Raw genomic sequence first — 1105141 nt, 5'->3', positions numbered from 1 at the left:
TTCCAGGCACCATTGGTGTTCAGCCTGTACCTCACACCACAACTCTTGAACCTGGTTAGCCTCCCTCTCCAGTGCTGGCTCCAGTTCATGCCATCCCTTGTTCTCAGCCTGCAGTCTGACTTGCAACTTTCAGATCTGCAGCTCTTTCTCTAGTGACTGTTCCAGCTCATGCCATTGTTGCCGCTCGGTCCGCAGCTCACCTGGAGCTTTCCACCTCAGGCCACCTCTTGCTCAGAGCTCTTGGTTTCCTCTCACAGGGCTGTAATACACACCCAGCCTATGGCCCCCAAAAGGACAGCCATGGGGAACCATATGCTGGAGAACAGCAACCACTCCTCTACCCCACCCTTCAAGGGTGTTCACGGCTCCATACCCATCTGCTCTGAACTCTGACCACTATACCAGATGTAATACCAGTGGCCGAGGCATTGGATTTGGGCAGACAGTAGAGAAACTGCAGAGTCAGAAAGTGTCAGGCCATACCCATTTATTGGAGGCTGACAAAAACTGGCGAGCAAATAAACAACAGAAGGGAAAGAGCTAATAAACAAAGGAACATCTGCTATTTGCAGTAAGGGCAAGGGAGCAAGAAAAACTGCACCTCATGGTGGCGTGGCAGGAGAGCAATCTGGAAGAATCGCTGCCCAGAGGAAGCACCCATAACCTTATTTAGGCTATGCACACATGCCTCTGCCACGTGCTCATGTGCTAATCAAGTAAAGTGCTTGCATCTGGTAAACCTGTGAGCTAACACAGCTGCTCCACATCTGGCCATTCTTTTGGATCCTAGAAAGACTAATTTAATTATCCTAGAAAGGTCAATTTAATTATGTTTATTCAGCATTTCACTTATTCAGTAAACATGTCAAATAACCATGTTGTACAAAAAAAAAAAAATTGGAGTGTAAGATGTCACCTAGACAGGCCTGTTGGCTCCCAAGGTTAACACTAATCTTAATGCAGTCACCTCAGTTGAGGAATTTTTAGGTTTACAAACTCCATTTTGTCAGATTGACCAATTTTCAAAAATTTATGCTAATTAAATGACCATGAAGTGGAGGACCTTTGTTTCTGACCATCACGGAAAAAGGCATCAGATTTACCTTCTTGCCATCAACAACTAGGAACCTAGACAAAATATATAAAACAACTGTTTTTACACACTGGGCAATAGGCAGTGCAGAACTGACATTGAGAGAAGAAAAACAAATGAGGTGAGTTCCACCCTGGCCCTGTCTTTCTGCCCAGAGGCAGACATCTGGATCATAAATTCAGAACATGGCAGAACACAGCAGTTTCACTGAATTAAGTTGACAGAGATTAGAGTTCACTCATTCCGAGGCAGTTGGAAGTTGCTACACAGAATAGCAAAATGGAGGAGAGTATACCAAAAAAGAGCCCCAACAATCTGCATAGGGCCCCAAGTTTTTGCTAAATACGAATGTGGCCATACATTGCCATGAACCAGCACAGCTAGTAATTCCAGGTCCTGAGTGGGAACGGCACAGAATTAAGAAAATAGGATTAAAGTAAAAGGATGGGCTTGGAAGGCATCTATCTGCAATGCTAATGGCAAGAACAGAGCGCACTCCACACCCACTTCTTGCTTTATATGTAGGGCAAAATGGGCCATTAGCAAATCAGAGAGATCTCTGATCACATTTCCAAGGCAACCCAAGAATTCTACCAAGTGCAGAAAAACCCCACCATACATAACGTCTTAACTTCATAAAACAAAGGATAAAAGAAACTTGCCTCCAGTCTTTCGGGGGACATGGAGGTAGGATGAGTAGAAACAATCCAGCACCATAGCTTAACAGCCTTTAGCAACTTCACAGAACAAGTGAGGTGGGGGGTTGGGCAGATTGTCAGCTTACTGCCAGTTCCCCACACCTCTGTCTCCCAAAAATATAAACTGCAAAGACCCTATTGGCGCCTGACCAGGTGGTGGCGCAGTGGATAGAGCGTCGGACTGGGATGCGGAGGACCCAGGTTTGAGACCCCGAGGTCACCAGCATGAGCACAGGCTCATCTGGTTTGAGCAGAAGCTCACCAGCTTGGACCCAAGGTCACTGGCTCCAGCAAGGAGTTACTCAGTCTGCTGAAGGCCCACGGTCAAGGCACATATGAGAAAGCAATCAATGAACTAAGGTGTTGCAACGTGCAACGAAAAACTAATGATTGATGCTTCTCATCTCTCTCCATTCCTGTCTGTCTGTCCCCATTTATCCTTCTCTCTGACTTACTGTCTCTGTAAAAAATAAATTAATTAATTAAAAAAAAAAAAAAAAAAAAGACCCTATTGGCTTTCGGTCCCCAACAATACATAATTAAATTGCTTTATACTCCTTACTCAGCTTCCACCATTGTTATCACCTTACATTACCATGGTACATTTGTCAAAGCTAACAAATTGACATTAGAATCTTATTAACATCTGAACTCCAGCCTTTATTTGGATTTCACCAGTTTCTCCATTGATGTCACATCTCCCTAGTCGTCTCTAAATTGTGACAGTTTCTTGGTCCTTGCTTGTTTTTCATGACCTTGACTATTTTGAGGAGTACTGGCCAGATATCCTATAGAATGTCTCCCAATCTGAATTTGATGTTTTTCTCATGATTAGACTAGTGTTATGGGTGCTTGAAAAGAATACTACACCTGATTAGTGGTGGTGCAGTGGATAAAGCATTGACCAGGATTGCTGAGGTCACTGGCTCTGAGTTTGGGCTCACCAGCAGGAGGTCACTGGCGTGAGTGGAGGTATCTTCCACATGATCCCAAAGCTCGCTAGCTTAAGCCCAAAGGTTGCTGACCTGAAAAGTCCAAGGTCACTGGCTTGAGCTAGTCAAGCCCTGGTCCATCCACCCTGGTCAAGACATGTATGAGAAGCTCAATGTACAACTAAAGTAAGCAATTACGAGTTGATTCTTCTCACCCTCTCTCACCCCCTCTCTCACTTCCTCTCTCTCTCAAAAAAAATATACTGCTCTTCTAATCACACATCATATCTAGGAGTACATGAAATCCGCATGACATCATTGGTAATATTAACTTTTTTTTTTAATTTTATTTTATTTTACAGAGACAGAGAGAGAGTCAGAGAGAGGGATAGACAGGGACAGACAGACAGGAACAGAGAGATGAGAAGCATCAATCATTAGTTTTTCATTCGTGTTGTGACACCTTAGTTGTTCATTGATTGCCCTCTCATACGTGCCTTGACTGCGGGCCTTCAGCAGACCGAGTAACTTCTCGCTCAAGCTGGAGACCTTGAGGTCTCGAACCTGGGTCTTCCACATCCCAGTCCGACGCTCCATCCACTGCGCCACTGCCTGGTCAGGCGGTAATATTAACTTTTAACACTAGGTTAATGTTGTGTCTACCAGGCTTCCTCACTATAAAGTTACATTTCCACATTCTATTCTTTGGATAACTCCTTTTGGGAGAACTTTCTGAAAATTTGGAGGTGGCATTTTTCTTTACAAAATCCTTCCCAGCTCAATACTCATTGACCATACAATTCTCTCCTGCTCACCTCCCTGAATCTCATTTTAGAAAAAAAGACTTCCAGAAAAAAACAAGTGGAAATCACCAGGCCCAGCAATCTGACATGACTGCCGAAGCTTGTGTATCATTAGACTGTTTAGAAACATGCTCTGAAGTTCTGAGTATGCCATTCTGCAAGATGCCCTGACAAGATATTTTTAGAGCACATAAATTAAAACATCGCTACAAAAAAAAAAAAAAAAAGTACAATCAAGCCAGACTCCATTAATGGAAAACTACAGTAAATATCAGACAGAAGTGAAGAAAAAAGTACCAAATATTTTTGAGAACTATTCTGAGAGGAGGGGAGACAAAGATGCTCCTGACCAGCATGCAGAGATGTGCCTGTGTCCTGCCAAGCGGGGAGGGAAAGGCCTCCGCTGTCACTGCGGGTGTGTCCTGACAGGCTCTCAGCCTTGCCACCGCACAGGAGTCAGCTTCCTTCCCACTGGTGAGGGCTGGGTGTAGGCTGCTGGCTGGGGACACAACTTAGTCTTACTGGACATAGTCAAAGACCTCACTGGCCTTTCGCCTAGTCCCTCATTTCTTGGGTTGGGTGTGAAATATGGATTGTTAGGCCTAAAATCTCCATGCCTTCTTCCTCCACCTTGCTTCTCTCCAGACTAGCCCTCTTTCTGGCATTTTTCTCAGGGTCTCTATTTGAAGGCTTCCACAAGCTCAGTTTTAAAGACCCATCTGAAAAGCTGCTGCTCAGAAGAAGGTGCATATCCTTAGGTTAAACTTCTTTAAAGATTTTATTTAATGATTTTACAGAAAGGAAAGAGAGAGGTGGCAGGAGGTGAGAAGTACCAACTCATAGTTGCTTCACTTTTGTTGTTCACTGCTTGCTCGTTGCTTGTTGTATGTGCCTTGAGGGGCAAGCCCAGGGTTTCAAATCTGCAACCTCAGCATTCCAGGTCCGTGCTTTATCACTGTAATACTACAAGCCAGGCAGGTTAAACCTCTTTAGATCACTGGCTCCTAACTTCCATGGGGCTATAGACCTCTGTGATTATCTGATGAGGGCTGTGGGCCCTCACATACAATTTGCTAGTTAGACTTTCAAAGGGTCTGTTGACTCCCTCAAGCCCAATAGTGAATCCCATGTTAAGAGACTCTGCATTAGTGATTCAGACCCTTGTGGCCTTGGAGAAGGAATGCCTTGGCTCTCAGTTAAGAACTGTCACAGGCCCTGCAGATCTAGCTCTCCAGCTATGACAGGAATTTGAATGCCTTTCCTTTTCTTAGATTCTTGATACAATGCTAATTGGGTAAGCGGGTAATCAAGAAGCTTCTTTGGGCAATGCGAAAATACCCTTGCACCTCTTATCAAAGAAAGGGATAGAGTACAGTAGAGTAGAATAGAGTTCTTTGGAGAGTAAAAGGCTTTGAGACACTGTTTTATTGTTTTTGTTTGTTTGTTTTTGTTGTTTTTAAAGAGCAGGGGTGGGTGATAAGAAGTAGTTGCTTCACTTTAGTTGTTCATTGGTTGCTTGTTGTATGAGCCTTGACTGGGCAAACGCAGGACGTCAAACCGGGTACTTCAGTGTTCCAAGTCAGCGCTCTATCCACTGTGCCACCACAGGCCAGGTTCTGAGACATTGCTTAACCTGGAGAGAGAGAAGGGTCTTCAAGTCTATTAGAGGAAGTAGATGCTAAGAATGGTTTTCCACGTCCACTGAATTCAGGGCATACAATAAAATTTTGTGAGCTCTATTGTTGTAAAGTACTGTTCTGCCAGGTTTACATAGAGACACCAAGTCCAAATGAATTTTTAAGGAGTTTTATTAAAGGAGGAGATTTATTAATATGCCAGTCACATATGATGACTAACATGGGGCACAGCTGACCCAAATTGTGCCATCCAGACTATAGCCCTGGGGCAGGTTATATACCTTTGATCACACACATGTTGGCGGAGGTGGGGGGGGGGGGAAGATGACACAATTCATTAGCAAGCCTATAACATTTGTCTATAGGATTTATAAAAAAAATTTCTACACATTAAAACTTACAAGGTAACACAATAGTGAAAAATGTTGTTCTACATATTAAAAGACATTTCCAAATTTTCTAGTGTTCATCTAGTATGGGGCTGCATACTGAGAAGGACATTTCACCCTTGGCTCCTGCATGGTCAGGTGCAGTAGCCGAGGATAAAACATTTGCTGTAGTGTAGACACTCTGTGCCGGAGGTCTGTAGGCCAAAACAACAGAACTCCGGCACAGAGCATCTAGTTCTGGGACTTCCGGTTAGGCTGTTAGGGGATCTTTGACCTCACTTGGCTAGTGGAGCAGTGAGCGAAATGCCCCGGGGGATGCATCTCTGGGGGCCCTGTGATCGCCATTACCAGCAACCACATAACCATAGCAACCATGATCCAATCTACTATTCTGGGGTGTTGTGGATTTCTAATTGACCATCATTACTGAGATAAGTGAGGGGGAGGCTGGGAGAGGCGAGGGCCTGTGCTATGGGTGTCGTTTCCTGCCATTAGAAATAGCGGCAGCCATCTTAATTTACATAAGATGCAACTTGCATAATTTCAAGACAGCATCTGGGCTCAGGTGTTTGTCCACTTGAGGTCAAAGCTTGAGAATCTGGAAAGGTGCCGCTTGGAGAATCAAGAGGAGTGCCACTACGAACAGGACACTTGGAGTGCCGGGAACCGATTACCAGACACTTTTAGCACCCTGAAAAATACAGCAATGGCTTTACTCACAATTTTTCCCTCTACGTACTTTTGTGAGACCTTACTCCCAGCGTTAAATAATATCAAAAGCAACAAAAAAAAACAGATTGACAGATGAAGTTAGTAGCGCTGACTTAGGCTTGAAGTGTACAAAATACCAACCTTCAACTGAAGATTTAGCCAATGCAATTCAGCAACAAAAAAGTCACTAATAGGCAGGTTAGTTAAAGAATTCCCCCTCCCCCTCACTTATCTTAGTTCACGACACCCCACACAAGTTAAATATTATTAAGACCAACAAGAAAAACCGACTGACAGATGAACAAAGAAATCACTAAGCAGGTTAGTTAAATAATTAGTTTTTGGCCTGACCAGGAAGTGGCGTGGTGGATAAAGCGTTGGACTGGGATGCGGAGGACCCAGGTTCGAGACCTCAAGGTCGCCAGCTTGAGCACGGGCTCATCCGGTTTGAGCAAAGCTCACCAGCTTGGACACAAGGTCACTGGCTTGAGCAAGGGGTTACTCAGTCTGCTGTAGCCCCATGGTCAAGGCACATATGAGAAAGCAATCAATGGACAACTAAGGTGTCTCAACAAAAAACTAATGATTGATGCTTCTCATCTCTCTCTGTTCCTGTCTGTCTGTCCCTATCTATCCCTCTCTCTGAATCTCACTCTGTCTCTGTAAAAAAAAATAAAAAAAAGAAAAGAAATTAAAAAGAATTAGTTTTTGGTTTAATTAAATACAGTTATATATTACAATTATACATTTTTGTTATCTAAACTATAAATATCGTGAAATTATGGTTTTTTTCTCGAAGTGACACACCACCTGAGTTATGCTCGGTTTTTTGGCAAATTTTGACACACCAAGCTCAAAAGATTGCCCATCTCTGCTCTAGAGGTATATACATTAACTATATGCCTTCAAAATGGGAGGGGGAGCCTACATGAGCCAGGGGATAAGGTTTGTGAATGGCCCATTAAAGAAAGAAAGAAAGGGAAAGGAAAGGCTTAGAGGGCTTCACTTAATCCCCTCCCAAACCGGGCTAAGTGTTTATTCTCTTCCTCACAGGTGCACCACTTGGGTGGTGATCCAAGTTTCCTTTCCACTTCCACTCAATACCTAGCACAAAATCTCTCTATTTATAACACAATGCTGTCGTCCATCCTGAGTTGGTGCAAATCACACACAAGTATAAAAATCATATTTACAAAATCTTTCTGTATGCTTAGCCCAAATTATACAATGCCCTTTAAGCTTCCTAGTAAAGGAGGTTTTCTACATAGTATGTCTCTGCAAGCCAGGAAAACTCCCTCACTCTCTACAAAAAGGAGAGAGCAAAAAACCTGACTCTTTCTCCTAAAATATTAATTCTTCAATTCTTTGGTACCTTACCATACTATCATGTGCACTGAGGAGTGCAGATGAGACAAAATGATTATGAAACCAGTTCCTACCAATTCAGGAACATGCCAACCTGCATAAAGCAGTGGGCGGACAATTGAACACTCCCACTACCCCCCTTCTACTTCTATCCCTACCTTCCCAAAGTATAGGGCACAAAGGGTTTTTTAAAAATTACATATTAGAAGAATGACTCTGTTGAATGAGTTGACTTGCCCCATACAGTAATTTTGTAATGACCAATTGGAATTTGAAGAATGTCTCCCAAAGGCAATGGGTTTTTGTTTTCTCTTAGTTCACAGTTGAGTGTGGAGCTATTTATTATTCCTGGCTACTGTTAGGTTTGATTGTCTCTTCAGGCTTCTCCCCGTGGTTGATAATAAAACCATTGTGGGAATGGGGCAGGCATCCAGAGTCTGGGACTTGCTAGAGGCTCTGAGAGAGAAAATGGGGGTGGGGGTGGCAAAGGAAGCAGGCAGGGACAGAAAAACTTTGAGGTTCTGACACCTATTCCCCCCTTCTGAATTGTACATATTATTTGGGGCAGGGGGAGAAATAGGTATCTATTTATCTATCCATTCATCCAATTCCTTGTTTCTTTTTTAACTGTTTCTTCTAGTCTTGGTTCATATCCATGTCCACTTACTTAATTGTGACTTATAATGCAATCCTCATTTGGGTTCTATTTTTAAAGTTAGTATTATATAACATTTTAAATGATATTTATTCATTATGAGTAGCTTTTAAAAATGATCAGTCTCCTTTTTATCTGACTATAAATGTAAAGCATATTATTTTTTTAAATTAAAACAATATGCAAAGAAAGTGAAAATCACACTTGATATTTTGAAGCATATCTTCTAAGACATTTTTCTATGCATATATAAATATATACTGTACTGTACATGTGTTAGGTACTGTTTTCCAAGTCATTAACTATAGAATAATAATGTAAATTTTAAATTAGTATTATATATAATAGTTTAATTTTTAATTAATATTATATAGAACAGCATTTTAATAACCAGCAGCATTTTAGTAGTAAAGTATTTTTAAAATTAATTTTAACTTTAATATTTAATAGAGCAGTCCTGGCCAGATGGCTCCATTGGTTAGAGCAGGGGTAGTCAACCTTTTTATACCTACCGCCCACTTTTGTATCTCTATTAGTAGTAAAATTTTCTAACCGCCCACCGGTTCCACAGTAATGGTGATTTATAAAGTAGGGAAGTAACTTTACTTTATAAAATTTATAAAGCAGAGTTACAGCAAATTAAAACATATAATAATAATTACTTACCAAGTACTTTATGTTGGATTTTCACTGTTTGGCAGAATAAATCTTTATAAAACAACATACTATAGTTAAATCTATCTTTTTATTTATACTTTGGTTGCTCCGCTACCGCCCACCATGAAAGCTGGAATGCCCACTAGTGGGCGGTAGGGACCAGGTTGACTACCGCTGGTTTAGAGCATCATCCCGAAGCACAGAGATTGCCAGTTTGATCCCTGGTCAGGGCACATATAGGAATAGGTTCACGTTCCTGTCTCTCTCTCTCTGTCTTTCTCTCTCTTGCTAAAATCAATAAATAAAAATTAAAATAAAATATTTAAGAGAGCAGTGTTTTTAAGTATGGGTAACACACCTTATTTACCCTATCTTATTGATAACAGAGTTAGAATCCTGAACAGTTTTTCAAGGATTATGACATAGAGATAGAAAACTATTACAATAGTCAATGTAAAGAGATGGAGGAGAACAACAAAAGAGGAAAAACAAGAACTCACTACCAGAAGATTCAAGAAATAAAGGGAAATTCAAACCTAGACTAGGAAGGATGATTATGTGATTGGGAGAAATAAAGAGATGGTGGAAACAACACACTGAAAAGTCACACAGAGAAAAAAAGGATGACAGCCTGACCTGTGGTGGCGCAGTGGATAAAGTGTTGACCTGGAAATGTGAGGTCGCTGGTTCGAAACCCTGGGCTTGCCTGGTCAAGGCACATATGGGAGTTGATGCTTCCAGCTCTTCCCCCCTTCTCTCTCTCTGTCTCTCTCTCTCCTCTCTAAAAATGAATAAATAAAATTTAAAAAATTAAAAAAAAATTTTTTTTAAAAAGAAAAAAGGATGACAGATATCTTTAAAGGAGATTCCTATGAGAAGAACCTGTAATTCTAGAAAGCAAAGTGAAAGCTTCCCTGAAAGTATTGGGAAGAAACAAATTACCAGGGGTAGATGGGATACCAATAGAATTATTTCAAGACACAAAGACTGAATTTGTCAAGAATAAGTCAACAATATGGAAAACAAAACAATGGACTACAGATTAGAAATGTTCAATATATCCCAATCTTCAAGAAACAAGATGCCAAGGATGGTAGCAACCACAGGACCATTGTTCTAATTTCTCATGCAAGTAAAGTGATACTCAAGGTGATGCAACCAAGGCTCCTACCTTATATAGAGCAGGAAATGCCAGAAGTTCGAGATAGATTCAAAAAAAGAAGAGGCACTTGAGATCAAATTGCAAACATACTCAGTGCAATAAATCAGAGAAAGACAAATACCAGATGACTTCACTTATATGTGGAATCTAAAGAACAAAATAAATGAACAAACAAATTGAAACAGACTCAAAAGACACACAGAGTGAATCAGTGGGTGTTAGAAGGGAGGAGTCGGGGGGACTAGGTGAAAACAGTGAAGGGACTAAAAAAGTACAAATTAGTAGTTACAGAGTATTCACAGGGATGTAAAGTACAGTATAGGGAATATAGTTCATAATATTGTGATAACTATGCATGATGCCAGGTGGGTACTAGAACTATCAGGAAAACACTTTGTAAGATAAATGACTGTCTGATCATTATGCTGTACACCTGAAACCAATACAAAATAATATTAAAACTAAACTAATTGAAAAATTAAAATTGCAAACATTCATTGGATACTGAAATGCTACAAAGAATTTCAGAAGAAGGTTAAGTTGGTCTGAAAGGGCATGGCTCAGCACTTGACTGTCCTGATGTGTAACCTGTATTGTGTATAAGAAGACACTGTCAGGACAGAATATGAAGTAACAGAATGGTTTCCTATAGACAAAGGTATCAAATAAGGGTGCATTATATCTCCCCATTTGTTTAATCTATATGCAGAACATCATGTGAAAAATTGGGCTACACTCAAGGAAGGAGTACAAATTGGTAGAAGACATATCAATGACTTAAGATATGTAGATGACATAATCTTACTGACAGAAAGTAGCCATGATTTGAAATGATTTCTGATAAAAGTGAAAGAAGAAACTGCCAAACGAGGACTGCATTTGAACATTAATAAGACAAAAATCATGACTACAGAAGAAATACACAAATATAGACAAAGGAGACACTGAAATTTTTATTTTTGTTTTTTTTTTTCTGAAGTGAGAAGCAGAGAGGCAGGGAGACAGACTCCCGCCTGTGCCCAACTAGGATCCATCCGGCATGCCCACTAGGGGGTGATACTCTGCCCATTTGGGGCATTGCTCTATTGTAATTGGAGCCATTCTAGCACCTGAGGCAGAGGTCATGAAGCCATCCTCAGTGCCCAGGCCAACTTTGCTCCCATGGAGCCTTGGCTGTGGGAGGGGAAGAGAGAGAGAGAGAGAAAGGAGAGGGAGAAGGGTGGAGAAGCAGATGGGTGCTTCTTCTGTGTGCCCTGGCTGGGAATCGAACCTGTGACTTCCACATGCTGGGCTGATGCTCTATCACTGAGCCAACCAGCCAAGGCAAGATATTAAAATTGTTAAAGATTTTGTTTACTTTGGTTCAGTCATCAATTCAAATAGAGACTGTAGCCAAGAAATCAGGAGAAGGCTGAGACTCAAGAAGGGCAGCAAAGGAAGAATTAGGAAAGATTACCAAGAGCAAAGATATGTCACTTGAGATCAAGGTTAAGATCATTCACACCCTCATGTTCCCAGTTACTATGTATGGATGTGAACGTTGGGCAGTGAAGAAGGCTGATAGAAAAAATATTATTTATTTAAAATATGATGTTGGAGGAGTGCTCTATGGATACTCTGGACTACCAGAAAGATGAACAAGTGGGTTCTAGAGCAAATGAAGCCTGAAACATCACTGGAGGCAAAAATGGCAAAACTAAAGCTGTTCGACTTCAGGCACATCATGAAAAAGCAGAGTTCTTTGGAAAAGACAATAATGCTGGGAAAAATAAAAGGCAGCAGGAAAAGAAGACCAAATAGAAGATGGATTGACTCCATAAAAGAAGCCGTAAGACGCCTGCCCAGGCGGTGGCGCAATGGATAGAATGTCGGACTGGGACGCGGAGGACCCCAAGGTTGCCAGCTTGAGCGCGAGCTCCTCGGGTTTGAGCAAGGCTCACCAGCTTGAGCCCAAAGTCGCTGACTCGAGCAAGGGGTCACTTGGTCTGCTGTAGCCCCCAGTCAAGGCACATATGAGAAAACAATCAATGTACAACTAAGGAACTACAACGAAGAATTGATGCTTCTCATCTCTCTCCCTTCCTGTCCGTCTGTCCCTATCCATTCCTCTCTCTGAATCTCTGTCTCTGCCACAAAAAAAAAAAAAAAAAAAAAAAAAAAAAAAAGCCATATGCCTAAGTCTTCAAGAGCTGAGCAGGACTGTTGAGGACAGGACACTGTGGACATCACTCATTCATAGGGGTCGCCAGGAGTCAGAGCCTACTCAATGGCACGCAACACATGTGTTGATAACCCTTCAATTGTTTCTAAGTTGTCACCATTGTAAAGCCCTAATACATACATCTTCTCTTTTTAGTACTAATTCATAGAAATGGTTAAAAAAATACACATTTAACATTTTCCATTACTGCATAGATTACTTACCAATTATCACTCATAATGAAGTGTATAAGAGAGACTTCCTTCCCTTCACTCTTGCCAATATAATTATCCTCCTTAATAGCTGCAAAATAATTCTGAATTAATGCTCAGAGAACAGCTTCCAGCCCTGGCCAGTTGGCTCAGTGGTAGAGCATCAGCCCAGCGTGTGGAAGTCCTGGGTTCGATTCCCAGCTAAGGCACACAGGAGAAGCGCCCATCTACTTCTTCACCCTTCCTTCTCTCCTTTCTCTCTATCTCTCTCTTCCCTTCCCACAGCCAAGGCTCCACTGGAGCAAAGTTGGCCTTGAGGCTAAGGATGGCTCCATGGCCTCTGCCTCATGCACTAAATGGCTCCAGCCACAACAGAGCAATGCCCCAGATGGGCAGAGCATGGCTTCCTAGTGGGCATGTTGGGTGGACCCTGGTCAGGCGCATGCGAGAGTCTGTCTCTCTGCCTTCCTGCTTCGCACTTCAGAAAAATCAAAAAAAAAAAAAAAAAAAAAAGAGAGAGAGAGAGAACAGCTTCCCAGTTAGGAGGCAAAACCACGTTGTCCTTTGAGTACATCAAGAGTCACAATGTCCCTATCATGTACAAGTACCTCTGTCAGATGGTGAGGAGGAGGTCTGGGGACAGAGTGGCAGGACCAAGCCCCAGGTCCTGTTCAGTTGGAGGATGGCGGTCCCACACGGTGCAGAAGAAGGCAGGGAAGAATAAGGGCTAAACTGGGTGGGATAAATGGGACCCTGGACCCAGACCACACGATGGCAAGGGGCTGGAGATGGAGTTCAGCCTTCCAGGGAAGGAAATGCCGGTTAAGTAAGTAAACCGAGGCTGCAACAGTCTTACTAACCTGCCGAGCGAACTGATGAAGGACGCGGACGCGAGGGGGCACCGTTGCCACGTTCTCAAGGGAGCACCCCTGAAGATCTATGGCCCAGAGGGGCTAGGAGAACTCCTACCCAGATCCCCAGAGGGCGGTGCCCGTGGGAAAATCCAGAGCTTTCAGAATCCGACTGAAACTCTGAAATCGCCACGCCCCACTTATTGGCTGCGGATATAAGGCAACTCCGCTTCTATGAAATGGGACCTCTACTGGTACCTTACCTCAGGTAAGGCTGTTTTGAGGGTTTATTGAGATAATACATGGTGGCTAGTATTTTTGTACACACCCCTAAAAACACCACCACAAACCAACTAACAACCAACACCCAACACAATTGGGTTTAACATCTCAGAGGCCACCGGGGATAGAAGAGAAGCTCTAGCTCAATAGTGATTGGCTGTATTCCATTTTCTCAGGACCTTCTAGTCCTTCATTTCAAATCCGGAAAGGACTGTTAAAATCCTGGTCCTCACTCTCAGAGAGCCCACAGTGTAACTGAGGTGGCATGAATGGTCATGCAGGAAAATTTCTTTGGAAGCCTTACCAGTTTTCAAAATCCACAGCACCTGACCCTCTTGGGAAAAGGGGTGCCGGCATCTCCTGGCCAGCTGTGCACTCTAAGTCCTGGGTCTTCCCAGTACACCTTGCTCACTTTTTTAGTCCAGTTCCCAGTTGAAGGAGAAGGCTGGTGGTCACCCTGAAGAATGAGGGATTGGAAGGGGAGGGGGCTGGGTTCTGTGTTAGTAGTTGCCATGGTTTTCACCTGAGTTCTAGACCCACCCTGCCCACTCCCTGAGACACCAGGGTCACAGAAGCAGTAGGTCAGAGCCTGAGGGGACGTGAGGAGTGCCACTCTGGAGCCCACCAGCATACCTGTTGTGATGGAGCCCTCAGATGGGCAAGGAGGGGAAGGAGACAAGCCTTTAGCAAAGGTGACATGGGGTTGGGGGGGAGAGGAAGGGAGGAAGGGAGGACCCACATGGGGCTGGTTTTAGAAAGCAGAGATTATGAAATTCAAGGAAGAGGACAGAAAATTGGTGAGGTACACGAGTTAGCAAGAAGCCAAAAGAACAAGAGAAAGTTAATTCATTCAAATAGATCCCTTTAAAGGACATGTACTACTTGCAAGATGGTGGGAAGTTTTCTGTAAAGGGGATTGGTTGTTGGTTATAAAGAAACAAAGTCTCTCCTGTGTGTACACATGCACATGCATTTGAGTGCGTGGTTGTGTGATATGTTTATAAAGTTGATCAGCCAGAGTCCCCTCTCTCAGGAGGAGCCTTTGTCTCGTACCCTGTCCATCCACCTCCCTCCCTTATCCTGATCTCTCTCTTCAGAATGGTCTGGGCCTGGATCTTCCTTGTTTGCCCTGAACACAGGCAGGAACTAATGCTCACTTTTTGAGAGGCTTTGAAAGGGTCAGGTGCAAACCCAGCCATGTCAACCTAATTCTGTGCTCTGACTTCAAGTATTATTTCACAGTCACTTTGTCTTTATTAATTAGATTTTTTTTATCCCACTTCTGTCAGCAAATTCCTTCTCATCATTACCATCCTCACACATTTTTCGGAGTGCCCATTAGAGTGGCATGATGCTAAGGGTCAGGGAGAGAAAGAAGTGGGCCTGGGGCTTAGGCACTCGGTAAACGAATCCCTGCCCATTCCTCCAAGGACTGATGACAGCCATTGGTGCCTTAGTAGTCTTGTATATAACCAGGGATAATGATATCTAAGCTCATAGGATTTGTGGGGGAATAAAATGAGTTAATGTTTATCACGTGCTTTGAAAAGTTAGCTAGTGTACTATGCTATAATTATTATTTTAAAAAATGGTTTGGACATTCTAGGTTTTCTAAGCAGGGATTCTCAGAGACAGGTTCTGGGCTCAGGCTCACTCGTCTCAGTGCTGGGTCAAGGAAAAGTTCACAGTGGAAACGGAGGAGGGCTTTGGTCGGCATTTGGATCAGTGGTTGTCCAGCATTGCCCCTCACGAGCTGTAGCCCAAACCCTCTGACCTCCAACCCTGCCTCCTCCCAGGTGATGGATACACTCTGCTCGGAGGGGAGCTCCAGCACCGTCCCTGCTAGAGGCTCACTTGTGTGCCAGGCCAAGGGCCTGGACCAGTGTACCTTCAGAATTGTGAGTAAAGAGCCATCCTGGGACCCTGTCCCCTGTTCCCCACCAGTCAGGAAACCTGAGTCAGAAATTGGCAGACCTCAGATCCAAAGCTCATTCCCCAGTTGTCATCCTCTCGAGAAAGAAGTGGGGTAAGACATTGACGGCAGCCACCCCACTGAACACATGTAACCCTTCCTGGGTCCTAAGGGGGACATCTGGACCAACCTGCTAGTTACTTGGGGCTGCCCATCTGCCGCTGCTTTTCTCCAGTGGCCCCTCACTTCACCTGTTGCCCCCTCAGTGTAAAGAATATCTAAGGCCATTAAAGAAGTTCCTGCGAAAGTTGTACCTGCCCAAGGACCTTCCCCAGAAGAAGAAACTCAAGTACATGAAGCAGAGCCTGGTGGTCCTCGGTGACCACATCAACACCTTCCTGCAGCATTACTGCCGAGCTTGGGAAATCAAGCACTGGAAAAAGTAGGGCAGCGTCCTTGCCCTTCCCACTACACCCACTCCTGGGGCACCCCCTCTACATTGAAGGCCACACCGCAGTCAAGACCCCCTCATCCTTCATCTTTATGAGAGAGTTGGGATCCTGGAGTGGGCATGGTGAGGACGGGGTGGGAAGAGCAGGGCTCTCTACGCACTCAGGGCAGCATTGGTTCCCCATGGTTGTACCCACAGTGGACAGAAAACTCCCAGGTCACTCCCCCGTCCCTGAGGAGAATGACTTCTGATTGAACAACGACTGTGTGGTATGGATGCTCATCACCAGGATGGGGTACACAAGGTCTGAAAAACCCCATATCTCCATGCCCCCAACTGAAAACCAAGGAGGCAGCACGTGGCCCGTTTCTCCCTGGGTGCATCCTGGCCGCCAGACAGATGCTGAAGGGCAGAGGCTGAGCTCTGCCTCCCTCAGCCTCAGGTTTCTCCCCTGCAGGATGCTGTGGCGATTCGTCTCCCTCTTCTCGGAGTTGGAGGCAAAACAGCTTCTCAGGCTCTACAAGTACATCAAGAACAACCAGCACACTAAGTTCCTGGTGAGGCTCTCAAGAAAACGCCTGCTGGGCCCGGCTGAGGGTGGGTTGGTGTGTTCTTGGACCGTGGGGGGAGGCCTGGAACTGAGGTGCCTTCTGCTAAAACCAGCACCCCTCTAGTCCTTCCCACAGCCCACTCCCTGAGGAAAACCCCACTGTCTCTAACTTTACCCCTGCAGTGGCTCAGAGTGGGACTGAAGAGGACAGATTCAGTCGGCTTCCAGTTCTTGATCCTATTCCCCCTCCGCACCCACACACTAATGGGAACATGAGCAAGACACATGCCTTCAGAGCCATGGGTAGGGATGGTTGAGGCCTGGCAGAAAGGCGCAGCAGCTTGGGAAACGCTCCAGGGACTATCCACAGAGCCAGGCCTGGCTTTGCCAAAACCAGTGACTTACACCCTCTGAAAAATTATTAAGAACCTCCCAAAAGCATTTGTTTATGTAGGTTTATCTATTGATATTTTCTCTATTAGAAATTAAAGCTATGCCTAACAGGTGGTGGTACAGTGGAGTGTCGACCTGGGACACTGAGGTCCCAGGTTTGACACCCCAACGTCGCTGGTTGAGTGCAAGCTCATCCGGCTTGAGCTCAGGCTCTCCAGTTTGAATGCAGGGTCACTAGCTTGAGGATGGGATCATTGACATGATTCCAAGGTCACTGACTTGAGAAAGGGGTCCCTGGCTCAATGGAGCCCTATGGTCAAAGCACGTATGAGAAGCAATCAATTAACAACCAAAGTGCCGAAAACACAAGTTGATGCTTCTCATTTCTCTCCCTTCCTGTCTCTCTCTCTCTTAAAAAAAAAAAATTAAAACTTAAAAAAATTTCAAAATGTATATCTACTAATCCATTTAAAAATAAAAGCAAGTGCCCTGACCAGATAGCTTGGTTGGCGAGAGCATTGTGAAGCATAGAGGTTGTCAGTTTGATTCCCAGTCAGAGCACATACAGGAACAGATCAATGTTCCTGTCATCTCTGTCTGTCTCTCTCCTTTCCTCCCTCTCTAAAATCAATAAAACATTAAATTTTTTTTAAAAAAGTAAGTAATCCATTACATAATTAACATAAATAATTCTTATGAGACATAACTATATTTTCCAAAACAAAACAATTTAGTGAGAAGAGTGACTGTTTTAAATTTTTACAAATCTCTTTAGTGTCAAGCTTACTAGAAGACAGCTGGATTCTCCTATCTGCTTCTGTAGTCAGTCTTCTATTACATATTGATTTGGTTGAAGTATATCAAGAAAATCCAGCCTTATATAGATATGTAGTTGCAAGAGAGAGTAGCTTATTAGCATTTTCAGATAAGTATGGATGCTTTTCTTGGATACCACACCAAAACTCAACAAGTGGCAGTTACTTAATTGCAGTGTGGAATCTGAAACCATATTAATAAACATTTTTAAAAATAGACTTTTTTTTAGCAGTTTTAGGTTTACACAAAAATTGGGTGGAGCCCTGACCGAATAGCTCAGTTGGTTTAGAGCAGGGGTCCACAAACTACGGCCCGTGGGCCGCATGTGGCCCCCTGAGGCCATTTATCCGGCCCCTGCCGCACACCCGGAAGGGGCACCTCTTTCACTGGTGGTCAGTGAGAGGAGCATAGTTCCCATTGAAATACTGGTCAGTTTGTTGATTTAAATTTACTTGTTCTCTATTTTAAATATTGTATTCATTCCCATTTTGTTTTTTTTACTTTAAAATAAGATATGTGTAGTGTGCATAGGGACTTGTTCATAGTTTTTTTATAGTCCGGCCCTCCAACGGTCTGAGGGACAGTGAACTGGCCCCCTGTGTAAAAAGTTAGGGGACCCCTGGTTTAGAGCATAGTCCTGATACACAAAGGTTGCTTGTTTGAATCCTGGTTAGGACACATACAGAAACATATACAGATTGATGTTTCTGTCTCTCTCTATCTAAAGTCAACGAATACATTTAAAATTTTTTTGAGTGAAAAGTACAGAGAGTTTCCATATACCACTTCGTCCTATCCCTACTTATTAGCATATTGTATTAAAGCAGTACATTTGTTCTTATTGATGAGCCAATATTGATACATCATTAACTTATAATGTCCATAGTTTACAGTAGGGTGTACTCTTTGTGTTGTACATTCTATAGTTTTCAACAAATGTATAATGACATGTATCCACCATTACAGTATCATATAGAATAGTTTCACTGTCTCCCCACCCCCCAGGACTCCACCTAGTCTCCCTCCCACCTCCCCCCCAAACCCCTGGCCACTGATCTTTTCACTTATATCTCCAGTTTCGCCTTTTCCAGAATGCCACATAGTTGGAATCACACAGTATGTAGTCTTTTCAGATTTGTATCAACAAACTTTTCACACTAGGTTTCATTAGAGTCCATCGGCTTCCCTCTTACACTTTTGAGTTGGACCCACTTTGCAGGGGGTCAGTGGAGTCAAAATATATTAAAGATCCCCAGGGGTTCACAGAGCATACTTTGAGAAGCTGGTCCAAAATAATAATCATAGATAATAGTTTCTACATGCCAGACACTTTATATTCTCTCCTATAATCTTCAAAAGTAACCTTAAGTGGTAATTAGGATTACTGCCCACAGTGTGGAAGTGAAGATGCTAAATGTAGGGAGGTAGAGTAACTTGACCCAGACCACATAGCCAGTGAGATTCAAAGAGCCAGGTTCAAACAATCTGGCACAGAGGGAAGCCCTGCTCTCAACATGCCCCGAGTCCCCACCCCCACCTCCAAACTCTCTACCTGAGCAGCTTTAACCGAGTCCTCCTGCTCTCCGGGTCAGCATTTCTTCCTCTGAACACAAATGGGTGGCTCAGTTCAGTGAGTCCTCCTCTAAATGCCAGAGGCTACCATTGTAGTGATTCCTGGATTTTCACCAGGCAATAACATTTCAAAAGATATTTTTAGGCTCTCAATTTTAATTTTGAAGAGGACTTTTAAAACATTGCTTCAGGCCCTGGCCAGTTGGCTCAGCGGTAGAGCGTCGGCCTGGCGTGTGGGGGACCCAGGTTCGATTCCCGGCCAGGGCACATAGGAGAAGTGCCCATTTGCTTCTCCACCCCCACCCCTCCTTCCTCTCTGTCTCTCTCTTCCCCTCCTGCAGCCAAGGCTCCATTGGAGCAAAGATGGCCCGGGCGCTGGGGATGGCTCCTTGGCCTCTGCCCCAGGCGCTAGAGTGGCTCTGGTTGCGGCAGAGCGACACCCCGGAGGGGCAGAGCATCGCCCCCTGGAGGGCAGAGCGTCGCCCCTGGTGGACGTGCCGGGTAGATCCCGGTCGGGCGCATGCGGGAGTCTGTCTGACTGTCTCTCCCCGTTTCCAGCTTCAGAAAGAAAAAAAAAACAAACAAAAAACAAAAAAAACATTGCTTCACTGCAAACACGAGGCACTCTTAATTAAAAAAAAAAAAGAAAAAGAAAACAGAGGACCTACCTTAAAGTAAAGAACCACCGAAGAAGCAGTTGGCAGCCTGGCCTCCATGTCTCCATGATCCTTTCTCCCATCTCTGTGACTTTCCGTCCTTTGGGGCCAGGCAAGGGCAAGGCTTTGGTGTAGCCAGACCACATCAGTTTCCCAGAAAGGGCAGGGCTGGCACGATGGCACTTGGCCGCTCTCTTCTCCACCGTCTTCTCAACAATGTGACCCCATTGCAGGCAGCATTCTGTCCCTTGGACGCTCCGGAGAGCTCCTTGCTGGGCAGCCAGGAAGACAGTCTGCCCAAGCTCTGCAGCGCCTGGGGACTGCACAGCAACATCAGTGGCATGAAGGAGAGGCTGTCCAAGATGCAGGCCGAAGGTGGGGTCCATGCCGGAGGAGGTAATGCCCACTAGGTGTGAGGGGAATGCCTGAAGGGGGTGGGGTTTGCAAGCAGACACTGTGTGGCCCAACCTGAGCCACCGGGCACATTCCTCTTCCTGCCTTTCCATCTTCTCTTTGACCCTGCATTTCTTTTTCTGTTTTCTTTCTCTTTCTCCACACTTTTTTCCCTCTTTTTCATCCCCTTCCTGACAGGTGTGCTTAGTATATATAGAAAGTTGGTGAGGCACCGGTAAGTATAAATCAGGAGGGAAATCACTCGTCACCCAGAGGTCGTGACCATCAATGTCTTGGTGTGTTTCTTTCAGTGTCGGAGGCCTCATGATACATACAGTTTTGAATTCTGCATTTTTCAGTTAACATTTAAGTGAAGGTGCTTTTCCATCTGACCAGAAGCAGAGCAGCGACCATTTCTAGTGCCCACAATGGGGGCTCTCAAGGAGTATCCTAGCAGCAGCAGGACCCACTCGAGGCGTTGGGTTGGGTATGGGCTAAGGGAGGGGTTCATTCCCATAGGGAGGAGAAGTCCAGCCAGTGGCCTGGGAAAGGCCTTCCCGGCAGCTTTGACCTTGGCACTGACTGCACTGCCTGACTCTCTGAATGAAGGCTGTGGGGGTGGGGACAGGGACTCTTCAATGAGAAGGGTCCCAGCCAAGGCTGGAGCCTATGAAGACCCCTCCTGTGCACTGAGGTTCAGAAAGAATTTGGAGCCACTTACCCCTCACCCTTCTGGAACTGGTTTCTGGGTCTACAGGCAGCTGTTCTTACTTAGCCACTGTCAGGAGAAAGTGAAGGCAAACAGTTTTGCCCAAGACCTCTGAGTAGGGACCTAAGTTGGATCCAGGTGTTTCCCTTGAAGGCAGACTGGCTGGGGCTAACGCAGACCAGCTGCCCTCGGGACCTTGTCCACTGGTCACACAGCAGGACTGAGTGGGAGAGTAGGAACGAGAGCAGGTCAGGTGCCATGGGCATGGGTGAGGCAGCTACGGAGACCCAGAATCCTGCCTGGGCTCTGTGTGGGCCCCCGGCCCAGTGCTAGTTTAAATTGGGAAAGTGAAATGTACAATGGAATGAAGACCACTCTGTCATTAAGATGATCTCTAGACCAAGCAGTCCCTGAGTCAGAGGAAGGTGAGCTCCAGGCTTTCAGGCCAGTCACTCCCAGTACCAGGTGTTTTATGGCTAGCTATTTAACTTAACCCCTGCAGCATCCCATGAGATGGGTATTATTACCTTCCTTTTACCAATGAGCAAGCTGAGGCCTTAGGGCAAAGGGTGCTTAGAGGAGGCAAGTTTAGGACAGGCCTCAACAAAAGAGATAAGGAGGAGAAGTGGGGAAGGGAAGGGGAGGAGGTGGGAGGAAAGGTGTGTGCAAAGGTGAGGGGCAATGAGCAGTCAGTCTGGGCTCCGAGGCGAATGGCAGAGCAGGTTGGACAAGTGCAGGATGGGGGGCAGTGATAGAGAAAGCTTTGTTTTTTTTTGTATTTTTTTGAAGTGAGAAGTGGGGAAGCAGAGAGACAGACTCCTGCATGCGCCCAACTGGGATCCACCCAGCATGTCCACCAGGGGGCGATGCTCGGCCCATCTGGTGTATTGCTCCACTGTAACCGGAGCCATTCTAGCACCTGCGGTGGAGGCCATGGAGCCGTCCTCAGCTCCCAGGCCAACTTTGCTCCAGTGGAGCCTTGGCTGCGGGAAGGAAAGAGAGAGATAGAGAGGAAGGAGAGGGGGAAGGGTGGAAAACCAGATGGGAGCTTCTCCTGTGTGTCCTGACTGGGGATTGAACCCAGGACTTCCAACCGGGACTTCCACACACTGGACTGATGCTCTACTACTGAGCCAACTGGCCAGGGCTGATAGGGAAAGCTTTGGATGGTAGGTTAAGAAGTTTGGCTTTCATGCAATTTTTTAAATTTTTAAATTTTTTTTATAGAGACAGAGAGAGAGTCAGAGAGAGGGATAGATAGGGACAGACAGACAGGAACAGAGAGAGATGAGAAGCATCAATCATCATTTTTTTGTTGCGACACCTTAGTTGTTCATTGATTGCTTTCTCATTGATTGCCTTGATCGTGGGCCTTCAGCAGACCAAGTAACCCCTTGCTTGAGCCAGCGACCTTGGGTACAGGCTCGTGAGCTTTTGCTCAAACAAGATGAGCTGTGCTCAAGCTGGCAACCTCGGAGTCTCAAACCTGGGTCTTCTGCATCCCAGTCCAATGCTCTATTCACTGTGCCACCGCCTGGTCAGGCTATGCAATTCTTAAAATAATGTTTTCCTACTACAAACATAAGCATATCATAGAAAATTAGATAATGCAGATTAGATATTAGATAATACAGTAAAAATAAAATATAAACACATTGTCATTGTCACTGCTAGCACTTTCCAAATGTTTTGTTATGTTTATAAAATATGTATTTTAACCAAAATGAAACCACAATGTGTATACTTTTGATTTGAACTTCCTTTTTGCAGTGAATTATACTTCCATGTCAATATTTTCATTTTATCAAATGTTGGATCAAATTCGCCCTATTCAAATTTTCCCCAGTAGTCAAAGATATCTTTTGCACTGTGTAATGCTGGTGGTCAAGGCCAGGAAGGTCCACATTGGATTCAGACAACAGTAGAGAAACTGCAGAACAAAAAAGCGTTGGGCCGTTCCTATTTAATAGAGTTTCACAACAGCAGACGAGCAAACAGGCAGGGGAAAACCTCTTCTCATGGCAGTGGGCAAACAAACAGCAAAATGGCCCCTTGCAGTGGTGGGCAGGCAATCCGCAATCTTTTATGCACCCTGAGGGCAAGCACCCATAGCAGGGGTCGGGAACCTTTTTTGCTGAGAGAGCCATGAACGCCACATATTTTAAAATGTAATTCCATGAGAGCCATACAACGACCTGTGTACGTTATGCATTATCCAATAAAAATTTGGTGTTGTCCCGGAGGACAGCTGTGATTGGCTCCAGCCACCCGCAACCATGAACATGAGTGGTAGGAAATGAATGGATTGTAATACATGAGAATGTTTTATATATATATATATTTTTATTATTATTATTATTATTTTTTTAATTTTTCTGAAGCTGGAAACGGGGAGGCAGTCAGACAGACTCCAGCATGTGCCCAACCGGGATCCACCTGGCATGCCCACCAGGGGGCGATGCTCTGCCCATCTGGGGCATTGCTCTGTTGCAACCAGAGCCATTCTAGCACCTGAGGCAGAGGCCATGGAGCCATTCTCAGTGCCTGGGCCAACTTTTTGCTCCAATGGAGCCTTGGCTGTGGGAGGGGAAGAGACAGACAGAGAGGAAGGAGAGGGGTAGGGGTGGAGAAGCAGATGGGCGCTTCTCCTGTGTGCCCTGGCCAGGAATCGAACCTGGGACTCCTGCATGCTAGGCTGACACTCTACCACTGAGCCAACCGGCCAGGGCCAGAATGTTTTATATTTTTAACGTGTTTTTTTTTTTTAATTAAAGATTTGTCTGCGAGCCAGATGCAGCCATCAAAAGAGCCACATCTGCCCATAGGCCCAGAACCTGACCCATAGCCTTATATAGACTATCCACACGTGGCTCCACCATGTGCTCATGCACTAATCATGCAAAGTACAAGTGAGCAAGCCTAACACAGCTGTTTTCCTAACACACTGGTTTCTAAAACTTTGTGCATTTAATCTGGTTGTGTGTCTCCAGTCTCTTTTACCCTAACAAAGACCCCATTTTACTCCTTGACCTGTTGAAGAGATTAGGCTATCGTCCAGCAGAATGTTCCACTTTCTGCTTTTTTATTTGTTGGGTTTTTTTTCTCTTGGCACCTTTTAAACTTGCTCCTCTGTCTATAAACAGAACTGTAAATCAAAATCTGGATAAATTCATATTAAATGATTCTTTTTTGGTGGGGAGACATTAGAGATAAGGTTATGTTTTTCAAGTGTGTGTTACATAAGAAAACACATACTGTGCTATCTGGTTGACCTACCAGGATCAGCTGAGTTCTATCTGTGCAATTAAAAGTACCAAATATGGCCTAACCTGTGGTGGCGCAGTGGGATAAAGCGTCAACCTGCAACACTGAGGTTGCCGGTTCGAAATCTTGGGCTTGCCTGGTCAAGGCACATATGGAAGTTGATGCTTCCTGCTCCTCCCCCTTCTCTCTCTCTCTCTCACTCTTCTCTCTCTGAAAATCAATAAATAAAATATATATATAAAAAAGAAGAGAATTTGCCCTTTTGAAAAAAAAAAGTAATTCATGTGGTTTTTCTTTAGCACTAGGTTTATAAGTCAGTTAGTTCTCAAGTAAAACAATGGCGATAATGTTGGCAAACAGTCCAGCAGCAAAATACTGGGAACTGGGCATGAAACCCAGAGAGAGGAGTAGGGAGGAATCAGAGTCTGAAGCCAGCTGGCAAGAAATGTGGGTCTGGTCTGGACTGTGGCCCTACCTTGCCTCAGGCTTTTGGCAAGTCATTTCCTTATTCTGTGGCTAGGGGAGATCCCTCATTTGTTGATTGGGGTGATACCATCACCCTACCCCACAGATTTCTGTGAGAAAATAATAATGGATATAGCTTGGAAGTAAGATTTTTGTTGTCCTTCTTTTAGGTCCTTACCACACAGGCTGAGATTCTCTTAGTATTTGTGATGTCAACAGGACTGTCTCTGACTTTCCCCTTTTCAGGTTCTTTAAGTAACCTTCCTCAAAACCCAAAAAAGAGAAAGAGGATTAAGGAAGCTCCTGAAACTCCAGAGACCTGCCCGTAGGAAGACTTGGCTAGAGCCAAAGGACAGTTTTCCCTGGGTCCCAGAGCGCGTGTCTGTCTTCAACACTTCTGCACCTGGGGAGATGGAGACCCATGAGGGGAAAAAAAGAAAATGATCTTTATCAAAGGGACACTTGGGTCTTAATTATGCATAAAATGGGGTGGGAAATAAACATCCTTAAGACAGCTCTACTTTACTGGGCTAACAATCATTATTCATTTAAAAATTTTATTTAGCCTGACCAGGCAGTGGTACAGTGGATAGAGCATCGGACTGGGACATGGAAGACCCAGATTTGGAACCCTGAGGTCACTGGCTTGAGTGTGGGCTCACCAGCTTAAGCACAGGATCATAGAAGTGACCCCATGGTTGTTGGCTTGAGCCCAAAGGTCGCTGGCTTGAATCCAAGGTTTCTGGCTTGAGTCCAAGGTTGCTGGCTTGAGCCCAAAGGTTGCTGGCTTGAGTCCAAGGTTGCTGGCTTGAGCCAAGGTAACTGGCCTGAGCAAGGGGTCACTCTCTCTGCTGTAGCCCCTCTACCCCCGTCAAGGCACATATGAGAAAGCAATCAATGAACAACTAAGGAGCTGCAGCAAAGAATGATACTTCTTATCTCTCTCCCTTCCTGTCTATCTGTCCCTATCTGTCCCTCTCTCTGACTCTCCCTGTCTCTGCCCCCAAAAAAGTTATTAAAGAATATTTTCCAGCCACCTTCTGAGTGGCAGGTGTCCCGCACATACACAGATGAACAAGAGGTGGCCATGTGTGTCAAGGACCATCACAACCTAGTGGGGAGACACATGTAAATTAGACATCACAATGGGGTGAGACAGGGGCCTGGGTAACAAAAGAGCTGATGTGGGTCCACCAGGGGAGAACACAGGGGAGGGGAGTGGGCCTGAAGTCAGGGAGAAGAAGTCTGGCAACCTGTCTATATCATCTGAACTTAATCTGGTGGGAAACTTGGGGGGTGAGGGAGGACAGTGGCAAGGGAGATATCAAGCAGTGAAATGGGCTGTTGTGACTTAGGTATTGGGGCGATGCTCTGGAGATTGTGAGCAAAATGCATGGAACTGAGAGAGGGCAGAGGCATATCAAAGGAAAAACATCAATAGTCTTCACTAGGTTGGTGATTCAAAGCTGCAGTCAAAAGTCGGCAGCCCAGTCAAAAGTCGGCAGCCTGTGCACTGAATTCAGACCACTGATGTGTTTTATTTGCCACTTATGGTGTTCTACCTCCTTAAAACATTTTTAAAAAGATTATTTGCCAATATTAACTCAGTACATGTCACATTCAAAACAACAGATTTCTGGCTTTTAAAAACTGGTCACACTAGCCTGACGTGTGGTGGCGCAGTGGATAAAGCATTAACCTGAAATGTTGATGTCGCCGGTTCAAAACCCTGGGCTTGCCCAGTCAAGGCACATATGGGAGTTCATGCTTTCTGCTCCTCCCCTTCTCTCTCTCTCTCTCTCTCTCTTTCTCTCTAAAAATGAATAAATAAAATCTAAAAAATAAAAAAACAACAAAAACTGGCCACACTTGTCCTGGTAGGGTAGATCAATTGGTAGAGAATTGCCCCAATATACCAAGGTTGCAGGTTTGATCCCTGGATAGGGCACATACAAGAATCAACCAATGGGCCTGACCTGTGATGTGGCAGTGGTTAAAGAGTAGACCTGGTATTCTGAGGTTGCTGGTTCGAAACCCTGGGTTTGCCTGGTCAAGGCTCATATGGGAGTTGATGCTTCCTGGTCCTCCCTCCTTCTTTCTTTCTATCTCTTCTCTCTAAAATGAATAAAATCTTTAAAAAGAAGGGAACCAATGGACTAAGCCAGTTAGCTCAGTCGATAAGAGCATCATCCCGAAACAACATAGTTGAGGTTCAATTCCCAGTCAGGGCACATACAGGAAGCAATCCAGGGATGCATGACTGGATGTAACAACAAATGAATAATTCTCTTCCCCCTCCATTCCTCTGTCTCTAAAAATAAAATTAAGCTCTGGCTTGATGGTTCAGTTAGAGCATCATCCAGGATTGTGGAGATTGCAGATTTGATTCTCCAGTCAGGGCACATACAGGAGCAGTTCAATGTTCCTGTCTCTCTCATCCTGCCTCTTTCTCAAGAAAACAACAACAACAACAATCAACCAACGAATGAATAAATAAGTAGAAAAACAAAGCAATCTTTCTCCTCCCTCCCTCTAAAATCAATCAATAAAAATAAATTGGCCACACTTAAACCTGCCTTCCCACATGGCTGGAGCTGAGAAGTAGTTACTTAGGTTTCACTGATATTCCTCCCCGTTCCCCACGTTTCCAGCCTCCCTGTTGCCTTACACACTGGCCTTCTCCACTCAGTCATCATCTGTTTGGCCCTTTTAGTCTTTACTGTGTGCTACCCTTGGGTATTCAAAGTCAAGGAATAGGTACATAAAGGGGAGAGGGGTGAATCTGAGTGATTATATAAGTAAGGTACAATTGACCATTTTCAGTGATGGATGTGGGAGAGGAGAAAAGGAGGGGTGGGGGAGGCATGATGATAGCACATTATTTCTAGCTAGAAATACCAGGTAGAGATGGTGGTCAAAACTCCAGGAGGAGAAACAAGCCCAGTCATTTTCCAAAGACAGAAGAACCAGGGCTCTGCCTGAGGCAGCAGCACACAGTGCCCCATGCAGCCTGGGAATGGATGGATAGGACCAGACAAACACCCTTTCTCCTGTGCTCAATGTTTTTCAAAGATTTAAATACTTTTTAAATAATTTTTACTTATTGATTTTAGAGAGAAGAAACATCGATTTCTTTTTCTACTCACGCATTCATTGGTTGATTCTCTTTTTTTTAAAAAAAGATTTTATTTATTCATTTTAGAGAGGGGAGAGAAGTAGAGAAGGGGGGAGGAGCAGAAAGCATCAACTCCCATATGTGCCTTGACCAGGCAAGCCCAGGGTTCTGAACCGGCAACCTCAGTGTTACAAGTCAATGCTTTGTCCATTGCACCACCACAGGTCAGGCAATTGGTTGATTCTTGTCTATGCCCCGATCAGCAATAGAGCCCACAAACTTGGCATATCAGGACAACACTACTTTTTTTTTTTTTTTTTGTATTTTTCTGAAGCTGGAAACGGGGAGGCAGTCAGACAGACTCCCGCATGCGCCTGACCGGGATCCACTTGGCACGCCCACCAGGGGGCGATGCTCTACCCACCCAGGGCATCGCTCTGTCACGACCAGAGCCATTCTAGCACCTGGGGCAGAGGCCAAGGAGCCATCCCCAGCGCCCGGGCCATCTTTTGCTCCAATGGAGTCTCGGCTGCGGGAGGGGAGGAGAGAGACAGAGAGGAAGGAGAGGGGGAGGGGTGGAGAAGCAGATGGGCGCCTCTCCTGTGTGCCCTGGCCGGGAATTGAACCCGGGACTTCCGCATGCCAGGCCAACACTCTATAACCAAGCCAACCGGCCAGGGCCCAGGACACTTCTAACCAACTGAGATACTAGGCCACAGCATCAAATATTTAAAATGTAAAATGAATAGCAATCAAGACTTGAAGAACAAGTATAGGGAAGCATAAATAGGGAAAGAAGGAGGCAGTCCAGATCTTTCTTTGTTTCTTATACCCATTGCCTCCCAGAAGAAGCAAGATGAGATTGCTGAGGCATAGGCATGGGAACTGCCTTGTTTGGGTGATCCCTGACAGTGAGATAAGGGCAAGCGGGCTGGAGGTGCCCCTGTTGATTGCGGGCTCTTCAATTTTGTCTACTCCTGAGAGATTTCACTCAGAGGGTCCCAGGGTGGTATCCCCTGTGTGTGAGGCAGCACTGCCACCTAGAGGAATTACAGGACTCTACTTAACTCTTCCAACCAAGGCAGGTGTGAGTAAGAGAGAAAGAGACCAGGAGGTGGAGCTGTCTCATATCAGCCTTGGGGACAATCAGGGGGCCTGAAGGCAAAACTGGCAACAGGTGAGGTGTGGTTCTGGTGCCCTTAACACCTCAAATTCAGTAGGATCACAGAATTCCAAAAGGGCAGCTCATTTAACATTGCTGTGCTCAAAATCCTTCAACAGCACAGGATTTTTAGGACAGTAAAAATACTCTGTATGGCCCTGGCCAGTTGCTCAGTGGTAGAGCATCGGCCTGGCGTGCAGGAGTCCCGGGTTCAATTCCCAGCCAGGGCATACAGGAGAAGCGCCCATCTGCTTCTCCACCTCTCCCCCTCTCCTTCCTTTCTGTCTCTGTCTTCCCCTCCCGCAACCAAGGCTCCATTGGAGCAAAGTTGGCCTGGGCGCTGAGGATGGCTCTGTGGCCTCTGCCTCAGGCGCTAGCATGGCTCTGGTTGCAACAGAGTGATGCCCCAGATGGGCAGAGCATCGCCCCCTGGTGGGCGTGCTGGGTGGATCCCGGTCGGGCGCATGCAGGAGTCTGACTGCCTCCCCATTTCCAACTTCATAAAAATACAAAAAAAAAATACTTTGTATGATACTAGAATGAAGGATGCATGTCACACATTTATCCAAACACATGCAATGTATAACATCAAGAATGAACCCAGGAAAAGACAAGATGGCGCTGGAGTAGGCGGACGTACCAACATCCACCTCCCCAAACCAAAGTGGATTACAAACTAATTTTAAGAACTATTATCTGGAAAAACCAACTTTGGACTAAACTAAGAGGACTCTTCAACCAAGGAACGCAGAAGAAGCCACACTGAAAGTGCTCCAGATATATGGAAAAGATTTATATAGGCAGATGGGGATCCTCAAACCCCTCAGTGAGATCTTCTGAGCATGGCTTTTAAGATACCAAGAGGCAGGAAAAGCCCAATAGAGATCAGGGGAACTACCAGCTTTTAGGACACGCCCTTAAAGGCTCCAATGCCCCAAAGGGGTCTCATAGGATGCCATCTGGGTCCTGCTTCAATAGTGGAAAGGAAGGTCATTGAGCTAAAGCCTGCCAGACTTACATGCCTCTGCTGTGAAGAAACAGGGACACTGGAAGGTAGGCTTCCCCCTTGCTCCTCTAAGGGAGGGTTCAGTCTCTTCCAGCCCTGCTCCAGCCACTTATGACCTAACCTTGCCCAGAATGCTGGGGTTTGCCACGGAAGGCTGAAGGTGCCCAGGGCCGTCGGCCCCATCTATGACACTGTGGACGAGCCTAGGGTATTTATTCCAAGAATCAGGTAAACTGATCTCATTTGCACAAGGGCCATTTAACTATGTCTTGCCTGAATAGTCAGGTTTTTTATTCTTCCCTTGAAGATCTCTGTTGTGGGTGTTGATAGTCCTATTTTCTGTTGCTTTGTTTAATATATAGTGTTTCCTTTATTCCTCCTACCTCAATGCCCCACTCATATTTCAGGCTGGGACCTACTCCTAATTTAGAGCTCTCTTTCCCCCTTTTGCCAACTTCTATTATGAATCTACCTTTGCCACCCAGCTTAGTGTATCCCAAAGTTCTCTTTACCAAGCCACAGTCTCAGTGCTCCAGGGAAAAGCAACCTGGTCTCATCTCTCCAGGCAGAAGAGAATAGAAGCTCCATATCCACACAAGCTGCGATGGCTTTTCAAGTCTACCTGAATCATTACCAGCTAGAAGCAGCGGTCATTGAGACTTGGATGTGAGCTGCAAAGTATAGAATTGTGACAACAATTCCAGGGCCATGCGGACTTTTCCTGGACTCCTGCTCCTTGTGACAGCTCCTAACAGACTGAACTGGGGTTGGGTTGCATTTTTCAGGGATTTGGCATGGTGTTGGGGCCAACTTGGACTTGGTGAACATGTTAAGGACACTACTCTTTTATGGATTCTTGCTGTATTGGCCAGGAGTTTGCTTAAAGGCTTTAATCACTGTAAAAAAAATAGAAGACTAGATAAAGAAGATGTGGCACATATACACCATGGTATACTATTCAGCCATAAGAAATGATGACATCGGATCACTTACAACAAAATGGTGGGATCTTGATAACATTATATGGAGTGAAATAAGTAAATCAGAAAAAAACAAGAACTGCAGGATTCCATACATTGGTGGGACATAAGGACGAGACTAAGAGACATGGACAAGAGTGTGGTGGTTACGGAGGGTGGGAGGAGGGAAGGAGGGAGAGGGGGGCGGGGTGTGGGAGGGGCACAGAGAAAACTGGATAGAAGGTGACGGAGGACAATCTGACTTTGGGTGATGAGTATGCAACAGAATTGAGTGGCAGGATAACCTGGACATGTTTTCTTTGAATATATGTAAATATATGTACCCTGATTTATTGATGTCACCCCATTAAAATAAAAATTTATTTATAACCCCCCCCAAAAACAAAACAAAAGAATTAACCCAATTATAAACTATGAACCCTGGGTTATAATGAAGTGTCAGGGTAGGTTCATCAGTAGTAACAAATATACCACTCTGGTGGGGGGGGGATATGCAGTGGTGGGAGTAAAATAATTGAACAACTGGTTCTCTGTCTAAGAGAGAGTTTTTAATATTTTAAGAGTTTTAAAATATTAATGAATAAATATTAATACCTGACAAAAAACAATAAAGATATTGTTATTTAAGATATTCTCATATTGCTTTTTTAAAAAGATTTTATTTATTCATTTTAGAGATTAGAGAGAGAAGGGAGGGAGGAGCAGGAAGTATCAGTTTGTTTTGATCAGGCAAGCCCAGGATTTCAAACCCACAACCTCTGCATTCCAGGTCAACACTTTATGCATTGCGCCACTACAGGTCAGGCACCATATTGTTTCTTGATTGGTGTCCTCACTTGCAAGTTTTTTTCACCTATGGACGGAATGAACATTGCTATGGGCACTTAGAATATGCTGTTGTACAGATGAACGTTAAAAAAGAGTAAGGAATGTAAATTTGTGATTTCTACATTGAGTGGCTGCCCAGGCACCCATCTTAGAAAGAACCGTGATTACAAATGCCATTTTAACAACCAGTTCTCTGAACTTAACAAAAAATTCAGGTATTAATTCTGCCAAACTGGTGCAAACTGACTGAATCCCACCACTGGGGATATGGATAGTGAGGAGTGTATGCATGCATGGGGATGGTGGTATACAGGAAATTCTTGTACTTTCTGCTCAATATTGCTGTGAACCTAAAACTGCTCTAAGAATCTGCTCTTGGTTGGGAGCTAGCCCATAGGAAGATAGTGGCCACAAAGAAGATGAATCGCTGGAGACAACCAACTCCAGGCTCCAACTTGTTAAAAACAGTAAAAGTATGTGCTCAGGTATAAGCAGACTCTGAAGATGATCAGACGTGGCAAGGTGAAACTGGTCATCCTCACTGAAAACTGTCTAGCCTCAATGGACTCTGAAATAGAATACTGTGGGATGTTGGCCAAGACTGGTGTACATCACTACAGTGGCAATAATATTGAATTGGGCACTGCGTGTGGAAAATACTGCAGAGTATGCACACTGGCTGTCATTGATCCAGGTGACTGATAGCATTAGAAGCATGCCAAAACAGACTAGTGAAAATTAAATCATGCAGAATTTTTTAAAAATAAAACTTGCCAGAGCTTGTTTAAAAAAATAAAAACTGGGCCTGACCAGGCGGTAGCGCAGTGGATAGAGCATCGGACTGGGATGCAGAGGACCCAGGTTCGAGACCCCGAGGTCGCCAACTTGAGCATGGGCTCATCTGATTTGAGCAAAATCCCACCAGCTTGAAACCAAGGTCGCTGGCTCCAGCAAGGGGTTACTCAGTCTGCTGAAGGCCCGTGGTCAAGTCACATATGAGAAAGCAATTAATGAACAGCTAAGGTGTTGCATCGCGCAATGAAAAACTAATGATTGATGCTTCTCATCTCTCTCCATTCCTGTCTGTCCCTGTCTATCCCTCTCTCTGACTCACTCTCTGTCTCTGTAAAAAAAATAAAATAAAATAAAAACTGGCACTGGCTGGTGGCTCACTGGATAGAGCACTGGCCTGGCGTATGGATATCCTAAGTTTGTTTCCTAGTCAGGGTACACTGGAACAGTGACCGTTTGCTTCTCTTCCCTTCCCTTCTCCTTTTCTACCTTTACCCCTCCTGCAGCCAGTGACTCAATTGATTCAGTGTGGTCCTGGGCACTGAGAATGACTCCATTGGAGCACATCAGCCTCCGGCATTAAAAATAGCTTGGTTCTCGAGCATCGTCCCCAGATGGAGTTGCTGGGTGGATCCTGGTAGGGTTGCATGCAGGAGTCTGTCTTACTATCTCCAGTCCTCTCACATGAATGAATGAATGAATGAATGAATGAATGAATGAATGAATGAATGAGTGAATGAAAAGTGTACTGAGAAAGTATTGAAAGAAACAAACTCCTTCAACAGGTCTTCACCTCAAGCAGATTAAATGCTAAAGTCTTTGCAAGGGCCTTTAAATCCCTCTACAATCTATTCCTACCATCCATTCTGTTACTCCTCTGCCCCCATTCTTGTCTTCTCACAAATGTCAAGCATACTCTTGCCTCAGGGCCTTTTCACTGGCTGTTCCTTCTGTCTGGAATGTTCTTTCTCAAGATATCCACTTGCCTAACTCCTTAATTGCTCTCAAATCTTTGTTCAAATATGCAGCCTAGCATATCCTCTTGTTTTAAATTTTATCCCCCCACACACACTCTAAATATTCTTTACTCTGTTTTTGTTTTCCTAAAGCACTTATGCCCCTCAAATATTAGACGATTTAGTTTATGATTATATTACTTGTTTATTGATAGTCTCCTTCCACTAAAATATAAGTTCCACAAATATAAAATACCGCAGAGTATGCACACTGGCTGTCATTGATCCAGGTGACTGATAGCATTAGAAGCAGAGCTTTTTGTCTGTTTTGTTCATTGCTCAATCCCAAGCAATTACAACAGTAGCCAGCATGTGGTAGGTACTGAATAAATATTTGTAGAATGAATGATTAATTGAATGAAAGAACAAATGAATAAGTGAATGACCAAACCAAAATAGAGCATTTAATCCAACCACCCCCTGGTTCAGAGGGGAAAAATGAAGCTCGAGGAGAAAGGTGACTTCTCCAAGGTTGTACAGGAAGCCAACACCAGAAGTGGTCAGATCTGATGACCCTCAGGCCAGCACACTTCCCACATACTAATGACACAAACATGTGGCCAAAACATTTTCCACAAAAGGTAAATAATCCCCAAGACTCATAGCATTACTTTTCCTAGGATCATTTGTATTTTATTAGTTATGATAGCTCTAGCCTGGCCTGTGGTAGCGCAGTGGATACAGTGTCGACCTGGAATGCTGAGGTTGCTGGTTCAAAACCCTGGGCTTGCCTGCCAAGGCACATATGGGAGTTGATACTTCCTGCTCCTCCCCTACTTCTCTCTCTCTCTCACTCTCTCTCTTCTCTAAAATGAATAAATAAAATCTTTTTAAAAAAATGGTGAGACCATATTTGATGAAAAAAAAAAAGAAGCCTGACCAATGGTGCCACAGTGGATAAAGCGTCAACCTGGAACGCTGAAGTCCCGGTTTGAAACTCTGGGCTTGCCTGGTCAAGGCACATATGGGAGTTAATGCTTCCTGCTCCTCCCCCTCCTCTTTCTCTCTCTCTCTCTCTCCTCTCTAAAAATGAATAAATAAAAATTTAAAAAACAATACAAAAAGAGACTTAAAAAAAAAGATAGCTCTACCCAGCTTGTCTGGTGTTGGCGTAGTAGATAGTGCCGACTGTCCCAGGTTCTAAACCCTGAGGTCTTCAGCTTGAGCGTGGGATCATGGATAAGATCGCATGGTCGCTGGCTTGAAGCCCAAAGCCACTGGCATGAGCAAGAGGTCACTAGCTCAGCTTGAGCCCCGTGGACAAAGCACATATGAGAAGCAATCAGTGAACAACTAAAGTGATGCAACTACAAGTTGATGCTTCTCATTTCTGTCTTCTTTTCCTCTCTCTCTTTGTTCTCTCTCTCTCTCTCTCTCTCTCTCTCTCTCTCTCACACACACACACACACACACACACACACACACACACACACACACACACAAAAGATCTCTTTACCCAAAATATGACTCTCTAAGTTGGACCTGGGAATGCCAGAAGCAGGTGGTTGGAGGAGGCTATTTGGAGGGAGAGCCTTGGTGGAAACTCCCAAACCGCACCTTGACCTATGCTGCCTCCTAGGCAGGCTCACCCTAGGGAAAATGCCTCTCTGGTGACCAAACCAGAGGGCTCTTAGAAGGGCCCTTCTCTGAGAGAATAATGGATACTTTCCCAAAGCTTTAACTAGAAGAGACTCTTGACCACAGGTGTAATAATTGATCTCTGCCTAACCCACGCCCATCCCAGCTGCAGGGGTCACCTGGAAGTCTCTTCTTCATAATAACACTGTCACAAGTGCATGTAACTCAGGAGAGGTGGCAGAATGCTTTTACAGATGTTCTCATCAGATCTTCACATCAGACTTGTGAGGGAGACTCTCTGCATTACAGAGAAGAAAATAAGGGTTTAGGGGCTGGAAAGTCTAGGTGAATTGAAAACTTGATTTTCAGGTCTTCTGACTCTATACTCGGTGTTTTGACTTTAGGATTTTTCCTTAGTACATGAAGACATTTTCTATTTTATGTAATTAAATTATTAGTACTCTCTTTTATGGCTACTCTATGACTTTGAAAGAGAATATTTAAAATTCTATCTTCTAGCACTGTTTCAGTTTGTACATTTAAATCTTCGGTCCATCTGAAATTAATTTTGGTTTAAGTTGTATAATAGAAATCCAATATATATTTTTTCAGATGACTAAGCAGTTGTCCTCACACAGATAGGGTGTATTTATAAGATACATGTAAGGAAAAATTAATCTTTTCTATACTGTTATAAAATATCGCCCTTATTATATATTAAATTTCTGATTTCTTTGAGTCTATTTCTAAACTTTCTGTTCTGGTCCATCAACCTATCTCATGTAGAGTTTGGTTTTTATGAAAAAGGAGAAAAAGATAATACAGTAACAAAGCAGGATATTATAAGAAAAGAGTAAACAGCTTCTAAATAAAAAAACCAAATAGAACTTTTAGAAATAAAAAATAGATGAGGTGGAGGAAAGGGATCTCATAGCCCCTCTTGGGACTTTCCCTAAAGTTTGTATGACTTCAGTTAAGATTTCTCCCCACCCTCTTTTAGTTATAACTAACTTCTCCTGGTGCAGGAGGGTAGCTTCCTAAAATCTCAAGTTGGCCCTGGGAATCTGCAGCCAGAAAGCCTGCACCAGTGGTGGGGTTCAAATAATTTAACAACTGGTTCTCTGCCCTAATGACTGTTTTAAGTATAAAAAAATGATGCCTGACCTGTGGTGGCGCAGTGGATAAAAAAGCATCGACCTGGAAATGCTGAGGTCGCCGGTTCGAAACCTGGGCTTGGTGGTCAAGGCACATATGGGAGTTGATGCTTCTAGCTCCTCCCCTCTTCTCTCTCTCTCTGTCTCTCCCTTTCCTCTCTAAAATAAGTAAAAAAAAAAAAAAAAAAAAAAAAAAGATACACTGAAAGGTAGTTCATTATTTCGTGCACTTAATACTTAAATAAGAATGCCTGACCAGGCAGTGGTGCAGTGGATAGTGTGTCAGATTGGGACACGGAGGACCCAGGTTTGAAACTGCGAGGTTGCTGGTTTGAGCACAAGGTCATCTGGTTTGAGCACAGCTCACCAGCTTAAACTCAAGGTCGCTAGCTAGAGCAAGGGGTCACTTGGTCTGCTGTAGCCCCCCCCCCAGTCAAGGCACATATGAGAAAGCAATCAATGAACAACTAAAGTGCCGCAACGAAGAATTGATGCTTCTCATCTCTCTCCCTTCCTGTCTGTCCCTGTCTCTCCCTCAGTCTCTGTCACACGCAAAAAATAAGAATAAAAGAGGTACACAAAACTAGATTATGTTATAAGAAAGAGTTTTAGCCTGACCAGGCGGTGGCACAGTGGATAGAGCGTCGAACTGGGATGCGGAGGACCCAGGTTCGAGACCCCGAGGTTGCCAGTTTGAGCGCGGGCTCATCTGTTTGAGCAAAAGCTCACCAGCTTGGACCCAAGGTCGCTGGCTTGAGCAAGGGGTTACTTGGTCTGCTGAAGGCCCGTGGTCAAGGCACATATGAGAAAGCAATCAATGAACAACTAAGGTGTCTCAATGCGCAACAAAAAACTGATGATTGATGCTTTTCATCTCTCTCTGTTTCTGCCTGTCTGTCCCTCTCTGTCTCTGTAGAAAAAAAAAGTTTTAAAACATTAATGAAAAATATTAAATGATACTTGACAAAAATCAATAACCTGTTATTTAAGATATTTCCAGTGACAGCTTGTTGCCCCTGGCTGTTTGGCAGTTTTTCTCTTTACATAATATATTTGTTTACTGAAGTAACAAACGCGAGAGAGTTAAAATGTAGTATTTCATTAAAGGTATAATGAGTTTTATGCCTGATTACAAGTGCCATTTTTACAACTGGTTCGCAAAACTCAGCAAAAAGTCAGGTATTGGTTCTGCCAAACTGGTGCAAACTGGCTGAATCCCACCACTGGCCTGCTGGTTTTTATGGCTTTGAGACTACCGGAGGCAATGACAATGCCATACTGATCAGCTTGTTCTCCAAAAGTTGTAGGTGCTTTCTTGCTAGTAAGTGGCCGATGTGGAATTCTAGTTCAGTTCCAGAGCCTGTACCCTACCATACAAGAGATACCTTTGGGATACAAGAAGCAATCCTTCAGGGAGAAGTTAGGAAATGGCTATGGGTGTCCATAGGGGCAGAGAGACCAGTGTGAATCCAGGGCAGCCTCAAGCTTGAGTGAGTCTGTCCACACTACCATTCTGTCCGGGGCTGTCCTGGTGAGCTGTGAGCTTCCCAGAAATGTTTGGCTTTGATAAGCTCCCTCCTCCAACTTCTTTCTTCTGAAACTTCTCTCTTTATTACCTGAAGTGACTTCTCTGTTGGCAGAGCCAAGCTTCAAAAAGGTCAAGATCTACTTAATGCTCCTTCTCCACAAACCTGACCTGAAATGGAGTAATTTACCTAAGACAAGTTATTGTTAAAAGGCAGGTCCTCTGGACTCTGAAGATTTCTCATTATGAAGTTCTACCTTCCTAGAACTTTTACCTTCTGATAAAATCTGCTTTTAGATAAATCCAAGTTTAAAAACTACAAATTAAAGACTTGATTTGCATGATCAAATATATACTAAGTAAACTTCATCCTAGTAAAAAAGAACCAAAAGTAGTTTTTAAATAACTTTTTTTAAACTAGTGTAGAGAAATTTGATTATTCTTACACAAACATATCAGATACAGAATGTTGTTGGCAATGGTCACAAGTAATAAGAAGAAAGAAAAATACTCAAACTATTCAAATAGCTCCAAAAGTGAAAAAACAAAGCCTGATTCTGTGCTGAGCTGGAATTTAAATGCAAATCAACTTTGACACGTTACATCAGTGTTCTAATTCAGAAATAAATCACAGTTGAAGTATATTTTCTGGAAGTGATCAGACTTTTTTCACATTTCATGTATCATGTCTGATTTAACTGCTTATGCAAGTTGAAAGCCTTTGTCCTGAAATTAAAAAAAAAAATCGTGGTAACACAACTGTACCACCTTATTTGGAAGTGTACAGTTCAGTAGTATATTCACATTGTTGTGCAACCCATCTCCAGAACTTTTTCACCTTGCAAAACTGAAAACTCTATGTCCATTAAACAACCACTCCCTACTTTCCATCCCACCTAACTTTGACAACCACTATTCTCCTTTGTTTTTTGGGGTTTGACTACTTTATAGATAGCTCACATAAGTGGAACCATAGTCTTTACTCTCTTCCTGCCTCCCTTTGCGACTGGCTTATTTTACTTAGCATAATGCCCCCAACGTTCATCCATGCTGTACCATATGTCAGATTTCCTTTCTTTTTAAGGCTGAATACTGTATTTCCCCATGTATATGACGCACCCTTTTGTGAAAAATCTGGGGTCTAAAAATTGGTTGCGTCTTACACAGTGGTTGTAGATATTTTTACTTGCATTTCCTGCTTCTTTGCATGGATGAAGAGTTGTATGAATTTTATGATGATTAAACGAGTTCAGTAACTTCATGTAATACTTTTTTTTTCAAATGTTGGGCCCCAAAGTTAAGGTGCATCTTATACATGGAAACTTCTTATGCATGGGGAAATAATTTGTTATGTACAGGGTGGGGCTAAAGTAGGTTTACAGTTGTTTGTATGGAAAATAATAGATTAATAAATAATAATACAAGAATAATTCATGTACCCAAAAGTGTAAACCTACTTCTGGCCACCCTGTAAATGCCACATTTCTTTTATCCATTCATCCATTGATGGACATTTGGGTTGCTTCCACCTTTTGGCTATTGTGATTAATGCCATGAACATGGGTGTATGAATATTAATTTGAAGCCTGCTTTTAATTCTTTTAGATATAGACCTGGACAAGGGATGGCTGGATCCACCTAGTAATACTATTTTTAATTTGTTGAGGAGCCACAGTACTGTTTTCCAAAGCAGTTGCTTTTATATTACCACCAATAATGCACTGATAACAGCTATCCTAATGAGTGTGCTTGTCTTAACTTTTCAAACTGTAGAAGTGTGTATAAAGTGGGTATGATTTGCTAATACTTAGAATATTATCTGTTAGAGTAAACTGTTAAACGCACAGATCAACCAAATTTATAAGCTGGAGTCTGACGGAGACAGAGAGTCAGAGAAAGGGACAGACAGGAAGGGAGAGAAATGAGAAGCATCATTCTTCATTGCAGCACCTTAGCTGTTCACTGATTGCTTTCTCATATGTGCCTTGACTGGGGTGGGGTGAGGGCTAAAGCAGAGCAAGTGACCCCTTGCTCAAGCCAATGACCATAGGGTCACATCTATGATCCCACACTCAAGCCGGGGACCCTCTCAAGCTGGTGAACCGTGCTCAAGCCGACGACCTTGGGATTTTGAACCTGGGTCCTCCACGTCCCAGTCCGACACTCTATCCACTGCACCACTGCCTGGTCAGGCAGCTAGAAATAGTCTTATTTCTATAAGTAATATGATTGAATGGCAAAGGCTTTAACAAAGCTTTAAATAAAACTTGTTAAGTACCAAGCAGAGGAAACTTAAGCCTTAAGGGAAACTTTCCATGTCTGCTGAGTGTACCAGATACTGTACATAGCAAATGGCATTTCATATGAGAACAGCATATTCAAAGTCACAGAGGTGTAAAAGGAAAAATATAAAAATTCAGGATCACTAAAGGTGTCAGGTGATGAAGCCAGTGCTGGCTGATCCAAGTGAAGGTGGGATTTTGTCTAAATGTTGATGTTCTTTCTCACTCTTTTTTTTTTAAAGGATTTTCTTTATTGATGAGAGAAGAGAAAGGCAGGGGGAGGAGCGGGAAGCATCAACTCCTAGTTGCTTGTCGTATGTGCCTTGACCAGGCAAGTCTGGCAGTTTTGAACCAGTGACCTCAGCATTCCAGGTCCATGCTTTATCCACAGTACCACCACAGGTCAGGCTGATTTTCTTTATAATTTTTTAAAACTCGGTTTTATTTACTGTAACTTTTTTTTTTTTTTTTGTATTTTTCTGAAGCTGGAAACGGGGAGAGACAGACAGACTCCCGCATGCGCCCGGGATCCACCCGGCACGCCCACTAGGGGGCGATGCTCTGCCCCTCCGGGCATCGCTCTGCCGAGACCAGAGCCACTCTAGCGCCTGGGGCAAAGGCCAAGGAGCCAACCCCAGTGTCCGGGCCATCTTTGCTCCAATGGAGCCTTGGCTGCGGGAGGGGAAGAGCAGAGCGAGACAGAGAGGAAGGGGGGGGGGGGTGGAGAAGCAAATGGGCGCTTCTCCTATGTGCCCTGGCTGGGAATTGAACCCAGGGGTAACTTTTAAGAGTGCTTAAGATTCACAATATTTCATGGTATTTTTGAAAGACAAATTTGACCCCACCATTCATATGAGGAAATGAAACAGAGGCTTATGGTTCATATCTCAAATTCCTACTGTTCAGAGGCAGAGCTGGAATTGTACCCCAAATCCAGGGGTTTCCCCACTAGGAAGGCCAGCAGAATTTCAGCAGGTCTTATCACCCATTTTCAGCCTTTTAAAGTTAAAAGATGAGGGAAAAGAATGTGTAAAGTGTAAAAAAATGACCTGCATTAATGTAGTGCTTTGTCTCTTCCAAAGCACCTTTTCAAGTGTGGTTACCACACGCTTCTGCCACATACGTTACTTTTGTTGGCACTTCTGTTCTAGTTCCAACAGTTTCTGTTGCAGTGTTCTCTACAGAATGCAATGTTTCAATAATCCCAAGTCCCAACCAAAAGTGACCAAACTAACTGAAAACAGATACTCTAAGAATGCAGGTACACTATATTTATTAGGTCAATAGTTCATTTTTAGCAACACAAGTACAGAATATATCACAATGCTGGTTACAAACATACTTAGTATGGTTTAATGGTTACAAATAATGGTGGTCACTACAAGTTCGTGATAAGAATGAATGAAAGGTTATTTGGACACAATGAAGAATTGTCTTAAAAAATCTACCAATAATCTTAGATATTTCTACTGTGGCACTATTAGTGGGGATTTTCATGTGAAAGCTTGTCAGGAATTTGCTTTCAATTATTTCATTTTTTATTTTGTAACTATTAAACTAAAATCCCCTGTTGCTTAATAAAGTATAAAAATAGTACTGACCTGGTAATATTTAATAAAATGTAGCATTCATTAACAGCATAAAAGTAGAACTAAATTGAAGTTTTAGTTACCGTGGCAACATATCTTCCCATTAAAGGAATGTACAGAAATGAGTAATGTTACACAAATGGTACCTGCAACAGTTATTTAGTGATCCAACACTTAACTTGTGCACCACAAACCAAGTTTTCTAGATAGCTATATATAGCATATATTTTTAATCTTAAATTTTACTTTTGAAAAAAAAATGTACACTTAAACTCACTAAGGCCACTCATGCTATCGATACCTAGGATTGCAATTAAAGAAGGGTATTATTTAATAAATCCTAAAGTACACTCCTTCAGATCACCAACAGGGTAAAACCAGTTTCTGCCTAAAACATTCCTGAGATTTGTGGACAACTACTAATGTTCAAACTGGAGAATAATCCAAATGTCAGATTAAAAAATATTTTTCCTAGCAAGATCTGAGTTTCTCCAAAGCCAAGAGATACAATGTTAATTTTTAATTTGATTAATTTTAGAGAGGAAGAGGGGAGGAGGAGAGGGAGAGAGAGAGAAGCATCACTTTGTTGTTCTATTTATTTATGCAGTCATTGGTTGATTCCTGTATGTGCCCTGACCAGGGATCAAACCTGCAACCTTGGAGTATCGGGATAATGCTCTAACCAACTGAGCGCCTGGCCAGGGCCTGTGTTGTTATAAAGCAAAAAGAAAACTCTTTAAAAAGTTTGCACTAATTTATAAATACATAATTTCCCAGTAGTAACGTTGCCATCTAGAAAAAGAACAGTTTGGAAGCATCAAGGCTACAAAGTTTGGAAAAATAAAAAATACAAACTGGCAGTTAACTATACCTGCTACTTAGCAAAGGATTCTTTCAAAAGTATGCCCAAAAGCTTCATTCATGTTTTAGGCACGTGTTGAGCATTCTGTTTGCATTATAAGGAGCACCACCCAAGTGGCAACTCTTATTATTTATAAGGTTGTAGCCTCTGTACTTAATTTTCACTGTATCATGAACTCTTCCAAAACAGCCTAGGAACAAAAGTCTTTGTCAAACTTTGTATTTAAAAAAATGAAAGCATACTAGAATTACTACACTGGGGTTACTATGAAGCAATAGTGAGTTCATTCTTAAGCAGAGACAGAGTTTTCATGGTAATAAGAGTCCTAATGCTTCGAGTCAAGTCAACTGTGGGAATCCATAAAAATCGCAATGGGCTCCATTAAACTGAATGCAGAAGTGACTGACACCCTGTGTGGCATGTGAGTGTCAGAGTTCCCTGATGCACCCAACCTGAGTAGCACCGAACTTTAAGAAAAAGACTGGATAAGAGAAAAGAAATGAAAGTCAAAGAGGATTAAGACCAAAGGCTCCTTATTTAATATTACTTTGCTAAACTTCCAGAAAAATCTTTAAGTTGGTCTAGGGCGGCTTCCTTACACACAACCTTACCATATGATAAAATTTTGTGTAAGCTATTGTGAAGTTAATTTTATTTTTTACTCCTTTGAGATTACATTTTAACCCCAGAAATCATGGTGACATTCACCTCTCTAACTTATCCTAAACATCCCTACTAAGAGAATGAATCCTACACTATAGATTAGTATTATTCTTCATTAGAACAAAAAATAATTGCATAAGTTACATCATTAACAGAATCTGGCAATCTCTTTTCACAATCTAGAGTATTTGTATTAAATCAAAGTGAACAAAATGACATTAAAGTAGTGTTAATAAGGGAAAACTACCAATAATGGTTTTTTTAAGATAAAGCTGGCTGCTACATAACATTATCACCCTGTGATCCTAGGCTCCTAATACCATGTTGCTTTATCACTGAGTGTGAGCTAAATTAAGCTCAAACTGAATGAGGCCTTAAGTCATTTGCTTGATTTTATCTTAGAAAAATGTTATATTGTGCACAAAACCAAAAAATATAGATTAAAAAAAAACTTCATATAGAAACATAAGTTTCAAAATATTTATTGAAAAACAATTCACCATGACATTCCTATACCACAAACATACCACAGGACTCTAAATAACCAACAAAAGTATACAAAGCCTATCCTGAAAATATCTTTGGAGGTATTAAACATACAGGCCCATGAGGATAGAGCTGAGTAACTTAAAAATGTTAGTCCTTGGTAATAGACCATTTGGTAATTAATAAAGAGGTGCCTCTTGGCATTAGATTGCAATTAACTGGAGAGGAGGGAGGTGCAGGTGTGCTAATGTACTCTTTTCAAAATTTAAAAGGAAAATAATTCAATTTAATGAATAAATTTATATTTTGAAATCACATAGTTGTAATCTTAGGATCTGGGTTTACATCATCTTTTTAGGTACCTCCCCAGCCAATCCCCTTCTGGGGACTTAAAAATAACTGGTTTATAACTAACAAGATTGCAAATAACAATTTTAAATAAGGTTATATTTGGAAAGTTAAAACAAATGTTTAAAATCAAATTCATCTGAAACCTCCAATGAATGTTTCTGTATTGAATGTGGCGAACAGTTTAGATTTTCCCCCCTCCCACCCCAACATGCATGTTAAAAGAAAACCAAAATTCAACACACAACCATTCACCCATAGACTACTCCAAGCAGTTAGCCAGGAATAAAATCTCTAAAAACCAAGTCATGAACCCCTGAAAATAGGGGGGGAAAACCCTGATTCTTAACTATAGAGGTACCCAATAGGCCACTATAATAAGAACTGAGGTAACAGCAAAGACCTTTTTGTTTCTTGGATTGCTACAAGTCATACTGCTCAAATTTGAATATTACCTCAACATTAAATAACCTGACTTAAAAAAAATGCAATGAGGACAAGTTAGTGAAATAGATATATTAAGGTTTTTTTTTTTCCCATTTGACTATTGAATTTCAAATAAAATGACCTAGTTGTACTATTTACCATACAGATGAAAGATTTCTAATACTTGCTTATTTGGGGGGGGGGATCATTTTTCTATTAATCCCCACAAACCATATAGTAACCTAAAATTCCCAGCCGGACAAGAGAAATTTCATGACTCTTGGCCAGCATACTGGTTAACTGCACTGATTATGATTATTAGGGTAACATTTAAAATGAGGGATGGCTGCAGCAGATGTTTATAGACTTGATTATGGCACTGCCGTTTGTGTACTTTGACTAAAGCTATGCCACTTAAATTGCCAAATTTCCCTCATTTGGTGTCTATTACATCAATATAATTTTTGCATCATCACTTTTCATTATACATCTAAAAGAAATCATTCTATGGATAAAAGTAAATGCAGGGGCTAAAATAATAATCTAAAGCCTCTGGTCCAAATAACCCTTTAACCCTTTCTACATCAGGCTGGTCCTTTTTCGGTCCTCCTGGTCCTGTCAGCAAATGCTATCAAAGCATCTTGCATTGTTGTAACAAAAGAAAAAAAGAAAAAAAAAAAAGAAAGGAAGAAAAACCAAGAGTTAAAACTGCTGGTTTATCAGCTTTTCTATTACTTAAGATCAACACTGGTCCAGTACCGGTGAATCTGACAGCCTTTCCCTTGGAATGGAGCTCTGGAGTGGTTGTGTCCACTTCTCTGGGTCAGGTGGCCAAACCTAACTCAGGATATCTCTCTTCTATTAGTATATCTGTTAATTTTTCTATACTGCATATAAAGATTTTCCCCATCAAATTTCTTTACAGCACATTATTAAATACCTCCACAAGGAAGAATTATATGTTAAAGTTGTTAAAATCATCCTTACATAATAAGAATGCAACTCTTAAACTCTTAAATAGTTTTATTTATTTGGGGGTTCTTTTTTTCTTTCTTTCAGGCTTTCTGCAAAATGAATTATTTTTAAAAAGAAAAAAAAAAAAAGATTTCCTGTTGTCTGTTCTACTAAGTTAAAAATATGGGCCAGACTACTTATACATGCGGTACATGCTGAATATAACTGAATATATGCTTACTCCTACAGACACTCTGCAAGATACAGATCACCCAAATAGGGCCAATGGACTGGACCAGTGTTTCAATGCAAATTCCAGCCCCAAAAAACAACATGGTTTTGATTTCACAGTATGAATTCCCTGGAATCTGGGAAAAGGTAAATTAGTTAACTGAGGTCATGACTCAGCAGCTCGGTCCCTCAACGTTCTGAGAAATCAGGAAGGACTGCACCACTTCTTCAGTGGACTGTGGGCTGGTGTTGACATCCTCAAGAGCATCGGTCACTGAATACTGTCGATCTCGCAACCGGTTCCAGTTAGACAGAACATTGTGATATTCAAACACTTTTTCATAATTTCCAATGGAATTGTAAAGTTTAATGAGACCTCGGTAATCATATTCTAGTCCACTGTAGCCTTCACCAAAAAGTTTCTTCCCTGAACAAAAAAAAAAGGGGGGGAGAAGGAGAAAGCTCAAATAATGAAATAACATGGTTTCTATAAGACAACACAAGTTCAGTTCTTTTAAAAGGGTGGCTTGGTTTTATTCCCTTGAAAGGAATAAATTCATTTTTTGCATCAGTACTCAGGAACCCAGTCCTACCCATAAGCCATCTCTAAGACTCTTAGAAAAGTTTGTTTAAAGCAGTTGGCTTCACCAGAATAAAATTTCCTAATTTAGCCGGCTGATATGATGAAATCTAAAAGTAAAGAAGAAAAGCAGCACCTCCAATAGAAAAACCGCACAAGGCTAATATTGTAGCATTCTTATGAGCGCAAAATATTAGAAACAAATGAAAATAAATAGGTAAAAGGGTCAATCAACAATAGTATATCCATTCAATGTTATATCATGCATCTGCTGCACACAAAGGAGGAACCCCTTAGCTCTCTATGAAATAACACTGAGTGAGTGAATTACAGGGTAGATGGTTAAGTTAAAAAAAAGAGGAGCAAAGTACAAAAGTACCTATAGTATGCTATCTTTGTATAAGAAAGGGAAAATAAAGTATGTATGTAAACATTTGTGAAAAAGATACACAGAAAGGGACAATGAGAAACTAATGAGACTGGTTACCCATAAAGGGTGAGAAGTGAGTAAAAAAATGATGGTAAACCACACATCGATGAACATGCCTTATATTTCACATACTCAAAAAAAATTAAGTTAGACTGAAGGTTGTGGGTTATTGTTACACTGATTAACATCGTCTCCCCCAACCACCATGTTTGACTGTGTTAAACGTGTGCTAAAAAATAAAATTAACAAAGTAAATAAAGATGGGGAAATGTTATATAAACATAAACAAATTAAGTTAACCTAATTATATTTCAAGTGAATTACTTCACTGACCAGGTGGGGTGGAGGAGAAAAGTAATAACCCAAGTAGATTTCAAAGTATTTTGGGTATACCCCTTCAGGCTAAAGACAGAGAAAGCTATAAACAAAGACTGGACACTAAGTAGGAGGTTTGTTTTTCATAGTACTATCGGTTAAAAATTCTAAAACTACTTGATGCGTATTTTAGGGTTGAGCAAGTCAAAATATTATGGATAATGGGGAATCCACATATACACAGATACATGATTTATGACAAAGGTAGCACAGCAGAGGGGTTAAAGGACAGTCGTCTGTTAAATTAATTCTGGGTCAACTATATATCCACATGAGAACAAAAAAAAAAAAAACAAAAAAAGGAAGAGACTTGATCCCCTACCTCACATCATAAACAAAAATCAATTTCAGGACTGTAAATCTAAATGTACGTGGAAAAATAAAGTTTCCAGAAGATAATCTTCTAAAGAATATCTTCATGACTTTGGAGTACAAAAAGTGCTCATCATAAGTGACCAATATATTTAATTACATTATAATCTAAAACTTGTTCTTAGAAAGACACCATTAAAAACAAGCAGTAAAGTGAGTTATCTGTAACACATACAACCAACACAGAGCTTGTTATATCCATATTATGTATATAAAAAACTTCTACAAATCAATAAGATAGATAATTCTATACAAAAATGGGGAAGTTTTAAGTCACAACATAAATAATGATTACAGTATCTTATTTTGTGATACAGAAGTCCAAACTGGCAACAGTCCAAATATTCTAAATATACATTAACAGCAGAATGGATAAAAATTGATATATTCATCTAATAATATATTAATAGACAAAAATAAATAAGCAATAGTGATCTAGAATAACATAGATGATTTTTATAATTCATGGACATGACCCCATGGTTGCTGGCTTGTCAAGGGGTCACTGACTCAGCTGGAGCCCCCCAGTCAAGGCAAATATGAGAAAGCAATCAATGAACAACTAAAGTGCCACAACTATGAGTTGATGCTTCTCATTTCTCCCCTTCCTTTCTATCCCTGTCTGCAACTCTCTCTCTTGCTTAAAAAAAAAAACCAACACAAAATGTTACTTGAGTCCCTTAATATTAAGTTAAAAAACAGGTAAACCTGAGCTATGATGTTAAATCCAGGAGAATAAAGAGAGTAATAATTACATAAATAGTTTTAAATAACTACTTTCACCTATACTTGACACCATTTCATACTTCTTTATACCAGTTTCATCATCAAATCATGTTTAGCAATATGTCCCAGATGATTTTGGGGTGGTTCCTAGAAATACTTCGCAGATCTAAACTCATTTACATCTTAGTAATAACACTTCCCTTATATGGTATGGAGGACATGTTGATCTCTAATCAATTGACCAAGAAAATTTTAAAATAACATACCAATTGCTATAGAGCGCAAATAAAGCTTCTCAGCGTTTTCATACTGATTCATGTCATAGTTATATAAAGAAGCCAGATGTCCCACTGAAAGGGCTACTTCATAATCTTCTTGACCAAGAAGTTGCTCTTTAATCTGAATTGCTTTGATGTGCATTTCTTCAGCTTCCTGAAAAAAATCATTAAGCCATACAAACCATTAGATTGCACTTATTTTACTTATTCATTTTAGATAGGAAAGAGAGAGAGTGGAGGGGGAGGAATAGGAAGCATCGACTCCCATATGTGCCTTGACCAGGTAAACTCAGGATTTCAAACTGGGGACCACAGCATTCCAGGTTGATGCTTTATCCACTGCACCACCACAGGCCAGGCCTTTTTTTTTAATTAAGTGAGAATTAGGGAGGCAGAGACAGACTCCAGCAGGTACCCCAACCTGAAATCCACCTGGCAAGCCCCTTACTGGGTGATGCTCTACCCACCTGGGGCCGCTGCTCCATTGCTCAGCAACTGAGCTATTTTAAGTCTGAGGTGAGGCCATGGAGCCATCCTCAGCGCCCAGGGCCAACTTGCTCAAACCGTTTGAGCCATGGTTGTGGGAAGGGAAGAGAGATAGGAAAGAGAAAGGGGGGGGGAGGAGAAAGGGGGTGAAGAGAAGTGGGAGAGAGAGAGTGGAGAGAGAGGGGTGACAGAGACAGGGGAGAAAGAGGGATGGGGAAGCAGCTGGTTGCTTCTCCTGTGTACCCTGACCAGGAATTGAACCAGGGACTTCCACACGCTGGGCCGATGCTCTACCACTGCGCCAACTGGCCAGGGCTGCACTTTTTCTTCTTGTGTCAATAATTGTTACCCAATGAGCAAGATTCTTCTAAATGCCAAACACATCTCATGGATGGCATAAGGTAATCAGATCAAAGAATATGCTATACTATTCCAAAAGTTACCAATGGGAAGCTATGTATATAGCCTGATGATAGTAATAGCCTTCTATGCCAAAAATGACAAGAGAAAACTTGTCCTGGTCATAAAAAGTTGTTAGAAGAAATTAACATTAAAAAATAAAAATTGGGTGGTGGGTATGCAACATAATTGAACGACAAGATAACCTGGACTTGTTATCTTTGAATATATGTATCCTGATTTATTGATGTCACCCCATTAAAAAAATAAAATTATAAAAAATAAATAAATAAATAAAAATTATTTATTTCAGTTAACACACTCTAAAATTTAACTGAACATCGTGAAGCTTCAAACTCCATACTATAGTATGTTAATTTAATCATAAGTACTCTTTAGTTTTTAGAGTTTTTACAATTTTTATTCTGACAACTTAGGTTGGATTAATTCAAAGACAAGTAGATGGAGCTTTAGGTAAAAATAAATGTCTTAGGCAGCTCTTCTCATCCTTTCCTCATTGCAACCCTAAAATAAACATTATTAAAAATTTATAACCCCAAATTCTAAAAGGGAACTTAAATCCAGTAAATTTTTACTGCTACAATTAAGCATACTTGCTAGGCCTGGCCAGATAGCTCAGTTGGTGAAAGCATCATCCGGAATGTGAAGGTTGTGGGTTTGCTCCCCAGTCAGGGCACATAAATGAACAGATCAATGTTTTTGTCTGTCTCTCTTTTTTTCTCTCTTACTCCCTCCCTCTCTCTCTAAAATCAATCATATAATAAGCCTAGCCAGGCAGTGGTGCAGTGGATAGTGCATCAGCCTGGGATGCTGAGGATCCAGGTTTGAAACCCCGACGGAGGTTGCTAGCTTGAGCATGGGATCATAGACATGACCCCAAGGTCACTGGCTTGAGCAAGGATTCACTGACTCAGCTGGAGCCCTCCAGTCAAGGGACACATGAAAAAGCAATCAATGAACAACTAAAGTGCCATGACTATGAGCTGATGCTTCTCATCTCCCTCCCTTCCTGTCTTGTCTGCCCCCCCCCACTAAAAAAAAAGGCCCTGGCTGGTTGGCTCAGTGGTAGAGCATCGGCCTGGCGTGCAGAGGTCCCGGGTTCAATTCCCGGCCAGGGCACACAGGAGAAGCGCCCATCTGCTTCTCCACCCCTCCCCCTCTCCTTCCTCTCTGTCTCTCTCTTCCCCTCCCGCAGCTGAGGCTCCATTGGAGCAAAGATGGCCTGGGCGCTGGGGATGGCTCCTTGGCCTCTGCCCCAGGCGCTAGAGTGGCTCTGGTTGTGACAGAGCGATGCCCCGGAGGGGCAGAGCATCGCCCCCTGGTGGGCGTGCCGGGTGGATTCCGGTCGGGCACATGCGGGAGTCTGTCTCTCCCCGTTTCAAGCTTCAGAAAAAATACAAAAAAAAAAAAAAAAACTTGTAATACAGCCATTTCTTGCATACCTACTATGTGCCAGGCATTCTACTATGTGCTGTATACTTAATCTACCTAAGAACTATATTTAAGTAACTACAACAAGTATATTATTAGCCCTCATGGTTTGATATGCTTTTTATTTTTCCATGGTCTGAATTTTTGAAATTTATTTTTATTTTGACTATATTCTTTTATCCTAGATATTTTCTTAATTTTTAGTGAAATAAGGAAGGACTAAAATGTACTCTTTATTATTTAAGATTACTGAAGATATAGTATTTAAAATTATACTTTATTACTTAAAATTATTTAGAGAAAGAAAACTATAATAAAACATGCTTCTACCTTAAATTTTCTCATAGACTGATAAAGTCTTCCAAGGTTTCCATAGTGTTTTGCAGTCTGTACATTAAATTCCCCAAAAGCTTTTTTAGCTAGCTGGAGTGAAGACAGGTGCAAATCATGAGCTTCTTGAAGCAGCCTCTGTTCAGTTTCTTTATTATGACAGTCAATTGCAATCTCTTCCAAAATAAGTGCTGAATAAGAAAGCAATGAAATTAGTTCACTTCCAAACCATCTATCATAGTTAATTTGAGCATATAATTTATAATTAAATTCTATAAATGTTTGTTGCATAATTTATATGTAAATATGGTTTAAAATTGGCAAAGAAATTTTAAACTTTACCGAAAATATACAGTTTTGGGGGTCATTTCTATTTTGCATAATATAATGAATTTCAAATTCAAGAAAAACGGTGCATGTCAAATTATTCTGCAGAATTTATGTTGTACTAGACAAACTTATATTTGCTGATGTGAATTTGTTTTATAAAGGAAATAAAAAGGAAAAGGCAAAAAAGTTTAAGTTATGAAACTGTCAAGAACCTAAGCACAATTAAAAAATTTGAAACTATACTTTTATAAAATATAACCTTTAACTAAATAAATACAATAAAAAGAACTGGTTTCCTCTTACTCACATGACCAACCAAATCAGACAAGAAGATAGTTCAATTTCAAGTCACATTAGAGGTTTCCAAATTTCACTTAAAGTCTTAAAAGTACAGTCTTTTATCAGGTAATTTTATTTGTAGGAAACTTGTCCATGTGTACAAAAGTAAGAAATTTAGTTCAGTACAGCATTTTTAAAGAACAAACGGTTAAAAATAGTAAAAAGGTCCAAAAACAGAAATGAGTTTAAAAATATGGGAGAAAAGGATATATACCTACATGTACTGGTATGAAAATATGTTCATAATACACTAAGTGAAAAAAGCAGATTCTAAAACTAAGAAAAAACTTATATCATTATTGAAAGAAAAAGTCTAAGAAAATCTCACCAAAATGTTGATTCTGGATTGGTGGGATTTTGAGTGACTTTGTTTTTTTTCTTTCCTATCTAACTTTTACTTTTTTGACACTGATCATGTATTACTTGTGTAATACAGAGGAAGGAAAAATAAAACCAGTTCCACAAGTAAGGTTAAATTTATCCAGCATTAGCCCTGGCCGATTGACTCAGTGGTAGAGCGTCGGCATGGCGTGCAGGAGTCCGGGGTTCAATTCCCGGCCAGGAGAAGCACCCATCTGCTTCTCCACCCCTCCCCCTCTCCTTCCTCTCTGTCTCTCTCTTCCCCTCCCGCAGTCAAGGCTCCATTGGAGCAAAGTTGGCCTGGGCACTGAGAATGGCTCTGTGGCCTCTGCCTCAGGTGCTAGAGAGGCTCTGGTTGCAACAGAGTGATGCCCCAGATGGGCAGAGCATTGCCCCCTGGTGGGCAAACTGGGTGGATCCCGGTCGGGCGCATGCTGGAGTCTGTCTGACTGCCTCCCTGTTTCCAACTTCAGAAAAATACAAAAAATAAAATAAAATTTATCCAGCATTCCTGAAGTTACCACATGAGTGACTCAATTATACTAGCAAAACAAATGCTTTAAATGAAAGAAACTTGATAGTGATTATAGGGAAAGTTAAAATAAAAAAAAAGTATTTGTTAAGAGCGTTGCAACATTAAAGATAATGTGGTATGTAGCTGAGTTTCAGAGTTCTGCACTATGAAACTGAAGGTATGTGAAAAACCCATCTTCAGTTTGTTATCCATGTTACTGTGCAATAATCATTTGTGTTACACATGAATGAATGCATGTAAATGGAAGGACAGAGGGAAGACAAAGACATTCTTTCTTATTAATAATGTTATATGAGAGAGGCAAAAAGCCTTTCATTACGAACCACTAGAAATTCTTATGTAAAGTTGCAGGCAAATACTTTAAATCAGTCAATCAGTTTACCTTAGTAATATAAAGGTACTGTATAGTCTAATTCTAAGGACTACCTCTGACGAAATAACAATTATATGTCACCAATTAAAAACTATCAGGGACCAGACATAGAAATCTATTAAAACTGGCAGCGGAAAAAAGAAAAAAAAAAATTGACAGCTAAAGCAATCTAAAAAAAATAGATAGATAGATAAATAGATAAATAGATAGATACTAGAGACTGAATTACAAAGGGTACCTTTCACCCTCTTTGAAGAAGCCAAAAGAAGATGATCTTCAGGTAGGATGTGGGTAATGATACCAATAGCTCTTTCTGCATGAAATCTGCAATACAGATAGATACATTCTGGCATTTCTTTCTCCCCTCCCCCTTCCCTCTCAGGCCGCCTTCTTCCCCTCCCTCCCTTCAACAATGGGTTATCAAAATAAAACCTTCAGTTTACCATTTAAACAGAAATGAGCAACACAGATAAATATATTCTGATATTTCTTTTCAGTTACATTTGGCTTAGGCATTTAAAAAACACTACTGATAGAATTTCTAATACAAGTTGTTTCTAAGAACAAGTTTTTCATTCAATTAAATTTTCATCTGCTTGTGAAATGAAATTTTAATATCCAATGGATTTCCATCTACCTCAGAAAAAACTGTGAAGTTGTCATTAAAGCCTACAAGGTTCAAAACCATCTTTTACTGGGCTACGACTCTAACGTCATCTCCTACCATTTTTTTTTCTTTTCTTTTCTTTTTTTTTTGTATTTTTCTGAAGTTGGAAACGGGGAGGCAGTCAGACAGACTCCCGCATGTGCCCGACCGGGATCCACCCGGCATGCCCATCAGGGGATGATGCTCTGCCCATCTGAGGCATTGCTCTGTTATATCCAGAGCCATTCTAGCACCTGAGGCAGAGGCCATAGAGCCATCCCCAGTGCCCGGGCCAACTTTGTTCCAATGGAGCCTTGGCTGCGGGAAGGGAAGAGAGAGACACAGAGGAAGGAGAGGAGGGGTAGAGAAGCAGATGGGCACTTCTCCTGTGTGCCCTGGCCGGGAATCGAACCCAGGACTCTTGCACGCCAGGGCAACGGCCTACCACTGAGCCAACCGGCCAGGGCCTCTCCTACCATTTTCAAAAACAACCCTCTCTTCTATCTTCAGTTACACAGGCCTAACAGTTTTCTGAATATGCAAATTATGCTCTTGGCAACCAAACTATCTGGCCAGGGCAGATAGCAAATACTTCAGGTTGTGTGGACCACACACTCTGTCCCAGCTACTCAAACTCTGTTATAACATGAAAGCAGCCAGACAATACATGAGTGGAGCAGCATTCTATGTTCCAAAATAACTTTACTTTGCCTGCATGCTATAGTTTGCCAACCCATTTTATATCTTTAGTCATTTAAGAATACTTTATTAAATCAACCAAACCCAGAAGTTTTAAATGACATTTTCAGGGAACTAATCTTGTTCATTATGTCTGCTAACTCTCACTCACAAGGAAATGTTTCTCTACTTATTTTTAGTTTTTTTAAATGGTGGGTTCATTTTAGGTTGAGCTAGATCTATGGGAGGTCTATATGATTTAGGTTGAGGGTTAATTATTTCTAAGAGTTTTATATTTTCTCCTGAAAGGTACCCCAGAAAATTGTATCAGAGTGCCTTTCAATCTTTTTCTCAGTTTGGGGTTTTCTGCATGCATGATTGCCAAACACAAGAGTGCTACATGTCTGGAGGTTTCCCTGTCATCTCTCTTGCCAATACACAATTTTCCTCCCTACTCTACTCTTCCCCTGAGGGGTAACCCGGATCCTGGCTTCCTGTGTGGGGTTCAATTTAACACACAGCTTTCTGTGGATTAAATGCTTTGTCTCTTAAACCCAGGATTGTTGGTTCAACTGACATTATAGAAACTTGTAAGCTTTCCTACCACCCCAGAGCAGTTACACATAGGTTGGATGTTGGTCATTATTGGCCTGTGAAGATTTCCTCTCTTTTGCAAGATAGTTGTATACATTTTATTTTATTTTATTTTTTTAATTATTATTTTTTTTTTTGTATTTTTCTGAAGCTGGAAACGGGGAGAGATAGGCAGACAGACTCCCGCATGCGCCCGACCGGGATCCACCTGGCACGCCCACCAGGGGCGAAGCTCTGCCCACCAGGGGGCGATGCTCTGCCCCTCCGGGGCGTCGCTCTGCCGAGACCAGAGCCACTCTAGCGCCTGGGGCAGAGGCCAAGGAGCCATCCCCAGCACCCGGGCCATCTTTGCTCCAATGGAGCCTTGGCTGCGGGAGGGGAAGAGAGAGGCAGAGAGGAAGGAGGGGTTGGGGGTGGAGAAGCAAATGGGCGCTTCTCCTATGTGCCCTGGCCGGGAATCGAACCCGGGTCCCCCACACGCCAGGCTGACGCTCTACCGCTGAGCCAACCGGCCAGGGCCAGTTGTATACATTTTAAAAGATACTTGTTGGGGCCCTGGCTGGTTGGCTCAGTGTAGAGAATCAGCCTGGCATGTGGAAGTCCCAGGTTCGATTCCCAGTCAGGGCACACAGGAGAAGTGCCCATCTGCTTCTCCACCTCTCACCTTTCTCTCTACCTCTCTCTTCCCATCCCACAGCCAAGGCTGCACTGGAGCAAAGCTGGCCTAGGTGATGAAGATGGCTCCATGGCCTCTGCCTCAGGTACCAGGATGGCTCCAGTGCAATGGAGCAATAATCCAGATGGGCAGAGCATTGCCCCCTGGTGGGCATGCTGGGTGGATCCTGGTCGGGTGCATGTGGGAGTCTGTCTGACTGCCTCCCCGCTTCTAACTTCGGGAAAAAAAAAAATAAAAAAATAAGATACTTGTTGGCCCTTGCCTGGTGGCTCAAAAGATAGCATGTCATCCCAGTCTGCTGAGGTCATGGGTTTGATCCCCGGTTGAGGGCATGTATAAGAAGCAATCAATGAGTGCACAACAAAATGGGACAACTATGTGGAACGAGTTGATGCTTCTCTTTCTCTCTCTCCCTTCCAACCCCCTCCCTTTCTCTCTCTCTCAAATCAATGAAAAAACTAAAAACAAAAACAAAACAAAACAAAAACTAAAAAGGATAATTGTTTTATGCAGTATTTCTGTGTCTTGAGCAAGAAATTTTTAGGTTAAGCCTGCCATTTAGCCAGAAGTTACTACTGTATTACTCAAAGAAAAATTATTATTAAAGTAAATATTCAAAAGATAAGTTACATTATGCCTGATCAGGCAGTGGCACAGTGAATAGAGCATCAGAATGGGTGATGAAGGACCCAGGTTTGAAACCCCGATGTTGCTGACTTGAGCGTAGGCTCATCTGGTTTGAGCAAGGCTCACCAGCTTGAGCCCAAAGTCACTGGCTTCAGCAAGGGGTCACCTGGTCTGATGTGGCCCCCTGGTCAAGGCACATATGAGAAAGCAATCAGTGACCAACAAAGGTGCCACAACAAAGAATTGATGCTTCTCATCTCTTTCCTTTCCTGTCTGTCCCTATTTGTCTATCTGTCTCTGTAACACACACACACAAAAAAGATGTTACATTCTATATGAAGATATACAAGACTCAATATTAAACCACATAAACTCCAAATGAATGGCTTATAGTTATTGTTTTAAAATATGTCAAGAACATTTTTAGCAACATGTTAAAGCTCCACCAAGACAAAATTAATCTATAATCTACATTAAAAATTATTGTATTAGGAAAAACAAAACAATAGCAACAGCATTTAATTCTTCAATAAAAACAAAACATGGAACTTACAGCGCATTGTCAAATTTCCCAGAGCTATACTGGTGAACATATGAAGAATAAGCCAAGTCTTCATGAGCTGTTGCTACATGGATATTTTTGCCACCAAACACTGACTGCCGAATGTCAAGGGCTGCCTGAAAGAGTCATCAAAATAACTGATAATACTATATGTCCTTAGAAACCACTATCCAGTTAATTAAGCATCCTAGTAATTTAAATATATATTCTATATACTCAATCCCTTCAGTTTTGAAGGAAAAGTCCTGCTGTATTTAAAACATGATAGAACATAAAAGATTCCTAAAGGTTGATTTTCTAAAGATGAGATGACTCAGAAGGCAATGCTTAAAAATAAAAACCATTCATATCTTGAGAATCCCATCAGTGTTTTTCTCTCTGTCCCTCTTCACAAGTAAACTATAAAATCAAGGATACCTTGTCCAGAACAATGGCATAACATATCCTTTACTTGAGAATGACTCAGATAAGGCCTATAGTAACTGCTACTGACCCTACTTGATATTACAAAGTTAGTTATAATACTTGTGCTAAATCAACAACACAGACAAGCCATCATCTGGACACATAAAAATGGAAGAGAACTCTTCAATATGAGCCCACAATCCAATAAGGCTTTTCCTGGATGATTCTCTTTAATTCCTTAAACATTAATTTTTAAGTTTTCTTGGTATTTTTAGTAAAATAATGGTGTGCTATATATGAGGAAGTGCTTAGAAAGTTATGTTTTTAGAGTACTTTATACATTGCAAACAAGTATAGGTCAGCAAATCAATTTACATTGAAAGAAAAAAATGTAAAATGTTTAACTATTAACATACCTGATAAATTGCAACAGACTGACAGATATTATCTACGTTGAGTAAGTAGAATCCATAATCTAGCAGTGTATCAGAATATTTTGGGTGCTTGGATCCAAAATGATCTCTATAAAAAGATACAAAATGATTAGGATATAAAGTAGAGACAGATAATTTGAAATTGTATTTTTAATAATCACCTACCGTGCCAAATACACCGCATGTTTAATTAACTGTTCTGCCTTCTTAAATTCACGTTTTACAACACAAGCCTAAAGATAAAGTGAAAAATTATTTAATAATTCTGTGTGTTAAAATAAGTATAGTTTATATAGTCTAACCATATGGATAAAAAAAAGCATCATCAAACATAAGAAGTATCCTATTAGTAATTTCTTCCATCTTGAAAATTATATTATAAACAGATCTATATATATCCTGGGAATTTACAAAGTTAAAATTTTGACAGCCACCTGGATGTGTGGTGATGCAGTTGAATAAAGTGTTAACCTGGAATGCTGAGGTTACCTGTTAAAACCCTGGGCTTGCCTGGTCAATGCATATACAAGAAGCAACTACTATGAGTTGATACTTCCTGCTCCCTCCGCCCACATTTTCCCTCTCTTCTATTTCTAAAATCAATTAATAAAAATCTTTAAAAAATTTTTTTGACAGCCATGCTCAATATAAAACTTATTGAACAAAGTTACCTTACAAAGTTGGTATACTCCCATCTTTTCATATTATTAAAACAAAATAGTGGGGGAAAGGCTCACCATGTTATTTTCTAAGGTACTTATTTATATTCTAGTTCCAGTGTGGCTTACAACTATTTTGTAATTTATATCTAACATTTATGAAATGCACAGAATTTTGGGTTTTCCTATTCTTAAACATTTTGAGGCCTTAGCTGGTTTGCTCAGTAGTAGAGCATAAGCTCAGCATGTGGATGTCCCGGGTTTGATTCTCGCTCAGGGCACACAGGAGAAGCAACTATCTGCTTCTCCATCCCTCCTCCATCTTTCCCTTCCTTCTTCCCCTTTCTCTCTCTCCCTTTCCTATATCAATGCCTTGAATGGTTTGACTGCATCAGCTCCGAGCCATAAGAATGACTTCTTAGAGCCTCTATCTCAGGCACTAAAAATAGCTTGGTTGTGAGCATGGCTCCAGATGGGCAGAGAGCATCAGCCACAGAGGGGGTTTGCTGGGTGGTTCCTGGTCGCGGCATACACAGGAGTCTATCTCCCTTCCTCTCACTTGGAAAAGAAAAAAAAAACTTTGGAGAATAGCCAGTGGTTTTTTGGGTTTTGTTTTTGCAAGAGATAAAGAGGGACAGATAGAGACAGACAAACTGGAAGGAGAGAGATGAGAAGCATCAATTCTTCATTGCAGTATGTTAGTTTTTCATTGATTGCTTTCTCATATGTGCCTAACCAGGGGGCTACAATAGAGTAATTGACCCCTTGTTCAAACAAGTGACCTTGGGCTTCAAGCCAGTGACCATGGGGTGATGTCTATGATCTCATGCTCAAGCCAGAGACCGCATGCTCAAGCTGGTGAGCCGGTGCTCAAGCCCGTGCTTTAGCTGGTGACCTTGGGGTTTCAAATTTGGGTACTCTGTGTCCCAGGCCAACGTTCTATCCACTGCACCACCGACTGTTCAAGCTAGCCAGTAGTTTTTAAACTCTAAATATTATTTGCACATAAAAATAGAAATCTTGCACATATATTCAGTTGACTTTATATTAAATGTATATCAATGTTTTAAGTTCATTAAAAACATTAATATCCTTCTAGTCTGATAACCTGAATACTTATGCCATTTATTTCCTCTTAAATTATCTAAGTAAATCTAACAGAAATCTTAGACTATCTTAAATCTACAGTTTTAGAATCTTTCATCTAATTGAAATTTCCTTAAGTAAAATCAACCAAAATGAAATACTCAAAGCTTAAAAATCTCTGGGGCCTGACCAGGCATGGTGCAGTGGACAGAATGTCGAACTGGGACACAGAGGACCCAGGTTCAAAACTCTGTGGTTGTCGGCTTGAGTGCAAGGCCCACCAGCTTGAGCATGGGGTCGCTGGCTTCAGTGTGGGATCATAAACATGACCCCATGGTCACTGGCTTAAACCCAAAGGTTGTTGGCTTGAAGCCCAAGGTTTCTGGCTTGAGCAAGGGGTCAGTTGCTCTGCTTAGCCCCCCACTCCCCGGTCAAGGCACATATGAGAATGTAATCAATGAACAACTAAGGAGCTGCAACAAATAACTGATGCTTCTCATCTCACTCCCTTCCTGTCTGTCCCTATCTGTCTCTCTGACTCTGTCTCTATCAAAAAAATAAAAATCAAATAAAAAAATTTCTGGGTATAAATAGTACATTTGAAATGTACATCAAATATTACTAACTGGCCTCAAAGAGTTAATGTATTTATTTACAGAATAAAAAGAAACTGAAGAAAAAATCAAATAAGTACTGCCCACCAGGAAAAATACTGAAAGCTGTCGTACTGAGAGAGAGCAATATTATGAGCAAAGTATTTTTATTTTTAAGACTTTATTTATTGTCTTACCAGACAGTGATGCAGTGGATAGAGCATGAGCCTGGAATACAGAGGAACCAGGTTCAAAACCCCGAGGTCACCAGCTTGAGCGAGGGCTCATCCAACTTGAGCACAGGGTCACTGGCTTGAGTGTAGAATCACAGATATGACCCCATGGTTGCTGGTTTGAGCCCAAGGTTGCTGGCTTGAGCAAGGGGTCACTGGCTCAGCTGGAGCCCCCCAGTCAAGGCACATATGAGAAAGCAATCGAACTATTCAGGTGCCGCAATGAAGAATTGATGCTTTTCATCTCTCTCTCTCTCCCTTCCTGTCTGTCTGTCTCTCTCTCTGTCCCTCTAGCTAAAAAAAACAAACTAAAAGAAAAAAACTTTACTTATTTTAGAGAGGAGAGAGAGAGAGAGAGAAGCGGAGGAGCAGGAAGCATGAACTCCCATATGTGCCTTGACCAGGCAAGCCCAGGGTTTTAAACTGGCAACCTCAGCATTCCAGGTTGACATTTTATCCACTGCACCATCACAGGTCAGGCATGAGCAAATGTTTTAATACAAGACTATCCTTTAGGAGAAAAGTGACTAAAGCCCATGTAACTATGGCATACAGAATTCAGGTTATTATAAAGGTTTAAAGAAAACAAGACCAAATTCAAGCTGAATAGTATCAAAATATTATTTCGATCTGTACTTTAGAGAGCTGAATTATGAAAATGAACATTTTCACAGGTTTTCTGGGTCTAGTAAAACTAAAGCTTATATGTGACAGTTTTATAAAACAATTTTTTTTTCTTTTAGTCAGAGAGAGAGACAGACAAGGACAGACAGGAAGGGGCAGAAATGACAAGCATCAACTCATAGTTGTGGCACCTTAATTGTTCATTGATTGCTTTCTCATATGTGCCTTGACCGAAGGGCTCCAGATGAGCCAATGACCCTTGCTCAAACCAGCCACCTTGGGGTCATGTCCATGATCCCAAGCTCAAACTGGTGACTCCGCCCTCAAGCTGGTGAGACCATACTCAACCTGGCAACTTTGGGGTTTCAAAACTGGGTCCTCAGCGTCCCAGGCCGATGCTCTATCCACTTTGCCACTGCCTGGTCAGGCTAGAAAGCAAATTTTAAAACTGACAACAGAAACTTAGAAAATAGACCTTGTTAGTCCTTGGACTGTACAATACTTAATTTGTAAAATAACAGATTAATTAAAATTTAAAGCTTGCTAAATCATACTTTCAACTTAACAATTTTAACATTATGCTCACCTTAGAAGCTTGTCTTAAAACATCCACCACCACTTTCACTGGTAAGCCTGGTGTGATTTCTTTCATTGCCTCAATGCACCATTTGTAAGCCTAAAATATATATATACATATACAGAAGAACAAAAACAATAATAAATCAAAATGACAATAATCAATGAAATAATTGTGACTTTTCCCTGTAAGCTTTCAAGTACTTAAATAAGAATACACATGAAATATTTACACTTAAAATTTTCTAAGGCTAAGTTTACTTGAAAGTATGTTTCATTTTTCTTTTGATATGAGACATATACTCAAGAAATCAAGAGGCATGTTCTCTTCTCTCTTGCTCAGAAGCTTTTGGATATACTGTTCCCTCTGCCTTGGAATACATTTTTCTTTCCTCCAACCTCTTAGCCCATCTATTTTGTCTCTCAGGTTTCGGTCCTGGGTAGGTTTCCTGTACTTTTCTTCCCACTACTTGTAATGCTTACTATTTTATAACTTAATTGGGTGTTTATTTATGTGCATTAACACATTTACTTAATACCACAGCCCTAAAAATATGTAGTAATACTGTGGAAAACTGAAATGTGAAGAGGTTAAGTGCCAGGCAGTGTGCTACCATCTAGGTATCTACTGGGGAACGAAACATAAAATGATACTCCTCTCAGCTGACCAGGTGGTGGCGCAGTGGATAGAGCGTCAGGCTGGGATGCAGAGGACCCAAGTTTGAAACCCCGAGGTCATCAGCTTGAGTGCGGACTCATCTGGCATGAGCAAGGCTCACCAGCTTGAGCCCAAGGCCTCTGGCTCGAGCAAGGGGTTACTCAGTCTGCTGTACCCCCTCGATCAAGGCACATACGAGGAAGCAATCAATGAACAACTAAGGAGCAGCAACAAAGAATTGATGCTTCTCATATCTCCCATTTCCTGTCTGTCCCTATCTGTCCCTCTCTCTGACACACATACACACACAAAGATCCTCCTCTCCTAGTGCTTAGTGGGAGGGGAAAAAAAGCATAATTATTTTGGATAGTAAGAATAGCCTCAAAAAAACAAAATATTATGAAAGGATCACAAGGAATGAAAGACAAATTAGAAAGTATTAGAAAAGAAACATTTGTTTTCCTCTGCAAGTTTCCTTCTCTTCTATTCCAAAGGTGTAGCTTTCAGAAGCAATTTTGAAACAAAAGTAAAATATATGTGATTTAGGCCAAAAAACCTATTTGTTTATAACATAGTGATTGAGCTGATTTTGTTCTAGAGTAATAAACTAAAATATTTAGAACTGTGGTAGACTGTAACACTGTTTTCAAATACATTTACTGCCCCTCACTGGGGACGGATATATTTCCCTTCCACATTAAAGAGGAAAATAATCATGTGATTTCCCTTGGCCAATTAAAATATGAGCAGAAGTGAAATGTATTTTTACTGGGAGACAGTTGTTAGAGCTAGTAGTACTTCCCCATAACGCTTTTTGGCTCTGCTAAAAGGCAGGTTCTAAGACAGAAAGAACCACCTCCAATGTTCTAGATATAAACTGCTTTACCACAAGGGGTTCTGAGCATAGTGTAGACATAATGTTAAGCAGAGCGACAGAGATGGTCAAAGACAGGCTGTCGAATGAGCATAAAATAAACTTTTATTATTTTAGGTCACCGCTACTTTAGGATTGATATTACCTCAGCACAGCCTAGCTTACCCTGACTGATATCAGAATATGGCAATAATTCAGCAAACTATCCTCAAGAGTTCTGTATTTTCTTTTTTTCACTTTTTTTCCTTAAGTGAGAAGTGTGGAGGCAGAAAGACTCCCGCATGTACCCATACCAGGATCCACACCTGGCAAGCCCCCTATGGAGCAATACTCTGCCCATCTAGGGCCACTGTTCTGTTGCTTGACAACCGAGCTTTAGCACCTGAGGTGAGGCCATGGAGCCATCATCAGTGCCTGGGGCCAATTTGCTCCAACCAAGCCATGGTTACAGGAAAGGAAGAGATAGAAAGATAGAGAGAAAAGAGAGGGGGAAGGATGGAGAAGCTGATGGTTGCTTCTCCTGTGTGCCTTGATGGGGAATCGATCCCAGGACATCCACACGCTGGGCTAACCAACCAGCCAGGGCTGAACTGTGTACTTTATATAGATATCACTTATGAGTTTATTTATAGTTAAAAAGAATAAACTATCAGAATTATCTAAAAACATTCCTCATGAATGTGCTGGGAGTTACAAACAACATGAATAAGGCACAGTGTGAACCCTCAATCCAAATGTAGAAAAAAAATGTCAGTTAAATAGTAACTTCCTAATAAAAAAAAAAAAGTAGAAACTGATAAATAAAAGGTACTTTGTGTCAGAAAGAGAAATTAAGGAAACAATCCCCGTCACCATTGCAACCAAAAAAATAAAGTACCTAGGAATAAATTTAACCCCGGAGATTAAAGACTTGTACTCGGAAAATTATAAAACATTGATAAAAGAGATCAGGGAAGATACAAACAAGTGGAGGCATATACTGTGCTCATGGTTAGGAAGAATAAACATCATTAAAATGTCTATATTACCTAAAGCAATTTATAAATTCGATGCAATACCGATTAAAATGCCAATGATTTACTTCAAAGATATAGAACACATATTCCAAAAATTTATATGGAACCAAAAGAGAACACGAATAGCCTCAGCAATCTTGAAAAGGAAGAATAAAGCGGGAGGTATCACACTTCCGGATATCAAGTTATATTATAAGGCCATTGTACTCAAAACACCCTGGTACTGGCATAAGAACAGGCAGAAAGATCAATGGAACGGAACTGAGAACCCAGAAATAAACCCACACTTTTATGGACAACTGATATTTGACAAAGGAGGTAAGAGCATACATTGGAGTAAAGACAGCCTCTTCAACAAATAGTGTTGGGAAAATTGGATAGCTACCTGCAAAAAAATGAAACTAGATCACCAACTTACACCATTCACAAAAAGAAACTCAAAATGGACAACAGACTTAAATGTAAGCCGTAAAACCATAAGCATCTTAGAAGAAAACATAGGCAGTAAGCTCTCTGACATCTCTCGCAGCAATATATTTGCTGATTTGTCTCCACAGGCAAGTGAAACAAAAGACAGGATAAACAATGGGACTTTATCAAACTAAAAAGCTTCTGCACAGCTAAAGACAATAAGAACAGAATAAAAAGACAAACTACACAATGGGAGAATATATTTGACAATGCGTCTGATAAGGGGTTAATAACCAAAATTTATAAAGAACTTGTAAAACTTAATACCAGGAAGACAAACAATCCAAATCCAAAAATGGACAAAAGAAATGAATAGACACTTCTCCAAAGAGGACACACAGGTGGCCAATAGGCATATGAAAAATGCTCAACATCACTAATGATTAGAGAAATGCAAATTAAAACCACAATGAGATATCACCTCACACCAGTCAGAATGGCGCTCATCAACAGAACAACACAGAATAAGTGCTGGCGAGGACCCAGAGAAAAGGGAACCCTCCTGCACTGCTGGTGGGAATGCAGACTGGTGCAGCCACTGTGGAAAACAGTATGGAGATTCCTCAAGAAATTAAAAATTGAACTGCCTTTTGACTCAGCTATACCACTGTTAGGAATATACCCCAAGAACACCATAGCACTGTTTGAAAAGGAGAAATGCACCCCCATGTTTATGGCAGCAAAGATCACAATAGCAAAGATCTGGAAACAGCCCAAGTGTCCGTCAGAGGATGAGTGGATTATAAAGCTTTGATATATATACTATGGAATACTACTCAGCCATAAGAAATGATGACATCGGATCTTTTACAACATGGATGGACCTTGATAACATTATACTGAGCGAAATAAGAAAATCAGAAAAAACTAAGAACTATATGATTCCATACATAGGTGGGACATAAAAATGAGACTCAGAGACATAGACAACAGTGTTGGGGTTACAGAGTGGGGGGAGGAGAGAAAGGGGGTTGGGGAGGGGAGGAGCACAAAGAAAATCAGTTAGAAGGTGACGAAAGACAATTTCATCAATGTCACCCCATTAAAATTAATCAAAAAAAAAAAAAGGTACTTTGTTCCACTGAATACACTAGTGGGTCTAGCTACGTTAATATGGGCCTGGAGCCTGAATGATGGTGGCACAGTGGATAAAGTGTCAACCTGGAATGCTGAGGTCACAGGTTCGAAACCCTGAGGTCACTGGTATGGGCTCATCAGCATGAGATCAATGGCTTGAGCTGGGGAACTGTCCACACTATCCCAAAGCTCACCAGCTTGAGCCCAAAGGTGTCTGGCATGAAAAGCCCAAGTTCACTGGCTTGAGTAAGGGCACATTGCTGCGCTGTGGTCAAGGGACATATGAGAAGCTCAACATACAACTAAAGTGAAACCAACTACGAGTTGATGCACTTCACCCTCTTTCTCTTTCTCAAAAATTAGATGGGCCTGGGCTGAATACGGGAGTAAAAGGCAAGATGTGAATCACTATATGTAATAGAAAGAAAGATGTAAAGTTCTAGAGCAGTGGTCCCCAACCTTTTCTAGGCCACGGACCGGTTTAATGTCAGAAAATATTTTAACGGACCGGCCTTTAGGGTGGGATGGATAAATGTATCACGTGACCAAGACAAGCGTCAAGAGTGAGTCTTAGACGAATGTAACAGAGGGAATCTGATCATTAAAAAAAAATAAAACAGCCTGACCAGGCGGTGGCGCAGTGGATAGAGCGTCGGACTGGGATGCGGAGGACCCAGGTTCGAGACCCCGAGGTACCCAGCTTGAGCGCGGGCTCATCTGGTTTGAGCAAAAGCTCACCAGCTTGGACCCAAGGTCGCTGGCTTGAGCAAGGGGTTACTCGGTCTGCTGAAGGCCTGCGGTCAAGGCACATATGAGAAAGCAATCAATGAACAACTGAAGTGTTGCAACAAGCAATGAAAAACTAATGATTGATGCTTCTCATCTCTCCATTTCTGCCTGTCTATCCCTCTCTCTCTGACTCACTCTCTGTCTTTGTAAAAAAAAATAATAATAAATAAATAAATAAAAAATCGTTCAGACTTAAATATAAATAATATGGAAATAATGTAAGTTATTTATTCTTTCTCTGTGGACCGGTACCGGTCCGCGGCCTGGGGGTTGGGGACTACTGTTCTAGAGGGCAGTATGTAAAACTAGAAACGATCAAAGAGGCACCAGACATAGCTGAGTTCCTATGTAGAGATACAAAAAGATGGTGGGGCACCTGAAGAGCTTTCTTTTCTTTCTTTCTTTCCTTTCCCTTTCCTTTTCCCATTCCCTTCCTCTTCCCCTCCCTCCCTCCTTTCCTTCCTTTCTTTTTGTGAGAGAGACAGAGAAAGAGAGAGAGACAGAAAGAGGGACAGATAGAATCAAACAGGAAGGGAGGAGATGAGAAGTATCAATTCTTCATTGCGGCACCTTCATTGTTCATTGATTGCTTTCTCATATGTGCGTTGAGTAGGAGGCTACTGCAGAGCGACTGACCCCTTGCTCAAGCCAGCAACTGTGGGGTCATAACTATGATCTTACACTGAAGCCAGCAACCCCACACTCAAGCCAGTGACCTCAGTTTCAAACCTAGATCCTCTGGATCCCAGGCTGATTATCTACGGCAGCAACACCTGGTCAGGCTTAAGAGCTTTAAAGATAGGCATTTCTGACCCTAGCTGGTTGGCTCAGTGATAGAGTGTCAGCCTGACATGTGGATATCCAGGGTTTGATTTCCAGTCAGGGCACACAGGAGAAGTGATCATCTGCTTCTCCACCCCTCCCGTCCCGCCTCTCTCCCTTTCTCCTCTTGCAACCATGACTCGATTGGTTCAAGCAAGTTGGTCCTGGGTGCTAAAGGATGGCTCCATGGCTTTATCTTGGGCACTAAAATAGCTCAATTGCTGAGCAACAGAGCAACGGCCCCAGATGGGCAGAGCATTGTCCAGTAGGGAGACTGCCAAGTGAAGTGCATGTGAGAGTCTGCCTCCCTGCCTCTCACTTAATAAAAATTAGTCTGACCAGGAGGTGGCATAGGGAATAGTGTTGGCCTGGGATGCTGTGTACCCAGGTTCTAAACCCCAAGGTTACCAGCTTTAATGTGGGCTCAACCAGCTTGAGTATGGGCTCACAGGCATGATCCCATGGTCACTGACTTGAACACAAAGGTCACTAGCTTGAAGCCCAAGGTAACTGACTTGACTGGAGCATCCCCCACCCACAGTCAAGGCACATATGAGAAAGCAGTCAATGAACAACAAAGGCACTGCAACTAAAAGCTGATGCTTCTCATCTGTCTGTACTGTCTGTCCCCCCCCACACTTAAAACAAACAAATAAATAAATATAAAAGATATGCATTTCTAATACTAAACTATACTTTTTTACCTCTCTCATTTCCAATAAATTAGGCTATTCACACAAAAGTCTTCTAGGAATGGAGTTATTTTTATTATTTTTTAAAATATTTTTTTAAAATTCATTTTTAGAGAGGAGAGAGAGAGGGACAAGAGAGAGAGAGAAAGGAGAGAGAGACAGAGAGAGAGAAGGGGGGAGGAGCTGGAAGCATCAACTCCCATATGTGCCTTGACCAGGCAAGCCCCCAGGGTTTCGAACTGGCAACCTCAGCATTTCCAGGTCGACATTTTATCCACTGTGCCACCACAGGTCAGGCTGGAGTTGTTTTTAATATATAAAAATTATAGAAAAGGCCCTTTCTGGTTGGCTCAGTGGTAAAGCATCGGTCAGTGTGTGAATGTCCTGGGTTCGATTCCCAGTCAGGGCACATAGGAGAAGTGACCACGTGTTTCTCTACCCCTCCCCCTTCTCTCTCTCTCTGGTTCTTTCACTCCTGCATCCACGGCTCAATTGGCTCGAGCGAGATGGCCTCAGGGAGTGAAGATGGCTCCATGGCCTCTGCCTCAGATGATAAAAAATGGCAGCGGGGCCCTGGCCGGTTGGCTCAGTGGTAGAGCGTCGGCCTGGCGTGCAGAAGTCCCAGGTTCGATTCCTGGCCAGGGCACACAGGAGAAGCGCACATCTGCTTCTCCACCCCTCCCCCTCTCCTTCCTCTCTGTCTCTCTCTTCCCCTCCTGCAGCCAAGGCTCCATTGGAGCAAAGATGGCCCGGGCACTGGGGATGGCTCCTTGGCCTCTGCCCCGGGCGTGGCTCTGGTCGCGGCAGAGCGACGCCCCGGAGGGGAGAGCATCGCCCCCTGGTGGGCGTGTCGGGTGGATCCCGGTCGGGTGCATGCGGGAGTCTGTCTGACTGTCTCTCCCCGTTTCTAGCTTCAGAAAAATACAAAAAAAAAAAAAAAAGGCAGCGGTTGCAACAAGGCAACACACAAAATGGGCAGAGCATCGCCTCCTGGTGGGCTTGCCAGGTGGATCCTGGTTGGGGTGCATGCAGGAATCTGTCTCTGCCTCCTCCCCTCTCACTAAAATTAAAAAAAAAAAAAATTATAGAAATGGATGCCTGACCAGTGCTGGCACGTGGATAAAGAGTCAATGTTGGATGCTAAGGACCCAGGTTGGAAACCTCTGGAGGTCACCAGCCTGAGTGTAGGATATCCAGGTTGAACATGGGGTCGCCGGCTTGAGCATGGGTACACAGACATGATCCCATGGAAGTTTGCTTGAAGCCCAAGGTCACTGGCTTCAGCAAGGGGTCACTGAAGCCCCCTGGTCAAGGCACGTATAAGAAGCAATCAATGAACAACTAAAGTGACGCAACTCTGAGTTGACGCTTCTCATCTCTCTCCCTTCCTATCTGTCTGTCTCTGTCCCTCTCTTGTGCGTGCAAAAAAAAAAAACTATAGAAAGGTTCCAAGTTCTATACCTGGGTCGATAAACTATGAAACACATACTACACACAAGCGGCAGCAAAATAATGCACCAACAAAAGTAATTCAGCAGACACAGGAGTCCAACATCAAAAATAATCAGAAGAACATACATAAACCACCTGAGAAATTGCATACATGCTAATAAGGATTAGATTTTTTTTTTAGATTTTTAGAAATGGGTTCAATTCCTTCTTATAAGAGATATTAAAAACAAGATGAGCACTGGAGTTGCATATCACTTTATAATTATGCTAAAATCTTCTAGTTTTGTTCCTATTTGTAACTATAAATATGTAATATATATTTTTATTAATGTAGCAAAAATCTAGAAATAATTTTAAAATATGAAAGCTAAATGACAGCTGACAGTATGAAATAATTACAATATTCTTTCATAAATAAAGCAACCAAGTTAATACACAGATCACATCTCAGCTACGTATTCATTACCACTAAAGCAATAATTTTGTAGTTCAAAGCCAGGAGTGAAGCTACCTTTCTCGTAAGGAGAAGGAAAAAGCAAAACAATGCAAGAAAGTATAAATAAAATCTAGCTTTCCAGTGAAATTAATCTTTCAAATTATGAGAGCTGACCCAGAGCTACACATCCTATAAATAGCATCTACTAAAGGTTTATTTAGCAGAGTATATCCATCAAAATAATTTAGGCAGAAATACATCTAGTCAAATTAAAAACAAAAACAAGGCCCTGGACAGTTGGCTCAGTGGTAGAGCATCGGCCCGGTGTGTGGAACTCTTGGTTTAGATTTCTGGTCAGGGCACACAGGACAGGCGCCCATCTGCTTCTCCACCCTTGCCCCTCTCCTTTCTCTCTGTCCCTCTCTTCCCTTCCCGCAGTCAAGGCTCCACTGGAGCAAAGTTAGCCTAGGCGCTGAGGATGGCTCTATGGCCTCCGCCTCAGGCGCTGGAATCTCTCAGGTCACAATGGAGCAACAGCCCAGATAGGCAGAGCATCGCCCCCTAGTGGGCATCCGGGTGGATTCCAGTCTTGCACATGTGGGAGTCTGTCTCTTTGCCTCCCTGCTTCTTACTTCAGAAAAATACAAAAACAATAAAATAAACAAACAAAAACAGGCTCTAAATCATGTATGTTTATGTTTAAAATCCATGTTTTGCCTGATTTAAAATATTCCATTATAAATGTGCACCGCTTTAAGTAAACCTAATGTGAAAATGAGATCTAGTAAGACAAATAGAAAAAGTATACCATTTATACTCTGTTTTATACTCACTGGTCAGAGTGAAATGCTCACCTCATCATAGTGACTTTTTGCAAACAGAAGTGCACACAGTTCTCCATAGAGTGCAGCTTTGTTTGCTTGCTGGCCATGTTTTGAGAGTTTATCCATGTAAGTCTGAGCTAACTTAAAAGTTTCTTCACCCAAATGATATTTACAGTTTCCATTTCGCACATGAAGCAACCTGCAAAATCACAAATAACATTCCTCCATTTTTAATATTTCCAGCATCATTGACCTATAACCTCTTACACATCATTATGTAGCACCCAAAGAAGATAAAGTAACTAGATACAAGAAATGAGGTGGCATTGGAAAACAGCTATCTGGTCCAAACTGGCATTAATTAATGCACATGAAGTATATCGTCTTCCCAAAAAGCTACAGAGGATTAATCTTATCGAACTTTGATTACTTATCTTCTCTAAATATTTTGTATACTTTGTGCACTCAGCACATACTACATCTAGCTACATCTAACACTTGACCCTTTGTGTTCCAAATCCAAAAGTAGTGCAGTCTCATTATAAAAATTTTAGAAGAAAATGATAATAAAAACATGAAATACTATTACTGCCTGAATAGGTGGTGGCGCAGTGGATAGAGTGTCGACCTGGGACACTGAGGACCCAGGTTTGAAACCCAGAGGTTGTTGGTTTGAATGCAGGCTGATATGGCTCGAGTGTGAGGTCACTGGCTGGAGCATGGGGTCACATGACCCCATGGCCGCTGGTTTGAGCATGGGGTCACTGGGTTGGCTGGAGCCCCCAGTCAAGGCACATATGAGAAAGCAATCAATAAACAACTAAAGTACTACAACTACAAGTTGATATTTCTCATCTCTCTCCTTCCCGTTTCTCTCACACACACAAAAAAAACTGGGGTAGAGAAAACTATATGAAAATAGCTAAAAATGTTAAGTGTGCAGAAAAAATAAGGACAATAAATGCAGAATTACTTCTAGATTTGTTTGCCTTTCCTTTAAGTACATCTTATAAAACATTTTTAAAGAAAATATTTATAAGTAAAAAAATCTTGTCACGCATAATTCTAAAAGTGTAGACAGGGCAGGGGTTAAAAAAATTAACTCCAAAGCCTGACCAGGTGGTGGTGCAGTGGATAGAGCATCGGACTGAGACGCAGAGGACCGAGGTTCAAAAACCTGAAATTGTCAGCTTGAGCATGGGGTCGCTGGCTTGAGGCCAAGGTCACTAGCTTGAACAAGTTGGGGTCACTCACTCTTCTGGAGTCCCCTGGTCAAGGCACATATGAGAAAGCAATCAGTGAACAACTAATGAAAAATTGATGCTTCTCATCTCTCTCCCTTCCTGTCTGTCTGTCCCTACCTGTCCTTCTCTGTTTCTCTCGCTAAAAAAAAAGAAAGATAATAACACCCAAGAAATACTACATTTCTTTTCTTAGCATCCAATGCTTTCCACAGTTTCTGGTATATACTAGGCATTCAATAAATATCTGTTGAAGGAATGAACAAACAAGTTCTCTGACAAAGCAAAAATATATATACACAGACTGGTTCCTAATATTCAACTCTAAGCTTATATCTGAAACCATGTGAACACAATGAATTAAAAAATCAAATTTAAAAACTCTAAGATAACGATAGCAAGTTAACTATATTTTGGGGATGAGAGAGGAGGAGGCCAGACACATGAAATTCTGAATAGTGTAAATACTACCTCAGAGGTTGATTAGAATGGTAACACACACTTTGAAGAATTAAAACCATAAAAGCCACTAAGTACCATTATAGCATGTAATTGTAAGATCTGTTTCAACTTACCTCACACAACATTCTACTGCACGAAACCAATGAAGCATCTCATCATGTAGAGTACACAACTGAAGGCAGGACAGAAAAACTTTCTCAGCATCACTGTACCAGCCAGCATCGGAAAGAAACCCACCTAAAGGACAAGACAGACCAGTAACTTTAGGTGTTAATAAACCACTTGAAAGCTAAAATGCAATGTTTATAATGAATATAGCTAACATGGAAAACCCCATAATATTAAAGTCCTATGTTTAGCTCAAAATAGATACAAATTGTGAAATTAAAAAAAAAAAAATCAAACTAAAGGAAATAGATCCAAGTTGAGACCTTAAATAAAGAGTCAAAAATATTAACCCTCTAAGAATACTCCAGTTAACTAGCCACTATATTCAATAATTCTAATATTTTTATCTTGTAGGATACACATAACTTTAATCTCTCCACACATAAACTCAAAGAAGATAAAGAAATCTGAATAGGCCCTGGCCAGTTGGCTCAGTGGCAGAGCGTTGGCCTGGCGTACTGGAGTCCCGAGTTTGATTCCTGGCCAGGGCACACAGGAGAAGCGCCCATCTGCTTCTCCACTCCTCCCACTCTCCTTCCTCTCTGTCTCTCTCTTCCCCTGCCGCAGCCAAGGCTCCATTGGAGCAGAGTTGGCCTGGGCGCTGAGGACGGCTCTGGTTGCAACAGAGCAACGCCCCAGATGGGCAGAGCATTGTCCCCTGGTGGGCATGCCAGGTGGATCGTGGTCGGGCGCATGCGGGAGTTTGTCTGACTGCCTCCCTGTTTCCAACTTCAGAAAAATACAAAAAAAAAAAAATCTGAATAAACTTAAATCTTCTTAGAATATAAGCAACACACCACTGAGGATACACAAATAAAAGGTGCCTGCTTATCTCACTTTTTTTAGCATGTAATTAAATTACTTTCCTCCAATAGCACTGGGCATAGTTTCCTTAGACTATTATGCATATTTTTAGAGGCAGTTTTTTTTTTGGGGGGGGGCAGAGAGACAGATTCCTGCATGCACCTCAACTGGGATCCACTTGGCAAGCCTATTAGGGGGTGATGCTCTGCACATCTAGGGCTGTTGCTCCGTTGCTCAGCAACTGGGCCATTTTTAGTACCTGAGGTGGAGGCTGGGGAGCCAACCTCAGTGCCTGAGGGCAACTAGCTTGAACCAATTGAGCCATGGCTATGGGAGGCGAAGAGAGATAAAGATGGAGATGGGGACAGAAAGAGAGAGAGAAAAGGGGAGGAGGAATGGTGGAGAAACAGATGGTTGCTTCTCCTGTGTGCCCTGACCAGAAATTGAACCCAGGACATCCACACTCCAGGCCAATGCTCTACCACTGAGCCAATGGGCCAGGACCATATTTACAGGCTCTTGACCCCACATAATAGTTTAATACATTTTTATTTATTGTTTTTAGAGAGAAAGGAAAAGGAAGAGAGATAAATAAGCATCAATCTATTGTTCTACTTGTCCATGCACCCACTGGTTGCCTGTCATATGTGTCCTGATCAGGGATCAAACCAGCAACTCTGGCTTATTGAACAACCCTCCAAACAACTGAGCTACCAGTCTAGGGCTAATTTAATACATTTAAAATAATGTCAACAGTTTTAACAGTTCCAATAAATTCTGAGTCAAGAAAATATCAGCTTGACTAGGTGGTGGTGCAATGGATAGAGCGTCAGGTTAGGACATGGAGGGCCCCAGGTTTGAAACCCCAAGGTTGCCAGCTGGAGCGCAGGCTCATCCGGCTTGAGCGAGATCTTACCAGCTTGAGTGTGGTGTCGCTGTCCTGAGCATGGGATCTTAGACATGACCCTGTGATCACTGCCTTGAGCCCAAGGTCACTGGCTTGTAGCCCAAGGTCGCTGGCTTGAGCAAGGGGTCACTTGCTCTACCGTAGCTCCCCAGAAAAGGCACATATGAGAAAGCATTCAGACCAACTAAGGAGATTAGGGAGCCAAAACGAAGGATTGATACTTTTCATCTCTCTCCCTTCCTGTCTATTCCTATCTGTCCTTCTGTGTGTGTGTGTGTGTATGTGTGTGTGTGTATCTATCTATCTATCTATCTATCTATCTATCTATCTATCTATCTTATAACCATGCTTTATGGTTAATTAAAGCTACATATAATTAGGCCCTGGCTGGCTGGCTCACCGGTAGAGAGTGATGGCCTTGTGTGTGTGGAAGTCCTGGGTTCAATTCCTGGCCAGGGCACATAGGAGAGGTGCCCATCTGCCTCTCCACCCTTCCCCCTCTCCTTTCTCTTTCTGTCTCTCTTCCCCTCCTGCAGCCAAGGCTCCATTGGAGCAAAGTTGGCCTGGGCTCTGAGGATGGCTCCATGGCCTCCACCTCAGGAGCTAGAACGGCTTTGGCTGCAACGGAGCAACACCCCAAATGGGCAAAGCATCGCCCCCTGGTGGGCATGCCGGGTGGATCCCGGTTGGGCACATGCAGGAGTCTGTCTGCATTCCTGCTTCTCACTTCAGAAAAATAAACAAATAAAGCTACATATAATTAGACATACTATTTTAATTGTAGAGAAGTATGCTTTAGAACATTTTAAGTCCCTCACCAAGTTACTGAATACTATGTTATTATACATATTCATACTAAGCTGCCTTCTCACTATCTTAAAATACTGTGTGTTGTACCAGTTATTAAGCTATTGTTTCTCAGCTTCAAATCAACCCTTTCAGACTCTGTTTATGACCCTGGTAATAGGACTCCAGATTTCTGCTTTGCCAGCTCACTCCTGTAGTCTCTACCAAAAGGAGGCACTAGAACGGGAGGGGAGGAGGAGATACTCCTTCCTGTCTGCTTCCAGTTTCTGTCAGCAATGGCCCTGCTGACAGCAAAGCCCCAGGGTAATGCTCTTTACTCTGGCAGTAGCAATTCATTACAGTAAGCCAATTCCAGTTGCAGTTTTCTAGGACTTGCAGAACTGGATTCACAGCACTCAGGTCAGAGACATGACGGCAGCCAGCCGGCCAGGTCTGCTCCTGAAGGACTACATTCTAGACCCAAAGGCCTCATTTTTCACTTCTCAGAGCTCTGAGGCACCTGTAGCCTAGCAGCATCTCAGCTTTGTGAGACACCTCATCAGGCTTTTAAATTTCAATAATTCTGACCTTGTCCCTTGGTCCCCTAAGCCCTACGTGTGGTAGTTGATTTTTGCAGTTGTGTCCATAATACCCAAGTGTTCCCTTTTTGTCTTTTTCAGTTCTTACACCTGTTTAAATATTCTTTTTATTTTTTTTATGTAATGAGAGGAGGGGAGATAGTGAGGCAGATTCCTGAATGTGCCTACGAGGATCCAACTAGCAAACCCAGTCTATGAAATCAACTGTTCTATTTTTAGCACTTGAAGTCTATGCTCTGACCAACCAGCTATCCTCAGCGCCTGGGGCCACACTTGAACCAGTCGAGCCACTGGCTGTGGGAGGGGAAGAAGAGGAGTGTGTATGTGTGGGGGGAAAAGCAGATGATCACTTCTCCTGTGCACCCTGACGAGGAAACAAACCCAGGATGACCATACGCTGGGCTGATACTCTACACACTGAACCACCGGCCAGGACTAGAAATTCTATACACTGTGTTAAATTCTATCTCTATACAACATGGATGGACCTTGAAAACATTAGCCTAAATGAAACAAACCAATCACAAAAATCGTATGTTTTATAAGTCCTTTTATATGAAATGTCTAGGACATGGAAATCCAGAGACAGAAAGTGAACCAATGTTGCCTAGGCCTAGAGGTGTCAGAAGGAAATGAAGAATGACTGCCAATGGCAACAGGTTTTTTTTTGGTTTTTTTTAGAGAGAGGGGGAGAGAAAAACATTGATTTGTTGCTCCACTTATTTATGTATTCACTGGTTGATTTTCTTGTGTGCCCTGACCAGGAGTGGAATCCACAGCCTCGGCACATTGGGATGACATTCCAACTGACCCAGATTCCCGGCCAGGGAAGCATGGGTTTCTTCTTGGGGTGATGACAATGTCCTACAACTTAGTGTGGTAATGTTTTCACAACTCTGTAAATATTAAAAACTTTTGGCCTGGCTGGTTGGCCCAGCATGTGGATGTGTTGGGTTCAATTCCCAGTCTAGGCACACAGGAAAAGAAACCGTCTGCTTCTCCACCCCCCACCCTCCAACCTCCTGCTGCCAAGCTTGATTGGTTTGAGCGCATTAGCCCTGGGTGCTGAGGATGGCACCGTGGAGCCTCTGCCTCAAATGCTAAAAATAACGCAGTTGTAAAAATGGCTCCAGGTGAATCCCAGCTGGAGTGCATGTGGGAGTCTGTCTCTATCTCCCCTCCTCTCACTTGGAAAAGAAGGAAAATACACATAAAAAATCTTTTGATAGCTCAGTTGGTTAAAACATTGTCTCAAAGAGCAGAGGTTGTGTCAGTTCAATCCCCAGTCAGGGCACATACAGAAAGAGATTAATGTTCCTGTCTCCCTCTCTCCCTTCCTTTCTCTAAAATCAATAAAACATTAAAGAAAAAAAAATCTTTGAATTGGATACCTTAAACAGGGAACTACATGATAGGTGAACTACATCTCAATAAAGCTATTGTATAAAAACTTCTATCACAGCATATTTCTGGTATAAAGCTTTTTCATTATTTTGGTAATTTTAATATTAAGATTGATAACAGAACTGAGTTTGCTAGGACTTGGTTCTTCTTCAAGATACTTTTTGTGTGTGTGACAGAGAGAGAGAGAGATAGAGAAAAGGACAGATAGGGACAGAGAAACAAGAAGGGAAAGAGATGAGAAGCATCTATTCTTCATTACGGCATCATAGTTGTTCTAGTTGTTCGTTGATTGCTTTCTCACATGTACCTTGACTGAGGGGGCTATAGCACAGCAAGTGACCCCTTGCTCAAGCCTTTGGGCTCAACCCAGCAACCATGCAGTCATGTCTAAGATCCCAAGCTCAAAACTAGCGATCCCATGCTCAAGCTGGTGAGCTCACGCTCAAGCCAGCAACCTCAGGGTTTCAAAAGTGGGTCCTCCAAGTTCCAGTCTAACACTCTATCCACTGTGCCACCAACTGGTCAGGCTCCAAGATATTTCTTCAACCTGGTTCACTTCAATGGTCAGAATGTTAAGTGTCTGTGGTGATAATAGGATCTTAATGAACATTAATCTGCCTGCCTTTCATATTCTTTGATACTAAATTTCTCCCAGATTTTTACATGACTATGACTAAAGGAATGTTAACCTTACATTCATCAAGATCACAAACACCTTACTGTTAGAGACATTCTTTGGTCATTATGTGTACTTGAGAGAGAGAGAGAGAGAAATCATGCACACATTAATTTAAGAAGCTAATAATAAAAGGTAGTCTGTGGTAATGGAACAGCCCTATATCCTGATATTAATGACAGTTATATGAATGCTTACACAGAATCAACTGCACAGATACATGCACACTATGCATGTGATGGAAAAACCAGTGAAAATTAAGTGAGGTCTATAGTCTAGTACACTAGTAACAACTTCCTGATTTTGATATTGGCTGTAAATCTATAATTATTTTTTTTAAAACTTCTTTAAGTAAAAAAGTTAACAGCTTTAATAAATTTCCTGAAACACTTATCTATGTAGATTTGCTAAAAATCATATAAAATGTTATAAATCACATTAAACAATATTTTTCTATATTTATATAGCATTCAAAACCTCAAAATCCTTTCCCTCTTATGTTGTTAGTACTCTCACAACACTCCCATGAAGATATTCAGAATTACTATCATTGTAGAGATAGAAAAACTGAGACCCAAAAGGAAGTAAGTCCCAATCATAGCATATAGTAAGCTGGTGACAGAGCATAGTGGCAGTTTGACATGGTAGAAAGGTAGACAGCTTCGAGTCATATAGACAGATGATTCTAAACTTAGCTCCACTACTAGCTATGTAACTTGAGCAAGTTACTAACCTTTTTGAGTCTGCTTCCTCATTTGTAAAATGCTATTCATACCAACACATCACTAGAATGTCATCAGGATTTAGGAAGATAGCACTTAAATGCCTAGTACAGCCTGGCCTGTGGTGGTGCAGTGGATAAAGCATTGACTTGAAATGCTGAGGTTGCTGGTTTGAAACTCTTGGCTTGCCTGGTCAAGGCACATACAACAAGCAAGAAGCAAGCAGTGAACAACTAAAGTGAAGCAACTATGAATTGATACTTCTCATTATCCCCCCCAGTAAAATCAACAATAAATCTTTTTAAAACATAAATGCCTAGTACAGTGCCCATACAAAGTTAATGTTCAATAAATCACACCTAGTTTTTCTGATGTTTTTCTCACAACCTCTTTGAGAATGTCCTGGAAGAACCTTTTATTGTTAGCATGTTTAATTATAAGTCATGTCACAGGACAAAATATTTCTATATTTTACCATTACTTACCTAAAACAAAGCCAACCTGAATGGCTTTTTCCTTAACGGCAGCATCTGATTCTGCTATATAAGAGCACCTTCTACTGAATGAGTAGGCCAAGACTGAAGCAACTTTCACACCATGATCCATCAAAGCCTGGAAACAATGATGAAGCAAATGTCTGAAAGAGAAGGAAAAGGTTATTTTATAAAAGTAGTGTATATTGTCCTTTTAAAAAGTGCTAGCTTCCACCTGACCTGTGATGGCACAGTGGATAAAGCATCAACCTGAAACGCTGAGGTTGCTAGTTCAAGGCCCTAGGTTTGCCTGGTTAAGGCACATATGGGAGTTGATGGTTCCTGCTCCTCCCCCCTTCATTCTCTCTCTACCCCCTGCCCCATCTCTCTTCTCTCTAAAATGAATAAAGTCTTAAAAAGTGCCAGCTTCCTTTTAAAAAATAACAGTATCATTATTTTCCAACATGGAGTAAGACAAAAAGTTCTTGCCTTATTAATTATGAGGCCGTAATTCATAATTTAGCTTAGTATCTTTACTCAGTAGATCACTCAGTGAGCCTGTATGTGTAAATGAATAGCAATAAAGGATAAACTAACTTTTAACATCAGTTTTAAAAACCAAATTGTCTTAAAATACAATAACTCAATTAGAAATTGGGCATGAAAAAATAAAATACTGCCATTTGTGAAAACATGGATGGATCTTCAGAATATTGTTCTAAATGAGATAAGTCAGACAGAAAAAAATCAAGAATTATGATTTCACTCATATGTGGGATTTAAAACTGAAAACAACAAATGAACAAACAAAACAGACAAAGCCCTGGTTGACTGGCTCCGTGGTAGAATGTTGGCCCCGCATGTGGAAGTCCCAGGTTCGATTTCTAGCCAGGGCACACAGGAAAAGCACCCATCTGCTTCTCCACCCTTCCCCCTCTCCTCTCTCTCTACCTCTCTCTCCCCATCCCACAGCCAAGGCTCCACTGAAGAAAGTTGGCTCAGGTGCACTGAGGATGGCTGCATGACCTCCACCTCAGGCACTAGAATGGCTCCAGTTGCAATGGAGCAATGGCACAGATTGGCAGAGCATCGCCCCCTAGTGGACATGCTGGGTGGATCCCGGTAGGATGCATGCAGGAGTCTGTCTCTCTGCCTCCCTGCTTCTCACTTCAGAAAAATACAAAAAAACAAAAACAAAGAAAAACCTCAGACACAGACAACAGTAGAGTGGAAAGAGTGATGGGGTCGCAAAGGATAAAGGGGTCAAATATATGGTGACAATAAAAAATTTGACTTTGGAAAAAAATCTGTCTTTGGGTGGTAAACACAATGCAATGAGCCTGACCAGGTGGAAAGAGAGTGTATAAAAAAGAGTCAGACTGGGACACGGAGGACCGAGGTTCTAAACCCCGAGGTCGCCGACTTGAGTGCAGGCTCCCCAGGCTGAGAGTGGGGTCACTAGTTTGAGCTCAAAGGTCACTGGCTTATTGTGCAAGGTCGCTGGCTAAAGCAAGGGGTCACTTGCTTTGCTAGAGCTCCTCGGTCGAGGCACATATGAGAAAGCAATCAAAACAACTAGTGCTATAATGAAGAATTGATGCTTCTCATCTCTCTCCCTTCCTGTCTGTCTGTCCTTATCTGTCTCTCTCACTAATAAAAACAAAACAAAAAAACATACACAATGCAATGATAGAGATGATGTATGATAGAATTATATACTTGAAACCTATATAATTTTATTAACCAGTGTCACCCCAATAAGTTTAATTTTAAAAAACCAGTAATGGATTTGAATAATTCTGCAAAACATACAAATGGCTAGTAAGCACAAGAAAAGATGTTCAACATCATTAGTCATTAGGGCAAAGCACATCAAAATCATAATGAGATACCACATCATATCTGCCAGGATGGCTATTTTTTTTAAAAAAGTAATGGCAAGGATACAGAAAAATGGGAACCCTCATCTGTTGGTGGTAAGAATGTAAAATGGTACAGCAGTTGTGGAAAACAGAGGTTACTAAAAAAGTTAAACAGTTTTATCATGTATTTATACCTCAGTTTTATAAGGGGGTCCGCAAGTTACAAGTTTACGTTTTAAGTTTACAACATTCACTCCCATAAAAACTTCAAAAAACTGAGACATGAGTGTTTCAGCTTATGATGTTAGCATCACACTTATGGAGTATGTGCTTCCTGCCCTGGCCGGTCAACTCTGTGAAGAGTGCTGGATATACATAAAAGTTGTCATTTTGCTTCCCAGTAGGGCACACACAGGAACAGCTCATTGTTCCTGACTCTTTCTATCTATATCTCTCTCTTTCTCTCACTAAAATCAAATCTGGTGTGAATGAATCAACATTAGACCTAACTGTTGTCAGATCCTCAAAAAACAAAGTTTTTTTTTGTTTTATTTTTGGACTACGTGGCCAAACTAGTTTGGTTAAAAGAAGTCATCAACCTTCCAGACTAGCCTGGCACAATTCTTTAAGAAGGTAAAGAGGCCTGCAACAGATCCTGTACCCTCTACATCAGCTACTTCTTGAGATGAAACACCTGTAGTACAGGTAGAATCCTATCCAGCGCTCCTGCATGTTCCTTGGACAATCCTGATTCACCTGACCCCATATCTCCAGCACCTTCTACAGGTTCTCCTGCCTCTTCAGCTTCCTCCTCCCAAGAGGTCACTCTCCCACCTTGCAATAATGTCCCTTCCAGTGTTCCAAGCCAACCACAGGAATAAAGGTAAGGAATATTTTTTATATTATACTAATTTTTGGTCATTTTTTCTGTTACTACCGCACAGTGTACAGTACGGTACATTTATGTCCTTTTCCTTTTCTTGTGGCTTAGTTGTGTTTTTATGTTCTAGATTATGATTTTACAACTGTGTTAGGATAGGTAAGTGACTTAGGGTAGGGCATGTTTAAACTTATACCAAAATTCAGGTTATGTCACTATCATAGGAACAGAATTGTGTTGTAACCCGAGGACCCGCTGTATAAGAGAACTGAAAACATGTCCCATGCCCAGTTGGCTTAGTGGTAGAGCGTCAGCCCAGTGTGTGTATTTCTCGGGTTCAATTCCATGTCAGGGCACACAGGAGAAGTGTCCATCTGCTTCTCCACCCCTCCCTCTCTCTCTCTCTACCTGCCACTCCTGCAGCCAATTGGAGCAAATTGGCCCAAGGCGCTGAGGATGGCCCCATGGCCTCTACCACAGGTGCTAAGAAGAGCTCGGTTGCTGAGCAATGGAGCAAAGCCCCAGATGGGCAGAGCATCACCTCCTAGTGGGCTTGCCAGGTGGATACCAGTCAGGTATACACAGGAGTCTGTCTCTCTGCCTCCCCTCCTCTCACTGAATTAAAACAAACAAACAAAACACATATGTCGACACAAAATCTTGTCCATGAACATTCCTAGTGGCACCATTCATAATTGCCAAAAGAGGAAAACAACCAAAATATTCATCAACAGATACTTAAATAAAACTGTACATCAATGGAAAATTATTCAGCTATAAAATGAACCTTGAAAATATTACAGGAAGTAAAGAAAGCCAGTCACAAAATACTACATATTGTATGGTTACATTTATATAAAATGTATAGATAGATAAATCCGGGGACAAAAAGTAGATTCATGAAAGGCCAGAGATTTGGGGTAAAAGGAAATAGGTAATGACTATAAATAGGTACAGAATTTCTTTTGGGGTAATGAAAATGTTATAGAATTAGACAGTGGTAATGACTATAAAACCGTCTGTGTATATTAAAAGTCAATAAATTGTATAATTTAAAATGGTGGGTTTTATGACATGTAAATTTTATCTCACTAAAAAAATCTTTTTAAACAGAATTATAAATAATGGAGTGACAGCTTTGCATAAAAGAAAAATGTTGGCCTTGGCCAGTTGGCTCAGTGGTACAGCGTCAGCCCGGCGTGTGGATGTACCAGGTTTGATTCCCAGCCAAGGCACACAAGAGAAGCGCACTCCTGCCTCTCCACCTATCCCACTCTCCTTTCTCTCTTTCTCTCCTCCCCTCCCACATCCAAGGCTCCATTGGAGCAAAGTTGGCATGGGCACTGAGAATGGCTCCATGGCTTCCACCTCAGGCACTAGAATGGCTCCAGTTGCAACAAAGCAACAGCCCAGATGGGCACAGCATCGCCCCCTAGTGGGCATGCTGGGTGGATCCTGGTCGGGTGCATGTGGCGGTCTGTCTTGCTGCCTTCCCACTTCTACTTCAGAAAAATACCAAAAAAAAAAAAAAAAAAAAAAAAAAGTCAAACTATATGCTTTTAGTTTCACAAATACATGGTAGAGAGGTGGAGCAAAAGTAGGTTTACAGTTATATGCAAAACAATTTATTCTTATTATTTATTAATTATTGTATTATTTTCCACACAAACAACTATAAACCTACTTTTCCTATACACTGTACATTAATTTTTTTTAAAATCTTACTTATTGTTTTTTGGAGAGAGAGAGAAAGTGGAGTGAGAAAGAGGGAGGAAAAGCAGGAAGCATCTACTCATAAGTAGTTGCTTCTTTTATGTGCTGTGACAGGGCAAGCCTAGGAATTTGAACCGGCGACCTCAGCAATCCAGGTCAATCACTGCGCCACCACACCTCAGGCTACCTTGTACATTCAGCACTTAACAAGGGATCTGGACTTGATGAAAGACAACCTGAAAGATGAAAGAGAGGTATTCCAACAAATCTTTACAATGGCCATGTTCAAAACTGCCTATGTGAAATATTCATAGTGAAATTCAAATCCCAGAAAGCTAACCTTTTCTTAGAGTGCTTATAAAAGTTTTTCTGGCCCTGGCCAACTGGCTCAGCAGTAGTGTTGGTCCAGCATGTGGAAGTCCCGGGTTTGATTCCCAGTCAGGGCACACAGGAGAAGTGACCATCTGCTTCTCCACCCTTCTTCCTCCCCTTCTCTTTCTCCTCTCTTCCATAGCCATGGCTCGAATGTTTTTTAATAATAAAATTAAAAGTTTTTCTATAGCCTTCTTTAGCCAAAATGAAATTTCAATCTATTATTCTTTATAGATTAATTTTAATTAAGTAACCAAGAAGTTTCATTATATGCTTAGTACACAGGCCACCTTTTATTATTATTATTATTATTATTATTATTATTATTATTAAGTGAGAGGCAGGGAGGCAGAGAGATAGATTCCCACATGTACCTCGATTGGGATCCACCCTGGTAAGTCCCCTACCAGGCAATGCTCTGCCCATCTGGAGCAGCTGCTCTGTTGCTCGGCAACTAAGCTATTTTAGTGCCTGAGGCAATGCTATGGAGCCATCCTCAGTGCCCCAGGGCAATTTGCACAAAGCAATTGAGCTATGGCTGTGGGGGGAGGGGGTAGAAGAGAAGGTAGAGGAATGAAGAAGCAGACTATAGCTTTCCCTGCGTGCTCTGACCAGGAATTGAACCCAGGACTTCCACACGTCCAGCTGAAGCTCTACCACTGAGGAAACCAGCAAGGGCCTCATAGGCCACATTTCAAAAGTTATCCCTAAAAAGTGTTATTTGCCAATTATTTACTTGTTTTAGTATACAATACCTCTCTAAAATACAAAATCCATGAGGAAGAGACATTATAGATCTTTTTCAATACTATAACCCCAGCATATATGACATACACTAGACATTCAACAAGTACTTACTTAATTTGTTTAACAAATGAAACAACTTAAAAAACAAAACAAAACAAACAGAAAAAACAAATGAAACAACTTCACAATATTCATATTAGACATTAGCAGTATTTTGTAAAACTATATTCTTATTTTCCTAGAAATGTTGGTTAGGGGGGATAAAAGGAATTTAAAGCAAATACAGGGTCCCTGGCTAGTTTGCTTAGTGGTTAAGCATCGAGCTGGCACATAAAAGTCCCAGGTTTGATTCCTGGTCAGGGTACATAGAAGAAACGACCAACTGCTCCCCCCCCCCCCCCCCCCCCCCCCGCTTCTCTACCTTCTTACCCTCCACACCCACAGTCATGGACAGACTGATTTGAGCATGTAGGCCCCCAGTGCGGAGAATGGCTCTGTGGAGCCTCTGCCTCAAGAGCTAAAAATAGCTCGTTTGCAAGCATGGCCCCAGATGGGTCACCAGGTGGATCCTAGTAAGGTGCATTTTTTGAGAGAGTCTGTCTATCCCACCTCCTCTCACTTAAAATTAAAAAAAAAAAATTAAATAGAGAACAACACTCAAGAGAATAGCAAGTACAGTACAATCAAAAGCCATGTTACTGACACCTACATGTGGCTCCTACTGCATGATAATAACAAAAATGGGAAAGATGAATTTATACACTTAAAAATGGTTACAATGGTAAAATTTAAGTTATGAATAGTTTACCACAGTTTCAAAAATAAACTTACCTTTTATCCAGAGCTCTCAATACTTTAGCAAAAACTTCCAATTCACAAAATTCACTGCCCAGTTGACATAAACGTCCCTGCTGGTAAAGCTGAAATAAAAAACCAAAAAAAGATAATTAAAAAAAACTGTAATTTAATTTCAATTGTATTTATGAACATAATTAGGTGAACTTAATATTTGATAAATTTAATGAATATGACTCAAAGTTGGTTTGATTACATAGTAATATCAGGAAACAATTAAATTTTCATAATTTATAAAAAAGCATTTTAATAGTTATATGATACTACAACTTAATATTTGTAAGCCATATGATTCCACATATATGTGGACTCTGAAGAACAAAATAAACAAATGAAACAGAAACAGACTTGTAGATACAGAAAACTGATGGTTGCCAGGAAAAAGGAATGGCGGTCTCAGTGAAAGAGGTGAAGAACTGAGAAATACACACTGGTAGTTAGAAAAGAGTCATAAGGATGTAAAATAGAACACAGAGAACAAAATGATATTGTGATAACTATTTATTGTGTCAGGTGGGTACATAAACTATGAGGGGGAGTATCATTTTATTTTGTTTTTGTTTTTTTAATTTTTATTTATTGACTTAATGGGGGTGAGGGAGAATAAGAACTAGTTGTTTTACTTCAGTTGTTTATTGCTTGCTTGTTGGATGTGCCTTGATTGGGTAAGCCCCAGATTCCCAACTGATGACCTCAGCTTCAGGTCAGTGCTCTATCCACTGTGTCAGGCATCACTTTGTAAATTTATGACTATCTATCCACTAAGTTATACATTTAAAACAAATATATTTAATGCCAACTGTAATTGAAAAATAAAATAGGCCATAACCAAGTAGCTCAGTTAGTAAGAACGCCACCCCAATATGCCAAGGTTGCAGGTTCGATCCCTGGTCAGGGCACATACAAGAATCAACCAATAAATGCATAAATAAGTGGAACAACAAATCAATATTTCTCACTTTCTCTCAAATCAATAAAATTTTTAAAAAGACATGAAAATAGACATATGATCTCTCCCTTTCTGTCTGTCCTGTTGGTTCCCCCTACCTCACTTAAAAAAAAAAAAAGAAAAGATGCTCATACATCACTAATCATCAGAGAAATGCAAATTAAGACTACAGTGTGGTTGCCTGACCAGGTGGTGGAGCAGTGGATAGAGAGTAGGACTGGGATGCGGAGGACCCAGGTTCAAAACGCCCAAGTTGCTGGCTTGAGCAAGGGGTCACTGGGTCTGCTGTAGCCCCCCGGTCAAGGCACATATGAGAAAGCAATCAATGAACAACCAAGGTACCGCAATGAAGAATTAATGCTTCTTATCTACCTCCCTTTCTCTCTGTCTCTTTCTCTGTCACTGTCACAAAAAGAACAGTAAATAAAACAAAACAAAAAACCCCACCAAGAGACATCTCAAATAAACAATCTAACTTTATACTGACAGGAACCTGAAAAAAAAACAACAGACAAAGCCCAAGTAGAAAGAAGGAAATAACGATCAAAGCAGAAACAAATTAAATAAGAGTCTAAAAACAATAGAAAAGCTCCAGAAAACCAAGAGCTGTTTTTTTGAAAAGATAAACAAGATTGGCAAACCTTTAACCAGACTCATCAAGAAAGAGAGCAAATAGGCCCTGGCCGGTTGGCTCAGTGGTAGAGCGTCGGCCTGCTGTGCAGGAGTCCTGGGTTCGATTCCCAGCCAGGGCACACAGGAGAGGTGCCCATCTGCTTCTCCACCCCTCCCCCTCTCCTTCCTCTCTGTCTCTCTCTTCCCCTCCCGCAGCCCGGGCGCTAGAATGGCTCTGGTTGCAACAGAGTGATGCCCCAGATAGGCAGAGCATCGCCCCCTGGTGGGCATGCCAGATGGATCCCAGTCAGGCGCCGCATGCGGGAGTCTGTCTGACTGCCTCCCTGTTTCCAACTTCAGAAAAATAAAAAAAAAAAAAAAACAAAAATAATAAAAGAGAGCAAATAAATAAAATTAGAAATGAAAGAGAAGTAACAACTGACACCAAAGAAATAAAAAGGATTTTAAGAAAATATTATGGCCTGACCAGGCAGTGGTGCATTGGATAGAGTGTTGGCCTGACACGTAGAAGACCCAAATTGGAAACCCTGAGGTTGCCGGCCTGATCGTGGGTTCATCCGGCTTAAGCACGGGCTCATCAGCTTGAGCTCAGGATCATAAACATGACCCCATGGTCACTGACTTAAGCAAGGGGTCACTGGCTCAGCTGGAACCCCCTGGTCAAGGCACATGTGAGAAAGCAATCAATGAACAACTAAGGTGCCACTTCTTATCTCTCTCTTTTCCCATCTGTCCCTATCTGTCCCTCTCTCTGACTCTGTCTCTCTTGGCTAAAAAAAAAAAAAAGAGAGAGAGAAAATATTATGAACAACAAATTAGGCAAGCTGGAAAAAAACAGATAACATTCCTGAAAATATAATCTTCCAAAACTGAATCAGGATGAATTAAAGAATCTGGATAGACTGATTACAACTAGTAAAACTGAATCATAAAACTCCTCACAAATAAAAGCCCTGGACCGGATGGTTTCACAGGTAAATTTTACTAAACAGTTGAAAAAGAACACCAATTGCCTGACCTGCAGTGGCGCAGTGGATAAAGTATCTACCTGGAATGCTGAGGTAGCTGGTTCAAAACCCAGGGCTTGCCTGGTCAAGGCACATATGGGAGTTGATGCTTCCTGCTCCTTCCTCCTTTCTCTTGCTCTCTCTTTCTCCTCTCTAAAATGAATAAAATCTTAAAACAACAACAAAAAAAATCTCACGAATCCTTCTCAAACTATTACAAAAAATTCAAGAGGGAAGATTCCTAGGTTCATTTTATGAGATCAGCATTATCCTAATATCCAAACCAGATAAAGACACTACAAAGAAAGAAAACTGTGAGAGGGACAATATCCGTGATGAACAAAGATGCTAAAATCCTCAACAAAATATTAACAAACCAGGTCCAGCAATACATTTTTTTTTTGATGGAGAAAGAGAGAAAGAGAGAGAGAGAGACAGACAGACAGTAAGGGAGAGAGATGAGAAGCATCAACTTATAGTTGTGGCACCTTAGTTGTTCCCTGATTGCTTTCTCATATGTGGCTTTGACCAAGGGGCTGCAGCCAAGCCAGTTGACCCCCTTTCTCAAGCCAGCAACCTTAGGCTCAAGCCAGCAAACTTGGGCCTCAAGCCAGAGACTATGGAGTCATGTCTATGATCCCATGCTCAAACCTGATGAGCCCACATTCAAGACTGCTATTTCGGGTTTTGAACCCAGGTCCTTAGCGTCCCAGGCTAACACTCTACCACTGTGCTACTTTCTGGTCAGGCCAGCAATACATTAAAAAATCGTACACCATCAAATGGAATTTAATCCCAGGATGAAGGCTGGTAAAATATCCACAAATCAATAAATGTGATAAGCCACATAAACAAAATAAAGAATAAAACCACATGACCTTATCAATAGATGCAGAAAAAGCTTTTAATAAAATTCAACATCCATTTATGATAAAAACTCTCAGCAAAGTGGAAATGCAGTATACTACAATGTAATAAGAGACCATAAATGACTAACCCACAGCCAACATCATACTCGATGGGCAAAAACTACTAGCATTTCCCTTAAGATCAGAAACAAGACAGGGGCCTGGACTGTGGTGGCACAGTGCATCCTTGACCTGGAATACTGAGGTTGCCAGTTTGAAATCCTGGGCTTGCTGGGTCAAGGCACATACGACAGAGAACCAATGAACAAACGAAGTGAAGCAACTGAGAGTTGAAACTTCTTGCTCCCCTCACCCACTCCTCTCTTTGTAAAATAAATAAATAAATAATAAAAAAAGACAGGGATGTCTGCTTTCACCATTCTTATTCAACATAGGAAGTCCTAGCCACAGCTATCAGACACAAAAAATAAATAAAGGCATTCAAATTAGAAAGGAAGAAGTAAAACTCATTTATTTGCAGAAAACATGATACTGTATACAGAGAACTCTAAAGATTCCACCAACTGACCTGTGGTGGCGCAGTGGATAAAGTGTCAGCCTGAACACTGAGGTCACAGGTTTGAAACCCCGGGCTTGCCTGGTCAAAGGCACATATGGGCGTTGATGCTTCCTGCTCCTCCCCACTTCTCTCTCTTTCTAAAAATGAATAAATGGGCCTGACCTGTGGTGGCGCAGTGGATAAAGCGTCGTCCTGGAAATGCTGAGGTCGCCGGTTCAAAACCCTGGGCTTGCCTGGTCAAGGCACATATGGGAGTTGATGCTTCCTGCTCCTCCCTTCTCTCTCTCTCTCTCTCTCTCTCATTCTCTCTCTCTCTCTCTCTCTCTCTCCTGTCTAAAATGAATAAATAAAGTCTTTAAAAAATAAATAAATAAATAAATGAAATCTAAAAACAAAATTATTAAAAATAGAACTGTCTTATAACCCAGTGATTCCACTACTGGGAATTTATCTGAAGAAACCTGGAACAGCCTGACCAGGCGGTGGTGCAGTGGACAGTGTGTCAAATTGGAATGTGGAGGACCCAGGTTTGAGACCCCAAGGTCGCCAGACTGAGTGCGGGATCATCTGGTTTGAGCAAGGCTCACTAGGTTGAACCCAACCGAGGTCGCTGGCTTGAGCAAGGGGTCACTTACTCTGCTGTAGCCCCCAGTCAAGGCACATATAAGAAATCAATCAATGAACAACTAAGGAACCGCAGTGAAGAATTGATGTTTCTCATCTCTCTCCCTTCCTGTCTGTCTATCCCTATCTGTCCTTCTAACTCTCTGTCTCTGCCACCAAAAAAAAAAAAAAAATCTCAGCTCTAAGTTATAAAAAAGAAAGAAAGAAAGAAAGAAAGAAAGAAAGAAAGAAAGAAAGAAAGAAAGAAAGAAAGAAAGAAAGAAACCTGGAACATAATTTGAAAGAATATATGCATCCCCATGTTCACTGCAGTATTATTTACAATAGCCAAGATTTGGAAGCAGCCCAAGTACCCATCAATAAATGATTGGATAAGAAAGCTGTAGTAAAGTACTACTCAGCTGTAAAAAAACAAAAAACAAACTTACCCTTTGCAAGTAGCATGGATGGATCTACAGCAGTGGTCCCCAACCCCCGGGCCGCGGACCGGTACAGGTCCGTGGGCCATTTGGTACCGGTCACAAGAGAAAGAATAAATAACTTACATTATTCCCGTTTTATTTATATTTAAGCCTGAACAATGTTTTTTTTTTAAAAAAATGACCAGATTCCCTCTGTTACATCCATCTAAGACTCACTCTTGACGCTTGTCTCGTAAGTTCGACAATTATATTTAAAAATACCACAGTTTTTACGCCGGCCGCATAATTTTATTTTGTGCATTTATCCGTCCCACCCTAAAGGCCGGTCCGTGAAAATATTTTCTGACATTAAACCGGTCCATGACCCAAAAAAGGTTGGGGACCACTGATCTAGAGAGCATTATGGTAAGTGAAATAAGTAGGAAAGACAAGGACCACATGATTGCAGTCATATGTGGAATCTAATGAACAAAATGAACAAGCAAATTAGAGATTCCTAGAAGGCAGGCTGACCACTCTGTGTGTGGTGTGTGTGTGTGTGTGTGGGGGGGGTACTGAAGGGATTGAACAAAAAACGAGAATAAAATCTCATGGACAGGGATAACAGTTTGGTGATTCCCAGGGGGAAGGTAGAGCTGGGGGGAGGTAGAGGAGAAAATAAAAGGGGATAAATGATGATGAAAGGAGACTTGACTTGGGTGGTAAACACACAATAGAGTGCATAGATGATGCATTGTAAAATTTGCACCTCAAACCTGAATAATTTTGTTAACCAGTATTACCCCAATAAACTCAATAAAACAGAAAAATAAATTAATAAAAATGTATCCTTTCCTTAATTGATTTTTGGAGAGGAGAGAGAATGTGTGTGGAAAAGAGAGGAGAGAGAAGCAGGAAGCATCAACTCATAGCAAGCCCAGGATTTCAAACTAGCAGTGTTCCAGGTCGACACTTTATCTACTGTACCACCACAGGTCCTTTACCTCTAAAATAAATAAAAGTAGCAATATTTTGTTTTAATAATACACATGTGCTATCTTCATTTTTTTTGCTTTTTTGTATTTTTTGAAGCGAGAAGCGGGGAGGCAGAGAGACAGTCCCACATGGGCCCAACCAGGATCCACCCAGCATGTCTACCAGGGGCGATGCTCTGCCCATCTGGGGCATTGCTCCGTTGCAACTGAAGCCATTCTAGCACCTGAGGCGAGGCCATAGAGCAGTAGTTCTCAAACTTTTTGAAGTCGGGGCACATTTAAAATCCTACAAATAATTGTAGGTGTACTATATACAAATTTCTGAGAAATGTTATAATAATTAAGTCAAATATTAAATAAAAATATATAAATTCCAAGTGTGCTTTTATGGTAATTAAACAAAATAAATACGACAATTAACTTTATTCTGATATTAAAAAACATTTTTGAGGAAAAAAAAATTTTATGTTACATTTTTTGTTATGCTTTTTAGAATTCGTAAAAAAGGGGTTAAAAAATAAAAATACAACAAAAGTTATCTAATATATATAGATACATTTTTAGTAAGATTTAGTAAATTTGGCAGGTCCCAGCATGAATGTGTTAACTTTTTTTATTATTGTTTATGAGAAACATAAACGTGATGTATCCTAGCGATTTCTTCAATTACTGGGCATATATCTGAAAGGCAAACTCTCATTTCCTTGTCAATACATTGAAGAATTCCTCTCTTTTTACTCTTGTGTTGAGTGCAGAAAACCCCCACCATACACATCTCTTAATTTTACACCACACAAAGAAGAAACTTGCCTCCAGTCTTTCCGGGGAACATGGGGGGTAGTGTAAACAATCCAGCACTTAACAGCCTTTTGCAACCTAATCAGGCAAGTGAGGTGGGGGGTTGGGCAGACTGTCAGCTTACAGCCGATTCCCCACATCTCTGTCCCCCAAAAATCTAAACTCTATAAACCCTGTTGGTTTTTTGGTCCCAATATGAACACATTTCTCTGGAATATCATAGGGCGCACCTAAAAATCTTCTAGGGTGCACCAGTGTGCCCTGGCGCACACTTTGAGAACCACTGCCATGGAGCCATCCTCAGTGCCTGGGCCAATTTTGCCCCAATGGCACCTTGGCTGCAAGAGAGGAAGAAAGAGAGAAAGAGAGAGAGAGAGAGAAATGTTAGGGGGAAGGGTGGAGAAGCAGATGGGTGCTTCTGCTGTGTGCCCTGACCAGGAATTGAACCGGACATCCACACTCAGGGCTGAAGCTCTACCACTGAGCCAACCGGCCAGGGCCGTGCTATCTTCATTTAAAAGATACATGTAGTCACCACAGATCAGGGTAAATAACCAGCTATAAAACATTCGTTTCCTTTCATTTCAGTAGAATTACATATACATTTTTAGAAACATTAGAAAATATAGAAAAGAATTTATATAAAAGAAAAACATTAGCCTGACCTGTGGTGGCACAGTGGATAAGGTGTTGACCTGGATGCTGAGGTAGCCGGTTTGAAACCTTGGGTTTGCCTGGTCAAAGAACATATATGGGAGTTGATGCTTCCAGCTTCTCCCCTACTTCTTTCACTCTCTCTTCCCATCTCCCCTCTCTAAAATGAATTAAAAATTTAAAAGAGGCCCCGGCTGGTTTGCTCAGTGGTAAAGCATAGAACCAGAATGTGAATGTCCCAGGTTCGATTCCCGGTCAGGGCACACAGGCAAAATGACCATCTGCTTCTCTACTCCTCTCCCTTCTCTCCCTCTCTCTCTGTCTCTTCCTCCCCTGCAGCCATGGCTCTACTGGTTTGAGCTAGTTTGCTGCCAGTGGTAAGGATGGCTCCTCTGCCTTGGATGCTAAGAAAAAAATGGCTCTGACTGCAGTGCAACAGCAGCAGATCGGCAAAACAACACCCCCTACTGGGTTTGTTGGTGGAACCCAGTAGGGGTGCATGCGAGTATCCGTCTCTGCCTCTTCCCCTCTCACTAAAATAAGAGAAAGAAAAAAAAAACATTCAATTTTATCATCAAGAGGAAATCTGTCAACGTAATGGCACGTTTCTTTTCAGTCCTCTTTTTCTTATTCATCTTGTAGAAGTTTTGATTTTTTTTTCATAAACCTTCATTATGTAAGTTAAAAGCTTCTTTTTCCTGGCTCTGGCTGGTTAGCTCATTGGTAGAGCATTGGCACAGCCTGTAGATGTCCCAAGTTTAATTCCCGGCCAGGGCACACAGGAGAAGCGCCCATCTGGTTCTCTACCCCTCCCCCTCTCCTTCCTCTCTGTCTCTCTCTTCCCCTCCCGCAGCCAAGACTCCATTGGAGCAAAGTTGGCCTGGGCGCTGAGGACAGCTCCATGGCTTCCATCTCAGGGGCTAGAATGGCTCCAGCTGCAATAGAGCAATGCCCCAGACAGGTAGAACATTGCCCTCTAGTGAGCTTGCCGGGTGGATCCCGGTCAGGTGCATGCAGGAATCTGTCTCTCCACCTCCCTGCTTCTCACTTCAGAAAAATACAAAAAAACAACAACCCCAAAACCTTTTTTCCCATTACACATCATCTTTAAGTTATTGAACATGGTTCCAAAATATATTTTTGAGATTCTGATTAAGTCTAGACTAAATATATAGATATAGAAAGTCTATAGAAAATCCTAAATCTTCCGATCTGGGAATAAAATATGTCCTTTCTACATTTATTAAATACTTTTGGAGTCTTCTTTTTAAATTTACTTCATAGCATGTTTTCTGTTGTTATTTTGAGTAAAACATATTCTTTCTTACACTTCATACAGAAAAGCTAAATTTTAATTACAAGTGTGTAATCATTCCCTTTTGTGTGTGTGTGTGTGTATGGTTTTTTTTTTGGTTTTTTTGGTGACAGGGACAGACAGAGGGACCGATAGGGACAGACAGACAGGAATATGAGAAGCATCAATTCTTTGTTGTGGCACCTTAGCACATTGATTGCTTTCTCATATGTGCCTTGACTGGGGGGGCTACAGCAGACCAAGTGATCCCTTGCTCGAGCCAGCGACCTTGGGCTCAAGCTGGTGAGCCTTACTCAAACCAGATGAGCCCGCGCTCAAGCTGGTGACCTTGGGGCTTTGAACCTGGGTCCTCCACGTCCCAGTCTGACGCTCTATCCACTGCACCACTGCCTGGTCAGGTCCCTCTTCCTATCTTATTGCCACAGTTTTTCAGTTGATTTTGCTGCATTTTTCTTTATTCTAACTGTATTGGTTAGCAACTTCACCAATGTTGAATAAGCAGGATATAGTTCCAGAACTAAGCCTGAAAGTCTTTAATTTAAAATATTTAATAATATTGATAATAGATGATACCTTATTACAGCCCTGATTTAAATCAGAATGCTTTAAGTGTTTAACAACTAAGTATTTTTATTTAGGTATGTGTATTTAAATTACCTTTTGATTAGGTGTATGTTTATAATGTCAATGTGTGTTCCTTTTTTGTGTGTGTGACAGAGAGACAGAGAGGAACAAATGGGGACAGGCAGGCAGGCAGGCAGGGAGAGAGATGAGAGGCGTCAATTCTTTGGGGGGGGGCTACAGCAGAGTGAGGGATCCCTTGCTTAATCCAGAAACCTTGGGCTCAAGCCAGCGACCGTGAGGTCATGTCTATAATCCCATGCTCAAGTCAGCGACACTTAAGACAGCTGGCTTAAGCTGGTGAGCCAGCACTCAAGCCGACAAACTCAGGGTTTTGAACCTGGATCTTCTTTGTCCCAGTACGACGCTCTAGCCACTGCACCACCACCTCGTCAGGTGTGTTCCCTTTTTAAGTTTAATGAAAGAGCCTGATGGTTGGTGACACAGAGGATAGAGTGTCAACCTGAAATGCTAAGGACCCAGGTTCAAAACCCCCAAATCACCAGCGCGTTGGGTTGAGTGCCAGGTTGCCAGTCTGAGTGCAGGATCCCTGGCTTGAACACAAGGTCATTGACATGATCCTAAGGTCCCTGGCTCGAGCCCAAAGGTCACTGGCTTGAAGCCCAAGGATGCTGGTTTGAACCCAAGGTTGCTGGCTTGAGCAAGGGGTCAGTGGCTCAGCTTGAGCCCCTCCCCCCATGTCCTCCAGCCAAGGCACATCTGAGAAGCAATCAATGAACTAAAGTGAAGCAACTATGAGTTGATATTTCTTACTCTCTCTCCTCCCTTTCCCTGTCTCTCTCTCAAAATCAATTTAAAAAATGAAGGAGGGAAAAAAAGGCTTGAGAGATGTTAGATTTTTATACTATGACGACAATTTTCCTCTATCCTATTAATATGGTAAATTATATGAACAGACTTACTGATTTGCATTTGCAATTATTTTACCTAGAATTTTTCCCTCATGATTTACAAATGAGGTTTTACTAAAGACTTCCTTTTTATCTTAGGTTTTGGTATCAACATAATGCTGATCATTTTTACCTTTTTTCTTTTGGAAAAAACTAGGTTGGTCTGGAACAAGTTGGGTTTTTTTAACTTTTTTAAAAAATTTATTGATTTTAGAGAGGAAGGAGGAGAAGAGAAAGAGCGTGGGAGTCAGGCAGGGAGGGAGAGAGAGAAACATCAATTTGTTGTTCCACTTATTTATGCATTCATTGGTTGATTCTTGTATACACCCTGACCAGGTACTCAACCCACAACATTGGTGCACTGGGACATCGGGATGATGCTCTAACCCAGGGGTCCCCAAACTATTTTTTTTTTTTTTTTTGCTTTTTTTTTTTCTTTTCATTTTTCTGAAGCTGGAAACAGGGAGAAACAGTCAGACTCCCGCATGCGCCCGACCGGGATCCACCCGGCACGCCCACCATGGGGTGACGCTCTGCCCACCAGGGGGCGATGCTCGCCCATCCTGGGCGTCGCCATGTTGCGAACCTCCTGGGCGTCGCCATGTTGCGACCAGAGCCACTCTAGCGCCTGAGGCAGAGGCCACAGAGCCATCCCCAGCGCCCGGGCCATCTTTGCTCCAATGGAGCCTTGGCTGCGGGAGGGGAAGAGAGAGACAGAGAGGAAAGCACGGCAGAGGGGTGGAGAAGCAAATGGGTGCTTCTCCTGTGTGCCCTGGCCAGGAATCGAACCCGGGTCCTCCGCACGCTAGGCTGACGCTCTACCGCTGAGCCAACCGGCCAGGGCTGGGGTCCCAAACTATTTACACAGAGGGCCAGTTCACTGTCCCTCAAACCGTTGGAGGGCTGGACTATGAACAAAGCCCTATGCACACTGCACATATCTTATTTTAAAGTAAAAAAACAAAACGGGAACAAATACAATATTTAAAATAAAGAACAAGTAAATTTAAATTAACAAACTGACCAGTATTTCAATGGGAACTATGGGACTGCTTTTGGCTAATGAGATGGTGGTGCCCCTTCCGGAAGTGCAGTGGGGGCCGGATAAATGGCCTCAGGGGGCCACATGCGGCCCGCGGCCGTAGTTTGAGGACCTCTGCTCTAACCCAGTGGTCACCAAACTCATTAGTCAAGACAGCCAAATACCAACAGTATAATGACTGAAATTTTTTTTGAGAGCCAAATTTTTTAAACTTAAACTATATAGGTAGGTACATTGTTATTAACTTAATTACAGTACTCCTAAACTGGCCTTTGCTAAAACCATCCTCAATCTGATTGAGCCGCATGTGGCTCTCGAGCCCCAGTTTGCTGACCACTGCAGTCTACACCACTGAGATACCATGCCAGGGCCTGATACTCCATTTTAGTTTGCCTTCCTATTGGAACACCTTTTTCTTTAATTTTTTTCTTAAGTGAGAAGTGGGAGGTCCCTAGAGAGGCAGAGACAGACTCCCACATGTGCCCCAACCGAGATCAAACTGGCAAGCCCACTAGGGGGCGATGCTCTGCCCATCTGGGCCACTGCTCTGTTACTCTGAATGGAGCCATTTCAGTGCCTGAGGTGAGGCCATGGAGCCATCCTCAGCACTCGGGGTCAAATTGCTCAAACCATTCGAGCCATGGCTGCGGGAGAGGACTATATAGGGAGAGAACGAAGAGGAGTGGAGAAGCAGATGGTCAATTCTCATGTGTGCCTTAACCGGAAATCAAACTCGGGACTTCCAAACACAGGGCCGATACTCTACCACTGAGCCAACTGGCCAGAGTGGAACATCTTTTGATGTTTACTGGCCATTCATATTTTTTCTCTTCTATGTGCTGGCTGTTCAGGTCTTCTGGAAATGAACTGGTCTTTTTTGTACTCGTTAGTAATAAGTCTTTCATTAGGAAATTCACCCTTACTGCTTTATGTTTTAACTTGCATACTTTTTTTTTAACGTGCTTATAATTTTTAATGAAGTATTTTCGTTTTTTCCTCCTAGGTTTTGGTTTCATGCTTAGAAAAGCCTTTCTCATGCCAAGATGGCATTCCAGTGTTGGCAAGACAATAAGAAAGCTTTACCTTTTATAATATTACTTATTTTTATGTTTGACATTTTTTTTTTTCATTTTTCTGAAGCTGGAAACAGGGAGAGACAGTCAGACAGACAGACTCCCGCATGCGCCCGACCGGGATCCACCCGGCACGCCCACCAGGGGTGACGCTCTGCCCACCAGGGGGCGATGCTCTGCCCATCCTGGGCATCGCCATATTGCGACCAGAGCCACTCTAGCGCCTGAGGCAGAGGCCAAGGAGCCATCCCCAGCACCCGGGCCATCTTTGCTCCAATGGAGCCTTGGCTGCGGGAGGGGAAGAGAGAGAGAGGAAAGCGCGGCGGAGGGGTGGAGAAGCAAATGGGCGCTTCTCCTGTGTGCCCTGGCCGGGAATCGAACCCGGGTCCTCCGCACGCTAGGCCGACGCTCTACCTCTAAGCCAACCGGCCAGGGCTTTATGTTTGACATTTTTGTCATTAAAATTTTTTTTTCAATTTATTGATTTTAGAGAGGAGAGAGAGAGACAGTAACAATGATCTGCTCCTGTATGTGCCCTGACCTGGGACCAAACCAGTAACTTTTGTGCTTGCGCCGACACTTGTCAACTGTGCTATCCGGCCAGAGCAGGTAAGTTTGACATTTAAAAATTTGTAAATTGACTTAAAAACAATTTATTAAAAAAATTTCAGGCCCTGGCCGGTAGGCTCAGCAGTAGTGTCAGCACGGCGTGTGAAGTCTCAGGTTCAATTCCCAGTCAGGGCACACAGAGAAGCGCTCATCTGCTTCTCCACTCTTCCCCCTCTCCTTCCTCTTTCTCTCTTCCCCTCTGGCAGCCAAAGCTCCATTGGAGCAAAGCTGGCCTCGGTGCTGAGGACGGCTCCATGGCCTCCACCTCAGGTGCAAGAATGGTCCCTGCCACAAAGCAGCAACACCCCAAATGGGCAGAGCATCGCCCCCTGGTGGGCATGCCAGGTGGATCCTGGTCAAGTGCATGTGGGAGTCTGTCTGCCTCCCCAATTCTAACTTTGGAAAAATACAAAAAAAAAATTTAATTTTTTTCAATCACTTTTCACTGTAAGATACTGACCCAATAATTTAGGGAATTCATTTTGGTATACAGTGTGAAGTAGAGGTCTAACTTTTCCTCCAAATACTCAGTCACCCAAGGTATTTTTGTATGTTTCCTCCATTTATTTAACATAGAGTATTGTCTCATAATTTTATCATAAACTAAACTCAGAAATATGCTTTGGTTTCTATCTTGACTGTTTTTGTTGTTGATTTTGTTTTAATATTTGTAAGAGTTTATTTGAGCCAATACTGATGACAATTACTGGGAATCAAGATCTCAAATACTCCTATGTTCTATAAATTTCTCCCTCTGCCTTTCTTATGCCAGTGCGACACTGTATGTAGCTTTCTAATATAATTGACTGTCTTATAAAGCACATCTCTGTAAATATTGTGCATCTTCAAAATTTCACATTTAATCAGTTTCCTAAACCCAATAAAATTCTGAGAATCTGATTCAAATTGTGATAAATTTGAGATGAATTGACATATTTATAACATTACCTACCTTCCAATCAAGATACATGATATGGCTGGCTATTTATGTTCTTTTATGCCCCTCCCTTGTAAAGTTTTCATTCTCAATTTATTAATCCTAAAAGCTCTTTTTATGAAAACATTATTAACTCATTGGCTGTCAAATATGTTGCAAGAATTTTTTTTCTATTTATCAGCCAATTAAAAAAATTATGAGATTAGTTGAGACAAATATATAGCTATACAACAAAAATATACATAGAAAAATAAAAAATTAACTCTAACACTAAATCAAACATGAATTTGTATTGTATGGTTTTCAGCCTAAGACTGGAATGGTTTAAATTAAAACCATTAAGTTCAAGACTGAATACAATAAATAGAATGAATTACTAAAACACTTCACTAAGTCAAAACTTAATTCCATAGCATATTTTCTAACTGAAACAGAACACAAGATATACCATCAGCAGTTAAAATAAAAAGGAAAGGTCACACAGGTTATTCTTTAGGGCAGGGGTCCCCAAACTGCGGCCCCCTGAGGCCATTTATCCGGCCCCCGCCGCACTTCCGGAAGGGGCACCTCTGTCATTGGTGGTCAGTGAGAGGAACATAGTCCCCATTGAAATACTGTTCAGTTTGTTGATTTAAATTTACTTGTTCTTTATTTTAAATATTGTATTTGTTCCCGTTTTGTTTTTTTACTTTAAAATAAGATATGTGCAGTGTGCATAGGGATTTGTTCATAGTTTTTTTTATAGTGCGGCCCTCCAATGGTCTGAGTGACAGTGAACTGGCTCCCTGTGTAAAAAGTTTGGGGACCCCTGCTTTAAGGAACCCAGCCCTTTATTCTATTTGCTTTCACTTGATATAAAATTTTACTATTACTTTTATTTACACCTCATAGAATATAACTTTTTATCAAGCCATTTATACCACCTGTCAATTTTTTAAAACATTTTTAGTGAACTTCTCTTCCCGTATACCTCAGCAGTCATTTCCAACTTCAGTTTAGCTTTCCTACATGAAAAACCAGCAGTCCTAGCCACGCCCCCATTTGTTTAGTGAAAGAGAGAGACAGAGACAGCCAGGAAGGGAGAGAAATGAGAAGTATCAATTTGTAGTTGTGGCACCTTAGTTGTTCACTGATTGCTTCCTCATACATGCCTTGATGGAGGAAGGGGGTTTCCAGGCGAACCAGTGACCCCTTGTTCAAGCCAGCAACCTTGTGCTTCAAGCCACTGATGATGTGGTCACGTTTATGATCCCACACTCAAACCAGCAGCCTCAAGGTTTTTACCTGGGTCCTCAGCATCCCAGGTCCACATTCTATCTACTGTGCCACTGCCTGGTCAGGCTCCTAGCCCTTACTATTAGCAGATATTCTTACCTTATCATGACAACCATTCTTTACAAACTTACTTATGTTGATATTTTATGTCCTTATGTCTTAATTGTTTTCAACTCATCTTAGAGAAAGAAGTATTCTTGACCCAACTCCAATTTATGACTGATACCTTAATTTATGCACCATGAAGAATGGAGCAAGACTCTTTAATTACTGCTCCTGCTTAGGAACTCTACTCCATAATTTATTTCCTCCCTTACTTATATATTTACTTAACCTCTTGGTTTCTGCCATTCAGCCAATACATACATTCTAACATTTTGCATTGTTAAAAAAAATATCCCTTTAGCCTGACCAGGCAGTGGCACAGTGGATAGAGTATTGGACTGGGACGCGGAGGACCCAGGTTTGAAACCTCAAGGTCGCCAGCTTGAGCTCAGGCTCATCTGGTTTGAGCAAGGCTCATTAGCTTGAGCCCAAGGTCGCTGGCTTGAGTAAGAGGTCACTCGGTCTGCTGTAGCCACCTCCCCCCATCAAGGCACATATGAAAAAGCAATCAATAAACAACTTAAGGAGCCACAACAAAGAACTGATGCTTCTCATCTCTCTCTCTTCCTGTCTGTCCCTATCTATTCCTTTGTCTGTCTCTGTCACAGACACAGACACAGACACACACACACACACACACACACAACATCCCTTCACATTTTATCCTTTGTATGTATCAATACCTCCCTTTTGGCCCATTTTAGAGAGCCATCAACGGCTTGTTTCTTCACCTCCCATCCATTCCACAATCCCACCTCCTAAAGCTTTATGTTGGTACCTTCACCTGAAGCTACTGCCAAAATGAACATAGTGACACTGGACTAAACTAATCAAGAGGGATGCGAGAATTTTTGATTCCCAAATACTATAATTTTGTCTATAACTATGCCTTTTGATGAAAGTTGGGATTGCTAGAGGGATCTAATTATAAGTCTCTTCTTGGCTTTACATTGAAGAAAATGCAACTATAAACAGCAAGTCCCTTAAAATTTTCACCAATTGGGCATGGGATGAATATATATATTAAAATGCTTAAAAAGTATCTTATATTTATGTGTTGATGCAGGGTTTAAAAGAAAAGTTTCTTTTTAAAGAAATTTATTTGCCTGACCAGTCGTGGTACAGTGGATGGAGTGCTGATGTGGGACGCTGTGGACCCAGGCTCAAAACCCTGAGATCTCCACTTAAACGCTGCCTTGACTGTCTTAGGTGCAGGCTCACCAGCTTGAGCACAGGATCATAGACATGATCCCATGCTCACAAGCTTGAGTAAGAAAGTTCTGCTGGAAGCCACCTCCATCAAGGAATGTAAAAAAAGCAATCAGCGAACAACTAAAGTGCCACAACTACGAGCAGATGCTTCTCTTTTTCTTTCTTTTTTTCCCCTTAAGTGAGAGCAGGGGGGAAAGTGAGCCAGACTCCCACATGCCCCCTAAGATCCACCTGGCAACCCCTACCCCAGGCCAGTGCTTGAATCAACCGAGCTATCCTCAGGGCCCAGGGCTAACACTCAGACCAACTGAGCCACAGGTTGTGAGAAAAGAAGAGAGAGAAAAGGGGGTGAGAAGCAGATAGATGATCGCTTCTTATGTATGCCCTGACCGGAAATGGAACCAGGGACATCTGCACACTGAGCCAACACTCTATCCACTGAGCCAACCGGCCGGGGCCCAGGTGATGCCTCTCATTCTCTCTCCCTCCCTGTCTCCCCCCCTAACAAAACACACAAATTATTTTGTTGATTTTAGACGAGGAGGGGAGAGGAAGAGGGAGAGGGGGAGAGGGGGAAAAGGAAGAGGGAGAGAATAGGAGGGAGAAAGAGGGCGAGGGAGGGAGTAGGGAGAAAAGGAGGGAGAAGGAAGAAAGGGAGGGAGAGGAAGAAAGGGAAGAAGAAGGAAGAAAGGGAGGGAGGAGGAGAAAGAGAAGAGAGGAGAAAGAAGGAGAGAGAGGAAAAAAGAGGGAGAGAGAGGGTGAGAAAGGGAGAGAGAGGAAGCAAGAGGGAGAGAGTGAAACATCAATTGGCAACCTTTGCATATCAGGGCTCAACCAAGCAAGCTATCCGGCCAGGGCAAGAAAAGTTCCTTCTTACATTTTCATTAGATTAAAAACTGAAGTCTAGGAACTGATTTTCAGTCTAACTAGTTCTATAAAAGCTAATAAAAAATTAGTTCTATAATGTCTTTCATAAAAATCTTACTTCAAGATGCAAAATCTTTCTAAGCAAGGTCCAAAGGAACTAAAATTAGGTACAAAACCCTCACTAAATTACTTAACTTTCTCACCTCATTATAAAGTCATATCCTACTTTATAATTTGTGAGGATAAACAAGATAGCCTGTAAAAACACAGTCCAGACAAATGTTAGATACACTGCTCACAAAAATTAAGGGATACTCTATCACTTCATATTCACTTTGAAATACCCCATAATTTTTGTGAGCAGTGTACCTTCCTTTACCTTAGCACAGTGCCATAATCCCAAGAGACATATAACTATTAAGGATAAAAGTATACCAAAGAAGCAATATTAAAACTTTGTGTGCCTGACTGGTAGTGGCACAATGGATAGAACGTCAGCCTGGGACACTGAGGTCCTGAAATACAGAAAAGAAAGGCTCTTAACATGAATAATTTTTGGCAAAACTTACTTTCTCTAAAATAAAGAGACTTTTAGCAGAACTTACTTTTTCTGAAAAGATTCCCTATTCCTGGCTATGAGTCTGGTCTCACAGACTGTGGCCTTGGGCTAGCTTTGCAAAGTCGCAGGTGTTCTCAGAATGTTTCACCCTGAATTAACCCTATAGATAAACATTGTAAGAAAGCTTGTTTCACTGCTTTGTTTTATTGCTATGTTTCCTCTCCTCCCCATTCCTCAGTCACTATGTAATTTTCCCTTTAAAAGCCAGCCCCCAACTGTATTCCCTGCCACACTGATTTGAAAGGCTTCAGCTTCCATGTGGTCCGCACACTGGCATTGAAACCCTAAGGTTGCCAGCTTGAGCATGAGATCATCAAAATGATCCCACAGTTGTGGGCTTGAGCACAAAGAGTGCTGGCTTAAGCCCAAAATCCCTGGCTTGAGCAAGGGGTCACTGGCTCAGCTGGAAACCCTCCCCCCCCAGTCAAGGTATGTCTGAGAAGCAACCTATGAACTAAAGTGACTCAACTACAAGTTAATGCTTCTCACCTCTCCCTTCCTGTCTCTCTCTCTAAAAAAAACACCTTTGTGAACTATGTGAAACAGAAAATGTGGCAAAAGCACCATCTGTTAATATATATATATATTAACAAATTTCAAATAAAACGCTTCAATTAGGAGGAGCAAGTTAATAGAAGACAACCAAGTATTTTCAGGGAATTCAACTACTAAATGTACTTTGAAATTTCCAACGATTTTTCTCTAAAAGTGTGAAAGACTGCTTAGCCCTGCCCTGCGGGTAGCGTAGTGGATAAAGCATCAACCTGGAACACTAATGTCACAGATTTGAAACAAAGGGCTTGCCCGGTCAAGGCACATACGGGAGTTGATGCTTCCTCCTCCTTCTCCCCTTCTCTTTCTCTCCCTACTCTCTAAAATGAATTAAAAAAAAATATGTAAAGCAGTTGAATTTAACAGGATGCGGCAAGTTGGCTGCTTTGTAAAAAATTATTCTGGGGTGGGGAAAGCAGGCAATCTTCCCAATAAAACAACTGCCATAAAACACTATACATATATAAGAACATACATCTGTTAAATATCAGTTTACACTGTTCCAGTCAACTTACAAAGCAAGAGGAATTATTTAAGATCTAAAAAATCAATCATATTCTACTTCTGGTCAAATTTTTTATTGGGTGGCTACTGGAGAATGAAGTTATCCATGCCAATTCAAGGCAAGAACTGAATAATAAATCCACTGTTCACATTCAAATGTAGGAGGAGAGGAAAAGGGAGACTCCAAGTTCATCAAGTTCCCCAACCTCTTTAAATACTGCAAAAATTGTCCACGACTAGAGACTCCTACCCTTGAAACTCCTTGGAGACTTTGTTGAGACTTTTGAGGGGGAGTGATTTGGGAATACTACAAGATTGCAACTTCCAAATACATGAACATAATTTATATTCTAAAGCATTTTTTTCTCTTAGGAAAGATTCCCCCTCTTTCAAATAGTTTATCAACACTCCCATATTAATAAAATCCCCAATTTAACTCCAAGTATAAACAAAAACCAAAGTTTTAAAGAACAGAATAAAGACCTCGACTGTTTCCAGTAATTCCTCAACTTCCTCTCGATTAGGATGAGAAGAGAGAAACCTAGGAAGAAGCATTAAAAAATACTTGGGAAGGAGGGTGGCGAGAGGAAAAAAGTAGGAAAAGGGTGGGTGGTGGGAGTAGAGCAAAAAGTTCAGCTGATGTTGACACTTAATCGGGAAAAGAGGAAAGAAAATATCCCGAAGACACAGGCTAGAAGGGAAGGACTGAATGGGACGGGGCGCAATAGAGGAAGTCCACGCAAAGGCCTACCCACGGGGGGCACAGCGTAGGAGGGAAGAGCAAACTGGGGAAAGACTCCTTTGGAAGAGAAACCAATTAAGGCCCAAGAGCTTGAAAGCGAATATGGAGACAGGGTGTTTCAAAACTGGCAACCCCGGGACCGCACCAGATGTCTCGGAGGCCATCCAGCTATGAGAAGGTGAGGAGTTAACCGCGAGGGTTCGCAGACGTGGAAGGGGGTGCGGCTCCATGGGTCGCGGCAGGAGAGCGGAGAGCAGGCCCACGGTCCGTACCTTGTAGTAAACATCGAACTGGATATTCTCGGGCAAGGAGCGGATATCTCGGCGGGAGCGGATATAGTTGTCCACGACAGCGGAGATGGCGGTGTTGTAGAGAGTCTCTGGGATCCACTCTAGCTCCACGGCCGCCATCTTCCTTCCCTCCTCCTCCGCCTCCTCCGCCTCCTCCTCCCGAAGGCCCCCGCCTCCCTCCGTAGCGAACTCCTCTGCGGCCCCGGACGATTCGGAGGAGCGGCGGCAGCCACGCGGGCACGCAGCAGAAGGGCACGGCCCCCCTGGCTCCTCCCGGAGCGAGCTGGGGGCAGGGTACGAAGCAGGGTCGGGTGAGGAGCAGGGGAGGGAGCAGGGGTCAACGGCCCAAGGCCTTACATCTCGGGATTGCGAGAAACCCAGGTTCCGTCCCAGCGCCTATCACTGCAGGGGCGGGACTGCGTGTGCGCCGTCATGACGTCAGCGCGCGCCGACGCGCTGGAGGGAAGGAATGCGGCAGGCGGAAAACTTGGAAACAGCGGTGATCCTTTCCACCGTGAGTGTGCTTGCCAAGGGGCCGCAGTTGTGTGGATGTGGGTCGAGTTCCTGCATTGGGACGAGTTATTCCCAGCATTTTTACCCGCACGTTCCCTTCAGCAGAACCTGCCTTAGGCACCTACCTTTTCGTGGCTCAGGTAAAAGTGTGTATTCTTTTCTCACAAAAATACACAATTATTAAATTCTGTATTCATGTCCATTTCTTTTATTTTTTATACAACCCGAGATTTTCCCACTTTACTTTCTTCAGCCTCCCTAATTTATCACCAATGAAATTCAAGTAACCCCTTAAAACTCATCCTTTGATTGTAATGAAAATAAGGTACAAAACTGCCAAAAAAAAGAAAGAAAGAAAAAGAATGCATGGCATTCTGTCTCCAAAATTAATGCAGAATGCTACCTACTAGGATGCTACTCCTATTCTTGATCTCTTCTGTTTTCATTAACATACATAACACACACCCAATTTGGTCCTAAGAAGCAATGGACAATATACCCGGTCATTTGCCAGTCCTTATCTTGAGGAAGCCCAGTTGGAACCTGCCCTGCACAGTCTGTCTACTTAACTGACACTCAGAAGTAGAGAATAAGCATAGAGGGTCTGAGTAGTTTGGCGTAAGTATTGCTAATGGCTTGCACAATGTATGGAATAGAAGTGTAAGAGTCATTCTTGGAAAGACAATGTAATCAATAATAACAATACAGTATGAGAAATACTGTGGTAGAGTTTGCTCAAGATATGGGAGTACTGAGGAGGAGATCATGAGTCAGTTTTGGATGTAATAATGCTATATAACAGTCCCAATAAAGGTCAGTTCTCAAAATATTTTTAGTTACAATGAAGTTCATAGGAACATAACACTTGAACAGATTTACTTGAACAATTATATAGGGTTCATTTCACCTTAACACACTACCTCCAATTTCTGGGAAATTTTCTAATGATTAGAAAGTAAAAATGACATGAAAATTGTGAGACAGAGTTGTGGTTATTTGTGACAGAGGAAAAGTTGGGACTTTTTCAATTAGACGGAAAAATAGAGCCTTGCCAGTGTTGGCACAGTGGAGTACTGACCCAGGACGCTGAGGTCGCCGGCTTGAGCTTGAGATCATGGATGTGATCCCATGGTTACTGGCTTGAGCAAGGGGTTTCTGGTTGGGCTGGAGCCCCCTGGTCATGGCACATAGGAGAAAGCAATCAATGAATAACTAAAGTGCTGCAACTACTAGTTGATGCTTCTCCTCTCTCCTCTCTCTCATTCAAAAACAGGAAAAAAAAAGAAAATAAGGACAAGGTAGACTATATACAAAGTGTTATAGTCATCTACTAATAACTCTTGAGTCATCTAGAGATACAATGGATCCAATCCCCCATCAACTCCCCACCAATCATTTTAGTTAGAACATGCAAATAACACACATTTTTAACTTAGAAGACAAAATATATGGCAAGGCCATTTACTGAGCTTAACAACATATTGAAGAGTTGAGTCCAGTTTTGGAATTTTTAAGCATGATATATCCATAAGATACACAGGGAGATCTGGGAAAGGTGTCAAAAGTGGAAAAATAAAAGAAAACTTGATAATTGATAGTTGAAGACAAGAGAGTATATATCACAAGAGATGAAGAATGTGTAATTTAATATGTAGAAAAGAAAAAGTTAAAGGATAACATGATCTGCCCTATAACATCTCTTAAATGATTTAATTGTATCATGTGAGGATGCCTTATCTTGCCTTCCTACTGCTCTTTAGGGAGAAAAAAAAGTTTTCTGCATTGCAAAATACTTCCTTTAAAAACATACACTTTAAAATATTGTTTCTTTTTTCAAATATTGTTTCCTTTTTTTAAATTGTGGTAAAATAGGCATAACAAAATTTACTATTTTAACCATTTTAAATATATTTTTAATGTATGCATTAGCTTTAAGTACATTAACAATGCTGTGCAGCCCTCAACACCATCCATTTCCAGAATTTTTCATCATCCCAAACAAAAACTCTGTACCCATTAAAAAATAATTCCCCATTTTCCCTTCTTCCCAGACCCTGGTAAGCTCTAATGAGTTTGCCTATTCCAAGTACTTCATATAAGTGGAATTATACAATATTTGTTCTTCTGTGCCTGGCTTATTTCATTTAGCATTTTTCTTCTTTCCTTCTTCCTCCTTGTAATAAAAGGTTTATTGAGCTATATGCTAGCCAGAAAAAGGACAGGGTCCTGCGGCATGCAGTCTAAACCACCAGTAGCAGGGCTAGAGGGAGAAGACAATGTGTCCCATTTAGCATATATTTTCAGGGTTCATCTGTGTTTTATCATGTATCAGAATTTCAGGCCTGACCTGTGGTGGCGCAGTGGATAAAGTGTTGACCTGGAACTCTGAAGTTACTGGTTTAAAACCCTAGGCTTGCCTGGTCAAGGCGCATACGGGAGTTGGTGCTTCCTGCTCCTCCTCCTCTCTCTCTCCTCTCTAAAATGAATAAAATATTTTTTTAAAAAAAAGAATTCTATTCCTTTTAAAGCCTGAATAATATTCTATTTTATATATATACCTCATTTGTTTATTCCTCTGTCCATGGCCATTTGGATTGTTTCCACCTTTTGGCAATTGTGAATAACGCTGCTATGGACATAGGTATACAAACAAACATCTCTTCGAGTCTCTGTTTTCAATTCTGTATATATTACTTAGAATTGTAGAATTCCTGGATCATAAGGGAATTCTGCATTTAACATTTTGAGGAACTGCAAAACTGTTTTTTACAGCACCTTTATAATTTTATATACCTACGAGGAATGCACAAGTGTTCCAATTTCACCACATCTTCACTAAAGCTTATTTTCCATTTTTTGATAATATCTATCCTAATGTTTCATAAAAGTTCACATTAGGCTGATGAAGTAGTCCAATAGGAAGAGAGATTATTCAATTATTTGAAAGGCATAACTGAAGACACTAAAGTCATTGTGGAAAAAGTGTTTAGACAATTCATATCAGGAGCCTTAAAAAAGTATAAATCCCAACTTAATTTTTAGATGTTTCCTCACATGTTCAAATCCACTTATGTACAAAGGTGTTTATGCATCTTATTTATGTGGCAAGATACCAGTTTTAAAATATGAACAGCAACCCTTCCCCCCATTGAGGCAGCAGATAGAATGGTTCTATGCCCATTTGTTTTAAGTGAGAGAACACAGAAGAGGGAAACAAGGAGCCTTTTCTTTGCTTTTTCATTTCAAAAGTCTAGGCCCTGAAGGGAAACAGAAAGGACTCTTCTGCACAGACGATACAGCAGATTTGATGAATAGAGCTTCCCCATCCCTTACACCAGTCTCCCTGGAAAGGAGAAAGGAAGAAGGGGGAAAGCCCAAAGTAGAAAGTATAAGAATGTGATTATAGAGGAAGTGCCTTATATCCTGTCCCCTCACTACCACTACCCGTCATCCCTACACCCCTGCATGGGTCCTAGAGTAGCAATGAAAAAAATGATTTGGAGGTATCTAAGTGCAGAATGTTTACTTTCATGAGTAGAGTCCAGAAAGACAGTAAGAATGGACAATGGGAACAACTACCTGATAGGCCAGTGACAACATCACAGGACCCCCCAACATGACATGAGAGTAAGAGAAAGATTACCTTTAATTACCTGGCAGTAACCAGCATCTTTGAAGGATTTTGAGCAGCCCAAGAGTTGCTCAGAAAAACAATTATTTGTGTGTCCAAGCCTTAGATAGCTTCCCAGAGAAGGCTACGGACAGCCTGTCACAGGGGCTGACAATTCCATTGTACCGGAGAGTGCCTTTGGGGGAGGAGAGAAATCTGTTTTCTCTTAAGAACATCTTGAGATCCAAAAGGAGAAAAACACAGCAATGATGGGCATAGACCAATTTTGGTCCTTGGATCACATGACTTGATTCAAGTCCCAGGGATAAAGAGTCTGATTGGCTAGGTTGAGCTGGGGAAGACAAGTCAATGTAATTGACTACTCGCCAAGATTACATTTAAAATATTTTTTTAAAGATTTTATTTATTTTTATTTTATTTTTTGTGACAGAAACAGAAAGAGGGACAGACAGGCAGGAAGAGAAAGAGATGAGAAGCATCAATTCTTCCTTGCAGCTCCTTAGTTCATTGATTGCTCTCTCATATGTGCCTTAACCGGGGGCTACAGCAGAGCAAGTGACCCCTTGCTCAAACCAGCTACTTTTGGCTTCAAGCCAGCCACCCCACACTCAAGCTGGTGAGCCTGTGCTCAAGCCGGTGACCTCAGGGTTTTGAACCTGGGTCCTCTGTATCTCAGTATAATGCTCTATCCACTGCGCCACTGCCTGGTCAGGCAAGATTTCATTTATTTATTTTAGAGACAGGAGAGAAAGAGAGAGAGAGAAAGAGAGAGGAGAGAAAGAGAGAGAGGGAGGAACAGGAAGCATCACCTTGCTTCTTGTATGTGCCTTGACCAGGCAAGCCCAGGGTCTTGAACCAGTGACCTCAGCATTCCAGGTTGATGATTTATCCACTGCTCCAGCCAAGATTACATTTGATAGAAAAAGGGTAGTTACCTAAGGAAAAAAAAATCAGGTGGTGTTACTAAAAAACAAGGTCAGGATGTATGGCAAGCAGAAATTACATGTCTCTTGAATTCACCAAGTGGGTCAAAAATACAATACTTATGGCCCTGGCCAGTGGCTCAATGGATAGAATGTCGGCCCAGCATATGGACATCCCAGGTTTGATTCCTGGTCAGGGCATAAGGGGGAAGCAACCATCTGCTTCTCTCCCACTTCTCTCCTTCTTCCTCTCCCAAAGCCAATGGCTCAGTTGATCTGAACGTGGCCCTGGGCTCTGAGGATAGCTCAGTTGGCCTGAGTATCAGCCTCAGGTACTAAAAATAGCTAGATACTTAAGCATCAGCCCCAGAGGGGGTTGCGGGGTAGATCCCGGTCAGATCCCAGTTGGGTCCTGCCTGGGACACATGTGGGAGACTGCTTCACTATCTCCCTTCCTCTCACCTAAAACAAACAAACAAACAAAACAATACTTTTTATTTTCCTTTTGAGTGAGAGGAGAGGAGTTACTGAGATTCCCATATGCGCCCTGACCGGGAACCTCCATCAGCACGATGCTTGAATCAACTGAGCTATCCTTAGCATGAAAGACTGATGCTCCAACCAATGGAGAGAAGGGGAGAGGGAGGAGAAGAGAAGCAGATGGTTGCTTCTTATTAAGGTGACCAATTGCCCTGCTTTATGGAGGACAGTTCTTCTTTTGTAAGTTCTGTCCTTCCTCGAAAAGTGTCCTCCTACATGCCCTCCTTTTTGATATTGGAAGACTAATCTGTAAATGTCCGAATTTAATAGATGCAGAGTCAATTCATTGCGTTTGATGTGACATATTTGTATTTGACTTGACGATTCATCAATGATCAGTACAGTGTGGCGAGAAACGATTATAAGAAGTATGCGCTCCACATGGGAGACCTTGAGAGAGCACGTGATATATCGAGCGTGCAAATGGCTTTGTGTACTTCTTACTGAAACACTACATGGTACATACAACATTGTAGACTCATGATTATTTCTTAGTGAATATTCAATCATAGACAGGTAAGCACAATTCACATTTTATTAATTGATTATCTATTTAATAATTTCCAAATACGTATAATTTTTTTTTTTTTTTTACTGGGACAGAGAGAGAATCAGAAAGAGGGATAGATAGGGACAGACAGACAGGAACAAAGAGAGATGAGAAACATCATCAGTTTTTTGTTGCGACACATTAGTTGTTCATTGATTGCTCTCTCATATGTGCCTTGACTGCGGGCCTTCAGCAGACTGAGTAACCCTGTGCTCCAGCCAGTGACCTTGGGTTCAAGTTGGTGAGCTTTTTGCTCAAGCCAGATGAGCCCGCGCTCAAGCTGGTGACCTCTGAGTCTCGAACCTGGGTCCAATTGCATCCCAGTTCGATGCTCTATCCACTGCGCCACTGCCTGGTCAGGCCCAAATACATATAATTGTATTTGCAAGTATTTCCCGAAATTCAAATTTTAAAGTAGAAATCTAACCTCAAACCATATCTATTAATAACACATTTTGATTAAATAGTTGCATAAAACAGACTTTTTAAATTAGAAAATGATAAACACACCTGAATTATCACTCCAAATTAGTGGTTTTGTTTGATATTTAATTTTGTTAATTTAGCTTCTGGAAAATTTGCCTACCGTGATGTAATGTTTTCAGTTCCTAATGCGCTTGCATCATTCGTGTAGCTCTATTTTATTTTTAATTTCATTTAAGGGATGGAAAAATCAAAAAAGAAAATGCCATTTCAACAATAAATTGAAAAAGGAATTTCCATTCCTTATATCAAAGAAAGATACCATTGTTTTCTGCAATATTTGCAGTGGAGAATTTTGTATTGCAGATGGGGTCAGAGCAGCGATAATGAAACACTTGACCACCAACAAACATAAACAATCATTAGATGCATCAGCTTCCACTTGTAAAGTAACAAGTTTTTTTAAAACTTCAAATTATTCTGAAGATGAAAAACAGTTGGCTGCAATGGAGGCAACATTTGCCTTTCATTCCATAATTCACAAAGTTTTCATAGTATGGATTGTACAACTAAATTATTGAAAAAGTTTTACAATACAAAATTTTCATGTGCCAGGAAAAATGCGAGGCTATTTTCAAATCAGAATTTAAAAATTACTGTGACAAAATACTTACAGGGGACTTGGAAACTGCAACTTTTGTAACACTTTTATCTGATGCATCAAATCATAATGAAATTAAATTGTATCCAATAATAGTAAAATATTTTAATGTTACCAAGGGCATTCAAGTAAAAATTTTAAATTTAGAATCCATTGAGGGAGAAACTTTTGAAATCTTGTCAAACCATCTATACAGAGTAATAAATTAAAACAATTTGGAATCCAAAGTTGTTGCACTAATGGCTGATAATACAAATACACATTTTGGTGGGCGAAGACCCAAAGGGGTGAATAATGTATATGTAAAATTACAAGAGTAATTCCAAAAGAAAATACTAGGAATAGGTTGTAATGCACATATTTTGTCAAATGCAAGCAACACAGCATTATGTGCCATGCCAATTGATGTAGAAGTAATAATAACTACAATTTATTTGCATTTTAGTTATTTTACCGTTTGTGTTGCTACTTTAAAACAATTTTGTGAAGAAGCAAATGTTGAATACAAAAAGCTTTTAGGATATTCAAAAGTTAGATGGCTTGCTCTAACACCTGCTATAGTGCATGTCCTACAATTATTTGAGCCTCTCCATTCATATATTTTAAGTTTAGACAAATGTCCTAAAATCCTGGAATCTTTTTCAATCTATATAAATAAAAATGTAAATGTTTGTTTGTTCAAAATCTTAAATCTCCAAAAGTTCTTCACCGATAGCTTTGAAATTTTGACAAAACGTTGCTTTCGAATACGCGCTCTCTTTTTATATACCTACTATTATGTAGAGATAGATGTCACATCTGTGACCGGTAAAAATATGCTCTTTTTAAAAACAGCGCCATCTGTTGGATGTAAAAGCAACACACACTATACTAAATATTTTACGATTCCATTTCAATGTTTTCAATTTATGATCTATTTACTTGCAGCCAGACTTGAGGATGCATGGTTGCAAGCACGGCAATCGCATTCTGCAGCTTCAGATCTGCTTCGTTCTCAACAGAATGAACACGACAGGCTGAGAGTGACTGAAAGATGTCAACGAGAAACAGCAGATCAGTGTCAAACACTACTCTATGCTCAGCAATCACACGATTACAGTCGCCTTCCATTCCGGTACAACCCAGCTGATGATTATAGTTTGAGCCGGCATGTTCTATCTGCACTATGACTGAAGTGTATCCTTATTGCAAGGCTCTGAAATTTAATGGAGAAACAAAAGGAATGTGTTGCGCCGACGCAAAAATTAAACTGCCTCAACTTGGAGAACTGCCAGAGCCATTAAAAACTTTGCTTGCCAGATATACTGCTGAATCAAAGCATTTCCTATCTAACATCAGGAAATAGAACTCATGCTTCCAATGATGTCATTCAGCGCAGAAATCGTAACAGCTCAATTCATGCCAACTTTCAAAGTAAAAGGACAAATTTATCATAAAGCCGGCTCCCTGCTTCTGTTCCCAGATGGTCAATATAAATTCCTACAGATGTATTTCATCAGTGATGGCAATGATGAACTGAATGCATGCTGCGGAATTTCTACTGGCATAAAAAGGTCCGTTTCCCAACTACAAGAGCTTCTTCACAAAAAAAACAATTTAGTGCATTTGTTCAAAACAGCAATTGACATGATGCCATCTGATACACATAAGATTGTTATTCATGCTGACAAAACAGCTGCTAGAGAACATGTGCGAAGATTCAATGCTCCAACTATAGACGAAGTGGCAATTGTTATAGTTGGAGATCAATTCCAACCTGGAGATATTGTTCTTCATCGGAAAAACAATCAATTGACAAAACTTGCAGAAACTCATCGATGCTATGATGCCCTGCAATATCCAATCATTTTTGGGATGGTGCCAATGGATATCACTTCAACGTTAAGATGATAAATCCAGTCGGTGACGAAGAAACAAATAGGAAATGCAGCGCAGTGAACTATTATTGATACCTATTAATGATTCCAGAGAATGGAGACAATCACATTTTGAAATGTTTCACCAATACATCGTAGATATGTATGCAAAAATTGAAACAGAACGTTTGATATTCATCGTTTGAATCAGACCAAGCTTCACTCTGAAGAATACGTTCATTTGCGAGATGCAGTTGTAAATGATGGTAATACAATGCAACTAAAGGAAGACTGACGATTTTGCCATCTTCATATACAGGCATCCACGTCATATGCATGAGTATGCTCAAGATGCAATAGTGTATGTTCGTCACTACGGGCGTTCAGACCTATTCATTACATTCACATGCAATCCAGCTTGGGATGATATATAACAGCTCTTACTTCCTGGCCAATCACCAGTGGATAGGCATGACATCACAGCACGTGTTTTCAGACCGAAGCTGAAATCGCTGATGGATTTCATGGTAAAACATGAAGTGTTTGGGTCTTTGCGCTGTAAAAAAGTAATGAGCAATGTCGTAGAAGCAACAATCTTGACAAGACCTTTCAAAGGTGAAGATGTCCTCATTTCTTGCATTCCTATGATTCCAACGGATATGCCATTTCAATTTAAGAGACTGCAATTCCCAATTTGATTGGTGTTGGCAATCACCATCAACAAAGCCCAGGGCCAATCTTTAGAGTTGTGCACTTTAGATCTACACACAGATGGCCTCTCACATGGACAATTATATGTTGTGTGTTCTAGACTCGACAAACCAGACAATCTCTATATCTGCACAGACAATGGAACAACAAAAAATATTGTATACCCACAAGTATTGTGAAATTAAACATATTAGAAACGTGCGCTTTCTCTTTTCCTTCTTTTCCATTTAACCAGACTGAGCCGCAGCAACGCGTGGCCGGGTGCCGGGGTCCAGCCCCGGGGGGGAGGATCCAGGGGTCCCACAGGAGGAGACGGCGTCGGCGAAGTTCGAGTGAGAGAGCCGAATTCTTTTCTTTCTCTTTATTCTCTGGTTAGCATTTACTGCCAGGCATCTCCACCAAATGCTGGTCTAGCTTTCTTTTTATGCACACACACTAAGTTACAATCACATGGTATTTTGTTTCACTATGGTTACATGTTTCCAGATAACAGTTAATTCATATCTATAAACTATAAATCAGGTGGTAAGCTATTCAAAGTACAGTTATACAATAGCAATAACAATATTGACACAAACTTCTAAAAGATTAGTACTAATTAATAACTCTACTTTACTGTTGTTGTGAGTCAAGGGCACAGAAAGAGATAGCAGACGAAATCATCAAGGACTAGCAGAGGACCACCGCTTGCTCAGGCAAATAGCCTTGAGTTCATGCAGTGTCCTAATTCTTTTCTCACAAGACTACAAAAGGCTTGCTATTAAGAAACTGACATAGTATAAAGAGTAATTTTTACTTAAAGATACATAGAGTGCACCTGCAAGATAGCTAGTAGCAACATAATATCAGAAGGCATTAGTTGCTATTGCTGCTATGAATCCCACCACATTCCTCTCCTTATTCTTGGAAAACACAAAAATCTCATGAGAATGTTTTACTGAGAAAAGCCCAGCAACTGTCTTCAGTGACAAAACAAGTCTTTTAACAAAACATTCTTTACTAGCCAGCTGCACTCCTATCCAAGGCCACGCAACAGGCCACTCCACTCCACTTTACCTAAGATTCTAATGTCTAGTTAAACTTTATTCATTTACTATATTCATATACTAGCTAAGTTCTAACTATATTCTTTCTAACATGATTAATAAGAAGAAATTCTCCTACAAACTTAACCCTTTACGAGGGATATCATGGCCAGCCTCTTATGTTTATGAGTTCAAGGGGCTTACAGGCTTTTCTGTGGAACTTACACCTTCTGTCTCATTTCCAAAGAAATTACTACAAATCTACAGGGAAAGCACGGTACTATTATCCCTGTGCTACAAATAATAGCACACACCCAGAAAAGGGGGGATATAAGGCCAGATTAATTCAAAAGATTAAAGGGGGGAGTATCGTTGTGCCTTTCCTTTGCGGTGACTTTGTCAACCTGCAGCTGTTGGTCTTACTGCGGTGACTCTATCTTCTTTTGCTGTGACTTTGTCAACCAGCAGTTGTGGATCTTCTCCTGCTGTGACCTAGTTAGCCAGCATTAGTGGATCGGCTCCCGACAGCTGGGTACAGCTAGTAATAAAATATCTGAGATATTAATGTATTTTGTACATAATCAAGCATCGTTTCACAAAATGATTCAAAAGATTGAGGGTGAACACATTTTAGCTACAAAAGTTAGTCTTATTTTGAATGACTTTATCCTTCAATATAAATCTCGTTTTGAAGGAAAATTTCTTCCTTTAATTATAAAAACAAAATTGTCAGACTTAGAGGAATCAAATGTGGGTATAACAGAAAAGTTTATCAATGAAATGCAGAATTTTTTTATTATTAATTTTAATGGGGTGACATTGATAAATCAGGGTACATATGTTCAGAGAAAACATCTCCAGGTTATTTTGACATTTGCTTATGCTGCATTCCATCACCCAAAGTCCAATTGTCTTCCGTCACCTTCTAACTGGTTTTCTTTATGCCCCTCCCCTCCTCCAACCCCCTCCCTCTCTTCCCTGACCCCCCCCCCTCACCATAACCACCACACTCTTATCCTTATCCATGTCTCTGAGTCTCATTTTTATGTCCCACCTATGTATGGAATCATATAGTTCTTAGTTTTTTCTTATTTACTTATTTCACTCCGTATAATGTTATCAAGGTCCACCCATGTTGTTGTAAATGATCTGATGTCATCATTTCTTATGGCTGAGTAGTATTCCATTGTATATATGTACCAAAGCTTTTTAATCTACTCGTCCACTGATGGACACTTGGGCTCTTTCCAGATCTTTGCTATTGTGAACAATGCTGCCATAAACATGGGGGTGCATTTCTCCTTTTGAAACAGTGCTATGAAGTTCTTGGAGTATATTCCTAAAAGTGGGATAGCTGGGTCAAAAGGCAGTTCGTTTTTTAATTTTTTGAAGAATCTCCATACTTTTTTCCACAGAGGCTGCACCAGTCTGCATTCCCACCAGCAGCGCAGGAGGGTTCCCTTTTCTCCACATCCTCACCAGCACTTATTCTGTGTTGTTTTGTTGATGAGCACCATTCTGACTGGTGTAAGGTGATATCTCATTGTGGTTTTAATTTGCATTTCTCTAATGATTAGTGATGTTGAGCATTTCTTCATATGCCTATTGGCCATCTTTGTGTCCTCTTTGGAGAAGTGTCTATTCATTTCTTTTGCCCATTTTTGGATTGGATTGTTTGTCTTCCTGGTGTTGAGTTTTACAAGTTCTTTATAAATTTTGGTTATTAACCCCTTATCAGACTTATTGTCAAATATGTTCTCCCATTGTGTAGTTTGTCTTTTTATTCTGTTCTTATTGCTTTAGCTGCGCAAGACTTTTTAGTTTGATATAGTCCCATTTGTTTAGCCTGTCTTTTATTTCACTTGCCTGTGGAGATAAATTGGCAAATATATTGCTGAGAGAGATGTCAGAGAGCTTACTGCCTATGTTTTCTTCTAAGATGCTTATGGTTTTATGGCTTACATTTAAGTGTTTTGTCCATTTTGAGTTTCTTTTTGTGGATGGTGTAAGCTGGTGATCTAGTTTCATTTTTTTGCAGGTAGCTGTCCAATTTTCCCAACACCATTTGTTGAAGAGGCTGTCTTTACTCCATTGTATGCTCTTACCTCCTTTGTCAAATATCAGTTGTCCGTAAAGGTGTGGGTTTATTTCTGGGTTCTCTGTTCTGCTCCATTGATCTATATGCCTGTTCTTATGCCAGTACCAGGCTGTTTTGAGTACAATGGCCTTGTAGTATAACTTGATATAAGTGTGATACCTCCCACTTTATTCTTCCTTTTCAAGATTGCTGAGGCTATTTGTGTTCTCTTTTGGTTCCATATAAATTTTTGGAATATATGTTCTATATCTTTGAAGTATGTCATTGGTATTTTAATTGGTATTGCATTGAATTTATAAATTGCTTTGGATAATATAGACATTTTAATGATGTTTATTCTTCCTAACCATGAGCATGGTATATGCTTCCACTTGTTTGTATCTTCCCTGATTTCTTTTATCAATGTTTTATAATTTTCCGAGTACAAGTCTTTAATCTCTGGTTAAATTTATTCCTAGGTACTGTATTTTTTGGGTTGCAATGGTGAAAGGAGTTGCTTCCTTAATTTCTCTTTCTGACAGTTCATTGTTAGTGTATAAAAATGCCTCTGATTTCTGAGTATTAATTTTATATCCTGCCACCTTGCTGAATTCATTTATCAGGACCAGTAGTTTTTTGACTGAAACTTTAGGGTTTTCTATATACAATATCATATCATCTGCAAATAATGATAGTTTTGCTTCTTATTTTACAATTTGGATGTCTTTTTTTTTTTTCTTGTCTGATTGCTGTGGTTAGGACTTCCAGAACTATGTTGAATAAGAGTGGTGAAAGGGGGCACCACTGCCTTGTTCCTGATCTTAAGGTGATTGCTTTTAATTTTTGCCCATTGAGTATGATGTTGGCTGTGGGTTTGTCATAGATGGCCTTTATCATGTTGAGGTATGTTCCCTGTGTTTCCACTTTGCTGAGAATTTTGATCATGAATGGGTGCTGGATTTTATCAAATGCTTTTCCTGCATCTATTGAAATTATCATGTGGTTTTTTTCCTTCTTTTTGTTTATGTGATGAATCACATTGATTGATTTGCGAATATTGTACCAGCCTTGCCTCCCAAGAATAAATCCCACTTGATCATGGTGTATGATTTTTTTCATATATTGCTGGATCCGGTTTGCTAATATTTTGTTCAGGACTTTAGCATCTAAATTCATCAGGGATATTGGCCTATAATTTCAGAATTTTTGTTTTGTTTTGTTTGTGACAGAGACAGAGAACAGAGAGAGGGACAGATAGGAACAGACAGACAGGAAGGGAGAGAGATGAGAAACATCAATTCTTTGTTGCGGCTCTTTAGTTGTTCACTGATTGCTTTCTCATATGCGCCTTGACTGTGGGGCTACAGCAGACCCAGTGATCCCTTACTCAAGCCAGCAACCTTGGGCTTAAGCTGGTGAGCCTTGCTCAAACCAGATGAGCCCGTGCTCAAGCTGGCGACCTCAGGGTCTTGAACCTGGGTCTTCCACATCCCAGTCCGACGCTCTATCCACTGTACCACCGCCTGGTCAGGCTAGAATTGATGCTTTAAAAGGAATACACATTGTATCCCCTGCCTGATAACTTGGTTGGTTAGAGTGTCTTGGAAAGCAGAGGTGTAGTGGTTGCCAGTTTGAGCCCCTGTCAGCCCTCCCCTCCCCTCCGCTCCCCTCCCTTCCCCTTCCCTCTCCTCCCCACTAAAAATGAATAAATAAAATCTTTAAAAAATATATTAAAGAAATTAGTTTTTGTTGTTGTTGTTTTTGTTTTTACAGAGACAGAGCGAGAATCAGAGTGAGGGATAGATAAGGACAGACAGGAATGCTCTCTCTCTCTCTCTCTCTTTCTCAAATCAATAAAATAAATATATTGCCTGACCAGGCAGTGGCGCAGTGGATAGAGCGTCGGACTGGGATGCAGAGGACCCGGGTTCAAGACCCCGAGGTCGCTAGCTTGAGTGCGGGCTCATCTGGTTTGAGGAAAAGCCCACCAGCTTGAACCCAAGGTCGCTGGCTCCAGCAAGGGGTTACTCGGTCTGCTGAAGTCCTGCGGTCAAGGTACATATGAAAAAGCAATCAATGAACAACTAAGGTGTTGCAATGCGCAATGAAAAACTAATGATTGATGCTTCTCATCTCTCTCCGTTCCTGTCTGTCTGTCCCTGTCTATCCCTCTCTCTGACTCACTCTCTGTCTCTGTAAATAAATAAATAAATAAATAAAAATTAAAAAAATAAAATAAATATATATTTTTAAATAAAAGGAATACACGTTGTAAAGGTCAATGGTCATTATCATATAACTCCGCAAAAAACATGAATTTGCATTTTCACCATCATGATGTGATTGCTGAATTTTTTTTTTTTTTTTCCGTTCATTTTTCTGAAGCTGGAAACAGGGAGAGACAGTCAGACAGACTCCCGCATACACCTGACCGGGATCCACCCGGCACGCCCACCATGGGGCGATGCTCTGCCCACCAGGGGGCGATGCTCTGCCCATCCTGGGCGTCGCCATGTTGCGACCAGAGCCACTCTAGTGCCTGGGGCAGAAGCCACAGAGCCATCCCCAGCGCCCGGGCCATCCTTGCTCCCATGGAGCCTCGGCTGCGGGAGGGGAAGAGAGAGACAGAGAGGAAAGCACGGCGGAGGTGTGGAGAAGCAAATGGGCGCTTCTCCTGTGTGCCCTGGCCGGGAATCGAACCCGGGTCCTCTGCACGCTAGGCGGACGCTCTACCGCTGAGCCAACTGGCCAGGGCGATTGCTGAATTTTTATAACCTGGAAATTCATTGGGTGTAATTGGTCTTTTACATTGCTGCCTCTCTAGTAGGTGAAACTTTTTCTCACTGCTGCATTCATTTGTATTTTTGAATTATTGGTGAAGTTGAAAATTTTTCATGTTATTAGCCATTTGTTTATTATGTTTTATGAGCTGCCCATTTACATTATTTCTTCCCCTCCCCCCGAGAATGACTGACCTCTTATAACATAAATTAAGAATACTAACTCTTTAGCAAGTGATGCAAGGTATTTTTCCTAATTGGTCATTTGGTCATGGTGATTTTTAGCTGTAGAGTAAGTAGTTTAAAGTTTTACATGTTTAGTTTTGTGGAATATTTTATGTTTTCTAGTATTTTGTCAGACTTGTAGTCCTGTAGGCAAGTTTTTCAGGGTTTTTTTTGTATCATTTTTCCCTGGAATACAGTGTACCCTTCAGATGTTTCAAACGAGGAGATCAAGGTAATGTTGGGCTAGTCCTGCCCACACATCCTGGGCCAGCCTCCCAGATACTGGTCTAAAGCAACTGAGACAAGCAGTCTAGCTCTGTAAGGTCTTTATGAATGCCTCTTTGATACTGCCCTCTGAGGCTTTTGAAGTGGGGCAAAGCAGAACATTCACTTTAAATATATATATTTTAATTTCCCATTGATTTGAGAGAGAGGAAGAGAGAGAGAGAGAGGGAGAGAGAGGAAGAAAGAGAAGCATTTAACTGGTTCCTCTTAGTTGTTGCTTTAAAAATAATTTATTTTAAAGATTTTATTTATTGGCCTGACCTGTGGTGGCGCAGTGGATAAAGCATCTACCTGGAACACTGAGGTCGCCAGTTGAAAACCCTGGGCTTGCTTGGCCAAGGCACATATGGGAGTTGATGCTTCCTGATCCTGCCCCCTTTCTCCCTCCCCTCCCCTCCCTTCCCCTTCCCTCCCCTCCCCTCCCCTCCCTTCCCCTCTCAAAATGAATAAATAAAATCTTAAAAAAATATATTAAAGAAATTCTTTTTTTTTCCTTTCTTTCTTTCTTTTTTTTTTTTTACAGAGACAGAATCAGAAGAGGGATAGATAGGGACAGACAGGAACGCAGAGAGATGTCAATCATCAGTTTTTATTGTGGCACTTAGTTGTTCATTGATTGCTTTCTCATATGTGCCTTGACCATGGGGCTACAGCAGACCAAGTAACCCCTTGCTCAAGCCAGTGACCTTGGGTCATAGCTGGTAAGCTTTACACAAACCAGATGAGCCCATGCTCAAGCTGGCAAGCTCAGGGTCTTGAACCTGGGTCCTCCACATCCCAGTCCAACACTCTATCTGCTGCGCCACTGCCTGGTCAAGCTCTATGTATTGATTTTAGAGAGAGGAGAGAGTGAGGAAGAAAGCAGGGAAGAGCAGGAAGCATCAGTTCCTAACTGCTTCTCTTATGTTTCCTGCCTGGGCAAGCTCAGGGTTTTGAACCAGTGACCTCCGTGCTCCAGGTTGACGCTTTATCCATTGCACCACCACAGGTCAGGTGGTTGTTCTGTTTAGTTGTGAACTCATTGGTTGCTTATCATATGTGTCTACTAGGAATTGAACCTGTAATTTGGTTCACCGGGATGACACTCTATCCACTGGCCAGGGCCAAAAGAGTCACTTTTTTTTTTAAGATTTTAGTTATATTGCCAGACCAAGCAGTGGTTCAGTGGATAGAGCATTGAACTGGGATGCAGAGGACCCAGATTCGAAACACTGAGGTTGCCAACTTGAGCGCAGGCTCATCTGTTTTGTGCAAGGCTCACCAGCTTGAGCCCAAAGTCACTGCCTTGAGCAAGGGATCACTCAGTCTGCTGTAGCCCACCAGTCAAGGCACATATGAGAAAGCAATCAATGAACAACTAAGGTGCCACAACAAATAATTGATGCTTCTCATCTCTTTCCCTACCTGTCTGTCCCTATCTGTCCCTCTCTCTCTCTCTCTGTCACACACACACACACACACAAAAACATTTTAGTTATTGATTTTAGAGAGAGGGAGAGAGGAAGTGAGATTGTAGTTACTTCACTTTAGTTATTTGTCTATTGCTTCTCGTATGTGCTTTGACAGGGTAAGCCCAGGTTTTCAAACCAGTGGCCTCAGAGTCCCAGGTCAAGGCTTTATCCACTGTACCACCACATGTCAGGCCCAAAACATTCTTTCTTTTTTTTTCAGTAAGAGACAGGGACAGAGAGAGAGAGACAGATAGGGACAGACAAGCAGGAAGGGAGAGAGATGAGAAGCATCAATTCTTTGTTGTGACTTCTTAGTTGTTCATTGATTGCTTTCTCATATGTGCCTTGACTGGGGGGCTACAGCAAACTGAGTGACTCCTTCCTCAAGCCAGTGGCCTTGGGCTTCAAGCCACCAACCTTTGGGCTCAAGCCAGTGACCCTGTGCTCAAGCTGGTGAGCCTGCACTCAAGCCAGATGAACCCATGCTCAAGCTGGCGACCTTGGGGTTTCAAAACTGGATCCGTTGAGTGCCAGGCTGATGCTCTATCCACTGTGCCACTGCCTGGCAGGTTCTGAAATTCACTTTTTATTATTATTTTAAATGAGAAGAGGGAAGATAGTGAGACAGATTCCCGCATGCGCCCTGACTGGGATACATCCAGCAATCCCCATATAGGGCTGATGCTCTGCCCCTGTGAGGGCGATGCTGGCAATCAAGCTATTTTTAGCGCTTGAGGCAGAAGCTCAACAGAGCCACCCCAGCACCAGGGGTTGTCATACTCGAGCCAATCGAGCCATGGCTGCCGAAGTGGAAGAGAGCGAGGAAAAAGGGGGAAGGGGAGGGGAGGAGAAGCAAATGGTTGCTTCTTCTGTGTGCTCTGATTGGGAATTGAACCTGGGATCCGCACACTGGGTTGACACTCTACCGCTGAGCCAACTGGCTAGAGCCTTATTATTTTTTAAAAATTTTTATTTATTCATTTTAGAGACAAAAGAAGGGAGATAGAGACAGAGAGACAGGAACATCGAGCTGCTCCTGTATGTGCCCTGAAAGGAGATCGAACTGGCTACCTCTGTGCTTCAGAATGATGCTCTAAGCAACAAAGCTATCCAGCCAAGGCAAAACATTCATTTTTTACCCAACAGCCACTTTGTATACTACATGAGAACTCACCCCTTATTTCCCGCTCATTTATATGTTCAAATCTAGTTTATTGGATAATACCACCTGAATAATACTATGCCAGCTATTTCTTTTCTTTTTTTATTTTTGTTTTCAAAGTTTATTAAAAATCAAGGAATAGAAAAACAACTTTACATAAAAATATGTCAGTTTTAGCTTCCACATTGTTGTCCATACACACAAAAAATCAAAACATTATATCTTTTTGTTAGACCTGTAGTGTGTGACCACAGTGATAGCCAGGCCAATTCATTCGGTTCACCATGGCGAGGGTGGAGCATGGCACCTGTGCCTGTGAATCGAGCCTTAAAATGGGCACCCACGGGGCACTTGCCGCTGTCCCCACAGTGGTGTCCTTAATGTCATGTTACAGTCAATATTGCTAATGCGTAGAGATTAGTACAGGCCTACATATCAGTTTTTATAAATATTTCTTTATCAATAGGTTCACAATTTAAACCATTGCCGGGGGCTATATGCCAGCTATTTTTTAAAATCATAACATTTAAAATTTAACAGGATGATCCCTTTCCCTTATATTTTAAAAGAAATTGGTATTTCCAAATTAAATCTTGCCTTGCCTCAGCCAAATGGTTAAAACATCATCCCAAAGCACAGAGGCTGCGGATTCCATCCCTGGTCAGGGCACATACAGGAACAGATGGATGTTTCTGTCTTTCCCTCTCCCCCGCACTCCTCTCTTGCTCAAATGAATAAAATAAACATTAAAAAAACAAAATTGAAGATAAATCTTGCCTTGCTTACTCCCAAAGAAGAATGAAAATCCCCAAATTCCCCCTTTCCCAGTTCTTATTCAGGTCTCCAGCTGGAAAGCTCTCATTCAGGTGCCAGCTTATGGTCAGGGTTCTTTGACCACTGCAGCATTATTCATCTTCCACTAGACCCCCTGGGGGTTTTCCAGCTTCTCCCAGAATGTTCCAGTCCAATTCTGTACTTTTGCTGATTTCTACAAGGGCACACAGAAAATGTTTCAACATAATCCCCGTCTACAAAACTTCATTTTCTAAGCAATAATGATTTTCTATACTTTATAGCAATCTAATTCCACAGGCACAATTTCCATTGTTGGGGCAAGTGAGGAGAGATATCAAAAAAGAACTTCTTTGCCCTGGCTAGAGCATCATCCCAAAATGCAAAGGTTGTGGGTTTGATCCCTGGTCAGGGCACATACAGGAAGATATCAGTGTTTCTGTTTCTGTCTCTCTCTACCTTCCTCTCTCTAAAATCAATAAATTAAAAAAAATTTTTTTAAAAGAAAATATTTCTCCCCTGACCAGGCGGTGGTGCAGTTGATAGAGCATCAGACTGGGATGCAGAGGACCCATGTTTGAAACCCCAAGGTCACTAGCTTGAGCGCGGGCTCATCTGGTTTGAGCAAGGCTCACCAGCTTGAGCCCAAGGTCACTGACTCGAGCAAGGGGTCACTCGGTCTGCTGTAGCCCCCCCCCAGTCAAGGCACATATGAGAAAGCAATCAATGAACAACTAAGGTGCTGCAACGAAGAATTGATGCTTCTCATCTCTCTCCCTTCCTGTCTGTCTGTATTTGTCCCTCTCTCTGTCTCTTTCACACACACACACACACACACACACACACACACACGAAAGCATTTCTTTGTTTTAGTTTTGCTATGAGTCCATATTAGGTATTTAGAGTTAAAACTCAACTAAGATGAGGTCCACAATAAGAAGTGTGACACTAAGTTTCCCAGTGTGAGAGAAAAATTTACCTTGCTCATAAACTTTCACTTTCCAGGCAATAGCATCTAAATTACTTTTATCTCTTTTCAAAAAAAGAAAGAGAGAGAGAGAGAGAGGAAGGGGGGAGGGAGGGAGGAATGAAAGGGAAAGGAAGGGAAGGGGAGGAGAGGGGAGGGGAGGAGAGGGGAGGGGAGGGGAGGAGAGGGGAGGGGAGGGAGGGAGGGAGGAAGGGAGGAAGAGAGGAAAGTGAAACTTGTAACGGTTATTCCTAAGACCCAGACAAAGGGTCCTTTTTTTTTCCTATCCATTATCCAACCTCTTTCATGGTGAGAAGTAGCAACTCATCTCCCACTACAGAAACCAAAAAGGCAAATCCTCCCTCTCTTTCCCCTTTTCAGCGGCCAAAACACAAATAAATACTCCTATTCAGAAATCTGAGTGAGTGATGGAAACATGAAGTGATGGTCACTTCATTTGCAGGAGGGATTCCAGTGGCATTGTCTTGTCAGGCAGGGATAGGAAACACTTTTTGATAAAAGACAAATGAGATTCCTGCTTCGTGAGCCAGAGTTGTCCTGGCCTCTGTTTGATTTTTGAGATTGATTCTCCAGTATTGTGTTGAATCTGTGAACCTAGCACAGGACTAGGCACAGTAAGTTATGCCTCCAAAGAAGAAGCCAAAAATAGTGAAAAAAAGATTGCTACATCTTCTTTCCGCTTTCCTTTAGTGTTCACCTCATGTATTTAAAACCTATGCATTTCCATTTCATCTTTAGCTCCTGTATTGCTGGCACCCCAATGTCAAAGAGAGTCTTAGGATATGGTGTCTACTCTCTTTTAGGGATATGATTCCACATATTTATTTTATTTTTTAAATTTATTTATTGTATTTTAGAGAGAGAAACATCAATCTGTTTCTGTATCTGCCCTGACCAGGGATCAAACCCACAACCTTGGTGTATTAGGATGATGCTCTAACCCAGTGGTCCCCAACCGCCAGGCCGTGGACCAGTACCGGTCCGTGGGCCATTTGGTACCGGTCTGCAGAGAAAGAATAAATAACATTATTTCTGTTTTATTTATATTTAAGTCTAAACGATGTTATGTTTTTTAAAAATGACCAGATTCCCTCTGTTACATCCGCCTAAGACTCACTCTTGATGCTTGTCTCATAAGTTCGACAATTATATTTAAAAATACCACAGTTTTTACGCCAGTTGCATAATTTTATTTTGTGCATTTATCCATCCCACCCTAAAGGTGAAAATATTTTCTGACATTAAACCGGTCTGTGGCCCAAAAAAGGTTGGGGACCACTGCTCTAACCAAACAAGCTATCTGGCCAGAGTGATTCCATATATATATTTATAAAAGGCTGGTCTCCAAGCAAAGGTCAGTGGCTTTATATTCCCCACTGTTTCACCTCCACTGCTTCTGCCGCCTTATGCTGCTTCATGTGCCCCAGCTGCTGTTACTGCTGCTGCTTGCAGCTCCACAGTTACTTAAAGTTGTATTTCCTGGTTCCTGGTAAGGCCCCCTCCTGTGTGCATTCCTGGACCAGCTGAAAGATTTCTCCTGGCACTGTTCATTGTTCAAGAAGCTAGCACAACTTTTTTTTTGTTTTTGTTTTTGTAGAAAGATAAAGGGAGAGAGAAAAAGAGAGAGAGAGAAGCATTTGTTTGTTGTTTCACTTAGTTGTATACTTTGGTCATTTCCTATATGTGCCCTGACCAGGGATCAAACCTGCAACCTTGGTCTTGGTGTTTCAGGATGATACTCTGTCCGAGCTAACCAGCCAGGGCCTTGGAAGCTAGCACAATTTTTAAAGGGAAACATGAATAAAAATCTTCAGGACCTTGCGGTAAAACAAAGAATTCTTAGGACACAAAAGGATTAACCATAAAAAGAATAAATGATAATTAAGACTTTATCAAAATTAAAAACTTCATGTCTTTGAAACACATGATCAAGAAAATGAAAAGGCAAGAAATAGACTTGGAGAAAATATTTACAATGCATATATCTGAAAAAGAAATGTATCTAGAGTATATAAAGACCTCTTACTATTCAGCAAGAAGACAACCCAATTTTTCAAATGGGCAAAAGATTTGAACAGAAATTTTATAAAAAAAGTTATGTAAGTGACCAATAAGCACATAAAAAGATGTTCAACATCACTAGTCCAGGAGATGCAAATCAAACCATAACGAGATACCAGTGGACATCCATTAGAATGATTAAATTTAAGATTGATAATGCCAAGTGTTTGCCAAGATATGGAGCATCTAGAATTCATATATGTTTTTGGTCGAATGCAAAATGGCACAGCCACTTTAGAAAACAGTTTGGCTGTTTCTTCTATAGTTAAATCTGCACTTACCATACAACCTAGCCATTAGCTGCCAACCCCCCACCCCCACCCCGTGAGAGAGGAGGGGGGGGAAGGGAGGGAAAGATGAGAAACATTTTGTTCACTGATTTCTTTCTCATATGTGCCTTGACCAGGGGGCTCCAACTGAGCCAGTGACGCCTTTCTCAGGCCAGTGTGACTTTAGGCTCAAGCCAGTGATCTTTGGGCTCAAGCCAGTGATTATGAGTTCATGTCTATGGTCTCATCATGCTCAAGCTTGTGACCACGCACCTAATCTGGCGAGGCCACACTCAAGCTAGAACCCGCGCTCAACCAGAGACCTCGGGATTTTGAACGTGGGTCCTCCATTTTCCCAGGCCAACGTCTTATCCACTGTGCCACCGCCTCATCAGACTGTTTTATGGATCTTGATACCTGTGGTTTCCCTCAGTTTCACATACATTCTAAGCCCAGCTTTGTTTACTTCCTAAGCATGCTGCTTATAGCATATATCTTGGTGTGTGGGATAGGCTTTATTATTTCAGATGTTAATCGGTATTTACCTACTCTCCAGATTATAAAAAAATATTTGTTTTCTTTTTTTTTTCCAGAAGAGATTTTTCCATAACCTAAAATTAGTTCTGGCCTGACCAGGCGGTGGCGCAGTGGATAGAGCGTTGGACTGGGATGCAGAGGACCCAGGTTCGAGACCCCAAGGTCACCAGCTTGAGCGCGGGCTCATCTGGTTTGAGCAAAAACTCACCAGCTTGGACCCAAGGTCGCTGGCTCGAGCAAGGGGTTACTCAGTCTGCTGAAGGCCCGTGGTCAAGGCACATATGAGAAAGCAATCAATGAACAACTAAGGTGTCGCAACGAAAAAATGATGATTGATGCTTCTCATCTTTCTTCGTTCCTGTCTGCCTGTCCCTGTCTATCCCTCTCTCTGACTCTCTCTCTGTCCCTGTAACAAAACAAAACAAAAATTCTGAATTTCCCATTGCTTTTGGAAAATAGGGGTGTAGGATGGGGACAGTACTGTGGAATGTCAGGAACAAAAGTGTGTAAGTTGAAAAGCTTGTTTTGTATTGTAAAACAAAAACTATTGCCTGACCTGTGGTGGCGCAATGGATCAAGCGTCGACCTGGAACCCTGAGGTTGCTGGTTCAAAACCCTGGGCTTGGCCCTGGCCGGTTGGCTCAGCGGTAGAGAGTTGGCCTGGCGTGCGAGGGACCTGGGTTCGATTCCCGGCCAGGGCACATAGGAGAAGCGCCCATTTGCTTCTCCACCGCCCCCTCCTACCTCTCTGTCTCTCTGTTCCCCTCCCGCAGCCAAGGCTCCATTGGAGCAAAGATGGCCTGGGCGCTGGGGATGGCTCCTTGGCCTCTGCCCCAGGCGCTAGAGTGGCTCTGGTCTCGCAGAGCGATGCCCCAGAGGGGCAGAGCATCGCCCCCTGGTGGGCAGAGCATCGCCCCTGGTGGGCGTGCCGTGTGGATCCCGATCGGGTGCATGCGGGAGTCTGTCTGACTGTCTCTCCTCGTTTCCAGCTTCAGAAAAAAAACCCAAAAAACCCAAAAAACAAAAAACAAAAAAAAACCCCTGGGCTTGCCAGGTCAAGGCACATATGGGAGTTGATGCTTCCTGCTTCCCCTTCTCTCTCTCTCTCTCTCAAAGATGAATAAATAAATAAAAATAATTAAAAAAAACTATTAAGAAAGTAGATTAAGCCTGACCAGGCAGTGGTGCCGGGTATAGAACATTGGCCTGAGACTCTGAGGACTCATGTTCAAAACCCAGAGGTCGCCAGCTTGAACGCAGGCTCTTCCAGCTTGAGCACGGGGTCTCTGGTTTGATCACGGGATCATAGACATGACCCATGGTCGCTGGCTTGAAGCCCAAGGTCCTGGCTTGAGCAAGGAGTCACTGGCTTGGCTGGAGCCTCCCCAACCCCTCTCATCAAGGTACCTATGAGAAGCAATCAATGAACAAATACAGTGCCACAGCTACAAGTTGATGCTTCTCCTCTTTCTAACACAAATATGGGGAAAAAATAGTAGTCTTTTTTATTTCCATTTTTACCATTTTTTAAAGCATATAATCCATTGTCACTAGTTATAACCACCATGTTGTGCAACCACCACCACTATTTATTTCCAAAATTTTTCATAATCCCTAACAGAAATCTGCGCTCATTAAGCAATAGTTCCCCATCCTCCCAACCCGTTAACCTCTATTCTACTTTTTGTTTCTACTCTAGGTACCTCATATAAGTGGAATCATACAATATTTTTTCCTTTCATGTCTGAAATTTCACTTACCATAAGTTTTCTTTTTTGAAATTTTTTTCTGGAGATAGATTGGAAAGGAGAGAGATGAGAAGCATCAACTTGTAATTGAATCACTTTAGTTGTTCATTGATTGCTTCTCTTTTTTTTTTTTTCTTTTTAAGTGAGAGGAGGGGAGACAGACAGATTCCCATATGCTTCCCAACCAAGATCCACCAGTAAGCCCCCTACTGGCAATGCTCTGCCCATCTAGGGCTGTTGCTTAGCAACCGAGCAATTTTTTTTAGCGCCTGAGGCTGAGGCTCCACTGAGCCATCCTCAGCACCTGGGTCCAACTTGCTTGAACCAATCAAGCCTTGGCTGTGGGAGGAGGAGAGAGAAAGAAAGGGGGAGGGGTAGGTGGAGGGGTAGAGAAGCAGGTGGTCGCTTCTCCTGTGTGCCCTGACTGGAATCGAACCTGGGACAGTCACATGCTGGGCCGATGTTCTACCACTGAACAAACTGGTCAAGGCTGATTGCTTCTCATATGTGTCTTGATGGGGGTGTGGGGGCTTAAGCTAAGCCAGTGACTTTCTTGCTCAAGCCAGCAACCTTGGGATCATATTAATGATCCCCCACTCAAGCCAGGGATCCAATACTCAAGCTGGTGAGCCCACACTCAAGTTGTTGACCTTGGGATTTTGAACCTAGGTCCTCAACATCCCAGGTCAATGCTCTATCCACTGTGCCACCACTGGTCAGGCACTTAGTATAGGTTTTCAAGGTTCATCTATGTTATGGCATGTATCAGAGCTTCATTTCTTTTTATAACTGAATAATGGTCCACTGTGTGTGTGCACACATAATCAATAAGCAAATGTGATACATTCATTCATTTGTGAATGAACAGTTGGGGTGCTTTTATGAATAATGCTGCTGTGTACAAATGTCTATTTGAGTCCCTGCTTTCAGTTTTTGGGGTGTATACACAGAAGTGGAAGTGCTGCATCAAATGGTAATTCTATGTTTAATATTTTTGAGGAATGACCATAACTCTTTTCCATAAATTCATTTTTAGGAAATGTTTATTTTTTTATTATAATTCCTTATGTGATTTAGAAAATAGTTCTTAAATGTGATCATGTCAAAAAACTTAGAATGGATAAAATAATCTTACCTTTTTCCATTTTTGCAAAAGAATTGGAATTTTGCTAGGGATTTCATTGAATCAGTAGATCCCTTTGAGTAGTATTGATATCTTACATGGGATATATTTCTTTTTATTTACATCTTTAATTTCACCCCACAGTGTTTTATGGTTTCAACATACAAGTCATGCACCTCCTTAGTTAAATTTGTAAGTATTTTATTCTTTTTGTTGCTCTTGTAAATAGAATTGTTTTCTTTTTTTCTCCTTGGGCTTGTGGTTTATTAAGAGTGTATATATGCCTGACCTGTGGTGGTGCAGTGAATAAAGTGTCGACCTGCAATGCTGAAGTCCCTGGTTTAAAACCCTGGGCTTGCCGGTCAAAGCACACATGGGAGTTGATGCTTCCTGCTCCTTCTTCCTTCTCTCCCTCCTCTCTCTCTAAAAATGAATAAATATTTTTTATCTTATTTTTATTAATTTTAATGCAGTGACATTGATAAATCAGGGTACATATGTTCCGAGAAAACATCTCCAGATTATTTTGACCTTTGATTATGCTGCATACCCCTCACCCAAAGTCAAATTGTCTTCTGTCACCTTCTATCTGGTTTTCTATGTGCCCCTACCCTCCCCCTACCCCCTCCCTCTCCTTCCTCATCCCCTCCCCACCCCTCCACCCCACTCCCTGTTACCATCACATTCTTGTCCATGTCTCTGAGTCTCATTTTTATGTCCCATCTATGCATGGGTTCATATAGTTCTTAGTTTTTTCTGATTTACTTATTTCACTCCGTATAATGTTATCAAGGTCCATCCATGTATTGTAAATGATCCGATGTCATCATTTCTTATGGCTGAGTAGTATTCCATAGTATATATGTACCAAAGCTTTTTAATCCACTCGTCCTCTGACGAACACTTGGGCTGTTTCCAGATCTTCGCTATTGTGAACAATGCTGCTATAAACATGGGGGTGCATTTCTCTTTCTGGAACCATTCTATGGTGTCCTTGGGGTATATTCCTAAAAGTGGGATGGCTGGGTCAAAAGGCAGTTCAATTTTCAATTTTTTGAGGAATCTCCATACTTTTTTCCACAGAGGCTGCACCAGTCTGCATTCCCACCAGCAGTGTAGGAGGGTTCCCTTTTCTCCACATCCTCGCCAGCCCTTATTCTGTGTTGTTTGTTGATGAGCACCATTCTGACTGGTGTGAGGTGATATCTCATTGTGGTTTTAATTTGCATTTCTCTAATGATTAGTGATGTTGAGCATTTTTTCATATGCCTATTGGCCATCTGTATGTCCTCTTTGGAGAAGTGTCTATTCATTTCTTTCGCCCATTTTTTTATTGGATTGTTTGTCTTTCTGGTGTTGAGATTTACAAGTTCTTTATAAATGTTGGTTACTAACCCCTTTCAGACGTATTGTCAAATATGTTCTCCCATTGTGTAGTTTGTCTTTTTATTCTTTTCTTATTGTCTTTGGCTGTGCAGAAGCTTTTTAGTTTGATATAGTCCCATTTGTTTATCCTGTCTTTTATTTCACTTGCCTGTGGAGATAAATCAGTCAATATATCGCTGCGAGAGATGTTGGAGAGCTTATTTACTGCCTATGTTTTCTTCTAAGATGCTTATGGTTTCACGCCTAACATTTAAGTGTTTTATCCATTTTGAGTTTATTTTTGTGAGTGGTGTAAGTTGGTGGTCTAGTTCCATTTTTTTGCAGGTTGCTGTCCAATTTTCCCAACACCATTTGTTGAAGAGGCTGTCTTTACTCCATTGTATTTCCTTACCTCCTTTGTCAAATATCAGTTGTCCATAGAACTGTGGGTTTATTTCTGGGTTCTCCGTTCTGTTCCATTGATCTATGTGCCTGTTCTTATGCCATTACCAGGCTGTTTTGAGTACAATGGCCTTGTAGTATAGCTTGATATCAGGAAGTGTGATACCTCCCCCTTTATTCTTCTTTTTTAAGATTGCTGAGGCTATTCGTGTTCTCTTTTGGTTCCTAAAAATGAATAAATATATATATTTTAAAAAGAGTGTATATATAGGCTCTGGCCGGTTGGCTCAGTGGTAGAGCGTCGGCCTGGTGTGCAGGAGTCCCGGGTTCCATTCCTGGTCAGGGCACACAGGAGAAGTGCCCATATGCTTCTCCACCCCTACCCCTCTCCTTCCTCTCTGTCTCTCTCTTCCCCTCCTGCAGCCAAGGTTCCATTAGAGCAAAGTTGGCCCGGGCGCTGAGGATGGCTCCATGGCCTCTGCCTCAGGCACTAGAATGGCTCTGGCTACAATAGAGCAACGCCCCAGATGGGTGGAGTATCGCCCCCTGGTGGGCATGCCGGGTGGATTCCGGTCGGGCGCATGCGGGAGTCTTTCTGCCTTCCTGCTTCTTGCTTCAAAAAACAAAAAAAAGTGTATATATACAAGCAATCTTTTTCCCCCTTCTTTTTACAGATTTTAAAAATTGATTTTAGAATTAAATTGAGAGAGAGAATAAATGGGGGAGAGGAGTGAGAAGCATCAACTCATAGTTTCTTCCTGTATGTGCCTTGCTTGACTGGGCAAGCCTGGGAGTTTGAACTGGCAACTTTAGCCTTGGAGGTCAACTCTATCCACTGCACCACCACCGGCTAGGCTATACAAGCAACCATTTTAATTGAGGTATATATAACATATTATATTAGTTTCAGGTGTGCAACATAATGAATCGATATTTGTATACATTGTGAAATGATCCCCACAATAAGTCCCCATACATAGTTACAAAAATGTTTTCTTCTTTTTTCTTATGAGGACTTTTAAGATTTACTCTTAGCAACTTTAAAATATGTAATACAGTATTATTATTTTTGTTTTTTAACATTTTTATTTTTTTAAATTAGTGAGGAGAGAGAGACAGAAAGGGGAGAGGAGCAGGAAGAATCAACTCCCATATGTACCTTGACCAGGCAAACCTGGGATTTCAAACTGGTGACCTCAATGTTCTAGGCCGACACTTTATCCACTGTGCCACCACAGGTCAAGCTCAATACAGTATTATTAACTATAGTCACCATGCTGTACATCACATTGCCAAGACTTAATTGGATTTTTTTAAATTTCCTTTTTATATTGTTCATAGCTAGTGTGTGGAAATACAACTGATTTTTGCATATTTATTTTGTATCCTACAATTTTTTTTTTTTTTTTTTTTTTTTTTTACCCAGAGACAGAGAGAGGGATAGACAGACAGGAACGGAGAGAGATGAGAAGCATCAATCATCAGTTTTTCGTTGCGACACCTTAGTTGTTCATCGACTGCTCTCCCATATGTGCCTTAACCTTTCTCATATGTAGCTCAGGGGGCTACAGCAGACTGAGTAACCCCTTGCTCGAGCCAGTGACCTTGGGTCCAAGCTGGTGAGCTTTGCTCAAACCAGATGAGCCCGCGCTCAAGCTGGCGACCTCGGGGTTTCGAACCTGGGTCCTTCTGCATCCCAGTCCAACGCTCTATCCACTGCGCCACCACCTGGTCAGGCTGTATCCTACAATTTTACTAAAATCATTTATTAGCTCTAACAGTTTATCCTGTGACTTGTTTAGGATGTTTTACATATAAGCTTGTACCATCTGCAAATAGAGAAAGCTTTACTTCTTTCTTTCTAATCTTGGTACCTTTTGTTTCTTTTTCTTGCCTAATTGCTCTCCCTAGTTTGGAAAGAATAGATACTAGAGCAGCTCAGGCACTTCGCAGAACTTCTGTTTAGGATGTTTTTGTAAGGTATCTTCATTCTAAACTGTTGCTACATGCCTCCATTCAAGACTGCACTTCTTAATCCTGGCCACATGGCTCAGTTGGCTAGAGCATTGTCCTGATGTGTGAATATTGCAGGTTCACTCAATCCCTGGACAGGGCACATACTAGAATCAACCAATGAATGCATAAATATGTGGAGCAACAAATTGATGGTTTTTTTCTCTCTCTTTTTTCTCTCTCTCAAATCAGTAAATTAAAAAACTTTTTAAAAGATTTGAATTATTTAAAAAAAATGATTGGAATTCTTGGGAAATAGAATTGTATGACCATGCCTATGCCCATGACCACTGGTGGCCCAGTGCCTGTGGGAGAGGTGTTAGGATTAGCATAGCATGTCATATACCTTTTTTCTGTGAGTCTGCTACCTGAAGAAAAGTAATGGCAGAGATGCCAAGCAGATAAAAGCAATTAAGTACTTCAGTATCCCACCCACCACCCACCCATATAGTCTGCATAAGGTTGATCTAGGTGTCTGTTTTCTTGATTTGCTAGAGATAAGTAAAAGTTTGATGCTGGTAGTTTTCTGTCCATTCAGGGTAGGTAAAGATTTCGATGAGGCTATAAGTAAAATCTGTTTGATTTTTAAAAAATTTATTGTTTTTAGAGAGAGGAGAGAGAACAGCATGGGGGAGGAGCAGGGAACCATCAGCTTGTAGTTGCTTCTGCATGTGCCTTGACCAGGCAAGCCCAGGACTTTGGATCTGCGACCTCAGCATTCAAGGTCAATGCTTTATCCACTGTGCCACCACAGGTCGGGCCCAAAGTCTCTGTTTTAGATCAAAGCATTAGACCTAATGTCCAAGAGAGAAGAGGGAGCTCAGATATTACTAACTAAACAAAACTTGCCTGCTATCCTCAGAAAAATCAGGACCACCAAGTTTCTCATGTACTAAGACCTGGAACCCAGATGACACCAGAGTTTTACTGTGAACTGACAACAGAAATCTCTCTTAGGTCCTAACAATATGTAATATCTTTTTTCTACTAACAAGTATCCCCGAAGGGCCTGGTTTCTTCAGAAAGGGAAAACATTCTCTGAAATTGGATGTCAACTTTGTAACTTGGGATCATTCCCCAACTAGGCAAGAGCTAAGCTAATCTTGCAACATAATTTTTTAAATTCTAATTTGAAAATGCCCCCTAGTGGACAGAGCTAGGATGGTTTCCATCATAACAGCTATTTATAAGAAAGTCACTGGGGATAACAGAGTGAGCTCAGGGTGGATGTAAACAAACTCTCCACTTGGGTCCATTCACCCTGTAAACGAGCCAAAATGACCATCAATCACTCCAAAATCATTTTTTCTGCTCCCCTCAAATTAATCATGATACAATTAATGATGAATATATTTGTTGTTCCAATTCATGTTATCATGCAAGTGAACTTGACTCGAAGGAACTGCCAACCCTCATGTTATCATGCTATACAAGTTGTTAGCTACAGTAATAGCAAGATACTTTGGGAAAATATTTGCAGTAACGGTTTAGATACAAGGCAATGTTGTGAAGTCAACAATTAACGGCCTGACCTGTGGTGGAGCAGTGGCTAAAGCATCGACCTGGAACACTAAGGTCGCCGGTTCAAAACACCAGGCTTGCCTGGTCAAGGCACATATGGGAGGTGATGCTTCCTGCTCCAACCCCCTTCTCTCTCTCTCTCTCTCTCTCTCTCGCTTTCTCTCCCCTCTCTAAAATGAATAAATAAATAAAAATCTAAAACAAAATTAATATGTTCACTCTCCAACAGCATAGAATACTCATATTCAACAGAAAAATCACTAAGCCAAAATTCCTATATATATAATGTGAGAATTTAGTAAGTGCCTTAATTGTTTCCAAAAAGTTTAAATCATGACTATTTCTCCCCACTCAGAACAGTAGCAACTGAAAGTTCTGAAAATATTTTAAGGTTTTTTGTTGTTGTTTTTTTTTACAGAGACAGAGTCAGAGAGAGGGATAGACAGGGACAGACAGACGGGAATGGAGAGAGATGAGAAGCATCAATCATCAGTTTTTTGTTGCGACACCTTAGTTGTTCATTGATTGCTTTCTCATACGTGCCCCGACCGCGAGCCTTCAGCAAACCGAGTAACCCCTTGCTCGAGCTAGCAACCTTGGGCTCAAGCTGGTGAGCTTTTGCTCTAACCAGATGAGCCCTTGCTCAAGCTGGCGACCTCGGAGTCTCAAACCTGGGTCCTCCGCATCCCAGTCCCACGCTCTATCCACTGCACCACTGCCTGTGGTCAGGTCTGAAAACATTTTAAACAAAGGTTACAGGCATTCCTTGACTGCAAATAAAACACTTATAGACATGGTCCTTGAAATCTTCTCTTGAGAAATGTCAGGATAAAACTGAAATCCAGTTTCTGGGTTTAGACAGAAGAATTACCTGAAACTTATGCAGGTACTTGAAACTTTATGTTGTCTGCAACGCTGCCTTTATTGAGTCACATGGCAGGCCCTTTGTAGCTCTTTCCTCCTTCTCTCTTATTGCTCTAGCCTAGATTTAGTGAAATTTCTCCCTCTCTGCCAACTAAGAATTTCATATTTGAATTTCAGCTAGAGGAAGTGACTCAATAAATACCCATTATAAGTTATGTCATCAATAATAGTTTTTGATAAAGTTTTAAAAATCTGAATAGAAAATTTAAAAATCAGGATAAGGGCCTATGGCAGACCCTCTGGACTCCTGCACTATAAACCCTTGGTTTATCTCTGTCTCTACTCTTTTTTAAAAATTTTTTGTTGATCTTAGCGACAGAGACAGACAGAAACATCAATCTGTTTCTGTATGTGCCCTGATGGGGTACTGAACTCGCAACCTTGGTGTATTGGAATGACACTCTAACCAACTGAGCACCTGGCCAGGATGGTCATTGTGTGTGTGTGTGTGTGTGACAGAGACAAGAGAGACAGAGGAAGACAGAGGGAGAGACAGCCAAGAAGGGAAAGATATGAGAAGTATCAATTCTTCATTGTGGCTCTTTAGTTCTTCATTGATTACTTTCTCATATGTGCCTTGACCAGGGGGCTACAGCAGACCGAGTGACCCCTTGCTCAAGCCAGCGACCTTGGGCTCAAGCTGGTGATCCTTGCTCAAACCAGATAAGCCTGCACTCAAGCCAGCGACCTCAGGGTTTCAAACCTGGGTCCTCTGCATGTAGTATGGCATCTGATGCTTTATTCACTGCGCCACCGCCTGGTCAGGCCAGTATGGCTGTTGTATTAATAATGTGCTAGGGCAGGGGTCTGGAACCTATGGCTCGTGAGCCAGATGTGGCTCTTTTGATGGCTGCATCTGGCTCACAGACAAATCTTTAATAAAAAAAATAATAACGTTAAAAATATAAAACATTCTCATGTATTACAATCCATTCATTTCCTGCCACTCATGTTCATGGTTGTGGGTGGCTAGAGCCAATTACAGCTGTCCTCTGGGACAACACCAAATTTTTATTGGATAATGCGTAACGTACACGGGTTGTTGTGAGGTCAGGAAGTAAACTTCCCTCCTTTTAATCAAGTAGTCAGCTAGCTAATTGCAGAAACCCTTTTGACGAAGAAGATGGCTAAAAAAAGAAAGATGAGGAGTATCATACTTTTCAGCAGGATTGGACAGAGGAATTCACCTTTGTGGAGAGAGCAGGTTCTGCAGTGTGTCTAATATGCAATGATAAAGTTGCATCAATGAAATGGTCAAATATAAAGCGGCACTTCGACACATGCCATACTACATTTGCATCGAAATATCCAGCAGGGGACAGCAGGAAGAAAGCATGTTAAGAGCTACTGTGCAGAGTGCAAACTAGTCAGCAGCAACTCTGTGTTTGGACCCAACAAGGTGACTGGAATTTGGCTAGCTTTGCTGGTGCTTTAGCAATTGTGAGAAATGGAAAGCCATTCACAGATGGGGAGTATGCCAAAACATTCATGCTTAATGTTGCCAATGAACTTTTTGACGACTTTTCGGATGAAGGCAAGACAATCAAACGAATAAAAGACATGCCTCTGTCAGCAAGAACTGTTCATGATCGTACCATCATGATGGCAAATCAAATTGAGGCAACACAAGTGAAGGACATAAATGCAGCACCATTCTTTTCTCTCACTTTGGATGAGTCAACAGACATAAGCCATTTATCCCAGTTCAGTGTGATTGCAAGGTATGCTGTCGGTGACACACTATGTGAGGAAAGTCTTGCTGTTTTGCCTATGAAAGAGACAACAAGAGGGGAGAATTTATTCAAGTCTTTCACTGAGTTCGCTAAAGAAAACAATCTACCGATGGATAAACTTATTTCGGTGTGTACTGATGGTGCTCCATGCATGGTGGGGAAAAACAGAGGATTCGTAGCGCTTCTTTGTGAACATGAAAAGAGACCCATCCTAAGTTTTCACTGCATCCTACATCAGGAGGCGCTTTGCGCTCAGATGTGTGGCGGGCAGCTTGGTGAGGTGATGTTGCTAGTCATTTGGGTGGTCAACTTTATTGTTGCCCGAGCTTTAAATGATCACCAGTTTAAAACACTGCTGGATAAAGTTGGGAATAATTATTCTGGTCTGCTTCTGCACAGCAATGTGCGTTGGTTGTCAAGAGGGAAGGTGCTCAGCCGTTTTGCGGCTTGTCTGAGTGAAATCTGGACTTTTCTTGAAATGAAAAACGTCAAGCATCCTGAGTTAGCTAACACTGAGTGGCTCCTGAAGTTCTACTATCTTGTGCACATGACTGAACATCTGAACCAGCTCAATGTGAAAATGCAAGGCGTTGAAAATACAGTCTTATCACTTCAACAAGCAGTGTTTGCATTTGAAAACAAGCTGGAACTCTTCATTGCAGACTTTGAAACAGGTCGTTTACTACACTTTGAAAAACTGGGAGAGTTTAAAGATGCATGCACAGCAAGTGACCCTGCTCAACATCTTGATCTCCAGCAGCTAGCAGGCTTCACATCTAATCTCCTGCAGTCATTCAAAGCACGCTTTGGAGAATTTCATGAGTGCACTCATCTTTTTAAGTTCATCACCCGTCCACACGAGTGTGCAGTGGACAGCGCCGACCTGAGTTACATCCCTGGTGTCTCCGTCAGAGATTCTGAGCTACAAGCTGCTGACCTGAAGGCCTCAGACATGTGGGTGAATAAGTTCAAGTCACTGAATGAAGATTTGGAAAGACTTGCCCGACAACAAGCAGAGTTGGCGCTTCCTGTCACATACCACACACTGCAGCGTGAGTGTTGCTGTATTGACAATGTTTGGCTCTATGTATGCATGTGAGCAGTCTTTCTCACATCTAAAGAATGTTAATGCCAACCTACGATCACATATAACAGATGGAAGTCTCAACGCCTGCATGAAGCTTAACCTCACTGTGTATTAACCAGACTACAAAGCCATCAGCAAAACCATGCAGCACCAGAAGTCACATTAATGGTAAGAAGTACTTTATTCATCATTGGTTAGCAACAGCATAACAATGTTATTAAAAAGAATTCAGAGACTTATTGTACTTTAAAAGTGTTGGTCTTACATAAAATGCACACATTTACTTGTATTTAGTGTTAAACATATTGTATGTTTCTCAGGGAATTATATTTTAAAATATGTGGTGTTCATGGCTCTCTCAGCCAAAAAGGTTCCTGACCCCTGTGCTTGGGGCCCACGCCAATTGGCTCAGTGGTAGAGCATTGGCCCGGCGTGTGGATGTCCCGGGTTCGATTCCTGCTCAGGGCACACAGGAGAAACAACCATCTGCTTCTCTACCCACCCCCTCCCCTTCGTCTCCTGCAGCAGTGGCTCTATTGGTTCAAGCAAGTTGGCTTCTGGTGCTGAGGATGGCTCAGTGGAGCCTCTGCCTCAGGTAGTAGAATAGCTCAATTGTATGGCACCAGATGGTCAGAGCATTGTCCTCTCGTGGGCTTGCCAGGGTAGATTCTGGTCAGGGCGCATGTGGGTGTCTGTCTCTCTGCCTACTCTCTTCTCACTAAAAAAATTAAATAATAACAAAATAATGTGCTGGGAATAGGGCATTTTTTACTCCTGTTGATATGAATTCTGAGTCAAATCCAACAGCCACAACTTTCTAAAAATAGAATTTTTCCAAGGAAGTATAAGTTTGGACAAAATATTGATTTTGCTCTGGGGATGTTGTTTTTAACTGAGCTCCACAAGAGGTCAGTCCTCTGCATTGACCATGAGACTGCTGTTTTTTTGTGGCTACCATGGAACTGAGCTGGGGAGAAGGGATGGATAGTAATAGCATCTCATCCACAGTTAAAATATCACAGAACCACTTTCATTTCTTTTTTTTTTTTCTGAACCAAAAACGGGGAGGCAGTCAGACAGACTCCCGCATGAGCCCGACCGGGTTTTGCACCCAGCATGCCCACCAGGGGGCGATGCTCTACCCCTCTGGGGCGTTGCTTTGTTGCGACCAGAGCCATTCTAGCGCCTGAGGCAGAGTCCACGGAGCCATCGTCAGCGCCTGGGCCAACTTTGCTCCAATGGAGCCTCGGCTGCGGGAGGGGGAGAGACAGGACGGAGAGGGGGAGGGGTGGAGAAGCAGATGGGTGCTTCTCCTGTGTACCCTGGCCGGGAATCAAACCCAAGACTCCTGCACGCAAGGCCGACGCTCTACCAGTGAGCCAACCGCAAGGGCCCAGACCCACTTTCTAAGCAAAGTTTGGTAGTTTCTCTTCTATAGATGATTCTTTTCTTTTTTTAAAAATATACTTTATTTATTGATATAGGGGAATGAGAAGGATCAACTCTCAGTTGCTTCACTTCAGTTGTTCTTTGATTGCTTCTTTTTTTTTTCTGAAGTTGGAAAGATGGAGGCAGTCAGACTCCTGCATGCGCCCAACCCAGATCTACCATGCAAGCCCACCAGAAGGCGATGCTTTGCCCATCTGGGGCATTGCTCTGTTGCTACCAGAGCCATTCTAACACTTGAAGTAGAAACCATGGAGCCGTCCCCCGCACCTGGGCCAACTTTGCTCCAACGGAGCCTTGACTGCAGGAGGGGAAGAGAGAGACAGAGAGGAAGGAGAGGGGGAGGGGTGGAGAAGCAGATGGGCGCTTCTCCTGTGTGCCCTGGCCGGGAATCGAACCCAGAACTTTTACACGCCATGCCAACGCTCGACCACTGAGCCAAACAGCCAGGGCCCAGACCCACTTTCTAACCAAAGTTCAGTAGTTTCTCTTCTATAGAAGATTCTTTTTATTTCTTTTAAAATATACTTTATTTATTGATTTTTGGAGGGATGAGAAGGATGAACTTTCAGTTGCTTTTTTTCAGTTGTTCATTGATTGCTTCTTTTTTTTTTTTTTAAAGTTGGAAATGGGGAGGCAGTCAGACAGACTCCCGCATGCACCCAACCGGGATCCACCTGGCTTGCTCACCAGGGGGCAATGCTCTGCCCATCTGGGACGTTGCTCTGTTCCAACCAGAGCCATTCTAGCACCTGAGCAGAGGCCATAAAACCATCCTCAGCGCCCGGGCCAACTTTGCTCCAATGGAGTGTCGGCTGCAGGACGGGAAGAGAGAGACAGAGAGGAAGAAGAGGGGGAGAGGTGAGTAGGAGGTGGGCGCTTCTCCTGTGTGCCCTGGCTGGAAATCGAATCCAAGACTCCAACACACCATGCCAATGCTCTACCATTCAGCCAACCGTCCAAGGCTTGGAACCACTTTCTAACCAAAGTTCAGTAGTTTCTCTTCTATAGAAGATTCTTTTATTTATTTATAGATTTTTGGAGAAAGATCAACTCTCAGTTGCTTCATTTCAGTTGTTCATTAATTGCTTCTTTTTCTTTTTTTTTTCCTGAAGTTGGAAACAGGGAGGCAGTCAGACAGACTCTCGCATGTGCCCAACCGGGATTCACCAGCATGCCCACCAAGAGACAATGCTCTGTCCATCTGGGGCGTTGCTCTTTTTCGACCAGAGCCATTCTAGTGCCTGAGGAAGAGACACGGAGCCATCCTCAGTGCCCGGGCCAACTTTGCTTTAATGGAGCCTCGGCTGCGGGAGAAGAAAATAAAGGCAGAGAGGAAGGAGAGGGGGAGGGGTAGAGAAGCAGAAGGGTGCTTCTCTTGTGTGCCCTAACAAGGAATCGAACCCAGGAAAACTGCATGCCAGGCCAAAACTCTGCCACTCAGGCAACGGGACAGGGCCCAGACACAGTTTCTAAGAAAAGTTTGATAGTTTCTCTTCTATACTAGACATTTTTTTGTTTAAATATACTTTATTTATTGACTTTTGGAGGGGATGAGAAGGATCAACTCTCAGTTGCTTCGTTCAATTGTTCATTGATTGCTTCTTTTTTTTTTCTTTCTGAAGTTGGAAACAGAAAGGCAGTCAGTCAGACTCCTGCATGCGCCTGACCAAGATCCACCTGGCATGCCCACCAGGAGGCGATGCTTTGCCCATCTGGAGCCTTTCTCTGTTGCAACTAGAGCCATTCTAGCACCTGAGGTGAAGGCCGTGGAGCCATCCTCAGCGCCCAGACCAACTTTATTGGAACCTTGGCTGCGGGAGGGGAAGATAGAGACAGAGAGAAAGGAGAGGGGGAGAGGTGGAGAAGCAGAGGGGCGCTTCTTTTTTGTGTCCTGGTCGGGAATTAAACCCGGGACTCCTGTATGCCTGGCCGGCGCTTTACCACTGATCCAAACGGCAAGGAACCAGACCCATTTTCTAAACAAAGTTCGGTAGTTTCTTTTCTATAGAAGATTTTTTTCTTTTAATATATTTTATTTATTATTTTTTGGAGGGAGATGAGAAGGATCAACTATCAGTTAATTCACTACAGTTCATTGGTTGCTTCTTTTTCATTTTATTATTTTTTTCCTGAAGTTGGAAACAGGGAGGCAGTCAGACAGACTCCCGCATGTGCCCGACCGGGATCCACCAGCATGCTAACCAGGGGGTGATGCTCTTTCCATATGGGGCGTTGCTCTGTTGCGACCAGAGCCACTCTAGCGCCTGAGGCAGAGGCCATAGAGCCATCTTCAGCGCCCGGGCCATCTTTGCTCCAATGGAGCCTTGGCTGCAGGAGTGGAAGAGAGAGACAGAGAGGAAGAAGAGGGGGAAGAGAGGAGAAGCAGATGGACGCTTCTCCTGTGTGCCCAGGCCAGGAATCAAACCTGTTACTCCTGCACACCAGGTCGACGCTGTGCCAATGAGCCAAACTGACAGGGCCCTGACCCACTGTCTAACCAAAGTTCGGTAGTTTCTCTTCTATAGAATATGCTTTTTTCTTTAATATACTTGATTTCTTGATTTTTTTTCTGAAGCTGGAAACGGGGAGAGACAGTCAGACAGACTCCCGCATGCGCCCAACCGGGATCCACCTGGCACGCCCACCAGGGGGCGATGCTTTGCCCCTCTGGGGCATCGCTCTGCCGCGACCAGAGCCACTCTAGTGCCTGGGGCAGAGGCCAAGGAGCCATCCCCAGCACCCGGGCCATCTTTGCTCCAATGGAGCCTTGGCTGAGGGAGGGGAAGAGAGAGACAGAGAGGAAGGAGGGGTAGGGGTGGAGAAGCAAATGGGCGCTTCTCCTATGTGCCCTGGCTGGGAATCGAACCCGGGTCCCCCGCACGCCAGGCCGATGCTCTACCGCCAAGCCAACCGGCCAGGGCTATTTATTGATTTTTTGTGGGGATTGAAGGATCAACTCTCAGTTGCTTCACTTCAGTTGTTCATTGATTGTTTCTCTTTTTTTTTCCTGAAGTTTGAAACAGGGAAGCAGTCAGACAATCTTCTGCATGAGACTGACACTGATCCACCCGGTATGCCCACTAAAGGGCGATATTCTGCCCATCTGAGGTGATGCTCTGTAGCAACCAGCGGCATATAGCACCTGAGGCAGAGGCCATGGAACCATCCTCAGTGCCCAGGTCAACTTTGCTTTAATGGAGCTTTGGCTGCGGGTGGGAAAGAGAGAGACAGAGAGGAAGGAGAGAGGGAGGGGTGGAGAAGTAGATGGGCACTTCTCTTGTGTGCACTGGCCTGGAGTCGAACTAGGGACACCTGTATGCCAGGAAGACGCTCTCCCACTGAGCCAACCGGCCAGGGCCCAGATCCACTTTCCAACAAAAGTCGGGTAGTTTCTCTTCTATAAAAGTTTCTTTAATTTTATTTAAATATACTTTATTTATAGATTTTTGGAGGGGGATGAGAGTGATTAACTCTCAGTTGCTTCACTTCAGTTGTTCATTGATTGCTTCTTTTTTTTTTTTCTGAAGTTGGAAACAGAAAGGCAGTCAGACAGACTCCCACATGCACTTGACTGGGATCCACCTGGCATACCGAACAGGGGGCGATGATCTGCCCTTCTGGGGCGTTGCTCTGTTGCGACCAGAGCCATTCTAGCACCTGAGGTAGAGTTCATGGAGCCATCCCCAGTGCTCGGGCCTACTTTGCTCCAATGGAGCCTTGTCTGTGAGAGGGGAAGAGAGAGACAGAGAGGAAGGAGACGGGGACGGGTGGAGAAACATTGGGCGCTTCTCCTTTGTGCCGTGCCGGGAATCAAACCCAGGACTTCTGTACAACAGGCTGACGCTCTACCAGTGTGAAAACTGGCTAGGGCCCAGACCCACGTTCTAACCAAAATTCGGTAGTTTCTCTCTATAGAAGATTCATGTTTGTTTTTTTTAATATACTTTATTTATTGATTTTTGGAGAAGAATGTGAAGGATCAACTCTAAGTTGCTTCACTTCAGTTGTTCATTGAGTGCTTTTTTTTTCCTCAAGTTTAAAACAGGGAGACAGTCAGACAAACTTTTGCATGCGCCCGACCGGGATCCACCCGGCATGCCCACCAGTGGGCGATGCTCTGCCCATGTAGTGCGTTGCTCTATCGCGATCTCAGCAATTCTAGCGCCTGAGGCAGAGGCCAGGGAGCCATCGTCAGCGCCTGGAGCAACTTTGTTACAATGGAGGCTCAGCTGAGGAGGGGAAGAGAGAGACAGAGAGGAAACAGAGGGGGAGCCGTGGAGAAGCAGATGGGCGCTTCTCCTGTGGTTCCTGGCCGGGAATCGATCCCGGGACTCTTGCACGCCAGGCCGACGCTCTGCCACTGAGCCAACCGGCAAGGGCGAAGACCCACTTTCTAACCAAAGTTCGATAGTTTCTCTTATATAGAAGATTTTTTTTAATATACTTTATTGATTTTTGGAGGAGGTTGAGAAGGATCAACTCTCAGTTGCTTCTCTTCGGTTGTTTATTGCTTGCTTTTTTTTTTTCTGAGGTTGGAAACAAGGAGGCAGTCAGACAGACTCCCTCATGCGCCTGAACGAGATCCACACGGCAAGCCCTGGAGGGGGCTATGCTCTGCCCATCTAAGGCATTGCTCTGTTGCGACCAGAGTCATTCTCGGGCCTGAGGCAGAGGCCATGGAGCCATCCTTAGCGCCTCAGCAAACTTTGCTCCAATGGAGCCTCTGCCTCAGGAGGGAAAGAGGGAGACAGAGAGGAAAGACAGTGGGAGTGGTGGAGAAGCAGATGAGCGCTTCTCCTATATGCCCTAGCCGGAAATCGAACCTGGGACTTCTGCACTCCAGGCCAACACTCTACCACTGAGACAACCGGCCAGGGCCAAGACCCACACTCTAACTAAAGGTCAGTAGTTTCTCTTCTATAGAAAATTTTTTTTGTTTTTAAATATACTTTATTATTTTTGGAGGAGGATGAGAAGGATCAATTATCTGTTGCTGCACTTCAGTTGTTCATTGATTTCTTCATTTTCTTTTTTTTTTTCTGTAGTTGGAAACAGCGAGCCGGTCAGACAGACACCCGCATGCACTTGACCGGGATCCACGTGGCATGTCCAACAGGGGGCGAAGCTCTGCCCATCTGGGACCTTTCTCTGTTGCGAGCACGAGCCATTCTAGTGCCTGAGGCAGAGGCCATGGAGACATCCTCAGCGCATGGCCAACTTTTTTCCAATAGAGCCTCGGCTGCGGGAAAGGAAGCAAGAGACAGAGTGGAAAAAGAGGGGGAGGTGTGAAGAATTAGATGGGTGTTTCTCCTGTGCGCACTGTCCAGGAATCGAACCGGAGACTCCTTTAGGCCAGGCCGAAGATCTGCCACTGAGCCAACTGGCCTGGGCTCAGACCCACTTTTTTTTTTTTAATTTTTTTTTTCCAGACCCACTTTCTTACCAAAGTTCGGTAGTTTCTCGTCTATAGAAAATTATTATTATTTTTTAATATGCTTTATTTATTGATTTTTAGAGGGGGACGAGAAAGCTCAACACTGAGTTGCTTCACTTTTTCATTGATTGCTTCTTTTTTTTTTTTTTTAAGTTTAAAACATGGAGGCATTCAGACAGACTCCCGCATGCACCAGACTAGGATCCACGCAGCATGCCCACCAGGGGTTGATGTTCTGCCCATCTGGGGCGTTGCTCTCTTGGGACCAGAGCCATTCTAGAGCCTCAGGCAGAGGCCATGGAGACATCCTCAGCGCCCCGGCCAACTTTTCTCAGACGGAGCCTCAGGTGCTGGAGGGGAAGAAAGAGACAGAGAAGAAGGAGAAGAGGAATGTTGAAAAAGCAGATGAGCATTTCTCCTGTGTGCCCTTTACAGGAATCGAACCAAGGACTCTTGCATGCCAGGCTGAAGCTCTGCCACTGAGACACTGGCCAGGGCACAGACCCACTTTCTAACCAATGTTCGGTAGTTTCTCGTTTATAGGAGATTCTTTTTTTTTTTTAATGTGCTTTATTTATTGATTTTTGGAGGGGAATGAGAAGAATCAACTCTTAGTTGCTTCACTTCAGTTGTTCATTGATTGCTTTTTTCCTGAAGTTGGGAACGGGGAGGCAGTCAGACATACTCTCCCATGCACTTGACCGGGATCCACCTGGCATGCCCACAAGGGGAGATGATCTGCGCATCTGGGTCATTGTTCTGTTGCGAACGGAGTCATTCTAGCACCTGAGGCAGAGGCCATGGAGCCATCCTCAACGCCCGTGCGAACTTTTCTTCAATGGAGCCATGGCTGCGGGAGGGAAAGAGCGAGCAGAGAGGAAAAAGAGGGGGAGGAGTGGAGAAGCAAATGGGAGCTTCTCCTGTTTGCCTTGGCCAGGAATCGAACGCAGGACTCCTGCATGCATTCCGACGCTCTGCCACTGAACCAACTGCCCAGGGCCCAGACCCACTTTCTAACCAAAATTCAGTAGTTTCTCGTTTATAGAAGATTCTTTTATTATATTTAATGTGCTTTATTTATTGATTTTAGGAGGGGGATGGGAAGGATCCACTCCCAGGTGCTTCACTACTTCAGTTTTTTCATTGCTTTTTTTTTTTAAAGTTGGAAACGGGGAGGCAGTCAGACATAATTCCCCATGCACTTAACCATGATTAATCTGGCATTCCCACAAGGAGGCAATGCTCTGCGCATCTGGCATGTTGCTCTGTTGTGACCAGAGCCATTCTAGTGCCTAAGGCAGAGGCAATGAAATCATTTTCAGTGCCTGGGCCAACTTTTCTTCAATGGAGCCTCAGCTGCGGGAGGGGAAGGGAAAGATAGAGAGGAAGGAGAGGGGAGGTGTGGAGAAGCAGATGGTTTCTTCTCCTGTGTCCCCTGGCCGGGAATCAAACCCGAGATTCCTGCACACCAGGACGACGCTCTTCCACTGAGCCAAGCAGCCAGGGCCCAGACCGACTTTCTAACCAATATTTGGTGTTAGATTCAGGGAGTACTGGGGCTGCCAAAGAGTATAACTATTGAAGGAACAGTAAGTGTTGATACGGCTCCTGTGAGACTGGGAACAAAGAAGGTCAGAGACCCTTACAGAAGTTTAGGTTTGAAATTCACCACTAAGCTAAAACCGGCCCCTGTTGCTATGCCGGCCCCTGTTGCTATGCCGGCCCCTGTTGCTATGCTGCGTGTGACCTCCCTAACCAATAGCTAAACTGCCACATCTGCTTCTGTACTATGCTTGCTCACTTAGGATATATAAGGACCTGGCTGTAAGCTCCAGGTGCGGCTCCAATTTGCAGCTCCCTGTGAGCACGGTGTCTCCGGACATCTTGAGAATTCGCCCATGCGCAGGTTAAACTGGCCAATAAAGTAACATCTTAACTCCTGACAGTCTCCAACATTTGTTCTCATACCCGGTGGATGCTACATTTGGGGGCTCATCTGGGATTCTCCCTTGGCGGAGTTTTGGGTCGGAGACCAGAAGGACAGCTCGAGCTGAGTAAGTATTCACGGAGGATCCTCATTTGGTTTGGCTTTTGGGCTCCGAAGCACACAATCCTGAGGTGGTAGGTGGGACGCTGCCGGTAACCCACCCAGGGCTTTCAGAAGCGGGACGCCGCTCTCTGAAATTTGGGTATTTATATTTGTTAACTTTGGAGTGACCGGTCACATTAGTAATCTGTTTTGTGCTGCGCTGTGCTGCGTTTTGTCTGAGCTCAAATGACTGAGTTGAGTGCGAGAGAGACAAGTGTGTTCCTTGTGTTAATAGTGTGTGTTGCCTGTATCCTACCCTTTCTCATTATTCCTGAGTCATCTAGGATGGGACAACAGGAGTCTGTGCCGGGATCCCTGCTTGAGTGCCTGTTGAAGAATTTTTCTGATTTCCAGAAGAGGGCTCAGGGATACGGAGGTCCGCAGCCGAGTCCAGGTTTCCTCCTGACCTTGAGCCAGCTGGAATGGCCTGCATTTAATGTAGGACAGCCCACAGAGGGCACTTCTGACCTTCCAACTTTATTTGCTGTCAGAGCCACGGTCTATAGGGCTCCCCACCCAGACCAATACCTGTATATGGATGTGTGGGTAGATACAGCCATTTTGCCTCCTCCTCCGGGAGGCGCCGCCGGCACCAGATGCTGGCCCATGGGCACTTCCTCGCCTCATCTATGTGCTTTTTTCCACTAGTGATTTATACAATTGGAAACATCAGAATCCCCCATTTTCCGAGAAACCTCAGGGACTAATATCTCCCCTTGAGACCATTCTTAGGACCCATCAGCCCACATGGGACGATTGTCAGCAGATTTTACAAACCCTCTTCACTTCTGAAGAGAGGGACAGAATAATGAGAGAAGCTGCTAAGGCGGTATTAGGAGAAGAAAAGGAAACTCAGGAGGGAAGAAGGGAAATAGAAGATGCTCTCCCATCTCAACCTCCTACCTGGGACCCTAATACCACTGGGGGAAAGGGATGCGCTCCTCCAGTATCGCCGGGCTCTGTTGAGGGGGCTCAAGGCAGCAGCTAGAAAGCCAAACAACTTTAGCAAGGTAAGTGAAGCCATCCAGGGAAGAGAGGAATCCCCAGCAGCCTTTCTAGAAAGATTCATAGAGGCTTACAGAGTATATACTCCTCTAGATCCTGAGGCAGAAGAGAACTGGAGACTAGTAAATATAGCCTTTGTGACTCATGCCGCTTCAGATATTAGGAAAAAGCTTCAGAAGATAGAGGGATTTAAAGGAGAGAATAGAAGCAAGCTACTAGAGATAGCCCAGAAGGTGTATGTCAATAGGGATGATCTGGAGGTTGGCAGGGCGAAGGAAGTTGCCAAAATTCTGATTGCTGCCACTGCCCAGAAACCTCCTCCCAAAGGGAAAGGGGGACAGCAAAAGGGCCAGGGCTCCATTCCCGCCAGCTCCCAGGAGCCCATGGTCACCTTAACAGTCGAAGGAAAACCAATAGACTTCCTAGTCGACATGGGAGCCACCTACTCAGTCCTAAAGAAACCACAGGGCCAGATGCAGAAGACAACTACTAAGATAATAGGGGCAACGGGCAAAGCAGAAGCCTACCCATGGGCCACCGCAAGAATTACTGACTTAGGTCGAGGCTCCATAACCCACTCTTTCCTAGTCATTCCAGACTGCCCTTACCCACTGCTTGGAAGGGACTTATTGCAGAAACTTCAGGCCACCATAACCTTCCGACGGGAGGAAAGCCCTATGGGGAACAAAGAGGCAGAGGTCAGCATGGAAGTAACTGTCCCACTGTCTGAAGAACACTTACTTGCCACCGTCCTAGAAGGTAAGGAGGCTGAGGAAGGGGTTCCAGATGCCCTGCGTGCCTGGGTACCTGAGGTTTGGGCGGAAACCAACCCCCCAGGTTTGGCTGCTCACCAACCGCCTGTCCTGGTGCAACTGCTTAGCACTGCTAGACTGGTTAGGATCAGGCAGTACCCGGTCCCAGCCCAAGCTAAACAGGGAATCACCTGGCACTTGCAACGCCTGCTGGAGGCAGGCATCCTTCGAAGGTGCCAATCAGCCTAGAACACCCCGCTGCTTCCTGTCCAGAAACCGGGGAGCCAAGACTATCGTCTGGTCCAGGACTTGCGGGAGGTGAATGCACAGGTAGAGACTATTCATCCAACGGTGCCCAATCCATATACCTTACTGAGCTCATTGCCCCCAACCCATACCTATTATTCTGTCCTGGATTTGAAGGATGCCTTCCTTTATATTCCCCTGGCACCTCAGAGCCAAGGGATCTTTGCCTTTGAATAGAATGACCCAGATAATAAACTGGTGGGGCAGTTCACTTGGACCAGACTACCACAAGGGTTTAAGAATTCCCCCACCATTTTTAATGAAACCCTCAGCAAAGATCTGCAGGCTTTCCGCTCCTCCCATCCATCAATCGTACTGCTCCAGTATGTGGATGACATCCTCATAGCTGCCAAGGACGAAGGAGAGTGTGAGGAAGCTACCTCGGATCTGCTACAAGATCTTGGGCGAATAGGGTATCGAGTCTCCGCCAAGAAGGCCCAGATTGTGATGCAAACTGTAAGTTATTTGGCTTATAACTTACAGGGAGGGCAAAGGACATTGTCCAGCCAGCGAATCCAGATGGTCTTGCAGATCCCCGAGCCTACTAACAAGAGACAGGTACGAGAATTCCTGGGTGCAGTAGGATACTGCCGACTGTAGATATTAGGCTTTGCAGAACTAGCTAAACCCCTGCACGAACTGACTAGGGGTAAGGAAGAGCAGTTCACATGGACAGATAAGAAGAAGCAAGCGTTCCAAGTGCTGAAAGAGGCCCTTGCGGCTGCCCCAGCTTTGGCCTTGCCAGATCTGGCCAAACCCTTTCAGCTATTTATAGCAGAAGAGGGAGGGATAGCCTTAGGGGTACTGAGCCAGGAACTTGGGCCATGGAAAAGGCATGTCCCCTATCTGTCCAAGAAACTTGATCCTGTAGCCTCGGGATAGCCAACATGTCTGAGGGCACTTGCTGCCACCTCCTTACTAGTCAAGGAGGCTAGTAAATTGACTTTAGGGCAGGACATCAAAGTCATTGGGGAACACTACGTAGAGCAAGTGCTGCGAGCTCCTCCTGACAGGTGGCTATCTAATGCGTGGCTAACGCAGTATCAGGCTCAGCTGCTGAACCCTCCATCTGTTCAGTTCCTCAAAACTGCTGCCCTGAACCCAGCAACTCCACTTTGGTCCACAGTTGCAAACAAATCCTTGACACAGTGACTGGCTCCCGCCTGGACTTAAGGGATCAAGCATACAGGAAGGCAGACCTGACCCTATTTACTGACGGGAGCAGTTTTATTAAGGATGGACAGCGACATTCAGGGGCAGCAGTGAACACGGAAAATAAGGTCCTGTGGCAGAAAGCACTGCCCACAGGAACATCTGCACAAAGGGCAGAGCTAATAGGACTAACCCGAGCCTTACAGATAGCAGAGGGAAAAGTTGCCAACATCTACACTGACAGCCGGTATGCATTCGCCACTGCCCATGTCCACGGAGCCATATACAAGGAGAGAGGCTTACTGACAGCAGGGGGGAAAGACATTAAAAATCGCAATGAAATTCTTGCCCTCCTAAATGCCATTTGGCTACCTACCAAAGTTGCCATCATCCACTGCAAAGGACACCAGAGAGGGGACTCACCTATAGTAAAGGGTAACAACCTAGCAGACTCAGCTGCAAGAGAGGCAGCCACTAGGCCACAAGAAAGCCTTCTGCCATTGCTGCCTAAGCCAATGCTACCTCTGGATCCTAGATATTCCCCAGAAGAAGAGCAGGAAGGGATGCAGTTGAAAGGGAAGAAAAATCAGCAGGGATAGATAGAGCTTCCAGACTCCCGGCTCTATTTACCCCAGGGAATAGTAAGAGAAATAGTAGGAGATATTCATACTAGTACCCATCTAGGACAAAACAAGCTAGAACAACTTATCAGGAAGTACTATGTAGGGCCCAACATCAGGGATATTGTCTACTCCATTGTCTCGAGGTGCAGCATCTGTGCCAGAGTAAATGTGCAGAATAAGAAGCTACCCCCCTTTGTAAGGTATCGGGGGAAAGCTCCAGGAGAACTGTAGGAAATAGATTTCACAGAGATGACCCCTAGGAAGTCAGGTTATAAGTATCTATTAGTATTATTAGACACCTTCTCAGGATGGATGGAAGCATTCCCCACACGAGGACAGGCTGCTTCCAGAGTCTGCAAAGTCTTATTAAGGGAAATCATACCTAGATATGGCATTCCCCTAGCCCTAGGATCAGACAATGGACCTGCATTCATATCCAGGATATCTCAAGAATTAGCCACTAAGTTAGGTATCATTTGGAAATTGCATTGCATTTATAGGCCCCAAAGTTCAGCACAGGTAGAAAGAATGAACAAGACTCTGAAGGAAACTATAATTAAGCTGAGAGGGGAGACTGGCGAAAACTAGGTTGAGCTCCTCCCTTTCGCCCTTTTTAGAACCAGATGTACCCCCTATCTCAATAAATAGACCCCTTATGAAATCTTATTTGGGCAACCTGTGCCCCTTGTACCTCGATTGACCAGAGGGGAACTAGTGATTTCTAATCATAATTTCCTCAAGTCCTTACAGGCCCTGCTCCAGAGTAGAAAGAAAGGTCATTGAACTGAAGCCTGCCAGGCTTCCCGGCCCCATCAAGGGACATGTCTGGGCTGGGGAAAGAGGGACATGAGAAAGTTTTACAGGTTACTCAGCAAAGTGTTCAAAGACTGTCCAAGAGGCACTTCTAGCAGTACACCACCCAAGGACTGACTCCCACGTAGACGGGTCCACACACCATGATCCTGAGCACCCCCATTACTGCCAAGGTAGAAGGCATACCCGCCTGGGTCCACCGCAGCCGGCTAAAGCTTGCAATCCCAGCTGAGACACCTTTGTGGACAGCGAAGACTGACCCCGCCAATCCTTGTAAGCTGACCCTGAGAAGGACAGCATGCCCTGCTTCAGCCACAAACCAGAAGTTAACTGGTCCACGCGCGGCTAATGCCTAGAGGAACTAACTAAGGACTCTTTTAATCAGGCTTTAGGAAAAGGGAAACTAGGATAAAAAGAAAGTCAACTTAATTGTCACTAAAGGTTAAAGATTTTTAAATCAAGAGTTTTGACTAGAAAGAAATTGTATGGTTTTGATAATAGAAAGTATGAAGTGTAGAGGTACTTTTGAAAAGAAAAGGGAAAAGCAAGTTGTTATGAAGGCCAGTTATTTCTGGATAAGAAAGTGCATAAAAGTTGAAGGTTTATGTAAGTTGCAGAAGGTTTGTGTAAGTTTCAGAAGGTTTGTGCAAGTTGTAAGAAGTTAGTGCAGAGAAGAAAAATACAAGGCAGGACATGTTCCTTGTGTATCAGCCCTGCAGATATTGCAGGAAAGTAGTTTATTATCTTAAAACAGTGTGTACTTGTGTACTTTTGCAAAGATATTGTACAAATGTGCTGAAAACATTGTAACCTTGTAGATTTTGCCTATAAATACCCCTCTCCCCCTGAGCTCATCGCTGATCATTGTAAGAGGTGTAGTAGGCTAATCACTAGCCAGTGTATAAGACCCATTAGCTTATAGCAACAGCTAAAATTCTCATGAGCCCCAGCCTTATACCATTCTCCCCACTGATGAAGAATCAAGGGTTTGATTTATGCCCAAAAGAGATGGGGGAATGGTAGATTCAGGAAGTACTGGGGCTGCCAAAGAGTGTAACTATTGAAGGAACAGTAAGTGTTGATATGGCTCCTGTGAGGCTGGGAACAAAGAAGATCAGAGACCCTTATCAAAAGTTTAGGTTTGAAATTCACCACTAAGCTAAAACCGGCCCCTGTTGCTATACTGCGTGTGACCTCCCTAGCCAATAGCTAAACTGCCACATCTGCTTCTGTGCTATGCTTTTTCACTTAGGATATATGAGGGCCTGGCTGTAAGCTCCAGGTGCGGCTCCCATTTGCAGCTCCCTGTGAGCACAGTGTCTCCGGACATCTCGGGAGTTCGCCCCTGTGCAGGTTAAACTGGCCAATAAAGTAACATCTTAACTCCTGAAAGTCTCCGACATTTGTTCTCGAACCTGGTGGATGCTACATTTGGTAGTTTCTCTTTTATAAAAGATTCTTTATTTTTTAATATACTTTATTTATTTGTTTTAGGAGGGGAATGAGAAGGATCAACTCTCAGTTGCTTCACTACTTCAGTTTTTTATTGATTGCTTCTTTTTTTCTTTTTGAAGTTGGAAACTGGGAGGCGGTCAGACAGACTCCCCCATATGCTTGACCGGGATCCACCTGGCTTGCCCACAAGAGGGCGATGCTTTGCGCATCTGGGGCATTGCACTCTTGTGACCAGAGCCACTCTAGCGCTTGAGGCAGAGGCCAAGGAGCCATCCTCAGCACCCGGGCCTTTTTTTTCAATGGGCCTCGGCTGTGGGAGGGGAAGAGAGAGACAGAGAGAAAAAAGAGAGGGAGAGGTGGAGAAGTAGATGGGCTAGATGGGCGCTTCTATTGTGTGCCCTGGCCTGGAATTGAACTTGGGACTCCTGTACGCCAGGAAGACGCTATGCCACTGAGCCAACCGGCCAGGGCACAGATCCACTTTTCAAACAAAGTCGGGTAGTTTCTCTTCTATAGAAGTTTCTTTTATTTAATTTTGTTTATAGATTTTTGGAGGGGGATGAGAATGATTAACTCTCAGTTGCTTCACTTCAGTTGTTCATTGATTGCTTCTTTTTTTTTTCTGAAGTTGGAAACGGAAAGGCAGTCAGACAGACTCCCGCATGCACTTGACCGGGATCCACCTGGCATACCGAACAGGGGGCGATGCTCTGCCCTTCTGGGGCGTTGCTCTGTTGCGACCAGAGCCATTCTAGCACCTGAGGTAGAGTTCATGGAGCCATCCCCAGTGCTCGGGCCTACTTTGCTCCAATGGAGCCTCCTCTGCGGGAGGGTAAGAGAGAGACAGAGAGGAAGGAGACGGGGATGGGTGGAGAAACACTGGGCACTTCTCCTATGTGTCCTGCCGTGAATCAAACCCAGGACTTCTGTATAAAAGGCTGACGCTCTACCAGTGTGCAAACCAGCTAGGGCCCAGACCCACTTTCTAACCAAAATTCGGTAGTTTCTCTTCTAGAAGATTTGTGGGGTTTTTTTGTTGTTGATATACTTTATTTATTGATTTTTGGAGAAGAATGTGAAGGATCAACTCTAAGTTGCTTCATTTCAGGTGTTCATTGATTGCTTTTTTTTTTTTCCTCAAGTTTAAAACAGGGAGACATTCAGACAAACTTTTGCATGTGCCCAACCGGGATCCACCCGGCATGCCCACCAGTGGGTGATGCTATGCCCATGTGGGGTGTTGCTCTATTGTGACCTCAGCAATTCTAGCGCCTGAAGCAGAGGCCATGGAGCCATCGTCAGCGCCTGGGGCAACTTTGTTACAATAGAGGCTCAGCTGCAGGAGGCGAAGAGATAGACAGAGAGGAAACAGAGGGGGAGTGGTGGAGAAGCAGATGGGCGCTTCTCCTGTGGTTTCTGGCCGGGAATCGATCTGAAACTCTTGCACGCCAGGCCGACGCTCTGCCACTGAGCCAACCGGGAAGGGAGAAGACCCACTTTCTAACCAAAGTTCAATAGTTTCTCTTATATAGAAGATTTTTTTAAATATACTTTATTGATTTTCGGAGGAGGTTGAGAAGGATCAACTCTCAGTTGCTTCTCCTCAGTTTTTATTGCTTGTTCTTCTTTTTTTTTTTTTTTTTCTGAGGTTGGAAACAAGGAGGCAGTCAGACAGACTCCCTCATGCACCTGAACGAGATCCACACGGCAAGCATTCCAGGCGGCGATGCTCTGCCCATCCAGGGCATTGCTCTATTGCAACCAGAGTCATTCTCGCGCCTGAGGCAGAGGCCATGGAGCCATCCTCAGCGCCTGAGCAAACTTTGCTCCAATGAAGCCTCTTCCTCACGAGAGTAAGAGGGAGACAGAGAGGAAAGAGAGTGGGAGCAGTGGAGAAGCAGATGGGCGCTTCTCCTATATGCCCTCGCTGGACATCGAACCTGGGACTTCTGCAAGCCAGGCCGACACTCTACCACTGAGCCAACCGGCCAGGGCCAAGACCCACACTCTAACTAAATGTCGGTAGTTTCTGTTCTACAGAAAACTTTTTTTTTTAAACATACCTTATTATTTTTGGAGGAGGAAGAGAAGGATCAATTATCTGTTGCCTCACTTCAGCTGTTCATTGATTTCTTCATTTTCTTTCTTTTTTTTTTCCTATAGTTGGAAACAGAAAGCCAGTCAGACAGACACCCGCATGCAACCAACCGGGATCCACGTGGCATGCCCAACAGGGGGCGATGCTTTGCCCATCTGAGGCCTTTCTCTGTTGCGACCACGAGCCATTCTAGTGCCTGAGGCAGAGGCCATGGAGACATCCTCAGCGCATGGCCAACTTTTTCCAACAGAGCCCCGGCTGCGGAAAAGGAAGCGAGAGACAGAGCGGAAAAAGAGGGGGAGGTGTGAAGAATAAGATGGGTGTTTCTCCTGTGCGCACTGTCCAGGAATCGAACCAGAGACTCCTTTAGGCCAGGCCGAAGCTCTGCTACTGAGCCAACTGGCCAGGGCTCATACCCAATTTTTTTTTTAATTTTTTTTATTCAGACCCATTTTCTTACTAAAGTTCGGTAGTTTCTTGTCTATAGAAAATTATTATTATTTTTAATATGCTTTATTTATTGATTTTTAGAGGGGGACAAGAAGGCTCAATCACTGAGGAGCCTCAGTGATTGAGGCTTCTTCTTTTTTTCTGTTCATTGATTGCTTCTTTTTTTTAAAGTTTAAAACACGGAGGCAGTCAGACAGACTCTCGCATGCGCCAGACTGGGATCCACGCGGCATGCCCACCAGGGGTTGATGTTCTGCCCATCTGGGGCGTTGCTCTCTTGGGACCAGAGCCATTCTAGAGACTCAGGCAGAGGCCATGGAAACATCCTCAGCACCCCGGCCAACTTTTCTCAGACGGAGCCTCAGGTGCTGGAGGGGAAGAAAGAGACAGAGAAGAAGAAGTGGAGGGTTGAAAAAGCAGATGAGGGTTTCTCCTGTGTGCCTTGTACAGGAATCTAACCAAGGACTCTTGCACGCCAGGCTGAAGCTCTACCACTGAGACAACTGGCCAGGGCACAGACCCACTTTCTAACCAATGTTCGGTAGTTTCTCGTTTATAGGAGATTCTTTATTTTTTTTTAATGTGCTTTATTTATTGATTTTTGGAGGGGAATGAGAAGAATCAACTCTTAGTTGCTTCACTTCGGTTGTTCATTGATTGCTTTTTTCCTGAAGTTGGAAACGGGGAGGCAGTCAGATATACTCTCCCATGCACTTGACCGGGATCCACCTGGCATGCCCACAAGGGGAGATGATCTGCGCATCTGGGTCTTTGCTCTGTTGTGAAAGGAGACATTCTAGCACCTGAGGCAGAGGCCATGGAGCCATCCTCAATGCCCGGGGCCAACTTTTCTTCAATGGAGCCACGGCTGCAAGAGGGAGAGTGCAGAGAGGAAAAAGAGGGGGAGGAGTGGAGAACCAAATGGGTGCTTCTCCTGTTTGCCTTGGCCGGGAATTGAACGCAGGATTCCTGCACGCATTCCGACACTCTGCCACTGAACCAATTGCCCAGGGTCCAGATTCACTTTCCAACCAAAGTTCGATAGTTTCTCGTTTATAGAAGATTCTTTTATTTTTTTTTAAATGTGCTTTATTTATTGATTTTAGGAGGGGGATGGAAAGGATCTACTCCCAGTTGCTTCACTACTTCAGTTTTTCATTGCTTTTTTTTTTTTTTAAGTTGGAAACTGGGAGGCGGTCAGACAGACTCCCCCACGTGCTTGACCGGGATCCACCAGGCTTTCCCACAAGAGGGTGATGCTTTGTGCATCTGGGGCATTGCACTCTTGTGACCAGAGCCATTCTAGCGCTTGAGGCAGAGGCCATGGAGCCATGCTCAGCGCCTGGGCCTTTTTTTCAATGGAGCCTTGGCTGTGGGAGGGGAAGAGAGAGACAGAGAAAAAGAAGAGAGGGAGGGGTGGAGAAGTAGATGGGCTAGATGGGCGCTTCTATTGTGTGCCCTGGCCTGGAATTGAACTTGGGACTCCTGTATGCCAGGAAGACGCTCTGCTACTGAACCAACCGGCCAGGGCTCAGATCTGCTTTCCAAACAAAGTCGGGTAGTTTCTTTTCTATAGAAGTTTCTTTTATTTAATTTTATTGAAATATACTTTATTTATAGATTTTTGGAGGGGGATAAGAATGATTAACTCTCAGTTGCTTCACTTCAGTTGTTCATTGATTGCTTCTTTTTTTCTTTCTGCATTTGGAAACGGAAAAGCAGTCAGACAGACTGTCGCAAGCACTTGACCGAGATCCACCTGGCATACCGAACAGAAGGCGATGCTCTGCCCTTCTGGGGCGTTGCTCTGTTGCGACCAGAGCCATTCTTGCGCCTGAGGCAGAGGCCATGGAGCCATCCTCAGCGCCTGAGCAAACTTTGCTCCAATGAAGCCTCTTCCTCACGAGAGTAAGAGGGAGACAGAGAGGAAAGAGAGTGGGAGCAGTGGAGAAGCAGATGGGCGCTTCTCCTATATGCCCTCGCTGGACATCAAACCTGGGACTTCTGCAAGCCAGGCCGACACTCTACCACTGAGCCAACCGGCCAGGGCCAAGACCTACACTCTAACTAAATGTTGGTAGTTTCTCTTCTATAGAAAACTTTTTTTGTTTTTAAATATACTTTATTATTTTTGGAGGAGGATTAGAAGGATCAATTATCTGCTGCTTCACTTCAGTTGTTCATTGATTTCTTCATTTTCTTTTTTGTTTTCTGTAGTTGGAAACAGGGAGACAGTCAAACAGACACCCGCATGTACCCGACTGGGATCCACATGGCATGCCCAACAGGGGGCGATGCTCTGCCCACCTGGGGCCTTTCTCTGTTGCGACCACGAGCCATTCTAGAGCCTAAGGAAGAGGCCATGGAGAAATTTTCAGCGCCCAGCCAACTTTTTTTTAACAGAGCCTCGGCGGCGGGAAAGGAAGTGAGAGACAGAGCGGAAAAAGAGGGGGAGGTTTGAGGACTAGATGGGTGTTTCTCCTGTGCGCACTGTCCAGGAATCGAACCGGAAACTCCTTTAGGCCAGGCCAAAGTTCTGCCACTGAGCCAACTGGCCAAGGTTCAGACCCAATTTTTTTTTAATTTTTTTTTCCAGATCCCCTTTCTTACCAAAGTTCGTAGATTCTCGTCTATAGAAAATTATTATTATTTTTAAATATGTTTTATTTATTCATTTTTAGAGGGGCAAGAGAAGGCTAAACACTGTGTTGCTTCACTTGTTCATAGATTGCTAATTTTTTTTTTTGAAGTTTAAATCAGGGAGGCAATCAGACAGACTCCCGCATGCCCCAGACTGGGATCCACGCCGCATGCCCACCAGAGGTGGATGTTCTGCCCATCTGGGGCGTTGCTCTGTTGGGACCAGAGCCATTCTAGAGCCTCAGGCAGAGGCTATGAGGACATCCTCAGTGCCCCGGCCAGCTTTTCCAGACGAAGCTTCAGCTGCTGCAGGGGTACAAAGAGACAGAGAAGAAGGAGAAGAGGAATGTTGAAAAAGCAGATGAGCATTTCTCCTTTGTGCACTTTACAGGAATCGAACCAAGGACTCTTGCACGCCAAGCTGAAGCTCTGCCACTGAGACAACTGGCCAGGGCACAGACCCACTTTCTAACCAATGTTCAGTAGTTTCTTTTTTATAGTAGATCCTTTTATTTTTTTAATGTGCTTTATTTATTTATTTTTGGAGGGGAATGAGAAGAATCAACTCTTAGTTGTTTCAGTTCCATTGTTCATTGATTGCTTTTTTCCTGAAGTTGAAACGGGGAAGCAGTCAGACATACTATCCCATGCACTTGAACGGGATCCACCTGGCGTGCCCACAAGGAAAGATGATCTGCGCATCTGGGTCGTTGCTCTTTTGCGAACGAACACATTCTAGCATCTGAGGCAGAGGCCATGGAGCCATCCTCAACGCCCGGGCCAACTTTTCTTCAATGGAGCCACGGCTGCGGGACAGAAAGAGAGAATAGAGAGGAAAAAGAGGGGGAGGAGTGGAGAAGCAAATGGGCGCTTCTCCTGTTTGCCTTGGCCAGAAATCGATCGCAGGACACCTGAACGCATTCCGAAGCTCTGCCACTGGACCAACTGTCCAATGCACAGACCCACTTTCTAACCTAAGTTCGGTAGTTTCTTGTTTATAGAAGATACTTTTATTTTTTTTAATGTGCTTTATTTATTGATTTTAGGAGGGGGATGGGAAGGATCCACTCCCAGTTGCTTTACTACTTCAGTTTTTCATTGCTTTTTTTTTTTTAAGTTGGAAACGGGGAGGCAGTCGGATATACTCCCCCATGCGCTTAACCCTGATTGATCTGGCATGCCCACAAGGAGGCAATGCTCTGCGCATCTGGCGCGTTGCTCAGAGCCATTCTAGTGCCAAAGGTAGAGGCAAGGAAACCATTTTCAGCGCCCAGGCCTACTTTTCTTCAATGGAGCCTCAGTTGCGGGAAGGGAAGGGAAAGACAGAGAGGAAGGAGAGGGGGAGGTGTGAAGAAGCAGATGGTTGTTTCTCCTGTGTCCCCTGGCCAGGAATCAAACCCGGGATTCCTGCACAACAGGCCGATGCACCTCCACTGAGCCAAACGGCCAGGGCCCAGAGAGACTTTCTAACCAATGTTTGGTAGTTTCTCTTTTATAAAAGATTCTTTTATTTTTTAAAATATACTTTATTTACTTGTTTTAGGAGGAGAATGAGAAGAATCAACTCCCAGTTGCTTCACTACTTCAGTTGTTCATTGATTGCTTCTTTTTTTTTTTCCTGAAGTTTGATACGGTAAGGCAGTCAGACAGACTCCCCCATGTGCTTGACCGGGATCCACCTGGCTTGCCCACAAGAGGGCGATGGTTTGCGCATCTGGGGCATTGCACTCTAGTGACCGGAGCCATTCTAGCGCTTGAGGCAGAGGCCTTGGGGCCATACTCAGCGCCTGGGCCTTTTTTTCAATGGAGCCTCGGCTTTGGGAAGGGAACAGAGAGACAGAGAGAAAAAAGAGAGGGAGGGGTGGAGAAGTAGATGGGCACTTCTCTTGTGTGCACTGGCCTGGAATCGAACTTGGGACTCCTGTACTCCAGTAAGACGCTCTCCCACTGAGCCAACCGGCCAGGGCCCAGATCCACTTTCCAACCAAAGTCGGGTAGTTTCTCTTCTATAGAAGTTTCTTTAATTTAATTTTATTACAATATACTTTATTTATAAATTTTTGGAGGGGGATGAGAATGATTAACTTTCAGTTGCTTCACTTCAGTTTTTCACTGATTGCTAATTTTTTTTTCCTGAAGTTGTATATGGTAAGGCAGTCTGACAGAGTCCCGCATGCACTTGACCGGGATCCACCTGGCATACCGAACAGAAGGCGATGCTCTGCCCTTCTGGGGCGTTGCTCTGTTGTGACCTGAGCCATTCTAGCACCTGAGGCAGAGGCCATGGAGCCATCCCCAGTGCTCGAACCTACTTTGCTCCAATGGAAGCTCCTCTGCGGGAGGGTAAGAGAGAGACAGAGAGGAAGGAGACGGGGACGGGTGGAGAAACACTGGGTGCTTCTTCTATGTGCCCTGCCGGGAATCAAATGCAGAACTTGTGTACGACAGTCTGACGTTCTACCAGTGTGCAAACCGGCTAGGGCCCAGACCCACTTTCTAACCAAAATTCGGTAGTTTCTCTTCTATATAAGATTCGTGTTAGTTTTTTTTAATATAATTTATTTATCGATTTTTGGAGAAGAATTTGAACGATCAACTCTAAGTTGCTTCACTTCAGTTGTTCATTGATTGCTTTTTTTTTTTCTCTAGTTAAAACAGGGAGACAGTTAGACAAACTTTCGCATACGCCCAACCGGGATCCACCCGGCATGCCTACCAGTGGGCGATGCTATGCCCATGTGGGGCTTTGCTCTATGGTGACCTCAGCAATTTAAGCGCCTGAGGCAGAGGCCATGGAGCCATCCTCAGTGCCTGTGGCAACTGTGTTACAATAAGGCTCAGCTACAGGAGGGGAAGTGAGAGACAGAGAGGAAACAGAGGGGAAGCGATGGAGAAGCAGATGAGCGCTTCTCCTGTGGTTCCTGGTCCAGAATCGATCCCAGGAATCTTGCATGGCATGCCCACGCTCTGCCACTGAGCCCACCGCCGAAGGCAAAGACCCACTTTCTAAACAAAGTTTGATAGTTTCTCTTATATAGAATATTTCTTTCAATATACTTTATTGATTTTTGAAGGAGGTTGCGAAGGATCAACTCTCATTTGCTTCTATTCAGTTGTATATAGCTTGCTTTTTTTTTTTTTTCTTTCTGAGGTTGGAAACAAGGAGGCAGTCAGACAGACTCCAGCATTCCCCAGAGTGGGATCCACGTCACATGCCCACCAGGGGTGGATGTTCTGCCCATCTGGGGCGTTGCTCTCTTGGGTCCAGAGTTGTTCTGGAGCCTCAGGCAGAGGCCATGGAAACAACCTCAGCGCCCCAGCCAACTTTTCTAAGACGGAGACTCAGCTGCTGGAGAGAAAGAAAGAGAAAGAGAAGAAGGAGAAGGGGAGGGTTGAAAAAGTAGACGAGTGTTTCTCCTGTGTGCCCTTTACAGGAATCGAACCAAGGACTCTTGCACGCCTGGCTGAAGCTCTGCCACTGAGACAACCGGCCAGGGCACAGACCCACTTTCTAACCGATGTTCGCCAGTTTCTCATTTATAGGAGATTCTTTCATTCTTTTAATGTGTTTTCTTTATTGATTTTTGGAGTGGAATGAGAAGAATCAACTCTCAGTTACTTCACTTCAGTTGTTCATCGATTGCTTTTTTTCTGAAGTTGGAAACAAGCAGGCAGTCAGACATACTCTCCCATGCACTTGACCAGGGTCTACCTGGTATGCCCACAAGGGAAGGTGATCTGCGCATCTGGGTCATTGCTCTGTTGCAAACGGAGACATTCCAGCGCCTGAGGCAGAGGCCATGGAGCCATCCTCAACACCCGGGCCAACTTTTCTTCAATAAAGCCACAGCTGCGGGAGGGAAAGAGAGAGCAGAGAGGAAGGAGAGGGGGAGGAGTGGAGAAGCAAATGGGCGCTTCTCCTGTTTGTCTTGGCTGGGAATCGAATGCAGTACTCCTGCACACATATTGACGCTCTGCCACTGAACCAACAGCCCAGGGCCCGCCCCGACCCACTTTCTAACCTAAGTTCGGTAGTTTCTTGTTTATAGAAGATTCTTTTATTTTTTTAAATGGGCTTTATTTATTGATTTTAGGATGGGAATGGGAAGGATCCACTCCCAGTTGCTTCACTACTTCAGTTTTTCATTGCTTTTTTTTTTTTAATTTGGAAAAGGGGAGGCAGTCGGATATACTCCCCCATGCGCTTAACCGTGATTGATCTGGCATGCCCACAATAAGGCAATGCTCTGCGCATCTGGCGCGTTGCTCTTTTGTGACCAGAGCCATTCTAGCGCCAAAGGTAGAGGCAATGAAACCATTTTAGGGCCCGGGCAACTTTTCTTCAAAGGAGCCTCAGTTGCGGGAAGGGAAGGGAAAGACAGAGAGGAAGGAGAGGGGGAGGTGTGGAGAAGCAGGTGGTTGTTTCTCCTGTGTCCCCTGGCCGGGAATCAAACCCAGGATTCCTGCACACCAGGACGTCGCTCCTCCACTGAGTAAACCGGCCAGGGCCCAGACAGATTTTTACCCAATGTTTGCTAGTTTCTCTTTTATAAAAGATTCTTTTTTTTTACATATACTTTATTTATTTGTTTTATTAGGGGAATCAGAAGGATCAACTCCCAGTTGCTTCACTACTTCAGTTTTTCATTGATTGCTTCTTTTTTTATTTCCTGAATTTTGATACTGTAAGGCAGTCAGACAGACTCCACCATGTGCTTGACCAAGATCCACCTGGCTTGCCCACAAGAGGGCGATGGTTTGCGCATCTGGGGCATTGCACTCTTGCGACCGGAGCCATTCTAGCACTTGAGGCAGAGGCCTTGGGGCCATGCTCAGCGCCTGGTCCTTTTTTTCAATGGAGCCTCGGCTTTGTGAAGGGAACAGAGAGACAGAGAGAAAAAAGAGAGGGAGGGGTGGGCAAGTAGAGGGGCACTTCTCTTGTGTGCACTGGACTGGAATCGAACTTGAAACTCCTGTACGCCAGTAAGACGCTCTGCTACTGAGCCAACCGACCAGGGCCCAGATCCACTTTCCAACCAAAGTCGGGTAGTTTCTCTTCTATAGAAGTTTCTTTTATTTAACTTTATTTAAATATACTTTATTTATAGATTTTTGGAGGGGGATGAGAATGATTAACTCTCAGTTGCTTCACTTCAGTTGTTCATTGATTACTTCTTTTTTTTTTCTGAAGTTGAAAACGGTAAGACAGTCAGACAGACTCCCGCATGCACTTGACCGGGATCCACCTGGCCTACCGAACAGGGGGCGATGCTCTGCCCTTCTCGGGCGTTTCTTTGTTGCGAATGGGGACATCCTAGCACCTGAGGCAGAGGCCATGGAGCCATCCCCAGTGTTCGAGACTACTTTGCTCAAATAGATCCTCCTCTACAGGAGGGGAAGAGAGAGACAGAGAGGAAGGAGACGGGGACGGGTGGAGAAACATTGGGCACTTCTCATATGTGGCCTGCAGGGAATCAAACCCAGGACTTCTGTACAACAGGCTGACGCTCTACCAGTGTGCAAACCGGCTAGGGCCCAGACCCACTTTCTAACCAAAATTCGGTAGTTTCTCTTCTATATAAGATTCGTGTTAGTTTTTTTTAATATAATTTATTTATCGATTTTTGGAGAAGAATTTGAATGATCAACTCTAAGTTGCTTCACTTCAGTTGTTCATTGATTGCTTTTTTTTTCTCAAGTTAAAACAGGGAGACAGTCAGACATACTTTCGCATACGCCCAACCGGGATCCACCCAGCATGCCCACCAGTGGGCGATGCTATGCTTATGTGGGGCTTTGCTCTATGGCGACCTGAGCAATTTTAGCTCCTGAGGCAGAGGCCATGGAGCCATCCTCAGCGCCTGTGGCAACTGTGTTACAATAAGGCTCAGCTACAGGAGGGGAAGTGAGAGACAGAGAGGAAACAGAGGGGAAGCGATGGAGAAGCAGATGAGCGCTTCTCCTGTGGTTCCTGGTCCAGAATCGATCCCGGGAATCTTGCATGGCAGGCCCACGCTCTGCCACTGAGCCCACCGCTGAAGTCAAAGACCTACTTCCTAACCAGAGTTTGATAGTTTCTCTTATATAGAATATTTCTTTCAATATACTTTATTGATTTTTGAAGGAGGTTGCAAAGGATCAACTCTCAGTTGCTTCTCTTCAGTTGTATATAGCTTACTTTTTTTTTTTTTCCTGAGGTTGGAAACAAGGAGGCAGTCAGACAGACTCCAGCATTCCCCAGAGTGGGATCCACGTCGCATGCCCACCAGGGGTGGATGTTCTGCCCATCTGGGGCGTTGCTCTCTTGGGTCCAGAGTTGTTCTGGAGCCTCAGGCAGAGGCCATGGAAACAACCTCAGCGCCCCAGCCAACTTTTCTAAGACGGAGACTCAGCTGCTGGAGAGAAAGAAAGAGAAAGAGAAGAAGGAGAAGGGGAGGGTTGAAAAAGCAGACGAGCGTTTCTCCTGTGTGCCCTTTACAAGAATCGAACCAAGGAATCTTGCACGCCAGGCTGAAGCTCTGCCACTGAGACAACCGGCCAGGGAACAGACCCACTTTCTAACCGATATTTGGTAGTTTCTCATTTATAGGAGATTCTTTTTTTTTTTTTATTGATTTTTGGAGGGGAATCAGAAGAATCAACTCTTAGTTACTTCACTTCAGTTGTTCATCGATTCCTTTTTTTCTGAAGTTGGAAACGGGCAGGCAGTCAGACATACTCTCCCATGCACTTGACCAGGGTCTACCTGGAATGCCCACAAGGGGAGATGATCTGCGCATCTGGGTCATTGCTCTGTTGTGAATGGAGACATTCTAGCGCCTGAGGCAGAGGCCATGGAGCCATCCTCAACGCCCGGGTCAACTTCTCTTCAATGGAGCCACGGCTGCAAGAGGGAAAGAGAGAGCAGAGAGGAAAAAGAGGGGGAGGAGTGGAGAAGCAAATGGGTGCTTCTCCTGTTTGTCTTGGACGGGAATCGAATGCAGTACTCCTGCACACAATCTGACGCTCTGCCAATGAACCAACAGCCCAGGGCCCAGACCCACTTTCTAACCTAAGTTCGGTAGTTTCTTGTTTATAGAAGATTCTTTTATTTTTTTTAATGTGCTTTATTTATTGATTTTAGGAGGGAAATGTGAAGGATCCACTCCCAGTTGCTTCACTACTTCAGTTATTCATTGCTTTTTTTTTTTTAATTTGGAAACGGGGAGGCAGTCGTATATACTCCCCCATGCGCTTAACCGTGATTGATCTGGCATGTCCACAATAAGGCAATGCTCTGCTCATCTGGCGCGTTGCTTTTTTTTGACCAGAGCCATTCTAGCGCCAAAGGTAGAGGCAATGAAACCATTTTCAGGGCCTGGGCCAACTTTATTTCAATGGAGCCCCAGTTGTGGGAAGGGAAGGGAAAGACAGAGAGCAAGGAGTGGGGGAGATGTGGAGAAGCAGATGGTTGTTTCTCCTGTGTCCCCTGGCCGGGAATTAAACCCGGGATTCCTGCACACCAGGCCGACGCTCCTCCACTGAGCCAACTGGCCAGGGCCCAGAAAGACATTCTAACCAATGTTTTGTAGTTTCTCTTTTATAAAAGATTTTTTTTTAATATATACTTTATCTACTTCTTTTAGGAGGGGAATGAGAAGGATCAACTTCCAGTTGCTTCACTACTTCAGTTTTTTATTGATTGTTTCTTTTTTTCTTTTTGAAGTTGGAAAGTGGGAGGCAGTCAGACAGACTCCCCCATGTGCTTGACTGGGATCCACCTGGCTTGCCTTCAAGAGGGCGATGCTTTGCGCATCCGGGGCATTGCACTCTTGCGACCAGAGCCATTCTAGCGCTTGAGGCAGAGGCCATGGAGCCATCCTCAGATCCTGGGCCTTTTTTTCAATGGAGCCTCGGCTGAGAAAGAGGAAGAGAGAGACAGAGAGAAAGGAGAGAGGGAGGGGTGGAGAAGTAGAGGGGCACTTCTCTTGTGTGCACTGGACTGGAATCGAACTTGGAACTCCTGTATGCCAGTAAGACGCTGTGCCACTGAGCCAACCGGCCAGGGCCCAGATCCACTTTCCAACCAAAGTCGGGTAGTTTCTCTTCTATAGACGTTTCTTTTATTTAATTTTATTTCAATATACTTTATTTATAAATTTTTGGAGGGGGATGAGAATGATTAACTTTCAGTTGCTTCACTTCAGTTATTTATTGATTACTTCTTTTTTTTTTTTTCTGAAGTTGAAAACGGTAAAACAGTCAAACAGACTCCTGCATGCACTTGACCAAGATCCACCTGGCCTACCGAACAGGGGACGATGCTCTGCCCTTCTCGGGCGTTTCTTTGTTGCGAATGGGAACATCCTAGCACCTGAGACAGAGGCTATGGAGCCATCCCCCGTGCTCGAGATTACTTTGCTCAAATGGAGCCTCCTCTACGAGAGGGGAAGAGAGAGACAGAGAGGAAGGAGACGGAGACGGGTGGAGACACATTGGGCACTTCTCCTATGTGGCCTGCCGGGAATCAAACCCAGGAATTCTGTACAACAGGCTGACGCTCTACAAGTGTGCAAACCGGCTAGGGCCCAGACCCACTTTCTAACCAAAATTCGGTAGTTTCTCATTTATAGAAGATTCTTTTATTTTTTTTCAATGTGTTTTATTTATTAATTTTAGGAGGGCGATGGGAAGGATCCACTCCCAGTTGCTTCACTACTTCAGTTTTTCATTGCTTTTTTTTTTAAATTTGGAAACGGGGAGGCAGTCGGATATACTCCCCCATGCGCTTAACCGTGATTGATCTGGCATGCGCACAAGGAGGCAATGCTCTGCGCATCTGGCGCGTTGCTGTGTTGTGACCAGAGCCATTCAAGCGCCAAAGGTACAGGCAATGAAACCATTTTCAGGGCCTGGGCCAACTTTTCTTCAATGGAGCCTCAGTTGCGGGAAGGGAAGCAAAGACAGAGAGGAAGGAGAGGGGGAGGTGTGGAGAAGCAGATGGTTGTTTCTCCTGTGTCCCCTGGCTGGGAATGAAACTCGGGATTCCTGCACACCAGGCTGACGCTCCTCCACTGAGCCAACCGGCCAGGGCCCAGACAGACTTTCTAACCAATGTTTGGTAGTTTCTCTTTTATAAAAGAATCTTTTTTTTTTCTTTAACTATACTTTATCTAATCCTTTTAGGAGGGGAATGAGAAAGATCAACTCCCAGTTGCTTCATTACTTCAGTTTTTTATTGATTGTTTCTTTTTTTCTTTTTCAAGTTGGAAAGTGGGAGGCGGCCAGACAGACTCCCCCATATGCTTGACTGGGACCCACCTGGCTTGCCTTCAAGAGGGCGATGCTTTGCGCATCCTGGGTATTGCACTCTTGCGACCAGAGCCATTCTAGCACTTGAGGCAGACACCATGTAGCCATCCTCAGTGCCTGGGCCTTTTTTTCAATGGAGCCTCGGCTGAGAAAGGAGAAGAGAGAGACAGAGAGAAAGGAGAGAGGGAGGCGTGGAGAAGTAGATGGGTCCTTCTTTTGTGTCCACTGGCCTGGAATCGACTTGGGACTCCTGTACACCAGGAAGACGCTCTACACTGAGCCAACCGGCCAGGGCTCAGATCCACCTTCCAACCAAAGACGGGTAGTTTCTCTTCTATAGAAGTTTCTTTTATTTAACTTTATTTAAATATACTTTATTTATAGATTTTTGGAGGGGGATGAAAATGATTAACTCTCAGTTCCTTCACTTCAGTTTTTCATTGATTACTTCTTTTTTTTTCTGAAGTTAAAAACGGTAAGACAGTCAGACAGACTCCCGCATGCACTTGACCGGGATACATCTGGCCTACCGAACAGGGTCGATGCTCTGCCCTTCTCGGGCGTTGCTCTGTTGCGAATGGGGACATCCTAGGACCTGAGGCAGAGGCCATGGAGCCATCCCCAGTGCTCGAGACTACTTTGCTCAAATGGAGCCTCCTCTACGGTAAGGGAAGAGAGAGACAGAGAAGAAGGAGACGGGGACGGGTGGAGAAACATTGGGCACTTCTCCTATGTGGCCTGCAGGGAATCAAACCCATGACTTCTATACAACAGGCTGACGCTCTACCAGTGTGCAATCCGACTAGGGCCCAGAACCACTTTCTAACCAAAATTCGGTAGTTTCTCGTTTATAAAAATTCTTTTTTTTTTTTTTTTTTTTTGCATTTTTCTGAAGCTGGAAACAGGGAGAGACAGTCAGACAGACTCCCGCATGTGCCCGACCGGGATCCACCCGGCACGCCCACCAGGGGGCGACGCTCTGCCCACCAGGGGGCGATGCTCTGCCCATCCTGGGCGTCGCCATGTTGCGACCCTCCTGGGCGTCGCCATGTTGCGACCAGAGCCACTCTAGCGCCTGGGGCAGAGGCCACAGAGCCATCCCCAGCGCCCGGGCCATCTTTGCTCCAATGGAGCCTTGGCTGCGGGAGGGGAAGAGAGAGACAGAGAGGAAGGCGCGGCGGAGGGGTGGAGAAGCAAATGGGCGCTTCTCCTATGTGCCCTGGCCGGGAATCGAACCCGGGTCCTCCGCACGCTAGGCCGACGCTCTACCGCTGAGCCAACCGGCCAGGGCTAAAAATTCTTTTATTTTTTTTCAATGTGCTTTATTTATTAATTTTAGGAGGGCGGTGGGAAGGATCCACTCCCATTGCTTCACTACTTCAGTTTTTCATTGCTTTTCTTTTTTTAAGTTGGAAACGGGGAGGCAATCTGACATAATCCCTCATGTGCTTAACTGTGATTAATCTGGCATGCCCACAAGGAGACAATGCTCTGCCCTTCTGGCGCGTTGCTGTGTTGTGACCAGAGCCATTCTAGCACCTAAGGCAGAGACAATGAAACCATTTTCAGCGCCCAGGCCAACATTTCTTCAATGGATCCTCAGCTGTGGGAGGGGAAAAGAAAGACAGACCGGAAAGGAAGGTGACGGGGAGATGTGGAGAAGCAGATGGTTTCTTCTCCTGTTTCCCCTGGACGAAATCAAACCCGGGATTTCTGCACATTTGGCCGACTCTCTTCCACTGAGCCAATGGGCCAGGGCCCGTCTGACTTTTTACGGAATGTATGGTAGTTTCTCTTTTATAAAAGATTCTTTTTTTAAAAAAATATACTGTATTTATTTGTTTTTTTTTGTTTTTTTTTTTAATTATAATTTTATTTTTTTAATGGGGCGACATCAATAAATCAGGTTACATATATTCAAAGATCAACAAGTCCAGGTTATCTTGTCTTTCAATTATGTTGCATACCCATCACTCAAAGTCAGATTGTCCTCTGTCACCTTCTATTTAGTTTTCTTTGTGCCCCTCCCCCTCCCCCTCTCCTTCTCCCTTTCCCCCCTCCCCCCCGTAACCACCACACTCTTATCAATGTCTCTTAATTTCACTTTTATGTCCCACCTACGTATGGAATAATACAGTTCCTGGTTTTTTCTGATTTACTTATTTCACTTCGTATAATGTTATCAAGATCCCACCATTTTGCTGTAAATGATCCGATGTCATCATTTCTTATGGCTGAGTAGTATTCCATAGTGTATATGTGCCACATCTTCTTTATCCAATCATCTATTGACGGGCTTTTTGGTTGTTTCCATGTCCTGGCCACTGTGAACAATGCTGCAATGAACATGGGGCTGCATGTGTCTCTACGTATCAATGTTTCTGAGTTTTTTGGGTATATACCCACCCAGTAGAGGGATTGCTGGGTCATAAGGTAGTTCTATTTTCAGTTTTTTGAGGAACCACCATACTTTCTTCCATAATGGTTGTACTACTTTACATTCCCACCAACAGTGTATGAGGGTTCCGTTTTCTCCACAGCCTCTCCAACTTTTGCTATTACATGTCTTGTTAATAATAGCTAATCTAACAGGTGTGAGGTGGTATCTCATTGCAGTTTTGATTTGCATTTCCCTAATAAATAAAGAAGATGAGCATCTTTTCCTATATCTGTTGGCCATTTGTACTTCCTCCTGGGAGAAGTGTCTGTTCATGTCCTCTTCCCATTTTTTTATTGGATTGTTTGTTTGTTTGTTGTTGAGTTTTATGAGTTCTTTGTATATTTTGGATATTAGGCCCTTATCTGAGCTGTTGTTTGAAAATATCATTTCCCATTTAGTTGGCTTTCTGTTTATTTTGTTATCAGTTTCTTTTGCTGAGCAAAAACTTCTTAGTCTGATGTAGTCCCATTCATTAATTTTTGCCTTCACTTCTCTTGCCATTGGAGTCAAATTCATAAAATGCTCTTTAAAACCCAGGTCCATGAGTTGAGTACCTATGTCTTCTTCTATGTACTTTATTGTTTCAGGTCTTATGTTTAGATCTTTGATCCATTTTGAGTTAATTTTAGTACAGGGGGACAAACTGTAGTCCAGTTTCATTCTTTTGCATGTGGCTTTCCAGTTTTCCCAGCACCATTTATTGAAGAGGCTTTCTTTTCTCCATTGTATGTTCTTGGCCCCTTTATCAAAAATTATTTGACTATATATATGTGGTTTTATTTCTGGACTTTCTATTCTGTTCCATTGGTCTGAGTGTCTATTTTTCTGCCAATACCATGCTGTTTTGATTGTTGTGGCCCTATAATAGAGTTTGAAGTCAGGTATTGTAATGCCCCCAGCTTCATTCTTTTTCTTTAGGATTGCTTTGGCTATTCGGGGTTTTTTATAGTTCCATATAAATCTGATGATTTTTTGCTCTATTTCTTTAAAAAATGTCATTGGAATTTTGATGGGAATTGCATTAAATTTGTATATTGCTTTGGGCAATATAGCCATCTTGATTATATTTATTCTTCCTAACCAAGAACAAGGAATATTCTTCCATCTCATTATATCTTTCTCAACTTCTCTTAACAATGGTTTATAGTTTTCATTATATAAGTCCTTTACATTCTTTGTTATGTTTATTCCTAAGTATTTTATTTTTTTTTTTGTTGCAATTGTGAAGGGGATTATTTTTTTGAGTTCATTCTCAATTGTTTCGTTGTTGGCATATAGAAAGGCTATTGACTTCTGTATGTTAATTTTGTATCCTGCGACCTTACTGTATTGGCTTATTGTTTCTAGTAGTCTTTTTGTGGATTCTTTGGGGTTTTCGATGTATAGGATCATATCATCTGCAAAAAGTGATACCTTTACTTCTTCTTTTCCGATATGGATGCCTTTTATTTCTTTGTCTTGTCTGATTGCTCTGGCTAGAACCTCTAGTACCACATTAAATAAGAGTGGAGACAGTGGACAACCCTGTCTTGTTCCTGATTTAAGGGGGAAAGCCTTCAGTTTTGTGCCATTTAATATGATGTTAGCTGATGGTTTATCATATATGGCCTTTATCATGTTGAGATATTTTCCTTCTATACCCATTTTGTTGAGAGTCTTTTTTTGTTTTTTGTTTGTTTGTTTGTTTTTGTTTTTTTTTTGCATTTTTCTGAAGCTGGAAACAGGGAGAGACAGTCAGACAGACTCCCGCATGTTCCCGACCGGGATCCACCCGGCACGCCCACCAGGGGGCGACGCTCTGCCCACCAGGGGGCGATGCTCTGCCCATCCTGGGCGTCGCCATGTTGCGACCCTCCTGGGTGTCGCCATGTTGCGACCAGAGCCACTCTAGCGCCTGGGGCAGAGGCCACAGAGCCATCCCCAGAGCCCGGGCCATCTTTGCTCCAATGGAGCCTTGGCTGCGGGAGGGGAAGAGAGAGACAGAGAGGAAGGCGCGGCGGAGGGGTGGAGAAGCAAATGGGCGCTTCTCCTATGTGCCCTGGCCGGGAATCGAACCCGGGTCCTCCGCACGCTAGGCCGACGCTCTACCGCTGAGCCAACCGGCCAGGGCTTGTTGAGAGTCTTAAACATAAAATTGTGTTGTATTTTATCGAAAGCCTTTTCTGCGTCTATTGATAAGATCATGTGGTTTTTGTTCTTTGTTTTGTTGATATGGTGTATTACGTTAACCGTTTTACGTATGTTGAACCATCCTTGAGATTCTGGGATGAATCCCACTTGATCATGATGTATTATTTTTTAATATGTTGTTGTATTCGATTTGCTAGTATTTTGTTTAGTATTTTAGCATCTGTATTCATTAGAGATATTGGTCTGTAGTTTTCTTTTTTTGTGCCATCCTTGCCTGGTTTTGGTATGAGGGTTATGTTGGCCTCATAAAATGTGTTTGGAAGTATTGCTTCTTCTTCAATTTTTTGGAAGACTTTCAGTAGAATAGGAACCAAGTCTTCTTTGAATGTTTGGTAAAATTCGCTGGTATAGCCGTCAGGTCCTGGACTTTTATTTTTGGGGAGGTTTTTAATGGTTTTTTCTATTTCTTCTCTACTAATAGGTCTGTTTAGGCTTTCTGCTTCTTCTTGACTCAGTCTAGGAAGGTTGTATTGTTCTAGGAATTTATCCATTTCTTCTAGATTGTTGAATTTAGTGGCATAAAGTTTTTCATAGTATTCTACAATAATTCTTTGTATATCTACGGTGTCCGTGGTGATTTCTCCTCTTTCATTTTGGATTTTGTTTATATGAATTCTTTCTCTTTTTTCCTTGGTAAGTCTTGCCAAGGGTTTGTCAATTTTATTGATCTTTTCAAAAAACCAGCTCTTTGTTCTATTAATTTTTTCTATAGTTTTACTGTTCTCTATTTCATTTATTTCTGCTCTGATTTTTATTATCTCCTTTCTTCGGCTAGTTTTGGGTTGTTTTTGTTCTTCTTTTTCTAGTTCCTTAAGGTGTGAAGTTAAGTGGTTCACTTGGGCTGTCTCTTGTTTGTTCATATATGCCTGAAGTGATATGAACTTCCTTCTTATCACTGCTTTTGCTGCATCCCATAGATTCTGATATGTCGTATTGTCATTTTCATTAGTCTGTATATATCTTTTGATCTCTGCACTTATTTCTTCTTTGACCCATTCATTTTTTAAAAGTATGTTGTTTAGTTTCCACATTTTTATGGGATTTTTTTCCTCCTTTTTGCAGTTGAATTCTAGTTTCAAGGCTTTATGATCAGAAAATATGCTTGGTACAACTTCGATTTTTCTGAATTTGCTGATGTTGTTTTTGTGGCCCAACATATGGTCAATTCTTGAGAATGATCCATGTACACTGGAGAAAAATGTATACTCAGTTACTTTGGGATGAAATGTCCTGTAGATGTCTATCATATCCAGGTGCTCTAGTGTTTTGTTTAAGGCCACTTTATCTTTGTTGATTCTCTGTTTGGATGACCGATCTAGAGCCGTCAGCGGTGTATTGAGGTCTCCAAGTATGATTGTATTTTTGTCAGTTTTTGTTTTAAGGTCAATAAGTAGCTGTCTTATATATTTTGGTGCTCCTTGGTTTGGTGCATATATATTAAGAATTGTTATGTCTTCTTGATTCAGTGTCCCCTTAGCCATTATGAAATGGCCATTTTTGTCTCTGAGTACTTTTGTTGTCTTGTAGTCAGCATTATCAGATATGAGTATTGCTACGCCTGCTTTTTTTTGGATGTTATTTGCTTGGAGTATTGTTTTCCAGCCTTTCACTTTGAGTTTGTTTTTATCCTTGTTACTTAGATGAGTTTCCTGTAGGCAGCATACAGTTGGATTTTCTTTTTTAATTTATTCTGCTACTCTGTGTCTTTTTATTGGTGAGTTTAATCCGTTTACATTTAGTGTAATTATTGACACTTGTGAGTTCCCTATTGCCATTTTATATCTTGCTTTCTGTTAGTTTTGTGTCTTGTTTGATCCTTCTTTTTCGTTTTTTTATCTTTTGTTTTTATTTGGTTGTATTCCATACATCTTTCCACTGTTGCTATCTTTTTTATCTCATGTGCTTCTGTGGTGGTTTTTTCAATGGTGGTTACCTTTAGGTAATGAAAAGGGTTCCTACCCTGTTCATTGTAGCGCACTATTTTGTGAGTACTTTTGCACTCCATTGTCCTTTGCTACTGTTAATCTCCATCCTCTCCCCCCTTTCTTTTTGTTATTGTCACAGTTTAAATTTGGTTTTATTGTGTTCTTCTTGGAGTTTTTACTTGTGGCTTTATTTTTTTTTGTTCTTTGTATCTGATTGGAGAACCCCCTTTAGTAATTCCTGGAGCGGGGGTTTTCTGATGATAAATTCCCTCATCTTTTCTGTATCTGTGAATGTTTTTATTTCTCCTTCATATTTGAAGGATAGCTTTGATGGGTATAGTATTCGTGGCTGAAAGTTCCTCTCTTTCAGGACTTTAAATATTGGGGTCCACTCTCTTCTAGCTTGTAGAGTTTCTGCTGAGAAATCTGATGATAATCTAATGGGCCTTCCTTTATATGTTGTATTCTTCTTTTCCCTGGCTGCCTTGAGAATTTTTTCTTTGCCATTGGTTTGTGCCAATTTCATTATGATGTGCCTTGGAGTAGGTTTGTTGGGGTTAAGAAAACTCGGAGTTCTGTTTGCTTCATGAATTTGAGGCTTTAGTTCTTTCCACAGGCTTGGGAAGTTCTCATCTATTATTTGTTTGAGTATGTTCTCCATTCCATTTTCTCTCTCTTCTCCCTCTGATATACCTATTATTCTTATGTTATTCTTTCTGATGGAGTCAGATAATTCTTGTAGGGCTATCTCATTTTTTTTAATTTTTGAGTCTCTTTCTTCCTCTCTCTGTTGTGCCTCAAGTTGCTTGTCTTCTATTTCACTAATCCTCTCTTCTATCTGGCCTGTTCTATTAGCCAAGCTTGTTACCTCGTTTTTCAGCTCGTGAATTGAGTTTTTCATCTCTGTTTGATTTGTTTTTATAGTTTCAATTTCCTTGGACATATATTCTTTGTGTTCATTGAGTTGTTTTCTGAGCTCCCTAAATTGCCTTTCTGTGTTTTCTTGTATATCTCTGAGTATTTTTAGGATTTCTATCTTGAATTCTCTGTCATTTAACTCCAAGGTTTCCAATATATTAAATTTTTTCTCCATAGATTTTTCCTCTTCTATCTGTGTTACCTCTCTTTCTTTTGTATCCATGATATTCGATTTTCTCTTCCTTAATGGCATCTGAGGGTGGTTTTGTTGATAGTATTAATGAGATTTAATAAAAAATAAAAAGTTAAAAAAATAAAAAATTGAAAAAAGTTGTTTTTTTAAAAGAAATTAATAATGAAATAAAGAAAAATAAAATAAAATTAAAATTAAAAAAGGAAATTATTCCCCCCCTCCTTTTTCTTCTGTCCTCTCCTCTCCCCTCTTTCTTGAGAAAATCTTGTAGTGAACTGTGAATTATATTGTATTTAATAGAACAAACAATGCCTGTAATGGAGGGCCTGAATTGGGGAAAAGTAATAAAGGGGCAAGAAAAAATAAATAAATAAAAAAAAGGGGTGGGGGTATGGACCCACAAAAAGCAAATAATGAAAAAATTTGGATCAAGAATAAAATGATTTGCGTTTAGTTGTTGGTTGACTAAGAGTTATGATGAGAGGAGTAAGAGGGAAACAGGAAAATGGGGGGGACAAATTAAAAAATTACTATTGTATTTAGTGGAACAAGAGCTTGATAAAATGGAGAGCCAGGGATGGGAGCACTGCTAGTGAGTTAAAAAGGTGAAGTAAAAACCCCCCAAAATGCCACAAACATAAGTTTGAGTCCCAGATAAAATAATTTGTTTGTTATTGAGGTTTGAATGAGAGGAGATGTAAAGGAAAAAGGAAGAAACTAATATAGAGGGAGAAAAGAAGAGAGAGAGAGAAAAAAAAGAGGGAACCACTAAAAGAAGAAAAAAGAAAAAAGAGGAGAGAGAGAGAGAGAGTTAAGGGTTTTCGAGTGCAACCCTCATAGAGAGAAAGGAAGAGGAAAGAAAAGATAATGGGAGATGTAACACTTATGGGTAGTGTAGTTCAAGGAGAGGAGAGAGTAAGACCGGTAGGGAGTTAAACGACCAAATTGGAGGAGGAAAAAAAAAAAGAAAAAAGAAAAAAAAAATCAAGGATGAAGATAAGAGACACAAATGAACAAATATAATAAAATGGGATAGGTTATAAAGTCTGCGGATTATTCTGATTTTGAGAGGTTATCTTCTTGCTTTTTCTTTTCTCTCCCTCTTCCTGGTCGGCGACTCTGTACCCCAGGTTCTGCCCCTTTGGCACGCTCAGGTAGAGGTTTGCAGTTGATAAGTCTCTATGGCGATGTCATGTATTGTGCTTCAGTCTCGTTGGCAGTCGAGGCTCATTAGCGTTTATAGGCTCCGACAGTGAGAGAGTCCGTGTTCCAGGAGCCTCTCTCCTAGTCTTTCCTTCCTCAACCAGCAGCCTGAGAATCCAGCTATGGGGTTGCTGCTGCCTCTGCCTGGATAGTAAGAGGCTCAAAGAGCTGGCAACTCCCCACTCTACTCCCACTCAGCACAGGGCTCTGGGTAAGGCTCAGTTAGTCAGAGCTGCTAGCATAATCAGCCGGGGCTTTCGCCTACTCAAAGACCTCTGGCTCTGTCAATCTGTCCGGTAACACGGGCGGGTCTGCGCGCAGACCAGAATGTTAGACCGGAAGTCTCACCCTCTGAGTGAAACCCCCCGCCTGCACTGAAAAGTTCCAATGTTGGAATTGGCTCTCGCTCGTCCCCGTGTGCCGCTCTTTCAAGGCGCTGGGGCAGCCCGTGACTCCGCCCTCAGCCCACACAAAGGCCCCCGACTCTGCCCCTCCGTGGGACAACACGGGCTCCCACTCTGGAGGTGCTGGGAGGAGTTTCCTTCCCACTCTCCATGCGCGCAGACCAGGATGTGAGGCCGGAGTCTCGCCCTCTGAGTGAAACCTCCCGCCCGCACTGAAAAGTTCCAGTGTTGGAATTAGCTCTCGCTTCCTCCCCGTGTGCGGCTCTCCCCGGGTGCTGGGGCAGCCCGGAGGCTTTCGGCTCACACAAAGGCCTCTGACTCTGCCTCTCTGTGGAGTAACACGGGCGCACCCTCCGGGGGTTTTGGAAGGAATCTCTCACCCACTATGTGCCTACCAGGGGATCAGGTAAAATGGCTGCCCCGCTTGTCTTTCTTTGTCTGGGTTTGGCGCAAGTGTTAGCTGTATTGCCCGGGTTGTCACAGGAACAGTTTTTCCTTGGCTTGGATCTCCGTGCCACAGCCTGGTTCAGCCGTTTGTGCCGCGGCCTGGATCTATTCACTCCCTTTGCCCGCCTTAGTTTCTATATTCTCAGTTTCCAGTGAAAATCGCCCTGTTTAGGTTAGTGAGGAAGGCGGAGCATTTCTTACTCCCTATTTTCTTAGGGGTTTTGTTATATATTTAGCCAATTTTTCGCTCGATCATATCTTTGGGTGTATTGCGAAACATCTGGAAGCTCCAAGGATAGGTTTTTCTGTTTCTGGTTGAAGATCTTGTTGAGGTATGGGGGAGATTTATCGGTATCGCTTCCTACTCCGCCATTACTCTGACGTCATCTCCTATTTATTTGTTTTACTACGGGAATGAGAAGAATCAACTCCCAGTTGCTTTACTACTTCAGTTGTTCATTGATTGCTTCTTTTATTTTTTCCTGAAGTTTGATACGGTAAGGCAGTCAGACAGACTCCACCATGTGCTTGACTGGGATCCACCTGGCTTGCCCACAAGAGGGCGATGGTTTGCGCATCTGGGGCATTGCTCTCTTGCGACTGGACCCATTCTAGCGCTTGAGGCAGAGGCCTTGGGGTCATGCTCAGTGCCTGGTCCTTTTTTCAATGGAGCCTCGGCTTTGTGAAGGGAAGAGAAAGACAGAGAGAAAAAAGAGAGGTAGGGGTGGACAAGTAGAGGGGCACTTCTCTTGTGTGCACTGGACTGGAATCGAACTTGGAACTCCTGTATGCCAGTAAGACGCTCTGCCACTGAGCCAACCGGCCAGGGCCCAGATCCACTTTCCAACCAATGTCGGGTAGTTTCTCTTTTATAGAAGTTTCTTTTATTTAATTTTATTTCAATATACGTTATTTATAAATTTTTGGAGGGGGATGAGAATGATTAACTTTCAGTTGCTTCACTTCAGTTGTTCATTGATTACTTCTTTTTTTTTTTCTGAAGTTGAAAACGGTAAAACAGTCAGACAGACTCCCGCATGCACTTGACCGGGATCCACCTGGCCTACCGAACAGGGGGCGATGCTCTGCCCATCTCGGGTGTTGCTGTGTTGTGAATGGGGACATCCTAGCACCTGAGGCAGAGGCCATGGAGCCATCCCCAGTGCTCGAGACTACTTTGCTCAAATGAAGCCTCCTCTGCGGGAGGGGAAGAGAAAGACAGAGAGAAAGGAGATAGGGACGGGTGGAGAAACATTGGGCACTTTTCCTATGTGGACTGCCGGGAATCAAACCCAGGACTTCTGTACAACAGGCTGACGTTCTACCAGTGTGCAAACCGTCCAGGGCCCAGACCCACTTTCTAACCAAAATTCAGTAGTTTCTCATTTATAGAAGATTCTTTTATTTTTTTTCAATGTGCTTTATTTATTAATTTTAGGAGAGCGATGGGAAGGATCCACTCCCAGTTGCTTCACTACTTCAGTTTTTCATTGCTTTTCTTTTTTTAAGTTGGAAACGGGGAGGCAATCAGACATAATCCCTCATGTGCTTAACTGTGATTAATCTGGCATGCCCACAAGGAGACAATGCTCTGCCCTTCTGGCGTGTTGCTGTGTTGTGACCAGAGCCATTCTAGCGCCTAAGGCAGAGGCAATGAAACCATTTTCAGCACCCGGGCCAACATTTCTTCAGTGGATCCTCAGCTGCGGGAGGGGAAAAAAAAGACAGACCAGAAAGGAAGGTGACGGGGAGATGTGGAGAAGCAGATGGTTTCTTCTCCTGTTTCCCCTAGACGGAATCAAACCCGGGATTTCTGCACATTAGGGTGACGCTATTCCACTGAGCCAACGGGCCAGGGCCTGACTAATTTTCTACCCAATGTTTGGTAGTTTCTCTTTTATAAAAGATTCTTTTTTAAAAAATATACTTTATTTATTTGTTTTAGTAGGGGAATGAGAAGGATCAACTTCCAGTTGCTTCACTACTTCAGTTGTTCATTGATTGCTTCTTTTTTTTTTTCCTGAAATTTGATACGGTAAAACAGTCAGTCAGACACCCCCATGTGCTTGACCGGGATCCACCTGGCTTGCCTACAAGAGGGCGATTGTTTGCGCATCTGGGGCATTGCACTCTTGCGACCAGAGCCATTCTAGCGCTTGAGGCAGAAGCCTTGGGGCCATGCTCAGCGCCTGGGCCTTTTTTTCCATGGAGCCTTGGCTTCGGGAAGGGAAGAGAGAGACAGAGAGAAAAAGAGAGGGAGGGGTGGAGAAGTAGATGGGCATTTCTCTTGTGTTCACTGGCCTGGAATCAAACTTTGGATTCCTGTACGCCAGTAAGATGCTCTGCCACTGAGCCAACCAGCCAGGACCTAGATCCACTTTCCAACCAAAGTCAGGTAGTTTCTCTTCTATAGAAGTTTTTTCATTTAATTTTATTTCAATATAGTTTATTTATAAATTTTTGGAGGGGGATGAGAATGATTAACTCTCAGTTGCTTCACTTCAGTTTTTCATTGATTGCTCCTTTTTTTTTCCTGAAGTTGTATACGGTAAGGCAGTCAGACAGACTCCCGCATGCACTTGACCGGGATCCACCTGGCATACCGAACAGAAGGCGATGCTCTGCCCTTCTGAAGCGTTGCTCTGTTGAGACCTGAGCCATTCTAGCACCTGAGGCAGAGGCCATGAAGCCATCCCCAGTGCTCGAACCTACTTTGCTCCAATGGAGGCTCCTCTGCGGGAGGGGAAGAGAGAGACAGAGAGGAAGAAGACGGGGACGGGTGGAGAAACACTGGGTGCTTCTTCTATGTGCCCTGCCAGAAATCAAACACGGGACTTGTGTACGACAGAGGGATGTTCTACCAGTGTGCAAACGGGCTAGGGCCCAGACCCACTTTCTAACCAAAATTCGGTAGTTTCTCTTATATAGAAGATTCGTGTTAGTTTTTTTTAATATACTTTATTTATCAATTTTTGAAGAAGAATTTGAAGGATCAACTCTAAGTTGCTTAACGTCAGTTGTTCATTGACTGCTTTTTTTTCTCTCAAGTTAAAACAGGGAGACAGTCAGACAAACTTTTGCATACTCCCAATAGGGATCCACCCGTCATGCCCACCAGTGGGCGATGCTATGCCCATGTGGGGCTTTGCTCTATGGTGACCTCAGCAATTTTAGCGCCTGAGGCAGAGGTTATGGAGCCATCCTCAGGGCCTGTGGCAACTGTTTTACAATAAGGTTCAGCTACAGGAGGGGAAGTGAGAGACAGAGAGGAAACAGAGGGGAAGCGATGGAGAAGCAGATGAGCGCTTCTCCTGTGGTTCCTGGTCCAGAATCGATCCCGGGAATCTTGCATGGCAGGCCCACGCTCTGCCACTGAGCTCACCGCCGAAGGCAAAGACCCACTTTCTAACCAAAGTTCGATAGTTTCTCTTATATAGAATATTTTTTTCAATATACTTATTGATTTTTGAAGGAGGTTACGAAGGATCAACTCTCAGTTGCTTCTCTTCAGTTGTATATAGCTTGCTTTTTTTTTTTTCTTCTGAGGTTGGAAACAAGGAGGCAGTCAGACAGACTTCCGCATGCCCCAGACTGAGATCCACGTCGCATGCCCACCAGGGGTGGATGTTCGGTTCATCTGGGGCGTTGCTCTCTTGGGTCCAGAGCCGTTCTGGAGCCTCAGGCAGAGGCCATGGAAACAACCTCAGCGCCCTGGCCAACATTTCTAAGACGGAGACTCAGCTGCTGGAGAGAAAGAAAGAGAAAGAGAAGAAGGAGAAGGGGAGGGTTGAAAAAGCAGACGAGCGTTTCTCCTGTGTGCCCTTTATAGGAATCGAACCAAGGACTGTTGCACGCCAGGCTGAAGCTCTGCACTTAGACAACCGGCCAGGGCACAGACCTACTTTCTAACAGATGTTTGGTAGTTTCTCATTTATAGAAGATTCTTTTATATTTTTAATGTGTTTTCTTTATTGATTTTTGGAGAGGAATGAGAAGAATCAACTCTTAGTTACTTCACTTCAGTTGTTCATCGATTCCTTTTTTTCTGAAGTTGAAAAAGGGCAGGCAGTCAGACATACTCTCCCATGCACTTGACCAGGATCCACCTGGAATGCCCACAAGGGCAGATGATCTGCGCATCTGGGTCATTGCTCTGTTGCAAACGGAGACATTCCAGCGCCTGCGGAGGAGGCCATGGAGCCATCCTCAACGCCTGGGCCAACTTTTCTTCAATGGAGCCACGGCTGCGGGAGGGAAAGAGAGAGCAGAGAGGAAAAAGAGGGTGAGGTGTGGAGAAGCAAATGGACGCTTCTCCTGTTTGCCTTGGCCAGAAATCGAATGCAGTACATCTGCATGCATTCTGACGCTCTGCCACTGATCCAACAGACCAGGGCCCAGACCCACTTTCTAACCTAAGTTCGGTAGTTTCTTGTTTATAGAAGATTCTTTTATTTTTTTAAATGGGCTTTATTTATTGATTTTAGGATGGGAATGGGAAGGATCCACTCCCAGTTGCTTCACTACTTCAGTTTTTCATTGCTTTTTTTTTTTAAGTTGCAAAAGGGGAGGCAGTCGGATATACTCCCTCATGCGCTTAACCCTGATTGATCTGGCATGCCCACAAGGAGGCAATGCTCTGCGCATCTGGCGCGTTGCTCTTTTGTGAGCAGAGCCATTCTAGGGCCAAAGGTAGAGGCAAGGAAACCATTTTCAGGGCCCAGGCCTACTTTTCTTCAATGGAGCCTCAGTTGCGGGAAGGGAAGGAAAGACAGAGAGGAAGGAGAGGGGGCGGTGTGGAGAAGCAGATGGTTGTTTCTCCTGTGTCCCCTGGCCGGGAATCAAACCCGGGATTCCTGCACACCAGGCCGACGCTTCTCCACTGAGCCAACCGGCCAGGGCCCAGACAGACTTTCTAACCAATGTTTGGTAGTTTCTCTTTTATAAAAGATTCTTTTTTTTTTTTTTTTAAATATACTTTATCTACTTCTTTTAGGAGAGGAATGAGAAGGATCAACTCCCAGTTGCTTCACTACTTCAGTTTTTTTCTTTTTTCTTTTCATTTTTCTGAAGCTGGAAATAGGTAGAGACAGTCAGACAGACTCCCGCACGCGCCCGACCGGGATCCACCCGGCACGCCCACCAGGGGCGAAGCTCTGCCCACCAGGGGGCGATGCTCTGCCCATCCTGGGCGTCGCCATATTGCGACCAGAGCCACTCTAGCGCCTGGGGCAGAGGCCACAGAGCCATCCCCAGCGCCCGGGCCATCTTTGCTCCTATGGAGCCTTGGCTGCGGGAGGGGACGAGAGAGACAGAGAGGAAAGCGTGGCGGAGGGGTGGAGAAGCAAATGGGCGCTTCTCCTGTGTGCCCTGGCCGGGAATCGAACCCGGGTCCTCCGCACGCTAGGCCGACGCTCTACCGCTGAGCCAACCGGCCAGGGCCTACTTCAGTTTTTTATTGATTGTTTCTTTTTTTCTTTTTCAAGTTGGAAAGTGGGAGGCGGTCAGACAGACTCCCCCATGTGCTTGACTGGGGACACCTGGCTTTAGGGCGATGCTTTGCGATCCGGGGTATTGCACTCTTGGAAACAGAGCCATTCTAGTGCTTGAGGCAGAGGCCATGGAGCCATCCTCAGTGCCTGGGCCTTTTTTTCAATGAAGTTTGGCTGAGAAAGGGGAAGAGAGAGACAGAGAGAAAGGAGAGAGGGAGGGGTGGAGAAGTAGATGGGTACTTCTCTTGTGTGCACTGGCCTGGAATCGACTGGGGACTCCTGCACGCCAGGAAGACGCTCTGCCACTGAGCCAACCGGCCAGGGTCCAGATCCACTTTCCAACCAAAGTCGGGTAGTGTCTCTTCTATAGAAGTTTCTTTTATTTAATTTTATTTAAATATACACTATTTATAGATTTTTGGAGGGGGTTGAGAATGATTAACTCTCAGTTGCTTCACTTCAGTTTTTCATTGATTGCTCCTTTTTTTTTCCTGAAGTTGTATACGGTAAGGCAGTCAGACAGACTCCCGCATGCACTTGACCGGGATCCACCTGGCATACCGAACAGAAGGCGATGCTCTGCCCTTCTGGGGCATTGCTCTGTTGAGACCTGAGCCATTCTAGCACCTGAGGCAGTGGCCATGAAGCCATCCCCAGTGCTCGAACCTACTTTGCTCCAACGGAGGCTTCTCTGGGGGAGGGGAAGAGAGAGACAGAGAGGACGAAGATGGGGACTGGTGGAGAAACACTGGGTGCTTCTTCTATGTGCCCTGTCAGAAATCAAACGCGGGACTTGTTTACGACAGGCTGACGTTCTACCAGTGTGCAAACCAGCTAGGGCCTAGACCCTGTTTCTAACCAAAATTCGGTAGTTTCTCTTGTATAGAAGATTCGTGTTAGTTTTTTTTAATATACTTTATTTATCGATTTTTGGAGAAGAATTTGAAGGATCAACTCTAAGTTGCTTCACTTCAGTTGTTCATTGATTGCTTTTTTTTCTCTCAAGTTAAAACAGGGAGACAGTCAGACAAACTTTCGCATACGCCCAACCGGGATCCACCCGGCATGCCCACCAGTGGGCGATGCTATGCCCATGTGGGGCTTTGCTCTATGGCGACCTCAGCAATTTTAGCGCCTGAGGCAGAGGCCATGGAGCCATCCTCAGCGCCTGTGGCAACTGTGTTACAATAAGGCTCAGCTACAGGAGGGGAAGTGAGAGACAGAGAGGAAACAGAGGGGAAGTGATGGAGAAGCAGATGAGCGCTTCTCCTGTGGTTCCTGGTCCAGAATCGATCCCGGGAATCTTGCATGGCAGGCCGACGCTCTGCCAGTGAGCCCACCGCCGAAGGCAAAGACCCACTTTCTAACCAAAGTTCGATAGTTTCTTTTATATAGAATATTTTTTTCAATATACTTTATTGATTTTCGGAGGAGGTTGCGAAGGATCAACTCTCAGTTGCTTCTCTTCAGTTGTATATAGCTTGCTTTTTTTTTCTTCTTCTGAGGTTGGAAACAAGGAGGCAGTCAGACAGACTTCCGCATGCCCCAGACTGAGATCCACGTCGCATGTCCACCAGGGGTGGATGTTCTGCCCATCTGGGGCGTTGATCTCTTGGGTCCAGAGCCGTTCTGGAGCCTCAGGCAGAGGCCATGGAAACAACCTCAGCGCCCCGGCCAACATTTCTAAGATGGAGACTCAGCTGCTGGAGAGAAAGAAAGAGAAAGAAAAGAAGGAGAAGGGGAGGGTTGAAAAAGCAGACGAGCGTTTCTCCTGTGTGCCCTTTACAGGAATCGAACTAAGGACCCTTGCACACCAGGCTGAAGCTCTGCCACTGAGACAACCGGCCAGGGCACAGACCCACTTTCTAACCGATGTTCGGTAGTTTCTCATTTATAGGAAATTCTTTTATTTTTTAATGTTTTCTTTATTGATTTTTGGAGGGGAATGAGAAGAATCAACTCTTATTTACTTCACTTCAGTTGTTCATCGATTGTTTTTTTTCTGAATTTGGAAACGGGCGGGCAGTCAGACATACTCTCCCATGCACTTGACCAGGATCCACCTGGAACGCCCACAAGGGGAGATGATCTGCGCATCTGGGTCATTGCTCTGTTGAGAACGGACACATTCTAGCGCCTGCGGAAGAGGCCATGGAGCCATTCTCAACGCCCGGCCCACTTTTCTTCAAAGGAGCCACGGCTGCGGGAGGGAAAGAGAGAGCAGAGAGGAAAAAGAGGGGGAGGAGTGGAGAAGCAAATGGGCGCTTCTCCTGTTTGCCTTGGCTGGGAATCAAATGCAGTAATCCTGCACGCATTCTGACGCTCTGCCACTGATCCAACAGCCCAGGGCCCAGACCCACTTTCTAACCTAAGTTCGGTAGTTTCTTGTTTATAGAAGATTCTTTTATTTTTTTTAATGTGCTTTATTTATTGATTTTAGGAGGGGGATGGGAAGGATCCACTCCCAGTTGCTTCACTACTTCAGTTTTTCATTGCTTTTTTTCTTTTTAAGTTGGAAACGGGGAGGCAGTCGGATACACTCTCCCATGCGCTTAACCGTGATTGATCTGGCATGCCCACAAGGAGGCAATGCTCTGCGCATCTGGCGCGTTGCTCTTTTGTGTCCAGAGACATTCTAGCCCCAAAGGTAGAGGCAATGAAACCATTCTCAGCGCCCAGGCCAACTTTTCTTCAATGGAGCCTCATTTGCGGGAAGGGAAGGGAAAGACAGAGAGGAAGGAGAGGGGGTGGTGTGGAGAAGCAGATGGTTTTTTCTCCTTTGTCCCCTGGCCGGTAATCAAACCCGGGATTCCTGAACACCAGGCTGACGCTCTTCCAGTGAGCCAACTGGCCAGGGCCCAGACAGACTTTCTAACCACTGTTTGGTAGTTTCTTTTTTATAAAAGATTTTTTTAAAAAAAATATACTTTATTTACTTGTTTTAGGAGGGGAATGAGAAGGACCAACTCCCAGTTGCTTCACTACTTCAGTTTTTTATTGATTGTTTCTTTTTTTCTTTTTGAAGTTGGAAAGTGGGTGGCAGTCAAACAGACTCCCCCATGTGCTTGACGGGGATCCACCTGGCTTGCCTTCAAGAAGGCGATGCTTTGCGCATCTGGGGTATTGCACTCTTGCGACCAGAGCCATTCTAGCGCTTGAGGTAGAGGCCATGGAGCCATTCTCAGCACCAGGGCAACTTTTCTTTAATGGAGCCTCGGCTGCGGGAGGGGAAGAGTGAGATAGAGAGGAAGGATCAGCGGAGGGGTAGAGAAGCAGATGGGCGATTCTCCTGTGTGCCCTGGCCGGGAATCTAAACCAAGACTCCACGCCTGGCTGACGCACTTCCACTGAGCCAACAGGCCATGGCCCAGACCCACTTTCTAACCAAAGTTCATTATTTACTCTTCTATAGAAGATTCTTTTTTTTATTTAATATACTTTATTTCTTGATTTTTAGGAGGGCAATGAGAAGGATCAACTCCCAGTTGCTTCACTTCGGTTGTTCATTGATTGCTTCTTCTTTTTTTTTTTTTTTTGAATTTGGAAACAGGAGCAGTCAGATATACTCCCCCATGTGCCGGGATCCACCTGGCATGCCCACCAGGGGGCTATGCTCTGCGCATCTGGTGCATTGTACTGTTGCGACCAGAGCCATTCTAGTGCCTAAGGCAGAAGCCATGGAACCATTTTCAGCGTCTGGACCATCTTTTCTTCAATGGAGCCTTGGCTGCGAGAGGGGAAGAGAGAGACAGAGAGGAAGGAGAGTGGGAGGTGTGGAAAAGCAGATGGTTGCTTCTTCTGTGTGCCCTGGCCAGGAATCGAACCTGGGATTCCTGCACGCCAGGTGGACGCTCTTCCACTGAGCCAATTGGCTAGGGTCTAGACCCACTTTCTAACGAAAGTTTGGTATTTTCTTTCTTATTAAAGATTTTTTAAAAATATACTTTATTTATCAGTTTTAGGAGGGGAATGAGAAGGATTAACTTCCAGTTGCAGTACTTCAATTATTCATTGATTCTTTTTATTTTTTCTGAAGTTGAAAACAGGGAGGCAGTCAGACATACTTCCCCATGCGCTTGCCTGGGATCCACCTGGTATGCTCACAAAAGTGCGATGCTCTGCGCATCTGGCCCATTGCTCTGTTGCGACCAGAGCCATTCTAGAGTCTGAATGGCTGTGGAGCCATCCTTAGCGCCCGGGCCAACTTTTCTTCAATGGAGCCTCCCCTGCGGGAGGAAAAGTGAGAGACAGAAAGGAAGGAGAGGGGGAGGGGTGGAGAAGCAGATGGGCGCTTCTCCTGTGTGCCCTGGCTAGGAATTGAACTCAGGACTCCTGCATGCCTGGCCGACGCTCTGCCACTTAGCCAAAGGGCCAGGGCCCAGACCCACTTTCTAACCAAAGTTCGGTAGTTTCTCTTCTATAGAAGATTCGTTGTTGTTGTTTTTTTAATATAATTTATTTATTGATTTTTGGAGGTGGATATTGATTTTGGAGGTGAATCAACTCTCAGTTGCTTCACTTCAGTTGCTCATTGATTACTTCTTTTTTTTTTCCTCTGAGGTTGGAAACCAGGAGGAAGTCAGACATACTCCCGTATTCGCCTGACCGAAATCCACACAGCATGTCCACCAGGGGGCGATGCTCTGCCCATTTGGGGCATTGCCCTGTTGCGACCAGAACCATTATAGTGCCTGAGGCAGAGGCCATGGAGCCATCCTCAGCACCCCGGCCAACTTTTCTCCAAAGGAGCCTCGGCTGCGGGAGGGGAAGAAAGAAACAGAAAGAAAGGAGAGGAGGAGGGGTGAAGAAGCAGATGGGCGTTTCTCCTGTGTGCCCTGACCAGGATTCGAACCAGGGACTTCTGCATGCCAGTCCAAAATTCTGCCACTGAGCCATCCGGCCAGGGCTTAGACCCACTTTGGAACCAAAGTTCGGTAGTTTCTCTTCTATAGAAGATTCTTTTTTTTTTTTAATGTGCTTTATTTATTGATTTTTGGAGCGGAAATAGAATGATTAACTCTCAATTGCTTCACTTCAGTTGTTCATTAATTGCTTCTTTTCCTTTTTCTTTTTCTTTTTTTCTGAAGTTTGAAACAGGGAGGCAAACACACTCCCGCATGCGCCGGACTGGGAATCACCTGGTATGCCCACCAGGGGGCGATGCTCTTGCACATCTGGGGCATTGCTCTGTTGCGAACAGACCATTCTAGCACCTGAGGCAGAGGCCATTAAGGCATTTTCAGCACCCTTACCAACTTTGCTCCAATGGACCCTCAGCTGCGGGAGGGAAAGTTAGAGAAAGAGAGGAAGGAGAGGGGGAGGGGTGGAGAAGCAGATGGGCTTCTTCTGTGTGCCCTGGCCAAGAATTGAACTGGGGACTTCTGCACGCCAGGCCAATGCTTTACCACTGGGCATACCGGCCAGGGCTTAGACCCACTTTCGAACCAAAGTTCGGTAGTTTCTCTTCTATAGAAAATTTTTTTTTTTTTCATTTTTCTGAAGCTGGAAACAGGGAGAGACAGTCAGACAGACTCCCGCATGCGCCCGACCGGGATCCACCCGGCACGCCCACCATGGGGCGACACTCTGCCCACCAGGGGGCGATGCTCTGCCCATCCTGGGCGTCGCCATGTTGCGACCAGAGCCACTCTAGCGCCTGAGGCAGAGGCCACAGAGCCATCCCCAGTGCCCGGGCCATCTTTGCTCCAATGGAGCCTTGGCTGGGGGAGGGGAAGAGAGAGACAGAGAGGAAAGCGCAGTGGAGGGGTGGAGAAGCAAATGGGCGCTTCTCCTGTGTGCCCTGGCCGGGAATCGAACCCGGGTCCTCCGCACGCTAGGCCGATACTCTACCACTGAGCCAACCGGCCAGGGTCTAGAAAATACTTTTTTAAAAATATATACTTTATTTATTGATTTTTGCAATAGCATGAAAAGGATGAACTCTCAGTTGCTTCACTTCAATTGTTCATTGATTGCTTTTTTTTTTCTAAAGTTTGAAACAGGGAGGCAGTCAAACACACTCCCACACGCGCCCGATTGGGGTCAACCTGGCATGCTCACCAGGTGGCGATGCTCTGCCCAACTGGGGCGTTGCTCTGTTGCAACCAGACCATTCTAGCACCTGAGGCAGAGTCCATTAAGCCATTCTCAGCACCCGGGCCAACTTTGCTCCAGTGGAGCCTCGGCTGCGGGAGGGAAAGAGAGAGACAGAGAGGAAGGAGAGGGGGAGGGGTGGAGAAGCAGATGGGCGCTTCTCCAGTGTGCCCTGGCTGGGAATTGAACCTGGGACTCTTGCACGTCCGGCCAATGCTCTACCACTGAACCAACCGGCCAGGGCCCAGACCCACTTTCTAACCAAAATTCGGTAGTTTCTCTTCTATAGAAGATTCTTTTTTTTTTAAAGGTACTTTATTTATTGATTTTTGGAGGGGGATGAGAAGGATCAACTCTCAGTTGCTTCACTTTAGTTGTTTATTGATTGCTTCATTTTTTTTTTCTAAATTTTGAAACAGGGAGGCAGTTAGACATACTTTCCCATGCGCCCAACCGGGATCCACCCAGTATGCCCACCAGGGGGCGATGCTCTGCTCATCTGGGGACTTGCTCTGTTGCAACCAGAGCCACTCTAGCACCTGAGGCAGAGCCCATAGAGCCATCCTTAGCGCCTGGGCCAACTTTGCTCCAGTGGAGCCTCGGCTGCAGGAGGGGAAGAGAGAGACAGAGAGGAAGGTGACAGGGAAGGGTGGAGAAGCATATGAGCGCTTCTCCTGTGTGCCCTAGCCTGGAATCGAACCCGGGACTCCTGCATGCCAGGCCGACGCTCTACCACTGAGCCGACCAGCCAGGGCTCAGATGCACTTTCTAACCAAAGTTTGGTAGTTTCTCTTCTATAGAAGATTCTTTTTTTTTTAATATAATTTATTGATTGATTTTTGAAGGGCGATGAGAAGGATCAACTCTCAGTAACTTCACTTCAGTTGTTCATTGATTGCTTTTTTTTTTTTTTTCCTGAAGTTGGAAACTGGGAGGCAGTCAGAGAGACTCCCACATGAACCCGACCGGGATCCACCTGGCATGCCCACCAGGGGGCGAAGCTCTGTCCATCTGGGGCGTTGCGCTGTTGTGACCAGAGCCATTCTAGCACCTGAGGCAGAGGCCATGGAGCCATCCTCAGCACCTGGGGCCAACTTTGCTCCAATGGAGCCTCGGCTGTGGGAGGGGAAGAGAGAGACAGAGAGGAAGGAGAGGGGGAGGAGTGGAGAAGCAGATGAGCGCTTCTCCTGTGTGCCCTGGCCAGGAATCGAACCCAGGACTCCTCCACGCCAGGCTGACACTCGACCACTGAGCCAACCGGCCAGGTCTTCTATAGAAGATTCTTAATTTGTTCTGTGGCTTTGGTTAATTTCCAGAGCTCTAAAATGGTTGATTTTAGCTGTTTGTCAATATTTTCATTGTTTTTGTGGAAATGCGAGTTTACTGCTTGCCTTAGTTTGCCATTCTGGAAGTTGATTTCTAAGCATGCTCATTCTGAAACATGGGTATTCCCACATACTCTACATCTCTGCAGCAGAGTATTTAAAGTTTGTTTTATTTTTACCAAACTCAAGGTCAGACTGTGAATCTTCATCACAGTGTGATTTAAACTTGTTCTGATGTGGAATTCCGCAGTTATCCTTAGAATGTGTGTATCTCTTAAATGAATGTTCCAGAGGTGACAAAGCATCCCGCAAGCTTACTATGCAGTAGAAGACTGTTTGCTGGTTGCAGCACTGTGGACAGAAAGGTGATTACTTGAATACTGTCTAAGTTCTCTATCCAAGTGCCTTGACTATCAAACCTGAATAGATTCTTCTAGTTCTGTTTTTTTATCCATCCTGATATTCATCATTACTACCTGTGGAAATGGAAAAAGCGTCATGAGCTATTTGGGGTGAGTTGCTAATCCTTCCTACCTAGCTCAGCATTTTTTATTTATTTTTTTTAGATAGAGAAACATCAATTTGTTGTTCCACTTATTTGTGCATTCATTGATTTATTCTTTTTTTAATTTAGAAATTAAACTTAATGAGGTGACATTGATCAATAAGAGTACATAGGTTTCAGGTAAATATCTCTGTAACATATGAACTGTTAATCGCTTTGTGTGCTCATCACCCAAAGTCAGATCATTTTCTGTCACCGTATATTTGTCCCCCTTTACTCTCCTCTTCCCCACCTTCTTCCTTCTGGTAACCACTTCATTTTTACCTATGTCCATTACTTTCAGGTTTATATCTCACCTATGTGTGAATTATATATTGTAGTTCTTAACTTTTTCAGATTTACTTATTTCACTTAGAATAATGTTCTCAAGGTCCATCCATGTTTTTATAAATGGCAATATGTCATCATTTCTTATGCATTTCTTGCATGCGCCCTAACTGGAGACGGAACCCGCCATCTTGGTGTATCAGGACGACACTCTTACCAACTGAGCTACCTGGCCAGGGCTTAGCTCTGGATCTTCCACTTGGTATTAGCGGAGCCAATCAATAATTTCTTTTCTTCAGACTTCTTAGTCATTCATATCTTTACTGCTGTGACTTTTTCATATTATCGTGTCCCAGATGGTAATCTGACAAAAGCTTTCTGTCATAAATGAGTTTTCTTAAACAGCAAAACTAGTATTTAATAGATATTGAGTAGGATACTGAAATATTTTATAAACATGGATTCTGCCTCAGGCAGTGGCGCAGTGGATAGAGCGTCGGACTGGGATGCGGAAGACCCAGGTTCGAGACCCCAAGGTCGCCAGCTTGAGCGTGGGCTCATCTGGTTTGAGCAAGAATTCACATGCTTGGACCCAAGGTCGCTGGCTCAAGCAAGGGGTTACTCGGTCTGCTGAAGGCCCATGGTCAAGGCACATATGAGAAAGCAATCAATGAACAACTAAGGTGTCGCAATGCGCAACAAAAGGCTGGTGATTGATGCTTCTCATCTCTCCGTTCCTGTCTGTCTGTCCCTGTCTATCCCTCACTCTGACTCTCTCTCTGTCTCTGTAAAAAAAAAAAAAAAAAGAAAAACAAAAACAAAAAAACATGGATTCTTCAGACTGTTATGCAGTTATCAAAATGCTTTTAATAGTTACTTAAGTTGATATTTTGAATAATTTTTTATAAAACAATTGCTGAACATTGGAATGTTTTAAAATTCTAGTGCCTGGCACATTGATTTAAATATAACAATTTTTTCAAAGAATAACTTTAAATTTATTTTTTATTTTTTATTTTTTATTTTTTTTATTTTTTTCATTTTTCTGAAGCTGGAAACGGAGAGACAGACAGACTCCCGCATGCGCCCGACCGGGATCCACCCGGCACGCCCACCAGGGGGCGATGCTCTGCCCATCCTGGGCGTCGCCATGTTGCGACCAGAGCCACTCTAGCGCCTGAGGCAGAGGCCACAGAGCCATCCCCAGCGCCCGGGCCATCTTTGCTCCAATGGAGCCTTGGCTGTGGGAGGGGAAGAGAGAGACAGAGAGGAAAGCGCGGCGGAGGGGTGGAGAAGCAAATGGGCGCTTCTCCTGTGTGCCCTGGCCGGGAATCAAACCCGGGTCCTCCGCACGCTAGGCTGACGCTCTACCGCTGAGCCAACCGGCCAGGGCCTAAATTTATTTTTAAATTACATTTGCCCCTGCCATTGGCCGGTTGGCTCAATGTTGAAGTGTTGGACTGGTGTGTGGATGTCTCAGGTTCAATTCCCAGTCAGGGTACACAGGAAAAGCGGCCATCTGCTTCTCCACTCCTCCCCACCCTCCCTTTTGTCCCCCTCTCCCACAGCCATACCTTGACTGGTTTGAGCACATATTGTCCTGGGTGCCGAGAATGGCTCTGTGAAGCCTTTACCTCTGGCACTAAAAATAGCTCAGTTGCAGCATCAACCCAAGATGGGCAGAGAATTGGCTCCAGATGGGTGTTGCCAGGTGTATCCCAATCAGAGCACATGTAGAAGTCTGTCTCTCTATCTCCTCTCCTCTCACTTGGAAAATAAATAAATAAATAAATAACCTTCAAGCCCTGCCTGGATAGCTCAATTGATTAGAGCAGGTGTCCCCAAACTACAGCCCGCAGGCCTCATGTAGCCCCCTGAGGCCATTTATCCGGCCCCTGCTGCACTCCGGAAGGGGTACCTCTTTCATTGGTGGTCAGTGAGAGGAGCATAGTTCCCATTGAAATACTGGTCAGTTTGTTGATTTAAATTTACTTGTTCTTTATTTTAAATATTGTATTTGTTCCCGTTTTGTTTTTTTTACTTTAAAATAAGATATGTGCAGTGTGCATAGGGATTTGTTCATAGTTTTTTTTTTTATAGTCTGGCCCTCCAATGGTCTGAGGGACAATGAACTGGCCCCCCTGTGTAAAAAGTTTGGGGAACCCTGGATTAGAGCATCGTCCCAAGTGCAGAGGTTGCTGGTTCTATCCCTGGTCAGAACACGTACAGGAGCAGATTGATGTTCCTGTCTCTCTCTTTCTCCCTCTCTCACTATCAATCAATAAATTTTTTTTAAAGTTTTAAATTATGGCCTGACCAGGCGGTGGCGCAGTGGATAGAATGTCAGACTGGGATGCGGAGGACCTAGGTTCGAGACCCCGAGGTCGCCGGCTTGAGCGCGGGCTCATCTGGTTTAAGCAAAGTTCACCAGCTTGGACCCAAGGTCGCTGGCTCAAGCAAGGGGTTACTCGGTCTGCTGAAGGCCCGCGGTCAAGGCACATGTGAGAAAGCAATCAATGAACAACTAAGGTGTCGCAACGAAAAACTGATGATTGATGCTTCTCATCTCTCTTTGTTCCTGTCTGTCGGTCCCTATCTATCCCTCTCTCTGTCTCTGTAAAAAAAAAAAAAAAAAAAAAAAGGTTTTAAATTATGTTTAATATTATCTTGTATTAGTTTCAGGTGTACAGCATAGTGGTTAGACAATCATATTCTTTACAAAGTGTTCCCCTTGATATTTCTTATACACATCTGGCACCCCCTACATAGTTATCGCAATATTATTGACTGTATTTTCTATGCTATACTTTATATCCCCATGGCTGTTTTGTATCTATCGATTTGTATTTCTTAATCCCTTTACCTATTTTATTCAGTCCCCCAACCCCCACCCCTTTAATGAGTTTTTGGTGAAGAAATATACACCTACTTCTCTATCTCCATGCAATTGACTTAAATAATCAAAGGAAAATGAATATATACATCAGTAATGAAATGATGGAAGGAAGACATAGATATATGCCACAGTCATAAAGGAATTTCTGCTATATAATGGTCACTTGGGACTCAATGTAAGGCTAAAACCCATAAATTACATATATATATATGTAATTTCTAAGAGAATAAGGCTGTATCATGAAAACTAAGTAGAGGAAATCCTGGCAAATCCCCACTAATACCTACTAATAAGAGAAATAAAATCTCCTTGAAAAACCTGTTTTTATTTGGAATGTAACCATTACTACTTAGAATCTCCTTTTTTTGAGAGAGAGTGAGAAGCATCAACTCATAGTTGCTTTCACTTCATTTGTACATTGAGCTCTTCATGTGTGCCTTGACTGGGCTCTGCCAGTGTCCCCTTGCTCAAGTCCACAATCTTGGGCTTTTCACTCCAGCAACCCTTGGGCTTAAGCTAGCAACCCCCACCCTGACAAGACCACACTCAGAGCTAGTGACCTTGGAGTTTCAAAAAGGCGACTTCAGAGTTCTGGGTCAGTGCTTTATCCACTGAGCCACCTCTGGTCAGGCTTAGATCTCTTTTGATGCTACAGGTCTATAGTACCTGAAAGCAGTTGCACAGAGTTTAGGAAAGAAAAGAGGCCATGTAAACAGAATAACCTGTGGAGGAGTCTGTCCCTGACCATACATTTCGTTAGAGCAGGTAGCTCACCTCAACATTAGGAAAACTTTCCTATTTTTAGGGGCAATTGACCCCATGAGGCAGCTACCCTCAACTCAGCTTATAAAACAGGGAGGAAGGTAGTCATTTACCAAAGGCGGCAGCCAGGCCAAACAGAAAATCAGATGCCCCAAACTGTTACCTGTAGCAGCAATATGAACAAACAATGGGAGAAGATCCACCAAGACAAATGATCCATGCCTCTGACTTCCTCTCAACCATGTACAGGATGCTAAAATGCGGAACTGATTATTTAAACCCACATAATGAACGACTCTAATAACAACCAAGTAAAAAGTGAGGGACCCAAGGAAAATAAATGCACAATATTTTTAGTCAGTTATTACATCTACCTAAATGTGGGGTTGGCAAGGTTTTCCTGAAAGAGCAAGAAGGAAAACATTTTAGGCTTTATGGGCCAAGAGACATAATCAAGGCCATTATGCAGGTGCTTACTTAACCATCATTAAAAATATAAAAACTATTCTTAGCCTGTGGGCTGTAAAATCAAAACAGGTGGCTGGCCAGATATGACCCATGTGTTGTAGTTGACTTATCCTTACTCACAGATGAGTGAGAAAAAACATTGTGTCTATGCCTTTTATGAAAAACGAGAAAATGGTAAACACAGCACACAAAAGAGATAGATATGTTAATTAAGGTACTTGTGGTAAAAATATTTGTTTGAAAAACATTTTAGGGAAGGTAGCAGTGAGAGGATGAGTCAGGAAAGAATAAAGTGTTACTGGAAATATTGGAGAAAAAGAAAAGAGTAGGAGATATAGAGGCTAAGTGATAAAATGCCCATATTTTGGGTAAAATCCAAGGACAGTGGGTGAGTTCAGCTGGCCTCTAGACAAAACTCTGGTGTCCTGGTCAGGTGATCACCTGAGATGGCTTCATTTAAATAAGTTCTCAGGGGATTCCTTATCATGATATCCAGGCCTGGGAGCTGGAGTGGTCATGTTTGGCTCTATTGTTCAGTAATTTCCAAGCCAATGTATACAGAGGGTGTTCAATATACAGGGTGGGGCAAAAGTATGTATATAGTTTCAAATACATGAAACACACTTGTATTATTATTTATTAATTGTTGTATTATTTTCCATAGGAACAATTGTAGACCTACTTTTGCCCTACCATGTATATTCATTATTTGTCCAATGAAAGAGAGTCTGGGTGTAACCAAAGAGAATAGATGAAGTTTCCAAAGGACTGAAAAGCCTAGAAGGTCTCAGCGACTTTTTCTTCCTTTTCCCTGTCAACAGTCATAGGACTAGGACGTAATGGGATGGGGTTGGGCGTCAACTGAGAGAACTCTCATGGCAGAGATAGTATCCTGCTCAAAGGCAAGGGTTGTGACCAGGTGACCACCTGAGATGGCTTCACTTAAGTCCTCAGGGGATTCCTAATCATGATATCCAGGCTGAGGAGCTGGAGTGGTTATGTTTGGCCTGATCTTGTTGGGATCTGAGCAAAAACAAAAAACTTGTGCCTGACCAGTGTTGGTGCAGTGGATAGAGCATTGACCTGGGACACTGAGGACCTTGGTTTGAAACCCCAAAGTTTCCAGCTTGAGCGTGGGGTCGTAGACATGACCCCATGGTTGCTGGCTTGAGTCCAAAGTCTCTAGCTTGAGCAAGGGGTCACTGGTTTGGCTGGAGCCCCCTGTTAAGGAATGTATGAGAAGCAATCAATGCACAACTAAAGTGATGCAACTATGAGTTGATGCTTCCTATCTCTCTCCCTTCCTGTCTGTCTCTCTCTCTAAAAAAATAAAATTAAAAAATTAAACAAACAAACAAAGAACTTGTTCCTGAAACCATATTCTAGATTCTAGGATTTTAAATTAATTAATATTAATAGCAAATGATAGTTACCTCATCTGATTCATTCATTTGACACATAACGTGAAGTGAATTGATATTACAGAGCCCTGAGTGTGGGATCAAGCTCCACCACTTACTTTTTGTGTGACCTTGAGCAAATTATTTTCTTCAAGTGCCAGTTTCCTCATCTACAAAATGGAGATAATAATAGAACCCATCTCATGGAGCTATTGTGGGATCAACTGAATTCATATGTATATAATTAAAATAATTCTTGGTACACAAAAAAATGGCTCAATAAATGTTAATTATTACAGTTATAACAGTATATGAGTATATGTATTTTTGCAATTTGCATGAGTGATCACCTAAAACTATGAATGAAAAGGTTGTGGCTTTAGAATCAATTTAATCCAGTACTCTCAGAAGTGAACCACTTACTATGACAGCACTGTGCTAAGTGCTTACTACATTATAAACTCATTTAATTCTCCTAACAGCTTTGCTGTTCTCATTTTGCAGGTGAGAAACTAAAGGTAACAGAAGTCACTTGCTCCAATTTTCACAGTGGTTTGCAGTGAGGCAGGATTAGAAATCAGAGCCTCTCATTCTACAATCCACTACCTTATAAATTCTGTGCCATTCTGCCTTTTAAAGCCAATTAAGTTCCTAAATTTTTACATCAGAAAACACAGTCAATAATATTCCAACTTGGAAATTTCCAAAGCAGGTGTTTCTAGTTAACATCCAAAGGAAAACTTAATCCTTCCACTGGACCACATAACTTCCTGGTAAACTGCTCTGGATGAGTTAATTGCAAAATGTTCCTTTACTGAATAACAAAACAAACTGATGTTTATTTATTTATGTATTTATTTATTGTGACAGAGACAGAGAGACAGAGAGAGGGACAGATAGCAAGGGGGAGAGATGAGAAGCATCAATTCTTCGTTGCAGCTCCTTAGTCTCCTTCACTGATCGCTTTCTCATATATTCCTTGACGGAGGGCTACAGCAGAGCGAGTGACCCCTTGCTCAAGCCAGCGACCTTTGGGCTCAAGCTAGCGACCATGGGATCATGTCTATGATCCCACACTCAAGCCAGCAACCCCACGCTCAAGCTGATGAGCCCGTGCTCAAGCTGGATGAGCCCGCGCAAGCCGGCAACGTCTGGGTTTCAAACCTGGGTCCTCCGCGTCCCAGTCTGACACTCTATCTACTGAGCCACTGCCTGGTCAGGCTTGATTTTTTTAAAATTGATTTTTGGAAAGAGAGAGGAAGGGAAAGAGAGAGAAAGAAACATTGATTTGTTGCTTCACTTATTTATGCAATCATTGGTTGCCTCCTGTATGTGCCCTGACCAGGGATGAAACCCGCAATCTTGGGGTATGGGATGATGCTCTAACCAGTTGAGCTCACAGGCCAGGGCCAAATTGACTTTTTATATGGTTTTATGAGGGTAATAAGCCTTCACCTAATATTTATAGTTCCTTATCCCATCATCTCTCCTCTTCTTCTCGGCTGATGATTTCATTCCTACTTCACAGAGAAGATACGGGCCAACGGGCAGTAAATTCTTCCTTATTCCTTTTTTCTTTTTTTTTAAATAACTTATTGATTTTTAGCAAGAGAGGAAGGGAGGGAGCCTGACCGGGCGGTGGCACAGTGAATAGAGCATCAGACTGGGATGCGGAAAACCCAGGTTCGAGACCCCGAGGTCTCCAGCTTGAGCGCGGGCTCATCTGGTTTGAGCAAAAAGCTCACCAGCTTGAGCCCAAGCTCGCTGGCTCGAGCAAGGGGTTACTCTGTCTGCTGAAGGCCCGCGGTCAAGGCACGTATGAGAAAGCAATCAATGAACAATTAAGATGTTGCAACGTGCAACGAAAAACTAATGATTGATGCTTCTCATCTCTCCGTTCCTGTCTGTCTGTCCCTGTCTATCCCTCTCTCTGACTCTCTCTCTGTTAAAAAAAAAAAAAAAAAAAAAAAAGCAAGCCTAACCAGGCTTTGGCTCAGTGGATAGAGCGTCAGACTGGGATGTGGTGGATTCAGGTTCGAGACCCCGAGGTCACCAGCTTGAGTGCGGGCTCATCTGGTTTGACCAAAGCTCACCAGCTTGGACCCAAGGTCGCCGGGTTGAGCAAGGGTTTACTCGGTCTGCTGAAAGCCCACGATCAAGGCACATATGAGAAAGCGATCAATGAACAACTAAGGTGTCACAATAAAAAACTGATTGATGCTTCTCATCTTTCCTTTCCTGTCTGTCCATTTCTCTCTCTGACTCTCTCTCTCTCTGTCTCTTAAAAAAAAAATAGAGGAAAGGAGGGAGAGAGAGACAGGAACATTTGTTCCTGTATATGCCCTGACCAGGGATCTAACCAGCAACCTCTTCTCTTCAGACAATGCCCTAACCAACAGAGCAATCCAGTCAGGGCAGATGTTTCTTCATTGTACCTGGCCCCAAACCTACAAACTTATCTACAACCCTGTCAATCTTTGCCTTTTCCTTATTTTCTCTGTGGTGAAGCTATCTGTCTTCTAAGGTGATTTTCTCTCTTTAAGCTCTAACTCAATGGTTCTCAGAGTGTCATAAGTGGACTAGCACCAGCAGCAGTGCCTGGGAGCCTGTTGGAAGTGCAAATTCTTGTGCACCATCCCAGAATCAGAAACTCTAGGACTGGGGCCCACCAACCTCTGTTTTAATAAGGCCACAGTTGGTTCTGATGCACACTTAAGTTTGAGAACCACTGCTCTAAATTCTGACTATTCGAAGTGGGGCCCCAGCTCTGGCATCACCTGGAAGCTCATTAGAAATGTAATCTAAGGCCCCACCCCAGACTTACTGAATCAGAATATGCATTTTCTAGAATTTCACAGGTGATGTCTACGCGTATTAGAGTTTGAAAAATACTGCTCTACATTGCATTCTCTTCTCAGGGATCATCTCATTTCCCTCTCTCTTTTGGATATTTCCTGTCAGCATTTAAAAAATGATCCAGTCTCTTCATTATTTAAAAACAAATTGCCTCTCCTGTGGTGGTGCAGCAGATAAAGCCTTGACCTGGAACGCAGGGGTCACTAGTTTAAAACCCCATGCTTGCCTAGTCAAGGCACATGCAAGAAACAGCTGCTGCAAGTTGATGCTTCCTGTTCCCCTTCTCTCTCTATTCTCTCAATGAATAAAATCTTAAAAAAAAAAAACTATAAAAACAAATTATTCCGCCCTGGCCGGTTGGCTCAGCGGTAGAGCGTCAGCCTAGCGTGCGGAGGACCCGGGTTCGATTCCCGGCCAGGGCACACAGGAGAAGCACCCATTTGCTTCTCCACCCCTCCGCCACGCTTTCCCTCTCTGTCTCTCTCTTCCCCTCCCGCAGCCAAGGCTCCATTGGAGCAAAGATGGCCCGGGCGCTGGGGATGGCTCTGTGGCCTCTGCCCCAGGCGCTAGAGTGGCTCTGGTCGCAACATGGCGACGCCCAGGATGGGCAGAGCATCGCCCCCTGGTGGGCAGAGCGTCGCCCCTGGTGGGCGTGCCGGGTGGATCCCGGTCGGGCGCATGCGGGAGTCTGTCTGACTGTCTCTCCCTGTCTCCAGCTTCAGGAAAAAAAAAAAAAAAAAAAAAAAAAAAAAAAAAAAAAAAAAACAAACAAAAAAAAAACAAATTATTCCCTTGACTTTTTAGCTTTCTCCTACCATTCTCTCTCCTCCTTTCTCTCCTTCCATTCACAGACAATCCTCTTGAATGACTTGCCTGTAGTATAATCAGGGTCTCATGTGGCCTATCCCACGCTACTGGAACTTCCTGGATAAAGGTAACAAGTAACCCCTTTATGAATAAATCCAGTGGTTGATTTTCAGTCATAAAATCATATGACCTCTCTACAGCATTTGACACTACTGACCATGTTTAGTTTCTTAAAATTTCCCTCCTTTGGCTTCCCCTCACTTTCTCTGTTTTTTTGTGTGTGTTTTTTTTTGTTTTGTTTTGGTTTTTTTTGTATTTTTCTGAAGCTGGAAACGGGGAGAGACAGTCAGACAGACTCCCGCATGCGCCCGACCGGGATCCACCCGGCACGCCCACCAGGGGCGACGCTCTGCCCACCAGGGGGCGATGCTCTGCCCCTCCAGGGCGTCGCTCTGCTGTGACCAGAGCCACTCTAGCACCTGGGGCAGAGGCCAAGGAGCCATCCCCAGCGCCCGGGCCATCTTTGCTCCAATGGAGCCTTGGCTGCGGGAGGGGAAGAGAGAGACAGAGAGGAAGGAGGAGGGGGAAAGGAGGAGGGAGTGGAGATTCTCCTGTGTGCCCTGGCTGGGAATCGAACCCGGGTCCCCCGCACGCCAGGCCGACGCTCTACTGCTGAGCCAACTGGCCAGGGCCTCCTCTGGTTTTTAAGCAGGACATTTTTTGCATCTTCTCTTACCTCCCTGACCACTCATTATCAGTCTTTCTCTGGTATTTACCCCTCCCATACCAAGCCAGGTGCTTCAGAGGAGTGGGGCTGCTTGTTCTAAAACAGTTTCCCAGTCTCCACACTCTTGACCTTTTAGGCTGGATAAGTCATTGTTGTGGGTGCTGTCTTGTCCATTTTAGAATATTTAGTAGCATCCCTGACCTCTACCTACCAGATGCCAGTAGCAACCCCCTCCCTGCATTGTAACAACCAAAAATGTCTCCAGGTATTGCCAAATGTCTCCTGGTGGTGGGGGTGGCAGGGATTGCCTATGGTTGAGAACCTCTGATCTGAAAGTAGTCCCATGTAACCTAGTTCTGATGAGTACTGAGAGAGATTTGCTAAAGATTTCTAGGAGAGTTCTTCATTTGTGAAAGAGCTATGGAAAGCTGTTCTCCTCCACCCTTACCACCCAGGGGAAATATGCAGTGTTTACTGCTATAGGCAGGAATACCATAACTTTGGATGAAGAAAGACATGGGTCTTAAGACATTACTGAATCGCTGAATCAACCAGTCCTAATGTTTGCCCTTCTTCTGGATCTAATCTTGAATAAATAATATACCTTCCAAACTTGCTTACTCATCTTGTTTCCTCCTGATGCCTCATTTTCTTCTACCTGTTTTTGTCTCTCAGCCTGTTCCCTTCAGATTGATATTTTATTTGCACTGTCTGTTTTGTTTTCTACTATAGTTTCTCAGCAGAAACTTTTACTCTCTTTCTCCATCTGTTGCATGAAGGCTAACATCTCACCACACCCAGTGGGTTGACTCCCAGCTCCCAGACCTCAACCTGAAACCTCAGAAATAATTCTCTCTGCATAGTTGAGGGGTACTGGACACAGACATGAGAAACCAGGTCTGGATGGGCTCCCCAACCCTCTGTCACAGCACCTGAGGCTCAGCAGTGCTCCCTGCTGATACTGGGTCGTGAGGCCGAACAATTCCAACCTGAAACCAATTTTCTTTGGAGTTTTGAGACCTCTATTCGCCCTGGCTAGCTAGCTCAGTGGATAGAGTGTCAGTGGGCATACAGATATTCCAGGTTGGATTCCTGCTCAGGGCACACAAGAGAAGCTAAGCTACCATCTGCTTCTCTTTCTCTCTCTCTCCCCTCTTTTCCTTCTTTTGCTCTCGCAGGCAGTGGCTTGATTGGTTTGAGCATCGGCACTGGGCTCTGAGGATAGCTCTGTTGGTCTGAATGTGTCAGACTCTGGTGCTAAACATAGCTCAGTTGATTGAGCCTCAGCCCCAAATGGGGGTTGCTGGGTAGATCCCAGTTGGAGCGTATGTGGGAGTCTGTCTCACGATCTCCCTCCCCTCACTTAAAAAAAAAAAAAAGACCTTGTACTGATCAGTTGACTAAGCGGTAGAGTGTTAACCCAATGTGTGGAAGTCCCAGGTTTGATTCCAATTAGGGCACACAGGAGAAGTGACCACCTGTTTCTCCACCCCTTCCCCATCTTTCTCTCTCTTTCTCTCTCTCCCTCCTCCTCCCACAGCCACAGCTCGATTCAAGCAAGTTGGCTCCGAGCGCTGAGGATGGCTCCATGGCCTCACATCAGGCGCTGAAATAGCTCAGTTGCTGAGCAATGGAGCAGTTGCTTCAGATGGGCAGAGCATCGCCCTGTAGGGTGCTTGCCAGTGGATCCTGGTTGGGGCGCATGTGGGAGTCAGTCACTCTGCCTCCCCGCCTCTCCCTTAATTAAAACAAACACACACAAAAAAACCCCTCCAATAATCCTGTCGAAAAATGAGAAATAGAAACAGAAGATCTAGAAATTATGGACCTTTGGAATTTAAAGGACATATAGATTTGAGGGGCTCATATAAACATTTTGGGGAATATGTGGTTTTAACTGTTTAATACTCTTCTCTATCTCCAGTGCCTGGAACAGTCCTAGTTTATGGTAAGTGCTCTGTAAATAGTTGCTGAGTGCATGTGTGCTGATGAGTAAGCAAAGGGTTGATCTACTGATAAAGGCATAGTTGAGGCCTTTTCTCACCTAGAAAGAAAAAGAGAGCCTTGGTTCCTGACCAGTCCTGATTTAAGGTCCCTATCAAACTTGCACTCTGGTTCTGTGAGATATCCCTATACAGTATTTGTATAACAAATCCTTTTCTTTTCTTTTTTCTTTTTTTCTATTTTTCTGAAAAAGCAAGTAGGAAGAAAGACAGACTCCCACATGCGCTCGACTGGGATCCACCTGGCAAGCCCACTAGGGAACAATGCTCTGCCTATCTGGGGCATTGCTCCTTTGTGACAGGAGTCATTCTAGTGCCTGAGGTGGAGGGCATGGAGCCATCCTCAGTGCCTGGGCCAACTTTGCTTCAATGGAGCTTTGGCTGAGGGAGGGGAAGAGAGAGATAGAAAGAAGAGGGAAAAGGGTGGAGAAGCAGATGGGTGCTTCTCCTGTGTGCCCTGGCCAGGAATTGAACCCAAGACTTCCACACATCAGGCCAATGCTCTACCGCTGAGCCAACCGGCCAGGGCCAATAAATCCTTTTTTATGCTGTTGGAGGGGTTTGGCATAGATTGTCATAGAATTTTTATTTATGGCTCATTTAGAAAAAGGTGTTTATTTCCCAATCTTCTATAAGTTAGGCATGGCCATGTGAGTAAGATCTGGCCAATAGTATATAAGCAGAACTGTTCTGGGGCAGTTCCACAAGATAGAGATACCTTTGACCATGCTTAGGATATTTTGCCTAGCTCAAGGACTAACATGGGAAGCCCTGGTTCTGGAAAAATGAAGATATCAATAGTGAAACATTTCTAGAACAGCAGAGATATTTTATTTTATTTTTTTATTGTTTTTATTCAGTGAGAGGAGGGGAGAAGAAATACAGACTACTGCATGCACCCTGACCGGTATCTACCCGCCAAGCCCACTAGGGGGCAATGCTCTTCCCATCTGGGGCATTGCTCCATTGCTCAGCAACCAAACTCTTCTTAGTGCCTGGGTGGAGATCATGAAGCCATCCTCAGCGCCCGGGGTCAACTCGCTCCAACTGAGCCATGACTGCAGGAGGTGACAAGGAGACAGAGAGAGAGAGAAGTGAGAGGGGGTGAAGTGGAGAAGCAGATGGGCACTTTTCCTGTGTGCCCTGACCAGGAATTGAACCTGGGACATCCACATGCTGGGCTGGCACTCTACCACTGAGTCAACCAGCCAGGGCCTAGAACACCAAGGATTTCATCACAGAATTTGTATAACAATTCCCTTTTATAGATCTGACATGGTCCTTCCTTGTAGTGGCACCTTTTATTTTTCTGACCCAATCCCCACTACACCAATTACTGCCAATCAATTTTCAATGCTATCTACCTCCATAAGTGGCTCATTCTCTTCTTTAAATATATATTTTAAAAATTTTATAAATGGAGCCTGACCAGACAGTGGCGCAGTGGATAGAGCGTTGGACTGGGATGTGGAAGGACCCAGGTTCGAGACTCCGAGGTTGCCAGTTTGAGCGTGGGCTCATCTGGCTTGAGCAAAAAAAAGCTCACCAGCCCTGGCCGGTTGGCTCAGCGGTAGAGCGTCGGCCTAGCGTGCGGAGGACCCGGGTTCGATTCCCGGCCAGGGCACATAGGAGAGGCGCCCATTTGCTTCTCCACCCCTCCGCCGCGCCTTCCTCTCTGTCTCTCTCTTCCCCTCCCGCAGCCAAGGCTCCATTGGAGCAAAAGATGGCCCGGGCGCTGGGGATGGCTCTGTGGCCTCTGCCCCAGGCGCTAGAGTGGCTCTGGTCGCAATATGGCGACACCCAGGAGGGTCGCAACATGGCGACGCCCAGGATGGGCAGAGCATCGCCCCCTGGTGGGCAGAGCGTCGCCCCCTGGTGGGCGTGCCGGGTGGATCCCGGTCGGGCGCATGCGGGAGTCTGTCTGACTGTCTCTCCCTGTTTCCAGCTTCAGAAAAGATGAAAAAAAAAAAAAAAAAAAAAAAGCTCACCAGCTTTGACCCAAGATCACTGGCTCGAGCAAGGGGTTACTTGGTTTACTGAAGGCTCGCGGTCAAGGCACATATGAGAAAGCAATCAATGAACAACTAAGGTGTCGCAACAAAAAACTGATGATTGATGCTTCTCATCTCTCTCCGTTCCTGTCTGTCTGTCCCTATCTATCCCTCTCTCTGACTCTCTCTCTGTCCCTGTAAAAAAAGAAAAAATTATAGATTGATGTGGAGAGAAAGGAAGGGAGAGAAAGAAACATTCATTTGGGGTCCCACTTATTTATGCATTCGTTGGTTGATTCTTGTATATGCCTTGGACCAGGGATTGAACTCACAACCTCAATATATCAGGTTGATACTTCAGCCAAGTACCCAGCCAGGGCTCATTTCCTATTAGTAATTGTCTTCAATTTAAACCCCAAATTTAGAAATGAGAGCAGGCAAACCCTTCCTTTATCTGTTTCAGTGGTTGGGAACCTTTTTGGCTGAGAGAGCCATGAATGCCACATATTTTAAAATGTAATTCCGTGAGAGCCATACAACAACCCGTGTACGTTAGGCATTATCCAGTAAAAATTTGGTGTTGTCCCAGAGGACAGCTGTGATTGGCTCCAGCTGCCCGCAACCATGAACATGAGCGGTAAGAAATGAATGGATTGTAATACATGAGAATGTTTTATATTTTTAACTTTATTATTGTTTTATTAAAGATTTGTCTGCGAGCCAGATGCAGCCATCAAAAGAGCCACATCTGGCTCGCAAGCCATAGGTTCCCGACCCCTGATCTATTGGATTACTAAAGCAATTCCCTCTACCCTTGAGTAGCCTAGCAAAGACCTGGCTCAGCAGAACTGAGCTGGCTGAGCAGGAAGGGCTACAACGTTTCTAGCAGATACCAGCACTGATGTTTGAACCTCAGACAACTGTCCCACAGAATGTCCCTCTTGTATTCATGGCTGCTCCTCAAACTATAAAACTCTGGTTGATTAGTATACCCCACTCCCTCCCATTTCCCTGTGATACATAGAGCATCTTGGGGGCAGGGGTTTCCCTGGAGCATTATTTGCAGAATGTCCAGATGTGCCTAACCCAAGCTTGCCTCTCCATGGGATAATGAGAGCTTAGGGGACTTTTTCCACAATAGGCTTTGTGTTCTGTCTGCATCCTCCAATGTCTCTTGTGTGTTTCTCACAACCCTATGCCTGGCAGATTCTTAGAGACAGAAAGGATATCTGAGTAGGAGATGGTGCCTACCTTCTCTTTCTCTCTGTATGCATGTGCTATACCCTTAAAGCCAGAAGACCACTGCAGTGGATTTATCACATAGGCAATTTGTTGGCCTTCTGTTTACAGTGATTCCCAAAAGGGGTTTTGAAAATTTCTTTCTAATTGGATCAAAAGAAAGACACCTACCTAATAAAAGATATGCAAAAATGAGAGTAGAGGATGCTTAAGATGGCACCCCTCCACACACACACAAAACAAGGATCTATATAGTACATAATATTCTGCAAAAATATGTCCTGGAGAGAATAAAGACATCCAGATGTTGTGCAAGCAATGTAAATTTATATTTTATAATTAAGTTCGTGTTTAATACCCCACTTCACCAAGTTAATGAAAGATTCATTTTAATAAATTGAATGTTCTTTCAAATAATTCCAATAGGCTGATCCCATTCAGGGTCTCCCATATGAGGAGCTTTACTGGAGTGATGAAAGTGGCAAATGGTCATAAGTCATCACTCATGTGGTCTGGCATGTGCTAAGATTGCCTTTCCTGCTGCTTTTCATGACACCCTGGGTTGTGTGGGAACCGTTAGGTTTTTTGGATGCATCTTCCTAAATCCCCAAAGCAACTAATTCTACTCTCCTGATGCCTCACCTCGCTGGGCAAAGTGGATATAAAACTTAGGTGATGACTATCTTCCCAGGAAAATGAGGCACACCCCTTGTTGTGTCTGATCCTCAACCTATCTGGTGGAATTCAATATACCCCCCCCCCCCCCCCCGCCACAGGCTTTGCTTGCAGAGAGGGTCAGACATACACCAGTATCTAAGCTCTTTAGTTTCTCATTTAGTTCTCATACAGCCTTTGGAATCATTTGCCTTATCTCTTTCTCTCTTTTAAAAAATATTTTATTTATTGATTTGGGAGAAGGGAGGAAAAGAGCATGAAGCATCAACTTGTAGTTTCTTCTCATATGTACCTTGACTGGGCAAGCCCAGGGTTTCGAACCAGCCACCTCAGCATTCCAGGTCAACGCTTTATTCCCTGCACCACCACAGGTTAGGCCATTTGCCTTATCTCTGAGAAATGTTTAAAAAATGTTTATTTATTGATTTTAGTGGGAGAGAAAGGGAGGAAGAGAGACAGACAGAAATATTGAACTACTCCTGTATGTGCACTGACTGGAAATCAAACCAGCAACCTCTATAATATATAATATATATGCTTTAGGATGATGCTCTAATCAACTGAGCTATCCAGCCAGGGCAAGAAAAATTTTTAAACACAAAAATATAGAGAAAAATGAATATCTATGCCCTCACTACCAAGGATTAAAGATTATTAACATTTTTGTCATAATTTAACCTATTTTAAATTAAATAAAATATCACAGATAAATTTGACATCCCATTACCTCTTATTTTAAATTTTTTTTATTTATTATTTTTTTTACAGAGACAGTGAGTCAGAGAGAGGGATAGACAGGGACAGACAGACAGGAACGGAGAGAGATGAGAAGCATCAATCATTAGTTTTTCATTGCGCATTGCAACACCTTAGTTGTTCATCGATTGCTCTCTCATACATGCCTTGACTGTGTAACCCCCTGCTCGAGCGTTGGACTGGGATGTGGAAGGACCCAGGTTCGAGACCCTGAGGTCGCCAGCTTGAGCGTGGGCTCATCTGGCCTGAGCAAAAGCTCACCAGCTTGGACCCAGGGTCGCTGGCTCCAGCAAGGGGTTACTCAGTCTGCTGAAGGCTCGTGGTCAAGGCACATATGAGAAAGCAATCAATGAACATCTAAGAAGTCGCAACGCGCAACGAAAAACTAATGATTGATGCTTCTCACCTGTCTTCATTCCTGTCTGTCTGTCCCTGTCTATCCCTCTGACTCTCTCTCTGTCTCTGTAAACAAACAAACAAACAAACAAAAAACCACACAAGACACAACATAGAGAAAAGATGGGTACAGAACACTCCCAGCCTCATCGTATTTATTGGTCTCTGCTTATCAAGAAGATTAGCAGAACCTGGGTTAAATTAGTCTACAGTGAATTCAGGTGCAGAGAAAGATAATCAATCAATGTCCCCAGGAGTGTAGGAAAATGGCTATAGGGATCAGCTGCTTCCTATAAACAATCATAGTGCTTGCGGAGCAGAGTTCTGCCCCCGCAGGACTTGGCGTTCTGAAGTCCACACCAAAGACTTGTCTCAAGGCAAGTTTTATCTCTCAGCCATTTTTCTACAGTTGAATTTCCCACATTTGGGGAAATCACAGAGGTTAGCACATCTGGAGTTCAATGGATAAACCTTGCCCTGGGAAAACCACCTTTGTGATCGTGGTATCTCCTCTGCCAGGTAAGTGTTGAATATCTGTACATCTCTTGGCATTCCTTCATGGTAGTATACTGGAGAAATTGCAGTGCCAGCTGCATTTATCTCCAGAATCTCCCTACAAACTTCCATTTAAATCTCATTAATCATTGTCCCATGGCCTATCAGTGGTAGTCAACCTGGTCCCTACCGCCCACTAGTGGGCGTTCCAGCTTTCATGATGGGCGGTAGTGGAGCAACCAAAGTATAAATTAAAAAATAGATTTAACTATAGTAAGTTGTCTTATAAAGATTTATTCTGCCAAAGTTAGCAAAAATCCGACATAAAGTACTTGGTAAATAATTATTATTATTATTTTTTATTTATTTATTTATTTATTTATTTATTTTTTGCATTTTTCTGAAGCTGGAAACAGGGAGAGACAGTCAGACAGACTCCCGCATGTGCCCGACCAGGATCCACCCGGCACGCCCACCAGGGGGCGACGCTCTGCCCACCAGGGGGCGATGCTCTGCCCATCCTGGGCGTCGCCATGTTGCGACCAGAGCCACTCTAGCGCCTGGGGCAGAGGCCACAGAGCCATCCCCAGCGCCCGGGCCATCTTTGCTCCAATGGAGCCTTGGCTGCGGGAGGGGAAGAGAGAGACAGAGAGGAAGGTGCGGCGGAGGGGTGGAGAAGCAAATGGGCGCTTCTCCTATGTGCCCTGGCCGGGAATCGAACCCGGGTCCTCCGCGCGCTAGGCCGACGCTCTACCGCTGAGCCAACCGGCCAGGGCATAATAATTATTATTACATGCTTTAACTTGCTGTAACTCTGCTTTATAAATTTTATAAAGTAAAGTTACTTCCCTACTTTATAAATCACCATTAATGTGGAACCAGTGGGTGGTTAGAAGATTTTACTACTAACAGAGATACAAAAGTGGGCGGTAGGTATAAAAAGGTTGACTACCCCTGAGATGGAATGGAATTTAAGAGAGTATTTAGTCTTTTTATTCTTCATCGAGAAGGTAAGAAAATGTAGAAAGAAATTGGAGATGGTTGATGGGTCAGTCAACTAATGTCTGATACACTATCCCTAAAACAACATTCCTTGTAAACACTATCCCAGCCCCATAAATGTACCACATTTTTTTTTATCTATTCCACTATTGGTAGATGTTTTAAATTTTTGCTATTGCAGACGACAATAAAATGAACATCCTTGCATATGTTTTCTTGTAAGTTTGTAAAATCTTTTTTTGTGTGTGTGTGGCAGAGACAGAGTCAGAGAGAGGGACAGATAGGGACAGACAGACAGGAAGGGAGAGAGATGAGAAACATCAATTCTTCATTGCAGCTCCTTAGTTGTTCATTGATTGATTTCTCATATATGCCTTGACGGGGGGGGGGGGGGGCTACAGCAGACCGAGTGACCCCATGCTCAAGCCAGCAACCTTGGGCTCAAGCTGGTGAGTCTTGCTCAAACCAGATGAGCCCGCGCTCAAGCTGGCGACCTCAGGGTCTCGAATATGGGTCTTCCATATCCCATTCCGACGCTCTATCTACTGCGCCACTGCCTGGTCAGGCTGTAAATTTTTTTTTTTTAATTTTTATTAGGTGAGAGGTGGGGAGGCAGGGTGACAGAGAGACTCCCGCATGTGCGCTGACCAGGATCCACCCAGCATGCCCACTAGAGGGCGATGCTCTTCCCATCTGGGACTGCTGCTCTGTTGCTCAACCCTGAGCTATTTCAGCACCTGAGGTCATGTAGCCATTTTCAGCACCCGGGGCCAAATTGCTTGAACCATTCAAGCCTTGGCTGCAGAGCGGAGGGGAGGGAGAGAGAGAGAAAGAGAGAATGGGGAGAGAGAGGGGTGGAGAAATAGATGGTCACTTCTCCTGTGTGCCCTGACTGGAAATCAAACCTGGGACTTCCAATTGTGGGGCTGACACTTTACTGCTGAGCCAAATGGCCAAGGCCAGTTTGTAAAATCTTTATCACATTCATTGCACAAAGAAACTGGTTCTAATGTATGTATGTTTTTGCATACTGAGGTTTTTAAAAACCTAAAAAGTTGAGTATTTACTCTTTTTTTTCCCTCTAATATCACTTTTCTGAGTTAACTCAAAATGAGTTCATGAGTTTTTGAGTGAAAGGTCATGAAGTAATAGGAATTTCTGGGAATGACAAGCCAGTGAACATAAAAATAATTTTCTGCCATAAATAAATCAATAAATAAAGTCTCAGTATATAAAAACTGAGTAAGCAAAACGAGGACATATTAAAGAGGAACACAAAGAAGCAGAAATCTCAGAACAGGCCACCTGGGAGGAAAGCAGCACTGAAACACAGAATAATGCAGAATAGTTCAGTGCCCAAACAAGACCAACATACTGGTTACAGGCCATTCCCAGTTCCCTTTTGATAGGAATAGATTTCTATTTTTGTCAATGATTTTTTTTTTTAAGATTCTTTTTTTTGTTAAGTGAGAGAAGGGAAGATAGTGAGGCAGACTCCTGCATGCACCCTACCAGGCAACCCATCTGCGGCGATGCTTGAATCAACCAAGCTATCCTCAGCACCTGAGGCTGATGCTTGGACCAACTGAGATGCGAGAGGGGAAAAGAGAGAGGAGGGGAGAGGTAGGGGGAGAGAAGCAGATGGTCACTTCTCATATGTGTCCTGGATGGGGATCGAACTTGGGACGTCCACATGCCAGGACAATGCTATATCCACTGAGAAACTCAGCCAGGGTCTTTAGATTCTTTTTTTTTTTTTTAATCATTTTATTTATTGATTTTGCAGAGAGAGAAGAGGGGTGGGGAACGAGAAGTATCAACTCATAGTTGTTTCACTTTAGTTGTTCATTGATTGCTTGTTGTATGTGCCTTGACTAGGCAAGCCCAGGGTTTTGAACCAGTGACAGTGTTCCAGGTTGATGCTTTATCCAATGTGCCACCACAGGCCAAGCTAAGATTCTTTTTTTCCATTAATTAAAAAAAAAATCAATTACAGTTGACATGCAATATTATACTACTTTTAGGTGTACAACGTAGTGATTAGATATTTATATAACTTACAAAGTGATCATCCCAATAAGTCTAGTATCTCCTGGACATCATACATAGTTTATATTCTTTATGTTGTAAGTGAAGAAAAATCCAAGGCAAACTGGTTTTATTAGAAAGGGAAACTTGCCTGACCTGTGGTGGTACAGTGAATAAAGTGTCAACCTGAAATGCTGAGGTTGCCAGTTCTAAACCCCTGGCTTGCCCAGTCAAGGCACATACGAGAAGAGAAGCAACTACTATGAGTTGATGCTTCCTGCTCCTCCCTCTGCCTTTCTCTCTTTATATCCTCTTTACTAAAATCAATAAATAAAATCTTTTAAAAAAGAAAAGGTAACTAAAAAGATTGTTGGTAGTTTCCAGGGATGATTACAACTTTATTCGAAGTTCAAATAATGTCACCTGGACCTTCCGCCCAGATCTTCCTCTTAGCGCTAGCTTCATCTTCAGGATGGTTTCCTTCCTGATAGCAGAATGGCTGCAACAGTCCCAACTTCACATTCATAGTCACCAAGTCCTGAGTTTCAAGTCTCTTCCAATAGATCTATTACTAGAGAGAAGTTTTTCTCTCCCAGAAGCCCCAGCAAATGTCTATTCATATGTCATTGACTTCCCATCAGGTAGTGTGTTCATTAATGAACTCATCACAAGGCCATAGAGATGGAATATGTTGACTGGCCTACCCAATCTGGGCTCTCTCCTAGAGCTGGGTTTGGGATCAATGCTACATAATGACATAGCTAGAGTCTGGGGGAGGGAGTGATTTCCCAGAAGAAAATCATCATATCATTTTACTAAAAGAAGGGTGAATGGATGCTGAACAGGAAAAAACAAACTGTCTACTGTAATATCAGAACACATTTCAGGTAAATTTACTGTATACAAAGTAGGCAGAGTAAGCTATATTGTTCTCATTACAAAGATAGTCATTGCCTGGGGTCAGAGCAAGCCAGAGTGAGCCAGAGCAGGGGGTAAAAGGAAAGGAAGAGCCAGGAAGGCTAATCCACCTTAAAGTCCTAGCTGCAGGAAGGAGAGGAGGGGAGGAATGGGGGTGGGGGTGGGGTGGAGGTGCGAGTGGCCTAAGTGCAGCGCACAGGGTTAAAAAAAAAGATAGTCGCCTGACCTGTGGTGGCGCAGTGGATAAAGCGTCGACCTGGAAATGCTCAGGTCGCCGGTTCAAAACCCTGGGCTTGTCTGGTCAAGGCATATATGGGAGTTGATGCTTCCTGCTCCTCCCCCGTCTCTCTCTTCTCTCTCTCTCTCTGTCTCCCTCTCTCTCTCCTCTCTAAAATGAATAAATAAAATTTAAAAAAAAATAGTCATTTCTTTTAAGTTCTAAGACTAACCTCATTTTTCATCAAAGTATTTCCAAGAATAATTACAGAACAGAAGCTCTTTCTACCAATCACTGCTTAAACGATTTGCCTAATTAGTGCTCTCTCCATTGCCTCTAAAAAAGACAATCTGATACTCAATGCACGCTGAACTTTCGGGGCTAGGCTTCAGTTCTTTGATATGTCCACACACACTACTGCTTTTACATGTTGAGTGAATGCTGATTCGCAAACCTGTTTGTTAAAGTTCTGTTAATGAACATTTAATTAAATGTTGCATAGCATAATAAACTATAAGTGGAGGAAAATAAATTCTCTCTTTGAAAATTGGTGGTGCAGAGGCTATAAAGCATTGACATGGAACGCTGATGACTCAGGAACGCTGATGACTCAGGTCTGAAGCCTGGGCATGCCTGGTCAAGGCACATGTGGGAGTTGATGCTTCCTGCCCCCCCCTGCTTCTTCCTCTCTCTCTTTCTCTCCTCTCTCTCTAAAAATGAATAAATAAATTCTAAAAAAAATTTTTTTTGAATTAAAATGAATACCTTAGACAGATTTAATAAAGACAACACTATGGGAGTTGATGTGTCCTGCTTTTCCCCCCTTCTCTCTCTCTCTCCTTTCTAAAATGAATAAAGTCTTTAAAAAAGTAAAAAATCCAGAAGGATTCTGCACTGAGAGCATTTTGCATATGTTTTTAAGTTCTTGTTCCACTTTATTTATTTTTTAGAGAGAGAGAGAGAGAGAGAGAGGGAGGGAGGGAGGAAGGGAGAGAGATGAGAAGCATCAACTTGTAGTTGCAGCACTTTAATTGTTCACTGATTGCTTTTTCTCTATTTTAAAGATATTTTTATTTATTAACTTTAGGGAGGTAGACAGAGAAAAAAAGGCGTATCCACCTGTTCCTATATGGACCCTGACCGGGAATCGAACTGGCAACCTCTGTGCTTCAGGACAATGCTCTAACCAGAGTTATCTGGCCAGGGCATTGATTGCTTTCTCATTTGTGTCTTGACTGGGAGGTCCCAGTTGAGCCAATGACCACTGGTCATGTCTCTGATTCCATGCTCAAGCCACCAACCCTGTGTTCAAGCTTGCTCAAGCCAGTGACCTTTGGGCTTAAGCCAGCGAGCATAGGGTCATGTCTATGATCCTATGCCCAAGACATTGACCACGCACTCAAGCTGGTTAGCCCACACTCAAGTCTGAGACCTCGGGGTTTCAAACCTGGGTCCTCAGGGTCCCAGGCCAACGCTCTATCTACTGCGCCACCACCTGGTCAGGCTCTTGTTTCACTTTAAAGAATTCAGAACTGAAAATAATAGGTGATGCACTGTTGATGTTGTTTATGGAAAAAGAAGGGATGCTAAACTCCAAACAGTGGACTCATTTTTCAAAGACAAGGTCTTGACCCTACATCAAAAGGTTGGCAAATTAATATGTTAATGTAAGTAAAAAGAAAATGTTTCATGTACAGATGTATATTTGTGGTAAAAAGTTTTAGCTAAGCAGAGAAATCAATGACAAGAGAATTGGGATTAATTTTGGTAATTAGGAAGTAAGTGGATTTTTTGTAAAGTAAAGAGGATGGAGCACAGATTGTAGGAAAGTAAGGTAAAGTATAAAACTGAGAAAATTTAATCAAGTGACAAGAGTGTCAGCCTGTGATGCTGAAGTCCCAGGTTCGAAACCCCTAGGTTGCCAGCTTGAGTGCGGGGTCTTCCAGTTTCAGCACAGGCTCACCAGCTAGAGTATGAGGTCGCCAACTGGAGCATGGGATCATCCCATGGTCACTTGCTTGAAGTCCAAGGTCGCTGATTTGAGCAAGGGGTCACTGGCTCAGCTTGAGGCCCCCTTGTGCCCCTGTCAAGGCATATATGTGAAGCAGTCAATGAACAACTAAAGTGACACAACTACGAGTTGATGCTCCTCATCTCTTGTTCTACCTGTCTCTCCTGCTTAAAATAAATAAATAAATAGCCTGATCAGGCAGTGGCACAGTGGATAGAGTGTTGGACTGGGACACAGAGGATCCAGGTTCAAAACTCTGAGGTCGCCGGCTTGAGCACAGACTCACCAGCTTGAACACAGGGTTGGTGGCTTGAGCGTGGAATCAGAGACATGACCACATGGCCGCTGGCTTGAGCCCAAAGGTTACTGGCTTAAAGCCCAAGGTTGCTGGCTTGAGCCCAAGCTCGCTGGCTTGAGCAAGGGGCCACTTGCTCTGCTGTAGCCCCCTGGTCAAAGCACATATGAGAAAGCAATCAATGAACAACTAAGGTGCCACAATGAAGAATTGATGCTACTCATCTCTCTCCCTTCCTGTCTGTCTGTCCCTATCTGTCCTCTCTCTGTCTCTCTCTGTCACACACACAAAAAAGTTACTCCTGTTAAGGGAAGCAGATAAACAGGATAGTATAAGGATTAAGATAGTTTTGTTGTTGCTGTTATTAAAATAGAAACCAGAATATGTTTGTACATAGATGGAAATGACTTAGTAGAAAAGGAGAAATTGATGAAATAAGAACAAGAAAGGATCTAGAACACAAGTGGAAGGATTGCTTTTAATAGTAAGTGGATGGCCCTTCACCAGGAAGAGAAGGATGAGGAAATGAGAATCCAGGGTGGGTGTTGGATGGAAAATGTGGGTAATATTTTGAAAAATAAAGTGGCTGAGAAGAGACAAGAATAGTGGAAGAGCCTGACCAGGTGGTGGCACAGTGGGTAGAGTGTCAGACTGGGATGCGGAAGGACCCAGGTTCGAGACCTCAAGGTCGCCAGCTTGAGCACGGGCTCATCTGGCTTGAGCAAAAAAAGCTCACCAGCTTCAACCCAAGGTCGCTGGCTCAAGCAAGGGGTTGCTTGGCCTGCTGAAGGCCCACGGTCAAGGCACATATGAGAAAGCAATCAATGAACAACTAAGGTGTCGCAACGAAAAACTGATGATTGATGCTTCTCATCTCTCTCTGTTCCTGTCTGTCTGTCCCTGTCTATCCCTCTTTCTGACTCTCTGTCCCTGTAAAAAAAAATAAAATAAAATAAGGGAAGAATAGTGGAAGAAATGAAGACAGTCATAAACAAATGAAAGGGCATTACCAGAGGTGGATTTAATGGCCAGCATACCAGGTGCGAGCCCTGGGCCCTGACTTCTGAAAGTCCCCACAAAACCCCAACTTTATACTTTTTTCTAATAACACTAAGTTTGGTTTCATATGTGCTATTTTAATATTAATAGTACATACTATTTTTTTTTGTATTTTCCTGAAGTGAGAAGCAGGGAGGCAAGACAGACAGACTTCCACGTGCACCCAACCAGGATCCACCCGGCATGCCCACCAGGGGGCAATGCTCTGTCCATCTGGGGCATTGCTCCATTGCAACCAGAGCCATCCTAGCGCCTGAGGTGGAGGCCATGGAGCCATCCTCAGTGCCCCGGCCAACTTTGCTCCAATGGAGCCTTGACTGCGGGAGGGGAAGAGAGAGATAGAGAGAAAGGAGAGGGGGGAGGGTGGAGAAGCAGATGGGCACTTCTCCTGTGTGCCCTGGCTGGAAATCCACCCCGTGACTTCCACATGCTGGGCTGATGCTACCACTGAGCAAACCAGCCAGGGCTCCTGTCTCTCTTTTTTTAAAGGGCCAAATATTTTCTTCTGCGCCAGGGGCCTCAACTGACCTTCATCTGCCTCAGGGCGTTACCAAGGGTCAGTAGGTGACAGCTTCTTGTTTAATGGCAGTTAACATTAACTTTAAAAGAGCTTGGATTTTTGAAGGAGGAAAAGGAATGATTTAGAGGCAACATGAGGAGCAGTTTAGAAGATAAGAATACCTATGAGAAGAAAAATGATCTCCTTTAACAAGTTACAAGGGAGGTAGTTCTGCTAGGTGATAAACCAGTTTTCAGTTGTAGCAGGAAGTTGATGGGAACATTTAGAGAAGAGGTGAGAATAAAAGGGAAATGGCTAACATGTTGAAATCTAAAGTTCAGAATGAAATCATTAGGATGGTTGGGATAATGAATCAGATTAATAGAAGTAGAGGGTGGCATGGAGATGTTAGTCAGGGTAATGATGGATGACCTGGAGCTACTGGTTGTGATTGAGTAAAAAGGATTATAATGATAAAATTATCTTCCTGTAACCTCTAGAGGGAAGGAAGGGTGGATAAGTTGCTTGAGATGAATAATATAGATCTACATGAACAGTTCTCTCTTGCAGGTCTTGTGGTATGGAGGCTAGTGGATAAAATTGTTAATATTTCATTTAGAATTTTTGCATTTATAGTTATAAAATATGGTCTAAAGATTTTCTTTTAGTGTTACAGTTAGGTTTATTTATTTATTTGTTATTTATTTATTTTTAGGTGAGAGGAGGGGTGATAGTGAGGCAGACTCCCGCATGTGCTGCACTGGGATCCACCTGGCATCCCGGTCTAGGGCAGATGCTGGAATACAGAGCTTGGACCAACCTCGCTACCTACCCTTGGCTCCTGGGACCATGCTGAACTGAGAGGGGAAAAAGAGAGGGGAGAGAAGCAGATGGTGGCTTCTCCTATGTGCACCGACCTGAAATTGAATCTGGGACATTTATATGCTCAGGCCCATGCTCTATCTACTGAGCCACCAGCCAGGGCCAGTTGTTAGGTTTTCATAACAAGATTATGATCACCTTTCAAAACAAGCTGGGACTTTTTCCCCAAATATCTTTACATTCTGGTACCATCTGATCTAGTGCATTTTGGTGTAGGAGATATCTTTGACTACATTTTTTTTTGTATTTTTCTGAATTTGGAAATGGGGAGGCAGTCAGACTCCCACATGCGCCCATCCAGGATCCACCCAGCACACCCACCAGGGGGCGATGCTCTACCCATCTGGGGCATCGCTCTGTTGCAACCAGAGCCATTCTAGCGCCTGATGCAGAGGCCACAGAGCCATCCTCAGTGCCCGGGCCAACATTGCTCCAATGGAGCCCTGGCTGCGGGAGGGGAAGAGAGAGACAGAAAGGAAGGAGAGGGGGAGGAGTAGAGAAGCAGATGGGTGCTTCTCCTGTGTGCCCTGGCTGGGAATCGAACCTGGGACTCTGCACGCCAGGCTGACGCTCTACCACTGAGCCAACTGGCCAGGGCTGACTATATTTTTTAAATTGAGCTATTCATATTTTCTACATTTTGAGCTAGTTTTCCTTATTTATATTTTTATTGACATAAGGATTTTTTGTTTCTTTTTTCTAATATTTTATTTATTGATTTTTTAGAAAGAGAGGAGAGAGAGAGAGAGAGAGAGAAAGAGAGAAGGGGGAGGAGCAGGAAGCATCAACTCCCATATGTGCCTTGACCAGGCAAGCCCAAGGTTTCGAACCGGTAACCTCAGTGTTCCAGGTCGACGCTTTATCCCACTGTGCCACCACAGGTCAGGCTATTGTTTCACTTTTAAAAAAGATTTTAAAATTGATTTCACAGAAAGGGGTGAGGGGGAACAAGAAGTAGTTGCTTCACTCTAGCTGTTCATTGGTTGCTTATCATATATGCCTGGACCTGCAAGTCCAGGGTTTCAACTGTGACCTCATCATTCCAGCTCCCTGCGCTATCCACTCTGCCACCACAAGCCAGGCTCTATTTGTATTTCTTGTGTCAGTTGTTTATACATTTTCCCCCCATTGCCATTTCTTTTGAAAATCTCAAGGCTGAACAGTCAAGGGCACATAGGAGAGTTGATGGTCAAGTGGCCAAAAACTGAGAAAGTGAACTTTTAAACTGATTCACTACAGGAACGCTTGCTGCTCAGAACATACTAGCCTGCCTGAGGTTTATTAAAATAACTCTGAAGTTTATTTTAATTCCGTGGAAATCCATGCAAGGGTTTTAGGGCTTAGATCGTAACCTACTGGGCAAAGAGGTTAGAGCACTGGAGCACCTGGCAGTTTTTAAAGTTATTTTAAAGTGGTAACTTGAAGTGATATTGCCAAAGGAGTAAACTGCTGTAGGCAGGGCTCGTTAGAAAAAGCACTATGTTTAATAAAAGCTGAAAAGATCTGTTAACAGTTAGTTAAAATAAACCCCTTTTAAGGCTCCAAGGTACCTAGCTATGTGAAACGAGAGTGTGCAGCTGATGGTGGAAATACCCCATTTCCTCCACAACACAACTGGATTGCCTCCGTTGCCTCCCAGTCGGATACACCCCCATCCAAATCCAGTTCAAGAGTGGTACATTTTTTTCTTTAAAATATTTTAATTTTTAGAGAGGAAAGAGAGAGATGGGTGAGGGGAAGAGCCTGAAGCATCAACTCTTAGTAGTAGTAGTTGCTTTTCGTGTGTGCCTTGACTGGGTAAACCCTGGGATTTGAACCAGCGATACTTTATCCACTGCGCCACCAAAGGTCAGGCTGGCAGATTGTTTTTCCCCGAGCCTGTTAACAAACGACCTTTCAAAGTGAGATTTCCCGCCATTTCACTTACAGCAATGGAAGGTCTCTTCAGATTGGGGGAGGCCCAAGCCTACATGACTTCCCCATAACGTGGGCAGCAGAATGCCGCAGCCAGCAGAATGCATTCGGACCCCGGACTGCGCACAAAGATGACAAACCAAGTTGTCTGAAAAGTGCTTGGCTTGCGCGGATAACTCAAAGGACGAAAACACCCAGCAAGGACAGAAGAAACCGGCTTGTGGGACATCAGCGCTGGAGCTGGGAGTGGGCAGAGCAGCGGTTGAAGGGAGGAGCAAAGGCTGGGGGCGGAGGGCGGGTTCGCTCCAACTGGGGTGCGGATTAGTCCGGCCCAGAGAGCCGAGTGACGACAGCCTGGGAGAACGTCTGATTTGTGTGATGGGCGCGGGGGCGGAGGAAGCGCATTGCGCAGGCGCAGCTGCCGGGCTCCTCTTGCCCTAGCGCTCCGGCCCAGCGCTCGCGGACAAGTCCGGACAGCGCGCCTACCTCCCAGGCTCGGGAACCGCCCCCTCCCCCCTTTCGGCGTAGTCGGAGATAAACAATAGTTGGCCCGCTGTCGCCGGACTGCGTCTCCCGCCGCCGGATTCGGCGGGCTGCGTGGGACCGGCGGGATCCCGGCCAGCCGGCCATGGCGGGCTTGTACTCGCTGGGAGTGAGCGTCTTCTCCGACCAGGGCGGGAGGAAGTACATGGAGGACGTTACTCAGATCGTGGTAGAGCCCGAGCTGACGGCTGAAGAAAAGCCCTCGCCTCGGCCGTCACTGTCTCAGCGCTCACCGCCAGCTCTTCCCGGCGGCCCGGTCTCGGGGAAAGGCCCAGCGGTGGCAGCGCGAGATGCTCGCGACCCTGCCCCGGACGCCGGGGCCTCGCCGGCTCCCGGCCGCTGCTGCTGCCGCCGTTCCTCGGTGGCGTTTTTTGCCGTGTGCGACGGGCACGGCGGGCGCGAGGCGGCACAGTTCGCCCGGGAGCATTTATGGAGTTTCATCAAGAAGCAGAAGGGATTCACCTCGTCCGAGCCGGCGAAGGTTTGCGCTGCCATCCGCAAGGGCTTCCTCGCCTGTCACCTCGCCATGTGGAAGAAACTGGGTAAGTTCCCCGGCTCGTTTGGCGCCCGCGTCTTTTTCAGGCAGTTGAGGGCTTTTCTAGCACCAGCACCGCCTGGGCCCCGAGCACCGAGAGCTCCGTCTAAGTGTGCGTTAATGGGAACGAAGACGTTGGTTTGATAGCACTTTCGGGGGTGGAGGTGTGGGGCAAACACAGTGCCCTTGGCAAAGAGGATTGCTGGCTCCCTGAAACCGTTCTTGGCCTTCTTGCCACCCTCCGAGGATCAGTGGGAAGCTTCCCCCACCTGCGCCGCTTCACTTTGCTGGTAGCCGGCGAAAACGTGTTTGAAACCTGGCGCCAGACTTTGGTCAAAAGGTGAACTGAAGACAGCTTGCTACCGGCGACGGGAGGGAAGCGGGAGATGGCAAAAATTAATGTTTCCGTAGAATGTCATCGTTTTTGCTCATGAACAACGGGTCCCTATCGGTTGCCTCCTATCATGGTTTCAGTTCTCTGAAATTCATCCCAGGTCGCTGGTAGTTGGAGTAAACGGTAGCCTAATTTAGGAAAGCTAAAATATAATCATCCAGCGGCTTTAAGTCTTGGAAGGAGTTCGGTTTTGGTAATCACAAAATTTGTTTTTAGGATCTTTGTGCTTGGACTGCTTATGAAAAACAAAAGCTCGAAATGCGTTGTTGCATCTTGAACTGGCCCCACGTTAAATTATACCAGGGCTTTTAAAAAGCCCAGTGCACGTTTTGGGGGTAGCTGGCCTTAGCAGTGTGCTGTCATAGTTCTCAACAATTCCTACTTAAAAATACTTGTAAGTCGTAACACCTTGTCAAAGTAGCAAGAGATAAGGGGAATTTACTGGTACCCTAGAAAGAGATAGCGCACTTAATGTTTAAAAATTCGTTGTAGTTTTATCTAAATTTTAATTGTTTATTAAGAAGCCAGCGTCTCGGTAACCAACATATTTGTATTATAGAGAAGTATAGTTTATTTTCCATTGCTGTGAATGAATGGCAGGAGTCTTTTTTAAAGAACAGATACTACTTCTGTCATTTAAAAAATTATCTTGTTTATGTTAGCATAATTTGCTTTATTTTTAGCAGAGGGACAGAGACAGAGAAGAGTGTAAAGATTGGTCGAATACAGAACATTTAAATTTTTAAAATTAGTTTTAGAGAGAGGAAAGAAGAGAGAAATAGTGATTTGTTCCATATTTATGTATTCATTGGTAGATTCTTGTATGTGCCCTGACCGGGCAGAACATTTTAAAAAAGGTTATTGTCAAGTACTTGTAGACTAGCTCCTTTCAAAGTCTGTTTTCTATTTATCTGGCTTTCTGCCAAGAATAATTTGATTGACTCATAGAACAACCAGTCTGCCTGTTGGAGGCGTTTCCCATCCAATCCCAGAGGCCCCTATTATGGATTTGTTTTGTTTTTGTGTAGGCAGAGCAGAGCTGAAAGCACTGCAGTATGTTCCAGAAATATGCCATTATGTTGTCTGCAGTGTAACTAGGAGTGGACAGCAAGAAAAGATAGAGGAAGATTAGACACAAAGAACTATTTTGAGTCCTGTTTATATAGCAGTACACTTGAAGCAGCCTGAATTTGTCATATGTTTGAACTGAAAGGATAAAGTCTAAACCCAGTTACTTGAGCATTTTTTAATAAAGCAGGGACCATGCTGTTAAATGTGAATGTGTATGTATTTTGATGTACATTCACCTTTTGAATCAAACTTTCACTCCTATGAGGCATGGGTTAGATGGGCAAATGTTAAAGTTTGCTTTGTTCCACAGCCAAACCTTGTACTCCATCCTTCAAACCTGAATGAAAAAAAAAAAAAAAAAAGGATATGCTAGGTATATGGAAGTTTTTACACAGGAGATGCAGGCTTAAAAAAAATTGTACTTCAGTCTCAAATGCGTGGATAGGTCTTCTATTTTCTATAGAATAAACAAACTACAGTTTATTATCTACCAGCCAAGACCTTCCCAGTCCAACTTCAGACTTCCTATTTAGTGTTATCTGTTATACACATTTCTATCACAATCTGTTCACCTTTTATCCTAGAGTACAGTGAAATACTATATTTTCTTGAATTCACTTTTTCTTCCCCAAAAAAGAAGAAACTGAAAAATATACTCCTCAGTCTCTAAGTATGTTTCTTTTCTTTTGTAAAGGGTTTTGTTTCTTTTGGAATTAAACATCCATCCTTTATACCTACTTCTGTAGTACTCATTGGTTTATAGCAAGAGTTCTCAAACTTTTGCTCTTGGACCCCTTTGTACCCTTAAGTGATTGAGGACCCCAAAGAGCTTTTATGTGGGCTACATCTATTGTATTTACTACGTGAGAAATTTAAACTGAGAAATTAAAAAAAGTTATTGCTCTTAAAAAAATAAACTTATGTTAATATATTTTTAAATGAAGAGTCACCTTTAAAAAATATTGAAATAACGCCTGACCAGGCGGTGGCACAGTGTATAGAGCATCGGACTGGGACGTGAAGGACCCAGGTTCAAAACCCCAAGGTCGCCAGCTTGAGAGCGGGCTCACTAGCTTGAGCAGGGGATTGCTGGCTTGAGCGTGGGATCGTAGACATGACCCTGTGGTCGCTGGCTTGAGCCCAAGGCCACTGGCTTGAAGTCCAAGGATGCTGGCTTGAGCAAGGGGTCACTCAACTCGATCTCTGTCACCCCCCTCAAATAATAAAATGGAATCTGAAACCTTATGAATGAACTTTTTGTCATTTTACATTAAAATTAAAATCCATTGGTTTCTTTTGCAAGATTCAAAATGAGTATTTTCCTTGTATGTGATTTTGTGACATGATGTATTAATAATTTGGAAAATATTAGGTCAATGAATTATGTAGATCTTCTAAATATACTTTTTTTTTAAGAGTACATTTATTAAAGCTGGAGACAGTGAAACAAGGAAGGGCCTAGAATAGAAGAAGCAACTGGGGGAACCTAGGCGGGCCTGCTTTAGTTCTCTAAAAATGTTATAGGACAGAAATGAGCCTAGCTGGCGCTGCTCTGGCTCACTGACAAGTCAGATAAAAGGGGGCATTGGAGACAGGTTTCGGGGGTTAGCCTGGGAGGAGCTGTGGCTGCCCATTGCTCCTGTGGTTGTAAATTTTGTGGGAACCCTTCAAGTTTAGGGGATATACCCTTGTGGGGAAGAAGGAGAAGAGAAATGTTCCGGCATGCTTCTGGGAGGGAGAGCATACCTCTTCATGCATTTTATTGTATTGAATACAATAGTAAAATGTCTTTTTTTTAATATCATGCTTTCATTAGAAAAGTATTTTTTCTTTTATTTTTCTTACATTGAAATTAAAAATTTTTTTTTGAGACAGAAGACTTTGTTCCACTTATTTAAGCATTCATTGGTTGATTTTTTTTTTTTTTTTTTTTTGACAGACAGAAGGACTGATAGGGAAAGACAGATGGGAAGGAGAGAAGAGAAGCATCAATTCTTCGTTATGGCAACTTAGTTGTTCACTGACTGCTTTCTCATATGTGCCTTGTCTGGGGGCTACAGCAGAGCGAGTGACCCCTTGCTCAAGCCAGCAACTGTGGGGTCATATCTATGATCCATCCCACGATCAAGTCAGCGACCCTAATTGAGCTAGCCAGCCAGGACTCTTTTATTTTTCTATTATAGACCCCCCCCCCTCCCCCTGCACTCAAACTGGTGAGCCCGTGCTCAAGTCAGTGACCTCGAGGTCTTGAACCTGGGTCCTCCACATCCCAGTTCAGTGCTCTATCCACGCTGCCATCACCTGGTCAGGCCATTCGTTGACTCTTGTATGTGACCTGAATGGGGATCAAACCTGCAACCTTGACATATGGAGACAGTGCTCTACATAATGGAGCTACCCAACCTGTGCTTCCTTTCTTTTTCTTTTTTCTTTTTTTTTTTTTTTTTTTTTGTATTTTTCTGAAGTGAAAAGCGGGAAGGCAGAAAGACAGGTTCCTGCATGCCCCTGACCTGGATACATCCAGCATGCCCACCAAGGGGTGATACTCTGCCCATTTGGGGCATTGCTCCATTGCAACCGGAGCCATTCTAGCGCCTGAGGCAGAGGCCATGGAGCCATCCTCAGCGCCTGGGCCAACTTTGCTCCAATGGAGCCTCGGCTGCGGGAGGGGAAGAGAGAGAGAGAGAGGAAGGAGAGGGGGAGGGGTGGAGATGCAGATGGACACTTCTGTGTACCCTAGCTGGGATTCGAACCCCTGACTTCTGCATGCTGGGCCGACGCTGTACCGCTGAGCTAGCCAGCCAGGGCTCCTTTATTTTTCAATTACAGTTGACATTCATTATTATTATTATTATTATTACAGATATTTATTGATTTTTAGAGAGGAGGAGGAATGGAGAGAGAAAGAAAGAGAGAAGCATCAACTCATAGTTGCTTCATTTAGTTCATTGATTGTTTCTTGTATGTGCCTTGACCAGGAAAGCCCAGGGTTTAAACCAGTGACCTCAGCGTTCCATGTTGACACTCTATCCACTGCACCACCACTGGTCAGGCTCAGTAGTTTACTACTTTCAGGTGTATAGCATAGTGGTTATATAATCATATACTTTACAAAGTGGTCCTACCCACCTGGTACCATACCTAGTTATACAATATTACTGACTATATTTACTATGCTATAGTTTACATCTCTGTGGCTTTTTTTTTTTTTTTTTTTTTTTTACAGAGACAGAGAATTAGAGAGGGATAGACAGGGACAGACAGGAACGGAGAGATGAGAAGAATCAATCAATAGTTTTTGTTGCGCATTGCGACACAGTTGTTCATTGATTGCTTTCTCATATGTGCCTTGACCGTGGGCCTTTGGCAGACCGAGTAACCCCTTGCTCCAGCCAGCGACCTTAGGTCCAAGCTGGTGAGCTTTGCTCAAACCAGATGAGCCCACACTCAAGCTGGCGACCTCGGGGTCTTGAACCTGGGTCCTCAGCATCCCAGTCTGACACTCTATCCACTGCGCCACCACCTGGTCAGGCCTCTGTGGTTATTTTGTAACTACCAATTTGTACTTTTGAATCCCTTCACCTTTTTTTTTTTTTTTTCATTTTTCTGAAGCTGGAAACAGGGAGAAACAGTCAGACAGACTCCCGCATGCGCCCGACCGGGATCCACCCGGCACGCCCACCAGGGGCGATGCTCTGCCCACCAGGGGGCGATGCTCTGCCCATCCTGGGCGTCGCTGTGTTGCGACCAGAGCCACTCTAGCGCCTGGGGCAGAGGCCACAGAGCCATCCCCAGCGCCTGGGCCATCTTTGCTCCAATGGAGCCTTGGCTGCGGGAGGGGAAGAGAGAGACAGAGAGGAAAGCGCGGTGGAGGGGTGGAGAAGCAAATGGGCGCTTCTCCTGTGTGCCCTGGCCGGGAATCGAACCCGGGTCCTCCGCACGCTAGGCCGACGCTCTACCGCTGAGCCAACCGGCCAGGGCCACCTTTTTTTTTTTTTAATAAAATTTTTTTTAAAAAATATTTTATTTCTTGACCTGTGGTGGTACAGTGGAAAAGCGTCGACCTGGAATGCTGAGGTCCCCGGTTCAAAACCCTGGGCTTGCCCAGTTAAGGCACATATGGGAGTTGAAGCTTCCTGCTCCTCCCTTCTCTCTCTCTCTCTCTCTCTCTCTCTCGCTCCCTCTCTCCTCTCTAAAATGAATAAATAAAATCTTAAAATATTTTTTAAATTTATTGATTTTATAGAATGAGGAGTGAGAATTATCAACTCATAGTTGCTTCACTTTGGTTATTCATTGCTTGCTTGTTGTATGTGCCTTGACCAGACAAGCTCAGGGTTTCAAACTGGTCACCTCAGGTTGATGTTCTATCCACAACACCAATACAGGCCAAGCTCCCTTAACCTTTTTCACTCAGTACCCCCAATCTCCTCACCTCTGGAAACCATCATTCTGTTCCTTGTTTATGGCTCTTTCAGTTTTGTTTATTTTGTTCTTTAGATTCCACATGTAAGTGAAATCATATGTGATGATATTTGTCTTTCTCTGATTCGTTTCACTGAGTAAAATGCTCTCTAGTTTCATCCATGCTGTAGCACAGGGGTCGGGAACCTTTTTGGCTGAGAAAGCCATGAACGCCACATATTTTAAAATGTAATTCCGTGAGAGCCATACAATGACCCGTGTACGTTACACATTATCCAATAAAAATTTGGTGTTGTTCTGGAGGACAGCTGTGATTGGCTCCAGCCACCCGCAACCATGAACATGAGCAGTATGAATGGATTGTAATACATGAGAATGTTTTATATTTTTAACGTTATTATTTTTTTTATTAAAGATTTGTCTGTGAGCCAGATGCAGCCATCAAAACAGCCACATCTGGCTTGCGAGCCATAGGTTCCCGACCCCTGCTGTAGCAAATAGTAAAAATTCACTTTTTTTATGTCTGAGTAGTATTCTGTTGTATATATGTACCACAGTGTTTTTTTGTTTGTTTGTGACACATAGAGGGACAGATAGTGACAGACAGATAGGAAGGGAGAGAGATGAGAAGCATCAGTTCTTTGTTGTGGCACCTTAGTTGTTCATTGATTGCTTTCTCATATGTGCCTTGACTGGGGGAGTAGAGCAGACCAAGTGACCCCTTGTTCAAGCCAGCGACCTTGGGCTCAAGCTGGTGACCATGGGGTCATGTCTGTAATCCCAGGCTCAAGCCAGTGACCCTGCGCTCAAGCTGGTGAGTCCACGCTCAAGCCAGAGACCCTGGGGTTTACGTACCTGGGTCCTCTGCGTCCCAGTCCAATGCTCTATCCACTGTGCCACCTCCTGGTCAGGCTACCACAGCTTTTTTATCCACTTGTCTATTGATTAGTATTTGGGTTGCTTCCCCTATCTTGGCTATTGTAAATAATGCTGCAGTGAACATGGAGTTACATATATTCTTTTGAATCAGGGTTTTGGGGTTTTTCAGATATATTCCCAGAAGTGAAATTGCTGGGACATAAGGCAGTTTCTTTTTTTTTTTTTTACATTTTTCCAAAGCTAGAAATGGGGAGGGGGACGACGACAGTCAGACTCCCGCATGCGCCCGACCGGGATCCACCCGGCATGCCCACCAGGGGGCGATGTTCTGCCCCTCTGGGGCATCGCTCTGTTGCATCCAGAGCCATTCTAGTGCCTGAGGCAGAGGCCACAGAGCCATCCCCAGCGCCCGGGCCATCTTTGCTTCAATGGAGCCTCGGCTGCGGGAGGGGAAGAGAGAGACAGAGAGGAAGGAGAGGGAGAGGAGTAGAGAAGCAGATGGGCGCCTCTCCTGTGTGCCCTGGCCGGGAATCAAACCCGGGACTCCTGCACGCCAGGCCGACGCTCTACCGCTGAGCCAACCGGCCAGGGCCTCATTTTTAATTTTTGAGGAGCCTCAGTACTCCTTTCCACTGAGGCTGCACCACTCTAAATTCCTACTAACAGTGGACAAGGGTTCCCTTTCTCCACATCCTCATCAGTACTTGTTGTTTATTGATTTATTTGTGGTAGCCATTCTGAAAGGTACGAGGTGGTATCTTATTGTGATTTTAATTTGCATTTCTCTGATGTTTAGTGATGTTGAACATCTTTTCATTTATTGGTCATCTGTATGTCCTTTTTGGAGCATGTCTCTTTGGGTACTCTGCCCTTTTTTTTTTTGTATTTTTTTTTGCATTTTTCTGAAGCTGGAAACAGGGAGAGACAGTCAGACAGACTCCCGCATGCGCCCGACCGGGATCCACCCAGCACGCCCACCAGGGGGCAACGCTCTGCCCACCGCGACCAGAGCCACCCCAGCGCCTGAGGCAGAGGCCAAGGAGCCATCCCCAGCGCCCGGGCCATCCTTGCTCCAATGGAGCCCTGGCTGCGGCAGGGGAAGAGAGAGACAGAGAGGAAGGAGGTGGGGGGTGGAGAAGCAAATGGGCGCTTCTCCTATGTGCCCTGGCCGGGAATCGAACCCGGGTGCCCCGCACGCCAGGCCAGCGCTCTACCGCTGAGCCAACCGGCCAGGGCCAACTCTGCCCATTTTTTAAGGGATTGTTTTCTTGGTAGTGTATAAGTATTTTTTTATTTTATTTTTTATAAATTTTGGATGTTTACCTTTTATCGGATGTATCATTGGTGAATGTGTTCTCCTGTTCAGTAGGTATCTTTATTTTGTTGATGGTTTCTTTTGCTGTGAAAAAACTTTTTAGTTTGATGTAGTCCCATTTGTTTATTTTTTCTTTTGTTTCTCTTGCTCAAGGGGATATATCAGAAAGAGATATTGCAGATTTTACTGCCTATGTTTTCTTTAGGAGTTTAATGGTTTTGAGTATTACATTAAAGTCAATATATTTGGAGTTTATTCTTGTATATCAGTGGTCACCAAACTCCAGGCCGCGGACCGGTACCAGTCTGTGGGCCATTTGGTCCGCAGAGAAAGAATAAATAACTTACGTTATTTCCATTTTATTTATATTTAAGTCTGAACGATGTTTTATTTTTTAAAAATGACCAGATTCCCTCTGTTACATCCGTCTAAGACTCACTCTTGACGCTTGTCTTGGTCACGTGATACATTTATCCGTCCCACCCTAAAAGCCTGTCCGTGAAAATATTTTCTGACATTAAACTGGTCCGTGGCCCAAAAAAAGGTTGGGGACCACTGTTGTATATGATATAAGAATGCGTCTATTTTCATGTTTTTGCATGTGTCTATTTAATTTTCCTGACACCATTTATTGAATAGATTGTATATATTTGCCTTCCTGGGCTCTCTATTCTGTTCTCATGATCTATGTGTGTATTTTTATGCTAGTATGCTGTTTTAGTTACTATAGTCATGTAGTATAGTTTGGTATCAGTAGCATGCTATCTCTTGACTTTGCTCTCCTTTCTCAAGATTGCTGTGGCTTTCTAAGGTCTTTTGTGGTTCCATATAAATTTTAGGATTATTTGTTCTATTTCTATGAAAAACCAATATTGGTATTTTGATAGGAATTTCATTGAATCTATAGATTAATTTGAATAGTATGGACTTTTTTTTTGATAGAGGGAGAAAGAGAGAGATAGGCATCAACTTAAGTTGTGTCACCTTAGTTGTTCACTGATTGCTTCTCATATGAGCCTTTACCAGGATCTCCAGCCAAGCCAGTGACCTTTCGGCTCAATCCAGCGATCATGGGAACTCAAGCTGGTGAACCTACACTCAAGCCAGATGAAGGTGCCAACCTCAGAGTTTCAAACCTGGGACTTCAGCATCCCAGGTTGAAACTCTTATCTACTGCCCCACCACTGGTCATGGTGGATTGTTTTCTTAGTTTCCTTTTCTGATGCAAGCAATTGTGACTATTTATTTTGTATTCTCTTACTTTACTGAGTTCATTTATCAGTTCTGATAGTTTTTTGATGGAATCTTTAGGGTTCTCTGTATAAAATATCATGTATTTGTAAATAATGCCAGTTTTACTTCTTCCTTTCCAGTTTGGTGCCTTTATTTCTTCTTTATGTCTAGCAGCTGTGGCTAGGACTTCCAGTTCTATGTTGAATAAGAGTGGTGAAAACAGACATCTTTGTTTTGTTTTCGATCTTAAGGGAAACACTTGTAGTTTTTGCTTATTGAATATGATGTTGGCTGTGGGTTTGTCATATATGACCTCTATTACAGTGAGGATTCCCACTTTGCTGATAGTCTTTCATAAATGGGTGCTGAATTTTATCAAGTGCTTTTTCTGCATCTATTGATATGATCATGTAGTTTTATCCTTTATTTTGCTTATGTGGCCTATCACCGTTTATTGATTGGTGGATATTTTACCACCTTGAATACTTGGTATAAATCTCACTTGATAATGGTGTGTGATCTTTATTATGTATTGCTGGATCTGGTTTGCTAATATTTTATTGAGGATTTTAGCATCTGTGTTCATCAGGGTTATTGGCCTATAATTTTCTTTCTTTATAGTATCTTTATCTGGTTTTAGAATTAGGATAATGCTGGTCTTGTATAATGAGCTTGGAAATCTTATCTCTTGAATTTTTTGGAATAGTTTGAGAAAGATGAGTGTTAGTTCTTCTTTGACTATTCTGTGAAATTCACCTGTGAAGTGCTCTGGCTGGTTTGCGGTGAGTAGAGTGTCATTCTGGAGTGCCAAGGTCACTGGCTCGAGAGCACCAGCTTGACACAAAGGTTGCTGGTTCAGGGCATGTATGAAAAGCAATCAATGGGTGCACAACTAAGTAGAACAATGAGTTGATGATGTTTCTCTCCATCTTTCACTTTATCTCTCTCTCAAAAAAATAAAATTCACCTGTGAAGCCATCTGGTCCTGAACATTTGTTTCTAGGAAGTTTCTTTTCTTTTTTAAATTTATTTTTATTTTTATTTTAGTAAGAGGAGGAGAGGCAGAGATAGACTCTCGCACGTGCCCTAACCGGGATCCACCTGGCAAGCCTACTAGAGGGCGATGCTCTGCCCGTCTGGGGCCCTTGCTCTGTTGCAACTGGAGCCATTTTTTAGTGCCTGAGACAGAGGCCATGGAAGCATTCTCAGCCTCCGGGGCCAAGTCACTCCAATCAAGCCATGGCTGCGGGAGGGGAGGAGAATAGAAAGAGAGAGACAGAGAGAGAAGTGAGAGGGAGAGGGGTGGAAAAGCAGATGGGTACTTCTGTGTGCTCTGACAGCGAATCGAACTCAGGACTTCCACACTATGCTGGGCTGACGCTCTACTACTGAGCCAACTGGCTAGGACCTCCTTTTTTAATTTTTATTTATTGATTTTAGAAAGAGAGGGAAACATTGATTTGTTGTGTGACTAATTTATGTATTCATTGGTTCTTTTTCTTTTTTATTAATTTATTGATTTTAGCTAGAGAGGAAGGGAGAGAGAGACAAGAACATCGCTCTGTTCCTGTATGTGCTCTGACTGCGATCAAACTGACAACCTCTGCGCTTTGGGAGGAAACTCTAACCAACTGAGTATCCAGTCAGGGATTTTTTTATGTGGTTTTTTTTTTTGTTTGCTTGTTTGTTTTTTTGAGTAGCAAGTAGATAGACAGACTCGTACTTGCGCCTAGACCAGGATCCACCCAGCAACCCCTGTCTTGGCCTGATGCTAGAACCCACCGAGCTATTATTAGCACCTGATCCTGAGGCGCTGGGACCAAACTTTCCTCAGCATCTGGGGCCACACTCAAACCAATTGAGCCACTGGCTATGAGAGGAAAAGAGGGAGAAGGTGGGAGTGAGAAGTAGATGGCTGCTGCTCTTCTGTGCCCTGACCAGGATTCAAACCTGGGCCATCCATATGCTGGGAAGATGCTCTATTCACTGAGCAAACTGGCTGGGGCCATTGGTTGGGTTTTGTATGTGCCCTGATCAGGGGTTGAACCTGTAACCTTAGCATATCAGGATGATGCTCTAACCAACTGACCTACCCTGCCAGGACTCTTGAGAGTTTTTTGATTACTGGTTTTTTGAATACTGTCTTTAATATGCTCCTAGTTTTGTCATTTTTTATTTTTAAGACTTTATTCATTTTAGAGAGGAGAGAGAGGGAAAGAAAGGAAGGAAGGAAGAAAAGAAAAGGGAAGAAAGGAAGAAAGTAGGGAGGGAGGGGAGGGGAGAGGGAGGGGAACAGAGGGAGGAGGGAGGGAGGGAGGGAGGGAGGAAGAAGGAAATCAACTCCCATATGTGCCTTGACCAGGCAAGCCCAGGGTTTTGAATCAACCTCAGCATTTCAGGTTCCAAGTCGACACTTTATCATTGCGCCACCACAGGTTAGGCAAGTTTTGTCATTTTTTAAAAACTAAAGATTCAAATGTAAAGTAGAAATCAAGGAAGAGTAATTAAGGAAGACAAATTTTAAAGATGTCAATTCCTTAATACATTAATATGGAGTGGGGCAAAAGTAGGTTTACAGTTGTGAGTTCATGAAACAGTGTTTATTCTTGTTTATTGTTACTAATTATTGTTTTATTTTCCACATGCACAACTGTAAACCTACTTTTGCCCCATCCTGTATACTGCAGTTTCAATCAGAACCTCAACAGGGTTTGTTTTAGTACTATAAATAGATTAGTAGGGTGAGTCCAGAAATAGATCTGAGGCAAAAAAGTAGTATATGATAAAAAATGACATTTTAAATGAATAGGGAAAGCAGTATTTTTAGATAATTGCAGCATATCTCTTTGCACATATTTGTGCTTTTGACCAAAAATGTGATTTATATAACATTAATCATGTCTTTGGATATCCTTTTATTTTTAGCTTTTTTTCCTTTCCATTTTGTTTTAGGTGCTTTTTGCAAACAGCTGAGGTACTTGCATAAAGTAGAAGTTTTTTTCTTTTTTTAATAATTTTATTTATTTATTTTAGAGAGAGAGGGAGAGGGAGAAAAACATCAATTTGTTTTTCTATTTTACTTACACATTCATTATTTAATTCTTGTATGTGCCCTGACCAAGAATTGAACTAGCAACCTTGGGGTAACTGGGATGACCTACCCTGTCAATCATTCCTTTTTTTTTTTTTTTTTTTTTTTGGTGACAGACACAGAGACAGAGGGACAGATGGGGACAGACAGAGAGGAAGGGAGAAGTGAGAAGCACCAGTTCTTCATTGCGGCACCTTAGTTGTTTTTTGATTGCTTTCTCATATGTGCCTTGACCTGGGGGCTCCAGCTGAGCTAGTGACTCCTTGTTCAAGCCAGTGACTAGGGGGTCATATCGATGATACCACGCTCAAGCCAGTGACCCCGCACTCAAGTTGGTGATCCCACGCTCAAGCCAAATAAGCCAGCGGTAACGGTGGCGATCTTGGGGCTTCCAACCTGGGTCTTCAGAGTCCCAGGTTGACACTCTATACACTGAGCCACTGCCTGGTGAGGCTAAATACTGTATACACTTTAATGAATAGTTATAAAATGAACAGCATCTGGTTAAGAAAGACATATAGCATTCATTGCTTGCATACCAGAAGCCCCTGAATTTCCTTTCTGATCTCATATATCTGTCTTACCCTAACGGGTAACCACTATTATGACTTTTGTGATGATAGTTCTGTAGTGATATACTTATTTTCTTAATAGTTTTACCATTTAGCTGTAAACACGATAGTTTGTTTTTGAAGAAAAAATAATGCTCTATGTATTTTATCTTATGCTTCACATGCAGTGTAGTCTATTGTCATGTTGAAGGACTTTTGGGTTGTTGCTCATTTTCAGCCCAGATGAACATTGGTGCTATGAACATTCCTGTATTGGAGTGTACGTGTACATTCCAATTTATGGTATGTCCCTAGGGGTAGTGAGTAGTCAAATAGTATACATATCTATATCTTTACTAGATAATGTCTAGATGTTTTCTGAAGTGGTTGTACAGGTTTATACCCCCCACCAGTAGCTGATGAGAGAACATGTTACTCCACATTCTTAGGTACATGTACTATAATTGTCAGACTTTATGCAATCTGATAATTATGAAGTGATATCTCATGGCTTTTAATTTGTATTTTTCTGTTGATTGAAGAAGCTGAATGCCTTTTTATATTTTTGGTATTTTCTCTTTTGTAAAAGACCTGTTCATTTTTTTTTAAAGTGAGAGTAGGGGTGATAGACTTCTGCTTGTGTCCTGACCAGGATCCACCTGGCAGCCCCTGTCTGGGGCTGATGCTTGAATCAGCTGAGCTCCCCTCAGTGCCTGAGGCTGACACTCAGACCAACTGAGCTATCCTCAGAGCCCGGGGCAGATGCTTGAACCTATTGAGCCACTGGCTGTGAGAAGGGAAGAGAGAGGGAGAGGAGAGAGAGATGAGAAGCATCAAATCATCATTGTGCCATAGTAGTTGTTCTTTGATTGCTTTCTCATATGTGCCTTGACCCGAGGGCTCCAGCTGAGCCAGTGACCTCTTGCTCAAGCCAGCAACCTTGGGCTCAGGCCAACAACCTTGGGCTTCAAGCCAGTGACTACAGGGTCATGTCTATGATCTTGAGCTCAAGCTGGTGAGCTGGTGCTCAACCCTGATGAGCCCACACTCAAGCTGATGACCTTCAGTGTCCCAGGTCAATGCTCTATCTTCTACACCTCCACCTGGTCAGGCAACAGTAACGTTTCTTGAGCACTTAAGTTTGTGTCTGGTACTATTGCAGGTGTTTTTATATATGTGTGTATATGTGTGAATATCTACTTTCATTAATATTGGTGGCTGTTTTGGGTTCATTTAGCAACTGTGAACGTTATTATTTCATATACAGCGTGGGGCAAAAGTATGTTTACATTTGTGAGTACACAAAACTGAGTTTATTCTTGTATTATTATACATTAATTATTATATTATCCCTGGCCGGTTGGCTCAGTGGTAGAGCGTCAGCCTGGCGTGCAGGAGTCCCGGGTTCGATTCCAGGCCAGGGCACACAGGAGAAGCGCCCATCTGCTTCTCCACCCCTCCCCCTCTCCTTCTTCTCTGTCTCTCTTCCCCTCTCGCAACCGAGGCTCCATTGGAGCAAGGAAGGCCGGGGCGCTTAGGATGGCTCTGGATGCAACAGAGCTATGCCCCAGATGGGCAGAGCATCGCCCCCTGGTGGGCATGCCAGGTGGATCCTGATGGGCACATGCGGGAGTCTGTCTGACTGCCTCCCTGTTTCCAGCTTCGGAAAAATGCAAAAAGAAAAAAAAAATTATATTACTTTCCATACAAACAACTATAAACCTACCTTTGCCCCACCCTCTATTATAAGCAGCCTTTTGCTGTGAGTGACAGGGTACTCTCTACACAGTGGGTTCTGTCTGTGAGATGGGATAGGGAGATATGCTTTATGGTTTAAGAGATGTCGTTTGAGCATATGTTATATTGAAAAAGAGAAGAACTAATTAGCCTGAACAGATTAACAAAGCCTCATGGTTTTGAAAGTTGTGTCCACCTTATCCAGCTTTTCAGTCCTGTATTCCTATATTTTTCTTCTTATTCCCTCTTCCCCATTCAGACCTTGATATCCTATTAACAGATTTATCACTTTACTTAAAAGAGAGATATTGTCTGACCTGTGGTGGCACAGTGGGTAAAGTGTCGACCTGGAATGCTGAGGTCACCAGTTTGAAACTCTGGGCCAAAATTAATTTATTAATATATAGTATTGATAAAAGGATTAATGTAAGTTCTTTACAAGCTTTCAAAATATTTTCTTAAATTTTTTCTAATTCTAATTCAAATTTTAATATGCCGATTCAGCATATGTTCCTGTTTATGTGTCAGAATAAGGCATAGGTTAATGATTATACCCGGAAGAGTAAAATATTTTATTTTTTATTACAGCAGAATGGCCAAAGACTATGACAGGTCTTCCCAGCACATCAGGAACAACGGCCAGTGTGGTCATTATACGGGGCATGAAGATGTACGTAGCTCACGTGGGTGACTCAGGTGTGGTTCTTGGAATTCAGGATGATCCGAAGGATGATTTTATCAGAGCTGTGGAAGTAACACAGGACCATAAGCCAGAACTTCCTAAAGAAAGAGAACGAATCGAAGGACTTGGTGGGAGGTAATCATTATGATTTTTTTGTCTTTCCTTTCTTGGTTCTGTTTAGTTCTTTGCTGCTTTACTAACCAGATTGATTTACTTCTCCATTTTAATGAAGTGGCTTTCTCAATATTACAAGTTTTTAGTTTGCCTGATAATGTGCCCATGTGCATTCATATTTTTCTCATTATTTTGAATTTACTTTTATTTCTGATAATGGCTCCAAAGGGAAATAATATTTTAATGGGTCTCAGTACAAACCCATACAAGGATTTATTGAAAACCTTTTACAACAATAATGATCAGGATGACCTTCACAGTATGAACAGAATAGCCCTTAGAGTCCCAGAACAGAACAGGTTTTATTTTTTTCTTTTCCTTTTTAGAATAGTACAGTTTGAATTTGGCTTTGGGAATAGAATTTCATTGAAATTAACCTTCAGCCCTTTTCTTTGATTTCTAAGTCATATGTGCTGCAAACCTTTCTTCTTCTTTTCTGTGCTTCAACTTACTGTCTCTGTGTGTAGATAATTTATAAACTATGAACTGAAATTGACCTCAGCATGATAGTTTTATGATACAAACTGAAATGTAAGAATATTGTAAAAGTCAGAGGGATAAATAACATGAGAATACTAAAAAAATTATTCCAAGACTTATTTGTAAAACTTGGGGGTATAATGCAAGGCAAATATTTTCTAAATAATCATTTTAACTAAAGCCTTATGATATTATTACTTGCCTCTCTTTTTTTTATTTTTGTATTTTCTGAAGTGAGAAGTGGGGAGGCAGAGAGACAGACTCCCACATGTTCAACCAGGATCCACCCCATAAGCCCACTAGAGGGCAATGCTCTGTCCATTTGGGGTGTTGCTCTGTTGCAGCCGGAGCCATTCTAGCGCCTGAAGTGGAGGCCATGGAGCCATCCTCAGTGCCCGGGCCAGCTTTGCTCCAGTGGAGCCTTAGCTTCAGGAAAGGAAGAGAGAGGTAGAGAAAAAGGAGAGGGGGAAAGGTGGAGAAGCAGATGGGCGCTTCTCCTCTGTGCCTTGGCTCGGAATCGAACCCAGGACTTCCACATGCCAGGCCGATGCTCTACCGCTGAGCGAACTGCCCAGGGCCACTTGCCTCTCTTTCTTGCTTTTAGTAAATCAAAATGGTCTTTTTCAGAGAAAAAATTAACTGGGGAAAAGAATTAACATTTGTAAACTATAAGGAGTTTAAAATATGAGTAAGAACCCCCTGCCCCATAGGTGGTAAAGGAAAGTAAACTTGAACAGCAGAAATGCAAGAGAGTAGTAAACGTGAAAAAATGTGTTTTTTTATTGTTTGTTTGTTTTTTTTAAAAATGTTTAACATTGTTGAAATGAAACTTTATTTTCTTCTGTTAGGTTAGCAAAAGTTAAAAACTAGAGAAGTTTCTTAATATTTTTGTTGAAATGGGTATCTTGTTGGTAGGATTTTAAATTGATACAACCTGTATAGAATATAATACCTACTACTAGCTTTAAATATTTATAGACTCAGTAATTTCAGGTGTCTAGGCGATTTTTTTGTTGTTGTTTTTCTTGTGACAGAGACAGAGGGACAGGTAGGGATAGACAGACAGAAAGGGAGAGAGATGAGAAGCATCAATTCTTCATTGTGGCACTTTAGTTGTTCATTGATTGCTTTCTCATATGTGTCTTGACTGTGGGGGTTCCAGCAGTGAGTGATCTCTTGCTCAAGCCAGCGACCTTGGGGTTCAAGCCAGCGACCTTTGGGCTCAAGCCAGCAACCATGGGGTCATGCTTATGATTCCATACTCAAACCAACAACCCCATTCTCAAGCTGGTGAGCCCGTGCTCAAGCCAGTGACCTCGGGGCTTTGAACCTGTGTCCTCTGCATCCCAGCCCCACCCTCTATCCACTATTTCACCACCCAGTCAGGCTTTTATACTTTATATTCATGTACCAGTACCATACTTTTTTTTAAAAAAAGGATTTTATTTATTTATTTCATTTTATTTATTTATTCAGTGAGAGAAGGGAGGCAGAGACAGACTCCCATATGTGCCCCCACTAGGATCCACCTGGCAAGCCTCTTAGGGGGCAATGTTCTGGCTACCTGGGGCATTGCTCAGCAACAGAGCTCTTCTTAGCACCTGAGGCAGAGGCCATGGAGCCATTCTCAGTGCCTAAGGCCACCTTGCTCCAATGAGCCCTGGCTTCCGGAGAGGGAGAGAAAGAGAAAGAGAGAAGCGAGAAGGGAGGAGTGAAGAAGCAGATAGTCGCTTCTCCTTTGTGCACTGACCAGGAATCCAGCCTGGGACATCCACATGCCGGGCCAGTGCTCTACCACTGAGCCAACTTGCCAAGTTCTATTTATTTATTTTAGAGAGGAGAGAGAGAAAGAGAAGGGGGAGGAGCAGGAAGCATCAACTTTCATATGTACTTTGACCAGGCAAGCCAAGGGTTTTGAACCAGTGACTTCAGTGTTCTAGCTCAATACTCTATCCACTGAGCCACCACAGGTCAGGCTAGTATTATACTTATTAAATTGAGACTTTATTATAGTTTTTAACACTGGTAGGCCTAATCCCTTCTCATTTATTTTCTTTTTCAAAATTTTAGTTTTAGTGAGAGGAGGGGGACAGAGACTCCCACATGTGCCCCAACCAGGATCCACCTGGCAAGCCCTATTTAGGGGGCTATGCTCTCTTCATTTGAGACCCTTGTTCCATTGCAACTGCAACTATTTTTTAGCGCCTGAGTGGAGGCCATGGAGCCATTCCCATCGCCTGCCCAAGGCCAGCTCACTCCAATCCAGCCATGGATGCAGGAGGGGAGGAGGAGAGAGTGTGTGAAGTGAGAGGGAGAGGGGTGGAGAAGCTGGTGGGCGCTTTTCCTGAGGCCTCTGACCAGGAATTGAACCTGGCCAACCTTCTACCACTGAGCCAGCTGGCCAGGGCCCTCATTTTTTCTTTTAAAATATATTTTGATTAACTTTTCTTTCTTTACTTTTCTGTATGAATTTTAAAATATTTTCTTTAATTTTTTTTTAGTTTATTTATATATTTTTGTCTTATCTCTTAAAATACCATCTGGATAGTTGGACAGATGCTCATTGCTATTTGGGAGCAGGTGTCTTTTTGCATAAATTGAGCTGTTTTATTATAAGTTATTTCTCCTTTCCCTATCCCACCCTAGGCAACTGGCCAGTGCTCTGTTTTTCCAGCCTTCTGTTGCTGCTCAGTCCTCTCTCTGCATATCAGGCTGTCCTTTTGTTTATGGCTTTTAATCACACAGGACATCAGTGAGGAATGCAATAAAAGCATTTCTTTAAGTATTATGTCTTATTTTTAGGGAGCGGATTTAGAAAAGACCACCAATAGGGCTTAAGGTCTTAGGAAGGCAGATTCTAACTCTTCTCCTGTAACTCTTATGTTTCATAGATTTTTCTGAATGGCAGATTTAGTCTTTATTTTCTTATTTGTTTCATGAGAATCAGCATGAAGAAAAATGACTGCCTCCTGTATTGTTACTCGTGTAATAACCTAGAACAGTGTTGCTTTCAGAACTGCGAGTTTAACTCAAAAGGGATAGTGAATGAGCAACTCTTTAATTTCAACATTAACAATGTTTTCTGATCTTTTTGTACTTGTTTCATTCCTCCCTGTGCTGTCTGGTATAGTACCCATTAGCCACATATGGCTGTTTATATTTATGTATAAATTAATTAAAATTAAATAGAATTAAAATTTCAATTTTGCCTGACCTGTGGTGACACAGTAGATAAAGCAATGACCTGGAATGCTGTGGTTGCCGTTTCAAAACCCTGGGCTTGCCTGGTCAAGGCACATATGACAGGCAACTACTATGAGCTGATACTATCTGCTCTTCCACCCTGCCCCCCTTCTCTCTCTCTCTCTCCACCTCCTCCTCCCTCTCTCCTTCTCTCCCTCCTCTCTCTCTAAAAATCAATTAATAAATATATATATATATTTTAGTAAGAGACACACACACACACACACACACACACACACACAGGAAGGAAGAGAGATGAGAAACATCAACTCATAGTTGTGGCACCTTAGTTGCTCATTGATTACTTTCTCACATGTGCCTTGAGGAGGGGTGGGGGCTCCAGCTGAGCCAGTGACCTTGGGCTCAAGCCAGCGACCTTGGCTTTCAAGCCAGAGACCATGGGGTCATGTCTATGATTCCACGCTCAAGCCAGCGACCTGGTGCTCAAGCTGGTGAGCCCACACTTGGGCCGGATGAGAACGCACTCAAGTCGGTTGATGTTATATCTACTGCACCAACTGTCTGGTCAGGCTAAAAATCAATAAGTAAAATATTTTTGAAAAATATTTTGTCGTTTGCCTGACCTATATTGGCACAGTGGAAAAAACATCTTCCTGGAATGTTGAGGTCATCAGTTTAAAACTCCAGACTTGCCTGGTCAAGGCACATTATGGGAGTTAATGCTTCCTGCTCCTCCCCCTTCTCTCTCTCTCTCTTTCTCTCTTTTTTTTTCTTTCCCTCCCCCCTACATCTCAAAAATGAATAAATTTTTAAAATCTTTTTAAAAAAATTTCTCATTTGTACTAGCTGCATTTGCAGTGCTCAGTAGTCATACATGGCTAGTGACAGCTGTATTTGGACAGTGAAGAGTAAACATTTCCATCGTCACAGGAACTTTCATGAGATGGATCTGCTCCAATCACTTGGCCTACCCTCATCAGATGAGCTTGTTTTCTACTTTAGGAAGAAGATTGAGGCTCTTCTTATTTTGTCATATTCATGGTTTTGCTTTTGCTCAGGAAAATATTGTTTTTCTCATTTATAAGGTTTATGCATTTATTTTAGCTTCTTTTAGGACTTTATTCCATTTGTTACCTCTTTTCTCTCTAGTATCTTTATTCCTTTGAAGTCAGAACAGAGATATAAAAGCCATAGATGGAAGGCCCTCCCTGCTTCTCACTTCAGAAAAATTAAACAAAGCCATATATGGAGGATAACCAGCTGGCTGCCCTAAGGTGTACAGCAGGCATTTCATAGTGACATTCATTTGGAGGTAGTCACCATTATTTGTCCTATCTTCAGTTTTCCATGTCGTAAAGTCAATTTAGTTTCAGTGTTACCAAGTTTAGGGGAGTAGAGTCACGCTACTCTAAGTTAACATAGTAGACTGATAAGAGACTCATGGCCAGGATGTCATAGGACTTGTCAGTCCGAAAAATAACTGACAAGAAGACCACATATTGTCAGCTGGCCTGCTATAGATGAAATAAATTTTCAGATTATAATCAAAGGGCTTCTGGGTGCACAAGGGACCTGAATGAGAAGATTTAATTAGATTATCTTGATGTCATCTGTCTTTGAGAGCCTTGGGAATGAATCATTCTGTCTTATAGCATGTATCTGTCAGATGGACCTAATATCAGGTAGACTAACATTGTTTCTTGGAAATTCTCTTTGCCACTTTACATCCCAACTTTTCTAACCTTCCAGAGGAACATTTTCTTTTATTGATTTAAAAAAAAAAATCAGGCAGGTTATGATTAAATTGATTTAAAGGTCAGTTTTCCTTTTTAATAATACCAGGCACAGGTTGAGAGAAAAATCTCTATTTCTTTGTTTTTCTGGTTTTTTTAAAATGTTTTTATGATTATAATTTTTTTGCTCTAGGACTTGACCATATTTTCATGTTCTAGGCAACCTAGAGTGTACTAATTTATCAGGGTGCCAGTTACAGATTTCTGTGGCTCCTTTGCCACATTTCTAGGATTTTTCTTATTCTGTAACTCCTAGATCTACATTTTTATAGCTCTTTCTCCAAAGCCTAACCTCACACTTCTAATTACAGAAATATATACATTTATAGATATTTTTATTAAGATATTTCCTATTTCTCAAATTAAAAATATTAAAAATGAAGTTCTGAGCACACTCATCTCTCAAAAATATATAACCTTTTCTTTTTAAATTTTTATTTATTTATTCATTCATTTTAGAGAGGAGAGAGAGAGAAGGGGGCAGGAGCAGGAAGCATCAACTCCCGTATGTGCCTTGAGCAGGCACGCCCAGGATTTCGAACCGGCTACCTCAACTTATCTTGTTCTTTTATTTTTAAAATGATATCTACTCATTTTTCTTCCCATTACTTTCATTCCATTCTGACTAGCCTACTTTAGTAATCTTCAAATTCTCTTCTTCTTTGTGTGTGTGTGTGTGTGTGTGTGTGTGTGTGTGTGTGTGACAGAGTCGGAGAGAGGGACAGAGAGACAGGAAGGGAGAGAGGTGAGAAGCATCAATTCTTTGTTGTAGCACCTTAGCTGTTCTTTGATTGCTTTCTCATATGTGCCTTGACCCTGGGGGTGGGGGGGCTACAGCAGATGAGTGACCCCTTGCTCAAACCAGATGAGCTCACACTCAGGCCGGCGACCCTCGGGGTTTCGAACCTGGGTCCTCCGTGTCCCAGTCCGACACTATCCACTGAGCCACCAACTGGTCAGGCTAAATTCTCTTCATCTTAATCTACCCTATTTTATCTTTCCTCTCTGAACAGGAACTTTGGCTTATTCATCTTTGTATCTGAAACAGATAAGTCATTTTTTGTGATAATATAATGTTTTTCTCTTTATTTTTAATTTGATTTAACATACAGAACTACCTTAATTGTTACGTTTTAGTAATTTAGAGTATTTATCTGGAGTATCTATGTTACCTCTATTTTTTAGTGTGATGAACAAGTCTGGGGTGAATCGTGTAGTTTGGAAACGGCCTCGGCTCACTCACAATGGACCTGTCAGACGGAGCACAGTTATTGACCAGATTCCTTTTCTAGCAGTAGCAAGAGCACTTGGTAAGTGTGGCTTATATTTGGTGAAATCACATAGGGTTTTTTACAATATGTGGTGGCAAAATAAAAGAGATTCTAAACCAGGGGTCTCAAACTCAACTCAGCATGTGGGCCGCAGAGCAAGATCACAGCTGTTCGGGCGGGCCGCACTAGGTCTACAAAAGGCAACTGTTACGCAACACTTTTCTCACTGCAGTTGAAAACAAAAAAAAATCAGTACAACAAGCACAATCGTACATGCAGTTTATTCAGTGTCACAAAATGACCAGAAACTGTAGTTCGCATCAAAACTGCTGTTAACTAAGCTAATATCTAGCTAGGATGCTAGAGAAATGAAAAATACAAGTAGGCCCCTAGGCTTACTTAATTTTATCCAAAATATTTTGAACTTGGCCCTGGCCGGTTGGCTCAGCGGTAGAGCGTCGGCCTAGCGTGTGGAGGACCCGGGTTCGATTCCCGGCCAGGGCACACTGGAGAAGCGCCCATTTGCTTCCCCACCCCTCCGCCGCGCTTTCCTCTCTGTCTCTCTTCCCCTCCCGCAGCCAAGGCTCCATTGGAGCAAGGATGGCCCGGGCGCTAGGGATGGCTCTGTGGCCTCTGCCTCGGGCGCTAGAGTGGCTCTGGTCGCAGCATGGCGACGCCCAGGATGGGCAGAGCATCACCCCCTGGTGGGCAGAGCGTCGCCCCATGGTGGGCTTGCCGGGTGGATCCCGGTCGGGCGCATGCGGGAGTCTGTCTGACTGTCTCTCCCTGCTTCTAGCTTCAGAAAAAAAATAAAATAAATAAATAAATAAATAAATAAACAAAATATTTTGAACTTCATGGAATAGTCTGCGGGTCGCACAAAATTGTTCGGCGGGCCGCGAGTTTGAGACCCCTGTTCTAAACTCTCATTTGGCACATAATGGGAGTAGAAATATGATATTATATTTTAAATACTTTAAAACCTAGTCCAGGGGAAGGTTAAAATACGGATTTTGATGCCAGTTGCTCTTTCATTATGAAGCATGTTCAATATTTTGCTAATTCCCATCTACAGTAAGAGATGTATATGTATGCCTAGGCTTGATGATATCTTTAAAACTATTTCTAAATGTTCTTCCCTAGCAACTCTTTATATTTCTTTTAAGGATCTTCAAAGGTATTTTTTTCTTTAGGTAGCCAAGTAAATTGTCTATGACAAAATAAAATAATTTCTGGTCTACCTGGCTTTGGAAGAAAGGCTAGAGGATTGTCGCTATAAAAGTCTTACCTTAGGTGTGGTAAATTTTATTCTAAAGAAACTTTATTCTTGGAGAACACTAGTTTTTTCCCTTTTTCTCCTTTTTTCTAACAGACACTTGAGTACTGACTGGTGCCAGGCATTGTGCTAGGCTCTGGAGAGATAATAAAGATGAACTGCCTGCCTTCATGGGGCAAGACTTTGTAGTTGGAAGGGCAGGCAATAAAGAAGTAAGCTTGTAAATGAAATAATTACAGATTAGAAAATACCATGAGAGAGAAACAGCGTCTTGTGATAAATAAATAATTCAAAAGGGGAAAACTATTTTAGATTGTGTAATGGAAATTCTCCTTTAGGAAGTGTTATTTTAGCTGAGATCTAATGGCTGAGAAGGAGCTGTTCCTTTATTATTATTTCTCACCAGATCATAGTTGATTTATTTATTTTTTTAAACTTTTTTTTTGTGACAGAGGTAGAGAGAGGAACAGATAGAGAGGAAGGTAGAGAGATGAGAAGCATCAATTCTTTGATGTGACACCTTAGTTTTTCGTTGATTGCTTTCTCATATGTGCCTTGACCGGGGTGCTACAGCAGACCAAGTGACCCCTTGCTCAAGCCAGCGACCTTGGATACAAGCTGGTGAGCCTTGCTCAAACCAGATGAGCCCGCACTCAAGCTGGCGACCCCAGGGTTTTGAACTTGGGTCCTCTGCGTCCCAGTCTGGCACTCTATCCACTGCACCACTGCCTGGTCAGGCCAGATCATAGTTTATTATAAGGAATATAACTGAGGAACGGCCTGATGAAAGAGATGCATAGGGCAAGGTATGGAAAAAGGAGGCTTTCATGCCCTCTTTCCAGGTGCTGCTCTTCTCAGATTTCTATGTGTTCACCAACTGGGTAGCTCTCTGAACCCCATAATTTTTCTGAAAAGAACCTATTTTTGTGGAGAGCCTATTGAAGACTATTCCAGGCATAAATTCAAATGAGGAAAGAGCTTGGCATGTTTTAGGAATTATCTAAAGGTTGTAGTTAATGAGGCAGATATGTGCCATGTGATAAATCTTAGCATTCTAAGTGTACTGAGAAGCAGTGAAAGATTTTAAGCTAAAGACTAACATCTGATTTACATTTTTGAGAGATTTTTTTTTTTGAGAGAGAGAGAGAGATGAGAAGCATCAACTCAGAGTTGCGGCACTTTTAGTTGTTCACTGATTGCTTCTCATGTGTGCCTTGACCAGGGGGCTCCAGCTAAGCCAGTAACCCCTTGCTCAAGCTAGTGACCTTTGGGCTCAAGCCAGTGACCATGGGATCACGTTCATGATCTCATACTCAAGCCGGCAATCCTGTGTTCAATCTGGTGAGCCCTCACTTAAGCTAGTGACCTCAGGGTTTTGCATCTGGGAGCTCAGCGTCCCAATTTGATGCTCTATCCACTGCGCCATCACCAGTCTCTTATTTCTCTTTGGTGATCAACTGTACATAGTACCAGTCTTCATGGAGCCTATAAGGGGGGTCAGGAAATTGATAGTAAAAATAAATGAGGCCCTGGCCGGTTGGCTCAGCAGTAGAGCGTCGGCCTGGCGTGCGGGGGACCCGGGTTCGATTCCCGGCCAGGGCACATAGGAGAAGCGCCCATTTGCTTCTCCACCCCCCCCCCCTTCCTCTCTGTCTCTCTCTTCCCCTCCCGCAGCCAAGGCTCCATTGGAGCAAAGATGGCCCGGGCGCTGGGGATGGCTCCTTGGCCTCTGCCCCAGGCGCTAGAGTGGCTCTGGTCGTGGCAGAGCGACGCCCCCTGGTGGGCAGAGCATCGCCCCTGGTGGGAGTGCCGGGTGGATCCCGGTCGGGCGCATGCGGGAGTCTGTCTGTCTCTCCCCATTTCCAGCTTCAGAAAAATAAAATAAAAATAAAATAAAATAAAATAAATGAGAAAAAGGTGTCATAAAGGAACCAAACAACATGAGGTACCAGTAGTTGGCAAGTGGGATAGTGAGGCTCAGGGGAAGGCTACTTTAGACAGGATGATCAGAGGACATTCCTTAAGAAGGTGATACTTGAGTAAGACCTGGAGAGAAGGGACAAGGAAGAAAACAGTCAAAGCAGAGCCATAGCATTTGCAAAGGCCGTTAAACAGTGCACATGGATTGGGGTAGGCGATGGGGAGCAGTTTAGGGCTTATCCAGTATCTTTTCCTACTCAATAATATCTGATTTCCGTTTGGGAAATTTTATCTCTCCTACTATGTGCAGTCTTAGTTTAGACATCCTTCTTCAGGGATTTTTGGTAAAATATATAAAATATCCACCATATCACACCAGTTATGTCACATTCTCTATCCTAGGATTTTGAATTATAAATTTAGTAAGGACAGAAATTAAAAAAACTGATTGGAATGATTTTACCCTCATGATAATGACATCCTTCAGCAGTGTTCACTACTATTCTGGGGTTTTTCTGCCTAATTGTTTGGAAATGCCCTGTTTCTGTTCCCAGTTCTCTAGCTTCTTGTTTATTGTGTGAGCAGCTACTTAATTTTTTTCTGAGTTGTTGTTTTGGGCTGTATTAACTTGAGTTGGAAATAGTTGCTCGCAAGCAAAGAATCCTAGTGTAGGAAGGAAAGAGTTGATGTCCACCCTCCCTTTTTGAAGTTTTTATTCATTTATTTTAGCAGGAGAGGAAGGGAGAGAGAGAAAGAGGACCATAGATCTGTTCCTGTATGTGCCCTGATCAGCGATGGAACCAGCAACCTCTGTGCTTTGGGATGATGCTCTAACCAGCTAAGCTATCCATCCAGGGCAAGGGTTGATGTTTTTTAAGGAATATGAGTGAAACCAGTGTGAGAGAGCAGAGGTAGACATATAAAGTGAAGATGGAGATGAGGACACTTACCTGATTAGGAAGGGCCATGCCAGCTAAGGAAAGGAGTTTGGTGAAGACATTGTGGCTTGTAGGCAGGAACTAAATCCTGCGAGGCTTTCTAGACCATGGTAAGGGATTTTATTTTAAATGCTTTTTGGGAAGGGATTGAAGAGTAGGAGAACTGTACCATAGAGGTTAAGAGACTTTGCAGCCCAAATTCCTAGGTTCCAATTCCAGTGCTGTTACCTACTGTATAAACTTGGGCAAATTACTTAGTATATTGTGGCAGTGTTTTTCTGCTATAAAGTGGGACTTACTAATGGAATTTACCTCTTATACTGTTGTGAGTATTGGAGGTCTTAATACATGTAAAATAGTGCCTGGCATATAGTAAGTGCTATTTAAATGTTAGCTATTTTTGTTTATTGATGTAGGAGAGTGCCATGGGTTGTTTTTTTGTTTGTTTGTTTTTGTTTTGTTTTACTGGATCATATGGTAGATTTAATTTTTTTGAAGAACTTCCACACTGTTTTTTATAGTGGCTGCACCAGTTTACATTCCCACCAACCTGATTCAGTTTGTTTTTAAAGGATTATTTTGGCTACAATAGTGGCTAAAATTGTAATAAAATTGGAGGCAAGGATACTATTTAATGGCCTAGGTCATTTAATGATCATATAAACATATGATACAATTGATCATCCAATTGTTAAGCAAGGAAAAAGAGGAGGAAGGTGATTATCAGCTGTTATTTTCATTTCAGATTGATGGTAAATTTGGAGTTGACTACTGCCATTTGTAACATAGTGACCTTTTAAAAAATATTTTTATTTATTCACTTTTATTTATTGATTTTAATGAGAGAGGGAGAGAGAAAAAGAGAGAGAGGGTTGGGGGAGAGGGAAACATTGAGTTGTTCCTCCTGTATGTGCCCTGACTGGCAACCACTGTGCTTTGGGATGATGCTCTAACCAACCGAGCTATCTGGCCAGGGCACATTAGTGAGTTCTGAAGGAGGGCATGGGAGGCAAGGACTTAATATTAAAGAATAGAGGGTTTTCTTTTTTTTAAATGAGGAACTTGACTCATTGGACTGAAGCAAGGTCTTACTCTAGGTTCAAAAGTTAGGTGATCCTTCAGTTTAAAAAAGTAGGTTCCAATGTTATATATGTGAAGTATGTGTGCCAAACATTTTAAGTAGGCCATGAAACTCTTAGAGCAGGGGTAGTCAACCTTTTTATACCTACCGCCCACTTTTGTATCTCTGTTAGTAGTAAAATTTTCTAACCGCCCACTGGTCCACAGTAATGGTGATTTATAAAGTAGGGAAGTAACTTTACTTTATAAAATGTATAAAGCAGAGTTACAGTAAGTTAAAGCATATAATAATAATTACTTACCAAGTACTTTATGTCAGATTTTCGCTAAGTTTGGCAGAATAAATCTTTATAAAACAATTTACTATAGTTAAATCTATCTTTTTATTTATACTTTGGTTGCTCTGCTACCGCCCACCATGAAGGCTGGAACACCCACTAGTGGGTGGTAGGGACAAGGTTGATTATCACTGTCTAGAGGAAGAGAAGGAACAGGTGAAGGATTGGCAGAAAGAGCAAGAAAACCAACTTGTTTTTCTGTTTCATACATTCCTACTGAGTTCAGGGATACCCCTCTAGAGTAATTCAGATAAGAATTAATTCAACCCCTGCTTAAATATCTTTAGTAATCTTTACTTAATGTTTCAAAGTACAGACACACTCTTGCATTATTGGGCAGCTCTAATTGTGAGTTATAATCTGCTTTTATGACATTGGCTCTAGTTTTGTGGGCTGAATCAAAAACTGGGCAGTATACTTATTTTGGCTTTTGCATAATGATACGTATTTACCTACTCAGTATTAGTTAGCATGTATCCCTGGTCTTTGTTCTAGGCTAATTTTAGACCCTTTATTATTCTTATCATATTCCTTTGGTTGTTGGCTTCAATAAATGTGGTTCCAGATTTGAGGGTTCTCTGCAAGATATGATTTGACCACTTTGAAGTACAACAAAAATATTTAGTTCCTGCTACTTAAGTATGGTACCCCTAATAATGGAGTACTGGAATCCTGGCTATCATTAGCTTTTAGTAATTACATAAAGTCTACCGGAAAGTTCTGTCCGTTTTTGGAATAAAACAAAATACAAATTTTTCTTACTGTCAAAAACTTTATTAAGTAATATAACTGCCATTATTAATGATTTCTTGCCAGCGTGAGGGCAATTTATATATCCCATTTTTGAAAAATGTTTTATCTTTTGATGCGAAAAATTGAACCAGTGCTTGTTTGATATCTTCTTCACTTTTGAATTTTTTGCCCTTCAAAAAATTTTGTAAGGACAAAAACAAGTGATAGTCGGAAGGTGCTAAGTCCGAGGAATATGGTGGATGCAACAGACATGCTTCTGTAGCATTTCTTCCTTGTTGAAATTCTTAAAAATTACATTGGCATAAATGAACTTTATCAGTAGCCATGGGTACACTATGGCTTCACACATAAGACTAACGTGAATCAACTTTGTTTTAGTTAATTTGCTACGTCAGTATGTATACATTAAGTGATAAAAATAGAGAGGCAGGCCCTGGCCGGTTGGCTCAGCGGTAGAGCGTCGGCCTGGCGTGCGGGGGACCCGGGTTCGATTCCTGGCCAGGGCACATAGGAGAAGCACCCATTTGCTTCTCCACCCCCAACCCCTCCTTCCTCTCTGTCTCTCTCTTCCCCTCCCGCAGCCAAGGCTCCATTGGAGCAAAGATGGCCCGGGCGCTAGGGATGGCTCCTTGGCCTCTGCCCCAGGTGCTAGAGTGGCTCTGGTCGCGGCAGAGCGACGCCCCGGAGGGGCAGAGCATCGCCCCCTGGTGGGCAGAGCGTCGCCCCTGGTGGGCGTGCCGGGTGGATCCCCAGGTCCCCGGGCGCATGCGGGAGTCTGTCTGACTGTCTCTTCCCATTTCCAGCTTCAGAAAAATACAAAAAAAAAAAAAGAGAGAGGCACACACATGCGCCAAATAAACATGTGCTTACATGTCGAAACTTGTGATAGAAACGAACAGAACTTTCTGGTAGACCTTATACAACATTTATTGACTTACTAAGCTCAAATCTGTATTTTTTTAAATGAACATGCTATCAGGTTAAGTTTCTCTGTTATATACCCTGTTGATATTTATTGGGTTGGTATGAGGAAAGAGAGATAAGAGACTGAATAATAGCAGCATTAGATGACTTTCTTGCAGAATGTATTATTCAGTGTAAGAGGTATTCATTACTAGATTTGTGTATATTTAGAGAGAGTGATCTTGATTGATATAATGCTCTAATTTTTTCCTTGGCTCATTTCAAAATTTGTTAATTACCTGGAGAAAAAAATAGAATGTTATAATCAAAATAACTTTTCTTCAACTTCCTGTTTTCACTTTGCATTCTTTTTGAGATTTATCCATGTTTGTAAATGCAGTTCAAATCAATTGCTCTACATTCAGTTTTAATATGAAACTGTATTTTCTTCTTCCATGCCTTGATTGGTGGACATTTAGATTATATCCCTGCATTTGCTGTTATGAAAAATGTTGCAATAAATATCTCCTTGTATACATGTATGAGATGTCTTTAAGGGATACATACAGCCTGACCAGGCAGTGGCGCAGTGGATAGAGTGTTGGGCTGGGACCTGGAGGACCCAGATTTGAGACCCCAAAGTCGCCAGCTTGAGTGCAGGCTCATCGGGTTTGCAAGGCTCACCAGCTTGAGCCCAAGGTTGCTGGCTCAAGCAAGGGGTCGCTCGGTCTGCTGTAGCCCCCCCCCCAGTCAAGGCACATATGAGAAAGCAATCAGTGAACAGTTAAGGAAATGCAACAAAGAATTGATGCTTCTCATCTCTCCCTTCTTGTCTGTCTGTCCCCATCCGTCCCTCTCTCTGACTCTCTCTGTCTCTGCCACACACACACACAAAAGATACAAACAATATGATAATATTTCTTCTGTAAACAGGGAAGGTTACTTGAGGTAGGAGGTAACTGGCCTAAAGGCTCTAGCCACACATGTCCCACCCTACTGACCCTAGGTCACATTCAACCCATCCAAGGTATACCAGTTGGAAAGCTCAGTAATTTATAGATATAGAAATCCTCAGCATTATTAGATATTGCTGTTTCTCCCCAAAGTGATAATGTTATGTTATTAAATTTTTTTTTTTCCTGAAGTTGGAAACAGGGAGGCAGTTAGACTCCCGCATGCGCCCGACTGGGATCCACCCGGCACTCCAACCAGGGGGTGATGTTTTGCCCATCTGGGGCGTCACTCTGTTGCAACCAGAGCCATTCTAGCGCCTGAGGCAGAGGCCACAGAGGCATCCTCAGCGCCCGGGGCCAACTTTGCTCCAGTGGAGCCTTGGTTGGGGGAGGGGAAGAGAGAGACAGAGGAAGGAGAGGGGGAGGGGTGGAGAAGTAGATGGGCGCTTCTCCTGTGTGCCCTGGTGGGGAATCGAACCCGGGACTCCTGCACACCAGGCCGATGCTCTACGACTGAGCCAACTGGCCAGGGCCAAACTCTGCAGTTTTAAACATTTATTATCTCACCTGATTTCTGTGGCTCAGGAACCCAGGTTTGCTTAGTGAGATGGTTTTGGCTTAGGGCCTCTCACATGGTTTTAATCAAGATATCAACTATGGCTGTGATCATCTGAAGTGGGGGATTGGACATTTATTTCTAGGCTAGGTAACTCACATGGTTCTTGGCAGGAGGCCTCTTGGTAGGGCTGTTTGATGATGTGTCTTTATGACAGGCAGCTGGCTTCCCCAGGGTGAGTGACTCAAGAGAGAATGTTATAGTGACACATCACTTCCTCCATATTTTATTTGTTAGCACTGTGTCACTAAATCCAGCCTGCCCTTAAGTGGAGGGAAATTAAAGTCTACTTCTTTTAAAAAAAGTGTCAAAGAATTGGTGCACATATTTTAAAACCACATACAGATTTACCACTTCTTCATGATTGTTCATTCATTCACCAAATGTTTATTAAATGCAGGGGTCCCCAAACTTTTTATACAGGGGGCCAGTTCACTGTCCCTCAGACCATTGGAGGGCCGGACTATAAAAAAAACTATGAACAAATCCCTATGCACACTGCACATATCTTATTTTAAAGTAAAAAAACAAAACGGGAACAAATATAACATTGAAAATAAAGAACAAGTAAATTTAAATCAACAAACTGACCAGTATTTCAATGGGAACTATGCTCCTCTCACTGACCACCAATGAAAGAGGTGCCCCTTCCGGAAGTGCGGTGGGGGCCAGATAAATGGCCTCAGGGGGCCGCATGTGGCCCGCGGGCCGTAGTTTGGGGACCCCTGATTAAATGCCTACTGTGTGCCAGGTACTGTTGTAAGTGCTGGGGAATTCTACAACGAACAGACAAGTAAAAAATTCCTTGACCTGTGGAATTTAGAATTTACTCTATTTCTAGTAGGAGGAAATAGATGATACACTAAAATAAATAAATAGAAAGTACATTGTGTTATATAGTGAAAAGTGCTACTGTGAAAAATAAAATGGAATGTTGTAAGAGTGATTGTGTACTTTTAAACTGGATGGTCAAAGGAGGTCTGAAAAGATGATATTTGGGTAGAGCTGAAGCATTGAGACCTGTGGGTGTCTTGGGCAAGAGAATTTCAGTGGAAGGAACAATAAATGCAAATGGCCTTATTACTTAGGTTTTCTTTTTTTTTTTTTTTTTCTTCATTTTTCTGAAGCTGGAAACAGGGAGAGACAGTCAGACAGACTCCCGCATGCGCCCGACCGGGATCCACCCGGCACGCCCACCAGGGGCGGTGCTCTGCCCCCCAGGGGGCGGTGCTCTGCCCATCCTGGGCGTCGCCATATTGCGACCAGAGCCACTCTAGCGCCTGAGGCAGAGGCCACAGAGCCATGCCCAGCGCCCGGGCCATCCTTGCTCCAATGGAGCCTTGGCTGCGGGAGGGGAAGAGAGAGACAGAGAGGAAAGCGCGGCGGAGGGGTGGAGAAGCAAATGTGCGCTTCTCCTGTGTGCCCTGGCCGGGAATCGAACCCGGGTCCTCCGCACGCTAGGCCGACGCTCTACCGCTGAGCCAACCAGCCAGGGCCTTAGGTTTTCAATTTTCATTTTTATTGAATTTATTGGAGTGACTTAGGTTTCTTCGCCAACTGAACAGCTTCAAAGGTGAGAGTTGCCATTAACGATATAGCAGAGACTAGAACCTCAATTGTAAGAGATTAAGTTTTGGACTAAGTTACCTTAGAGTTGCTTATAAAATGTTAAATAGGCCTGACCTGTGGTGGCGCAGTGGGTAAAGTGTCAACCTGGAAACACTGAGGTTGCCGGTTCAAAACTCTGGGCTTGCCTGGTCAAGGCACATATGGGAGTTGATGCTTTCTGCTCCTCCCCCCTTCTCTCTCTCTCTCTCTCTCTCTCTCTCTCTCTCTAATGAATAAATAAAAATCTTTAAAAAAAATGTTAAATAGTAATGCCCAGTTGGCTACTGGGAATGGAATTTGACATGTCTAGGCTAGGTATATCAGTTGGGATCCAGCAGCATAGAGATATGATGTTCAAAGGCTTGTAACTTAATGAGGTCATCAAGAGATTTGAGTGTAGATAGAAAAGGGGAAAGGTTCAGTGACTGAACCATGAGATACTATCACTATTTAGAGTTGGGGGTATGAAAGGAGGGAACAAGGCAAAAAAAGAGAAAAAGATGCAAGTAAAAAACAAGGAAATTCTGTAGAGATTATCCTGAAAGCTAAGTAAGAAAATATTTTGCCCTGGCTTGGTAGGACCAACAAATTGATGTTTCTTTTTCTCTCTCCCTTCCTCTTTCTCTCTCTAATATCAATAAATTAAAAAACAAAAGTTTCGGCCCTGGCCGGTTGGCTCAGTGGTAGAGCGTCGGCCTGGCGTGCAGGAGTCCCGGGTTCGATTCCCGGCCAGGGCACACAGGAGATGCGCCCATCTGCTTCTCCACCCCTCCCCCTCTCCTTCTCTGTTTCTCTCTTCCCCTCCCGCAGCCGAGGCTCCATTGGAGCAAAAGATGGCCAGGGCGCTGGGGATTGCTCTGTGGCCTCTGCCTTAGGCGCTAGGATGTCTCTGGATGCAACAGAGTGACGCCCCAGAGGGGCAGAGCGTTGCCCCCTGGTGGGCATGCCGGGTGGATCCTGGTCGGGCGCATGTGGGAGTCTGTCTGACTGCCTCCCCGTTTCCAGCTTCAGAAAAATGCAAAAAATAAATAAATAAATAAAAAAAATAAAAACGTTTTAAGAAGGTGTTGTTATGTATCAGTTTTACCACAATTTAAAAACATTTATTGCCTGACCTGTGGTGGTGCAGTGGATAAAGTTTCGACCTGGAAATGCTGAGGTCGCCGGTTCAAAACCCTGGGCTTTCCTGGTCAAGGCACATATGGGAGTTGATGCTTCCAGCTCCTCCCCCCTTCTCTCTCCTCGCTCTCCCTCTCTGTCTTTCTCCCTGTCTCTCCTCTCTAGAAAATGAATAAATAAAATTTAAAAATATTTATTGTATTTTTTATTTTTAGCAAGAGAGAGAGAACACATAGGGACAGACAGACAGGAAGGGAGAGAGATAAGAAGCATCAACTTGTGGTGCAGTTTAGTTGTTCATTGACTGCTTCTCAAACATGGTTTGACTGGATATGTCCAGGTGAGCCAGTGGCCCCTGGTAAACCCAATGACCTTTGGGCACAAGCCAGTGACCATGGGTTCATGTCTGTGATCCCAAGCTCAAGCCAGCGACCCCATTCTCAAGCTGATGAGCCTGTGCTCAAGCTAGCAACCTCAGGGTTTTGAACCTGGGTCCTCAGCATCCCAGGTCAATGCTCTATCTACTGCACTATCACCTGGTCGGGCCTTTTTTTTTTTTTAAGAAAGTATGTTAAATACTTTGATAGTTCAAGTAATGTGACCATTGGGTTTAGTAGCAATGTGAAAGTCATTGGACTTTGAAAAAAATATCTGTTGGTAGGATAATGAGACCCCAGTCATTATTGTTGTTGGTTCAAGAAAGAGCTTGAGGAGGAAAATTTGATATATAGCAAGTTTCAACTCTTCCTATATTGTATTACGTATATATGTATTTACAAAGGAAAGGGTAGAAATGAAGCTTTAGCTGGAACAGAAAGTATAGGGTCAGGAGAAGGTTTGCTATTTTATTTTAGTTTTGTATTTTTCTGAAGTTAGAAGTAGGGAGGAAGTCAGACTCTCCCGCATGTGCCCGACCGGGATCCACCCGGCATGCCCACCAGGGGGAGATGCTCTGTCCATCTGGGGTTTTGCTCTGTTGTTGCCTGAGCCATTCTAGTGCCTGAGGCAGAGGCCATGGAGTCGTCCTCAGCGCCTGGGCCAATTTTGCTCCACTGGAGCCTTGGCTGCAGGAGGGGAAGAGAGAGACAGAGAGGAAGGAGAGGGGGAAGGGTGGAGAAGCAGGTGGTCGCTTCTGTGTGCCCTGATGGAGAATCAACCCCGGAACTTCCACACACCAGGATGACGCTCTACTGCTGAGACAACCGGCCAGGGCCTCTGCTGTTATTTTAAAAAGGGAAGGAATAGCGAGAGGGACAAGTGGGTGGTGGGGTAGGTAGAGATGGGCAAAGGGGGAGAAATGAGGACGGAAAGAGACATTGCCTGGGGCAGTGGGTGCCTGGTTGCAGTGTGTAGATGATGGTATATTGAGTTATACATGTAAAACCTGTACCGCAGTAAATTCAACTTAAAAAAAGAGGGAAGAAAAGGGAAGGAATAATAATAATTGATAGGAAATGTACACTAGGACAGTGAGAACTCTATGTAGAAGGATTGCTGTAGTAATGTCCTATAACATTTTAACATACTTTGTAAACAAATTATGGAAATGAATTAATCTTGATATAAAATGATAGGTGGAGAGATGAAATTGTTATGAAAAAAATGGCTTTTTAGATTCCAAGATGGCTGCGGAGTAGGCGGACGCACAGACACCCAGCTCTCACCACCAAACTGGAATACAAATCAATTTAGGAAAAATCAGCATGAAAAACCAACTCTAAACTGCAAGAACAGCTCTCAAAAACCAAGGAGCAAAGAAGAAGCCACAATAATCCTGGTAGGGAGCGCCTGAATCTCCTCTGCTTACAGGAACAGGGGGGGAGGGTGAGGCTGAGAGCCCAGAGGGGATCTCACATAGAGAAAAGAGCAGAAACTACTGCTCACAGCCACTTACCTGGTGACCAGGGAGCGAGGTGTGTTGAAAAGACCAGCTTATCTCCCAAGTGGAAAGGACAGGGAGAGGGACAGACTGTGAGGGGCTAAGGAATGCAGGAAACGAATTAAAAAAGCTGACTCATCCGTGCTGGAGGCGGCCATAGCTGGGGGGTGGGGACTGAACCTTTCACAAAACAGAGCTGAAGTGCTTCCAGATCAGAAATCTCCAGACATCTATCCAGCTCCTATCAGCGCAACAAGACACAGCTGAAAACAAGAAGTGGAGAGGAGGGGCAGTAACTCAGGTCTCCATGGAGATCTGAGATACACCTCCCCCTACTGAAGCTGAGAAAACACCCTGCCCCCAGTGAGATTAGCTGGCTAAAGAGGCCTTCAGAGTCTCAGGTTACACCCATCGCATTCCTGGATACAGTTTCAAGGAAGCCCCCTGCTGAGATCAGTAAATAAGACTATCACCTGTTAAGAAAACAAACGAATCAAGACTTCAAAGCTGCCCATATCCGAAAGTGGATTACAGATAACAGCTGATACCAACCCAAGAAGACCTAGAAATAACACAACTGAAAACTGGAGGCAGACAACACCAAGCCTAAACTCAACCAACTCTACAAATAAAACACCCAAACACAATGAGAAGACAAAAATGTGCAATCCAAATGAAACCACAAGTGACACTTTCAGGAGATGAACTGAGTGATATGGAAATAATCAAACTTCCAGATGCAGAGTTCAAAATAATGATTGTAAGGATGCTTAGGGATCTTAGAACAACAATGGATGGTCACTATGAACACCTAAATAAAGAAATAGCAAGTATAAAAATGAATCAGCCCTGGCCGGTTGGCTCAGCAGTAGAGCGTCGGCCTAGCGTGCGGAGGACCCGGGTCCAATTCCCAGCCAGGGCACATAGGAGAAGCACCCATTTGCTTCTCCACCCCTCTGCCGCGCCTTCCTCTCTGTCTCTCTCTTCCCCTCCCGCAGCCAAGGCTCCATTGGAGCAAAGATGGCCCGGGCGCTGGGGATGGCTCTGTGGCCTCTGCCCCAGGCGCTAGAGTGGCTCTGGTCGCAACATGGCGATGCCCAGGATGGGCAGAGCATTGCCCCCTGGTGGGCAGAGCGTCACCCCTGGTGGGCGTGCCGGGTGGATCCCGGTCGGGCGCATGCGGGAGTCTGACTGTCTCTCCCTGTTTCCAGCTTCAGAAAAATGCAAAAAAAAAAAAAAAGAATCAGTCGGAGATGACAAATATAATATCTGAAATAAAGACCAAAATGGAAGGAATTAAAAACAGGATAGATAGAGCAGAGGATCGAATCAGCGAGTTAGAGGACAACTGGAATGAAGGCATGAAAGCAGAGAAGAAAAGAGAAAAGAGACTCAAAAAGTCAGAGGAAACTCTTAGAGAGCTCTGTGACAACATGAAGAGAAATAACATCTGCATCATAGGGGTTCCTGAAGAAGAAGAAAAGGAACAAGGAATAGAGATGTTGTTCAATCATATCATAGCTGAAAACTTCCCTAAATTAATGCAAGAGAAACTCTCACAAGTCCAAGAAGCACAGAGGACTCCATTAAAGAGAAACCCAAAGAAACCTACACCAAGACACATCATAATTAAAATACCAAAACTAAGTGATAAAGAGAAAATATTAAAAGCTGCAAGAGAAAAAAAGTTATCACCTACAAAGGAGCCCCCATAAGGATGACATCCGACTTCTCAACAGAAACACTTGAAGCCAGAAGGGAATGGCAAGAATGCAGAATAAGAACCTACAACCAAGACTACTTTATCAAGCAAGGCTATCGTTTAAAATCGAAGGAGAGGCCCTGGCCGGTTGGCTCAGCGGTAGAGCGTCGGCCTGGCGTGCGGGGGACCCGGGTTCGATTCCCGGCCAGGGCACATAGGAGAAGCGCCCATTTGCTTCTCCACCCCCCCCTTCCTCTCTGCCTCTCTCTTCCCCTCCCGCAGCCAAGGCTCCATTGGAGCAAAGATGGCCCGGGCCCTGGGGATGGCTCCTTGACCTCTGCCCCAGGCGCTAGAGTGGCTCTGGTCGCGGCAGAGCGACGCCCCGGAAGGGCAGAGCATCGTCCCCTGGTGGGCAGAGCGAACACATGGAAACTAAATAGCAGGGTGTTAAATAATGAATGGATTAAGAATGAAATCAAAGAAGAAATAAAAAAATTCCTAGAAACGAGTGACATTGAGCATACAACAACTCAAAATTTATGGGACACAGCGAAAGCAGTGCTGAGAGGGAAGTTCATAGCACTACAGGCACACTTTCAGAAGCTAGAAAAAGCTCAAATAAACAACTTAACCCTGCATCTAAAAGAATTAGAGAAAGAACAGCAAGTAAAGCCCAAATGTAGTAGAAGGAAGGAAATAATAAAGATCAGAGCAGAAATAAATGACATAGAGGCTAAAGAAACAATACAGAGGATCAATGAAACTAGGAGCTGGTTCTTTGAAAAGGTAAACAAGATTGATGAACCTTTAAGTAGACTCACCAAGAAAAAGAGAGAGAGAGGACTCAAATAAATAAAATTAGAAATGAGAGAGGAGAAATAACAATTGACACAACAGAAATACAAAATATTGTAAGAAAATACTATGAAGAACTGTATGCCAAAAAACTAGACAACCTAGATGAAATGGACAAATTCCTTGAAACATACAATCTTCCAAAAATCAATCTGGAAGAATCAGAAAACCTAAACAGACCGATTACAACAAATGAGATCGAAACAGTTATCAAAAAACTCCCAACAAAGAAAAGTCCGGGGCCCGATGGCTTCACAACGGAATTCTACCAAATATTCAAAGAAGAACTAACTCCTATCCTTCTCAAACTATTTCAAAAAATTCAAGAGTCAGAAAGACTTCCAAACTCCTTTTATGAGGCAAGCATAATTCTGATTCCAAAACCAGGCAAAGACAACACAAAGAAAGAAAATTATAGGTCAATATCTCTGATGAATATAGATGCTAAAATCCTCAACAAAATATTAACAAACCGGATCCAACAATATATGGAAAAAATCATACACCATGATCAAGTGGGATTTATTCTGGGGAGGCAAGGCTGGTACAATATTCGTAAGTCAATCAATGTGATTCATCACATAAACAAAAAGAAGGAGAAAAACCATATGATAATTTCAATAGATGCAGAAAAAGCATTTGATAAAATCCAGCACCCATTCATGATCAAAACTCTCAGCAAAGTGGGAATACAGGGAACATACCTCAACATGATAAAAGCCATCTATGAGAAACCCACAGCCAACATCATATTCAATGGGCAAAAATTAAAAGCAATACCCTTAAGATCAGGAACAAGGCAGGGGTGCCCCCTTTCACCATTCTTATTTAACATGGTCCTGGAAGTCCTAGCAACAGCAATCAGACAAGAAGAAGAAATAAAAGGCATTCAAGTTGGAAAAGAAGAGGTAAAACTATCATTATTTGCAGATGATATGATATTGTATGTAGAAAACCCTAAAGTCTCAGTCAAAAAGCTACTGGACCTGATCAATGAATTCAGCAAAGTGGCAGGATATAAAATCAATACTCAGAAATCAGAGGCATTTTTATACACCAACAATGAACAGTCAGAAAGAGAAATTAAGGAAACAATCCCCTTCACAATTACAACCAAAAAAATAAAGTACCTAGGAATAAACTTAACCAAGGAGACTAAAGGCTTGTACTTGGAAAATTACAAAGCATTGATAAAAGAAATCAAGGAAGATACAAACAAGTGGAAGCATATACCGTGCTCATGGTTAGGAAGAATAAACATCATTAAAATGTCTATATTACCCAAAGCAATCTATAAATTCAATGCAATACTGATTAAAATATCAATGACATACTTCAAAAATATAGACCACATATTCCAAAAATTTGTATGGAACCAAAAGAGAACATGAATAGCTTCAGCAATCTTAAAAAAGAAGAATAAAGTGGGAGGTATCACACTTCCTGATATCAAGTTATACTACAAGGCCATTGTACTCAAAACAGCCTGGTACTGGCATAAGAACAGGCATATAGATCAATGGAACAAAACAGAGAACCCAGAAATAAACCCACAGTTCTATGGACAACTGATATTTGACAAAGGAGGTAAGGAAATACAATGGAGTAAAGACCGCCTCTTTAACAAATGGTGTTGGGAAAATTGGACAGCTACCTGCAAAAAAATGAAACTAGATCACCAGCTTACACCACTCACAAAAATAAACTCAAAATGGATAAAAGACTTAAATGTAGGCCGTGAAACCATAAGCATCTTAGAAGAAAACATAGGCAGTAAGCTCTCGGACATGTCTCAGAGCAATATATTTGCTGATTTATCTCCACGGGGAAGTGAAATAAAAGACAGGATAAACAAATGGGACTATATCAAACTAAAAAGCTTTTTGTACAGCTAAAGACAATAAGAACAGAATAAAAATACAAACTACACAATGGGAGAACATATTTGACAATACGTCTGATAAGGGGTTAATAACCAAAATTTATAAAGAACTTGTAAAACTCAACACCAGGAAGACAACCCAATCAAAAATGGGCAAAAGAGATGAATAGACACTTCTCCAAAGAGGACATACAGATGGCCAATAGGCATATGAAAAAATGCTCAACATCACTAATCATTAGAGAAATGCAAATTAAAAACAATGAGATATCACCTCACACCAGGCAGAATGGCGCTTATCAACAAAACAACACAGAATAAGTGCTGGCGAGGATGTGGAGAAAAGGGAACCCTCCTGCACTGCTGGTGGGAATGCAGACTGGTGCAGCCTCTGTGAAAAACAGTATGGAGATTCCTCAAAAAACTGAAAATTGAACTGCCTTTTGACCCAGCTATCCCACTTTTAGGAATATATCCCAAGGACACCATAGAACGGCTCCAAAAGGAGAAATGCACCCCCATGTTTGTGGCAGCATTGTTCACAATAGCGAACATCTAGAAACAGCCCAAGTGTCCGTCAGAGGACGAGTGGATTAAAAAGCTTTGGTACATATATACTATGGAATACTATTCAGCCATAAGAAATGATGACATCAGATCATTTACAATAACATGGATGGACCTTGACAACATTATATGGAGTGAAATAAGTAAATCAGAAAAAAAACTAAGATGAATCCATACATAGAAGGGACATAAAAATGAGACTCAGAGACATGAACAAGAATGTGATGACAACAGGGGTGAGGGGTGGGGGGTAGGGGGATGGGGTGAAGAAGGAGAGAGGGGTGAGGGGAGAGGAGGGGCACAAAGAAAACCATAAAGAAGGTGACAGAAGACAATTTAACTTTGGGGGAGGGGTATATAGCACAATCAAATGTCAAAATAATCTAGAGATGTTTTCTCTCACCATATGTACCCTGATTTATCAATGTCACTGCATTAAATTTAATAAATAAATATAAAAAATGTATAAAAGACTTAAATGTAAGGCATGAAACCATACGTATCTTAGAAGAAAACATAGGCAGTAAGCTCTCCAACATCTCTCGCAGTGATATATTTGCTGATTAACCTCCACGGGCAAGGGAAATAAAATACAGGATAAACAAATGGGACTATATCAAACTAAAAAGCTTTTGCACAGCCAAAGACAGTAAGACCGAATAAAAAGACAAACTACACAACGGGAGAACATATTTGACAGTACGTCGGATAAGGGGTTAATAACCAAAATTTATAAAGAATTTGTAAATCTCAACACCAGAAAGACAATCCAATCAAAAAATGGGCAAAAGAAATGAATAGACACTTCTCCAAAGAGGATATACAGATGGCCAATAGGCATAAAAAAATGCTCAACATCACTAATCATTATAGAAATGCAAATTAAAAACACAATGAGATATCACCTCATACCTGTCAGAATGGCCTCATCAACAAAGCAACACAGAATAAGTGCTGGCGAGGATGTGGAGAAAAGGGAACCCTCCTACACTGCTGGTGGGAATGCAGACTGGTGCAGCCACTGTGGAAAACAGTATGAGACAGACAGACTCCCGCATGCGCCCAACCGGGATCCACCCGGCACACCCACCAGGGGCGATGCTCTGCCCCTCTGGGGCGTCGCTCTGCCACAACCAGAGTCACTCTAGCGCCTGGGGCAGCGGCCAAGGAGCCATCCCCAGCGCCCGGGCCATCTTTGCTCCAATGGAGCCTTGGTTGCGGGAGGGGAAGAGAGAGACAGAGAGGAAGGGGGGGTGGAGAAGCAAATGGGCGCTTCTCCTATGTGCCCTGGCCGGGAATTGAACCCGGGTCCCCCACATGCCAGGCCGACGCTCTACCGCTGAGCCAACCAGCCAGGGCCTCAAACTGCCTTTTGACCCAGCCATCCCCCTTTTAGGAATATATGCCACGACACCATAGAACAGTTCCAGAAGGAGAAATGCACCCCCATGTTTATGGCAGCATTGTTCACAATAGTGATGATCTGGAAACAGCCCAAGTGTCCGTCAGAGGACGAGTGGATTAAAAAGCTTTGGTACATATATACTATGGAATACTACTCAGCCATAAGAAATGATGACATCGGATCATTTACAATAACATGAATGGACCTTGATAACATTATACCATGGGTCTCAAACTTGCGGGCCCGTCCACCAATTTTGTGCGGCTGCAGACTGGCCCGCAGACTAATCCACGAAGTTTGATTAGTCTGTGGGCCGCACAAAATTGGTGGGCGGGCCGCGAGTTTGAGACCCCTGCATTATACGGAGTGAAATAAGTAAATCAGAAAAAACTAAGAACTATTTGAACCCATGCATAGATGGGACATAAAAATGAGACTCAGAGACATGGACAAGAATGTGATGGTAATAGGGAGTGGGTTGGAGGAGTGGGGAGGGGGCGAGGAGGGCGAGGGAGGGGGTGGGGCGAGTGTAGGGGCACAGGGAGAGAACTAGATAGAGGGTGATGGAGGATGATTTGACTTTGAGTGAGGGGTATGCAGCATGATCAAAGGTCAAGATAATCTGGAGATGTTTTCTCGGAACATGTGTGCCCTGATTTATCAATGTCACTGCATTAAAATTAATAAAAATAAGATAAAAAAATTTTTAAAAATGACTTGTTTAAAAAAATTTTACTTTATTACATTTTCTCAAAAATAATAATACCTTTATATTTTAACATTTAAGCTAAAAAATTCTTTGTCACATTTTTTCAATCCTTATTATGTCACTTGGGGGAAATATTTTTAAAAGAAATATGGTTCTGGTTTTCTCTTTTTAAGTTTAAACTTGTTGCATGATAATTCTTATAAATTAAATGATAAATGATAGTATTTAGTACCGTTATGATGGTTTATTTTTTTGTGTGAAAGAAAGACGTTTGCTTAAAAAATGTATCATTAGGGCCTGACCTGTGGTGGCGCAGTGGATAAAGCGTCGACCTGGAAATGCTGGGGTCGCCGGTTCAAAACCCTGGGCTTGCCTGGTCAAGGCACATATGGGAGCTGATGCTTTCAGCTCCTCCCCCCTGTCTCTCTCTCCTCTCTCTCTCCCCCTCCCTCTCTTCTCTCTAAAATGAATAAATAAAATAAAATAAAAAATGTATCATTAGGCACTGATGATGAACATAATTACTTGAATACTAATGTAGCAGAGGTGCCTCCTAGTGGCTGCTGGGTGGAATTGCATGTGAATCTTGCAAATCATTTATTCTTTGAACAGTTATTTATTGAGTGCAGTGTATGCCAAGCACATGGTCTTTGCCCTTGTGGAAGTTTACAGTTTAGAGAAGGGTAGAGGCATTCATCAAGTAATCACAAACTTACAACCGCAAATCTTAAGGACATGTACATATGTATATGTGCAAAAGAAAACTCAAAATAGGGGTATTTTACCTAGCTGGAAAGGCCAGAGGAGTGATGTTTGAGCTGAAGTCTGAAAAATTACTAGAATTTAAGGGAGGAAGAAAGTGTGGTTCAGGCAGAGGAATTGCATTTGTGAACAGCCCTGTGATAGAGGGAAGCATGGTGAACATAAAGGACTCTGATGAAGGCCAGTTGTAGCTGGAACAGAGATGTGGATGGGAACAAGAGATGGCAATAAGAGGCATGCATAAAATGAGAAAATACATTTTTACAGTCTGTGGATATATTTTTCTTTAAGTGTATCTTTTTTAAATTTTAAAATTAAATTTAATGGAGTGACACTGATCAATAAGATTACATAGGTTTAACAAAAAAGATTACATAGGTTTCAGGTAAATATCTCTATAGCATTTGAAGTGTCGATTGTGTAGTATGCCTGTCACCTAAAGTCAAATCATTTTCCATCACCGTATATTTGTCCCTCTTTGCTCCCCTCCCCCAGTAACTGCTTCATTTTTATCTTTGTCCATGAGTGTCAGTTTTATATTCCACCTAAGTGGGGTATAAATTTGTCCTTTAATCTGTGGATATCTTAAGAACAAGAATAAACTTCTACAGAGTTTAAGTGGAAAATATATAACTAGATTTGTGTTATTTACTTATTTTTTTTTTGTGACAGTGACAGAGACAGAGAGAGGGACAGACAGGAAGGGAGAGAGATGAGAAGCATCAATTCTTCATTGTAGCTCCTTAGTTGTTCATTGATTGTTTTCTCATGTGTGCCTTGACCGGGGGACTACAGCAGAGTGAATGACCCCTTGCTCAAGCCAGCGACCTTTGGGCTCAAGCCAGTGACCATAGGGTCACATCTATGATCCCACGCTCAAGTGGATGAACCGCATTCAAGCCAGATGAGCCTGTGCTCAAGCCAGTGACCTCAGGGTTTTGAACCTGGGTCCTTTGTGTCCCAGTCCGACACTTTATCTACTGCACCACTGCCTGGTCAGGCTGTTATTTTTAAAATTATAGCAAAATACATATAACAAAATTTACTGTCTTAACCATTTTGAGTACACAGTTCAGTGGTATTAAGTACCTTTACATCGTTGTGCAACTATTACCCCATCCATCTTAAATTTATGGGTTTTTTAAAAATTTTTATTTATTTATTCATTTTAGAGAGGAGAGAGAGTTAGAATGAGAGAGAGAGAGAGAGAGAAAGGGGAGAGGAGCAGGAAGCATCAACTCCCATATGTGCCTTGACCAGGCAAGCCCAGGTTTTTGAACCGGTGACCTCAGTGTTCCAGATCAATGCTTTATCCACTGCGCCACCACAGGTCAGGCTAAATTTATGTTTTAAAGAGATGGTTTTGGTTGCAGTTTTGAGAATGGATTAGATAAAGCAACAATTACTGGAAAGCTCTCCATGGGAAACTGCCCACAGTGGGGGCGGGGTGCTGAAATTCACTAGAGGTAGGGACCACTGAGTGTCCTTGCACTGGCTGGCTGCCATGTGTCACAGAAGCAATCAGGGAATGTAGTGAAATCAGAAGAAAGGCCTCTTTTCTAGTGTTTTTCCAGTGTACTAGCTGAGGACAAAAGGGAAATGGCCACAGGCCAAAAATGTCTGTGACAATGTCCAAGGCCCCTCCCTTCAGTATGTATAGAGTTGACATTCTCATCATGTTTTGGGTTAAAAACAGTTAGTTCAGTGTCCAATTCTGATCCTTTCTCATTTGATCTCAGGGAAAGCCATGTAGATTTCCTGAGCTGGTAAAGTAAGGGAACTGGCTATATCATATGTTCCTAAATCTGGCTATAGATATGAATCAATTCTAGGGACTTTTACTGGCAAAATTAAAGCGATTTAAACATTGAAGCAATAATAAGAACAAGTTATAACATATTGAGGAAATGAATCCATACTGATACTAAAATATTATAAAGAGGTAGAGGGAGGAACAGAAAGCTCTTTTTTAATAAATGTAGTTAGAGTGAGAGTGTTCTATTTTCTTTTCTATTTTTCTGAAGCTCACTTCAGAAAGTGGGGAGGCAGAGACAGACCCCCACATGCGCCTGACCAGAATCCACCTGCATGCCCACCAGGGGGCAATGCTCTGCCCATCTGGGTCGTTGCTCCGTTGTTGCCTGAGCCATTCTTGCACCTGAGATAGAGGCCATGGAGCCATCCTTAGTGCCCAGGCCAACTTTGCTCCAGTAGAGCCTTGGCTGCAGGAGGAGAAGAGAGAGACAGAGAGGAAGGACAGGGGGAAGGGTGGACATGCAGATGGGCATTTCTCCTGTGTGCCCTTACTGGATATCGAACCTGGGACTTCCAAACACTGGGTAGATGTTCTACTGCTGAGCCAACCGGCCAGGGCTAAGAGTGTTCAAATTTTATCATCAGTTTACATCCATTACAGTAATAGTTGATCCATGCAAGAATCATTAATGGCCTGACTAGGCAGTGGTGCAGTGGATAGAGCGTCAGACTGGGATGCAGAAAACCCAGGTTCAAGACCCCGAGGTTGCCAGCTTGAGTGCGGGCTCATCTGGTTTGAGCAAAAGCTCACCAGCTTGGACCCAAGGTCGCTGGCTCGAGCAAGGGGTTACTCAGTCTGCTGAAGGCCCCCAGTCAAGGCATATATGAGAAAGCAATCAATGAACAACTAAGGTGTTGCAGTGCACAACGAAAAACTAATGATTCATGCTTCTCATCTCTCTGTTCCTGTCTGTCTGTCCCTGTCTATCCCTCTCTCTGACTGTCTCTCTGTCTCTGTAAAAAAAAAAAAAAGAATCATTAATGGATCCTGGCTGGATACTTTGGTTGTTAGTGTGTCTTTCTGGTATACAAAGGTTGCTAGTTTGATTCCTAGTCAGGGCACATACAGAAATGGATTGATGTTTCTGTCTCTCACCCGTCCTCTCTCTCTAACATCAATCAATAAAACTTTTTTTAAAAAAGAATCATTAATGGCCTGACCAGGTGGTGGCGTAGTGGATAGAGCGTCGGACTGGGATGCAGAGGACCCAGGTTTGAGACTCCAAGGTCGCTAGCTTGAGCACGGGCTCATCTGGTTTGAGCAAAAACCCACCAGCTTGAACCCAAGGTCGCTGGCTCCAGCAAAGGGTTACTTGGTCTGCTGAAGGCCCACGGTCAAGGCACATATGAGAAAGCAATCAATGAACAACTAAGGTGTTGTAACGCGCAATGAAAAAATAATGATTGATGCTTCTCATCTCTCTCTGTTCCTGTCTGTCTGTCCCTGTCTATCCCTCTCTCTGACTCACTCTCTGTCTCTGTAAAAAATAAATAAATAAATAAAATTTTTAAAAAAACACACTTTCAAAAAAAAAAAAACCTAAAGAATACGACAGCTAAATGCAATTAATGTTCATTCAGTGGATTCTGGATATTAAAAAAAACATGATTGGGACAACGGGAAATTTGAATGGGGATTTTATATTACACAGTACTGGGTGAATATGAAATTTCCTCAGTGTGGTTATATGGAAGAACATCCTTATACTGAGGGGGATAAATGCTAAAATTTTAATATTTAAAGATGAAGCGTCTTGATGTCTGCAACCTAATCTCAAATAGTTCTGTGAATAATAAAACCACTCTGTCCACAAATAGTAACAGTACATAGAAAATCCCAAAGAATCTCTAAAATATCTGCTGAAATTAATAAGTGAATTCAGCAAGGTCATAAAAGCCAGATACAACATACACAGCTAATCTCTCTCTCTCTTTTTTTTCTTTTTTTGTATTTTTCTGAAGCTGGAAATGGGGAGGCAGTCAGACAGACTTCCGCATGCGTCCGACCGGGATCCACCCGGCATGCCCACCAGGGGGTGATACTCTGCCCATCTGGGGCGTTGCTCTGTTGCAACCAGGGCCATTCTAGCGCCTAAGGCAGAGGCCATGGAGCCATCCTCAGTGCCCGAGCCAACTTTGCTCCAGTGGAGCCTTGGCTGCAGGAGGGGAAGAGAGAGACAGAGAGGAAGGAGAGGGGGAGGAGTGGAGAAGCAGATGAGCACTTCTCCTGTGTGCCCTGGCCAGGAATCAAACCTGGGACTCCTACACGCCAGGCTGATGCTCTACCACTGAGCCAACCTGCCAGGGCTCACAGTCAATCATATTTTTTTGTACTCAAATTGAAATTGAAAATAAGCATTTATAACATGAATACTTAGGTAAAATGTAATATATATACTAAAACTATAAAACACTGATGAAAGAAAATATCTAAATAAATAGAGATACACCATGTTCTTGGATTGGGAGATATAATAGTCTTAAGGTGGCATTTCTCTCCAAATGGATCAATAAGTTTAATGCAATCCCAGTCAATATCCAGAGTTTCAGAAACTTAAGCGAGGTGAAATTCGCCCTTCTGCAAATTGAGATTTATTGAGAAAGAAATAGAGATGGGTAAGATACAAGAGACTAATGATTTAGAAGTTGTTAGTAAAAGAGTAATTGTAAGCTTGGGGATGGTTTTACCAAAGGAGTGTACATATATGCATGCATGCATAGATAGATAGATAGATAGATAGATAGATAGATAGATAGATATGCATAGACAGACAGATATACTGTATTTTCCCATGTATAAGACGCTCTCATATATAAGATGCACCTTAATTTTGGGCCCAAAATCCAAAGAAAATAAAGATGTATTACATAAAGTTATTGAACTCAAATTTTATTCATCATAAAATTCATACAACTTCTCATCACTGTCAAAACTTCCATCCATTAGCTGGTCCTCATATGTGTCTGATGATGAATCATTGGTTTTATATATATATTGCCTCATCCTCAGTTCCATCTATGGCATTTGAAATGCCACAACCACCGTATAAGACACACCCAGTGTTTAGTCCCCAAATTTTTCAGGGAAATGTGCGTCTTATATACGGGGGAATGCGGTAAGTGTCTCTAGAACAGGGGTAGTCAACCTTTTATACCTACTGCCCACTTTTGTAGCTCTGTTAGTAGTAAAATTTTCTAACCGCCCAATGGTTCTACAGTAATGGTGATTTATAAAGTAGGGAAGTAACTTTACTTTATAAAATTTATAAAGCAGAGGTACAGCAAGTTAAAGCATATAATAATAATTACTTACCAAGTACTTTATGTCAGATTTTTGCTAAGTTTGGCAGAATAAATCTTTATAAACAACTTACTATAGTTACTTAAATCTATCTTTTTATTTATACTTTGGTTGCTCCGCTACCGCCCACCATGAAAGCTGGAACGCCCACTAGGGGGTGGTAGGGATCAGGTTGACTACCACTGGTCTAGAAGATGCAGAAGAACAATAGTTGTTTTCTAAGTAGAGAACTAGGAAGGACAGGAATGGGAAGGGAGATTTTTCTATTGTATATCTTTTTGTGTCTTTTGGGTTTTGTGACATATAAATGTATGACCTATTCAAGTAAACAAATTTTAAAGTATTTTGAAATTTATAAAGACATTAATATTAACTTAAATATGAGAAATTGTGACCCATCATTTCATTAACCAGGAAGCTTAGTTTTGCTGATACAAAGAGGTAAATGCACCCTCGCTGGATAACTCGGTTAGAGCAGTGGTCCCCAACCTTTTTTGGGCCACGGACCGGTTTAATGTCAGAAAATATTTTCATGGGCCGGCCGTTAGGGTGGGATGGATAAATGTATCACGTAACCGAGACAAGCGTCAAGAGTGAGTCTTAGATGGATGTAACAGAGGGAGTCTGGTCATTTTTTAAAAATAAAACATTGTGCCTAACCAGGTGGTGGTGCAGTGGATAGAGCGTTGGACTGAGATGCGGAAGACCCAGGTTCGAGACCCCAAGGTCACCAGCTTGAGTGCAGGCCCATCGGGTTTGAGCAAAGGCTCACCAGCTTGGACCCAGGGTCGTTGGCTTGAGCAAGGGGTTACTGGGTCTGCTGAAGACCTGAAGTCAAGGCACATATGAGAAAGCAATCAATGAACAACTAAGATGTCGCAATACGCAACGAAAAACTAATGATTGATGCTTCTCATCTCTCTGTTCCGTCTATCCCTCTCTCTGACTCTCTGTTTCTGTAGATAAATAAGTAAATAAATAAATACAAAAAACCCACAAACATCGTTCAGACTTAAATATAAATAAAATGGAAATAATGTAAATTATTATATTTATTCTTTCTCTACGGACTTGTACCGAATGGCTCACAGACTAGTACCTGTCCGCGGCCCAGGGGTTGGGGACCACTCTGTTAGAGCATTGCCCAGAAATGCAGAGGTTGTGGGTTCGATTCCTGGCTAGGCACATACAGAAATAGATTGATGTTTCTCTTTCTCTCTTTTTTTTTAATATTTATGTATTTATTTTTATTTATTCATTTTAGAAAGGAGAGAGGGAGAGAGAGAGAGAAACAGAGAGAAGGGGGAGGAGCAGGAAGCATCAACTCCCATATGTGCCTTGACCAGGCAAGCCCAGGGTTTCGAACCCGCAACCTCAGCATTTCCAGGTCGACGCTTTATCCACTGCGCCACCACAGGTCAGGCTCTTTCTCTCTAAAATCAATGAATAAATTAAAAAAAAAAAAAAAGAGGTAAATGTGTTGTGTGAGCTGACCTGACCTGGGTTATAATTGGCTTCTGGTGTTCAGATGTATTTTTTTAGCTACGCTAAAGGATGAACTGCCCCTTTTAAGACAGTTGGGTTAGCAGTGAATTTTGCAGTAATTGATTTTAATTTTTCTTTCTTTGAACTCAAAACATGTTTGCATTGGCCAGAATTCTGATGGGAGGCAGTGGAGAAGTTTAAATAAGGAAGGGAAAGGGCAAAGAGCTTTCTCCTGTGTAGCAAAACGTCAGACCCGCCAAAAGGGGTCAAAAAGTATTTGCCCTTTTGTGCAAAAACCTTTTGCTTTTACGTCTCTCTCCAAAGTATTGCACAATCAACAAGAGGCAGAAATTTATGTATTCTCCTTTCTGTTTTCTTCTTCCCTAGTTTTGGGGAGCAAAAGAAAGATTTACATTTTAATTACTTTGTCTTATATATCAAAGAAGAGTAGATTTTTTTTTATAAATTATTTTTTTTTTCATCTTTTTGATGGCCTGAGTCAACTAAAAGCTCTTTTATTTTGAACTTTTTTACAAAAACAGAGTGAGTCAGAGAGAGGGATAGACAGGGACAGACAGGAACGGAGAGATGAGAAGCATCAATCATTAGTTTTTCCTTGCGCATTGCAACACCTTAGTTGTTCATTGACTGCTTTCTCATATGTGCCTTGACCGCAGGCCTTCAGCAGACCGAGTAACCCTTTGCTCAAGCCAGCAACCTTGGGTCCAAGCTGGTGAGCTTTTGCTTAAATCAGATGAGCCCACGCTCAAGCTGATGACCTCGAGGTCTCGAACCTGGGTCCTCTGCATCCCAGTCCGACGCTCTATCCACTGCGCCACTGCCTGGTCAGGCTTTTTTGAACATTTTAAGGTTTATATATAATAGGTCTAAAGGCCAGAAGTTTAGGCATTTTGTGTGTGCATGAACCTAATCAAGAAAGAGGATAACTAAATAAGAACCTTCTTTTTCTGGCTCAGTGAAAGGGTGCACTCTTATCTCAAAAGACTGGTCACATGGTAGGTTAAGAGTATAAATATGCCCATTTTTATCTCTTCCAAGTAATTGGCATTCATTCTGTAAGTTTTGGGGTTTTTTAAAGATTTTATTTATTGATTTTTAGAGAGAGGAGAGAGAGAAAGGTGGGGGGCAGGGAACAGGAAAAATCTACTCTAGTTGTTTATCATATATGTCTTGACTGGGCAAGCCCAAGGTTTTGAACTGGTGACCTCATCCTTCCAGGTCGAAGCTTTATCCACTGTGTCACCACAGGTCAGGCCTGTTTTGTAAGTTTTGATATGGGTACTTCTTGGTCTAGGAGTTAACCTTCTAGAAAGAAGGTTTACAGATAGTCACTAGGACTCTTGTATAATAGCACAAGTTCTCCCATCTTCACAATTACCTTGTTTAATCGTGGTCCTTTGCTCTTCCCTGTACAGTTTATAATCACCTTGCCAAATTCTACAAAAATCCTTCTTGGGTTCTGGTTTGAATTACATTGACTTTATGGGGTTATTTTTGGAAGAATTAACATCTTTAAATCTTCCTATCTGTGTGAATATAGTTTATATTTCTCCTTTTCCAAAAGAAATCTAATTATATAATCTTGTCCATAAAAAACTATCACACCTAGCCTGACTGGTGGTGGCACAGTGGATCAAGAATCGACCTGGAACGCTAAGGTCGCTGGTTCAAAACCCTGGGCGTGCCTGGTCAAGGCACATACGAGATTTTTTTTTTTTTTTTTTTTTTTTTTTTTTGTATTTTTTTGAAGTTGGAAACGGGGAGGCAGTCAGACAGACTCCCGCATGTGCCCAACCAGGATCCACCTGGCATGCCCAACAGGGGGCGATGCTCTGCCCATCTGGGGTGTCACTCTGCCACAACCAGAGCCATTCTAGCACCTGAGGTAGAGGCCATGGAGCCATCCTCAGCGCCCGGGCAAACTTTTGCTGCTTGGCTGCGGGAGGGGAAGAGAGAGACAGAGAGGAAGGAGTGGGGGAGGGGTGAAGAAGCAGATGGGCGCTTCTCCTGTGTGCCCTGGCCTGGAATCGAACCTGGGACTCCTGCATGCCAGGCCGAGGCTCTACCACTGAGCCAACCGGCCAGGGCCCACATATGAGAATTGATGCTTCTGGCTCCTCCCCCTCTTCTCTCTCTCTCTCTCTCTCATCTCTAAAATGAATAAATAATAATTTTAAAAAAACTATCACACCTTTTGTTAAATTTATTTCTAAGTACTTTACATTTGGTTCACTGTTGTAAATGGGATTGTTTAAAATTTTATATTTTCTAGCTATTGTGTAGAAGTACAATTTACTTTTATATATTAGGTTTGTATTTAACAACTTTGCTAAATGTATCTATGTTGATAATTTACCAAATTTCATTTTGGTTTCCCATGTAGAAATAAAATTATCTGCAAATAGTGATGGCTTTATTTTTTCCTTTTCAATTCATATGTCTGATTTACTTTTATTTTTTAATTTTTTAAGATTTGATTTATTGATTTTATAGAGAGTAGGAGGGATAGACAAGAAGTAGTTGCTTCACTCTAGCTGTTCATTGTCATATATATATATATATATATCTTGACCAGGTGAGCCCAGGGTTTCGAATTGGCAGCCTCAGTGTTCTGGGTTGATGCTTTATCTACTGTGCCACCACAGGCCAGGCTGATTTATTTCTATTATCTGACTGGGCCAGAAAGGACTTTCACTGTAATATTGGAAGAGAAGTGGTGGCAGAAGGCATTAAGAGATTACCTTAAAGTTCTAGTTTGCTAGGGAGCTTTTTCTTAATATCACAAATAGATTTTGAATGTTATTAAACACATTTCTGCATTTATTGAGATGAATATGTAGATTTTTTTCCTTTAATCGGTTGCTGTGATAATACTAGTTTGGAAATAAGACTTCTTGCTTCTTCTGCTCCCTGTCCTGCAGGTGATTTGTGGAGCTATGATTTCTTCAGTGGTGAATTTGTGGTATCACCAGAACCAGATACAAGTGTCCACACTCTTGATCCCCAGAAGCACAAGTATATTATCTTGGGGAGTGATGGGCTTTGGAATATGATTCCACCTCAAGTTGCCATCTCAATGTGCCAGGACCAAGAGGAGAAAAAATACTTGATGGTGAGAAGTGGCTAAGCGGAGTTGGGTAAAGTGGTGGCAATTTATGAGGTCACCTAGTGAGATTGTATGGTAGAAGAAAAGGATTCAATATTAGGGAGGATCAAATCAGCAAATAGTGAACTCAGGGAAAATTTAAGTAATGTAGTGGAAATGGCTGATACAGAGTTGTTTTTTTGTTTGTTTTTTCTTTTTTTCTTTTCTTCTTTTCCAAGTGAGAAGAGGGGAGATAGAGAGACAGACTCCCACATGCATCCCGATTGGGCTCCACCTGGCAAGCCCCATCTGGGGCTGATGCTCTGACCATTTTGGTCCATGCTCACAACCCAGCTATTATTAGCACCTGAGGTGGAGGCTCCATGGAGCCATCCTTAGTGCCTGGAGCCGATGTGCTTGAACCAATAGAGCCATGGCTACAGGAGGGGGAGAGAGAGAAAGAAAGAGAAAGGGATGGGGAAGGGTGGAGAAGCAGATGGTCACTTCTCTTGTGTGCCCTGACTGGGAATCCAACCCGGAACATCCACACGCTAGGCCAGTGCTCTACCACTGAGCCAACTGGCTTGTTTGTTTTTATCATAGAGCTTTGCTGGGAAGGGAAATAGAGGCACACTGAAAAAGTGAAAGATAAAGGTGTTCTCAGTGAGCTACTTTTTGGAGAATGATGAAACATGTACTGGGGAATGTGATAGTTTTATGAATTAGAAATAATTGCTGCCTTTCATCAAGTATGAGGTACATGTATTTTCATACGAGAAAGTGGAAAAAAGCAGTGTTGAAAAAAAATTACAAAGTGGTACTTATCCTGGGAATACAAGGATGGCTTAATATTAAAGTTATAAACAAAGTAGCTGAAGAGTTATTGTAGTTAGCCATCATTAATGTGTCAAAATACTGTGATATGCTAATATGCCCAAGATCAGACAACCTCGAGTAAAGATGATTCCTTTTTTTTTTCAAGGAAAAGATGAAAACAAAACCACCCCAGTTTTATTTATTTATTTATTTTGGTTTAATGAAGTTTTATTTTTCAGAGTTGGTGGGACCTGTTGTTCATGCATCTAAAAATATGGACCACTTCACGAATTTGTGTGTCATCCTTGTGCAGGGGCTATGCTAACCTTTAATATATGTGCTGCCAAAGTGAGCACCCGTTCTTCATTCATTTTGAATATATACACTTCAGGGATACAGAGAACAACCAAATGAAACATAATATATTATGTGTGTGTGTGTGTGTGTGTGTGTGTAATTTTTATATAATACTTGTACTATATAGTCCATTATGTAGTATATACATTATAGTATATTATAGTACATTGATATTTTTGTACTTAGAATATATTTTATTACATAGAATAGCATTAAAATTTTTTGCACTTGTAGTTCATGATATATTTCTTTTTCAGCCATTTCCACATTTTCATCATTCAGTTATTTCTAAAGGTACTTTTAAAGACATATATAGCCCTATTTTCTATAGCACAATATTATCATTTCTGTTCTCTGAAACTTAGCAATTATTGAATGTATGATGCTGAAAGTTTTCTTCCAACCTATATTTGCATAACTTGAGGTCATTTAAGGTTGTTGTTTTTTACCCCCTCTGTTGGTATGTATTTGATCTCTGTACCACAACTTATATTATGTTACTTTTTGCCTAATATGAATAACATTGACCCATTTTTTTTATACGTGTTTAAGAGTTATTCATGTTTCTTTATCTCTGAGTTTTGTTCAGATCCTTTAACAATTTTTAGTTTGGGTCATTGTCTTTGATTTTCAGAAGCTCTTATTTTAGGAGGAAATTAGCTCTTAGCAATGAGTTTTTTTCCCATGACTGATTATATCATTTGTGAATTATCTGTAGTAACTTGATGTTTACTTCCCTCTTTAGATGACTTCTATATAACTTTGCCTTAATAACTGTATGTAACTTTTCATTAATAACGACAGTAAGATTACAGTGAAGACATACTTCTTTTAATTTTTTTTTTTAATTTTTTACAGAGACAGAGAGTGAGTCAGAGAGAGGGATAGACAGGGACAGACAGACAGGAACGGAGAGAGATGAGAAGCATCAATCATTAGTTTTTCATTGCACGTTGAAACACCTTAGTTGTTTATTGATTGCTTTCTCATATGTGCCTTGACCGCGGGCCTTCAGCAGACCAAGTAACCCCTTGCTGGAGCCAGCGACCTTGGGTTCAAGCTGGTGAGTTTTTGCTCAAACCAGATGAGCTCGCGCTCAAGCTGGCGACCTCGGGGTCTCGAACCCGGGTCCTCCACATCCCAGTCCAACGCTCTATCCACTGCGCCACCGCCTGGCCAGGCTACATACTTCTTGATACCAAAAAGAAAAATACAATTGAAATTTAACCACAGGATAAGGCCTTATTTTATTATCTTAAAAAATTTAGAGTAGTACTGTTTTTTGTGACAGAGACAAAGAAAGGGACAGACAGGAAGGTAGAGAGATGAGAAGCATCAATTTTTTGTTGCGACACCTTAGTTGTTCATTGATTGCTTTCTCAAATGTGCCTTGATGGGGGGGCTACAGCAGACTGAGTGACCCCTTGAGCCTTGCTCAAACTAGGTGAGCCCGTGCTCAAGCTGGTGACCTCAGGGTTTCAAACCTGGGTCCTCTGCAGCCCAGTCTGATGCACTATCCACTGTGCTACTGCCTGGTTAGGCTAGAGTAGTACTGTTTTTTTGTTTGTTTGTTTTTTCTTTTTACAGAGAGTCAGAGAGAGGGATAGATAGGGACAGACAGACAGAAACGGAGAGAGATGAGAAGCATCATCAGTTTTTTGTTGCTATACCTTAGTTGTTCATTGATTGCTTTCTCATATGTGCCTTGACCGTGGGCCTTCAGCAGACCGAGTAACCCCTTGCTCGAGCCAGCAACCTTGGGTCCAAGCTGGTGAGCTTTGCTCAAACCAGATAAAGGTGCACTTAAAGCTGGCAACCTCAGGGTCTCGAACCTGGGTCCTCTGCATCCCAGTCTGACGCTCTATCCACTGCGCCACCACCTAGTCAGGCAAGAGTAGTACTGTTTTAACATAGTTTTGAGATGTGTGGGTAATGTTTCAAATTTTGCAAATTTAATTTATTTAGGCTATATTGAATACCTAATTTTTATTTTTTATTTTTGTAAGCTTTTAAAATTTGTTTTTATTTTTTTTCCAGTGACAAATTGAGAGTCAGTCAGAGAGAAGAATAGATAGGGACAGACAGACAGGAATGGAGAGAGATGAGAAGCATCAATCATCAGTTTTTCACTGTGGCACTTTAGTTGTTCATTTATTGATTTCTCATATGTGCCTTGACCGGGGGGCTACAGCAGACAAGTAACCTCTTGCTCAAGCCAGCGACCTTGGGTCCAAGCTGATGAGCTTTGCTCAAACCAGATGAGTCCATGCTCAAGCTGGCGACCTCGGGGTCTCGAACCTGGGTCCTCCGCAACGACGCTCTATCCACTGTGCCACGACCTGGTCAGGCTGAATACCTAATTTTTAATTTGATACAGATGTAATAGTGACTAAATTTGAGTTGTCTTCCTTCTTCTTCTTTTAAACACAGGGTGAGCACGGGCAGTCTTGTGCCAAAATGCTTGTGAATCGAGCGCTGGGACGCTGGAGGCAGCGTATGCTGCGAGCAGATAATACTAGTGCCATAGTAATCTGCATCTCTCCAGGAGTGGACAGACAGGGAAGTTTCACCAATGAAGATGAGTTCTATCTGAACCTGACTGATAGTCCTTCTTATAATAGTCAAGAGACTTGTCTGATGACCCCTTCCCGAAGTTCTACTCCACCAGTCAAGGTATGTAGTTTTATTTTTTATTCATTCATTCATTCACTCATTTATTCATTCATTCATTTATTTTAGAGACAGAGTGAGAGAGAAGAAGGGAGAGAGACAGGGAAGAGAGTGATGAGAAGCATGAACTTGCAGTTGCTTCACTTTAATTGTTCATTTATTGCTTCTTGACTTGGGGCTCAAGTTGAGCCAGTGACCTTTCGTGCCCAAGCCAGCGACCCTGTGCTTAAGCCCATGGGCCTGTGCTTCAGCCATGATCTCACAGTTTTAACTTAATAACCCAGCGTTCAGGGTTGATACTCTATCTACTGCATCACCATGGTCAGGCTAGTGCTATAATATTTGAGTTGTTTTCTTTTCTTCTTCTTTTTTTTTGAATTTTAGTGAGAGGAGGGGAGCCAGAGACAGACTCCCGCATGCTCCCTGACTGGGATCCACCTGGCAAACCCACTAGGGGGCGATGCTCTGGCCCTCTGGGGCCGTTTCTCTTTTGCAACCATAGCCATTTTTTAGCGCCTGAGACAGAGGCCATGGAGCCATCCTCAGCGCCAGGGGCCAACTCACTAATCGAGCCATGGCTGCTGCAGGAGGGTAGGACAAAGAGAGAGAGAGAGAGAGAGAAGCGAGAGGAGGAGGGGTGGGGAAGCAGACGGGTGCTTCTTCTGTGTGCCCTGACCAGGAATCGAACCTGGGACATCCACATGCCGGGCTGACATTGTACCACTGAGCAAACTGGCCAGGGCCTTAAGTTGTTTTCATAGACAAGAGTTTTTTTGGTTAGTGTTACCTGAAAATAGTTTTCAGATTTCTTGTTTCAGTTCAAGTGGTGACTCTTTGTCATGTAACTTATTGTTAGTGAGCCTTAATCTTACTAATCTGAATGCCAGCTGTGTGTGCATTGCCTAATAGAAAGGTGGTGCCTGGCCTGTGTTCGTGCAGTGGATAAAGCATTGACCTAGAATGCTGAGGTTGCCGGTTCGAAACCCTGGACTTGCCTGGTCAAAGCACATAGGACAAGCAACCAGTGAACAACTAAAGTTGAAGCAACTATGAGTTGATGCTTCTTGCTGCCCCCTCCCACCTCCTCTTTCTATAAAAATTAATAAAATCTTTGAAAAAAAGAAAGAAAGATGGAAAGGTGGTTAGTAAAAGGCAGAAACCATGAGCCCAGCCAAAAACATGAGGCTAGTGTGTTCCAAAAGGAAAATTTATTTTAAAGATACCTGGATGCAGGCAGGTGACACCAGCAAAGAGTGTCAGACCCAAGGAGGGGATGGGGCAGGGGTTATATGGATTCATCAAAGGATCTTGGGTAAAGGCAGCTACAAGATAACTTCTTCTGTTTGTGGTTGGGAGTGGTGCCAGTTCCTCAAAATTGTCTACCAGGGGTAGTCAACCTTTTTATACCAGCACCCCTTTTTGTATCTCTGTTAGTAGTAAAATTTTCTAACCGCCCACTGGTTCCACAGTAATGGTGATTTATAAAGTAGGGAAGTAACTTTACTTTATAAAATTTATAAAGCAGAGTTATAGCAAGTTAAAGCATATAATAATAATTACTTACCAAGTACTTTATGTCAGATTTTCGCTAAGTTTGGCAGAATAAATCTTTATAAAACAACTTACTATAGTTAGTTAAATCTATCTTTTCATTTATACTTTGGTGGCTCTGCTACCGCTCACCGTGAAAGCTGGAACATCCACTAGTGGGCGGTAGGGACCAGGTTGACTACCACTGCTCTACACACCTCATCCAATTGTCCCTTATCAGCATCCAGGTACAAGGGAGGTTTGAGCTGGATTACTGAATAAGCAAGTTCTTATTCCTCCTTCAGGCCTACATTGTTCTTAATAAAGATGGTGGCTGAGTAGCCATTTTATCTATCAGTTAGATGTGGCCACTGGAGAATATTAACACTAATATTTGGAACATATTGATCCCCTTCTAACACTATGTACATTTGTAATCATATCTTTTATTTGAAAACTCTTGAATAACAATGCAGATTAAAACCTTTTAAGGAGCTTTAAGGAGCTAATTATTTGCCTATTTCTGAATTTTGTGTTCCCTGTGTATTTGTATTTGAATAACAAACTTTTAGGCAGAATAAAGAAGGAGGCATTAGGGTAGATGTTGGTCACTTATTCTAATTCTCTCCCCAAGGGTTAGGCTGAATTCTAGGATATATTATTTTGTTTCCTCTCTTGCTTTTCAGTCACTGGAGGAGGACCCTTGGCCAAGAATGAACTCTAAGGACCATATACCTGCCCTTGTTCGTAATAATGCCTTCTCAGAGAATTACTTAGAAGTCCCAGCAGAGAGAGCTCGAGCGAATGTCCAGGCTACAGTCATACCCTCAAAAGATCCAGAGCCACTTGAAGAAAACTGCACTAAAGCCCTGACTTTAAGGATACATGATTCTTTAAATAATAGCCTGTCAATTGGCCTTGTGCCTACCAATTCAACAAACACCATCATGGACCAAAAGAATTTAAAGGTGTCAACTCCAGGTCAAATGAAAGCCCAAGATGTTGAAAGAACCCCTCCAGCAAACTTTAAAAGGACATTAGAAGAATCCAATTCCGGCCCTCTTATGAAGAAGCATAGACGACATGGTTTAAGCCGAAGTAGTAGTGCTCAGCCTGCAAGCCTCCCCACAACTTCGCAGCGAAAGAACTCTGTTAAACGTTCAATGCGACGCAGACTTAGGGGCCAGAAGAAAATTGGAAATCCTTTACTTCACCAACACAGAAAAACTGTTTGTGTTTGCTGAACTGTATTTGGAAAATGGTTTCTTTCCAAATTTAGTATATGAGGCTTTTTGAAGTTGGTGCCGAAGTTGAACTTTTTTTAAAGGGACAAAATAAAAATAGTATACAGCTTAAATTTTTGAAAATCAGCAGTTTAATCCTGGCCTTGTACTTGTTTGTATTATAAATGTGAATTTTGTAGACATTAGGGTATACATTGCTGTAAAGTGTGTGTAAATTTGTATCCTTCACACAGACTCTGTCTTACTCTGATACACAGTAAATATAACAACAGGGCTAAAGGTTTTTTTAAAAAATCAAAAGAATCTATTAGATTTTAGAAATAACATTTAAGCTTTTAGAAATGCTTATTAAGTCATTGTGATGAAAACTATACAACTTTTTAAAGTAAATTATTAAACAAACTGGAGAAGTGATGTATTTTCATAGTGACCGTGTTCCACTTAATGTTTCTTAGAAGAAATAGTGTCTTTCAAAAAATTATTTTTTATTTCTAAATTCATAAATCAGAACTAAATTTTTCATAGAAGCAAGAGTAGCTGGGTATTAATCTCCTTGTCCTAATTAAAATACTATGCAGTATCTCTTATTTCAGTAGCATTTTTAAAAAAATTAATCATCAGATATACTAACTAAATCTCTGGTATGGAAGGAGGTATGTTTTCCTTCTCAGTTATCCCATTCAGTGATATTATTTGGTCGGAAAGTGGTTACCCTCTTTTAGTGTTTGCATAAAATATGTAAAGTTTTTCTTGCTATTTCAATAATGATGGTGCTGCTAATTCTCAACATTTCTTAAATTATTTTATATATCATACAGTTTTCATTGATTACATGGATATGTTTGTTCATCTAATAAATCTGTGAACTGTTCGTGATGTTGGATTCCATTTGCTGTTGGTTTTAATGATATATATGAACTTTCTGTTGTGACATGATTGTGCTTTTAGAGTAACTTAAGATACATGTAATGTTCATTTTTGCACTTTTTAATTTTAATTCAGAATACATCAAATTGGCTAAATCATAAGAATATGGTTAAGTCAGTTATGGCTTGTAAGCATTTGATGAAATATGTAGCAATTAAAAATGAATAAAACTCTACTTTGGTAATATAGGAAAAAATTAAAAGGAACTAACACTAAAACATTAAGAGTATGTTATTTTGGTGTGGTGACTTTGTTCTGCAATGTGAAATTTTAAAAAATTGAATTAACTTAGAACAAGACCTATCATTGAAAGATTGAAGAGTTGATTATATACCTACTGCACAATTGGAAGCATACCAGTTTGTCATAAGAAGATTAATTGAGAACCCATGGTCTAGGTAAAATATTAATTGTGGCTAGTTTATTTATTTATTTTTTTATTAAAGATTTTATTTATTAATTATAGAGGGGGGGGAGGAGCAGGAAGCATCAACTCCCATATGTGCCTTGACCAGGCAAGCCCAGGGTTTTGAACCAGCAACCTCAGCGTTTCCAGGTTGACGCTTTATCCACTGCGCCACCACAGGTCAGGCCTGTGGCTAGTTTTTAAAAAGGAACTTTGTATAATAGTTTGTTTTTCAGATCGTTCCAAGCTAGAGACATAGCAACTAGAAGACACTTTTAGAGTCAATTTATTGTGAAGGGTTTTTTTCTATCTTTTATAACTGTGATACCATGTGAGCTGCACCAAATATAGACATTCAAGAAATCTGAATGAAAAAAAAAAGAAAAAAAAAATCTGAGTGTATATTAAAGAAAATCCATTTAGCTATTTTTCACTTTTTCTGCCACGGGTTTTAAAGAAAATAATCTAATCCTGAATTATATGAAATTAAAACTTTTATTTGACTAAAGTGATAGATTAAGTAATCTTTAATGCAAAAATGCCATAGCATTAATTTTTTAGTGCCATAGAGTCCAACTAGTTATCTAATATTGAAAACATTTTTGGTTTGACATACTTAACTGCAAATGCTAAAATTAGCTGTTTTCTGTATGTATTTCTAGGGCTATATTCAGACCTATTTTTAAGGAGCTGAAGATAAGTAATCACAAATGTTTTAATGTTTCTATTTTTATTAAATTTTATTTGTCTATGTAACAGATCAGTACGATAGAAAATTGATGATGTACAAAATGGTACTTAATGAAAACACCCACTTCATTTCCCAAGGCGGCCAACATTTCTTCCAATTTTGTTTCTCATTGATAATCTGCATAGACATGTGTTTAATCTTTTTCTTTACATGTTTTTATCTCTTAATCTCATCTCTTGAGTATTGTTTCCATATCAGTACATCACAGAGCCAAATACAGTGGTACCTTGAGATACGAATTTAATTCATTCTGTAACCAAGCTCTTAAGTTAACTCGTATATCAAACTGCCAATACTGGACCTGTGCGCCAACACGCCAACTAGCAGCAGCTTCTAGAATCACCACTCGTATCTTGGAATTTCACTTGGATCTTTTTTTATTTTATTTTTATTTTTTTTATATATTTTTTTATTTTTTTATTTTTTTTTAAATTCATTTTAGAAAGAACTGAGAGAGAGAAGGAGGGAGGAGCAGGAAGCATCAACTCCCATATGTGCCTTGACCAGGCAAGCCCAGGGTTTCGAACCGGCGACCTCAGCATTTCCAGGTCGATGCTTTATCCACTGCGCCACCACAGGTCAGGCTTGCTTGGATCTTGAACAAAAATACGGACCGAGTCGCAGCTCATATCTTAAAAAATTCATATGTTGGTCTGATCATATCTCAAGGTACCACTGTACATCCAAAATATTAAGGTAATTTGGGAATAAAACTTTGTAGATATATTCCTTTTTAATTTTATTTATTTGTATTTTTCCAAAGTTAGAAGCTGGGAGGCAGTCAGCCTCTCGCATGCGCCTGACCTGGATCCACCCGGCATGCCCACCAGGGGGTGATGCTCAGCCCATCTAGGGCATTGCTCATTAGCTGCTTGAGCCATTCTAGTGCCTGAGGTGGAGGCCATGGAGCCGTCCTCAGCACCCAGGCCAACTTTGCTCCAGTGGAGCTTTGGCTGCGGGAGGAGTGGGAGAAGGGTGGAGAAGCAGATGGGTGCTTCTTCTGTGTGCCCTGGCCAGGAATTGAACCTGGGACTTCCACACACCAGGCTGACGCTCTACTGCTGAGCCAACCAGCCAGGGCATATATATATATATAAAAGGTCTACCGGAAAGTTCTGTCCTGCAGGAGGGGAAGAGAGAGGAGAGGGGGAAGGGTGGAGAAGCAGATGGGTGCTTCTCCTGTGTGCCCTGGCTGGGAATCGAACCCCGGACTCCTGCACGCCAGGCCAACGCTCTACTGCTGAGCCAACCGGCCAGGGCTGTATATCCCATTTTTGAAAAATGTTTTTATCTTTTGATGCAAAAAATTGAACTAGTGCTTGTTTGATACCTTCTTCATTTTTGAATTTTTTTGCCCTTTAAAAAATTTTGTTAGGACAAAATCAAGTGATAGTCGGAGAGTGCTAAGTCCGAGGAATATGGTGGATGCAACAGACATGCTTCTGTAGCATTTCTTCCTTGCTGAAATTTGTAAAAATTACAATGGCATAAATGAACTTTATTAGTAGCCATGGGTACACTATCGCTTCACACACAAGACTAACATGAATCAACTTTGTTTTAGTTAATTTGCTACGTCAGTATGTATACATTAAGTGATAAAAGTAAAGAGGTGCCTGACCAGGTGGTGGCGCAGTGGGATAGAGTGTTGGACTGGGATGCAGAGGACCGGCGGGGTTCGAGACCCCGAGGTCGCCAGCTTGAGTGCGGGCTCATCTGGTTTGAGGAAAAACCCACCAGCTTGAACCCAAGGTCGCTGGCTCCAGCAAGGGGTTACTCGGTCTGCTGAAGGCCTGTGGTCAGGGCACATATGAGAAAGCAATCAATGAACAACTAAGGTGTTGCAACGTGCAATGAAAAACTAATGATTGATTCTTCTCATCTCTCTCCGTTCCTGTCTGTCTGTCCCTGTCTATCCCTCTCTCTGACCCATTCTCTGTCTCTGTAAAAAATAAATAAATAAATAAAAATTAAAAAAAAAAAAAGGCACACATGCACCAAATAAACGTGCTTACATGTCGAAACTTGTGATAGAAACGGACAGAACTTTCCGGCAGACCTTATATTTTAAGTCTATCAAATTTAAAATTTTTTTTAGATTTTATTTTACAGAGAGAGGAGGAGAGAAAGAAGTATCTACTCGTAGTTGGTTCATATTATTTGTTCATTGCTTGCTTGTTGCTTGTCGTATGTGCCTTGAAGGAGTGAATCCAGGGTTTGAACTGGCTACCTCAGCATTCCAGGTCTGCTCTATCCACTGTGCCACCACAGGCCAGGCTACAGAACCTCATTTTTTAGTAGTCTAGTATGGAGATATATATAGCTATATATCTATATCTATCTTTATATATATCTAAATATAGATATATATCTCTATATATATAACTTTGCATTACTTAACTATGTCCACTAAAAAGCAAACCTGACCTGTGGTGGTGCAGTGGATAGAGCTTTGACCTGGAAGCACTGAGGTTGCCGGTTCAAAACCCTGGGCTTGCCTGGTCAAGGCACATATGGGAGTTGATGCTTTCTGCTCCTTCCCCCTTTTCTCTCTCCCCCCTCTCTATAATGAATGTTGGGCAGATAAAATGTATTATGCTCACTTTGTTAAAGATGGAGGCCGTCGCCCAGTTGATATTCTTTTTCTTTTTTATTTTATTTATTCATTTTAGAGGAGAGAGAGAGACAAGGGGGAGGAGCTGGAAGCATCAACTCCCATATGTGCCTTGACCAGGCAAGCCCAGGGTTTCGAACCGGCGACCTCAGCATTTCCAGGCCAACGCTTTATCCACTGCGCCACCACAGGTTAGGCGATATTAATGTGTGTTGAGAATCCTTGTAGCCTGGGGCTTGGTTTTGGGATTAAGCCTTTCCCACCCTTTTTGATGTGGGGTGGTACAATCCAATCATGCCTCAGAGAAGTAACTTTGTATTAGAGACTTCCCTATTTTATATATTGGATTAGAGGTTGTGAAGCTACACTATAAAATGAGGGTAGAACGAGAGTTTAGGCTCTTGGTTCCTGAAATTATCATTAGAAGAGAGAGCAGAGGAGAGCAGAGAAAGGCCACGTGGAGGAGGCCAGGAGAAGCAGCCAAGATGGCGGAGTGCTGAGTGAGATGCCAGTTTGTGTAGAGTTTGTATCTGGGATAAGGAAGGAGATGGGGAACTGAGGAGAATAAGGCTGGTGAGCTAGAAACCTTTGATTCTAGGAAACTCGGATAGGTCAGTGGCTTTGTGAGCCCTGAATGTGAAGTGGCTTTTGGAGCCCAGTGTGTATGTTTTTGCTTGCCCGCCCGGTGCAAGCTAGAGTTGAAGACTATGGCCCACCAGTTTGTGGCTCCGTTGTTTCTTTACCGACTGTCCGAATCCAATGCGAACCTGCAAGGGCGGGGCTGCTTTGATAGTGGTGGCCCTGGCCGTGGCTCCTGGCTTTACAATGAATAAATAAAATCTTTAAAAGGCAAACACTTTTTTTATTCACACAACACTTATGACGTGAGATGTGTAGGTTTTTCTACATGAAACAATTCCCTTAATTTCTGCAGACTCCAACTGGATGCCCTACAATTCAGTTTAGTTCTGACACTACCTGGAGCTATTAGATCCTACAAATCAAGGACTCAGTCTCACAAGACTGCCCCCACTTCAGATACCAATTACAAGTTACATATATGTTTGATCAACTGGCAAATGATCAAACCTGTGAAAGGGGTTGTGGAAATCCTGATTCATACCTATAATTCTATGTGAAATCAGATTATTTTACCACTGCTTAAATCATATGATTATTATCCAAGTGTTTTTGGTGGTCAGGGTAAGGGAGTCAATGGTTTGCTTAAGGTTGGAAAAAAAAAAAAAGAATCCCAATCCTATTAAGATAAAATGACCTTTACTGTACTTGGTTTGCATACAGATCTCTGATCATTCCCTGGGGGCTGTAGGAGAGGCAATTTTTAGTGCTTTATATAATGGCATTGTAGCAACTGGATAAACACAGAACTCTGGCTGGAACGCACTCTTTTACGCTGTGTTATGGACCAACGCGAGTAATTATTGATTGGAACCTAAATTGATTATAAATTTAAAAAACCTTTACTAGCTGGCCAGCGACTGCTAGTTGAGAAACAGCTAACAGCCCCGAACCCAGGGAGAGAGCAGTATTTAAGGGGATAAACCACAAAATCATAGCTATTACAACAGGTATGCACAACATTCTTGATATTTCGGTAGAAAGCATTCTTTGTTCTAAAGCTGATTACAGTTCTTCCTATAATTGCTACAAGGCTTAAAGCATTGTAAAGCCAGAAGCCATGGCCAGGGCCACCACTATCAAAGCAGCCCCGCCCTTGCAGGTTCGCATTGGATTCGGACAGTCGGTAAAGAAACAATGGAGCCAAAAACTGATAGGCCATTTTCTTTAATTCTAGCTTGCACCCGGTGGGCAAGTAAAAATACACACTGGGCTCCAAAACCCACTCACATTCAGTGCTCACAAAGGTACTGACTTATCCGAGTTTCCTAGAATCAAAGGTTTCTAGCTCACCAGCCTTATCCTCCTCAGTTCCCCATCTCCTTCCTTATCCCAGATACAAACTTCACAAACTGGCATCTCACTCAGCACTCCGCCATCTTGGCTGCTTCTCCTGGCCACATGGCCTCTTACTGCTCTCTGCTCTGCTCCCTCTGCTCTCTCATGCTAATCATCCCAGGAACCAAGAGCCCAAGCTCTCGTTCTGCCCCCATTTTATAGTGTAGAAATCCAAACCTTTAATCCAATATACAGAATAGGGAAGTCTCTAATACAAAGTCACTTCTCTGAGGCATGATTGGATTGTACCACCCCACATTAAAAAGGGTGGGAAAAGCTTAATCCCAAAACCAAGCCCCAGGCTACAAGGATTCTGCCTGCCCAGAGACACACATTAATATCACCTGGGCAACAGCCTCCATGTGAGCAGCGCCACTTTAACAAAGTGAGCATAATACATTTTATCTGCCCAACAAGCATAAAACTACATCTTGCTTCTGTAGGCCAGATTTAAGTCAAGGTATCTAACTAGTTGGGATTGTAAAAATTTTCTACTCGGCCCTGGCCGGTTGGCTCAGTGGTAGAGCGTCAGCCTGGCGTATGGAAGTCCCGGGTTCAATTCCCGGCCAGCGCCCATCTGCTTCTCCACCCCTCCCCCTCTCCTTCCTCTCTGTCTCTCTCTTCCCCTCCTGCAGCGAGGCTCCACTGGAGCAAAGATGGCCCGGGCGCTGGGGATGGCTCCTTGGCCTCTGCCCCAGGCGCTAGAGTGGCTCTGGTCGTGGCAGAGCGATGCCCCGGAGGGGCAGAGCATCGCCCCCTGGTGGGCGTGCCGGGTGGATCCCGGTCGGGCGCATGCGGGAGTCTGTCTGACTGTCTCTCCTGGTTTCTAGCTTCAGAAAAATACCAAAAAAAAAAAAAAAAAAAAATTTCTACTCTAAGTTATTGCCATAGGCAAGCTCCGTTCAATGCTTAACTTCTTTGTACACACTACTGGGGACTTTCTATTCTAAGCTACCAGAAGCAAGTATAAAAATTCCTTTTTATGTCCAACTCTTTATACACAATACTGAGGTCCCATACACAACACTAGGCCCCTAACACACACTGAAAATGAGTTTCCTAGCTGGGATTGCTCATTATAAGACCAGATTATATTTTTATTTTTTATTTTACAGACACAGTCAGAGAGAGTGATGACAGACAGGAACGGAGAGAGATGAGAAGCATCAATCATTTGTCTCTTGTTGCAACACCTTAATTGTTCATTGACTGCTCCCTCATATATGCCTTGACCATGGGCCTTCAGCAGACCAAGCAACTCCCTGCTCGAGCCAATGACCTTGGGTCCAAGGTGGTGAGCTTTGTTCAAATCAGATGAGCCCATGCCCAAGCTGGCGACCTCAGGGTCTCGAACCTGGGTCCTCCACATCCCAGTCCAACGCTCCATCCACTGCGCCACTGCCTGGTCAGGCAATGATATTCTTTTTTATAAACTTGTTGAATAGTTTTCCCTGGTCCCATTATTTTGAATAATCACTCACAAGTTACTTCCACTCAAAAAATGGTTACCATAAATTTTATTTTCTATTTGAAGGCTCATAAAGGAGTCACATACCATCTCTGTAGAAGAAAAAAATGGAGGACTTAAAATTAGTTTGTTGGTTAATTAGTAATTAGTTAATTTGGATCAATTTCTAACTGGTTCTATTGCAGGAATCAAAGGAGGACAAAAACGCCCAACTTGATGAAGGAAGTAGGATTTATTTAGCCAGTGGAAACATGTGACCTCAAAAGAAGCAACAAAGCACGTGCTCCTTGAAGTTAGATTTCTTACATTATATATACGTTTACAGCTTTAGCTTTCATGTGACAAATGCCTGATTTCTATGACTTCTTTGTTTGCAGGCCTACTTGACTTTCCTGTTTTAAGAGGGGGAAGAGGAGAGGAGGCTGGAGAGTCTGTCCTTGATAATCCTATCACTCATTCTTCTTACTGTAGCTGCAAGTTCATTTCAAGGAACTTATAACAAGCAAGGTCCACACCTGTGGTTTGTTATTTTTCAAACTTTTCTGTCTGCCCTTGTTCCCTCAGTCAAGAACACTGAGGTCACAGGCTGGAGTGTAAGTCCCCCCTCTCCATTCTTCTGGTTTCTCCTCCTTCAGTTCTAAGAATTTTATATTTGTTTACTCCTATAGAAGGCCTATGTGGCTCATAATATTCCTTCTATAATTTACAGGATGAAATGAAGGCACAGTGTTGGGCAGATAAAATATATTATGCTCACTTTGTTAAAGATGGCGCTGCCCACGTGGAAGCCGTTGCCCAGGTGATATTGTGTGTTGGGGGCAGGCTGTGGGCAGGCAGGATCCTTGTAGCCTGGGGCTTGGTTTTAGGACTAAGCCTTTCCCACCTTTTTGATGTGGGGTGGTGCAAAATCATCATGCCTCAGATGAGTGACTTTGTATTAGAGATTTCCCTTGTTTGTATATTGGATTAAAAGTTCTGGTTTTGCCCTGGCTGGTTGGCTCAGTGGTAGAGCATCGGCCTGGCGTGCGGAAGTCCCGGGTTCGGTTCTGGCCAGGGCACACAGGAGAAGCGCTCATCTGCTTCTCCACCCCTCCCCCTCTCCTTCCTCTGTCTCTCTCTTCCCTTCCTGCAGCCAAGGCTCCATTGGAGCAGAGATAGCCCAGGCGCTGAAGATGGCTCTGTGGCCTCTGCCTCAGGTGCTAGAGTGGCTCTGGTCGCAACAGAGCAATGCCCCAACTGGGCACAGCATCGCCCCCTGGTGGGTGTGCCGGGTGGATCCCGGTCGGGCGCATGTGGGAGTCTGTCTGACTGCCTCCCCATTTCCAGCTTCAGAAAGAAAAAAAAAAAAAAGTTTTGGTTTCTGCACTATAAAATGGGGCAGAACGGGAGCTTGCTCTCTCGGTTCCTGAGATTAGCATTAGAGAGCAGAGCAGAGAAAGGCCACATAGAGGAGACCAGGAGAAGCAGCCAAGATGGTGGAGTGCTGAGTGAGAAGCCAGTTTGTGCAGAGAGAAGGAAGAAGATGGGGAATAGAGGTGAATAAGTCTGGTGAGCTAGAAACCTTTGATTCTAGGAAACTCGGATAAGTTAGTAGCTTTGTGAGCACTGAATAAAGGGGTTTTGGAGTCCAGTGTGTGTTTTTACTTGCCCGCCAGGTGCAAGCTAGGATTAAAGATGATGGCCCAGCAGTTTTTGGCTCCATTGTTTCTTTACTGTCTGAATCCAATGCGAACCTGCATGGGCCAGGCAGCTGTGATGGTGGCCGTGGATACTGGCTTTACACACAGGAATTCACCCCCACTAAAAAATGTAGAATTTCACCAGTGTTCATCCTATCTATAAAAGCCATCACTAAATTGCTCAAGTCCAAAACACAGGCATCTTCCTCAGAGACGAATTTAACAATGGGCACATGGGGCGCACACCCTGGGCCCCGACTTCTGAAGGGCCCCACAAAACCCCAACTTTACACTTTTTTCTAATGACATCAAATTTGGTTTCATAATGTGCAATTTTAATATTAATAGTACATAATATTTTTTATACTTAAATATATGGTTAATATGTATTTTTATTTTTGCTATCTTTTTAAAAAGGGGTCCAATATTTTCTTTAGTGCCCAGGGCCTCAACCGACCTTAATCCACCTCTGATCTTTCTTGATTCTCTATTTTCCTTTTCCACATCCAACGCATTAAGTTCCTTCAATTCTCTTTTACAAAATACTTTTAAGTTGACTTTTCACCTCTACTGCTTCACTTCTAAGTTCAGCTTCAGACTGCATCTTTCACTTGGTCTACTGAAATAACCTCCCTACTTGACCCACTGTTTCCACTCTTGCCCACCTGACTGTTGGTCAAGTAAGTTTGTAAATATGATACAGTATATATGTTTGCTCGCTTATAGTTTGCATTGGGTGTGGGGGACAGGCTGTAAGCAGGCGGGTCCTTATAACCAAAGGCTTAGTCTTAAAACTAAGCCTTTCTCACCCATTTAATACTAAGATCTTTTCAAAACTAAGCTTTGCCCCACGCTTGACTGTTGCATGATGTGGGGTGGTGCACTCTTTTTATTTATTTATTTATTTATTTATTTTTTACAGAGACCAAGAGTGAGTCAGAGAGAGGGATAGACAGGGACAGACAAACAGGAACGGAGAGAGATGAGAAGCATCAATCATTAGTTTTTCATTGTGTGTTGCAACACCTTAGTTGTTCATCGATTGCCTCGAATATGTGCCCTGACCGCGGGCCTTCAGCAGAGCGAGTAAGCCCTTGCCGGAGCCAGCGACCTTGGGTTCAAGCTGGTGGGCTTTTGCTCAAACCAGATGAGCCTGTGCTCAAGCTGGCGACCCTGGGGTCTCGAACCTGGGTCCTCTACATCCCAGTCTGACACTCCATCCACTGCGCCACTGCCTGGTCAGGCGGGTGGTGCACTCTTATGAGGAGTCCCATCATGCCTCAGATAAGTGACTTTGTATCAGAGACTTCCTTGTTTGTATATTGGATTAAAGGTTTTGATTTCTACACTATAAAATGGGGCAGAAGAGCCCATGCCGGAGGAGAGGAGAGCAGAGAAAGGCCACGTGGAGGGGAGGAGGAGCAGCCAAGATGGCAGAGTGGTGAAGGAGAAGCCAGTTTGTGCAGAGTTTGTGTGGAGAGAAGGAGATGGGGAACAGAGATGAATAAGGCTGGTGAGGTAGAAACCGCTGATTCTAGGAAACTCGGATTGAGTCAGTGGCTTTGGGAGCCCTGAATGGAAAGGGAAGTGTTTTCCCATGTGTATATTTCTTGTCAACCGGGTGCAAGCTAGGATTAAAGGTAATGGCCCACCAGTTCTTGGCTCTGTTGTTTAATCACCGTCTGTCTGAATCAAATGTGAACGTGCATCGGCCAGGTTGCTGTGATGGTGGCTGTGGCTACTGGCCATACACTGACGAAAGTTTATTTTCTGTTAAGTAAATAGAATGATCTTTTAGAAATGTAAATACGATGATGACACTTTTTAGCTGAACAGTATCAGCCTAAAATAAAGGTGAGGCCCTGGCCGGTTGGCTCAGGGGTAGAGCGTCGGCCTGGCGTGCAGGTGTCCCGGGTTCCATTCCCCGCCAGGGCACACAGGAGAAGCGCCCATCTGCTTCTCCACCCCTCCCCCTCTCCTTCCTCTCTGTCTCTCTCTTCCCCTCCCGCAGCCAAGGCTCCATTGGAGCAAAGTTGGCCCAGGCGCTGAAGATGGCTCTGTGGCCTCTGCCTCAGGCGCTAGAGTGGCTCTGGTTGCAACAGAGCACCGCCCCAGATGGGCAGAGCATCACCCCCTGGTGGGCGTGCCAGGTGGATCTTGGTTGGGCGCATGTGGAAGTCTGTCTGACTGCCTCCCCGTTTCCAACTTCAGAAAAATACAAACAAAAAAAAATTAAATAAGTAAATAAATAAATAAAATAAAGTTGAAACTCCTCATAATTCTATACAAGGCCATAGTCCACCTGGCTACTGCTTACCTCTCCTAATTAGATTTCTATAACTTTACACTTAGTTCACTTTGCTTAAACGATAGTGTTTTTCTCCTTCCTCAAAATTCATTCCCTTCTTAGAGTCTTTGTACTTACTGAGAGTTTCTTCAATGCTTCGATAAATATCATTATTATGTAGAAATGTAACTGAGAAAACAACACCCCGATATCTTCATCTTTTCCTTAGGAGAGGTAGAATCAGGTAAGGAGGGAATCAGGCGTGGTCCACAAACCAAGATCAGATTGACAAATTTATCCGCCGCGCCCCTCATTTATTTACATTGGCTCCAGGGCTACCCACCACCCTCAGCCAGTTTAGGCTCCCGGAAGGTAAACATATTTACAAGGGCGGGGCCGAAGGCGGGTTTGGAATGGGTGAGTGGACAGCTAAAAGTGATTGGCAGCTGCCATATCCACGTGCTTTGAGCTTTCAACCAGCTGTCGCGAGAATTCGATGTAAACAGACCAGTCCCCGGGTTTTAGGATTCCCAGCCTGTGATGCTCAGTTAAGGTGCACAGAGTCTGGGACATGATGATTTTTGACAAAGCCAAGTGGTGCTCTTTGCAATGGAATATAGACACGTTCGTAATTCCTCTTCACCTATCTGCATTTGCAACCGAACCTGACACCTCCGTTTTTCCTAAATTTACATACTATTTTGTTTTTCCTCAAGCCCCAGTGTATTGGCTAATTTAGGAGGCGGGTCCGCCCCTTTCCTATTTGCTGGTTGGCGAAACTGACCTCTAAAGGCGGTGCCCGGCTGTGGCAAGTTTGCTTCTGGGATTGGCTAGAAAGGTAGTTCCGCTGAGGCGTGGTAGGAAGTGGTAGCCGTCAATCACGAGGGGGGAGACTCCAAACAGTGAGCCTTGAGCTGGAGAACAGCGTTTACCGGCGGGGCGGCCGGTGAGAGGGCTGGTTGGGCTGTGGCTTTGGGGAGGCTTGGAGAGGCCGAGGGGCAAGCAGCGTGAGGGGAGAGGGCTTGACTGGCAGGAATTCGGCGTGGCAGAGCTGTCGAGATTGGAGGGGGAGGGGAGAAAGAAAGGGCAAGGGGCCAGAGGGCGGCCGGGGGCAGCGGTGGCTTGGTGTTGGAGGTTAAGTAGATAGCAATGTGCTAGTGCCTTTCAGGAGAGTGGGGCCTGAGAGACTGGTCAGGGTCCTCATCAGGAGACATGGCCTTCATAGGATAGTTCTTGGGAGGCTGTGTTTTGGAAATAAAGGGTGGTATAGGAATGAGAGGGCTGAGGGGCTGGAGGTAAGATATCCTTTGAGGAATGAGTGCCTCGGCTGGTTGGAGCAAAGGGTGTTTTGGTTGTGGCAGATGGGACTCATCAGTTTAAAAGTTGTCAGATAAGGTGGTAGAATGCTCCTTACTTAGAAATGAGGTTTGTAGGGGCTTTAGTGATTAGTTCCAGGCTGTGGGCTCTTCTGTGCCCTGTAAGAGATATTTAATTTTGCTGTCAAACCTCCTTTAAACCTTAACCTAGTACACTCCATACTCTTAAAACTTCCCCAATGATTCTGGTGCTTATTAGACATTCAGGGATCACAATTCAGTGATGTGTCAGGAAAGGGTAAGTTAGACTCTAGGGATTAGGTTCCAATAGCAGGGGGATCAATTTTAAAAATTGATTTTTAAAATCTGGCTAAATTATGACCATGTAGTCTATTTTTTTAAAGATGTAATTGATGTATAAAATTATATTAGTTTCAGGTATACAACATAATGATTTGTTATTTGTATATATTGTGAAGAGATCACCACAGTTAGTCTAGTTAACGTCCATCACACACAGGTACAATATGCTTTCTTACCTTACAGATTACCAACAGTTTTAGTTGAGGAGTATTACCCTACTGTTCCACTTGGTCTTGAAATATTGTACCATGTATATTTTCACTTTCTCAACATAAGATTTAAGTGAATTTTTAAATTTTGGCTTACACATTTGTTTTTATAAAGTGATCTTGTGCTAGACTTCCCGTCCACCATCTGGTTCTGTTACCTTCCTAATTTCTGTTAACAGTAGATCAAAGGGTCCAGGAAGAGTCTTTACTAGTTTTGTGGTTCTGAGATTTGGTTCAAATAAAAAAAAAAAAACTCAGTGATTAAATGTTTTTTGTTTGTTTGGTTTTTTATCTTCTACCCTCCTTTTCTGATGTGATAGGAATTGCTGGGAAAGTTTCTTACATTTTAGACACTTTTGACAAGGGATCTTTGGTGAGCAACCATAAACCTTTCTCCCTACTCCCAACAATAATGATCCATTCTTTCTATTTTTTTTTTGTTGTTGTTCTGGAAACAGGTTTTATGAATGACGATATGGCTACAGATTCCCCCAGAAGACCCAGTCGTTGTACTGGTGGAGTCGTGGTTCGCCCCCAGGCTGTCACGTAAGCAAATTTCAGATAACCCTAATAGCTGAAGAACAGATTACTCTCTATTGTAACTAACCTTCAGGGTTTCTTTCTGAACAGTGATTACTTTTGTAGAATCTTTTAATTTTGGCTTTACGGGATGATAAATGTCATTGCCTAGGCCAAATAAAAGGAATAATTGGAGGGTCAAATTGATGTGTTCAACATGTTTACAGAGTACATGAAAAGCACTCAGCTAAATCCTAGAGTAATGTTCTTTCATATTCCAGGTTTAACAATTACTGGATTATTAAATAATGTCTCAGGACCATTATTCAAAAAAAGAAAATGAAATGTAATAGAAAATATAGTTGCGGGTTAGTACTGTTTTGTGTCACACACAGTAAGATATTCATATGTATGCGTATGTTTACTAGAACGTGATATAAAACGTATCTCTTACTCTAAGGTCTCAGTAAAAAAATTTCAAAGTCAGTGTCATAAAGAGTACATTTCTTTATTTCAAGCCTCTTTCACAAAGCATATTTATACTTTCTAGGAGCTTATAATCTAATGTGGTTTAAGATATGTATGCTTGGCCCTGGCTGAGTAGTTCAGTTGGTTAGAGGGTTGTCCGGATACGCCAAGGCTGCGGGTTTGATCTCTGGTCAGGGCACATACAAGAAACAACCAGTGAATGCATGACTAAGTGGAAAAACAAATTGATGTTTCTCTCTCCCTAGTTCTCCCTTCTTCTTTCTCTAGCATCAGTTAATAAATTTAAAAGAATGCTTGAGGCCCTGGCCGGTTGGCTCAGTGGTAGAGCGTCGGCCTGGCGTGCAGAAGTACCGGGTTCGATTCCCGGCCAGAGCACACAGGAGAAGCGCCCATCTGCTTCTCCACCCCTCCCCCTCTCCTTCCTCTCTGTCTCTCTCTTCCCCTCCTGCAGCGAGGCTCCATTGGAGCAAAGATGGCCTGGGCGCTGGGATGGCTACTTGTCCTCTGCCCCAGGCGTTAGAGTGGCTCTGGTCGCAACAGAGCGACGCCCCGGAGGTGCAGAGCATTGCCCCCTGGTGGGCAGAGCGTCGCCCCCTGGTGGGCGTGCCGGGTGGATCCCGGTCGGGCGCATGCGGGAGTCTGTCTGACTGTCTCTCCCCGTTTCCAGCTTCAGAAAAATACAAAAAAAAAAAAAAAGAATGCTTGAAATCAGTATAATCAATAAAATGGGTGCTAGCAAAACACCATGAGAATTCAGAGGGGTACTTTTGTGGGAGTACTTGAGTATTTTAGATCTGAAAAGTTTTTATTAAAGCTGACATTTACAGTGTAGTTAAAAGTCTGAATAGTGTTTGGGCAGTTAGGATCAAGGGTACATTTTAGGCAAAGAGAATAGAGTGAGCAGATGTTGAAAAGGCAAGATATTTCATAAATGAAATAGAGGAAAGTTGACCTATTTGAAGTAGGTTGAGGGTAGACAATTAACACACTGTTGACTGGCAATTTTACACAGAAGTTATCTCATGTCACCCGCTATTTTTTCATAATTGAGTATGAAAGTGAAACAATCTAAATAAACTTCAGTATACTTTATTTATACATAATGAATTTAAATGAAACTTAGTACATATCTGCTACATATTATATTTTATACATATTATATATTTTAGTAATATTTTTGGTATGTTATACTGTATAGCAATCACCTACTTGTAATGGTACGCAACATGTTTTGCAAATATATCTGGTTTCTCTGTGCTTTCCTTTTGAAACACACATTTGACACGTTCTAGTTAGTTGAACACGATGAAGAAAGATTTTTACAATATCCTTGGTATGTATGTTCTGACGGTGGGCATTTAGAAGACAGTCCAAGTTTAGACAGCTCTACACTGTGATTGTTTTGTTTACTGTACCTTTGATTTTGCAGGACGCAGAGGATGCAGAGGACCCAGGTTTGAATTCCCAAGGTGGCCAGCTTGAACATGGGGTCGCTGGCTTGATTGTGGGATCATAGACGTGATCCTGTGGTTGCAGGCTTGAGCCCAAAGGTTGCTGGCTTGAACCCAAAAGATGCTGGCTTGAAGCCCAAGGTCACTGGCTTGAGCCCAAGGTTTCTGGCTTGAACAAGGGGTCACTGACTTTGCCCAAGCTCCCTGGTCAAGACACATATGAGAAAGCAATCAGTGGACAACTAAGGTGCTCTAATGAAGAATTGATGTTTCTCATCTCTCTCCCTTCCTGTTTGTCCCTATCTGTCTCTGTCTCTGGCAAAAAAAAAAAAAAAAAAAAAAAAAAAATCTATTGCCTTCTCAGCATAACAAAAGTATTTGTGTAATATTTTACCACGATATTTTCTTTATTTTGTGCTCCTTCATTTCCCAAGGCTATATGTCTTTGCCAACTGTGGACCATGGCCATAAGTTGAGTATATTATTAGTTCTGATTTAGGTGCCATTTCTTTTTTATTTTCCTTTTTATTAAGTGAGAGGCGGGGAGGCAGAGACAGACTCCTGTATGTGCCCTGACCAGTATCCACCCAGCAAGTCCCCTACCCAGTGATGCTCTACCCATCTGGGGCTGCTACTTGGTTGCTCTTCAGTGAGCTATTTCATATTTCAGTGCCTGAGTTGAGGCCATGGAACCATCCTCAGCACCCGGGGCCAACTTTGCTTGAACCATTTGAGCCATGGCTGTGGGAGGGGAAGAGAGAGAGAGAGAAGCAGATGATGACTTCTACTGTGTTCCCTGACTGGGAATGAAACCTGGGACTTCCCCACATCGGGCTGATGCTCCACCACTGTGCCAACCAGCCACGGTCTAGTTAGGTGCTATTCCACTCTTCATTTTTTAGGTGGGGAAGACCAAAGCAGAGAGAAGTTAAATAAATTGTTCTTGGTAATAGCCAAGAAAAGGAACCTGGATTAAACCCAGGCAGTTTGGCTATGCTGCCTCACTGTATTCAACATTGATTGCTTTTTCTTATGAAGTACACATATAAATACATACATATTTTTTTAGTGAGCAAGAGAGAGACAGGAAGGGAGAGAGATGAGGAGCATCAACTCATAGTTGTGGCACTTTAGTTGTTCATTGATTACTCATGAGTGTCTTGATCAGTGGGCTCCAGCCAAGTTCGTAACCCCATGCTCAAGCCAGCGACCTTTGACTCAAACCAGAGGCCATGGGGTCAAGTTGCTGACCTCACGCTCAAGCCTATGGCCCTGTGCTCAAGCTGGTGACCTTAGGGTTTTGAACCTGGGACTTCAGCATCCCAGGCTGATGCTCTATCCACTGCACTACCACCAGTCAGACAATTTTTGTGTCTTTAAAAAAAATTTTTTTTAATTTTATTTATTCATTTTAGAGAGGAGAGAGAAAGGGAGAGAGAGAGAGGAGATAGAGACAGAGAGAGAAGGTGGGGAGGAGCTGGAAGCATCAACTCCCATATGTGCCTTGACCATGCAAGCCCAGGGTTTCAAATCGGCGACCTCAGCTTTTCCAGGTCGAATCTTTATCCACTGCGCCACTACAGGTCAGGCATTTGTGTCTTTTTAAAAAAGAAAAAGTTCAACTCATTCAGTATTTTTTTTTTTTTTTGTATTTTTCTGAAGCTGGAAATGGGGAGAGACAGTCAGACAGACTCCCGCATGCACCCGACCGGGATCCACCCGGCACGCCCATCAGGGGGCGACGCTCTGCCAGCCACTCCAGCGCCTGGGGCAGAGGCCAAGGAGCCATCCCCAGTGCCGGGGCCATCTTTGCTCCAGTGGAGCCTTGGCTGCGGGAGGGGAAGAGAGAGACAGAGAGGAAGGAGAGGGGGAGGGGTGGAGAAGCATATGTGCGCTTCTCCTGTGTGCCCTGGCTGGGAATCGAACCCAGGACTTTTGCACGCCAGGCCAACGCTCTACCACTGAGCCAACCGGCCAGGGCCTCATTCAGTATTTTAACAATACTTGAGCATCTATTCCATGTCTCAGTACTTACTGGCTTATAGATTCTGGAGATACAAGATAAATATGAAAGATGAATTCCTTTCTGTAATTGAGTTTATATTTCAGTGGGGGAAGCAGTAAGTAAAGTAACTACAGACTCAAATCAGTGTAGTGTGTTGACAGAGAATAATGATGGGAATTATGATTTAAGGCTATCAGAGAAGGCTTCTCTGAGGAGGTAACACTTTATTTTTTTATTTTATTTTTTAAGTGAGAGAAAGAGAGAGAGGGACAAATTGGGACAGACAGGCAGGAAGGGAGAGATGAGAAGCATCAATGGGGTTTTGAACCTGGGTCCTGTGCATCCCAAGTCGATGCTGTATCCATTGTGCCACCACCTGGTCAGGCATTAGGAGGTAACACTTTATTTTTTTATTTTTTTATTTTTTCATTTTTCTGAAGCTGGAAACAGGGAGAGACAGTCAGACAGACTCCCGCATGCGCCCGACCGGGATCCACCCGGCATGCCCACCAGGGGCAATGCTCTGCCCACCAGGGGGCGATGCTCTGCCCACCCTGGGCGTTGCCATGTTGCAACCAGAGCCACTCTAGCGCCTGGGGCAGAGGCCAAGGAGCCATCCCCAGCGCCCGGGCCATCTTTGCTCCAATGGAGTCTCGGCTGCGGGAGGGGAAGAGAGAGACAGAGAGGAAAGCGCGGCGGAGGGGTGGAGAAGCAAATGGGCGCTTCTCCTGTGTGCCCTGGCCGGGAATCGAACCCGGGTCCTCCGCACGCTAGGCCGACGTTCTACCGCTGAGCCAACCGGCCAGGGCTAGGAGGTAACACTTCAGATGGAGATCTGAAAGAGAAGGCAGAGTATGGGAAGGGATTTAGGCTGAAAGCTGGGGTAAAGGTCTTGATTAAAAGAAGAGCTTGGTGTAATCTAGGAATGGAGGTTGCTTATGACCTAAGCAAAGTAAAGGGAGTGGCATAAAAATGAGATTGGAGAGGTAGGCCTAATCAAAAAAAATTTTTTTTTGGCATAATCAGTTTCATAGGTATGTAAGGTGTTTTTTTAAAAATAAGATTTAGGACAATTCATATTATTTTATTTTATTTTTTTTCTTTAGTGATAGGATGGGAGATAGGTAGACTACTGCATGCGCTTTGACCGGAATCCACCTGGAAACCTCCCTCTGGGGTGGATGTTCTGCCCAACTGGGGCCATGCTTCTAACCTAGCTATTTTCAGTGCCTGAGGCAGAAGCTCCAAGGAGCCATCCTGAGTGCCTGGGGCCAACTCACTTGAACCATTCGAGCCATGACTGTGGGAAAGGAAGAGAGAGATAGAGAGAAAAGAAGGAGGGGGAGGGGTAGAGATGTAGATGGTTGCTTCTCTTTTATGCTGTGACTGGGAATTGAATCAGGGACATCCACATGCCAGGCAGACGTTCTACCACTGAGCAAACCAGCCAGGGCCATGTTATTCTTAAATTTAATTTTTCACATCTCTGAAGTGATTTTGATTTAGTATTTTGAAGAATTGTTTTCCTCCACTTGCTGATATCCATATACTTCCAATTTAAAATATCTTAGTATTTTTGTACATTTTTATACTTTTCCCTTCTTTTGTATATGGCAAGAGTTACTTGTGGGAAAATACAAATTAATTTTTCTTTATACAGGTAAGAAACTAGGTTCATAGCCAATTTAAAGAGAAGGTCACTAAATACTGAGTCATCAGCAACAGTTGTTCTTGCTGTAACTAGGGCATTCTGCTCTGACTCAAGGTGAAGGTCCTGCCTTAGCCAAGTCTTTTGTCATCGCTCCTTAAGGTATGAGTTAGAGATCATCTATGTCAAATTAAGAGAGCATGACTTTTCAGAAGAGATAATGTTAAAAGTGTTAAGATCTCGCCTGACCTGTGGTGGCGCAGTGGATAAAGCGTCGACCTGGAACACTGAGGTTGCTGGTTCGAAACCCTGCACTTGCCTGGTCAAGGCACATATGGGAGTTGATGCTTCCTGCTCCTCCCCCCTTTCTCTCTCTCTCTCTCTCTCTCTCTCTCTCTCTCTCTCTCTCCCCTCTCTAAAATGAATAAATAAAAAAAGAAAAAAATGCCTATAACTTTGAAAAAAAAAAGTGTTAAGATCTCATTTGCATTTAGTAACATACAATGAAACTAGAAAGGTTAGCAGAATTATCAAGTGATATGAGTTGATCTTTTTCATCTTTTTTTTAAAAAAAAAATTTTTTTTTTAATTTATTCATTGTTATAAAGCAGTGGTAGTCAACCTGGTCCCTACCGCCCACTACTGGGCATTCCAGCTTTCATGGTAGGCGGTAGCGGAGCAACCAAAGTATAAATAAAAAGATAGATTTAACTATGTAAGTTGTTTTATAAAGATTTATTCTGCCAAACTTAGCGAAAAACCGACATAAAGTACTTGGTAAGTAATTATTATTATATGCTTTAACTTGCTGTAACTCTGCTTTATACATTTTATAAAGTAAAGTTACTTCCCTACTTTATAAGTCACCATTACTGTGGAATGAGTGGACGGTTAGAAAATTTTACTACTAACAGATACAAAAGTGGGCGGTAGGTATACAAAAGTTGACTACCCCTGTTATAGAGGATAAAGAGAATGAGAGAGAGAGAGAGAAAGAGAGAGAGAAAGGAGGGAGGAGCAGGAAGCATCAACTCCCATATGTGCCTTGACCAGACAAGTGCAGGGTTTTGAACCAGCGACCTCAGCATTCCAGGTTGATGATTTATCCACTGCGCCACTACAGGTCAGGCTTTGTCCCTTTTAAAAAAATATTTTGGGTGACTTTTTTTTGTGTGTGTGGCAGAGCCAGAGCCAGTGAGAGGGACAGATTGGGACAGACAGGAAGGGAGAGAGATGAGAAACATCAATTCTTTGTTGTGGTTCCTTAGTTGTTCATTGATTGATTTCTCATATGTGCCTTAACGGGAGGGGTGGCATTCAGCAGACCGAGTGATCCCTTGCTCAAGCCAGCAACCTTGGGCTCAAGCTGATGAGCCTTGCTCAAACCCGATGAGCCTGCGCTCAAGCTGGCAACCTCAGGGTCTTGAACCTGGGTCCTCCACATCCCTGTCTGACACTCTATCCACCGCGCCACCGCCTGGTCAGGCTTGGGTGACTTTCTTAGAGCTTATAGAAAAAGCTTTTCTATGTTTGTCCTAAGCTGTCATGATAAATTTTATCCCATTTCATACCTTTTCAGGGAGCAGTCATACATGGAAAGTGTTGTGACTTTTCTACAGGATGTTGTGCCACAGGTAAGTGTCTCATGGTTTCAGAAATAATAGGTTTTACTATTGACCAGGGAACCTTTGAACTATCCTAAACTTGATGCTTGTATCATTCACTGCAAAAAGATTGGCTGCTTTAGAATCTTCAACATTGGTAGCGTGGGACTATACTCCTTATTAGATGTGCCTTAGTTTTGTGGTTAACAGTGGCACAATTATTATTCTTAGGGCTTGCTCTCCCAAGAGGAATCAAGGTGAGATGTTAGTTTAGTTGAGAGATGGGACTTGGGACTGTTTGGTTGGGTTCTGTTTCCAAAATCTTTCTCTTGCCCTGGTTAAATGTTGCCTGTCTGAAGTGAGACAAGTAATATCTGCTTTCCAGTTCATTAACTAGATATTATGTTAGCTAAATACTATACTGAGCACATATTGAGCAGTATTTTTATGCTACGTAGAGTATGACTTGTTCCTTTTTTTTTTTTTTTTTTTTTTTTTATTTTTTTTTATGAAGCTGGAAACGGGGAGAGACAGTCAGACAGACTCCCGCATGCACCCGACCGGGATCCACCCGGCACGCCCACCAGGGGGCGATGCTCTGCCCCTCCGGGGGCGTTGCTCCGTTGCAACCAGAGCCACTCCAGTGCCTGGGGCAGAGGCCAAGGAGCCATCCCCAGCGCCCGGGCCATCTTTGCTCCAATGGAGCCTCGCTGTGGGAGGGGAAGAGAGAGACAGAGAGGAAGGAGAGGGGGAGAGGTGGAGAAGCAGATGGGCGCCTCACCTGTGTGCCCTGGCTGGGAATCGAACCCGGGACTTCCGCACGCCAGGCCAACGCTCTACCACTGAGCCAACCAGCCAGGGCATGACTTGTTTCTTTAACTTGTGAGAGAGTAAGCCCCTTACTGTTGCCTGTGTATACATGTGAGAAAGATTGAGAGCTGCACTCCTGAGATTATTTCTTGTGCACTGTTGCCCATACTTAACATAAGTATCACTTGGCACGCTTGTTAAAGACAGTAATTCCTAGGCCTCTCTCGCAGAGTTTGACTCAGTGGAATTGAGGTGGCATCTAGTAACTTGTGTCCGTAGTAAGAATCTCAGATGATTCTTGTGAAACTAACTTTGGGAAGCACTGTTGAGTGGGACTGCTGAAAGGGAAAGTTTCTGTTTTCTCCTTGTGGTGATGTCACTGGTCCCTTACTGATAGCATATCTGTAACTGTACTGTTCAAAAAGTAGATGCATAGCCCTGCTAGATAGCTCAGTTGGTTAGAGCGTTGTCCCAGTGTGCAGAGGTTACTGGTTCAATCCCTGGTCAGGGCACATACAGGAACAGATTGATGTTTCATGTGTAGATTCAGTGTCCCAGTTTGATGAGATTGTCCTGGAAAACTCTAGAATCCAGATTACAGTTGTATTAAACAGAGTATTCATCAAATAAGGGAAAGTACCAAGGAGTGTTGGTATTTCTTCATTATGTCCAGTCAGCTTTAATGCAAACAGGTTACAATGACAGGGTCTGCAGGTTGGCAGGACATGTGAGGAGCAAAACATACTTTTCTTTCTTGGACCTTGGTTAATAAGGGAAGTCAAATCTCTTGAAACAGCCAGAGATAATAGCAACATATCAGTTAGTGTTGCACAGGATAGTACAGACTGAATAATTGCAAAGGTAATGCATAGCAGAGAAAGAGTGGAAGAGTTAAGTTCCAGCAGTCATTGCAAGTAGCATTAATTGAAGTGAATGGAAAGGGTGGGTGTTTGAGGCTGAAGGCAACTAGTTAGCTGGGTAAGGCAGGCAACAGAGTTGCTGTGGCTGGGGAGCATCCCATATTCTGCAGATAATGCCAGGCTTCAGTCTTCTATAAACTGCTCCTTTCTCGTAAGCCCAGAGACCTGGCATGAGGCTAGTTCCTATGAAGGGGCATTTACAAATTCTTGTAGCTGGCCTGCCCGTAGATTGAATCTTTATCAAAGTCTTACAAAAGTACCTTTTGTGCTTGTGGAAATCCTGCATAGCAGGCAGCTGGAGGAGAAAGGCTGTGGTCAGCTTTGAGGGAGTAGTAGGAGACTTTGCTAGAGAAACAAGAATACTAGATTGAGTAATAGATTGAAAATACAGGGGATGCTAAACTGGATAGGGCAAAAATGCTGGAAGGTAAATTAGTTTTAATGAACATTATACATTAGAAAAGGATTAAGGCGATCGAATATTTGGATCAGGAATAACTGTGCAAGTAACGTTGTAGTCATGGATCAAAGAATTATAATATTCATTCAAGAAATTTATGTTATGCAAGTCATTATTCTAATTACCATAGAAAGAAGGAAATATTGAGGTAACAGATGTTTGCTTGAGCACCCACTTACAGACGGCACTGTGTCAAGTTGAAGGGATGCTTTGTGCTCATCCTGAAGGCTTCATGGTCTAGGGAAACAGGTGGCATACTATGTCTGCAAAGGGCCAGATAAGCTTTTGCAGTTCACGTAATCTCTGTAGCAGCTACTCAGCACTGTTTTCCTTGTGAAGCAAAGAGCAGGACTGTATTAAAATAAAACATTAACACAGGTTTTAGGCCAGATTTGGTGACTGATGGTCTCATTTTTAAAAAATGTAAATATTATGTTCCAATTTTCGTTTATATTCAATATGATTTTGTGTGGTCCTCAGGTGTATAGCATAGTCTGTTTTTCTACATCTAATCCAGAATTTCCCATTGGTACTTGTGGTCAGACCTATAGAAAATGATGTTGTTTTGGCCTGACTGGTGGTGGAACAGTGGATCAAGCATCAACCTAGAATGCTGAGGTTGCTGGTTCAAAACCCTAGGCTTGCCCGGTCAAGGCACATATGGGAGTTGATGCTTCCTGCTCCCCCCCTCTCTCTTATCTCTAAAATGAATAAATAAATAAATAAAATAAAAAAGAAAATGATGTTGTTTTGCTGAGGATATAATGTTCCAAGTCCTGCTCTATTATGGGAATCATCAAATTCATGGAGCCTGGAAATTATTCTTGGGGTCTTTAAATACCCCCCAAAAGGAGAAATTGGGTTAGACTGGTATCAGCTTCTTCAGCTGCACAAATAGAGTGAATTTCCATTGTATTCAACAGATGCCATTGATGGCTGATAGAAGCCCTAAGCTGTGCCCTTTGATCTAACAATTGTACTTATGAAAAGTTATTTAAAAAATACTTTAACAACCTGACCAGGCAGTAGCACAGTGGATAGATTGTCGGCCTGGGATGCAGAGGACCCAGGTTTGAAACCCTGAGGTGGTTGGTTTGAGCGCAGGCTCATCTGACTTGAGCGCAGGGTCACTGGCTTGAGGGTGGGATCATACACATGACCCTATTGTCGCTGGCTTGTACCCAAGGTCACAGCCCTGAGCAAGGGGTCACTTGCTCTGCTGTAGTCCCCTAGTCAAGGCACATATGAGAAAGCAATCAGTGAACAACTAAGGTGCCACAACAGAGATTTGATGCTTCTCATCTCTCTGTCCCTATCTGTTCCTCTCTCTGTCCCTCTCTTTCTGTCTCTGTCATAACTAATAATAATAATTTAACAAAAAAGTTAAAACTCAGATCTTTTCATTTCAGTGTTTTTGAAAAGTTTACATTTTCAGTGTAAAGAATTGTAGTCCGTCCAAATGTCAACAGCAGTCACAAATTATGTTATGTCATGCCTATAGAATAATTTCTTATTAAAAATTATACTTTTGATAGCACACAATGGAAGTTATTTTCTCTACAGTGAAAAAATGAATCAACACAACATATCTAAGGTGATCATAGCTGTGTGTTTGTTTTTTTTTTTTTTTTTGTATTTTTCTGAAGCTGGAAATGGGGAGAGACAGACAGACTCCTGCATGCGCCCGACTGGGATCCACCCGGCATGCCCACCAGGGGGTGACGCTCTTCCCACCAGGGGGCAATGCTCTGCCCTTCTGGGGCATTGCTCTGTTGCGACCAGAGCCACTCTTGCACCTGGGGCAGAGGCCAAGGAGCCATCCCCAGCGCCCAGGCCATCTTTGCTCCAATGGAGCCTTGGCTGTGGGAGGGGAAGAGAGAGACAGAGAGGAAGGAGAGGGGGAGGGGTGGAGAAGCAGATGGGCGCTTCTCCTGTGTGCCCTGGCCGGGAATCGAACCCGGGACTTCTGCACGCCAGGCCGACGCTCTACCACTGAGCCAACCGGCCAGGGCCTTGTGTGTTTTTTAAAAAAAATATTTATTGATTTTAGAGAGAGAAAGGGAGAGAGCAAGAGAGAGACAGGAACATTGATATTCTCCTGTATGTGCCCTGACCAGGGATTGAACCAGCTTCAGGACGGTGCTCTAACCAACCGAGCTATCTGACCAGAGCGTAGCTATTCCTTTTAAGATTCAACAAGAATGCCCTGGCCGGTTGGCTCAGTGGTAGAGCGTCGGCCTGGTGTGCAGGAGTCCCGGGTTTGATTCCCGGCCAGGTCACACAGGAGAGGCTCCCATCTGCTTCTGCACCCCTCCCCTTCTCCTCTCTGTCTCTCTCTTCCCCTCCCGCAGCCTAGGCTCCATTGGAGCAAAGTTGGCCCGGACGCTGAGGATGGCTCCATGGCCTCTGCCTCAAGCGCTAGAATGGCTCTGGTTGCAAAAGAGCAATGCCCCAGATAGGCAGAGCATCGCCCCCTGGTAGGCATGCCAGGTGGATCCCGGTCGGGCGCATGCGGGAGTCTGACTGCCTCCCTGTTTCCAGCTTCAGAAAAATACAAAAAAAAAATAAAGAAAGAAAAGAAAAAAAGGCCCTGGCCGGTTGGCTCAGTGGTAGAGCGTCGGCCTGGCGTGCAGAAGTCCCGGGTTCGATTCCCGGCCAGGGCACACAGGAGAGGTGCCCATCTGCTTCTCCACCCCCCCCTCTCCTTCCTCTCTGTCTCTCTCTTCCCCTCCCGCAGCCGAGGCTCCGTTGGAGCAAAGATGGCCCAGGCGCTGGGGATGGCTCCTTGGCCTCTGCCCCAGGCGCTAGAGTGGCTCTGGTCGCAACAGAGCGACGCCCCGGAGGGGCAGAGCATCGCCCCCTGGTGGGCGTGCTGGGTGGATTCCGGTCGGGCGCATGCGGGAGTCGGTCTGTCTCTCCCTGTTTCCAGCTTCAGAAAAATACAACAAACAAACAAACAAAAGGAAATAAAAAGAAAGATTCAACAAGAACTTTGTGTTTATGAATGTATAAGTGAGTTAGAAACCAGATAAGAAATAAAAGGAGAAATAAATCTTTTTCAGTAATGAAGTGAAAACTTTGACTCTAACTAAGAGATCTAGGGCAGTTGGAACTTAATTGAGGTAGGAAGGCTAACAATCAGTTTGGTAGTACATTGACCTCCATTAAGAAAACAAGTGAGCCTGACCAGGCGGTGGCGCAGTGGATAGAGCGTCGGACTGGAATCCAGAGGACCCAGGTTTGAGACCCCGAGGTCTCCAATTTGAGCTTGGGCTTATCTGGTTTGAGCAAAACCCCACCAGCTTGGACCCACGGTCGCTGGCTCCAGCAAGGGGTTACTCGGTCTGCTGAAGGCCCGCGGTCAAGGCACATATGAGAAAGCAATCAATGAACAACTAAGGTGTTGCAACACGCAACGAAAAACTAATGATTGATGCTTCTCATCTCTGTCCGTTCCTGTCTGTCCTTGTCTATCCCTCTCTCTGACTCCCTCTCTGTCTCTGTAAAAAATAAATAAAATTTAAAAATAAAAAAAAGAAGAAAACAAATGAAAGGCCCTGGCTGGGTGGCTCGGTTGATTGGAGCATTGGCCCGATGCCTGGAAGTTGCCAGTTCAGTCCTGTGTCAGGGCATGTACAGGAACAAATTGATGTTTCCATATGTCTGTCTGTCTGTCTCCCTTCCTCTCTCTAAAATCAATAGTAATAGATAGAAAAAGATAGCAAGTGAAAGCTGGGTGGGCACTGAGTGTCTGTGACTTCACTGAGAATAAAATATCTCAACATGGGCAAATGATTAAGTTGAGAGGCAAAATGACAATGTTGTAAACTTTCTTTGTGCAAATCTGCAGTAGGGCACAGAAGAAGCAGCACTCAGATGCTTCAGGCAGCTTCATGGCATTTTCTCAAAAATGCTTAGTAAGGAACAGCATGTCTGGGAAGGAGAGAGGAAACTTGAAGGCATAGCAGATGTATACAAGACTTACTGTGAAAGTCTCATTTCTCCCTGGGGAGGAAAGTAAAGTTCAGAAATCTTAGTACACTGAAAGGCTTCTTTCAACCTTGTTTCATTCTGTATATTGCTAAAAATCAAAGGACAATATTGTCAGATGTTGCAAAGGAATTAAAAGAATGTTGAATAATACTGCAGGTGATAAGCAGCCTTATAATAAGTCTGCCAAACTGAAGGAAATGTTGAAAAATGTTATTGCTTTACTAGATTTAAGAAGAGCCTGAGATAGGAAAAAAGAAATAGTCCTAAATGGTAATGTGTTATCTTAGATTGGATCCTGGAGCAGAGAAAGGACATTAGTGGAAAAACCGGTGAAGTCTAATAAAATCTGGGGCTTTATTAATAGTATGCTATCAATTAGTTTCATAGTTTAGACAAATGTGCCATTGTAAGGTAAGATTTGGTTACAATAGGTAGTTCAATTTAGGAGAATCTACCTGAGGTGTGTATGAGAACTTTCTGTATTGTGTTTAGCAGTCAAAACTTACTCCAAAATAAAAAGTTTATTTTTTAAAAAGGAGTCTTCAGGGATGAGATGAATATGACCTGTCCTAGGAAAAAGAGGAAGAAGATAAGAATGAAAAGATAAACTTGATAAGGATGAAATGACTGAAGATTAGTTATAGTGTATGTTTTTCTCACAAATAAGTGAACTACCTATATATCTCTCACTTAAAAAGAAAAGACAATTGAAATCATAAGGATTTTTTGTGTACAATAAGTCTATTAAAATAACTATCTTTTAATAGTACTTTTAATGGCCATTAACTTTATATGTTAAGTACAGGGGTATAAATTTCTTTTTTTTAATTTTAATTTTTTGTACTTTTCTGAAGTTGGAAACAGGGAGGCAGTCAGACAGACTCCCGCATGCACCCGACCAGGATCCACCCGGCATGCCCACCAGGGGCAGTACTCTGCCCACCTGGGGCTTCGCTCTGCTGCAACCAGAGCCATTCCAGTGCCTGAGGCAGAGGCCACAGAGCCATCCTCAGCGCCCGGGCCAACCCTGCTCCAATGGAGCCCTGGCTGTGGGAGGGGAAGAGAGAGACAGAGAGGAAGGAGAGGGGGAGGGGTGGAGAAGCAGATGGGCGCTTCTCTTGTGTGCCCTGGCCGGGAATTGAACCCGGGACTTCTGCACGCCAGGCGGACGCTCTACCACTGAGCCAACCAGCCAGGGCTAATAAATTGGCATGGAAATTTAAAGCAGGTCGTGTGTATCACAAATTATATATGGGATGGTAGTTTTTGTATGCTTTTGATATGACTTAGAATAGATGAAATAATAGTTCTCTGAACTGAGAAACTTTATAATTGAACATGTTGCAGCTCTTTTGTTGATATATAAATGCTTGTAAGTACATACAATCTATAATGTTTTAAAAATAAAAATACTTGCTCTATGGAGAGATGGGTACCCTTGGCATTTTCCTATGACTTAAGGGCAGTTTTGCAGGCTTGTAGGAATTAACTAATAGGTTGAATCTAGAACCACCATATCAGAGACTGAAAAAGTGTAATACTTTTTTTTCCACTACAAGCCCTTACCCATGCTGTACAACTGGAGGCAATTAGAAAGCAATACTCCTTTTTTTGTGTGACTACAAACAAGTGAATTTATTCTTTTGTTTTTGTGCTATATTTTTAAGCCTAGAAGAGAAAAGCAAATAAAGCCTTGAATTGCTTTATGATTTAGAAAAGTGAGGTAATATGCATATACTATTCTATCATTGTATTTGTAATTTCAGGAAATACATTAAAAATTTTAAAAACATTTATTCAAAGATTTTTATTGATTTTACCAAAGGGGTGGTGAGGGCACGAGAAGTGTCAACTCATAGTTGCTTCACTTTAGTTGTTCGTTGTTTACTTGTTGCTTGTTGTATGTGCCTTGATCGGGCAAGCCTAGGCTTTGAACTGACGACCTCGGTGTTCCAAGTCAACACTGTCTACTGTGCTACCAATGGCTAGGCTAAAAATTTTATTTTTCAATTACAGTTGACATTCAGTATAATTTATATTAGTTTCAGGTTTACAGCCTATTGGTTAGACAATTATATAATGTACAGAGTGATCCTCTGATAATTCTAGTTCCCCCTGGCACCATACATAGTTATTAAAATATTATTGAATATATTCCTATGCTGTAAGAAAGTAATACTTTTGAAAATTCTGGGTAGAGTATAATTGCCTAATTATAAATACCTGGGAACTAAATAGTTACCTGTAGTAGTTTTATTTACTTCTTTTTACTTTTTTTTTTTTTAATTTTATTTATTCATTTTAGAGAGGAGAGAGGGGGAGAGAGAGAGGAGAGAGAGAGAGACAGGGGGGAGGAGCTGGAAGCATCAACTCCCATATGTGCCTTGACCAGGCAAGCGCAGGGTTTCGAACCGGCGACCTCAGCATTTCCAGGTTGACGCTTTATCCACTGCGCCACCACAGGTCAGGCCTTATTTACTTCTTAAGCCTTCTTTTTTGTCGACCAATATAGGGGTTGATTTTGGTTTTTGAGTGCCTTTGACTATAGTGATGCTTCCTAATGGACTATGATCATTATATTTTAGGTTTCTACAATTCCTTAGTAGGTTACAAACACCTTTTGAACCAAGATTATAAGACTTTTGGATAACTTTCTTTGGGAATAAAAATATTACAAAATATGCAGGTTTCCAAGATGTAGGATTGGTATAATTGTAGAAGGAAAGGGTTGGCTTTATTTAAGTTACTCTTTGTTTTGAACATCAGTAATATCAGAGCTGTAAAATATTTTTATTCAAACGTTTCTGTTTACTATGCAGGCTTACAGTGGAACGCCTCTAACAGAAGAAAAGGAGAAAATAGTCTGGGTCAGATTTGAAAATGCAGATTTAAATGGTATGGTTTTAACTTTTTGGGACATGTGAATTAAATGTTTGTTTGAGGGTGACCTGATTCCAAACAAAGAACTCTTTCTTGAGTCAGATTAATTTCTTTTTCAGTAACTTTTTAGTTTTCAAAATAACTTTATTTTTAATTTAAAAAGTAGCATAACCATAGAGAAATTTCACTTGAACTAATAGCGTATTGTACAAGTCTGAAAATAATTGTACACGGAGTGCCTAGCCTTGAACTTTTAGTCCAAGTACGAGGGGCTGCTTCTTGTCTGTTTCCCAGGCTGCCTTGTCTGTCATCTTCTGGCTGACTTTGGGAACACTGGGTAGAAACTGAGTGGGAGGATGGGAGAGAGGGAGGAATATTGTTCCCTCTCCTCCTCACTGTCAGCAGCTGCATTTCTTCTGTGGTCCTAGGTTCCCCTGGGCAGCTCCATTGGCAGTCCAGTTTCTGCCAGGTGACCGCAGCACTCTGCACTCCTCCTAGGGGTAGTAATGACTTCCTGCTGTTTCTAATCCAGGTGGCCTCACAGTTCCTTTTTTTGGCTTCTCAGCTAACCAATTGTCTATATTAAATTCCCAATTATAGATACACTGAGTTTTAATTTTCTGGTTGGGCCTTGATTGGTATAATACTCTTGAGTCATTGTCTCCTTTAGAGTTTCAAGTGTAATGTCATACTTTCCTCTTAAAGGTAATGTCCGGGATGAAAGAGGGTCGTTTCTGCAAATTGGTTTCCATTGAATTTTGGATTCTTTATCATTTGATTCATTCAAGTATTGACAACTTGTTGGGCCCTTTTTATGGGGAATAAAACATTCATTTGTAGGGGTGATTATTGATGATATATAAACATTTCCTACTGTACTTTTTTTTGGAAGGCTTATTATATTTTTAACTTTATTTCTTTGACTCAAATTTCCTTGTTTAATAGCATATCCTTCCTTTTCCTTCTTTATTAATGACTCCCATACAGTGTTTGAATTGTACTCTGCTCTGGTGATTGCTCTCTGTTTCTTCCCATAGTCCTGGGAGCTCTGCTTTTCTGCTTGAAATTGTCAAGTGCTGCCACTTTGGCCCCTTGTCTCCAAGCTGTGGCCAGTTTGATATTGTTTATCAGGGTTGGAGGGGGAGGGTCCAGGGCTGGGTCCAAGTGTCTCCATTTCTAATCAATGTCCTAATTGTGGCTGTGTTAGGTAGAGATTACTGCATCGTGAACATGTTCTGTTTGTTATGCCTAAATTTGTTTCTCTTAAGGTACCATGCTGAAAAAGGAGACAAAGCAGTTTAGTATCCTCACTTTTTTTCGTTTTTTTAGGTTAGAGGAGGGGAGATAGTGAGGCAGACTCTGCATGCACCCTGACCGGGATCTACCCAGCAACCCTGTCTGGGGCTGATGCTGGAGTATCGAGCTATTTTTAGCATTTGAGGCTGGGAACAACCAAGCTATCCTCAGCACCCACGGCCATGCTGGAATCAACTGTGCCACTGGCTGCAGGAGGGGAAAAAGGAGAGAAGGGATCAGGGGAAGAAGCAGATGGTCGCTTCTCCTGTGTACCCTGACTGGGAATTGAACCTGGGATGTCCATATGCAGGGCCAACACTCTATCCACTGAGCCACTGGCCAGGACCTTTATCCTCATTTTTTTCTATCGGATTCCTAATGGTGTGCCTATAGTTTGAGTTCCAATACACAACAGGTTGCTACAGCAGAACAAGAAATGCCCACTCTCTAGTCTGTGAGGGGAAATTAATTCTTAGCATACTCTAGCCCAGGGGTCCCCAAACTACGGTCCGCGGGCTGCATGCGGCCCCCTGAGGCCATTTATCCGGCCCCCGCCGCACTTCCAGAAGGGGCACCTCTTTCATTGGTGGTCAGTGAGAGGAGCATAATTCCCATTGAAATACTGGTCAGTTTGTTGATTTAAATTTACTTGTTTATTTTAAATATTGTATTTGTTCCCGTTTTGTTTTTTTACTTTAAAATAAGATATGTGCAATGTGCACAGGGATTTGTTCATATATTTTTTATAGTCTGGCCCTCCAACAATCTGAGGGACAGTGAACTGGCTCCCTGTGTAAAAAGTTTGGGGACCCCTGCTCTAGCCTTTCTTTTTTAAAAAATGAGTTGGGTTTTTTTGTTTGTTTTGTTTTTATTAGATTTTAATTTTATTCATTTTAGAGAGGGGAGAGAGAAAAGAGAGAGAGGAACAGGAAGCATCAACTCCCATATGGGTCTTGACCAGGCAAGGATGGGGTTTCAAATTGGTGACCTCGGTGTTTTAGGTCAGTGGTCGGCGAACTCATTGGTCAACAGAGCCAAATATCAACAGTACAACGCTTGAAATTTTTTTTTGAGAGCCAAATTTTTTAAACTTAAACTATATAGGTTGATACATTCCTTATCAAGGTAGCGCCCGCACATCGTATTTTGTGGAAGAGCCACACTCAAGAGGCCAAAGAGCCACGTGTGGCTCGCGAGCCGCAGTTTATCAACTGCGCTACCATAGGTCAGGCGCCCTAGCCTTTCTTTTTTTTTATTTTTTAATTTTTTTTTAAGTATTTTTTTAATTTTATTTATTCATTTTTTTTTACAGAAGAGAGAGAGTAGGGAGAGAGAGAAACAGAGAGAGAGAAGGGGGAGGAGCTGGAAGCATCAACTCCCATATGTGCCTTGACCAGGCAAGCCCAGGGTTTTGAACCGGCGACCTCAGCATTTCCAGGTCGACGCTTTTATCCACTGCGCCACCACAGGTCAGGCGCCTTTCTTTTTTTTTTTTTTTTTTTTTTTTTTTTTTTTTTTTTTTTTTTTTTTTCATTTTTCTGAAGCTGGAAACAGGGAGAGACAGTCAGACAGACTCCCGCATGCGCCCGACCGGGATCCACCCGGCACGCCCACCAGGGGGCGACGCTCTGCCCACCAGGGGGCGATGCTCTGCCCATCCTGGGCGTCGCCATGTTGCGACCCTCCTGGGTGTCGCCATGTTGCGACCAGAGCCACTCTAGCGCCTGGGGCAGAGGCCACAGAGCCATCCCCAGCGCCCGGGCTATCTTTGCTCCAATGGAGCCTTGGCTGCGGGAGGGGAAGAGAGAGACAGAGAGGAAGGCGCGGCGGAGGGGTGGAGAAGCAAATGGGCGCTTCTCCTATGTGCCCTGGCCGGGAATCCAGGCGCCTTTCTTAATTAGGCCAATTTTAATATTAAGTTTACTACTATACTTAGGTATCAGTTTTTATAGTCAACGGAAATTTTTTAGTTGCAAGTGATTGGTTTAAGTGATTACAAACAGTTTTAAAATTTGTGGTGAAACGCACATAAAGTTGATCATTTTAACCTTTTTTTTCTTTTGTATTTTTCTGAAGTTAGAAGCAGAGAGGCAGTCAGACTCCCGCATGTGCCCGACTGGGATCCACCAGGCATGCTCACTTTGTGGAGCCTTGGCTGCAGGAGGGGAAGAGAGAGACAGAGAGGAAGGAGAGGGGGAGGGGTGGAGAAGCAGATGGGCGCTTCTCCTGTGTGCCCTGGCTGGGAATCGAACCCGGGACTCCTGCACGCCAGGCCGATGCTCTACCGCTGAGCCAACTGGCCAGGGCCAAGTTGTGTGAATTTTATGATGAATAAAACTTTAGCTCAATAACTTTACGTAATACTTTTTTTTTCAAATTTTGGGCCCCCAAATTAAGGTGCGTCTTGTACATGGGATTGTCTTATACATGGGGAAGTACGGTACTTTATAAATTTGACTACCCAAGGTACCTCATAAGTGGTATCATATGGTATTTGTCTCTATGTGAAGGGCTCATTTCACTTAGCATAATGTCCTCAGGCTCATTCATGTTGTAGACTGTGTAGGAATTTTTTCTTTTTAAGGCTGTATAATATTCCTTTGTATGTGTATACCACATTTTGTCTGTCTATTCATCCCTTGATGGTCATTTGGGCTCTCTCCATTTTTGGCTTTGTGAATAGTGCTGTTATTAACATGAGTATATAGCTATCTCTTTGAGTGCCTGCTTTCAATTCTTTTTGAGTATATATTTATAAATGGTGTTGTTGGACCATTTGGTAATTCTGTTTTAATTTTTTGAGGAAGTGCCACACTGTTTTCATAGAGGAATTATTTTTTTTAACCTACTCACATAGCTTGTGTCAATATAAGGAACATCCAAAACTGTAGAGAATTTTTATTAGTTTATTTGAGATAAACTGACGATACATGCCGGGGAGCAGGATCTCAAATGCTCCAGAGAATGAGTTTTACAGCTTCTTTAATGCTGTAATTGAAATTGAGGAAGAGATGACATGAAGGTGAGAACAAAGAAGGCAGGGATTGAATTATAGGGTAGTTAAAGTAATTATAGGGCCCTTGCTGGTTTGCTCAGTGGTAGAGCATCAGCCTGGCATGTGGATATTTCCGGTTTGATTTCCTGACAGGGCACACTGGAGAAGCGACCATCTCTTTCTCTACCCTTCCCCCTCCCTTCTCTCTTTCTCTTTCTTCTCTTCCTGCAGACAAGGCTTGATCGATTTGAGTGCATCGGCCCTGGGTGCTGAGGGTGGCTCAGTGGAGCCTCTGCCACAGATGCTAAAGTTGCGGGCATGGCTCCAGATGGGCAGAGTGTCAGCCCGGAATGGGGGTTGCCTGGTGGATCCATCAGGGCGCATGTGGTAGTCTGTCTCTCTATCTTCCCTCCTCTCACTTGGAAAAGAAGGAAAAAAAAAGTTATTATGTGTTCTCATGAGGGCAGTCCCTTTTTTAGAAGGATGGGTCTGAAAAGAGGCATTTCAAGTATAGATGCACAGAAACAATGGACTGGGCTTGCTTAAGGCAAAGATAAGCCTCTTACTAAAAAAGTTGGATGCCAGGGGTGTGACTATGACCTGCCTGTAAAGCCAGCAGCCAGGGCCGTCATCACAGCAGCCCGGCCCATGCAGGTTCGCATTGGATTCAGACAGTCAGTAAAGAAACAACGGAGCCACAAACTGGTGGGCCATAGTCTTTAATCCTAGCTTGCACCTGGCGGGCAAGTAAAAACATACACTGGGCTTCAAAACCCACTCACATTCAGTGCTCACAAAGCTACTGACTTATCCGAGTTTCCTAGAATCAAAGGTTTCTAGCTCACCAGCCTTATTCTCCTCAGTTCCCCATCTCCTTCCTTCTCCAGCGTCAAACTGCACAAACTGGCCTCTCACTCAGCACTCCGCCATCTTGGCTGCTTCTCCTGGCCACATGGCCTCTTTCTGCTTTCTGCTCTGCTCCCTCTGCTCTCTCATGCTAATCATCCCAGGAACCAAGAGCGCAAGCTCTCGTTCTGCCCCCATTTTATATTGTAGCTTCACAACCTCTAATCCAATATACAAAATAGGGAAGTCTCTAATACAAAGTCACTTCTCTGAGGCATGATTGGATTGTACCACCCCACATCAAAAAAGGGTGGGAAAGGCTTAATCCCAAAACCAAGCCCCAGGCTACAAGGATTCTCAACACACATTAATATCACCTGGGGCCCTGGCCGGTTGGCTCAGCGGTGTAGAGCGTCGGCCTAGCGTGCGGAGGACCCAGGTTCGATTCCTGGCCAGGGCACACAGGAGAAGCGCCCATTTGCTTCTTCACCCCTCTGCCGCGCTTTCCTCTCTGTCTCTCTCTTCCCCTCCCGCAGCCAGGGCTCCATTGGAGCAAAGATGGCCCGGGCGCTGGGGATGGCTCTGTGGCCTCTGCCTCAGGCGCTGGAGTGGCTCTGGTCGCAATATGGCGACGCCCAGGATGGGCAGAGCATCGCCCCCTGGTGGGCAGAGCGTCGCCCCCTGGTGGGCGTGCCGGGTGGATCCCGGTCGGGCGCATGCGGGCGTCTGTCTGACTGTCTCTCCCTGTTTCCAGCTTCAGAAAAATGCAAATAAATAAATAAATAAATAAATAAATAAATAAATATCACCTGGGTGACAGCCTCATGTGGGCAGCGGAGCCATCTTTAACAAAGTGAGCATAATACATTTTATCTGCCCAACACTGCCCATTTAGGAATTTATGATCAGATCAACAACCTGTTAGCTTACTTTCCATTGAGCCCCTTTTTTCATCCACAATAGGAGGGATAGTGGCTTGAAACTTCTAGTCTTCCATTAGTCACTTCTCCCTGAATGCTTTCTTCTCTTTTGGCTTTTAATGAGGTTGGAGCAGTGATTGCTCAAACTCTCTATTCATACCTTTATCTTCATACAGTATGGTCAAGGAGGAAAATGTATTAGGGAATCCAAAATGCTCAGTATGGATCACCTTCTGGTTGCTGGAATACTTGCAGTAGCCAAGGATGTTGTCAATGTAAGAAACATCCAAACCTGTAAAAATTTTTATGAGTTTATTTGAGCCAAACAGTTGACAATTACCAGGAAGAAAAATCTCAATGGATTGAGAAAATGCTTCGAAAAATGGCAGTTTCACCACTTATTTCATACATCAGTCAAAGGGGAAGATGTAAGGGGGCTACATGAAATCCACTGGTGACAGATTAGGGAGGTGGGAGAAAGCGTAGATGAGGAAAGCTCTGAAACTGGATAAAAAGTAAAAGGAATATAGATACATACTTATATATGCAGGCATAGGATAGTTACCAGTTAACAACTAAAATGATAATAACAATGAGGGACGGGGATTTGTGGTTTCTGATCTGGGGTTGGTTGTGCCTTGAGGGGGCTGGAGTAGATTACTCTTCCATTTTAAAGGTATGTTATCAAGTATGTTTTGTAGATGCAAAAAGATAACAGATAGGCTCAATTAAGGTAAGTGTGGACCTTTGCTAGAGAGAAATACCGCCCTAGGACATGACTACCCTCTCTGAACTGCTTATAGTTAGAAAGTTTTCATTTTAAACCATCCTGGGTGATTACTTTAGCTCTGAGTTTGTGAGGCCACCTTGCAGGCCTCCCCTGAGCTTGTCAGGTTCACAATGTGGCCCCTTTTTCCTCTACAAAATTGGTTCAGCTGGTTACATGCTTATCTCTGTGCTTGACTGGTGGGGAGTAAGAGCACTGCAGTTACCAGAAAAGTGGGAGGGAGGCAACGAGTGGGAAATGTGTGAGGTATACAGAGATAATAGCTACTTCACGGTGCTGTTTGCTCTGGTTTTGGGTCCCTGTTTCAGTTACCTCCTAGACATCTTCACTTAAATGTCCCACAAGTGCCTCACAGTCTTAGTCCTTTTCCCCACTACAATAGGCAGGACCAGTTAGGTCAAGATTGACCTTTGTCGCCTGACTGGTGGTGGTGCAGTGGATAGAGTGTTGATCTGGGACGCTGAAGTCCTAGGTTTGAAACCCCAAGATCACTGGCTTTGTTGTTAAGTACCTGTTGGGCAGATAAAGTATATTATGCTCACTTTGTTAAAGATGGCGCTGCCCACTAGGAGGCCGTTGCCCAGGTGATATTAATGTGTGTCTCTGTGGGCTGTGGGCAGGCAGGATCGTTGTAGCCTGGGGCTTGGTTTTGGGATTAAGCCTTTCCCACCCTTTTTGATGTGGAGTGGTACAATCCAATCATGCCTCAGAGAAGTGACTTTGTATTAGAGACTTCCCTATTTTGTATATTGGATTAAAGGTTTTGAATCTACACTATAAAGAGGGGGCAGAACCGGAGCTTGTGCTCTTGGTTCCTGAGATTATCATTAGAGGAGAGAGCAGAGAGGAGAGAAGAAAGAGGCCATGTGGCCAGGAGAAGCAGCCAAGATGGTGGAGTGTTGAGTGAGAAGCCAGTTTGTGCAGCGTTTGTGCAGGGAGAAGGAAGGAGATGGGGAACAGAGGTGAATGAGTCTGGTGAGCTAGAAACCTTTGATTCTAGGAAACTTAGATAAGTCAGTAGCTTTGTGAGCACTGAATGTGAGTGGGTTTTGGAGCCCAGTGTGTGTTTTTACTTGCCCGCCTGGTGCAAGCTAGGATTAAAGATGATGGCCCACCAGCTTTTGGCTCCATTGTTTCTTTACCGACTGTTCGAATCCAATGCAAACCTGCATGTGCAAGGTGACTGTGATGATGGCTGCTGCTACTGGCTTTACACCCCCTTTTTTTTGTCCACAGAACTGGCTTTGAAAAGTAACTCCAATATATATTTTTTAAATTTTTCTATTATTTTATTTTTTGAGGCAGAGACGGGGAAAGTCAGAGAGAGGGACAGATAGGGACAGACAGGAAGGGAGAGAGATGAGAAACATTAATTCTTTGTTGCGGTTTCTTAGTTGTTCATTGATTGATTTCTCATATGTGCCTTGACTGGGGGGCTACAGCAGACCGAGTGACCCCTTACTCGAGCCAGCAACTTTGGGCTCAAGCTGGTGAGCCTTGCTCAAACCAGATGAGCCCGCGTTCGAGCTGACAACCTTAGGGTCTCGAACCTGGGTCCTCCACATCCCAGTCCGACGCTCTATCCACTGCGCCACTGCCTGGTCAGGCAGTAACTCCAATATTTAATGACAAGTTAGACAAGGAGAAGCCATCAGAGGAAGTGGTGAAGGAGTGACTTAGAGAGATATAAGGAAAACCAGAAGTTTATGCCGGGGGAAACAAAGGGGAGTTATTTTAAGGAGAAAATGGTGAGCACTGGTTATAGCTGCTGAATAGTGTAAAGAAGACATGCTTGAAAAGCATGTGTGAGATTCAACAATGTTAAATAATTCAACTGAGTAAATTGCTTTATTAAGTGATTCAGGAATTGAGCAGCATCCCTACCAGCAACCACAAGGATATTCTAAGGGCTTGTACAAAATGGAAGGTTTTTATAAGAGAAAGGGTGGGTCAAAGGAATTATTCACAAAGAAAAGAAAGGACTATTTTTGGCCTGGGATATCTTTTTTTTTTTTTTCCAAAGTTGGAAATGGGGAGGCAGACAGACTCCCGCATGCACCCGACTAGGATCCTGCGGATGGCCTGGGCGCTGAGGATGGCTCTGTGGCCTCTGCCTCAGGCGCTAGAATGACTCTGGATGCAACAGAGCATCGGCCCAGATGGGCAGAGCATCGCCCCCTGGTGGACATGCCGGGTGGATCCCGGTTGGGTGCATGCAGGAGTCTGACTGCCTCCCCATTTCCAACTTAAGAAAAATACAAATAAATAAATAAATAAATAAATAAAATAAATAAAACAAAAAATCGTAAGTTAAAGCACTACTACCCCTCTCACTTTATTTTACTTCATCACTGTCCTGTCCTTCTAGAAGCTAAATTCCTTGATAGAGTTGTTTATAAATGTCATCTATTTTTCTTCTCCCATTCACCCAAAATACATTTCAGGATGGTTTCTGTTCCTAACACTCCTCCCAAGTAACTTTTTGCTATAGTCACAACCTCCTAGCTGCTGTTAAAAAAAAAAACAATCCCGCCTGACCAGGTGGTGGCGCAGTGGATAGAGCGTCGGACTGGGATGCGGAAGGACCCAGGTTCGAGATCCCGAGGTCACCAGCTTGAGTGCGGGCTCATATGGCTTGAGCAAAGAGCTCACCAGCTTGGACCCAAGGTCGCTGGCTCCAGCAGGGGGTTACTCAGTCTGCTGAAGGCCCACGGTCAAGGCACATATGAGAAAGCAATCAATGAACAACTAAGAAGTCACAACGCGCAACGAGAAACTGATGATTGATGCTTCTCATCTCTCTCCGTTCCTGTCTGTCTGTCCCTATCTATCTCTGCCTCTGTAAAAAAACAAAAACAAAACAAAACAAAAAACAATCCCAAAATGGCATCATCAGCACTAAAAGCCCTAGATACCAAATTAGATGTAATACCTGCTCTAACTGCACTTTCCACCTCTCCCAGAAACATATCAGTCTGGAATTTTATGGTGGAGCACCAGTAAAGACCCCCTCCATTCCTCAATCCACACAGGAGTCCCCGGGAACCCGGGATTCCTGCAAGCCAGGCCGATGCTATACCACTGAACCACCCAGGGCCTTAACTTACGATTTTTAAAAACCTTATTTGTTAGCCCTGGCCGGTTGGCTCAGTGGTAGAGTGTCGGCCTGGCGTGCAGGGGGTCCCGGGTTCGATTCCCGGCCAGGGCACGCAGGAGAGGTGCCCATCTGCTTCTCCACCCCTCCCCCTCTCCTTCCTCTTTGTCTCTCTCTTCCCCTCCCACAGCCGAGGCTCCATTGGAGCAGAGATGGCCCGGGCGCTGGGGATGGCTCCTTGGCCTCTGCCCCAGGCGCTGGAGTGGCTCTGGTTGTGACAGAGCGACCCCCCGGAGGGGCAGAGCTTCGCCCCTGGTGGTCGTGCCGGGTGGATCCCGGTCGGGCGCATGCGGGAGTCTGTCTGACTGTCTCTCCCCGTTTCCAGCTTCAGAAAAATACAAAAAAAAAACCAAAAAAAACCCCAAACCTTATTTGTTGTGCAAATATATCAAGGTAAATAACACAAAAGTATAGGTCAGTCAATAGAATTTTTATAAATCTAATGTCCTATATAACCAATACCTAGGATAAGACATGGAATGTTGCTAATTGGTTAGTGAGTTTGCATTTCATATAGATAGAATTATTCAATATATAGTCTTGTGCCTGTCTTATTTTGCTCATTATGTCTGTGAGATTCATCTATGTTATAGTGTATGGTAGTAGTTCCTTCCTCTTTTTTTTTTTTTTTTTGAATGAGTCAGAGAGAGGGATAGACAGGGACAGACAGACAGGAATGGAGAGAGACGAGAAGCATCAATCATCAGCCTTTCATTGCACGTTGCAACACCTTAGTTGTTCATTGATTGCTCTCTCATATGTGCCTTGACCGCCGGCCTCCGGCAGACTGAGCAACCCCTTGCTGGAGCCAGCGACCCTTGGTTTACGCTGGTGGGCTTTTTTTGCTCAAGCCAGATGAGCCCGCGCTCAAGCCGGCGACCTCGGGGTCTCGAACCTGGGTCCTCCACATCCCAGTCCGACGCTCTATCCACTGCGCCACCGCCTAGTCAGGCTCCTTTCTCTTTTTGTTCTGAATAGTATTCCATTGTATCAATATAGCACTGTGTTTGTCCATTCTTTTGGACATTTGGATTGATTGTCTCAGTGTATATGTGTGTGCTTATACTTCTAATGAGTATGTGTGTACCTGGAGTGGAACTGCTTGGTCAAAGGGGGTGGTATCTTCAGTTTGATATGTTGTCAAACTGTTTTTCAAAGTAGTTGTACTAATTTATATTTACCAGTGGTGATTAAGCAACCCATTTGCTTCACATTCTCCCAATACTTAGTTTTGTCATTGTGGTTTTTAATTAGCATTTCCTTGATTATAACAAATGAGGTTGAGCCACTGCTTATATTTATTGATCACTTGAATATCCTCTTTTTGGGGGGGGGCAGAGACAGAGAGTCAGAGAGAAGGACAGATAGGGACAGACAGACGGGCGGGAAGGGAGAGAGATGAGAAACATCAGTTCTTCATTGTAGCTCCTTAGTAGTTCATTGATTGCTTTCTCATATGTGCCTTGACTGGGGCGGCTACAGCAGACTGAGTGACCCCTTGCTTGAGTCATCGACCTTGGGCTCAAGCTGGTGAGCCTTACTCAAACCAGATGAGCCCGTGCTCAAGCTGGCGACCTTGGGGTCTCGAACCTGGATCCTCCACATTCCCAGTTCGATGCTCTATCCACTGTGCCACCGCCTGTTCAGGCTAAATATCCTTTTTCAGAAGTGCTTCTTCATGTCTCTTGCTGATTTTTCTAATGACTTATATTCCATAGTTTTGTTTGTTATTTGTACTGGATGAATCCTTGTGGGATTATGATTGCTGTGAGTCTCCCATGTGACTTGCCTTTTTACTCCTGTGGTAAGAGTGGCCATGATTAACAGTAGTACTTCATTTTAATGTAAAAAATAATGCAGTATAATTGGCCAAACTATTTTTTTTTTAAAAAAGATTTTATTTATTCATTTTAGAGACCAGAGAGAGAGAGAGAGAGAGAGAGAGGAGAGAGGGAGGAGCAAGAAGCATCAACTCCCATATGTGCCTTGACCAGGCAAGCCCAGGGTTTCGAACCGGCAACCTCAGTGTTCCAGGTTGATGCTTTATCCACTGCACCACCACAAGTCAGGCAGGAAAAGAGAAATTTTTAATCTGATCCATGGGGCTTTGTTGGTTTTGGCACCACACAGGGGAAGCTCTTGCCCCTCCATTCTCTGGATTTGAAGATGTCCATTGGAGCCTGCAGTGCCTGGACAGGGTTCAGAGCGGAACCTTTTGAAGAGTGTCAATAGTTGTAACAGTTCAGCTGAGCGATAGGGGTGGTTCTCCAAGCCAAGAGAGACTGCAGGGCAGCTCCCCTGCCCCAAGAATCCCGTTTCATGGTGCCAGGAAAGGTTAGAAAGGATGAGCAGGCTTGGCCAAACTATTTTGCTAAGAGTTTTTCTCTTTATGTCCTGTTAAGAAATCATTCCCTATGGTGTGATCATGAAAATATCTTTCAGAGTTTAATTTTATCTGTCATTTATATCTAAAATCTCTTGGTACTGATTTATTTGAAAAATCTGAAAGGATAGGAGACACTTCAGCAAGTTAAATGCTCCTTGAAAACACCCATTAATATGGAAGGAATGGGAGACCTTGACAAGGAATGATTGGAAAAGGGTCCTGAGAAGATGGTGGAGGTTGGGATCCAAAGCACAGGTGGAGGAATTCACTTGAGACAGAAGGGAAGACAACTATTTGTAATAGGATGGAAGGTGAAGAGGCTGCTACTGATGCCCATCGATCTTTGGCAACAGGAAGTTTCTAGTTTCCCTGTGCAGTCTGAGACAAGTGAGCTGAGTGAGCAGAGAGTGGGTGGACTGAGGGCTTAGATAAAGTTTAAGAAAGTCATCGAAGAAATTATAGAAACAATAAATTTGTTGTACAGTTTTGAGGGTTCAGTGGAGGTTTGTGGAGATAATTTATAGTGGAACCAATTCTGTCTGACTGTGATTTTTCTGTGTCAGTACTTTGCTACCATAGAACATGCTAGGATAGTGGGTTGGGTTCATCTAGGATTGGGGTTTTGATATCTGGGTGCCATGTAGAGATCCCACAAAGGAATAAGAGAATATAGATTATTAACAAATTACTGAGATGGTTGATCAAAGACTGTAAGAGAAGGAAAGAGTCTAAAGTGAAACTGAAGGGAGAAAGTAGGGGTGTCAGGGAACTGGAGGTTTTAATAAAATTATGAATGAGGCCCTGGCTGATTGGCTCAAGTGGTAGAGTGTCAGCCCAGCATGTGGAAGGCCTGGGTTCGATTCCCAGCCAGGGCACACAGTAAAAGCGCCCATCTGTTTCTCCACCCTTCCCCCTCTCCTTTCTCTCTATCTCTTTTTTCCCCTCCCACAGCCAAGGCTCCATTGGAGAAAAGTTGGCCCAGGCGCTGAGGATGGCTCCATAGCCTCCGCCTCAGGCGCTAGAATGGCTCTGGTTGCAACAGAGCAATGCCCCTGATGGGCAGAGCATTGCCTCCTGGTGAGCATGCCAGGTGGATCCCAGCACATGCAGGAGTCTGTCTCTCTGCCTCCCTGCTTCTCACTTCATAAAAAAAAAAAAAATCAGTGAATGAATCACAGTGGAAGTTAGTTGAGCAAACTTGGTGGAAGGAAGAGTTGTGATCTGAGAATAGAATTCTATAAGTAGTAATTTTCTGGGGTGCAATAGTTTTGTCAATAAGGATGTTTTATAATACTGTCTATCTACATAACTGGTACTTAATATTAACTGATATGAATTGGGAAAGTTGATTACATAGTGCATATAATTATTTGGTAGTGGACCATATGCCCAGTGTTTTCAGACATATCAATATTTCTTCCGTTGACGAATTCACAGATATTAGAAATTCTAGATGATTATACTTTATAGTTATAGTTACTTAATATTGGTAAACTATTTCATTTTCATTTGTTATTTACAGATGGTTTTGTTTCTGATATTAATATTCTCTAGTTCTCTAGTGAAAGTTTGATTTTTTAAAATCTTATTTGTGCTGATAAATGAAATGAAAAACTATTTTCTTTTAAATAATGTCTTCCAGATACTTCTTCACTTAACTTTTAGTTAAAAACAATTAAAACTGTTGTAGCACTAATGGCATTTACAAAGTGTGTTCTTTCTTGATTGACATTGTATCTTTTAAATTTCTCTGTTACTTAATTCTAATGCAGATACATCAAGAAATCTGGAATTTCATGAAATCCACAGCACTGGGAATGAGCCGCCTTTGTTGGTTATGATTGGCTACAGTGATGGAATGCAGGTCTGGAGCATCCCTGTAAGTATGAGGATGGCTGACTCTTCCCTGCATGCCAGCTGATATGAAATCTGGTGATTCTTTCAAAAGGTCTCATCCATGTATTTTCACAGTAGTTGCTTTAGATATTATTATGTGTGTAATACCATGCAAGGTACAAAGAATATGGGGCATGTGGGAAGTCAGAGATGCTGTAAATTATTTATAAATTGGGCTAGGAGCCTGCCCTGTGATGGCACAGTGGATAAAGCGTTGACCTGGAACACTGAGGTCGCCAGGTTTGAAACCCTGGGCTTGCCCAGTCAAGGCACATACAGGAAGCAGCTACTTTGAGTAGATGATTCCTGCTTCTCCCCCCTTTCTCCCTCTCCCTCTCTTTCTCTATCTCTCTCCCCTCTCTCCAAAAATCAATAAATAAAATCTAAAAAAGAAAAGAAAAAAAAATTGTGCCAGGAATTGTGGGAATCACTTTACATGCATTTGTGTGTGTGTGTGTGTGTGTGTGTGTGTGTGAGAGAGAGAGAGAGAGAGAGAGAGAGAGAGAGTCAGAGAGAGGGACAGATAGGAACAGACAGATAGGAAGGGAGAGAGATGAGAAACATCAATTCCTTAGTTGTTCATTGATTGCTTTCTCATATGTGCTTTGGCCAGGGAGCTCCTGCAGAGTGAGGGACCCCTTGCTCAAGCCAGTGACCATGGGGTCATGTCTATGACATCACGGTCAAGCCAGCAATCCCGTGCTCAATCTGGTGAGCCTGCACTCAAGCCGGATGAGCCCGTGCTCCAGCCACCGACCTCGGGGTTTCAAACCTGGGTTGTCAGTGTTCCAAGCCGACGCTCTATCCACTCTGCCACCGCCTGGTTAGGCAGTTTTCAGGTTTATTATAGCTATACTTTATGATAAAAAAGTGTATATATATGTTTACTATAAACATATATAATATATTACATAATACATACATATATTTATATATATATTTCTCCCCCTATGTTCTTTCCTAATATATGAGAGCATATTAGTCTATAACTTGCTGTTTTTTACTCATAGAGTCAATATTCTGAGTGCTACTTTATTGGATTTTATAGCTGCATATCATCTATTTGGATTTCCTTAATTTATATAACTTGTTCCCTATTATTGAAAACCATAAATATCTTTTTTAAATTGCCTAATATAGGCCTGACGAGGCAGTGGTGGAGTGATAGAGTGTTGACCTGGCATGCTGAGAACACAAGTTCAAAACCCTAAGGTCCTCGAGGTTGCCTTCTTGAGTGTGGGTTCATCCGGCTTGAGTGTGGGCTCATCCGGCTTGAGTGTGGTATCATAGACATGCCTTCATGGTTGCTGGCTTGAGTCCAACGTAGCTGGTTTGAGCAAGGGGTCACTGGCTTGGCTACTACCCCCTACCCTGATCAAGGCACATATGAGAAAGCAATCAATGAACAACTAAGGTGATGTAACTATGAGTTGATGCTTCTTATCTTTCTCCCTCTCTCGTTTCCTATAGGTATGGCATGGAATTAGTGTCCTCTTTCTTTAGCCTTTTGGGATGTGCAGCTGACATTTTTCAAGGCCCTGCAGTGTAGTGTGTAGTTTAAGTACTATGCTAAAGGCATGGACAAAGGACTTAAAATCTGGCAGTGGTTTTTAAAAACTTTTACTAAGAGAACTATTTCTATTTTGTGATCAGAGGAAAGGATTTTGTAAATATAACTTTTTTCTTATTAACAGAGACGACATTTTTTTAAAAATTGAGAGGCAGGGAGGCAAAGACAGACTCCCTCATGTGCCCAATCGGGATCCACTCAGCAAGCCCCCTACCAGCAGGGGTCTGCCAGTCTGGGCCGCTGCTCTGTTGCTTGGCAGCTGAGCTATTGTAGCACCTGAGGCAAGGCCATGGCGCCATCCTCAGTGCCACGGGCCAACTTTGCTTGAACCATTTGAGCCATGGCTGTGGGAAGGGAAGAGAGAGAGAGAGCGAGAGAGAGAAAGAGAGGAAGAGTGGAGAAGCAGATGGTCACTTCTCCTCTGTGCCCTGACCGGGAATTGAACCTTGCACTTCCACACGCCAGGCTGATGCTCCACCACTGAGCAAGCTGGGCAGGGCCGAGACTACCTTTTGACGCATTACTCTGTTTGTTGTCAGACTGAAAGGAGAAGGTTGGAGCCTGTGTGAATGAGGGGTGTTGACTGGATGGAGCACATTCCTTTGGTGGTGCTCAGGCTGCCCACTTGTTTCGGTTATAATTAGAGGCATCACTTCTAATAGTTCCAAAGGTTCCAAAGGCAACTTGTGTTTAGCTCTAACTTAAAGATCTTCTGAGTTATTTAAATATTACTTCTTCAAAGTAGTTCTTATGCCCAGATTGTATTTTGAGAGACTTGAATAATGTTTTCTTCATGGAATCTTCATTGACTAGTTGTTTACTGTTGTAGTAGTATAACACTGTGAGGACTATTTTGGTAATGAGGAAGCAGTGTGTGAAAACAGGCTCCTTTTGTTATATTGATTGAGCTTTTCCTATGTTCCAAGAGCTTTATATTATCTCATCTACTGTATACTGTGAGGTAGAAGTTAACTTGTTTTACAGGTAATAAGGGCACACAGCTTGTAAGACGTAGAAGTGGAATTCAAACTCAGTTCTGTCTGACTTCATACTCAGAGTCCATGACCTCCGAGCTATACTTTATTCCTTTCCAGATGTGATTGCAGAAGACACACTATGTAGGTAGTCTGGCAGTTTTAGTTTTTGTTATAAAAGGTTGCAGTGTACCTTCAAATATTCATCTTTATAGACTACTGTGACTGTTATCCATTACTCTAACTGAACCCTTATGAAACTTGTTTATCACCAGTTTTTCAGTAATCATTTAAGTGTTCCCATGTGCTAGAGAGGGGGGAGCTTATGTTGGTCAACCTAGGAATAATCCTGGCTCTTAGGGATCTTTGCAGATCATAAATCATATTTGCTATTTAAAAATTTTTATTGAATTTATTGGGGTGACATTGGTTAATTAAATTATATAGATTTCAGGTGTACAATTCTATAGTACATCATCTGTATTGTGTGTTCACCCCACCCAGTCAGGTCTCCTTCCGTCATCCCTCTTTACCTTCTATTATACCTCTCCCCTATCCCCCTTTCTCTCTGGTAATCACCATACTGTTGTCTCTGTCTATGAATTTTTGTATTTTCTTGCTTAATCCCTTCACCTTTTTCATTCTGCCCCCCACCCTCCTTTGACAGCTGTGAGTTCTTTTCTGCATCCGTGAGTCTATCTCTGTTTTGCATGTTAATTCATTTTGTTCATTAGCTGCCACCTACAGGTGAAATCATATGGTACTTGCCTTTCTCCTACTGGCTTATTTCACTTAGAATAATGCTCTTGAGACCCATCCATGTTGTCGCAAAGGGTAAAATCCTCTTTGTCACTGCCAAGTAGTATTTCATTAATGTATCACAGCTTTAAAATTTTTTTAAAGATTATTTTTAGTGAGAGAGAGAGAGAGAAAGGAACATCAATTTGTTGTTTAATTAATTATGTATTCATTGGTTGATTCTTCTTTGTATCCTGACCGGGGATTAAACCTGCAACCTTGGCATATGGGGATGTCACTCTAACCAACTGAAGCTACCAGGCCAGGGCCTTGTACCACAGTTTTTTTTATCCATATATATGTTGATGGGCACTCGAGCTGCTTCCAAATCTTGGCTATTGTAAATAACGCTGTAATGAATTTAGGGATACATGTATTCTGTCGAATTATTATTTTGGGTTTCTTTGGATAAACTCCCAAAAGTGGAATTGCTGGGTTATAAGGCAGTTGGTAATGTAAATATAAATACTTCTGTTTAAAATCTTTAATTTAAAAAACGTTATACATATACATGGACTAAAAAACCCCCAAATACTTTTATGGGATTAACATGAAAATAACAGCAGTTCTTTTTAACTCTTTCATTTCTATTAGTTATTGTTATCTTAGTATGTGTTTCAGTTATTTGAAAGTGTCATATACTTACATTTTATTTATTTTTTCCTAATCTTATACGGAGATTGTTTTGGTGCCATGAACTATGAGGACTTATAAGGTGTTCATTTATTCAATGCCTGGGATAAAAAAATGTGTTTAGAGATAGTCATTGCTCTAATAGAGCTAGTAGGACAGATGGATTTATTTATTATTATTATTACTTTTTTAGTGAGAGAGAGAGAAAGAAAGACAGATGGGGACAGACAGTCTTGAAAGTAGAGAGATGAGAAGCCTCAATTCTTCATTGCAGCATCTTAGTTGTTCATTGATTGCTTTCTTGTATTTGCTTTGATCCCTTGCTCAAGCCAGCGACCTTGGTCTTCAGGCCAGCCACCTTTGGGCTCAAGCCAGTGACCGTGGGGTCATGTCTGTAATCCCCCACTCAAGTCAGCGACTCCAGGTTCAAGCTGGAGAGCCTGCACTCAAGTCGGATGAGCCTGTGCTCAAGCTGGCGACCTCGGGGTTTCAAACCTGGGTCCTCAGCATCCCAGTTTGACACTGTATCCTCTGTGCCACTGCCTGGTCAGGCTAGATGGATATAAATAAAAATAAATTTCTATACAACTTAAATTGTAATGTGAAGAAAATAATAAAGTATTATAATAAGTAAGTATTACAGAAGGTATGGTAATTAAAATTTAGTCAAGGTAAGATGGGACAGCAAACAGTAAAGTTAGTGGTTCTGCGGTAGATACGGACTTTTGTCTAAAGTTCGACATTGATTTAGATTTCTTGTTTTCTTCTTAAACAATATTGAAATAAATATCTTTGTGATCATGTAATTTGTGGAGATTAATAAAAGTAGATCTACTAAGGCAAATTGCATTCTTGTAAAGCCATGCCATTTTTACTCATTTATGTACTAATTCATTCACGTGGCAAAGATTTATTGCCTTTTACAGTCCAGAGCCTGTTCAGGGTGCTGGGAAAACAACAATAAGCAAAAGAAAATACGGAATTTGCCATTTTAGGAAGGTGGGATGGAGGGCAGTGAAGGTGATAAACAAGCATATACCATGCCCGCTGGTGGTAGTGCTGTGGTGAGGGGTTGTGATGGTGCTGTATTGTACAAGGTGGTCTGGGAAAGCCTCTCTCTAGGACCCTTTGAGCAGAAGTATGGAGGAGAGTGATCCTTATGAGTTTTTTAAGGTAGGAACATTTGAAGCCAGTATGATTATGGGTTTTTTTTGTTTTTTTTTTTAGTGTGAGAGAGAGGTATTGACAGGGACAGACAGACAGGAAGGAAGAGAGATGAGAAGCATCAACTCATAGTTGTGGCACCTTAGTTGTTCATTGATTGCTTTCTTATATGTGCCTTGACTGGGGGATCTTCATCCAAGCTAGTGACCCCTTGCTCTAGCTTGTGACCTTGGACTTCAAGCCAGCAACCATGGGGTCATGTCTATGATCCCACGCTCAAGCTGGTGTCTTCAGAGTTTCGAACCTGGGTCCTTGGCACCCCAGACAGATATGCTCTATCCACTATGACACCTGGTCAAGTAGATTATGTTTTCTATATTCAAGAACAGCAAGGAGGCAATTTAGCTAGAGCTGGGTGGACAAGGTTAAGAATGCTATGAGATGATGTCTTAGAGGTGGTGGGCTATTGTAAGGTCTTCAAAAATTTTGAATATAGAGCAAAGTTGAAACAGTTGTATAGTGAAAACATGTATACCCACCACCTGGATTGTACTATTAAAAAATTATACTTGCTTTACCTCATATCCATCTATCCATTTTTAGTCAACGCATTTCAAAGTAAATTGCAAACATCACCATACTTTCCCTTAACTACTTTTGTGTGCGTATTAACTGGAGTTCAATATTTGTTTAGTTTTGTTAAGTAAAATTTACACCCAAATACACATCTTAATGTGTAAATGTTGTAAGCTTTCACACGTGCACACTTGTAAGTAACTCCCATCTTTGTCAAGATACAGAATATGATTATCCCTCAAGAATTTTCTCAGTGTGACCAGTTGGTGGAATAGTGGATAGAGCGTCAGACTGGGATGCAGAGGACCCAGGTTTGAAACCTCGAGGTCTCATCTGGTTTGAGCATAGCTCACCAGCTTGAACCTCGGGTTGCTGGCTTGAACAAGGGGTCAGTCAGTCTGCTGTAGACCTCCGCCCCCATCAAGGCGCATATGAAAAAGCAGTCAATGAACAACCTAGGAGCCACAAGGAAGAATTGATGCTTCTCATCTCTCTCCCTTTCTGTCTGTTCCTCTATCTGTCTCTGTCACACACAAAAAGAAAGAATTAAAAGAAATTTTACTCATGCCTATTTCCAAGTAATTTTTCTCTGCGCCATCCAGGGTAGTTTCCCTATTTAGAACTTCCTGGACTAGTACACAGTATGCACTCTTGTTGTGTAAAGCTTTTGTTACTCAGCATAATGTTTGTGTGTGAGATGCTCCCATGTTGTTTGTTTTCTTTTATTGCTGAATAGTTTCCCAAGGTATGAATATACCATAGTTTTTTCCTTCTCTTAATGATGGATCACTGGTTCTTTCATAGCTTTTGCCTATTACGAATAAAGCTTCTGTGAAGAATTTTTTTCAGTCTTGGTGTAAACATTTGTGTTCACTTCTCTTAGATAAATACCTACAAGTGGAACAGCTGCTTCTTGGCATAGCAGTGTGGTTAGTTTTATAACAAAACAGTGCAACCAACTTTTATTATTTATTTATTTACAGAGACAGAGAGGGATAGACAGGGACAGACAGGAACGGAGAGGTGAGAAGCATCAATCATTAGTTTTTCGTTGCATGTTGCAACACCTTCGTTGTTCATTGATTGCTTTCTCATATATGCCTTGTACGCGGGCCTTCAGCAGATTGAGTAACCCCTTGCTCGAGCCAGCGACCTTGGGCTCAAGCCAGTGAGCTTTTGCTCAAACCAGATGAGCCCGCGCTCAAGCTGGCAACCTGGGGGTCTCGAACCTGGGTCTTCCGCATCCCAGTCCGACACTCTATCCACTGCACCACCGCCTGGTCAGGCAGTACAACTAACTTTTATATTTCCCCTAACAATGTGTGAATTGTTCCATATCTTTGCCAACAGAACATTGCTCATCTTTTTCTTTTTTTTTTTTTTGTGACAGGGACAGAGAGAGGGACAGATAGGGACAGACAGGAAGGGAGAGAGATTAGAAGCATCAGTTCTTTGTAGTGGCACCTTAGCTGTTCATTGATGGCTTTCTCATATGTGCCTTGATCCGGGGGGCTGTAGCAGACCGAGTGACTTCTTTCTCAAACTAGATGAGCCTGTGCTCAAGCTGGCGACCTCGGGGTTTTGAACCTAGGTCCTCTGCGTCCTAGTCCAACACTCTGTCCACTGTGCCAGCATCTGGTCAGGCACTCATCTTTTTAATTTTAGCTATTCTGATGGGGGTGATATCTTGTGGGTTTAATTAGTATTACTCTGGTGAGTAATAGGGTTGAGCACTTTTTAATGTATCTGTTGGTCATTTGAATATCTTTTAGGAATTTTCCATATAATTCTTTTTACCATTAAAAATTTGAATTGTAGAAGCCACTTGGCGGACTTTGAATAGAGGGAGACAGCTATGGCTCTTGTAAAAATAGGAAAGTTATAAGGAACAGATTTGGGTGGAGAGAGAGTGAATTTGGTTTTAAATTGTGAACCATGCTCTGGCGCTGGTCAGTGAAATGTCTGTTTCTGCAACAGTGTAAGTACAGAATATGAGAATAAGCTTTAGAAAATAGTGATTTGCCAGTTGCACAATATCTAGACATGTGTTTATAGTTTACAGAATTGTCTGTTTGTTTCAGAGTGTAAATTAAATAGAAATAATAATTGGGCCTTCATAACATGGTTTGACAAGCACTATCAACAGGGGATCCCGTGGGAGAAGGAGTTTATGACAAGAAGTTTGTTTTAGACATTGTGCAGTCAGGTATTATTTAACAGAAGTAACATCTCTATGATTATTAACATTCATTTTAGTGGTTATACTCTCTCTTTTGACATGAGATGAGATTTAAAAATTTCAAGAAGTGCAGGATGAGGAGTTGATGTATTAATCTTTGAGCTAGAATGAACTCATTAAAAATCTTTGAGTAGCAGAGATACATTCCCAAATCCATATTTAATAAAGATTTATTTTTGTAGTGGAAGCAGGATGAATGAAGAATAAGGAGAAAAGAAAAGGTTATGAGGCCAGTTAGGAATCAGTTCCAGCATTGTCTAAATGTGAGATGTTGAGAGCCTGAATTCAGTTTGTTGTTTGGTAACTGATCAAACATTTAGAAGAGAAGGAGTCAAAGATGTTTCCGAAGACCTGGGACTGGTGCTCTCTGTTGTAAGGTAGCCTCGTTTAAAGAAAAGACAGACTTAAGTTAAAGATTAGATAAGGCAGTTGAATCACTGCCTTAATTTCTAAGTAAAAGTATAATTTGTTTCTAACAAAACAATTATATAAGGCAAAAATTGTAATATTATTATGTAAGTAAGGTGTTCTTATTTAAAATTTTCCATAGACGAGAAACCCAAGATAGTACTTCGTAGAAGTTGTGACATAGTTCTGTACTTATCTGCTATGTTTAAAAGGCTACTTAGTGGCCCTGGCCAGTTGGCTCAGTGGTAGAGCGTCGGCCTGGCGTGTAGAAGTCCTGGGTTCGATTCCCGGCCAGGGCACACAGGAGACGCGCCCATCTGCTTCTCCACCCCTCCCCCTCTCCTTCCTCTCTGTCTCTCTTCCCCTCCCGCAGCGAGGCTCCATTGGAGCAAAGATGGCCCGGGCGCTGGGGATGGCTCCTTGGCCTCTGCCTCAGGCGCTGGAGTGGCTCTGGTCGCGGCAGAGCGACACCCCGGAGGGGCAGAGCATCGCCCCCTGGTAGGCGTGCCGGGTGGATCCTGGTTGGGCGCATGCAGGAATCTGTCTGACTCTCCCCGTTTCCAGCTTCAGAAAAGTACAAAAAAAAAAGCTACTTAGTTTTTTCCCGGTACTTGGAAATGATTAGTGTATTAAAAACCTTTAAAATATATTTGTTACAGCACCTAGAAGATAACAGTTGCATTTTTTTAAATTTTCCTTTAAAAAATATATATTCATTTTAGAGAGGAGAGACAGAGAAGGGGGGAAGAGCAGGAAGCATTAACTCTTGTATGTGCCTTGACCAGGCAAGCCCAAGGTTTCAAACTGGTGACCTCAGCACTCCAGGTCAGCACTTTATCCACTGCACCACCACAGGTTAGGCCAACAGTTGCATTTTTTAAAACTATATCGTACGTTCAATAACTTAACATTTGTAATGTTTTCTTGCAACTTTGAATATATTTCAAAGATGTAACACTAGGTGTCGCTAACACATTGAACTAAGAGAAGTGCAGATGTTCCCTTGAAAGTAAATGCTTGCCTTAAAGCTTTTAGTGTAACCTTTACACTAAAAGCTTTAGAGAAAACATGCAAAGGCATATTTGAGGCAAATACCAATTAGTCTATTGTTTATTAAAGTTAGGTGCCAGTAGACCTTGCCATGTCAAGATTGCTAGCCAGGAAAACAATTTTTATGGATTCATTTGGGAGCAATATGAAGTCAGTGATTTGGATAACAGGCAAGTTGAAAGAGTTTGAATAGGAACCCCAGAGAATATGAACCCCAGAGTTTGTAGAGAATAGGGCCTTATTTAGTTTGGTCCCCTTTCTTATTACTGGAACTAGAAGAAATGAATGGTTCTTTCTTTTTTTCATTCTTTCTTTTTTTTAAATTTTTTTAAATTAAGTGATAGGCGGGGAGACAGAGACCACATGTGCCCAGACTGGGATCTACCTGGCAAGCATCCTGTTGGGTGATGCTCTACTCATCTGGGTCTGCTGCATCTTTGCTCAGCATTCAAGCTATTTTATAGTGCCTGAGATGAATCAATGGAGTCATTCTTAGTGCCTGGGCCAACTTGCTCAAACATTTTGAGCCATGGCTGCGGGAGGAGAGGAGTGGGGAGGAGTGTAGAAGCAGATGGTCGCTTCTCCTGTGTGCCCTGTCTGGGGATCAAACCTGGGACTTCCACATGCTGGGCCAATGCTGTACCGCTGAGCCAACTGGCCAGGACCTGGATGGTTCTTTATTCATCTGCTTTGGAAGAGCACTGGGTGTCATGAAGTGAATGAAAGCAGAAATGAAGAATAATATTGAAATAACTTCTGGAATTCACCCATATTAAGTGGAGGAAAGTATTTTTTTCTAAGGTTTTTTTTTTGTGTGTGTGTGTGACAGAGACAGAATCAGAGAGAGGGACAGATAGGGACAGACAGGAAGGGAGAGGGATGAGAAACATCAATTCTTTGTTGTGGCTCCTTAGTTGTTTATTGATTGATTTCTCCTATGTGCCTTGACGGGGGGGGGGGGGGGGCTACAGCAGACTGAGCGACCCCTTGCTTGAGCCAGCAACCTTGGGCTCACGCTGGTGAACCTTGCTCAATCCAGATGAGCCTGCGCTTAAGCTGGCGACCTCAGAGTCTTGAACCAGGGTCCTCCACATCCCAGTCCAACGCTCTATCCACTGTGCCACCGCCTGGTCAGCCTAAAGTATTTTTCTTAAGTTATGAGAGAAGTTTTGCATCTGAAATTTAGCCTTAATGTGTTTCAATAGTGACGTTAGGTGACTTTTGTTGATTTAATATAGGCAGTCTGCTAAAGCAGATTGAAAATTAGATGAGTTTGAAATTTATTATTGTAAATTGGAATCTTTCTTGTCTTGATGTTTTTCTACTCGAAAACAAATATTCTTTGGACACAGCTGACTTATGATTCTGTGGAAGGAAGTTGTTTTGCTTTTTTTTACATTTTATTCATTTTGGAGAGAGAGAGAGAGAAAGAAAGAAGAGAAGAGAGAGAGAACGGGGGAGGAGCAGGAAGCATCAGCTCCCATATGCGCCTTGACCAGGCAAGCCCAGGGTTTCAAACCAGCAACCTCAGCATTCCAGGGTGATACTTTATGCAGGTCAAGCAGCAATTATTTCTTTTGTTATGAAATTTATTGAACATATTGAGAACAGTAAAGTTTACAGATCTTAAGCATACAGATTGAGTTTGTATAAATGTTTATAACCTTCTATACATTACTGTAAGATATAGAACATTTCCAGCAACCCAGAAGAGACCCTCATGCCATTTTTTTGTCAATACTGTCCTCCTGTACCTCCAAGTAATCACTATTTTGACTTGTTGGCAGAGAGTAGTTTTTTCTGTTTTTGAACTTCATAGAGAAATACGGTTGTAGATAATACAGTCTGTACTCTTGTGCCTGGCTTCTTTCTCTTAATAGTATGACTGTGGATTATTTCATATTATTGTGTGTAGCCATCATTCATTCTTATTTTTGCTTTGTAGTATTTTTTTTATCATGACTACAACACATTTTAAAAAACCATTATACAACTAATAGGAAAATTTTATTGTTTCCAGTTTTTGAGTATTACGAGTCAAGTTGTGGTAAACATTCTTATATATCATATTTTTTGGTGGATGTAGACAACCATTTCTCTTGGAGATAGACCGAGGAGTGGATTAGCTGTGTTCCAGTATGCGAGGGGTCCCCAAACTTTTTACACAGGAAGCCAGTTCAATGTCCCTCAGACCGATGGAGGCCGCCACATACAGTGCTCCTCTCACTGACCACCAATGAAAGAGGTGCCCCTTCCGGAAGTGCAGGGGTGGGTGAGTGGGGCGGATAAATGGCCTCAGGGGGCCGCAGTTTAGGGATGCCTGCAGTATGGTGTATGTTTAACTTGCCAAACAGTTTTGCATAGTGGTTAAGTGGTATGCATGTCCACCAGCAATGTAAGCAAGTTTTATTTGCTCCACGTTCTCAGTCTTTTGGTGTTATTGGTCTTAAATTTTAATCATTTTGATGGGTATGTGTTTATATCTCATGGTGGGGTTTTTATATTGTAATATTTCCAAACTTCCTGGAAATTTTATTAGTACAAAAAACTCCTGTTACCCATTAGCCAGATTTATTAATTACGGAGATTTTGCCTCATTTGCTTTATCATTCTATCAGTTTTTTCATTTGTGCAGGTTTTTTTCTGAACTATTTAAAAGTTGGAGAAATCACAACCCCTTTTCCATAAATAATTCAGTATAATTTCCTAAGAAATGCATGTCATCTTATTACAACCATAACATTATCATCAAAATCGGGACATTTAAATTGGATATAATACTATTGTGTAACCCACAGTCCATTTTCTGTTTTCATCATTTGTCCTAATAAGCTTCTTTGTAGGTATTCCTATATTTTTACTTTCTTAATGTCTTAAAAACTTTTTTTTCATTGATTTCGCGACAGAGAGAGAAATGGAAAGAGAGCGAGAGAGAAAGAGAGAGAGAAGCATCAGTTCATTCCACTTAGTTCTACTTAGTTGTTCACTCATTGATTGCTTCTCAGCACCCTGGGATGACACTCTATCCACTGAGCCACCCAATTCAGGTTTTAAAAGCCCTGAGGAGTGAGGGGATGCCTGAGGAAGTTTTGAGGTTTGTGCTGCCTTGTCAAGTTTTATAATATTAATATAAACAATAGTATCTATACTTTGAAGAATCATAATATACTGTACCACACCTTATTTTAGGCACATTGCTTATTTATTGTTAGCAGTATTTCCATTTTACAGATGAAAAAATTAAAGCTTATTATTTTTTTTTTTTGCGAGAGAAAGAGAGGGAAACAGAAACAGAAGGGAACAGATAGGGACAGACAGACAGGAAGGGAGAGAGATGAGAAGCATCTGTTCTTTGTCGCAGCTCCCTAGTTGTTCATTGATTGCTTTCTCATATGTGCCTTGACAGGGGGCTCTAGCAGAGTGAGTGACGCCTTGCTTAAGTCATCGACCTTGGGCTTCAAGCCAGCGACCTTTGGGCTAAAGCCAGCAACCATGGGGTCATGTCTATGAGTCCTTGCTCAAGCCGGCAACCTCGGGGTTTCAAACCTGTGTCCTTAGCATCCCAGGTGAACGCTCTGTTTACTGTGCTACTACCTGGTCAAGCTAAAGCTTATTTTTAACTTAGTTCAATTTTGGATATCATTTTAAAAAAATAGAATTTATTTTTTAGAGCAGCTTTAGATTCATAGCATAATTGAGTAAAAAGTACAGAGAATTCCCATAAATCTCCTGCCTCCACAAACATATAGCCTCCCCACTGTCAGCATTCCACATCAAAGTGGTATGTTTGATATAATTGATGAACCTGCACTGACACATTATCACTCAAAGTCCATAGTTTACTTTAGGGTTCACTTTTGGTGTCGTACTTTCTGTACATTTTGACAAATGTGTAATGACATATATCCACCATTATAGTTTCATAAAGAATAGTCTCACTGCCCTGAATATCCTCTGTACTCTGACTAGTCACTGCTCTGAAAGTCATTTGTACCCCCTCCCCACACACCCTGGCAGCCACCGATCTTTTTACTGTTCTGTATAGTTCTGTCTTTCCAGCATGTCAAAAATGTACTTGAGATCACACAGTGTAGCCATTTCAGATTGACTGCTTTCACTAGTAACATGCATTTAAGTTTTTCCCATGTCTTTTCCTGGCTTGGTAGCTTATTTTTTTCAGTGCTGAATAATATTCCATTCTGTGATATATTACAGTTTATTTATGATAGATACCTTTTAAAATAATTTATAAAATACAGCCTGACCGGGCAGTGGCGCAGTGGGTAGAGCATCGGTCTGCTGTAGCCCCACGGTCAAGGCACATATGAGAAAGCAATCAGTGAACAACTAAGGTGTCACAACGAAAAACTGATGATTGATGCTTCTCATCTCTCTCCATTCCTGTCTGTCTGTCCTTGTCTATCCCTCTCTCTGACTCTCTCTCTCTGTCTCTGTAAAAAAAAAAAGTATAGCCTGATCTGTAGTGGCACAGTGGATAAAGCGTTGACCTGGAAATGCTGAGGTCACCGGTTCAAAACCCTGGGCTTGCCTAGTCAAGGCACATATGGGAGTTGATGCTTCCAGCTCCTCCCCTCTGTCTCTCTCTCTCCTCTCTCTCTCTCTCTCTCTCTCCCTCCCTCTCTAAAAAATGAATAAATAAAATTAAATTTAAAAAAAAGTATAAAATACCATAAAATATACCAATATAAAGACTATAGTTTGATAACACTGTGTGTGTATGTATGTTTATATAAGTATATATGCATAGGTATACATATATATAAATAAGTGAAATTTTTTCTCGCTCAGAAAGTTCCCCAGTCAGTAATCCTGGTAATTTTAGGTAAGGTAATCACTATTCTGACCATAGATTAGTTTTGCCTAAATTGAACTTTATATAAATAGAGATTCACAGTATATTTTTTTGTATGTCTTTTTTGTTCACTGTATATTTTAGATTTATCTATGTTGTTGCATGTTGCAGTAGTTTGTATTTTTTATTTTTGTTTTTATTACTATGTTTTATTTTAGTGATTGACTATATCACCAGCTATTCTTTTAATGAATATTGTGTTTCTGGCTTTTGGCTACAGTGAATGAAGCTTCCACAAACATAAGAATAGCTATATACATTGTAATTTTGAGTAAGTACCTAGGAGTAGAATTGCTGGGTTGTAGGTTAGGCATATATTAGAAATTACCTAGCCTGACCAGGTGGTGGCACAGTGGATAGAGCATTGAAATGAAATGCAGAGGACCCAGGTTCGAGACCCTGAGGTTGCCAGCTTGAGCGCGGGCTCATCTGGTTTGAGCAAAGCTCACCAGCTTGGACCCAAGGTCGCTGGCTCGAGCAAGGGGTTACTCGGTCTGCTGAAGGCCCGCGGTCAAGCCACATATGAGAAAGCAATCAATGAACAACTAAGGTGTCATAATGAAAAACTAATGATTGATGTTTCTCATCTCTCTCCGTTCCTGTCTGTCTGTCTCTATCTATCCCTCTCTTTGACTCTCTCTGTCCCTGTAAAAAAAAAAAAAAAAAAAAAAAAAAAGGAAATTGCCTGGAGTTTTCCAAAGATTGTAGCATTATATACTTCTGGCATTATATGCTTCTATCTGTCATATCACAGAGTGCTAGTTGCTCTATTTCCTGCTCCAAGTGGTGTTGTTAGTCATTTTTATTAACTTGTCAGTCTTTTTTTTTTTTTTTTTTGTATTTTTCTGAAATGAGAAGCAGGGAGGCAGAGAGACAGACTCCTGCATGCGCCCAACTGGGATCCACCCCGCTAGCCCACCAGGGGGTGATGCTCTGCCCATCTGGGCTGTTCCTTCATTGCAATCAGAGCCATTCTAGCACCTGAGGCAGAGGCCATGGAGTCATTCTCATTTTGACCGACTTTGCTCCAATGGAGCCTTGGCTGCAGGAGGGGAAGAGAGAGACAGAGAGGAAAGAGAGGGGGAGGGGTGGAGAAGCAGATGGACACTTCTCCTTTGTGCCCTGGTCGGGAATCAAACCTGGGACTCGCACACGCCAGGCCGACGCTCTACCGCTGAGCCAACTGGCCAGGGTCTTACAAGTTAGTATGTATATTATATCTATTTTACAGAAGAAAAACCTTAGGTTTTCATTTAATGTAATAAGTTTCTCTTTGGTTAGATGTCCATAGCAAAGCTGTCTTCAGTCAATGGGATCATATTAGAATGGGTTTACAATCCCAATAAAATATGACAGACTCGGTCTTTTAAAAGTGGAAAAAGGGTTTAAGCCAACATTGGCTTATCTGCAGCACTGTTGTCTTTCTTTCTCTTTTCAACCAGACACATTCGGCACAAAATAAAATAACGACTTAAAGGGAATCCAGTTTGTGTTTCTGAGTGATTATGAAGTGTTTATGACAGCTGCTAGGCTGACACTCTCTGTAATGGTGTTACATTGACTTCTGAACACCTTCCAGTCTGCCTCCAGGCATGTGTGTCTGTGTAGTCTGAGTGGTTTTACATTAACATCTACTCTGAGTAAGATCTTTTGACTACAGAAGTGTTACTTGCAAATGGAAGATACCATTAGGGCTGCTTCAAAGCTCGGAATGGTATTTGGATTGGTGGTGCTGAAGTAATGGCTGGTGTTTTGAAGTGTAATGTCTAAATCTGTGTTGCATAACTGGAGGACTGTGTGAGTTTAAACTGTTTTTCTTTGATCTTCCTTTCAAAAATCAGGCCAAAGGGGAAAGGTTAAAGTCGACTTAAAATATTCTTCTCTCTGTGCGCAAAAATTTGGGAGTATGAAACTGTGATTACAAGTTCCATTCATTATTTGCGTTCTGTGCTTTTCATATTGTTCTTGAAAGGCCCTTGTTGCCTCAGGTTTTGTATTTTGAATTTAGTGTCAAGACCAAAATAGAGACTTGCTTTATGTGGTTAGCAAATATCTGTTCTATAAGTTGTTAGTCCTGACAAATATGTGTTTTAAGTGGGTTTTGTGGGGTTTTTTTTTTTCCTCTTGATGGCACACAGAGTAAGTTATGGAGATACTGACACTCTAGCATTAACTGACTCATTTGTGGTTAGGTAGGCAAAACTAGAACAAAAAACTTGTCCCCTTCTTTCTCCTAAGTTTAGGAGCTTTTAGAAGAATTACTTTATACTGTTAGTAATACTTTCTTCAAACTGTGCTATCTTAGGATTTTGAAATTGTGGTAGCAGAGCTGTAATATGGAAAATAATCCCCTGGCCAGTGAGTCTTATTAGAGAAAAAAAAGGCCTGAGTTTAAAAACTGTTTTGAATACAGTGTATTAATAGGAGATTTTGATGCCTCTTTGGTCTGGTCATTTTTTGGAACTATTTTTCTTTGTTTACTTATGTCTAAAAAGAAAATGTATCACTGAATTGGCTCATAGGATATCCTATCAGCTCTTACTAGAGATTGCTTTGTAGTAGTACCCACTCATGTAGCTAGTTGAGGTCCTTCTGTTGCTTAATAACTAAATACCTTAGTATAAGATGATTTGTCCCACCCGTTCCCTTATTTCTTTTTATTTTTACTTTTTCTCCCTAATTAAAAAAATAATAATCTTGTGACTTTTTAAGTTAAAACAGAGTAATGAAAAAACCTTTTTAAGGAACTTCATCAATTCAGCTGTGTTGTCTATATGATTCATTAGTATTGTAAACAGCAAAGTGATAACTGTATATTTGAATATTCAAATTAGGCTAAGTGAGGTCCTTTTGTTGTTTTAGGAACTGACTTCCTTAGTATAAGACTTTATTATCTTTTCATTTTCCCCATTTTTATGTATTTTTACATTTTATCCCTTATTTTGGGGGGTGGGGGACCAGGGAATATTAAAATTTATGTACATGGTGGGCATAAATAGGTTTTTAAGGAAAATGATACAATAATAAGTAATTGTACAAGAATAAACTGTTTTGCATACTCACAACTATAAACCAATACTTTTGTCATCACCTGTATATAATTATTTGTTTGAACAGTTTTAGTTTTACATAAAAATTGAGAGGAAAGTACAGAGAATTTCCATGAACCCTATATCCTCCATTTTGCCCTATTAACATCTTATACTAGTGACGTACATTTGTAAAATTGAATCAGTACTGACACATTATTAACTAAAGTCCATAGTTGACATTTTTTTTCCTTAATGAAAAAATTTTATTTGGTGCTACTTTAAACTTTAAAACAAACGATCTCTTTAAGGAACGCCTTTTCAGTTGTTTTGTATGGATAGTACATGTGAAACAATTAGAAAAGATTGATAACTCTGCAATTTGTTTATTTAGATGGGCTGTTTTATATCAGTTAGTATGAAAACCTGTTGCAGGTGAAAATGTTACATGAACACATAAAGGTTGGAAGGAGTGGTGGGATATTTGTCAGAGGGGGAGAGACTGCCTTGATCTTGAGCAGGAGTGTGAAGATTAGTGTGATAGAAACTGCTGTGTAGGTGAGGTGCAGCTTAACATCTCCGTAGTAGAGTTCAAAAATAAGTTGTACGAAGGAATGTTTTATGATACTGTTTTATAACAAAGTTCCAGATATGAAATATTAACATGTCTTAAGAACAGTGGGGCAGTGGCATATTATATTACATACCATTAAGATTGAATAAACGAAGCCAATATAGACTCAGTCATTTATTTATTAGTTCATTCATTCAACACGCATCTTCTTTATTTAACTATCTTTTGAGTGCCAACTATGTGTTATGTATTTTAAATACACAGTTTAACACAATTGCTTTGTTAGAGAGATATGTCATCACCCTTATTTTAAAAGCCAAACTCAGATTTAGCAAATTTGTATAGTTAATAAACACAAGTCCAATTTATAAACTGTTAGAATCATTGATGTTGTTGCTATGTGATATTTGTAACTGATCATCTGGCATATTGTACATATTTGGTATTGTTGCCGCAGGCCATTATTTTTTGGGAAAAAATAATTAAAACTACCAGGGTCCCAACCTGTTGATTGCTTTTACTTGCTTAGATTTCCGAGATGGAACCAGAGCTATTACTTGTCCAGAGAACTCTGACATGAAAGATATTTTTGACTAAAAGTCAGGATGTGTTTGAGGTACACAAGAGGAATTCTTTTTCTATTCTCTTTCATTCTGGTGGCTTTGGTCTTGTAGTTCATATTTTTAGCATAGAAGTGATTCCTACATATGATGTAGCCATTTTGAAATATAGTAACTTTTAAAAACATTTTTGTTAAAGTATCAAGAAAAAGAACTACTAATCACCTGACCGGGCAGTAGTGTAGTGGATAGAGATTCAGCCTGGGGCACAGAGGACCCAGGTTCGAAACCCCAAGGTTGCCAGTTTGAGAGTGGGCTAACCAGCTTGAACACGGGTTTACTGCCTTGAGTCCAAAGATCTCTGACTTGAAGCCCAAGGTTACTGGCTTGAACAAGGAGTCACTGACTCTACTGGAGTGCCCTGCCCCTGTCAAGGTACATATGAGAAAGCAATCAATGAACAACTAAGGTGCCACAACAAAGAATTGATGCTTCTCATCTCTCTTCCTTCCTGTCTGTCCCAGTCTGTTCCTTTTTCTGTCTCTCGCTAAACAACAACAACAAACAACTACTAATCATGTTTTGTGTTTGCACTGCTAGAGTTACAGGGGAAGGAGTGATTTTTGTATGTTTCCTCTTTTTATCAGTGACTGAAATTGCTTTGTATGTTTGTATGAATTTACAAAAAAAATCAGTATTTTTTTTTTACTTCAAGGGATAGTATTTTGGTATAACCAAACTATTATACCATTTGGTATAACCAAACTATTTGGTATAACCAACTATTTGTACCTTTATTGGGTAGAAAGATTGCTCATGACTGGATTTGGAATTAAAATAGAAATTTGATTAGGTACAAAAAGCTCTACTTTTTTCCAGAGTTGCTGAAATGAGTTCTTGATTCTCATTCATATTCTGTATTATCATACTTACCTCTGGAAATCAAGAGTCCTTTAGGATAAATGTCTTACATCATTTTCCCAAATGGAGACTGTTTATATATTTAGTTTGAGTCAGCATTGCTTTTCCAGACTGATTTATAAATTTTGTTCACTGTGCATAATAAATTTAAATCCATATTTTTTCAGAATCAGGCAACTGTATTGGGCAAGAGACTTTTATAGTCATTCATGAAATAGTATAACTAAATTCCAGTAAGCATATAAAGTCAGCCTCCACAGTCATGAAGAAAATGCAAAGTAAAACCACAGTATGAATCCTGCTGGACACCCCCCAGAATGTTTGGCACTCACTGTTGGACAGGCATAGGGCAGGCAGAACTAACTCTTAACATTGCTGGTGGAAGTGTCAGCTGGTAAAATCTCTGTAGAAAGCTATTTTATTAAAATCTACAAAGTATTCACATATTTCTAATATAGAAGCAACACCTCTAGTATATACCCAAAAGAAATGTATTCACCAAATAACATGTGCAAGAATATAGTAGTATCCTTTATGTATGACCTTATTTAAAAAATGGCAAAATCATGACACAACTATAAAATGGACACATGTCATAAATTTTATTTAACTCATTAATTAATGAGGTATTTGGCAAGCTGTTACAGTTGGTTCAAAGGATAATCTGAAAAACAGAAATAGGCACATAGTTTTTATGACAATATATTGTTATAGTTGCTCTATTTTATTATTACTGTTATTCATCTCTTACTGTGCTTAATTTCTATATTAAACTTTATCATAGGTATGCATTACAGGAAAGAACGTAGTCTATATGCAGGGTTTAGTACTATTTATGGTTTTAGGCATCCACCAAAGTGTTGGAATGTATCCCCGCAGATAAGGGGGCACCATTATATACAATGTGATTTCATTTAAATAAACTTCAAGTAAAACTTACGTATCTTGGTAGTGGTTACAGTTATTCCTGAGATAGATTTGTGACTGGGAAGGGGTGTGGAGGGATCTTATGAATATCTGTAATGTTCTGTTTCTTGATGTCTGTGCTGGTAACAGAGGTGTATTAACTTTGAAAATTTATTAAGTTGTACATATACATATGATTGATGTATTATTTCTTGGTTGTCTTTCTCAATTAAGTTTGCTAAAAAGAATCAATTGCAGACCACAATTCTCCATTTGACCAGTGTCTAAAAGGGTAGTTGGGGGTGTAAATATATGCTCTTATATTCTATGTCATTGTAAAGCATCATTAATATTGTCCTAGGTATTTGATTTAATTTTCTATTTTGTAGTCAGATATATCTGAATAGTTATCAGGGTTTCAGAAAGAAGTTTGGTTCTGAGGGCTAGATGACCTTCATTTGCTTCTAGAATTTTCTGAAAGCACTTATACAGCTCTCCCACAACTTTTATAGCCTTTTCTCTGGATGTATTATTGTCTCGGCTGTTATAATTTCCTTTTGCCTTAGACTGAGTTGTGAGATTCTAAACTTGTATTTTCTCCCTGTCTTTTTTGGTTTGGTATGTAATTTGCATATTTTCACCATGCGAAAGCTATTTTCTATGGTTGGAAAAGAATTTTTTTCCTACAGTGTGAACAAATCATTCTTTGTTCTCCTTATTGTGCCTCCAAACTGGTACGTCCGGTTTATGCTCCAAACAACAAAAGTCTGTCATCAGAAATTAAAATGCTGGTAAGAACAAAGGCAGAGACCCATGAAGAGCTGAGCTATTGGAGAGGTTTCCTCCTCTCCTCAAGTAACTGTAGTTGCCAGGAAGGTGGGACATTGCTTGGTACTGCTTCCTTATAGTTCTGTCCTTGGATTTATTATTGTTGTTGAATTTACAGCTCCCGGTAATTCTATTCAAGATCTATGATATCCTCATCTCGGAGATTCTTTGCCATTTTCAATAAACTCTTCTTAAGAAACCTAAAAATCACTTTGAAAGCCTTTAATAAATGTAATCAGTTTTGACACTTATTTATTTGTGAGCAAAATTACCAGTGAACATACAGTATAAAATATTAGAGGCAATTGAAAACGGCAGCTAAAGCAAAGCCTATAAGGACATATCCATCCTCTCTGTGTCCTTTCTGCATACATTTTTGTAGCACTATCTCTGTTCTGAAATAGTAGTTCAATATAGAATTTACACATGTTAGAGATTTCTCGCCTCTGGGAAGCTTCACGTTTTTGACTCACTTAGGACACTTAAGAAATTATGATTGTAACAATCTTGATTTTAACATGTTCACAAATATTTATAAATGGTGACAGAAATGTTTCCTCCCCTCTTCCTTACCTTATGGTATAATTAAGCAAAGCTTCTTGGACCTTAACTTAGAGGTAGGTAGTTTAGATCAATCCTAATGTATTTTTTTTCCCTACCTCTTTTTATACATTTAAAGAAGGATTCAGAGTAGAAGCTGGCATTTAGGTTTGCTTAGAAAGCAATTACTGCCTGACCTGTGGTGGCGCAGTGTATAAAGCATCAGCCTGGAATGATGAGGCTGCCAGTTCGAACCCTGGGCCTGCCCGGTCAAGGCACATACAGGAAGCAACTACTATGAGTTGATGCTCCTACTTCTCCCCTCTCTCTTTCTCTTCTACTCTCTCTAAAAATCAAACAAAAAAGGCCCTGGACGGTTGGCTCAGTGGTAGAGCGTCGGCCTGGCGTGCAGAAGTCCCAGGTTCGATTCCCGGCCAGGGCACACAGGAGAAGCGCCCATTTGCTTCTCCACCCATCCCCCTTTCCTTCCTCTCTTTCTCTCTTTTCCCCTCCCGCAGCCAAGACTCCATTGGAGCAAAGATGGCCCAGGCGCTGGGGATGGCTCCTTGGCCTCTGCCCCAGGCGCTAGAGTGGCTCTGGTTGCAACAGAGCGACGCCCCGGAGGGGCAGAGCATTGCCCCCTGGTGGGCAGAGCGTAGCCCCTGGTGGGCGTGCCGGGGGGATCCCTGTCGGGCGCATGCGGGAGTCTGTCTGTCTCTCCCCGTTTCCAGCTTCAGAAAAATACAAAAAAAAAAAAATCAAACAAAAGATTACTCTGAAAAGCATTGTGTGTTCAGATTTAAAAATGTTTTTCTATATCAAAATAAGCTCTGTGTATTAATTCAGTGATAACAAACGTTTATTATATTGTGAGTATGCCAAGACAGGTTTGTTTTACTCTTTATTATTTAATGTAATTTAGTAGAGCAGCTTAGTAAAATTTTTTAATCTTTAGGGCTTTATTTGATAGAACCAAAAGTTAAATGATAGACCTGTGGCATATGGAAATAATAGTATAGGATACTATGATTTGTTATAGGTATAATTCTTATTTGTGATAGTGAGAAGTGTTTTTCATTACTCTAATTATAATTTCAATGCAAATTCTATTTTTTATTTCCTTGGTAATAGAAATAGTATGTGTATTGAAGAAGGAAATTATTCATTGCCCAACAGGCAATTTATTTTCAAAAAATAAATGACTTGGCACTTTGATGGAGAGAACCAATAATGCATCTATAGTATAATTGGATTGCATTAGTGATATAACTTTCAGTGAAAGTGTGCTTAAAATCAAAGAGATGGTGATTTTTAGATTTCAGAGAATGTGAATTTGCTTTGGGTGAGAGGTTGAGTAAAATAACTTTTGAAGGCTTTTCCTAAATTTTAAATTTTATTCTGTATAATAAAATATAGATTAAGGGCTGCAGCATATATTGGCCATGGTTTTCATTTACAAAATTAATGGTCGCAAAATAATTTGTAGAGAGGGAAATTCTTATAGTTTGCAATGCCAAGTTTATAGCCTCTGTGTGTTTAATTGGTGATAGGTGGTGCTATTGTTGCACAGTTAGTCCAAAGAGCCAAGCATTCCTCATATTTGCATCCCAGGTACTATTAGAGGGATTTGCCATTATGGTCAATAAAAATGTTGTAATAATTTTTATAAGGAAAATGAATATGATGGCTCTTTAGGTATTACCATAATTTAGCATTTATAAGAAACAAAGATATTTATAGGTTGCAGCACTTAAATTCTGATAGAGGAGAAGATGAAGATCTAAAAAAGTAGTTAATTTAAAAGGCAGCTCTACAGATTTATAGTTTAATATTGGAAGATTTATAAGCCTTTTATTTATAATGTATACACTTGATATTTTAAACTGCTTGTCTGGCAGGCCTATTTAAAAGAAAATACCATCAGCATGTTTCCTCTATTCAATGTCTATTATTATTATGTCTGTTATAAGTTCTTGGGTATTTAGAACTAGTTGTATAATGTTTGCCATTTTTTTTCTTTCTGATATTACATAGCCATCAAACTCTTGGCAGTTAGGAAAATGCACTGGGAACTATATTACTAAAAGTATCTGGAAAGCTTTCTTAATTCATTCAAAGTTAATCTGTTCAGTATTTAATTTAGCAGCAAACTTTCTCTTGAACCACTAACTTTGAAAAACAGTTATTTTTTTATACTTGACACATATTAGCATATTCCTTTTCCCTTTAGAATAATAGATTACTGCATTCTTTGTATCTAAGGAATAAATATGATATGACTCAATGAATGGACATTCATGCATTGTTATGTGTATAATAAAATGGTGCTGTTTAAAGATGCTTATGTATTCAAATTATTTTTTCATTTATTAAGAGGAAGAGGGCAGAGACAGAAAGGAGGAGAGAGAGAGAAAGAGAGAGACAGAGACAGAGACAGGAACATCAATCTGTTTCTGTATGTCCCCTGATTGAAGATTGAACTACGCTTCAGGATAATGCTCTAACCAACCAAGCTATCTAGCCAAGGCTATAGATTTTCTTTTTAATTAATAGACTATGGAAATTAAAAGTATCTTTGATGTCTTTTAGCACCTTCACCTTTTCTGCTTATAAATGCAAAGGAATAGGCTTAGGAGAGCTGGGGGACGTGGGGAGATGTTGGCCAAAGGGTACAAAGTTGTCATGCAGTATGAATAAATCCAGAGTTCTGATGTCCAGGCATAATAACTATAGCTAATAAAACTGTATTGAAAAAAACAAAAACAAAACTGTATTGAATACTAGAAAAATGCTAAGAATTCAGGTGTTCTCATCACACAATGCAGTTAACTCTGAGGAGATGACTATGGTAATCATTGTACTGTGTATATGTATATCAAATCATCCCATTTTAATGTTTTTTATTATTATTATTATTATTATTATTATTATTGAGACAGAGAGAGGGATAGATAGGGACAGATAGACAGGAACGGAGAGAGATGAGAAGCATCAATCATTAGTTTTTCGCTGCGACACCTTAGTTCATTGATTGCTTTCTCATATGTGCCTTGACCGTGGGCCTTCAGCAGACCGAGTAATCCCTTGCTTGAGCCAGCGACCTTGGGTCCAAGCCAGTGAGCTTTGCTCAAACCACATGAACCTGCGCTCAAGCTGGTGACGCTGGCGACCTCGGGGTCTCGAACCTGGGTCCTCTGCATCCCAGTCCGACACTCTGTCCACTGTGCCACCACCCAGTCAGGCAAATCATCCCATTTTATACCTTGAATATATGTAATTTTTATTAAAATATGTTTAAGAAAGAAAAAAGAATATAAAATAGGTCATAGAGGTTAGATGATTTACTCAAGGTGGTTAACATTTAGTTACTGCAAAGCTATGACTGGTACCTATGTCATTAACATTTCACTTCAGTGTTCTTTGCAACACATTTTGCTTTTTCTCATTTACAGCATATTTGTGAAAGTTAGTACAACATTTAAGATCTGCTTTTTAAAATAACCAAGAATATCTTTTTCTTACACGGACAGCTGAACACTAATTTTAAAAAAACTTAGTTTCTTTGCTTTAAAATGGAATAATGCAGTCATGTGGGCACTGAGCTGACTTATAGTAATTTATTAAAGATAAAAATTATAGTCTTCTAGAACAGACGATTTATTCTCCTATCCATATCAAGTGCATGCTCTTATAATTTTCTAACAATATTAATGATAGCCCTGGCCCAGATAGCTCGGTTGGTTAGAGCATCCTCCAAAGCACCAAGGTTGCCCATTCGGTCAGGGCACATACAGGAGCATAGTGATGTCCTGATGCTCCTCTCTCTCTCTTTCTCTCTGTCTCTCTTCCTCTCTTGCTAAATCAATAAGTTAAAAAAATATTAATGCTGCCTGACCAGGCGGTGGCTTAATGGATGGAGCATCAGACTGGGATGCAGAGGACCCGTGTTCGAAACCCCGAGGTTGCTGGCATGAGCGCAGGCTCATTCAGCTTGAGTATGGGCGCACCAACTTGAGTGCAGAGTCGCTGGCTTGAACCCAAAGGTTGCTGGCTTGAAGCGTAAGGTCGCTGGCTTGAGGCTAAGGTCTGTGGCTTGAGCAAGAGGTCATTCGCTCTGCTGTAGCCTTCCCCACCCCACCCCCCTTACCCGGCAAGGCACATATGAGAAAGCAATCAATGAACAACTAAGGTGCCGCAAAGAAGAATTGATGCTTTTCATTTCTCTCCCTTCCTGTCTGTCTGTTCCTATCTGTCCCTCTCTCTGTAACTCTGTCACACACACAAAAATATATATAATATATTATATATTTAATGTGTATGGTGTATATTATATTTCAGACAGTAAGTTATAACATTTAGGAGATCTTGTTTTCATATAATAATGTTCTGACCATTTGTTTTCATTTACTGAAACTTTTTCTGTCTTCTTATGCAGATCAGTGGGGAAGCACAGGAGCTCTTTTCTGTTCGACATGGCCCAATTCGAGCGGCTAGAATCTTGCCTGTTCCACAGTTTGGTGAGTCTAGCCCTTAAGAAGAAACAAATCATTCAGAAAGTTTCTCTTTTATTGGTCTTGGGCTAGAGACAGCAAGAATGATAACTAAAGTCTGTTTTCCTCCAAGTGTCTATAGCCCTTTTCCTCCCCCCCAAAATAAACCCTTAGTCCTGTCAGTTGAGATGGAAATAGGTAATCTTAACCAATTCAATATGGCCATTCACTTTCTGCTGTGTTTTTGATTTATCTTCATCCTCTTTGATCTTGATATAGCCTCTGACTTGGCTGGCTCTTTTCTGAAGCCGTCTTCTCTCTTGGTTTTCACGGCATCGCTCTTCCCAGGTGCCTTCCTTGCTGACTGTGCTGCTTTTGTTATGTTTCTGGTTTAGCTTTCTTCTCTGGGTATTCCCCAAGCCTCTGTTGTTCTTGAGTCTTTGCTCTTCTTAGTTATACTTACTTCCTTGGAGCGCTTGTTTTTTCATCATTGTCTTGATTATAGATGAGTCTGCTGTCTGCATTTCCAGCTATGTCCAAAGTACAATTTCTGTCTTTTGAGCTTGGATCTCTGCTTTACTAATGACTACTTCTTAATGTTGTATTTAAATATCATGTTTTATTTTTATTTTTTTAGAAATCAAGTACATTTTAAAATTAAATCTGCTAGATGGATGTCTAAATAATTCCTGACTCTTGAATGATCTGAGCTTTTTAAAGGCTGTATTTTCTCAGTAACTTGTCTATGTTCACACAGTGTTTTTGCATGTGCACTCTAAAATTCTTATTAATATTATTTGCATAACTAAAATCTTTTAAAATAGAGGATATTAAAATATTTTAATTCTGTTATATTTTTAATGTTTATCTAGAAGGGAAATTTTTCGTATAATACTACTTAAGCAATTAATTTTCTAAATTGGTAAGAATGATGTTTATTAAAATTACTATGTGCATTACACACTTAGCAGGTGTGTAAATAATGCTGCGATTGATGTAGTGATTAAATCTGCCTAATTGAAATGGGAAAGGTGGATGTAGTAAGACGACAATGTCCTGAAGTCACGTGGAGATTTTTCTCCTTGTTATTGAACTATATGGCACATGCAGATTTCAGCTCTGTCTCTTTCTCTCCTTTGCACTCTTACTCTTGTGCTCCATTTTCTGTTGCATTTTTGTTTTGGTGAAATCTTTTGACAAGAGTGTAGAACATTATTTTCTAGAATGTTATTTGGAATAGTCAGCTTTCTTTTTGGATGGTTAGAATCAAGAACTTGATTACTAAGGGGCTGTGCTATGTCTTTGTTTCTTTGTGTGTAATTGACAGGGACACATTTTCCCCCTTCATTTGTAAGTCTTTTGTTTATGTCATTTATTAATGTTCAACTTTTCTTAACTTTTACTTTGAGCAGATACTTCATGAGCAAATATAAAGCTATAGAAGTTAATATTGCCATTAGAATTTGAGCGTGTTTGTTTTACTTTGTCTAATTAAGAAAAGATTCCTCCATTTACTATAATATGCTTACTTTAAAAAAACATTAGATTTAAAATGTAATTTCACATAGCTAAATATTCTGTTATGACTTTCCAAAATTATACATGTCTCTTTTATTGTATTTGGTTAAATTTTTTAGATTTATTTTCCTCAAAATATAACTTTGGCAACTTAACACATGAGATTTATAATGGAAAAAAAGAAGCACCCCTCCCCTCTTTTACCCATTTTGATTTACGTGCTCAGTTTGATGGAATAATTTTTTAATAAGTTTCCTGAAAAGGGATGTGTGGTAGATCTTGTTTGTCTGAAGATGTCTTTATTCTTCCATATTCTTCTTCTTTTTTTGCAAGAGAGAGAGAAGTAGGAAGGGAAAGAAATGAGAAGCAACAGCTTGTAGTTGTGTCACTTTAGTTATTCATTGATTGCTTCTCATAAGTGCTCCAGCTGAGCCAGCGGCCCCTTGCTCAAGTTAGTGACCTTGGATTCAAGTAGTGACCTAACACTCAAGCTGATGAGTCTGCACTCAAGCTGGTGACCTTGGGGTTTTGAACCTGGGACCTCAGTATCCCAGGTTGATGCCCTATCCACTTTGCAACCACCTGTCAGGCTCTTCTCTGTTTCTTTTTCAATTAAAAATTTTTTTGACCCTGGTCAGTTGGCTCAATGGTAGAGCATCAGCATGGTGTGTGGATGTTCTGGGTTCAATTCCCAGTCAGGGCACACAGGAGAAGCACCCATCTGCTTCTCCACCCTTCCCCCTCTTGCTTTTCTCTCTCTCTTTTCCTCCCACAGCCATGGCTCTATTGGAGTGAGTTGGCCCAGGGCGCTGAGGATGGCTCTGTGGCCTCTGCTTCAGGCGCTAAGAGTATCTTGGTTGCTGAGCAACAGAGCAAGGCCCCAAATGGGCAGAGCACCCCTCCAAAGGGGGCTTGCTGGGTGGATCCCGGTCAGGGTGCTTGTGGGAGTCTGTCTCTGCCCCCCTCCTCTCAATAAAAAATTTTTTCCTCCCATTGATTTGAGAGAGAGAGGGAGAGGGGAAGAGAAAGAAAGAGAGAGAAAGAAAAAATTCATTGTTCCACTTAGTTGGTTAAAATACTCACTGCTTGCCCTTATATGCGCCCTGACCAGGGATTGAACCTATAGCCTTGGTGCACTGGGACGATGCTCTATTCCTTGAGCTAACTGCCCAGGGTCTTCCATATATGATTGATAATTGGGCTGGGCAACAAATACTTGTTTGTAAATAATGTTACTTCAGAATTTTGAAGGCATTGATCCAGTGTTATAGTTGAAGAGACTGAAGCCATTTTGATACCTTTTTCTTTTTGACAGAGACAGAGAGAGGGACAGACTGACAGGAAGGGATAGAGGTGAGAAGCATCAATTCTTCGTTGCAGTGCCTTAGTTGTTCATTGATTGCTTTCTCATATGTGCCTTGAAGAGGGTAGGCCTTCAAGCCAGCGACCTTGGGCTTCAAGCCAGCAACCATGAGGTCATGTCTGTGATCCTTCACTCAAGCCAGTGACCCTGCGCTCAAGCCGGCGACTTCTGGGTTTCGAACCTGGGTCCTCTGCATCCCAGTCTCTATCCACTGCGCTACTGCCTGGTCAGATGATATGTTTTTCTTTATATATGGCTTGTTTTTCTCTCTGGCATCCAGTAATGTTGGTCCCCCCCTGCAGTGTTCTGAAACTTAGCATTTTTGTCTCTTGATTCATATATTGCCCTGGGTCCCTTTAATGTGGAAATGTAAATACTATATATAATTTTGAGAAAATTTCTTAAATTGTGTTTTGATAATTTCTTTTCCCAAGTTTTGTTGTTGTTGTTCTCTCTTTCTGGTATGTATATTACTTGGCTATTAGAACCCCTAGAATGATTAATTAAAAAGTAATTTGTTCCCTGTTCTTTTGGGGAAATTGTCTCAATGTGGATTACTATTCTATTCTATTTTGATGTCACGTTTTTCTTTTTTCTTTTTTGGCTCCTCTTTTCACATCCAACAATTCTCTCCCTCTTTTCTTCTTTTTCCCTCTCCCTCTTTCCTTTTCTTTCTTTCTTTCTTTTTTTTTTGTATCCTTCCGAAGCTGGAAACAGGGAGAGACAGCCAGACAGACTCCCGCATGCACCCGACTGGATCCACCCGCATGCCCACCAGGGGCGACGCTCTGCCCACCAGGGGGCGATGTTCTACCCCTCTGGGGCGTCGCTCTGCCGCGACCAGAGCCACTCTAGCGCCTGGGGCAGAGGCCAAGGAGCCATCCCCAGCGCCCGGGCCATCCTTGCTCCAATGGAGTCTTGGCTGCGGGAGGGGAAGAGAGAGAAAGAGAGGAAGGGGGGAGGGGTGGAGAAGCAAATGGGCGCTTCTCCTGTGTGCCCTGGCGGGGAATCAAACCCGGGTCCCCCGCACGCCAGGCTGACGCTCTACCGCTGAGCCAACCGGCCAGGGCCCCTTTTCTTTTTTTCTTGGTGTAGTTTACATATAAATATTACCAAATAGAATCCAGTGATAGATAAAAGGAATTATATGTCAGGACCAAGTAACAGATATTCTGGAGACTATAACATTGGTTAACATTTGAAAATCAATCAATGTAATTAACCATATAAATAGAATGAAGAAGAAAACCTCTATGAAGTGGAGAAAACCATTGACAAAATTTAATAGACATTCATTATTAAAAAAATTTTTTTTCATCAAATTAGGGATAGAAGCAGTGTCAGTATGATGAAGATTATCTCTAAAAAAATCTAAAGCCAACATCATACTTAATAGTGATATATTAAATACTTTCCTGCTGAGTTTGGGATGGCTTCTATCACAACTTCTATTTACCAAAGAATGCAGGCTCCTGTTATTACAATAAGGCAAGAAATAGAAATAATAGGTGTAAGTAATACAAATAAAGATGTAAAGTTGTCTTTGTGTATAGAAAATATGAAGGAACATATAAACTATTTGAATTAATAAGTTAATTTAGCTGAGCTGCTGCAAAACAGGTTCCTTAGCTCTTTTGTGAACATTTCTTCACTGTGTCTTTTTCCATCATGATTTTCAGACATCCTTAACCGTTTTTCCCTTTCTACTCCTTCCTTGCCTGACAGCACTCCTTTGTGATGCTTGTGCTCAACTACTTTCATTTCCTCTAATGATCCTTCCTCTTTTTTTTTCAGGCCTTTTCATTTGCTGTTTTGTCTTCCCGAATACTCGTGTCCTTCTGACCCTTCTTGCTCCTTATCCAGTGTCAGTAGTATGTGCTCACATAAGACTTAGTATTTTGTTTCTTATTCTTTTTAAAACATTTTAGTTGCTCATTTGCCTTTTACTAGATTTGTAGACTGTTTTCATATCTTTAGTGCCTCACAGAGTATTGGTTAATACAAGGTGATAATGAATATTTATTGAATGTTGCAGTGTGATATAACCTTTTGAAAATTATGACCTAGAAGAAAAGCAAGTTATTGTCCTGTAAGGCGTTACTGTGGGAAGTTTGTACACTAAGTAAAAATGAAAAACTGGACTGACCAGGTGGTGGTGCACTGGATAGAGCATCGGCCTGGGTCACAGAAGACCTAGGTTTGAAATCCCGAGGTCGCCAGCTTGAGCACAGGCTCACCAGCTTGAGAACTGCAGGGTCACTGGTTTGAACATGGGATCATAGACATGACCCCATGGTTACTGGGTTGGACCTAAAAGTCACTAGCTTGAACCCAAGGTCACTGGCTTGAGCAGGGAGTCACTCTGTCTGTTGTAACCCCCCCCCCATCAAGGCACATATGAGAAAGCAACCAATGAACAACTAAGGTGCTGCAACAAAGAACTGATGCTTCTCATCTCTCTCCCTTTCTGTCTTTCTTTTCCTATCTGTCCCTCTCTCAATCTCTCGCTAAAAAATAAATTAAAAATAAAAGTGAAAAATGGAAGGATTTGTATGTTCTTGTATTCCACAGAAGGGCATTATTGTATTAAATGGGCATTTATTTATATCAACAAAGTTTGCACTTCTCTGCTTCTTCATGGTCACTTTCTTTTTTTTTTTTTTTTTCATTTTTTCTGAAGCTGGAAATGGGGAGAGACAGTCAGACAGACTCCCGCATGCGCCCGACCGGGATCCACCCGGCACGCCCACCAGGGGCGACGCTCTGCCCACCAGGGGGCGATAATCTGCCCATCCTGGGCGTCGCCATGTTGCGACCAGAGCCACTCTAGCGCCTGGGGCAGAGGCCACAGAGCCATCCCCAGCGCCCGGGCCATCTTTGCTCCAATGGAGCCTTGGCTGCGGGAGGGGAAGAGAGAGAGAGAGAGAGGAAAGCGCAGCGGAGGGGTGGAGAAGCAAATGGGCGCTTCTCCTGTGTGCCCTGGCCGGGAATCGAACCCGGGTCCTCTGCACGCTAGGCCGACGCTCTACCGCTGAGCCAACCGGCCAGGGCCATGGTCACTTTCTTAATGAGCCTAGACCTGCGTTAGATTTTTTTAGTACAGTGATCCAAAAAGCTATGCCTGGTCATCTGGTATTATTTTATTAGATTAAAAACTGCTATCTTTTGAATGTTTCTAGAACCTAATTTCAAGTAAATTCTTATTTACTACTCTCAGTAGCCATTGTAGTTTTCAGTATCCCAGTACCTCACCTGTGAAATATATCACTATGTATGTTGTAATATACAAGTTATAATTTTTTTTTTTACACGTTATAATTTTTATGTGGTTGTAGACTTTGCGCTAATAATGGTAATTTCCAAGGAGTGGGATCAGAGGAAACTTTCACTTTACCATGTTTTTAATTTTTTAAAAATAAAGACCATGTAATTTTAACTAAAGTAGCCAATATAAAAATTCAGGAAATACTGAAATGTTGAAAGGGAAATTCAGTTGATTTTCCGCTAGCAGAGATAAACCCAGGTTACCGTTATTTCTTCTTTTCTTCCTGCCCCCAGCTACTGAGCATTAGTAATAGCTTGGGGCAGCGATTTTCAGTTGGTGTGCTGCAAGGATTTTGAAAATGTGCAATATTTGATTATTTAGTCAGGGGTACTGACCTCTTTTCCCTTAGATTGTCAAGTAAAAAAAAGGACAAAAGTCAACACAACAATAGCCATGTGCTGTGAATGAGTCAAAATACCCAGTTTTGTTGTTGTTGTTGTTAGATTGGCAAAATATATATTTTTTTGGTGTGCCACAGAATTTTTGTTATTTGTGTAATATGAGATGAAAAAGGATGAAAATCTCTGGCTTAGGGTATATATTTCCAGATTTTTCCCCCTTTCTTTTTCTACCTAATTATGCACACATTTGTTGGTTCTTTTTTTCTTTGTTTCTTCTTTTCCTAGTGAGAGGAGGGGAGAGAGAAAGACTCCCACCTATACCCGAATGGGATCCACCCAGCAACCCCTGTCTGGGGCTGATGTTCTGCCCATCTGGGGCCATGCTTACAACTGAACTATTTTTTGCGCCTGAGGTATGGGCTCCATGGAGCCATCCTCAGTGCCTGAGGCCAATGCACTCACAATTAAGCTATGGCTGTGGGATGGGAAGAGAGAGAGAAGGGAGAGGGGGAAGGGTGGAGAAACAGATGAGCACTTCTTCTGTGTGCCCAGACTGGGAATTGAACCTGGGACACCCACACACCAGGCCGACACTCTACCACTGAGCCAGCCGGGAAGGACCCTTTTTTTTTTTTTTAAGTGAGAGCGGGGGAGATAGTGAGACAGATGAGACACTCTCTCATGTGCCCTGACCAGGGCTGATGCTTGAATTAATGCCCCTGGAGCAACGTTCAAACCACTTGAGCCACTGGTAGCAGGAGGGGAAGAAGGAAGTAAGGGGAGAGAAGCAGATGGTCGTTTTTCTTGTGTGCCCTGACCAGGAATTGGAACCAGGACATCCATACTCTGGGTTAACACTATCCATTGAACCAACTGGGCAGTGCCAGTAGATTCTTGTATGTGCCCTGAGCAAGGATGGATCCTGCAACTTTGGTGTGTCCAAATGATGCTCTAAGTGAGCTGTCCGGCCAGCTTAACTTTTCAGACTTGCTTGAAATTAACTTGAATGTCCAGGGCCTGATTAAATTCTTTACATATATTAACATGCATTGACTCATGGATGTGTATGTGCATCCCTATGTAGGTTTTTTATAACTGTTCATATTGTGAATATCTTTCTATTTCAGAACTTACACATTTCTTTCATCATGGCTAAAAGTTATGTAATATTTATATTACTTTTAACTTTTCCCCATAACATGTTATATTATTGGTATATGCTTCTATAGATATACATTAAAAGTATACAAAGGATTATTTTCTTAGGTTAACTTGTAGAAGGGGAATTGTTTCCTCAAAGAATACGTACATGTAAAATTTTGATACATGTTGTAAAATTGCTTCTCAGAGATTATATTAACATCTGTACATGAGAATTCCTTTTTTCCCAATTCTTTTCTTTACTGGCTGTTGTAAATCTTTTTAGTCTTTGCCTATCTAATGGAGGAAAATCCTCTTTATTTGTAAATTTTTGGTCTTTGAGTGCTAAGGAGAGTGGAAAAATCTTCATAGTTTGCCCATTTATTCCAGTTAATACCGTGTTTGTTTGTACTCTTTCCCTATTGATTTGAGTTTTTTACTAGATTATTAGTGAAAAATTATTACATATATGTGTCTCATGTACTTAATATGTAGTTTGCCATTTGTCTTGTTAATTGGTGAAATCTTACAGTTTATTATGTAATATCTTAGTTTATTTAAACATTTAAAAAATATTTACTTATTAATTTTTAAAGAGAGACAGGAGAGAGAGAAAGGAGGGGACAAGTTGCTTCTTATATGTGCCTTGACCAGGGAAGTCTGGGGTTTCAGGTTGAGGCTTTTTCCACTGCGCCACCACAGGTCAGGCTGTGATAGCTTAGTTTAATGCAAAGAAAATCTGCATATTTTATCATATTTTATTTTAAACAATGACTTTCCTTGGAAGTTGAATTAAAATTTTTTCTTTCTAGTACTTGTTTTTTTTACTATTATCTTTCTTTCTTTCTTTCTTTCTTTCTTTCTTTCTTTCTTTCTTTCTTTCTTTCTTTCTTTCTTTCTTTTTTTACAGAGACAGAGAGAGAGTCAGAGAGAGGGATAGACAGGGACCAGACAGACAGGAACGGAGAGAGATGGGAAGCATCAATTGTCAGTTTTTCATTGTGACACCTTAGTTCAATTTTTTTTTTTTCAGGGACAGAGAGAGAGTCAGAGAGAGAGATAGACAGGGACAGACAGACCAGAACGGAGAGAGATGAGAAGCTTCAATCATCAGTTTTTTGTTGCAACACCTTAGTTGTTCATTGATTGCTTTCTCATATGTGCCTTGACCGAGGGCCTTCAGCAGACTGAGTAAACCCCTTGCTTGAGCCAGTGACCTTGGGTCCAAGCTGGTGAGCTTTACTCAAACCAGACAAGCCCGCGCTCGAGCTGGTGACCTCGGGGTCCCGAACCTGGGTCCTCCACATCCCTGTCCGATGCTCTATCCACTGCACCACCACCTGATCAGGCTACTATTACATTTCTTGATTGTTCATTTCCAATCTCCTGTTTTCAGGGTTATTTTTTTTTTTTTGAAATTTAGCTTTGATTATGGTCCTCATATCATAATGTGTTTCTTTGGAATTACAGGAGCAGTGCATTCTATACAGTACCTTCATAATATGTGGAATATGAGTAGTGCCTCAGAGTGAATTTATTCAGTATTTTCTTTTATTTTTTAAATTTTATTTTATTGATTTTAGAGAAACAGGAAAGGAGAGAGAGAGAGAGAGAGAAACAGAGACAGAAACGTTGATTGGTTTCTGTATGTGCCCTGACCAGGGCTGGAACTGGCAACCAAAGCGTATTGGGATGACGTTCCAAGCAACCAGGCCATCCGGTTAGAGCCTACTCAATATTTTATAAAAGAGAAACTGGAAGTATATTTTTGTGTAAAGTATTTTTCAAAATCATTTGTTGGTGACCAAATGGGTAACACTGTTTTTGACTCTAATAGAGCTTATATCTATAACTCTATTAGTAATGATATTAGGCATGTGCTTATGGAGAAGGGTGATCATTTTAGCTTTGAACCTCAATTTGATTTTTGAGAAATGCTGATTCAACCATATTTGTTATCCTTAGGAGTCCAAAGTACTGAATACCTGAACTTTTTTCATATAAAAACATTTTAGAATAAATTCCTTTTTAAATTGAATTTATTGGAGTAACACTAGTTAACAGAATTATACGGGTTTCAGGTGCCCAGTTCTACAACACATCACTGTATACACTGCATTGTGTGTTTACCCACCCAAGCCTAGAGTAAATTCTTATAAGTGAGGGCCTTTATTCTGAGAATAGGTGGCTTCTTTGGAGATACAAGGTCTGTGAGCCATATTTCTGGTACTCATCCAAAATACTGGGTAGCCAGTTTGGCTTATTTCTTATAGATTATTTCATTGTGACTCACTACTCAATAGGTACTATTATTTTTCTGTTATGCAAGGAATTTGAAATTTCACATCTCAAAATACTAAAAGGTTTTTAATAAGATCCAATCCAGTTTTCCCTACTGGAGTAAAAATGCTAAGTAATTTCTGAAGCTTGTAATATTGTAAATAGCCCAGCCATGCAATCAGAAATACCAATTGTTACAGGTTTTTAATGCTATGAATGACTGAAGTTATTTTTGTACAAACATGAGCAGAACAAACTTATAGTTGTTAAACTTTTTATCATTTGCTTATTGTAAATTTTCAGATAGGTGTTGAGTTTTCATTATTTCTCTTTAGGTGCATCTAATTCATCCTTTTCAAACAACTTAAATGTGGTTTTTATCATGTTCAAGGAAGAGATGTTTGATTTATTCAGCTATTTGAACTCAGAAATTTTGATTAACTTGTCCAGAAGGTTTACCGTTATTTTTTTTCCTGTAAAATTTTAATGACTATGGTTAAACAAGTAAATCCTATAAATACACTTACGCACGCAGTCTGTTCAGCCTAAACACTAGCAACCTTCCAAAAGTAGGCCAACTGACATTTGCTTACAGTCATCACCAGTATTTTGCAAAGAGGGAACAGGCTTATTGACATTTTAAATGGCCAAACTATGAGATTTAGGCTTCTGTAATGTTTTCTGCTCTAATTACTCCTCAGTTTGCCTTGTGTATTTTTTTCATAACACATAATCTTTATCATTGGGGTCTTTGCAACTTGGGATAATTTAGGTTTTTACAAAATTTGGCTAAGCCTTATGACTTAGATAAATCATAAATGGGGAACATATGTTCTGTTGATCCTAAGTTTCTTTAATGTTTTTGGTCAGAGAAATAGTGTTTCTCGGGGAGAATGTTTTAGAAGTGCTGCCTTTTTTTTTAAGTTTTTTTTTTTTTTTTTTTTAGTTTTTGTGATGTCATGGTGTTAAATATGAGAAATTGATCAAAGAGCATTCTCAGTTTATACCTAGATATTTGAAGTTTGTAATTAGGGACTTTTCTTATGAGGGCTATAGTGAGAAGGAAGTATACTGAACAAAAATGAGAGGATGTAAATTTGTAAATCAAGTAAATAATAATGCTTGATATTTTTCACATGAATGCTAGGTTGATTATACATTATCACCACTTCATCATTATTCAGGTGAGTACCATTCCCCTATTTCACTGTTGTGGTGACTTAAAGCTCAAAGAGATTAGGTGACTGGCATAAAGACACATGGGTGACGAATGGTGGAGTTGGAATTTGAACTTTAATGCTTGCCTCTAAATCACTTAGTCCTGTATCTCTGTATTTGATTTTTCCAATATTATGGGGAAACACTTTTACCCAATCTAGGTGTTTTAGGCTATGTCTCTGCAGAAAATAAACAGTTGTTTATTCATTGAAATATATAAAAAGTAGCTATTTTTCTCCATCTTCTCTTCCATTTTGAGGGCCTAAAATACTTCCAGTTGCCCTAGTGTTTTCATTGTACTTGGAGCCCTTGGTTGTTTAGTCTTAAAAAGTGAAGAGCACTAAAAGTAGTCAATATTGGGGACCAGTATACTATAGGAAAGCCATTATCTTACATAACTACGTTTTAAATTTTAAGCTGTCAGGGAAAGGTATGTCACAGAGACAGCTTCAGTCTATTCAAGTTACATTCACCCTAAATTAAATCAGCCCTTTAAAAGAAATGTTGCTTCCCTTTTATAGGACACTGTATAAACTATTAAGAGTAGTACTTCAAAAGGGTTAGTGACTGATATCTCCAATCAGATAAAAACAAAGGTGTAACATGAAGCAACTAAATTACATGTGAGCTTAATGATTGTGACCCAAATAAACAGACTTGTAATGGAGATGCCGATTATTATCGGTACAGTTTAAATGCCTTTTGCCGCAGAACTGTAAAAAAAAAATGCGGGTGTCTTAGTGAATTGGACAAGCTGTGGTCTTGGAAATCTGTGTTCATTTATCCTAGCACATTTGTAAGTGTAAAAGGGAAAACTTCTTATTTTCTTCATTTTTATTTTTTATTAAATTTACTAGGGTGACATTGGTTAATAAAAATTATTCAGGTTTCATAAAACTAGTTATTTTCTAAATCATAGTTATTTTAAGTAAGTCTTTTAAAAACAGTTTTATCAAGAAGTAATTTTTTACACCATGAAACTCATTAATTTAAGTATATAATTTGATAGGTTTTGCCAGATGGGTATAGTTATGTAAATACTACTACAATCAAAATAGAAAGCCATTCTATCACTGTAACAAGTTACCCTGACCTTTGGTGGCACAGTGGATAAAGCGTCAACCTGGAACACTGAGGTTGCTAGTTCAAAACCCTGGGCTTGCCTGGTCAAGGTACATATGGGAGTTGATGCTTCCTGCTCCTCCTCCCCTCCCTTTTCTCTCTCTCTGTCTCTCCTCTCTAAAATGAATAAATAAATAAATATAAAAATAAATAAAAAAAACAAGTCTCCTTGCCTGCCTCAATGGCTATAACAAAAAGGTAACTGTTGGTGAGGATATGGACTAATTGGAATTATCATACATGAGTTATGAAAATATAATATAGAACAGCCAACTGGACAACAGCTTGGCAGTTCCTTAAAATGTTAACCATGAGCAGCTGTAGGTTCACAGCAAAATTAAGCAGAAGGTACAGAGATTTCCTTTATATACCCTTCTACCCTTAGACATGCAGCTCTTTCCCATTATCAGCATCCTCTCACAAGACAGTACATTCAGGCTTTTCAAAAGCAAACATTTTTAATTATCAGAAGTTTTTTTTTTTTTTTTGTATTTTTCTGAAACTGGAAATGGGGAGAGACAGTCAGACAGACTCCCGCATGCGCCTGATCGGGATCCACCCGGCACGCCCACCAGGGGCGACGCTCTGCCCACCGGGGGGCGATGCTCTGCCCCTCCGGGGCGTCGCTCTGCCGAGACCAGAGCCACTCTAGCGCCTGGGGCAGAGGCCAAGGAGCCATCCCCAGCGCCCGGGCCATCTTTGCTCCGATGGAGCCTCGGCTGCGGGAGGGGAAGAGAGAGACAGAGAGGAAGGGGGGGGGGGTGGAGAAGCAAATGGCGCTTCTTCTATATGCCCTGGCCAGGAATCGAACCCGGGTCCCCCGCACGCCAGGCCGACGCTCTACCGCTGAGCCAACCGGCCAGGGCCTAATTATCAGAAGTTTTTAATGTTAATTTTTTATTCATTTTTAATTTCCAAGTTGCAGCTCTTTTTCTTTTATAGTTTGTGGGTTTTTTGTTTTTGTTTTTAGAGAGAGAGGGAGAAAGAGACTAGGACAAACAGGGACAGACAGGAAGGGAGAGAGATGAGAAGCACCAACTCAGAGTTGTGACACTGTAGTTGTTCATTGATTGATTTCTCATATGTGCTTTGAGTGGAGGACTCCCGCTGAGCCAGTGATCCCAAGACCTTTGGGCTCAAGCCAGTGACTATGGGGTAATGTCTATGACCCCATAATCAAGTTGGTGACCTTGCCCTCAAGCTGGATGAGGCCATGCTCAAGCCAGCGACCTTGGGGTTTTGAACCTGGGCCCTCAGTGTCCCAGGTTGATGTTTTATCCTCTGAACCACCTCCTGGTCAGGCTGTTTTTCTTTTTTTATTAAACACATTTTTTCCCCTCTTTTTTCATTAAACATTTTTAAGATTTCTTTGTGATTTTTGTCATTGACCCATGGATTATTTTAAAGGGTTTTATTTTTAATTTTGAGAAATTTTTCTGATATCTTTTCTTTACCACTTTCTAATTTAATCCCATTGTCATCAGAAGACAATTTATATGAATCTAATTCTGTTAAGTGTTTTGAGAATTGTTTTACGGGCCAGAATATGGTCTATCTTGTTGCATTCTTCTGTATTCATATGGTTTATGAAATCCTTGGTAATAATATTTCTTGATCTGCAACCCACTTTTTCTGTTACGCAGGGTGAGGCAAAAGTAGGTTTCCAGTTGTTTATATGGAAAATAATATAGTAATTAATAAATAATAATATAAGAATAAACTTTTGTGTAATTAAAATGTAAACCTACTTTTGCCAAACTGTATATAAGTGATACAGACCCTCCTGCTTTCTTTCGATTAGTGTTGGCATGATATATCTTTTGTGATCTTTTTACTTTGAACCTTTAGTTTTCTTAATGTGTAAAATGCATTTCTTGCGAGCACCATATAATTGAGTCTTGTTTTTTTTAATATAATATTTCACTCTTTTACTTGTGTTTTTAGACCATTTACATTTAATATAAATATATGCATTGAGAATTGATTTAAGTAACTATTTTACCATTTTCTGTTTTTCCTATGTTTACATTGTTACCTTTCTCTAATTTTTCTGCCTTTTTGACTATTTTTATGATTCCACTTAATCTCCTTTATTGTGTCTGCTAACAATGTTTCTTTGTTTTGTGTTTAGTGGTTCTTTAGGTTTTACAGTATATATCTTTCATTACAACCTACCTTTAAGTGATATTATTTCAGAGATTGTATAAGACTTTTAAAACACTTTCAACAGTAGAAAATACAGCTTGATTTAAAAATGGCCAAAGGACTTGAATAGACAATTTTCCAAAGAAGATACTAAAATGGCCCATAAGTACATGAAAAGATGCTCAACATCATCATTAGAGAAATGCAGATCAAAACCGCGATGATATACCACTACATGGACTAGGATGGATATCATCAGAAGAATAGAAAATAATGTTGGTGAGGATATGGGAAAAATTCAAACCCATGTGATTTCCTGGTGGGAATATAAAATACTGTAGCTGCTGTGGATTTTCAAAAATAGTGGATTTATGAAAATTTTAGTCTTTTATTTTTAATTTTTAAAAGATTTTAAAATTTTTTTATTTATTCATTTTTAGAGAGGAGAGAGAAAATGAGGGGGGGAGAGAGAGAGAGAGAGAGAGAGAGAGAGAAAGAGAGAGAAAGAAAGAAGGGGAGAGGAGCAGGAAACATTAACTTCCATATGTGCCTTGACCAGGCAGGCCCAGGGTTTCCAACTGGCGACCTCAGTGTTTCCAGGTTGATGCGTTGAAAACGTTTTGTTATTTATTCAAACACTTTATACACATACATATTAAAAATAGGCTATATTTTTTAGAGCAATTTTAGGTTCACAAAAAAATTAAGTGAAAAATAAGAGTCCCCAAATATTTTCTGAAATGATAGTTGCTATTTCTCTACACATCCTTGCCAGCGTTCTTGCTGTTGTCAGTGTTCTAGATTTAGGCCATTCCACTAGCTAAGCAATTTTCAACCAGGGTGCAGCAACAATTTTTAAAACATGCAATACCTGACTCTTATGGGCACTGACCTTTTTCCCCTTAGATTATCCAAAAATAAATAAATAAATAAATAAAGTCAACAGCAAACACAAGAATAGTCACCCAGTGTGAAAGAATAAAAAATTATGTCTATTTATTTGTCAAGTTGGCAAAAAATTATAATTTTTGGTGTGCTGCAGAATTTTAGTACTTAGTTTATGCAAGCCATGAGATGAAAAAGATTGAAAATCGCTGTAATAGCTGTGTAATGGTATGCCACTGTTTGTTTTTTATGATATGGAATATCTTTTCATGTGCTTGTCATCTGTATATCTTCTTGTGAAGGTCTGTCAAGGTCTTCCCAGGTTCTTTTTGTTTATTTTCTTACTGTTAAGTTTTTGTTTGTTTGAGAGAGTGGGAGGGAAATGAGAAGCCATCAACTGGTAGTTGTGTCACTTTAGTTGTTCATTGATTGCTTCTCATTTGTGCCTTGCTCAAGCCAGCGACCTTGGGCTTCAAGCTAGCGACCTTTGGCTTCAAGCCAGTGACCCCTGAATCATGTTGATGATACCATGCTCAAGCTGGTGACCCTGCACTCAAGCAGGTGACCTGGGGGTTTTGATCTGGGACCTCAGCATCCCAGGTCGACATTTTATTCACTGTGCCATCATCAGTCAGGCTGTTAATGTTGAGTTTTATGTATTCTTTAGATACCAGTTCTTTATGATATCTCTATCTATCTATCTATCTATATGATATAATTTTTTCCCAATCTCGGCTTGTTTTATTCTCTTTCTCTCTTTTTTCCTTTTTATTGAATTTATTTGGGGTGACACTGGTTAATAAAATTATACTGGTTTTAGATGCACAGTTCTACAACACATCATCTGTACACTGTATTGTGTTCACCACCCCAGTTACCTTGTTCTCTTGACAGTGCCTATCACAGTACATATTCCATTATTTTTTTTCACTTTTTTACATATATTTTAGTCCATTTGCTGCTGCTTCACAGCTTATTAATGTTCTGTTCATTTTATTTATTTACTTATTTATTTTCTTTTTCCAAGGTGAGAGGAGGGGAGATAGAGAGACAGACTCCTGCATGTGCCCTGACTAGGATCCACCTGGCAATCCTCCATCTAGGGCCTATGCTCTGGCCATATGGAGCCATGCTTGCAACCAAACTATTTTTAGCACCTGAGGTGGAGACTCCAGGGAGCCATCCTCAGTGCTTGAACCCATTGAGCCTTGGCTGCAGGAGGGAAAGAGGGAGAGAGAGAGAGAGAGAGAGAGAGAGAAGGAAGAAGGGAAGGGGGGAGAAGCAGATGGTCTCTCCTGTGTGCCCTGACTAGGAATTGAACCCGGGACTTCCACATGCTGGGCCAACGCTCTACCACTGAGCGAACCAGCCAGGGCCATTAATGTCCTGTTCATTAAAAATATTTTTTTTATTGAATTTATTGGGTGGGTGACATTGTTTAATAAAATTATAAGTTTGTTCACTTTTTCAGTGTTTTTTCCTCTTTGTGCGTTTAGTAGTTTCTATTGCTGACTCTTTATGTTTCCTAATGTTCTCTTCCGCAGTATCTAATATATTGTTTACCTATCCACTGCATATTCCATTTTCATTTGTGTGTGTGCATGTGCATGTGTGTGTCTGGAGAGATCTCCAGTGTCTTTTTTTTTTCCCGGAAGTGAGAAGTAGAGGTCCGCAGACAAACTCCCGCATGTGCCCGACCAGAATCCACCCGGCATGCCCACCAGGGGGCGATGCTCTGCCCATCTCAGGCGTTGCTGCAACAGGAGCCATTCTTGCGCCTGAGGCAGAGGCTATGAAGCCATCCTCAGCTTCCGGGCCAACTTTGCTCCCATGGAGCCTTGGCTGCGGGAGGGGAAGAGAAAAACCGAGAGGAAGGAAAGGGAGAAGGTTGGAGAAGCAGATGGGCGCTTCTCCTGTATGCCCTGGCCGGGAATCGAACCCGAGATTTCCACATGCCGGGCCGATGCTCTACTGCTGAGCCAACCAGCCAAGGCTCTCCAGTGTCTTTTTTTAAACATGCTTGCACTCTCCTCTACCTTCTTGAGTAAATGGAGTCTGCTTTTCAAAGTAGTTTAAATGTCACTGTATTCGTTTGATTGATTTATCTTCTTACTATGGGTCAAATTACATTGATTACTTACATGTCTATAAATATTTGTTTGGATGCCACGCATTGTCAATTTAATGTTACTAATGGCTGGTGTTTGGTTTTCTTTAAACATTTAGGGGTTTTGTTCTGTGATACATTTAAATTACTTGAGTTTTTATTTGATATGCTTGGAACAGCCTTGAGTCTAAGGTAGAGGTTGCGAACATATTCTGAAAGGGCCGAGTAGAAAATATTTTAGACTTGTGGGCTATACTGCATCTGTCACAGCCATTCACCTCCATCATCATAGTGCAAAAGCAGCATTGACAATAATAGTATGTGGAGGCATTCACAGGGTTCATATCGTTTCCCTTGTCTCAAGGATCTCTCTGCTGTGCTGCCTGTTGTTCAGTGTCTGAAGACTGTCTTTTTATACAGTCTATCTGTTTTGTAAGTTTTCCAGCAGAAGGGTAAATCTAATCCCTGTTAATCCATTATGGCTGGATGCAGGAGTTCAAGATTTTGCTTTAATTGTAACGTTTGGTTAATTTTCTGTAAGGTTACTTAGAATAGCATCTGATACATAGTGAGAGTTATGTATGCATTTTTGTAAATAAAATAATTGGATTGAATTTTGCAGGGTAGTTTAAAATTTAATGTATCTTTGGAGAAGTTAAAAGGTGCACACATTATAGAGGAATTTTAAGAGGTATTGTAGCTTTAATTGTGCTGTCTTCTCTCTGGTGCTAGATGCAGTAGCAAAAGAAAATGATAAAAACACCAAGGGATTCCTTTATTTCTTTTGATCTCATGAATAGGTAAAGAAGGCTTAAACTTTCCTTCCCCTTTTACTATCATCAAGGGACTGCTATGATTCTTGCCTTACAGAGAATGGCATTATTTTTTCTTTGCCTTGTGAGTCTTTTAGTCTTAAAAACAAGAGGATTGGGCCTCAGTTGTTATCATTTGAGGTATCTTCTTGGCACCTACTTTTAAACTTAGTTTTCATTGATATTTTCCCACCTGTTGCTGTTACTGTGCCTTGCAAGTTTTATCTGTGTATGGGCTTACTTTGGAAATATTCTGAAATTTTCATGATATTCACTTGTGGTGGAATATGGAGAGAATTTCATTTGAGGCCAAGTGAATTTGCATAGCTTAGAATTAATACCAACAACCAGACTCATGAGCTAATAAAATGTCTTATTTTAAAATGTGAAAAATAAGCCTGACTGTGATGATGCAGTGGCTAAAGCGTCGACCTGGAACACTGAGGTCACTAGTTCAGAACCCCAGGCTTACCTGGTCAATGCACATATGGGAGTTGATGCTTCCTGCTCCCACTCCCTTCTCTCTCTCTCTCTTTCTTTCTCTCCCCCCCTCTTTCCCTCTCTCTCCTATCTAAAATGCATTAAACAAATATTTTAAAAATATGAAAAATAAAAATGCAGCTCTGGGTTTGTGTGTTTGCGAAGTAGTAGGAAGCACAAAGTTTAGAGAGTGGGTACGAGGTATTGGGTGGGTGACAGGCTCTACGATATCTGAGGCTGTGTTTGTAAATTAAAAGTATTGGTATTGTTTTGCTGGGCCAGTGGTGGCGCAGTGGATAGAGTGTCAACCTGGAATGCTAAGGTTGCTGGTTTAAAACCCTGGACTTGCCTGGTTAAGGCACATACAGCAAGCAACCAATGAACAACTAAAGTAAAGCAACTGTGGGTTGATACTTCTTGTGCTCCCTCCCTTACCCCATTGTAAAAGTAGTAAATAAGAATTTTTAAAAAAGTATTGGTAATGTTTTACCTCTCACCTTTGGTGATGGGTCCCTAAGTGTTTATTTTATTTTTAAAATATTATATATAAAGAGGTTCACGACATTGAAAAGAAATGAACCAAGGACTATTAATGGTCTCATTCTTTGTACTCAGTGCCCTGTGTGGAGAAGAAAAAGATGCAAACAAGAGAAACTGGACATGGTAGTTCTTTCTGGGTCAGAAGTGGAAATCAGAAATGCAAATTGAGGCCCTGGATGGTTGGCTTAGTGGTAGAGTGTTGGCCTGGTGTGTGGATGTTCTGGGTTAGATTCCTGGTCAAGCACACAGGAGAAGTGACCATCTGCTTCTCCACCCCTCCATTTCTTCTTTCTCTTTCACTCTCTTTTCCTCTCCCACAGCCGTGGCTTGTTTGAGTGCATTGGCCCTGGGCGCTGCGGCTGGCTCCATGGAACCTCCATGGAGCCTCCGCCTCAGGTGCTAAAAATAGCTCTGTTGCTAGCATGGTCTCAAATGGGGGTTGCCAGGTGGATCCCTGGTCATGGCTCATGTGGGAGTCTATGTCCCCTCCTCTCACTTGGAAAAATGGGAAAAAAATGAAGTGCGAATTGAGAAGTTCAGAGGGAACTTTTTCTGCATTCATTGCTGCAGTGTGCCTGTGAAAAAGCTTGTGGTAAAAAGAGACAAAAAAATTTAAAAAGCATGTTCTAAAGTTTCGCCTTGACTTCACCTACCCTGTTGGTGGAATTGTGGGTCCTGCCAATTCTGAGCAGTTTCTTCAGGAGATAATCAAAGTGGATGGAAGAGCTGGGAATCTCAGTGGAGAGGCTGTAACCTTGAAAGAAGGAAGAGCAAGATCACTGTGACTTCTGAAGTGCCTTTTTCCAAAAGGATATTTTACCCGCATAGTTTGGGTTTTAACAAAGCACACACACCTGTGTCACCACCACCACCACGATTTAGCTATTGAACTTTCTAGCACCCCAGGAAGTGTCCTCCTGCCTTTTTGTGGTTAGTCCCCTCAGCTCCTGCTCTGGGCAGTGACTGATCCTCTTCCTGTCACTATGAATGGGTTTTGCCTGTTGTAGACTTTCACATAAAAGGAATCATATAGAACAGACTGTTTTTTTTTCAGTTTCTTTCATTCAGAATATTGCTTTTGAGAACCATATTGTGTTTTTAGGTAAGCTTCCCCCTCCAAATATTTGAAGAATAATTGACTTGACTGGTTGCTCACAGTTGCTAATAGCAAGGAGAAGTACAAATTGCATTACTTCCAGCTTAACCAGGATATAGAAGAGGACTTGGAAGATGAGGAATAAAATTCATTTATTTGGCACATTTTATATGTTCCCCCAGCTTTTTTTCCAAGTGAGAGGAGGGGAGATAGAGAGACTCCTGCATGCGTCCATTGGGGGCCATGCTCGCAACTGAGCTATTTTTAGCTCCTCAGGTGGAGGCTCCATAGAACCATCCTTAGTGCTGGGACTGATATGCTTGAACCAATCAAGTCATGGCTACAGGAAGGTAAGAGAGAGAAAGAGAGAGATAGAGAAAGGGGAGCGGAAGAGGAGGAGAAGCAGATGGTTGTTTCTGTTGTGTGTCCTGACCAGAAATCAAATCCAGAACTTCCACATGTCAGGCTGGTGTTCTATCATGGAGCCAGCCTGCCTGGGCCTGTATGTGTTCTTTTTTAATTTTATTTATTTATTTATTTATTTATTTTTTATTTTTTTATTTTTTTACAGAGAGAGAGTCAGAAAGAGGGATAGATAGGGACAGACAGAAAGGAACGGAGAGATGAGAAGCATCAATCGTTAGTTTTCCGTTGCGCATTGTTACACCTTAGCTGTTCATCGATTGCTTTCTCATATGTGCCTTGACCGTGGGCCTTCAGCAGACCGAGTAACCCCTTGCTTGAGCCAGTGACCTTGGGTCTGAGCTGGTGAGCTATTGCTCAAACCAGATGAGCCCACGCTCAATCTGGCGACCTCGGGGTCTCGAACCCGGGTCCTCAGCATCCCAGTCCGACGCTCTATCCACTGCGCCACCACCTGGTCAGGCGGCCTGTATGTGTTCTTAAAACCCAAGAACCCCCCCCCCCAAAGGAAGTTTATAGTGAAGATATAAAAGGGAGCCATGTTTCTCTCTGTACAAGATTTTTTTATATAAAGATGTACTCCATAATTTGTTCATGTTTTAAATTTAACATTATTAAATCAGTTCTATATTTTATTATTTTATTTTTTTTGTAGGTGAGCAGAGGGGAGATAGTAAGGCAGACTCCTGCATGTGCTCCAACTGGAATCTACCTGGCAACCTCTGTCTGGGGTAGATGCTGGAGTATGAAGCTATTTTTAGCACCTGAGGTTGACATGCTTGGACCAACTGAGCTATCCTCAGTTCCCAGGGTCACGCTGGAACCAGTTGAGTCATTGGCTGCAAGAGGAGGAGAGGGAGAGAAGGGGGAGAGAGAGGGAGAGTGAAGCAGATGGTTGCTTCTCATGTATGCCCTGACCTTGGATCGAACCTGGGATGTCCATATGCTAGGCCAGTGGTTCTCAAAGTGTGCACCCTATGGTATTCCAGAGAAACATGTGCCTGCTAGGGACCGAAAAACCAACAGGGTTTTTGGAGTTTAGATTTTTGGGGGACAGAAGTGTGGGGAGTTGGCTGTAAGCTGACAGTCTGCCCAACCCTCCACCTCACTTGCCTGATTAGGTTGCAAAAGGCTGTTAAGCTGTGGTGCTGGATTGTTTACACTACCCCATGTTCCCCAGAAAGACTGGAGGCAAGTTTCTTCTATCCTTTGTTTGGTGTAAAGTTAAGATGATATGTATGGTGGGGGTTTTCTACACTTGGTAAAATTCTTGGGTTGCCTTGGAAACATGATCAAAGATCTCTTTGATTTGCTAATGGCCCACTTTGCCCTATAAATAAAGCAAGATGCGGTTTTGGGCGCATTTCCTTCTTGCCAGCAGCAATTACAGGGCTCTCCTGACCCCGTATTTTTTTAATTTCACGTATTTTCTCAATTCTACACCGTTCCTACTCGGGACCTGGAATTACTTAGCTGCGCTGGTTCATGGCATGTGCTCAGATATAAACATAAATATAGTTACTCTATTATATCATTTCATTATGGAAATATCGCTCTTTTTGTTAATACATCATTATTATATTTATTATTTACACATCATTATATTATTTTTAGATAAATATACCCAAATAAAATGGATAGATTTTTCAAAAAGAAGCGTGATATTGAAGAATTCAATTCTAGAAGTGAGAAAAAGTTAAGTGTAAATGAAATAGGACTTGAAGGCTGACAGGCAGAATTTAATTTATAGCATTTTCCATCACTTAACACTGAACAATACAATTGAATTAGAAACCCATTCATGGAAGCTTCAAGTGATTTTGGTTTAACATTAACAGAAGAAGAACTGGCAGCTTTATCCACTGATCATGGATTGATGATTAAACATAAGGAATTGTCTCTTGAAGCCTTTTGGATTTCTATAAAAGAAGAATATGTGGCAATATCTAAAAAAGCTTTGAACATTTTACTACAATTTTCAACATCCTATTTATGTGAATTAGGATTTTCTACCCTCAACACAATTAAGAGTAAAAAGAGAGGAATTCTTTAATGTATTGACAAGGAAATGAGAGTTTGCCTTTCAAATATATGCCCAAACATTGAAGAAATCACTAGGACACATCAGGCTCATGTTTCTCATAAACACAAGAATGAAAAAACTTAACACGTTTGTGCTAGGACCTGCAGAATTTAGTAAATCTTACTAAGAATGTATTTATATTTTTGTCGGTTTTTTAATTTTTAACCCCCCTTTTCTATGAATTCTAAAAAGCATAACTCAAAAAATGTAACATAAAAATGTTTTTAAATGTCAGAATAAATTTAATTTTGTCGTATTTATTTTGTTTAATTACCATTAAAGAACGCTTGGACTTTATATATATATATATACACACACACACATATATATATATATATTTTTTTTTTTTTTTTTTATAGAGACAGAGAGTCAGAGAGAGGGATTGATACGGACGGACAGATAGGAATGGAGAGAGATGAGAAGCATCAATCATTAGTTTTTCGTTGTGACACCTTAGTTCATTGATTGTTTTCTCATATGTGCCTTGACCGTGGGCCTTCAGCAGACCGAGTAACCCCTTGCTTGAGCCAGCGACCTTGGGTCCAAGCTGGTGAGCTTTGCTCAAACCAGATGAGTCCGTGCTCAATCTGGCGACCTCGGGGTCTTGAATCTGGGTCCTCCGCATCCCAGTCCGATGCTCTATCCATTGCCTGGTCAGGCCATTTTTTCTTTCATATTTGACTTAATTATATTTCTCAGAAATTTGTATATAGTGTGCCTACAGTTATTTGTAGGATTTTAAATGTGCCCCAACTTCAAAAAGTTTGAGAACCACTGTGCTAGGGGATGCCCTATCCACTGACACACCGGCCAGGGCCTCGGCTCTGCGTTTTAAAGACTGTGCGTGCGCATGTGTATGTATGTGTATGCGCATGCGTGTGTTAAACCATATATAGAGCTAATATCTGCTGTTGGTATTTTTATTCATATTGTTAAAAGGCCCTCAAGTATGGTCTCAAGTTAATCATTTAACTAATAGATCATAGTATTATAGTTTTTAAAAGGTAAATAATATCCTTATCTAACCTACCTTACAGAACTAGTGTGAGAACAAATGAGGTAAATTAATGTTTTCTTTGAAATTTTTGCTGATAAAGTGGCTAATATTGATGTCAAGAGGGAGCCCCATGGCCTCTGCTTTGCCACTGGCAGGAGGGAAGAAGTGGCTTCAAAATTCTTGATGTCTTTCTCATTACCATCTTCCTCTTTCTACTTCGCACTGTACTCAGTGTTGCTATCCCTATCTTGAGACCATGGGAACTGAGTTCCGTATGCCTTTTATCCTTGTTTATCTAAAACACTGTAAGAAGCCCAAAGGTCATCTCTCATCTTACACTGTCCTCCATATACCTTTTCAAATCTATCCCCTGCTCCCTCCACTACTCATCCAACTCCGGAAACCTTTTAACAGGCCTCTGGCAATTGCTGTCTGTCATCTGCAAAACCCCCTGTATTCTCAACCTCTTTTGGAATATTTCTTTTTCCTTATTCTTTTCTTAGTTAAGTCCTTTCAGTTTTTTATTAGATTTTTTTTAAATTTTTTTTTTTTTTTGTATTTTTCTGAAGCTGGAAACGGGGAGAGACAGTCAGACTCCCGCATGCGCCCGACCGGGATCACCCGGCACGCCCTCCGGGGCGACGCTCTGCCCACCATGGGACGATGCTCTGCCCTTCCGGGGGGCATCGCTCTGCCGGGACCAGAGCCACTCCAGCGCTTGGGGCAGAGGCCAAGGAGCCATCCCTAGCGCCCGGGCCATCTTCGCTCCAATGGAGCCTCGGCTGTGGGAGGGGAAGAGAGAGACAGAGAGGAAGGAGGGGGGGGTGGAGAAGCAAATGGGCGCCTCTCCTATGTGCCCTGGCCGGGAATCGAACCTAGGTCCCCCGCACGCCAGGCCGACGCTCCACCGCTGAGCCAACCAGCCAGGGCCTTTTATTAGATTTTTAATCTCATGGTCTTCTCTAGTGCCACTACTTTCACAATTCCTAGTAGATAATGATGTTGAATATCTTTCATGTACTTCTTTGGAGTCCCTATATATTTCTTTGGTCTGTGTCTATTTACATCTTTTACCAATTGCTTTTGAATTTAGAGTTCTTTACATATTCTTGACTGAATGCCTTTGTTGCATGTATGATTTCCAAATAATTATTTCTGTCCATGACTTATTTTTTTGTCTCAATTTAAGTAAAGTTCAGGTAGTTAAGCTGTTTTTCAAATGAGAGGATTATTTCATTAGGAGTATGTTGCCACAAAGTAGTAGAGATTCATATGCATAGTATTAACTTTGATACTGTTTCCTTCTCATTTCTCAGATGTTGTTGTACTTGGGGAAATTAGTGTTTACTCAGTAGCAAGAACATTGTGTTATTCAGCAAGATTTATTTTCCCGTAGTCTGTAAATCTTTAAAGGAACTGGCCAAATCCCCAAAGTTTACTAGTTTGATCCTTGGGTGGCATAAGAGGTTTTACATCTTTATAAGAAGATATAATTACCTATCTTGTAGAAAGAACAACCCTAGTATTTGGCAGGCAGTAGCATTCTTTTGGCTAGAATTGAGTGGTTTATGCATGTGTGTTGGGTGTATGCTGTAAGTCACATATGGTTGTGTGGGCAGATAAACTATGGAGTGTGTATATGTTAACACATATTTATTGTAAAACTTCCTTGGGTCCAAAGTAGTTTTCTTTCTTAGGCATATATTGAACATATATCTAAATATTTTTTATAGTATAACATTTTCATTAATATAGTATCAGTATTTTAAATTTGTCTTAATGCTGCCTTGATTCTACCCCATTATTCTATTATTCACAGGGTTTTTCTCAATCATGTAAGAATGGAATGATTCTCTTTTGTTATTATTATTTTCCCTTTCGGAGTGATTCTCTTTAAAAGGCACTGTTTTTGTCTATTTAAGATATAGGCTCTGACACGGTTACTGGAACATTAAAATATTTTGGGAAATATATTTATATATTTTAAACATTTGATCTTTGTCATTTCAGCATCTTAGTTAGCTTTGCATACACAGCGGTTTATTGTTGCTGAAAGGAGACCTTTTAGGCCCTGGCTGGTTGGCTCAGTAGTAGAGTGTCACTTGCTGTGTATAAGTCTCAAGTTTGATTCCTGGTCAGGGCACACAGGAGAGGTGACCATTTGCTTCTCCACCCTGCCCCCCCCTCATCCCTTCTTGCAGCCTTGACATGAATGAGCAAGTTGGCCCCGGGCACTTAGGATGGCTCCGTGGCCTCACCTCTGGTGCTAAAATAGCTCAGTTGTCAAGCAACAGAGCAGTGGCCCCAGGTGGGCAGAGCATAAGTCCCAGACAGGGATTGCTTGGTGGATCCTAGTCAGGGTGCATGTGGGAGTCTGTCTCTCTGCCTCCCTGCCTCTCACTTGATTAAAAAAAAAGTAGGCCTTTTAGTGCTAATGTTTGGATATTTATTTAGAAAATAGTTCTTCCTGAATTCTTTGGTCTAGAGCTTCCTAACTTGCAGCCACTGAGGGCATCAGGTGGTGACTGATGATCCGTGACTGTGATAGAAGTGTAGCAGCAGTGTGGTTGCTTCTGATTTCCAGGTTCAGATTCTTTATATCTTTCTTAGAGTTGTGGCTAATGTAATACTGCATTTTGGAGATACTCTTCTAAACTAATATCTCTGGATATTTTGTTAGACATACATGGAGATGGTTTAAATGTTGATCCTTCAAGCCTGACCAGGCAGGGTGCAGCAGATAGAGTGTCGGACTGGGATGCAGAGGACCCAGGTTCGAAACCCCGAGGTTGCAGGCTTGAGCACGTGCTCATCCTGCTTGAGCATAGGGTCGTTGGCTTGAGCATGGGATTATAGACATGAGCCCATAGTCATTCGCTTGAAGCCCAAAGTCGCTTGCTTGGGCAAGAGGTCACTGGCTCTGCTGTGGCCCCTTCGGACAAGGAACAACTAAGGAGCTGCAACTATGAGTTGATGCTTTCATTTCTCTCCTTGTTGGTCTGTTTGTCTCTCTCTAAAAAAAATTTTTTTTTTAAATATTAAACAGCCTATGAAGACAACAAGTAAAGGCCAAATGCACTGTTAGAAGAATCTTAACATTATATGTGAAATAACGATAATATTATTTAAAAATAATGTGCAGTAACTTAGACGCATACAATTGTAGAGCAACCAATAAAAACAATATACAAATGCATATACTCCTGTAACCCATACTCCTGTAAAGATAAAGATCATTTCTGTCACTCAGAAAGCTCTCACGTGTCCTTTCCAGGCACCCTCATCTCCAGTGGCATCCACTGTCTAATTTTTTTATTTTAGAGGCTGTTTTCCCTATTCCGGATGATGTTGTGTGAATCAGTATACCTTTCCTCTTTATTGTTGTGTAGTATTTCACTGTATGAATATACTAAATTATCCACTTTTCTGTTGATGGAATTGGGTTGAGTATAGTTTTGAGTTACAATGAGTAAAGCTGGTGTGGACATTCTTATACAAGTTTTTTTGTGCCATGGAGTTTGAGTCATCACTTGAGTACACTGAGAATATGAGGTTTTGTTAAATGCTTTGAAGAAAAATAAATCAGGCAAGGAACTAGGGCATTATGGAGAATGATCTTTCTGATTAGAAAATATTTTAGCATGACCTAGAAATGTATACAAATGAACTTTATAGATTAACTAGGGCACAACTGGGTATTACTTAGCATAGTGGTAGTCAGCCTGGTCCCTACCGCCCACTAGTGGGCGTTCCAGCTTTCATGGTGGGGCGATAGTGGAGCAACCACAGTATAAATAAAAAGATAGATTTAACTATAGTAAGTTGTTTTATAAAGATTTATTCTGCCAAACTTAGTGAAAATCTGACATAAAGTACTTGGTAAGTAATTATTATTATATGCTTTAACTTGCTATAACTCTGCTTTATAAATTTTTTAAAGTAGAGTTACTTCCCTATTTGATAAATTACCACTACTGGGGTGGTTAGAAAATTTTACTACTAAAAGAGATACAAGCCCTGGCCGGTTGGCTCAGCGGTAGAGCGTCGGCCTAGTGTGCGGAGGACCCGGGTTCGATTCCCGGCCAGAGCACACAGGAGAAGCACCCATTTGCTTCTCCATCCCTCCGCCATGCTTTCCTCTCTGTCTCTCTTCCCCTCCTGCAGCCAAGGCTCCATTGGAGCAAAGATGGCCCGGGCGCTGGGGATGGCTCCTTGGCCTCTGCTAGAGTGGCTCTCCAGGCGCTAGAGTGGCTCTGGTCGCAACATAGCGACGCCCAGGATGGGCAGAGCATCGCCCCCTGGTGGGCAGAGCATCGCCCCATGGTGGGCGTGCTGGGTGGATCCCGGTCGGGCGCATGCGGGAGTCTGTCTGACTGTCTCTCCCTGTTTCCAGCTTCAGAAAAATGCAAAAGGAAAAAAAAAAGAGATACAAAAGTGGGCAGTAGGGCCTGACCAGGCAGTGGCGCAGTGGATAGAGCATCGGACTAGGATGCGGAAGGACCCAGGTTCAAGACCCCAAGGTTGCCAACTTGAGCGCGGGCTCAAGTTGAACAAAAAAAAAGCAAAAAAAAAAAAAAAGCTCGCCAGCTTGGACCCAAGGTCACTGGCTCAAGCAAGGGGTTACTCAGTCTGTTGAAGGCCCGTGGTCAAGGCACATATGAGAAGGCAATCAATGAACAACTAAGGTGTTGAAATGCGCAAGGAAAAACTAATGATTGATGCTTCTCATCTCTCTCTGTTCCTGTCCCTATCTATCCCTCTCTCTGACTCTCTCTCTTTGTCCCTGTAAAAGTAAATAAATAAAATAAAATAAAAATTAAAAAAAATGAATTAAAAAGTGGGCGGTAGATATAAAAAGGTTGACTACCCCTGACTTAGCAGAAGGTAGAAAATGCAGCAGTCCTGAGGCAGGAGTGTGTTTGTCATTTTCCGGTGTGGGTGAACAAGGTAGAAGGATATTGGCATCGTGGTAGAAAGAGCAAGAAAAGAGTCAAGGATGTGAAAGTACTGTATATATATTTTAAATCAGAAAAGCAGATGAACGGATTCACCGTATTAGAGTTGCTAGCAACAAAATTATTGCATAAAGTTTATTGAGTTCTCACATGTTGTAGCACCTTGTGTAGTTCATTTCATTTTTAAAAAAAATAATCCTCACAACAATTCTGTATGAGGTATTGGTACTTATCCCTACTTTGCAGATGAGAGAATTAAAGCACTAAGGGATTAAATACCTTAGCTGTGTCAGTAATTGTGTTTGTAAGTGGAGAAGTTGATCATACTTTTATATAACAGTACCTTGTTTTTAGTGAGCACAGGTTGCAGAGGGTTGAATTCTGGCTGTCTTTCAGGGTCACATGTGGCATTTAGTACCGTAACAACTTGGGCAAGTTATTTAACCTTTCTTAATATCAGTTTACTCCTCTGTCAAATGGATGGTTTGTAATTTCGTGCTTCTTAAAGTCTGATGGGTCTAATCTGTGAAAGAGCATAAGGGGCCTGATCATCAAAGTGAAATAATACGCCACTAAATGTTAAGGGATACTTCCCATACGGAACATTTTAACATACGGAGGAAGGTAATAAAGCTAGCAATAATGAAAAAGTGTTTTTTATTATTTTAAACTATTTGAAGTCACTGTGGAGGCTAAAATGTATGCACATATTTAAGATATTTGAGGCCTGTGGCAAAGATATCTTTGGTGATCATATTTAGGTAAAACTGTTCAAGACAGTACGATTTCTGTCCCGTAACTCATTCCTGTGGCTGGTCGATGGTACCTACAGTGCGTGTATCTATTTTCTATTTCTCTCTCCTCATCTCATTTCTCACTTCCATCTCTTACCTTCTCTCTATCTTAAAAAATTCCTCTCCCAGTCCTCTGATTATCCAGTTCATAGTGCAGATTGTTTTGTAACACACAATAGAAAGTTTTGGAAGGAAATAGGAATTTTTAGTGGGGGAAAATCCAAACAATCTACAATTACACATAATAAAATATATTGATGTAAATTGACAATAGAATCATATTTTCTAGCTAAAATTTAGATCTGCAACATATAACTATGGCCCTTTTAGCTCACATTAAGAGAATCTATGAGGAAAACTGGATAGAGATGGATGGAATTAAATATTTTTTAAAAGAAAATAATTTCAGTTAAAAAAAAAGAGGGGGGAAACGGAGGACCTGGAAGTGGTTTAACTGATAACATGCAGTAAGTTGTTCAATGGACTCTTTCCGCAAAATAGTTTCTCAGTTAAAATTTATTACTGTTAGCACTCTTGTGTGTAAAATGTTTATATTGAAGACATCATCGACAACATCAAAAGAGTAGAGTTGGAATATTTCATTATCAGGTGGATTTTTAGTTGCATCTGGATCTGCTTTTGGATCCTCACAGAAGTGGTTTCTATTTGATATGTTGAAATTTTTAAGACTGATTTATGAGCTTAAACTCATTGGTTTAAAAGAGTTTACAATGGCAGGCATGGTGGGGGACATTATTTAACATTCTCTGACATGCAAACTGTCTTGAATTTTTTTGAGGGGGAGAGGAGTTGTGACTTGGTGGGCAAGCCCATTTTCATTACTTTAATTGTGCGATTTATTAGGATTTTAAGCTTTTTATAAATGTTTTAGTGTTATAGGAAAGAATTAAAAGGATTTAGAATAAAAGGAGTTTAACAAAAGGACTTTGCAACAGGATTGCAATAGTTTTTATATTTGATGGATTTGGCGAGCCGCTTTTCATTTCAATCATCATACTACATTCTGTTAAATGCTGTAGAACAGGTGTGTGTAACGTCATTCTCTCTATTGTACATGCAAATAAACACAATTTTATATATAAAAAAGTTAATCCTCTACAATTTGGAGGATTACATTATGGGAGGGTGATGACTCCATTAGGCATCATGGAGAGTACACGCTACTATTTATACTGCATGAAAAATCAGGTTAATAGCTACGTTTTCATGAGATTGTAGAGTTTTATGCTAACACTTTCAAAATTGTACTTATTCAAACTATCCACAATGAAATTACTTAAAGCAGAGTAAAGGTTTTGTTACTTAGTTTAACAACTATGAAATTTTTTACTGAAGAGCTTGCCTCAGATAACTTGGGAGGTTTTATTATTATTTGTTTGCTTATTGTAGACTCGGGTTCTTTCTACTTGCATGGTTTTACTAATAGGTGCATCAGGGCTGATGCTGTTTTCAAGTTAGTGCTTTATTTTGTAGTTTAAATTTTTTGCTTAGATTTCTTCCCTGAATATCCATGAAGAGTATATAAGTCTTTAGAAAGTATTAGGTGGCTGACCTATAAAGTAGGCTGTACTGATGTATAATTGATTAAGTCAGGAAGACCAACGGAGTTCTTGCATTCAGGTTTGAGAAATGCAAAACAATCCAACTGTTCTTGCCAGTATTATTTGCATTTTAAGGTCACGATGCTTCACTCTTCAACATATCAAATTGGTATGTTGAACGCAGTACAAGCTGTACAGACCTCACAGACACCAGGAAGCAGAAGGAAAATAGTTATTGTTAAAGGTGAAGGTGAGATAGGTAGGAGTGAAGAGTTAGGCTTGTATAGATGAAGTTCATTTATAATTAATTTAGAACATAAATATATTGTGGGCTTTGGACCAGTTAATTTTTAACTTTCGCTTGTTTAAGTCATATTGTTAATTGTGCAGTCTGACTTATTTGTTTAATGGGGAACAGCACACAATTTGTAGTAATTAATGATTGGGTTTTTAGTTTTGATCTTTATCGTGTTCTCGTATTGATAATATAGTCTGTCAAGGCATGATAGAACTTGCCTTAACTTATTTTGTATAGTTACTGTGTTCACAGTGTAAAAACATTATGTTATGTTGTGTCACACTATAAATGTGTAACCACTAATCTCTCTCCTCCGTATTAAAACCTTATTATCTTTGGAGTGATTTATTAAAATAGAGTATTAACCTCTGGTTGCGTTTCACCATCCAGTGAAGAAAGAAAACATTGCTTAAAAAGTGCTAATGTCCCCTGCTTACCTCTCCCAAGTATCTTCATCCTAACTTCCAAAAACGTATATTCCTATCTTAGAATTGGTGTTTATCTTTGTGTTTATACATTTAGTGCTTAATGTGACTAAATATAAATATATATATGTATGTATCTAACCACACACACAACTTATTTCAACCTTTCTTAAAATTTTTAATTATAAAAATTGCATAACATAAAATTTACCATTTCTATTTTTCTTTTAATTGAATTTACTGGGGTGACTGGCTAACAAAATTATACAGATTTCAGGTGCACAATTCTACAGCACATCATCTGTACACTGGATATTTACCACCTAAGTCAAGCCTCCGTCCATCACATTATTCTGCCCATGCCCTCCTCCACTCCACCCTCCCCATCCCTGGGCAATCACTGAGACTTTTTCTAGATAATTAGTTGGTAGATTTGGGGATGATTTTTTGATCTCATGGGGAATGTGTGTAAGATATAAATTGATGTCAATTTAAAAAAAAGATATTTTAAGAGCTGGTTCAATTTTTGAAAAAAGGTATATAGGTTTCTTTTATACTTTTTCTGTTTTTCTCAGTGAAGTGTACAAATTATATCAATTTATAATGAATGTTTTACTATATCTTCAGGTATAAATATTTTGAGAGCATGAAAGTAATGGGCATCATATAAGAACACTTTCTCAAAGTTTTGTTGTACATTTTATGTTCCTTATCAGGTGCTCAAAAGTGTGACAACTTTGCTGAGAAAAGGCCCCTCCTTGGTGTTTGTAAGAGCACTGGATCTTCTGGGTAAGGAGATTTTAAAAATTCTTTGAATCATTATTAAAAATTTATATTGTTATTTCAGAGGGGGGAAATTTGATGACTTATTTCCCTAATGATCTTAAGGTGACTATTATTTTCCAGTTAGTGCATCTTCTCAGCTCAAACTCCTAGCTGCAGGGAAACCTGAGAAACGATTATAGCTTTGTTAATAAGGAAGATGATTAAAATGGATACTAGGCTTCGCAACCAGTAGTCCCTGTCATGCTTGAGCTCACAGCATATACTGTACTTTTAAATCACGGATGCAGTGGAGAAGGGAAGAATGTGTTAATGGTATGACATGGTTAGATCTTAGAGTCTTGTGCTTTCTAGGGAAATAGTTTGAACCATGTATGTTATTTATAAGTGTAAATTTTGGAGTTGAAGTAGGCAGAATTTTATAGTGTGCTGAGCACTATGCCAGGTATGTGATAAGGATACAAAAGCATGAACGCCCAATTCCTTGTCCCAAAGATTTAAGGATGTGGCTGGAAGAAAGAAAGTATAATAGCACACAGAAAGTATTATGAAATATTGATATATAGTAGGAATTTAGTGAAGATGGAGATCCATATGCAGGGATTAAGGGGAGAAGGACTCGATGAAGAAAGGGCAGCATCTGCTGCGTCTGGAGAAATGGGAGGTTTCATAGTGCATGGAGAAGATAGAGGACTTGCAAAGTGAGTTGTAAAGCCATAGCAGTAGGACAGAAACTGGTATTAATATACTTAAGAATGATGGTGGTTTTGTGACTTGTAGAGCTAAGGTCATCTATGAAACAGGTAAAAACGATAATTTCAGTGCTCTGGAACTCAGCCAGAGATTTACAACAATCTGAAAAGTGTTATGCTTGAGAAACTGGTAAACTTGGAATGGAATAAAAACTGGGAATCTGTGGCATTCTGGCCTGGAGCTGCTCTCATCACAATCTCAAGAAGGACATTTTCATTTAGGACATGTTCTGTTTCTTGTGTCATATTGTACTTGTTGTGAGTAGCATTTTCTCTCTAATCTGAGCAAGCAATCTGTGAGTATGTATATATTTTATGTGTTATACTAAGTGTTTGCAGTATGTTGGCAGATGGTGATGTCAAATACAGTAGACACTTTTTTGTAACTTTAAAGATGAAAATAACAACAGAAAAATCTATTTATAGGGAACCCCTTTTAGAATTTATTTCCCAAATCCTGAGATTAAGACAAGTGTTATAACCCAGTATTTTTTATGAGGCATGTACTTGTTGACTATGCTGATACGGCACTAGGGACTGGAAGGCAAATGTTCAATGCCTGCTATGTACCAAGCCTGTTAAATGTTTTCCATTGTGTAACATCATTTAATCCTACAATAAGAACGTAACGTATACACGAGAAAATGGAAGCCAAAGGAGGTTCAGTCACAGGTAGTGGTGTACCCAGGCCTTTGCCTCACTTGTCAGTTTCCAGATTTTGAGAAAAATCTCTTAATCTGAGGAACCATATGTACTGAACTACATTGTTGACAAGATTGTTAGCGGTAAAGTTTTAGGACCTCCTTCCCCCTTTGGAAAGGGATATGTCTTTAGCCATCCATTTCCCTGGCAAATGCTTAATTGAATACCAGGTGCTTTGGACATTGTCAGTTGCTTATAATCACAATTAATACTGCTTGTTAAATTACTCTTGGGAAAAGTCAATACTTCTTTTTGAAATATAATTTTCATTTTTATAAATTTATAGTACCTTTTCAAAGAGGGGGGAATTGCTTTGGAAATAATTCCAGTTCTTTCTATTATGCTTTAGCCCACGATTTAAAATACTGGCTCTTATTGCATTCATAACAGTCATTAAAATGCCACTTATTTAGATAATCTAGTGATGTGTTCTTTTATTTTTTCGTGAGCATGTACATGTGTGCACATGTGTGTGTGTGCTAGGGACAATTCCATAATCATTCCAGATAAGCCATTTAAGGTCTTGGAGGGAGATAATGTTTATTGTGCTACTGATCCAGGGATTAAGTCAGTGCCTTGTATAATAATTTGAGGGAGGGAGAGAACAGTATACTAAGGAATATACACTCTACTTAGGAAACAGAAGTTCATTGATATTGTGTACTAAACAGTTCCAGTAATGTAGCTGTTTGTAGTTAGGATCTTGTCCTGTGTTATGAATAATTGCAAAAGAGTAATATTATTCAACAGCTGACTGAAGACCTTGAAGAATGTTTACTCCAGTATACTACCATCATATTACACAAAATTTGAGGATTGGTGACATGATGTATAATACATAGTGAAACAGAATTTTGGAAGTAGAAAGAACCTTGAATCATGCAGTTTAATCGCAGAGACTCCCATCATACATCCATTTGGTGGAGAGAAGTTCTTGTAAGAGTGAGAAAATTTCTTTATTTCAATTGATTAGGAATCTTTTACCTTTTATTAAATATGCACTCTGTGGCTGTATTCCCGTGATTAGATTTTAATAATAAAAAAAAGAAAAATTTGACAGACATACTTATAAATAATTATCTTAAATTTATCTGTAAACAACAAAATAATGTTATAGCTAAATAGAAGTCTTAATTTCAAAATTAAGGACTGTTTGTTAAATATAATAACAATTAGTTCATAGCATTAATATTTTTGCAGTTTGTTACAGTCTGACAATAAGGTCATCTTGGGTTGGGAGAATTCCAAGGGATGTTTGATAGCCACTGCCCTAAAGCAATAGTTATTTAAGCGGTTAAATGCAGTTTCACAGTCCTGAAGTGTTACTGAAGAGACTTTATTTCAACTTATATCTAAAGTAAATTGGGTTACTTTAAATAGAACTAGAAGGGAGATTGCTTGGGATGACAGGGCTATAATGTTTCTTTTTGTCATGAAATTTCAGGGAACCCTTATATATGATACTGAGTATTTTCAATTAAGACCCGTTACACTGGGGAACAATTTTTTTCATTTTCTGTTGCATGAGGTTTTAGAACTGTTTCTATATATTTCTGCATTGCTGATTCCAAATCTGAAATTAGTTTTTGGGTACATGCTCTAGTTTTTATGCAATTTTAATTTCTTTTTGTTACAGTTAATGGCATGCATTGGTTTTTAAATTGGAGTTAAAGGGCAACGACTTTTTTTTTGTCTGTCAGGATTTTTTTTATGTTTATTAATTTTTTTAAATTAATTTTAATGGGGTGACATTGATAAATCAGGGTACATATGTTCAGAGAAAACATCTCTAGGTTATTTTGACATTTGATTATGTTACATTCCCATCACTCAAAGTCCAATTGTCTTCCATCACCTTCTAACTGGTTTTCTTTGTGCCCCTCCCCTCCCCCAACCCCCTCCCTCTCTTCCCCCCCCCCCCCGGGCAAGGACTCTTGGATTGAACATAACCACAAGGCAATTAATGTTTTACAGACATCACTTTTACATAATTGTAGTTGTTTTTAGGTGTAAAAAATGATCATCTGATAAAAACACCCTCTTATTTTGTTTTAAGATTGAATCATGGCTTCTTCGAGTAGGCGTAAATGTAAGAATAGTCCTGACACCTTCTGTTATATATGTGGCTGTTATATACTTCAACGTCAAAGGTGCAATATTTCATCATTTGTGACACATGCATATATTACCTATTTTCAAGTTCCCCATGGCGATCAAGACAAGAATTGGGCTCCTCATATTGTGTGTCATAATTGTGAGGAAATGCTTTGTGACTGGACAAAAGGAAAACACAGGGGAATGCCTTTTGGTATTCCCATGGTTTGGCGTGAACCTAAGGACCACAGCAGTGACTGTTATTTCTGTCTGATTCATACAAAGGGCATCGGCAAGAAAAAACGGCATATGATCGCATATCCTAATATTCATTCAGCAATACGACCTATCCCACACTCTGAGACATTCCCAGTTGCAGTTTTCAATAGTTTTATTTCTTCTAAGGACGAAGAAAGTGAACATGGTGATCAAGTGTATTTTGATAAGGTGCATGAGGAAATGGTTGTAGAATCTGAAGGGTGTTCTTCTGATGCCAAGCAGTCATTAACCCCTCAGCAGTTTAGCCAACCCAAATTGAATGACTTAGTAAGAGATTTGGGCCTATCAAAGAAAGCAGCTGACTTTTTAGCCTCCAGGCTTCAAGAAAAGAATGTATTTCATTGGTCAGCTAAAGTATCCCATTCTTGGAAGCTTGAACAAATTTTTGTGGACTTTTCTTCCAAAGACAAACCCTTTGTTTACTGTCATATCAGTAGTCTTCTCAGCCAGCTAGGTGTTACCACTTACAGTCCAACAGAATGGTGGCTATTTCTTGACAGCTCTAAATGGAGTCTGAAATGTGTTCTCCTACACAACGGTAATGTGTATGCAGCGGTTCCAATTGGTTATTCAACTCATCTGTGAGAAGATTATAATGACATAAAAATTGTCCTTGACTTACTGAAGTATGAGGAACATAATTGGATCATTTGTGTAGATCTTAAAATGGTAAATTTCCTGCTATGACAATGACAACAGAGAGGTTTCATGAAGTGTCTTTGCTTTTTGTGTTTGTGGGACAGCCGAGCTCGGGAGAAACACTGGACACAGAAGGAGTGGCCTAAACGTGAAGCTTTGGAAGTAGGGATGCAAAATATTGTGAATGAACCTGTAGTTAATCGAGACAGGCAGGATCATTATTCCCCCACTTCACATCAGACTTGGCTTAATGAAGCAGTTTGTTGAGGTTTTGAATGGAGAAAGTGAATGCTTTCAACATATTATTTCTGCTTTTCCTGCCTTGTCTTTTGAGAAGATGTATTTGAGCAGGTGTATTCGATGGACCTCAAATTCGAACCCTCATATGTGACGAAGAATTTGCCAGGAAGATGAATAAGGAGGAGAAAGCAACATGGCAGTCTTCTGTGGCAGTTACAAAGAACTTCCTTGGCAACAAAAAATCAGAAGACTATGAACTTCTGGCTTAAAGGATGTTGTTGACTTTTTGAGACATTGGATGGAACATGAGTGTTAAGATTCACTTCCTGAACAATCACCTTGATAAGTTTTCTGAAAATCTTGGAGCTGTTAGTGATGAGCAGACTACTGCTAGAGCATCAAACGAGATTGTCCTCAACAAGTACATAAATGCAAGAGCTACAAACACAAATTTTTGCCTAAATAGAATTTAAATAAGTTTTGCGCAAACTTTATGATTAAAATAAGTATTTTAATATGTTCTATTTTGAAATTGTAGACAAATTCTGTGCAATCATATCTTTTAGTGTACTAATGTATTTACTGTATCATATTTTCACAAAGATGATGCCCAAGAAGACATTCTATTTCATTATGTTATACTAAATGTTGAAAATTTTACAATAAGATGAAAACCTAAAATCTCGAATTGCAAAATAACTGTAGCTTACAGAGAAAACCTAATGTCATATTTGAGATCAGCACACTCGAATTAGGTAAGAACAAGTGTTTTTGTGGATGCAACAAAAATTTTGTTCCCCAGTGTTATCATCCTGTTGTGTTTTGAAGTCTGATAGAGTCACGGTTTGGGCCCATACGACTTCTGCAGACACACACAAAAACATTTATGCCATTATTTCAAGCTTTTTCCAGCAGTTCCTTGGCCTGCCTTCAAGCACCAAGTCTTCCACAAGCCCGTATCGCTGGTATGTTTTTACTTCTGTGAGTCTTCCAGCTATCTGTGACTCTCTTTACCGCTTTCAGAGAACAGGCTTTTACATCTTTGGTGTAGCATTTATTATTATTATTATTATTATTATTTTTTGTATTTTTCTGAAGCTCGAAACGGGGAGAGACAGTCAGACAGACTCCCGCATGTGCCCGACCGGGATCCACCCCGCATGCCCACCAGGGGGCGACGCTCTGCCCACCAGGGAGTGATGCTCTGCCCCTCTGGGGCGGCGCTTTGTTGCGACCAGAGCCACTTTAGCGCCTGGGGCAGAGGCCAAGGAGCCATCCCCAGCGCCCGGGCCATCTTTGCTCCAATGGAGCCTTGCTGCAGGAGGGGAAGAGAGAGACAGAGAGGAGGGAGAGGGGGAGGGGTGGAGAAGCAAATGGGCACTTCTCCTGTGTGCCCTGGCCGGGAATCAAACCCGGGACTTCTGCACGCCAGGCCAACACTCTACCACTGAGCAAACTGGCCAGGGCCTGGTGTAGCATTTATGCTGAGAGCTGCCATAATATAGATATAGAAGTTTTAAAATTGATGGGTCAGCATACTACGGCAGTGGTCCCCAACCTTTTTTGGGCCACGGACCAGTTTAATGTCAGAAAATATTTTCACGGATTGGCCTTTAGGGTGGGACGGATAAATGCACAAAATAAAATTATGTGACCGGCGTAAAAACTGTGGTATTTTTAAATATAATTGTCGAACTTACGATATTTATTGGGCTAAGTTAAAGGAGGAACGAGCATGTCCTCATTATTCAGGCTGTATTTAAATTTGTTATTCTGACAACGTTTCATGTCTGACATCAATATGTAATATGATAGATTCAGGCTCGCTACCAGACATGAACCTACAACAATAAAAACATGAATCCACAGTGTTCTCATATACAACTTTATTAGAAGCATCCTCTTAACATCGCACCAACAACAGAACATGAGTAACATCCTCTCTGCCTCTAAACACTTTCCAGTCACTATGGTAATGTTTAAACATGCCTTAAAAATAAGATACAACATGACAACAAATATAAAGTGCATGAAAAATACAACTCACCATTGTTATGAATATTGTAAGTTAAGGGTTATTTATTATAATGTTTATATAGAATGAGAAATAGTAACCTATCTCTCAACAACCATAACGCTAAATTAGTGGGAGCCCTGAGCTTGCTTCTCTGCAACGAGAGACGGTCCCATCTAGGGGTAATGGGAGACAATAACACCGAAGTGTGTTGCTTATGTCCAGTCTATTCCGTAATTTTGTTTTGGTTACTGTCACTGCTGAAAATCCCGCCTCACACAAATAAGATGTCCGAAATGGCAACAGGGATTTTAGTGCTTTTGTGGCGATCTCAGGGTATTCTGCCATGACTTTAATCCAGAACAGTGGCAGAGCTGTAGTCTCGAACATATTTTTAAGGCCGCCGTCATTTGCGATCTTCAGTAGTTGATCCTCTTCTTGCATAGACACGCTGGATTCACCTGGTTTGACAAATGGATTGCGGATCTATTCCTTGGCAATTCGTGGGTCTTTTGTGGTTGGGAAGTAGCGTTCAAACTCTTTTAAAAGCAAATACAGGTGATCGTGCACCAGCTGGGACAACGAGGGCTTGGGCTCAGTCTCTTCCAAAATTCCCATGAATGTTTGAAACATGTCAAATATACCCCTGTTCACGCGTCATCTCCACAAATCCAGTTTGGCTTTAAATGCAGCTACTTTATATGCCAACTTGAAGACAGTTGTCATTTTCCCCTGAAGTGACCGATTGAGTTCATTGAGGAGGTTAAATATGTTACACAAGTAAGTGAGTTTTGCGACCCATTCTTCATCACTGAAATGTGCTGCAAGCGGTGACTTTTTTTTGAGAGAAATCTCTGCAGCGGCTCTTTGTAATTCAAACACTCTGGCCAGGGACCTCCCTCAGCATAACCATCTTATTTCTTTGTATCAGAGAAGGTGTCTGTGCTCCGCGTTCATTTCCTCACAAAGCTGCTGGAACAGGCGCAAGTGAAGGGCATGTGCTTTGATGTGGTTAATAACTTTAACGACATCATTCAATATGCTGTTAAGTTCTGGTGGTATATTTCGGCTAGCCAGCATTTCCCTGTGAATGATACAATGCGTAGACTCGCATTCAGGTGCAACCTCCTTAATCTGAGTAGTTAAACCAGACATCCTTCCGGTCATGGTAGCAGCTCCATCTGTGCATATGCCAACACAAAAAGACCATTTCAGTTTTCCTGATATATAGTCATCCAGTGATTTAAATAGTTTGCGGCTGTGGTTTTGGTTGGCAATGATAGTGCACATAACATATCCTCATGCACATTTTCTTGATAAAGATAATGCATGTAAACAAGTAGCGTTGCCTTGTTGTCAATATCTGTAGATTTGTCAACCTGGAGAGCGTACCATGGTGATTTATTAATCCTTTCCAACAATTGTGATTTCCACTTTATTAATCCTTTCCAACAATTGTGATTTCCACTGTGTGAGCAGTGTCCTCTGCTCTTTCCTCAATGCGCCTGTGAGGGTGGTAGCCGAAAGAGGCATCTGTGCTATCTTTTTAACTGCAGCCTCTCCTAGAAGTTCACGACAAATGTCTTTAGTGGCTGGAAGGATCAATTCTTCACCAATGGTGAATGGCTTCTTAGCCTTAGCAATACAATTAGCCACCAAGTATGACCCTCTCAGTGCACTTGCATTTATTGATGTAGTGGTCACCAATAATTGTTTCTGTCCTTGTTCATGCTTTTTTCTTTTGAAATACTCAGAAGGCTTGTCTTTTAAAGTAGGGTACTTGGTCTTCAAGTGGCGAAGCAGTTTTTTGTGTTTTTTTTTTTTTTGTATTTTTCTCAAGCTGGAAACGGGGAGAGACAGTCAGACAGACTCCCGCATGCGCCCGACCGGGATCCACCTGGCACGCCCTCCAGGGGCGACACTCTGCCCACCAGGGGTTGATGCTCTGCCCCTCAGGGGCTTCGCTCTGCTGCGACCAGAGCCACTCTAGCACCTGGGGCAGAGGCCAAGGAGCCATCCCCAGCGCCCAGGCCATCTTTGCTCCAATGGAGCCTTGGCTGCGGGAGGGGAAGAGAGAGACAGAGAGGAAGGAGGGGGTGGGGGTGGAGAAGCAAATGGGCGCTTCTCCTATGTGCCCTGGCCGGGAATCGAACCCGGGTCCCCCGCACACCAGGTCGATGCTCTACCGCTGAGCCAACCGGCCAGGGCCGGCGAAGCAGTTTTGAAGGCTTCATTGCTTCATTACTTAGCTGGTCGCCACATATTATGCAGAGCGGCCTTGGTGCGCGAGAATCACCAGTTGCGACAAATCCATACTTCAAGTAGGACTCCTGGTATTGTCTGTTAAAAGAAGCCTTCTTTTTCTTCGAGGTCGTAGGTTCTTCTTCTGTCTCCTCATTGGCCCTTTTCCACTTCGCAAAAAAACTTTCGATGGAATTTTGTTTTTCACTCATTTTGCTAGTTTATGGTTTTAATTTTAGCAGCAACGTATCACGTGACCGAGACAAGCGTCAAGAGTGCGTCTTAGACAGATGTAACAGAGGGAATCTGGTCATTTTTTAAAAATAAAACATCGTTCAGACTTAAATATAAATAAAATGGAAATAATGTAAGTTATTTATTCTTTCTCTGCGGACCGGTACCAAATGGCCCACGGACCTATACCGGTTCGTGGCCCCAGGGTTGGGGACCACTGTACTAGGGCATCCAGTGTTATGGATGGTTTATGGGCCTTATGACTTTAGTATTATCGTAAAACCACCAGAGGCCTCAGAGCATGCCTTGATCATCTGGTTATAGATGTAGTGAAATTTCAAGGAAATAAGATGACATTACTATTACTTCTTAACTCCTTTTTCTCATTTGGCTTAGAGATGTAGTTTACATATCTTGAAATGTTAGCAGTTTTTAGTAAAGAAGAGTCACTAGTGTGAAAGTTAATTATGGAACGTTTATGAAGTTCACTTATCCACATGGAGCAAATTTTTAGTTATTCTGTAGGAGTAAGGCCAAGAGCCAGCATTTTATACACTTGACTCACACATATGCCATTTAAAACACATGCTCAACAAATCTGTAAACTGATATATATATCATGTAGAATTTTAACTAGGGAAATTATTTTATGTATTTATTTTAAAATATAGTATCTGAACTATGGACACACGTAAGTGGTGTGTGTATAGATATTGTTGTATATTTCCTTGTGATCCAGAAATTGGTACAAATTTCAAATAGCTTATCAGAATGGTTATATGTAGGGGACCAAACCCCAGTAAGGAATGTTGGTTTAATTTTTTTTTTTTTTTTTTCATTTTTCTGAAGCTGAAAACAGGGAGAGACAGTCAGACAGACTCCCGCATGCGCCCGACCGGGATCCACCCGGCATGCCCACCAGGGGGCGACGCTCTGCCCACCAGGGGGCGATGCTCTGCCCATCCTGGGCGTCGCCATGTTGCGACCCTCCTGGGTGTCGCCATATTGCGACCAGAGCCACTCTAGCGCCTGGGGCAGAGGCCACAGAGCCATCCCCAGCGCCCGGGCCATCTTTTGCTCCAATGGAACCTTGGCTGCGGGAGGGGAAGAGAGAGACAGAGAGGAAGGCGCAGCGGAGGGGTGGAGAAGCAAATGGGCGCTTCTCCTATGTGCCCTGGCCGGGAATCGAACCCGGGTCCTCCGCACGCTAGGCCGACGCTCTACCGCTGAGCCAACCGGCCAGGGCCTGGTTTAATTTTTTTAAAGTACTTCCTTGCTTGCTTGCTATTATATGATGTATGTATTCCTGAAAACCTGTGCTGTGAGGGGCCTGGCTGGAAACAGATGACATACTGAGATGGGGGAAATTTGAAGGGAATTAAAATAAAATGAAACATATAGAAGCTGAGATCCTTTACCATTTCTAAGCAAAGGGAGAGAGTCTTTAGCAGAACCTGTGAAGAGAGCCATATCAAGAGGGTTACTTGCCAGGAACCATGGCCTCTGATAGAGGGGTTCATTTTCTCCACAGTAACCTGACAGTGGAGCAGCCAGGGAGTTCCAACTTTATTTTCTTTCCTCAAGATGGTTCTGTTAGGCTACCCCCAGCCAGAAACTAGAGGCTGGGTTCTGCAGGTGTAGATTGCCCACCGAGTCCACCCATGTAATATGGGGCAATCTCCCATGGCAAGGAGATGGTGCAGAGAATTCAGAGTGCATTTGGAAGGGCAGCACAATGATAGTCTGCAGAATTTGACACTGAAACTGAGATTATGGGAGAAACAGGTGTGGAGGAAATGATGCAACATTGTAATCAGAGCAATAATCCTGTTTAATGGAACATGTAGAAAGAATGTTAATACTAATAATTAAATACTAGTAAATATAGAATTTCACCTTAAAAAGAAGACAGATTTACTTTGGTAAGGGTAGAAGGAAGACTTGAGACTGTTAAATTAGGGAGAAAAGAACAAAATGGACAAAAGACCAGGTAGAAATAAGCTCTTAGTACATTGTAGCATGAGTACATGGTCAGACTGGGCCCTGAAAAACCTGGTTCCTTCCTGGTTTTCTGCATTCAGTTGAGATTGAATACTTTTATATTTAGTTGCTGTGATATTGCAGCTCGCCCTTCCTCCTTCCCTCCCTCCTTCCCTCCCTCCCCCCTCCCTCCCCCCTCCCTCCCCCCCTCCCTCCCTCCCTCCCTCCCTCCCTCCCTCCCTCCCTCCCTTCTTTCCTTCCTTCCTTCCTTAAATTTATTTATTTTATTTTAGTGAGAGGATGGGAAGCAGAGAGAGACTCCCGCATGCACCCCGACCAGCATCCACCCAACAAGCCGACTAGGGGGCTCTTGCCCATCTGGGCCCCTTGCTTCGTTGCAAATGGAGCCATTTTGTAGCTCCTGAGGTGGAGGCCATGGAGCCATCCTCAGTGCCCCAGCCCAATCGAGCCATGGCTGCAGGAGGGGAGGAGAAGTGAGATGGGGTAGGGTGGAAGCAGATGGGTGCTTCTTCTGTGTGTCCTGGCTGGGAATTGAACCCGGGACATCCACATGCCAGCCCAACAACTCTACCACTGAGACAACCGGCCAGGGCCTCAGTTTTTTATTTTTTTATTATTTTTATTTATTTATTTATTTTTTATTTATTCATTATAGAGAGGAGAGGGAGAGACAAAGAGAGGGACAGAGAGAGAGAGAGGAGAGACAGAAGGGGGGAGGAGCTGGAAGCATCAACTCCCATATGTGCCTTGACCAGGCAAGCCCAGGGTTTCGAACCGGTGACCTCAGCATTTCCAGGTTGATGCTTTATCCACTGCGCCACCACAGGTCAGGCCAGGGCCTCAGTTTTATTTATTAATATAGCTTCCTTAATATATCAACATCACTCCCCAGTCAGAATCATAAATTTTAATAGAAATGGCAGAAAAGACTCTAACATGTGTATACACACCTTTAACAGTTTTTTTTTTGTGTGTGTGTGTTTTTTACAGAGACAGAGAGAGAGTCAGAGAGAGGGACAGATAGGGACAGACAGGCAGGATTGGAGAGAGATGAGAAGCATCAATCATCAGTTTTTCGTTGTGACACCTTAGTTCATTGATTGCTTTCTCATATGTGCCTTGACCACGGGCCTTCAGCAGACTGAGTAACCCCTTGCTTGAGCCAGCGACCTTGGGTCCAAGCTGGTGAGCTTTTGCTCAAAGCAGATGAGCCCGCGCTCAAGCTGGCGACCTCGAGGTCTCCAACCTGGGTCCTCGGCATCCCAGTTCAACGTTCTATCCACTGCGCCACCGCCCGGTCAGGCTAAAGTGTGCAATTTTATGTTTGACATATGTATATACCTATGAAACCTTCACCACAAACAAGATAAGGAATATATTACTGCCCCAATGATTCTTCATGTCTCTTTTTGATACCCTCCCCCCACACACACCTGAATCCTTTTTCTTGGTTAACTACTGATCTGCTTTCTGTCATTAGGGATTACTTTGGTCTGCCTTATGTTATATATTATACTTATTTTGAGATTCATCCTTGTTGCATTTATCAGTATCCATTTCTTTTTACTGCTGACTAGTGTGTTATATGGGCATACTACAATTTGATTATACATTCACTTGTATATTATGATTATGTGCCCCAACCAGGATCCACCCAGCCACCCTATCTGATGCTTGAATACAGAGCTGTTTTTAGTGCCCGAGGCTGATGTGCTCCAATGGAGCTATCCTCAGCGTCCAGGGCCACTCTTGAACCAGTCAAGTCACTGAATGCGGGAGGAGAAGAGTGAGAAAAGGAGTAGGGGGAGCATATGGTCACTTCTCCTCTATGTCCAGGCCAGAAATTGACCCTGGGACATCCATATGCAGGGCCAACACTCTATCCACTGAGCCACCGGCCAGGGCCATGATCGTTTCTGCATTTTGGCTTTTAAAAAGAATACTTCTATGGCCCTGGCCGGTTGGCTCAGCGGTAGAGCGTCGGCCTAGCATGCGGAGGACCCCGGTTCGATTCCCGGCCAGGGCACACAGGAGAAGCGCCCATTTGCTTCTCCACCCCTCCGCCGTGCTTTCCTCTCTGTCTCTCTCTTCCCCTCCCGCAGCCAAGGCTCCATTGGAGCAAAGATGGCCCGGGCGCTGGGGATGGCTCTCTGGCCTTTGCCTCAGGCGCTAGAGTGGCTCTGGTCGCAACATGGCGATGCCCAGGATGGGCAGAGCATCGCCCCCTGGTGGGCAGAGCATCGCCCCATGGTGGGCGTGCCGGGTGGATCCCGGTAGGGTGCATGCGGGAGTCTGTCTGACTGTCTCTCCCTGTTTCCAGCTTCAGAAAAATGAAAAAAAAAAAAAAAAAGAATACTTCTATGAACATAATGTTGAAGTCTTTGTGGAGACTTGCTTTCTTCTTCCTTGGATAATACTGAGGAGTAGACTAATGGAACCACATGTTAGATGTATGTTTTTTAAAGTGATTGTCCAATTTTATATTCCCACCAACATTGTATGAGATTTTCAGTTTCTCTCCTTTCTCACCAACATTTGGCTTTATCAGTCTGCTTAATTTTAGCCATTCTAATAAATATGTAATGGTTTCTCATATTTTTAATCTGCACGTTCCCAATATTTTTATTCTCAGTCCTCAATTCAGTTAACTCTTCTTTCATATCTTCCTATTATTTGACCATTCTGAGTTTGTGGATTTCTGATTCATAATTTTGTTGTTTCTTACTTGTAATTGTTTATTTAGTTATAGATTTACTTTACATAATGGCTGGTGAAAAGATCAACCATTTTTTCTTGCTAGTATAATGTAGTTCTCACACAAAACATGGTAATTAGATATGAATTAAGAGTAGCATTTCTACATGTAGTTTCAGGCTAAGGTATCATCGCCAATTTAACCAGAATAATATTATATCAACACCTTTGAAATGTACACTGTTTCTAGATATTATAGTAAGATCTTTCAAACAGTTGTACTTCTCAATCACACCTCTTAATGTTCTTTTTTTTTTTTCCGTATTTTCTGAAGTTGGAAATGGGGAGGCTGTCAGACAGACTCCTGCATGCGCCCCACTGGGATCCACCCAGCATGCCCACCAGGGGGCGATGCTTTGCCCATCTGGTGCATTGCTCTGTTGTGACCAGAGCCATTCTAGCACCTGAGGCAGAGGCCACAGAGCCATCCTCAGCGCCCAGGCCAACTCTGCTCCAATAGGGCCCTGGCTGCGGGAGGGGAAGAGAGAGACAGAGAGGAAGGAGAGTGGGAGAGGTGGAGAAGCAGATGGGTGCTTCTCCTGTGTGCCCTGGTCGAGAATCGAACCTGGGACTCCTGCACGCCAGGCCGACGCTCTACCACTGAGCCAACCGGCCAGGGCCTCTTAAAGTTCTTGTGTAGTCCCCGCCTATTTAAATCTGAGCTTGTTTGTGTGACTTGCACACACAATAATTTATCGTTAAACACACTACAAGCATTTGCATATTGGGCTTCCTATGTTAAGCCATCATCATCAACATCATATAAAGGCAGAAGTCCACCTGGACAGAGACCTGACAATCCTCGCTTTCCCAACCGGCTGAAACCTCAGCGCACTCAATTGTGTTATATGAGCCAAGGAGAAAATAGCAGAACCACCACCAACCCAATCCACAGAATCACAAGAAATAATGATTATAATTCTAGGCCAGCATGATATCTAGTGGTCTGCCATCCAGCAAGAGATACGCGAACTATGTTGACCATTATTGATTGTGTATACCTGGGGAGAAGAATGGTGTGGTGGCACCTTCATGACTTGGCTGTTGTTTATGGTCACAACTTCCCTGTATGTTGGAACACCCCCCCCCCCAGTTTTTATTTTTGTCCTGATCAGTTTTTCTGTGCTATAACTTCATTTTAATGTGTATTTTGAGAGCAAGGGATTCATGAGTCTCAAAAAAGTTGAAATATTGGTTAGGAGAAATGGTGCAGATACAAATGAAACAAAGGAAAAAATCCCTTTCATAATGGTCTTATAAAGAAGATGAAAATAAACATAGAATAAAAAAAGATGTATTTTCTTTAGAGTTAGCTTACTCTATTAAACTGGTTGTATGTCCTAGGAAATTGCATCATGTCATAGAATTAGTCATGATGTTTGAGACTCTGAAACTGAATATAATACATTGAGTGAAGAATGAAACCCATGATGGATTAATATTATAAAACCAGGAGATAGCAGTCAGTCCTCCACCTTATTCTTCCTCATGCAAAGATTCTCCTTTATGGCTGTCATGTTGTATTTTAAAAATTTTTTGTCTTAGTGTCAAGGAAAAGATAATTTTCATCAAACATGCCTGACTCTGATGTGGAATATCTACTTGAAGGTAGATTAACTTTAGTAGTTAACTATAATCTATGTTTACTTTTAAATTAATGTTTATTTTATTATACAAACTTATTTTTAGTGTTCAATTAACATATTTTTATCTCTGTGAAAATATGGATTGGGATAGAACTTATTATAGTTTTTGCCATTGAAAATAATGGAAATGATTTTCCACGGAATGCCTTTTTGTTTAGTGGCAGAGTTTTCAGGAACAAATTAAAATTACTAAATGAAGTGTGCATGTTTGGGTTATATTATATTGTTCTAATGTGTTAATTTTCTATTTTGTGGGATTTGGGGGGTATTTTCACTAAGGTAAAACTCTGGTTTTCTAGTAGTTGTTTATAATAAACCAGTATGATTTTTCTGGGGCAATGTTAACAATCAATTTTATAGAGATCAGGGGTTGTAGTTGGAGAGGTTTGGGTGCTTGCAGCTTTGCAGGTTTCCTAGCAGGAGGGTGTCTTTTGCTGTAGGTATAGTGAAGTGAAGTGTAGGGTTTCTTTAATAAATGGTACCCAGGCAATGAATGGCTCAGTGTTTCCTCCAGCTCTCTCATAAGACCCTTACCCTTAGCTCTTCCTTCTGTCTTTTTTTGACAGACACACAGAGAGAGTCAGAGAGAGGGACAGATAGGGACAAACAGGCAGGAAGCGAGAGATGGGAAGCATCAATTCTTCGTTGCAGCCCCTTAGTTGTTCACTGATTGCTTTCTCATATGTGCCTTGACCGGGGTGGGTGGGCTGTAGCAAAACGAGTGACCCCTTGCTGAAGCTAGAGACTTTGGGGTCATGTCTATGATCCCATGCTCAAGCTGGGACCTTGGGGTTTCGAAACTGGATCCTCAGCATCCCAGGCCGGTGCTCTATCCACTGTGCCACTGCCTGGTCAGGTTGGCTGACTCTTAAATGGGCCCTGATCAGGGATTGAACCCACAACCCTGGTGTACTGGGACAATGCTCTAATCAATCGAGCTACTTGGTCAGGGCTTATGTGATCTTTCTGTTGAATTTGTTGCTCTATCCTTGCTCTGGGCTACAGTAGTTGTACATTTGGACTCTTTCTGACTATTTATGTGTGTGGAAAACCGTCACAGTTGGCTGTAACATTTACATGTACAGGTCTGTAGATTCATCTCTCCTGAGCTATTCGGGAATTTTACAGGAGTTTCTAAAAATTTGATATAAGGAAATATTGCCAGAGAATAGTGTTCTGTAGTGTGTAAGCCTTCAAAACAAATCTTGAGACTCAGATATTATGGATGACATTTCACCTTCAGTTACAGCTTGTGTAGTGTTTACATGTAACAGGGACTTGCCCAATTACTGATATTTACATTTAATGGATCTGATTTTCATTATGGGTTCTATAATTTTTTTTCTATATGCATTTAGCCTAATGTTGGTACTCTGTAATATTCATTGATACTTCTGAACCCGTGGGTAGAATTGTGTAGAATATTGAGAAGAACAAAAATTTCGGAGTCACCCAGCACCAGATCGGAATTATGAGCTGTGTACACTAAATTATTCAGCAGTTCTCAGGTTCAGTTTCCTTATTTGTAAGATGGTACGGGTAAGTAGCTACTGGGTTCAGTTCCCAGAGGAACTAAATAAGGCAGTGCTTTCAAGTAGTTGGTGAAGTGTCAGGCCTGTATTTGGTGCATCTCGTATTATTTGTATCAGAAAGATATGAAGGATACCCAGGGAACAACACTCTTTACCAAAGACTTCTTTTCATATATACTGCTCACAAAAATTAGGGGATATTTTATCACTTCATATTTGTTTTTGAAATATCCCCTAATTTTTGTAAGTAGTATACATATGAAGAACAAATATGTACCTGAATATATATAAAGCAACCATGTGTGACTGTTGGAGAAATATGGCTGTGCTCAACTTATCCGGTACTTACCTCACAGGCTTGTCAGCCTTTCTGTCCGACCCCAGCTGCATCTAGTAGTAGCTCTGATGAATAGGCACCCTTTACTTTCATTGGGAAATGGCAATTTGTTTTTATTCTTCCGAACAACTTCATGTTATACTTAATATTTATATTTTTATTGAGGTATAATTGAAACATGACAAGTGACACCTAAAGTGTACAGGATGATGCATTTTGACATTTGATATGCCCACAAAACCATCACTCTAATTAAGATAATGAGTATATCCATCACGTATAGTTTTCTCATGTCCCTTTATAATGCGTCCCTTCTGCCCTTCCTGTCACTCAATACAAGAAGCACATTTCTCAGCAGTGTCTTTGAGTATCATTGAGGTCTTTTTTTCTTCCCAGTGAGAGGTGTGGAGGCATGTGCCCTGATGGGATCCACCTGGCAAGCCCTCTGGGGGGGAGGGCGATGCTCTGCCCATCTGGGTTGTTGCTCCGTTTCTCAGCAACTGAGTTCTTCTTAGTGCCTGAGGTAGAGGCCTTGGAGCCATCCTCAATGCCTGGGGCCAACTTGCTCCAGTTGAGCCATGGCTGCAGGAGGGGAAGACAGAGAAAAAGAGAGACAAGTGAGAGGAGGGAGAGGGGAGAAGCAGATGGGTGCTTCTTTTTTTGTGCCCTGACCGGTAATTGAACCTGGGTCGTTTCTTTTTTCTTTTTATTTTTCTTTTCCTTTCTTTTCTTTTCTTTTTTGTTTCTTTTGAAGGATAGCTTTGCTGTCATGTAGTTTAAGGTGACTTTAGTATATAGTTAAAAACATAAAGTCAGGAGTCTTGAATTCACAGTTGTTTTTTCTTCTGTTCTGCATCTAGAAGCAGTACCTAAAAGTACTAACGGGCTTGCAGTTTCTCTGTGTAATCATTTCAAAACAACAGTTTTTTCAGCCACCAAAAGGATGCAGTCTTGACATATAAATAGAAAACAGATTGAGTTTTTGGCTGATATTGCTGTACTGGTTTAAATGCTGGTTTGGTCAGTTTCAGGCTTAGATTACAAGATTTGCAAATTAAAGGAAAACCAAAAGGGAAAGAACATCTGCATAGATTCTGACCTTGTAGAATTCTATACAGGCAGGCTTGTTCTGTTTCTGGTGGGACAGAGCATGTACACATGATGAGCCTTGAAAAGAGATCAGTTGTGTTGTGATAGTCCTAAGGACAAAACTGTTGATGAAAATGAAGTAATTCATTATGAAGATCCATTACAGATTTCAAATCAAGTATTATTTCACAATTTGGGGGGACATTATTTTGCTGATGTAGCTATATTGTATTTAGACAGAAAAAAATCTTTTAAAAATCTCACTAGCTTTTTTACTTGATGATTTTCTTGAATCAAAGTATTGGTATTTGAGAAGGTTATTTGCTTTAAATAAGAATTAAATATGTTATTTATTTATTTATTTTTACAGAGACAGAGAGAGGGATAGACAGAGATAGACAGGAACGGAGAGATGAGAAGCATCAATCATTAGTTTTTCGTTGCGCATTGCGATATCTTAGTTGTTCATTGATTGCTTTCTCATATGTGTCTTGACCACGGGCCTTCAGCAGACCGAGTAACCCCTTGCTCGAGCTAGCAACCTTGGGTCCAAGCTGGTGAGCTTTTGCTCAACCGATGAGCCCGTGCTCAAGTTGGCGACCTAGGGTCTCGAACCTGGGTCCTCTGCATCCCAGTCCGGTGCTCTATCCACTGCGCCACCGCCTGGTCAGGCTAAATATGTTTTAATTACTGTATTTCCCCATGTATAAGACACACGCTTTTTCAAAAATTTTGGGGTCTAAAAACTGGGTACGTCTTATACAGTGGTTGTGGCATTTCAAATGCCATAGTTGGATCTAAGGACGGGGCAATATATGAAGACAGTGATTTGTCATCAGACACAGATGAGGACTAGCTAATGAATGGGAGTTTTGACAGTGATGAGGAGGAGCTCCAGCATAGTGAGTGACCCCTTGCTCAAGCCAGCGACTTTCTGCTCAAGCCAGCAACCATGGGATCAGGTCTGTGATCCCATGCTCAAGCCAGTGACCCTGTGCTCAAGCTGTTGAACCTGTGTTCAAGCTGGATGAGCTCGTGCTTAAGCCGGCGACCCCAGGGTTTTGAACTTGGGTCCTCTGGGTCTCAGTTCGAGGCTCTATCCACTGCACCACTGCCTGGTCAGGATAGTGATTGTTTTTCTTTTGTGTTGCTTGGTTTTTCTTAGTTATTTGTTGGAGTACTTTTAAAGTAGCCTTCTATCTATGCTTTTATGATTAGTTCTTTTTATATTGTTTACTTCAAAGTCATGAAGCTGATTTCAAAATGTATATGGTTATCAATACAGAGGTCCAAGAATAGCCAACAGTTTTATAGAACAAAGTTGGTGTGGTTACATTACTTGGTATCAACTTATGAAGCAATAGTAACTAAATTGCATTGGCATAAGGAGAGGCCGCAAGATTAGTGGGGTACATAGTTCAGAAACAAATTCCCATATTTTTTGTTGAAAGATTGCCGTATTTTTACGATGGCAGTGCTGTATAGAGAGAAGTCCTGTATGGTTTTGGGTCATTTGGATGTTTATAGGGAAAAATGAAGAAGCTTGCCCCTTACTGATATAAAAATTAACTTAATATGTATTATAGATATATGCATGAGAGAAAAACAACAAACTATTTTGAAGATAAAGAAAATATTTTGATGACTTGAAGGTAGGCAGATATTTTCTAAACAGAACATAATACGTACTACCACAAATGAAAAGATTTGTATTTTTTTGCTTTCAGTATTATACAGAAAATTGTTTCATTTGGTGGTACATTACATAAACAATTCCTATACCAGGGGTAGTCAACCTTTTTATACCTACCACCCACTTTTGTATCTCTGTTAGTAGTAAAATTTTCTAACCGCCCACTGGTTCCACAGTAATGGTGATTTATAAAGTAAGGAAGTAACTTTACTTTATAAATTTATAAAGCAGAATTACAGCAAGTTAAAGCATATAATAATAATTACTAAGTACTTTATGTTGGATTTTCGCTAAGTTTGGCAGAATAAATCTTTATAAAACAACTTACTATAGTTAAATCTATCTTTTTATTTATACTTTGGTTGCTCTGCTACCTCCCACCATGAAAGCTAGAATGCCCACTAGTGGACAGTAGGGACTAGGTTGACTACCACTGGCCTATACCATGAACCTTTATTAAATGTTGGATTTTTGAATTATCATATAATTAGAACAATATAGTGAATGCACATCATTTCCTGTGTTGATACTACCATAGGTCCAATGAGGTTGCCTTAAAAAATTGGGATTTGAAATCTTGGGTTTGCTTTTTCTCAATTTTTTTGTCATCTAAAAAATTCTTTGTTTCTTAATTTGTTAGTATTAACAATTGTTGAACACCTTTAGATAGTATTTGTGTTTGAGAAATGTGAATCCAGCTGTAGTGGTACAAAACATGATATTGTTTCACAAGTCTAGTGGGAAAACTTCCCTGAAAAATGGCAGAAAGGGGAAAAGGACAAATAGGAAGTCCTGGGTGATACTTTGTGGGAAAGGTCATGCTAAGTGAAGTGGTAGAGGAAATTGCTGTTCTTGTTTTAAATGCTAAAAGATTTTGGGTTTGGGGTTTTGTGCAGGATGGTACAGAGGGCCACAATTTCCTTGTTTATGTCTATGTGTAAGTCTGTTATTCATATCTTAGATACAGAGGGCCAAATACTTGAAGAGAATTTGAAAAGATAAAGAAAAACTCATTTGGACTTCACTTGGCTCAAATTCTTGAAAAAAATGATGAACGACTTGAATATTATTTTATATTTATAAGCAGATTATTACTTTAAAAATAAGTTTTCTGGCCTCAATCTGGTAATGTCATACTGTAGAGGCAAAATCTTATTTTTGTTGTTTTCTGAATGTATATTTTAATGTTAATTGATTTTATCTTTTGTTAGAACAAATTGTTATTTTACAAGTGGTTTTTCTTAGCATTCAAGTAATTTTATTAACATTTTATTTTTTAAACACAATATTAAAAGAAAGTTAAAATAATTGTTGTGAGATAACTGGCACATTGATTAGAGCCTCCTGGTGTGGGTGTTGGGTGACGAGGAATGAAGAAGACAGGGATTCAGAACTTGAGACAGTCTTTTGAGTGTACCTTGGAGATTTTTTTTTTAAACTTATAAGTGTTAAATGTGTGGCATATTTAAGTTTTATCACTTACTTAAATGTAGAACTTCATATTTCTTGCTCCAACAACATGAAATATGTTTGTATGTTGTAAAGTCCCATTTTCTATTTTCTTTTAAATTGTTTTCATACTATCTTTTTCATTTCCTTGAAACATTTCATAGAACACCATGTGAACGCATCTGTTTGTCAGTTTTGTCCCTGCACGTTTCTCGCACAAGGAAATAAAAGTGAAGTTTATGACGACCGAAGAGCTTGATGAAAACAGCTGCAGTGCATACAGACTTGTGTGTGTCGTTTCTCAAATGAAGCAGCGATCCAGGAAAAATGACAGTGCACCCCTCCACTCTTAAAGGCCAGACTGTTGCGATTGGGGCCATTTAAATTATTAAACACTGTAAACGCCATAGCGTTAATTACAAGAGGAACAAACTACGAAGATAAATGTGTTTTCAATATGATTCTTAGGGAGGGTACAGTAGAAACCAGTGAATAGAGAGGAAATTTATTTCTGGCAGGATTCTAGACATGGAACTGTGGCTGAACTTTTTACCCTAATTACCTCCTGCTAATGCCTGCAGCGGTCTGGAATCAAAGTGGTGCTTCGGGCCCTGGAAATTCTCTGATGTGGCAAACGTTTGTTGTGTGAGGAGGGTTTCTTAAGAAAAAGCAGAATATTGTGACAGGATTTAAAAAAAATTTCTCAGTTACCACCCACCTCACTTGTTGCCTACAAAAATAGAGTAATTGTTTGCATCTGTGTGTGCTTTTTTACCCCCTAAGAAATAACTGTTATAAATCAATGTGACATAGATCCAGTGAACTGAGGCTTGCCTGAGGTAGGCTAGTTTTTTTGTTTTTTTTTAAGTTTCTTCTTAATTTTAAAATGTAGATTCAAATGCAACAAAGTTATTTTTGTTGTCAGAAGAAACATTCTGCCCATTTTAAAGGAGAATTTGTATCTTAAAGTCTGCTTTTCAAAATGAAGTCTAACAACTCTTATAGAGTCAAACTGATAACTATTAAATTGCTTAATCCTAGAAGTTGTGGGAATTTCCAGTTTCCATTTTTAGCTCTCTATTCAATTGGGACTAGAATCTTAGAGACAATTCTCCTTCACTTCTCTGAAACTTGACATCATTCCATTTATCTGTCATAAAATTTCTGACTTATACACATTTTTTAAATAAAAAGATTAAGTTTTGTGAAAACCACCTGCTTTTCATCCTTTGCTCTTGAAATCAGTGTTTTTATACTGTATGCAGCATAAATACATTGACCTTGCATTTTATATATTCTAAGACAATCCAGGTTTCAGATAGCTTGCCCTTGTTTTCTATGAATGTCTGTGCTAACTTGTGTCATCGACTCCAATCTTTTATGAATCCTTAAATCCTTTTAGATAAATCTTGAAAAATACTAATTGCACTGTTTGGAAATGAAGATAAATTTGGGTTTCACTTGCGTAGAAATTTATTTTGACAGTCTTGTATGTAGGTTTTGTATAGAAATAGCTAGTTTGTAAAGGTTGTATGTTTTTAATGGGTTTTTTTTATTCTGGGCAATAAAGGTAATTTTTATTTCTCATAATGAAATCTAAAATTTCTTACAAGCTTTTGTCAGAAATTCACATCTTGCTGTGGTTAAGCTGTGGTTACAAATTGCTCTAATATAACCTTAGTATTCTGCATTTTGTGTAGTTATCCTTTTGCCTTGCATTGATGACCATTTATATAGTAGTCATATTTGTGAATTGTGAATGAGGGATATTTCTTTAAATTACCATGTTTCAAAATTCTGTTACAAATAATTTATTTTAATTTGTTCAGTACATATGTTTATAAATTTTTTTTGATCAGTGGAAGGCTATTATCCGTTTTCACTTCTGGTATATAGTTTCAAAATTATGATTATCCATATTGGATGTAATATATGGATTTCACAACTTTGTTCTGTTGTTTGATTGTTTTTGATTCTTTCCACCCCCATTCTGCCTACCTTTACAAGAGTAGCCAAGTAGGAAAAACATTTTTTCTAACTACTATGTGAAAAGTAATCTTTATAGTAATAGTACTATTAAAAATAGAAAACTAGTTAGGTTTTAACCATATCTATATCTTTAGGCATTTGGTACTGTCACAATTTAAGTTATACTTTATTATGAAATAACTTTATATATTATTTTGAGAAGCATTTGAAATCTCATCTACTTTTTTCTATATATGATACCACAATTTAATTAAATTGGTGTATATATAGAGGTGGATATTATTTGTACAACAAATAAGTATTTATGACATTGTATATATTTTATTCTTAGTTCCTTTTTAAATCTCTAAAACGCACAGGCCTAGAATTATGTCCTGAGGAGGGGGCTTCTGTGGGCCCACAAGACTGAACAGCTCAGCTCATGGGGGCAGGAATGACAATGAAGTGGCTTTATCACATATTATGGAATATAAAAACATTTAGCCAATATGAATATAAATATTTCTCCCAACTTACAAGCAAACATATTCTATAGTGTTCAAATCATGATATTTTTGTATTTTAATAAGTCAAATACAAGTAATTGCTTTAGAGGAGTATATTTAGGTATCTTGGTAAAAAAATGAAAAAACAAAATGCTTAGATTTTCTGTTGTCATTTTAAATGTTGAGAAGGGAATTAATAGAATAGATTTTTACACGTACCCTTTTCTAAAACCTCTCTTGGTACATTTTGTCGTTCCTTGATTTTGAGAAGTAGATTTCATATAATCTATTAACTTTAGCTTTTCTTCATTTCTTGACGAATCTCAAATACTGTAATGAACTGTGGTTTTCTTTGACATGTTTAATAGGTTGGTTTGTATTGATTTCATATGTATACTCAATACTTATGCACATTGATAAAGGTTTAGGGTAACCTTGGAATAATAAAGACACAGTACAGTGTATTTGGCCTCCGTGCTTGCTTGGCAGAAGTTAGTGTAATTACCATCTTTTTGTGAATCGAGCCAGACTTCAGTGTTCTTATTTCGTGTATCCCATGTCTCTCAGTTAGACTATGGTTATTGGTATCTGTTAATATGCAAAATGTTTCTGTATATATTTTGTTTATCATAACAGATTAGCAGTAATAAATTAGGTTTTGTTTTAGGGAAATAAATCGAAGCAAGATTTTACTTTGCTTTGTTGAAGTGTTATTGCTTCTACCATAAACAACATAAATTTAAAACATATTTGTTTACTATTCAGAGTACCTTTATAATATCATGACTGAAAGTTATATATGTTTTCTTGGGGAACTTTATGATATATTTCTTAATTATTAAGCAACATTTTAACTTTTAACTTACCCGTTTTGCCGTTGTTCTTCTGTATCCCTTTGTTAGTGGTTTTCCTTATTTTGGAGGAAAATGTCCATGCAAAGGAAATAATATAGGAAGAGGAATTTTGCTATAGAAATTTCTTTAAAATTTTTTTTCCCCATTTATCTGAGAGACAAATAGGAAAGGGGGGAGAGAGTGAGAGAGAGAAGCATCAACTCAGTGTTTCACTTAGTTGTTTCATTTAGTTGTGCACTCACTGATTTCTTCTCCTAAGTGCCCTGACTGGGTGGTTGAACCTGTAACCTCTGGCTTGCTGGGTAGACGCTTTATCCATTGAACCACCTAGCCAGGGCCTAGAAGTATTAAAAGTAAGTTTTATTGATAATAGAAATATTAATACATTGTTCACTATTTTATAATTATGAAAGTTATATGAATTTAATGAGTCATTTTCTTTTATGTAGGGAATTACAATGTGAAAATTTGATATTCTGAATTATTAATTTAAAAGAACACAGTTGAACAGTTATACTATAATTATGGCTAATTATAATATTTACTATATGAATACAGAGGGAGATATGTTTTGTTTTAGATTTTTTGAAAATCCACTGCCAATGAAGGCAAGGTTGCAACTTTCGCTCTTTATTTTTGTTCTCTTCTGTGTTTAAAAATCACTTTCATTATCAATTATTGAATGAATATCAGTAACTTAAAATATTAAATATTTAATATTTGTAGTTGATAGAAATACCTTTCTAAAAATATTTTATTGCTGAATAAAAAATTATATAGAGTGAAACAAATATTTAAAAGATTTTTTTAAATAAGATTTTAATTGTCATAGGGTCATTGTAAGGTTAAATGAAATAAGACGTGGAATGTCTTTATAGGAAAGCTGGTATTTATTAAATTCATACTAATTAAAATTATAGACCTGCCATAGACATGGGACTTATTATTAGAAAAGATTCACAATAGGTAGAATGCCAGATATTTTAATGTCTTTATTTCAGAATAGAATTTTGCCAGGTTTCTCTTTAATTTAGTCTTTAATTATTTATTTTAAAAGTAGACTTAAATTTTTTGATTCACAGCAAATTTTAGCAGTAATTACAAAGATTTTCCATTACATTTAACTGTTGATATTGTACATTTTATGGGTTTAGACAAATTTATAAAAACATGTAACCACTATTATAGTGTCACATAGAGAAGCTTATTGATAATAAGTAAACATTGGTTAATTCTTCTCTTCTTAATTGATTCTTTTAATAAATAATACTTTATTCAGTATACAACAGTAAACAAGACATAGTCTCTACCCTCTAGAAACTTACAGTTCTTTAGAATGAAAGGTCTTACAAGTCTGTGACATGTACAGATGACATTAACTAGATTTGTTTAGTCTCTGTTTGCATTCCTTTATTCCTTTATTGAGAATGCTTTATCATCTCCAAATGATTTCATAAAACTTGGAAAATATTCTGAGAGGATTAGTTTACAGTTCTTTATTAGAATAAACTCATTGTAAGTTTATTGTCCTTGGAAATGTTGGAATTAATATAAATCATTAATGTTATTTACAAATATCTCACATGTATTGGCATGTTATGAATTGTCATATTATTTTTAGAGTTATATCCTGGTATTATCTTTTTTTTTTTTAATTTTTTTTAAATTTTTTATTTTATTTATTCATTTTAGAAAGGAGAGAGGGAGAGAGAGAGAGACAGAGAGAGACAGAGAGAGAGAAGGGGGGAGGAGCAGGAAGCATCAACTCCCATATGTGCCTTGACCAAGCAAGCCCAGGGTTTCGAACCAGCGACCTCAGCATTTCCAGGTCGACGCTTTGTCCACTGCGCCACCACAGGTCAGGCTCCTGGTATTATCTTTGAAGTAAAATGTTTTTTATGTGTTAGGGTTTTAGTTATAATAACCTAAACAGAGTTATTACTACTCATGTTAGATTAGGTTATGTAGAAAAGTAATTAGAATATGCTTCACTTGTACCTCATTAGCATAATTAAAACCATTGAGAGGTTTAAAATGTTTGAATTTTTATTGATACTGTTTTATTTATTTGGGGTGAGGGGGCAGATCCCTGGATTTTGTATTTTGTGTTATTTGGAAATGAGACTTGATAATTTCTTGGAGACTTGGGAGATTTTGCTCCACTTTTGAATGATTGCACTTTAACCTTGTTTTCCTATTATCTAGTGTAGACTTTACATTTCTTAGCAGATGCAGAAAACTTGAACTATTAGATTTTGATGGTGAAACTCATATTAGTAGGTGTATGTATTTCATAGATGTAAGTGCTTTGATTTCAGCAATTTACCTCCTGCTTCACTAGAACTTTGATCCAGTCTATTTGGAATTGCCTTAGGTTCTTTCTCCTCTGCCTCTGAACTTACATATGCCTATATCAGAAAGGAACACCTATTTATGTGTAATGGATCTGATCACCTCACATTCCTGCAGTAGAGATGACTGGCAAACATACGTTTTTGGAATATGTTCAATCTTTTTTTAAAAAATGATCATGTAAATGGATGTTTTAAAATATGATACATGAATTTTCAGAACACATGGTGCAATATTATAGCTGAAAAGTAACTAGAGAAATCAACAATTAAAGTTAGAGGTAAACATTCCCCGTTTAGTAACAGATGGAAATAGTACACAGTATATCAGTCAGGATATGGAAGGCACAACTATAATATCAATTTGATACAACTGATATTTCTAGAATATCATATCCACATATTTTTCAGTGCATATGGAGTTTTCACCAAGACTGATTATATGCTGGGTGATAAATCAAGACTTAGTCATAGAGTATTTTTATAACCATAATGAAATTAATTTGGAAATCAGTAATGAACATCTCTTGAAAATTTGTAGTATGTTTGGAAATAGAACTATGGGTCAAGCAGAACTCATAAAAAAATAGAATGGTTAAGAAAAACAGCTTATCAAAAATTTGGACTGTAACCAAAAAAAGGGACAAGGGATAGTTATAGCACTAAATCTGATTAAGAAAAACAGACGATACGAATCACCAATATCAAGAATGAATGAAGGAGCATTACTACAGATCTTTTATGACCATTAAAGAATAACAAGCAACTTAGAAACAGATTTATCTTTGAAAACTTACATGAAATGTACAAATGGAAAACCTAACTCAGTGAGATGTTACTCATAAGTGAAGAACAGTTAGTAAAATACTGTTGCTATGGAGCAATTGATAATTGTAAACAAATATTTCATAAGAATTTTTTTATAATTTAATAAACCAGGAGCACAAAACAAATACAAGAACTCAGAGAAGACAAGATGATTTAATAGGATAGATAAAACCTATGGGAAGAAATAGGGAAAAAATCCCATGAAAATACATCACAGATTTGATGAAGAAATTGGAGGGCACTGAAGGAAGAATAGATAGAAAACGGAATAAAATGAGAACTTGAGGAAAATGAGAACATTTGCATAGTTTCCAAATAAGAGAGGCAAAGGAATGCAATGGAGGAAATGTCAAAAATCAGAACAGTTACATCGTTAATATCCCAAGATACATCATAGTAGAGTTCCTGTGTTTCAGAAACTCAAGCTCACCTCATATTCCCCCACAACAACTGAAACAAATACCCTGAGACTCCCGAGACAGTGTAAAGCAGCCCAATTACATTAGGAAAAAAACTCACTATAGATCAGAGGTCGGCAAAAAATTTTTTTTGCCATATATGAAATGTTTAAGCTTAGGGGACCATATGGTTTCTGTGGCAACTACTCAGCCATAGAAAATAAATAAGGGGGTGTGGCTATGTCCCAGTGAACCTGGCAGTGGGGATTAGGTTTGGGATATAGTTCGCTAATCTCTACTATACAAGAAAAGTTTTGAAAAAATTTCCTGTTTAAATTTGAAGTGCTGTATATATGAATCTATTTTTAGAGGACAAAGATTATGTAGGCATAGTGGAAAATAGTATCATAAATACATATATAGATTATATATATGTTTGTATTATGGAGTAAACTGCAGACTTTTCTTGTCCCCTGTAGTGTATCTTCCATAATTTGAATTTTCATTGCCTTTGTTTTTCACTGATACATTAAACAGATTTTCTTGTATTATTACTTTACATTCTATCCTTTTTTTTTTAAGCTAGTTATTTTGAATTTTCCTTAAAAGTAGAGTATTTCTAACTCATCCTTTTATTTCATTGCAAATAATAGGAAATTATTTTTAAACATTTAATGTGGTATGTCTTCGGCTGTCTTTATGTGGTATGTGAGGTAAGAATCCCTATTGAAGAACACTTGATTCCACTCTCAGTTCTAACATTACCTCTTATTTTTTTGTGGAGATGTTCTTCCTTCCTGCCTGGCTACCTCCCCAAGGAAAGGCTTCACTATTACTATTCTCAACTTGTGGGAGTGTTGGAAGTTTTAATTACCCTGTGTTTATTCAGAAATTTGGAGAAGAAAAAGGTTATTATGAACTAGGCTAATCACAAATTTAAATTTTAATACGGTTTTTCCTTTTTTTTTTTTGCATTTTCTTTTTAATTACTTAATAAAAAATACAACCAACTGGCTTTTGTTCTTTAGGAACTGAATAAGAATACAAATAATGTAATTCTATCAAAAATTTTCCTCTTATATTTAAAGGATTAGATTCAATAACACATGTTGAAGGTTGTGCAGCTTTTTCCCATTTAAGAATAAGTGTTTCCATGCTTTGTGCAATTTGTGGTAGATTTAAAATGTCTTTGCTATTTTGTGTTTCACTTATACATGCACATTCTTGGAAAATGTCACTTTTTCAAATACTTTGTTCCGCTTTTCCTAATTTTGGTTCAATCTGTTAAATATCATGAATAAAAATAATAAAAGTCTTTGTAAAGAAAAATGGTATTAATGTTTAGAATTTTCAAATCATAAAAACCATATTTCACATTGCTTTAATGTGATGCTCATTGATTGCATTATAAAAAGTTATTTTGAAAACATTATCAAGAATAGGAAAAACAGCTATGATTTCAATAAAATACATGAATATAAAGAAAAAAGCATATTCTAAAAATTAAAAGTTGACTCTGAGATTCAAAATTTACATATTTTTGATAGAGATTTATAAATTGGAGTATAAGTGTTTAATACGATATTCTTTGTGTTTTTTTTCATAAGGCATAAAAGATAATATCTATTTAATATACCATTTTTAGGTGGTACTTCAATTGCAAAGATGAAGTGTAAGGTCCATCATCATTTCTTTATGCCTTAAAAAAGTGCTAAAGTACTCAATATATAATATTATTCACAAAGGCCTCTAGATACCTAGGTCATTTATCATTCCCTAGATCAGGGGTAGTCAACTTTTTAATACCAACCGCCCACTTTTGTATCTCTGTTAGTAGTAAAATTTTCTAACCACCCACTGGTTCCACAGTAATGGTGATTTATAAAGTAGGGAAGTAACTTTACTTTATAAAATTTATAAAGCAGAGTTACTGCAAGTTAAAGCATATAATAATAATTACTTACCAAGTACTTTATGTCGGATTTTCACTAAGTTTGGCAGAATAAATCTTTATGAAACAACTTACTATAGTTAAATTTATCTTTTTATTTATACTTTGGTTGCTCCGCTACTGCCCACCATGAAAGCTGGAACGCCCACTAGTGGGCGGTAGGGACCAGGTTGACGACCGCTGCTCTAGATGTTTAACGAGATTACAGTCTATTAGAGATGTGAAAATAAATAATTTTAATAAAACATTAAAAATTGTAAAAAAATTTTAATGTCACTGTTTCCCAAGGTTCCATTTTCTGTTCTATTCTCTTGGTTGTGTATTTCTTTTCTCCTGACTCCTCAGCTTTTTCTGTTAGTGTGGATGTATATATATGCACAGATGCCATCATTTCATTTAATAGTTAACCATGACCCTCAGACAAGATATCATGTATCCATCATTATTGTATCATACAGAGTATGTTCACTGCCCTAAAAATCCTCTGTGCTCTGCCTGTTCATCCCTCACCTTTCCCCTGCCCCTGGCATGCCCTTATGTTTTTACTGTCTCCATAGATATGCATATGCCTTACCCAGAATGCCATGTAGTTGGAACTTCATTTCTTTTTAAGGCCAAATAGTATTACATTGCATGTGTATAATACAATTTGTTCATGTATTAATTAGTTGAGGGTCATACGGGTCATTTCTGCTTTGTGGTTATTAAGTAATACTGATCTGCATGTTTATGTCCATGTTTATGTGTGGATATATGCTTTCATTTCTCATGGATATATTATACATCTAGGAGTGGGATGACTGGGCCACGTGGTAATGCTGTGCTTAGCTTTGTGTGGTACCGCCAGTCTGTTTTCCACAGCAGCTGCTCCATTTACATTTTCACCAGCAAAGACCAGAGTTCTACTGTCTTTTCATCCTTGCTAAAACTGTTCTTTTTTAGTTGTTTTATTGTGACCAACCTAGTGTGTGTGAAGTGTGACTCATTGTAGTTTTGATGTGCATTTCCTTAATGATTAATGATGTTAAGCATCCTTTGTATATATTCTTTGGAGAAAGGTCTGTCCACATCTTTTGCTTTTTTTTTTTTAATGCCGTCTGCATGTTGTTGTTTTCTTCTCTCTCTCTCTGTTTTTTGTTTGTTTGTTTGTTTTGACAGAGATAGAGCAAGAGAGATCAAGAGACAGGAAGGGAAGAGAGATGAGAAACATCAACTTGTAGTTGTATCACTTTAGTTGTTCGTTGATTGCTTCTAATATGTGCTTTGACCAGGCTCCTCTAAACGAGCCAGTGATCCTTTGCTCAAGCCAGTGACCTTTGAGCTCAAGTCAGCAACCTTGGGATCATGTTGAGGATTCTGCACTCAAGCTGGTGACTTTGGGGGTTTCGAACCTGGGACCTCAGCATTCCAGGTCAACCCTCTATCCACTGCTCCACCACCAGTCTGGCCCATTGCTCATTTTTGAATTGGGATATTTGTTTTCTTGTTCTTGAATAGTAAGACTTGACAGTATTTTTTAGATACTAGACTCTTACCTGATATTTGGTTTAAAAATATTTTTTTATATCTTTTTACTTTTTTGATACTGCCCTGTGATGCACAAAATCCTTTTTTTTTTTTTTTTGTATTTTTCTGAAGCTAGAAACGGGGAGAGACAGTCAGACAGACTCCCGCATGCGCCGGACCAGGATCCACCCGGCACGCCCACCAGGGGCGACGCTCTGCCCACCAGGGGCGACGCTCTGCCCACCAGGGGGCGATGCTCTGCCCCTCCGGGGCGTCGCTCTGCCGCGACCAGAGTCACTCTAGCGCCTGGGGCAGAGGCCAAGGAGCCATCCCCAGCGCCCGGGCCATCTTTGCTCCAATGGAGCCTTGGCTGCGGGAGGGGAAGAGAGAGACAGAGAGGAAGAAGGGGGTGGGGTGGAGAAGCAAATGGGCACTTCTCCTATGTGCCCTAGCCGGGAATCAAACCCGGGTCCCCCGCATGCCAGGCCGACGCTCTACCGCTGAGCCAACTGGCCAGGGCCCACAAAATCTTTTAATACTGATGTAATTCAATTTGTCTGACTTTTTCTTTTGTTGCTTATGCTTTTGGTGCCATATCTAAGAATATTGTCAAATCCAAGATTGTGAAGATTTACCCATGTTTTTTCCTGAGTTCTCTCATATTTAGATTTTTCATCTATTTTGAGTTAAGTTTACATATGATGTAAGATAGAAGTCCAACTTTATTCTTTTGCAATTGGACTTCCAGTTTTCCCAGCAGCATTTTTCTTTTTTCTATTTTATAATATTAATTTGTGTTTACATAGATTCAGAAAGTCCTGAATATGTCCCACTGAATATATCTCCCCCTACCCCCTTATTCCCCTACAGCCCCCTTATTCCCCCCCAGTGCCTTCCCCCCTTCCCTCCAGGATTTGCTGTCCTGTTCTCTATAACGCTGTGTTATAGAGAAACTATATATATATAATCATTAATCTCTTTCCCTTCTCTGATCCTATCTTCTACTTTCCCTCTGGTCCCTTTGATCCCGCCTCTGCCTCTATTCACTCCTCAGTTCACATTGTTCATTGGATTCCTCAAATAAGTGAGCTCATATGATATTTTGCTTTCTCTGCCTGGCTTATTTCACTTAGCATGATAGTTTCCAGGTCCATCCGTGTTGTCGCGAAAAGTAAGATTTACTTCTTCCTTATGGCTGCGTAGTATTCCATTGTGTGTATGTCCCACAGCTTTTTCCCAGCAGCATTTCTTGAATGTACTATTATTTTCCCATTTAATGTGCTAGGTACCTTTTTCAAGAATTAGTTAATTTTAGATATATGGATTTATTACTGGACTAGATACTATATATGGATTTATCACTGGACTCTGAATTCTATCTTACTGGTTTACTTATTTAATGTTATGTTAGTATTACATTGTTTTGATTAATGTTGCTTTGTTGTAAATTTTGAAATTGGGAAATGTGAATACTCCCAACTATTTTTTTTTTCAATATTGTTTGCCTAGTTGGGCCTCTTTACAGTTCCATTTAGTTTTCACTTATGCAAAAAGTTTCTGTGAAAATTTTGATAGAGATTATATTATGATTGTAAATGGAACTGGTTTATTTCTCTTTTGGATTAATAATTGCTGGTTTATCCGTGTTGATCTTATATCTTGTAACATTCCTGAATTGACCAGTTTTAGCACTATTTTTGGATTTTGGGGGGGATTTTCTTAATAAGAACATGTCAGTGAATAGAGATAGGTTTACTTCTTGTTTACTAATTTAGAAGGTTTTCTATTCCTTATACATTGCTTTGGCAAGATCTTTCAATATAATGTTGAATAGCAGTGTTCAAAATAAGCATCTTTTTCTTTTCTTTAAAAATGTTTATTTTATTGAATTTAGAGAGAGAAAGGGAGAGAGCAGGTGAGAGACAGGAACATCTGTTCCTGTGTGAGCCCTGACCAGGATCGTGGCAATATCCATGTTTCTGGACGACATTCTAACCAACCGAGCTGTCCAGACAGGGCGAGCATCGTTTTCTTGTTCATGGTCTTAGAGGGAAAACGGTCAGTCTTTTTCCACTGAGTATATTGTTTGCTGTGGGTATTTCTTAAATGCCTTTTATCATATTTGGAAATTCCCTTCTATTGCTAGTTTCCTGTGTATTTTTATCATGAAAGGATGTTGAAGTTTGGCAAAAGCTTTCTCTGTATCTGTTGAGATGATCATGTAGTTTTTCTTCTTAATTTTGTTAGTGTGGTATTGAGTTTATTATTTAATTCCACATATTTTTGACCCTGTGATTGTTTAAGAGGTTATTGTTTAATTCCACTTAATTGTGAGTTTCTAATTTTCCTTCTTTTTGCTTTATAATTTCATTCCAGGTTGGTAAGAAAGATTGTTTTCATTGTTTTAAAATGTATCGAGACTTGTTTTGTGATTAACATATGGTAACAGGATTGTTGAATGTTTCATGTGCACTGTAGAGGAAAGTGTATGTGCTTTGGTTGGGTGGAGTCTTCTATAAGGTACTTAAGTTTAATAGATTTATAGTGTTGATCATAAGCTGTTTTAATTTTCTTCATTTCTTTGATCCTGCTCCTCTGATACATAACTTCAGTTGTCTTATTTTCTTGTGCCAATGTTTAGTGTATATTAGAGTAAAAGCTGATTTTATGTCTGTAGGTTTTAGAATAACCCGTGCCCTTCCAGTTATGGGGCATGCACACTGCTTATGTTATGGAGACCTTTCTCATCAGCCTATCCATGATGAAAATTAAGATTGGCTTGCTGTGTCCCATGGAAATGGTCATGGCTTTTAAAAAGAGAGAAAGAGAACAAACAAAAGGATATGTCGGGCGTGCACACAATAGTGTTATTGGCAGATAGTGTGACTCCTTTATGAATGTGACTTTCTGAAAACTCTTATTTTAAAGGATTATCTTTTTCTGTTAGGCATTGAATAAGAGGGGTTTTCCAAATAGAAATAGAGTTTTTAGTTCTATCAAGTCTTGTTCAGTCAACTCTAAACAGCCTTCACTGCATTTGTTTTGTCTACTTCTATCAATTCAAGGCTTTCTGCAGGAAGAATCTCAGTTGTGACATTGTATGAATGCCAGTGAAATGATCAGAATTCAAGTTTCTAGTGTACCAGTAGCTGTAATGAGCTGCTAATTGAAGGTGACAAGCTGTTTTTTCCTTCCCAGCTGGTCTGGCAAAATGTTAAATTTCATTCATTATTAACTCATTGCTTCTCAGCAGAGGACTGGTTTAATTAGTTGGGAACATTAAGAAAAGAATTTTTGCCTTGTGTTAATTTTAGAGACTGAAATTCAGATTTTACTAGAACCCCCTACCCCACGCCCCGTTTTGCCAATTGTATACAGCTGTGTAAGTACCCAACATGATCAACACTCAGGAACATTATCACCCCCAAAAGTTTCTCAGGCCACTTTATACTCTATAGTTTCCCTCTTTCCTTGAACCCTGGAAACCACTGATATCCTTCCTGTTACAGTTTTGCCTTTCTAGCTTTTCATTGGAAGGGACTCATGCTGTATATAAACTTTTATGTCTGGCCTTTTTTTTAAACTTCATAATGGTTTTGCAGTTCATGTATGTTGTAGTAATTTGTTCTTTTAAACTGCTGAGTAATATTCTGTTGCTATTTCTCAATATATTTAGCCATTCATCTATTGATCAACATTTAACTGTTTTTGTTATTAGGAATAAAAAATTGCAATTCATTTATTTATTTATTTTGTGTGAGAGAGAAGAAGGAAGAGAGATGAGAAGCATTAACTCAGTTGCAGCACTTTAGTTGTTCATTGATTGCTTCTCATATGTGCCTTGACAGGCGGAGGGTGAGGGTGCTCCAGCAGAGCCAGTGACCCCTTGCTCAAGCCAGCAACCATGGGATTATATCAAGCCAGTGATCCCATGTTTACACTGGTGACCCCACGCTCCAGCTGGATAAGCTTCTGCTTAAGACAGCAAACTAAGGGGTTTTGAAGCTTGGACTTCAGAGTCCCAGGTTGATGCTCTATTCACTGTGCCACCACTGGTCAGAAAAAGAACAATTATTTTGAGGAACCTTCATACTGTTATCCATGGTGACTGTACCAATTTTCATTTCCCATTTGCAGTGCACAGTGGTTCCATTTTCTCCATATTCTCACCAACATACATATTTTTTATTTTTCTAATTAAAATGTTTTTCAGTTAGAGTTTACATTCAGTAATATTTTATATTAATATCATTTGTATAGCATAGTGTTTAAACAGTCATATACTTTACAAAGTGTTCCCCTAAATTTCTAGTACTCACCTGGGTTTGGACAGAATTATTACAATATTAATGACTATATTCCCTATGCTGTACTTTACATTTCCATGACTATTTCATAACTACCAATCAGTACTTCTCAGGCTCTTCACCTTTTTTTTTTTTGTTTTTTGAGGCAGAGAGAGGGATAGATAGGGACAGACAGACAGGAACAGGAACGGTGGGGAGAGATGAGAAGCATCAATCATCAGTTTTTTGTTGCGATGCCTTAGTTGTTCATTGATTGCTTTCTCATATGTGCCTTGACCGCGGGCCTTCAGCAGACTGAGTAACCCCTTGCTTGAGCCAATGACCTTGGATCCAAGCTGGTGAGCTTTGTTCAAACCAGATGAGCCCGCGCTCAAGCTGGCAACCTCAGGGTCTCGAACCTGGGTCCTCTGCATCCCAGTCTGACACTCTATCCACTGCACCACCACCTGGTCAGGCTCTTCACCTTTTTTACCCAGCCCCCAAAACTCTCTCATCTCTGTCAACTATCAGTCTGTTCTCTGTATCTATGAGACTGATTTTGTTTTGTTTATTTGTTTATATTCTTATGTAAGTGAAATCAGATAGTTTGTCTTTCTCTTGACTGATTTATTTTACTTAGCATAATACCCTCTAGGTTCATTCATGCTCTTGCAAATGGTAAGATTCATTCTTTTTATGGCCGAGTAATACTCCATTGTAGGTATGTACCCCAACTTTTTTACCCACTCATCTTTTTTTTCTTTCTTTCTTTTTTTCTTTTCTATTTAAAAAAAACTGGAAACGGGGAGAGACAGCCAGACAGACTCCCGCATGCGCCCTACCGGTATCCACCCGGCACGCCCACCAGGGGCGAGGCTCTGCCCACCAGGGGGTGACGCTCTGCCCCTCGGGGGCGTGCTCTGCCACGACCAGAGCCACTCCAGCGCCTGGGGCAGAGGCCAAAGAGCCGTCCCCAGCGCCCGGGCCAGCGCCGAGCCATCCTTGCTCCAATGGAGCCTTGGCTGCAGGAGGGGAAGAGAGAGACAGAGAGGAAGGAGGGGTTGGGGATGGAGAAGCAAACGGGCGCTTCTCCTATGTGCCCTGGCCGGGAATCGAACCCGAGTCCCCCGCACGCCAGGCCAACGCTCTACCGCTGAGCCAACCGGCCAGGGCCTTTACCCACTCATCTTTTGATGGGCGCCTGGGTTGTTTCCGTATCTTGGCTATTTTTATTAATGCTGCAGTGAACATAGGGTACATACATTCTTTCAAATTAGTGTTTCAGGTTTCTTCAGATTTATTCCCAGAAGCGGAATTGTTCATAATCTTTTGGGGAAAGTGTTTATTCTTTTATATGCATCTTTTGTAGATGCCCTCCATCAGGTTGAAGAAGTTTTCTTCTATTTTTTTTTTTTTTCAATTTTTCTGAAGCTGGAAACAGGGAGAGACAGTCAGACAGACTCCCGCATGCGCCCGACCGGGATCCACCCGGCACGCCCACCAGGGGCAATGCTCTGCCCACCAGGGGGCGATGCTCTGCCCATCCTGGGCGTCGCCATATTGCGACCAGAGCCACTCTAGCGCCTGAGGCAAAGGCCACAGAGCCATCCCCAGCGCCTGGGCCATCTTTGCTCCAATGGAGCCTTGGCTGCGGGAGGGGAAGAGAGAGACAGAGAGGAAAGCGCGGCGGAGGGGTGGAGAAGCAAATGGGCGCTTCTCCTGTGTGCCCTGGCCGGGAATCGAACCCGGGTCCTCCGCACGCTAGGCCGACGCTCTACCGCTGAGCCAACCGGCCAGGGCCAAGTTTTCTTCTATTAACAACACCTGTCATTCCTGGGATAAACCTCATCTGGTTTTAGGTTGTAGAATTTGATTTGTTAATATTTTGTTGAGCCATTTTTATGTATATTCATGAGACAGAGATAATATAAATTTATTTATAGTTTCTTGTAAAGTATTTGTTTAGTTCTCAGGGGTTAGTAGCCTCTTAAATTAGAAAATATCTCCTACATTCTGAAGTTTGTGTAGGCTATCTAAACTTTTTTTGTTTAAATGATTGACAGAATTTGCAATTTATTTTCATTGTATTTTACTTGCTCTTTTTTTCTTAATTTCTAAAGGTGGAAACATTAATGTCTTCATCTGTTCTGGTACCAAAACCAGTGTCTTTATTACTTTACAACATGACTTATGTGGAATGCATATACATGTGAATTTTAGAATGAGTCCTCATTCTTGGTAAATTTTTGATTAGGGTTGAACTTTATCAGTTTAGAAAGTCTGCTAGCCTATGGTATATACTTCCATTTATTATGGTCTTGTTTTTTTCTTTTTTAGTGTGTAAATATATTGAAAATTTCCCTAAGATTTATTCAAAGGTATTCAGTATATTAACATGTTCAATATATAATATTGTTCTAAAATTTTATTTAATAATTGTTTGTCCTTAACTTATAAAAATACAGGCCCTACTATATCTAGTGACCTTTGTAAACTCATATTTTATTCCTAATTTTAATGGTTTGTCTTTTTGTATTTATTTATTTATTTTATTTTCTAAGTGAGAGGAGGCGAGATAGACTCCTGCATGAGCACCAACCAGGATCTCCCTGGCAAATCCCATTTGGGGCCCCAATCCTCTGCCCATATGGGGCGATGCTGGCAACAAAGCTATTTTTAGCAGCTGATACCAGGCTCCATGAAGCCATTCTCAGTGTCCTGGCCGATGTGCTGGAACCATTTGAGCCATGGCTTTGGGAGGGGAATAGATAGAGAAAGAAGGGGGTGGTGGAGAAGCTGACGGTCATTGCTTCTCTGGTGCACTCTGACTGGGAATTGGACCTTGGACCTGGGACATCCATATGTCAAGCCGACTCTCTACCAACAAAGCTAACCAGCCAAGGCCTAATTCTAATGGTTTGTCTTTATTTTGGGGGTTGTCTCTCTATGTAGTTTCACTTAGGGATTTGTATTATTGGATTTCATACTTATACAATCAAATTATCAGCAAATAATGACAGCTTTTTTTCTTCCTTATAGTAGTTTGTGCCTTATGTACAGGACCTTCCAAACTATGTTAAATAGAAGTGGTGATAATAAGTATTCTTACCTAGTTTCTGATTTTAGGGTTTAAGCTTTCAGTATTTTACCATTATATGTGATTGCTAGTTTTTGTTAGTTTTAAGGCTGTTATACTTTTTCAGATTAATGAATAGATTTTTAATTTTATCAAGTGCTTTTCTGTATTTATTTATAATCTTAGGATATTTTTCTATAGTACTAAATTAGTGAATGAGTTTCACTGTCTTTTCTTTCCCTAATTTTGCATTCCTGAAATGAGTTGCTTGGGATATATTATGAATCTTCTTTTTAATAGCTCAAATTAGTTTGCTTATATTATTGAATATATTATTAAGGCATTTTAAGATCATTTTAATAACGTGGAGTTTATTGGCCCTCTCACATTTTGAAAAAATAATGGCTTTTGTCTTTTTTTAGCACGAGCCCACCTTACTGTTGTGTGGATCTATATTCACTTCGTACTGGGGAGATGGTGAAGTCCATTCAGTTTAAAACTCCTATTTATGATCTCCATTGCAACAAGCGGTAAGCATTTATTCACATGTTTCTTGTATAAGGTAACATGCATCCTGATCATGTACAGCAGTATCAGCATCATTGACTATCTTTGAATTATTATTTTTTTTAAAGTTGCAAAAATACCTTCTGTTCTGCTAAATGAAGCAGCTCCTAATATTTCTTACTGAATGTTTTCAAATTTTCAGTCTTGACCCATTAATGAATGTGAATTAAGTTTTTGAAATTGCAGCCAGCATTCTATAAATGAGATAGAAAAGAGTAGAAAGAGGCCCTGGCCGCTTGGCTCAGTGGTAGAGCATCGGCCTGGTGTGCAGAAGTCCCGGGTTTGATTCCCGGCCAGGGCACACAGGAGAGGCACCCATCTGCTTCTCATTCCTTAAGACTTACAGTTGAACTAACACAAAAGCTGGATGGGTTTCCCTTCATTAAAATCTGTTTTATTAAAATCTCTAGGAAAATTTTCTGACCTGGGTTGAACTTCTGTCTGACCTAGTAATAATGAAGAATTAATCTGTATAAGTCTAAAACATTGAAGGAGAAAGGAACCTTAAGAATTTTCTACTACTCAATGCTTTACTTTTTACATTTGAGCAAAGTGAAGCCCTACAGTAGTAAATAGTAAAAGCCTTGATCAAGGTCATGAATGCAGATTATAATTCTTTCATTGCATCAAAAAGCAAACACATAGAACATGGGTAATGAAATATTTTACACTGTGTCAATATAAAATAAATTTTATAATAAAAGACCCAGGTTAGATTTTAAAGGGATACTTAAAAAAGTGTCTCAGGAAGGTTGAACATAATAGGAAAGGTAGACATATTGGATAAATATAAACTAAAGAATGCATGGGCTTTGACACTAATGATAAAAGTATTTGAGTTCAAGAAACAGGACAAAGAAAAGCTGTTCAGTGATAGTATACAATTCTTCAGTAATATAAAACTCAAAATGATAGGAAGTAGGAGAAGGACTTATATGGTTGTTAGGATAATGTAATTATACTATAATATATGAAGTTATTCAAGGTCAACATTATTGAATGGCTGGGTCCAGTAGTTAGTATATTTAACGTGGAAAACAAATGATAGCTCTTCTTTAGGTGTTCCTTGTGTGTTACAAAGTGGATTAAGTATGTTTTTTGCCAAAGAGAAACTTGAACACGTTTGAAAAAGGAGATAAGTACAACTAAGATTTGTAGATCACAATTTACTTGTATTACAGGTACATGAATATACTAGAAATCAGAAAAAAACGTGATGTTAATATTTTTTTAAAAGATTTTATTTATTCATTTTAAAGAGAGAGGTGAGAGAGCTGGGGGGAGGAGCAGGAAGCATCAACTCCCATATGTGCCGTAACCAGGCAAGCCCAGGGTTTTGACCTGGCGACCTCAGTGTTCCAGGTCAATGCTATATCCATTGTGCCACCACAGGTCAGGCAAATTTTGTTTAAAAAAAATATTTCTTACATTATTTTTTAAAATTGCAACAAAGGCTATGAAGGGCAAAATTGGATTTTTCTCAACTGCACTTTTTCCAAGTACTGTGTTTATGGGTGATGCACATGAAAATACAGTCAGTATTAAATTTTCCTATAACTGATATTTTTGTGTTTATTTTTTAGAGTTTTGACCGTGAAATAATGAATGCATTAAATAACTTTAAAGATGAAGACAGTTTACTTTTCATAGTCAGTGTGCTCATCATAAGTAATTAATGATTATGACACTGATGAGTAGGAGGAAAAGAAGATAGAGTAATTTATAAATATGATATGTCATCAATGAAAAGTAGAAACAAAATTCTAGGTTTTTGGTTGAGGTAGCAAAGGGTCATATTTTACTTGTATATTTTTATTAAAAGTAAAGTACCTGAAGATATATATGTTCTAACAGAAAACCTCTCTATTTGGATACTTTATGTAATTTTTTGGAATTGATTTTCCAATTAGAAATTGTATAAATTTAAATGTGGTGAAGGTGAGTGAAAAAAGTATCTTATAGATATTAGGAGAGTTCTTAGATTTTGCTTCATAAAATGTCAAATCTGATTTATCAGATATTTTTTTCTGGTTAATTTTGCATTTGGGTTTGCAAATCAGATAGGTATTATAATTAGTTTTTAGAGCTTATTCATAAGAAATTAAACCTTCCTACTGGAAATAATTTTGAGTGTTAATGTGTTTTGGGAAGAGGCTACTGGATTGTATTATTTTCATCTCTGATTTGTCTTGTCTGCAATTTCCTTTAATTGAATTTTCACTTTCTTACTATAGATTTCCCCAAGCCTTTTAACCTCAGTCTGAGAATTGGTTGGTTTCTTATGTTAAGTGCCATGACGGTTTCATTTATTATGTGTTGTCAGCTGTGGAAGGATTAATAAAACATGCATGTTAAATATAACATTTCCCCCTACCCATTATTAGCATGTGTTACTCAGATTTACTTCCCTTAAATTTTGAAAAATACACTGAGAATGTTAAATATTTAACAATAATTATAATCTTTGCTTTTTAAAAATAACTTTGAATTTTGGCTATTAGATTAATGTCTTACTGGGAGCAGTACTCTAAAATGTAGTTTATAAATTAACTTCATTTGGAATGCATTAGGAAGTTCAGTTAAAAAATTTTGTAACGAAATTGTTTTCCTGATTATTTGTAAATCTTGAACTCGGGTAGAAATATAGTTTATACAGAGTCTGGTTAACTTTTAATATATTGAGTCAATGGCTCATTTATAATGAATAATGGTTGTCTGAGTTTTTTTTTCTCTTTTTTCCTTTGTGTTGGGAAATTCAGAAATACTTTTAAGTGACAAGTTACATAAACCCTTTTTCTATTCGATTCCATGACTTGGAGCCAGAAGTGGAAAAACACTTTTAGTATATAGCCAGCAGCTTATTGATCTCATACATTCTTAATGAAGATAGATTTATTTGATTTATAATGTGTGAAGATAAAATTTTGTTCAGAGAAAAATTTTTTTGAGATGTAGTTTGTTCTTCTGTCACTTTCCTGCCTCTGATGTCTATCTTGATTATTAAAGATTTTGTGTTTATATTTTTACAGTTTATGAGACAGATGTTTGTATAAGAAATGCTTGATTTTTTAAAGTTGTAGTGATAGATACTTGTTTAAATCTAGGTGATTTAACTTATTTATGATTCAATTTATAGAATTTCCCACTCATATCTTCTTTTATGTTTTTTTCCTCTAATTTTAGGATCCTTGTTGTAGTCTTGCAGGAGAAAATCGCTGCCTTTGATAGCTGTACTTTCACAAAAAAATTTTTCGTCACAAGTAGGTACCAACTTGATGTATTTTGTATTGTATGCATTTGAGTTTATATTATTTACTTGATAGACTCAGCAAACTAATTGTAATCCTAACATCAGTATTTCATGATATTCAATTATTAGGATATTCTTATGTTTCTGTGGTGGTTTTATTTAGTACTGTCATTTTGTGGTATGTATTTTCAACCCACAACACATTTTCTTCGTAATACTCAGCAAGACTTGTGCTATATTGCCTCAATTTCTTATCTATTCTCCTGAGTAGCTGTGATTAATTTAGGTTCAGTTAGCTATGTTGTACTTTCAAAGGAGTTGTTAAATTAATTATAACATTCTTATTATTGTACCTGAAGGATTTAAAACTGGATGAAATGTGCCAGTCTCTCTCTCTCTCCTTCTCCTTTCCCCCACTTTCCATGACTTCTACTAGTGCCCAGAAGTGCATAGAAGGCATAACGCATCCCTTATGTGCTGGCTAAAAATATTAATGATGTTTATTTTTGCATCTTGTCATAATAAAACTAAAAAAAACAACAATTGGATAAAGACAAAAACATTTATCACAACTGGTTTCAAAACATGAGTGTTCTTATTTGAAGATGTTTAATTAGCAAAATGATTAGGAATGTAGTGCAGCTCTGTGGAAAGTTTTCAGATGAGAAAGAAAAGCAGAGTGGATTTCATTAAATCTGAGATGTATGGTATGTTACTTAAAATTTTGAAAAATGGGGTAATAGAGAAGTTCAACTTTTGTTTCTAAGGACAAATGATGGAAATAAGTGTAGTAAGCTTTGTATTGAAACCAATTGATTTCTTTTGAGAACATATGTTTAGTATTGTCGTCAGAAGGCAAGATAGTGTATAATCTTGTGAGAAGAGGACCAGAGGGGGTATGAAAGGGGATTTTGGGATTCTGTGCTCTGTTTGTTCTTTGGATGTTGCTTTTATGAGTGTGTGTGTATTCGCTTTGTTGACTTGGGTACTTGAATATTATATTTAAATACATAGTTTACATTAAAAGGTTCAGAAGGCATCAACAACAAAAGTTCATTTCTCTCCTCATACACGGACTGTTGTTTTTTGTATCTCATTTCATTCTTCCTGTAAGAAGTGTTTCATTCTTAGTTACATATTATTTTTCTTAAACTTGAAAGTCCCAGAGACCAGCTTTATGCAAGTGATGCTAGGTTGGTAAAATTGATGATATTTGGCAATCATTTGTATGAAGGAATTTGGCTTCTTTCTTTGAAATACGGCTTTACCTAAAGTGATTTATGTCAACATTTTGAAATTCAACATGATCTAATTTTTTAAATTAGAAATAAATGAAGCAATTTTCTAACTTAAAAGAAGCTTATTTTTCTCCAATCTCTGCATTCCTCCAACCTTTATGCAAATTGAAATATTTGGAAGGTGGAAAGAAGCATGCATACATTAAATGCATTTTTCTGAATTTGGATTATGCCATGGGCTTGAGCCAGTTTTGCAAGGGAAACTGAAAAGATGCAGGATAGAAGAGGGATTAGAGGACAGAGGAACCAAGCCAGTGGGGATACTGAGAAGCATTTGTGTTGGCCTATTTGTCTGTGCTGCATAGATTTCTCCACTGATTGATTTCTAATTCTTAAAGAACTAAGACCAAAGCCCATATAGAGTTAACAAATTCACCACCTTTGAGGAGTTTTTTAAAAATTATTTTTCAAATGAATGGGTCAAAGAAGAAATAAGCGCAGAGATCAAAAGATATATACAGACAAATGAAAATGAAAATACGACATATCAGAATCTCTGGGATGCAGCAAAAGCAGTAATAAGAGGAAAGTTCATATCACTTCAGGCCTATATGAACAAACAAGAGAGAGCCGAAGTAAACCACTTAACTTCAGACCTTAAGGAACTAGAAAAAGAAGAACAAAGACAACCCAAAACCAGCCGAAGAAAGGAGATAATAAAAATCAGAGCAGAAATAAATGAAATAGAGAACAGAAAAACTATAGAAAAAATCAATAAAACAAGGAGCTGGTTCTTTGAAAAGATCAACAAAATTGACAAACCCTTGGCAAGACTCACCAAGGAAAAAAGACACAGGACTCAAATAAATAAAATCCAAAATGAAAGAGGAGAGATCACCACAGACATCATAGAAATACAAAGAATTATTGTAGAATACTATGAAAAATTATATGCCACCAAATACAACAATCTAGAAGAAATGGATAAATTCCTAGAACAATACAACCTTCCTAGACTGAGTCATGAAGAAGCAGAAAGCCTAAACAGACCAATCAGCAGGGAGGAAATAGAAAAAACTATTAAAAATCTCCCCAAAAATAAAAGTCCAGGCCCAGACGGTTATACTAGTGAATTCTATCAAACATTCAAAGAAGACTTGGTTCCTATTCTACTCAAAGTCTTCCAAAAAATTGAAGAAGAAGCAATACTTCCAAACACATTTTATGAGGCCAACATAACCCTCATACCAAAACCTGGCAAGGATGGCACAAAGAAAGAAAACTACAGACCAATATCTCTAATGAATACAGATGCTAAAATACTAAACAAAATACTGGCAAACCGAATACAACAACATATTAAAAAAATAATACATCATGATCAAGTGGGATTCATCCCAGAATCTCAAGGATGGTTCAACATACGCAAAACGGTTAACGTAATACACCATATCAACAAAACAAAGAACAAAAACCACATGATCTTATCAATAGATGCAGAAAAGGCTTTTGATAAAATACAACACAATTTTATGTTTAAGACTCTCAACAAAATGGGTATAGAAGGAAAATATCTCAACATGATAAAGGCCATATATGATAAACCATCAGCCAACATCATATTAAACGGCATAAAACTGAGGACTTTCTACCTTAAATCAGGAACAAGACAGGGTTGTCCACTCTCTCCACTCTTATTCAACGTGGTGCTAGAAGTTCTGGTCAGAGCAATCAGACAAGACAAAGAAATAAAAGGCATCCATATCGGAAAAGAAGAAGTAAAGCTATCACTTTTTGCTGATGATATGATCCTATACATCGAAAACCCGAAGGACTCCACAAAAAGATTATTAGAAACAATAAACCAATACAGTAAGGTCGCAGGATACAAAATTAACATACAAAAGTCCATAGCCTTTCTATATGCCAACAATGAAATATTAGAAAACGAACTCAAAAAAATAATCCCCTTCACGATTGCAACAAAAAAAATAAAATACCTAGGAATAAACATAACAAAGAACGTAAAGGACCTATATAATGAAAATTACAAAGCATTGTTAAGGGAAATCGAAAAAGATACAATGAGATGGAAAAATATTCCTTGTTCTTAGATAGGAAGAATAAATATAATCAAAATGGCCATATTACCCAAAGCAATATACAAATTTAATGCAATTCCCATCAAAATCCCTATGAGATTTTTTAAAGAAATGGAACAAAAAATCATCAGATTTATATGGAACTATAAAAAACCCCAAATAGCCAAAACAATCCTAAGGAAAAAGAATGAAGCTGGGGGCATTACAATACCTGACTTTAAACTATATTATAGGGCCACGATAATCAAAACAGCATGGTATTGGCAAAAAAATAGACACTCAGACCAATGGAACAGAATAGAAAGCCCAGAAATAAAACCACATATATATGGTCAAATAATCTTTGATAAAGGGGCCAACAACACACAATGGAGAAAAGAAAGCCTCTTCAACAAATGGTGTTGGGAAAACTGGAAAGCCACATGCAAAAGAATGAAACTCGACTACAGCCTGTCCCCGTGTACTAAAATTAATTCAAAATGGATCAAAGACCTAAATATAAGACCTGAAACAATAAAGTACATAGAAGAAGACATAGGTACTAAAATCATGGACCTGGGTTTTAAAGAACATTTTATGAACTTGACTCCAATGGCAAGAGAAGTGAAGGCAAAGATAAATGAATGGGACTACATCAGAATTAAAAGTTTTTGCTCAGCAAGAGAAACTGATATCAAAATAAACAGACAGCCAACTATATGGGAACTGATATTTTCAAACGACAGCTCAGATAAGGGCCTAATATCCAAAATTTACAAAGAACTCATAAAACTCAACAACAAACAAACAAGCAATCCAATAAAAAAATGGGAAGAGGACATGAACAGACACTTCTCCCAGGAAGAGATACAAATGGCCAACAGATATATGAAAAGATGCTCAGCTTCATTAGTTATTAGAGAAATGCAAATCAAAACTACAATGAGATACCACCTCACTCCTGTTAGATTAGCTATTATCAACAAGACGGGTAATAGCAAATGTTGGAGAGGCTGTGGAGAAAAAGGAACCCTCATTCACTGTTGGTGGGACTGTAAAATAGTACAACCATTATGGAGGAAAGTATGGTGGTTCCTCAAAAAACTGCAAATAGAACTACCTTATGACCCAGCAATCCCTCTACTGGGTATATACCCCAAAACCTCAGAAACATTGATACGTGAAGACACATGTAGCCCCATGTTCATTGCAGCACTGTTCACAGTGGCCAGGACATGGAAACAACCAAAAAGCCCTTCAATAGAAGACTGGATAAAGAAGATGTGGCACATATACACTATGGAATACTACTCAGCCATAAGAAATGATGACATCAGATCATTTACAGCAAAATGGTGGGATCTTGATAACATTATAAGGAGTGAAATAAGCAAATCAGAAAAAAACAAGAACTACATGATTCCATACATTGGTGGAACATAAAAATGAGACTAAGAGACATGGACAAGAGTGTGGTGGTTACCAAGGGTGGGGGGGGAGGGAGGACATGGGAGGGAGGGAGGGAGAGAGTTAGGGGGAGGGGGAGGGGCACAGAGAACTAGATAGAGGGTGACGGAGGACAATCTGACTTTGGGCGAGGGGTTTGCAACATAATTTGATGACAAAATAACCTAGACATGTTTTCTTTGAATATATGTACCCTGATTTATTAATGTCATCCCATTACCATTAATAAAAATTTATTAAAAAAATTATTTTTCAATGAAATATATGGGAGTGACTTTCATTAATATGATTATATGAGTTTCAGTTGTGCAATTCTATAGCAGATCATCTATAATTGCATTGTGTGCTCACCACCCAAAGTCTTGCCTCCTTCGTCATCATATATTTAACCCCCTATACTCTCCTTAACCTCTGCACTGTACCCCCTTTCCCCCGGCCACTTCTCTGGTAACAACCATATTATTGTCTATATCTATGAGGGTTTCTTTTTCTTTTGGTATGTTTGTTCATTTCTTGCTTTCTGTTTTATATTCCATATATGGGTAAAATCATATGGTTCTTGGCCTTTTCCATCTGACCTATTTTGCTTAGCATGATCCACCCATGTTGTTTCTTTTTTAATTTTTTTCCCCATGTTGTTTCAAATGATAGTATTTTATCTTATTGCTGAGTAGTAGTCCATTATATGTATGTATCATATATATCTTCTTTATCCAGGCATCTATTGAAGGACACTTAGGTTGTTTCCGTGTCTTGGCTATTGTGAATAAAGCTGCAGTGAACATAGGAGTGCATATATCTTTATGAAGAAATGTTTTCAAGTTTTGGGGATAGATAAGCAGAAGAGGGATTGGTGGGTTTTTGATAGCTCTGTGTTTACTTTTTAAAAACCATTATTCTGAAACCCTGTGCTTGCCTGGTCAAGGCTCATATGGGAGTTGATGCTTCCAGCTACTCCCCCCTGTCTCTCTCTCTCTGTCTCTCTCTCTCCCTCTCTCTCTTCTCTAAAATGAATAAAAAAAAACCCCAAAAAAACAAAAAAACCATTATTCTGTTTTCCATAAATGGCAGTACAGTTTATATTCACAGCAGTGTAGGAGGGTTCCTTTTTGTCTGCAACCTCTCCAACACTTGTTATTACCTGTCTTGTTGATAATAGATATTCTAACAGGTGTGAGGTGGGATCTCATTGTAGTTTTGATTTGCATTTCTCTAATAGCTAGAGTTGTTGAGCGTCTTTTCATATGTGTGTTGGCCATTTGTATATCTTCTTTGGGAAAATGTCTGTTTAGGTCCTCTGCCAATTTTTTAATTGGAGTGGTTGATTTTTTGTTGTTGAGTTATATTAATTCTTTATATATTTTGGATATTAGCCCCTCATTGGAACATTGTTGGCAAATATTTTGTCTCATTTGATTGGATGTCTTTTTGTTTTGTTGGTGGTTTCTTTTGCTATACAGAAGCTTTCTAGTTTACTGTTGTCACACTTACTTATTTTTCCTTTTACTTCCCTTGCATTTGGGGTCAAATTCATAAAATCTTCACTAAGATCAAGGTTCATAAGTGTAGTACATATGTTTTCTTCTAATGTATTTTATTGTTTGAGGTCTTATATTTAGGTCTTTGATCCATTTTTTTTTTTTTTACAGAGACAGAGAGAGGGAGAGAGAGATAGGGACAGACAGACAGGAACAGAGAGAGATGAGAAACGTCAATCATCAGTTTTTTGTTGCGACACCTTAGTTGTTCATTGATTACTTATATGTGTCTTGACTGTGGGCCTTCAGCAGACCAAGTAACCCCTTGCTCGAGCCAGCGACCTTGGGTCCAGATGAGCCCGCGTTTAAGCTGGCAACCTCGGGGTCTCGAACCGGGTCCACGGCATCCCAATCTGACTCTCTATTCACTGCACCACTACCTGGTCAGGCTTTGATCCATTTTCAGTTAATTTTTGTGTATGTTGACAAATAGCAGTCTAGTTTTATTATTTTGTAGGTGGCTTTCCAGTTTTCCCAGCACCATTTATTGAAGAGGCTTTCTTTTCTCCATTGTGTGTGTTTGGCTCCCTGTTGAAATTAGTTGCCCATATACATGTAGATTTGTTTCTGGATTCTCAATTCTGTTCCATTGGTCTGTTTGGGTATTATTTTGACCATGCAAGCATTTAATTTCTAAAATAATTTGAAAAGCTCTTGTATAATACAATTATGGTTACTTTAGTTATGTACTAATCAGGACTGTAAAGTTAGTAGTGACAGCTGTGTCTGTCGGAGAAAGCATCTTGGGAATTTGTGCCAAAGGGTAGAAGGATAAGGTAAAGAGAGCTGATAGAGAACTAGAAAGGGAATGCAGCCAATATGATGAGAAAGAAGACACCTTTTTATTTGGCTGTACAGAAAATGTGGCCTTGAACAGCTGTCTGATGTGGAAATCCAAAACCCATGTATGATTAAGGAGACAAAAGACAAAGACTGATAGATGTCATTAGCAGTCATTTCCAGTGTTACTTAAATTGAAAGATAGATATGAAGTCTCCAGAGATACCAAAGGGTTATACAGTAAGTAACTCTTTCTATTGGCCCCTGCTATTACTTTGAGGAGGAAAATTTAGTCCTATAGTCCTAATGTTACTTCTTAGTATTGGTATATATTCTTCATTATGTTAATGAAGAATAAGAAATGTAAAGATCAATTGAAATGATCTTAAAAATGCAAAATTAGTTTTACTTTTTTTCTGAGAGAGAGACAGACAGGAAGGGTGAGAGATGAGAAGCATTAACTCATAGTTGCAGCTCCTTAGTTGTTCATTGATTGCTTTCTCATATGTACCTTGACTGGGTGGCTCCAGCTGAGCCAGTGACTCCTTGCTCAAACCAGTGACTGGAGGATCACGTTGATGATCCCCGCGCTCAAACTGGTGAGCCTGTGCTCAAGTCGGATGAGCCCACAATCAAGCCAGTGACCTCTAGGTTGTGAACCTGGGACCTCAGCATCCCAGACCAGTTTTTTATCCTGTTCATCACCACTGATCAGGCAAGAGGAGCTTTTTTTAATGTTTAGAAGCAAATTTATAAAATTTTAAGAAGGTTTGGAAAGGTTAATGTGAGATCTAAGCCCAATTCAAGTTAAAAGTCAATTCTATTCCTGTTCTTTTGGTTTCTCACTTATATACAATGGTCTAGATCACCCCGATGTTTTCACAGTCTGGTTAGGTGCCCAATACGTAGTGGACAGTCATTGAATATGTGCAGTGAACTAACATGACTTTTTTTTTTTTTTTAACAGAGACAGATAGAGAGATTCAGAGAGACTGATAGATAGGTACAGACAGGAACGGAGTGAGATGAGAAGCATCAATCATCAGTTTTTCATTGTGACACCCTAGTTGTTCATTGATTGCTTTCTCATATGTGCCTTGAATGTGGGCCTTCAGCAGACCGAGTAACCCCTTGCTTGAGCCAGCGACCTTGGGTCCAAGCTGGTGACCTTTGCTCAAACCAGATGAACCCACGCTCAAGCTGGTGACCTTGGGGTCTCGAACCTACAACCTCCACATCCCAGTCAACACTCTACCCACTGCGCCACCACCTGGTCAGGCCTAACATGACTTTTTATTCTCTACATGTAATTTGCATTCACTCTTACATTGACAGTATTCTTCAGCTCATGGTTTGCTTCATAAACACGAAGAATAAAACACAAATCAGAACTTGGTTTTTTTAAGATTTTATTTATTAGTTTTACCTAGAGAGAGGAGAGAGAGTGGCAGGGGAGCGAGAAGTATCAGCTCACTTGAGTTGTTCATTGGTTGCTTGTTGTACGTGCCTTGACCGGGCAAGCCCAGGGCTTCAAACTGGTGACATCAGCATTCCAGGTTGACACTTTCTTGACTGTGCCACCACAGGCTAGGTAGTAATTCAGAAGTTTTTGATTCAAAGCTCATAGAACCTTAAGAAGGTCCTTAATCAGTTGTAAGATGGTCAAATAAATCTTTGAAGTGTTATTTAATTAATTTCTGTGCTTATATGTCTTTCTAGAGAGTGTGCTCATGGTACTTTCTAGATTTCATACAATATATAGTCTGTTGTAACTGATGTCTTTCACTGAACATAATGTAATCATAGTATATCCATATTGCAGCATCTATTAATTCTTTTAAATATTCTATTTTTAAGACAATTTTTAATATCAGTCTTATGTTTACAGCAAAAATTGAGCAGAATGTACAGAGATTTCTCATATACCTCTGTCCCCACACTTATGTGGCCTACCCTCCCTTATCATTGCTATTCCCTGGAGGAGTACACATGTTATAGCTGATGAGCCTTGATTAACACATCAGTGTCAGCTAGGGTACAGTTTGTCTTAGGCTTCACTTTTGGTGGTATATTGGTATATTTTTTTGTGAGTTGGATGAACATATACTGACATATATCCATCACTATAATTACAACATTGTATTTCACTGCCCTAAAAATCCTCTGTGCCTATTTATCACCCATGCCCCCCCCCCCATTCCTCTAGCAACCAATGATTTTCATTTTGCATTTCCTGTAATGTCATATGGGTAAAATTATATAGCAGGCGTCCCCAAACTACGGCCCGCGGGCCGCAATGCGGCCCCCTGAGGCCATTTATCCAGCCCCCACTGCACTTCTGAAGGGGCACCTCTTTCATTGGTGGTCAGTGAAAGGACCTTGTCAGATGGGCTTCTTTCTTCTTTTTTTAAAAATTTATTGTGTTAGAGGGTGAGAAAGAGAGAGAAACATTGATTTGTTGTTCCACTTATTTTATGCATTCATTGGTTGATTCCTGTATGTGCCCTGACTGGGGATCAAACCCGCAACCTTGGTATATCTAGACAATTTTCTAGCCAATTGAACTACCCAGCCAGTGGACTGACTGACTCCTTTCTCCCTCCCTCCCTCCTTCCCTTCTTCCCTCCTTCTCTCCCTTCCTTCTTCCCTCCCTCCTCCCCTCCCTCCCTTCCTCACTTCCTCTCTTCTTTTCCTTATTTCCTTCTTCAGATTTTATTTATTGATTTTTAGAGAGAGAGAAAGATGGGGGAGAAACAGAAAGCATCAACTCATAGTAGTTGCTTCCTGTATCTGCCTTGACTGGGCAAGGTCAGGAATTTGAACCAGTGACCTCAGTGTTCCAGGCTGATGTTTTATCCATTGGGCCACCACAGGTCAGGCTGGGCTTTTTTCATTTGGTAATGTGTAGTCAAGATTCCTTCATGTCGCTACTCATTTTAAAGATTTACTATAAGACTGCAGTAATCAAGACCGTGTGATAGTGGCAAAAGAATAGACAGATATATCACTGGAACAGAATAGAGAGTACAGAACTAGATCTTTGACAAATAAGCAAAGGTAGTACAATGAAGCATTGGTATCTTTAACAAAAGGTGCTGGAACAAGTAAACATTCATGTGCAAAACAGTGACTGTAGATATAGGCCATACATCCTTTGCAAAAATTAACTCAAATTAATCCCAGACCCAAGTGCAATATACAAAAATATAAAATTTTAGACTATAACAGGAGAAAACTTAGGTAAGGTCAGGGGTCTCAAACTCGCGGCCCGTGGGTTTGAGACCCCTGGCTAAGGTGATGATTTTTTATATACAATGCCAAAAACACAATTAATGAAATAAATAACTGATAAGGTCAACTTTATTAAAACTTCTGCTCTGTAAAAAACATTGTCAAGGGAATAAGATGAGCCTGACTAGGCAGTGGCGCAGTGGATAAAGCTTCGGACTGGGACACAGAGGACCCAGGTTCAAAACCCCGAGGTCTCTGGCTTGACCATGGGCTCATCTGGTTTGAGCAAGGCTCACCAACTTGAACCCAAGGTCGCTGGCTTGAGCAAGAGTTCAGTTGATCTGCTGTAGCTCCCTCCCCAGTCATGGCATATGAGAAAGCAATCAATGATCAACTGAGGTGCCAAAATGAAGAATTGATGCTTCATCTCTCTCTTCCTGTCTGTCTATCCTTATCTGCCCCTCTCTCTGTCTCTGTCAAAAAAAAAAAAAAAAAAAAAAAAGAATAAGATGACAAGCCACAGACTGGGAAAAAATATTTGTAAGAGACACATCTTATAAAGGACTAGTTTCCAAAGTATACAAAGACTCTTAAAACTCAACAGGAAGAAAACAACCTGATTGAAAAATGGGCCAAAGACCTTAACGGACATTGCACCAAAGTAGATATTCATATAGCAGATAAGCATATGAAAAATGCTCAACACTGTAGGTTATCAGGGAAATTTAAATTGAAATAACAATGAAATACCACTACACACTATTAGGCCAACGTGCAGAATACTGACAGTACCAAATGCTGGCAAAGATGTGGAGCAACAAGAAATCTCATGTATTGCTGGTCAGAATACAAAAAGATACAACCACTCTGGAGGACAATTTGTCAGTTTCTCACAAAACTAGACATATATATATATTTTTTTTGTATTTTTCTGAAGCTGGAAACGGGGAGAGACAGTCAGACAGACTCCCGCATGCGCTCGACCGGGATCCACCTGGCACGCCCACCAGGGGCGAAGCTCTGCCCACCAGGGGGCGATGCTCTGCCCCTCCGGGGCTTCGCTCTGCCACGACCAGAGCCACTCCAGCGCCCGGGGCAGTAGCCAAGGAGCCATCCCCAGTGCCCGGGCCATCTTTGCTCCAATGGAGCCTCGGCTGCGGGAGGGGAAGAGAGAGACAGAGAGGAAGGGGGGGGGGTGGAGAAGCAAATGGGCGCTTCTCCTTATGTGCCCTGGCCGGGAATCGAACCCGGGTCCCCCGCACGCCAGGCCGACGCTCTACCGCTGAGCCAACCGGCCAGGGCCTAGACATATTTTTAATATAACCACCAGCATTGTACTTGTTGGTATTTATCCCAAAGAGTTGAAAACTTATTTCCACTTATAAAACCTGCACATGGTACTTATAGCAAGCAGCTTTATTTACATTGCCAAAATGTAGAAGCCACCAAGATGTCCTTCACTGGGTGAATGGATAAATTGGTATGTCCAGACAATAAAATATTAGCCTTTATTTCTTTTTATTGCTGAATAATAGTATGTATAATAATACATTTTACCTATTTATTAAGTGCTGGACATTTAGTTTGTTTCCACATTTGGGCTATTATGAATAATGCTTTCTTGAATGAGAGATTTTTATGGAGAGATATACTATATTTTCAGGAGTCAGATTGCTGGGTCATGTGGTAATTCTATCAGTCTCTATTTGAAAAGCTGCCAGGCAGAGTGATTACACCATTTGACATTACCGCCAGTGGTGCAGGAGGGTTCTAGTTTCTCTGCATTCTAGCTAATGATTTGTTTTTGTTTTCTTTGATTATAGCCATCCATTAATATCTTTTTTTTTTTTTTTTTCTCCTGAAGCTGGAAACGGGAGGCAGTCAGACAGACTCCCGCATGTGCCCGACCGGGATCCACCCGGCACGCCCACCAGGGGGCGATGCTCTGCCCATCTGGGGCATCGCTCTGTCGTGACCCGAGCCACTCTAGCGCCTGGGGCAGAGGCCAAGGAGCCATCCCCAGCGCCCGGGCCAACTTTTGCTCCAATGGAGCCTTGGCTGCGGGAGGGGAAGAGAGAGACAGAGAGGAAGGAGGGGGGGAGGGGTGAAGAAGCAGATGGGCACTTCTCCTCTGTGCCCTGGCCGGGAATCGAACCCAGGACTTCTGCATGCCAGGCCGACGCTCTACCACTGAGCAAACCGGCCAGGGCCCATTAATATCTTATGAAATGTTATCTGGTTGTAGTTTTAATTTGTATTTCCTTGATGGCTAATGATGTTGAGCATCTTTTCTTATATCTTCTTTGTCAAGTTTTATATTGGGTTGTATCTTTCTTGTTGAGTTTTAATAGTTTTGTTTATAGTCTAGATACAGGCAGTTATCAGATACCTGCTTTAAAAAACTCCCATTCTCTGAGTCGTCTTTTCTCTTTTTTTGGTGGTGTCCTCTGAGGCACCAAATTTTGGTTTTCATGAAGTCCAATTTATCTATATTTTTCTATTATCACTTGTTATTTTTGATATCCAGGAAAGTATTGCCTGATCTAAGGTTATGAAGATTTACCACTGTATTCTATTACAAGAGATTAATATGTTTAGTTTTTTCATTTAAGTCTTAGATTCATGTAGAGTTAATTTTTTTTTTTTTTTTTTTAATTTTTCTGAAGCTGGAAACAGGGAGAGACAGTAAGACAGACTCCCGCATGCGCCCGACCGGGATCCACCCGGCACGCCCACCATGGGGCGACGCTCTGCCCACCAGGGGGCGATGCTCTGCCCATCCTGGGCGTCGCCATGTTGCGACCAGAGCCACTCTAGCACCTGGGGCAGCGGCCAAGGAGCCATCCCCAGTGCCCGGGCCATCTTTGCTCCAATGGAGCCTTGGCTGCGGGAGGGGAAGAGAGAGACAGAGAGGAAAGCGCGGCGGAGGGGTGGAGAAGCAAATGGGCGCTTCTCCTGTGTGCCCTGGCCGGGAATCGAACCCGGGTCCTCCGCACGCTAGGCCGACGCTCTACCGCTGAGCCAACCGGCCAGGGCTGTAGAGTTAATTTTTATATGCTGTGTGAAGTCAAGGTTTCATTGAAATTTTTTGCCTGTGGATATTCCATTTGACCTCATCATTTGATGAAAAGACGATTCTTTCCCCATTGACTTGTCTCGATACCCTTGTTGGAAGTCATTTGATCATAAATGCAGACCTCTGTGTTGTTTTTTTCCCCAAAGAGGTCTGAAATCTTCTGAATTGTCTTAACCATGAAAAATAAGGCAGACAGTTACAGAGAGTAGTTAAACCATTTGTTTTTCAAAATGAGTTCAGGTCAGCTCTCCTTTAGGACAAAGATTCTGGGAGGATGCCCTCTAAATTGTATCAGTCTCATGTGCCTTTTAAATTACTTGAGTAAATGGAAGAATCAACCTTTATTTAAATATAGAAACCTGAATTTTTAAATATCTAGTTCTCTTTTACCCTGTTCACAAGCATTGTAAACATGTTCGAATTAATCCTAATATAGGAGTTTGTGTTGTTTTTCTTCATGTGTTTTCAAAGTTTAGCTGGAGGCAACAGTTAATCTTTAAAGGAGTCATGCTTATAAAGTGGGGATAGTGCTGAGTGGCGATGTTTTGCTGATTCCAGCTGTAAAATGTTTTTGAAGAGCAGAAAAACAATTTGCTTTGATTCCAACACACTATTATTCTTGAGGTCCACTGAGTTTCTAAAAACATTGACTCAAAAAATAAAGTGAAGAATCGTTGATTATAGTTTTTCCTTAATATCCCTTTGTTTTAGAAAGGAGAATGTACTTATTAGATCAAGTAAGGCAAAATGGGTGTCAGAATTGAGAGTTAGATGATGTTGACTTTAAAGTTCAGGAGATTAGCTACCTCTTATGTAATGTCTCAGTTCATACGTATTTATTGTATATATATATTTTTTTTTATCGTATATTTTGTTTTTCTTTTTTTTTTAAGTTCTATTTTCACATTTAAAAGGGGGAAACTTTCTAATAGATTATATTTATACCCATTTCTCTAGTTCTGAAAATATCTTGGTCTATATGTATACACATATAGAAGTACATTTTTTGTATGAATAAGATTAGTTTACTCCATGGGAGTATAATAATAAAACTTATTATCTAAGTACTACATATTATTTGTTAGAGTGTGTTGTCTTTGTACTATTTTGGTGGGCTTTTGTCCTGTGTATGTGTTCATAATATTTGTCCATAATAAGCAGTGTGTGGGTACAGTAATATCCCAGGTACCTGGAGGCCAATTTTTTAAAACTCTTTAATATCCTAAACACACCCCTTCAAACCCTAAAATAAAGTATTTTTAAACAATGTGCAAAAATTAGAAAGCTCATTTCTCTTTTTTATAAGATTTTATTTATTCATTTAAGTGAGAGGGGAGAGTGAGAAAGGGGGATGGAGTGGGATGCCCGGGGTTTTGAACCAGTGACCTCAGCATTCCATGTCGATGCCTTTACCTACTGCGCCACACAGGTCAGGCTCTCTTTTTATATATATGTAGGCTTTCTCTTATGGTCATTGTCTTTTTCTTATAAGTTTTTAATCTTCTTTAAAAACGAAAACTGGAAATAGATGGCAGCTAAAGGAGGTAAACCAAACAACTGTATAATGGAAGCAATGTCACTGTGTTCTTCAGTGCTTACCAGCAACACTAACATTTTAAAGTGATGATCATCACTAATCAAAAGGCTGTCTGAGTTCAGAGACCATGGAATATATATTTAAGAATGATTTCTGTTAAAATTTGCTTTAAAATGAAATACTGGCTCTTAGCTGAGCACACAATTGGACTGTCCGAAAAATTTTTTTATACAGTGACTTTTTTTTTGCCAGTGCCTTGTAAAGATGCTTTAATTTAGGTGCATTGTTTAATTTATTCAAAGATAGCTTTATTAAGCTATTTTTCAGGCAACATTCTAGGCAGTGGAGATTCCACAGTGAACAAAAAAGTCATGGATCCTTGACCTTACATATCCTTCTAATCAAGTGGGAGGAAGATAGAAAATCAACAGGAAAATAATAAATATATCACAGAACATACAAGTTTTTATTTTTTATAGTAAATGTCAAAGTAATTATTTTCATTTTTTATTAGTACTTTTTAAAACTTTTTAAAGTTTATTAATAATAGTTTTGAATCATTGATCATACATTGATTATTCCTTTTAGGATAAATAACATAGAATGGGGCTTTCTGCTAGGTAGCGTACAGTGAGCAGTGGTTTGCAATTTAGTAATGTGTTTCTTGTAATTTGGCTTTTGTTTTTTTGTCACGGGAAGAAAAGGTTGTTAACAATCTTGTTTGCGTCACGATTGTATAAATTTAGATTCCAAATTGAGACTTCAAGTATGAAATAGATAACCTCAGTTTGATCTTTAGTGTACATTTTAGAGAAAAACATTTGTAAAAATATTAACTAGAGACTTTTGGAATGATAAACCAGGAGCCCTTTAGGTAAGGCTTTTTGGGTTCTTTGATTCTGAAATCTCTTTGACTAATCCCTTTAAAGCAGTTTTGTGAAAACAGAAATAGACACATAGATACAGAGAACAGACTTGATGGTGGTTACGAGAGAGGAGGAGGAGGGTTAAGGGAATGGCTGAAAAAGGTGAAGGGATTGAGAAGTACAGGTTGGTGGTTAGAAAACAATCATAGGGATGTAAAGTACAGCCTAGGGAATATAGTCAGTAAGATTGTAATAACTATATATGGTGCCAGCTGGGTACTGGAAATATCAGGGGGAACAGTTTGTAAAAGCATGTGCTTGTCTAGCCACTGTGCTGTACACCTGAAACCAATACAAAATTATATTGAATGTAAATTATAATTGAAAACACTTTTTTAAAGAAATGTCAAAACAGTTTTGTGAGACAGTGTAATATTATTTTATGTAGTTGAAATATGAGGGTGATACCCTCCAAAGACTCTACTGACATAGCCAGGAGGGGAAATGATGGCCTTTTAGGAAAAAAGACATCACTGACTTGACTAAATTTTATTTCTTGGTTAGTAGAGTTCAAGATGGTGGCATTCACAACTAAAAACTAATGATTGATGCTTCTCATCTCTCTCCGTTCCTGTCTGTCTGTCCCTGTCTATCCCTCTCTCTGACTGAAAAGAAAAAAAAAAGGAAAAAAAAAAAAAGATGGTGGCATTGTTGTTTCCATGCATGGATGGTGTTCACTATCAGTAATATGTGATTTATTCTTGTTGAAAGGAGAGAACCTCAAAATAATCCTTTCTACTATTTTGTTATTGTTTGAGCTGAAGACAAGAAGAATTAGAGTGTTTTATGTAAACATATAGGATTATGTAAATGGTCTCTCAGCATCATTCTTATGAGACTTCCTTTGTAGATTGCATCTCTTTGGCCCCATACTTAAGTACATGCTCTTTATCCCCCACTGTAGTATCTTCATTTCCTATTAGGTGTACGCCCTCTTTATCTTTTGCCCTTAAATTCCTGAACCAATTGTATCCTTCCCCTTTCTTCTCCAAACATTGTTGGCCTAACTTAAGAAGTTGTAGATTTAGGAATTTTAGATGTATCTCCATAGCTTCTCTCTCTTGTTCTATGAATAACTGTATAAAATGCCCAATTTTTGCAAAAAGTGATTACCAGTTCTTCCCAGATTTGTTTCTTATAATGAAGTCAAAACCAAAGGGAAACTGTAGAGGAGAAAATAAAGAATATCATTCAGCTATTAAAATAATAACTAGAATTATGGGAATTTAATGTAAAACTTGAAAAAATTAAAAGCGTTTATTCTGTTTTAATAGCATCAAAATATGATTCATCAACAAAAAATTTATTAATAAAATTCTCAATATTGCTATTTGAAATTTTTTAGGCTGTTATCCTTGTCCAGGGCCCAACATGAATCCTATTGCTCTTGGGAGCCGCTGGCTTGCTTATGCAGAAAACAAGGTAAGGCATGGCCCATGTTTGGGTTATTGGTAATGAATCAAGTTTTCAAGAATTTTCCCGAAGTGATTACGAAGCAATAATGAACAGTTAACTTACTAGCTTGTTTTCTTTGGTTTGGGTTTTGGTTGGACACCCAATAACTGTCCTATCTCTTGCTTAAGATCACTATTTGGACTGAACCTTAATTTTCTACACTTAGTTTTATATAGAGAACTTTGCTCCATAAATCTTAAAGCACAGCATTGATAGTAGTTTCTGTAGAGCTACATAGAAAACAGGAGGTAGGAATGACTTTTGTCTTTATTGGCAGATTAGGAACCTGAGGCATAGAATAATTTAATATACTTTATTTATCTACAACTAAATCCAAACAAAGGTTCTTTTATTTGTGTTAATTAAATCACAGATCCTCACATTTTGTTGAATTTTCCAGTTATTTATCAATTTCATTTATCTATTAAGGTCATCATAACAAATAAAGAAACTATATTTATACATTGAAAGTTTTGTTTATGTCCAAATCAAAACAAAAGGCAATTTTCAATTTTCAGAAAGAAAAAGTGAAATCCTTTTTATGCCGTTTAGTGCCGTGCATATGAAATCTAAAAAAAATTAGACTTCAAAGAAGACAATCATCTCGTGTCAATATATACTTGTTTTTAAAAGCATTTGCTGAAATTTTTATTTATTTATTTATTTTTATTATTATTATTATTTTTTTTCATTTTTCCAAAGCTGGAAACAGGGAGGCATACTCCCCCATGTGCCTGACTGGGATCCACCCGGCATGCCCAGCAGGGAGCGATGCTCTGCCCCTCTGGGGCGTCGCTCTGTTGCATCCAGAGCCATTCTAGCACCTGAGGCAGAGGCCACAGAGCCATCCTCAGCGCCCGGGCCATCCCTGCTCCAATGGAGCTTCGGCTGCGGGAGGGGAAAAAAGAGACAGAGAGGAAGGAGACGGGGAGGGGTGGAGAAGCAGATGGGTGCTTCTCCTGTGTGCCCCGGCCAGGAATCGAACCTGGGACTCCTGCACGCCAGGCCGACGCTGTACCACCGAGCCAACCGGCCAGGGCCTGCTGAAATTTTTTTACACAAGTCTTGATATGATAACTACAGTAATTATTTGGGGAATCCACAGGACAAGTAAATCCCTGGCTTCTGGAATTTACCAAATGAAGATTCTACTGAAGAAAGTTACTTTTTTGGATGAATTCCTTGATACTTTTTCCAAAATGCTGTCTGTTTCAGGTGGATATTTTACATAGTACTGAGAACCAGAATGCCATATTTTAATTCCCCACTTTTTTCTTTCTCATGATTTTCTATTATATCTAAAAAAAAATAATAATAATTAACTCTTTTCAAATTATCTTTTTCTTTTCTTTTTTTTTTTTTTTTTGTATTTTTTGTATTTTTCTGAAGCTGGAAACGGGGAGAGACAGTCAGACAGACTCCCGCATGCGCCCGACCAGGATCCACCCGGCACACCTACCAGGGGCGATGCTCTGCCCACCAGGAGGTGATGCTCTGCCCCTCCGGGGGGTCGCTCTGCCGCGACCAGAGCCACTCTAGCGCCTGGGGCAGAGGCCAAGGAGCCATCCCCAGCACCCAGGCCATCTTTGCTCCAATGGAGCCTTGGCTGCGGGAGGGGAAGAGAGAGACAGAGAGGAAGGAGGGGGGGGTGGAGAAGCAAATGGGCGCTTCTCCTGTGTGCCCTGGCCGGGAATCGAACCCGGGTCCCCCGCACGCCAGGCCGACGCTCTACCACTAAGCCAACCGGCCAGGGCCAAATTATCTTTTTCAAACAAGAAAAGAAATGTACAGTTCAGCGCGGTACCAAAGGAGTCCTCTAATGTTTATATCTGTAATAACGTTTTCTTTGGTATTGGTGACATCCAAGAAGTCATATAAATTGTCATCAGCTCTTATTGATTTGCTCTCACATGTAAAAGATTACCCACTTAGAATTGTGGGTGTTATGTAAATAGTAACTTTTTTTTTATGTGGAAACAACTTTCTTTATAGATGTGCAGGCTGGATGTGTGCCAGTTGTCTTTCCTTTGTAGAGATGAGTGTCAATAATGTCTAGTGTTATATAATGAAACCAGAAAGTATAGTGGCATTCACAAAGAGTTTGCTAATCAGATGGTTGTTCCATCGTTTTGGAAGAAATGTTTCCAGATAAATGTCTTTCCACGGTGTTTACATAAGCGCTACTATTTATTTATTCTATTTTTTTTGAGAGAGAGTATGGGAGAGAAATGAGATGCTTCAACTCTCAGTTGTGGCACTTTAGTTGTTCATTGATTGCTTTCTCATATGTGCCTTGACTGAGAGCTCCAGCCAAGCCAGTGACCCCTTGCTCATGCCAATGACCTTGGGCTCAAGCTAGTGACCTTGGGCTCAAACCAGCGATCTTGGGCTTCAAGCCAGTGACCATGGGATCATGTTGATGAACTCATGTTCAAGCCAGCCACTCTGTGCTCAAGCTGGTGAGCTTGCGCTCAAGCGATCTCGGGGTTTCAAGTATGGGACTTTAGTGTCCCAGGTTGCCGCTCTATTCACTGTGCCACCACTCATTAGGCAAGAGCATTATTTATTAATAGTTTCTTACTGTTTTAGGGATAGGGCTGAGAGTTGAATTCCAAAATTTAATTAATATTTAGTATAGCAATCTTTTTCAGTGAAAATATTCTTTGACTGAAATTTTAGGCAAGAGCCCATGCATTTTGTTTGGGTTTGTTCTTCTTTTCTTGAAAAAAAAAAATTTTTTTTTAATTTATAATGAGTAGAAGGGAAGCAGAGACAGACTCTAGCATGTGCCCCAACCGGGATCCACCTGGCAAGCCCACTAGGGGGTGATGCTCTGCCCATCTGGGGCCCTTGCTCTGTTGCAACTGGAGCCATTTTTTTAGTGCTTGAGGCAGAGGCCATGGAGCCATCCTCAGTGCCTGGGGCCAACTCGCTCCAGTCAAGCCCTGGCTGCAGGAGGGGAGGAGAAAAGATAGATAGATAGATAGATAGATAAGTGAGAAGGGGAGGGGTGGAGAAGCAGATGGTCGCTTCTCTTGTGTGGCCTGTCCTATAATCAAACCCAGGACATCCACACCTTGGGCCGATGCTCTGCTGCTGAACCAACTAGCCAGGACGGGTTCGTTTTTCAATGCCTCTTTTTAACTGTACTTTTAACTCAGAAAACTTATCAATATAAGAATAATTAGACTACAAATAGCACAAAGCACACCCATGTGCCCTTTACTCAGACTGAGCTCTGAACCCTTACAAAGCAAGTTAAGTGTATCATATTATCATTGAATACTAAGGTATCGGCCAATTTAATATTGATAAAATGCTTTTATCTAATTTCCCATCCATATTCCAATTTGTCAGTTAAGCGTATAATGTGATTTATAGATCTTTTTCTCTATAGTGCAAAATCCAGTCTAGGGTCAGGTATGATATGCTGTTGGCATGTACTTTTAGGCTCTCTTAGTATAGAATATTACCATATTTTTCTCTCCATAAGATGCACCTGACCATAAGACATACCTAGGGTTTTAAGGAGGAAAATAAGAAAAACAAAATTCTGAACCAAATGGTGTGTTAAAATATTTAATAAAATACTGCACAAGCATTTCTCCCTCCACTTTTGGGGGGAAAAGTGTGTCTTATGGAATGAAAAATACGGTATACAGTCTTCCTTTGTCTTTTACAACACAGAAAATTAAAAAAAATACAACCTACTTTTTCTATCCCATTCTGTTTTTGTTTTTTTTTTGATAAAAGAATGATTTTTGTTTTGAGGTTTTTGATGTTTTCTCTTGATTATATTGAAGTTATATATTTCCCTCTTTGCTATCTTTTTGCATCTATGTTTTTGATGTGAACTCATGGATTCACGTTTTTTTCAGTGGCTTTTAATTTTTTTCTGTTTTATCAAATTCTCCCAGAGTTTATCAGTGAGAACTCCTTTAAGATGGTTCTTGTGATATTGTGACATGCTTTCATTAAGTATTTTTTAAAGATGTTTTCTTACTTGCTATTTTGAGAATATGAAGAATATGGCCTGGTTCCTCGTACTTACCCCGTCTCAGCCTTGGAATCTGCCACTTTATGATATTCCTGGTTCCTTAATACATTGTCAGTGAAGAGGACAATTTTGATGCTAGAATAAAATAATAAAAGGTTTGCATATTGACCTTTATCAAATGACTTGGTTTTAGATTATGGAATGCGTTTTTTTGTTCTTATGTTTTGGGAGGAGTAGATTCTTTGTGAATTCTCTAGGCTTGTAATAATTCATATCACAACATGGAGCTGTTCTCGTACTCTACTATTGCTCTTTAATTAAAATTTAAATATAAAACTTTGGCTAAATAGATGTATATATTTATCTATTTTACTAAATTTAGGAAATATAGGAACAGTGGGGGAATTTAATCCTGGTTTATTGCTCAACACTTGAGAATCATGCTTGTCAATCTAGTGATTGACCTTGAATATTGGCAGGTAATTTATTTACATCAGGCACGAATAAGGGCATGCCTTTTTCATTCTAACGGTAAGCCCTCTAAAGTGGATAGTTACTACATGTGTCATAGTTGATTTATCCGTAATTTGTCCACTGTTCCACCGGCACAGTTGACAATGAAAATATGGCAAAATCTTTTGTCCCAATTTTTTTTTTTTTTTTTACAGAGGCAGAGATAGACAGGGACAGACAGACAGGAACGGAGAGAGATGAGAAGCATCAATCATCAGTTTCTCGTTGCGCATGGCGACTTCTTAGTTGTTCATTGATTGCTTTCTCACATGTGCCTTGACCGTGGGCCTTCAGCAGACCGAGTGACCCCCTGCTGGAGCCAGCGACCTTGGGTCCAAGCTGGTGAGCTCTTTGCTCAAGCCAGATGAGCCCGTGCTCAAGCCGGCGACCTCGGGGTCTCGAACCTGGGTCCTTCCGCATCCCAGTTCGATGCTCCATCCACTGCGCCACCACCTGGTCAGGCTGTCCCAATTTTTTAAAGTTTCCTTTTACAATCTTTATGTAGGAATTAAGAGGACAAAACCTCTAATTTACTAGCACATTAAATGTTTAATATTAGGAAGTCATGTCTAAGTCTTTTGATTATATTCTTAAATTTTATTTGTTGAAAGACAGCCAGAGCCCAAATTCTACCATTTCAGAGTTTATGAATTCTTAAAAGACTATTCACCTTGCAATTAAAAATCGTATTTGAGCATGAAATGGCCTGAGTGGCACCAGGAGATTATAAAAAAGGGCTAAAAGTGTCTGAGCAGGGCTTTTGTCTGTTTGTATGAAATATACTTGTGCAAACATTCCCTCCCACCACCATCATTACGCATGGTAAATAAGCTCTATCCTAATAGCTTGTATAGTTAAACAGTTTAATAGAAACGACTTTCTGGTTTTTCGCTCTTTTTTCCAGCTGATTCGATGTCATCAGTCCCGTGGTGGAGCCTGTGGAGACAACATTCAGTCGTATACTGCCACAGTCATTAGTGCTGCTAAAGTAAGTATTCAGTAGTCTCTGGGAGTTGTGATTATGTGGAATAATTATCAAGTTTCTCTCCTGAATTGGATTGAGAGTGTCTCTTCCCTTTTCATCCATAAGTGTAAGAAATTTAAGAAATGAGTTAGATTTACTCTGTCACTCATAAGAATTGGTGACTTTTAAATGATTAGGTGTTTAATTTCTTAAGGTTCATAAATAATACTTTATTTTCTATTGTAATGATTATAAGGTTTATAGTTATCCAGTTTTAAATATGTATTTCTGTTAGCTAGATTAAAGCGTGTTATGTAAATATGCCACTTTTGAAAGAAGCTATTCATGTCTTAAGTAGTGTCTTCTGGATTCTTCTGTGATTTGCATTATTCTACCTATACTGACATCTCTTTGCGTCTTTGAACAATTATGAATCTTTTTGACATAAAAGAAATACTATTCCTTATGAAAACTTGAGTCAAATCCCTGGCACATTCAAAGATTCTTTTATGTCACAGGGCTCCCCCCCTGCATGTTTGTCACATGAGTTCTTTTTTTATGTGTGCTAGGGTTGTGATGATGGCTCGTAAACTTTATGCTGATTATAAGGTATTTTTATAATCACTGTCCTTTTGAATTCTGAAGTATACAACAAAACAATTCTAATAATAGGGATGACATAGTGAATCTAAATAACAGCATGTAATAAAAAGCACAGCTATTCGGAAAAGAACAATAGTTTAAAGCAAACCACAGGGAGGGAATCAGAGGTCACACTGTTTTCATGTAAAACAAATACAAAAATACTTCAAGATTGATCACAGATGCTTACATGATATGCTTTAGAACATACTCCTTGGTTTGATGAGAGAAGCGTTAAGTATTTTTCATTCAGAAAGGTAAATACTGAATGTTTTTATGCCTACAGCACCATATATTTTAGATTTCAGAGTCTTTATAAAAATTGTTTACTTCTCTCCATTGTGTATACCAAGGCTATGATGGTTATTTCAATGAAAAGAAATCTGAGACAGTAATTAGGAAGTATCAGTGTTATTCAGTTAGTTTATAAGATACATTTCTCAAATATTATAATCTTTTTAGACTTACCTGTCATACACTTACATCTTCAGTACTACTCATTTTTATCATCATGTTGAAATGTTGAATAATTTTTAGTTATGTGATATAAGATAATTTTTCAGTTCTTCTTTGCTATAATTGAGTTTTAATGTGCCTACATAATAGGAAAGTGCTCTGCTTCATTCAGTAATTGTAAGCTGTTTAACTGTTAGTTGACAGTGGGCATGCTGGAATGAGACCAGAATAAATATGCTTTGAAAAGAACAAGCCTGAACCTCTTACTTTTTATATTCCAATATTGCAAACTGTGAAGAACATACTCATGTCCTCCACATTTAAGCTGTAAGAAGTTACATTGATAACCCCCTCCAATTTCTAATGGACTGTTGGTCACCAATGAAATTAGTGTTAATTGAAATTTATTGTTAACTCTGGCAATGTATAAAATTATTCCATTGGCACTTGAATAAAGTGGTTGATATTTAATTTTTATTAATTGCTTTTGCCGATTTTAATTTTTATTTATGTTTTTGTTTGTAAATTTATAAAATGAAAGAAAAAGATAACTATGACCTGGCACCCATTCCTTTTTTTATTATTTTAAAAAAAATTTTATTTTATTTTTTTATTAAGTGAGAGTTGGGGAGGCAAAGAGACAGGCTTCCACATATGCCTCGACAGGGATACACCTGGCAAACCCCCTACCAGGTGATGCTCTGCTCATCTGGAGCCACTGCTCTATTGCTCCACAACTGAGCTATTTTAGCGCCTGAGGCAAGGCCATAAAGCCATTCCCAGTACCTGGAGTCAACTTGCTCGAATCAATCGAGCCATCACTGTGGGAGGTGGGGAAAGAGAGAGAGAAGGGGGAAGAGTGAAGAAGCTGATGGTTGCTTTTCCTGTGTGCCCTGACCAGGAATTGAACCCGTAACTTCCATGTGCTAGGCTGATGTTCTGCCACTGAGCCAACTGGCCAGGGCTGGCACCCATTTTTAAAAATATATTTTTATTAAAATATTTTTTTTTCAATTACAGTTTACATTTAATATGATTTTGTATTAGTTTCAGGTATACAGCACCCGTGGTTAGACAATCTGATACTTTGTAAATTGTTCCCACTAATATATTCAACACCCAACTGGCACCATACACAGCTATTACAGTATTATTAAGGCACCAATTTCTTGAGAAACTTAACACATCCAATCCAATTATGTATTGTACCCTGCTCATTTAACTTATTCTTAACTTAAATGTCATGAAATATTTTTGAAAACTTTTTCTTTTTTTTTTTAAGTCATTTTTTTTTTCTTCTTCTTCTGAAGCTGGAAACGGGGAGAGACAGTCAGACAGACTCCCGCAGGCGCCCGACCGGGATCCACCCGGCACGCCCATCAGGAGGCATGCTCTCCCCACCAAGGGCAATGCTCTGCCCACCAGGGGGCGATGCTCTGCCCCTCCGGGGCGTCGCTCTGCTGTGACCAGAGCCACTCTAGCGCCTGGGGCAGAGGCCAAGGAGCCATCCCCAGCGCCTGGGCCATCTTTGCTCCAATGGAGCCTTGGCTACGGGAGGGGAAGAGAGAGACAGAGAGGAAGGAGTGGGGGGTGGAGAAGCAAACAGGCGCTTCTCCTATGTGCCCTGGTTGGGAATCAAACCCGGGTCCCCGGCACGCCAGACCGACGCTGTAGCGCTGAGCCAACCGGCCAGGGCCTTGAAAACTTTTTCTTATATTTACATGTTTATCTGTGTTCTTAAAGACTTCTGTATTAGAGACCATGAATGTTTTGAGATTTAAAAAAAATATTGTTGAATTATTTTTCCTAGAATTCTGTCAGAAATAGAATGGTTCTTCATTTCACTTGAGTATTTTATGCGGGAAAGATTGGAAGGTTGGGATGATCCCTCCCTCCCCCCATTCCCGGATGGTAATTTCTCCTAGTAAGTTACTGCATATTAGAAAATTTGTGTGTACATTAGCTTTCTGAGGTATTAGGCTGAGTACATCAAAATTATTCCCTAAGTAATATAATTATAAATATATAGTTTTTGTAACTATTATATTATGGATTATATTCATATATTAGTATGGTCTCTTTTGAAAATTCTTAGACTTTGCTGTAAAAGGCAGTGTTAAAGTTTACCAAAAAGAGAAAAATCTGCTGAAGTTATCTTCAGACCCAGAAACCTCCAGAGCATCCTGATATTTAAGAATAAACATTATTCATAATGATGACATTATCACAAATATTCTTCATTAGAATAAAAAAGAATTGGATTATGCTTAACCTTGTTTTATGACGTAAGATCATGTTGCTAAAACTTAACAAGAGCGCCTGACCAGGTGGTGGCGCAGTGGATAGAGCGTCGGACTGGGATGCGGAAGGACCCAGGTTCGAGACCCCGAGGTCGCCAGCTTGAGTGCAGGCTCATCTGGCTTGAGCAAAGAGCTCACCAGCTTGGACCCAAGGTCGCTGGCTCCAGCAGGGGGTTACTCGGTCTGCTGAAGGCCCGCGGTCAAGGCACATGTGAGAAAGCAATCAATGAACAACTAAGAAGTTGCAACGCGGAACGAGAAACTGATGATTGATGCTTCTCATCTCTCTCCGTTCCTGTCTGTCTGTCCCTGTCTATCTCTGCCTCTGTAAAAAAAAAAAAAAAAAATTAACAAGAGCATTATGAAAAAAGAAAGCTATAGTTTGCTCATGAACATAAAAATAGATAGGAAAAATCCTAAACAAAAAGGTAACAATATATGGTAACAATAATGTGGCATAATCCATTTGGGAAAATTCCACACTATTAGTAGTTTATTACTCAAAAATCACTGAGTGTAATCTGCCATATTAACAGATTAAAAGGAAAAAAGGATATGATTATCTCAATATTGCACAAAACTAGTTTGATAAAATCAAACATATATACATTGATGAAATATTTTAGTAAATAGTTTTAATTTCCTATTCTTTAGATTTCACTTTTTCTCCAATTACCAAATTGTTTAAATATGTTAAACACGGTTATTTTTAAGTACGTGTATGATAACTACAGTATTTGGTTTTGTTTTGGTGTGTTTTTGTTGTTTGTTGAGGCTGTTCCTCATTTAGATGCCTTGACTCGTTGTTTGCCAGACTGGATTTCAGAAATCTTTCGCAACAATTTTGAGTTTGAGATGATACCAGAGTCCTGCAGCACTCTCAATCTTGGGTCACCTTAACCCAGTTTTAGTGATCCAGATTACTTAAAATTATTTTAAAAACGCTCACTTGCAATAGCTGTGAGAGCCTGATTAGTACAGGTTCACTCTTATGTTTGTTGTATATCCCTTTAGTTCCAGCCCAAAGCATGGACGGCAGGTCACTAGGTTGACCCCGTTGGACATGACCACGTGGTTCCACAAGTCTATCGGAAAAAAAAAAGCCCCACTTAGTCTCTTAGTAACACTACCTGGAATCATCTAGGTCTTAAACATCCTGCTCACATGAGTAGATTTCCTTATTCTCTTAGATATGAACCTAATAACTCTTCACTGTTTTGTTAAAAATTTCTCTTCCATTTTCCTACTTTTTTTCACTGGGAAAATTAATTTCATTTACCTAGACTATCATTGAAAATAGAAAATAAAATTGGTTATTTCTTACCATTTGTATCATTTCTAGGTAATAATATTTTTTGAGATATAACATAGAAATCATTTATAAAGCCACGTGGTCTGTGTTTTGTAAGAAGATGCTCATCTTAGAGTAAATGCACACTCATTTTATTGTTAGATCACTCTCTCAGAAAAAGTAATTTAATTTTTCTCTTGTCTAATGACAGCTTCTTTTTTGGCTTCTAGAGGGTACTTAACCACTTTGTTATATAGCAGAATTAATTTTAAAGATTTTATCTTTTTGTTTCACTATACACTTGTAAGTAAAAATATATTAATTGTCCATGTACCTGGACCTCCACAGCAACACTCATTTTTACAGTTTCTGGGTTTTCAAGTAGCACTTAAAATTAATACTTATACTTTTAGATTTTTTTCCTTTTAATTTCAAAATAACTTATTTGTCTTTTCTTAAGAATGTAATAGTGATGAGTTCTATGTGGTGGTGATAAAGGAAAAAAATTGATATTGAAATCACTAAATTGAATTATATTGGTACATTTAAAAAACCTTGTTCCATATTTTCTAGTTACCCTATAACTGTCGTATTTGCGTTTTTCTTTAAATGTGTTTTAACCCCAGTGTGGTAAATTGATTTAATAAAAATGCCTCTATTTTCTCTTGTTATCTGATAACTTCTTAATGACAACCAACAGGTTTTGTGAGAGCAGCACCATTAGCACTAATGGATAGGGATGACAACTGATATGGCATGAGAAAGGTTAAAGATGACTAGTGTGACCCTTTGACAAATCTGTCTGTGATAGAACAGAATAAGGACCATACTGAATTGAATTTTTTGTCATAGTGGGTCATCTCACATTTGTTAAAAACTTATGTTCAGTTTTTTTCCAGATAGTTCTGTGGCTATGCTTAAGATTATTCATGTACATAGTGAACTTAAAAAAAAATTTTCACCATTGATGAGAAAGAGAAAGAGAGAGAGAGAAGCATCAACTCGTTCCACTTTGTTGTTCCATTTAGTTGTGCAGTCATTGGTTGCTTCTCGTGTGTGCCCTGACCAGGGGTGGAGCCCAGGACCTCTGTGTATTGGTAGGATGCACTGTCCACTGAGCCACCCCTTCAGGACTATCGTGACCTTTTTAATTTAGAGACCTCATTTTGTGAAGTCTCTCCATCTAAATTAACATCTCCATTTGGCCTAAGTGGATTTTTTTTATTCCTAATTTTTTCTTAGCCTTCACCAATTTTTGTATGTAGTTGAGGAAATCATCAAAGTATGCCATACCTTTTCTACTCAAGTGTGGTGAAAAGGCTAATTACACAGTGCTGTGATTTAGGTATCTAACCATGATATGTGGAGATTATTAAATAACATTATATATTTCTTCTGAACACTAGTGTTCATCAATGTGACATGGAAACAAATTTATTTTAGAAGCAAAGGTCTTTACTAATGTAGAAATGTCTAGCACCCTCCTCTCACCTCCTACATTAGATGCTGGAAGTTAGTAAGCTGTGATAGATAGTACTATCTTGTCACTTTGATACAAAGTGCAGATTTAATGACTGTTAAATTTTAATAAGATGATCCCTCTGGTAGTCATTATTTTTTTAATGAGAAATATCTATAACTGTCCATGTAATTTGATCCTTTGTCTATGAAATTTAGTACCCTGTCCCCCCCTCCAAGTTTTTTCCTAGTTTTTATATTAACTTGTCCCTTTATTTGTGGCCTGCTTTTATATATTATTTCCCATTTTCTGTGTGCTCCAGTTATTTTAGTTTATTTCTATTCATTGGTATAAGAGCATGAAATAATAGACTCGAGGGCAAATGGGGAGGATATACAACTAAGACTTTAAACCTGAAAGGCATTTCTTTGATAAAGGGGTAGCTCTATTTAAGTGGAAGCATCTCCATTAGCATTAATGGAATAAGTACATCAGCCGAAGCATCTCAGAGGTTAATAAGGCTTCCTGTCCAGCTTCTGACATCAATACATAGTGGCGCCTGATTTTGTTGGTCCTTCAGAGGCTTTCTTGACAACAATCTAACAGACTCTGTGTAAGTCATTTCTTGTGAATTATTGAAACAAATGTTTGGCTGTTAATTGAGGAACGCTGCTGTGTTTTATAATCACTGCAGTTTGAGTTTTTAGCACTAAACAAAACAGTTACAATTGATTTGTGGCTTTTTTCTGGTTTCAGTCAGCTGTAAATTATATCTTTTTGCTTGAATTTAGCAAATGGCTTTGCTGGTCATTTATTTAAGTATTTATTAAGATACACTATTGTGGTCTTCATCCCCCCACCCCTTCTTGTATATGTGTGTGTTCTGAATTCATGAAGTGTGAGATCACAAGTAGTAACAGGAATTAGATACAAGGAAATACTGGAGAGTGGTTGAAATCAACTTTTGTTGATAATAGTCCTGGTTTTAAATTCTGGCTTTGTCATTGGCCAGCTGTTTGAGCTGCTGTTTTACTTATCTTCTGTAGCCTGTCTTAAACTGTAGATTCTCTTAAACTGAGGTGTTTGAGGAAATCTATAGACATTATTTATATTTAGAGCCTTAACCAATCCCAAAATCATAGTAAATTTTCCATTGAACATAGCCATAGTAAAATAATGCATACATTACTGGTGTTTGTTATATGGTGTTTTAATGAAAAATTTCTTTGGAGAATACATTTCCTTTATAAAATTCTCATCTAATTGTTGTTTACGTTACATTTATTTTCCCATAATTATTTTTAAGAGAGAGTCTTCCTACTAAAGATTAATTTGAAGTATTTCAATAAAAACATTTTCTTCCAATATGAGAATTGGAAAAATTAATTCTAAATGTGTCATGTTATACATAATTTTTAATATAGCCACGTAATCTAGACTACTTCTTTTGGCTCTAATGACTAGATCTTTTTGCAGTGTTTGTGAATGACATAATTTTTTTTTTGCTTTAGTTTTTTTCCATTCAGACAACCCCCCCTCCATATTACCTTGATGCTGTTGTTTGTCAGTCTGTATGAGACTAATCAAATGAGGTTCCCCCAAAATAAAAAGCATTCATACTTACTGTTACCTATTTGCTTTGAAGTGGAAATATAAGATAATTATAAAGTCTCTTAAGTTATTCTTAGTTGTAATTATATGTTCAAAGCATTATATTGAATTGTTTTCTATTATCAGAGGCAAAAGAACCTTTTCCTCCTAACTTTATATAATATTTTATTCATCTAATAATTTGTATGTTGGATGAAGACTGTATTTTTTTGCATGCTATATCTTGATATATAATAGTATATAACAGTATATTATAGATTATCTTTGTAATCATGGTGTTTTTCACATAGGAACTATAAGCATCCTAGTCTTTTTCATGCTAAAAAATAGGTTTCAAATTAGATTTAGAATATTTCAAAAACTAGAATATTATATAATTTCTACTTATTATGTCACATATTCTAAGTTATATATATTAAGAAGAGGGAAAGAATTTTTATAAAATTATAAATATATCCTCATGTGAAACAAAGCTTTTTAATTATTTCCCTATGGTTTTATTCTCACCCTGCTGACTTTGGGGACTCTACTGATACCATTCAGTTAAGCTGATACTGAATTTAAAATCATATGAAAAGGCAGACTGAATTTCTGTGACAGTTCATTTGAGTTCATAAGAGAATAAAGAATTTAATGGGTATGAAAATTAACAAAATGCATATTCTAATTGCGAAACAAATCCAAATACTGATAAGCAGTTATTTATATTCTCTCTTTCGTTGTATAGACTTTGAAAACTGGCCTGACAATGGTTGGGAAAGTGGTGACTCAGCTGACAGGCACGCTGCCTTCAGGTGTGACAGAAGATGATGTTGCCACCCATAGTAATTCGAGGCGGAGTCCTGTGGTCCCAGGCATCATCACAGTAATAGACACTGAAACAGTTGGAGAGGGCCAGGTAAGAACTTGCGGTGCATGGAATATCCATTTTCTACAGAGGATTGGCTGACGGAGAATGTCATCTGGAGTCAAGATTAGCCAAAGTGTACTTGGCCTTGGTTGTTAATTTGGATTTATAGAAATTGAAGTTATTTCAGGTTAGACCCCCCTCCTCCAAATGAGTAATATGTTTAAACCTGTTATTTCAAATTGAATTAATATATTAAACCTGAAGGTAAAACTGAAGTTCTTAAGGGATTCTCTTATTATCTCTTTCTCAGGACATTTGTTTCACAAATAAATAATTATGTATCTCTTTAAATTGTTCTGTTCATAACCATCTTTTTTAAATGGTATGTGTTAGAACCTAAATCTGAAGATTTAATCAACAGGAACTTACATATTGCGGGGAATTTAAAAAAAATTGACAGTGATGGTTACCAGTGACAATAGTGTGAAAAATAAAAAATTTTATTACAATACTTTTTTATAAATATGAAAAAATACATGGAATCTTAAAATATATGTTAGAATATATACATGGTAATAGCTAATTGTAAAATCCTATGTCTTCAGATAAAATAGGTCTTAAAACCTAGGTTCAGAAACATTTACAAACATGAAAAAATACATTATGTGGCATTTAAATCTTGTTGATAAGAAACCAATTGGGTTTAGTTTTATTTCCTTATGTACCCATAACTTTTCTTTTGTATCATAGTTTTAAATGTCAAATATTTTAATTTTACACAGAATATAAACTTAATTTTACTTTCTGGATATAATGTTTAGAAACTATGTGAGTTTTAAAAACAGTAACTGTAAATATTGGTGCTTTTTTTTGTGTGTGTGTTTTTGAGAAAAATGTTTCCAGTAAATATGTTTTTATATCTTATTGAAAGATTGCATTTGTTAACTACTCATATATTAATTCCTATAGTGAATTCCAGTGGCATTTCAAAAAGGGGAGTCTACTGTAATGAAAGACCAAGAAAAAAATATCTTTGGAATTTTTGGTTACTATTATTTAGATATTGTATTTTATTTGGAATCTGAATAATAATAGTTCTCTACCTTACCCGTATTAGTATTGTGGTTAACCATATATATTATAGACTTGTATTCTTATTTAAAAATCTTTTTAATGAAATGCTAGCAAGCTTTTCAGTTCACTGTAATAATTTTTTTAAAGTTGTGTTAATTAGCTCATATTGATGGACACATACAGATGTTCTCCTTTTTTAATTGGAATTAAATATATAAACCCTTTAGTGTTTTATGAGTGTTAAAGTGAAAATTATATTCTCTTGTCCTTTGATTCTTAATTCACCTTCAGGCCACCCACATTTACTGAGAGTAGTAACAGTCCTTGTGAGCACTGTCTAGTTTTGTGAGTATAAACACGTCTGTTCAACATCTAGCCTTTGTTGACAGACAGATTTGTGGTCATTTAAATGTCAGAAATGGTATCTCTTAATAATTTTGATGACGTAGAGATGTAATTCATTGCTTGATTTTATTTTAAGTATAGGAACCTGTAAAGAGAAAAAAATTAAAGTAATTTAATAAAAAGCATAGCAGCAGGCCTTATGTTTGTTTCAAATGTGTGCCTCCTCCTACCCCCCAGTAATTCAGTAACTTTTTATAATTTTAAAATGGAATTATCAAGGTTGAAATATGGAAAGGGACTGTAGATTGTGGAGTTCCAAAAGTTAATGTTTCTGTGATACTTGAAACAAGTAAAGTTGTTTATTAGGAAGTAAGAATCATAGAAATGTTAGCTTTTAAATAGTGTTATTGAACCTGAAATTTTATATTTTCTATTATCTGTTGGGAGCACAATCTTTTCATTCCTGTTTATAACAGTCTAAAATTTTAACTTGATTTAAAAATTCTATCATAAGACAGTAAATAAGTTTCTGTTAAGTAAATGGTAAGTTGCTATGTGCATTTTGAAATAATTACAGATATTTTTTAAAGCAACAAGATTTCCTCTGTGTAATACTGTCCTCCTTTCTTTTATTAATGTGAATCTGTTTTTTGTCAAGAAGACATTTTCGTCTCTGATAAATGGTTCAATTGGAGTACAGGGTTGTTTTTAGGTTATGCTGGATTGTATTAAAAAAAAAACTGCAGTGGTTAATGTCATAGATTTATCACTTTTAGTCCTTTTCCCACTGATGTTTGACCTTAACTGTAGTGTTTTTCCTTTTCCATATACATCCCAGGAGCTCAAACTGACTTTAGGTTCGCTTTTGCTATTTAAATCCATTGAGCCTTTAATAAAGATATTTTTATGGTTATAGTGGTAGTGTATAAAATTTTACTGACCATCTTTCTAATATTAAATTATTAGTTTGATTTTATGGTGACGGTGTCATTGTGTGATAACTACATTAAGAAAGGAGGGATTTGATTGACTTCACGTACATTTTTATGTGTTACTTTCATGTTTGATTTAAAAGCATTTCATGGCTATGAGAAGTTAAGTGGTATAATTTGCCTTTACACATTTATATAATTGAAGTTAACAATATGGCAAAGCTGCTAATCAAAGAAAAATGCTCCAGAATGGTGACATAAACTTGAGCCACCTTGTCTTGAGCACATGTGTTATTTATGATAATTTAAAATTTTCTTAGGTGTTTTGTCTGTCTTTTTGTACATATGATAAAGGCCTGTTCATCTTGTATTAATTAAAGTGCTTTGCTTTGTTATAATATAGTCAGATTTTTACTACATATATTAAGAGGTTCAGCCTGCTTTGTTAAGTAGTAAGTAAATAAAAGATCTACCGGAAAGTTCTCTCTGTTTTTGGAATAAAACAAAATACAAATTTTTCTTGCCATCAATAAACTTTATTAAATAATATAATTGCCATTATTATTAATGATTTCTTGCCAGCGTGAGGGCAATTTGTATATCCCATTTTTGAAAAATGTTTTATCTTTTTTTTTTTTTTTTTTTGGTGGGCCATTAGCTTTAATCGTAGTTTGCACCCAGCAGGCGAGAAAATACACACACTGGGAAAACACTTCCCTTTCCATTCAGGGCTCCCAAAGCCACTGACTCATCCGAGTTTCCTAGAATCAAAGGTTTCTACCTTACCAGCCTTATTCACCTCCGTTCCCCATCTCCTTCTCTCTGCACAAAGTCTGCACAAACTGGCTTCTCCTTCAGCACTCCATCATCTTAGTGGCTTCTCCTCTGCTATGCTGATGGCAGGATCTGAGTGAGAGTGCCTCCGGTCTGCTTCATTTTATAGTCAAAAAATGTTTTATCTTTTGATGCAAAAAATTGAGCCAGTGCTTGTTTGATATCTTCTTCATTTTTGAATTTTTTGCCCTTCAAAAAATTTTGTAAGGACAAAAACAAGTGATAGTCGGAGGGTGCTAAGTCCGGGGAATATGGTGGATGTGACAGAATTTCCCAGCCTAGTTCTGCAATTTTTGACGAGTCCCCAAAGCAGCATGTGGCCTGGCATTATCATGATGCAGTATGATGTTCTTCCTATTGAACATCGCCGGCCTCTTTTCTAAACTTGTTTTAGTTAATTTGCTACGTCAGTATGTATACATTAAGTGATAAAAATAGAGAGGCACACATGCGCCAAATAAACATGTGCTTACGTGTCGAAACTTGTTGTGATAGAAACGGACAGAACTTTCTGGTAGACCTTATATTATATGTCTTAGGACAGTTGTATTGGGATCTGTTTGGTTTTATGATTAAGCAAGGTGCTAATGCAGTGGAGAGAATCCTTCCAGAAGTATCTGGTTATTTTATTTGTGCAACTCATAGAGAGAAGATTCAAAGAAGCCTAGGAAGTGGTATGAGATTTTACTGTGTCCTAAGAACAGTGTGCCGTTTGCTGAATGGCTTCGGTATTAGTACCATCAACTGGGTTACTCAATACTCATTGTGTTAGAAAGAGAGGCATAGGTTATAACATATGCAAAAGGAAAGGCAGTCTTGTACAAGAGATTGAGTTAGAATAGAAAAATATGCAGAAAATAAACATTTCACAGAAAAGTTATATATAAATGGTATAAAATCTATGCCAATGACTTCACTTGTTATATGAAGAGAAGTTAAACTACAATGAGATACAATCTATCACCTATCAGAGTGAGAGAAAATCAAAAGCTTTCAGCTTACATTTTAATTTTGAAATAATTGCTGCACATATGTCTTTATGCCCTTCACTCATGTTCTGCCACCTGTAGTACAATATCAAAACCAGGATGTTGACAACAATACATTAATGTTACTAGGCTACAGATCTTCTCCACTTCTCACCATTAGTTTTACCTGAATTAATTTGTATTTGTATGTGGGTTTATATAGTTCTATGAAATTTTATCCCTTATATAGATTACTATCATATAATTAACATAATCCATCACAGTTAACATATAGGACTGTTTAACACACAAACACCTCTTTGTATTTCTTTAACCTACCATTATCCCTTTCTCTGACAACCACTAATATGTTCTCCACCTTTAAAGATATTATTTATTGATTTTAGAAATTAGAGAGAGAAGAGAGAGAAAGGGGGGCAAGAGTGGGAAGCATCAAACCCTAGTAGTTCCTTCTTGTATGTGCCTTTACCAGCCAGGGTTACAAACTGGTGATTTCAGCATTCCAGATTGTTGCTTCATCTACTGTGCCACCACAGGTTAGGCTCCACTTTTATAATTTTGTGATTTCTAGAATGTTACGTAAGTGAAATCATTTAGTATGTAATATTTTAAGATTAACTTTTTTCACTAAATATATTCTTGAAGTTCATTTTGTTTATTGCATACAATTCATTCTTTTTTTTTCTCTTTTCTTTTTTTAAATTTATTTATATTTTTTAATTTTTCTGAAGTTGGAAACAGGGAGGCAGTCAGACTCCTGCATGTGCCTGACCAGGATCCACCCAACATGCCCACCAAGGGGCCATGGTCTGCCCATCTGGGGCGTTTCTCTGTTGCAACCAGAGCCATTCTAGCACCTGAGGCAGAGGCCATGGAGCCATCCTCAGCGCCCGGGCCACCTTTGCTCCAATGGAGCCTTGGCTGCGGGAGGGGAAGAGAGAGACAGAGAGGACAGAGAGGGGGAGGGGTGGAGAAGCAGATGGGCACTTCTCCTGTGTGCCCTGGCTGGGAATTGAACCCGGGATTCCTGCATGCCAGGCCGATGCTCCACCACTGAGCCAACCATACAATTCATTCTTTTTAATCTCTCTGTTATATTTCTGTGTAAGGATGTATCTGTTCAACCATTCACCCATTGAAAGATATTTCAGTTGTTTCTAGCGTTTTGCTCCTGTGAATAAAGCTGCTGTCAACGTTTGTGTAAGTGTTGTGATTTGGGTAAAATTTTCATCTCCCTATATTAATTACCCAAGAATGTGATTGGTGAGTGCATGTTTAGGTTTGTCATAAACTGCTGAGCTCTTTTCCAGAGGGGCTATATTGTTTTACATTCCTCCCAGTGATGTGTGATAGGCAGCAGACTTCTCATCAGAATCCGTGTAAGATGGAGGAAGTAGTACACCATCTTTAAAACAGTGAAATAAAAGAACTTTTAAGCCTGAATTCCCTAGTGGAAATATCCTTTAGGAATGAAGGGGAAATAAAGACCTTCTTATGAAAACAAAAACTAGAGAAATTCGTGATGAGTAGATCTACACTTAAAGAATGGCTAAAGGAAGCTTTCTAAAGAAATTATAACAAAAGAAGGCTTAGAACTGCAGAAAGGAGAGAAGAGAACTGGCACAGGTAAAATAGAACTATATTTAACGTATTATCTTTCTCATGTGTTGAGGCAGAAATTATACCTTCATCTTATGTGATGATCAACGTATGTTTTAGAAATGGTACTTACATTTTAAAAGTAGACAAGTAAATTGAGCTTTTTTTATTATTATTATTTTATTTTATTCATTCATTTTAGAGAGGAGAGAGAGAGAGAGAGAGAAGGGGGGAGGAGCAGGAAGCATCAACTCCCATATGTGCCTTGACCAGGTGAGCTCAGGGCTTCGAACCAGCGACCTCAGTGTTTCCAGGTCGACGCTTTATCCACTGTGCCACCACAGGTCAGACTGAGTTTTTTAAAAAGTAAAATGTTTTGTGCTATATGTTGCATCAAGAAAATTTAGGCCCTGGCTGGTTGGCTCAGCGGTAGAGCATAGGCCTGGCATGCGGGGGACCCGGGTTCTATTCCTGGCCAGGGCACATAGGAGAAGCGCCCATTTGCTTCTCCACCCCCCCCCTTCCTCTCTGTCTCTCTCTTCCCCTCTCGCAGCCAAGGCTCCATTGGAGCAAAGATGGCCCGGGCCCTGGGGATGGCTCCTTGGCCTCTGCCCCAGGTGCTAGAGTGGCTCTGGTCGCTGCAGAGCGACGCCCCTGGTGGGCGTGCCGGGTGGATCCCGGTCAGGCGCATGCGAGAGTCTGTCTGACTGTCTCTCCCCATTTCCAGCTTCAGAAAAATACAAAAAAAAAAAAAAAAAAGAAAATTTAAAAACAACCCATTAAAGGGGAGAAAATTTATGGAAATCATATTTTTGATAAGAGACTGGTATCTAGAATATACAAATAACTTCTACAACTCAATAATACCAAGGTAAACCAATTTTAGCACAGAATTTGAATACACATTTTTCTTAAAAAGATATACAAATGGCCAATAAGCAGAAAGAAGAGTCATCATATTCGTGGGAATATAAAATTGTACAGTTGCTTTGGAAAAGAGATACCATGTAACTCAGCGATTTATCTCCTAGGTAGATACCCAAGAGAAGTGAAAATATATGTCCATATATATATAAAAATTTGTACATGGATGTCACAGCAGCATTATTTGTAATAGCTAAAAAGTCGGAGCAACCCAAGTGTACAACAGATAAAATGGATAAATAAATAAAAAGTGGTAAATATACCAACTAGAGTTGGGACCAGATGGTACCAGCAAACTGCCACTGGTGATACCTCACGCTCAGTGCTCATTAAATTATTGAATTTAGAGAGAATTCAAGATTGTCTTCTCATGGAGAAAGAATTCATTAGAAGTTAGGGACAAATGAAGGCTTTAGAAGAAATGCAAGAGTAGGAAAGATCAAAGGTGGATGATTTGAGGGGGCCCCCCGATGTCGGTAGGACCCTTTGGAGAAAGATCATCGATGACAATTATGCCATTGTGTCTACACCTGTGGGCTCAGAGTACTATGTCAGTACTCTTTCAATTGTGGACGAGGATTTGTTTGAACCAGGCTGCTTGGTCCTGCTCATCCACCAGGTATATCCCATGACAGGGTGTTGATGGATGCCATGACTCCCTTGGTCACAGTAATGAAGGTAGATAAAGCCCAGCAGGAGACCTGTGCTGACACTGGGGGTTGGACAACCAAATCCAGGCTATTAATGAATCTGTGGAGCTTCCTCTCACTCATCCTGAATATTGTGAAGATACGGATATAAAGCCCCCTTAGTAAATCGTCCTCTGTGATCCACCTGACACTGGTCAAAGCTTATTATCAAAAGCAGTAGCAAACCAAACCTGGGCACGTTTTGGAGAATGATTGACTCTGAATTTGATTCAGAATAATGTAGGTGATGGGATCCAACTTGTTTGGGAATTGTTTTGAGTTGCTGAAGAACTTCCACCATCCACTGTGTTTACTAATGAAATGGATGCCATTGGGACAAAATGATAGGCCTCAGATTCTGGTGGTAAGAGAAATTCTGTGAGCAGCATTGGAATTGTTGAACCAGTTGGATAGATTTGATTCAAGGGAAGACATTCAAGTTACCATGGCCATAAACCCAATAGAAACTTTGGACCTAGCACTTATCATACCAGGCTGCATTGACCAGAAGATGGAGATCTTTATACGGAACAAAAAGACCAGGGAGCTTGTCTTCCAGATCTACACAGGCAGAATGATGCTGGGCAATGGTGTGACAGTGAATGACTTGTTCATGGCTAAAGACCTATCTGGTACTGACAGAAGCTGGTCTGATGGCCTTGAGAGAACATAGAATGAAAGCAGCTAATGGAAACTATAAAAAAAAAACTAAAGAAAATATTTTTTATCGAAAACAAGAAGGCACTCCTGGGGGGTTCTACCTCTAGCGAACCATAGTTACCTTCAAGGAAAGGATTAGGAGTGTCCAACCCTTCAGCGGGATGAGGTTCAGGAAGTTGCCCAGAGGAGCCTATGTTCCCGCTGCTCTTCATTAGCAACATGTCCTGTGTACTGAGTACCTTTCTGAGCAGGTGTGTAGGGTGCCCATTGTACAGTGCTGCATTCTCAATAAACTGCTTTTGCACAAGCAAAAAGTAAAATAAAAACATAAAATGTAGTATATGCATGCAATGTAGTATTATGTAGTGATAGAAAGGAAGCACTGATTCATGCTGCAGTATAGATGAACATTGAAAATATTATACATAGTGAAAGAAGCTGGCCATGAAAGAGCAAATATTGTTACATATTTTTAGGAAAAGCCAAAGTGATAACATGTTAGGGCAGGGGTCCCCAAACTTTTTACACAGGGGGCCAGTTCACTGTCCCTCAGACCGTTGGAGGGCCGGACTATAAAAAAAACAACTATGAACAAATCCCTATGCACACTGCACATATCTTATTTTAAAGTAAAAAACAAAACGGGAACAAATACAATATTTAAAATAAAGAACAAGTAAATTTAAATCAACCAACTGACCAGTATTTCAATGGGAACTATGCTCCTCTCACTGACCACCAATGAAAGAGGTGCCCCTTCCAGAAGTGCAGCGGGGGCCGGATAAATGGCCTCAGGGGGCCACATGTGGCCCGCGGGCCATAGTTTGGGGACCCCTGTGTTAGGGATTGCCGGCAGCCTGGGGTTGGAGATCTATTGTAAAGTTGTAATGAAGGAAATTGGGGGGTGATAGAAGTATTCTAAATCTAAACTCTAGCAGTGATTTCACAATATAGATTTGCTAAACATTTGCTCATATATTTAAAATGGGTGACTTGTATGTATATATTTAAAGATGATTTGGGAATGACTTCCAGCCACGGTGAAGAGGTAGGCTAATCCTGTCCCCAGAAAACAGGCATATTACTGGACAGAATTTTCAAAAATAACTACAGAAATACCTTGGAGCTGTTGTGGGTTTGGTTCCAGAACACCACAATAAAATGAACATTGCAGTAGAGTCACATGAATGTTTGTGTTCACGCTGTACTGCAGTTTATTAAGTGTATAATAGAATTATGTCTCAAAAGCAATGCACATACTTTATTGCTAAAAATAAAAAAATAAAAGACTACTTTATTGCTAAAAATGCTAACCATCATCTGAGCCTTCATTGAATCATAATCTTTTTGCTGGTGGAGGGTCTTTCCTTCAGTCTGTGAAAAGTGCAGCATTTGTGTGGCACCATGAAGTGAAGCCCAACAAAGGGAGGCATGCTTGCATTTGGGGGACTCTGAAAATTGACCAAAAGTTCAGAGTGATGTGATAAGCATGTATTCGCAAGAAAGTGCTAAAACTTGGGTAAAAATAAAGGAGCTGGTGGTCTTCTTGCTTGAGGCCATTCTTATTCACATCTGCCTAGAGTTTGGTGAGTGTGATAGTTTTACTAGAGAAGAGTGGGCCTTGTAAACAAGCAGTTTTCCTCCTATAAAGGGGATTTTCTTGCTTTGGAGTAAAAGGTTAAAATCCAAGCCCAGCAGTGCAGAAAAATATTTGAAGAAATAAAATATATTACTATGTATCATTTTCCCTTAATTTAAAAAAAAAATTTTTATGACAGAGACAGTGAGAGAGAGACACAGAAGGACAGGTAGGGACAGACAGGCAGGAAGGGAGAGAGATTAGAAGCATCAATTCTTTGTTGTGGTACTTTAATTGTTCATTGATTGCTTCCTCATATGTGCCTTGACCAGGGGGCTACAGCAGAGTGAGTAACCCCTTGCTCAAGCCAGGGACCTGGGCTCAAGCCAGTGACCTTTGGACTCAAGCCAGCGACCATGGTGTCATGTCTGTGACCCCATGCTCAAGCCAGCGACCCCGCACACAAGCCAGATGAGCCTGCACTCAAGCTGGATGAGCCTGTACCCAAGCTGGATGAGCCTGCCTCAAGCCAGATGAGCCCACGCTCAGGCCAGTGACCTTAGGCTTTCAAACCTGGGTCCCCCGTGTCCCAGTCTGAATCTCTATCCACTGCACCACTACTTGGTCAGGCTTTTTCCTTAATTCCTTTAAAAGGCAGTAGATTGTTTTAGGTAACGATTATTACATGTTTCTGAGTTGGTAATATAAATGACAGTGCATGTCATAATGCTATACATTAAGTCTTCAGTTAACGTTGCTAGGTTCTGCAACTCTTAAGTGAAACAACGCACAGTAAAATCACTTTTACCATCAGCTAATTGACAAACAAAAGTTAAGTTCCTACAGCATCACATCAATGTTATAACAAAATGGACATTGAATGAAATGACATGGATACACAGGGACCTGCTATTTTGGATAAAGATTCTAGAATTTATTGCAGTTAAGTCAGGCACTAACCTGTAATCTTGTAATCTGTACAGCACCTTGTAATCTATATAGTAACACTAAGAAATTACTGAAATCAACAAAATTGCAAACAGTGAAATGTTGGAGAAAATCCAAATTTGGTTCTTTGAAAAGGTCATTAAAATTGATAAATATGATGTTACAGCAAATGGGATTTTCTTAATTTCCTTTTTGGATTGGTTATTGTTAGTATAATAAATGAATTCATCAAAGTTGTAGGTTATAAAACCAACACACAAAAATCAGTTTTATTTGCCTGACCAAGTGGTGGTGCAGTAGATAGAGCATCAGACTGGGATGCAGAGGACTCATTTGAGTGGGGTTGCTGGTTTGAGTGTGGGATCATAGATATGACCCCATGGTCGCTGGTTTGAGCAGGGGGTCATTTAATCTGCTGTAGTCCCCCAGGCAAGGCACATACGAGAAAGCAGTCAGTGAATGACTAAGGTGTCGCAGTGAAGAATTGATGCTTCTCATCTCTCTCCTGTCTTTGTGTCCCTCTCTCTGTCTCTGTAAAAAAAAAAAAAAAATCAGTTTTATTTATTTCCCTCCTCACACCCGTGAAACTAAGTCCCTTGTTTCAAGTTTTGTGCTTAGTTTCACAGGGGAATAAAAACTGATTTTTGTTTTTGTTCAGTTTGTTAATGTGGTGCATTAAATTGGGTTTGTACATTGAATCAATCTTACATTTCAAATATAAATCTCTGTTGTTCATGGTGTATTATCCTTTTAAGGTGCTATTGGATTTGGTTTGCTCCTATTTTGTTTTGGATTTTTCCATTACTATTCATCAGGTATATGGACCTGTAATTTTCTTTTTGTCATTTTCTGGTTTTGATATCATGGCAGTGAGGGCCTTCCAGGCCATAACACAATAAAAGCTATATGTTTCTGTTGTTGGATAACCTACCCTTCAAGAAATTATTGTCTCTGTCATCTATAGTCAAGTTAATCAACTCTTTAGATTTTATATGATTGATCTGCTGGGTTCATACTATGTCAGTTCCTCGTTCTTAAAGTGGCATTCTCACCTTATATTGACAAGAGGTAATCTTCCAATGTAGTGAAAGCATGATATTTGGTCAGGGACATTGTGGTGTAGCTGTGTATATCTTTCAGCTCAGTAACTGATGAATAAATGCTAACTTTCATTTTTCTTCTTTCTTTTTGTAAAGGTGCTTCTGAGCGAGGATTCTGACAGTGATGGTATTGTGGCCCACTTCCCTGCTCATGAAAAACCAGTGTGCTGTATGGCTTTTAATACAAGTGGTATGTCTTCCCCCTCCCCCATTTGTATCATGAGTTTTTCAATGAATTTTTTTGGAAATGGAGAATATGAAATAGGGAATCTGGTTTTTCTTCTGTGTGTCTCTGTATATTAAAAAAGTAAGTAGTCTTCAGTAACTGGTTATTGAATGAATGGATTTATAATAAAAATTTAGAAATCCTCTAAATATCAGCTTTACTCAAAATAAAATGACAAAAGTCTGGCCTGTGGTGGTGCAGTGGGTAAAGCGTTGACCTGGAACGCTGAGGTAGGCCACTGGTTCAAAACCCTGGGCGTGCCTGGTCAAGGCACATATGGGAGTTGATGCTTCCTGCTCCTCCCCCCTTCTCTCTCTCTCTCTCTCTCTCTCTTCTTTAAAATAAAATCTAAAAAAAATAAAAAATAAAATGATGAGAGCAGCAGTGGGTAAACAGTGCTGTTTAGTTCCATTAATTTCTGTATTACAATTAAGTCAAGAACTTAAATATTTCAATCAACATATTAATGTATGGAAATGGAATTTTCTTTTTTTTTAGAGACAGAGAGTCAGAGAGAGGGATAGATAGGGACAGACAGACAGGAATGGAGAGAGATGAGAAGCATCAATCACTAGTTTTTTGTTGCAACACCTTAGTTTTTTTTTGTTTGTTTGTTTGTTGGTTGGTTTTTTTTTTCATTTTTCTGAAGCTGGAAACAGGGAGAGACAGTCAGACAGACTCCCGCATGCACCCGACCGGGATCCACCCGGCACGCCCACCATGGGGCGACGCTCTGCCCACCAGGGGGCGATGCTCTGCCCATCCTGGGCGTCGCCATATTGCGACCAGAGCCACTCTAGCGCCTGAGGCAGAGGCCACAGAGCCATCCCCAGCGCCCGGGCCATCTTTGCTCCAATGGAGCCTTGGCTGCGGGAGGGGAAGAGAGAGACAGAGAGGAAAGCAAGGCGGAGGGGTGGAGAAGCAAATGGGTGCTTCTCCTGTGTGCCCTGGCCGGGAATCGAACCCAGGTCCTCCGCACGCTAGGCCGACGCTCTACCGCTGAGCCAACCGGCCAGGGCGCAACACCTTAGTTCATTGACTGCTTTCTCATATGTGCCTTGACCATGGGGCTGCAGCAGACCGAGTGACCCCTTGCTCAAGCTAGCGACCTTGGGTCCAAGCTGGTGAGCTTTGCTCAAACCAGATGAGCTCGCACTCAAGCTGGCGACCTCAAGGTCTTGAACCTGGGTCTTCCGCATCCCAGTCCGACACTCTATCCACTGCGTCACTGCCTGGTCAGGCTGGAATTTTCTTTGTAACTTCACATTTCTTTTTAACTTTGTAAAATTTTATAAACTAGATTAACTGTTATTTTTTCATTTTTTATTTTTCTGATTCTTCTTAAAGCATTTGAAAAGAAGAGATATAATAGCAATGTGTAATATGTACTTTGTTACCAGTGGTGGGATTTAGCTGGTATGCACTGGTTAGGCAGGACTGATACCTAATGTTTTTTTGAGTTTGGCGAACTGGTTGTTAAAATGACACTTGTAATTAGGGTTCTCCCTAAGAATGTGTGCCTGGGCAGCTGCCCAATGTGGAAATCACAAATTTACATTCCTTGTTCTATTTTAATGTCCATCTGTGAAACAGCATATTTTATTGATTTTAATTTATTGTGTTTACATAGATTCAAGTGTCCCGCTGAATATATCCGCCCCCCACTTCCGTGTTCCCCTTGATACCCTCTCTGCCCCCTCCCCCCAACGCCTTCCCTTCTCTCCATGATTTGCTGCCCTGCTCTCTATAACGCTGTTATGTATATATAATTTCACTAATCTCTTTCCCTTCTCTGATCCCATCCTCTCATCCCCTTTCCCTCTGTTCCCTTTCCCTCTGGTCCCTTTGATCCCACCTCTGCCTCTATTCTGTTCCTCAGTTCACATTGTTCATTAGATTTCTCAAATGAGTGAGGTCATATGATATTTTTCTTTCTCTGCCTGGCATATTTCACGTAGCATGATAGTTTCCAGGTCCATCCATGTTGTCACAAAAGTTAAGATTTCCTTCTTTTTCATGGCCGCATAGTATTCCATTGTGTATTCCATTGCTTTTTAATCTACTCGTCCACTGACAGACACTTGGGCTGTTTCCAGATCCTGGCAACTGTAAACAATGCTGCAGTAAATAAGGGGGTGCATTTCTTTTTTTGAATCAGTGATTTGGTACTCTTAGGATATATTCCTAAAAGTGAGATGGCTGAGTCAAAAGGCAGTTCCATTTTTAATTTTTTGAGGAATATCCATAGCTTTTTAATTTGATATAGTCCCGTTTGTTCATCCTGTCCTTTTTTCACTTGCCCATGGAGATAAATCAGCAAATATATTGCTGCGAGAGATGTTGGAGAGCTTACTGCCTATGTTTTCTTCTAAGATGACTATGGTTTCACGACTTACATTTAAGTCTTTTATACATTTTGAGTTTATTTTTTGTGAATGGTGTAAGTTGATGGTCTAGTTTCATTTTTTGTGGGTAGCTGTCCAGTCTTCCCAACACCATTTGTTAAAGAGACTGTCTTTACTCTATTGTATGCTCCTACCTCCTTTGTCAAATATCAATTGTCCATTAAGGTGTGGGTTTATTTCTGTGTTCTCTGTTCTTTTCCATTGATCTATATGCTTGTTCTTATGCCAGTACCATGCTGTTTTGAGTACAGTGGCCTTGTAATATAACTTGATATCAGGAAGTGTGATTCCACCCACTTTATTTTTATTTTTCAAGATTGCTGAGGCTATTCTTGTTCTTTTTTGGTTCCATATAAAGTTTTGGAATATTTGTTCTATATCTTTGAAGTATGCCATTGGTATTTTAATAAGAATTGCATTGAATTTATAGATTGCTTTGGGTAATATGGACATTTTAATGATGTTTATTCTTCCTATCCTGGTCAGGCGGTCCAGTAGTTATTTGTGACTCTATGGTTTTCTATATATAGTATCATATCAGCAAATTAATGAAAGTTTTACTTCTTCTTTTCCTATTTGGATGCCTTTTATTTTTATTTTTTCTGATTGCTGTGGCTAGGACTTCCAGAACTATATTGAATAAGAGTGGTGAAAGGGGGCACCCCTGGCTTGTTCCTGATCTTAAGGGAATTGCTTTTAACTTTTGCCCATTGAGCATGATGTTGGCTGTGGGCCTGTCATAGATGACCTTTATCATGTTGAGGTATGTTCCCTGTATTTCCACTTTGCTGAGAGTTTTTATCATAAATGGCTGCTTGATTTTATCAAATGCTTTTTCTGCATCAATTGATATTATCATGTAATTTTTATCCTTCCTTTTGTTTATGTGATGAATTATGTTGATTGATTTGTGAATATTGTACCAGCCTTGCCTCCCCAGAATAAATCCCACTTGATCATGGTGTATGATTTTTTTCATGTATTTTTGGATCTGGTTTGTCAATATCTTGTTGAGAATTTTAACATCTAGGCTTATCAGGAATATTGGCCTGTAGTTTTCTTTTGTTGTAGAGTCTTTGCCTGGTTTTGGAATGAGGATTATGCTTGCCTCATTAAAGGAGTTTAGAAGTTTTCCCTCATCTTGAATTTTTTGAAATAGCTTGAGAAGGATAGGAGTTAGTTCTTCTTCGAATATTTGGTAAAATTAGCCTGTGAAGCCATCTGGCCCAGGGCTTTTGTTTGTCGGGCATTTATTGATCATTGTTTCAATCTCATTTGTTGTAATCAGTCTATTTAGGTTTTCTGATTCTTCCAGATTGATTTTTGGAAGAGTATATGTTTCAAGGAATTTGTACATTTCACCTTAGCTGTCTAATTTTTTGGCATACATTTCTTCATAGTATTTTCTTACAGTCCTTTGTATTTCTGCTGTGTCAGTTGTTACTTCTCCACTCTCATTTCTAATTTTATTTATTTATGTCCTCTCTTTTTTTCTTGGTGAGTCTGGTTAAAGGTTCATCAATCTTGTTTACCTTTTCAAAGAACCAGCTCTTGATTTCATTGATATTCTGTATTGTTTTTTAGCCTCTGTGTCATTTATTTCTGCTCTGATCTTTATTTCCTTGCTTCTCCTTCCTTTGGGCTTTATTTGTTGTTCTTTTTCTAGTTCTTTTAGATGCAGGGTTAAGTTATTAATTTGAGCATTTTCTTGCTTCTTAAGGTATGCCTGTAATGCTATGAAATTCCCTCTCAGTACTGCTTTTGTTGTGTCCGATAAATTTTGAGTTGTATGTTCATTTTCATTTGTTTCAAGGAAATTTTTTATTTCTTCTTTCATCTCATTGTTAACCCATTTGTTATATAATAAGATCCTGTTTAGTTTCCAAGTATTTGAATGTTTTTCAGTTTTTCTATTGTAGTTGATTCCTAGTTTCATGCCATTGTGGTCACAGAAGATGCTTGATATGATTTCAATCTTCTTAAATTTATTGAGACTTGTTTTGTGTCCTAACATGTGGTCTATCCTAGAGAATGTACTGTGAGCACTTCAAAAGAATGTATATTCTTCTGCTTTAGGGTGAATGGTTCTGAAGATATCTATTAAGTCCAGTTGATCTAGTGTGTCATTTAAGGTGGCTGTTTTCTTGTTAATTTTCTTTTTTGAGGATCTATCCATTGATGTTAATGGGGTATTAAAATCCCCTACTATTATAGTATTGCTATTGATCTCGCCCTTTATGTCCATCAAAATCTGCTTTATATATATTAAAGTGCTTCTATATTAGGTGCATGGATATTTATAATGGTTATATCTTCCTGTTTGATTGCTCCCTTATAATTATGTAGCAACCTTCTTTATGCCTTATTATAGTGTTTTTTAAAAATTTATTTTTAATGATTTATTTATTAATTTTAGAGAGAGAGAGAGAGAGAGAAGAGGAGAGGAGCAGGAAGCATCATCTTCCATATATGCCTTGACTGGGCAAACCCAGGTTTTGAACCAGTGACTTCAGCATTCCAGGTCAACGCTTTACCACTGTGCCACCATAAGTCAGGCTAGCCTTTGTTTTAAAGTCTATTTTGTTAGATAGAAGTATTGCTACCCCAGCTTTTATTTTCATTTCTATTTGCATGAAATATTTTTTTTCATCCCTTCACTTTCAGTCTATGTGTCTCTTTTGTTTTGAGGTGGATCTCTTGTATACAGCATATATATGAGTCCTCTTTTCTTTTGATTGGAGAATTTAATCCATTTACATATAAGGTGATTATTGATATGTAGTTGTTTATTGCCATTTTATTTTTTAAATCTACATTTTTCTTTTTCTAGATTTTTTTCCTATTCTCTTTTACAACAGGCCCCTTAACATTTCTTGCAGCATTGGTTTGGTTGTAATGAATTCTTTGAGGTTTTTTTTTTTTTTTTGTCTGGGAAGCTTTTTATTTTTCCTTCATTTTTAAATGATAGTATTGCTGGATAAAGAAGTTTTGGTTGTAGGCTCTTATTTTGCATTACTTTGAATATTTCTTGCCATTTCCTTCTGGCCTCTAGTGTTTCTGTTGAAAAGTTGGATGTCATCCTTATGGGGGCTCCTCTGTAGGTAATTGACTGCTTTTCTCTTGCAACTTTCAGTATTCTTTTTTTATTTCTTCATTTTGGTATTTTAATTATGATATGTCTTGGTGTAGGCCTTTTTCGGTTTCTCTTTAATGGGACTCTTTGTGCTTCTTGAACTTGTGTGACTTTTTCCTTTATCAATTTAGGGAAGTTTTCAGCTATGATTTCTTCAGTGAGGTTCTCTATCCCTTGTTCTTTCTCTTCTCATTCAGGAATCCCTATGATGCGGATATTATTTCTTTTCATGTTGTCACAGAGCTCTCTTAGAGTTTCCTCAGACTTTTTGAGCCTTTTTTCTTTTTGCTGCTCTGTTTCCATGCTTTTGTTTATCTTGTCCTCTAAATCGCTGATTTGATCCTATGCTTCATCTAGCCTGCTTTTACTTCCTTTTAGTGTAGTCTTCATTTCTGATATTGTATTTGTCATTTCTGGCTGGTTTCTTTTTTATGATTTCAGTGTCCTTTTTGATGCTTGCTGTCTTTTTATTTAGGTGCTTGTTATGTCCATCCATTGTTGCTCTAAGACAGCGATTCTCAACCTGTGGGTTGCGACCCTGGCGGGGGTTGAATGACCAAAACACAGGGGTCGCCTAAAGCCATCGGAAAATACATCTTTATTATACGATACATTTTTAAATAAAATATGTATTTCCGATGACTTTAGGCAACCCCTGTGTTTTGTTCGTTCGACCCCTGCTGGTTGAGAACCGCTGCTCTAAGATCTTTGAGCATCCTAACAATCATTATTTTAAACTCTATAATCAGTAATTTGGTTTCTTCCATCTCATTCAGTTCTATTTCTGGGGATTTCTCTTGTTGATTCATTTGGATTGCATTTCTCTGTCTTCCCATTTTGTCTGTGTATAGACTCCTTCTTTGGATGTGCTGTTTGTGTAGCTAGCTGAGTCTAGGGTTGGTGTTGTCTGCCTCCAGTTTCCAGTTTTGTTGTTTCTAGACCTTCTTGGGTTGCCATCAGCTGTTGTTTGTAATCTGCTGTGGGCTACTTGTCTGCTCCCACTGTTTGTTTTTCTATTTGTGTTGGCATTTTCTATGTCTTATCTGGGTCAGGTGTGTGGAGCCCTTCCTTAAGCTACCACTCTAAGAAGAGTTGTTAGGTCTTGTACTGATGCTCTCCCTATCTGGCAGCTAGATGTGCCAGCCCTGGACCTCCCTGGCTGGAACGTGATGCAGACCAGTGGAGGTCACTACTTATTTTATTTTATTTTTTTTGTATTTTTCTGAAGTTGGAAACAGGGAGGCAGTCAGACTCCCGCATATGCCTGACCCAGATCCACCTGGGATGCCCACCAGGGGGCGATGCTCTGCCCATCTGGGGTGTTGCTCTGTTGCAACCAGGGCCATTCTAGCACCTGAGGCAGAGGCCATGGAGCTATTCTCAGCGCCCAGGCCAACTTTGCTCCAGTGGAGCCTTGGCTGCGGGAGGGGAAGAGAGAGACAGAGAGGAAGGAGAGGGTGAGGGGTGGAGAAGCAGATGGGCATCTCTCCTGTGTGCCCTGGCCGGGAATCAAACCCAGGACTCCTGCACGCCAGGCCAACACTCTACCACTGAGCCAACCGGCCAGGGCCTCACTACTTATTATGACTGGCCCTTAGCAACCTTCTTGGAGCTATCTGTGATCCAGAATTTGTGACTGCCTCTGCTGGGCCCAGGTGCTGTTGTAAATATCAGCTGCACTCCTAGGCTAGCTTTTATCTACTCTTGGCCTGGGGAAAGTTCCTTTAAAAGTTCAAGTCCCCCTGAGACCCACTTTCTGCCACCTATTACTGCTGGCTGCTTGTTGGGCTCAACATGGTAATTCAGGCATTTGGAATGGTATTGGGTGTGGCTTGCCCCTTAGCCTCAGGTGTCATTCTATCCAGACTTTTTTTTTTTTCCTTCTTTTTCATCCCTCATAAGGATGTGGCCACAGGAGTCCAGTGGGTTTGTTCTCTGTTCCCGAGGTGTGGTCTGTCCACAGGTCCACCACCTCAGCCTACATTGCCGTGGGTGCTCCTGCTGTCACAGCCCCTGCTGCCACGGGCGGGCAAAACAGTATATTTTAAATGCCCATAGTAATGTTTATTTCATCCATAGATGAAAAAAATTGCATGTGAGGATGCCAGTCAAGTTGCAATATGGAAATATCTTAAATAACATTTATATTAATTTTTGTTAGGTATTTATTGTTTTCATTAATATTTTAAAACTCTTATAACATAATCTACTTTTGTGTACTTCTTTTATTTTTTGAATCCCACCTCTGTTTATTACTTTTTGTTTTTTCCCAAATTTTTTATTATAAAAAGTCTCAAAGATAAAAATAGATTTTTTTGTGTGACCGAGACAGTGAGAGAGAGATACATAGAGAGGGACAGGTAGGGATAGACAGGCAGGAAGGAGGAGAGATGAGAAGCATCAATTCTTCGTTCAGCACCTTAGTAGTTGTTCATTGATTGCTTTCTCATATGTGCCTTGACGAGGGGTTGGGGTGGGGCTATGGCAGAGTTAGTGATCTCTTGCTCAAGCTAGTGACCTTTGGCTTTGAGCCAGTGGCCTCACACTCAAGCCGGTGGGCCTGTGCTCAACCACATTCAAATTGGTGACCTCAAGGTTTCGAACTTGGGTCCTCTACATCCCATTCCAATGCTCTATCTACTGTGCCACCGCCGTGTCAGGCCAAACATAAAAATAGATTTAAAAGATAGTATAGCCTGACCTGCGGTGGCGCAGTGGGTAAAAGCATCTAGCTGGAACACTGAGGTCGCTGGTTCGAAACCCCAGGCTTCCCTGGTCAAGGCACATATGGGAGTTGATGCTTTCTGCTCCTCCCTCCCTTCTCTCTCTAAAATGAATAATAATAATAAAAAAAGATAGTATAGTAATGGCCCATGTACCACCACCTTGATTTTTGAAGGTTGGGGTTTCGAACTTGAACCCCCTATTTCTATTAGTGAAGGTCTAAAGATAGTTGGTTGTTTTTTATTTGTTTTATTGTTACGAAGTTCAAAGCAGGGAGGCAGTCAGACTCCCGCATATGCCTGACCCAGATCCACCTGGCACGCCCACCAGGGGCGAGGCTCTGCCCACCAGGGGGCGTTGCTCTGCCCCTCCGGGGCGTCGCTCTGCCACGACCAGAGCCACTCTAGCGCCTGGGGCAGAGGCCAAGGAGCCATCCCCAGCGCCTGGGCCATCTTTGCTCCAATGGAGCCTTGGCTGCGGGAGGGGATAAGAGAGACAGAGAGGAAAGGGGGGGTGGAGAAGCAAATGGGCGCTTCTGTGTGCCTTGGCCAGGAACCGAACCTGGGTCCCCCGCACGCCAGGCCGATGCTCTACCGCTGAGCCAACCGGCCAGGGCCGGTGTTCACATTTTTTTTTTTTTTAATTTTTTAAATTTAATTTTATTTATTCATTTTAGAGAGGAGAGAGAAAGAAAGAGAGAGAGACAGAGAGGGAGAGAGAGAGGAGAGAGAGACAGAGAGAGAAGGTGGGGAGGAGCTGGAAGCATCAACTCCCATATGTGCCTTGACCAGGCAAGCCCAGGGTTTCGAACCAGCGACTTCAGCATTTCCAGGTCGACGCTTTATCCACTGCGCCACCACAGGTCAGGCCGGTGTTCACATTTTAATATATGTAATATATATGGATGTATACTTTATTGAATCATTTGAATGTAAGTTATATATTATATAACATTTCAGTCACTACAAATTAATATACATTTTCTAAGAATAAGGACCCTTTAATTTTTTTTTAATTTAGAAATTAAATTTAATGGGGTAACATTGATCAATAATAATATATAGGTTTCCGCTGGACATCTCTATAGCATTTGGACTTTTGATTGCATTGTGTGCCCATCACTCAAAGTCAAATCATTTTTCTGTTACCATATATTTGTCCCTTTTATTCCCCTCCCTCAAGCTTCCCTCCCTGAGTAACCACTTTTATCTATTGGATTTCTTTTTATATAATCAAAATTATAATATTCTTCAGAAAATTAACACAGTATATTATATAATATTCAAGCTATAATTTAAAAATCCCCAATTTTCTCAAAAATGTTTTTTCAACTGCTTCAAACTGAGTTCTAATTAAAGTTCACTTCTTACTTTTTGTTAAATCTTTTTAGTTCCTTCTAATCCAACTTATAACTTCTACCTTTCCTTTTTCGAAGTGCCTAGTTATCTTATGCAAAATCTGCACTTGTCATATGTATTTTTTTCATTGTAATAATCTTTATTCCCTAAGGAGGCTTTTAAACAACATTCAGGCTAAGGATTTTTTTTTTTAACATCTTAGGTATTGCTGTCTACACCATTTCATCTGAGCAGGAGGCACATTATATCAGGGTTTTTTTGCTATCTATGATACTGTATTTGATCATATGGAGAAGTTAGTGACCCACCAAATGTCTGCATATTGGAGATAGTTTTCTTTGTGGAGATTAGCAAGTAATCTAGACTGTTATTTTCGCATTTCTGAAACAACTTTAACTTAATAGTTTTGTTATATTGAAGGCTGTATAATGGTGTTTTTTCCCAATTGTATTGCTTTTTCTACATTGATTATGGGCTATTCTTCTATTTAAAAAAGTTCTTTCTTGGTCCTAGTAGGTTAGCTTAGTATAGAGTGTCAGGTGGTGTGTGGATGTCCTGGATTTGATTCCCAATCAGGGCACACAAGAGAAGTGACCATCTGCTTCTCCCCCCTCCCTTTTTGGTTTGAGTGCATTGCCTGAGGTGCTGAGGATGGCTCCTTGGAGCCTCTTCCTCAGGCGCTAAAAATATCTCAGTTGCGAGCATGGTCCCAGATGGGCAGAGCATTGGCCCCAGATGCCCAGACGGGTGTTGCTGGGTGGATATGGTCAGGGCACATGTGAGAGTCTGTTTCTCTATCTCCCCTCCTCTCACTTGGAGAAAAAGAAGAAAAGAAAATCTTTTAAAAAAGAAAAAAATTCTTCCTAACCAGGAATGAACCACAGTTATCCTGTATGTAAAAGGCAGAGTTTAAATGCTTAATTCTCTCTGTTTAATTACCAATTTTTTTTTTTAATTTCTTTAATTTTCTGAAGCTAGAAACCGGGAGAGACAGTCAGACAGACTCCCGCATGCACCCGACCGGGATCCACCCAGCACGCCCACCAGGGGCGACGCTCTGCCCACGAGGGGGCGATGCTCTGCCCACGAGGGGGCGATGCTCTGCCCCTCCGGGGTGTCGCTCTGCCGTGACCAGAGCCACTCTAGTGCCTGGGGCAGAGGCCAAGGAGCCATCCCCAGTGCCCGGGCTATCTTTGCTCCAATGGAGCCTTGGCTGCGAGAGGGAAGAGAGAGACAGAGAGGAAGAAGAGGGGGAGGGTTGGAGAAGCAAATGGGCGCTTCTCCTGTGTGCCCTGGCCGGGAATCGAACCCGGGACTTCCACACGCCAGGCTGACGCTCTACCACTGAGCCAACCGGCCAGAGCCTTAATTACCAATTTTTATAGTTAGGAATTAACTTAATACTTCCAGTGGTGGAACAGTCTTTTCAGATTTAATTTCTTTGGTTGGCAAGTCTGAAGAGATTGCCAGTTTATCTTATTTTGTAGAAATGATTGTTTTAGTTAAAACTGATGGAAAGATCTATCATTCCCTTCTTTTCAAATAAAGAATGATGGTAAGAGGATAATATATAGTACTTTAAATAATGTTTCTTCTAATATCTTAATTAGTCTTTTTTGATAGAGAAGAATATTTTTGTGTTGATTGTTGGTCAGTAGGATTGATTTAATTAGTGAAGACAAAGATTTATTGAAGTGCTCTGAATGTTGTGGGAATTAAGTTAAATTTGAAGAAACAGTCTGGAAGTTATGTCCCTTGCAGCATTCCACTTGGGACCACCAGTATGACTCATTTTGATAGGCCATCTATTCTGTCAAGTCTCTTTTGTATTAATGTATATTTCATATTACCATAGTCGGAAGGTTTTAGACACTGGCACCTGGATTTTTTTTCTATCTATGACTTCATATTATAATAAAAGCATATTATGTAACTTAAAGAATGTAGTCTATCCTTATCATTGTCTAGCTATTAACTTTAGAAAACCATAGCTGTTTTCTGTATTTTGTAATTTTGATCTATATTTGCCATTTGATTTCCATTTGAACTCCCCATTTTGTGATTTTATAAGATTTAAAAATTTTATATTTATGCATACTTTGTTTGTATTTATGGACCACTAGTAGTATAACTCTAGGGTATAGTTTATCTTGCAGTAATCATTTCTAACCTAGCTAACCTCTGAGTTCCAGTTTACATTAGGGTTCACTCTTGGTTTATATTATATTGGTTTTTACAAATATGTAATGACATGTATCCACCATTATAGTACTGTACTATACAGAGTAGTGTCACTGCCCTAAACTCTCCTTTGCTCTGCCTGTTCATTCCTCCTTCCTTTAACCCCTGGCAACCACTGGTCTCTCTACTGTTGCCATAGTTTCAGATTCTGTAAAATGTTTTATATTGGAATTTTACAGGATATATCCAGTTCAGATTGGCTCCATTCACTTACTAATATGCACTTTGGGTTCCTCCGTGTCTTTTTATGACCTGATTCCTCATTTTTTTAGCACTCATTAAGATAGGACCCTATCTTCTTTATTGAGGTGTGAATTCAGATAAATTGGTTTGTTCATTTTTTTATTGTTGAATTTTAAGAGTTCTTTGTATATTTTGATAACAGTCCTGTATCAGACATGTTTTGTAAATATTTTCTTTCCGTGGCTTGTCTTGTCATTTTCTTAAAAGTGGTTTATGATTGTATTTAATTTCAATGAAGTCCAGTTTATCGATAATTTATTTTATGGATTGTGCCTTTGATGTATATGTAACATTTTAATACATATAAATTGGCATTCTTCTCCTGTCACATTCCTAATTCAATCTCACATTGAATCTTGTTATTTCTTGTTGGGAAAATCATTTTATGAGAACTATTTTATGAGTTTTAGGATCTCACATTTCTTTTTGAATCTAAAACAAGACTTCTTAATCTGGGTTCAAGATCTTAGAGGTCCATGAAAAATATTCAGAAAGTATGTTAACTTAGGGAAAAAATTGCATTTTCATTTTCTCTGACCTGTAATGCAAATTTCCTTCACTTATGAATATGCATAATAAGTTATCAAAATATTAACTGGGCATAGGAGTTTGTAAGCAGTGAAAATAATGGATATTTTCATATAATTTCTATGTTATTATTCTGTAAATATTGCTTATAGTTTAAAATTATGGTAAGGCCTATATTTTAATATATGAACAAAAACACATATTCTACTATATGTCAGTTTTAAAACCTAAGTATTTTACTTTGTATTTTAAAAAATACTAGTCTTTGAAAAAGGTTTCTAGTCCTCATCATATTGTTAAAAAGTTTATGACACTAAAATGCTAGTGTGAGAGAGACTTAAGGGGAAATCCTTGTGGAGTTAGGACAGCCTGCTAGGCGATGGTTGTTGACTTAGACTTTAATTATTGGGGAAAGTTCTTCAAGAGGAATTCAGTTTTAATCTGGAACCTAAAGGATAATTAGCTAAGAAATAATGATTCAGTGCCTGGATATAAATAAATATTAGTTGAGTGAAAGAGGCAAGAAAAATATTGCGCATTTGACATGTAGATTGTGAAGCAGACTCTAAATAGTGGACTGATCAGTTTATTATGTGTGAGATACATTTTTCAATGTGTCACCATTTCTACAACATTTTATGAATGCTTTGTATCGGTTTAAATATTTGAATTAAAGGGAAGGTTCATAACTCACCAACCACTCACAAAATTGGTTTGCAGAATCTTAATAGAAGCTGATAGACAAAGATTTCATACAATTGCTTATAATTTGTTTCAGTTATTTACTGTTCAGCACTGAGTATTTTTGCTATTTAGAATATGACTGATACTGCTTGAGTATGGCAAAAGTATGTATCTAATATATTTAATTAACATAAAATGAGAAAGTGTTCTGGTTGAGTTACTTCTGAGATTTTATTAATTTGTATTTTGTATAATGGTGTAAAATTTAAGTGGTACTTCACACAGTATTTATAATTTTTTAATTTAAATTGGCCTTTTTCAAAATGTAACTTGTATATCCTCCAGTAACATCATCCAGTTTTTCTTTACATGTATCCATACATTTTCTAAATTTATTTTTTTATCATATTTCTAATTTTATATTAACAAGCTTTAATTGTTTTGACTTAATAATTCTCTATTTGGTTTAAAGGCTTTTTCATGGGAACTATAGTGTGAGCAATAATAACAATAGTGCTTATTAGAATATTTTTTTAAATAAGTTCAGGGAAGTTCATTAAAACAAAAAGCAAATGAAAACATACAAAAAAGTTCATTTTTAAAGAAATCTGATCTTTCTCTAAGCACTTTACCTGTATATATCGCTCTTATACTCAGGGTTATAAATAATTTTCTTAGTTCCTTTGTTTTAGAGAGGCATATTTTACATGACAGAATTGGTAAAATATCCTAGACATCAAAATTCATAAGTAAACCAGACCTGTTGTCCACCTCCTGAGAAATTTTAAGAACTGTAAAATGTATACGCTGAAATAACACTGCCAAGTGAATTAATGAGAAAATGTAGGTTGTGTGAGTCAGTGGCAAGCAGTGCAGTCTTGTATGGAATCTATCTATTCAGAAAAGAAACGAAGGGATGCCTAGAAGTCGAGTTGTGAAACTTTTAGTTCAGCAGCTGCATTCAGTTTGTTTTTCAATTTCTCCTTCCCATTCTTGTTTATTAGCTGTGACTCTGAGTCCAGAGTTAAAACAAATATTTTAATGGCAACATTTATGATTCGGTTAGAAGTGCCAGAGAGGCCTCCATGCTTAGATCTGGGCAGATTCAACATGGGTGGTGTAAGTTTGTTGCTTTCAATTATTTAGATGCAAAACGAATAACATTTTCTAGGGAACTTTAAAAAAGAAATTAATACACTTCTTTTGGAGCCGTTTTAGGTTCACAGCAAAATTGAGTGGAAAGTAGAGAACTCTCCCTCACACACAAAACTTCCCACACTACCAACATTCCACACCAGTGTGGTAGTTTTGTTACAATTTGAACCTATATTGGTACATCATTATCAACCAAAGTCCTTAGTTTATTCAGGGTTCAATTTTGATGTTTTACATTCTGTGGGTTTTGACATATTAATATGTATCCACCATTGCAGGATCACATAGAATAATTTTACTTCCCTAAATTTTTTTTAAAATCAAATTTGGGAATTCTCAGTCATAATATCTTTTTAAAAAATTTTAATTGGCCTGACCAAGCAGTACTGCAGCAGATAGAGCACCAGACTGGGACCCAGAGGACCCAGATTTGAAACCCCAAGGTCACCGACTTGAGCGTGGGCTCATCCAGCTTGAGTGCGGGTTTACCAGCTTGAGTGCGAGGGTACTGGCTTGAGCATGGGATCATGGACATGACCCCATGGTCGCTGGCTTGAACCCAAAGGTTGCTGGCTTGAAGCTCAAGGTCTCTGGCTGGAGCAAGGGATCACTCACTCTGCTGTAGCCCTCTAGTCAAGGCACATATGAGAAAGCATTCAAAGACCAACTAAGGAGATTAGGGAGATGCAACAAAGGACTGATGCTTCTCATCTCTCTCCCTTCCTGTCTGCCTGTCCCTATCTGTCTCATTCTCTATCTCTGTCACACACACAAAGTAAATAAATAAGTAAGAAGGTAAAAATTTTAGTTGAATTTATTGGGGTGACATTGGTTAATAGAATATATAGGTTTCAGGTGTGCAATTCTATAATAACATAATCTGTACATTGTACTGTATGTTAGCCACCCTAAGTCAAGTGAACTTTCAATAGTTATCATTCCTTTAAATGTTCTTTCTGCTTCTTTTTTCCTCTTTCTTCCTATGGGACTCTGATGCGTAGATTCACTTCCCTGTTGGTATCTCATAGGTCTCAGAGGCTCTTTTCGTCTTTCTTCTCAAGCTAGGTAATTCCGATTGATTTCTTCTGCCAGTTCAAATGTGGTTCTTGCATTCTTGAATTGAATTTTTCATTTCTGTTGTTATGCTTTTAACTTCAGAATTTCTATTTGTTTCTTTTTTATATTATCTCTGTAGCAGTATCCTCTTGGTGAGACTTTGTCCTCATACTTACTTTCCTTTAATTCTCTAGACATGGTCTCTCAGCATCCTTGCCAGCATGTAGTATTCTCACCAGTTTTTATTTTATACATATATACTAGCTATAGGTCCTCTGTAAGATAGATAATTTAGAAATCTTTGATTCCCAGTGAGGTTCGTTTTTTTATCTTTTTAACAAGGTCTTTTACAGAGTAAACCTTATTACTTTTTGTAAAATCCAGTGTTTTTTAAATTTATTTATTCATTTTAGAGAGGAGAGGGAGAGACAGAGAGAGAGAGAGGAGAGATAGAGAGAGAGAAGGAGGGAGGAGCTGGAAGCATCAACTCTCATATGTGCCTTGACCAGGCAAGTCCAGGGTTTTGAACCGGCGACCTCAGCGTTTCCAGGTCGACGCTTTATCCACTGCACCACCACAGGTCAGCTCAGTGGTTTTTTTTCCCCCCTTTTATCATTGGTATTTTTGTGTTCATGTCTAAGAGATGGTCACCAATCTGGGACCTGAATATCTTCTCCTATGTAATTTTATAATAGTTTTATAGTATTACATTGTATGTCAGCATCTATAATCAATTTTATCAATAGTTTTGTTATTTATTTGTTTGTTTATTTTTAGCGAGAGAGACAGGGAGAGAGATGTGAGAAGCATCAGCTTGTAGTTGTGGCACTTTTAGTTCATTGATTCCTTCTCATACATGCCTTGACCAGTGGGCCTCTAGGAGATCCAGTGACCCATGCTCAAGCCAGCAAACTTGAGCTTCAAGCCGGTGACCCCATGCTGAAGCCACCGACCTTGGGGTTTCCAACCTGGGTCCTCAGTGTCCAAGGTCAACGCTCTGTCCACTGCACCACCACCTGGTTGGGGCTGGGTGTTCTTTTTTGTGTTTTTTTTATTAGTTAGCACATCAGGTTTAGGTCATAATTATTTTATTTTTTGGGTACTTCATTATTTTTTTGAAATCTTATACTTTTTTCCATAGAATTCCTTTTGCACTTTTCTCAGTAAAGTAACATACTTCCATGGGCTGTTTCTGGGGTCTCTGATGAAGATGACCTCTTTTAGCTATTTCTACCTGGAAATAGCTGTGTTTTGGCCATAGTTTTGAGGAATATTTTAGATATATTTTAGTTGGGCATTCTTTTCCCAGCAACTGTCAGTTTTCTTTCTTTCACAGCTTTTGGCATTTTTAATCTGCTTCTCTTAATTACTTACATACAGAATTGTACTTTTTGAGGGTCAGAATTCTAGTATGTGGTATTAGCTCAAATGGAGCCCTGGGAAGCTTTTCAGAAGGTTGCTGCGTTCTCCTTAGCTTCGCCTATTGTGGATTGCTCTCCCTCATTCTGTTTTGTCTGAGGTGAGAACAGCTTCTTCTATTTACATTTCTTATACTAAACTTTCAGAGAGAATTTTAAAAGCTTTGACTTTTGTTGTTTATCAATTTGTCTTTGTTGTAAGGCAAGAACAGCAGCTTTTGATTTTACAAATTCAATGCAAAAGTCTTGGTGCTGATAATTTTAGCATGTGAAATGTTCTGTAGGACCCTGGGTTCAGACAGCAACCTGTGTATATGCATATGTCAGCATGGGCTACCTTAACAGCATACTGCAGACTCGGTGGCTTAAACAACAGGAATTTATTTTCTGACAGTTCTGCAGGCCGGAAGTTCAAGATCAAGGTTCCAGATGATATAGTTCCTAGTAAGGTCTTTCTTCCAGGCTAACAAATAGCCACCTTCTCAGTCTGAGCTCACATGGACTTTCTTTGGTGCAGGGAACAAGGAGAGGGAGAAAGAGCTAGCTTTTTTCTTGAAAAGATACTAACGATATTAGATCAGAGCCTCTCCCTTGTGACCTCATCTTAAATATTGTCACACTGGGTTTTTTTTAAGAGTTTCACTATATGAATTTTTTAAATTTTTAAGTGAGAAGAAGGTAGGCAGAGAGACTCCTGCCTGCACTCCAACCAGGATCCATCCTGCAGGCCCACTAGGGAGCGATACTCTGCCCATCTGGGCCTGTTGCAACTGGAGCTATTTTTTTTTTTAGCGCCTGAGGCCAACTCACTTAATCCAATTGAGCCATGTGGGAGGGGAAGATAGAGAGAGAGAGAGAGAGAGAGAGAGAGAGAGAGAGAGAGAAAGGGGAGAGGTTGACAAGCAGATGGTTGCTTCTTCTGTGTGCCCTGACTGAGAATCAAACCCAGGACTTCCACACACTGGACCAACACTCTACCACTGAGCCAACCAGCTAGGGCCTCAATATATGAATTTTTTAGCTGTACATACATTTAATCCTTACAAGTACTTTTGAGAATTATTCAGCTACTCTTATTTTTTCAAAACTCTTATTTGATCACAGCCCAATTCTAGGTTATTGTGATTAGCTATGATTATTGAATCATACTTAACTCCATGTGTTCATTTCTATTTTAAGATATTCAGACATTCTTTAAGAAATTTTAAATGTTAATGATATTTCCATCTTTCAATTACTTCCTTATTGCTCCGAGTCTATTGTCCAAAAGCCAGGCACAAATGACTGATAGTTTCAACCTGATCTACATTTTCCTTCCAACATCTAACTGAAGTAGATATTTTTCAGGTCCTTAAACATGTTACATCATTTCCCCTCTACCTAGAATTCATTTTGACCTAGATAACTCTTATATATCTCTTGAGTTCATTATTTAATTTATTATTTATTATTTTTTAAGATAGAGAGGGGAAGGGAGAGATAGGAGAACCATCAACTTGTGGTTACTTTACTTTTGTTGTTCATTGATTGCTTCTTATATCTGCCTCGACGGGGGGGAGGGGCTTCAGCCGAGCCAGTGACCCCTTGCTCAAGCCAGAGACCTTAGGCTCAAGTCAATGACCTTTGGCTCAAGCCAGCGACCTTTGAGCTTAAGCCAGTGACCATGGGATCATGTCGATGATCCCATACTCAAGCCACCGACTCCACATTCAAGCTGGTGAGCCTGAGCTCAAGCCAGCGACCTTGGGGTTTTGAACCTGGGACCTCATTGTCCCAGGTTGATGCTCTATCCACTGCACCATCACTACTCTGGCATCTCTTTGATTCTTAACTGAGCAGCTGTCATGATAATAGATAACAGTATGTGTGCCTTTGTGTTGTGCCAAGCACTGTTCTAACTGCCCTCTTGGGCTATTGAATTTCATCTTCACGCTAACCCTGTAAATGGGATACTGTTATTACCCTCATTTTATAGATGAGGAAACTGAAGCCCAAGGGACTATGTTGATGATCTTGCACTCAATCCAGTGACCCTGCTCTCAAGCTGGCATTGCCTGCACTTGAGCCCTTGCTTAAGCCTGCGCTCAAGCTGGCGACCTCTGGTTTTTGAACTGGGGACCACAGTGTCCCAGGTTGTCACTCTATCCATTGCACCACCACCAGTCAGACTTGAGTATTATTTTTAAATATTATTTTTGAGACTTATGTGACCCTACCTAAAATATCATTTTCTCCCCTCTGCCTCACCTCAACTTCACCTTTGCCCCATGATTGGGCAAGTTACTTTATCTGCTTAGATCACTCCCAGTACTTTAGTTTCCTCATCAATAAAATGAAGGTTATGTTTCTAAACAATACCTAACACATACTGAGACTTCAATAAATATTAATTGTCATTGTTTTCATTATTATTAATCCCTTCATCCTAGTTTTTAATTTATTTATACCCACAGAGTATCATTTGAAAACGGTTTTGCTAGCATGCCAAGTGGGAAGGGAATGGGAACAGAAAGAGACTTTGTGACCCTGCCAGTATCTCAGTAAATAGAGCCAGCCAAGTGTATGAATGTCCCAGATTCAATTCCTGGTCAGGGCACACAAGAGAAGCAACCATTTGCTTCCTTCCCTACCCCCACTCCTCTTTCTCTATCTCTTTTCTTCCCACAGGCAGTGGCTCAGTTGGTTCGATTGTGGCCCTGGGCACTGAGGATGGTTCAGTTGGTTCCAGCATGTCAGCCTCAGGTGCTAAAAATAGCTTGGTACTTGAGCATTGGTCCAGACAGGTTTGCCAGGTGGATCCTGGTCGGGGCACGCGGGAGTCTGCCTCACTATCTCCCCACCTCTCACATGTAAAAGAAAGAAAAGAAAGAAACAAAGAGACTTTGCTTGGGGCAGAGGGTGCACAATGTGGTATATAGATAGGGTTATATTGAATTGTACACTTGAAACCTGTAATTTTTTTTATATCAGAGGCAGACACTTGACCAACATTTGATTTTTTAATTGAATTTATTGGGGGTCACATTGGTTAATAAAATTATACAAGTTTCGTGTGTACAATTCTATATACATCATCTGTATATTGCATTGTGTGTTCATCATCCCAAGTCAAATCTCCCTCCACACCATATAAACCCCCTTCTTCCTTCCCTTCCCCCACCGCCTTTCCCTCCTGTAATACCCACACTGTTGTCTGTATCTGTAAGTCTTTTTTTCCTTTGCCTAATTCCTTCACCTTTTTCAGCTGGCCCCTCAACCCTCATTTTGAACCAATGTCATCTCAATTCTTTAAATTGAAAAAAGTGTTTTTTGCTAGAACTGAACTTTTATTTTTACCCCAGGCATTTTTAGCCTGGCATTTTTCACATAGTTGTTAGTGAGTAAGTATACATTGAATAATTACATTAAGTAATTGTTTCACCCATTATTATTATCATGGATAAACTGTGGCAGTACAGAGATAAGGCATTAATGCAATGTAAGTAATTATTTGTTGAGTAAATCCAGCTTATTTCTAATTTGTGGTTTGGATAAGAATTGTCTCCCTCCCTAAATTGTGAGAGTGATCCATAATAGTGAATTATATTAAATGCAGACACAGCACATGTCATTAAGATTGAAATACATAGTAGATATTTATTTAAAATATTTTTGTAGAAACTACTTCATATTTATATAAGTACACTAGATTGACATATTATTAATTATATTGCCTTTGACATCCAAGAAAATAAGCATTTTTTTATTAGTTACATTGAAATTAGAAGCATTAGAAAGAAATTCTCAACTCTGCAGTAAGCCTGATATTTCTAAAACAGACCTGTTGTCTTTAATTTGGTAAATAATTGATCTGCTTTCCAGAGGCTTTATTTCTGCCACTTGAGTAGGTGTGAAGTGCAGCACATCTACATTTTAAATAATTACCCTTCCTTGGCAGGGAAATTGTTTTTCTTTCCATTAATAAGACAAATATGAATGTTGGGTCTGTAGTAAAGTAGATTAAACATGTACCCTTTTGGGTGCTTGACTGTATCTTTAATCGACTTGATATTTTTCTGGTTACTTAAATGCCGTATGTTGTAAGGAGATGGTGGTCTTGGGTTCATCATTAAAAATGGATGTTTTTTTTTAATATGTATAGAGTTTTTCCCATTGATCATAGGAAATGATGAGAAAAATACCATATGCATTTTTGTGAATATCTATAATGTCTTACGGATTATAAACCTTATAAAAGAGAACATAAAAATTATGTCATTGTTATCTAGGAGGAATAGGGAGAGATTTCTTAGATAGGACGCCAAAAAGACAAACTATAACTTTGTTCTTCATTAAAATTTAAAACCTTCAAGGACACCCTGGCCAGTTGGTTCAGTGGTAATGTCAGCCCAATGTGTGGATATCCCAGGTTTGATTCCCGGTCAGGGCACACAGTAAAAGTGAGGTATGAGGTGGATCCCGGGTGTGGCCTCGTCGGTATCCGTCTCTGCCTCCTCTCCTCTCACTTAATAAAATAAATAATAATAAAATAAAAATAATAAAACCTCTAGGGAAAATATTATTAAGAAAGTGAAATGGCTTGCCATACAGTGGGAGAAAAAAAATATGTATCTACACTAAACAATTTTTTTTAAATTTTACCAACACACTAAACAATTTAAATGGGCAAATATTTCAATAATTATGTCACATAAAAATATGTAAATGGCCACTCAGCACATGTTAAGCTGATTGGCATCACTGATCACCAAGAAAAATTTGGCATATTAAAAGTATAAGAAATCGCCTGACCTGTGGTGGCGCAGTGGATAAAGCGTCAACCTGGAATGCTGAGGTCGCCGGTTCAAAACCCTGGGCTTGCCTGGTCAAGGCTCATATGGGAGTTGGTGCTTCCTGCTCTTCCCCCTGTTCTCTCTCTATCTCTCCCCCCCTCTCTCTTTTCCCTCTCTCTCTAATAAAAATGAATAAATAAAATCTAAAAAAGTAAATAAATAAAAAAAGTATAAGAAATCACCAAATACTCTTTGAAATGATTAAAATTTAAGAAGACCCACAATACCAAGTGGTGATAAGGTTATGGATCTCATGTTACATGCTGCTTTAGAAAAAACATTGTGTAGTTTCTAATGAAACTAACCATACATATTACCCACCAGTTCTACTTGTAATCATTCACTTCAGAGAAATAAAAACAAATGTCCACACAGAGACTTATACTTGAATTTTGTAGGAGTTTGATTTACAATAGTCAAAAACTAGAAATAACTACTGAATGGATACATAAGTTTCATAATACCATATAATGGAACACTGCTCAGTATCATAAATCAAGGAATGGACTGCTGTTACACACAGCAGGTAAGGTCCACAACATCTTGTCTGATATTACTTACATGTACTTCTAAAGCAAGCATATTAATTCATTATGATAGAAAGCCAATCATTAGTTGCTGGGGGCCCTAGGATAGGGAGTGGATGGACTGCAAGTGAACACAAGGGAATTTTTTCCACATGCACTTTGTATATACTTGTCAGATTCATCAAAATTGACACTTAAGGCCTTGGCCGGTTGGCTCAGTGGTAGAGCATTGGCTCAGCGTGAGGATGTCCCAGGTTTGATTCCTGGCCAGGGCACACAGGAAAAGCGCCCATCTGCTTCTCCACCCTTCCCCCCTCTCCTTTTTCTCTGTCTCTCTCTTCCCCTCATGCAGCCAAGGTTCCTTTGGAGCAAAGTTGCCCCGGGCGTTGAGGACGGCTCCATGGCCTCTGCCTCAGGCACTAGAATGGCTCCAGGTACAATAGAGCAACACCCCAGAGGGGCAGAGCAACGCCCCCTAGTGGGCATGCTGGGCGGATCCTGGTCAGGCACATGCGGAAGTCTGTCTCTCTGCCTCCCTGCTTCTCACCTCAGAAAAATACCCCCCCCCATTTTTTTAAATGCACACTTAAAATGAGTGTATTTATTGTATGTAAATTATACATTAGTGGAGGGTGATAAAGTTTTAAAAATACTCTGGCATTTGAAAAATATATTTAACCACTTGGAAAAACAAGAATACATACAGACATGTACCATCTTCCTATAGGTTTATAGTATGAATAACTTGAAAATAATAGAACACTGAATATAAAAACCTATTGGATGTAGCTACAGATGTCTTCAGAACCTTAAAAATTTCATGATGCAAAATGAACAAAAACAAATTATTTAAATAAAGATATTAGAACATTTAACTTCAAACTCCTAAAAATGTAGGAGGATGGAATTAAAAAGTTATAAAACAAGCCCTGGCAAGGTAGCTCAATTGGTTAGAACAGTATTGCAAAGTACAGAGGTTGCTGTTTCGATCCCCAATCAAAGCACATACAGGAACAGCGTGATGTTCATCTCTCTCATTCTCTCACTTTCTCACTCTCTCTGTCCCTCCTCTCTTACTGAAAACAATAAATAAATAAATAAATTTTAAAAACCAAAAGTTATAAAATAAGTGAGGTAGCAAACTAATTGTTGATTTTAGACCTTTCCACATGGAACAAATGAATAAGAGCCACATCAGAGATTTTGTTCTAATTTATTTTGGTTCTGGATATGTGCAATTTTTGGAAAGGATCAGATAAATCATGTCCTTTGTTCGTTTGATAGTGTTTAGTTCAATGCCTTTAATGGTGTTATCGAGCATAAATTTAAGGGAGTCTTACTATTTCCTGGGCCACAATTGTGGAAGAATGCAGTATAGAGTTTGGTTATCAGTGACTTTAAGCAGTTTTAGGAATGTACTAACATTGATACTGTCTGCAGGGAGACTTTTAGACCATTGATATCAAGTATTCATAATCAGTTCAAAATGTTTTATTAATCAGACTTGATAGTGTTATGATTTTATGTAATTTGAAGACCTAATAGATTTCAGTCGGTACACCTGTACTAGCATTCTGTTTTTTTGGTTTTCTGTTTACGAATTTGACTAGTAACTTAAAAAACTATTAAATTATTTGTAAGTTTCCATCTGTACAGGTGTTGATGGGAAAGTATTAAATTCACAAGAATTAATTCCAAAGCAAAATGATTTTATGAGTGATATAATCTGAATTTCTGTAAAGATTTCTATTTGACTCAGAATATCATCAGTGTTTATGCCTCTTTTTGGAGGAGAGTGTGAATAGCTGGTCATTTGTCTTCCAGTTCATATGTGTGCATGTAATGGAGAAACATGCAATTAGGTAGGTGTTATAAATAGATATGGCAAAAAGACATACCTACTCATGTTTCCGAGATTTTATAGCATATGCCCAGTGGAGGTTTGCTGCTCTCTAATTTTGCCTTTTGGGCTAACCAGCTGACGCCCAGTTAAAAAGACTTATGTTCTTATGAGGCCGCAAAAGACTTAATGTTCAGTCTCCAGTCTCAGATTTTGGAGAACGACATGTACCATCAGCAGCTTCAGTCCCCACCCGCTGATGCTAAGGCTCATCTATCAAACTTGAGGCTGTGAGTGAGGGAGAGGAAGCTTCCAGATAAACATACAACAGCGCCTAAACAGCTAATCACTCTAGGCTTCCGCTTCCAGGCCCTATAATTAGAAGTCCTTCTCTTCCTTGTATTCCCAGATGACGCAAATGCATTTTGTGGCTTGGCACCTCGTCTGGGGCGTAGGTTTAGTTTATGGCCAGCTAGTCTGGTTTAGTCTTCTGATGCTGCATAAATAGTTCTCAAGCCACAGTCTACTCTCTACAAGTTTTTCCTTTTATGTATATCTGCTTTTAAACTTGTTTTCTAGAAGAAAGGCTTGTCATTTCTGCCAGTAGAATGTGTGCAAAAGAGGAAATTATAAATTTAAAGGAAAGCACAGGGTTGTATAGTAGCACACAGCTATTTCTTCCTTTCCTCTCTGCTTTTTCCATTTTTTCCCATCATTTTAAAGTTTTGTCAAAAAAAAAAAGTTAAGCTAATTGCTGGATTAGAGTAGCTATAATTGTGTGGAGAAGTGGAAAAAGAAGACTTTCAGATATACACAGAAGATAGTGAGGATAATTTTCAGTGGCTATTTCTCTAAAAATTTGGATTTATTTACATATTAGAAACTTAACAGATGTTCATGTCAGTTTCAAAAGCTAGGAGCATATCGAAAGTGTTCATTTGTGAACACTCATAGCAAAACAAATAGTCTTGATTTGACTAATAGGAACTTTTATATTGAAATTCATTTTGAGTAATATACTGGTCTGTGATTCTAAAAGATAGGAAGTTTATCTTTGGTAGGTGAGTAATATATTTGTGTTATAAATGCAATTTCATTGTGTTTCCTGTCAGAGTGATGTTTCCATTGGATTGATTGTCACGTGCACAAATAGTTTGGTTGTGGGAAAGTAGACACAAAACATAGTAGTGGAATTGTGATAATGCAAACTTAGTATAACTCAGCAAAAAAATAGCAAGGAAGAAATACTGTCTGCAAAAAGACAGCAAAGCATTCATTCCCAACCTTAGAAATTTATTGTTTGAATAATAGAACAATATGGAAAGAATATAAAGTACGTCAGTGATATCATGGTCATAGATAGCTAGGCACAGTGTGAGAGGTAGTGTTAGATAGACTGTTATAGATTTGAAGTAGATTTCAGTATACAACACTTTTTACTATTTAAAATCTGTTCTTCTGCTTTGGCCAGAAAACTCAGTTGGTTAGAGCATTGTCCTGATAAGCAAAGGTTTTCAGTTTGATCCCCGGTCAGAACACATATAGAAACAGATCAGTGTTTCTGTCTCTCCCTTCCTTTCTGTCTAAAACTAATAAATTTAAAAAAATAATAAAATATGTTTTCCTGGGAATAACCAGGACACTGGCATCTAGTATGCTATTTTTATTGAACATTTAAATAATTTTTAGATTTGAGAAAGAGACAAAGAGAGAAACATCAATATATTGTCCCACTTATTTATACATTCATTGGTTGATTCTTGTTTGTGCCCTGATATACTATTTTAAAATCTAATGTAGTACATAGATCTATACCTTATATTAGCCAAGCAAATAAACTCAAATATACTTCACCTTTCCGTTGAAATGCCTACCTAGCTTCCTACAGGTGCTTAATATTCTTTCCTATCTTTTCTTTCAAAAGGAAAAGTTTTAACAGTAAACAAATGTAATTCCATTTCTCGCATAGCAGAATAAACTAATAAGCCATTCTTTTTACAGAAAAATTCTAGATAAAATATAAACAAACAAATTTAAATAGGTTTATTATAATCCTTGGAACAAACCAAGAAAAATATATCAAAAAAGTCAATATATAAATTTAAAATTAAATGGGAAGAAAGAGCAGAGAAATAAACACAGAGAGACAATCCAAAATTTAGTAACAAATAATAAAATGGTAGAAGTAAATGTATCCCTACCAATGAGGTGCATTACGTGTATATTAACTATAGGCACAAATTAAAATTTAGCATTGAATTAAAAAAAATAAAAAACCAATACTAGACCTCAGTTTTTGTCTAAAACAGAGTCATTTTAAATACAGTTATTGATCATAAAAGTAAAAGAATGGAAAAATATTTACCATGCATGCACCAATCCAAACAAAATGCTATTGGCAATATCAAGGTTAGAAAAAGTAGAACTCAGAATAAGGAAATTCCAGGGTTAAAACGCGACATTATCATAAAAGAGGTAATTCGACAGGAAGTCATAGCAATCCTAAGTATGTATGAACCTAAAAATAAGAGATCTAAAATTAGGGAGTTTATACGTATAACTGAAAAATAACCACATCATGTCCACAAATACAGTTGGAGATGTTATCTTCTATTCAGTAATAGAATGAGAAAGCAGGCAATCAATCAGTAAGGGTATTGAAAATCCAGAGAACATTATCAATTAAGTTGAAGTAATTGGCATAGAACATACTGTGTGTTCAAGTATACATTAAACAGTTACCAAGATACAGTCTGAGACAGAAAAGAAATTTTAATGAATTTCTTGTCATAACAGAATTAAAGTAGAAATCAGTATATTAAAGATACTTGGAAAATACCCAAATGATGATTAATTAAATGATGTATCTTTAAATATCCCATATTTTTTATACCTCTAGAAAACATTTAGAACTGGAAAGAAATGCAGCATATCAAAACTCATGGAATTTATCTAAAGCAGGCTTACAGGGAAATTTATAGCAATATATGCTTACTCTGAAAAAGAATAAAGTTCTTGAAACAGCAATCTAAGCTTCTACCATAAGAAACTTGAAAAAAATGAGTAAGTAAAATTAAAGCAAGGAGAATGAAGGAAGTAGTAGCAGGAGATTGTAATAGTAGAAGGAGGAAATAGTAGGCAAAATCCATGAACTTGAAAAGAGAAAATTAGTGATCAAATAGAATTGTACTTTTAGAAGAAGTCCTGTGCAAATATGGCCAGTTAATCTTTAGCAAGTTGACAATGGATAACAAATAAAAATTAAAGAATTCAATGGATAAAGAATAGTCTCTTCAAGAACTCTTGCTGGAACATTTGGATATTATTTGCAAAAAAATAAATTTGTCTGATATCTCACACTTTATGCAAAGATGAACTCAAAATGGATGATAGATCTAACTGTAAAACAAAAAATGTGGAATTTTGATGGAATTTTAACAATGGAAAATAAATATGGAATTAGGCAAAGACTTCTTAGCTGTGACATCTCATCAAAATTAAAAACTTGCTCTATGAAGGAGACTGTAGGCACTTCAATACATATTATGTCTGGATAGAGACTACTTTTAAACTGGTGAATTAAGTAGGATATTAGTAATTGATTTAGAAGATAAATTGGACTTTAAAATTCAGTTTTGAGACATGGCAAAAAGTTGGAGTGAGTTCCATGGAAATAAGTCATTCTCACATTCATTTTTATTAAACTTACTATTTAAAAATTCTTGTGAACTCTGTAAATTAAGGTATATAAAATTATTTTCTACTAGTCATATGATAGCATCATAAAATTTGTATTCTCACTATTGTATAGTGAAGTGTGTTAAGGCTTTGTAATCATAGGAAAAAGATACTACTTTAATTTTTTTAAGTTTATTTATTTATTTAATTAAATGAGAGGAGGGGAGGCAGAGATACAGAGTCCCACATGCTCCCTGACCAGGATCCACCCTTCAAGCCCACTAGGGAATGATGCTCTGCTCATCTGGGGCGTTGCTCCATTGCTTAGCAACCAAGCTCTTCTTAGTACCTGAGGAGAGGTCATAGAGTCATCATCAGCTTCTAGGGCCACCTTGCTTTAATCAAGTGATGGCTGCAGGAGGGGAAGAGAGAGAGAGAGAGAGAAGCAAGAAGAAGAGGGGTAGAAAAGCAGATGGGCACTTCTCCCGTGTGCCTTGACCAGGAATCAACCCGGGACATCCACATGCTAGGCTGATGCTGTACCACTGAGTCAACTGACCAGAGCCCAGTGTTTATTTTTTATTGTGAACACTTTCTTATGTCTTTTGTAAATGTTTTCTTTGATGATATTTAAAGTATGATGAGTACTTTGTGAAAATATTTCACCTACATACATAATTGTTTTTATTTTTACCCTTTTTTTGGTATGTTTTTCAGGAATGCTTCTTGTCACAACAGACACCCTTGGCCATGACTTTCACGTCTTCCAAATTCTGACTCATCCTTGGTCCTCATCACAAAGTGCTGTCCATCATCTGTATACTCTTCACAGGGGAGAAACTGAAGCCAAAGTAAGTTGTATAATTTTCAGATATGACATCTAGCCGGTTCTTTATATCATATTAGAGTTTAACATGTGTTTTTATTCAGCGTGCGTGTGTGTGCGCGCACGTAAGAGAGAGAGAGAGAGAAAGTAGAGATGGAGTTACAGATAGGCAAGAAGAGAGAGAGAGATGAGAAGCATCAACTCATAGTTGTGGCACCTTAGTTGTTCATTAATTGCTTTCTCATATATGCCTTGATTGGAGTGCTGCACATTGGGCTTCAAGCCAGTGATCATGGAGTCATATCTATGATCCTATGCTCAAGCTGGCGACCCCATGTACAAGCTGGTGAACCCGTGCTCAAGCCAGCAGCCTCGGGATTTCGAACTTGGGTCCTCAGCATCCCAGGTCGACACACTATCCACTGCACTACCGCCTGATCGGGCTAGAGTTTAATGTTAATGTTAATGTCAGAGCATACTTGGTGATAGAATGGGTCCCATAATTAAGAAAAAAATATTTATTCTATTTTGACCTAATAAATACATAAGCAGTAGGTAAACAGTTCAAAGAATGTTAAGATGAAAGTTCCATTTATCTTTCTTCTCCAATTCTAATACCATTTCTTGCTCTAGAGCAAACCCTGTCATCCAGTTGATATTCATCTCTCCAGACTATTTTCTTTTTTTCTTCTTTTATTTTTTTTATTTCATTTTATTGAGAGGAGGAGAGGCAGAGACAGAAACCTGCGTGCGTCCCAAGCAGAATCTACCCGGCAAGCCCACCAGGGGATGATGCTCTGCTCATCTAGGGTATTGTTCCATTGCTCAGCAATGAAGCCATATTTTTAATGTCTGAGGCAGAGGCCACAGAGCCATCTTCAGCACCAGAGGCCAACTCACTCAAACCAATAGAGCCATGGATGTGGGAGGGGAAGAGAGAGAGAAAGGGTAGGGGGAGGGGTAGAGAGATAGATGGTTGCTTTTTCTATGTGCCCTGACCAGGAATTGAACCCAAGATACCCACATGCCAGGCCGTTGCTCTACTACTGAGCCAACTGGCCAGGGCCACCTTTTTCTTTCTTTTTTTATTCAGTGAGAGGAGGGGAGGCAGAGAGACAGACTTCCACATGTGCCCTGACCAGGATATACTTGCCAAGCCCATTAGGGGGCAATGCTCTGCCCATCTTTGGGGCATTGCTCTGTTGCTCAGCTACCAAACTCTTCTTAGCATCTGAGGTGAGGCCATGGAACCATCCACATTGCTTGGGGCCAACTTGCTCCAGTCTAGCTAGCTATGGTTGCAAGAAGGGAAGAGAGAAGGAGAGAGAGAAATGAGGGAGAGGTGTAGAGAAGCAAATGGGCACTTCTCCTGTGTGCCCTAACTGGGAATTGAACCCAGGACATCCACATGCTGGGCTGATACTCTACTACTGAGCCAAATGGTCAGAGCCTCTTCAGACCTTTTTCTAGGCCTGTTGATTCTATATACATGTATAATATATATATGCACAGACATATGCATGTAAACACATACATATTCACATAAACACAAAATAATTGAGTTTTATAGTGTATATGACTAAGTGGTTATTATTCAATGGTATACTGGAGCCAGTTCACAGTGACTAGTGAGAATCAGTTATATACTTTTATCTCCAACTCTGGATGTAGTGACAGTATATTGGTGTGAAATCATCCACAGGAGTGTTTACATAATATAAATCGCAAGCACTTCACATTAGAGTAAAATTTTTTTCCTTAGGAAGCCAGTTTTTACAATTTAATAGCACATCACTGTGCACACATGCATGCACACATATATTTATATATGGAATTTACTGAGCATTTGTATTAGGCATTATGCTAAATGCTTTACATATATTTAATATTCTTTTTTATTTTTTATTTTTTATTTTTTTTATTTTTTTCCATTTTTCTGAAGCTGGAAACGGGGAGAGACAGTCAGACAGACTCCCGCATGCGCCCGACCGGGATACACCCGGCACGCCCACCAGGGGGCGACGCTCTGCCCACCAGGGGGCGATGCTCTGCCCATCCTGGGCGTCGCCATGTTGCGACCAGAGCCACTCCAGCGCCTGGGGCAGAGGCCACAGAGCCATCCCCAGCGCCCGGGCCATCTTTGCTCCAATGGAGCCTTGGCTGCGGGAGGGGAAGAGAGAGACAGAAAGGAAAGCGCGGCGGAGGGGTGGAGAAGCAAATGGGCGCTTCTCCTGTGTGCCCTGGCCGGGAATCAAACCCGGGTCCTCCGCACTTAATATTCTTAATATTACTTGGTAGATACTGAGATATTACCTTAATAGCCTGAAATCTCAAATATACTTTTGTTTCGCAGAGCCTGTGATTATGCATTTACTAGTATACTTTTACATGTACTTTATACTTTATTCTGAGATCACTGACCCAACACTATTTACTGTCCATCTTTTTCAACAGTCTAAAATGCTGTTCGTCATAAATTAAAAATTTTTGTAATATGTCTGACCAGGTGGTGGTGCAATGGATAGAGCATTGGACTGGGACACGAAGGACCCAGGTTCGCAATCCTGAGGTCGGTGGCTTGAGTGTGGGCTCATCTGGTTTGAGCAAGGCTCACCAGCTTGAGCCCAAGGTCACTGGCTTGAGCAAAGGGTTACTTGGTCTACTGTAGCTCCCCACCCCTGTAAGGCACATATGAGAAAGCAGTCAATGAACAACTAAGGTGCTGCAACGAAGAATTGATGCTTCTCATTTCTCTCCCTTCCTGTCTGTCTGCCCCTATCTGTTCTTCTCTCTGTCTTTCTCTCTGTCTCTGTCCCCTCAAAAAGAAAAAAGATTAAAAGAAATTATTTTTGGGAATGAAGAATCTTAAATAGATAGGAACATATGCTGGGTTTCTATTGATATTTAAAACCTAAGCATTTGACATTATGATAGGTTGCTTGTTGATTAACCATTCTAAAAATTGATAGTTAAAGGGAAGTATTCCCATTAAATTTAATTTCTAAATTAAAAAAAAAGCCATCTTGTGTTTTTAAGAAGGTCCAAATATATGGTAATGAAAGATGATTTGACTTTTGGTGGTGGACAAAAGATGCAGTATCATAGCAATGTACACTTGTAACATATATGATCTTATTAACCATTGTCACCCCAATAAATTTAAATAAATAAATATTTAAAAAGAAGAAAGAGAATGTATTCATCATTTACCTTTCTTGTATCAGTTTCATAGGACAAGAAAATAGCTGATGAGGGAATGTTTTTCTTTATTGAAGAATTCCCATTTTAAAATGTTAGAACCTGGACTCATTCTGATGACCGTTTTGCAACACATATAAATGCCGAATCATTATATTATATACCTGAAGTTAATATAGTGTTGCATGCCAGTTATACCACATTTGAAAAAAAAGGTTAGCATTTTTGGAATCACTGTGTTGCTACCCCTGATGAAACAGTGGACCTAGGCAATAATCATCTGTGTTTGGTTTTTGTTGATTAGTCTTTACATTACCAAAGTAGACCTCAGTTATCATGTGCTTCTCGAAATGATGCAGTAGGATGTGTACGACATCATCTGTGACAATATTTTTACCTGGCCCTCTGAATTAAACCTGATTATAATTCAGCTCCTAGATATAGTATATAATTAGCACTTTAAAGAAAATACAGAGATTCAGGGACAAGTTAAACAATACTATGAGAATCCAACTAGCCAACTCTAAAATGTGGAAATTCTTCATTACACATGTAACCTGATTTTACAACAAATAACTGTAATGGGAAAATAAAAGTGGGTATGTGGCAGGAATTAAAAGTAATTTTAAGGAATATTATCTATACAAGGTGTGGACCTTGTTTAGATTTTTGTTTCACATAAATTAAGTATAAAAATGTATTTTTCGTACAAATGATGAAATTTGAACATTTGCCTAAGCAGATTCTACTAAAGAATTTAATGTACTTATTTTCTTGTGATGCATACAAAAGTATTTACAGATGTGTTGCATTTGCTTTAAAGTAATCTAACAGTAGAAGAGTGTTGGTTAGATAAAAGAACAAATAAATAACAAGAGAAAATAGGCAAGGGTTTTGTTGATTACAAGTGTTTAAAGAAACATGAAATAAATGCGCCCTGGCTGGTTGGCTCAGTGGTAGAGCGTCGGCCTAGCGTGCGGAGGACCCGGGTTCGATTTCCGGCCAGGGCACACAGGAGAAGCACCCATTTGCTTCTCCACCCCTCCGCCTCGCCTTCCTCTCTGTCTCTCTCTTCCCCTCCCTCAGCCAAGGCTCCATTGGAGCAAAGATGGCCCCGGCGCTGGGGATGGCTCTGTGGCCTCTGCCTCAGGCGTTAGAGTGGCTCTGGTCGCATCATGGCGACGCCCAGGATGGGCAGAGCATCGCCCCATGGTGGGCGTGCCGGGTGGATCCCGGTCGGGCACATGTGGGAGTCTGTCTGACTGTCTCTCCCTGTTTCCAGCTTCAGAAAAATGCAAAAAAAAAAAAAGAAACATGAAATAAATGCAATGTGTGAACTTTGTTTGGAGCCTGATTTAAATAAAGTGTAAAGACATATTTTTGAGGCAGTTGTAGAAAATAGAACTTGAGCTGGGTATTATATATTAGTTAATTTTGCTGGGTCAACAATTGTGGTTTTTAAATTAAGTCTTTGTCTGTTATATACGTATCCTGAAGTCATACAGAAGTGAAACAGTCTCCTATCTGCTTATAAATATTCAATGACAAAAATAAGAGATAGGTTAAACAAGATTTGCTTACAAAGTATTACTTATTGAAGGTAGATGATGTCAATATTGGTGGTTCATTATAGCAATATATGCTATATACTTTGCGTATATTTGGAAATTTCTCTAATATAAAGTAAAACAATACTTTTTATCAATATTATGCTCTTTTATTTACTTTGACTTTTATGCCATGATTCAGTTTATATTTTCAAAAACTTTCCCAGCTATTCTTGGGCGTTTTCTTGTTGATGTATTTTAGAGTAACTGTATTCAGTTATGTAGAGATTTTCCTGGAATTTTTTATTTGGGCTGCATTGAAATTACATTTTAAATAGCTAGAACAGAAAAAGCTAAGAAGTATATGATATCACACATAGTTGGGAGATAAAACTGAGGCTTTATGGACAGAGATAAAAGTGAAATGGTTACTAGGGGAGAAGAGTAAACAAACAGGGACAGATATGTGGTGATGGAAAATGATTTGACTTTGGGTGACAGACACACAACGCAATCAACAGTTCCAATGCTATAAGTATGTTTACCTGAAACATGTATAGTGTACTCTTATTGATCACTGTCACCCAATTAAATTTTATTTCTAAATGAAATAACAAATTTATTAGTTAGAAATCACGTTTACAATATAGAAATATTACGTATAGGAATTATGTTTTAAAATTAGTTATTGCAGCTGTGGTGGTGCAGTGGCTAAAGTGTTGACCCACAAAGCTGAGGTTGCTGGTTTGAAACCTGGTTTGCCCGGTCAAGGCACATATGAGAAGCAACTACTCTGAGTTGATGCTTTCTACTCCTCCCCTCCTCTCTTTCTTCTTCTCTCTCTTTCTCCCTCTCTCTTCTCTTTCTAAAATCAATAAATGAAAAGATAAAATTAGTTATTGCTGTGGTAGGATATTTTTATCTTCCTGCTTTGCTATCCTCTATTGTAAGATCAAATTGTTTTTTTTTTTTTAGGGTTTTCTTTTTTTTACTGTACATATAACATATTTTCTGAAAATCACGATAATTTTTTACTTTTTTATTTTTATTACATTGACTATAAATCTAAAATAATGTGTAACAGTGTTAGTGATAGCTGTAGTCTTTGTTAAATACCTTTTAAAAATATTTCTAATTTCGCTCTTATTTGTAACATCTTTCTTTATGTCAGAATCATGACGTTTTGATTACTGTAGCTTTGTAATATAGTTTGAAATTAGGACGTGTGATGCTTCTAAAGTATGGAAATATGCCTCTCTCGGGGAAGACTTAGAATTTTAAGACTTAGAATGCTTATGTGCTGTGCCCTGGGTGAGCAGCAGGTTAAGAAGTAAATTTAAACTAGGTAAATATTCCATTCCTCATCAAATTTTATATCTTTTCTTTTATTTATATATATCATTTAGTTTAATAGCCTCCTTTTTTATTCAGTGGGTTATATCATGAAATAATTCTTTTAATGCTCAAAATATCCTATATTTGACCAGTTGGAGTCGATTAACTTGGCATCTGGGTCCTTTCGACACATCTCCATTGTTCTTTGACAGTGTCCTTACTTTCTGGCACAACAAACTTGCTTACTGTCATGTTCAGTTACCATTTGTTTTTGTTCCTTTTGTATGGAAGTTTTTAATTAGATGAGCAGTTTAGATAATAATTTAATATTTCATTATGCTGCTGGGCACATATGTAATCTGAGTTTATTTCTTAACTCTGGCCTCATAATCTCTGTCCTGTCCTCACAGGTCACTGAGATGCTCCACCTCACCTATAACCTCAAAGAATTTGAGTTGTTTTAACTTACACCTTTTTTTGATACTCTTTGTATTTTTCTGAAGTGAGAAGCAGAGAGGCAGAGAGACAGACTCCCGCATGCGCCCAACCGGGATCCACCCGGCATGCCCACCAGGGGGCGATGCTCTGCCCATTTGGGCAGTTGTTCCGTTGCAATTGGAGACATTCTAGTGTCTGAGGCAGAGGCCATGGAGCCATCCTCAGCACCCGGGCCAAGTTTGGTCCAATGGAGCCTTGGTTGCCAGAGGGAAAGAGAGAGACAGAGAGGAAGGAGAGGGGGAAGGGTCAAGAAGCAGATGGGTGCTTCTCCTGTGTGCCCTGGCCAGGAATTGAACCTGGGACTTCCACACGCCGGGCCGATGCTCTACCACTGAGCCAACTTGCCAGGGCTTTGATACTCTTTTGCATCAGCATTATTTATAATTTAATTTACTTACACAACCACCTGCAAGTAGAGATCATTCTTAAACTTCTTTGTATCTCTACCCTTTAGAACAGCGCCCTGCTCACAGACAAATGTTTATAGGTACAGATATTTGATACTTTCCATGCTATTCCTATTTAACAGGAAAACCAAACAAGTTATTAAAATTATTTTGTTCTGTGCCACAGCTTGTAATTTTGGAGCTTGGGAAATTCAAACATCAAGATCTAAGGAAGCTTGATTAACGACCATAAAATTAATTTTATAAGCTTCTACTGAAAACCTTATTTTGAAATGATCCTATACAATTTTACACTGATGATAAAATCTATATGGCATGTGATCTGTCTATCCATCTTTGAGTACTTCAGAATCATGTCATTCTGGATTCTCCCAAGAACTCTTGAGGATACTTTAATCAGGCAAGGACAAAAAAATTCAAGTATGTGGATCTAATTATGTTGAATTAAGTTGTTTTGTGATCTGTGACTTGGGATATCCTCTGCATCTGACAGTAATTTTTTTTCATAAGAGCACATATGTAGTTAGAAAAATATTCCTAGTTTTCAACAGTAAAGTCATATGTTGTAAAACCTTACAATATTTTGTTGATATACTTCTGTAATGTCTTACTCAAGCAGAGACAAGTCATTTTGAACTTAACATGCTAATTTTTATCAATGATAAATTTGCTTTTGAAACATTTATACATCAGATTAATGTTACTTTTACTTTATCAGAGCAATCCTGCAAAATATGATTAGTATGTTTAATTCTTAAGGGGAAAATAATTTACTTTTAAATACTGTATTATAAATATTTAAAACAAATTCAGTATAAGAATATCCCAGGTATTGCCTACTTATGCTTTTACCAAAATTCAAATTTTACTGTACTTTCTGTATTTTTACTTGCTAAACATGGCCACCCCATGGTCCTGATTTTTTTAAACTTTTTTTACCCTAAAACATTAGATTTATTGAGATACAATTCTCATAAAATTCACAAATATACAAATAGCACAAGTACATCCACAGACAATACATAAACAAGTGGACATGATTGGCCCACGTTTACAGTCACCCCCTCAATTAAAGTAGAGGTTACAGCTTTCCATTATTCTACTGTGCTGATTGGGCCTTCCATTTGTCTCTCCAGAGTTTTTACTGAGATTGTACAGGCCGATAGTCACCCTCCCCTTTTCTCTAAGCCATCAGTGAATCCCTGCAAAGCTCTGTGAAAGAAGGGCCTATTGAGCAGGCAGCTTTGCTCCAGGAAGTTGTGTAGGTGATAAGGTAATTAAAAACAAGATGCTGCTGGGGCAGGGCCAGACATCTTCTGGAACATACCATTTCATTTGACTAGCAAGCCCTGTTGGGCCCTTCCACTATTATGTTCGTCATAAAATTTGATTGAACCATCCCAGTGTGGTTCTGGAAAATCACGAGACCACCATGGGTCCATTGTTCAGCTGCCCTCAAGAGGGAGTGTACTTGGTCGCTGGGTCAGGCAGGTGGCGGTGTTGCACTGGGATAACATCTCCAAGGACATCAGCAGTCTTCACCAAAGCTTTTTCCTCCTAGGATTCTGTTACTTCTGTTACATGGGAAGGAACGGGCCCTGGCCAGATGGGTCTATTGGTTGGAGTGTTGTTCTAGAGTGTGAAGGTTGGCGGTTCAATTCCCTGGTCAGGGCACATGATGGAGCAGCTTGATGTTTCTCTCTCTCTCTCTCTCTCTCTCTCTCTCTCTCAAAAAACAACAACAAAAAACACAACAACAACATGGGGAGGAACAGGAAGCCTGATATGTAGTTAGTTGTGTACTTGTCTCACAGTCATGGCAGAGGATAATCTCTGGCACAAGCATGTAAGTACAGTCAATCCATTGATGCTGGTTATACATTCACAACATAAGCTACAATAATATATCCATAGCATCACTTTAGCTTCTCTTCACCACTGTGAACTTTGCTTACAGCTCATTCTGGAGTACTTTTCCTCCTATGAGGACATGGACTAATGTGTTTAATGTGTGCATGCCAGTTCCAATGACAGCTGCCAAGCAGGCACAGAATCCTCTATCTTAGTGTCAGGGGAGGCTAGCCTGCAGATACTATGGCGGCAGCCAGGAGTATTCGCCGGTATTTTTTTCACTTGGTCAGGCATTCAGTCAAGTATAGGTACTGCTTATTTCCCCATGGGCAGTGATACTATTGCCAGCCCCCAGTGAGCCTCCTGTTACAACTGCCCCCTTCTTTCTGACCTTATTCCCAACATGACCAAGTAACCCCTAAGTCCTAGGCCACCCCTCACACCCCTCATTCTCATCTCCACTCAAGTTCAGGCTGCAGCAGGAGCCAGCTACATTCACTCCATGGCTCTGTGGTATTTGCAAGGCATTACATTCACTATTTTTTAGTTCATATTTTTATTGAAATAATTTATAGATTCATATGTACCTGTTAGAAATAGCTGTAAGAGGCCCTGGCCGCTTGGCTCAGTGCGAGAGCGTTGCCCAGCCTGTGGAAGTCCCGGGTTCGCACACAGAAGAAGCACGCATCTGCTTCTCTACTCTTCTCCTTCTCCTTTCTCTCTCTCCCTCTCTCTTCCCCTCCTGCAGCCAAGGCTCCATTGGAGCACAGTTGGCCCTGGCACTGAGGATGGCTCCGTGGCCTCTGCCTCAGATGCTAGAATGGCTCTCATTGCAATGGAGCAACAGCCCAGATAGGCAAAGCATCACCCTCTAGTGGCCTTGCCGGATTGATCCCAGTTGAGCGCATGCGGGAGTCTTTCTCTCTGCCTCCCTGCTTCTTCTCACTTCAGAAAAATACAAAAAAAGCTGTAAGAGATTCTTACATACACTTAATGAGTTTATCTCATTGGTAACATATAGCAAAAGTAGAGTGTATCACAACCATAATATTGACATTGGTACAATCCACTGATCTTTTTCAGATTTCACCAGATTTACTTGTACTCACATGTGTGTGTATAGATCCACATATAGGTTTGTGTATCCACCACCTCCATCAAGATACCGAGCAGTTCCCTCATGTTGCACTTCTATAAGTTGATCTAACTCCCACAGTTTATCTAAACAGTCACCTCTACAGTTTGGAAATATTATAAATATGTTCTGGTACCTAAAATAGTGCAAAATATGTAAAAGGTTTTCCATGAATATTTATTGAATAAATAAATGAATGTAAAGAATTGACAGTGGAGGAACTAAACAGATGGGATAAAGGGTATGTGTAGATTATCAGTCTTTACCATGTTTCTGTTCTAAGTAACTTATTCTGAAATAAACTTTGATTATCCTTAACCTTGTTACAATATTATTACAGCATTTTCAATAAAGGTGTATTTATCAATTTTGAAGGTAAAATTATTGAATTGGTGGGTCGGGAATGTATCTAGAACTTGAATATTAATTCTTATTCAATTAGCTAATTTTTAAAATTTTCCTGTAAGTTTTAATGAACTGTAACCTCATCTGATAGCTTGAATCTTGGCTAGTTAATGATTTTTTGCAATGATCATTTTCATTCAATATTATATTAGGTTCAGGTGTACATATGTGATTGGACATCTATATAACTTACGAAGTGATCACACAGTAAGTTTAGTACCTGACACCATACATAGTTATTACAATATTATTGACTATTGGCTCTATTCCCTATGCTGTACTTTACATCCACATGACTGTTTTTATGACTAGCAATTTGTATATCTTGATCCTGTACCCCTCACCCCCACTTTTTTTTAAATAAGAGGAAGGGTGATAGTGAAACAGACTCCCACATGATCCACCCGGCAACCCCTGTCTGGGGCCGATGCTTGAATCAACTGAGCAGTCCTCAGCACCTGATAAACCACTGGCTCTGAGAGGGGAAGAGAGAGAGAAGGGATACAGGGAGGGGAGGTGGGGGAGAATAGAAGCAGATAGTCACTTCTCATGCGTGCCATGACTGGTGATCGAACCCAGGACATCCATATGCAGGGCTTTTGCCTTATCCACTCAGCCAACCAGCCAGGGTCAACCCCTTACCCTTTGTTTATCTATCTTTCCAACCCCTTTCCCACCTGGCAATCTTCAATTTGTTCCCTGTATGTATGACTGAGTTTATTTGTTTACTTTAGATTCTACATATAAGTGAAATCATATGGTACTTGTGTTTCTCTGTCTGACTTATTTCACTTAGCATAATACCCTCTAGGTTCATACATGTTTTCCCAAATGGTAAGATTTTATTCCTTTTTTATGGCTGATTAATACTCCTTTGTATAACTGCACCACCACTTCTTTATCCATTTGTCTATTGATGGACACTTAGGTTGCCTCTATATCTTGGCTATTGGAAATAATATTTCTGTGTGAGACTTATATTTATGGTTTTGATTGTCATCCCTATAGGCTTATGAAAGTGTAGTATTCTTGGATTTGAGAGTTTTCATCTAATTTCTCTCTGCCTCTTTTATTTTAAAAAAAGTTGGAAATGGAAATGGTATTTGAATCATTAGACATGTATTTGGCTACAGAACTGAAATCACATTTAACAATACTTTAAGAAGTCAGGGTTTATTTTTCTTAAGTTACAAGAAGCAGACTGCTGGTTTTGCTACAGTTGCTCAGCAATGTCTCTGACATTTTTGCTCTTTCCCTCTTGATTGTTTTATAATTGCCACTGCTCTGGACATCATTTTTGAATTCCAGGCAGTAAGATGGGGAGAAAGAGCAACATCAGTGATGTTAATTCCTTTTATCAGGAAAGTGGATACTTTCCCAGAATCTTGCAGTGGCATCCTGCTTTTGTCTGACTGATTAGAACTGTGTCAACACTGACTGTAAGAGAAGCTGGGCCAGCACTGCGAATTATCTGTGGTGGGGTAAGGTGAGGGGGTGAAGTTTGCAGATAGGTGTTCGATTTGCCACCCACTTAGTACCTCTGTGTGACCATCACCCGGTCAAGATACAGAACGTTTTCATCATCCCAGAAAGTTTCCCCCCGCCCTGTCCAGTCACATCTCCTGCCCCACCCATACCCTCGGCAATCATCGCCATTTTTTATTTTTTATTTTTATTTTTTGCATTTTTCTGAAGCTGGAAACAGGGAGAGACAGTCAGACAGACTCCCGCATGCACCCGACCGGGATCCACCCGGCACGCCCACCATGAGGCAACGCTCTGCCCACCAGTGGGCGATGCTCTGCCCATCCTGGGCGTCGCCATGTTGCGACCAGAGCCACTCTAGCGCCTGAGGCAGAGGCCACAGAGCCATCCCCAGCGCCCGGGCCATCTTTGCTCCAATGTGAGCCTTGGCTGCGGGAGGGGAAGAGAGAGATAGAGAGGAAGGCGCGGCGGAGGGGTGGAGAAGCAAATGGGCGCTTCTCCTATGTGCCCTGGCCGGGAATCGAACTCGGGTCCTCCGCACGCTAGGCCGACACTCTACCACTGAGCCAACCGGCCAGGGCCATCGCCATTTATTACTTCATGTTTTTATTTTTCTTTTATTAAAAAAATGTTTTATTTATTGATTTTACAGAGAGAGGAGGATGGCGAGCAAGAAGTTATTAACTCATAATTGCTTCACTTTAGTTGTACATTATTTGCTTGTTGCTTCTCATTTGTGCCTTGACTGGGCAAGGCCAGGGTTTTGAACAGGAGACTTCAGTGTTCCAGGTCAACATTTCTACCCATTGTGCCCTGACAGGCCAGGCTTATTTTTCAGTTATAGTTGACATTCAATATTATAAAAATTTTAGGAGTTACTTCTTTTAATTAAAAAATTTTTAATTTATTTTAAAAATTCATTGATGTGCTTAGCCAAAAGAAGTTACTTATTTTATTTTTAAGTATAAATATTTTACGTAATTTCTAAGGTTCAATATGGAACTGCCATTCCTGGTCACTTTATTATGTTTTCTAGCTCCACATTACAAACTTTAGGTCACTAACGCATCATCTTTCAAGCATTTTCAGCTGCATCTAGATATCTTGGTCATGTTCCTCCCATCCTTCCATACCTGTTGTATCATAATTCTAAATGTGGAGCCAAAGGGACTGCATTTAGTCTAGGTGCTTCTTCTCACACTGAAGTTTGAGAATCTCTCCTTTAGATGTAAGGTTGTTAAAAAATTCAAGTTTTTACTCTGATATTAATTGGGTTTTGGGTGAATTAGCAGCATAATTTTTAGAGTTTTATAAAATGCTGATTTCTACATCTTAGAGTCTTATATGTAGTGACTCTTAATTCTAGTGCTGAAATGCTCTTGTTGTCTATGTTAATTTATAAACTGTTTTGTGAGTTAAATGTACAATTTATGGGCATGATTTTTCCACCTGAATATATATCTGCTTTATAATACTGTTCTAGATTATTAAATCAATGAAATATTTAAAACTGGATAATTCAGATTGCCAAAAAAATTTTATAAATTATAGCTACAGTATGTTTTAAGGAACAAATATATGAGCTTTCTAGGGGCCTAAATTTTTTTAAGATTTTATTTATTCATTTTAGAGAGGCAGAGAGAGAGAGTAAGAGAGAGAGAGAGAGAAAAGGGGTGGAGCAGGAAGCATCAACTCCCATATGTGCTTAGACCAGGGGTCCCCAAACTACGGCCCGCAGGCCGCATGTGACCCCCTGAAGCCATTTATCCGGCCCTCGCCGCACTTCCGAAAGGGGCACCTCTTTCATTGGTGGTCAGTGAGAGGAGCATAGTTCCCATGGAAATACTGGTCAGTTTGTTGATTTAAATTTACTTGTTCTTTATTTTAAATATTGTATTTGTTCCCGTTTTGTTTTTTTACTTAAAAATAAGATATGTGCAGTGTGCATAGGGATTTGCTCATAGTTTTTTTTTATGGTCCGGCCCTCCAACGGTCTGAGGGACAGTAAACTGGCCCCCTGTGTAAAAAGTTTGGGGATCCCTGGCTTAGACCAAGCAAGCCCAGGGTTTCGAACTAATGAACCTAAGTGTTCCAGGTTGCCGCTTTATCCACTGCACCACCACAGGCCCCTAATTGGTTTTCAATAGCCAGATTTTATACCATTTCAATCAGAAGCAAGTGTGAGCTAGTATAAATGTGCCAAGTAATACTGGAACCACTTAAATAACAATAAATTATATAACCTAATATAAATTTGCAAAAGCAGTTAAGCATTATGTATTTTTTATTTGAATTTTATTAGTTAAGAATTCTGACATTTGTATATTTAAGAACTCTAAGTTGATAGTAATGTGTCCTAATGAGGATTCCCTGACTAAACAAGACATTCTTTGCTTGATTTCTTTATATTTCTGCCACACTTTTATGAGAAACTTAAGTACATCTGGTTATACCTTTACACGATTACATTGAAGTCACTTGTTTAAGCCAACCCGAGATGTGAGCCAACGAAGTTACAGATAAAGTGCTAGTTCAGTCTTCCTAGCAGCTGCTTATCTTCTGTTGAGTATAGGACGAGTCATCTCTGCAAACTAATGGGTAGGTAAAGGAAACCACAAGCTATAAAGAAAGCTGTAGACCAGGGTTAGTCAACCTTTTTATACTTACCGCCCACTTTTGTATCTCTAAAATTTTAGTAGTGGCCCTGGCCGGTTGGCTCACTGGTAGAGCGTCGGCCTGGCGTGCAGAAGTCCTGGGTTCGATTCCCGGCCAGGGCACACAGGAGAAGTGCCCATCTACTTCTCCACCCCTCCCCCCCTCCTTCCTCTCTGTCTCTCTCTTCCCCTCCCGCAGCCAAGGCTCCATTGGAGTAAAGATGGCCCGGGCGCTGGGGATGGCTCCTTGGCCTCTGCCCCAGGCGCTGGAGTGGCTCTGGTTGCGATAGAGCGACGCCCCGGAGGGGCAGAGCATCGCCCCCTGATGGGCAGAGCTTCGCCCCCTGGTGGGCGTGCCGGGTGGATCCCGGTCGGGCGCATGCGGGAGTCTGTCTGACTGTCTCTCCCCGTTTCCAGCTTCAGAAAAGTACAAAAAAAAAATAATAAAAAAATAAAATAAAATTTTAGTAGTAAAATTTTCTAACTGCCCACCGGTTCCACAGTAATGGTGATTTATAAAGTAGGGAAGTAACTTTACTTTATAAAATTTATAAAGCAGAGTTACAGCAAGTTAAAGCATATAATAATAATTACCAAGTACTTTATGTTGGATTTTTGCTACATTTGGCAGAATAAGTCTTTATAAAACAACTTACTATAGTTAAATCTATCTTTTTATTTATACTTTGGTTGCTCCGCTACCACCCACCATGAAAGCTGTAATGCCCACTAGTGGGTAGTAGGGACCAGGTTGACTGCTGCTGCTGTAGACCTTCCCTTTCAACAAGCTAGCTAATTAGTCCTTTCATTTTTTAAATAACAGCTTTATTGAGATATAATATACATATATAAAGTTCATACTTTTAGCATATACAGTATAGTGATTTTTAGTATGTTTCCAGAGTTATACACTGATTCATATTTATTCCAGAACATTTTCATCATTCCAGAAAGAAACCTGGTACCCATTAGGGGGCACTGCCCATTGCCTTCTCCGCATCTCTTGGCAATTGCTGACTTATTTTGTCTTTATGGATTTAGTTATTTTGTACATTTCATACAAATGGGATCATAATATGTAGCCTTTTCCACCTGGCTTGTTTCATTTTACATAATGTTTTCTAAGTTCATTCATGTTGAAGCATGTATCAGAACTTCATTCCTTTCTATGGCTCAGTAGTACTCTTATATGGATGTACCACAATTTATTTGTCCACTAATTAGTTGATAGACATTTGGGGTTGTTTCCACTTTTGAGCTCTAAGGAATATTACTATGAGCATTAGTGTACAGGGTTTTGTTTGAACATAAGTTTTCAATTCTCTTGGGTACCTAGAAATGAAACTGCTGGGTGATATGGATATCTTTGTTAAATACAGAGGAATTTTCTAAATGGCATTTTCTTCAATAATGAATGAGAGTTCTAATTTCTTTGCATCCTCATTAACACTTGTTATTGTATCTCTTTTTTATTGCTATTCTTTTCAATATTAAGTAGGATATTTCATTTTGTTTTTTATTCATTTTTTTTTTTTTTTTTTAGAGAGGAGAGAGAGACAGAGAGAGAGAGAGAGGAGTCATTTTGTTTTTTATTTGCATTTTTCTAGTGACTAATTATGTTGAACATATTTTCATGTGCTTACTGGCCATTTGTATATCACCTTAGAAAAATGTCTAATTGATATTTTAAAATTGGATTATTTGTTTTCATGTTGTGTTGCAAGACTTTTTTATATATATATTCTAGATGGTAGAGCTATATCAGATATATTATTTGCAAATATTTTCTGGCATTCTGTGGGTTATCTTTTTACTTTTGATACTATACTTTGATGCCCAAAAGTTTAAAAATTTCAAGTTTAGTTTATTTTGATTTTGTTACCTGTAGGTAGTTTGGATTAAGAGTTCAGTGAAGAGTCTAATGAAGTAAACTGGTAGAGAGATTACTGTGTTTTAGTTTACATTGGTAGCAGTGAAAACAGAGACATTTGGACAGAGTAGGAATATATTTTATGATATTACAATAATAATAGCAAACATCTTTGTTCAGTACTTATTAAGTGCTAGGCACTGTTCTAAGTGCTTTACATGTTAAACTGAAAACCCCATGGATTTGCATTATTATTTCCATTTGCAAATGAAAACTGGAAGACACAGAATTGTTACCTAAGTTTTCCAGTGCCATGCAACTAGCAAGTGGTAAATATATTTACTATAAAAAGCTACCTCTAGATAAAGCCTCTAATGATGTGCAAAGACTTCATAGTGCTATTTCCATGTGGTTTCACTATCTTGTACAATATTAAAGTTTAAAGGCTATTTTATGTTTCAAATTGGTTATTCATGTTATCTTATGTAAAATTATGTATATGTGTGTGAATATGTATATATGTATCTATATTTGTATTTATGTTGATTGGTAAAAATACATATATACACATAAATACATATGTACACACATATCCATTTATGCATTGAGAAAAGTCTGGACGAATGTGTTCCAAGGTAATAATTAGTTGTCTCTGGTTATGGGATTTATGCAAATATGTGTGATTATATTTTTTTTAACTAAAATGATTTTATGTAATAATTATGTTATTGTTGAACTGAATAAAGCTATAGTCACCTTGAAGACGGAACAAAATGTCTGCTTACTATTGGATTTAGAAAAGAACTGTAATCTAATTGGTTACATGTTCATAAATCATATATTGTGTAGATTCCTCTTTGGAAAGGCTTTACGTACAGTTTTCCCTCCCTATACTATGGAGTGTCTAGCAAACTATAAGAATATTACTTATTGATCTGAGAGTCCTTACCATGTTTTTGACTTTTGCTTTAGAATTCCGTTGTATTTTCCCCTTTGAGTTCTATAATGCCCCCATAAATCTACATTTACCACATGATGGTGGTATAAAATGACTCAGCAAGTGTGGTTCATGCACATATCACCTTCTGTCCGATTTTGGATATCTCACTAGCTAAGAATGGTTTTTACAGATGAGCACTGGAATCTATTTGATGAAAATTATTTTAGCTTAGAATGTCAAATAAACAAAATATTATCTTCTACAGAAAGGATCCCATGTTTCTCATTAGTAGACCCATATTACAAAGAATTGTAACAGTTGCCTGATCTGGTCAATGATATTTGCTATGATATTTACTGCTGTAGAGCTGAATCACAAATACAACTCTCATAATGCTCTCCTGTTTTGTGATGAGAAAATCTTAACTAGAAATATTCCAAAGTTGAGGTCTAAAAATAATGCAAATGGTGTCATCTTTTTATTACTAATGTGCCATTACGTTTACTTTCTTGTTTTTAATGATGTGTGTAAAACCACCCAACTTGTTTGATAATAGCAACAGTCATATCATTTTGTATTTTGTGGGCAGGTGACTTATTGTCTGTGATGTTATTTAAAAGGATTAAACTTTCTCTAGTCTCTTGACAGCTAATATCTTTCGCAGCTCTTCTGTGCTCATTCATGTATCCTGATGTGTCTTCAAGGTCATAGAGCAGACTCAGTGCTCTAATAGCAGTTTTCTAAGTAACCATTTAGGTGGAATTCTGTCTTCCTGCCTTGATACTGATTGTTAGCACCACCTCGTATCAGAGGTATTCTTAAAATGAGAGAAGGAAACTCCTTGTCATTGACAGATCAGGAAGTGGTCTTGATTATAAGTGTTTTGGAAGAATGTTTTAGATAACATGGTTCCACTGTGGTTGGAACACAAATTACTCAATAAACCTAAAGATGTTTTTCTTTATATATTTTATGCTTTGCTATTTACACTTTCCTTTGTCCTGCCTATTCCCTTTCTCTTGCTTTTTTTGTAAGTTAGTTTAGTTGCAAGTTATCGTAGGCAAAGTACAGAAGTAAAACACTTGAGGATTAACTGTTTATTTATAATTCTAAAATTCCTGGGAGTTAAATTTATCAGATCTCAGGAGGTTATTTAATTACAACATTAATGTGTCATTTATCACAATTGAAGTAGAGAGGGAGGGATGTGGTTGAGCTTGGGTTTATCCCTGTCCTGATAATTTTTGTCTACCAATAGTCTAGCAATGAAGTATCTTATCTTGTCTTGATATATCAGACTAAGATTTCTTTTTCATTGTAAAAGTTCTAGAGACTTGTACTTTGATGGATGCTTATAGCTTTTGTTTGTGGAATATTTCTATACTATTAGTCAGGATTTTAATCTGAATTTAGGCTTATTTGAAGATCTAACTTATTGGAAAATTGCCTTCCTGGACAGCTAGAGTTTGTATTTTTCTGAAGTAAGAAGTAGGGAGGCAGAGAGACAGACTCCCGCATGCACCTGACCGGGATCCATCTGCCATGGCCACCAGGGGGCGATGCTCTGCCCATCTGGGCTGTTGCTCCATTGCAACTGGAGCCATTCTAGCATCTGAGGCGAAGGCCATGGAGCCATCCTCAGTGCCCGAGCCAGATGGCTGCTTCTCCTGTGTGCCCTGACTGGGAATCAAACCCGGGTCTTACACACACTGGGCCAATGCTCTACCATTTAGCCAGCTGGCCAGGGATTGGACTGCTAGAATTTTACTTAGCTCTATTCATATATGTATACATGAATATATATATATTTTTTGTTAAATCCCACTGATAGACATCTTATATTCTACCATACTTTTACATTGTCTAGGCTTTTTTTGTAAAAGCTAAAAGCACTGTTTAATTAGTGTTTTATTTGGTAGAAATTATTATTATTATTACTTATTTTTCAATTATTTCTTACTCCTGTCACCTTTTTCATCCAGCCTCCTGATGAAATACAAATTGGTCCTTAAAGAATAGTCATGGTATAGAGAATACAGTCAATAATATTATGGTAACTATGTAGGGTGCCCATGGATACACTTTTTAAAGTAAATGATTGTCTAACCACTATGCTGTATACCTGAAACTAATACAAAATATCATTGAAAAGTATTTCAGTTTATCATGAAGTCAATGTAGAAAATCTTAAGTACCTGTGACTTGCCTGCCTTTCAGAGGTATGCTTATAAATGGTTAAAACAATATTGACTTTGGCCCTGGCCGGTTGGCTCAGTGGTAGAGCGTTGGCCTGGCGTGCAGAAGTCCCGGGTTCGATTCCCGGCCAGGGCACACAGGAGAAGTGCCCATCTGCTTCTCCACCCCTCCCCCTCTCCTTCCTCTCTGTCTCTCTCTTCCCCTCCCGCAGCTGAGGCTCCATTGGAGCGAAGATGGCCCGGGCGCTGGGGATGGCTCCTTGGCCTCTGCCCCAGGCTCTAGAGTGGCTTTGGTCGCAACAGAGTGACGCCCCAGAGGGGCAGAGCATCGCCCCCTGGTGGGCGTGCCGGGTGGATCCCGGTCGGGCTCATGCGGGAGTCTGTCTGACTGTCTCTCCCCATTTCCAGCTTCAGAAAAATACAAAAAAAAACCCCCCACAATATTGACTTTTACTTGGTTTTTTTTTGAAGTGTAGAAATATAGAAGCAAATGGAAACATTTTGTTCAAGTTGTCACCAGTAGCCTGATATCAAGATAAAACTAGTAAATTCAGTTTGCTAAGTTGAAAATACTGGAACTTACGTATTCAGTGCCAGAAAATGTCATGCAAATTAGTGACAGACTTTCCCTAGATCAAGTCTGTGGCCAACACTTTTTTTTTGTAAATAGTTTTTATTTTTAAATATAGCAACACTCATTGACTTACATGTTTTTTATGGCTACTTTGACACTAGGAAGGCAGAGTTGAGAAGTTGTAACATTCAGCAGAAAGGTATGACCTGCAGTGGTTGCCAATCACTGCAGATACATTCTTGTTATTTTTTAATTTGTCATTAAGGTGGTATACAGCATGTTACCTTGATACATTTATATATTGTGTTATGATGGCCATTGTAGCCATGTTTTACCACATTATATAATTATAGTGTACTGTTATTGTTTATGTTCCTGTGCATTAGAACTCTGGCTTATTTACTACTTGTTACAAGTTTGTACCCTTCATCACTATCAGTCCTATCCCCCTCTCACCCAACCCCTGGTAACCACCATTTTATCCTCTGTACAGGTTTGATTTCTTTTTTTAAGATTCCACATATAAGTGATATCATTTAGTACTGTCTTTCTCTGTCTGATTTAGCTCATTTAGCATTCTTTGCTCAAGATTCATGTAAGTCACAAATGGCAGGATATCCTCATTTCTCAAGGCTGAATCATATTCCATTGTGTATATGTACTGCATCTTTTTACAAATTCATCCACTGATGGGCATTTGGATGGTCAGTGTGTTTCTAGATCTTTTCTCTTCTGCATCCCACCTCTCCCAGGGACAGTGTCCCTGGATCTCGAGGGAGCTTCTACCTAGTTTTCCTTCAGCTACCCTTATCCCCATTGCAAATCCACTTCCGACATTTCACTCCTAGAATCATCCTTTCAAAATTAAGATCTTGAGTACATTATTTCTTAAAACCCAAGCACCTCCTGCTGTTGCTTTTGCTGACTCTTATGTTGTTTCTGACATTCTGAACTACTTGCCCATCATTTCTGTTTTCTGTCTGTGCATTTATATCTAAAATGGAGTATCTAGTGTATCTTGATGGGAATGTTGTTCTCTCCTTTCTAAGTATATCCTACCTCAAAAATCAGTTCCAAAGTCTACACCTATTCTTTACCCACTCCTTTTCATATCTCACAAGTAGATTTCATATTTTCCTTTCTTTTTGTTACCACTGTGCCTTATACATAAGGTAGTTATTTCACTTTTACACATTGTGTTTTCACAAATTACATATACGTCTTTTCCTCTTGGTAGGTTGTGCACCTAAGGATTATTTCTTATTTACCTCTTTATTCCCCGTACTTATTAGCATGATACCCAATGAGTATTTGTTGAGTGAATAATTGGATTAATCACCTTGCCTACATTGTATAATTATTTTATTTTTAAGTGATAGGTGGGGAGGCAGAGAGACAAACTCTGCATACGCCCCAATCAGGATCCACCTGGCAAGCCTCCTATAGGGCAATTCTCTGCCCTTCTGGGGTCACTGCTCCGTTGCTTGACAACCAAGCTATTTCAGTGCCTGAGGTGAGGCCGTGGAGCCATCCTCAGTGCCCGGGGCCAGCTTGCTCAAACCAGCCATGGCTGTGGGAGAGGAAGAAAGAGAGAGAGAGAGAGAGTGAGAGAGAGAGAGAGAGAGAGAAGGAGGAGTAGGGGTAGAGAAATGATGGTCGCTTCTCCTATGTGCAGTGACTGGAAATCAAACCTGGGACTTCCACACATGGGGCCGATGCTCTTCCTCTGAGCCAACAGGCCAGGGCCATAATGTATTTTTTTATTTTAACCCTTCTATGCTTTTTAGAAGGCAAATTCATTTAGTGAAATAAACCTGATTCATCTATCTTTTCTTATAGCTCTATAGAGTGAAACTTATGCAGGTCCTGTTTTCTGAGTTGGCACTCTATGGCAAGGCATAGAATTTCCTACTCTTTTTTTTCTTTATTTGACAGAGACAGAGAGTTAAAAAGAGGGACAGATAGGGACAGATAGACAGGAAGGAAGAGATGAGAAGCATCAATTCTTCATTGCGGCACCTTAGTTGTTCAGTGATTGCTTTCTCCTATGTGCCTTGATGGAGAGGAGGAGGTTACAGCAGAGTGAGTGACTTCTTGCTCAAGTCAGTGACCTTGGGTTTCAAGCAAGTGACCTTTGGGCTCAAGCCAGTGACCATGCGGTCATGTGTATGATCCCACGCTCAAGCCAGTGACCCTGTGCTCAAGCTGGTGAGTCCATGCTCAAGGCAGCAACCTCAAGGTTTCAAACCTGGGTCCTCTGCATCCCAGTCCGACACTCTATCCACTGCACTACTGCCTGGCCAGGCAGAATTTCCTACTCTTAATCTTTTTTTTTTTTTTTGTACAGAGACAGAGTGAGTCAGAGAGAGGGATAGATAGGGACAGACAGACAGGAACGGAGAGAGATGAGAAGCATCAATCATCAGTTTTTCATTGTGGCACTTTAATTGTTCATTGATTACTTTCTCTTATGTGCCTTGACTGTGGGCCTTCAGAGGACTGAGTAACCCCTTGCTCAATCCAGCAACCTTGGGTCCAAGCTGGTGAGCTTTGCTCAAACCAGATGAGCCCGCGTTCAAGCTGGCGACCTCGGGGTCTCGAAACTGGGTCCTCCGCATCCCAGTCTGATGCTCTATCCACTGCACCACTGCCTGGTCAGGCTTCTACTTTTAATCTTAACAAATCCTTGATACAGAATTTTAATTAGTATTAACCATGAAACTCATCTATAGAATAAATTTTTTTATTTATAACTTGATCTTACTGAAATTTGGTAACAAGTATTTCTATTCACATTTGGTGATGTGTGTGTGATGTTTTTAGATAAATACAAACAAAGAGTATTATTTTTTTTTTTTTACTGTGTTTTTTTGTATCTCATTTCTAGGTCCAGGACATCTGCTTCAGCCATGACTGTCGCTGGGTTGTGGTCAGTACACTCCGGGGGACATCCCATGTTTTTCCAATCAACCCTTATGGTGGCCAGCCTTGTGTTCGAACACATATGTCACCACGCGTCGTGAATCGTATGAGCCGTTTCCAGAAAAGTGCGGGGCTGGAAGAGATTGAACAAGAACTGACATCTAAGCAAGGAGGTCGCTGTAGTCCTGTCCCAGGGCTCTCGAGCAGCCCCTCCGGATCACCTCTACACGGTAAACCTAACTTTCTCCGTCTCCACTTAGCCCTACAGTCCTTCCTTCCTTTAGCTTGGACTTTCAAGATCTGGGACGAAATAAATCCATTTTTTCTGATTGCTTCATGCAAAGGCAAGGTCTAGGCTCATTTTGGTACATTCTTAATTTATTAAATAATTTAATTAATTGAAGCCTGTATAGTAAGGACGGTCTTTATCATGCTACTGAACTCCCTTGCGTCACCTTTATGGAATACAAAGTTTCAGACTGTGTTCATAAATTTAGAGATTGAGTCTCATATCTATAGATCGTTTCCATAAAACTTCTTCTTTAATCAAAGTCAACATTGTTGGAGAAGAATGGTCATGAGTGTGTGTATTTTAGAGCAGCTTTTGCATTTTAAAATACATCTCTGTGGGATTTCTACCAATAGGCTGCAGGAAAAACAAACAAAAAAATTGTATAGGTCAATAGTTTATCTTAGAGCAAATGGTTATGTTAGTATCTCCCCAACCAGTAAATGAAACATTATTAGAACATTCCTTTATGCTCCTTTTCCATAAAAGAAAATTATGCATTTGACTTTATGTCTTTATGTTCTTACTTTTTAAAAAGTTTTCTCCTAAGGAAGTATCCTTAAATACTCTTGTTCACTTTAATATAAGTGGAATTATGGAAAAGGTATATTTTGGTATATTCAGCTTCTTTAACATCATGTTCGTGAGATTAATTTGTGTTGTTCTGTATAGGTTTACGTGATTTATATACGTTGCTCCTCCATATTTGATTGTGCAGTTATACTTCTGCTTGTTTGTTTATCCTTTCCACTACTATTGATGTGTATTTGGGTAGTTTCTGGTGTGAGGTTATTATGTATAAGGATGCAATGAAAGTTCCTGTACTTGGTTCTTGGTGCAAATATGTACTCATTATTTTTTCAGTAGAAATGCTGGGTTAGAGCATTTGTACACCTTGACCTTGGTATTTAATACCAGGGAAGTTGTGCCATTTTATTCCCTCCAGAATGTTAGAAAGCATTTGTTGACACTTTTTCTAGAGCATTGCATTCTCATTTACAGATGACCGATTTAAGTTTTTAAGAATAGTGCTGGGCCCTGGTCGCTTGGCTCAGTGGTAGAGAGAGTATTGGCTGACTGTATGGATGTCACGGGTTCAATTCCTGGTCAGGGCACACAGGAGAAGTGACCATCAGTTTCTACACTCCTCCCCCTTCTGTCTCTCTGTGTCTTTCTTCCCCTCCCACAGCCAGGGCTTGATTGATTTGGACATTTTGGCCCCAGGCACTGAGGATGGCTCCTTGAAGCCACTGCCTCAGGTGCTAAAAATAGCTCAGTTGCAAGCATGGCCCCAGATGGAAATTGCCCAGTGGATTTGGTTGCAGCGCATGCAGGAGTGTGTCTAACTCCCCTTCTTTCAGTTAGAAAAGAGGAGGGGGAATCAGAATAGTTTCAGGCACCTCAATTGGTGAGAGCGCCTTCCCAATATGACAAGGTTGGGCTGTTACCAGTTAGACCATATAGAAGAATCAATCAGTGAGTGCATAAATGAGTCAAATGACAAATTGATGTTTTTCTCTCTTTAAAATCAATAAATTTTAAAAAAGGAATAGCAAGTTTTATATAGACTAATGGTTACTACAGAAAATAATATTTAATTGATCTGAAATTTATATACATAAAATTAACCATTTAAATATTAACAATTCAGTGACATAGTAACATTCACTGTGTTGTTGTGCACCCACCACTTCTGTCTAGTTCCAAAACATTTTCTTTATCCCAGAAGAAAATCAAATACTCGTTAAGCAGTTACTCCCCATTTCTCTTTACGTGCCTCTGGCTGCCACCAGTCTGCTTTCTATCTCTGTGGACTTACCTGTTCTGGATATTGCATAGATCTTCCATCATACAAGAGGTGGCTTTTTGTTTCTGAGTTTTTTCCCGTAGTTTAATGTTTTTGAGGTACAGGCACATTGTAGTATGTTTCAGTACTTCATTTCTTTTTATGGCTGAATAATATTCCATTGTGTGGATATGCCACATTCTTTTATCCATTCATCCATTTATGGACTTGTGGGTTGTTTGTACCCTTTAGCTGTTGTTAGTGGTGCTGATATGTGCATGTGTATACAGATATTATTTTGAGTTTCTCTTAGTAATTCTTTTGGTGTTACATCTATCCTTATTAGTTTTAGCTTCTGCTTGAACACCTATCCTTTTGTAATACCTAAGATACATAGTTTCTGTAGGATGTTTCAAGATAGCCTGAAAAACATAGGTCAGAGGAATCCTGGGAGGAAATAGTATAACACACAAAAAAATTGGGACCTCTGTTTTTTTTCAGGTGATGTTTTATGTTTGGTCCTATTATTTTTATAACAGTTGTTATTCATGTGTATTCTACATAACTAGTGACCCATGACCTTCTAAGTTAAGAATCATCCTAGGTGAAAACAATCATTTATAAAAATGCTTAAAATTTTAAGAGAAATTGAAAGCTATATGAAATTTGTATTTTCTGTCTCTTGCAAGAAATTTTACTTAAATAATTATTTACTTTTTGTGGTATGAGTATTTTATTATATAATTAGCTGATGGTATCAGTTCTTTGAAGACCTGTCTCTTTACTTAAATTCTACTAAACACTTTATGGAGGGAGATTCAGTGTGCCTGTGAGGTAGCTAGGTTGACCAGAGAACCAGGTATATTGGTAGAAAATTTAGGATTTATAGTCTTTATATTTACATATCTTCAGAGAGTATTCTTTTGCGTTTCTTTCTTCTTCCTATTCTTCCTTCCCTATTAAGCATACTACATACCAGACTCTGTGCTAGGCTGTGAGCCTAATGTGCACAAAAAATTGTCATCTCTGCCCTATGTATCTTCTAATCTAAGGGAAAAGATGGATATTAAATGACTGTGAACAAATTCCTTTGCTGGAGGGCGCAAAGTGCTGATCAACTGAGGATTTGTCATTGTAAAAGAACAAAGAGTTGAAGATCAGTATTTGAATTTCTGAGTCACAATATACTATTTTCTCTTAGCTTTATTGTTCACAGCTCTCTTCATATTTTTGCATAAAGCTAACAGAAGACAACATAGGAGACTATTGTCTGTTTGACGATATTGCTTACTATACAACATTTTACTTTGAAAGCAAGGAATTTCAGAAGGCATTTTCCTCCCGATAACACTTATTAAAATTTTATTATGTTGGAATTTCACCCCATTACTCTGTGTAGTTTTTCTCATTTTTAAAGCACTGACATTAGAGTGTTGGTCATTTTTCTTCATGTTCTCTTTGTATTTCACATGTCAAAACAAAATGGGCATTGTTGTTGGTTAGTTCTAAAAAGGATGTATTTACAGTTTGTGTGGATAAACAGTCTGATGCTGGTCAAAAACAATGTAAACTTTGAACAGGGAGGGATCATCTTGAAAATGAATCATGCTTGGTGGTATTACCGTTGTTTGTGCTCTTTTTAGCAAAGTAAAGGAAACTGTTAAATAACAGTTGATATAGGGATATTTCCTTTTTACTCTCTGGAGTCAGTCCAGTATATGTTAGGATTATTTAATCTACTTGCCTTTTTTTCTTTTTTAACTTAACGGAGGACATTAACAGGTATTTATCTGAAACATATTTTCTCTAAATATCTCTTTCCTTTCCTTTCTTATTATCTGGACCCTAGACTATATGAAGAGTTCTTAACTTAAGATCCATGGGCATGGATATGAAAAAAATTACATCTTTATGTTTATTATCCTTGCACCAAAATTAAGTGTTTCCTTTCATTATGGAGACAGAGCACACAAGACAGTGTTATTAGTAGTACTTGTGACGTTGTCGCCAATAAAAACTCAGATGTTTTCGTATCATATTATATGTGAACACTATATCTTGAAGTATTTTTAATTACTGAAATATATTTTGAAATATTGTTTATACTAATCAGAGCTTTGAAATTACTGTTATGTAATGATATTGATTTTTAATTATTTATTACATATTTTACTATAGCAAAACTTATATGAAATATATTGATAACTCTACTTTAATGTAATTGGTGTCCTTTAATTCTGTGTATTCTATTTCATACATTTATAAGCATTATTCAGGAGAAAAGAGTCCATAGGCTTTCCAGATTGTCCAAGCAATCCTTGGCACAAAAATGACTAAGAACCCCAAGCCTCTTTTCTTACCTCATCTGTCTTCATAGCCTCCAACTATTTTTTTTTTTTTTTTTACTATCGCAGGCATTTCCTTTGTTAACTATAAATATTATTTTCCACTTTTCTGCTTAAAATCCTTCAGTGTCTCACCATCCTTGTAGAATGTCAGAGAAGGTCCCATCTTATTTCTGGGTTATTTTCCCACCACATCTAGATTCCAGGCTCCTTTCCTGACTCTGCCACATGTGTTCATGTCTGGGCACCTTTTCTGTTCTTACACTTCTCTCTTCTTGAAATAATTGTTACCCTCTTCGATGCCTGCTAAACCCTACCTCATAGCGATCCAGCTAAAAATATCACTCTTTCTCTCTAGCTTCCCTTACACATCTCTTGATGTTGTGTCAACTATATCAGTCTTTATATCGACACTTTGAACATACTTTTATTATCTTATAACATGTCGATTGTTCATGGACATGCCTGTCTTTCCCCATGCGACTGACTTCCATGAAGACACGGTCTTTTCTTATTTGTATTTTCATCTTTGTACCTTGTATTAGTACCTTGTGTTAGTATTTGATAAGTAGACTCTAAATTTTCAAACATATTTAGAAGTTTGCCTAATCAGATAATTTAGATTTAAATCATACTTGTCTGAATGAAGAGCTCTTTATTTATGGCAATATTGCTGTTCATTTTATGAATGATAAAGAGGCTAGATAGATAGATAGTTTTATGAAGAAAAATAAAGAATGGTAGGGGAATAGGGAATGCGAGAGAGGATTGCAATTTGAAATTAGAATTCTTCCTACAGACTTGACTGAATTGATGACGTGTGAACAAAGATGTGATAGGAATATGGATGAAAGGTGTCTGGGGAACATGCTCTAGGTAGAAGGAACAGTTAGTGTAAAATCCGTGAGTTGGGAATGTGTCTGGAGTGTTCAAGGCAAGGAGGCCGGTGTGGCTGAAGTGTTGTAGTAGAAGCACAGAGTGGAAGAGGAAAGTGGCCAGATCATGTTAACCTTTGACTTGTACATAGAATAAGATGGAGAAACTGAAAAGTTTGAGAGTAAGAGTGACATGATAAGCCTATGTTTTGGCAGAATCTGAATGGAGATCTGTATTAAGAATGCACAGACGGAGTTGTTTATAGTGGAGATTCTGAGTAGCAGTTGGAGTCTTTTTATATTTTGATGGTTGATCCATCAGGATTTTTGGTATAATTTATGTCGAGTATGAGAGAAGGAGGAGTCATAGTGACCAGTCAGGCTTTTGACCTGAACAGCAGGAAGCATGTGGTTCTTATCACATGAAATGAGAAACACAGGGTTAGTGCAGGGTTGGAGATAGGGAGAGGATTAGGAGTTTGAGACATTTTTCTTTTACTTTTCGTCTTTGACTTCCTAGTGATGTTCTAAGGATAAATGTTTGGAAGGCACAGGTAAAGCCCAAAGCTGGAAGAGATCACCTAGTGAGGGGCTGAGCATGGAAAAAAAGAGAAGTTGAAGATGTCCCAGGATTGAGCCCTGGGAAATCCTTACATGAAATAGCCAGTGACATAGAAGCAAGACCATGGATGAGAAGTCCTAGAGGCCAAATGAAGAATTTTTTTTTCCCTGAGAAAAGGGATTGATTAATTTGTGAAATTCTGCTGATAGGTCCATTAACATAAGGACTGAGAAAAATAAACCATACATTCAAATTTAGTAATGTTGAGGGCCTTGCTAAGAGCGGTTTTGGTGGGGTGCAAGGGGCCTGGTAGGAGTGGGTTTAGTAAGACGCAGAAGAGACAGACTGGAGACCAGTGTTGACAAGTCTTTTAAGGAGCATGAATATAAAGGGGAGCTGGAAGAGGGGAATAGAGGGAAAGAGGAGATTGTTTTCTCTTAGAGATGGAGGTGAATATGGTTGCAGGTATTGGAAGCGTTAAGGAGAAAGGCAGAGGTCAGAAAATGGTCCTCTAGAAGAATAGTCATTTCTGCACCAGGTAGTAAACTGCCTGAATGGAGAAACCACTTTTTCCACAATTATTTATGCCCAAGCAGATTTGAAGACACGCCTTTGCTTTCCAGCTTCAACACCGTGTACCTACGCCTGAATTGCTTTCCTTTCATTTCTTCAGGTCATTTCTGAGTGCATCTTTCAAGCTCAGCTTAGTTTAAGATGCACTTTCTCCCTCCTACCATAAAATGTCAGACTTCATGTATTTGATCCTTGTTTTTGATGTTCTTCATTAACAAGCTGTAACTGACTTGGGGCAGCAGTTGGAGGACCAGGAGTCAGACTGCCTGGGGTTGAGTCTATCTTCCATGACTTCCTAACTGTAATCTTAGACAAATTACTTAAACTAACCTGTGCTTTAATTTTCTTTCTGTATAATGGAGGAAATAATATTACCTACCTTAGAGAGTTATTTTGAGGATCAAAGCACCCTGAATAGTGTTTGGCACACATCAGATACTCAGTAAAAAATCAGCTGCTATTAGTATTAAAATTAATATATTTTTTATTATTGATGAGATATATAAGATTGAGCAATTTTTTTAGAATGCCTCTTATTCAGAAAACCAAATGAATGAATAAATAACTGAAGAATGAGTAGATGGAAAATATAATTGTGTGTACATGCTTTTTAGCCTTTTGAACTCATTGATGATAAGTTGACTTGTGACATTGTTTCTGAATTGGAGATACCAACAGAAAACCGAAAAAATGAAGGTGGTATAATTTTTTCTTTTTTATCTGTTTTTGCTCACTTTAAATTCATATGTAAGGAGCTACAGTTTTTTAGATTAATCCACTTATTACTTTTATTAAAAAAATTAAATTTAACAGGGTAACATTGATCAGTAGGAGTACATAGGTTTCAGGTAAACATTTCTATAATGTTTGAACTGTTGATTATGTTGTATACCCATCACCCAAAGTCAAATCATTTTCCTTCACTGTATATCTGTCCCTTCCCCCCATCATTCCCCCTGGTCACTGCTTCACTTTTATTTGTATCCACGAATCTCAAGTTTTATATCCCACCTATATGTGAAATCCTATATTATAGTTCTTAGCTTTTATTCCACTCAGTATAATGTTATCAAGGTCCATCCATGTTGTCGTAAATGGCAGTATGTTATCATTTCTTTTTGTGTGTGTGTGTGACAGAGACAAGCAGGAAGGGAGAGAGATGAGAAGCATCAATTCTTCATTGCAGCTCGTCAGTTGTTCATTGATGGCTTTCTCATATGTGCCTTGACTGGGGGGCTACATCAGTCCAAGTGACCCCTTGCTCAGGCCAGCAACCTTGGGCTAAAGCCAGTGACCATGGGGCCATGTCTGTGATCCCATGCTTAAGCCAGCAACCCTATGGTCAACCTGGTGAGCCTGCGCTCAACTTCCTTGGGGTTTCAAACCTGGGTCCTCTTTGTCCCAGTCCAATGCTCTATCCACTGCGCCACCACTTGGTCAGGCTGTTATCATTTCTTATTAAGGCTGAGTAGTATTCCATTGTATATATGTATCACTTCTTCTTTATCCAGTCCTCTATCAAAAGGACACTTGGATTGCTTCCATGTCTTGGTTACTGAGAATAATGCTACAGTGAATGTGGGGGTGCATATGTGTGTACGTCCCAGTGTTTTCAAGTTTTGGGGGTAGATATTTAGTAGAGGGATTGCTGGCTCATATGGTAGTTCTATTCCTAATTTTTTGAGGAACCACTATATTTCCTTCCATAATGGTTGTACTAGTTTGCATTCCTACTAGCAGTGAATGAGGGTTCCTTTTTCTCCACAGCCTCTCCAACACTTGTTATAACCTCTTGTTGATAATAGTCAATCTAACAGGTTGAGGTTAATTCACCTATTCTTGTGCCTTTGCATTTCTTTGTTTTGGAAAATCATTTTCCATTTTAGATTCAAGAATATGGCATTTTCCCTGTGATAGTGCTTTTAAGGAATTAGTTTTTTCCTGCTATTTCCATTGACCCAACAGAAGGATTTTAGATTCATTTCTGCAGTTCTTGAGAGTTCCTGAAAGTGTCTCCTTTCCCATTAACACAGGGGTCGTCAACCTTTTTATACCTACCGCCCACTTTTGGATCTCTGTTAGTAGTAAAATTTTCTAACCACCCACTGGTTTCACAGTAATGGTGATTAATAAAGTAGGGAAGTAACTTTACTTTATAAAATTTACAAAGCAGAGTTACAGCAAGTTAAAGTATAAAATAATAATTACTTACCAAGTACTTTATGTCGGATTTTCGCTAAGTTTGGCAGAATAAATCTTTATGAAACAACTTACTATAGTTAAATCTATCTTTTTATTTATACTTTGGTTGCTCCGCTACCGCCCTCTATGAAAGCTGTAACGCCCACTAGTGGGTGGTAGGGACCAGGTTTACTACCACTGCATTAACATATTGGCCTTCAGCTGAGGGGTCATTTTTGAGTCATATCTTCTGGCTTTTGAATTCTGTATTCTGCTTCTTCCAAATGGGGGTAGTTGATGAGACCCTGAGATCTACTTAAGAGTTGGAGCCTCTGTGTTTTAGTAAAAGTGCTTTTAAATATCTGGCAGCGTCACTTTTCTTTTTAGCATCTGAATGATGTTTTTATTTTCCAGCTACTCAGAAAGTCTGTTTATAGCCTTTATTTGATGGTTTATTGTAATTACTTTTGTTGATCAGTAGTTTCTTGATGCAGATCACATCACAATTGTAAATACAAAGCAACCTCACATTTCAGCCTTATATAGTTTCACCTACTTCAGACAATCAATAAGAATGTGATGTTTTTTGACTTCCTTTTCCACATCACTGTTTACTTATGTATTGAAGTTTCCATTTGTATGTTTTAATTTTTGCCAGGAAAAATCAATCATGTGCACTGTAGCTCTGCTTTAAATTTTATGCCTCATAGGACACTCTATATATATAGTGTATTGATGTTAAATGGATAAAAATCTTCTGTTAGGGTATCTTAGTTTAGTACCTAGGTTTTTACTGGTTACATATACTTGATTTAGCACAGATGAAGTTTTGTTTTTAATTGGTTGTTTTCAAGTCTAATAAAAGTTTTCCTAGTGAATTTTTTTTCTTATAAATTATTTTATCATCCTTTAAAAATGCTACTATAACATTATGCTAATCTTTCCATGTAATATACACCAAAATTATACATACTTAAATATTTTTATTTTGCTCCGTATTGTTTCTTAGAGCAAATGAGTTCTTTTGGAAAGTGGATTGAAAAGAGAGATCCAGACAAGGTACTTTTATTTAAGAAGTGAAAAAAACTATTAAATAAAAATAGCTTAATTTTTTAATAGACTGTTTTATAGGTCAGTTTTAGGTTCATAGCAAAATCAAGAGGACAGTTCAGAGAGCATATTATTTTAGGAAAATTACATTACCTGTGAAGTATCTTTTTTTTTTTTTTTTTTTCATTTTTCTAAAGCTGGAAACAGGGAGAGACAGTCAGACAGACTCCCGCATGCGCCCGACCGGGATCCACCCGGCACGCCCACCAGGGGCAACGCTCTGCCCACCAGGGGGCGATGCTCTGCCCATCCTGGTCGTCGCCATGTTGCGACCAGAGCCACTCTAGCGCCTGAGGCAGAGGCCACAGAGCCATCCCCAGCGCCCGGGCCATCTTTGCTCCAATGGAGCCTTGGCTGCGGGAGGGGAAGAGAGAGAGAGGAAAGCGCGGCAGAGGGGTGGAGAAGCAAATGGGCGCTTCTCCTGTGTGCCCTGGCCGGTAATTGAACCCGAGTCCTCCGCACGCTAGGCGGACGTTCTACCGCTGAGCCAACCGGCCAGGGCACCTGTGAAGTATCTTTAACAATTTTTTTTTTTTAATTAAGTGAGAGGCAGGGAGGCCGGAAGGCAGAGAACAGACTCTCACATGCGCCCTGAATGGATCCACCTGGGAAGCTCCCTACAGGGCGATGCTCTGCCCATCTGGGGCTGCTGATCCATTGCTCTGCAACTAAGCTATTTCAGCACCTGAGGCAAGGCCATGGAGCCATCTTCAGCACCTGGGGCCAAATTGTTCTAACCATTTGAGCCACGGCTATGGGAGGGAGGAGAGAGAGAGAAAAGGGAAGGGTGGGGTCGAGAAGCAGATGGTCGTTTCCCCTGTGTGCCCTGATGGGAAATCAAACCCAGGATGTCCACATGGCCTGGCCAACTCTCCACCGCTGAGCCAACCTGCCATGACCATCAATTCTTATATTGTCTCTAAATTATAGCTTAAAATTTAGTGCTGTAAAAACTGATTAAACTATATTTGAATATTTTATCTTTTTGTCTGTTCCAAACCCCTGGGCTTGCCTGGTCAAGGCACATATGGGAGTTGATGCTTCCTGCTCCTCCCCCCTTCTCTCTCTCGCCCCCCCACCCCCTATCTAAAAATGAATAAAATTATATATATATATATTTATATTTATATATATTATATATATTTATATTTATATATATATGATATATATTTATATAAATATATATATGTATATATCACTTTTTTTTCTCTCTGAAAGTGTTCCCTTAAAATAAATGTCTGATAAGGTAGTTAGCAATTGAAGCTAACCTAGACCTTTACTTTGCCTTTTACAACACACTAAAAATTTTGTATTTTTTCTATATTTTTTTACATTGGCAAATCATAAGAGTCCAGGTTTTACTTTTGATTTTAAATGGTTAATGACACACGCCTCTAGAGGGCGATCTTTTCTAAACTTTCCTAAGATGGTAATCATGGCAACCCTGGCATGAACCCGGTGTACTATGCATGGTGATGTCTTGTAAGATCTTATAATAACCCAACTTCCTTCTCATTATGTTTTCTATGATTTATTCCTCAAAGTCTTCTTAGAGAATTGGACTTCTAAACTATAAACTATATTACGATCAATTAATGCCTATTTTTAGTACTCCATCCAGATTTCTAGGTCCTATCAAAAAATTTAGGCAGTTCAATGGCGGCACATTTCTTAGTTAAGTGGTGTCTGAATGTTCTAAAAATTCCTTTTTGTGATTCTCTATGTTGCTGTTCAAGGGCTTAACTTCTGTACTTTATGGGACCAGAATGATTAAACTTCATTGCTAAGACATTATTAGGGCTTATAGTTAATCTCTGCTTCTCTTTCTGTTAACATTTATTAGAGTTTTATTGTTTTTGTTTACCTATTGAATATAATTTTATCAAAGTAATACATGCACTTATTATAAAAGACAAATAATACCTCAAATTTATCATGACAAATGGCACTCTGCCACCCACCCGTCCCCACTTAACTGTCATTCCCCAGAGGCTTCTTTTTTCAATGCTTTGCAAGGTTTTCCTCGCTGTTTCACCTCTTCTGTCCTTTCTAGAAATCATGTTAGCTGGAAATGGATCTCCTACATGGAACCTTTATCTTCTTTTTGCTTTGTCTTTTTTTTCACTTGATGAAAATGTCCCCAAGTTTATGTTCTGACCTTATTGCGTTTTTAGTTTGGCAACATGTTTTTAATATTTCTTTACTCTGAATGTTTATTAGCACATTTCTTTCTTATTTGACAGACATAATAGTTTATCTCTTTAAGAGTTTTAATTTTTGAGGATATTTTACTCCTTTTATTATCTTTCTTTCCTTTTACTTTTTAAATTTTTGGTTGTAATCATTATCTTTCATATTGGAGCAGTGGTTTTCAATTGAAATTATAATTTACATATAAAGAGTTAAAAATAATGATATCTAAGCCCAACCTTGGACTGATTAAACCACAATATTGACCTGAAAGTTTAGGAATCCTTGACTGATCATTCTTATTTTTACTTTGTTTTAAATTTTATTATTCATTTATTTCATGATTTTATTTTTATTTAGCTAATCAACAAATAGTATTAAAAAATTGATTGGGCCTGACCAGGCGGTGGCGCAGTGGATAGAGCATTGGACTGGGATGTGGAAGGACCCAGGTTTGAGACTCCGAGGTCTCCAGCTTGATCGCGGGCTCATCTGGCTTGAGCAAAAGCTCACCAGCTTGGGCCCAGGGTCGCTGGCTCCAGCAAGGGGTCACTCGGTCTGCTGAAGGCCTGCGGTCAAGGCACATATGAGAAAGCAATCAATGAACAACTAAGAAGTTGCAACGCACAACGAAAAACTAATGATTGATGCTTATCATCTCTTCATTCCTGTCTGTCTGTCCCTGTCTATTCCTCTCTCTGACTCTCTGTCTCTGTAAAAAAAAAAAAAAAAGAAAAAAGAAAAAATTTATTGGAAGCTATTTGAGCATGTGTAGGCAATACCAACATGTAGGTCCTGCTGGTGTATGAGGTGGAACTGGCACTTTTACTAGGGATACTCTAATTAATGAATTTGTATTTCACTTTTCACTTAACCTGGTCAGTTTTTCTGGTAAAGGAATCCTGTGTTTGGGCTGGTGTTGGGGTGGTAGAGACTTTCTGGTAATAAATTTAGAAGTTAGTTTTCAGGCTGTTAAAAGAGCTACATTATTTTTAGTTTAGTGGTCAGAGTAACAAGAGCATTTGAATTACTTATTTGCATGTTACTGTTGCCTTACTTTCCCAGGGAGGAAGATAAGTAAAGTTCTGGTTAGATTCCACTGAAAATTTTTTTTTTCAAAATTTGATTTTAGTAATATTGGAGAGGAAGAAAAGAGTAGGAACTATAGTAGGCTTCTTAGGATACATAATGACCAGTGTCTGAGTGACCCAAATAAGCAGATTTAGAAATGATCAGACCTGAGGATAGCAGCCATGAGTAATAGTCTTAAACACAGAATCTGAGGAGCAATAAAAGTCTGACTGTTGGCTTATAGTTTATAAATTCCAAAGGGTAAGGAAAGTAGGGTCATGGCTATGCCAGGGTTACACATACTGAGAAATAGAAACTATTATAGTTCTTAGCGTAATAGGTTCTTAGCATAAAATGACATTTAGAATTTGGAGGAGAACGAGAAAAGGAAAAAGATTTAAGGTTCATCGAAAAAGTTATTAACATTGGATGATGTGTTTTTGCAGTTGAGAATATTGATGCTAGCATAAGGCACAAGGGTAAATAAAACTACTTCAGAATGGTTAGAATGGGCCCTGGCCAGTTGGCTCAGCGGTAGAGCGTTGGCCTAGCGTGCGGAGGACCCAGGTTCGATTACCGGCCAGGGCACACAGGAGAAGCGCCCATTTGCTTCTCCACCCCTCTGCTGCACTTTCCTCTCTGTCTCTCTCTTCCCCTCCCGCAGCCAAGGCTCCATTGGAGCAAGGATGGCCCGGGCGCTGGGGATGGCTCTGTGGCCTCTGCCTCAGGCGCTAGAGTGGCTCTGGTCGCAACATGGCGACGCCCAGGATGGGCAGAGCATCGCCCCCTGGTGGGCAGAGCGTTGCCCCTGGTGGGCGTGCCGGGTGGATCCCAGTCGGGCGCATGCGGGAGTCTGTCTTGACTGTCTCTCCCTGTTTCCAGAATGAAAAAAAAAAAAAAAGAATGGTTAGAATGGAATTAATGTGGGCGCTGGGTTTTTTTGGCGCTGTTGTTGGACGTTTCAAAAGAGACAGATCATTCCATATCCAGTGTTCAGATCCATTGCTAGTAGGTAGTGCTTAATGAGTGTTCAGTAATATTTCACTCCTGTCTAATTTTGGAGTGAATTGAAATGTATCCATATTTGATAAAAATCATGGGTGAGAAAATAAAACTACAATACTGATGAATAAATAAATAAGGTTTCCTGGCAAAGATTCAGCTTTTTAAGAAAAACTGTTAAGAATGAGCAGACATATTTCAGGGAAGCAGAGTCAATATTTGTCAGGTGACCAGATATGACCATGGTATTACTTCTCTTTGTGGTTCTTACTCTCAGGGACTTTCTCTCAAAGGAGTTTTGATTTACACAAGTAAATTCATGATTTTGCTTTTGGGAAATCAGTTTAGAAAACAAGGACTTACTGTTACTGATATTTGTGTGATGTCCTTGTTGTCTTTTTCTTCTTTTTGATGAACAATTATCTTTCACAATTATTTGAGAATTTAGGCAGCTAAATGGGGAATGGTTTTCCTGTTTCCTTTAAGAGCAGAACATGTAAGCATATTTTGATAGGTATTTAAATGTTTTTAAGCTGGAAATAAACTATATGTGAATATAAAAGGCTTTATCTTCCCTACTGTCAAAAAATGCTGATTTGGCCCTTTTGCACTGTACTCTCATCTTCGTATGGCTGTTAAAAATCTGCTGCTCTTTCCCATCTGAAGGAAATGCATCTTTGACACTTCTCATGACCTGAGTCATGATGCTGAAATAGAGCCAGAAAATGTCCTTAACAGCCATGGGTAAAAAGAAGGAAGGCTTCCGTGGTGTGGGGGTTGGGGAGCAGGGAGGAGGGTGTGGGACAAGGGCATCTTGAGTAATGTTGCTTATATTTTACTACCATAGTTGTTATCCAACAGAAAACACTTTTTGTTTTAATATTTATTTTTTCCTTAAGTATACAATGTTTAATATATTTGGAAAAGACAAATTCTCTAATGTTATATAAACTTGAGTTCTCCATTACACCTGACATCTTGGTATTATTTATTTAATATTTTATCTTAGAAAGTGTCCAATTTTTCTTCAGAACCAGCTCTCGAGTCTTCCACAATTTTTATGTTTAACAGTATAAGTAACAAAAAGTTATATTTGTTGAGTGATGCAGATAACTTTCTGTATTTTTTTTTCCTAAGATAAATTGTGCCACATGTATAGTGAAGAGAAAATGTGGCCAAAAGATTTTCTACAAGGAAAGAGTAAGGAGTCAAGTGCTCTGTTGATACAATACAAAATTCATTGTGAGATAAGCATGGGAGATCTGGGTGTAGGGTATTTACAGAAAATAATTTCGATGAGGATTTACTTACTCTTTGGGGAGCACATTTAATCCTACATGAGGTCTAAGAGATGCTGGATTATGGGGTTTTTAATTCTGAAGATTTTTCATTAAGGTAAAAAGTCTTCACTTCTGAGTACTTAGTCCCTGAACTCAATTTGAGCTCCATTCAGAAGAGAGGGAAATTTTGAGGATACTTTAAGGATGTTAGATTTAGGAATAACTTTAGTCTTACAAGTGAAAATCCAGAGATCTTTTGTTCTTTTACCATAATTTATACAAAGTTTAGTTTTGTCCCTCTGTTATTAAATAATGTCTATTTACTATTTTTCTTTTCTATTTTTGATTGTTGAAAGAATGACAAGCTACAATTTTAACATGTATGAAAAGAACTAAAAAAATTTAAAACTTCTTAAAACAAATTTTTCTTGAGATAGGCAGGGAGAGAGAGACAGGAATAACTGGGGAATTGAACCAGTAACCTCCACACTCTGGAACAACCCTCTAACCAACCAAGCTATCCAGCCAGGGTTAATTTTTTTATTTATTGGTAGAGACAGAGAGAGGAAGGGAGAGAGAGGGCAGGGGGAAGAGAAGCATTTATTTGTTGTTTGGGATGACGCTTTTACCCAACTGAGCTAACTGGCTAGGGCCTAGAGCATCAGCTCTTATAAATTTTCTTTACCCAAAATTTTGGAGTGTTCTAAGAAAAATAAACTAAGGTAATGAACTTCCCACTTATGGGGGGTGGGGTTATTTATTCATTTTATAAATTTGTGTTGGCTGTGTGCCATTAAATTGTGCCAGATAGATAGTGGAGAGAAAATGTAGCCAAAAGATTTTCCTACAGTATATTTCATTGCTTGTCCCTGTACACCTTTTATCTGTGAAACGTTTTGGATGTATTTCTTATATTTCCCCCCACTTGTATTCTTGGCATCTTATAAATGCAGTTTGTAACACTTGCTCTCATCTCTTTCTCTAGGCTTATTTTTGCATCCCCAAATTCCTAGTTCTAACCTTGCTTTCGTATCTTTTTGGAGTAGTGTAGACAGCTCTTAGTCTACGTTTAGTTTCAGCAACAGATAGTTTCTTTTAACTTTTATTTTTTATGTATAAGCTTTCTAAATTTATTAAGTTTATTTTAGATTTAAAGAAGGAAAAATATCTGGATTTGCATGTAATCATTGTGACTACATTAAGATAATAAATAACTGTTAAAATGTATTCAGGCCAGAGAAGGAAAACCACCTAACAAATTGTTTATTTAAAAATGTATAGCCTGACCTGTGGTGGCGCAGTGGATAAAGTGTCGACCTGGGAACACTGAAGTCGCCAGTTCAAAACCCTGGGCTTGCCTAGCCAAGGCACATATGAGAGTTGATGCTTTCTCCTCTCCCTTCTCTCTCTCTCTAAAAAATAAATAAATAAATAAATAAAAATGTATATATGGCCCTGGACAGTATATACATTTGACTCAGTGGCAGAGTGGCAGCCCAATGTGTGGATGGCTCAGGCTTGATTCCTGGTCAGGGCACACAGGAGAAGCGCCCATTTGCTTCTCCACCCCCTCCCCTCTCACTTCTCTCTCTCTCTTCTCCTCCTGCAGCCATGGCTCGGTTGGAGTGAGTTGACTGCAGGCACTGAGAGGCTTCTGCCTCAGGCGCTAAGAAGAGCTTGGTTGCTGAGCAATGGATGATGCCCCAGATGGGCAGAGCATTGTCCCCTAGTGGGTTTGCTAGGTGGATCCCGGTCGGGGAGCATGTGGGAGGGAGTCTGTCTTTCTGCCTCCCCTCCTGTCACTGAATAGGAAAAAAGTAGATATTTATGCAAGTGTATATAAACATACATTCATTTATAAATAATTACTTAATAATTAGCTCATTGCCAGTTCTCCAGAACATGAAGTTTTGTTTTGTTTTAAGATTTTATTTATGGATTTTACAGAGAGTGACAGTGAACAAGAAGTATTAACTCATAGTTGCTTCAGTTTAGTTGTTCATTGCTGGCTTGTTTGTAATGTGCCTTGACTGGGCAAGTCCAGGGTTTCGAACTGGCAATCTCGGTGTTCCACGTGTTCTGCTTTGCCACAGGCCAGAAAATTTAATTCTACTGACATTTAGTAAGCATCAGTGCAAAGTTCCATGCAGACCTTTTCGTTGTTACTGAATATATTAGGATGACATTGGTTAATAAAATCACACCGGTTTCAGGTGACAGTTCTACAACACATCATCTCTGTTTTGCATTATGTGTTCACCACCCCAAGTCAAATATCACTCCATCACCATCTATCCCCCTCTACTCTCCTCCCTCTCCCCCAACCCCCTTTCCCTTCCCGTGCAGGCTTGTGTGGGAAGAAGTGATGACAATATCATTAAAAACTTCAATCTCTATCTTGCAAAAGAAAAAAAAAAAGATTTTGTTTCTTGTTTTCAGGTTGATTTTATGGGAGATTTATCTTCCTGTCTTCCCATCCCTCCTCAAAGTACCTATAGTAATTTCTATGATACCATGAGCTGTTTACATGAAAAAGCAACAAGTGTTTGTTTTTTTAACTTTTATTTATTGATTGATTTTAGAGAGGGAGGTGAGAGAGAAAGAAACTCATTTGTTTTTTTCACTTATTTAATTTAAGCATTCAGTAGGTGATTCCTACATGTGCCTTGACTAGGGATTGAACCCGCAACCATGATGTATTCAGATACCATTCTAAGCAATTGAGCTACCTGGCCAGGACCAAGTATTTTTGCTTGAAATACATAAAGGTCTGCTGTATTTTTACTTCATATTCCATCACTCCCCAAAGAAGTTACAGGGAGAGAAATAAGTCAATGCCTAATGAGAATTGTCCTTGAACTCTTCCCCTCTTGAACTTTGTCACCTAAACTGTTTGGTTGTTGTAGTAACTAACGGTCTTTTACAAAATATGTATATATTATTCATTTTCTTTTAATTGGATGTTCTGCTTCCTTGGGTTCTGTGAACAAGCATTGCTTCCGCCCAGTTTGGTATGTGGGTCAGAAGGCACTGTTTCTCACCAGGACACTGCTGTTTCCTTTTCCTACTTGAGTAGATTACAGATTATACTGGAATATGCCTGAGAAAAGGTCAAAAAGGAGGGTGAATGTCCTGGAACTGCAGCTGGGAAGCTTGTCATGCTCATCTAGAAAAAAAGGGGGGATACAGAAAAAAAGAAATAGAGACTTCCATCCGAACTCAAAACATACCACATTCAGGAAATTCCCATTTGCACAGGATACTTTTTCTATTTTCTGAAAGGATTTTATTTGGTTTTGATTAAATAATTATCAAGTGTTTGGCTGAAAAAGCTTTAATGTTAAATTAGATGACAAGCAAGAGCTAAGCAGTGTTTTTAACTTTTCGGAGCCCAGATTTCCAATGATTGTTTTAAAACAAGCTACCATTGTACTCTCTTTACAGAGTCAAGAAATTGGGTGTTTCAACTACAGAGTTAACTTAGTTAAACTCATTGGTATATTTTGGATTTTTATCCCTGTCAATTCTACAGCAGGATATTAAAAGCAGACCAAAAGTTTTGGTGTTCTGTGGAAAGCAAAAAGCATAAGAAAAGCCCCATATGAACTCATTACCCAGGTTTTATTTGGGAGAGATGTGTAGGGAATTGATACCACGTAGAGAGGGCTGAGAATAGGGAAATTTTTGGAAGGACAACATGGAAAATTTGGGGATAGGGCTCTTTCTATAGAGTTATTGTCTCAGGCCTGACCTGTGGTGGCGCAGTGGATAAAGCGTCAACCTGGAAACACTGAGGTTGCCGGTTCAAAACCCTGGGCTTGCCTGGTCAAGGCACATATGGGAGTTGATGCTTCCTGCTCCTCCCCCTTCTCTCTCTCTCTCTCTCTCTCTCTCTCTCTCTCTCTCCTCTCTATAATGAATAAATAAAAAATCTTAAAAAAAATACGAGTTATCGTCTCAGGAGGACCAGGTTGTTGCATCAGTGTTGGCTTTCAGTGTGCCTCATTAATCCAATTTCAAAATGTAAGAATTCAAAATATTAGCAGCTCATGGGCACTGGCTGGGAGGCTTAATTCCTCGCACAAGAATGGATTTGAGGGGAGGGGTTGTGGGGGAGGGGGAGGAAAGCGGGACCAATATATAGTGAGGGAAAATGGTTTAAATCGGGGAGATGAGCACACAGCACAATCAACAGTTCAATTTTTTTATTATTTAAAAAAGGAAAAGGAGTGGATTTGTAAATGAGTGTGTTGGAGAGGTAATGAGAACAGAATGTGATACTAATGTAAGAGTCTAAGAAATAATACAGGAAGTTTGCTATTGTAAAGCTTCAGAAAAATGGAATGTCTATAAAGTATATGCAGTCTGTGTCCATAAGATTCAAAAAGTGAGACAGTAATGTAGACCTCCAAATAACATGGCTTCTAGAGGGCACTGTCAACACTGCCTAGGGTCCTTTTGCTTTTATACAAATGAATTTTTGCCATTTTTATATTTATCCCTGCATTCCTAATGACCACAAAGGACAATGCTCCTTTATCTTCCAAATGTACCATTTGGTCTATTTTATTCCATTGTAGTGCCTAGTTTTTTATACCTTGTATTATGAGAATCTTCCTTTGACCCCTACCCCCACCGCATTAGCAACAATCTGTAGCTTATGCCTCTAGAAACCTGTAACAAAAGTTTCATCTGTCCCACTGATATGATACTTTTTTAAGGTATCTTCTGATCTACAACTCTGACCCCTTGACTGCTTAAGTCTGTATTAACTGCTTTTATTCCCTTTGGTCCACTATTTCGTAGGATAGGGAAGTTTTTTAAAGGGGAGAAAGGGACAGGGGACTTATAATTACATTTATGTCATGTTTCCCCCCCCCCCCTTGTTTGCATTTAAGAAGAAATGTGTATATAGACACAGATATGCTGATATTAACTTTACTATTTGACATAATCTGAAATAGTCAACAATTTCAGGACCTTGCTGGCTTCAGAAATTTCTTGTAGCTGGCAGTGTGCCACATCCACATCACATCACTGTATTCAGAAGCTAAGAATACCAACCTGGCAGCTTCTGCAGGGAGGGGAAAGATAAAGCAGAGAGGAGTCTAGCTTTGTATTCACAGTACCTGGGAGTTGCTGCTGATGTCTTTTCCACAAATGTTCAAGTTTGTCAAAGCCCAGTAAATCTCAGCAAGTTTATTTTCCTTATAGCATCTGTGTTTTATAATGGGTCTTTTAATTTGTTTTTACTTTGTCTGCAGGGATTTCTTTTGTCCGGAGTTTTCAGACTCTGTCTTTTTTTTCTGTGGAAGTGAGTTCGTTAATGATGACTGGTTTGGGAATATGCCTCTCTGCAAAGCTGACCTGACAAGCCGTTCCTCCATTGCAGCCACAACGCCCATTGTGATTTTCTCCCTTTCCTTTGATCCTCAACTTAATCAATTTTTCTTCGTGTTTTTATAGTATAGAATTTCTTGGAAAACATGCTTTAGGAGATTGGTAAATGATACAGTGACATTTTGGAATTGCCAAAACTTTTAGTAAAACTGATTATATACCTCCTCAGCCTCAAACACAGATAGTGATACTATGTATTAATGTGGAGACTGAGAGGTTTTTTTTGCTAATGTGGAAGGTATCTATAGGTATTCTTCATCTAAAAGGTAGAAGAATTTTTTTAAAAAAAGTACATGAGATTGTTTGCTTAATTCAGCTTTTAAAAATGTAGTCGTGTTCAAGTAAATACAGAAAGTCAGTGGTTAAACCCTAATGTGAACTGTTCTGCTTTAGTGCTTATTGTAACATTAAAAACAATAATAATGTAAACAACTGAAAGTCAAAGTTTGTAGCTTTAAACATCAAGGGATGCTTTAAAAAATCTGACTTTTAAATGATTTTCTGTTCCTAAATAGGACTGCTGCTTTAATTTATTGAGAAACCATTTTATTGGAACTTGGAGTTTTTTTCCCCAAAGGAACTCTATCTTGAGGACTGGTAAACCTCTAAAGGATCAAAGCTCTAGTGGATTTGGTTAAATACCCGAAAGCCTGAAGGCTTATAGACGTTTATCTATATAGAGTAAGCCTGAAAAACTGGGATGAGAGTCTTAGAAGAGCTTATTTTCTCATGAGATTTTTGGGACTTCCGCTGTTTGGATGTGCCAGAAATACTGTGAGAATATCCATTCTCATGGCATTTGTCACTTACAGGTCTTGTCCCAGCTGGAATTAGAAAGTATAATGGGGTGTGAAATAGTATATGTATTTTAAGGTTTTATGAATTCCACTACTAAAACCTCTGTAACCAATCTCTGAAATTTTCACTGTACTTGTACAATAATAAAAAAAAAAAGGCTAGTAAAGAACAGTTACTGAAGGTTACATTTAAAATTTATGTAGTGTCTCTTCATTGCCCTCAAAAATTCTTAATTTTATTGTTGGTACCATATACGTCTGAGGGGTACAGTGAAGAAATTGTCCAAAGGGAATCGAAGCATAAAACAGAGGGACAGACTTAATCACATATAAGACCTGGGACGTCACAAGTTTCTTCCAGCAGAACCTCATTACATTAAGAGCTTAATGAAAAATTCTGATATGGAAATGGGGCCTCGATATAACTTGAAAGAAGTTTCTGAAGATCTATCTATTCTTAAAGTTTTCAAAGTCTAGGCTCCTGGTCTAGTGAACATGAGGCAGCAGAGCAGTGAGAAGCCATGGATTCCAGCATCTGGCTGTCTCGGGAAGGACTTCGAGGCCCCTCCAAAATTAATTCTTTTTCTATAGCTCATAGAGCCACATTTTCCTGTACTTCCTGGACAGGGAACAAAATGTATTTCCCTCACTTATTCGGTAAACCTTTGTTGAGCCGTCAGTGATGAGTAAGACACAGCGCTACTCTGGAGGAGTCTCGTTTTCATGGGGGATCAGTCTGAAGGTTTGTTAGAGTTTAGCCACAGTTTCAAAGAAATTCCACGACGGACAAGATTATGAAAAATAATTTTTAGCTAAAGACTTTGAGCAAAAAAAGAAAGGATCATTATACTATTTTTGTGTATTTGATTTATTGAGTAGGAACTTCATTTTTAAATTTGATGTTTTTCTAATGTATTTTTTGTACATACAGATCATTAAGAATCAGCTAATGAGATGTCTTGTCTAAGCTAGTTCCCTGACTTTCTAACTCCTAATGTAGTTGTCTACATACTTCTTATCTTATCCTTTAATTCCCTATTAGAAAAGTAAAGATAAGAAAATACAAGATCTTTCCTCTAGGCTTAAAATTTGTGCACCTTGTCTGCCTTTTTAAGTTGTCCTTTAACACAACAAAAATGTCTCCTTTTTGTTCCTGAGACCTTTTGCAGATATCTTTATTAGCATATTTTGTTCCATTTAAACTTTTTTTGGAAACTGTCTTATTTACTGATTTTAGCGAGAGGGGGAGAGAAAGAAACATTGATTTGTTGTACTTTCTAATGTATTCATTGGCAGATTCTTATATGTGCCCTGACTGGGAAAGCGAACCTGCAATCTTGGCATATACAGATCATGGCTTAACCAACTAAGCTACCCAGCCAGAACTAAAATTTTTTGTTTATAAATCCTTCTGTCTCATTATGTTGTGAACTCTTTAGGAGTTTATTGAACTTACTCATTCAGGACTAGGACAGGGCTTCATACCAAAAGGCTCAAAAAGTATGAAGTAAAAGAAGGAATGTTGAGTGAAACTTTTGCTTGGTATAGTATCTCACTTGTTAATGTCTTCTTTTCAGCTGCAAAGTTCTTAAAACTGTGTTCCTTATCCATTACCTTTATTATTTTTATCAATTTCCTTTACTTATCTCCTTCCATCTGATTTTTTAACCTCTTTATTAGAATTACCCTATTGAGCCTGACTGGTGGTGGCGCAGTGGATAGAGCCTCGACCTGGGATGCTGAGGACCCAGGTTTAAAACTCCTAGGTTGCCAGCTTGAGCACGGTCTCATCTGGCTTGAGCGCAGGCTCCATAGCTTGAGTGTAGTGTCTCCTGCTTGAACATGGAATCATAGACATGATCTCATGACCCCATGGTCAGTGACTTGAGGCCAAAGGTTGCTGGCCTGAAGCCCAAGGTCGCTGGCTTGAGCAGGGGGTTACTAACTCAACTTGAACCCCCCCTCCCCCGCCAGTCAAGGCACATATGAGAAGCAGTCAGTAAACAACTAAAGTGACGTAAGTATGAGTTGATGTTTCTCATCTCCCTACCTGTCTGTCCCTCTCTCATAAACCCCCCAAAACCCCAAAAAATAAACAAAGAAAAACTACCCTATTGAAGATTAACAGAGTTAGTAGTTTTCTCATTTTGCTTGAAGCTTGTCATCATTGATCATTTAATTAACACATTTATTCTTCCTTTAACGCTGTTTTTATAAACGGCTTGTCATATCCAGTAAACTACTATAATCCCCCATTACATGTAGTTTTGCTTTCCATGATTCCTCTTACTGGCAATGAACTGTTGTCCAAAAATATTAAATGGAAAATTCCAGAAATAAACATAAGTTTTAAATTGTGTGCTGTCCTGACTAGTGTGATGTGATCTCACACTGTCCTGCTTCGTCTGCCTAAGATGTGAGTAATCCCTTTGTCCAGCATATCCATGCTGTGCATACAGGACAGTAAGATATTTTGAGAAACCACTGCCACATCACTTTTATTATAATATATTATTATTGTTACATTTTATTATTAATTAATTTCTTTACTGTGCTTAATTTTTTTTTTTTTTTTTTTTTTGTATTTTTCTGAAGCTGGAAACGGGGAGAGACAGTCAGACAGACTCCCGCATGCGCCTGACCGGGATCCACCCGGCACGCCCACCAGGGGGCGATGCTCTGCCCCTCTGGGGCGTCGCTCTGCCGCGACCAGAGCCACTCTAGCGCCTGGGGCAGAGGCCAAGGAGCCATCCCCAGCGCCCGAGCCATCTTTGCTCCAATGGAGCCTTGGCTGCGGGAGGGGAAGAGAGAGACAGAGAGGAAAGCGCGGTGGAGGGGTGGAGAAGCAAATGGGCGCTTCTCCTGTATGCCCTGGCCGGGAATCGAACCCGGGTCCCCCGCACGCCAGGGCGACGCTCTACCGCTGAGCCAACCGGCCAGGGCACTGTGCTTAATTTCTAAATTAAGCTTTATCATTGGTATGTATGTATAGGAAAAGATATACAGTGTGTCTGTAAAGTCATGGTGCACTTTTGACCGGTCACAGGAAAGCAACAAAAGACGATAGAAATGTGAAATCTGCACCAAATAAAAGGAAAACCCTCCCAGTTTCTGTAGGATGATGTGGCAGCGTGTGTGCATGCGCAGATGATGATGTAACACCGTGTATACAGAGGAGCAGCCCACGGCCATGCCAGTCGAGATGTGGATGGTACAGAGGAAAGTTCAGTGTGTTCTGTGGCTCGCTAAATTCGAATCCGTGACTAAAGTGCAACGTGAATATCGGCGCGTTTATAACGAAGCGCCTCCACATAGGAATAACATTACTCGGTGGGATAAGCAGTTGAAGGAAACCGGCAGTTTGGTGGAGAAACCCCGTTCTGGTAGGCCATCAGTCAGTGACGAGTCTGTAGAGGCTATACGGGATAGCTACCTAAGGAGCCCTAAAAAATCTGTGCGTGAGCCCACATCGAACTGCACTGAATAGTATGAAACTGGGAGGGTTTTCCTTTTATTTGGTGCAGATTTCACATTTCTATCGTCTTTTGTTGCTTTCCTGTGACTGGTCAAAAGTGCACAATGACTTTATGGACACACTGTAGTATATAAAGGATTTGGTACTGTCTGTGGTTTCAGGCATCCACTGGAGGTCTTGGATGAATACCCCTCAGATAAAGATTCCTCTATAACAGCAGTTCTCAATCTGTGGGTCACGACTCCAGCGTGATTGCCTAAAGCCATCAGAAAATACATAATGCATATCAGGTATTTACATTCCGAATCATAACTGTAGCAAAATTACAGTTATGAAGTAGCCACCAAAATTATTTTTTGGTTTGGGGTCACCGCAACATGAGGAACTGTATTGCGGGGTCACGGCATTAGAAAGGTTGAGAACCACTGCTCTATAAGGCAGTCACTGCCTCTGTTCTTTTTTTTTTTTTTTTTTTTTTTTTTTGGTGACTGAGACAGAGGGACAGATAGGGACAGACAGGAAGGGGAGAGAGATGAGAAGCATTAATTTTTTGTTGCGGCACTTTAGTTGTTCATTGATTGCTTTCTCATATGTGCCTTGACTGGGGGCGCTACAGCAGACTAAGTGACCCGTTGCTCAAACCCGCGACCTTGGGCTCAAGCTGGTGAGCCTTGCTCAAACCACATGGGCCCACACTCAAGCTGGCGACCTTGGGGTGTCGAACCAGGGTCCTCCGGGTCCCAGTCCGACCTTCTATCCATTGCTCCACCACTTGGTCAGGTGCCTCTGTTCTTATGAACAGGAAATCTACTCCACTTACTTTAATCTTTTAGATGTCCTGGATTTCAGGGGCTACATCATAAACAAACAGCAAGAGTAAAATCCTATTAAGACTTGAGTGATGCTTGACAATGCAGTAGCAGGTTGAGAGAGGGATAGGTGTGGAGTACCTTTTACGCTATTCTAAGGTTGCCCTTGATCCTGGTGAGCCAGGGAAGGATAAATCATGGCTGATTAAACTACAAGATTTGGAACATCTCAGTGAATCACCTCATGTTTCTGGACCACTCATCCTATCTATAAAGTTCAATGATCTCCACATTTGTACTATCCCCTTGCTGAAGAATTTATCTAAGTTTTTACTCCTATGCCTCAGTTGAAAAGTTTTTCTCAATCTGTTATCATTTTATCTTCCCACTGCTCTTGATTTTATCTTCTCTAGTTAGATTCTTTAGTATCATGCAAATGTGTGGCATCCCTCAGCTCTTCATGTTATCCTTCCCATTAAGGATATTTCTTCTCTCCTACTCTTGTTCATATTTTGCCCATCTTTGAAGTATAGGTTATGTTCCATCTGCTCCATAATCTCTTCTCCAAATAATTGATTCCATGTGTACTTATCTTTAGTACTAAGCAATTAGATCTTAATTATTTCTGATTCATGCATATTAGACTGTAAGCTTCATGACAATAGTCCTCAAAGCATGTAATCTTGGGCTAAGGCACTTAGCAGGTATTTGACTACTAGTTATGAAATGTTTGTGTTATACACAGTCCTTATATTTCATTAGCTTGTGACATACTTAATGTTGTGGTCTAATTTCAAATCTAAATTAATATTACTGTAGTTCTCTAATGGTGAATCATGAAACTATTTACCATCTATATTGGTCTTAAGAGTATCATAATAATAAATCACATTGAATTACTTAACTATAAAAGTTTTTGTTATCTCTTCATGAATATCAAATACAGTAATGGAATTCTACTCTTCATTGTACCTATAAGGTTCAGTGTTGTGTAATTGTGTAATTTATTAAATGGCCGAAATCATCTTGTGCATATTCTGAATGCTGTCTCTTACTATCTTTTTTTTTTTTTTTTTCATTTTTCTGAAGCTGGAAACAGGAAGAGACAGTCAGACAGACTCCCGCATGCGCCCGACCGGGATCCACCCGGCACGCCCACCAGGGGCGACGCTCTGCCCACCAGGGGGCGATGCTCTGCCCATCCTGGGTGTCGCCATGTTGCGACCAGAGCCACTCTAGCGCCTGAGGCAGAGGCCACAGAGCCATCCCCAGCGCCCGGGCCATTTTTGCTCCAATGGAGCCTTGGCTGCGGGAGGGGAAGAGAGAGACAGAGAGGAAAGCGCAGCGGAGGGGTGGAGAAGCAAATGGGCGCTTCTCCTATGTGCCCTGGCTGGGAATCGAACCCGGGTCCTCCGCACGCTAGGCCGACGCTCTACCGCTGAGCCAACCGGCCAGGGCCCTCTTACTATCTTTTAATAGATGTGGGTCGCTTCAATTAACTTTAATGACAATTCTGAATTGGAAATTGGGGAGATAGATAAATATTTGTGTGAATTTCTTCCTTCTCATTTTGCTAAAGAGACATTTATAAGTGTTTAACTTGATAATTCCATAGATTTGTGTCCAAGAAAGAAGACACATTTGGTTAAGCCATTATTCTAATTCTGAAAACACCTTCATGTTCTAATGATTTATTTTGTTTTCTTTTTTTTTTTCTTTTTGTCAGAGACAGGGAGAGTTAGAGAGAGGGACAGATAGGGACAGACAGACAGGAAGGAAGAGAGATGAGAAACATCAATTCTTTGTTGTGGTTTCTTAGTTGTTCATTGATTGCTTTCTCATATGTGCCTTGACTGGGGGGACCCAGCAGGCTGAATGACCCCTTGCTCGAGTCAGCGACCTTGGGCTCAAGCTGGTGAGCCTTGCTCAAATCAAATGAGCCCGCACTCAAGCTGGCGACCTTGGGGTCTCGAACCTGGGCCCTCCACATCCCAGTCCGATGCTCTATCCACTGCGCCACTGCCTGGTCAGGCGTAATGATTTTTTTAAAAGGAGACTCTTACTTTTCTACTACCTCTGAAGGTATTGTTAGATACTGGGTGGTAGTTCACCAGCTATACTGAATTCATTCTATACTACTCACAAAAATTAGGGGATATTCCAAAATGAATATGAAACTATAAAATATCCCTTAATTTTTGTGAGCAGTATATTTTAAGAGTAAATATCTCTAAAGATGTCTTATAGTAATGATATATTAGGATTTAGGGAGGAAGTTTCATTTTTAAAAAAAATATGTTTGTCTCCTTAAATTAGTTTTAAAACTGTATGTAAGGGCCTGGCTGGTTGGCTCAGTGGTAGAGCATCGGCCTGGCGTGCTGAGGTCCCGGGTTCGATTCCCAGCCAGGGCACACAGGAGAGGCGCCCATCTGCCTCTCCACCCCTCCCCCTCTCCTTCCTCTCTGTCTCTCTCTTCCCCTCCCGCAGCCGAGGCTCCATTGGAACAAAGATGGCCCGGGCGCTGGGGATGGCTCCTTGGCCTCTGCCCCAGGCGCTAGAGTGGCTCTGGTCACAGCAAGAGTGAAACCCCGGAGGGTCAGAGCATCGCCCCCTGGTGGGCAGAGCGTCGCCCCCTAGTGGGCATGCTGGGTGGATCCCAGTCGGGCGCATGCAGGAGTCTTCTGTCTGACTGTCTCTCCCGGTTTCCAGCTTCAGAAAAATACAAAAAAAAACAAACACAAAAAACTATGTATTTACTGTTACTGTTATTTATGACATACTATTTTTATTACTGACCTTATAACTAGTACAGATACTTTTTATGAAAAATCAAGAACAGTGATTTAAATATAACATTGAGTCATTAAGGTGTTTTCTGTATGGAAGAGTTGTTGAATTATAAACATTGAACTCATTAAAAAATTCTTTTAGATTTTTATTTTATTTTGCTGAGAGACGGGGAGGCAGAGAGACAGACTCCTGCATGTGCCCCCCGGGCAAGCCCCTAACCTTGTGATGCTCTGCCCATCTGGGGCCGCTGCTCCCTTGCTCGGCAACTGAGCTATTTTCATGCCTGAGGCGAGGCCATGGAGCCATCCATCCTCAGTGCCCAGAGCCAACTTTGCTTGAATCATTTGAGCCATGTCTGTGGGAGGGGAGAAGGGGGGGGAGGGAGAGAAGGAGTAGAGGGAGAGGTGGAGAAGCAGATGGTCGCTTCTCCTGTGTGCCCTGACCAGGAATGGAATCCAGGACTTCCACATGCCAGGCTTATGCTTTACCTGTGAGCCAACCATCCAGGGCCTTAGATATTTTATTTATTGATTTTAGAGAGACAGGAAGGGGAAAAGAGAGAGAGAAAGAGAGAGAGAAGCTGATATTGTTCCACTTAATTATACATTTCTTGGTTGTTTCTTGTATGTACCCTAACCAAGGATCAAACCTGTGACCTTGGTGTTGAGACAGTGCTCTAACTGAGCTACCCAGCCACTTGGGACTTATTTTTATACCATGGAAAAGATGATTAATTTTTTTTATAAAGTTTCTGTGTAAGTGCATGAATTATAAGAGTAGCTCTAAAACTACAGTAAATAAGAAAATATGGTATTGATGAAAGAATAGATACATGGATCAGTGAAACAGAATCTAGGAATAGATTCACATTTACTGCTCACAAAAATTAGGGGATATTTTATCACTTCATATTCATTTTGAAATTATCCCCTAATTTTTGTGAGCAATATATACAGTTATCTGGGCAAGTGATTTTTTTTTCTTCTTTTTTTTAAATTAATTTTAATGGAGTGACATTGATAAATCAGGGTACATATGTTCAGAGAAAACATCTCCAGGTTATTTTGACATTTGATTATGCTGCATTCCCATCGCCCAAAGTCCAATTGTCTTCTGTCACCTTCTATCTGGTTTTCTTGTAACCCTCCCCTCCCCCTCCCTCTCCTCTCCCCTCACCCTGTAACCCCCACACTCTTGTCCATGTCTCTGAATCTCATTTTTATGTCCCACCTATGTATGGAATCATATAGTTCTTAGTTTTTTCTGTATTACTTATTTCACTCCGTATAATGTTATCAAGGTCCATCCATGTTGTTGTAAGTGATCCGATGTCATAATTTCTTTTTTTTTTTTTTTTAATAAATTTTTATTAATGGTAATGGGATGACATTAATAAATCAGGGTACATATATTCAAAGAAAACATGTCTAGATTATTTTGTCATCAAATTATGTTGCAAACCCCTCGCCCAAAGTCAGATTGTCCTCCGTCACCCTCTATCTAGTTCTCTGTGCCCCTCCCCCTCCCCCTAACTCTCTCCCTCCCTCCCTCCCATGTCCTCCCTCCCCCCCCCCCACCCTTGGTAACCACTACACTCTTGTCCATGTCTCTTAGTCTCATTTTTATGTTCCACCAATGTATGGAATCATGTAGTTCTTGTTTTTTTCTGATTTGCTTATTTCACTCCTTATAATGTTATCAAGATCCCACCATTTTGCTGTAAATGATCTGATGTCATCATTTCTTATGGCTGAGTAGTATTCCATAGTGTATATGTGCCACATCTTCTTTATCCAGTCTTCTATTGAAGGGCTTTTTGGTTGTTTCCATGTCTTGGCCACTGTGAACAGTGCTGCAATGAACATGGGGCTACATGTGTCTTCACGTATCAATGTTTCTGAGGTTTTGGGGTATATACCCAGTAGAGGGATTGCTGGGTCATAAGGTAGTTCTATTTGCAGTTTTTTGAGGAACCGCCATACTTTCCTCCATAATGGTTGTACTACTTTACAGTCCCACCAACAGTGAATGAGGGTTCCTTTTTCTCCACAGCCTCTCCAACATTTGCTATTACCCGTCTTGTTGATAATAGCTAATCTAACAGGAGTGAGGTGGTATCTCATTGTAGTTTTGATTTGCATTTCTCTAATAACTAATGAAGCTGAGCATCTTTTCATATATCTGTTGGCCATTTGTATCTCTTCCTGGGAGAAGTGTCTGTTCATGTCCTGTTCCCATTTTTTTATTGGATTGTTTGTTTGTTTGTTGTTGAGTTTTATGAGTTCTTTGTAAATTTTGGATATTAGGCCCTTATCTGAGCTGTTGTTTGAAAATATCAGTTCCCATATAGTTGGCTGTCTGTTTATTTTGATATCAGTTTCTCTTGCTGAGCAAAAACTTTTAATTCTGATGTAGTCCCATTCATTTATCTTTGCCTTCACTTCTCTTGCCATTGGAGTCAAGTTCATAAAATGTTCTTTAAAACCCAGGTCCATGATTTTAGTACCTATGTCTTCTTCTATGTACTTTATTGTTTCAGGTCTTATATTTAGGTCTTTGATCCATTTTGAATTAATTTTAGTACACGGGGACAGGCTGTAGTCGAGTTTCATTCTTTTGCATGTGGCTTTCCAGTTTTCCCAACACCATTTGTTGAAGAGGCTTTCTTTTCTCCATTGTGTGTTGTTGGCCCCTTTATCAAAGATTATTTGACCATATATATGTGGTTTTATTTCTGGGCTTTCTATTCTGTTCCATTGGTCTGAGTGTCTATTTTTTTGCCAATACCATGCTGTTTTGATTATCGTGGCCCTATAATATAGTTTAAAGTCAGGTATTGTAATGCCCCCAGCTTCATTCTTTTTCCTTAGGATTGTTTTGGCTATTCGGGGTTTTTTATAGTTCCATATAAATCTGATGATTTTTTGTTCCATTTCTTTAAAAAATCTCATAGGGATTTTGATGGGAATTGCATTAAATTTGTATATTGCTTTGGGTAATATGGCCATTTTGATTATATTTATTCTTCCTATCCAAGAACAAGGAATATTTTTCCATCTCATTGTATCTTTTTCGATTTCCCTTAACAATGCTTTGTAATTTTCATTATATAGGTCCTTTACGTTCTTTGTTATGTTTATTCCTAGGTATTTTATTTTTTTTGTTGCAATCGTGAAGGGGATTATTTTTTTGAGTTCGTTTTCTAATATTTCATTGTTGGCATATAGAAAGGCTATGGACTTTTGTATGTTAATTTTGTATCCTGCGACCTTACTGTATTGGTTTATTGTTTCTAATAATCTTTTTGTGGAGTCCTTCGGGTTTTCGATGTATAGGATCATATCATCAGCAAAAAGTGATAGCTTTACTTCTTCTTTTCCGATATGGATGCCTTTTATTTCTTTGTCTTGTCTGATTGCTCTGGCCAGAACTTCTAGCACCACGTTGAATAAGAGTGGAGAGAGTGGACAACCCTGTCTTGTTCCTGATTTAAGGTAGAAAGTCCTCAGTTTTATGCCGTTTAATAGGATGTTGGCTGATGGTTTATCATATATGGCCTTTATCATGTTGAGATATTTTCCTTCTATACCCATTTTGTTGAGAGTCTTAAACATAAAATTGTGTTGTATTTTATCAAAAGCCTTTTCTGCATCTATTGATAAGATCATGTGGTTTTTGTTCTTTGTTTTGTTGATATGGTGTATTACGTTAACCGTTTTGCGTATGTTGAACCATCCTTGAGATTCTGGGATGAATCCCACTTGATCATGATGTATTATTTTTTTAATATGTTGTTGTATTCGGTTTGCCAGTATTTTGTTTAGTATTTTAGCATCTGTATTCATTAGAGATATTGGTCTGTAGTTTTCTTTCTTTGTGCCATCCTTGCCAGGTTTTGGTATGAGGGTTATGTTGGCCTCATAAAATGTGTTTGGAAGTATTGCTTCTTCTTCAATTTTTTGGAAGACTTTGAGTAGAATAGGAACCAAGTCTTCTTTGAATGTTTGATAGAATTCACTAGTATAACCGTCTGGGCCTGGACTTTTATTTTTGGGGAGATTTTTAATAGTTTTTTCTATTTCCTCCCTGCTGATTGGTCTGTTTAGGCTTTCTGCTTCTTCATGACTCAGTCTAGGAAGGTTGTATTGTTCTAGGAATTTATCCATTTCTTCTAGATTGTTGTATTTGGTGGCATATAATTTTTCATAGTATTCTACAATAATTCTTTGTATTTCTATGATGTCTGTGGTGATCTCTCCTCTTTCATTTTGGATTTTATTTATTTGAGTCCTGTGTCTTTTTTCCTTGGTGAGTCTTGCCAAGGGTTTGTCAATTTTGTTGATCTTTTCAAAGAACCAGCTCCTTGTTTTATTGATTTTTTCTATAGTTTTTCTGTTCTCTATTTCATTTATTTCTGCTCAAATCAGAGCAGAAATAAAAATCATTATTATCTCCTTTCTTCGGCTGGTTTTGGGTTGTCTTTGTTCTTCTTTTTCTAGTTCCTTAAGGTGTGAAGTTAAGTGGTTTACTTCGGCTCTCTCTTGTTTGTTCATATAGGCCTGAAGTGATATGAACTTTCCTCTTATTACTGCTTTTGCTGCATCCCAGAGATTCTGATATGTCGTATTTTCATTTTCATTTGTCTGTATATATCTTTTGATTTCTGCACTTATTTCTTCTTTGACCCATTCATTTTTTAGAAGTATGTTGTTTAGTTTCCACATTTTTGTGGGTTTTTCCCCCTCTTTTTTGCAGTTGAATTCTAGTTTCAAGGCTTTATGATCAGAAAATATGCTTGGTACAATTTCAATTTTTCTAAATTTGCTGATATTGTCTTTGTGGCCCAACATATGGTCAATTCTTGAGAATGTTCCATGTACACTAGAGAAAAATGTATACTCTGTCGCTTTGGGATGAAGTGTCCTGTAGATGTCTATCATATCCAGGTGTTCTAGTATTTCGTTTAAGGCCACTATATCTTTATTGATTCTCTGTTTGGATGACCGATCTAGAGCCGTCAGCGGTGTATTGAGGTCTCCAAGTATGATTGTATTTTTGTTAGTTTTTGTTTTAAGGTCAATAAGTAGCTGTCTTATATATTTTGGTGCTCCTTGGTTTGGTGCATATATATTAAGGATTGTTATGTCTTCTTGATTCAACTTCCCCTTAATCATTATGAAATGACCATTTTTGTCTCTGAGTACTTTTCCTGTCTTGTAGTCAGCATTATCCGATATGAGTATTGCTACACCTGCTTTTTTTTGGGTGTTGTTTGCTTGGAGTATTGTTTTCCAGCCTTTCAGTTTGAATTTGTTTTTATCCTTGTTGCTTAGATGTGTTTCTTGTAGGCAGCATATAGTTGGATTTTCTTTTTTAATCCATTCTGCTACTCTGTGTCTTTTTATTGGTAAGTTTAATCCATTTACATTTAGTGTAATTATTGACACTTGTGGGTTCCCTACTGCCATTTTATAAATTGCTTTCTGTTAGTTTTGTATCTAGTTTGATTCTTCTCTTTTGTTTTTCTATCATTTGTTTTTGTTTGTTTGTGTTCCATACTTCTTTCCTCTGTTGCTACCTTTTTTAAGTCAAGTGTTTTTGTGGTGGTTTTTTTGGGAGTGGTTACCATTAAGTAATGAAAAGGGTTCCTACCATATTCATTGTAGTACCCTATCTTATAAGTATTTCTGCACTTCATCATCCTTTGCTACTGTTAATCTCCATCCTCTCCCCCCTTTTTTTCCTTTGTTGTCACAGTTTAAGTTTGGTTTTATTGTGTTCTTGGTGGAGCTGTTACTTGTGGTGTTGTTTTCTTTTGTTCTTTGAATCTGGTTGGAAAACCCCCCTTAGTATTTCCTGGAGTGGGGGCTTTCTGTTGATAAATTCTCTCATCTTTTCTGTATTTGTGAATGTTTTTATATCTCCTTCATACTTGAAGGATAGCTTTGATGGGTATAGTATTCTTGGCTGAAAGTTCCTCTCTTTCAGGGCTTTAAATATTGGGTTCCACTCTCTTCTAGCTTGTAGAGTTTCTGCTGAGAAATCTGATGATAATCTAATAGGCCTTCCTTTATATGTTGTACTCTTCTTTTCCCTGGCTGCCTTGAGAATTTTTTCTTTGTCATTGGTTTGTGTCATCTTTATTATGATGTGCCTTGGAGTGGGTTTGTTGGGGTTAAGAAAACTTGGTGTTCTGTTTGCTTCTTGAATTTGAGGCTTTAGTTCCTTCCACAGGCTTGGGAAGTTCTCGTCTATTATTTGTTAGAGTATATTCTCCATTCCATTTTCTTTCTCTTCTCCCTCTGATATACCTATTATTCTTATGTTATTCTTTCTGATGGAGTCAGACAATTCCTGTAGGGCTTTCTCATTTTTTATTATTTTTGAGTCTCTTTCTTCTTCTCTCTGTTGTGCCTCAAGTTGTTTGTCTTCTATTTCACTAATCCTATCTTCTATCTGACCTGTTCTATTAGCTAAGCTTGTTACCTCGTTTTTCAGCTCGTGAATTGAGTTTTTCATTTCTGTTTGATTTGTTTTTATAGTTTCAATTTCCTTGGTAATATATTCTTTGTGTTCATTGAGTTGTTTTCTGATCTCCCTATATTGCCTTTCTGTGTTTTCTTGTATATCTCGGAGGATTTTTAGGATTTCTATTTTAAATTCTCTGTCATTTAGCTCCAAGGCTTCCAATATGTTAAGTCTTTTCTCCATAGATTTTTCCACATCTATTTGTGTTACCTCTCTTTCTTTTGTATCCATAATATTCGATTTCCTCTTTCTTATCGGCATCTGAGGGTGGTCTTATTGATAGCACTAATTAGAATTAATAAAGAGTAAAAAGAAAAAAAAAAAAAGGGTAAAACACCCCACAAAAAAAAAACAGTAATAATTTATTATTTCCCCCTTTTTTTCTCTCTTCTCTTTCCCTCCTCTCCCCTCCTCAGGGAAATATCGTGCCTATAATGGAGGGCCTGATTTGGGGTGAAGAGTTCAAGGGGCAAAAAAAGGGAGTAGGGACCTACTAAATGCAAAAAAAAAAAAAAAAGAAGAAAATCTTAGACAAGCATAAGATGATTTGCTTGTAAGTGATGGTCAACTAAGAGATATAATGAGAGGGATAAGAGGGAATCAGAAAAAAGGAACAAAAAAGAATAATAAAGAAGAAAAAATAAAAATAATAAGTAAAAATCTGTTGTATTAAGTGGAGCGAAGACTAAATACAATGGAGTCCTTGGGTTGGGAGGACCCAAAATGCCACAAAAATAAACAAACAAGAGAAAAAAAAAATAAAAACAAAAGCAAAAAAGAGAAATAAAGCCAAAAAAAAGCCTTGAGTCCCAAATTAACTAATTTGTTCGTGATTGAGGATTATATGGGAGGAAAGTAAAATGAGAAAAGAAAAAACGAATAGAAAGGAAAAAATAAGAAAAAGAGAAAAACGAAGGAAGAAATAAAATAGGAGAAAAAAAACAAAATAAAGCAAGACAAAAAAAAAACAAAAGAGGAGAAAGTGAGAGTTAAGTGTTTTGGAGTATAACCTTAAAGGAGGGTGAGAATGAAGAAGAAAAATAAAATGCAACACTCATGGGTAGTGTAGTTCAAGAAAGGGGAAGCATAAGATGGGCAGAGAATAGAAGGACCGAGGTGGAGGAAATAAAGGCAAAAAGATAGAAGAAACAAACGACAACAACAACAACAACAACAAAAAAAATTAGTGGATCAAGTTGTAAAGTCTGTGGGTTTTTCTTGATTTTGAGAGGTTAACTTCTTCCTTTTTCTTTTCTCTCCCTCTTCCTAGTCGGTGACTCTGTACCCCAGGCTCTGCCCCTGTGTCACTCTTAGGTAGGGATTTGCAGTTGATGGGATTCTATGTCAATGTCATATAATTGGCTTTAGTCTTGCTGGAAGTAAAGGCTTGTTGGCGTTTGCAGGGTCCAACGATGAGAGAGTTTGCTTTCCTGGATTCTCTCTCCTAGTCCCCCCTTTCTGAATTAGCAGCCTGGTGATCCAGCTATAAGGCTGCAACTGCTTCTGCCTGGGGAGTAAGAGGCTCAAAGAGCTGGGAAATCCCCACTTTATCCCCACTCAGTGCAAGGCTTTGTAAAGGCTCTGAGAGTCAGGGCCTCCAGTGTAATCAGGCGGGGGTGGGAGTCAATTGTTGTCAAGGTGACTGTTCAGCGCCTATCATTTAGTTGGACCTCTCAACCCAGGCTTTCCACACTTTGTAGCCTGTTTTTGCAGGGAAGAAGAGGCACTAGTCTCTGCTTACGACTAGTGTAGTATAGACCTTATTATCTGCCAAGTCCTTCTTGTTAACGTTTATCCCTGAATATGGAGGCTCTATCAATCAGAAGTTGCCCCCGCCCCTTTAGCGAGAGGCACTAAAAAATATCACGCCTCTTGTCTTGGATCGCTGAACTGAGAGAGATCTTATCAATTAGAACCGAGGGTGCGCAGATTTTATGGGTTAAGCTAATTTCAGTGATTGGGTCGCAGCTGTGTTTCCGAAGGTATTTTAGGCTGCCTGCGCGCGCCCCTCCCCCAACGCTTGATTGTTAGCTTGAATGGCTGGGTGAGGTGTCCCGCCCACGGAGAGAATCTCCCAAGCCTCTCCCGCTCGCCCTGCCGCTGGCGGCTGGACCGCACCAGGCGCAGGATAATGGAGCCCCCTGGGTGTGCGGGCCAGTAGGGCGCCCTGTGCGCGTGGAATGCCCAAGACACGCACGCGAATGGGGCGCTCCGGGCACCGGTGGCCGGCGACCCCCACTCGCAGTGTGCGGGCCGCCGGGAACGTCAGCGGTGCTCAACTGGACTGGGCGGCAGCCGCTCGCGGTGGCGGTTCGCGGGGGCTCGCGGCAGCTCGCGGTGGCTCGCGGTTCCCAAGTATATGGGCTGACTCACCGCAGGCGCACTCCCTCGCGGCTTGAATGAGCGTCGCTGCGGTAGCTTCCTCCACACCCTCGTCTCTCAGATTCAAGTGATAACAGTCCTTTTGCTTTCAGTTTGTGTGGAACTCCGGAATGCTCCGAGGATAAATTTTTCTGTTTCTAGTTGATAAATTTGTTGTGATTTAGGGGAGAGCTGTCGGACGCGCTTCTCACGGCGCCATTTCCGTGACGTCACTCTGATGATGTCATCATTTCTTAAGGCTGAGTAGTATTCCATAGTATATATGTACCAAAGCTTTTTTTTTTTTTTTTTAAATAAATTTTTATTAATGATAATGGGATGACATAAATAAATCAGGGTACATATATTCAAAGAAAACATGTCTAGGTTATTTTGTCATCAAATTATGTTGCGTGCCCCTCGCCCAAAGTCAGATTGTCCTCCACCACCCTCTATCTAGTTCTCTGTGCCCCTCCCCCTCCCCCTAACTCTCTCCCTCCCTCCCTCCCATGTCCTCCCTCCCCCCACCCCTGGTAACCACCACACTCTTGTCCATGTTTCTTAGTCTCATTTTTATGTTCCACCAATGTATGGAATCATGTAGTTCTTGTTTTTTTCTGATTTACTTATTTCACTCCTTATAATGTTATCAAGATCCCACCATTTTGCTGTAAATGATCTGATGTCATCATTTCTTATGGCTGAGTAGTATTCCATAGTGTATATGTGCCACATCTTCTTTATCCAGTCTTCTATTGAAGGGCTTTTTGGTTGTTTCCATGTCTTGGCCACTGTGAACAGTGCTGCAGTGAACATGGGGCTACATGTGTCTTCACGTATCAATGTTTCTGAGGTTTTGGGGTATATACCCAGTAGAGGGATTGCTGGGTCATAAGGTAGTTCTATTTGCAGTTTTTTGAGGAACCGCCATACTTTCCTCCATAATGGTTGTACTACTTTACAGTCCCACCAACAGTGAATGAGGGTTCCTTTTTCTCCACAGCCTCTCCAACATTTGCTATTACCCGTCTTGTTGATAATAGCTAATCTAACAGGGGTGAGGTGGTATCTCATTGTAGTTTTGATTTGCATTTCTCTAATAACTCATGAAGCTGAGCATCTTTTCATATATCTGTTGGCCATTTGTATCTCTTCCTGGGAGAAGTGTCTGTTCATGTCCTGTTCCCATTTTTTTATTGGATTGTTTGTTTGTTTGTTGTTGAGTTTTATGAGTTCTTTGTAAATTTTGGATATTAGGCCCTTATCTGAGCTGTTGTTTGAAAATATCATTTCCCATTTAGTTGGCTGTCTGTTTATTTTGATATCAGTTTCTCTTGCTGAGCAAAAACTTTTTATTCTGATGTAGTCCCATTCATTTATCTTTGCCTTCACTTCTCTTGGGCAAGTGATTTTTTTTGTTTGTTTGTTTTTGTTTTTGTTTTTGTTTTTGTTTTTGTATTTTTCTGAAGCTGGAAACAGGGAGAGACAGTCAGACAGACTCCCGCATGCGCCCAACCGGGATCCACCCAGCACGCCCACCGTGGGGCGACGCTCTGCCCACCAGGGGGCGATGCTCTGCCCATCCTGGGCGTCGCCATGTTGCGACCAGAGCCACTCTAGCGCCTGAGGCAGAGGCCACAGAGCCATCCCCAGCGCCCGGGCCATGTTTGCTCCAATGGAGCCTCGGCTGCGGGAGGGGAAGAGAGAGACAGAGAGGAAAGCGCGGCGGAGGGGTGGAGAAGCAAATGGGCGCTTCTCCTGTGTGCCCTGGCCGGGAATCGAACCCGGGTCCTCCGCACGCTAGGCCGACACTCTACCGCTGAGCCAACTGGCCAGGGCAGGCAAGTGATTTTTGACAAAAGTGAAAAGGCAATTCAATGGAGAAAGAATAATATATATATATATATTTTGTAATTTTTTTTAGGCTGGAAATGGGGAGAGACAGTCACACAGACTCCCTCATGTGCCTGACCGGGATCCACCTGGCATGCTCTGCCCACGAGGGGGCGATGCTCTGCCCCTCCGGGGGGTCGCTCTGTTGCGACCAGAGCCACTCTAGCGCCTGGGGCAGAGGCCAAGGAGCCATCCCCAGCGCCCGGGCCATCTTTGCTCCAATGGAGCCTTGGCTGCGGGACGGGAAGGGACAGAGAAGAAGGAGAGGGGGAGGGGTGGAGAAGCAGATGGGCGCTTCTCCTGTGTGCCCTGGCCGGGAATCGAACCCAGGACTTCTGCCCGCCAGGCCGATGCTCTACCACTGAGCCAACTGGCCAGGGATGAAAGAATAATCTTTTAACACATGGTGATGAGACAAGTGGACATGTTTCAAAGCAGTGAACCTCAACTCATACCTCACTCCATGTAAAAAAATTAACTCAAAATGAATTGGTCTGCTCTTGCCACTTCTATTTAGTATTGTACTGGAAGTTGTAGCAAGGAGTATTAGGCAATAAAAGTAGAAGGCATCTGGCCTGGAAAGGAAGAAGCAAAACTCTCTTCTTTGAGGATGACATGATCATCTATAGAGAAAATCCCAAGAAATCAACAAGAAACCAGTAGAGCTGAGTAACAAGATTGTAGGATACAACTTCAGTGTACAAAAATTAATTTGTATTTCTTTGCATTAGGAAAGGGCGGTCTGAAAAGAGAAATTAAGAGGACAGTTCTGAAAATAAAATATATAGTTCTGGCCTTGCCAGGTGCTCTATTGGTTAGAGCGTTGTCCTGATAGGCCAAGGTTGCAGGTCTGATACCTGGTCAGGGTACATAGAAGAATCATAAGTGGATCAACAAATTGATGTTTCTCTTGCTCTCTCTTTCTAAAAAGTCAATCAATAATAAAAAAAATTAATGATTTTTAAAAAAGAAGGCAGTCTGTTTCTATCTTGTGCCCCCCAAAATAATTCATTAAAATAGGAATAAATTTAACCAAGGAAGTGTGTTCCTCCATCCCCAAAGATTAAGGTCTCTATTTACAATCATGTCACAGTGGTGTAACCCAGGGGTCGGGAACCTTTTTGGCTGAGAGAGCCATGAATGCCACATATTTTAAAATGTAATTCTGTGAGAGCCATACAACGACCCGTGTATGTTACGCATTATCCAATAAAAATTTGTCCAGGAGGACAGCTGTGATTGGCTCCAGCCACCTGCAACCATGAACATGAGCGGTAGGAAATAAATGGATTGTAATACATGAGAATGTTTTATATTTTTAATGTTACTATTTTTTTTATTAAAGATTTGTCTGTGAGCCAGATGCAGCCATCAAAAGAGCCACATCTGACTCACAAGCCATAGGTTCCAGAGCCCTGGTGTAACCTGTACTCTTTTTTTTCCATATAATCATGATTCTTTTACAATCAGTTCTGCCTCTGATAACTTAAATGATTAGTGGAGTTAGTGCAAACCCTTTGAGAAAAGGAAACTTCCCTTGGTGATGTTTTCTTTATTTTCTTTTTGTAGGGAAACTAAACAGCCAAGATTCCTACAATAATTTTGCCAACAACAATCCTGGCAATCCTCGGCTCTCTCCTCTCCCCAGCTTGATGGTGTTGACGCCTCTTGCACAAATCAAACAGCCAATGACATTGGGGACCATCACGAAACGAACAGGGTAAGGCTTCAGGCTTGACACTTTTTAAACAGCTATTTTAGAGGATTGAATACATAAAGATAAAACATACTTTTTGTTTGGGTGGTTTTGATTATATTCCCAGCCGATACGAGACTTAATGGCAGCAGATTAAATACAGAGTGTAGCACATCCTTACACACAGCCATGTATACACACATTCACAGAAAAACAAAGCAGTGACAAGTTGTGAAAATGAGTATTGGCTAATAAAATCCAGACCTATCTACTTAGTCTCTACTTGCTGCCCTGTGGCTTTGTCTGAAAGTACAGTTTCATTTTCTTGCTTTTGTGGGCATGATTTGGTTTTATAACAGCTCCCAGATTTTGATGCAAACACTAAGAAGGGAACTTTAGGTGACAACCAAGTTTCCAATACTTTATAAAAATTATCTGTATTGTGGTATCATTTACATATAATCATCTGTCATTAGTGTCAGGACAATGTGATATTATGGGTGGTTTTCAAAAGCTAGAGTCTTAAGATTTGGGCTTTACTCAAGGTTGGTCATTAACATCCTCAACAACTGAATGATTCACTTCAATTCATATGTGTGCATATTTTAGCTATTTAACAATTTTAAAAAGTCCTACTTGTTAGAAGTACAAAATTATCATTTCTTTGATTCCTAAGAATAAGGGGCTGTGTCTAAGATTTCATCAGATATTCCATTGTGTAATAACTTTGAAGTTCCATTTGTATCAGAAAACAATTATGTCAATAGGCAAATTACCTATTTTCAACAATAAACAATCCTGAGGTTTAGCCAAATTTGAAATGGAAAAACTATCTAAAATTCTATATTTAGCTAGTTAGGAGGAAACCCTATCTTGACTTCAAATAGTCTTCAAGGATTTCCAGCAAAAGGAATAGCTTGATTATTTCGCTGTCTTAAAACGTATTTGCAGAGGTCAGTTTTGTTAGAAGAAATACTCATTCTCAGGAACAAGGCCTTTGAGCTCCAGATTTTACCATAACACTGAAATTGACTCTCTCCCTACTGGAGTGGTTTTGTATAAAAAATGATCTTATTGCTAGATGCAGAAATAAATCTGAGTGTGTTGCATATTAAGGAAAAATATAGGAAACGTAGGTCCCAAATCAGCATTATCTAAATTCTACTTAGGAGTTTTTGTATATCATTCCTGAATCTAAGTGGAAGAATACTCACAATTGTTGTTACTGAATTTAATTTTAGTTGTGTTTCTAGTGTTTTGATTGTTGTTTTTAAAAGTTAAATGCCATGCTATTTTATAATGCAAAGAGTTAGCTCTCTTTCAAATACGCTTCCCCATAGTGACTGAAATTATATTTGTGAAATCATATAATGTTAGAATTTATTTTAAAATACTTGTATGGGAATAAAAAGTGAGTATTTTTGTATATACAGTATTTGAAATTTTATATAATAGATAAAATCTAACTCGTTTGCACTCTCTCTAGGTAAAACTAGGAATCATCCACTATTTTCCTATGCTACTATATTTTATAAACTTAGATAAATTCTCTTTTCTTTTTTTTACTTTTTTTTTTTTTTTTTTTTTGTATTTTTCTGAAGCTGGAAATGGGGAGAGACAGTCAGACAGACTCCCGCATGCGCCCGACCGGGATCCATCTGGCACGCCCACCAGGGGCGACGCTTTGCCCACCAAGGGGCGATGCGCTGCCCCTCGGGGAGGGGGGGGTCGTCACTCTGTTGCGACCAGAGCCACTCTAGCACCTGGGGCAGAGGCCAAGGAGCCATCCCCAGCACCCAGGCCATCTTTGCTCCAATGGAGTCTTGGCTGTGGGAGGGGAAGAGAGAGACAGAGAGGAAGGAGGGGGTGGTGGAGAAGCAAATGGGCGCTTCTCCTATGTGCCCTGGCCGGGAATCGAACCCGGGTCCCCCGCACGCCAGGCTGACGCTCTACCGCTGATCCAACCAGTCAGGCCTCTTTTCTTTTTTTTATTTTAATATTTAAAATTTTTCAATTACAGTTGACATTCAACATTATATTAGTTTCAAGTATAGTGCAGAGTAGTTACACATTTACATAACTTATGAAATGATCGCCCTGTTAAGTCTGGTATCCTTAAACTTGGTCACTATACCAAGATTTTTAAAGCATGTTTATTATACTCTCTTGTATTATAGATGTTTTATTAATTAATTATTAATTAATTAAATAATGCAAATTTAATTATATGCTTGGAAATATTCAAGATACATGTGTTATATTATTTATTAGATTCTTTTATCTCAATTATGAAACTATTTTATTTTTGCCAAGTTTTGAATTCTTTTTAGCATGTCCTGACTGAAGTGTTTAGAAAGCATACTTCTTCCACAATAAGTACTTATTTTCATTTTTTTTTTTTTTTTTTTTTGCATTTTTCTGAAGCTGGAAACAGGGAGAGACAGTCAGACAGACTCCCACATGTGCCCGACCGGGATCCACCCGGCACGCCCACCATGGGGCGACGCTCTGCCCACCAGGGGGCGATGCTCTGCCCATCCTGAGTGTCGCCATGTTGCGACCAGAGCCACTCAAGTGCTTGAGGCAGAGGCCACAGAGCCATCCCCAGCGCCTGGGCCATCTTTGCTTCAGTGGAGCCTTGGCTGCGGGAGGGGAAGAGAGAGACAGAGAGGAAAGCGCGGCGGAGGGGTGGAGAAGCAAATGGGCGCTTCTCCTGTGTGCCCTGGCCGGGAATCGAACCCGGGTCCTCCGCACGCTAGGCCGATGCTCTACTGCTGAGCCAACGGGCCAGGGCCTATTTTCAAATTTTTTAAATTTCAACATAGATTCAGGCTTTACAAAGTTATAAGACCAATAAAATTATTTTCTCAATACCCAGATTTCCCAAATGTTAACAGTTTAACATGTTTGCCTTATTATTCACATTCTCTCACTCACATACTCACACACACACCATGTTTTTTCTAAATTGTTTCAGAGCAATTTGTATACTTAGTAGCCCATTATTTTTACACATTTCAATATGTAGTTTCTAAAGTCAAGGATATTCTCTTACATAATCATAGTACATTATCAAAAGAAGCGATTCTTGAACTCATTTGGTTAGCTTTTTTTAGATAGCTGTCTGTAATGAGTTCTTGACTTGCAGCAGAGCCTCAGTGTCCCACAGTCCTCTCTCCTGCTATTTTCTCCCCTTCCCCACCTCCCTGTTCTTTCTCCACCTCTCCTCCTGCTATTCTTTTTCTTCCTATTAACACAGATTACAATGACCTGTAAATGTTTCAATAATAGTATTCATAATTTGGCTTTTGCTAGATTACAAGAGTTAATACCCCTAAGTCACTTGCTGAAGGATTTATTGATTATATTCGAAATTGCTATTGTGACTTTCCTAATAATTCTTTTACTATAATTCACCCAAACTTTTGAACATAGAATTTTCAGAATAGAATTTGTGGTTTTATGATTTTAACATTTAGTATTTGCATGGAAATACATGCATTTGCCTTACCAAAAGTAAAATTTGTTTTGCAAGAACAAAATATATTCCCTGATTTTCATTTTTGACATATGTAGAGATTTGAAGCAAATCCCAGACATTTTATATTATTATATTCCATCCATTAGATTTGAAAGGCTCTATTTATTTTATTTTTACTTCTAAAATTTTTACTATGACCAGTTCTCAAGAATGCACTTTGAGGCCCTGGCTGGTTGGCTCAGTGGTAGAGCGTCAGCCTGGTGTGCAGGAGTCCCGGGTTCGATTCCCGGCCAGGGCACACAGGAGAAGTGCCCATCTGCTTCTCCACCCCTCCCCCTCTCCTTCCTCTCTGTCTCTCTCTTCCCGTCCCGCAGCCAAGACTCCATCGGAGCAAAGTTGGCCTGGGCGCTGAGGATGGCTCCTTGGCCTCTGCCCCAGGTGCTAGAGTGGCTCTGGTTGCAACAGAGCAATTCCCCGGAGGGGCAGAGCATCACCCCCTGGTGGGCGTGCCGGGTGGATCCCGGTCGGGCTCATGCGGGAGTCTGTTTGACTGCCTCCCCGTTTCCAGCTTCAGAAAAATACAAAAAGGAAAAAAAAAAAAAAAAGAATGCACTTTGATAATTTGCATTATTTTCATTAAATTTTATTATACTTACTGAGAATTTTGATTGCCACATTAAGATCATCAAGGTGAAAAGCAAATGGGCTTTTCATTTTCCAGGTCTCTTTTCATTCTGAAAGTTCTAATTTACTCTTAACTTTGCTTCTGTAAATGACTTTCCTAGCATTTAAAAAATAAAATTAATAAAAATATTTGATATGGATGACATAGAAAGAGATCACAGCACTCTCATTTATAGACATGTAAGTTCTAATTTATTTGGTAACATTCAATATATCCTTAGGTTAGATCAACATTTATTTGTTCATGTCCTAGACATTTTTCTGAAGGCATAAATGAGCATAAGAGGTTGTATTTCTAGCACAGAGATTTCTTTTATATATGTATGTATGTATCTATCTATTTTATTTAGAATTAAATTTAATGGGGTGACACTGATCAGTAAGAGTACATAGGTTTCAGGTGAACATCTCTAGTATTTGAACTGTTGATTGTGTTATGTGCTCATCACGCAAAGTCAAACCATTTTCGGTCACTGTATATTTGTCCCCCTTTACTCCCCTCGCTCAGACCCCTCCCCCTAGTAAGCACTTCACTTTTATCCATGAGTCTCAGTTTTATGTCCCATCTATGTGGGATATATATTTGTCCCTCTTTACCTCCCCCGCTCCACTAGCACAGAGTTTTCTCAGGATTGCCTGGGATCTTATATTTAAATAACCAAATTGAGATGGCAACCTCAACTCAAACCTTCAGGGGATAAACCATGTACTTACCATATTTCACATCTGCTCTCTTATTTTTGGAAATATATATCTCTGAAAGCTTGTGCAGTGTCAAGGACCATCTGTCTCACTGCAAGACTTGCATGAGGCCAGTAGAACTACAAATGGCGAAAGACAGATGTATTTACACCTTTGTGCTCTGTACCTTGAAGCAGCACTTGGAGGAAAATAAGGCCTGTTTGGGCAACAGCTGCTGCTTAACCCTATGACAGTGTACACTGATGAAGGCAGAAGTGCTAGAAATCATTTGTTTCAACAATCACTCATTCAAATAGAATCCGTTTTCATCCAGTCTGAGATTGAAGCCCTCCATCATGTTTTTATCACATGTAAATAAGAATAGTTCTCCTTATCTATTAAAAGTGAAACCAGGTGCTAAAGGATTGCTCCTTGTTTGGGAGTGTTAAAATTTTTGTACTAGGGATTTATTAAACAACAGTTCCTAGACATTTGGCTGAATTAATGGATCAAGTAAATGATAAATTTTTTAATGCTTCCTGTGTAAAAGTTTGCAAAATAATTTTTTATCAGTATACTTAATTTTATGTTTATTTAAATCTAAAATTATTAATGTATACACATCACTTTATGGGCACAAAGCAGAAAATAGTAAATTTTTTTTTTGCATTTTTCTGAAGCTGGGAACAGGGAGAGACAGACAGACTCCCGCATGCGCCCGACCGGGATCCACCCGGCACGCCCACCAGGGGGCGACGCTCTGCCCACCAGGGGGCGATGCTCTGCCCATACTGGGCGTCGCCATGTTGTGACCCTCCTGGGTGTCGCCATGTTGCGACCAGAGCCACTCTAGCGCCTGGGGCAGAGGCCACAGAGCCATCCCCAGCGCCCGGGCCATCTTTGCTCCAATGGAGCCTTGGCTGCGGGAGGGGAAGAGAGAGATAGAGAGGAAGGCGCGGCGGAGGGGTGGAGAAGCAAATGGGCGCTTCTCCTATGTGCCCTGGCCGGGAATCGAACCCGGGTCCTCTGCATGCTAGGCCGACGCTCTACCGCTGAGCCAACCGGCCAGGGCCGAAAATAGTAAATTTTAAAAAAGATATCAGAGAGCCTGACCAGGCGGTGGCGCAGTGGATAGAGCGTTGAACTGGGATGCCGAGGACCCAGGTTGAGACCCCGAGGTCGCCAGCTTGAGTGGAGGGCTCATCTGGTTTTAGTAAAAAGCTCACCAGCTTGGACCCAGGGTCACTGCCTCAAGCAAGGGGTTACTCGGTCTGCTGAAGGCCCGCAGTCAAGGCATATATGAGAAGCAATCAATGAACAACTAAGGTGTTGCAGTGTGCAACAAAAAACTAATGATTGATGCTTCTCATCTCTCCGTTCCTGTCTGTCCCTGTCTATCCCCCTTTCTGACTCTCTGTCTCTGTAAAAATAAAAAAAAACAAAAAAAAAAATCAGAGTATAATTTCATGGGAATAAAAAAGACAGATAATTGGGGACGAACTTACTTCCTTGCTCTTAACTAGCTGACCAGTTTTAGTGACAAGCACATGAGATGATTAGTTGTTTTTGTGGATTTCCTTCCCCTTAAGTGGAGTAGCTTCTTGCCCCATCCCCCACCCCATGTTTGTATTGATTCATTTGTCTGTGCGTAGTTGGAAGCAGGTATTAGGAGCTGTGGGCCCGACCCTGTAGAAGCAGGTTATATCATATAATGAAAGAAAATGGACTTTAGAGTCTGAAGTCCTGGCTCCTCTCATCTCAGTTCTGCCACCCATTGCCAGTGTGTCGTAGGTCAGTTTCTTCATCTGAAAAATAAAAATTTATAGGTATAGTAATATTTTAGTCTTACAGTGTATGAGTTCTATCGTGTACTTGATCCCATGACCTGATTTCTAAGCCTCAGTCACTGTTGAGCCCTAGGCCAGGGCTGAGCAAGAGCTCCATTTAGAAAATGTAGATGATTGTTCTTATGGAAATAGCAACATTTAATAGCATGTATTTGATTATCTCTAGTTGAAATTTGTAGACCCAATCTGCCATTAGATTTGCCACTTGTGAAGGTGAGTAAATGGCATTGAAGGCCTATTCCTTCTTCTAATTCAATTAGGTTTACCTTGTCTAGACAGGTTGGCTTGAGCCCCAAATCTTATAATAGGTAAAGTTCTGAGAATTAATTGGGAAAGATTTGGAGAAAGACTTACCAGGTATAGTAACACACGATAATTCTCCATCTCCCAGCCCTGTCTGCTCTAGGTATTAGTTTTTGATAGCTAAGCTATAAATGTTTGGTTCTAGATGCAGACTTATGAATAATATATTTCCTTTCACTAGAATGGACATGGATACGTCTCTCTGTGCAATATACTTACCATCATTTCCAATGTGTGATAAGTCATTAGAGTACTTAAACCACACCATAGTTTGTTCTGTTTTACCATAAATCTATAAATTTGGTGGGGGAGATAAATTATATTGTATACTGTATTAGACGTCAGAAATAAGTTCCTACAGAAATTTGACAATCTATGGCTAGTCTAGACTCTTTCCTGCCACATTTGCCGGGATTTGAACATTGTCTAATGTTTTTCTAATGACAATCTCGATTTTGTTATTTAAAATTGCTTGCTAAATATATCTTGAATTAGCTTACCTGCCTGTTTCAACTTCAGTTTTCCCTACAGATCAATAATTTTGAGAGCCAACAGTGCCTTAGGTCTCTTTAGAAGGGTACAGTGAAAAGTAATGACAAATTAAAAATAACACTTGAAAATGACATGGCGACTAACTCGTATGCCTGTGAGTCCATTTCAGTTGCTCCTTAGCAGGGGCCTGCAGAATGGAGCTGTCGTTGGGGCTCCTGGAATACACTGTTAGAGAGTGTGGCCTTACAGCTGTCCACACCATGTTGTGTAGCTTTTCTCCTACTTTTTCTCTCTTCAGAACATTAAATATTTATAAATACTCATTCTGATGTCTCATTTCTCATAGGATATGATCAGTTGTAAAACTGGACTTTCAGAGTATGCTTATAGAATATTTTCTTAAACTCCAACTCTTTCTTTAACCCAGCAAATGACTGAACCTGATCGTTACTAATATGTTTTTAGTACTAAAGTCAGGTTATAGAGGATTTCACCATATTCGAAACAATTCTAGTTTTCCTTTACTTGCATTTAAGAAATCTTCACATCTGCCTTGTTTTCTGCTAGTAAGACCAAAACTTTTGTGGTATTGTGTGACGTTCAACAAAATGCATCTGAGTTTCAAGTCTTATGTAGCATTAATACAATAAAAAACACAGTTCTTTCCTGTCTTCTGATACTCTGCAGAAGAAACTCTTTGAGAACCAATGGTCAGGTGGTTCATCTCTGGACAATAAATATCTTTAATAAATATATATTCCTTGATATTTAGTCCCTTGGCCAGTCCTCATGTTCCTCTATCAGAATTCAGCTTTAAAGGAGATATTCAGCCTGGCCAGGCGGTGGCGGAGTAGATAGAGCATCAGACTGGGATGCAGAGTACCCAGGTTCAAGACCCCGAGGTCGCCAGCTTGAGCGCAGGCTCATCTGGTTTGAGCAAAGCTCACCAGCTTGGACCCAAGGTTGCTGGCTCGAGCAAGGGGCTACTTGGTCTGCTGTAGCCCCATGGTCAAGGCACATATGAGAAAGCAATCAATGAACAACTAAGGTGTCGCAAGGAAAAACTAATGATTGATGCTTCTTTCTCATCTCTCTCCGTTCCTGTATGTCTGTCTCTATCTATCCCTCTCTCTGTCTCTGTAAAAATAAATAAATAATAAAAGGAGATATTCATGACAAAGTGAGTAGGTTTTATATGACAGGATTATTAGATGGCTGAAACTTAATACTCTTTGGAACACAGATATTCTTAATATCTGACTATGATCATTTGAGTTGCGTATGTTAATGCAGACAATTTTTATTGGACTTAGACTCCCACTCTCATACTCTTTACTTCTTTCTAATCACCCCCATATAAAACTACAACCATGGGATTTGGGAGGGGGAGGAGAAAGTCATAGGTAAAGACAGCTGGATCATGGACTTGTCCTTTGTGACTTTATATTTTCATTCTTTCGCTATTGAAGAAAGATGAAGCAGGCACATTTCAAAAGAACAGCTGACATCACCCCTAAAAGGCTGTAATTACGTCAGTCCCTCTAATTCCTCGGAGTTTGTGGCTCTTCTTTTACTTGTGCTTGGCCGAGGTCCCGTTTGTAGGGGTGGGTAAGAAGTGGGTGAGTATAGATTGGGAACATGCCAAGTGTACATTCTAAAGCGGGTTCTCACCCTGTTTCCCCAGCCCTCTGATTTTTCCTTGAGCTGTGTTACCCACTTGATCCTTACTTGATCGAAGAAGGAGAATGTTAAAAACTCACAAAACTGGGTTATGTTGTGAACAGTGGAAACCATACTGTTTTTAAACTTAACAATGCTGCCTGTTTACTGCAATGTCCGGAGAGTTAACTGAATTTTGGGATTGTGGGGAAGGACATGGCTATAGAAATCTTATTGTTGATAATACGCAACTACTGCCTGGAAAGGAATTTAGGAGATTTTTTTTTTAAAGCTTGAGTTTAATTTGTTTGGCTAATATGTGTTTCCTTTTTATATACAAGGAAACCTAAGCCCGGAAAAGGGTATTTACTGGCTCTACACATGGGGAATATCAGCCTGTCTTTTGAAATGTAGAAACTTTAAGGTTTTGTTTCATTTTTATTTGAGTAGGTTTTTTTTGGGGGGGGGGGTCATAGAGAAGCCCTTTAATTCATAAAGAACCTAAGATAAAACTTTCAATTTTTTTTACAATGAATGAGCTGTAGTCTGATATTTGGAATGTGATGGTAACCTATCCAGCATTGATACAATGTATACTATGAAGTAACTTAAGTGTAGATATTTCAGATCCCATCCTCCTGTCAGAATCATTTCAACTATTAGATTATTTCAGGTGTTCTGCAGCATGAAGAAACTTAAAAGATGTTGGGTACTGTGAGCCAGCAATAACCTCATCACTTGGGAGGTATTTGTAGGTTTGTGGAAACATACTGAACCTTGCATTTTCTGATCATTTCTGCATGGCATCACTGCATTATTTACAAACTGGAGTTTTCATGTGGTCTCAGTTATTTGAATCGCTGTTTGTCAAGGTGCAGGGTGACCTGCAGTAGCATTTTGTTTTTGAAGTAATTAGTGAATCATGAAGTCAGAAAAGGGAACTTTGATATTTTTTTCCCCATTAGTGAAATAGAATAGAATAGAATGCAGTTTTGCAACTGGTTCTGCAGACACAGGCTGTAGTATTACCTAGGTGCTTGTTAGAAATATAGTCTCAGGCTCCACGCAGACCTGCCCTGTTAGAAAATGCATTAATCTTCATTAGAACTAAATCCTAACATGAATGTTTACAAAATATTGAAATAGAAAGCATTCATTAAGTTGTTTCAATTTTTGTTGTTTCAGTTGTGTGTTTTTATGTACACCCCAGCTAACACCTGAAAATATATTTCTGTGGGTCACAATGAAAAAAATATCTGAAACCCACTGTTTTACATGTGAATGATGACACTGTATCTCTAGTTGTGGTCTTGCCATTCGCTGTGAGAGTTCCTTGCTTTGCATTGGCATCATCTGTAAAGCTTCCTTTCTTCCTTCCCTCCCTTCCTCCCTCCTCCCTCCCTCCCTCCCTCCCTTCCTCCTTCCCTCCCTCTCTCCCTTCTTCCCTTTCTTCCTTTTTTTCAATATTTCAGTTCTTCTACCTCACTCTTCTTTTTGGCATTTCTTATTCCTCTCTTCCCTTCTGCTACATTCTGTGCTTCAGTCCTTAGAGTTGGATCTAATGTTGTGACAACATTATCCTCAAGTTCCAGTTTGTAGTCAATTATACTCAATTCACAGGGAGAGTAATGCTAATTAGCTGGATTTGTGAACCGTCCTTAGCACCAAAGTTGAAGAAGAAACTGTCCCAGTTTGCCAGTGTGCTTTCCTTCTCAGTTTGTTATGTGTTCTTTCCAAATGTCAGATGCTACAGCAACATTTTGTTCTGGATATAATTAAATCATTCAGACTGTGTGGACAAATATGCATAGCATGTCTTAAATACTGCGAATGGAGTATTAAGAAATATGTGTAACATTGACTTCTGATTTTTATATCCCCAGTTGTATTTAAAACAAGCAATTGTGGTTTTAGTCTACTGATTCCAGCCTACCCCAATGGAGTCCGGGTAGAGGAAGCTAATCTCTTATGTCACTTTTTAAGAGAAAGGCCAGTTTCCTGGAATGAAGTTTATAAAATAAGTCCTACTACTTGTATTTAGTGTTTGTTCCTTTGACCAGTATTATGCAGTTCAATTTACTAGAAATTAACAGCTTAGAAATATGCGCTTCCTTTCTGTGGCTCTGAGACTGCAGCCCGTGAGCAGCAGACAGTGCCGGTACAATTCTTTATTGAGTTGCCCTTACTTAGCTAGCTTTAAGCACTTGGTGTCACACAACCACACATCTGTTGCACCGATCCCACTCTTTTCTCCATCTGATTATTTCATTTAACTTGTACTGTGCTTTAAAGAGCCTCAAAAGTGAAATTTGTCTTATTTTACTTAGGAACCCTACAGGGTTGTTTCAGAAAAGGAGGAGAAAGAGAACATTTTGACATTTCTAACCCTATGAAAATTAAGGGATTTGTTACTACACATCATTTTTATTAGTTATACCAGGCTTATTAGTATCTATGAGTACTAATTTTTTCAGTTATTTTATCCATGCCCTATAACAGTATGATAGACGTGTATTTGTTAATGTTGAATGAGCTTTCCTCTAATTTTTTGTGCATTTTCCCCCTTTTCCATGAAGGCCTTATCTGTTTGGAGCGGGGTGTTTTTCCATAAAAGCTCCATGGTGAGTCCCAGTTCAGTCCCGCATGCCTAATTCATTTGTTGTACTCTCAGAAAATAACTGTCGTGTACTGTGGTTTTCGATTGCATGGCCTGATCACAGATAGATGCACCGGAGAACTGAATATTTCGTAGATTAGACACGAACGGTGATATTTAGGCTTTAAAAGAGCAGTTTTCTTGGGTTTACTTCATTTCTTAAAGTCCAATTTTAAAAAGTACAGATTAATATTTAACGAAAAAGAAACTAGGAGTTCTCTCATATTGCTAGTATATAGGACAGGGCTAACACTCAAATTTAAAGCTTTGAGTAGCATAGTGACAGAAGCTCCCTACATATCATGATGAACATTGGAAGACACGATTAATTTTGGACTATAAATATACTTAAAGTATACTAAATATAACCTATAAATTTTTACTGCATTTTATTTGGTACCAAAGGAACAAGAGTCACTTCTGTTTTGAATACTTTCAGTGTTTAAGTAGCTATAAGATGAGGAAATTTGTGTTTTATAGAAAAACTCCTAAATAATTTATTATTTTTGTTAATAGAACCTACTCTCCATAACTCATTTATTTCGAAAACTGCTTAAATAACAATGCATAAACTATAATTTTGTCTGTGTAAGAGAGGATGAACATTGAACAGCGACAGAATCTTTTTAGTACTTTTCTGTAAAGCTGTATAGTGGAATGCATTTAGAATCTGGTCTAGTGTGTCTAACACAATGGTTAAAAGGGCTCCAGAATCAGACCACCTAGATCTTAAATCTCAACTCACACTCTTTCTGCCTATATGATGCGGGGCAATTTTCTAAAACCTTTCTCTTTTTTAGTTTCCTTATTTGTTAATTGAGTTACATGTAGCAACTACCTCATAGGTTCATTGTGAGGATTAAATGATTTGACAATATAAATTGCTTAGTACAAATAAGAGCTCAATAAATGTTAGCTGCTAATATTATTTCTTTTTATTTAAAGGAATAATACCATTTTTTTGCTTTTAAGAGGAAGTGAGGCAAAGGACGTTTTGGGCAATGTAAATTATCAATTTTATAGATTTACTCAGAATACTTAAAGGAGTTCTGCATATTCATATGTTTAGTTCTCATAATTACTACTGGGAATTATTTATACTGTCTCGTTATACTGAAAAAAACCCTTGCAATATTTTTTTTCTCTTGTTGGACTAAAGGAAGCTTAAATACTGCTTGAAGGTACAGTATAATTAGACACAAACTAATTTCAATGTTCATACAGCCACAGGAACATCTGAAAATTTTATTATTATATAAGAATAGGGTGACAAACATCATAAAAATTTTCTTCGTGAAATGTAGCATCAAAATTAAGACGCAGATTGTGAAACTATTCTAAACAAATTCAGGGCACAAATGAATAAAAATGCCATGAAACTCCATCTTTCTTTTTGTTAACCAGATTTCTTTAAAAAGCAAATAAGATACATGAATCTTACCTAGGAACTTACAGTGAGCAGTCAATTTTTAAATGCCCGATTCAACATATGATGAAATTTCTTTGTAGACTAAATGTAGAATTAAATTCCACCTTAAGATAAATGTCCTAAAAGTACAAAGAAAAGAGTTTTAGCATGTTAATAATGAGTGAAGTTTTAGCGTAGAAGTAGAGATACACTAACAAATGTTGTCTGTTAAATAAGAAAAGTCCATTCCTTCAACAGCTTATGTGCTCCTCAAATTTAAGCAAAAGCACTTGTCAACCAGAAATGATTTGAGGTTGAAACAAGATTAAAAGAGCCAGATTAAAGAAAGGGATATATGAAATATAGTAGACTTTTAAATCATTGCCTGTCTTTTAGAAGACTGCTTTGTGGTTTGTTTGATGCCATCGTTAGCTCACAAGAAACTCGTTTTTAGTCACTTATGCTAGCCTAAAAGATCCTCCTTTAAAATAAGTTCCTTTACTAGTGGTGCATGTTTTTCCCATTAAGATCTTAATGAAACCTCAAATTAAGGCAGCAAAATGAATATAAATTTGACAACTTCCATGTTGTTTATAAGAGCTTCTTTGTTTTAACAGTTTTTGCTCTTTTTCCGTGACATTTAACTTTCAAGTTGAGGATGTTTTATTTACTGTTCTGAAATAAAACATTATGCTAAATAACTGTGTTTATAGTACTTCCAGTTGTAGGGTAATATTTGTATTTTGGAAGAGTATGAAATTGTTGCAGTACCTCTCAAAATGTCACATAAATTTCATACAAAATTTTATTACTTTCAAGTTGCACCTTTTATATTTAAATAAGATTTTTGCTTTTTGGTAGGTGACAATTTATACTAACTTTTTCATGCTTTGATCAACTAGTTTAATTGTTTAAATTCATGCAGTTTCAGACAAATCAGTTTGAAATAATGTCTTTTCCTTTGATAACAATATAAACTTGTTCAAAAGTTGATTTCGTAGGCCATCATCTAGATTTTAGCTATTTTGTACATTCCAAGGATTATGTATCTTTTAGGATATTTGAATTTGAATGACTGTATAAAATAAACTAGTCACACATGATATATCTTTTTAATGCAGACATTTTATGTTTAATAATCATTGTGAATTTTTAAAAAAATGAATTTTGTTTTCAATATTGTGCATAAGTAACAAGAATTTTTTGAGCTCCTAATGTGCAAGTAGGATTTGTGTTTAAGCTAGTGCTGTTTTGAATTGCTAATCAAAAGAAAAATATATACATAACAATGTAGACCAAAGATAGTCCATTTGAATATCTCCTTCACACATAATCTGTCTGAATTATACAAGGTTAATATTAAAGAATTAAATAAAACTTATGTCAAATTATATTTAAAAACTTAATTAGCAATATCTGAGAGTATTCATTTGATCTCTATAAATAGTTTAAACAATCTTGTTTTTTTTGAGAATATTAAAAAATATTTTTTCATTATTTTTGGAAGGAAAGATTTATATGGAGAAGAGAATCTTTTATCTGCAAAGTTTACATAAACCTTAGGTCTTTAAGAACAATTTTAATAGAATAATTTTAGATATATTATTAATATATTTATTTAAAATACTTTCAGTTTACCTCTTAGTTCTTATTTTAGAAAAATAAAGTTGAAAGTGAGAGAAAACTTCTAAATTCCTTTTCAAAGCTTAGTCACAGTGAGGACTATAAAGAAAATTATTTCTTTAACACAGACATCATACCGCTTTTTAATTCTTGTGCCAGTGTTGTGTCTAGCGTTTAAACTGGGCTATTGACTGCACCCTTATGTTTTAGTAAAGAAAAGAAACGGTGCTTCTATCTCCGTTCAGCTCTTTTCTTGCTTGTGTCCATCTAAACAAGGCTTTCACGCCATCCGCAGATACACCAGTCGTATCCTAGTCTGTAGAGCATAGTAAAATTATCCACATAAGCATCATTTTTTTATAATTTTAAAGCAAATATCAATAGAATTTTGCTGGGTTTTTTTTTTTTTCCTCATTGCAGTAATGTTGAAGGAAAAAAACAGGAAAGAGAAATTAAGTATGTTAATCTGACTGGATTATATAATACAGTAAAAGCCAATGGATAACTTCAGTAGTCCTTGTAAATAGTTTTAAAGATGTCTAATGTTAGTTAATGTCCCCAGAACTCCTGATAGTACTAAAAACAACTCTCATACTGTGGCTGGATGGTTAAGTCGCCCAGAAGAAATGACAAAAAAGTGTTTGTTTTCCGGGTTGTAATTTAGCACCTTATTTGTTTTGTTTCTTTGTATGCTTCTTTTACTTTTGATTATGTTGTTATCTTGTGTCAAGTGTAGTAAATCCAGTGTGGTACAATCATTATTTTGTCTGATATGGTAAAAGTTGAATTCATTCCATTTTTCTTTTATGTTTTGCTCACAGCTAAGCCAAATATTTCTTTTTATTTTTGAATGTGAGGTCATTTATAAAGGGCTCCAGGGGGGGGTAAAGTGCATGGTTCTCAGGAGAAAGGAGTCCATCAACACTATCAGTGTGCTTGTTCTCGTTTATAACTGTAATCAGCACAGTTGGATTTCTGGACACCCATGACATTGAAATTTTATTTTTTATGTCATATTAATTAAATAAGTTAACAAATAAATGAGAGAAAGCCTCCAAACATCCATAGGTATTCTTTTTAAAACTGCAAGTGTTTGTGATGGGATTTATGAAGTCCCTTTCACAGGATAAAGGGAGATGTTGAGAGGAAGAAAGAAAAAAGAAAAGGCTAGCACTGGAATGCTTTCCTAATTGGTTGGGCCACCGGTCTACAGGTGAACACGGTTTACAAGGCTAGCTCTTTTTACTTTTTTATCTTGCACTTGTGTATCATTTTTCAGTGTTTTATCTTTCTGCTAACAAAAAGTTATTTTGCAATAGAATATTCTGGGGCATTGTGGAAAAGTTTAATTCTACTTGCACCCCACCTTCCTCGTTTTGGTCTTTTTAAAATTTAGGATAAAGGGTAAATTGAGTCAGCGTTAAATTTCTCCATTTGGGCATATGACATAGAAAACAGTTTATTAATAGTAAATTTTAAATTATTTCTCTATTTTTCTGGAAGTTTTATATATACACACATATCTTGGTGTTCTGTTTTGCTTAAATGTCATAGTCATTCCAAATGTAGATTAATAAAAATAACTTATTATGAATGTTTATCAAATACACTTCATACCTAACATGTAGTACTATGTCATGTATGAAGTAGCAAGTTATTTTCAGAGATAAAAACTCCTTTTAGTACTTATTAAACACTTCTAATAAACTTTTTTACTAATGTGATTTATTAAGGCCCTATCTGAGGAAAAAGAAGAAATAATGAAGTATAGGGATAAAAATGATCATTACATAATTTTAAGCATATTTTACGATAAATTACTTATTCTCTGCAGGAGATAATGAGTTTGTGTAAAATGATTACTGTTGTTGATGTTTTTTTGTTGTGTGTTCAGAAGCCAAGTTACATACAACACTAAAGATTTGTGAGGGATTTTAGCTTTTGACATTGGCTGACTAGACTGTAAGCTAATAACTATAGAGTATTTTTTGCATGACCAAAGAGTAAACTGGTGTCTTATCATATTTCTGCTCTTGTTACGGTATAAAGGTTGCTGTTCGGCCCAAGTAGCGACTATTTTTAAGTCTGTGTAAGATGCATACTGTAGATCCACCATAGTCTCTCTTAAGAAATGTCATGCTCACTTGTTTTCTATCTTGTTGCATGATTTAAAAAGCAAAAATAATATTCAGTAGTTTGCAAAGAGTTTTGAATTCTGTCTTGTGAAGCTTATTTGTGTACACTGTAGTCATGTTGATTCCTGACGGGGATTCTAGTAAAACTATAGTTACGCAATTGGAAGCACCTTTCAAAAAATTCTGCATATGTGTTTTTTTCTCTCCCTCTCTCCAACCTTCCCAAACTCTTAAGGGTTAAAAATGACCCATAGAACTTAAAAGATGCTAGTTATAGGAAGTTCAGTGACAGAAATAAAGGCTCTGAAGGATAGTTTACATTCTAGTCTAGTACAACATAGAGCATTGTGTCCAGAAGGCATAATTCTGATGCCAGTTCTCTGGACACGTGCATGTTGTGCAGGTGGAGGGGACTCTTCTGTTGGCAGGTTATTGCAGATATGCAAAGGTTACTGCACTTGTGTCAGATACAACAAGAAGGAAATGAAACTGTTTGTAAAACCAGATTCGTTTCATAGCAGAAACTTCTTTTGTGTGTATGTGAGACAGAGAGAGAGATAGAGAGAGGGATAGAGACAGACTGGGAGAGATATGAGAAGCATCAATTCTTCGTTGCAGCTCCTTAGTTGTTCATTGATTGCTTCCTCATATGTGCCTTGACCAGGGGGCTAGAGCAGGGCGAGTGACCCCTTGCTCAAGTCAGCGACCATGGGGGCATGTTTATGATCCCATGCTCAAGCCAGCCACCCTGCGCTCAAACTGGTAAGCCTGCGCTTCAGCCCGATGAGCCCACGCGCAAGCTGGATGAGCCCACACTCAATCGGGAGACCTCAGGGTTTTGAACTTGGGTCCTCTGCATCCCAGTCCAATGCCCTCTTTACTGCGCCACCACCTGGTCAGGCCTAACAGAAACTTTTTTTAAAACTGTCTTTGATACTTGTCAGTGGAAGTCAGACTATGACTGGTATTAGATGTGATCTTTATGGAGAATAATATGAAGTGCTTAAAAGATTTTTATTGATGGAAAGAAAAGACCTTTCCATATATGGCAATGTGCATTACCATGGATTTGGTAGCAAGGGAGAGTCCAACAGGACCAATCCCAGTGGCCTCTGATCCAGACTTTTTGCTTTCCCTAGCAGGAAGATGTCAAAACAGAAGGCTTAGAAAGTAAAGTATATGAGAGACTGTTTCAGGTGTCATGAGGACCTATAAACTGAGATTACTGAAGCAAGGTCTAATTTTTAAAAATTAGGTGTGCTATCGAAGGGAGAGAGAACACTGCTGGGGAAATGCCACCCTTAGATTTTATGCTCTTTACCTAATTCTGTGTCTCTTAGACCTAGGCCATGCATTGGAATGTCCTGGAGGGCTCCTTAAAAGACCACAAATTGTTAGACCCCACCCTCAGAATTTTCTGAGTCAGTCAGTCTGAGCTTTGGCATGGTGAATATTTGCATGTGAAGTAGTTCCGAAGTGGCCCCTGGCCTAGTAGCTCAGGTGATTAGAGCATCATCCCAATATGCTTAGGTTGCAAGTTTGCTATCAGGTGAGGGCTTGTACAAGAGTCGATCAAGGAATGCCCAAATAAGTGGAAAAGCAAAGCAGTGTCTCTTTCTCTCTCTCCCTTCTTCCTCCCCCCACCTCTAAAGTAAAATAAAATGAAATAAAATAGTTACAAGGTGAAACTGCTTACCAGGAACCACACTTTGAGAACAAATATATTAATCCTTAAATTAACCCCATGTGGTAGACATTACCGTTTTTATTTTACATACTAGTAGTCTGAGCCCTGAAAGGTTAAATAACATAACCAAAAGTCACACAGGTAATAAAGTAGTAGTGTTGAGATTCAGATTCAGGTTTCTTTCTGACTCTAAAAACCAATCTTTCTCCATCCAACCATACTTTATTAAAAGATAAAGAGATAAAGGATAGTGAGCAAAACAAGGTAGAAATAATGTTACTTGACATTGGAGCTCTGTTATTCTTGTGCCCCAACTGGGCTGTGATCTTAACCAATGTACAAGTCAGGCTATTTTCTGGCCTATGAATTAGAGAAAACAATACCATCCTTGATCTAACGTGGTTGGCAGAATTGCTAATGAGCTTTGGGGAAGCCTTTGACAAATCAGAAGAGAAAGGAAATACAGGATTTGAAAGAAGATGAAAGGTTGGTATTAGAAGTTGGTATAAAAACCGATTTGGGGAAAACAAAGAGGAAAGCGAGTGTTTTTAATGGTAGTTATGTGAAGTAGCAGCAATTACTTAACTGTGTCCTCAAACATATGAAAAACAGAACAACAAAAGAAGGCACAGACATTTCGCATTACATCATTAGATCCCCACCCGTTGTCCGACTGCATGGTGCTGTAGTGGAGAGCATTTTCAGGGTTTCATCCTGTCTCACCTCATTATTTTCGTTCATGCTGTCTCCATTTATCTGAATTGTCAATCCCAAATCTTATATAGCAAAATGAAGTGGTAAACTATTTTATTATCATGAGATATTAGTGCTGGTTCTGTTGTTCCACTTTGAAATCTCCGGGGAATTGTTATCCCTGTGAAAAGAAGTGACTTGGATTTTGCCAGCACATATTCCGAAAAGAAGTTAATATATGTTGGTCTTATAAGTTGCTCTTCTGATAATGCTCTGGAACTTTAAGTTGACTTTTACTGTGTAACACAGCCTCACACTACCAGGTGTTAAGAAAAATGCATGTGCACACTGGAGGGTTTGAATATTTAGGGGAGAATTTTAAGGAAAATCTGTCATCTCAATACTGTGAGTTCATTATGGTAATTTTTTCATATCATTTTATTTTTAAGCAAAGTTAAACCACCTCCACAAATTTCACCCAGCAAGTCGATGGGCGGAGAATTTTGCGTGGCTGCAACATTTGGGACATCCAGATCATGGTTTGCAAATAATGCAGGTCTGAAAAGAGAAAAGGGTGCGTATTTTTACTAAAGATTAAACTGGCCATTTGTAATATATGTTTCTTGTGGAAAATTCATAGCTGTTCTCCTTGAATAATGTTAAACCCAATATTTTAAAAACCAGTTTTTCTATTCAATAAGCATGTCTCTCCTCAATGACTCAAGCCTAATCAAGAAGAAAGGCTATCCTCTCACTTTAAACATTAAATAAATTGCCTATTGAGTTTTTTTGTTTTGGTTTGTTGACAATTTACATGTGTTTTTGATGCAGTCAATCCCATAGCATTATATGTATCTTTTACATTTAAAATTTTTTTCCATTGATTTGAGAGAGAGAGAAGCATCAACTCATTGTTCCACTTAGTTGTTCCATTTAGTTGTGCACTCATTAGTTGCTTCTAGTATATGCCCTGACCTTGGATGGAACCTGTGACCTGTGGCAGGAATGATGCTCTTGTCTGCTGAGTCACCCAGGCAGGGCAGTAGCTTTGACATTTTTGACAAGCTAATTTCACACCTTCTCTGAGGTGTGGAGAGGAAAACCGTATCTCTATTTTAGACATAAAATACTTGAGATTAGTGAATTAAATATCTTAGCTAAAAGCACTAGTAGTAAGTGATTTTATCAGAGTTTGAAACCTGGTTTTCTAATGTTAAATCTTGACTTTAAAAAATTCAGCAATAGCCCTGGCCAGGAAGCTCAGTTGGTTGGAGTGTTGTTCCGATATGTCAAAGTTGTTGTGGGTTCAGTCCCTGGTCAGGGCATGTACAAGAATCAACCAATGAATGCATAAATGAGTAGAGCAACAAATCAATGTTTTTCTCTCAACTCAATTAATAAATGAAAATAATTTAAAATAAAATAAAAAATTCAACAACTTTTCCATGTTATAAATTAAAAGATATAAACAGGGTGCCACTCAGAAATAAGGGTCATCTTTTTTTTTTTTTCCTTTTTGTATTTTTCTGAAGCTGGAAACGGGGAGAGACAGTCAGACAGACTCCCGCATGCGCCCAACCGGGATCCACCCGTCACGCCCACCAGGGGATGACACTCTGCCCACCAGGGGGCAACGCTCTGCACCTCCGGGGCGTCGCTCTGTTGTGACCAGAGCCACTCTAGCGCCTGGGGCAGAGGCCAAGGAGCCATCCCCAGCGCCCGGGCCATCTTTGCTCCAGTGGAGCCTCGCTGTGGGAGGGGAAGAGAGAGACAGAGAGGAAGGAGAGGGGGAGGGGTGGAGAAGCAGATGAGCGCTTCTCCTGTGTGCCCTGGCTGGGAATCGAACCCAGGACTTCTGCACGCCAGGCCAACGCTCTACCACTGAGCCAACTGGCCAGGGCCAAGGGTCATCTTTTATGGTAACCATTGCTCCTTTGAATTTATATAGTTTTTTTTTTAAATCTCCTTTTTTTGATCATCAGGATAATACCTAAAATGTTTATATAATTACTGTTTAGTGTTTGATTGCTTATTGATTTTGTGTAGAAGAGAATGCCTACATTCATGGACCACGTGTTTAGTTTGGAATAAGATTTCCTCCTTATTTTAGTACTATTAAAGTAGGTCACAAACTGCGTTGTTAGCCAGGCACTTCTTTGAAGAGTTCAGGGGCTGTATTGTTCTTGGCAAAATGGCTCTCCTTTACGCTTAATGCTGGCAGCAGACATCAGCTCGTTCCCTCGTTATCGCCTTTCAGTGACCCTTTCCTTGGAAATAGGATCTCAGGCACAGCAGGTTCCTTACCTCAGTGGGAGAGGATACAGCACAGTATGCAAGCCTTCCATTTGCTTATCCCATCTTTATTTTTTTGTTACCGGCTTGGCTTTACTGATGCTATCGAAATGACTTTTTGTTGCTAGTTAAAACCCTCTGTGAAGCTCGATTTCAAATGCTTTTCCCTTCTGTTCTAATTACCCTTTTAACTTGCTACTCCTTTATGTCCCACTGACTGGTCATTAGCCATTTTCTCAAATCAGCTGTAATTAATTCCTCTGGCATGGCGATAAGGTGACCCACCCAGCATTCATGAGTGATTTTATATGCTCCTAGGTTTACTGGAAAACCCGAGATAGAGGACTAAACCTGTTTCGGTACCGAGGACATGTGTACTCCTTATAAAGTCATTTGATTAGATCCATATTCAGCACCTGACCTCAAAGTATGACTGGTCTTCATTTACCATGGGGGCCAGTGATTCCATTGAGAGAAAAGAAGGAAGAAGATTTGAGGGGCAAGAGGATGTGTGTGCTTTTCATTTGTTTGTTTGTTTGAATCCAGAAGTTTTAAAGGGAAAGTTTGCTGAGAGAAAGCAGAATAGAAGTTGGGCTGATCTAGGTATACAAAAAAACCTCTCACGCACTTGAGCTGGTACATCCGGTGTAACTAAATCTCCATCTGTACAGTGTTCCTTTTCTATCAGTCCTTCCTTGTTCCCCCGATTTCAGTAATCATTCTTCATAATACAGGACAAATGTTGCAGACAAACACAAAACACTGAAAAATACTGTTTCACTGTGTTAGAAATTTGAGTACCGTGTTTTTCGCTCCACAAGACACACATTTTCCCCCAAAAGTGGAGGGGATATCGCCGCTGCGTCTTATGGAGCAAAAAATATGGTATTTTATTAAATATTTTAACACACCATTTGGTTCAGAATATTTTTTTTCTTATTTTCCCTCTTAAAACCCTATGTGTATCTTTTGGTCAGGTGCGTATTATGGAGCGAAAAATACGGTATATTTCTATCATTCTTGAAATACATATAGCTTAAGATTTAAAAAAATTTTTTTTTCATTTTTTATTTTTTTTTATTTTTTTTATCTTTCTGAAGTTGGAAACAGGGAGGCAGTCACTCCCGCATGTGCCCGACTGGGATCCACCTGGCATGCCCACCAGGGGGCGATGCTCTGCCCATCTGGGGCGTCGCTCTGTTCCAACCAGAGCCACTCTAGCGCCTGAGGCAGAGGCCACAGAGCCATCCTCAGTGCCTGGGCCAACATTGCTCCAATGGAGCATCGGCTGCGGGAGGGGAAGAGAGAGAGAGGAAGGAGAGGGAGAGGGGTGGAGGAGCAGATGGGTGCTTCTCCTGTGTGCCCTGGCCGGAAATCAAACCCGGGACACCTGCACACCAGGCCGACACTCTACCACTGAGCCAACTGGCCAGGGCTAAAAAATATTTTGACAGCATAGAGATTTTTAAATCCATTAGTTTATACTTAATAAGAGGCAACCTTTAGGCAAAGAGCGGACACCATGAGAAAAAAACCTTGCCTTCTTATTTTCTCTCAGCAGCCTTAGAAACAGACTAAAATGTCAATAACTTTCAAAAATTAGGCTTTGCTCCTTTTATGTGATTGTCAAACATCCAGGTTCTGTCTTTCTCTTTGTAGATCAGTGTAAACAAGTTGTAGTTGAATCTCTCTACATCATTAGCTGCTATGGGACCTTAGTGGAGCACATGATGGAGCCACGACCACTTAGCACTGCCCCCAAGATCAGCGATGACACCCCACTGGAAATGATGACATCCCCTCGAGCCAGCTGGACTCTGGTTAGGTAGTACCTCCTTTTTTTGTTTGTTTCTTTGTTTAAAACAATTTTTTTTTTCAATTAGAGTTAATGTATAACATTCATTTTTTTCTTAACAGCTTTATTTAGGTATACAATATTAAAAGGATACAAGTTAATAAGATTTGACATTGGTATATAGCTTGGAAACCATCACCATAATTCCTATTATAAATATATCCATCACCTGTAAATGTTGTGTAGTACCTCTTTTTAATCACTCCCTTCTGCACCTCCTTATCCGTACTTTACCTGCAGAGCCCTAGGCAGCCACTGATGGGCCGTCTAACACTATAGATTACTTTATGATTTCTAAAAGTTTGTATAAATAGCATTATAGAGTGTGTACTTCATGAAATCTAGATTAGAACCTGTTCAGTCTAGTTTACAATGGAACAGGAGTGACAGAAAAAATTGGTCCTGGCATGCATGGAAGGAAATAGACAAAAATGGATATGAAAACAATCCCTTTTCTTTTGACATTTAAAAATATTCTTATATTGATTTTTGAAGGCTCCAGTGTTCTTTACTACTACTTTGCTGCACTAGATCGATCTGATCAATATTGTATTTATCAAGCTATTCATGAATAATCAGATCAAATTAAAATTACTACACCATCATTGTTGAAATAAGTGGCTTATTTTAGAACTCAGATGCTAATTAGATCTATAAGTCAATTATTAGCATAACTGTGTTTTTTCCCAACCATTTTTACCTGCTTTATTCTGTGTGAAAATACACACATGTCCTGAGAATAGAGAGCTCTAACAATTGTCAGAAATTAGGTAAAATTAGAATTCTTTAGTTGTGACCTTTAAAATTTCACACTTCTGCTCTGCCCAGTGTCTTGAATGTCTTATCTGTCTTGTTGGAGGGTCTTCTGCTTTAAACCAATATTGGCTCTGTGTGATTTGTATGAGTCACTGCCACCTTTTTATTCTTTCTGAGCAGATGGCCTTGTGTTTCAGGTTTCAGCACTCCAACAAGTTCATTTTAATGATTACAAAGATAGTGTGAGTTTATATCAATGTCTGTAAGTGGTGACAGTGATGGTGATTTACATCTCATCTATTAAACTTAAATATTAATATTCTGCTGTTTCCTTAGAACTCCTCAGTGGAATGAATTGCAGCCACCATTTAATGCAAACCACCCTCTGCTCCTCGCTGCAGATGCTGTACAGTATTATCAGTTCCTTCTTGCTGGCCGTGAGTAGTTCTTATTTCTCTCCTTCCATATAGTGTTTTGAGATTTCATCTTAACATGCTGACTTTTAATGCAGCCATGCGTATTACCACAGGGTCCATCGTCCCTAGGCCATAAACAATCAAATGGAGGAAAATATTGTGGATATTTACTACAAACATAAACCATAAGACTTAGCACACATTGGGTATGCCTCTGGCTGTTCTCATTACCTGGCCATGAGATATAGCCCTGCCATGATGTAAATTGATAGGGTGTGCTCAGAAGTTTAAAAAAAAAAAAAAAAAGAAAAGAAAAGGATACTAGGATATAATAAACTTTCATAAAACTTGGTATCTGTTTCTGGCATGAAAAAAATGAAGCACTTTGCACTGTGGAAACTGTATCAGCAGGTTTTTTTCTTTTGTAGAATTTTACTTGTAATAATGAAGTAATGATTGCAACTCCATTGGGTTTTTGTACATTTACTTTCATTTACTTACTTTCTAAGTAAGTAAGTACATTTACTTACTTTCTAAGCCCTTATATTTGTAGAGACTGATCCGGGTTCTTTTTTTACTTAAGGAGAAAATGTACATTGAGCTAGAAACTGCTTTGTTTATAGGGAATGCATGAAAAGACAATTTAATATTTATTATCCAGTTAATATTCACAGAATTAAAAATTCTTTACAATTATATTTTAATTTTGTAGAATTAACTGGATCCTTAATTTAACTTTATGGCTCTGAGCAGTGCATGTTTTTAAGAAACTTTCTAAAAATCAACAGTGATATGGTGGTGGTGGTGTTTTGTTTTTTTTCCGAAGTTAGAAGCGGGGAGGCAGTCAGACAGACTCCCGCATGCGCCCGACTGGGATGCCCATCGGGGGGTGATGCTCTGTCCATCTGGGACGTTGCTCCATTGCAGCCAGAGCCATTCTAGCACCTGAGGCAGAGGCATGGAGCCATCCTCAGCACCTGGCCCAACTTTGCTCCAATGGAGCCTTGGCTGTGGGAGGGGAAGAAAGAGATAGAGAGGAAGGAGAGGGGGAGGGATGGAGAAGCAGATGGACGCTTCTCCTGTGTGCCCTGACTGGGAATTGAACCTGGGACTTCCACACACTGGGCCAACACTCTACTGCTGAGCCAACCAGCCTGGGCTCAGTGGCATGTTTTTAATGGAATTTTGCTGTTTTGAACTTATATTCTCTTGCTTGCTTGTGTTTATACAGCATGAAGTAAAATATTTCTAAAATTATTTCCTTTTGTGTTTATCATGTGTTATATATTACACTTAAAAGAGAGAAAATTATTTGACCTTGCTTTAAAGTTATGAGACTCTATAGTTATAACAGTTAGTGGTCTCGCTCTCTTTTATAATTGAACTCACTGATTTTTCCAGTAGGTATTTATTGAGTGATATCTATCTGTCAAGCATTTGTGATTTAAATGTGAGTAGTATGTTGCTTCTGTCCTCAATGAAGTTAATATTTCAGGAGATAGGCATTTAATGAAAAAGTAAAATAAAGCGAGAAGGGTGCATCAGTGAAGAGCTGGGACATACATCGACTTAGGAGAGCAATGACTTCAGTTGCCAGAACCTTTACAGAGTGGAGTAGTATATAAGTGATATCCTGGTTCAAAAGCAGGATACATAAAAGTTCTTAGGTCCTAGGTTATCTAAGCATATATTTAACTCTACCATATGAATCAGAAAAAAAATCATGATATTTATTGTAATATCTAATTAAAATAATGAGAACATTTTCTTCTATCTCTCATCATAGGTGAAAATAATTGTTAAGTATCGTTGGCTCTTTCAGAATTAATACCGGTTTCTTTGTTATTTTGATAGGCCTGTTCCGTAGGCAAACAGCAAGTCTCAAATAAGTGAGAAAAAGATATAGGCAAAAAACAAACGCAACTGTCTTTATCTCTTAATTGTTTTGTTCCAGCAAATTAACCTGCTTGGTATTACTTGATCTTAGTAGCTCTAAACACTTTTGTCCAATTCTTAGACCTACAAAAATCCCCAGGTGCATGATTTAAGAACCACCTCTGTAGGCAGTAGCAAGCCGTCAGCTGTTTTCAGGCATTGGAGTGACACCATCAGAATTGCATTTTAGAAAGATCACTCTGACAGTTTTATTACAGGAGGTTCAGAGGAGGGGAGAGGAGGCTGGGCGATCCTGGAGCAGATGAGAGGGCTTTCATTAAGGCTGTGTTACAGGGAAGACAAGACAGGGCAAATCTGGGAGACAGTGCAGAGTGGAACAGAAAGGAATTAGAGATAATTTGAAAGAATGTAGTCCCTGATTATTCCATGGTTTCTAATTAAAATATGTAGTAGAATGCATTTTATGTTGGACCTTTTGAATGTCAGGTGGACTAGCAATGGGATATGGATGAAAAGGCCTGGGGTTCTAGTTCCAAACCATTTCTCAATGACTAGATAAATATAAAATATCAATAATAATACTTGCGGGCCCTGGCCGGTTGGCTCAGCGGTAGAGCGTCGGCTTGGTGTGCGGGGGACCCGGGTTCGATTCCCGGCCAGGGCACATAGGAGAAGCGCCCATTTGCTTCTCCACCCCCACCCCCCTCCTTCCTCTCTGTCTCTCTCTTCCCCTCCTGCAGCCAAGGCTCCATTGGAGCAAAGATGGCCCGGGCGCTGGGGATGGCTCCTTGGCCTCTGCCCCAGGCGCTAGAGTGGCTCTGGTCGCAGCAGAGCGATGCCCCGGAGGGGCAGAGCATCGCCCCCTGGTGGGCAGAGCATCACCCCTGGTGGGCGTGCCGGGTGAATCCCGGTCGGGCACATGCGGGAGTCTGTCTGACTGTCTCTCCCCGTTTCCAGCTTCAGAAAAATACAAAAAAAAATAAATAAATTAATAATAATAATAATACTTGCTGTTGAAAGGTGTTGGTGTGGTCAATGAAGTGATGCTAAAGACCTTTAAAACCTATAAAAAAGTATATGCATTTAGGTTTCATCTGTACCTTTGTTTCTTATCTCAAACATGCATATTTTCAAATAATAGACTCCAGAGCCTTAATATTGGAATACATGTTCTGGCTACTTGATTTTTACCATGTTGTAATATCTGTTATCCAAGTGATAAACCGTAATTAGTATGCTTTTTCTTATCTTGTGAAATGTTACTACAGATATAATTTAATAGGTCAAAAGAATACCTGAGAGACAGGTAATTTTGTAATAATTATTATACCACTTCTTTACATTGGGAGTAGAGACACAGTGTTTGTATGGATTTTGAAGTCACCTTTTCTTACATAAAGAAAGCCTATTTGGCCCTGGCCAGTTGGCTCAGTGGTAGAGTGTCGGCCTGGCGTGCAGGAGTCCCGGGTTCGATTCCTGGCCAGGGCACACAGGAGAAGCGCCCATCTGCTCCTCCACCCCTCCCCCTCTTCTTCCTCTCTGTCTCTCTCTTCTCCTCCTGCAGCCGAGGCTCCCCATTGGAGCAAAGATGGCCCAGGCACTGAGGATAGCTCTGTGGCCTCTGCCTCAGGCACTAAGATGGCTCTGGCTGCAACAGAGCAACGCCCCAGAGGGGCAGAGCATCGCCCCCTGGTGGGCATGCCGGGTGATCCTGGTGGGGCTCATGCAGGAGTCTGTCTGACTGCCTCCCCGTTTCCAGCTTTGGAAAAATGCAAAAAAAAAAAAAAAAAGCCTGACCTGTGGTGGCACAGTGGATAAAGTGTCGACCTGGAAATGCTGAGGTCGCCGGTTTGAAGCCCTGGGCTTGCCTGGTCAAGGCACATATGGGAGTTGATGCTTCCAGCTCCTCCCCCTTCTCTCTCTCTCTGTCTCTCTCTTTCCTCTCTAAAAATAAAAAAATAAAAATAATAAATAAATAAATAAAAAGAAAGCCTATTTGATTGAGAGTCCTGAACATGTTGGTATATTATGTGATTGAAGCAATTCAGTATGCAAAGTAGGGGTGTCTGTGTCAGAGGAGTAAAAGCCTGAAATGTAAGCAATAAAAACAATGCAGGAGCCAATTTAGAGAGAATGCCTTTACCTGCCCATCTGTTGAGCCCTTTCTGCAAATTACAGCCTCATAAGAAGACTTTCTTATTACCTTCTTGGTTTCTCTCTAATGGTCCTTACTGAAGCCATTTGAAGCAATATAACCACTTGAAACATAAGTATACTATATCTGATGCCAGTTTTTGTTTTACTTAACCATTTTAAAAATCACCTCTTATTTCCTAATTTAAAGACTATTGATAAATACATTATTCAAAGTTTTTTCAAATATAACCATTTGCAGGAAAACCCTAACACATACTTCACAAAAGTAGCAAGTATTTTCTTTGGTTGTATTTGAATCTGTGGGTCACGTGAAAAGGACTTGTGCAAACTCTGGAAATTATAATAGTAGACAAAGACTGATGGAAATGGAAATGGGACGGAGACTTTGTTTCAGGGAGAAGGGATTAGGAGAGCAGGATATTTAGCAAGGATTCCCCACTCCCATCCAGCCCTGTAATCATAATAGATACACTGCTAGTTGATACACAGAGTTCTGCTAATGTGGCGAAAGGATGACTGGTGGCGGAGGAAAGGGACACTTGACCTACCTGAAACACTAAATACTTCTTACCTAAATTCCAAGTGAAATAAGTAAGAATGCCAAAATCACAGTTTCTACCTATATTAAATGAATGGAATAGTATAAAATTGAGGAATTTTGGTGTGCCATTGAATTGTAGTAGAATGCTCCTTACAGAAATCCCCGTGGAGGCAGAGAGGGCCCTTTGTTATTAGGTTGAGCCATAGGAATTGCCACTTTGCATAAGTTTTTCAAAACTCAAATATCAGCAAATTCATATGGTTTGAGTAGAATGATTAATTTATAGGTGCAAGGTGAATGTAAGACAGTAATCTAGTCTTGCTCTATAGCTCTGCAAAGGTAAAGTTGAGACTTTATTATCAAAAAATGTTTTGCCTCAGTCATGAGTAATCTTGGGAATATTTTATAAAAAAGATTATAGCAGAGTGATGACATCAGAGTAGTGGTGGCATTGAGAAATACTCCTGATCTCTCTCCTTGAAAGTTCAACAAATTGAACAACTATAACACAGCAAAAAATCCCCAGCTGGGCTTGCAGGTGTGACTGAAAGATCCATACTCTGAACCGACTAAAGGTGGGATGGGTTAGAAAACACAGATACTAAGCTCATGGACCTTTTCCATAGAGAACAATTCATAAATTCAACCCCGAAGGCAATGGAAGTAAAGGCAAAAATAACTGAATGGGAATATATCAAACTAAAAAACTTCTGTACAGCAAAAGAAACTGACAACAAAAAAAATAGGCAGCCATCTAAATGGGTGGTGATATTTGCAAACAACAGCTCTAATAATGGGTTAATATACAAAATATATAAAGAACTCACAAAGCTCAGCATCAAACAAGCAGACAATCCAATTCAAAAATGGGGAGAGGACCTTTAACAGACACGTCTCCAAAGAGGACATACAAATGGCCAACAGATATATGAAAAAATGCTCATCTTCACTAGCTATTTGAGATATGCAAATCAAAAACAATGAGATCCACCTCACAAGTCTTAGATTGGCTATTATCAACAAAATAGGCAATAACAAGTGTTGGAGAGGCTGTGGAGAAAAAGGAACCCTTGTTCACTGCTAGTGAGAAATGCCAATTAGTACAACCATTATGGAAGAAAGTATGGTGGTTCCTCAAAAAACTAAGAATAGAAATACCATATGACCCAGCAATCCCTCTACTAAGTATTTACCCCCAAAACTTGAAAACATTGGTACATAAACACATACGTACCACCACGTTCATCACAGTATTATTCACAGTAACTAAGACATGGAAACAATCAAAGTGTCCTTTTGATAGAGGATTGGGTAAAGGAGATGTGGTACGTATATACAATGGAATACTACTCAGTCATAATAAATGATGACATAGTGCCATATACGATAACAAGGATGGACCTTGAGAACATTATACTGGGTGAAATAAGTAAGTCAGAGAAAGCTAAGAACTGTATGATTTCACACATATGTGGGATATAAAACTGAGACTCGTGGTCATAGATAAAAGTGAAATGCTTACCAAGGCTGAAGGGAATGTGGGGGAGGGGAGGGGAGGGAGACAAAGGGGAGGAGGTGGTGCAAAGGGTGTAAAGAGGGACAAATAAAAGATGACGGAAAACAACTTGACTTTGGGTGATGGGTATATAACATAATGAACAGTTCAAATACTGTAGAAATGTTCACCTGAGACCTATTTACTCTTATTGATCAATGTCACTGTGTTAAAGTTAATTTTATAAATAAAATTTTAAATTAAAAAAAATATTATAGCCTGACCAGGTGGTGGCGCAGTGGATAGAGCGTCGGACTGGGATACGAAAGGACCCAGGTTCGAGACCCCGAGGTCGCCAGCTTGAGCGTGGGCTCATCTGGCTTGAGCAAAGAGCTCACCAGCTTGGACCCATGGTCCCTGGCTCCAGCAGGGGGTTACTCGGTCTGCTGAAGGCCCACGGTCAAGGCACATGTGAGAAAGCAATCAATGAACAACTAAGAAGTCGCAATGCGCAACAAGAAACTGATGATTGATGCTTCTCCTCTCTCTCTGTTCCTGTCTGTCTGTCCCTGTCTATCTCTGCCTCTGTAAAAAAAAAAAAAAAAAAAATTATAGTAGAGATTAACGACTTTTTTCTTTTTTTTTTCCTTCAAAAAATTACATTCTATAATTACCTTTTTTCTAAAATAGGCATTTTAACCCTGATTCCAAAGTAGATAATGTTATTTATTTTTAGTGTGCTTCAGAGCTCGCCAAAATATAAATTAAAAACAGGGCTTACTGAATTGACTTGGGAATGCTGTATTCACAAGGAAAGGTAATGTTTCTTCCTTTTCTCTCAGGTAATTTGGCAGCAGTATTATTTTTAAGTTGCTGACATTAGTTAACTTTGTTAGAGGGAGGTCAGACTTTGAACATCTTTCTAAAATAATCCATGAATATATGAGAAGTTCCTCCCTAAATTTACTGACTTTTCTTTGTTAAATAATAACAAAAGACCATTCAACAGAAATACAGCTTTGATACACAGTAGAAAGGTGACTGGGATTTATAGAACCTTTCTATATTTTATGGGAATATAATTGTATTCTTCTACCTTTAAAAGTATTATAGTAAAGTTGGGGAGAATCTTTGACACCAGATGGAAAGGAAAGGAGAATATTGAAAATGGTTAAAACAGATATTCTTCAAACAAATTTGTTTCAGTTGGATTTGTGTGTGAAAGTAATCTGCTTTGATTTCATTATTTCTTGAGGTTCCATTACAATAGTAGCTCCTCACTAAGATGTAATAACAGAGATCAGACACCATTTTGCCTGAAACAACAAAAAAACATAATATAGTATACAGCAACTGTTTCTAAGTCACTGGGCATCAGGGAGTAAAGGACTTTCTGATGAGAGATGAGAAACTAATGAGGCGAACTCTTCGATTGCCCGTTTATACAGGGCAAACAGCACTCAGAGTCCAGCAAGATTAAGGAAGAATATGTGTTGGCAAACCACCATGAACTATTATTTTAAAACAAATTTTACCATTCATAAGTTTTACCAGTGACACCATTTCATTTATGTATCATCTATAGTGTCACTTTAAACCAATAAGCACAGAATTAAGTAAGTTCAAAAACCATGTGACCCACAGTGTCCTAAATATTTACTATTTGTTAGCTCCTGACCTAGAATTAGCTGGACAGGTTATTAGAGAGATTCTGAACATCTGCAGAGGATTCTCTCCCAGTACTCAACATAACACTGAGGGCTGTGGAAACAACCCAAAGTCCAGAAGTCAACAGCCATCTGCCAACTTTATAGGATACAGTGCCTAAAGCTCACACAGGGTCAGAAATAGTGACATTAAAACAGTTACTACAGCCTGACCTGTGGTGGTGTAGTGGTTAAAACATCTACCTGGAATACTGAGGCCGCTGATTTGAAACCCTGGGCTTGCCTGGTCAAGGCACATTGAGAGTTGATGCTTCCTGCTTCTCTTCCCTTCTCTCTCTTTCTATCCTCTCTCTCTAAAAATGAATAAATAAAATCTAAAAAATAAAAATAAAAAAAGAAACAATTACTACAACTGTAGTCCATATATTTAAAAAGTCAGAGATGTGGGAAATATTCAAAAGACTCAGCCTGACCTGTGGTGGCGCAGTGGATAAAGTGTCGACCTGGAACGTTGAGGTCACCAGTTTGAAACCCAGGGCTTGCCTGGTCAAGGCACATATGGGAGTTGATGCTTCCTGCTCCTCCCTCCCCCTTCTCTCTCTCTCTCTCTCTCTCTCTCTCTCTCTCTCTCACACACACACACACACACACTCTCATTCTCTCTCCTCTCTAAAAATTAATAAAAGAAAAAATTAAATATTAAAAAAAAAGACTCAGAGTTCTAGATATGAAAATCTAGATGTAATAGCTACACAAAAAGAAAAAAAAAGTTTTATTGAACAAGGATAATATTAGTTGAAATCAGATTCCCTGAATCAGGATACTTGGTGAGACAGATGATAATAACCCACATATCTTTTTTTTTTTTTTTTAATTATTTTTTTTATTTTTGTATTTTTCTGAAGCTGGAAACGGGGAGAGACAGTCAGACAGACTCCTGCATGCGCCCGACCGGGATTCACCCGGCACGCCCACCAGGGGCGACGCTCTGCCCACCAGGGGGCGATGCTCTGCCCATCCTGGGCATCGCCATATTGCGACCAGAGCCACTCTAGCGCCTGAGGGAGAGGCCACAGAGCCATCCCCAGCGCCCGGGCCATCTTTGCTCCAATGGAGCCTTGGCTGCAGGAGGGGAAGAGAGAGACAGAGAGGAAGGCGCAGTGGAGGGGTGGAGAAGCAAATGGGCGCTTCTCCTGTGTGCCCTGGCCGGGAATTGAACCTGGGTCCTCCGCACGCTAGGCCGACGCTCTACCGCTGAGCCAACCGGCCAGGGCCAATAACCCACATATCAAAAAAACCCAGTAAATCCCAAAAGACACGGGACACAAAGAAATTATAGCCGTGTACATCATTATCAAACTGCTCAAAATCATTTAGAAAGAGAAAAATCATCAAAGCAGCCATAGTTGCCTGACCTGTGGTAGCACAGTGGATAGAGCATTGACTGGAATGCTGAGGTCACTGGTTCAAAACCCTGGAGTTGCCAGGTCAAGGCACACCCAAAGCAATGATGAATTGATGCTTCCCACTCTTCTCCCTGTCCCCAGACTCAGTCACTCTCTTTTCTCTCTCTCCTTTCTCTAAAATCAATAAAATAAAAAATCTTAAAATAAAAATGTTACAGCCTGACCAGGCGGTGGCGCAGTGGATAAAGCATCGGACTGGGATGCAGAGGACCCAGGTTCGAGACCCTGAGGTCACCAGCTTGAGCGCGGGCTCATCTGGTTTGAGCAAAAGCTCACCAGCTTCAACCCAAGGTCGCTGGCTCCTTCAAGGAGTTACTCGGTCTGCTGAAGGCTCATGGTCAAGGCACATATGAGAAAGCAATCAATGAACAACTAAGGTGTTGTAACACACAATGGAAAACTAATGATTGATGCTTTTCATCTCTCTCCGTTCCTGTCTGTCTGTCCCTGTCTATCCCTCTCTCTGACTCACTCTCTGTCTCTGTAAAAAAAAAAAAATAAATAAATAAAATAAAAATATTACATACTAAAAAATGCATGTGTATGTGTGCAAATGTGGTACACACACACAAACACAGTAACAACAGTAACAAAGGCCAGGAGTATGGGAAATGGGACATTATTATTTCAAGGTTTTTATAGTATATGTGAGTGTTATAATATCACTTAAAGGGAAACTGTGGTGTTCAAGCTGTGCATAATGCAATCAAAAGCAATCTATAGCAAAAAAGGAAATAAAATGAAAACAAGCAAGATGATATGACCCCTAAGCATATCATTACTCATTAAAAATACTCAAGTATAAATTATCTAAATATCCTAATAAAAATTCAGAGACAGTCTAATTGTATAAAAATACAAGCTCTCACCTATATGCTGCCTGGGAGAAATATATAATTTATACTTTACACCCTGAGTTACTACATTAATATCAGATTAAGTAGAAGACTTTATCCAACAACAGTAGAACACACATTCTTTACAGGTGCACAGGGAACACTGACCAATGTAGGCCATCTTCTGGGCCATAAAACAAGTCTCAGAATTTAAAATCTTCCAAGCCATATAAAGTATATTCTCTGACCTCAGAGGAATTAAATAAGACATGAATAACAAACAGATCTATGGAAAATCCACAAATATTTAGAAACTAAACAGTATACTTCTAAACCATACATGGTTCACAGAAGAAATCAGAAGCGAAATTAGAAATTATTTTGAAGTGAATGAAATAAAAAATAACAAATCATATCTTAGAATATTCTTTAGCAAAAAGAGAAGTTGATTGAAGTATAAATACATGCAAGAAGATAGATGAATCTCATGGATGTTATGCCAAGTGAAAAAAGCCAATCTCAAGTTCTGCACAGTAAGAATCTTAAAAGCACCTAGAGGCAAAGAAGGATTCTATTTATAGAATAGTCTCAAAATGACAAACTTATAGAGATGAGTGTTGATCAGATCTTATTGATGGAGTAGTAGGAGAATGCTGAATGTGACTCTCAAGGGCGAGGTAGATCTTTGTGGTAAGGGAAGAGTTCTGTATCTTGATTGTAGTAGGGGCTACACAAATTAACAAGTGATAAAATTGAATTGAGCTATACACAAACATACACTCTTGGTCACACAAAATTTGTGTATATAAAATATTTGTAGTATTATAAAGGTATTTGTAAATCTGAAAGAAATCTGAATAAGGTCTGTGGATTGTATAGTGGCAGTTTCTGGGTTTTGAAACTAGGTAAAGGGTATAAAAGACCTCTGTGTACTATTTTGCAACTTCTTAAGAATCTATAATCATTTTAAAGTGTGTAAATAAAAGTAGAATATTTGTGGGACGGTCCTTAATCATCACTCAAGGGGAATTATATAGGACTAAATACCTGTTTTCTAAAAGAGGAAGTTCTGAAATCAATTACCTCAGCTTCCACATTCTGAAACTAGAAAAAGTTGAGCATATTAAAGCAAAGAAAGGAAATAATAAAGGTCAGAGAGGAAATCAGAGAAATTGAAAACAATAGAAAAAATAGAAATGTAGAAAAATAGAAAAAAATTAGTTAAGCCACATGTTCTGGTTTTCTTCTGCTTGAGGCTTATGCGATTCCTGCATCTATGGATTTATGATTTTCATCAAATTTGAAACTTTTATGCAATTATATCTTCAAATGTTTTTTGTCAGTCACTTTCTTTTCTTTTGTGACATGAATTATAATGTATGTTGATCACCTGATGTTTTCCAACCTCACTGATTCTTTAATTTTTAAAATTCTTTTTTTTCCCCTTCCTCTTTTCTTACTATGCCAGTTCGAACATATGGAACATTTATTTTATGATAGATGTTTTAGAGTTCTGTGTGCTAATTATTTTTACCCTGATATTTCTTTGGGCATTTTTATATTGGTTTATTTTTCTCTTTAGTATGTGTTGTGTTGTCCACCTTCTTTATGTGCCTGATGATTTTTGAAAGGATGCTGGTCATTCTCTGTATCATGTTGTTGAGTGGTGGATTGTTCTGTATTCATAGGATGCACTCAAGTTAATTGGAATAAATGTGATTTTTTTTCTATGCTTATTTTTTAAGCTTTGTTATTCAGGGTCATAACAGCTTTTTGCTTAGGGCTAATTTAGTTATTTGAAGAGATAATATAAATCTGTCTTTTTTTTTCTTTTTTTTAAATTTGTTTACTAAGACTAGTCAAGTGGGGTAGTTGAGAAGGGGGGAAAAAGTAGAAGGAGGAGTTCAATCTGTAACTGACTGTGAACAATCAATTGAGATAACTCACTATAAATCTGTCTTTTTTATGTGCCTAGTAGTGGAAGTGTGTGATCATAATTATTTTTTAAACTTCAGGTGCTTAAATTCTATATATTATCTTTTGTGTGTGTGTGTGTGTGACAGAGACAGAGAGAGGGACAGATAGGGACAGACAGACAGGAAGGGAGAGAGATGAGAAGCTTCAATTCTTCGTTGCGGCACCTTAGTTGTTCATTGATTGCTTTCTCATATGTGCCTTGACCAGGGGGCTACAACAGACTGAGTAACCCCTTGCTCAAGCCAGCGACCCTGGGCTCAAGCTGGTGAGCTTTGCTCAAACAAGATGATCCCATGCTCAAGCTGGCGACCTTGGGGTTTCAAACTTGCGTCCTCCGCATCCCAGTCAGATGCTCTATCCACTGCGCCACCACCTGGTCAGGCTCTGTATTATCTTGATCTTATACCACTTGTTTTTACTTTACTTTTGACTAATTAACATACATACAAATAAGGAATATATATATGAGTATTTATAATACAATACATTTTTATAAGTGCTCTGTTAATAGCACTAATTAACTGGTATAGAAATTCAAAGATCTAAGTAGTTATTTATTAGTGAAAATATTTTCATTGAGGAAGGAGAAAAATGGCTGAATTTCAGAGAAATTGAGCAGGTTGCATCTATAAGATTTGGGATAAAATAGGCGACAGAGGAAAAGTGAGAAGGAAAGGATGACTGGCTTGGAATAGGATTCATTAGAACATTAAGAGAAATAGGTTAGCTGGAATAGGAGAGAGACTTGGTGACAGCAGAGTTTCACCTCTTTTGGTGCTTGTAGTATATACTCTGGTGGCAACGTTCAGTAGGATCTTGGCAATAACCCCAAAACTTCTCTATGTCTGTTTATAGATTTGAGCTCCTTTCTGAGATATTTTGGGCATGGTATATAATTGGTAATTGATGTAAGCTTTTTATGAAGTAAGTTGATCCTTGAGAGAATGTAGAGAGAAAAGATGAGGTTCCATTATGATACCCTAGGCAGCATAACATGTAAGAAGACAATAATTCTAAAAACTCCAACTGGAACCTCACTTTGAAGTATTAGTGTTGCTTTGACAAAAAATGTTAATTCTTTTTTTTTTTACGAGAAAAATGACATTTTTATTTTTGCTAATCTCTGAACTAGAGCATTCCTTTAATTACAAATGTAGGAAACAAACCACAATAAGTATCAGTATACTTCCAACTTTGTTACCAGTAAAAATTATGAGTATTTTCATGTCATTTCACTATTGTTTCAGATCAACCCAATTTAATTTTATTTATATATATATATAATATATATATATATATTATATATATATAATTTTAAAATCTTAGTTTTTATTAATACCAACAAGAAATAGGTTCTGGTTTTCTTTTGAATACCTGGGCTGTCTATTGATATATCTCCTTTTTAAAAAGTATTTGCTTTACTAACCTCTTGGATTTCACTAGCACTTTTTAGTCTTTATGTATAGTGCAGTAGCATGTACCTAAAATTGGTATTGAGATTTGTCTTACATACAGAAGTACAAAAATCACAAATCATCAGCATAGTTAATGTTTGATTCTAGACATCTTGATTCCCAAGTAAGTCTTGCGCTGGTAGCCTACCACCTACAATAATGAGAATGGAAATAGCAAATATTTCCCCTTGTAACATAAAGTCAAACTTTTGGGTTTAGAATTGAGTCATTTTAGAATATTTTACTATCCTGTTGTTTTATTGGTTTTACAATGTAATGGTGATATGTTTTGAACACTTTGATACAAAAAGGAGAACAAAGTCATCTTTTCTGTCATGGTCATTGTCAGTACCCTGGAAAAGCAATTAGATATGCAGCAGTTTGCTGAGCTTTTCTCCTTTGAACGTCACATGAGATTTAACCTAACATCCTGGATTGCATCGCTGTTGTGGTATGTACCAAGAGTGATGGAGGCACTCAACAATATTTCCTTGCATTGTCCATAATAAATATTTGCCCAAGAGTGGGTAAGGGTGGAAGGGGAAGAATGAAATGTTTTGCTCTAGCAGAGGAAACTTGTAATGTAGGACTTATTTAAAGAGTATTTATAGTCTATTGTTGGCCTTTGGGTGTGTCCTCCTGCTCTATCCAGCTCTAAATATCTGAGGTAGTTCAGAAACCACTTCCGACTGAAGTACATTTGATAGTTTTTCTTTTTTATATTTAATTTTATCAACTGACACATATCTTTCCATAGGGAAGTGATTTTAGTGAAGTGAAGGATGTTTTTCTTTAAAAGACTAAAAGTTTGAGACATATTGACCATTAATTTAGCCATATATATGTTGTAAACTTGGGAAACATTATGAAATCAAGTATATTTTCTTTCTCAGTGAAAAGATGTCATATAGTTAAATGAAAGTACTATCAGCAGTCTGCAAGCTTTATAAATGATGGATTGAAAAGTTTGGATTAAATTCCCCATTTTCCCTTCTTCTTTCACTTTGTGCTTATGAGATAGGTACTTCTTATTGATACCCGTATCTTTACAGAGATCTTCACACCTATGGAGTAGTTTGTTGGGTATATTTGTCATTGCTGATTTATTGAGATGTTTCCACATCAAAAGTCCTTTCTATTACAATATAATGTAAATCTTTGCCTTTCTTCTACTTGTTTTAATACTTACTAAAGTATGATTTTCTAATATTTTGTTTGGAAATAATAATTTATATGTCAAACCACTTCTTGTCCCAATTGTTCTTAAAATTAAAATGGAACAAATACAACTACCTGTTTTTGTACTTTTAAATTTATTTTAATTTACAAAATTCTGGTGATGTAAGTAGCTTTTTTTTTTAATAGCAAGAGGGACAGAGAGAGGGTCAGATAGGGACAGAAAAGACAGGAAGGAGGGAGATGAGAAGTATCAATTCTTCATTGCGGCACCTTAGTTCATTTATTGCTTTCTCATATGTGCCTTGACTGGGGGGCTATAGCAGACCAAGTGACCTTTTGCTCCAGCCAGCAACCTTGGGCTTCAAGCCAGTGACCTTTGGGCTCAAGCTAGTGACCATGGTGTCATGTCTATGATCCCACGCTCAATCCATTGACCCTACACTCAAGCTGATGAGCCCACGCTATAGCCGGATGAGCCTATGCTTTAACTGGCAACCTTGGGGTTTTGAACCTGGGGCCTCTGTGTCCCAGTTTGACGCTCTAACCATTGTGTACCACCTAGTCAGGTGCTTAATGTTTCTTTAGGTTGTTTTATGACCTACTTTTTTTTAAGTACAATTGAGAGTATACATTCTTTTTTTTTTTGTATTTTTTGTATTTTTCTGAAGCTGGAAACTGAGAGGCAGTCAGACTCTCGCATGCACCCAACCGGGATCCACCTGGCATGCCCACCAGGGGGCGATGCTCTGCCCATCTTGGGGCATCGTTCTGCCGCAATCAGAGCCATTCTAGTGCCTGAGGCAGAGGCCACAGAGCCATCCTCAGTGCCCGGGCAAACTTCGCTCCAGTGGAGCCTTGGCTGCGGGAGGGGAAGAGAGAGACAGAGAGGAAGGAGAGGGGGAGGGGTGGATAAGCAGATGGGTGCTTCTCCTGTGTGCCCTGGCCGGGAATCGAACCTGGGACTCCTGCATGCCAGGCCAACACTCTACCACTGAGCCAACCGGCCAGGGCTGAGAGTATACATTCTTTTTTTATTGATTCACTGTTTCTTGCCATTGGATTGGCAGATTTGACTAGAATAAAACACTGATTCTGACAGATTAAAGATTAAAGAAATCTCATCTATTTGTCATGAAGCCTCTAGTCCAGGGGTCGAGAACCTATGGCTCACGAGCCAGATGTGGCTCTTTTGAAGGCTGCATCTGGCTCGCAGACAAATCTTTAATTAAAAAAAAAATAACGTTAAAAATATAAAACATTCTCATGTATTACAATCCTTTCATTTCCTACCGCTCATGTTCATGGTTGCGGGTGGCTGGAGCCAATCACAGCTGTCCTCTGGGACACCACCAAATTTTTATTGGATAATGCATAAGGTACATGGGTCGTTGTATGACTCTCACGGAATTACATTTTAAAATATGTGGCGTTCATGGCTCTCTCAGCCAAAAAGGTTCCCAACCCCTGTTATAGTCCATAAGTATCTTTGCTTCTAATATGATTCACCCTGTCTTACCTGACTTTAAAGTTCTTACATAAAGAGACTAATATCCCTGAGTATGTATTTTGTCAACTGTGTAGGGGGGATATGGATTGGAGGATACAGGGATGCCTCTTTGTCCTTTTCTCCAAAAATAAGGAGCTAAAACTGAATGGTCTGTGTCTGCTTACCTGTGACACTGGGATGGGTGGATATTGGTAGGAGCTTGTGGTTTTATGTGCCATCAGGAAGGTTAATTGATAACAACCGACTTAGTGGGAACTTAGGGAGAAGGCTACAGCTGTCTGCTCTGTTAGTGGGAACCGGAGTTCTGGCGCCATTTCAGGGTCACTGTTTGTATCTGTCTATCGGAGTTAGAATACAGTTGTTTCTCTCAGTTTCAGCCTTCTCTATAGAATTTCTGTCAATTGTTTGACTCCATTAAGTGTGCAGAGGAAATAAAAGCCTGAATGACCAATCCACCAGGGGCTATGGATAGACCCTTTCTTTGTCCATACTCAGAGCACTGCATTAGGTCTCATTATCCATTTATAATAAGTGACCTCTGCCCCTTAGGTCATTGAAAAATATTCAGTGTGCTTTTCTGACACACAGGGCACCTTCTCAGCAGACCCATGAAACAATAGGACGTCTGGTAGTCTGGAGGACTATACACATTGCAGGATTTTAAATATACAGCCTTGTGCCAAATCATTCTGGCAGGTTTTTTTTCTTTGCTCTTGCCTTGTTCATACAAGGGCTAAGGGGAGCCTACCGTCTGGATGATAAGTGTGGCATTCCTTTTCTCTTGCTTTCTTTTTCTTCTAATTAAAAAAGATGTTTTGCCGTTTTCTTGCAGTTTTGTTTCCTAGAAAGGATTTGCCTTCATCTCTACTTTTATAGTTCATGATAGGAAAATACAGACACATTTGGAAACAGTGAGTGGAGCGCCCGCACCTTTGGAAAGGGATTGCTGAATGTACCCAGGGAGACTCCGGAGGTTATCTTTGCCGTGTTAGAAACCTGTCTGCTTGTCCTCTGCTCTGCGCAATCTGGTGGGGATGGAATCTGCAAGTGAGAAGTTTGGGAAAAGACTCGACCCTTTCTTGGTTACTATAGTCCGGATTTCTTCGGTGATACAAATTTGGACCACCTACCAGAAAGTTTGGCACATCTCATGGTTCTGTCTACACATTTCCTAGTCTTGGGAAAAGTTGGAGATAGCATAGTGATTAGTGGTTGAAACGTATTTACAAAGTAAACCCTTCTGTCCAGAGCTTCACACTGTATAAACTGAAGGTCAGCCTTCCGGGTGTCTGGGCTACCAGCTGCTAACTGTGTGGCCTTAGGTCAGTGCCTGTGTGAAGTACTGATAGGGGTCAATCATCTACCTGAAGTATTTTAGGACAGGAAATGAATAAGATCGAGAGGCACTTCTTTAGCAATTTATATATGAAGAAACTTTGAAAAGAGGAGACATGTTTATAAAAGTGCTATTTAAGTTGAACCTGCATACACTTAATTAGTTAAGCCTTCTTTCTCTCTTTGTAGCTTGTGTATTTTGTATTTAGCGTCGCATGCATTGATTTGCTCACTTTATTAAAAATATCTGAGACATAAAGAGATACAGAGAAACCTAGCCACACTGTCCAGTAGAACCCACGTGTCTTTAATGCAGAAAAGTACTTTTGCTGTAAGGGTTGTACCAGGGCATACTCGCAGGTATTGGGGCATGAAGGTGTTATCTCCACAGAGGGGCCTTTGAGTCCCAGCACAGGTTTTTCTCTCCAGACCAGTTATAGAAAACCGTATAGTTGTCAGAACTCTCTGCATGACAAGAATTAATATATTAACTGAATTATAGCACCATTTGACAAATTGCTTACTAAATACATCAAAATTGATTGGACATTCCGTATTTGAATTGACAAATGGCTACATTAGGAGAAGGAGGGAAATCCATTAATTATAGCCACTCACTACCATAGGAAATATAATTATATAAATATGGATTTTGTTAAAAGAAAAATTTCTACTTTATGGTAGTGCTGCTTATATGTGTACCTACACCTCTTTGCCATTAATAAAAGGGTTGCTCCTAGGCACTGTTCCTTAAAATAACAAAAGATAATGTCTGCTGTGTTATATGTTTCAGGCTCTCCTGACTGAATAATAGGATTTTATTATTATTTAAGAAAAGTAGAGAATGCCTGGGAAATGTTGTAGTCCATCCTTTCTGCTCAATTATTTTTTTGTCTTTTATTATGTGAGAGGCAGGGAGGCAGAGACAGGCTCCAGCATGCACCCCAACTAACCGGGATCCACCGGGCAAGCCCACTAGGGGGCTATGCTCTGCCCGGCCTAGAGCAACTGCTCTGTTGCTCAGCAACTGAACTATTTTAGCACCTGAAGTGAAGCCAAGGAACCATCCTCAGAGCCTGGGGCCAATTCTGCTCGAAGCATTCGAGCAATGGCTGAGGGAGACAGAGACAGAGAGATAGAAAGAGAGGGGGGAAAGGGGTGGAGAAGCAGATGGTCACCTCTCCTGTGTGCCCTGACCAGGGACCGAACCTGGGACATCCACACGCTGGGCTAACACTCTACCACTGAGCCACCCAGCCAGGGCTCTGCTCAAATCTTAACTGCATCTCTCTTAGTCCATCCTGCACTTGCATTGCTATTATTATCATATTTAAGGCAAAAACTTTACTTTTGTTTTGATTGTTCATTACCTTCTATCATTACTGAAATTCTCCTTTAACAAAATTTTTTTTTCTCATGATCTTTCTTACTGAAGGTAACCAACCCAGTGACCGAGGCATAAGGGAGGTGGGTGAATGCCACAGATTGTCTCTCTGCAGTTTGAATGTGTTCTCCTTATTGTTGTCATATGACAGGAGGCTTTTTGCCGTGTGATTTTGTGGAACGTGGTTAAGAAACAAGAAACACTGAATGGCCTTCATTGCCCCTATAACATCAGTTTCTTGCCTTTCCTACTATGCTTTCTTTGTATTTTAAGAGCACATGAAGAGCATCAGAACCACCCTTCTATGATGTCAAGTCTGGGTCAGAGCTGAGGTTTAGAAGGACTATTTTGAGGCTACTGGTTTGTTTTTTGTTCAGTTTTTTCCCCCAGATATTCATGCAACAATCTTTTTAAAATGTTTTATTACGGGACTGTTCAAACATACACAGAATTTCTGTGAATAGTATAACAAAGCTGCCTAATACCCAGCTTAAACAATTTAAAATGTTCTGCCACTCTTGTTTCTTCTGTTCCCTTAAAATCACCTTAAAATCACTCCCTTTCTGTCTCTGTCTCTCTTTAATGCATGACTGGTAAATATTATGAGAAAACCCCCTGCTATTATATCTTTATACCTGAAGATTTTAATATACATCTAATAATAAAGACTTAAAAAAAATGTAACTGCCACGGCATTACATAATATATAGTTGGTCGCTTCTCAGTCTTTTGGCTGAGATCAGTACATAATGTATAGGTGGCCTAGTCCAATGACTTGTGGAGATAACTCTTTCTGGTAGTTTGACATTGTGGGTCAGGTGAGGGGAGAACAAGCTTCAGAAAACGTTTTCTTGTATTTGGAGAGAGAAAACCCTACAGTGCTTGTGGGCTGATATTTTCTCTTTCTTTCCTCTGTCTTCTTGGTTCTATGAATTTTCTGATTTATTTAGAGGCAAATTTTGATCATTTAGTTTTTTTTTACTATATTAGGAACCTATTATGAATCCTCAATGATTATTTAGAAAGATTTTATAATATGTTCTTAAGTATAGGTTGGAAATGTTGATGTCTTCTTCTATGTCTAAAAGCTTTTAACTCTCCATGCCAAGAGAACTTTGCCTCTTTTGCTTAGGCAGGAGAAAGGCTGCACTTAATTCTTCTTGCTGTATAATGATCTAGACTTATTTGGTATGTAACTAGATAATGAATAAGTGGAGCATGGAAGAAGCTGCATTAACTCTTTGCAAGAAATTATTTTTGCCATTTTTCCATTTATAAACAATTCCCTCCCCTTTATTTTTGTTGGTCAGACTTTACTCTGGAGGCTGCCCTGAGTACATCTGACTCTTTGCACTTCAGCTATGTCATTGTAGGAGGGTGGGATCAAGAACAAAAAGTTTGCAAGAACTGGCTTATTGTCTACTTGCACAAACTGATACATTGATGACTGAATGCAGTTTAACGAGCTGGAACAGTGATTTCTTACCTTTAGGGCATCAATTCACAATAGTTTCTGTATATCCTCTACTCACCTTCGTCTCTTTTAGAGGGTATTGTATTTTAGAGTGTTCCTTGAAATTAGAATGGATTGTTCCTGAACGAAATGCATCCAGTCTGCAGGGTTATCTGTGAGACTACAGTTGCCACTATTGAAGGGTTACAGCTCATATACCTGCATATAGTCAGCTGTAGGAGAGCTTCTACTTTCAGCAAATAGTCATTTTCCTCAACAAAAATATATACTACCATGTATACTTGAGCCATTGCTAAAAGCTGGCCATGTATTTGATATGTGTGTATAAATATGGAGGCAATGATAAATGGATATACAGTATATGAGTGAGTCTGTAAAAAGCACTTCCAACCCTCTCCCCTTAAACCCACTAAACCTAAGAAAATAGGGGGGATAGGCCTGACTGGATATGCAGTAAGCACAGCTTTGTTTCCTGAATTGGTTTCCTTCACTCATTGATATGCATCTGAGTTCTTAGTTTTTTGACTTCTGGATTGACTGCACTAACCATATCAATTTTAGTGTGCTTTCTTCCCAATTTTTTATAAACGTGAATTTTTAGACAAGTATGTGGAGTACACAATTTAAAAGAGACCAAAGAATGTTTAATGGAAAATAGCTATTCATGTCCTCAGCCATCATTGTCCACTTTGTGGAAGCACTGTTGTAACTGACATTGAGCTTTGATAAGAATATGTTTGTGCCTATTTAGACTCATATGCCTGAGTAGTTTAGATAAACTATGGTAAAACCAAGTTGTTAGCCATAATCTACAAGGAAGGTAGGTATTATACAGTTATAATATGATCCTTTAAAATTCTAAGGTGGACTTAGTTTTTTAACAATCCTGCTACTGTTTTTTTTCTTTTTCTTTTTTTTTTCTTTTTTCTGAAGCTGGAAACAGGGAGAGACAGTCAGACAGACTCCCGCATGCGCCCGACCGGGATCCACCCGGCACGCCCACCAGGGGCGATGCTCTGCCCACCAGGGGGCGATGCTCTGCCCATCCTGGGCGTCGCCATGTTGCGACCAGAGCCACTCTAGCGCCTGGGGCAGAGGCCACAGAGCCATCCCCAGCGCCCGGGCCATCTTTGCTCCAATGGAGCCTTGGCTGCGGGAGGGGAAGAGAGAGACAGAGAGGAAAGCGCGGCAGAGGGGTGGAGAAGCAAACAGGCGCTTCTCCTGTGTGCCCTGGCCGGGAATCGAACCCGGGTCCTCCGCACGCTAGGCCGACGCTCTACCGCTGAGCCAACCGGCCAGGGCTTATTGTTTTAATGTATATAATATAGTTGTACTATGAATTGAGTTGCTATACTACACATCAAATAAGCATTGTGTACATCTTTGATGGTAAATAAACTCCACCTTGTCCTTAATTGAAAATGTTTTGAAAGGATTGTTTCAGTCTGTTCAGTTCTCAGAAGTATATCGTGACAGTCTGAAATTTTTAGTGGAGTAAGTGATTTTGTGAATAGCATGAAGCCCATTATGTTTTAGGATATTTGGGGTTATGATGAGGAGCCAGACTGCATTGCGGCACCTCCCAGACTACCTCCAGGTATAACTTGTCCAGATACTAAATGTCAAATAAAATCAGAGAAATGTTTGGAATAACAAATGAAAACTCCTTGGCTTTTGTCTTCTGTGAGAATATTCCCTGATACCTGGGGGGTAGGGAAAAGGAGGCATAGCTGGGGCCTGGGGAGGAGATGCACCCAGTGTTCAGTTATTCAGTGAAATCTATCCTCACAGGCAATGAAGCTATGTTATTTTTCTAATTATATATTGCCTGTGACTGTTCTTCTGGGAATGTGGAATAAAAATGAAACCAGAAATGTACAATGACTTACTGTTAGAAAAGTTTGTTAATTAATTAGAAAACATCTATGGTACTGCAGGGTCAGGGTGCAAGGAAGAGCATTGATTAACTTCATATAACTTAGGTAAAGCGGGTTCCCTTTTATGGATTGTAACACTTCAGCTGTTATTGCACTGGTACAAGAAACGGCTCCTAATAAAATGAATAGCCCACAATACGTAATGCTCAACTACACTGTACGTTAAGTCAGTGGATTCTTTTACATTTAAGTGGAAACATTTATAAATCAGAGAAGAAACTTCTTTCTAGACTTCAGTAGAAATAAGAGTCAGTCCCTTAATAATAATAATCCATATCTTAAGGTAGTTAAGTGTGTTATTTTTTACTGAGAACCTTCTCACTTTTCAAAAAATTATTTTTAAAAGGCCAGGGTTTAATTTTTGTCAGTTTGATAATATGAAAGCATAACTTTAAATTAGCAAATCTCTGATTACTACCACGTACATATGTTTGTTGGCTGTTGTATTTCCTCTTTTGTGAGTTGCTTGCTCATTGGAAATGCCTTAGACCATTTTGCTTTTGGATGGTCTTTTGAGCCTTTCTTTTTTAAAAGGCAAATTTCATGTCTGTACTAAGAAACTACATTCCCAAGCAGGATTTTTCCCTCAGATCTTGAGTGCTTTCTGATCAGAAACAGAGTTTGGTAAAGAGCCCTCTCTGATTGTATGGCTGCTATATAAATGCTGTTTTTAATAAGCACCAAAAATATATTGAAGTTTGTCCTTGGATGAGAGTTTATCACTATTGGCCTTTGGGTGAACTTTGAGCCTGAGCTGTTTCATTCAAGTCAGCATGATGTCATTTAACTCACAAATTTCTCTGTTGCTAGAAAAAGGCAACATGTTCCCCAAAATAACCTAAAGAACTGAATCATGCTGGCACAACATTATTCACCTCTCAGGTCTCCACTAAAGACTTCAGCATGGTAAGAGGTTTATTGCTTGCGGAGGGTTGGCGAGGACATGATACAGCATAAGGGGAAACAAAAGCTGTGTCTGGTCCTGAATCCAAAGTGAACTTTCTTCCACTGCCCACCCAGCTGCCAGTATAACCCTGCTCACACTCACTTCTCCAGTTAAAAACCTTTAGATCCATCTTTGTTTCTTCATATCAAAATACTCTCTAAGTTTCTTTCTAGATCTAGGTATTTAGCATTTTTTCAACAGGAGCTAGAGCCAAGAGCTCTATTTTTTAATTTAAGTATATTTGATATGCACTCTTAGATTGGTTATGTATAACTAGACAGCATTTGGATCGGCGCCCCCCAGGCCCCCATTTGGGAAGCAGACTTCCTGTTTCAGTAGCACTGAGATTCATTCCAGTAGAGCAGCTTTATACAGTCTCCTACAGTTGGGAGCGTGGCGTTCACTGGCAGCAAGGCCTGTACTTCATTAGCTGTGTCCTCTGAGCCTTCAGAGCTCCAGCTACGAGAATTTATTACTGGGCATTCAAGAAATGTAGGGGAAACTAGAACAAGAACAGAATAGAACCCAATGGATTTTTCCTTCCTTAGATTTATAAACTTAGTACTTACTGCCCTGTATCCAATATTATGTTTTGTGTTCCCTTATGTAAAAAGGATGCTTATAATCCATATGTGGTTAGCCTTTTAACTTTGATATGCATTGTCAAATCTTTTTTCTTTCATTGCTTTAAAAGCAAATGGTACTGGGACCAAGTAATTATTTTTCTTATTCTTTCATCTTAATGGAACACCTAGACCCTATGTACCCTGTTGTAAACTCCATAGTTGGAAGATTTTTCCCCCTGAATACCTAAACCATGTCGAATACACTAAGAAAAGTAATTACCTGCTCCAATATATGGTATATTCATTACACTAATGATTAAAAGCTTACCTTCTGTTTTCTAACCAGAAGACTAGATTTGTTGCAGATGAACTTAAGTTACTGAGAGCTAGCTGTTAAATTTTGGGTATTTTAGGATGAATTCAAGGCCTTTAAATTGAGGCTATACTGTTACTGTTTTTGAGAAAACACCCTTAAATGTTAACAGGTTAAAATTTCTCCAGGGCTAATAATAACTCATTCTTGGAACCTTGGTTCAAACCTGCATATCCTAACCAACAAGTATTAATCTATATTCATCTCATTAACCCATATTATAAAGGAGACTTCAGAGGCACTTCCTGTTTTAAAAAAAATTATTGATCGATTAATTTTATTGGTTGATTTTAGAGAGGGGATTCAATCTACAATCTTGGCATATTGGTGTGATACTCTAACCGAGCTACCCAGCCAGGGCCAGAGTCACTTTCAGTGTCTGTTAGTACAATGCTTATAGCTCTTTAATTTATTGTTTGAATAGCTTAGTACTTTGTATCTATAGTTTAAAATAATTTTTTTTTAATTTATTGATTTTAGTGAGAGAGGAAGGGAGAGAGAAACAGGAACATTGATTCATTCCTGTATGTACACTGACTGGGGATCAAACCAGCAACCTCTGTGCTTTGGGACGATGCTCTAACCAACCGAGCTATCCAGCCAGGGCTGTACCTATAGTTATAACAGCATCTGTATCAATGTTTTTATCTTCCTCTTATTCATAACTGCTTTATTTTATGTGGAGTATTTGTAAAAAAAATTTATACCCATTGGTCCTTACATTATGGTGCAGAAGAAAGGTTGACACTGGAGCAGATTTGTTGTTTGCTTTGCACATAAACACATAAAATATATATAGAAACACACACACACACCCATATATCACTGTAAGACAGCAAAATACACTTAGTGATTTTTTTTAGCTTTTATTTACTTAACTAGGAGCATGATCTGCTTTCCTTAGTCACAATAAACAGAGTGGCTCACAGTTACCTCATAATAACCTGCTCGTCCTGCCCTTGCTTGTTGATCTATACGTATCAAATGCCTGTGTAGAGGCAGTACTTTTGAGGTTGTATTCTCTAAAATATATTGACGGTGTATCTTTTTCAGTTAGATGGGTAGGCTTGTTTTCAATTATTTTACTAGTAGGGATGGAACATGGCAGATATTTTTGTTTCAAAACTCCATACGTTTCCTATTCCAGGTTTAATCTAGGAATAGCTGGTACATAAAACATACTGAATGTTTTTCTCTAGGTAGAAGGTACGGATGTTTGTTATTAAACTGAGGCTTGCAAGTTATGTAACTCACCTTTCTATAAATAAACTCTTAAGTTCTCTTTTGCACCTCCATTCTAACAAAAATGGGAAAATTAATCTCAGTCATTACCTCCTCCAAAATTGCATGTACGTTTGATAGGGTTTACAGAGTGCAAGATACTGAGATGCGAGAGTTGGGGATATTTTATCTTTGTTGTAGTCACTGAGAGGTCTCTCAATTCCCTACGTGATCATTGGTCTGTTACTTCACATAGGTCTCTGCAGCATTCATCTTTGTTTCTAGTTCAAAGCCTGTACACTTTTTGGACCTTGTTCGTATTACTCTTGGACAGAGAGTAATGTTCTCGACTGATTCATGGGGAAGTTGGAGAGGTTGTTACAGACTTGGCTATACAGATATTCTCTGTGCACACCACTTCTTCTCTTGCTCCATGTGGGATCTCTTGCTACTTGATCTCGAAAATATGATTTTTCACAGCTGTTCATCCCTAAAACTCCTTCTGGAATTTTTGTCAGTTCCCTTCCTTGGAAACCCTTTATTCCTCCTTTTCTGTTTACGGTATTCTTGTTCCAATTTCAGAACAACTTTCCTGTGATAATTGACTGGTCAGAGAGCATGGAAGTTTTGCTCTTGTCATATTTTCAATCTTTTTTTTTTTTAATCCTAGAGTCAAGGTTTTTGATTTTTTTTTTCATTGTGACTTGGATGTCATTGCTTCCCCAAGGTAGTAAAAATGGAATGTTCTTTTTACTTGGATTGGGGAAAATTTTAAATGCAAAGAAACGTGAGAAAGACGAAAAGACATTTATTTTATATTAGAAAAAAATATCTCACCCGGGTAGCGTGGCCGAGCGGTCTAAGGCGCTGGATTAAGAAAAAAATATCTCACCAGACCTGTATTTTTATATTGTGATACTTCTGAATACTTTGAAGCATTCTTAATTGAAAAACTTTTTAAGTGAATATAAGTTATAGAAACTCTAATTATAATTTGTATTTAGAATTCAAGATTCAGATTTAATATTTCATAGATATATACTTTGTATTTTTGCCACTTTGGAAAGTAGAGGAAGGCTGGGAGGAGAAGGAGCAAGAGGAGGAGAGAGAGGAGGAAGAAGGTTTTCTTTTCTTTTTCTTTAACTTTTCACTATGGAAAATTCCAAATGTAACAATTAGAATACAATAGTAGAATTTCTTTCCATATACTTACCACCTAGCTTCAACAACTCATGTCTAATCTTGTTTTATCTGTAATTCTACTCTTCATCCTATCCCTTCCACTGGATTATTTTAAAATTTATCCCGTTTTGATGATAAATAAGTGTCTAGCCATTCTGGTATCATTACTTAGTCCAGAATCCAAAACTCCACCCATTTCCTTATTACTTACGGTGTGCTTATTCTGCAATAGGTACTGCTAGCCTGGGATCGGCGTATATAAATGCAGTGTATACTCTTGAAGAAATTCAAATTAGATACTAGTTTGTTACACAAGGGTATAGCTTTTCATTTCTCTTTAAAACTTTTCAATATCTGCCTGACCAGGCGGTGCCGCAGTCGATAGAGCATCGGACTGGGATGCGGAGGACCGAGGTTCAAGACCCCAAGGTCACCAGCTGGAGCGCGGGCTCATCTGGTTTGAGCAAAAGCTCACCAGCTTGGACCCAAGGTCGCTGGCTCGAGCAAGGGGTTACTTGGTCTGCTGAAGGCCCACGGTCAAGGCACATACAAGAAAGCAATCAATGAACAACTAAGGTGTTGCAATGCGCAACGAAAAACTGATGATTGATGCTTCTCATCTCTCTGTTCCTGTCTGTCTGTCCCTGTCTATCCCTCTCTCTGACTCTCTCTCTGTCTCTGTAAAAAATAATAATAAAATAAAATAAAATAAAATAGTTTCTCCCCTTAGCAGCTTACCAAAGTATGCCCTGACCTCTGGATAGTTGTCCTTAGTCACCTTCTTGAATAATACTTAGGGGTTGGGGTGTGAAGGTTTATCTTGCTCTGTTCTCTACTAAGAATTTAATATAAAATTTATTTATTTAAAAAAATGACATGGTTTGGGAACAGCTGAGCCTTTTGCTTATCAGTTTTGCAATACACACCAAATTTATTTCCAAGAAGATGCTTAAGTATTAGGTAATTATTATGGTGTTCTTTTCTTCATATCATTAAAAAATCACAAGACATTATTTGTTACACTTATTGCTTGTGTTTGTGCCAAATGCCTGTCAACTATAGAAGTGTGGTTTTGTAGAACCAATAGCAAACAGATTTCACCCCTGCAAATCTGACACTTTAATACTATTTTCCCATCTCTGATGAGTAATTGACTGGCTTCAGTACCATTTCTTCTTTTCCAGCAAGTTAAGATAAGTTGTTTGCAAGTATGTGTCCTCTAAAATCTTACACTAGGTCAACTCAGTCTTCTTCATTTGTATCTGTTTCACTACGATTTAGTTCAGAGGTCCCCAAACTACGGCCCACGGGCTGCATGCGGCCCCCTGAGGCCATTTATCCGGCCCCTGCTGCACTTCCGGAAAGGGCACCTCTTTCATTGGTGGTCAGTGAGTACTGTATGTCGAGTACTGTATGTGGTGGCGCCGCAAAGCGCAGCATCGCTCACGTACAGTACTACTTCCAGTGACGCAGGACGCACATGTCACAGCTCTGGAAGCATGTCACATCACTTGTTACGGCTAGCAGTGACAAATATGGAACCGGACAGTGACCATCACATTAGCCAAAAGCAGGCCGATAGTTCCCATTGAAATACTGGTCAGTTTGTTGATTTAAATTTACTTGTTCTTTATTTTAAATATTGTATTTGTTCCCATTTTGTTTTTTTTACTTTAAAATAAGATATGTGCAGTGTGCATAGGGATTTGTTCATAGGTTTTTTTATAGTCCGGCCCTCCAATGGTCTGAGGGACAGTGAACTGGCCCCCTGTGTAAAAAGTTTGGGGACCCCTGAAGTTCTTCATGATACCTTGTGCTGGCAAAAGTGCAGTGAGGTTTGCGTTCTCAGTCACTGATAGTGAAAGTGTATAACTCTGGGAACATGCATCAAGAAATTTAAATATGTACATTCAGTTCTTTGATTCCTCTGACAGGAATGTAGCCAAAGGAATAGGATATATAGAAGTATATACACGTATCTCTGGGTGGTGGAAATTATGAAACTATTTTCTGTTTCTCATTCTTTTCTATGTGTTCCACATTTCTTTAATATTCATCTATTTTTATTTCTTCTTTTACCTTTTTCTTCTCTACTTCCCCTCAGTATTTAATTGCTTTATTTTTCTTACTGTTACTATGTGTGGAAGTAGAGAGTATATTGGAAATCTCTGTATCTTCTGCTCAGTTTTGTTGCAACTATTAAAATGGTCTAAAAATAGTCTATTTTATAATAAAATTAAGAAAATAGTATGGGACTTTAAAAAGAAGAGACCATGTTTCATTGGGATAACATTTGGTTCATAGTAGAAACTCAGTAAATCATTGTTGAATTATTACTTTACTCAGTCAAAGTAATAATACTTTGAGCAAAGTTTTCTTTTTGTATGAGAAAGTAGGTTTTTTATATTTTAAGCCTATATCTTACTGTCACCAGTGAGAGGGTTCTTGTCTCCCCCCAGTCCCTCAAGATAAAAATCAAGAAAGGAGGATTCAAAAGAAGAAAGAGATTCAAAAGAAGAGGTTTACTGAAAACAGGGTGGAGGGAAGGGCAAAGGGAGGGAGATTGATGTGTCAGGTGAATGTGCACTAAATGGGACGAGTCTCCCCAAACTGGGGTCTGGCTTCCATAGCACTGGGTTGGACTCTGCACGCAGATGCAGAGTGGATTTCTTTCCTTTCCTGGTTCCTGCGGGTTGGTATCAACCAGCACAGGCCAGAGCGGAGCTCTCCGGGGAGTGCCTGAAGAGAAACTTTAACTCATCCAGTAGAGGCTTAAAAATAACTGAGGAGCATTCCCTTCCGTTTAAGAGAGGCTCAGCCTGTCTTAAGAAAATGAAATTTTTGGATAAATGAAAGTGTTAAAAAGTATTAAAATAAAAATGTATTTTTATACCTTCCATTTATATGAAAGATTCTTTAAAAATCTTATTTGACATTTGTTTTAAACATTTCCCCCCCGTAATTATAGGAACTGCAACATATTATTATTATTTTTTGTTTATTTATTGGAGGAGACTTAAATGTCCCAAATCCTGAAAGCTAGGAAATACATTGGTGCATGAGTAAGGGAGTTTTCCCTGTTCTTAAATGTCCTCATGCTGTTACTGTATAGTTAGTTGTTTATTTCTTTTATAGTGATATATGTCATGACCAAATTCCTGCAGATATTTTTTACTGTGTATTAATTGAAGATCTTTCTTATTCCTAAGAAATTCAATCTTTTATTGTTCATTAATTATTTGAATTACCTTTCTGCATCAAATGTCATATTTTTATCTTATAAAGTAACCAGGATGGTTGTGCCTACATTTATTTTTCTATTGCATGAATTAAAGTTGTTTAAATATGTGTTCTTTTTCCTGCAGTGGTTCCCCCTGGAAGTCCTGGACCCATTACTCGGCATGGGTCCTATGACAGTCTGTCTTCTGACCACAGTGGACAGGAAGATGAAGAATGGCTTTCTCAGGTGAAACTCTGAACTGTTTGGCCTGTTAGAGTGAAAGAAAACAGGAATCCATTGTCTGTTTCTATTCTTGAATTTTAAAAATTATTTCTCTTACAGGAAAATGCATAGAATTGGGTCCTCTTTATTGAATTGCTAATAAGTAATCAATTGTTTTCCATATTAAGAATTTCTCATAAATACTGTTGCAGGGATACATACACCAATATTTTATACCCACACATATGTGTGTGTATATTAGCTTTCATACACTGCGCATATAATATACATATCTTTCTGACAATCCATTTATATCCCTTAGGACCTTAGATTTTTATATGGACACTTTGGAGTGAAATAATTATTAGCCTTGTTGGAACAGTGAAGCAATTTAACAGTCTTTGGAATTTATTTTGCGGAGCCAGCATTTATCAGGCCCATGATTAGGCAAAATTCAGCATTGTAATCTGCGCAAGTCCTGATTGTGCACTGCTGGGTGTCCTTTCCCAAGCTCACGTTTGCCACGCCCGGTGGTTTCTAGGGCATTCCTGTACCAGCCTCCACAGTCCCTTCCTCCCCTTACCAGGTGAAGCTGTCTTCATCGCAAGGGCTTTGAAAATGAAAGATACTTGGGCAGATTTCAAAATGATGAGATTACAGATGACTTAATTACAAATGCTGTTATGTCTGCTTCAAAGCTGACATCATTTGAGGAAGTTAATGACCTGTCTCAGATTACCAATCCCGCAGCTTTTCATCAGACAGCTGCCTCTGTAGAGGCCGGCTACACTTTTACTGCTTTCTCAGGAAGGGCAGCCCAAAAACTAAAGGGAATCTGGACACTGGAGAATCAAATTGTTTGTAGGTGACACATTTCATCACACCTAAAATACTCAAGGAAGCTTCCTGGAGCGGGGTCAGTGCTTCAGTTCCAGGCATATAGTGGGACACCCTTTCTTGAAGATAACACAATTAAAAAAAAAAAAAAGAAGAAAAGGTTGGCAAGGAAACCACTGTCCTTCACTTCAACTTTTCAACTAGATAAAGGGGTGATGTGTGCTGTCAGTGTGAAAGTATATACAATATGTTTGTACCACACACAACAGGACAGTGAATAGGAACATCTGGCCATCGCCCCAGTGAAATCGCACAGGCATCTGTTTACCTCTCGGCTCTGTGACACTGATGGTTTTGAGCTTAAAATACACAGAATGCTTTATCTGTGGCCTAATTTACATTGCTGAATACAACTACTTGAATCAAATCGCTGTCCTAAATCGGAGTAGTTTTCTGCTCGTGATTAGTGGGAACGTGAATATCATTCTAAGACCATGATGTTGTTTTTGCCCTTCAGGACTTACAAACACAGAGCTGCACTCTGTGAACCTCTGCAGTTATGTTTTGTTAAGAATTAATCACTGCAATCAGAGAAATGTGATTAAATATAAAGGATCTCAGGGCAAAAAGAAGGCACACGGGAAGTCAGTCGTATGAAGTGTCGGTACACAGACACGGATGTAGCAATTACAAGACATTGAGAAATAGTGTATCACCAAAGGTTTGCATATTTAGTGTCTTATTCACGCTGCTCATTTGTAAAATTATATAATACATTTGTTTTCAAGTTTTACCTAGTGTTTTCTTCTCTCTACTCTGTCTTTGACATGTTTAATATTGGCGTCATTTCCAACCCTCTTCCTGAGAGTTTGAAATTCATAAAGCATTTTAGTTTTACTGTTTTATAGCCCTTAAAATACCTGTCTCACTGTTCATGGCAGTTGAGAAAACACTCTTTTGAAGACAAATCTAGTTAGAGAGAAAACATGTAATCCTCTCTTAATTTAAAAGTGGATTATGGGGTATTTTGAGGGAAGTATAGTAAATATTGTAATACTTCATTGTGGAAATAAACAGGGCTTTGAGTGTTGAAAATTAATTTAGGTATTTTTTTTCTCTTGCATAGTTCAAGAACAGCTTCAAGTTTGTCATAAGCTTTATCCTCAGTGGAGGGATTATTTCTAATCTGTGGATATATAAATATAGTAGTCCGTGCAGGCCCACAGAATAGTAAGTACTACCTAGAATGAATGAAAAAGGTAGTCTCTAGCTGACACCCGTTATATGAGTCAGGCAGCTGGTCCTTTTATTCTCATGTGATTTTTGTTTTGTATATGTGTGGGTTTTATGTGTGTGTGTTTACATACATGTTTGTGTGTGTGCATAATACATACACACACAAATACACACACACAAAATGAAATTTTTTTTTTATGTTTGTGAAAATCTGTAGAGGGACAGAGTGAATGTCTGTTTAGGCTGTTTTTTATAATGCCTTTTGGACTGTGGGTGCCCTGTTGCTCTTTCACTTGGTTCAAATGGGTTTCTTTGAGAATGTGTTTGTGTTCAGAGACAGGATGGGGGGTTATGAAAGGCTCCCAAAGGTTATAACACATTTAATCCTAATGTGTTTCAGGTAGAGATTGTTACACACACTGGTCCCCACAGGCGTCTGTGGATGGGTCCACAGTTCCAGTTCAAAACCATCCATCCCTCAGGTCAAACCACAGTCATATCATCCAGTTCATCTGTGTTGCAGTCTCATGGTCCAAGTGATACTCCACAACCCCTTTTGGATTTTGATACAGATGACCTTGATCTCAACAGTCTCAGGTAAGAAATAGGAAGTAGGGGAGTCATTTGACTGCATTAATATATTTATTTGTAATGATCATCGTAGGCAATATTTACATTTTCCTCTTGGGCACAGTGTCATGTTGCAGAATATTGCCCTGTATTCTGTGATTCCTCATTATCGCTGGAGATCTTATGTGCGATCCCATTGTATACAGTAAGCATTTGTGTTTCAGATTATATTTCCAAACATTTAAAAGGTCATTACACTTTTTAAAGCCATCTCACTTTGTGTTGCCTCCCTCATCTTTCTAACTCGAGTCGGATGGTACCCTCCTTTCCTGAGCTTTCTGATGTTTCATCTTTCAACTGAACTACATCTGTCCTAATCCTGCCAATGTCGAATTTCAGGCTTTAAAATGGTTTTGGCTGAGAAAGTGTTGACATTAATTCAGTTATAGTTTGTCATCTATATATGTTTTATGCATCATATATATTTTTTGATCCCCACTTGTAAGAATTATAATACAAAGTTTACAAGGTATGCTTTTTGTTATTAGTTGTTTTTTTTAATACAGCTGAAAAATTTTTGACTTCTTCAGTTTTCAGGTTTGCTTTGCAGTTTAATTTTTACACCAGCATGTGCCACATTGGGGGAAAACTGACAATGAAGGGCTCAGTCAAATGCAATATAATCTCCCTTTCCTTGTCTTCTATTTTTTTTTAAAGTTCTATAATGTATCTTTATTTAAATCTAAAATAGCCCTTTGAATTTTTTCTTGAATTTTTAAAAAATTATGGAGAAATATATTGAAATTAGATGTTGGAAATATGTTTTTAGCTACTTCTTGGTCAACATTGATCATTAATCTTTATAACAAAGCAAAAGCTATTGCAGAGGTGTGGTTAGGCCTAAAGGTTTCCTCTTTAAAAATATTTCAGGTGGTTCAGGGACTAGAGCGTCATCCTGGTGTGCCAAGGTCACGAGTCCCATCCCCAGTCAGAGCACATATGAGGAGCAACCAGTGAATGCACAACTAAATGGAACACTGACTTAATGTTTCCCTCTCTTGCTCTCTTTCTCGAATCTCTGGGGAAGTTATTTTAAATTAAAAAAGAATTCATAAATTCATATAATTGAATATGTTCTCCTAATACCTTTTTTTGTGTTTTAGGTTTTGTTGTGTTCTGTTTTTTGGGGGGGTTTTTTTGTTGGTATTTTGGGGTTTTTTTAGTTTGCTTTACATTTTCTTCCATACATTATGCTTTTTTTTTTTTTTTTTTTTTTTTTTTTTGTGACAGAGACAGAGAGGGACAGATAGGGACAAACAGACAGGAAGGGGGAGAGATAAGCTTCAATTCTTCTTTGCGACACCTTAGTTGTTCATTGATTGCTTTCTCATATTTGCCTTGGGGGGAGCACAGCGGACCGAGTGACCCCTTGCTCAAGCCAGCGACTTTGGGCTCAAGCTGGTGAGCCTTGCTCAAACCAGATGAGCCTGCGCTCAAGCTGGCAACCTTGGGGTTTCGAACCTGGATGCTCCACGTCCCAGTCTGATGCTCTATCCACTGTGCCACCACCTGATATATGGTTGTTTTTTTTTCTCTCTAGCATATTTTCTTCCTGCTTTCTAAAAACTTCCCTAAGATGTCAGGCAACAGTTGACAATATAGTGGGCATTAGACCAATTTTCACTGGTACCAATTGTAAAATACGGTGTAGCTGAGATAGTGAATTCATTTTCAGAAAGTTCAAGATGCGTTAGTCCTCAGCTTAGTGAGTCAGTGCATAGTCATTCATGTTTATGACATGCAGGTACTTAGATGATAATACTGAGGCATTTGAAATAGATGGCCCATAAGACTATGTTTATTCTCTTGCTGCACTTCTCACAAGACCCTATTTCTTTTTTTCTGATGACTTATATGCTGCTATCAAACCCTGTCCCCCCCCCCCTTTTTTTTAGCAGCCCCGGCTCTGTTCCTTTGTTTTGTGACACCTCCTCCAGCTTCCTTACTTCCTCTTTCCTTTGGGCACAGTCATTCATCTGAGAGCTCTCTAATTGACTTCTTCAGACAATGCCGCTTTCCTAAAATGATTCTAGAATTTTCCTGAGGGGCTTTCCTTTCTCCTGCACTCAAGAGCCTCCCAGTTTGTTATCTAAATGACTTTGAATTATCTATGTTTGAATAGAATATTGTCTTGTTTGTTGGACACACATAAACTTTAGAAACTTTCCTGTTGGGTTGCATGCAGGCTTATACATTTCTTTCTATTGCACTTGTAAGTTATATTTTAAAATTTGAGCATTTATTTGTTTTTATTTTTATTTTATTTTGTGTGTGTGTTTCAAAAAGAAAATTTATTTTAAAAACGCCTGGGTTCAGGCAAGCTGAGACCAGCAAAGGTTGTCAGCCTAAAATTTGAGCATTTAATTAAGACCTTATCCCTGCATTAGAACACAGTGTGGATGGGAAATTCAGAATTGTTTCACATTATATTAATTTTAAATGTCCCGTTTAGTTTTATTTCCAGCCCAGCATCCAGTTAGAAATCCAGCTATTTATATTCTCATCATTCCTGTTACTGTCACTGTATCCCAGCACCTTGCCTATGTTTCTTCTACGTTTCCTGAGGCTTATGCACAGTGGCACTGTGGCTGCTGGCCTTACTTTTTTTCTTTAAATTGTAAAACTTTGTTTAGTTTTCTTTTTGTTTGTTTGTTTTTATTCAACAGACCCATGACCCTGTCCTTTACCCCATGAGTTATTGCTAAGAATTACGTGGGGCTGTGTTAGTCTGCCCTACTGTATCCTAACCAAAATGGGAAGCAGGCAGGTACGGCCTTGACTGTCATATCCATAAGGCATGGCTTACCCTTGAAGTAGCTCCTTAATGTAAAAAAATTAATGAAATACTTATTAAACTTGAGAGATAGCATAAAATAAGCTGAGATACAAAGTCTAGTTTTGCACTGAAGGTTAGCTGAGACATTAGTTATATTTTATTTTATTATTTTATGTGTTTATAAACTGGCATTTTGTGGATATGAATCAACACAACCATCAGCATATATATGTGTGTGTGTGTGTGTGTGTGTAAGAATGTTACTCTTAGCATATTCCAATTATACAATACAGTATTATCAACTATAGTCACCAGGTTATACATTATATCCTCAAACCCTGTTTGTGTTAGATAATTTACAGAACATTAAGTTTGCTTGGGGTGGTGAATAGGCTGTACAATATACAAATGATGTATTATAGAATTGTACACCTGAGACCTATGTGATTTTATTAACCAATGGTACCCTAATAAATTTAATAAAAAATAAATAAAAAGACACAAAAAATAAACAAAAATCAAACAAACATAAAATTCAGTGTATAATTCAGTGTTTTTTAGCATATTCAAAAACCCCATGTTTTGTTTTGTTTTTTTATAAATAAATTTTTATTAATGTTAATGGGGTGAGATCAATAAATCAGGTATATATATTCAAAGAAAACATGTCCAGGTTTTCTTGTCATTTAATTATGTTGCATACCCATCACCCAAAGTCAGATTGTCCTCCGTCACCTTCTATCTAGTTTTCTTTGTGCCCCTCCCCCTCCCCCTTCCCCTCTCCCTCCTTCCCTCCCGTGCCCCCCCTTCCCCCCACCCCCAGTAACCAGCACACTCTTGTCCATGTCTCTTAGTCTCGTTTTTATGTCCCACCAATGTATGGAATCATGTAGTTCTTGTTTTTTTCTGATTTACTTATTTCACTCCGTATAATGTTATCAAAATCCCACCATTTTGTTATAAATGATCCGATGTCATCATTTCTTATGGCTGAGTAGTATTCCATAGTGTATATGTGCCACATCTTCTTTATCTAGTCTTCTATTGAAGGGCTTTTTGGTTGTTTCTATGTCTTGGCCACTGTGAACAGTGCTGCAATGAACATGGGGCTACATGTGTCTTTATGTATCAATGAAAAACCCCAATGTTTAATTCCCGAACACTTCCATCACCTCTGCCAGTTTGTTTTTATTTTTTGTTTTTTTTTTTTTTTTTTAATAGAGACAGAGAGTCAGAGTGAGGGACAAACAGGGACAGACAGACAGGAATGGAGAAATGAGAAGCATCAATCATTAGTTCTTCGTTGAGCATTGCGACAACTTAGTTGTTCATTGATTGCTTTCTCATATGTGCCTTGACCATGGGCCTTCAGCAGACTGAGTAACCTCTTGCTTGAGCCAGCGACCTTGAGTCCAAGCTGGTGAATTTTTTTTGCTCAAACCAGATGAGCCCATGCTCAAGCTGGTGACTCGGGGTCTCGAACCTGGGTCTTCCGCATCTCAGTCCAACGCTCTATCCACTGCGCCACCGCCTGGTCAGGCGTGTTCTTTTTTTAGTATGAAAAAATTTCAAGCGTATAAATATATGTAAAGTCAAAGAGAATAATGTAATAAACCCATGTGTCTATCACCCACCTTCAACACACCATTGGCCAGTCTAGTTTTATCTGTAGCACCATCCACCCCTCATTCACAACTCTGGATTATTTAGAAACTCCACAATAAATTGAATTTAAAATGGGAAACTTATCAGCCCACCTAAGTTGTTTAGACCAGGAGGGGTCTTTACTTTGTCTCACTGACCATATCTAACAGGCTAGCTTCTTGTTTTTCTTAAAAACCAGAAAATATCTTTTGCAGAATTTTCAAATACGTAAATTGTTTCTCTTTTATCAAATTTTCTTAAGCCTTCCCATCACAGAGCTAATCAGTCTCTCCCATGAGATGATGGGGTTACCATGACCAATTTAGAAAAATCAGCTGCATTAACGAATATTGGGTCATGCACCATATTGTCCACTGGAGCAGTGTTCAGTATTTTTTATCAACATTTCCAACTTCTAGTACTAGATCAGATGGATTCTCCTTCATCTCCTTTCCATTTCTTTCTTTCATATAACAAATGCACATGTATTTAAACTGTGTTTTCAGTCACCACTCTTGCTGCGGTCCACACTAGACATTTCAGAATTCTGCCATCTGCCCTCTGGTGCTTATCAAGTTATGCTCCTCATGGCACTCTGCATGTATCATGCTCAGTCACAGATCCAAGGGTTTGCTTGTTCTAGTTCTCTGCTTAAAGGGCACTTCTTGTTCCTCTGCATACAGATTCTTCTTATTACTATATCCAGATGCAATTCCTGTTACAGCTCCCCAAAATCTTCTCGATCTGATCCGGACCATTCATTCATTCCTCCACTTCCTCACTCTGAGCTTCGTTTTCTTTTGCATCACTCGTGAATGTTCCTGTGCTGCACCATATATCCACACATAGACTTTGTATTTCATGTTTTATTTCTGCTTGTTCCTAGAATACTTGGGATACATGATTAATATTCAGCAAATATTTACTGAATAAACAAATTACCAAAATGCGTGTGTATGTTGTTATAACAAGTTTTTATTCTCCTAAATTGTTTGGTATGCTCAGATCTCTTAGTCATACAGATATTTTTGTGTCCATAATATTAATATAATGCAGCTAGAAATAGACCCGTGGTATTTATGGACTTACCATCCATAAACAATTTGAACTTGTATGTAGTAAGTTGCAGTTCTTCTGAGATTCTAATTGATTCTAACTTTTATTGAGAATTTAAGGGAGTTACTAAATTTGTGTATCTCATATTGCTGCCTTTTATAGAAGGCATTGCTAGCTATTGCACTATTTGTGAATTAAGTAAGGGATTCTCAGAACTGTTCACATGTCGCTTGCAAAACCAGTGGTCTCGGTATAAGGCATTTTGTTTCCTCTCCCATTCTACTTTATTTTTTTAAAATTAATGTCAATTTTTAAATCCCTTATTTAAAATCTATTAAATAATGTACAAAGAGAAGAGGGGGTCCAGAATGCAGAAAATGTTTGCTATACTTTAGCCTTGTGCAAGAATTAGGGAGTGCGGCTCTCCTGTTTGTCTTGTTTTAGAATGAATGGTTCTTTAATAGATTGGGCTATTCCAGCATTCCTGATTTAAGGTCTGTTTTAGCAAGCGACAGTTTTGATGCCAGTAACATATGTGAATTAAATTAAATTGCATTGCAGGATCCAGCCGGTCCGCTCTGACCCAGTCAGCATGCCAGGGTCATCCCGTCCGGTCTCTGATCGAAGGGGGATTTCCACCGTGATTGATGCTGCCTCAGGTAGAAAACCACCTCCAGAATGTTCATTGGGTAGTTCTGTGCATTTTTAATTTCTTTTCTTGCACCAAGTAAAGAATGATAATTTTTTTCCTTGATATCTCCCTCTCTTTCTCTCTCTCTCTCTCTCTGTTTAGTTTTGTTTTAGAATGTGTTTGGGTGCCTCAATATGTGTGTGTTTGTGTGTTTTTAAACAATACTATGCCTACATTTGTTGCTTAACAATGCCATGCATTTAAATATTGTTAAGGTTGGTGAATGATGCGGTGGAGTTGGCACTTGATTAAATGTAATGAACACAGTATTGAAGGCTACAGGGTTGATGACTGCTTTGCCTTTGATCTCTCAAATGTGGAGAAGCAACCTTGACAGAGAACGTAAATACAATATATGGATTCAATTTACTCAACCTGTTGAGTATCAGCATGCCTGATCTGTGGAAGGAGAGAGTCCAAATGCTAAGGCTTAAATGGTTTTATTATTGAAAGCATAAAGTTTAGAAATTCATTAACTTAACTCTAGTCTATCTATCACAGTTATTAACTACCTATCCTTGGAACCAAGCCATGAATATGTATCATTAGTACCTGAAAGTAGGTGTCTGTCTTTGTTAGGTGATAGTTGCTACATTAGTATTGTAAAACTGTTTTTCCGCCATTCCTGCCAAATATGAAACTGTTTATAATAATTTCCTCATCTCTAAATGGACTGATAAAGGAAATAAGGACAGTGATGCTTTATATGATGGTGCAGCTGTGGAGCATCTGAAGATATCATACAGCAGAGTTTCATCAAAAATGTCTCTTACAAGTAGAACTATTAAATAGTTGGCATAGTAAAACCGTTGAGTCAGAGAGGATTTTAATCTACGGCAATTTTTAAATCCCCAGAGACTGCTGATTTGATTGAGGCTTAAACTGTGAAAGAAAATGGAAACAAACACAAAACTGATTTGTGAAGGTCACTCTTCAAAGAGCAAAGCTTCTGTTTCTGATTCTGTCTCTGGGTGGATTTAAAGTTTGAAAGCTAATGGCTTTTGCACGTTTCCTTTGCTTTCTATTTTTTCCGTGTGTCTGTGGATTGCACCTTGTATCTGATTGAGCTGTCCACATGGTAGCTTCATATTTAATGTAGACTCTTACTTTAGAGGATTCATAGTTCTTCTCCAATTTAAGTTGGCAAGCACTACTGTCTCCTGAAAACAAGCATAGTAATGCGTCTCTCTATCCTTGCTTCCCTGCATTGAATGAGATTGTTGAGTCAATGACTTAAAACAATAACTCTTGTTGGAAGTGTCAGTATGAGAATGCTAACAGATCCTGCTCATCTGGTATTATCACTTACAATTGTGAATCCTGGAAATGATGTATTTTAACCTGAAGTATTTTATTCAAGATTACAGTTATTAATGTTTTAGAGTCAGGTGACTAGCTACCAATCAAGTGAAATGCATGTCAGAAAAGCAGTTAATATGTATGTTACTAAAAGTTGCCATATTCAGTGCTGTAGTGTGAGGTACGAAAATACTCCATATTTATCATGTAGCACTAAGTTTGTTTTAGCTCTTCGAAAAGTTATCTCATGCCACCAAAAGGAACTTCAGTGAACCATTAGAACCATGGTTTTGTTAAACTGTTGCAAGACGTGTTAAAGTTGATGTTTCAGTAAAGAATTAGATCTTTAACCTTGACTTACTTACATTTGGATGGAAGACACACTGTAGGAGTTTGTAGGGTGTTGTTCTGCATCTCTGAGCTCCTGCCTGAAAGCACCAATCTTTTGAGAAGAGAAAGGACTTTTTGGTGACTACTCTGTTGTTACTTTTCTTAGGACTCTTTTCATTCCAGAAAGCCATAGTGTCTTTCTGGAAGACAGCCAGAGCAATGAAATGTGTGTGCTGCTTTCTCTGACTTTGAGCTAACAAAACCCCATACGTGAGGAATTGGACTTTTAGGAATAATTCTCTACCTCTCAAATGGTTGGCATCCATTTTGTTCCACATTTTTTCAAATGAGTGAATAATGTTTTGCTGGGGAAACTTTACTTTTATCTGATAGTACCACTTGATATAACAGACTTTTCTATTGATATTTAACATGGTAGAGGCTAAATGGTTTGGATTCTTTAGAGAAAGTATATGGGAAAATTCTCATTTAGATTCTTCTGTTAAAAAGAGTCTGTCATTGGTCCCAAACCAGGAAGTACTTCTCTGATTATGACCCATTCATTGGAATCAGCTGCATATTATGAATATGCTTATCTGGAGATTTGATTACCTTTGCTTAGAGTAGGGGTCCCCAAACTATGGCCCCGCGGGCCGCATGCGGCCCCCTGAGGCCATTTATCTGGCCACCTCCGCACTTCTGGAAGGGGCACCTCTTTCATTGGTGGTCATTGAGAGGAGCACATTGACCATCTCATTAGCCAAAAGCAGACCCATAGTTCCCATTGAAATACTGGTCAGTTTGTTGATTTAAATTTACTTGTTCTTTATTTTAAATATTGTATTTGTTCCCGTTTTGTTTTTTACTTTAAAATAAGATATATGCAGCGTGCATAGGGATTTGTTCATAGTTTTTTTTTATAGTCCGGCCCTTTAATGGTCTGAGGGACTGTGAACTGGCCCCCTATCTAAAAAGTTTGGGGACCCCTGGCTTAGAGATATAACCAGTGTGGTACCTCCTCTAATGGGGCTTCCTTGCTTTATATTACCTTCAAGCAATTTGTTCAATGAATATATTATTGGTTTAACTGTTCCAGTGGCACATTTCCTAGCTATTACTCTATTTTTTTTCCTTTATTTTATTGACTTGAGAGAGGGGGAGAGAGAGAAAATCATCGATTTATTGTTCCACTTTTTTATGCATTCATTGGTTGACTCTTGTATATGCCCCTACTGGGGATTGAACCCACAACCTTAGCGCATTGGATGACACAGAAACCAACAGAGCTACCCAGTCAAGGCTATCCCTCTATTTTAGTGACGGCTCTTGCTCTTTCTGTCTCAAATAGTGGTGATATAATTATTTTTCATATAATCACTTTCCAGAGACATAGAACATAAACATTATTGTGATATGATTAAGTCTTTTGATAATTGTAACATTTTTCAAAGTGAAAATATTTTACTTAAACCTTGGTTCTGCATGTGATATTTTAGGTCTCTGTGTATTAATCTGATAATGTTATGCTGTTTAAACTAAAAGAGATCAGTAGGGTTGTGCCACTTTTGCTAAGAAACATTTTTTTCCCAATTCCTTGGTCATCTAGTATATCTAAAATACATGTTTTTAAGTTAACTTAGGCAGCTTAGGCATGACATGAACTCTATGCCTTTAAATACCTCTGAACAAGCTTTTTATTGTCTCTCTGTAAATAAGTGTATTTTAGACTCAGCAGATTTATAACTGAGTAGGTGTTCTTCCCATAACATCTTTCATCTGATCTTGGTGATTCAAACAACACTACCCTACCTAAGAATTTGAATTTAGATAATTGTGAGATGCTCCCTTTTCGACTAAGAAGAAGACCACTCTCGAAATGAACTTTATAGGATTTTATTGTTATACACAAGCTACCTAGAAAAAATGGGATTTGAAGGAATTGCTCTATTTTTCCAGTGTCCAGCTAATTAACATCAGTGTCTCTGAATTCTAGACAGTATTTCTAGACAAAGCACTGTATGGATTACTTAACTTTTTTTTTCCTCTATACATTCCTTTTAGTTAGGTAACTAACAGTTTCTTATTATTATTTGTCCTTTACAACAGGTGTCTGTCTTTTAATAAAGGTGTAGGACCCCTGATAAGAAAAAGGATAGTTGTCTGTGCCCTGTTACTTTTGCTTCTCACATTGGTAACTGTTATTCTTGTTCCAGACCTTCAAGGCTGTGCCCATTGGATTACTTAATAATAACTGTAGTTGCTTTTGAGTCACCCACAAAGGAAACCTAGAAAGATATGGTTTATCTGAAGTTTGCCGTGGTGTGTAGTTTACTGTGGAAATTGATATTTACCAATGACCTCTAAGCAACAGAAATTTAAAAACTTATATGAAGAGCAGACATCTTTGTCAAACTCTACTAAAGTGAGCATTTTATAGAGAAAAGTGTTATTAGACATTGTGGGAGCAACATTCGTGTACTTTCCTGAGGAAGGTGACAGTAGTAGAAACAAAATTGGGACAATTGATAAGTTCTTATTTTTTAGAACAGGCTTTGTTACATAAGGTATTTCCTGTTACATCAAGCATTTCTATAAAGAGGGACAATGTTGTAGACCTGGTATTTGTTGTTCTTGACTCAAGAGAAATATTACTTTTGTTGTACAATTGAAGTAATCTAAACAATGTCTATAAAATTAATTCAGGAGACAATTTTTCAGCACCCAGTTTTTTTCAGGATCAAAATAGTTTGTTTACTGAAACTAAAAAATCCAAACTGGTTTGATTTGATTGATTTTAGAATAGTTATTGTTTTCTGCTTTATATTTCTGATATTCAGTGCATCAAAGCTTTAAAAAAAAACACGTATTAGAGAAGTATGATATGTCATGCAACAAGGAGATTATTTAAGCAGTCAAATATCTGCTGACAGGAAATTCTTATAAAGGTATGCTTTGCCTTACAGAGCTTGTACTAATGCACTCCGAGAAGAATATTTCTAATGACTATATCTCCCTGAATCTAGTTGCCATTCCAATCCGAGGCAGACAGACTTAGTCACTGTATCTTAAAGCCATCAGGGACACAAGAGATGCTGGGGGTAAGACACAAAGAGATTTTTAAGAGACACTATTCATTCAGTCTGCCATGAGGAGGCCACTTAGCTCTGTGATTTTAAAACTGAAGTTGAGTGACAGAAGCCATGACATTATAATCATGGGCTTGAACTTTTGCTGAAACCTTTGACAAGTAACAACTGTGTATCTATTCTTCTGCATCCGAAAATAAAATTATGGTTTCCTTCGCAAAACTTGGTTTCACCTTTTTTTTTCTCAGGGATTTGTTTGAATTATTGCTTAAAATAATTTCTAGATACAAAGGACACAACATTTTTTAGAAATACTGAAATATTTCTTTGAATATATGATGTGATTTTCATTAATAGAGTTCCAGGTAGTTTTTGTGATTATAAGGTGTCGAAAACTGCAAGCATTCTTGTTCCGTGTGTATTCAAAGCCTTTGTGGGATCAGTAAGAGGATTATGGATGGGAATGAAATTAAAAGAAGGCTTAGTCCTGACCTGTGAACAGCCCCTCAGAAGGGGAAACGAGGTCAGACATTTTACTTTGACAGTATTTACACCTGAAACAGTAAATATTCAAACTCAGATATTAAGATTGGCTTTTTATAAATGAGGAAATTTATGCATTATTTCAATTCTTATCTAATAGAACTCCTACTGTCTGTATCAAATGAAAAATAAGTTTTAGATATTAAGAAGATAGGCAAAAGACCTGATTTGCCCATCAGGATGTCAGCACCTCTCTCTCCTGATTTAAATATTCCTCTCCTTCTTCTTTCTAATATTTATAGGATGTTAGAAGATGAAATTCAAGTTTAACAATGTGGAAAAATTTAGCTCAGCACAATTAAGCAACAAATGATTGCCCCACTTGAAGATGAAGAAACTGTAAACAGAAGTAGAAGAAGCGGTTGGGAAAGTATTTTCTGGTGACACATTGCTTCTTTGAATAAATCTTTGTGTCAACGAAAACCTTGCCTTTGCTTTCTCTCTTGCAAGCACCAAGTCCTTGTCACGACTTTAAGTCTTTACTAAGCATTTTCAGATGAAACTGATGGAATTCTCCCTACTGTTGATATACCACAGCACCACTTATTTACATGGGACTTTTTGGCTAAAAGACCCAACTTTTCTTTTCTGAACCTTTGTGACTATATCTTTAATACAAGGCTGGACTGTTTATGTAGTCTGTTGCCTGAGACTGTGGTGGCAGAGGGACAATATTGGGGGCAGTATTAGAATTTGTTTAAGTCTGAACCGGGAATTCCATTTGTCTTAGTGACATTAGTGTCAAACTGTTAGTGCCACACTATTTTAAATTGTGTCCAAGAGCCTGAGAGGCTTAGGCTTATAGGTGTCATCTATAAACGTAGAAACAAACAAAAGAGCCTCTCTCCATTGAATATGGAAGCCCAGTGAGCAATTAAGTGGCAGCCTGGGACCTCACCCGGGCAGCTAGTCGGAACCAGAGCTCATGATATTCCCCTGGATATTGTTGAAAACTGTCAGAGAAAAGCTAAAGCAAATAATCAAAGTGAAAATAATTGTTCCTGGGAAAAGTCTTGTTTTGGAAGTTAAGTGTTGTGGAAAGAATAGTGACTCGTAACTTTTGAATCATTGGTTCTCGTCTCAGCTCTGCCTGTACCTACCTGTTTGGCATATTGCTTCAAAACCCAAGGCTTTTATCCATAAAATGAGGGAATTAAAGGAGGTTATTTCCAAATTCCCTTCCAGCTTGATAAATTGATGTGTGTACTTTGGATCACCTTTGAAGAATTTTTTAAAATTAGGATATAATTTACACATAACAAACATGCACGTTATCTTAATCATACAGCTTGAATTTTTATACCCATGTAATCACCACTGAGATCAAATTAGAATATCATTATCATTCTAGAAAGTTCCCTTATGCCCCTTCCAGCCAATACTACCTTTAACCTAGAGATTACTACCCCAACTTTATCATCGTAGATTAGCCTTGTCTATACATATTGAACTTGATATAAATGGCACCACGCTAACTACTCTTTCGAGTCTGGTTCCTTTTCCTAAACTTAATACTTTAGAGTCTCATCTGGGTGTTACATGTGTCACTAGTTCATTTGTTCTTATTGCAGTGTAGTATGAATATAACACAGTTTATATATCCATTCTCTTGTTATTTTCAGTTTGGGGCTTATTATGAATAAAGCTGCTTTAAACTTTTCTGTACAGGGTAGGCATGTGTTTAGCTTTATTAGGAACTATCAAGAGAGTATTCCAGAATGACTCTACCATTTCCACCAGTGGTAGTCAACCTGGTCCCTACCACCCACTAGTGGGCATTCCAGCTTTTATGGTGGGCGGTAGCGGAGCAACCAAAGTATAAATAAAAAAGATAGATTTAACTATAGTAAGTTGTTTTATAAAGATTTATTTATTTATTTTTTTTTTTAATTTTTTTTTTTTTTTTTTAGATTTTATTTATTCATTATAGAGAGGAGAGAGAGAGAGAGAGAGAAGGGGGAGGAGCAGGAAGCATCAACTCCCATATGTGCCTTGACCAGGCAAGCCCAGGGTTTCGAACCGGCAACCTCAGTGTTTCCAGGTTGACGCTTTATCCACTGCGCCACCACAGGTCAGGCAGTTTTATAAAGATTTATTCTGCCAAACTTAGCAAAAATCCAACATAAAGTACTTGGTAAGTAATTATTATTATATGCTTTAACTTGCTGTAACTCTGCTTTATAAATTTTATAAAGTAAAGTTACTTCCCTACTTTATAAATCACCATTACTGTGGAACCGGTGGTCGGTTAGAAAATTTCACTACTAACAGAGATACAAAAGTGGCTGTAGGTATAAAAAGGTTGACTACCCCTGGTTTCCACTCTTAACAGCAATGTGTGAGCCATTCTAGGGAGTATCAGCTGTGGTTTTAATTTGCTTTTCTCTGATGAATACTGATATTGAGAACCTCGAATACAAGGTAGAGCAAGAGTAGGTTTCCAGTTGTGAGTGCATAAAACACAGTTTATTCTTATATTATTATTTACTAATTATTATATTATTTTCCATAAAAAAACTACTGGAAACCTACTTTCGCCTCACCCTGTATACTTACTGGTCATTTGAATGGCTTCTTTTGTAATGAACTTATGAAGTTTTTCACAATTTTAGTTGGGTAGGTTGTCTGTATGAAACTTTAGGAGTTCTCTAAATATTCTGGATGCAGGTCTTTTGTCAGATATTGTTAAAACATTTTCTTTCATTTTACTGCCTTTTCTCTTTCTTATTGGTGTTTTTGAGAAACAGAAGTCCAATTTTTTTCACTATTTTTCTTTTTTCTTTTTTTAATATATTTTTTAAATTTTTTTATTTATTTACTTTTTTAGATTTTATTTATTCATTTTTATTAGAGAGAGAGGAAAGAGATAGAGAGAACAGGGGGAGGAGCAGGAAGCATCAACTCCCATATGTGCCTTGACCAGGCAAGCCCAGGGTTTTGAACCGGCGACCTCAGTGTTCCAGGTTGACGCTTTATCCACTGCGCCACCACAGGTCAGGCCATATTTTTCTATTTATGTTTTGCACAAAATGTTTTCCCCTTTCAGTCTTGAAATGATGCTGCTTTTCTCTACTTATTGCATAGTTTTGGCCTTTGCATTTACATCTACAGTTCTTTTCAAATGCATTTTTTTATGATACGAGGCATGATCCAGGGTTTTCTTCAATACAGATATCCGCTTGCTCCAGCACTATTTATCCGAAGGCCATGCCTTCCTCCCAATGAAATTCACTGATGGCTTTTAAAAATAATCAGATTTCTTTTCTGGATTCTCTATTCCATTCTATTGATTTATATTTGCTTTTACACTATTGTCATACTTTTAAAATTATTGTAGCTTTTTAGTAAGTTTGAAATCTAACAGTTTAATGTCTCCACTTTTGCTTTTCATGCATATCTTAGCTATTCTAGGCTCTTGGCATTCCCATACCCATGTGTACGTACAGACCAGAGGTTCATTCTGTGGCCCATCGACCTCTGGAAGTCCCCAACACACTTCTAAGCAGTCTGTGAGCAAATGTTGTTTTTTTTTAGATTTTATTTATTGATTTTAGAGAGAGGAGAGAGACAGAGAAAGGGGAGCAAGGAGTGGGAAGCAACAGCTCGTAGTGGGTGCTTCTCATATGTTCCTTGACTGGGTAAGCTTGGGGTTTCGAACCAGTAACCTCAGCATTCCAGGTTAATGCTCCATCCACTGCGCCACCACACATCAGGCAAAATAACAACGTATTTTGATAATAATATAAAGTCATTATTTTGACCTTTTGTGAATACTGTGTTGGCATTTAGTACAGTGGGTATAGAAACAATGGTAAAGAATACTGATGGAACCTCAGTAGAGTAAAAGTAGTACCACCAAACTATACTTGCAGCTGATGCTACTTACATGTTTTAAAAAAAGCAATAATTACTTAATGTCTTTGATACAATAAAAATCATTACATTTATTACATTATAAAATTTTAAGACTTTTTTAATTTAATAAATTAATTTTATTAAATTTTGCTGCTTGTGTACTTCTTTTTAATGTTGTATATATCACAGTGCATGACAGATGTCCTGACGGAATGCACTTGTATGATGGCTGTGAGTTGACCTGGTGACTGTTTTCATGAAACACCGTTTTAACTTCAAAGAACAACTGACAAACTGTTTATTCAGACATGGGTAATTGGCAGACATTTTCCCAAAAATAAATAAAGCAAGCCAGCCATTTCAAAGAAAACAGCTGACATATTTATTACCAATGATACAATTTCAGGCTTTACTTGAAAATTATCTATTATTCACATGTATCCATCACTATCTGCTTAACAGGTTTCTAATATTTAAAAACATTTTAGATGAGCTAGATGGTGATATTAACTAGAGTGATATTTTTATATCATACAATAAAATAAATTGACATTTGGAAACTACAGTATTTTCCAAATGACCAATTTTATGATATTACAAAGTTATGTCTGGGTGATAGACTCATTCCAAGGGTAAATAAGGAAAAGGATTTTAATATAGGAGAGTACAAAAGTTAATTGATAGAGTTTCAGATATCATTGCGACTAACTTGTTAAATGTCATATTAAAGATAAAATATCCCCAGAATCTGCAAAGACTCAGAATCTGAATATGCTCCATCCTCTTCCAGTTACATGTGTGAGGAAGGCCAGCTTGTCTTCACGCCCTGCACCAAACCGCAGGTTACAGCAGATTGAATACATAAGCTGGAATGAGACTCTACATGGTGTCTATTACAACATTTTCTACCCTAAAAGTAAAAATGTCATTTACGCTAATGTATTAAGGGTGTTTTTGTTTGTTTTGTTTTAGAGAGAGAGAGAGAGACAGACAGACAGATAGACAGGAAAGGAGAGAGATGAGAAGCATCAACACATAGTTGCAGCACCTTAGTTGTTCACTGATTGCTTCTTATATGTGCCTTGACCGGGGATTGGGGGATGCAGGGGCTGTTCCATCTGAGCAAGTGACCTCTTGTTCAAACCAGCAACCTTGGAGTCGTGTCTATGATCCCTCGCTCAAGCCGGATGGGTCCTCACTTTCCTAGGCTGATGCTCTATCCACTGCGCCACTACCTAGTCAGGCTCTTGTTGTTTTTCAATGAGTTATAAATAAATATTTTCAATGTTGATAGATATAATGCACAAAAATCAAAGCTATTTGGAGTTCTCAGTTTTTAAGGTCCTGATTAAAAAATATGTTTGAAAACCACACACATATATATAGATACCTTCACACACATATACATTAAATATATATTCATTTCTACAGAAATTTTGATGAGATTTGATTATAATTTTCATTGAATCTATAAATCAAATTTGGGAGAATTGACATCTTGTAACTAGTAAATCCTCTAATAAATGAACCTCTTAGAGTTATCCATTTATTTATGCTTAATTTCTCTTAATGTTTGTTAAATTTCTCTGTAGAAATCTGAAACATTTTGTGTAATTTATTTCAATTATTTGATGTTTTACTGCTATTAGAGTGTCTTTATTTCATCTTCCAAGTTTCTAGAGTATATAAAATGTGTTATTTTTTTGTGTGTTGAACTTGTATCCAGAAACCTTTCTAAATTCATGTATTAATTCTAGTAGATTTCTTTGAATTTTCTACTATTCAATCATGTTATCTGCAAATAAAGATGGTTTTATTTCTTTCCAATCTTACACTTTTTATTTCTTCTTCTCCTTATTATACTTGCTTAGACCTTTCATACAGTGTTGACTAGAAATGATGGCATTGAACATTCTTGTCTTCTTAATGTTAGAAGGAGGGAAGTACTTAATACTTCACTATTAAGTAGTATGTTAGATAGAGGTTTTTGTATTGAAAATGTACATTCTCGACTATACTGTGTTTTTATTGGAATGAGGAAAAGAGGGACAAAATCCATAAAAGAACCAAACTGACAATCTAAAACTGAAAAATATATCTTAACTAAATCATTAGACGGGCTTAACGACTGACTGAATGCAGAAGAAGAAAGAATCAGAGATTCAAACACAAGTAAAAAATTATCAAGACAGAAGGAAATAAATCAGGGTGAGGAGTGTGGGGGTTAATATTAAACTGTCTCACATGTGTAATTGTTACATATGGACGAGAAGAAGGAGAGAATAGAGCAAAGAAAAGGCTGAGTACATTCCAATATCATTTAAAGATAACTTAAAGTTTCAGTAAACTCAGATATTCCCAGTTGGATAAACCCAAAGAAAACCATACCTAGGCCTATCAGAGTCAAACTATTGAAATCGAAAAGTCATGAAGCAATTTAATAAGCCTACGTTTCTTTGTGCAGTTCATATGAGGGTGAGGGTTTAAAGCTTTGACAAAATTAGGGTGATTTTTAAATTTCTTCAGCATGAGATCCCTGTCTCCCAACGATCTATGAGGCATCTTCAGGATTTTTTTTTTTTTTTTTTTTTGAGACAGAGAGAGAGTCAGAGAGAGGGATAGACAGGACAGACAGACAGGAACAGAGAGATGAGAAGCATCAATCATTAATTTTTTGTTGCGTGTTGCGACACCTTAGTTGTTCATTGATTGCTTTCTCATATATGCCTTGACCGTGGGCCTTCAGCAGACCGAGTAACCCCTGCCTTGAGCCAGCGACCTTGGGCTCAAGCTGGTGAGCTTTTGCTCAAACCAGATGAGCCCGCGCTCAAGCTGGCGACCTTGGTGTCTCGAACCTGGGTCTTGCGCATCCCAGTGCAACACTCTATTCACTGCGCCACCGCCTGGTCAGGATATTTGTTTTTTGAAAAGTAAAATATATTGGAAACTGGTATTTATTGATAAACATGTATGTGCCTAGCATTGTGGTAGGTGTTTTCACATGGCTCATCTCATTTAATCATATTTAATCAAGATCACAGGTCCATTTCAGAAATATTCAGAGTGAGACCTAAGACACCTAGCTCCTTATACTTAGAATTACTTAAAGTGCATTACGGTGATACCTCAGATAAGGCCAAACCCCTTTTTATCCTGCCTGATCAAATATTCATTTCACACGCTGTATGTTGAAATGAGCCACGTGGGAGTTGAAGAGAATCAACTATTCAGGTGGTGAAAATGTGTGAATGCAGCTGGCAGATGAAGTTCCAGCGTGATGAATTCCCAGACTGTCCTATTGCTTCAGGCAACAACTGACAGGCCTCACTGGTCATTGGCTTTCCATTTCTGGCATTGATAGGACTGAAAATTCTTAGTGTCACAGATACTTAAAAGCTGTCCCTGTTATAATGGATACAAACAGTGCTGGAGGGTCCTTTTTGCATAGAGATGTAATCAATATGGTCTAGGGTTCTTGACCTGAACCTATAATTATCAGGACATTATAAAGGTAGCTTGTTGTTACAGAAAATGCATATATTCAGAACTGTGAGGCTAAGTAGTGAACGGAGGGAAGAAAAATAGGGGCTTTGTCCCCCTTTCTATAATTGACAGCATTTTGAAGGCTATCATAATAATCACAGAGCAGGGTATTCTTACAAGGATTAGAACATTGTATCTATAGGATCTGGGGCACTGAAGTCTAAATCTCACCTCTGATACTATCTTGATACCCTGGAATAGTTGCGACTTTAATGTTATGCGGTGTGATTGGGATTTTTTGAATACCAGAATAGATATTTTTTTTCATTCATCCAAATACCTGGATTGGCAGTGCAGCTTAAAGAATAACACATTTGAGTTTGATCTTTACCTGGAGCTAAGTGTATGCTGAGAAATGAAATATAGTAAGCACCTAGTAATGGCACCCATGACCCATGGGCAATAGTGAGTAGAAGAAGATAGCACTGGCAGCAAGTCTTATATCACTGTTTTTAACAATGCATTTAAGTATATTTTGATTGAGATCGATGTGCCACCTGAAAATAGTAAAAATGCAGTCATCAACTGATTTAACAGTAGCCATGGCTCCTGATAGTTCTGTCAATGCTTGGCTTAAGATACCTCTGGATGGCACTCTCATTGGATTACCTTATATAGCAGGGGTCCCCAAACTACGGCCTGCGGGCCACATGCGGCCCCCTGAGGCCATTTATCCGGCCCCCGCTGCACTTCTGGAAGGGGCACCTCTTTCATTGGTGGTCAATGAAAGGAGCACATTGACCATCTCATTAGCCAAAAGCAGACCCATAGTTCCCATTGAAATACTGGTCAGTTTCTTGATTTAAATTTACTTGTTTTTTATTTTAAATATTGTATTTGTTCCCGTTTTGTTTTTTTACTTTAAAATAAGATATGTGCAGTGTGCATAGGGATTTGTTCATAGTTTTTTTTATAGTCCGGCCCTCCAACGGTCTGAGGGACAGTGAACTGGCCCCCTGTGTAAAAAGTTTGAAGACCCCTGTTATATAGGTTGCTTTGATTAAGAAGGCGAGAGTAGTGCCTTCTAACAGAGGGCTCTTTGAGAACAACGGCTGTCTCTATTTCTGCATGCCTGGTATTGGTGCCTGCTACAGAACCGGTAATATTTGTTGCACTGTTGACTTCTCATAAAAACAAGGCTTTAAATATACCATAAGGTGATTAATATTTAATAATGCTGCATCTTTTCTATCTCCATTCCCTCACTTAGACCTAGACAATGTAATCTTGACCTAGAGTCTTTTATTAGTGTTGCTCTTATGTTTATGATCACTATTCCTTTGTTTGGGCCCTTGTTAAACTATGTGATGAGTTGAAATATTTTGCAGAGCATTTCAGATCTTTTATGTTAATTTTAAAAAACACGATTATTGTTAAGTAGTATGTTTCTCACCTTTGATAACTTTTTATATAATCAGCTAATAAAAATAAAGGAATTATGACCCTCAACTCAGTTGTGCTTTGGTCTTATTAGGCTAGCCTGGAAATGTGTGTTTCAAGGTTATCCGTCCCTACCCCCTTCAGGGCGATCCTTCATTTCACTCACTTCCTACTCAGAAGGTAGCATTTCAACCTGTACAGGTTGTTTCCTCCAGTTCGGCCAATGGCTTTTCCGTGGTGTAAGTGGTCCCCAGGCAGGTCTGAGAGTTGTGGAATCACCAGGACTGGATGCGACAGTTCCAGCACCCCCCCGAGGCGGGCTACCTTGGGATCCCCTTCCTCATTCCTGTCCATCAACAAGGACATGGATTATATTTCTATCCACTTTTTTAAAGATCAGATCTGCCTTATTTATGATTTTTATTTATTGATTTTAGAGAGAAAGGAAGGGAGAGAGTGGGAGAAACATCGATTTGTTATTCCACTTATTTATGCATTCATTGGCTGATTTTTGTATGTGCCCTGACTGGGGATCGAACCTTCAACCTTGGTATATCAGGTAGATGCTCTGGTTAGAGCTACCTGGCCAGGGCTAATTTTTTTTAATTGAATTTATTGCAATAACATTGCTTAATAAAGTTTTATAAGTTTCAGGTGTACAATTCTATAATGCATTATCTGTACATTGTATTTTGTGTCTACCACCCCAAGTCAAGTCTCCTTCCATTTTCTCCTCTCTTGAGTTAGCTTCTCATCTCCATTTCTGTCTGATTCACACACCAGGTGTCTGGCCTCGGCCTGCGTGTCGTCACAGTCTTGAGGGAGGATCCAGAGGCAAATCTCATCTTTGTCCAACTTTCTATCCTTGTTTAGACCCCAGAATTAATCAAACTGCTCACATTCTGACAAAATCCCAGTTTTTCCTGACAGATAGCTGTCAGAGGGAAGTGGGGAGAGGGGAGTGGATCAAAGAGGGTGAAGGGATTAGCCAACAACATACAGATAGAACACACAGATACAGACGACAGGGTAGCAACAGCCAGAGGGAAAGGGTGGGTGGAGGTAGGGGGTGGGGACAAGAGGGGGAAGGGGGGAAGAGACTTCGCGTGGGGCATGGGGAGTCATGATGATGCCGTGGGTAGAGGGTGATATATTGAGTGGGACACTTGAAGTCATGTTAACACAATAAATTAAAAAACAAAAACAAAAAACCAGAACTTAGTCTGGCTTAGGGCCATTCTTATGGGAAAACATACCCACATCATAGTCATCCTGATTCACAAACCCTTCCCTGTTCTTGTCGATGTCCTTCCTCCTGAGTTTCCAAAACCACACTCTCTTTCATATGCTCAAACTCCTCAGGGTGCAGAAAGGTGGCGAACTCCTCCCAAGTGACTTGGTCTGGTCACCACTGAGGTCTGTAGCTTTGAACCTTCTCTCGTTATATTGTAACATCTTTTCAAAGGTGTGATGACGTGAAGAGTCTGAAACACTGCAGGGTTTCCTAGGGAGTAAACATAAATGGGTTGTTTTCTTCCCAGGAAATTTTAGCACCTTTGGCCCAATCATCATAGCTGTATCTTTTCTGCACCTGTTTGGTCCAGGTTTTCAGCTCCTCAGTGGTGACAGAGCCGCCCCCATTCGTGTCAATTCAATGGACAGTCTTCCCCAGCCTCTCCTTCCTCCCCTCCCTCTCCAAGGAGAGCAAGTCAAAGGCCTTAGTGCCCTCCTTGCCTTGGAAGGCCTCATAGCCATTATGGAAGCTCTAGTTGTCCTGGCAGTTTGGGGTGGGATTTGGACAGCGCCCCAGCACCAGCAGCAGCGCCAGGGTGAGTCCACTGGAAGGAATGAACGAACTTTTGTCTTCTGGTCACACTAGGCTAATTTTCGGTCACACTCGGCTAATTTTCAGACATATCATTGATGGATATTTGGGGCTGTCTTGTAAGCTAGCCCATGTTAGACATGGACCCAGGATATCGGCATATGGGGATTTGACCTGACTTCCATTAAGCCAAAAAGGTTTGTGAAGAATTGCCACCATTTTGGTATTATCACTGCCTTTGAGTGACTTGTATTTATGCTCTAGGAAGCCTTAGGGGACGTGATATGTTGAGTCTGAAACCTTTTGGTGTTCTAAGAAGACTGGAAACACCACAGTTTATTCTTTAAATGCTCAGTGTAAAGATTGTAGAAAATACCAAAAGTTGCGCTTGAAACTGCAGTTGAACTCCTCAGTTAGCATTCTCTTCTTTAGATAAGTTTATATGGGTTTTTTTTTTTTTTTTCTGAAGCCGGAAACGGGGAGAGACAGACAGACTCCCGCATGCGCCCGACCGGTTTCCACCCGGCACGCCCACCAGGGGCTCTGCCCACCAGGGGGCGATGCTCTGCCCCTCCGAGGCCTCGCTCTGCCGCGACCAGAGCCACTGTAGCGCCTGGGGCAGAGGCCAAGGAGCCATTGCCAGAGCCTGGGCCATCTTTGCTCCAATGGAGCCTTGGCTGCGGGAGGGGAAACAGAGGGTAAAAGAGTCTTTCCCTGAGCATGCACACATGTGTGCATGCTCAGGGAAAGACTCTTTTACCCTCTGTCTTTGCCTAAAGAGGACACTTAACAGCATCAACAATAATCCCTTGACATTCTTTTATCAAGCTGACTTTTCCAGTGTCCAAAATTTTAGCCATGAGTGAATACCTCTAATTAGTGTTTTTATAGCCATGAAAGGTCCTCCTCATTCCTGAATCAGAGCGCTTAAGCCAGGGAGACCTTAGTAAAATTTTGGTATGGTGCCTGAAACTTTTCATTTGCCTTGAAACCTGTTCCTAATTTTACTCTTTATTCCAATACACCCCCATTGATTAAATTAATTACTTGCCCCCTCTGTTCTTAAACTTTTATTGTTGTGTTTATCACCTCATATTAAAGTGAGGTGGGAACCATTTCCCATTCTAGACCGTGAACTCATCTTTGTACTCCCCCCAGCACCTGGGAGGTTCCCACGCATATAGGCACTCAATAAATGTTAATGAATTCAACATTTCTGCGTGGAATATTGAAACCAAACTTTTGCATTTGAATAGACGCAGTTGCCTCCTAGGAGAGGAACTGAGTGGCTAGGGAACAGAAATGAGAGGACTCTTTTTCAGTATTGTATTTAGGACATGTGCATGTATTATCCATACAAAATGTAAATGAGAAAAAAAAAAATAAATGAAACACTCTGTTAACACCTAACAAATTTTGCAGAATTTGACAGGTTACTATTGCAAATTATTATCGTTTATTTGTTTATACAAATAAAGACACTAAAGTTAAGGGATGTTAAATAACTTGTCTATTGTCACATAGCTAATAGGTGGTAGAGCAAAGATATGAATCTGAAAACCTTTACTTTTTCCTGGATGTTGAATAGCATATTGGCCACAACAGCATGATTGTGTTTTTAAAATAAGTACGTAGCAGTGTGTGTATCTGACAGGAACTATCCTTATTTATTTATTTATTTATTTTAATAAATAAATTTTTATTAAATTTAATGGGGTGACATCAATAAATCAGGGTACATATATTCAAAGAAAACATGTCCAGGTTATCTTGTCATTCAATTCTGTTGCATACCCATCACCCAAAGTCAGATTGTCCTCCGTCACCCTTATTTATTCTTTACATCATGTAATTAATATGTGTGTCATAGAAGTTGCAAAAGACACCACCACCACTCTCGAGTGGCACCCCTATTTTAAGGAGCCACTGACAAGCTTGATGCAGTTTAGATGCTTGGAGACTGCTGCCTCCCTGGCTCCCCCAGATACCTCTGCAGCACACAGAGACTCTTACCCTTTCAGCAGTAAACATTTATTTTCAACTAGGAAAGCCACTATCAGGTGATGTTTTCTCAAGCTGAAAAAGGCTTTCACTAAAGCATGGTGATTGCCCAAGGTCACATTTCTTTTCCATCTACTTGTGGGAAAATGCAAACTAAAAAAAGACCAGTGTTGGAAACTCACAATATATTTAGTGGCTGGGAGATGGTGGCAAAGGGATTCTATTTCTCTCGGAAATTTTGTTAATTGCTTTTTCAAAATATGGATTAAAGCATAAAAGAAGCCCCAAAAGACCTGATTCTAAATGGACCTGACACCTTGATCTTCTGTCATGGCATAACATATGAGTGGGGATTCCCAGTGGACCTTTGTACACTATAGTATTTATTACTATAAAGATCTAAGAGTTCTTAGCTGCTTTGAAACTTGTGAGAGCTATTCAAATCCCATCAACTAGACTTGTATTTTCACATGTTAAAATAACTCTCTTTTTGTTTTCTATTTTGTTGTTGTTGTCGTTGAATAGTTTACTCAGAAATACCTTTCTACCTCAAGTTCTGAATAATAATATTTGGGTTTTCAATAAATTTAAAAAGTAAAGCTCAGATAGGAAAGTATACCTGAGAGATAAATGTTCTTGCTTTTCTTTTCTTGTCCATTTAATGCTCAGGGCCTATGGGGTCTTTAACTGGCCCATTTTATTATGCCTCTGTTTTTTCATCTGCTAAATATAAATAGTAACTAAATTTTGCCTTCTATTTGGTTGATAGGATCAGAATATGAAAAAATTAAAGTCTCTAGGATGATACTTCTTTCAGCACCTGCTATTGATGGGGGCATCTTCACTGTAGTTTAACACTAGTTTCAATAATGAACACGAAGGTTTATTTTTAACAAATGATTTAAAGAATAAATAAAGAACTTACTAAAAAAATCTCAGTGAGTACAGTACCATTATATACAAATGAGATGTTCTTGGCTGACAGAATTATTTTGAGATTGTGATCATAAAATTAATGTAGGTTAATGTAATTTTGAATTGCTTCCTTACTTAATGAAGGAAACTTAACTAGAGTATGTATTCTGTGAAAGTTACAGAATCAAAGGGAAATAAATAGGATATTTAACACATCTACTTAAATCTTGTGTTATATAGGCAGCCCGTCCAGTTTCTGTCTACATGGCAATTTTTTTTTTTTTTGACAGAAACAGAGAGAGAATCAGAGAGGGACAGATAGGGACAGACAGACAGGAGGGAAAGAGATGAGAAGCATCAATTATTAGTTGCAGCTCCTTACATGTTCATTGATTGCTTTCTCCATATGTAGCCTTGACCGTGGGCTACAGCAGAGCGAGTGACCCCTTGCTCAAACCAGAGACCTTGGCTCAAGCTGGTGAACCTTGCTCAAACCAGATGAGCCCCCACTCAAGCTGGTGACCTTGGGGTTTCAAATCTGGGTCCTCTGTGGCCCAGTCTGACACTCTATTCACTGCACCACCGCCTGGTCAGGCTACATGGTAAATTTTATATATAATGGATAATAGTGGGTTTTGGTAACATTTGATTCCTTAGGCCCTGGTCGGCAAAGTGCAGCTCGCGAGCCACATGCAGCTCTTTAGCCCCTTGAGTGTGGCTCTTCCACAAAATACACGTGCGGGTGCTACCTCGAGAAGGAATGTACCTACCTATATAGTTTAAGTTTAAAAAATTTGGCTCTCCAAAGAAATTTCAATCATTGTACTGTTGATATTTGGCTCTGTTGACTAAAGAGTTTGCCAACCACTGCCTTAGTGTATTGTGCTAAGCATTTCACATGCATTACCTTTCTTCGTGTTCACAAAAATTCTGTGAGATGAAAGTATTGTTTTAATTTACTTTTTTTAGGAATAAAGAGCACTGACTTAGAGAAATTATGTAAATTATACTAATTCCCACTTTGACAATGCCACCTGACTTTATCATGAAGATTTTTATATCAATCTTTATTAAAACATATATTTGAGAAATGCATTTTTAGAATAGATGGGTGTGTTGTAGAAGTGCACAGAACTTGTGGTCAAATGTAGGTTGATTTTTATATCTATAGCCAACCAGATCATATGACCTTGAGTCTCTTTGTCCTTAACAACTGTCTCCTATGTTGTAAAAATTAATAGATACAACATTTAGATAGCTTCTGACCACAGTTCAGGTACACAGCAAGGACTCACTAAATGTTAAGTTCACTTTTTGTTACTTTATTTCAAAATAATAATAATAGCTTATACTATATCCCAAAGTTTTTATATATTTTGCTCCTTACATTATGTTTATTTCTCATGACCACCCTATTGAGAATGACGAGCTTACTGTCCTCATTTGTAATTGAAGAAACAGACTGGAAAAGTGGTTGGCACCAGTTTGGAGGCCAGACAGTCTAATTCAGGACCTTGCATTCTTAACTAATATGTGATTTTCTTTGAGGATATTTTCTAATAGATTATATTTTGGTATTTCAGGCAATGGTCTATATCCCAGCAATTATCCCATGCTTTCTCTACCATTCAGTTCTCCCATTTTTAGATTTTGACAGTATGACAATTCCTGATCCTCATTTGATTTTTATATAGTGTTTGTTAGATTAGATGTTCAAAGACCCTTTTGACTCGAAAATCTATGATCCTATACTGTTTGGGTACATTTGTAGTATTTTAAGGCAGCTCCGACAGTCCTTTAAAAGGAAAGAAAATTTTCACTGTGGCTTAATGAGAGATATGTTTACTTCTGTACTGAAGTGAAATTAACCATTTCCTTGGGTTTTTGGTGGGGATTACAGTACAGAAATGAACTCCTCAAGCTTATCTTGGAAAAGAAGAACCTCAAAGTAGTTCTTCCCAAATGAATTTAACGTTGGTCAGATTTGTTTTTCCATGTGAGTACAGTTTGCTCAGCCTACAAAGATGAAGTAGAGCCATTTTGTTAGCCAGTGGGACACCCCTTCTCCTGAGCAGGCTGGATTGGCTGCTTGCATTTGGTTTTGACTGTCTTGATATGCCATTGTCTCTCTTTCACCCTTCTCCCCTGCTGTCTCTGTTTCTATTTCTTCCTTCTTGCTTCTAGTTTTTCATTTTGATAATTCTTTTTTTATATATATATATCTGTAAGTAAAAGACTCTTCCAAGGATGCTGAACATGCCATTATTTTTATAACTCCCCTTATATGCCCGAAAGATTTTAGCATGGCTGTAAAACGTGTCCTTGGCATAAATTTGGCATGGTTGTTATCCTGGGTGAGACTTTTCATTGGGATCATGAAGTGTTGGGGCGTTGCTGCCCTCTACTCTTCCTTCTTCAAGTATGACATTAGTGGTTTTAGCTCTTATTGACTCTTCTTTAAACTGAAGCTTTATAGCCTATTAGAGCATAGTATGGATTTTTTTTTTTTATGATATGTTGGAGGAAAGAAAAAAGTCCTCTAAAGTTACAAATGGTTTCATTTACCAAAATGACTATTTCTCTTGGAAAGTTTTGTCATTTCTTTAGCATTTCCAGGAGTTGGGTGGGCTTGCTAGCCTCCCTCCCACTCCGTCTCCCCACCCGCACTCCCATGTTGGCAGAGATGTTGGGAGCTTTAAGCATAATTCCAGGCTTCTAGGAGAGAAAGTATTGACCAAAGAGTAACCAAGACACACTTTTCTGCTCTTATTTTAAAGAAACTTTTCAGTCAAAATGGACGTAAAAACAAAATATTACAGGGTTATTTTTGACTGTCCTACTGTAAAGTGTATGACAAATGCTTTAGAATATCAGTCATTACTATTTCAAGCAGCCTTGAGGTATTGAGATCTATCCTTTTCAAATCTACACTTAATATCTGACTTCATCGTTTACCGGGGCAAATAACAGTCTCACTTACTTAGGGTCTGGGTCGGTGCTGTGAGCCCCCCTTCGGGGACACGTGGCCCCTTGTGGGAGGAGCCTCTGCATCGCCCCCGTCTGTTCCTGCTTCACTAAAGGACTTCCAGCATCTTTGTTTTTCCAAGGTATCTGAAGGCTTCAATGAGATGAAAAATACTTTCCCTCTGCATAAAAATAAACTTCTAAAACTTAGAAGTTTGGTCTTGGGTTTTGCTTATCAGAGTAGCTTTGCCCAGTACAGTAGCAGAGCCCTGTGACTGTGAGCTGCCAATGGGTAGATGAGGAGCCACCGTAGAAAGTGAAGGACTTCCTGGCCAACTAAGTAATGTCCTTTGACATGCTACCAGATTATATCATCAATCTAGAAATAGCTGAGAAGAGAGAAACCTGTGCATTTTTTTGTCCTCACAAGCTGTGTAATACATACTTCAGGTAACCTCCATGCGTTTCCTCCCTGCTGTTGGCTCAGCTGTGGCTTTTCTGGAGCCCTATCTGTACCTCCCCCCTCTTTCATCTCTCCCTTTTTATGAGAATAAAAAATAAATTGGGTGCTATTTAAATATTCCCTACTTATGTTTATTGAAAATTACCCTGCCGCAGGGCATTATAGCACTTTGAAAAACTGTCTTGTGCCAGCCCTGTTTTCCACCCACGTGGTTTACCCCAAAACCTGGATTTTGTTTTCTTCAGACCTTTAATTTCTTTAAACCAAATGATCACAGAAAAACTTAGGAGTAGGCTAGTTTCATTTGTGAGGTCTTTAATAAAAGTTAAGTGGAGTGTGGCTAGAAAACCAGACCCGTGAAAAGTGTGGCTGTGCTGACACTAGAGGAAATCTTAGACTTCTTGCTTTTGGTGTCGGGGAGAAAAAGAGAAGGGAAGGTGGAGGACCCTCTGCGCTGGCGCACTGCGGGGCAGAAAGGGAGCAAGAGAAGTTTGGTTAAGTTCATTTGCCATGTATTGGAGTTTTATTTAAAAGTTTGTCCTGCTTATATGTAGTTTATGATCTCCCTAGAATTTTTTTTTGGGGTGTGTGTGTGTGTGTGTGTGTGTGTGTGTGTGTCAGAGATAGACAGAGAGAGGGACAGACAGACAGGAAGGGAGAGAGATGAGAAGCATCAATTCTTTGTTGCAGTCCCTTAGTTGTTCATTGATTGCTTTCTCATATGTGCCATGATGGGGGGGGGCACTACAGCAGAGTGAGTGACCCCTTGTTCAAGCCAGCAACCTTGGACTTCAAGCCAGCAACTTTTGGGCTCAAGCCAGCAACCCCGTGCTCAAGCGGGTGAACCCATGCTTAAGCCGGCTGAGCCCACACACAAGCTGGCGACCTCTGAGCTTTGAACCTGGGTCCTCTGCATCCCAGTCCAACGCTTTATCCACTGCACCACTGCCTGGTCAGGCTCCCTAGAAATTTTTGAACACATAAAAGAAGTATACATAATATTGCAACACTAATTTTGTTCCACAGATATAATTCTTTTTAACATTTTGATATATAATTTCTTAATGTCTTTTATTATCAGTAGGTTTCCTTCTAGTCAATAAATATTTTTCAAAACATAGGTATTCTTTTTTTTTTGTTTCTTTTTTGTATTTTTCTGAAGTGAGATGCAAGGAGGCAGAGAGACAGACTCCTGCATTCACCCAACCGGGATCCACCCGTCATACCCACCAGGGGGCGATGCCCTACCCATCTGGGGCGTCACTCTGCCGCAATCAGAGCCATTCTAGCGCCTGAGGCAGAGGCCACAGAGGCATTCTCAGTGCCCGGGCCAACTTTGCTCCAATGGAGCCTTGGCTGTGGGAGGAGAAGAGAGAGATCAAGAGAAAGGAGAGGAGGAAGGGTGGAGAAGCAGATGGGCGCTTCTCCTGTGTGCCCTGGCCAGGAATTGAACCCAGGACTTCCACATGCTGGGCCAGCGCTCTACCATTGAGCCAAATAGCCAGGGCCAAAACATAGGTATTTTAATGCTTATTATCTTTCACTCATTTGTCTAGTCTTCTATTAAATGTTTTGGTTTCTTTCTTTTCTTTTCTTTTTTTTACTATACTAATTAGTAATAAATAAATTTCCTGTATATAAATCTTTGGTTTATATTTCCAAACATTTAAAGAAAAATTAATATCAGTCCTTCTCAAACTGTTCCAAAAATAGAAGACAAAAACATTTCCAAATTAATTTTACAAGGCCAAAACTCAACAAGGACACTATAATAATAGAAACTTAACAGGCAAATATCCTTAATGAACATATATGCAAAAATTCTCAATAAAATATTAGCAAATGAAATTCAACAGTACATGGAAAGGATCATATACTATGATCAAATGGGATTTACTGTAGGGATGCTGGGATTGTTCAACATCACCAAATCAATCATTGTGGAACACCATGTTAACGAAATGAAGGATTAAAATTATATGACCATCTCAATAGATGTAGAAAAAGCATTTGACAAAATTCAGCATTCATTTATAATGAAAAGAAAAAACCCTTTAAATAAAATGGGCATAGAGGCAACATACATATGATATTAAAGGCCGTAAGGGACAAGCCCACAGCTAAATCAGAGCCAGTGTTGAAAAGCCAAAAGATTTGCTTTATATATATATTTATTTATTTATTTATTTATTTATTTATTTTCTGAAATGAGAAGTGGGGAGGCAGAGAGACAGACTCCTGCATGTGCCCATTCGGGGTCCACCCAGCATGCCCACTAGGGGGCGATGCTCCATTGCAATCAGAGCCATTCTAGTGCCTGAGGCGGAGGCTATGGAGCCATCCTCAGCACCTGGGCCAACTTTGCACCAGTGGAGCCTTGGCTGTGGGAGGGGAAGAGAAAGATAAAGAGAAAGCAGAGGGGGAAGGATGGAGAAGCAGATGGACGCTTCTCCTGTGTGCCCTGGGTGGGAATTGAACCTGAGACTTTCACATCTGGGTTAACACTCTACCACTGAGCCAGTTGGCCAGGGCAAGCCAAAGGATTTTCTACCAATATCAAGAACAAGACAAGAATGCCTACTTTTGCCACTTTTATTCAACATAGTACTGGAAGTTCTAGCCAGAGCAATTAGTTAAGACACAGAAATAAAAGGCACTGAAACCTGAAAAGAGGAAGTACATCTGTCATTATTTGTAGTTTACATGATATTATGTGTAGAAAACACTAAAAGCTTTACCAAGATACTTTTAGAACTAACAAATTTAATAAAGTTGCAGAATACAAAGTCAATATACAAAAATTGCTTGTATTTCTATTCACTGATAAGGAACTATCACAAAGATAAACTAAGAAAACAATTTCATTTATAGTTAAATCAACAAGAATAAAATACCTAGATATAAACTTAACCAGGTAGGTGAAGGACGTGTGCACTGAAAACCATAAGGCAATGATGAAAGAAGTTGAAGAAGACACAAATGGAAAGATACTGTGTACTCCTGTTTTGGAAGATTTAATATTGTTATAATGTTCATTCTACCCAAAGTAATCTACAGATTCAATGCATTTCTTATAAAAATTCCAATGGCATTTTCACAGAAATAAGACAAAAACCATCCTAAAATTTGTGTGGAACCACAAAAGACCCAAATAGCCAAAGCCATCTTGAGGAAGAAGAACAAAGCATGGAGGCACCATGTTTCCTGATTTCCAACTATACTACAGAGCTATAGTAATCAAAATAATATTGCATAAAAGTATAGATCAATGGAATAGAATAGAGAGCCCAGAAGTAAACCCACTCATATATGGTAAATTAATTTACAATAAAGGAACCATGAATATACAATGAGGAAAGGATAATCTCTCCAATAAATGGTGCTGGGATCATTGGACCACTGTCTTAAACCTTACACACAAAAATTAACTCAAACTGGATTAAAGTCTTGAAGAAAAGACCTAAAAGCATAAAACTCCTAGAAATACAATATATATAGACAGAAAGCTCCTGGACATCTATCTTGACTGTGGTATTTTTAATTTGATACCCAAAACAAAGGCAACAAAGCTAAAAATAAGTGGAACTATATAAATATAAAAATGGAAAGGTAAACTATGGAATGGGAGAAAATGTTTTCAAATTATGTATCTGATAAGGTCTTAATATCTAGTATATATAACGAATGCATGTAACTCAGTGAAAAACAATTTTATTTTAAAAATGGGCAAAGGATTTAAAAAGACATTTTCCACAAAATATACAAATGGCCAACAGGTACAAGAACAGGTATTCAACATCACTAATCATCTGGGAAATGCAAATCAGAACCACAATGAAACCTCACCTCACACCTGTTGGAATGGCTGTCATCAAAATGAAAAAAAAATAAATAACAGGCATTGGCAAGGAAGTGAAGAAAAGGGAACCCTTGTGCAATGTAAACTGTAATTGTGGAATGTACATTGGTACAGACACTGGAAAACAGTTGGAAGTTCCTCCAAAAGTTAAACAGACTGTAGAACTACCATATGATAAATTCCACTTTTAGGTATTTACCTTAAGGAAACAAAAACAGTAACTCGAAAAGAGACCTGTACCTGCATGTTCAATGCGGCATTATTTTCAATAGCCAAGCCATGGGAACATCCTAAGTGTCACTGATGGATGAGTGAAGAAAAAGTGTATCCATATATACAGCGGAATATTATTCAGCCATAAGAAAGGAAACCCTGCCACTTGTGACAACATGGGTAGGCCTTGGTGGGCATTATGCCCTCAAGTCAGACAAATACCACATGCTCTCACAACTGGAATCTTAAGAGAAAAATAACTCCTATTGGGGAGGGGCTGAAATGGGTGAAGGTGGTCAAAGGTACCAACTTACAATTATAACATGAGCAAGTTCTGGGGATGTAATGGTGACTGTAGTTAATATAATAACACTGTATACATTGATTATTTGACAGTTGCTAAGACAGTAGATCTTGAAGTTTTCATCGTGATAAAAAATATTTGTAACTTGATGTGGTGATGGGTGTTAACTAGACTTATTGTGGTGATCGTTTCACAATATATACATCTGAAATTAATGCCATCTCGGTTATATTTCAAATTTTAAAATATAAAAGAATGGTTTAAATGGCAATTTTTCCTATATATATTATCACAAAAGGCCCTGGCCGGTTGGCTCAGCAGTAGAGCATCGGCCTGGCGTGCGGGGGACCCGGGTTCGATTCCCAGCCAGGGCACATAGGAGAAGCGCCCATTTGCTTCTCCACCCCCGCCCCCCTCCTTCCTCTCTGTCTCTCTCTTCCCCTCCCGCAGCCAAGGCTCCATTGGAGCAAAGATGGCCCGGGCGCTGGGGATGGCTCCTTGGCCTCTGCCCCAGGCGCTAGAGTGGCTCTGGTCGCGGCAGAGCGACGCCCCAGAGGGGCAGAGCATCGTCCCCTGGTGGGCAGAGCGTCGCCCCTGGTGGGCGTGCCGGGTGGATCCCGGTCGGGCGCATGCGGGAGTCTGTCTGACTGTCTCTCCCCGTTTCCAGCTTAAAAAAAAAAAAAAAATCACAAAAAAGAGAACAAGAATAAACAAGTTTTATTTATTATTTGGTTACTTTTGAGGTTGAGCATTGAAAAAATATTAATTATCCATTTATCATTACCTTCAGGAGTTTTCTTTTTAATATCTTTTTCCAACTTTTTATTTCAGCCTGTGTATATTATTATGTTTGAAAGGACTTTCTTATAGATAACATATAGTTGAGTCATGTTTTTGGTTCTCCCTGCCAATCTGTCTTTTATTTGGTGTTTGTAGATGATTTACATTGACTATAATTATTTATATGTTAGGACTTAAGTCTGCCATCTTGTTTTTTATTTTCTATTTTGTTCTCTATATTTTTTATTTCTTTATTTTTCCACCTGATTTTCTATTCAAGGGTTGCTTGAAGATTTTATAACATTCCATTTTGATGTATCTGTAGTGTTTCCTATTCCACTTTCTATAGTTTTATGAATGGTTGCTCTAGGTGTATTATATTGTACATGACATCACAGTCTGGTGTTGTCTTTTCCCAATTTCAATGAAGCCATTCCTCCCTTTACCCTCTTTTTTTATAGTATAATTATCTTAAATATTTTCTCTATAAAATTTAAACCACATCAGTGACATTTACAATTTTTGCTTTAACTCTTAAACATAACTAAAACTCAAGAGCCTAACGAAAGCCTACTTACCCATACAGTAGTTTGGTTTACATTTTCTTCCCCTTTTTTTTCCTTAAGTGAGAAGCCGGAAGCAGAGCAACAGACTCCCTGACAAGCCCCCTACCAGCCAATGCACTGCCCATCTAGTGTCGTTGCTCTGTTGCTCAGCAACTGAGCTATTTTAGCACCTGAGGCTGGGCCATTGAGCCATCCTGAGTGCCTGGGGCCAACCTGGTGCAACTGAGCCATGGCTGTGGGAGGGGAAGAGAGAGAGAAAGAGAAAGGAAAGGGAGTGAAGAAGTAGGTGTTTGCCTCTCCTATGTGCCCTGATCAGGAATCGAACCCAGGACTTCCACATGCCAGGCCGACGCTCTACCACTGAACCAAACAGCCAGGGCCTGTTAACATTTTCTTTCGTTTTTATAATGTTTGTAAGTTCCTTCTTTTACTGTGTTCTTTTTGTTGGGAGAACTTCCATTAATTGTTCTTTAGAGTAAGTCTGTGGGCAACAAAATCTCTTCTTTTTTGTTTATCTGAGGATGTCTTGATTTCCCCTTTATTTCTGAAAGATATTTTCTCTGGGTACAGGATTCAAGGTTGACAATTCCTTTCTTTCAGTACTCAAAACAATATTGTATACGCTTCTTCGAGCTTCTATGCTTTTTGAAGTGTTTTTCCCCTTCAGCTGAAGTGTCATTTTTCTCTGACTACCTTCAAGATTTATTCATGGGGTTCTTTGGGAGTATTCCATTTGGGGTTCACTCAGCTTCTTTATAGAGATTTATGTCTTGCAAATTTGGGTAGTTTTTAACTATTACTCTTTTAAAGCCCCATCTTTTTCCCTCTCCTTCCAGGCTCGTTATGACCCAATGTTAGACCATTTTTAGAATCCCACTAATCTGAGATTCTGTTAATCTTTCAGCCTATTTTCTCTATAATTTTCATATTGGGTAATTTCTGTTGTTCTTTTATAGTTTACTGATTCTTCTCCTCCACTCTGCTATTGAATACACCCACTGAATTTTTAATTTTGTTTATTATACAGTGTGTTCGTAAAGTCATGGTACACTTTTGACCAGTCACAGGAAAGCAACAAAAGACGGTAGAAATGTGAAATCTGCACCAAATAAAAAGAAAACTCTCCCAGTTTCATATCTATTTAGTGCAATTCGATATGGGCTCACACACAAATTTTTCAGGGCTCCTTAGGTAGCTATCCCGTATAGCCTCTACAGACTCGTCACTGACTGATGGCCTACCAGAACGGGGTTTCTCCACCAAACTGCCAGTTTCCTTCAACTGCTTATCCCACCGAGTAATGTTATTCCTATGTGGTGGCGCTTCGTTATAAACGCGCCAATATTCACGTTGCACTTTGGTCACGGATTCGAATTTAGCGAGCCACAGAACACACTGAACTTTCCTCTGTACCGTCCACATCTCGACTGGCATGGCCGTGGGCTGCTCCGCTGTATACACGGTGTTACATCATCATCTGCGCATGCGCACATGCTGCCACATCATCCTACAGAAACTGGGAGGGTTTTCCTTTTATTTGGTGCAGATTTCACATTTCTATTGTCTTTTGTTGCTTTCCTGTGACCGGTCAAAAGTGCACCATGACTTTACGGACACACTGTATTTTTATATTCTAGAGTTTCCACTTGATTCTTCTTTAAATCTTCTTTGCTAACAGAGTTTCTGTTTCGTTACTGAGGCTTTCTGGGTTTTTGTTTGTTTGTTTGTTTGTTTCTAGTAGGTTCATAATTGTTCTTTGAAAGATTTTTATTGTATTTTTAAAAACATTGCCAGATAATTTTATTTTTTATTTATTTATTTATTCATTCATTCATTTTAGAAAGGAGAGAGAGAGAGAGAAGGGGGGAAGAGCAGGAAGCATCAACTCCCATATGTGCCTTGACCAGGCAAGCCCAGGGTTTCGAACTGGCGACCTCAACATTTCCAGGTCGATGCTTTATCCACTGCGCCACCACAGGTCAGGCCAGCCAGATAATTTTAAATCTTTGTTATCTTAGTGTTAGTGTCCATTGATTATCTTTTTTTTAATTCTGTTTGATATCTTCCTGGTTCTCGGTATTTTGAATGATTTTCAATTGAAACCTGGGCATTTCCCTAAGATTTGGGTCTTACACCTTTTGTCTTAATTGGCTTTCTTAGGCACCACTGCTGCAGGGAAACTGGGGTGTTCTGCTAGGGTTCTGCCAGCTGGAGGTAGATGTTTGCTTGGCCAGTGTTGCCACCCAAAGTCGGGATTCTAAAGGGCAGATTTCCAGTTCCCTATTTGGTCTCCACCAACAAAGCAACAAGATGGCCTCATTCCTCCTGGGTGATGCAAAAAGCCTTGGCTTTCCCCTCAGCTTCCTCTGACAGCAACGGAGTGGGAGGAGCAGGGACACCTCTTTACTGCTGGGTGAGGGCTAGACGTCCCAGCTTCCTATTTGCTCTGCACTGACATTGCATGTGTGTATTGGAGGTGAATTACAGTGCATTTAATATTATTCCATATTGGTTTCAGGTGTACGGCACAGTAGTCAGACACTCACAAAAGTTAGGGGATATTTCAAAATGAATATGAAGGTATAAAATATCCCCTAATTGTTATGGACAATATACTTTACAAAGTGGTTCCTGCCACCCTGTATTTCAAGTACCTACTTAGCTCCATACATAGTTATTACAATATTACTTATTATATTCCCTATGCTGTAATTCACATCCACGTGACTATTCTGTAACAACCATTTGTACTTCTTAATCCCTTTACCTTTTTCACTGGGCCCCTCCACCCCACCCCACCCAGCCTCTGGTACCGTCAGTCTGTTTACTTATCTATGAGTCTGTTACTGTTTTATTTATTTATTTTATTTTTAGCTCCCACATATAAGTACAATTGTATGATATTTGTCTTTCTTTGTCTGACTTATTTCACTTAGCATAACACTCTGTAGATCCATCCATGCTGACCCAAAAGGTAATACTTTATTTATTCTTTTATGGACAAGTAGTATTCCATTGTGTATATATGCCATAACTTTTTTTTTTTAATCTACTGATTGGCATTTGGGTTGCTTCCACATCTTGGCTGTTGTCAATAATGCTGCAGTGAACATAGAGCTGGTTCTTGTTCCCAGCTGGTAGGAATTAATGTTCTCACTCCCTTCTCTGACACCACCCCAGTGGGGGTATTGGGCATCTCACTGTGATCTCACAGTGGTGGAAGTCTAGGCTCTCCATTTGGCTTTTGCTAGCCTGGGTGGTGATAGAGCCACAGTGGCCATTATTATTTTTTTCCTGGGGTGTTTTCTAGAGTATGAAAGTTTCTGCCTTGTGAGGCTGCCCGATTCCTTTCGTTAGCGAGATCAGGCTTTTGCTCAGTCTTTTTTTGTCCTTTGACATTTCCAGGTTGTTGGCTTTGTCAGCTCCAAGGCTGGGATATTTGAGGCAAAAGAAAACCTTAGCATGCATGTTCTTTTGTGTTCTGCAGGTCCTAGCTGTTCTTTGTTTTCTCCACCTTCCAGAATCTTCTTATAACACACCTTCAAGGGAACAATTTGTCCCTGATTTTTTTCAGTATCAAGAGTCAACAAACTTTTTATCTAAAGAGCCAAGATAGTAAATATTTTAGACCTTTGAAGGCCATTCTGTAATGGTATGTACATTTAAATTTAAATTTTTCATTTCTTCCTTGCTTCCTTTTACTTTACCAATATGTTAGCATATCATGTCCAGTATTACACAAGGTTACAACCAAGCTAGATCTTTTGTGTATATTAAAGTACGCTAAATTTTGCCAACACCATTTCTCTTTTTCATACATGTTACAAAAAACTGGGATGGAAAAATGCTGAATCAGTGATGGCCACCGAATGTGCCCTATGAGATGGGCTGTGTGTGTGGAGTCTTCAGTCTTGCTAAGGATGGCCACAGCTTTTCTTTTTCTTTGTTTCTCTCTCTCTCTTTTCTTTCTGGATTAATTCTTTTACAAATATAGTCTGTAGACTAGTCTCTTCTTGTTTAGCCTTACTAAATACACCTGCTGAGATCTCAAACTCAGGCTTCTCTAGAGATGGTCTTTATAGATAGAGCCGGTGATTAGCACCTAGCTCGATAAGCTGGTATCATCTCTGATACGGTAGGTGATACCTTGAGTTACTGCGTCCTTTTAGTTCCTTTGTGTTCTGAATACCTTGCAATTGAAGTTTCATTACTTAGGGATGGTAGTACACCTTCTAAAATAAAGAACCTATCCCAAAAACCAGAATTTTTTTTTTAAATTTGATAATTTTGTGTGTGTGTGTGTGTGTGTGTGTGTGTGTGACAGAGACTAAGAGAGGGACAGATAGGGACAAAAGGGAGAAAGATGAGAAGCGTCAATTCTTAGTTGCAGCTGACCTGTGGTGGCGCAGAGGATAAGGCATCGACCTGGAGCACTAAGGTCGCTAGTTCAAAACCCTGGGCTTGCCTGGTCAAGGCACATATAGGAGTTGATGCTTCCTGCTCCTACCCCCCCTTCTCTCTCTCTTTTTCTCTCTCCCCATCCCTCTAAAATGAGTAAATAAAATCTTTAAAAAAAATTCTTAGTTGTGGCATCTTAGTTGTTCGTTGATTGCTCTTTCATATGTACCTTGACTGAGGGGCTACACAGCAGAGCAAGTGACCCCTTGCTCAAGCCAGTGACCTTTGGGCTCAAGCCAGCAACCATGGAGTCATATCTGTGATTCCATGCTCAAGCCAGTGACCCTACGCTCAAGCTGGTGAGCCTGTGCTCAAACCAGATGAGCCCACACTCAAGCTGGTGACCTCAGGGTTTCTAACCTAGGTCCTCTGCATTCCAGTTCAACACTCTATCCACTGTACCACCACCTGGTCAGGCTCTTTTTTTTTTTCTTTTTCCTTTTCTTGCCTTTCTTTCTCTTTTCTTTTCTTTCTTTTTAATGATAGAGACAGACAGACCAACAGACAAGAAGGGAGAAAGATGAGAAGCATCAACTCATAGTGCAGCACTTTAGTTGTTTGTTGATTACTTCTCATATATGCCTTGACCAGGATGGGGCTCCAGCCAAACCAGTGACCACTTCCTCAAGCTGGTGAGCCCTCACTCAAGCCAAATAAGTTCATGCTCAAGTTGGCGACCTTGCGGTTTCAAAGCTGGTACCTCAGTGTTCCAGGTCCACATGCCATCCAGTGCACCACCACTAGTCAGGCCAAAGTATTTTCTTTTTCCAGGTTCTGTTGCAAACTCAGAATCTGTTGCAAACTAGTATTGAACCCAAGGATTCCCATGAGCTCTAAAATGGTGAATAATATTTGCCAAAGTTGGGACTAACATCTGAGGATCTTCCTGATACTGCTATTTGAAATTTATATTGTTTTTTTTTCCCCTAACGTGGCTTTCTTATTTCCTATTTCTTATTCCTGTTGACATTAAAAAAAAAAAAGTACGATTTTAAAATTATCTTCCAAAAGTTGACAGTTCTCATGTTTGTCAATTACTTTAATATTCTATATATTTTTCAATGTTTGCTTGCTCGCTTGTCTCTAGATACAACACTTCACACTAAGTGAGGCTGACGGTTAAGTGATGTGGAAGCCATTATCTCACCTTTGTGCTCGCAGGCTCTGGCCTCCTGCCTTTTCCTATTTCATAATAAATAGCATTAGCATTCAGGAACTTTTTAACACCTATTGAGGACAAGACTTTTCTAAGGCCCTGTAAAAGGGGATTTAAAAAATATATGACGAAAACTAACAAAATGTAATATAGAAAAAAAGAGGAGTAGGCATCAATCTTACATTCTAATTTAGATTTATAAATCTCATACAAAATACTAACAAACCAAATTGAACATTACAGTAAGAGAATCATCTACCATGCCCAAAATATGATTTATCACCTATCAGAAAAAAGTATGATTGAAATATATAAAATTAATTGGTCCAATAAGAAAATGTGATAATCTCTGTAGATGCAGAAAAGGCATTTGTTAAAATTCACCAGTTGTTTATGAGATTTATTCTGAAATATAGGAGTAGAAAGAATTCTTTAAATAAAAAGGAATACTAATCTTAAAACAAACACCAGTGCCATATTTAATGTGGAATACTATTTATATTCCTTCTACAGTCAGGATAAAGGCAATCATGCTGTGACTACTATATATAGTTACTCTGAAAACTCCAGACAATACAGTTATATATAAGACATAAAGAAGAGATATAATTATAGAATCACTTTTTGTAGACAATTTAATGTTTTGGTCTAGAAAATTGAAGAGCATCAACTTTTAAAGAAATACTGATCACATACATGGTAAATATGCAGAACATCTAAAGTATTTCAATAAATCAATAAAAACTAATTAGCTGATTTAATTCTTTAAAAATTTTTCACTTATGATAGTACCAGAAAACATAAAATACTTAAAAATGACCCTAAGAATAAATGTGGAAAGCCTACAGCAAGAAACTGAAAATATTTAGAATGATAAAAATTATTTGCATAAATTAAGTATATATCCTGTTTTTGAATAAGGAAACTAAGGAAAACTTGCAGATATTTCAACATTAATTCAGAACTTTCATTTAATCCCAATAAAAATACCAGAAGATTATATTTGAGTCTTGCTGCAATTATTCTTCGGTGCTTTTGAAAGAATAAACAGGCAAGAATTGCCGATATGATTTTTTTAACTTGGCAATAGATACGTACTTCGCAAGTTTTTTTTATGAAAAATTTCTAACTTACAGAAGGCATTTAAAGTGTAATAAAGCAGCCTTAACCAGCTAGTTCAGTTGGTTAGAGCATCATCCCCAAGTGCAGAGGTTACCAGTTTTATCCTCAGTCTGAAGGGCACATACAGGAACAGATTGATGTTCCTGTCTCTTTCTCTCCCTTCCTCTCTCTAAAATAAATAAATAAACAAACAAACAAACAAGTAAATAAAGTGTATGACAAAGCAAATACTTAAACACTGTCACTAGATTCAAAAACTGCTATCATTTTGTGATATTTGTCTACACAGAATGGAGGTTAAATAAAAAGGAAGGAACTGTGAGTCTGTTTTAAAAGTAGTATCAGATGAAGACCCAGTTCTTGACTGTAAAGCATAATTCCTCAGAAGAATTTTCTGTGCCTGATATCATTTATTTCAGGCTCTCTCTTGTCTTTAACTCCTTATTACAAAGCATGGCATCATGAACACCTAACACTCAGGTAGTGTCAACAGTTAGTAACTCATGGCCAAACTAGTTTTATATCTTACCCCCCTACCCTATCACATTATTTTAAAGCAAACTGTAGACATCATGTTGTTTGATCTACTACTATTTCAGTACCTATCTCCAAAAAATAAGTACTCTTTTTAAAAGCAAAGGATTGTCGTGCCTGAAAAAAATTATCAATAATTCTTTGATATCATATTTCCAATCCATGTTACATTTCCTGATTATCTCATTTAACGAAGTCATGTTCCAAATAAGACCCATATGTTGCAATTGACAGGTCCGATTTTCTTTTTCGTCAGAAATACTTATTATGTCTTGTGAATTTAGGGTATTCTGGGCACCTGAAAATGTATATATAGTCTCTGTTTTCAGGATGTAAGTTAAAGGTTTATAAAATTTACCTCAATTATCTTATGTGTCTTTTGATGCCATATATATCCTATCATGGACTTAGAAAGGTGAATTAAAATCTCATGCTGTTACTGTTAATATTTTTCTATATTCTGTAGTTTTGCTATATAATGTCAGTGTTGTATTACATTATGAATACATATTCATAACTGTTAAGGCTTGGCCCTGACTGGTTTGCTCAGAGGTAGAGCGTCGGCCTGGCGTGTGGAAGTCAGAGCATCACCCCCTGGTGGGCATGCCGAGTGGATCCCAGTCGGCGCATGCAGGAGTCTGTCTGCCTGCCTCCCCACCCTTCTCACTTCGGAAAAATACAAAACAAAACAAAACAAAACAAAAAATGGCTTCATTTAGAATATAATATACCTGGGTGTCCTTCTTTAACATTTCTAATTGTCCTTTTTTCCTTCCTAATGCTTTTTGTCTAATTAAGATTGTGACTGCTGCTTTTTAATTTTCCATTATAAACATAGAAGGATATAAAACTCTGTAGTTTTATGTAAGAAAAATGTAGTTATGCATATACATAATGTGTATATATGTTGTATGTGTTTTAAAGAAACTAGAAGGAAACGAACCAATACGTACATAGTACCTAACCTCTAAATGATGGGATTATAGACAGGTTTTATTTTTATCTTTAAAATTTTTCCAAAGCTTTTTTACTGTGAGCTTGTGTTACTATTATGAGGCTCAAAAAACTATTATTTTTTGTTGTTGTTGTTTTGCCTGATCGGGCAGTGGTGTAGCAGATAAAGCATTCAGACTGGGATGCAGAGAACCTAGGTTCAAATCCCTGAGATCGCCGGCTTGAGTGTGGGCTCACAAGCTTGAGTTCGAGGTCTCTGTCTTGAGTGTAGGATCATAGACAGGACCCCATGGTCGCTGGCTTGAGACCGTAGATTGCTGGCTTGAAACCCAAGGTCTCTGGCTTAATAAAGGGGTCACTCACTCTGCTGTAGCCCCCACCCCCATCAAGGCACATTTGAGAAAGCAATCAATGAAGAATTAAGGTGCTGCAACAAAGAATTGATGTTTCTAATCTCTCTCCCTTCCTGTCTTTCTGTCCCTGTCTTTGTCCCTGTCTCTTTCACACACACACACACACACACACACACACACACACACACACTCTTCTATTATTTTTTAAAAGGGAAATTTTAAAGAAAGTATGCAAAGGTAGTTTGGTTTTCTTAATGTTTTCAGCATTTTTTTTTTTTTTGCCATAGCCTAAATAATGAACTGGGGACAGTATTGAACAAAAACACCCCTACCCCATTTTTTACAAAAGACATTTTTTATTGATTTTAGAGAGAAGAGAGAGAGAGAGAGAGAGAGAGAGAGAGAGAAGGAGGTAGGAGCCGAAGTATTAACTCATATTAGTTGCTTCTCGTGTGTGCCTTGACCGGGCAAGTTCAGGGTTTCAAACTAGCGACCTCAGTATTCCAGGTCGACACTTTATCCACTGTCCCATTTTAATCAAAATAAATTAATACCCATGACTCTTCCAGTGATGTGCTTGAAATGGGGAAATTTGCTAGAAATCATTATATGTGTGAGGAAAAATTCACTAGAGTCTTCGATACGATTTGAGGACTGGGGTGGAACACGGGAGGCCTCCTGAAAATCTGTCTGACGTTCACTCAGGCTCCTCTTGGCTTGGAGCCAAATAACCCGTCAGTTGAATTTTTCTGTCCAGACACTGGCTTAAAAGAAGGTATGCTTAACTTGGAAATATCATCTCAGCTTTTGGCTGGAATAACAGTTGTAGAGCAGCTTCTTCAGATGTGATGCCGTGAGGGAGTTCTCTGAGTACATGCATTTTCACACATCTGCTAATGCACAAGCCCCAGTGTGAGCACTAGTGCTCAGGAATGTTCTGTGGATCTGAGATGATCTCCCAGGATTTGGGCAGGTCAGGACAAACATTATCTTGCTCCCATATGTTTTGTAGAATCTTGAAAGGGAAATCATATACATTTCCCTTAACTGACATGCTGCATCTTCCCACATACACCAAAAATCCTCTCAGCAAAAATAAATTCAGAAATCTGTATATATGACATTGATATATATACACATAGTTAGCATCTGCTGTCAATACAATGACATAAGTGGATGGGCTATTGGGAGTCAAATACAGTTTGCATTTATGTTTAAATGGTGTATTTCAGAAAGCAAGGCCCAACAGATAAAAACTATGAAAGACCCCACATTTTGAGTAAGGCGTAATTCTTTCTGCTCTGCATTTCCTTAGGTGCGATGTACATGGGACACAATCCCTCCTTTTCACTCCTTGCCCATTGACGGCCCTGTTCTCTCACATGAACACCTTTCCCAACAGTTTTTTGTATATGATTTATCTGATACATTCAGTATAAAAGCAACCACGGTACCCTATGAAGCTAAGAAACTCAACTATAATAATAACAGTAATGCATACTGTGTACAAAGGCCTTATCTTTTTCTTTATCTCCGCTGAGCAGTCCTGTTCCATGTGGATTTGACAGAGTAGGCACTCATCAGATGTTGACTAACCCTTTACCTAAGTCTTTTTATTCTCCAGTCTCCAGTCCTTCTAGCACAGGATAGCTATACTGCCCAGTAGCTTGGCTTCTTTTCTCTGCAAGTATAATATTAAATGTTAAATAAAGATAGCAGGTGTGGCCACTTAATGGCCCATGTGTCAGGATGGCCATTGGTTGATTCTCATTGGCACACAAGCTGATAGATTTAGCCTCACTTCCTTTTATATCACAACTAGGTCTTCATATGGGATGAACTTGAATTTGAGAAGGTGATACACCCTAGTCACCATTTGTTTTCTTGTTTTGTAAATGAGTTTTGTTCCTGCAGGGCTGTGCCTAATCGAATCAGCCTTCCCATTCTTCTCTCTGCTTCTACCTCGTTTTCAGGCTCTGAAATGTTATTTAAAACCGATACCTAGGATATATTTTTTTTTCTCCCCAACATGTGAAGAGAAGTCATATATCGTTGACCTCATTTCTTTTTTTTTTTTTCCTGTATTTTTCTGAAGAGAGAAACATGGAGGCAGAGAGACAGACTTCCGCATGTGCCCGCCTGGGATCAACCCGGCATGCCCACCAGGGGCGATGTTCTGCCTGCCTGAGGCATTGCTCTGTTGTAACTGAAGCCATTCTAGTGCCTGAGGTGGAGGCCATGGAGCCATCCTCAGTGCCTGGGCCAACTTTGCTCCAATGGAGCCTTGGCTGTGGGAGGGGAGGAGAGAGATAGAGAGAAAGGAGCAGAGGAAGGGTGGAGAAGCAGATAGGCGCTTCTCCTGTGTGCCCTGGCCAGTAATTCAGTCCGGGACATGCACATGCTGGGCTGACGCTCCACTGCTGAGCCAACCGGCCGGGGCCTGACCTCATTTCTTTTATTTTATTTTATGATTTTTTTTTTTTTTTTTACCACCAATGATTTCCTGTTGGATTATTTAGCTGGAAAAATGATTTTTATAGGGAAGTGAGACTTAAGATTCTGCTCTTCAAAGGGAAACATGGGGAGGCAATATTACAATTTAATATGTTAACAAATAATTGAATCTTTTCAGTGATGTGATTCAGCTGGTTCACACCAGTTTGGCAGAACTGAACCTAATTTTTATAGAGTACAGCGAACCAGTTGTTAAAATGGCACTTTTAATCAGAACTCTCTAAAGTGGGCACCTGCGCAGCTGCCCAATGTGGGAATCACAAATTTACATTCCTTACTTTTGTGTGTGTGTGTGTGTGTGTGTGTGTGTGTGTGTGTGTGTGTGTGTGACAGAGACAGAGGGACAGACAGGAAGGGAGAGAAATGAGAAGCATCAGTTCATCACGGCACCTTAGTTGTTCATTGATTGCTTTCTTATATGTGCCTTGACTGGGGTGGGGGGGGGTGCTATAGCAGACCAAGGGACTCCTTGCTCAAGCCAGTGACCTTGGGCTGAAGCTGGTGAACCTTGCTCAAATCAAATGAGCCCGCGCTCAAGCTGGCACTTGGATGACCTCAGGGTTTCGAACCTGGGTCCTCCGTGTTCTAGTCTGACGCTCTATCCACTGTACCACCACCTGGTCAGGCCATCTCTTACTCTTTTTTTAATGTTCATCTGCATAACAGCATATTCTAAGTGCCCATAGTAATGTTTATTCTATTGATAGGTGAAAAAAATTGCAAATAAGGATGCCAATCTCTTAAGAAGCAATATGGCCTGACCAGGCGGTGGCACAGTGGATAGAGCATCAGACTGGGATGTGGAGGACCCAGGTTCGAGACTCCGACGTCACCAGCTTGAGTGCGGGCTCATCTGGTTTGAGCAGAGCTCACCAGCTTGGACCCAAGGTCGCTGGCTTAAGCAAGGGGTTACTTGGTCTGCTGTAGCCCCGCGGTCAAGGCATATATGAGAAAGCAATCAATTAACAACTAAGGTGTCGCAATGAAAAACTATTGATTGATGCTTCTCACCTCTCTCTGTTCCTGTTGTCTGTCCTATTTATTTCTCTCTCTGACTCTCTCTCTGTCTCTGTAAATTAAAAATAAAAATAATAATAAAAAAAGAAGCAATATGGAAATATCTTAAATAACATTTTATTGTTTTTGTCAGATTTTTTTTCATTAATATTTTAAAACTTTTTTATAACATAATCTAGTTTTATGTACCTCTTTTATTGTTCTTATTTAAGTATCAAATGCATGAAATAATAAATTACCTTTTGTTGTATTTTTTTATATATACTTAAAATGGTCATTAGGACAGAGAACCAGTTGTTAAATTATTTGAATCCCACCACTGGTTCTTTTCCTGAGGTCTTGATAAACCACCAAGGTCTTGTAACTTTACTTGATCTGAATTTCTATCAATCTCTAAAGGTAGGGATTATATCTATTAACTTTCTTAGTTTATTGACCACATTTAATTCTAGAACTGTTATATCAATATTAAGATCTGTGATTCATAGAAATATTGTTATTGTTCTATCAGTTCTTATTTCATTGCATGTTGGTATTTAGGCATTATTTCTTGCATCTACTTTTTGGGGGGGGCATGGAAAAATTTATTTCTGGTATTCTAAATTTCTTTATTCTTTCTTTTTTTTTACTAATTTTCCCCATGAGTTATATTCTTGATTACATAAAAATGTTCTGTTCTAAAAGATGTGTGATTATCAGTCCTTTGAAAAAATGGTTATAGTCTATTTTCCATATATAACTCAACATCAGAGCTCTGCCTGCCAAATGATCCCAGGTGTGGGGTTGCAGCAGGTAATTTCCTGAGCTGTATGCTACAGACGATTTTCTGTGTTAGAAGATGCTATCGGCTCACCTGGCCTCTGAGTGACAGAGAAATCCTTTGTTTATTCATTTAGTAGGCAGATTAACCCTAATGAATATTGGCTTCCTGGAAATAGATACAGGTGACAATGGCAAAGTGAGGAGTGGGAAGGAGGAAGACAGATTCCCTTTTCTTTCTTCACTTATAAATAATGATGGCTTTCATTGGAGAGTGTTTTAAATCGGAAAGGAATGCAAAATATTTCCATCTAAAAGCTAGGTTTAAATAATCAACCTTTAATTTTTAGTTTTGGATGTCTCTATAAGTATATTTTTTTCAGAAGAATTAAAGATTTCCTAATTTTGGAAAAACAAGTGAAAAGTGCTTTAAATGGGAGGTTAAGTAAAAATATTCAATTAAGTGCTCCATGGTGGTTGTGCAGAATCAGTTATTTAAACTGGAAAATGCAATCCTAATAAGTCCTTGCACTCAGTTAAAAGTTTGTGAATGTAAAAAGTATATTGTTTATCAGCTTCTTCTAGCACGTGAAAGAAAAGGTGCTTTGTGCTACGTTCATTTCTCTCGTCTGTTTAGGCTTCTTCAGTGACATATTTATTTTGTTTTCTCAGGAACAAGAAAAGGACTAATATAGCTATCAGAAAATTATTCATGGAGTTATACTTTAAATTAAAATAAATTTGTAGACTTAAGCTGCTTTAAGTTCTTTGTTTTGTTAGAACTTTTCACAATATTGTTAAGAATCATTTTTTTAAATATATTAATGAATATTTGCTGTAATTCCCAACATCCTGTGATGATACAAAATGTTTGTGATTGTAACTTTCGGTTTGCTTACTGAAGGCAGGAGTATTTTACAACATTTTTCTGTGAATGGTATTGGAGATACTTTATTTCCAAGACATGGATGTATAGACACAGATGTGAAAAGCTCTTCTTAACATTTAACCAGACTTTTCCAGATCTTAGTGCTTTGATTTATTCTACACTTTCCAAAGTTTCCCCTAATGTCTTCTTTTCCATAACTCTATCCATAGCAGGAAAAGTTTAAATTCTTCCCCCTCTACCTGCTAAATGTTGAAGATAGGGTTTTCAATGATGTATTTCGTAGTTGACTATAAAAGCTCTAGAATTTCAAGGGAGAGGTGAAAGAGCAGAGTTTTACCTTTCTCTGAAGATTTAAAATTTATGGCTTTTCCTAGTGATAGAGATTCTCTTTGAATTGTGGCATGGAGAGTTCTGAATAATGTGAGAGATACATGAATAGGAGGCAGTAATAAATTCTGAATGAATCTTTGTTTTTTTCCTTAAGATTACTTATCCTTAAAACTAATGTTTCTGTAACCTTTGACTGAATACAGAAGATCCAAAGTACTTCCAAGGGTGAAAATTTTTCCTGGTCTCGTGTGTGTAATTGTATTCATTCCGTTTGTGTGGTAGATGGTGTCGAAGATGTGAGGACACCAGAGGTATTTTTGCAAATTCTTGATTTACACACCGCCTTGCCAAAATATAAAGCAAGCTTCTACTGAATTGTTAGTAATATCTATTTTCAAAGACAGGAAAAAAAGAGAAAGCAATGTATATATGTCATATTATCTTCACATAAACCACTTCCTATGTTAACTGGATTTTCCTTTCCTTTTAGTGGAAAACCAAAGGACAACAATCATTATACGATTTTGTATTTTAAGTATTTTCATAATCCAACATAAATTGGCCCACCCAAGGATTATGTCTGTCTTATAAAGATGTGTTTACATAGTCATTGGGTGAAAGATTGCAGAAGTTGAACCACTAGTTTTGAAAGTTGAGCCAGACCAGGAAAAATCAGGATACAATTTGGCACTTATGGAGACGAAATGATTTCCTTTTTAGCTGCTGATTTCTACTGGGAAATGTATCCTTGGACTGAAAATTGCATCCGGAAAAATGTTTATGTAGTGTTTTTCAAATGACTGATTATTCTTCTAACCTTTAACATGAACTGTGTCTAATTTTGGTTTCTTTTAACTCTTTCACAACTAGGGGATTTTCCTCTCTGTGGGAAAAACATTACTACCAAATATAGCTTCACTACTTTGAACACACGAATGTCTTCCATGGCAACAAGAACATAAAATATGTTACAATTTCTTCTTGAGTTAGTTTTCCAAGCAGGTGATACTGTGCTCTCAGTAACCCACCCTTGCTCACAGGCACAGTTTTGTGCTGTGGCACATCTGTACAAAGTATAGTAGTTGAGTCCACTTGCGCAGCTATATTTCCCTCTTATTTCACCACCGCCTGCACACACCAAGTAGGAGCTTCTTAACATTTTCACAGGTAATATTTGATCCATCAGTGTTCACAGATATCAGTCCGTGGCTATATTTTATTCCTTATACATTGCATGACTTTTCTGTCTAACTTATTGTCCATCACAGATGGCAGGGATCTCTTCTCCGTGCAATCCCCACTTAGGGACCTAAGTTAACTAAGACTTTACCACCGAATTATCACAGGTGACCATGGGGACAAGGAACACACACAGGTCGCTTCTGCTCACCATTCATGAGCAGTGCTAGAACTGTGTTGTCCAGTACAATAGCCACTGGCCCCATTTGGTTATCTCAATTTAAATTAACGAAAATAAAATAAAATCGGTAATTCAGTTTGCCAGTGGCACTAGCCATATTGTCAGTCTACCATATTGGACAAAACTAAATGTAGAACATTTCCATTCTCATAGGAAGTTCTGCTGGGCTATAGCTTTAAGGGGATGGGGCAGTGTGTCCAGAGATGAGGAAGAAGCAATTATTATAGATCTGTATTCTGTCTTCCATTTGGTAAATGATATTCTTGCAGCTATTCCTGAGATGCTCCAAATTTTTTTTCTTTTTTTTTTTTTTTTTTTGCAAGTAAGGGGTGTAGCGAAGGCAGGGATATAAAAGTGAGGAAAGTGATATAAATAGACACACACACACACACACACAAAAATTGCTTTTCGCAGGAAAAGGAAAACTTAAGAAGCATATACTTGAAACTAACATTTTGCCAACGGGGAGTCTTGATGTTAGATATCCATTTGAAGGAAGGATCTGCACTGCATTTACGTGGCTCTGCAGAAGATATTCAGGAAAGAAACACCACAATTCCCATTGAGCTCAGAAAATGTGATTAAGGAATTTGAATGTAATTACCCAGAGTTTGGCTTTTCTTTTAAAGAACCCATTCATTTTAGAGATTCCTTGATACTGTAAATCTGACAACTAAATCTAGTTTTTCTTGGAAGACTTCCACCAGTAATAGTGTGAGTCAAGGATGAGTACAGAAAAAAAGAAGCCCATGCCGCAAGGACAGCCAGAGCGATCTTATGTTTTGACTTAAATCAGATTTTATCTACAGCTGATATACGGAGGGGATCTTTAGTGGAATGTGCCCGGCTCTGTTGAAGATTCTTATCTTACTTGATTGGTGTACAAGCTTATTTAACTGAATGGTAGGGCCACAATAAATATATGTTCAAGCAAATCACACTGCACTTATGTCTGAACACAGTAATAGTAATAGATTTGGGAAATTTTCTGTGTTTTCAGTCAAAGTTCTCTTTCCCCATAATTGATAGGTTAGAATTCGACAGGTGAGAGACAAGACTTCACTTCCTTTCTCTTCTCAATGGTTTGTGAAAAGTCCCCAGAAAGCAAGGAACCCAGCAGAGTCTGTGACAGAAACTGTTAACTGACTTTTTTTTCTTTTTTCTTTTCTTGCTGTTTCTGCCCTATCTTGTCAAACATCTGGAAATCAGCCTGTTTGCAGTCATCTCGCAATATGATTTTGCATTTACATCATTGTGCTAGTTGTTAAAAGTTGTTTCTTCCTTTCTTCCTTCCTTTTTCTTTCTTTCTTTCTTTCTTTCTTTCTTTCTTTCTTTCTTTCTTTCTTTCTTTCTTTTCTCTCTCTCTCTCTCTCTCTCTCTCTCTCTCTCTCTTTCAGGGAAAAAAAAATCAGCAACTTTTGGTCTGTCACAAGGTCAAGTGATGATTAGTGATGCAGTCTCTCCTAAACACATGTTTAGCCCAGAAAAGTTAAGTCGGTTTCCAAAAATTTGGTAACTATTAGAGTACTTCCTAAGTCACTTCCGATGTCAAGCCTAAGGTGGAGGGGAAACAGGGCTATATTGAGTTCTCTGCAGTTTTCTACCAAAGGGACTTAATTTGGCAGCTGACCCAGCCAAGGAAACACTCACGCAATGGCAGAACTAGACAGGAAACACATTTGAAAGAGCTGTTTTGATAGCGGATCATGAGATCAGGCAAAGAGCTGTGAACTTTACATGTAGCCTCGGCCATGTAGCACTAGGCTAGCCACCTGCGGGTAGAGAATCAGAAAGGAAATTAAAGGGGGAGTGTATAACTTATATGCAGTTTGCTTTCTCCAAAGAGGCATGCGAAAAATGAGGAGATTCTTTGAAGTACAGAAACATGATTAATGGATTTAGTTGTTATTGTTTTTTGTTTTGGGTGAAACATTCCACCATCATCATTTACCTTTACTTTTATGTTGTTAACACGACTGTTAGCATAGACTGTAAGAGCCGGCCTCATCAATTCTAACCACCTTTTTATAGCTCTCAGAAGAGCTGTCTTCCAAGGAAAACACAGCACTGAGCAAAGGTTTTACTTTTGGAAGATGGACGTTTTATAATGATAGGTTTTGACAACTTGCTCTGGTTGCCATGTGTCTTGCAGGCCTGCCAGTGGGTGGGTATTTGTCAGGAATGGGGATATGTCTGATAGGGGCTGCTTATAGCAGCCAGACTTGATTTTCAACATCCAGGGCTATGAGTCCCCTTAAAGCACGCTGGAAGCAGAAGAGAGCTTGGCTGTTCTTGTGTGTAAGGTTGGCGGAAGCTTGAATGTCCTGTTTAGGGAGCTGCAGAGCCTCAGTGTTAGAGCCTTTGTTGACACCTTTCATTCTCCCAGGAACTTCTCTGTGTTCCCCCTTGTCCATATTTTGAAACCACAGTTTGATTTATTTCTCCTTAGAGCGAATCAAAGTCTGCCGACACACCATGTTTGTATCTATGACAGACTTAGTCATTTCTCACAGTAGATCATTAAATTATATCTGGTTCAATTGCAACATATAAAAGAAAGATAAAATTTATACCTGCATTTAACAAATGCTGCCAACACTTTTCTCTGGAACAAGAGTGATTCTGTTTGTTATTGTTTATAAAGGCAGGATTGTAGTCCACAGCATTACGAGCCACACTCTGCTGCTGTGGCCCAGACAGCCAGTGGGTCCCTGGTAGAGCACATGAGTGATGCCTGAACAGCATCGCTCCAGTCTTTCTAATCACGCATTTGGTAGGCACCTGAATCACCCACATTCAACTTTATTAAGTTTATATGACAACTTCTAAATTTACTATAAACACCTTTTTTATTTAAAGTACTTTCGTATGCTTTTCAAATGCTACTAACAATATTTGCATAAGCGTTTCTCTCAATTCTAATTTCTGGAGTTTCTTAAAAACCAACAATTTAAAAGAATCTTCCCAATGAATTATGAGAAACTGATCTGTTCCATTTCCTTATCATCATTCATTCTCTTATATCTAAAAGAATAATCAATACAAGCCAAGGACTCCATTTATCAGAATAACCACAAAACTGATTTTTAATTACCTCTTGCCCGGAGCACTGCAGCAGGTGTCCCCACTGGTCCCACAGATATCAGTCTCTCTGACCCTGCCCCTTCCCCCAGTTCATCCTGTAGAACTCGGATAGCATCTTCTTCATAAAATACTGCTTTTATCATGTCACTCCTGTTTACAAGAACTTTTGAGTGCATCCCATATTACAACACGAAGTCTCATTATTTTGACTAACGATTCACAATTCTAGCTATGTTTCTTTTCAAAAAATATAAAAAAATGTTTTTTGTTGATCTTTAGAGAGAGAGAGAGAAACATTGATTTGATCCCCTTTCATGCAGACACTGGTTGATTCTTGCATGTGCCCGGCATGTGCCCTGACCAGAGATCAAACCCACAACCTTGGTGTATCCGGACAACCCTCTAACCAACTAAGCTACTGTTGGACAAATAAGTTTGTAAAATCTGTATTTTCTGGTTTTGCTAACTTTTATTGTTAAAAATGGCACTGCCCACGTGAATGGCCACCTCCCAGGTGATACAGCTAGTTGCCTTTCTGCTTGGGAAGGGGCTTGGTTATGCTAATGTGTGCTGGAGGAGGGCTTTCGCGCTGAAACACTTTTTTGTTGTTGTTTTTTACAGAGACAGAGAGAGGGATAGATAAGGACTGACAGACAGGAACAGAGAGAGATGAGAAGCATCAATCATCAGTTTTTCATTGCAACACCTTAGTTGTTCATTGATTGCTTTCTCAAATGTGCCTTGCCCGCGGGCCTTCAGCAGACCGAGTAACCCCTAGCTCAAGCCACGACCTTGGGTCCAAGCTGGTGAGCTTTGCTCAAGCCAGATGAGCCTGCACTCAAGCTGGCAACCTCGGGGTGTCGAACCTGGGTCCTCCGCATCTCAGTCCGACGCTCTATCCACTGCGCCACCGCCTGGTCAGGCCCGAAAAGTTTTAAAAGGAGGAGCTAGGAGGCCATTTTGGGAGGAGACCACGTTGTTGCAGGGCAGAGAGGCCACATGGTGCTTGGAGAGAAAGCAGCAAGATGGAGATGTGCTGATGGGGAAAGGAGGTGGCTGAGGCTGGTGGGGGCTTTGATTCTAGAAAAACTCGAATGAGTCAGTAGCTTTGGGAGCCCTGAATGGAAAGGGAAGTATTTTCTCGCTGTGTGTATTTACTCACTTGCCCAGCGCAAGGCTAGAAAGGTAATGGCCCACCAGTTCTTGGCTCCGTTGTTTCATTACGAGCTATCCGAATCCAATGTGAACCTACACGGGCCAGGCAGCTGTGATGGCCGCAACTACTGGCCCTACAGCTACCCGGCCAGGTAGCCATGTTTCTGAGCCCCTGCACTTCAGTCAAATGGACCTTTTTTAGTTTATTCAGGGTCCAAGCAGTTCAGATCCTGGCTCCTAAAGTCAGTATAAAAGAACGTTTCTCCTGAGCTCTTAGAAGAGTTTTTCTTCCTAAGATCAGAGACAGAGAAAAGTTCTGGTTGAAACAGGAAAAGCAGGGGGCTGTTTTATGCAATTAGATTCAGGAAGTGTTCACTTTGATAGATTTTCATTCTTTAGTTATGTTTTATAGTTTATTTTAGTAATACTGGAGGAAACTAGTGCTTTTGTAAAGATGTAACTTTGCCTCAGGGGTAGGTGGAGCTCCTGTTTGTGAGGACAAGCTCCCTCTGTGTCAGGTGAAATGGTGACATGACATTATCATGCCATCAGCTTTCACAGACAACAAGCAATAAAATGTCAACGAAGTTGGAACAGCAGTAGGTCTTGGCTACGAGGCAGGAGTGTTGTTCTGACTGTTACAGCATCATGTATTTGGCTAAGTGTCACCCATGGTTTCTTTCTGGAGTCCATTCCGTACACACTCTGTCATAGGCAGGTAGATACAAGGTAGGTTTTAGATATGTCGTTAGAAATGTTAGCATCAATTTTGGAAGCCGTGGATTTAAGTCTCTGCTTGTTAATTTGCTCACCAGCTATGGTCTGATTGTAGGAGATGTTTGGAATCCTAGGATCTAGAGAAAACTCTGCTACTAACCAGCTAGGCTGCTTTTAGCAAATCCATTTATTCTTTTTCTTAGATTACTTATAAGATCATTTCCAGTGAAAAAAAATAGAATGTATTTATAATTTTATGACTCTAATTACGTTTAAGCAAAATAACAGTTATATCATAGACATCAGAGAATTCTCACCTGGCATGTTTTTTTTGTTTGTTTGTTTTATCACTGAAACAAGAGGTAAGGAGGAGAGTTTCTGACTTTGATTGTTTTAATTATTTTAATTAATCTACAGTTCCACTGCCTTGGCCTGAGTTTTGAATTAGGTATTAAAATCCTGAAGCTAGGGGTACAAATGACTGTTCATTAAGCAAACTCATAATCAATCTTACACTGTTAAAATGAAATTATATTCCAAACTCAGAGTTAAGTGTGAAAAAATTTGTATTTGAGATTTTAAAATAAACCCTAAGCATTGGAGTCCCAGTCTGCCTTCACTAACTTATTATTTCTACATAAAGGCCTTTCTTCCTTGAGGCCTGTGAGCCCCGGGGCCTTTTCAGCATCGTGGCCGGCCCTTCTCTGTTTTTCTTTCCCTGGGAGTGCTGATTAGTGACTTGCGGTGTGCATTCTGATTTATCGCAGACCAGAGCTGCCCCTTAGGGGCTGAGCAGAAACACTCACGAAGGAGCCCTGATTAAAAAGAGTGGTAATGAAGACAAATGCTTCAGAGGGAGTTGAGAGAAAACCAGTCCTTGGCATTCCCCACAGCTCCTCTGAGCTTTAGAAAAGGAGGTGGTGGTAGCCAAAGGAAATATTTCCCCTTTGTTGTTTATTTCTCATGGCACTGGAAACATTTTTCTTTTCCTCCTGGGTGTTCTAATTCTCACTTGTTAACTGCTTCTCATGCAGGGTTGCAATTAACCCCGGGCGGATTCCTCACCAGGCCCTCCTTCCAGTCATTCCGTCCCCAAAGAAGTTTTTAATGCTTTGACCTATAACCATTTTTAAGTTCTTCACACTTGACACTTTTACCTAATTTCTCAGATCAGTAAATCACACGTCTGGTTGTTGTTGGTGTTTTATTTCCCAATGATTTTTACTAAATTTGATGTTAGGTGCCCATAATCACTTTCCCTTCCTCTTATTTTTACAAGACAGAATACCAGCAGAAAAACAACAAATTTTCATTTACATGGTAATTTTAATCACCACTAGGTCCAATGTAAGTCCACAACTAAGGACACCGTTTCAAAACTCCTTGAGTCTAGGCGGGAACTCTGCAAATAACCATCATTGCTTGATCGGGGTCTTTGGGCCTCTGCCAAACCAGTAGTCCCTTCATCTGTGGCTTCATGAGCCATATAATCCACTGCTCTGTTCAGACCTAATCCAAAATCTATTTTCTTTCAGAAGATTCCCTAACATTGGAATTAACGCTTAGGATATAGATTATTTGTGACAGGCTTACACAATGAGTCTCTGAACTAACTACATTGAGTGATCAAAATACCACATCCTAAACACTTGAGGATGGAGAAGGAGAAAGAATTGTGGAAGCTTGAAGTATTTGGTATCAAACCATTGAGTTTGTACCTGATCCGAGGCCAGGTGCAGAGAAAGAAAGACTAGAAATAGGAGAGCCCACCCCCTGTCCCTGTCAATGAGAAGCTCCTTAGCCGCCTACATGGATTAACAGGCAAGTATCAAAGAGTCAAAGCAAAGTTCAGAAGGTGCCAGCACCCGATTCATCTGACCTACTGAAATGTTTGATTTTTGGAAGCAGGTAGCAGTTTCTGATCCAATCAAGTGGATTCCTTTTTGTGGAGAACATTTTAGTGTACTTAAGAGAATCTTCTCAAATATCCGAAAATTAAAGAAAATTTTAAATCTACTCCAAACAGGTGAACAAAGCTGATAGGAAGGTAGAAGTTATTCTGTGGCCTTTCTGGCATTTTTGAGTCTTATTTAAGGCAAATCAAAAACAAAGAAACAAGTAATAAAAACAACAACAACAAATTAGGAGCTTAATGCTTCTCAGACACAAGGGAGAATTTGAAGGTATCCCATTCTGAAGAACATGAGATTAAAGATCAACATTAAAGACTGAAGAACACTCATTGAGAGGAGACTTGGATAAAACCTTTCATACTTAGGTTGTTTCTATTGAGGTTTGGTCCCCTGAACTCTTCTGCAACTATAAAGGCAAGGTCAAGGTCTCAGTAGGCTATCTGATGTCAAGTACAAGGGTTGTAGGAAAGGTCAAAATTTGCTGCAGCTCATCTGGAAACAAATGAAGGTTTAGACTACTGGACTAATTGCTAAATTTGTAGGATTACTTCAGGAACGTGCTCCAGGGTATTAAAATTCCATGCAAATTCGAGCCATTTAACATTGCTCCCCTGTTAACTGGGGAAGAAAGACTCTTAGCAATTTCCAAGACTGAGTGAATTCCCCCTCAAGTACTAATGGACTCTTCCTGGTCTTAAATATTGGCATACTGTTCTTTATTTTTCCTGGCTTCAAACAGGCATATTAAGATTTCATGGATATCTGAATCTTTCTCTGAGTATCTGGGAACACATCAGAGAAACCAGATAGAAGAGACAGAAAAGGAAATAGGCTATTTCCGTAGCCTTTTGAAGCAAATGAAATGGAAGGCTGCTTTCTGTGACGTTCATTGGCCCACAACTGCCCGGAATCTGCTAAAGCACCACCTTTTGTTCCTTATTGTGTAATCTTTAACAAAATATTTCACAGACGTATTTAGCATGGTTTTCTCATATGTACTCCTAGGCTCCATGGAGTAGGGTTGCAAGGACTGAAGCATTGGATGACTATAAAGTAATTTGAAACTGAGGGTTATACTAATGAAGGAATCACACGCAGAAAGTGAGAGGGAGAATTGGCTTGCTTTGGAAAACAAGCATTTCCAATAGTCTGCCTCAGGCCAGAATGGCTGGCTTGTATGGTTAGCTAGGAGTCAAGTTCAGAACAAACACAGGAGCGGTTTTCATGCATTTCTTCAGAAGATGAACAGAGGGAATAGAACTTTATAATGGGATGATCAAGATCAGTAATAATAGTAAAGATTATTGATTTTTAAAAATAGGTGTTAGGGAAATTCTGTCACAAATAACCTATAATGCCTTGAAATGCATGCCCTTCTGAATGCTTCCTTTTCTCCTGTATAAATTAAAATGTTGGCTGCATTTTACAAAATGTCAATTTTCCAAAAATGTGTCTGTATATTTCTGTACCTGCAGTGTGGTCAAGGTTTCGAGCAGCCAAATGAACAGTGCAGCTCAGAAACTGTAAAAAAAAAAAAAAAAAAGTGTTAGTCGCTGTGCTCAGAACTTTATGAGTGTTATTGCATTTAATCCCTATTTTATAAATTAGGAAATTGAAGTTTTAGCAGAATGAACTCAGCTGACAGGCTGCTTAGCCAGGGCTCAGAACCAGGCCAGTCCAACTCCACATCCCTTGCTCTTCATACAAAGCCCTACTGTCTTTCTGTGTGTGTCCTCTGTCAGTCGGTCCATTTGTGTAATGTGCGCATTGGACTCTGCAATTTCTAGGTTCTTTTGGTTCTTGAATTGTAGAAAAGTATTATAAAGTTGGGGAGGGGGACTCTATTTTTGTGGGACATTTAGAGAGAAACTGAAGAAGTGATTGTATTGACATTTCAAGTTAATGACACCTAATATATACTACTATATATACCAGGCAGTACGTAATTAAATTACAAACAGATCAATTGATGCTCAAAACAATCCTTTTGACATATCTTTATTATCTAAAAATAACTATAATTATTCATAAAGAATCAACCACATCAAAGATGTAAAAGAATTGTTTGGATTTCAAATGGCTTTAGTTATCATAGAACACCATGGTGGCTCTTAAAAGTAATAAAAGATTGGAATCATGAAACAACAAGTTTTCTAAAGAATTGTTTCTCCAGATTAGTGTCTGTGTTTTTCTTATGCAGTTTTTTGAATAGAGCATTTTAAAAAACTAGTATAAGTGCTATTTTTATCTTCACAATTTGAATTCGTGTTATCAGACTTCTCTCTTGAAAATAGTTTCAGATTAAAGGTAATAAATGTGCCTAGTTTGAAGTTTCCACAGTCTGACTAGGGATAATATCAGGACTATCTGAGATAGTGAGAACACCTACCTTGTGTATCACACTTCTCATATTGACACTATGAAGTATTTGTTATTCTGTTCATTATAACAGATGACTATAACTATGTAGTTGTTTCTTAATAGCTGGTACTTTTTTGTCACTTAGCCCTAATTTGGTTAACTCAAGGACATACATTGTAGTTCTGGGGAGTTAGTTGTTTGAGGATAACTCTGCTGCAGTAATCAGATTATATTAGTGTCAAGTGCCCGCTAATTATGAAGAGATTCATATCTGCATTAGGTAAATGTCATTTCACCACAGTAGCCTGAAAAGAGCTATTTTCCCCCTTTAGTTCATATCCATCTCATATAAGCAAGATATTGACAAAATTGATGCCCAGGTCCACTTGTTCTTTAGCAGGAATAGCTAAAAGATAGTACTTCCAGAAATATGAAGAGAGAAGCCCTATTTTGTTTTGTATCTGATCAGCTAACTTGTCACCTCGAAACCCTGTGTATTCGCTAAAGCAGGGCGTGGCAAACTACTGTCACCACCCATTTATGGACAGCGCACAGGTTAAGAGTTGTTTCCACAGTTTTAAATGGTAAGGAAAAAAATTAAAAGAAGGATATTTTATTAAACCTGAAAATTATATGAAATCCAAATTTTAGTGCCCGTAAATAAAGTTTTAATGGACCACAGCCACACTCATTCATTCATATATTGTCTATGGCTACTTCCTCGCTCTGATAATGGAGATCAGTAGTTTTAACAGAAATCATATGGCCTATTGATACTTCTTCATCTCTGGCCCATTACAGAAAATATATATTTGTCGAATACTGACAATAAGATCAAGTCCAAACTCTTTCCTAACATGGCACACAAAACATTTATGATCCGGCTCCTGCATACCTGTTCCCTTCATCTTCTCCGTTTTTCTGTGGAAAACAGCCTGAGCTCTAACCATTCTGAACTACGGGAACTTCTTAGACTCAAGACATGCTTTCTACATCTCTTAAGTATTTCCCCTTGGTACTTTCTTTACATGGAATCATTCCTTTTCATTCTGAGAACCCCTGGCAGATTCCCATTTGTCTTTCAATATTGTGGCTTAAGCATCCCCTCTTCTTCCCTGCAACCCTAACATCCTGTGCTCTGCTTCCACCTTTCACTCTTTCTCTAGTCAGTAAGCTTTTGGAAGACAGATATTGTCTCTTGTTCATGATTATATTCTTAGAATAGAGTTTTCAACCTCAGCACAATTGGCATTTTGAACTGGATAATTCTTTATTGTGGGGGCCTGTCTTGTGCATTGCAGGATGTTCAGCAGTACCCCTCTATCCATTAAATACTAGTTGCCTCCCCTCCCCTAATCATGACAAAGATGTCAGCAAACATTGCCGCATGTTCCCTGGTGCATGAAATTGTCCCTATTCAAGAACCACTGCCCTAGCATCTTGCATAATCACTAACCCATAGTAGACATTGAGTAAATATGCAATTACATATTAAAAGATTTGATTCACTAAAATTTACAACTTCAGATGGATAATTTATATGATGCATTGTATCTCAAAGCTGTTTTTAATAAAGAGACTACTACTAACAGCTATTATTAATGACATTATTATTGTGGGTTTTTTATTTTTTATTTTTCTGAAGTGAAAAACGGGGAGGCAGACAGACAGACTCCTGCATGTGCCCAACCAAGATCCACCTGGCATGCCCACTAGGGGGCAATGCTCTGTCCATCTGGCACATTGCTCTGTTGCAATCGAAGCCATTCTAGCGCCTGAGGTGGAGGCCATGGAGCCATCCTCAGCGCCCTGGCCAATTTTGCTCTAATGGAGCCTTGCCTGCAAGAGGGGAAGATAGAGATAGAAAGAGGAGGAGGGATAGAGAAGCAGATTGGCGCTTCTCCTGTGTGCCCTGGCCGGGAACCGAACCCAGGACTTCTACTGGGCTGATGCTCTACCACTGAGCCAGCCAGCAAGGGCTATTGTGGGTTTTTATTTTTGTTTTTGGCCTCTCAGAATAATTGCCAGTACAATCAATTGTGTCATGTACTAGTTGATGCCAAAGATACATTATCTTACTTAATACTGACTTCAAACCTGGGAAGCTGACCTCATCTTTGTTTCTGTCTTTGTTGGTAAATGCAGACACAAAAAAGATTCAGTAATTTGTTCAAAAATCACCTAACTAGTGACTGTGTATGCAGGATAGAGGACTTGGCTCTTGTCTGGTTCCAAAACCTGTGTTCATCTCACTTAAACATGTCGCTTTCACAAGCCAGATATTAGCCACAAGAAGCCTAACTTCTTGATTAGGTGGAAATGCATTTACCTATCAAAGACAATATGTGTCTATAGCAGATATTAGCCATTTCTAAATTAGCAAGAGCATTGTTTTTGTTCAGAATGCTAAATGTATCAGTAGAACAGCCTACATGCTCTATGGACAATAGTGGGTTTTTTGTTTTGTTGTAGTTGTAGCTGTTTTGGTTAGTTTGATTTTTCTCTTTCTACTTTTTTTTTAGTCCACCCAGGGACCACATATTTCCCCCCATGGTTTTAGATCCTGAGGTGGTGGACAGTCTATTCTGAAACACTATACAAATCTAATTTTCAGCTTAAGAAAATTGACAGGTGGCATTATCAGTTCTGTCTTTCACTTTACCTTAGAGTAGTGGTTCTCAAAGTGTGCGCCAGGGAGCACTGGTGCACCCTAGAAGATTTCCAGGTGTGCCCTATGGTATTCCAGAGAAATATGTGCCTGTTGGGGACCTAAATACCAACAGGGTTTTTGGAGTTTAGATTTTGGGGGGACAGAGGTATGGGGAATTGGCTGTAAGCTGACAGTCTGCCCAACCCCCCCACCTCGCTTGCCTGATTAGGTTTCAAAAGGCTGATGAGCTGTGGTGCTGGTACACTACCCCCCCATGTTCCCCGGAAAGACTGGAGGCAAGTTTCTTCTATCCTTTATTTGGTGTAAAGTTAAGATGATATGTATGGTGGGGGTATTCTTTACTTGGTAAAATTCTTGGGTTGCCTTGGAAACATGATCAAAGATCTCATTGATTTGCTAGTGGCCCACTTTGCCCTATAAATAAAGCAAGATGTGGTTTTGGGGCATGCTTTGTTCTTGCCAGCAGCAATTACAGGGCCCTCCCGACCCCGTATTTTCTTAATTCTGCACTGTTCCCACTCGGGACCTGGAATTACTAGCTGTTCTGGTTCGTGGCATGTGCCCAGATATAAAAATAAATATAGTTACTCTATTATACCATTTCATTATGGAAATACAGCTCTTTTTGTTAACATATCATTATTATTTTTATTATTAACACATTATATTATATTTAGATAAATACACTCAAATAAAATGGATAGATTTCTCAAAAAGAAGCGTGATATTGAAGAATCTGATTCTAGAAGTGAGAAAAAGTTAAGTGTAAATAAAATAGGACTTGAAGGCTGACGGGCAGAATTTAATTTATAGCATTTTCCATCACTTAACACTGAACAATACGATTGGATTAGAAACCCATTCATGGAAGCTTCAAGTGATTTTGGTTTAACATTAACAGAAAAAGAACTGGCAGCTTTATCCACTGATCATGGATTGATGATTAAACATAAGGAATTGTCTCTTGAAGTCTTTTGGATTTCTATAAAAGAAGAGTATATGGCAATATCTAAAAAAGCTTTGAACATTTTACTACAATTTTCAACATCCTATTTATGTGAATTAGGATTTTCTACCCTCAACACAATTAAGAGTAAAAAGTGAGGAATTCTTCAATTTATTGAAGAGGAAATGAGAGTTTGTCTTTCAAATATATGCCCAAACATTGAAGAAATCACTAGGACACATCAGGCTCATGTTTCTCATAAACACAAGAATGAAAAAACTTAACACATTCATGCTAGGACCTGCCGAATTTACTAAATCTTACTAAGAATGCATATATATATATATATATATATATATATATATATATAGATAGATAGATAACTTTTCTTTCATTTTTTTATTTTTAACCCCTCTTTTTTTTTTTTTTTTTTTTTTTGAATTTTTCTGAAGTTGGAAATGGGGAGGCAGTCAGACAGACTCCTGCATGCGCCTGACCGGGATCCACCTGGCATGCCCACCAGGGGGTGATGCTCTGCTCATCTGGGGCGTTGTTCTGCCACAATTAGAGCCACTCTAGCACCTGAGGCAGAGGCCACAGAGCCATCCTCAGCGCCCGGGCAAACTCTGCTCCAATGGAGCCTTGGCTGCGGGAGGGGAAGAGAGAGACAAAGAGGAAGGAGAGGGGGAGGGGTGGAGAAGCAGATGGGTGCTTCCCCTGTGTGCCCTGGCCAGGAATCGAACCTGGGACTCCCACACGCCAGGCTGACGCTCTACCACTGAGCCAACTGGCCAGGGCCTTATTTTTAACCCCTCTTTTTTGTGAATTCTAAAAAACATAATAAAAATAACATAAAAATGTTTTTTAATGTCAGAATAAATTTAATTTTGTTGTATTTATTTTGTTTAATTACCATAAAAGCACGCTTGGACTTTATATTTTTTTCTTTAATATTTGACTTAATTATTATAACATATTTCTCAGAAATTTGTATATAGTGCGCCTACAATTATTTGTAGGATTTTAAATGTGCCCCGACTTCAAAAAGTTTGAGAACCATTGCCTTAGAGTAACAGCACTAAAGCAAATATGACCTCTAAGACTGGTGATCTTTTGAATGGTACTGACAATAGGACTTTCTGCAGGGATGGAAATGTGCTAGCTCTGTGCTGTCCAACAAGATAGCCACATGTAGCTATGGGCACTGGAAATGTGACTCATGTAACTGAGGAATTGAAATGATTTTTTTTCTTTTCCAAGCAAGATGAGGGGAGATAGACAGACTCCTGCATGCACCTGGACTGGGATCCACCCGGCAACCCGTCTGGGGTTGATGCTTTGCCCATCTGGAGTCATGCTGACAATGGAGCTATTTTTAGCACCTGAGATGGAGGCTCCACAAAGCCATCCTCAGCTCCTGGGCTGATGCACTTGAACCAGTCCAGCCATGGCTATGGGAGGAGGAAAGAGGGAGAGAAGGGGGAGGGGGAGGAGTGGAGAAGCCAATAGTCACTTCTCCTGTGTGCCCTGACTGGGAATTTAACCCAGGACATCCATACACTGGGCCAACACTCTACCACTGAACCAACTGGCCAGGGCCTGAACTGAATTTTTTATTCTATTTTAATTAATTGAAATTTAAATAGCACCACTTTATATAGCTTTGACAAAATCACCAACCTAAGCTTAACCCCAGCAAATATATTGGGGGTCATAGACTCTGGTTTTAGATTGAATAAATTACCAGTGTTGAATACATATACAAAGTGTAGGAATATCTACTTTCACAGTACAATTTAAAAGGATACTGATATACCTCAGCAGTGTGACTTGTAGAAAGACAGAATCACTACATGGGGTTGTAAATACACTGCAGTGTTTCTTCAACATTGATGAACATCTATTAAACCATTTTGTATTTTTCTCTTAGCTTGATTGTTAAGTGATAAAATATTAATAAGTTACCCATTTAGAGGCAATATTGAGACATTGAAGAATCAAGTGAAAATGTGCTGTACTTGATGTTTTAGGTATTGAAGAATTATTGTTGGAGTAAGAGACCTTGGCTTTGTTGAAATTTTAGAGTTTTTTTTCTACTAGAACGTTTGTATTTTAGCTCTTGGTCCAAATGATGACTATATTTAGTAACTGAGCTGGGGATTAACAAAATTTTTCTTTCCTGGGTATATTGTTGAGTATTTTCAGAAGATTCAATAGTGTGGAATATTCTTTTCATACCCATAAAGTTTTAATTTTGATGATGAAAATAAAACTGGTATTAAGTTGATGATATATTCATTTCAAATACTATCCTAAATTAGCTGTAATTTTTGGCAAGTTATAGTTAAACCAGTTTCATGCCTTTGCTTGTATGTGTTTATTAAATCTTTTAGTTCTCAAAAACCGACTACTCAATTATAATAGGAACAGACATGAATTTTATTATTCTTGAAGCTTCAAGAGTTACTGCTAACTTTTTACTTACATTTATTTTACCCCAGCATTTTTTAAAATTTGATTCTTTTTTTTTAATTTTTATTTATTTATTTTAGAGAGGAGAGGGAGACAGAGAGAGAGAGAAAGAGAGAGAGAGAGAAGGGGGGGGGAGCTGGAAGCACCAACTCCCATATGTGCCTTGACCAGGCAAGCCCAGGGTTTCGAACTGGCAACCTCAGCATTTCCAGGTCGATGCTTTATCCACTGCGCCACCACAGGTCAGGCCTTTACCCCAGCATTTACCTTGTATTCATTGCTGGTGATTGAAGTTTGAAACTATACATGCACTCTCTATTTGATCTTAGCCAAGAGATCAAGAAGCTATAGATACATTCTTAAAGATTACACATTATTCTCCTTGAAGGTACATATGATCTAATCTAAAAATTTGGTCAAATTTCTTTTATGATTTTATTCATTGATTTTAGCGCAAGAGAGGAGGCGGGGTAGCAGGAAGCATCAGCTCGTTGAAGTTGCTTCTCATATGTGCCTTGACTGGGCAAGCCTGGGTTTCAAACTGGTGACCTTAGCATTCCAGGCTATGTTTTATCCACTGCACCACCACAGGTCAGGCAAATTTGGACAAATTTAAAAAAAATAAGTTTTAAGATATTTGTTTTCTTCCCCATTTCCTGCCTTGCTCCTTGGAAAGAAGTGTGATGAGATTAAAGGTGTTTGTGATCTAATTGAAAAGTTCACAAATACTGTTTCCTATATTTGTGGTTTCCCCTTACATATGCCTTCCTTCTCCAGTTTCTTACTCCACCAAGAGAAAGAGCTGACTGCTCCATTTGTATACTGTGTATATATTATGTTGGCTCAGTGGGGGCTTTGTCTATGGCAGAAACCATAATGTCCAGGATTTGGTGAGCTAATTAAGTAAAGTCCTTCAAAGAATTTTTGTGTGGACTGTTTATCAAAAAAGATGTAAGTGCTATTATTTATGGTTTCCTAGATCTCAAGTATGCAGCACAGTTTAGTGTGAGTAAATGTCACCATGCTTCATGTTCTAAGGGTACAATAAATGAAAAAAAGCCTGCTTCCTTATCCACAGAATCTGGGAATTCAGGTGATCAAGAATACAACTCTATTGCCTGACCAGGCGGTGTTGCAGTGGATAGAGCGTCAGACTGGGATGTCGAGGACCCAGGTTTGAGACCCTGAGGTCACCAGCTTGAGCGTGGGCTCATCTGGCTTGAGCCAAATAAAAAATGCTCACCAGCTTAGACCCAAGGTCGCTGGCTCAAGCAAGGGGTTACTCGGTCTGCTGAAGGCCCACGGTCAAGGCACATATGAGAAAGCAATCAATGAACAACTAAGGTGTTGCAATGAAAAACTGATGATTGATGCTTCTCATCTCTCTCCGTTCCTGTCTGTCTGTCCCTGTGTATCCCTCTCTCTGATTCTCTCTCTCTCTGTCCCTGTAAAGGAAAAAAAAAGAATACAACTCTATTGACAATAGTATAAGGCAGAGCAAGTCCTCTTTGAGTACACAGGAAGGAAAGATTAGTTCCAGCTGGGGTGATCAGAGAATGTCTGTGAAAAAAAATGCCATGTGAGCTAGAATTTGAGGAAGAGGTAGGATTTTGATAGTTAAAGATTGAGTGAAAGGGATTCCTATTGGCAAGAAACAAAAGACTAATTTGGGGGTAAATGGGAATCTGCTTTGTATATATAGGAAAGAATATAGGACGGGGAAGTTGTGGAAGACCCAACTCTCTAGGGAGGTTAGGACCAGACTGTGAAAGAAAAATGTAGGTGGAAGAGTTGGGCTGGGGGACAAGGAATGAACAGTATTTGAACTGGGTAAGTGATGCATTTAGGAAGCTTATTCTAGCCGCAGGATGGAATAAATGTGGAAAGACAAAGGAAAAGTAACCCAGATAAGTGGTTATCACAATTGGACATTTACCAACAAAGACTTGATTTGTAAAGCAACATTAAAGTTGCTAATCTTTCTTTTTTTGTTTTGTTTTTTTTGTGTGTGTGTGTGTGTTTTTTTTCCTAGAGAAATAGAACTCTGATATTTGGCCATTTAGCATAACCTTTACATAAGTTTAGAATACAAAAGAAAGAGAAAAGAATACTCATTAAAAATAATTTTTAGGGCCCTGGCTGGTTGGCTCAGTGGTAGAGCATCGACCTGGCATGCAGGAGTCCTGGGTTCAAGTCCCGGCCAGGGCGCACAGGAGAAGCACCCATCTGCTTCTCCACCCCTCCCCCTCTCCTTCCTCTTTGTGTCTCTCTTCCCCTCTGCAGCCAAGGCTCCACTGGAGCAAAGTTGGCCCGGGTGCTGAGGATGGCTTTGTGGCCTCTGCCTCAGGTGCTAGAATGGCTCTGGTTGTGACAGAGCGATGCCCCAGATGAACAGAGCGTCACCCCCTGGTGGGCATGCCGGGTGGATCCTAGTCAGGCGCATATGGGAGTCTGACTGCCTCCCCATTTCCAACTTCAGAAAAATACAAAAACAAAAAAAATTTTTAGGCCCTGGCCATCTGGTTCAGTGGTGGTAGAGCATCGGCCCAGAGTGTGGAAGTCCTGGGTCTGAGTCTCAGTAAGGGCACACAGGAGAAGTGACCATCTGCTTCTCCACTCTTCCCATCTCTCTTTCTCTCTCTGTCTCTCTCTCTTTCTTTTTCTTTCCCATAGCCATGGCTTGAATGGTTTGAGCAAGTTGGCCCCTGGCACTTAGGATGGCTCTGTGGCCTTGCCTCAAGTGCTAAAATAGCTCAGATGCTGAGCAGCGACACAGATGGGCAGAGCAGCACCCTGTAGGGGGCTTGTTGGGTGGATCCTGGTCAGGACGCATGCGGGAGTCTGTCTCTGCCTCCTTCCCTCTCATTTAATAAAATAATAATAATAACAATAATAATAATTTTAAAGCAAGATTCTAGTTTGTGATTTTTATTTTATTTATTTATTTATTTATTTATTTTCATTTTTCTGAAGCTGGAAACAGGGAGAGACAGTCAGAGAGACTCCCACATGCGCCCGACCGGGATCCACCCGGCACGCCCACCAGGGGCGACGCTCTGCCCACCAGGGGGCGATGCTCTGCCCATCCTGGGCGTCGCCATGTTGCAACCAGAGCCACTCTAGCGCCTGAGGCAGAGGCCACAGAGCCATGCCCAGCGCCCGGGCCATCTTTGCTCCAATGGAGCCTTGGCTGCGGGAGGGGAAGAGAGAGACAGAGAGGAAAGCGCGGCGGAGGGGTGGAGAAGCAAATGGGCGCTTCTCCTGTGTGCCCTGGCCGGGAATTGAACCCGGGTCCTCCGCACGCTAGGCCGACGCTCTATCGCTGAGCCAACCGGCCAGGGCTAGTTTGTGATTTTTAAATGAGTAAATAGGTATATAATGCTTGCATGAATCTTTTATATCAGTTACTTTCTATATGAATGACACTGGGCACATTGCAGACTATAATGTAGTAGTTTGATAATGCATGATTTAAGATACATTTTATCCTAATCCACAGGTGTCCTGACAAACTCATAAACATGAAGCCAAGTGACAGACCCATTACGGCCACTATTACTTTTCATTATGGATACTATCACTTCCCTTTGCTTTGCTCTGTTTGGTTCACCTGAATAGATGGGGCTGGTGCATTTGGACAAGAGAGTGAGCATTCATCCCCCTTGACCCTGGGTCCTTACACTGGTATACAAATATTAGATTCTTTAACCAAGACCCTTACTTTTGTGAATGAGACATTTGACTTTTTTAAAACGAATTGACAGTTAAAAACAGGTTGAATCACCTATGTTTTAGAGCAGGGGTCTCAAACTCGCGGCCCGCAAACTAATCCACGAAGTTCAAAATATTTTGGATAAAATTAAGTAAGCCTAGGGGCCTACTTGTATTTTTCATTTCTCTAACATCCTAGCTAGATATTAGCTTAGTTAACAGCTAATAACAGTTGTGATGCGAACTACAGTTTCTGGTCGTTTTGTGACACTGAGTAAACTGCATGTACGATTGTGCTTGTTGTACTGATTTTTTTTTGTTTTCAACTGCAGTGAGAAAAGTGTTGCATAACAGTTGCCTTTTGTAGACCTAGTGCTGCCCGCCGAATGGCTGTGATCTTGCTCTGCGGCCCACATGCTGAGTTGAGTTTGAGATCCCTGTTTTAGAGTATGAGCTTATTTACCGCCCCCATTAAAAAGTTATATTGAGATACTCAAGTTCTTAAACGAAGTTAGTTGAAGGTATAATTTCTAAAAATGAAGTATTGTTACCCTCATTTCCTTATTTACTTTATGTTTTTCACCATATACATATCCCCTCTCATTATTGATAATTCTGTGAGGTATTATAATTCCAGTTTTAGAGATGAGGGGACAGAGACTCAGAGATGTTAAGTAAGTTATCCAAGGACACATAGTAATTGGGAGAACCAAATTTACAACCAGATCTGTGTGATTGATGCTGATGTCTTAACCACTGTCCCCAGATCCTTGGATAACATCATTTCATTCAATGTTGTTTTGCTTAACATCATTTGGTTATAATGTTGATGAGAAAAAAAACAAAACATCTATCTATTCCCTGTAGGGGCCACAGTCTGTGTGGAATTTGTACATCCTCCAATGTCTGCATGGGTTTTTTCTGTTACTCCGGTTTCTTCCCACATCCCAGAAATGTCCAAGTGTGAATGAATGTGTATGAGTGTGTGTGTGTGTATGTGTGTGTGTGTGTGTGTGTGTGTGTGTGTACACTGCAGTAGAAGTGTGACCTGTATAGGGTGGACACACCTTGTGCTCTGAGCTGCTGGGATAGGCTATGGCCACCGATGACCTTGAACTGGAATAAGCAGGTCAGAAATGTATCTTACTTGTTTTTATTAATCTTTTGTAAATGTGTGTATAGCTCACATTTATTTCAATGTTTAATAGCAGAAGTATCTTGGGACTTTGTTTTAGAAGTTTGGTGATGTTTTTGTGATCTGACATATGCTGTAGGAACTTAGCTCTTGTTTATATCAGTTAGCCTATGGTAATACTGGATTCATTATACATCGTTTTGCTTATATTTGGTTTCCTAACCTATCCATGACATTGAGACATCACTGTACTTCCTTAATCACTGTGCCCCTTTCCCCCCTTTTTATTGAATTTATTGAGGTGACACTGGTTTACATAATTATATAGGTTTAATGTGCACAATATTACAGCACATCATCTGTGCACTATACTGTGTGTTCTCCACCCCAAATCAAACCTACTTCCATCACAGTTTATCCCATCTGTACCCTTCTCTTTTTTTCTTTTTAGCTAAATCCCTCCACCCTTACCCCAAACCTAGGGCCCCAACCCTCCCCTGCACCCACCAGCTGTCAGTCCATTCTCTATGAGTGTCTCTATTTTGCTTGTTAGTTCATTTTGTATGTTAGATTCCACCTATGAGTGAAATCATGTGGTACTTATTTTTCTCTGACTAGCTTATTTCACTTAGCATAATGCTCTCAAGGCTCCATGCTCTCACAAAGATAAGATTTCATTCTTTTTTATAGCCAAGTAGTATTCCACTGTGTAAATGTGCCACAGCTTTTTTATCCACTCATCCACTGATGGACACTTGGGCTGCTTTCAGGTCTTGGCTATTGTAAACAATGCTGCAGTGAGCATAGGGGGACATAATTCATGTGAATTAGGGTTTTGGATTTCTTTGGATAAATTCCCAGAAGTGGAATTGCTGGGTCTTAAAGCAGTTCCTTTTTTTTTTTTTTTTTTGTATTTTTCTGAAGCTGGAAACGGGAAGAGACAGTCAGACAGACTCCCGCATGCGCCCGACCGGGATCCACCCGGCATGCCCACCAGGGGCAACGCTCTGCCCACCAGGGGGCGATGCTCTGCCCCTCCGGGGCGTCGCTCTGCTGCGACCAGAGCCACTCTAGCGCCTGGGGCAGAGGCCAAGGAGCCATCCCCAGTGCCCGGGCCATCTTTGCTCCAATGGAGCCTTGGCTGCGGGAGGGGAAGAGAGAGACAGAGAGGAAGGAGGGGTGGGGGTGGAGAAGCAAATGGGCGCTTCTCCTATGTGCCTGGCCGGGAATCGAACCTGGGTCCCCTGCACGCCAGGCCGACGCTCTACCGCTGAGCCAACGGGCCAGGGCCAAAGCAGTTCCATTTTTAATTTTGGGGGGTAACTTCATACTGTTTACCACAGTGGATGCAGCAGTCTGCATTTTCACCAACAGTGCATGAGGGATCCCTTTTCTCCACATCCTTTCCAGCACTTGTGTTTGACAATAGCCATTCTGACAGGTGTGAAGTGGTAGCTCATTGTAGTTTTAATTTGCATTTCTCTGATGTATAGTGATGTTGAGCATCTTTTCACCTGTCTATTGGCCATCTGTATATCCTTTTTGGAGAAGTGCTATTCAGGTCTATTGCTGATTTTTTAATTGGATTGTTTGGTTTTGGTGTTGCATTTTTAAGTTAGTTACAAATTCTGGATATCATTCCCTGATCAGATATATCATTGGTAAATATGTTCCCCCATTCAGTGGGCTGTCTTTTCATTTTGTTGATGGTTCCTTTGCTATGCAAAAAGCTTTTAAGTTTGATATAGTCCTATTTGATTATTTTTCTTTGGTTTTTCTTGCCTGAAAAGATAGATGAGAAAAAATATTGCTACAAGAAATATCCAAGATTTTAGTGCCTTATTTTTTTCCTAGGATTTTTATGGGTTTGCTTCCAGCATTTAAGTCTTTAATACGTTTTGAGCTTATTTCTGTGTACAGTGTAACAAGGTGGTCTGGTTTCATCTATTTTTGTATGTATCTGTCCAATTTTCCCAACACCATTTATTGAACAGACTCTCTTTACCCCATTGTATGTTTTTGCCTCCTTTGTCAAATATTAATTAAATTTAAAGGCATGGGTTTATTTCTGGTCTGTTCTGTTCTATTGATGTAAATGTCTGTTTTTATGCCAGTACCAGGCTGTTTTTTTTGTTTTTTGTTTTTGTTTGTTTGTTTTTGTATTTTTCTGAAGCTGGAAACAGGGAGAGACAGTCAGACAGACTCCCGCATGCGCCTGACCGGGATCCACCCGGCACACCGACCAGGGGCAATGCTCTGCCCCTCCGGGGCGTCGCTCTGCCGCGACCAGAGCCACTCTAGCGCCTGGGGCAGAGGCCAAGGAGCCATCCCCAGTGCCCGGGCCATCTTTGCTCCAATGGAGCCTTGGCTGCGGGAGGGGAAGAGAGAGACAGAGAGGAAGGGGGGGTGTGGAGAAGCAAATGGGCGCTTCTCCTATGTGCCCTGGCCGGGAACCGAACCCGGGTCCGCCACACGCCAGGCCGACGCTCTACCGCTGAGCCAACCGGCCAGGGCCACCAGGCTGTTTTGATTACTGTGGCCTTGTAGTATAGTTTCGTATCAGGTAGCATGATTCCTCCAACTTTGTTCTTCTTTCTCAAAATTGCTGTGGCTATTAGGGTCTTTTGTGGTTCCATATTGATTTTTGGAATATTTGTTCTAATTCTGTGAAATATGCCATTGGTGTCTTGATAGGAATTGTATTGAATCAATAGATTGCTTTGGGTAATATGGGCATTTTAATGATGTTAATTCTTCCAATCCATGAACACAGTGTATACTTCCACTTACTTGTATCTTCTCCAGTAACTTTTTCCAGTGTCTTAAAATTTTCCAAGTACAGATCTTTTACATCCTTGGTTAAATTTACTCCTAGGTATTTTTTTTTAAGCATATGTGAATGAGATTGTTTTATTAGTTTCTCTTTCTGATAGTTCATTACCGGTGTATAAACCAGTGTGCCTTCCTCGATGCCAGATGATGTGACCCCAGTTTTGTCAACGGATAAACACTGGTCTGAAGTGAATGTTTGCATGGAGGAGTCATAGAATTTTAAGAATCAAAGGGTTTATAAAGGTCATTAGCCTTCATGTAGAACAAAAGTCCTGTATATCTGGAAAGTGTCCCTATTTAACTAGATTTATATAGTGCCTTGGATAGTAATAGTACTAGTAACAACATCCTGTTGAGGGTAAGGAGCAGGGCTTAATCATCAGAAAACATTGATTTTGTGGGTAGAGGTGAAGGCAGAATGAGGCAATCAGTTTGGAATAATGTACTTGGGAGAACTCTGCTTTTTCATGTACTGTGTCTGATTTGATGACATCTGGGATTTGGTTCAAAATCATGCAGGAGGAAGGAACTGAATGTGGAGGGGGCAGGATTGGCCATGGCTTGATGGTTGTTGGGTTGTGTAATGAATGCTGGGGTTTTATTATATTTTTCTGTCTATTTTGGTGAATGCTTAAAATTCACCATAATGGTTTTAAATTTTTATTTGAAAGTGCTGTTTTCATGATTTTATAAGTAGTTCAATTATGTATGCATTTTCTTCTGAAAAATTCTCTTAGATGTTTTAGTCAAAAGAAACATTTTTTTCCCTGCATTTGTTCGCTCTTGGAATGTTCTTCATTTCTTTTTCTGATTATTTGTTAAAGAAAGAACTTTTCCAGTGCTGATGGTGAAGTTAACTGTCAGCTGCCGATAGAGCGGCAGCATTTGTATAATTTATCTAATTTCTCTTACGAGTAACTTCTCTTTGACATTATTTTTTAACTAAAAGATTTGCTTGCATTGTTCTTGTTAGGAAAAAAAAAATCGCTAGGATGTACTTAGTAATTGGAGTCAGCTGCATTTAAGACTGTTCAGGCAGACTGTTATTTTAGCCTTCACTAGTAGGGTTTTTAACACCAGTTTGACCTTACTTTGAAACATTCTCAAAATACCATCCTTTAATATCGATTTATATCCTTTCATATTAAGGCAGAGCAAGGTCCCTAGGGAAAAAACAATGAAACTTACTTCCCACAAATACTGGAACAAAGGTAGATTTTCCGATCTTTTTTTTGTTTGTTTGTTTTAAGAAAAATAAGGAAAGACTTCGGGGAAAGTTTTCCCTTGGTTAGGACATAATGGTTGCAAATGTATTTTAAATATAGAAATGGCAGAAAGATAGGACACCTAAATTAGATGTCACCTAAATTGCCTTACACTCGTTACTGTTGCTTGAGGATTTAGACTGAATCTTCTGTTCATATCACTGTACATATCATCATATCAGATGCTTAATGAATTTGTTAGTTTCTTTTTGTGTGTGTGTGACAGAGAGAGGGACGGACAGATAGGGACAGACAGGTAGAAGGGAGACAGATGAGAAGCATCATTTCTTCTTTGCGGCACCTTAGTTGTTCATTGATTGCTTTCTCATATGTGTCTTGATTGGGGGGCTACAGCAGAGTGATTGACCCCTTGTTCAAGCAAGAGACCTTGGGCTCAAGCCAGTGACCATAGGGTCACATCTATGACCCCTTGCTCAAGCCAGCGACCTCATGCTCAAGCTGGTGAACCCGTACTCAAACCGGTGACCTTGGGGTTTCAAACCTGGGTTCTCTCCAGCCCAGTCCGACGTTCTATCCACTGTGCCACTGCCTGGTCAAGCTCAATGTATTTGTTTCTGAATGCTAAATACTGAGTTTGTATAACATTATACCATTATATTTTAGTGTAAAGCTCACATTTTATAAATATTTTTATGAAAATAAGCTTTTTTTGTTTATTCCAGAGGAGGACAGTTTCCTGATTCCTTTCTTCTCTTTGTTTTTTGCCTCTGTCCTTACTTTTTGGCCACTGGTACACTGTCATCTTGTAGAATCTCAGAGGCAGAGTAAGTTGAGGATTGTAGATACTCTTTTTTAAAAGTAGATTGATAAAACCAAAAAAAAGTTGTGTTATATTTACACAGTGGAATAGTACTCAGCTGAAAAGAGGTTCTTATCTCAAGAGCATTATGCTAAGTGAAATAAGCCTCTCAGAGAAAGACAAGTACCATATAATTTCACTTATATGTGAATCTGTTGAAAAAGATGAACTAACAAAATAGAGACACATAAATACAGAGAATAGACTGACATCTGTCAGAGGGGGTGGGGTGGAGGACTGGGTGAAAAAGGTAAAGGAATTAAGCAAAGGGAAAAAGCCTCCTAGACTCAGACCAAAGTGTAGTGATTACCACAGGGAACAGGTTGGGAGGGGGTAGAAGCGGATATGGGGGGAGACATAGTGATGACAGGAGACTTGACTCAGGGTGGTGAACACGCAATACAATATATTCAATACAAACGATGTATTATAGAACTGTATACTGGAAACCTATATACATTTATTAATGTCATCCCAATATATTCTTAAAAAAAAAAAAGTAGATTGAGAGAGGGTTCTAGCATTCTCAGGACTTGAATTCTTTGAAGACTTAATGACCATCAAATCCATATAAGGCAATTGGACTCCCTCCCATCTCTTCTGAGCCTTCAGCATGTGTCTTGATGCCATAGATCCAGCGCCTGGAAGGCCTGAAACCTTCTAGGCAGTACCTCATACTGGTTCTCATGCTGTGTATGGAAATGGAGCAAGTGTTTTATGATGAACTGTTGCTCCAGGCAGCCCTACATCTTCTGGTGACGCAGAGTCCTCAGGCACCCAGTAAGTGGTCCTTTTTCAGTTTAAAATGCTGGCCGACTTTATTCAGGCTCTTTTTCGAAATGCTTGGTCTAATATTCTTCAGAAAATAATAAAATCTGTGAAAGATTAAAATTTTATAATGGTTGATCCTCAATAGCTAAAAAAAAAAAATTCACCCTCTAACAACACAGCCATTCTCTCCATGTTCTTAAGTTGTTAAATTTGCTTTAACCCTTTATTCTCTTCACTTCTCCATGTCAGCTATCGTGGTTGTTTTCAAACTGCTGAGGAAGCTAAAGGTTAATGATAATTTCTTACTAAGTTGATTTACATCAAAGAATAACTTCATATAGATTAACAGAAATAATAATACGGGTAAAATTTCCAGACCAGGATCATTACAGCATTCTGAGTAGGCCCTCAGTGACAAATGGCTGTTAAACCTGTTGGGCTCACCAGCATAAGGTTTAAAACATAAAACTATCAAAGTGCTTAAATTTTTCTTTCTGGGTCTTTATCAGAAATATTCATTCGGACCATAACAACTGTTAGAACAAGATAACAACTCCAGGCCAGCTGTCAAATGTTTACCATTATCAAAACCCTCCCTGGAGGGAGACGCAACTTTGGCTCGCCTCACCGGCAGTAATTTAATTTTTCCTTCATTCTGACTCGGAAATGGCAGCATTTTTCAAAGCTTCCTCCCACTGATGGCTGAAATTTTCCTTGTGAAATGATTTCCACCAGTCTTGAATCTTTCTTGTTTCTGCCGTCTTCACCTTTGCTGATGGTTCTGCAACTCATCACCAGCTATGCAAACTGACAGTTCACATCCTGGGGCAGCAGCGGGGTCTGGCCTGCAGAAAGGAGCAGCCTGACCAAATTTACGCTCACAAGATCTCTTAATTCACAAAAGCATTTGCTCTAGTTCCTGTTCTCTGCTGCAGGGGCTATGGAGCGGGAGTGGGGGTTGGGGCAGGACCATTGGGAGAATGTTCTGAAGAGAAGAGAGGCTCTCTTCACACTCTACTGAGTACACAGACTCTGGAGATGAAAAACAGACGGAGGGAGGCATTTCCAGCCATCTTGCTGATCTGTGTGGGAGTTCATTGAACTGTACAGCATAGCACCAGACCCTTGTGTCATTTAATGTTACTTTTTAAAATTGTTCTTAAATGTTCAGCACAAATATCCCTCCCACCCCCCTTTTTTCATTTAAGTTGACAAAGAATATAAAAATTAAAAAGAAATAAACAGAGCTGTTTTGCAATGAGGATGACCAGAAATTGCTGTCCTCTCTGGAGAGTTCTGTTTAATATGAAAGTCCTCTTAACAAGAGTGGACAGAGGAAGTTTTAGGTTTGATTTGAACTACATGTACATGACATATTTCATTTTTTTCCTTCCCTCACAAATTTCACCCCAGGCCACTTGTTTGCAAAAACCTCCAAACCTTCCCTGGCTGCTTCTGAGATACTCCTGGAATTTGAGGTTGCCTTTTATCTCCTTGGTAGAGACATATTTTTGTCCTTTCTGTGCAGCCCCTGGACTCCTCTACAGAGGACTCGTGTCCCCACGCACCGTCTACCCGGGACAGACAGTAGCGCAGGACTGTTTCGCAGCGCAAGGTCACTTAGGTACTTTGTGTACCAGTTTGAGTCAGTCTGAAAATTGCTTTCGAATACAAAGTGTTTAAAATGCCTGACCTTTCAGGTGTATTTCTATCCACTCCCTCCCCAGATGTCTAAAACTACCTAATCAAATTGGTAGGTTGTTTTCATGGCTTTGAACGTGGAGCTATAATTAAAGTGAAAATGATAGAATCCTGAACTAGAGAGGCATATTTGAATTCCAGGCTCTGCTCTTCCACTGACTGTGTTCTTCAGTTTCTTTCCCTGTAACTCTTGCAATCACAGTAAAAGGATAGAATTATGGGGGATAACCCAATCAAGTCCCTAATTTGGATCCCACTAATTCAGAATGTGTGATTACACTGAATTAAGGTTGCTCTTTGCACTGTCTGTAATGTTTGTCATGAAAATTGGTATTTTAAACAATATTTCAGAGGAGAGCATTCATTTCCTAAAGAAAACAAAAGCTTGCAAACACTTTTACTCATACAGTTAGTTGTATAAGACTTTCCTAATTACAGGTGTTTCTTATATCAAAATAGATAAAACAGATGTCTGCCTCTCAACGGGTATTCTTAAGTATAACTCACCTGTTTCCTGGTTTGAGACTGGCCAATTCCCTAATTGCCTGAATGAAATGTATTTTTTTTTATCATCTCGTAAATATGTTTTTTAACTTTCTGGGGTGATATTGGTTAATAACATTGTATGCATTTTAAGTGTAAAATTCTATAATACTTAATCTGTTTATTGCATTGTGTGCTCACCACTCATAGTCGGAGACTTCTTCCGTCACCATATATTTGACCCCCTTAACCCTCTTTAGCTTTCCCCCACACCTCTGCCCCTCCGGTAACCAGAGACTATTGTCTTCACGTTTGTTGGTTTTGTTTCTGTTTTATATCGCACATATGTGTGAAATCACATGGTTCTTGTCAAAGAGGTATTTTTATTCTCAACAATGCTCTGGAATATACACTTGAGGAGCTTACATGTTGGAAGCAAATTCCAAAGCAAGGTGGTAGACGCTCAGTCCCACAGGAAGCGGTAGGCAAAGTATGTGCCATGGGCATTTTAAATCAGTAGAGATATCCGGAAAGTTTTGCAAACATGGACATATATGTTGTTTTCTTAACCTTCCGAACACACACACACACACACACACACACACACACACACACACACACGAGGAAGTTTTTTTATTGTTTCCAGAGCTTGATATAGTCTCTGCTGCATAAACTATATGAAACCCCCTTCAACTGATTTATTTGGTATAGTAGTTCTCAGTACCTGCCTTCTATTGAGTATGATGTACAAACATTTTGTGCCAGACAGTGTTCTAAACTGTTTTAACCCATTCACAGAGGACTCGGCATTCCGATGCTCTGACAGCCGTGTGTAAGTGGCGGGGGCTGCAGCAAGCTACCTGCCCTGAAGGTGGCTCCCCCCCCACCCCCCGCCCCATGGTGCCACTGCAGAATGTGGGCTTCGCGTTGCCAGACCTTCCTTTTATTCAAGGGAGACAGGAAATTCACATTTTTATTGCTATTTTTTAATTTTTAAAGCAGTACCAGCCATATAGTATAGAAGCTGGTTACTTTTACATTATATATTGAAGCCCACTCGATCCTCAGAGAGCCCCTTTCGGAGAGGTACAATTTTTTGTACTTTCCCACTTGCAACACAGCTAATAAGTAGCAAGAGTGGAATTCTACCCCAGGTCTGATTCATTCCAAAACCTGCGTGTTCCTGTTCTCCCTCCGCTCTCCCCTGGACTTGTGGGAGTGGAGCTGGTGCTAATATGGGCAGAAAAGTGCTGTTTGGTTAAAGCGAGGCCCTTAACCAAATTATCACACCGCATTGTACTGTACTGTAGAGTGTTGTCTTCCCGAGAACAGTTATTTATGGCTTTGGGAGGAATTAATTATAACATGAAGTTATTGGTGGCTGTAAATATCAAACAAAAGCTCTGTTGCCTTTGCTGCAGATTTTTCCAACCTCATGGTACTTCTAGAAAAGCTACCCAAATACCCTAAGTTGGTTGTCGAGTTCTTCAGGTTTCACTAAGAGTGGCAAAAGTATTAGTGGCAATTTTACAAGGCCTGACCTTGTCAGAGAGAGGAGAAACCCGTACTTCTCAGGATCTACTAAATATTTAATCACTTAAAAAAAATTTCTAAAATGAACTTTGTTGCCTGAAGGAGTTAACACACTTCCACAAACCCACCTTCAGCTGGTAAGATCAGGCCCATTATTACTATTATATACAGCTGTAAAAAGCTGGTTACATCGCATAAATTGCATTGAAACACTTAGGCCACAGGATTACTCAAGAAGAATTGTATTGCTTGTTCAGTCATATATTTTGATCTTTATTGCTCGTAGTTTATTCTCATGAGAGTCGGGGATTAGCCTTGCTTTTAATGTAAAAAGTGTATCTATGAGGGTAGAAATATAAAATGGATATAGATTTTTAACGGCAACTTTGGTTCTTAGCATTAATTTTACATGCATTTTTCATTCTGAACTTTTAAACAGTTTGGAAAAACATATGAGAGATTTGTGAACAGGGGCAAGAGAGGGTCAAATGTATCAAATCCTGGGATTCCAGCAAATGTAGGATTTGTGGAAGAGCAGAGAAGCACACATGTGTGGGGAATGTAAATTAAAATAAAACCTCACTTCGTGCAGAGTAGGAGATGTGCGTGCACTTTGCTACGGCAAATTCTGAGGTGTTTGTCTTCTTAATAAATTAACCAAATATTAAAGTAAACATTAGTTTTTATCAGGTTGCATTATTTTTTTCCTCTGTGGATGAAAGTGTTTCAGGAAAAATCATAAAAGAATCTATGGTAGCTCAGAGAGGTTAAACTCAACAGTTGTTTCCTTTGAAGTTCCTGGCCATGAGGTTAATTGCCAAAACTGCTTGTGGAAAAGGTGGTAACAATTTAACAAGACTGTACAACTGCAGAGACTTAGATGAATATCAGGTGTTTGCAGATGTTTTTTCCTAACAGGAAAGGGGGTGGGAAGGAGAGGAGGAACAGAATGAAAAACAGGAGAAGAGAGAGGCCTGAATAAAGTCCCAACTAAACAGCCAATAATTCTTTGTTTGCTTAGCCAATCATCCTGTAATTGGCCAGGAGGTTAATAGGAGTCTATTGATTGGTCAGGAGGAGTGCTTACCGTGGCTGTTTTTACAGTATGCTCCCAGACAGGAGGCTGCAATTACTGGAGCACTCATTCCCACTCTTTAGGGCCATTGCTGCACTGATTTATGAAACCTGATCAGGTTGCTGTTGGCAATTTATGTTTTAAGTGTTGCCTTCTGGGTCTTTGCTGCTTATGGGTTGGTGTGCTATTTCTCATCATTTATTGTGGTCATTTGAATAGGTAAGCTTATTTATGACTTATTGAAGTAGGAATACATTAAAAATAACCACCACCCACGTGGACTGAGAAAGTGGGAACAATCAAACAAGAAGTATGATAGAGCCCTACTTGCTCTAGAAGTAGAAAGTCTGCTACCAGTGTAACATTTACAATAGATCAAGAAATAAACTAAGTAGTCCTTCTGCTGCCTTTAAGAGACCTGTTTCTCCACTCTCCTCATTAATTCTCACTTATTGATTTCACTTGGATCTCCTCTGTATCACTTCTATTAGATTTGGTCCCTGATATTTTAGAGTTAAGGAAACTGAGGCCCGTTTGAAATGTTTTTAGCCATGCAGACTGCTTCTGGGGCTTGTGACAGGGCTCTTCTGTCTTAACCCATCCTGACCTGGCCCTGACCTTAGCTTTATTAATAAGGTACTTACCTCACAGTTCCATTTCTCACTCGCTAAACTTGACTATAAATCTCCCATTACTCAAGATCTTGGTTTTCCCCCATTGCTCAAACCTTCTTTTGTAGTTCTGAGTTCCCTGGGAGCCCTGTTGAAGGAAAGTAAATCTCTCCTGATGATAAGGCCCTTGAGCCATAGGTTTCGGTGTAGCCACATTGATCAATTGGATTTCACCTACATTCCCACTTGTCACTTAAGGCTATGTGACCACAACTACTACTACTTCTTCCTATCTCTCCTGTTTATTTTTATTTATTTATTTTTTAGCAAGAGTGAAAGAAACAGAGAAATGAGAAGCATCAACTTGTAGTTGTGTTACTTCAATTGTTCATTGATTGTTTCTTATATGTGCCTCGACTGGGGGTGGGGGGGCTCAAGCTGGGGACCTCAGCACCCCAGCTTGATGCTCTATCGTAATGCTGGTGGGCAAGGCTAGGCAGGTTCACATTGGATCTAGGCAGATGGTAGAGAAACTGCAGAGCTGAAAAGCGTTGGGCCATTTGGTTTAATCAAGTCTCACAACAGCAGACAAGCACACAGGTGGGGAAAACTGCTTCTCAGGCATACAAACAGCAAGAATGGACCATCATAGTGGTGAGCAGGCAATCCACAATCCCCAACTCTCTTAGTAAACACCCATAGCCTTATACAGGCCGTACACACGTGCGCTGCTACGCACCTGCACTCCAATCAGGCAAAGTGCTCGCAGCCGGTACACCAGCAAGCAAGTCTGACAGCTGCCCCACATCTATCGACTGCACTACCACCATCAGGCTCTCCCACTTTTTAAATTTTACTACTACTACTATTACTAATACTTTAAAAAACAATAACAACCACCAAAAAAAAAACCCTGTTAAGGACTTTTGCAAATCCTTTCATTGCTTCCAAAAATGTCCATCAATCCGCGTCCACATTCTAACAGACTGCTGTATTCCAGGCCCTCTTGCAAGTGCTGTGGATACAGGGTGATGATAGTAGACCACAATTGTGCCTAGTGACAGTGGTCCGGAAAACATAGGGGACATTCATTCCTAAGACCCGCTGAACTTTATGGCAGAAGTGTGGCAAGCACCAACCCTCTCCCCCAAACTGACAGCACAAGAAGGGCTAGGATCCTGTGTGCCAACGGGAAGTGGCATCATGACAAGAAGTGGAGTGGTTGTGGTGGGTAGACCAAGTTGATTTTTTCAAGAAAGACTAAATCTACAAAGGAGGTGGTGCTGAGGTTTGAAAGCATTGAGCCCAGCTGCAGTCTCTGAGAATGCTGGCTAACAAAAGATGGCCAGCATTGTGAACTGGGAGCAGATAAGAGAAAGGGCCAAGTGATCGAGTTCTAAGCTTTTTGTTTCATTTCATTATGAAGAGTGTAAAATCTTGAGGTTATGTTTTAAAAAAGAACAACAAAAACAACCTACCCCAATAATTTTTCAGATGCTTGGTCATTTTCCTTTTGGAGAAGAAGGTGTCCCCTACTTTGGTGGATACAGTTCCCTCTACAAAGCAGTGCAAGATAAGATTTTCGCACCTGAGGCAAAGGATGTACAAACAGCCTCTATAAGATTTTTTTTTTTCTTATAAGGGAACCACTTATTGAACCTTGTTATTTGTGCTGTCTGGATATCTCAGGAGATAATGGCTTTCCTTCTTCCTTCTGTTAAAATTGTTCTTCTATCGTGCTGTTGTAACTCACAATTTTTCTCATTCTCTTGAGCTCAGTAGAGCTCAAAAAAACCTTAAAGGTTTTCTTTCCTCTCTGTCGTTGTCACATGTACATGGAACTGTCTTCCTCTTCCTGTTGCTTCTGCAAATGAGTGGCTTTTTCTGCCCTGCCTGCTCATTACCTCACTCTAGTAGTCTGTTCTGATTCCGAATCCATCTTTTATGAGAATGAAAGTCTTGTCAACTATTCTAGCTAACCTATTGTTACCATAATATTATCATGTAGGAGAGTGTCAATCTGACCTCTCAGAGTGGTAATTATGGATCAAGTAAAGCAAAATGTCAATAGCTAAAGTTCCTGTAGAGCCGTCTGCCATCAGTTCCCCTAGACTTTGAGAATATCACGCCTGTCTTTCTTCCTGGTTCACATCTAGGTAAGGTTACCCTTTCTGTTTTCTTGCTATGTTATTGTTTTTATTATTAATATCAGAGGGAAACAGATGACTATGTGCTTAAAGGATCTGACCTCATTCCCCACCCCCAATATAATTTGATATCTCCTATTTATTTAATTTGAATTCACAAGAGAAAGTAACTTTGTACTTTTAGATAGACTGATATGTTCTTTAGTCTTTGCTTTTATTTATTTAAATTTTTTCCTTTTTATTGAATTTATTCAATGGTGTGACACTAGGTAACAAAATTATACAGGTTTCAGTTCTACAACACATCATCTGTACACTGTAGTGTGTGTTCACCACTCCAAGTCAAGACTCCTTCCACCACCATTTATTCCCCCTACACCCTCCCCATACCCTCCACCACCACCCCATACCCTCCACCACCACCCATACCCTCCACCACCACCCATACCCCTCACCACCACCCCATACCCTCCACCACCACCCATACCCCCCACCACCACCCCATACCTTCCACCACCACCCCATACCCTCCACCACCACCCCATACCCTCCACCACCACCCATACTCTCCACCACCACCCCATACTCTCTACCGTCCCCCGGGAATCACCACACTGTTGTCTATGTAGTCTTGTATTTTTGGTCCTTAAGCTAAAAATATCAGGTCCCCAGATGAAGGTTCCTGAAATGCATACTCTCTACCATTGTATACCCTTATAATCCTTGTAGTGGTTTATTGTTTTCCTGTTTTCTGCTAAACTTCACTGTTTACCTCATTATTAACTTTTATGTCAGAACTCAATAGCATTTATAAGATTCTTTACACAGATGTCTGAACTTTTATCTTCCCGTTTATGGGTAGACTCTTCTACTGTTTTCAAAAGGAATTAACCAAAAAGCAACAACAACAACAAAAAATTGAACAATCCATGTTCTGAAACTAGACAGTGTAAAGGTCTCATAGTTGTAGTATCCTTCCATTGTTGGTAAAGGAATTGTGAAATAGAAGAATAAACAGACCACAACCCCCCCCTTTTTTTTTTACAGAGACAGAGAGAGAGTCAGAGAGAGGGATAGATAGGGACAGACAGACAAGAACGAAGAGAGATGAGAAGCATCAATCATTAGTTTTTCGTTGTGACACCTTAGTTGTTCATTGATTGCTTTCTCATATGTGCCTTGACCATGGGCTACAGCAGACCAAGTAACCCCTTGCTCAAGCCAGTGACCTTGGGGTCAAGCTGGTGAGCTTTTGCTCAAACCAGATGAGCCCGCGCTCAAACTGGCGACCTCGCATCCCAGTCCGACGCTCTATCCACTGTGCCACCGCCTGGTCAGGCCACAACTCATTTTTTTTAATAGAAGGGAAGCAAAAGGGCTAAGTAAGCATGGTGTTCATCCCCTAGGATCACTTTGTTCTCTTGAAGGTCCTTTTCTTTAGATGTTTGTCCCACTGACTTCCTTTAGTTTTGTTTTATTATGGTTTGAGCCAGCCATGCCCTTTGCTGGATGACCATGTATAAAAAGGGGAGGGAGAGAAGAAGGGAGGAGAAAGGACAGAGAAAAAGAAAATGTATATAATAAAGCAGAAATGATAAGAATTGGGAAAAATGCAATAATTGGAGATATAACTACTAATAAAATGTTGGGTGTTGACTCAGCCATGACACGTTCACCTCTTTGAGAGAGCTCAGAGAGATTTTCTCATCAAAATTCTGGGATTTTGTTTTTATAGTTCTGGGACAAAACTGCCAGGTTGGTGGTGAGAACAGCAGCAGGTGTTAGACTGGTAGAGTCAGACCAGACCTTCATTCACCAATGTCAGTAGTTGAGTTCTGGCTGGGAAAGAATTCAGAGCCAAGACTCAAAATATATGAGAAAGTTTTTGTAGAAAGTTACAGAGGTAGAAGTGAGTTGTAGAAAAGATAGGCTTGGGAAATAAGTTTTCAGAAGCAAATGAAGGGTTCTTGGAGCTTAGGAGAGGAAAAGGTAAAGGTAACACCCCTGGGGGGAAGAAGGAGGGGGAGGAAGATCTGGACGCCAGAGGAGGACCCAGGAGAGGATCGCCATAGAATATTCATCAGCTTTCCAGATGTGTCCTTTCAGAGTCAGGCTCTCCACTGATTGGCTGACACCAAGGCATTGGGTCATTAGTCAATGCAGCTGGTCCTGAGGTTGGCCATGGCGTCACTTGTCTGGTTTTGCTGCTTTTCTGGACCTGGAGCTGCAATACAACTGAGGCCAAGTTGTATTTGATACTGATCAGAATCTCACTGTTCTGGAGGCTTAATGCTTAGGGGCTGTCCTCTGGCCCCCTTGTTTGTTTCACCTCAGGATCTATACCACATGACTAGCAACATGCTAGGGGAGAACAGGTTAAGGGAGGATCTGAACCACGGGACCAGCTAGGGAAGAAGGTGACCCTTGGGGGAGCTCCAAGTTTTCCCAGTGTTGCCCGTTGCTAGGTACCCTGTAGCTTTCTGCCCTGGTGACCTTCCTACCTGACCTATCATCCTTGCTCTGCTCATGTCTGTCTAACTGCCTACACTACACCACCGCCAACTTTAATAATCCTTTTTTCTTGGAAGGTATTTTGGATTTATTGACTGGTTAAGCTGAATGGATCTTGAAAAATACATCAGGAAAACACATTTATCTTTTTGAAAACATATACACATCAAGGTGTTACTGATCTTCAAGAGCAACCAAAAATTCTTTTCTAGCAAATAGATTTGTATTTGTATTTTGTTTATAGGAAAGTGTAAGTAAACAGAAATTATTCTCAAACAAATGTTGAACAAAGTTAAAGGGAAAAAATAAGAGAAGGAGTACTACTATTTATTGAGGAGCACTCAAATTAGACCACAAAAATTAATTGTGATTAACTAATCTAGGTACTGGAAAGTGCAAAACACTTGGCATTCTTGTCTCAAGGAGCTTTTAAAAAAAAATTGTTGTTGAATATATTGGGGTGACATTGGTTAATAAAATTATACAGGTTTCAGGTGTATAATTCTATAATAAATCATCTGTATATTGTATTGTGTGTTCATTACGCCATAATATTTTAAGAAACTAAAATATGATGGTTTAATCACCAGAATATTGTTTAATGTAGCCTGACAAGGTGGTGGCGCAGTGGATAGAGTATTGGACTGGGACGTGGAGGACACAGTTTCGAAACCCCAAGGTCACCAGCTTAAGCCCAAGGTCACTGACTTGAGCAAGGGTCACTCAGTCTGCTGAACACCCCCCGCCCCCAGTCAAGGCACATATGAGAAAGCAATCAATGAACAACTAAGGTGCTGCAATGAAAAATTGATGCTTTAATCTCGATCCCTTCCTGTCTCTCTGTCCCTATCCCTCTCTGTCTCTATCATAAGGAGGAATAAAGAATATTGTTTAATGTAAAAAGGAATAAAGTTTATGAATAAAGGTACTGGCGCCAAATATATGTAAGTTTGAAATATTCTTTTTTTTTTTTTGTATTTTTCTGAAGCTGGAAATGGGGAGAGACAGTCAGACAGACTCCTGCATGCGCCTGACCGGGATCCACCCGGCACGCCCACCAGGGGTGACGCTCTGCCCCTCCGGGGCGTCGCTCTGTTGCGACCAGAGCCATTCTAGCGCCTGGGGCAGAGGCCAAGGAGCCATCCCCAGCGCCCGGGCCATCTTTGCTCCAATGGAGCCTTGGCTGCGGGAGGGGAAGAGAGAGACAGAGAGGAAGGAGGGGGGGGTGGAGAAGCAAATGGGCGCTTCTCCTATGTGCCCTGGCCGGGAATCGAACCCGGGTCCCCTGCACGCCAGGCTGACGCTCTACCGCTGAGCCAACTGGCCAGGGCCTGAAATATTCTTTTGATTGAATGCAACTGTTTTTGTTTTGGTTTGGTTTGTAAAAGACAAAATAAGTCATTTCAGGCATGTGTTTCTCTGTGCACTTTTCCTCGAAATTGTCTTTTGAGTTTGGAAAAGTGATTAATAAACAATAACAAGAATTTATTTTATTTATTAATTTTTTTAATTTTAGAGACAGAGGAAGGAAGAGAGAGAAAGGGGGAAGCATCCTTTGTTGCTCCACTTACTTATGCATTTATTGTTTGACTTTTGTATGTGCCCTGACTGGGAATCAAACCTACAACCTTGGTGTATAGGGACTACACTCTGAATGAACTATCTGGCCAAGGCCCAGAGGACTTATTGAGACATTTCAGGCACCATGGAAGGTTTTTGTGCATGGTTCATTTGTGTAAGATGATCTCAACAAATTTATTTTACTATACAATGAAAAAAAAGTGTAAGAAGCTTACAAATGATAAAAAATGTCTCTCAATTAGCAATAATCGTGCTTTAAATAAACCCCACTGGCTATGATGCTGCCACTGCATGTAGTTCAAAAAATGTTTCTCCATCCTAGAGCATGGATTAAAGAAACTTTGACAGAGTAAAATATTAATAAACATACAGTTTGATACAAATTTTGGTGAAAGATAAATAGTATTGGGTCAACTAAAATGAATATTTATAAGAAATAAATAGTATTGGGTCAACTAAATTGAATATTTATAAGAAAACTTGAATTGGGGCAATAAATAAGTCCTTAGGCTTTGGTGGCATCATAAAGTATTTGTGCTATATTCTTGGTGATTTATTGCTCTATCAACTGAGGTGAGCATTTCTGTTCAGAAATGGATTATTCACACTTAAATCTTGTGTTCTTTATTTAATTAAGTTTAAATTACAGGTTAAGAGTGGTGCCCCCCACCAAAAAAAACCCAGAACAGCCACAGAAACAGTGTAATATGTAACTTAAATCTTAATTTAAATTTGCCACCCGAGGCTGAGTTTTGACATCTGTCTAGGGGCAAACACCTCTGGTATTTGTCAATAAGCAACAGAAAAATATTGGCTTTCAGATAACAGGCGACAGTCCTGCACGCGAGAATGTTCAAATGACTTCAGCTCTTTCCAGCTTCATTGTGTCAAGCTGGCGGATCACATATGGCATTATGGAAATCAGCAAATGAAAACCATATTGATCAGCATCGAGAGCAAATGTAAAAAAGGTGGTCTCGAGGAGGAGCCCAGGAGAAGAATGCTTTTCTGGTCAACCTGATAGGCCCTTGTTAAGGCCTTTTAATCATTTATTAACGTAACCCGCCTCCTTCCCTTTCCACTCAGATTACCTCAGCCGCAGACGATCCTGCTCCATTTATCTTTTAATGTTTCCTTTATTTAATTTATTTTTAAGCTCTAAGTTATACTCTTATTTCAGAATTGAGTTTTACTTTTCATGGGATTGTTTTAAGTGACTTAAATGACTTTTCCCAACAAGCTCACCAGGCATTCAGAGGAAGAAAAGCATTTGCTGAGAGTCACCTAATTTACTTGGGGTGCGCCACAGCCTAAAAGCAGAGGCACAGAGACAGGCGGCCAGACACATGAAAATAGAATGAAAGAGAAAAGGAAAAAGAAGGAAGGAAAAACTGGAGATGTTTCTATACCTAAATCTCTGTTTAAGTTTTGGGTCCATGTTTCAATTTTAAGGTCTTCCCCCCACACACACACAGTTTGGAGTTTAGCCTAGTAAAACTACTTCAAGTCTACAACCCAGAATCTCAGTCACCTTGTTTTCCCCTCTTCCTTCTGCTGTGGCTTCAGTAGGAAGTAGATGTTTTCTTCTGTCTTGTTTTTTGAGAGGAAAATGAGAGTGATCTTCAGTCTGCCTAGCGAGCCTGGTTTGTGGAGGGTGCTGTTTTCCTGGGCGTCCTTCTCCTGGAAGGCAGCTCAGGTCCTGTAGGCTTGCTGCCTCCCCTAAATTGCATCCAAACCGAGGTCTGCACGGGTTGCCTCTCTGCCCACCTCTTCCCTCCCAACTTCTGCCTCCCCTTATGTTGTGTCCAGGTTCATCATTTGGTAAGAAATTTCAAAGGTGTGTTTTCATAGGGAACTGCGTCCTTCTGTAGTTGATAAGTAACCTGTGGATATGAGTCTTTGGAATATTAATTAGCATCTTACAATAATTGTTTCTATCTTGCTTTGGGGTATAAATTCCTCCTAAAAGATTCCCACCAACAAAACAAACCTGAAACACAGTGCATATGCCTGAAACTGGTGATTACAAATCAACTCTATGATGGACTCTTTCCTGCGTTATGTAGGTAATTGCCAAAAACTGAATATTTGCGCTTTTTGCTTCCCTTTTCAAACTACTTTAAAACACACACACACACACACACACACACACACACACACACCCCTTCTTCAACATTGAACAATTGAAGTATCACTTTCCTATAAATTTAATTTTAGATTCTGAAATAGATATTCATTAACAGCAAAAAGTGCAGTTAATCCCTGGGTGCTGTGGGTGATCAAATCATTGAACTTTCTTTCTGCTCTGGACTCCCTGTCTGTGGCCGTTTGGCCTGATTATGTCTATCTTTACTTTCCTATGTTTTCTTAGCTTTCCTGTGCATTTGGAGGTACTATTTCTGATTGATTTAGATATCAAAGGATGCACAATGTCTAGATCTAATTTATATAACTGGAATCAGGGATTTTAATTTATTTTGGTTTTCCCTTGATACTCCAAAGAGACCTTAGCATTTGGAGGGGAGGGAAACCATGTATAAAATCTATTTTATCTTTTCTTCTTTCTGTGTACTCATTGATGTCTCAGTGCTTTTCGTCATAGACTCACATTGCTCTCCCGCTTTGCTTTCTGTGTGCTCTGCATCCAACAGTGTAGGCGTGCTATCTGTTCAAGACTTCCTCTCCCTGTTTGTTTCAGAAGAGCAGAACATGAAGCAGTGAGTGAGTGGACTATGCAGAAACGCTCTCCCTCTCCGACTCTTTTTCCCCCTCTCCCTCCCTCCCTCTTTTTTCCACTCTTCCCACTCCTTCTCCTCCCCTCTTCCTCATTCTTTCTCTTTCTCTCTCTCTCTCTCTCTCTCTCCCCTCATTCCCAATGGGAGTGTTGTTTATAGAGCATTATAATTTATAACTGAAGAGAGTGGATTTAATTTCAGTGGAGAGGCTCGCCAGCAGGGCGCCAGCCTGCAATCATATGAATCAGCAAGCTGCAAACTCTATTGAATGGAAAGTATTATCGCTGGCCACAAACGGACACTGTTTCTCCTAAACAACTCCCTTGGTGCAGGAAGACCTTGTCTTCATTCATCTATTTTACATATCTACTTCTGTTTTAATTTTGCCATTTCCTAAAAGTGTTTTTCTCTTTAGATTGCAACTTTTCTCTAACTACCTTTATTTCCTGATCCAGCACTGGAAACTGCTATTGTATATTTCTGGCTGATTTGATATTTCTTCTGTCTCCATCCTTACCATGTATGACTTCAGTTCTCTCTTCGCTTCTCCTGCTTGTATTTAAGTCATTTTTTAAAAATGGGAGTCATTAAACATGCAAACAAGATTGTGATGAACCATTAGCATTAATATTGTAAAAATGCTAGTCAGTTTTGATCACCTAAACTTTTATTTAATCATAGATATTTTGTTTATACTCAGATTTGTTTTTCTACATTCATGGAAAGATTTATTTTCTTGTCCTTCAGACATCTGGAAGGTGATTTCTTATTCCTTTCATGACCCATCAAATGTCTTGTAACGTTAATACCTGTACCTTTAGGCCAACTTTTTCAGTCATTTTTTACAGAGAGTGCTAGAATACGTACATGACATTTTTTGTGGGTGGTGTTTGTTTTCATCTAGCATCGGCTGCTTTCATGTAGTTAAGTGAAATCTCAGTCATTTTAGAAAGTCAGACCTACCAAGCTGGTACCTTTTGCAAACATATTTTACTGAATTCATGTAGCTATTATAAGTGTTGGTGATTTTGGTAGTGAAAATTTACGATTAGAGATATTACATTAATATTTCATCAGATATCAGACAATCTTCATCCAGACTTAAATAATTTCAACACTCACGTCTTAACAGTGAAATTCAAGCTGCGCAAATACCTGGCTGGCTGATACTGATACTTGCTTAAAGGGAGGAAGGGACAGTGCAGGAAGCTGCAGTAAAGGAATTGTTTAGACAGCGGGGGCAAAGCCTAACTAGTCTGACTACATTTGTTTAGAGTAAAGGTCTCATAAGCTTAAAAAATACTAACAAATACAGAGGTTAACAAATAACAAAATTGCTGAAAACTCGGAAATATGATACAAAATTCATGTTTTATTGTCAGAAAAGCATTTTTTTGTGTTGTAGATAATAAGGTGAAATTATATATCAGCTTGCATAGTTTCTTGACACAATTTCACATCAACAAATCAAAATACATGTAACCATAATTTTTCTCATTTAAAGCACAAACTTATGAATCCGTATCTATTCATAAATTTTCTCCTTTGAAGCCTAATAATAGAGTTATAGTCTTCACTGTCTTATCTAGGATTTTTTTTTGCCTTTGATTACTCAATAAGAATTACATATAGGACTAGAAAATCAATATGTTTCCTTCTGCTTAATTTCCAGATTGAATGTTGCTACGGTTTAGTATCAGACAAGGAATACCTAGTGTCAGTTTAGAGAGGTTTCATTTGGTTTCGTTTTAAATTCCTGGTGGTGGTAGTTGTTACTTTTAACAACAATTAGCTGTCAACTAAGGTAAAATTTCTTATCACTCTGTTTTTTTGTTTTGTTTTGTTTTGTTTTGTTTTGTTTCTCAAGCAGTGGTATGTGAAATGAGGAAGAAAATTGGAAGGTGATCGCAGGTGAATGTATGCTTAAATCCTTTTATTCCTGACTTCAAACCAGTTGCTAAGCCAACTCATGATGTGTGGATTTTTGTTGAATTAAGATTAGACAAAGTACAGGCAGCTCTGTAATGAATACCCTGATACAGAAATCTCCTGCATTTTTAGCATCCTTGAAGAGGAGGGAGAACCATATTGAAGCGCAAACATTTGAGTAAGGTTGAAATGACTCAACAATAGTGAAAAGGTTCTTGGCTTCATTTGATTCTTTTCAGAGCAGGCAAAGGGAGAGCCTTTGTCTTTTTTCTTGAGTCCTGTGGGCTTATTTATTGTGTTTTTTGTTTGTTGTATTTTGACCTAAAAGATGTTCCCCTTTCTACCTGTAATGTAACGTAAGGTCAAGACAAGCATGGTTTTTTTGTTCCTTAATCTGACTATTCCTATTTTTAAAAAAAATATACCATAAGAACTCTCAGAACCCAATCTAGAATATACAAATTCTATTTGCCTGTCTATTATAAGCAAAGGATTCATTTCTTTAAATTAGTATCCATAGTTAAATTAATTTCTTTGAAAGTTTTCTGCAAATTAGCAAAAATTGAAGTAGAAGAAAATATGTTAGTTATCTATGATTCAAATAAAAATATATATTGAAAATAGAATCATCTATAAATACATTTGTCTAAAATTTTTCTATTCTACTAGATTCAAAAATATAATTGAAGAGCCGGAAAGTACAGTTCACTAAAACATTGCTTTTTATAGCCTAAAACAGGGTTGGTGGTTTTTTAAATTTTTGTTTTGGTTTAGGTTTTTTTTTCTTTTTGCACAATGCTTGCACATTACAGTGACCTGACTTCTTAACAAGTTATCTGATTCCTTGATCAGAAAAACTTTATTAAAGAGTAGATTTAAAAATTATTACTTGGTGACCTTGTGGAAGTTCCTACCCTGGTCGTATAGGGAATATGTTACATTTATGTAATTGCTATTGGCTTCCTTGACTGTTCATATCTAGAGTTTCCAAGCGTTGTTTTAATAAAACACGTTCAGGCATCGAAGCCGACAGCTATGTTTCCCCTCCCTGTAACTCTGCTTTTGGACCCTGTGCTTGGCCGACTTAGCAAAGCTTAAAAGTCAGCTGCATCAGCGTGAGCCAACTCTACTTTGACTGGGGGCAGTTGATACACCATTTGTTTTCTTTTCTAAATATTACAAAAGTTGTACTTTGCATTTACTAGGGCTTTTTAAAAATCATTGCTTTGGGCAAAATGTTTACCTTTTTTTTTTTAAAGCCTATACCTCCAACATATATATATTTTAAAAAGGCCATGGCTTTATTACTGAGTGTGGTGGATAACACTGTGGTTGCTCCAGTTAAAATCGTGACCTTGGTGGGGGATGGGGAAAGGCCCTGCTGGTGGCTGCTTTCCTCACTTTGGAGCTTTGATGTGTTCCTGCAACTGATATAAATGCACAGGAGTTCAGGGAGAGGCAGCTGGCTGGCAGCGACAGATTAAAATATTTCTGACCCACAAAAGTAACCAAATGCCCATATTTCTTCATTTAACATAATTAATACCTTGTATTTCCACTGACTTTGATAAAGTGGCCTTCCTCCTCCCACCCCAACCCTCTTCCTTCTGTCAACTTTGGGAAGATGGCAAGAGATCTATAGTTAAAATACTCTACAGATGATGAAGGATAGCATGTCTTAAAAAAGCTAACATCAAAAGTCTCAATTAGGTTGCTGCCTAGCAGGAAGCTTATAACCACATTAAAATGGAAAAGTTATTTCATTTTTAGTATACTGTATTTCAGCAGCAAGGGTTGCAATCTAAGAACAAAATGAAACGTTTTGGTTTGGCTGTCAAGTGAATCCACATTTTGTTACAAATGTGTAATTACAGGAAATACATGAAATAAAAAGTGTTAAACATTTCTTATTAAATATTGTTAAAGAGGAATTTGGTGTACTTGGAATTTAGAAAAAGCCGGGGGTGGATATCGGTCATGTTACAGGGTCTACTTGTTGCATTTAATTTGAAGCAGTTGTCCTTATTTCATTATCAGAGAACAGTGTTTTTCAGTTTATTCTTTATAAGACAGAGATAGTCACACCAAATATGCCTATAGGTTTAGGCCATATTTGATTGATCTCATGTGATTATATCTGTCTTTTTTTCCTTCATTTAGTGCCATGGTGTACACATTTCTGAGTGAAAAGACAGACGATGTCTTTATTTGAAACAAACTGAGTAATGGTTGAGCAAGCCATCTGGAAAGGTGATGTCAGTGGGCAAGGGTGGTTGCTGGTGAGTGTAGTCGGCCCCCCCTTCCCCCCAACACATACATCAGCCTCCACAAATCCAGTTTCATGGTGCCTGAGTCACTGTCTGGTTGGTTGAACTCATTCTGCTCAGCTGATATTTAACTAGTAGCCTGTTTTGGAAAAGTTATCAGTGCTGCCTTCCCTTGTCCTTCACAAGCATGATTGCTGGACAGGGATAAACTGTGCTGATCTGCCATGATGGATTGCATTTAGTTCTATTACCCTCTCATAGGGGTAAAAGGCACACATTTAGTGCTGTGACTAAATTGGATTCCTTACACTAAGAAATCCTAAATTTGTGCTCACAAACCAGATAAATGTAGAGCCAGTGTACATTTACAGGCCCATTGTAGATCTGGGTGATAGAAAACATACCGAGTTTGGGCTGTATGTGGATGGTGTTACTACCCCAGATGATATGTGTATAATCCTTGCCCCACTTAAGTAAAAATTGGAGGTGTCTTATTGGGAAATGTCCTGGGTAAATAAACGGACTGTAATTTGTGTATGGGTCCCATAAATAGGGGAAGCGCGTGAATTTGCTGACTCTCAGTGAGATGGGTGGGCGGGCATCACGTCCAGAGGCAGGGCTCTCATTGGCAGGGCAGAAGTGCTCCTGACAGTTGCGTTTCTTTTTATTAGCCACAAATAGATGTTCATATGCCTTTGCTTCCACAGAAAGGGGCTTTTTCTCACATCCTACGGCTGCAGAGAAAGGACAGCTACACAGCCCATATTTGGCCGTGTCCCGACAGAATGCCTCCCTCCCTTCCCCTGCTGCAGCCGTGGAGGTGGAGTCGGGAGACCAGGAAGATCTCAGCAATAGACCTTGTCGGTACGGGTCACTGAGTTGTTTGGACTCTGCATTTATTTTAGCAGACTTCTCTGATAGTTTTTGCAGTTTTCAGCTTTTTGTTGTTGAAAACAAAAATAATAAGTAAACCAGTTCAGGGACATATTTCTCTTTCTGAACCCGATTGCCTGCCGTTTGTCGTTGTCCACTCCCCCTGGGGCGGTGGAGCCAGGTCTCCAGTCCAGGCTGGAACCTGAGGCGCTCGCTGCTCCTGGCCGAAGATGAGAAAGAACAGGGTATTACTTACACTCTTAGTGCTCCTGCCTTTTCTTAGTGAGGCAGTCAAGAGAACCAACACGGAGTTAGAATGTTTCATTAAAAATTATATACGTACATATCTTGTTCAACTTTTATATATACATATTTCTGGACCTTTAATCTTACTTTGTGAAAGATCAAGGCAACATTCTGTTCACACTCATTCAACAAATTTTGGTTGAACACCATTATATTGTTCAATACAATAGTGAATACCTACAATGTATTTACCAGAGTAGATAGGTGGTGTTCCTATTAAATGAGTGGAACACTGTGGCAGAAATGATTAAAAATCATTGACTAAGACATTTCTTCTGCATTAAAACTTAGGAGATCAGTTCTTCTCAACTATCGGGAGATGGAATAGTTTCTTTTATCCTAGCATTTGACCATGATATTTTAGGTTTAAAGGAATAGATATATATGATAATATGTTATTCTAATGCAGAGCTGCCCAGATTCTTAGGTTACAGTTTTCATTCCAGAGTCCTTTCTGGAATATAGGTTAAGAATATTTCATTGCGATAATATTCCATTTATTTAAGAGTCAAAGAAACAAATAAATAAAACTAAAATAAACTGAATATTTAATTGATGGAACCATATTTTTTAGGCACCGAAATTGATGATAGGGACATGACTTTTTTTTTATTGTTGGAGACATCAATATTAGGAGATTTGCCATGAAAGTTTCCACCCATTGGGTTTTTAATCCTTTTGATGCCCTTCCCTCTTCTTATAGTTTCTTTAGTTATCTGATATGTTTGAGAAGAAGCCCTTTTGGGGCCCAGATTGTTTAAATTAGAGACTTCTCCCAAAGGAAGCCCTGAGATCCAAAGCAATTAGAACAAACTCTAAGAACTCAGGTGCTATTCAGAAAATAATTTACTCTTACTGTTCACCATTATTTAGCTTGACCACACCTACTTCTGGGGGCATTTATGTGATTTTTAAAAAATTCTGATTTATAAAGAACTTTCACTTATATCTCTGCAATCCATGAAAGAACTCAGACAGTAATTATTTATTTTATATTCTATAGTTGAGGATATTGAGCATAGAGATATTAAGTAATTTCTACTTAGTGACTAAGTGTGAGAGCTAGCAGTTCAGCTGAGGTTCTGTAAACCCAAATACTGTCTTTCTAGCATGTCACACTGCCTCATTCTTTGTGATGGAAATGATCATAGCTGAAGCTGGTAATTGCTACTTGGGCTTCTCGGCGAACAAAGGAAACTGAGTCTCTTGGTAAATTTTCCCCTTCATTGCCAGTTTAGGAGAGGCACGCGCTCAGTTCCTTTTCATCCTTGCAAAACAAAACACCTTTCCTAGAAGCTCCTTGTTGGTTATCAACAAGCTTGGGTTCTTTCATGGCATATTTTTGTCCTATAAAGAAGCTTATATAACTGATAGCTTCATCAGTCTTTCCTCCCAACAACTTCTAGTTAAACAGCAATTTGTGATAGGGTCTTAAAATGCTAGTATACCAGCCCTCTGAGCATTTTCTTATTTTGTGAAACACATTTTGATCCTTACTGTGTTCTTAGCCATGTAGAAGATGAGAAAACTTTGTTTCTTTCTCCATCCAAGGAGCTTTGGTTCGGAAGGATGAATGCCTTTTTTTTTTTTCTTAAAGTGAGAAGTGGGGAGGCAGAGAGACAGACTCCCACATGCACCTGACCCAGATCTACCTGGCAAGCCCACTAGGGGGCAATGCTCTGCCCATCTGGGGCATTGCTCCATTGCAACTGGAGCCATTCTAGCGCCTGAGGCAGAGGCCATGGAGCCATCCTCAGCGCCCCAGTTAACTTTGCTCCAGTGGAGCCTTGGCTGCAGGAAGAGGAGAGACAGATAGAGAGAAAGGAGAGGGGGAAGGGCAGAGAAGCAGATGGGCGCTTCTCCTGTGTGCCCTGGCTGGGAATTGAACCTGGGACTCTCACACACTGGACTGATACTTTACCACTGAGCCAAGCAGCCAGGGCCAAGGCATGAATGCATTTGAAGTGTTTAAAAGATGAAGAAATACCACAAGGCCTTATATTATCATTTGCAAAGTTAATGATACAGATAGTAAATGCTTGGTATTCAGGGAAGAGCAAATCATAGTCTTAAAATTGTAACATTTATAAAATCCTTATCTAGTCCTACCACCTTAAGAGTAGGTGAAACTCAGCAAAATTAATATACCAGTTTAAATATTTTCTTCAAAATATTGCCATTATCTAGACTTCAAATTCAGATCTTTTCTTTGCTAGTCCTTTGCCTAAGCTAGTCTCTCTCCTGACCTCTAAACACTTAGATTTGAGAGAGAAATGAAATTTCACCATCAGGATTTTTTAGCTTTTCTATGTCATGTCTACAATCTGGAAGATCTTAATGACTCATAAACATCAATTCCATATCTGTTTATACCTATCATGTGGAGATGTTTTGTCACTTGAGCCTTTTCTGTTTCTCCCTTCTCTCTTTTTCTTTTTTGTATTTTTCTGAAGCTGGAAATGGGGAGGCAGTCAGACAGACTCCTGCATGCGCCCGACTGGGATCCACCCGGCACGCCCACCAGGGGGCGATGCTCTGCCCATCCAGGGCATCACTCTGTCGTGACCAGAGCCACTCTAGCGCCTGGGGCAGAGGCCAAGGAGCCATCCCCAGCGCCCAGGCCATCTTTTGCTCCAATGGAGCCTTGGCTGCGAGAGGGGAAGAGAGAGAGGAAGGAGAGGGGGAGGGGTGGAGAAGCAGATGGGCGCTTCTCCTGTGTGCCCTGGCTGGGAATAGAACCCGGGACTTCCACACACCAGGCCGACACTCTACCACTGAGCCAACCGGCCAGGGAGTAGTATAATTTCTAACCGCCCACCAGTTCCACAGTAATGGTGATTTATAAAGTAGGGAAGTAACTTTACTTTATAAAATTTATAAAGCAGAGTTACAGCAAGTTAAAGCATATAATAATTACTTACCAAGTACTTTATGTCAGATTTTTGCTATGTTTGGCAGAATAAATCTTTATAAAACAACTTACTATAGTTAAATCTCCCTTTTTATTTATACTTTGGTTGCTCCGCTACCGCCCACCATGAAAGCTGTAATGCCCACTAGTGGGCGGTAGGGACCAGGTTGACTAGCACTGCTCTACACCCTCTCCAACACTTGTTATTACCTGTATTATTGATAATAGCCAATCTAACAGGTGTGAGGTGGTATCTCATTGTAGTTTTGATTTGCATTTCTTGAGTAGCCAGTGAAGATGAGCATCTTTTCACATACCTGTTGGCCCTTTGTATGTCCTCTTGGGAGAAGTGTCTGTTCAGGTCCTCTCACCATTTTTCATTTGGATTGTTTGCTTGTTTGTTGCTGAACTTTGTGAGTTCTTTATATATTTTGGATGTTAACCTCTATTGTTTGCAAATATCATCTCCCATTTAGTTGGCTGCCTATTTTGTTGTCAGTTTCTCTTGCTGTGTAGAAGCTTTTTAGTTTGAAACAGTCCCATTTACTTATTTTTTGTCTTTACTTTCCTTGCCTTTGGGGTTAAATTCATGAATTGTTCTCTCCGGCCAAGGTCCATGAGCTTAATACCTGTTTTCTTCTGTGTAATTTATTGTTTTCGATCTTATATTTAGGTCTTTGATCCATTTTGAATTAATTTTTGTGCAAGAGGACAAACTGTAATCAAGTTTCATTCTTTTGCATGTGACTTTCTAATTTTCCCAGCACCATTTATTGAAGAGGCTTTTTTTTCTTCATTGTGTGTTTTTCTCTCCTTTGTTGAAGATGATCTGTCCATATATATGTGATTTTTTTTTCTCCCTTCTCCTACATATTGTATTTAGCATTTAATCACCAAATGGCAAAATGGTTTGACATAATTTTGTGTATAAAAATATAAAAGGCAATCAAATAAAATTTAATTTAGTTTGAACAGTGACTTGAATCATTTATAACTGCATGGAGATTAGGTTACAATTTTCTCACCTTATTCAAATGTTTATCTCTGATTTTTCTCCTGCCAAAGTCTAGAATTCCAAAGTGTCTTTCCTCAGTAATTTAATTAGGCCACAAGTTTGAGGCTAATGATGGATCCGAAAATGTATGATATGCTTGAGAGATCAAGACTGCAAATTTATTACTGTTGTAGCAAAGGTTGGCAAATGTGGGAGAGGGAGCAGGTACCGCCCTGTGCTGCAGGATCTGAGTCAGTGATCAAGGTCAGCCTCAGTTCATTAACCACTTCTGGGGACCTACAGTCATTGTAAATATAACTTCTCATGCCTTATATTCTAAGTACAATATATTGAATAGTACGGTTTTTGGAATGACTTTTGTTTACTTCAGTTAATGTCCTGAAGTAATATATGATCTTGAAAGAGCTAGGGAAGTGTAAGCTGGTTTCTGATCATTTTGCCTCACTAGTTTCCTAGTGCTCCCAAATGGAGATCTTACCCCTCAGGATAATGTATGAATATCCATGTTGCCATCCGCAGGTATAGTAGGCAGGAGCCTGCTCTTAACCTAAACTTCTAAAACCATCATCCATTTTAAGGAGCAGTGTACCAGGATTCCCACTGTGCTCTCAGCTAACAAACTGTTAAAAATTGGAATGTATTCCTTTTTAGTTCTTAAGACCTTGCAATCAAGAAATGTGTTTCTGCAGCCATTGTATTGTAATACACACTTCATTTCTATGTTTAGAGGATATACATTGTTTTGCTCATAAATTTTTAATAAACCTGCTTTTAGATGGCTTTGTATTTTGCTTGAAGCAAAATGGTAAATCACTTTAAACTTAACAATTTTTATGAAATCTAGAATGAAGGTACAATCTTATGTGTCCAGTCCTTTACACAGAAGTATAACAACTTAGTTTGGAGTTTTGCACATGGATAACTTAACTGTGCTATGAGACAGTATTGTTTTATTTAAGAATTCCTCAGTGTACAGTGATACCTTGGTTTTTGTCAATAATCAGTCAGAAAACAATTGGCAAAATCCAAAACCGACGAAAACCGAGACAATTATTTCTATATGAATCAATGTAAATCCAATTACTGTATGCAGTAATCACTTACATGTAATTGTAGTATTAGCACTTGCAATCAATAAAAAAAAGCACAAAACTGTGGAAAACAATGAAATTGTTTGGCTAGACATGCGGGGTAATGCTCACACAACGAGAAACGGTGCCACATGGAGCAGGAGAACTCATGCAGTGTCCTTTGTTTTCACAAAATTAGCAACAAGGTCACATGGGCATGTTGACATAATCCAATACAAATTTTTCCTTGAAAAAATAGATGAAAACTGAAACCAACAATAACCAAAGTCAATGAAAACTGAGGTATTACTGTACTTTATAGTCTCTTAATACAACCTTTATAAATAAACACAAAATCAGCCCTGGCCAGATAGTTCAGTTAGTTAGAGCATCATACATCCTGATATGCAAAGGTTGTGAGTTCAATTCCTGATCAGGGCACATACAGAAACAGATTGATGTTTCTGTTTCTCTCTCCCAGGAGAGTCATCTACAAATATGAAAGGGAACAAGCATTGGGACTCAGTGGAACGTAGGGCTGTTCCCACCAGCCAAAGTGGAAAATCTCATAACTTATAGGCAAATGGAGCAAACACTCAGAAGTTTTATGCCTCTACAGTGGAAAAAATTAATCCTAGACTCCACTGCCTAACGAAGCTTAAAAGCAAGACCGAAGGCACATCATAATCAAATTACTCATAGACAGTGATAAAGAGAAAAACATTTTTTACACTATATATGAAGTGGTGTAATATTTTCTAAAGGTAGACTTTGATAAATTACAAACTATATGATATTAACTCTAAAGCAACCACTAATATACTAAATATTTATATAGCTAATAAGCCAACAAATTAGATTAAATAGAATCCTAATAGCATTTCATTAATCCAAAGGAAGTTAGGAGGAAGAAAAAGAAAACAAAAACTATACTACGGACAAATAGAAAACATAGCAAGATGGTAGACTGAAACACAACCATATAAAAAATCACATTAAATATAAATGGCCTAACAGTGAATGACAGAACTTGTCGGATTGGATAAAAAAGACTCAATTATATACATATGTTGCCTACAAGAAACCCATGAAAATATAAAAACACAAATAGAATAAAAGTAAAGGGGTGGAAATGACAATATAGTATACTAACATTAATAAAAATAACCAGCAATGTTTATATTAATAGAAAAAATAGACTTCAAAAGAAAGAAAATTATTACTCTAAAATAAGAGGTCATTCATAATGTTAAGGGTATTAATTCAGAAAGAGGACCTATTAAGTCTAAATATTTACATGCCTGATTGCAGAGCTTCAAAACATATGAAACAAAAAATGAAATGCAAGCAGAATTAGGCAAATACGGTATTGTTGAACATTCACCATCCATGTGTCAATAATTAAAAGAAGAGTAGGCAGAGAATCATCAAGGATTTAGAAGACTTGACTAACACTAATAAACAACTTAATATAGATGACATATGTATACTGTATATACAAATATACATAAACCTCCCATCCCCTGCAGAATCATCTTCATTTTGAGTGCACACAAAATATCTACTATGACAATCCATATTCTGGATCATAATGCAAGCCTCAAGAATTTTAAAGGATTTAAATCATACAAAATATGGTGGGGTTTTTTGTTGTTATTTTTTTTTCTGGGGAGTAAAAGTTGTTTTTTTTTACTTTAAATTTTATTTAGAAAATTAACTTCAACAGGGTGACATTGATCAATAAGAATATGTAGGTTTCAAGTAAACATTTCTATAGCATTTAAACTGTTCATTATGTTGTATACCAGGCATCCCCAAACTACGGCCTGTGGGCCGCATGCAGCCCCCTGAGGCCATTTATCCGGCCCCCTGCCGCACTTCTGGAAAGGGCACCTCTTTCACTGGTGGTCAGGAGCACTGTATGTGGCAGCCCTCCAACGGTCTGAGGGACAGTGAACTGGCCCCCTGTGTAAAAAGTTTGGGGACCCCTGTATACCCATCACCTAAGGTCAAATCATTTTCTGTTATCTTATATTTGTCCCTCTTCTACCCTTCCCCCCATCCCACATCATCCCCCTCCCTCACGCCCTCTTCTCCGTGGTAACCACTTTACTTTTATCTTTGTCTGTGAGTCTCAGTTTTATATCCCACCTATGTGTAGAATCATGGTCCATCCATGTTGTCATAAATGTCACTGTGTCATCATTTCTTACAGCTGAGTAGTATCCCATTGTATATATGTACCACAACTTCTTTATCCAATCTTCTATCATGGGATACTTTGGTTGTTTCCATGTTTTGGCCACTGTGAATAATTCTGTGATGAACATGGGGGTGAATGTGTCTTTACATACCAATGTTTTTGAGTTTTGGGGGTAGATACTCAGTAGAGGGATTGCTGGGTCATATGGTAATTCTATTTTTAATTTTTTGAGGAACCACCATACTTTCTTCCACAATGGTTGTACTAATTTGCATTTCCCACCAGCAGTGAATGAGGGTTTCTTCTCTACACCAGGGTTAGTCAACCTTTTTATACCTACTGCCTAGTTTTGTATCTCTGTTAGTAGTATAATTTTCTTTTTCTTTTTCTTTTTTGTATTTTTCTGAAGCTGGAAATGGGGAGGCAGTCAGACAGACTCCTGCATGCGCCCGACTGGGATCCACCCGGCACGCCCACCAGGGGGCGATGCTCTGCCCATCCAGGGCATCACTCTGTCGTGACCAGAGCCACTCTAGCGCCTGGGGCAGAGGCCAAGGAGCCATCCCCAGCGCCCAGGCCATCTTTTGCTCCAATGGAGCCTTGGCTGCGAGAGGGGAAGAGAGACAGAGAGGAAGGAGAGGGGGAGGGGTGGAGAAGCAGATGGGCGCTTCTCCTGTGTGCCCTGGCTGGGAATAGAACCCGGGACTTCCGCACACCAGGCCGACACTCTACCACTGAGCCAACTGGCCAGGGAGTAGTATAATTTCTAACCGCCCACCAGTTCCACAGTAATGGTGATTTATAAAGTAGGGAAATAACTTTACTTTATAAAATTTATAAAGCAGAGTTACAGCAAGTTAAAGCATATAATAATTACTTACCAAGTACTTTATGTCAGATTTTTGCTATGTTTGGCAGAATAAATCTTTATAAAACAACTTACTATAGTTAAATCTCCCTTTTTATTTATACTTTGGTTGCTCCGCTACCGCCCACCATGAAAGCTGTAATGCCCACTAGTGGGCGGTAGGGACCAGGTTGACTAGCACTGCTCTACACCCTCTCCAACACTTGTTATTACCTGTATTATTGATAATAGCCAATCTAACAGGTGTGAGGTGGTATCTCATTGTAGTTTTGATTTGCATTTCTTGAGTAGCTAATGAAGATGAGCATCTTTTCACATACCTGTTGGCCCTTTGTATGTCCTCTTGGGAGAAGTGTCTGTTCAGATCCTCTCACCATTTTTTTTTTTTTTTTTTAATTTTATTTATTCATTTTAGAGAGGAGAGAGAAAGGGACAGAGAGAGACAGAGGAGAGAGGGACAGAGAGAGAAGGTGGGAAGGAGCTGGAAGCATCAACTCCCATATGTGCCTTGACCAGGCAAGCCCAGGGTTTTGAACTGGCGACCTCAGCATTTCCAGGTCGACGCTTTAACCACTGCGCCACCACAGGTCAGGCATAAGGATTTTTTTTTTTTTCTTTATTCATTTTTAAAGAGGAGAGAGAGAGGGAGAGAGAGAGAGAGAAGGCGGGAGGAGCTGGAAGTATCAACTCCCATATGTGCCTTGACCAGGCAAGCCCAGGGTTTTGAACCGGCGACCTCAGCATTTCCAGGTCGATGCGTTATCCACTGTGCCACCACAGGTCAAGCTAACCATTTTTCATTTGGATTGTTTGCTTGTTTGTTGCTGAACTTTGTGAGTTCTTTATATATTTTGGATGTTAACCTCTATTGTTTGCAAATATCATCTCCCATTTAGTTGGCTGCCTATTTTGTTGTCAGTTTCTCTTGCTGTGTAGAAGCTTTTTAGTTTGAAACAGTCCCATTTACTTATTTTTTGTCTTTACTTTCCTTGCCTTTGGGGTTAAATTCATGAATTGTTCTCTCCGGCCAAGGTCCATGAGCTTAATACCTGTTTTCTTCTGTGTAATTTATTGTTTTCGATCTTATATTTAGGTCTTTGATCCATTTTGAATTAATTTTTGTGCAAGAGGACAAACTGTAATCAAGTTTCATTCTTTTGCATGTGACTTTCTAATTTTCCCAGCACCATTTATTGAAGAGGCTTTTTTTTTCTTCATTGTGTGTTTTTCTCTCCTTTGTTGAAGATGATCTGTCCATATATATGTGATTTTTTTTCTGAGCTCTCAATTCTGTTCCATTGGTCTCTATGTCTGTTTTTCTGCCAGTGCCATGCTATTTTGATTATTATGGCTCTATAGTATAATTTGAAGTCAGGTAGTGTGATACTTTTAACTTCATTCTTTTTCCACAGGATTGCTTTGGCTTTTTGGAGTTTTTTATGGTTCCAAACAAACCTGGTAATTTTTTGTACTATTTTTTTTAAAAATGAGATTGGGATTTTGATGGGGATTGCATTAAATTTTTATATGTGAAATGGACATTTTACCAATGTTGAGTCTTCCAATCCATGAACATGGAATATTTTTCCATTTCATTGTGTCTTTTTCAATTTCTTTCAATAATGTTTTTTAGTTTTCAGTATATAGGTCTTTCACATCCTTGTTAAGTTTATTCCTAGGTATTTTTGTTGTTGTTGTTGCCATTGTAAAAGGGATTTTTTTTTTAGTTCATTTTCTGATGTTTCATTGGTAGCGTATAGGAAAGCAGTGGAATTTTGATTATTGATTTTATATCCTGTGACTTTACTGTATTGGTTTATTGTTTCTAATAGTTTTTTGGTGGAGTCTTGGGGTTTTATATCTCCAGGGTCGTGTTATCTGCAAAAAGTGATACCTTTACTTTATCTTTCCTTATATGAATGCCTTTTATGTCTTTCTCTTGCCAGAGCGCTCTGGATAAAACTTCCAGAACTATGTTGAATAAGAGTGGATAGAGGCCCTGGCCGGTTGGCTCAGTGGTAGAGCATCAGCCTGGCGTGCGGAAGTCCTGGGTTCGATTCCCGGCCGGGGCACACAGGAGAAGCGCCCATCTGCTTCTCCACCCCTCCCCCTCTCCTTCCTCTCTGTCTCTCTCTTCCCCTCCCGCAGCCAAGGCTCCATTGGAGCAAAGATGGCCTGGGCGCTGAAGGTGGCTCTGTGGCCTCTACCTCAGGCGCTGGAATGGCTCTGGTCGCAACAGAGTGACACCCTGGATGGGCAGAGCATTGCCCCCTGGTGGGCATGCCGGGTGGATCCCGGTCAGGCACATGCGGGAGTCTGTCTGACTGCCTCCCCGTTTCCAGATTCAGAAAAATGCAAAAAAAAAAAAAAAAAAAAGAGTGGATAGAGTGGGCAGCCTTGTCTTGTTCCTGATTTTAGAGGAAATGCCTATATTTTTTTTACCATTTAGTATGATATTAGCTGCTGGTTGGTCATATATGGCCTTTATTAGGTTGAGGTACTTTCCTTCTATTCTGATTTTACTGAGTGTTTTTAAAAAGGAATTGTTGTATCTTATTGAAAGCCTTTTCTGTATCTATTAATAGGATCATATGATTTTTGTTCTTTGTTTTGTTGATGTGGTGTATTATGTTGATTGATTTCTGTATGTTGAACCATCCTTGTACTCCTGGAATGAATCCCACTTAATCATGATGCATTATTTTTTTAATGTGTTGTTGTATTTGATTTGCTAGTATTTTGTTTAGGATTTTTGCATCCGTATTCATTTTGAATTGTATTCATCAATTCAATGCAGGTATTGGTCTGTAGTTTTCTTTTTTGGTGTTGCCCTTGCCAGGTTTTGGCATGAGGATTATATTGGCCTCATAAAATGTGTTGGGGAGAATACTTCTTCTTTTGTTTTTTGGAAGATTTTGAGAAGGATAGGTACCAAATCTTTGAATGTTTGGTAGAATTCACTACTGTAGCCATCTCAAAATGTGTTCTTTGAAGACACTGCAATTAAATTAGAAATCAATAACCACAGGATATTTGGTAAAATGCCCAAATATGTATTTGGAAATACTTCTAAATAAATCATGGATTTAAGAAGAAATAAAAATAATTTGGAACTGAGTGAAAATTAAGACACAACATACCAAAATTTGTGAGATGTAGCTCTTCCTAGGCCAGTGCTCATCAAGGAGAAAGCAGTGTTCAGTTCAAGCACCAAGATCATGAAGGCCAATGGGGAGAAGCTGGATGTGTTCAAGTGTGACATCTCCCAAGCTCTGCTGGAGGTAGAGATGAACTTGGCCCTCAAGGACCAGCTACAAGAGTTGAACATCATAGCAGCCAAAAAATTGAAGTTGGTGACAGTCGGAAAGCTATTATAATAATCTTTGTTCCTGTTCTTCAACTAAAGTCCTTCCAGAAAATCTAAGTCTGTCTGTTATGCCAGTTGGAGAAAAAGTTCAGTAGGAAGCAGTTGTCTTTATCATTCATAGGAGAATTCTGCTTAAGCCAACCTGAAAAAGCCATATGGAAAATAAAAGCATCCCAGGAGCTACACTCTGACAGCCGTGCACTATGTGGTCCAGGAGGACTTGGTTTTTCCAAATGAAATTGTAAGCAAGAGAATCCACATGAAACTGGATAAAGCCAGTTCATAAGGTTCATTTAGATAAATAAAGGCCAGCAGAACAATGTGGGACACAAGGTTGAAACATTTTTTTGGTGTCTATAAGAAGTTTGTGGGCAGGGATATTAATTTTAAATGCCAGTTTCAGTTGTAAACGAAGTAACTAAATAAAATGTTGTCTCAGTAAAGAAAGGAGGAAAGAAAATGTGGATGCATTAAAGCAGCACTTAGAGGGATATTTATAGCACTAAAAAGCCTACAGTATTAGAAAAGAAGAAAGATCTCAAATCAATGATTTCAGCTCCTATCTTAACAAGCTAGAGTAAGAATCAAAGTGGAAATCAATGAAATGAAAACGTAAAAATAGAGAAAAATGAATGTTTAGCTTCTTAGTTTCAACACAAAAAGTATGGTTCCTAAAAGAAAAAAAATGATAAATTGGACTTTAAGAACATCTTTTCATATAATGATACTATTAATGGAATGTTGTATTCTGGAAGAAAATATTAATAGAAGCCACACATTGGGAGAAAATATATTTAAACCACCTAGCTGATAAAGGACTCTTATCCAGAATATATAAATATATAAAAACTCAATAATAAGGAAACAAAACAACCAAATAAAAATTGGGCAAGTGCCTGACCAGGCGGTGGCGCAGTGGATAGAGCATTGGACTGGGATGTGGAGGACCCGGCGTTCGAACGCCGGCTCATCTGACTTGAGCAAAAAAAGCAAACCAGCTTGGACGCAAGGTCGCTGGCTTGAGCAAGGGGTTACTTGGTCTGCTGAAGGCCCGTGGTCAAGGCACATATGAGAAAGCAATCAATGAACAACTAAGGTGTTGCAAACAAAAAACTGATGATTGATGCTTCTCATCTCTCTCTCCAATCCTGTCTGTCTGTCCCTATCTATCCTTCTCTCTGACTCTCTCTCTGTCCCTGTTAAAAAAAAAAAAAAATTGGGCAAGTGGTTTGAATAGATTTCACTGAAGAAGAAATACAGATGGCAGATAAGCACATGCAAAGATGTTCAATGTCATTAGTCATTAGGGAATTATGAATTAAAACCATAATGAGATATCACTACATACTTAATAGATTATCAAATATTAAAAATATTGTCCATACCAAGTTTTGGCAAGGACATACAACACCCAAAGCTCTCACACACTACTGTTGGAAATATAGAATCATACAAACAATTTGCCAGTTTCTTAAAACATTATTTATTTACCTACCATATGACCTAGCCATTCCATTCCTAATTATTTAACCAGGAGGAATGAAAGTATGTGTCTATTACAAAGACTCATACATCACAATTTATCTCTAGCTCTTTTTGTAGTAGCCAAGAACTGGAAACAACTCAAATGTCTATTGACAAATAAATAAATTGCTGTCCATCCTTAAAATGGAATATGACTATGCAATAGAAAGGAATGAATTTTTGATAAATGCCATGATATAAGTGGATCTCAAAGTAATCAAATAAAAGGAAGCAGGCCAAATAAATACATACTATATGGTTTTATTTATGTATATAAAATTGTAGAAAATCCTAAGAAATCTATGATAATAGAAAGCTAGTAAATGGTCTCCTACACATAGAGGTGGGATGAGGGGCATTGAAGATGCTTTTTTTTTCTTTTTTCTTTTTTTTTTCTTTTTTCCGAAGCTGGAAACAGGGAGGCAGTCAGACTCCCGCATGCGCCCGACTGGGATCCACCTGGCATGCCCACCAGGGGGTGATGCTCTGCCCCTCTGGGGCGTCACTCTGTTGCATCCAGAGCCATTCTGGCGCCTGAGGCAGAGGCCACAGAGCCATCCTCAGCGCCCGGGCCATCCTTGCTCCAATGGAGCCTCGGCTGCGGGAGGGGAAGAGACAGAGAGGAAGGAAGGGGGAGGGGTGGAGAAGCAGATGGGCCCTTCTCCTGTGTGCCCTGGCTGGAAATCGAACCTGGAACTCCTGCACGCCAGGTCGACGCTCTACCGCTGAACCAACCAGCCAGGGCCAGAAGATGCTTTTAACAGTAGTGGACATGTTTCATTATTTTGATTAGGGTGATGGTTTCATGGGTGTATACATATGTCAAAACATCAAATTTTACACATTAAATAGGCATAGTTTATTGTATATCATTTAAACTGTTGAATTCTCAAGGATGGCAGCATATACCCTTATTCTAAATTCTGTTCAGCAATGCTAGTTTGAGATATTTGGTTTATTATTTTTTTTTCTGAAGCCGGAAACAGGGAGAGACAGTCAGACTCCTGCATGCGCCCGACCGGGATCCACCCGGCACGCCCACCAGGGGGCGACGCTCTGCCCCTCTGGGGCGTCGCTCTGTTGCGACCAGAGCCACTCTAGCGCCTGGGGCAAAGGCCGCGGAGCCATCCCCAGCGCCCGGGCCATCGGAGCCTCGGCTGCAGGAGGGGAAGAGAGAGACACAGAGGAAGGAGAGGGGGAGGGGTGGAGAAGCAGATGGGCGCTTCTCCTGTGTGCCCTGGCCGGGAATCAAACCCTGGACTTCTGCACGCCAGGCTGATGCTCTACCACTGAGCCAACCGGCCAGGGCCGAGATATTTGGTTTAGTGTTCCAACTAATCCAGTAAGTTTTTCACCTGGAAATTAAGCATTATCTAGCCATTGTTCCTACCTTATTTTCAAATCCATCACTATTTAAAGAGAAAATCAAATCTAAGGCATTGTGATTCTGTACTAAACCAATAGAATGAATATATTACACAAGAACATGCGTACCAGCTACCAGATGGATAATCTTTCGTCAGATGTTTTTATGTCCTAAAATAACCTAGATACTTCTATCTTTGAATGTTTAAGTTAGTGTTTTGCTTTTGGACTCTCAAATACAGACTTAAATCCTAGCCAATTTAAAAAATTACCTCCCAAATTGATAGGTTCTGTCTCCTGACTGTTTGATGGGCTATACACCTTGGCCTGCCATCTTACTCCATAGAAGTCCTGCATGGACATTATATTTTGAAATTTGTATTACAAAGTCTTTTATCCTTTTATTAGTTTAGTACTTTAAGCCTTAGACATAAGAAAGAAGACTATCAGTGAAAATCAATTGAAATGCAGTTAGATAAAGATCTGTTGTACTGGGCAGAAGGCTTAGTTGCAGCACAATATAATCAATTAGGACCCTCCAGCTGCATACAGAGTTTTACCCAGCCAATCACTTTTCACACGTTTCCTCCATTAGCTTGACTAGATTTCTTTTTTTTTTTTTAATGTGAATTATGATGAATGAGATTGTTGTTATGAATATAGAGATGGGTCATTACCCTACAGAAACCAGACTGTGCTGGCGATTAGGCCTTTCTGCTCCTGCTATCAATAAAATATAAATTTATCTGTCTCAAAGTATAATTGGGAAGCTGTAGTCATTGTTATCTAATTTCTTTAACAATGTTATAATCGTAAATTGTTTTTGTTCATCTGGGTAATTTACATAACTTTTAAATTAGTTGGGAGAGTGAAGGAATATAATTTATCAAATAGCGGTGCGAAATTTTTATGGCTTAAAATCAAATAAATATCCCTCAGGGATTAGTACCCCCAACTTAATAACCTGGGGATAGCCCTTCAAGATATCAAAAAGTAGAAGTAATAAGTAAAGCTGACATACCCCACACGAGGATGCTGGGGGTTTGCAAAGTAATGAGCATTAGCTTATTTCCGAAGTCCTGTCGTTGTTAAATTGTAAACATTATGTGACTGACTGTTTTCCCTGGGCTGGTGTTGGGGAATTCAAGGTGGAGAAAGGAGTTGTTGTTTGGTTTAATGCACTAAGTGACTGGGTTGCATTACTGGTAAAATGTGCCAACCAGCCTAACATTAATAGGTTTTGGGGGGGAGGGGTCAATGCTTAGAATAGTGTCTCCACAGGAGTAGATTAGTAGAGAAGGTTCTGCTGTAAACCATTCAATTGTAATCAAATTGGGTCTTTTTGTTGTTGTTATTGTTCTTAAAATAGCTTTGGTTTTGGCTTGTTTTTGTTATTTTTTAACTTTTTCCTATTCTTGCCTCCTATTGTCACAAAGGATGGCTTTTCCCCCACCTTCTCTCTTTAATATAGTGCCTACAACATTTGGCCCTCACAAATATCAGTACATGGATAGAAAAATTTCATTGTCTGCAAGTGTGAATAATTTTAACATTAAGAAGAAAAGTGGGTCCTGACCAGGCAGTGGCACAGTGGATAGAGCATCGGATTGGGATGCGGAGGACCCAGGTTTGAGACCCCGAGGTCGCCAGCTTGAGTGCGGGCTCATCTGGTTTGAGCAAAAAAGCTCACCAGGTTGGACCCAAGGTCGCTGGCTCGAGCAAGGGGTACCCGGTCTGTTGTAGCCCCATGGTCAAGGCACATATGAGAAATCAATAATTGAACAACTAAGGTGTCATAACGAAAAACTGATGATTGATGCTTCTCATCTCTTTCCGTTCCTGTATGTCTGTCCCTATCTATCCCTCTCTCTGACTCTCTCTCTCTGTCTTTTAAAAAAAAAGAAGAAGAAAAGTGGGAACTGTTGCCTGATTGTGGTTGATACCAATGGGAACTCTAGTAGAGATGCTGTTCTTGGAAGCATCAAGTTAAAGCAGGCCAGCCTTTGAGGTTCAGTGATGAAAAGACCTCTGTGTTTTGTGCCGTGAGGGTGGAACAGGAGTGCTCAGTGCTAGAAGAGTTAATAAACACCAAAAGCTCTGCTCATCTTGTAGCTTTAGTAAGCTTTAATCTGTAAGCTTGATTACCACCTAACCCTCTATCTCTTCCCTCCCCCTGCAAGCACTGCAGGGCTTTATGGTGATATTAGTGGCATTTTGCCCAACTTTGACTTTGGGGAAATCATTCTACAAGAAAGAAAAGAGGAAAGACAGGATCTGTCTGCTGTGTGAGATCATTAACACAAGAATAACCTTATGAGGGACAGAGGGCAACAGGGAATGTCTGTCCTTACTAGAAAATTGCAGGGGAAATGTCACTGTTCTTTTCTTACATCCCAACTTGTTCCAGCCCTAGTGGCATCCATCATCTAGAGCTCACTTTCAGCAGCATAGTCAGTCGTATATCATAGAGATCCCTTTGTATTTGCTATGGTATTTCATAAAAATGTGTTTGCAAGCTGTAGTTATCTGGGATTTTTTTGTAGAGAACATACTCGTGCAGTGTTGCTATAAAATTAGTTTCTTATTGCAAATATTCTAGTGTCTGAGACCAAATTTAGTGCTCCGTCTGGCCAAATACCATTCAGTCATTAGTGTAGGCGACTTGTTGTGAAGGACTCTGATTAAAAGCTCAGAGAAGCCCTTGTACATTTTTATCTTAATCCCAAAAGCTTTACAACATTCTCCTTTTCTAATGAATAGTCTAAGAAGATATATATTATTTCATTTTTTAAAAATCTTGAAAGATAAACCAAGAAAAAATGATTATGGCCACAGAGAAGAGATTACACTATTCAGCCAACAAGCGGTAATGAGTAAATACCAAGCCAATATATTGTTAAACTGGGAGCCATTGGACAGAAATAACGTGGCTTTTAAATTTGATCCTGTGTTGTCATAGGATGTGAGAGAAACGAAAAGTTGTCACTTGTTTCCAGCATATCCTAGAGTTGATTGTTAGGTAACCTGAAGAATTGGTGTGCCTTGTAAGTATGAGGAAACAACTCCGGGAGACTATGATACAAGTGATGATCTTTGCTAGTAAGTCCTGGCTGACCCTCGCTACCTTTATCAGAGAGCATTTGTCCCATGCCGTGTGTCTGGGCCATGGAACAGAAAGCAGCAGTTCAAATTCACAGGTGGCTTTGCCTGCGTCCGGCTTTGTTATTTAGACATAAAATAAAATGATAAGTAAATAGATGACTATGGAGAACCCATGGGTAGAATATAAGTTCCATAAGGCTGGGCCTTGTCTTCCATCATTGAATTCCCAGCAGTTGGAACAGTCCCTGCCAGAAAAATGGCAATTTTATATAAAATTTTAATTAAGTAATTCCATGACTGGTGAGGAACAAGAGATGATTAGATCCTGGTTGGAGCCCATAGTTATAGGTGGTATTATCTCTGAACATTTACTCAACCATTTATTGACCAATACACCCAGAAGCAATCTTTTGTGTACTAACACAGCCCAAAGCTTAAATATTTCAATTATTCTCCTATGGTGGTCTGAAGTAATTTCTTTTCTCTTTGGAAAAGAAAAAATTGGTGAATTGGTATTTCTTTCTGAGTTGCCGGATGATGACACAGCCGGGAGTTAACAGTATGAATTTGGTGAAGGCAGTCTTACCGTTGTCCGACTGAGATCAAGTTACTCAAGTCGTGTTATTTGCTCAGTCAGAGGGGACCCACTGTGGTATAGACCAATGGTCCCCAACCCCCAGGCCGCGGACTGGTACCGGTCTGTGGGCCATTTGGTACCGGTCCGCAGAAAAAGAATAAATAACTTACATTATTTCCATTTTATTTATATTTAAGTCTGAACAATGTTTTATTTTTAAAAAATGACCAGATTCCTTCTGTTACATCCGTCTAAGACTCACTCTTGATGCTTGTCTCAGGCACGTGATACATTTATCTGTCCCACCCTAAAGGCCGGTCTGTGAAAATATTTTCTGACATTAAACTGGTCCGTGGCTCAAAAAAGGTTGGGGACCACTGGTATAGACAGAGAGTTGAGGAGATGTCTTGAGAAATGAATGAAACGTAAAATTTGAAAAAAGTTTTGGGGTTGTTGAGAAATATAAAAGGATATACAGAGTGAGGTATGAAGTAGAAGGCTAACGAGGGAAAGGACTGATGCTCAGTTAATTGGCTTCCTTATCACCTTCAAGAATGAAACCCTGCTTCCACCCCCAGCCCTCGGCAGCCATTGGGCTGATTGCTGTCTGTGTATTTTTGGTCTTTTCTAGGTGTTTTATGTAAATGATTCATACACTATGTAGTCTTTTGATTCTGGCATGATGACAGTGTTTTTAAGGTTTGTTCATGTTGTAGAATGTATCAGTACTTTGTTCCTTTTATTTAGAGGATTTTATTTTATTTTTTTTAATTTTAATTAAATATATTGGGGTAACATTGGTGAATAAAAAAATATAGGCTTCAAGTGTGTAACTCTATGATACATCATCTGTATATTGTATTGTGTATTTACCACCCAAAGTCAGATCTCCTTCCATCACCATATATTTGACCCCCGTTACCGTTTACTGTCCCCCCACCCACACATACACTTCCCTTCCCTCTGGTAGCCACCATAGTGTTGTCTGTGTCTTAGGAATCTTTGTGGCTGTGGACCCTTTCATTTTAGCTGTTTTGGCCTTTATCTTGGCTTGAATTTCTGGGCTCTGTGCCAAATATCAACTTCCACTGTTATTTTCAGTGTTTTTTTAGAGGGGTAGGTTTTTGTTGTTAATGAACTAACTTTTTCTGTGTGTTCATACTGGTTGTAACTTTTTGAAGAAAATGTTTCCTTAATAGAAAAACCTTCTTTCAAGGACCTCCTACTCCTTTCCTTAAGTACTGAATAAAATTTGAAAAATTTTGCTATGGCCCTGGCCAGTTGGCTTAGTGGCAGAACATTGGCCCGGTGTGTGGATGTCCCAGGTTTGATTCCCAGTCAGGACACACATAAGTGACCATATGCTTCTCCACTCCTCCCCCTCTCTCTTTTTTCTCTCTCTCTTTTTCCATCCTGCAGCCAGGCTTAGTTGAATCAAGTTGGCCCCGGGCACTGAGGATGGCTTCATGGCCTCATCTCAGGCGCTGAAATAGCTTGGTTGTTGAGCAACAGAGCAACACCCCAGATGGCTAGAGCATTGCCTGGTAGGGGGCTTAATAAATCCTGGTTGGGGCACATGCAGGAGTTTGTCTTTTTGCCTCTCTGCTTCTCACTTAAGGAAAAAAAATTTTTGCTATGACAGTTTTCCATAAAGAAATTCTCTTCCATTTTAAAATTTATATAGTTCCTTGCTTTAAAAAAAAAAAACACATTCTTTTAAAATTTGTTATTTCACTTGTCAATTGCCAAGGTGTCCACTATAAGAGAATTTATTGTCAAGAGCTCATAAGCACAAAGTCCTAAACCAGGTTAATATGTGTGGTTTTAAGACAAATGTGTTTTCAATATGTTGTTCCAAATAAGTAAGAAGTTTCTCCTTATCTATGTAGTTCAAAATAAATATATTATTTTAATTTAATTATGTTGATAATATATTTTAATTCGGAATGATGTTTCAAGCTAACTATCATATAGCAAACTTATAAACAGGCCATAAATATGTTTATTATTTTTCTACATGAGGTTTGCTGAGATTAATAATAATTAAAAAGTAATTTACCCCTGGGAAATCACAGGTAAAGTTATACAAAATTAATTCTAAATGGGGTCATAAATCTCAAGTGAGCTAAAACTGTAAAGCTTTAAAAAAAAAGAAGCATATTTCTTTGTTCTTAAATTAAGCACAGATTTTTAGATAGAATTCAAAACCTTGAACCAATAAAAATTATTGATATGTTGGACTAAATAAAAATTTTTAAATATTTGCTCTTGGAAAACCACTATTACAAAAATGAAAGGGCAAGCCGCAGACTGGAAGAAAGTCTTTGCAGAACATACAGAGTTGATCCTCTTATTCCCTACTTCTGTGAATTCACCTAGTCACTAAAATTTATTTGTAACCCCAAATCAATACTCACTCGCCATGCTTTGGTGGGCAGACATGGGTAGAGCTGCAAAAAATTTCTAGTGCCTGACACGCACTTTCCCAACTGCCTTTGAACGAGGTAGCACTTACTCTGTCTTCTTGTTTCAGCTTTCATAAACACGTCTTTTTGTGATCTATTTAGTGTTGCTTTTTTTTCTGCAATTTTTCTTGGTGATTTCACTGTTTAAAATGACTGAGCATAGTGCTGAAGTGTGGTCCAGTGTTCCTAAGTACAGGAAGGCTGTGATGTGTCTTATAGAGAAAATGTGTGTCCCGTAAGCTTAGTTCAGGGATAAGTTAGAATGCTTCTGGCTGTGGGTGTGCAACGTTGAAGAACCAACAATAGGGTGCATGCAGAAAAAGAGGAAATTCACTGATCAGTACTCTGGAAAATGCTGGAGTATGTGACAAAGCTATATGAAATACAGAAAAGCGGTTAAATTTAGAAGATGACAACTGATAAAAATTGTAGTGGACAGTATGCTTCTCGGCTAGTGCTAGCTGGCTTGCACATTTCAAGAGATAACACAGCATGAAAAATGCTAAATTTGCAATTAAGGCAGGTTCTGCAGATCAGGAGGTTGTAGAATAATCTTTAAAGTATCTGCTAAGTGTTAGAAAAAGGTGGATGAGCAGGTTTTCAATGTGTTTTGAGACTAGTTTTCCTGTATGTATGTATGTATGTATGTATGTATGTATGTATGTATTTTTTTCTTCTTTTCCAAGTGAGAAGAGGGGAGATAGGGAGACAGACTCCTCCATACTCCTTGACAAGGATCCACCCAGCAACCCCTGTCTGGGGTCGATGCTCTGCCCATCTGGAGCTAATGCTCACAACGGAGCTGTTTTTAGCACCTGAGGCGGAGGCTCCAGAGAGCCAACCTCAGTGCCCGGGCCAATGCGCTCAAATCAAGACATGGTTGTGAGAGAAGAAGAGAGAGAAAGAGAAGGAAGGAAGAGGCAGGAGAAGCAGATGGTTGCTTCTCCTGTATGCCCTGACGAGGAATCAAACTTGGGACTTCCACTTGCTGGGCTGACACTGTACCACTTAGCCAACTGACCATGGCCAAGACTAGTTTTCATTGTTGATGAGACATTGGCAAATGAACCATATAATGTAATTTGTATTTTATATGACAAGAATGTTGTGACCAGAGGCTCAAAGGAACCTTACTCTTTTTTTTTTCCCTAGGAAATTTCAGTATTCACCAATTCATTATTTATAATGACTTTATAGAACCTAAGTATCACAAATAACACATATTGACTATTTGATAAAGAAATCATGTGCAAATTATGGAAAGAATTCTTATAACTTAATAATGAGGAAACTAACTCATTTGAACAGACACCAGACACCTAACCAACAAAAATAAAAAAGTAACGAGTAATTATATGACAAAATGCTCTGACATCAGTCATCGGAGAAATGATACTCTACAAGAATGGCTAAAATAGCCCTTGCCAGTCATTTGGTGGATAGAGAACTGGCCCAGTGTATGAATATCCAGGGTTTGATTCCCCATCAGGGTACACAGGAGAAGTGACCATATACTTCTCTTCCTCTCCCTCTCCCCTTTCTCTCCCTTTTCCCCTCCCACAGCCAGTGGCTCCATTGGTTTGAGCATGGCCCTGGGCACTGAGGGAATGGCTCCTTGGGAGTGCATTAGCCCCAGGTGCTAAAAATAGCTTGGTATACAAGCATGGGTCAGATGGGGTTGCCAGATGGATCCCAATCTAGGTGAGAACCTGCCTCACTCTCTCCCCCCCCCTCACCTAAAAAAAAAAGAAAAGAAAAGAAAGAAAGAGAGAGAGAATGAGAGAGGAAGAAGGAAGGAAAGAGGAAGGGAAGGAGGGAGGGAGGGAGGAAGGAAAAAAGAATGGCTAAAATTTTAATGACTAATAATACTAAGTGATGAGGATGTGGAGAAAAATGTGGGACCCTTACAAATTATTGCTAGAAATGCAAAATGCTATAGCCACTTTGTAAAACCAGTTTGGTAGTTTCTTATAAAGTTAAACATACATCTACCATATGATTTCATCATTCCACTCATAGGTATTTACCCAAGAGAGGTGAAAACATATGTTTATACAAAGACTTGTACTTAAATGTTCATTGCAACTTAATTCACAATAGTCAAACTTTTTTCTTTTTTTAAGCAGTATATGAGAAATTTTATTGTTCCAAATCCTTCTCAACACTCATTATTTTTAGTCTTTTAAATTTTAGCCAAGCTGGTGGAAATGTATCGCTAGCTAGCACTGTGGTTTTATTGGCCTATTCTTTCTTTTTTTAAATTTTTATTAATTTTTAATTTATTGTGTTTACATGGATTCAAGTGTCTAACTGAATATAACTCCCTCACAATAGCCAAACTCTTGAAACAAACCAAACATCCATCAGTTGGTGAAGGGATAAAAAAAAATTGTGTTAGATCCCTACTTAGCAATACAGGGAAAGGGACTGCTGGTTGGTACACACAATAACATGGATGAATCGCAAAAGTACTATGCTAAGTGAAAAAAGACAGACATAAAACACTACATATTATGTGACCCATTTATATGAAGTTTTAGAAAAGGCAAAAACTATAGAGATAGAATGCAGATCAGTGATTGCCAGGAGCCAGGAGTTCGGGAAAAGGAATTGACTTCCAAGGGACATGAGCAACTTTTTGTGGTGATATATGTTCTATATCTTATTTGTGGTGATGGTTACACACGAAAATCTTCATCAGACCCACACATAAAATGGGTCAGTTTAATTGAAGGTAAATAAATGCCCCCTATAAAGCTATTTAAAACAACAAAACTCCTTAGCAAAATATGTAAGACCTAACATAATAAAACTTGTGCCTACTATTTCAACTTAAAAAAAAGAGTTTTATTATATTTGAATGTATATAAGCCTTTAACACAACAAAGAGCCATTTAAGCCAGTAATTAAAATTTTTCTTTCTTTGAATGGCAATAGGCTAACAGTTTAAATACTTATCCATATTCTAATATGTTCTTCCCTTCCATGACCATCCTGTGACCTCTCAAAACAAAAGTTGGAGATCGGAAGTAACTAACTGACAATTACAGTGGTTGATACACTCCAGTTTAAATAGAAGTGTCCTTGGTTAAAATATGGTTCATTCATAGGTCAAACTGTCCTTATTTCCTTTAATTGAATTAAGATAGACAAATGAGAGATGTGTGCAAGACAGAAAAAAAATCCTTTCACATATCACGGTTATCCTCCCTCTGAGTGTAAAACAAATCAATTAAAAGCATGTCAAAGCATCTTTTACTCTTGACCAACTTGAAAGCTTTGTAAAAATAAAAATTTGAGTGAAAGCTGGAGAAAATCTTAGCTGGTTATTTTTTACAGTTAAACAATTTAATTTTATCTCTGAGAATGGTGGATTATATGATTTCATATGCTCTTGTTTGCCTACAAATTACAAGTTTGTGATAAAAAGCCTTAATTTTTCATTTCATCTTCAAGGTGGAAATACCTAATTATAACAAAATACAAGATATCAGACAATATACAATGCACAGTTGTGCACACACAATTTGGTCTCATCTGTTCCTTTACTTGGGGAGAGTTATGGGGAGTAGGAATGAGGTTGAAATACAATTTTTATTTTTCTTCCTAATAGTCAGCTATTTTGAAAAATGTAGTGTCCCTGTTCTTCCTATTTCATTAAATTATTATTTGTACTATATCTTGCATGTGAATTCATTCACATTCAGTGAAATATCCTGTGTATTAAGCTGTATTTCATTAAATTTAGTCATGTGTTCCTGTAGTTCCTATAGCAACTATATACTGCTTACTTAGAGCCTGCTTCCTGTTTGTGATTCACATCTCTTCATTATTAAATATGTGTTTTCCTGCTTTCTCAGTTTTATCATAGATACGCTCATAATTTGTTATGTGTTCATTTTAATTTTTGTTTTATTTTTACCAGGTTCGAAATTCAAAATATACAAAAGAGAACATTGTGAAAAACCTTTCTTCTACACTTAGCCCCAGCCACCTAATTTCTCTCTTTGAAGCAAAGCCAACAATATTATCAGTTTCTTTATCCTTCCAGAAATATTTTGTGCAATCTATACTGGAGGTGGGATGCGATGGAAATGGACCTTATTTATAAACAGTGGGTTTCAAAATTTCAAAAACATTAACTTGCTATGACTTTCTACATGTTGATTTTTTTTTTTTTTTTAGTAGAATCAACTTGCCAACATCCACCAAATCCAAGACTTAAACACATTATCAGGGACATCAAGATAGACCCTTTACTACAAGATTTTAAGAACTTACTCAAAATATTCTGGCTTTTAGTGTTTCCTTTCTCTGGACTTCATGTCTATGATATGTTCTAAGCTAGAATTCTGGTGTGTGTAGACTACATCAGAGAATTACAGTGAGTATGGATTATTGAATAGTGCTGATCACCACCAGTGCATCTACCCATGTGGTTTTCCCCTTACTTTAACAAATTTCCTTCGCAAATTCCCAAGAGCTGATTATAATAATAATTTTACTTTCCTTCTTCCATACTAAATAAATAAACAAAAATTAAAAAAACATAGGACAGGAAACTAAAATCCAGAAAAATATTCACAAACATGTTTAGGATTATTTATTGATGGCTTTGCTCATTGGCAGTATAAAGTGTGTGTCACTTGTCATTAGCAGTAACAATTTCAGCACGTTATGTTCTCTTTTTATTTACTCTGGTGGCAACATGTTTCTGAACAGGGCCATTGGCTGTGGGTCAAGAGGTTAGTCTTTGAGGTTAAGAGTGGATGGGGTCATTTGCTATTAACCTAAGATTAGCAGCTAAGGTTTTTTTTCCCTTTTTTTTTTCCTTTTTAGCAGATTTCCTCCTGTTTGTGTAATACACCAAATTAATCTTGCTCAATTTTAGAAGAATTTCTTCTTTCTGATCCAAATTTTTTAATTTAAATTTTTATAATCAACAATTCAATATGTTTACCTGAAACTTATGTACCCTTATTGGTTAATATTATCCCATTAAATTTAATTTTCTAAATAAAAATTTAAAAAATTTGTAAAGATTTTTTTTCCTATCCAGATCTCTTCCTAGCCCCATTTCTAAGTCCATGAAGCAATGTGAACATTTGTGAAGATTTAAAATTTTCTTTTCTTTAGCATCCATTTCCCAATGTACAAATGTTATTTTCTCTACTTTTGAGGTTTTTATCCCTCCACATATGTACATATCGAACCTAACAAATCCACAGAAAAAGTTTAGGATTTCAGTGATGCATTCTCCCTTGAGACGGCCTTTCTCTTTGCTATCCTTGATATTAAACAGGGTCCAACTCCTAAACTAGCAAGTTTTATTGTTGCTGTTTAACTTTAGGGATTTATTTGTTGCCCTGATATCTGAAATCTTCTTTTTCTATCTACTGTTCAGCAAAACAGAATCACCTGTGAGAATGTAGTTGCATTAGTCATTGTCTAACAAGTATTCTGTGGCATTTCCCCCTTAGAATTTCCACACAAGTCCTAGTTTATATCGTAGTATAAACCACAGTCTGCTAGGTTGATGCTAGATCTTTTATACCATAGTTGTTTCTCTTATATCCTGGCCCATTTGATTCCTAGAAAGAGATTTCTTGCCTTTATAATGTTTTATTGCTATTGGTGATTTGCTTTCTTTCTTCCTATAACCTTAGCAATAGGTATTAGCCTGTGAATAAGCATATAGTGCAGGCGTGGCCAACAGTTTTTGCCTCTGGGCCAGATTAGAAAGAAAACCTTTTTCACGGGCCAGATGAGATATTAAAATTTAAAAATGTTAAATACAAAAATGATACGTTTAAGTAAACAACATTTTATTATGTACTTTGTTTATGAATAAATGTGAGTGAAAAAAATTTTAACATAAAATATTTTAATAAAAATATATTTAATAAAAATATAATCACATACCTTATAAATATTTAAACTGCATTATAATCAATTGAAACAATATTTAATTAATAGAATGAGCACTTGAAGGGGTTATATCGCCAATAAAATAATTATTTCGTTTTACAAACAGCCAGGACACGTTTTCAGTTATCAACTGCAGCTATTGTCTATGTGCTACAGTGCTACTTGATTCAGCACGAATTGCTTGACCTTGGGTGCACACTGGCAAACTCCGCCTAAAAGAATGTGGGTTTCACATCGTCACTAAACGTCAGAGAGTTCGTATTGAGTACAGACGAGTACAAAAGTTGGAAATCTTTATAATGGAATTTTTTTTTTATTCATTTGAGAGAGAGAGAGAGAGAGAGAGAGAGGAGAGGAGAGACAGAGAGAGAGAAGGGGGGGAGGAGCTGGAAGCATCAACTCCCATATGTGCCTTGACCAGGCAAGCCCAGGGTTTCGAACCGGCGACCTCAGCATTTCCAGGTCGATGCTTTATCCACTGCGCCACCACAGGTCAGGCTATAATAGAATTTTTTTAAAAAATAAAGAAGTATTGCGAATCCATTCGACCAATTATTGGAAGTTAACCTTAGATTAGTCACACACAGAATTCTTTTCCACGTATCACTATCTTCTTAAATATCTCGATTTCCAATAATCAAAGATGCTTCCGCTTCTGAGTTTCTGAGATTTTAAAGTAGTGGAGAATATTAAAAATTTAATCACGGGCCCTATAAACTCATTACATGGGCCAGATCCAGCCTGCGGGCCGTATGTTGGCCATGCTTGATATAGTGAATATATTATGGGTGCAAGATACAACAAACAAGGAAAGATCCTTAATGCAGACTTATCAGAGTGCAGTGTTGACCTTGATGGGTGAAAAGGAGAGGAAAGTGCTTGACCAGGTGATAGCACAGTGAATATTACGTGGGCCTGGGATCCTGAGGACCCAGGTTCAAACCCCAAGGTCCCCGCACAGGGTTGCCAGATTGAGTGTGTGGTCATAGACATGACCCCATGATCACTGGCTTGAGTCCAAGGTCTTTGGCTTGAGCAAGAAGTCACTCGCTCTGCTGAAGCCCCCTAGTCAAGGCACATATAAGAAAGCAGTCAATGAACAACGAAGATGCCACAATGAAGAATTGGTGCTTCTCATCTCTCTCCCTTCCAGCCTGTCTGTCTCTCAATCTCTCTCGCTTAAAAAGAAGAGAGGAAAATGTTGGCCATGCTTGATATAGTGAATATATTATGGGTGCAAAATACAACAAACAAGGAAAGGTCCTTAATGCAGACTTATCAGAGTGCAGTGTTGACCTTGATGGTCTGCATACATTTTAAGCATATGCATAAAAATTTCAAATATATTAAACCTATGATAATAGACTAAAAATCAACTGTATTTCTAATAATATTATCCTATAAAGAATAGCAAACTTCATCGTATATGGGCTTTGTTGCTAAGTTCCCTTACATGATTGGAGCTGAGGTAGGGAGAGCCTATTGAAAGACAGCTTTCTACAGATATGGCACCCAAGATTAGGAGGTGTTGATTTGGTAGCAGTACGGGCAGAGAATACAGCATAATTGAGGATACAGAGGCAAGAAAAGCCATGGTATATTCAAAGGGTTCAAAAGGAGAAATTGCTTGTTGCCATAATTGAAATTCCTAGACTGGGAATTTTAAGAGACAAACCCAGAACAGTGTGTGTGTTAGTGAGGAGTTTGGACTTTATCTTGTTAGGAATGGAGAAGGATTTTAAGCAGAAGAGGAGTGATAGTGTCAGGAGTGCATTTTAAACATGATTTGATAGCTGTAGATAAGGAAGATTTGAAGGAAGCACAAGACCAGGGTTAGGGAGACCACTTATAGTGTTGACCTGACCTAGGGCAGTGGTAAATAGAAATGAAAGAAGAATAGAGAGTGGTAGAAAATTAAGAAATGTTCAAGAGTAAAAATGTTCAGGCATGGTGATTGTATATCAGGCATAAGGGAGAGAGAAGAGCTTAATATGAATCCCAATATTTAAGTTTGTGCTAACTGAATGGGAGAGGAGATAATAGGAGAGAAACAATTTAATAGGGTACTTAATTCTTTAAGAAAAATTTATTGGTTGATTTTTGAGAGAGAGGAAGGGAGCAAGAGAGAGAGAAAGAAAGAAACATCAATTTGTTGTACCTCTTATTTATGCATTAACTGGTTGATTCTTGTATGTGCCCTGACGAGAAATCGAACCCTCATCTTGGTGCATCTTGGCGTATTGGGACACTGCTCTAACCAACTGAGCTACCTGGCTGGGGCAGGAAATGTGATACTTTTCATTGTAGAAATGTTGAAATTGATGTACCTATGAGACAACTGAGGCAGACCATCTGGCCTTAAGTAAAAATTTGGGAGTTATCAGTAGTATAGATGAAAGAGGAAGTGGATGGAGTGAGAAAAATAGTGGGTCAAGGGCAGACCCTGCAAATCAGCCAAATATTACAGGCCTGCAAAGGATGATTTGTTCAGAAGGAGCTGTCAAAGAATCAACACTAGAACTCAGAAAGTACAGTGCCACAAGAAGTCCTGGTGATAAAGGAGGCCAAATATATGGTGATGAAAGATGGTTTGGCTTTTGGTGATGGGCACACAATGCAATCAATATACAGATCATGCATCATAGAGATGTACACCTGAAACCTATATGATCCTATTAAGCAATGTCATCCCAATAAATGTAATTAAAAATAAAAAGAAGTCACGGTGGGGTAGGGATGGGGATTTCAATTAGCAGTATCATTAAATACAATGGTCCTAGATGATAAGGATAGAAATATACATTGGCTTGTCCTGGCCAGATAGCTTGGTTGGTTAGAGCATTGTCCTGAAGCACGGAGGTTGCTGGTTCGATCCCAAATCAGGGCACATACATGCACAGATTGATGTTCCTGTCTCTCTTTTGCTCTCTTCCTTCCTCTCTCTAAAATAAATAAAATAAAAAGAAATATACATTAGCTCTAGCAATTAGGCAATCATTAGAGGCATTAGCAAGAATAGTGTGAATATAGCAGTAAAGATGAGAACCTCACTACTACTAATTATGGATCAAATAGAAATGAGTAGGAGGTAAGACAATTGAACAAGGGCTATGTCTTCTTTGATGTCATTTTCAAAAGTGGATTTTTCTTGGCCCTGGCCGGTTGGCTCAGTGGTAGAGCGTCGGCCTGGTGTGCAGGAGTCCCGGGTTCGATTCCCGGCCAGGGCACACAGGAGAAGCGCTCATCTGCTTCTCCACCCCTCCCCCTCTCCTTCCTCTCTGTCTCTCTCTTCCCCTCCCGCAGCCAAGGCTCCATTGGAGCAAAGACGGCCTGGACGCTGAGGATGGCTCTGTGGCCTCTGCCTCAGGCACTAGAATGGCTCTGGATGCAACAGAGCGATGCCCCAGAGGGGCAGAGCATCGCCCCCTGGTGGGCATGCCACATGGATCCTGGTCTGGCGCATGCGGGAGTCTGTCTGACTGCCTCCCCGTTTCCAGCTTCGGAAAAATGCAAAAAAAAAAAAGTGGATTTTTCTTTAAAACTTAAGCATATATACAGTCTGAAAAGAAATGTGCAGAATTGAGGGATGAATTAGGCATAGAAGAGAGATCAGATGACTGACAGAGCAAGATCCCAAGCAATGGGTGTGAGACCTTGAAAAGAAGAAAGGAGAGTTCAGGTTTATGTAATAGGAAGAAAAAGCTCTAGATGGGTGAGGATTTTTTTTTTCAATTACAGTTGACATTCAATATTACTTTATATTAGTTTCAGGTGTACAGCTTAGTGGTTAAAACAATTACATAATTTTATGGCATGATTCCCCCGATAATTCTAGTAAGATGGGGATGTATTTGCATTTATAGACAGCTGAGGGACTCAGGTGGTTGACCTGAACCTCATATGATTTCCCTTCTCTTGCCTTAAGAGTAATTAATTCCTGGCCCTGGCCAGTTGGCTCAGCAGTAGAGCATTGACTTGGCATGTCGGAGTTCGGATTTAATTCCCAGTCAGGGCATACAGGAGAAGCAACCATCTACTCCACCCCATCCCCCTCCCTCTTCTCTCTCTCTCTTTCTCTCTCTCTCTCTCTCTCTTCTCCTCACACACCCATGGCTCAAATGGTTTGAGCATGCTGACCCCAAGTGCTGAGGATGGTTCCTTGGCTTCGCCTCAGGCACTGAAATAGCTCAGTTGCTGAGCAAGGGAGCAGCTGCCCCAGATGGGCAGAGCTTAGCCCTGTAGGGGGCTTGCCAGGTGGATCCTGGTTGGGGCATATGCAGTAATCTGTATTTCTGCCTCCCTGCCTCTCATTTAATAAAAAGAAAAAAAAGAGTAATTGATTTCTCCAACGTTCTCTTAATTTTACTCTTTGCAGAGAGATTCATACATTGTCCTGTAACAATAAACATTTTAATACCATAGCTATCAAAATTAAAATGTAAATTAGCCATTAACATACTTGTAGAGTTAATGTTTTGATGTTATCTTTCACTTCTATGTATATGAGTACATATATTTTTTAAGTGTCTGTCTATGTAGTCTGTAATTTATTCAAACAATCTCATGTTAATTGATACTGTTGTTTGCTCTTTTGTTTTGCTGTTATTGGCTTGGTTTTTTGGTTTCTGGTTTTATAAACAATGAATTCCTTGTACATTAAGCTCCAGTTATATTATTTTTTCCTCAGGATAATTTCTAAATGTAGAATTTCTGACCCATTGACTCTGTATTCTTTTAGAGCTTTAGGTGTATATGGGCCAAATCACCTTCTAAATGGATTGTCGGGTTTCCCCTGCCGTGTAAGTTTTAAGAGAATGATTTCTCATTACTCTTAACTCTCTTAACCCTGCCTGTTTGCAACCCAATATCCAAAAGTGATAGCTTTTGCTTTAAATTTGCATTTCTTTGACGTTGAGTATTTTTATTTGTTTTGATCTTTCAAAGAGAATATATTTTATTGGAGTGTTTTCCACTCATTACTTAAATAAAAATATTAAAAAATTAATTACAATTATGATTATACATGATAAAAAAATCATTTGAGCATAACTTTTCAGCATGGCTATGTGTATAAGTATCTGTGATATAAATTAGACCCTTTTGGCTTAGAGGAAATCAAAGGGTCATTAACTTAGAGACCACAAAAATGTTGGTTAGGGGAACGCTTTCAGTAAAGATGATGTTTTAAATCTATACCTTGATGATAAACTATTGGAAAAATGAAAGAAAAAAGAAAGGAAAGAAAATCTAGAAAATGTGGCTAAGCTAAAAAAGTAACACAGACATCTTCATGGACCAAAGTTGGAACAGAAATGCAAGGGGCTAAGAGGTGGAGACTATGGATGTTAGTGTCTGAGAGATGGCTCAGGTGGCTGGGAGTTAGGCTTCTGCAGAGTGCTCCACTTGCAGCCAGGTAGTGTCCTCAGAAGGATACTAAAGCTGCTGCTGACTGCTACCAAGAGGCCTAAGTGAAACTGCACGCATAGGGAGGTGGAAAGGCAAAGACAGCTTTCGGAACGGAGCTAAGCTATCCAATGATTCATTTTCTGATTTGGATTTTCCCCAATATTACCAAGAATTGGATCCTCTAATTGTACAATATAAAGCCAGATTCTGGACTGGAGTTTTAGGGATTCTATGGTGGCAGCAGTGACAAGAAAAATAGACAGTAGAGTCAGAAAATAGGAGATGAATTCATGCAGATGAAAGGAAAATACTAGAACGAATGAGGGGAAAAAAAACTCACCTATATTTCAGATCCTCAAAAGAATACAGGAATGGCTTCAGCCTGACCTGTGGTGGAGCAGTGGATAAAGCGTCAGCCTGGAAACACAGAGGTCGCCAGTTTGAATCCCTGGGCCTGCCTGGTCAAGGCACATATGGGAGTTGATGCTTCCTGCTCCTCCTCCCTCCTCTCTCTCTCTCCTCTCTAAAATGAATAAATTAAAAAAAAAAAAAAAGAATACAGGAATGGCTTTATAAAACAAATTATAAAACCAAAGCCAGCAGAAATAAAACAAAACAAGAATAAATGGCTATGAAAAATATTCACTTCAAAATATTAGCAGTAAAATAATGACATTACAATTTTAAAACTTGGTAACAGTTTTAAACTGTATTTTTGAAGAGTATTTCTCAGAAAGCAGTCCAGAGAGATAAAAATGTGAAATAGTTAAGATACAAGTTTAGACTTCAGTATAGAGTTCTAACATAATTAGAATGACTTAAGAAGTGACATTTAAGGTTCTGGCCAGTTGGCTCAGTGGTAGAGCGTCGGCCTGGCATGTAGGAGTCCCAGGTTTGATTCCCGACCAGGGCACACAGGAGAAGTGCCCATCTGCTTCTCCACCCCTCTCCCTCTCCTTCCTCTCTGTCTCTCTCTTCCCCTCCCCCAGCCGAGGCTCCATTGGAGCAAAGATGGCCTGGGCGCTGAGGGTGGCTCTGTGGCCTCTGCCTCAGGCACTGGAATGGCTCTGGATGCAACAGAGCGACGCCCCAGATGGGCAGAGCATCGCTCCCTGGTGGGCATGCTGGGTGGATCCCAGTCGGGTGCATGCGGGAATCTGTCTGACTGCCTCCCCGTTTCCAGCTTCAGAAAAATGCAAAAAAAAAAAAAAAAAAAAAGGAAGTGACATTTACATAAGAGAATTGAAGAGATTTAGTGTTCAGCAGAATGTTCAGCCAAATAGGCATACATTCATATCTACATACTTTATAGTAAAATTAAAGACCATTGATTTTTTGTTTGTTTTAAGTAAGAGTAGGGGAGATACAGAGACCAGACTTCCACATGCACCTGACCAGGATCCGCCTGGCAACCCCCATCTGGGGCCAATGCTCTCCTCATCTGGGGCCACTTACAGCTGAACTATTTTTAGTGCCTGAAGTGGAGGCTCTGCAGAGCCATCCTCAGCACTCGGGGCCAACATGCTTGAATCAATTGAGCTATGGCTGTGGGAGCAGAAGAGAGAGAGAGAAAAAATGGGGAAGAGGAAGGGTGGATAAGCAGATGGTTGCCTCTCCTGTGTGCCCTGACTGGGAATCAAACCCAGTACTTCCACACCCTGCATCAAGGCTCTACTACTGAGCCAACTGGCCAGAGCCAAAGACCATTGATTTTTAAAAAGCTCACAGAGGAAAAGACATATTGTCTACATCAATATGAAGATTAGATAGATAGTAGAATTCTATTTGGTGACATTAATTAATACCAGAAGGCAATAGAGTAATACCCCAAAGTGCTGAGCAAAAGTAATTCTTAAATTATAATTTTATACCCAGCTAAAATTATCATTCAGTACTTTCACACAGTTGTAACAGTTTACCACTGCCTTGCTCAAAAAAAAAAAAAAATCTTTTAAATATATGCTTCACCATGAAAGTGTATATACAAGGGGAAATAATGACATGCAAGATACAGAATTATGTTGGTAATTAACTTTGAATGTCATAAAAATAACAAAATAATAGTTATAGTTTATTTGTATGGACCTAAAACCCCAGACTCTAATGACAAGGAAGATGGGATAGCTGTTGGCAATTAAAGCATATTTAGGACAAATATTGTGATATTGAGTAATTTAGGAAAATATATAGTTACATACAGTATAATAAAAATTAAGGCTAAATCATTAATAAAAATGTAATCTATAGCTTCCAAACATAGAAAAAAAGTGACTACAGAAAACTATCAGTGCAAGAGAAGGCAGGAGTGAACAGATCATGCAAAATAAAATGGTAGAAATAAGCCTCAGTATATCATAATCAAAATAAATATAAAAGACAAGGAATATAATATTGAATTTTTTAAAAATCTAATTAGCCCTGGCCAGTTGGCTCAGTGGCAGAGCATTGGCCCAGTGTGTGGATTTCCCAGGTTCAATTCCTGGTCAGGGCACACAGGAAAAGTGCCCATCTGCTTCTCTACTCCTCCCCCCTCTTGCTTCTTTCCCCCGCTTCTTTCTCTTCTCCTCCTGCAGCCACGGCTCAATTAGAGCAAGTTGGCCCTGATGCTGAAGGTGGCTCCATGGCCTCCGCCTCAGGGACTAAGAAGAGCTCAGTTACTGAGCAGCAGAGCAACGCCCCAGAGGTGCAGAGCATTGCCTCCTAGTGGACTTTCCGGGTTGATCCCGGTTGGGGTGCATGCAGGAGTGTGTCTCCACCTCCCCTCCTCTCACTGAATTTAAAAAAATAATCTAATTTTATTGTGCTTGAGAAAAAATGTATATCTGGAGATTGTGCCATTAGCTTGTACCAATGGTTTGAAATTTTCAGTCAGAATAGGCTTTGTACAACAAATGGTTTCCTTTTCTTCATTTATTAAAAATATATTTGCTTCAGAGAAAGCAAATATTGCCTTGTAATGTCACAGATTTTGTCATTAGTTAATCATAGTTCATAGAAGCTTCATAGATCCCATCAGTTAATTTCCCCTGCACTTGAAATTTGCATTGTGCTAAAGCTGATTGAAATTCTGAGCTCCCTTTAAAGCAATCCCAGATCTCAAGCTCCTGAGGATTTCTAAAAGATACACTTAGTATGTGACACTTAAATTCATAGGCTAAATTTCCTTTTTTGTCCCCAAGACTGAAAATGCCTATGTCAGGAAATATTTTTTTCTTTCCATCTCCCAGCTTTCCTGTTCCCTGTTTGTGAACTGTTCTGTTCTGACTTCTGAGATCGGATTCACATTGTAATTACAGTTATGTGCAGTGTCTCCTTCTGCCGAAGCCAGCCAGCCTGCAGGCTTGGAGAGGGAAGGAGAAAACCTAACACAGGGATTTTTTTGACAAGCTATCTTGCTATTTTCCCTTTGCAATTAGACTCTAAGTAATAATCTGTTGGTAATGACTGAGTGAATGACCCTGTGAATTATCAAGTATTACAAAGCTTCAGTTTTAGTAGGTATATCAATTTAAACATTAATGATTCATTTCTTTTTAATTAAAATTCTTGGTTCTCCACGTATGCCATTTGTGCTTATGGACACAAGGACTTAATACAGTATGAAAGTTGTAAAAATTTTCTGCTTAGTCTCTTATTCCCATTTAATTGCAGATGAAATATTGGTTGTTCAGGTTAAATTGTCCTTAAGGGATTATTGTTCCCATTTCTGTAGGCTCCCCCTCCCCCAACTGGTCTCTCCCTAAGAATATTTCTAAACTTTCTAGTTCACTAGGACTAGGGTTATTCACAGATTAAACATAAATTTATTTTGGTTGGTAAAGAGCATAAGAAAAGATCACACTGTCTCTCTAGGAATGATTATTTATAAGCTATAGTAATCATTAAAAGCCCAAACTGATTTTTTATCTTTTTATCCTGTTAAGGTACAAGGGTGAAATTTTTAAAATTTATGCACATCAGCATCAGAAGCATCTGTACATATTTTAAAAACTGAAAATCCAGCTTCTTTATACCTCTCACATGACTGTGGAGACAGTTGCCTCTGCAGCTCTCTCCGAGAGAACTTTTCGGGCTCATATATGTACAAGGGGAAACATTTGTTGCTGCTGATAAATTCTTGGTCTAGCTGAAATGACTGCAGTCTGAGAGAAGCTATTCCATAACACAATGAATCTCAGAATTTATTTTTTCAACTGATACTTCCAGCTCTGGATTCTGTGACATTTGCCCAAAGGGAAACACCGGTCCCTTGGATTACACTGTGCACCCATTGTCTGAACTGTCACAGCAACAGCGCGTAAAGCTGTTTGCATAGCGTGCTAACTCTATCAGGGTCAGTTCCAGTCTGTGGCCGCTAAAAATGAAAACCATGCCCCAACCGGGACAAGAGCAGGGTCAACAGCTGGCAAAGGATATGGCAATCATTTATATAAATATGCTTTCTCAAGCCCACAAAAACAAAAAACCCCAACCTAACAGCTGGGAAGGGTTGGAAGTAGCCCCAAGGCTGGTTAGTCCCCTTCCAGATGGGGAGGTTAGACTGGGGCTAGCCAGACTGCTCCACATAGACTTCCGATTCGCATTAGAAATGAAAAGAGGAGAGGAAAGGGAAAAGGAAGAAAGGCTACAAGCATGACTGCTCTGTTTTTCACCTAACTTAATCAAATAAGTGAAGACTTTTTGAGACGGAAGTCTTCCATTTATTGGTATTCACGCTCTGTTTTTTCTGTTTATCATAGTGTCTGATACACTTCTTAACTGCTTAAACAGAAAGCATATATGCTCTAAACTACAGTTTATATATAATGTCATGGTTATTTGTAGACAGATTGAAGAAGCGATCTCAGATTTATGTCCTGTTTACATCTTCCAAACACTTATGTAGAGCATTCAATGCTAGAGAAGATAATAATTGTGGTGTTGGCTCACTCCCAGAACTTTATCCAAGGGATAGAGTTCATATTTGTAATTTGATTTACTTTATAATACGTCGTTATTGCACATCTAATATATCCAACAGAATAACGAATACCATTTTCCTGAGTTCATCTTAAGGTTGCATTCCATGAGAAAAAGTATTATTTTTATAACCTGTTGATGCAACAAGAGCCAAAAGGTGGAGCGTGTATGACTTTCAAACTCTTCCAGAGTGACAGTGAAATCAAAGACACCACAGTGATGACGAAAATTTTGCTCTCATTATTTAGAAATGTGCAGCCTTCTCCTGATAATGGAAAGTTTTGCTGAAGCCAAATTGAATGGCAAGCAGCACTTTCCTCCTCTCCAGCCTTTGATTTGCTTAAGGGACTGCTTACATAATGAATACATTTTTTTTTTTTTTTTAAAGGTGTAGGATGAGCTCATGAGACTGGAATCCATAAAGAGACACAAATTAGGATCTCTTGCCAAAATGGAGACATTGTCTTAAAGAACATACTGGTCTGACACAGAAGTTAACGCACTTTCCTTCTTGTAATGATCGGTGAGAAACAAACATTTTAGCTTTCCTCCTAAAGTGTCATAACTAGAAGGAACGTTAGTGATCATCTCTGATACCTCCTCTCTTCCCACCAGAGCAGTAGAGATTGCAGAGGTACACTGTGCAGCTGGAGGAGGCCGTGGTCTCCTAATCAGGTGTGTGTTTTCTAACTGCATACATCCTAAGAACCCTGTCCCGAGGACAATCACCTCTAAGCCAAGCTGCCTAGAGACCTGCAGAAGACCTGTGATTGGTGCTCTCTGCTGATCCCAGATACAGTCTAATTTACTATATGATTGTACTTCCCACTTGACTTTGTTCTATGGCCCTATAGTATCAAAGCCAGTGTTGCTCAGGCATCAACATTTTATTAGATAGTCTGATGGTGTCTAGATTATGTATTAGTCAGATATTTCTCTAGATAAGTAATAAATGAGGGTGTTCAGAGTTAAGAATCTATCCCAGCCCTGGCTACCTTTCTCTCTTCCCCTCCCACAGCCATGGCTTGAATGAGGAAGTTGGCCCAGGGCACTGAGGATGGCTCCATGGCCTCTGCCTCAGGCGCTAGAATGGCTCCGTTGAGGAGCAGAACATCAGCCCCAAACAGGGCTTGCTGGGTAGATCCCAGTTGTGACACATGAGGGAGTTTGTCTCTCCACCTCCCTGCCTCTCACTTGATTTAAACAAACAAACAAACAAACAAAATCTCTCCCCTTTATCTATGTAATACTAGACTTGAAACATTTTGAGGACAAGAAAACTAGGCCTTATTTATGCTTGTATCCACTGTCTTGCATAGATAGTATCTAATAAATGTTTTATAATGTGAAATTAAAGTGCAGGAAATGCTGATTTTGAGATCATTTACTCATTTAAATGTTTTCTTGCACAATATCTGCATTCTGGGTGGAGGCACTTTTTCTTATTAATTTACATACTAGAGCAGCTGTGTTTTGTAGGCAAGTGAAAGTATGACAGAGGTGTAGGTTACTTTTGCTACTCCTGTTGTCTTTTCTTTTACAGGTCTTTTGTTTGTTTGTTTGTTTGTTTGTGGGCACTTGCTTTTGGTTAATCTGTTTGATTTTTTAAAATCTGTTTGATTTTAATATACTGTTCAATTTGTCTCAAAGATTTTCTTAGCATCTATCTACAAACATTAAGTGAAAAAGCAAGACGGAGGCTTAGAGAGAGGTGTGCTCAGAATTTAAGAACTAGTGGTTTAATTTCCTGATTCTGAGAGTACATGTTTCCTTAGATTGATGCAGATTAGTTGAACATAATTTGAAGTTTGAAAGGTGCATGTTTCTAGAGCTTTTAAGATAATGATACTTAGAAATCACTGATTCTTCCCTGATGACTAATGTCTTTATGTTTATAAGCTCTAAAGACTTTTAATATATTTTACCATAGGCTGATTACTAATAATATATGACCAAAACAAACATTTTCTCTATCTCATAATTCTTTGTAAAAAAAAAAGTACTCAGTAAAGACTATCTATCCTTCCTGAATTTTGTTAAAGCAGCTCTGTATCTTATTTTTATTTTTTTTAAAAAACAACAAATAAAAACTTTCCCGATCCATAATACATTATGGTTTGCTGGGATGTACCAGCTAGGTATTTCTTCGTCCATTTCTTCTCCCTCTTTTAGCCATTTGTATATTGTATACAACCACATAATATATATGTTTATATCTTTTCTATTTTATAGAATTTATATGATGCCAGCCAGCTTTACTCTTTCCTCTCCGCACTGCCACAGCTCTGCCTACTTCCCTGTCAAACATTAGAAAATCAGGAGGAAAGCAGCACAGTATGACAAAAAGGGCATCTTGACATTGTACTCGTCGCAACCTTCCTCTCTGAGTTTAACAGCAAAATGTTACGTATCACAACCAAATTTAGGGCGTAATTGACACCATTTTTTTAGGTGTATGTATGTGAGATTCAATGTGATTATCTGATGATATATATTTTTCCTTCTAATTTGTGGCCTGACTGATGATTGCTGAAGAGTTAGGACCAGGATTATAACTATGATGAACAAGTCAAAAGAAACAGTTTCAGGGTGGACCACTTTGATTTTATTTATTTATTTATTTATTTATTTATTTATTTTTATTCATTTTAAAGAGGAGAGAGAAAGGGAGAGAGAGAGACAGAGAGAGAAAGTGGGGAGGAGCTGGAAGCATCAACTCCGATATGTGCCTTGTCCAGGCAAGCCGAGGGTTTCGAACCGGCGACCTCAGCATTTCCAGGTTGACGCTTTATCCACTGCGCCACCACAGGTCTGGACCATTTTGACTTTAAACAGTGAATGCGCAGAGTAATGAATTACTAATAGTAGAGCTCCTTTCTCAGCAGTGACAGACTAATTTTGATGGGGTCTCTATGACCTTTCTAAGTGTATTCATGCCAGTATTGTTGTCCTAAGCATTAGATCTTATCTATCCCTTTTCAAAAAGTCCTGTAAAGTTAGTTGCTTAAAAATACCTGGAAACATCCTTCTAGACCTCCACCTTACTTCAGGGCCCCAGGGTCATAACCTCTTAACCTTACAGGTTATAGGTCTCTTGCTTTTTGATCTTTCTTGGTTCCTTCGCTTTTTTGCCTACTTCCTCCACAACATTCAAGCCTTGTTATGTAAGGAAATTGGAAACACCAATTTTGGATGAGATAAGAGTTACCCTCTCTTCCACAATCATGCAAAAAGCTGATTTTAAATAGAAACATGCTTGGGGAAAAAAAATTAACAAAACGAACAACAGCATTCTGTTTAAGGCAGTTTGAAGCAGAGCCCCTTCGTTATCTTACCTTCTTTTAAAAATATAAGTAAATAAATAAATAAGTAAAACTTAGAACTTACTGTTGACTTAATGATAAAATATTTATTTAGGTCATAGCACAACTGGCTTAAGACATCAGAGCCTGAGTGGTTTGATTAAATGAGAAGTAGATTAATACAGTGAGTTAGCTTATTCTGGACCTACTGGTTAGTATGCTATTGATAATAGTAACAACATTCATGTGTTACTTAGTGTTACAGAGCATAATATTTATTATTTTATAGCCATATCAACTTCATGAGAGAGATTATCTTTATTTCACAGTAGAGGAATCTGAGCTTTAGAAAAGGTCCTTGGCTAGCCCCAGGCCAGATTGAAAATTCACAGTGGAGCTGGAATGGAGTGTTCACCTCCAGGGTCCAACATTCCTACTGGGAGGCTTTACCAGGGGAGGAGGTTTCTTCTGATTCTCTGTTAGGGTGGTGGACAATGTCTTCAGTTGTTTGGCTGACTGGCTGGCTCTCTCATTATATTCATATTTATTTGTTATTTTCTTCTGTTTCAGCCAATATTTGTTGTTGTTTTTTGGGGTTGTTTTTTTTTGTTTTGTTTTGTTTTTTTGTCTTTTGGTTGTTTTGCTACACCTGTAGAGCCAGGTACAGTCAGACCAAATTTATAATTCTTCAAATGAAGAAACTTCTCTGAGCCTAATAATTGAGTGCTGAAATTCCAAATAGAATTGGAAAATGCACTTTTTTGATAGAATATCTCTCGCAACCCATGCTTCAACTTAAGAATATCCCCATTTGTAAGGCCAGTGGCTGTGGCCAAGAAGATTTGCATTGGATTCGGGCAGACGGTAAAGGGACTGTCGAGCTGGAGGATGGTGGGCCATTCCATTTATTAGAGTCTCACAGCGGTGGGTGGACTAGCAAGCTGGCAGGGAAAAACTGCTTCCCTCTCTCCTTCAGGACTCCCTGGGCTTGGTGGGGAACTCCATCTCTGGCAAACAGTGGCCCCTCCCAGTGGCAGCAGGCAGTCTCCAGTCTGCCGCCCTGAGGGCAAGCACCTGCAGCCTTCCATAGACTATACACACATGGTGCTGCCCCGTGCTCATGCACCAATCAGGCAAAGTGCAAGCAAACAAGCCTAACACACTTGTTATACACTTGTTTGCCCAACACCAATGGAAAGAAAATAAAAAACCTTTCACACAGGATTTTAAAGCCAAGTGAGAAGCTCTGAGTCGGTTTTAGCAGGACAGGTGTTGTCTTTGATTCTTACTTAGGAAGTACAGTTTACCCATCCACCAGACAGCTAGAGGACAAATGGTAAAAAATTATAGGTCATCATTCACTAGTCTTTTAATCTTAATAAAATTATGAGATCTTGCTTAAATAAAGAAAACAACCATAGAAAAACCTAAGATACATTTTAACCCAAACCTAAAAATCAAACAGTGACATCACTATTTCTTATCACATGTAAAGTACTTGATATTCACAAATATCTACTAGTTGCAAAAGCAGGCCAAAGGGGCCTACCGATGGTGATCATGCTTCTGTCTCATAGTAGTCACCTACTTGTCTGACTCACAACAGTACTCAAATGTGTGTGTGTGTTTGCTCGGAATTTATTTTTATTTTATCTTACTTGCCAGCTGAATAAGGGGGCAAAGAATGTAATGTGGAAACCATCCGTTTCCCCTGGAGAAAGGAGCCAAGAGGAATTCCTTAAGCCGAGAACATGAGCTGTGAGCAACATGTTAAATAGCGAAATATCCAAAGTTTGAATCAAGCCTATTTATTTCGGGAGGTACATGCTCTTCTTGAAGCTGAAAGGAGTCCTCTGACTGAGACTGTAACATGTGGTGCTGGAGGAAGTGAGCCCTGAAGCCCCAGAGGGTTAGTGTCCGGGCTGTGGTCAGTGGTGAGAGTGGTGTGCTTCCCTTTATAAAGTACGTCCCGCGTTCAATCTAGAAAGAGCCGTGACTTTAAAGAAAGGCTTCAATGAAATGAAGGGAGTGGTTGCTCATTTTTTAGTACTTTTTATGTGTCAGACACCATTCTAGGTACTTTAAAAAATATCACATTTAGTTCTATCAACATTCCTAGTAGGTAGTGATTATTATCCCCATTTTGCAGAGCAGGAAACTGATGATATCTGAAATGACTGGACCAGTCTAATACAGCTAATGAGATTGAGTTTAGGATTTGATCCCAGATCTGACTCCAAAGCCCAGTGCTTTTCTCTGTTTCCTAAAAGCGCTACTCCAAGCATTGACTGGAACTCTCAATAGCAGTTGATCGGCCTTAGGATTTTCCTTGTTTTTTTTTTTTTTTTTGCTCTAGGCTGTCTGGGCTAATTACTCCATTAGTTAGCATAAGAATGTAGTGGGCCCAAAATCTTGTTTGATCTTTGGATAGACCAAGTTAATTTTTTACAAAGCAAAGCTGAGAATTATATGGCAACACCATGGGCCTGCCATCGTGACAGAGGTGTGAGAGATGAGCTAAGAGTGTGTCTGACTCAAAGCCAGCCCAGAAAAACAACTCAAAAGGACATCTTCTGTTGTTCTCACATGGCCTGAGTATTCAAAAGGAATAGAAAGTAATGCATCACTTCTAGAAATAAACAGCCTGAATAACTTAAAACTAAGAAGCTTTTCAACAGTGAAGCTGACTCTTCCATATCTGTCCTGTTTCGATTTAGGTAATCAAGATCCTGCATCCCCCCTTTCCCAATAAGTTTATAATTAAATTATCAGCATTGTGACTAAGGTGGTCTTGGTCATCTGTTGTGAAGCAGGGCTCACGTTAAATTATGTGTAATAATTAGCTGGAGAAGTTTGCTAATGCATGTGTTCAAAAAATTTTTTTTTACATCTTCTAGATCCAGAAAGGAAGAATTTTTCTTACAATTTCAAGATTCATTCATTCATTCATTCTTTTCCTTTCCCTCCCTCCCTTCCTTCCTTCTTTCCTTCCTGTGTATCTTGGTCACTTATTGGCTGTAATCATTGGGTACATGTTTTTTGTCTGTTCACCTTGTCTTTTTTTCATTCAATATTTGAAAAATAAACATTTTCATCTATTACTATATTTTTCATTTTAAGAAAAATTTCAAGTCATTAATAGTTATCCTTCATTCATCCCGTAGTTTAAGTGCATAGTAGTAACATTCTCTGTGTGGGCAGATTGAGTTTGGTATAGAGAAAAAATATGCAGTTTTACAAAATCATTTTTGGAGGAAAAGTTAATGAAAGGAACCAAAGGCAAATCCAGGAGAAGACCTCGCTGCCTGAGCAGCTGAGGAGAGCTTCCCGGGGGCCTCTGCCTTCTCTCTCCCTTAGCAGTTCTGCATTAGAACTTTTATTTTATTTTCTTTTTTGCCTTCCTAACTTTTGGCAGGCAATGTAGCACAGGAGAGAGAGTTTATGAAGAACTTAACAGTTTCCACATTGTCATCTGTGTAAAATCACAAAAGGAATAATTAACAGATGTATCGTCGATAGCAAGGGAGGCTAGTGATCAACAAGGGCTTGGAAAAAAGGATATTTCAAACTTCATGGAAACATTCAGCTGCATATTTTGCCTTCTGTTCTTCTTTGTAAACTTTGTTTCCGGGTTGAGTGTGATTCTTTCTTTCCAGCTGGAACGTTGAGCTTTGTCCTTAGGACTGAAGGCTCCAGCAGTGTCACTCTATGGAGGACGTTTCCGCTGTACTGGTGTCCTCACCTTGGCGCTCAGAGAGGACAGTCCGCACTGCCCCGTGGCCCAGCAGCGCTCATTAAATGTGCAGCCATCAGAGCTCTGAAGTGACAGAGGGGAAAGGGCAGAGAGTGGAGCCGAGAGAGCATTCGAAGGGGGTTCAAGCTGGGAACAGTGTCCGGCCCCCTTCTTTCACAGCTGGGGTTTTGGCTGCTTGTCCCTCGGGTTGTTCAGCATGGTGACCTTGGTTGCCTGTGATTTACTAACTGTTTTACAAACATTTCCTCACTCTGGGAGGTTTGATGTCCTCTTCATCCTCCTCAGCTCACCAGAATCACTCAGTGCCTGAGCCAAACCTGCCTTTGTTTACAACTTTTCCGGAAATTTTCTCAGAGGGGGGGAAAACCCTCCCTTGCTCTTCCAGTGTTTTATTTTTAAGTCAACACTTCCCCCAAGTTTATTTGTGCTCAAGCAAATTCTCCTACAAGGTATTGCTCTATATTCAAATGGGAATTGCTACATTTCTATAAATAGACTGAAGGTCATGTGAACAAGTTCAGAAAAATCTAGATATCAGATTTTTACTGGACCTTTACATTTAGTTCACTATTTTTTGAAACTAATATTCCATGTTTGGATTTGTCTTTTTTTCCCACATTCATATTAGCCTGACCATTATGTGAAACACTGAATTTGGGAAACGCTGAGTGGAATCTTTTAAAACTAAAATACCCATGTTAAAAATAACAAAATTTGTTGTTGCTCCATTACTGTAACTTTCTTAAAAAGAGAGATTATGCCCCTTACGTTAAGTATTTCTAGAATATCATTCATTACCTTTGAAATCACAGGGCCGGCCACGGCTATTTTCTTTAAAATTTGATTTCCATTGCATTGGTAAGTCTTTATGTTGAACATAATGCCTTGAAAGTTATTAAACATCAAGAATCATTTGAAGAAAATTAAAGGGTGATAGCATAAAAAAAAAATTGGAAGTCTTAATTCCATATGAAACCAAATGCTAACTTTTGGTTCACACTAAGAAGAAATTAAGTAGGAAGTTCTGACAAATCTGAAGTAGATTACCCCTATCCATTCATTCTCCTGGCCCGTTGTTAATATGGAGACAGAGTTATAAGACTCTCTTATGAAAAAGTGACATTCTTTGGAACTTATCTGTTTGGGAAATACAAGATGTATTATTTTTCTCTTTTCTACCTGTCCAAAAAAACCCAAAAATGTTGAAACCAAATGAAAAAAACCCCCAAATAGGTATTACTTCTTCCCTCCTTTTGTCTTTTAGAGCCAGAACAGACAGCTTATATTCTAAATTGGATACAGCCAAAGACCAGTTTCCTGATAAAATGTGTTTTAGGAAGGAAAAATTGTTTTATTTCAACAAATCCAGCTGCACTTTCTGGTGGGCCTCCCACACTGTCAACATCAATAGCATTTATTTGTTGACCAACAGAAGACCACCATAACGAAGTATTTCCATTTCTGCATATTTCTAAGTCTCCGGGAAAGATAGCTGTTAAGAGAGCTAGTATGAAGGAAATGGCAAACAAACACCATAGGTGATCCTGTGTGACATTCAGGAACTATTGCAGACTTCCAGTGCTCAAGACCGTCTCCTCAGCCATAATGTCATTGACCTTGACATGCTCAGAACAAATTGGTCTTTGTGATTGCTACCACATGCTGCAGTGCCTTCTAACTCTGCCATTGGTCTAGAGGGAAGGAGGCAGGGGAAATGGCCCTTCGTCGGAGAATATGCTTCTTTTATGTTCTTTTTAGACCCTTGCTTAGCATGCTTTCCCACTCTGAATCGTCTTTAAGTGGCTGATTTAAAGTTGCCTAAGCTTTGCAGGAACTGTGGAGTATACCTAGTTTTACCCAAGTACTTAACAGTCTTTATATTCTTGGGGTGTGAGCTGTTTAAGGAGCGAGTTTTAGAAGAAAGCCCTCATACTCAGGAAGCTAATTTTTGCTCCAAAGCTCTACACTGTCTGTACTCAATCAGACCAGTAAAATTGGAGCTTTTAATGAAGAAATAGTGATAGCTCTTCTTGAATTATAATTCTCTTTCACTTAAGTAGGTTTTTCATTTACCTGGGGAACACAGGTTCTAGCCAGTAAAAGTGTGTGCAGACTTCTCAGTTTCTAGCACTGTAGTTATAGGCGCTTAATAAATGTTGAGTGAATGATTGAGTGAATCCTGCACAATTCAAGATGTGTAGGGCAAGCTATAATCTTGGCAAAAGCTTACTTAACACAATCAAAGCATTGCCTCTAAAATTAGATTTTAAATGGTACCTTTGATTTTTAGCCTAAAATTGATACATTCACTTTTATGATGTACACCTTGTTATATACACAGAGTGTGGCTAGCCAACATGTTCGGGGTTCCTAGGGCAGGCTTTATGCATTGTGTCCACAGTGTTCCACATGCTCTGATCAGAGCTGACTGGGTGATTCCTGAGTGCTGGGAATAAATGTCTTTATGTTGAACAATCAGTAGCATCATGTTTTATCTTGGTGTGTATGTATATGTATATAATGCTAGTTCTTTTGTGGCTCTGTGAATAGCTATAATATTAACTAAAACTACATTTTTATGGTAGAAAATTGTGGGAAGGTCTTCAGCTATGAATGTACCAATTTCTCCTTCGATTCTATCTAGTTATGTTTTTTGTACTTGAAGAATTCTGTTTAGATACAAAATTTGAAAGAACAGAAGTCTTAGGGGAACAACTGACAAGCTACAGCAAGAGTATGTTTTTCGAATCTCTCTTTATTTGAAGGGGTAGGTTGTTCTTAGCACTTTTCCCACATTTGCTGCGCATAAACTCTGCAGTGTGCCAAAGAGAGCAGACATGTTCCTTAAACTTTTATCTGTTGCATGAACAAAAGGACAGAAATTCAGGCATTCCCTCATACTTATATTTTCTGCTCTTCAGCCTGTGTTTTTCTCTCACCAATTTATGTTAATAGATAGTGTCTCCTTGTCAGTACATATTGGATATAGAGATCTACCTATTCTTTTTACTGCCTGCCTGTTCATAATAATGGATATATCTAGAGACAGATGTGTATTAATTCATTTACCATAGCTTTAGGATATACCGTATTTTTCGCTCCATAAGATGCACTTTTTTCCCCAAAAAAGTGGAGGGAAAAATGCCCATGCATCTTACGGAGTGAAAAATATGGTATTTTATTAAATATTTTAACACACCTTTGGTTCAGAATATTTCTTTTCTTATTTTACTCCTTAAAACCCTAGATGTGTCTAATGGTCAGGTGCGTCTTATGGAAGGAAAAGTATGGTAGGTATTGATAGATGAGGTTACTGAGTTAAAGAAAGGTTACAAACGTGTCCCAGGTGACACAGTAGAAGCTACAGCTAGATTCAAGCCAAGATTCTCTGGCTCCTTAACCAGTGCTCCTAATCACCGAGCCCTTTCTAATAGTAATCTAGCATATGGAGGTATTACAATTTAGTTCACTGCTCCCTACAGAGGTTCCTTTAAGAATTCTTACTTTTACAAGCAATGCTGCAGTGAACATCTTTGTGCGTATTTCCTGTGCACTGCATAGCCCCTGAAAAGCATGGGTGTTAAGTGCCCTCTCCACCATTACCACTCCACGCTGTTCCTGTGTTGTTGCATTACCCAGGAGAGCAGAAAATCGGCCCTCTCACAGGGCTCAGGGAAGTTCACCTGGCACAGGCTCTGTTTTTCAGAGTGTCCTCGGAGCTTTAAGATGAGAACTAAGACAGGAATCATGTATGTTCATATTTGTGTCCTGTTGGGTGAGGAGGCAGTGGTTTTGTCTTTGTTTTACCAGGATTTCCTTAGGAACATGGCTGAAAACAGTGGCTTTGTAAAATTATCTGGAAGAGCCTTGTATTTAAGTAGAACCAGGAAAGAAAAGTATTGATAGTATTATTAATCTTACTTTCATATAAGAACCTGAAGGGAGGAAAATAAAAAAACTTAGGAGATAATATTATTGCTTCTTTATTTTTAACTGTTATCTTTAAGGTATTTAATAATGATACTAAGAAGTAGGGCTACTTTTAAAGTCCTTTTTAAGAAAATATCCAACCACAGATGCAGTAACTTATAAAGACTTGGGACATTTAGGAACTCAAACACAAGTTAAAAAAAAAAAAAAAGCCTCTCTGAAAATGGGGTAGAAATAACCTGTTTTCACCTATAATTTTACCTCTTACCTACCATAGCTTAATAAATGACTCATTTAATATTTTAGAAAATGGTCTTTAAAGTTTTTATTGACTTCCATGTAGGATTTCAAATCTAAATTCAAAATGGGAAGGTTTCATGACTCTCAGACTTTCCAGAGGTTGGCAGTTTCCTTCTCCACTTCCCTGTGCTTGGTGTTTAGTTATAGTGTCACCTACCTGGATATATTTGACTTTTCACTATATTTCCTTTTTTTCTGAAGCTGTGCTCTCTTCTCCTTCCAGGAACAAGAGAATTTTCTCTTGGTGCTCTACTAACACCTTGGTAAATGCTCTGACTCAGCCTGACTTTGAATCCATAGGTTCGTTTTCTAACATTATTAATGATTAATACTGAAGTCCCAGTGTAAAGAAATGTGATAGTTTCATCAGAAGGCTGAGACAGTCAGCTTCATGAAAAGTGCTTTTGTTTTAGGATGTTTCTTATCTTCAGCTTGAGTTTAACTAGAATCTCATCAGCCTTGTGGATGTTTTAAAAGGGAAGGAGGAACAAAGGACTCGGTCCCCCTAAATGCTAACATCAGAGACTCCCCCTTTATAGATCTTTTGGGTCTGTGCTTTGTGACGAAAGCAGGTACCCATGTTGTTGATGCTCCCCAGAGAGAGCCTCAGACACATTTTTTGTTCCCAAACAGAATTAGAAGGAAAAAAGTCTGCTTAGCTGTCTTTTCCTGTTTAAAATACAGCTGCCCCCAAAACAGAGCCGTCGTCAGCTCACCAGTGCTCTCTGCAAACTCGTGGTTCAAATCTATGATATAAGTGGTGTGGAGTGGTTCTGTTGCTAAGAGAAAAGTGCTAAAAAAAAAAGGGGGGGGTGTTGTATCTCTTGTATAACTCAGATCCTTTGGGTATTTAATGTATACTTTCAACAAAGGACACTCAGAATTATACCTCTGGTTCAAAATTGCTTAAATGTTGAAACATATGGTCTCATGTTCCCTTCGTTAGGAAACAAGCAGCTGTTCTCAGGCTGCCAAATCCAAGCACACGTCCACTGTGTGGAAGAGCGAATCTGAAGTGCTTCAGCGAAAACAGAAAAGCTGTTTCTGCTGAAGAAGAAGAAAAAAAGACAAGGAAAGGGCCACCCCGAAACAGCAGCGGGTGGGAAAAAAAAAACCAGTCCTGTTGTGATCATGTCTTTTCCCTGGCTTGCTCCGTGTGGACTGCGGGGCAGGAGTGGCTCTGGGGATGTCCCCATTAAAGAAGAGTTGTAGGCATTGTCGTTGTCTCCTGTGGGCAAGTATCATGTGGTCATCTCAGTTACAGTGATTATTTTAATAAAATGCAATTATCTGAATAATTAATTTATTTGGCTACTTTACTGTGTCCTCCATTCACAGAGGCCAAAATGCCAAAGATCAAGTGGATTGAGAGAGAATAGGAAAAGTCTCGTTATAAAGGCAAAGGGAGGAGGGAACAGAAGAAATAGTTGGAATTTCAGTGCAGTGGTTTCTATTTATCCGAAATGTCAAGGGCAGTGTAAAATGTATTTTTAAAATGTGTTTCTGTATGGTTTGTGCCCATTCTTGGCATGGCTGTGGCTCTACAGAGACCATTGTTCTTTGAGGAGTATGAGGGGGTGTCTTTGTCCAAAGTGACAAAAAGAAGACTTGGAAGACTGGGCTTCCTTTGTTCCTGTGTGGTGCTGTAAAATTTGGTTTGAAATTAGGACCTCAGGGAAGGACCTTCAATAGAGAGCTTTCATTTCCTGCCAGCATTTTAATCACGCTGAGGTTTAAAGTGGATGGCCGGCCCGCATAATGGCCCTATGTTTAATAGAACAGCTCGTATCTGGAAGGCCAGTTAAAGGATCTGTCATCTGCCCAATATTCGTCTTTTCTGTTTCCTGTCCATTTACGAAGATCGCCCACCCTTTTTAGGTGGCTTCTCTGGATTATTTGTAGGAGAGGCTGCTGCCACTGCTTCTTAGAAAGGCTGAGCAGAAACCCAGCTGAATGTGGTCCCGTCTTCTGTCTGTGCAGGAAGGTCTGAAGATTGCCTTAATCAGACATGAAATTCCCCAGGTTTGGGAGCTGATTTCCCCCCTTTCAGAGAGGAAGTATAGGAAAATTTCACAGCTTGAGAGACCATGAGGACAGTCATAATTGATCCCTGTTGTAGGAGGAATATTAGCACCTACAGACCTGATATCATTGCCATGGAAGTTAATGTCACCCCATCTGACAGAGCAGCAGTTTACCCCCTGGGAGGCAAAGCCACCTGGTGGATTGGATCTTGTTGTGTCATGAGGAAATTTGTAGTTTAAGTGGTAGAGTGCCTTTTTAACTCTGAAGGCTTTCATTAGAACTTTTTAGAAATTTACCTTTACAGTTTATTAAGTGACAGCTGGAACTCCTAAAGGAGTCAAATTTGAAGTAGGTAGTAAAAAACAAGTATTCTGAGTTTCTTTTATTATTTATTCATTTATTATTATGTTTCTAAGTGAGAAGAAGGAAGATAGAGAAACATACTAATGCATGCACCCCAATTGAGATCCACCCAGAAACCCCTGTCTGGGGCCAATGCTGTGCCCATCTGGGGCCATGATTCAACTGAGCTATTTTTAGCACCTGAGGTGGAGGCACCAGGGAGCCATTCTCAGCTCCTGGGGCTGATGCACTTGAACCAATCAAGCCATAGCTGTGGGAGGGAGAGAGAGAGAGAAAGAGGAGGGTGAGGGTAGAGAAGAAGATGTTTTTCTCTCCTATGTGCCCTGACTGGGAATTGAACCCGGGACATCCACACACTGAGTCAGTGCTCTACCACTGAGCCAAACGGCCAGGGCCAAAGTATTCTGAATTTCTTCCCTGGTTCCTACCAGGAGTAACAGTATCAGTGAAAGCCTTGGATTCACTAAATTCTAATCTAAGACCTGTCACTGAAATTATTCTGTGGCTTGGCATTAAGCACGGAACTCTCCCTATGTGGGGCAGTGGGGCAATTTCAGGGGTAGCCGTGAAGTGGGGCCACAGTGTTTCCCTGACTCGGGGTTATAGTAATGAACAAGGAGTGAAAGGGAAGGGGCATTTTCAGCTACTAACACACTGTCCCATCTTGGACTCAGGAGTGCCACAGATAAAACAGGGACCCACTTTCACAGGGCATTTTCTTTTTTGCACGTAGGTGTGGGTTTCGGGGGGAAGCGAAGGAATGTGTCAGCCCTGTTCAACAGGAACTAAAAGGCTTCTCTCTCCAGAGATGAGGGCAGTGAGTGGGAGCCTCCGGGCCCATAGCCTTCTCTGAGCCAGAGTCCTGGCCTGGGTGAAGGAAGGGGGAAAGGCCTTAGGGCAGGGATGAGATGAATGAAGTACAGTATTTTCACTTCTTCAGAAGACATGAAATGACATTCAGGTTCTAAACAAAACAAAACAAAAACAACCATTTCCGGAACCAGCTCCTTTTCCCTTTTCCCTCTCTAGTCAGCAGTCATCGTCTGCCTCATTCATGACAGCCCAAGTGGCTCTCCTTACGGGACTGTGCTTCCTTATGACTAGAAGACTTTTCAAACAAGGATTTAAACATCCACGGCACTTTCCTGTACCTTTGAGACCCAGCGTCCCACTGGGTCCTGTCTGACCTCTTTCATCATGTCTCTAGCTGCAGATTTCTTAACTGCCCAATTTGAGCCCTTTTGAGTCAGCCTCCCTTGGATGCATAGCTGTTTGAAAGCTGATGTAAAGTGAGTGTTGCTTCAAGTAAGAGCTATGGGCTGAGAAGAACGCTCTCCAGGGCAGCAGAGGCGGACACATAAGGTAGACAGCTCTCCCGAGGCTGGTTCTGCAGCTGTGCATTGGTCTAGTAGGAATTATGCATCATTAGGCTCAGGATCTTTTCTTTGTATCCAGGTCGTTTCTCCGTCAAAACATGCTTCTGACATTTCAGCCAGGGAATCACCATTGTACTTCTACCAGTCCGTTCCCACACACAAAATATTATGACTCAAATTACCACTCAACAGGCTCCTCTCAAGGTCTAGAGTGTGTTTACTGGGCAAAAATTCTCAGGCATAAATTTGGAGGGAAAGCTGCCCACCCGAGCAGGGCCTTCACATAAAGTTAATATTGTCAAGGCTCTGACTAGAATCTGTTTCATTCACTGCTGCGTTTGCTGTGTGGGTGTCCCCACAATGTGGGAACCTCATTTCATTGAAGAATCTGAATATTTTGTAAGGATGTGAAGAGTTGCAAATAATCTTTTCTGGAAGGCTGTGAGGAGGAACAAAGCAGCTAATGTTAGAAAGAACTGGTACATTATTGTTTTCTGTCATCTGTAAATCTCAATAGGAATATTTTACACTTGACAAATTTATATCCTCGACTTGTTGTTCCTTAAAGACTACCCATATCCTGTTTACGAAAAGCATACCTGTGAAAACATCTGTTCCATTAGAAGGATATTCTCTTTTGAAGCACAAGTAGTTTTAAAATAAAATGGTATATGTAATAAACTCCTAAATTCTTTGTCTATAGCAAAGAATTTGTGTATGCCTTCAAGGAGCTATCTGAAGTCTGCTACATTAGCAAAAGACAGGCATCGGATAAGTTCATATACATACACTGGTTTTATATAATACTGCTCACAAAAATTAGGGAATATTTCAAAAATGAATATGAAACTATAAAATATCCCCTAATTTTTGTGAGCAGTATATTACCTGAATATATCAAAATTATATTATATATAATAGTATAAAAATAATATAGGTATAAATATATAAACATGATATATATGTATATAAAATATAAATATGCATGTATAATCAAGTCAGTGGAGTTAGCCAGGATGCCTTCATTTTTGCCTTGTTTTAGGGCGGCAGTGAGATTATACCAGCCTTAATTATAACCAAGGCAATTATTAGGCTCACATGTGGTAGCTTCCAATTTTTATTTCTTAGCCTCTCTCTGAAATTCCCACTAGAAAATGAAGTGACCTTTGTGGAGATCCCATTTTAGGCAATACCATCTGGTTAGCACTGGTTCTGTGGGCTCCCTTGGGAAATGCTGCCTATATCTCTGTATTCTTCTTGTCTTTCCTTCCAAAAAGAGCCTTTCCTGAGCGTTGTCCCTTATTTAGTTAATTCCCATTTTACTATGTTGTATGAAAAAGCTTTGATGTTTGGGAACTTAATCCCAAGCAGTCAGTTAACTTCTTGGAGTCGGGACCCAGGTCACACTTTTCCTGTGTTCCTTAGAACCTAACAAACTGTTCGCTGCATAAATAGGTGATAGTTTTCTTTCTTTGTTTGTGATCCATAAATTTTCCATTTGAGCAAAGTAAAGCAGGAAGAGAATTTTATTATTTGTTTAGTTGACAGGAAATTTGATGCAAAAGTAGTACAATAACCACCTTACCTCAAGTTCCTGGAAGAATTCTCTCCTGTTACCACTCTTTCGCGTTGTATAGTTCATCGCTTTTCCTGGCTTTTAACTGTCTTCGGTTTATGTCTTTTTTTTTTTTTTTAATCGCAATTGTTTTTGAAAGTGGTGAAAGAATGATGAAGGGTAAATGGACACGCAGACAAACAGGTAGACATTTGCGCCAAAAACTGGATTAGGATTCATGAATTTTGAGTTTCCTGGATGTGCTTTAGTACACCATGAAGACCAAACTATAGCAGCCCCCAGTATGCGAGACTTGAATGAGATATTAAACTCTGCCTGCCTTCTGCTGCTTTGTAATTGTCTTAGAAAGGTCTGTAGTGATGTAGCACATAAAGGATGGGGAAGGAGTTCTGGCAGCCAAGTGCTTCCTACCGCAGACGGCAAGGGAACAATGGTGGCGAGTAGGTTAGAGACCCTCACTTCACAGGAGGACTGGTTTCTGAGTTTACTCTAACTGCAGGAATACTCTGATGGTAGTATTTCTTGGAATTAACATTGGCTTTCCTGTCAGTTCTGAAAGCTAACTAGTCAAAAGGATATGCTCTGACTGTGTGAATGTATCGTACAGATGTATCCAGCAATAACAAGTTTGTTTTTGGTTTCATCTCAGAAAACTTGTTACCACTTGCGTATATTTAATGTACAAGCGTACCTTCTAAGAAATATATCCTGCGTATCTCTGTACCCACTGCATATCTATACTCTCTAGACTAAGTTTAAGGAACAAATCAGGATCACTCTCAATAGCTGGAGCAGATAAGCAAGAAATATTACCAGCATTCATCTTACATTTGGTCTGTTATCATTTTTCTTAATCTACTGCTTGGCTTGAACTAATTTTTTTTCTGATCGGGGGGCTAGCTTCTTGAGAATGGAGAACAAGGATACATCTCATCTACGCCTCATGCTTCAACTGTTTTGAGAGGGAAACAAATCTCTTTTGAAACTCATTGGTTAGTGAAAATACTGTAGGAATCATTGGCATCATAGTGCTTTGTTGATTCTCCTTGCTGTGGATGAGGAATCTGGAGGTCTGTGTTTTTCTCTGTCTCTGTTACTAACTAGCTCTCTGTCCTCTGGCGCTTCAGGTCTCTAACTACTACTATTCCTGACCTCCCCCTAAGTCACCTCTGGTAATAATAACTCTATTGATATATCACTTGAGAAATACACACCACATTTGAATGTAAGTCTCTGAAGACTTTCATGCAATGCTCCCTCTGCACGGAGTGGGAACAAATGTCCATTATAATGCTGACTCTAGAATAAAGAGGAACATATTTTTACATGTTTTACATGTTTACATTTTTAAAGCTACTTGAGCTCACATTAAAATTGTTAAAATTAACAGAAATGTGGCAGATTACCATTAAGCCTCTCCCAAATTCCATCTCTTTCATATTCACGTCCTTCATTTGCTCAGCCCTCAGTTCCTGATAGCCAGGCTCCGGTAGCTGTGGACATCCACAACTCGTGGTGCAGTGGGTCTCAGCCGTGGCTTCACATCGAAATTCCGTGGAGACCTTTTATAAATCCCTCTGTCCAGGCCACACTCAGAGCAGATGAGGCCAGAGTGCAGACATCAGTATTTTTCAAACTTTCCAGATGATTCCTGCGTGCAACCGAATTTGAAAACCTCTATCTTAGTTGGGTCGCTTTGCTTTTCAGAATGTAACATGTAAGTCCACCTTTCTAATAATTTTTTTTTTAATAGCCTGACCTGTGGTGGCGCAGTGGATAAAGCGTTGACCTGGAATGCTGAGGTCACCGGTTTGAACCCCAGTCAAGGCACATACAGGAAGCAACTACTCTGACTTGAAGCTTTCAGCTTCTCTCTGCTCTTTCTTTTTCTCCTCTCCTCTCTCTCTCAAAATCAGTAGATAAAATCTGGAGGAAAAAAAAGTTAAAAAAAATAATTATATATGTTGGTTCTTTTTCAGTAGTAGATCTCTTTTTCAGAACATCTTTTTTTTTTTTTTTTTTTTTTTTACAGAGACAGAGAGAGAGTCAGAGAGAGGGATAGACAGGGACAGACAGACAGGAACGGCGAGAGAAGAAGCATCAATCATTAGTTTTTCGTTGTGCGTTGCGACTTCTTAGTTGTTCATTGATTGCTTTCTCATATGTGCCTTGACCGCGGGCCTTCAGCAGACTGAGTAACCCCTTGCTGGAGCCAGCGACCCTGGGTCCAAGCTGGTGAACTTTTTGCTCAAGCCAGATGAGCCCGTGCTCAAGCTGGCGACCTCGGGGTCTCGAACCTGGGTCCTTCCACATCCCAGTCCAACGCTCTATCCACTGCGCCACCGCCTGATCAGGCCTCAGAACATCTTGATGAATATTTCACTATTTTATTTCATACCAGTCTCTCTGATAGCCATTTCCCTTACTTTGGAGGTATAGAGGTATAGCATCATTTCAGATGAGATAGCACAACATGAATCTTCTAGTCCTGTGTTCCTAAGATTAAATGCTAACCTAGAAGGGAGATTCCTTAGTGCATCATGGGATGCCCAGAAACTGAGCATGGCCTAAGGCACATGAGTAGACCTAGGGTGGTGTTGATTTGTGTTTGTTTACAACAGAAGCTGCTACTCTTTGGATTTATGTCACCATTTTATCAGATTTGCCTTAACTCAAGTATACAAAGTATGGAAGGGAAAGTTTTGTTCTTCCAGATTTGGCTTTACTGAGAACAGAAATTTTAAGGTAAAAAAAAAAAGTCTGCAAAAGGAGGTTCCGAATTAAGACACATTTAAGATGATAGCATATGTTATACCTACGAACTTGGCAAGTCAGTGAATATCTGTTGACTTGATGCTGTTCCACAAAGATACAGAAGTGAAACGTGCATCTGTTCACAAAGCACCTCAGCACACTCGTGCAGGTTTTCCTTCCTCTGAATTCCAGATCCTTGGCCCACAAAGTAGTTTGCCTGCCATGTGTTGCTTAAACTTAGCACTGGCTTTAAAGTATTCTTTGGCTTTTGCGATAGTGAAAAAAATTTGGATTTCTAAAAAGAATAGATTCTTTTCCCACCTGAATGATTTCTAGTTGTTCTTGCAATAGATTGTAAGCATTTGGCAAGCATGTTGTGATTCAGAAATCACTGTAGCTTAGTTTGGCTTGCTGTAGTAATGTAAGTGATAGGAAACCTTTCATGAAAAACAGACAAACAGGAACTGAGGGCAGAAATGCTTATTTCCCTGTCGTGGTTATTTGGAGCCAGTGAACAGACACAGAAGCGAAGGGCATGTTCCCCATATCTGGGCACACTCCAGAAGTCCTTATTTTTATTTCAGGTTAGGCTTTACGGACCCGATATCATTCGGCAGATTCCTCTGACTTGTTGGTTTGCTTGAGAAATATTTTTCTTGGTCATGTAGTGTCTCATACTTCTCTAAGCCTTTTTTACTCTCCACCTCAAACTGACTTAAAAAGAAATCCTAATGCCAGGCACAAAATAAATTACAAAAGAAAGTGTCAGAACTTCCTCTAAAATAGTTTTGGTTACTGAGTTTATTGCTCCCCTGAGAGGCCTTTCTGCTTTTGAATGAACGCTGCTATAACTGGCCACTACTAATTTGTGTGGACTGGTTACGGCCAGAATCCTTGGGATTGTCTGGTCGTCTCCAAGCTGTTCTCTATTTAATATCACTGTGCTCACATTCTATGCTGTCACAATCCTGATCGAGCCACAAGGACTGAGGTGGTTAAAAGAAGACATGCTAAACGCTGAATGGTGAGAAATTACACTGAGCACCTCAGGAGCTGGCTGCACTGACTTTCCCAGTCTGAAGTCCCCTCCCTCAGGCTGCTGTGAGCTCATTATCACAGTGATTAGAGGCATTCCAAAGGTTAAGTAATAACACTCCTTTCCCTAGTGGAAAGACTAGAGCCTGAATTCTTCGATCGCTGGAATTACTTTAGATATTTCTCTTTTCTCCCATCCAAATGGAAAATGCCCAGACCCCATTCTGTCTGTCCTCTGTGATCTGTGTTAGAACCAGAGAAAAGGACCCCAAGACCAGCGTAGCCTTGGCTTCCGGTAAATTTCATGGACATGTAGCTAGCTGTCCTAGGACCCTGCCTGTGAACCTGCGATGAGTAGTCGCATCTGCACTGTAATCACTTTATTAATGCTTCCTTCTCCTAAGCAGTCAGAGTGCGGTTATCTGCATGATCACTGTGATTCAAGTGGCCTGATGTTTGTTCTTAGACAAGCAGGACATCCAGCTGGAGGCTGAGCATCTCCATTCCATTCCGCTGTCAGCTCTGTGCGGAAGTAGCCACTTATTCCTTTCCTATCTCATCACGTGACTTTGCAGGCCTCAGTCTGCTGCAGGGTCAGGGACGCAGCAAGCCTGCCCATAGTTTGCCCAGGTCCCATTTCCATGTGTGCCAGTTTAATTTCCAGTGATGCCCATTTCACCCTCACAAGTATACAGCTTGGACTTCACCTGCTCATCTCCCCGTGTTCAAGTTAGGGGAGCCGGGGAGCCAAAGGAAAGAGCCACTAAGTGGAGTGATAGTAGGATCCGTGCTTCAAAATGATCAGAATTAACCAGCATAACCTGTTGTTTGCAACTTGAATCCAAAAAGTCGCGAAATTTCTTCTTTATGTTTTCTGACTGAGAAAGGCACTCTGGAAGTAGAATTCTGGTCTCTGTCACTAATGTTTTCAGAGGCAATCAGACACAGAACAGTGAAGAATGAAGTCAGGCAGGGGCTATGTAGCCTTTTCAATAAAATTTGACTCTTCTTCCCCAGGGATAAAGTGGGTAGCTGATGATGGACCAAGGTATCTGCCCAACAGACAACCTCTGAGAAAAGAACCTTATCCAGAAATCCTATGCCTCAAGTAGTGCCCAATGGTGCCCTGAAGAGGAACATTCTAGTAATTGCTTTCTGGGCACATTTTCTAGGGAGTGGCGAGAGTTGAGCCATGTATGTAGTGTCAGGACTTTTGGGCCTGATCTCAACATGAAGGCCTTTCTCTCCCCAAGGTGATCCATTGGTTTGGTATCCATGTGCCCACATTACTGGTGCCGCCAGCTCAGGGAGTTTATGAAATTTTGATGTAGAAATCAGGTTGTTGCTTATCTTGTACCTTCTTGCTCATAGTATTGACAGTACCACTGAATTGCTGGAGGCAGATAGCATCTCAGCATCACTGTGCTATTTCAGCTCTCTGCTGCTGACAACATCAGAAGTGTTTTAACAGGGTTTTAATGGGCAGCCTCTGTAGCTCCTTGGAGGGTTGCAAATAGCTGCCGTGAGAAACCCTCTCCGCTGCTCTGGGCTGACATGCCCTCTCTTCTCTTCCAGCTGCTGCTTGTTTAGATGGCCGCCTTCCTGGTGACAAGCACTTCTTATTTGGGCTGAACAGTACTAGGACTTGAATTCCAGAGATGAGATTGTGTAATACAAAAAAGGAAAGGTCTCCTAAGGACATTTTCTTCCCATCCTGTTGGGGCAGGAAAAATAAGTCGGGTTGTGGAGGGGGCGGGCAAGAGAGAGGGTCTAACCAGGAATAAGTGTGCCATTCCCAGAACCTTTCAGAGAAAATTCCTAGTGTGTCGTTAAAACTCGAGGGTTCTCACTGGATGCAGTCGCAAGAATCTATTTGGGGAAGGCTGTGGCCAGAGCCCCTGTTTTCTAGCTTTCCCACATTGTAGAGCTTTATGTCATGGCTAACACGCACACGGAAAGGGAAGGTACCTTTCCACACAGGAAACAGTTTCTGATGATTTTGTGATAGCCTGGGATTTTCTCTACTGTTATGAAAAGTATCTTAAGAGTTAGAGTGCAGTGAATTAACACCACTTCATCTGCTTTGGGTCTATAACTTGATTTTCAGATGTAACAAAGTGAGTGAGTTCTCTGTGAGTAACTTAAAACCTCAAATCTTAGGATGAAAGGGGATGGGTATTCATTTTTAGAATCCTCTTTCCTAAGACAATGATGTAGTGAATGAAGTGGGCAAAAGATATTATATTGACCTCACAGCTATGGTAACAAAGACAGTTCTCGATATCTGTTTTTATGGTCAACAGGGGACCCAAAAGGGAACTGGTGATAAGAATGGAAGGGGAAAAAAAGGTGGCTAAACCATTCAAGTTTTTTTGTTTTGTTTTGTTTTTTGTTATTGTTGTTGTTTTTGTGTGTGTGTATGTGACAGAGAGACGGATAGATAGGGACAGACAGGCAGGAAAGGAGAGAGATGAGAAGCATCAATTCTTTGTTGTGGCACCTTAGTTGTTCATTGATTGCTTTCTCATACGTGCCTTGACCAGGGGGCTACAGCAGACCGAGTAACCCCTTGCTCAAGCCAGCAACCTTGGGTCCAAGCTGGTGAGCCTTGCTCAAACCAGATGAGCCTGCGCTCATGCTGGCGACCTTAGGGTTTCAAACCTGGGTCCTCCACGTCCCAGTCCGATGCTCTATCCATTGTGCCACCGCTTGGTCAGGCCCGTTGAAGTTTTTAGTGTGATATAGGAACTCAGTTAAATCTGGAGGGCTTCCCTAAGGAACACATGTCTGCGTTCCACTTAGAAAGTATAGTTCACCAAGACATTGAAACAACCTAAGTGTCCTATGATTAATGATTAGATAAAGAAGATATGCTACAGGTTCTGGCTGGGTAGCTCAGTTGGTTAGAGCGGTGTCCCCCATACACCAAAGTGGCAGAGTTGATTCCTGGTAGCACATACAAGAATCAACTAGTGAATGCATAAGGAAGTGGTACAACAAATCTATGTTTCTCTGTCTCCCTTCCTCCCTCTCTCTTGCAAAAGTCAACAAATTTTTACAAATCATGTTTAAGAAGATGTGATACATATATACAATGGCATACTACTCAGCCATAAGAAAAGTTAAAATACTGCCATTTGCGACAACATGGATGGATCTTGAGAATATCATGCTAAGTAAGATAAGTTAAACAGAAAAAGACAAAAACCATATTTCACTCATGTGGGATGTAAAGCAGAAAGCAAGCAAGCAACCAACCAACCAACCTACCGAGACACAAACAACAGAAGGGTAGTTACCAGAAGGGAAGGGAGGTAAGTTTATGGTGATGGAAGGAGACTAGACTTTGGCTGCTAAGCACACAATGCAACATATAAATGCTGTATTATAGAATTGGACACTTGAAACTTATATGTTATTAACCAATATCATCCCATTAAACTTCATAAAACAAACAAAAAAGTGTAGTTCATACTAGGATCGCAGTGTTGGAAGGATCAGTGCAGACATCAGCTGCTGTAATTGTTTCTCACTATCGGTTTTCCTTCTCAGGGGCATAGAGACAGTAGGTTGCAGGCTTTTTTTTTTTTTTTTTTTTTTTTATGTAAGAAGCTCTTAGACCACATCCTTCTAATGTCAGAGAGAGACAGCCTTCGCTTCGCTTCACTCCAGGCCCCGCCTGCTTAGAATCCGTCTTTATCATTATCACCCTCCACAGCTTTTTTTCAGGCTGCCTGAGAAAAATCTCCTATCAGACACTTAAGGCCATTTCACAGCCTTTTCTTCTCAAACCCAACTGATAGTCCTAGGTTATCATCTGTCCTTCAGAGATTTAAAGATTCTTAACTTCTTGTCACCAGCAGAGTCATGACTTTAGCTATTAAGGGATAAATCTGATTATCAAGGTTGGAAGGAAGGAAAGCCAGCACACCTCGGCGTCAGACACGGAGTCCTGGGCGGGCCTGCCGGCTTCCCTCTGCTTCCTCACAGCGGGGACCCCTGCAGCTGCGGCTGCGCTGCCACCATCGGCACTGCTACCCCGGCTAAGAGCACGCTAAAAAAGGCTTTATTAGATGTGCCTGTGTTTGGGGTCTCCTGCAAGGCACTGAATAAAGAAAACTGCAGGAGCTCTACAGAACAGAGAGGAAAACCCGCAAGAACATGGCCAGTAGGAGAAGGTAATGGTGAAGCGTTTGAAGCCTGGAGTTAGGAAGCTAACTAACCACATCACTAACTAGCAAATGCATTTCCCTCCCTCTGCCTCAGCTTCCTCGTTTATAACGTGAACATTATTTTGAGAATTATAACCCACTTATAAGACTGTTGAGGATTAAATAAGATTTTGCATTATAGCACAGTGCTCAGCACATGGTTAAGTGCTCAGTTAAACGGGCCAATATCACTATTTCTGTTAAATATACTCGTGCCTGGTGCTCAAAGTGTGTGTGTGTGTGTGTGTGTGTATAATCCCTCCCTTCACATATGTTAAAAGTGCCTAATTTTAGGGAATTCGTTAGCTGTTATAGTGACATAGATGCAGGTATAGAGGACAGACGGTGGCAGAATAAAATAAGAACACCATGACATGAAAGAACCGTGGGAGCTGCAATAAACAATAAAAATAAGGACTTAGCATAAACCTTTGAGAGAAAGAGCGTCCCTGGGCTTGTCAAACCATAAGCTTCAGTGTTGAGCACCCATGCTCTCTCTCACAGCCTGAAATGAAGAAACCGCGGCTTGACTACCATCATGGTCTCGGACGGTCCTTCCTTCTCCCGGCCTCAGTTGCCTGTGTAACATGGGAGAGCTGGAATAGATGGTCCCCAGGGTAGCTCTGGTCTAAATTGTGTAAGTCTGATGAAAACAAAAAGGGCAGTAGCACCTCTCTTTTCACCATTGCTCAGCTCTCCTGTCCAGGAAGGAAAGGTGTGTTGGGAAGCTGCCCTCATAGACCTTTCTGTAAAAAGATCCTGCCTTCTGTGTCTGCTCCTTACCAATAAGATGACATGGTTAACTTGTTCTTCCTTATGGCTGCTTGGGTGAGTCACATCATGGGGTGAGTGGGAATGTTTTATTCCTTGGCCTTTTATCTTTGTTCACTGACCAGGGGCCTTGGTCACGGAGGGCCCTGGCTGCAAGGCAACACAGGCTGACTCCTGTGCCTGTTGGCTTTTGGGTCTTGCTTTGAAGTTGCCTTGTGCCCCAGGCAGCCACTGTGAGCCTCAGGCAGCCGCCTGGAGTAAATCATTTGCTGCTCCCATGCATGTGATTCCTTCTACTTCCACATTCGCTCCTCTCGGAAAGGCGGGAAGGTGATGTGTTAGCTGCAGACAACCTAGGTCCCCTCGTTGACAGGACAGCTCCACACTGGACTGTTCTCATTTCCCAGTTTGCCTGTTCCCAAGTCCAGTAGTTTAATTCTTCAAATTGGAGGAATGCTAGCATATCTTCCCTCTTCTTAATCCTACCTGCAGGTGGTAATTGTGGAATGTATTTTCTGCACTCTGTGTGTGTGTGTGTGTGTGTGTGTGTGTGTGTATTTTTCTGAAGTTAGAAGCAGGGAGTCAGTCAGACAGATTCCTGCATGCACTCAACCAGGATCCACCCAGCATGCCCACCAGGGGGCGATGCTCTGCCCATCTCGGGCGTTGCTCCATTGCAACCAGAGCCATTCTAGTGCCTGAGGCGGAGGCTGAGGAGCCATCCTCAGTGCCGGGCCAACTTTTTTCCAATGGAACCTTGGCTGCAGGAGGGGAAGAGAGAGAGAGAAAGGAAGGAGAGGGAGGAAGGGTGGAGAAGCATATGGGTGCCTCTCCTGTGTGCCTGACCTGGAATCAAACCTGAGACTTCCACACACCAGGCCGATGCTCTACTGCTGAGCCAAGCGGCCAGGGCCCACATATTTTGCTTTCAATTTGACCAATTCAGAGCTTGTTTATAAATATAAAGATTCAAAACAATTAAAAACTCAATGGAGACATTTCTAATCAGTTCCTGGAGGGTTTGCCAGCTCCCTGACCTGTCTGTCACTCTCCTTTCTGCCCTGGGGCCTATCTCTTTCTGTGTTCATGCTTTCCTTATTTTGTACACCACCAGCCAATATCTAGCTAAAAGATGTCTTTAGGCATGAGTTATTATAAAGGGCTCCATAGAATCTTTTCATGATGTAAAGTTCAAAAAATTTAAAACTAGCGGTTAGTATTCAACTTGAAAGGGGGAATATCTCGATTTCTTAGAACCCCATACGGAGCAATTTCTGTCTGCATCCCAGAGGGCCTTTGAGAAGGGGCCATGTAATGAAAGACTCAGCTCAAGCTTTTTCAGAACAGCTGATCTCCTAAACCTGGGTTTCTGGTGGTGAGTGGAGTTGTCGCTGCAGATGTCAGCCAGGCAGTAAGTGGAGCTAGAACTCTGTTATTACAGCCTGGTCATGTCTGAAGGGCACTCACCAAGTATCATCCCGGTTTAGGATTTGAATAGAAGAAGGTTGATGAGAGTGCCGTGGTCACCTTTCAGTTCCTTTCCACCACCTCCAGTGGACGGCAGAAATGCATTGGCTTTATATTAAATTGATAGCCCACCTTCCCTCCTGTACTTGACTAGAAGCCTATTGAGGATGAGTACACCTGTGACTGTAGAGTGATACCAGAGGGTACAGGTCAGAGGGAAGGGAAATCAGTTTGGGCTTGGAGTTCAGGAAGGGCTTCAGGGAAGAGGTATCGTTTGAGCCAAGTTTTGTTATGTAGAAATAGGAAAGGAAAGTCCAGGCCCAGATGGGCAGAGCATCACTCCTGAAGGGGGCTTGCCAGGTGGATCCCGTTGGAGTGCATGCAGGAGTCTGTTTCTCTATCTCCCCTCCTCTTACTTAAAAGAAAAAAAGAAAGAAAAGTCAGGTAGACTAGAGTGTAGGGCCGTGATAGCGAACCTTTTTATTAAAACCGCCCATTTTTGCAGTGCTGGTCAACCTGCTGGACCGCCCACTAGTGGGCAGGAGGGACCAGGTTGACCAGCACTGCAAAAGTGGGTGGTTTTTATAAAAAGGTTCGCCATCACAGGTGTAGGGCTTTGAATACTTGGCTATGTTTCCTATATTTCTGGAGTCAATTGGTCAGTCGGGATTGGAACATTACTTCCACCCACTTCTTACTTCTGTGACCTTTGGCATATCTGTTCTTATCATCTCTGTTCTTCAGGATTCTGGTCTATAACAGTTAGCTGGTGAAATGAATTTTAATATGTTTTATTTAACCCAGTATATCTAAATGCCATTTCAAGCTCTAATCAATATAAAAATTATTAATTTTTTACAGTATTATTTTATTTTATGTTACAATTTTTTCCATGCTAAGTGCTCAACATATGCTATGTATTTTATACTTTCAGCACCTCTCACTTAAGACTAGCCATCTTTCGAATGCTCAGCCACACACCAGCTGCAGTCTCTGTGTAGGATCCAGCCTATACTCTACTCGCCTTTGTTTTTATGAACACCAAGGGAGAACCTTAGAATTGAACTCAAAAGTCATTCCATGCTGATAGCCATAGCTACGACTTACAGATGTTTTTGACATGCCAGAAGAAGTTAATACAAATAAACTGTGTTCTCGGTCAGCCACAAGAGATTTGTTAGCGATAATAGAGAATGAAGGCAATCGCTGGTAGCACGTCCATCCTGGTGGATGTGAGTCTTAGTCCAGCATTTTTCTGGAGATATAAAACTCATTATCCCTTTTAATCTTTCCTGACCAAGGCTGCCTTTGCATTCAGGTGTAACAGCTGTGGAAGAACACAGATTATGTGCTAGATATAATGGCGACCCTTTTTCACTTAATGAGTGGCTGTCTGAATTCCCAGCACTGATCTTATTCCAGTTCCATCTGAAGTTTACCTTTTACATTTGTGTTGGTTTCAGCCAGTGGCCACAGTGTCAAAGGTCATGAACTTGTACACTTCCTCCCCAAAGATTCACTGTATCAGTAACAGTTTGTTAGGACCCTTCTAGATTAATTTCTTTAATTTTGCTGCCATTCGTTCATCAAATCATAAAGCCTTTTTTCTTCTTTCAAATAGATGACAAGGAGATGATAATGAAGGAAAAGAATGGAATTCATCTGCGTCTTAATTATCCTAGTTTTAAGTTCATCTATAAGTGTGTCTTTAAGCTAGTAATTGAAACCAGGTCCTTAAATCTCTTTGGATCAAGGAGCAATACTAAGCCCAGAATATCTTATCCATACAATCCAGAAACATTTATGTGTGCTTGTACTTCATATAGATGGAATCAGTTTACTCTCCCAGCGTTTTCTGCCACCTAAGTCCTCAGTGCGGCCCAGAAGGGCGATGAAGGGGATATTTATTCCTGTTTCAATGGCTGCAACCGAGAAAGGGAAGAGGGGAGCTCAATTATTAGCGATTGCTCAGAGGATCTATTTTCTTTACATAGGGTATAATGGAGACTACCCATATGTTTTCAACCCCTTTATATAGGTTATGGTTACTCTGTAAGTATGCCAATGTTATACTGTTAGCCAGGATGGGTAGAGTTTAGCTAGACCAGTTTGCCATCTATGGCTAGAGGAATTAACTGAATGAGTTCTCAGACTGTTCTAGAGGGGTACATGTTTCAAACTTAAACCTAGAGAGGCTTAGTGGTTCCTCATACTCCTTGCTCACAGGCTGCTCTGAGAAGTTATTGAAATTTATGACTCCTCTCCAGATAAAAATGTGCAAACACTTACACACACACAAAGCTGCATATGCTTTCACGGGGTTCAGGACCCCTCTGAAATCCATCCCTGTATCCCAGATTAAGATAATTCATTTAACCTCTGTGGGTAAGTGTTAGTCACTCATGCTATTATAATTTAAGCATGTCTTGCAGACCAAAAACTATAATCGAGGACAGAAGAACCCTAGGGACTGTGGGAGATTTGAGAAAGAAAGGGCTTTAGCTTTGGTGGGCATGTGAGTTTGCCATTGAATAAGGTAAGATGAGCAGGTAGAAGAGAGAGCCAGTCCTGCCTGGATGCAGGGGAGACCTTATGTGCCCTGAGGTCACATGGCTGAGAGAAGGGCTGGGAGCCAAGAAAGAAGGAATCAGGCCAAGGTCCTGGGGTTGTGCCAGTCAGTCAGGATAGAGCTCATTGGCCTAAGCTCAGGACAGTTCTTGCACCTCTGAGGCGGGCATTCAGAATCAGAAACCTGTACTTGGGAAACATGGCTCTTTATGCAGTTTATATTTTCTATAGTGATTTTCTTCTGCTCTCCCCACGGTTTTATGTAAAATTTTCACAAAGATCAAACCTAGAAAGGGAGTTTTGCAAATACATCCCTGAGCTTTATAAAGAGAAGAAGAGCTCCTGCAATGGGGTTAAAGCACTGTCCTCTGACCCCTTCATGAGGGGACCCCCAAGGGGGTTCTAGACCCCCTCCCACCTGGAAAATTCTCAGGTCAGATTTTCAGCCCTGAGGAGTTCTGCATTTTGTTTTAGCTAAACTTGCTGCTTCCTTGACACTCATTTCTGCATAGTCTTGCTTTACCGCCTGCCCCCCCCCCCATAGAAATGGTAGTAGGACATTTCTCATGTTGAAAAGTGTGACTCCTGTTTGTGGGACCTGACTCTCAGTTGAAGTCTTGAACCATTTGAGACGGGAAAATATCGTTTTGCTCTGAGATTCTTTTAAGCACCAGTTGGGTTGAGAAATTATCGAGGAGACTGTAGTAGACACATTGAAATCTTCAACCAGAGGAGCTGCCTAAACAGGAAACCATCGTTTATAGTATATTTCTAAAGGATTTGAAAGCACTAAAGTAAAAGGTCCAATAAGTACAATATTTTCCAAAATCAGTGAATGTTATCCTAAAGAATGAAAGCTGTCACCTTTAAAGACCAACTTTCTGTATCTAAACACAGTGACTCTTCTTTTCGGCCACCCTAGTCTAAGTGCTCTACCACGTTCCCGTGCTCCTAGAGCTGCTCCATTCAGGTAACTTCCACATGTCGCTTATATGTCCCCCTCACCCAATCCCAGAGACACAATCTTTTCTTGAAGCTAGGATTTTTATATTAAAATGAGTGTTATTATTATATATTCTTCCACATGTCTGTGTTTGTTTTGATATATAAATCATTTGCCTATCAAATTAATTTTTTTTCCTGAAATTTTCAAACAAAATAGCTTTTCCCCTGGCCTGACACTACATAACCCCAGAAATACTGCAATAGCACAAACCCTGATAGTTGTATTTTTTTTTAATTGCTCTCTTCTGTTCCCATTTTACAGATAAGAAACAGGTTTTTTAAAGTTCAGGCATTTGCTCAGGGTCATAGACTCACAAACTGGCAAAGTGCCTGTTCCTAATCCATGTCTTTTTTAAGTTACAAATCTATAGCACAGCCTGACCAGGCGGTGGCACAGTAGATAGAGCATCAGACTGGGACACAGAGGACCCAGGTTCAAAACCCTGAGGTCGCTGGCTTGAGCGCAGGCTTATCTGGTTGGAACAAGGGGTCACTCGCTCTGCTGTAGCCCCCCTCCCCTCCCCGTCAAGGCACATAGGAGAAAGCAATCAATGGACAACTAAGGTGCCACAACAAAGAATTGATGCTTCTTATCTCTTTCCCTTCCTGTCTCTCTGTCCCTATCTGTCCCTCTCTCTGTCTCTCTGTCTTTGTCACACACAAAAAAATCTATAGCACAAAATGATGTGGGCATTAATGAGTCTTCAAAAGAAATAAGGTGGGCTTACCAAAATCCCACAAAGTTCATCGTTCTGTGTTATTCGTGTGCAGTGTGCTTAGTTCCCCAGAGCGCTTGGAAACAAATAATTTTGGATAAATATGTGGATCTTATTGTCCTTGTAGACTCTGGCAATAATGTTTCATCACTAGAGACTTTTAGCAAATAGAGGGAATAGGGCGCTAATTTCCCTCAAAACCATTCTCTGGTGAGGGCTAAAGGTTTCTTTCATGGACAGAAACCCGTCTCAATTAGGAACGTCGGTTGTCTGTGTGGCAGCTTGGTAGACCCTTGAATGGGACTCATTTCTGGGCCCGGGTGTGAGTGCTGTCCCGAAAACCATCCTCCCAGGGAAGCAAATCTGGGTTTTCTCCTGAGGTTCCAGGACCCATTTTCTTTTTCTTCAAAGGAAAAAGACAGCCAAATGGTGGGGAATTCTTTGCAGGGCCTGCTTCATTCTCAGTTGTTCTCTCTTCTCCATTGCTGCTTTACTTCCCAGTCCTGCATCTATTTAGCAGGCCAGAGCAGCTAGCCTGAGCTATCACTGTAAGGTACAAAATGATGTGGCCTGCATCGGTTTGGAACTTCTCGGAATTTGCTTCTGTTTGACTGTATTTCCAGATGGAAGCATGTGCTCTTAAGTGTTTGTTTTAGGCCTCTAAGAAGTCAGTCCTTTGCAATGATCTGTAGCTAGACTGCTGTCCCTTGGGACTAACCTATGTGACTAATTGGAGTGGAAGTGTGATCAACTTTGTCAACACTTAACAAGGAGCTAAAAATACTTCTTCTTTGTGTTTGTTTGTTTTCCTCCATATTATCTAGCAGGACCCTTTGAGGGATAAGGGGAAGGACGTGGTGGGGATCGGAGCTGGCTGGGAAGGCTCTGAATGCCCAAGTTTCATTTCAGAAGCTTCACACCTTTGAGCCCCAGGGACAAGTTTTGACCCCTGGCTTTTACAGGTTTTGTTGTAAAATCCGAGCTTCCCAGAACACTACTTGGCTAATGGCTTTTGCAGAAGTGATTTTACAACTCAAGATGGCCATCAACCAGGCTTATCTTCATTCATATCTTCAGATCTAAAAATGATTGTTAATTTGACTTATTTTTTCTAGTTAAATATTTCTAAAAAGGGTTTCTCTTTAGGTTGCAGTCTTTTGATCAAAACACAGTAAAAAGAGGGCTCCCCGAAAAAGTGGAGCAAAACAGACATGGTTGGAGATGAAGGGGATGTCGAAGTGGAAGGCTGCAGGGGGAGTCTTGTCTTTACCCTGTCCTCCTCTCACGGAGGGACCTTGGGTCAGTCACAGTGTCCCTGTCCTATGTTTTTTTTTTCAACTTTGAAATGAAAGGATTGGACCAGCTCTTTGGTTTTCAAGATCTCCCTCTTAAACCCTCCTCCCCAACAGCAGGATCTTGTTTCTAACGAAACTTGATACAGAACCCCAATATATAAAACAGTCGTGAGTGAAGATGTTTCATTAATGGAGGGTACAGGGGAAATCCTTCTCTGGCCCTAGAGGCACTTCTACTTCATTGATCTTACATTAATGTTTCAAATTGATTCTAGAGAGAGAGGAAGGGAGAGAGAGAAAGAGAGAAACATTGATTTGTTGTTCAGCTTATGTATGCATTCACTGGTTGATTCATCTATGTGCCCTGGCTGGGGACCCACAACCTTGGTGTATATGGACAGTGCTCTAACCAACTGAGCTATCTGGCCAGAGCTATTTGATCTTTCTTTAAGAGTCCTTCTAGCTGTGGCATTCTGTAATTCTAATTAATGTGAATTGAACTTTATTAAAATCAGTGGTTTTTTTCATGCAGTACCCACATAAAGGAGGGGGGAAATGGTCTTAAATTACAGTATGATTTAAGTTAGTAGAAGATATAATTCATTGATATTAAAGACAAGTACAGGTCTAAACATCAAACTGGTAGAAGTTGTGGAAATTCACAACAGAAAGCCTCCTCCTTTGCCCCAGAACACATGCTGCAAGAACACAAGAGCCAGAAAATGATAAACCTTCGATCAATCAGTAAGACCTCACTTCCTAAGTATTTCCCACTGAGAACTAAAGGACATCCCTCTCTTTTTCCTTCTTCTCCTCTCTCAGATTCTAGCTAGATTACTGCAATTTGGAATTCTGGCCTTCAAAGGGTGTTTCGGTTCCCTCCATCCCTCTCTCTAACCAGAGCCAGCCCAGAAGTATTCTCATTTCTACCTGTCATCGCAGCTAATACCTTGCAGATTCAATACCAAACTGTTGTACAGGATTAAATTCTGAGCCTTCCAGGAAAAATTTTCAGAAAGTGTCCTTTGCTGTTGTTAATTGCAAAATAAACAGATCTCCTTCCCCGGGGGTGGACTTTCCTTCTCCTATGGTGGGCTTCCCTCTAGCAGTGCAGGGGCCGCTGGGGACCAGCCCGATTTGCACCTCCGATTTCAGACCAGCTTAGAGTGCCCACTTCTGTTCCTCAGTTTGCATTATTTCTCCAACCCCCTTACTGGCAGCTGGTCATTCTGGCCTTTTCTGAGCCATGTGTGGCCGGCAGTTTTCCCACAGACTGTTAGACATATACATTTAAGTCAGGATTTCTCCCCTCAAAATAATTAACAGCAAATACTGTTCAGCCTTTTCTGTCATCCAGGCTCTGCCCTAAACACTTTCAGTGTGTTAACTCATTGGGACTCTTGAAGAATAGCCAGACAAGGCCTAGGTGATGGGACAGGTACAGGGTTTCCAGAATCCTCCTTGGCTAGTTATAGCCAAATGACTTGCAGGCAGGCTAGCCAGACAGATCCCACATGAGTGTCCTTCAATTAAAACATACAATTTTGAGAATTTGGGCTTTTTTTTTTTTTTAACAAACAAATGAGCCACCTGAGTTGCTTATGTATGAAATGATTGTCTGGCAGGTAGAGTTATTATTGCTCTATTACGTTAAAAATGATTAACAAGGACTTAATTTCACTCCAAACAGATTGTGTCAAAGCGATTGGGTGCTGCAGAAATACAGTGAAATATGAGAATTTTGAGCCTTTAGCAGAGGCTGAGCTAGAGACCCCAGTCAGCCCTACCCTTTTCTAAACAGCCTCAGCCATGAAACTTTCTTGACCTTTTCACCTTTAAACTTTGTTTGAACTTGAAAAGAAGACTTTTGAATTATTAAAAAAAAAGGAAAAAAGAAAGACAGGAGAAAAAAATGGTTGGGGGAGGCTGTGGAGGAGATGTGGAGACTGAGGGAAAGGACTGATTATATGTTAGCGTAACAGTAATAGTAGGAAAATAATCCTCCTCTTGTGTATGAGTTTCTGCTACTGGGAGCCACAGGGTAATCAGCTCACATGACATACCCAGAGGCTAATGCTAGCCTGTGCTCTTTTTTAACATAGTCAAACAAAGGCTGATTATCCAAACAAGAATTTGGACTGCAGCAGTCGGACCCGGTAAATTATAGTTAGTAAAACTTGGCGCCTTAAGAGCCGGCAATGTTACAATTGCAAGCTGGGTCTTCGTTTGCCAGGCAGCCTCACCAAACAATAAAACCAGAGGGTTTTTTTTTTTTTTTTTTTTTTATCTCCGTAGGACTTAGCTTTAACTCCTTGGACGCAAAGAGAAAAGTGCCAACTTTCACAGCTCGGCCTCCTGGCAACCCTCTGCCTCCCATCCCGCCAGACTTAAGGAGGCAGTGGCCTTTCCCAGTTGTTTCATAGAGAGGTGGGAGGGTGTGGGCCCGTTGTTCATTTTCTTAGCTCTCATACTAGAGAGTTAATGATGGTTATTCATTTATTCCTTTAATCCACATTTATTAAATGCTGCTATGGACAAAGCCCTGTGCTAGATACTCTACTAATGTACAAATGGGTATAATGGATGACATAAAATAGTTATCAAAGGTTACACAATTTTATGAGTAATTAGTGAAGGGGGGATGGGGTAGATAAACAAAGGCTTATTGGAGAAGGTATCATTGAACTTGGACAGAAGGTAGGCTTGAATCTTTCAGGGTGGCTCTGGAGGTGATTTTATGCAGAGGGAACAGCACAAAGGAAAGAGGCAGGAAGGTTGGATAGTGACTATGAAGGGAAGTAGTGGAAAAAACTGAATGTAGACAGAGAATGCCAGCCCTGGGGAGTGGCCTTTATTGGCAAATCAAGAAACTAATAAAAATTATCTTTAGCTTTTACATCGCTCTCTTTAATAATAATAAATTAACATACTGGAAGTTCAGTATCTGTTGGGACATTGAATCCCCATAAAAATTCTTTTAAAAAAATGTCTATTCAGAGAAACTATGTAACTGAGTTCAGAGAAACTGAGTAACTTTCCTAAGATGACACAGCCCATTAAGTGGCAGAGCCAAGATTCAAACCAAGACTGACTATATAGATCCCTAGCTCATAACCACTTTCCTGTTCTATTCTCTGTGCCTTTTAAATTTGCTGATGATCATAATGCAGAATTGATAAGGCATATTTTATATGGAGGCAAGAAACTTGATTCTAATGGAAGATCACTATTCTTGAATTAGATGTTTATAGACTTACTTTATGTGAATGATCTTTATATTGGAGATCAGTATACAGTTATGATGATCACCACTCTGGGTTGGTTTAAGCATACAGGTCTTAATAAGTTCATTTGAACAAGAGTATTTCTTTCTGCCCTGGCCTGGTAGCCAGGGTTGCAGGTTCGATCCCTAGTCAGAGCACATAGAAGAATTAACCAGTGAATGCATGAATAAATGGAACAACAAATCTCTCTCTCTCTCAAATCAATAAATAAAAACTTAAAAAAAAAAAAAAAAAGAGTATTTCTTCTTGGCCAGTTCCATCACAATGAGACGACCTGCTTCCATAGTTACTCTGACAGTGACGTGCAGTAGTACAGAGCTGACTTGGGTAGTGCAGGTCTTACAGGCATTTATGACATTGCCTTTCTGAGAAACACATTCGGTACCATTAGTCTATGGCGCCCACTTCCCGCTTTCCACGGGGCATCTTCACCGTATCCTTATCCTCTGCTGACCCTGCCACCGTCTTGTTTTCTTTCCTGTCCTCTTTGATATACTCTGTTATTGTAAGCCAGGCTGTGGCTTCTGGGAGGGGTGATTGGCAGGGTCAGTCAGACATAAGCACTGAAATGTGTGTCCCAGAGGTGGAAGCCAGATTTCCTCTCAGTGCCCAGAGGCCAACTCCTGTGATAGCTTTGTGGCTAGAAATAGCAACAATTGAAATGGATATTGCAGATAGTCCAGACAAGCAAATAAGAAATCCAAATGCTTGGGTACTTCAGCTTTTTAAATTTATTAGTGGATGTTTTAGACAATAGAAGCGATATAGCATATCTGTGTGTCAATTTTTCCTATGTATGGCATTTAGGTTGGGTTTACAGCTCCTAAGGGAAGATTAGGTGCTGATTTAGTGAGTTTATTTTTGAAAAGCAAAGCTAGAATGAATAAAATAGCAGGTTAACACATTATAGATAGTGGGACTCCATTAGCACCAATATCATTATTTAGCTTGGGTTCAAACAAATTCTCTGCATAGTGAATTTGGAGAGGATATTCCAGCGTGAAGGGCATTACCATCAAGCCTAGTTATGGACCTAGATGAAAGCCTGGGCTTGAAGTAGTACTGACTATAGCTTTACATATTTTCGGAGGGTTTTATTTGTTTGCTTTGTCTTTTCATTCAATTTGCAAGGCCTTGGGCAGATAGCTCTGAAACCTTTGGGAAAACTTGAAATTCTAGAAATAAGCTTTCTCTAGCTTATCTTTTGGAAATAATGATGAGCAATTTTTCCTTTCTGACATTAATTATTTGCATTTTGTCAGTGGCTCTAAAATTAATATAAAAATGGAATTTCATTTACTTTGGGCGATCGTGTTTCAATGTGTTAATGTTTCAGGAGTGGCGGAGGAGAACATGCTCCTGGTAAGATCTAGATCATGCTAAAAGTATTAAACTTGGCTTCTGGAGATTAGGTTTCCCTACTTAAAATTAAGAACCCAAAGATTTTAATCAAGATAATCTTAAAATGTCTTAAGGTGCAACTTATTCTGGAGGTGATACCACTTGGAATAGTAAAGACCAAAGGAGAAAATGTGAGTTAATGTTTACTCTTTTATTACTATTTTAATCAAATGGCTTTACAACTTGACCTTTTAAATGTGAATATTTTTTTTTTAAAAGAACACTCAGGTATGTGAAGCCATAACTGCTGTGTTGGAAGTTCACAAGCCTAAGTCTTACAACTGAGTTTTAAATATAAATATGAGAGACAGATAGAAATGGAGAGAGATGGGAAGCATCAACTCGTTGCATCACTTTAGTTGTTCATTGATTGCTTCTCATATGTGCCTTGACCGGGTTGGGGGGTGCTAGCCAAGCCAGTGATCCCTTGCTCAAGGTAGCAACCTTGGACTTCAAGCCAGTGACCATTGAGCTTAAGCCAGTGAACATGGGATCATGTCTATGATCCCACGCTCAAGCTGGTGACTCTGCACTCAAGCCAGTGACCTCGGGGTTTCAAACCTGTGTCCTCAACATTCTATCCACTGTGCCACTACCAGTCAGGCTATGGTAAAAATACTTCAATTGGAGTTTTCTGTGTGGGCAGCTACATTGTTGTGGTAACATGTATGTTGGTGTAGGTAAAAGCATCTTTTGGATGTTTGGGTACTATAACCATGTCACCTCAAGTAATAATAATGACGATGATAATGGCAGGGGCTACTATTTTTTGAATGCCTACTCTGTGATAGGCATGCATACAGGCACTTTATATGCATAATTTCTTATCCTCACAACTATCCTGCCAAGTAGAATAGTATCTTTATTTTACAGATAAGAGAAGTAAGCCTAAGAGAAGAATTTCTCTGACTCCAAAGTCCATGTTCTTTCTACTACACCATGATAGTAAAAGGAATAAATTGTAGCTGATACTTATTTAAAACTTCCCAGTTTTACCACACATGCCCTGAGAAGTTCAAAATAGATCAACAGACTCAACTCTCTTACCTATGTCATTGAGTCCTATGAGTGAAAGGCTCATTTCTTCTAAATTAAACTCAAACACACTGAAGTATATCTTAACTAAATCTTTCCCCCAAAAGAAGCATTCTTAAAAGGCAGTGGGAGTAGTTATTCTTAAAATTATTTTGATGAATTCAAGAGCAAAAATAAGTTAGGCATTTGATTAGTTTTCAGTATGCCACTCTTCCTTGGGAATTTTCCATTGGGCACAAAAGAAACCATGCCGTGAGAAATCTGCTCCTTCTCCCTCAGCCCTCACGCCCCGCCCCATCTCTCACCCTTCAAAATAATCCAACCAATGACAATCCAATTAGGCTTGGGGGAGGGGGGCTCAATACAGTTAACACACTGAATCCGTAGATTTGACATTAGAGGTTTGACTCTTTGAAAGTGACTCTGAAAGTCAATGAGGAATTTGCTATTATTACTGATTAGCATGTTAGTATATAGGAGCCATTGACAAAGCTAGCGAGTCAGCTTGTTTGACCACCCAGTTCCTGCATCTATCTTACTTTGGCTCTGTTGTTCTCTACTTGTTGTCTCATGTTGTAATTTAAAACACACACACACACTCATGCACACACCCCCCCCCCCCAATATAGTGATCCCTTTGTGCTAATGATGGAAGAGAAAGTAAATAAACCTAATAAAATAATATTCTTAGGTAAAAACCCATTCAAAAATTATACTTTCCCTTCCTACTAATGGCATTTAACATATACATGTTTAAAAAAATGTTTTAAGAGATTTGCCAAAAAACATATATGCATAACACACACATATATAAAGACAACAGGGTAGCAATAGCCAGAGGGAAAACGGGGGTGGAGATAGAGGGAGTGAGTCAAAGCAGGGAAAGTGGGGAGGAAAGGGACTTGGCATGGGGCACGGGGGTACATGATGCCGTGTGTAGATGGTGTTTTATTGAGTGGGACACTTGAAACCTTGTCAACACAATAAATTAAAAAATAAATAAAAGCCCTGGCCTGATAGTCTGTTAATTAGAGTGTCGTCCCAAGTGCAGAGCTTGCCAGTTTGATCCCCAGTCAGGGCACGTACAGAAACAGATTGATGTTCCTATCTCTCTCTCTATGTCTTCCTTATTCTCTCACTAAATCAATCAATACAAAATTTAAAAATAATAATAAAATAACTAAAATAAAAAAATTGAATAAATGCTTAATTTTTTCTAAGAAACCTAAGCACCTTCATAATAATGGAATAAGATTCAGGATGTGTGTGTTTTAATTAAAGGAGAATGGTTTCCCAGTGATAAGTATATCCAGGACCAGAATGGCTCTTGTTATCCAACAAAAAGAAGCCACGAACATGAAGAAGACAGTATAGATACCAGAATTAGACCTTTTTTTAAAAGTCTAACCAGCTTTACATACGGCCTGGTTAGCCCTTTCACAAATCACTATACCTTAAAACACATAAATGTATTTGTAGTGGTGTTTTAATAACCTTCACTTCTATTTTGAACCCAGTCCATATTTGGAAACTGTTGCTAGGCCCAGCCCCCAGCCCCCCTCTTTTTATATTTGATGTTTTAGATGTGACAAGAACTTCCTCACTGTCCAGCCTGTGACGTGTAGACCCTTCATCCAATGAGAAGGGTGTCACTGAATGCAAATTATTGCAAAGGGCTGTGGAAGAACCTGTAGTTACGATCTCATGGACACAAAGAGCCTGGAATTCGGGAAGCTAAAAGGAGGGTTCGCGTTCAAACCCTCCTTTCTGCCAATCAGCCTACTTTGTGCAGAGGGTTCATCTCCTTCTTTTGAACCATCATTGAGCAGAAGGAATAGCACTGATCAACACTTTTATGAACCAATCCCAATTTCTTCCAAACCGATTTTTGAGAGCTTCATATATAATCTCATACAATGGATGCAGATTCTTCCATCATTGGCTGTATCAGGATTTATTTTGCCAATTCTTTAGAAGGTAGTGTCTTTAAAAGACAAAGAAATAGGCTTTCAATGGTTAAAAAAAAAAAAAAGCTAAGGAAAGTCCATTAAGTCTGTGGAAAGGACATGAGCAAGGGAATGAGTTTGGAAACAGTGACCAGAAGTTACCAAAAATATGTCATAACAGAATAACAATAGGTAAAATTTAGATGATTTTACTTTAATGTTAAAATTGCCTAATGATCACAGACTTCATTTACTTGACATTTGACAAACTGGGTTATACAGGGAAGGACCAAAGTTTTTTAAGACAACTAGAATCACATGCAGGTTGTGATTTCACTATTCATCTTTCTAAATGCTGTACAATTGGCTAATTCTAGGCAGTATTTAAGGAAATATTATTGATCTGTATAAAGATTGAAAATATTGTTCTTAAACAATCTGATGTGAAACAGTTTTTCTGTCTGGTAGAAAATTTTATATGCACAAATCAAAGTTGTAGAAGTACGTCTCTGACTACTATTCAGTGGGTTCAGTTGGTAGGCTTCATCGTAACAACTGAACGTTTGGCCATCATAAAGAAATAGTTCTGAAAGGAACAGCTAAATTTAATGCAGTACTTATTTTTAATGGCAATGAAGTCTCATTGAAAGAAAAAACAAGAGATTGTTCCTCTCATTTCCTAATGCAAAGCCGTGAGGACTGTGGAGCTAGCTGATGGGGCAGCTCTTCAGGGTCTAGAGACCTAGTCTCAGTGGACTCAATTTAACATTAAAGCTGGGAGGCCTCTTCCTTTGACATGTGAATGAAAGTGGACCTCTAGGGTTTCAAGTGATCTGCACAGTGGTTGAAAGGGCTGACACTTAGAGCACCCCGATTTGGTCTGCCTCATAGACTGACCAGGGATTCTTTTCTGTCCTGCCACAGCCCTATACCTGTCATTACTCCACACTTGATCTGTTTAAGGTAGCATTCTGGAGGTGGTTGAGTCTGGAATAGGTTTAGCTACGGGAGCAGGGAGGGCAAATATAGGTTAACAGTTGTGAGTACGTAAAGCAGAGTTTAATCTTGTATTATTACTTACTAATTATTGTTCTAGTTTCCATACAAACAACTGTAAACCTACTTTGGCCGCAGCCTGCAGATTGAAATCGGTCCCTGGGTCTCTCCCTCCACTTCTGAAATTATGTAATGGTTCTAAGAGTCCTGGGGGTCAGGGGGTGAACTAACTATTGGGATAGCATATCCAGTAGCATTTTGGACATGGCTTACCTGGCATGGCCTCACTGGGGCCTCTGTACCTGAATTATACCTGTTGTTGTAATCCTTTCTCATGGCTGGCAATACAATTTCCTTTTTCTTTTTAAAAATGAGTGTGGCTAGTTTTGCTTTTGAATGTGTGTGTAGAATAACCTAACTGACAAGCAATCATGAAGTTCCCTTTGAGCCTGATGTTATCCCATCAGTTGGAGACCGATTTGGGTTAATTTGTTTTTCCATATAGTTTCTAGTGGGAAAAATGCATTGCTTTGGTGCTGAAATTAACCTGATTGAAAAATCTTCGACGTTGTCATTTTCCAGTGGCTCAAAAAGTTATTTCCCAAGTGTTTAATTTTTTAAGTACCATGTATATTAATTTAACTGCTACTTTCTGACATTCATCATTCTGTGAAGAATTATTAATTTCATGCACTGAACATATTTTTATTTATACTCCAAATTCCATCCAATGTAGAGTTACTTAACTTTGAAGATAGGCAACTTTGATAAAGATGAAATTTTTAAAAACTTGAACCATTGATTTCCTAAATATCTTCACATTTTTTATAGTAGTCTATGATATATCTTTCAGAAAGAAACACTTAAGGACTAATGCGATCTACAGGAACTGTTCAATCAGAAACAATGAGTGAAGAGGTCACTTGTCAAGAACATATTGTTTGAAATACTTACATTTAAGGGTTTCCAGTCTTTGAGATATCAAGTTCTTCCATGAAAAATATGAACTGCATTGGGCTTCTGAATTCTGTACAGTATATCACGATTTTTGTTCTTGGGGCTAAAGATAGAAAGTAAAATAAAATGTTCTTTGTCCATTTAGTTATCCTTGACTCCATGAAATTCTCTAAAGTAATTACTGGTGACCACAATACCACCTACCAGCAAGAGCAGCATTGACCCTGTGCCAACTGCCTTATTGCTGACCACAGCTGCTCTTGACTAGAGCAGATGTTTCTCCTTTTCCCTTGCCAGTAAAATTTTATTGAGCAGTTTGGCAAACACAGAACAATATACTCTGCCTGATGAGCAGCCAGAGATCTTAGCCACCTTATGCAATAAGGTTGAATTTCTCCTCTCTAGCATGGGCCCCCTCTCCTACATTCCACACATCTTACATCCCAGGCCTTGGGACTTGTAAACTACACTCCTCTTGGGTTTGCTTCCCTCCCCACCCATTTAATCTTCTCAAAGAAAATAATGTTGGAAGAGCAACCGCATTTGTGGTCGCAACTTGCTGCTTTAGAAGGCCATCACATTGGAACTTCGCTCCTACCAGTTGTGGCTTTGCAAGAAGGTGGTAGGGGAGTTTGTTGGGATGTTTTGTTAGGATGCCTTTCTGAATTTTTCCACATCTCTTTGGTTTGGATGTTGACTTGGAAATCTCCGTGGAATCAGCTTCTTTGTGGAGAGCTTCCTGCCTTCCTGTGCACTTCTTGAATCCTTTCCCCACAAGGGCAGCCAAGGAAACATCTTCTGATCCCACCTCTGCACCTATCAGGACGGCACCGTAGCTGAGTCTGAACATTTGAAGCACTTTAAAGGCTTGTTTTTGCTTTTGAGTTGGAATGGATGATTTAATACAATTTCTCTCTGTGTTCCTTGTCCAAATGTAAAGGAATGGTTTTCTAGTTATGGCTGATATTACTTTAAAAAATAAAAAGGAAATCTAAAGGACTACTCCCTTAGTGGTTGCAGCCTATTCCCCAGGACCTTTCAGAGAAAACCATTCATTCTAAAGATGAGGGCGGTGGAGGGTCTAAGCCCCAGCCTGGCATGGATTCCCACAGCGCCTTGGGCCTAGGGAGGGCAGGTGAAATACAAGATCAGAGGGCAAAGGCCAGACGGCAAGCATTCGCCTGCCTGTGCTTCCTCAGCAGGGAGGAAGTAGCAGTGACCTGAGTCCCTCGGTGGTCATTTCAGGAGTGTGTCATTGTGGAATTTATCTAGCCAGCTTTGTGGCAGATGACCAATTCTGATAGCCTGATTTTAAGGCTCCTAACACACATGATACCAGGACTTCATTGAATATTCTATTGAGTCCATATTAGGATACATTAGGACAAGGTGAGTGACAACTTTAGATCTATAGGTCAAGAAGTTTGAAGTAGTATGTTTACTTTTAATACTTTAAAGCACTTGGGGTGATTTAAAGTAGTAGTATATTCTGAAATGCTTATAACAAAACTTTACTTCTTCTTAAAGAGAACTTGTTCAGATTAATGTATATTTCCCTACTTCCGCTACTACTCCTGAAAACATTTTATTTTTAAAATAAGAACATTGAAAGAATTATCAGCCCTACTAGACTGGGTATTTGGCTCAGGACGGGGTGTGTGTTTTTTTTTTTAATGTTCCCAGAGCAGAGCACTCCTCAAACTAGGATGAGAAAAGCTAATTTTAATCCTCCAAAGGCTTACATGCTAGCACAAAAGGTCATGAAACACACCCAAAAACTCTACTGCTGCAATCTTAAGGGGTGAGATCTCCACAGCAGAATGGACTCTGGGTCTAGTATCCCAACATGGAATTGTGTCCCTGGCTAAAGAAATGATTTGTTTTAGGAGCACCAGTTAATATAACACTACTGAATGGAAGAGCTGCTCCTTAACCTGTCTGTCTGTTTGTGTTGTCTCAAAAGAGAATAATTTAGAAGTGGTTGTAAAATGATGGTAGAAATGTTTAAGTAATTGTTCTCTGCCCAATATTTTTATAAGTTCCGCCCACGAATCTGTGATCTGTCAAAAGGAAGAGGACTTGCTGTATTGAGTTGATAGACTGCATGAAATACAAAAATGTGATGACCTAATTTTATAAAGCTTTGTTTTGAGCTGATTTTTTTAGGGTCTTAAAATGTCACTTGCCTTAAAGATAAGAATCAGAAACTGAGTGAGGCAGGCTTGAAGGGGGTCGAAAAACAAGTTACTGAATAACAGCAGCCATTGTAGAAACAGAGAAGGCTTTTCTATAGGGAAGGTCTTCTCCTTGAGTTTGATGATTGGAAGTTTCAGGAAAGTTCATACCCTGGGCCCAGTAGAGAAATTTGTGTCATGGTGGTATGCAGTGAGAACCCATTGTTACTAGTTCATTTATCTTCCTCAGCACATATGTGAAGTAAAAGGTGATTGGAGGGTAGGGAAGGAAACCCAATTTAAAATTTAAGTTTTAATCACTTTAAAGGAAAGGAGTAGATTTGCAAACAAGTGCTCATCATACAATGTGAATTCTGATATATTGTGAAAGTAGGAGCCATAGGAAGAATTCTCAATATAGTGCCAGTTTTGATGGCAAGAGAACTGAGGGGAAGGCTTAGTGTCCATAAAAAATCGCTTTAGAAATTAAGGTTGTGACTGAATACTGCTCTGTACTGTATCAAGCTATAATGTCCAGTGAGTCATTAAGGCTTTAGGGAAACACTGGAGACATCATAAGAAACATTTGGGTTAATGTTTGAGATAAGGAAGATGACTATCTCTAAAAGGAAACTGGAATTTAAGGGCACAGGCTCCCATTTTTGGACAAATACAGGGAGTTCCTTATAGTGATGCTTTCTTTCCTTACAATAGAAATGGGTGGTGAAGAGTAAAGATGGAGAACTAGAAACCAGGCTGCTAAGCTCACCTTGGCCAAGAGAACTGGGGCAAGTTATTGCCCATCTCGGCTTCAGCTTCCTCACCTGAAAATGAGTGATGAATCACATCATCTCTATGGGCCCTTCTGGCCCCAGGAGTCTGTGAATCTCATTTTTAAACATTACCCAACAATGGATAATCCTGGAAAGGCTTTATCATTTGGGGCTGCTGTTGTGGTACTTCACATCCCAGGGCGTACTTCATGCTTGGACCACTCAGGAGACCAATGCCCAATTCTGCCATTTCCTCCTAGTCGGTAATTCAGATAGTCAAACCTCCTCCTCCCCCAGCCCTGCCCCCAAGAAACTCAGAAAGGTCATTTCATTTCCTGTAAGCCTGTGATTCAGTCTTATGTCAGTGACCTAGGAGCTGAGCGCTGTTTGGCCAACTGGAAGGTGGGACAACGGAGGCCTTGGCCCCTATAGTCTCTGTCAAGTGACCTGGGCTTCCAGGGATTTTTCAGCCTTGTGACAAGCTGGAGGAGAGTCTACTCCCTCGGTTCACTTCCAGCCTGATTCTAATGAATTTCGGATTTCTTGCTGGAAAAAAAAAAAAAAAAAGACTGGATCCTGGTATGTCCAAGACTCTGCCCTTGAAACGTCTGGGTTGATGACTGATATGTGAGTCTCTTGGGACAGGGCTGTACAGTTGAGAAAAGTAGCAAGAGCATCAGATCTCGGGAGGTCATCTGGCCCCCATAAAAAAGCAATAGCAACTGGGAAAAGGCTAGACTGCTAGGTTCCCAGCTATATTGGATTATTAGACAAAGCTACCCACTCCATCTCTGTTTATAGAACTCATTCTCAGGAACAAGTGTTTTATAGTGAGGTGGAGGTTGTTAAGAAGCTATTTATAATGAAGATCTCAAATATGTGGACCCTCTATCAAGCTTGATCTAAAGGAACGTTGCATGGGTGGCAGTTCAGGAAAAAAAGGGAGAAAAGGATAAGAAAAAAAAAACTAATAAAAATAGCTGAGATCACTCAACAGTTATCAAGAAACAGATACTACAGTTTTATAACACTGAGTACTAAAAGTATATGCACTCTTAAAAGGCAATTAAAACGTATGCTCTGAAACTATAAAACATTTTCTTTTCATCTGCAACATAGAGGGCAGATTACAACACATTAATAACGTTTTGTTTAGAGTTCAGTTTCTGATGGTTTCCAAATGTAGTCTGTGTAGATTAACCAGAAGGAGTCCAGTTCCCTTTTTTAAGAGCGCTTGTAAAGGAAAGCAATGTGGTAAGATTGTTATGAAAAGAGAGTGTATTTAGGAAATAGCACTTAGCAGGGTCTCTCTGAATGGCTGCCAGGTCAGGAAGCTGAAGTGCAAGGCTTGGCCCTTATTCAGGCCCCCCCCCCCCACCCAAGTTCCAGCTCCTTGACCACACAGTACGTCAGGAACATGTCATAAGCCAGTCGGGAAGACTCAGCCCCGCCCATGGGGCAGCTTGGCACGCTGCTTTCACATAACCCAGGGCTCCAGAGGGGCCTGAGGCAGGCATTCCAGGGCCACGGGAACATGCAATTTTTTAAAATAGAAATGAAGAACTAAAAAAAAAGAAAGAAAGAAAAGAAAATGCCTGGGAATCAAACTGTTGCTGAGTCCTTAGGAAACATGGCCCCTCATGGAGAATGTCAGAACTGAGAAGACCTTAGGTTATTGCATCCTCTGACCCTTGTCTTATAGACAAGGAAATTGGCCAGCCTACAACAACAGTGGCAGACTTAGTAGTGGAATTCGAATCTCTCAGCCCTCAGTCTGCTAAACCCACTGGCTTCTGGGCCTCAGTGGGCTAAGGCTTCTATCTTAGGAGCCCTACCCTGTCCTTAGTGTTCTGTACTGCCTGGAGCCCTGTGAACCCCCTCCCTCTGGGATTTTGGCCATCCGGTGATTTATGTTATACTCTTTGTTCCTGCTAGTTGCCTTCTTGCTCTGTGTCTGAGCCTCAGCTTCCTCATCTGCATAATGAGATGATGCCAGTGTTTAGTCCTCATCAGGACTGACTGAATAAGTAAACATATGTAACAGCAACAGTGCCTGACCTTTAGGAAGGTCTGGCTCACTGATGTTAGCTATTATTATCGTTAATAATAGCATTTATTTGGCGTTATTATTATCATTCGTGTTGTCATTATTAATAATACTGTTGTTTCTACAGTTGTTATATCAACAGTTATCCTCAGGCATTGAGGCTTGGGTGAATGGGGTCTCAGCTCTGTCACTAACAGACCATCACAAGGGCAGAATAAAGGGGATGACACGTCATGCCTACCTCTGGCCAGCGGTTCGTAAACCCCCGCTGCCGCAGTCCGGGAGGAGCAGAGGGTGAGGCGTGTGCTGTTGCTGTGCTTGTGGGACAGGCGCTGCTCTTCTAACTCATTATGTCCTTTCGGTCGAAGGGATTTAGAAATGATTAATTATATATTATAGCTCGGTCTTCTCAGTTTACATGTCAGAAAACTGAGGCTCAGAGAGAGAAAATGCTTTGCCTGCATCTTGCCACCCTATTTGCAGAATTGACTGGAGCACTTCTCTTTATACACAGGAGCGAATCTGGAGGGGAAGGAGCCTTAAGATAATGCCCTTCAAGACCTAAACCCTTGACCCTTTCTTCAAAATCAGGCCCCCTGCAACCCTATCTAAAACCCCAGTTGATAACCTTATTCCTTAGTTAGCATGGAGACAACCCTGAGGAAAAATTCAAGAGAGCCAACCCTTTCCTTTGGTATTATTAGAGAACAATCCCCTGTAAAAATTAAGCAGATGTTTGTTTTTTTATGTAAAACCTTGAACAGCTTTAACCCCTTTGGGCAGCTACTGTACTGCCTCACCCACAGCAGAGTCCTTTGAGGCCTCACATGATAGGACTTTCAGCTTGATTTTAAAACTTTGACAAGCACATTTCTCTGCTCAACACAAGGCTCTCTGGTTTAGAAAGTAAAATTACCATCATAGTTTATGCCTAATTGTCCTTCCCTTGAGCTTTTTATCGCTCCTTTTCCCTTGTATCAAATCAGTTTCCTGTTTTTCTGAAATGTTTGATCAAGTAGTTGGTAAGATTAGAAAATTTAACTCTACTGCTTTATTTATTTATTTATTTTTGTATTTTTCTGAAGCTGGAAATGGGGAGGCAGTCAGACAGACTCCCGCATGCGCCCGACCAGGATCCACCTGGCACGCCCACCAGGGGGCGATGTTCTGCCCATCCAGGGCATCGCTCTGTCGCGACCAGAGCCACTCTAGTGCCTGGGGCAAAGGCCAAGGAGCCATCCCCAGCGCCCGGGCCATCTTTTGCTCCAATGGAGCCTCGGCTGCGGGAGGGGAAGAGAGAGAGAGGAAGGAGAGGGGGAGGGATGGAGAAGCAGATGAGTGCCTCTCCTGTGTGCCCTGGCCGGGAATCGAACCCGGGACTTCCGCACGCCAGGCCGACGCTCTACCACTGAGCCAACCGGCCAGGGCTCTACTGCTTTAAATAGTGGATAAGTATAGTATTTGGTTGCTACAAAGGTCCTGCATACTTATCAAGAACAAAGAGCTACGACATCAACCATTATTTACCTGGAAAAATCAACCGTAAATCCATCCCAACCTTCCAGGAGTACATTTTAGCTTTCTCCTTTTAAGATTTCAAGTTCTGGTATTGCCTGGTTACATTAAAACAGCCCTGCTGTGTCATCCTACTCTCTGTCCTTCTCATCCCTTCCTCTTTGGGACTCTCTTTGCATTCATGAAACTAGATTGGTTCTGAAGGCGTTAAAGCAGATTTTCAAAGAGCTGTCATTGTCATAGCAAGAGCACAATGTCTTATTGAAGTTTCAGATTTTGCTTGGTTTGGAGCTCACCGGAGATTGGAACCAGTTCTCCCTCGTCATCTCTACCACAGAATTGGATGAAAATATCAAAGTGTTCCCTTCTCTGGTGCTTGTCCAAAATACCCTTTTCAACTCATCACATTCCCAGTTTTCCAAAGAGTAAAACCAAAGCTCAAGAGGTAACTACTCCACTCAAGTTCACCTTACAAGGTAAAGAGAGAGCTTGGACGAGTGTACCCACGTTTCTTTCCCTTACAGCCTCCAAAACACCTCCGGAATATACCTTCTTTAGTTTCCACATCCCACTTTTCTGTATTTCTTCTTAGTTTGACAATGCTTTCAATGGGCAGAGATTTCTGAATGTCATCAGTACCCGTAAGTCTACTCATCCTTCTCGGGAACCGCCGAGGACAGTCCTTGTTCCCGGTGCTGTGAGTGTGAGCCCTGCTATCAGAGTAGACTTGGCTTTGTGCTTCTATCTCAGTAGTTAGGTTAAGTGCAATGTATGTATTGAATGACACTTTTCAATTGGAATACTCCTTCTTTTGAAGGCTTTTATAAACACTTTTTTGCTTGACTATACTATGTGTAGGGTTTGAGGAAGAAAGCTGTCCTGACAGAGCTGCTCACGTGGAGAACCTTACAGCTTTCTTTGCTCTGAGCTATTTGTAGTCAAGTCCTGGCAGTTTGTTCAGATGTTCAGTAATACCTAATAAAAGAATAAGTAGATGGGGTTTGACTCGAAGGAGGTTGGGGCCTTGATGGTTCTTCTCACCGAATTACTCTACACAACTTGGCTCCTAGGCTCGGGAAGGGAGACACCACATTATCCTTCTTCCACTAAAAAGTAAGGCCAATCAAACTGAGAGATTACTTTCTGATATTCCAAGTCACAAGTACATCATCTTTGTTTTCTGTTTTTGATCTTTTTTTGCAGTTAGTAAATATTTCCCACCCACTGTCAACCTCTACTGGTAGTCATAGGGTGAATGTGCCAATGGCTCATTACAGAATTGATGCTTTCTTTTTAACATGCAAGTACTTTGTTTCTTTTTTTCTTTTTTCTACTAAGTGGGAGGCTAGGAGGCAGAGAGATCGACTCCCACATGCACCCTGACTAGCATCTACCTGGCAAGCCCCCTACTGGGCGATGCTCTGCCCATCTGGGGCCATTATTTCATTGCAACTGAAGCCATTTTTTTAGTGCTTGAGCGGAGGCCATGGAGCCATCCTCAGCGCCCACGGCCAACTAGCTTGAGCCAACTGAGCCATGGCTGCATGAGAGGGAGAGAGAGAGAGTGAAAGAGAGAGAAGGGGGAAGGGTGGAGAAGGAGATACTCGCCTCTCCTGTGTGCCTTGACTGGGAATCGAACCGGGTACTTCCCCACTCCAGGCTGATGCTCTACCACTGAGCCAACCAGCCAGGGCTGCTAGTGCTATGTTTCAAAGTGACCTTGAGCTAGATTAGACTACATGGGGTCATCAAGCATTCCAACTTAAAGCCAAGAAGTAGTTTCTTTTTTTGTTGATTTTTAAAAATGTAATGTCTTTCTCCATGGCATGGTATACACCCAAGGCTGATGTCTACATCTTACCTTTAAAACTATTGAAGTCTTGGGCCAGGGAGGGATGAGTGGGATACACAGGTGAAGAAGAGACAGAGCCACACCAAACAAACAAACAAACAAACAAAAACACACACAAAAAAATTTCAAAAGGGACCTACAGGTTTTAGGATTGTTTGTATCCCGTGGCACAGGAACCTGAAATAACCTCCTCAGCCTCAACCCAACCAGTGCGGATAGTCTCTGAGCCCCCTGCGAGGAAGGGCGGGCTCGTGCCTGCACAGAGTATGTCTGAGAAACTCCAGGGGCGAACTCAGGTTTTGTCCGAGGCATTTTCTTTACTAAATCAAGAATTTTGGATTTTTTAAAAAAAATTTGCCCTGGGGCCCTGGCCGGTTGGCTCAGCGGTAGAGCATCGGCCTAGCGTGCGGAGGACCCGGGTTCGATTCCCGGCCAGGGCACATAGGAAAAGCGCCCGTTTGCTTCTCCACCCCTCGGCCGCGCTTTCCTCTCTGTCTCTCTCTTCCCCTCCCGCAGCCAAGGCTCCATTGGAGCAAAGATGGCCCGGGCGCTGGGCATGGCTCTGTGGCCTCTGCCTCAGGCGCTAGAGTGGCTCTGGTCGCAATATGGCGACGCCCAGGATGGGCAGAGCATCGCCCCCTGGGGGGCAGAGCACCGCCCCTGGTGGGCGTGCCGGGTGGATCCCGGTCGGGCGCATGCGGGAGTCTGTCTGACTGTCTCTCCCTATTTCCAGCTTCAGAAAAAAAAAAAAAAAAAAAAAAAAAATTTGCCCTGGCTGGTTGGCTCAGTGGTGGAGCGTCGGCCTGGCGTGCAGAAGTCCCGGGTTCGATTCCCAGCCAGGGCACACAGGAGAAGCGCCCATCTGCTTCTCCACCCCTCCCCCTCTCCTTCCTCTCTGTCTCTCTCTTCCCCTCCCTCAGCGAGGCTCCATTGGAGCAAAGATGGCCCGGGCGCTGGGGATGGCTCCTTGGCCTCTGCCCCAGGCGCTAGAGTGGCTCTGGTCGTGGCAGAGCGACGCCCCCTGGTGGGCAGAGTGTCGCCCCTGGTGGGCGTGCCGGGTGGATCCCGGTCGGGCGCATGCGGGAGTCTGTCTGACTGTCTCTCCCCGTTTCTAGCTTCAGAAAAATACAAAAAAAAAAAAAATTACATTCTGCTTGATACTTATAGAGCATTTCTACCCACATCATATTCTTTAAAACTGAAACCTGTGAGATTTGTATTGTTATCCCAATTTCGTCAGTTAACACTTCACATTGCTAATAAAGGGTGGAACTTTGGCATTCAACCCATGTCCTTGGCCATTTCTTCAACAATACTTTTTACCACGTTACTTTCCTTTGAATGGAATATTTCAGTGACCCAGGAGATTATTTATCCCAAAACAGCAAATATTTTGATCACGCCAAAATAGTTTTCTCATGAAAAACTTAAATGATGTGTTGCTGCCTTCAAATAATGGAAATTTTAAATTCATTAATTTCTTGTTAAAGGTAACAGTGTAGTGGGAAGAACATGGAATTTGAGGACAAATAATTCGAAATAATAAGACTCTCTTCTGCAGTAAAATGTGGGAACTTTATTTAGCCTGGTTTTTATTCTATACCAGTGGTTCTCAACCTGTGGGTCGCAACCCCGGCCGGGGGGATGACCCCCCCGCCAGGGTTGCGACCCACAGGTTAAGAACCGCTGTTCTTTTTTTTTCTTCTTTTTTTCTTTATTCATTTTTAAAGAGGAGAGAGAGAGGGAGAGAGAGAGAGACAGAGAGAGAGAAGGAGGGAGGAGCTGGAAGCATCAACTCCCATATGTGCCTTGACCAGGCAAGCCCAGGGTTTCGAACCGGCGACCTCAGCATTTCCAGGTCAATGCATTATCCACTGCGCCACCACAGTTCAGGTGAGAACCGCTGTTCTATACAAACATGATTTGCATGTCACCTCAAAGGAGTCTAATGAGCCTAAATGAAATGGCACAGCATTCATAATAATAAACTGGCCGTGGCTGATTGGCTTAGTGGATAGAGTGTTGGCCGGTATGTGGATTTGATTCTCAGTCAGGATACACATGAGAGCGATCATCTGCTTCTCTCCTCCCTCCCTCTCCCCTTCTCTGCCTCTTCCCCTCCTGTGACCAGTGGCTCGGCTGGTCTGAACGTGGGCTGTGTTCGCTGAGGACTGCTCAGTTGGTTGGTCCAAACACTGGTCCCAAATGTTGGTTGCTGGGTGGATCCCAGTCAGGTCACTTGCAGAAGTCTGTCTCTCTATACCCCTCCTCTCACATAAATACATAAATTTATACATATATAATACATACATATATGCATAAACTGAAGTCTCCTTCCCATTTCACTTTGGTTCAAACCAATCTTTTCTACCCTACCTCCCACCTCTTCCTTAGATGAACCATTGCTCACGCCTGATTTAATTATTTATCATCTCTTGAATAAGCTTCTACCTTATCACCTTTATATTTTTGTCCCCTGCCATGGAAAAGTCCTCCTATTAACACTACTGTCCTTTCACCAACTCCACTTTAGCCACCTGCAGAATTTCTACACATTTTTCAAGGGTTTGATCAAGTACCAGCCCTCTGCATAGCCTTTTCTGATTGTTCCCATCATAAATTGTCTCTCTTTGATTGTTTACATCTCTAATAATCACAGCCCTCGTGTGGCGCTTACCATGGTTTGTCTTATGTTGTTTTTAGTTATATATCTTGATTATCTTTTTTTCAGACTTTAAACTCATGTAGAAAGAGGGTCACTTCTTGCCTGTAGATAATGTGATACGCGGCATGGTTACTGGGAAGTTGCATGGTATGGTCAAAAGAACATAAATTTTAGAGGCAGGCTTACTCGGGATTGTATCCTGGGTCTCCCCTTTTTTTTCCTAGCTCTTGGCCCTTAAACAAGTTACTCCACCCTCCGAACGTCTGTCAAATGTAGACCATCCTATCTACTTCAGGGGATTAATGTATGGACTAAATGAAATAATACTTTAGAGTGCCTGCCATGGAATAGGTACTTAATAAATGTTAGATTCTTTCCCTTGATTGTAATAAAAAATAGATTAAGTAGGATGAGACTCACCCTTGTGCTATGATTTCCTAAACAAAGGATTTCTTCATAATTTTAGTAGATTCATCTAATGTCATAGTTTATCTGGAAAGCCAGGCGTTACTCTGTGGAAGAATCACACCCAGGACACAAGCTGAATATTGACAACTGGCTACTCCATCCCATCCCAGCATATGGATTTGTATTTGTAATTCCCCCTAGATAAGATTTCCCCAGCCCTCTTAATTTTATTAATCCATTCTAAACTGACAGATGTGGTGAGCCTTGAGCTCCTGGGGATTCTTATTTCATTCTGATTAAAAGATGAGTTTCCTTCTTAAACCCAAGGGTCTAAGTATACCCTGCCCTTCTCTCCTAAACAGCTTATTGGATGTCAGAAGGAAACTAGTTATCCTACATCGGATACAAAGGAAGCTTTCTAGTACTTGAGTCCCTTCTAAAATGTTTCCTTCTGGGTTTCAGAAGAGCAGGGCATGGAGATGGGTGAGAAGCAGTAGCTGGGACTTTGGAGTTGCTTAGTAAATAGTAGTCTGAGCTTCACTTTTTATTTACTTTTTTTTTTTTTTAGTGTTATTATTATTTTGGAAGAGGCTAAGGGGTAGTAAGCAGAACTCATAGAACTAATCTATGTTGATCTCTCTTCTTCTCAAGGGCACACAGAATTTGAGAACATTGAAGTTTAGTCAGATAATGACCCAGAGTTATGGAACAATGTCCTGGTATGGTTTGTGCATTAACACTTTGAGGAGTACGAACATTCACGTACATCTTTGTGCCTCCTGACCATCCAGAGTACGATCATACATGTTTAAGGCAACATTAAAAAAAGGCAAATGTATGTTCTTCTTGTTTCCCTAAATTGGTTGTCAAACAAACATGATTTTAAGTTAATAAAACTGTCCCTGGAACTAATTTTATTTCTTGAAAAAAAAAACACACACAAAAAACCCCCTCATTCCCAGGGGTCAGTGAGCATGAAAAAAACTTACTACTCAAAAATTTTATTAGAGTCCAGCTCTGGCTTTACTAGGATAGCAATTGTCAGTTCCCATCCACAGAGGTTGAGAACATCAGCTTGCCTGTTTAGCACTGGAGAAGCTGAGGTTGCCTTAGTCGTGGCCCATTCTTGGGTTATTGGCTACTATGTTAAGTGCTACACCAGAAAGCAAGTTGGTCAGCATAAGAATTTTAATGAAGCCTTTGAGTTTTCCACCCACGGGATCTGGCTCTCTTGTTGTTGTTGGTTTTTTTCCCCCTTTCATCAGCCTACCTCCAAGAAGAGGCTCATGTTCTTTCCCAGGGCACCGGCCTTAAGAGTGGGCAATTGTCCATTGCTGGCCTGGGACAATCATATTGGAGATCTCCCTGGACACCAGACACTTGCTATCACTCTGCTCTCCTGTTGGCTGATCCTTCTAGTGCTTTTAGGGGTACCTGAGGTCATCTTTTTCCCTAGAGGCTGTCACTGTGTGGCACCTTTACTGACTAGAACCATGGATTGCTTGCAAGTACTTTGGACAGGCAGTACCTACCACTTATTGAACTGCTCTGTGAGGTAAGCATAGTGCAGGCTGCTTAACATAGATTGTCATAAATCCTACCAACAACCCTTTAAGGTAAGTACTGTTTTACCCATTTTACAGATAAGTATTGGAGAAGTTAAATAACTTACCCAAGTTACTATATGTTAAGCCAAGACTTAACTTTGGAGCCCTATTTTCCCACTATTTACAGAAAGCTCAAAATAGTCCTGAAACTCTGAAATCACTGTGGTATTTCACACTAACATTACCAGAAATTCCCAGGACATTAATGCATTGATCAGAGTTGAATGTACAGAGGCATTAGCCAATTTCAAAACAGTAGATGCCTACCTACCATTTTACAAGAAAACCCAGGGAAATCCAAGTACATTGGACAAATTTGAATTGAAAAATCTTAAGTTAAAAAAAAAAATTTTATTTTAAGGTCATCTGTTTATCCTGACACGAGGTCTATGGAAAATGAGGGAGCTGGCATCACGTTTCTGAACTATGCAATTTTACAATGGGAACGTGTTATAAAACGCCTCACCACGGTTGTTTTCCTTGGGATTTAGGGCGAGAGACATGAAGGCTGACAACTCTCTTCCTGTTATAGGTCAGAGCTTCAAGGAACTCTGTAATCTTCCCACCAGCTTTACTCTCTCCTGGAACTCACGGGTAAAATTAGATGCTGGCTGGACTTCAGTAGTTGAGTTTGAAAGCTTTCGGGGGCCGAGTCAGACAACTGCAGCCACGGCTTTCTCACAGTCCCGCTTTGTGCAGACCAGCACCGTTCGGTAAACTGATGAGGGCCCGCCAATCCTGCCCTAGAGCGCCATTAATAACAATGCCCATGGGAGCAGGAGAAAATTATCTTTGTGTGGTTAATCTTGGAAACAGGATAAGGTTTATCTTCCTTTTACCAGGATGCTACACTGACCTCTTGATGTTGCTCTACTCTGTGCATACTGCTCAAGTTCTTTAAAAAAAGAAAACAAAACAATAAAAAAAACTATACGAGGATTTAGATACTCTTAAATTGAAATTCTGTTGTACACATTCTGACTGACTCTAGGAGACAAACATGGTGAAAAGGGTGTGGGAAGAAATCATTTAGAGAATGAGAGCTCTCCCAAAGCAGAGTTGAACGCATTTATCTAATTTGACACATTTTGCCTGGGAGTCATAGAAAGAGACCGAGGTGCCCCTTCAGGCCAGAGACTAAAACCAGACTCAAAAGGCCAGCCCATTAGGGAAGTCCCTCCCCGCGGACCGGGTGCGCAGGGAAGGGAGGTTAGATGGCAGTTACTAAACACTGAATCAAGAGTGTATTCAGAGGGGCTGCTGCCCAGGAAAATCCCCCTCCCAGACTTAGCTGGGCAGGGGACAGTTAAGGAAAAGGAGCTCTGCTTATTCTCGGCTGCAGGATGCTACCCCCTAACCCTTTATAAGTCAGCCTTGCTTGATTACTCCTTTTAATTCAAGACTCAAAACAGCTTGTAAAGTTGTTTTTTTTTTTATCATTCCTTTCCAGATTGTGTGGGCCACACTGTAGCACACGCATTCCCTCTGTCCACATCTGTTTTCCAACCTCATTACTCTTCTGTTATTACATTCATTTAAAAAAAAAAAAAAGGAGAGAGCGAGCTGTTTATTTCTTTCAACATGTTTTCCCGCATTTTCAAAAGCCAAAATGGTAAATTATGTGATGTTTGTTGTGACCATCTCCACAACTCTGGTATTTGAAATGATAATTTCTTATATAGGAATTGGTTGAACCTTATTGTTTAAGTTAGGCTATAATCAAGCCAAGGCTCACCACTCATATAATGCTGTGTCAGTGTAGACTGTGATCGTCAAGTCTTGTCATTTCTGTATTAGAATGTTACATTACACTCTCCAGGGCACATGGTAGTAACATGACTTCTTTTTGACTAATGTGACATATGAGCACTTTAATTTGAGTAGTATTATTTAAAGGTAAATGGAAGCTGAGAGGCATACCTTTTTAGGACATATAGTAGTTTTACTTAGTGAAGGGAATGCTAAGAGAAAGAGAGAAAGATGCCCATTAACAGCACTTCTACTCCATGTTGTATGGAAATACTAGCCAATGCAATGAAGTAAGAACAAGCAATAAGAAATGTGTGAATTGGAAAGAAAGGAACATAGCGAACGTACTTACATATGATATGATTTGCTACGTAGAAAATCCAAGAGAATCAGCAAACCGTTAAAATTATAATAATAAGGGTTTAACTGGGTTGCTGGGTACAGAAATTGGTGGTAGTGGTGTTCCTATATGCCAGCCATAACCAATTAGAGAAAAGTTCCTATTTGCAATAGCAATCAAAAGCTCAAAGAAGCCAGGAATAATCCTTAGAAAAGATACACAAAACATTTATAGAAAAGTTACAAGTAAATCAAAGGGAAGAAAGAAGACCTAAATAAATGGATATGACATGTTCATGGTTTAAAAGACTCAATATATTAAAAATTGTCAATTATCCTCCAATTAATAGAGAAATTCAATGAAATTTTAATCAGAATAGGTTTTGAGTGAGTCTGGTAGGAATCCAAGGGCACACAAAAGTGTTTACTGAAGAGACTTACTGAAGGGCCTGTTTACGAAGGTTTGGACAATGCTTAGGGAAACTAAGAAACCAATAGCAAGAAGCCTTTAGCACCCCTGGACCTAGTTCAGGCCTTCAGCAAGGGCTGAATCAGCGGCCGGAACTTAGAGCATGCAGGAGCTATAGTTTTAGGAGAAGCACTCCAACAGGCCTTTGGTAGGGGAGCAGGTGGTAGTAAACTCGAGGCAGGACCGATCTTTCTTCTTGTCTTCATTCTCCTGCTTTTGACTCACTGGCTGAATTCAGGATGAAGGGACGCTCAGTTGATGCTGCCCATCTGGAGGACAGACTCACGGGGACAGAGCAATGTGGAGGAGAGTGGAAAGCGGATCTGAAGGAGCAATCAGAGTATCCAGGACAGGTTTCTTCAATAAAAATTTTCAAAGTGAACTTCATGTGGAAAGACCAAAGGGTCGAAAACAGCAAAGTACAATTTTGGAGAACAACAGACCTATTATGATTTTTATTAGAATCTTATTTAATTTCTGTGCTGCCAGATATTAAAATGCATTATAAACTATAATAAGACAGAATGAAATTATTACAGAAATAGACAGAGGAACAGAGTCCACATGGATGTAGGACCCTGAACTACACTAGAGAGAGCATTACAGATTAGTACTGTAAGATGGACTAGTCACTAAATTGTGCTGGGACAGACATAGGAAAATTTTAGTACTTCATATTAGGATAGCAAAACTTAAAAACTTTTACCACAGTTGTTGGCAAGATCGTGGAAACTCACACACTGATGGTAGACATATAAATTGGTGTAACCATTTTAGAAGGTAATTTGTAATGTTCAGTAAAGTTGCACAGATTCTAGAGCCAGACTACTTCTCATCGAAAAATAGAGATAACATAATCCTTATAAGGTTATTGTGAAAAGTAAGTAAGTTAATATGTATAGACCACTTAGAACAATGTTTGGCACAAAATAAGCACTATTTATTTATTTTATTTTTGAAAGAGAGAGATAGACAGACAGACAGACAGACAGAAGGGAAAGAGAGTGAGGGTGAGAAGCACCAACTTGTAGCTGCAATCATGTTAGTTGTGCATTGATTGCTTCTCATAAGTGCATTGACCAGGACCTAGCTATTGTCCCCTTGCTCAAGCCAGTGACCTTGGGCTTTTCATGCCAGCACCTTTTGGGCTCAAGCTGGTGAGCTTTGGGATTGTGTGGACAATTCTCCCACTTAAGCCACTGACCCCGTGCTGATGAGTCCACTCTTAGAGCCAGCGACCTTGGGGCTTTGAACTTGTGATCTCATGTTCCACGTAGATGCTTTATTCACTGTGTCACCTCTGGTCAGGCAAGATACGCACTATGTAAGTGTCAGTTTTCATGATTATTTCTAGGATCCTGCAGTTCCTCCTCTAGATAGTTAATCCATAGAAAGTTCTGACTTGTATAAAAGAAAACTCATACAATAATCTTCATTGCAAATAAACAAAAGAATCAATTTTTTAAAAAAATTGTATCTTCATTAGAGTAGAAATGCAAGAACTACAGCAGCATGCAGTGACATACATGTTAAGAACATGTTAGGAAGAAAACATTGCAGAGGAATCGGAATAGTGCAGTATCGGGATGGAAGGAGAAATGGGATTGGAGAATGGCACACAGAGATTTCAGTGATAATACTTTATGTTCTTGAAAATATTTTCTTTTTTGTTTTGTTTTTTGTTTTTTGTTTTTTTTGTATTTTTCTGAAGCTGGAAACGGGGAGAGACAGTCAGACAGACTCCCGCATGTGCCCGACTGGGATCCACCCGGCACGCCCACCAGGGGTGACGCTCTGCCCACCAGGGGGCGATGCTCTGCCCCTCTGGGGCATCGCTATGCCGCGACCAGAGCCACTCTAGCGCCTGGGGCAGAGGCCAAGGAGCCATCCCCAGCGCCCGGGCCATCTTTGCTCCAATGGAGCCTTGGCTGTGGGAGGGGAAGAGAGATACAGAGAGGAAGGAGGGGTGGGGGTGGAGAAGCAAATGGACGCTTCTCCTATGTGCCCTGGCCAGGAATCGAACCCGGGTCCCCCGCACGCCAGGCCGATGCTCTACCGCTGAGCCAACCAGCCAGGGCGAAAATATTTTCTTAAAATCTGAACCAAAAAGAGCCCTAAGCAGTAAGTAATGGTCAGGTTTTAAAAATATGAAAGAGATATTAGAAGTACAATAGAAAGAAACTGTCTTGTAGCAGGAAGGTATCATCTTTGAAGGCAGACACCCTGGGTTCCATTCTGCCTTTTTTTTTTTAATGAGCTATATAACCTTATATAAGTTACTTAACATTAGTTAACCTCAATAGGATATTTTGAAGATTAAGTGAGATACTGTTAATAGCATAGCCCAGTACCTGATAAATAATAGACAGTTGTTCCATTCTTTCCCACTTGTACAAGGAAGAAAAAAAATCTAATCAACATTTTCCTTGGAAAATGTGTTGGACCAAATTTCTGCTTCTGTAGACCTGCTTTCTACAATCCTGTCTTGGCTTCGGTTGATGTTGACTTTAAGTAAGGTTTGCCAATTCATACCTTAATTTATTGAAACAAGCTCATTTGATAAAGAAATGACAGCAAGATTTCACTGCACAAAATCATTATTTCTCTTTCCCATCCAGTAGTGGATTTCCCAGTGTTGGGGTGTGCAGTGCTGTCATAAGCTTTAAGTAAGAAAGAGCAAATGATCATTGTCCTCCCCTTTATCCTTAAAAAAATCTCTATTTTATTTTTGTAATACATATTTGTGAACTTACACCTTCTCTTGCTAACTGAGCTGGAGAATAGTGAGTCTTTTCCTCCATTCTAGAGAAATACCTTTATTTTTTGAAAGCCCAGTGTCAACTTTCATGGATACTACACTGTTTCGCTCCTCTTCTCTAACGAGTTGCTGTTTGATTATTGTTTTTATAAAGTTATGAAATCCATATAAAAGCCCCCTAGTCAGGGTTAGTTTCAACATTGGGAAACTTGTCTTCACTTTTATTAAAATTATATCTACTCTAGGCAGATCGACCCCTTTTGATCATTAACAAGCGATTTGATGTTTTTTCATATGAACACTTCTGTAACAACCAAGATAGCAAATTAAGGATTGTGGTTTGGGAGTGGATCTCATTTTTACTTTGAAATTTAGGGAGTCAGATATGACATTCAGTGCTAAAAAGAGAAGGTATGCAATAGGTAAAGGAGAGGAGGGGGAGAGAAAGGGAGCCCTATGCCTGTTAGTGGACAAAGAAGATGACTGATGTGTGGATTTTAAAGGAGATCTTCTTTCTTGCATGTTGCATGCTTGTCACAAGGAAACTAGCTGTGAGCAATGCCATTTAAGGAAAGGTCTGGGAAAGAATTAGTTTCCAAAGGAAAGTGTGAGCAGCACCTTGAGCTTGAATGATTTAACACTAAATTAAGAGCTGGTATCTGAGAAGCTATATCTAAGGGTGGAGTGGTGAAACAAGAGGCCTAGGAAAATTTTCCTGTCTAGTGTCCCCAGGGTGTAGCAAGATGACCTTGCACGTAGATACTCTTTTCTGAAACTGACATATTTAGGAAATCTCTGAAAAGATCTAATGGCTACAATAAGTCTGATTTACTGCCCTTTGCACCTTGTTGTGAAGTCCATCCCATGCGTGTTAGATATTTTCTGTAATCTAAGCCTATTTAGTCTGTTTTCTCCCACTTTGTAAACACCCTTCTTCCATAGTTGCAAATGTCTCCACCGTTATTTGTTTCAATTTGTAAATTGCACAAAGGCTAGAATAAACAGTGTCCTCCCACACGCACACCATCTTCCCAGGCCAGATATTAACTATCTCCCCGCCAGAGATCCATTCACATGGGAACACTCCATATTTTCTTTATAAAGCCAGAATTCCAAAAGCAAGGATTTTTTCTTCTTGTCCCCTCTCTACTAGGATAGGAAAGTTAATTTTTAAATTGCCACAGTTGTTGGTAACTTGAAAGATAATAAGTACTGATATCAAGGTTTTTATTTCTTCAGAAACGTAAACAAGAGATAAACTGGTCACTCCAAATTACTCAGGGCCCTTACCAATGACTATAAGGGTAGAGACCATGTCTTACTCATTTTCAAATTCCCAACCTTTAGCCGTGGTTGATGAGTAGTGAGTGAGTGAGTGAGTGAGTAAATAAATGAATGAATGCCAAGTGTTATCCTTGGCAAGACGCATGGGATGCCCACAGGCTTGCAGTCTGATTCTGGACTCAAGGAGGGTGGAGACAAGGAGGTGAAACATGGAATTTTCCAACATAGCCAGGAAGGACTGTGTAAGAAAGAACTATTTGACCTGAAACATGACCACAGAGCGGAAGACTCTGCTCTCTTTTGTTTCGTTCCCTTCTGCGTCCACGAGCCTGTCCTTAGGTCCGTGTATGCTCAGAGCTCGCTGAAAACCCAACACCCCCAGCCCCCCAAAAAACTAGGTCATGTATCTCTTGAATATTTAACATCATGTCCTACATCTTGTGCCTGGAGAGAAACTGTTCCTCACTTATAATGTCACTCAGGCCACCGATCTCCCGTCACTCAGTGAAGACACAGGATCCCTTGTCATATTTGATCTTGGGGACAGTTACCACCTTTACTTGTTCTGCCCTACCTGTTTGCATTTATTTATTCATTCACTTATTCATTCAGTACTCATTGCTATGCAGATATGAAAAGAAATAAGACATAGACTGTATCTTTAAGGCATATCCTCGTTCCAATCAGGAAGATAAGATTATATAGTAAATGACAGCATTGTCTGTCTTTCTACCCCTCTCCTTTTGTATCACCACCACATTTTTTGGTTTTCTTTTGCTTTCCCTTTACCAGATTCAAATTATAATTCATTATTTCTGGTGTAAAAAAACACACACACACACACATAACATAAAATTTACCACCATCTTAACTGTTCTTAAGTGCACGGTATAGAACACTTCCTGCATATATTGTGCAACAGAACTCTAGATTTCTTTTGTATCTTGCAAAACTGAAACTGCATTCCCATTTAAGAACTCCCATTTCGCCCTCCCTCTCCAGCCCCCTGGAAACCACATTCTGCTTTCTGTTTCTGAGTTTGACTGCTTTGGATCTTCAAATAAGTGGAATCCTGCAGTATGTATCCTTTTTAAAGTGTATGTTTTTATAGACTTAATTTTTTAGAGAAGTTTTAGGTCCACAGAAAAACTGAAAAGATGGTACAAAGAGCTCCCATATATGCCCTGTTCCAACAAAAATGTTCAACCTCCCCCATCACCATCCCACCCCAGAGTGATACCATTGAGAATAACATAGATCGCACAGGTTTTGATCATAGAAGCAGAACCACTGGTATAGAATAAGGGATTCATTATGGGGACTGGACCTCTGTGTGACCTGATACGACTGCGGTAGCTGTTGAAGGAGCCTGGTGCCTTTGAGTCTCCTGGTGTGCCTGTGTACAGATCAGGGCTGATGCTGGGAAGAAACCTCACCGTGCAGTGGCAGGGGAGAGGATCGACTCGGACCCTCGTGGCACACTGGCCCCCATGTCTGTTTCTCAGTGCGATTAGCCTTGATAAGTGGGTATATCCTGCAGCAGGAGCTGGCACCCTTCACTGCAGAGCTGCACATGCACTTGGCCCAGGACTCTGAGAGTCTGAGGGACCGTATCTGGTGAGAGCTGGCAGGTACCCAGGCTTGTAGGCTGGCCAGCACATTAGCAACAGCACATATAAGCTGTCGCAGTGCCGAAGGCCCGACATTTTACCTACAGAGTGTAATTATTGCTGCTGTGTCTCCACCTTCTAAATCTTGCATAAATGTTTCTTATAGCCAGCCCTAACTCATAATCATACAGGGAAGGAAATGTAGTGAAATGGAGTTCTACCTTAGCCAAGTTGCTTCCGTACAAAGCCACCATAACACTTAATCGTTTTTTAGGAACAAACCCTTATAAGAGGCAACTCGTTCACCAAGGATGCAGAATTTAAGAAATACAAAAATCACTTGTATTTCTATACAGTAGTCATGTACAAAGCAAAACAGAGACTAAGGAAGGAATCCCATTTATTTTATAGTAGCATCAAAAAATTAAAATATTTAGAAATAAATTTAACAAAAGAAGTGTGACTTTATACTCTGAAAAATACAAAGTGTTGAACAGAATTATAGAAGACCTAAATAAATGGAAAGACATCTTATGTTATGGATTAAAAGACAATGTTAAGATGACAATACTCCCAAAATGATCTACATTAACCAATGAAATCCTTATAAAATCCCAGCCTATTTATTTGCAGAAATTGACAGGGTGGCCCTACAATTCATATATAGATTCAAGGCATGAAGATCAGACAAAACAATGTTGAGGAAGAAAGACAAAGTTATAGGCTTCAATTTTCCCATTTTAAAATTTATGAAGTTACAGTAATCAAGACACTGTAGTGGAATAAGGATAGACATGTAGATGAATGGACTAGAACTGAGAGTCCAGGGGTAAACCCTCACATTTATGGTCAGTTAATTTTCAACAGGATGCCAAGACAGCTTTTTGGGAGAAGAATAGTTTTTCAACAAATGGTGATGGGACAGTTATATCATATATTAACATGACAAAGAGCACCATATATAAAATTCACCTCAAAATGAATCAAAGAGCTAAAACATGAATATAAGAGCTAAAGCTGTAAAACTCTTAGAAGAAAACATAAGTGTAAATATTGTAACCTTGGATTTGGCGATGGTTTCTGAGATATGATACCAAAAACACAAAATGAAAAATAGAGAAGCTGGACATCATTAAAATTTTTAATTTCTGTGCTTCAAAGTGCAATATTGCAAAAGTAAAAAGGTGATTGACTGACAGAATAGAAGAAGAATTTTGCAAATTATGTATCTGATAAGGGACTCGTATCTAGACTAAGTAACTATTACAACTCAATATAAAATAGGCAATTTAACTCATTTTTAAAATGGGCAAAGGCCCTGGCTGTGTAGCTCAGTGGATAGAGTGTTGTCCCAACATAGTGAGGTTGCAGATTTGATACCCGGTCAGGGCACATATGAGAAGCAGTCAATGAGTGCACAACTAAGTGGAACAATGAGTTCATGCTTCTCTCTTTCTCTCTCTCTCTCTCTCTCTCTCTCAAATCAATGGGGGGAAATTTTTTTTTTTTTTAATGGGCAAAGGATATGAATAGACAGTTCTCCAAAGAAGATATACAAATGGCCAATAACAACATGAAAAGAAAAGATGCTCAACATTATTAACTGTCAGGGAAATACAACTCAAAACCACAATGAAATACCACTCTTCACCCATTAGGATGGCTATAGTAAAAAGACATAGTAAATAGTGATATGTAGAGAAACTGGAATCTTTATACACTACCTTTAGAAATGTAACAAGTGCAGCTTCATTGGCAAATTGTCCGGCAGGTCCTCAAATAGTTAAATACAGTTACAGTATGATCCGGCAATTGTATACCCTGGTATATACTCAAGAAAAATGAAGATATGTCCACATGAAAGCTTGTACACAAATGTCCATGGCAGCATTAATCCCAGATAATAATTACTAGACATTAATAGCCAAGAAGTAGAGACAATTATCAACTGATTAATGGATATAGCCAAAGTAATTGAAAGTAGGTACTCAGATTCTTGTATGCCATTATTCACAATGACTAAAAAAAGGAAACAACCAGTAACGGTCAGCAGATTAACGGATAAACAAAATATAGTATGTCCATACAATGGGATATTATTCAGCCATAAAAAGGAGCGAAGTTATTTTATACGTGCTACAACATAGACGAATCTTGAAAACATTTGTGACTGAAAGAAGCAAGTCACAAAAGTCCACGCATTGTATTATTCCATTTATATGAAATTTCCAGAGTAGGCAAATCTAGAGAGACAGAACGTAGATTAGTGATTGCCTAGGGCTGGGGATATAGGACGTTTGGGAGGTAATAGCTAAGAAGTACAGGGTTTCTTTTTGGAGTAATTAAAATCTTATTATTATAGATTGTGGTGATAGTTGCACACTCTGTACTAAAAACTGTTGAATTATACCCTTTAAATGGGTGAAATATATACTAAGTGAACAGTTTCTCAGTGGAGCTGTTGTGTTTTAAAAAGAGAAGCAAACTAGGACTGACACACATAACGGACTAGAAGCTTTGGCTTAATTCTTCTTTTTTCCTCAGTGATTCTCTTTGTGGGGAAATGAGTGAACAGATAGGGAGTTCTGTTCTTTATCATGTGGGTTCTTCTTGGATGCCAGCTTCTGCCTAGCCTGTTGTGGCTAACAGATTCACTAGGCAATGTTAGTATTTTGCGGACTTCTCCCTGGGGCTTTGCAGAGGATATTTTGAGAAAATTTTCAGATTTGATGTTGATGTGGCCCAATGTCTGTTCATTGGTCCCCATCGATGCCATTGGGATGAGCATATGTTACTTTTGACCTTAATCCCGTGGAGGACACAGAGTTGTTCAGTCCATCTTGGTACAGACCACAAACCATGTTTAAAATGGTGGCCCAAGCCATTGGCCCTCCATGGTGAAGTGGCACTGATCCCTCTGCTTGAGTTAAAAAAAAAAAAAGAAAGAAAGGAAGAAAAAGCCAGGCAGGTAACCGCAAGCCACACTGGGCTCGTGCCCCAGGCTGGCTGGGTGACTCCCACCATGGGAGCTTTGCTAAGCCTCCCTTGGCTCACCCTTTGTCCCTCTCCCAGTCTTTCTCTACATTAACTATTTAGCTTGGCTCCAAATGATGAGTACTTCTTTTTAGTTAAATGGTCATCGCTGGGGTAAGTCTCCCTTCACTGTCAACGGAACTCAAGAAATCCTCTGTTTCATTGAAGAGTAGAGGTGTTAGGGATCACAGTGTTCTTATAGACCCAGCTCCCTGCTTGACACTTGAGTACTCTGGATATCCAGAGAAAGTCAGTTATATGTTTGTTAAAGTTCAGGAGGCTGTCAGATGCCACTGAATCTGCGAAGTTGTATGAGCAAAATACATACTTAATTGCTTTTAATCGACATAGCCTGGGGGCAGAGCAGTCACTGGTGTATCTTTGGAAGGCAATGTGCGGTAGTTGGCATGGTAGGAAGAATATGTAATTTGGAATCAAGGGATCTAGGTTTGAGTCACAGCTCTGCCAATTTAAGATACTGCATCTGGAGTGAGTAACTTAAGTTTTTGGCGCTTCAGTGTACAGATCTATGTAACAGGAAGGCATCAAAGTACCTTCCTGGGAATGTATAAAGATTTGATGAAATGATGGATAAAAAAAAGCTTCTTATAACTTGGAACAAAAGATGTAGTCACATGAAAGGTTGGTACTGGGTGTGTGTGTGTTTTTATGTATGTACCCAGCAAGAGGTGGCCCTGTCAAGTACACTCTTGTGACAGATTACCATTTACATGGGCAGTACCAGAGCCAAGGGTTCTGCCAGCTTTCTTCAACATGCCTGCTCCTTTGGGCAGGAAAAGTGAAGCCATATGGGTATATCTGGACCTTTAAGAGATCAAAGGTTTTCTCCAGTAGGTCCCTACTCATTGACCGATTTTATTCCCATGGTATCTCCACTTTTTGAATAGGTAATACATACCATGCATTAAAACAGAAAATTTGGCAAAAAAACGTATATAGTGAAAAGCCTCCTGGCCCATGTCCTATGTGTTGGTCCGAGGATATTCTGTGCCCATACAAACATCCTTTTTCTTTAAACATCAAAAGGATGCCTAACTATGCACATTCACCTGTACTTTAGTTTTATCATATGTCAATATAGCTTGGAGAAGTGTTTTTTTTTTAAGTATTTATGTAATTTTTTATTATTTTTAGATACAACCTCATTTTTCATTATAGGGGTTTACTGTCATTTACTTAGAAACTCTGTTGTTGGATGCAAATCCTTTTCAAACTTTTGTCGTTATAAACAATGCTACAATAAATATTCTTTTACGTCTTCTAGCATTTGTGTAATTTGTTTTTAGCAGTAAAACCCACAAGCTAAAGGGTATGTATTGTAATTTTCTTAGCTAATGCCAAATTTTCCATCATAATTGTTATACAAATTTGTGGTCCCACTAACAATATATGAGAGTGATCGTTTCTCCATACCTTTCCAGGACAGCATGTTATTCGATTTTCTGAGTTTTGCCTATCAGGTGGATTCAATGTGATATTTCATTGTCATTTTAATTTGCAATTGTCTTAGACTGACATTGAGCATCTTTTCTCATATTTAAATTCCATATTTTTGCCTGACCTGTGGTGGCGCAGTGGTTAAAGCGTCGACCTGGAAATGCTGAGGTCGCTGGTTCGAAACCCTGGGCTTGCCTGGTCAAGGCACATATGGGAGTTGATGCTTCCAGCTCCTCCCCTTTCTCTCTCTCTCTCTGTCTCTCTCTCCTCTCTCTCTCTCTCTCTCTCCTCTCTAAAAATGAATAAATAAATAAATAAATGTATCTTAAAAAAAAATTAAAAAAAAAAAACTAAAAAAAAAAAAATTCCATATTTTTAAAACTCTCTGTTCATGTTCTTTGCTCATTTTTCTATGGTTATTGGGTTATTAGTCTTATTCACATTGATTTGGAGAAGCTTTCTTCATACTGAACAAATTAGCATTTTGTCATATGTATTATAAACATTTTTCCCAGTTTGTCACTCTTTTAACATATTTGTGATACTCTTGCCACATATTTTAAATTTTTATGTGTTTAAATTTATCAGTAGTTTTTAATGGTTTATGAGGTTTGCCTCATACTTTATAATAACTTGCTCTCCTTTATTGATTAAAAAGATGTTTTTATAATAAGCTTTACTTTTTTCTATTACTTGCTCTTTACCAGAAGGTTGCACACATAAAAATGCTCAAGAATTCTTTTCCTAATCAGCTATTTCAATGTAGACTGTTTCATGTAGTAGAAGAAACACTGAATTTTGATTCAGATGACCTCATTGATTAACTTTGACATAGACATTTCAGCTATCGACTGTGTACCCATCTGTCTCTTAGGTTTTTGTGAATATCTAATAAGGGCAAATGAAATAATATATGAGAAAGTGATTTTTAAATTGTAAAAGATATTTGGGATGATTTCTCAGTGAACACATTCATTTAACTTTTCTTAGGGATTTACCTCAAGGTTAGAGCATTGGAGCATGCATCCATGCTTTTATTATTTTTCTCCCTAATTGGTCTCAGGTTTGAAATAAAATGTGTCTCTAGACAAAGCAAACCTCATAAATGTGAAATTTCCTTTATTGCTTCTTTGGGAATATCTTGCCAATGTGAAGTCTTGACTGAGCCTCCTGGTTAGGAGCTGAAAATGGGGTGGGGGAGGAATTGGACCTTGAGTGAGAAGTTCTCCCTAAGTGTTCTGATTAGTAATTTCTTTTTTTTTGTTTTGTTTTTTTTTGTTTGTTTGTTTTTTGTTTTGTTTTTTTCTTTTTTCTGAAGCTGGAAACGGGGAGAGACAGTCAGACAGACTCCCGCATGCGCCCGACCGGGATCCACCCGGCACGCCCACCAGGGGCGACGCTCTGCCCACCAGGGGGCGACGCTCTGCCCATCCTGGGCGTCACCATATTGCGACCAGAGCCACTCTAGCGCCTGAGGTAGAGGCCACAGAGCCATCCCCAGCGCCCGGGCCATCTTTGCTCCAATGGAGCCTTGGCTGCGGGAGGGGAAGAGAGAGACAGAGAGGAAAGTGCGGCGGAGGGGTGGAGAAGCAAATGGGCGCTTCTCCTGTGTGCCCTGGCCGGGAATCGAACCCGGGTCCTCCGCACGCTAGGCCGACGCTCTACCGCTGAGCCAACCGGCCAGGGCCTAGTAATTTCTAAGAGTTGGATGGTTGGGAAAAGTGGGCAGGGCATTTGGTTAATAATCAAGGACAGAGAAGCTAGTTCATCTGAGTTGTGCTAAAAGAGTTCAAAGGCAAAATCTTTTGGGAACTAGAGTTGGTTTACTCTTAGACAGATGTGACTTCCTGTGTCGGCAAGGGAAAATTCCCTAGCTTGACCTAGGAAGGCTTCTAAGCACATGATAAATGATCAAGTTATAAAAAAAATTATGTTTTACCCTTGTTAATAAAATAAAAGAGCTGGTTTGAATGTAAAAGGGGGAAGCCTGTCAGCACAGAGTACTGTAGACCAAACCTTTCTAGAAGTTTCTATACCTCAGTCTGAGAAGAATTGAATACTATTATTTTTGTTTCCATTACGGTTTAATGAGTTTGTCAAGTTACATCATCCCTTGATCTACCTAAAACAGTGATTCTCAAAGTGTGCACCAGGTGCACTGGTGCACCCTAGAAGATTTCCAAGTGCGCCCTTTGGTATTCCAGAGAAATATGTGCCTGTTGAGGACCAAAAAACCAACGGTTTTTGGAGTTTAGATTTTGGGGGGACAGAGGTGTGGAGAATTGGCTGGAAGCTGACAGTCTGCACAACCCCACACTTCACTTGCCTGATTAGGTTGCAAAGGCTGTTAAGCTGTGGTGCTGGATTGTTTACACAACCCCCCATGTTCCCTGGAAAGACTGGAGGCAAGTTTCTTCTGTCCTTTGTTTGGTGTAAAGTTAAGATGATATGTATGGTGGGGGTCTTCTGCACTCAACATAATTAAGAGTAAAAAGAGAGGAATTATTCAATGTATTGACAAGGAAATGAGAGTTTACCTTTCAAATATATGCCCAAACATTGAAGAAATCACTAGGACACATCAGGTTCATGTTTCTTATAAATACAAGAATGAAAAAACTTAACACATTCGTGCCAGGACCTGCCAAATTTACTAAATCTTACTAAGAATGTATCTATATATATAAAAAGGTAACTTTTTGTTGGTTTTTTTATTTTTGAACCCCTCTTTTTTACGAATTCTAAAAAGCATAACTCAAAAAAATGTAACATAAAAATTTTTTTTTTCTTTCATTTTTCTGAAGCTGGAAACAGGGAGAGACAGTCAGACAGACTCCCGCATGCGCCCGACCGGGATCCACCCGGCACGCCCACCAGGGGGCGATGCTCTGCCCATCCTGGGCGTCGCCATGTTGCATCCAGAGCCATTCTAGCGCCTGAGGCAGAGGCCACAGAGCCATCCCCAGCGCCCGGGCCATCTTTGCTCCAATGGAACCTTGGCTGCGGGAGGGGAAGAGAGAGACAGAGAGGAAAGTGCGGCGGAGGGGTGGAGAAGCAAATGGGCGCTTCTCCTGTGTGCCCTGGCCGGGAATCGAACCTGGGTCCTCCGCATGCTAGGCCGATGCTCTACCGCTGAGCCAACCGGCCAGGGCAAAAATGTTTTTTATTTTTTATTTATTTATTCATTTTTTTTATTCTTTATTTATTTATTCATTTTAGAGAGGAGAGAGAGACAGAGAGAGACAGAGAGGAGAGAGAGATAGGGGGGAGGAGCTGGAAGCATCAACTCCCATATGTGCCTTGACCAGGCAAGCCCAGGGTTTCGAACCGGTGACCTCAGCATTTCCAGGTCGACGCTTTATCCACTGCGCCACCACAGGTCAGGCCCAAAAATGTTTTTTAAATGTCAGAATAAATTTAATTTTGTCATATTTATTTCATTTAATTACCATAAAAGCATGCATGGACTTTATATTTTTTCTTTAATATTTGACTTAATTATTATAACATATTTCTTAGAAATTTGTATATAGTGCACCTACAATTATGTGTAGGATTTTAAATGCGCCCCTACTTCAAAAAGTTTGAGAACCACTGACCTAAAATGTGAATTTTTAAACACTTTTTATTGAGTTAAATTTTTCATAAGTGAACTGTAGTGCTGTTGTCATACTAGAAGTTGTGATGTTGATGTCCCATCAGGGTCATAAAGCCGTCAGGGTCTCTGCTGGGAGAGCCCCTACACCCCTGCTACCCAATAAAGTGAGGAGGGGGTTTTGTTTTGCACCGTTCTGTGCTGAAAGCAAGTGGGCCTTCAGGACGTGTAGTGCTGCTTCCTAGTCTTTTCAGATTTTACCATTTTGTTTGTTCCTTTTGATACGAATGGGACCACTTGTGCTGGAAGAGCACCAGTGAACCTAATCAGTCTTGCTTTCCTACGGTTGATCCAGGCAGTTGCTAGGCACCCACTCCATGCCAGGTACGTTATACCGTATTTGTTTCATTCTGTCTCTGCCCCTAGTTTGGAAGAGGTGGAAGGGACTGAGGGACAGTCAAGTGAATTTAGAGGGGATGAAGTTTAAAAAGTCAATTGCCTTTCAACGATTAGAACCTGAGAACTCTAGTTCAGTTAGAACTTGACCCCACTCACCTGGGCAGCTTTGACTGTCCCTTTGGTATGATGATCGGAAGCTCGGTTGCTCTCTGCTCCTTCTGGGCTCCTGGACTTCTCTGTGCAGCCCACAGCTATGTTTCTTTCCTCTGCTTTTTTCTTCTTTCTCTGGCTGAGCTTTGGACGATGCTGTTCAGGCTTTACTGTACTGGCTTTTCCATCTGCCTGGGCATTCATTTGTCCTGTAAGGCCATGCTGATTGTTGTCAATATGGAGAGGAGGAACCTTCAGATGAGCCAGCCATCAGAGTCTCCGCTGGGAGAGCCCCTACACCCCTGCTAGTCAATAAAGTGAGGAGGGGATTTGCCCAGTCCTGGCAAGGCCAGGCATAGCAGAGTGGCCTCCCCAGAAAGGGCAGCAGACACTTCCTGGCACCTAGTCACTGGATGATGGGTGAGTGACATTCTCGAGTCATTGTCACCAAACCACCTACCCTGAAACTGCCCATCACTCCAGTACACCAGGGACCACGTGAACCAGAGAAATAACAAGGATCTGCCCGGAACTGAGTTGGGCTTCTTTGCTTTCCCATCTTCCCAGGTTGAGGTTTATCTCGCTAAAATACAGAAAAGGAAGAGAAACAAATATACTATTGAGTAGGTGCAACCGAGAGAACCCAGTGCTACCTGTCCAGCCCAGAGGAGCCCCCAGGTCTCCATAGTGCTTATCTCTGCTTTCTGCTGGTGGCCGACAAGTGTCAGATACACTTTCTAGGCCCCCAAGGGAGGAGCTCTGAGTGCTTGGTTCCATTTCCCCGTAGGCTCTAGACCAGACTTGGGGATTGACTCAGTGAAAATGTTTACTTCTCTAATTAAGCAGAATGAAGGTCTGGACTCAAACTGTCCTGGGCTGCAGCTAGGCATAATTGAGATGCATGGGCTTTGTGTAAATAATGTACTTCTAATTGGCTTTGATTAAGTGCAAATTAGGCTCACACTTCACTCCAGTGTGATTTACATTCCTACACCCTTTACTAACTGAAGTAGTGTGGGTGGCCCATAAGGCTTGTTTATCAGGGGTGGGGAGACAGCTGGGCGCTGGGGAGCTGCACTTTCCAAAGCTGAGGAGCCAGCAGCTGAGGAGCAGAGAGACACCGGTTCTGAGCTCTTCCCGCTTCTGTGCGCTACACTGGGCGAATCAGTGTAGTCCTCTAAATTCTCGGCTCCACCATTTACTTGAGAAGCTTGTCTTTTAAAAAAAACAAACCAGTAAATACTGGAGTTGGCCTTGTGGAAACTGAGACCTACCACCAGCCCAGGCTTTGGCTGTCAGAATATTGTGGCACCTTTGTTAGTCATTGACCAGAAATGTTTCTAAAAGGAAACAACTGGTGGGAAGTTTTTTCCAAAGAGTTCCCAGTGTGTGGGTGTGAGTCACCAGACTGCTACCAAGTGCTTAACTCCACGTTCATCTTCTTCTGGGATTGCTTGGCTGTGTTAGAAGGGAAGATCTTTGCAATTGGTTCTTGGTGAGCCTGGATGGGGGATGTGCCACCCTTGTGCTTGCTCATAAATTCTCTGAATCTGCATTCGAAAGTCATCATGAGGAGGTGAAGTTGCAGTGGTCAGGTTTGGCTCCTGGGCCTGTGAAGTCGGCCCTGTGGCAAGGCCTCTGGGGAGTGTGAGCTAGTCAGTGGGTCACCAGAGGGGGACTGGACAGGGTGTTTATGACCCTTAGGCATTGAAAACAGTTGGACCTAGAAGGGGTTTCTCCAGATTTCCTCACATTAGCTTTCCACGGCTTGGTGCTGGGACCCAGAAAAATAACATGCCAAAATAGGGATTTTCCCACTGCGAGCCCTGACAGCGTGCCGGGATCTGTGGGAACGCTGTTAAGAAGTGTGACGTGTTAGTTAACGACTCACCTCGCAGCCCTGAGCATCACAGAGAGACTCCTTCTACATGTCACCTTCTGAGAAGGTTGGACAGTAAATATGTTTGGTATCTAAACTCTGCCCCGGGCTGACTCGAGTGAGAAGGCAGCACGTTTAGATGAGTTACAGAAGTCCTGGCTTGAGAAGGAAAGAGAGAGAGAGAGCTCTTCAGGCCCTTTAAACGACATGCACTCATTTGTTAATTCAGCAAATGTTTGCGGGCCACCTACTGAGCTAGACGCTGGAAATGTGACTCAGAATAGATGGACTCTACCCCAAAAGAGCTCTATCTAGTTGAGGAACGATCCGCATAGGACTAAATTACAACCAAATGTGGCAGAAATAAGGAAGCATATGGTGGCGGCTGTCATGGGGAAAATTGTCTGCCATCCACATTGGTTCAGAGCAGCTTGGAGTCAGCTTGAGGGCCACGTGCTGTTCCAAAAAAGTGTACTTGTTAGGCCTTTCCCTTGAGCGGGACCAGCACGAACTTCTGAAGGAAAAAAAAAGGCAGCAATAACAACAACAACAATAATTAAGAACAGTTGTTCAGTGCATGCTGTGTGCCAGGTACTGCTCATTCTAAAGGCTTTTGATCTCTCTCAATCGAAACTTCACAGCATTACATAGGTACGGTTATTATTCCTATTTTAAGAAGAGTAAACTAAAGCTTGGATTTGAAGTCACTTGCCAAAGATAGGAACCAGGACTCAAACTCAGGCCTGACATTTCCACAGCCTAGCTCATAACCGCTCTGACGCTTCATCAAGGGGCAGGGGCAGAGGGCGAGCAGCAAGCCCCCGTTCTGCTGCTGACTTTCCCACCAGCGGCCCGTAAGCTCTCGGGCAAGTTGCTCCCTGCCTCTGCCTCAGTTCCCTCTCTAGACCCACCATCAAGTGAGGCATTCAGCCCACTTCTTGAGTGACAGAAAACACACAGGCTGCGGCTAGGGAAAGAGTAAGTAAGGTCTTTTAGTGCTTGCTGTTGCTCCTGTCAGTTGTGAATTTTGTGACCTTGACTTTCCATCTCCAGCCCTCAAGTAAGTGATATTGATCGTTGTCAGCCTTCTTGACCTGTGCACTTGATTCTAGAAAGCCTCTTAAAGTAGGGCTCTGTATCTTTCTTTGTTAGGAGTGACCCAGGCAGCAGGAGCCCAAGGTTATTGAGTACAAAGGCTTTGTCCCAGGGCCACCTCCGCTACTGACCGTCCTTGCTTTAGATCAGCACATACTTTCCGCTTCAGATCCCCTGCCAGGCCCTGTGGGTACATGCAATGCTCTGATCTTTTAAAAGATACAATTCAGCTCAGACCTTGCCTCTGCCACGTTCTCCTTCACTGCTGGTGGGTTAGGAGTACTTCCTTGTCTGGGTTATAGAGACGAGGAACCAAGCCTGAGGCAACCACAACATAGGGCCTACCGGAGGGGACCTACCGGAGTGGGCCTACTGCCTATTGGCCTATCGCTTCAAGCAGCAGCGCACCCAGCCCTGGGCAGATGCTGTACTGAGAACCAGCAGTCTTGCTCAGGCCCAGGTGCTGGCTCATGTTTTGCAGGTACCTTGCTGTTAAAGGGAGCCTTGAACCAGAAGATTTCGGATTTAGAGGATCGAGGTAGATGGTGAGGAAATATGCTCATAGTGCTTATCAACCAACGACACGTTTGACATTACTAGGGTCAGCTTCACAGCAACAATCCCTTAGTCCCTTGCATGCCAGAAGGACCCACTGCCACCAAGGCCCAGCTGCCCTTTCTGTGCACATTTCCTCTGGGGCGGGCCCCTCCCACCCCTTCGTCCACTTGTTGGAACAGCTTGTGTCAGACTCTTCATGTTGTCTGATCCTTCTAATCAGGTCCTGGAACTTTGAGTTACAGTTCCGAGTACTAAGCGTCACATGGGAGAGAATGCAGCCACGGTGACTCGGCTGGCTCCCTCCAAGTGGGAGGTGGCGGTGTTGCCCAGTACCTGCTCAGTGACTCTCGGAAAGGGGCTTCTCTTCTGACCATTTGCAAACATCTTCCGATGAACCCAGTGTGACTTTCAGCTTCTTTTTGGCTGTTTGCTTATAATTTCCCAACGTCAGACATAGATGTTTACCTCCATGTGCATTACTGCAATGTGAAACCACTCTGTCCCCTGAAAGCAAATAAACGGGCTTTAGTGAGTGTGCTGTCAGCGGGCAGCTAAAGGGTTAAAAGTTTTAGCAGGCAGACTGGCCAGCAGGAGTTAGTGGTGTGGAGAAAGAGGGACGCCAGGCTGTCTCTAAACTTTTTGGCCCTCCCCAAGTACAGAGATGAAGGAAGAGCCTCTATAAATCACTGGAGATTAGAGACCCTGTTCTTGCCGACTCCGCAGGGTTGCACTGCTTAATGTCAAAGCCTCACGTATTACTTTAACAGCACTCCTTTTCTTTATTAAATCCACTTTGAAATAAAATTTAAAGAAAAAAAAAAAGATGATCATTCCAGTAAGGGGGAGAAGGCTAAAAGGATTTAGAAAGTATCTGCTAGGTTACATTACAGAGACTAATAACTGTTTAGGGAGTAAGGAACATTTTTGCACCATCTTAAGCCATAAAAATGAAAAGATGTATAAAGGTCTGTTCTTTTCAAATCAATTTGTTAGAACGTTTATTTTGCCCCGGTCTCCTGCCTTCAATGAGTGAGCTACAGAATCTGGGAACAGAAGGTGTGAGTGCTAATGACCAAAAGGTCTGGGAACACGCTTTTAACACAGTTGTGCAGAAAGTAGTGTGTTTAACGTGTGTGTGTGTGTGTGTGTGTGTGTGTGTGTGTGTGAAGGGAACGTGGCAGGGGCTGAAATTCTACTTTTATACTTAAAAGAAAAAATGCACACTTTGACTATAGTCCCATTGGAGGCCGAGACTGAGCTTATCTCCTTCATCTGACTTTAATGAAGACATATTTTAAGCAGCTGCACCCATGTCAAATGTCATATTTTGGCTCAAAACGTCTACCTTCTGAGTGGGAGGTTTCTCAAAACGAAAAAGTGAGTAGTGATTATAAACTAATTGGGGAGCTCTAGGCAAAAGTCTGTTTGTCACAAAATCTATTACACTATTTTTCTCTGCTTTTTAAATATTTTTCGTCATTAGAAAAGGAAGAATGCATCAGTTTAAATAAAATGCTTAGCATCCGGTAAAAACAACACACCCAAAGCAATGTGACCTAAAATATTAAATCATCAGTGATAGCATTTATTTTATACTTTCAGAGAGATCTCACGATAAAGAAAAGCTGCAGAGAATCAGGGGACTTCTAATTTATTTACTGTCCATTAGAGCTTCAAGCTTTTTTTCTGTTGTTTTTTGGGGTTTTTTTGTTTTTTTTTTTTTTTTTTTTTTTTTTTATTGTTAAATGGCCATTACTTAACTAGAATTATTTTAAGAAGGTAAGATTCTCTCATTAAAAGCCCAGCAAAAAGCTTTCAAAATCTTGGAAACAAATGTCATCAAGGAGAGACTTTCTCAGTTGGCCAAATTTTGGCCAACCACCCACAAGCCAAATCCATTTTGTTTTCAGAGTTTCATTTGTTTATTCAGCAAACATTTCCTGAACGACTACTACATTCCAGGCGTGTTACTGGCTGCTAGTGACAAAAAGCTGACTAACCTGGACTCCCACTCTTGAGAAGTGTGCAGTCCTAAATGGAAATCTAAAAGCACAGATTAAATAGAAAGTAGGTGTGAAACCTTAAAATCAAAGGCCACTTTTAAATGTTGTTCTACTGGATGGTGGGAAGGAAACGATGCTTTCTTTCTGTAGATCCCAGGCGGTGGCTTGGAGGGGGACGGTGACATTTGAGATGGGCAAGGAACCCTCTTCAAGCTGACTCCTAGATTGGTACGGTGGTGTTTCCGTCAGCATTCTGCAGTTTGGAAGGAGTTCACACCTTTCAAATATGGTTCATATTTGCCAGGAGGGGGAAAACAAAAACAAAAACATGGTTTGTTTTGCTGCGCTTCCCATCCAAAAGCTGACAAGCCCCAGCTTTGATTCTGACAAGCAGCTTGAAGGTGTCACCTCTGCAGGCTCCTGACGCAGTGAATCGCCGTTCTTCATTTATGGCCTTCTGTGCTTCGTGCATGCTTTCATGTGTTTAGGACGGTTGCCCAGATTTAAAGTAGCAGCTCTTAAAATAGTTGGAAATGGTTGTGGAGCTCAGGTTTGGCTGAAATGGGCTTGGTGTTGCCTGTGTGTGAGTGTGTGTTTGTGTGTGCACGTTTTCAAGCCCGTGTGCATGCTCGTGCTGCAGTCAGTCACTGCAGGGGCAGTTTACACAGGGGTCCATTGTGACCAGAAAAGAAAAGGCATGTAGGTTGAGGAGGAAGAGGGAGGGAGGGGTGCATCTAGTGATCCTAGAACAGTTGCTCAGTCCAGCATTTAGTGTTTTATTAGGAGAGAACAACTCTATAAAAGGAACAAGAGGTTCAATCATTATAGAGTGGGGCGACAGGAGGCAGCTGCCAGCATGACTTTGAAACCCCTTTCAGATCCTAAAAGAGTTGCCACATATAACGTGCTGCAGCTGCTGGGATCATTTAGGAGAAATGCAGAACTTGGCACCCACGCACCCCTCCAGAGGTTAGGATTCTACGAGCACCCCATGTTTTCTTTAGATGAGTTCCAAACCCACCTACCCCCCCACACACACACACACACACTTTCCTTCTTTGCCATTGAACCTTCTCACAGCAGTTCTTGTAGTTTTCTTTGCATTTTTTTTTCCAGGTCGCTTTACAGAGAATTAAGAGAAAAGGACAGTTCCTTAGTTTGATTGAAAGAAACTGGGGCTGGGGGGCTCCCGCATACTTGGGAACTGAGTAGGTGAGGCCAGGCGGGGAGAAGACAGAGGGTCCCCTTGTTGCGCCCGTATTTAGGCTTGCTGAATGAGTTACAATGGCCTTGCAAACCATCGCTTATGTGATGTCATGCGAATAACAAAGTATGTGGATTTCATTTTTTAAAATCTGCCTAGGGATGTCTGTTTTTCATCAGTACATACAGAATATTTCTAAGTTGAACCCTCGGTGATTAAAAATCTCCAATTAAGTCATAGAAACTTAAGCAATAACCTGTGATCATATATGCCAGAAAAATAATCATTTATGGGGAGTTATTTTTGACAAATGTAGTATTTGTTATATGGATAATGCTTTTGATAAAGATTTCTCAAAGTGGCCCCGGCCAGTTGGCTCAGTGGTAGAGCGTCAGCCCGGCATGCGGATATCCTGGGTTTGATTTCTAGTCAGGGTACACAAGAGAAGTGCCCATCTGCTTCTCCACCCCTCCCCTTCTTCTCTCTCCTCTCTTCCTACCCCCTGCAGCCATGGCTCAATTGTAGAGAGTTGGCCCCAGGCACTGAGGATGGCTCCATGGCTTCTGCCTCAGGTGCTAAAAAGAGCTCAGTTGCTGAGCAACGGAGCAATGCCCCAGATGGGCAGAGCATCGCCCCCTAATGGGCTTGCCAGGTATATCCTGGATAGGGCGCATGCGAGAGCTATCTCTCTGCCTCTTCTCTGCTCACTGAATTGAAAAAAAATAATTTCTCAAAGGACAAATGCCAATTACAAATGCCAATTAGAAGTCCTTCAGACTGGAAATCTCAATTATAATTTGAGAAAATCCCTTATCTTTTCAATCCAGGAAATTCTGATAACTTCTTTTCCCTTTTACCTTTCGTACTCCAAATTAGAAAGCATTCTCGCTCTTAACTGGGAAGAACATGTATCTCTCAGCTATGTTAAGATAGAGAAAAATGTTAACCATTCACTTAAGCTTCTTGACTAATTTTTAAGATGATAAAAGTGGAGCTCAGAGAACTCCTGTAGAAGAAAACAGGACAAGGTCGTCTTACTCTGTCATACCCTGAACAAGCATTTCTAAAACATCAAGCCACAACCCACCTGTACCTGCCAGGCGACCGGGGATCACCAATGGTCAAATACGAAAGAGAAAAGACCGTGTTGCTGGTGAGATGGTATGAGGAACGACATATGGTCATCAGTATAAACTCCAGTGTGGGCAGCTGGATTCAGGAGATCTACTAGAAGTAGCAACTCATTTTGTTGTGTCTGTGGTCAAAGGAGTCTAATAATAGAGGAGCACATTTCAGCCTTTTATCTTCCAGTCCCCCAAATAAGTCATTATTAAAAGGAAAAGAATTATGTAGAAGCAATGTGTGGCTATCATTAAATTCACAATGGAATACTCATGTTTGAAAAGAGATCTTTAAATGTAACTCTCTTCTGTTTTCATTCTGGGCCCGCAGGTAGTTAGTACACTGTCATGTCCCACACTCACAGGTCCTTGACCTCTTCATTTGAGGTACTGAGAACTTCTCACCAGCCTGTGAAGAATCACCCATCCTAGATACCTTTAAATGTTTGATTAAGCCATACAAGGAGAGAGCAAAGTTTAGCTATCCACAGCATGGCATTTGGGATTCCTTTTGTTGTTTGAAAGTGCTGTACTGGTAGTCTGAGTTCAGGAAGCCTGAGGAGGGATAAGAAATAGAAAGTTTTTTATTGAATGCTGTTTGAACACACTGCTTCCCCTGTTGGTGGGCAAATTGGCTTTGAAAGGCCCTGAGTCATTAACCCTGTTGAATTGTAGGCCTGGGCTGGGTGGCAGAGACGCCTGATCCCATTGGGTACTCTTCTGTTCCTATATTAGTCAGAATTCTCCAGACAGTGTCATTGAAACACAGTGTGGCAGCCCCATTTCTTCCTGCCAGGCTCCGCCCTCTCTGTTCCTGGGACTCACCTGCATTTGATGCTGACGAGCAAGGAGAGAAACGCAGTCTTTTCCAGTTTCTCTGCAGATGTCTGGTTCGTTTTTCTTTCTTTCTTTCTTCCTTCCTTTCTTCCTTTCTTTCTTTCTTTTCTCTTCTTTTTTTTTCTTTCTTTCTTTCCTTCTCTCTCTCTCTCTCTCTCTCTCTCTCTCTCTGTGTCTCTCTCTCTCTTTCGCTCTCTTTTATGTCAGAGACAGAGAGAGGGATAGATAGGGACAGACAGACAGGAAGAGAGAGAGATGAGAAGCATCAGATCTTCATTGTGGCTCCTTAGTTGAGTTCACTGATTGCTTTCTCATATGTGCCTTGACTGGGGGGCTCCAGCAAAGCGAGTGACCCCTTGCTCAAGCCAGCAACCTTGGGCTCAAGCTAGTGACCTTTGGGCTCAAGCCAGCAACCCCGCACTCAAGCCAGAGACCTTGGGGATTTGAACCTGGGTCCTCTGCATCCGAGTCCGAAGCTCTATCTACCGTGCCACTGACTGGTCAGGCTCTGGTTCATTTCTTACTCTTGAGGTCTTTTGCCCCTGAGACGGTTCTCTCTGCTCCTATTGTACGTTCAGTATGGCAGGTCAGTTAAGCATTTTAGGCCCTTTAGTAATTCAGCAAACAAGACTGCCTCTACCCACATGACCAAGGCCACTGATGACATCACTGCTCAAGATCAGGGCCGACAGGAAGGTCTTGGTGTCACTTTGTGTGGAGGAGACAAGCCAAGAAGCCCAGCTTCTAAATAGCCCCTGCTGGGTGATGAAGTCTTGATTGGGGAATGCACTCCCTGGCCCCCCAGACTTATCTCTAAACCTTGGGGGGGCACGCTCCCTAATAAGCTGCCTGAGATGGACGGACCAGACATGGAGCTCCCTCTAAGTGAGTCAGAACATCTGGAGTGATTGTGCTGGATTATGAGGCAGCCCTGCTAGAAGCCCCTTTCTTCTGTCCCCAAACTGAATTCTCAAGTGAAGTGGTTTATAAGAAGCAGGTGATGGCGGCAAGGAGGTGTCGGTGATGGAGACTTCTGCCAGAGAACAGTCTGGCTCCTGGGGGGGAAGGAGCAGAGACCCTCTATCTCAGAAACTAACAATGCCCGGCATTCTCTCCAAGGCAGAGGGGAGGCAGCGTCTTTTGGAAGGGTAGCTGTCTCTCTGTGTCTGAGACAGTGGAGGGAGCTGCTTTTTTAAGGCAGTGGCTTCCAGGTGAAGGTCCTTTCGTCCAGTTTTTTACATGCTATGGGACAGCCTATTTCTGATACCACTCAGTTCAGTACTGGTCTTAGTGAGATATCTGTTGTGGCCCTTTGAAATTTCCAAAGGTCATCACCATTTTAAACATACCGGTTGATCAAATAGCTCCTGACCTGGCCTAAGAGAGAATCATGAGAAGTTTCTCTTTCTTCTCTGAAAATGAGGTGTATTTGTTTTTGTTTTTCTTTCGCCTAGGGACACAGACTCTAAACCATTATCATCATCATATGAGCAAAATATATCTCCCTCCACCACTCCCTTCTTTGCCCAATCAGATTAAACAGCCTTAGCAACCAGAGGTCGTTTGGATTCTCCAAGTCTTTGTGGTTAACTTTAGTTAGACTTTAAGACAATCTGATAAGACAACTGTTGGTAAGATCAGTGAAGGCCAGTAGCATGATCACTATCATTTCATGGTTCCTGATGGTTCCAAGCAGGCAGTTGTGTTATTGTTCCAAGCTTTAGGTCTGTGGGGAGACTATTCTTTCTGATTCGATCTCACTTTTGAAAAGGCGATTTGGATAAAGGGACCTGAAACCAGGGGGCTTCTGTGCGAGCCATGGTACTGAGGTCACCTTCCCCTGAGGCTCTCATTCCCCAGCCTGTATCCTTTCCCTCCCCTTTGCAGTTACTGCTGCGCCTCTATAGCACAGGTGTGTTTACTAGAACATGTTTCAGCCATTTTGTTTGGTTTATCCATCTATCCAAAAAATTTATTAAGCACCAACCATGTGCCAGGGGAACCTTCTTGAAGCAATGATTGCTTGAACCAAATCTTGAAGGAATAGTGGGAATTAGCCAGGCGGCAGTGAAGAGGGCACCATGTGGACAAAGCCCATAGACAAGAGAGGTCAGAGCGCAAAGAGAGCTTTGCTTGGTTCAGGAAGGCCAAGATACGGGGCATAAGTAGGAGACAAGGTGGGAGAGAGAGAAGGCTGAGCAAGGAGTTGAGGTGTCATGGTAAGAGAGCCTGAAGGTATTGGGGAGCTCCCATGGAATTCTAAGCAAGGCAATATGATCAGATATGTGTTTCAGAGAAACCTCTTTGGTGACATGTAGAAAATGGATTGAAACGGGAGTGAGACTGGATCCAGGACAGCCATCAGGTAGACACTAACTGTATCACTCTCAATGGTGAGTGACAAATGTCTGAAGTAAGGTAGTGGTAGTGAGAATGAGAGGAGGTGTAAATGAGATAAAGTTCAGGGGCTCCAGAAGGGTTAATGACATACTGTATCCAAAATGTATAGAGAAGGTGGTCTCTAGGGTGATTATTCAAGGTCTGGTTAGGCAACTGAGTAGAAGGCTGTCTGATTCATAGAGAAAGAAGGTGGAGATTGAGTAGAGCAGATATGTTTACTTTGTAGCATGCTGGATGGAGTTTAGGAGCCCAAAGTCATACTCCTTGACTCTCTCTTTCTTGGCTTGGTCTGCCTCACCATCCTTGGTCATTTGTTTGTGTATGCGTGTGCAGGAGGGGGGGAGAGAGGGGGCATGTGGAAACTCTCAATGTCCAAGAGAAGTTAGCATAAAGCCTCCTGTTGAGATTATTTCCCCAATTTGACCAGATGTTTAAACAAATTAACAAATGATTAAAGCGGCAGTCAGCAAAGACCTAGGCCCCTGTAGGGCTAGGCAAAGGAGCAAGGCTACAGAGGAAGCCAAACCCAGGTGTTCGTGCTGGAAAGGTCGGTGTGAGGTGGGTCCCAGTGGTTGGTGGACAGAGGTGAAACAGGGTGAGCCGCGTCTGCCAGAGCAGATGAAATAGGGAGTCTAGAAGAATCACAGATGTTTGTGTTCATTCTGCAAGTTACTGCTGCTCAGTGGCCAGGCTTTCGAGGATGTTTTATTCTGCCCATTGTTAGTAATATATTCACACTTTTCTCAATAGTCAAGTGTTTCATCGCTTAAAAAAAAACTGTTTCTGAATAGTCCGGAGAGCATAATATCAAAGAAGGCCTGTTGGGCAGCATTTGCCATTGCGAGCACGCAGATCAGTCGCCTGGAGACCGGGCGGCTCTCTCCAGCTTCATCGGTAGCTCACTATGGAGCCTTGAGCCACTCACTTACCCTCTCTGGACCTTAGCTCTCTGCTCCAGACAGTGAAGGAATGTAGCCTAACAGGTTTCTAGGATCACTTTGAGCACTATTATTCTATGTGGGTGTCCATTTCTAATGTGAAAAGGCCACAAGTCTTGCTTAGAATGGCAGATTCTTCTTCATCACCAAAGACACAGGCCTGGACCTCAGAATACTTCAGTAAATTGTACTTCCCAGCACACTCTGGGCCTGGCATGCGGCAGGGCTGGAAAACTGCCACAGAGACACTCACAGCAGCCCTTAACCCATCAGGGTTCATTTAGAATGTCAGGCTTAAAGATCAACTACCCACACCACCCCCAAAAAGTCAGCTTCCTAGCTAGCCTCAGCTAGAACCTGCATTTCTTATTGATCCTCAAATAAAAATAAAATGAAGAGACCATTGAGCTCTAGTATGTGGAAACTCTCCCAAGTGTCCTGTCCATGCTAACATGGGCTCGCCTCAGCAGATTCATTCTCCATTGAGTTTAAATTCTAGCTCAAATCCTCTACCCTGAGGCCCTGGCCGGTTGGCTCAGCGGTAGAGCGTCGGCCTAGCGTGCGGAGGACCCGGGTTCGATTCCCGGCCAGGGCACATAGGAGAAGCGCCCATTTGCTTCTCCACCCCTCCGCCGCGCCTTCCTCTCTGTCTCTCTCTTCCCCTCCTGCAGCCAAGGCTCCATTGGAGCAAAGATGGCCCGGGCGCTGGGGATGGCTCTGTGGCCTCTGCCCCAGGCGCTAGAGTGGCTCTGGTCGCAACATGGCGACACCCAGGAGGGTCGCAATATGGCGACGCCCAGGATGGGCAGAGCATCGCCCCCTGGTGGGCAGAGCGTCGCCCCCTGGTGGGCGTGCCGGGTGGATCCCGGTCGGGCGCATGCGGGAGTCTGTCTGACTGTCTCTCCCTGTTTCCAGCTTCAGAAAAATGCAAAAAAAAAAAAAAAAAAAAATCCTCTACCCTGAGAATAACGATGAAAGAAAGCATCGATGACTAGCCACTGCCTTTCCAAAAGACTCCCCAAAGGGAGTCAGATCCAGGGCCTCCCGGGGGATGTCCCTCAGCCGATGAGGTGGACGCATGCTCCTTCCATTTCTGTGTCTCGGGCTGCATTCCCCCACCTCCCAGTCACCCCTTCTCTAGGAACGGATCTCAGGGCCCCCAAAAGCAGGCTACCCTCCAGTTAAAAGTACTCACCTATCGGCCCTGGCCGGTTGGCTCAGCGGTAGAGCGTCGGCCTGGCGTGTAGAAGTCTCAGGTTTGATTCCCAGCCAGGGCACATAGGAGAAACACCCATTTGCTTCTCCATCCCCCCCCCCCCTTCCTCTCTGTCTCTATCTTCCCCTCCTGCAGCCAAGGCTCCATTGGAGTAAAGATGGCCCAGGCGCTGGGGATGGCTCCTTGGCCTCTGCCCCAGGCGCCAGAGTGGCTCTGGTTGCGGCAGAGCGACGCCCCGGAGGGGCAGAGCATCGCCTCCTGGTGGGCAGAGCGTCGCCCCTGGTGGGCGTGCGGGGTGGATCCCGGTCAGGCGCATGCGGGAGTCTGACTGTCTCTCCCCGTTTCCAGCTTCAGAAAAATACAAAAAAAAAAAAAAAAAGTACTCACCTATCATAATGTAACACATTGTAAAAGATGAGATTCTGGTGAGACTTGGCATACATATTTAACTTCATTCATTCATGACAACTTCATGGAAATCTTCAGAAGGCTTGTTGTTCTTTACCAAAAGAATCTCATTAATATTTGTAACACTTCTGTAGGGCTGTTAACATGTATCAAAATATTTCTTTCATACTCACACACACACATATCAGAGATCCAGAGAGGTTCAGTTTCTTGCCTATGGTCACACAGCAAGTGAGTGATCAGCAAAGATGAAGAGCAGTCCAGGTGTTAATGAGACTGAAATGTTTTGGCTGTGACAGAATCAGTCAGCCTAAAGATGTTGGCCCTAAGACGGGAGTGCAGTGTAGCCTGCATGTCCCATTGCTATCCCATGAGAACTGTATTTTCTACTCTCCTGAATTTTATTATGACAGGTTTTAAAAAATGATTTAAATTTTATGTGTATGTATGTGCATGAAAATATGTAGCTGCTCACAGATACATATAGAGAAGATGAAAGAGGAAAATGGACAACTTATAATTACAGATATTTTTGTTCATCTGGTATCCAGATGATCTCCCTTGATTCTGACAGTTTTGACAAATCAGTTTATTAAAATTGTAAATGTAACCCAGAGCTGTTTAGTACAGTACTAAGCAGAAGGTGCTTTCCCCTCACATTATATTTTGCTGGTGCATTATGAGAAGTAGGTAGGGCTTACACTTACAGGACAAAAGTCTGTCTTCCGTGAGAAAGATGTAACTTGCCACACACATTCTCTGTTGGTTTCACTGTCCCAAGACCCTAAGGGTATTTTCATAGAGCTTTGACCTTGATCGGGCACAGAGATGCCTGGTCCCATGTCCCCTCCTCCTCTCATTTTCTCCACCCCACCCCAATTCCATCCCTTCAGCTTCAGTTTTCTAAAGAGAAAAATTGCAAAGAGAACCCTTTTGCTCTAATATCTCAGAAGGATTGTTCAGGTGACATTAGGGGCTGGAAATCATCAGGAAGGCAATTCAAATTTGGGTATGTCAACCCACTGTGCTTAAGTAACACGTTTTCACTACAAGCGCTTCAGAAAAATGTGCAGTGGCCAAAAGCACTAGCATGGGAAGGCAAGATGGAAGTAGTGAGTGCTGTTGTAAACAGAGAGAATATGTGTACAAAAAGTGGAACTCTATACAGTCACTGTAAATAGGGAAAAGAATACCTTTTCCATCAACAAGCATAGAAAACCCAGAAAGTTTTTTATTTCATATCTGAGTGGCTTCAGTTAACAGTCTCTTCTCACTCTGATCTTATCCCTCCAGCTTTCTCTTCCCCATCACCTCTAGTCTCTGCCCAGAAGTCATTTGTAAATAAGCTCATATATTGGTGACATGGCATCTTAATCTCTCTGCCATGGTAACCTGGTTAATGCCTATGGACTTCTTCCTAGAATATTTTTTAATGTGTAAAACATAATTATTAAAATATTTTCTATGCCCACAAATTTATAATATAATAATGCATACCTATTTTTAACATATTAAATAACCAGAACTAATCAGTACTACAATTTCAAAGTCATAATGTGTGTACAACAGAGATCAGCAAACTACTGCCTACAGTCCGTTTTTGTAAATAAAGTGGGGTTTTTTTGGGTTTTTTTTTTTGGCAGAGACAGAGAGAGGGACAGATAGGGACAGACAGACAGGAAGGAAGAGAGATGAGAAACATCAATTCTTCATTGCGGTTCCTTAGTTGTTTATTGATTGATTTCTCATATGTGCCTTGACCACCAGGGCCACAGCAGACTGAGTGACCCCTTGCTCGAGCCAGCGACCTTGGGCTCAAGCTGGTGAGCCTTGCTCAGACCAGATGAGCCCGCGCTCAAGCTGGCGACCTCGGGGTCTCGAACCTGGGTCCTCCACATCCCAGTCCGACGCTCTATTCACTGCGCCACCGCCTGGTCAGGCCATTTTTGTAAATAAAGTTTTATTGGAACACAGCTGTGCTCATTTATTTACATATCATCTCCACCCGCTTTCTTGCTTCAGCAGCAATGTAAAAGAGTTGGACTCAAAGGCAAAAATATTTACCATCAAGCCCTTTACAAAAAAAGTTTCCCGATCCCTGATATAAATTGCAGCAACAGTAATTGCAATAAAGATGCTGATTTCTATTGGTGATAGTCACAGTTACTGTTGACTCTTTCCTACATTCATAATTGATATAGTGATAAATTTCAGTTAGAGGTTAGTGTAAATATAGGTGAAATTTTTTTTCCATCCAACTCCACTGGCCACCTGATTCTATCCATTGATCTCAGGGACACATGGATGCTGGATTAGTGATCTCTGAATGTAATTACAATCTAAAGGACCTTTCAGCAGAAAGAAATAATGAGTGTGTATGTGTGCACGCATGCGTGAGAGAGACAGATAGAGAGAGGAACAGACAGGAAGAGAGAGAGATGAGAAGCATCAATTCTTCGTTGCGGCACCTTAGTTGTTCATTGACTGCTTTCTCATATGTGCCTTGACCAGGGGGCTACAGCAGACCGAGTGACCTTTTGCTCAAGCCAGCGACTTTGGGCTCAAGCCTTTGAGCCTTGCTCAAACCAGATGAGCCCATGCTCAAGCTGGCGACCTCGAGGTTTCGAACCTGGGTCCTCCATGTCCCAGTCTGACGCTCTATCCACTGCACCACCGCCTGGTGAGGCAGAAATAATTTTTTTACAGCAAGAAAAATCTGCTTCCTTTCCACCCCTCTCACAAATTTGCATGTTGCAATTTCATATTTTCATGTAAGGGATTTTTAAGTGGTAAGTGAAAAAGAAGCCAGATAATTTCTAGAATTAGATAAATCAGAGCCACTTTAGGCTCTTTATTAGCATCCTGCGATGGTAATACCACACAGCGTCTTGTTGGCGAAATGTTATTTCTGTCAGCTATTCTTAACAAATTTGAGGTTCTCTGCACAATTAGCTCATTACCAGGGCCCCATCCCATTCTTTCCTTACCAGGAAGAAGAATCGAGTCGGAAGCTCCCCCTCCCCTCCCACTGGTTTTTCCAGTTCTCTCTGGCATAAAGCTTGCCTTTTCTCATCTTGTCTTGTAATGTGACTTCAAGACACTCCATGGGATCTGACTTGGCCATTTATGTGGCTATGATGTCCTATTCCCGAGAGACAGTTTTCAAGTATTCAGCAATAACTCATGTCCACTTAATGTGAAAATTGGTGCCATCTAATAGAATCTTCAACATGCTAACCACACCATTCCAATAATGAAATGCAAATTTTTCTTCTTCTTTAGTATTGTCATTTTTAGACTCTTGAGGAATGGACTATTCTCTTTATTATGACTTGGGAACGGAAATAAAGATGCAGAGTTTTCTTACACAAATTTTAAACAGTCTCCTTACCTAGAGCCCTAAGCTATTGTATCTAATCCTCACAACAGACTCAGAAAGTCCATAACATTGTTATTTCCATTTTAATGCTAATGAAACTAAGCTATAGAGAGTTTAGGTTACATTTGTTTCTGGCAGGGGCGCAGAATGCACATATTTCCCCCGGCTTTAAGAGAAAAGACATAGTTTATATGACTCTTTATTTATAGGCTCAGCTATGGACCCTCGGTGTATTTTTATCGAAGAGAATCCCGTAGTCGCTCAAACTGTAGAAAAGCAGTGAAATGGAATAGTTCTGACTGTAGACTCTGAGGATATAGGATCTAGTTCACTTTTTAAGTCTCTCATCTGTGCATGAAGGGCTTTGGGAGAGAGGACCAGCTGCAAGGCCCCATCCAGTGCCACACAATCAATGGTGGTTCTAGGATATTCAAAGCAAAGGATGGTGGAAGAAGCCTAATGTGTCTGAGCTCCCCAGTCTGCCTGTCGTGTTGACCATTAAAGGCAAGGGCTCGCCCAGCGATGGGACCCCTGAGCCGAATCAGCCAGCGCTGCAGCTATCATCGTGTGTGCTGAACAGCTCTGCTGATACAGCAAAACTAGGATAGTATTGATTTTTCGAGTAATATTTGAGTGTCATCTTACTGGGACAAAATGAAGAGGATTTATAGGGAAGCAGAGCTGTACACTGCTGCCTAGAAAAAAAAGATAGTCCCTCCTCTATAAGAATGGGGAAAGAATATAAACAGGACCTATGTGTGGGGACACAGCAGCAGCCTGGAGCTTCTGAACCGCCAGAGAAACGTCCTGTGGTGAGAAGGAACACACGGGCTGCACCGAGCAATCAGTGCCGGGGGTTTCATGGTTCGAATGCTGATCTGTATGCAGCCCCATCTCTGCTTGGCCTCCAGGATGGAGATTTGAACTGACAGCCTTACCACCTGTTGTTAATTGGACTTTGGTGCTTTCTATTCCTGCTGTCATTGCTCATTATTGTCCTTGACTTCTTTATAGATGGGCGGGGCAGTGGGGAGTGACCAGCCCCCAGGAGGAGGGCCCAGGTGCTCACCCTCTCTGCCATTGCCTGTCTCTGGCAATGTGTGGACTGAGGCAGAATTAGTGTTTCCCATCTCTTTTGTCCCCACTACAGAGCACTTACCACACACCAGGCTGTTGTTCTCTGCCAATGTTTCTGACTCCTCCCGGAGTGATGGAGGCCATCTTTGTGATCCCAGCACCAAATTCCGTGCCTGGCACTTCATGGGTATCCAGTAATATTTGTTGGCTGGCTGGAGGAAGAGCAGGCATAATTTCCCAGCCTGACCATCCTAACCAGGCTCTGTGTTGATCAGAGCTTGTAGCACTGCCACTGACTTTGTCAACAACACTAGAAATATGGCGGTCATCCTCACCACAGTCTCCTTCTCCACACAAACAAAGCAATGATTCCTGCTGATTTTTTTCTCTTAAAGTCCTCAAGTATGTCCTTCCTCCTTTTCATTCCTGTTGCCACTACCTGGTTCATTGCCTAATTACCTGGTCATCCTCTCTTCACTTCTCTGCCCTGTGAAGCTCTGGCCTTGTCACTACCCCGTCTAAAGTCTGTCAGAGGCTCGCTGTTGGCCCAGGGCGAAAAGCCCAGGCTTCTTAGCATGGCCTACCAAGCCTTTCCTTCACAAGGCTACCTCTGCACCCACGGTTCTGACCACTTCCTGCCTTAAAGTTTATGCTTCAGCATCACTGGGATTCTTATAGTTTCCCATGAGTCATAGTATTTGATGCCTGGAACATCCCTCTCACTTTTGCTTTTTGTATTCTTAGTCATACTACAGACTCAGCATATATGTTGCTGCTTCTAGAAAGCCTCATCTAAAGGAAGGTCAGACGGACAGACAGACAGATGGCTGGAGGGAGGGAGTAAGGGAGGGGAGGTGGGTTACATCTCCTCTGGGCTTTCTTAAAACTCTGTCCATACCTCAGGTACCTGATACAAATAGACACTTCCATAGGGTGTTGCTTCCAAAACGTCTGTCAGTTGCCTAATATTCTCAGATTCTCTCCATTTTCCTGCATGATATTTTGCTAAAGTCTTTATTCATATTAGGATAAAAGTAACAGTTAAATGTGACCCCTGTTAGGAGGATTATAATTTTTATAGGCCCTGCTCCTCTAAAGATGGAACAATGGTTCTAGTCAGTGAACGAGGAAACGTCTCTTGGGGTTGTCAGATGACCTCAGGGGCTTATGAAGAACTGACACAGCACTCAGCTGGGTGAGTAGTTTCCTTCCTACTCAGTGTGGTGTGAACAGTGCAGAGGTGGGAGAGCACCAGTCACCCCTGTGAAGTGGAGCAGTGAGCTGAAAGCAGCGCTGAGCCCAGCCAGAAGGAAAAGCCTGGCTTACTAGAAAGAGTGCGGGCTTTGAAAGATTGACAAGACGTGGGTTCAAATCTATCAGTTGGCACTTTTCCTGTGTAAACTTGAGCAAGTTCCTTAAACACCCTCCTCATCTGTTAAACGTGCATAATACATTACACACCAAATTAAATGAGGCAATGGATGTTATATGCTTAGAAGTGTCACTGACACATAATAGGTGATCAATAATGATGCCTGCTTTTGTCATGATTGCCCGTCTCAGTCCCATCAGGAAGAGGTCATTCTGCAGTGAAAATGAAGTAACTCTTGCCCTGGCTGGATGGCTCGGTTGGTTACAACAATGGTCCCCAACCTTTTTTGGGCCACAGACTGGTTTAATGTCAAAAAATATATATTTCACGGACCGGCCTTTAGGGTGGGACGGATAAATGTATCACGTGACCAAGACACAAGCATCAAGAGTGAGTTTTAGATGGATGTAACAGAGAGAATCTGGTCATTTTTTAAAAATAAAACATCGTTCAGACTTAAATATAAATAAAACGGAAATAATGTAAGTTATTTATTCTTTCTCTGCAGACCAGTACCAAATGGCCCATGGACTGGAACCGGTTCGCGGCCCGGGGGTTGGGGACCACTGGGTTAGAGCATCGGCCTGATATGTAAAAGGTTGCTGGTTCGATCCCTGGTCAGGGCACATTCAGAAACATATAGATGTTTCTGTCCTTCTCTCTATCTCTCTTTTTTTTTTTTTTTTTTTAAGAAAACTATGTAACTCTTAAGGTGCATGTGCTTCCCTCTTGCTTCACTGAATTTGGCCCAAGTTTGCCTCAATGCCCTTAACCAGAACGCTGGGTACCTTCTGACTTGGGAGGCCTCAAATAGCCTGGTTTGTGTTTCCATTTTTCAAGCAGTTGATGAGAACATGAGAAAGCCCCAATTCCCATTTGTGGAGAAATAGCACAGTATCTAAAGTGTGATTGCCGTGTCCTGGGTTCTCTGTGGGGTGGCTGTGTGATCCTGGGTGCTCCCCTCAGTGTCTCTGCCCCTGAGTTGTGAGGATCCAGTGAGGTTAACATACATATGGAACTCTCTATGGGAAGAGGTGCTTTACTGTTATCTTATGGACATTTTGCTTACTTACAATTAAAGTACTTTGGTACTATCATAGTGGTTTAGTTATAATTATTTAGTAACCAAACTTTAGCCTTAAATAAGCTATATGAGATTAGCAGGCTTTGTTTTGTTTTGTTTTAAATGAAAACTCACCTTAAGAATTGGAATACAGGCCCTGGCCGGTTGGCTCAGCAGTAGAGCATTGGCCAGTATATGGGAGGCCCGGGTTTGATTCCTGGTCAAGGCACACAGGAGAAGCTCCTATCTGCTTCTCCACTCCTCCTTCCCTCCCTCTCTCTTGCCCACCCACCACAGCCATGACTCGAATAAGCAAGTTGGGCCCCGGCACTGAGGATGGCCCTGTGGCCTCACCTCAGGCACTAAAATAGCTCAGTTGCCAGCAACAGAGCAGCGGCCCCAGATGGGCAGAACATCAGCCCCAGACGGGTGGATTCCGGTGGAGGTGCATGCAGGAGTCTGTCTCTCCGTCGCCGTGCCTCTCAGTTGATTGGAAAAAAAAAAAAAAAGGAAGAAGAATTGGAACATAATCAGTGTTTCCAAATATTAATTTTCCAAATTAACTCAATGAGCTCTTTTCTTTCAAATATTTCTTTGAAACGAAGCCCCTAGATCATCATGCTTTTTATCATCTCTCAGTGGAACTCTGGATTTCTCCCCAGGCTTGAGTAGAATGGTTGTTTCTAACTGTCTTCTTTCCTGGCATCAGCTCTTTCTAGGAACAGCTCTGGGTCTTGAGGCCAATGGGGCTCTCAAGCCTCCGGGTCAGTTTCCCCAGCTTTTGTGACTCTCTCAAAGGTCTGACAGTGTTCGTCAGAGGGTCATTCCTGCTGAGTCCTTGTGGTTTGGTTTTATTTATTTTTTCACTCCTTTCCCCACAGTCACTGAATCAGAGGAGCAGGGCTGAGGTGAGGCCGTAGCACAGGGTCAGGCGTGGGCTGGCACTTGCTGAACGTTGGTTCCCGGCCTACAGTCATGAAGAGCACGCTGCATTCTGCCTCAGCCGCCTAATTCCTCTGGGTCTGTTCCCAGAAGGAAAATTTTCTGTCTGTCTTTAGTTTGCTTTTTAGGGGAACAAAATATACAACCTCTAATTTTGCCTTTTTTTTCCCCCTCTACTTTTACTAGCGTTTACTTGAGTTTTACTCAAGTTCTTTGAGAGTAATCTCAGAGAAGCAGCCAACCAACCCTTGCCTTCCCCTGTTGCATTTCCCACAGCTCTGAGTATAAGAAATGTTGAACTAACTTCCTCTAGCCTCTACTAAACATGTTGGCGGCACCTTTTAATTTTTTTCCTCAGTTTTACTGTGATATAATTGACATGTCATATTGTATAAGTATAAGGTGTACAGTCTAATGATTTGATACATGCCTGTGTTGTGAAATGATTGTCACAGTGAGATTAGTTAACGTACATCACCTCACCTCATTACAATTACTCCCTTCTATAAGAGCTTTTAAGATCTACTCTCTCAGCAACTTTCAATTACACAATATAGTATTGTTAACTATAGTCATCATGTTTACATTACTAAATGGCCCCTTTTAAACTTCATCTTCTATTTGGGACTTACTCATGTAAAATAGTGATGATGCCAATCTTCCTCGATGGAATTTTGTCCAAAAAAAATTAGTAATCAGAAACGAAGGAACTATATAAATCCCTGAAGCAACAGAGAGGCCTCTGATTTCACATCCCCCAGTGGTCTGCGTTGGGTTACATTTTCCTTTTTGCAAACCGTGTTCTAGAAGGGGTTATGTTCCTGACTAAAGACTTAATGGCCAACCTGCTGGAAAATGACCAAATTGAAAGTATTTTCTTTCAACTTTTAACTCATTTTTTGGGAATACCTTTTATTCGGCACTCCTACATGTCGTGGTGCATAGCACAGCATCCAATGTGTGGTTACACGTGTAACATGGTTCTGTGCACAACTCCAGATGAAGTACCTTCATGCTGTCGAGACTTAGTTTCCAAACACGAGTTACATTGGTCAGATAAAGAACGTATTTCATCCAGTTACCATCTTTTATCTAGTTAGCTGTGTGTGGGCCTCCTAAAATGGGGCCTGGGAACCAGAGTCAGAAACCAGATTGGCCAGGCGGCGAAGTTTATGCATCGCATTGCTATAAACAGCAGTGTGGGTACCACTGGCCGAGCCCTGCGAGCATGGCTGAGTATGCGGGGACTCCCAGTGTTGTTGTTTATGCCATTGGGTAAATATTTCCACTCGAGCCCTCAGCTAGCTGATGGCATTTCATTTTACAGCCCATCATGATTATAGGAACCAACCCCAGGAAAACATCAACAACCCTTATAAACCATAGTGTTGGAAGATGAATGTGACCTTGGAGACCTTCCTTCCATCCATCTCCCATCCCCTCACACCCTCCTCTCCACCCCCTTTAGTGTTCAGTGAATATCTTGAGCCAAAGTGGTTGCCATGGCTCTTGGGTCAAAAGGAGGATATTTGGAGGGATTTTTCTAAACACACAGATATAAATGTTGAGAAATAGGAGTCTTCAAAAGTAGGAGTCATACACAGACCTCAGCCCTTCGCAGTGAGTAAGACAAAAGGCAGCGTGATCTATAAATACGGTAAAGTGAGTTCAAATGAGTATCGCGTTGGGGGCAGGGGAGACACCAAGCACGCCTTCTACTCCCTCTAAACACAGCCTCAGAAGACATTTTCCATTTTTGAACAAGGAAACAACAATTACATTTTAAGTTGCATTGGTTAAGAACAGAAAAATATAACTTGGCACAAGTTCCCATACTGGCTTTTCGAACGGGTTGCTCTGTAACACCACACTAAGTCTGTTTTCTATCAGTGGTTCCTAGCCAGCTTATTAAACAGATTTATACAATGAAAGAATCTAATAACAGAAACATTCACCTCCTTTATTACTTGGCATTATTTATGGTTTGGGGTTTTTTTTTTCAGCTACTTTTTTTGTGCACTGGAATCTGGCAACATTATACTTATAAAGTTTGTGTACCAAAGTCTAATAAGCATTGGGGCAGAAGTATAGGTGTCCCTCCATCCGGCCCTGTGGACTCCGCCGGCGGAGACGCCGAGGACCCGTCTGTCCCATCCTCTCAGCGTTTTCAGCATGGAATGCTGTTCCCTTTTAAAGTCCATGATTCTTAACCCAAACAAGGGTGGGTTGCCGTGCCCCCTGCCCCATAAGGAGTAAGGCTTCTTTTAGCCCTGAGTTTAGCGACAGAAGAAATAAATAACCTTAGCCTGTGTGGGAATGTTTGTAGGGGAATTAGATTTTTTTTTACTGATTTGCAACTACCTCTCGAAATTATCAACATGGGAAAAATATCCAGAATCATCTTTTCTCCTCCTCATTCATTCCAGGATAATGAGGGTTGACAGAGAGGTAGTGGAAATATTTTGAGAGAACCGGTGTGCAGAGATAAATACTAAACTCTATAGCATCACTCTCCAAATTGCCCCTTTCAGGAGAGGTGGCAGGGAGCCCCTGAGAGGGACCTAGCCAGACCTGAAGTGTGTATCACCTGGGCTGGGGCGTGGCCAGTGTGGCCCCGACCCCTCGCTGCCTCGCTCACCCTCTGCTTCCCCGTTTTCATCGTATTATAAGAGAATATTTTGGTGGGGTTTTTTCCTGATAAAGAACAGTCTCCATTTCAAGTAGGTGTTGCCCACTCTACCCGAAAGCATCCCCCTCCCAAGGAAAAGACATATGAAGGCAGTCTGAGCAGCGTGAACTGGAAACGTGAGCCCTCCGGGAGGTGGTCTGGGTTGTGAAGCTGCCGCTGTGGGAAAGTGGTGGCCTGTTTGGGGTTTATGGGTTGAAGAGGAAGGAGAAGATGACAAGGGGGAAGCTGGGAGCCTCCCGTGAATCTACACACCCTTGTAAGAAGCAGCCCGTGAAGTCCAGTGGGGATTTGGAAAAGGAAGCCATGAACACTAGCAAATGAGAACCCTGGTGGTTAAAGATGAAGGTATAAAATTAAGGGAAAGCTTATGCTTAAAACAGTTTTCCTTATAAAAACGACAGTATTTAGGTTACACCTTAAGAAGGAAGCCATATCCCAACCATGTGGCAAGAATTAGTCATTGCCATTCATAGGGTTATTAATAATAAATATAAGAATTCAGATGTTAATGAACCTAGTTCTGGTTCTCAGTTATCTGTGGAACTTGCCATGAATTTGCTGGGTGAATGGATCAAAGAGATCCCATTTCTTCCTCCTAGATTTCCAGCCCTCTCTCTCTACTCTACAGACACATGAGCTTCCATCTCTCTGACCCACCAGTCTGTATTTTGAAGGGTCTTCTGAATAATCTGGAATGAGACCAACTTAGAACGCTCAAATCTCTCTCTGGACTGTATGTGAACCATCTCTCAGAAGCCAATATTTACCCTGAACCCAGGCATTAAGCTAAGCTGCGAACCAAAAATTAGGATGTGAGAGACATGAAGAGGAAGAAGCCTCCATGCCCTCCCCTCCAAGAGCCAAGTCACATTCTGTCTAAACAGATCGTTCTGGTGGCAAACACTGAGAGAAAAAGGGACCCCAGTTCTGTTGGCCTGTGTGTGTGTGTGGGGGGGAGGCAGCTGGGAGGAAGGCAGAATGAAGAAGAGGGGAAGATTGTTCCACATGGCTTCTGAGGATTTTCTAGATCACTTGGGGCAGTTTAGCTCAGCAGATGAGAACACGGAGTCTAGAGTAGTAGCTGGAACTTCAGTTCCCAGCTCTGCCTCTTCTAGCAGTATGACCTTGGGCAAGTTACTTACCCTCTCTGTGCCTCAGTTTCTTCATCCATAAAATAGTTTACCTACATCCTAAGGCTGTGAGGATCAATGAGGTAACATTTGCAAAACACTTAAAGTACTGCCTGCCCACCACACAAAAAATACTGCCTGGCAGTAAATGCCATATAAATATTAGTTATTGTTATTTTCACATATTTTGATTGAATATATAAATATGATATATGTATATCCTCTTTTCTTATTTGAGCTCATACTCTGTGGAGAGCCTATTTGCTCTACAGATCGGCACATACAGAGATTTATCTAATGACATTAATTTAAAAACAGCTTTCTTCAGAGAGATTTTATAACCAACCCCATCCAAGATTACAGATTCTATGTGGTAGCACCTCTCCAAGACTGGCTCTTACGGTGGTCGATGGTTTTACATGCTTAAAAGTCCACACTTGGGATCTCTATTCAGGGCTATTTGATTTGTCAAAATTTTAGATATTTGTTTTTTAAATCCTCATTAGGACCATATTAGTCACTGTTTGGAGAAATCAGTATACACTAATTTCTAGGCTGCTTGAAGAACTTGTAGGTAAATTGCTGCTTTTAAATCTCCCAGAAATCAAGGCAGAAACAACTTGGCATCCTATGTTTAAAGACACATTTTTTAAGTTGTGTTGGGGGAAATAGATCACTTCACAATTCAACCCTGTAATACTTGTACTTCTTTAGATTGTTGTGGTTTCTGGGAATTCTGTTAGATTCAAAACGGAGATCTTTTCATCTCTTGCTCTTTAAATGTGGGGTCATCATTAAGAGGTGTTCTCCCAGAATCTCACCCCCTAGGAACGTAGCTTCAGATCCCAGTCCAGGATTCTGTAATTTCTGGTTACTTGGTGTATGTGTAGGGTCTCCATTAGACTGGTCTGTCCAAGGAAACAGAAGGACACAAGGAGGAAGGTGGTGTCAGCCCAGATGGGCTGCCAGTTCTCCCACAGGCAGATGCCTTGTGTAATTCACATCTGGTACTTAAGAGGCTGGAGTGTTGGCACACCCCAAAATGACACTGACCAAGGCCATGTTGTTGGGGTAATTGGACTTTCAAGATGAACTCCCTGAACAATCTCACCACTGTGGCTGGCACAAACAGGCTTTTCTTTAGCAGCAGACATCCATGTCTTCTTGCTCCAACTTTTTTTTCTTGAACAAACATATGTATTGTGGCCAGTGCAAGGAAAATCCCACTCATCAATTTGTTCTGAGTTGTTTCTGTCCTGGAACAATAGTCCAGTGTACCAGAAGCCCTTAAAAATCTGGTTTCCATGCCCAAGTCTAGTTTTGTGAATCTCCTTGGAAGACCCAAAGGCCAGGAAGCCATTGGTATTCCTGAAGGACCTCCTTCCGCCATCAGTGACATCACTGGCTTTGGATCTGATTGGCTTCTCTTTCCATTGTCAGAACAGTGAGCTTCAGCAAGAGCTTGAGGGTCAGCACTGAACTGATTAGGAAATGTCCTCAAATCAAAGAGCTCTCTAAGTGCCTTTCTCTTAATTACTTCAGAGGGCACCGCCAAGGACTCAGGTAGAAGCAATGTGTCTTTGATCACCACCGACGAGTAAACAAGCTCTTTCCAGTGCTGTGTACAAGGCGAGGCGCTTCACATCTCCAATCTCATCAGTCTCCTCACAACCCTGTGAGGCTTCTAAGCACTGAGTCCCCGTGGATTTGTTGAGAAGCCTGCTCTGTGTTAGGCATGGACTCCATAACGATGAACAAATCAGAAAGTCTCTGCACTCCCGGAGTTTGCCCTTGAGCAGTAGGAGCTTTATTTCCCTGGCAGCGCTGTTATTTCCATCGAGGAGGAAACCGAGGTTCAAAGAATCATTCCTTTCTTCAGGCGCTACAGCTCGGAAAGGTAGAGCCACAATTCAGACGCCTGTCTGACACCGAAGACGGTCGCTCCACTGTGCCATACTGCCTTCCTCCAGGAAGCTTACTCTGTGGTTCCACTTAAAATATGAGGAAACATCTGGAATATTCGTTTTCAGCCACATTTCAAACACAGAAAGTGGAGCCTAAGGAATAGCCCCATTGGCTCCTCACTGAGCGTGGGTAAGAGTAGGAAAGAACTGCTGATCTCAAGCATTTGGTTACCAGAATAACCCCACAGGAGAGGCCCGGCTGAACTGGGATTCGTGCGGGCCAGACAGTGCAGGGGATTTATTTGCAAAGTCGGAGGACAGGACTTGGACTCGGGTCCAGCTCTGCATCCTCCCTCGAGTCCCGCCCGCTGAAGAGGTGCAGCATCTGGACGAGGACTTCCCGCCCGGCCAAGCTGCACAGCGCCGAGGCAGTTAACGATTAAACAAGAAGCAGCCTTTGGCTCCAGACCTAATGGTTTGGGTTCCAGGGCACAGGATAAAAATATACAGCTGGGAAGGCAAGCTCCCAATTAAGTGGATGAGCTCGAGCAAGAGATGTTTCAATACAGTGTCGCCAGTGACCACACGCGGGCTCGCTGTCTCCTCAGACGGCCCCACTCTCCCCGCCCCATACTTAGCGTTGGCTCCGGAATCCTGTGGGGGACGTCCGTTGGCAGCACACAGCCTTTTTCTCTTTTCCATTCAAAGAAAAACTAGCTTTGCCTTTTGCCCAGCGATTTATCTTACTTGTCGTCTCAGAAGAGTAGAATGTCAGAACTGGAAGGGTCCTGAGAGATCCTCTAGGCCAGTTCAGTTCCCTGGCTTAATGCTGTGGAAACTGAGGCCCAAACAGGGGAAGTGACCTGAGCAAAGTCACTTTGTCGGCTATGTGAGTGGCAGGAAGGAGATTGACATTTAGGGCGCCTGATGTCCATATCAGTGTGTACCCACCCACATGTGTACTGAACCGGCACCATTTGGCAGCCTGCCAGTCACACTTTTTTCCTTTCTCCCCACACATGAGAGTGCTCAGCCCTCCCCTTGTTTCACAGGAAAGAACACTAAGGCAGAGGATGTAAGCAGTGCCCACGGAACTGACAAGAACAGATGCCAGACAGGGAACCACAGGATCCCAACTCACAGGCCTGGGCCTTCACCACCTGACCACATTCCCTCTCTAAGAACATGTGGGAGGACCAAATTTGGCCTCCTCTGAGCTCCAAGCCTGCAGCAGCCCTCCAAATGGCTCTGCAGTTCCTGGCTTTCTCTTGCCGTTGACTTTCCCCTCTACTGCTGCCTGGGACAACCTTACAACTACAGTGACTTTGAGTCTTGCCAAGACAAGCCCAATAGTTACTTTCAGACTCAAGTTCTTGCCAAGCCTGAAATAGTAATTGCCTAAAGGATTCCAAAAAGCCGGGCTTTATCTGCAGCCGAGAGCCCGTAAATCAAAACACAGGTCTTATCTCTTTATTCTCTCTTCTCCGTTGTGTGGTCTCCTACATGAAAAATGTGACCTAATTGCCCAAAACAGCTGGCCTGATGTTTAATTATTTCAGCTTGCTAACCTGATATTCTGGGCCAATAAATCGTGCACAGGGAGCGGATAACTCTCTGTACAGACCGTCCTCGTCCAGGTTTCCTTTGTGAGAAATGTTGATTTCAGCCACCAGAGGGAATTCCAGATTTGAACGCTATTAGCAATAACCATTTTTGTCTGATGTTGGAACTCCTCTGCACCTATCTGAGGAAGTTTGCTTAGAAAATGCCTTTAATCCTCTCCCAAACATTCCAGGGGTGTGCCCTCTGCACTCCTTGTCTGAGGCCCAGGAGAGCCTGTGGAACAGGCTCAAGTCTGACTCTCCACCTTGGTGCCTGGACTCCCTACTCAGAGTCACTGGTAATGATAGAGTCGGGAGGACAAGTCAGTGACCTCCGATGATTCTCCCTGACCCAGAGCACTCTCCAGCCTCACCCCTCCACTCTCCCCTGGATTCTGACCAGGCCAAACAGCTTCTAGTTCCCTGACCTCTGCCTCATGTCTCTTTGTCTTTGCTCAAATAAGTCCCTGTGATGTCCCCTTACTTAGTCCCTCGCCTCACCTCCTCTTTCCGTCCATCTGCCAGATGCCAGCTGTTTCTCCATCAAGAGTCACTTCAAGTGGCAACAACTTTGCACCACCACCTTCTCCTCCAGCCCTTGGTAGGCTCAGGGGTTCCCTTGGCTACCTGCCCTGTTCACCTGTCTGTTCTCTGTCTCACTGAACGTCGGGAGCAGGGCTTTATCTTTCCATTCGTGATTGCCTTGTGCTTTCAGTCATGTCCCGTATAGCAAGCAGGTGCTTAACAGAGGTGTGCTGAACGGGAGCTGTATTTTGAGAGAAAGCCTGAGATGTCATCCTTAGAACAGCAGAAGATATGATAATGGAGCTGTATGTATTTAGTACCTGAAAAAAAGACAGAAAGGAGAGAGGGAGACAGAAAGGAGAAAGAGAAAACAAATAGAAAGCAGCTTTCTGAAGGGGGTGGCCCCTTTCTCTTCTTCGTCAAACACCTGCTCAGGCTTACATGTAAGCTTTGTGCATGGTGCCCCGTTCCTCCGGGTAATATACAACAGTTTTTGCCATTTAGGTTTATTAAATTAACAGTTTCAAACCCAAATTATGCGTAGCTGTTTCCTCCTAAGGAATTCCTTACCTGTGTGATCGATTGTGCAAGCAGCTGACTCCAGCCAGTGCCAGCCTTTGTGAGACCACTCCTGGCTGGGCCAGGGCTCCTTTGTCACGTCCGCCGCTGGTGAGACCATTAGGTTTGGGAGACTCATATACAATTCTGAAATGGGTTTAGCATTGTATCAAAAAATTGATTTCACTGCTTTATTTTTTCTAAAAATTTCAGATTTCCTAAGTATAGTATCTTCTCTCTAAATTTAAGATATTTATATATTATGTCCAATAACTGATATTGTATTTAGTAAATTTCCCCCCAAGTATTTTGACTGATGGATGCATTTTCTTGCCAGATTTATTTATTTATTTTACGTGAGAAGAGGGGAGATAGAGAAACAGACTCCCTTATGCGCGCCAAACTGGGATCGGGATCCACCCAGCAACCCTGTCTGGGGCCAATGCTCGCATCAACTGAGCTATCCTCAGTGCCCACGGCTGATGCTCAAACCAGTCGAGCCACTGGCTGCGGAAGAGAAAGAAAGAAGGGGGAGAGAGAGGAGAAGAGAAGCAGATGGTCGCTTCTCATGTGTGCCCTGGCAGAGGATTGAACCTGAGATGTCCACACGCCAGGCCAACACTCTGTCCACTGAGCAAACCGGCCAGGGCTTGTTGCCAGACTTTTAAGAAGCCTTTGCTCCCTGTCTTCCTGCCACCAGCTCAGGACAAAGCCAATGGGCCAGAGAGAGAGGGGATTCTTCTCCAGAGCCCACCCAGGGTTGCCATATATAACAGGATGTCATAAAACAGTGTAAAGGCGACAATGCCTACGTAATAGGTCGTATGCTTTTATTAATTCAGCAAAAAGCCTTTCTCAAACACCTGTTTATTTGTGGGTCTGTGCTGAGAGTTAAGCCTTATGAAGTAGACAGTTCCTGGTGTTCTGTCTGTGGACCAGGGAGGTACCACTCCTGGCATCGTGGAGTGATGGGGACCTTAGGAATGGCCCTGTGCAGACATCTGGGCTGGCAGAGTAGTGGCCGCATTAGGGGTCGTTGGCAGTGGGGCCTCGATTGCACAGTGGGAATCCAGCCAGACTCTTGGGTGGGGCCTGGGAGTAGTGATTGACAGGGTCTTGTTCCCTGACAACCAAAACTAATCAAGGCAGGAATCAATGCACAACTTGGTGGACTTGTCCTTGGGGATAAGACACAAGCCAGGATATTAGAATAGAGGCACAGTAGGGGAACCAGCCAGGTGGTCTGCCCTGGACAGGGGGGCTTGATGCTGACTCTCCTCCCTGCCACTCACCCGAGGTCAAACTTGGAAGAAAAACCTAGGTGAGGTCTGTGGGTGGGGATGAGCCAGGAGGAGCATGCCAGCTTGCTCTGAGACCGGAATGCCCTAACTGAGCCGGCTCTGCAGGCCTGACATGTCAAACCAAGTGGCCAAGGGACAGCAAAGGCCGTCTGTGCACTGCAGGCACCCCAGGATGTGCAGGAAGCTGCCAGAGCTCGGCCCTGCCCCTCTGTTCCTCTCTTTCCACAGTCATACTGGGGATCGGGCCCCTGGCTGGAAGGGACTAGAACCTGCTGAAAAATGCCAAGGATAATTTCCCTGCTGGTGGAATCAGTCCTTTGTTTAAGAAAATGGCAGTGGCCAGATGTTAGCAAAGTTTCTGCAGGTGAATTCTGCCTCTTTGTTTGAAGCAGGAGTTGAGTTCAGAATTGACTGACTTTTCTAAACTGGAACCTCCCTGCTCAGGCTTCAGGGTGTGCAATGTCTTATCCCCCCCGCTCCTCGGTGGCATCTGGGCAGCAGCCATCTCCTCTCTTCCTGTCCTGTTGTAGCAAACTAGAGTCTTTCTTGAACTCCCCCCTCCCAGGGGCAGCACCAGCTCCCTTTCCTCTTGTCCTCAGCAGCCACCCCCCGCCCCTCGCCGCTGAATGGCGGATGCGGCCATATCTCAGTGTCCTGTGGCATTAACGAGGGATGGACAGCTTAATAACACATTGAACCGCAAACAGACGAAAGGTTACTTCCCATATTTCTCCCCACCCTGCGGCGAAGCAGCAGCCTGGGTGGGGTTTCTGAAGACCATGCCTGCTCTGAGGACGTGGGCTATTTCCAGCCAGAATGTCCACCTGCAGCTTTCTGCTAGCGTTAGCAGTTTCAGCTCCCATATTAGAGTCCAGCTGGAGTGCCTTTGATGTTGGTCCCATAATGTTAAATGTTAACTATAGTTTCTGTTGGCCCTCGCGGGGGAGTGCATTCCTTCTGCTGGTATGATAATAGCCACAGTTATGTTGGCTGTGTTCTAGCTGACCACCTCAGCAATTGCTCTCTCCTGTAGTGCCGTGGAAAGAGCTGTGTACCACCTATCACGGAACTTGGGTTTGGACCTAGTTCTGCAGGAAGCCATGTGACCTTGAGCAAGTCCGTTCTCTTCTCTGATCCTCATTTTCCTGCTCTGTGAAATGATGAGGAAGGGCTAGTAGATCGCTCAAGCCCTTCCACCTCTATGTCTGAAATTCCAGGATTTGAAGAATGCAGTTACCCTCAACTCTCTCCCCTGCCTCAGGCCTACTTCCCTGCCCCACAGTTCCTTCCCATGTGCGTACCCCCGTCGTTAGCCGTGATCCGGGAACACTAGTAGTATGTGAGAACCCAGGGTCATGCTGACCATTTGAACTTGAACTCCACCGAAAGCTTTTTATTCTAATAAAAAGGCACCATATTGGCGGCATGACACCCCCTACATCAAACTCTATCATATTAAGGAAACCTTAGAATTCAGATCTGCAGTCGGGCCTAATAATTTACAATTCTGCTGGGATTAGTATAAGGAATAATTATATCTATTTATTTATTCCACTGTCAGAATGTTGACGCTAGGTTTTCATATTGTCTCTGTCACTAAAGATTATAATTAAATAACATGTCAAATGTATTGATCATATTCTTATAAATTTGCCTGTTACAGTGTGGAGGCCTTTTGTTGTTACAGTATATCACAAGATTAAATTCAAAAGTTTGCCAGGCCATCTAGGTCTGTTTAAGAGACCTTTTGTTTTTCCTTCTTAATAAACCACAAATTTCTGATGGCTTGTCATTTTGATGTTGACAAAATTACTTCTCTTTCCTCTCTAGTTCAGTACTGTATCTCTTTTAGCCTTCAATCAGACAAAATAGCTGTAATTCCATTACAACAAAAAGTAGTCTATATCTTTAAAGGTAGATTTTAAATGATTCTTTCTTTCTTTCTCTGTTTCTTTCTTTTTTTTTTAAGTGAGAGGAGGGGAGGTAGAGAGACAGACTCCCGCATGTGCCCCATCCAGGATCCACCTGGCAACCCTTGTCTGGGGCCAATGATCAGGCCAGTCAAGCTATCCTCAGCACCTGAGGCTGATGCTCAGACCAACTGAGCTATACTCAGTGCCTGAGGCCAACACTTGGACCAGTCGAGCCACTAGCTGTGAGAGGGGAAAAGGGAGAGAAAGGGGAGAGGACAGGGAAGAGAAGTAGATGGTTGCTTCTCTTGTGGGCCCTGACCTGGAATCGCGCCAGGAATGTCCATACACTGGGCCAGTGCTCTGTTTACTGAGCCAACTGCCAGGGCCTAGATGTTTTGGGTTTTTTTTCTTCATGAACTCAGTTTTCAGAGAACAGTCTATTTTTCCTATGCATTTATTATGAGAAATTTTCCCAACGAAAAAAGTATATCTTTACAATTTTTCTACTTCTTTTTCTTCCAATAACGAAATAACAAATAAGTATACATTTATTAGTCAACTACTATATTTTTCAGAGTACTAAAAATAAGAAAGACCCAGAGCAGCTGAGGAGGTAAGTTATAATAAGATGATAAATAGGCAAGATAGGAATTAAGAGAAGAGAGAGATTACTGGGTTAGCGTATGAGAAGAGGTATGGGAGCAAAGTGCGTGCAGACCTGTCCAAGAGTACAGGGGGCCCAGGACAGCAGTGTGGGACCAGGAATGAGAGACAGGCGGGAGACAGCTGAGATACGCAGGACACACCCAGTATCGCGGCTGTTCACTCTCCCGAATCATTCCAAAATGCTCTTTATGCTTTTGTTATACAAAAGCTATCCATTTCTTTTTTTTTTAAATCAAGGCCCTAGATGTTTTCCAAAAGAAGGGAAAACCTAGGTATCTTCTATGTGCTAGGCCAGGATAAAATATTAGCCACTTTTTTACATATATACTTTGCCTTATAGACCTAGAGAAATTATTGGCAAATGAAAATTAAAAGTGCATATAACATGTTTATGATATCTGCCCAGGGAAATTTCAGACATAGGGAACTGAAAAGGGGAATAAATTGAGAAAACAAGATTGTGCCCAATAACTGATATTTACTGATCTCTCATTATATGCTGACATTCTAGAGCAGTGGTTCTCAACCTGTGGGTTGCGACCCCGGCGGAGGTCGAACGACCAAAACACGGGGGTCGCCTAAAGCCATTGGAAAATTTTTTTAAATGTATAATAAATATGTATTTTCCGATGGCTTTAGGTGACCCCCGTGTTTTGGTCGTTGGACCCCCGCCGGGGTCACGACCCACAGGTTGAGAACCGCTGTTCTAGTCTTCTACAGTTTGCCTCTTGTAGTCTTTATATTAAGAACACAATATTTTTCCATTGTTAAAGCATGCTGTGATGTAGGCAGGGATTTTTACTATTAGTTTATTTTACAGATTTTTTTTTTAAAGCAGCAAGGAGAATGTAAGGTTTTTCCCTATCGTACAATTAGTAAGTAGTGAAACAGAGTGTAGAGCTCCTGTCTTCTGAATCCTTAATCTAGTGTCTTCTGGCTTCCTATCCTTTTTTCTAGTGAGCTTCACCAACATAATTAAAATGTGGTATCTCCAATTTCTATTTTTTGCTCATTTGTTTAAAGTAGGCTGTCAGTTTCCTTCTAGCATCCAGTCCTCTGGGTAGATGTGGCTTGAAATTAAATGGACACACTTCCCTAACCCAAGGAAGGCCGGAGCAGAAGATAAATAGGTGAGAGATGCCGGTTATGTCTGACTGACTCCCACACTGCCTCCCCACCCTCATCTCCCTGTAGCCATCTATCCTCTGGCTTCTTGGGAAGCTCAGGACCGTTTTAAAAGAGCTTGGTTGTGCGCCTTGGGCCAGGAAGAAATGTATGAGCAAAAGCAGTGATGGTGAGCGGCTGATGACCCTCCGGGAAGAGGCCGTTTGGCCTAGGGTGGTAGGAGGTGTTGACCAGGCAGCCCGTTCCTCCAGGAGCCATGTGGATAGCCCTGTAGGCACTAGGCTTCCTGTGCTTTCAGGGACCCTTGCTCTGCTGAGTGTCACTTAGATTGTCATTTGGGCGCTGTCATCAGGAATTCTTCACACTGAAGCAAGCCCTAGGAAGGAGGACCAGCACACTGTCCTTGTGGCTGCTCTAGTCTAGACGATGAGAATCAGCCTAGCCGAGCGTTCTCCATTGCGGCCCGGGGGCTACGGAGCCTAGCAGGTGGAGCCCTGGGGGACTGAATTTCAGGCCTTTCCACCCGTATAACCATGGGCATGCTGTGTGATATCTCCGCTGGTCACCTTAGTTTCTCCATCAGTAAAATGCGGATAACAACACCGAATCTCACTTATTTCCTCAGGTTCTTATTATGAGGCAAGAATGAGCTCATGTGTGAAGACACTTGGCTCATTCTGCAGCCCACTCCAGTGTGAGGGGCCGCCTCTGAGGGAAGGTGCTAGTCTCTGGAAGATTGTGTTTTAGGGGAGCTGCCAAACTGAGTAGTTTTTAAGCACGGAAAGAATTCTTTTCTCTCATCACTCTCGGTGAGGACCAGTCCCGCTCACCAAGGTTACGCCCATCCAAACCTTCCGCCGCCCTCTCGGGAGCGAGGCCCCAGCGCAGCCCCAGCTCAGCCCCAGCTCAGCCGCAGCGCAGCCCCAGCTCAGCCCCAGTGCAGCCCCAGTGCAGCCCCAGCGCAGCCGAAGCACAGCCCCAGCGCAGCCCCAGTTGGGCTGAGGCCTTTCTTCAGGCCTGAGGCTGGCAGCAGCATGGCCTCGCTGGGCCTCCTACTCTTCTTTCCTTTTCCCCCCTCTCCCCGGCCTTCACTTCATTGCAAACAAGTGAGTTGTGTTGGTTAGTTTTTTAATGAGGTTTTTCCAGCCTCTTGTTTTTTTGTCCTTGACCATAAAGAACTCCCAGTTACTTGAAGCTGAAAATAAAATTTGGCTAGAAGTTGAGAATATAGTCTCAGTATTGGTGTTATTTTTAAGTCTCTCTTTAAAAGAGAAAAAAAAAAAGGAGTCTCTGGGAGAAAGGGGGGATTTGTCATGGGATGAATATCTGTTTGAGTCCCCGAGAGTAAGGACTTTGCATCTTTTCCTGAAAACAAGGCGCCTGCCTTCTTTTCAGGGAGCGTTGTGGCTATTTCGATGCCTTTTGAAAGCACCACAATTAATTTGATTGAGCTGCTAAGCAGTTGGCTTTAAAAAAAAAAAAAAGGAAAAAAAAGGATAATGGTCACATGGATTTAGTATCACATGGGGAAATTTGCTGGAACCCAGCAGTCTTTCAGACAGCTGATGACCACGGGCCAGATTGTTCACTTCACAAAAGGGAGTCTTTTAAAGATGAGAAGACTTTTGTCTAGAGCTCAAACTTCCCCAGGGGAAGGACTCATTTATAACCCATTCTGATTCTTTTTTCCTCTTAAACCTCACTGGTTGGTTATGAATACATGTGGTGCACTCAGCTACCGCACGGGCCCAAGGGCATCCTCGCCCCGGCTTCCAGCCCCAGCTCTGGCACCCCAGAAAGCTCTATAGTCACAGGAGTGGCGTTGGGGTTTCTACTCTAGAAAATAAAGATATAAAAATGATAAAAGTGAATCCTTTATACCTTGGAAAATTTGTTTGTCAAAGTGATTTAAGAAATATCTTAGATATTCTCAAAATTATGAACTTAAGGGTGTTCAGGGGAGGTGATTTGAGGAAGGAATTGGTAACCAGTTCCTTCCTCCATATGGCATCTCAGTCAAAAAGTGGGTCTGTTTCCCGCGTAGGCCCCACTTCCTTCAGAGACCATTCATCACCTGGTGCAGAATCCCCAGGAAGCAGGCGGCCGTCTGCTGTGCTCCGCTGCTTGTAAGCTATCCAGCAGAAGCCGGCAGCCCTCGCTTCTCCTCAGGCCCCTTGGGCCCTGTGTGGGTTAGCTGGTTCTTTATTTTTCCTCTCTCCCAGACTACCTTTTCCATTGTCGTTTGTACACGCTTCCTGGAGAAAAATGACAACTTGTCGTCAAAGCTTGGGTAAGAGACAAGATGAGAAGTGTTAGTGGCTGAGGAGTTTGGGGCCTTTCATCATGCTCACCCTCGCTTCCAGCGGGGACCCTAGTACTTGCTCAGCAGGGTCTCCTTCCTGTGTCGCAGGGCACTCATGGAAGTCTCAGCTGCAGCACCTAGCACATAGGCCGCTCTGGCACTCTGCTCCCATCAGCCTGAGGACTCCTTCCTGTAGCTCTGTATCCCCAGTGCCTGACATGTGCTGTGCACTCCATAAGTGTTTCCATGAATGAATGCATGCATGAATGAATGAATTAGAGATGGCAATGACCTGGAATACTTATACCCAATCTTCTTCTTTGTACACATTGATAAAAGGGAAGCCCACAGCTGCTACTGTGACTTGATCATGCAGAGAAAACGGAAACTGGGATTAAATGGATATATTTATAATAAATGTATCTATTTATATATGCCTTTATAGATTACATTATATATGATCTGTACAAATAGTCTCAGCTCTAGTGTATCCTGACTCTAGTGTATGGACAGGACATATATCCTGACTCAGAGTTGGCTGTGTGTTAAGTGCACTGAACTAGCCCAGGAAGAAGGTAGCACCGAACAGTAAGGTAGGCGTCGGACTTCAGACCTCGCCAGGGACAGCTTGTATGTGACCTCAGCTAAGTTACCTCCTCTCCTTCAACTCATTTGCCTAGTTTATAAAATAAGGGTGTGATGAACTCTAACGTCTCTCCTTGGTCAAAAGTCTGATGTTCTAAGAATTTAATGAATTTTTAGAATAGTCTGAGCTTCTTGATGAGAATAAAAAAAAGGACATAAAAAAGAAGGTAGAGAGTTCCTGCAAAAGAGGTTTTTTTGTTAAAAATTCTTACCCTGAAGCCCACCTCCACTAGGGTTCCATCCGGAGCACGTTGTGCTCTTTAGAGGATGCCCTCCCCCTTCCCCCCACCAGCTGAGTGTCTGTGGGAGGCTTGGGATGTTTGTGTCTCCGAGACCACAGCACAAACCACAAGTGGCACAGTCACATTTAGGGAGCAGCAGAGCCCTGGTCTCTGTGCCAAGCGGGGTCTCTGTGTCAGACCACGAGCAGGAACTTCGCCCTCTGGACAGCACCCTGACTGGTCGTGGCTGTGGGGGCTGACACTGCCTCCACGCTGTCCCACACGTTCTCGAGCAGCCTCACTCTGCACAGCTGTAGGTCCCACTGAGGTGGGGAGGGTGACCCTCCGTCTCAGGGTGTTGGGCACTGACCAGAAGGCGGTGACGGGTCCTGGGAAGTTCCTCTCTGAGGCTTTGCTGAGCAGCGGAGTTACACACCATCCATTCTTGGTCAGTGGCAGGCACATTTCACACTGAATTCCACCCTGTGGGGCTGTGTCTAATTGGACAAATTTGAACAGCAGGCAGCATGGCCAGTGTAGCAAAGAACATTGATATATGGCCCAAGCAAGGGACTAAAATCTTAAAGTGACAGGGGTTCTTTTTCAAAAACTGACTGGCTGGATTCCAGGAGTAACAGGCCTGACTAGCAAGAGAAGGATGGGCCAACTCTACAAAGCAGGGGCTCTTTTAAGGAGGTGTTTTTGAAAAGAGTGTCTCCATTTCTGCTGGTTTCTGTGGCAAGATAAACAGCTGAGGGTGGTCCCTAGGGACTGTCATCTGGGAACCAGTCGTGCTGAATGCTTCTCCCACCGAAAAAACCCCTCACAATATCTGATTAAACCTGGCTAAAATATTCAGCAAGGAAACATTGACAGAAAAAAAAAATTAAAAATTGTGTTGTCATATATTACTGAACACCCACCATTCATTAGGTCAACATCCATCATATGTCTATTAAATGCTACTACGTATACTACTAAATGCACTATGCTTAGACAAAATGGAGCTTGTGAAGTCTATAGTCTAGGGAAAGAAAAAGACATTAATCAAGTAATCTCACAAATAAACACAATTACAAATTGTGTGAAGTGTTATGAAGGAAAAACTCCATGCACTATGAGAGCATCTGAAAGGAGTGTTTGGGGAGTTTCCCTGAGGAAGTCACATTTAAGCTAAGCTCAAAGGGGTGAGCTAAGTCAGCAAAAGGGGCAGGGACACTGGAGACAAGGGGAATAGTCAAGGTGAAAGAAGGCTTGTGTGGCTGGAGTTCAGTGCCCAGAGAAATAGCGTGGGGTGAGGCTGCGGGCCCTTGCTGCTTGTGTGAATGATTTGAGTCTTATCCTAAAAGCAATGGGAAGCATGTGTTTCAGCAGAGAGTGATATGAGCGTATTTGAATTTTGAACAGATCACTCTGGAAGATAGACTGTTACAGAAGTCCAGTAGGGGATGGTGGACTGGGTGAGGCTGGTGTGAATAACAAACCAAAGTGGACAGATACAAGTGATATCTAGGAGGTATTGAATATAATCAGTATGGAATCAGTAGGGGTGAGTCTGAGACGAGGTGATGTTCAGTGTGGTCCCCAGTTTTCTGACTTATTTTACTCTTTCTGCCTCATTCTCTGGGAGTTGCCAGTCATGTGGAGGAGACGTGGGCACGTTGAGTTTCCATGGAGATGTCAAGATGTTGACTCCACGTCTAGGGAGCTGAATCTGTGGATCTTCAGCACAGAAGAGATGATTGGGCTAGGTGTTTCCTTGGAGAAGGATGGGGAGAGAAGGATGGGAGATGATAAAAAGATGGAATAGACATCTCTCTTCCTTTAGACATCCCCAAAATCTGTTTGGAGAAGTAATAGGACTATAGTCAAGAAGATCATTTACAAATTAACTTAATAAATGTAAATGTTTGTGACTTTGAAGATGTGTGATGAGACTGGACTGAGAGGTAGATGGCAGCTAAGTAATTGTGTAGTATGTAGTGAGGAGGGAGTGGAGCAGGTAGAAAATGGGGCAGAACTGACCGAAGGACTCTTGCAGCGGTGGTGATCTGCTTACAGCAGATTGGCCGTAGGCATTGGCTTTATTTAAAGTAGGTTCAGCCTGACCAGATGGTGGTACAGTGGATAGTTGACCTGGGATGCTGAGGACCTAGGTTTGAAACCCCAAAGTTGCCAGCTTGAGCTCAGGCTCATCTGGCTTGAGCACGGGGTTGCCAGCTTAAGTGTGGGATCATAGACATGACCCCATGGTTGCTGGCTTGAGCCCAGAGATTGCTTGCTGACTTGAAGCCCAAGGTCACTGGCTTGAAGCTCAGGATCACTGGCTTGCACAAAGGGTCACTGGCTCAGCTGGAGCCCCCCAATCAAGACATGTATGAGAAAGCAATCAATGAACAATGAAGGTGCCACAACCACAAGCTCATGCTTCTCATCTCTCTCCCTTCCTGTCTTTCTGTCCCTGTCTGTCTGTCTCTGTCTTGCAAAAATAAAGTAGGTTCAGACATGGTCAGTGTAGTATAAATTGGTACACCCTTTTTGGAAGACAGTTTAGTAATAACCAATATATTTTAACAGTTCATTCTTTTTAACCTAGCAATTTATCTTCTAGGAATATATATCCTATAAAAATTTAGGTAAAAGTACTAAGGTATAGGGAACAGCACTATTGTAATAGGAAAGAAAAAAATAGTAACAAGGGTCAACCAGTAGAAGAGTGTGTAACAGTAAACTTTGGTATGTACATATCATGGAATAGCATGTACGTATTTAAAAGAACATTTTTAGGTTTTAAAACAGTTGAAAAGCTATGTGTATAATATGATTCTGTAGGGGGAAAGGTACTATCATTAGCACGACTCAGTTAATAGTGGGTAATGAGGAAGGAAAAAAAACAACCAGGGAACTTGTCACTCTTACGTGGTTTTACATAGTTAAAATATTTTGAAAACATATATTACTTTTTTTAAGACTTTACTAGCTTGACCAGACAGTGGCACATTGGATGGAAGTGTCAGTCTGGGACGCAGAAGACTTGACTTATTCATTTTAGAGAGGAGAGAGAGAGATAAGGGGAGAGAAGCAGGAAGCATCAGCTCCCATATGTGCCTTGACCAGGCAAGGTTAGGGTTTCAAACTGCCAACCTCAGCGTCCCAGGTCGATGCTTTATCCACTGTACCACCACAGGTCAGGCCATATATTACTTTTCTAATCAGAACTAACAGTAAAGACTTTTAAAAAAGACAACCCAAGGGGGCAGGAGTAGCTACTGGTCGTGGACTAGCCCCTCTGGCTGATGGTACAGAGGAGGAAAAGGGCCCCCACTCCTACTTCCGTCCAGGCCTCCTCCTCGATGCTTACCTGTGTGACTCCGCCGCGCTTGCCGGTGGGTCCTGCAAGGCCGCGCTCAAAGGCCAACCCTTCCAGGAGCAATTCCTCATTATCGAAATCGCAGTGTTGGTTTACTGAGCATGTACTTATATTAGGCACTGTTAGACACTAGAGATATAAAAGTGAATCAGATAGGGCCTCCACCCTAAAGAGCTGACTGCTGAGTGGGAGAAATCACTGACTAAACAAGCGACTGCAGGACAGAATTTAGTCTAGATGCCCTGAAGTCTCTTCCAACTTGAAAAGCCTTCATTTCAATGAAGAAGGTCTGAAATTTCTGGCTTCTTTTCACAGGTTGGGAGGAAGGCTCCCTGAGCAGTTTCCTACTTTCCCAGGTATTTACTCCTGAGTTGGCCTGGGCGCCCAAATGCAGGCCTTAGTTCACTGGGCAGCCGGCTGCTCCCTTGCGTGGAAGTTTTATGGAGGAGGCAGACACGTGAATCCGTGGCCAGTTGCCTGGGTTGATGACCTGATAGCTTCTCAGACCTCAGCCCCTGAGAGAGTCCTTCACCCTGCCTGCTCATCCCGCAGTAACACCCACCCGTGGGCACACAGGGACTCCTAAAATGCCCAGAGGACGCTCAGGAGGAGCAGTGCAATCCCAGCACTCTCCCTTTGCTGATGGCATGAGGGCAAATTCCTTTCCCTCTCTGGGCCTCAGTTTCCTCATTTGCAAAATCGCCAGATGGTGTTGAGTGGCCACTGCTACCTTTGACAGCCTACAATCATGGTGAAACAATTCTGCCATCTCCCTGATGGCTCAGGTGAAGCCACCTTTCTCTCTTGGTTAGGAGGGTGCTCTGTTGTCCCGTTCTGTCGGGAGTATTGACCACAGGCGCCAGGCACCTAGTAGGTGTTCAACACATACTTGTTTTTGACGACCTACTGCAGGTGCTGGATGTAGTGGAAGCTTGTAAGACTTTGTCCTGCCTTCCAGGAACTTACAACATTTTCTGAAAGGCAAGAGAAATATTGGTGAAACAGTAGCAAACCCCCCCCCCAACACACACACACACACACACACACACACACACCCTCAGTACAGAGGGATAGAGCGATGGAGGTGGTGGAGGCTGGGAGTGAGAAGGAGCTTCTTTGGCTAGTCAGTGTCCAAAGGTCCCTGCTAATCTTAAGAAAACTTGCCCTTTTATAAGGCACGTGGGGAACCCCCTGGCTTGTTTCACTTCAGGAAATCCTACTCTCTGACTCTGTTTCTGACAGGGTACGAACACCAGAGCTTCTGAAATTTCCTCAAGAGTGGGGGAGGGATGCCTGACCTGTGGTGGTGCAGTGGAGAAGATGTCAACCTGGAATGCTGAGGTTTCTGGTTCGAATCCCTGGGCTTGCCCTGTCAAGGCACACACGAGAAGCAACTATGAGTTGATGTTTTTTCCCTTTCCCTCCCCCTCACCTTTCTCTCTCTCTCTCTCTCTCTCTCTCTCTCTCTCTGAAATGAGTAAATAAAAACAACAACAAAATTTTTTTGAAGAGTTTGCTAGGAGTGGGGGAGGGTTGGGAAGTAGCCAGGGTTCCTTTCCCTGGATTTGAGAATACCCTTACCACCTACCTTGGCAGAAAGAGAAGATCCAAATAAATATAACCCTAGCCTGACCAGGCGGTGGCACAGTGGATAGAGCATTGGACTGGGACTTGGAGGACCCAAGTTTGAGACCCCAAGAGTGCAGGCTCATCCGGCTTGAGCACGCAGGGTCTCAGGCTTGAGCGTGGGATCATAGACATGACCCCATGGTCGCTGGCTTGAGCCCAAAGGTCATTGGCTTGAAGTCCAAGGTTGCTGGCTAGAGCCCAAGGTCACTGGCTTGAACAAGGGGTTACTCGGTCTGCTGTAGCCCCCAGGTCAAGACACATATGAGAAAGCAGTCAATGAACAAGCTGCAATGAAGAATTGATGCTTCTCATCTCTCTCCCTGTATGTCTGTCCCTATCTGTCCCTCTCTCTGATTCTTTCACTGTCTGTGAAGGGGGAAAATAAATATGTATGTATCTCCCTTATATCCTGTTCCTGGGGTAAAAGAAAGTGAAAGAGGAATTCTTACCAGGAAAACCATGAACAAAGAACACATTTTGGTGCCATTTTGTCCTTCCCGTCTGGTGTGGCTGGCGGGGGCGCACTCGGCACACAGCAGGTGTAGCGCCTGTGCTCCCTGGCCTGGAGCAGCTGCCCTTCTGAACCCGTCACTGGAGCTGACAACAGCTTTATCTGCCCACAATTGAGCCCATGATGGGTTTGGGTGGTGTCCTTTCTTTGGTTTATACCAAACCGGCCTTTTCCATGTATCATCCTGTGCTGGTCTGTCTCTTTTGCATGTTGGGCTAATCTTCTCCATATGCATGTCTGGTTTGGCATGTGCATCCTGACCTCCTGTGAGTGGGGCATGGCCGCTCCAGACAACTGTGGAGAGCTGCCACCCAGCCGCCAGGCTCTGGAGCTGGGCCGTTGGCTGGCTCTCTGGAGAAGGCAGTCTTTTTTAGGCCTCTTTCTCTTTCTAGAAAGAGAAAGATACCCAGATGGGCTGCTCTGTGGAGTTTAGTGGGGCGTGAGAAGGTGTTCTTTGAACAGCTACCGCCCAGTGACTCACCTGGAGCAGAGTCTCGGGTTTGCCAAGCTGTTGGCCAGGCAGCGTGTGGCTCTCAGGCAGGGAGCCTGCTAGGCCTTGAACTTGCTGCTCTGACTACCAACACCCCTCGTCGTCTTCGTTCACCACCCCAGAGATCAGCTTCCTTCCCCAGCAGGGCTGTCCCTTGCTCACCATGTTGCCTAGAGAGGCAGGTAGATGGATGATAGACTTGGTGGCTGTAGGTTGAGAGGAGGGGAACTCTGGACAGCAGAAAGGAACCTCATGTGAAGAGTATGTTACAGTTTTACAGAGTTCTTTCAAATTCATTAGTTTTGTTAATCCAACAACCACCCTGCGGAATAGGAATTACTCTTCCTGAGGCGAAGGGAAGGCATGTGGCAAGTAAGAGGCCAGGACTCTATCTTGGCTTCCTGATCCCAAGTTCAGTGCTTTTTTTGAAATACCGCCCTCCCCAAACTTCACAGCTGTAGCCTAATGGCTCCTCAAGCCCTTAGACCCCATCAGGTGCTTCCTAGGGGCTCTTTCTTTCTCCCCCCGTGCTACCCTCGGTTTGTCTCTGGACCTTGGTTGGCCTATGGGAAGCCAGTGTGTGCACAGAAATGAAATCCCTGGAAATCCTTGGGATAGGAACAAGTTCAGTTACTGCACAGGAAGCAGCTGGCCCTCTGACTCTATCAGCCACTGCTGCTATGGTTGTTGCTTGTGGAAAAGCTTCATCTTCAGAGGGGTTAGTGCCCAGCCACGAGCTCTGCCTGTAGTCTTCAGAGGGTACCAGACTCATCAGGCAGTAATTGTTCATGACCTCAAACCAGGCCCAGGACAAAATAAAGGCATTTGGTGAGCCAGGCACTCCTCTGCGTCTTCATCACCAATAGCATAGCTTCTTCTCAGCCTGCACTCTGCTGCCTCAGCCCTAACCTAGCCTGTGCAGACCACACAATACATGCCAGCCCTTCTTCCCTGAGCCCAAGAGCCCCCTTCTTGCCCATTAGACTAGCTATACAGCTTTATCAAGTTCCTAAACCTTTCTGATCCTTTGTTTCCCTGATTAACATGTGTCGGGATATATGCATATATTCATCCATTCATTCACTTGATGTTAATTCAACATATAATTTGACGGGCCCCCAAGATTCAGAGTCTATGGCCCCAAGCCCTAGAGATTCAGAAAGGTAATCAGTGACAATCACTGCCCTCCAGATGTTCATAGTCCAACAAGGAAGACAGATGTGTGAACAGATGATCATGCCTCCCAGCTCATGTCAAAGCTGTCTCACTGAAAGCTGTTGTGAGAAGGAGAACATAGGGATCGTTCCTGAGAAGTCATGATAAGCATATAGGAGACAAGGGTGAGCTGGATGACCTTGGGCAGGTTATATAACTTCTCTTAGCCTCAGTTTCCTTATTTATAAAATGGGGTGATAATGCCTGTATTACAGAGTTTTATTGTAAGAACACAGGAGGTATTCAGGCATTGACCCAATGCCTTACACATAATGTCACATAAGAGAGTGAAGGAGCTACAAAGAATATTGAAATGTAATTTTTGGAAAAAATAAGTGTCCCAGAGACAGGACAGCTCATTAAAACAACATCTGGTATTTATTAGTGCCCAGTAAAGGACACACCTGTCTATGGGCCTTGGCCCAGAAACCGAGGCTGGGAGCTCTGCTGCAGTATGGGCTTCCTGAGCAGACGTTGGTCTTTGGGTAGAAAGAGTCTGAAACAGCATCCAGCGCAGGGCCTCTGTCAGGCAAGAACAAAGGTCTGATGGCCCTGCTGCCATTGTTACCCAGGGATACGTCGCAAGGGCCAAAGGGCTCTTCCCCAGGCACATCAGCACATCCTTGCCTCCTTCAGAGCCTTCCATCATGTTTGACCCATTTCTTTTTCTCATCAAGTCGATGCAGGCAAACCTCCCTGAGGAGGCCCTGTTTTAGTCAAGTCTTCTTCCATGAAAATCCTCAGGCTTTGTGTGTGCTCTGTAAATTCAAAGCAGCAAATTCCTCCCAGGTGTGGGGAGGGGGCTTTCCTCTCTGCCCCGCCTGCGGAGCCGGCTCTCCAGGGCTGATTTACAATGTGTCCTCAGTCAAAACAGCTGACTTTTTGGGACTACCTCTCTCACCCAAAACAGATGTTTCTGCCCTTTTTCCTTAACCTTGTGAGATACTGTATAAGCAGATTAGACTGCTATTCTTTGCCAGTTATGCAAGAGATACCCTACACTATGAGAAATGCAAAGATGCAAGGTGTAGGGATCATCCAAGCAGCCATGTTCCCTCATAGTAATGTTGACACATGGAAGGATGTTTAATTAAATGAGTATTTGCCTTCTGGGCCTCAGTTTCCTCATCTGAAAAATACAAGTAGTAATAATACCTCACAAAGCTCTTGTTAAGGTTTAAACAATGCGCTAACAGAAAGTGGACTGGTGGTTTCCAAAGGGGAGGCCGGTTGGAGGACTGGGAGAAAGCGATGAAGGGGATGAGGATGTACAGATTGGCAGTCACAAAACAGTCCCGGGGTGGAAAGGACAGCATAGGAAATATAGTCACTAATATTGTAATAATTGCCATATATGGTGCCAGGTGATTGTAGGTTCATCAGGGGGATTACCTAGTAAGTTAAATAATGTCCAATCACTAGGTTGTACACCTGAAACTAATACAATATTATATGTCAAATGAAATTGAAAAATAAAAAAATTATTTAAAGTTAAAAAAAAAATAACCTGACCAGGCGGTGGCGCAGTGGATAGAGCATCGGACTGGGATGCAGAGGACCCAGATTCGAGACCCTGAGGTCTCCAGCTTAAGCGCGGGCTCATCGGGTTTGAGCAAAAAGCTCACCAGCTTGGACCCAAGGTCGCTGGCTTGAGCAAGAGATTACTTGGTCTGCTGTAGCCCCACGGTCCAGGCACATATGAGAAAGCAATCAATGAACAACTGAAGTGCCACAATGAAAAACTGATGATTGATGCTTCTCATCTCTCTCCGTTCCTGTCTGTCTGTCCCTATCTATCCCTCTCTCTGACTCTCTCTTTGTCTCTGCAAATAAAAAATAAAGTAATAATAATAATAATAATAATAATGTGATGCCTAGTAATAGTACCAGTTGAGTACTGGATATTTCCATATACTTTACACTATGTAAAGTATATGATTGTATACCTGAAACCAATACAAAATAATATTGAAAGTGAAAAAAACTATGAGTCTAGATGTCCCCAGCACAAACTAGGTGCTCAGTACATGGCAGTTCTCATTCATATTTGCTCTCAGCTATCAAACACTTATTGAGGGCTTCCTATGGACGAGACACTGCAGTGGGCCCTGGGGATACCATAATGGAGAGACCCAGGCAATCAGGAAGCTATTAGCCCGGTCTAGGAGGGGAAACAGACATTAAACAAATAATTGCATAAATAAATATGTAATTACAAATCTTCCTGATCTTGCTCTCTAGGGACCGAGGCATCTTGCGTCAAGACGGTTTTGGGTGGAGGAGAGAGATGGCTGTATTTCTAGGCTGGTAAGGCTGGCTAGGTGCAGAAGTAGAGAGGCTGGGGTCTTCCAAGTCTGACTCCTTTTCTCCAGTTATAGGACTCTGAGCACTGACCGCAGGATGTCCCTCTGCCATTGCTCCTTCAGGGCTGCTGCAGGCTCAAGAGTAGCAGAGAGACAGGGTCCCTGTGAACCTGCTGTCCCAGAGAGCACCTACCTTGATTTTTGGCCAGGGCTACACTCTCCTCTGGATGCTGAGTTCTCTGAGAAATGCCTTTTTAGCATTGAGGATTCATAGCACTTCATAGGGACTAGAAGAAAGGGAGAAAAAGCAACTTCGGCCTGGATTTCCTACTCAGAAATCCACAAACGTTAGTCTGGCCAGAGTCCAGCCTGGAGAGTGGGCACCTGAGAGGGCACCGCCTAGCCTGGCAGCTGTGGCAACCAGATTGACACTGTCTCCAGCCCTCACCCCAGAGTGCTGCCCAGACTTTCCAGGAGCCCACTCTGCTGGTGTCCTCTACGCCTTCTGCTCAGATGTAGGGCTCCTCGACATTCCTCGTGCTAGTGGAGCTCCAGAGGCCCGACCCCAACGGTGCAGCCCTGGATCAAGCCTTGCTAAACTCCCAGCTCCCTGGTTTGCAAAGCAAACTTCAGCCTTGTACTATTTACCTTGGCAAGTCCAGGACCAGATTGATGATCTGTAAAGTGGATTTGTTATTTGGCTGTTTGCTTTGGCAGCTCTTGAAAGCGCTTTGCTGATTACAGTCCCAGATGTCACTGCATACATTACCCTGCTCTATAACGGGGCTTTGAACACTTTAATTTGAACTACAAATACTATTAAGCTTTTTGCACCTCTCCTGCCTTTAGTTCTTAGATATTAAATATCAGAATCGACAGCCTGCATTCCCTTAGGCGTCTTTCCCATTGTCTTTGTCAGCCTCCTCCCATAGAGAGCTTCCGGCTTTCCTCACATTCTCTGTGGGTCTTAGAAACCTATGCCTACCCCCCAGCCCAGCCACCCCGGCAGCAAGCAGCCTTGCCGGTTTTTCCCTAACAGGTAATCCGGCTTTCCAGTTTGGACGTCTGACGCATTCACTCATTGCCCGCTTCCCCACTGCTTGTCCTGAGTCCTTTGCACCGGGTGCTCCACTTTGTCCACCCACAAGGATGTTCCTCTTTCCATTTATTGTTTGTTTTAATGTTACAGACAGCATTCTTGTGGGAAAGCTGGATTTAGGGCTTGAATGTGTCATGTCACTTTGCCCATAGAGGACAAGCGAAAAGGGCCCAACGTCACACAAGAAAGTCAGTGGCAGAAGCAGGCATAACTTGACGCTTTCCCAGTCCAAAGCCTGGAATTGCTGCCTGGGCTCCCTTCTCTATTTAAAATCACCTCCCCCGAGTGGAGTGGGGAGCAGGGTGATGGCAGTGCTTTTAAAGGGGGGCAGTTGCTGGTTCATATATCTTTGGGGGTTATTGGTGGAGAGCGCCAGTGTTCCTGGCTAATGGTGAGGTATATGACGCTGTGTTCTTCTAGGTAATTACTTCTTCCTGTTGTAAATAAACCATTAGCCAGGTCCTCTCCTCAGGAAGCAATTTAAGGCCCAGGGGAGGTAGCCGGAGAAGCCAGCCCGCCGCCTCCTGGATGGGGGGCTCAGCCCCGCCCAGCGCCCTCGGCCCTGGGCCCTGGTCTTCCCCTTTGGCTTGACTGTGCTCCGTCATCCTTCTGCCAAGCTCCTGACAGGCTTCCCTGGGTCTTTGACTTGCCAGACTGCGTATGAACTGCCTCTGTTTTTGTTACTCTCCAAAGAAAATGACTATTTCTAGTCCACTTAAACTGAAAACTCGGCGGCGGGGGGGGGGGGGGGGGGGGGGGGGGGGGGGGGGGGGTCATTCTTGTTATTTTTTCCATTTTCTTTTTTTGCTCTCCCTCCTTAAAGGTCATTTTCTTTGGTCCACTCCCTCCCCTCGGGCCTTGCATATCCACAGGGTTCTTAGCTGAAGCCTTTCAGCATTTCACAGGGCTTTAGAGACCAAAAGGTCTCTCTAGCATCAACAACTGGTGGTGTGCCACTGTGTTATTTCTGTTGCTTCTCATACCTGCCCTGCCAGGAAGACGATGCTAGCCCCACGTTATTTTATTTTATTTTTATTGATTGATTTTAGAAAGAGAGGGAGGGAAAGAGAGAGAGAGAGAGATAAGAACTTTGATCTGTTCTTGTATGTGCCCTGACCAGGGATCAAACCTGCAACCTCTGGGTTCTAGCCCCACTTTAGAGTTGAGGAAATCAAGGCTCACTGGAGGTTCATCCAGTGTCAGCCAGCCACAGTAGGGCTGAGACTGAAGCAGCCAGGTCTGTGCGACGCCAACGCTGATCCTCCGTGCTGCGCTGGGGCTGCTCGCTGCTAGCGTTCCATCCCTCCTTCCATCCGAGCTCTGAGTTCTGATTAATGAACTCCAGGATCCCTGCTGTGTCGCAAACACCTCAAAGGCAGGTTGAATGTCACACTTCATTTTGTATCCTGGTGACTAGTACTGGACCTGGCTTATTTTAGGTGCCCAGTAAATGTTTGTTGGTTGCATAACCAGAATTCCACAGAAGTGGTTCTGATTTGAAGCGACGGCGGCCAGTCTCAGGCCGGGGTTGGGGGACGGGCAGGCGAGCAGGTGGTGGGAGCTCTCAACGTTGAAATATTTCAGTCGAAGAAGCTAATTCACTTTCTGAGTTTACTTTAGGAATAGAGATTATTGCAGTATTTTTGGCCACCACTCTCAAATTCTTCCAAACCTTTACTATAATAAGCAAATTGAGCAGATGAAGGACCTAGCTAACTGCCAAGTGGTGTTCTGAGCTGTGTAAAGTCCTCAGTTGTGGAAGGCCCGGGTGGCTTTTCTCCTCCCCCCCCCCCATAAAAGATTGTGTGGGCTCTGTGAACTTCTCTGCTTTTTTTAGCTCTTCCTGTTTTATTGTGTTTGAAGTATCTTTGTGGTGACCTGTTGGGGTAGGATTCTTCCATATGGAAGTGTTTCTTTAACTTTTTAATCATTTCTTTGGGAAGTGGAGGGATGGGGGAGCAGATGTTTCCCTGGCGTTGTTTGCTGAGTGGAGGTCGGGGCTGGGGGGCTGTGAGTCAGGCGGCCGCAGGAGAAGCCAGCCCGCCCGGCGGCCCCAGTGGCTCTGGAGAGCGGGCCTGTGTGGGAGTGGGGCCTCTTGCCCTCACCCTGATTAATGCCTTTTCCATTTCCCAGGAAGAGTACGTTTTCCCCTGTGACACCGAGAAAAGTTATTTTGTGTGTGTGTGTGTGTGTGTTTTTTTTCAGTGTCCCAAGGCAAATCCTTATCAGTCCACAAATGGGAAGCCTGTCTGGTGCCCTTACCAAAAAAAAAAAAAAGGAAAAATAACAAATAAAACAAACCCTGTTTCTCTCCTCCGTGGCAGCCACGTCCCTCTTTCTACTTGGTTTCTCAGCGAGCCAAAGCTTAACATCTTGGTTAAAAAAAAAAGTTGGAAAAACCCATCTGATTGTCCCATTTTCTCATGTTCTTTTGGACTCTGTTCCTCAGGAGGCAGCGTGTGACCTCCTGGGAAGGTTCTGTGGAGGCGGTGGGAGCCGGCGGCTGGCAGTCAAGGAGCACAGCCCGCAGCCGGGTACTGATTCCAGCAGTGGCGGTGGCCCCTTGCCCTGCCCTGTTTCACCACCTTGCCCCCAGTGCCCCAACTCCTTCAGTCCCCAGGGCACCCCCACAAGGCAATGAGGAAAAGGCTTAGGTCCGTGAGTGAGAGCCCCAGGCCCCGGCACAGTCAGACAGACCCAGGTCACAGGACGCAGAGGAAAGTGGGGAGGGAGAGCCCGAAGGTCTTCCCTGGGCTCCTTATCCTCCTATGACGGGGCCACGGCCTTGCAGGGAACCCTGGGAGTGTCGACACTTAGAGGCTGAGGAAGTGAGTGAAGGAGTCAGCAAAAGAGACCGAGAAGTAGCAGCTAGAGAAACAAGAGGAGAGCCGGGTGAGCATGGCGTCTTGGAAACCATGGGAAGCTATTGTATGTCAGATGCACATGTGGCCCGCTGCCAGGTCAGGCTGGATGATAACAGAAATGGCTGTGAGACTTAGAGGTGTGATGGCCACCGTTGTCGGAAGAGCAGCTTCAGTGGCGAGGTGGGGGCACCACCCTGATTGGAGTGCATTCACAGAGAGAAGGGGAGGAGTGAAATTGTAAGCACCGAGTTTTAAGGGAAGGGGATATGTGGGGTGGTACCTAGAGGAGGATGTGGGGTCAAGGGGGCCTTTCTTTTTTTAATAGAATAAAATTTTTATTTATTTATTTACTTATTTTTTACAGAGACAGAGAGTGAGTCAGAGAGAGGGATAGACAGGGACAGACAGACAGGAACGGAGAGAGATGAGAAGCATCAATCATTAGTTTTTCATTGCACGTTGCAATACCTTAGTTGTTCATTGATTGCTTTCTCATATGTGCCTTGACCATGGGCCTTCAGCAGACCAAGTAACCCCTTGCTGGAGCCAGCAGCCTTGGGCTCAAGCTGGTGAGCTTTTCCTCAAATCAGATGAGCCCGCACTCAAGCTGGCGACCTCGGGGTCTCGAACCTGGGTCCTCTGCATCCCAGTCCAATGCTCTATCCACTGCGCCACCGCCTGGTCAGGCTTTTTTAATAGAATAAATACTAACATAATGATGACAAGAGGGTATGGGGTCTAGGGCACAGCTGGAGGGATTGGCCTTGGTAGGGGGAGGGGAAAGGGAATGCACTCAGAATCAGGTGGGTGGTAGATGCATCAGCAGTATGTTCAGTTCTGTTCTCTTCGCTTCAGTTTACCTGGTGCAGTAGTAAGTCCTCAGTGGAATGTGGGAATAGTGGAGAAGGTACTGGAAGTTTGAAGCTAGAGGAGCAATAGGAAGTCATCCTGTAGGGGTGGAGAGCAAGCGGACTGAGGCAGTATGATTGGAGGGCAGCATTAATGGCCCACTCGGAGTTAGTAATCACAAATGTTAAAGTAAGGCTGGTTAGCGTGGTGTGTTTTTTCCCCAGCTACATGTAATCACATGGGGACAGGAGTGGGCAGAGTTGAGTTCAACAAGGTTGCGGTTTCACCAGGATAATAATCTATCACAGGGGAAGAGGGGCTCTGGCATGGAGGGTGGGGCGAGGAATTGATTTATCAATTGCTTATGGTGGGAGAGAGGACACATGTGGGGCAAGATCATGGTCTCCAGACCTTGGTGGGCTCAAAGGATTGTTAGAGTTGATGGTCAGGCTGAAATATATATATATATATAAAAATATGTATATTTAAGTGCGAGGTGGGAGGCAGAAAGACAGACTCCCATATGTGCTCTGGCTGGGATCCACCTGGCAAGCCCCCTCCAGATGATGCTCTGCCCATCTGGGGATGTTGCTCCATTGCTTGGCAATGGGGCTATTTTAGCACCTGAGGTGAGGCCATAGAGCCATCTCAGCACCCAGGGCCAACTAGCTCCAGCCAAGCCACAGCTGTGCTAGAGAGAAAGAAAGAGAGAGAGAAAGGAGAGGAGGGGGAGGGGTGGAGAATCAGAAGATCGCTTCTCCTCTGTGTCCTGACCAGGAGTCAAACCTGGGACTTCCACACGCCAGGCCGACCCTCTACCACTGAGCCAACAGGCCAGGGCCTAGGCTGAAATTTCTGTTACTGAGATCAGGATGGTGTTTGAGACTTTTGTTAATTATATCAAAGGGATGCCCGCAGCCATGAGTGGCGAAGAGAAGGTGGAAGAGTGCTAGGATTGAGGGGTTCCAGAAGTGGGAGGGAGGCCAGGATATTGGAAAATGTGAGGTGTGACAGGACTCGTGCTGGAGAGAGTGGCGGTGGATCAGGAGCTAACGTCTCTGAAGAGTAAGGGGTGTGATTGGGAGGGAACTGGACAAGCATGGGCAGTATGGTTTGGTGACAAAGAAGAGAAGTCTGCATCTGTGAGGACAAGAAGGATATCAGCTCTCTCCAGAGTCTAAGGGCTGTGGGAGAGAAACCAGCCACTGGAGAGGACAGCAGGGCAGACATTGTCCTCAGAGGAGATCCTGTATTTCTCAAAATATGTCATTGTAGAATTTACAAAGAGAGGCCCTGACTGGTTGGCTCAGTGGTGGAGCGTCAGCCAGCTTGTGGATGTCCCAGGTTTGATTCTCTGGTCAGCATACACAGAAGAAAAGCAACCATCTGCTTCTCCACCCCTCCCAGTCCCCTTCTCTCTCTCTCCTCCCCTCCTGCAGCCATGGCTTAAGTGGTCTGAGCAAAAGTTGACCTTGGGTGCTGAGGGTGGCTCCCTGGCCTCGGCCTCAGGTGCTGAGATAGCTCGGTTGCCCAGCAATGGAGCTGCTGCCCAGCCAGGCAAAGTTTTTCCTGTTAGGGGCTTGCCGAGTGGATCCGGTCAGGGCGCATGCGGGAGTCTGTCTCTGCCTCCCCGCCTCTCACTTAATAAAAATAAATAAATAAAAAGAATTTATAGAGAGAAGAAATACACATTCACTTCCTACTGTATTTGATTCTCTCAACCACCCTTCAAGTAGGGAGGGCGGATATCTTATGTTCCTTTTGGACATGAGGGCGCTGTAGCTTAGAGGTGGGGTATCAATGCGGGGACTCAGCTGCTGGTGGTGGACCCAGGCCTCTGCCTCCAAGCCCTGTGCGCTTCCGTCGCCTCCTCCTGCCTGCCTGCAGGAGGCTGCGTCCTTCCACAGAATCCCTGAAAACCCACTGGGTCCGAAGTTGCAGCTCTTGTCACGCTGCCTCCACAGTGCGTGATTCAGCACCAAAGACAGGCTCGGGGAAGAGAGAACATTTGGTCTATTCTCTGCCCTCTAGATCCACCTAGATATGAAGACCACCCTTGGTGACATCCAGAATATCTTACACTTAGCAACCAGTAGTGGAACACAAGTGGGCATTCCCTCTAAGAGGTGATTTGGATAACTATTTTTGAATGGAAATAATATTAGTTTTAAGGACTTCAAGTGTCTAAGACCATGCCGAGGCCCTGGCGATTCAGGACTCGGTTCTGAAGGCTGTTTCCTCCTGGGTTCTCAGGCACTGAGAGCGGGAGGCATGGTGGTTCAGGAATCTCCCAGCTGCCAAGTTAGCCCATCCCCTCCTCACTGGGCCAGCCACTCACATAGACAGAGAGCCCGGGCCTCAAGCTGGTCTCAGCCGTTCACTTACTCAGCAAGCGTGTGTGGTCACATATGACAGTCCTGGGCATGCCAAGATGAACACTACACTACAGAAATAAGTGCAGTGAGGCGCTAGAGGTTTCTATCAATGCATGGTATGGAGAGAATTTCTTTTAAGGGAAAATGAGACTATTCCTCCACACTCTAGAAAGTAACCTCTTCTTAGCTGCCTCATCCTGGTTCTCTAGCATGCCAGGCCACTGAGGTGGATTGACTCATGGAGGGTTGGCACCAGTCTAACTGAACAAACTGGAGGGCGTGGGGCACCCTGTTTGCCTGCCCCCTCAGCTCTCTGCGCCGGGGTCCTTCATGAGCACGTTGGCCAAGGGGGCACACTGCCTCAGACAAGGGCAGAGATCTGGTCATTTCTGTAGCAACAGGAAGTGCCTCAGAGTTACCTTGGGGGCTTTTTAAAGATACAGATGCCCAGGTCTTAATCTGCTGCGGAAACTCAGATTACCATTTAGAACAGGACTTGCCCCTCCAAATATCTGAAAAGCCCCCTAGCTGGTGGTAATGTGCAGCCCAGCCGAGAAGCCTGGTCGAGGAACTATATGCAGAGGTCTGTGCCAGGCAGCTGCATGGCCGCCTCACCAACACCCCACTGCCATCCTTCTCCCAGGTCTAAGTGCGATCACATCTCTCTCCTGACTGCTCCCTTCTCAATATTACCATCCAGAAACTTGAGATTATCCTCAGCCTAAGTCAGAAGCAGCTTAATTCCTCGGAAAGCAGTGCCAGTTGGGCATTATGCCTGGAACGGGAGAAGCAAACCTGTGGCAGTGTTCTTTGCTCAGGTCAGCTCTGCAGCCTCTGTGGGGCACCCTCTCTGTCTGCCCCGCCTCCCTCCTTTCTTTGCCAGTGCTTTGCTTTGTCTGGTGCCTGGTTGGTGAAGTCAGCTCATTCCCAAAGGACTGGGGGCCTGACTGGATGCGGGCTTGGATAGAATTGGCCAGATGAGATCTGGTCGGCAAGAAGGTCCTGGATGGGCTAAGAGAGGCGAGTGGCAGTAATGAGATCAGAACGCAGGAGATGAGAGCCTGGAGCCTGGAAAGCAGGCTGAGGGTGCTGGCCAGGCCCGCACTGAGCTCCAGTGCGAGAGAGCGCTGCAGCTGAGTCTGAGTCCCAGAGGAGTCGGAACATGTGAACCCTTGTTACTTAGAGGAACCTGAGTTTACCTGCCTGCATCGTCCTTTGACATTATAGCCTGTATGGCCAGTAGGCACGGCCACCATCACAACCGCCTGGCCCATGCAGGTTCACATTTGATTTGGACAGACGGTAATGAAACAATGGAGCCAAGAACTGGTGGGCCATTAGCTTTAATCCTAGCTTGTACCCGATGGGCAAGAAATACACACAGTGGGAAAACACTTCCCTTTCCATTCAGGGCTCACAAAGCCACTGACTTAACCAAGTTTCCTAGAATCAAAGGTTTCTACCTTGCCAGCCTTATTCACCTCTGTTCCCATCTCCTTCTCTCTGCACAAACTGGCTTCTCCTTCAGCACTCCACCATCTTGGCTGCTCCTTTCCTCCATGTGGCCTTTCTCTGCTCTCCTTGCAATGCTAATCTCAGGAACCGAAAAGAGAGCAAGCCCCGGTCTGCCCCACTTTATAGTGTAGAAATCAAAACCTTTAATCCAATATACAAATAAGGAAGTCTCTGATAGAAAGTCACTTATCTGAAGCATAAATGGGATTCCTCATGAGAGTGCACCACCCCACATCATGCAACAGTCAAGGGTGTGGGGGAAAGCTTAGTGTTGAGAAGATCTTAGTATTAAAAGAGTGGGAAAGGCTTAGTCTTAAAACTAAGCCTTAGGCTATAACGACCCTGCCTGCTTACAGCCTGTCCCCCACACCCAATGCAAACTATAACCGAGCAAACATATATATCATATTTACAAACTTATTTGACCAACATAGCCCCTTGGCCTTAAAGGGCCAGCCTCCTTCCAGTTGCTCCTACTGTATCAGTGACATGGGCCTCTTCATCCAAGACCCTGTACTAAGAGTTGGAGCTGTTGCATTGTGAAACCTACAGCATCAACTCCTGGTCTTCCTGTTGAAACACATTCCCTCTTAGGGCCAGCGTCCTCTTCACCAAGACTCTTTCCTCTGGGCACGATATTCATGTTCTGTCCAAATCTGAAATCCCTGATTCTCTCCAATTAGTGGGGAGACATTAGAGAAGATGGGGCTTAAGTTTTGAGGACCCCACAGAGAATAAGATAAGGGATATCTCTGCCCTAGTGGGGCTTATATTCTAGAAGAGGAAGCAGACAAGCCAGCAATTCCCTTGAAGTGTAGGTTTGGGGCGCTCTGCTCTGGGAGCACAGGCCAGGGGCACCTGACCTGATCTAGGGGTGGGGGAGGGACAGCTTCCCAGAAGTTTTGTTTAAGCTGTCATCAGGCCTGAGCAAGGCAAAGGTGTAAAGGCCCAGAGGTGAAAGGGAGCACCCAGCATTGGAGGAGTGAGTGGGGGAGGGGCCTGGAAATGGAGGCGGGAGTGGGAGAAGTGGGCCTGGAGCCACGAGTGGGGCCTGGTCATCTGGGAACCTGGCAACTATGGCAGAGCTGTGATGTCACTCTAGCACCTTGTTTATCACTGTGGACAGGTATTTTCTGGCCCTTTGGGATGACTCTGAAAAAGACACACACACACACCCCCACACACACACATGTGTGCAGTTCTCACTGAAAGGATTGCTGCTCTGTCCCTCTTCATTCGGAGGCAGCACAGGGTGATCTGGACTATGACCCACCGCCTGAGGCAAGGGCTCACTGGGCTGTTGTAATCATCTTTTCCTTCCACCTTAGGATGCCACTCAGCCTCTCGCGGCACCAGCTATCTGATGAAGAGTAGAAGTGACAAGGGCAAAATCAAAAACCCTCCAGAATGTATTCAGTGGGAAACTAAAGGTGGGAAGAGCTGTTCTGTGGTTCCCAGCCGACACCCCCTGTCCTGCTTTCTCTCGTCAGAGGGGACTTCTCTCCCACTATGCCTGGCTGGCTGGCAGGGCGATTATTCAGGGGCTGTGCTGCATGCTTGTCACTCCCACACTGGGTCACTTTTAAGATGCATGGACTTCTGAATCTTTAAAAGAAAGAACTGAAAGGAAATCCCAAAGGCGGTTAGTTGGCAGTCATCGGCTGAGAATGAGGGAGAGAGTTGTGACAGGTTTGGGGAGCTTGAGAAGTGGGGGAATACAGGAAGGAACTGACCAGGAACAAATGGAAAAGAAAAAAGAAAAAACGGTGAGGAGCAGGGAGGGCCTGGCTGATAAATTTGTCATGGTGCCAGTTGACAGAAGCACGGGGTTTTCTCCAGGCTGGCTCAGCAGCCGGGAGTAGGGACCGAGGTTTCCGATGGCTGGGTGATCATCCTGGCTGCGCCCGGCAAAGCAGCCATGGCAGACAGACCAGGAGGAGCGGTGCTGGGAGGTTGGTGAGGGTATTATTGGACCTATGAACCCCAAACGCCGGGATGGATGGTGAAAAAGCGTCACCAGGAGGAAGCCAGTGGATTGCAATAACAGGGAGGGCTCGGGGGGCTTCCTCGGTAAGAATAAGGAATTGAGAAATAGACAAGTAGGTAGTTTTATGATTAAAGTGTGGGATTTCTTGCTTAAAATACTGAAAGTGCTTACTGCAAGTTCCAGGTGAGTGAGTTGCTGGAATGAAGGTGAAAGTCATTGGTGTGTGTGGAGGTCAATGAATTACAAGGCCGAGGATGTTGGTTCGGTCATGCACCTGAGCACCTCACCTTCCCAGCACTTAGCAGTTCCTGCTGTTGAGAAGGTGACAGTGGTGTGGCGCCACGATCCTCTCTGAAGTCACACGAATGACAGGATGGGGAGCACTGTTCCCAGCGGATTTTGTGTGTTCTGAGCTTCTCTCCTGATTGATAATTCCTTCGGAAGAGGTGATGTAATTCACAAAGAACATTTGTATTCCCTTGTAGAAGAAAGTACTTCCTTTTATTGTCAGAGCACTTTAGCATGATTGAAATATCAAGGAGAATACTTTTTTCACATGCCTGAAAGGAATATTATATGAGATGTCTAAAATCCCAGCCCAGGGTCCTGCTCTTTTGGCCTAATGTCAAGTGTCTACACCTCAGCTTCTTTCTGAAACAGAACTCACAGGGTCATCGTGAGGATCGGTGGGGCATCGGTGCCTTTAAGCATTTACTGCGTGCCAGGCACTATGCTGAACATACTTGTTTAAACCTTAATATTTTTATTATTCCCATTTTATAGGTGTATAAACTGAACCAGAAGAGCTAACTAATTTACCCAACGTTATGCAACTATTAAGTGACAGCAAAGAGGCCCTAAAGCCTGAGCTACTGCCTCTGTTAGGCTCTCTGAGTGCAAAAGGAGGCAAAACACTCACAGTGCTAAGTTGAGAAGACATCAAAACAAACCACATTGCCCTGGCCGGATAGCTTGGTTGGTTAAAGCATCAACCTGAAGAGTAGAGGCTGCTGGTTCAATCCCCAGTCAGGGCACATACAGGAATAAATAGATATTCCTGTTTTTCTCTCTCTATGAAATCAATAAAGTAAACATTAAAAAAAAAAAAAAACAGACCATATTGTCACAGTCCCCTACACACCATGTGAGAGGGTGTTCAGGTGCCATAAGGATGCAACAGAGGGACATCCCCTGGCGAGGTGACTCCAGGAAGGCTTCCCAGAGGGGCTTGAACTTGAGTCTGCTGCAGAAGGTAGCTTGTCTGGTCAGTGCTCACCTCTTGTCTTGTTGGTTTGAAATGTGGCAGCTCCTTGTCCTTTCCCTGTATCCTGTTTTGCCCCTTGGGGCTACAAAACAAACAAACAAAAACCACATCTATTTTCTTTTTCACAAAATTGCACTTTAAATTTTTGAGTTCTGGAGTCGCAGCTGTAGCACTCTTCTCTCCAGGTTAAACAGCCTCCGTGGGTTCCCTCTCTTCTTTCATTCCTGCTCAGTGCTAAAACGGAGGCGCTGTACTATGCAGTTAGGCTACAGAGATTAAAAAAAGAAGTAAAAGCAGGTGCTTTCCTCCAGAAACTTAGAGTTTCCTGGGAAAGGTAAACCAGAAAGTACTTTATGGCCCTTTTTTTTTTTTTTTTTTTTTTTTTTTTTTGTATTTTTCTGAAGCTGGAAATGGGGAGAGACAATCAGACAGACTCCCGCATGCGCCCGACCGGGATCCACCCGGCACACCCACCAGGGGGACCATGCTCTGCCCACCAGGAGGTGATGCTCTGCCCCTCCGGGGCGTCGCTCTATTGCAACCAGAGCCACTCTAGCGCCTGGGGCAGAGGCCAAGGAGCCATCCCCAGCGCCCAGGCCATCTTTGCTTCAATGGAGCCTCGCTGCGGGAGGGGAAGAGAGAGACAGAGAGGAAGGAGAGGGGGAGGGGTGGAGAAGCAGATGGGCACTTCTCCTATGTGCCCTGGCTGGGAATCGAACCTGGGACCCCTGCACGCCAGGCCGACGCTCTACCACTGAGCCAACCGGCCAGGGTTTATGGCCTTTTTGTAGTCTGCCTCCTTTACGAAAATGCCGAGCACCCAGCAGAGTGGCTGGGTCATGGACCATAATAGATGCTCTGTAAGAGTCTGTTGTTGCATTGACTACACCATGATGCTAAACTCAGCGTGTTATGGGAGCCAACTGAAGACCCAAGTCAGACCCAGAAGGAGAGCGGTCATCTTCCCTAGCTGATCTGAGTCTTCAAGGATGAATAGGACTTCACCAGGGAAGAAGTACATTCCAGGCAGAGGGACCAGCAGAGGCACAGGGGCACGGTGTGAGATGAGGCATGGTGTGTGGAGTCGGAAGAGCTGGCTGGGGTCAGATGATAGACAGTCATGATAAGAAGATTGGGCTTTATCCTGAAGACAGATGAGTGCAATATTCAGGTTTGCACTGCAAAAAAGGTCACTCTGGTGGCACTAAGAAGGATGAAATGAAGGGAAGCTATATTAAGTGGCAGAAAGACCAGTTTGAAGATGGTTGGAATAATCCCAGTGAGAGCTGATGAGGGCCTAAGCCCAGTGCCTATGGAGAGTAGGGACGGTGGGTTGAGAAAGTGAAATCCACAGGACTTCCTGATGAGCTAGATGTGAGTGTGTAGAGTCTGGCTGGGGCCACTGTGGAGTCAGTGTTGCCGTTCACTTTAGGTAAAGGATAGGGAAGGACAAACAAATTTTGGAGAAGTGAGGTAATGGATTGGTTTGGGACACATTGAGTTGGAGGTGCCTTCTAACCTCCAAGTGAAGATGTTTGGTCTGACGCAGATGGATTGGAGGCCAGGAGAAAACTGAGTTAAAAGTGCAGTTTGGCAAGTCAGTAGCATGTAGGTGGTAGTTGTAACCAAGAGTGTGGATGAGCTCACCCAGGCAAATTACACAGAGAAAGTAGAGAAGAGGTTTAAGAGTAGAACCCTCAGAAGCACCAAAATGTGAGGAGCAGAAGGAGCAAAGTGAGGCCTTGGAAAGACTTGAAGGTGGTCGGAGCGGGAAGAGAAAAACCAGGGGAAACCATGGAAGGGTGAGAATGAGAATAGTCAGCAATTTCCCAATGCAGTCAGCTTTCCTCTATAGCTGCTGGGTTGCCATGGGCACCACGTGGTTATACATAAGCTACCATGATCATGGGAGAATAGTCACATGCTTTATCAATAGAGAGATTTTTAATTTTTTTATTTACTGATTTGAGAGAGAGAGGAAGGTAAAGAGAGAAAGAAACATTGATCCATTGTTCCAACAGCATTCATTGGTTGAATCTTGTATGTGCCCTGACTGGGTTTGGAACTCGCAACATTGGCGTAAGGGGATGATGCTCTAGCTAGCTGAGCTACTTACTTAAGGCTGGATGTGAGGATGTGCTGCTCTAGAGCAGCGATTCCCAAAATCCCTGGGTAAGAATCTCAAACATCTTCCCAGAACCATTGAAATATCTTGGGGACAGGCTTGCTGAAAGTGCCAGGGGTCTGAGAAAAGAGCCTGAGGACCTATTTGTTTAATAAGCACCCAGATGATGTTTCTCACTAGAGAAATCTGGGGACGATGTACCAGACCAGAAGCTGTTCCATAGTAACCTGGGGACTCTTTCTGATGGCACAAGTCACCCCCTACACACGGTTAGGTTTCAACTTAAAGTTCTGGAAGGTCCCTTAGTTATGAGCCACTGTAACTGGTAGGACTCCTCTGATGTGTGGGCGTGGAAAGGCTAACCCACTGATCTAAAATAGAGTTGCTGAGCAACTGTCTCAGTATTTGGGAATCTAGTGGAAATCTGGCAGTTAGACAGATAATAATTGGTCCAGTGCCCCTTCTCTGACAGTGTTAGGACTGGAGCGTCCTCACTGTCCTCTGCTGTAGACGGTCTGACCGCCCATGCCATGTCGTGGAATAATGGACCTGAATGTAACCCAACATTAAAAAAATACCATATGTTAAAAAGCTGACTATTAAAGTGTAGAAGAGATGCCCTATATAGACCAAAAAGACATTAATGTGAAGGCAGGAGCTGGTTCTACTCGTTTATATGTTTAAGACCTGGTACTGCCTGACCTGTGGTGGCGCAGTGGATAAAGTGTCGACCTGGAAATGCTGAGGTCGCCAGTTCGAAACCCTGGGCTTGCCTGGTCAAGGCACATATGGGAGTTGATGCTTCCAGCTCCTCCCCACTTCTCTCTCTCTGTTTCTCTCTCTCCCCCTCTCTCTCCTCTCTAAAAATGAATAAATAAAATAAAAAAAAATTAAAAAAATTAAGACCTGGTACTGCTCAGTGTCTCCAGCAGGGAAATTCGTGCACTATGCTGAATACATCTATCCTCAGGAGCAATTTTGTAAATAAGGCCTTTGTCTCTACCAAAGATATTTACCGAGCACAGAAGTGGATCCCAGGGCCTGTGCCCCTTGTGTGAAATTGCATATCTGTGAAATTCAAACGTTAACATTAATGAGTAGTCAAGATAAATAATCTTTACTAAACAATTAGCTTTAGGACATTATCTTTCTTGGATAGAGATATTAATTACACTTATTTTGATATTTTCGGGAGAAGGTTCAGCAGGGTGACTCTAAGGAGCAACCCCCTTTGCAGTTCTTTTAGAATGAGAGGTTGGAGGAGGGTGCTGCCTGGAGGAAGGAGGGAGGTGAGAAACGTCTTTCCCATCTCCCTGTCAGACCTGTGATACAGGCTTCAGATCAAACTATAGCTAAGGTTTGCTCTTTTATCCATCCATTCACTCCATAACATTTATGGGGCACCTCTTAGGTGGCAAGATCTGTGCTGTAGGCTCTTGGTTCTTCTATATCTGTGGACAGCAGAATACCTTCGGGGTGAACCCCGTGTGATGGGAAAGGCGGTGGCAGTTGAGTACCTTGTGCTCAAAGCTACCATAAAGGCCTTATTGGCGACTTCACATTCCCGGTCCAGAAATGAGCAGAGTGCTGAGCTTTTTAGCCTTTCCCACTCCTCCGGAAGCCCAACTCCTTGACCATTCTCCATATGCCTCACAGATTCTGGAGGGAAGTGGTGAAAGCACCAACCTAAGGCCATCTGGCTTCTAAGAATAAAATCAGTATGTGACATACAGTTTACACATTACAGTCTTGATGATTCTATCACATACATTGCCATTTGAAGTTCAGCATAGTTTTGAGAATAACCGATAACTAGCAGTAATAACAAGAGTTATTCTTCTTCTTTCACAGTGGAGAAAACTAGCAGTGACTTGCACAAGGTCACACAGCCAGAACATACCAGAGCCATAACAGCAGTCAGTTTTCCACTCTTTTTTTTTTTTTTTTTAAAGAGAGTCTTTTTTTTTAAAATTTTATTTATTCATTTTTAGAGAGAAGAGAGAGAGGGAGAGAGAGAAACAGAGAGAGAGAAGGGAGGAGGAGCTGGAAGCATCAACTCCCATATGTGCCTTGACCAGGCAAGCCCAGGGTTTCGAACCGGTAACCTCAGCATTTCCAGGTTGACGCTTCATCCACTGCGCCACCACAAGTCAGGCAGTTTTCCACTCTTAACCGAGTGCTCCTTCTACCAACAGAGAGCTCAGTGACCTGTAACCACCTCATCTGTCCAAAGGCTCTGCCCCACCCCCATCTCTCTTTAAAAAATAAGAGATATGAAGGTGCTAAATGAAGAGAAAAGATTGCATCTAGATTCAAAGGGTACAAGTTGCTGCTGCTGAGCCTTGAAGGTAGACACCTTGGGTGGGGGCGGGAGGGGTTAGAAAGAGGAGGGATGGCTCACCCGATAAAGGAGACCACCACCCATTTTGGATCTTGACTGTAGGCGAGTCCCTTCCTACACTAGAAGGTTATAGAACTCATATCCAGGCCCTTTTGTTTTAAAGAGAGGCCCCGAAAGGGTTAATGACTTTCCCAGGAGAACGTTGGTGAATTTGTAAGTTTATGGAGCTGTTTGGTAGGTGTTTCTGCAACAAACACAGCTTGGTTTTTATTTATTTACTTTTCTTTTTTTTTTTTTAACAGTCTATGGGGTATGAGAAAGCTATATCTAGGAGCTTCTCAACCCTAAAGGCAGTTCTTAAACACAGATGAAACACTACAAGAACTTAATTCTTTCCTTCAGCTGTTAACCAAGCTCAAGGTTAGATGACAGGTCCATGTCTGTCTGACACCGTAACATGAGGTCTCCAGACCCCTCCTGGAGACCCCGAGGTGCCTTGGCTCCCCCCCCCCCTTGTAGATGACTCTGGTCTTCCTCTAATCCATTATACCCTAGGTCCAAAGATTAAAAGAGGTTTCTGCACAAACACACAAGCACGCCCATTCTGGGCTGACTCTATAAACCTGCTTCTTGCGCCTGACCAGGCAGTGGCGCAGTGGATAGAGCATTGGATTGGAATGTGGAGGACCCAGGTTCGAGTCTCCGAGGTCGCCAGCTTAAGCACGGGCTCATCTGGTATGAGCAAGGCTCACCAGCTTGAGCCCAAGGTTGCTGGCTCGAGCAAGGGGTCACTAGGTCTGCTGTAGCCTCCCAGTCAAGGAACATATGAGAAAGCAATCAATGGACAACTAAGGAACCGCAACGAAGAATTGATGTTTCTCATCTCTCCCTTCCTGTCTGTCTGTCCCTATCTGTCCCTCTCACTGACTCTGTCTCTGCCAAAAAAAAAAAACAAAAAAAACCCTGCTCCTTGCATGAGTGTAGCAGAAACAAAATATATTGCTTCCTCCTCACAGTAGGGATTGGCATTTCTTACATAGGAACAGGGTAGAGGAGGCTCTTTTGGCCTTTTTGAACTTCCTTCTCAGCTAAGGAAATGAATAACATCCTGATTGGCCTCAGTGGAGTACGAGTCAGGGGAGTCCTGGCCCCACGCTCCAGCCGAGGCCTAGGAATTGCTTTACCCACAGGCGCCAAACTTGGCACACAAAGAGACCAACAAGCGGAGGGAAATCGTTGCCAGATTAACACAGTTATTTGGGCATTTTCACACTTACTAATGAAGTGGCCATTTTACAAGGCTGAGCTGAGTCCCCTCCAAGGCAGGCAGGGATTCCCAGCCCCCTCCTGGAAGCAGCTGGGCGGAGGGGAGAGTGAGAGAGCCCGTGCCCTGGCCCACCCTGTGCAGCCGGCAGGCGAGGCCCCCGGTGCCTGCACTCCCACTTGGCTCCTGGACTGTTCACAGGAGGTATGAACTGTTTGCTTAATAGAGTGTTAACCCCAGCCCCTAGAACTTGTGTTAACACTTAACACAAGACTGGAGCTGAGGGGAGGCTAGGGGACCGGCAGCTGAGGGCAGCTGAGGGCTGACCAGCTCTCAGGAGTGGGGAGGGAGGAGGAAAGGAAGGGCAGGAGGCAGTTGAACGGCAGTTGGATAAAGTTTCTGGATGTGACCCTGGCTGGTTGCTCAGTTGGTTAGGGCGTTGTCCCGAAGCACAGAGGTTGCCACCAGTTTGATCCCCAGTCAGGGCACTTATAGGAACAGATCTATGTTTCTGTCTCTCTCTCTCCCCCTCTTTCTCTCTCTCTCAAATCAATTAAAACATTTTTTTAAAGTTTCTGGATGTGATAGACTCAGGACTGACTGGCCAGACCAAGGCCTCTGCTCCTGCCTCTGTCACAGGCCATGTCTGTCCCCTCCCTGGGCTTCAGTTTCCTTGTCTTTAAATGAGTAGCTAGAACCAGATACACTTAAAGGGACCAACAGCTGGAAAATGCCTTGGGGACAGGACCAGGTGAGGAGTGTCGGCAGCAGTCGCCAAGGTCAATGTGTGCGCGGATCCCCGGGGATCTGAAGTAAATGCGGTTTCTGTATATGAAGTCTTGAGCAGGGCCTGAGATCGGGAGGCTCCCGGGGGCCCTGGTCTGGGGCACACACTTTGAGTAACAAAGGTGCAGAGCAGAGCGCAGGACTGGGTTCCCCGGCTAAGCCGCCTGCACTTACTTCCTTGGCTCTGAAAAGGGGACTGCTCTTTGCTCCTTGCAGGATTGCTGTATGGATTAGGGGCCGCCTGTGAAGGCACCTTGGGTAAAGCAGTGTGCAGCAAGCGATTACCGCCATTGTTAAGATTTCTATGCCTCCCCCTTAGCCCCTGCCGTGTGTTCCCGCAGCTTCTCAACCTGTCCCGCCATCCTCCCTGGTGTCCATGCCTGGGCTTCTGAGTCCATATGACCAGCCAAGGCTGAACAAATACTTTGACCTGGCAAGGCAGGAAATGACGGTTCCCAGGCACCGCACTCACTCAGATGTAGAACAAGCTCTCAATACACCTGTGAGATAAGTTCAAGTGACACCACGCTGAGCTGCAACCCACCCTCCCTGGGCCACAGGACCAGGAAACGGCGACAGTCAGCGAAGGCCCTCAGGGACAGGGGCAGGCTCCAGTCAAGTTTTGGACAAGGTCAACCCCCCTCTGCACCGGCCTCAGGTGACCATGGTAATGTCTCTGTAGTGTGTTCATTTGTTCACTGAACAGCTTCCCAGAAACGCAGTGGCTGAGCTAAGTCATTTACCCACCCTGAGCCTCAGTAGTTCTGTCTGGGCTCTACCACCACTGTCCTGCCTCGGTACACATTGCTATAATTCCCACAATCAAAATGAAATCTGTGAAAATATGCAGGGATTCTGTGAGACCCTGTGAGGCTCTGCCTTTCACGAGAGATCTCCTGCTCTAGGGGCATTGACTCGCTGCCCCTCCGTGAGGAATATCCTCGCCTTGGTGTTTGTGCTGAGACCACCTCCCTAAGGCGGAGTGCCCACCACGTCACTCCTCCACAGCTGAGGGAAACGTCCCCCACCACCCCGGCCCCAGTGCCTGTCCCCCGTTTTCCCAACAGTGCTGTTTCTCACCTTGTTCTCAGGCCCTGAGGCCGTGGACTGGCTGGACAGTCCCACTCTAAGGGCCTGGAAAGTGGAGATCCCGTTATGTAACACACCCGTGTCAGAATAGCAGGCCAGGCCGGTTGTCATTCCAAGACCCCTGTGGCTGAAAATCTGGTTCACATTTGCCCCTTAGAGTGAGAGCTCATGGTGTTTGATGGCAGAGACTGGCGGACGGCTGACCACACACTGCAAATGGAAATGCTTATTGCCCAAGCGAGGAGCACCACGTCAAAGCCCACACAGGTGGCGCCCAAAATAACAAAACCAAAAATGGTCATGGTGTCAAACCAGTCAACTCCAGGACAGGCAGGCCCTCGCAGTACTCTCCTCAGCACTGGGGCGCCCCCCGCTTTCCTTCCCCACAGCTGCTGCTCCCTGGGCTCAGAGGAGCAAATAACCTGAGGAGTCACTTTGTCCGCCCATCCCTGAGGCCAGCAGGGGCCGAGGCTGCAAAGTTGGGGCCTCCAGACATCTCTGCCAGCCCAGGAAGCAGAGAGGTCTCATCTGAGGAAATGCAGATACTTAGGGAGGATCAAAAATAACCCCAAAGGACAAGCCATGCATGTCTGTGTGAATATTGGATTTCACATCTGAAATCTAGTCGTGATAAAGCTGATGGTTTTGAAACATCTTCTTTAATTAATAGAAACAGGACTTCTTAGCCTACCCCCCCCCCCATTTCAGACTTCAAAGTTCTCCTTCATTGAGAACCTCAGATTTGGTTTGTTTGTGGAATACTGAAGTCTCTTTTAAGACAAACACAGGATTTTATTTGGGTTGTTTCCCCCACTCCCTTACAGCCCAACAACAAGAGCCACTTGGAAATTCTGGACTAGGAAGACTAAGCTGAAAACCCCTTTACTGATACTGTAGCCGTATTTTCAAAATCAAAATTCAGCATGCATTTTTATGGGGAAAGTACAGGATTTGGAGCCAGATGAACCTAGAATCAGAATCCTGACTATATATGACTATTGTCGTCTTGAGCAAAAGTTTTAACTTCTCTCTGCCTCAGTTTCTTGATCTGTAAAATGGGGCTATTAGCCCCAGCTTCGTGGACTTGTTGGGGTGGTTTCTGTGAGGTAATGCATATAGAGTGGCTCTGCCTAGCACAAAATAGACACTCAACAAATGTGAGCTCTTGCCTTTCCTGATAACGTGATCTGATCACAGAAGTAATTATTTGGAATTGGAACCGTCCTAGAAAACCCAGTTTGTGTTCTTACTTGTCTTGACAGATACTGTTCCATGAAGATTTTCCATTCGAGGAATTGTTACTGTTCCGAGGATACAGCTTGTCCAGTAGTGTATTCTGACCTTGTAGGAATCCTGTAACAGAGTACTGGGTGTTAAGTTTTCTCTCCATCCGCAGCAGAAGGCCAGAGCATCCTGAAGGGAATGTTTGCATTGCAGTCTAGCGGCAAGAGGACTGTTCCCTTCCCACTTGGAGGGGGAGAAATCTTGACTGTGCCAGGTTTAAAGCGGAGCAGGAGAGGGTCTCTAGGATCCTGTCTGGGAATGCCAGTGTCAGCCTGACTTGGAAAGCTCTGCTGTTTGAGGCACCTCCGGTCTGAATGTGGAGCTGGTAGAAATTCTCCTGCTGGGACCTGCAATGATGGCTGAACTTCTGGGCTCCCAGGCAAAAGGCAGGGGCCCTGCTTGATGACCTAATAAAGTGTGAGGAGCTCAGACCTTCCTTGACAATCATGAAAGGGTCCCCTGAGAAACGGTGCTCTGTTAAACCAAAGGGTAATAGAGATATGGGGGACGAAGGCAGCAGGCAAAAAAGGACTTGATTTAAAAGTCGACTCCTTCCAGAGTTGTTCTTTGGCCCTGTCTGATCTGATGTATGAAATTTGTAAGGAGGTGGAATTGTTTGTGACATTTTTCACGCAAGTTGGTGTACATTCCTGATACAAACGAAAAGGAAATATGTCAGATGTACACAGGGATGAGTCAACATCGCGTGCAGCCAGCCACGGCCACTGGGAGAAGAGTCAGGTGAGGCCCGTGGAGCTGCAGACTCACCTGCCCCGTGCTGAGTCGGGCACAGGGCTCAACAGGGAGACAGCTGAGCAAAGTCAGGCCCTGCCTCAAATGCTTCTGCCCCGGGCTTACTGTCCAGGACCCCACAAGAGTGTATCTGTCACGGTATTTGCTTTCTCTGTGCTTTTCCTTAACGTTTGTTTGTTTTGTTTTATACTGATTATAGAATTTTCAGGAAACTTATAGAGAGGAATAAACAAAAGAGTCCCATATAACTCAGCTACCCAGAGGCAACCATGGTTAATAACATTTTGTTGTGAGTCATTTAAAATGGTTTTTTTTTTGTTTCCTTGACGTTGTTTGTTGATACAAACTGTACCAGTTTGTTTTGCTTTTTTAATTTAACACTCTCTCTAAAAGTCTCCTCTGTTATAAGCATCACTTTTCATGACCGCCTAATATTCCACAGCTAGAATGAAGTATAATTTATTTAACAAATTCCCTATTGTAAGGCTATGTCAAAGTGGCAGTGAACATCTATGCATGAAGGTTTGTTGGCATCTTAGATTATTTACTTGGACTAGATTTCTGGAAGTAACTGGCCTTCCGAGGTCAGTAGTGAGCTTTTTTTTTTTTTGAAGGCTCTGAATACACATTGCCAAATTGTCCTTTAGATAGAATTTAGGGAACTGAAATGTTTTACCCCACCCTATGTGGGGAGCTCAGGGAATATAAGGGACCTAACCTCAGAGCTAAGAGGCCACTTCTCCTGCTCTGCTGTGCCCCCTGCAGGCATCCTCAGAGGAGTGGGAGACGCATCCCCACTTAGATATAGAGACTCCACATCAGAGGCCCTTGCCTCTGACACAGAACCACTCAGCTCTAATGCATTCTTGCCCAGACGAGGAGCTGATGAAACTGTTCCTCACCCAGTGTTGCTCTTCTAGCTGCTTGTCATCTAGCCCAGTGGTCCCCAACCCCCGGGCCATGGACTGGTAGCGGTCTGTGGACCATTTGGTACCAGTCCGCAGAGAAAGAATAAATAACTTACATTATTTCCGTTTTATTTATATTTAAGTCTGAACAATGTTTTATTTTTTAAAAATGACCAGATTCCCTCTGTTACATCTGTCTAAGACTCACTCTTGACACTTGTCTCGGTCACGTGATACATTTATCCATCCCACCCTAAAGGCCGGTCCATGAAAATATTTTCTGACATTAAACCGGTTCGTGGCCCAAAAAAGGTTGGGGACCACTGATCTAGCCTAGGGGTGTCCCCAGTCACTTTCTTATTTTTCTTTTTTTTTTAATCTTTTTTTTTAAACTTTGTTCATTTTTTTTTTTTTTAGAGAGGAGAGAAAAAAAGAGAGAGAGAGAGAAGGGGGGAGGAGCAGGAAGCATCAACTCCCATATGTGCCTTGACCAGGCAAGCCCAGGGTTTTGAACCAGCAACCTCAGCGTTCCAGATCGATGCTTTATCCTCTGTGCCATCACAGGTCAGGCCTTTCTTCACTTTCTAATCCTTTCACAGAATCCCAGGCTCCTGGGAAGACCTGCTCACAAAGTCCCCAGGCAGTGCCCTGTGTTTGAGGGGCCTGTGCGGTTTCACAAAGCACTCCTTCATGTCCTCTCTGAGGGAGTGTTCACAACAGCCCTAGAAAGCAAATATTTGTCTCTGTTTTACAGGTGTGCTGTTTTCCTGTGGCTGCTGTAGTAAATTCCCACAAACTCGCTAACTTAACACAACAGAAATGTATTCTCTCATAGTTCTGGAGGCCAGAATTTCACAGTGAAGGTGTTGGCAGGGTCAGGCTCCCTCCAAAGGCTCCAGGGGAAATTTCTTCCTTGCTTTTTCCAGCTTCTGGTAGCTCCTGGTGTTCCAAGGCCTGTCACATCCTAAGTCCAGTTTCTGCCTCTGTTTTTGCTCTATGTCTAGGGCAGGGGTCCCCAAACTACGGCCCGCAGGCCGCATGCGGCCCCCTGAGGCCATTTATCCGGCCCCCGCCACACTTCCGGAAGGGGCACCTCCTTCATTGGTGGTCAGTGAGAGGAGCATAGTTCCCATTGAAATACTGGTCAGTTTGTTGATTTAAATTTACTTGTTCTTTATTTTAAATATTGTATTTGTTCCCGTTTTGGTTTTTTACTTTAAAATAAGATATGTGCAGTGTGCATAGGGATTTGTTCATAGTTTTTTTTATAGCCCGGCCCTCCAACCGTCTGAGGGACAGTGAACTGGCCCCCTGTGTAAAAAGTTTGGGGACCCCTGGTCTAGGGTCTGTCTCTCCTTTCTCTTATAAGGATAGCAGTCATCAGATTTAGGACTCACCCTAAAACTAGGATGCTCTCATCTTGAGACCCTTAATTACATCTGCAAAGACCCTATTTGCAAATAGGGCACTTCCAAGGGTGGGTATATTCTTTAAGGAGACTCCACTTAACCCACGACAGTGGGTGAGGAAACCAAGGTCCAAAGAAGCTAAATGACTTTCCCAATGTCATACAGCGAGACGGTAGCAGGAGATGGCATCTGAACCCAGGTCTTTTGCTTACCATATGCCTTTAATTAAGTAAAAAACCCCCACAACTTTTCTTATACTCTTATGGTATGACTGCTTGACTGTTATCTGGTTCATAGAAAATGAAAGTTGGTACAGTTTACCCTAAGATACATCACACATGTTTCACCATTACCCTGTTAGTGTATTATTGTTAATTGCATTGAAACTATTAGCCCCAATGTAATCAACCCCTTATGTGGGAGTCACTCATTTATTCTCCATGTGGTAAGTGGGGAAATTAAGGCCCAGAGTAACCAGAAAAGTTAATGGGAGAATTCCAGTCATAACCTAGATGTCTTGGTGGATAATCATCATTCTAATCTTTAGTGTATGAATTGTGAAAACTTTCAAAATGATGACTCTGTGTTAAATTGCAAAGAAGTTCTTGGTGTCTCTCAATTACTGTTGAACTCTTCTTCCCTGGCTCAGAACCCTTTGATATGTTGGCCACACATGGCTGTCTATTCATGGCTGATAAACAATGAATAATCCCTTCCCACCAGTGGGCCTGAGGGCCTGTGAGAACAGATGTGCATGACATTACCACATCTGGAAAGTCAGCATCTGCTGGCTTGCCAACATTAGCATTTTCTTCTTTGCTTTCTCTTCCTTCTGAACTAGAATAGTAGATCCTTTAAAAAGGACCTAACCCCACAATCCAAACCCCAGAGCCAAATTGATGAATAGAGGACAAATATGGTACCTTGTCTCAAGTTGAGTAGACATTAGGTCATCGGAGTCATAAAAGAGTGCCGGGGTCTAGGCCCCTTTGCACTACATGCTGTCTGTGCACGTGGGATTATGGTTATCTTAAGAACCTCCCTAAAGCCTGACCAGGCGGTGGCGCAGTAGATAGAGCATCGGCCTGGGATGCGGAGGACCCAGGTTCGAGACCCCGAGGTAGCCAGCTTGAGCGCGGGCTTATCTGGTTTGACCAAAAAGCTCACCAGCTTCAACCCAAGGTTGCTGGCTCAAACAAGGGGTTACTCAGTCTGCTGAAGGCCCACGGTCAAGGCACATATGAGAAAGCAATCAATGAATAACTAAGGTATTGCAATGAGCAACGAAAAACTAGTGATTTACACTTCTCATTTCTCCGTTCCTGTCTGTCTGTCCCTGTCTATCCCTCTCTCTGACTCTGTTTCTGTAAAAAAAAAAAAAAAAAAAAAGAACCTCCCTAAAGAACCAAGGAGGATCTATGGGTTCCTCATTTCCTCACCCTCCCACAGTGAGCCACTTTGTTAGTCATGACATAGTATATACTGAGGTAGTGAAGTGTGCCTGCGGCCATATCCCACAGCCCATATCCCACAGCCAGGTAAAACTGGTGTCCCCAGCCTCTGCTCATGAGAACCAGCCTGTAGGGTAAAGAAGGGAGCTCTCCCCACGGCCCCAGCTTCGAGCTCCGTTTGGAGAGCTAGTTTACAGAGCAGGCAAGGAGGTTCTCCCATGGTTGCTTTCCTCATGCCTGGGATCATTTCTTAGTTACCGCAGACATCATTCCTATCGTGAGCTCCCACCTGGAAGGGCTTATGTCTTGAAAAACATCATTTACCTACAAGTTTTGCTTCTTGTTACCTGGCCTTCCTGGTGGCTGGAAATTTGATCGACAGGCTCCCATCAAGTCCGAACCCTGGACTGAACCTAATTGATGCAAAACGGAGGCTGTGCCACTGTCTCCTAAATAGCATGGGTGTGATTAGACACTATCAGCTCAGAGGAACATCCATCTACCCTGTGCCACCTCCACCCTCTGGGCTTCCTCACCCCTCAACAATAGTAAACAAAAGACAGAGCACGTGTGCGCCGTGCAGCCCCAGGAGCTGCCAGCTTACCAGCTGTCACGGCAAGCCTTCAGTGGGTATGTGAAACCCGATAACCTGACCCATTTCTCCTCTGGGGACCGTGTAATGTGGGATGCCAAGCTGGGAAGCAGGATTCAGGAAGCTTACCTGTGTGACATTGGCTTTCTGTACCATCCAAGGCAGATTGTTTGGGTTCTTCCAATACCCGGAGTCCCAATCTAAAATAAGTGCACAGAAGGCAGTAGGATGATATTGTGACATTGCTTTCTGCTCACGTAGAATCTCCTTCCTTCCTCTTATTTAATTTTAGCTCCCTTTTCTGCCTGTCTCCATTCCTTCCAATCCTGGCCCTCGGTGTTTCGGCTCCAGGACCACACCCAATGGGTATTGACTCTAAAGTGATAAATGTCTCAGATGGTCATAATCAGTCAATAAACAAACATGTTTTGAGCAACCACAGAGTACAAAGCCCTGTGCTTGTTACGGATGTATGGATTATGAGGGAGTCCAGGCCTCAGGGAGTTTCTAACTAGGTTGGAGAGCGGATCATGAGAATAACGTAAGGCAGTATGGGAGTAACGCCAGGGGACTGCTCTCATTAACCTGGGTCCAAGGATGGGCTTCAGAGGCCTCCATAAACACCCCAGAATTACTTACATAATTTTATCTATAGAAACACACATTCTTGGGGTCAGTTCATAGCTTTCATCAGCTTTATTGCAGAAGGTAAAGAACCTTTTATACAGTCAGACTCTGTGAAAGAACACTTGTTATAACCTGGATAGTCACTCAGGGTCCCACAGGCTGGGAAGCAACCCCAAGGGCAAGGATTCCCAGGAGGCATCTGGGAAGGCCATTGCACTGAGAACCAGAGACCTTAAATTACGTCACCTCTCAGCCTCAGTATAATGTGCAACTGCGCAATGGTGATAATTGTAGCTTCCCAGAGTTCGTGAAGGACCAGGAGCTCTTTTTTTTTTTTTTTTTTTTTTTTTTTTTTTTTTTTTTTGTGGCTCCTTTGTATCCTCATACCTCAATGCAGTGCTTGACTCATATCATAGTGGACACTAATCAATTTTTGATGAATGCATAAGTGAACTGAAATAATAAATGTGAGAGGGCTTTGTAAATAGCAGAGCGTTCCTTCAGCAAAAGGTTTTTGTTGCTAAGTACGTATATCTTTGTGCAGACAGCCTGCACTAAGTGTCTTCTCCCCTTGAAACTGACCCTTCCCTTGTAATGGGACTCAAAGGGCCAGCCCATCTGATGGAGTGTCTCTGGGCTGGCCAGATGAATGATAGCTGTGCCGACAACACTGACAAGATATGCAGTTGCCTGAGAGCCCAGCGGTGACCTCACTCTCCAACGGCTTGGCCTCTCAACCCCAGCCCTTGCTGGCACACCTGCAGCCCTTCTCTCACCCTGGGCCTGGGGGCTCTGTGAGATTGGCCAGTGCAGGGGTGGAAGGCCAGGCCAGGAAGCGGGCATTGCAGAGCCTCTGCCAGGACTCCTAGCACAAGACGCAAGACCACTAATTATATCTTTTCTGTGACTTCTCGAGATGGTAGAAACGATCAAATGCTCCTTTGCGGAGCAGTCTTTGTATCCCCAGCCTCCTACCCACTGATGGGTTCCTGTCAGCACCCATACTGAAGGAGAACAGATTTTCTAGCAGTGGTTTTTCTCCTGTGGGCCATCCAGTAGCAGCATGACTCATCAACATTACCACGATCCTCTGAAGAACCTGGACTGGTTGGAAGTGGGAAGGATTTTTTAAAGGCATTGGTTGAAGGTGACAAGAGTTCTCAGAACAAGTTAGGGAAGACAGGTGATTTCTCCGTCTAACAGTTCTCCACTACATGGGCAGCTCCGGGGAGCGGAGCTGACAGAATAAGCTCCAAGCTGAGAATTAGGAGCCTGTGATCCAGATCTTCCACTTGGAGACTGAGCTTCAGAAACTAGAGTGCTGCCTGTATCAGCTCTCAGGATCACTGTGATGGTGAAAATGTATGACGGTGCTCCGAGTAGCACAGTTACATGTAGTTACTATTCACATGTATGTGAGCTCACCCATGACGTGCAGAGCCCTCACTATGCGCCTGGTCCTCTTACATTTACCGAATGCTATCCTCACATCAGCCCTACAGGACTGTATTGCTTTTCCATTTTTATGGATGAGAAATCAGAGGCTCAGAAAGGTAAAGAACTTGACCAGAGCCATGCAGCTAGTACGGGTTAAAGCCTGTGTATTTGAATCCAGGTCTATTTCCATTTCTCCACTAGCTCATGATTCTTTTCTCCTGTATACCATTGCTTTGTCTCAAAATTATTGCAGATGCCTCTGGCCTTTACCACCTGTGGTGGACCAGGCCCTCCTTCTCACCTGAACCCTTCTTGTTATGACATCTTGCAGGATTTTTTTTGTTTGCTTACTGATGTTTGGCTTCCGATGTTCCTCTTGGCCCTCCTATGAGCCTACCCGCCCTGACCACTAAGCACAGTGTGAACCAACACTAATTGAGCCCCTTTCTGGAAGCAGGCATCCTGCTCTTCTGAACTGAGGAAAAGAAGGGCCATTCCCTCCCTTCCCCAGGCTCTGGGACATCTCTGATTCCAGAAAGCAGCCACCTCAGTCCTGAATGGACAGGACGCCCATATTTTATTGTTCATCCCCTCTTCGGGAAGTCACCAAGTGTAGATTTCCCAGGCAGAGCCTTCACAGAACGATGATGCTATAGATCTTGGTCTTGTCAACTAAGCATGGGGCAGCGATTGGGAGCATGGACTCCCAAAAGGAGCCTTCCCTTATCTCTTCCCTGGTTGGGGACAAGGCAAAGAGTTATTAGTTCCACTTCAGAGATAGAAAAAGTAGATAGAGCGGGCTTGCCTAACATCACTTAGTGAGTGGGTCATAGGATCAAAAACTTAGGCCGTCGGTCCCCATGTGTCCTTGGGGACGGGGTACCTCTGGGCTGTTGCCAGTGCTGGCTGAGTGTTGGCTCTGGGCTTGGCACTGCCAGTGCGTGACTCCAGCACAGAGCAGACCCTTGGAGGGCGGACACTCAGGGCACCCCACCCCCACTGCCCAGCACCTCACTCCCAGACCACATCCTGACCCTGCTGGGTGGAGGGAGAAGGTGAGACCGGGCATCTCCCCACTTTGGTGTTCTACCTGAAAAGCTGACCCCCCACGCCCAGCCGCCATGGCGGGCCTCTTCTCAGGGGCATGCATTTACAGATGCTGCCGCCCTCCCAGCACCAGGAACCTACCCCACAATTAGGCAAGAGATAAATCAAAGCCCAAGTTGGCTGATGACATTCAGGAGCCAGTGGTGACCCTTGCCACACATATAAATCCCAGCGGGCTGGCCAAGGGCCTTTGTCTGGTCAGGAGAGCTCGGGATTATCTGGCCCTCTTTGCTGATGTATGGAGTCACAGGCTGTCGGAGTGTTTACTAACGGTTATCACCTCAGTGCTTGGGCCATTATCAGAGGCAGGGCCGCCTGCCGGGCCTGGGGCTCGCACCCTCTCTATTACCACCTGTCATTGGCAGAGAGTGTGGGCTGATGCTGCCCAGTCCCAGCTGCCGAGGGAAGATAGTTTCTGACTGCTGATCAAAGAAGAGAAGCAAGGCCTGATAAAGAGTGTGTGTTGCGTGTACTTTTAACTTGGGGAAACATTGGCATTTGCATTTTTCCCCCATCTTCCTGATGCTGGCAGGAACCAAGCCCAATAAATGCAGTGGATTCGGTTACCTAATCGCTGGGGAAATGGTATGTGCTTAAAGCAACAGAGCATGACTGTAATCTCCTTCCAAGAGAGAGTAGATGAAATAAGCTTTCACAGAAGACTTGCTGTATAATAAAGTAGAATAATTTAAATGGAGACTTTGAAGTGATCTTGCGAGTAAAACCTAACTCTGGCATTCAGCAGAGCGCCACGTATGTTTTGGAATTTTGAAGCAGCTTCAGATTAAGGGAAGATCTTTGCTAAAGATGCTGTCACCCAACTGTTGCTGACATCTCCCGAAACTGTGCCGTGATTGTGCAGTCCTCGGGAGGCTGGGAAACTGGAGCGATGGAACTGAATGAGTTCTACACTGAGCATCGGAGATCTGAGTTCTTTTTTTTTTTTTTCAATGACAGTTTACATTCAGTATTTTTTGTGTTCATTTCAGGTGTACAGCCTAGTGGTTAGACAGTCCTCTCTGTGACAAAGTCTTCCCCCCCCCGATAGTTCCAGTACCTGCGTGGCACCGTACATATCTGTAGTTAATACATTGTAATTACAGAGATCAGAGCTCATGAACCAAGCCTGCCACAACTGTGCTGTTGTACTTTGGGCCACAAGTTTTCTGGAGTTCGAATGTAAATCGAGGAGGTGTGGCAGAGGTTATAGGGTGTAGTGGTCTAGAAAGTTCTTTTTAAAGTGTAAGCTTTATAATCCCTGTTTGAAATGAATTGTAAGAGGGAGCCCTATGGTATCAAATGGAGAAAAGGGGAGGTGTTTTGGTTGAACCTGGGATGGAGGTTCCCTGCCCTTGACCTAGTTCCTGAACAGTCCCTGAAGACTTCCGAAGTACCCTATAGCTACTCAGAAAACAGTTGAAAAACTACGCGCCCGACCACGTGGCAGTGGCGTCCTAGAGGTCTGCACTCTGGCCAGTGGCACAGGCTGGTTTTTCCTGCCCTCCACGCTCGTGTTGGGTAGTATTCTCTCCTTCATCCCTCCTGTGGAAGAGCTAAACTGGGCCCTGGGTGGGGCAGGTCGTTGGCGCTGGGTAGACAGAAAGAATAGCCTCTGACAGTGTGGACTCAGTCTCCGATGTCCCCTGTGTGCTGCTGCAGGTACCTTGGACCGGAGTGTGACCCTGCTGGAGGTGTGTGGGAGCTGGCCCGAGGGCTTCGGGCTCCGGCACATGTCCTCCATGGAGCACACCGAGGAGGGCCTGCGGGAGCGGCTTGCCGACGCCATGGCCGAGTCGCCCAGCCGGGACGTCGTGGGATCCGGAACAGGTAAAGGTGCCACCACACTCCTAGCCTGACTTGGTTACAACTGGCGCCTGCTGATATGAAGCTTCTTTGGTGGAAGAGGGTGTTTGTTTCTTTTACCATTTGTTTCTTTAGTTAGCACTCTGATTGCCATCCATTTTGGGAGTTTCTAGTAATGGGAAACCCTATGTAAAGGGGAGTTCCCAGCAGAACTGACCCCTCCTCGGGGGAATAATGGCATACAAAAGTGTTGTAATAAACACGATTGTGTTCTGCAAGTGGCTCCCAGGAGGACACCTTGTCCAGGGAAAGGGACAACCTTGGAGTCGCTGAGGATTTCAGCAGCCCTGAGGCACTTCTGTCATGTTGGAGGCTTTAGGGATGGGCAAGTACTGGAGGGGGGGGCTGCCGCCTGGGGAGGAACAAGCACAAAGCAGGCAGAGACGATTCGAGCCGCCAGAAGGCTTCCTCGTATGCCGCCTTTCACCCTTGGCTCTGAGAGGATCCAGCAGCGGGTGCCTGGGGCGGCTTTTCCCATCCATAGAGCAGTCAGAAGACATCCTTAGATGATGGGTGAGCCCTGCCCCAGCAAACAGGTGCACACGTGCACGCACGCACACCTGCATGTGCATGCACGCGCAGAGCATGCACTTAGGAAAGACCTCTTCATCTCCACAGTTACGGTACAGCCTGCTCTCTTCTTCCCAAAGCCCCTCTTCCGTCTAGATACCTCTGCTGTTAGTGACTGATCTAGCCCGGTTTTTATGCTTGAGAAAGACTGTCCCACAGGCTTCTCCCCGCTTTCCAAGGTCAGCAGGAACTCTGCTGGGTTGAGCAGATCCTGGCTGCAGGCCCTCCTGCTCTCGCTCGTGTTTATTGTGAACGGCCCCACCCCTGTTCCGTGTGCCTCCCTGGAAGGAGGATCCCAGACTGGAGAACCTTACAAGCCTGCGGCAGGAATCAGGACCAGCTAGACGTAGAGAGTCAAGCGTTGCAGCAGGACTTGAAATGCCTGACATTATCACACAGTCTCACTCCCCGGCGGATCCTCTTGGACCCTGTTAGGGTTTTTTAAAGACCTTAACAGTAGGCTTTCCCTTCTCTTCTTCCCCATCCCATTTAGCCCCTGTGTTCCTACACTAAGGATTTAGAGACACTGTACTCACCTCTGTCCCCACAGTGCTAGCTTTGTGCCTGCCCATGGTGCTTGTGTCCTTGACAAACAAACAGAATGGATGCAAGAGAGGGAGAGAAGCTGTTGAGCTGGAGGTACAAAAGTGCTTTGTCAGGCCACTGGAGACAACCATTTTTTTTTTGGGGGGGGGGGTTTGTGTGTGTATTTTTCTGAAGCTGGAAACGGGGAGAGACAGACAGACTCCCACATGCGCCCGACTGAGATCCACCCGGCATGCCCACCAAGGGCGATGCTCTGCCCACCAGGGGGCGATGCTCTGCCCCTCCGGGGCGTTGCTCTGCCGCGACCAGAGCCACTCTAGCACCTGGGGCAGAGGCCAAGGAGCCATCCCCAGTGCCCGGGCCATCCCCGCTCCAATGGAGCCTTGGCTGCGGGAGGGGAAGAGAAAGACAGAGAGGAAGGAGGGGGGGGTGGAGAAGCAAATGGGTGCTTCTCCTATGTGCCCTGGCCGGGAATCGAACCCGGGTCCCCTGCACGCCAGGCCGACGCTCTACCTCTGAGCCAACCGGCCAGGGCCTGGAGACAACCATTTTTGAGGGCCAGCCCCCCACCCCTTCCACCTGGAAGGAAAGCGATGTGGACCTTGGAAGCTGCTGCAGCCATGGCCCCCTCCCCCGCGCATATGTGTGCACAGACACGTGCACACCATCACTCTCCCCATCAGAAAGCTCTCCAGCTTGTGCATAGTAGGTCATCATGCCATTGTTCTCCCACCTGGATCCACAGATGAGGAGCAGCCCTGCTAATTACTGGGGCTGTCACCATTTTCCTTGGAAGCTGGCCAAGGCAAGGAAAACTTTTCCCTTTCTGAACCTCACTTGGAGCACAGCCTTTTCCTGCATCCCTGGAGCCCGGGGGTCACTGGACTCCCTGCCCAGGAGCCGCCCTCCCAGGGGATAGGGCAGCGCTCGCTCAGCTGTCCTCTGAAGCCTCTTGGAGCCCTCAGCGTCATCCAGCGAGCAGACCTGAAGGTGCCCTCAGTCAGGGCTGGGGACTTCAGCCTGGCACAGTTAGTAACCTGAATAAGACTGGCAGCAATTCATCTGCCAGACAGCTGAGGGATTCAGGAGGGACTCTGTGGCCTTAAGTAGGTTTGTGAAATTAAAAAAAAAAAAATGAGAGAGGAAATTAAAACTGCACGATCCATGGGTCAAAAAAGAGGAGATGCCCTTTCTGAGCAGAGGTATTTTATTTTCCTCCCCAACAGTCATCGAAAGGGGTCACTTATGACTATAGTAAATGTCTATTTTATCTTTTTTAAAAACTCTGCCTCGGTTTTAAGGGCCAGCAAGTAAAGCAGGAATTATGGGAGTGAACCTGTCTCCCTCTGCCATTGTGAAAATCGCTTTCCACATTAGTGTCAGCCTGGTGGTGCAGCCCGTGGTCTGGAAAGGGTGCCAGGCACCCCCCATGCCAGCGTCAGCTTGCTGTCCGGAGACAGCCAGGGAAATACAGTGCATCATGGGTGAGAATTCCCAGCAAGTCACCCTTGGCCCATAGCAGCCTCTCGGTCTCTCTTTCACCCCCAACCCTGCTTCTCTAGGTGGCTCATAGGATAGGATGATATCCAGTGCCCTGTTACATACCCGGGGGCACCAGAAATGACAAGTCCATGTAGTGTCTTACAGGAGGCACTTTGTTTAGTATAGTCACCAGGACTGCTGGCCTCTTATCAAGATATGAATGGAGCATGCTCTCTTGACCCCCTGATACTGCAGCCCAGTATACAGCATGCCTCACTACTCTACAGGTTTAGCTGGAGGTGTGCTGGTAAATATTTAACACCCAGCTCTCGAAAGGGAAACAGGAAAGCCCTGATTTGTAGCATTTGGGGATTTCCAGAGTGTAAAATCATAATTTCAAGCTATCAACATAATGTCAATCGTCTAGCAGAATTCTAGAGAATGTGCTATCAGCTTACAGACTTATTAATTACTCCAGCACCCCACTGGTAAGCTGTACCATAGGGCAAATCAGTTCTCCCCCAGTATATAGCAAAACCTTTCCTTTTCTTGAGTGTGTGAAGGAGGGGGTGGGGGTCAGATCAACAGGTAGGGAGAGAGATGAGAAGCATTAATTTGTAGTTGCAGTACTTTAATTACTCATTATTTGCTTTCTCATATGTGCCTTGATCTGGAGGGGAGGGGTTTCAGCCAAGCCAGTTGGGTTCAAGCCAGCAACCTTTGGGCTCAAGCCAATGACCATGGGGTCGTGTCTATGATACCAGGCTCAAGCCGGCAACCCTGCACTCAAGCTGGTGAGCCCGTGGGCAAGCCAGATGAGACCATCCTCAAACTGGCAACCTCAGGGTTTTCAAACCTGGGTCCTCTGTGTCCCTGGGTGATGCTCTATTCACTGCACACCACCTGGCCAGGTGCAAAAACTTTTCAAACCTCACTATTCAGAGTGATCTGTGACCCCACACCGCCATCCAGACCCGCTTGCTGACTACACATGCAGAATCTCAGGCCCCACGCCACCTGACTGAATCAGCACCTGCATTTAACAGGACCTTTTATATAACATTTTTAAAAGATTTTATTTATTCATTTTTATAGAGAGGAGAGAGAGAATGAGAGAGAAAGAGAGAAGGGGAGGAGCAGGAAGCATCAACTCCCATAGGTGCCTTGACTAGGCAAGCCCGGGATTTTGAACCAGTGACCTCAGCATTCCAGGTCAATGCTTTATCCACTGTGCCACCACAGGTCAGGCTAACAAGATCTTTATGCACGTTAAAGTTGGAGAAAGTCTGTTTTTTTTTGGGGGGGGGGTTTGTATTTTTCTGAAGCTAGAAACGGGGAGAGACAGTCAGACAGACTCCCGCATGCGCCCGACCAGGATCCAACCGGCACGCCCACCAGGGGGCGAGCTCTGCCCACCAGGGGGCGATGCTCTGCCCCTCCGGGGCATCGCTCTTTCGCGACCAGAGCCACTCTAGCGCCTGGGGCAGAGGCCAAGGAGCCATCCCCAACACCCGGGCCATGTTTGCTCCAATGGAGCCTCGGCTGCGGGAGAGGAAGAGAGAGACAGAGAGGAAGGAGAGGGGGAGGGGTGGAGAAGCAGATGTGCGCTTCCCCTGTGTGCCCTGGCCGGGAATTGAACCCAGGACTCCTGCACGCCAGGCCGACGCTCTACCACTGAGCCAACCAGCCAGGGCCCGGAAAAGGTCTGTTTTAAAACACGGTTAACGTATGAGGCAGGTGTTAGTTCTTGCTTCCACAAGGGCTTCTGACCAGTTGTCTAATTAGATCACATGTGCGATTTGCAAGTCCAGCTCTAAAATAACCGGCTGGATTGCTTTCCTGCTAATATCATCACACCCCCTTGCCCCTGTTTACGCTTCCATTATCCTCATTCAGCAGAAGTCCAAATTGAGGTCAGTCTAACTCTGCTCATACATGTAGGTTGCTGAGGAAAACCACCAATTGTTCAGATTGGCGCCTCTACAAACGTATGGTCTCTCCTCTCCGGGGAGCCCTGGCAGACCTTCTCTATTTTCCTACTGCCCTCTCCCTCTAGTCTCGGTTCACCCCATCTTTTGCAGCAGAAACCAGAGCCGAGAACAGTGTCTGGCACGTGGTGGGTGTACAGTAACCCCAGAATGAATGAATTCTACATTCAACCTCGGTGTTAGCCGTTCTCACAGCCCCTGCTGAGTGCTGTGGCTTGTAGCCTATTTTCATTCTCTTAGAAATGTTCTCCAGACCTCTGGACCCCTAAGAGTTAGTATTTTATTTATTTATTTTTTCATATTGTTGCTAATGATTTAGTATGACTTAAATACTATTTAGTATGATAGGTACATTGGCTCAGTTCTTAAAATCAACCTCTGTCCTTCTTCCTGGGCACTGTTTCAAACTGCCCATTCCCAAATCTCTCACCCCACCCCCTGTCTGAGTCTCAGGAAACGGTGGTCATCATTAGAGAAACCTGTTAACTTCCTGCACTCAGCCCCTACACGTCCCTGAACAACCTTCCCCTCCCCTGAGTGCCCTGCCCCAGACCGCCCAACCACAACAGCCACTCACTGGTTTACCCCAATGCCGGCCCTGTGAGCCACACCCTGTGACCTCGAAGGGCTTGTTTCTACACTTTTCTACTTTTATTTCTGCCTCCGGCTACTTCTCAGTTCCTATTCTGGGTTCTCCTTCTCTGTTGCCCTGCAGTGTATTTCTCCAGGCCCTAGGCTGGCCCTCTTCTTCTCCCTCCGTACAGGCCAGTCTCTGCTACTGTGGCCTCAAATACCAGCTACAAACTGATAACTTCCAAATAATCCGCCAGTTATCTTCTCTCTCATGGTCTCTAGAATCATCTAGACAGTCACCTGATGACATCCCCACATCTCTACAAACTGAACTCCTCTCCCTGAGCCCTGTCCTTCTCCCAGGTTCACCCCATCTCATCGTGTGCAGAGCCTTCCGTGACCAGCTGCTGCCCTCTCTCCGGACCCCTCTCTCGTGGCTCTGCGCAGGCGCGGGCCAGCTGAGCTCCCGAGGGTCTCTGAGCACACGTGCTCTCCCTACCTGCCAGGCCTCCGCACTTGCTTCGCCCTCCGCCTGGAGTGCCGTCCCCACAGCCCCGCCCCTCTCCATCACTCCCCCTCAGAATAACTTGACTAATTCCTGCTTAGCAGACATTCCTTTCAAAATTGCCTTTTCTAGAAAAATAGAAGTTTTAAAATAAGCAGAGCATTTACTTTTTCCAGTTGTTTTCTGTCTAGGTAAAGATGTAACCTAATACCAAAAAGATTTAAAAAAAAAAAATACCTGGATACAGATTAAATACATTTTCTCTTTAGACTTTAACTCTTTCCATTACTATTGATCTAAACCTTGTCTTTCTTTTTTGCTTTCTCTCACATCCAATAGCAAGAGCCCCATGCCTAAGTCGCAGGTCCTGATCAGCTGTTTAAAGAATTCCTGACACCTCTGTCTCAAGCCGCCTCCTTTGGCTGCTGTTAACTCATTTTTTAAAAGATTTTTATTTATTTATTCATTTTTACAGAGGAAAGAGAGATTGGGGGGGGGGGAGAAGCAGGAAGCATCAGTTCCCATATGTGCCTTGACCAGGCAAGCCCAGGGTTTTGAACCAGCGACCTCAGCGTTCCAGGTTGACGCTTTATCCACTGCGCAACCACAGGCCAGGCTATTGTTAACTCTTAAGAGCTCACTAAGTCACTTTTCAAGGTCAAAAGTGACCATCTCTTCCCCGTGACTGTGGCTTCCTGTAGTCCTGGAAACGCCGGTTCATTCTTCTTTACCATCATGGCACCAACAGCAGAAAAGAGGCATCCTCTTTTTTGTCTCTTCTCTTTAGCAGGTGCTGTTCTAGCCCAGGGGCACTTACTCTTAGGGATTCTACTGTGAGCTCAATCTTGACCTCCTACCTTCTGTCAGAAAGACATTGATTGCCTTACCCAAATATATAAAATTTCACAAAATGATATTCTAAGCAGTGCATTCTAGTACTTTCCATTTTATTTCAGTTTTATGAAATGTGGTCATGACCCACTGAACTGATTTCACAGTCCATTGGTGACTTGACAGTTACAGTTTGGAAACCAATACTCTAGTTTATTCTGCTAAGCCCTCTGAGTTTTCCTGTATGTGTATTAATTACTCAGCAGAAAAGGCTGTAAGATTATTTCAACTAAAGGTCTTCCAAATTCTTCTGTCAGAAACTTATTTTACTTATTGAAAGGGCTGTGAATATTTTTTCCTTTTTAATAGGAAAAGCACATTTTTAACATTATGCAGTTTTTAAATGGTCAAGATTTATAAGTTAGTTAGCAAATGTCTGTTGCTTGCTCATGGTCTGCAAGAGATGAGCTAACAGCACTGTGTGTGTGTGTGTGTGTGTGCGTGCGCGCGCGCACACACGCACGTGCACTAATAACATCTTCTGTTTCAGGACTGCAGGAATGAAGCTCTCAATAAATGTTAGCTCTCAGTACTGGAAGTGACCAGATGTATGTCCCAAAGCAAATAACCTATGTGGGGACCCTCTTTCCTACCTCTAGACTAGCTCTTCCAGTGGTCCTGGGGACTCCTTCTTGCCCCCCTGTGGAGGGCTGGGGGCATTTTCATGCTCAGGCTACATTTCCAGTAGGGGTTCCCATCTCCAGGTACCACATGATCAGGTGACAACCACTGCAAGCATCAGGGCAGTGAATTAATGCTCTCGTCTTTTAGACATCCCTACTGTCAGGCAAACACGGTCATCCAAGCAACGTAGCCCGTCACTTAGGTCTCTTTCCTGTTTTACCAAAGTGGGCCCTCGAATGTGCCTTCCTCTGCAGCACCTTGCAAAGCACTCCTCGTCTTCTCAGTGGGCCTCACCATCTGTCCAGGTGGCAGCGGGCAGACTGTGTGCAAGCACCTCCGTCTGCCTCCACACCGGGCAGAAGGTCTGCAGGAGGAGAAAGGTGGGTTTCTGCCCTCAGAGAGAGTGAAGTCCTGGAGGCGGCAGCAGTGCTGACCGGGGGTCAGCTTCTCCCTGGCCGCCTGCTGAGGGGGTGCCAGCTAAGGGAGTTGGGCCAAGCAGAAACCCAGATTGGTCCCTGCCACAGGCCATGCTCTTTCCGGGATCTGAACACGAAAGTACAAACTGCCCAGTAACAGATGCCATGATGGCTGAGGGTGGGAGGACGGAGTAAGTCCCAGCAGCACGAGAGCACCTAGACGTAGAGCCCAGTGCCACCCGCAGGCCACAGCACCCCTGCTTGGGGTGGAAGGGAGCAGCCGCTCCTGGGGAAAGGGGTAGCATTGCTGGGGTTGCTATTTGTGTCTCAGTTCAGTGTCAGATTGCCTGCTCCTAGCAGCTCGCCATGGGGAGGGAAGGCCAGATCTGAGAGTCCTAGCAGTTCCCAGCACCCAGCTGTGGCCATTGGGAAGAATGTTTTGTGTTTCTTTTTAGTGGCGTTTAGAAGTCCTCATCAGGAAATGAGGGAAGCCTGTGACCTTGGGCAGGTTTCTTTCCCTTTCTCGGTTCCATTTCTAACACCATGGGACAGGAAAACCAGTACACCTAGTCAGTGTTTACCTACTACACCTACTACGTCCCGGCCACTGTACCTCTGTACTAAGCACCTGATACATGTCATCTCATCCATTCCTCTCAACGGTATAATAATGGCCACCACCTCCCAAATGGCTTCTATGCTTTGGGCATATCCTATCAGTCTCACCTAGTCAAAAGGGCGTATTAATTACTTTTACCCTTTATTCAAAATAGGAGGGGACCCCAGAAGAGGAAGGGGCTCTCACTTTTAGGGCCTGCTCTGATGATTGTCCCATTTCCCTACTCACAATGTACCCAGGCCCACATAAGACAGCCCCCGCTCTTCACCGTGATATTTCAAGTCTCTTCCAGGCCTTCCTCACCTTCCTTTCCAACCGTATCTCCCACTTCCCCTTCCACAGTAAGCCTTATCCATATTTCACCACCACCACCTTCATGCAGGCATACTCACTTGTCATCTCCAGTACGTGCCCTGCTCACCTGGCTCTGTTAAAGTACCTGCTGCCTCCCCTCTGTGCAGTCACCTTTTTAGACCAAGCTCCGCTGTGAAGCTTTCTCTGACCATGCAGCCAAAGGCCCTCTCTGTCTCCTCTGAGCTTCTGCATCACCTACTCTCTGGACACTCGGCCCCAGACAAATAGCATCTCTTCCCCTTCCCATTAACTAGCAGTGGCTGGTTCCCTCCTCCATGCCGCTGGGGGAGGGCTCAGCTCTGGTGGTCCCTCAGCCCCTCCCTCAGACATACTGCCTATGCTATGTACTTAACCCAATTCCAGTTCCTTGGATCAAGTCCAGTTCATCTTTGTTACCTCTAACCATCAGCCTTCTCCATGCCCAGCATCCAGCACTGGGATGAGAACCAAGCTGAGTCCCATTAATGTTTGTTGAATGACTGGATGGGATTTTGTGGCTCCTAAGAGGTAAATGAAAGCCAACCAGAGCAATGGGGAAAATTATTGTGTTTAAAAGACATGTTTGCGACTCTCTGACAAGTTCTCAAATCTGATTCAAGATACTTTCTCTCTCTCTTTTTCCCTTTCTCCTCTGCACATTTTGTAGTTGCCCAAAGTCTACTTTGAACTCTTTAACCAAAATATTCTGATTTCTGTCAACAAAGGAGGAAGTACCAGTGTGACTTCACTGGTGAACCTTCAGAGTCCCCTCTCCAGGTGTCACCCCAACAGAGAAACAGGAATTCCCGTGGAAAATGTGGAGACTTAGATAAAAGGGTTGGGGAGGGCAGTGGGACCCCCAGATAAGGGCCCTTTTCTGAAGGTATTAACGTAGGTAAATGGTTAACGAAGGGGAGGATTACTCTCTGTTCTTCCTCCTCTGCCAGAGAATTCACCTTTAACCATTGACCTTTCTGTGAGGTGTGAGATCTGAACAAAGTTGAACGCAGTCATGGGTGGTTAAATAAAATACCCATCATTCACTTCTGCCCCTGCCTCAGAAGATGGGCTGAGGTATGCGGACCACCCCCAGTTCTGGTGGCTGATAACAGAGGCAAGACACACATATACATGGAAACAAAAGTTGGAAGCAACCCCCTGCCCCGTAGGAATCCAGAGCCTCAGCTTTAGAGCAAAGGCACACACCACACCGAGAGAGCCACGATGTGCCAGTCCACTCGCACTCAACAGGAGGGGGCGTTTCTGAGCACCCACACCGGAATCAACTGTCCAGCCCCTGACACTGGGTGATTTCTTCCTGTCCGCTTTTTCCCTATCCCACCCCTGCCCCCAGGGGCCTGCAGGCCCACTGCGTAAAACATTTTTTAATTTACTGCCACAATCCCGCAACACCAGGCTTCACAGACCTCCCGCGATTCCCCCCACATATGTTTTATGTAGTGTAGGTCCGTAGCCCGTGAGCCCACCCCTCCGTATGCCTAATTGAGTTTGGGGAGGCCGGCATCCAGTTGCTCCATTTGTTTAGGACGACTTTTTCCATTCCGGCCCCCCCCCCCGCCCCCACCCCCGTGCTCGTTTTACTGGCACGTTCCCATCATCTCCAGGCTCCAGTTGGTCAGGACCAGCGTGACATCTCCACTTTGATGTGTGTTGACTGGTGCAGGCCTTAGGGGTCGTGGGGGAAGCTAAGCCTACCAGCTCCTCCACTTCCATCCGGGCATGGGCTGGGTTCTTGGAAGGCTTGGAGAGTCTTTGGTTTCATACTTTATTCATCCCCTGAGCCACTAAGAGCTGAATATGAGCATACAGTTCATGCATTTGAGCACGTCTCCGTGGTCCTTGTTTAAGCAGCCCAGCCGCACTGCCAAACAGCTTTGAACTTCAGGCTCGGTTTCTACAATACATCCAAGAGGTGGAAGAAAACCTGAGGGGCTGGCTACCCAGGATGCTGGCCCTACTTCCACACCCTTCCCTGCTCCCTGCCCTGGGCTGGGCTGCAGGCGGGCGCTCAGGAGGCAGGAGTGGGAGGAGGACTAGAGGGGTGACACCAGGTTAGCCCGGTGAGAAATATGCAAATCCCTCGCTGTGCTGTGCTGGGATGACCGTGAACACGCCTGCAGAGCTCAGGCGGGATCCCCTGCACCCAGCCCTTACTGCTCTCTTCCAGCTCCATGTTGTGATCCCCTGTAAAGAAATATTTTATATTTTAAAGATTTTATTCATTGATTTTAGAGAGAGAAGAGAGGGAGAAAGGTGGGGAGGGGGGAAGGGCAGCAGGAAGCATCAACTCATAATAGTTGCCTCTCATATGTGCCCTGACCTGGCAAGCCAGGGGTTTCGAACCGGTGACCCCGGTATTCCAGGTCAACACTTGATCCACTGCACCACCATAGGTCAGGCAAAATATTTTATTTTTAATGCAGACACAGCCCTTGATGTAGCAGTAAAAAACACCACCTCTAAGAGACACGTGGCTGTCCAGTGTGTTGGTATGTGACTTCCTGTCCTTGCCACCAGCAAAAGCTTTGTCCCACTGCTCTTTGTCCCTGAAGAGGTTGCCTCCCGACCCCCGACGCCCAGGCCTTAGGAGGCATTGGAGTGGGGGCGAGAGGTCAGCGCAGACAGGAGACACCTCCTGGCAGTGGGACTGACTGGTTTGGGATGGGAGTAGTTGCTGTTCTTCACCCAACAAGAGTTTCTTTGAGAATCTCAGTCCCTGCCCCCCACTTTTAAGATGGAAGTCAAATTTTCGGATTCTGCTGTGCAGAGCAGAGAGGTCACTAGGCTCTAATGCACTTACCATTGACTGCCCCTCTTGTAGTGCGTCTATTAGTGAGTAATTTGATTTGTACCTATTCATTTGCAGTCCCTGCAGGAGCCTGGAGCTGGCCCCTAGTATAATTGGTGCTGTCTCTATTTTTACATCATTAGATTAGCCCCGACTCCTGGCCACTTGTTGTCTGCGCTTGTCTGTCCATTTATACAACCTAATGTAACACAAAATTCATTACTGATCACATTACTTTCAACTCTGAAGCCAGCCTTGTGATAAACATTTGGTTAACCCCTTCCTACCCATGGGACAGCTGACAGAACAAATGCACTTCCACTCGACAGGCAAATCAATATCTTAATACACCAAAGTGGAATTGCATTTCTAGATTTGTTATTCCTCCTGGAGGAGCAAATGGAAAGGCTCTTCTGAGCTGGCTGAATTGAATAATGAATAGGGCCCCGGCACCAGCAGCCAGTCTGCGCACAGAGCACAAAGGCACACCCGGCCTCCGCCAGCATTTCCATCTGGACAGGCGGCACCGCGGCCACTAATTGAGGCCAGTGCTCCTCTCCCCGCCACAGGGTGTGTGTTGGAGGGCACAGGCTGGGACCCCGACGGGGGCAACGGAGACGTTGACCTCACCACCGCCATTCTCTTTGCTAGACTTGGCCTCTAGGACAACCGGACCGAGAACTGGATTACTTTCCTTAAAACTTCCTTTACTGAGAGGAGGTACCAAACACATGGGCCTGGCAGTAATGCCACTAAGAAATTAAATTAAATCCATGACTAAGCTAAAGTTTACCATTTGGAACCAGGTACACAAAATGATTGCTATTCAGAGCCAGGTCAGTGATGCTGGGATTGGTGGGTTCACACCAGCGTGCGTGTGCGTGTGCGTGTGCATGTGCTCGGGCCTGGGTGGGCGTTCTGTGGCACAGAAGTGCCATGTGCACTGCCTGATGTGGTCCTAGCTCTGGTGAGGATGCTGGTGCTCAGTATGGGAGACTCTGGCACGGCAGCTGGTCAAGATTCTTAAAGGGACCCCCACACAGCTCTATTTAATCTAGAAGATTCCCCCTGCACCCTCGTCCTCCCCTCCCCAGCCGCCGTTTGTCTCTGGGTGGCATCCACACCCCCTATAAGTCATTAACTCGCAGGACAGTTTGCTTCTAAAGGGAAAATATCCTGACTTATTAAGAAACTCCCATAAAGCTGGCACTACAATAATTAGAAAACTAGGCATAGAGGAAGCAGAATGGAACCCATTACCATGAAAGCCATAAATCCCGAAGTAAAAAGAAGCCATAAACTGAAGATACCCAGTTGGGAATGGAAGCTGGAAAAAGTGGCCAGTCTAGGGGATGTTCTGGAGGCTGAGAGGAGGCACAAGCCTCCCTTCTGGCGAGCAAGGCTCCCTGCCCCTCCTCGCAGGGCCACACCTGGGCCCCTGCTGCCTGTGAACTGGGTCAGAGTCCTGAAAGGCCAGAAAGGACCGGCAACCCTGCAAGACGCAGGGCCCGAGGGATTGCTCGAGAGGGCTCGGGCGCTGCTCCTGGCCTTCTCCTCCGTTCCTCCAGCATTTCTCAGGCCTCCCCTCCTAGGTTTGTGTGTGTGTGGGGGGGGGCTGCAAGGTGAGATGGTGCGAGGTGCAGGGGGGTTGCCTCAACCCACCCTGACTGTGGGAACCTCCATTTCCCACCGAAGGGCCATAGAGCTGGGCGATAGGCTCCAGAACTGTAACTCTGAGTGCTTTCTGCAATGGGGGGCTTCAAAGAGGGGAGGGATCCTGGCTGGGTGTCACAGGTGCCTCACATCTAGGCAGTGGAAGGAGGACACTGGTGTCACTGCGAGAGCCAGGGTGCAGCAGCTGTCTCCTCAGGCCACTCGCCTCCCCGCACACACACCCCCAAGCTACCGTGCACTGACTTGCTCAGCCGTGAGCCTGCTGTTTTGGCCTCAGCTGTTAATCCTCTCAGGTGGGTAAGTGGGACCGTGGGGGCGTGGGGCTCTGTGTGTCCCACACTGGGCCCCAGCATCGGCCCTAGAAAACAGGTCAGAGTACGGGCCGTGGCCTTTGCAGAGTAGGACAGACTGGTGACAGGGAGGACAGTGTGTCGGCTGGTGGAATGAGAGACTTTGATTTCTTAACCTTGATGGAAAGTGGGGAAAGCCACATCTTACCAAACTCTTCCGCTGCATCGCAGGGAATTTAATTACGTTTGGCCATTCGAATGAGAACCAGATGTGGCTCTGTCCCGTCAGGCCGGCAGCGTCTCTCCTGGGGGCTGCAGACCCCTGTGCTGTCTCGAAGCCCCGGAGGGCAGCTCAGGAAGGCCCGCCTGGCAGCTGGGTGGGGCCGTCCGAGCTTCGAGACTGGACTTGAGGAAATGGGCAGGCCAAGGCCAGCTGCCAGACACCTGGCTCCACGGGACAGTTTCCAAGCCTGTCTCCTCATAGCTGTGCTGAGTGGGCGTTTGTGGGGCCCTCACTGACACCCAGCCCCGCCCCAGCTGCAGAAACACACAAAGCAGTCATAGCACAGCACCTGGCCAGGCGTTTTCTATCACCAAAGACCGAGTGCCAGGCTGCCCGGCCCCAAGTCCACCTTAGATGGCATCTGCTGAAGCTCCACCCCCAGCGTGGTGCCAAGGCCCTGGAGCTAGAAAGGGCACCCTGGGTGAGGAGCACGTCTCCAGGGGCCTCAGCCTGCCTATGCGCCAGAGACGGCAAAGCTGGTTTTCTAACCAGGACGCCGCTGCGATCACAGGGTCTTTACACGTGTTCCATGCGTGTTCTGCTTCTTAAAGCTCCTTCGCAGCGCTTTCTCTGGAGAGCCTCACACACCCAGGCGGCTGCCAGAGCAGCCCCTCCCTCAGGCCTGACAGACGATGAAGCAGATGAGAAGTGAAGTGACTTGCCCAGGTCATTCAGCACGTCTGCCGCAGGACTGGGGCTCCCGCGAGTTCCCCGCCTCCTACCAGAGTCCTCCCCCTCCTCGCCATCCACAGGGAGTTTCGGCTCACGGCTGCTCCTGCATCTGGCTGATCTTAACCATGGCTTCAGCCAGAGTTATCAAATACCTCAGAACCAGGGAAACGTGAGCCAGGTCTGCTCAGCCTCTGTATCCGCACGTGTAATGTGTTGTGACAGGATATACTCTGCCTTGGTCGGGACTTAAAGTCATACTGATAAAGTGGCATTGAGAAGGTCATTGCACTGGGGGTGCTGTTCGAAGTCGTCCGGGTGGGTGATCCTGCCTCTTCTCCTTTGAAGCCAGGACTTGGAGGGCTTGGGTAACGTGGGCTTTCTGGGAGTGCCGTGTGGCAGCATTTCTGGTTCGAGTCTTTCCCTGCCCGGGATTGGTATCACGTCATAGCTGTCGTAGGAGGTACCTGGGAAGTGGCTCCAGCCTCAGCCAGGCCAGCATGCCCTCTCTTGAGTACCCTGCCTGTGGTCACTGCTCGTCCGCTGCTCAAAGGCTGTGAAGGAACTGAGCTGGGCAGTGAGTTGCTCTGCCTGGAACTCAAATGCTCTGTTCCTACTCCTAACACACACACACACACACACACACACGCACACGCACACGCACACACACAGTCAGGTCCAATGGAGAGGGACAGGGGTGCAGGGCAGACCATAGGGTCTTGGCCTCATTCTGCGGCGTTCTGGGTCTCAGTACCTGTGGGGGTCAGGAACAAGAGCTTCGCCAGGGGGAAAGAAAGCACATTTGTGGGAGCTCTGTGGGTTGAAAGAGACTCCAGCCAGGAAGGAAGGCGCATGTCGCAGGAAGGCTATGGGACTCGGGCCAGGCATGCGCTCCCAGAAACAACCAGGCTGTGTGTGCAGTGAGACCACCAGAAGTTGGTGGCATCAGTGGCCGGGCCTTGTGCTCGGGCACAGGTGTTACTCCCAGGGATAACCAGGCTGGGGCTGGCCCTGCTTCTCACCTGCTCCCAGCGCCCACCAGTCCCATCAGGGTTCCTGTGGTCTGAATGTGGGGGAGCCTTTTCATCCTCAGCTCCTCTGCCTCCAGAAACTGCTCTCCTTCCTCCCACAAATTTGCCTGGGAAGGGAACAGAACCACCTCCTCGCCTTCAATCTTCCCTAGCCCTCCGTGAGGACAGGGACGATCCCTGGTCTGTTGGCATTTTGTGGCAAGTGTGCAGCCTGAGGCGGCCCTGCAGGGCAGTTGTGGAGAAGGGTGGGCTGGGTGTGGCCCCCCCTGCAGGCTGCCTCCCCTTTAAATGCTGCCCTTTCAACCTCCTAAAAAGTGTGCCCTGGGGCTTCTAGAAGCCTTCAATCTCCGTCTCCATGAACAGACCTCTGCCTCCTGCCTTGCAGGAGAGACTGGTAGCTTCCAGGCCCAGGACCTGTGTAAGACAAGCAGCCCAGAGCTGCGTCCACCAGGGCTACCTCCTAGTTGGCACCTGGGCCATCTATCCTGGTTCAGCACAAGGAAGGTGCCAGTCCTGCTGAGCCAGGCAGAATGCATGCCAGCCCCCACCTCCTTAGCCCTTCTCTCTGCAAGGCCCAGTTTGCAGTTGGTCCCAGGCCCTGTTGGCAGGCCCCTTGCTGACAAAGTTCATTGCCTACGGCAGACCCCATTGGGATCCATCTGCTGAACTTGCAGCAGTCCTGTGGTGCCCGGGTCTCCTCTCCACGTATTCAAAACAGGGAGGACGCGGAAAATCCCTACCCTCCTGGTCAGAGGACCCCACCCCCACCTGACTGCCTAGCCAAGAACGCTCACAGCAGAAGGGGACTGGAACTGTCTCTGTTTTCAAACCTCCTCTCAGCCAGGCGCTGGGCAAGACGGAGCAGTTTGGCTGGCTGCTGTGGACCCTGGGACCACTGACTCCCCTGGGGTACCGCTGAGCCCAACCCAAGTCAGGGGTTTAACCACAGGCTCTGCTGACGGGAGAACTGAGAGGTGGATGCAGGAGGGAAAAATCGATGCACGTCAACAGGGTTGGAAATTTATTTTCCAGCTTAGAAGAGGGTATCTACAAAGAGGCAAGGAGGGAAATAAAAAGCTATAAACACATATCTGCCATCTTCCTCTGCAGGCCATTTCTTGATTAAAAAGAATCTTTTGCAAGGTCCAATGGAGGGCAAGCCGGCGGGGGCCTGGATGGAAGAGACACCTGCTGGGGAGGGCAGGTAGAGAGGGACCCTGAGGTCCAATGCAGGGCAAGCCAGCGGGGGCCTGGATGGAAGAGACACCTGCTGGGGAGGGCAGGTAGAGAGGGACCCTGAGGTCCAATGGATAGGCACAATCGCTAAACAATTGCAATGGTAACAGAACTCACATTTGCTAACTGGAAGCGTTATTCAGCTTAATTCTTACAACCACGCCAGGAAACAGACCTTGTTACCCTCACATGCAGGAAACTGAGGCACTGAGATATTGAGTAACTTGCTTCAAGTCTCCCAAGTGGTAGGGGGCTGGAGCTTGTGCTCTTATCCACTCGGCTAAACTGCCTCCTCAACCTGGGCAGACCCTGTCCCCTCTCCCTTCTCAGGCCCCTGACAGGGATGGGGCATTCTCCCTTCTTACTGCCCAAGTGGGCGGGCTGTGTGTGCAGGGTGACGGGGCCCTGAGGTCTAATCCTACACCCACCAGGCCACTTGGGTGGTTAGCTTGGGACTGAGGTGTGCGGCTGCAGCCAGGGCCCAATAAAAGTGCTCTGCTAATCCCTTTAATGAGCAACACCGTGAGGCTCATGGAGCAGGGCTGGCTGGAGCCCTGAGCACCCCTGAGGCTGGGCAGTAGGAGCTGCTCCTTTTGTGGTGAGGGAAGTGCCAGAGCTGCCTAGAGGTTGAACCAGGGGCCCCAAGGACCCTCCTCCCAAACACACACACACTCACACAGCACTGCTCCGTGGACCCTGGTACGCCCCAGAAACAGGCCCCCCTCTGAGTCCTGGGACTTGGGTTCTCCACCGTGCACCCCCAAGCAGAGTCTCTGGCCATCTGTTCCTATCGCCATCCAGCCTGGAAGAGGCCTGGAGGTCAAGCCCAAAGTAAGACTTCACTTCTGACCCTCATGACACACTGAGGTCTCCTGCTCACCTGGGCTCACCCACTTAGGTCCTGTGTCTTCAGCGTTTCATCTCCTCCCCAGGGAATTGAATAATCAAGACCATGGTGCTTAGTAAGTGACTGATTTATGAAAAGAGGCCTCCACTCAGTCTGTCCTAAAAGCCCTTGCCTTGCAGGTGTAGGGTGGCCTCCAGGGAGGGAAGGGTCTGTACCCAGGGGGGAAGAGAGCCCCCAGGATGAAGCCGCCTTGGGGACCAGCACTGCAGAGGGAAGGGCCACCTTCCGACTCAGGTGAAGGAAGCCCTGTGTGTTGCTGCTGCCTTTGCAAAGGGGCCGCGCTGTCCCGCTGACGGCGGAGGGAACTACCTCAGAGAGGCTCCCTCGTTCCAATGGCCCAGCCCAGGAGCGGGGCCATGTGTGTGGGCACCTGCTCCCACCTCCTCGCCCAGACTGAGAATGACTCCTCCCTGGTCAGCCTTGGCATATATGCCCAGGTAATCAGGGTCGCTTCTTAACAAGGTCAGCTTCCTCTCTGACACCTTTGAATTTTGCCAGACTCCATGCAGATAGAACAGAGCAGCAGCATGAGGAGGTAGCTTCTTTGTTCCTTTGCTTATTTGATGAGAGCCAAAGCTCTTTCTTTTTAGTTGCTGCTCATGCCATAGTCCCCCTGCCCCTGTGGCTTGCCTGCCTTGGCCCGTGGCATAGCAGGCCCATTTCCAGTGAGAGTCAGTGGGAATGCTGCACAGAGCCAGTGTGGCGGCCTTGGGAGCCAGTCTTAGCGATGCCTGGAGTGACCCTGGGGTCTGCCCCAGCAGTGCTGCCTCTCACGGGGACTGCGGACCCAGGGCCGACTGCTTCCTACTCCAGCTTGGTCTCTCTGTCTGCAAGGTGGGAAGACCAGCACCCCCCTCCCAGATGCCCAGGATTACTGGAGGATGTGAGGTCACAGTAAGGTTACCTTCTGTCTGAGTTCAGCCACTTACCTGGGGGTGTTCCCCATCCTCTACCTCGCTCTGAGGCCTGGGGAGCAGCATCTTTCACAGCTAGCTTTTTTCTACCGGCCAGAATCAACATACTTTTCCTGAGCGGGGAGGCGTCCGGGATGCTTCCTCAGTCCCCACCTGCGGCCCTGGCAGCTGTCTGGTGGGCCTTCCCTACAGTCCACCTCAGCTGCAGGAGAGCTGCTCAGACCTGGGGGTCTCGGGAGTAGGGGAGGAGGGAGGCAGCCAGAAGCTGGGCCACTGAGTCAAACATCCAAAGTCATCCCTGAAAACTGCAGCCCGTCTCTGTCTCTCTGCCTCTCCTGGCAACCCAGCTGCATGGGGCGCCATCCGGCACTGCATGGGCCAGCAGCTCCTCTCCCCTTCCCACAGCTGCTCCTCCGTGCGGCTCTTCTCCGCACCCCCTCGCTGAAGGGGGTTTCGGCTCTGTCACAACAGTTCCATCACTGAGACACCCCCAAGTCTGATTGGTCCTCCACCCCCGACACATGCATGTCACCATCCTCCTTGACTGCAGAATTCTGCCGCAAGCTTCCCTCCGCCCGGTGTGACACCCCACACTCTGTATGCCTCCACCTGCTTGCAGGGATCCGTGTACTTCTTGATCGTTGTCCATATCTTTTCCAAAAAGATTCCTCAATGCTTTTCTTTTCACAAGGGAAAAAAAAAGGAAAAAAAAAACAATGCCAACATCCCAGCGTCCGTGAGCAACCCAACAGTAACAAAGCAGGTGTTCGGGATGGAGGAAGGTAAGGCCACACATTTCCGTTTGCCACTTGCTGCTAGGGCTGGGCGGCTGGGATGACTCGAAGCGGGGGGCATGTGTGCACCCCTCCACTTCCACACGCTCATTGTTCGGTCTCGGTGAAAAGAAGAGAAGGGGGTTTGACAGAAGGCACATGGGAGAGTGGCCAGGACCAGCCAGCCCCTGGTTCTTTTACTAGTAGTTTATGCTGAACAAACCTCACCTTCCCTTACAACATCACTCACTCATCCATTCCAGAAATGTTTTCTGCACACCAGCTATGTGCCAGGCCCCGTGGTTGGCACGCAGCAGGCCCCGAGGGGCTTTCCACCGGATGGGGACATACGTGTGAGCAGACAGTGCGCAGCATGTTAGAGGGCCTGGGGCAGGAGCCAGTCCAGAAAGCCTCTGCCAGGGCGACAGGGCGGGCTTACAGAGCGGGGTCCCTGTGCGAAGCAAGGGAAGATGAGCAGGCGTTCTGGGGGCCGAAGGGGCCTGGAAAGGGCTTTTCGGTTAGAGGGAGTGTCATGAGCATGGGGCCCGGGGCCTAAAACAGCCTGGAGAGTTCTCAAAACTGCTCAAGTTCATTACTTTGGTTCCTCAAATTCAGTGACAAGTAACAGTGGTCTGGGGGCAAGTCATAGACCTTTTTATAGTGCTGAGGGAGTTAGCCCTCATCCTGGGGACTGTTAGGGGTCGAAGGTTTTTAAGCGAAGGAAAAGCAAGATGAGTTTTGTGCTGTAGACAGACCACTCTGGCTTTGGTGTGGAGGTGAGTTGGAGGGGGGGGCGGGTCTAGAGGTCAGGAGATCAATGGGGAGCTCTTAAAGTTATCCAGGTGAGAAGTGCAGGGCTGCCCAGGCAGTGGCAGTGGGAATGAGAGGAGAGAAGAGGCTGGGGAGACTCACGGGAGATAAATTCAGAAGAGCTGGTCACCCTGGGACATGGGGCAAGGGAGAAGCCTGGCTGCCTCCATCTTACCCAGGCCTAATTGGTGAAGAGAAAATGGGACCAGGGCAGCTCAGGCTACACCTGGCCCCCAAGAGCAGCAAACTCATCTTGTCCCTTCACTGTCACATAATGGGCTGAGGTGTGTGCGCAGACTTGTGGGGTTGCGGTGGGCATGTGCCAAGGGGCAGTCGGGGTGCCGTGCTTGGACCTGGGCTCCGGTCTCCTCAGCTTCCTTGGCAGTGTGGATGTGTCGGTACTTTGCACCAAGAACGTTGGGCCTGTTCCCCCGCTCTGGAAAGGGGCCAACCTTCCCCATTCTAGTGGCCTTTCCTGCTCCTTCATCTGGGGCTTTCTTCCTTGGCCTGGTATCCAGAGCCTAAGGAAGCCCCTGCTTTTCTTGCTACTTACTGCTAGTGCTCCTCTCTCCTGCCCTCCTGGCCCTGCTGTCAGCGCCCCCTAGTGCCAGGATGGCCATGTATGAGGGCAAGGGCCTCTAAAATCAAATGGGGGCCTCAGAGTCTCTCAGAAACTCCTCTGCTTGCTTGAGGGCAAAAGGGATGGAGTGAGCTTTCTTGGAGTCTGAAGCTTCCATATAGAAACCCCAGGGTCTATTCTTTGCTTTCCCGTCCTCACCCTCTCTTGGCACAGGACCTGTCACTACCAAATTAGGGTGAGGCTGAAAAGGGGGCGAGGAAGAATTGAGTCCACACGGTAACCTTGTTTCCTGTCCGTATCCAGATAACTTTCTTATCCCAGGATCAGGCCCAACGGGGCAGCCAGTGCCTCTTGGAGATCAGGGACCATGATCGGGCCCGCAGCCTGTGTCCACAGCCCCTCCTTTGCATGCCCCCATCTGCCAAGAGAAGTTCTGGTGTCGGGGTGTATACCCTTGCAGGTGTGGCTGGTGCAGCCTGAGTGCCCCAGGAGGGTGGCAAGACTCCCCCAACCCCTTCCTGTGGCTGCTATTGGGCAGCCTCAGTGCTTCGGGGACAGCCTGCAGCACGTGGGGATCGGTGGTTAGTTCCTGAGCGGCTGGTAGTGGCCGTCCAGGAGCAAAGGGCATGACCCATCCCCTAACCAAAGCCAGCTGTGCTGCGTGCGTGCGTGCACGTGTGTGTGTGTGTGTGTGTGTGTGTGTGTGTGTGTGGCGGCAGCAGGGGGCTGGGAGAGGGCGCAGGCTGCAGGTAAAGGTCTCAAGCCAGACCAGATAGGTGGAACATTTGAACACACCTTGCTGATTCAAATGACTGCTTTGAGGTCCTGAGCTTCCGAAGTGGGCAAGTGAGACCCCCTCAGTCCAAGATGGGAGTACCTTGGAGAAAGAGCAGTGCGGGTCTGGGTTTGGGGCAGACTCCGAGAATCTGCCTGGCGGTGTATGTGACCACAACTCAGAGCCCGCTTCGAGGCACTGAGAGGGGATAGGAACTTGCTACTTTCAAAAAAACACACGAAGAAATTCCTCTTTCCTTGCATTCAGCATCCAAGGATGTCTATTCGCAGCCTACCACCCTAGCACCTGTCTCGGGTCAAGAGACGGTTGGGCAGCTAGTAAGGTGCCCCAGCTGAGTGAGATGAGACCAGTTGCTGTGTCCAAAATGGCAGCACGGCTGTGGCAGACGGGCCGGGGGAGAGGTGGAGGAGGGTCGGGAGCTGGGGCCGGGGGAAAGGTGGAGGAGGGTCAGGAGCCGCCCTGCCTGCTTCCCAGGCTGACCCAGCATGTGCATCGTGGGGGGCCTCCTGGGGACCCTGGGGCTGAGAAGGAAGAAAGGAAGCACTCCAGGCAAGTGGGCCCCCTCAAATAGGCATTCCCTCCTGCAGGGACACAGGACACCTCGCAGGAGATGCCGAAGGCGAACGGAGCCTGGCCAGCAGGCGGACGGTGTGGGTAGAATGAGTGCGCCAGTGTGTGGCTACGCCAGGCCGGGAGCTCTGTGGCCGGAGGAGGGGGGGGGGGACAGACCAGGCAGAGCAGCTGCACTCCTCGTGCCCCAGCTTCTCCCTTCCTGCCTGACCTGAGACCCAGGGCAGGGACCGCTCAGGGAGTTGGGGAGCGTGCTACGCGAGGATGTGTGCGGGCGTGAGCACATGTCCACAGTGTGGTCCAGACAAGTCATCAGGGTGGCCGTACTTCCGGCCTAAAGAGGTCCCCACAATAGGGAACACCTGGAACCTGTCAGCCAAGGGAGCTCCTCCCTCCTCCGCTGAGCCCGTGACCCGAGCTGCCACCTGTCCTATCTGGGGAGCATGTGGGGATCCCCCTGCAGAAGGCTATAAATAAATGGACCCAGATGGGTGCCTCCAGACAGGCAGCCCAGATCCCCTCCCCAGACTGCACTCTGACCGGGCCTGGCCCTCTCCTTGTCTTGCAGAACTACAGCGAGAGGGAAGCATCGAGACTCTGAGTAACAGCTCAGGTTCCACCAGTGGCAGCATCCCAAGAAACTTCGATGGCTACCGATCTCCGCTGCCCACCAATGAGAGTCAGCCCCTCAGCCTCTTCCCTACCGGCTTCTCGTAGGTACCAGCCACCTGCTTCTGGCTGGCCGGCCCACTCACCTGCCGGAGGAAGGAGAAGCCTCGCTCTGGCCCTCCCCTTCAGTCTCTGCTTCTCTTCCTCCAACCACCTTCCCCAAGCTTAGTGACAAAAGCCACCCACCCTCCCTGGATTGAGAAGAGACGCTTCTCCAAGCACCTCGGTGTACTCTGACGCCCGTCAGCAGGGCTGTGGCCGAAAGAGACTGCAGACGCCCCGTTCCCTCCTCTGTTTGCACATGATGTCCTGCGTCGGATCCGCTTTTGTATTTTCTATCCATACCCACAGGGGCCTGCGTGGGGAGAGAGTGGGAGGCTTGGCCAGGCATTTTGGGCCAGCCCCAGCCCACTCGTGGCTGTGGTATACAATGCCTGGCTTCCCTTGGTCAAACTCCCTCGGGAGTGAGGCCAGAGTATTAGGGAAGGAGGAAGAAAGGAGAAGCCCCCTTCCTCTTTTCTTTCCCCTTTGGCTCATGGAAAGGATTTGTCTTTCTTGCCTATAAGCCCTTTTACCCTGGTCCTGAACTGTTCAGTGAAGGAAACCGTGCTTACCGAGGCCTTGTCAAAAAGTGCACGTCTTGTCTAATAAATCATGCTGCAGTTGGTGTCCATCCCTCCGTTGCTGGGGTCAGGGTCCTCTCCAGGCACCGAGCAGAGTCCTGTGGGCCTGACCATGTGTCCCTGCTCCCAACACCCGTTACCCTGACATGTACAACTGAGGAGTCATCATCGAGGGGATAGGAAGGAAAAGGAGAATGTTTGCTTTGGAATTTGGGTGAGGTCTGATTTAAACCCAATCTCCAACCTTCCTGACTGTTTTAGAGCCAATGAGTTCTGGGGCCACCACAGGCCCAAGACTCCCTGGCAGCGGCAGTTAGGGCCAGTCAGGTCCTTGGCACGCGCTGGTGGGCTGCTCTGGGAAGGAGAGTAGTGAAGGCTCTGGCTTTATCTTCAGGGAAGGCACCTGTAATTGTCTCTCTTCTCAAGCTCAGAAGGTGTAGGGTGCAGTTGAACGTTGTTCTCTCAGGAAACCTGGCTGGAACCATTGTCTCCCTTCCCCTCAATTCTGGACCTAAAGTGATGGGCAGGAAGGAGACAGGAACAGAGGGAGCAAAAGGGGGTGTTGAGCAGGAAGGGGTATAATGCTAGCCCTAGTCCCCACTTCCCTGAGACCCCAGAGAAGCCTGGGAGGATCAAAGGAAACCACTGAGCCAGGTGTGGTTTGGGATGAAGTTTAATGCAACAGCTATAGTGGAACTGAGTTCACAAACAAGCAGGCCTTCCCACCCAAATGTCCAGCGGGAGCCCGGGCGGCTCCTGGAGCCCTGGCACCTGAGAAGAGATCTAATCTTCAGTTCCCTCCGCCTGATCAGTTGCGCATGTTAGAAGAAGGGGGACCTGAGTCACACTAGGTTCTGCAGGCTGTGTACGTGGCCCTGCACAGGGTGGCTGAAGCCAGTCCCTCCTGCCTGGGAACCTGCAGGGTGAGAAATCACATGGCAGAGTAAGGCATGCTGGCAGGTCAGGAGGCCTGGGCACAGCCAGTGGTGGCTGCTGGGGGAGCAGCAGCTTTTCCCCATTTCAGCTGAATTGGAGACATTGATGTGCCCAGCAAAGCTCTCCCCCCATCCCCACCAGAGCAGTGTTTCAGTCAAAGGGGGATGGGAGAAGGGGTAGCTCGAGCTGCCTGTGCATACTACCCAAGGACTGGCTCCCTGGGGATGAGTCCAGAGCTCTAGGAAGGGTGAGCCCCTCCGAACTCACCCTAAGGCACGGGGATGGGGCAAAGATGGAGATTCAGGAGCTCTCTCCTACCATGCAGGGAACCGGCTGGCAGCTTAGAGTCAGAAGTCCTCCCTGGCTCAGCCCTTTCCCTCCAGGGGGTGCAAAACAGCTGTGGCCGCCTCCAGTCAGGGAAAGTGGTGGGTGTAGGGCTGGACTTGCCGGCTGAGCTTGCAGGACAATCTGGTTATTCATCTGCTCACAGCCAGGGCAACTGAGTGTGTGGGGGGAGGGGGAGGATAAGAGAGGCCAGATAAGCTGGCCCCATGGCGGCTGCCACTGGAGCTCGGGTTATCAGAGAGGCCTTGGGCCTGGCCTCCGACTAATTGGGGAGGTTATGGACCATGCCACAGCCTGTAATCAGCTGGAAGTGAGAGCTGGGCCCCAGGGTGGGGGACCTTACTGCCCACAACAACCAGCCTCCCATCCTTTAGAGATAACACTCAGGGCAGTCTCTGCCTCTCTCCAGTAGACCTCCACGATGGCATCACCTAGAAGGCCATCAGAACATGCATCTAATTGTGGCCTGACCTTTTGACCTTGAGGAAGCATTGTGACCTCCCTGATTGTCACAGCAGTACCTGCTCAACAAGCAAATCACTATGGGTGTTCTCTCAGTTTGATGGAGGAAAAATATCGTCATGTCTTCGAGGAGGCTGACGGAAGCTCGGGTGGCTCAAGAAGGGAAGGCATTGTCTGGGGTTGATTTGAGAAAGGGCCCAATGGTCACAAGGCAAATTCTGGTGCACAAGCACTCTGACAAGTACCAGTGTCTGCTCCTCTGGAAGCAGGCGGAGGCCAGAGCAGGCAGCTGCCAGTCTGGGATTGGAAATGGTTTCTCAGTGCTGATTTTTCTGATTTTCAGATGTGAGAACCTCTAAACTAGAAGATACCTAAAAGTACTATTTGGTCCTCATTTCGCAGAGAAGCCTGAGCCCCAGAGAAAACCAGGGCCTTGCCCAAGGTCATGAAGTGACACAGCCTCTCTGCTCCTTGCTGCCTTCCATGCCCTGGCCAGTTAGTTCCCTTGAGAGTCATTCTGTGCTGACCTGTGTCTCCTCAAGAATCAAATCTCTGAATTCACTCACCTCCTCCCCTAGCCCTAGGAGCTCCTGCCCCTGACTGACTCTGAAGCTGCTTCGTTGCCCCTGTGTAATGGTGAAGGCAGCCCCCTTCCTGTAGACGGAGAGCTGGAAACTAGGGGCAGAGGGAGTGAGCATCTTTTATGTCTTGTATTCAAAGCAAGGTCCCAGCCTGAGGGTGGCGCCCTGGAGTCTCAGAGTTGCCTTTCTGTATGAGCAGGGGTAGCTACCAGGATAGTGGTGACACTGGCACCTTCTAAGGAGTGGATTCGACCTTGCTGCCTTTCAAAATCCTAGGGTCTTTGCCACTGGCAGCTGTGTAGCCTGGGCAAATTACTGCACCGCTGGGCTTCAGAGTCCTCCTCTTAAAGGAGGGGGAGGGGAGCATGTCCTGCGAATAGGAGCAATAAGGCCAAAGAAGGCAAAGAGGAAGCTGCAGGTCAGAAGGCCAAAAGGTTGGTTCCAGGCGGGGAGGCTAATCTGACAGGCCAGGTAGCTCTCCTGCGGGGAGAGAGAGGGCGGGTGCCTCGCAGTTGGAGCCCGGATTCTGGTGCGCTGTCGGTGGGGCTGCTGCAGGTATCCCGGCCCGCTCCCTGCGAAAGCGTTTCCAAAAGCGAATCAAGAGCCTAATGAGCACTCAGCGCAGACCAGCCCCGCCCTTTCTGGGCAGGTGGGCTGGTCCTAGGGGTCCTGCTGCACTTTGCCCCCTTTCTCAGGCCACAGGCAGCGTGGCCTGTTCACACTGCTGCGATCCCAGACACCCACGATGTCACATCCGTGCACGTCCACACACACGCAGGTTCACAGATGTGCATCTCACTTTTGCCGACTCCGGATGCCAATCAGCTGCGACCCGCGGACCTCGACCCCAGAGCGCGAATAGTTTGGAGCTCCCACGGTTATGGGATCCCAAAAACTCTGGAAAAGTAGTCCAAATCTGGCGGGGCACGCCGTCGGTTGCCGGCTCAGGTGCAGAGTAAGGCCAGGTCTGTCCCGGGCCACATTGGCGAGGCTGGTATGTCGCCTTCACATCAGACTGGAAGATTGGAGACTGGGCCACACAGGCTGTGGCTCTTCAGACACTAACCCGGACCGAGCCAGAAGAAGTGGCCCCGCCACCTGTCCCGGCTTAAGGCCGGGGCCACACGCTGTCGGGAAGAGGTTGCGCTCACGCTCTCCGCGCGCCCCCCGGCCCCATCCCAGACACTTGGCCCGACCCTGCACCGGGTAATTGGGTCGGGAGGGAGGCGACGGGCGGGCGGCGACTCCAGAGAGACTACGCGCCTGTCAGCCGCAATTTGTCTAAGTGGACGGGACAGGCCGGGCCGCTGCGGGCTGGGGTCATCGAGGCCGCGGCCCTCACTCCAGCCAGACCGGGACCGCGGGGGAGCCAGCCTCGGCCGCTAAACGGGCCTCCCTGGCGCCAAGGCTCCGGGAGGTGCGGGTCCGGCCTGGAACCCGGGATGGGAAGCAACTCTGTGAATATCCGCCCCCTCCCCCCCTACACACAACACGCTAAGACCGAGACTGCACCTCCACTGCTGGTTAATGACATGCATAGGGCCACACACATCACCCGAGCTTAGCCTGAGCACACTCATACAACTGTGCACTTATACCAACCTCTCGCCAGTACCCGATGCACGTCTCCTCTGCCACAGGACCATACATTCTCCAGCCATCCCTGCAGGCTCATGCAGATCCACGCCCAGTCACACACACCAAAGACACAGTGGGGGACCAACCCAGGGAAGGTTCTAGCAATAGCCTTTGACCCCCCCACAAAAGGTTATGAGGTCAAGGACCGACAGGCAGCCCAGCCAGACTCCAGACCGCGGCACCACCTGGCCCAGGCCGCGCTTGTGGGATTTCCTTATTGCGAGAAGCGCTGAACGTACTGAGTGCGTGCAACGGACAGGAGGTAGGGCTGCCCGCGCCGGCCCGACGCCTGGGCCCAGGAGGGCTTAGGAGAGGGGGGGTGGGAGGGGCGGCTGAGCGCGCGTCCCCCGCCCGTCTGCGAAGCCCGGCCGATGCGAAGTGACAGGGGCCGGAGCTTTGTTGTGGAGCCTCGGCCGCCTGGCGCCAGCCGCCCCCGCCCGAGCCCTCCCCCTCCAGCCCTGGGCTGCTCGCAAGGCGCCCCCCGGGGCCTCTTAAAGAGACAAGCACGCTCAGCCCTGGGGACCCCCCAGAGGCGCCTGTTCCCGTGACGCGGAAGAGGGGTAGACCCAGGTGGGGGAGGGGCCGATCCTGAGCCTCCCCTGCTCTGGTTTTCGATGAGCCAAGAATATTCCTCACTGCTGGCGAGTTGTGACTGGGGGGACGGGGGGGGGGGGGGGGGGGGGGGGGGGATGGATTCAGAATCTTGAGAGTGGCTGCAGCAGAACCTCGGGTCCATTGGGGACGGCAGGACAGGTTAGATGGTGGGGGCCTGGCCAAGAAAGAGCCTGTGGCCGCCGGATGGCAGGTCCGAGGTCCAGTTCCAGTGGCCAGTTGAGGTTGAGGTCCCCAAATGCAGCCGCTGCACCGTCGCCACCGGGTTTCTTGGGCAAATAGCTCAGGCCAGCGTGTATCAAACTCTCTCCAGGGGTTCAGGCCTTGAACTCCTGGACCACCTACGGACTTTCCCCAGGAAAATGTCCAAATTGCACACAGTTAGGTGTGCACATATTCTTACAAGTACGAAAGTACGTGTGCACACACGACTTTGCAAATGTATTCACGGGTTTTCAGGTCCTTACTTGGATTCCCGGCTAAGGAATGCTGCCCTGGCTATTATCTGGTACCCTCACCGATTGTGCAAACCTGTCCACACACATCCTTCCCTGAGGGGCCGCATCCTGCCTGAGATAGAGCCCTCGGGGCTTTTCCTGTGCAAAGCTGCAACGGATCTTGTCCCGGCCGCATAGACTGCACAGTGCAGAGGCGAAGATTCGTTCTGGACAGAGAGAAGGCAGTGAGGAGCGACCCATTCAAGAGCGAGGTCGTGGAGAAAAAAAAAAAAAAAACCCTGTGGGAACGGTGCCCATTTGAATGCTGGGTTGGACAATTACGACAGCTCCAGGGCCCGATCGGAAAAAATAGAAAAATGGTTGCGGAGGTCAAACAACTCCGCCTGTCCCGAACCCCAAGTGCCCAGTGTGATCAGGCTTTAACATTCCAGATTCGAGCGCGCAGCGACAAGGCGCCTTGAGACTGCGTGTGGGGAGCGGCTGAGCGGGGTTGCCTGGGGCACTGTCGGGTGTGGGCTGTGCACGCTCACCCCGCGGGCACTGGGCCCACACCCGCCGAACTCACACGCACTTGCTTTGATTGTGCGGGCAGGAGTGTCACCCACGTCTAGTGAGAGGTCCGTCTTGTTCGGTACACGACTGCCAGGAATCAGTCTAAGTGTCGGCGCCCCAGCCAGATTCAAGGCAGGTGTGTGGTCGCTTCATTCTCTAAGAGCGTGCCTTAAGTTGCCGCTCCTGCTGCGCAAAGAGGGCACCACCACACAGGGCGTAACACACACGCGCGCACACACACACACATTGACAGGGGTGGGGGAATACTGGGGCTGCCGGAAAACGAAGACTGGATGAGGAAAGTGGGTTCAACCATGGGGGGCGTTGTTCAACCACAGGTGCGCAAGACATTCCGACCCCACCGCTGAGCACTGCTGAACTTGGGAGACCTGCGCTTGCTAGCGCTGGAAACTCGAGGAAAGTGGTGGAAGCTGAAGGAGGCTGCCTGCATTTAGAATGAGGGAGACTTATGTCTCCGGTACCGGGTGTGGCGAAAATTCGTTGGGTTGCGGGTCAAGAATCTTGGGGACCGGTATCGGCCTGCGCGGTGCCGCCTTATGCTCGGCGAAAGGTGTGTTCCCTTCCTGGCCCCCAGGACCCTCTCTCCTGGCTTTCGGAGGGCTCAGGGCTGGGTCGGGATGCGGACAGATACTAAGTGGAGTTCAGGTCTTGACCGGGACTCCAGGTTTCTCCTGAGTCTTACGGTGAGGGGCGGCACCGGCTAGGGGGTTCCAGCGTTTCCCGAGTGCAAGGCCGCGAGTCCCGCTCCCGCCCACGCCAGCCCCATCAGGGCTCTGCCACGGCTCCACTCACCAGCTCCGGCCACCTGGGTTCCGCTCCGGGACCTCGGCCGCCGCGCCTCCCGATTCGCCCGCCCACCGGCCTCTCATTCCAGCACCAGCAGCCTCCCTCCGGAGTGCAGGGGCCCCGGGCGGCGCCGTGGCCGGGAGCGGAGTCGGAGGCCAAGCTAGGGCGCAGGCCAGAGCGGCCGGGCGGCCCGGCGCAGGGGAAGGAGGGCGACCCCTCTCCTCTCCGGGGCCGTGTCAATGCTTTGTACTGGGGACCGGCGTGCGGCTGGGGGTCCTTCCCCAGGGCCCTAAGACCCGGGCGCCCCCAACCTCAGGCCCATTCAGCCGGTTGGGTCGGCCAGCCGCGCTTCCCCGTCCGGGCGCAAGCAGCCTCAGGCACCGGCGCGGGGTGGGGGCCGGGGCAGGGGGAGGGGTCTCGGGGCCCGCTGGCCCGTCATTGGTTAATATTTTATTCTGTTGACATGTTTTCTTACTGCTGAGGCTTCCGACACCTTCTCCCTGGCCCCCCCTCCCGACCGGAGCTTGGCCTGAGCTGTCAAAACCCCGCCCCCGGAGACCCACAATTGGTCCAAAAAGCGTAAAATCAGCAATCAAGGGGGGCCTGGCTCGTTAGCGCAGGGGATCCGAGCAGGGCAGGACATGTGAGATAGTCACAGTTTTCCAGAGATCACGACAAGATCTAACCAGTCGCGCGTGGTCCCCGGCGCCGGAGCGAGCCAGCCCAGCCCAGCCCCGCGCAGAGCCCCCGCCACCCCCGCTCTCAGAACCCCGCGCCCCTCGCCGTGCGCCAGACCGGGAGCCGGGAGGAGCCGCCGCCGCGCTTGCTACCCGGGTCGCCCTTCCTCCTCGCGCGCCGCCGCCCGGGCCGGGGGTCCGAGCCCCGCGCCCCCGGCCCCGGCCCCCGGGTGCCTGGGCCGGATGTCCCGATGAGAGAGCCGGCGCTGGCGGCCAGCGCCATGGCTTACCATCCGTTCCACGCGCCACGGCCGGCCGACTTCCCCATGTCCGCCTTCCTGGCGGCGGCGCAGCCCTCCTTCTTCCCGGCGCTCGCACTGCCGCCGGGCGCGCTGGCCAAGCCTCTGCCTGACCCGGGCCTGGCGGGGGCGGCGGCCGCAGCGGCAGCGGCCGCAGCGGCGGCCGAGGCGGGGCTGCACGTCTCGGCACTCGGCCCGCACCCGCCCGCCGCGCATCTGCGCTCGCTTAAGAGCCTGGAGCCCGAGGACGAGGTGGAGGACGACCCCAAGGTGACGCTGGAAGCCAAAGAGCTGTGGGACCAGTTCCACAAGCTGGGCACGGAGATGGTCATCACCAAGTCCGGGAGGTAGGGCGGCCGGCTGGACCGAGGGCGCACGCGTGGGAGGGCAGGGGGACCCGACCGCGCCGAGCCCACAACTCCCGGCTCCAGGTTCCGGCCCCGCGCCAGGCTTAGCTCCCTCAGACAACCAAATTACTTTTCTCATTTGATACGAGCGATATTTTAAGAACGAACACATCAAAGTCTCCCAAATGGAATAAAACGAAAACATGCTCCTAGATAATAGTTCCAACTGTTCTGAGTCCCGAAACCGAGGAGGCCCCGCGGCACGACCCTGGCGGGGCTCGAAGGTCTCGGTTGCAACTTCTTAGCCCCGCGGCCTTGCTCTCCTGCCTCCCGGTCTGGCGTGGAGCTCCAGGGAGAGCCACCGTCTCCTGGCCTTTCTTCCGACCCTGGATCGTAGAATGGGACCCGCACCCCCGCTAAACCCAAGCTGGTCCGCTGGTTCCCGAGGGCCGCTCGGTTCCCGGCGGCGAGCGCGGAGGGGGCCCAGCCGCAGCCCTGACCCGGCTGGGAGCCTCGTCCCGGCCTAGGAGCAAGGACCTCCAGACACACACACACCGCCCCAGGACTTAAAGCCAAACGAAAACTACAGTGCCCAAACCCTCCCCCCTTCGAGGCAGCCACCCAGCCACCGGGAGTTAAGGCCTCAGGCTCGTCCTCTTTCCCTGAACTTTAGGGTCAGGATCCTTGTCCGGTACTGTAACCTAGTTCTCCAAACTGAATTTATTTCTGAGAGATTCTGTCCTAAGTAGGTATACCCTGAACGAATTTCGGGGAGATTCAACAGAAGTGGGTATACTATTAGAGGGTCTTGATTTCTTTCCTGGACATTGGCTTTCATCTCAAATGAGGTGAAAGAGGGTCAGCAGATCTGAGCACAGGGCCATCGAAGTTTTATAATGAGAGATCTGACAGACAGAAAGGGTATTTCCTAGGAGTAACAACCACAGGTGGGGTCTCCCAGGCAGCAATAAGGGGGCAGAACAGCGACCACAGGGAAACACAGATGGGGAAGCTTCAGGCAGTGGTGTGTTGAGGGGAGGGGAGGGCACATAGACATAAAGCTGGGTCCCTTTCTCTTCTTTGTAGGCGGATGTTTCCTCCATTCAAGGTGCGAGTCAGCGGTCTGGACAAGAAGGCCAAATACATCCTGCTGATGGACATTGTGGCCGCTGATGATTGCCGGTATAAATTCCATAATTCGCGCTGGATGGTGGCCGGTAAGGCCGATCCGGAGATGCCCAAACGCATGTACATCCACCCGGACAGCCCGGCCACGGGAGAGCAGTGGATGGCCAAGCCTGTGGCCTTCCACAAGCTGAAGCTGACTAACAACATCTCCGACAAACACGGTTTTGTGAGTGTGGGGCAGGCTTGGGGGTGGGAGGCCGGAGAGTGCGCACTTAGGCAGCATTGCAGCGCAGGGTTGAAGAGTGGGACAGGGGGATTCCCCAGAGGGAAGCGCTGGCAGAGTCCCCAGAGTGCCCCTGCCCAGGTCACCGCCTTGTGGCTTACGCCCGACCGCTGGGCCTCGGCCCAGTGGGTTCTGCTCTGTAAGCCTGGGGAATGGCAGAGTAAGGGCAAGTTATAGGCTGCTCACAATCTCGGCTTGGGTCGGGCCTTGGAAAAGCCCTTTCTGGCGACCAGTGGGATGCAGGTGTGGCTGGGACTCCGTCGTGCAGTCGCTGGTCTTGAGCTTGGAAGACCTGACCACAACCTCCGTTTTTCTTCACCCTTCCCCAAGGCCTGTGTCCCTCAACCCAACTTAAAAGATTTAAAAGTTAAACCAGCCCCTCTACATCCTCTCTGAGACTCCCTTTCCTCCTCCAAGCAGATGCCAGACCAGGAGGAGGGAGTTTGGGGGTTCTCTCCGTTTCTACCAGAGTCAGGACCCCAGTGAACGGGAAGGGGCAGTTTACAGAAGGAAAGGGGTTGCCTACTCGAAGTTAGGGCAGTCTGTGAGCCCCTTGAAGTTCCCAATCTCTCCGTGGGTTAACTAGGACTTAGCAATGAGTCCTGGGACAGAGGTTAAGAGTAGAGTTGTGGAGGATTTTTATTTTGTTTTATTTCTATTTTCAACCGGGGTAATTTTTTTTAATGGAGTGCAAGAGTGAGAAACTGTGATAAAGAAAATTGAAAGGGTAACAGAATTAAAAGAAAAAGAAGTGAGAAAAAGAGCAGGGAAGACACGAGAAAATAACAAGGGGGGGGTGGAGGAGTAGGGAAAGCAGAACCATGTGAAAGACAGAAATGGAAAGAGGTCGGTTCCCCAGAGAGCAAAAATGCTCCGGCCAAAGGCTGAGGGCTGCCAGCTGACCCGCGCCCTTCCGACAGACCATCCTGAACTCTATGCACAAGTACCAACCGCGCTTCCACATTGTGCGAGCCAACGACATCTTGAAGCTGCCCTACAGCACCTTCCGCACCTACGTGTTCCCGGAGACCGACTTCATCGCGGTCACTGCCTACCAGAACGACAAGGTGCGCGGGAGGGCGGCGGGCCCAGCCCCTGCACCGACGCCCCTACACACGTGCAGCTCCAACCCTCCACTCACATCCGTTCGCAGCTCCCGGCAACCACCCTGCTCCCTCACAGCCCACTCCGGAGCACAGTCTCTCATCTGTAAGCGCAGCACCCACCGAAATCCATCCGTTAGGCTCCCTCCCAAGTCCAGGACACGTACACACAGGCTCCCTGGGGCGCGCAACAGCTGGACACTCTTGGGATTGGGGATGTTTACTTAGCAATTAGCAGAGACTCAGGGCGCGCTGACAATTTTACATTTCATTTGTTTAAATCTTGGCTCAAGGATGGGAATTTAAATGAAGAGAGGGCTCCTGAGGCAATCTGCCCAGGCTCTCCGATGCTAGGAACTCCAGCTAGGAACCTGGGGCCCAGTTTTCACTCTCCCCGGGGGAGCCAAATGTCGGGACAGGTGACACAGCCCTCAAAGCGACCCCCTTTGGGCCATTCCTCCAGGCCCTGGACCTCTGGAGAGGTGCTTCAAGACAAGACTTTCCCTTCAAGCCAAAGGGCTTTTTCTGTTTCCTGCCGTTTAACATCTTCTCTTTAAAGGGACAAAGCACCACCCCCATTAAGTCCGTCCCCACGTGTACTACTCTTCCGTGAATGAGAATGTCCAAGTGTCCTGATGGTCCTTCTGTCTTTGTGAACCGATGTGTACGCTCAAATATGCGTGCACCATTTGGGGCGCCCTAGATATGTGTGGAGGCGTGTTGACTCGTTTGTTCTGTGGGCACTTGTTTTTGTCTGTGTGTACTTGAGTGTGAGCGGGCCTGTCAGTGTGACTTGTCTTTTATATGTTTACGGACCTGGGACCTGCGTGTGCTCGGCTGTCTCTGTGCGGTCTGCTCAGGTGCCCCATTCGTGTGCGTGCTGGGGCCTGTACGCATGCTTGGGCAGATTGCTATTCTGTGCGCACAGTTCTGGTCCTGTGTATGCACTTTGAGAGATCTGCCTCCAGGACTTTGGAGGAGAGACTGTCGCTTTTCTGGAGGCATGGCTGCTGGCCTCACCTCGCCTATGGGCTTAGAGTTGCCCATCGCAGGCAGGAGGGTACCAAGTGGACACTGCGGGCTCTCCTGTGGGCGGGCAGCTGTTTACCTCGGCGTGCCTCAGGCCAGGCTGGTTGAGCTGCACCCTGACCTGGAGCCTCCCCCTCGGTTCCCGCAGATCACGCAGCTGAAGATCGACAACAACCCGTTTGCCAAGGGATTCCGGGACACCGGCAACGGCAGGAGGGAGAAAAGGTAAGGGAAGAGCGGACCACTCTGCGAAGAGGGCCTGGGGGAGCAGGTCGTGAGGGTAGAGGCGCGCTCCCTTCAAACCCGCTCCCTCCGTTCCTCCAGGAAGCAGCTGACTCTGCCTTCTCTGCGCTTGTACGAAGAACACTGCAAGCCGGAACGCGACGGTGCGGAGTCGGACGCCTCGTCTTGCGACCCTCCCCCCGCACGGGAGCCTCCACCGTCCCCGGGGGTAGCGCCTAGTCCCCTTCGCCTGCACCGGACCAGAGGTGAGGGCCGGGCGGTCGGACCGTGGGTGGGGAAGGGGGAAGGGAGGGTCTCCTCAGCGCCTTGGCTGACTCTTGGCTCAGCGTCAGGCTAACCTTAAGGCCCGGGGAAGCATCAGCAGTGTGCCTGGGATGGAGCTTCCAGTCAGGATGCTCCCCACCCCGTGGGAACGGTCCGATCGGTCTGGTCCGTAGCCAGAAGATCCGGCTGGACTCCGAGCTCGGTTCCTGCTGCTGTGTGACTCTGGCAGTAAAGGAACCTCCACAGGGCTCACTGTCCCCCACTGTGTATAGGTCTTGGGTTGGGTAACCTGCCACTGCCCCTTGCCCGACAGGGGATCCCGAGACCTTCGACTAGCCCTCCCCGACGGCAGGCCTTTCCAAATCTTTCCGACCGCCCCGGACACCAGTAGAGCCTCCCGAAGGTCTCTTCTCGGGTCCCTATAATTCCACACGGCCTCTCCTCCCTGCAGCCGAGGATAAATCGTTCACCGCAGACAGCGACCCAGAACCCGAGAGGCTGAGCGAGGAGCGCACCGGCCCGGCGCTAGGCCGCAGCCCGGCCCTGGATGGCAGCAGCCCCCCTCGCTTGACCGAACCCGAGCGCTCCCGGGAGCGGCGCAGCCCGGAGAGGGGCAAAGAGCCCGCGGAGAGCGGTGGGGACGGCCCGTTTGGTCTGCGGAGCCTAGAGAAGGAGCGGGCTGAAGCCCGGCGGAAGGACGATGGGCGCAAGGAGGCGGGTGAGGGCAAGGAGCCCAGCCTGGCACCACTGGTGGTACAGACAGACAGTGCTTCCCCTCTGGGCGCCGGCCACCTCCCGGGACTGGCTTTCTCCGGCCATCTGCACGGGCAGCAGTTTTTCGGGCCACTGGGGGCCGGCCAGCCGCTCTTTCTGCACCCGGGACAGTTTGCCATGGGCCCTGGAGCCTTCTCTGCCATGGGCATGGGCCACCTGCTGGCCTCGGTAGCAGGCGGCGGTGGCAATGGCGGAGGCGGCGGCCCCGGGACTACCACCGGGCTAGACGCAGGCGGGCTGGGTCCCGCGGTCAGTGCAGCGAGCACCGCCGCGCCCTTCCCGTTCCACCTCTCCCAGCACATGCTGGCATCTCAGGTAAGGCCTGTGATCTGGTGGCATCACCATGGAGGGAGGAAGAACAATGTGGATGGCTGGGCACAGGGTTTAAGCGCGCCAAAGGCGCTCTGAGATAATGGCAGGCAAGGATTCCTTCCTGCGGAGACCTGATGGGACACCTAGGTTCAGGGATACTAAGACCATAGGGCCAGGGTCTGAACAGGACAATCAGTCTGACTCCTGTCAGACCTTGGGCAAGGCCCTGACCCTCTCTAGGCGTCTTTCAGTCCCTATAACCAGAACATAGAATGAGGCACCCACTGGATTCTTCCTGCTCGGACAAACTGGGGCTGCCCCTGGCTTTGGGAAGTCCACTTTCCTGGCCTCAGGACATGTTGCTTGAGACTAAAGACCCTTCGCTCACTATCAGTCCCTGAAAGGCCAAGGGGGCTGGACAAAGGAGTAGGACATTTTGCAATGTTTTTCTGGACAATTGATCACCAAAATGACCCACCTCCAAATGCCTTTTTCAGGCCCCCCAGGAAGTCCTCTGACCTGGCAAAGGACTTCCCCCATTTTGGGTCTCCGAACTCCCCCAGCCACACATCTCAGGGAAAAGGAGCTCCGCTCCCCAGCCTCAGGTTGAAATCCTGAGCTCCCAGGGGAGAGGTTATTAAACTGTGGCCGGCAGCAAAATAAGGAGATCGGATGGGGAGAGCGGCCTCTTTGGTTGCTTGGGTGGAATATTCCCTGTGGAAAGATTTGGATTCTCTTCATTCATTTTCTTCCCTCTGAGGTTTCTGGCAAATTGAACCCTTGAGATCGTATCTTACGGGAAGGAAAATAGGAATTCAGGTCTGAGACGGCTCTTTTCGTTCAGAAGCAAATATTTTTTAAAGTGGGGGAGGAGATTCTGAAATAGGTTTTAAACAGAGCTTAATGGGGGTATGTGGAGTGAGTGTTTGGTTTTGGAGGCACTAACATCACATATCTAGGTCTCTGAGCTGGCAGGGAAGCTTCTGGAAAGTGGAGTTCAGGACCTGGAGGTGGAATCTGATTCTGTATGAATGTCTCCTCCCTAGACAATTTCTGGTGATGAGCATGGGTATCAAAGAGATCATAGGGATGACACAGCTTGCACACACAGCCTGGTCAACAGGTACAAGGCCAGGGTGAGAGTTCCTAACACTCAGGAAGCATCCCTTGGTATACTGCTAGTGGTTGAGTACCCAAGCCAGGGTAGCCCACCCCTGGCCATCAGGTAGAGCCAAATCCTGGGAGATCTGATGCCTCGCTCTTTCCTCCCAACTTGAGATGCCAGGTCTGAATGCCCAGTAGGGCTTGACCTTCTAGGAAGGATATTTTTTCATTTCTGACTAAGCTACTTTTTTTTCTCCCTGCCTGAGCCAGGCCTGAGTCTCCCTAAAAGCCCAGCACAGTCGGCTTCCTGCCCTCCTCCCCATACCCACATACTCTGGGGAGTGAGCCATTATTTCAAAGGTCAGATAATCCAAAAGTCGGGCCTCATGGACTCAGGCGGTGTTTACCCAAGGTTTACTGGCTACTGTGCTCTCCACAGGCAAAGACTACATTCCTTCCTCAGCTGCCACTGAGGGGCCGCCAGGAGTTCTTTATAGAATATTCAGTTTATAAACTGATTGGCATGTGCCCTTCTCCTGGCCCAGGCAGAGACCTCTGAGCAGGTGGGCAGGCAGAGGGAGGATTTACAAAGCTCCTCTCTCCTGCCTGTGCTTCCTCAGACTTTGGGGCACCTGCAGATAGAAGGGCTGGGGAGGACACTGTTCTAGGCGAGCAGAGCCTCCCAAGACAGCCTGAGCTGCCAGCTTGCCACCTGGCCCTATGCCTGCCCTGTGCCCTCCCTCTGGGCCTTTGGCTATGCTAGTTCAACCAGCTGGAATGTCCTTCCCCTTACTCCTACTGGCACAGAGCTTAATGGTGCCAGGCCTTTGTGTTAACCTGAAGTGAGCTCCTTTTCTAACTAGGTTAGGCCACAGGCGTACTGGCTCATGCCTACCTGTGCTGCTTGGGGTTATAGTTATGTGAGCTCTGGTCTTCTATTCCTAAAATTGTAGGGCAAGGAGTTTTAGTTGTAGTACCACCCCAGCACCCCCCTCACCCCCAGGAACACCTCAGGCCTGATGCCTAACCCTTGTGTTGTTCTGTTTTGTTTTGTTTTCCAGGGAATCCCAATGCCCACTTTCGGAGGCCTCTTCCCCTACCCCTACACCTACATGGCAGCCGCTGCGGCAGCCGCCTCCGCTCTGCCGGCCACCAGTGCTGCAGCTGCAGCCGCTGCTGCAGCTGGTTCCCTCTCCCGGAGCCCCTTTCTGGGCAGTGCCCGGCCCCGTCTGCGCTTCAGCCCCTACCAGATCCCTGTCACCATCCCGCCTAGCACTAGTCTCCTCACCACTGGGCTGGCAGCAGCGGAGGGCTCCAAGGCTGCAGGCGGCAACAGTCGGGAGCCCAGCCCGCTGCCCGAGCTGGCTCTCCGTAAAGTGGGTGCCCCTCCCCGTGGTGCCCTCTCGCCCAGCGGCTCAGCCAAAGAGGCGGCCAGTGAACTGCAAAGCATTCAGAGACTGGTGAGTGGGCTGGAGAGCCAGCGAGCCCTCTCCCCCGGCAGGGAGTCTCCCAAGTGAGGGGGCTGCCCAGCTGCTCCGCTGCCACGCTGGCCTCCCGGGATGCCAGCCCCTGCTACTTGGGACCTGTACAGCACAGAATGGGTATTTATTTAAATAAAACAGCAAAAGCGGGCGGAAGCAGCCAGAATAGAGCCCTGACCAGCCAGCTGGGGCCTGGGACACCTCCCTGGGCCTCACAAGGAATCCCACTCTCGGGATCACAGTCAACTTGGAGCCCCTAGACTCAGTCTGGGTTTGCTCCAGTGTCAAGGTGGCATCGTTCCGGGGGCATGTTCGGGTCCTCCATCGCTGTGGGGAGACCTCATCGCCAGCCTAGCAGCCTCTTCAGGAGCCAGAAGGTGCAGGGATTAGGGGTGGGAACTTCAGAGGGAGCCCCAGAGGCCCTCGCCTCCTCCCTGGACCGCCTGATTGTCTGGGATGAGGGATGCTGGCGTTGGGGAAGACAAGTCAGTGTAGACTTGAGATGGGAGAGACCTGAGCCCTGTTCTTTTAGTCCTCCCGATCCCTTTCCCCAAGAGACAGGCGCCCTTCCACCCCTGAATCAGCGGAGGGAGTGGTACTTCTGCCTTGAGTCCCCAGGGGGGAAAAAAGATATTTATGAAATAAATGGTAATTTGTGTAAATAAGCTTTAAGATTCCCAGAATATGCAAATTGGTATTAATTTATTCAAAGGTGTACATTGCTGTGTACATAATATTTAGAGATTAACTCATAGCTTTTAATTTTTTTTCCATTTTACATGAGCATCTATATTGTACAGGGCTGGCGGGGGGTGTCCTTGGCTGCAGGAGAAGGCCCCGACTCCCGGAGGAGCTCCCCACCCCGTCAGCCCCTCGGCCCCTCCGCCCGGGCTTTGCTCGCCTGGTTCGCGGGCTCCACCTCAGGTTTTCACTTTTCGCTCCGGAGCGAGACGAAAAAAAAAAAACAAGAAAAAAAAAAAAACGAGAGAAAACAATAAAACGCTACAATGCGAAATGAACGGCGCTGTGCGCTCTGTGGGCTGCGCGGGGCTGGGGTGCAGCAAACGCGCTAGGAGGGGCTGAAGGCGGGGACAAAGGTTGGGCGCCCCTGGCGCGGCAGCAGCTGCACCCTGGGGGCGTCAGGCGGCTGGGGCAGCGGGCGGAGCTGCGAAGCCGGGCGGCGCCGGCGCGGGCCACGGGCTGGGCTAGGAGGCGCCGAGCCGCCTCGAGCCCCTCGAGCCTCCCGCGTTTCCAGCGCGTGCCGCGTCCCAGGCCGGAGACCGGGCTCCCTCTGCTGGCCACTCACCTCTGTCCGCAGCTCGAGCCACGCCGCGGACTCCCGGCTCCCTTTCTGGGGCACACTCATAGAAACAGGCCCTTTTAGAGCATCTGGGTAGGTAGGGCCAGTAAAGTGTGTGATCCTTCTCTTCCCTCAGAGGAGGGTAGTGGCGTTGTCCCCCAACTACCGCAGACCCTAGAATTCGTTTCCATCTTTCTGTCTCCTGAGCCTCAGAAAGAAACATTCTGTGTCAGGGCTGTTGGTTAGAGTGGCAAAGTCTAGCCTGAAAGTTCTCCCGGGAAACTTACCTGAATCTCTCTTGCAACTATGGGGAGTGTGGGTCAATGAGCTATTCCTTTCCCGCCTGGATTTCCTCCTGTAGAATAATGAGCTCGGCTGGGGATTTCTTTGGGTGACCCATTGTATCAGTCTCCATTAGGCCTGTCCTTCACCAAGGTCCACTCCTACAAGGACAACTGCCTAATGCTCCCGCCCTGTGAGCTGGCCAGGGCAGCATCTTCTCCTCTTCATCCAGCCAAAAGGGGTAGTCCCAGGGGGAGTAGATGGGCAGTGATTCCCTGAACCCTAGGTCTCTAAGTCTCTGAGCCCCTCCACCTTCTTCCCAGTCTCTCTGCCCCCCCATTTTGTTTGTTGTTGTGACTTTGTTATTATTTTTACATTCAATATTATTTTCTATTAGTTTCAGGTGTACAGCATAGTGGTTAAATAGTCATACTTTACAAAGTGTTCCTCCCATATTTCAAGTACTCACCTGGCACCATGCATAGTTATTACGATATTATTGGCTGTATTCCTTCCCCATGCTGTACTTTATGTCCACGTGACTATTTTCTTACTACTAATTTGTACTTCTTAATCCCTTCATCATTTTCACCCAGTGCCCCAACCCCCCTTCCCTTTGGCAACCATCAGTCTGATCTCTTTATCTATGAGTCCCAGTTCTCTCCTCTTTAAGCCTTAGGGATCCGTGATGCCCTGGTCAAGTAGGCTGTCCACCTTGAGACTTTGGCGGGCGGGAGGCACTGGTCCTCAAATCACCAGGGACACCAGGGACGGTGATATGGAGAAAGGGTGGAGGTGGAATTAGTATCCAGGCCACCAAGTTCCCAGGACAACTTCCTGGGCCAACACATTTGCAAGGAAAGATATCTATGCCGGTTCTTCCAGGGAGGGAGCTGGCTCTGGCCATGATGAATTTGGCGAGGGTCTCGACCAGTGCACGAGTGGGAGGGCATAGGAGACTGTCCCAGACCCCAGAGGGTGGGCTCCAGCTTCCCTGCCTGTGACCTTCAGGCGGATGGAACAGGGAAAGGTCAGTACAAGAACGGGTCGGGGCAGAGAGACTCCTTTCTCAGCTCAAATAGAATCCTTCGTCGATAATGTACTTATTCGATGGGGCTTTGAAGTAGAAACGCCTCTAAGATTTAAAGAGCAGAAAGGAGCGCCTTCTTTTCTTCCCGTTTCCTACTGGTAGAACGTCGAGGAGAAGGAGTCGGGAAGAGGCAGTGAGTTCACAGCAGCCTGCGGAACGTGCTGCTAACACCAGGGGGCAGCACTGGTACCGTGGGAGGAGCCGCGGGAGGAGCTGCGGGCACAGGGGGAACCTGAAGATGGTCGCTGCAAAAATGGAGCTGGCCTGAATCGTGGGCGAGCACCGTTTGGAGTGGAGTGGTCGCCGGGGCGTCGAGAGGCCCCGGGTCCCGAGCGCAGTTTGAAAACTCGTCCCCTTTTATCCGCTATCCCGCTGCACACTCCCGGAGTTGCCTGCGAAGCGCTCCACTGGGTCCCAGCTGCGAGTTTGAGTTCCGCTACCGGAACCGCCCGGCCGATTGCAGGGCCTAGTCCCAGACAAAGGCCTGGTCGCTCCCTGGCCCAATTATGCCATTCGCCTTTAAGCCCTCTTTGTTCCTCGGTTCGCCAGTTAGCCCAGGCTCCCCGCGTCCTGCTGCGCCGGTGCCCCAAGGCCTCCTTAACCCTTCAGAGCCTGGCACCAGAGACCCTGGATGGCAGAATCGCTGTCGCGCGGACGTGTGTGGAGCGTATGTTTGGGGGCGATAGAGACTGACGGGTCGCTGAGGCTTGGTGACTTGATGCGTCGCTGCGGGGCCCTGTGCTTTGGAACTGTGCGGTCTGAGAGGGAACTGTGCATATAGGTGTGGGATTATGACTGATTTACAGGGACCTTGGAGACTGGAGCTGTGGTGTGGGGGCTCCATAAAACCCCTAGCGGCTAGGAAGCAAGGATTTCGAGATACAGGGGGCCTCATTCCTCTTAGGTTAAAATGAGTGCCCTGAGCCCTCAAGCCGTTCCTTCCTCTCACCCCCCCATCCCCCACTGTTGAGGCGGAGGGAATCCGAAGCATCACTACCGTGGCCCTGCCCTATGTGAAGGGTGGAGAACTGGGGTCCACCTCCACAGCCTACCGCGAACTCAGACGTAGGGCACCCCCCGGAACCAGAAGGGCGTGTTCAGTTTGGTGACACCCAGGACACTCACAGGTGAATGCCCCAGCTCGAGCCCGCTTCCCCCCGACCCCCCATTTTCCGGGTATAGGACAGTTCAAGAGACAGAGTCTCTCTGAGAGCGGTGTTTAAACTCAGCCCGCTTCTCTCCCCCCGCCCCCATTTGGGAAATATTCCAAATCCAATCTCACTCTCCTCCTTCGCGGTCCTCGACCTCAACATTTGGAGCATCGGTTGGGCAGGCAGGGCCAGCGAGTTGCTGAGCGCCCCGTGCTATAGGGACCGGGCAGCAGAGGGGAGGCCCGTGCGCGCGGGGGGAGAGGGGCAAAGGGAAAGGATCCTGAGCTCTGGTTGCTCTCTGGGAACCCTCCCGAGAGTGCCTTTGGGAGTGCAGCCTGGTCATCACTGAATGCCTTAATACCTCTGTCCGAACGCGTCTGAGACTTTGCAAAGGCCAGATCCGCATGGGCTTCCCACAGCGGATGGCCCCCGCTCTTTTCCCCGCCCCTCCTCTTGAGACCTTCCCCGGCTCCAGCCAGGAACTAACCTTGGGGCTGTCCGCGGGCCGCGGCAACTCCTCATGTGCCCACGAGATGGCGCTCCAGGCCAGAGGCGGGCGGTGGCCCGACAGGCCTCCAGGGAGAGAGCCGGAGGTGGACAGAGAGAACAACCGCCAGATGGGCAGAGAGACAAACCCACAGACTGACTTAGATCCAGGACCAGGGACCGCACAGGCAGCGAGAGACGGAGGAGCTCCCGGAGCCCGAATGGGGCTCTGGACGGGGTTGCAGACACGTGGACGGGAACGCCCGAGGCTCAGGGTTGGGGCTTCTTCTCTCCTTCTGCTGCCCTGCGGTGCCAACACCCCGACCTTCGACCTGTGAGCCCCAGCTGCAAACTCCGACCGCTTTCGGAGTGCTAGGCTGGGCTTGGGGCTCTGGCAGTCCCTGTCAGAGCAGGGGGCCGCCTGATGCTGGCCTTCCTGGCTTCTCAGAAGTGGGGTTATGGGCTTACATCTGCCGGCTCACTCAGCGGTGTGGGGTGTGGGGATAGGAGGCTGGGCGGCTGGGCGGCTGGGCGGTCCACCTTACTCCAGTCCTTCACCTCCCTACCCCAGTCTTCAAGGTCGAGCATGGGAGGGGAGGGTGGGTGGGGGCTAGAGGTTGGGCCCCCTGGGCCGAGCCCTGTGGCCCTGCGCACTGGGGGTCCAGCCTCTGGATTCCATAGACCCTAGGTGCCAGAAGCCCCGGGGAGGCTTGGGATCTGCATTCCAGTGGGAGGCGGTGGGGAATGGGGAGCCCTGAGAAACTCTCCCTCCGGTTAAAAGCCACCAGGGCCTGGGTCATGTTTGAAGCCCACATGGCCCGATGCCAGTTTGGGGGTGAGGTTTGGAAGCCTGATTCCAGCTGACTATTAAGGTTCCCAGAGATCTCCGTTATCTCTAACTAAAGGCACACAGCTAGAAAGCAGCCCCGCGCACTGCAGCTCCTGTTCTTACTGCTGCCACAGTCGTCAGCTTTGCTCTGTGAACCCAGCCAGGTGTCTTCCCTGCACCCGCTTCCAGCTCTTTTCCCTTCGATGTACAGCACAGGGTAGGATCAAATGTTTGGTAATTTAGTAGTTACCTATGCATCTGTCTACTGCTGAAGCACGGGAGGTAGGTACAGGTCAAGCTTTGGCTCTAGCTGTGTGATGTCGAACGTGACTTTCTTCTCTGGGCACCAGAATCCTAGTTTGGACTAAAATCAAATTGATCTGTGGGTGACCAGGTTACGTTGGTTCGGTCCCCAGTGATCCTCAGCTGCAACTTCTTCAGGTAAGAGGCAGGGAACTCTACTTTCAGTTAAGGTTTGAGGAACCCAAGCTTGGGGTCGAGGCACAGAGTCATCCACAGACCTGGGTTGTTGGGGAATGGCCAGAGTGCTGGTGGTCAGGATGAATTCACAAGTGGAAAATCACATTCCAGGTCCTGAAACCCTTAGGGAACTGGCTGGCTCCCACTGCCTCCACTCCTTGTGGATGTGTTCACCCCCTCCCCCAAGCAAACTACAGGAGAGGCACAGGCTGGTGACTTTGGTACCCAGCACCACAGTCTGTTGACTAATTGTGACTTCTTCCCAAAGAGAGAAGGGGATCCTGATGGCCCCATGGAGACATTCAGGCCCCGTGTCTAAGGGTGCCCCCAGACCTGGGGTACTCAGTAGGCTAATTTCTTATCTGTGTGGAAGGCTTAGTGGTGTGGAAAGCACTTTCACATGCAGGCTCTCACTGAGCCCTCACTGGCAAGGTGTGGATACCCCCTTCCCAGATGATGACATTGAAGTTCAAAGAAATAAAGTGCCTCAGGCCATCCGGTAAATAAGGGGAGAGCTCTTTCACAATCTCATGGGCCTGTTCCTTGCAAATGTTAGCTGATGAAGTGATAGTGGGTGAGAGTCAGCCTCACAGCTGGGAAAGGGCAAGGGCCTGGCCAGGGCCCTGGCAGGGCCAGGAGGCGTTCCCGTGGAAGAAGCAGCCAGAGCCAGCCTAAGTCTGGGAGACCAGGGAAAGGGTTGCCTCCTCAAGTCTTGTCAGCCCAGCAAGGCCTGCTGGGGACCTCTGGTTGGGGGAGGGGCTTCTATGCAGCAGGGGTGTTGAAGGGTTACCTGAGATGTCACGTGGCAAGTGCTTAGCTCAGGCACAGATCATGTTTGCTCTCTTTATTAATGATTTCCATCCCAAAGAGAACATGACACCCTCTGGCCCCACAGCACCTTTCCTCAGCCTCCCCTGAGGATCTGTGGAACACCTACTGTGCGCCTAACTCTGAGCATACATTTTCTCATTTAATTCTCGGCATTGGGTCTGATTATCCCCATTTTACAGAGGGGAAAACCAAGGCTCAGACCTGCCCGAGATCATACAGTTGCTAAGAAGCAGATCATGGGTCACACTACAGTCTGCCGACCCCAAGCCTGCGCTCTTTCCTGGATCCCTTAGGGTTCCTGCTCTATAGCCCTGGGGCATCCTAGTCCCACTAGGCACTTGGCCCAGGGGCAGGCTCTTGTGGGACTGGTTCTTACTTAGGCCTGGACTGGCTGGTTGGTTCCTTCAACCTGCCCCAACTTGGGTCTTATTCCCCTCTTAGAGGGCTGTCTACCCTCCCAGCCTCTCACACCCACACTGTCCCAGTGTGCCCCCAGCCCTCTGGTTTTGATATTGATATCTCACATTCTGAGAAGCCATTTAATTCTGAACAAGGCTCCCAGCGGGCCACCCTACCACTTACACACAGACACCCACATACAGACTCACCCATAGACCTACATGCATGCATGTACGTGGAGACCCAACCTAGTATGTTAATACCCACCCACACAAAGACATACAAATATACATACATGGACCACCCCTTATACATAGGCACTCCCTTTTCAACCACATACAAACACAGAGACACACAGTCATGTGCACAGTACAGAGAAACGCTCAGAAACACAAATGCACACAGACACACTGTCCCAAGTTTGCTGGGGCTAACCCCTTCCCACCCTACTCCTCTGCATCGCTACATTTCCACTGGGAGGAGATATGCTTGTTTAAGATCTCTGTCTCCTAGGAGGTTATTGGCTCTCTCATGGCAGGGCTGGTGTCTGTTTTGGTATTTCTGGGTGCCCAGACCTAAAATTGCTTAACACATGGCAAAGGTGCAAAAAACATTTGCTGAATGAATGAATGAATGAATGAACTGCTTCCTTCAGCACAGCCCACACCTGGTCCCTTCAGAATACAGCCCAGGCCCTGGACCAGAGCCCCTGCGCCAGGTCCCCTTGGAGGCGCTGCAAGAAGCCCCTGAGGGCCAAGTACCATAGTCCCAACCAAAGAGGCTCCCTCTCTCTCCTGAGGAACTGCGGCCCAGGGAGGGCAAATATCTTGCTTGAGAACTTGCCTCTGCAGAAGCATCCAGGTTGGTTGTGTCTAAATGTTTGTGTCCTCCCAAAATTCATATTGAAACCTAAACCCCAGGGAGATGGTATTAGGAGGTGGCACGTTTAGGTGGCACATAGGTCATGAGGACAGAGCCCTCATGAATGGGATTTAGTAGTTATTGAGACCCCCCTCTATAAGGGTAGAAGGAGGCATCTATGGTCTGGAAGGAAGAGGGTCCTCACCCGGCTGGCACCCAGCCTCCAGAACTGTGATAAATAAATGTCTGTTGTTTATAAGGGTCCCAACAGTCCAAACAGACTGAGGGCCATGCACAGCCTGGCCATCCTACTCCTCAGTCCCTGCTCTCCGGAAGTTCTGGGTGAGTCGCTGGACTCTGGTGTCCTCTGGCCTCTCAGCCTTTGCTGTCACTGAGCCCTGCCTTGAGTAACAGTCTTGTCCCCTTCCCCCCTGCCCCCAGCTGCAGGGCAGGCCTTTCCACCTAGGACCATTGGGAACCTCCCTGCACATCTACCCACCGACCTCACTTTCCAGCTAAGACTCCCTGAACAGCAGAGGAGAGGCGGTGACGGCTGCCTTGTTAAAGCCCTCCAAGGGCTCCTTGTGCCCTCGGAGCCAAGTCCAGACGCCTCAGCCTGGCTGTGGGGCCGGTGTGCATCCTGCCCACTACCTCGCCAACCCCAGGTCTCCACCCCCACCATCCACCTGCCCAAGTGCTTAGGTTAATCTTGCTGACCTTGCCTTGGGGTCACACTCAAACACTCTTCCCTCAGTGTGGCAGCTCTTTCTGTCTTCCTTCAAAACTCAGCCCATTGGCTTCTTGTCCAGGAAGCATCCCCCCAGGCCTTTCCCTTCTGAATAAGGACTTTATATCATACATGTCATTTTGTAGCTAGTATTCAATGAATATGTGAGTTGGTAAATGACTTTACCCTTCTCCCATTGCATCTTTAAAATGGAGATAATAATAGTGCCTCGCTCACGGGGTTGTTTGAAGATTAAACGAGATGCTGTTTATAAGAGTTCCTGGCTCAGTAAGCGTGGGTTTCTGCCCCTCCTGAGGAGGTCTTGCCCATGTGGAGGAGCCTGGAGGGGCATTAGGATGCAGGCCTGGGGGCCACCTGGGCAGGGAGAATTCTCCTCTGCACTGGGCAGCACCTGAGCCCACCAGAGCTGGGTGGCCCCTCCTGCCCTGGAGGCCAGTGAAGGCCAAGGGGACCCTAGCGTCTTGAGTAACAAGCTGCCAAGTCTCTGAGCCTAGGGAACCTGGCTTACCCGTGGAGACTTAGGCTAGGGGGTGGCCTGAGGGGCCTGTGTGTTGGGGTGTCTGCAGCTGAGGACATAGTCCCCACAGACAACTGAACTTATGCTGAAGAATCCTGAGGGCAATGAACCCAGTGCACATGCCCACTCATGGAGCCTCCTTTCTCTTCTGAGGAACCCAGGCCCAAGGATAAGGGGTTTCCTGCTGGAAGGTGGGTGGCAGGTGATCTGGGTCAGTGTTGCCTGTGAGCTGCCGCGGTGACTCCCTCTGGCCACTAGGTGGGGATCTGGAGTTGTTCTGCCCTGGAGCCTGGGGCTCTGGCTTCCTCCTGGAGCCCCTGGCCCTCTTGCCTCAGGCCTGCTTCAGGTCAGGGGTTCCTAGCCTGCTTGGCTGCTGCCTCTGGGACATCCAGGCCTGCTCTCTGTGCCTCCATTCTAATTTATGACTAGGCCCTGCTACCAGACAAGGACACAGCAGGAAGTGAATAAGAGCTCGGACTTTGTGCAGCCAGAGAGACCTGAGTTCAGATCCCAGCTGCATCTCGGACTCTGTGGCTTTGACCCTTGAGCCTCAAGTGTCCTCATCTTTAAAATAGACTCGTGTTTACCTATTCCAGAAAGGACAAGGGGACATGTGGCCGCCCCAAGTGCCACAAGGAACAGTGAGAACGGGAAGTGTTCTGATTGCTCCTACTCAGGTATGACAGGCTGTAATGCCGGTGGCCGAGGCCAGGCAGGTTCACACTGGATTCGGGCAGACGGTAGAGAAGCTGTGGAGCCTGAAAGTGTGGGGCCATACCTGTTTATTGGAGGCTTGCAAAGACAGGCGAGCAAATAACAAAAGGGAAAGAGCTAATAAACAAAGGAAAATCTGCTATTTGTAGTAAGGACTAGGGAGCAAGGAAAGCCGCACCTCACGGTGGCGGTGGCAGGAGAGCGATCTGGGAGGGTCGCCACCCAGGGGAAGCACCTCTAGCCTCACACAGGCTATGCACACATGCGTCTGCCAAGTGCTTGCAGCTGGTAAACTCACGGGCAAGCCTAACACAGCTACCCCACACAAGCTGACCCAGGCATCCCCATTTGGTCTCATCCAACACTCCCCTAAAACTTGCTCTTGGGGTTCTGTGAAGTCCCAAGGAGGCGTGGCCCAGCCCCTCTCTCAGGTGCCCACAGACAGACAGGGTTTAGAACGTGGTGGGTCCACAAGGAAGCTTTGGGCTGTTCAACCTCTAAGACAGGAAAACCCCTTATCCCTTCTTCCTGGAATGCTCGTTGCCCCTCCTCTCTTGTCCCTCTAAATCAGGGATCCTCAAACTACGACCCCACGTGCCGCATGCGGCCCCCTGAGGCCATTTATCCGGCCCTGCCGCACTTCCGGAAGGGGCACCTCTTTCATTGGTGGTCAGTGAGAGGAGCACATTGACCATCTCATTAGCCAAAAGCAGGCCCATAGTTCCCATTGAAATACTGGTCAGTTTGTTGATTTAAATTTACTTGTTCTTTATTTTAAATATTGTATTTGTTCCCATTTTGTTTTTTTACTTTAAAATAAGATATGTGCAGTATGCATAGGGATTTATTCATAGTTTCTTTTATAGTCCGGCCCTCCAACGCTCTGAGGGACAGTGAACTGGCCCCCTGTGTAAAAAGTTTGGGGACCCCTGCTCTAAATGCTTCATTATTTTCTAAGGCTCAAGTCAAACGTCCTTCACTTCATCATGCCTAACCTGGCTCCTCCTCCCTCCAGTCCTGGGCTTCCACAGTCCTGCGGAGTCTCTGTCTGCTGGCGCTGGCTCATGGATCAGAGTATTTTGGCTGAGTCCAGGCACAGAGGAGATGCTTAATGCACTACAAGAACATTGCTCGAATATGAGGAAACTTCATAGAGAGAAAGCCACAAAAGACGAGAGGACATTTCAAAGGCTCAGGGGAGGGTATCTAGGCTGTATAGGGAAGTGGGCACCATCCTTGGTTCAAGAAAATTGTGAGCTCTGCTCAGGGCAAGCAGCTCTGACAGGAAGGCAGGTCCAGGCGGGTGGAGGCGGCCGGGAGACCTGAGAAGGAGAGGAACTGATTCCTCAGATGGCCTCCTCGGAGCCCCAGATCTAAAACCTACCTGGCCACATGGTGGAGTAGGGCTTGGGACTAATCCAGCCTCTCTCTGGGGGCCCCTGGAACTATCTTTGTGCCCTCTCTGCTCAGCGACCGCCTTGAGGGCAAACAGTGGACCCAAACCCTGTGATGGAGCTGGGAGGTCAGGAGGGCAGTCTGTAATTCTTTCCCTGGCTCAGTTTTCCAGGGGGAGTGTTGAAGGAGCTTGGACTGTGGGGCTGGCCGCACCTGACTTCCAACCAGCTCTGATGGCACTCAGCTTTGTCATCTTGGGCAAATGGCTTGTAATGCCGGTGGCCAAGGCCTGGTAGGTCCACATTGGACTCGGGCAGACAGTAGAAAACTGTGGAGCCGGAAAGGGTTGGGCCATTCCGTTTAATAGAGTCTCACAACAGCAGACAAGCACACAGGCAAGGGAAACCGCCTCTCAGGCAAACAAACAGCAAAATGGCCCCTCACAGTGGCGGGCAGGCAATCTGCCATCCGCAATCCCCGAGCACAACCACCCATAGCCTCATACAGGTCATACACACGTGGTGCTGCCATGTGCTCACATATAATTAGGCAAAGTGCTTACACCTGGTAACCCCACACGCAAGCCTAACACAGCTGCCCCACATTCCACCCCTTTAGGGTTGCTCGCTTCACAATCTATGTGACATCAGAGACTACAGCAACAGCAAAAGTTACACAATAATTACAAAGGTGTCCTTCACAATGTCTCCCTGAGCACTTTGCCCAAGGTGGAAATTGGTGGCCCTTCTCTAGCCTCCTACTCCACGGTAGGTGGGAGGGCCCGCATATTCCAGGGCTGTGTCCATGAAAACCTTAAGTGTCCTTGGTGCATCTCCAACTGGATAAGAGCAGCTTCCCAGGGCAGGAGGGCCTCCACCGGAGCTGCCCCCCCACCAGGTCTCTCACAGTACTGTCCTCAAGCGATGTGTCCATCCATCAAGGGAGCCGGTACCCACCTCCGGTCTCAGTCCAAGAGTCAGTCCATAATAGACAGCCCAGCCGTCTGTGCAAATCACCAAGGTAAAGGTCCATTGCAGGCAACCAGCCATACAGCTCTTTATTAATGGATCTCAGCCTTTTCCATAGCGCTCTGTCCATTGCCACAAGCCCCATCCAAACCCCTCAGCAAGCTCATAGGGCCTGCCAGGGTCAAACACATTCAAGGCCTGTGTCGCCTTAACAGTTCCCTTAGCTGCTGCTGCTGCTGTAAAAAAGCACCTATTACCTTCTAATGCCAACACCTGCTGCACAGGGACCAGTGGGTTGCCAATTTCACATGGAGCCCACCCCTGTTGGACGGGTCCCTTGCTCTTCCTCCTATTCAAACTGGGACAACGGGTCTTGGGGATCCTGTAACCTGAACGCCAGCCATTTTCCTGGCAGATGCCAGGGCCAACCGCTTCCCCTGCGTTTTCAGCGGCTGGAACCTCTGTTCTGACTCAAGGTGCTGCCAAAGCTCCAACAAGACTTTATTAGGCTTGCCATCTACTTTCTCCCTACCTACCCTAGTCATAATCAAATCTACCTACATCTGTGTTCGGGTAACTTTCACAGGCCCATTCCTCTTGCTAGTGTGGGGGCGGGGGGGAGGCAGCATAGGCAGCAGCCCTCACAGCCTTAAGGCCCATGTTCTGGAGAGCATGATACTATCTACTCCTGTGTCCCACAGCCACACCAAGCAGGCTGCCAGTGGCTTGGTGGATTTCTGCTTGAATTTCACCCCCAACTCCATCAGCTCTGCCTGGGTCTAGGGCAGCACCACAGAGTGCTCCACTGGGGAGGAGGCTGTGGCTGCCCCTGAGGGACTCTTGGCTGCTGGGTCTTTACCTTCTTTGTGACCACTGGCTGGGCTCTGAGTCTGCAAATGGCAGTTGCAGCCTGAGCCTCCCCCTCAGAAAAGGAGGAGTTGGAAACACCTGCTCCTGCCAACTCAGAGCCACTCCACTGGTAGGAATGCAGCTCCGTCTTCTGTGCCTGCTTTGGCTCCTGCAGCTGCCGGTTCTCAGCCTGAAGCTGACTCTCGAGTTCCTGAACCTCCAACGTTCAGCTTCCAGGGAAAACTGCAACTCACAAACCTGTAACTCTTTGTCCAGAGACTGCTCCAGTTCCAGGTGCCGTTGGCACTCAGCCTGCACCTCACACCGCAACTCTGGACTGGTCAGCCTCCTTCTCCTGCGCTCACTCCAGTTACACTGTCGTTGGTGCTCAGTATGCAGCTCATCCTGGAGCTTTCGACCTTGCTCAGCTTCTTGCACAGAGCTCTTGATTTCTTCTCACAGGATTGTAAAAAACACCCAGCCCACAGTCCCCACCAGGAAAGCCACTGGGAACAGCCACTCCTCTGTTCCACCCTTCAAAGGTGTTGGTGGCTCCATACCAATCTGCTCCGAATCCTGCCGACTATGCCAGATGTAATGCCAGTGGCTGAGGCCAGGCAGGTTCACATTGGATTTAGGCAAACGATAGAAAAACTAGAGCTGAAAGGGTCGAGCCATTCAGTTTAATAGAGACTCACAATGGCAGACAAGCACACAGGCAGGGGAAACTGCCTCTCAGGCAAACAAACAGCAAAACGGCATCTCACAGTGGTGGGCAGGCAATCCCTGTATCCGCAATCCCCCTGAGCACAAGCACCCTTTGCCTTATACAGGCCATACTCATGTGGCGCTGCCATGTGCTCACAGACCAATCCGGTAAAGTGCTTACACCTGGTAACCCCGCGAGCCAGTCTAACACTGCTGCCCCACACTGGGTCAGATGATAACTGTTTACCTTTGGAGGAACCGTCGAATTTTTTTCCAAAGTGGCTGTACCATTTTACCTCCCCTCAGTAATCCTTGCCATTTCTTGAACATGCCAGGCAAGCTCCTACTCTCTCCTCAACTTCTCTCTTAGAGAGGCCATCGTTGGCCATCCTTTGTGACATAGTAACTCACCTTTACCTACTCCCGTCTTCCTTCCTCTGGTCATTGTCATCATAGTTAACATCTGACATACTATGTATTGTTATTTTCTTGTAGTCTCTGTCACTAGAAAGTGAGCTTTGTTTTGTTCATTGTTGCGTCGTGATTCTTACCACAGTGCCAGGCACACAGCACCTGCTCAATATGTAGTTGCTGAGTGACATGAATGAAGACATGGAAGGGCTGTGCTGGGCACGCAGAGATGGCAGGGGTGTCCCAGTGTCACTGAGGTCCCTGCTGGTGCGTTTCTCCACCTGTCAGCCTGTCGAGTCAGACCATTCATGTTCTCACTCTCACCAGCCAGGGTGAGGAGGAACTCAGCCTGTTCCCTAAGCAAGGCAGAAGTTGAGAGAAACAAGTTTGTCAGCCATGCTGTCCTCACAAAAGGCCCAGCTGTTGAGTCAGACACCACTTATAGACCAGGCAACAGTTTAGTCAAAGGGCTTGAAAGGTGGCCGTCGGAGAGGGCTTAGAAACGACCTCACTGCCCTGCATCGGTCCTGTCGGTCCCCCTTCAGGACTCAGTCCGTCTGACACTGGCTCTGACAGCTGTCTGACAGGAGTGGATCGATCTCTCCCAGGCCAGGGATGAGGGACAGCCTGTCCCAGCTGCATCACCAGCCCTGTGGGTCTTTCATGGCTTTGCCTCAGCTGGCCTCCAGGTACTCAGTCAGGAATCCTTCAGGGATGAGGGACAGAAACCAGCTCAGGCTGAGGTAAAAGAGCAGGTCATTGGGTTGTGTGATACTTGGAGGAGCAGGGGGTGGGGGCAGCTGGCCTTCAGAGTGCTAGGGCCGGGACACAACTGTCCCTGGGCTCTCTCAAGCTCCGCCTCTCTCGCTCCTGTTCTGTGTATGCTATGTCATTCTCTCCATGGCAGATGGGCTTCCTCATGGGACAGGGGGCTTGGCCACCGGCAGCTGTGGTTACAGAAATCCAGCTTAGTGGCCCAGAAGGAAAGGAAACAGCCCTCCTGTTCCCCCCAGAACAACCCAGGAAACCCTCTGATTGGCCAGTGGGGACCACATGCTCACTTCTCTCAGAACCCAAACCAACAGACCATTCCTGCCCTCCACTGTTGTCCATATGGTTACACCAGGAAACCGGGCTTGTTGGTCTCCCAGAAAATGCTCGCAAAGAGCAATACAATTTCTTTCATCCACACACTGCCCTGCAGAAAGACATACTGGTCAGGGCTCTTTTGGTTCCTAATGACAGAAGCCCAGCTCAAAGTACATAGCTGAGCCAAAGAGAGGGAATTTATTGCTCACATAATTGATCAAAGCAGGAGTGGACGTTGGCATAGCTGGGCCCAGGGAGTGAAATTAGTCCAGGCTGTGTCTCATTAGCTCCCACTCTTAACCTGCTTCTTCTCCATATCGGCTGGGCTCTTGGGCATGTTCTCTCCAAACAGCAGGAAAGGTGCCAAAGGCAGCTGAGGCCCAAGCAGCCTTTACAGCCGTCAACCCCAGGAGAAGAGAGAGTCCTCTCTTTATATAGAGAGCAAACTACAAGGGGAGACTGACTGGTTTCTATGATGGTCAGATATCTACTCAGTGAACAGGGAAGGGCAACTGTAATTGGCCAGGGCAGGTCACACGCCCAGCCCTGTAGCAAGAGGATGGTGCAGAGCTGTGAGGCTGGTGCTACCAGAACTGGGAAGAGGCAGATAGATTGCCTATGGTCAGATGTAGTCAGTATCATTTTCCTATTTTACAGATTAGGAAGCAGAGGTTTGGAAAGATTAGGTAACTCACCAGGATCATTAAGCTGAAGACACAGCTGGGATTCAAACCTATGTCTGTCAGTTGTTCCCAGAACATCACCCTTTCTCCTTTTAAAACATCACTTGAAGAAGTATTAATAGATTCCTTCTGACAGCCGTCATTCCCAGCCCCCTTGTGGCAGCTGTCACAGAGAGGATGCCTTGGGAGGAGGGGTAGCCACACTCTCAGACAAGATCTTTTATAAGCCCTGATCCATGGTTGGAAGGGTCTCTGAGGTCCCTGATTCCTGTCGCTGTTCTGACTCAGTGGTCCATCACCTGGCCTCTGTTTGAATGCTGTCCCTGTCAGGGAACTCACCATCTCACAAGGTAGGCATCTTGTTCCAGATTTGAACTGGTCTAATGGTTAGAAAACATCACCAATGTTTAGGAAAAGGGAAATTTGGATTGCCTACTGATCACTTGTCTTCATTCATCTGTAGAAAGGCTTTTACTTTGCAAGTGGAAGAGGATAGAGAAAGGTAGAGGGGGCCATACAAAAATTTGAAAGTTATTATGCCTTCCCTTCTTCCATCCTAGTCATTTCCCTGATTTCCTCAACTGCTCTCCACTAATGAGGTTTATTCACTATATATATTATTCTGTCCCTGGCAATAGCATCTATGGTCTCAAGAGCCCTCTAGAAAAACATGGGTCTCAGTAGGCAGAGCACTGGAGACAGGGGCCTCTCTCCTCCTGCACTGGTTTGTTTATTTATTTATTTATTGACAGAGACAGAGAGAGACAGAGAGGGACAGAGAGGATCAGACAGGCAATAAGGGAGAGAGATGAGAAGCATCAGTTCTTCATTGCAGCACCTTAGTTTCTCATTGATTGCTTTCTCATATGTGCCTTGACTGGGGGGGGCTATAACAGACCAAGTAGTGACCCCTTGCTCTAGCCAGTGACCTTGGGCTCAAGCTGGTGAGCCTTGTTCAAACCAGATGAGCCCACGCTCAAGCTGGTGAACTCAGGGTTTCGAACCTGGGTCCTCTGCATCCCAGTTATCCACTGTGCCACCGCCTGGTCAGGCCTGCACTGGCTTAAATAGAGCCCAACATCAATTGTTTATCTGTAGCCACAAAGCACGGTTGGCTCAAGTTGATTCTATGGGGTCTGCTTTTAGCCAGAAACACTCTCCACTGTAGACATGTGACACTGATTTTTAAAAAATCAAAGGTGATGGGTCAATTGTGTGTGTGTGTTTTTTTTTTGCAAAAATGTAAAAATCCAGCCTAAAATTTATATAGAATTTCAAGGAAACTTAAATAGCCAAAAAGAATCTTAAAAAGAACAAGATTAATTTTTCCCCAATTTCAAAACATACTACAAAACTTCAGTAATCAAAACAGTGCGGTATTGGCATTAGGATAGACATATAGACCAATGGAATAAGATTGAGAGCCCAGAAATAAATCCTCACATCTATGGTTGATTTTCCACAAAGGTGCCTAGGCTATTTAATGAGGAAAGAACAGTCTTCAACAAGTGGTGCTGGGAAAACTGGATATCCACATACAACCCCCCCAAAAAAAACAACAACAAAACACCAAGTTAGACTCATACCATATATAAAAATTAACTCAAAATGGATCAAAGACCTAAATTCCATAGTTCAAACTATAAACCTCTTAGAAAAAATCACAGGGAAAAATCTTCATGACCTTAAATTAGTCAATGGTTTCTTAAATATGATATCACAAACACAAGAGAGAAAAGAAAAAATAGATAAATTAGACCAGAAAATTAAATACTTTTGTGCCACAAAATACACTATCAAGAGAATGAAGAAAAAAAAAGCAACAACTAACAATAAAAAAGTTTGCAAATCACATATCTGGTAAGGGTTTTATATCCAGAATATATAAGGAACTTGTACAACTCAAGAGTGAGACAAAATACCCAATTAAAAAATGAGCAAAGGAGCTTGAATAACATTTATGCAAAGGCATATAAATAAACAATAAATGCATGAATATATGATCAACATTAATAGTCATTAGGGAAATGAAAATTAAAATCACAATTAGATACCACTTCAAATCTACTAGGGTGAATAGAACTTTGATAAAAACAAAACCAAGTGTTGGTAAGGATGTGGAAAAATTGGGAATGTAAAATGATGCAGCCACTGTGTAAAACAGTTTGGCAGCTCCTCAAAAAGCTAAACAGAATTACCATATGACCCAGCAATTCCACTCCTAGGTATATACCCTTAAGATCTGAAAACAGGAACTCAAACAGATCCTAGTACACCAATGCTCATTGCAGTATTATTCGTAATTGTCAAAAGGTAAATACAAGCATCTACCTGGTATGTGGAAGTCCCAGGTTTGATTCCGGTCAGGGCACACAGAAGTGCCCACCTGCTTCTCTCTTCTTCCCCCCTCTCTTTTTTCTCTATCTCTTTCTTCCCTTCCCTCAGCCAAGGCTCCATTGGAACAAAGTTGCCCTGGGTGCTGAGGATGGCTGCATGGCCTCCACCTCAGGTGCTAGAACAGGGGTTGGGAACCTTTTTGGCTGAGAGAGCCATGAACGCCACGTATTTTAAAATGTAATTCCATGAGAGCCATACAATATGTTTAACACTAAATACAAGTAAATATGTGCATTTTATGTAAGACCAATGCTTTTAAAGTACAATAAGTCTCTGAATTCTTTTTAATAAAGTTGTTATGCTGTTGCTAACCAATGATGAATAAAGTACTTCTTACCATTAATGCTACTTCTGGTGCTGCATGGTTTTGCTAATGGCTTTGTAGTCTAGTCGATACGTGGTGAGGTTAAGTTTCATGCAGGCGTTGAGACTTCCATCCGTTAAACATGATCATAGGTTGGTCTTAACGTTCTTTAGATGTGAGAAAGACTGCTCACATGCATACATAGAGCCAAACATTGTCAGTGCAGCAATACTCTCATGCTGCAGTGTGTGGTATGTGGTGGGAAGCACGTTCCAAATTTTGACAATCTGCTGGTCCGCGGGTTGAAGTTTTTTCATTTCTTCCCAATTGTGTTTGCTCGCCAACTCTGCTTGCTGTCGTGCAAGTCTTTCCAAATCTTCATTTAGTGACTTGAACTTATTCACCCACATGTCTGAGGCCTTCAGGTCAGCAGCTTGTAGCTCAAAATCTCTGACGGAGACACTGGGGATGTAACTCAGGTCGGCGCTGTCCACTGCACACTTGTGTGGATGGGTGATGAACTTAAAAAGACAAGTGTGCTCATGAAATTCTCCAAGCACGCTTTGAATGACTGCAGGAGATTAGATGTGAAGCCCACTAGCTGCTGGAGATCAAGATGTTGAGCAGGGCCACTTGCTGTGCATGCATCTTTAAACTGTCCCAGTTTTTCAAAGTGTAGTAAACTACCTGTTTCAATGACAGCGATGAGGAGTTCCAGCTTGTTTTCAAATGCAAACACTGCTTGTTGAAGGGATAAGACTGCACTTCCAATGCCTTGCATTTTCACATTGAGCTGGTTCAGATGTTCAGTCATGTCCATGAGATAGTAGAACTTCAGGAGCCACTCAGTGTTAGCTAACTCAGGATGCTCAACGTTTTTCATTTCAAGAAAAGTCCGAATTTCGCTCAGGCAAGCCGCGAAATGGCTGAGCACCTTCTCTCTTGACAACCAATGCACATTGCTGTGCAGAAGCAGACCAGGATAATTATTCCCAACTTCATCCAGCAGTGTTTTAAACTGGTGATCATTTAAAGCTCGGGCAACAATAAAGTTGACCACCTGAATGACCAGCGACATTACCTCACCAAGCTGCTCACCACACATCTGAGCACAAAGCACCTCCTGATGTAGGATGCAGTTAAAACTTAGGATGGGTCTCTTTTCATGTTCACAAAGAAGCGCTACGAATTTTCTGTTTTTCCCCACCATGCACAGGGCACCATCAGTACACACCAAAATAAGTTTATTCATTGGTAGATTTTTTTCTTTAGCAAACTCAGTGAAAGGCTTGAATAAATCCTCCCCTCTTGTTGTCTCTTTCATAGGCAGAACAGCAAGACTTTTCTCATGTAGTGTGTCACCAACAGCATACCTTTCAATCAGGCTGAACTGGGATAAATGGCTTATGTCTGTTGACTCATCCAAAGCGAGAGAAAAGAATGGTGCTGCATTTATGTCCTTCACTTGTGTTGACTCAATTTGATTTGCCATCATGATGGTACAATTGTGAACAGTTCTTGTCGACAGAGGCATGTCTTTTATTTGTTTGATTATCTTGTCTTTATCCGAAAAGTCGTCAAAAAGTTCATTGGCAACATCAAGCATAAATGTTTTGGCATACTCTCCATCTGTGAATGGCTTTCCATTTCTCACATTTGCTAAAGCACCAGCAAAGCTAGCCAAATTCCAGTCACCTTGTTGGGTCTAAACATGGAGTTGCTGCACAGTAGCTCTTGACATGCTTTCTTCCTGCTGTCCCCCACTGGATATTTCGGTGCAAATGTAATATGGTGTGTGTCAAAGTGCCGCTTTATATTTGACCATTTCCTTGTTGCAATTTTATCATTGTATATTAGACACACTGCAAAACCTGCTCTCTCCACAAAGGCGAATTCCTCTGTCCATTTCTGCTAAAAAGTATGATACTCCTCATCTTTTTTTCTTTTAGCTATCTTCTTCATCAAAAGGGTTTCTGCAATTAGCTAGCTGACTACTTGATTAAAAGGAGGAAAGTTTACTTCCTGACCTCACAACAACCTGTTATGCATTACCCAATAAAAATTTGGTGTTGTCCTGGAGGACAGCTGTGATTGGCTCCAGCCACCTGCAACCATGAACATGAGCGGTAGGAAATGAATGGATTGTAATACATGAGAATGTTTTATATTTTTAACGTTATTTTTTTTAATTAAAGATTTGTCTGCGAGCCAGATGCAGCCATCAAAAGAGCCACATCTGGCTCGTGAGCCATAGGTTCTTGACCCCTGTGCTAGAATGTCTCTGGTTGCAATGGAGCAATGGTCCAAATGGGCAGAGAATCACCCCCTAGTGGGCATGCTGGGTGGATCCTGGTCAGGCACATGCAGGAGTCTGTCTCTCTGCCTCCCCGCTTCTCACTTTGGAAAAATACAATTAAAAAAAGGTGAATACAACCCAAATACCCATCATTGGATGAATAAGTAAATAAATTGTACATACCTACAATAGAATACTATTCAGCCATGAAAAGGAATGAAGTTCTGATACATGCTACAACATGGGTAAAACTTGAAGACATTATGCTAAGTGAAACAAGTCAGACATAAACGGACAAATATTGAATGATTGCACTTATTGGAATATATAGAATAGGCAAATTTGTAGACAGAAAGTAGTTTAGACTCTAGAAGTTACTGGGAGTTGAGGGGAAGGGGAAATGAGTTATTGCTTAATGACTACAAAAGTTTCTGTTTAGGGTGATGAAAATGTTTTGGCAATAAATATTGCTGGTGGTTGCACAATGATGTGAATACACTTAATGCTGCTGGACTATATAAGTGATAAATATGGCCCATTGATTCCAAACTCTGGTCTATAGAACTATGAGAGATGTTCAAGACATCAAGTCTGTGATAAGTTGTTGCAGCAGCTCTGGGACACTCATTTATAGTCCCCCCCACCCCCATCCAAGGGGCTGTGTTCCAGGACTCCCAGTGGATGCCTGCAACTGCGCATAGTACCAAACCCTACACGTACTGTGTTTTTTTCTGTAATAAACACCTTTGATAAAGTTTAATTTATAAATCAGGCAAAAGAAGAGATTAACAACAGTAACTAATACAGGTGTCTCTCATTCTCTGAATATCTCTTTCATAAACCAAAATGGTGTAAAGCGAAGAAGCAACCATTAATTTAAAACAAAAGTCCTCTTTAGGTCTCTTTCTGTTAGCAAAAATAGATATAGTACTCATGTAGCAAGCACTTTGGTAAATGCAACCTGTTTAATGTGAGATTTCAAAAAGTGGAGGATACCTGTAACAAATGGAACACTATGCTGTAATAAAAATTACAATGTACTATAATAAAAGTTATGTGAGTGTGCACTCTCTCTCTCTGATAACCAATGTGCTGACTGAAATGGCTACTAAGTGTCAGGGCAGCACACACAGTGTTGATCCACTGGACAAAGGGATAATCACATCCCTGGCGGGATGTAGTGGGAACACGCGAGAGTTCATGATGCTACTTAGAATGGTGCACAATTTAAAACATGAATCGTGCATTTCTGAAATTTTCCATTTAATATTTTCTGACCATAGTTGACTGTGAGTACAGTAACTGAAACCATGGAAAGCAGGACTGTGGATGTGGAAGGACTACTGTTCACCTTTCTTTCCTGTTGTCCACAGACCCTGCCCAAGCTCATGCTCCCTTGGAAGCATCTGTCCATGTTCCTTTCTCCTCCTGGTAGAAATGCCCAACTCTCAGGGAAAATGACCTTGGTGTTAAGTGGGAAAAAACATGATAACTTAGTTTAAAAGTATTTCCCTTTGAGCCCTTAAAAACTTCCCCTCCCACAGTTGCATCCCAGATGAGGCCTTTATGGGGGAGTGTGGTCTGCTGGGTTCTGAGGTCCTCTGGCCTTCCTGGCTCTTCCCATTCTCTTCGGGGAACGGGGAGAGAGGAGAGGACTGGAGTATCAGGAAGAGAGTATAATCCAGGAGGCACAGGGAGAAACACTTTGAGAGACAGCCACCCTAACCCCTGGGATGAGTGACTCCCCCAATCTGAAGTGAATATTTCCCCTAGAAACAGCAATACCAGCAAAGGGAAGCAGGACATCAGCCAAACAAAGCTCTCCTGTGGAACTTAGAGCAGAGTCGCTTAGAAGGAGGGAGCTTTCGGGGCTACAGTAGTGAGTCTTAGGGTCTGAGCAGCAGCACCCCCACTCACATGGCTGAGGGCTCACCTGAGGGCGGGAGGTGGCGGGACATGGAAGCGCAGTTCTGTCAGCAAGGGTGGAAGCCGGCTGGCCACAACTGAGGCCCAGGTGTGAGCTCGGTCTTGCCCAGTTGGGGCAGAGGGGTCGCACAAAAGTGGTCAAACCCAGCTGCAGGCTGCCTGTAATCCAGCCTGAGGGGGAAGGGCAGGAGCCCCGGAAGGGGCAAAGACCCACCCTTGAGCAAGGGTGCAGGAGAGCAGCCTTGCCCCACCTGCAGCTTGTGGCCTGATGCAGGAGCCAGCTGCTCCTGCGGGGGTGGAGTGAAAGCCCAGAACAGGTGGAGTCCCACTACTGGGCACGCAGCCCCGCCCAACCCGTAGAGCCAAGGCTTGCAGCCGTCCCGTGAGTGGGATCCTCTTGCAGGGGCAGGGTGAAAGCACAGAATCAGGCGGAGACCCGCAGCTGAGCAAAGGTGCTCATCCCTGCCCTCAGGGCTGAACATAACCCCATCTGCGGGGGCAGGGCAAAGGCTGAGGCCACCGAGGCTTGTACACCCAAGCACGTGATCACAGCCACTCTCATGAAGGAGAAGTGGAAACCACAGCAACAGCCCCAGTGGCTGGCACCGGCAACTTCCATACCTGAACGCCCTAGGCAGCAGCAGCAGCAGAGGGGGTGGCAGGCCTACAGACAGACCATACCTAGGGAACACAGAGGCCACACCCAGTGGACTCCAGTGGCCAAAACCTTCTTTTACATAGACAAAATGAGAAGTCAGAGAAATGCAACACAAATTAATCAAGAGAAATCCCCAGAAAAGGACCTGAATGAGTCAGATATAACCAAATTACCAGATGCAGAGTTTAAAATAACGATTGTTAGGATGCTCAAAGACATTAGAACAACAATAGATGGTTATTATGAACACCTAAATAAAGAGATAGCAAATATAAAAAAGGATATTGAAATAATAAAAAAAGAATCAGTCAGAAATGACAAATACAATATCAGAAATGAAGAACACAATGGAAGGAATTAAAAGCAGGATGGATGAAGCTGAGAATTGAATCAGCGAGTTAGAGGACAAGATAAATAAAGGCACGGAAACAGAACAGAAAAAAGAAAAGAGACTCAAAAAGTCTGAGGAAACTCTAAGAGAGTTCTGTGACAACATGAAGAGAAATAACATCCGCATCATAGGGGTTCCTGAGGAAGAAGAGAAAGAACAAAAGATAGAGACTTTGTTCAAACATATCATAGCTGAAAACTTCCCTAAATTAAGGCAGGAAAACATCTCACAAGTTCAAGAAGCACAGAGAACTCCATTAAAGAGAAACCCAAAGAAATCTACACCAAGACACATCATAATTAAAATACCAAAGCTAGGTGATAAAGAGAAAATATTAAAAGCTGCTAGAGAAAAAAAGGCTATCACCTACAAAGGAGCCCCCATAAGGATGATTTCTGACTTCTCAACAGAAACACTTGAAGCCAGAAGGGAATGGCAAGAAATATTCAAAGTAATGCAGAACAAAAGCCTACAACCAAGATTACTTTATCCAGCAAGGCTATCATTTAAAATTGAAGAAGAAATAAAAAGCTTTCCAGACAAAAAAGACCAAAACAAAATAAAAAACAAAACAAACAAACAAACAAAAAAACTCAAGGAATTCACTACAACCAAACCAATGCTGCAAGAAATGCTAAGGGGCCTGTTGTAAACAGTTCAAAGGGGAAAAAGAATATAGCAAAAGAGGAATACAGTTTTAAAGAATAAAATGGCAATAAACAACTACATATCAATAATAACCTTAAATGTAAATGGATTAAATGATCTGATCAAAAGACATAGGGTAGCTAAGTGGATAAGAAAACAGGACCCATACATATGCTGTCTACAAGAGACATACCTTAAAACAAAAAATGCACATAGACTGAAGATAAAAAGAGGAAAAAAAATATTTCACGCAAATGGAAATGAAAAAAAAGCTGGGGTAACAATAGTTATATCAGACAAAATGGACTTTAAAACAAAGGCTATAGTAAGAGATAAAGAAGGTCACTACATCATGATAAAGGGAGCAATCCAACAGGAAGATATAACCGTTATAAATATCCACACACCTAATATAGGAGCACCTAAATATATAAAGCAGACTTTGATGGATTTAAAGGGTGAGATCAACAGCAATACTGTAATAGTAGGGGATTTCAATACCCCACTAACATCACTAGATAGATCCTCAAGAAAGAAAATTAACAAAGAAATAGCAGACTTAAAGGACACACTAGATCAACTCAATTTAATAGATATCTTCGGAACCTTTCACCCTAAAGCAGCAGAATATACATTCTTTTCACGTGCTCATGGTACATTCTCTAGGATAGATCACATGTTAGGGCACAAAAGCGGTCTCAACAAATTTAAGAAGATTGAAATTATATCGAGCACTTTCTCTGATCACAATGGCATTAAGCTAGAAATCAACCACAACAGAAAAACTGAAAAATACTCAAACACTTGGAAACTAAATAGCATATTATTAAATAACGAATGGGTTAACAATGAGATCAAAGAAGAAATAAAAAGATTCCTAGGAACGAACGATAATGAGCATACATCAACTCAAAATTTATGGGACACAGCAAAAGCAGTCCTGTGAGGGAAGCTCATAGCATTATAGGCATACCTTAAGAAGCTAGAAAAAGCTCAAATAAACAACTTGACCCTGCATCTAAAAAAACTAGAAAAAGAACAGCAAGTAAAGCCCAGAGCTAGTAGAAGGAAGGAAATAATAAATATCAGAGTGGAAATAAATGACATAGAGGCTAAAGAAACAATACAGAAGATCAATGAAACCAGGAGCTTGTTCTTTGAAAAGGTAAACAAGATCGATGAACCTTTAACCAGACTCGCCAAGAAAAAAAGAGAGGACTCAAATAAAATTAGAAATGAGAGGGGAGAAATAACAACTGACATAACAGAAATACAAAATATTGTAAGAAAATACTATGAAGAACTGTATGCCAAAAAACTAGACAACCTACATGAAATGGACAAATTCCTTAAAACATAATCTTCCAAAAATTAATCTGGAAGAATCAGAAAACCTAAACAGACCAATTACAACAAATGAGATCGAAACAGTTATCAAAAAACTCCCAAAGAAGAAAAGTCCTGGGCCTGATGGCTTCACAAGTGAATTCTATCAAATATTCAAAGAAGAACTAACTCCTATCCTTCTCAAGCTATTTCAAAAAATTCAAGAGGAAGGAAGACTTCCAAGCTCCTTTTATGAGGCAAGCACAATTCTGATTCTAAAACCAGGCAAAGACAACACAAAGAAAGAAAATTATAGGCCAATATCCCTGATGAATATAGATGCAAAAATCCTCAACAAAATATTAGCAAACCAGATTCAGCAATATATGAAAAAAATCATACACCATGATCAAGTGGGATTTATTCTTGGGAGGCAAGGCTGGTACAATATTTGCAAATCAATCAATGTGATTCATCACATAAACAAAAGGAAGGAGAAAACCCACATGATAATTTCAATAGATGCAGAAAAAGCATTTGATAAAATTTAGCACCCATTCATGATCAAAACTCTCAGCAAAGTGGGAATACAGGGAACATACCTCAACATGATAAAGGCCATCTATGACAAACCCACAGCCAACATCATACTCAATGGGCAAAAAATTAAAAGCAATCCCCTTAAGATCAGGAACAAAGCAGGTGTGCCCCCTTTCACGACTTTTTTTTTTTCTAAGGTTGGAAACGGGGAGGCAGTCAGACAGACTCTGGCATGCGCCTGGCACGCCCACCAGGAGGTGATGCTCTGCCCATCCGGGGCGTTGCTCTGCCGCAATCAGAGCCATTCTAGCGCCTGAGGCAGAGGCCACAGAGCCATCCTCAGCGCCTGGGCAAACCCTGCTCTACAGGAGCCTTGGCTGCAGGAGGGGAAGAGAGAGACAGAGAGGAAGGAGAGGGGGAGGGGTGGAGAAGCAGATGGGCGTTTCTCCTGTGTGCCCTGGCCGGGAATCAAACCCGGGACTCCCGCACGCCAGGCCGATGCTCTACCACTGAGCCAACCAGCCAGGGCCCTTTTCACCACTTTTATTCAACATAGTTATGGAAGTCCTAGCCATAGCAATCAGACAAGAAAAAGAAATAAAAGGCATCCAAATTGGAAAGGAAGAAGTAAAACTATCATTATTTGCAGATGATATGATATTGTATATAGAATACCCTAAAGTCTCAATCAAAAAACTACTGGACCTGATAAATGAATTCAGTAAGGTGGCAGGATATAAAATTAATACTCAGAAATCAGAGGCATTTTTATATATTAACAATGAACTGTCAGAAAGAGAAATTAAGAAAGCAATCCCCTTCACCATTGCAGCAAAAAAAATAAAGTACCTAGGAATAAATTTAACCAGGGAGATTAAAGACTTATACTTGGAAAATTATAAAACATTGATAAAAGAAATCAGGGAAGATACAAACAAGTGGAAGCATATACCGTGTTCATGGTTAGGAAAAATAAACATCATTAAAATGTCTATATTACCCAAAGCAATTTATAAATTCAATGCAATACCGATTAAAATACCAATGACTTACTTCAAAGATATAGAACACATATTCCAAAAATTTATATGGAACCAAAAGAGAACACGAATAGCTTCAGCAATAAAGTGGGAGGTATCACACTTCCGGATATCAAGTTATACTACAAGGCCATTGTACTCAAAACAGCCTGGTACTGGCATAAGAACAGGCACATAGATCAATGTAACAGAACAGAGAACCCAGAAATAAACCCACACCTTTATGGACAACTGATATTTGACAAAGGAGGTAAGAGCATACAGTGGAGTAAAGACAGCCTCTTCAACAAATGGTGTTGGGAAAATTGGACAGCTACCTGCAAAAAAATGAAACTAGACCACCAACTTACACCATTCACAAAAATAAACTCAAAATGGATAAAAGACTTAAATGTAGGCCGTGAAACCATAAGCATCTTAGAAGAAAACATAGGCAGTAAGCTCTTTGACATCTCTGTCAGCAATATATTTGCCGATTTATCTCCACAGGCAAGTGAAATAAAAGACTGGATAAACAAATGGGACTATATCAAACTAAAAAGCTTTTGCACAGCTAAAGACAATAAGAACAGAATAAAAAGACAAACTACACAATGAGAGAACATATTTGACAATATGTCTAATAAGAGTTAATAACCAAAATTTATAAAGAACTTGTAAAACTCAATACCAGGAAGACAAACAATCCAATCAAAAAATGGGCGAAAGAAATGAATAGACACTTCTCCAAAGAGGACATACAGATGGCCAATAGGCATATGAAAAAATGCTCAACATCACTAATCATTAGAGAAATGCAAATTAAAACCACAATGAGATATCACCTCACACCAGTCAGAGTGGTGCTCATCAACAAAACAACACAGACTAAGTGCTGGCGAGGATGTGGAGAAAAGGGAACCCTCCTGCACTGCTGGTGAGAAGGCAGACTGGTACAGCCACTGTGGAAAATAGTATGGAGATTCCTCAAAAAATTAAAAATCGAACTGCTTTTTGACCCAGCTATCCCACTTTTAGGAATATACCCCAAGAACTCTATAGCACTGTTTGAAAAGAAGAAATACACCCCCATGTTTATGGCAGCATTGTTCACAATAGTGAAGATCTGGAAACAACCCAAGTGTCCATCAGTAGACGAGTGGATTAAAAGGCTTTGGTACATATATACTATGGAATACTACTCAGCCATAAGAAATGATGACATCGGATCATTTACAACAACATGGATGAACCTTCATAACATTATACTGAGCGAAATAAGTAAATCAGAAAAAACTGAGAACTATATGATTCCATACATAGGTGGGACATAAAGAGAAGACTCAGAGACATGGACAAGGGTGTGGTGGTTACGAGGAGAGGGGCACAAAGAAAACCAGATAGAAGGTGACAGAGACAACTGGACTTTGGGTGATGGGAATGCAGCATAATCAAATGTCAAAATAACCTGGAGATGTTTTCGCTGAACATATGTATCCTGATTTATCAATGTCACCCCATTAAAATTAATTTAAAAAAATAAGTATAGAAATAGCCCTGGTTTTATCCAAAGTAGTACTCAGATACGACTTTAGCTAAAGCTATAGAACAGGATTTTTTTTTCCTCTCTGCCCTTCGGTTTTTAATATTTTGTTTGTTTTAATTTTGATTTGCGATCATAATCACTATTAAAATATTAGCAATCAATCCCAGAATTTTCTGATAACAAAAAAATAGCCAAATCTGGAAACAATCTGAATGCCTATCAACAGGTGACTTAATAAACAAATTGTGGTAATATCCATATAACAAAATACTACTCAGAAATAAAAACTTCTGATCTAACCACCAAAATGGATAATCTCAAAATTACTATGCTGAATAAAAGAAGCCAGACATGACAGAATACATACTGTACATTGCCATTTACATGTAATTCTAGAGAATGCAAATTAATCTACAATGACAGAAAGAAGACTAGAAGTTGCCTGGGTTTGGAGTAGAGGGACGAGTGACTGAAAAGGGACAGGAGGGGCCTCTTGGGCAGGAGAGAAACAGATTGTATCTTGATGGTGGTTGTGGTTACACCACTGTTTATGTTTGTCAGAACTCATCCAATTAATACTTTAAATGGGTGCTAGATATTGCACGTACATTATATCTCAATGAAGTTCATTAAAACAAAAGTTATGTAAACCTTTGGACCCTAAATATTGCATCTTCTACTTTAATAAAAACCGGATATGTGCCTTGCATGTGGAGAGGTCTGTTGGAGAATTTATGTAGCCTACAAAAATGTGTTGAACACTAACTCAGAGCAGGTATCTGGTTGGCATTGGGAGGTTGATAATGCGGGTTGTGCCCTCAGGAGGCCCAGGACTCGAACAGAGCTTGCCAAGTTCTCTGAGCCAGGAGCCAGGATGAAAAGACTTTGCCAAGAGCAAAGAATATGAATTTGGCTCCTCAGTGTTTCCAAACTTGCCTGAGGTGCTTGGTACAAGCATTAGAAACATCTGCACTCATCCCTGACCTACTGAGTCAGAATTGCTAAAAGGGCTGAGGAATCTTTATTTTTAACAGGTGCCCCAGGTAAATTTTCAGATCAGGTAAGTTTAGAGAAAGTGCTTGACTGGATCTCCATCAGGCATAGGTGGGCATCGTTATCCGAAGCTAATTAGAAGACTTTGAACCAGAGGGAGCAGGAAGGGTCATTCGTCTACACACCCACCTCTGGCCAAGGTGAGTCCATCTGCTTCTTTTTTCCCTCCCTTCTCAGAGCCTAGCGTCGGCCAGATGGTCCCCAGTCTAGTTAACACTCTCCTCCTTCAGACGTTCCTGACTTCTCCGTTCATCCTGGCGAAAACCCACAACAGCTCCCCGTCCCCCAATCCCACCTTCTCTCAGAAGGGTAAAGGTTTTATTAAGTGATTCTGCAAGTAGGCTCAAACATGTGAGTCCTTTGATGAAACAGTGTTTCTGCTGCCTTGGCCCAGCACTCAGTGCTAAGCTAGTGAACCTAGCAAACACGTTCCCTGTGCTGAGAAGGGTGGGTGTGACGTGGGGGACAGGGAATTCAGTCCTCTGTTCACTCAGGCCAGGGGAGACGTGGTCCCCATGGCGACAAGTACTCTCTATGCTGCAGGCAAAGCCTCAGCACAAGAGAGAGATGTGTGGTGGCCGTGGGAACACAACATTCAGGAAAGCTCTAAGCCCCAGCCAGAGATCACCCAGTACCTCAGAGTCAGTCCAAGCCCCTCCCCAGCTGGCTGGGCTCCTCCCCTGGATGCCAGGGTGCTTTCTTCTCTTCCCTACAGGAGGATAAATGTCCTCTCTTTGAGAACCTGCCATGGCAACCATATTTTAAAATCTCAAATCAGAATATGCCTGATTAAAAAAACAAAAAACTTGTAGATTGATCAATGTAAAAAGTCCTTTAAAGGTATACAAATCAAGTCACAGTTGTTACACATAGAATGCTACAGAAAAGAATGTGATCAAGGCAGACACTGTCCTGAAAAATCTAGGCCAGTGGTTCTACACAATGGGGATTCTGACCCCCAGGGGCATTTGGCACTATTTGGAGACATTTTTGGTCTTTACAACCTGGGATGGTGGTGCCCCTGGGATCTGGTGGGGAGAGGCCAGGGATGCTGCTAAACCCCCTACAATGCAGAGGACAGCCCCACCCCACCCCACGCTGTGACAAAGCATTATCCAGCCATAGATGTCAGCAGTGCCCAGGTTGGGAAACCTGGTCTAGGCTCTCTGGTGCTGACCTCTTGACCCCAGGGGGTTAGCCCTACTATTGGGATTTCCTCCTGTCTACTTTGGTCTCAGCTTTGACGCTGTTGTCAGAGGGGAGAGGCTCGGGACCCCTCAGCTCTCTGCTGCCTCTTTTGTTGGCAGTGCAAGGAGACAGCTGCCTTTGAAGACAATGGCAAGAGGCAGGCAAGGCCTGGAGTCCATACCTCCCGCGGAAGAGTGTCCAGAGCAGGGAGGGCTGCAGCGAGAGGGTGGGAGGAGCGCCGGATGTGGGAGGACCATTGGGATCGAGCTCTGGCTGCCTCTGCTTCTGACTTGGTCACTTAACCCCTGTGCCTCAGTTTCCTCAGTGCCCGTTTTGGGCACAGTTCCCGTTCTTGCTGTTCTCACAGGATGGTTGAGAGGATCAGGCAAGATGAAGGATGTGACAAGGTTTCAGAAGGCACAAAGGCCAGGCAGCAGCAATCTCCGGAGCACCAACTGTGTGTGTGGATATAGGAGTTTCCCAGGTGGCAGAGAGAATGGAGTGCGTAACCTGCGGGTGCAAACAACTGGGCATGACTGGAGCATCCCGGAGGAGGGGCTGGGGAGTGGTGGGGAACGTGGTGCTGGGCAGCTGGTAGAGCCTGCCTCTGAGGACCCCGCTTTCTTCGGTAGTGCTCGGACCAGGGGCCAGGAGCTGTACAGCTGTGCCAGAGCCCATTAGTGTGCCTGGGCCACATGCGCCATTGGAGGTCAGGGCGAGGAGCGAGGTGCTGCCCAGGTGGGTGCGATGTAGCTGGCCCAACGCAGGCTGAGGAGCAGCAGGGCCCTGGGAAGTGATGAACGCTTATACCCACAGCTGCTGTTTTGAAAGTCTTCATAGTTTTAGTTCCTTATGAGGTGGTTTTGCATCCGTTAGATACCTTCAGGCATTTGTGTCCATCTTTTCAAGGTGTTTTAAATCTGCTTTTTTAAACTTCTTATTTTTTGTAGCTACTGATCTCTATGTAGTGCAGGGGTCCCCAAACTTTTTACACAGGGGGCCAGTTCACTGTCCCTCAGACCGTTGGAGGGCCGGACTATAAAAAAAAACTATGAACAAATCCCTATGCACACTGCACATATCTTATTTTAAAGTAAAAAACCAAAACGGGAACGAATACAATATTTAAAATAAAGAATAAGTAAATTTAAATCAACAAACTGACCAGTATTTCAATGGGAACTAAGCTCCTCTCACTGACCACCAGTGAAAGAGGTGCCCCTTCCAGAAGTGCGGCAGGGGCCGGATAAATGGCCTCAGGGGGCCGCATGTGGCCTGCGGGCCGTAGTTTGGGGACCCCTGATGTAGTGTATATTAGACAAGATTGGGCACATACACGGCCGTGTGGCCATAGACATATGTTCTGTATATTAGCAAAAATTTGGAATAACTGAAATGTCTAATAATACATCACTAGCAACAAGGATTTGTGGGAAGAAACTACATTTTCACACACACATGAAAAGAAAACCATAGCCAAAGATTATGGATTAAGAGAAATTAGAAAAGTTTTGTTAAGTGGCAAAAAAGAAAATTATTCAAACCTCTAAATTCCTAAAACCACATAATTGTATATGTATGTGTTTGTATAATTTTTTCATGGAGGCAGGGGAGTATAGTGGTCATACTCGCTGCCCAGGAGTTAGAAAGGACCCCGACTGACCAACAGTGAGACCCTCGGGCTGTGCTCCTCTTCTCTCGGCTTCTGTTTCTCCATCCCATCTGTAAAAGGTGGATAAGAAGCATGGTATAGCAAAGGGACACAGGGCCCGCTGAGAGAGCAGCACCCAGGGGCCAAACTGGGACAATCTGGGAGATGAAATAAATAACATAGTGTTGGATTTTAACCAAAAGTATAAAATAAACACTTATGAGATTGTACTGATATAAATAAATGTTAAATCCCCAACTCTCACTTAAAGAAATAATAAATGTCAAATAAATAAATACATTGCGGAGAATAGATACATCTACTGTGAAGAATTCCAAGTAATATATGCAGCTATTCCTCCCTGAAGGGGGGGAGCAGAACTTCCCATTTCTGAAGTATGGGCTGTACAGTGACTTCCTCTCAACTACTGCAGTATAGGGGAGGGGGAGAAAGGAGTAGCTTCATAGTAGAAACCTGGTAAACACTAGCTTAGTCAGCTGGTCAACGTCAACATCATTAGTGATATCATCATCTTGATACCATGTTCCTTTGATAGTATGTGATGAGAAAGGTGCTTCACCTCTGAGGTCTCCCTTTCCCAAACCCAATCTAGTCCTGAGAAAAACATCAGACAAACCAATCAAAGGACATTGTGCAAAATATTTGACTAGCGCTCCTTGAAACTGTCAAGGTAATCAGAAACAAGGCAAGTCGGAGAACTGTCAAGGCCAAGAGGAACCTCAGGAGATGGGATGACTAAATGTAATGTGATATCCTAGATGGGATCCTGGAGAAGAAAAAGAACATTGGGTGAAAACCACATCATGAATGAAGTAGTGTGGGTTTCAGTTAATAATATTGTATCCGTCTGACCAGGAGGTGGTGCAGACTGGGATCCAGAGGACCCAGGTTAAAAGCCTGGAGGTTGCCAGCTTGAGCGCAGGCTCACCAGCTTGAGTGTGGGGTCACTGGCTTGAATGTGGGATTATGGACATGACCCCATGGTCGCTGGCTTGAGCCCAAAGGTTGCTGGCTTGAGCCCAAGATTGCTGGCTTAAGCAAGGGGTCACTCGCTCTGCTGTAGCCCCCAGGTCAAGGCACATTTGAGAAAACAATCAATGAACAATTAAGGTGCTGCAACAAAGAATTGATGCTTCTCATCTCCCTCCTGTCTGTCCCTCTATGTGTCTCACTGTCTCTGTCACAATAAAATAAAAAATAATATTGTATCAATATTGACCCATTAGTTGTGACAAATTTACCCTATTAATGTAAATGTTAACAACAGGGGGAATATAGTGAGCTATATGGGAAGTCTATGTACCATCTTTGCAACTTTTCTGAAAAGCTATTCTAGAGTAAAAAGTTTATTTAAAAATTAGAATAGTGTCTATATTATGTTGTTGCATTCAGTAAGGGAAATTGTGTACGTATTTAGCATACTGGCATATGGCAAATGTCTAAAGTTAGCTGATATGATCATTATCATTCCTATTTCTACTTTTAAAAAAATTAAAACAGCAATCAATACATGCTCATTATAGAACACTTACAGGTGAGCCAAAGAAAACAAAGAAGAACGTCCACAGCTGGATACCTCTGTGTATCCCTGCAGAGATGACATTAATTTTTGGTAAAACTTGGATTGCACCATACATACAATTTGTCAAGTAGCCATAATTTAGTAATATTTCTGTTGTTACAGTTCTTTACTCTTACAAGTAGTTGAAAACACAAGGAATGGACTGAATACATATTAATTAGGAAGAAAAAAAAGAGAACCCTGAAAAATCATAAAAACTTGACACCAATGCTTAACTACGCACAAAGGGTGGTCAAATGATTCATTAAAACAACCCTCATCTGAAAAGTTGATGACTGAGTCTTCTAGATCTGTTCTATTTTATAATTTTTAAAAAGTGTACTTAAAAAGTAAAGAAAAAAATGAAGAGACTCTGTCTAACCATTGACAGTGGTTCTCTCTTTTGTTTCCTTTGTACCTGCTATGATTGCTGGGTTCTCTACAAAATTGGAGATTTTACTTTAAGGCAGAAGCAACACCACAGACAACTGAACAATGGATGAGTGTTTGCACTAGTACTTTTCTTTTTTCTTGTTCTTCTTTTACCAAGTGAGAGGAGGGGAGATAGGGAGATAGACAGACTCCTGCATGTGCCCTGACTGGGATCCACCCAGCAACCCCTGTCTGGGGCTGATGCTGTGCTCATCTGGGGCCATTCTTGCAACTGAACTATTTTTAGCATCTGAGGCAGAGGCTCCACAGAGCCATCCTCAGTGCTCTGGGCCAATGCACTCGAATCAATCAAGCCATGGCTGCAGGAGGAGAAGAGAGAGAGATAGAAAGAAGGGGGGGGGGGGAGTAGAGAAGCAGATGGTAGCTTTTCCTATGTGCCCTGACTGGGAATCGAACCTAGGACTTCCACATGCTGGGCCAACGCTCTACCACTGAGCCAGCCAGCCACAGCTGCACTATTGATAGTACTTTTCAACCAACTGCCATTTTGCCTAAATCACTGGGTTTGCTGATTTGCTTTTGAGAAAATATATTTACTGTGTAGTGTCCTAAATGCTCCCCAAATATTTAATGGCCTGGATGAAGTAAATAAGTATTATTTTGCTCAATTTTCATATGAGAAAACTGAGGCCCAGAGAGGCTAAGTTGCCCAAGGTAACAATACCTGAGCTGTACGGATCCAAAGGCCAAACTGGATACCCACTGGATACCAACTGTTACCCACTGCTCCATGCTGCCGCCCCCCAGGCCCTTCTAGGACAAACTGCATGTAGCCAACAGCCTGCCCATGCTGGCAAGGAGGCAACAGTTACACTAAGCTTCATGGTTCTGGGACCTGGCATCTGGAAGCCATCAGAATCCAGAAGTCTGTGACCTTGGGAAAGTCCCTTTACTTCCTCGAGCCTCAGTTTCTTTATCTGGAAAGTGGGCATCCTTTCCACTCCTTAGGGCTGAGGTATGTGAAGTTCTTCAGAAACTGTGCTGTGTGCATGTAGACAGAAAACCAAAGGAGAGAAAGAGTTGTCATGCAAAGAAAGGTGCAGAAACAGGACTGTGAAGGCCATTGTGAAGGAGTTATCTGCAGGGGACTTGGCTTCTTGACAAGTGGGACTGGGATGAACAGGGCTTTGCTGTTAAACCTTGGAGGGCTTTAATGTCAGACAGTAGGCTGGGCGAGTTGGATGTCAGTGACAGTGGGTGAGGAGGGAAGACTGTTGAGGGGAGTCCACTGCAGGAATCCAGGACAGTGGCAGGGTTGTCTTCAGCCTCTCAGCTGGGCCTCAGGGCTCCTAAGTGAGTCTGAGACAGAGCTTCTCAGGGCAGACCCTCCGGGTGGGTGAGGGCTCCAGTGATGTGTAGGGACTAGCTGACCAGTGTTAGTCAACGTCCATGAGAGAGAAGGATGGTATAGGAGGCAAGCACTGTTGCTCTTCCCCAAAGCCAGGGAAATGGGAGTTCCAGCCTCTCTCAGTTATCCCCCCCCCAATTTCCTGTAGCCAGCCCGTTTGATCTTCCCACTGTCCAGGAAGTAGGTAAACTATTCTCTCTCCTGCACTCAGTCTGCTCTTCCAAACGTCCCTAGTGACATCTAATTGTCTCCCTTCCGAATCACTTACTTTCTCCTTAACACTCTTGCCAGTATTTTACACTGCTCGCCTCTGTGGAGGAACAGTATATAAAAAATACATAACCTGACCAGGTGGAGGCGCAGTGGATAGAGCGTCGGACTGGCATGTGGAGGACCCAGGTTTGAGACCCCGAGGTCACCAGCTTGAGCGCGGGTTCATCTGGTTTGAGCAAGGCTCACCAGCTTGAGCCCAACGTTGCTGGCTCGAGCAAGGGGTCACTTGGTCTGCTGTAGTCCCCTAGTCAAGGCACATATGAAAAATTAATCAATGAGCAACTAAGGAGCTGCAACGAAGAATTGATGTTTCTCATCTTTCTCCCTTCCTGTCTGTCTGTCCCTATCTGTCCCTCTCTCTGACTTTCTCTCTGTCTCTGCCACACACACACAAAATATATATGAATTTGATCTTAACTGAACATGAACAATAAGGGTCACAAAAATGGCTGCAGGAATGACTGAGTCATTTACTCAGGGTGGAATAAGACATCCTGCTGCAGGTTCCTCTGAAGCCAGGGAGGATTCTTACTACCTGACTGCCAGCCTAGTTAATTATTTCAGAATGTGGTGACCTTTCTTTGTTCCTAGAGGTTATGCATGAAGGACTCTTCTGTAATAGCCTCCAGCCAAAATTATTTCATAAAGTAGGTAGGATCTCAGACTGCCCCTGAAGCTCTAGAGCAGGCGTCCCCAAACTACGGCCTGCGGTCCGCATGCAGCCCCCTGAGGCCATTTATCCGGCCCCCCACCTCACTTCTGGAAGGGCCACCTCTTTCATTGGTGGTCAGTGAGAGGAGCACTGTATGTGGCGGCCCTCCAACGGTCTGAGGGACAGTGAACTGGCCCCCTGTGTAAAAAGTTTGGGGACCCCTGCTAGAGAACTCTTCCTTGTTGATGCCTACGGTGGGTGGCTGGCTGTGGAACCCAGGCTGAGGCTTCCTGGTCTGGTGTTCCTCCATGGTTTGGTGAGATTTGTACACACTCATAATTCTTTTTTCCTTAGCCTATTGCTTTAACTAGCTATTATTCTAGAATCCACGCTAATGTTTCTCTGTCTGGTGATGTTGTGTAGCTTATCATTGTGTTGATTCTTTTTCTTTATTCTACTTTTGGTTACATAAGTTCAAACCCCTTTTTATTTTGCCTTATTCTTGTTATTAATCATAATAAATTCTTCCCCAAAATCCATCTGTGAGTAATGGCAACCCTGTACTGCGCCTCCTGCACAGTACAACCTCTCCTTTGCTCTGAAAAAGTTCTTTTTCTGCCAGGGCTGCACACTCTCTTGGCCAACACTTTAACCAATTTATCTTGGGTTGCTTTGCCAGCTTCCTTATTATTTTTATCACCTTCTCCAAGATTCTGTTCTTTGTCTCCTTCTTTTCTCTTGCTATGAATTGTCCCTTAGTGTCCTCATCTACTTCTGGTATGAACCCCACCATACAATGGTGTGGGTGGAGTGCAGAGCGCATTCCTAGCAGCTGTGGCTGATGCAATGCTGTGAGAATACTCCAGCTCCCAGAAGCCTCCTGGGCACACCCAGGAAGGAAGCTCGCCCGCTATAAGGAAGTGACTTAGCGCCAACCACACAGTTCCCTAATCTTTTCAGCCATTGGCTATGAAGGACACGCTGTAACATCCTATTGGCTGAACCCATGTATATAAGCTAACTTACTTCCTGAATAAAGTGGATCTGCAGCACTGAACCTGGTCCCCAGAGTCGGGTCTTTGTGTCTCTGTCGTCCTCACCCCCGGCAGGACTTGTCCACACAATGGTGGGTTCCAAAACTTCAGCCCATACATTTCCAACTTAAGTCTCATGATTAAAACTAAACTTATCTCTGCCCCCAGTCACTGCCTCTTGTCTCACTTAGTGTCATCATGACAAGATAGGATTCTGTTGCCAAAGCTGTTGAAATGCACCAGGCTGGCTTCTGCATGAAGGGGATTTATTGACAGGACAGCACAACTCATCAACTTGAGGGAAAGGCTGAAGATCCAGGCTCAGAAATTATGGAGGCGGGAGCAGCTCTGCGGTGCTGAGCAGTAGGTGCAGGTGAGCAACCCCTTCAGAGAATGAAGACTGAAGGATACAGTATAAGAATATATCCTCTCATGTAATGCTTGTTGAATATTAAATGGGAATATCCGTCTGGGTAAGGAAAGTTGGGACCAAAGTGGATCATTCAACTCCTATCTATTCTTTCCTTTTGCCTTCATGCTCAAGATTAGAATTCCAGAAGGAGAGCATCTAACATGGTCTTGGCTGGGAGTGGGCAGAGCCCCTTCCAAACTGTACCCAATGGAAATAATTATTTTTACCAAAACTAAACTGGGGTTCTGAACCCAAAAAGGGGGAGTGGACTTTAAGGGTACAAATCACAAGTGTTAGATTCCTACCTAAGACATTCTCAACTCCGGTCTCTGACTTGCTCCACTTCTAAATACTGTTCTAATAGTTTTCCTGCCTTCACCCAAAAATCTCCCCATCCCACCACCAGCCACCTTCTACAATGCAAATCCGACCTGTCCAGCCCATCCCCTGCTAAAAACTCTACGGTTTCCCATTGCCCTTAGCTCAAATATTTTTGGGGGGCAGGCTTCAATTCAACTTACCCTCATCATATGCAGGCTGTGTAGATGTTTTATCAGCTAGCTATATGAAAAGATAAACTGGAATAATCCATGTGTTCTAAAATGAGAAAAAGCAAAAGACCAGTTTTCCTTCAAGAAAAATAAACCCACTTCAGACCTATGAAAAGGACAACAGTACTAATTTTTAAAACTTGTTATTGACTTAAAAGCCTTCAGAGTGTCAACAAAACAGCTGGAAACTTTTTATTTTCAATTACAGTGTAGTATTAAGAGCAACAATTATTTTGTATAAGCTGCATCAGGGACAAAAAGATGAGAAAACTACCATCCCCAGATAACTAATTTGTGCTGTCTTCCAACAAGAATCCGCTGTAAATATCCATGCCAGTCTACAGCCCCCCTACTGTACGAAGCAGGGACAGAAGCTACTGGAAATACCACCAGGACAGGGCTATCCAAAAACACATTCAGTAGTACTAACTATACCCAAAAAGACATTGTACAGTTTAAAAACAAATCCAACACAGCTTTACATTTAATTTTTGTTTTTCTTTAAAAGGAATGTATGTGTGCCTGGAGGTGTTAAATGTTCTATAGACAAGAAAAATAAAAACTGTGCTAGAGCCAAGTTATTCATCATCATCTTCATTTTCCTCATCTTCCTTCCTTTTCCTGCTTTTTCAGCCTTGACCACCCTCTTTTCTCTCTTTTATTTTCTTTCTTTGTTTTTCTTACATTCGCTTTCCTTTAGCTCAGTATGCAGTGGTATCCTTTGTTTTCCCTTCGGCCCAGCAGCCTTCTTGTCATCAGGCTGCTGTCACCTGCAGCTGCGTGACACTCTCATCTCCCCAGCTTCTCTGCACCATAACAAACGGATAGGCCCAGCTGTTCACCTTTGCTTTCTGGACAATACTCAGGACAAAATAAGAAGTCCCAAAGAGCCTCTTGGGTACACTGGGATACTTGAACTTTTTTTTTCTTTTTTTCTGAAGCTGGAAACGGGGAGAGACAGTCAGACAGACTCCCGCATGCGCCCGACCGGGATCCACCCGGCACGCCCACCAGGGGCCACGCTCTGCCAACCAGAGGGCAATGATCTGCCCCTCCGGGGCGTCGCTCTGCCGCGACCAGAGCCACTCTAGCGCCTGGGGCAGAGGCCAAGGAGCCATCCCCAGCACCCGGGCCATCTTAGCTCCAATGGAGCCTCGGCTGCGGGAGGGGAAGAGAGAGACAGAGAGGAAGGGGGGTAGAGAAGCAAATGGGCACTTCTCCTATGTGCCCTGGCCGGGAATCGAACCCGGGTCCCCCGCACACCAGGCCGACGCTCTACCGCTGAGCCAACCAGCCAGGGCCTACTTGAACTTTTTGTTTCCCCGTTAGGAGGGATACAAGTTTTCCTTTTTCTTTCATATACAGGCCTTGTCCACCTTTGCCACGTCTACACATTTTCCTCTCTCTTTAGCGAATGTGGTAATCCACCTGTCTGCACAGTTCTTTGAAACCTCTGAGAAGTTGACTGAGGCATGTGGGTGCTTCTTCTTGTGCTCCTCCCGGCAAGTCTGCACCAAGAATGTGTCTGATGATATCTTGCCTCTCTGCTTCTTAGGACCTCCTTTGCCCATATTTAGTTATTTTCCCTCAGCAGGGCTCAGAGTTGCCCAGAGCCTGTCTGGCCCTCACTTGCCCTGGGGCTGTCTCTGTGGGCTCAGTGTACTGCAATGGTTGTCTCGATAAAGTTATTAACACGGTTTACGAGGCCCTTCACAAACCTTACTTTTCCACAGTTTTGTTTTCCACCACGGCAGCCCCTCTGCTCCTCAAACATGTGATAAATCAGATTTTACTTTTTAATAGTCTAGGCAGTTGCTAAAGGCTGGCTGCAGCCCCCAATCCCATGCCAAAGCTGATAACCACCTATTTGTTTGGGAAAAGGGGGCTCAAATAGTCAGGGGAGATTTAGGTTAAAGATGAGGAAGGCCTTCTTGTTCCTGGGTTCTTGCAGACAAAAAGGTGAGCTGATTCAACATGTGGATTTAGCCTCTGAAGGCTTAAAAAAAAAAAAAAAGACTTTATCAGGACTGAGTTAGAGGCAGACAAATGGCCAAACTGATGCCTGGACAGGCTGCCTCTTAAGGAGGCCCATGAGGAGCAGAGGAACCACCAGAGGACTCCAGTGTCTCCAACCATGTTCCCATGGAGCTCAAGTATGTGTGGGGGAGGGGAGACGGATGAGGGAGCCCTCGCTAATTAAGCCCCTACCCATGAGCGAATGTGAGGCTAATAAGGTGGCCCCATTCCAGGGCACCTCCACACCAAGCCAGCTGGTCTGCCTGTTTATTGCCCGTATGGAGATCATTAATGCCTCCTGACACTGGGGTCACTCCTAGGGTCAATCCCTGAGCCCATTCTGCAAAACAAGGGGAAATGAACTTCCCAGCACATGTGGCTCAGGCTTGGTGGGGAGGGGGCCTCCCGTCACCCCACACCTCAGCTCTGCGATAGATCAGCACCCCAGGTTGTTGGACCCCCCAACACAATTCCTGCTTACCAAGTTGGACTCTGAGGGGAGTGGTCCCAGGGAAGGGCGAAGGGGAAGCCCTCATCTAGGTCAGGACAACCCCCACTGAGGCTGGCCCAACGGACAGACGGACACTAATCCCCTGGCGACTGGCTGGAGTGGTGTCTGGGAGCTGCAGCTGCAGCTCGACAGGGGCCGGGCTCTGGCCACAGGTGGCGGGAGGCCCAGGCCACGTGGGCGCGGGCTGCAGACACAGCTCCGCCCTCCCTCATTTCCCACTCAATGATTGGGCCCCATGCTGCTCTGGAATCCAAGATGGTGGAGGGGGGCGGGGTCCAGGCCAAGCCAAGGTGCGAATGGTGAACTCCAGGCCCTTCAAGCTGAAGGACAGTCTCAATAGCCACTCAGGCAGCTCCTGGCGGTGGCGTTGGGCCTTCCGCTGCCTCACTTCACACGTAAGTGACCAAGGCTGCTTCAGGGATCCATCTCCCGCAGCCTGTGGAAGGGCCAACGTGGGAGCAAGGAGCCCAGATGGTTCTCCCGCCAGGCCCTTACCAATGTGGGGCCTCTTCCTCAGTAATGACCAGAACTGGGAATCAGCCCCTACCTGCCCAGGAAGAAGTAGAGAAAACCCCCAACTAGCTTGGAGGAAATCGGTAGGATTATGAGGTTAATGTCAGTGCAGGCTGAGTGGCAGTTACCAAATAAATGATCCCGGGAGGACATGGCTGGGGTTAAATGAAGCCCAATAAATAAAGGCCTGTGTTCAAAGGAGAAACTTCAGAAAATGAAGGGACATGACTGTCGGGCCTAGGGACTCCTTCCTGTCTTCGCTTCTAGGGCCTGTGAATCCTAGGGGAGATAAGCTGCTGGCCCTGCCCTCCGGGACCATGCAGGCTGGGGTCTGCGTGTTCAGTGTCAGGCTGGTGTACCTCCTAGGCTTGGGGTCCCATGGGCAGCTCCATCCACCTAGCTTCCGGGGCTGAGTGAGGGAATGGAAACTTTTACTAGAGGCCTGACCATTTAACAGAGACTCAGCATGTCTCTGATTTCTTAGAGACAGAGAAAGGACCAACTGCAGCAAGAGGGGTTGAAGCTAGATGTTAGGAGGCACTTCCCAAGCATTGGCTAGATAGAGAGAGCTTATGGATCTAGATGGCAAGGAACAACAGAGGATTTTATTCTGGATGAAAGCACATTTATCCTTATCCCATTGTGCCTGGGTTAGTCAACACAGTGTTGCCAGCTGGAAAGGGCCATCAGCACCATCTTTACACAAGGAAATCTTGTGGTAGAGTCTGTTTGGTATGCTCTCCATCTCCACCATCAACGTGTGGTGGTGACTGAGCAGCCCACTCCCATGGGTTCTGCTGACTCCTCCAGTGGCCAGGATGGTGGAAGTCATTGGGAGACAGCATGATGTTCTTGGCACTGTGAAGATGGTACTATGTCTCTCTTTCGGAAGTCTAATGATGATTAAGAGAGATGATTAAAGTCTTTGGTCTCTGGGTGAGTTTTTTTTTTAATTTTTTTAAATGAATAATACAAATAGTTAAGATCTTGGGCTCTGGAGTCTTATTAAGTCCAATGACCTCTTTTCTTCCTCCAAGACCATCAGCAAGTCCTATTTATAATAATGATACTAGTGTTACCATGTGTCAGGAAGTGTTTTACACTGTTACAATAACCCTGGGGGGGGGTGCAGGGGAGGAAACCAGCTTAGGTTATGTGGCTGTAGGGCAGCATATGTTGAAGTCTGGGCACTGAAGATCCAAACTAATTGGGATCGAATCCTGACTTCATTTTCTGATTGGATGACCTTGGACAAATTACCCAACTTCTTCATCTATGAAATGGAAATTATGAGAGTACCTATCTGATAGGGTGGGAAGGTTGAAGTGAGAGAATGTATTGACAACTTTTAGAATCCTGCCAAGCACAATAAATATTAGCTTTTATTGTGAACCTTTAAAGTACTTTTTTCTGTGTTGGCACTTTATCCTTTCTACTACCTTATGAGGTGGCTATTATTATTAAATTCATTTTAAACATGTGGAAACAGGCTTAAAACCTGCTGAGGACGTCAATTCAGGTTTTTTAGATTCAAACTCCAAAGGCTTTCTGATACTCTCTCATTATTGAATTCTAATTTGTTTCAGCCCCTCATTCAAAAAAAAATCCTTGAGGATCCAAATTAACAGCCAGTTTTGGATAATCCATGCTAAGGAAGAATAAAGGGGAGAAAGAGGAGAAAAGAAAGGGGGATTTGGGTAACTAAATACTTTCTCCGACTTAACAATTGTGTTTAACCTAACTTGGCTCCCGCAGACATACCATCCTCAGTCAGACAGTAAAACAAGTGCTTATCTCTGAATTTTTACTGCAGGAACTGAAAAGAAGTTGCAGTTTAAGAACATGTCATGCAAATGGGGAAGAAAGTCTGATCTTCTTCAGGGAATCCACCTACAGCTAAGGAGTCGAGGACAGAAGGTCTAGATTGCTAGCCCTGACTACGGGAAAGCCAGATTTGATGGTCCTTTGTGTCTGTAGTGCCTCAAAGAAAAGTTATAGGAGGGATCTACCTGTGCTGTTTGGTGAATCAGTGCCCTGCCCTCAGTCCTGAGGGGGCTCAGCCCAGCCTCCTCACTGAGGTCAGGGATCAGGCCAACGCAGTCCTCAGTTCCTTCTAACTAGAAGTTCCCTAATTCTCTCTGTGGGAGAAGGCCTGGGACGCCAGGGCGAGAGGTCAGGTAAACAGACTGCATCTGTGGTATGAGGGGAAGCACCTGTCGCAGCTGCCACCTACCACCCATCCCCCGGGTTCAACCCTCCCATTTCCAGAGCCAGCTCACATCCCTGCCTCCACCTCAGTTGTCCTGAGCTTGATAATCCCAATGGGATAGAGCCTGGGGAATCACAGAACAAAGATTTGGGACTACTGGGTAGCCACAAGGGACAGGTAAATTCCCTGCTGCTTCACCCATCCTTTCCTTTTGGGGGAGCTTAATCAGTGCACACAGAATAACATGGCTGGGAAGGGAGTGTGGAGGGATTTTGCTTCCTGGACGAATGGGAAGGCGTGTGCACAGGCACAAGGACACATGCAGACACTCGGATAAGGATCTTTTGTTATGGGATCCCTAAGGACTCAGTCACTTCTGAGCTGGGACTTATGTCTCAGGAGTGTATTTGGCTGTAAGTAATGTAGACCCAGGCTAATAAAAATGTAAAGATAATAGGGTTTTCTTTCCCTCACATTGCAGGAAGCAGGCTGGCACTGGTGTACCTGATCAGTGATGGCATCAGGAACCCAGAGTCTTTTTTCCTCTGATATCCTTAGTACATTGGCCTTCATTTTTCTTGTCTCAAGGTCTCTAGAGGGGGAGAGCTTCAAGGATCTCTTCCACAGGGGAAAAGAAGACAATGTCTTCCCATTTATCAAGAAAGTAAAAAATCCCTCAACATTCCTCCCTTCCAGCCTTCCACTTAGGCCTCATTGGCCAACATTGGGTCACATGACCATTCCTAGCTACCAGGGAGGCCAGGAGAGCAGGGAAGGGGATTTCCATGTGTGTCATAGAGCAGTGGTCCTCAACCTTGGCCCTGTTCTCAGAGATTCTGACACCGTTGGTTTGCAGTAGGGTTTGACATAGGAAGTTATTAAATGCTCCAAAAACCTAGGTTAAAAAAAAATTGTAATGGCTTTTCCTATACTATGGGGCCAGCTTAAGTAGTTATCTTCAACCAAAACCACCCTAGGCTCTGGGTGAGCCATCTTTCTGCACTGACTGGGATTCTACAGCTTACCCTGCAGTCCCTGCTCCCTTTGGGTTTGATTATTAAGGTGATTAATTAGTAAGTTTGTACGTCATTCATTAGTAAATTTGCAGCTAGTAACTAGTTAGCCAATCAGGTTGACTAATAGTACAGTTAGTTGGTCTTTTCTCTTGTTTATCTGTCTGGCACATAGTAAGCATTTGATAAATATTTATTTGGGTAAATGAATGAATAAAATGGAGTGCAAATAGAATTAATATAGCATCAAATGAGATAGTAACCGTGAAACCACTTTGTAAATGGTAATATGCTGTACAGATAGATGTAAGAATAAAAATTTACATAAGAAACTACTTTAGAATGTAGGACCAGGACAAAGTTTGTTCACCCAACCCTTCACCCAAGAATTATTGTTTTCATATTTCTGAAATGGAGAGGTACCATTTGCCCTGCTGTTGATGAGCCAGATTTTGCTCTCAGTAACAGCAGCTTTGTCAACACTTAGTGATAGCACATGTTCTTCCTCCGCCTTACCTGACCCTATCTTGTTTTTCTGCTTGTACTTTTATGAGCTTATTTTGGTTATAAACCACTTAAGCCTTTTTCAGAACAAGATGGGATAAAATAAATTTTAAAAATACTTGAGAAATAACCTTTAGTAACTATGTACCACATGCCAGACATTTACATACATTAACTTAGCCAAACATCACAATAAGCTAGTAGGTTAGTATGACTGTCTTTTTATGTAAGCGTTAAAGGGCTTGCCCATGGTCACACAGCGGCTAAATGGTGAGCCGGGAGTCAGCCAGTTTTAAGACCAAGGTCAGTCTGACGTCAAACCTGAGAGGTTTTGCCTAAGCCAACCCAAGTTGGTGCGACAGATGCTTGGCTTTGGCCAATTATTTGCTTACCTAGTTGAGAGGAGTTCTGAAGTCCTCAAGTCAGTTTTGGAAAATAAGTGATCTTTTTCTTTCCTTCACAGACCTTTTTTAAATGTTTTTATTTTTTTACAGAGACAGAGAGAGAGTGATAGACAGGGACAGACAGACAGGAACAGAGAGAGATGAGAAGCATCAATCATTAGTTTTTTGTTGTGATACCTTAGTTGTTCATTGACTGCTTTCTCATACGTGCCTTGACTGTGGGCCTTCAGCAGAACAAGTAACCCCTTCCTCGAGCCAGCGACCTTGGGTCCAAGCTGGTGAGCTTTGCTCAAACCAGATGAGCCCCCCTTCCTCAAGCTGGCGACCTCAAGGTCTTGAACCTGGGTCCTCGGCATCCCAGTCCAACACTCTATCCACTGCACCACCACCTGGTCAGGCTCTTCACAGACCATTTATTAGCAAATATTATACCCCATCAATTGTCAGCTACTCTATTATTTTATGTAGCACTCAGAAGAAAACACAATAAACTGTGACACACCTTTGATTTTAAGACATATCCCAATTTTAAAGATGTCAAAATGTGAAAAATGTATGTCTTAGAATCAATGAAATAAGGTATTCCATACTAGTAACGGAGACTGTGTGTACATAACTTTCCTTTCTTTTACTGGCTTGCTGGCTGGTTTACTCTTCCTTTTCATCACCAAAACTTTGCCTGTCCTTACCATATCTCATTTCTCCATGTCATCGTGAACAAGTTGATACTGGTTTGGACTATGAATCTAAAATCCACGATTATGAGTACATGAGTCTCCAGAAAGCCTTGCACTTACAGAAAGGCTCCAGTCTAGTGTCTTTAAAGAGCTACACTAGAGGATTGCATTATGAACTTATTCCAATGACTGTCAATAAATTCTGTCTAAAATGTGGCCTAACTGTAGTCTTCCCATGGTACCTGGAGATTCACTGCCTTCCCTGTTCACCATTCCAACACAGGAGTAGGTTGGTTAGTCTGTATACTGCTTATTTACAAGGGATTTCCCTACAGGCTGTTGGAGAGGACATGGGAGGGGGCTTGGGAGCAGAGCTGAGGCGTGTCATCCAGTTCTCTGTAACACAGGAAACATGACTCCCCGGGCTCTCCTGAAACACCAGGGCCTTCCCTTTCTCCACTTCAGGAGGAGGCAGGATGCAGGGAGGATTATGCTTCTCCATCCCTCGCAGATCCAACTTCCCCTTCCCGGTTTGGGATTCCATGGGTCAAGTCAGGAAGGGAAGATGGGGTAGCAGGATCTGGTACTGCCGGGGGACAAGGGATTCTTGAGCAGTGTGCCCACCGTGAAGTTGGGTTACAGGCCGGACAGCAGCAGTTAGCTTTTCTGAGTTGGTGTTTTACAGGGTGTGGGGGAGGCACTGATGCTGGCTTTCCATTTCCTAGAGTTAGAAAAGGGACAGACCCATCCAGGGAAGGAATTTTCCCCTCCTGTTTCCCTTAACCTGATCTTGAGATCAGAACCTGGAAAGAAAAAGAGGCTGGGCACACCAGTAGAGGGTAGGATGCAGCCTACTTCTACTGAGAACCAAGGGGCTAATCTTGGAGTCCTGTTGACAGGACTCGGGGGCCTTTGGGATTAGTGGGCAGGCCGTCCTTGCCCCAGCATCCTGGTCCTGTGTTAGGCTATTGACTTGGGCGGGAGCTGAGGTTCACATGGGTCTGTGTGCTGCGGAACTGAAGGGTCCTGGGGGAGGTACAGACAGAGAGAAATAGAGGTAAGTGGAGAAAGAGGGGAGTCAGAGGCGTGCAGGGAGGTATGGGCACCTGAGGGGGCCTTACTTTCCGGGGCACAGAGGCCGGCTGGCTCCAGAGGGACTTCTTAGACTGGGGAAAGCACAGGGCTTCCTCTTCAGCTCTCTGGGACTCCGGGAGCTGCTGGCAGAGACCTGGTCCTCACCGCAGTTTCCCCGAGAGGCTCTGCCAAGCCTGGTACCTTGGAGCCTGGGCCTCTGCTCAGATTCAGAGGCTGGCGAAGAACCTCCCCATTGCCTGCACTGCTCTAAGCAGCGCCTGCCCTCACCCGTGACCTCCACGGCCGACTCCGAGGCGCGCCAGGCCGGGTCCAGCGTCTGCTACCCGCCCGGCCCCGACCAGCAGGGTCTGGCGATCGGAGAGGCCGTGCGCAGACAAGGTCGTGCCCGCCGTCGCAGCGGTACCCGGAGGCGGACAGCAGGAGCGAGCGCGGGCCGGAGCGTGTAGGTGTGAGAATGTGTGCTGGGCATGGTCGGGAGACGCAGCGCGGGGCTGCAGTGCGTGGGCTCCTGCCTACAGGGACGCGGGCTAGCGGAGGAAATGCGTGCGCGGCTGGGAGCCTGCCCGGGCAGGGTGCGCGCAGGCGGGGAGCCCGCAGCTGCGGCTCCGTGCGGGGCGGCAGTTTGGATGTGGCCCCAACCCGGGCAGGCCCCTCGGACTAGCGCCCGGTGTGCGGGCCACGCCGGGCTGGGGCGTGCCGTCCTGGATGTCGAGCCTCGGGTGGGAGCCGCGCGCACGGCCGGGCCTCTCGCCCGCTCTTCCCGCCCCTCTAATCTAAACCATGCGGGCTCCCAGTCCCCGCGGGCCAGCCAGCAGGCGCGCCGAGGGCCGCAGGGAGGGCACCCGGCTGCGCGCTGGGGGAGTGGGCGGCTCGCTCTAGGCTCCGGGTCCTGGGGCTGCGGAGTCAGGGGACCCTTGAAGCCCCCTCTACGGGGGGCTTCAGGCGCAGACTGATTGACAGCAGCGACGTCAGAAGGGGGGGCGTCCCCGCAGGGAGGGAGGGAGGAGGAGGGAGCTGAGGCCCCAAAGTGCAGCCTCGGAGATCAAGGGCCCGCTCCAGAGCCGAGATGTGACCGGCCCGAGGGCGCGGCAGGCAGTGGGATCCTGACCCAGCGGCCAGATTCGGAGCCCCGGCTGTCTGGGGCTCCTCAGACCCGAGCCTGCAGTGGACTCGGGCCACAGGCGCCTCCGCATGCGGCAGCGCAGTTAGGGTGAGTGCGGGTTCTGGCGGGGCTGGGGTGAGCTAGGCAGGCAGCACGGGGCCACCCCGAGCCTGGGGTTAGGCTGCAGCGGAGAGTAGGATAAGTACAGGGTTAGGCTGCAGGGTTGAGGAGGATAAACTGGAAAGGGGGCAAGGTAGGAGACGGGTAAGAACCTCAGGACGGTCAAGGCTACAGGCCGGCTGCGAGTAGTGCCTCGGATTTGGCTGCTGCTTCACCCAGACTCCCAGCGGTTGGACTCCAGTCCTCTCTTCCCAATGACCGGACGAATTGAATCTAGGGACCCAAGAACGACAGAGCCAGTGCCAAAGGAACAAACTTAAGCTGAGGTGGCCTTGAAATTGGTGTTTGCAGAATAAGAAAGACCAAAGAAGAGGCCCGGTTACTTGGCAGTGAATATGTGTGTATAAATGTGTGTGATGGGAACACTGGACTTCAGAGCCTTTGATAGAACAAGCTCGTCAAAATTAAAGCAAGGAGCATTATATTTAAATAATGATCAGAGACCAAGAATTATCAGAATGTGAGCAAGCAATTACCAAAGAAACAGGGCTAAGCGACATAACACAGTACTCAGGCTTTCAAACAATAATAAAATAGTCACTTTCAGAAGCAAGCAAAACTTGTAACCATAAATTTAAAAGGATCATAGACAAAGTAACTCCAAATATAAAAAACAATGTAATAAAAACCATTGTATTAAAATCAATAGCAATAGTATAAGAAATAGTAAGAGTGTAACAAATGATAAAAAATGTAAGGAAAATGTGAACAATAAGAAATACTATTAAGGAAAATACTAATATTAGTAGAATTGGCAGAATACTACCATAATTTATTATTGAAACTATGATGAATTATTAAAATAAATATTAACCCAAACCTTAAGAGCAATAGTAATACAAATAAAGACAGCAGGTTGAATTGTTCGAGTGATATGACAATTTATGACTAATGTATTAATAGTCCCAAGAACATTATAAATAATGGTAGAGTAATAAGAAGTATTGTACCAATGTGATGAAAAATAGAGTATTAAGAGCTACAGCAATATTACAAATTACGACAAAGGAACGAGTAATGATGTGATGAAAAATAACTAGTGAATTAAGATCTGTAGCATTATCTATAATGACAAAGTAACAAGATACTGTAACTATGCTATGAAGAATACCTGAAGTATTATGAACAATCCTAACAAAACAAACAATGCTAAGTAACAGGAAGTATTAAGTATTATAAGAATGTGAAGAAAATCACATCACTATTGAGAACAATAATAGTACAAGTTATGGTAAATAAGTTTTTGAAACTGACAAAGTTCAGAGACTGAAGAAACATTTTAGGAATAAAAATGAAAATAACGCTAGTTAACATGACCTATTGGAACACTGGGCCCTAGAATGATGGAGCACTAACAGGAAGGCAGGGGGCCCATATTTAATAACGATGAATTAATAAATCAGACCAGTATTAATAAATTAGACCATATAGAATTAACAATACAAAATGCTAGTAATTTGTGATAGGATAAATATTCTTAACGTTATTGAACCGAGCAGACTATTACTCTGATAATAAAGATAATTACAATAAAATAATTCTCCCAGTGCACGAACAATATCACCAGTAATCTAGAGTGAAAAGAAAAATTCTGGTTTTGGAAAACGAGGCGGCTAAAAGCAACGGACGCGGAGCCCGCGGAGCGTGGGGAGCCTGCCGGCCGCGCCCGCAGAGGGTCCATGAGCGGGGCGAGCGTGGGCCGCGGACTCGGGCTGGGTGCAGGACCCAGCTGTGCCGAGGGGACCGCAGGAACAACCGCTTTGGGCCAGCCAGGTGGGACGAAAAGGAAATGAGCAGGAGCTCCAGCGAGGGCGAGCTGTTAGAATTTGTCTTCCTGAAGAGGAAGACGCGCACCCGAGGAGGGGAAGGAGAGCAGGCTAAGCCCTCGCTCCTCGCTCCCGGCTCCGACTCCGGGCGGCTGATTGGCGTCAGTGGACTCCGGCACTCGGCACTGTGGGGAGCCCCGGGGTGCAAGCTGGAGGGCGCTGAGCACCACTCTGGGTGGGACAAGTGTCCCGCAGAGGACCTAGTGGCCAAGGCAGCATTGGGCCACCGCACCTGGTCCGTCCATCCCGACTAACCACATAGAGTCGAATCCAGCTTCCTGGGCCACAGCACGCAACTACCCTCGCAGCGCTGCGTCCCCGAGCCCTGGGGGCTCCTGGGTTTCCTAGTTAAGGTCCCGGAACCGCACGTGCAAGGCGGGTTCTGGCGCTGGCCATGAGGGGTAAGCCTCGCTCCACTGTCTGTGGTCTGAGGACCTGCATGGCTGGCTGCCTTATCTTTACGGGCTTTTCCCAGCCCCAGCTGGCCCTGGCCCGTTTTTATCTCCTCCGTTGCACTTGGCTTATTTACTTTAGTGAGGCCCTGGGAGCCAGTGTCTAGGCCCTGGGATGGGAGGCCAGTGGACAGGAGGGGTGAAGGGCCTGGGCCGTGGAATGCCCAGAGAGGTCCAGAGGAGAACAGAAAAAGGTAGGAGGAGAAGGGGGTAACATTCCACCACAGACATACATACAGAAAGCCCCACCAGAACTCACCCAGGTCCAGAAGGAAGGAGAAGGGTAGGGACGTGGAAAGTACAAGCAGAGATAATGCAAGTTTGCACCCATGAGGGGGGCAGGATAGGCAGGTCCTGGCCGGCTGGGCTCTCATCATGATACCCCAGGACCAGCAGGCTGGTAACTAGTCCTAGGCCCATCCAAATGGCCTGGTCCTTAGTGGGAAAGGGCCTGGGTCCCTGGTCCCAAAGCAAAGCCCTTTGGAGCTAACAGTGTGCGGGAGCCAGTGAGTATGAATGTGAGGGCACAGCTGGGGTGGCTTCTGGCTGAGCTCAGGGCCTGACACAAAACAGCCTTTGGAGAACCTGGCTACTTGGGTGACTAGGAGGCTCTGTGAGGGTGCTGTGTCTGGGTGAGAGGATTGTGTGCTACGAGGGTGACACACAGGTTTCGAGGGGAACAGGAATGTGCAGGAGCAAAAGCCTGTAGATCAGGAAGTCTCTCTCTGCTTTTTGAGAGAGGGGGTGAGGGCAGATGGGTGAACACGGGCACGAGGGGCAGCCCAGCCATAGGCCCTTTCTGCAGGTGTGGAGCCCCAGGACTTGGGTCCTGCCCTCCTGGCCTGGTTCTCCTCTTCTGTCTGCCCTGGCCCAAGAGTGAGCCTGGACTACAGTCATTAGGGAACAGCCTAAAAAGACCCAAGCCTCAGGCTCTGCTGGAGCCCAGCAGGAGGGAGGGACTGGGGGTACAGCTGGGGCAATGCCGAGGGGGCGGTCCTTCCCCCCAGACCTACTCATCACACAGCCCGACACCCTGGCCAGGCAGACCTTCCACTGCACGCAGACCCTCGGAGGTCCAGAGCCCAGAGAGGAGGCGAGGGTCCTGTCCTGGCACGTTCTCTCTCCCCCAGCTCGGCCGGGGGCGGGGTCCACGTGCATCAGGGGAGCCTCCCCACCGGTCTGAAGAGCCCCCGCCTCCCCCAGCTCGGCTCGAGAGGGCTGCGGGGGACCTCCAGCCAGTGTGGGCCTGGGCATGTGACTGGTGTGTTCCGTGCCCACAGGAGATGCTACAGGATAAGGGCCTGTCGGAGAGTGAGGAGGCCTTCCGGGCCCCGGGCCCGGCGCTCGGCGAGGCCAATGCTGCCAACGCCGCCAACGCCCCTGAGCCCGCGCTGGCCGCGCAGGTGCTCAGCGGGGCTGCACTCGGTAGCCCCCCGGGCCAGGGAGCCGACGCTGCCGCGGCCACTGCGGAGCAGGTAGGTCCGCGCCCTGCGCCCTCCGTCGGTCTGTGAGCGGGACCGCCCGCGCCTGTCAGGCCGCCGCACTGCGCGCAGGACGCGCTTCCCGGGGACCTGGCTGCACCCTGCCCAGTCTGCCTGAGGATGCTCACCTGATGGGCAGAGGCTTGCTCTGTCCGCCGTCAGTCCCTCTTCTGTTTGGGCTACTCTGGGACAGGTCCGGGAGGGGACCCCAGGGACAGTGGAGGGAGCCCAGGCCAAGTGTCCAGTTCCTACGACCCCAGGAGGCTGGGGGTGTGTGGGGGGGCCGCGGAGGAGCTCGGAGGCCACAGGAACTTCACCTGGAGGGTCGTGGTGATCACCTGATGATGACAGTGAGCGAGCGTGTCTGTGTACGCACGCCTTCGGCCTGTGCGGGTCTGCACGCAATGCTGTGGGTGCGTGCATCTGGCGGCCTCTCCTGGGTCTGTGCGTCTGCTTGCCAGCCCCTGGCTCTGCCCCGCACATGGAGTGTTTATGTTTGTGTGCCAATGGGTCATCTACCCTGGCAGGGGCGGTTTATGTGTCCTTTGCCCGCCTATCTACAGGTGCAACAGCTCTGGGAGAGGGAGTTCAGTCACTACGTTTTAAAAAATTCATTAATGGTACGGAATAATTTTGTGAAATGTAATTTTGAGGCATGAGCTCCCGGGACTAGCTGTGTTTCTGCATAGTTCTTGGGGCCTGAGTTCTCCTTTCTGAGGGTTCAGCTGGAGCTGTGGGCCAGGCCGACACAGTCCCCTTCCTTCTCATTCCTAGACCATTGAGAACATCAAGGTGGGCCTGCATGAGAAGGAGCTCTGGAAGAAGTTCCACGAGGCAGGCACAGAGATGATCATCACCAAGGCGGGCAGGTCAGCTCTGGGAGATTTACTTTGGGGAGGAGGATGGTGAGTGGGAGCAATGAAGGTCCCCGAGGGCTCCCTTAGCAGTTCTCTCAGTCTCCAGTCTGGGGGAAATGACAATCCCCCCCCCCCTTCCACCACTCTGGTCTTAGCCCCAAATCCCACCAAGCCATGTACAGGGGTGTAGGACCAGGGCTCAGAAAACTCAGGGGGCTACGCCCACTCCCTGCAAGGGAGTGTGGAGAGGGAAGGAGGAGAGGCAAAGCACTGTGTAAATGACTGCAAATAAGGATCTGGATGCTGGGGTCCCTGCTCTGGCAGTTTGGCCCCCTGGGCAGCTGCTTTGTCCTCCTTTTGGGGACTTGCAGGGTTTCTTAGGATTGCATTGATTGGAGACCTGGCAGTGCCCCTCAGCAAATGCAGGAAGGGGACTGGACCACGTTTTCCTATATCCGTAATGTTTTGGGAGCAGTGCGAACCCAAGTGTCTCATCCCTCGGGTGCTACTTTCTTTTGCCAGCCTCCCCCTCCTTGGCCAAGGGGAAGCACTGCTGAGCCCTGTGAGTGTGTTGTTTGGGGAGCAGCTCTCCGTGGCTGCCAGAGAGGGATGATTTATAAAGTGGAAACATCTTTAAAATGCGCTGGTGTCTGTGGGAGAGGACGGGGAGGAGAGGGTGAGAGGAGGAAGGTGCAGACTGCCTGGGGAAGCGAGATTCACTGGGCGGTCTGGGCGGGGCCGCAGTGTGGGTAGCGAGGAGGGTGTTATCAGGTGAAGGGCGATGGCTGTAGACAGAGAAGCTGGGAAGTTCAAGTTCAGGAACCCCCTTACCTCACATCCTCCACATACTCACACTTGATTTTGATCCTTGGGGGACAGGTTAGGTGTGAAACTGTCCCTTGGCCTGGCTGTGGGCCCGTTTAACTGGGTTTCCTGAGGACTAAGATGGTGAAGCGTCAAGGGCCCAGGGCCTGGAGTCAGACAGCAGGGGCTTCAGTTCCAGCTCAGCTACTTCCATCTGGGCAGCCCTCAGGCAAGGGTGGTCGCTGCCCCTCCCCATCCGCAGCTGTAAAATAATAGGTCCTTCGTCATACAGTTGTATGTAAAGCACTCCCACACCTCCTGCTCATGTACGCGCACAACACATGCTAGCTGTACTATTAAATAATAATGCTAATGATATTAATCATAGTTAAGAGAAATGTCTGGCGTCCATGCAGCATTTCCACCCTACTTTTTTAAAGAACTCTGTTGAACTGCGTAGACTATTCAAAGGAAACAAAAAACTGGTGGTTTGCAGTGTAGGAGAGCTGTGCTCCTTCCTGTCTGCTCACTGGCCGCCAGCCTGGCAAGGTTTCCCTTGTTTTGTTAGGGGTGGGGGTCTGGACACTTGGCCGCCCACGTGTCTAAGTCAGGGAGGTGGCCTGGCCACCAGGGTTTCTATCAGGAGTGGGAGCAGTTAGAGTCCAGGGCCTGAGTTTGCTGCTTTGGGGGGATGGGGCAGGAGGATCCATTAGGGAAGCCTGGCAGAGGGTGCACATGGAGTAGTCACTAAGGACAGTGTGGGGCCAGGTATCACAAGCCCTGCCTTTCCGTACCTGAGTGCACTTAGGCAAGGCCCTAAACTTCCTGTGGCTCAGTGCTATTAGGTAAAACAGATGGTGACTAGATCTACCTGCCATCCTTTCTTTTCCCATTACTGTGAGACTCAAACCAGGGAGCACATGAACAGTCATGAACAGTGTGTGGTAAATTGTTGAGTGGATTACAGGTGTGAAGAAGGGGGATTGATTTCTTGTGATTGCTGTGGTGGATGGAAGGAAAGAAGACAGAGCAAGACTCAGACCTTCCCTTTTTAGGCAGCAGAAATAACCTTGTCTCTAGAAAATAAATGGCCAGCCCATTCTTTGGGCATCCCTGTCCTCTGCCATTTTAAACAAAAGGCATTTGGGATTTTCCTCAGTGGGGTTTCCTCCATCTGCTTGGGTCCTCCTGCCTCCCCCCAAAACACACACACACACACACACACACACACACACACACACACACACGACTGACTTCAGGCAGACTTTTGTGCCTGATCCTTCCTAGTGGAGGCTTAGAGTTGGGCCTCAGGGAATGATATAATTTTTAAATAGTTGTGATGCTGTTGGCCAATTATGGGCTCATCACAGTCTTTCTCTGGCAGAAAGTTATCCTTGCCTAGTCCTTAAGCTTTAAAGTCACTAGCCTAATCCCCTCCCCCATACTTCTCACAGACCCATTTTCCTCCCACATAGCTGCCCACTGACTTCAGAGACCACTTTCACTGCTCTTGTCCCTGGTCCTCTCCCTCCTCAGGCCTTCCTCCCACGGCAGCCTCAGGAGGGGAGGCAGCCTGCTTTGCTTGGGCTTGTGGCTCTTCAACCTCTGTCTAGCGACCCTCCCTGTTCTCTTCTTTGTGTCTCTATCAGCAGCCTTTCTTGGACACTTCCATTTCTCAGCAGATGACCAGGATCCTTCTCCTAAACTTTGAGTCACAGATTCCTAGACTGTTAGAGCTGGACATAAATCTGACCCCAGAGAAGGGAAGGCACTTGGATCTTGTAGACAGAAGCAGAGTTAGGCACTTACCAGGTCTACACAAGCCAAGCAGATGATACTCTACCCCTAGAACAAAACCGCAACTTGGACAAATTTTCTTGATTGCTTACTTCCAGGGCCAGTTCACTGTTTTGAATGAAGGTTGTTGCTCTGCCCTAGAGATCCTGGCTGGTTAGAGGCATGATAACTGCTGCCTGGTTGATGGAAGGATGGGTCTTGGAGAAGAGGGAGCAGAATGTTCTTTTTTTTTTTTTTCCAGAGACAGAGAGAGGGATAGATAGGGACAGACAGGAAGGGCGAGAGATAAGAAGCTTCAGTTTTTTTGTTGCAGCACCTTAGTTGTTCATTGATTGCTTTTTCATATGTACCTTGACCCGGGGGGCTACAGCAGACAGAGTAACCCCTGACTCAAGCCAGCGACCTTGGGCTCATGCTGGTGAGCTATGATCAAACCAGATGAACCCGTGCTCAAGCTGGCGACCTCGGGGTCTCGAACCTGGGTCCTCCGCATCCCAGTCCAATGCTCTATCCACTGTGCCACCGCCCGGTCAGGCAGGAGCAAAATGTTCTTAAGCCAGTTTGAGACCTTGGGTCACAAGCCTCTTGCCGTAAGCCCTTAAAGGTCTGAAGGAGTGAGTCTGAATTCTTTAACAATTTTATCTGGTGACTAAAATGCCAACCACAGTATGATACATCAATTTCTGAATGCTCAGGAACCCCTGATGTCCAGTTTAAGACGTGGCCAGACCCTTCCCCAGCCAGTCTCTGTCCATCTCTGGTCCCCACAACCAGGTTTATACTGTTGACTGCAGAGAGCAGATCCCTTTCTCTGTCTCCGTATATCCCTGCCAAGCTTGATACATGTGAGAAACTGCATTTTCTCCCAAACATAGATAAAAGTGAGCTCCACAAAAATTGAAATATAAACCTCTCCCAAATGAAAATTTCCTAACTGTATGACTGCTCTACCCTAGGTCATGGTTGTGCCACCAGATAAATCTTCACTATCAGCCTTCATAGCTTGTTGAGTTCAATGTTGCTTGTGTTAGTGACAGTGAATTTGCGTTTGAAAAATGAACTACCGATGAGAACTCCTGTTGAACCTGTATTGTTTGTTATTCTGAGGCAAGGATTTGGCCTGGCTTAATCCGGGGCTTCAAAGCCAATTGCCCTCGCTCTGTATACAGAGCGTCAGAGCTCAGTGGCGCGGGTGATAAGAGAAGTAAGGGTTGAAGACACTGGGAAAGTGGGTTGGGGAGAGAGTGCTTTGATCTCTTTTTAAAGTATTTTCTGAAAGCAAAAGTCTATCAGAAGGAAATGTGTTTTTTTTATGTGTGTGTTTTTTTTAATCTAAGAGAAGCAACTGACCTTCCAAAACAGCATCCATTCCATACACTCTCACTCTGGCCCCCTACCTCAGGGAAAATAGTTCTTAAAAATGCTTTGGGTGAATTAGAAAACTGTGTGTGTGTGTGTGTGTGTGTGTGTGTGTGTGTGTGTGTGTGTAAAGTGGAAATAAATTAAACATAGCTGTGTTATTGCTCTCAGAAATCATTTGGCTCCAAAAGTTTTGGTCCCACAACAACCCCCAAACTCAGCCTTGTTTACAAGGCCCTGGCCTCTTCCCAACATGTCCAGAATTCTTCCTGAAGATTCTTAGACACTAGAGATGGAAAGATGGGTGGGGTTTTCTGTGGACCCCGGAACTTTTCCAGCAGCCTGTTCCTTTCAGACTCTGGGCTCCAGAGTTTTTCTCTTTCCATATATATACATACACACACACACACACACACACACACACACACACACACGTGTGTGTATTTATATATGTATATATAATATATGTATATATATGTGATATATACATATATAAATTTTAATGTCAATTTTATTGAAGTGGAACAGTCCTGCAGAAAAGAGAACAATTCTTAATTGTCCAGCTCTATAAACTTCCACACAGTGAACACACCCGTGTAACCACAACTCAGATAAAGAAACAGAGCATTACCAGCCCCCAGAGTCCCTCTGCGTGTCCTCCCCATCACTCCTCCCCTCAACCTCTCTCCAGACTTCTCACCCCTTCTATTTAGTTTTGTGCCTATCCAGAGGTCCCTGTTGTACCCCCACTAGGAAGTCGGAGCTGCGGTGGGTTTGGGTCTTGGGGACCCCGCTAGGTGGGAAGAATCTGGCAGGTCCCTGGGTCTGCCGTCCCCTCCCGCCTGGCGGGACGGTGGGCGGGCCGGTGGGAGCCGCAGCTGGCAGCTCTCGGGGCCCAGCTGTGACGCGCGTGTTCCTGCTCAGCAGCAAGTTTGCATGTGCGGATTTGTTGCCAAAATCAAAATGCCCCAAAACCGTTTCTCTGCGCCCCGTCCAAGGAAGCTTATCTTAGCAGTTCATTCTAAAACCATTTCCGAGTATGAAGTAGATAAAGGCTCCCGCCCCGCACTCTTTCAGAGCCTGTTTGGTGATCAGAGGCGGAGCCCCGGCTTTCATCTCCTCCCCGGGCTGGGCCGGGCGGCTTGTTTATTCCCGGCGGGGCCGCTTCCGCGCGCTGGGGACGCCCTCCTGCCCAGATGCTGGGGTCCCGGGGTCCCAGGGTCCCGGGATCCGGGGTCCGGAGCCCAAGGGGCGGGGAGCTAGAGAGCGGGAGAGGGCTCGCGGGCCCCGGGGAAGGGTGCGAGGGCCCGGGAGAGGACGGAGGGTGGGAGAGGGCTGCTGGGCGCGGGGCCGGGGCCGCGGGGCATCTGGGACGGGCGAGCAGGATTGCACACCCCTGCGGACAGGCCGGAGGGGCGGTCTGCTCAGAGTCCTCACCTCCCTTCCCGGCCGCCCTCCCCTCCTACGGAGGTGTTCCTCCTGCCGTGGGTGTTGGTTTTCAGGTACAGCTTACGTCCTAAATCACAGAGACAGCATACATCTCCCTCCACCTTCCATCGGCGTCCGCAGAGAGGACCTGCACGGTGCGGAGCCGAGGGGACGCCGGGCACGGCTCCCACCCCGGCCCCGTGCGTGGCCGGAGTCTGGCCGCCTGCCGCTGGCACCCATACCCGACCTCTGGGTTCCAACCGGAGCCACCTGGGAACCTGGGGCAGAGGCCCTGAGCGCTGGCGGGGGCCGGTGGGGAGTGGACCGGGTTTCGGGGTCACACGGGGCCTTTTCCCCACGCAGGGCAGCCCTCACCCTTCCAGAGCCCCCTAGAGGGGAAATAGTTGTGCCGGGCATCCCCACACAGTGTGTTCTCCGTAGCCTAGAGGAGTCACCAGAGTGGCCCTGACAGGGACTGAGATGTGTTTCCACGGAGACAGTGGAGCTCACCGAGCCTGAAGGGGCCTGGTAACTGTTGAACTTTCCCTTCAGATCAGATACCCGGACCCCCTCCCTGCTTCTGAGAGGAGGGACATAGTGGCCAGGGAGGCAGAGGCTAAGACAGCCCTTCCCTGCTTCCCCCAACTCCTGCAAAACCTCTCCGAGGCCGTTGTAGGCCAGGAATCTGGGCTACAGTCAGTTCCTAGGAGAAGACAGTCCATAGTGCACAAGCTCTGTGCCTTGGAGGGCTGAGCACCGGCCCTGTGCTGGCCTTCCACCAGGCACTCAGGATCGGCCTGGCCTCAGGGGCCGCAGAGGCCAACGACAGTAGGGACAGGGAGGAACGAGACCCCTCACCCTCTCAGCAGAGGTTATGAAGACTGTTCAAGTGGCAGCCAGCCATATTCGTCTGGCCCCCTTTGTGGACACTGCCCTGGGGGAAGCCATGTCTGCCCTCTGCTGTTGCCACCTGGAGCGATTACAGGGAAACGGACTAAGTGCTGGGCATTGGGACCAGGCCAGCCCCAACACAGCCAGGGCTGCCCCATTTTGTGGCTGTTTCTGAAGCAGTTACAAAATGGTGGCCTGGAGAGGACAGGATTCTTGGCCCTCCCCCAGGGAGGGGGGCGGTGAGGCAGCTGCCTCCTTCCCTCTCTTCAGCTTTAGGCCCACCAGGGGAGAGGCTGGGCCAGGAAAGAGGGTGGTGCAGGCTCCAGCTGTGCCCCCAGGCCAGGCGAGGGGGGGGGGACGGAAAGCAGGAGGCAGGATTGGGTTCCTGAGCCCTCTCACTTCCCCCGTTCCTGGAGAGGGGGTGGGGTGGACATTTGAAAATGCTTTCAATTGACATCTGAGACAAATTCTTCCACACGGTTTATAAGTCCCTAGACTTGCAGCTAGAACTTCCCTCCTCCCTCCAGGCACACACACATGCACGCACGCGTGCTCCACCTCCTGCGTGATTGCATGTGTTTGTGCACACACACGGTCACACATCTCCCACATCCCTGGCCCCTGCTACATGCTCACCACCTTTCCTCTAGCTAGAGAGAGGGTGCACAGACCAGGGCTGGGCTGGGGAGTGGAAGGAACCCTCCCGCTCAGGGTTCCTGACCTGGGCTCGCTGTAGGGTCTGCCACCTTATGGAAGTCTTGATCCCTTCTGGAAGCCTTGTCCTGTCCAGGTAAGCTGGTACCCCTGTTGACAACATGGAGGACTCCATCTGTTTGCGGTGTCTAGGACAGCTGCTCTTGAGGGTCCTTGTACTGCCGCTCAGCTGAGTGAGAGGCAGAGAACTGCCCCATGGCTTCCCTGCAGGGGTAGGTTGGCAGTCTCCCAGCTCAGGGGATTTGATTCATGTCTTCATTTAGGCTTGGATTCTCCTCTCTCTTGGGGGACACTTTTGTGGGAGACCATCTAGGAGGGATGGGGATGTCTGAATGACTGTGAGGAAGTTCCGTCTGTCCCTCTGGGGGGGGGGCATTCAGAGTCAGGGACCTGGTGACCAGGGGAGGGAGCTGTGCCCCTGCAGGTATGTGTAATGCTGTGGTGTGTGTGTATGTGCTGAGGGGTCTGGGAAACTCTTCTCTAGAATGTTCTTTGAGCCTCAGGGCCCTGGACAGTCTAAACATGGGCTGCAGAGCCTAAAAAACTTTGTCTTTTGTTGAATCCATTTTCACAGAGGCAGGTCGTCCCACGGGTCTGGGGAGAGAGAAGCGCTGTGGGGTCAGCAGTTATAGTCATACATGGACTCATTTAATCCACACAGCAACTACGAGATGTATAGTAATATCCGCGTTTTAGAGATGAAGGAACCGAGGCACAGAGAGAGCCAAGCCAGTTGCCCAAGCCCTCCTCGCTTGTCAATGCTGGGGCCAGGCTGGGCCCCAGGACAGAGTGGTTCTAGAACCCATGCTCTTCTCCAGGAGGCCCCTGGTACCCAGTTCACGTGGGCAGCCCAGTCCCGTGTTCACAGGGATTGACATCTTGACTGAACACGCCAAAGAAATCCAAGGACCTAGGAACTCTCTCCCATTCTGCCAGTTGGTTTGAGGCCTGAGGATTTCCACAGAGATATACTCCAGAGGAGACATCTCATTGATTATGGAAGTGGCTGACAGAGATGTCCAAGTCTTCTGCTCTGGCCCCCTCTAATGGCTTCCCAGAACTTTAGGTGTCCATAGACTGTGAAGGACAGAAGAGAAACTAAGGCAGGCAGGTTGGTGTTAAAATCCTCTCTCAGGGTCCTGACCAGGACTTTAGCTTCTCACAGCCTCTGGGCCTAAATCTTAGGCAATGGGGTTGGGGAGGGGGACTTCAGTCTGGGAAACCATGTAAACCCTCTTCCCAGACACACAGACTGACAGCTGCAGGGGCCCAGAGAGTGGCTAGTGCATCCCTCTGTCCTTGTGCAGGCAGAGGCTTAGGTCAGGGGGAGGTGACAGCCTCAGGCCATACAGCTCTGACCCATGCCGAGACTTCTTTTTTTTTTTTTTTTTATTAAATTTAATGCAGTGACATTGATAAATCAGGGTACATATGTTGAGAGAAAATATCTCTAGATTATTTTGACATTTGATTGTGCTGTATACCCCTCCCGCAAAGTTAAATTGTCTTCTGTCACCTTCTATCTGGTTTTCTTTGTGCCCCTCCCCTTCCCTAACCCCTCTCTCCTTCTTCACCCCCTCCTCCCTCCCCCAACCCCCCCCCCCCGCCCCTGTTGCCATCACATTCTTGTTCATGTCTCTGAGTCTCGTTTTTATGTCCCTTCTATGTATGGATTCATCTCAGTTTTTTTTCTGATTTACTTATTTCACTCCGTATAATGTTATCAAGGTCCATCCATGTTATTGTAAATGATCCGATGTCATCATTTCTTATGGCTGAGTAGTATTCCATAGTATATATGTACCAAAGTTTTTTAATCCACTCGTCCTCTGACGGACACTTGGGCTGTTTCCAGATCTTCGCTATTGTGAACAATGCTGCCACAAACTTGTATAGGGCAGTGCCTCTTCAGGCCCGCTGCCCCTTTTCCCGCGTGCCATTGCGCCCATGCTCCGTCCACACTCCACCTCCCCCTCTGGCTTCCCCCAGGAGGATGTTCCCCAGCTACAAGGTGAAAGTCACAGGCATGAACCCCAAGACCAAGTATATCCTTCTGATTGACATCGTCCCTGCCGATGACCACCGCTACAAGTTCTGTGACAACAAATGGTAAGTCACCTCATGTCACCTGCCTTCCCTGCTCTTTTCATTCACCATATCTATCACCACTGACATTTGCTCAGAGACTCGCCAGTGACTGCCCGATCTGATCTGCAGCCTCGGGAGCCTGCAGGGCAGTGCCTCGGCCGATGTCTGCACACCTGGAGCAGGCGGGGCTGGGGCCCAGGCTGCACGTGAGCTGCAGTGTCTGAGTGTTCGCTAGATTTCAGGGGTCTGTGCTCTCCCCACAAGGTGGTAGGGCGAGCAGAGACTGGGTGTATTTGGAAGCCAGGTCCTGCCAAGGGTCATGTTTCTATGATATTTCTTCTCTCTCTGGGCTGGCTGTGCTCTCCCCACAGCCCTGGACAGACAGGATTGGTGACTGTGCTGTGAGTGACCGATGAACACCAACCCCGGGTTATTTAGGCTCTGGTGGTGCTGCACGGGGAGGAGGGCGGGAGCCGTTTTCTTGGGGGTCCAGCTGCCTGCTCTGTGGCATCTCTCTCCTGCTTCTCCACTCACTTGCTCTTTCTGTGGCTTCAGTGCCTGTCCACCATCCAGAGTCAGCGGGCTGCCGCCCGGTGGTTCAATGATGGGATCCTTCGGCAAGGGGCTGGGGAGGAAACAGGCAGGTTGAAAGGCAAAACCAAACTGGGGCCATGTAAAGAAACCCCGGCTCCATTTCCTGAGGCCACCTCCTTAGTGCCCTGTCTGCCCCCAGAGCCCAGGGCAGTGCTCACGGAGGAGGGATGGAATGAATCAACGACCCCGGGATATGGGCTCCGCTGTGGCAGGTGGTGGTAGGGCGAGCAGAGACTGGGTGTATTTGGAAGCCAGGTCCTGCCAAGGGTCATGTTTCTATGATATTTCTTCTCTCTCTGGGCTGAATTAGCACTCAGAGCAGGCTCTGGCTGAGGGGACAGCTACCAATGAATTTCTTTAGAGCAAGCGTTGTTTTAGGGGCAAGAAATTCGAAAGTTGTCTAGGTCCACTGAAAAGCTCCCTCCAAATAATATAACATAACTTTTAAAAATGCTATCAGTGTTTTTCAACCTCCAGTCTGTGGACTCCTACTGGTCCACCGGGAATACTGTGCCGGTCCGTGAAAGAGTTAACCACCCCAGTGTGGCTACCAATAATACATTTGTGGTTTGCCCCTTTCCTAGTAAATAATGACATTTCTCTGTAATCGCCCTTCCTCTTTCACCCTCTTTTCTGTCCCTCACTGCTACCCCCTAAAATCCTAATTGTCAGTGTGATAGGACCAGCATCGATATTTCTTCCTTTCAGGTCTGCGGGGATTTGCTCTCAGAGAGTCGACAGGGACTCTGGGCTTCCCACGGTAATCAGCTGCTCTTTTGGCAGGATGGTGGCGGGGAAGGCGGAGCCCGCCATGCCAGGAAGGCTCTATGTCCACCCAGATTCTCCTGCCACTGGGGCCCACTGGATGCGGCAGCTGGTCTCCTTCCAGAAGCTGAAGCTGACAAACAACCACCTGGACCCGTTTGGCCATGTAAGGGCCTGAGGGCGAGGCCTGGGGTGCGGTGGGTGGGCTGGGCTCTGCAGAACCTACTCTTGGGCCCAGCTCCAGGCTTCGGTGCCAGTTGGGCCCGTTTGTGCCAGGAGGCAGGGCCCCAGTGCCACAGCTGCACGTCCTTCCCTTCACACTTACGGCTGGGTAACTTTTGGCAAGTTTTTTGGCCTTTTGGAGCCTCAGTTTCCTTGTCTAGAAAATGAAGGTGACCATACGTACTGTCCCGGCTGTGAGAATTAAACGGGAGAGTGTGCACGCAGCACCTGCACGCTGGAGGCTCTGGATAAATGGCAACTATGACAGTCATGACGGAAGGACAGGTCCGATCGCTCAGAGCTGGTGTCCCCAATGTCTTGCTGGAGCATAAGATAAGGAAACTTTCTTGAGAGAGAGTCTGATGAGGGTGAAGCCCGCCAGAGCAGGCCTCTCTCTGGCTCCCGTGTCAGCCCTGCGCCAGCCCTGCCTGGGACCTGGCTCTCGCAGAGAGACTCCGAAGCCCACAGACAGACGGACGGGTTGCCGCCACCCCACCCAGGCTGCTGGAGCTTATTCTGCCCCAGCTGCCCTGGCAGACCCACAAACAGCTTTTTATGTGGAAATTTTTAGCTCAAGTGTGTAGGGCAAACTTAAGTCTCGGGACCTGGTATTACTCGCCAGGGCACAGGCCCTGCCCCTCTAGGCTACGACGGTTATGCTGAGTGTGCGGGGCTGGGCGGGGGCCCTAGATGCAGCTTCCCAGGGTGCACAGGGAGCACTCAGGCTGTGCACAGAGCGGGTGAGCAGCCGTGGGCATGTGCAGGTACGTGCCTCCTTTATACCTCAGTTCTTTTTCTGGGGGTCTGCATGCAAATCAGAATTCTGTGACTCATATACTGCTCACAAAAATTAGGGGATATTTCAAAATGAATATGAAGCGATACAAAAAAGAAGCATTTGATTTTTTTTTATTAAACAAGAACATCAGAAAAGCAAACAACAAGTCAAAGCAAGTTGTTTGATGATGCAAATGAGATGCAAAACCAACTTTGATTTCATTGGTGAAAATGCACTATACAAAAGGCTGAAAGTACAGGAGTATCTGCATGTTCCCTGATCCCCTAAAGTTTGTGAGCAGTAGTTCCCCGTGGAAAATGCCAACAATTGCACGTCTGATCGACTGATATGTAACTAGCAAGCAGCTCTTAGTTCTCATTTTCTCAGTCTGTTCAGTTCTCTTCTCTTGGACTATAAACAAGCAACTAGCAGAATGCTCATTCAACGTAGTTAATTCCTGATTTATCTGTTTTGCAAGCAGCATGGGTTTTTCCCATGTGGGCCGGCAGGTGCTGTTGGGTGTGACAGAAATGTGCCGGTGTGCACAGAAGCAGGCGCGCGTGCAGCCCAGCCTGCCGCGGAAGCAGAGACAAGCCACTGATCCAAGGGGAAGGGTCAGCCAAGTCCCCGCCTCCCAGAGCACAGGGACTTATAACTGAGGGGAGAGGGACCTTCCAGATCTTTCTGGGCACTGTCCTGGCCAAGACTTTGTTCCCAGCCAGCTCCTCCTAGGCCTCTTCTGCTTGGCCAGGCTGTGGCACCAGACTCGGGAGGTTAATGGATGCTTCTGTGGGGGAGGCAGGGAACCTAGCTGACAGGCACGCTCACCACTGCACACACACATGCACGCTCCGTGGGACAGACCTCTGGGGTGAGCACAGAGCTTGGTGGAAGCTGAATCTTTGGGTGAGTGACCAGAGTACCTAGGGATCAATGCTCTGGTGAGATTTTTGGATGCGTAGCTCGCCATGGTGGTTGCCAGCTTCAGGGATGCCTCAGGGGACTCTTTCACATCCCTGACCCTCTGCAGAAAGTGGCAGGGGAGGAAGTCACGTGGCTAAACACCTGGGCTTTTTTAGGAATAGGAGCGAGACCTAGCCTTGGTAGACCAGCAGATTTTCTCAGCCTGGCTTGCCTCTTTAGTGGCTCTACTGGGTTCCATAGGGATTTGTCCTAACCCTGCATATAGTCTCAGGTCTGAGCTAGTAGGGCTGCTCGATGGACTAGTGATGGGGGCGCCATGCCCGCCTGGGGCTCAGCTCCCTTTGGCAATGGGGATGTTCCTTTACTGACTTCAGCTTTCTCTCCAGAGGGTAGGGCTGCAGAGCAGCTCCCTTCTTCCCTGGGCCCACACGGGGTGGCAGGGCTCAGGGAGATTATCTCAGGAACTGGGGAGCAGTCTTGGACCCATGCTTTCTGATTTCAGTTCCAGCACTCTCTCGCTTCTGCACCTGTTTCTCTGTGTTCCCAGCTTGAGCTGTCCTGTCTGCAGGTATTTGGAGCACCTCTGGAGAAGGGAGCGGCCCGTGGCCATGCAGTCAGGGGCCGTGGAGGACGGGCTCACTTCCTAGACATCTCAGGGCAAAGTAGCCCACTGGGACCTTGGCTCCTCCGCTCCTCGGCCTGTTCCCACGGGAGTGGTGAGCTCTTCAAGTCCCCCTTCCTGGCTTCTCAGGGCAGGAGGCTGGGACGGCGCCATCTCACACTGTGAACTTGCCCCAAACAAGCCCTTCCTTCTACATTTTCAGTTTTCCCTGGGAGCTTCCAAACCTCAAGTAACTTTCTCTAGCCAAATGGACTTGGGACTTTTCTCCCAGCATCGCAGGGACCTTATTTAGCAGCTGTGTCCCATTTGCAGCTTTCCCCCAGGAGTAGGGCCCAGGGCTCGGGGTCCAGGGTTCAGGGTGAGGGCTAGGGCCTGACCACGTCTCTACATGGCAGGCAGGGGTCTGGGACAGGGGCCTCTCAGACCACATGGCCACATGCTCCAAAAAGACAGGACTGGGTTCTGACTAGAAAACTCCTTGTGGACTTTTGCTGTGAGTCCAGGAAAGACCTCTGTTCTTGACGGGTAGGTTCAGGGTATGACCCCTGGGCTCTGGGAGTAAAGCCCAAGGCCGAGGGAAAGTGGGCAGAAAGGATCAGGGGAAAGGGCAGGACCACGCAGCCTCCTTGCAGCCCTGACTCAGCGTCACTTCTCTAGTTCTGGGGGCCGCGCTGGCCATCTGCCCACTGTTCCTTCCTACACGCCACCCAACCTGCGCCCCAGATGACCATGTGGTGGGAAAAGGAGATGCTTCTGGAAGTCGAGGGGCCTCACTGGGGGAGGGCAGCATCCCACGGCAGGACGTGGAGATGACTGGCGCAAAGGTCTATCTTCTCCTGCCTCAAGCTTCCCAGATCCCCAGATTCCCGAGGACGAAGGTCAGTCTATGCGCTTTGACATAAACTTGATGTTTGAATCTGTTCCAGAGGCTGAGTTCCCTGGGCTGGGGGTGTGGGCTGCAGCTCCTTGGCCACAAAGTGACACGTGCACAGTTCCCTCAATGTGCCACTTCCTTCTCTGCCACAAGCCTCTTCACCTAGTCAGTTACTCCTGACTTGGGATCCATGCTCAAATGCCACTTCTTCAGGGAGATTGTTCATGGTCCTCATGACAGGCTTTCCAAGCTTTGTACACCTTCCTGTCCTCGTACTTACTACATTGAGTTCTATACTTCTCTGTCAAATTTGTTTTTGAACAGGAAATACATTCACATGGTTTATTTTATTATTATTTTTTTTTTTACAGAGATAGAGAGAGGGATAGATAGGGACAGACAGACAGGAATGGAGAGATGAGAAGCATCAATCATCAGTTTTTCATTGCGACACCTTAGTTGTTCATTGATTGCTTTCTTGTATGTGCCTTGACCGTGGGGATACAGGAGACTGAGTAACCCCTTGCTCAAGCCAGTGACCTTGGGTCCAAGCTGGTGAGCTTTTGCTCAAACCAGATGAGCCCGCGCTCAAGCAGGCGACCTCAGGGTCTCGAACCTGGGTCCTCCACATCCCAGTCCGATGCTCTATCCACTGCGCCACCGCCTAGTCAGGCTCACATGGTTTAAAAATAAACCAATGAGTAAGTCAAAATGTCTACAATGAGATGTTTTTCTCCAGGGGTTCCCCATCCACTTGATTTCTTCCATTCTCAGCCACAAGTAACCGACGGTAAGAGCACACGTCAGTTGCTGGAGCTGGGACAACTGGAGAGCTCTCTGTAAGAGAATAAAAGAGTTGGATTCACACCTCATATCAAATGCCAGAATAAATTCCAAAAGAATCAATGGTTTAAGTGTAAAAATAAATCCATAAAACACTAAAAGAAAACAGAAGAAAATGTCCTTGCAAGTAAGGAGTGGATGAGGGCTTTCAAGGATGAGGGCTTTCAATTACTTAGAACTAATTATTTTCAGTGTTTCCTATTGCATACACAAGCAGAACGCAGGCTCTCAAATCGTTGCTTTTAGACACCAATGTAGTGTGATACAAACTTTTTTTTTTTCTAGCAAGAGAGACAGACAGGGACAGGCAGACAGAAAAGGAAAGAAATGGGAAGCATCAACTCATAGTTGTGGCACCTTAGTTGCTCATTGATTGCTTCTCATATGTGCCTTGTCCTGGGGGGGGGGGGAGATCCAGCCAAGCCAGTGACCCCTTGCTCAAGCCAACAACATTGGGCTCAAGCCAGTGACCTTAGGCTTCGAGCCAGCAACCATGAGGTCATGTCTATGATCCCATGCTCAAACTGGATGAGCACAGGCTCAACCCAGCAACCTTGGGGTTTCAAACCTGGGTCCTCAGTATCCCAGGCTGACGCTCTATCCACTGCACCACTACCTGGTCAGGTACAAACACTTTTTGCAACCTTGCTTTGTCAACCTAGTATATCATAGGGATCGTGCCATTCATACAGAGCGTCCCTGTTTCTTTTTACACAGCTGCATAGAATTTCATCACATGATTGTTTCATAAATTTGCCACGGGTCCTTACTGAAAGACTTAGATGTTTTTCTATATTTTTGCTCTTTTGATTATGCGTGTGCATATGGCATTGTGTACTTGTGCCAAGTGTGCCTGTGCCAAGGATATCTATGCCATGAAGTGCCTATTCAAAGGGTATTTGGATTTGTCATTTGTAATTCTGCCCTCCACTGGAGTCACACTGATGTATATTCCTGCTGTCACTGTAACCTCACCAACACGGTAGGAGAAAAAAGTTCTGGATTTTTGCCAGCCTGATGCGTGAGATGTAGATATCCATTTTAGTTTTAACTTGTATTTCTTCTTGAGGGTAAGCATTTTTTTAAAAAAAATATGTATTTCCTCTCCTGTGAACTGCTGTCCTTATCCTTTCTTCAGTTTTCTCTTAGATTTTTTTTTACCACTTATTAGTTCTAGGCACTTTTATAAATTGGGAAGATTTCACTCCTATCTGTGATATGAGTTGCACATATGTTTTCCCACTTTGTGATTTGTCTTTGGCTTTTGCCTGCAGTGGTATTCCTGTACAGAAGTTTCTGATTGGCTGTCTCGGTCTCTTCCTCACAGATTCTGCCTTTTGAGTAATTGAAAGCCCTTATCCACTCCTTACTTGTGAGAGAACTTTCTTCTGTTTTCTTTTAGTGTTTTATGGATTTATTTTTACACTTAAACCATTGATTCTTTTGGAATTTATTCTGGCATTTGATATGAGGTGTGAATCCAACTCTTTTATTCTCTTACAGAGAGCTCTCCAGTTGTCCCAGCTCCAGCAACTGGCGTGCGCTCTTTCCTCCCCGTTCAGGATGCCTGTTTCGGTGTCCCGATCCCTGACTGGACCTGGGCCTTTTCCTGGGCCAGCACCTCAGCTGCTGGAACTTGCTGACAAGTTTCACTGCTGACAGGGCTCACCCCACTGCTCTTCTGTTTCAGTCTTCTGGGGTTAGGCCTGTGTGCTTTTTCACAGGAACTTTAGAATAACCTTGTAGTATTGAGAACAGGGCTTATTTTCATTTATTTATTTAAGTAAACTTATTGGGCTAACATGGGTTAATGACATCATATGAGTTTCAGGCATATAGCCTTATTATACATCATCTGTGTTCTCCACTGTGTGTTTGCCGCCGCACGGCTAGCGTCCTTCTGTCACTGCATGGCTGACCCCTTTACTCGGCTGTACTCCGCCTTTCCCGTATGTTAGAATCAGTGTACCGTATTTCCCCAAGTAGAAGATGCGCCCATGTATAAGACGCACCTTAATTTGGGGGCCCGGAATTTGGAAAAAAAAATGTATTACAGAAAGTTATTGAACTCAAGTTTTATTCATCATAAAATTCATACAACTTATCATCACTGTCAAAACTCCCATCCATTAGCATGTGCTCATCTGTGTCTGATGGCGAATCACAGTCTTCATATACTGCCTCGTCCTCAGTTCCATCTATGACATTTAAAATGCCACAACCACTGTATAAGATGCACCCAGTTTTTGGACCCCTAATTTTTTTTTTTTAAAGTGCATCTTATACATGGGGAAATACGGTAACTGATAAATTTATTTAGGGACATTGGTAGGAATGCCTTTCTCTTTGTTGAAGTCTGCTTTTTGTCCTCCAAAAGTGTATTCAAACTTGTTTCCTAAGATCCTGTGCCATTCTTGTTCAGTATTTCATCGTGTTACTATTATAAATGCAGACTTTCTGCCACTACATTTTCTCACCAAATTTTTGCTTGATTTTGGATGATTGTGTGACTTCCCACTATAGGAAACCATGAGTTTTGTCATCGCCGTGATGTCCTAGTGCCCGGCACTGTCTGGAAGAAAGTGGGTGCTGGTCAGCAGTGAGTGAGTGAGTGGACCTGCTGAATCGGATGGTATTCAGACAGAGAAGGCCCTTCCTCCACCAGGGGCTGGTGCCCCACAAAGCTTATGCTGTTCATGTGCCAGTGGGGCGAGCTACTGGTCTCCTTCTTCTCCTCTTTGTCTCCTCTATTTTCTGAGTCCTGACAATGTGCCAAGCCCTTGTTGGGGGTTTCGGGGATACAGGTGCCCTGCACAACTTCAGGTCTGGCCTGGCCCTCACCAGCCAGGCTCAGGTTACGAGCTCAGGCTGGGAAATTAGTACCAATTCTGGCTCTGCCTCCCATCAGTGTCTGAGGTCGGGCACACACCTGCACCTCCCTGAGCCTCCGCCCCTTGTCTATCACAGTGGGGCTAATAATAGGGATGTCATGAGGATTAATCACATGATGTGTGTAGAAGGCTCAGCATGGCCTGGCACACAGGACCTGCTCAGGGAACGGGGGCTATTATTGCCAGGACTGTGAGAGAGGCGGGAAAGTCTCTGGGCCCTGGGCTGCTGCCCTGGAAGTGATTCCCAACCGTGGCACTGACCCTTGAACAATATCATTTGAACTGCATGGGCCAGTTAAAAAAAAATCCGTGTATAAGTAGATCCATGCAGTTCACACTGCCTAGCTGAAGGGTCAACTGCACTTACCCAGCCTGTGGAGAGCACATGTACTCTCTGAGGCCATCTGGAATCTTCTCAGGATTCTGTCTCCCACCAGCTGTGTGTCCTTGGGCAAGTCACGTTCCCACTGCAGGCCTCCTGTTCCTCATCTGCAAGATTAGGAGCTGGACTAGAACGGTCCCCAAGGTCTGCCTGTGCAGGGCCTAGGCTGGGTGTTTCTCACAGAGATAAAACTGGGCCCTGCCTGTCCGGCACGCTCTGGTGAGCTCTCCGGGAGGTGGATGTTTGGCGCTATTGCAACCTTTAAAGTAGAACAGGCTTCTGAGTTGTAGCCAGCACATAATGAATCCCATTTCTATAAAACAACGATGATGATGAGCCCAGTTGTGTAGTAGGCTTTGTTGACGTGGCTGGCCCATTTGGCCCAATATCCTCTGCAACAAATAAAAAATGTGAGACCCTGGCAAAGTAGTTTAATGTGACGCCTGAGGAACTTCCGAATAAAGCCAGGTGTGTGAGTCACTGGGTTGGTTTCATTCTGTCGGGCCGATGGGACGGAGGCTCCAGTTTATATCTGCGTTGGTTCAGTGGGAGGGACTTCCTTCCAGACACTTGTCCAGGTTCCAGACTGTCAGAATGGGAAGGGTATTTGGGACCGCATAGTCAAAGGCCGCACTTTACAGATGGGGACCCCAATTATTGGAGGGGAAGAATTTGGCTCAAGACTTGTAGCTGATGAGCAGAGATCCATAGAAGCTTCCAGGCCTGTCTTCACTTCTCTGTGCCTGGGGGTGCATACCCCTAGTGGCTCCTGCCTGGCCCTGCAAGTCTAACAGTTTTTCTCCTTGTTCTCTGCCAGCCTGACTGGTTCCCTTCCCTGCATAGGCATGTTGTCTGGTGGGCTAAGGGGTTTGGCCTTTATCCCCAGGGGCAAGAGGGGACCATCAATGGTGGCATTATGAACAGAGGACACTTATTGAGCCCTAAATGCTGGCAGGAGTGGTGGTGGTAGGGACATGAGGGGAGAGGAGGAGACACAAAGGGCCCTACTCTGAAGCCGTGTGCGGTCTTTCTGGATGAGCCACAAGGTTTGAAATGGGGGAGTGACCCGATCCATGCGTCATGGGTGAGATGGACAGGAAGTAGAAGGGGGCAGGGAGGAGACTGTCCCAAACCACAGTGACAGACAGTGGTGTCTGACCCGGGGCTGTGCGGCAGGGCTGGGCAGGTGTTCTACAGGTGGAGTCGCAGGGCTCAGTCACTACTGATTGGAGGTGGGTGACCGTGAAAAAAGGGGACTTGACAATGCCCAGGGCTCTGTCGGAACCATTACAGCCTGTGATGCCCAGGTGGCAAAGGATGGGGTTGGCACTGCCACTGGTTCTAAGGTGTCCCCAAGGGACAGCACAGCCTTCTGCATTCTCCCTTTGTGTCCCGGTCCCTTGGCGAGCCGGAGTGACCAGGGCTGGCCCTGTGTGCCAGGAAGCCTGTGAGTGCTCTCAGAAAGATTGTCTGTGCCATGCTTAGCCACTGTTTCTAACCAGAAAACTGCCTCAGAGGTCATCCTGTCCTGGGGAACAAAGAAGGACAGAGAGGAGTGGGTAGGGAGTTTCGGCCACGGCCCAGCTTGTCCTGTTCCCATAACCCTGCCTTGCACTTATAGTTCCTATTCGGGGAAAAAGGAGCCTGGAAGTACAAAAGGAATAAAGGACACGGCCCCTTTTCGTGAGGAGTTCTAGTTTAACCGAAGGGACGAGTAGAGAGGAAATCACAGGAGTGGCACCACAGCCAAGCAGACACTGCGGGACATTTCAGAACTGGGGGTTCAGAGCAGGCCCGAGGAATCTGGGGAGGCCCCCCGGAAGAGTGGAGAGGCCTGGAAGGGGAGGGGGATGGGAAAGGAAGGTGAAAACAGCGGAGGGAACTGCATATGCACAGGTGCAGAGGCAGGAATCTGGGGATTCCTGGAGGCACCCGGACCACCTGCCAGGTAGTCAGTGGCTAGGTCTCCTGGGAACTTGGGTTCTTTGTTATCTCCTGCAGCTGGGGGGACAGGGCAGGGGGACACAGTAACCTAATGGACTGGGAGGTGTTCCCCAAGACCCAGCTCCTCTCCCCAGGGGTCTCTTCCCAGCCTCCTGCAAAGGGATGTCCACTGAGCCTCCCAGCCCTGCAGGACCTATGTCCTCCAGCCTCACTCTGAGTCTCTTGTCTGGCAGGCCCCCAGCTGGGCAGTGGGTCTCCAGCCACAAGACTTGGTTGGGGCGTTGGGAAGCTCTGGACTTGCCCCAGGAGGGTCCAGAGGTTTGTCACTGAGGACTTAGGGGTAAATGGCCAGTGCAGAAGGCAGAAAAGCTAGTTCTTGCTGGATGGAGCTACTCAGCCCAAACCAAGGAGGCCAGTGAAGGCCAGAGCCCACAGCCCAGCTCCTGGCCCACCTGTGCTCCGGGCTGTCCCTGTCCCCAGGGTGTGATGAAGGCAGAGCCTCCCAGGATGAAGGCTTCTGCCCTGGCTCTCCATGGAAGAGCCTGGCTCTGGCCCTTCTCTTGGTGCTCTGGTCACGCAGAGGCTAAATCCTTGACTAAGCTTCAGCACCAGGCCTGGTCCCGGGGAACCTGGAAATGTGGGAGCCAGCAGGCTCGGCTGAGGGGTAGAGAGAGGAACTCAGAGGGGATTGGGACCTGAGGGCCAGCCTGGCCCAGCCAGGGCAGGAGCCAAAGGGTTAACAAAAGCAGCAGTGCTGATAAAATGCCCCAAATTCCTGGTCCTGCCTCCAATGGGGAGTGCGTCTGGCAAATGTCAACGATAAAAATTACATTTTAATGGCACATGATGCAGCCGCTACCGTGGGCGCAGCTGAACAAAGCAGGCCTGCAGCGGCCACGCTGTGTGTGATGCCCAGGGCTGCAGGGCCACGCCTCCTGGGCGCTTTCATAAGCTTTGGCCATCAGGGTACCCACCTCCCAGCCCCAAGCATCCTCAAGGGCCTATGGGTGACCGGGCCTCTGGCTTTCTCCCTCGTTATTTTAGGAACTTTGCTTGTCTCCTAACTTGGTGCCTTGAACTCTGTCTAGCCTGGACGGCTGCAAAGTCCCTCCCGGCTGTGAGCGGCCTCGGGCGGGTCTCGGGCAGGAAGCCTCTGAGCTCCCCACTACCCTCTGCAGGCCTCCGTGAATGTGAGGGTGAATGCACAGAGGAATTACTGGATGACAAAGGTCAGAGTGTAGCATTTCCCCCAGCTTCCCTCCCTCCCAGTTCCACAGACTTCTGGGCTGGGAAGCTGCCTGTGTTGCTGACACGTGTGAGGAGGGCTGAGCCCCCTCAGTGGGGGCTCCCCCTAAGGAAGGCAGTTACACACAAGCGGTGGCGAGGGGTCCACAGGGAGAGAAGCAAGGGGCAGAGGCAGCCTGGAGGGGCAGCCTGAGGGAGGTAAGGAATGCACTATGAACCCATTTTACAAATAGGGGCACTGAGGCTCGGAGGTGTCCAGCGGCTTGTCTGAGGTCAGTGCATGAGGCAGTGGCCCCCTGGACTTCCGCCTGTAACTCAGAATTATACCCACGGCACTGTGCCGGGTCCTCTGGGGGCTTTAAACTGTTCCATTCTCCACGGCCACAGAGAGACGGTCTGTGATGTCGGGGAGGTCCTGGGACCAGGCATCGGTGCTGGAGCAGAGTGGCTAAGTGAGGGCCTGGGGGCTTGGTTCTTTACATGGGAACGTTAGGACCTTTCTGGGCTCAGGCCCTCTCTGTCATCAGGCCCCGAGTCTGGGCTTTTCAGAAACGAGAGCCAGCCCAGGGCCAGCTGAAAGAGGCCGGCGGCCAGAGGGTGGGGACCTGGCGCTCAGGAGGAGACTCTTCTCTTCCAGATCATCCTCAACTCCATGCACAAGTACCAGCCGCGGCTACACATCGTGAAGGCTGACGAGAACAATGCTTTTGGCTCCAAAAACACAGCCTTCTGCACCCATGTGTTCCCAGAGACTTCCTTCATCTCTGTGACCTCCTACCAGAACCACAAGGTACAGCTGCAGTCCCCACAGCCCCACCAGTGTCACCATGGGGCATTTTTGTGGGCTCCGGAGAGGCTGGGAGTACAGCTTTGGAGGCAGCGAGGCTGAGGCGGGCCTAGTGCAGGACCGCAGGAGCCTGCCAAGGACGCAGCGCAGTGAGACAGCGCGTAATGAGACAGACAGGAGGGAGGTGACTGGAAATCTCTGGTGCATAGGAATCGTGGTCTCTATTTGGGGGGCCAAAGTTGGCGGCTGTAAACCCTGGAAGGTGGAGCTTGCCTTGTGGCTTAAATGTTAGGCTCCTCCATCTATACCTGGTGGATTCAAAGGTCAATTTCTAGGAGTGCAGAGAGAGGGGGCAGGAATGGCAGAGAAGCCTGGGGCACTGTCAGCCTTGTGGGAGCAGGGAGACTGAGCTGTCTGGAGGCCTCTCCTGAGCTGTGGTCAGAGGGCGTGGGCTGTGTCCAACCCCTCCGCCTCCCCAGCCCAGCCAGACTGCGCCCCAAACCCGCGTGGGCCACTCTCCCTGGCCTCTCTGAACCTTTCAGGGTGCTTTTCACATCGTGCACATTGGGATTGGCGAGGTGGACAGGGGTCATTGCAGAAGGACCATCAGCTGTGGTGGATTTTAGTCAGAAAGAAGAGTGACAGTCACCTGCATTTAGAACAGTCATTCAGAGCTGGATGTGGCAGTTCAGTTGCACTGACAGGGGTGGCACAGACAGGAAGCCGTGTCAGCCACCCAGGAAAGGATGATGAGGGACTGAAGCCAGGAGCACAGTGAGCACAGAGACAGACTTGGAGGCTCTGCAGAAGTACAGCGGATAAGAGCCAGTGACAAGCTGTGGCTGCTGAGGCCAAGCAGGGCCCAGAGAGATCCCTGGCCTGCCTAGGCCCGGGCTGTGTGACTTCCCAGGCCCTGCCCTGGGCTCTGAGCGGCCGGGGTATGGGAGGAGGGCCAGAGTCTGGCCCCGTCCTCTGCCCCCGCACCTCAACAGTGTGTCCTCTCCTGCCAGATCACACAGCTGAAAATTGAGAACAACCCTTTCGCCAAGGGATTCCGGGGCAGTGATGACAGTGACCTACGTGTGGCCCGGCTACAAAGGTAAGGCTTTCCCAGCCGGGGGTGGGATTGGCAGACTGGGTTCAGGCATGTGGACTCAGTAACCCTCCAAGAATCTTCTCTCTTTCCCTCCCTTCCACTGACTGTCCTCCTCACTGCTCCAGCAAAGAATACCCCGTGATCTCCAAAAGCATCATGAGGCAGAGGCTGGTCTCCACGCAGCTCTCGGCCAAGCCCGACGTCAGCCCCCTGCACGGCCCCCACCAAGCGCTCCAGCACTACCAGTATGAGAACGGGGCTCACATGCAGTTTGCTGCGGCCGAGCCTCAGGACCTTCCCCTCAACACCTTCCCAGCCCAGCGGGACTCGAGCCTCTTCTACCACTGCCTGAAAAGACGAGGTAGCTCTCTCCTGGTCTAAAAGCCCTAGAGAGTTAGAGGAGGGGTGCAGCTGTCCTCACTAACACTCCCCACTGCGCATGGGAGCATGCAAGGATGCACACCTGAGCGCACGTGCACACGCACACATGCGCTTCGGGGTACTTGTGTGACCTGGGAGAGCACGCCTGAAGGGTTGGGGCCATGGATAAGCTCAGTGCAGAGATGGTTCTCGCTGTCGATGCAGCAGCCTCAGGATCCTCACAGACACGGGGCCTTCTGTCCCCAGACATTGGTGTCCCTCCCCAAGCCCAGGGGTTGCTTTGAGGCCACTGCTGTGAGCACCTCCTCAGGGTGGGCAGGCAACAGAAACCAGCTGGGCCACCTCTGAGCGCGGGTGGAGGCTGCGGCACCACAGCCCAGAGGCTTTAGATCGGGGCTGTCATTTACCAAAGCAAACTCCACCCTAAAACAGGGGTGACCTGCAGACAGGACTAGGGGCTCGCTGCCTCATCACACTAGGGTCTGCAAAGGCTTCTTGCGAGTGGGAAGGAGCTATTGTGGATGTAGACTGGGGGCTGGGACCACAGGCAACAGCACTGTCTGTGAAGAACAGGGGCCCTGCGCTGGGAACCAGAACGTCTGCGCTCTGGGGCCAGGTCTCTATTCTTCATCTATAAAACAGGAATGGTCAGTGTTATTACGTCAGAAGACTTCACAGGGTCACTGAACTTCACTGGGGAATGAGCTTGGGGACGTTCACGTGCAATCCAGAATGTTCTCTCCGTCCAGCTCCTAGAGACCGTCACACAGAGCTCTGAATACCCCTGTTCCGGTCCCATTAGAACTAACGACCTGGACCAGAAGTTGGCAAACGGTGGCTCTGGGACTAGTCTGCCCGCTGCCTGTTTCTGTTCTGGCCCGGGAGCCGTACAAACGGTTTTTACATTGTTAATTACACCGTTCACAAAAGTAGGGCATATTTTATCACTTCATAATCATTTTGAAATATCCCTAATTTTTGTAAGCAGTATAGTTGGAAAACATCAAAAGACTTATTTCATGATATGGGAACATTAGATGAAATTCAAATTTTAGTATCCATAAATAAAGGTTTATTGGAACACAGCCATACATATTTATTTACCTACTATCTGTGGCTGCTTTCATGTGACGACAGCAGGGTTGAGCACAGTGAGTCCTCACTTAACGTCATCGACAGCTACTGCTACTTCAGGCATCATTAAGTAAAATGAAGCCAGTGTCACCATGGGCTAACTGACATAAACAAGAGTTAGGCTCCTACAGCGTATTTCTGGTCATGAAAACATCACCAAACTTCCAAAACACTTCCATATCAAACATTGAAATAAATGTACACTATGCGTACATTTAAGAAAGATTAATGAAAAAGGTAAGATAATGATTTTGCCCATGTATTTCAGCCCAGGGTGGCAGGTAGCCCGAGCCTATCCCTACAGCTCAGGCACAAGAACCCGCCCTGGTCAGGACACTGCCCGCACGCTCACCGAGACGTGCACGTTGACACGCCGGTTCCCCTCGTGTGCTCATCTTCAGGACGTGAGAGGAAGCCAGAGAAAACTCACACAGACGGGGGAGAACAGGCAAACTCTACACAGACAGCGGCCCCACCCCTGGATTATTCCCCCCCCCATCAACATTATCCTGAAATGCTGAATAAAACAAAAACGATTCAAAGACCTACTGTAGTTATGACAGATTCCACATGACCCACAAAGCCTGAAATCTTTACTGTCTGGACCTTTACAGAAGTTTGCTCACCCCCGACCTAGAGTGACTGGGCCATTTCCCCAGTTCAAGAGCTTACTGCTCTTGAGAGAAAGGAGGAATTTGGAGAGAAGATGGAGAAGGGATGAGTGAGGGATGAATGAAAGAGCTGGGTAAGAGAGAGGGGCAAGTTCCCCCTCACCCGATGGGGCAGAGGTGAGCGCAGGCCTTCACCCTTGGCCACTCCTCCAGGTCACCCTGCCCCGTGCGCACACCCAGTCCAGAATGAGTCCCTAGAGAAAACTAGGGGGTGAGCCAAGATTCTTAAGTTGGTTGAGTGGGCTGCATGCAGCCTGAGGCCCTGGGCCGGGGTCGTCATCCCTGGATCCTGGGGCGGGGTGGGTGGTGGTGGTAGGGGGGATGGTACCACTTCAGCCCTCCTGGTTGAGGATATTGAAGGACATGCATACATGGTTTGGGGCAGCTGGTGTTATCTTTCCTCAAACAGAGTATTAGCTTAGGCTCCATTTCTTAATTTTGTAAACAGTGTTGTGTGTTGGAATCTGTGTGAAACAATGTAATGGGACTTCTTTGAACATGCGTAGGGTTTGCTCCCTCTTCTAACAGCAACAGGAACGTGCCTACAAATAGTTTGGGCTTGCGAAGCCTTCCTGGGAGCTGAGGATTGAGGCAGAAACATCGTGGCTTTAATTTTCTGACTAATTCAGACAGATGTGGCCTCTGGGCCTGGTTTGGTCTGGCAATTGTCTCTACTTTCCTTGGCCAGAGTGGGCCTGGTCTATGAATGCCAGCACACATTAAGGCCTCTTCCCATCCCCAAGAGTCAAGGCAAAGGATCAAAGCTGTGCACCTCCTGGCTAAACACATCACTCGGTGTCCAACGATGCAGTGGTCCCCGTGGCCTGTGAGCACGGTCCATCCATCCTCTTACCATTTCTTGGCTGCTGCCACCTTGTAAAAGCTGTAGCTGATTGAAATGGTTTTGGGAGTGCCATGGCAACATGGGGCAAGGGCGGGCCCTGCATGACACAGGTAGGCTGTCCTGGCATCTAGCTGGGGTGTTCTGGGCCCTGGGCTGGTGGAAACGGCTCTTCCTGAAGGTTTCTTTGTCTTCCAGCAGACAGCGCCCGCCACCTGGACTTACCCTGCAAGCGCTCCTATCTGGAAGCCCCCTCGGCAGTGGGGGAGGAGCATTACTTCCGGTCTCCCCCTCCCTACGACCAGCAGATGCTGAGCCCCTCCTACTGCAGCGAGGTGACCCCAAGAGAAGCCTGTATGTACTCGAGCTCGGGGCCTGAGCTCGCAGGGGTGTCGGGGGTGGACGACTTGCCCCCACCCCCCCTGAGCTGTAACATGTGGACGTCAGTCTCGCCGTACACGAGTTACAGCGTTCAGACGATGGAGGCGGTGCCCTACCAGTCCTTCCCCACACACTTCACGGCCACCACTATGATGCCTCGGCTGCCCACCATCTCCCCGCAGAGTGCCCAGCCGCCAGGGAACACCCACTTCAGTGTCTACAACCAGCTGTCCCAGTCTCAGGCCCGGGAGCGGGCTCCGGCCGCCACCTTCCCGAGGGAGCGGGGCCTCCCCGCCGTGTGCGAGCGGAAGCCGCCCTCGCCACACCTCAGCGCCGCCAGCGACTTCCTCTACTCGCAGAGCTTCTCCTTGTCGCGGGAGGCTTCCCTCCAGTACCACTCGGGCGTGGGGACAGTGGAGAACTGGACTGATGGCTGACTCCCACGTCTCCCCGACAGCCCCAGGACCATGTCAGTCCAGGATTAAGCTCTGTGGGTGGCCTGTACGACCAGAAACACAGGAAGTATTTTAAATGGTGGGGTGTGTGCGTGCGCGGGTGTGTTTGGAGAGCCTCTATTTTCTGCCACACAATCAAGGTATAACAAGGAAAAAAAACACAGTTGTCTAAGCAGTGATTTTGGCTGCAGGACCTGGGTCCAGTGTTACCTAGCATCTCTTGAACATGCCCACAGCTGGGATGGAAGTGGGGAGTTCAGGAGAGTTATTAGGGAGTTCTGTAGTATTTGATTAACTCAGGGCCAGGTGTGAGGTCGCTCCCGCAGGGGAAGTTGGGGGAAGACTCACTGCTGGGGGTGGGGAGGCAGGTCTGTGCACATCTTAGAGTCCTGGCCTTCTGTGTGCAGGGGGAGCTGAGGCCCACTGCTGTGGCTGCTGGAGACTGTGAGGCTGCCCAAGAGGGGGCTCAGCCAGCCACGGAGCACGCTGAGTGGGGCTGGCTGCTTGGTTAGCGGCCCGGAAGTTCATTCCTATTGCTCTGAGGGCTGAGGGCTAGTTTTCAGAGAGGGTCGTGTGCTACGTGCCATGTAATGGGATTAAAACAATTTTTTTCCTTCAAGAGGAGGGGGAAAAAGCAACCAATGGCACCTCTATCATCATTCAGGTGTTCTTACAAAGTAAAAGCCCTTCCCCCTCGGTCCCCAGTGTACAAGCTCTCACTCCTTCTGTCGTGCCATCTGCATCCTGTGACCGGCAGTGATGAAACACACCTCACCTGGCAGTGTCCCCAGGCGACTGCATCGAAGCTGGTCCACTTCGGGGGCCTGGTCCACTCCCAGAAAGTCCCTGCCTCTGGAGCAGGAACACCCAACAGAAGTAGAAGTGAGAAGAATTGAGGAAACAGTCACGTATTCCCGTAGATTCAGCCACGGTGCGCAGAGGAGCGCGGACCGCTCCAATCCGGTGCGGCAGGTCCCGGCTGGCCCAGCTCTCCAGCACCGAGTATCGCCGGCCCTCCCTGTGGCTGGTGTGAACCCTGCAATCAAATGTGGAAAATCACTAAACTCTTTGCATGCTGAATAGCTATTTATATATTATATAAAGAAAGAAAGAAATATATATATATGATATATATATCACAAATGCAGGCCACATGTCAAATTCAGCTTTGCTTTTTTTTTTTTTTTTTTTTTTTTTTTTTTTACAAATGAATAAACTTTAAAAAATGAAATGTTGGAGGGGGTATTTGGAAAGACATCTATTTAATTTTTTTTTATTACACACTTGATGTTAAAAACTAAGAATGGTTTAGGAAAACATATGAATAAATAAATATAAATATAAATATATATATAAACACACAGTACAGATTAAACTTTATTAGAAGACACATTAGCTAACAGGATGTGGACCTTCAAGTGTTTTGGTGTATAGCATGGACGTGTTGTTTTACATATCGGAACATAAAGCCATCTGACAACCGTGATGCGTGTGGGTGATTTTTACTACAGACTCGTCATTTCCTGGCTCAGTGATGGTCTCTACCTCCCTTTTGCTTCCATTTTTTTTTTCTCAAGGGTTAGATGCAGATGGAGCCCTCAGTGCCACTGAACATTAGTACCGTGGAGCCTTCAGCATAGACAGAAGTAATTTAGGACACACAGGGCAACCTGACCTTCGTCTGCATGCTCCTCTCCGGGCGATGGGTCTGATTCCAGGGCCCACAAAGACCCCAGAACGACAGGGGAGCAAGTACACAAGAATCCGGCACCTTTTAGTAGTCAACACACAGCCTGGCGATCTGAGGGAGGAGATCTCCCACGCTGGGAATTCTTAGTGGGGTTGGAGCAGAAGAGCAGGTTCCATGCGGAGATGGGGCTTTCCGGAGCAGCGGGCGGTGGGAGCTCGCCACCGCCTGAGCCAGGAGAGGAGGACTGTGCATCTGCCCACCCCCCGCCAGGTCCCTGAAGCCTGACCACAAGATGGAGTGGGGAAAAGTCCAGGTTCACTCTGCTACCTTAGAAGAGAAGCTGGTGTCGGAAGGAGCTGTTGCGCTCCCTCCTCAGCCCTCCCCTCAACTGTGGTGCTCTTGGGAGGCTGTTCACTCTAATCCACCATCTCCAATGCAGGCTGGTCTGGCCACCAGGAGAAGAGCAGGCGAGGGCAAGGGTGCCTCTTCAATCCTGTCCTCATCAGGATTAAGATGAGGTTTTCTGCTGGGTAAAAGTCAACCTTGTCTCCTGTTTCCTCAGAGTCCGTCCCCGTGGCTCTAGGGTTTCTCTCTGGCCTGACTTCTTCCTGCAGAAAGAGGCCAGGCTCCCTCTTCCCTTGGCTGTGGGCGCCCACCTTGTGTTCCTTGATCACAGAGGAAAACTTAGCTGAACTTGGCTCAGGGGACAGGGAAAGAGGTGCTCTTCCTAACACACCTGCTCTGCTCTTTCTGGGTGAAGACTGCATTCTGGGATACTCTGCACCTTCTAGAACCCAGGCAGCGGGTTGGGAGCTAGCGGTGGGTTCCCTGGCTCTCTGAAGGCATGCTATTGTCTGGGGCCCCGGGAAAGAAAGCCACGTCTACAGGGGTATTGTGCCTTTAGGCAACCCCTAGCTTCCTGGCAGCTTTCTGAGAAGCAGAAGGTCCTTGGTCGTCCCCACCTGGGCATGGCTAGAGCAAGGCCTGTGGTGGGATTTGTGAAACTTTCCTGCCCCTCTGAATCAACAAATCAATAAAAAAGGGGCACATGGGATACCCTGGAACAAAGGGCACTATTCAGTAGCGCCAACAGGTCATACATCATCGGGCCAGAAACCTGCCACATGAAAAGTGTCTGCTTCTGCTGTGCCCTGCCTAGGAAGGGGAAAAAGGAGCAATGAACATCCATCTGTGAGGCCACAGGCAGGCAGCCGCCAGGGTGCTCACTGCAGTCGGGGCCAGGCCCCGGGAGAGGCGGGGTGCTCAGGCAGCCCAGCCACTGACTGCTCTCCCACCACAGAGGAGCCCACAGTTAACAAAAGGGAGAATGGAAAGAGAAGCTGGGTCAGACTGACAAATTGTTAAAAAACCAAACCCAACATCCAGCCTCTGCTGGGCCCCAGGGGGTCAAGAGGCCTCGGCAGGCCCCACTAATGGAGCCTGCCGGAGGAGTAGCAGCCTGGCCTAGCAGTGTCTTATCTTACAACATAAAATTAAAACCCACTTAAAAGGCCGGAGGGCATGTTAACATTCCCCCTGCTGTCTAATTGAAGTAGTTCCCAGTGCAAAGGATTTCACTTGAAAGATGTCTCCCTGGGAGCCCAGTGCTCCTGCTCAGGGGCAGGGGCAGGCAGGGAGGGACTGTCAGGCCAGCGCAGGCTCAGGCCAGAGGAGCGGGCTCTGCTTGCTGCCCCCGCCCAGGCGGCAGGTGGCAACAGCAAAGGTTAGGGTAGGCTGGGTTGTTTTGTATTTTTTAAATTGTACAAATTCATTAGCAGCTATGTCAGCAGAGGCCAGACTCCTGACAAGAAGCCCCGGTAATGACTCAAACATGGCGCGTTCTGCAGCGAAACCTGGCGGCTCCTGGGCTCCTGCGGCCCAGGGATTTCTATTCTGTCCCCCAGTTGGGCCCGCCTCCCGCCTATGCAAATATATTACAGGTCTCCAAGGCATACGGAATCAATCAGGGACATCCTGTAAAGGTGATGAACTTGCACCGGCCATCCTGAGTAATGGGAACCAGTCAGCCCGCGGCCCGGCTGGGACTGAACGCCAAGGTGACAGCTATTAAGCAATTGTGTGCAGAACAAAATGGCAAGGGGGCCGGGGAATCAATTCAATTTCAACTGGCAACCCGAGCAACCGCGGCATCTGTCGCAGCTGATTAGGGAGGGCGGGCTGGAGCTTTCAGTGCGAGCCCATCACAGATCAGAAACAGGCCCGGGATGAAAAGGGAAAGAACTGTCTCCTGAGGAGCAGGCGATGAAGGACTCTGTTTTATGTGACCATGTTCTTCCTCCTCTCCTTGAAGAAAGGGTAGAAAAAAAAAAGCAAGCAGTTTGGAGATTAGATAGTTTTCTTTTCAGCCATTTATCATTATGAAAGAGAGTAGACAGGGCAGGGGCGGAAAAATCTCCAGTGGGATTTCTGCGAAGTCTCACTAAGAAGGACCAGGTTTACGTGTTGCAGCCCCGGCAGCCCCTGCTTATTACCACAGCCTGACGGGGCCTGCAGAGCGTCCAGAGTCCCTCCTCTCTAACAAGGGCAAGCAGGCCCTGTGCTTTGAGGATCACAGAAATTCTCCTGCACAAACCCCAAACCACCAAATTGTATCATTTATGAAAATGAAAGCCTGAGTTAGAATAATGGGGAGAGAAGGCAAACAAGAAAGGGAATGATGAGGCAGAGTTGTGCCAAGTCCCAGCACGTTAGGCCCCAACGGTGGCCCCCCGTTTGACCTGGGCCCTGTGGTGTTTGCCCGAAGTTAGCGCTGACCCCAGTCTGATGGTGGACCCTGAAGGCTAGCTTGAAAATTCGAGGTTTCTGTCTGGTTCTCTGGTGCAGGGGGTTGGGGGAGGCAGAGCAAGGGGACACTCGCAGGCACAGAAGCGGTGAGAGCAGCCGTGAGGCTGTGGAGGGAATGGGAGAGGCTTGTGAGCAGCAGGCAAGGGATGCAGAACCAGGAGGGAGCCCAGGGCGGGGAATGAACTGGGCAGCAGGACCCAGGGCTGGGGAAGGACTTAGAAAATGAGAGCAGACTGACCTGCGGTGACGGTGACGGTGACGCAGTGGATAGAGCATCAACTTGGAATGCTGAGGTCACCAGTTTGAAACCCCGGGCTTGCCAGGTCAAGGCACATACAAGAAGCAACTACTACGAGTTGATGCTGCCAGCTCCTACCCACCCTTTCTCTCCCTCCTTTCTCTAAAATAAAAAAAGAAAAAGAAAACAAGAGCAAGGAGTGCCCATGATCAGATCGTTCTTATGAGAAGAATTACAAATGGGTGATTAACCTGAACAACACTAACCTCACTAATAATCTAAAATGCTAATTAAGTGATAAAATACCATTTTTGTCTAACAAATTAATAAACATTTAAGAAAAGATGTGGGAAGCTCCTCTTGCTCATTGCTGAGATTGTTATAGTCTTCTGGAAAAAGCAACTTGGTAGTGTGGACAAAAGCTCTAAAAGTGTTCAGACCCTAAAGAAAACAACCAGCTATGTGCACGTAGCTTAATGCTCTATAATATTCATTGTGGTATTGTTTTTAATAGCCCTAAATTGGCAGAAAGTAAATTATGGTTAAATAAATTATGATATACTCATATTCTGGAATATGATACAGTCATTAAAATTATGTTTACTAAGTGTATTTAACAACATGGGGAATTGATTTAGAACTAAGTGAAAAAGAGGATCATAATACAGAGTATGAGCTCAAGAACATTTGAAAAGGAAAAAAAATCAGCGTAGCCAAACTACAGATCATTAAATAGCAATCAACAAGAGAATGAAATATGTAAATACACATGTCCATGATATATTATGTGAAAAAAATTTTCTGAGTAATATGTAGTCTCCCATTTATGCAAAATACAAAGCAGAAACCTCTGTGTGTGTGCACATATATGCTTGTTTGGTGTGTGTGTGTGAGCATGACGTGTATTCGTGTGTGTGTGTGTGTGTGTGTGTGTGTATGTTAGGGGTACAGACAAGATTTAGGATTGTTTCTGATAGTTTCCTCATACATCTCTGTTTTGTTTGACTTGCTACAATGGGTATGTATGACTTCTGTAACTAAAAGATTTAATTAAAGAAAAAAGGAAAGGAAGCTGTAATTATAGAAATGCCTGAAAAAAGAGAAGAAAGGGTGAAGGAACCATGCCCAGTGCGGTGGCGGTAACTCTGGGAAATGGTGGCTGTCCATCAAGTGGAGGAGGCTGCCTCCCGCGCCCTTCACCCTCCTTGTTCTCCTCTGACTCTCGAGGGTCCCCTCTAAGACTCCTCCTCCTCTGCCGGGGCCTCTACTGCTGCTGTGGCTCAAGGTCCGGGCTTCAGCTTCTCCTCTCACTAGCTACCCGCCTGAGGCGATGCCATCTCCCCAGGGCCCTTTCACTGACACACACTGATGACTCTCAGGTCTAACCTCACTTCCCTCTGGAGACTGCCTCCTGGACATTTAAGAGAGGTCAGGACTCCAACTCACCCTGTTTGGACCTGAACCCATCATCCCCGTCCCAACCTCCTTGTGCGTTCTGTTTAGTGAACCAACCTCACCACCAACCAATGTCCCGTTGCCCCAAAACCCGAGCTTTAGTGCTGACTCCTCCCGCTGCCTGCCCGCCCCCCCCACCCCCCACAACACTGGCCAAATGACGCAGATTCTCCCTCCTAAAGAGCACTCACACCCGCACACGGTCTCTCTGCCACCAGGCCTGCGGCCTGCCGCAGCCGCGCCCCTGCCGGCTCTCTAGTGCTCGCTGCACGAGGCTGCAGTGCTCGGCGGCTGTGAGCATCGCTCCGGAGCACTAAAGGGTCACTCGTGGAGTGATGGCTGCTCAGACAGGTGGAGCCAGGGAACTGCCCAAAGAGGCTGCTCGGGATAGGCCGCGGCCTTCACGGTGACCCTGCTGTCAGCTTGGCGCAGCCCGAGTCCTCTGCTGCAGCTGCCCCCCCACGTGCTGAGGGAGGCGCATCCGCGGGTCCCGGGCTGCCTCCCCCAGATGACACGCGATCTGAGCACCCTCCTGCCCCATAGGTCCGCGTCCAGAGTGTGATGCTCACCCTGACAGCTCTCTGCGTTGTCGTATCCTGCCTCCTGGGAGCAATGAGGTGCAGGAATACCGGGTCAGGGTCGTTTCCAGCCTCTGCCCTCCCGGCGCTACATCTTTCCTCCTCAGGAATGCCCAACTGTACCACTCCCCCCAGCCCTGCCACGGGAGGCCACTCAGCCTATGGCAAGATAGGACTGGCCCTGCTCCCTCTTAGGAAGAGAAAAAGCAAATCAAACCCCAAACAAGAAGCCCCTCAACTTGGGTCGCTGTGTGCGGTCTCTAGGACAGGGTGCACGCCTGGGAAATGAGGGTTCTCCTTCCTCCTTTGTCCTTTCACAGCTTCCGCTCTCCCCGCCGGGTGCCCCGTGAGCTGTGGGGACAGCAGCAGGTGAGCCCCTCCCTGGCCGGCCTGCCCTAAGCTGTTGGGCCAGATGAGTTCCTCAGGGTGCTGCACTCGGAAACTTCTTTAGATTTGGGTCTAAGGCAGTGGCTCTCAAACTTTTTGAAATCGGGGCACATTTAAAATCCTACAAATAATTGTAGGTGCACTATATACAAATTTCTGAGAAATATGTTATAATAATTAAGTCAAATATCAAAGAAAAAATACATAAAGTCCAAGCGTGCTTTCATGGTAATTAAATAAAATAAATTCGACAAAATTAAATTTATTCTGACATTAAAATACATTTTTTTTTTGTATTTTTCTGAAGCTGGAAAACGGGGAGAGACAGTCAGACTCCCGCATGCGCCTGACCGGATCTACCCGGCACACCCACCAGGGGGCGAGCTCTGCCCACCAGGGGGCGACGCTCTGCCCCTCCGGGGCGTCGCTTTGCTGCGACCAGAGCCACTCTAGCGCCTGGGGCAGAGGCCAAGGAGCCATCCCCAGCGCCCAGGCCATCTTTGCTCCAATGGAGCCTTGGCTGCGGGAGGGGAAGAGAGAGACAGAGAGGAAGGAGAGGGGGAGGGGTGGAGAAGCAGATGGGCGCCTCTCCTGTGTGCCCTGGCCGGGAATTGAACCTGGGACTTCTGCACGCCAGGCCGGCGCTCTACCACTGAGCCAACCGGACAGGGCCAATAAAATACATTTTTATGTTACATTTTTTGAGTTATGCTTTTTAGAATTCATAAAAAGAGGGGTTAAAAAATTTTTTTAAACAAAAAAAGTTATCTTTTTTTATATATAGATACATTCTTAGTAAGATTTAGTAAATTTGGCAGGTCCTGGCGTGAATGTGTTAGGTTTTTTCATTCTTGTGTTTATGAGAAACATGAGCCTGATGTGTCCTAGTGATTTCTTCAATGTTTGAGCATATATTTGAAAGGCAAACTCTCATCTCCTCATCAATACATTGAAGAATTCCTCTCTTTTTACTCTTAATTGTGTTGAGTGCAGAAAACCCCCACCCTACATATCATCTTAACTTTACACCAAACAAAGGATAGAAGAAACTTGCCTCCAGTCTTTCTGGGGAACATAGGGGGTTGTGTAAACCACTGGTCTCCAACCCCTGGGCCACAGACTGGTACCAGTTCGTGGACCATTTGGTACTGGTCCGCAGAGAAAGAATAAATAACTTACATTATTTCCGTTTTATTTTATATTAATATTTAAGTCTGAACGATGTTTTTTTTTGTTTTTGTGTTTTTTTTCATTTTTCTGAAGCTGGAAACAGGGAGAGACAGTCAGACAGACTCCCGCATGCGCCCGACCGGGATCCACCCGGCACGCCCACCAGGGGCGACGCTCTGCCCATCCTGGGCGTCGCCATGTTGCGACCAGAGCCACTCTAGCGCCTGAGGCAGAGGCCACAGAGCCATGCCCAGCGCCCGGGCCATCTTTGCTCCAATGGAGCCTTGGCTGCGGGAGGGGAAGAGAGAGACAGAGAGGAAAGCGCGGCGGAGGGGTGGAGAAGCAAATGGGCGCTTCTCCTGTGTGCTCTGGCCGGGAATTGAACCCGGGTCCTCCGCACGCTAGGCCAACGCTCTACCGCTGAGCCAACCGGCCAGGGCCCTGAACGATGTTTTATTTTTAAAAAATGACCAGATTCCCTCCGTCTAAGACTCACTCTTGATACTTGTCTCGGTCACGTGATACATTTATCCATCCCACCCTAAAGGCCAGTCCGTGAAAATATTTTCTGACATTAAACCGGTCCATGGCCCAAAAAAGGTTGGGGACCACTGGTATAAACAATCCAGACCCACAGCTTAACAGCCTTTTGCAACCTAATCAGGCAAGTGAAATGGGGGGTTGGGCAGACTGTCAGCTTACAGCCAATTTCCCACACCTTTGTCCCCCAAAAATCTAAACTCCAAAAACCTGTTGGTTTTTTTGGTTCCCAACAGGCACATATTTCTCTGGAATACCATAGGGCGCACCTGGAAATCTTCTAGGGCGCACCAGTGCACCCTGGTGCACACTTTGAGAACCACTGGGCTAAGGAATTGGGAGACTCCTCTCAATGTAAGTTAATGAATAATTTGTGGCACTTAGATTTACAATCACCTCCACCAACCACAATGACCCACACCTGGGGTATAGCTTGGGCTCTCTATTGTCCTCCACCTCACAGAGAGGCAGGCTGATCAAAGCAGGAGGCTGTCATTGCATTAGGTCTCATCCTCTGCATGAGCCTGGGGCAGTTTGATCCAAACCAGGGGGTCAGTAAGTAATCCCGGCAGCTCCAAAACAACTGCTTAAAGTGTTTTGGGAATGGCCCCGAGCCCCGCCTGCCTTGGGCGGCAGAGTCAGAGTGACTTTTCCTTGCTGTTCCCACTCCTGGTCACATGTGCTTTCTTGAGATGAGTTGGAAGGCTTGTTCTGGAGTCACTTTTCTTTAACACCAAGAATTCCTAGCTAGGGTGCCTGAAGCAAGGGCTGGGCCTGTAAAATGACGTGGCTCCATTAGGAATGATGGAAACTATGTGAGCTGCTTTTAATAGGATCAAATATAGCACAGCACAGCCTTCTCCTTAGACCCCACGTGCTAATGGCCTGGCCCACGTGCTCTGTGGCCCAGACTGAAAAGCCAAGAGCAGTCGATGAACCTGAATTGACTCCAGACACGGCAATGACAGCCCCAGCATTAAGCTTTGGCCTATCACCTTGGTGACCCAAATGTAATTTTCTAGAGCCCAAGAAAATGAGCTTTGGGTGTCTTTTTACATCAGTGTGGAACAGTGAAAAGAACTTGAGACTGGGTGTGAGAAGGTGTGGGTCCCAGCCCACACACCAGTTCTGTCACATGCCAGCCGTGGGACATGCCCTGTTTCTGAGCCTCCTTTCCCTTCTTCCTGGCAGGCCCTTCTACCCCTTGCATCACTAAAGGTCTGTGATTCCATGAACAATGGCTGCAATTGTGAATTTCTTAGTAATAGAAGGACTCTATCTGAATTTATAGCAGGACTCTCTCCAAGGTAGGGTAATGGAAGGAAATGCTAGAGCTTCTGTACTTGTTTTAATCTCATCCTTCCCCAATATCTAAGGTCTATATTAGTGCGGTAGTACATAGATATAATTTACAAGTAGCACATAGATATAATTTATGAATAATGAATAGTATATTGGGAATATGTATGTGGTTTAAAGCTTGTTGCTGAAGAGAGTTGAAAAGTTTTTAAAAAGTATGGAGACTACAGGGTGACAGAGAAGTCACTGTGAGGTTCTGGGCTCTGTGTGACCTCCAAGAGATGGTTTCCCAGAGCTGTGGGTGGGGAAGCACAGTGGGCAGGGCAGCGAGAGGCCTGGTGCTCTACCACCGTTAGATGGGCTCTCAGTCTCGGGGAGCTATCTCTCTACATGTTCCTTAGGGGTAATAAAGTGCTCAGGTCAAGTTGCCCCTTCCCTTAACATGGGATGCCAGTCTGCACAGGTTTTTTGAGATGCTTAAAAGATGTGAGACTTCTTTTCCTGAGAAATTCCTTTTCAGGACTTTATTGCTTCTCCTGTCTCACAGTTAAGCCTCCTTTACAGAGGCCAAAGACTGGATCTCTGTGCAGTGTGGCGCACAATGCCAAGACGGCAGGGGGCCATGCTGGGAAGACTCCCGCTTGGTCTGTCCAGCCCCCTGAGCACTTCACACTTCCAGGGGGTTGAGGCTCATCCAGGATTCAGCACAACATTCAAGGACACTTAGCAAAAGGTGTCCCTCAAGCCAGCCATCTTCACCAGAGCCTCCAGGGTGGGGGTGGCTTGAGTTTTCCACTCCTCTATCCAAAACCCATTGCCAAAGTCAGTGATAGCGGAATTAATCTACCGCTGAAAGAAAGTCCCAACTCTGCCACGAGCTTCTCAGAGACGCTGGACAAGTCACTCAGTCTTTCTTGGCTTCAATTTCCACGTTTACAAAAATTGGTGAGTAATATCTGTGCTGCCAACTTCCTGGGCGTGGTTTTCGGGCCTGATGAGATGCTCTGCATCAAAATACTAGGTAAGAAATGAAAGGGGTTGGAATGAAAGCTTCCTGTTGGTCCAATATTAGTACCAGCCCATGCTCATTTTAGCATTTTCATGAAAAAGGGAAAAAACAACAACCCACTGCTTTTTACAGACTAAGAATGGAGAACGGCGGGTGAGGCGGTGCGCAAGCTCATCAGCTCCAAGAGCGGGTGATTTAGCGTCATCCCTGCCTTATCATTGTCCTGGCCCTGCTGGCATCCTCAGTTTCTGACGAGGGCAATTTCCGGCAGGCACAGAGAGGCCTGCGGCTGTGGGCAGGAACGGTCGGCCACAGTGCTGCTCTGGGTTGTTGATCCTTTCATTTCCTCCGGCAGACTCCCGCCGGGGACTAAGTTCTAAGCTTTACGCTCCTCTTTTGAACTGATCATTTACAACGGCCCTGAGCACCAGCCTCTCTCTCACTTTTGCTGTCCAGCTACTGCTCTGGATGGCAAGCTTGCTAATTGGGACACGATCCCAGCCAAATGGCAAGAAAGATTCAAAAAGTTGGTTCACTGGACCTTAAATATCCTGCCCGCAACTTTACAGCGCAGGCAGCCATAGAGGAAGCATGAGTCATACCCAAGACGTGAGGCTGCTGTGCAGGGAAGGCCTCTGCAATGACATTTTTCACGCTTTTAATAAACCGCTGTATTATTGGAACTCGCCAAAGCTGAATTTAATGAAAGTTTTAGGCCCTAAGGCCTGAATTTTTCTTTTGTACTGCAAAACGAAACCAACTGGTCCAATTCAAATTAACCCCAGAAAATGCATGGACTTTAATTATGTTTCCTTCATTCTTTTTCCTTTTGCACTTTCTTTTCCTGTCCCTTTCTGCACTCTCTGGTTTTCAAACTTTGCTGGTGACCACACTCTACTGGAAGAACAGGAAAGGCACACAGGAAGAAGATGTAGAACTTGAGACACCCATTCAGATAGTCACAAGTTTCTCTGCAGACAGCTTTAAGAAAAGTTTCTGGTAAGCGACACAAATTCATAAGAAAAAATTTAAAAAGAGAATAGAAAGGCAAAAACCTAAGGTCCTCTCAAATTGTACCAAAGACATAATCTGATTTAAAATTCAGTTTGACCTGCATCATCTGATAACAGGCAACTCTGCCCAATATAGGTCCCCCCAAACAAATAAGTAATCATTCCAGAAATAATAAGACAAGTTCTTTGTTTTTCTGATTTCTGAGGCTGAGCCCCAGGGGGGGTGGGGTAAGGCAGTGTGCCGCCTGCACCTGGCCTTCCTTATTCAGAAGCTGGGCGGAAAGCTGCAGCAGCCTCCAGACTGCAGGAGGGAGCCCGGGAGAGGGCATCTCTCCTCCTCACTGCTCCGTTCCTAAACAAATGTTCACTCTCCAACCCTCACCCTAATTTGGAGCATATTTACCCAAAAAGGTAGGCTTTCAAATGCCTCCCTGTCCTTTAAGGAGAAGAAAGGCCCCTAGCCTCGTGGCCACCTTCCCCAAGGCAAGTCAGTAAATGCTCAGAGCAGGAGCAGGGAAACCCCACCTGAGCTGCTGGGATGTAGTCACCCAAGATGTCGGAGGCCAGGGCAACTGCTTCAAATGCACCGCCTAGGCACCAGAGGGCGGGAGGCGCAGGAGGGCTGGGGGAAAAGCCCAGGGCACAGCAGTCTTTGTCTTAGCCCATTCCTCCTTTGGGGGATCAGGCTCAGCTCGGATTCCTGCAGGGAAGTCCCTGCTTGGCATCAAGGCTGGCCTCCAGCATAAGATCCTAATTATTTGAATGGTATTTGTTTTCATAGCTCTTTTTTTTTTTTAATGTGTCCAGGTCGATGGCATTTTAATGCCTTATTAAACAGAGGTTTTTACAGCAGCCTGTCTGTTCAGTCTCTGGGTCCATGCCTGTACTTTGTGTGCATGGATTTTATCTTTCCTGCTGGCTGAAAATATTTTCCGAATTCCCTATAAAAGTTTTCGAGATTTCCTAAGACAAATAGAGCTCCACCAGCTCTAAAATGGCCTGATGCACGCTGAATTACATTCAGACTCACGTGCTCCCCCTTGTTTACACAAAGAACTGAACTTCTCTGTACTCCTTAATTGCCTTTAGGAAGACCCGGGATTTGCTCCACAAATGAGCTGGTGCAGAAAAATACAAGTCTAGCCCAGGCCGTGCAGCTCAATTGGTTAGAGTGTCGTCCTGATATGCAAAGATTGCTGGTTCTATCCCTGCTCAGGGCACCTACAGGAACAGATCGATGTTTCTGTCTCTCTCCTTTCCTCTCTCTCTAAAATCAATAAATACATTTAAACACACACACAAGTCTACCTGGGATGGCGCCCCAGAACGCCGTCTTTCACTGGTCTCTTCCATCCTCTCCCATGGCCGCAGCATCGATATAGCCTGTCCTGGATGGATGAGGGTTCACGTAAGAGCGGGCAGTGAGGTGGGCAGCCCGACCTGCCACAGAAACATGGCTGCTGTGACAACCACAAGAAGCACCTGAAAAGAAACCAGCTGCACCCTTTTGTTTTCTGGTTAGTGTTTCAAGTTTAGGAAAGTACGTTGTTCAGAAGGAGGCTGAATAGAAACAGTATTGAAATAAGCCACACCTCCGGCAACTAAGTGTTGTGGAAAGAACCTAGAACAGACTTAGGTTCACATCCCGTTTCCGGCACAATATAGCATGTGATCTTGGGCAATTAAAGTGGGGGAAGTTATCTATATCTATCTCCATCTCGGGGTTATGTGAGGGTTGAAATGAAGTAATGTATGTAGACCATCTGGAGCAGTGACTGACACAGGGATTGGAAGTACCGCCATTACTATTTCATGAGGGTCCTCAGGGCTCAGATGGGCGAAAGCATAGCTGTGGTGTGCGCTCAGGCTTTGTTGAGCGTTCTGGGAGGGATGCCTCAGGCACTGGCGGGACCAGAATTTAAATCCAGATCTGACTCCAAAACCTGTGCCAGTTCCATTATCCAGCTTGGGAGATCAAATATGGAGGATTATGTATATCACCTGCCTGCCACACAAACTAAGCCTGAATCAGCAAAACGAGGCTTATTTTGCTTAGTTGACATTAAAAGCAAAAACCTCCAAGGCTAACTAACTACTTAGACACCAGGAGAGATCCATCTGAATTTCTGTCCCACCAGGTCGTTTTTGAGTTTCTCTCCTGGTGGTGTCTCACTACAAACGCCACATTTAACATCGCAGGCAGCCGAGTACCGTGGAGATGCATTGGTGGACATGCCCAGCGTGTTCGGAACGCGTTTGCTGGCACTGAGCATGTCGCAGACGGGAGGCTGCTTTACGCCTGCAGCCGGAAAGGATAATAACCGGGGGTTGTGTTTATGCTTCTATGGTTAAAACTTTAATTTTTTTTAAACTAAGATGTTCCACTTTCATGGAATCAGCAGAAACTCTTGATTTTAAGAAATATTTTTCATTCCTTGAAATTCTATTTGATTCCTTTTGAAGTCAGTTTAGTCTTTTTTTTGAAATATTCTTTTTCATTTGTGATCTCTTCTTTTTGTGTGCTTATATTTTTGGCAGATTTTTTAAACTTTTTTTTTTAGAGAGAGGGAGGAAGGGAGAGAGAAAGAGAGAGAGAGAGAAACATGGATTCATTGTTCCATTTATTTGTGCTTTCATTGGTTGATTCCTGACCAGGGATCAAACCTGCAACCTTAGCATGTTGGGATGATGCTCTGACCAATTGAGCTACCAGGCCAAAGTTTTTTAATTATCTTAAACATATTTTTAAATAATCTCTAAGTGATAATTATATTACCTAAGGTTCTTGGGGGGGGTGTCTAATTCCATTTATTGGGTCAACTGATGTTTCAGAACAGGTTTTTTCCTTCTACAGTATTGTATGATTTTGTAAGAACTCATCCTAAGCCAGGGTTTATCTCTGGCCAGATCCCTTCAAAACAGTTTTGTTTGTGCTTTTAAAGATTGCCTTCTATATTGGTTTTCAGCTTGGAGTTCAAACCCAATGGAGAGCAAAATCTGTCTTGTGCTGGGTGGGAGTTGTTGAGGGTTTTACCCGTTCATGAATCTCAGTATTAACTCTTCTATTTTCCTGTCCTAATATGTCAGTTAAAGCTTAATTCCCTTCCTTTGAAGAAGAATAAAATTGTAGGACTTCTACCGTAAAATAAGAACTATCAATACAGCTACAGTAATTAAATCAGGGTTATACTAATGCAAAGATAGACAAATAGGCCAATGGAACAGAACAGAGAGTCCAGAAATACGACACCGGAATTATGAAAGAGATGGTACTACAGTGGCAGAGAACGGTGCTTTGTCAACTAGCTATGCACATGGAAAAAATGAAGTTTGACCCCTGACTCACACCACACATGCAAAAATAAATCCATCTGGATTATTGTGATCTAAACAAGAAACATAAAACAATTAAATGTTTGAAAGAAAACATAGAGTATCTCCATGACCTTGGGCTGAGCAAAGATTTTGTTGTTGAACTTTTTTCAAAGAGGACACAAAAAGCACTAGCCATAATGGAAGAAATTTATAGATTGGTCTATATTGAATTAAAAACATATTTATCAAAAGATATCACTAAGACATGAAAAGCCAAGTACAGGATTGAAGATACTAAAATTTTTTTTGTATTCAATATATATGTGGACTCAAATCCGTAACATTTAAAAAATCCTACAAAGCAATAAAAAAAAATGTGGCAGACAACCCAACAGAAAAATGAGCAAAAGACTTGTACAGGCTCTTTATAAAAGAAGATATATCAATCGCCAAGAAACATATGAAAAGATGCTCAATTTCAATAGTGATCAGGAAAATGCAAATTATGGTTATAATGCAATGCTACTAAACTCCTATCAGAATAGCTAAAATGAAAAAGACAAACAATACCATGGGTTGGTGGAACTTTCATATACAGCTGGTGAAAATGTAAAATGGACAATCATTTGTCAGTATCTACTAAATTGTTTTTCAGTATCCTACGATTATGTTTAGTAGGAACATAGGACATACCCTGTGGCCAAGCAATTCCCCTCTTAAGCACGCATGGAGAAGAAATGCAGGCATAGGCTAGCAACAAAGTGGGCATGAAGTGTTCACAGTAGCACCATTCATTATAACTCAAAAGTGGGAACAACCCCGATGTCCATCTGCAGGGGAAAGGATAAACAAATTGTGGTATAATCAAACACTGGACTATTATACAACAATGAATGAATTACAACTGAATGCAAAAGAATAAATAAATCTTATAAACATAATGTTAAGCAAAAAAAAAAAGCCATACTTTAATGAATACATACTGTGTGTTTTTGTTAACAAAATCCGAACAAGCAAAGCTATTTTGATGCTGTTAGAAGTTAGGACAGAGGCTTCCCTTGGAGGGCTGGGAGGTGCCTGGCCAAGCACGGGCAGGCTTCGGTAGTGCTGGCGGAAGTGTGTCTTGGTGTGGGTACTAGTTACATGAATGTGTTCACTTTGTTAAATTCATCAAACGGTAAAACTATGATTTGTGGAAACGCTTGTACGCATGTTACACTTCAAAAAAGTTTACAGGAAAAGGTGTATTTTTTTAAAAAAAAGACAATCTTTAACCAATTAAAAAGAGAAAAAGGAAATTCAAGCCCCTGGGGTTCATATGACAGCTTTTGTATTCCCAGATAGTCCCAGCACCAGCTTACACTTACAACTGTTTTTAATTCTTACTTTTTTTTGTCTTTAAAGATTTTTCTCATTTTATTAAAAGTTCAGCTATGTATTTAAGTTGAAATTGCTATATTTTATCCATTTTATTGTTTAGATGGTTTTTCAGTAGGAGCATTTTCAGATTAGCCAAGTCACAGTATTGCCCAAACCAAAAGTTGTCTACGAAAAGGTGCTCAACTTTAATAGTCATCACGGAGATGCAAATTATAACCACCTTGCAATATTTTTATACCACTTTTTGTTTGCACTTTAAATTCTCAAGTAGCTTCTACATTTTTTTCTTCTTTTTTTAAGTTATTGATTTTAGAGAGAGTGTGTGGGGAAACAGCTGTGTTAGGCTTGCTCTCTGGTTTCCTGGCTGCAAGCACTTTGCATGATTAGTGCGTGAGAGCGTGGCAGAAAGCCGCATGTGTGTCTCTGTGAAAAGCTAGGGTGCTCGCCCTTGGAGGCGATTCTCCCAGATCGCTCTCCCACCACTGCGAGGTGCGGTTTCCTCATTCCCTCACCTGCCAACACGAGGGGGGAGGTTTTCCTGACGCCTTGCCCTCCACTGCGAAAAGCGGTTTTTCCTTTTCCTTTGTTTATTCTCTCCTCGGTCTCTGCGAACCTCCAATAAATAGGAATGTTCAAAAGCTTTCCGGCTCCACAGTTCCTCTATCATCTGCCCGAATCCAATGTGAACCTGCCTGGCCTCGGCCACTGGCATTACAGAGTGAAAGGGAGAGAGAGATTGAGAGAGACAAGAACATCGATCTTTTCCTGTATGTGTCCTGACCAGGGATCGAACCAGCAACACCCTGCACTTCAAGACGAAGCTCTAACCAACTGAGCAATCCGGCCAGGGCAGTAACTGTTCTAACTAAGCTCAGTAAACCATAAAGCAAAAGACGCTGGTGATTTAGAATAGTCGTAACAAATGATCCTTCATACAGCACCCTGGATTCACTGATGTACTAATTATCTTCTTGTTGCACAAGGCAATCTGCTAGCGAGAAGATGGGGAGAGAGAACTAACAGGAGGAAGCTCAGGTTTGATAAAGTTTGCTCTCTCTTTCCCTTGACCCTAGTCTATTTAAGAATGCTGGTTCTTAGGGTTATTGCAGCAGATTCCTTTTTACAAAGTTTCCTGATAAAATGTGCTTGATTGAAGCAACAGGAATGTGGACACTAAATCTTGTCCTCTGGAACTGTTAGTTCTCAGGTTGGAGGCAGGGAGTTAGAGGAATAATTTAGATAGAGTGCTTTTTCTTTTCATTAGTTCACCAAGTAGTTATTTCCTTCTGTTAAGACTCTATTTAAAGTTTAAGTCAAATGAAGAAAAATCCACAAAAAAACAGGATGAATCAGGTAGCTTCAGTCCTCTTCCTCGGCGGTTAGCTCTCTCGTAGAATGCAGATGAAGACACAGAAGGGAGTATATGTTTCCCTAGTCAGGAAGCGTGTTATTTAACTGGGGACCCAGCACGAGCTCATGCGCAGCCACAGCAAAAATGTGGGGTGTAATCACCACCCATAACGTGGGCCAAAGGAAAGCGGTCCCTTAACTTCCTTCCTCTGCAGCTCCAAACTTAGCTCTTTCTTTGTTTTTCTTTTCTTTGGTATAGTAGATATACCAATACATTACACTCTATTTTCTAAGTAGTTGTTTCTGAGAGGAGAACAGTTTCATTTTGTAAGTGGGTACTACTACCCTCATGGTTCTAGTAATTTATATTCGGCTCTCTTGAATTTTCTAGTTTGATAATCTTATCATTTGCAAATATTGATAATATTGGTACCTCTCTCTCCCCCTCCCTCCCTTCCTTCCTTTTAATCTTTCTGTTGAACAGAATGTACTGTAAGAACAATGGTAAATCAGTGTAGTGACAGTGGACCTTCTTGTCTTGTCCCTGACTTCTACTGAAATCCTTCTAGTGTTTTAGCCTTATGTTTTCTTTTCTTTTCTTATATAATTAATCATTGCATCTGTTCCCTTTGGTTCTGTTCTTTTTAGGAGCATCATTTTGTCCACTGACTTCTACATCTACTGTGTTCTTTCTTATTACGGTTCTTCTCTTTTCCTTGGGATTCTGCATGACTTCTTAACTTGGGCCCTACACACTCACGAGTCAGAAGTCAAGAGACAAATTACTTCTTTTTTTTAGTATCAACATCTATATTTCTGTTGCCTTCTAGGTATTGTTACCTAATGTTCTATGGATACCTCAAGCTTTTCATGTTCAAAATTGAACTCTCTCCTCCTGCACTTCTGTGTGTCTTAAGCAAAAATTGATGATTTACCATTACCTGGTCACCAAAACTAGAAACCTTGGGGTCAATGTTGTCTCCTTCCTTTTCTTCCCCTCCCGTTTTTGCATATATTGAAACAGAGGTGTTTTTGTTAAATAAGGCCAAAAGAGTGAAACAGCAAAATTAGAAGTTCTCATGTGCAGGGTGCTATGAACAATGTGAAATGAGATCATCTCTTCACATTTGCAGCAGTAAGAAAAAATGCTATTAAAAAAAAAAAAAAAAGGCCCTGGCCGGTGGCTCAGTGGCTAGAGCACTGGCCTGGCATATGGATGTGCCAATTTTAGTTCCTGGACTGGGCACACGCGAGAAGCAACCATCTGTTTCTCCCCCCACACACTTTTTTCTCTTTCCCTCTCCCCCTCCTGCAGCTAGTGGCTCAATTAGTTTGAGCGTGGCCCAAGGCACTGAGGATAGCTTCTTTGGAGCACATCAGCCTCAGGCGCTAAAAATAACTCATACTGAAGCATCAGCCCCAGACGGGTTGCTGGTGGGTCCTGGTCAGGGTACCTGTGAGAGTCTGTCTCACTATCTCACTATCTCTCCTCCTCTCACCTAAAAAAGAAAAAAAGAAAAAAGAAAAAAATACCTGATTGCAGCCACTTCTACTACAAGAAAGAAAACACTCTGATGGAACTTCTTGGCTAAGAAAAGCACAGCTGAGATGTGCTAGACCAAGGGGACTTGGTCTCTCTGTGGGAGAAGGAAGCAGCCCGGGGCTTCTGTGGGGAATCGAGGTGAGAGAGATGGGGGGAGCACCACCCAGAGACGTCTGGAGATGAGGAAGACGAGGGAGAAAAGAGGGCCTAAGAAGATGGCAGTAAGCTAGAACTGAAGAAAAGAAAGTTTCTTTTGTTTTATTTTCTGGGGAGAATTCTCTGTAATAGGATTCTACTCCTGCAGACCCTGGGACTGTGATGTTTACTTTCAAGTTGTGTGCTGTGCTATGCTGGTAGTTTCTTCTAGGGCTCCCATAAAAATATCCCATCCGCAACAGACTTGCATAAATGATGTTGAAGGAAGCCAAGGGCAAGGGCAATAAAAAGACAGGAAACCTTCTCCACATCCCCTCCTTGAGGCCATGTGGCTGGTAGCAGCAGCGCGGAGGAAGGACAGTTCAAGACTGCACCCCTGTAACACAACTCCCTTCCCTCAATGGTATCAGAAGACTGATTTTTGAAAGGGGGCCGGCAGACACTTTGGTTGCACTTACTGTCTAGAAGAGGAGATAACAAAGTAAAATCATAGCTAGGATACAAAGCAGTGTACGTACCCAAAGAGTTGTATATACAAAGAACTATTGGAGTTCCAAATAGAAAAATAGAAACATTGAAAATTACCATATCAGGGGAGGGCATGCCACCAATACACAGATAAATGTGCTATGAGTTACTAAAACTGTAACAAATAATTCTGCAAGAGTAAATTAAAAGCACATTTTAAAAAGCAAAACTTAACACTCAATATTTTTTGATTAAATAAATGAATGAAATTTGTTAAAAGTAATTCAGAATGGAATGTGATAAATGCACCAGTGCAACTGATTAAGCAGAAAAGATTGTAAAATAAAGGAACAAATGGCTTACAAACATTACCTGAGACCCTAGGTGACCGGGGGATTGGTACGCTTACTAAAAAGTAAATTTGAGTCCAGGAAGAATGAGCAGCACAGCATCACTCTACCAAGATCTCAAATCCTGGTGCTGGCCAGGGTGAGGGCAGTTGGTGGAAAGCTTAATCAAGGAGAAAGGCCTTAGAAAGCGTCTTAAATTGTGATAAAAGAGCAGAAAAGGTGGGATTGGAAGCTTTTAACCACTGCCACTGTTCCTGATTCATTCTGATCATAGCTGGCTACTCTGAGTAGATTATAGTAACTAAGCAATACCTGTGCAGGAAGGTGTGTGTGTGCGGAGACAGAATATATGAATGAAAGTCTAGATGGCATTTTTGAGTGAAACTTTGTGACTGACAAAATAAAAATCAGAACGCCAATTGTACTTTGCTATAAGGGACCCTCCCTAAGTTTCTATGCTTGTAAAAGTAATATTGGCTTTTCATTGGAAAAAATCTATGGAGCATAATGAACAATGAGTTGGAATGGTGAAGCACATGGTATTAATATTTCTGAGAGCTGTGTGTCATGGAGGCACTTGATCTGTCTCATCTCATTGATTCTCACAAGGGAGTGAGGCCACCACCCCCATACAGGAGACAGGAAGACTGAGACCCTGAGAGATGTCACAGTGGGTCCGGATGAGAACTTGGTTCAGGTGCCAGGTTTGTTAGCTCCATCTTTCCACACCACCATTCACCCTAAATAAGGGTAAGGATTCCTCTTTGCAATTTCTAACTGACTCTCAGGAAGAAAAAAATCTTTTTGAGACTTGATTGTTTGACACTAAGCAGAATTCCCCCAGAACAGGTGAAAGTTATCAACAAAAGCCTGTACATTTTGAGGGCCTCTAGAGACAGGCTCTTGCTTTGGGGGAAAAAAATATGTGTAAAATAAACTGAATCAACTCCAGATTCATCCCCACCCATGCTACCCAAGAGGCGCTAGAGGAGCCATTCACTAAGGGAGAACTAAATTCCAGCTTATTTTTTCTCCTATGAGCCACAGTTCAGTAAAAAAATAAAAAAATAAAAGCAATAATAGTAATAATGAACTATATTAAAAACTTCTACTCATCAAAACTCAGCATAAACAACAAGACAAGTCAGTAATACATCTGCAACACATCAATGATAAAGATAGAACACTTACAGATAATTTCTACAAATAAGAACAAGACAATTTCATAGATAACCAAGCAAAAGACTTGAACACGTGCCTCACAACAGAACAGATATGACTGACTGATAAAGATGAAAAGAAGCTTCACTTTATTGGAAATCACAGAAATGAAGAATCAGAAAAAGATAACATTTCACATTTACTAGATTGTGAAAACTTAAGATGTTAAATAAAACCAAGAATTAGAAAGGATATGGGCAACTGGAACAAACACATCCTGTTGGTGGCTGAAAAACAATCTGACATCATCTGGGATATTGAAGATGTGCGAACTCTATGACCCAGCAGAAATAAATCCCCAGAAAAACTCTCGCCACCTTCCCTGGTGTACGGGTACAGCAACGTTCAAAGCAAAATTGTGGGCAATAGCAAGACATTGGGATCAGTCAAAAAATCTCTCAAGAGGACAATGGTTAAATTAATTTGAGTATAGTCAAGCAATGAAATATTACACAGCAGTGAAAATTAATGTAGCTGGGCATATCGACATGGGTGACTACTGCATGCTGAATGGAAGAAGTAGCAGAGTGATACATGTAATAGAATGCCGCTTTTACAAAGCTCAAATAAAAAACTGAGCAGTATGATTTAAGGCTATGTACTCACATAGATGAGCCACATGCTAAAAAAAGTCAAGGAGTAATAGATATAATAGTTGTCTGGCCTGTGGTGGTGCAGTGGATAAAGAGTCAACCCAGAATGCTGAGGTTGCTGGTTCGAAACCCTGGGCTTGCCTGGTCAAGGCACATATGGGAGTTGATGCTTCCTGCTCCTCCCCCTCCTCTCTTCCTTCTCTCTCTTTCTCTCTTGCTTCTCTAAAATGAATAAATAGCCCTGGCCGGTTGGCTCAGCGGTAGAGCGTCGGCCTAGCGTGCGGAGGACCCGGGTTCGATTCCTGGCCAGGGCACACAGGAGAAGCGCCCATTTGCTTCTCCACCCCTCCGCCACGCTTTCCTCTCTGTCTCTCTCTTCCCCTCCCGCAGTCAAGGCTCCATTGGAGCAAAGATGGCCCGGGCGCTGGGGATGGCTCTGTGGCCTCTGCCTCAAGCGCTAGAGTGGCTCTGGTCGCAACATGGCGATGCCCAGGATGGGCAGATTATCGCCCCCTGGTGGGCAGAGCGTCGCCCCATGGTGGGCGTGCTGGGTGGATCCCGGTCGGGCGCATGCGGGAATCTGTCTGACTGTCTCTCCCCGTTTCCAGCTTCAGAAAAATGAAAAAAAAAAATTAAATGAATAAATAAAATATTTAAAAAACAAATAGTGCAGAGTAAACTTCAGGAATGAGGGAACAGAACTGCAAATGGGGATGGAGCACACAGAGGTCTTTGTTGGTATGGACGGTGTTCTTTTTGTTAGCCTGTGTTTTGGGAACTATAACTGTTTATCTTATTATTCTTCTACCTAATATCTATTTGATATGCATTCCTTTGAATTCATAATTTAAAAATATGGAGAGCCCTGGCTGGACAGCCCATGGTTAGAGCATCGTCCAATGTGCAAACGGTGCTGGTTTGATCCCCAGTGAGAGCACATACAGAAATACATCAATGTTTCTGTGTGTCTGTCTCTCTCTCCCTACCTCTCTTTCTAAAAGTAAAGAAATGAAATTTAAAATATGGAGAAAGAAATAGTTTTAAGGGTTTAGAAATGCATTTGCTTTATTTATTTATTTAACAAGAGAGACAGAGAGAGGGACAGATAGGGACAGACAGACAGAAAGGGAGAGAGATAAGCATCAATTCTTCAGTACCTTAGTTGTTCAGTGATTGCTTTCTCATCTATGCCTTGACCTGGGGGCTCCAGACGAGCCAGTGACCCTTTGATCAAGCCAGTGACCACGGGGTCATGTATCCCACACGCAAGCCAGTGACCTTGTGCTCAAACTAATGAGCCCGTGCTCAAGCCGGCAACCCTGGGGTTTCGAAACTGGGTCCTCAGCATCCCAGGCCGATGTTCTATCCACTGCGCTGCCTCCTGGTCAGGCAGAAATGCATTTGGTTTAATAGGAATCTCACCTACTTCCCCTCCCTAATCAGTTAGTTTTCATAGAACATTTTTCCTCTGTCTCAATGCCTCCCTTTGGAGTGGAATTCACGGTGGATAAAAGGATTAGACAGCAGAGGTAAAACTGTTAACTGTCAGTAGATCTGCAGTTTGCTTTTGACATTGAAAACGTAAAAGTTAAACCTCAGGTTTGACTGCCCCCCGTAAATGTTCCATGAACGGTTCAGTAGTGCCTCCATTAATGAAGACTTTTCTGAAAACCCCTTTGTTGATGGAACAAAACCTGTTTCTAAAGATAGAAATCAGGTTGGCAGCTTGGTGTTGGCTCAGAGCCGTGGCTTCCTCTCCGAGCTCCTGAACCAGGCGTACCCCCATGCGATGTGACTTGACTCCCCAAGGCTCCTGGACTGTTTGGGAACAAGGGGCAATCTTCTGCCCCAGGACGGGAGGCCATACAGTGGCTGCCCAGCCCCTGCTCTGCCCTTCCCTCAGCTGGGGTATACCCCTGAATTACAGTCACTGCTCCTTTCCCTCAGCCGCCGATGTCCCGGGGCCTGAGAAGACCCGATTCTTCAAACTCCCTTATATCACGCTGTTACAAGGAGACCAGTTGTCTGATTAAATCATCTGATTCAAGTTCTCACAACTCGGTCACCCCTGCCATACCTGTAGAAATATTAGCTTCTTGTCACTTGTCTGATTTCTCAAAATTTGGGATTTATAATGTCATTCATGAGAGTTCTCTTGAAAAGTAATTTTTCAATTTACTTAATATCTTGAAAATCTTTAATGTCTGGTGAGAGGTATTAAGGGAACAGTAGAATGAGTGGAAATCTTAAAACAAAGAGTTTAGAAGCATTTTCATCATTAATTATTATAGATATTTCCATGGCTCGGAGTTACCGATAAGTTACTAGCAATAAAGGTCAGTCTATTATATGTTAGGCTGTGTTGACTTTCGTTATCTTTTCTCTTTGTACCAAACCTTCATGGATAGTGTAATTGAGGTTTAAGTACTGATTGGTCAAGGTCACGCAACTTATAAAACCTGAATCAATTGCTGTCTTCAACCCTCTACAAAGCTGTCTCCACCTGGAAATTCAAACATCTTTTAGGACGAGAACAGCTCCAGCCCCTGGTGGTGAGTGGCAGCGAAGGTCACGTGACACATTACTCAGATTCTGCAATAACATCAGATTCCGCTCGCTTCCACTGCCCTGGTTCAGTGTGTAGGAAATCCATATTTCTGGTGGAATGATAATACTTTTTCAAAGTTCATTTCTGCAGATTCACAGAGGCAGGCTTTTGCTGCCTTGTGGACCGACCACCACTTAGCAACCTATTTTCACCACATAAGTTTTGAGGGTGCCCCCACAATGTCTCAAACTAGAAATGTTTCCAATTTTTGAACACGCAGCTTAAGAACAGCTAAGAGACTAGATGCCAAACTTCAGCCCAGAGTGAATTTTTATGACTTGAGCTGTAAGCCTATGAAACGAAGGGTTTAAAATGGAAATGCTGACACAGTCTTTGCGTCGTAGAACACTAAGTGCTGGTGGGGGCGGTGCCCTTGATGCCACTCGCCTCTGCGGTGCTAGGAACGTCCGGCCTCGCTTTCTTCACCCTGGGGCCTCTTGTTCTCCTCCCATACCTCCCCGGGCCCCGTCTGGCCCAGCTAGGAAAAGCAGCTCAGAGATAGGCCCATCTGGAGATGTTCAGTGTGAGGCCTGTGCTGGCTGCGGGGCCCAGCCTGGAGCCCTCCTGGGTGCAGAGCTCTCTGGTGCTGCCCTGGACAGCTGTCCACCAGGCCCCCCTCGTGGCAGATTTCTCAAGTGGCCCTGAGGGGTACTGCATCGAGCTATGTTCTTTCTAGAGCCAGCCACCACCTTCCTGTGAACCCTTCCCGCCATGCAGGAGGGCACCTGAGATATCCAGGGCCCTTCTCGGATTGACCCTTTGGCTAGTGCTGAGTTCGCATCCTCCTGAACGAAAACCTCTTTGTCCTTCATGGCAGCAAGAGGGACGGGCATTGATGGCCACCTGCCAGTTACTTCAAATCAACATGGCTTTCAGAGTGCTGACTCTGTCAGACTGCCTGGATTCAAATCTTCACGGTACCCACGCACAGGACTGTTTGAAGATTAAAGGAGGTGATATACACAAAGTGCTTGACACTCCCTCGGTGAGTGGTGGGCCTGGGCAGTCCTCTCTTCCCCTGAATCAAGAGGCAGGGTCAGAGCCAAGAGGACAGACTCTGGGAGGACTGCACGGACGTGAGCACTGGAGGGAGGAATGGAAATTGATGTCTTCACAATAAAACTTTATTCGCATGGTGCTAGGGCTTGAACCACGTCCTCGCACCAAGTTTGGTGATTTTTTTTTCACTATTCCAAGGACTGAAAGAAGCTAGAAGGAATGGCTGGTGGTGATGGTGGGGTCCTCATTACCTTTTGGGTTCTTAATTTACAAGACTGATTTTATGCCTTTAAAAGGACTTGCTTTCTAAAGAAAGTTTATCTAATTTCTTTTATCACTGAGAACCCCAGAAAAGTACCTTGGAATTTGTATAAACCAGGTTCAAATGAACATTGAAGTTTAAATTGGAATTAAATAGAGTTGTCTAACTGAATTTTTCTTTCTTTTATACTATCTCCAATTTCAGCTTTAATCACTTTCTTTTCCTCAGGGATTGTGTTATAAAACCTTTCAGTCCTGAGCAGATTTTAATTCAGAAACAATAGAGTAAAACAACATAAATAAAAACAAACAAAAAAGAGCTAGGAACATTTTTGTAATTCAGTAAAATGTGCTTACATATTTGATGTCTACATAGATATGGGCCTGAAATAATTAAACAACAGAACTCTAGTTTGCTACAGATAGAAAAAAAGATATGGTGTGACCCAGGAACTACTACTTCCTCCACAGCAAGAAAGAGAGAAGACTTTTCATAGTTTTCTTCTTTAAAAAAGAAACAAAGACAGAGAAAGGGAGAGAATACAAACAAGGGGGTGAGAGGTCCGAGACAGAGAGCCGGTGGGAGTGGCATGCATTCTGCAGGCTGCACAGTGAGAGAAAAAAGACTGTCATGGATTATAGCTTTAAGTGGCTCCATCAGGGGCAGGTGAGGAATAGTTTTGCTAGTGCTATGGAAGTACAGTTTCCTAGTGGTATGGAAAGACCAAAATTAAAGACATGTTTGAGCAACTGTAGACCAAGAAGCTGAAAATTCTCTGCAATTAGTTAAAAGTATTTGCCCTAGGTAGAACAGCGAGGACTACAGGACAGTGTGGGAGCTGGAAGACGGGCGAACAGCACACTCCTAGGCAGTGAACAGGACCAGGAAAAGAGCCATCCCACCAGTGCTTAATGTCAGAATCCTATTTTTTTTTTTACCATAGATGTGTTCATAGATTAATGTGGAGTTTTTTTATTATTATTTAATGAGAGGAGGGGAGGCAGAGACAGACTCCTGCATGCACCCCAACCAGGATCCACCCAGCAAGCCCACTAGGGTGCAATGCTCTGCCCATCTGGGGCATTGCTCCATTGCTCAGCAACTAAGCTCTTCTTAGTGCCATGGAGCCATCCTCAGTGTCCAGGGCCAACTTGCTCCAATTGAGCCATGGCTGCAGGAGGGGAAGAGAGAGAGAGAGAGAGAGAGAGAGAGAGAGAGAGAGAAGTAAGAGGGGGAGGGAGAGGAGTGGAGAAGCACATTGGCGTTTCTCGTGTGTGCCCTGACCAGGAATCAAACATGGGACATCCACATGCCAGGTTGATGCTTTACCACTGAGCCAAGTGGTCAGGGCCAGATTTATGTTTAAATTAACTATTTGATAGCATAGAGTTCATTCTATAATATATATTTAGTCACTATCAAAAGATCCTTTTAAAAGTCTCTATGAAGTTCAAACAGACAAAACCCTTAACTGTTGATAATACTTAAAACAACTGCATTACAGCTTACACGTATAGTTAAGATTTTATGTCTGAAATTGGCCAAGACAAACAGCTGAGAATAGTGCCTGATTAAGGATGAGCACGCTTGCAAACTGTATATATGGTGTTTATGTTTGTGTTATTGATTTTCTATGCTACGGTCTTCACAGAATTGCCTTATCACCTTGGCACTTTTCTTCCCTTTTCCTTTTATGGGTGGGAAATTATAGTCATACTTCACCACTCAGCTTCTAACGGTCTCAGTCTTCTATGGTATCACCACCACCCCCTCTGAACAAATTTCAAATTTTATATCGTTACAGCGTATATCTCACTTGAGACAGTAACTTAATCATCCAGAAACACAGTGAAAAATCAGGCAGAAAATAAAAATGAAGGACAAATTAAAAAATAAAGAAAGAGAATAAAACTTTACATATCGCCTACTGTGTGTCTAGGATTCCATTATATACTTTATATACAGGGTGAGGCAAAAGTAGGTTTCCAGTTGTGAGTACGCGAAGCAGTTTATTATTGTAGTGTTATTTATGAATTATTTTATTATTTTCCATAAACTTACCTTTGTCCCACCTTATATATTTTGTCATTTAATCATGGACACTCTGTGAAATAGGTTTTGTTTTCTCTATTTTAGAGAGAAGAAATTTGAGGTTCAGAGAGATCCAGTAATTTGCCCAAGGACACACAGCTAACAGGTAGAGGAGTTAAGAGTCAGACTTACATTTGTCTAACTCCCAAACTCATATTCTTTCCACTTTACCATACTATTTTCTGAAAAGGTCTCCAAATAACCAAGACTTGTGTTTCAAAGTTTAGCCCAAAGCATTGTAATCAGCTATTTTATTCACACACATAATCCAAACATTCATGCAGAACTTGGTTGCTCTTACGCATGATTTTAAGTCATGATGTCCGGTTTCTAAATCCAGAGCAGATTAGAAAGAAGTAGCAAATTAAAAGATGGGAGAAGGGTTTAGTGAGCAAATACAATGATTACAGTGAGAAAAGACAAATGACAGCTTGATGAAAGACAGAAAACCACATGAAAAAGCAGACACAAGAATAAAAGCATAAATGTGAACTAAAGCTTCACATTAAGTGATGTTAATACATACTAAATGGCTATCATTTAAATAGTATCTATTAAGTGTCAGACTTTGTGCTAGATGCATAATTTAAAAAACTCACAATGGGGCTCTGCATAAAATTTCATTTATAAAAAGAATTTTGGGGTGAAACATACTTAAAAAACACTGCATTATATCATTTAAACCTCAAATCATCACTGGTAAATTGATTCCACCATTCCCATTTTGTAGATGAGAAATTGTAACTCACAAACTTGATGAAATCTTCCCAAGGTCCCATAGCTGTTAAGAGCAGGAGCCAGTATTCAAACGCAGGTCTGCTGACTCCAGAGCCTGTGTTTTTTCCACTGTCATGCAGCCTCCACATTCATCGGCATGCCTCTGAGTCATTAAAAGAAGATTAACTTTAAAAGTTTTAAAAGCCAGGGACATTTCATGGGTTAAACTAATGGAAAAGTGTACTTAAATGAAAAGTACCCAGTTACCTGGAAAATTCAACTCTCTAGAATGAGCAGGTATATGATAACAGATGAGCTACTATAATACATAATCAGGAGCCTCACACCTTTTCCAACTTTATTTTTGCATTAGTGCAAGTTTGTAATTTTCATGTCTCTTGTTCTTATACTCTTACATGGTCATTTCAGTGGATATTTTAAATCCAATTCAGAAAGGATTTTGTCATAGTAATCATGAGAACTGTACACTCAGTTGGGGTGTGTGTTTTCCTGCCTTCTTTGCAGGAAATGGCAATTCCCTTGGAAATTACTTTATTGAACCACCATTCCTTAGTAGAATTTTTACAAACATATACATATAATTTATGAATTATTATTAATAAAAAGATATTCTATTTGAGTAATAATCTGTGAGCTACATATCTTTCATGACATCTTTCTAATGATATTGTTGGAGGAAAAAGGAGTTGCTTATAAATCATTCCTCAAATCCCCCAAAGGTTGAAAGGTAAGTAGTAACTAGTCATCTTCATAACCCATTGGATTTACAAGTTTATCCTTGAATAGGTTCATGACTGAAAGTAAGCCTCATTAATCTTAATCATATCAATCTGAGTACCCAGTAAAGTTAGGTCAGAAATGGCTGCTATCAGAGACAGTCAGGACATACTTCAGACAAGAATGCACTCACGTCTTAGACGCACATACCCAGGCCAGATAACAGCCGGGGATTTAGGCGAGATTCACTGGAGACACAGCCTCAATAACGACAATAGCTAGAGAGAGGGTCCCAGAGCCAAACACACAGCTAATAAAACTACTGAGCTGTAGGGTCAGACAAGAGTTAACCGCAGAGTCATCCAGAACATTATGGGCTTATTAAAGAGAGGAGGAAAAAAGGCAACAGAAACCTTGTGTGCAACAAGTGGCCACTTTGGAGCTCCAATGGGTAAACTATGATTGTCCTAGGAGATAGGGCTGGATATCATTAAGGTCAGGAAGAACTCTACTCTGAGCCTTCCATTTTGATGTGGGAGATTAACACAAGATGAAGAAAGAAAAAGGGAGAAAGGAAAGAAGAACCACATAGTATAAACAGATTTTTGCATTTGTTGGAGGGTCTAAACTCTAAAAGTTTAGATGGGCCTGACCAGAGAAGTGAAAAGGCATCATAGTGTTATGAACATAACAGGTCGGGTTAGTATTTTTAAATTATTTTTTAACCTTGTGAAACATAAAAACTGGCCAAGAGGCCCTGACCGGTTGGCTCAGTGGTAGAGCGTCGGCCTGGCGTGCAGAAGTCCCGGGTTCAATTCCCGGCCAGGGCACACAGGAGAGGCGCCCATCTGCTTCTCCACCCTTCCCTCCCTCCTTCCTCTCTGTCTCTCTCTTCCCCTCCTGCAGCCGAGGCTCAATTGGAGCAAAGATGGCCCGGGCGCTGGGGATGGCTCCTTGGCCTCTGCCCCAGGCGCTAGAGTGGCTCTGGTCGCAACAGAGCGACACCCCGAAGGGGCAGAGCATCGCCCCTGGTGGGCGTGGCAGGTGGATCCCAGTCGGGCACATGCGGGAGTCTGTCTGACTGTCTCTCCCCATTTCCAGCTTCAGAAAAATACAAAAAAAAAAGAAAAAAAAAAAAGAAAAAAAAAACTGGCCAAGAAACTCCAGGATAGAAATTCTCTTCTCCCTCCTTTTCTTCAGCCCAAATAGCTTGGTCACTTACTCTCTCAAATTTCTTCTAGATGTAAACCTTTATGAAACAAGAAAATCACATTTTATTCATCTTTGTTTCCCTTACAAATCTTAACACAAAACACACAGTAGGTTCTCAATAAACATTTGTGGATTTTAACCACCCTCTCTGTTCACCTTCTCCCCTCATTGTTATTGACTCAATCCTTTATCTCTTGGTCATAATTTTTAAAAGAAGTCAGGTGAGATTCTGATAGAGATTGCATTGCATCTATACATCAATTTGGGGAGTACTGCCATTTTAACTAGATGTCTTCGGCCCATTAACATGAGATATTTTTCCATTTATTTAGGTCTTCATTCATTTCTTTAACAATTTTTTTAAGTTTCTAGAGTATAAGTTTTGTACTTCTTTTTAAAAATTCATTCCTAAGTATTTTATTCTTTTTGGTGCTATTGTAAATATAATTTTTAAATATTTTATTTTTGAATTATTCATTGAAAATGTATGGACATATAATTGGTTTTTGTATATTATTATATGCAAATTATATACACAGTTGATTTTTGCATATTGATCATGTATCCTAAAACCATGTTAAACTCATTTATTAGTTCTAATAGTTTTTTAGTGGATTCTTTAGAATTGTCTACATAGGTCATGTCATTAATAAGTAGATTTATTTCTTCTTTTCTAATCGAGATGTCTTTTATATCTTTTTCTTCCAATTTCCCTGCCTAGAACCACCAGTACAATGTTAAATGGAAGTGGCAAGAATGGAATTTTTGTCTTGTTCCTCATCTAAGGAAAAACGCTTTAAATTTTCACCATTAAATTTGGATGTTTGCAGTCCTGGCCAGTGGCTCAGTGGATAGAGTGTCAGCCTAGTGTATGGATATCCCAGATTCATTCCCCAGTCAGGGCACACAGGAGAAGCAGCCATCTGCTTCTCTTCCTTTCTATCACCTTCATTTCTTCCTCTTCCTCTCTTCCTTGATTGGTTCAAGCATGGCCCTGAGTGCTGAGAACTCGGTTGGTTCGAGCATTGCCTGTCCAAATAATGGCCTCAGATGCTAAAAATAGCTCAGTACTTGAGCATTGGCCCCAGACAGGTTGCTGGGTGGATTCTGGTTGGGTCATACACGGGAGTCTGTCTCACTATTACACCTCCTCTCACTTAAAAAGAAAGTATGGATGTTTGCTGTGGATATTTTGTAGAAGCTTTTTATCAGGTTGAGGTATATTCCTTCTATTAGTAGTTTGTTGAGTGTTTTATCATGAAAGTGTTGGATTTTGTCAAATGCTTTTATGTTTATTGAGACGGTCGCCCTGGCTGGTTGGCTCAGTGGTAGAGCGTCGGCCTGGCGTGCAGAAGTCTCAGGTTCGTTTCCCGGCCAGGGCACACAGGAGAGGCGCCCATCTGCTTCTCCACCCCTCCCCCTCTCCTTCCTCTCTGTCTCTCTCTTCCCCTCCCGCAGCGAGGCTCCATTGAGCAAAGATGGCCCAGGCGCTGGGGATGGCTCCTTGGCCTCTGCCCCAGGCGCTAGAGTGGCTCTGGTTGCGGTAGAGCGACCCCCCGGAGGAGCAGAGTATCGCCCCCTGGTGAGCGGGCCTGGTGGATCCCGGTCGAGCGCATGCGGGAGTCTGTCTGACTGTCTCTCCCCGTTTCCAGCTTCAGAAAAATACAAAAAAAAAAAGAGAGAGAGATGGTCATGTGGTATTATTTTTGACTCTATCAACATTGTATATTACATTAATTGATTTTCAAATGTTAAACCAATCTTGAATTCCTGGAATAAATCTCACTTGGCTGTGATCCATAATGCTTTTTATAAGTTGCTGGATTCAGTTTGTTAGTATTTTGTTAAGAATTTTGGTGTCTCTGTTCATAAAAGATACTAGTCTATAGGTTTCTTTTTTTAAGATATTTTTGTTTGTTGTGGTATCAAGCCAATACCTCATACAATGATTTGGAAAGTTCTCCTTCCTCTTTTTCTTTTTCCTTCCTCTTTTATTACTTGGAAAAGTTGCTGAAGAATTGGTATTGATTTTTTTTTTTTATATCCTTGATAGAATTTACCAGAGAAGACATCTGGTCCTGGACTTTTTTTTGTGAGTAGTTTTTTTATTCCTAATTCAATCTCTTTGTCAGTTCTAGTAATTTATGTGTTTGTGGGAATCTGCCCATTTCATTTAGATTATTTAATTTAGTAGCATATGGTTCATAGTTCATAGATTTCTTTATAATCACTTTATAAAATCTATGAATTTTGTAAAGTTAGTATAGTGGTAGTCAACATGGTCCCTACTGCCCCCTAGTGGGTGTTCCAGCTTTCATGGTGGGCGGTAGTGGAGCAACCAAAGTATAAATAAAAAGATAGATTTAACTATAGTAAGTTGTTTTATAAAGATTTATTCTGCCAAACTTAGTGAAAATCTTACATAAAGTACTTGGTAAGTAATTATTATTATATGCTTTAACTTGCTATAACTCTGCTTTATAAATTTTATAACATAAAGTTACTTCCCTACTTTATAAATCACCATTACTGTGGAACCGGTGGGCAGTTAGAAATTTTTATTACTAACAGAGATACAAAAGTGGGCAGTAGGTATAAAAAGGTTGAGTACCCCTGGGTTAGTGTAATATCTTCTTTTTCCTTTCAGATTCTAGTAATTTGAGTCTTCTCTTATTTTCCTTTTCTTCTTTTCCTTTTTTTCTTTTCTTTTCTTTTTTTTTTTTTTTTGTATTTTTCTGAAGCTGGAAACAGGGAGAGACAGTCAGACAGACTCCCGCATGCGCCCGACCAGGATCCACCCAGCACGCCCACCAGGGGCGACGCTCTGCCCACCAGGGGCTGATGCTCTGCCCCTCCGGGGCGTCGCTCTGCCATGACCAGAGCCACTCTAGCGCCTGGGGCAGAGGCCAAGGAGCCATCCCCAGCGCCCGGGCCATCTCCGCTCCAATGGAGCCTTGGCTGCGGGAGGGGAAGAGAGAGACAGAGAGGAAGGAGGGGGGGTGGGGGGTGGAGAAGCAAATGGGCGCTTCCCCTATGTGCCCTGGCCAGGAATCGAACCCAGGTCCCCCGCACACCAGGCTGACGCTCTACCGCTGAGCCAACCGGCCAGGGCCTTTTTTTCCTTTTCAATCGAGCTAAAAGTTTGTTAATCTTATTGAATTTAAAAAAAAACAGCTTTGCGTTTCATTTTTTTTTCTATTATTTTTCTATTCTTTATTTGCTCTAATCTTGATTATTTCCTTCCTTCTTCTTGCTTTAGGTTTAGTTGCTCTTCTTTTTCTTGTCATAATATGAAAGGTTAGGTTATTGATTTGAGATTCTTCTTTGTTTAAAAAGATGTAGGTATTTAGAACTATAAATTCACCTCAAAGTATTTTCTAATTTCCCTTTAGTTATCTTGTGGACCAATTAGTTTCTTAATACATAGGAATCAACACATAGGAATACGTTTATTTCCCTATCACTGTGAGTTGCCCAAATTTTTTTGTGTTCTTCATTTCTAATTTCATTTGTAGTAGGAGAACATACTTTGTATTCTCATTTTCTTTTAAATGTATTGAAGTTTGTTTTAGGGCCTACCATAGGTGTCCCTTAAATCCTTTTTTCTTAAACTGAAGAATCCTTAGATCATGGACAATCTGAATATGAGGGGAAAAAGCATTCTCCAAATAGGTTCTAAGTCCAGCTTTTCAATGGGCAGTACAGCTTTTCAAGTGGCCAACAATACAGGCTTAAAAAGTCCATTTTAGCCCTGGCCGGTTGGCTCAGTGGTAGAGCGTTGGCCTGGTGTGCAGAAGTCCCGGGTTCGATTCCCGGCCAGGGCACACAGGAGAGGCGCCCATCTGCTTCTCCACCCCTCCCCCTCTCCTTCCTCTCTGTCTCTCTCTTCCCCTCCCGCAGCCAAGGCTGCATTGGAGCAAAGGATGGCCCGGGCACTGGGGATGGCTTCTTGGCCTCTGCCCCAGGTGCTAGAGTGGCTCTGGTCGCGACAGAGCGATGCCCCGGATGGGCAGAGCATTGCCCCCTGGTGGGCGTGCCGGGTGGATCCCAGTCGGGCGCACGCAGGAGTCTGTCTAACTGCCTCTCCGTTTCCAGCTTCAGAAAAATACAAAAAAAAAAAAAGTCTATTTTATTTCTATATAATTTAGTTTCCTTATTTGTATAAACAGGACTGGTTTAGACTAGAGGGCTTATAAGTCTATAGGATTGCTTTTAAATTCTAGTTTTCTCACTAGTTCGAATAAATCCCTTAATCTCTCTGAAGCAAGTTTGCTTATTTCTAAAATGGAAACAAAAATATCTTAATTTATTGAGTTGTCTTTTAAAATTTTTTTATTTATTGATTTGAGAGAGAAAAACATTGATTTGTTGTCCCACTTATTTATGCATTCATTGGTTGATTCTTTTATGTGCCCTGATCGGGGATAGAACCCACAACCTTGGTGTATTGGGATGGTGCTCTAACCAACTGAGCTGCTAGGCCAGGTCTGAGTTTTCTTAAGAATAGAATAACAGCCTGACCAGGCAGTGGCACAGTGGATAGAGAGTTGGACTGGGAAGCAGAGGACCCAGGTTCGAGACTCTGAGGCTGCCAGCTTGAATGCGGGCTCGTCGGGTTTGAGCAAGGCTTGCTAGCTTGAGACCAAGGTTACTGATTTGAGCAAGGGGTTACTCGGTCTGCTGTAGCCCCTCAGTCAAGGCACATATGAGAAAGCAATCAATGAACAACTAAGGTGCCACAATGAAGAATTGATGCTTCTCATCTCTCTCCCTTCCTGTCTGTTCCTATTTGTCTCTCTCTCTCTGTCTCTCTCTGTCACCACACACACACACACACACACACACACACACACACACACACACACACACACAGAATAACATATGCACAATTACTGGCACATGATAAGCCCTCAATAAATGAGGTGTTTTTGTTTTGTTCGGTTTTAATGATGGTAGTTATTGATTTTTTTTCTATTGTTCAGGTGAAAGGTCTGTTATATTCATCCTGTCAGCACAGAGGCAAGTTCTCTGAAGCTGTTTTAGGAGTTGGGTTGCAATCACTTGTCCTTCTCAGTGGTTCAGGCATACCATAACCCAACAGGCTGAGGTCATCTTATACAAAAACTTCTCTGTTTGGCTTTTGCCCTCCCAAACCACTAGCTAATGTTAGGATCCCATGTGCATAATATACTATAAATAAGGCATCTCATGGCAGGAATCAATCTGAGCCTCAATGTGACTTTTTTACATAGTGGTGTTTACTATTTTATACTTGATGTCTACTTTCCTCCTTGGAGATCATGATGTTTCATAACTGTTTTCTTTATACTTACTTAGGCAGAACTTCTCTCCTAGAGGGTGTGAATCAATTTTTCTAAGATATGGAGAAGCAGCCAAAAAAACCTGGAATTCAGAGTAGTATTGGGACATACTAGGCCCTAATCCAGAAAAAAGAAAACCCTCTTATTTTAATAGTTTTAACAGCCAAATTTGTATGAGCTCCTTGTCTTTAGTCAATCCAGCTTAGAACAAGAAAAACAAGGCTGAAATCCAGCAGAAAGAAGGAAGAAATTCCTGATCAGAGCCCTATACTGTATGCAGATATAAAATCTACCTCATAGCCTGGCCTGTGGTGATGCAGTGGATAGATCATTGACCTGGAATGCTGAAGTTGCTGGTTCAAAACCCTGGGCTTGCCTGGTCAAGTCACTTATGAGAAGCAACCAATGAACAACTAAAGTGAAGCAACTATGAGTTGATACTTCTCGGCCCCCCCCCCCTGTAAAATTAATAAGTTTTTAAAAAAATCTACACAAAATCCATACAATACATGCATGTACAAGGGGCTACACAACAATAGAACTTAGAATACTGGAATCAGAAACCTCATAAATATGAGGGAAAAAGGGAAAGGTCGTTACCATCCTCTCAATGCTGTGATGACCCAGATACTGATAACAGAAAAATCAACTCAAGTTTGAATAGTGATTATAGTTTATACCTCTTGGGTAAAATGCCTGAAATCCCCTAGTGTGGGATATTATGTTAGAGAATGGACAGGAGAGTGGTTGACATTACTCTAGGCATCTAAACATGTTTTTTTCTGAAGAAACCAAGTTCTCAGACGTGCCACAAAATACGGATTTGCCACAAACCTAATTTGGGTGGTGAAGAGGGAGTAGAAAGAAGCTAGAAAAAAAGTTATCTCCATGCTCTCTCTTTCTTTCCAAAAACTAAGCCTGTTAACAACGCCAGGATCACAATTATTCTAAGTTTTTCTAATATAGAAACACAGTCAAGAATAATTTATTCATGGCCAAGACTTTGCCAGGAGTCTACCAGGTGCCCCATCCCACATCCCAGAGAACAGCAAATTCACTAGAGGAACTGGCGGCTCTTCCAGACCTCTCCTCAGGACCAGGCCTCCAAACTTGCGGCAGCCACAATGCTTTCCTTGGACCAGCCTCTGAGCTTTTATTAGCTTTTAGCTGTTTTCCTAGGTTAAACCCATTGGAAATTGGATTCCCTTTAAAAAGAAGTCTATTTTGGTTGAGAATACAGGGTATGTGGAATAATCAAGTCAGGTAATCTCTCAGGCTTTGGATTAAGAATTCTCTGTCCATAATGCATCATAATTAGTTTTTCTTTTTGGTGAAAAGCTAGTCTAAGAAATTGTATAGCAAAATAAGCAATGATAAATTTGGAAGAATAGAAACAATATCTGACTTAACTATTTAGTAAATCTTGAGGATTCTGGCTTTGTCCTTTCTGCTTCTTTCAAGTTGACAGGTGTTTCCAGAAAAATGAGTCATATTGTTTAAGGCCTGTATTGGAAGCCAGTGAAGAAGGCTGGACTTTTTGGCTCTTAGATACAGTGTGATTTTGGATTTTTCTCTTTACTACATTAGCCATTCATTCCTTAAAGAGTACTTAGAGGCCTAGGATGGATGTAAAATGTCAACACTGAACTAAGATCACAAAATGTCTGGAATCATAGCAAACATGTGGATAAGAATCAAACTGAAGATATGCAAATACAAATACAATAGTTTAAATGTACACTTAGCTTTTCAGTTCATACTAAAAATTCAACTATTGCTCCCCAATACAGGATAACAGCCTCGCCCTCCTCTTCTAAGTACTTCTCTAAAGAGCTCTTTCCAGACATGACTTCATTCATTCCTCAGTAACTAACAGTGCAGGAGAAGAGAGAAAGAGTTATTCTCTTTATATTACATACTGAGGAAAACATGGCTTAGAAAAGAAATCATGTGAGAGCTGCACAGGCTGTCAGGTGGAAGAGTCTGTCTGCCACACGTCTCCTGACTGGCAAAGACAAAGTCCACAGAACGTGAAGACTGGGAAAAAAGTTAGATGCCATCCAGGGCAGTGGCTCCCAGTGTTTTGGATTACATATACAAGTAAAATTTCAAAACATTTTTAAGGATTAACTATCAATTTTTCCCAGAAAAGAATATGAAAAACAATACCTATCATCTCATTAAAAAAAAGAAAAAGGATATTATAACACCCTAAAAACAACAAAAAAATTGATAACACTTGGTAGAAGGAGAAGAAACTTTGGGCTCTAAAGAAGAAAGTAATGAAATTTGGAAATAATAAAATTAGAACTAGAAGTGGGGTTGAAGATATTAGGTATCCAAGCTATGAATCAGTATGGCAGAAGAACAACTTCACAAAAAGGATAGCCCTGGCCTGTTGACTCAGCGGTAGAGCGTCGGCCCAGTGTGTGAAAGTCCTGTTTGATTCCTGGCCAGAGCACACAGGAGAAGCACCCATCTGCTTCTCCACCTTTCCCCCTCTTCTTTCTCTCTATCTCTCTCTTTCCCTCCTGCAGCCAAGGCTCCATGAGAGCAAAACTGGCCAGGGCACTGAGGATGGCTCCATGGCCACTGCCTCACATGCTAGAATGGCTCTGGGTGCTGTGGAGCAACACCCCAGATGGGCCGAGCATCGCCCCCTGGTGGGCATGCTGGGTGGATCCCCATCGAATGCATGCCAGAGTCTGTCAGCTGCCCCCCACTTCTCACTTCGGAAAAATACCAAAGGAAAAAAAAGGATAGTCTTTTTCAATAAAGGACCTTTGCAACTTTATATCAACACCTGCATACAAACACACTATATATTCCTGATTTTTACCATCAAAGATCAGCATCAGTACAAGGGTAGGCACAGGAAGTTAGCCTACATCTTCATTTTACTGATGAGAAAATTAAAACTTGAGAAAGTAAGCAGGGTGGCTGAATGAATACAGGACACCAGTTCACTTGGAATCCCACGCAATATTTGGGACATACTTATACTAATTCTTTATTGTTTATCAGAAATTCAAATTTAACAGAGTGTCCTATATTATTTTTATTTGTCAAATCTGGCCACCCTAAAAGGAAATGACTTCTTGACTTGTTATTTGACTTCTTGTTATTGTATTTGACTTGAAGTTGCTTAATGGTAGAATAAGAAGAAATCAGTTCTGACTTTTTTTTAAAAGACACTCTGCTCTGCTATCTTTTAATACATCATAGTCCTGCCCTAATTCAATACAATCCATCAACCATACTAATTCATAGTTTGCATACCATGTTCAACCCCCACCTCTAATTCTAATTCCACTATTCCAAATTCTGTTACTTCATTCTTTAAATTCCTACATTTCTTCTCCCTCTATACCTGCAGTTATCAAATTTTTTTGGTGTCAAAATCCTTTACTTTTAAAAATAATTGAGGACCCCTAAGAGTTCTTATGTATGTGAACTATCTCTATCAGTATTTATTGTACTAGGAACTAAACTTGAGGAAAATAATATATATTTATTATGTTAAAATAATAAGCTCATTCCATGCTAATATGAATAACATTTTACTTAAAAACTACATTTTCCAAAAAGAAAAATAAATAACAGGAAAAGAGGCAATGTTTTATATTTTGGAAAAATTTCTTTAAAGTCTAGTTTAATAGAAGACAACAGATTCTAATATCTGCTTCTGCAAATGGTTTGTGGTAAAATAATTTGGCTGAAGCATAGGAAGAAAAAGCAACCTCATACAGATATGTATAGTTGAAAAAGGGAGAAGTGTCTTATGAGTAACCATACTTGTCTGTCAATAATTTTTTTTCAAGTGAAAATAAAGTTTTGTGAAAAAAGCAGCTAGTCTGTCCTGGCTGGGCGACTCAACGGATAGTGTTGTCCTGATGCACCAATGTCACAGGTTCGATCCCCAGTGAGGGCATGTATGAGAGGCAATCAGTGAGTGCACAACTAAATGGAACAACTAAGTGAAACCACAAGTTGATGCTTCTCCCAAATTCTTGCTTGTGTGCACAAGTAGATATGCAGAAGAATGTTCATAGTAGCAATGTTAATAATAGCAAAAAATAATTAACAGGCGAAACATCCAACAACAGAAAATTCATAAATATGGTATAACCATGCACCGTCATACCATACAACAGTGAAAATGAATAAGTCAGAGCTAAATGTATGAATGTGGATGAATCCCAGTCACAAAATGTTGAGGGAAAAATTAAGTTTCATAAGAATACACACAGTATGGTAACATTTATATAAAGTTTTAAAGATGAATATTACTACTATCAGTGACGTCATGGAAATGGCGCCGTGAGAAGCGCGTCCGACAGCTCTCCCCTAAATCACAACAAATTTATCAACTAGAAACAGAAAAATTTATCCTCGGAGCATTCCAGAGTTCCACACAAACTGAAAGCAAAAGGACTGTTATCACTTGAATCTGAGAGACGAGGGTGTGGAGGAAGCTACCACAGCGACGCTCATTCAAGCCGCGAGGGAGTGCGCCTGCGGTGAGTCAGCCCATATACTTGGGAACCGCGAGCCGCCGCGCACGCGCCCGGTCCGGTTGAGCACCGCTGACGTTCCCAGCGGTCCGCACACTGCGAGTGGGGGTCGCCGGCCACCGGTGCCCGGAGCGCCCCATACGCGCGTGCCTTGGGCATTCCACGCGCCCAGGGCGCCCTGCTGGCCCGCACACCCAGGGGGCTCCATTATCCTGCGCCTGGTGCGGTCCAGCCGCCAGCGGCGGGGCCAGTGGGAGAGGCTTGGGAGATTCTCTCCGTGGGCGGGGCACCTCACCCAGCCATTCAAGCTAACAATCAAGCGTTGGGGGAGGGGCACGCAGGCAGCCTAAAATACCTTCGGGAGCACAGCTGCGACCCAATCACTGAAATTAGCTTAACCCATAAAATCTGCGCACCCTCGGTTGTAATTGATAAGATCTCTCTCAGTTCAGCGATCCAAGACAAGAGGCGTGATATTTTTTAGTGCCTCTCGCTAAAGGGGCGGGGGCAACTTCTGATTGATAGAGCCTCCATATTCAGGGATAAACGCTAACAAGAAGGACTTGGCAGATAATAAGGTCTATACTACACTAGTCGTAAGCAGAGACTAGTGCCTCTTCTTCCCTGCAAAAACAGGCTACAAAGTGTGGAAAGCCTGAGTTGAGAGATCCAACTAAATGATAGGCGCTGAACAGTCACCTTGACAACAATTGACTCCCACCCCCGCCTGATTACACTGGAGGCCCTGACTGCCAGAGCCTTTCCCAAAGCCTTGCACTGAGTGGGGATAGAGTGGGGATTTCCCAGCTCTTTGAGCCTCTTACTCCCCAGGCAGAAGCAGTTGCAGCCTTATAGCTGGATCACCAGGCTGCTAATTCAGAAAGGGGGGACTAGGAGAGAGAATCCAGGAAAGCAAACTCTCTCATCGTTGGACCCTGCAAACGCCAACAAGCCTTTACTTCCAGCAAGACTAAAGCCAATTATATGACATTGACATAGAATCCCATCAACTGCAAATCCCTACCTAAGAGTGACACAGGGGCAGAGCCTGGGGTACAGAGTCACCGACCAGGAAGAGGGAGAGAAAAGAAAAAGGAAGAAGTTAACCTCTCAAAATCAAGAAAAACCCACAGACTTTACAACTTGATCCACTAATTTTTTGTTGTTGTTGTTGTTGTTTGTTTCTTCTATCTTTTTGCCTTTATTTCCTCCACCTCGGTCCTTCTATTCTCTGCCCATCTTATGCTTCCCCTTTCTTGAACTACACTACCCATGAGTGTTGCATTTTATTTTTCTTCTTCATCCTCACCCTCCTTTAAGGTTATACTCCAAAACACTTAACTCTCACTCTCTCCTCTTTTGTTTTTTTGTTTGTTTGTTTGTTTTTATCTTGCTTTATTTTGTTTTTTTCTCCTATTTTATTTCTTCCTTCGTTTTTCTCTTTTTCTTATTTTTTTCCTTTCTATTCGTTTTTTCTTTTCTCATTTTACTTTCCTCCCATATAATCCTCAATCACGAACAAATTAGTTAATTTGGGACTCAAGGCTTTTTTTTGGCATTATTTCTCTTTTTTGCTTTTGTTTTTATTTATTTTTTTTCTCTTGTTTGTTTATTTTTGTGTCATTTTGGGTCCTCCCAACCCAAGGTCTCCATTGTATTTAGTCTTCGCTCCACTTAATACAACAGATTTTTACTTATTATTTTTATTTTTTCTTCTTTATTATTCTTTTTTGGTCCTTTTTTCTGATTCCCTCTTATCCCTCTCATTATATCTCTTAGTTGACCATCACTTACAAGCAAATCATCTTATGCTTGTCTAAGATTTTCTTCCTTTTTTTTTTTTTTTTTTTGCATTTAGTAGGTCCCTACTCCCTTTTTTTTGCCCCTTGAACTCTTCACCCCAAATCAGGCCCTCCATTATAGGCACGATATTTCCCTGAGGAGGGGAGAGGAGGGAAAGAGAAGAGAGAAAAAAAGGGGGAAATAATAAATTATTATTGTTTTTTTTTGTGGGGTGTTTTACCCTTTTTTTTTTTTCTTTTTACTCTATTAATTCTAATTAGTGCTATCAATAAGACCACCCTCAGATGCCGATAAGAAAGAGGAAATCGAATATTATGGATACAAAAGAAAGAGAGGTAACACAAATAGATGTGGAAAAATCTATGGAGAAAAGACTTAACATATTGGAAGCCTTGGAGCTAAATGACAGAGAATTTAAAATAGAAATCTTAAAAATACTCAGAGATATACAAGAAAACACAGAAAGGCAATATAGGGAGATCAGAAAACAACTCAATGAACACAAAGAATATATTACCAAGGAAATTGAAACTATAAAAACAAATCAAACAGAAATGAAAAACTCAATTCACGAGCTGAAAAACGAGATAACAAGCTTAGCTAACAGAACAGCCCAGATTGAAGATAGGATTAGTGAAATAGAAGACAAACAACTTGAGGCACAACAGAGAGAAGAAGAAAGAGACTCAAAAATAATAAAAAACGAGAAAGCCCTACAGGAATTGTCTGACTCCATCAGAAAGAATAACATAAGAATAATAGGTATATCAGAGGGAGAAGAGAAAGAAAATGGAATGGAGAATATACTCAAACAAATAATAGACGAGAACTTCCCAAGCCTGTGGAAGGAACTAAAGCCTCAAATTCAAGAAGCAAACAGAACACCAAGTTTTCTTAACCCCAACAAACCCACTCCAAGGCACATCATAATAAAGATGACACAAACCAATGACAAAGAAAAAATTCTCAAGGCAGCCAGGGAAAAGAAGAGTACAACATATAAAGGAAGGCCTATTAGATTATCATCAGATTTCTCAGCAGAAACTCTACAAACTAGAAGAGAGTGGACTCCAATATTTAAAGCCCTGAAAGAGAGGAACTTTCAGCCAAGAATACTATACCCATCAAAGCTATCCTTCAAGTATGAAGAAGATATAAAAACATTCACAAATACAGAAAAGATGAGAGAATTTATCAACAGAAAGCCCCCACTCCAGGAAATACTAAAGGGGTTTTCCAACCAGATTCAAAGAACAAAAGAAAACAACACCACAAGTAACAGCTCCACCAAGAACACAATAAAACCAAACTTAAACTGTGACAACAAAGGAAAAAAAGGGGGGAGAGGATGGAGATTAACAGTAGCAAAGGATGATGAAGTGCAGAAATACTTATAAGATAGGGTACTACAATGAATATGGTAGGTACCCTTTTCATTACTTAATGGTAACCACCCTTAAAAAAACCACCACAAAAACACTTGACTTAAAAAAGGGAGCAACAGAGGAAAGAAGTATGGAACACAAACAAACAAAAACAAATGATAGAAAAACAAAAGAGAAGAATCAAACTAGATACAAAACTAACAGAAAGCAATTTATAAAATGGCAGTAGGGAACCCACAAGTGTCAATAATTACACTAAATGTAAATGGATTAAACTTACCAATAAAAAGACACAGAGTAGCAGAATGGATTAAAAAAGAAAATCCAACTATATGCTGCCTACAAGAAACACATCTAAGCAACAAGGATAAAAACAAATTCAAAGTGAAAGGCTGGAAAACAATACTCCAAGCAAACAACACCCAAAAAAAAGCAGGTGTAGCAATACTCATATCTAATAATGCTGACTACAAGACAGAAAAAGTACTCAGAGACAAAAATGGTCATTTCATAATGATTAAGGGGAAGCTGAATCAAGAAGACATAACAATCCTTAATATATATGCACCAAACCAAGGAGCACCAAAATATATAAGACAGCTACTTATTGACCTTAAAACAAAAACTAACAAAAATACAATCATACTTGGAGACCTCAATACACCGCTGACGGCTCTAGATCGGTCATCCAAACAGAGAATCAATAAAGATATAGTGGCCTTAAACGAAATACTAGAACACCTGGATATGATAGACATCTACAGGACACTTCATCCCAAAGCGACAGAGTATACATTTTTCTCTAGTGTACATGGAACATTCTCAAGAATTGACCATATGTTGGGCCACAAAGACAATATCAGCAAATTTAGAAAAATTGAAATTGTACCAAGCATATTTTCTGATCATAAAGCCTTGAAACTAGAATTCAACTGCAAAAAAGAGGGGGAAAAACCCACAAAAATGTGGAAACTAAACAACATACTTCTAAAAAATGAATGGGTCAAAGAAGAAATAAGCGCAGAAATCAAAAGATATATACAGACAAATGAAAATGAAAATACGACATATCAGAATCTCTGGGATGCAGCAAAAGCAGTAATAAGAGGAAAGTTCATATCACTTCAGGCCTATATGAACAAACAAGAGAGAGTCGAAGTAAACCACTTAACTTCACACCTTAAGGAACTAGAAAAAGAAGAACAAAGACAACCCAAAACCAGCCGAAGAAAGGAGATAATAAAAATCAGAGCAGAAATAAATGAAATAGAGAACAGAAAAACTATAGAAAAAATCAATAAAACAAGGAGCTGGTTCTTTGAAAAGATCAACAAAATTGACAAACCCTTGGCAAGACTCACCAAGGAAAAAAGACACAGGACTCAAATAAATAAAATCCAAAATGAAAAAGGAGAGATCACCACAGACATCATAGATATACAAAGAATTATTGTAGAATACTATGAAAAACTATATGCCACCAAATACAACAATCTAGAAGAAATGGATAAATTCCTAGAACAATACAACCTTCCTAGACTGAGTCATGAAGAAGCAGAAAGCCTAAACAGACCAATCAGCAGGGAGGAAATAGAAAAAACTATTAAAAATCTCCCCAAAAATAAAAGTCCAGGCCCAGACGGTTATACTAGTGAATTCTATCAAACATTCAAAGAAGACTTGGTTCCTATTCTACTCAAAGTCTTCCAAAAAATTGAAGAAGAAGCAATACTTCCAAACACATTTTATGAGGCCAACATAACCCTCATACCAAAACCTGGCAAGGATGGCACAAAGAAAGAAAACTACAGACCAATATCTCTAATGAATACAGATGCTAAAATACTAAACAAAATACTGGCAAACCGAATACAACAACATATTAAAAAAATAATACATCATGATCAAGTGGGATTCATCCCAGAATCTCAAGGATGGTTCAACATACGCAAAACGGTTAACGTAATACACCATATCAACAAAACAAAGAACAAAAACCACATGATCTTATCAATAGATGCAGAAAAGGCTTTTGATAAAATACAACACAATTTTATGTTTAAGACTCTCAACAAAATGGGTATAGAAGGAAAATATCTCAACATGATAAAGGCCATATATGATAAACCATCAGCCAACATCCTATTAAACGGCATAAAACTGAGGACTTTCTACCTTAAATCAGGAACAAGACAGGGTTGTCCACTCTCTCCACTCTTATTCAACGTGGTGCTAGAAGTTCTGGCCAGAGCAATCAGACAAGACAAAGAAATAAAAGGCATCCATATCGGAAAAGAAGAAGTAAAGCTATCACTTTTTGCTGATGATATGATCCTATACATCGAAAACCCGAAGGACTCCACAAAAAGATTATTAGAAACAATAAACCAATACAGTAAGGTCGCAGGATACAAAATTAACATACAAAAGTCCATAGCCTTTCTATATGCCAACAATGAAATATTAGAAAACGAACTCAAAAAAATAATCCCCTTCACGATTGCAACAAAAAAAATAAAATACCTAGGAATAAACATAACAAAGAACGTAAAGGACCTATAGAATGAAAATTACAAAGCATTGTTAAGGGAAATCGAAAAAGATACAATGAGATGGAAAAATATTCCTTGTTCTTGGATAGGAAGAATAAATATAATCAAAATGGCCATATTACCCAAAGCAATATACAAATTTAATGCAATTCCCATCAAAATCCCTATGAGATTTTTTAAAGAAATGGAACAAAAAATCATCAGATTTATATGGAACTATAAAAAACCCCGAATAGCCAAAACAATCCTAAGGAAAAAGAATGAAGCTGGGGGCATTACAATACCTGACTTTAAACTATATTATAGGGCCACGATAATCAAAACAGCATGGTATTGGCAAAAAAATAGACACTCAGACCAATGGAACAGAATAGAAAGCCCAGAAATAAAACCACATATATATGGTCAAATAATCTTTGATAAAGGGGCCAACAACACACAATGGAGAAAAGAAAGCCTCTTCAACAAATGGTGTTGGGAAAACTGGAAAGCCACATGCAAAAGAATGAAACTCGACTACAGCCTGTCCCCGTGTACTAAAATTAATTCAAAATGGATCAAAGACCTAAATATAAGACCTGAAACAATAAAGTACATAGAAGAAGACATAGGTACTAAACTCATGGACCTGGGTTTTAAAGAACATTTTATGAACTTGACTCCAATGGCAAGAGAAGTGAAGGCAAAGATAAATGAATGGGACTACATCAGAATTAAAAGTTTTTGCTCAGCAAGAGAAACTGATATCAAAATAAACAGACAGCCAACTATATGGGAACTGATATTTTCAAACGACAGCTCAGATAAGGGCCTAATATCCAAAATTTACAAAGAACTCATAAAACTCAACAACAAACAAACAAACAATCCAATAAAAAAATGGGAAGAGGACATGAACAGACACTTCTCCCAGGAAGAGATACAAATGGCCAACAGATATATGAAAAGATGCTCAGCTTCATTAGTTATTAGAGAAATGCAAATCAAAACTACAATGAGATACCACCTCACTCCTGTTAGATTAGCTATTATCAACAAGACGGGTAATAGCAAATGTTGGAGAGGCTGTGGAGAAAAAGGAACCCTCATTCACTGTTGGTGGGACTGTAAAGTAGTACAACCATTATGGAGGAAAGTATGGTGGTTCCTCAAAAAACTGCAAATAGAACTACCTTATGACCCAGCAATCCCTCTACTGGGTATATACCCCAAAACCTCAGAAACATTGATACGTGAAGACACATGTAGCCCCATGTTCATTGCAGCACTGTTCACAGTGGCCAAGACATGGAAACAACCAAAAAGCCCTTCAATAGAAGACTGGATATAGAAGATGTGGCACATATACACTATGGAATACTACTCAGCCATAAGAAATGATGACATCAGATCATTTACAGCAAAATGGTGGGATCTTGATAACATTATAAGGAGTGAAATAAGTAAATCAGAAAAAAACAAGAACTACATGATTCCATACATTGGTGGAACATAAAAATGAGACTAAGAGACATGGACAAGAGTGTGGTGGTTACCAAGGGTGGGGGGGGGGGAGGGAGGACATGGGAGGGAGGGAGGGAGAGAGTTAGGGGGAGGGAGAGGGGCACAGAGAACTAGATAGAGGGTGACGGAGGACAATCTGACTTTGGGCGAGGGGTTTGCAACATAATTTGATGAAAAAATAACCTAGACATGTTTTCTTTGAATATATGTACCCTGATTTATTAATGTCATCCCATTACCATTAATAAAAATTTATTAAAAAAAAAAAATATTACTACTATATATCAGTGGTCTCCAACCCCCCGGGCCGTGGGCTGGTACCGGTCCGTGGGCCATTTGGTACCGGTCCACAGAGAAAGAATAAATAACTTACATTATTTCCGTTTTATTTATATTTAAGTCTGAACAATGTTTTATTTTTAAAAAATGACCAGATTCCCTCTGTTCCATCCGTCTAAGACTCACTCTTGATGCTTGTCTCGGTCACGTGATACATTTATCCGTCCTACTCTAAAGGCCAGTCCATGAAAATATTTTCTGCCATTAAACCGGTCCATGGCCCAAAAAAGGTTGGGGACCACTGTTATATATTGTTTAGGAATACCTACACGTGTGTTTAAAATATGAAGAAATGCCCAGAAATGATAAACACCAGATCCCCTCATGTAGGGACTGGAAGGAGGATGCAACTAGGAAGGGAGGCACAGGGCAGGCTTTGCTTTTATTGCTAATGTTTTATTTCTTAAGTTAGGCAGTGAGTAGGGGTGTTCATTGCACAATTATTTGACCTAGTTCTCTATATGTCATAATAAATTTTTAAAAACCCAAGGGAAAATGTTTAAAATGCCATTCTTTAGGTATACCAACAATATTAACATATTCTCTAAGCAGCCAAGAACCATTTTTATTCTATACTCAGAATATCAGATTTTAACAATTGAATTGCATTCAAGAATAGTTTTAGGCAAAATAACACAAAACCTCACTCTCACTAGTTAAGTTTCACAGTATGCACCTTCTGGATTAAAATAACGCAATGTGGGATCCAGCTCATGTCACGTGAGTCCAGGGGAAGAGAAAATAATGATACCTGGAAAATAGCACAGGGAACAGACCCAATATGCACACAGTTTATTTGTTCAGGCTTGTAGCAAGGAGTAAGGGAAACATGAAAATACCTTGGTCATAAATTGTCATGTAAAAGACAAAGAGAAACTCTGGAATATTATGAAACTATAAATTACTTCTGCTGAAAGGGCAGAATTTGCAGTATCCCCTTAACCGAGGTTTCACCTCCCCACGTTTGACAGAATAACTCCTGTTCTATGGAGAAAAACACATGAAATAAATGTAAAACCCAAGAGGGAAATCATCTAATATGTACACCACCTGCCTAATAAAATGAGAATAAATTTGGCTTTTTGGCTAAGTAGATTTGCTTATGTTTTAACTTACTTAGAGGCACACGCCATCTACATTACACATATATTTTGATTTCAAAAAGCCAACACAGAGGGACAAAAAGAATCATTTCAGAATGTTTAAATGGTTTGCTTTCCAAGCAGACACCAGACAATAGAATTCATAGGTAGGTATAAAAGAAGCCACAGTCCGCTCTTAGGTTAACATGGAACCACGTCCATTCATTTTAAATGCTAATGAGATTCTGAAACGTCCAGTTTGGGGACGCCAGCTCAGTCCAGGTCTGCAGACCTGTAAATGCTGGCGTACAGGACAGCACAGACACACTTTTACCCCAGAGCTCACGGGCAGTTTACTTACTGAGCTAATGGCTGCAGGTACCAAACAATGACTTTTCAAAAGTAAACATCTCTACTCTTAAAACTCTGTCTCCCACATCCTAGAAGGTGGCAGGCTTTATGAAGAGCTACCTGCAAAATCCTTCCTTTGAAGCAATACACAAATGAGTCAATCCCCGTTAAAGGATTTGCTAAAAACAAAGTTCCAGGAAGCCACGTAAAAATGATTTGTGGGGCTGCTTGATGCCTGACATTTAAAAAAAAATACCCCTTTTTATGCCCCATTTCAAAAAATGCATCTGCAGGCAACTTGACTGCTAGTTAAGGCTAAATGCTGGTCTCAGATGTATATTTGAGGCGTCTATTCAATCTGGAGTTTACTAAAGCCGAGATCTAAACCATAAAAATAGAGTTGTTAATGCAAACAGGGAGAACTTTAGAGTCAGAGCCAGATCCCTATCCTGACTCCTCCAGCACCTTTCACTTAAGAGGAGTTGCTGCCAAGTGGAGCCATGGGAGTTACAGAGCGAGTCCCTCTTCAGTGGCCAATGTGACTCACTCTAATGGAACCCTGCAATACCTCAGAGCTGTTGGTTTTCACAGTTGTGTTTGGTAAGATAGGAAGCTAGAACTTCAACAACCCACTCGGAAGGGTTTGCTTCGGCTCGGTTACATTCATTATATTGAACGACAGAAGCAAATATATATTTTCCAATATTCTGTATTCTGTACAAGAGAAAGAATGGCCTGTGTTTGAGTGTCAAAATAGGACCTCTTTTTGGTACCAATTAGTTTCTATTTTGATTACTGGGAAGAAAAATTACAAAAAAATTAATTCAACAAGCATTTACCATGAATAATAATAGCCATGATTTTTGGAGGGCTTACAAGTTAGCCACTCTGCTTAGTGGTTTTCAGACCCTGAACTGTATAATCCTCTTAACATTACTAACAATGTGACTATTGTCTCTGTTTTATAAATGAGAAAACTGAGGCCCTGACATTAAGTAACTTGATCCAGCTCAAGAATTTACTAGGTGGCAAATTTGGCATTTGACTCCACATCTAGTCAAACGTTAAAATCCTTTTCACTACACTATAATGCTTCTTCAGAGTCATTTTGTATGTGAACCACTAAAGATGCTGTGAGATCAAAACACTCGGATACATTAAAACACATTTTGTTTCCTTAAATAATGTACTGGAGTGGTAGATACCAAAACCTCCATTCTGTAGTGGGAATAAAGTATGAAGCAGTCGTCCAGTCTAACATTACACTGTAAGGAAGAGCTGTGGTCTTGACCTGACCCTTTGACTTTATTGCTCTAAGAAAGTTATAAAATACTCCTTTATATGACTCCTCTTATTCTATCCTGTGTTTGATCTGACAGCAAAAGTTTACAAAACCTCCTTTGTTTCCAAACAATGTAAAGTAACAGAAGGGAGAAAATTAGTATCCCCCACCAAAGTCATGTACAAATAAGTTGGCTAAAAATACAAAAAAAAAAAAAAAAAAAAAGAGAGAGAGAGAGAGAGAGAAAAGTATGAGCTCTTTTTGGAATTAATTTATTGAAAGAACCATTACAGTATCTATATCCCTTTCCATCAACCTTCCCATCTGGAATTTATTTTTTAGGCACTCATTGCTTCTCACAGGTTCAATGTTACCCATTTCACACCATTTAACTATTGAAAGCACTTGAAATTCCGGACCCTAGAAGCAGAGAGCCCATGTCTTTCCCCGTGATGCAGCTAATGTGTCAGACTTGTAAAATAGCTCTTAGTGGCGGGCCTCCATTTAGAGAAAGACGGAAACTAGCTTTAAATACTTAGAGCTTTAATATCTAGTCCATTATACTGAAGCAGGGTCTTGTAAAGAGTCAATTATGGGATACTTCTGATTTGATCCACATGCAAGGGAAATCCGCTTCTTTGCCTTTAAATCCCTGTTATAAGTGTCTTGTTTAAATAATTAGTGACACTTTTTCTTTGATCAAATTGATTCATATTGTTATTCTTCTATGCTAATTTAAAACTTAATCCATGTTAAAGTCTAAGGCAGATTTTAATCTCTCATGGAGAAAGCTTTCCTCCAATATGGAGTTTTCCAGAAAATATTTTAATTTTTAAAATGTTATTAATTGATTGAAAATAAACTTATTTTTCTATAAGGAATTTGTGATTCAATCACAGCCAAGATGGTAATATAATTTTTTGTATGTGATGTATTTCATATATATACACACACACACACAGTACGTAATACATGCTTAATAGCATATTTAAGCAACTAATATTACTGCAGAGACCTTGAAAAGCAATCAAATGTAATCTCATTTTATGGCTTGGGGCTAAAAAGTTTATGTGTATTTGCAATATACTGTCAAAGGGTTAATATCCTAATATTAATCTATTCACAATTAAAGAATTGGTAAGTTTAAATAAAAACAAAATGCTAGACTTTACTATCAAATACATATTTTTAAAAATTACAGTTGGCCAGGGCACTGGGAAGTGGTACTGTCATGTGCTATTGGTGGTTATTAAATATTAGTTTTCTGAAAGGTTTTGGAAATACTTATCAAACACCTGGATAATGCACATTACCTTTGATCCAGCAACAATACTTCTAGCAATTTAGAAATTTAGTCTCAGGAAATAATCATAAGCTTTTGTTATTGAGGTACGTGTTTCAATACTGAGAAATATTGGGAAAAGTTTTAAAGTACAACAAAAGATTTATTAAATACATTATACTTTTACTCACCATTGTATCCCTAATATTTACGGAACAAATGAAGAAGTCTTTTTAAAAGGGATAGTATACACAATATTTTTATGTTAGAGCAGATGATCACAATATAAAAAATCATTTTTGTTTTTAAAATGCATATATGTGAATTAAAAAATTGGCAGATTATAGGTAAAAATATTAACAGTGTTTTTGGGGGGTTATAAGCTAAATTTGTTTATTTTCCTTCTCTGAATTTTCTAAACTTTCTATAATAAACATGATTGCTTTTATAAGGGTATCATTACAAATATTTATGTAAATTTTAAATTATACAAGAAATATTTTCTCACAAAATTTTAAAAAATTAAGTAGATAACATAAATATTAAAAGTTTTTTCTTTTTATTATCCCCAATTCTACTCACTTTCCAAGATCTAACTACTATTAGTTTGGTGTATTCTTCGTGATCATTTTTCTACATATTTTATCTTATATATATCTTTATATATATATATATTTTTTTCATTTTGTTTAAAAATGAGGTTGCATTTCATGAATCCACAAAACCAAAGTCTACTTAGCTCCAGAAATATATATATTTCTCTTTGTTTTTTGCTATTGTAAACAATGCTTCAATAAACATCCTCAAACATAGTTCAACATATACAGGTACAAGTATTAACCCAGGATAAACACCAAGCAACTGAAGTGATAGATTGGTGAGAAGGTTAATACTGGAATTTTGACTGGGATTGCATTAAACTTATGGGCAATTTAAGGATAACTGGCATCTTTACAAATGTTGAGCCTGCCAATCCAAGAACATAGTACTTACCTTCATTGATTCTTTTTTGTTTTTATGACTTTCATTGAAGTTCAGTAGTTTACATTATATAGGTCATACACATTTCTTGTCCGTTTTATTCTTAAGAATTTATTTCATATAATTGCTGGAATATAATCTATTGATTGTCTATCTTGATCTTTAGTTAGTTATTTTGCTAAATTAAATTCTCTTATTAGTTTTAGAGCTGTTGAGAAATTTACTTCTATTTTTAATTTACTAAAAATTGCTATTTTTTTGTCTAATGAGGAATGGTGCTGAGTTACATTAAATGTCGGAACTGTTGAGATTACCTCCTTTTTCTCTGTTAATCTGATAATTTATAGCATATCAAATTATATTTGCATTCCTGAGATAAATCCTAATTGGACATAATGCACTTGTTTTTTAATACATCACTGGATTTGATTTTTTAATATATTGTTGAATTTTTTTTACTTCAATAAATGACATTTGCCTATATCTAAATGTATGCTGCCCCTGTCTAGTTTTGGTTTTAGCCTAGGAGCTGAGTTAGGAAGGCGTAGCCCATCCCCCACGTTCCAGAGCATTTTATCTATCAAAAGAACCAGTGATGTTTAAGGCTCTGTAGAATTCACATCTGTTAAAAAAACTAGGATTTATGCTTTCTTAGAGGATTTCTTCCCACTTTTAAAATTTCTTCTATTTTTGATATATTCAATTATTTATCTTGAGGAATAGATCTTGCTAAGGTCAACTTTTCTAGAAAGCCTTCCATTTCATTTAGATTTTCAATGTTTGGTATGTAAGTACAATTTTAAATCTTTTCTAAGGTGTTTATTTGGACTTTTTTTTTCTGGATTAGATTTGCCAAAGCTTTGTATATTTTATTAATCTTTTAAAAAAATCTTCCATTTTTTGTCTTATTGATTCAATCTTAATTTGATCATCACATTAATTTCTGTTTTTATTATGATCACTTCCTTCTTTTAGGGCTTATTTTATTGGTTTCCTCCCCTCGGTTCTGGTTGAAGGTCTAATTAATTCATTTTGAATCTTTCTTATTTTCTAATAAATGCAGTTCAGGCTCTAAAATTTCACTTTGTTTGTGTCTACTAGGTATTTTACCTTTATTGGTTTCCAGTTCTAAATAGTCTGTGATCTGATGATATAATAGCATTAATTTTTTTTCTTTGCACAGAGATTCTTGGAGCTTTCCTTAAACTATTATTTCCTAATCACTATTTTTACTACATTGTGGTCAGAGATTTGTGGAGTAAAAGATTTTTGTTATTCCAGTATTTCTTAAAATTTCCATTGTAGTTTACCACATGGCTAAATTCTAGGAATCTTCTGTGACTGTTTGAAAATAGGTGTATTTTGTCTTTGTTGGGCATAGTATTCTGTGTGTATCATTTAGAAAGGCTTGCTTGATTGTGTGATTTAAATCCTCCTCTATCTTTTTACTTTTTGTGTGTACACTTGATTATCTGATTTCTGAAAGAGGGTTGTTAGAATCTCCTACTCAGTGGATTTGTCCATTTCTCCTTGTTTCTAACAATTCTTACTTAATACTGTAAATTTCAAAATGATGTTCTTAGTTGATAAAAATCCTCTTTGTCCTTTTGGTTGCTTCTCAGTTTTTAGAATAAAAATAATATTTTTGTCTGAACTGAATCGTTATATCTGCTTTCTTTCTGTTAGCATTTACATGGGATATGTATTTCCATTTATTTATTTTAAATTTTAACATTTTATATTACACTTGTTTCCTGTAAACAGCATATATAAAATTTTGGGAAAAGCCCAACTGAATTGTCTATCCTTAAATTGGAGAATTTAACCTATTTACATTCATTGTGATTACTGGTATATTTAGACTTAGTCCTGCTACCTTATTTTTTGTTTTCTTTTTCCTATGATTTCTTGCTGTTTCTTTTTTCTTCCTTATTGTCTTTGTTGGATTGATTTAGCTCTCCTTTCCTCTTCTATTGTCTTGGAAACTATAAATTACATTTTTCTAATGATTACTCTTACATTATTTAACATTGATCTAAAAATTTAGTTTCTCTATCTTTTTTCCCTATCAATTAGTCTGTATATCCGCATACCTCTTGCCCCAACCACAAGCATCATTCACTCCCTCCGCTTTCATCTTTCCCCTTCTATTGCCCATGCTGCGATTCTCTGGTATTTTAGTTCCAGGAGTTGTTAATTATTTTTCATTATTCACGAACATCATTAGACTTACTTAAGGTTTGTTTCTTTGCTTATCATTTAAAAAAAAACAAAAAAACTCTCTTATATTCTTTTGAATTCCCTTCATGGGGGAAGGAGGTGAGTTACGTTGTTTCGTAATTCTCTAAAGAGAAGGTTTTGGGTGATAAGCTTCCAAGTTGTACCACCTCTGAGAATGTCTTAATTTTGCCCCCTGCCCCCACTTAAATGTGAATTTAGCTGGGAATAAGGTTTTAGCTTTAAAATAATTTTCCCTCATTATATTGAGATATGGTTTCATTGTCTTTTGTCATCTAGTCTTAGTAATGAAACATATAATGCCAAACTGGTACCTATTCCTTGATAGATTATTTATTTTTCCTCACCTTATCCTGGGATTCTGAGCTTTTCTTTTTTTTTTTTACCCTTGGTATTCTGATACAGGCCCTTTCAAACTGAAAGCCTCTATTTTCCTTTAGATCTAGAAAACTTTCTTCTATTAGTTCTTGGATTATTTCCTTTTATCCTTTGTGTTCTCTTTCAGAAATTCTTACAAATGTGTAACTGGTTAACTTTTCCTTCTTTTCAATATATGTTTTCTTGCATTTTAAAATTTTGGAGGAGGGGAAGATCAGATCACAATTTTAATTCAATCTCTCTATGTATTATGAGGGGAAATTTATTTATTTATTTATTTATTTATTTATTTATTTATTTATTTATTTTTCTGAAGTGAGAAGCAGGGAGGCAGAGAGACACACTCCTGCATGTGCCCAACCAGGATCCACCCGGCATGCCCACTAGGGGGTGATGCTCTGCCCATCTGGGCCATTGCTCTGTTGCAACCAGAGCCATTTTAGCTCCTGAGGCAGAGGTCATGAAGCTGTCCTCAGTACCCAGGCTAATTTTGCTCCCATGGAGCCTTGGCTGCAGGAGGGGAAGAGAGAGACAAAGAGGAAGGAGAGGGGAAAGGGTTGAGAAGCAGATGGGCGCTTCTCCTGTGTGCCCTGACTGGGAATCAAACTCAGGACTTCCACACGCTGGGCAGATGCTCTACCACTGAGCCAATCGGCCAAGGCCAAATGAAGGAAATTTTAAAATAAATTTCACCTGGCCCTGGCCGGTGGGCTCAGCGGTAGAGCATTGGCCTGGCGTGTGGGGACCCGGGTTCGATTCCCGGCCAGGGCACACAGGAGAAGAGCCCATTTGCTTCTCCACCCACCCCCCCTTCCTCTCTGTCTCTCTCTTCCCCTCCCGCAGCCAAGGCTCCATTGGAGCAAAGATGGCCCGGGCACTGGGGATGGCTCCTTGGCCTCTGCCCCAGGCGCTAGAGTGGCTCTGGTGGCGGCAGAGCGACGCCCCGGAGGGGCAGAGCATCGCCCCCTGGTGGGCAGAGCTTCGCCCCTGGTGGGCGTGCCAGGTGGATCCCGGTAGGGTGCATGCGGGAGTCTGACTGTCTCTCCCCTTCCAGCTTCAGAAAAAATAAAAATAAAAATAAATAAATAAATAAATAAATAAATTTCGCCTTACATCTTGATTGATTTGGGCTTCGGCTATTTCCTTAAAACATCATATTTGTTTACCTTTGGAGAGATTCCCTTCAGAGAATCTTACAGAATTCTTCATTTATTGAACCAGTATTTATTGAATGCCTAATTTTTGTCTGGCATTGCTCTAGGTCCTGATGACTCAAAGTTGAAAAAATGCACACGTGTAATCTGGCATAGTTTCTCATCAAACTTTGTAATACATATATAACATATATATAAGCTATCCATCAATTAAGGAAGTATTGCATGGTGGTTGAATGTTGGCTCCAAAAATCAGACCATCTGGGTTTGAATTTGGCCTCCATCTCATTTATTGGGATAATAACATGATGTTTTTCAACACATGCTGTATAGATATTTTTCTCTTTATTATTTCTTATTTGGAATGATCTTAGAGACAATGACTGTTGAAGATGAGAAGCTGAAGAAACCCTTCCAAAAAACCTTCTTGGTACCTTGACCACCTTTAAATAGGTTTTTTGCAAGAAAAGGTATCAGTAGGAAGTAGCAAAGTATCAATAGTAGATTTAAAAATATGGTAATAGCTATTCTTCTAAGCATCATAAATTAAAATTAAAATTAAAATACAAGATAAGCAACGACAGTGTTGAACTTAAGGAAAAAGCTAAGAAATTAGCACGAAACTGACATAGACTTTAAATGTTTTTTTAAAAGTGTGTACTTTCTCATCGTATTTGTATGGGAAGAGATCGACATATATAAATGCAACTTAGATTTACCTTGGACCTAATTATACAATTCCGCAGTATTATTTTTGCCGTCAGTTGCTCTCCCAACATCGCCTTTTCTATCACAATCACAAAAGGCAAGCAGAAGCATCTGAAGAGGTAGCAGACGGGGAATAGGGAACCTCCCGCAAAGTGCTCAGGCAGAAGCATTTGCTTGAGCTCTGCGTTTCCATAACTTCCTTTGCGTATTACTGCAGGAGCTCTGGGTGGCAGGGCTCAGCTGCTGAAGATCCATTTCTTTTCTTTTCTTTCTTTCTTTTTTTTTTTAATTTTTCCGAAGCTGGAAACGGGGAGGCAGTCAGACTCCCGCATGCACGGGACTGGGATCCACCCGGCATGCCCACCAGGGGGAGATGCTTTGCCCCTCTGGGGCGTCCCTCTGTTGCGTCTAGCCATTCTAGCGCCTGAGGCAGAGGCCACAGAGCCATCCCCAGCGCCTGGGCCATCTTTGCTCCAATGGAGCCTCGCTGCCGGAGGGGAAGAGAGAGACAGAGAGGAAGGAGAGGGGGAGGGGTGGAGAAGCAAATGGGCGCCTCTCCTGTGTGCCCTGGCTGGGAATCGAACCCGGAGTCCTGCACCCGGGCCGACGCTCTACCGCTGAGCCAACCGGCCAGGGCCTGAAGATCAATTTCTTTGATCTTCCATCTGGAAGCTGTGTTCCTTCGTCTCAGATAGGGAGAACAGCCTCGAAACCTGAGATTTCTATCCTGTAAATAAATCGGGAGGGAATCTTGAGTCTGCTTAACTTGACTGGTGAAAAATATTTTCCTTTTCCGCCCAGCAAAGGCAGCCGATTGCTGAAATAAGACAAAGGCCAACTATCTCAGACTGTCCTTCTCATCATCTAGTAGAGTCCTGGTCTGAAGAGTGATGTCTGTGAAGAAGGAGCCTTTTGGATCTTGCCCAGGATGATGGTCAGAGTCTTGAAACTCTCATGAATGATCAGACCTCATGGGCTCCTACAATCCATGAACCAGCAGGTCCAGGACAATCTTCTTAGACCTTCTCACGCTGTGGGGGTTCTCACAGGCCATGGTTCCCAGGCCTCTCACTGCCATGTGATGTTTTTCAGTACTGGGGTCCCGGGCTCTTTCTGCCAAGATAAAAAACACCTTCTTCAGTGGCTCCCGCATCTGGGAACTCAGTTTCTAAGAGAGCTTGGAAAAGAAAGACATCATTGATGTCCTTTTCTTCTTGGGCCGGGTGGTGGGATGGAAAGGGGCTGGCCCAGGGTTCTTCTTTCTCCATGTTTGGTCCATGGAATCGGACTCACTGGCTCTGATCTCAGCCAGGGGCCATGGCTGGAAGGTGCCAGGGGCCTATGGAGAGGAAGTGAATTGTCTGGCTTTGGAGCAAGAGGTGGAGAGGCAGTTTTCTCAGAAGTGCTGGCAGAGGCCATTGTTCCTTTGCTGAGCCCCCCCCCCCCCCCCCCCACAGAACAGGCAGGTAGGCACCATATCTGAGTCTCCATTCTGGCACTATGAACACTTTTGACTGAATAATTCTTTGTCGTGGGAAGCTGTCCTGGGCATTATAGGATGTTTAGCAGCATCTCTGGCTTCTACCCACTAGATGCCAGTATCACTCCCTTGTGTGACAATCAAAAATATCTCCAAACATAGTCAAATGTCCCCTGATGGGCAAAATTGCTCCCTCTCGCCCCAGAGCCCTGGGGTAGCAGGAGAAATACCAAATCTAACACGGGAGTTTGTTAGTAAAAATATATATGCATATAGTATTAGCACAAAGAGGGTAGATAGCTAAGCCTGCCTGGGGTGCAGGAAAGGTTTTAAGAAGCAGAAGATACTGGGCTTGGGTCATAGAGGAAGAGTTAGGTGCTTGACAGGCAAAGGGGTGACAGAAAATTTAATAGTAATGTTAGAGAGAAAAACAGCATGGGAAAACAGAAAGGCTGAAACAGTTGATGTAGTCAGTGTAGGTTGGCACATAGACTTGAGGGCTGTGGTGAAGGGAAAAGGAAGCAGTAAAGCTGAAGAGGGAGTTAGAGACAAGGTTCTAAAAGAACTTGCGGGCTATGCTAAAAGGGGGGGAGGCTTTATGAAGTCATGCTGGTAAACCACTGTATTAAGCAGTAAAATAGCATTTTAGAAAGGTAGGGAACGTTTAGAAGGAGATAAGATTGGAAATTGAGAGATTAGTTAGAAGACAGTTACAATAGCTAAATTAAGGGTCTAAACTAGGGCCATGGGTCTAAAGAGATAAAAATGGCTCTATTGAGGCTCTCTATATATATATGAGGTAGAATTGATAGGATTTGTGATTGCTTAGCTGTGGAGAGTAAGGAATTAAGAGGAGACAATGTCAGACACTGGTGAAAAGAGAGGGTAAGTGGGAATGTTCTTAGTGAATGGTGTTTACAGGAACAAAACTCAAATAAACAACAAAAAAACCCAGCTTGAGCAGGCAGTGGCACAATGGATGGAGTGTCAGACTGGGACGTGGAGAACCCAGGCTCGAAACCCCAAGGTTGCCAGCTTGAGTGTGGGTTCATCTAGTTTGAGCAAAGCTCACCAGCTTGAGCCCAAGATCACTGACTTGAGCAAGGGGTTACTCAGTCTGCTGTAGCCCATGGTCAAGGCACATATGAGAAAGCAATCAATGAACAACTAAGGTGCCACAATGAAGAATTGATGCTTCTCATCTCTCTCCCTTCCTGTCTGTCTGACCCTATCTATCCCTCTCTCTGACTCTCCCTCTGTCTCTGTCAAAAAAAACTCCCACAAAACCACACACACAAAAACAAACAAACAAACAAAAAAAACAAAACTGACTCTATCCCATAGATCCATAGTTCTAAACACAATAAACAATGTAAGTGAATGGCTGTTATTAGAAAACCAGAACTGCCTCCCAAGCCTCTTCAAAAGTTTTTGCTGTCCTTTATCTGGAAAAACTTCACTGTATTCTTTTAAACATTTCCTCATGGTCATTTTATTCCAATATTTCAAGAGAATGGTTTATATATATTTTTTCAAATATCCCACTGTTGAGTTAACTCATTTTTGACACATTACTTTGGCTTTACACAAGATTGTAAAATGTTAAGCCAAGATCAGACAAGGACTAAATTTTTTTCATTTATTAATGATTTATTAATAGATAATTATATCCATAAAATAACTAAGGTCTACATGTACCATGAATTCCAAATAATTCAAGGATGGGATAATTTTTCAGCCTCTGAATTAAAGAACTAGGGTACTGAGGACCTCTACTGTTGAGAATATGAATAGCTTCAATATTAAGATGAAACATTCAGCAAAACATCAGCCAGGCCTGGGCAATCTGCAGCCTGCCCAAAGTTCAGAAATTATTTCAGAGGCACACAGATAGCTGTGTCACTGGAGCCCATAAGAAATGCTGCTAGGGTAGAATGCAGGTCTCCTTCTACCTCCCGGAATACTTTCTCACCTCCAAGTGCCCAGCTGTCTAGTGCTGTCTTCTGGTCTCTGAAGCTGTGTTGGGCTTGATTACTACTTTTTTTTAGAACAATTACAAAGCAAATTTAATGTTTATGTGATTCAAACCCATTGATGCTAAGAGTTAGAGGTGATCTAAAATCTAATTTCTCCCAGTCTATGCTTAGGTCTCTTTAGAAAGGGAAGAGACTGTTTCTTCTATCCAACCCGTAGAGTTCCGTCTAAAATGGTTAGTGCTTAGAAATACAAAATGGTCAATAGAAATATTCCCTTTTCCAGATATTAATTTTTCCTTTACATAATCCACCTAGATGCTGATATGTTGACTAAAAGCACCAGATTCTCCTACAATCTACTACCTCACAAAGTCTGAATCCAAAAGATGTTTGATTTTGCCAAGCAATTGAGTCTAGGACATACATTTTCCCTCAGATTTCCATACAGGTATCTCAAAAGATTTTTAAACAGTACGGTGGTGTTTTGTTTTGCTTTGTTGGTGGCGAGAAGCTTTTATTAAATGCTACAAGCTATAGGGTTGGGAAAGATTTCTTTTGCAACTATATTAACATATGTATGGGTATGGCTCATATATAGTGGACTTCCCCTCCATGGGAGTCTTAGTTCTATTATTTCTGTGATATTCATTAATAGCAATTAAGTGACCCAAGGGCTTCCCAGCTGTAGTTTGGCTAATAAATATCAGACAACACTAGGGTTTGAATTTGGGCTCTGCTATTTATTAGTTCATTGTTCTAGTTAACCTCTCTGACTCTCAATTTTCTCTTATGTTAAAATGAGGGGAAATAATATTTATGTTGCAGGTTTTATGAGGCTTGAATAGTCAGTATTTATGAAAAATGTATGACAGAGACTAGCACAAAATTACTGCTCAATGTATCTAAGTTTCCCTTCTCTTCCTTTTTTTTTTCCTTTTATAAAGAATACAATAATAACCTCTTCAATGTGAGAGTTATCCATGCTACAAAACATGCCAAGGTGGGTCCTTAATCAACATCATGCTTTCAAGCCAAATGTGAATCAAATCAAACTCTTCCTTTTATCAGAGTGTGTTTTTAACACAAGAAAGGCAGTCAAATTAGGGTTGATGCCGACAAAAGAAACTGGGTTTTAGAGGGTTTGGTTGTGCAATAGAGTATCAAAGGCATAATCCATGTTGCATAAAGAATTCAATAGAGTTACAAAGAGTTTAGTCAGCATTTACCGTCATAGGTGAACACGTTATTTGGTACAGGGGTTGATCCTATGAAAGTTGGAAATAAGAGAAACTGAAGCCCCAAATGCAGAGGAGGCTCACACCATTACTAGCACCATTTAACCACACTTACAACATGCAACATGTGTGCTTAGGCACTCCAGACAAAAAAGGTGCAACAGCTCCCATGCCTCACCTTTGAGGACTCATAGTGAAGTCATCCTCCCACAAATACTTTGTTAAAAGAATATCACAAACCATATGCAGAGAACCATATGCTCCCACACAAATTCATGCTGGTACATAAATGCATTTTCACATGGCCAGGAGATCTTTTTGTTGTTTTCAATGCTTGGGGTGAAATGGGAAAGCTAATGGCTCCTCTCCCTTTTGAAAATGAAGAAGGAACAGCAATCAGGTTGAAGATATAGTGGGTTAGCAATCAGTAGGGCAAGTCTCTAAACCAGAGGTCCCCAAACTTTTTACACAGGAGGCCAGTTCACCGTCCCTGAGACCACTGGAGGGCCGGACTATAAAAAAAACTATGCACACTGCACATATCTTATTTTAAAGTAAAAAAACAAAACGGGAACAAATACAATATTTAAAATAAAGAACAAGTAAATTTAAATCAACAAACTGACCAGTATTTCAATGGGAACTATGGGCCTGCTTTTGGCTAATGAGATGGTCAATGTGCTCCTCTCACTGACCACCAATGAAAGAGGTGCCCCTTCCGGAAGTGCGGCAAGGGCCAGATAAATGGCCTCAGGGGGCCGCATGCAGCCCATGGGGCCGTAGTTTGGGGACCCCTGCTCTAAACCTTGCTTCTGTCACCACCTAGCAGAGGGACCTAGAACAAGTCCTCTAGACACAGTGCTTCAGTTTCCCTACCAGAAGGCTCTAAGTAATAATTCTGGCATGCACCTCAAAGGGAAGGGATAATTAGCATAGACTACTTTGCAATCTTCCTTAAGACAGTGTTACATAGGATGATAGTACCTACAGGGAGGTGATCTCCACCCTGTAGAGAGAGTGTAAGCTATTAATCACCTCAGATCCCTCAAGTTGTGTGTCAAGTCAAGGACAAGTGAGATATGGAAAGCATAGTACTGGTGTCAGTACTATAAGCCTCAAGCCTTTACTGTGAACATTTGGCTTCTTGGAAAACAATTCTGAATTTGTAGTCACCTCATTGCTGTAAGAAGGCACAATCTCAACTAGTTTAGCTCTCGTGAGGGTTTAAATCTTGGCAACAGTGCTGCACTTCCCACTTAAGCTGAAGGACATGTGCAGGATTGTGCTGTCAACATAAGCAGGAGGAAAGATGCTTATAGCAACTAAGAAAACGATTTCCAATTTAGGATGAGAAAATGTCTTTCTAAATCCAAATTGTAACTTTTATCTTAGACTTCATCTTTGATAAATACGACTTAACTTGTGTAAGGGACTTACTCATTGACAGAACCCAGAATCCAAAGGTGATTACTCAACTAAAGATGGAAGATGAGCACCAGACAAGCCTGGTGATCACTTAAGCCCATTAATCCCTTAACAAGAAGTTCATCTGCATGGCAGGAAATTAAACACTGACAAAAATAAAACCAAAGCTCTCAAATCAGTTTAGACACCTGTTTCACAAGAGTATGTGTGATAAGACTGTCTGAGGATAGGGATTTGTTTTTCTGTAAACATTTGTAAGATTTTTGACACAAATCATTTAAGATTTATTTTCATATAGGTGCTGCTTTTTCTAAAATGTACATAAATGTCATAGTCCAGGTAAAAAGAAAATCCGATTCTAATTGAAAGCAAAGGGTATCCTCTGACTGTGGTTACTAAATCATAAGCAATATATTTCCTATTTGAGAAGGAAGCCAATTCAGAGACTTCATTCAATGGCATCAAAAACACTAAAAGTTACCTATGTTTCTACATACACAATTAACCTATTTGATTCTGATCAATTTTTCCTCATGATCCTTAAATTGTTTAAATGAACTCTTTATAAGACAGACTCTAACCTTTTAAAGTCCTAGTATAGGAGAGTATTATATATTTAAAGATTTTTTTTATCCAAGTGAAATATATCAATTTAAAGACTTTAAATTTTTTTCTTAAAAAGAAAAAAAAAAACCATTTAGCCAGTCTTGTACCATCATTTGATAACTGTTTTTCTCTCGTGTTCCATTTTTACTTAAAACCACAGCTATAAAAACATGTGCAAATCAGTTTAAACATTTGAGAAAATATTAGAGAAAAAGTATAGTAGGAAATACTCTTCTAAGAATAATCTACCACTGACAGGTGGAGCCAATTAAATACCTTTAATTTAAAAATAATCTAAAATGGAAACTCATCAGCATGAACTTTAAGCAGAGTTCAGTTTTCCTTCAACAGTGCAGATGTACAGAAGGTCCCAGAGACGCTCAAATGCATCAGGCACCTGTGGAGCCACGACATCCAAAGGGATAAAACTCGGAAGGGACCCGGGGAGGGTTTCCGTGGTGACGGCTGGAGAGTCAACGCAGAGTACCATAACTCTTCACAACATACTCAAGTGGGGAATAAAGCATTCAAACACAAAATAAGCACTCAGCAAGAGCTGCAAAAGAGTTTTTTCCCTAATTAAAAGCTTAAATTTACAGAACTTCAGAGCATAGCTGTTTCAGCTTAACTTTGCCAAAATAATCAAGCAGAATGAAGCAAAACAAATAGGGGAACAACAAGCCTACCGCTCTGGTTTTGATTTGCTGCCCATTACAGTTGAGCGGTTTGGCCTGCTTGGGCTTGACTGCTTTCAAACGTCTTCCAAATGCCCCATAATGACACCTCATTTTACATTTAACTCTTGGAGGAAAAAGTTGTTTTCCTTGAGATCGTATTGTTCTATGTGAACATTATCAAACTGTTTGTTCTAATCCATTGGAAACACACACACACACACACACACACACACACACGGCTCATCTAAAGGCTTTTCCTAGTTAGGAAGGTGACTGGAAAGATTTAGTTCTTTGGCCTGTCTTTAAATTTCCTAAATGAAAGATGATTTACAATTAAGCTATGAAAATGTGAACACTCTCAAGTCTGGAAAGTTTCAGTCTGAATTTCGGTATCCTAAATCAACGCAAAAGACTCTGTCTCACACAACCAAATTTTTACCAAAAGTCAGTCGCTATGCTGAAATCTTGTTAATAAATTATAAAGGGTTTACATACATGTTTAATTCAGCTAGTTTCAGCCCAGGCACTATCAGTATTTCTGTTTAACGTGCCATGAAAAAATAATAAGGCTTATATTTAAAGACAAAATGGCATAAAGGACTGGGAAACTGCCATACAAAGATCATCTTCCTTAAAAAAATTTATTATACTTCTAGTAATTTGAAAAAGCAGAATAGAAAGATAAAGTTTGCTAGGCTCCTCAGAAGACCTCTCCAGGTTTAGGTGGAAATTAAGGTAAATGTTTATAAGCAGAATCCTTGACTTGTTCATGTTTTTAACCAGTTTGGCATTATCGTGTTTGGGGGCCTCATTAGCATAAACTCCTTGCTGTCCCTTCTCCGCACCCAGTCCATGTCCTTGCCCTTGTCCAGAGATTTTATTTCTATTCAACAGGCAACATAACTAGTAGAAAAACCATGGTTAGAAGGCAGAATCTGGAGCCAGGTTATAAACATTAGGTAAATTTCTTTTCATCAGAGCTCATTTTCCTCATCTGGAAAACAATGAAATTAAACCACGTACCTCTGATAATTCGTTCCAGTTTAAAACTCGGAGTGCTCAGCAAAGGAAGAGGACCAGGCAATGGCACCCACCTGTCACACCATCCAGGTCTCTCAGCGGACCTTTGGGTAAATGCTATAAAACTGTGTAACTAACTGAATATTGAAGCCAAGAACTAAAGACCAAGAAGCTAGGAATTTTTTTTTTAAACGGGTTAATAAGCTAGACAGATGAAAATCGAGAGAAAGAGAGAGAATTGCGTAGAAAAAGTTGTGCACAGTATAGGTATGCCTAGGTTCCACTTCAGATGGTAGAAGGAGAAAAAGAGACTACAAATCCCAAAAGAAGACTATGACAATGAGATTTACAAAACTGGGTCAGAAATGACACTTTCCAAAAAATGAATAGGTAGAATTTCTCAATTAAATCTATTGGGGTGACATTGGTTAATAAGATTATATAGGCTTCAAGCATACAGTTCTATGACACATCATCTGTATATTGCATTGTGTACCCACCAACCAACATCAAATCTTCTTCTGTCACCATATACAGTGTGTCCATAAAGTCATGGTGCGCTTTTGACCGGTCACAGGAAAGCAACAAAAGACGATAGAAATGTGAAATCTGCAACAAATAAAAGGAAAACCCTCCCAGTTTCAGTGCAGTTTGATGTGGGCTCACACACAGATTTTTTAGGGCTCTTTAGTTAGCTATCCGTATAGCCTCTACAGCAGGGGTCCCCAAACTACGGCCCCCTGAGGTCATTTATCTGGTCCCCGCCGCACTTTCGGAAGGGGCACCTCTTTCATCGGTGGTCAGTGAGAGGAGCATAGTTCCCATTGAAATACTGGTCAGTTTGTTGATTTAAATTTACTTGTTCTTTATTTTAAATATTGTATTTGTTCCCATTTTGGTTTTTTTTTACTTTAAAATAAGATATGTGCAGTGTGCATAGGGATTTGTTCATAGTCTTTTTTATAGTCCAGCCCTCCAATGGTCTGAGGGACAGTGAACTGGCCCCCTATGTAAAAAGTTTGGGGACCCCTGCTCTACAGACTCGTCACTGACTGATGGCCTACCAGAACGGGGTTTCTCCACCAAACTGCCGGTTTCCTTCAACTGCTTATCCCACCGAGTAATGTTATTCCTATGTGGTGGTGCTTCATTATAAACACGCCGATATTCATGTTGCACTTTGGTCACAGATTCGAATTTAGCGAGCCACAGAACACACTGAACTTTCCTCTGTACCGTCCACATCTCGACTGGCATGGCCATGGGCTGCTCCGCTGTATACTCGGTGTTACATCATCATCTGCGCATGCGCACATGCTGCCACATCATCCTACAGAAACTGGGAGGGTTTTCCTTTATTTGGTGCAGATTTCATATTTCTATCGTCTTTTGTTGCTTTCCTGTGACCGGTCAAAAGTGCACCATGACTTTACGGACACACTGTATTTGTACCCCTTTCTCAAAAATGAGGATAATGTACTCACACTTTTGTCCTAGAGATGATGTAGGTAGTGGCTAGAGCACTAAGCTAGGACTCAGGAGAGAGATTCTATTGCAGTTTGGATTCTGCCATTTTTTAGGAATATGTGATAGAGAAGTCACTTCACCTGGGCAGATATCATTCAACTCATCTGTAAGAGGTAGGGGTGGGACTGGATTTTCCAGGCCCCTTTGAGATCCTAAATTGTATACATTGATGTGATTAAACAAAAGCATTCTTTTTTTTTTTTTTTTTTGAAGTTGGAAACGGGGAGGCAGTCAGACAGACTCCTGCATGCGCCCAATTGAGATCCACCGGCATGCCCACCAGGGGGTGATACTCTGCCCATCTGGGGCGTCGCTCTGCTGCAACCAGAGCCATTCTAGCACCTGAGGCAGAGGCCACAGAGCCAACCTCAGCGCCCGGGTCAACTTTGCTCCAGTGGAGCCTTGGCTGCAGGAGGGGAAGAGAGAGACAGAGAGGAAGGAGAGGGGGAGGGGTGGAGAAGCAGATGGGCGCTTCTCCTGTGTGCCCTGGCCGGGAATTGGACCCAGGACTCCCGCACGCCAGGCCGACGCTCTACCACTGAGCAAACCGGCCAGGGCTAAACAAAAGCATTCTTAATTGAAATTAGTTGAGAAACTAAGAATAGCCTGAAAAGTTGGGATAATAACAATACTCATTTCTTCCATTTTGGAAAATTTAATGAAATGGTGACTGTGAAGGTGTTTTGTAGGCTGCAAAACGCTGTATAAACGATGGTAGTAAATATGATTATTTATGGGCATTTTAGAAAACTGAAGAAGTTCATGTTGATAAAATTTCGACACTGCAACAGTAGGTAGTCAACACATACTGAATAAATAATAGATTCAAAGTAACATGTCTAATCTCATAATGAGAACAACTGGTAAACAGATTTGCAGCTATAAGGGGAAGCTCATATAAACATTGTGGAGAATGTGGAAAAATAGGAAGCCTAGTTCAATAACAAAAAAAGGAGAATGTTTGGAAGAATTGGCGGAGGGGTTGGGTTTGTTTGTTGGCCTTTCCCCCCTACATTAAACTCTCTACCTTGAAGATACTTTGGTTTCCAAAAACATCAAGAGTCAGCTATGTGCAAGACTTTATGTTAACTTCTCAACATGGCCATTAGGTATTCTAGGATAAGTAAGTAAAACATCTCCTGCCCTCAAGCAGCTTACAATCAATTTGGAAGAATGATGAATGCATACTGATCTTTCACTTCTATTTTTATAACAGTCATGCACAGCATAATGACCTGTGAACAACTGGACGTAGGGTTGTCCCATAAGATTACAATGCAGCTGAAAAGTTCCTATCGCCCAGTGGTATTGAAACCATCGTAACACCGTGGCATAGCACATCACGCCTGTGCCTGAGGTGACGCAGATGGGAGCACACCTACTGCGCTGCCAGTCATGTAGAAGCACAGCATAGGGAATTAGGTCCGGGGTGTAATGCCTGATAATGATAAAAATGACATCACACTAGTTTATGTATTTATTATACTTTACTTTTTTATCATTTTAGAGTAGACTCCTTATACATATATTAAAAAGTTTACTATGAAACAGTAGGCTGTATTACTTTAGCATCAACTTCATCCATCTTAATTGTGTTTTCCACATCACTTGATCACATCATTTTCTCTTGGGCTTGATTTAATCTTGCGTTGTTTCACACAGTAACATGCTGTACAGGCTTGTAGCCTAGGAGCAAGAGGCTATTTCACATAGCCTCACTGTGTAGAAGGCTCTACTAGTTAGGTTTGTGTAAATAACTTTGGGATAGTCACACAATGATGAAATTGCCTAGCAGTATATTTCTCAGATTGCATCCCTGTATGTATTAAGTGGCACATGACTGTACTAGATCCTATGGAACCATAAATTAGGGGAAAACAAGTCTGTTTGGGAAGAATGAAGTGTAGGGAATGAAGAATAGTTTCTGTAGGTGATAATATTTAATATCCCTTGAAAGATAGGATTTCATTAAGCTGAAAGGTGAGATGACTGAAGGAGTGTTCCAGGGTGGAAATATAAATGAGAGCCAGAATCCAAGGGACAAAAACCGAGTATGAGGGCAGCTCAGCTCCGGTTCAAGTGTTAACTGTTTGAGACATAAGAGTATGAAGTCATCATTTTCACAACCACAATGCATTTTTTTTTTTTTTTCATTTTTCTGAAGCTGGAAACAGGGAAAGACAGTCAGACAGACTCCAGTATGCGCCCGACCGGGATCCACCCGGCACGTCCACCATGGGGCGGCGCTCTGCCCACCAGGGGGCGATGCTCTGCCCATCCTGGGCGTCGCCATGTTGCGACCAGAGCCACTCTAGCGCCTGGGGCAGAGGCCACAGAGCCATCCCCAGCGCCCGGGCCATCTTTGCTCCGATGGAGCCTTGGCTGCGGGAGGGGAAGAGAGAGACAGAGAGGAAAGCGCGGCGGAGGGGTGGAGAAGCAAATGGGCGCTTCTCCTGTGTGCCCTGGCCGGGAATTGAACCCGGGTCCTCCGCACGCTAGGCCGACGCTCTACCGCTGAGCCAACCGGCCAGGGCCACACAATGCATTTTTAAGGGTGGTGTTCTTGGGCAGAGTTTTTATACAACAGCATTGTTAACTCCAAAAGGTGTCAACATGAATACATGTGTTTTGTTGGGTATTTTACAAAGCAAATTTAAAAGATAAAATAATCCTTTCAGAGCTTAAATTTAGACTAATGCAGTTTGGGGGACATGATATAGCTTTTTAAAAATTTTATGGCCCTGGCCTGTTGGCTCGGTAGTAGAGCGTGGGCCCAGCATGTGGAAGTCTGGGTTCGATTCCCGGTCAGAGCACGAAGAAGAAGCAACCATCTGCTTCTCTACTCCTCCCCTTCCTCCTTCTCTCTCTCTCTCTCTCTTCCTCTCTCGCAGCCATGGCTCAAGTGGTTTGAGCTAGTTGGCCTGGACACTGAGGATGGCTCCATGGCCTTTCCTCAGATGCTAAAATAGCTTGTTTGCCAAGCAACAAAGCAGCAGCCCCAGATAGGCAGTGCATGCCCCTCCCATAAGGGCCTTGATGGGTGGATCCTGGTCCAGGAGCATGTGGGAGTTTGTCTCTCTGCTTTCCTGCCTCTCACTTTAAAAAAAAAAAAAAGTCTTTTCTATTTTTTAGTGAGAGAGAGAGAGAGAGAGAGAGAGAGAAAGCATGTGCAAGAGAGAGGGACAGACAGACAAGAAGGGAGAGAGATGAGAAGCATCAAGTCACAGTTGTGGCACTTTAGTTGTTCATTGATTGCTTTCTCATACGTGCCTTGATGGCGGGCGCGGGAGTGGGCGTTCCAGCAGAGCCAGTGACTCTTTGCTCAAGCCAGCAACCTTGGGGTTAAGTCCATGGTCCCACACTCAAGCCGGCAACCCTGCAGTCAAGCTGGTGAGCCCACACTCAAGCCAGCAATCTAAGGGTTTCAAACCTGGGTCCTCATTGTCACAGATTGATGCTCTATCTACTGCACCGCCGCCTGGTCAGGCAAGATTTCATATCTTAATTCAAACTCTAAAATTGGCTTAAAGGCAATATTGCCTATAATAAATCACACTAAAAATTATATAGCTAAATACATATATTTAAGGCTTGGACTCTTAGCCTAATGCAAATCACGGTTAAACATACTCCTATTTTTAAACAGCGTAAGGCATGCAACGGAGCAAACTCTCTCCCTATGGCTCCAGCACGTTATCTGACTTATTTCCATTTTGTTCCCAGTGCATTCTTTTAACTCCTTTCCAGAGAGCTGGCATATATTTTACTCACTTTTCTGTCACATCTGACTGCTTGCTAATTAGCCAGGTTGAAATCTTTCCTCACCATGAGTTAACCAAGCTACATAGTCACATTTGTGTGCTGCAATGGAAGGTACACTGTCCCTAACATGTTCCCAGACCCTTCTGGCTTGGGCCCAGAGTTCGGGACTGGTAATTCAATCAGAACCATACTTGCCTATGGAATTTGACCTTTTTTATTATTTTTTTTTAACACATACACAGAGACAAACAGCCATGGAAAGGAACTTCACATGTTAAGCACATAAACTTTGAGGTAAACATCCTATATGATGCCAAGTATATAGCTGCTATAGACAAAATCATCCTGCTCTCACGTAGGAGACTCACTTAGCATTTTTGCTGTTTGGGGATATAAACCTATCAATCTGAACATGGCTGTGTCGTATTGAAGCAAGTGGTCTGGTCTAGGGATCCTTTAGAGAAGATGGTTCTAGAGAGATGGGGAGGAAATCCTGGGGCTTTTTTTTTTTTTAGTCCATTTGCTTTTCCCATGTTCCACAAAGGCAAAACAAGTTTTATAAAAGGAAATTAAAAGTTAAAAACCAGCACTAAAATGAAATCACTCTATTTTTTCACCTAACCCCACTGAAATCAGAGTGTTTGGAGCTCATATTTCCTCATGTCAGCTAAGCAGTGGATCCCAATATAGGATTTTATTAAAAAGCCTCTGGCTATTTCATATGTGGTAATTCTTCAGGAGAGGATATAATGCCAGCATTTTTAAAAAAGAAGTAATGAATTAGATAATAATGAATTGGACACTTTGCTGAATCACGATTGAATTTTACATGGATTTCCTTTACTGTTTACAACATATATGTAAGTACATTTAGTATATGTGTGACTCTACCTTTAAATACAGTACATGCCTATTACAGAGGCAAGCATGTTATTTCTAGGTGCCAATCCTGAAAGTTCTCATTTGCATGACAGGTATATTTTGCTTTGTAACACTTCCTTTTGCTGCCAAGTGGAATAAACCCACTTTTAAAAAGCATATATAGTTTCATCCCTTAGCCAGATAGCCCAGTTGGTTAGAGTATCGTCCCAAAGTACAAAGATTGCTGGTTGGATCCCTGGTCAGGGCACATACACGAATAGATCAATGTTCCTATCTGTCTGTCTGTCTCTCCCTTCCTCTCTCTTTAAAAAATAAATAAATAAATTAAACATTACAAAAAGAATATACAGTTTCAGATACATTTTTGTGTGTGTGTGTGGCAGAGATGGGGAGAATCAGAGAGAGGGACAGATAGGGACAGACAGACAGGAAGGGAGAGAGATGAGAAACATCAATTCTTCGTTGCGACTCCTTAGTTGTTCATTGATTTCTCATATGTGCCTTGACTGGGGGCTACAGCAGACTGAGTGACCCCTTGCTCAAGCCAGCAACCTTGGGCTCAAGCTGGTGAGCTTTGCTCAAGCCAGATGAGCCTGCGCTCAAGCTGGTGACCTCGAGGTCTCGAACCTGGGTCCTCCACATCCCAGTCCAACGCTCTATCCACTGCACCACTGCCTGGTCAGGCTCAGATACATTTAATGTAAATGTGAAAAAGCTAAATTCTCCTGTAGGGAGCACACAGAAACTATAGTTATAATAATTACCATTTGAGAGGCAACATAGCATTGTGGGTAAGCATGTTGGCTACAGATTTACACTCCTGTGCTTGAATTCAGTCTGTACCACCTATTACTGTATAATCCTTCTTTGTGTTAATGGTCTTATCTTTAGCAGAGATTAAAATAGTACCTAGGGTTAAATGAATTAATATATGTAAATTACTTTGCACTATGCACAACACATACATACTGGTGCTCCAGAAAGGTAGTCATTATTCTCTGCATAATACTATGTGCTTTAAAAGTGTCCTCACGAGCATCTCACTTGGTCCTCCTAACAACTTTGCTCCTGTGATGCAACATAGTATAGTTATTAACAGAATGGATTCTGGAGTCAGACTCTTAGGTGAGAAGGCTAGCTTCCCCAATTTATTAACTACACATTTGGTTACATATTTTTCTAAAGTTTCAGTTTTTTTTTCTGTAAAATAGGATGGTAATTAGAATCTGCCTCATAACATTATTGTACACACATGCAAAGTACTTAGAAGAATACCCGTAACATAGCAGATATTTAATAAATAATAGCAATTATTATCTTCATTTTAAAGTGGAAAAAACTTTTTATTTTAAAGAGGCAACTGATTTGCCTCAGGGGAGGGTCTTAAAAGATGAATAAAAATTAGCCAAGCAAAGCTTCATGGGAAGGGCAATCCAGGAAACAATGAGAAAAAAGGCACCAGAGGTATGAAGTTGCATGTGTGTATATGTTACAATAAAAAAAAAATTATATATATATATATAATTATATAATATATATATAATACTATATATATAATTATATATATAATACTGTATATATATATATATACACAGTATTACTAGAGCATAAAATTGCAGATGGAGGGATGCAGAAGATAAGATTGAGCAATGAAGGACAAGAGGTCTTACATGCATATTAAAATAACTTGGGCTTTACTTAGTTGGTAATGAGGAACTACCAAAGCTTTAAGCAGGAAGTTGTAAGCAGATTGTTCTGGATGCAATACGTATGACAAATTTAGAAGGTATGATTAGAGAGAGGCAGGAAACCCGGCTAAAAGGCAAGATAGGAAATAGGTTTGAACTAGACTATAAATAGCAGAGATGGGGAGGTTGGTCCTTAGGCTGCATCTATAGGACATTGACAAAACTTGGGAAAAGTGAGACTGGTGAAAACATTCTGTAGTGGTGATATCTTCAAAACATGTTAATGTATCACCAATTTTATAGTTATTGTTTCTCTTTAATGATTTTTCTAGTTGTTGGCAGTTTACTTGGCTATTACTTTGGTGTCATGTATATCTTGAATCCTGCACATACGATACTAATACAGGTTTATGTCATTTCCTCAACTAGACAGGTTTATGTCATTTCCTCCCTGAAAGCAGTAAATTTCATTTTATATTTATCTAACACAGTATCTAGTCAATTCCTAAATATGTAGTAGGCATACTACAAATATTTGATTAGTAAACCTTATTATATTAATAGTGTGATCTTATAAGAGCAAGTATAATTCTGACTATAATAAAGCCTAATATCAGTTAGTGACATGGCTAATAATAGAAATTAGTAAATTTATCTAAATATGAGAAATTCTAAAAGTAAAACATGTTCTCAGAATGGCCAATAATTACCTTCCCAAATTACTTTAATGAAAAAAAATGTTAAACTAATAATAATATCAAGAATTTCCAGAAAGGGAAGCTACACCTTTAAGAAAAATTGCTACAGCCTGGCCAAGGCAGTGGCGCAGTAGATAGAGCATCGGACTGGGATGTGGAGGACCCAGGTTCGAGATCCCGAGGTCGCCAGCTTGAGCGTGGGGCTCATCTGGTTTGAGCAAAGCTCACCAGGTTGCTGGCTCGAGCAAGGGGTTACTTGGTCTGCTATAGCCCCACGGTCAAGGCACATATGAGAAAGCAATCAATGAACAACTAAGGTGTCACAAAAAAACAAAAAACTAATGATTGATGCTTCTCATCTCTCTCCGTTCCTGTCTGTGTGTCCCTATCTATCCCTCTCTCTGACTCTCTCTCTGTCTCTGTAAAAAAAAAAAGAAAAAAAAAAAGAAAAAAAAGAAAAATTGCTACAGCATGTCTGAGGAAGAAAACCTTTTCAAAGACATGATCAAAGGATTACCATGTTCAATTTAAAAAGCAACTTGCACACCTGCTGAAATATTAGTTTTCTTTTAATGTTTACATGGTACTAGACTCTTTAGTATTTTTCTTACAGCTCTTCTATGGGAGGGAAAGTTGACAGAAGGTTATTTCTTTGTAACTTTTGAAAATTCTACTTTTGTCTAGCGGCTGAAACTTCTTTTGTCCCTTCTTTTTGTTCTACTGTACACATTGGTGGATTGTAATTGAAGTGACTCACCATTGATGCAACTTGTGAAAAGTTCAACATCACTGATAATTAAATGAAGCCATTTTGGAAAACATTACAACTTTTGTGTTAATGGGTGTAACCCAAAAGATGGGCCTAGTGAATATTCCCTTTTATGTATTATGACTCTACCACATTAAAACCAGATGATAAATAAACACTAAATATACTTTAAAGTGCAAGGTATTATCCAGCAGAAATCATTGATCTTGTACCTAACATGTTAACAATGGTCAAACAATATTACCTATGAGTAAGAGAGTACTGTATTCTATATAAATTGTAAATTGTTTGAGCTCATTCAAAAATATTTTCAATTTGCCTTGAACTTATTTTCACTGCAAACAATTACTAGGAACTATTGTCTCTATGAAAACTAACATGAAAATGAAGCAAAAACAAGCTCCAAATTCCTTAATAAACACTTACTTTTCTATAGAGCTGGAAGGTTGTCTATTTTAAAGCTAAAAGAAGTTTCAAATACCTTAGATTAACGTTGAATTTGACTTCTTTATCTGATTTTTTAACATGATGATCTCCAAGACAAGAAACTGCATGCTAATTAACACAGGTTTCATTTCAAAAGAAAGTTCAAAGAAGAGACACTCTTTGGAAGATATTACAAGTTATGGTGACTAATTCTACCAGAAAACTATTGGGTATCTTTATTTTAAGTGTTTTATGCGCATTTTTGTTACTCAAAGCCAACTCTTACTTTAGATATCTTGAGCTCTTGGTAAGAAGAAACATTCGCTGCCTACCTCCATCTATCTCCTTTTTTTTTTTTTTTTAAACTTCCAGAATCAATCAATACCTACTGTGAAAAGAAGCCAGGAAGAAATATTACAAATGTGCAAGTCATCACCATAAGCACTGAAAATATATAGAATGCTTCTACAAGCTCAGATTAGCTCGTTTATCTCCTCTGTGTTTACCTAACCAACCACACCTATATTGACATAATGATTCACGGAGTAAAATAAGAACCCATATGTAAGCATAAAGATCAACAACAAAAAATGCCACCCAAGAAAATACTGTTACTGAGTGAAATCATGAGTTATTCAGAGAGATGTATAAGTGAACTGCCAACCTACTGGCTCAAGTGCCAGAAGAAACTAATTGGAAGCCGAACCTCTGGTCCGTCTTTGAGTTCTTGAGCACAGAAAAAGAGGCAGAGTGGGAGAGGTGAGGAGAGGATCAAGGACTTACATCAGATTCCAGGACAGAACAATGCCTTTCCTGAGTCAGAGGAGAGGCTGCTCTGTCACGTACACAAGGTATGAAAAGGAACCAGATTGGGATGGAGCGGGTTCCTGAAGGATGTATTAAAACCCTCGAACACCCAAGTTCACCCTTTATAAAATTTGTTTCTCAAAGCATATATGTATACAACTGTTGCAAGTTCTCAACTAAAATATAAATGTCACCCCCAATAAATTTAATAAAAATGTTTAAAAAGATATAAACATATAGCCTGACCTGTGGTGGTGTAGTGGATAGAGTGTTGACCTGGAACGCCGAGTTCACCGGTTCGAAACCCTGGGCTTGCCTGGTCAAAGCACATACGACAAGCAATCAGTAAACAGCTAGAGTGAAGCAACTATGAGTTGATACTCCTTGTTCCTTCCTCCTACCCCCATGTAAAATCAATAAAATAAAATGAAAGTAATAAAAAAAGAGATATAAACACACAGAGCTATGTGTAGATACTAAATATGATTTTGATCTAGCCCATATTTTTGACTTTATATTGTTATCCCAAATTATCTAAATATTTTAGATATCCATGCATTTCTCAATAGTATTAATTTTTATAAAATGCTTGGATTATACATAAGGCTAATGTTCCCCAGAAATTAAAATCTAATTAAGCAAAAGTTCTTGGGTACATACTATACCTTTTAACTATGATTTTCTTTGAATGATTTGTCTTATAGTTTAAATTCTGCAATGTCAGTTGTAACAGACAAATATGTAGACCATCATGGGACCCAAATATGCATCAACGGATGAATGGATTTTTGCCTTTTTGCTATTGTAGTGTTGCTATGAACATTTGTATACAAGGTTTTGTATTAGAGCATCTAAAAATACCTACCACCCACTCCAAGTACTTGCAAATTATCTTCATTTTTCTGTCTTAAATTTCTTATATCCTACCTACCAGTCTCGGTTTCTCTTCAGAAAAGCAATTGTAATGGCTCTGAAGAAACTAATCTTAGAATTAAAAAAACTCTCATTACATCCTTGCCTCACCACTATTAGCTGTGACATTTAGGGCAGGTCATTGAATCTCTTTGCCCTGGCTTCTTCGTATGCAAAATCAGAATAACTATGGGTTAAATAACATAAGATATAAAAGAATCTTACATAGTATCTGCCATACCATGAGTTTTCATCATTTATTGATTACTCATTTTTTTTCTTTTGTTAAAAATTTAAGTTTAAATATAGCTGGATGTGAAAAGGGACTTTTTGTGAAAAACTCATGTAATTAACTAGATTATTCCAATCATCCGGAGAACTCTGTAAAACTGCTTTTATTTTAGGTTCTAACTGTTATCACTAGCACCAGAATGAACCTGTTAACAAAAATAAAACAAAGTAAAACACCCAACCTCAAAGTCATTGCCAGTCATAAATAACTTGAAAGTTATTTAAATGAAGATATATTGCCTCTATAATGGGGTACTGTCTATAAATCAGGAAGAAAAACAAACAAATAAAAGACCCATTAATGTGAAATGCTGACAATTCTGTGTTTTCAAAGGCCTTGCAATTGGTATTTTTAGAAGCTCTAATAAAATACACATTCATAGTGTCTCCCAAACGCCACAACTAGAGGCTCAAAGCTTTCTGAATGTAGTGAATTTAGAGGTGGATGCTTGAAAGTGAAGAAAAGTTTTCACTCTCAACAAAGAAAACCCGTGTCTGGTTCTCAGTGAATGAACTGTAGTCCTCTGGGAACCAGAGAGCTCTTAATATCTTTCTCACAAATTTACCACGGGAGGCCTTAGAAAGGACACGTTAGTGTGATGCTGCCACCTACAGCCAGAATCTTCCACCAGCTTCAATCAAACAATGAAAAATAACAATTCTAGGCCTATCGAGTAGGCAGACACTTTAAATTATATTTTAGGTTGCTTAATTGAGTAAGGAGGGATTCATTAGTTCAAAAAGAATTTTTGGCTGAGGTTTCTTCTGATTAACAAGGAACGTATCTTCGTCTCATTCCAAAAGAAATCTCATACAGAAAATACTTCCACCTCATACGAGTTTTCCTGAATTTCCATGGCACATGGTTCTTTTAGATGGCTCAATAAAAATATTTTTGAAAGAATTATGCTTGCATATGCTAATGACTACATAAACTCACTTTAGAATGAAGTTAGAAAACAGTCGGACATAAGCAGGCCCACGGGGGTGCTGATTCCAGAATATCCCAGTATTGCGCCACCTTGCCCGGATTTTGCCTTTTCTCTCCTCTTTTGACAGCAAGCAGAAGGACAGAAGATGACAGCAGAGGGCATCAGTCTTTTTTCCTAGAGAACAATGCTGCCTCAGTCAGTAATATCTACCTAATACAGAAATCACATTTATAAAACGCAGAACATTCCCAGAAATAACCAACCAATTTTACAAAAATGAAAACCATGGCCACTATTTCTAGTCTCTACCTTGTTAACAAGTTTGGTTGTTTTCGACTAAGTCATTTGATTCTGCTCATTGTCCTACGTTTT

At 42.3% G+C, this 1105141-nt stretch overlaps 6 protein-coding genes, 4 long non-coding RNA genes, 2 other non-coding genes and 6 pseudogenes across 19 annotated transcripts; 10 read left to right on the top strand and 8 right to left on the bottom strand.

Moving 5' to 3' along the window:
* Positions 1 to 14288: 14288 nt before the first annotated feature.
* Positions 14289 to 25157, top strand: CHCT1 (CHD1 helical C-terminal domain containing 1). The gene is made up of 6 exons (XM_066254550.1): positions 14289 to 14339; positions 15444 to 15545; positions 15826 to 16001; positions 16468 to 16567; positions 20231 to 20393; positions 25075 to 25157. Exons 1-6 carry the CDS (start codon positions 14289 to 14291, stop codon positions 25155 to 25157), a joined length of 675 nt encoding a protein of 224 aa, XP_066110647.1.
* A 16365-nt stretch (positions 25158 to 41522) lies between these two features.
* On the bottom strand, positions 41523 to 105917 carry APPBP2 (amyloid beta precursor protein binding protein 2). Its single transcript, XM_066262746.1, has 13 exons — positions 105511 to 105917; positions 85342 to 85430; positions 78949 to 79100; positions 72511 to 72634; positions 70725 to 70893; positions 61594 to 61683; positions 57978 to 58045; positions 57795 to 57900; positions 56965 to 57089; positions 53429 to 53514; positions 51254 to 51444; positions 48575 to 48740; positions 41523 to 46252 (listed from the first exon to the last, which is right to left on the bottom strand). The coding sequence occupies exons 1-13, from the start codon at positions 105646 to 105648 to the stop codon at positions 45999 to 46001; spliced, it is 1758 nt and encodes a 585-aa protein (XP_066118843.1). The 5' UTR covers positions 105649 to 105917; the 3' UTR covers positions 41523 to 45998.
* Positions 86991 to 87066, top strand: TRNAS-GCU (transfer RNA serine (anticodon GCU)). Its single transcript has one exon. It is a non-coding gene; the product is annotated as a tRNA-Ser (tRNA).
* Positions 105918 to 106041: 124 nt separating the features above from the next.
* Positions 106042 to 115537, top strand: LOC136326581 (uncharacterized). Its single transcript, XR_010729475.1, has 2 exons — positions 106042 to 106181; positions 113697 to 115537. It is a non-coding gene; the product is annotated as an uncharacterized lncRNA (long non-coding RNA).
* Positions 115538 to 206713: 91176 nt separating this feature from the next.
* On the bottom strand, positions 206714 to 222447 carry LOC136326583 (uncharacterized). The gene is made up of 3 exons (XR_010729477.1): positions 222230 to 222447; positions 217520 to 217639; positions 206714 to 206897 (listed from the first exon to the last, which is right to left on the bottom strand). It is a non-coding gene; the product is annotated as an uncharacterized lncRNA (long non-coding RNA).
* LOC136327667 (U1 spliceosomal RNA) lies at positions 211257 to 211423 on the bottom strand. Its single transcript, XR_010729841.1, has one exon. It is a non-coding gene; the product is annotated as a U1 spliceosomal RNA (small nuclear RNA).
* A 180-nt stretch (positions 222448 to 222627) lies between the features above and the next one.
* Positions 222628 to 284054, top strand: PPM1D (protein phosphatase, Mg2+/Mn2+ dependent 1D). Its single transcript, XM_066262745.1, has 6 exons — positions 222628 to 223301; positions 238579 to 238807; positions 245509 to 245633; positions 276403 to 276593; positions 280170 to 280412; positions 282626 to 284054. The coding sequence occupies exons 1-6, from the start codon at positions 222845 to 222847 to the stop codon at positions 283181 to 283183; spliced, it is 1803 nt and encodes a 600-aa protein (XP_066118842.1). The 5' UTR covers positions 222628 to 222844; the 3' UTR covers positions 283184 to 284054.
* LOC136326582 (uncharacterized) lies at positions 238554 to 295638 on the bottom strand. Its single transcript, XR_010729476.1, has 2 exons — positions 295431 to 295638; positions 238554 to 238734 (listed from the first exon to the last, which is right to left on the bottom strand). It is a non-coding gene; the product is annotated as an uncharacterized lncRNA (long non-coding RNA).
* LOC136327368 (U6 spliceosomal RNA) lies at positions 277651 to 277738 on the bottom strand (annotated as a pseudogene).
* A 511-nt stretch (positions 295639 to 296149) lies between the features above and the next one.
* On the top strand, positions 296150 to 929415 carry BCAS3 (BCAS3 microtubule associated cell migration factor). Of its 6 annotated transcripts, XM_066262740.1 has the most exons (26): positions 296150 to 296238; positions 297639 to 297726; positions 304872 to 304926; positions 313899 to 313974; positions 328116 to 328222; positions 354318 to 354399; positions 386998 to 387070; positions 426907 to 427014; positions 430235 to 430311; positions 447521 to 447597; positions 453045 to 453128; positions 461591 to 461761; positions 473483 to 473576; positions 502152 to 502285; positions 525242 to 525506; positions 566163 to 566313; positions 578013 to 578057; positions 586088 to 586212; positions 589590 to 589755; positions 590878 to 590978; positions 620916 to 621016; positions 623466 to 623662; positions 629733 to 629830; positions 905987 to 906154; positions 925242 to 925332; positions 928648 to 929415. In XM_066262740.1, the coding sequence occupies exons 2-26, from the start codon at positions 297644 to 297646 to the stop codon at positions 928682 to 928684; spliced, it is 2766 nt and encodes a 921-aa protein (XP_066118837.1). In that variant the 5' UTR covers positions 296150 to 296238; positions 297639 to 297643; the 3' UTR covers positions 928685 to 929415. The 6 variants fall into 6 exon arrangements, with proteins under 6 accessions (XP_066118837.1, XP_066118839.1, XP_066118835.1 ...); XM_066262742.1 differs by lacking the exon at positions 578013 to 578057; XM_066262738.1 differs by lacking the exon at positions 925242 to 925332.
* On the top strand, positions 366226 to 374889 carry LOC136324749 (large ribosomal subunit protein eL22-like; annotated as a pseudogene).
* LOC136323484 (26S proteasome regulatory subunit 4 pseudogene) lies at positions 468724 to 469866 on the top strand (annotated as a pseudogene).
* LOC136324737 (reticulocalbin-1-like) lies at positions 644610 to 705358 on the bottom strand (annotated as a pseudogene).
* On the top strand, positions 718506 to 730830 carry LOC136324717 (small ribosomal subunit protein eS7-like; annotated as a pseudogene).
* A 595-nt stretch (positions 929416 to 930010) lies between the features above and the next one.
* Positions 930011 to 936848, bottom strand: LOC136326577 (uncharacterized). Of its 2 annotated transcripts, none has more exons than XR_010729474.1 (3): positions 936730 to 936848; positions 930626 to 930806; positions 930011 to 930287 (listed from the first exon to the last, which is right to left on the bottom strand). It is a non-coding gene; the product is annotated as an uncharacterized lncRNA (long non-coding RNA). The 2 variants fall into 2 exon arrangements; XR_010729473.1 differs by lacking the exon at positions 936730 to 936848 and adding an exon at positions 935769 to 936135 and having other exon boundaries at positions 930012 to 930287.
* On the top strand, positions 936379 to 945471 carry TBX2 (T-box transcription factor 2). The gene is made up of 7 exons (XM_066262737.1): positions 936379 to 937085; positions 938172 to 938439; positions 939417 to 939563; positions 940777 to 940853; positions 940953 to 941116; positions 941587 to 942224; positions 944387 to 945471. The coding sequence occupies exons 1-7, from the start codon at positions 936691 to 936693 to the stop codon at positions 944840 to 944842; spliced, it is 2145 nt and encodes a 714-aa protein (XP_066118834.1). The 5' UTR covers positions 936379 to 936690; the 3' UTR covers positions 944843 to 945471.
* A 52159-nt stretch (positions 945472 to 997630) lies between these two features.
* Positions 997631 to 1025578, top strand: TBX4 (T-box transcription factor 4). 2 transcript variants are annotated; one of them, XM_066255330.1, is made up of 8 exons: positions 997631 to 997822; positions 998603 to 998697; positions 1007668 to 1007787; positions 1009144 to 1009291; positions 1020488 to 1020640; positions 1021648 to 1021736; positions 1021859 to 1022094; positions 1024962 to 1025578. In XM_066255330.1, exons 1-8 carry the CDS (start codon positions 997631 to 997633, stop codon positions 1025576 to 1025578), a joined length of 1650 nt encoding a protein of 549 aa, XP_066111427.1. The 2 variants fall into 2 exon arrangements, with proteins under 2 accessions (XP_066111427.1, XP_066111426.1); XM_066255329.1 differs by having other exon boundaries at positions 1024959 to 1025578.
* A 58722-nt stretch (positions 1025579 to 1084300) lies between these two features.
* On the bottom strand, positions 1084301 to 1085075 carry LOC136322636 (protein maestro pseudogene; annotated as a pseudogene).
* Between the last annotated feature and the right edge of the window lie 20066 nt (positions 1085076 to 1105141).

Source organism: Saccopteryx bilineata, chromosome 2 (genome assembly GCF_036850765.1).
Source record: "Saccopteryx bilineata isolate mSacBil1 chromosome 2, mSacBil1_pri_phased_curated, whole genome shotgun sequence".
Classification (NCBI taxonomy): Eukaryota; Metazoa; Chordata; class Mammalia; order Chiroptera; family Emballonuridae; genus Saccopteryx; species Saccopteryx bilineata.
Note: the sequence above shows the minus strand (reverse complement) of the source record. Positions and strands in the feature narration are given on the sequence as shown.

Coding starts and splice junctions, on each gene's coding strand:
- CHCT1 (XM_066254550.1), top strand. CDS start 14,289: ATGGAGCCCTCAGATGGGCAAGGAGGGGAAGGAGACAAGCCTTTAGCA. Junction 16,002..16,467: donor GAAATCAAGCACTGGAAAAA/GTAGGGCAGCGT, acceptor TCTCCCCTGCAG/GATGCTGTGGCGATTCGTCT. Junction 20,394..25,074: donor TGGGGTCCATGCCGGAGGAG/GTAATGCCCACT, acceptor TCCCCTTTTCAG/GTTCTTTAAGTAACCTTCCT.
- APPBP2 (XM_066262746.1), bottom strand. CDS start 105,648: ATGGCGGCCGTGGAGCTAGAGTGGATCCCAGAGACTCTCTACAACACC. Junction 61,684..70,724: donor CAAAAAGTCACTATGATGAG/GTGAGCATTTCA, acceptor TATATATTTTAG/GCTTACAAATGGTGCATTGA. Junction 57,090..57,794: donor AGTCTGTTGCAATTTATCAG/GTATGTTAATAG, acceptor TGACTCTTTCAG/GCAGCCCTTGACATTCGGCA.
- PPM1D (XM_066262745.1), top strand. CDS start 222,845: ATGGCGGGCTTGTACTCGCTGGGAGTGAGCGTCTTCTCCGACCAGGGC. Junction 223,302..238,578: donor CGCCATGTGGAAGAAACTGG/GTAAGTTCCCCG, acceptor TTTTTATTACAG/CAGAATGGCCAAAGACTATG. Junction 280,413..282,625: donor GTTCTACTCCACCAGTCAAG/GTATGTAGTTTT, acceptor CTTGCTTTTCAG/TCACTGGAGGAGGACCCTTG.
- BCAS3 (XM_066262738.1), top strand. CDS start 297,644: ATGAATGACGATATGGCTACAGATTCCCCCAGAAGACCCAGTCGTTGT. Junction 447,598..453,044: donor TTGCTTATGCAGAAAACAAG/GTAAGGCATGGC, acceptor TCTTTTTTCCAG/CTGATTCGATGTCATCAGTC. Junction 621,017..623,465: donor ATGAAGAATGGCTTTCTCAG/GTGAAACTCTGA, acceptor AATGTGTTTCAG/GTAGAGATTGTTACACACAC.
- TBX2 (XM_066262737.1), top strand. CDS start 936,691: ATGAGAGAGCCGGCGCTGGCGGCCAGCGCCATGGCTTACCATCCGTTC. Junction 939,564..940,776: donor CTGCCTACCAGAACGACAAG/GTGCGCGGGAGG, acceptor CGGTTCCCGCAG/ATCACGCAGCTGAAGATCGA. Junction 942,225..944,386: donor AGCACATGCTGGCATCTCAG/GTAAGGCCTGTG, acceptor TTTGTTTTCCAG/GGAATCCCAATGCCCACTTT.
- TBX4 (XM_066255329.1), top strand. CDS start 997,631: ATGCTACAGGATAAGGGCCTGTCGGAGAGTGAGGAGGCCTTCCGGGCC. Junction 997,823..998,602: donor CCGCGGCCACTGCGGAGCAG/GTAGGTCCGCGC, acceptor TCTCATTCCTAG/ACCATTGAGAACATCAAGGT. Junction 1,021,737..1,021,858: donor CGTGTGGCCCGGCTACAAAG/GTAAGGCTTTCC, acceptor TCACTGCTCCAG/CAAAGAATACCCCGTGATCT.